At 36.9% G+C, this 1,153,433-nt stretch overlaps 2 protein-coding genes and 1 pseudogene across 4 annotated transcripts; 2 read left to right on the top strand and 1 right to left on the bottom strand.

The window, feature by feature from the left end:
* Window positions 1-14,244: 14,244 nt before the first annotated feature.
* LOC125106984 (uncharacterized) lies at window positions 14,245-16,038 on the bottom strand. The gene is made up of 3 exons (XM_047741537.1): window positions 15,886-16,038; window positions 14,958-15,698; window positions 14,245-14,677 (listed from the first exon to the last, which is right to left on the bottom strand). The coding sequence occupies exons 1-3, from the start codon at window positions 16,036-16,038 to the stop codon at window positions 14,519-14,521; spliced, it is 1,053 nt and encodes a 350-aa protein (XP_047597493.1). The 3' UTR covers window positions 14,245-14,518.
* Window positions 16,039-273,273: 257,235 nt separating this feature from the next.
* NAV3 (neuron navigator 3) lies at window positions 273,274-890,972 on the top strand. 3 transcript variants are annotated; one of them, XM_047741951.1, is made up of 39 exons: window positions 273,274-273,674; window positions 617,224-617,341; window positions 617,993-618,045; window positions 635,292-635,364; window positions 637,823-638,006; window positions 660,409-660,477; window positions 663,654-663,793; window positions 681,927-682,953; window positions 697,295-697,410; window positions 718,283-718,391; window positions 719,086-719,469; window positions 734,216-734,335; window positions 794,524-794,656; window positions 795,322-795,592; window positions 796,538-797,246; window positions 799,250-799,738; window positions 804,239-804,280; window positions 805,693-805,853; window positions 811,913-812,101; window positions 815,513-815,565; window positions 822,807-822,830; window positions 825,304-825,381; window positions 834,137-834,220; window positions 843,691-843,802; window positions 850,808-850,929; window positions 851,911-851,931; window positions 852,625-852,797; window positions 854,416-854,569; window positions 855,963-856,137; window positions 860,710-860,807; window positions 863,562-863,657; window positions 863,932-864,100; window positions 865,345-865,580; window positions 876,019-876,173; window positions 877,206-877,277; window positions 877,900-878,096; window positions 879,248-879,366; window positions 883,554-883,757; window positions 888,298-890,972. In XM_047741951.1, exons 1-39 carry the CDS (start codon window positions 273,603-273,605, stop codon window positions 888,415-888,417), a joined length of 6,921 nt encoding a protein of 2,306 aa, XP_047597907.1. In that variant the 5' UTR covers window positions 273,274-273,602; the 3' UTR covers window positions 888,418-890,972. The 3 variants fall into 3 exon arrangements, with proteins under 3 accessions (XP_047597907.1, XP_047597905.1, XP_047597906.1); XM_047741949.1 differs by lacking the exon at window positions 273,274-273,674 and adding an exon at window positions 507,544-508,049; XM_047741950.1 differs by lacking the exons at window positions 273,274-273,674; window positions 851,911-851,931 and adding an exon at window positions 507,545-508,049.
* A 31,135-nt stretch (window positions 890,973-922,107) lies between these two features.
* Window positions 922,108-968,814, top strand: LOC125106985 (peroxiredoxin-2-like; annotated as a pseudogene).
* The last annotated feature ends 184,619 nt before the right edge of the window (window positions 968,815-1,153,433 follow it).

A 1,153,433-nucleotide genomic window follows, 5' to 3' on the forward strand; every position in this document is an offset into this window, starting at 1 on the left:
AATACCCATGTGTGATTCATCCGAGTCTCTGCTTCTGGTTTCTGGGGAAGTAACTGCACTTAGGTATCAGCACCCGGGGGCGCCTGGGTGGATCAGTGGGTTAAGCCTCTGCCTTCAGCTCAAGTCATGGTCTCAGGGTCCTGGGATCAAGCCCCGCATTGGGCTCCTTGCTCAAAGGTGAGTCCGCTTCCCCCTCTCACTCCGCCTGCCTCTCTGCCTACTTGCAATCTATCTGTCAAATGAATAAATAAAATCTTAAAAAAAAAAAAGGAATCAGCACCCAGAAGTGGCTAGCTGTTTGGCAGAGATGAAGTTGCTGTTGTATCTGCATGTCTAGGATAGGATTTAATTGTAAGAGAAAATGATATCCTATCACACTGTAATTTTATCTTGCCCAAGGGACACTTAGGCATGGGAGGTTAGCCAAGGGATGTCAGGGAGCCGCTGATGCAGCTGAGACTGGTTCTCAGTCCTAGGGGATGGGGCTGCTAGTGGTTAGAGGAATGACAAGGATGAGAAGGTACTCATTTTGGTCTAGATAAGACAATATTTTACTCTGAATACAGGAAATAAACTGCCATTTTAGACATTGTATTATAATACTTGGTATTTGGAAGAGCTTAGTAATGCAAGAAATGAGGAAATTACTTTTTGGTAGTTATTCTACTTCACAGATACATTTATATACTTTTTAGAATACATCAGTGTGTTAGAAAGGAAAACGATTTGGGGGGAGTAGGGGTATCACTGCTATGAGACAAAGCCTTTGAAAATTTTTTATTATAATAAATGATGTGAACAACATCTGGTTGTTTTTTAGAGAAGATTCAAAATTCCCTAGTGTATTTTTTTTTAAATAATTTATAAACGTAGAAATGGGTCAACAATTAGGCTGATTACTCAGAATTTATATTTCTTTGTAAAGCTAGTTAACTGTTCACCAGGGTATAATGGAATGAAAAAGACTTTGTTTTTATGAATGCAAAGCCATAAAAGCAAAGGGCAGGGAGACAAGGAGAGCTGACAGAGAACCATGGACTCATTCCATGCATAATTAAATGAAATTAACTCTTTGATAGAGAATATAAAATTGCTAATTATTTTTAATTAATGTTAAAACTTCCATTTTTTAACATTTACCATTGGAATCGCTTAGCTTGTATTATAACCCCTCCGATCACTCTCCCTCTAGGTTTCTTCCTGCTTTCAAGCAAGTAGTTTGCCCCACCTTGATACAAAAGAGTAAAACAAAACAAAAATCCCATCTAGCTTGACCCTGCTGTTTCCCTGAGGCACTACTTTGTGTTGCTTCCTTCTTTTGCCAAATTTCTCTGTCTGGTCTCCACATCCAAGATTACTACTGGAAATTTTTCTTAAAGCATTTCATTTAAGGGGCGCCTGGGTGGCTCAATGGGTTGAGCCTCTGCTTTCAGCACGGGTTGTGATCTCGGGGTCCTGGGATGGAGCCTGCGTTGGGGTCCTGGGATGGAGCCTGCGTTGGGTTCTCTGCTCAGTGGGGAGCCTGCTTCTCCCTCTCTCTCTGCCTGCCTCTCTGTCAAATAAATAAATAAAATTTAAAAAAACAAATAAAACATTTCATGTAAGTAAACCTATACCTAGCGCATAGTTGGCATTCAAACATTTGTACCTTCTCCTCTGTATAAAATCCAAGGCTTTATTTTCAGACTCTGTCTCTTCTCATCTCCCCATGACATTCAATACTGTTGACTTCCATGTGGTTGAGTTTCTTAGGTTTTGCATGTTATCTTTCTTTTCAGATTTCTGTGTTTCACTAATACTCATTTCCATTTCCAAGTAAACACTGCACTTTCTGCCCATACTTTCTTTGACCTCTTTGATGACTCATCTTTTTCATCCCCCTCTTTACCATCAATCAGCTCATCGGTGAGGCTATAATCCTCTAAAAGTGAAAGACTCCCAATTCTATATAGTCACTTCTAATCCTTAACCATGCTCTATTTAAAATTTCAAACTGCCCAATAGATATTTCCACTTGCAAATTCTACTGTTAGCTCAATAGTAATATTTCTCCAGCTAAATTAATAATCTCTTATCCTAAATCATCTAAATTTACTTAACTCTCACTTGTTCACAGCATTAGTATTATTCTCATCACTCAGACTGAAAACTTTGTTTCATACTTGACCTTCTTTTTGTCTTTCCCCATTTTCTTTTTTGGTGTATTAAGAAGCCCAATCATTCCAAGATCTCTCTTGGAAAATGGCTCTGGTTGATAATTCCATCATTCCCATCTCCAACACCAAAGTTAATACTTTATCTAGGTATTTGTTAAATCACAAGATACTCTCTTGGCAAATAGCAGGCACGTTTCCCAGTTGTGTTAATCTGTGCATAGTAGAATATCAGAGTTTACTTTTTTTTTTTTTAATCTCTCTCAAGAGAGGTGCCAGAATTTTGCCTTGGAATCATAAAAGGTGTCAGCAACCATCTTCCTACAAGGATGTAAGTGTTTGTCAGTAGTAGGGTAAAACTATCTTTGATTCACTATGTTACCTTCCTCAGAGGAGTAGCAACTTTGGGTTTGGAGGATATAAGATGAAAAGTTTCCTGACACACTGAGGAGGGAAACTGAAGTGGTCTGTGGGTGGCTGACACTAAACCAATCCAGACCCCAAAGTGTTAAAAACTACAAATGTCGGAAGATCAAGGAAGGGCACTCTTGTTCTTGGTCAGCACTGGGAGAGTGGGCTCTGGCTTCCTTGCATAACTATAGTGGTCTGTGCTTGGATCTGAATCGTCAAGTCATTACTTTAGTGGTGGATTGGCACTCACTCTGGAATTTTCAAGAAACTAGCTTCAACAGGGCCCACCACAAGCAGCAGTGTTCTTCCTGCTTTTTGTGTGCAAGTTGGGTTGTGTGAACATTGGTGGCTGTGCAGGATGGAGGGTGGGTTCTGAAGAAGACACATGACTACCAATAAATAAAGAAATCAGGGGCTCAAGATATTATTTAGAAAAGCAGAAGAGATTTCATTGTATTTACATTCTAAGTTTTTAGAGCATTTTATACTAGTTTCTTGTGCAAGCACACTTTTTAAAAAATTTTTTTTTTTAAGATTTTATTTTATTTATTTATTTGACAGAGAGAGAGATCACAAGTAGACAGAGAGGCAGGCAGAGAGAGGGGACGGGAAGCAGGCTCCCCGCCGAGCAGAGAGCCCGATGCGGGACTCAATCCCAGGACCCTGAGATCATGACCTGAGCCGAAGGCAGCGGCCTAACCCACTGAGCCACCCAGGCGCCCTAAAATTTTTGTTTTTATTACGTTTAGTTATCATACAGTACATCATTAGTTTTCGATGTAGTGTTCCATGATTCATTGTTTGTGTATAACACCCAGTGCTCCATGCTTTTGAAGAACAGAATTCAGGCCTACTGGCAAGACAGAGCTCAGTGACTCTCAGGCTCTGATCAATCAGATTCACTTCTCTCCTTTTTGGGTGCATGTAAGATTGTTGTCTTTAGCTCTTAATCCTCACAGAAGAAAGGAAATTTCATGGGCAATCCTTAAGATACATGGTGTATCTTCTTCAGGTATGGTTTCCTGCTGGTGTCCTTGTTCTTCATGTATCTCTTTTCTTATACAGCCTATCCTTGATCACCGCAAACACACACAAAAAAATGTGCGTTGGACTTTCAGGGCCCTTTACTATGCAGACTCTGCTTAGGACTGTAATCTTACCTATTTTGTTATTTTAGGTCCAGATCAAGGATTACTTTCTCCTAATGAGATAGTCTCAAATTTCATGGACATATAATTGATTGGGGTATCTAGTGAAAATGAAGATTCTGATTCATGGGTCTGGGTTGAGCCCTGAGATTCTGCATTTGTTTCCAGTTTCCAGGTGATGAATTTGCCACAGGTCCTTTGTACTACAGTTTGAGTATCAAGGCTCTTGAAGCCCCATTAAAGGCCCATTTTAACCCCATTTCCTCAGAACATTCAAGTTAAGTGTTGCAGAATTGTTTTTGGTTGTTCTTAATGGCAGACTACTCATTTGTATTTCATCTTCTCAAGCATTACAATTTAAGTGCTTTATTTTCATATGCCGTCATCCTAGGTAGACAAAAACCTTCTTTAGAGCAGGAATGGCTCTCTAACCTTGGCAATTTCTTATAGTGGGGTCACACTGCCACTTATAAATTTGCCAGTTGATTAATCATTCTTAAGAAATGCCTTTAAAAAAAAAAAAAGAAATGCCTTTTTACTATTCCACCCCAGGAGAACGCCTGAGATACATTTTAATTTGCACTTTGGCAACAAATGAATATTTTAAACAAAATTTTAAACTATATTTAAATGAAGAAATCTGAACAAACAGAAGAAAATACTGTATTTGAATTATTAAAATTGCAAGAAGTAAAGGTCTTTGCTATGTTAAAAATAATGTAAATCCAAGGAAGATTAATGAACAAGGTTAGGGGAAAATATGTATTATTGTATTATTGTTTTGGTTACTTGATAGGTACTTTGGAAAACTCACAAATCATGAAATTATAGGTTATAATCCTGATGATTATTTCCAAAATTATTTTCTTAATTGATATCTTAGACACAAATATTATCAACTTGTGTGGGTAGAGCACATCCTCACAGAGTTCCTGTTAAATAATTTTGAAGGATTTCAATAGTTAGATGGTCTACAGAAATAACATGCTGTAAACTCTCTTCGTTTTAGAACTTAGAAACAGAGTTGGAAACCTCCCACAGACATCAGGATGTAACAGCCTGTGGAAGGGCTGGTAAAAAGTTTAGGGGAGAAAAAAAGTAATAAAATGGTCATAAATCCTGACTACAGACTTTGGGTCTCAGTTTTCAAATGAATATATTGACTGAGTCATCTCCTCTAACTCTCAAAGATGTCCGATGCTCCTGAGTAAATTTTATGGATATATATGTTTCAAAGTATGTGGCTTGCCAGGGGTTTTACACTTGCCTTCCATGGAACAAATATATGCCTGTGTGGTAACTTTAAGCTTTTCCTCATGAAAATCTCATAACTTCTTAAGAATCTCAAGAGTTCAGGAAATAAATTGGAAGGAGCATCTATTTTCTTATCACTTATCCATTCTCTTAGATTTTTGTTCAATTTTGCTTCATTTTTAAATTGATGAAATATTCTTTGGGCATGTGTGCTTATGACCAGCGTTCAATTTATATTCCTCCACTGAAACCCTATTTGGTAGCATTTGGTAGGAAAGAAATGGTTCTTATCTAGATGCTTCTAGAGATATTAGTACAATTTTCTTGTAAAGGAGATAGTCATTTATCTTCACCAGCCCCAGAAGCCATCGTTCTAACTGGATACTGTGTCCTTCTGAGAGTGGGAGACTTAAATAAGCTTTGATTCTCCTGTGGATTGATGATAACTGGTATTAACACAGAACAAACATAGTTGACAGAAGTAGTAAGCGTCACCCTTTTAGGTGAGATTCCTGATTAAGCCAGGAATGAAACTGGCTTCGTAAGTGCTTATGACTTCAAGTTTATAAATTACTAGGAAAACCTCACTAGTCTGCAAAACATCAAGGAGACAGACATTAGCATTTCGCATCTGCTCTCCTATGACAGTTATTATAGGAGCTGAGATATGACTCCACACTCCCGGTCATGTGAGTCAGTCCCTATCCATCCTCTCAGGATCTCCGATTGCAGATTGTGACTTGAATAAGTGTTCCTGCGGAAGAGTTGTACAGTGAGTAAAATGTCTGGGGTTTCAAAATGGAGTACCCTGGTTTGTTATAAACAGAGCAGGGGTGCTTATTAAGTTGAGTAATATGTTCCTTTGAAGAAACTGAAAATGTCTGAGGATTTTCTGAGACTAGGAAGTCAAAGCCCATGTGTACATACATTCTCTCATACCCATGCTTATGATACTATTTAGGTGTCAGTAAGGAAGCATTTAAATAGTGAATTTTAATGAACTGTCAGAAATGTGAGAGCCCATTCTTATCACACAGGTGGACTGGGCTCTAACATGTAATATATTAGGAATTCAGGTTCAAAAGTTTTTCATGCAGGAAATCACATTTACAATATAGATTCAAATATGTATCTAATCTATATTACATAAACTGTAATGTGTAGCTGACTATTTTGGGATTGCATGCAGTACTAAGTAGCTGTGGATTAGATGCACTTATGGAAAAACAGCAGTCTTCATCCTATTTTTAACTAACTATTTTGCCCAAGGGCTATATCTTCTATTTGTCTGTTATTCGTGTGTGTGTGTGTGTGTGTGTGTGTGTGTGTGTGTGTGTGTATGTATGCATATATATATAAAATTAACTTTTCTATGTCTGAATTCCCAACAGCTATGGTGATGGGGACACCCTGTGAGGAGAATAAGCAAATCAATATGCCGGTCTGTGCTGGTATTTTAGTTCCTAAAGGTGTCTTGCTGAAAATATCAGAAGATACCATAAATCTAAGCTAAAGAAATTCCTCCCCAGATGGACCTTAGTCAATCCCTTGGGATTAGAAAAAGGTGCAGTTCTGTCACCATGCTTGGTGGAATAAAAATGAGTAAAATTTTACTCCTCTCTACCCATCCCCAGTTACTACAGAAGTTCAGGACTGTGCTCTCACCCTCTTGTTCCGTGAAACCTCCCCTAGGACTTGGAACTTTAAACGCATAGAAGTAGACAGGATTCCTTGTAGAGGAAACACATTTTCCAAAGACCTGTTGACTTGGAAAGCAAAACTCTTATGTTTCTGAACTTTTCACAGATGCAACTAGGTTCTCAACAGGGCTGAATAATTAAGGGGTGACACTACCTTTCCATGTATGGCTTATTTTATACTTCTTGAGTTTTTCTTGAGAGTGTGGCTCTGTGTTTACTGATAAGGTCAATTGAATGTATAATTCCTCTACCTATATATTGAACTACTCAAATAGAAGTTCCCCTACCTGATTATTTCTGAGAGGAAAAGAGAACGTTCTCTTTTCTGTGTGTCTACCTTGCAAACACATCTTAAATTTCGATTCACACTATCAGTGTGAGGCGAGAAGTGATGAACTTTTTTAACTTTATCTTTTCTCTATATTCTGTGGCATGCGGGGAAAAAATCACTCTCTGTTCCATTTTATTTTCATGCTAGCTAGTTCTTCAATTTTTGCTTGTTTCCCCAAAAGATAAGAAATCTGTGCACGTAAGGGTTGATCAAGTACTGGAACTCAAGATCTTTTTTTTCTCCCCACCGCCTAGAAAACCTAACAGAAACAGAGCTGCTGTCTTGAAGAAATGGAATACCCTGGCTTATTTTGATTCCATTTTTATTTGTTCTTTATGGGGATGTTCTTTATAGGGAATTCTAAGTAATAAAGCTTAAGGCAGGTGCCAACTTCCTCTAATTTCATGATTTAGGTGTAACTTGGGGGGTAGGGATTGATTGTTGCAGGGATTTTTAGAGGAGACCTCAGCATGGGTGCAAATTTAGCATAAGTACATTTTTATGGATCTCAAAATTCATGAGAACAAGCAAAGGTGATTTAATGATGGAAAAAGACATTAATAATGTGATTACATCATGGTTTCAAGAGTTGTATACACTCTACATTTTCTAGAGGTTTTTAATTTTACTGTCATAGTTTGTAGTACAGAAAAGTATTCAACTGTTACTGGTGTTCAACTGAGCACCTCTGAGGGACTCACATAACTTCGTATAGCTCTTCAACATGTCCTTATAGAAGGTTCTTGGTACTGCTGATCTCCAGACCAATACTAAAGGGCTGTTATGAGGCCTCTGGGAGAGAGCAATGTGATTCTGAGCACTGATGAGCACAGAAATGCCGGCCGCCCAGCTGGCCAGGCCTGCTCATTTTCTTCTGGGTAACCAAGGCTATAAACAAGGGGTAGTGGGAATGGCCTGGAAATCAATTTGTAGAATATTGAAAAGGTCACCATGGTGCAGAGAAGTCTGGTGCAATACTTGAAGATATGATGTGCTAAACGTGTGTGCCACGTTTCTAATGACAATAATTGTTACACATGAGGGGAACAGGTTGCCAATCTCCCGTTCCTGGTTTTTAGAACAGACTGAAACCTATTTTCAGGACCCTTGTTGCAAGCTCATTTCCCGTTGTGCCTTTGCAGCCATTTTATGAATCAATTCTTTAAATTAAAAATTCAACTTAAAAAAATTTTAAACCTGCGGAAACGTTCCACGTCGATTACAAGTCGCTTCTGTTCACCTCTATGACCTTTCATTAACGTTGGTCACGATTGTATCCTCTCTCCACATACATGTAGATGAAGATACTTTCTTATTTTCCGGTTCAAGTAAGAAACAAACCTTCTGATTCTTAAATAAGCTTTTTGTGTGTGTGTTAGGGTACGGCCATTTCAGTGTAAGTTCAACTGACATCTCCAAAAAAACAGGAACATTTTCTTATGTAACCTCACTGCTATTTTCAAATTCAAGTAGTAATCTATTTTTTTAAGCGTCCTCTTATTTGAAAATTGAGCTTTTTATTATCTTTTCTAAGGAGGTCAACTCTGAGACGAAACAACCCCGGGTATCTGTGTATAACCGACATTGTCCAAATGAAGGCCACTCTGCCACTCACAGCAGTTCCCTTCCCGAATGTTCCTTCATGCTCTTCTTGTCATCATCCTTATCTGCTTTTTGTTCCCTTTACATTTCCCCTTCACAATTGATATTTTTAAAGGCCACTTACTGCTGTTTCCCATTCACCTAAGCAACTTCATTACATTTCTTAGCACTGCATTGCTTATATAAGTGTATATGCCTATAAAAAGGAATCTATGTGACATTTTGCAGTTGGCTGATGACTATTATTTCCTCCAGCCTTGGTAGAAGGAGACTTCATTCAAACTTGTAGAGCTTTCCAGAGGAAGTAGTTCAGTAGCCCATATAGTGATTAACATTGTGGCTATTTGAAAAAGCACAGGCAAGCACAGGCTGGTAGATTACTCTTAGAAAGCCTTTTCTCCTGTCAGCAACTCGGCACCTGATGTGGTGGCTGGCAGCTCTTTTAGGACCCTCTTCCTGGAGCTCTCATCTGTTAAACACAGAAATGCCATTGATCCTAAAGAAGTCTCAGAAAGAAAATGCAGTTTTTGCAGTCTATTTTGGAACTTTTCAAAAGCAATTGCCAAGTAGAGAGGCAGGGTCTCATCCTCAGAAAAGGAGCTTATCCCCAAAAGATTCTCCCCTAAAGGATCTAGGTTCGTAGCCTGAAATCAGTCCAGGCAGCTAAAAGGATAAAAGGAGATTTCATGGTCTGGGGTGTCTTCTTTTGAGTCTCTGCTTGGGGGTTTTCTTTGGCTGCCTGACTAGAGGCAAAGATTAGTGACACAGAGCTCGCTTTCAGTGATCTGTGCTTCTGTGCTTTTCCCTGGAAGGAAGCCCGGGCTGTGGGAACCAGGGGTTCTTTTAACGTTTGTAGGTTAGGATGGACAGGATTTACAGAGCTACTTTCACACCAAGGCACCAAGAAGAACAGTATTTACTTTTTGAGAATGACCAGGTTTTTCTTTCTTCTTAAAGCTATTACAGAAAGAGTCGCCTTGTTGGAGAAGGCAAATCGGCTCATCTGTGTAGCCAGTGAGGGCAAGCTTTTCATCAGCTTTTATGCTCTGGAGCTGGTGGTTTGTTTCAAGGTGAGAAGGGATCATTGTTTTTTTTTTTTTCCTAAAGTTTTTGTGTAATCTAGTACAGTTGCTGAACTCTTCACAGCCATATCTACAACTGTGGTGCCTTGCAGCTTTAGTGCTGAAAACTCTTTTTTTTTTGGAGCTAGTATCTAAGATTAGGTTAAAAAAAAAATATATATATATATATATATATATCACACACAATCCTCCCATAGCTTTTTACTTCAGGGAATTAGGGACAAGAAATTTCTTTTCATCAGCTTGATGTAGCCACAACACATTGGTTTCATTTTGGCATAAGTTCTGAGGGACAGCAGAGTATATAACCCCAAAATATGGCACTTTGGTATGTGGATTATTTGAGCTGAAGGTGATTAAGACCCATCAGACTCAAGGAAACCTTTTTTTCCTTTTTTTTTTTTTTTTGCTTTTTTTTTTAATTAAAAAGAAATTAGATGGAAGGCCTGGACCAGGAATGGATACCAAAGATAACTTTTGTATTAGAAGTGTTTATCTGTGTGGCATGGCAAACATTTGTTTACTAAACATTTGCTTTTCTCATTTTCTTGTGAATTGTCTTCTTCCCCCTTGAAGCCCCAGACCCCTAACACCTTCTCCTTAGTTCAGGTTAGTGTATGAGCCTTAATTGCCTGCCTTTGGGATCTTATGACTTTGGGGCTCCCATACATACAGAATTTTTTCTCTTGTTCACCTGCCTTGTGTCACTCTAACCATTAGACCCGCCAAAGAAGCTAGAAGAGAAGAAAGGAAGTTTTTCACCCCTATAGTCCCTTTTGAAAATGAAAAATAAAACAAATCTCAGGATTCCTTTTTTTAAAAAAATTAACATATAATGTATTATTTGTTTCAAGGGTACAGGTCTGTGATCCATTAGTCTTACACAATTCACAACACTCACCATAGCACATATCCTCTCCAATGTCCATCATCCAGCTACCCCATCCCTCCCACCCTCGTCCACTCCAGCAACCCTCAAAATCTCAGGATTCTTAATACTCGGTTATAGGGACTGACACATAGTGGGATGGTGGTTCTCAAAATGTGACTCCTGGTCCTGCAGCATGCTCATCACTAGAAACTCTTTAGAAATGATTGTCAGAACCACCATAGTAAGATCTCAATAGATGTTTGCTGAAGGTAATGCAGAACTCTGGATTCTAAAGGAGAATGGCACCACTAATACCATGTTATAAGGCAGTGGTTCCCAGACTTGAGTGTGTGTTAGAATCATCAGGAGCACTTGTAGAAATAGTGCTGGAGCCCACCACAGGAGTCCATCCAGGAGTCCCTGGATCTGAGGTGGAGTCTGAATCTGCATTTCTCGGGGTGCCTGGGTGGCTCAGTGGGTTAAAGCCCCTGCCTTCGGCTCAGGTCATGATCCCAGGGTCCTGGGATCGAGCCCTGCATCGGGCTCTCTGCTCCACGGAGAGCCTGCTTCCTCCTCTCTCTGCCTGCCTCCCTACCTACTTATGATCTCTCTCTGTCAAATAAATCAATAAAATCTTAAAAAAAAAAAAAGAATCTGCATTTCTCACACATTCCCAGGCGATGCCCTTGCTACTGTCCTGGGACTCTGCTTGGAGAAACATCGCTCTGACATGGTGATTCTCAACCCTGGCTGAACATCAGAATCACCTGGGGTTGCTTTTAAATATAGGAAGGACGGGGCCCCACCCAGACCAAATCAGAACCTCGGTAGGTGAGCGTGTGCATGGGAGCCTTTTACATTTTCTCAGGTGATTCCAACGAACAGCCAGGTTTGCGTTCCATTGCAGATCATCTCAAAAGATGTGATTCTCAGTCTTGCTTGCCCATTAAAATAATCTGGGAGGTTTTAAAGATCCTGATGCCAAGATGCCAAGCCTAGAGGTTCTGATAGAGTTGGTTTGAGGTGCAACCTGGACATTGAGAGTTGTGAGAACTCTGCAGGCGATTCTAGTATGCAGCTAAAGTTATGAACCACTTCCCTTAAAGATCCCCTCCGGCTGTCAGAATTTCATGACTTTAGCATAATCTTATGTAAAGCACACAACCTTCAGGGAAAACAAACATCACTATAGGGAAGTACTGACTATTTCTATAGTCCTGTGGTTCCCAAGTTTATAGAGGACTGATTTTTATTAATTTACATTTATTTATTAATTTTACATTTATAGAAAATTAGTTTAATTTTTAATTGCAGACTTATTCCAAATGTCCATAATATCCACTTACTTTCAAACAAGTTCACTTTCTCTCTCTCTCTCTCTCTGTGGTTTGGATAAATATCCAAAGGGAGCACAGACTTTATTTATCATACTTTTAATATATTTACATATTTTCTTGCCAGTTAATGTTTACCTCTACAATAGTAAAATGTAGTATAATGGAAATACAGACAAGTGAGGGACTCTGCTTTGGTCGTGCCACTCTAACAGATGTTTACCTGATTTGGTTGGTCTGTTAAAAGTCTGTATAGCATTGAGGATACAATACAAAGGTAGAGCAAGACCACTTGGCAGCAGCCAGAGAACCCCACATCTCAGCAGATTGTTTAATCAGAGGACCTTCCAAAAAGCCATAGAGGTCTCTACCCTAGCCTGTGAACCAGACCCCTTTATGGAGGGGAGGGGGAAGTGGGAGGTCATGTGTTCCTAATCAAAGTAACAAAAACTTGTGAATGTTAACAGGATACCCATTAAACTTACTTTCACCTGTGGAAAATTGCCTTTGTGGTGGTTATAGTAAAGTATATCCCCCCACCCAATCCCTTGCTAGGTAGCAGACACCAACCGGCTATGGGAGATGAGCAAGCTCCTGAACTTTTCCATGTCTGGAATTTCTCCTATGTTATGTAGTATTTATCTTGCAGGGCTGCTTTGAGGAATAAATGAGGTAACATTGTCTTAGTCATCTCAGGATGCTCTAACAGAATACCAGACCCTGGGTGACTTACACAACAGACATTTAATTCTCTCAGCTCTGGAGCCTGGGAAGTCCGAGATCCAGGCACTGGCAGTTTCTGGTGTGGACAAACCCCTTGGTTCATCTTCTCACTGTGTCCTCAAATGGAGGAAAGGGTGACAGAGCTCTCTGGGGGTCTCTGTTACAGGGGCACTAAATCCCATTCATCAGGGCTCTATCCTCATGACCTAATCACCTCCCAAAGTTCCCACCTCCAAATACAGTCAGATTGGAGGTTGGGTTTTGACATACGAATTTTGGGGGGACACATTCAGGCTATAGCAAGTATGCAGAGCATTTAACTCAGTATCTGATATATGCTAAAAGTTAAGAAATATTAATTCCATTTTTCTGTCCTAATATTATTACTACTTCGCTTGTAACACCCTTTTGTCTTTGAATATCATTACAATCATCAGCGATGAAAAAAATATCACCTCTCTTACTCTCATTTGCTCCTCTCTCCTCTGTTCCCATTTATTGGGCTGCAACTCCTTGACCAATGTGCGAGGCACTTGGGGATGCAGGGATAAATAAGCTATAGTCCCCGCCCTTAGCATACCCAGGCTAGTGAGGAAGCAGACGAATAAATATACAGCTATTACACTTAGAGTGTGAAAAGTGGGTAAAGGGACAGCACAGAGTGGGACCTAAACTCAGATGTGGGGCCCGGGAGTGTTTGGCAAGTTATCCAGAAGTTTTTAGGTATTGAACACGTTACCCAGATGAGGCAGTGGGACATGGGGAACAGTGCGGGGGAGAGGACTCCTGGCAGAGAACAGCATTTATAAAGTGGGGCTGAGTGGGTACTACTTGGAAAGTATAGCATAAATTAGTAAGTGTGTCTTGCTTGGGAACTGTGAGGCAGGTGGGAGCAATGAAGCAGGAGAAGTAGGCAGACGCCAGATCATAAATGATCAATGCCAGTGGTTCTCAAACTGTGCCTCCCAGACTGACAGCATCAACATCACCTAGGATCGTTAGTATATATGTTCCTATGCCTCACTCTAGACCTATCGAAAGGGAAAAGTTGAGCATGAGTATGGGCCCTAGAAATCTTTTAATAAGGCCTCCAGGTGATTCTGATGCAGGTTAAAATTTGAGAAACGCTGTTCTAGTCCATGATAAAAAAAAATGGCTATTTTCCTGAAGGAAATGGAGAACTATAGAAGAATTTTCGATAAGACTACTATATTTTGAAGGCTTTGCTCTGGAAGCCAGGTGAAAGACAAGCAAGATGGATGTATGGAGCAGGCATGAGTACTGGCGGTAAGACTGTAGAGAGAGGTAAAGAAGAAATTTAAGACACGGCGTTAGAATGTAGCCTCCGTGCTTTGTGCAGGGCTCATAAATGTATATAAGGTCTAAGACATAGGAATAATATAGGACTCCTGCCCACAAGGTGTTGCTAATCTAGACATAGTTGCATTCCTTCTGAGAATACTTTCTATCAACCCAAAAAAGTATCATTCACATTTATTGAGGTTAATGAGCATCTGCTACTCTATACAGAAGCTGCTCTGTGGAATCAATTTGGTTGATTTGGACAAGTCCAAAGGGAGAGTCTCTTTATTACCCAACCCTCCCCTCCCCGGGAAAACTTGGGTTGAACTGGTACCATGAAAAAGCTGTTGAGAATATAAAGCAGTGAAAGGTGATTGTTAGAACTGCAAAATAAATTGATTGGATAATTTCTCCGACACTCCAAATAAATACGTAGTGACATTAAACCATGTGCATTTATAAACACATTCTCCTTGGACTGTATGTTGGGAACGGCACAAATGTGAGCCTTATTTGTAACAGCAGTGAGAGAAGTGCCCAGTGAAAGCTGGCTTAGCTAGGGATAGAAAAGGGCCGGATTAGATGCTTCTTTCTGTTGGATTCTTGCTTATTTTCTCAGAAGCAACAGGAGCAAGCTTGCATTCATGGCTGTAGAGAAAAGGTGCCGGCTGGAAGGTGGTCTGTCGGAGGATGCTGAACTACAGGTTGGAATATACCTTGAAGCCTGTTCTCCAGGGCTGAGAGAGAAAAGGAGATGCTTCGCTGGCTGAGACAGGAAGAGAGAGAGAGAGAGAGAGAAGATTTTTCAAGATATTTGACAGCTCTATCTTCCCGCCACCACCTTCCCTCCAAACCCATGTGTCTCTCTGCTTGGAGTCTGACATAAAACAAGGAATGAACCCCCATTCGTCTCTGTGCTTTCAATGAAAAAAGTCGGTGCACAAGGACGAAAACGAGCGCAGCTGAAAATAGGTGCCTGACTTGTTGAGCATACAAATCATTTCCCCCTTAGTCTCCAAGGGAGGGAAAAAAAAAATCCCTCTTACTCTCTCCTTGCAGCCTGCATTCCGGAGAGGAGGCCGAGGCAGGTCTTCACGCGCTCCCGCCGCCGTCCCCGCAGGAAACTTTTCTCTCCGGGCCCGCTCTGTCCATCCCGCCCGGGCGGAGACGGTGGGCGCCCTGCGTGCGCTTCTCGAGGGCACCCGGCCCCAGACCCCGCGAGGCGTCTGTGTCTTTAAATTCCAGCTGCGCGGCTGGGGAAACAGCGCCACTCGGCGCCCAGGCCGGCTGGCGGCTGCGAGCGAGCTCGCGCTCTCGCTCCCGGCAGCGCGCCGCGGAGGGCTCGCTCGGCCCGCGGGCTGCTCGGCGGCGGCGGCGGCGCGGGGCGGGGAGGCGCGGCCCGGCCAAGGAGGGAAGAAAGAGCGAGCCGGGCCGGGAGAGGCGCCGCGCCCGGTCCCGCGCCCGCGCTCGGCGGCCCCAGCAGTTTCTTTCGGGGTGACGAGGATGTGCCTGGGCTGCTGGGTTTTTTTTTTCCTTCTCAAGACGATTTCCATAGTAACCTGATCAAGTGGCTCAGTATCGCAAACCTGAGGATTTCCGCGGCCCGCCGGCTTGACCTCAGTCAGGTAACGCTGGGCTCCCCTTCCCTTCCATTGCAAACCGCTGCGCTCCTTCCAAACTTCCTTTTGTGGAAAATCGCCCAGCCCAACGCAGCCCGGGGTATTTGCAACAGCGTGTTCCTTCCCAGGTGCCTGCCACGGGTCTCTTCCCTGTTGCTCCCCCAGGACCTATTATCACATTATTAAAAAAAAAAAAAATTTTTTTTTTTTGGTCGCCCTCCTCCCCTTTTTGATTTCTCCCCTTTCTCGCTTTCCCCTAGACTATTGATGGGGACCCGGGGAGCAGTCGGGGACGGGGGTGGCGAGCGCGGTCCAGGGAGTGGCGGGCTCGGGTGGGCGGGCTGCGGGGGGCTACTTGGGGGCAGCTCCGCGTGGCCTGCGCGGGGTTGGGGTCGCGGGGAGGGCTGTTCGCACCATGCGACGCTACCAGGGAACCCCATGGCTCCAGACGAGCGAGGGAGGCAGGCTTGGGGGCGATGGAGCGCTCGGCTGGGTGGCTGGCGAGCATCCAAACATCATTGCTTTCCTCTCCCCCGCCCCTCTTTGGGTTTCTCTCTTTCTCTTTCCCCGTTCTCATGTCTTTCTTCCTTTTCTCATCACCGGCTCCATTCTGTTCCCTCCCTTCTTATTCCTCCCCTCGTTTCCTTTTTTCGTCTTCCTCTTAAAAGAAAGGGGAATCGTTGGTAACCCTTCCGTTCTGCCAACATGGGAAGAGCTGTGAGACCTGCAGCGTGGCCACCTCAACCAGGTCGTTTTCAGACTTGTCCTCATCCATCAACATATTTGTTTCCTGAGTCTATTGATCTCGCTCTATTCTGCAGAAATGCATTCTGAGCTGGGCGTCTGTATGTCAGAATCAGAGTTCTGCAGCTCGCTTCTGTGCTCCAAGTATGGCATGTATTGTAAGGGCTGAATATGTTTTTAAATCCACATATACCATGGATATAAAGAAATCTATGTTTAAAAAAAATCCAGTCTTATTCTATAGAAACTCCCCTCTTTAATTATTGATAGACACTTTTCATTCTTTGATATTTAATTTTAGGGGACTTGAGAGACAGCCTCCCCCACCCCAGTTTATGAGGAACATGTGACTTCTGTTGCCTTAATTATCTTCTCTTTAACCCTCATTCAGTTTTACACTTCCCAATTCCTGGAATGAGTATTTCATAATGAAGGTCCAGAACCTTGCTTCCCAAAGTCCCAGCTGGCTGAAGTGGCAGCCTCTAGTGGAAGGTGCTAAGAGAATCAGGGGGATGGGGGGTGTAGACAGACCTTGCCAGAGATTAGATAAGGCACAACAACTCCTGTGTGTGGGGGAAAAACCCACAAAACCATAACTAGATTCAGACTTTAGTACTGAGGACATGATAGTACAATAAAACCAGACTTTTGTTTTTGGTTCTTAGCATGTGTCCAACTAAGCTAGGTAGGTATAAGTTAGAACTTACTTAAAAGTGGAGTTATGTAGTATAGAACCCATTCTGCCTTGTTTATGTTGAGGCACTTCCTCACGATGGTTTTGTTTTTGTTTTTTTTTTCCTTTGTAAGAGGTCTGTATCATGTTGAAACAAAGGGATAAGACAGGACAGCTTCTTTTTAACCAGAAATAGGATTTATATGGAATTTTTTTGTTGTTTCCCAAAAGATCAAATTGTTATGCTCTCAAGTTTTCCTGAAGTCAAAATATTTTGGGGGTGAAAAATATGAATCAATGATTATCAGCCACTCTGTTTCAGTGGTATATACATAGTTCATATAGAAAAAGATCTCCGTTTTAGTGAGCTCCCCTTGCCTCCTTTCCTTTGTCTGCACATTTGTTTTTGAATTCAACTATCAATATAGAAGAAAGGGTCTTGGAGCAGAGAATGGATCAGGAAGAAGAGAAACTGCTGATAGATTGGAAAAGAGAATCAATTCTAATCTAGAAAAGATAATTACTGCCATGCCCTTCCACACTGTTGGCTTTGTTTTTGGCCAATTAAGAAGCTGTAGGTTTTAGATATATCTTCATCTTCTTAATTCTACACCTAATACTTTTCATACCATAGGTCATATTTATCCAGTTCAGATGAATATTTACAAAAGACTTAAAATTCCCTTGCCAGAGAAATCTGAAAAACATTTTTTCTTTCAACATTTTCTTCCTTGTAGTGAGCATTGATAGTAGTAATGTTCCTACATTATTGTTTTTTACCTGACTCCTGATTTTGGTGTTTCCTGGTTGGGTGGATTCTCCTGACATGTACAAGGTGCCCCTGGGAGATTCTGTGGAACTTGAATGCAGTTAATTGTAGGTGCAATAATTTTTTTTTTTTTTTTTTTGCTTTTGGTTTAAGAATTATCCTGCTCTCCTGTACATTTAATATTGGTGTGACTGTCCCTCTTTTTGTGTGTGTACATGAAGGGTTTAACATGAAGTCTGTTCTGATTAAGCCTTGCATGATTTGAAGTTGAAAGGTATATGAGTGACAAGCCATATATTACTCTCTCATCTTAGTACGTTGATCCTAAAACTCTTTTTCCCCTGTGATTGCATCTATATACGAATCATTTAATGAAAGTTAGTAATAATGAGTTATCTGTTTCATAAGAAGGGAAAAAAAAATCTCTCAAGTTTACTTACCTCAAGTCCCCATTTTCATGCAGAGGGATTAACAAATGTTTTTGATCTGATATTTTAATAGACTGTATTTCTGAGCACTGCTAATTACCAAGAATATATTTTGTTAATTCTGAACATGGTACAAGATAAGACATCTTTCAAGTTGTCTAGAGGGCTCCAATTGACTCATCCTTGTAGCCCATGGCAACAGGAAATGGTTGTCCTGGGTGCAAGCTGAAATGTGGACGCGAATCCACACTTTGTGATCACTCGGGTACTTAATGGAAAAAGCGTGCTGGCTCCTATGGATTGTCTGATGTTAACTTTTTGATTTCAGTCAGAATAGTGATTCCCAGACCTGGGTTTGCAGTTCTCCTTAGCTCCTTATCCTTGAGGAGTGTTCTAAAATTCTCAGAAGACACATACACTGAGTGTCTCTTTTGTAATAGAAAAGAATTTATGGAGATGTTTACACATGTGTCTGACTTAGTGTGTAACTGGGATAATTAGGGTGAGAATATTCCCAATTCAAATGAGAGTCTACCACACTTAGAAATACGGGGAGTCAGGGAACTGTGCGTGAAGCAGGAGCCAAGAGATCAAGGTTATATTCTTATTTTTCACTGTATTGTAGAGTTACTCTTGGGGTGGTCTCCTTATTCACAGATGTCACTTAGCTTAGTTATATCCATGTGATTACTCTCTGTATTCTAAAGATATAGGTAGTAGATTGTTAATGGCTAATCACATAACCTAATGTGCAGAACTGAATAATCCCAGCCTTTTACTTGAATGCAAGTGAGTAATAAATTTCTCCCACTTTTTTAAAAAACAATTTAAGATCTCCCTCTCCCCCTCCCCCATTTTGCAAGGAAAAGTAATTTTCTGTAAGGTTGAGTGGACTTGAGGGTAGGAAAAACTCCCCAGAGCTTTCTTTCTGCTCAGACTTCATTTTTCCTCCCAAGCCTGACTGTCAACAATAATACCCGATATGAGCCTCTGGTGGTGATGTTTCCATAGGTCACCATCCTTCTCTGTCCCAGATGAAGTCTCAGGACAAACAATGTAGTAGCATAGATTCTGAATTTAATGCATCATTCAAGTAGGTTATGTAACTCCACAGTCTTGTTTAAGAAAACAACAACAACAACAACAAACTCCCATCTTTAAAATTATGTGTGTTTACTATTATCTTAAAATGATTTTACAGTGTTCAGAGAAAATAAGCCTGGTCCCTGTAGGGATTTAAAAGCTGGCTGTTCATGTCATTAAACAGTGTTTATACAATGATACTTGCTAATCTGTGCAGTGTTTTCTTAAGAGCATAACATTTGGGACAATTGTTAGTTGTGCTCGTTTGAATAAATACTTGATATAATGGGGACCTCGAGATTTCACGATTTGGAAATGCTGCCAATGAACTACGACCAAAGTTTTCTTGAGCAAAGAAGGGAAAAGATCAGTATTTTGACAAGAAGTAATTTATAACCGTTCAGGTGTAGTTAGGATTTGAAGCAAACTTTTACATTTTTTTTTTGGTCTTGTTTTGTACATATTTATATGTGGTCCATTTATATATGGAACCGTGGGCCTCATATTCAGCTTTCCGTTTTCCCTACTGGGAAACGTCACCTAAGTCTCCAACTGTACTTGGTGGGTTTGTGGGGATAGCGTTGAGAAAGAAATGGTATCTTTTATATGCTCATGTTGCAAACACAAATGAGACCACAGAATCATGCCCTTAGGAGTCTTTTTCAATCAAAAGAAACATTGTGGGGCACCTGGGTGGCTCAGTTGGTTAAGTGACTACCTTCGGCTCAGGTCTTGATCCTGGAGTCCCAGGATCGAGTCCCACATTGGGCTTCCTGCTCGGCAGGGAGTCTGCTTTTCCTGCTGACCTTTCTCCTCTCATGCTCTCTCTCGCTCATTCTCTCTCTCTCTCAAATAAATAAATAAAATCTTAAAAAAAAAAGAAACATTGTTCTTGAACACCTTCTTCTGTTACTTTATTAGATGGGATCAGAAACATGGCTGCTTGATTTTATGGTTCCATTTTAAGGCAATATTGCACAACACTTGATGATGTAGGTTCCAGAGTAAACTGCTTGAGAATGAATCTCAACTCTGCCACCTACTATGTAGGTTATCATTGATAATTATCTTTTTTTTTTTTTTTTTAAGATTTTATTTATTTATTTGACAGAGAGAAATCACAAGTAGGCAGAGAGGCAGGCAGAGAGAGAGGAGGAAGCAGGCTCCCTGCCGAGCAGAAAGCCCGATGCGGGGCTTGAACCCAGGACCTGGGATCATGACCTGAGCCGAAGGCAGTGGCTTAACCCACTGAGCCACCCAGGCGCCCCCCATTGATAATTATCTTGATTGGAATCTGTTTCCCCATCCGTAAAATAGTTGTTGAGAAGGACTTTTGTGACAATTATATGAGAGAATATACTGATTTCATACTTAGGAGTGCTCCTGGCATGCAGTAAATTTTCACTGCATATTCACTACTATTCTTGCTGCTGTTTTCTGAAATGTATCAGAAGGCTATAGTTATTTTTATGTTTAGATTTACTTTTCCTTCCAAATCTGATGTGACCCTTATAGAACACTTGTCCACATAGGAGCTCTGACACTCCATTCCTTCCCTCTTCTCTGCCACCCCACTTTAGCTTTCTTGTATAGTCTCAAGCTGAAAATAATGACCAGGTCCCTGGGAGCAAAGAGTACTTCTGTTGTTGGAGGAGGAGCCTTTCTTCTAGTTTCCAGAAAGGTTTAATTTTTTTTTATATGTAGTATCAAGATTATCCATAGATTTTTTTTTTTTTGAAGGTTTTATTCATTTATTTGACAGAGAGAGAGAGAGACCGTGTGAGAGGGGACAAAGCCAGGGAGAAGGAGAGGGAGAAGCAGGGAGCCCGATGTGGGCCTGGATCCCAGGATCCTGGGACCATGACCCAAGCCGAAGGCAGACACTTAATGACTGAGCGACCCAGCAGCAAACCCCCCAACCATAGTTTTTTTTTTTTTTTTTTTTTTTAAATTCAGTAATTGAAACTGGAAATCAGGATTAGCTATGGTAATGTTATATCCACTGAAAACAACCTGACCAACAGAAAACTCCCAGCATTAGTGTTATAGTGCTTTTTATTCACAAACTACAACTGACTACTGTTACCCTAATGGAACCCTAAAGCAACAAGCTCTTGCTAAAGAAGGTTGCTGGATGATTTTTTTTTCTGAAGTTACTTGAGGTCTTATTGATAAGAAGATGTCATTTGTTTAAAAGATGTCATGTTTCATATTTTTATCTTTCTTTTGTGAAGTTCTAATATATATTTTTTAAAGATCTTATTTATTTATTTGATAGACAGAGATCACAAGTAGGCAGAGAGGAAGGCAGAGAGAGAGAGGGAAGCAGGCTCCCTGCTGAGCAGAGAGCCTGATGTGGGGCTCGATCCCAGGACCCTGGGATCATGACCCAAGCCAAAGGCAGAGGCTTTAACCCACTGAGCCACCCCGGTGCCCCTGTGAGTTCTAATATTAAGAGCTGCATTGAATAGGTAAATTTCTTTACATATTGAGGAATATCTTTATCTGTAAAATGAACATATTGTACTTCTTTAAAAGTTTTTTTTTATTATGAAAGTTTTGAATAAACACAAAAGTAGAAAGGATGATAGAATGGATTCCTAAGGACTCATCATTCCGCTTCGACAGATTAGGTGACCTCTTAAGATCCTTCCTGATTCTGTGATTCTGTGACCATGGAAACTCTACTCAGGTTTTGAGGATCTAGAATATTTGCTTTTAAATCAATATTCTAAAAGAATATAGTTGTTAAATTACAGTGCTGAGCATTTAATGGCAAGTCAAAATAACATACTGCTCAAGACATTGGACTATAAAAAAAGAGTTCTGAAACTATATCACGTGTTCTCTTTCTTTCATTTGGAAGCTTATTTCAAGATTGTACTAACAGCCAGCCTCCAGATGGTCCCCAGTGATTACTGCCTGTTGCTATTCATGCCCTTGTGAAGTCCCCTCCCACATCATATCAGGGTCATTATGTGCAATCCATAGGATATGGCAGATGTGATGATGTATGACTTCTGAGGCTCAGTCCTAAGAGACATTGACACTATGCCTTGTTCTCTTGGATGACCCACTTTGGGAGACGCCAACCGCCATGTTGTGACGACATTTCAGCAGTCCATAGAGATTTATGTAGAAGTGACGCCTTCTGCTAACAATGGGCAGTTTACCAGTTGATGAGCCATCGGAAAGCGCCACCTTGGAAAGAGGGTCCTTTAGCCCTGGTAAGGTCTGCAGATGATGGCAGTCTTGGGTTACACTGACTGTATACTCTTGAGAGACCACAAGCTGGAACCGTCTGGCTAAGGCACTTGTGAATTTGTAACTCACAGGGACTGCATGAGCTATTAAATGTTTACTCTCTGAAACTGCTTAATTTTGGAGTAATTTGCTATGCAGCTGCAGTATAACAACCTTAAACTGCCTCAGGGTTATTCTTATAAATACTAGTTATTGTTTTATAGATAGGTAGAAGTGCCAGTTAATAGTGTTCTGGTTGACAGAATGCTGTTTAAAGTGTGCACTTAACCCTAGTGAATTACTGGCATCCTGGTCTTTTACACTTAAACTCCTCAGAATGAATCTTTTGTCGACATTATCTGTAATTAAATGAGGACAGAAGACATGATGTTTCTTTGTTCATTAGTTGCTAACCTGGAACATAATCCCAGTCCTTCCTTTTGGCAATGGTTATATGTTAAAATTTTAACTGTCTTGGACTTTTGAAAGTAATCATCATCTGGGGGTTGAGGACTGGGACATGTTTTAGCTGATACTTAGGTAAACTTTGACATAGTATCCTACTTTACCTGCAGGTTACTCCTAGCACACGCAAAGTCCTTAATGATTTAGGCTTTCATTGTCCTACAGGCTTTTCTTCTGTTGCCTACTGAATAGGGTCAGGTTTAAGTGCCCAAAATATAATATGGCCCAAATGTTGCCCTGACGAGGTTGCCTCATGTCACCATTCTTTATGAATTTGTACTTCAGGCTTTTGTGTGTATTGCTTGGTTTCCCTTCTAAACGTGGTTCTGGATTGTATGTATCCATCTGTTTTTCTCATTGTTCTATCACAAGTTTAATGAACTCTAAAACTTGGATATTGTCATAAGTAGAGGAGATTCTGTGCAAGTGCAGAGTTTTGGCATACCTGATATGGTGTGGATCAGAGAACCAAGAAAAGGCAGTACCCTCACTTTTTACTTAATGAATCTATTTTATCTATATAAATTACCATCCATAAAAATTTAAAAGGAGACTGAATCGTTACTGTGTATAAGTTGGTGCTAAGAACGTTGCAGAATAAATACTAAGAAGTGTCTTTTGAGTTTTTAAGTTGGTGTAAATATTAGGTCCTTCTCCTAAATGAGAACTCCACCAGTCTCATGGTTTGGAGTGTGAGGTTTTAGTACTTTTTCTGTGTACATTGTTAGGTAGGGTAATTAATAGGATTCTTGCCCCTGGGAATTTTTTCAGATCCGTGGTTATCTTGGTATGAAAGAATGATGCTGTTCACTGGCCTACACCAATATCGTGCTTTCTGGGAATTGAAATTGATCCCCCCCCATTCCTTAGCTATTTGAGCAAGCCTCACCTGGGAGGACTTGGAACACCACAAAGCAGTCATTCAGAAATTAGTTTTTAGGACATCACGAATGAATTGTATCACAAGCCTCAGGAAAAAGTTAACGAAGTTACTAGTTCTTGATATTTTTCTGTTTGAGCACAGAGTGCAAAAAGAACTACCTTTAGAATTGAGGCTAAACAACACAGATCTGATTTTTTTGTTCTTTTTGAAATGTGTGGAAATGCAACCATTCCAAGTTGTCAGTGAAAAGCACCTATGACAGACATGTGTAAAGTCTGAGAGTGTTGTCCGAGATGTCTTTTGATAGCGTGCTTTTGTTTATTTGTTGGCTAATAGGTCCCATCCTATGCACTTGTTTTATGTGCTTTGCACATTTGGCATTGCATTAATTTACCCCACAAAGTAAACACGGTGTTTAAACACAACTAAAGTTTATAGATACACATTAATTGCCTTTCTGTGGTGTGATGAGGATGTCAGAGTTATAGGAATGAAGAAGACACTTGGTCCCTGCCCTGGAGGAAGTTGAATGTGCTTAATTTAAGTTTTTAAAATTTTTTATTTTTCAGAGTGTTTGGCTGCTTATTTATAGCTAGACTTTACAATTTATTACGGTTAAGCTGCACTCAACACAAGATTGGGTTGAATTATGTTACCATAATTGAGAGTTACCCTGGGTTCTACACTGTTAATGAATGCTAATGCTCTTTTGAAGGTCTCCTATGTATGGCCTCAATAACCACAAAGGCTTTTCTGCCTACAGCAGATAACTCTCAATAAGGTCACAGGAAGTTGAATTAGAAATTATGCCATTACCTATAGCTTTTTCCTTTTTTGCTAACTAATAATGTCTCTTCAGAGTATTCCCTATAGGGCAAATGTCTGTATCATACTTTGGAAATATATATATCTATTTTCCCGCCAGAGTGGAAATGCATCTCATGAACTTTTAAACTTCCTGATGTTAGTGCTTGCTAATTGTAGTTTGAGAGTCGAGGTGGGGTTTCTTTAGTAGTATGTTAGGGTCTTAGAAATGCCTGAATATTCCTTGCCAGCTTCCGCCATCCCTATGCAAGGACCCTAGGGAAGATCTATGCAGGCAGAAGCAGCCAAATGGTAATCAGAATACCACTTTATTAATAGCTTGAGATGGTGCAGTTTACCCTTGGTGCAGGGCTCTTTGGAAGGTGATGGTTTAGAACGCATACTTTAGTCTTGAGTCCAAATATGTAAATACATTTAGTCTTGATATGCTCTGTTCTAGCCACAGTTTAGGAAGGGGAAGTCAAAAAGAGAAAGAGGGACCCTAATTTCAACTCAGTAGCCATATAAAACTGGGAAGTCAAGAGAGCGAGAGGGAGTAGACCTTGGTTTTGTGCTTTACTTACTTATTTGGGGAGGGGGGTACAGAGGAAGAAGCAGAATCCTAAGCCAATGCCCAGCACAGAGCCAGACACGTGGCTCAATGTCACAACCCTGAGATCATGACCTGAGCCAAAATCAAGAGTCAGATGCTTAACCAGCTGAGCCACCCAGGCACACTATGTTTTTAAAGAACACTATGTTCTTTAAAGCATAATCACTCTGCTTGCTAATAATGAAAGTCCAGGCACTGCTTTTGGCTCTGACTTAATAAAAGGGCAAGTCCTTCTTTGAAGGGCGTGGCCAGAGGTGACTCTGGTGAGGTAAAAGGGAGAAACGGTATGAATAAATTACAGTACAGGTCACAATCTCATACTGAAACCTAGGGGTAAGAAATATTTCAGAAATGGACATTTTCATATTTTAGAAACTCAATAGAGTGTGTGTGTATATAGTGTGTATGCGTGCGTGCATGTGCGCGCGTGCGCGCGCACACACACACACACACACACACACACACACACAGCTATTATGTAACAATCTGACTAGGGCCTGGGGCCGCAACTCTTTGTCAAACAAATGACTATTTCTGTTAGAAAATCCATAGAATAAGTTGGAGTAGTGAATAGAATAAAAGCCCTCTCCCAAAATAACCTCATCCCAACCCCCAGAACCTGGCTATGTACCTTTTCATGGCAAAGGGGACTTTGCACTTAAAGTTAAGGTTTAAGGGCTTTGAGATGGGGATGTGATCCTGGATTATTTGGGTGGGCCCAATCTAATCCCACTGGTCCTTGAAAGCAGAGAACTTTTTCCACCTGTGGTCAAAGGAGGAGATATGATGAGAACAGGGTCAGAGAGGTGTGACTTGTCTTTGAAAATGGGGGAAGGAGACCATGGGTGAAGAAATGCACCACTGTAGAAGCTGGAAAGGGCTAGGAAACAGGTTATTCCCTAGCACTTATAGAAAGGAGTGCAGTCCTCTTCACACTGAGTTTAGCTCAGTGAGACCCCGGTTTGATTTCCGGACTTCAAAACTGTAAGACAGTACTTTCATATTGTTTTAAGCTATTAAAACTGTGGTAATTTATTACAGCAGTGATAGAAAACTAATACAGTGAGATAAAGACTATGTAACCTTATTTTACTTTAGGTTGGCTTATAAAAAACTTACTGACTTTTCAGAACACAAGCAGGGAGGAGGGCAGAGGGAGAGGGAGAAGCAGCTTCCCCATTGAGCAGGGAGGCCTACGAGGGGCTCCATCCCAGGACCCTGGGATCATTACCTGAACCTAAGGCAGATGTTGAACTGACTGAGGCACCCAGGCACCCGATTTTCTGAGCTTTTAGATTATGGTTTGCATTTAGGGATTGCGGACCCGTAGAGGGAATCAGGAATCTTGGTGTTTTCACTGGAGAACTTCATGATGTTTGAATTTGTAGTCAGGGGAAGAGGAGCTTCTTAGAAGAAAGCCTTTTAATGGTTACCATCCTAATACTTGAGCCTTTGCTGATTTCTTGTATTCATTTCCATTGCCTTTATGGATCTTACAATGGTCAGTGATGGCTCTGGCCAATTTGACTAACAGTGGACCTCCATCGAGGTGAGGTGAGGGCACTACGCAAATACACATTGCTCCTTGTTGATTGTATTTATTATTGAGTAGCAGCCTCCTGTCCTTTTAGCAAGGTTGGGGGTTAGCGGGAGAAGAAATACTGCAGTATGATGTTATGAATGTGGCCGCAGTATTGTCTCCTCCTTCTGGCAGCCAGAATCCTTCTCTTCTACCTCAAGTCTCAGGTGGCATCAGGAATGAATGTCTCAGCACAAAAAGACTGCATACCCTTGGGCTCACCCATGTACCTCATTGTACCATGTACCTCATTGTCAGTCATTTACATTTAATTACATTAAAATGTGAAGTGAGGAAGAAATCGCTGTGTTCTGCTTCTTCTCATGGTAGAATCTGGGGCATAGTCTACATTTGGAAATTTTCTAGAAAATGTTCCACAAAGTATGAAGTGCACTTTTTAGAATACAGGGTAACAGTTTACACTAAAAATGCCGTGTTTCGTTTTCTTCTGATGCTGTGTTTTTGTAGTAGATCCCATTATTATGAAATGACTGTAGTTGTCTGACTCATGTTTGAAGGTTATGCTTTCAATGAAATATTTCAGAATGATGGTACTAGCCCTGATTCAAATTAAAATGCTAACTTTGAGTATGCCCCTCGCAGTGTCCTTGATTTGTAGCTGAGTCTTTGGGAACATCAGTTGCTCTATTGATTCTTTTGAAGTCCAGGTGCTGGGAGACTGAGACTTACTCTGTCTGGTGTGTGTGTGCTTATGTGTGTGTGGTTGTGTTACTGTTTTTCCTTCATTTTCTCACTTGACATCTTTCCTGTAATTGCTATGATCTATAATCATAAATTTATTTCAACACTTATTAACTACTGAATTTTAATTCAAGTGTCATTTAAAATAGTTTCAGAATATACAGAATACAGATTGCCTGATTCTTCACGCCACAGTATATTGGGTTCTAAGCTCTGTGCTAGACTCTGTGTGTAGACTTTGGCCGTAACAGGTGTATGTCTAGGAACGGGAAATGTGGCAAGTTCTGTAGACAAGTACAAGTATCCATGGAGGGGAAGAGATAAAGGAGAGGAAGACCTCTTCTGGCTGGGGAAAATGCAGAATGCATGTGGACAAAGTGGCTTTTGAACCATGGAGGGTAGCCTTGAGACATGCAGAGATACAAGAATGGGTATTCTAACTGGGAAATGGGATAGTAAAGTATTCAAGCAAAATGGAATCTGTTCCATGGCATATGGAGCCCTGGGATTTGGCCCTGTGTCCTCTTGCTTCTGGCCTTCTTTACCTTACATTCCAGCTGTGGAGCTATTTGTAGTGTCCTCTATGTGTCCTCTTTCCACTTTGGGCCTGTGCTAACAGGTACAGTTGCTGTACGGTGAGCTTTTTATATTGAGGGTTTTTTTTTTTTCTTTTAAGAACTTGTTCTATGATGTAGACATTACCTTTTGTAAATCACATGTTTGTACTTGTTCAGTGCTGCCAACTCTAAAGTCCAAGAATTCCAGAGCTTGTAGTAGGGGATGTTTGTTATTCAGCTCCACTAATGCTGGTTATACATTTGTTCCTTTGCTTATTTATTTATTTTTTTAAAGATTTATTTGAGAGCAAGAAAGAGCACATGTGCTTATAAATAAGCAGGGGTGAGGGGCAGAGAGAGAGAATCTCAGGCTGACCCCTTCTTGAGCACAGAAACCAGCCTGGGGTTCCATCTCGTGACCCTAAGATCATGATCTGAGTTGAAACCAAGAGTCAGAAGCTCATCTGACTGTGCCTCCCCGGTGCCCCCCACTTCCTTTACTTACTCTTGAAGCACGTCTATTGCCAAAAAGGCAAAGATGACAAAGTATTTGCTCCTAAGGAGCTCATTGCTGGTGAGACACTAGAAGATAGTTTTCTTTCTTTTTAAGATTTTATTTATTTATTTGACAGAGAGTCAGAGATACAGAGAGAGCACAAGTAGACAGAGCAGCAGGTAGAGGGAGAGGGAGAATTAGGCTCTCTGCTGAGCTGGGAACCCAATGTAGGGCTCAATCCCAGGACTCTTGGGATCATGACCTGAACCAAAGGCAGCTGCTTAACTGACTGAGCCACCCAGGAGCCCCTGGAAGATAGTTTTAATATGAAGCTTTCATAGTCGATCTAGGCGTATGAAGAAGATGCACAGAAAAGCAGAAGTGGGAGTGACCATTCTGCCTGGTGGCTGGGCATCAGGGAAGGATGCCCAGAGAGAAGATGCTTGAACTGAGTCATGAAAGATGAGTGGGAACTTACCAGATGGACAAAATGGAGTAGGATGTTTCAGGATGTGACTCTGCAAGTGTAGAAAGACATAAGGGAACATGAAAGTTTGGGAACAGTGAGTCCCCAGGAGCAAAAATGTGCATAGGTCAGGTGCAAGCCGATGAGGCTGGGTGGGTAGGGGGGCGGTGTTGTGGGGGATGGGGGCAGCTCAGAAAACATATAATTCTAGATTAGGGAGTTTGTACTTTATTCTGGAGGTAGTGGTGATCATTGAAGAATATTGGACACGGATGCCATGTATAGAATTCTGTGTGAGAGGAGATGTTAGAATTATAAGTTCTTAATATACGATTGCTTAATAGAGGCAATACCATGTAAAGAGCTGAGTCTTTACAATATGATAACACTCCTTATAGACTGTATGTATGTGGACAAATGATTCAATTTCTCCAAATCTTAGTTTCTTCATCTGCAGGTGGGAATGATAATAATACCTGTCTCAGAATTGACGTGACACTTAGGCGGGCTGTTGTTGCTAAAGAACCCAACAATGTAGTAAGTGCATAGTAATTAAATTGCATTTATTATGCATTTTGATTTTATTAAGAATAGTGAATAGATGTCCAGCATGAGGTTGGCAATGTAGGAACTGGATGCTTCCTTAAAAGTCCATTGCAATGTGTATTATTTTAACGTTATAACAAGGGCCCAAACCCAAGAGCTGAATTTTAAATGTTTTCAGAAATCTGAGATTGTCTTGTTTACCTGCCTGAGGAAAGATCATTAGAAAAGGAGATGTGGTAGAAATGAAAAATGAAGCGCTAATGTGGCAAACAGTGTTTGGGACCCTGAGTGGGATTAGCCAAATTTGGGTGTGGGTGAGGGTATTGAAATCCCACCCCCCAGTTAGCATTACTGTGTCTCAGTATCAGCAAAGGTAGAATCATTACATGAGGTGATCTACAAAAAAAAAAAAAAAACAAAACAAAAAACAAAAACAAAAACAAAAACCAAACAAACAAACAAAAAAACCAGAATGTTTAAGGTTGAAAGAGTTTTCTCTTCCATGACTCAGTTGGTCCAGAGCCATGTGAGCCGAGGCGTACGTAGGGCACAAAATGGTCACGGCTTCTGCTGGCCCATTAAGGCTGAATAATTGTCAGTGACTTGTGGATAACCACAAAACTATGTTTGAATATTCATTCGAAGATCCCTCACAGACCATTCTTGGGTATATGGGTCAGCAGATAGTAACCATTTAAATGTAATAAAAATTTTTCAGGAAAGACTAAGACACAGATTTAGTGGTTGTTTTGGTAAAAATGTGTGTATTCTCTCTCTCTCTCTCTTTTTTAAAGGACTTTATTTATTTATTTGACAGAGAGAGAGAGAGATCACAATAGGCAGAGCAGCAGGCAGAGAGAGAGGGGCAAGCAGGCTCCTCACTGAGCAGAGAGCTTGATGCTGGGCTCTATCCCAGGACCTTGAGATCATGACCTGAGCCAAAGGCAGAGTGTTAACCCTCTGAGCCACCCAGGTGCCCCAAAATGTGTGTATTTGTGAGAACAAAGTATTTCACAAACAAAAACCTTCTCATAATTTCAATACTTTTGTATACCAAGATGTATTATATATATCATTAGCTTTTCCGTTAGTAAAATACTAAATAATATTTTGTTAGACTGATAACCTCATAGCATACTTATAGTTTTATTAATTGATAATTCTGTTTTCTTTGCTATTTTAAAAAGTGTTTTGAGTTAGCTCTCTATTACTGGAGCAAGGTTTTTAAGGTAATTACCATGATAATTTCTTTGGCTGAGAGTGGTTTTATCTCACTGACTTTCCAATTCATGTTGAAACATTGTGTTTCTAAAGAGCAGGACTTCTAAGTGTTTGTAACTTCTTATATAATCTGTCTAATATAAAAGTGAAGTCAGACCTTGGTCTTTTCTTTTGAGCAGTTACTAAAGATTGAATGATGAATAATTGTTACTCTCTCAGTAATGTGAATCACTAGTAGCAAAGGAAGGCACAATCTAGGGAAGTTTTTAATGATAAGTTGGTGCCACTAATGAAAAAGAAGTGGGTGGTAAATTATAGATCCAAGCCCTTGAAAATTAACCTCTACCTCACGTTATTAGTTTCATTTTTTTGCTTAGAGCTACAGTTTAATTTTTTTGATAAAGCAGTTTATTGCTATCTAAAAGATATTTAAATTAGAAAAATGCTTCTTTTGTGTTGCTTACCCAAAAGGAGCAATTTACCAGTGGCCATGTTATGGTTGTTTTTCTCATTTGCATTCCGAACCCCCTCTTAGGACCCTTGTTAGGAGCCTGTATGTATTTATTTGTAGAGGAGGACACACTGAATTAGACCTCAGGATTAAATGAATTCCATGAACTAGAAAGATGACCTTGTAGACAGAAGAAGATTTCATTATAAGTCTTCCTTGCTTCCACTGTAATAGAATTTGTGTTGTGTGCCTCATGTTCAAACCTTTTGTGTCTGTGTGCATGTGTTTGTATATGCATATATATGTGAATGCTACATCGAAAGAGTAGATTAAATTCAGCACTCGGGCACTGGACAATAAATTGGCTGAGTTCTAATTGTGAGGATCGTAGTACTGCATTTTTATTTTCCCTCCTGTCATGCTTAGCAAATAAATCCCTTTACATTTCAGCCCCCAAATGTCCTTTTTTGGGCATGATGGGAATACCGTGTGCGCAAATGGTTTTATGGTTAGAATCCGAGTTATACGGATTTTTATTTCTTGCGTGTGTAGCCAAGTAGTGTAAAGCCTGGTATTTCGTGCAGGTATTAAAGCTTTGCGGGACCGAGAGAGGATAAAATGGAGAGGGATAGAGGGGTGGAACCGCCAACATCTTTTTCTACTAGAAACAGTTCACAGTTGTATGCTGGAAGGGGAGGCTTTGGGAACTTCCAAAGGATCAAACCAAAGGGCAGGTTCTAACAATGCAGTGCTAATTGATTAGCTTTGGGTATAAGGGGGTGCAATTACATGCTATTGCAGCCAACTGTTTGTTGATGTTGTTCTTGTTAAGTTTTTCTGACTCTTAAACCAGATTCATCTGCCGCCTGTTCATACTGGTTTTATTCTTCTTGCGGGCCTGATTGATTTCACCAAGGACTGAGTCTTCATGATTGCTAGCTGTGACAATGGGGGGTAAATTAAAATAGCCTATGGCCAGGGTCAGACCATCTCTGAGAGGAAATAGAAGAGTCCCTAAGGCCTGGTGACTCAAAAGTGTTCAAATTCTATTTTCTCTTCCAATTAAAAACAATTTTTAAAAATGGCAGCCTTTAAAGTATGTGAGATACAATAAATCATTTCCTCTTTTTACAAATTGGTTCAGAAAAAAATCTCTAGGAAGACTGCAAAAAATATTTCACTGTTCCATGGCAGTTTAATGTTCATAGGAAATAACTAGTTGGTATTTGTTGCGTTGTTATAGTTTGCTTTTTTCTGAAATAGTTTGGCATATAATAGTTTCAAGTTTGGAAGGTAGGTAGTATTTTTGTCCCTAATTTATAGGCAACTAAACTGAGGCTTGGAATGAAGTTCAGCGGTTTATTTGAATTCACAAAAGTGATTAGTGATAGAGTAACATTAGCACCCAGTTTCCCTAGTGTTTAGACTTGTGAATTCACATCTGTGATTAAGAAAGGGGGCAGGGATTCTATTACTCATTATTTCTGGGCCATCCTCAACCATGATCAGTCTTTTTTTTTTCTTTTTTAATGTTTTATTTCTTTATTTGCTCAGAGAGAGAGCGAATGAGCAGGGGGAGTAGCAGGTTCCCTGCTGAGCAAGGAGTGCATTGTGGGACTCCATCCCAGGACCCTGGAACCATGATCTGAGCCGAAGGCAGACACTTGAGGGACTGAGCCACCCAGGTGTCCCCATGATTGGTCTTTAGTTATGCCTCTGCAATGTTGAGGGAAGCCATACATATTTTAAAATCAGTAATGACAGTTGAAAGAGGGGGAAAAAGTCTGCTCTTCTTGTTTTACATGGCACGAATGGCAAGAACTATTCCTTAAGACACTTCTGCTTGTGTTCTGGGGTCAACGAGTCTCATGTATGACATATGCTTCTTCAAAGCTGGTAGTTTTGCGAGTGAATGGTGAATTATAGTTACATAGTGCAGTCTCTTTCTTCATAAATCGATCAAGTTTGATACTTTTTGTCGCTATTCGCACTGAAAATGATCATTGTGTATACTTCGATCATTTTCCCCCCCAGGAGTGTATGATTTAAAGTATTATCATGTTCTTTCCATTTTCACAAGGGACTAATAAAACCTGCCTCTGGGATGAATAAATACATTATTATAAGTGTTAAAATTGTTTAAATAGGAAATGTTTATCCTCTCCTTAAGTAAAGATATATTATCCCAAACATAAACATTGTCAACGAAAGGGTTTGAATGTGTCCTTCAGTCAACTCAAGATCACTTTGTATAGCTAGGGCTCAATCAAATACTACTTTTAATCATCTAATTACATAAAAGAGATCAGGTTTTCCTGCCAAACAAATGACTAGAGAGGAATAATTCTGTTTAAGTGTATAGTCCTCAGTGCCTCCCCCACAACCAAAGTAGTTTTTTGAGGAAATCATGCTCACAAGGTTAAAGTTGTATATGCCCCCAGGTTTTGGAATAGTGACTCATTACTTTGGAAGGAATATGGGAACTTTTTTATTGTATCTCGGAAGGAAAATTAGTTATTCTGCTCCCTTCCCCCACCAACCCTACCATTAAATTCTTGAATCTCCATGTTTCCCCTCTCTGTAGTAACCTTTCTCTCCTCCAAGTCGTCCAGGTGTCCTGAGGCTCAGAAGGCCACGAAAAAAAACCTTTTCTTTGGTGACAACATCAGTTTATCATAGAGACCATTTCCTGGATCTTACAGAAAACAGTTTTCAATGTTCTGTGTTTCTTCTTAAAAGCCATTTGCTTGTATATGGCTTTAGACATCTCAAATAAACCTCATACAGTTTTACAAAGTAAGTCCTACATATGTTCACCTCATTGAGGCCTAGGGAGGCTAAGAGATTTGCACAAGCAGGTTTGTGTTGGAGTGGAGATAGGAATGCTGGTCTGTTTCTTTCTGGATCTTTGCATTTAAACTAGGAAATTGAAAGGTAGTACAACTGCCAAGGTGAAATAATGTATTCATCTTCCTTGTTACAGTACAGTCTCGGTTACATTAAGAAGTCTTATCTAAGCTAGGCATCTATTACCCTGAGCACATGCAGTAAATATTTTCGAAAGCTGGAAGAGTAGAGAAAATAACCTATTGTTCCAATGCAGGGACTATTGGAAAATATGCTGTAGCTTTTCTCATCACTGTTCCATTGCTTGTTGCCTACTTCTACTATTTAGTTTTTCTTCTGTCGCCGGTAAGATTTCATGTGAGCATTAGGAAAAGAGTAGAGATTGACAAGATTTTTTCACTGCAATGTGTTCGAATATTGCTAGGAACCTGGGAGGGTGTGATATTGGGAATATATTAATAAGGGACTTGTCTCAATCCTTGTCTTCTCTCTGCATTTGCATGTTCTCAGCAGGGCTCTGGATATGAAGGCAGCATAGCTATGTTGAGGTGATGCGGCAGGGTCCACATTTGCAGAGCAGTGCACAATTTCATCCTGAGCGGGTTTCAGCAGTCTGTCCTCTTAGCCAGGAAGAAGTCCTGTTGGGATGTTAATGGCTCAAGATCCTTGGTCCTAAGGATTGGGTGTGTAGACCGCCTTTTCAGGGAAGCACAACATAAGGGATGCTGTATACCCAGATGAGGTCACGTTTTGAAACGCGAGAACCGTGACTCGTGACATGTTGGGGGTACCCACCATAAGGAGGGTTCATAAACCACCTGCAGAAACACTTATCAACTTGCAGCGCTCCCAGAGATGGAGTCTGCAAATACGTGTCCTAAGGTACATGGCAGCAAATAGGAAACTGCTCTGAAATCTCACAATTCACCCTAAAAGTGAATACAGATATTACATTCTGCTTCATAATTTTTGTGTTGTTAGTTACATTACTCAAAAATAGATAAAATTGAAAATCTAGAAATAAGGACCATTTATACTGGAATTCTCCTGTCCTTTGGTGGATGTCTCTGGGTCATGTTCATATGGTTTTTATCCCTCAACTGAAGTCCTACTTGTTCTGAAAAATCAACAGTCTGATGTAAGTTTTAAAAGGACCATAAAAGTAGGCTTTGCACTCTTTGACTAATATTCAAGGCAAAGAATCCGTGTGGTGTAAAATAAGGAAAAATGTCCAGTGACTGTTTAAATTCTTTCTATGACTGTTACTAGGTTATAATGGAAATATTTCCCCTGTTGGTGGAACAAATAAAAACAAAAAGCAAATAAAGCATTATTTATTTGATAAGAGAATAGTTCTGTGTATGAGGAAGGATCTTATGAGAGATGCTCTGATACGGGCTGAACCACATGAAAATGTGGGGTCTTAGGCAGATCTATAACCTTTCTCATGTCGGTGACTACGTAACATATTGTCCCTTTGTGGGGGTGTTTTTCAAAAATTACAGTGGGTCATCAGGCATAAAGCCCATTCTGGGCAAACCGGTTACCCTCTCTTCAGTTTTTTTGTTGGTCGGTAAAATGAGATGATTGGATTGGATGATTAGATGTTCTTAAGGATTTTTTCCTTCAAGAAGCCTAAATAGAAAACAAACAGAAGGCAAGCTCAGATTGAAGCACTCTTGTTCCCCACCCTCCCACCCATGCATACCCCGCCCTATGATCCTGAGGGATCCCTGGAGCAGTTCCAAAACTCTGGCATTCCGTCTGTGTCTTACACCCATCCTTCGCCCTTTGCTGGATTCCTGTGCCACATCATAAATGTGAAGTCTAAGTATTGGGCCAGCGCAAATCCTAGCAGAAGAAAAAGGCCATGTGGTATTCCTTTCCGGCTTCATCATCGTCTTTGTGCTTTCCCTTAACTCCTACTGGGCTCTCTCAGTGGTAGGAGCTTGGGCAGATTTTTTTCTAACCTACCTTTGTTTGTTCGGAAGACCTGAACCTTCAAAATGTACTTTTAGGAATGGAGACCTAGGTAAAGCCTTTAAAAACAAAAAGTAAGTGAGAAAATTCTTCTCTGTGCCTATGAAAGTGATTGGGCTGTTCCCTGACCCTCCATAGTCATGAAGAAGAACATCCTCTTGCGGAGACCCTAGGTCATATACAGTGTAAACAGAAGGCTCTTTTCAGGGAAGTATACGAAGGTCCACGAGAAAGTAATAACCTTGACTTGCCTACTAATTTCCCCAGTGCAACTAATCAGTTAATTCTATCATTTGTTCTGTCTCCTTGTTTCTCTGCTGTATTCTCGTCCCTTCCCAGTCTCTGTATTGCAGACATCCCATCCATCTTCCTGCACATGATCTGGAGTGTTGTTCCTAAGATCACCCTAATCGCTGTGTCTCGACAGTTCTCTCAATTAAAGCTGCCTCTCCTCTAGGGCTGTAACGTCCAGGCAGCAGGAATCCAAGGTCCTTGCAGAGGGAGGGGGATGAAGTCCACCCCCACCCCTCCTTCCATGTCGCTGATGTACTAGCAGATGTGCTGCCAACAGCGAATGTAATACTCCATTCACACTGGACACGAGCTGTGACAAAGGGAGGAGAATCAAGCTTCTGATCCTGTATTTGTTTTCTCTCATTATTGACTGGGACAGGCTCTTGCATATTTGTGTCTCATTCCTTGTCTGTGATCTTTGGGAGGCTTCTCATGGATGCCCTCAGATTCTTGGGCTCAGTGGTCTTAGACCTGACCTGAGGCAAGTAGACATTTTTTTTTTTGTTGTTGTTATTTCTTTTTAATGCACTATGGTTTTTTTCTGCTTTAAGTTACAAGACTGCTTTGGGCTAATGATACTCCTGTCTAGGTTTGCTCATCTTTAGAATTCAGCTGCTTTTTGGTTGATGGTACCTCCCTTTCTGGTTCATTTAGTTGTCTGGATTATTTCAGGTGCAATGATCTGAGAATGAATGGCTAGAGGATGATATCCTATCTATAGCTGTTTGATATGTGGTAGGAGGTATCCGGGTTGCTACAGGTAACAGACATTAGTTGCAGTGGAAAACTACATGACTGGTTTCTCAGAGAGGCGTGAGGTCTCTCTAGTCACTGGCGTCTCTCAAAAATAATTGAACAGTTTGAATAATACATCATTTATTCAGTGCCTACTATGTGCCATGCTTTTTTCACATGCTTTCCCATTTAATATATTGATAAAGTGGTTATTAGTATCCTATTGCTGCTGTAACAATTTGCCACCAATATGTAGCTTAAAACAACTAAAATAAGTTTAATATAATTATGAATCAAAAGGGCCATGCATTTCTTATAGTTTGGGGGTCGTAAGTCCTAAAATCAAGATATCAGCAGGTATGTGCTCCTCCTGGAGGCTCTAGGGGAGAGTCTGTTTTCTTGACTTTCCTAGCTTCTGGAGGCTGTTGATGTTCCTTGGCTGGTGGCCCCTCCTCCGACTTCCAAGCCAGCAATGGCTCATCTTCAAATCTCTCCTCTGATCTCTGCATTTGTCCTCACATCTTTTCCCCTCTTGTGATTGCACTGTGTTTGCCTGGATAATCTTCTAGTCTCAGGATCCTTTATGTAATCCCATCTAAATCCCTTTGACTTGTAAATGAACATATCAGGCAGGTTCAGGGATTAGGATGTGGCCATTGTTGGGGGGCTGCTGTAGTGTCTCTGGTAGGTAGTGATGGCTCCTGCTACCAGAACCATAGCAGTAGTTGACATGTATGAAGTCCTTGCTCCGTTCCAGTCAGGAGGAGGGTCTTACTGAATCTTCACCACAACTGGGGGACGTTGGTATTTTACAGGAAGGCGCTGAGGCTCAGAGAGGTTGAGTAACTTGCCTAGAGTCTGGCAGCCACTAGGCTGCAGACAAAGGATTGCAGTCCAGGATGTTTGATGGCAGTGCTCATACTCTTACCCATTACCCTGTTCCACATTTATTACATTTTCAGTACAGACAGGCTGAGTGAAAAGAGAGTGTCTCCTCTGGCTCATACAGGTAGTCAGTAAACAAGGTCAGTATTCAAACATCACCTCTTGGATTCCAAAGCCTCCGTCCGCAATGCTGTTCTGCCTGTGCCGATGTCAGACCCTGGCCCTCCCGAGATTTTTGCTTTCAGCTGTGGTTTCCATAACCTTTGTTTTGTTGGTTTTGTTGGTTTTTCCTTTCCAGATCGTGCTTGCTTCTTGGTGAGGTCAGGTGGAGAAGGTTGTCACTGAGGTCCTGATGTCACAGTGTTGACATTTAATGGGCGATGGTGTTTGGCCCAGTGCCCCAGCCCTACCCTGGTTTGTGGCTGCTACCCTGCTCTCTCCAAGTGGAGTTCTCAGGTTGCCTTCGTGTGGGTTGAGGTGACCACTTCTGCCTCGTTTGGAGCAGAGACCCTGACTTACATTGAATTTTAAACACGGTCTCTACAATGGAAAGCTAATGTTTTATGGAACCAGCCACAATTTAGTTACCATAACAACTTGGTAATACTCATTCTGTCTTGGCTTCCTGCCTCCCAGTGTGATGTACAGCAGTCATTCTGGCCGGCTGAAATGGGCTCTCACCTTACTCTTGTCAGGCATATTGATAAACAGCTCTGTTTCATGACACATTTCAAAGTCATCCCCCCGCCCCCCACTTTTTTTTATGTTGCTGACCTTCTCTGAAGCTGCAGGTTGTATAAAGAGAAGCTGCTGGAGTAACACCATGATTGTGCTGCTTTTCTGTTCCTGAGCTGTTTTATCAGGAAATCCTAGGTCTGTGTGGTGGGGGAGGGGATAGGAGAGATATAAGTAGATGGTTGAGTCCATATTCTTGAAGCAGACTATCATAGTATCATAGCGGTGTATTTATGTCACTGCCAGAAAGAAAAAGAAAAGCTTGAAATGATGTTAAATTTAATCTCACTCTTTATGCAGTAAATTTGACATACTCTGGGAAAGGTGTGGGTAATGCAGTCAAAGGGAGGATTCATTTTTTTCATTCAAGCATTTTATATGCACTAAACCATTAATGTCTAGTATTGCCTTGATGATCTGTAACCTGTAGCAGAATTTCAATTTTGCATAGGGGAAAATTTGCATAGATGGGCTGGTGGGAATTTGAGGGGAAGGAGACTTAAAGATTTTGTTCTGTAGTCTAGTAGATAAGAGAGTGCTCTCTGTTTCAAGAAGGATTAATAGGTATTCCTTAGGGAGGTGGGGAGGAAAAGACAGGGTAATGAGGCATTCTTTTATTCCTCTCTGGGAGATACAGAATCTATATTCACATCCCAAGGCTCTGAAAAGTCCAGCAGCAGAGAAACCTATTTAATTAACTGTTATATTCAGCCACGGGGGCTGTGGGGACCCCCTTTCCAACAGAGCATCTGTGAATATCTTCTAGAACACTGGGAAATGGTACTTTAGAGCAATAATGATAAAGAAGAAACTGAAGCCAGAATTTCACCTTCTGTTCCTAACCATTTCTGTAGCGGTTCAGCTATGTGACAGACTCAATATTGAAATTCTTCATTATGAGCTGATGTGTTTTCTGCTTCCATCTCCAAATGTTTAAAATGGACGTTCTTGTGGTTTGTGCCTTCCAGGATTCCGTGTATGCATTGATTTTGAGCAATTTGTATAACATTCTGTCCTATTTTCTTTCTCTAAATACGTGAGTTCATTGTTAAGGAAGGTTATGAAGTCTCCTTTGGAGAATTCTAAGGAAAAGTACTGACCATTTTTATGGGATGACTATGGTTCAGTCTTCTAAGAAACAGGTAATACATAGGATAAAAATACAGACTTCACCATAATTACTTCAATTAAAAACTTGGAAGTCTAGTGCTTAATAAATTTTAAGCTGTCTGTACATTGGAGAGAATCTTTGAATAAGTTAATAATTCTCTTCTTCTAATGATGCAAAAAACTCATGTCTAGAAATAGGAGTTATTCAATATTGCCAAGTAAGAAGACTGGCTATAGAAATTGGAACTTTGACTTCCTAAGAATGCATTTCCATGTTTAGTTGTTGGTAATTTTAAGCAATTGAACTAAGCAAAAATACTTAGCAAAGAGATAGTCGACCCCTCTTGATGGCATCCCTTCCTAAACAGGCAAGGAGGAAAGATCAGTGTCCTTCTCCTTGTTGACTAACACGTTCACTGTTTAAGATAGCTTTTAGTAAGGAATTTTTAGGATGATTTTCAGTATACATGCCTACCCAAGGTATTATCTGGTATTAATTTTGTTTTCTTCCAATTCAAAGGAGTTGTGAAGAAAACATATTCGAGTTACTGGATATGGAGGAACAAAGTTGTTGACTACTGTTTACTCCGTAGATATTCTGAGATCTGTTCCTGGCCCAGCTGGCTTGCGGGATATTTGACCACAATCCCATGAGTGCTAGTGGTCAGTGTATTGTATGTGATTTAGCAGAGTCAGTAGCTTTTCTAATTCAGAACAGCTTTTGTGTACTGTGTTGTCTGCTCATGGTTCACATTATCCAAATAACAATGCCATACCATGATTGTCGGGCAATTGTTAATCTCTGTCTGATGAAGCTTCCCCATGTCCCATTTGTTAGAATTTAATGTGCCTCTTTCTTCCTTTGTTCCTTAAAAAAAAAAAAAAAATTTCCGAAAACAACATTGTCTGGCATTTTTAGGTAATTTTTTTTGCATTTACATTTTGGTTAGAAAAGTGGCTGTGGTTCTAAGCAAGGGGGTTGGATTTATCCAGCTCTGTCTAGATTGTTAGCCAAGAGAATTGTATGTTAGAGTAACTTGATGATAGAGCATCCAAATGTATACTTTCATTTAAAATTTTCAAGTAATTTCTCCTTTGGTGATACAAAATTAGAGCTGGGACAATCAACAGATAATAACCCAAAGTGTTAACCCAAGATGTTCTGAAATATTTGGGTATTATACATAGCTCAGGGGAAAGAAATAGCCGCTCATGTGTGTGACTGCTGAAATGCTGACTTTGTTTATTTTCAATAAACATAATAACTAGTTTCATGTGAGTACATAATTTCTTGGAAGAAATTTGGAAGAGCTGGAGTAAAGTGGAACATACGTAAGACATATATATTTACCCGTCAAAGACATAATTCCTGATACAGTCACTCAATTTTTATTTTTAAGAGGGAAATCAGATAAAGACAACGTGATAAAAATCTTCGTTGGATTCAGGAATGTTAGTAGTTTGCGTATTTTTTTAGGTGCTGTTAGCAGGGTTACTCATTTCCTGGCGTGATATGGTGAAAGTATGTCTTTATGACAATTAAAGTGAGAAGGAAAAGAGATCTAAGGATTGGGCTTTTTGAAAATTATCTCCCAAGGCAGGGTAGACAAAGAAAGAAATCATCTACGTTGCTTCAATGAAGCTATAAAAACCAGACCTGCTGTGGGCATGAATAGGATCAGAACCCAGTGAAAGTCAGTTAGATACAATAAAGACAAGAAGAAATTTGTTACACTGTCATTTCATATGCTTTATTTTTATTTTTTTTTCAATCCTCATTAGATGCTGGGATAAAACATCTAATGTATGTCATTAAATCTTTGTATATATGTCATTGAATCTCTGTGTCATTTAATCTTTGGTTACTATGATAAGCTTTAGCTTTTCCAGTCTGATCATTTTTTTTCTTCTTTTTTTGTCACTGATAGAATTGACTTAGCAAGAACCATACCCTGGATTCTGGTGACAGAGAGTTTAAAGGGTGCCTTTTGGGTGGGCATCCAGCTTCTCCTTTTCAGCACCACATACTCTCCAAATGACTTCCATAGAATGGGCGTGCCATCTGGGGGCATAAAGAAGAAGTGCCTACTTTTTGATTGTCATTTCTTGATTGGTGGTGACTTCTGGGGGGTGGGTGAGGGTCATAGAAGTTTTCAGAGGAGATGTTGGAGTTGAGTCTTAGGGATGTGTAAGAGTTTTCAGGAGGTATGGAGAAGTGAGGCAGGACGGCCCATGTAGGATACTAAAATTGTGCTGGGAGTGCTAAATTGTTTGAGCCTAGAGCACATGGTTGGAAGGGGTAATTTTTGTTTGTTTGTTTTTGTTTTTTTCTTAAATCTCCAGGGGCAGACAGTATAAAGCAGGGTCTTACATGCTGTGCTTAAGGATTTAGAATCTCTGGCATTGGAGAAAGAGTGATAGGCTTGCCTTTTATAAAGATAAGTTTGGGGGAAGAGTCTGAAGAGGGCTAAGGCTTGAAAGTAGGAGTTTAGTAATGATATAACCATTCAAAACTTTATTTAAAAAAAAATTTTTTTTTTTAAGATTTATTAGAGAGAGAGCAGGAGAGCAAAGGAAATAGAGTGTACGATCATGAGCAGGAGGGGTAGGAGAGAAAGAGAAAATCTCAGACTTCATGCTGAGCATGGAGCCCAACATGTGGCTCTATCTCAGGAATCTGAAATCATGACATGAGCCAAAACCAAGAATCAGATGCTCAACTCACTGAGCTACCCAGGTGCCCCAGGACTTAAAGGAGATGCTGGCCTAAGTTAAGGTCCTGGTGGTGGAAATGGAAAGGGAGGGGATGGCTAATGAGAAATTGAGGTGCTAGAATTCTTCTTTCTTCTTTATTTATTTTTTTATTTGACAGATCACAAGCAGGCAGAGAGGCAGGCAGAGAGAGAGGAGGAAGCAGGCTCCCTGCTGAGCAGAGAGCCCGATGCGGGGCTCGATCCCAGGACTCTGAGATCATGACCTGAGTCGAAGGCAGTGGCTTAACCCACTGAGCCACCCAGGCGCCCCTCTTCTCTATTTTTTTAAAAGACTTTATTTATTTGACAGAGAGTGAGAGAGAGTGAGCACAAGCATGGGGAACAGTGGCAGAGGGAGAGGAAGAAGCAGACTCCCCACTGAGCAGAGGGCGCAATGCGGGGCTTGATCCCACAGCCCTGGGACCATGACCTGAGTCGAAAGCAGATGCTCAGCCGACTGAGGCACCCAGGCCCCCCGAGGTGCTAGGATTCTAAAGACTCGGTAACATATTAGAAATGGGGAGTAAAAGACTGTGGTGGGAATTGAATGAGATAATAGATTTTTTTCAAGTGTTGAGCACAGTACACTGTACCTGGCACGTGGTAGGCATGCAAGAAATGAGAACTTGTAATTCTGTTGTTGTTACCACGGTCAGTAAGAAACCTCTTGGAGATTCCTGTGTGTGTATCAGTAACTCAGGGCCTCTCCTCTACATAGCCCCATCTTCAAACGTACACCCCAACAGATTTCATACTCCGATTTTTTGCTTGTTAGAGACACCGCAGTCACTTTGTGTTCACTTTACTTGGCCTGACAGTATTACTGAGGTATTTCGCAGTTGTTAACATGATCTTAATTTTTATATGTCCCCACCCAATGACCTGATGCATGTTTGAATCCAACTCAAATGTGAAACATGTCTGTTGACCTTTATGCTGTCATTAAGGGAGAAAGGCCCAACCCCCAACTCAGATTTGATTATTTGTCTAGGATTTTATCCTGCAAGTATTTCCTTTCCCTTCATATCTTTAGAGTTATATTTTCACCCTTGTTTCAGATACGTTACTCCCACTCGAGTCGGTTAGGAGATCAGGTTTATTTATAACTCTCTTAGTAATACCGGCGAACAGTTCTTTGACAGAATATGGTTAGGGTAAAACTAGTGTGTTCGTCTACCCAGGCTGCCCTAACAAAGTACCACAGACTGGTTAGCTTACGCAACAAAAACTTATTTCTCACAGTTCTGGAGGTGGGTAGTCCAGGTGAAGTCCAAGATCAGGGAATCCAGGGATTCTCTTCCTGGTGAAGACCCTTTTCTCTGCTTGCCTTTTCCCTGTGTCCTCACATGGAGGAGGGTGCTCTCTCTTGGCTTCTTATAAAGCCACTAATCCTGTCCTGAGGGTCCCACCCTCATGACTTTATCTAACCTGAAACTACCTTCATAGGTCCCATTTCCAAATGTTGGGGGTTAGGGCTTCCACATAAGGGTTTTTGGGGGGCACACAGTTCACTTCATGGCAACTGGGGTTGAGAAAAGTAAATTTTAGGGTATTTGCAACTCTTATGTCCTGCTTACTTTCTACCTTTTACAGATATGTCTTGCTGTGGTTAAGCTGGTTGTATTGGATGTTTCAGATGTCTCAGGGAGTCCTTCATTAACCATTCATCAAACAGTTACAGAACTAGGATTCAAAAGTCAACAAGATAATTTTGCCCTTAAAAGCCTTTAAAGCACAGCTGTAGTTTCTTAACTGCAGGGAAAAACAAACACATCTGCAGATTGTTATGGGAGTAATTGTCTCTTAGGGGTTGGGAATCAGAGAGGTACAAAATCAGAATATTGGCAAGAAGGTTATTCTCCCGAGATCCCTTTCAAGGCCAATATGGTACTTGATGTGATGCTGAAATTGACATTGCATCCTGCTGTCATTGTGTCCCGTGATTAAGGTCATGATGGAGTTAATCTTCACCGCTAGCATACTAGCATGGATAATTTCCCTTCAGGTGTGGTCCTGAATTTAAGGAAGCTGTTAATTTAATTACTTTAAGTTAGTATAATTTTACTTTAATGCTAAAACACATCTTTCCACATCTTAAGATCTTTGAAATCAGGATCTCTGATTTAAGATCTCTGATTACAATCAATGATGCATCTTAATGGCACTTTTTTCTTTTCTTCCCTATTATGGTATTTATTTTATATTGTTTCTCATTTTCTTATTATAACATTATAGTACATTTTATGGTTGGTACAGAATATTCACTGAAATACATTTTTTTTTTTAAAGATTTTATTTATTTATTTGACAGAGAGAAATCACAAGTAAGCATAGAGGCAGGCAGAGAGAGAGGAGGAAGCAGGCTCCCTGCTGAGCAGAAAGCCCTATGTGGGGCTCGAACCCAGGACCTGGGATCATGACCTGAGCCGAAGGCAGCGGCTTAACCCACTGAGCCACCCAGGCGCCCCACTGAAATACATTTGTAAAAGCTAGGCTAATATGTACCTGAATGAGCTCTTTACTTACCATCTCATTTAATGCTCATAGTGACATGTTATCATGTTTAATTTATAGAAGTTTTGGTAATATTAATTGCTCAAGGTCATTTTTTTTCTTATTAGTTTAAATTATTTTCTCCACGAAATAAATACATATTTTTTCTTAATAAGCAAGACTACAAATCTTTTAGTAATCTCTGAGACTGCATACCTTAAATGAAAATTTTGATGAGTTTTGCTCTGAATTTCATATGAATTTAAATTACATAGTTCTTGGGGAGAAGTTGTATCTTCTTGTATTTGCTGACGTTCAATATGCTTGTAGTAGTTTTGTCCTTCAGCTTATTAGAAGATGAAGAGTTCTTTCAGGAGAGCTGAAATGATACCCTTGGACCCTTTCTTCCTCCAGTTCCAATCGCAATTCCATAACTGGGATTCCTCAGCTCTTGTTTGCAGAATTATTTTCTTTCTAGTCACTGAGGGGAATCTCTCTCTTAGAGGAAATTTCAGAAACCCAGCCAATTATCTTGATTGGCTTAGCATAAAATTAATCATGATACTGGTCCTGCTGTTTACAGTGGCTATGTTCTGTTCACTGGGCTCTCTTGAGGACAGACTTTGAAGGCAGTAGCTGAGTGTATTTTCTTATCATCCTGCGGCCTGTGTAATGGTTCTTTGCCTATCTTAGGGGAATCAGGCCTGGCCTGCATTGATCCTCCCTGCCTACGGCCTGTGTCTGCTGTCTGATGCTACATAGTGGGATCCACATGCTGCCTTTCTTTGGGAAATTCCCTATAGAGCCCTGCTGGCATTACCTGTCCCTGTTTGTGGTGGATGGGGTCTGGGGCTCTGTTCCCTCATTCTCTGCTTTGGGTTCTGATTTGGACCTCTGGGACCATACCTTGAATACCGCCTAGCTCTCTCTTAGCTTGTTATTCAGGGCTCTCCAAAATTGGCCTCTGACTTTTCTTTCTAACAGTTTACACTATTCAGTACTATCAAACTTCCCTATGGTAATTTGTTTTTAATATATTACGATTTTTGTATGTGTATATTTGTTTAAACTTGACTGGTGTACTCTGATCTCCTTGAACATGGGTCCATGTCTTTTATTATTTATTTATTTATTTATTTATTTATATTTTTAAAAAAGAATTTATTTATTTGACAGATCATAAGTAGGCAGAGAGAGAGAGAGAGAGAGAGAGAGGGGAGGACGCAGGCTCCCTGCTGAGCAGAGAGCCTGACGCAGGACTCAATCCCAGGACCCTGAGATCATGACCTGAGCCGAAGCCAGAGGCTTAACCCACTGAGCCACCCAGGCACCCTGTCCATGTCTTTTATATATAAAAGATGAAAACGATCCCCCCCCCCATAGTATCTTGCACATAGTAAGCAGAATGAGTGAATGGTAGAGTTAATGTCTGCTAGGCACCCAGTGCTGACCTGATGACTAAAAGCTTATAGTAAACAGAAAACTATTCATAGGAAGTGGTCCCTGATCACACGATCTGTGCCTTGTGGGACCATACATCTGGACTTTGGAATGATGCTCTTTAGCTTTTAAGTATTTGCTTAGATATATGTTAGATCCATCTAGTGTATAATCTCTTAACTTTCTTCAGAATTCTGTTTTTTTCCCCAACTTCTGGGATCATATTTTACATATGACTTATACATAAAGTATGTACATTATATATCCTTTATAAATGAGTGTTAAAATTCATTTAAGTTTTTCATGGTTCAAGTACTTTAGAACTGTTTAACTGTGTCACTAGCATATAAGCTTATGAAGGCGGTGGATTTCTTGAGTTTATTTCTACATGCTCAGTTTCTGGAATAATGTCCAGGTACTCAATAAATATTGAATAGTAGGTGGTCCATAAATTGTGAATGGATGAATAATTATAACAATGTCTGCTTTCCTGGGGAGACAGGGGAAAAAAAATCAGTATTTCAAAATTCTTCTTTAGATTTTGTATATTGCTTACAGTTTGATTCAGCTTTAGTTTCCAAGTTGTATGAGCTTATAGACTCTAAGGTTTGGAAGGGAACTTTAAGTTATTATAGTCCAGCTTCTCCACCACAGAATAGCTACAAAGTGAGTATCATGCATGTCAGTTAGTAGAATATTTAGTTCAGAGATTGTCACAGGAAGTGTAGGACTGTGACACCAGTGAGGAAGGACGGACCATTTCCTCAGGCACTTTCCCCTTTTGCCCCCAACTTAAAGCATTGTTTATTTGGGAACTACCGAAAATTACATTATATTAAAGCGATTTGTGAGGTCAGCTGAAGGGGCACAAAAGTGGCTTGTTGCTGATTTGAGAGATCAGAGGCAGTTCTTCTATTGTGTTTATTCTCTTTCTGTTCCATCTTTTCTGCCAGTGGAAAATAGCCTCAGGAATAGGAGAAAGAAAGGGTTATGAAACATTTGAGCTGTGTTTGGTGCCATATTGAATGTTTGTGCATTTGCTTTGTTCATTTGCTTAGCCCTATTTTGATTAAAACCATATTTCTGTAAAAGAAAATAAATATTAATAACTTTTGTAGTTGACCAGTTGGCATTAGCAGCAAGTAATAACTGGGTAGTTAATTAGTCCTTAGAATGTTTCAGAGAAGAGTATATAGTTTTTTTCTATTCTTGGTTAATGGTAGTTCCAGTGATGAAATAGTCTCTCTGGTCCAGAAAGACCTGAAGTGTGATGGAGTCATTTTTCTCAAGTTTGGATTTTCTCCATAACCTTCTTCTCAGGTGTTCTTTCTAGATGATCCTTCTGTACTTTACTTGTTTTAAAAAAAAGTCTTAATTTTTCAAAATAAAAATTTCCCTTATTTTCATTATCCTCTGTTGGCCTAAGCCTCTTACCTATTGTTACTGGTTTGATATCTGGTGCTATCAAGAGGTTGTCTAATTCCCCTCACATATATCTCCCTTCTTGAGTTGTCGGCTTCTCCAGGCTAAATAACTATAGACCTTCAGCTGCTTCTCACGTTCTGTTGCTGGACCCCCTACTCTCTTAGTATCTTTAGATTAGATACATCTCTTCTGTTACATGTTGTTTAAAAAAAGTCATAGGCAACATGAGCATAGAGTAATTATATTCTTGGATATGATTATAGGAGCTTCCTGTTGAAATAAGTGAAGTTTTGTGTATTGAGAAGTAACAATTTTATCTTAACAAATGAAGCAAACATCCCTTTTCTTCAGTTTGTAGTGTGTTTGAAAATGGTCCTCTGTATCTACTATTGTGATCTTTACAACAATTCAGCGATCATGGGTTTCTCCCCAAATATAAACATTTACAAACAGAAGGGACATAAACCTGAAAATGCATAGCTGAGATTTAATGCTAGAAAGATTGTGTAATAATGTCTTTAGCATACCTAAATGAGATTAAAAATGAGAAGCTATATCCCATGCATTTGCTCCAGCCCAATTCTGTTTGTTAAAATGAAAAACGACTCATTCTGTTTTGGAGCATTGCCATTATAAAAATAAATGTCAATATGTTTCGTACTTGCAGACTTTTAACACTTGTCTGCAAAATGCCAGAGGATGACTACACTAGTACTTCTGGGTGTGGGCAGTGTATTCACAGGAGAATGACATCGATTACAAAAATGTAAGATTGTCTTAGAGGAGTTTCCCCGTTGTGATGTTTATTTAATTACACCAAATGCCTTCTTCATTGGTGAGCTCTTAGAAGGATAGGAACAGCCTAGGTGTGGACGTATTTGGTGGTTTTCGCTCTACCACTTGCTGTCATCTAGTTTCTATTGTTTCATTTTCCCTCTGGCTTTTCTAACTCCCTCTTCAATCATTTTCCCCTTGCCTTGCACTGAGCAATGTGGGCACTGCTCTGTCCCAATGGTGGCATAGGGATTTAATAAGATTGCTGACCTCTGGGCCAGAATGACTCTTGCCTGGCTGACAGTTGTTAACTCCTAGTGGGCTATGTAGGTAAGAAAAGTGAAGTGATAGAATTCACAGGAGCTGCTGAAACAGAAGGTGTGGAAGACCAGGGACCTCTGTCAACAAATTTTTTTTTTTTTTTTTTTTTTTTTTTGCCTTTTTTCTTTTCTAGCACTGGGTCTGGATTGGTGGTGATCTAACTGGTTCAGAATTAAGTAATAGGAGGGACTGTTTTCCATGTTGCTTTTAATCACATGTTTTCCCTGTATTCAAGGCCTTTCACATGGTAAAAGGGATGAGAACAGGGTAGAGAGAGATGTTAGAAAAAGCCGTTTGTATTTTCCTTGTTCTTAGAGAAAGGTTTCTGGTTGTTGGCGTGGAGGTAGAGGTGCTGTATTAGCAATGAGGATTTGGACACAGAAAATGCATTTGGACCACCAGGTTCTGGGAATGTGGGGCTGATGCTGTAAATATAAGGACATTAGCAGAGTGGAGACCTAGAAGAAAATACTAGTTCACTGTTCGCAAAAGTTAAGCCATCTTTGCAAATTATGTATTTGCCTAACTTATTCCTGTTCACAGTAGAACAGGTATGAGGCATACCAAAATTTCTAACTTTGAGACTACTTATTATCAAAGTTATGGAGATAGTTTTTTATTTTATTTTAATTTTTTTTAATTTTTTTATTTTTTCAGCATAACAGTATTCATTATTTTTGCACCACACCCAGTGCTCCATGCAATCCGTGCCCTCTACAATACCCACCACCTGGTGCCCCCAACCTCCCACCCCCCACCCCTTCAAAATTCTCAGATCGTTTTTCAGAGTCCTTTTTTTTTTAAATTTTATTTTTTTAAAATTTTTTTATTTTGGAGATAGTTTTTTAATTTAATATTCCATTCTGGATGCTGATATCTTGTGACTTAGAATACGAATTCTCTCTTGTGTATCTGATTTGAAGTAGAATGTTACTAATGATAAACCCGCATCCTGTGAGGTGCCTGGAATTCCTAGTTGTGACAACAGATGGATTAGAGTCAATTAAATAGCTTACTCCACTTGCTCATATGTAACCATTTTCTCTACAGAGCTAGGGGCATAGAGGGTAGGTAGGTAGTTTTTCTAATCTATTGAGTTTTTTTTTACGCAGTACAAAATCAAATAACTAAGGTAATCAGTTTCTTCCCCTTCCCCCTCCAAATGGTTGACTGGGATATAGGATTTGAAATTTGAAAATATTTCCTTAAACAATGCTGCAAATATTTCTATTCCAATTATTAAAAATGGAAAGTTTTTTTGTTTTATTTGATCTTTTGCTCCATCCCATTCACCAGTAAAACAAAATAAAAGTTAGTATCAAGTAAGCCTTTGATTAAGTTAGCAATGATTTATGGGGAGCCCGTTAACGTATTGCTCAGACAGGAATTGTAGAGATTTGATAAATCAACAAAGCAGAAAAAGGAAAGTACATTCCCATTCCTGAGTTTTGTGTGCCAAGAAACTCCTTGCTGGCTGTGTTTATGCCTTATTATCAGTCCTGCAAAAGAGAAACTGATTTTCATTTGTGCTATCTATTATGCTTTGAAAATACTGTGTGCATTTTCATCCTTAGAAAAGATTTCTGCAAACAGAGATCTAAGAACTGAACATAAGTGATTGTGGGGATTGTCTTATTTATCCCTAAAAGCAATATGCTTCCTGTTAGAGCAAGGGATTTAAATGCAGAATCAATAACTTAGTTGCCATGTAGGACTTGCTAATACACAAATTAATGTATGATGCTTATGAGCTTCATAAGCTCGAAAGGCCGTATTCTCCCAGTACTTCCTTGCCATGAAGTCAAATGAAAGAATAGAGAGAAACAATGTAAAGGAATGAAACGATCTATATCCTAATCTTTCAATGATGTTAATTCACATGTGTAGCGACAACAGCATTTATCTATGTGTTAGCTAGTTGCTTGACAAACACTTGTGACATATCACTGGTGTTGCATGTGATGTGTTTTCTTAAAGCAAAAATCAGATAAAACCTGGTAGTGTTTTTCTGTTTGTTTTGTTTTGTTTTGTTTTAGTAAGAACTCATGCTTTGGCATGTATAACTAGAAAGCATTGGCAAATGGACACCCGACCATGAGATTCATTCCCTGAAATGCTCTTTTCAGGGTTCCGTGTGAAAGCGTTAGCTGTGTCAATTAGTTGAGATGAAATGACATAATTTATTGACCTGTGGTGATAACTTCCTAAATACATTGAACATTTGGCACCACATAACTGAATGCCTCGCTAATTGCTCAGACGCATGCCTGCTTTCGTAATCTTTGTGCTCCTTGGGCTAGGCTCAGCAGGATTTATTGCCTCATTTTCTATTTCAGACTGCTTAACCATTCACTGGGTGGTGTCCCTGAAAACGACATTCCCTACTGATCAGAAACCGTGTGTCAGAGGGCAGAGGTCTGTCTTTTTCATGGCTTTGGAATCACTTTTTCATATTCTAAGAAGAAGGCAAAGCTGGCCATTTGCATTTAAAGCACTGCTCTCCAAGGTTACATTCTGTTGAGTATATATTTCAGATAGTGGACATTTATCATAGTGTAGCTCTCAAATCTGAAATTGCTGCTGAAGGTATAGCCCAAGAGCCATCCCAGTCTTGGGGAACAAGGTAATAAATCAGAAGCTGTCACAGGATCGCTATGGTAACCGTGAGGCCCTGTCACACTGCGAGCATTATTGAAGGGTAGGTACAATGTTCAGCTTATCAAGGGTTTGTGATCATAAACCTATTGACACTATAGATTTGATATGACCACATTATTGTCTTTGTGAATGGAAAGGGACTGCTGTCATATTGAAGGTAACGTTTTATGACTCTAGACTTGAACTTGTTGCCAATGCCAATTGGCTTGATATGGTAGTAGTATGTAGTTTTTCTTTTTAAAGGTAAAACCTAGTTTTTCAACATTGTGAAACTAAACATTTTTTTCTAATGAGACCATTCATGCTGAGCTGAACATGTAGACTTATGTAATTATGTATCCACATTGATCCAAATCACCTAATTCTAACATTTGAACAATATTTAACACTGTTATTTGACAGTTTCTTTATTGTGATTTTCTGGACTATAAATGGGAGATCTTGAGATGCTGTTTTCTGCCTTCATTTTTAAATATACATGCATAATTGTGTCTCGAAATTTTATAACATGACGTTTAGATTTAGGTTTTAGGTAACATCTTGATAACATTGTTGGTGAATTTGCTGTGAAGCAATTAGAATATAAGGCCAAGATTCTAAAAGAAAATTACTTTTGTTTATAAGAAGGGTGTGTTCTTGAAATTATAATGACAACTTTAAGTAAAAGCATATGTTCTCTAAGAGCAAAGTTCATATATCCAGTATATTTTATATGGATGTAGGGAGTAGTAGTATTTTCAGTTACATTTACTCATAACAGAAGGTCATTCCCCAAAACAGATTTAACATATAATTGTCTTGCGTTTTATTAAAGAACATATGTTTAGAACTAATCAGCAGGGGAGAAAACCCCCAATGTATTATTATAATAAAATTGTTAGTATTTTCCTAATTATTGCATTTGAACGTCTTTCTTCCAACTGAACCAAAAGGGCATTCCTAAATGTTAAAGGCAGTAACTATGGTAATTCCCTTGTGAGAGAGACAAAAACTCATTAAGATCATAATAAGGCAGTCACTTCTACACATTCCTTAGAAGGATTTGGATTTTCCTCTCCCTTGTTTTAAAAGAGTGATCCAACATTACATTAGTAAGCACCTATCCATCATTACATCTTGGAAACATCCTATCCAGCCTCCTTGCCCAGGGTTAGTGCATTGTAAGGTTTGTACTGAGCTTGAGCATGGTGCTTGCTGTCTGTATTGGAAGGTGGGAGGGAATGAGGGACAGAAGGGAAGAAGGAGGGAAGCCCTTGAGCATTTCCTATCCCCTTTCCTGCACAGAGCATGAGTTTTGGATCTTGGTATTCAGTGACTAGCTGAGGAGGAGGCACTGTAGATATTTAGCAGTTTTCAAAGAAAAAGATTTCTCCCTGCCACCCTTCTTTTCATAGGAACAGCAGCCTACAGCGGGGGCCTGTTCCTGCCGAACTGTGGTAGAACACAGTGATAGGGCCGGTGCGGTAGGGTCTGCCCTGGATCGTGAGTGCTGCCGTTTCATGTGGGATGCTGAGTAGCTGCCAGATACGGAACCACTTTGCACTACTTACGGGCCAGAGTGAAAGTCAGAGGCTTGGGGCCAGTCAACCCGCTTCTGAGGCTCTGTCTGAAAGAGTGTTTATAAAGGCTGTGGTTGGATCTACTTGTTATCTTCACTCAGTTCACTTTTCTTGGTCTCCGTGTCCATTATCCTTATTACATTAGTTTCTTATTTAGAGGCACTAGCTCTAGCATTCTGATACATTTTTGAACATGTTCAGGAAAATTGCACATGGTAAAGGAAGACTGCGAATTCTTACCGCTCCCTGGCTGTGTGCTAGGTAACCTGGCAGGTCTTTGCATACCTACTTTAATCCTGAGGGCAACCCTAAGAAGTGTTATAATTCCCATTAATTCCCATTCCCACACCTCAGAGGGCTGAGCCTAAGAAAGATTTAAATGTCTGGAAAGTGGCTGAACTGGATTTTCAACACCGTTTTCTCTCATGCCAGAGTCTGTCCTGTTTGTACGACTGTTCAAGAAGGCATAACTTCTCCCAGTTCCTTTTTTATATTCTTATTGTTGCTGTGGCAAGAGCACTGAATATGAAATCTACCATCTTAACAAATTTTTAAGTATACAATACAGTATTGTTTCCTATAGGCACAATATTGTATGCCTGATCTCTAGAAATTCTTCATCTTGTACATTCGAAATTTGATAACCATTGAACAGCAACTAGCTTCCAGTTCCAATCACCCCCTAGTCCCTGGCAACCATCATTCTACTCTTAGCTTCTATTGAGTTTGACGACTTTGGATAACTCAAATAAGTAGAATTGCCCTTCTGTGATTGGCTTATTTCACTCAGTGTAATGTCTGCAGGTTCATCCTTGTTGTCTACTATCCTACTATGTAGTTCATTAGTTCTTGAATTGTATTCAGACATTGTGCCTGGTGCTAGAAAAATCTATGTAAATTCAGTTGTCTGTATCCTTAGTTTTAATGGAGTCAGATTGGGGTAAGAAAATCATGCCCTAGCAGTCATATTTGGTATTTGATTTCAGGCCTTATTTTGTACTAACTCTTTAATTTTGGGCAAGCAACTTGACCTTTTTGGATCAGATCCTTCTTTTGTAGGGAAGAGATGATAATGCCTAGCTCCCCACATTATAGTGAGGATTGAATGAATTAATGGATGCCAGAGACCTAGCATGGAGTAGGTACTGCTCATCCTCATTTTTATTTGCCAACACTTGCAATTATTAAATAGCTAAAGTGTTAGGTTAGGGTAAGCCAAAAAATTTGAGATGAAGGTCAGTATTGATTTTTTTCATGCAACTGCACTGTATATAATAGATTCAATTGATAGTGTAGGCAATATTCATACTAATGGTATTATATCTTCCTATTAGAGGTTGATTAATTTCTGTCTTCATTTATACATTGAAAACTGAGCTGCTATTTTGACCATTGGAGGCAAATATAGAAAAGAAAATGAGGGGCGCTTTTCCGCCCAAATCTAAATCTGCAATGGAGCCCCCGAGGGTCTTTCACTGTCAACCCTGGAGTCTGTGCAGAAGGGAATCCTGCCGATTAGAATCAGGAAGGCAGAGCCTAATGCACTAATCCCAAGCGTTTCTCCAGGAACCGGTCCTACCTCCGTGTCTGCTTCCGTTGATTTGCCTGCCTTTGTTTTCCTGTCACTCTTACTCTTCAGAGAAACATCGGAAGGTTTGTACTTTGCACCTTCTGTTACAATAACAGAGTATAAACCTTGCTACAAGCAGGGCCTGTTGTTCCATTTCATCTGGTTTGTTACAGTTACGTTGGCCTTTTAAATGGTAGGCACTTGGTGTTGCCAGTCTGGCACCTCACAAAATCCAGGTAGCATGTAAATAAAGGCTCCGCTCTCCCCTAACTGCTGAGAGCCGCACATGGAGGTGTTGGGGCTACAATGATGTCATTGCCAGACTGATTGGCTTTCTTTTACAATAATGGCAGTTACTTGATTAACTGAAAGATCCTTCTCTTAATAAAGAGTTTTTTTTCTTTTTACAAAAAATATATAAAAAATATTTCAAACTTCTAATAACTTTTGTTCAATGCTGTCAGTAGTTTTTTTTTGCAAAAAATACTAAGAAGTTTCAATTTTGTAAAAATCTTACTTGTTCATTGCTGTTGGTTGACTCTGTTTTGGTGTGTGCTTTTTACTCAAAGGCTTATGATGTGTGTAGAAAGCAGATGAAATTCTCTAGGTTTTGTTATCTCAGGTAACACTTAAAGCAGAATTGCCATGGTAAGGCGTCTTTAGGTAGAAATTCTGATGACATGGACTTTCCATCTGTCGTCCATATTCAGTTCTCAACAACAGGCAGAAGCCTGAAATTCTTGTTTCTGTTAGATGAAAACTCACCCTTTTTTGGAAATGTTTTATTTACCTTGGCTTGGCCTTTCCAGTGGTAAACAAATAAGCATTACCGTTTGCAGAGCCAGACTAAGATGAAAACCGGCCTTTTATATTTGGGCATCTTGATTTTAGTTACACTAATAACGTATATTTTGCTTCACTGCTTTCTAAGAAGTGGAAACAGAAATATACATAATTGATGAACCAGGGAATTGTGATTAAGTGCTTGATGTGTGTGTGCTTGCTTATTGGTTTTCTTGTTCCAAATGTGACTGCTACATTTTCTTGTAAGATTTGGGAGACCTGTAGCTAAATTAAAGGCAACAGGAGACTTAGGGTATAAAGACGACTTACTTTTGAAATTTGTATATGTGGTTTTGAAAAAAATTTTTAAAGACTTTATTTATGGTGGGTGAGGGGCAGAAGGAGAGAGAGGGAAAAACTAAAATTGACTCCCTGTTAAGCATGGAGCTCGTCGTGGGGCTCGATTTTATGACCCTGATATCATGACTTGAGCCAAAATCAGGAGTTAGATGCTTAACTAGCTAAACCACCAGAAACTCCTGAAACTTACACATGTTAAAAGTCACATTTTTGAGGTGTTGTTCTATGAGTTATGACAAATTGCATCAGCACAGTCAAGGTTCAGAATAATTTTTTCCCTTCCCCTAATTCCTTTATGCTGTCCCTTTGAAGTTAAACCCTTCTTCTGCTTCTAACCCCTGGCAACTGCATATTTGTTCTTCCCTATAATTTTACCTTTTCCAGAATGTTGGCCTATATGGACTCATATGTAGTCTTTTACATTTGAGCCTTTTTCCCTTTAGCATGATGCATTTGAGAGTCATATAAGCTTTGTATCAGTAGTTCCTTTTTATTGTTGAGTAAAATTCCATTGTATGGATGTACCGTGGTTTGCTCACTCACTTACCACTTGAGACATCTAGGATGTTTCCTTTTTTTTTGCACTTATGAATAGGCAACTATAAATATTTGGATATAAATTTGTATGTAAACATAAGTATTTATCTCTCTTGGATAAATATCTAAGAGTATGATCTTTGGATCATTTAGTAAGTGCATATTTAACTTCATAAGAAGTTGACAAACTTTTTTTTTTTCGAAGTAACATTTTGAACTGCTTCAACCAGCAAAAGTATGAACTTCTTAGTTTCTCTTCCTCCTTGTTAGCACTTGCTATTTTCTTTCTTTTTTTTTTTTTTTTAAGATTTTATTTATTTATTTGACAGAGATCACAAGTAGGCCGAGAGGCAGACAGATAGAGAGGTGGAAGCAGGCTCCCTGCTGAGCAGAGAGCCCAATGTGGGGCTTGATCCCAGGACCTTGGGATCATGACTTGAGCCATAGGCAGAGGCTTTAACCCACTGAGCCACCCAGGTGCCCCTATTTTTTTTCTTTCTTCCTCCCTCTGTCCCCTCCTGTTTAGCTATTCCAATAGTTATGTAATGGTATCTCATTATAGTATTAATCTGCATTTTGCTAATGACTAATGTTGAACATCTTTTCATGTACTTGTTATCTGTATATCCTCAGTGAATTTTTGTTCAAATCTTTTACACATTTAAAAAAAAAATTGTTTTCTTACTAAGTCCTACTCATGTCCCCTGGATATAAGTCCTCTGTCAGTTATGTGACTTGAAAACACTTTTTCCCCAGTCTTTGGCTTGTCTTTTAATTCTCAGAGGCTTTTGCAGAGCTAAGACTTTTAAATTTGACGTCCAGTTTAACCATATTTTCTCTTTTTTAGATTGTAGTTTTGATGTTGTTTCTTAGGAGTGTTTGCCTAACTTAAGGTAAAATACCTCCTCCCATGTTTTCTTTTTTTTTTTTTTTTTTAAGATTTTATTTATTTATTTGACAGAGAGAGAGAGATCACAAGGAGGCAGAGAGGCAGGCAGAGAGAGGAGGAAGCAGGCTCCCTGCTGAGCAGAGAGCCCGATGTGGGGCTCGATCCCAGGACCCTGAGATCATGACCCGAGCTGAAGGCAGAGGCTTTAACCCACTGAGCCACCCAGGCGCCCCCCTCCCATGTTTTCTTATAAAAGTTTTATAAATTACATTTGTATCTGATCATCTATTCTCAATTTTTGTATAAGGTGTAAAGTATATGGCAAAATTTTTTTGTTTTTGTGTTGTGTATGGATGTTCAGTTGTCCAACACTAATTATTGAAAAGCTGTTCCTTTGAATTTCTTTTGCATCCTGATCAAAATTGATCATATTTGTGTGGTTTTATTTTTTGTACTTTTATGTTGCTCCACTTACGTGTATCTGTTTTTTGTAATACTATACTCTCTTTATCACTATATCTTTATAGAAAGACTTAGAATCAGGTACTGTGATTCTTCCAAATTTGTTTTCCAAAATTGTTTTTGGTATTTTGGTTCCTTTGTCTTCCCATAGCAATTTTAGAATCAACTTGTTGATAGCTACAGAAAATACCTCCTGGCATATTTATAAGAATTACATTGACTATAATTCAATTTCCATACATAAATTTGGGATAATCTATATCTTAACATTGAATCTTTCAATTCCATGAATATGATGTATGTCTTAAAAAATTACATCTTCTTGGGGCTCCTGGGTGGCTCAGTGGGTTAAGCCTCTGCCTTCGGCTCAGGTCTTTGATGGAGCCCCGCATCAGGCTCTCTGCTCAGCAGGGAGCCTGCTTCCCCCTTTCTCTCTGCCTGCCCCTCTGCCTACTTGTGATCTCCATCGGTCAAATAAATAAATAAAATCTTAAAAAAAATTACATCTTCTTTACTTTCATCAGTGCTTTGTAATTTTCAGCATACAGATACTGCATATTTTATTAAATTTTCATTCCTCTAAATATTTTTGGGGGGCTATTGTGGTACTTAAGTTTTTTTTTTTAATTCCAGTTGTTCATTGTTACTTATAGCAATATCACTATTTTTTGCATTTCTACCTTGTTTCTGGTGACCTTATTAAAACTCATTAATTTTAGAAGCTTCTTTTGAGGATTTTTTGAGATTTTCAGTCATGTTGTCTCCAGATAGGAATAGTTTTATTTCTTCCTTTCCAATCTATATGCCTTTTCTTTTTTTAATCTTATTGCAGTGGTTAGCACTCTGAATGAGATGCTAAACACAAATGGTGAGGGCAGTTATCTTTACATTTTTCTCAATTTTAGTTGAAAGCATCCAGTCTCTTGGGAAGACTGATGTTAGCTATAGATGTGTGTGTGTGTGTGTGTGTGTGTGTGTTTGTGTGTGTGTGTGTGTGTGTCTGTGTGTATGCTCTTTGTTAGGTTTAGAGAATTCCCTTTTGTTCATATTATGCTACTAATATTTTTTTCTTAATTGTGAATGGGTGTTAAATTCAATTTCTTTTCTGTATCTACTGATGTAATCCTATGATTTTTCTTTACTAGTCTGCGAATATGGTAAACTACATTTATTTTTAGAATGTTGAAGTAGATTTGTGTTGTTGGAAGAAACCCGAGTTAATTATGAAATAATGTATATGTATATGGTGTGTGTGTGTATTCATACACACATATAATCTTATATTTTCTTGAGGATTTTTACATCTGTATTCATGAAGAATATCTGTACTTCTCTTGCATGTCTCTGGTTTTAGTCTCTGTGTTGTGTCAGACTCCTATAAGGAGATGGAAGGTGTTCTTTCCTCTTCCAGTTTCTAAAAGAGATTTTGTGGAGTTGTTATGATTTCTTCCTGGACTATTTGAACTTCCCAGTGAAACCATCTGGGCCTTGAGTTTTCTTTGTTGGAAGGATTCTGATTCTGATTTGAATTTTAAAAGTAGTTGTAGGCCTCTTCAGGTTATCTTTGTCAGTTTGGTTGTTCCTGTCTTTCAAGGAGTTGTCTGTTTCATTTGTGGTTTTGTTTGAATTTATCTTCTTTGTGGTTCACCAGGCTTAGTGAATCTGTAAATAAATGTGTTTAACCCAATTTGGCCATTATTTCTTCTACTATTTTTTTCTGCACCATTGTCATTCTTTTTATCCTGCAGGAGTCCCATAACACAAATGTTTGTCCTTTTGATATTGTCCCACATATTTCTGTGACTCTGTTCATTAAAAAAAAAAAATCCAATCTGAAGAACAGAGAGGACAGCTTCTATTACTCTGTCTTCAAGTTCACTGACCATTTCCTTTTCCGTTTTGATTCTGCTATTGAGACCATGTCCTGAATTTTTGAATTTCAGAATTTTAAATTTTAGGGTATTTGTGTGTGTGTGTGTGTGTGTGTGTGTGTGTGTATGTTAATTTTTTATTTTTTATTTATTTTTTTTTATTGTTAGGCTCTTGGGTCAACATAAGGAGCTAAAGACAGAAAAACCAAACTAGTATGTGTGCTTGTTCTTTTCTATGGTTTCTTTATCTCTGGGGAGACCTTGCTCTTTTGGTTCATTTCAAGAGTGTGTTCAAATTTACCACAGTTATAACTGCCTCTTTAAAGATCTATATTAATTTAAAGATCAAGGTCATCTTGGGCTGGCCCCCTATTGTTTGTTTTTTTCCTTATGAATTGGTTAGAATTTCCTGGTATTTCATATGTTGAGTAAGTTTGAATTATATTCTGGACTTTGGGAATATTACTTTATGAGACTGAGTCTTGTTAAAGTCCTCCTGAGATTGTTGACTTCTTTTGTTTCTTTGTTTTAGCTGGCAGTGAACCCATTTAGGTTTGTACCACTTCAGTGGGTGTTTGCTTAATGTTTGTTCTGTTTTCCAAGGCTTTGCTGTACTCTTTTGGGTCCATTTTGTACATTCCCACTCTGGGGTTCATTTGGGACTTGGGTGGTGGTTTTGATCATAGCTTAGTTCTCAAAACCTTTATTAGGTTTCTTTGTGTCTGTGTCATGAAAGTGCAGGTTGGGGTGGACCTGGGATTTGGATTGTTGACATAGCCTGTTAGAGGATCTCTTCTCCAGTCTTTTCTTGTTGGATTTTCTCCAGTACTTTCTGACTCCTAGTACTCTGTTTTCCTGTTTCTCTCATTAAAAAGTCTAGTGTTTCTCTCAGTTTATCACTCTGTGTGTTTTATAGTTCTGCCTATTTGGGCTGCCTTTGGGATTGAGCAATGGAGGGGTGGGGTGGGAAGTTTGGGGGAAGACAGAGACAGAAGAAAAATGCTGATATCCTCACATTCTTTAGATCACTTGTGTTCATTAGCTCCATTCCTTTGAATCAAGAGATAGGTTTTCTTTACAGATTTTAAATGCCTGTGTCACAGCTGTGGTAGTAGTGTAAGACTGCAAGAGGTCTCTGAGCAGGACTGGGAAAGGGAAAAAGCAAGGATTCCTTCCACACTCTTCTGTTCACAGGGTTCCCTTTTGCAGTCATCTGGAGAGAAAGAGAGAGACCTTCTCTTGGAGTTCTCTGCATCTCTATCCACTATGGATTTCAGGGACCCAGACCCAGCCTTGGGTCAAAGCAGGGAAACCATTGTACTGATTGTTCCTTAACTTTTGACTTCTCTCCCTAAATCCTCTGCTCTTCTTTATTTCTCAGAGTTTTCAAGTAGTTGCATTTTCTGTTTTGTCCAGAGTTTTTAGTTATAGTCATTGATGGGGAGAGAGAAGGTATAGTAGAGTTATTCTATCTTGGCTGGTATCAGGAGCACAAAATAATGTTTTTAAAATTAAACATTATTTTATTTGCTAATAATCAAATAGCAAAATATAATAACAATATGGGAAGTCTGGAAAATACAAAATTACAGTTAAACTACCTATAATCCCACAGCTTAAAATTAAGTACTCCAACATTTTTTTGTATACCTGGTCTGCTCAGTTTCTAATGCGTAATCTTTTAGAGTTGACCATATTAAACACAGTTTTGTGTCTTGCTCTTTTTCACTTATTACAAAGGAATCTTTTTAAATGTTATTAAAATTATACTTGCAATGAGTTTATAATGAGTTCATTGAATAAATCCATTATAGTTTATTATTTTCCCCTATCGTTAGACATTTGTTTTTGAAGTATTTGCTACCATAAAATTGCTGTGATTAACATCTTTGTGTATAAATATTTCTCTAAATTGAGATTATTCTTTAAACTATCTTTCTGGATGCATGATTACTAACTCAGAAGGTATGAATGCTTTAAGGGACTTGTTATGTAATTATGAATTGTATAATACCATCATCTTACCAACAAACTGTTCCACTGGTATTAATGTTAGAGTGTCTAATTCCTGGCAATTGAGATTGCTCCACACATCTTCTAGAAGTCCTGATCTAAGCAGGGCTCTGTCTACTCCCTTGAACCTTATGTACTTAATCAAGACTCTGCTCACCACCTAGGACACTCTTATTCTGAACCCTGTCTTGTCCCTTACAAGCTTGATCATATGTTGACCTGGTGCTATAATGACTTTGTAAGACTTGTGCTGTTGGAGACTGTCCCTTGAGAAGCTCAACTATGACCACCTCAATTTCCTGTTTAAGACCTATTAGCTGGATATTGCTTATGGGGAAAAGTGCAAGTTTCTTAATGTGGCATAAAAGGCATTTTACCATCAGCCTTGCTTATTTGTGATGCCCTATTTCTTACCATTCTCATCTCCTTAGTTTGAGGCCTACTCAAACATTCGTTTATAATATGTGCTTTCTTGCCTTCAGATCTTTATTTATGTTCTTCCTTTCTATGTTCTGCTTCCTTCTTTCTTCACCTACCTCTGCTACATATTTCCTGTTCCTCAAAAACAGAAGCAGACACATACTTGTAAGTTCCTATGTCTTATATAATTTAGTTGATGCGTCACTTCTTCCTTCAGGATGTTTGTTCCTGAAGAAATCTCTGGACCACTCCACTCACTACAGTAGTGTATATATTTGATTAAGCTGCATTCAGATTATTTGCCTATAGGTTTCCCCCCTTCAGTAGATTATGAACTCTGCAAATGAGATATCCATGCATAATCTCCAGAACCCAACACAATGCCTGATGCATAGTAGGACTTTAAGAAACACTGGTGAGTTGAATGAATGTGTATATATGAATGAACGAATGAATGAATGAACGACTACCTGTGAAATACCCTTCTGTTCACATTATGATAACAGTCACTGATGAACAAGGTTAAAATGTTCACAAATTCTTGAGCAGTTATTTCTGGCTATGGCTGAATATCACTGCAGTACACAAATCTTTGTATATTTTGTGTTAGCTGATGGTGTGGGTCATGGAGTAAATGCTTTTTGTTATTGTTGTTTTTCTCTTTTTTTCCTTACACTTCCCCCCTGTTCTTTCAAGTTCTTCATTTCAGGATGTATGGTTGAAATTATTTTACAACTGGTCCGTTAAAGTACTATGAGAACCGGGTGCCTGGGTGGCTCAGTGGGTTAAGCCGCTGACTTCGGCTCAGGTCATGATCTCAGGGTCCTGAGATCGAGTCCCTCATCAGACTCTCTGCTCAGCAGGGAGCCTGCTTCCCTCTCTCTCTCTACCTGCCTACTTGTGATCTCTGTCTGTCAAATAAATAAATAAAATCTTAAAAAAAAAAAGTACTATGAGAACCATTTGATTTCACTCTTGTTAAGTAAAAACAGATTAAAAATGATGAAATGTGTAAGTGGTTTTTTGGGGAATTGCATTTGAGGCCATAAAATTGTTTATCTGTAAAAGTATTGCTTAGGCTCTTTGCTTTTTTCATTCCCCCAAATTCACTAGGACACACCCAGACTCTATTAAATACAGATTTTAATATTTTCCAAGTAGGTATTTGGTTTCAGGTAAAAAGTCCATAGAATCAAATGTAGGCAAGTAAGTAAAACAGAATATAAGGCAGAAATAGAGACCATATCTCACTGGAGTATCCAGCTACATGCATTTCCTTTGCATCTTAACCTATTAATATGGACTATAAGTTAAAAGTCAGAATTGTGATCCCTTACTATTCACCTTTTCCCCCCGATATTGTTTTCCATTTTTTCTTATTAATAATTATCCTTCTACATTCTTCCAGAAGCACCAACATGGGGCAAATGTCTGCCTTTTTATACTCCCACTTTTAAAAATATTTTGTGCTACCTTGGAATGGCGTTGAGGTGGTCCTGAATTCTTCAGGAGTTGACTCCAGTTCATGTTCTTGTTGGATCTAAGGATCGGGGTTTAGCATCTGCCAGCTGGTTTGGTCTGCATTCATTCATTCATTCATTCATTCAAAAAATTTCTTGAGTGTCTATTAATACGTCAGGGATACAGGATACATGAGGACAAGGCCCTGTGTCTGTTGCTAGGGACCTCACAAGGGAAAGCAGCCCAGGGATGAAGTGACCAAGTCAACAGGCAATTGTAGGTGACACCGTAAATGTACAATGTACCAGGGTAAGAGTGAATGGAAGGTTCTTTGAGTGTATCTAGAGTAACTTTGGTGAACCAGGAATAATTTTTTGGAGGCAGTGAGAACTAAATGTTGATGTTCCTGAATTATAATTTGGAATATAAAAAAATCCTTCTGTGCTTTTGGATAAGAGTGTTTAGCTCTTAGCACTTGGTTTCCACGTATGTCCTTATTACTCTGCACCTTACTACTCTGTCAGTCTGTCCTCTCTCTTTCTGTCATTTTATCTTTAACACCATAGAGCATCCAAAGAGCTCTTCTTGGAATCTACAACCAAATCCATAAGGCATATTTATGCAGGGCACCTAGCTTTATTCCTCCTTCTGTATTTTTAGGCCAAGTGGGAACAGTATTGCCATCAATGTTTGCCAAGAGCAATTGCCAGCAGGAATAGTGCAGGAGGCAGATTGTTAAGGTGAGGTTATGTGAGGCCCAGCTTACTCACTAGGTGAGCTTCCATCTCTCTGGCTATTGACAAGTTGTAGTTGACATTACTCAGGGGCAAAAGAGGTCTTTTGTCAGCAGTTTTGAATAGAGGAGAAAGTACTGTCTCTAGGGAAATGGTAATTTAAAGCATGCTGTTTTTCAGTTTGGAGCTGGTCCTAGTATCCGTGTGCATTTTCTCTTCGTAGCTGGGTGAATGACAGTCTGCTGCACTCCAGCAAATTGGGGTGAGTCTCTTGGATCCATTCCCATGGTTATAGCTGAGTAACTGCTGGTGCCATGTTGGTTCCACATGTATCAGGAATTCACATCACGAAACAAACAAGGGTTTGTTGGTCTTGGGCATCACTTCTAGAATAGATTTTTAGATATAATCTGGGGAGGGTCCATTTAAGTGGTTACAATCTGTTTATTATTTCGTATAGTCAGCAGTAGTGTAGACTTTAGATCTAGATTGTTGGGGTTTGAATTCTGGCTCTGTGGATCCTTGCTAAGTCAGCTAATCACTCTGTGCCTTATTTTCCTCATTGGAACAGTCATAATCACTTATTGTAAGAAGTAATTTAATATACATAAAGCGCTTAAAATTCACGGAAAAGAGGTCAAGTGCCGCTTAAAAATGAACAAACACTGACTTCTATGGGGTCAGAGGATGAGAGAAGAAGGAGCGAGGAGGGTTTTGTGATAAAGATCTGCATAGCCCTTGAGGGTTGCTTTGTGGGAGGCATTTTATACATAGGCTGAAAAAAAAACCGGAGTCTGATGGCAATTTCTTTATCTAGGGCTATCATTCAAGTTTTTCATTTACACCTTCTCCATATCCAAGGAAGCACTTCTGTTCCCTTTGAAACCTCTCATTCCTTTATCACAGCTCGTCATCATATAAATTAATTTAAATCACCCTTGAGGTTTTGTAGTCTGGTTGTAATGTGTGGCAGCCTTTTTGAAAGAGTCTCTTTTTGAACAGGCTTAATAAAATAAAGCTTGTTTCAGAGTTTGGGTTTGTTGGCATCCTCCTTCATGTTATTTATGTACTTCTTCTGTTATTTCTTTGGAACGCCTTTTTCTTTTTGTGTGAACTTACTATGTTTTGTGAATTGAGGTTCTCCCTTTGTTTATAATGTGGCTTTGTGATGTGTTTTTTCCTCCTTTCTTCCTGTTTCATTTCCTTACCAACTGAAGGAACATTTTTCCCTCAGTCACAGAGTCTTGAAATGAATGTAATTCAGTTTTTATACTGTCTTATTCTCGTGTTCACATGTGAGCAGTGAGTGACTCTCTGGTTCCAGGACAATTACTGCATTGCATGTAGGGGGCAACCTTAAAAGCAGTATAAAGCCTAATTTCCATTTGGTGAAACAGGGCTATAGTCCTCATCTCTACAAAAATTCTGTAACATCTTTAGGTTAGGTTCTTTACTAAGTGTTTTGTGATACGTGTGGGTTCTGAATCTATGATAAAACTTTTTATGTCCATGTGTCTCATTTACATAAGTCACCCAAACTAGAAGGAACTTTTTATTATGCTTCATTTTAGTCTCCATTCAGGGGAGACCAAGAAATGTCCCTTTGGTTGGCTTAAATCTGCCTCCTATTAAAGTTTCTAAGCTTTCCCTGTATTGCCCTTCCCCTGGCATATATGAAAAATCTGACTTAAAAGCCAAAAGGTTGTTTAGTAAGGGCAAACATTATGTAGCAGCTGTTAGGAAAATTTCAGTAAGGGGTCATTGTGCACATACAGTACAGTCTCATTTTTTCCTTATATATGGAACTCACTATTTATAAACCCATTTCTTTTTCTTTTTCTTTCTTTCCTTTTTTTTTTTTTTTTAAGATTTTATTTATTTGACACAGAGAGAGAACACAACAGGGGGAGCAGCAGGCAGAAGAGAGGGAGAAGCAGGCTCACTGAGCAGGGAGCCTGATGCGGGGCTTGATCCTAAGACCCTGGGATGATGACCTGAGTTGAAGGCAGATGGTTAATGATTGAGCCACCCAGGCACCCCTAAACCCATTTTTATAATGTTGTCAGATACTTTCCCCTACACGTAAATGCATTCTTCTGTGTTTCCCTTGGTATGGCCTTTTTCTATCGAGTCCTCTTAATTTTATACCTTTTTTATTGATCCGATGGCTTTGAACATACTCAGCTTGTTTTGAATGATCCTTGGTTTTTCAACTTTTTTTTTCTTCTTGAGATTCTGTAAAGATATTGTTGCTGAGTCGTGAGATATCAAATGAGTTGTTAAACTTATAAGTGCTTTGTTTTGCTGTTTCATTTACCTCAGCAAACATTTAGTAAGTGTCTATGTTGAGCCAAGATACTTAAATACAAAAGAACAAGTCTCCCCATTTGAGGTTCAAAGCAATGGTGGAGATAGCTGTCAAGGGCGAATTTCTGTAGATAGTGGTAATTGTAATGAGGGACACATGCATGGCAACTGCTTTAAGAGCTCAGAGGAAGGTCACCGAGATAGCTAGACTGGTCAGCCAGCAGAGGCTTTTTCCTGGATAGGTTAAGTCTTAAGGGGAAGCAGGATTTGACTAGGAAAGGAGCAATGAGCCTGAGCCTAAGATGTAGGATAGAACACTAGTCAGTGGGCACAATTTTATGTGGTTGTGTAAAACGGGAGAGTGTATGTTTCACTACAGGTACGGTTAGCTCTGCTCTAATGTGACCTGTGCATTCTTAAAAGTCACTGTCACAAAACTGCACAATGGGGAAAAAAAAACTTGCTTATGAGAAAAAAAGGGGTCGGGGCACCACGCTCAAACTTCGTGTGTCAGGGAAGAAGAAAAGTAGGAATCTAATAAACATGACAGCACCGTTTTACACATATCAGAAGGTTCAGAATTATATGAATACTACAACAAATACGGCACACGGGCTTGAACAAGATCTGAAGTTTGCTTTTGGAAGTTGGCATCAGAAGGGTTGGAATTTGTGAATGATTGTGAAGTGGTGGCAAGAGGGTTATCTGAAATGGGAGCAAAAATTGTAATACCAGATGTGTGGCTCATAATATAGGAGCAAAAGGAACTTGGTGGATGTTGAAATGTTCGTGTGCGTGATTTTTTATTTGGTTTTGTCTTCCTGTGTGGCTTGGTCTTAACTGGGTGCCCTTCTCTTTGTTCACCTAGTCTTTCCCAAAGATGAAATTGCACATAACCAAATGCAGAATTTGGTTATGCTAAACTGTTTGCTAATATGATCAATCATGTTGGGACACAGCAAGTGCTGTAACAGGATCGACTGGCTTGTATTGTACTCTTGGGGGATAAAAAGACATGCCCGGAGTGGCCAGAGATGTAGGGTGTGGTTCCAGCATAGGACTTCTATTTCTGTCTCCAGCATCTTTCTAATATTTGCAGTGGAGTAAGATTGTTATTGAACCTGTAGCAAGTTCATATGATCTTTCATGACCTTACTGGTTTTCCTGTCAATTCTGTTCTCTTCAGCATCCTCCTTGCACCACACCGGGAATTTTCAGTGTGGTCATATTGTCTATTTCTGACCCTTGTCACTCCTGGGAGTGGCCCACTGTGTTGTCAGTAGCCTGCCTTTTCCTCTGCCTTCCATCCTCTCCTGTCACGCCTCTTCTACCTGAGTGCAAGGGCTACTGGGAGTTCATTCCTATCCTACAATTGCTAGCCGGATTCTGCTTTCCCTTGAGTAACGGCCTTGCTGTGGTTTGGTTTCTGTACATACTGGTTGCTTGCACCTCATACGTTGCTGCTGTTATGTTGTCATGCTTTTTGAAAATTTACCCTCAGGTGTTCACTGCTTGAATCTATGCTTAGCAATTTAAGTGCACCTGAGGGGAATCAGGAGTTCTTTTAGATCATTTATCTGTGTAGGAAAAGTAAAACCTTGCATATCTCTAGTTGATGATCATTTAATTCTAATAAGTAGCTGCTAACCTTTCCTGAGTATATTGTGTAAGGACAGGCACAGTGTCACATTAGTTTTACCTGGATATTTTCATTTCATCCTTTCAATGGCCCTAAGAAGTACTGTTAATCTCCATTTTACACATACACTACTGAGACTCAGAAAGTTAAGTAACTTATCCAAGGTCACACAGATACTTGTTCAAGGTCATGTGGTAGAGTGTTGATAAGAACCTAGGTAGTTTAATCCAGACCCTTTATGTTTAACCATCATTGCATAATTGACATCATTTCTTTCAAACACTATTGTAGGCACCTTAAGCTTGTACTGGGAAGAAGGCATACTCAGTGTGAAGGACCATAATGCTTGGATTATGATAGATCTACAAGCAGATAAGATAAGATCTACAAGCAACTAAGTCTTGGTCCTCAGTTACATAGATATATCATTCATCACTTTGTTTGTTGGACATTCATCAGAATATTTTAATAGTACTTGAATAGATGCAGGCTAAATTTTCCAACCACATTTTTGATAGTCTTTTTTTTTTTTTTTTTTTGAACTAGACTTGGCTTTTACTGGTAGCATAGTTGGTGAGGGGAGAAACAAGACCTCTTGCTTTGCTATAATGGGTTATAGAGTGCTTCCATCTATCAAAGTGTAAAGTCCCACCCTAAATGTTGCGGTGGAGGTGGGAGAAAAGTGTACAAAATAATCATGAAAAATATGCTCAATCATGAAATATGAGAGTTCATGACTATAAATAAATAAGTCAACTATTTGGTTCTGTGTTTATGAGCAAGATAATGAAGATGGAAACTGGAAACAAGGAAGCTCTATCGCCACCTCGTGGAGAGATGGCCACGGTCAAGTTCTGCCCTGTCCTTGCCTGTGCAGCATGCTGCTGGTGGCCTGTGGTGATGGGGTGTGACAGCATGGATGGGGATGTTGTGGCATGCTTCTGCTAAGCACCTATATTTCTAACCAAATGTTTGGCTTCCACGAATTAGAGATGATGAAATTGGATATCAAGCATAATGGGTAACCTTGACAGTTTACAGTAGCCTTCTATATGTATTATTTTATTTATTGCATTTCTGTAATGTAGACAGGGAAGCTATTATTCTTATTTAATAGGTGTGAAAATGGGTATTCTGAGAGGGTTAATTGACATACCCAGGGTCACAACCAGTAAGTGATAAAGCTGTGACTTGAAATACAGTCTTTTGTGTCTTAATCGAGGGGATTTTCCTCTTGTACTGTGTTCTTTATAATGCATGAGGCTGTTTCATGTGCAGACAGCAGCTGTCCCATCCGACAACTGCTTCCGCAGCTTCTTTTCCTTATAATTTTGTAGTATTTTCATGTCTTTATCATTTTCTGTATGACTGGAGATCTGGGATCTGAGGACTTCAAATTCTTGTCAAGAAGGTCCTAAATCTATTTTCTCTAGAGTTAGACAGATAGCAAGTGGCAAGTATAGACTCTGTTTGGAATTTGCCATCAAATGATCTTTGGTGGGGAGAGAGAGCTTCCTTTCTGAAAGGGGGGAGAGGTTTCATTTTTGTTTTTAACAGTGCAGAGGACTCAGTATGTGAGTACACTGTGCTTTGCACTAGGCTTTTGTTTCTGTTTCAACCTGTGGACTTTATGGGTTGGTTGGAGTCTGGTGATAGGATCTCATTCTGCCCATTGTGTATAACTACTCATTTCTTAATTGTCTGAGATCAAGGCGCTCATGTGTCCTCTTCATTGCTGCGTTCTCAACATTTAGGAGGTGCTCAAATAATTGAGGGATCCATGAAGGAACATTGGCTGTTTTCTTTCTGTTGGATCAGTGCTCCGATTCCTTAGGAAGTTACCGTGGCACAATAGTTGAAGGTTGACTCTGGAGTCAGAGATACTCAGATTTGTCTCTTGAATGTCGTCTTTCTGATTGTTACCTTTTCCTTCTGAGTCTCAGAGTGTTTTTTTTTTTTTTTTTAATTATGGTTGACGTGCAATGTGACATCAGTTTCAGGTGTCCAGCGTGGTGATTTGACAACTCTAGACATAATGCTATGCTCACCACAGTGTAGCCACCATCTGTCACCGTGCAGTGCCATTACAGTACCATTCACTGTAGTCTCTATGCTGACCTTTCATCCCCACAACTTCTTTATTCCATACCTGGAAGCCTGTATCTCCTACTCCTCTTTACCCATCTTGTAACCATCAGTTTGTTCTCTATATTTATGTGTTTCTTTCTTTTTGTTTGTTTGTTCATTTATTATGTTTTTCAGATTCCACATACACGTGAAATCATATGGTATCTTTCTCTGACTTACTTCACTCAGCATAATACCCTCTAGGTTCATCTTGACCTTAGTTTCCTTAACTGTAGAGTGGATAGTTTACAAGATACTATGCATGTAAAGAATTCAGCACCTGTTTGGCACACAGTAAGTCTTGAATCTGTGTTGTTGATATGGTCATAACCATTTGAATTCATTTGGACTTCTGTACTTTTCATAGGATGGGCTAAAAATTCTGAGGTTATAATGTTTGCTTTTGCTACATCTCTAAATATGGTGCAGTTCTTTTTTTTTTTTTTCTTTAAAGATTTTATTTATTTGACAGACAGAGATCACAAGTAGGCAGAGAGGCAGGCAGAGAGAGAGGGGGAAGCAGGTTCCCTGCTGAGCAGAGAGCCCAATGTGGGACTCGATCCCAGAACCCTGAGATTATGACCTGAGCCGAAGGCAGAGGCTTCAACCCACTGAGCCACCCAGGTGCCCCAATATGGTGCAGTTCTTAAGACTGTGGTATCAGTCCAACCCATAATTCTTCATCATGTAAAATCACTTTGCATATTTGAATGCCAGGGCACTGACTCAGGCTCATTTCTTTGGTCAGTTGGAGATGAAGCCTTAGATAAGAACTAGATCCTTTCACACGAATATCGACATTTGGGGAAAACCTAGGCCTGATTCTGGGCTGTGCAGGTGAACATAAGCAAAGTGAAATCTCTGGAAAACTTTTGTGTGCCTAGCAAGAGATCCTTAATTGTTCCTGCAATCATTTTTCATATTTTACAGATGTCTAGACCAGAGTTTTACCCCCTCAGCACTATTGGCATTCTGAGCTGGATAATTCTCTATTTTGGGTGGTTGTTCTGTATACAGTAGGATGTTGGGCAGCACCCCTAGCCCTATCTGTTAGGTGCCAGGAGTATTCCTTCTCTCCCAGTTGTGACAATCCAGAATGTCTCCAGATGCTGCAGATGTCTCCCAAGGAACAAAAACCACCGTGGTTTGAGAACCCCTGATACAAACCCTTCTAGGTCTGTTTCCTGCTAGATAGTGTCTCCTTCTAACTAATGACGGAGTTTTCTCATTTATTTCTTCCTTTCCTCCTGTCGTTCGTTTCCACTCACTTCTTTTCTCTCTGAGAATACCGATTTGCTAGGTTGAGGGAATTACTAAAGTGCTCTGTGTGAGGGCAAAGGATTAGCATCAACACTATTTTAAATGGTTCAGTGATTATAAGTCCCAAGGGACATGTTCCCAGAAAGTAAAAGTAGTATTTTTGCTCCTCTTTAGCAAAGGAAATCTGTCCTTTCAAAGGAAGGATAGAATTTTGTCAACATGGAGACAAGTGTCATTAGTCTTGCTTCCTGCTCTTTCTTTTCTCTTCTCTCCTAATGCTCCCTTTCCAAACTTCAAACTTATTCCTGCTGCCCTTCTGTAATGCACAACATTTTATTGTCAATCTTCATTTTATAAGGAGTTCTGTATGCATTGGATCTCAGCTAATGAATAGGAGAGCCAGATGTTCAATCAAATTTGCTTGAAATTGGAAATAATTCAGAAGAGTCACTGTATTGGGTCTCTTAGCATGTGTGTTTTATTAAAAGGACAGCTTTCTGACTTCGAGAAGTCTCACGGGTTTTGCTATAGTGAAATGAAGAATTGTCAGCAAACGGGTGAGATAGTTTCAAATGTAAGAGTCTTTCCTGCACCTTGTAAGTCATGTCTTCTCAACCACCAGTTTTTCTATATAGAGACAGCCAACACCCATTTTGAGAGTTTTTTCTTTATCTTTTTTTAAAATATTTTATTTCTTTATTTGACAGACAAAGATCACAAGTAGGCAGAGAGGCAGGCAGAGAGAGAAGGGGGGAAGCAGGCTCCCTGCTGAGCAGAGAGCCCGATGTGGGGCTCCATCCCAGGACCCTGAGATCATGACCTGAGACGAGGGCAGAGGCTTTACCACACTGACCCACCCAGGCGTCCCTCTTTTTTTTTTTTTTTTTTAAAGTAGGAGCCCAACATGAGGCTTCAACTTGTAATCTGGAGATCAATACCTGTGTTGAGATCAAGAGTTGGATGCGTAACTGACTGAGCAAACCAGGTACCCTTCAAGAGTTTTTAAGTTGAAGTTGTCCCACCTTTTTGCTATCCTTGTAACTTCTTGGAGTCTTCCTCTACTTGGTATGGTCCTTTCTTCCGATTATACTAATTTTTCTTGCTACTAGGGGTGGTGTGCTATTCGTGGTCTGTGAGTAGAGAACGATGTCGAGTGGACGGACAGGTTGTGCATTGAGGCAGGCCACTGGAAGAGAGAAACTAAGTTTTAAAATAGTATGTAAATTACGCGGGAGGCTTTGTAGAGGGTGGTGGTACAGTTCTGGTTGTGGGAAAGAGTTAATTTATACTGAAGATTTAAATAACTCTGGAGGAGGAAAGACAGCTGGAAAAAAATTTGTACGTGGCAGAGTTGAGGATGTTATAAAGAAGAAGACTAGGGGTAGACAGACTAGAAAAACATTTGCTGCCTTGCATATAAAAAGAGGGCTGGGAGGATTTATATATGATCTGTAAAATGAGAGTATTGGCTTGCTCCCCCTCTGAGTCTAATACTCTGTTATTACTAGATGACATTCTTGAGAAGCTGGGAAAGCGGCAGTGTTTGCCATTAATACCAGAAATGAAGTAGGAGCCGTCTTTTCTCTGGACCTCATTACAGCAAAAATCATGTAACAGAAACAACTGCAGAATGAGAGTTGTTTTAGACCAAAACTTGGGCCTACTTCCTCCTCTCCTTGGATATGTTCTGTGCTTGAGTATATTCCGTGTTCATAGACTCAACACTCACGTGAATCTGAGTCACATTCAACAGTGACTTTATCACTTAAAATATTTTCATAAGGTTAATTAGGCTTCTTAGGTCTTGCTTTCTTTCTGGATGTTTTAAAATATCCTATAATAATATAGTCACATTGAGGGGATCAGTATTGCCTTTCATTATTCCTGATAGGACAGTTTTTTGTATAGGACAGTCTTTAGGAACTGTATAGGACAGTCTTTAGGAACACGGCAGCATGGATGCAGTCAAAATGGCCTACAGTCACAGATAGCACAGACCATTAAAAAAAAGAGAATTCTCGGGGCGCCTGGGTGGCTCAGTGGGTTAAGCCGCTGCCTTCGGCTCGGGTCATGATCTCAGGGTCCTGGGATCGAGCCCCGCATCGGGCTCTCTGCTCAGCAGGGAGCCTGCTTCCCTTCCTCTCTTTCTACCTGCCTCTCTCCTGCTTGTGATCTCTCTCTGTCAAATAAATAAATAAAATCTTAAAAAAAAAAAAAGAGAATTCTTCAACAACTCTTTGTTAAGTGCATACAATATCTGATGTATTTTGCTATGTGCTGGGGCTGTGAAAGAGGAAACAAATAAACAAACACAACAGCAACCATTTCCAAATTATAGTTTGCTTTCTCAGTTTGCAAAAGCATGATGATTAGAATAGAACCCATGCACAATGCTAGAGACCCTCATGCTTGGAATACAAATGCAAGTGAAGCCCCTTTGCTCTAGACCACGCTCTGCATAGGGTCAGCTGCAGAGGAAATTACTGAAGGCAAGAGAAACAGAAAATGGTACATCTATGCAGGGCAGTGGCCCAGAATGCCTCTGGATTCATTTCGTGTTGTTCTTGATAGATTCTTAGAACCCTGCCCCTTTTACACTTTTCTGAAAGATTGATTCAGAGTTCAGATCTCATCAGCAAGTGGTGCAGTTTTGGGATCTCTTCTCATCATTTGGGAATTGACAAAAGCAGAATAAAATCCTGGGGCCGACTCTCCTATCATAGAGGGTCCTCCTACCTACAATCGGTTACCCCACATGCTTTTGCTTTTGTGGGTTCTTGAGGCTGAACTCCTCCCTTGGTTTTCTTCAGGGAAATTCTGGCAATCCCAAATGGGCCAAGGTTGAGAAAGAGGCTCAGGACAGGAAGATCAGAGGTAGATTGTTAATGATGGTTTAATACAGTCAGTCTTATCCCGTAGTAAAATGTCCGACTTGCAAAGAGATCGAGTCCTCTGTCTTACAGCCCCTCTGTGACTTTGGGCAAGTCACGCTTCCTCTCCAGGACTCTGGTTTCATGTCAATAAAATGAAGGAACTGGAGTAAGTAATTTCTAAAGTCGATCAAAGGAGAAGTTATCTCTAATCATATGGCTTCTTGGTAATTCTCTTTGAAGAGAACAGGATTGGCTCGAAAGCTGTCTCATCGGGCCCTTCACCGAGTTTTGCTTGTACAGTTTTTACTTGTTTGCACTAAAGAGGGTAGCCTTTTAAGTTGAGAATGAGCACCCATACTCCATCTTGCGAATAAGGTACCCCTCAGTTTCTACTGTACAGAACAAGATGGATTCTTCAGTTACCTGTAGCATCCAGAATAGTGGCAATGCAATGGTAAAAGAATGAAGAGTAATTATTATTGCTGCATGAAGAGCCACAGGACTAGGGCTTCAGAGTTCCTGGCTACCATTTATTACTGTCTTGTCATTCTTGCCACCACTGTAAAGAAAATGCAGTCAGGATAAGAGTTGTACTCCAAGCCTACAGATAAATTTTTTTCTCAGGGACTACTTTATTTTTTTCATTTGTTTGCTTTTTAAATCAGTAAAAGAAAATGGGTCCTAGAGGCTGCACTGATCTAAGCAGCAATAAGTTTGTATATTCATCTTTTTTGTTTTGTTTTGTTTTTTGTTTAAATGTGGTTAAATTACCACACTCTGGCACTTCTCATTTGCCTGTAGTTCTGCACCATACATAATAATAATTGTAGTAACATTACCCCCTATCCCAGGAAAAAACAAAATGAAAAAAATTACTCTGGAAGAATAATTTTCACTGAACTCTAACCTGACTTTGATAAGTGGACTGTGATAAGGTTAGAAATGGTATGATAAGGGATATCAACAGATATAATTTCTGTGTGGAAATAAAAAGGTAAAAATCGAGGATTGTATCCAACTTCAGAAAATGCAAGACTGGTTTGAGATGAAAAGCCCATGATGTCCAGAAAAGTGATGATGTACAAAAGGCATGTTCAGACGGAAAATGTCCTCACTCCTAGTGTTTGACGTATACCTATTTCTTTTTACTGGAAAAATAAAAGATAAGTACATATTGGTATTGGCATCAAAGAAGCAGTCCAAATCTAAAGAAAGAGCAAGGATCTTTTTTTTTTTTTTTTTTCTGGCATTATCTCCAAAAGCTGTCAGTGATGTAAATTATGATTGCAGAACTTCTATTATTGGGGCAGTATTAGAAGCAGGAAGAATGTAGCAGGATGTTCAGATCCTAGGTGGAATCTGTCTGACTGGCACTTACGTCCCAGATTTTGATTTATAAAGCAAGAGCAAAATCGTGAAGGGAGTGTGAGTTGCCCTACCTCCTCTGTCATTTTTTGAGTTACATCCAATTTTATAACATTGGGAAAGTTTTTTCTGCTTCCCTTTTATTTAGAAAAATAAATGCAATGCTATCATTGTGAGAAAGAAAATTCCAGAGTTGTATTGTATTTAGAGAGGATCACAGATGATCTATTTACATTAAAAAGGAGAGTTTCCAGAAGAGTGATTAAAAAGGTTTTCAAACTCCAGATTAGAAATGGGGGAACTTCCCTTTGCGCGAAACACATTTTTAAAAGTTACAGTCAGGTTGCCTGCTCTCTGGTCCGTCTCTGTACTAAATGTATTGGGGACCACTAAATGTGTAGTATCTGGGATCTAGTCATAGCTTCATAATGGTTGAATAAATGTGTAAGAGTTAAAAAAAAAAAGCTACAATTATATGACTCCTAGGAACCAATTAAAATTAGGTCTTTGAATTTTATTCTCTTCACGGCAGTGTAAACCTTACATTTAGTCTTCTTTTTTGCTTGGAATCAGAATGCCGACCATTTATTGGTATTTAAAAGTAGTAGGGTTCCCTGACGTAATGTAGTTGAAATGATTCCTAAGAGACACATCTCTTAGCCCCTGATTAAACTCATTTTACTTTTACCTTTTTCAGATGGCTAAACCAGAAGAAGGGATGTTTAAACAGGACAGAATATCCAGGAATCACTAGTCATCCCTCTCCAATAGTCTTTCCTGGAAACCTCTGGAAGATGACTAATGGTTTGGGGAATAGGACCTATGAGTAAAAGTTAACAGGAATTGAAAATTATTTCACATGCAGATAAATAAATGGTGATTTAAATACAAATTGTAAGGTCATGAGGAGCAGTTGGAAGGAGGACAGTAAATGTCATCCATTCTTACTGTCATTCATTCTTCTAAAGAAAAAAGAAGAGCATATATAATATCAGGAGAAATTTGTGTTAGAAATAAAGATGAAGGGTTGTAGGAGTCTGAGGTAGATGTTAACTTTTTTTTTTTAATTTTTATTTTTTATAAACATATAATATATTTTTATCCCCAGGGGTACAGGTCTGTGAATCGCCAGGTTTACACACTTCACAGCACTCACCATAGCACATACCCTCCCCAATGTCCATAACCCCACCACCCTCTCCCAACCCCCCTCCCCCCAGCAACCCTCAGTTTGTTTTGTGAGATTACGAGTCACTTATGGTTTGTCTCCCTCCCAATCCCATCTTGTTTCACTTATTCTTCTCCTACCCCCTTAACCCCCCATGTTGCATCTCTACTTCCTCATATCAGGGAGATCATATGATAGTTGTCTTTCTCCGATTGACTTATTTCGCTAAGTATGATACCCTCTAGTTCCATCCACGTCATTGCAAATGGCAAGATTTCATTTCTTTTGATGGCTGCATAGTATTCCATTGTGTATATATACCACATCTTCTTTATCCATTCATCTGTTGATGGACATCTAGGTTCTTTCCATAGTTTGGCTATTGTAGACATTGCTGCTATAAACATTCGGGTGCACGTGCCCCTTCGGATCACTACGTTTGTATCTTTAGGGTAAACACCCAGCAGTGTAATTGCTGGGTCATAGGGTAGTTCTATTTTCAACATTTTGAGGAACCTCCATGCTGTTTTCCAGAGTGTTTGCACCAGCTTGCATTCCCACCAACAGTGTAGGAGGGTTCCCCTTTCTCCACATCCTCGCCAGCATCTGTCATTTCCTGACTTGTTAATTTTAGCCATTCTGACTGGTGTGAGGTGATATCTCATTGTGGTTTTGATTTGTATTTCCCTGATGCCGAGTGATGTGGAGCACTTTTTCATGTGTCTGTTGGCCATCTGGATGTCTTCTTTGCAGAAATGTCTGTTCGTGTTCTCTGCCCATTTCTTAATTGGATTATTTGTTCTTTGGGTGTTGAGTTTGCTAAGTTCTTTATAGATTTTGGACACTAGCCCTTTATCTGATATGTCGTTTGCAAATATCTTCTCCCATTCTGTCAGTTGTCTTTTGGTTTTGTTAACTGTTTCCTTTGCTGTGCAAAAGCTTTTGATCTTGATGAAATCCCAATAGTTCATTTTTGGTAGATGTTAACTTCTATAGTATGTTAGAAAAAGGTAGAAAAAAGTTAGAAAAAGGGCAAATAGTTAACTCTAGATAAAGTCTCAGGATTCAGGGTCTTTGCACAAAATTTTTTCCAAGGTCTGTTGAAATTTTTTTTTCACTTATAAGCAAAGTGGTAAACATGTACCCATATCCTTAACATTCATATCACTTGTATCCCTTATTCTGTGAAGCCGTGATGAGGACCAGGTATTCTTGGAAGCAAATCTGAGGTACCTACGAATTGGTTGTTGTAGAATACAAATTCGAGGAGTCCAAGGCTCTCCTGGGGTCTCTACTGAGTATGTTGGAGGTATTCTGGCAAGAAGAAAACCACAGTAATCTGTTTATAACTAGAAGGAGTCACTGATGTCATGATCCGTGAAAATCTGTGACTAGGGAGTCATAATTTGAGGTAGAGGAGTTGTGGGCAAAGAGAAGTCATTGGTCTAAAAAGAATCATTGGAAGATGGTTGTGGTTTTTTCTTTTTCTTTTCTTTTCTTTTTTTTTTTTTTCTTTTTTTGGTTCTCAGACTTCCACTGCTGAAAATAGGTCCCAGTTTAAGGAACTCAAAATAAAATGTAGCAAGAACAATGTATTAGACATAATTTTCATGTATTTTTGAGAAACTGTTAAACACATTGTAGGTATTTCTTGGCTTAATGGCATTCTTTTTATTTCTTAGGATGCTATTTCATATGCATTCTTTTATTCTGCAAGCACCTCTTTTCTTCTTCTATGCTTTTGTGTGGGATTGAAATAAAATAAAAAATTTAGAGCTATACAACGCTGTCAGGCCCATAATGAAATCTAGCTTTATTGATGTGTGCTTCGAGGATTTGGAGCAGTCTGAGCGGCTAACTGTGGTGTTAAACATTGTTTGATACTCCCCTCCCTTATATCCTTTGAAAAGAGCAGATTTTTTATGTTCATGCAAAAGATCCCTTAGAGGATAGTGAAGGAGGCATGTGGTTTACTCATACATGGGATTATTTTATTATTATGTAACCTGTTCAATTGTTAAAGGAAGAAGCAGCTGTGTAGTAAAGTAGTACTGAGCGGTTTCCTATGAAGTTCAAGAGCTCTACAGTTTAGGAAATTCACAGAAAATCTTAATCATGCCTATAAATTTCATTTATATAATGTGTGACCCATGTATTATGGTATAAGAGAGATAAGAGTATGAGAATGGGACCCAGATTAGATTTCTTTTCTTTTCTTTTTTTTTTTTTTAAGATTTTATTTATTTATTTGACAGAGAGATCACAAGTAGGCAGAGAGGCAGGCACCTGGGTGGCCCAGTGGGTTAAGCCTCTGCCTTTGGCTCAGGTCATGATCTCAGGGTCCTGGGATCGAGCCCCTCATCGGGCTCTCTGCTCAGCGGGGAGCCTGCTTCCCCCTCTCTCTCTACCTGCCTCTGCCTACTTGTTATCTTTCTCTCTGTCAAATAAATAAATAAAATCTTAAAAAAAAAAAAAAGAGAGAGGTGGGGGGAATTAGGCTCCCTGCTGAGCAGAGAGTCTGATGCAGAACTTGATTCCAGGACCCTGAGATCATGACCTGAGCTGAAGGCAGATGCTTAACCCACTGAGCCACCCAAGTGCCCCCAGCTTAGATTTCTTAAGTTTATATATCTAATATGAATTATTTTAATTTGAATGACTGGGCAATTTAAAATTTTCTCATGGCCCAACTACAGATAAGTAGGATGTTGATTTTTTAATGGGGCTTCATGACCTAAAATATCTGAACTTTTTCCATTGAGCATAGCTACCTTGATCTTAAATAATCACAGCCTTATGTTTGTATCAGGATGTCACTGATAACATGTAGGAAGGGACAAGAGTACTTCATATTTAATCAGAGGAGTAGCCACACTGGACGAGTGGGCGAGGCCTAATTTAGAAGTGTTAAGGTCCAAGAAACTAAGGGATGTACAGAATAGGCTATTCAAAGTAGGAAGAACTGCAGCCTAGGCATCACCTGGGAGCTTGTTAGAAATGCAGAATCTGGGGCAGACAAATAAATAAAATCTTTAAGAAAAAAAAGAAAAAGAAAAAGAAATGCAGAATCCCAGGCACAACCCAGAGGTAGTAATCTGCCTAGTTAGCTCCTGAGGTTGTTGGTGTTTGCTGATAGACTGAATGATGGGTCTGTCCCCCCCAACCCAATTCCTACTTTGAAACCTAACCCCCATTGTAATGGTATTTGGAGGTGGAGCCTCTCGGAGGTAATCCGGTCCAGAGGGTGAAGGCCTCCTGATTGGGATTAACGCTTTTATAAAAGAGGCACCAGATTGCTCCCTCCCTGCTGCCTCGCTCATGTGAAGTTACAGAGAGAAGACTGTGGTCTACGCGGCGTCAGCAAGCAGGTCCTCACCAGACACTGAATCTGCTGCTGCCTTGATCCTGCACTTCCCAGCCTCCAGAACTGGGAGAAGTAAATGTCTGTTGTTTATAAGCCATCGGGTCTATGTTACAGCAGCCTGAGCTAAGCTTGGAGTTTAGGAATACTCATCTACTTCCCTCTGATGGAAGGGGCCTTAAATCCAAATTGAAATGAGGGTACGCAGAGTGAGGCATCTTGAGCCTGAGAAGCTGGAGTACAGGATCAGGATCAAAGAAGGGCATGTGAGTTTGGGTTGGTTTGTTTTAGTGATGGGAGAGGGAGGGCTAAGGGAAGAGATAGTATCTTGAGTGGTTGCCTGGGTTAAAACCTCCGTTATTGCTTGGCGTTTGGTTTTATGGCATGTGCATGAGGGACCTTGTTTACAATTAGGGGTGAAACACTCACTGGCTGACTATGGAGTCTGGCAGCTCTTAAAGGTTGGAATGGATCAGAGACTTGGAAGTCTTGTGAGAGTGGAGCACCCCAGCTAAGTTTGGGGAAATGAATGTTGTTGGCTAAAGGTGAGCCAGCTTCTTGGGGGATGGAAAACCAATCAAATCTTACTCCTAAGAGGAAAGGCATTTTACTGGTGGGCTGTTTGTAGAGTCTGGCTTAGCTGTGTCCATTTCTTAGGTCAGATGATGCGCTATTGCCCGCACATATTCCCCCCAGATGTGCATGAACCCGGGACTTTGGGGCCACGTCCAAAGATAGAACCAGGACTAAAGCATTAGGTTTTGCTAAGGTGAGATATGAGAAACAGTAAAACATACATTTCTGCTGGAAACAATAGGAAGCCACCCATCTTATAGTTGGAGAAATATCAATAGTTATTTTTTGTTAACTTTTGAAATTTAAAATTTAATTTTAATTAAAAAATTTTCTGTTGACTTTTGTTAATTTTACTCCAATGGTAATACAACCCCTGGTGGCTCAGTCGTGAAGCGTCTCCCTTCAGCTCAAGTCATGATCCCGGTGTTCTGGGATCAAGCCCTGCATTGGGGTCCCTGCTCGGTGGGAAGCCTGCTTCTCCCTCTCCCACTCCCCCTGCTTGTGTTTCCTCTCTCGCTCTCTCTCTCTCTCTCTGTCAAATAAATAAATAAATAAATAAATAAAATACTGAGTAAAAATCTAAATCATTTTGTACTATAGTATGTATGTAGCTTTCCATACTTCAGGAGGAAAAAGAATTTATTCATGATAGCATTTGAAATTTTTAGAGGAGAACACAAACATATTTTAGTAACAACAGTTCTTTTGAATAAAAAGTGTATAGGGCTTACTAAGTCTATAATAAGGACCAAAAGTCGAGTTCTTTCTATGAATTACTAGCACTCTGTAGGCAGGAAATGATGAGATGGGTTGCAGTATATCTTGGTCTGTGCCAATTATGTCAATGAGATCAGAGGTATATATAAAATATATTTTTAGTGGTTGCACAGCACTTAAGCTGTGGCAGTTCTTATCCTACACTTTTGTGGTTTAGCTTGGCAGATCCGAGATGGGACATAAGCCACAAAGTGCCATGGGTCTTAAGACAAAATGAAGTCATGCGTTACCGTAAGGGGTAGGGAGGAGGAAAATCAACATTTTCCAATAGCCGAGCTCTACACGTAGATACTGAAGATACATTTCACTCTTTCTGTATTTGTATCCTATTAAAACTCTGTAAAGGTTGCCTTGATTTCTCTGCCTCTAAATTTAAGGGACTAGGTGTCTGGCCTTTGTTCATGTTCCTGGCTATTACTTGGTGCTATATGGAGTTCTCCAAAGCAGTGCTCTCTGGCTCTTCTCTGTATGCTGTGGGTGTTAACATGATCAGTTCTTTTGTTCATTGGTATTTTGTTGGGTGCCTGTGGTGCAACATGTTGACATTGTAGCTAGTGTGGAAATATTGAGGTCATTCAATTGGTAGGAGAGGTGAGAGTCTAGATTGAAAGGTGAATGTGGAGAAGTGAGGAGACGGTGTGGACTCCAGACAGACAGGAAGGATGGCGGTGACTAGGTGACTAGGAGGCTGACACCTTGAGCTCCCTGGTACTCACGACTTGGGATGCCCACAGTAGAACATGCCTGGATGAGCTCCTGGCCTGTGACAGAGTTGGCTGACTGAGAGGCTGCCTTTGGTCTGCATTAATGTTTCAAATTAGAAAATGGGAAAATTATCACCAGAGTGTAACCATCCCTGGTAAAAGGATGCTTTGTTGAGATAAGGTAATCTTGCTTGTGCTCTAATTACCTGAAAGTGTTAGAATGAGAATACATGTGGTAATATAAAAAGAAATGGAGATGTTGATCTTATGGTTGATTTTATTGTGTTTTTCACTCAGAATCATGACTGTGTCTTGTTTCTGGCACCCGATTATATTACAAGAGGTCATAATATGAATCCTTTTTAGGAAATGGCTATTTTTAACCATTTTTTTTTTTAAAGTGAGGACATTGGTTTTTTTCAAGGGATAATTTGGTTGGTATAAAAATGCTCATTCTTTTGAGACATTTTCTTCTTGCATATTTCCTGTTATTTTAGCTTCATTTGAGCCAGTAATCTGTGCCCTGTGCATTTGTGTATTATTCCTTCTGATTTTGGGGGGCTATATTCCTAGGATTAAATCAGTCTCAACCATAACACATGTATTATGAGTTCAGGAAGGGGAGCTGGGAACTATCCTCTGAAAAAGGTTTTTTTTTTTCATTTTTTAGGGATTTTATTTATTTGAAAGACAGCAAGGGAGCGTGCACAAGCTGGGGGGGATGGGAGGGAGGCTCAGAGGGGGAGGGAGGCACAGGTTGCCCAACACAGGGCTTGATCCCAGGACCCCAAGATCATGACCTGAGTTGAAGGCAGACACTTAACCCACAGAGACACCCAGGCATCCTGTTTTTTTTTTTCTTCTTAAAAGACACTATAGGATATCCTGAATTATCCCCATTAAGATTAATTCTTGTTTCTGAATGGTCATAGATAACTGAAAAGTAATTCAATGATTATTTAAAGATAGGTTGCTAAGATTCATCTGGAGAAAAAAATATCAGCACTACAATTTGCTATTTATTTATCATAAGAATATACTATATATTAGACACTAAATACGCATGTTTGTATGTTAAAATTTCCTAGACTAAATTTGTGTAAGTGTATGGTAGATATCTAATTGTTTTATATTAATGCCTCTGATTATTTTTGGTGTTCATGCTTTGAGCCGCTGTTTTTGAATCAGTTATATGTTTATTTGTTTTGTAGAGACAGACGATTTTTCATGGGAAAGAGAGACAGCCTTTTGTCTTTTGTAAGTGAATTCATGGAATGCATTTTAGAAATGGATTTTCTGTGGCAAGACTTGATCTCACACATTGTTGAAACTTTTATTAGTCAGGCCTTACCAAATTTCCATTTAGCACTTTTCTCCCTCTATTTAAACATTAGGACATGAAGAGAATTTCAATAGCCTAGAAAATTTACATGTATCTATTCAGGGGATCAAAATATTTCCTTTAAAATTTTTTATTTGACTTTGTAATGAAAATTGTGTAGTAAAGGGTGATAATTGTTAGTAAGACAATGTGGAGTAATGGAACCCTAGGGCACCAGTGACCAGCAAAATGAGTTACAATTTTAATGTGGGTTTATTTTTTGGAGGGATAGTATTTAAGGTCCCATTTTTTAAAAAATTTCCTTGATACCAGCTCTTAATTATATTTCTGCCTAAAAGCCCTCCTGTAATCATCAGTTAGCAAGCCAAGCTGGAGGAAACTTCACTGTGTGTAAATACAAAGAGCTTGTGCCTCTGTGTGTGTGTGTGTGTGTGTGTGTGTGTGTGTGTGTATGTATGTAAATGGCACTGAGGAGCGTGTGTATGTGTACGTATTTGTATGTACTTGGCTGTGTGTGTGTGGTGTGTGTATGTACTGGGGGGAAGGTTGGGTCTTTCCTCCTAAAGATGCTTTGTAAACGTCTTTTGTTTTCATGTATTTCTCTTTCTCTTTGTCTGCAGTCACTTGGATTCTCCTCTGCACCGGTGCCCTAAGTGACAGCCACTGGCAGTAATGAGGCTGCACGCTCCGCTATAATGGAACCCTGTCAGCGCTGCCCATTAAGGCTGTGGTGTGCATGCCAGCTCTTTAATCCAAAACCCATTTCTTCTCCTCCATCATTTTTCCTTTTACTCATGGCACTGTTTCAAGTCCTGATCCCCTCATTGTGCATGTGGAGGTTCAGGAACGGAGAGTAGTTTAAAAATGTAGTTGAGTCCTTAGAAATTAACCGCTCTAAATGAATCAGATTTATCATCATTATCACTTGCTTCTAGACAACTTTGAATTTTTGTTTAAAGAAATGGGAACACTTTTTTAAATGAGTGGAAATTCTTGATATTTGGTACTTAAGTCGTTATCTATTAAGCTGTTTTGTTAGGCAGGCTAACTTGAGTCTAAGTATTCTAGGACTCACTTTTTTACTTTTTTTAGATTTTATTTATTTATTTGACAGAGACAGCAAGAGAGCAAATACAAGCAGGGGGAGTGGGACCGCCATGCAGGACTTGATCCCAGGACCCTGGGGATCATCACCTGAGCCGAAGGCAGATGCTTAATGACTGAGCCACTCAGGTGCCCCTAGGACTCACTTTCTAGAAAACTAAAAAAAACAGAAATAGTTATCAGGAAAAAAATAAGTAAATTGTAACTTGAGGGTGAGATTTATTTGATTATTATATAGTGTTCTATACTTGCTGCAGTTCAGTGTTTGAACACAGTAAGAGTTTGAATTAAAATGTAGTCCAAATGATGAAAATTCTGTGTGGGTGGACATTTTTGCCCTTTTTGTACCTCTAGTTCTCAGAATGGCAGAAGTATTCAATAAATTTTATTGACTTCATTAATTAATTCATTTTGTAACACAGGCAAACATTACTGTTACAACAAAGGATTTCAATCTAGCTTCTAGGTTGTAAGCAGAATAACCAAAGAAAATATCCTTTTATTTTTATTTATTTTTTAAAAGATTTTATTTATTTATTTGTCAGAGGCAGGGAGAGAGAGAGAGCGAGCACAAGCAGGGGGAGCAGCAGAAGGAGAGGGAGAAGCAGGCTCCTTGCTCAGCTGAAGGCAGATGCTTAACTGACTGAGTCAGCCAGGCGTCTTTTTATTATTAATATAAATATATATCCAGGACGAAACCCAGTCTCCAAAGTAAGCTTTTTACTTTCCACAACCATTCGACTTTGTAATAGTTTCTCTCCTTATAATCAGATGTCAAAATTACTTGTTTTAAACTCCTTACATTTTCCTGATAAGTTTCGTTTCACTAAATGTAGTCAGGTAAGATAGTTTTTAAAACCCACAGTAAAAAAATCAAAATTTAGTCATTTAATCTCTATTAGAGGCAGCATAACATATATGTTGATTTTTTTTTTTTTTAAAGAACACAGTTCAGAAAAGTCTCCTTCTTAAGATTATGTAGTTAGTTTGAGCTACATGAAATTGGTACATTTTTAGATGAAACCTACCAGTTTATATCTTATTTCCAGATCTTGAGGTCAGAAGACATTTGAATTTTTCTCCTGCTCCTTTCTCTCTTCCCCTACCCTCTGTGTGTGTGTGTGTGTGTGTGTAGGGTTTGTGTGGTGAAAAATTTGAATATGATATAGGGAGTAGCAGCACATGCCACAGAGTTCTAAATAAACCACCCAAGAAACAAGAGTGCTTAAAGTCTCTTTTTTCCTAAAAAAGGAGTTAAGGTGGGTGTGGGAGACAAGTGGACTCCACCCAATAATTTCAGGGCTCTCGTTGATTGTGATGTCATTAGCAATTTGACCCTTGATTATAACCATATGACCGGGAATTTTCACTAAGATTGAGATGTGATCCAACAACCTTTTCTTTTTTTCTACATAAAAGCCCAATTATTGTGGAGGGAAAATAAACATAAGTTATGTGTCTTGAAAAATGCTTGAAGAATTTGTCATTGTGGGAGTTTCCTATACTGTTTCAATGAAAACTCAGTATTTAAATTTGTTGCATTTTGAATACTTATGTGAAAGAAGGCATCAGCAGATGATTTTCCTAACATTCCTTCTCCTCCACATTTACCCCCAAATTTTTGAAGTCAGTCACTGTTCCAGTTCTTGTAGATTTCCCAGTTATGCAAGGGTCCTTACACAAATGAGTGTTTCAGAGAATGAGCCTCTTGGAGATGTAGATAGTGTTGTCATAGGAGTGGATGTATTTTCTGCCACAGTCAGTGGCCATGGCTTTTGCAGAAAACATAATTAGACTTAAAGACCAATATACCTGTCCCCCTACATACCCCGTTTCTTGACTTTGATTTAGGCTCAAGCAGACTGATACCACCTCTGTCTCATTGAAAACCAGTTTCTCTTTCTTTCTTTCTTTCTTTTTTTAAAAGATTTTATTTATTTATTTGACAGAGATCACAAGCAAGCAGAGAGAGAGGAAGGGAAGCAGGTTCCCTGCCAAGCAGAGAGCCGATGCGGTGCTGGATCCCAGAACCCTGGGATCATGACCTGAGATGAAGGCAGAGGCTTTAACCCACTGAGCCACCCAGGTGCCCCTGAAAACCAGTTTCTAAAGTACTTATTGTATTCCTATTAGACTTTCCTCTGAGACCTTGGGGGGCCTTCAAATCAGCTAATGGTTGTATTTTTAATGAGAGTGTGATGTAGACGAGGGTCTGTTGAAAGATCTTATAAATCAGAATGTAACTGCTTGAAAGTAACTTAGTTGAGTGGGTAAGTTGTTTGGGGGAATCTAATGTTAGACTCTAATCTGTTGGAAGGTGACTGACATTAGGTACAGTGGACACCAATAAACAGATCTGTGAACAGGAAATTTGTGTATCATGCCCTGAAGAGTTATCATGTCCATTGACATGAGTCAGCTCACCATACATTGGATAAATTTATGTGTTAAACATTGATGATCTTACTGAACCTTCAAGAGGCTTGCATCCTTTTTGTTTATTGTGCTAGGATTGATGTTGCCTGTTAAATTAATATGATATGATTGTTTCTGATTTGCCTGGGTTCTTTTTTTTTTAAATTTTATTTTATGGTTCTTTTTTTTAAATATACTTTTCAAGATTTTTATTTGAGAGAGAGAGCACAAGTTTGTGTGCATGTGTGAGCTTGCACATGAGTTGGGGGAAGGGCAGGGACAAGTAGACTCTGCACTGATGGAGCCTGATGCAGGGCTCCATCCCAGGTCCATCCCAGGACCCTTAGATCATGATCTGAGCCGAAGTCAGACACTTAAGTGACGGAACCACCCAGACTCCCCTGATTTGCCTTATTTATAATAATTTTTCTTGGGAATATCATCTAGTAATCTTTGCTAAGAACATTACCCGTGTATGGTCCTTCCACCGCAGAAAAGAAGGAACATATGCCTTTTCCCCTAAGCGTCTCACCTTTACTCCCTCAAATATTACTGAGAACCTGACTTCTTCTGAGTGAGATAAATGACTAATTTTCAGTATATTATCTTAATAGTCTTATTGGCACAGAATTAAAGACTAAAATTTTACTTGATGAAGCTCATTCTTGTATTCTTACATTTTTCACATGGAGTTATTTCTTCCATATTGAGCTCTGAGATTTTTTAAAAATTACTCTGTACTTCAGGACAAATCCTTGTTTTATTTTATTTTAAAAATATGGTTGGTTTCCTGGAAAAAAAAAGGCTAGATTTTAAAAAATTCTTGAAGTAGCCATTACAGCCAGGTTGTGGTTTGATGGATGCTGTTCGTTGATGGTATGGTAGAAAGTGAAAATGCGGGATTCTGGAGTTAGAACTTCTGACTTTTAGTCAAAACTCTGTAGATTAGTCTAATATGTTGTAGCTTTTCTAAAGGATAGTTTGGAAATGTATTACAAAGGTTCTAAAATGTCCATTTATTTTTCAAGAATATTTCCTAAACTGTTAGGGATATGCAAAGACATGACCAGAAGAATCTTTCCAGATGGAGGGAAAGATGAGAGGGGAGGAAGAATAACTTAAGTCTTCAATAATACAGCTGTTTCTTTAATTTTCTATATTTATAGAAGACTGCCTACATTGCCATTCATAATGAAGCTCTGTGTTCTTATTTAGTACCAATAACATTTGGGAAAATGTAGCATAGAGGGTATGATTCTGTGTTTATTGGAAAAATATATATCTTGGAATATATGCACTAAGGGACAAATGGACATTAAAGGTAAACCATGAGGAGTATGAATATTTCTTTTTGTCTTTAGATGCTGTCTTTTTTCCTCATCTTTCTACAACAGGTGTGTTATACTCAGTTTGTATTATATTGTTTTTCATATAAGAGCCCTTCACATTTATTAAAATATAATTGTTGAATGCTTACTGTCAAACCCTGTTTTAGGTGCCGAAGGCATTGTTGGAAGATAAAAGCAGATTTTTCCTGTAGAGATTATATAACTAGAATGAACTTGCTGTACCTATTAGCAGCCCTTCCCTAATGAACAAACAAAAAGGTTATTACTTTTATCATCTTCACAAAATGAACATGGATATTTTCTATGGACTTGTGATTTTTATGGCCAAAGGTGTTCCTGTTGCTAATGGTGGTTAAAAGGAAAGATGTTGAGGACCATCTTTCATTTTCAACCTTTTACTTGTAGAGCTCAGCCTCATTCCATTTGTTCTGAAATTTTAGGCCTGGAGGTTAAGTTTGTCAAGACACTGTGTGTACCTATCATGCCTTGTAACTGAGGCATGGTTTATACTTAAAAGTCTCTACTTGTAAAGTTAGGAAGTATTATTTTATAAAAAGAGAACTAGGCCTAATTAGTAATTTCAGATACCAAGTGGACAAGTGATATATTTTATTTTGAATTTCATTAGTGGTGAGAGGGAGAGACTCGACATTCGCAAACTGTTACCTAAATTAAATTCTAAATTAGCTCTATAATAACTTTGTAAATGGTATTGTATTGCTGTAAGACCCTAAAATACTGTGGTGTCCTGTCAATGTGTTTTTCTTAAAGTTGAAATTATGTTTTATATTGATGTGTTTATATGCCAAAGCAACCGTTCTGCTGTTATTAGAATGAATCTAATCTTAGAGAAACATAAATAACTTCTTGCAAATTAAAATTGCTTAAACTATTCAGGTTCATAGTAATAAATGTACTCCAGGTTAATTTTACTTAGTACTTAACAGTATTTTTCAAACGGCTAGAAAAGCAAGGTACCTCGATTAAATCATTTTAGGAGGATGATTTCATACACTGGTATTCCACAAAGTGCTATTTCTTGAGATATGGTAATGCAGGTGGTGTAGAGTGATGGTTTTTTTTCATCCCAAAATGTTATTTTGATGCCAGAAATAGTTGGGAAATACTGTATGTGAAGTGCTCTTGGAAATACAAAAGCATGTAAGCATATTGAAGGCTCTGAGAAGTCCTGCAGTAAAGAGTCCAATTTCAGTTTGTTTAAATTAGTGTTTCTTAAGTTTATTTAACCAGGCAGTTTTCACATATCTTAATATGCCACACTCTGGTGTTCCGTGAACGGTCTTTGGCCAGGATGGTCTAAGTTCTAGAGCCGTGCTTCAGAAACTGCTATGGTAAAGTACTAACTTTTAACATTCTCCTCTCTCACAGTAGACTACTCATGTTGACTAGTATCCACAGCTTGTACCATGTGAGTCTGACTGTGTTGAACTGGCCATTATGCTGTTTGATTTGTGAAGTTCAGTGATCCTGCAGTTGGATGCTGCAGCAGTGTCAGGTTTCAGTAATACTGTCTAAATGCTCCTCCTCACTTTCCTCATATTTTGTACCTCCCTCATTTTAGACTGATGACAGACACTTGCAGACCAGGGGCCAGGGTGGCACACTTTGATAGCACATGTCTAGAGCCTCACTTACTCAAAGTGAGGTCTCCAAACCAGCCACTTTGGGATTACCTAGGAATTTGTTAGAATGTAGCACCTCAGGCTTCACCCCAGACGTGCTGAGTCATGAATCTACATTTTATTCAGAATCCAGGTGTGTTCTGTGCACATTAAAATTTGGGGAACGTGAATCTAGAACTGTGTTCTAATAGAAGTAGAATGAATGTGAGCCACATAGGTAATTTTAAATTCAGCATATCTATATAAAGTGGTAAGATAGTCTATATTTTTACAAAATATGCCTTGGAAATTGGGTGTGTATTTGCACTTACAGCACATGTCAGCTCCTGCTGGCCACATTTCCAGTGTTCAGTGGCTGCATGTGGCCAGGGGCTATCATATAGGACAACTCAGGATCTGTTGTGATATCTGCTCAGAAAATATTCATAGAATGAAAGGAGTTGGGGGAAAATGTTTATTGGAGACCAGCTCTGTACCAGCTACATTGCTGCCTCATAATTTGTAGGGTGGGTAGTTTTGGCAGAATAGCATTTAAAACTAGGTCTCTGATTCCTTGATTCACCATGTTCTTTTAAGCTCTTGACAGCTTTTTTTTTTTTTTTTTTTTTTTAGATTTTATTTAGGGGCGTGTAGGTGGCTCAGTGGGTTAAGCGTCTGCCTTCGGCTCAGGTCATGATCTCAGCGTCCTGGGATCGAGCCCCGCATCGGGCTCTCTGCTCAGCGGGGAGCCTGCTTTCCTCCTCTTTCTCTGCCTGCCTCTCTGCCCACTTGTGATCTCTGTCTGTCAAATAAATAAATGAAAAATCTTAAAGAAAAAAAAAAGATTTTATTTATTTATTTGACAGACAGAGATCACAAGTAGGTAGAGAGGCAGGCAGAGAGAGAGGAAGGGAAGCAGGCTCCCTGCTGAGCAGAGAGAGAGCCCAATGTGGGGCTTGATTCTAGGACCCTGGGATCATGACCTGAGCCGAAGGCAGAGAATTTAACCCACTGAGCCACCCAGGCGCCCGGCTCTTGATTGCTTTTTATATTTTTATTTTTTGTGAATCTCTTTAGTCCTCTTCAGTTATAATTTTTCTTATTCTTTAAGAACTCACTTTCCCAGATATTTATAGGTCTATTTTAAATCCTTTCTGGAAAAAGTGTAAATAGATAAACAAGACCAAGATTATGTTATTTCTTTGCTTCTCTGATAATTTCTTGAGGTGGTGTTGTTGTTGTTGTTGTTGTTGTTGTTGTTGTAGTTTGTAGCTTAAATCTACTTTGGGAAAAATGATCAGATATGTCTTCCATTCTAGAAATTCTTTTTCCAAGTTCGATAGGAGAAGCATTAGGAAATTAAAAGCAATTGGTCAAATGAAATATAAATTGGAGCTCTTTCCTATGTAATATGGGCCCATTTGATTAAAAATACTGTGGATTCCTGGTGTCCAGGAGGTGCAGAACCTCAGTGTCCTTGGACAACAAAACAAAACAACCAGAGGATGCTGAGATAATGCTGTGCCTACAGATTTCCTTATCCTTGGTTGTAACAAGGTGGTAATTGGGAAGGTCTCCTAGCATAAGAGGGAGAAGAGTAAGTACTTCATTATTTTCACCTAAGTGTGCTGGTGAGGTTTTTCAAAGAATCAAAAACAGAAAATAAAAGTATTTCTTGTGCTATCTCTAGTTTCTCTCCTACTTATGAGGCTAATAAAATCAGAATAGTGACTCTGTGCAACTTCTAAATGCAAATTCTGCAGCTACTATTACATCCCAGTCATGTACTGCTTGCCTTATTCAAGGAATCCTCCGAAGACAGATGGTAGTACAAGTTCCAGAATTTTAATTAAGAACCCATAGTATGTTTGTTGACTCATATAGGAACTTAGCAGACTGGAAAAAGCTTGAATCTAGGAATGAGGTATTTCAGGTTTTAATCTTGGTTTTGCATCAACCCAACTTTAATAAATCTCTGTGTCCTCATCTGTTAAAAGAAGGATAATTCAAAACTTACAGGATGGTATTGAGAGGAGTAAAGGAAACAATATGATGTAAGATGCTGATGTAAAATTGGGCCAACAGAAATTAGTGATCCATACTTTTTCCTGAGTGAGGGTGTGGGGAAATGGGAGTTTTCACATACCAATGATTGGTAGAGTGTTAATCGGGACACACTTTAAGGAAGGCAGTTTGAAGAATTTTGACATCCCACCTTTGCCATCCATGTATTTCTACAGCTAAAGAATAAAGTCTTAGGATCTATGAACAGTTGTGCTCGTGATAGCATTTTTAGATAGCAGATTTAAAACTGCCGAGAAATTGCGCCTACATGACAAACATGAAATCATAGCAAATCCATACAGTGAGAAGTATAGACATCACAATAAATGGCAGAGACCCTTGGGAAGATGTCCAAGACCTATTAAGTGAAAGAAATTGCAGGATGCTCTTCCTTGTACAGAAAATATATAAAGGAAAATGTAACTATTAAGTTGGTTACCCCTGAGAAATAGGAATAGGGTTTAGAAGAGAAGAGGACTTTGATTTTTCTCCCTTCTCTGTTGCCAGAGATTTTTGTTAGGAGTAGACAGTACTTTTCCAAAGTGTATCAATATTTATAATAGGGAATGTATTGCCTTCTAGCTAACTACTCTGATTTTTGGATGAAAAGACAATTTGGGGGAGGGAGCTCAATGTCTTATAATATAGTAATTTTGAAGTTTTGCCAGCCAAGAACTACAAAATCAATTCAAAAGCCTTCATACTCTGTTGAATTTGATTCATTGTGTCAAGTTTGGTCTCGGAGTGATTGTTCTGGCGTTTTTATACTAAGCAATCTAGTGTTCTACATTGTGATTCCAGCATTTTCATAACAACTTAATTTGATATTTTGCAAGGATTCAAATGATTAAACTGGATGCGAAAAATGCAGCCTTAAAAAAGTCCTATTGATTCAGTTTTTCCTCAGCCATCAATGTAATATAAACTAACGAGGTCTGACTTAATTTTTCTGGAGGTCAGTTTCAAACGCATTTTATTTGTGCTGCATAAAGAAAAACGAAAGACGAAATAAATTCAAATAGATTTATTATAGGAGGGACACACTCTGAATGAGTTGAGCTAAGTAGATCCTAAAACAAATGTGGCTTATAGAAAAAATACGATAATGTAAGGATTTTTCCTAATCCTGATTAGATTTTAAATTGTCCTTTCAGTAGTTTGCATAATTATAAGGCACTGCCATACAGTGAGTAACAATAGAAAATAACTCATTAATGCCTGTTTCTCTTTGGCATCGTTCCAGGGCATGCAGCTTGATGTTTACAGATCAGACAGTCTGTAGCCTTTCCCTGTCTGATACTGAACATCAAAGATTGCTTGGATTTCTCTGTACTCAGACATTCCTGATTTTGTCTGAAGTGGTAATATCCCGAAAAGCCAATAGCAGCATGAAATTTAACGTATTTTGGCACTTCCTGGTCCTTGTATTATTTTCAAACGTCGTGATATTAGAGAAATAGATTGAGATTTCTTGGCTTTTAAACAAAGTGAACTGTTACAAATCTAGATTGGAGCATAAGGTTATAAGGTCATTACAATGCTAGTGACTGAACTCCTAATCTCTTTCCGGAGCTAGGGTTTAAAATATCTACCACTTATAAGCCATCATGTTTATTTCCTGAGCATTAGTGTATTTTCACTGGTGCTGAGACATTAGATATGCTTCCCTAATAAATAAATAATGAGGTGTTGGATCTAGAGTACTAGAATTTTGTTCTTCACTATGCAGTGTTTTTTAATACAGGTTGTGCCCAGCCATAGCGCATTAGGAAAGAGTTGTATATATGGCTGATGCCTTGCAAATACTTAGAAAATAAGGAGTTCCTATCTTAACAGGGTTAAACTGATGGCAGGAGCTGTGGGCTTAGACTGATCAGATCCTGGGGTGCCTGGCTGGCTCAGTCAGAGGAGCATGTGACTTTTGATCTCGGGGTTGTGAGTTTGAGTCCCATGTTGGGTATGAAGTTTCCTTAAATGAATAAGTAAAAACTTAAAAAAGGAAAAGAATGGAATCCACTGATATATGGACATGAATCCAACTGTGGATCCTAAAATATATATTCTTCATGGGATAGATGCTATGGAACCAATAAAGACCCTCTTCTAAAATAGTTCAGTACTAACATATGGAGTACATATTAAGATAATCTTAACCAGTCAGCCATTTACTATATAAATCTTTCTGTTGTTTCTTACTGGTCAATTCTTCATTTATCAGTTTGAATCAATCAGAAATAATTATTCGTTGCATCTCTGCATTTTTAAATGTTCTTTGTTTGGGTAGGTCTACTTAAAAATATGTATATGTAAATATATGTATGTAAGTATGAATGTGTGTGTGTGCGCGTGTGCATGCATGTTTTTACTATCACCCAAAGACAGTTGGACATTCAACAAGGATTACGTAGTTGTTAGATTTTTATAAGATAGTAATACATATATGTGTGTGTATATACTCATAGATGTACAGTGCCTCTGTACAGCACATGTTATCCATATTAAATTGTATTAGTAATAATTAAAATGTGGTGGGTATAGATATTAGTTGAAAATTTGTTTTATTAATTGGAAGACAAAATTTTATCCTTTAACTTTTGACAGGGAATACCAAACTTGTATAACATATTATTGAGAAAATTACCTATCTTTCTCAACCAGAAATATGCCTTACTGGTAGCATCTGCCTCCTTTCTGGCTATCATGGTTATGGGCCCTGGACAGCCACGGCTATCAGGGCCCCTAGTTAGGGGTGTCTTCCTAAGATTGGAGGTCACCACTTCTGAGGTAGGACTAGCAAGATGAATGTTCTTGTTGACTCTAACGGAATACATGGAAAGGTAACCAAATTCAGAAAATGTCTTTTCTTTTGGACCTCTTTATTTCTGAGCTGTAGAATGAAATTTTCTGCAACAGACACAGATCTATAGATCTATAGATCTATCAGCTACTATGTACCTTTCTGACTCCTGAATAACTCTGTCCCTCAGTTCTTCCTGTGAGGAATTTCATTTTGTGCATTAAGAAAGTGAAAAGAACCTCAATCAGCATAACATCTCTTTAAAAAACATATGGATGGTTTTGGTTCAAATACATGATTGTATTACTCTCATGACCCTATTTGTTTAGTTTAAAAGAAGATGATCATGACCTAACATTTCAGGGAAGGATAATTCTATCTGCATTCTGCAGTAGCCACTGCAATATATGGAAAGACCTAATTCCAGAGAGGTTTTCCTGATGTGAGGAGTATCAAATATAGTATATCTAATGAAAATGTTGTGAGATCCTCTCTATAGAGTTCTTGCATTCCAGAGTGTGCTCATCACATCAATTTATATTTTGATTATTATTTTCCTTGATTTTTAGGTTTTCTCCGAAGGGTATGGATTTGCTAAATGAAATCTAAAATTTAACTTGTAAAAACAATATATAAATGAACCTATTATGAAAAATGCTGTTAAAGAAAATAATTTATTGCTGACATAATTTGTTATATCAAGCCAACACAGAAGAAAAAATAGAAACCACCTGTAGATATGCCATCTGTATTGGTTTCCTAGGACTGCTGTAACGAACTATCAAAAACTTAGTGGTATAAGACAACAGAAATGTTTTGTCTAACAACTGTGGAGATAGAAGTCTAAAATGAGGGTTTGGGCAAGGCCATGTTCTTAGAGCTCCAAGGGACTTGACTCTTATAGCCTGCAGTGTTTGCTATCATCCTTGGTGTTTGACTTCTAGACATATCATTCTGGTCATGTGGCCATCTTTTTTTCTTTGTGTTTTTACATCATTGACTTTCTGTGCATTTTTTTTTGTTTGTTTGTCCAAACTCTTTTGTTATTAGCAGGCCAGCATACTGAATTATGGTATCCTAGTGACCTCATTTTTATCCTATTTCCAAATAAGGTTACATTCTTAGGTAGTAGGGGTTAAGATTTCAGTGTATTTTTGGCAGGGGGGTGTGATTCAACCCATAAAATCATCTGATGATGGAAATGTGGAGGATGCTTACTCATTTAGAAACTGTTTACTGAAAATAAATTATGGGATATGGACAATAAACCAGGTAGTTGTAAACAAACCTCTCAATGATCTGTATCACTATTCATTATTCAGTTATTTAAATAAGGTTGAGAAATTGCATAGATTAAAGCACAAGCAGAGTTAGCAGAAATTTGTGTGTTAGGAATACCAGTGCCATGGACTATAGTTAGGAAAAAAAGGTATCATATGAGAAAAAGTTTCTGTGGCTAGTAAATACACAAAATGCTGGGTTAAATAGTTTAAAAGGGTTCTTCACTGAAGGAATGCTCAGAACTTTGAATATGCTATTGTACTTTGAGAATATCCAGCAGGAGAGTACAGTGTTTCTCAAACTTACTTGACCACATAACTCTTCTTTATCAATCATCTCAGGAATTTATGTTCCTGGGAAAACACTGGAAACTTATTTAGTGTCAAAAAAATTTGGCTTCAGGAGCAGGTCACTTGATTCTAACTAGATTTTGGAGTAAATCAAATTTGCTAGATCAAACATAGAATTCTGTTCACTAGTAGGTATTTTTTTGTGTCTGTCATGGAGGAAATTGGCACTCTCTTGATGAAGATGGACTAGATTTACATGAGAGTTTTGTAGATTTCTGAAAACCTTTGGTTTAGTCCCCAGGGCCCTGAATTATCTTTGTAACTGTTAGATTTCTTTAAGTTTTTAGTGACATTGCATGTACTTTTGAGACAGTACCATGTTACTGATTTTGTATCGACTTGAGGAAAAATGAGACTGTGTAACAAATTGTATTAGGAAAATCTTAACAGTGAATACACTTATAGTAACAGTTTAAAGCAGGAACAATTCTTGTCTTCACTCTGAGAATTCTGGAAAATGAGTCGGCCAAGTAGTAGTCTTAATAGCATTAAAAACCACAGAGAGTGTAAGAGATGTCTAAGTGTCTAGCCTGACCCTGCCCAATTTGGTTGGGTCTAGGATATGGATGGGATGGGATTGGGATGTTTCTGTCTCTTAATAGCTTTATTGTTGTTGTCTCTACCTTTTGGAAACCCATTTGGAGTCATGAAGTTATGGCCAATCTGAGGTGTGGTGGGGACTCTTAGACTTAATTATACTCCCAGAATATGGAAATGAAAGTAAAATTTTCCTATAGTTTTCCAGGGACAGAATCCCCCAAGGATCACTAACTTGCCTTGCCTGTGGTTTCTTAATAATGGCCCACCTCCTAATTCATCACCTTTAGTATTCCATAGCTGTGTATCGAGCTTGGCAAGGCCTTTCCACCTGACTGGTTCCACAGAAGAGGAGGTGGTACACTTTTTAAGCACAGGTCAAATAACGGTGCAGGATTAAACATGAACTCTTCGGACGTCTAAGTCCCAGAGTAAAGATTTTCCAAATTTTCAAACTCCAATATCTCATTAAATGTGTCTGTTTGAGTTTTGTGAATGTCATTGCTATTCAATTAAAAAAAAAAAATCAGCTCTCATTGTCATTTGTTTTGTATTTAACAGTATAATGGCCAAAACATTCTACATGCTGGCACAGTGATGGTTAAATGGAATGAAAAAGTTCCTGATACATATATTCATAGGAAAGCTAAGTAAATGCTCTTTGGAGCCAAACAACACTTTGAAAGGTTACAGTGTTCCAGAAATCGAAAATCAGGGTAGTAGACAATGGGTCTTGGTTGCCTTTTTGGGGCCTGTGTTGAGTCATCCAGACTGTGGTATTTTTTTGGTTAGCTGAGTAATTCTGGAGGGCTTGATGAGTTCCTCTCTTCTGCCTTAATGATGGCTCAGTTTCAAAAATGGATGTAGAGACTCCTATATTTTAAAAAATGTTTGTCTGTTCACATTAACAACATGGAAATGTAAAACATTTGTTATTATTGATTATCTTCTTATTCAAAGCTACTCCCTATAAAGAGAGGAAGCCAAGAACTTTCTGTTCATTAAAGATTCTAGGGAAAAGCAGAAGACAGCAGGGGAACCTCAGGGATAGATGGAGACTTGCCTCTGCAGTGGCAAACGAGGGTCCGGAGATGTTCTTATCATCTGGCTGATAAATGGAAGGTCAGCTCATCGTTTCAAAAATGCGCAACATTGATCAGTGTTCAAGCAATAGTGTCTGGGTGGAACACTTAGATGATTTAGAGGCATGTCCTGACGTTTTGGAAGTGGCAGAGGAGGTAGTTTTGGGGGTATATTGAAGATTGTTATTGTGGTGTGCATTTCAACTTCTTGAGGAACAACCAGGCAATTGATTCATCCCAAGCATGAATCCACAAGATACTGTTGTTTTTATTGAGATCATATGCAAAAGTTTTTGTGGACTTAACAATCAGGGAGACTCAAATCAAAACCACATTGAGATACCACCTTACACCAGTTAGAATGGCCAAAATCACCAAGTCAGGAAACAACAAGTGTTGGAGAGGATGTGGAGAAAGGGGAACCCTCTTACACTGTTGGTGGGAATGCAAGTTGGTGCAGCCACTTTGGAAAACAGTGTGGAGATGCCCTATGACCCTACAATTGCACTACTGGGTATTTACCTCGAAGATACAGATGTAGTGAAAAGAAGGGCCACCTGTACCCCAATGTTCATAGCAGCAATGGCCACAGTCACCAGACTGTGGAAAGAACCAAGATGCCCTTCAACAGACGAATGGATAAAGAAGATATGGTCCATATATACAGTGGAGTATTATGCCTCCATCAGAAAGGATGAATACCCAACTTTTGTATCAGCATGCATGGGATTGGAGGAGATTATGCTGAGTGAAATAAGTCAAGCAGAGAGAGTCAGTTATCGTATGGTTTCACTTACTTGTGGAGCATAAGGAATTACACAGAGGACATTGGGAGATGGATAGGAGAAGTGAGTTGGGGGAAATCGGAGGGGGAGACAAACCATGAGAGACTGTGGACTCTGAGAAACAAACTGAGGGTTTTGGAGAGGAGCGGGTGGGGGATAGGTGAGCCTGGTGGGGGTATTAAGAAGGGCACGTATTACATGAGCGCTGGGTGTGGTGCATAAACAATGAATTTTGGAACACTGGATAGAAATAAAATGGAAAAAAAAGTTTTTGTGGACTTAAGTTATCCTTATTTAATTGGAGAAGCTGTGGAAATGTATTTGGTTCAGTCATCTAAACTTAGAACAAACTTTTCATTAGAAATCCCATTGAGAACTGGAATTTCTTCCTTTCCCTTAAATCAGGACTTCCAGTTTAATTTAATTTAATTTTTTTAAACTAGGCTCCACACCAGCATAGAGCTCATTGGAGGGCTTGAACTGAGGACCCCAAGATCAAGACCTGGGCTTTAACCTGCTGAGCCACCCAGGCACCCCAGGTTTTTCAATTTTAAATGCATGAAAACTTGGAAAACTAGAGGGCGCCTGGGTGGCTCAGTTGGTTAAGCGTCTGCCTTCACCTCAGGTCATGTTCCTGGATTCCTGGGATTGAGCCCCACATCAGGCTCCCTGCTCAGCGGGGAGTCTGATTCACCCTCTGTCCCTCCCCCTGCCCGTGCTCAGGCTCTCTCTCTCTCAAATAAATGAAGGAAATCTTTTTTAAGAACTTGGAATAGTAGAAATACAACAAATTAGAATTTTATTAAAAATGTTTCAATTTTGTTAGATTTATTTAATTCTGTCGACATTGCTACCTGCTTATACTTAGGAAGTACTTAGGTGACAGCAATTCTGCCTCCCTTATGGAACTGAAGTAGATGATATATAATGTACGTGAAAACAGCTGGAAAAAACATAAAGCGTGTCAACATGGCTTATCTCTAGGTGACTGACACATTGATGTCTCTTAGAGTAGCTTTTTGGGCTTCTCGGGATATAAAAACTATAGCCACGTAAGGCATTATTATTTTAAAAATTTATTTAGGTAAACTGTACCTACCCTAAAATTCATTCATTGCAGTGTACAATTCAGTGCTTTTTAATAAATTTCTAAATTGTGCCACTATCACCACTATTCAGTTTTAGAAAATTGCCATCAATCTCCAAGTTCCTGTGGGTATTCTTGTAATTATTGTCATTCTGGGCAATTACTGATATCTTTTCTGTCTTTATAAATTTGCATTTTTCCATTTCATATAAATGTATCTTGGAATGTGTAAGTCTTTTGTGCCTGGCTTCTTTCACTTAGTGTTACCTCAGAAACATTAGGCTATCAGTAATTCATTCCTATTTTATTATTAAATATTGCTCCATTTTATGAATATGTCATATTCACTTATGTGTAGACATTTGGATTGGTTTTTGGCTGTTATGAATAATAATGTTATGGGCATTTGTGTACAAGTCTGTGTGTGAACATGTGTTTTCATTCTTCTTAGATTCTTGGGAGTAGAATTGTTGGATCATATGTCTGTTTCACTTTGACAAAACTGCCAATCTATTTTCCAAAGTATCTAGATTAGTTTCCACCAGAAACAGACAAGTGATTCCAGATTTTCCACATCCTCACCAACATTTGGTATTGTCTGTCTTTGATTTTAGCCATTCCAATTGATAGGTAGTGGTGTGTTTCATTGTGGATTTAATTTGCATTCCCTAATGAATAATGATATTGATTACTTTTTCAGATCCTTATTAGCCATTATTCATCTTTGGTAAAATATCCATTGAATTGTTTTGCCAATTTTTAAATTGTTTTGTTTGTCTACTTATTATTGAGTTGTAAGAGTTCTTTATATATTCCAGATAGAAGCCCTTTATATGACTTACAAATAATTCCTCACTCTCTGGGTTGTCTTACCATTTTTTTTTTTCGTGTTTTTGAAGTGGAAAAGTTTTTAGCTTTGAAGTCCACTTTTAAATTTTTTAATTTTAGGCTTTGTGATTTTTGGAGTCAAGGTATTATTAATTGATATCATTATGGATTTCGAGTTCAGCATCCCTACTAACCTGTTTAGATAATTAAAAAATGAAAAATGAAACAGTAAAATAGGGCATGAAGGATGTCCTGTGAGAAATTTTCTTTGTAAGAAATATTAAGGGAAAGAAACCTTAGCTGATGGTTACAGTGCATGATTGTGAACTCTGCGTTGGCACCTGGGATTACTGGGTCCCTGTGAACAGTGGTGGTGCCCGAGGACTGGCCTGGGTTCTTGTGATGACTGAGTCCTTGTATTGACACTCGTTTGCATGAGAAAAATGGTAAAACCTCTGTGGGAGAAATATCCACTCTATGGAGTCCCTCATCACATTAACACTCTTATGTTCTAGCTCTATCGCATGCAAGCTTACTTTTATAAAGAGCAAAACAAGGAGTTTTAACCCCTTGCATAGATTTTTCTGGTAAGGATGTGTTTCCAAGAAATTTATGTTTTAAAAGTCTTTAGGCATTGTGTTGTTTGCTCAGTTATTAAAAAAAAAAAGGTAAAAGATATTAATGATCTTTGAAGCCCCTTTTTGGAAGCAGTCTCATCTAACTTATCTTCACTTTTTGGATTTCTTTCTTTCTTTTTTGTTTTTTTTAAAGATTTTATTTATTTATTTGTCAGAGAGAGAGAGCGCGTGCACGAGCGTACAAGCAGGCAGAGTGGCAGGCAGAGGCAGAGAGAGAAGCAGGCTCCCTGCAGAGCAAGGAGCCTGATGCGGGACTCAATCCCAGGACCCTGGGATCATGACTTGAGCTGAAGGCAGTGACCTAACTGACTGAGCCACCCAGGCGTCCCACTTTTTGGATTTGTTACACAGAGTGACACTATTCTGTGGATTTTATTTTTCTCTTGCTCTTAACCAGCATGCTAGTATTAATACCAGGAATGATGGATGCTGCAGCAGTCATGTTCCAGAAGCATGCTGCTACATACAGACTGCTGTAGAGGACGCTGCTACTGAGATAGTAGCATCAGGACAGAGGTAGTGCAGGGAAGACATCTCTGTCTTCTGATTGCATTTTCTACCTTATTCTACTAGGACCCCATCACAACTTGTCTAACCCCTTGGTCTTGGGGTGAGGGCTTTAAGCTAATTTCAGTTTGATTTCTAGCTCTTCTAGTTACTGGCTGAATGACCTTGGACAGGCTGTTTGACCTCATCAGCCTGCGATTTCATTGATTGTAAAATGGTATCACACATTTTACACAATATCTACTTGTACTAGATTATTTTAAGAAGGAGGGAAAATGCACATAGGTCACCAAACATCATGATTAGCATATGATAGATGCTTCATTGGAGATAGGAGATTGTTACTATTATTGTTAATGTTTTATTTTCTAGATTTTTGATGATCCAGAGAACCCTTAAATACAGAAATCTGAAGAAGGAAAAACAGTCATATTGGAGGTAGAACAGATAGACTGAACACGATACGATAATGAAACAATTTTTTTTTTAAATGGGGGGCGGGGGAGTGTTGTTGATTTTTCCCCTAATATTCCAGGTAGGAATTCATGCATTTCTCTTCTCAAGATATTTTTCTTCTTTTTATATCCTCAAAAATAGAATCTTTAAGACATTTAATGGGGGGGGGGGAACCCTAGCATGAAGGGAGCCTCTATCTTTAAGAGGTTTGAGCCTTCTGTAAAAGCTGCAGAGTGTTCTGAGGTCTATGGAATTCCCATATTTAAGTCCTTTATTTGTACTCCTGGACCCTCAAAACTTGCAAGGTCAGAAGAGCCAAACCAGTTTTTGCTTTCTCTAAAATAACACTTCCTTTCTGATATGAGTTATGCAACATTTTTAAGCCTGAACACAAAATTCTCTCTACATTTCATTATTAAAAGGTGCTAAGATGTTGCAGCTTTAACATAAAATCAAGTTAAAATTCTATTATATTGCAGTAGGCAAAGTTCAAACATCATTAGATAACCTAGACATGAAGTGAATAGTTTCTCTCTTGATATTATGTATCATTCATTATTAAAGTGAGTAATTTATTTAATTAACAGCTGCTCAAAAGATTGGTTTTTCTGTCTTTTAAATTAATTTTACTAAAAGTGTAGAAAAACTGCAAGATAAATTGACTCTGTGTTTTTTCATGCTTAAAATTCCTAATTTCTCTCTAACATATATTTCCTCTCATAATTTACATCTAAATTTCTGAACTCAAGTACAGATTTATCCATACTAATAGAAATAAAATCTCTCCTATTGAGTTATTGCCTCTTATTGAATATTATAAGACATTTAATTAGTTCTCATATCTACCATTAGAAATACTGTTGCGCTATCTTGACAACTAAGCCACATTATGTATTAAAAATACTCCCAATATGTATGAATTTAATGTATGTGCAAGTCTTAAGTGTCAAAATTAGTTATTACAACATGTAATCCACATAAACAGGAGCAGACCTGTACAGGTACCACTCTGTAAATGGGGTATATAGCTTGCTGTGGCTTCTTCTGCAGACACATCTCCCCCTTTGGCCAGGAGGATCAAGTCTTCAGTTATTCTCAGCAACCCAAGTCAGACTGTCCTTCCATTGAAAGACTTCTTGTTTTTTGAAGGACACTTGTGATATTTGATTTCTTTGTTTATGTTTTCAGTATTCACTATTCCAGACAAAACTAGGGAGCTATGTCATATATTTCTCTTGTAATTGAGATGAGACAAAGACAGGAGAGATGTTGGCTATTATAAGTGGAGTGATGGGCAATGTTCTTTCTTAATGCCTCATCAGCAGCAATTATAACAAATTACTTAATGCACTCATTAATATACTCAAAACATGAATAGTATTGCATGTCTGTTTAAACACCACCTGGTGGATATCAATAGACCACCAACGATCCGTTGACCATGTTTTGATAATCACTGCTTTAGAACTTCAAATGCTTTGGAAATGACACAAATAATTTAATTTTGATTTAAAGATATTCTAATGAGCTCCATAACTGCCTGCTGTATTTGCAAGTGTATTTCCTGCGACTTTTACAGAAAGAGGAAGCCAGTCATATTGCATGGTTGCTGTAGAATTTTACCTTTATGGTATATTTATTTTTGGAACCTGAGCTCAAGATCTTTCTAGTTTCTTCTGAAACTGTGTACTTAGTTTGCTAAATTTGATCAGTCCTGTGTTGGTTAAATTCTCTTAAGTTGACTCCAGAAAAAATTCCAATGAGCTAAGCATTTTAATGTGAAAAGGAAACTGAGAAGTCTATGCAGTAAATAACATTTAGAATATAACAAAATGGCTCCAAGAGTGGCTGTAAAGGCTTTCTGTTTATTTGTCCCTATGTAGCTGAGATTGAAGTAGATCAAGCTCAAGCTGGAATCACGGCTACTTTAGTCATTAAACTTCAACATTTGGATGCCACTTTATTAAGTGTCCTTCCAAACAATTTTGCACTATCAAGCAATTTTCAGACACATAAAAGAAAGAGATAACTTGAAAATATCTTTAAGATTAAGATATCTTATTAAAAATGAACTTGATGGAGCAAATCATACACTACAAATTTGGATCCACAAAAAGATGATAGAGGTGAAAAAAGTAACGTCCGATGTTGAAAACTGTCTCTGGCAAAGCAAGTCAAAACATTATAGGCTGGGGGCACCTGGGTGGCTCAGTGGGTTAAGCCTCTGCCTTCAGCTCAGGTCATGATCTCAGGGTCCTGGGATCAAGCCCCATATCAGGCTCTCTGCTCAGTGGGGAGCCTGCTTCTCCCTCTCTCTCTCTGCCTGTCTCTCTGCCTACTTGTGATCCCTCTCTCTCTCTGTCAAATAATAAAATCTTTTAAAAAACAAAACAAAACAAAAAAACATGATAGGCTGGTAAGTACAACCTTTGGAGTCCTGAAAAAAAAGAGAATCTGGAAACTACCAGGATTGTATCTAAAATGAGGTGTTTAGTTTGGTTTCGTGAGCAGTTAATATTCATCTTGCTTTTAGAAGCAGAGCCACGTGTTAGAATTTATGTACTATAGTAAGATGAATTTTCTGGAAATGATCCCTGAGTTTCTTCAGTCAGTTTGGAGGAAAATGTCAATGTTTTTCTGCAAAGAAAACACCCTTTGTGTAAGGATGGTTCTTATTAAGCATCACATCTGCAAGGTTAAGTAGGTAATCAGAATGCCAGCTCATCCAGTCAACATTGTTCCCCAGGCTGTACATTGGAAGAGAAAATAAAAATCCTCCAGGCGCTTAAAAGACCAGTTTAAACCCAATGTACTCCTTTCTCTTTCTCCAAAGGTTGGTTCCTGTCATTTCTAAACATTTGCTACATAATCACTTTCAGGAAACTTAAAGCACAGTATACTTTTGCAAAGAAAAAACGCTTTCAAAGGGTGTTGAGTTTCTAAACAAGTGCTAGATAGTTGTAACAGAGTTAGTAACATTGGATTTCAACTAAAATTCACTATTGTCTAAAATATTAAAATTAGGCTTTTAAGCATGTTTATTGAATTTAAAAATACTTTATTTCTATCGTATAGGGAGTTTTCATACAAGTTACATACTCACATGAAATTTGATATACTTACACATGGCAGGTACAGTTGTTAAATAGTGGATTACCAGTAATTTTCTTGCCTGAGCGTTTAGAAGAATGATCAGTGATTTGAATTGCCTCTTTGAAATTTCTTTAAAATTCATCATTCCCATTTGGTTGCACATATTCACATTACTTGAATCTCACAACCACGTGAGGATGTTTTAATCCATTCCACAACTCAGGAGACCCAAACTCAGAGTAATTCACTTTAAAGCATACATGTTGTTTTTTTTTTTAAAGATTTTATTTATTTATTTGTCAGAGAGAGAGAGGGAGAGAGAGCGAGCACAGGCAGACAGAATGGCAGGCAGAGGCAGAGGGAGAAGCAGGTTCCCCGATGAGCAAGGAGCCCGATGTGGGACTCGATCCCAGGACGCTAGGATCACGACCTGAGCCGAAGGCAGCTGCTTAACCAACTGAGCCAGGCGTCCCTCAAGCATACATGTTTTAATCAAGATTTTTTTTAAGTCCAAATTTAAAAAGCCCCCTCAATTTATCATAAGAGATATTTGTTATGGTGCATTCTCATGTACATGGAAACCTTGGAAATGAAGTCCATTTGGACCATATGGTGCCTGGTCTGGCAGACTGGGAGCTGATTGTCTGACGTCATTTGTTATAAAGGTAAGCCATTCACCTGTCACAAACATGGCAGCACTTTCACAGGGGCAGTAAGATGAGTCCCTTCCAAGTAGGGAAGTGTGGATAGGATTGGCATGTCAAAATAGAGCTGCTACAGAGCAGGACTAAAATGCACACCTGGGTCTTCTCATTTCAAATGAAAGCTCTCCACCCCGTGTACTTGCGGTTAAAGTTAAGTGATTAATTATTCATTTAAAATACTTTGAATAATTTCATGGATCCTAGAGTTTTAAGTTTTGATCATCCTTTTAAATAAAATATAGGACCTAAATATTTGAACGCTTTCAAGATTTTCAGAGTGAAATTTGAATATGATTTATTTTTTTCTTTGACTTTCCCTCTCCTCATAAGTAACACTAATAAAATCTAGGAACATTAACTAAAAATTTAAGACAGAGAAATGGAGTCAGACTTCTACACTGTTCTGGCTGTGGAGCATGTGTGTAAGTTGGGAAGTGGTTGACAGAACCAAGGGATGCTTGTATATAGATTAACCTCCCAAATTTAAGCTCTCAAGGCAGCACCCCAATTTCAGCAGAGCCTACAATTAACAACCCTCAAACCTTTGCACCTTATAAAAATAAAAGCTTCTTTCTCACAGAAAATTTTTGTTGTGATTCAGCTGTAACAACATTCTGCATTTTCTTCAATGGATTCCCTGCCCCGAAGGTAGGAGGATATTGCTGATCCTGTGTCAAAGAGAAAGAGTTAATTCACAGTGCACCAGTTCTTAAAGCCAGAGATGGGGTATACCACTTGTGCCTACATTTCATTGGCCAAGTCAGGTCATGTAGCTATGGCTGACTTAAACTGGTAAATCTTTGTGCAACGAAGGGACATCATGGGGCAGGGGACAGTGGGGAGAGCAGAACAAACATATAGGTGAACAGAAATCCAGTCTGCCACAGCCCCATTTTAACATTTTTACTTATTTCCCAGAATTCCCAGAGGCAGGGGGGACTGTCACTGATCTTTTTTGTTATGTTAGTCAAAACGAATATGTAAGACTAAATGGATTTTGATAGCATGTATATGTGTATGTATTCATATATATATATATATATATATATATATATATATATGCACACTATGCCTATGTTTAACAGTTACCTTTTTAGTCTTGAGATCTACATTTTTTAACCCTTATCAGTTCTTACTGCCTCTTAGCAATTTTAAGTGTTTGTAGTGTACTATGCACAATAGAACATTTAGACTATATTATCCCTGGTCTTGAATTTACATTCTAAAAGAAAAAAAAATATATATCTCTTCATTTTATTAAAGATTTATTTTAGGGAGAGTGTGTATGTGCGAAGCCGGGGGAGGGGCACAGGCAGCGGAAGTGGAAGCCTGATGTAGGGCTCAGTTCCAGGACCTCGAGATCATGACCTGAGTCAAAACCAAGAGCGGTCACTCAACTGACTGAACCACCAAGGCACCCCTGGGGTTTATTTTTTAGAGAAGTTTTAAGTTCACAGCCAAATTAGGGGAAGGTACAGAGATTGTCCATATATCTCCTACACCCACAAACACATACCCCCATCATCAACATCCTTCATCAGAGTGATACATTTATTATCACTGAGGAACCTACATTGACACAAAATCCATAGTTTACATAAGGATTCCCTGTTGGTGTAGTACACTCTATGGGTTTGAATAAATTTATGGTGATACATGTCCACTGTTACAACCTTATAAAGAGTAGTTTCATTGCCCTGAAAATCTCTCTGCTCTACTTACTTGTCCCTTCCCCTGACCAGCGCCTTACAACCACTGAACTTCTTATAGTCTTCAAAGTTTTGCCTTTTCCAAAATATATAGTTGGGATCATATAACTGGTAGCCTTTTTATATTGGGTGTTTCTACTTAATAATAGGATTTTTGTTTCCTCCATGTCTTATTCATGGTTTGATAGTTCATTTCTTTTCAGCGCCGTCTTGAAAGCATTGTTTGGATGTACGCAGTTATTTATCCATTTACTTGCTAAAGGACGTCTTAGTTGCTTCCAATTTCTACTAATTATGACTAAAGCTGCTATAAATATCTGCGTGCAGGTTTTTGGGTGGACATAAATTTTCAGCTGCTTTTGATGAGTGCTAAGGAGTGTGATCGCTGGATCCAATGGTTAGGACATGCCATGTTTCCTTAGAACTGTCTTCCAAATTGACTGCACCATTTTGCATTCCCACCAGCAGTAGACGAGAGCTCCTATTGGATCACATCCTCACTCACACTCGGTGTTGTCAGTGTTCTGTCTAACATGTGTGTGCCGATATTTCACTGTTGTTTCGGTTTGCATTTACCTGATGACATATCATAGGCAGTGTTTTTACAGATGCTTATTCGCTTTTTTATTTCTCTTTTAGTGAGGTGTCTATGAAGATCTTTGGCCCATTTTTTAACTGGGTCATTTGTTTTATTATTTTTGAGTTTTAATAGTTTACAGTCCTTTAGCAGATACATCTTTTCTCCCTGTGGCTTCTCTTTTTGTTTTCTGGACAGTGACTTTTGCAAGACAAAAATTTTCAACTTCAGTGAAATCCAGCTTATCAATCCTTTTGCCTTCCCCCTGCCCCATGGATCATACCTGTAGTGTTGTATTGTAAAAAGGCCCTTGCTAAACCCTAGATCATCTGGATTTCCTCTTATTTGATTTTCTCTTATATTCTAGGAGTTTTATAGTTTTGTATTTTACATTTATGTCTGTGATCCATAATGAGTATACTGTAATATCTCGATGATTATTATTATTTTTTGCATGTGGATATCCAATTATTCCAGCACTATTTTTTTAAGGAAAAAAAAAGACAAACTTTATTTATTTGTTTGCTTATTTTTATAGATTTTATTTTTTATTTGATAGACACAGTGAGAGAACACAAGCAGGGGGAGTGGTAGAGGGAGAAGCAGGCTTCCTGCTGAGCAGAGAGCCCGATGCAGGGCTCGATCCCAGGACTCTGGGATCATGACCTGAGCTGAAGGCAGCTGCTTAACGACAGCCACCCAGGCGTCCGATAAATGACAAACTTTTAAAATGGCACTTTTGTTTGATATTTTCAGCAAAGTGCTGAGAAGTAATCTGGAGGGTGAGATTCTTAGCCCCACAGTTAGAGAGTAAAGGAAGAGGAATGATTATTGAATGGCAACTCTGTCTTAAGCATTGTACTATACAGTCCATGTATATTATTTAGACTTTGTAACAACTTGAGTTAGGTATTGATCTACCCATACATGATAAGGAAGTTCAAATGTAGAGCTTAAATGCTGCTTCCAACTAGATTCACTTAGTGTACACACGCACACACACACACACACATGAGCGAGCAAAGGCTCTGGGAATAAGCCTGTGTTTGAAGCTGAACTTTGACACTTTCTAGCTATGTGGCCTCTCAGATTATGTAACTCTTTGTTTTCAGTTTCTTCATATCATGTGGGTAACAATCACTTCTATTTTATAGGACTTTTGTAAGAATTAATGCCTGTGAATTGTTTACTGCCAGGCCTGGTGCATTGTAATTGCTCAATAAAGTAGATGTTAACTATCACTCAAACCCAAACATGTCATTTCTTTCCATCTGATAATACTAATCTTGAGAAGGGAAATAGTAGCCATGATTTAGGCCTAGTTTCATGGACAGAATACTGAAATTTAAGAGAAGGTGCCCATGTTACATCACAATGATACTAGAATTCTTCCACATGGAGACGTAAAGTGTTTATAGTGGTATAAAATGTAGCATGACACTTTTAAAACATATGTTGCCATAATGAAATAATAAAGAGGAAACCATGAAAGCAGCAAATGAAGAATTAAAGCTCAATGTTAACATAAGACAACGTCTGTCAAGATTTCCCCAAACTCTGATTAGCCTATTTTTCATAAGTGAAAATAAACCCATATCTGCAAAGGATTGCTAACTGTTAATACACCATTCCACTGAGGTACTTTGTTTCATAGTAAACTCGTGGAAAGATGTTTGGGTGTTTGGGGACTCTTTTTTTTTTTTTTTTTTTTTTTTTGAATGAAGACATCAATGTAGTGGTTTTATCTGTAGTCAGTTTATGGACATTTAGAAATTTGTATTCATATGGTAGATATGCTACCATAAGTTATGGTAGCTTATCTTTGCAGACAATTCACCACATGCTAGGTTTTTTCAAGTATTTACTCATTTAATCTCTTCCAACAGTCCTATGAGGTAGGTGGTGCTGTCATACCCATTTTACAGATTATGAAACTGAGGTACAGAGAGATCAAGAAACAAGGCTAAGATCATGTGCCTAATTGATATGTGATTGTGGCTGAACTGAGAGTCACATCAAGGTGGTTCTGCCCCCAGAGCCTACATTTAAGCATTCTCTAAGGGAGCATGTAAATTGTTTTCATTCTTAAAAACTCTAAGAGAAACAATGTATTTATCATTGTTACTGCTGCATAAACTATTTAAACATCCTGTAGTTTGGGCTGAAATTACAGCCATTTCTTTGAAATAAAGGATCTAAGAGGGAAAGTAACAAGAGGGAAGGTTTTGGTGAGGAGCGAGATGGGATTAGGGTTTGCAGGGGGAGTTAGGGACCGAGGTGCACATGGACTGCATTCCATTTGTACAGGTGTTTGTTTCCTCTAAACATGGTTTTTAAAAATACCTCAAGTTTGGTTATACAAAATCAGGATAGGCGCTTTGCCTCCCATCTCAGTTCTTACCCTTCCTTGCTTCTTCTTTGTTGAGTGTGTGGTCCCCCTAGTCTGAAGAGAAGCTCCAAGTTAGTTTCCCAAAATCTTTGTTGCTGTTAGTATTTCATTGAAAATAGTACAGCATTTCTTTTGTCCTGTTTTTCATTTACTGAACTTTTTGAGACAATATAACTTTAAATACTCTATGTAATATATGGTTCTTGAGGTTAGGAAGTTGTGTTGACTGTACCTCTTTTGCATATAATGTGACGACCAATTATTATCCTGACCAGTTAATCCATTCACTAATAGTTGCTTGTGGGTTTTATAAAGAAAGATGCCCGGTAAAAGGGTGTTTGAATTTTAAGGGTTGCAGTTGGACAATTAATTCTTACATTCTTTTGAGGTAATGTTCCTGCTAGACCTTGTTCATCACCAAAGCAGTTTAGTGGAATGTAAAGACAGCACTAAAATTCATAAACACAAAAAAGATGTTTACCATTGCATCTTTCTTTTTCTTTCTTTCTTTTTCTTTCTTTCTTTCTTTCTTTCTTTCTTTCTTTCTTTCTTTCTTTCTTTCTTCATGTGCTTTGACTTCTATGTGAAAGTCAAGAGACTTGGACAGGACTTATTGCTTTTATTACCAACCATTTTGAACATTGTTGTCCATTGATGTTATTACATCCTGTGGGGAGGTAAGACTCTAGATGTTTAGACAAAATGTATATTTCATTCCCACAAGTTCGGTACATAAAGGAGTTGCTGAAAAGCTCATAACTTTGAGTGCGATATAAGATAATAATTGTTTCTTTTGCACCCTATTTAAGCTTCAACTTTATTTAGAAATGTTGCTCAATAGCCTCAGGGAAGATGTATTTTCAGGAAAGAGGTTGAGAAGTAAATACTGAATACTTTTTGTTACAAAGAAATTTTAAAAGTCCATCTGATAGTATGTTTTCACATGAGTCTTCAGCTGAATAACATTAGGAGGTATCAGGATGGCATTTGGAGTGTAGCTGAGAGGCGGCATGGGATGAAGGACACAGAGTCTGGACTCACAGTGCCTGAGAGTGAATTCTGGCTTGGCTACTTCCTTGTTGTTAGTTCCTGTACCTTAGTTTCTTCACCTGCCCAACGAAGATAATACAGCACCTCTCCTCATGCAGTTGTGATCAAGTTAACCTGAGTTAATATACAAAATTTGCTATGAATCATGCCAGGCACTCACTTATTAAGAAGGTATGAGTGTTAGCCTTTATCATAAACGTTATTCTCATTGAGAACATCCTTGGTTCTTTAATACCAGAATAAAATAAATAACACTACAAGTATTCATACAATAGAAAATAATTTATTCTCAAACTCCTCAGATGGAAGAGTCATTAGGGAAAAAGTCTCTGCAGTCCGTGAGAAGGTGTTTGTATTTGTAAGCCCTAGTTATTCATGAAGTTCAAGCATCTCCATGTTGAGGTCAAGGTTTTTGACAATGAAAGCCTTCCTATCCATCATATTCAAGGAGTATTCACCTGTACAAGTACTCTGAATGGTACAGAACTGGTCTGAGTTATCTTTTTATTTTTTTTTTACCCTAATTAGCTTTTCAGAAGTCAAATTTGATGGCAAAGTAAGTCTGTGATTGTTTTGGTAAATGAAGGAGGAATGAATGTAAAGGTTTTCATACCACACGTGTTCTGAAGCATGCTACATGGGTTGTCCCACCCTGGCACAAAGGGCTGGAGTCCTCACCAAGAGCTGAGAGTAGGTCCAAAAAGATTCAAACCATTACAGATTTTTCAGGTGCTTACTTTTTAATGGTAATCATTGCATAAAGTTGACAGCAGGCCTAGTGACTGAACTTTCAGACAAAACTTCAGATTTGGGAAGTTAGGATGCTGAGAAGGATATGCGATTAGCTGAGGATTGATAATAGTCCCTGAGGATTGACCACAGTCATGGCACATTTACGCAAACTCCTTAGCCTCCTGTATCACCATAATTGCTTCTGGGCCACAACAATGCACTGTAGCTTGCTCTGGTGAACACCTCTAAATTAGCCATTTACTTTGGATGGGAGGAATCCATGAGTCTGTTTTTCTCTAGGCCCAGGAGACAATGGCCGGGATGCTGTTAAATAAGAGAGAAATAGAGAGTAAGAGGTAGTTTTCTGGTTTGTGTACTCAATGAGGGAAGGAGAACAGTTCAGGAAGAAGTTAATTTTTCTCTGGTTCTTCCATAGCAAAAATCTAAGCAGTCTGCCTAGTAGGGGGGAAAACTTAGGAGCTCTATTTTCACCACCTCTTCAGCAGCTTGTAGACTCCTTATAGTAACAAGGTGCTCATTAAAATTATATTTACTCCCCTCAGCACTCATTCCCCACTTGTCCCATTTGGGTGGAAGAGGTGAGAAGAGCCAGGAAAGTCATGAAAATAACCACTATTAAGTTGGCTTAACTCTTACATCAATACACATTTAAAATAAACCTAGAATGTTCTTTTCCTGTTGATCCCTATTGTTATAATTCTCCATGATAGTGTATTAACATTTATTCCACATAGATTTTTTGATATCTTTTTTTTTTAAAGATTTTATTTATTTATTTGACAGAGAGAAATCACAAGTAGGCAGAGAGGCAAGCAGAGAGAGAGGAGGAAGCAGGCTCCCCGCTGAGCGGAAAGCCCGATGTGGGGCTTAAACCCAGGACCTGGGATCATGACCTGAGCCGAAGGCAGCGGCTTAACCTACTGAGCCACCCAGGCGCCCCTTTTGATATCTTTTTTAAAAGATCTTATTTATTTGAGAGAAAGAGGGGGAGAGAGAGCGAGCACGAGCAGGGGGGAGGAACAGAAGGAGAGGTGAAGCAGACTCCCTCCTAGGATCATGACCTGAGCCAAAGCAGATGCCCAACCAACTGAGGCACTCAGATGCCCCAGATTTTTTTCGTATCTTAATATACTTGTGTGGGATCTTGTGAATTGCAGATAGGTCAGTGTAAATTGTGACAACTTTGCCTTGCTCTTCCAAAGTAGAAACTGGATTTTTTTTTTAAAGAGTAGTTGCCGTCTGGGGTGCAGTTATTCGTACTTTGTTACCTATAAGCTTATTCCTTAGTTATTTCTGGCCTTGTTTGTTCTGGCATTTAACAGGGTATTTGGAATAATCTTTGTTAATGTCCTTTGGGATCCATAACATGCCTTTGACTTCTCTTTTATTCCCCACAATGCCTGGTAGTATTGGGCACTTAGTAGGTATTCAGTAAGTACATCAGTTATACTTTCTGGCTTTTCTAAAGAGGAGTTCGTGATAGCTATTACTGTTAATCCCCAGAGAACTATTTCTTAAGTTCCCTCTGGCAAATGGGGTTGTTATCTGCATTCGTTGTTTGGGAATAAACCTTTTGCTTGTGATTACTAGCCTTTCTCATTTAGAGAGAGTTGGGCTCTATTCTTTCCTTATGGTTATACAGTTACTTGTTTTTGCAGAGGCAGTATACAGTAGTAGCTGTATAAATGGCAGAAGCAGCTGCTTCTGCCATTTATTAGCCAGGGGACTTTGGAGGCCTTAATAGCAAGCGCTTAACCTGTTTGGAGAGTTAAAGAGATGTAAATAACTCAGAAAAGAGCCTGGTTAATGGATTTATTCATGTTAGCTTTTTTTTTTTTTTTTTTAAGATTTTTATTTATTTATTTGACAGAGAGAGACACAGTAAGAGAGGGAACACAAGCATGGGGAGTGGAGAGGGAGAAGACAAGCAGGGAGTCCAATGCAGGACTTGATCCCAGGACCCTGGGATCATGACCTGAGCCGAAGGCAGAAGCTTAACGACTGAGCCACCCAGGCGTACTAGTAGCTTTTAAAAAGTGAGTTTGTGATAGTCCTTTGCTTTCCTAAACTATGTAAATATTCAGAATTGGACAAGCTTCTGGAAATGCAAGTACTTATTTTATTTATACTAGTTTGAGCCTTTTGCATTCAGTTTATTTCCCTTGACTTTGGCTTACTTTCTTCATCAGAACCCTTTTCCTTTAAAGATTTTGCTTTCAGAAAAACCATAATCTTTATGTCTAGAGGAGACAGGATAAATTATAGACAGGATACTCCTTATGTTCACCAGTTTTTTTCAGAGTTTTATTGAATATAGTTTCTAACGGATTGATATGACCCTTGACAATACTAGTATGTGGCCAGTTTAGACTTGAAAATTATAATTTTTTTTGATGAAAAGGGAGTTTGGGATTTTTCTTTTTAGCTAAAACAATTTATTTTATATAAGAAGAGCCTACAACTTGCTCTTTTCTTTCTTAAGCACTTTTGGACTATCAAGTCTTTATTAATTCTTGATATTGAGGCATCATAAAGCATTCTTATGGCTTTAGAGAATGGGATAACATTGAGCCAAGCACTACAGAAAGCCATTGAACATTACCTTTCAAGAGTCTATATAGACCATTAGATTAGTATTTTAAAATTGATCTTAAAGGGTTAAAAAAGGCCTTTTCTCCCTCATTGGATCTACACAGATTTCAATGACTTAGTTTTCAAATCCTGATATTTTTGAAATGAATTTATTCAGATCCATTATGGGTTTGTATGACCTCTCTCTTTAACTCTAGGGAAATCGGCCTAACTTTACAACTCATCTACAATGCCAAGTTATCAATTAGCTGTCAAGTTTACTGCTTTAGAAATCAAACAGCCTCTAAAATCCAGCTCTAAGTCTTAGTAGATTTCTTTCTAACCACATCTGAATCATGGTCCACTGTTCTAAAGTGCTGAATTAAATCAACCACTGACTCTACTCTTCATTGTCAACCTGAAACTTCTAGTGGATCAATTAGGAAACATATTGATTTTTTTAAAAGGCTCTTATCGTAGATAGAACTTATAGACCACAAGAGTATCTCTATATATTTACATACAGACTCGATCTGTAACTCAGACAGTTTCCCAATCTTTGCCAGTATGATGCTGGAGTACAGTTTGAGGGTTCACTGAACTATGGTCTGTTTTTTAAATGAGCACCCATGAGTATTTCATGCTTAATGCAAGCAGGAAATAGAGGCACCGTATTTAGAGTGCACATTTATTTCTGAAAGATACATTTCAGGACTAGAGATAGTAAAGTTTTTAAAATAAATCCACTTTGCTTATTTACAATCTGTATTAGTTATTGTCTATTTTGAGTAAATTAATTCAATAGGAATTTTAGGTTACTTATGGTCCAAATTAGAAAAAAAATCTATGTTCTGTGATAGTATTTACTAAAGGTCCTTCAAAAGCATTAATGATCCAATTGTATTTGTGTTTTACTTAAAATATACCTTATTGTGAAATAAACTTATACATAAAATGCAGAACACAGTGGGATTGATTCCATATCATCTTAATTATATTTCAAAGGCAATGCTTATAACTAGTAGTTCCTTTTTCCCATGTGAGCACTAGCTTTTATGTACTATAATTATTTTTATAATGGAGTATCAAAAATCATTCAAATGAATATGGCTGTAAAATTATCACATGGAAGGTCATGTAGTTTTTCAACAAATGTTGCCACTCTCTCAGACATTCGTGTGTGTGTGGGTGTATGTATGTGTTAGAGAGAGTGTGCATGCACATGCGTGCTTGGGTGTGGGGGAAGGGCAGAGGAAGAGAATCTCAAGTAGACTGTGCTGAGCTAGGAGCCTGATGCTGGGCTTCATCTTATGACCCTGAGATCCTGACCTGAGCCAAAACCAAGAATTGGATGCTTAACCCATTGCACCACCCAGTTGCCCCTCAAACATTTTTTTGTTATTATTTTGAAATGTTACATACAGAGTTTTAGTCATGCCAGTTAACTTTATAGAGCTAATTAACTTTTACTAAGCACAGTGGTACCACCCTCATTCATGAACTTTTGTCTGAATGGCTTGGCTATAACCAAATATTAAATCCATTTTCAAATAATAAAGATACTCATGTGACAGTGATAGGGATTCTCAGATAGTTCAGCTTTGGAGCCATAATTATTGATGACTTTGAGGCTTTTAAAAATAGAAACAGCTTTGCCACTGTCAAAAGAGGCCAGAAGTTGGAAAGGGTGCAAGTTTGCTATTTGCCGGATGAGATAGAACTATCTCATCCCCATCCTGATTATTTTCACTTTCCTTTCTTCTTTCAAATATATCTTAATGATGTTTCCAAATTCTCAGAATTGGTTGCAGATCTCCTAATGAAATACCAGATTGGTTCTATTTTGGGGGGTGGGGGAGGAATGATGGAATAGTCCAAACAGTCTTTTGTACCAAATGGGACTTTTTCAGGTATAACTGATGACCCTAGAAAGATATGGAATCTAAAGGTAGATTACCTCCTCTTGCAATGGGTGTGCTTAAGGAAGTAAACTAATGAAATAAAAAATATTTACTGTGTGCCACATTGTCCTGGTTATTGTTGAAAACTCAAAATCTGGGAATCCTCTTTGTCTTCACATAATGAAGGTGTGATAGGGTTGTGAACACATAAATCGCAGTCCAAGAGCTAAATAACAAGAGCTATGAAAAGTGAAAGAGTAGAAAGAAAGCATTTTATGATGTATTGATAATACCTTACATTTCTTTCGTGTTTTATCATTGTCAGAGTACTTCTGTGTATACCATCTCGTTTGCTTCTCAAAATCACCAGGTACACAAGCTAGATATCATCCTCATTAAATTGTGAGAAACAGGTTAGAGATTAAGGAAGCTTACATGAAGTCATAATTAACTAAATGTACTACAGGTGTCAAATGAAGATCTTTAAAAAATAAACTCCAACATTCGTCTGACATATTCAGAAAAAGCTTTTAGAAATGGGAAGATCACAGTGGATCTTGAAGAAGATATGGGTAGGATATCTGGCAAAGTACCAAAATGAGAAAGTCCAAGCAATATTCTAGAATACAACTGAGAACTGAGATAGATCAGGGGCTTTTTGTGGGGCCCTGTTGGGAGGAGGTTTCCTGGAAAGGTGATGTGTGGCTAGGTCAGTGATTTTCCATGCGGGTGAAATTTAGCAATGTCTGGAGATGTTTTTTTGTTGTTGTAATTGGAGGGGTGAAGTGGGGCTGCTGGCATGTAGTTGGTGGGTCAAAAAAGATGCTCCTAAATATTGTATAATCCATAAGACAGTCCCATATAATAAATAACCTTCAAAGCTCCAGACATCAATAGTGAGGTTGAGAGACCCTGAGCTAGATCGTGGAGGGCCAAGATGTCCACTCAAGGAGTTAGAACTTCAGGGGCCACTGAATTTTTCATTTGGGTTTAAGGAGGGGTGGCTACCCAATGGAAATAGGTCAGAGATGGTGATCTATAGAATAGGTTCACTTTTTCCAAGTTCTTTGACAAAAATGAAACTCCAGACGTCTACCTTATGCATATAGGACTGGAAAAGAGACTACAGAATAATTATGTGATGCGTTTTTCGGGAGCTTCTTGCAGAGAAGAGATGGGTCTTGAAAGGTACTGAAACCTTACAGGCAAATCCCTTCTATGTGTGTGAGATAATGAGAATTCAGCTCACAGAAGGATGGGATTTAACAGCCAATTGTAAGTTTCTTTCACCGAAATGACTTGGGAGGCTCCTGTCATGCCCAGCAGAGCTGAAAGGGCACCATCAGGCTGCCGATGCCTATAAATCACAGAGATAGTTTATAGCCAGGGCAGACTGTGCCGACGCGATCGATGCTCTCCACACCATCAGCGGGACATTCCTCGCCTTGATGAGATGTGAATGCTGCCAGGGGTCATGAGAATCTTGGATTTATCTGGCCATCCTGGATTCTGAATAGCTTCATCAAGTGAGCGTTGTCATGGTCCCAGCCCCCATTTTGAACCTTCAGCTGCATGAGATTTCAAGTCTATGAGCTACAACATGAAGAAATTTAGAGGCGAGTGTCTGCGACTTCTGTAATCATCTTCCAATTGCTTTTCTGGCGTTTTACTTTTCACTTACATAATGCTAGTTTTCATTCTGTCATTGAGCGTCATGCCATAAGAAGCTGGTTCCTCTCTCCTTTGCTGTTACATGCATTTCTTTGTAGGACATTCTCATGTGAAAAAAATTATATACTCACAATGGAAGGTATCTGTTGCTTTAATGGGGTAGAGAGAAATGAAAGATATGTGCCAGGTTATCTTTTGGTGCTGTGCTCGATACCAGGATTAATGAATGTGTTGCTATACCCAAGCAACTCCTATTTGGGCCTGCTCTCTGGGAAGACAGTGATTAATGTGATGCAAACTTCTCCCAATCTAAAATGGGTAGGTTTTTACTTATCTGAGATAGGCTACCATTTGCTTTAAGAAAAAGTGCACATTTGGTATGGCTGTAAACTACCTTGAGGGCCCAGAAGAATAGCAAACCTTATAGATTGCTTTAAACTAATTCAATCCTAGAAAAAGGTCAGTCTGCAAAAATTTAATTTTTATTTTTCCAAATCAGAAGGTAGAGAACGTCTGTGTCCTGAGGCATATGCATTAGCTCCAGGGATGGTGTGTGTGTGTGGGGGGGGGAGGGCGATGGGCATCATCTTTTATTAATATTCTCGGTTTTCTGTGGCTCTCTTGTAAGTCTGGTCAGTTTCATCCTCTGGACCAATGCTCATTTGCTGGGGAATGTAAATCTATTTTTAGGTAGTTGCCTTTACCCAGTCTTTAAGTGAAAAGAACATGACCATTACTCAGGAAGATATTTTAAGCCTGTTAGGTTGGTGTTTTTCTCAGGAAAAATCACAAATGCTGGTGGAAAATGACTTAGAAGGGCGTGGAATGAGGTAGGTGACTCATTTAGTCAGTTAGGTCCATCAATGCTGAAGAAATATATTATAAATGCTAAACATTAACCATGTGATAATGCAGGGTTAACACAAATTTACCTATTAGAATGAAGCTGCTTTCTGGATTTTATCAACTAATCTCCTTTATTGGATCCAGAGCTATAGTTACTAAATATCCTTTGAATGTAAATATATGTTGATAGTTGGACATTCTAATATTAGGGGCCTGAGGGGCACCTGGGTGGCACAGTGGGTTAAAGCCTCTGCCTTCAGCCCAGGTCATGATCCCAGAGCCCTGGGATCGAACCCCGCATTGTGCTCTCTGCTTAGCAGGGAGCCTGCTTCCTCCTCTCCCTCTCATTGCCTGCCTCTCTTCCTGTTTGTGATCTCTGTCAAATAAATAAATAAAGTCTTTAAAAAAAATATTAGGGGCATGACCTATCCCTCATATTCTGAATATATATTAATACATTTAAACATATACACCCAGCATTTTATGCTTAGGTTTAAATTTTCTATTTTGATTTTCTAATTTTTTATTTCAATAAGTTTAAGTTAATGGCTTAGATTAAAAAGAAAAAATGCAACTAATTAAAAATTTACAGGCACATACTCCTTGGCAAACTTAAGAAAGGAGGGCTATATATTGCATAGCCAGTTTTGGGAAGACAGTTCCCATTTTGAATATGCTTGAAAAAGACCAATTTGATTTGGAAAGTGTAGGCTTGCTATAAGGGAATTTATAACTTTACAAGAAAGTAAAACATGCTTAGGAAAAGTCTTAAAAATTCTGAAGAGGCCTGACATGATTTTGATGATACTGTAAAAAATATTGCTATGGAGTCCTTTATGAATTTTATGACACTACACTTGAGAAATAATAGAAACTCCAGTTATACGGCACTCAGATCATATTAAGTAATATATAATATGATTGGTTACTGAATATTTTACTCCTGTGAACTTTGAAAATTTCTATACCTATAGTACTGAAAATGGATAAATAGTCATTTCTATAAAAAGGTGCTTGAACCTTGAACATGAGTTCAGTCTCCAATTATAAAGTAATACTCATTTTGCTTAAATGAGCTTACAGAGTCTTTAGAAAAATAATTAGTCAAAAGAGTATAAACCATATTTTTCCTTTTTTGGTTTTGGGGTCTAAGATCTAGCATCCAAGGAGAGATCAATACTCCTAAACTGTGTTGGCTTGTTTGATTTAAATTGTAGGAAGAAGAGCCAGGGCTATTAGATGAGAAAATTATCAACACAATCCTCTATGTGTCTTAAAATTCACTAAATGAAAATAAAACTTTAGGCAATTTGTACTTGTTGAGGCATAATTTAGTTACGCATTGAACTCTAAATTATTGTCAACATTAGCATTCATCTTCCAAAAATAATATACTTAAATATCTAATCACTTGCTAAATGATATTTGAATGTTTGCTGAAGTGTGAGTTAGTTTGAAGGACAACCTTTGCCTTTATATTACACTGTTTTATCTTTGATACATACATATACCCCTGCTTTTCTGTGAGATTTTTCACCCCATTTATTTAATTTTACAAATCTGTGTGAAAGAATCATCACGTTATAATTCCTACCTATACATATTAGAAAAGTGGAGCTTTGACTTTGAATAATAAAAATAATCATTTATATAAATTTTAGTGTACTGTCTGCCAGCATGTAATAGATAGTTGATAAAAAATATTTTGATATATTTAAATTGTGCTTTACTCTGGCCAGATTGAATCATCCGGTTGCTTTCTTCTGTTTAACTTCACTGTGAGCCCATATGTGTGATGACTCTCTCTCTCTATGGCCAGCCACCAGTTGGAGTTGGCCAACATTGTTTTTCACAGGGATGGCTGTATTACTTTTCTTTTGCGGCTACACCAAATCACCACAAACTTAGTGGCTTAAAACAACACACATTTATTATCTCACGGTTCTGTGGGATGGAAGACTGGTTACCATATGGCTCAGCTGGGTTCTTTGCTTTCAGTCTCACAAGACTGGTGAATCAGGGTGTTAGGTGGGCTCTGTTCCTTTTTGGGGATGGGTCCACTTACAAACTCATTCTTGCTCTTAGCTGAATTCAGTTCCTCACAATGGTAGGACAGAGGTCCCTGCTTCCTTGCTGGCCATCAGCCTAGAGCCAGTCTTTGCTGCTGGAGTCCGGCAGCATTCTTTCAAATGCTTTCTGTGTTCTGTGTTCTCCTCTCCACCCTCAGCAGCAGTGGGTCAGATCTCTCTGATTCTAGCCAGAGAAAGTTCCCTGTTTTAAGGAGCTTGTATTATTAGATTTGGCTCATCTGGATAACACAGGCTGATGTCTTTATTTAAAAGTTTGTAACCTTAACCCCATCTGCACAATCCCCTTTGCCATGTAACATATTCCCAGGCTCCAGGGATTAGGGTTTTTGGACATCCATTGGATGTCATTCTGCCTATTAGGATGGCAATAAAAACAAACTAAAGAACAGCTCAAGTTCTCTTTAGTGTCTCCCTCACTAGCCAGGGGTATGATCTTGATCTTTCAATTTGCTTATGTATGTTGGGCCATGAACTCTTAAAAGTCTCTTCTAGCTGTTTATACCATGAAAGCATGGTATAAAAGAAAGCATGCCTTCTTTCTTTATTCTTTTCTCCCTCATATCATTTAATTTTTGCCCAGACCTTTTTATTTCTCTGTTATATTTGTTTTCACTTTTCTTTGTGCCTTTTTTTTTTCTTCAGTGTTTGCTTGCAATTCAAGGGACTATTGACTGGTGTAAAAGATTTTATCTCATTTAATTGTAATATTTAATCTGCATTTATTCCAGTTAATGTGTGTTGTTTTTGTTCTTTGTTTTCTTTAATTGGGTTTTTTTGTTTGTTTATTTGTTTTTTAAGATAGAGAGAGCTTGGGAGGTATGGGCAGAGGGAAAGGGAGAGAGAAACTCAAGCAGACTCCATGCTGAGTGCAGAGCCCAACATAGGGCTCCATCTCATGACCCTGAGATGACTACCTGAGCTGAGACCAAGAGTCGACTCTTAACCGACTATACCATCCAGGTGCCCCTTTTCTGTGTTTTACTACAGGATATTAATGTGTTTGATTTTTATCTTGCTGCTCTAACCGCCCCCCCCCCCCGAGTTGAGTAATAGAATATTACTGTATTACCTTCCTAATATCTGAAACATTTTGAGTTCTGCAACAATCTGATATCAGTCATTTCAGATAGTGACAGCTTATTGGGTGTTGTAGTAGTCCTACGTTCCTACAGTTTGCCGTTTGGTTTTATGACTTTCTTTCCGTCTTCAGGATGCCAGGTGTCAAATATTTGTTTAAAGTTAAACTGAATCATATTTTACTGTTTTGTTTAAGGTATTTTTGAAAATTGCCCACCCATTGTGCTAATAACACCTATCTCTTTTGAGAACTGGTGTCACAGAGCCAGGCCAAAGAAATACTCCCAAGAATCTGTTGCCAAAACTATTGAGATGCAAAATGTGCATTAACCACAGAGGGAGGAGACCTCTATCTATCAGGGACATGCTTGGTTTTCAGTTAACAAAAAATTCTGGGCATTATTCCAGAATTTAAATTTATAGTGTTGCTATCAACACATGAATCTGAAAGTTGGAAGATTGTGCTAATCATGGTGGATTCCCATAAGATGCGCTGGACCTGTCCGAAGCTAGATACAAATTGTGCTGGGAAACTTTACTGTGTGTACCTAGCAGCCCTGCTAATTTATTAATTTGTTTAATTTATGATGCTAAAAAGATACTTTTCTTTAGCTTATTCTTTTGTATTCAGCTACCGCTAACATTTCATCAACTTAATTTCTTCACTTGATTTTTTTTTTTAAAGATTTTTTATTTATTATTTATTTTGACAGAGAGAGATCACAAGTAGACAGAGAGGCAGGCAGGCGGAGAGAGAGAGAGAGAGAGAGAGACAGAGAGAGAGAGGGAAGCAGGCTCCCTGTTGAGCAGAGAGCCCGATGCGGGACTTGATCCCAGGACCCTGAGATCATGACCTGAGCCGAAGGCAGTGGCTTAACCCACTGAGCCACCCAGGCGCCCCTCTTCACTTGATTTTTAAAAGGATAAAAAAAGCTTATTCAAAAATCTGTGGTTGACTTTTAGATTATTAATTTGCAGAAAAGTAATCATATTTATTTTCTGGCAGTGTTACACAATTAATATTTAAACCAAGAATCTTGTATGTTGGAGCTGTTGACGTAGAGTTAAATTTCTCCCAGAGGAAGGGACCACCGTTCTGTGAAAATTCGCCACCCCCACCCTTTCCCTTCAGGAATTTTATCAGATATGCTCCAGGTTAGTTATGTAAGACTTTGGCTCTTGTATTTCTATCAGGAGTTACTAGGATCTGGCCCTGGGAATGTTTTCTGGTACTGTGAGTTGTAAGCTAAAAGGATGAAAATGGGCTATGGACTTGTAGCTGTTCCTTATTTATGATTCTCCATGATTGCTGTGTTTTACTTACAGTTCTCCCTGCACTCCTCCGGGAGTACCAAGGAAGAGAATAGTAGTGTGGTTGCTATTGTTTCTATTTTTCATATAATCTCATTGACTGATTTCTGGACTGAAATAACCTTACTTATATATCTGAGTACTCCTTTAAATGATATTTTCTGTGGCAAATGAGTATTGTCTAAAACATGACTAGTCATAAAGTTCTATAGCAGCATTGCAAATAATTTGGTATTTTGATTTCTTTTTTCTTGGATGATTTTTCTCTTCCATAGAAAGTAAGTAGTAGGTAAAATGAAGAAATACTTTTTTTACTTGTCTGGAACATCTTCATTTCTTTTGGATATAGAACATTTATGAGGATTGAAATATTACTCTATTCTCTTAGCCATCATAAATCACCTATTAGTAATTTTTTTATCACCTGTTAGTATTTCAAAGTCCTTTGAATCAAAATTATCTGATTCCTTAAAAAATGTTAATTTTTTTACATTCTGTTTTTTTCAAGCTTGAATTTGTCATCTAATGATAAAAGTAGCCATTCCTTTTTTTTGTCCAAAAAATTTTATGTTTTAACCTTCAAGATGAGTGAATGGCACAGGTAGAAATTATAGTTTTGGTGTTCTATAATTTGAGTAGTCAGGTTACCAGATAATTTTAGCCTGTTTTTACTGTAACATCATCATACTTTTGATCAAATACTGCTTCAGCTTTTGAGTGTAAAGAAACCCTCCCTTGACCAGTGGTTCTTATACTTAGGTCCGAGGACCCCTGTAGGGCCCCCAAGTCTTTCTGAGGTCCACAAAACTTCCCTTTTGCAGCATTTCTGTGAGGTTAGATTATCTTTATATACTTCAACCAAAACAATATATCTTAACAGCATCTACTGGTTTTTATCAAGCCAAACACTAAAAAGATTTACAAAAATGGAGAACAAAGCTACTCTTTTCACTAATTATTTTTGTTTTAGAAAATGTACCTATTTTTTTTTCCACAAAAGATATGTATTTACATTTAAGCATGCTATGGGCATAATATTGTTATTTAAAATGCATTCACAAATATTTAATGCTTCTCACTTTTAATTCTTATAGGTAAATGTTGATAGTTACAACCCATGGAAATAAAAGATGACTGTAGTTCTCAATAAATTTTAAGGGTTTACAAGCCTTCTGAGCCCCCAAACTTGAGAAGAACCTGCCTTGCACACATTTTATAAGGCCTCCTAAACCTGTATTTTCTTGAACTCTTTTCTTTGAGTTCCAGCACCTGGATATAGTGGGATTTATAAGTATTTTCAGTATTTTCTCTTTAGTGTCTGACACTTTTATGTAGTTTTCTGATCTAAAAAAAAGTCAGAAAAGCAATGCTCTGTTTTCTGATAGATCTCCAGGAACAGTTGACTGGTTTAGGGAGGGAGGGGAATTTGCAACAGAATATTGGGTCTGAAACTCTCAAAGTCAGTAATGAGTAAAGGAAAGGGAATATTAAAATTTTGCATAGTCACTGCTCAACTTCACAACTTCACAAATCTCAGTATTTTCTGTGTTTGCTCTCTGACTATTCTACTTCCTTCTTCTTGTTCGGATCCCTGTAATTTCATTGAGTCCATCTGTATAATCTCCCCATCTCAAATCCTTAATCAAATCTGGAAAATCTCTTTTGCCATTTAATGTAATATATTCACAGGTTTCAGGGATTGGGAGGTGGATATCATTGGGGGAGCCATTATTCTGCCTATCATGGGAGTACATATCTGTTCCTTACTAGGTGTTAGCACACTGGTCTCCAAAATTGTTTTGCCAAATTTTTCTTCCACTAGTAGTGTAAGAATCGGTCAGCTTCCTTGTGGACACCTGATATTATCAGACTGTAATAATTTTATTACTTTTTGCTATAAAAGACTTTCTATTTTCCTTATTGTTGGTGATACTGACCATCTTTTCATTTGTGTATTTTCCTTTTGTATAATGATTCTGTTCTTGTAAGTCACTCTCATACAAGCATAGTTTGGTTTATTTTGGTTAAGAATGTTTGCTCACATTTCTTTGCACTCACAGAGCCTTGTGCAGTCTTTTTGCAGGTTATTTCTGAGATTGACACTTTACTAGCCAGAAATACTTAGCGTAATCTGCAAATTGAGAGACATTTATCAAGGTGAAAAAAAAACCTCAGATTTAATTATAATTGAAATTAATCCAGAGATTTACCAGAAAACTGTTTGTATATAATGCTGTTCCTTGTAAGTGTATCCTTGATGATTTAAAATGTATATATATTCATAGACCCATTATGATTACACACATGATTATGGCAAGGACATTGTAGCCTACTGGTTTTATTCAGCAGGAATTCTACCTAGCTGCCTCACTTAGCATGTTGTCTTGTATCCTTTGTAGCCTGGGCATTTTCCATAGTCTCTTACCTGCTTTCCTTTTCTTTAGTGTTATGCGCTGTCTGCCCAATCTGTATACAGTTCCGCAACCAAACTCCTCTCTCCAAAGCATACCTGCCGGTAAATTTCCTTACAGATACTCCCAACAGTTTTCATAACATTCTTTAATTTATGGACCCCTTTTAGAATGTAAAGACACTGTAGATCCTTTCCCAGTGTGTGTGTACACACACACACACCTGCACACACATTGTAATAATAGTCTCAGAGTGTTCAGAGACCACATCTATTGTCTGTGTGTTCCCAATTAAATCACCTGACTTGAAGGATAAAGACTGAACTGATTAGCCCACAATCGTATCAGGATGCCATTTATGATCTGTTCCCTAGGTACCTGCCTTTCCAGATTAATTTCCTACCACTCTATCCTGCATGAACATTTTACTACTTGAAATTCCTCAAACATTTCATGTTCTTATCCATTGAATCTAACTCTGAGATTTACTTATAGGATCTTGATAGCTATTTCTGGATGTCTGATGACCTTGGTATTAATAGCTAGAAGACTGTTTATGCCTTCCAAAGACTTTAGATAGCTTTCAGAGGTTTGTGTTTTGTCCTTCTTTGTTCTTAGTTGTTATTTATCAGTGTATCAGATTTGAATCATTTTCATGCCAGTGGCCTTGGACAATGGAAGACTATTTCTTTCATAACTTGTAAAAAAAAAAAAAAAAAACCTTTGAGATAATTATTTATTGCTTATTGTCTGTCTTTCTCTTTCTCTCTTTCCTTCCCTCCCTCCTACCCTTCCCATTTCTTGATTTCTTGTAGTGTTGCACAAGTCAAAGCTTTCTGGGTGCTGGGCTGTGGTAAAAGTGAGAGCCGGTATAGTTTGGTGTTTATGAAGGTGTGTCCTAAAGCCAGATGGACCGTATGAATCAGTATCCTAACAGTTGCAAGTTTCAGAAAATGCATTGCAGATTGTTTTAATTAAGGACTTTTTTTTTTCCTCCTATAATCAGAAGTCTGGTAATACGTTCTCCTCAGTTAGATTTGATTTCAACTCCAGAATTATTTATCTGTAATTATCTTATCTGTGTCTTTATTTTTGAGTTGTCTTTTCTTTGGAATACTTTCTCTTACAGGAAGATGGCTGGCCTAGCTCTAGGCCTCATACCCTGTATCACTCCATCTGAAAATGTAGAAAATGTTCTTTCTCTACCCTAGAATGGGAGACTTAGGATTTATTTCATTTAAAACCACGTAGGCCACATGCCAACTCCTGTGGTTAAGGAAATCTCATGTACTAGTTGGCTCATAAGGGGATTAGTGCTCATCAATAAAACAGTTGTCTTTGAATAAATAAGTGAATTTGGCATATTTAACAATGAGTGTCTGGAGAAGAAGATTTGAAATCATGCCCAGGGGCACAGATTACCCATGCATCGCACCTGGATGCATATCTGAAATAGTTTGATCAATCAAAAAATTAAATGAATAGTTGAAGACACTGCACTTGACTTGGTAGAACCGCATCAGAAAAATGCCTGCCTCAGATGGTTATGACTGTCAAGAAATGGGAACAGTTTGAGGTTTTACCGTACTTGGCAAACCAATAAGTTAGCCTGCCACAGTCCATGTTTGCTGGCAAAAGGGACAAGGCTCCTGATTCAGATACAAAGGGCTTTCTTACAACGAGAGCGGTAGAGGAGTTTTCACACTTGTTCCTACAGGGCAATGTGGAGAGGGCCAGATGAGGTCTGCACGTGCAGTGGGTTGCATTGTATAAAAGGAGCACCCAACCAAGATTAGGGAAACCGAATTTTTTCTAGTGTCCTCTAAGCAAATCTGCCTGACCTTTGCCTTGGAGAAAGTTATCATCTTTATTATCCTGGACATGTTTGTAAACAAACATGCCTTTTCCTCCAGAGAGAGAGAATTCGTCTTCTTTTTTTTTTTTTTTTTTAATATTTTATTTATTTATTTGACAGAGAGAGCTCACAAGTAGGCAGAGAGGCAGTCAGAGAGAGCGGGGAACCTCGGGGTCATGACCCCGAGATCATGACCTGAACCGAAGGCAGAGGCTTAACCCACGGAGCCACCCAGGCGCCCCAAGATAATTTGTCTTTAAGGCTATTTCCTACACAAGCATCCTTGATGGTCTAGAACAAAAGCTCTTAATGCCCCTGCTTGCAAGATGTATATAAACACAAGGGACTTATGGAAAATTGTTTCCCAATATCTATCCCACATTTCTGCTCCCTTTTGGCTTCTGGAGACTTGTCCCATAAGTATCCCACACCATGGGCTGCTCTACTGTGGCCAACAGAAGCTGCCTCGAATCTATTTAATTAATTCATCGCATAGAGTATTTAATTAACACTACTATCAACAGCATTCCAAGCATTCTGAGCAGTGTGGTGAGGCCAGCCTCCTCTTCCAGGGGCCCAACCCTACTCTCCAGGGTCCCAAACCTAGCTAACTGAACAAATCCCATAAAATATCAGGGTCAATGAAACCTGGTGGCTTTCTCTTTAAGTTTTTTTTTTTTTAAGATTTTATTTATTTATTTGACAGACAGAGATTACAAGTAGGCAGAGAGGCAGGCACAGAGAGAGAAGGAAGCAGGCTCCCTGCTGAGCAGAGAGCCCGATGTAGGGCTCGATCCCAGGACCCTGGGATCATGACCTGAGCTGAAGGCAGAGGCTTTAACCCACTGAGCCACTCAGGCACCCCCTCTTTAAGTTTTTCTGTTGACCTTTCCACTTGGTTTAACATTAATCCAGGTGTAGCAGGATAGTGTTGGTGATTGTGTCTACAGAGCCTCAGCCCAACAGGAGTAAGTCTAGGGCACCTCTGTCATCCATAACAGCCTTGGCCAGTTAGCTGAAGCTGACCTGAATGCTTTCCAGGGCCTACTTGGTATCATTGATCACTTCAGCTCAAGTCAGAGATCCATTTCATAGCACTTTTTCTAATCAGATGGCTCCTGTTGTAGGAAAAACTGCCCACAGGGTGTCCATAAATAACAATCTAGTTATGCCTCTGGGTAGCTCCCCCAGGTAATAAGGGTAACCTCATTTAATATGGATTTCAGCAGTTTTCTGGTAGCTATGTGATCTCATGATATACTTCTAGAAGCAGCTATAGGGCAACTTAAAATCTTCTCTATCTCCCAATATTTAACAGAATCTTTGAATCTCTGTGTGAATTGGCCTTTGCCCACCTTACCAACTGTATCTTGTCCTAACTTCCCCCTCACTCTCTGCATTTTCTCATTCCCTTAGGTTTGGCCATGCTCGCTCTTAATACACAGCCCTGCACAAGCTGGGCCCTCAGTATAAAATGCTTTTCCTACCAGTCTCGGCCTAATCAGTTTCTACTTAAGCTTCGTTGACTCTATCCTCTCCTCTCTTCCTTATCCTGTTGTACTAGATCTTGTGCCTTTGAGGTGTTTGGGTACGTCCTGCTTCGTGGTACTTGTCACCATTTCAGTTTGCATCTATCAGAATGGTTTCATTAGCGTCTATTCATTGTTAAACTGTTATGTTCTATGATGGCTGGGAATGTGTGTGTTGTTTATCTTTATGTTCCACAACTTCCTAGCACAGTCTTTGGGGAGTAGTTGGTACTCAGTAAATACCTATTAAGTTAATTAATATTTTTATGTATTTAAAATTAAACATTTGGAAAGGATGTTGGTGTTTCAGCCCTTGGCCAGCAATCGTTCATGCATGAGGCATGGCTCTTCATAGTTGGCTGTAGCTTGACTGACCAGGAAAGGTGATCCAGTTGTAAGACACCAAGTTAAACACAGAATGGTGTGATTAGCAAAGAAAGCAACAATTAAGGTGAGCCAAAGAGACTTTTTACTTTTGTAGCACTTAGGGAAACACAGTTTGAGCCTGAAGGGTGTAGCATTTCTTCCTTTGAACTTATCAGCAGTTGGGCAGGCTGCAGTTAATCAGGAGGTGACTCAATGGGGTGCCTGGTTGGTGCCGTCAGTTAAGTGTCCAACTCTTGGTTTCAGCTCAGGTAGTGATCTTAGGGTCGTGATATTGAGCCCTGTGTTGGGCCCCACATTCAGTGGTGAGTCTGCTTGAGTTTTTCTCTCCTTCTCCCTTTATCCTTCCCATTTGTGCCCTTTCTCTAAAATAAATAAATCTTTTTTTTAAAAAAGAGGTAACTTAATAGGTAACTAAATCCCAGGTTACTTGAAGTCCTTCAAAGACCTGTCCTGCCAAGATGCAGGAGATGGATGTCACATGATCCTGCTGCTCCCCTCGTTCCTTAAGGGGTTCAGGAAGGGAAAGCCTCAAGGTAGTGCTTAGGTGTTAGATCTGTTTGTTCAAATGAAGAATAGTGATTGTGTTCACACAAAGCTGCCATTCCAAATTTATTTGGAAGTTCTTTTTATTTTACTTGGACTTTCAGTTTTTTTATGAGGTAGTTACGTATTAGGGAATTGATTTGGAGACTGAAAATAGTCAAAATGTTTACTTTCGGTTCCTCCTCCGCTTTGCTATAAGTTGATTAAAGTCAGGCACCCTACTTAATCTCTGTCTCGGTTACTTGGGATAGTGCCCAGGATGTACTGGGTAGTGACTCCATGGAGTTTTTTTTTTTTTTTTTAAAGATTTTATCTATTTGACAGAGAGAGATCGCCAAGTAGGCAGAGACGGGGAGAGAGAGAGAGAGGGAGGAGGAAGCAGGCTCCCTGCCTAGCAGAAAGCCCAATGCGGGACTCGATCCCAGGACCCTGAGATTATGACCTGAGCTGAAGGCAGAGGCTTAACCCAGTGAGCCACCCAGGCAGCCCAACTCCATGGAGTTTTGTTATGTAGGGTCCAGAGAGAGACTGCTAAGTTTTGTTTTGTTTCGTTTCATTTCTTCCTTCCTTCTTTACTTCCTTTCTTTCTTTTTTAAGATTTTATTTATTTATTTGGCACACAGAGAGAGAGAGATCACAAGTAGGCAGAGAGAGGGATATACAGGCTCTCCGCTGAGCAGAGAGCCCAATGTGGGGCTCGATCCCAGGACCCTGAGATCATGACCTGAGCCAAAGGCAGATGCTTAACCTACTGAGCCACCCAGGCGCCCCGAGACTGCCTAGTTTTGGCCAAGCTCTACTTCTTGCTGTGTAACCATGGAGGTTTGCGGAATCTTGCTAGCTGCAGTTTCCTTGTGGAGATCGGAAAGCATGGAGGATTCTTGGGAGAACTGAATGACATAATATATAGGAAACACTTAGGAATTGCCTGGCAAATATTTAATGCTCGATGAACATTAGTTTTCATTTTTAGGAACATAAGCTTATACTCTCCCTACATTTTGGTCAGAGTCTGGGAATCTTAAAATCAGCTGGAATATGAATAGCTATGTTAGTATAGGCAACTAGTAGTGATTGCCAGTTGAGAGGCTTACCTGGGCTGTTCTTCAAGAGGTGACTCAGGGATTCAGAATCCTTCTCTCATGTTTCTTTCTATGCTCTCGAGCCTCCTTGGAAATCCAGCTGCACCCCCCCCATCCAGCTGACTGAGGAGTGGAGATCAAGAGTATGTCAGATAAAGCAGGCAGATTTAGGGGCCAAGTGTAACAGTGATACAATTCTCTTCTACCCATGTTCTTATTGGCTAGAATTCAGTTACATAACCCCATAGAAATGCAAGAAGACTGGAGAGTGTAGTCTTGTGTGCCTAGGCAATGCTCTGAGGGAACTCACTGTACATCTGTAAGATTTTATTAATGATCATCAAATATCCATAATCAGTTTGAAATAATATCATTTTCACTGAATTGAATCTAGTCTTGTTGATGTTGCTCTTGTTGTTTTCATTCCATTTGTTTTCACAGATTGCCTGGTATGGCCATGTCCTGCCTATGGGTAGATTCAGTCTGACAGCTGGAAGAACAGTAGAAAAGATAGAAAAAACAGAGGACCTGCCTCCAAACAGACACCATGAAATTGTCGAAGCTGTTTTATGCCTTGGAAATCATAAGAACTGCAGAGATAGGTCTTAATGATACCTATTGATTTCTCTTTAAATTCTCCTTTGATTTAATTGTAGTTTTACATAGATCCCATTTGAGATGTTAATATGCTCTAGCAATTGCATATTTGACTTTGAGATTCTAGTTAATCTAAAGCTTTATCTAGTAGCAGTATATATATGGTATGTCTTATTTATTAGCTATATGATACGTTTTTAGCAGTTACTTTTCAAGAGACATCTGCTCCATAGGTCAGATATTAATCTCCATTCAACCAAGCAGAGAGACTTGGTTCTTACACTAAGGCAATTGACCATGTCGTTTCGACATCCCCTGGTTCTTTGGCATTATTTTTAGTCATTCTTTATTCTCTATATTCTTAATTCATTTGATGAAGAGGGTTTTGGATTCCCCAAGCTAAGAAACAAAAGTGGCTTGAGTGTCCTCCTTATTGCTTTTAAACCTGAGGGATTATCAGATGCATTACAACTCCATAAAGCTCAAGGCAATTTAATAACTTGCACACTCCAAATCAGAAGAACATATAAAACAAGTAGGACAGTAACAGCTTAAGTAGGACATTTCCTTTCTAAACAGTGAGAAGTAGCAGCATTAGACTGAGTCATAATGGAACTAAAACTCTACAACCTAAACCTTGAACCTTTGCAGCCACTGAAACTATTTGTAGCAATTGCCTGGTTTACCTTTGAGTCTTACCAAGTGCTTTTCTTCTATACCATCAAAAGTATATGTGATATATTGATGGTTAGAGTTATATCTGGGTAACTTAGATGTGGGTCATAAGGTTATGTTAATACTTTCCCCACTTGGGGACACATGCTTTTATCAATATAATCCCTTGTCGCGGCCCCCAGCTCTGGGAACATGGGGTACACAAGAGTTGGGTGCAAGACTGAAGGTTTCTCCTTGATTTTAGAGAGCTCTAAATTGAGATCATAGAGCTGCGGCATGCCTGGTGAGCATTCTTGTGTTAGGAATTCATAATGTTAGGATTAAAGGCTCACATGATTGAATACATTTCCCTCTAAGCCATATTCTTTCATATTTCCTGTCCCAAGAACTCCAAAAAAAGTGGGGGGAGGCTAAAGTTGAAGTTCAAATATAGTAGTCTTTTATCCGTGGTATCCAAGTAGCTCTTTATTCAGCTGTACTTAGTGACCAAATCTAGGGTCTGTTTCAACCAACTATGTGTAACTAAGATCGTCTTAAAGGGGTTTGTTTATCAGCATGAAACTTTAACTCTTTGGGAAGATGTCAAGGGCATATTTTTATTGGTGGGACCTTTTCTGGACCTTGGCTGGATCCAGAGGATTCAGAAAGAATAGCAACGTTGTTTTTCTTTTTTCTCGACAGTTGCATTTTTGTGTTTTATGTGTTTAGCAGCTCTGCGCACAGTTTTATTGACTTCTAAACTAAGCAAATAGAACAAACTCTGGTGGTATAAAGTGCTAAGTGAGCGAGCCACAGGGAGCACATTATACCGAGGCTCTTCACTCACTGGGCTCGGCTGCCAATTTGCTTTCAAGTGCAATTCAGGAAGCCAGTTATGGTCTATCAAGCCCTAAATAATCTAGGCCTTGTTCACCTCAGAAATTAGCTGCTGCTTTTGATACCATCACCACAATTAATCATGGCCCATCTTGCTCCTGTCATATGAGGGAAGGATCTGCAAATATTCTATTCGATGAACTCTTCCTACAACCTGTCCCCTTTGCTATAATGAGTGGTAGTGTAGAGGAGTATTGGAGTTGGACTTTTTGAGACTGGGCTCCAGTTCAAAATTCAGTTCTGCTACATGATAGCTGCAGGATGTTGATCAACATACTGTAACCAGTGCTACTGTTAATTATAAGAGCAAACATACAACACTGTGTGTTGATACCATTGTGAGTTTTACAAATATTTATTCTTTTAATTATCACTCCCAACCCTATTCTATAGATTTTATTGTTTTCCCCAATATGCGGGTGAGGAAACAGAAAAAAATACTGAAACTTTGATTCCCAGATTCCCCAACTAGAAGATGAGAATAATAGTACTAATGTAATAATAATGTGGTAAGGATTAAGTGAGATTTTGTACATAATAGTGTCTTTCACTAAATATGTGCTCAGGAACTATTAGCTATTAATATTATGATCACAGTTTTGTTAGGGTTCCCCAGAGAAAGAGAACCAATAGGATATATTAAGATACATTCACACAGTATAATTAGGATTTATTATAACTGATTAATATAATTAAAAATATATGAATATATTATATATGAATATATATATATAACATATATAACATATAAATAAATATATGTTAGTATATGTAAATTTATTATAAGGAATTGGCTCATGTTGTTATGGAGGCTGGGAAGTCCAAAATCTTCAGGGATGGGCTGGTCGTTTGGGAGATTTGGGGAGAGCCAGCATTCCAGTTCGAAGGCTATCATGCAGAAATAATCAATGGTGCAGATGAAGTTTGAAGGCAGTTAGCGAGAGAATTCCGTCTTACCTGGAGGAGGGTCAGTCCACAGTCTATTCAGACCTTCAACTGATTGATGAGGCCCACCCATGTTATAGAAGGCAATCTACTTTACTTAATGAACTGTTAATCTAATGTTGAGGTCTTCCCATTTAATGTTAATCTCACAAAAGAACACCCTTGTAGAACCACCTAGAAGAGCATTTGACCAAATATCTGGGAAACTCATGGCCCAATCAAGTTGACACTTAAAATTAACCACCATCACAGTAGTCTCTTTGATATAATAATTAATGTGATGAAAGCATTTTCCCTACTATGCATAATTTTCTCAAGAGAATGACCATGTCTAATGTATTTTTGATATATTAGACTTTATTTTCACCCTAGATATTGTTGTAAAAGACTATGGGTGGTTATGTGTGTGTGTGTGTTGTGTGTGTATTTTGTTTTGAATCTTAAATTGTCCATTTCATCTATGCAGACAAGGATATTATTTTTTGCTGGCCTTTTTGTTAGTTTTTGTTTTTGTTCTTTTTCCTGCTTACTTGAGGGAAGAAGTATCTTACTTAACTCCTGGATTTCAGGGAATATGTAGTATCCTTAAGGAATTGTGAGCAATGACTCTATTTTGCTCCAGATGTGACTATTTTCAGACAAGGGTGTGCCTGTCTTTAGCATAATGGTTCTATGGCTGAGACCCAATAGAGCACTCTCATATCAAAAATATGCTTGACCAGGAGGTAGGGTTTTTTAAATTAATTATTTTTATTAACATATAATGTATTATTTGCCCCAGGGGTACAGGTCTGTGAATCGTCAAGCTTACACACTTCACAGCACTCACCATAATACATACCCTCTCCAAAGTCCATAACCCAGCCACTCTACACATACCCCCCTCCCCCCAGCAACCCTCAGTTTGTTTTGTAAGATTAAGAGTCTCTTATGGTTTGTCTCCCTCCTGATCCCATTTTGTTTCATTTTTTTCCTTCCATTCCCCCCAAACCACCTGCCCTGCCTCTCAAATTCCTTATATTTGGGAGACCATATGATAATTGTCTTTCTCAGATTGACTTATTTCGCTCAACACAATACCCTCTAGTTCCATCCACGTTGTTGCAAGTGGCAAGATTTCATTTCTTTTGATGGCTGCATAGTATTCCATTGTGTGTGTGTGTGTGTGTGTGTGTGTGTGTATAAAAAACATATCTTCTTTATCCATTCATCTGTTGATTGATATCTAGGTTCTTTCTATAATTTGGATATTGTGGACATTGCTGCTATAAACATTCGGGTGCATGTGCCCCTTCAGATCACTACATTTGTATCTTTAGGGTAAATACCCAGTAGTGTGATTGCTGGGTCATAGGGTAGCTCTTTTTTCAATACTTTGAGGAACATCCATACTGTTTTCCAGAGTGGCTTCACCAGCTTGCATTCCCACCAACAGTGTAGGAGGGGTTCCTTTTTTCTGCATCCTCTACAGCACCTGTCATTTCCTGACTTGTTAATTTTAGCCATTCTGACTGGTGTCAGGTGATATCTGTTTGTGGTTTTGCTTTGTATTTCCCTGATGTTGAGCACTTTTTCATGTGTCTGTTGGCCATCTGGTTGTCTGCTTTGCAGAAATGTCTGTTCATGACCCCTGCCCATTTCTTGATTGGACTATTTGTTCTTTGGGTGTTGAGATTGATAAGTTCTTTATAGATTTTGGATACTAGCCCTTTATCTGACATGTCATTTGCAAATATCTTCTCCCATTCTGTTGTTTGTCTTTTGGTTTTGTTGACTGTTTCCTTTGCTGTGCAAAAGGCTTTGATCTTGACGAAGTCCCGATAGTTCATTTTTGCCTTTGCTTCCCTTGTCTTTGGCTATGTTTCTAGGAAGAAGTTGCTGTGGATGAGGTCGAAGAGGTTGCTGCCTGTTTTCTGCTCAAGGACTTCGATGGATTCCTGTCTCTCATTGAGGTCTTTCATCCATTTTGAGTCTATTTTTGTGTGTGGTATAAGGAAATGGTCCAGTTTCATTTTTCTGCATGTGGCTGTTCAATTTTCTCAACACGATTTGTTGAAGAGACTGTCTTTTTTCCATTGGATATTCTTTCCTGCTTTGTTGAAGTTTAGTTGACCATAGAGTTGAGAGTCTATTTCTGGGCTCTCTATTCTGTTCCATTGATCTATGTGTCTGTTTTTGTGCCAGTACCATATTGTCTTGATGATGACAGCTTTGTAATAGAGCTTGAAGTCCAGAATCGTGATGCCACCTACTTTGGCTTTCTTTTTCAGTATTCCTTTGGCTATTCGAGGTCTTTTCTGGTTCCATATAAATTTTAGGATTATTTGTTCCATTTCTTTGAAAAAAGTTGATGGTATTTTGATAGGGATTGTATTAAATGTGTAGACCGCTTTAGGTAGCATAGACATTTTCACAATATTAGTTCTTCCAATCCATGAGGATGGAACATTTTTTCATTTCTTTGTATCTTCCTCCATTTTTTTTCATGATTACTTTATGGTTTTCTGAGTACAGATCCTTTGCCTCTCCGGTTAGGTTTATTCCTAGGTATCTTATGGTTTTGGGTGCAATTGTAAATGGGATTGACTCCTTAAGTTCTCTTTTTTCTGTCTTGCTGTTGGTATATAGAAATGCAACTGATTTCTGTGCATTGACTTTATATCCTGACACTTTACTGAATTCCTATATGAGTTCTAGCAGATTTGGAGTGGAGTCTTTTGGGTTTTCCACATAAAGTATCATATCATCTGCAAAGAGTGCTAGTTTAACTTCTTCTTTGCCAATTTGGATGCCTTTAATTTCTTTTTGTTGTCTGATTGCTGAAGCTAGGACTTCTAGTACTATGTTAGAATAGCCCTGGTGATAGTGGACATCCCTCCGTGTTCCTGAAAACCTTGGAAAACATTTTAGTTTTTCTCCATTGAGAATTATATTCGCGGTGGGTTTTTCATAGATGGTTTTGATGATATTGAGGAATGTACCCTCTATCCCTAAATTCTGAAAAGTTTAGATCAAGAAAGGATTCTGTACTTCGTCTTTTATTAATGTATTGTATCACATCGATTAATTTGCGGATGTTGAACCAAACTTGCAGCCCTGGAATAAATTCCACTTGGTCGTGATGCACAATCCATTTAATGTACTGTTGGATCCTATTGGCTAGTATTTTGGTGAGAATTTTCACATCTGTGTTCACAAGGATATTGGTCTGTAATTCTCCTTTTTGCTGGGGTCTTTGTCTGGTTTTGGGATCAAGGTAATGCTGGCCTCATAAAATGAGTTTGGCATTTTTCCTTCCATTTCTATTTTTTGGAACCGTTTCAGGAGAATAGGTATTAATTCTTCTTTAAATGTTTGGTAGAATTTCTGGGAAGCTGTCTGGCTCTGGGTTCTTGTTCGTTGGGAGATTTTTTATGACTGCTTTAATCTCCTTACTTGTTATGGGTCTGTTCAGGTTTTCTATTCTTCCTGATTCAGTTTTGGTAGTTTGTAGGCCTCTAGGAATGCATCCATTTCTTCCAGATTGTCAAATTTGCTGGTGTATAATTTCTCATAATATGTTCTTATAATTGTATTTTTTTGGTGTTGGTTGTGCTCTCTTCTCTTTCATTCATGATTTTATTTATTTGGGTCCTTTCTCTTTTCTTTTGGATAAGTCTGGCCAGGGGTTTATCATTCTTAATTCTTTCAAAAAACCAACTCCTAGTTTTGTTGATTTGTTCTAGTATTCTTTCAGTTTCTATTTCATTGATTTCTGCTCTGATCTTTATGATTTCTCTTCTCCTGCTGGTTTTAGGTTTTCTTTGCTGTTCCTTCTCCAGCTCCTTTAGGTATAGGATTAGGTGGTGTACTTGAGACCTTTCTTGTTTCTTTTGAAAGGCTTGTATGGCTATAACACTTTCTTCTCAGGACCACCTTTGCTGTGTTCCAAAGACTTTGAACAGTTGTGTTTTCATTACCTTTTGTTTCCATGAAATTTTTCAATTCTTCTTTAATTTCCTGGTTGACCCATTCATTCTTTAGTAGGATGCTTTTTAGCTTCCATGTATTTGAGTTCTTTCCAACTTCTGTCTTGTTATTGAGTTCTAGCTTCAGAGCATTGTGTTCTGAAAATATGCAGGGAATGATCCCAATCTTTTGCTACTGCTTGAGATCTGATTTGTGACCCAGGAAGTGATCTATTCTGGAGAATGGTCCATGTGCAGTAGAGAAGAATGTATATTCTGTTGCTTTGGCATGTAATGTTCTGAATATATCTGTGATGTCTATTTGGTCCTGTGTGTTATTGAAGGCCTTTATTTCCTTGTTGATCGTTTGCTTGGATGATCTGTCCATTTCAGTGAGAGGGGTGTTAAAGTCCCCTACTATTACTGTATTATTGCCGATGTATTTCTTTGATTTTGTTTATATAGTTGGCTGCTCCCATGTTAGGGGCATAGATAGTTAAAACTGTTAGATTTGTTGGACAGACCCTTTGAGATATAGTGTTCTTTCTCATCTCTTATTATAGTCTTTGGCTTAAAAATCTAATTTATGTGATATAAGAATTGCCACCCCAGCTTTTTATATGTGTGTGTGTGTGTGTGTGTGTGTGTGTGTGTGTGTGTAAGAAAAAGCTGGGGTGGCAATTATATATATATTTGGGGTGGCAAAATTATATATGTGTGTGTGTCTGTGTATATATATACACAGACACACACACATATATTAGACTGGTGAATAGAACAGAGCCACCCACTTGATTTTGGGTGTATTTTGGTGTCTTAGAAGAAACTACTTCCGAAAATTTTAAAGAAAGAAACACACACACACACACACACATATATATATACACAAAAATTAGGGTAAATACGATGAGGGACTGTTATATGATTGTAATGATGAAAATTAAAAGAAAATTCTAAAAAAGGAATTGATAAGGTAAGTTTGTTGGAAAAAGAAAAAAAAAGAGGAGAGAATGTGCTCAGGCTGGAGACTAGAGCAAAGCCATGTGCTAGATTAGGGTATATTTTGATCTATTAGAAGAAATACTACCCTAAATTTTTTGGAAAAAAAACCCTATATGTATAAAAAAAATAAGATTAAATACAATGAAGGAATAAAATATGTCTATAACAGTGAAGGTTTAAAAAGATTTTTTTTTTACAAAGTATTGTTAAGATAAACTAGTTATAAAATGTTAAAAGAGGAAAGAGGAAAAGTTAAAAAAAATAGAATAAGAAAAAAATAAAATTAAAAATATTTAACTCTGCAGGACTAAAGGATCATGGGGAAAAAGCCATGAATTCTATATGTTGCTTTCCCCTAAATCTGGATTTCCAGTATTCTCCTTGATTGGTGAGCTTGGTCTTGGCTGGATGTTCTTGTTGATCTTCAACAGGAGGGGCCTGTTGTAGTGATTCTCAAATGTCTTTGCCCAAAACGGAATTGTGCCTCCCTTGCCAGGGGCTGGGCTAAGTAACCTGCCCAGGTTCGCTCTCAGGAGCTTTTGTTCCCTGATGGGTTTTCGTAGAGTTCTAGAGGAGGAAGATGAAGATGGCGGCCTCCCAGTCTCCCCATCTGGAGGAGCCGATAACTCAGGGCCTCACTCCTCAGTGTGCCCTCATAGAGAAGCAGTCAGTTACAACTCTCTCCCTGGTCTCTGGTCGTGCTCTGTGCTCACCCGGCCTGTGACCCAGCATTTCTATCTCTGACACACGGTCCCATTTTTAGTCTCCCAACCCAGCTGATTCCTGCTGCGTTGCTCCTCCCGGAGGAGAAAGGTCAGTCCCCCCGGATCTGCCACTTGTGGGGTCCCTGCTTGAAGAGCAGTGGCCGGACTATGCCTTGGATCATGGTTTAAGGTAACTCTGAGCTGAGAGCCCCCACCTCGGCACTGTCTCTGCAGTTGGTTCCTGGCTCTGATACATTGTAGCTCTGCCACACTCTGATACCCCTGATCTTTCTGTGACCTTGTGGGACCTGAGACCACTCTGTCCCCACGAGGGCTCCACCCCTGTTTAGCCTCTGGTGTGATGTCCCTCAGTGGAGCCGACTTCTAAAAGTTCAGAGTTTGTGCTCCACAGCTCCGCTGCTTGCTGGGAGCCAGCCCCTCCCCCCCAGTCTATCTTCCCATTGCTTTGGATTCACTTCTCTGGAAGTCCTACCTTTCAGGAAGTGGTTGATTTTCTGTTCCTAGAATTGCTGCTCTTCTTCTCTGCTATCTCCTGTTGAGTTTGTAGGTGTTTAGAATGGTTTGATAACTATGTAACTGAACTCCTGGGACCTGATGTCATTTCAATCTGCCAGTTCTCTGCCATCTTGCTTCTCTCCCAGGAGGTGGTTGTATAAGTTCACCTTGATATTTGGAAGAACTCAGTTGAATCCACACTTCTAATACTCTACTGCAGCTGAGTTCCCCTATTTTAGTTATTTTCTTAAAAAGGAGAGGAAATGATCCTTTCTGTTTGTCAAGCTCTTAAAGCTTGATCATGCTTTCATCACTGGAATAGCATCTAGTTTCTCAAGGCCTTGAAATGGACCCCTGAAAATGTAATTTAACTGGCTTTATGTACAAACATGCAGCAACCATAATGAAATCGATATTTTGTCTGGTTCTCTCTAATCACATGGTTAACGTGTATCTTTATATGCAATTGGAGTACATTCAAGCAAACCATCATTTAATTGGAAGACCTTTGGTAATTAATCACTTCCTATATTTCCATTTCCCCTTCTAGGCTTGTTTGCAGAAGTCAGTCTTCCAAACATTGACTTTATCTCCATTTGGTTCGTGGTTGTATAGTACCTTTTCAATACTGAAATGACTCTTTGACTTAATCTTTCATGTAATTTTTCCCCAAGCTGTTTTTGGATCTTCAGAACCATACTAATAATGAGATTGTGGATTATAAGAGAAAAATCAGAAGGAGGGATGAAATATTGAAAAATTGATTCCATTTAGCAGGTGGAACCTCTGTATTAAAAATAACAATAGGAGGGGTGCCTGGGTGGCTCAGTGGATTTAAGCATCTGACTCTTGATCTCAGCTCAGGTCTTGACCTCACAGTCATGGTTTAAGCCCTGGGTTGGGCTCCATGTGGGCTTGGAGCCTACTTTAAAATAAGTAAGTAAGTAAGTAAATAAATAAATAAATAAGTAAGAATAGGTTATTATGAGTGTCACTATCTTACATGGAGGAAGCCAGGGTGGTAGAAAAACTATAAAAAATAAAACACCACAAAATCTTAAACAAATGGTTAGTAACCCTATAGTTCTATGAGTCTGTATTTTATGCAAAGTAAGTCTATCTAATCTTGCTTAAAAATCCTTTCAGTAAAGAGCTGTAGGAAGGGAAAATGACAAAAAGAAGACAGTGATACTGGAAGTTTCCCTCTAGCATATATAATGCCTGGTCTGTCTCTCTTAGAAGCGAATATGGTGCCTATTGTGACATCACTGTGCTATACGAGTCAGGTGTAAGGATTCCTGGTTGATTCAACTTTGTCAGTGGTCAATAAGATTTCCAGTTCATTCTGCTTTGTTGTTGGTAAAAGAGAACATTGCTTTCCTCCTCTGAGACTCGCGAGATGCGCATTTAGACATAGTGCCTGCTGACTCTTGAGATGGTGCATATGATAGTTTATGTCCTTGCAGTCATTCTGGAAAGAAAGTTTTTAGAGTTTATCAGTGGCTCATCATGACTCCTTGATGATGGGGACCATCTGGTGTTCAGGTCCATCGTCTTGAGTAAGGACTAATCTACTTTGTTAAACATGAGCAGGGGAAAAAAAAAAGATTAGGGAAGTAGGTAGAAGAAGAGCCAAAGGGTAGATAGAATAGTAGTTTGTTGATTTGGGATTTGTTTTGTTTTACAACAATGTCCAAATAGAGTGACCCTGCAAATAATTTATCAAGGTTGACTTCTGTTTTTGACCTCAGAAATCTTCCTGGCAACTATCTCTAACAATCGACTTTGGGAAAAATTTAATAGTTTCTGCCCTGTTATCTGCTGGATAAAGTCCCAGTACAATAATTTCCTAAACTGAAGTATGATGGGTACATATCATGATGAGAAGAAAAACAACGTAGTAACTATCGGCAAGGTGAGATTGTTGTGGACGTTTGGGATAAAATAAACAAACACGGTGGCCCCTTTTGCACACTCCACCACAATAAAGCATATCCGTGTGAAGTGATGGAGGTTCTCAGCTGAGACTCTTGCCTCAACGTAAAGCAACGAGAGGCAGAAACCTCTCCCTGAAGATTCATGCTGCATATGAACAAAACAGTTTCTATTGGTATCTACTCCTCTGTTTGGATAATTCTGGGAGAGAAGCTCTTCTGAAGGTCCCTGGGGTTCCTTTCTGCCTTAGGGCCTCTGAACTTAATATTCTCTTCCCCGGAAGCTGCTGACCCAGATCTTCTCTAGAAAGGTAGCTCTCTGCTGTGTGGAAATCAAATATTTACTTCTCAGACTTCTTTCCTCACCCCTGGCTAAAGCAGCTTTCCCTGTCACTCATTCACCTCGGCTTTATTTTTTACATCAATTTATGTGAAAACATAACAAACATGTTTTAGCAGAATCCTCTTGCTATTTGCCTGTGTATCTGTTGTCTGTCATTCTCCATTCCACCACTAGAATGGAAGATCCAGGAGAAGGAGCAAGCTTGCCTTTCTAGTTGCTGTAGGATTTCCTATATATTTGTATCATCAGTGCTCTAAGAATGTTTGTTGGTTGTATCATTGACACACAGAAAATAGAGCTACCTTAGAGTTTTCATTTGCAGCTTTTTTATTTTTAAGATTTAAAAAAAATTTTTATTTTTAATTTTTTTGTTTCTTTTATTTTTTCAGTGTTTCAAGATTCATTGTTTATCCACTGCACCCAGTGCTCCATGCAATATGTGCCCTCCTTAAGACACACCACCAGGCTCACCTACCCCCACCCCCTCCTCTCCAAAACCCTCAGTTTGTTTCTCAGAGTCCACAGTCTCTCATGGTTTGTCTCCCCCTCCGATTTCCCCCAAGTCACTTCTCCTCTCCATCTCCAGTGTCCTCCCTGTTATTCCTTATGCTCCACAAGTGAAACCATATGATACTTGACTCTCTCTGCTTGACTTATTTCACTCAGCATCATCTCTTCCAGATCCTTCCATGTTGCTACAAAAGGTGGGTATTCATCCTTTCTGATGGAGGCATAATACTCCATAGTGTATATGGACCACATCTTCTTTATCCATTCGTCCGTTGAAGGGCATCCTGGCTCTTTCCACAGTTTGGCGACCGTGGCCATTGCTGCTATAAACATTGGGGTACAGATGGCCCTTCTTTTCACTACATCTGTGTCTTTGGGGTAAATACCCAGTAGTGCAATTGCAGGGTCATAGGGTAGCTCTATATTTAATTGAAGATTTTATTTATTTTTAAGTAACCTCTACGCCCAGCATGGGGCTCAAACCCACAACCCTGAGATCAAGTCACATGCTTCACTGAGCACAGGCAGGCAGAGTGGTAGGCAGAGGCAGAGGGAGAAGCAAGCTCCCTGCCAATCAAGGAGCCTGATGTGGGACTCGATCCCAGGATGCTGGGATCACAACCTGAGCCGAAGGCAGCCGCTTAACCAATTGAGCCACCCAGGCATCCCTCATTTGCAGCTTTTTATGAGTAACATGAATAGCAATAGTAACAACACTCTCTAACATATTTTGGGGGCAGTGGGCCAGCACAGTGCCTGACATACTTTCTTATGTCAACCTCAAAATAACCTTAAAATTTAGACACCATCATTTTCGCTATTTTGTAGAAGCAGAAACTGAGGTGCAGAAAGGTTCCTACCACTTGGCAAAAGGTCCTGTAGCTGGTAAGTGGAAAAGCTAGGATCTGGTTAAATCTTTGCAGCTAACTACATATTTCAGGTCCTGAGGCATTTTTCTCTGGAACATGACCCAGTTGATGAGCGTTGCTTTTATATGAATAATTAAGAATATTCGATGCTTGGCAGTGTGATGTGCTATGATAGTTTCAGAATTTCATTCTGAGTTATACTGAATGACAGAGTATCTGAAGGTAGCTCTTTTTTCTCATACAGACTCTACAGTCCCATCTTTTTAACCTTTTGTAGACTATGCAAATGGTAATTTCTGTTGTTTGAGGCATATTATGAAGTACATATTTCCTATCTTCTTGTCTATTGGTTAAATTTTTCTGTTCACATATATCAGTTGTTTGTACGAGAAGATGCTCCTTTGCTTTTTTGAGGCTTGTAGTGGTATCATTGGTTAGAAGCTGCTTTTTAGTTGTTATCACAGTCAAATTTGGTTCAGTCAGGAGCTTTAGGAAGGGTTTTCCTGTGATCTTTATATATAACCAAACCTAAGGTAATATATTGTGTTGAAAATCCCTCAAATCTCAATGCTGAGACATTTGCCAGGTTTGTGTCAAATGTGAGTCGTAGCACCCTAGTGTCCATAAGAATGATACTGTGAAATGAAAAACGTACTTTCAGTAGACCCATAAAATCACTGCCCTAATCTTCTGTGAAGCTAGGATAGTAAGAGGGCTTAACCTGGCAAGTATTTGATGAACTCGGGAAAATATCAAAGTCGATGGCTATTTGGAATCCCCCTCCATAAACCTAAGAGAAGTGAAGATACTGCATTTCTTCACATTCCGTAATTAACAGAATTCTGATTTTTGGAATGCAACAGCAGGGTAGGAAATTCAAGCTCATTTAGAAATTTCATGTGCTTTCCTTCTTCCACAGTTTTGCAGAGCTCCAAGGTTATGCACTCCAGCATGACAATGATGTGGGCCCTCTTGTCACTGGTGATTAGTCCAGGGGTAGTGATTCAAGGGTTACCCACGTTTTTAGACCAGATGTTTCCTTGCGATCATCTCTCCATTAATTTCATAACTGCAGTTTGGGCCCAGGGATCTTAAGCAAAGTTGAAAATTCAGGAGCCATGGTAACTAGTTCTCCTCTCCTTTTGTGTCCCACACAACAGTTCCCCTACTTGGCCCAGACACCTCCTTAGTGGAGAACAGGTGTCAGTCCCCAGACCTCTGTCCCCATCCCAGTCTCAGGAAATCCTCCTTCCCCACCCCAGGTCTTCTCAAAATTACTTTCAGTGGCCAGTCCACATCTCCCAAATAAGGAATTACAAGGGAAGACAGAAAATTTAGTATTTCAATAAATTATTTTTGTCATAGTAAATGGAGCACCTTTTAGAAAATGAATCCCAGGAAGCAACCTGACTTAGTCTGTTTACATTATATAACAAAAGAGCTATTTTGAAAAGAAAGTCCAGGTCTAGGTGATATCCGGAATGGAGATTGTAGTACATGTTTATCCCAAATTATTAAGAGCAGGGAGCAGGATGCTGTCTTGAAAAAATGCTGTTGACATAAGAGCCCTGTTCTCATCATGAGGAAAGTTATCATATTGGGTAGCATTAAAATGCAATAAACCAAAAAAGCATGTTTCTTTTACCAAGAAGGCCTCTGTGGCTCCCATATACCTTTGGTTGATTCTCCTTTCCGTGAATGAGACAACTAAAGAATTCAAAATGGTTAACATTCTGCAGTCGTACTGAATCACAGAGCTCAATGGCATGTATCTCAGAGCAGCTAGGGTGAGATGGAGGGAAGAGCCCCACAGCACCCCTTCTGGTCTCCTCAGGAATAACAGTCCTTGGAGGAGCAGTTTCTTCCATTTAGAGGATTAAAAAGGCAAGTGTAAGGTATTTGACAATTATAATAGAATAAACACCAGCTGGCTATAGACTAATATGAGACAGATCAAGAAAGAGGACTTTTTATTGGCATTTATGTACAATTGATTAGAAATGTCTCCTTCCCCCCCTTTTTTATTACCATCATTCCAAATATTCTCCGATGTGTTTGGCATTTGGTTAAGAATTAGTATCATTCACATTGTTTACTTGTGACTGTTCTCTTGTCTTGCTTCCACTGTTATTTAAGCCTTATTTCCAATTTCATTTTGAAAAGCACATGATAATGGAATTAATTTTGCTTTGATCTGGGGCCTTCTCTGATGAGTGAATACTGTAATTTACCCAATGCATTAACTTTGATGTTTTTCTTGGTTACGCTTACATAGGTATTACATGTCACAACTGGTGGGGCTATAATAATTTTACTGTTCACTGAACGTCAAATTAAAAATGTATATGAGATAGCTAAGGATCCTATTCCATTAATTATTCTCTTAGGATTTCTGAAATTCTGCGTTAATGAGCTGTAACATTCTGAAGACCAAATGCCTGAATGTATTAAAAGGGAGAGTGAGAAAACCTCCAACCTAAAAAATATACATGAAGGAGAATAAGATAAAAATAAATGTGCTATCATTTGACCATTTTTTGAGATGAAGAAGTTGGTCACTTTGGAGATGAAGATCACTCTTGTTATTAATAAGTATCATTCCAAGTGTCAGTGGCTGTAAAGTCATGTGCATTGTTACAGCCTTCCTATAAAATCAAACCTATCCTCTTCATTGGAATTCAGTGCGTGGCACCGGCAAATGAATGAATGAATGAGTAAGTGAGCCAGTAGGTTTTTTATTCTTTTTTTCCTCCGTGTTCTGAAACTGGGACAAGTTATTTGCTTCTCTGAACTGCTTTTTCCTCATTTATTAAAAAAAAAAAAAAAAAGATTCCTGTTTCTGAATAGGTTGATCCACATGTAATTGTTACATATATTCTGAACTGTTTTTGTAATACTCTTTTGTTTTTTTTTAACCTCATTAGCATTTGAATATTAAAATTTCTAGCAGTCCATGGCCCTTCTGATTCAAGCGAAGGAGCTGGTGCTCTGAAGTATATGTTTGTGCTCTGTGTTGGTTATTCCTCTAGTTCATGGAAGGACATTCTGATAATTGCTTTTTCTATTTTTGTAAAGGAATAGTTTATTGGGAAGTGTAGCTTTAACAGTTTATTTTGGGTGATGTCATAAGAATCCCAGAGACATTATGGAAAGTTTGAGCTCAGTAGTCATGGTGATAAGATTTTGCTGTAAGCAGCCAGGTGGTCCCATATGGCAAAGGACCTAGTCTAAATGAAAGCTTTATTTTTGAAACTAAAGAATCTTCATTTTCAATCTTTCATTCATTTCTCATGTAGCTCCCCAAAAGCTTTACTCAGAAATTTGTAGATGGTTACACTTGGCTGGATTTTTAAAATTATACAGAATTATGATCTATGGCTTTATTCTGAGAATAAATATTGCCAAAGTGTTACATGATGTAAGCCTGTATTTACTGTTGGAAGAGTAATGAAGATTTTCTTTTATCTCCTTTTGTTTTAATGAACTCCGAAAACTAAGTAAATGCAAAAGGATTGTGGAAAAGTTACGTGGGCTAGATGTGATGAGGAGCATAGGGTAAAGGCTGACGGAATCTTAGATACCTGTGCTTTGTTTAATGAGTCTTTAAATGAGACATTAAAGAAGTAGACATTCAAGACCTTTAAATTTGAAGACACGTTTTGCATAATCTAAATTACTTGGAAAGAGAAGCTAGCACTTAGAGTTCTTTTATGTTTTGAATATCCAGTAGGGAGTACATTCTGCAGGTATATGAGCATGGACTGCCTTTCAATGACATGAAGCTACATTTTTAGCTTCATTCTTGGCTCTTTGGAGTCCCTACCCCCCTCACCTCATTTCAATCAGGTTACGCTGTATGGACTTGGTCCTTTATCTGAACCTTCATCTTAACCAGAATATACCTGTGGTTGCCATGCAGTTTCTTTTCTTCCATTTCTTAAAATATGTTTGAAAAAGTTTCCATGTTCTTAGCTTCCACTAAAACTGCACATCCATTGGAAGGCAGATTTTCTGTGAAACTACCGAAGCCTCAAGATGAAGGTCCCTCATTTGTAAGCGGCTTTTCCTAGGCTTCTGTAAGGGTCCTGTGCAATTTTGTATTCATAATATTTTCTTTGAAAGAGGAATTTAAAATTGGTTAATTTCTGTGTCCCACGAGATCTGAATATGCCCTAAGTTCTGTTGCCAAATACTGTGTGAAATGTTGTTGCTAGAATGATCAGTAACTACAGCATTTAAGGTTTTGCCTGGACTTCATTGTACATTATGCTCTTAATCTCTTTTCCATGAAAAGCTTTTCGTTTTGGTTCGTATTTCTCGCAGTTACTGTGGTTTCTGAAAGTTCCTCCTCATCTGAGTTGTAGGCTGTTTTCTTATCTCTATTGACATTATCCAGGGTTCCAGTTCTAGTCCTCCCTTCTTTTTCAGTTTACACTCTCCATGTAACACACACATTTTCAAGTCTTCAACCACCCCCGCTCTGCAGTACACAATACAGTAGCCACTAGTCCCATATGGCTACTTAGCAGTTGAAATATAACTAGTGCCATATGCTGAAAAAATATTTTGGATACGTTGGTAAAATAAAATATAACTTTATTTGTTATCAATATGTTATAACTTTTAAAAAATGTAGCTAGTAGAAAATTTTGAATTTCATATGTGAAAGGCGTCATGTTTCTATTTGAGAGGACAAGAAGATGCTGATGGCTGCCTTAATCTGTCTCCAGTCCAGACCCTTCACTGGAATCTTAAGCATGAAAATCCTGATGGAAATCCTTCTGGGCATCTTATGAGGCCTCAGACTGAACCCATCATCATCTTTGACAAATGCTCCTGTTTTCTTTATGTCAGTTGGAGGAATGCATTGCCTAGTAAGTCACCTAAACTAGAGACCTCATATCATACTTGATTCTACCTTCTTGCTCATGCCCACAATGAATCAATCACAAATCTTAGTCAATAAGATCTCATAATTACATTTCAAATGTATCTTTTTAATCTTCACTGTATCTAACCTTCTTTGAGCACTCATATTTTTTAGGCAAAGTGTTGTAATAATCTTCCAAGTATTTTTCCCATTGGATACCTCTCAAATATATTCTCTGGTGTCTGATGGTTTGTATAGGAGAGGAAATATAGGCAGATGATTATAAAAAACCAAAAACATGAGGCTTATCAGGAGGATTACCATAACTTTATGAGTGGAGAAGTGCACTATTCTAATATAAAGCAGGAGCTTTATATATGTACAGTGAATTCCTATATCAAACCTTACTCTCTAGCCTCACCTTACCAATGCGATCAGAAGATATGCACATATCTCAAATTTCAATAAAGTGCCTCTGATTGCATTTTTCGTCCTTACAACATATATTAAAAACATTTTTTCCCAAGACTTTGCTCTTCAATCTGGCATGCTCACTGTACATGGGCAATTGCTTATGTATATCTACTACAACAATTGTTTTAATACCTTTCTGTTGCTTTTCTTCTATGATGTCTGTTTTGGTGGCTGTTTTAGATTATAAGTGCCTAGCATAAAGAAAGTGAATTGCTGAAACAAGGGTGGTGCATATTGGAAATTAATAAATTCATTTTAATATGATAATGTCCTATTAATATTTATGAAGGCAAATTTTAAGGAAAGTGAACAATAATCTTCAAATAGTAGAAGGTTCTTGGTGAGGAGGATTGAATAAAAAACTAACCAAGTATCTTCTAACTGTTAATAGTTACATTAATATTCTCCTCTTTTTTGGCCGGGGTGGGGGGACAATGGGTGAGTTCATCAATACCTTTGCTGATTTTTTTTTTTTTTCTGTTGAGGATCTTTACATTTTACCAAGTAAAATTGGTACCTGGCTTCTCTTGATTCAGACTTCTCTGAGGTAGAAATACAATAATTCTACACTGTCTTTATCTGACTTGAAGAAGAAGGATTTCTTTATTCATAGAAAATGCTTAGTATAGTAAAAACATAAAAGAAGGAGCAGTTATCTTTAGATGTGGAAATAAATGATCTGTGTTATATATCATGAATGCAATGGTACATGATTGTAATCATACTTTGTCTTTTGAAGGTATAAAGGATCTCTGTTCTCCGATGATAACCCTCTACTTTGGTGTGATCCATTTCAATTTAAAATTTGTATCAAATATGCATTCAATTATTTAGATTTCAATACAACTTAATAAGTATTCTTATTAACGTTCTCTATCGTGAACCCTTCAATTTTACTTCTGTGCTAAACCAGGCTTGCTGGGATGATTACATTAATAATACATCTGTATCCAAAATTGAAGTGCCGAGTAGAGAACATGCTAATGGGTTTCATTGATTTCAACTTGGAAATGGGTGCAGGCAATCAGAAAGCAGGTGCAAACCTGACTAGCAGTGAACTACTGGGAGAATATTGAGCCAGGATCAGTGGCAAGATTCATAGCTGTGATTTGAGTTAGAAAAATGTTAAACATAATGAAGTTAAAGCGATTAAAGCCTTCTGAGAGAAATGTGAATGCTTCATTATGCTTTTCAGATGGTGGCTTTGAGTGATAAGAGTTCTAAATTCTGTCTTTGTAATTTTATTAGTTTTCTTCTATATTTCCCCCCCTGGAGTTAGCTGCATCTAGGTTCATTCTTATTTTAGTGTTCTAAAAACTTCAAAGATGAGGTTAAGGACACAGCTCGAAACATTCAAACATCATACTTACTACCCCCATGCTCTTTTCTTTAAAATTAATTTGAATTTGATTCCAACATTTGTAAAAGTGCTGTCTCATTAAGGCTAATGCTGTACTTGAGTATGGACTCATTTGTATTTATTCCTTTAGATTGGGCCCTCAAAATTTGAAAAGAATAGATGATACTGTCCATAAAAAGTGATTTTAGAGTTGGAGCAAAGAGTTTCTTAAAATGCAGGACGGGGTGGGGGGCACCTGGGTGGCTCAGTGGTTAGGCCTCTGCCTTCGGCTCAGGTCATGATCCCGGGGTCCTGGGATCGAGCCCCGCATCGGGCTTTCTGCTCAGCAGGGAGCCTGCTTCCTCCTCTCTCTCTGCCTGCCTCTCTGCCCACTTGTGATCTCTGTCTGTCAAATAAATAAAATCTTTAAAAAAAAAATGCAGGACGGAAACAGTAGTTATTTTCCTAAGTTCTCTTTTGTTTTCCTCCCTCTTAGGTTATGTTCTTTTGAAGCATGCCCCTTCTGCTTGATCGGCACACTTTCAGACACTACTTTTATGTGGTTTTGCACAGGTAGTAATTGATACGATTCTCATTAGAAACCTTCAGTAAAATAGAAATTGACTCATTCCCTGGAAATTTAAGAGGTTCATTTGGTTTCTTCAAACAGCTTATGATAGGTGGTGGAAGGAATAGATAACAAGCATTAGGCCTGTGTGTTCTATCCTGGAAATACCACCTATGACTAAGGGGCTGCTCTATGGGGCGTGGTCTTTGTAATCTGGAGCACAGGCTGAGAATTCAGACTGTCTGAGAATTAATCCCTGCTTCCGCTACCTGCTGGCTCTGTGACTTCCTGTCTCACTTAAGAAATGGAGCTAATACTGATACCTACCTATAGAGCTGTTGTGAGAACTAAATGAGTCAATTCACTTAAATCTGTTGGAGCAATGCTTGGCACATGGTAAGTACCTTATAAATGTGAACATGTGTAGTAGTAGTTGTTGCTGCTGGTACTGCTGTTATTATACTAATAGTAAGAATAATTATTATTACAAATCCCTGTATCTCCTTTCCCAAAAGTGGCCTCATAGCAAGTGCTGTTCTGTCCTGACAGTTTCCACTGTCATTCATTCCAGCTAACTCTCTTTGTTTTGCATTCTTGCTGAAATACTGTACTACATCTAGATTTCTTTTCATTCCTGAGAAATCTGAATTTGATGCAGTCTACCAGATCCTTATGAGTGGATGTCGATAATTCTAGGTAGTGCATTTTATTTGCTTTATTGAATGAGAAGACTGCTCTTGTTTTGAGCAAGGACCAAATCTACTCCAGTGACTGCTTGTTAAGCTGGGAATGTTGGAAGAATGTAAGAAAGAATAATTAGGTTGCATAGAGGATTCTCACTCCTGAGGCTGCCTTCCTAAATCTTCTCAGCTATTACTTTACTGGTATAATTTAACTTCTGATTTTTTTTTATGTATCTAAAGAATAGGAGAGATCTTTCTGGTTGCTCATGCCACTTAAAGTGTATGTGGTTTTAATCAGGTAACTAAACCTCTCTAAGGCTGTTTTCTAATCTAAAATAAGGATAAAAATAGTATCTACTTTGTAGGATTGTAGCTAGGATTTACTGTTTCAGTGAATATGATGTCCCTAATACATTATGTGATACTAATAAGTTTTGTTCATCTTTTTTTTTAAGATTTTTTATTAATTTATTTGACAGAGAGAGAAATCACAAGTAGGCGGAAGTAGGCAGAGAGGTAGGCGGATAGAGAGGGAGAAGCAGGCTCCCCTCTGAGCAGAAAGCCCGATGCGGGGCTAGATCCCAGGTGCCTGGGATCATGACCTGAACGAAGACAGAGGCTTTAGCCCACTGAGCCACTCAGGCGCCTCTCATAGTTAGATTCTTGGCAAGGTTCTGACAAATCCTTCAGGCTACAGCTCTGCTTCTGATTGAAGCGGTTGGTGAAGGGGCATTAGAACGGCACATGGGAAATTCACTGAGACCGGTGCAGGCTGACGTGGGTGCACAGCCTATATTTTGTGGACTATACTGTCTTCTATTCTGCCATCCATCCATGGCTGAAAATGGCCCAGATCCCTTCTGGTTTTTTTCACCCTTGGTGATGAGTATTAATTTGTTAATCTATCTGACTGTAAGCATTGGTCTTGGGGAGCCAGTGCTCATCTTGGCTTTCTTTGGAAAAGGGTAGTAATATTTTAATATGTAATAACTAGAGCAAGAAAAATATGAAGAATATAAGGAAGGAAGAATTTTAAAATGTAAGCATGAGACATGGTTGCCAGTATTTTTCTCTGTCCCACAACAAAAGAGTAGAGAGCAGATTTTCACAGATCCTCGTTCTTGATTAATGTCCAGTGAAAGCCTAAAGCCATCCTGGTAAAACTTCGATGTGGTTCTCCTCCCACTGAAAACTAAATAAAAATGAAGAAATTTAGGCTCATTTCCCTGTGTAAAAACTTTCATTATAGCAAGGGCAAACCCAGAAATTCAGCCATTAGTTCATCATACTCAAATTATTCCCTGGGGAATTCTCTTTTGTACTAGAAAGTTCTTAGCATTATTATTAAACATCTGAAGAAAACCTGTATCATTGTTACTTAACTCACCTGATCGTCATGTTCACTGGAGAGTTTGTGAGGTGTACATGACTGGTGAAATTATCAGTGGTTAAACTGCCAATACGCATTCTGTGACTTTCAATTATATAATAATTTCTCAAATTATTCATTTTAATTTCTAAAGGCAAGGGTCACAAGAACACATTTTCCTTGAATGAATAAGCACTGGGGAAATCATTTGAGGCCACTGCATTAAACTGTAATTGTCCATTTTTTCTACTAGTGCAGAGAACCCAAGAAGCTCTGGGAAATAATGGTTTCATTTGGTTACGGATATCTGAAGAAAAAAAAAAAACCTTGCAAAGAGTTGCCACATATTTCTTTGGCTACATTTAGGAAAGAGATTCAACTGGTCAGCTATGGATACATATACTCTTCAAAATTATTGTTCCTCTTGTATCAATTAGATATTTGTAGACATATTCTTAATTTTGTAATACCACAGCAGATTAAATGAAATTGGCAAGAATACCTTAGTAAATCTATTAGGAAAAAGATTTATTACATGACCATATATACATATTTATAATTTTACTCTTCTTGCTGTGAGTGTGTGTATGTGTGTGTGCACGCATGTGTGTGTATATTTGTGCTATCTCAGTCACTTTGTCTTGGATTCCCCTCAACCACAAATTCACTTGAGGGAGAGGAGAATCTTTTTCTTATTGATACTAGACTATGTTTTTCTATTTCTGTGACCTCACTGGTGTGTGTAGTATATCTAAAAGGTGTCATGTGCTAGACGTATTTTCCTTCCAAATCACCAAATTGAAAATATGAAACAACAGGCCCGAAGCTGATTTGCCAGTGAGCCAATCATTGTTACAGGAAACAGATATTATCAAATTGACTTGAATATTCTACTCTCCCAGCTTCTACCCCACCCCCCCTTTTTTTGTCACCCACTGATCTTCAATTAAGAGTACATTTTGGGAAATTTTTCCATCTTGTTGTCTAGGGGGAAAGGAACCAGTAAGAATCTATAGCACAATTAATTCATAGTTTTCAGTAAACACTGTTTGAGGAAACATTCAGGATTCTGTACTTGGGCATTTATCATTCATTCATTCCTTCACTGACTCAAAAAAAAAAAAAAATACTGACTACCTGTGTGTCATGTAGTATAACATAGATAAAGTCGTGTTTATGGAGTGTGGCTACTTGAAACGCTATATGTCCATTCTAGATTTAATTTGTGTACAACGCAGTAAACATGCATTCAGGCACATTCTGATATATAAAAAAAAATACAGGAGTTAAAACATAGAAACAAACATAGAATATAGAAAAACATGGAATTCATGTGTATAGTGGCAAGTAATATGGTACTCTCCCATTTGCTTGTCCAACACATTTTTAATATGTACAAATTTCACATTTATGAGCTTCAAAAATAAGGTGATTTATTATGTACTTTTATTTTTCTCTGTCATGTTTTTACTTATCTTGCAGTTTCAAGAGTTTTTTGTTGCTGTTGCTTTTATTTCAATTCCTTTGGTATGAGTATGTGTCTCCCGACAACTGCTGTTTCAGTCCTGAGTACAAGATAGAGACCCTATGTGGACTCTTACAGGTACTTCAGAATGAATAGAGTGAAACTAGGAGATGATGTGTGAAATGCTGCAGCAATATTGATTGCCTTGCTACACGAACAGGAATAAACTGGATTACTGCTATTATGCAGGCCTTTTATAATTATGGGCAAAGGCCAAGGTTAAGCTGGAAAGTGAATTGCATTCAGAATGCTGTATGACATATGGATTTTTCAGAGAGGATAGAGATTGAAGACTTGGAGAGATTGTGAACTTTGCCCCGTAACATGGAACATGTTTGCTTGACTGAGATTAAGAATCAGTTATAGGGGCACCTGGGTGGCTCAGTGGGCTAAAGCCTCTGCCTTTGGCTCCGGTCATGATCCCAGGGTCCTGGGATCGAGCCCCACGTCAGGCTCTCTGCTCAGCAGGGACCCTGCTTCCTCCTCTCTCTCTCTCTGCCTGCCTCTCTGCCTACTTATGATCTCTATCTGTCAAATAAATAAAAACAACTTAAAAAAAAAAAAGAATCAGTTATAACAGGCAGACATGCCTACTTGTTAAATGCTATCCTTCGAATTGTAAAAAAGGTGGTTGAAAATTATTACCTTAAAAAAAAAAGGAAAAATCACATAGTAGGTGATCAATACACATTACTGACAGAAATTTGTGAACTGACATGAGCTGACCAACTTGAAGATACACCGAACAAAATACTGGAAAATAATATTTCATCTACTTAGGTCTATAGCAGTTGGAACTCTGGGTTGCTTCCTTCTAAATAACAAATAAAAAAATTCCAGTTTTTGCTCTGAAGTTTCCTCAGAATTCTTTTAAGTTCTCAGGGACCTTAATTCTTCATATATAAACACTGCATGCATTTGCTTGCAAGCAAATAAAACCCTGAGTTTGTATGTGATTATATGATACCTAAGATGATATTCAAGTCCTTGCTTCATTAAAATGTTAAAGTCAAATATTTTTCTTTTATTTTTCTGTAAATCAATACCCCCCCAACCTTTTTTTTTTTTTTTTTTTTTTTTACATTTTAGTCAAATGCTTTGGAACGATACAGAGATAACCTTGTTGTCTCTGGTTCTAGCAGTTGACATTTAAGATGGAAATTTGGTAGGCAATAATTTATACTTTTTTTTTTTTAAGGAAATCATTATGATCTGTAGTTATGGTCCAGCCCGCAAATGTCACCTGTTGATTGCTTTCTTCTTTGAAATTTTATCTTAGTGTTTTATATTTGAATGTCTTACCTCATATATGGTGGCAAGCCTCTTCAGGGCAGGGATCATAGAAAATCCCAAGAATTATCAGCTTTTTTGAGGCCAGTGCTGAATAGTACAAACTGTGTCATGCTGAGAGGAAATAAGAGAATGAATACTAAGTCCAACAATGTTTTAAAAAGCCACATGCCCCAGGATTGAAGGGACCATGGGGGTAGGAATATTCCAGTCTTCTAGTCCTGGACAGTAGTGGCAGGGGCAGTGATGGAAGGAAAGACGACCCAGATCAGAAAAGCAGAAGGGGTAGTGTTAGTGGTAGTGATGGAGGAGGAAGGAGACAAAGCAGTGAGTAATAGTGGTTTTTCATTCCATATATTGGAAATGCACAATAAGTCAGGTATGTATTGCCTGTAGCTGAAAGATTGTGACAATCCAGTCCTGCAGGATTAGGTGTGTAATGAATAACTATCGATTTACATGATCTAGACCAGCACGTCCAGGAGAAATAGAGTATAAGCTTCAGATTTAATTTAAAATTTTCTAGTAGTGGGGCGCCTGGCTGGCTCAGTCATTTAAGCATCTGCCTTTAGCTCTGGTCTTGATCCCAGGGTCCTGGGATTGAGCCCCATATGGGGCTCCCTGCTCTGGGGAGTCTGCTTCTCCCAACCCCCCACCCCCACCCTGCTCATGCTCGATCACACTCTCTCATGCGCTCTGTCAAATCTTAAGAAAAAAAAAAAAAGTTTCTAATAGCTACATCTTAAAAGCAAAAAGAAACCGAGAGGAAACAGTTTTAGTCATATTATTTACTTTACCCAATATTTCCAAATTATCATTTCTTCAGGTAATCAAATGAAAATGAGTGAACTACTTTATTTTTTTTTTTAAAGATTTTATTTATTTATTTGACAGAGAGAGATCACAAGTAGGCAGAGAAGCGGGCAGAGAGAGAGGAGGAAGCAGGTTCCCTGCTGAGCAGAGAGCCTGATGCTGGGCTCGATCCCAGGACCCTGAGATCATGACCTGAGCCGAAGTCAGAGGCCTTAACCCACTGAGCCACCCAGGCACCCCTGAACTACTTTATATATTTTTTGGTACTAAGTTTTAAAAATCTGGTCAATTAACAATGTACATATCTCCACTTAGACTAGTCGGATTTCTAGTGGTCAGTATCCCCACATGGTTGGTAGTGATTGTATTGGACAGTAAAGGTATGTGTTGTTGTTGTTGTTTTTTAACATAAAGTTTTTTTTAAATACTAAAAATGGAAGTGTGTATGGTTTCTGTGTATTTCTCACATTTGTATGTTGCTATTTAAAATCTTAGAAGGATTTCTTCATGTATCGTGTAGAAGGCTGTTTAGAAATTTTAGCAGAATAGTCCCAGTGTTATTGAGGTCACACTGTGTCCTTGGGGTCTTTCCCTGGCCATGAATAATTAGGACCTCTGAGGAATCCCTGAAATTTTAGCTAAAATTCTTTGTGTGGGTGTATAATGATGTATTCATGCACAGGCTCCCATATGCCTCTCTGGGAGGAGAGTCTATGCCTCCTATCCAGTTCTCAAAGGGATCATGGCACTCCCACCACCCCACCAAAAAGAGGCTAAGAACTTTGGTCAGAGTTAATTTTCTTTAGTAAAGAGACCAAATATTATATTAAAATGAAGTTGGTAAAATGAAAATCAGGGCTGTAGTTAATATTGGCTAGAAAGCTTACCATGATAACTCATATACACATTAGAGTAAATACCTAATTAGAAATCTGTGGGTCTGGTGCACAGAATGAATTAAGTGAAATTCTACAATATTGTATTCATTATTAAAATCTGACCAGTAATTGTTTAATCCTTTACGGTTTTTAATGAGGTATTTACATAACTAGCAAATGACACGTTAATTAACATAACTTGTCTGAGGTCTCCACATTTTGTTCTTTAATGGCATATTTCTGGCAAGGCTACCTATTCAGAGTGTGATGAAAATAACTTGAGCTCATCCAGGATGCTTCGTTCCTGGTTTAGCGTATGCTATACGCTTTCAGTCTAACTTTCCTGTAGAAGACAAATTTTAATTCTCTAGTTCTGTGATCTATGTTCTAAATCTATTATTTTGTTTTCAAAGGGATATTTTGTTGATTCAAAGAGATCAGAATTACAGTAGACTCCCACCTTGATGGAATGTGGGGTGATGAGAAGTTTTCTGTATTTCATTATTTGTGTGCAAGAGTGTCAGGTGATAAAGCCTTTTTTGTCTTACTTCCCTTTTCCTTTTCTAAATAATTCCCCCTTTATAAGTGCATTTGAATTGCAGAGACTAGAAAACATTTTTAGCAATCTGTAATTATTAATTGATTACCTTTATATTACACAAGATCCCTAGTGACTTGGCTAGAGACAGCTATAATAAACCGCGGCATTAACATAAATTAATCATGAAAGAAAATAAGAGATATGTGAAGAGCTGAAAATGAAATTATAAGTAACTTTTTTTTCTAGAGAATACAAAACAAGAGCAAAGGTTTTAGGGAGAATAGAAATAGATAATCTGACATGCAAAGAAAAATGAGAAGCAAAGCCCAAAGGCTGGGTAACACGAATGCGCAGGTTTGGTAAAGGCCTGGGTTGTATGGACAGGCGGCCAAGGGGTTTGAGGACAGTGAAAAGCCATTTAGCAGATCTAAAGGTGAGAAGTGACATCTAATACAAAGCCATTTTGGAAGGATTAGAATGTAGTAAAGATAATTGTAGTACAGAAGAAAGGAGAAAATTACATGGGTTAAAAAATAAAAAAGGAAAATTCAAGAAATAGGAACTAAAACACCACAAGCTGGCAGAGCTGACAAGGAGCTCTGTCAGGTAGCGCTGATGGGCTCTCTGCAAGTGGCCAGTGTCTCTAAACTTCCAAGGGACAGAGGCTGCAGTCACAGTTGCAATGACACGAAATGGATTTGGAATAGTAATTGTATCTTAGTCCATTTGGGCTGCTATAATAAAATACCATAGATTGGATGCCTTCTTAAAAAAAGTTTATTACTTACAGTCCTGAAGGCTGGGAAGTCCAGGGTCAAGGTGCCAGCAGATTCCATGTCTGTTGAGGGTCCATGTCTTGGTTCATACCTCTCATTGTGTCTTCGCATGATGGAAGGGATGAGAGTGTTTTCTGGAGTCTCTTTTATTTTTGTTTATTTTCTTTTATTATTATTAATTTTTAGTATTTTATTTATTTATTTGACAGAGAGAGAAAGAGAGATCACAAGTAGGCTTAGTGGCAAACAGAGGGAGAGGGAGAAGCAGGCTCCCCGCTCAGCGGGGAGCCTGATGTGGGGCTCAATCCCAAGACCCTGGGATCATGACCTGAGCCAAAGGCAGACATTCAACCGACTGAGCCACCCAGGCCCCCCTATTTATTTTTATTTTTAAAATTTTTAAATGGTGCTGGGAAAATTGGACAGCTATATGTAGAAGAATGAAACTCGACCATTCTCTTAAATAATTTTTTTTTAAGAGAAGGAGGGGTAGGGGATGGGAGGAAAGGGAGAGGGAGAGAATCTTAAACAGATGCCACAACCAGCACAGAACCCGACATAGAGCTTGATCTCACAACCCTGAGATTATGACCTGAGCCAAAATCAAGAGTTGGATGCTTAAGTGAGCCACCCAGGCACCCCTGGACTCTCTTTTACAAGGGCACTGATCCCATTCATGAGGATTCTGCCTTCATGACCTGATCACCTCCGAAAGTCCCACCTCCTAACATGACACTGGAGATTAGGTTTCAACACAGGAATTGGGAGGAGGCACAAGCATTCTTTCTATAGGAATTTGCTTTTTTTTCTTCTCTTGAAGGCGTTAAGTTTGGAAGTCATGATGAACACGTGGATGCACCCTCACACCCGCAAGCACTGAAATCTTCTGGGGCTGAATGGATTTAAAGTGCACATCACCTTGGCAGTGCTGTCATGCCAAAATCTGACAGATTTCAAAGGAGGGAAAGCCAATGTGGCAAGGCCTGTCCTGGAACTCAAGCAGATTGGTTTATGGAATGTGGGCTACGGATGGAAATTTAGCTTTAAGGTGGTCAGATCATTAACATGGAGATGGGTTGGTTGATAGTTTAAACATTGTTAACATCATCATTATCTTACTCCTGCTGACCCTTCCTCTTATGTGCGCGTGCGTGCGTGTGTGTGTAGAATAAATCATGGCCTGGAAAGGGGAATGAGTAGCTACAGTTGAACTAAACCAACATTTAGACATATGGACAGTCTGCCTGAGTGTTGATGTATTAGGAGGAGTTTAACAGGTCAGATGCTCATATTTTTATAGCAAATATTGTTGTATTAGAATTACAGCCAGAGAAGTCTGAATCCAGAAAGTTCCTGAAAGAGCAGGCAGAAATTGGTGCTTTCTGCTCCGGAGGAAGCAGAAGGGCAGGCTGCTGTCAAAAGCTTCATAGCACTGTGCTTGCCTTTTCCTTACCCCACAAACACTGGTGTGCTTCATGTGGATAGAAGAATCTATCTAGGATCTCAGTAAATTGTTCTGAAGCTCTGTACTGAAAATTCTCAACAAACCTGGGCTCACTTCTTGCCCTTTGCTACAAGCATGAGATTCTTCTCTAGCAAGGAACGCCTTTAAGATCACTGCAGGAATGTTCTGTGAGGCAGACAGGTAGATAACCCGTTACAGCTCCTTTTTACCATGAGTTGACCAGACTTCTTATGCCCAGAACTAAGCTGCTAAGTTTTAGAGTACTATATCACTGATTTTTTCCCCTTTTCAGCTTTATAGAGGTACAGTTGATACTTAACATTGTATAAGTTTAAGGGGCACAACAATATGACTTGATTCTGGGTTATTTCTTTGGTCATTTGTTTACATATCTTTTCAAACTGCAAATTTTTTTTTTGGCATGTAGACTCAGCATATTCTGGAAGATGGAGGAATGTTGAATTGCCTAATAAAACATGGATATATCAGTCATTCCACCCACCATTATATATTTTACTGAACATCCCAGGGGGATGGTAAAGCTATGTTTTATTTTTAACTACTATCTGGGCTTTCAAGAAGGAAAATGTATGCTGATGAAGTCTACACTTTCGAAGAACAGTTCATACTCTGGCCCATAGGAATAACTGACCTCCAGCATAGCAGGGACTCTGTTTTCTCCCCTGGTCCCAAAGCTTGATGTCAGCAGGTAATGTGCATAAACTTAAGTGGTGATCTGAGCCATAAAATGCAAAACTTCTCCAGGAACACTTTGCTGTCAAAGATACTAAGTCAATGCAATGGGGATTTATTTGCTTTCTTTTTTATTTAGAAAATGGAATCTTAGTAGAATATAAAGCAGTCTTAATATATAAGATTAGTGGAAGTTGGTAATCAATGTATCCTATTCTGGATGATGAAGTTTACAAATAGAAAAAATTTCTCTCCAGTAACCTTGTCAACATAATATTTATTACTCTTCCTCATGCACATGGTTGTATTCCATGAGAAAGGATTTTCTGCTCAATATTTCAATAGATTACATATTTTCTCCTCAGCATGTGGTATATTTTAAGAGAATGTTGGTTTTGCTGTTTTAAAATACTGTGTCTAGAAACAATATAACTTGAGCCAAAATATTTGCATTTGAGAAATAACCCATTGGTTTTATTTATTGTCCTCTATTTCTTCCTATTTCTGGTTACTCACAAGCTCAGTAAAAAGAACATTAATGGTGCTAAGGTCTTAGATGTGGTATACTCAAGCCAGTTGGAATTGTGTGCATTTTGCCATGCTTTAGATGTAATGTTTTGCATCTCCAAATGTAGATAAAGGCCTGAAAAGAATTTGAAGGATAGCATCATTTTCCCTCTAATTGAGACAAAAAACTGTGTGATCTCTTGTCTAATCTTCTTTTCACTGAGTAAGGGAAAAACATATTGATTTTACTCAAGGTCTGAATAGTCGTTCATCAGAAGAAAGTAAAATCACATTTTCCTCTGTGTTTCCAGATTTTTTATGCCCTGTAGTATATAAACAATTGCACTCGCTGATTTAAATTTAGAGACACTTACCTGAAATGTTTTCTAGGAGTTGAAATAAAATGCATTGAGTGTATTATATTTTAAAAAGTAACTAGCACTATTTTAAAAAGAATTTTCCAGTGTTTCCCAACTCTTCAGACAGCTTGTACCTGTATACAACTATGTTTCTTGACACTGCATAGTTGAAAGATACAACCAAATGCTACTGATTTAGGTAGTATGTGAATGGTAATTACAGATTTAAAAACAGATCCAACGAGGTTGTGGATTGGCAGACAGAATGTGTTCTAGAGAATTTAGCCTGAACCTAAGTTATGTAAAGTTGGGATTGAATCTAAAGGAGAGTTTCTTAGGCATCTAACCACTAATACACTTGCATCCATGTTTCCGTGTGTTCTCCTGAAACCATGGACCTCCCTGCAATGGGGCGTTTCCACATTCCCCCAGCTCTGCTTTGAAACTCCACTGGTCTAAATATTTAAGTACATAGAACACTTGACAGAAGACATCCAGCCAAGTAGCTTTTATGGAGCCAGAGAGAATTCAGAAAAAGAGTATAATCAGAAATTAAAAAAGAACAGCCTGCTCATTGGGCTTGGCTATAAATTCTAGGTCGGGGGGAAGGTCACTTTTTTGTGATATACCCAAAGGAAATGAAATGAGTACCTTGAGGAGGTACCTGCCCTCCCCTATTTATTGTGCCGTTATTCACAGTAGCCCATATATGAAAACAACCTAAGTGTGTTCTGATGGATGAGTGGATAAAGAAATTGTCACACATCTATTGTGTCTGTCAATGTATCTGACATATTTATGTATGTCTACATAGAATATACATATCTGAATACATATGTAAATATAGAATAATATTACAGATATGTTGATAAATATCTACATAGATATGTATGTGAATAAAAATGTTAGGGAACATTATTTAACCTTAAAAAAGAGATCCTACCATAAGGTAAACTTAGAGGACATAATGCTAAGTGAGATAAGCCAGACACAGAAAGGAAAATACTGCATGTTCTCACTTACGTGGAATCTAAAAAAGTTGACATTACAAAATCAGAGAGTTGAAAGATAGTTGCCAGTGGGGAGATATTGGTCAAAGGGTACAAAATTGCAGTTATGTAGGGTGAAAAAAATCTAGAGATGTACAGTGTGATAAGTGCAGTTAATAATACTATATCGAATACTGGAAATTAGCTGAGAGTAGACTCAGGTGCTCTCACACACATAAAAAAGGTAACTATTGAGTTGGAGCAGATGGCAGTGAGCTTGACTGTAGTAATATTTCACTCTGTCCATGTATATTAAAACATTGTATATATACATTTTAACTTTTTTTTAGAGTACAGTGTTTCATTCTTACCAAATTGAAAGAGGAAACAAACAAACAAACAAACAAACTTGGAGTTCACCAGGAGTCTATGAGGGTAGATTGTAAACAATGGCAAACTACCACTACAAATTGCAACTTCAGCCACAAGGCAAGGATCCACTCATCTGTGCCTGTCTTGTAGATGTATCTGGATCATAGAAGAGATTCTTGAACTTTACCTTGCTCTTTTAACAAATGGCATCATTTTTAATAGAATATAACTTAGGGTTTGAAAAGAAGATTTTTTTCCCCCAGTATTTTTGATCTACTCTCATTTTTAGATAATAAAGATAATTCCTCAAGTAGGATAAAGAATATTTTCATGTCTTGCCAATTATCCTACTGGGAGCCCACTCAGTAAAGACTGATGTTAAAATCAGCAGCCTGGACGTCAACTGGAGCTTTGTAGAGAAATATGAATACAGTTTGCCCAACAAAGAAATGTGGAAGAGGGACTGTAAGACTTGAGCTGAGAGCCCTCCTATTAGGTCAGTGCATTAGCTCTCCCAGCCAGGGAAAAACCAAATGCTGCTGCTAAGTTAAAAGGTATGTCTTGTAGGATAGTTCCAGGACTTCTTTGCTACCTTCAGAAGAAAATTCAAGACGAAATCTTTCTTACTGATGTTCAGTTGAAGATGTGTAGGATGGTACCCTTTGGCATCACACTTGATTGAAATCAGAATTTGCAAACTTGAAGCCAAGAGTCCCAGTTTGTCTTATGGACATGTTGGAAAACACGGAGATGTTTAGAGGAAAAAGTAAGCTGACAGTTACAAATTAGAGGTTTTAATTTAAATATGTAGGTAGAAATTGAGGGAGCATAAGAATTTCTAAGTAGCTGTATTGGACCCAGCTCTGAGCCTCACTGGGCCTTAGTAACTTGCCTAATGGAAGGCCTCACCACATGGTCACTGCTTTATCTCACAATACATTCTCTGCTGGGGTGAGGCCTGGCCACAGCAGCTCTGACACCCAGGTCCAACCTCTAGGTCCAGACTAACAAGACTCACAGAGGGGCCTCTTAAAACTTCCGGGCTTAGAAGAGGTGACGTCCGAATAGTTCATAGAGTCTGGCTTCTGTTCCAGCAGTTGCGCAGAGGGCAGGATGAAAGAAATGGGAAATATTAGAGGATTATTATGATTTGGGGCTGCTCTGACCAATGAGAGAAAAGTGGCTCGAAGAACTGTATAGATAGTTCAGTTCCCTTGGAACTGTACCTGATTCCGAAATATTTGCCTCAGACATGGGTTTTTAAAGAATTAAATATTTATTTTTTAATTCCAGTGGAGTTAACATACAGTGTTATATTAGCTTCAAGTGTATAATTTAGTGATTCCACAATTCTGTACATTACTGAGTGCTCATTGTGACAAGTGTACTCTTAACCCCCTTCACCTATTTCACCTGCCCCCACCACCCCCACCGCTGACTCACCTTCCGTCTGGTAACCATTGGCTTTTCTCTGTAGTTAAGAGTCTGTTTTTCTGGTTTCTCTCTTTTTTTTTTCTTTTTTCATTTGTTTTCTTTCTTAAATTCCATACATGAGCAAAATCACATAATATTTATTTTTCTCTGCCTGACTTATTTCACTTAACATAATCTACTCTAGCTCTATCCATGTTGTTGCAAATGGCAAGATGTTTTCTTTTTTATGGCTGAGTAATATTCCTTTGCATGTATTTGCCATCTTCTTTATCCAATCATCTTTTGATGGACAGTTGGTTGCTTCCATACTTTGGCTATTGTAAATAATGCTGCAGACAACGTAGAGATGCATATATCTTTTCTAGTGTTTTTTATTCTTTGGGTAAATACCGATTAGTGGAATTACTAAATCATGTTATAGTTCTATTTTATTTTTTTCTGAGGAAATTCCATACTCTTTTCCACAGTGGCCGCGTGAGTTCGCATTCCCACCAACAGGGCACAAGGGTTCCTTTGTCTCCACATTCTCGCCAGCATTTGTTATTTCTTGTGTTTTTTACATTAGCCATTCTGACAGGTGTGAGGTGATAACTCATTGTGGTTTTGATTTGTATTTCCCTTATGATGAGTGATGTTGAACATCTTTTCATGTGTCTGTTGGCCATCTGCATATCTTCTTGGAGAAATGTCTGTGTTTTCTGCCCATTTTTATTTTATTTTATTTTATTTTTTATTTACTTATTTTTTATTTTTACCAATTAAAAATTTTTTATTTCTTTTTAACAAATTTCCATTTAAATTCTAGTTAGTTGGAAAAAAAAAAAAAAAAAAAAAAAAAAATGGGGCGCCTGGGTGGCTCAGTGGGTTAAGCCGCTGCCTTCGGCTCAGGTCATGATCCCAGGTCCTGGGTTCGAGCCCCACATCGGGCTTTCTGCTCAGCAGGGAGCCTGCTTCCTCCTCTCTCTCTGCCTGCCTCTCTGCTTACTTGTGATTTCTCTCTGTCAAATAAATAAATAAAATCTTTAAAAAAAAAAAAAAAAAAAAAAAAAAAAATTCTAGTTAGTTGGGGAGCTAGGGTGGCTCAGTCATTAAGCGTCTGCCTTCGGCTCAGGTCATGATCCCAGGGTGCTGGGATCCAGCCCCACATGGGGCTCCCTTCTCAGTGGGAAGCCTGCTTCTTCCTCTCCCACTCCCACTGCTTGTGTTCCCTCTCTCACTGTCTCTCTGTCAAATAAATAAAAATCTTTAAAATAAATAAATAAATAAATAAATAAATAAATAAATAGATTCTAGTTAGTTAACATACAGTGCAATATTGGTTTTAGGAGTAGAATTCAGTGATTCATCACTTACTTGTAACACCCAGTGTTCATCACAGCAGGTGCCCTCCTTAATACCCATCACCCATCTAGCCCATCCCCCGTCCATCCCCCTCCATTAACCCTCAGTTTGTTCTCTATCATTAGATTACTTGTGTTTTCTTGGTTTTGAGTTGTATAAGCTCTTTATACATTTTGGGTACTAGCCCTTTATAGCTTATGTCATTTGCAAATACAAAAAATCGCATCAAAAAGAGACTAGTATCTTTGAGGATTAAGATACTAATCTATTATTCAAACAGGAATTCTAACAGAGGGCCTGGTGACTTCTGTTTGAGTAAATATTTACTGTATTCTAAAAACCAGTTTAATTGTTAAGTCAGGATTTCAAGAAGTATACAGAATAAATGTAATTCCTTTTTCACGTGTATTTAGAGATAAATGACATATTGCAAAAATGGTTAATTGTAGGGACTATTGGAATCAGGGGGCCCTGAGATCAAATGTTCTTTCTAGTACTTGCTAGACGTCTGATTGTGGGCAAAGGTACACATTCTTTCCCAGCTTCAGTGTTCTTAAAATATAGGTCTATGACAGTTTGATCTGCATCCCTGGGTCTTGAGGGACTTGGCCATTGAGTGAAAAGGAGGGAAGGTACTGGAGGTTGGTGAATGTGTGGTCCCTCTTGCTACTTTGCACTGTGTCAGTCAAATGGTGTTCAAGTCGGGAGATTATTGGACAATAGAATTGCTAGTGAAGACTGGAGTTAAAAAGAGTACAATCAAAACGAGAAACCACAGTTGTGCTCCTCAGCTTGTCAGCTGAAAACCAAACAAGAGGTTAGTAAAGGGCATCCAGGAATGTAAGATAAGATTAAATGTGACAGCTTTGCCAGGAGGTTTCTTGGTGCTGTGGGAGAAGCAGAAGTGGAAAAACACATTTTGGTTTCTCTCCTCTCTCTTTTAGGCATAGCCCAGGGAAAGCCTGTAAGTTGGAGACATCACCTTGAATATTGTTTTCTGTTTCTTCCAGGCAATTTAGTAATCACTGTTTTTCATTTTGAATTACTGGATATTTCATTTAAAAATATCCAAAATTTTAAGAGGAGGAAAGAAGAGTGGAGAGAGAAAAAGGGGCAGAAAAAAGAGAAACCATCTTAAGCATAAAGTCTTTTTCTGGTTAGCTGAAGTCTGTTAAAAGGAATTTTTTGTTTGTGAAAAACTACCCATTACTACATTTTATAGTATTTCATAAAGTTTTATAAGATAATTAAGAGTTATGAAATTGGAGTTTTGCGACAAAATACATTTGAGGTTAAAAATGTGTTTCAGAAAAATCTTTATCTGTGTAGTACTTACATATGATAATCCAAAATCCATGCTATATAAATTTTTTTAACTACTCTGCATTTTGCATTTTCATTTTACAGAGAAGCAAATTTGTATTAGCATCCTGGTTCATAGCTCTTTTGATATTCTTATTAATGTATGTATGATATTTTTAATTTATCAGGACTTTATATAAAGTCATAATAAATTACTGTTGGTGAAATATACCTAATGGGCAGGTTTTTTAAGCTGAGCTTTTACATGAAGATGATAGAGTGCCATAGACTTAACTCTCTACATTGCAGTATATTGCAAACCCAAAGTTTCCTCTCTTGAGGGAAAATTAAGGTCAGTCTTAATTTTGCATAAACCCTGAGAATTCTATGTTGGTTACTCTCAGGCATTCTTATAAAACAAAGGACACTTGCCTCCATGGAAGGGAATGTGAATAAGACTGTATATGTGTTCTTTGGTCTTCATGAGTTTAGAAATACTGGTGTGGTCTAAGTTCTTAATTACATCTACAGTGATTGGGAAGGGAGATGATAGAGTAGATTGAAAAGTCCTTAATCATTCATACATTCATTCATCCATCAACGATTTATTAAGCCACTAGTATTTGGAGCAATTGTTCTAGTGATGACCTTTAGGCTTGAATTGAAAAACAAAACAAAACAATGCTGCAGAATTGAAATACTCACATACATACAGTACATACCTTGATGTTCAAAGACAAGAGTCAAGTAAAATACTTAACATGAAAATAAGTGACTAAATGCTTTTTGCCCAGCCTTACTTGGTGGAAAGGAAAAAGAAAATACAATTTGAGGGGCACTAATAGTTATTGAGAGTCTACTTGGGGTTGAGTTCTTTACTAGTTATTTTTTTAGACATTGTTTCATTTAATCTATAGACCATGAGAGGTAGATGTGCTGTATGATGAGCACTGGTGGCACAAAGCTGGTGAACAGGCCACTCCCCTTGTCCTAAGGGATTTATACTTTAGTGGGGGCAGGCATGGATCATTTTAATGGAACATCTAAATCCTCCAAGGATATTAATCAATAACTATTAATCTATATGAAGTGAAGGAGACCACATCGTAGACACCTGATTCAGGCCAGGCCAAGTCAGGGACTCCCCTGTTTCATCAGAATAGATGTGTGTGGGGCTCAGTAGTTTGTCCGAAGTCAGTGTCCTAGGGATATTCTGCTCTTTGGGTGTTGCAGAATGAGAAAACTGGGGGGCAGCAGATACATCAGCAGATACTGGTGTGTTATTCAGTATCTCAAGAAGAGCTAACAGTGAAGGATCTGTGCCAGCCAGGATGTGCCCTCTGGCCTTGGAACAATGACCATATTAGGACATATTCCCAGTGTAGTGGGAGTTAGTAAGAGTTATAATGGGGTATCTACCTGCCATATCTTTTGGACATAAAACTAATGAGTAAGAGTAATTTGTTCTGGCAGGCCTTTCAAGAGGTGGTCTTGTGTGCTAGAGGAGCGATAATAAAGGACGTTAACATTTTCCTGGCCTAGCTCAATGTTTGTTTGTGTTCCCTGGGACAGGACTGTGTAGGCTCAGCTTAGTACTGGGCCCATCCCTCGAGTGACTCACACTTTTATTCCTTTAGAAAAACTTGGGCCTTCTCTCTCTCTATTTTTTTTTTTTAAGATTTTATTTGACAGAGAGAGATCACAAGTAGGCAGAGAGGGAGAGAGAAAGAGAGAAGGAGGAGGAAGCAGGCTCCCTGCCCAGCAGAGAGCCCAATGCAGGACTCGATCCCAGGACCCTGAGATCATGGCCTGAGCTGAAGGCAGAGGCTCAACCCACTGAGCCACCCAGGCATCCCTTGGGAGATGTCTCTCTTAAGGCATCTTGACAGCCTCTTGAGAACTGAAGTGACATCTGGGTGGAATCAGCTGGCAGAGTTTTCACGTGAAATGCCTGCCTGTTTCTGAAGGCTTTCCCTCTCTTTCCAGTGGGCAGTTTTATGTTTGTACTTTGGGTACTCACGAGAAACTGAATTCTATACTTACTGGTAGGTGACTTTGACACATACACAATTCCCACGGTCTTTTAGGCAATATTGCTGAGGGCAGACCCCTATGATACTGCACAGGCCACTTAGCTGTGAAGCTGACCATGATTTTAGACAACGGTATGGAGATTCCTCAAGACGTTAAAAATAGAGCTACCCTATGGCCCAGAAATGGCACTACTAGGTATTTACCCCACTACATTACAAATGTAGTGATGAGAAGGAGCACCTGTACCCCAGTGGTTATAGCACCAATGTCCACAATTGCCAAACTATGGAAGGAGCCGAGATGCCCTTCAACAGATGAATGGATAAAGAAGATGTGGTCCATATATACAATGGAATATTACTCAACCATCAGAAAGGATGAATACCTACCATTTGCATCAACATGGATGGAACTGTAGGGGATTCTGCTAAGTGAAGTAAGTCAAGCAGAGAAAGACAATTACATGATTTCACTCATATGTGGAACATAAGCAATAGCATGGAGGACCGGAGTGGAAGGGAGGGAAATCTGAAGGGGGAGAAATTTGAAGGTGGAGAAATCAGAGAGTGGGAGATGATGTGAGAGACTATGGACCCCAGGAAACAAGCTGAAGGTTTCAAAGGGAGGGAGATGGGGGGAGGGGGTAACCGGGTGATGGGTATTAAGGAGGGCACGTGTTGTGATGAGCACTGGGTGTCCTTGAACACTACATCAAAAACTAATGATGTACTATACAGTGGCTAGCTGAACATAAAAAAAGGAAAATTAGAAAAAGGAAAATTATCTGAGGCACTGATCCCCAATGCCTGTGTTCTGGTGCTATTCTATAGCAAACCTTTTACTGGTTGTGACAAATAAGAAAAATACATGTTCAAACTATGTAGAGATCTACCAAACAGTTCATAAAATTTACTAGAGGACTAACCCTTTAACTTAATATTCCAACTTTTTTCTTTTGTTATTCAAATAGCCTTTCTTTTTTAAATGATCATGATAGACATAAAAAATATTTCTCTGTCAAAAGTAGCACTCGGTAAACCCTTCCACTTGTGTTCTTTTCTCCTTCCAGCTCCGGTTTTATTCAGTAGACATTCTTACTGTTTTAGAATCATAGGTCAAAAGTACCTAAAGAGAATATTTCATTGCTTTCTCTAAATTCTTCATCAGGTTCTATCTTCCAGAAAGCAACATATTATTTAAGCTTCATTGGTTAAACTTACTGTTTGGTCTTTAGTCTTTATCAAATGTTGTTAGAAGAAATGGCCAAAAAAGATAGTTTTGCAATCCTGTATTCAAAAGTTATTTTTCATCTCATTTTCAACAACTCCCTTACATAGAAGGATCCACAAAATGTGTTCTTCCTAGACCTCAGTGCCAACAAAATCTGCCTCTCAAATGAACTCGTTTGCAAAGGGTAATGTGAAATCCATCACAGAATTTTAGCAGAGTGCTACATTTGATCTCCAACTGCAGCAGTGTCATACCATTTTCCTAGTATCTTTCTTCCTTTGCCTTAAATGGTTTCTGATCTCTCAGAAATCTATCTTAACTGCCCTTATTCCACTTTAAATGTTCTTATTGTAAAAATTTTCAAATCTATTCTTAAGCTTGAAGTTGACTTAGGTAAATAAATAGTCAAAAGTAATAGATACTGAGTGACAAGAGCTATGAGTGCAGGGAAACATTTTGATGAGACTGTAGAGCTTGGATAATACTCAAGTCAAAGTTACACGCTTTTTCTTCCTGACACCTTCTGTATCTGCCTCATTAGCATTTTTCTCATATGATTGTGCCAAGTGGTAGTAATAGAAGGAAGATGAGGATGACTTAGTTTCTTGGAGAATGTGTCAATTCCAGGTTCTGAGACAGTGACAATGAGGCTGTCATTCTTTTCCCTCAGGTTTGTAGTCAGTGTGAAGTATGAAGCATTCTTTTTTCTCTGGAATTTAAGCTGCTTCTCCAAATTGCAGTTTCAAACACGAAGAGTAATCCTGGGTTCAGCTTCAAAATGCATAGGCAAAAATTGATGTGTCTTGAGAACAGTGCAGAAGGGAGCCCCCAGCTAGCCTGCTGTTACCTCACCTGTCTGCATCTTAAACATCTAGCTGTACAAATGTTTCCTCTTTTAATAGATGACTTACAGTTAAATAGATAAAAATCAAGTAAGCGGTACTCTTTCATCTTAAGAGAAGCTGATGTACGTTTTTACTTTAATTTTCATAGTGGTTTGCTGTGTGATAGCCATTATTAAACACTGTAGAATGGTGGGTATACTTTCCAAAAAAGAGGGGAAGGACTTCATTGAGCATCCTACCGGTACTGCATGTCAAGAGTTACCCATATATTACTTTATTTAATCTTTATAACTTCATGAAAATATATTATCTCCACTTTTTTTGTGTGTTGAAAAATGAGGCTAGGAGAAATAATTTGCCTGATGTGATATAGCCAGTAATTTGTAGAAGTAGAAGGTGTCTGTAGATCCGTCTGATTTCATCTGATTCTAGATACTGCACACTTATACCTTAGAGTAAAGTTGTAACCCAGTGGAATATCTGAGGTCTTCAGGCAGCATGCAGGGAGGAAGCTGATGATGATGGCTATTGTATTACAGATCTGTTGTCACCAAGCCGCACTTCACAGTGCAAAGACATACCTGAGCCAGCCCGTCCTCTTCTTAGAGCTTTCAGAGCTCTTTGGAAACTATACTTGTCATCTTTGGGAAAAACAAAGTAAGGAAGCCTTGGATATGAGAGAAGGTGTCTTTCTCCTGATGGTCTGTAGCTGTGACAACTTGTACATTCATTTGGGAAAAGAAATAAAGAAAAAATCTTACTATGTGCAGAGTACTGTGCTACATTATATTATCTTTTAGATACTGTAATAAATAAATTCCTGGCCTCATTTCTCATGGAATTCATCTTTTGTTGGGATAAACAGTAAGCAGATAATCACACAAATAAATCATTAACTAGAAATGTAATAAATACTACAGTGAAGAAGGACAGGACGTTATGAGTGTGTAAGTAAAAGAAGAGAATGAGTAAGTCTGAGACTGAGTAGCGGTCAGTTGAATGAAGAGACTGGGATGGGCTGAGCTTTCCAGGCAGAGGGTTCAGATAAGTGATAGAAGAATCACCTGGAAATAAGCAACCCTGATGCTAATTTCCAAGAGGCCAGAATAAGCAGATCATGACAACCTGGGCCATTAGATACCTTCAGTTAATACTTGTGGAAGCTCTGAATTCCATCCTTGCCCAAAATAGTTTTGTAGCACATAGCATAACCTGGCAAGTGCCTGCGTATAGTAAGGGGTCCTATGTGTTTTTCCTGAATTTTCATTATCTGTTGCTGTGTAATGAGTCATTACCAACCTTAGTAATAAATAAGTAACCATTTATTATTTGTCATGGTTCTGTGAGTTCACTGGGCTCAGCTGCATGGTTCCAGAAAGTTCACGTAGAAGTTCCAGGACTTTTTATTTTTTTTAATTCTCAAATCATTTATTTGTGATTTCCATTTTTCCTTTAAAAGAGTTTATTATTTATTTATTTACTTATTTATTTTATGTAAAATGTATTTTTGGCTCCAGGGGTACAGGTCTGTGAATCATCAGGCTTACACATTTCAGAGCACTCACCATAGCACGTACCCTTCCCAGTATCCATAACCCAGCCATCCTATCCCTCCCCTTGCATCCCCCAGCAACTCTCAGTTTGTTTCATGAGATTAAGAGTCTCTTTTGGTTTGTGCCTTTCCTGAAACCATCTTGTTTCATTTTTTCCTTTCCTACCCCCCAAAATCCCCTGCCCTGCCTCTCAAATTCCTCATATCAGAGAGATCATATGATAATTATTTTTCTCTGATTGACTTATTTCGCTTAGCATAATACCCTCCAGTTCCCTCCACATCCTTACAAATGGCAAGATTTCAGTTTTTTTGATGCATGCACAGTAATCCATTATATACACATACATACACACACACACACACACACACACCACATCTTCTTTGTCCATTCATCTGTTGATGTATATATATATATACACACACACACACATACCACATCTTCTTTGTCCATTCATCTGTTGATGGACATCTAGGTTCTTTCCATAGTTTGGCTATTGGGGACATTGCTGCTATAAACATTCGGGTGCATGTGCCCCTTCAGATCACTGCATTTGTATCTTTGGAGTAAATACCCAGTTGTGCGATGGCTGGGTCATAGGGTAGCTCTATTTTCAACTTTCTGAGGAACCTCCATGCTGTTTTCCAGAGTGGCTGCACCAGCTTGCATTCCCACCAACAGTGTAGGAGGATTCCCTTTTCTCTGCATCCTCACCAACATCTGTTGTTTCCTGACTTGTTAATTTTAGCCATTCTGACTGGTGTGAGGTGGTATCTCATTGTGGTTTTGCTTTGTATTTCCCTGTATTTCCCGAGTGATTTGGAGCACTTTTTCATGTGTCTCTTGGCCATCTGGATGTCTTCTTTGCAGAAATGTGTGTTCATGTCCTCTGCCCATTTCTTGATTGGATTATTTGTTCTTTGGGTGTTGAGATTGATAAGTTCTTTATAGATTTTGGTTACTAGCCCCTTATCTGACATGTCATTTGCAAATATCTTCTCCTATTCTGTTGGTTGTCCTTTGGATTTGTTGACTGTTTCCTTTGCTGTGCAAAAGCCTTTGATCTTGAGGAAGTCCCAATAGTTCATTTTTGTCCTTGCTTCCTTTGCCTTTGACGATGTTTCTAGGAAGAAGTTGCTGTGGCTGAGGTCGAAGAGTTTGCTGCCTGTGTTCTCCTCAAGGACTTCGATGGATTCCTGTCTCATATTGAGGTCTTTCATCCATTTGGAGTCTGTTTTTGTGTGTGCTGTAAGGAAATGGTCCAGTTTCACTGTTCTGCATGTGGCTTCCCGTTTTCCCAACACCATTTGTTGAAGAGACTGTCTTTTTTCATTGGACATTCTTTCCTACTTTGTCAAAGATTAGTTGACCATAGAGTTGAGGGTCAATTTCTGGGCTCTATTCTGTTCCATTGATCTATCTATGTGTCTGTTTTTGTGCCAGTACTATACAGTCTTGATGATGACAGTTTTGTAATAGAGCTTGAAGTCTGGAATTGTGATGCCACCACCTTTGGCTTTCTTTTTCAACATTATCTGTCTACTTGAGATCTTCTCTGGTTCCATATAAATTTTAGGATTATTTGTTCCATTTCTTTGAAAAAAGTTGATGGTATTTTGATAGGGATTGCATTAAATGTGTAGATTGCTCTAGGTAGCATAGACATTTTAACAGTATTTGTTCTTCCAATCCATGATGGAACATTTTTTCATTTCTTTGTGTCTTGCTCTATATCTTTCATGAGTACTTAATAGTACAGAATCTTTGCCTTTTTGGTTATGTTTATTCCTAGGTATCTTATGGTTTTGGGTGCAATTGTAAATGGGACCGACTCCTTAATTTCTCTTTCTTCTGTCTTGCTGTTGGTGTATGGAAATGCAACTGATTTCTGTGCATTGATTTTATATCCTGACACTTTACTGATTCCTATATGAATTCTAGCAGTTTTGGAGAGGAGTCTTTTGGGTTTTCCACATAAAGTATCCTATCATCCGCAAAGAGTGCTAGTTTAACTTCTTCCTTGCCGATTTGGATGCCTTTAATTTCTTTTTGTTTGTCTGATTGCTGAAGCTAGGACTTCTAGTACTATGTTGAATAACAGTGGTGATAGTGGACATCCCTGCCGTGTTCCTGACTGTAGTGGAAAAGCTCTCAGTTTTTCCCATTGAGGATGATACTGGCTGTGGGTTTTTCATAGATGTCTTTGATGATATTGAGGTATGTACCATCTATCCCTACACTGTGAAGAGTTTTGATCAAGAAAGGATGCTTTACTTTGTCGAGTGCTTTTTCAGCATCTATTGAGAGTATCGTATGGTTCTTGTTCTTTCTTTTATTAATGTAATGTATCATATTGATTGATTTGCAGATGTTGAACCAACCTTGCAGCCCTGGATTAAATCCCACTTGGTCGTGGTGAATAATCCTTTTAATGTACTATTGGATTCTATTGGTTAATATTTTGGTTAGAATTTTTGCATCTGTGTTCATCAAGCGTATTTGTCTGTAATTCTTTTTGCTGGGGTCTTTGCCTGGTTTTGGGATCAAGGTAACGCTGACCTCATAAAATGAGTTTGGCGGTTTTCCTTCCATGTCTATTTTTTAGAACAATTTCCGGAGAATAGGTATTAATTCTTCTTAAAGTGTTTGGTAGAATTCCTCTGGGAAGCCGTCTGGCCTTGGGCTCTTGTTTGTTGGAAGATTTTTGATGACTGCTTCAATCTCCTTACTGGTATGGGTCTGTTCAGGTTTTCTATTTCTTCCTGGTTCAGTTTTGGTAGTTTATATGTCTCTAGGAATGCATCCATCACTTCCAGATTGTCAAATTTGCTGGTGTATAGTTGCTCATGGTATGTCCTTGTAATTGTTTGTATTTCTTTGGTGTTGGTTGTGATCTCTTCTCTTTCATTCATGATTTTATTAATTTGGGCCCTTTCTCTTTTCTTTTTGATAAGTCTGGCCAGGGGTTTATCAGTCTTATTAATTCTTTCAAAGAACCAGCTCCTCATTTTATTGATTTGTTCTAGTATTCTTTTGGTTTCTATTTCATGGATTTCTGCTCTGATCTTTATTACTTCTCTTCTCCTGCTGAGTTTAGGCTTTCTTTGCTGTTCCTTCTCCAGCTCTTTAGGTGTAGGGTTAGGTTGTGTATTTGAGCCCTTTCTTGTTTCTTGAGAAAAGCTTGTTTTGCTATGTACTTTCCTTTCAGGACTGCCTTTGCTGTGTCCCAAAGATTTTGAACAGTTGTGTTTTTATTTTCATTTGTTTCCATGAATTTTTTCAATTCTACTTTAATTTCCTGGTTGACCCATTCACTCTTTAGTAGGACGCTCTTTCGCCTCCATGTATTTGGGTTCTTTCCAACTTTCCTCTTGTGATGAGTTCTAGTTTCAAAGCATTGTCATCTGAAAATATGCAGGGAATGATCCCAATCTTTGGTACTGGTTAGGACCTGATTTGTGACTCAGGATGTGATCCATTCTGGAGAATGTTGTATGTGCATTAGAGAAGAATGTGTATTCTGTTGTTTTGGGATGGAATCTTCTAAATATATCTGTGATGTCTGTCTGGTCTAGTGTGTCTTTTAAAGCCTTTGTTTCACTGTTGATCAATAGTTGGATGATCTGTCCATTTCAGTAAGGGAGGTTTTAATGTCCCCTACTATTGTTGTATTATTGTCAATGTATTTCTTTGATTTTGTTATTAATTGGTTTATATAGTTCACTGCTCCTATATTAGGGGCATAGATATTTAAAATTGTTGGATCTTCATGTTGACAGACCCTTTAAGCATGATATAGTGTCCTTTCTCATCTCTTATTATAGTCTTTGGCTTAATATCTAATGTATCTCATATAAGGATTGCCACCTCAGCTTTCTTTTGTTGTCTGTTAGCATGGTAAATTGTTTTCCATCCCCTCACTTTCAATCTGGAGGTGTCTTTGGGTCTAAAATGAGTTTCTTCTAGACAGCATATTGGTGGGTCTCTTTTTTTTTTCCCCCTTTCCTTTCTGATACCCTGTGTCTTTTGATAGGGGGCATTTAGCCATTTACAATCAGGGTAACTATTGAAAGATATGAATTTAGTGCCATTATAATGCCTGTAAGGTGACTGTTACTATATATTGTCTCTGTTCCTTTCTGGATCTGTTACTTTTAGAATCTCTTTTTGCTTAGAGGACCCCTTTCAATATTTCCTGTAGGGCTGGTTTGGTGGTTGCAAATTCTTTTTTTTTTAATAACTTCGTTTGTCCTGGAAGCTTTCTATTTCTTCTTGTATTTTTGATGACAGCCTAACTGGATATAGCATTCTTGGCTGCATATTTTTCTCATTTAGTGCTCTCAATATATCATGTCCGTCCTTTCTGGCCTCCTAGGTCTCTGTGGCATAAGTCTGCTGCCAATCTAGTTTTATACCATTGTATGTTATAGACCTCTTTTTCCAAGTTTCTTTCAGGATTTTCTCTTTGTCCCTGAGACTGTAAGTTTTAGTATTAGATGATGGGGTGTGGACTTATTTTTATTGATTTTGAGGCAGGTTCTCTGTGCCTTCTGGATTTTGATGCTTATTCCCTTCACCAAATTAAGGAAATTCCCTGCTATAATTTGCTGCAATATACCTTCTGGCCCTCTCTCTCTTCTTCTTCTGGGATCTCAATTATTCTAATATTGTTTCATCTTATGGTATCACTTTTCTCTTGATTTCTCCCCTTGTGGTCTAATAGTTGTTTGTCTCTTCTTTATTCTCTGTCATTTGGTCTTCTGTATCACTAATTCTCTCTTCTTCCTCATTTATCCTACCAGTAAGAGCCTCCATTTTTAATTGCACCTCATTAATAGCCTTTTTGATTTCAACTTGGTTAAATTTTTGTTCTTTTATTTCTCCAGAAAGGGATTTTATTTCTCCACCAAGAGATTCTCTAGTATCTTCCATGCTTTTTTCGAGCCCATCTAGCCCCTTGATAATCATCATTTCGAACTTTAGTTCTGACATATTACTCATGTCTGTATTGATTAAGTCCCTAGCTGTTGGTACCTCCTCCTCCTCTTCTTCTTCTTCTTCTTTTTTTTTTTTTTTTGGCAAGTTTTTCTGCTTTTTTATTTTATCCAGGTAAGAACTGATGAATGAGAACAAAATTCTAAAGGGGTAGCAATGACCCCAGAGAAATATACAGTAACCAAATTAGAAGAGACCCTAAACTGTTGAGAGAAGAAACAGGGAAAAAAGAAAAAGAAAGAAATTATATATATATATATATATATATATATATATATATTAGACTGGTGCATAGAGCAGAGCCACCCATGATTTTGGGTATATTTTGGTCTGTTAGAAGAATCTACCTCTCAAAATTTTAAAGAAAGAAAAACTTGGATATATACAAAAATGAGGGTAAACACGAAAGACAGAATATGATCATAAAGACGAAAATTAGCAAAGATTCTAAAAAAGGAATCGATAAGAAATGTTTGGGAAAAAAAAGAGGAAAGAATATGATCGGCTGGAGACTAGAACAAAGCCTTATGCTAGATTTAGGGTATATTTTGATCTATAGAAAGAACTGTATTTCAAAATTTTAATGAAAAAAAGGCTATATGTATACAAAAAATAAGGTTAAATACAATGAAGAGATAAAATATGAGTATAACAATTAAAAAACGTTTTAAAAAATGTATTGATAATATAAAATGTTTAAAAAACGTTAAATAGGAAATAGGAAACATTTAAAAAATAGAATAAGAAAAAAATAAAATTAAAAAAATTTAACTTAAAAGACTAAATGTTCATGGGAAGAAAGCCATGAATTCTACGTGTTACTTTCCCCTAGCTCTGGAGTTCCACAGTTCTCATTGAACTGTGAATTTTGTCTTGGCTGGATGTTTGTGCTGAGCTTCTGCAGGAAGGACCTGTTGCAGTGATTCTCAAATGTCTTTTCCTGAGGCGGAATTACACTGCCCTTTCCAGGGGCCAGGTTAAGTAATATGCTTGGCTTCACCTTTGAAGAGCTTTTCTTCCCTGAATGCTTTCTGTAGAGCTCTGGAGGATGGAAATAAAAATGGCAGCTTCCCAATCTCCCACCCCATAGGAGCCGAGAGTTCAGGGCCCCACTCCTCAATGTGCCCTCAGAGAAAAATAGTCAATCCCTCCCATCTCCCTGGTGTCCAGTAGCAGTCCAAGCTCACCTGGCCTGTGACCAAGCATTTCTATCTCTGGTGTATGGCCCCATTTGGAGTCTCCAAATCCAACCATTTCCTGTTGCATGCTCCTGTATCACTCCTTCCGGAGGAGTCTCTCTGGATCTGCCACTTGTGGGGTCTGTGCTCGAAGAGCAGTGGTCCAACTGTGCCTTGGATCATGGTTTAAGGTAACCCTGAGCTGAGGGTCCCCTCAATTCTATCTCTGCAGCTGTCTTCCCTGTTCTGATAAATGGGAGCTCTGGCACACTCAGACACCCCTGGTCGTTTTATGACCCCTCGGGTCCTGAGACCATACTGTCCCCATGAGGGGTTCTTCCCTACTTAGTCTCTGTAGTGACATCCCTCAGTGGAGCAGACTTCTTAACATTCGAATTTTGTGCTCCGATGCTCTCTCACTTTTCAGGAGCTGGCCCCTCCCCCTGTGGTCTCTCTTCCTGTATGTTGCCTTGGATTCACTTCTCCACATGTTCTACCTTCCAGAAACTAGTGGACTTTCTGTTCCTAAAATTGCTGCTCTTTTTGTCTTCTATCTCCTATTGAGTTTGTGGGTGTTCAGAATGGTTTGATAACTATCTGAACTCTTGGGACGTGAGGATATTTAGGTCTCATACTTCTTGGCCATCTTGGTCCTCCCTCTGCTTCAGGACTTTTTTCTGGTCTTGTAAGTCCCAGGACTTCACTTCTGCCATATTCTTTTAGTCAGAGAAATGATTAATACTTGCTCAAATTGAAGGGAGGGATAATGGATTTAACTTGCTGGTTTAAGAGTGAGTAGGTCACACTACAGAAGAACATGCCGGAAGGAAGATATTGTTGCTACTCTCTTTGAAAAACAGAGTCTGCCATGCTGAATAAAGGAATTGGATGCTAGTCAGGACTGAGATAAGCTCAGGAGGCTGGTTTGTCTGCTCCTTATGGTCTCAAGTTTCTGATTTGATTCATATTTTCGGAACTGCCAAGATTAGATATGTCTCTCTTCTTTTAATCAGATCCTACTCTGATTCATTTAATCCCTATGAGATGGCATTAAAGAATATATCCCTGCCAAGTATTTTTGGTCAACTTATAATATTTCTTTAGCTTTTAAAAAAAGATCTTGTAGAATCTAGACTGTAAAAGCTTCCTTATGTGCTACATTAGATTGTAGTAAGGTTGCCAGTGATTTACTCGTTTGTTCAACAAACACCAACAGCAAAGGCTTAGGGTGCTTACTATAGGTCTGAAGATATTCCACTATTCTAAGAGCTATGTATTCAGTAGTCTTTAATAATAGGACTGAGGTCCAACTGTGTGCCAGGTAGCATGTTTTGTTCTGGGGATGTAAATATTAACAGAAAAATGTGCAGCCCTGCTCTTGTGAGTTTCTAGAGTAAGAGAGGGTTTAGACTAGTTAAATGTTCACACAAGTGTGAACTTAAATGTCAGACACAAACACATGTAATGAGAATAACAGCTTAATAAAATACACAAGTACCTACTTTGTGCTAGGTCTAGCATAATTTAATTTAGTAGGTGATAGTTTCTATTGTGGATGATGTGTAAAGGTCATTATTTATGTGTTTTGGGGAATTTGGGTGTGACCTGAATAATTGTAAGATTCTAGCTCAGTGAACATAGGAAAGAAGCTAAAATATGGATTTAATGATGACATTTTTTTGAGTGCTTTGGAAGAATTTTCTCCATATATATATATATATATATATATATATATATATATATATATATTCTTATATATAAGAATTATCTCCTTATATTTCTCCTTATATTTTCTCCTTATATTTGTATGGACAATTATGACTGAAACATGATGGAAATTGCTTTAAAGTGGTGGTTCTTAGTAAGTTCTGTCATTTTTATGACAAATCTGCCCATTTTCCCCTCTTAGGAAAAAAAAAAAAGAAAATAAAGTTGTCTTTCTGGTCCCATAATTTAGAGAGACATGTTTCCTTCCCATAGAATAAGGAAAGATATTTCTCTGGCCTTTTTGTTAGAAAAATAGGAATATTCTTTAATAAGTATAGTGACACTATTTAGAAAACTAAAACCTTTATGTTTGGAGCCAAGAGAATCTGGCTTTGAATTTCTTCTCTACTTTTTTCTAACCATTCTTAGGAAAGTTACTTAGTGCTTCTGAGCCTCGATGTCCAGTATCTGTAAAGTCAGGTCATAGTATCTTATTTTTATATAATCTGTGCAACACTATGTAAAGTATTACAGTATCATATAATTATCATTTAATACTATTTGACAGCAATTGGGACTGTAGAATATTATGTTGCTAGCTGAGACAAAAGCCCTTGTACCTCATATATGTTCTCTTTTATTTTAAGATCAATAGTTGATTTCAAAACAGTTGTATTGGACCTTGAAACAAATTGCTGTTAGAGCTAGTGGCTATGTTGTATGAGAGATCACCTTTAATATAGTCTTCTTAGTAATATATTAATTTGGTCATCTATGGTTTTATTTATTTATTTATTTTTGTTTGTTTCTTTTTTTAAAATTTTTTATTTTTTCAGTGTAACAGTATTCATTATTTTTGCACCACACCCAGTGCTCCATGCAAACCGTGCCCTCTCCAATACCCACAACCTGGATCCCCCAACCTCCCACCCCCCGCCCCTTCAAAACCCTCAGATTGCTTTTCAGAGTCCATAGTCTCTCATGGTTCACCTCCCCTTCCAATTTTTCTCAACTCCCTTCTCCTCTCTATCTCCCCTTGTCCTCCATGCTATTTGTTATGCTCCACAAATAAGTGAAACCATATGATAATTGACTTTCTCTGCTTGACTTATTTCACTCAGCATAATCTCTTCCAGTCCTGTCCATGATGCTACAAAAGTTGGGTATTCATCCTTTCTGAAGGAGGCATAATACTCCATAGCGTATATGGACCCCATCTTCCTTATCCATTCGTCCGTTGAAGAGCATCTTGGTTCTTTCCACAGTTTGGCGACCATGGCCATTGCTGCTATAAACATTGGGGTACAGATGGCCCTTCTTTTCACTACATCTGTATCTCTGGGATAAATACCCAATAGTGCAATGGCAGGGTCATAGGGAAGCTCTATTTTTAATTTCTTGAGGAATCTCCACAGTGTTCTCCAAAGTGGCTGCACCAACTTGCATTCCCACCAACAGTATAAGAGGGTTCCCCTTTCTCCACATCCTCTCCAACACAAGTTGTTTCCTGTCTTGCTAATTTTGGCCATTCTAACTAGGAGGTCCATCTGGTCCAGTATGTCATTCAATGCTTTTGTTTCTTTATTGATTTTCTGTTTCGATGATCTGTCTATTTCTGAGAGAGGGTGTTAAGATCTCCTACTATTAATGTATTCGTATCAATATGACTCTTTATCTTGATTGTTTTCTTATGTAATTGGCTGCTCCCATATTGGGGGCATAGATATTTACAATTATTAGATCATCTTGGTGGATAGTCCCTTTAAGAATTATGTAGTGTCCTTCTGTATCTCTGACTACAGTCTTTAGTTTAAAATCTAATTTGTCTGATATGAGAATCGCTACCATGGCCTTCTTTTGAGGCCCATTGGCATGAAAGATGCTTCTCCATCCCTTCACTTTCAGTCTGGGTGTATCTTTAGGTTCAAAATGGGTCTCTTGTAGACAACATATGGATGGGTCCTGTCGTTTTATCCAATCTGCAACCCTGTGTCGTTTTATGGGCGCATTTAGGCCATTCACATTGAGAGTGATTATTGATAGATATGTTTTTATTGACAACGTGTTACCTTTGAAGTCTTTCTTTCTGTAGATTGTCTCTATATTTCTGTTCAATGCTATTCTTAAGATTTTTCCTCTTTTATAGTACCCCCCCTTAATATTTCCTGCAGTGTCGGCTTGATGGTCGCATAGTCTTTTAAGGCTTGCCGGTCTTGGAAACTCTTTATCTCTCCATCCATTTTGAATGTCAGTCTTGCTGGATAAAGTATTCTTGGCTGCATGTTCTTCTCATTTAGTGTCTTGAATATATCTTGCCAGCCCTTTCTGGCTTGCCAGGTCTCTGTGGACAGGTCTGATGTTATTCTGATGGGCTTTCCTCTGTAAGTAAGGAATCTCTTTGTCCTAGTGGCTTTCAAGAGATTATATCTACAATTATGATTCCTCAATTTGACTATCAGGTGCCTTGATGTTTTTCTTGAATCTATAATCTTGGGTGGAGACCGTTCAGCCTCTAGTACATGAATGCTGGTTCCATTCGCGAGATTGGGAAAATTTTCATGAAGAACTTGTTCTACTATGTCTTCTAGACTTCTTTCTTTCTCCACCCCTTCAGGGATTCCAATAATTCTGACGTTGGAATGTTTCATGGCATCATTTATTTCCTTGATTCTGTTTTCGTGGCTTCTAAGCGGTTTGTTCCAGGCTTCCTCCTGATCCTTTCTCTCTATTTGTTTGTCGTCCAGATCACTAATTCTGTCTTCTGTCTCAGTTACCCTAGCTTTGAGAGAATTTAGATTAGATTGGAACTCATTGAGAGCTTTGTGAACTTCTTCCCTGGTAGCTTGCAGCTCAGCCCTAACATTGTGAACATCTTCCCTGGTCGCTTTCAGTTCGGCCCTAATCAATTCCGTTGGTCATCCATGGCTTTCTCCAACCTAGCTATTGCCTGGATAATTGTTAGCCTGAATTCTCTTTCCGACATATTGTCTATGTTGATAGCCATTAGCTCTGTTGCAAAAGGCCCATCCTCTGTATTTTTCTTCTGTTGGGCATTCCTCCTCCTAGTCATTTTGGTGAGAGATGACTGAACAGATGTAGCTGGATGTATCAACCGTGGTGCAGTCAAGGTGCACCCTGGAACGCTTCTGAGCAATCAGGATTCCCCACCCGAACGAGAGAAAAAAGAAAAGAAAAAGAAAAAAAGAGAGAGAGAGAGAAAGATAGGAAAAAAAGGGAAGATAAAAGAGAAAGTTCAGCCCAAATGGGCCCCAAGGTAAGATTTAGGAAGTATACAAACAAACACAGACAAAAAGACTGATAAAAGTATATGACAAAAGAGAAAAAAAATATACATATATATATTTATAAGCAAATAAAGGAAGAACCTCGTCAAAAAGAACCCCAAGTGTAAGATTTATATACTATCAGGACAAACACAAAAACACAGAAACACTGGCGGAAGAAAAAGATGGGAGAGTGGTAATAAATTCTCAGTGTGGGTGAGGAAGGTTGTTTTGATTCTTCCTGGATGTATCTTGATATCTTTGTTAAAGGACTCAACTTTCCTAAGATAAAGGGGGGTTAAAAATTGGTTTACCTATAGGGGTAGCATTGATTGGGGAAAGGGGATTAACTTGAAGTTTAACTCTATATGAATATTACAAAATAAAAATAAAAAAAGGAATAAACTAGACTAAACTAAAATAAAAAAAATAAAAAATAGAAATGCAAAAGAAAAACACAAGTGTATGAATCAAAAAGTTCAGGTTAGAAGGTTATTACGGGGGAGCGCCTGGGTGGCTCAGTGGTTTAAGCCGCTGCCTTCCGCTCAGGTCATGATCCCAGGTCCTGGGTTCAAGCCCCACATCGGGCTTTCTGCTCAGCAGGGAGCCTGCTTCCTCCTCCCTCTCTGCCTGCTTCTCTGCCTACTTGTGATTTCTCTCTGTCAAATAAATAAATAAAATATTTTAAAAAAAAGGTTATTACGGAGTTTGATGTGCTGGACATCTCATTGTGATGGTAAATAGGTTAAAAAATTATGTATATAAAAAAAATGAACCAGAATAGTGGGAATGAGTTAAAAATAAAAGTTGTCCTATGAAGTAGTGGTGGTTGTTCTCTTGGCTTTTTTTTTTTTTTTTCTTTCCTGGTTGGTTTTCTGGGGGAGGGGCCTGCCACGTGGGTTTTCAGTCAATGATGTTCCCTGAGTTAAGTCCTCCCGCCCCCCTCAAGGGGGTGAGCTCTGAGGAAACCGTTTTTTTCAGGCTTTTGTTCTCTGGAGGTTTTTATGTTTGTTCACTTTTTTTTTTTTTTTTCCTTGCCTTGACTGCTTTTGATGGTTTTTGTAGGTTTAGAGGAAAGCAAACTGCACCCTGACCTCCCTCTCAGAGAGAAGCCTCAGTCTGGCTGCAGAGCCCAAATAAATTCCCCCTTGGCTGCTGGCAGAGCAGGTTCCGAGTCGTGGTCCCTGGGGACGCAGGATCTTCTGTTTGTACCCAAAACCACGGCAGCGGCGGCTGTCTGGGCAGCTCCAGATGGCTAGAAAGGTTCCAAGCTGCGATTGCACACTGAGATTTTCCCGCTGGCCCGGGCTGGGAGTGCCTGGTCTTTCTGGGTCTAAGAGCGCTGGGCTTGCACGCACCTCTCTCAGGGGAGTGTATGGGGCGCGCACGCGCCTCAGACTCTGGTGGAATTGCACGGGTCTTAGAGTGCGGGCGGGGGGGGGGGGGGCGGCGGCGGTGGCGTCTCAGGCTCAGTAGCACCTGCCCTCTGGCTCTGGAGCCTCTGCCTTCTGGCGAGGCTCCCAGCCCCTCACAGGAGCCGGACCCCACGCGACCTTGGGTGCGCTGGCTGCTCAGGACCAAGACCTGGTTTCTCCGCCGCACTCTCTCTGGCTCAGCGTCAGGGGAGGCTGTCCTGGGACTGGGGACTTAAGCCCCTGTCCTTAGCCGCCCTGATTCCTGCAATTTCCCCCACGATCCTTTGCTCTCTTTGAGTGCTTTCAACCAGTCTCCGAGTTAATGCTGGTCCCCAGACGCAGGGCACTGTCGTATTGGGGTATTACTTTCCAACCGGTCACCTCTGGTGGCTCCCTCCCCCCTTTTGTTTATCTTCTGATATCAGTCCGATGTTCCCACTCCGCTTTACCTGCCCACTGGCGTCTTCTGCCCCTGTAGAGATCCAGATGTGTATAATTCTGGTCTCAGGCTGTTTTCATGGGTGATTGGAGGTCTTTGGTAGGTAATCAGCTTACTTTAGGGTACAGATTGAAAAGGCGCCTCCTCCTACTTCCCCGCCATTTGTCGGTCATCTATGGTTTTAGTGACTAATCAGCTTATTTTTCTCTACAATCATGATTTCAAAGCAATACACAGAGTGCTTGTTATTCATATGTAAGGTTGGGTACAGAGTAAAAATGGCTATAACATTAAGTTTTTTTACTGATGTTTATCTCAAAAAGTAGTCTCCATTCAGACATCTCTTATGCTTAATGATGCCATCTTTTTTTTTTTTAAGATTTTATTTATTTATTTGACAGAGAGAGATCACAAGCAGGCAGAGAGGCAGGTAGAGAGAGAGGAGGAAGCAGGCTCCCTGCTGAGCAGAGAGCCCGATTCGGGGCTCGATCCCAGGACCCTGAGATCATGACCTGAGCCGAAGGCAGCGGCTTAACCCACTGAGCCACCCAGGCGCCCCTAATGATGCCATCTTTACCTACACCTGGTATCAGATTCCACAGTGGGTAGTTACTTGCTGAAATATAATGCAAATTCAGTATGAATCCTTGGGAATTGAAATGACTGCTTTTTGAGTGAATCAAAAATGAACAATGTCTTGTAAATGTTTTCCTGCAATTGTCTGAAAAATTATGCCTCTGAAATTTATATCTGATTTATTTTTGGTCAGTTTAAAAATATATATAACTTATTTTCCTTATTTTTGTTTTTTTTAGTTCAGTTTTTATCAATCATTATTATAATATATTGACTTATGTATTTTAATTGACTGCTTTTGGTAACATTATTCTATAATACAGGGCACTTATTGTATATTAAATTAGACCCTGATACCCAGTTTATGAGAGAGTGTGGCAGGGTGATGATAGAGATGAAGAAAAGAAATTATTTTTTGAGGGATAAGGTTATTTTCAAGAAGTTTAAAAAATGGATTTCCATTTCTTATTTTTTTTTTTAAGATTTTATTTACTTATCTGACAGACAGAGGTCACAAGTTGGCAGAGAGGCAGGCAGAGAGAGAGGAGGGGAACCGACTCACCGCTGAGTAGAGAGTCCGATGTGGGGCTTGATCCCAGGACCCTGGGATCATGACCTGAGCCGAAGACAGAGGTTTTAACCCACTGAGCCACCCAGGCGCCAATCCATTTCTTATTTGTTTATTTATACTTATTATATTTTATTTATAGTTAATTTAAAATGCATGCCAAAAAAAATAAGTCAGCTTGTTAAAAATAGTTATTAGTTTACTATGAATTTTTGTTAATGAATTCGGATTGTTAGTTTAGTCATCAGTACTCTAAGGTCAAGACCCAAATTTGAAGAAGACCCAGAGAGGATTGGATAAAATATAGCTTCTAATTTTTCTTCTAATTAACTTGACTTTCTTATATCTTGCCCTTGTTCACAAACATTTCAGTTTAAATTATACTCAATATTTACTCTGACCAGCAGTTCACGAAAAAGTTTACAAACTTCAGAATCACCTAGGGAACTTGATAAAAGTGCTAATTCCCAGACTGGACCTAGTCCAATTAAATCAGAATATCTGGGGGGTGTAAGGCCCAGGCCTGGCTATTTTTAAGACTTGTCCAAGTCACTCTGATGTATGACCAAGGTTGAGAACTACTGACTCAGCAGATCCTGACACAGCAGTCCCTCACATGGGGCCCTGGGATGACAGTTAGCAACCCTCCATCTCCTGGAACTCATTGGTTCAAAAATGTCTGCACCATTATTCTGCTCTGTACTCTCAGCTGTTCTTCCCCTTGCTCCCATGCAGGAGATGTAAGTGTCATTATTTAGAGCACAACTGGCCCCAGGTTGCAGTTTTAGCAAGATTCCAGCTTGGCTGCCATGATTGACTGGAATTGCTTTCCATAGAGCCAAGCCATTTCTCATTCGAACAACTTAAAACTTAGTATCATTGTAGACTGGGGAGGGTGAAACAGCTCTCTAGTTTTCTCTGTACCCCCAGACCCTGGTGTAGCTTTTTAGCTATTATATGTCACCCTTGAAATGGACCCCTCTGAGGTCATGCTGGGAATTTAGCTAATTTTACATCAAGGAGCCATCCAGACAGGCTGTGAAGTGAAAAGACCCAGCTGCTGAGAAGGATGAAGCTGCCAGGAACAGCTTTGGTTCCGAAGCCTGGAACCTTGTCTGTCTTGTTCACTGTGGGGTTCCTGGCTCCTAGAACAGTATTAACCACAGAGTGGGCACATGATGAAAACTTGTTGAATGAAGGCACGAAGCATGCAATGCCTAAGTGCCTAATGGCTTTGGGAAGGCTTTTAAACACTATCATCCTCCCCTCAACCCCATACTACTGAATGATTATAATAATAATTGTTATTACTGAGTGCTTTATGAACACCAGACAGTTCACTACCTCACGTGTACACCTACATACCTGGGCACATTCACATGGACACAGAAATACAAATATGTTATTTCCTGTTAATGACTCCTAATGATCCTGTTAAGTAATTGTTATTATCTATTATTATTCTCCTGTCATAATTGGGGAAACTGAGATTTAGGTCAAATGACACAACCAATTAAAAGCAAAATTGGTATCAAATTTCGCATCTTCCAATTCCAAGGCTACATGATAAAATCACTGTTTGATGTTCATAATCTCTCTGTCTTTAGCTTCAGTTTCTTTAAACATTTTCACAAGCATTATCCCATCCCTTCATAGCAGTTACCACTCTCAGAGTTGTGTTATTCCTGCATCCGTTCACTTACCTGCCTCTATTAACATCGAAGTTCCACCCAAGAAGGGTGTTGGTTTTCTTGTTCACCACATTAGCTAAAGCCTAGAGAGTGGTTAAGTGCTTGCTGGATCCATGAATAAATGAACCCACTCTCATCTATGGTCCCTGTTTGATTGATAAGCCCCACCATCCAGTTGCTCAGTCAAGACAACTGGGCATTATTGCCACTTGGTCAGGTTGTGTTTACTTCTCAAATGTTATTCAAATCTGTGTTTTTCCCTCCATTGCCCATGCTACTGCATTAATTCTGGCACCTATTACTTCCTATTTTGTGGTAGCATCCTCATCTTTGTCCCTAACTAGAGTTACCCTCTGCATCAAATTTCTTGTGTAGCGGTTCTCAACTGGGAGAAATTTTGTCCTCCAGGTGAAATTTGGCAATGTCGGTAGACATGTTTGGTTTTCACCGTTGGGGGTTGCTACTGGCATCTAGTTGGGAGAGGCTAGAGATGTTGCCAAATATCCCAGAATGCACAAGACTACCCCCCTCCCCCAAAATGAGGAATTACCTGGCCAAAGGGTCAACAGTGTAGATATTGAAAAACACTGTTCTAGAGAAAGCTTGCTAAAACTTCATTCTTTTTTTTTTTTTAAAGATTTTACTTATTTATTCGAGAGCGAGAGAATGAGAGAGAGCATGAGAAGGGGAGAGTCAGGGGGAGAAGCAGATTCCCTGCAGAGTTGGAAGCCTGAAGCAGGACTCCATCCTTGGATTCCAGGATCATGACCTGAGCCGAAGGGAGTTGCTTAACCAAAACCACCCAGGGACCCTAAAACTTCGTTCTAATTTATGTGTTCAGATCCTTTCACTGACCAACTCTGCCAATAGGGTAAAGTAGGAAGTTCATAGCATGTAGAGTATAAGTATGATTTGCTTCCTCCTTACTATTTCAGCTACGTCTCATTCTTCTACCAAATGTGCATGAAATTCCAGTTACTTGAAGGAATTTGCATGTTCTTGAAAGCTTTCTGGTATTTCCTATTGCTGACTTGTTAAGACTCTCAGGCAAGCTTCTGAGATGCCCTTTTAGTCTGTCCTAGATACGGTCATTCAGTAGATCCTAAGTGTTCAGTGTGTGGACACTGTTAGGCACTCAGGATACAGATGTGAATAAAATAAATGAGGCCCCTCTCCTTTGGAGCTTCCCATCTTTACTGTAGTTAGCTGAGGGTAGAGCACTTATAGCCATCCCTTCGTCATCATTAGACCACTAAATACAATTCAGTTGTCCCTTCAGATAAAATGAGCAATACTTAAGTCATTCGCAGTTCACAGCAAATTCACATATATTTATCTAAAAACATGTGTATTTTAAGCAGTTGGTTTCTTCAAATCAGGTTCTAAACGAGAGCCATTCATTGTATTTGGTTATGTCCTTTGTCTGTATTGTCTTTTGGGTTCTTTTAATCTAAAAAGCAACTTCTTCCCTCCCTCTTTTTTCTCCCATCTGTCTGTCTTTCCTTCATTCCTTCTTCATCCCTCTTTTCTTCTCCTCACCTATTCTTTTCTTTCTCCCATTTTGTTTTGTGAAAGCAGTCAGCCAGTTGTCTAGATTTCTTTCTCTTTCTTTTTTTTTTTTTTTCAGGTTTTATTAATTTATTTGACAAAGATCACAAGTAGGCAGAGAGGCAGCTGGGGGGATGGGGAGAAGCAGGCTCCCCGCTGAGCACAAAGCCCTATGCTGGGCTTGATCCCAGGACCCTGAGATCATGACCTGAGCAGAAGGCAGAGGCTTAAGCCACTGAACCACCCAGGCGCCCCTGGAGTCTAGATTTCTGACTTCTTCTTTGTCCAGGCATTTAACTTATTATTCCTCTATTCTTCATGTTCCCTTATAGAATGGAAATTAGGTAGGAAGGTTTAATTAGACTTATGTACATTTTTGCAATAATAATTCATAAGTAAGTAGTGCTGTGTATTTCACATTTCATCATATAGTTGGTAAACGATGTGTGGTTGATTGACTTTTAATGATGTTTAGATTGGGTTCAGATGGTGACAGGTGACAACCCAATATCTTTCTTATAAACTTTTCTATCAACTCGCACCTAATGGTTTTAGCATTCATTGAGGACTATTGTATGAATCGGTTAATTAGATATTTAAAAATGGTGGCTGTCTAATTCTTCTATTCTGTTTCCATTTAGGAGGTAAAATTCCTCCATATAGAACTTCCATTATGGTTACCATGAAATACAAATTAAATAGAACAGCAGCATAAATTTTAATTTTCCTCTCTAATCATTAATTTTCAGAGAAATAATTTGGTACCTTAACATTCTCTGGTGGCATCCAATTAATTTTAATTTGTTTTTCTCTTTATCCTTTTTCTTTATTTTCTTCTTTAAGTATTATTATGAACTAATAGCCCCTTTATGCCTCTTTTTAAATGCATGAGGCTCTAAATTCAGTACAAACCTTTGTACAGGCAGTACATAAGCAGTGGATATTTGTGGGTTTTCTTTTTCTGAAAATTAAAGAAATAATCTTTGTTTTAGAATTTGGGAACATTTTTATTAGCGAATGAAATGAAATAGATAGTAGATACTCTGCCTGATTTCTTACCTCAGTAGACATAGTCTGTCACCTACTAGACAACAGGCTAGATGGTGTTTTTGTTGCAAATTTGTTTTTGGTCATAGTATCTATCAATTATTTATAATCAAACACCATTGGAATATACAACTTGCTAGATAAGTTAGAGACGTCTCAGGAATTATACCATTGGTGGGAACCCTGGGAATGATTATGGGTCACTGTGGAATCTCTCTAACATTATATAATTCCCTTGTGTGAACAAGCATTTAGAGGACCTTGGTCAGTGACATTTTCAAAATGAGCTGATTAGAATGGACTTAGCCAAGTTAGAACAAGACAGTGAACTCAGAATAGTTTGAATTTGTTTTGCCCTTGATTTCCTAGACATTCTTGATCAAATCTTCTGATCTCTTTTTTCCCCAATTGCTTCACCTTTAACAAATAATGTTTATGTCAGTCTACTTATCTTCAGAGATGTGGCATATTTCAGTTAGTATTATAAAAATACATGAGTAATAATTAAGTTTTCAGTATCCTATTCCTGTATATGTTTTACTGTTAAATAATTTTACCTGGCTGGTGCACACTTGGAGTATTACTGCGCTGTTAGTGGACTGTTATACAGTTGATTACAGCTTAAATTACCTTTCATTATTGGCAACTGGAACACAAAGAATGATATAACTTTTTTTAATATGTCACATCTCAATTTAAAAAATTTATAATGAATATACTTATGTGAACTGGCAGTAATGATGGAATCACTGAATGGTGCTTGTCTTTGCTTACACCAGTGATGTTTTCATTTGTACCAATTATTTTCTCTTGTTTAAAATTGACTCTATCATTAGAGTATCTGCTTTAAAATATTTTAAGACTTTTACAATTATTTAAATAAAAATAACCTCGGTTTAATTGATTACTTACTATGTTGTTGGTCCTAGGATATAGTACCTAATTTTAAAAATAAACTTTATAACTATTTAACTTTTTAAAATAGCCCAGTGGGTTTCCAGAAGAAAGTTGAGTCTTACAGAGGTTGAGTAATTTTCCTACTGCACCATATATAATTAGAACTAAAGTTGAAATTATCTAAAGTCAGGTTGACTCTAAAGTTTATGCTCTTAACTATAAGCTACTGTCATCTTTGAAAAAGACAATTTTTTTTTCCATAGAGAGCTATTAAGTCATCTCTTCCCATCATAATAAATGGTTGCTTACATAGAGGGAGCATATATTTGTTAGTATGCATATATTATATGACCCTAATAACCTAGAAACTCATAACTTAGTATCAGAGCAGCATGGCATGAAACAAAGTGAGTAGCCCAAAATAATTAAAAATATATTCTACTCTTTACTTGCTCTGATCTTCAACAGACATTAAAGATTCTGAAGACCTAGCTCACAATCAGCATTTGTCCAACTTCCCTTTTCTTCTACAGCTCTTTTCTCCAGATTCTCCAAGTTCCTTTTCACAACACACCTTTTGAAAATATCCCTTTGTGGTTTCAAATCTTTCAGTTTGGGAAAGAATTCCTTCTTTTTAGGGAAGAGGTAAGGGAGAAACAAACTTGTGACTTCAGCAGTGGCTTTCAAACTTTCTTGATCACATATAATAAGTGGAAAGTGTCAGAAAATAATGCAGTGACCTTTAACACTTCTATGTTATTCCATTCCGTTCTGCTCCACTCTACCCCTTTCCTTTGTGCCCCTTTCCTCCTCTACTTAAGAATTTCAGTTATGATCCATCCAGTTGATTTATGATTCATCAGTGGGTCATGAGCAGCAGTAAGAAACTGAGTTACACAATTATCTTCTATTGGAGAGAGAGGGGTCTATGAACATGGCTACATGACTGATTATGCTTCTATCACCCATATAAATGCATATCACATTAATTGCTTTGCTAAGAATTATTTCAGTGGGAATTTATATTTTGAAAAGTCCTATTAAAGTAATTATTAATGAAAGAAAAAAGGGTAATGATTAGGTCAGAGGGGAATGAAATGAAACACTTAGACAATAATAGGATTAAGTGGATTATGGATTTAGTGTATTTTGTTTCGTTTAAATTTGTTTTGTAACATTGTTTGACAATACAGGAGGCTCTGTGGAAAGGAGGGTAAAACACAGAAACAATTTTAATCGGGAGTAAGATGACTAAGAGAAATTATAAGGATTAATATGCATGTCTAGTGACAGATAATGAGAAGTGTTGGTGAGAACAAATTGGAAACCTCATATATTGCTGAGGAGAATGTAAAATAGTGCAGCCACTTTGGGAAATGGCTTAGTTCTTCAAAATGTTTAATAGTTAACTTTGGTGCAGGAAATTCACTCCCAGATATATAGGTGAGAGCAGTGAAAATATATGTCCATATAAAAACTTGTTCACAAATGCATGTGCGTGGCTGTATTGTTCATGATAGCTGAAAATTGGAACTAACCCAAACGTCTGTCAAATGATAAATAAAATGTGGTATATTCACTCAATGGAGTATTATTTGGCTGTAAAAAGAAAGGAAGTGCTGATATGTGCTATGAGGTGGGTGAATCTTGAAAGGATTATGTCAGCTGAAAGAAGTCAGTCACAAAGAACCACATGTCCTGTGATTTCCTTCTCATAGAATGCCCAGAATAGGCAGATTTATAGAGATAGAAAGTGGATCAGTGGTTGACAGGCTGAGGGTAGGGTGGGGTAGGAGAAGTGGCTGCTGAGGGTTATGAGGTTTCTGTTCTGGATGACAAAAATGTTCTAAAATTAGATCATGGTGATGGTTGCGCCGCTTTACTAATATACCCAAACCCACTGAATTGTACATTTTAAATGGGTGAGTTTTATAATATATGAATTAAATCTCAGTAAGGTTGTTGAAAAGGAAATATGTATTTTAGAATTGAGTGGAAATATTAAGTAAATGTTATTGTTTGATGAATCATGTGATAGTCTTTATGTTTTTTGGATATTTTTAAAAAGATTTATTTATTTATTTGATAGAGATCACAAGTAGGCAGAGAGGCAGGCAGAGAGAGAGAGGGAAGAAGATTTCTGCTGAGCAGAAAGCCCGATGTGGGGCTCCGCCCTGAGATCATGACCTGAGCCGAAGGCAGACGCTTAACCCACTGAGCCACCCAAGCGCCCCTGTTTTGGATATTGTTTACATGTTTATTTTTCATATTAGAGTTCTTGCTCAAGGTGACGTCACCTTGTAAAGAGCACAACTAGCATAGCAATTTGGCTCAAGTTGTATAAAATCTGCATCTATAAGAAGAGAGTCAATAAAGAATGATATTTTCAGAAACATTTAAAATTAAGGCTAATAAAATGGCAAAAATAGCTTAAGAACAGGGGAAAGAAACTACAAACTAGATTTTTAATGTAGACTGTAGATTTCATGTTGTTAATTTTGCTTCAAGATTTTTATAACTGTACTTCAAAATTAACCTTTTATTTTGTTCTTATAATTTAACTGGGGACTGCTTCCTTCTGTATTGGCCATAGTTTAATTGTAATCTGAGGTAATTCTGAAAAAAAAAATCAGGGTTTTCAGATAACTAAAAAATAAATTTAATTTTAAGTAAACTTTGTTTTTTTTGGAGTAATTTTGTATTTGTAGGAAAGTTGTGAAGAGAGTAGACCATTTCCTTAAACCTTTACAGATGTCCCTAAAGGTTTGCCATGGTATAAGTACTGGTGAAAACTAGGAAATTAGTATTAGCACATTGATATTAATTGATTTGGAATTCAGTTTTTTCCACTGATGTCATTTTTTCTGTCCATTGATCCAATCTAGGCTACCACCTTACATGTAATCATCATGTCTTCTTAGTCTCCTCTAATGTGTGACAAATATTTGGTATTTCCTTGTCTGTTGCATGACTTTGACATATTTCAGGGGTCCTGGTGTTTTGGAATATTCCTTATTTAATAAAAGCAGTGAGAGAGGCAAGCCATAAGATACTCCTAACTAGGGAACTGAGGGTTCCTGGATGGGAGGTGGTGGGGGATGGGTACCTGGGTGATGCAGTAAGGAGGATGCTTGATGTCATGAGCTCTGGGTGTTGTATACAACTATGAGTCACTAAATTCTACCCCTGACATTAGTAACACACTATATGTTAACTAACTTGATTTTAAAAAAAAAAAAAAGGAATATTCCTTAATTTAGTTTTGATACATTTTTTTTATCATTGTTAGATCTGAGTGGCGAGGGTTGGGGACGGATATTATAGAGATGAAGGTCCCTCATGCTTATCTCATGTCTGGAGATGCATGGCATCAACATGATTTATTCCTGCTGATACTAATCTTGATCACTTGTATAAGGTAGTGTTTGCTGGGGTTTCTCCTCTGAAAAGTTTCTGTTTTCCCTATCTCTTTCCTATTCTTTGGAAGTGAGGAATCTAGTTTTATATAGGAAAAGGAGTGCTTCATTTTTATTTCTGTTTTTTATTTAGGCCCAAATACATCTTTTGAATCTGTGCAGTAGGGGGGTTCATTTTTTTATCTTTAATTATAACATCTTATCCTTCCTATGGCAAGTTATAATGCTTCTTAAGCAAATTTTGATTTTCATAACAGACAGGAGATTGCACTATGTTAAGTAGTTTTTAAAAATTTTTCTTATTAGTAACAGTGAAGTTGTTAACAGAAGATGAAAATTCTCTTACCAAAGGGAATATATTTTTAGGGAAATCTAATAAAAAAGCTTTTTTCATGAGTGTTGTTTCATATGAACAATAAGGGAAAATACTATACCATAAATGGCATTTTGCATTGTGTCTGGAAAGATATGTAGCCCTAATTTTCATGTGCATTTTTCAGTCCATGTACAGAATGTTCTTCACAATATAAGTATTATAGTTTTACTTATTCCATGTACTTTATAGCATTATAAAGTCCTACTTCAAAAATTGTGTTTTTTCTCCCCCCATAGACATTATGCTTTAATAACCTCCCAGGCCTCTCATATAGAAAGCTAATTCCTCTTGGTCCACTTTCTTCCTGTTTTCTCCAAGAATGGATTCCTTCAATTAATTCCTCATTTTATTAATTTTCAACCCCTCCTGCAGTTTGGGCTTCTTCACTAAGGCTAGAAATAAGCCATCTGGCTCAGCTTTAAAATGAGCATGTGTGCAGGGGCACCCATATGTGTGTGCACGTGCACACACACATGCACGCGTGCACACACACACATGTTCTTGCAGTCTCAGGCAAACACACCTGCTTTCTTGGCCTCTGATTGTACGTGTAGGTTTTTCAGTTCTTCTCCTGAATCTCTTAAAGGTTACATTTGTATTTAATATCACTTAATTGTACATTTAAAAATGGATTAAAGTGGCAAATTTGGATATGTTGTATCACATTAAAAATGAAAACAGGGGTGCCTGGGTGGCTTAGTGGGTTAAAGCCTCTGCCTTTGGCTCAGGTCATGATCCCAGGGTCCTGGGGTCGAGCCCCGCGTCGGGCTCTCTGCTCAGCAGGGAGCCTGCTTCCCTTCCTCTCTCTCTCTGCCTGCCTCTCTTTCTACTTGTGATCTCTGTCAAATAAATAAAGAAAATCTTTAAAAATAAAAAAGAAAACAAACAATAGGTTACATTTATCTCTTTTATGTCCCCATTTGCTGTCTTTAACCCAATTTCATTCTGAATTTTCCTGTTCTCTCTCTCTCTCTCTGCTGAAACAGTTTTGTCTGTGCCACCAGTCATCTCTAATTTTCTAAAATCTCTAATTTTTCAAATCAAATGGACTCTCTCCTGGAGTTGGACAGTTACGAACATACATAATATGTATTTAATAAATACCAGTTGATTGAATGTTGAAGGAACTTTTAATTCTCTGTAAAAATGTTGGTATATATATGAATACCTCTCACAAGTATCCCTTTCTAATTTGCTTGATGTGTAATGAGAAGTGATTCCTCCCCTCCCACTTCTGTGTGGTACCCACTCATGTGTGTAAATGAAGCAAGAGTATCTGGGGTAGCCCGACAGTGTTCTTAGAACTCCTGCAATGTAGATTTGATTACTGGGTATTTTTAGTTCATGCTCCACTGATAGTTTTAGTAACTGATTTGGGGCCTGTTTGGTCAGTCCCCAACAACAATATCAGTTTCTGCTTTCCCCTTTGGATCCTAAAAGGCAAACCTGTGCTTTTTTGGTGGGCAATAGAAAATTGAACCAGAAGGTGCATACCTCTCCCAGAATAGGGTCCTTGTTCTCTTTTCTGAGAAAGATCAGCTGGTCACCTGAACTAAGACATAAATACATAAAAATGGGGCAATAGTTGTGTCCCAGGTCATAGAGTGGAGGTAAAGTCAGGTAGATCATAGAGGCAAAATGAGTGACAAGCCCCAGAGAAGTAGGGTTTTTAGGGAATGCTAAGAGTCTTTTTTTTTTTCTTGGGATGCCTGGGTGGCTCAGTCAGTTAAGCAGCTGCCCTCAGCTCAGGTCATGATCCCGGAATCCTGGGATCGAGCCCCGCATCAGCTCCTTGCTCAGCAGGAAGCCTGCTTCTCTCTCTGCCTCTGCCTGCCACTCTGCCTGCTTCTGAGTTCTCTTTCTCTCTGACAAATAAATAAAATCTTAAAAAAAAAGTCTTTTTCTCTAGTCAACCCTTAACTTGAGAAAATTTTGCTCAGCCCCAAATAAGGACCCTCAATGGGAAACTTCTGGATCTTTAATATAAAACCAAGCTACTTTTCACATTAGAGTTGTATCTATGTTTGTAGAGTCCTAGTGGGTTTGCTCAGTGGTTACCAGCTTTTGTTTTCTCATCGTTATATCCCCCTTTAAACTTGTTTTATTTCAAGAGACATTATAGAGAGATATGGAATTATATTTTCCTTTTGGAGGGAGGTGCCTAGCTTTAAGCTTAGTATTGTGAATGTTTGGCTGGGCCAAGAAAATACGAATATATATCAATAATAATGGCAGCATTAACACTCATTTACTGAGCACAGACTTTGTTCTTAAGAAGTCATCCAGGCATTTTGCAAATACTCTGAAGGCAGGGACCATGTCTGTTTTATCCCCACCTTTGGTAAAGTCACTGGGACACAGAAGGCACGTAGAAGGCAAGAATTTTTCTCATCTTCAGAACAATCCCGAACAGATCTATTCTGATTTCTCTTCTACAGATGGAGAAACTGAAGCTTACACATAAATAACTCGTACAAGGCCATTCACTTAGCGATTACAGTGGCAAATTTGAGCTAAAGTATCTAAAGCTTTGAGGGCAGACATATTTGCACTGTACCGTGGCGGCAAGTAGGTAGATGGGTAAAGTAATAAAAGAGTGAGTGAATGAATGAATTGCTGTAGTCCTATTTATTTGTGTTTATTACTCAGCTATCCCTAGGCTACCTTTGGTTAGAATAATAGAATTGTGCTGGACACGGTAGAAGATGGCTCCGATTTCTGCTTGCCTGTTCTTAAGATCCAAAGCATCTGCAGAGGTCCAAAAACAAACAAACCAAAATAAAACAAAACAGAAGAAATCAAACAATGGCACCACTGGACTCCAGGGATACACTCACATTATGGAGGCCAGTCTGCTTAGATAGCTGCGGGTCTGCAAGGCTTCCCTGTGACGTAGAAGAGCATGTCTCAGAGGCTCTTAGCAATATTCTGTCACCAAGGAACTGGGCAGGCGTGGTTGTGGAGGGGTGTGAAGGAACAGTCATTCCGTCAGGTGCCCATATCCCTCTTTGTGTCTGGTGAGTTCAAGTTCCAAATACGTTGTACTTCAGTAATTCTGCTCTTTGCTTTGTCTGGCCCAGAATTCAGTTAACTGTCCAAACGCAGGGAGCTCACAAATCAAAACAGTCAATTTCCAAGAAGAACGGCCTATTTAAATTCAATTCCAGGAAGGTACTGGAATCAGGGTTATATAATAGGGCAGCTCAGAACAAAAGACTGAGATTGGCAAGGACAGGAGAAGGGCATTTCAGGCAGGGAATAATGTGTCTATTATTACACTTGAGTAACTTTAAATTTTGGTCCTTTTATTTCCCCTTTCTACCTTTTTCCAGAAATTGCTGAGGAAATTGGACAGAAAGAAGAAGAGAAAAGGCCATAAACCTTCTACCAGCTTGATAATTCTTATTTAAGTCTGATATTTATTTAATTGAGATAATTCGATGTTTAGTTGAAATCAAATATAGGAGCGAAACTAAGGTAGCCAACACGATGAGAGTGTGTTTGAATGACTTGTTGAACAGCAGAGAGGCTTTTGTGTCTTTCAGAATCTTTTGCAAATTTGCAGCCAAAGAGAATTCTGGTGCGAACAAGATTTTTCTAGTATTACTTCCCATTTGTTAGAGAGTTGTAGTTGGTTAGCTGGAAATACAGTATTTCAGTTGCTAGGCAAAATACCTCTTTTGTAAGCATTAATGCTTTTACATAAATTTATCTGAGATTTTGAAGGAAATTGAATTCAGCCTGTCCTCATTTACAACTTTAATGCATGTATTTTGACTGTGTTGATTCTAAAGCATTGGTTATGACTCTATGTTATATTGTTAATTTATATGGTCGTTCACTGTGTATAGACCACTGGCTTCTGGGATTCGAGGCAATTTGAAGAAGAGCATGCTGCTACTCTTTCTTTAAACCTCTTGTTTTTTGTTGTTGTTGTTTTTGATGCATAAATTAGTTTATTTAATTTTTTTTTTTACAAATAAAAGTTTTTATTTTCCCATTGAAATTTCCTTACAATGATGGTGAATATCAACAGTAACAGAGAATAAGTAGTGTCTGTATTTTCAATCTCCCACAAATGTTCTGCCCAGTATTACAGAGATACTCTATAACGTCTTGTTTAAAACAGTAAATATTTGAGATTGCTGAAGTAGGATTTTTTTAAGATCATTGAATGTCCTTTATTTTATATTAAATAATGGGCACTTTGTGCCTTTCTTTATATGTAATAACAAACACTTCAGGAAAAATGTGTTCTCCAAAATTTTCTTTGGTATCAGTTTTGTGTCTATGCAACTTAATAACTATAAAAACAAAATAAAGCTATTAAAAACTATTGGGGACACCTGGGTGGCTCAGTTGCTAAGCGTCTGCCTTAGGTTCGGGTCATGATCTCAGGGTCCTGGGATCGAGCCCCACATAGGGCTGAGTTGGAAGCCTGCTTCTCCCTCTCCCACTTCCCCTGCTTGTGTTCCCTCTCTCACTATGTCTCTATCAAATAAATAAATAAAATCTTAAAAAAATATATTTATTTTAGAGAGAGGGAGAGAGTGCAATTTGGAGGAAGGGGTAGAGGGAGAGGGAGACAAACAGACTTCCTGCAGAGTGGGGAGCCCTACACAACAGTGGGGCTCAGTCCTAAGACCCTGAAATCATGACCTGAGCTAAAATCAAGAGTGGGATGCTACTGACTGAGCCACCCAGGTGCTCCTAAAGCTATTTCTTTTATGGGCATAAAGTCCTCATTAATAGTGTTTTGGAAGTGGTTAAAAGTACATTCTGAAGATGGACTTCCAGGATTCTCCTACTATCATCATTTACTAGCTGTATGCCTTTTAAACAACTTAAACACCTCTCTGTGCCTTAGGTTTTTCAACCTTAACTGGAGATTATAATATAATAGTACGTGCTTACTTAGAACAATATCTGGCAAATAGTAAACACTATTTCTATAATAGCTTTTATAATTTCTGTTTAGTTTTGATTGGTAATTATATTTCTAGGAATCAGAGTATTTGAATTAGACTTTCTGATTCTTGATCAAGCTGGTTTTCATTTACCGTAGTTACTTTAGATCTTATTTCAATAATTTTTAAAAAATATATTTTGAGAGAACCCAAAGATATTGTGCATGAGAATCAAATATAAATATACATACATACACATTTTGAAATAATTTAGTCATGTTGCATTAATGTGAAATGTGAGACTATTTCAGCCTATTTCATTTGTTTGCAAGGTTTTCAGGTTAAAGTGCTTATTTTGGAAATTCTTATGAAAATTGTGTGCTGTATGCTATTTCTTTATTTTCCTTGTTAATCTTAGCCCTGTCCTTAATAGATGGACACTTTACAATTATAAAATCACTGAATGAGAATCATTCATTTTGGTAATTTATGTTTTCATATTTGTGCCCCTTCTTTAAAGGAATAATGGGAAAGCAAGTTATATACTTGAAATTTATAGAGTCTAGTTTTATTTTGTTTTAATAAGTCATAGGATGCAAAGCTCTGAGATATGGTAATACCTTGATTTTCTGACATGTTGTGAGGAAATGATATATTCTAGATAAATGTGTTTTTTTAAGGTGATTTCCCATGTAATGAATTATTTTTTTCCTTGTCTCCTGGAGCAGTGCATAGTAAACATAAATTTTTCTTGATAATACAGGGTCATCAATAGGAATTTTAATTATACTGCCCAATGACATGGCATTGTCCTCAGGATATATTAAGATGGGTAGCCCTCCTTGACTGTGTGCTAAATGAGTCCAGACAGCTGTCTTTCTGTGAATTCTCATGTCTGCTCTTATTCCTTACCATTGGCGATGTGTCAGCTTCTAGAAAGCCAATCCTCTTTGTTGATTCGGACTAAAAGCCATGCTCCCTGGAATTGTGTCTAAAATAACACTAAAATAGTGCTTGAGTAAGGACTTGATGTTTTCTCCTCAAGTGAAATTCATGGGATAAGGTGTTAGTATATATAAATGAGATATTAGCTCCCTTAGAGAGCTCTGCTGGAGGAACTAGTTTTGATGACTAGTTTTGATGTCTGTACACTATTCCAGTATATCATGAAAGGGTCTACTAATACTTTAAATAGATAGCTAAGTGAAGAATTTGAGTGTAAATGTGAATGCTACACAGATATAATTGAGATTTGCTACATCTGTAAACAGGAGAAATAGAATTTTGAATTTGTAAATTAGACAACTTAAATATAATGCTAGTAAAAATAGGGACAGGATATAATACGGGTCATGAGGAGTCCCCATCCCTGGACATATTTCACAGTAAAACTCAAGAATGACTGTCAACTGTTTTTAGTTAATGCTTTGGTAGTGCGGGTTTTATTGGCCTGTGGACCATTTGAAAACTCTTCGGCTCTACCTTTGTTCTCTACTTCAGATATTGATGGATTGATTCATTGAAGGATTATTTATGAGTTAATTTACTCCATTAAAGATACTGTGGGAAGTACTGCAGAGGTTACTAAAAGATAAATGGCCTTTGCCCTCCTGAACAGAGGAGTAAATAATCATGCAAAAGAATCCATATTTATCAATTGTAATAAATCTTATAAAAGTATAGGGTATTGTGAGTTTACATATTAACAAGAAGAGGTAATTTAGATTGGGAATTTAAAGATGAGTTGATGAGCAAGTTGAGATCTCACAGGTGAAGAAAAACTAGATAAAATAATGCTCCTAACAAAGGAAGCAGTGTGGGGAGATTCTTAGGGATGGGAAAGAAATTGATGCATTATGAGAATTGAAAGAAGGCCCAGGAAACTGGAATGCGGTGAGTAAGGAAGAGTATGCTTTATGAGCTAGAGATGGACCTGTGTGTAGGTGACAGGTCATAAAGGACCTTGGAGGCCATTGTAAGGGTTTTCAACATTTTTCCAAGTGTAAAGACATTGAAGAGTTGTAAGTAGGGGGATGTATGTATGTATGTATACATATATATATATTTTCTTCTCAGCTATTCACTGATTAATGGAAATTGGAGAAGGTATGAACAAGTGTAGAGACTGGCAGAGAGGCTATTGAAGCAACAGAGAGTGGTGAAAGCGATGAAGGGCAGAGGTGGACAGAGCCAAGATACACAGACCAAGTCCTCAATTCCATTATCTGTAAAATGGGGACAGTTTGGTACAGGGTTCCATGTCAGTAAGTATTAGCTATTATCATTTGTGTTATCCAGTGGAATTTGTACTAGTTAATTAGTTAATTGCAAGAACTGGTTAAAGGAGGGAAATAGTAAATAATATATAAGCATGTTCTATGTTTTAACCTAAAGCATATAAACACTCACTGCCAATCTTCTATTGCAGTGTTGAGATCATCTGTTGAATATGAGTCTGTGAATTGTATTTCTCAATTGATTTTGTTGGGTTTAGTTTTGTATGACCCATACCCATAGATGTATCCTCTGATTTATAGTTGTGGTTCTTTTGAAGTCCAACAGGAAATTAAAGATATCTTTAGATGTCTTTGTAAGACAAGGGTAAAGATGGAAACAGAGAACGATTTTTTTTTTCCAGTTTTTCCCAGTGTGCGATTTAAAAACAATTTATGAAACAATTTTTCTTGGCGGGGGCACCTGGGTGGCACAGTCAGTTAAGTGTCTGACTATTGCTTTCAGCTCAGGTCGTGAGCTCATGGTCATGAGATAGAGCCCTGAATTGGGCTTTGTGCTCAGTGCAGAGTCTGCTTGAGATTCTCTCCCTCTCCCTCTGCCCCTCCCTCTCATGCTCTCTCTCTCTCTCTCATTCTCTAAAATAAATACATAAATCTTAATTTTTTTTCGTGGAATTTTTAAAAATAGTTCATATAGTTTTATAGAACTAAACTTTTTAAAATTCAAGTGTTAACAGTTTATATAATATTTAATTAAAATACATAATTTCACTAATAAGTACATACTGATAGAAACAGTATTTTTTGGGGAAAAAATTACAACTGAGTTCTGGCATGGATATCATTTGACTGGAGGGAGTTATCATATAGGGTCATACTAGAAATTAACTTTGTATTAACATTCAGTGTGTGGTAGCCATAAATTGGTGTCTTTATATAGAAGTAATGGAGGCTATCAGTAAACCTCACAGTAACTATAGAATAGATAAGAGAAATTTTAATGGGTTTTGGAAGTAGAATTGACAGGACAGGCCTTGATGAGGGTGGGGGAAAGGAGAGTTTCAAGCATGTCTCCCATATTTCTGGTGTAAGCAACCATTTGGAAGAAAGAATTATTTATCAAGATGGGTGGGAAGTTGGGAATAGGCTCCAAATGTAGTTTTCAGCTTAAGATGTCTGGAAGACATTCAAGGAGCATATTAAATAGGCCTTTGGCAATTCAGCTCTAGAGTTTAGAGAGATTTTGGCTGGCTTTGCGTCAGGAGCTGATGGGGAAGTGTGATGAAGGCTTGAACCAAGACAGAGTGGCCCATGCGCCAGGCTGGATTATATGGAATGTGGAATCATGGTGGCTGGAAGCCAAGTGGTGAGAGGGAGGGTGTGAATCGTCCTTGCATGAGGAGGCAGAGTGACGTAACTGCAGGAATGGGGCTGATTGCCAGGTACCAGGGTCAAAGTGGACCTCCAAATGCAGAAACTAATCAGAAAATCACAAGTCTATAGAATTAGAAGATAAGAACTAGGGCAAGAAACAAATTAAGGTAAATGCTTCAGCAGAAAGGCTGAAGACTGCTAGTATTAGAATGCCATTTTTGTGTTGTGGTTATTGAATAGTGTATGGGCCAACATGATAGCTTTTCACACGCTGTCACCTGCCGTAAACATTAATTTGATTTCCTAGAAGTGTCAATGGACTTTTCATAGTGCATCCTTGATGCCAGGGTGCTCTTGTAATCGGTGGTATGCATTTATGAACATATTAACCTCTGAGAGGGGGTTAGACTACAGAAAGCAATTTTGAATTCCCTAAAAATGGACTAAGCTCTTAACCTTGGCCTCGTTAACATTATTCTGTAACAAAATAAACAAATGGATCCTACAAATTTATTATCTGCGTGCACAGCAATACAGACATTTGTTATCACCAGTGCCCTAGATTCATACTGACGTGCAATCATTCCATTGTGTTGGAATTCATATGGAAAATGCAACATATTTAGAAACGGGTGGAAATTATAATTAGATCTGAAAGTATTCTGTCAATCAAAATGAATATTATGTTGTTTTACCCAGCTGAGTTAAGTAGCAAATTGTGGTAAGGAAGGAAGTATTTATTTTTAGTCAATGAGTATAGCTAATCTGGCCTCTCAGTATAGGGGTGTTGTGCTGTGATAGGAGAGATAATTTGGCTGACTGGCCGTATGATGGCTTATTAAATAACTTCAAACATGCCGGATTGAAGATTCTCATTGATTTCCCATTTCCTGAGAGACTAGAGAGCTGAGTCTGGGTATTTTTTCTTTTTGAAGAGGCAGTCTCTTAAAAGATTTTTTCCTTCTAATGTGGATATTTACAGATTGAATATTAAAACTAGAAATAGGCATCTTTGATTTTTTTTGCAGGACTTGACACCTTACCTATATAATGAATTTCTTAAAGGTTTTAATCTTCACAAATATTTGATGTTTATTAATTTTTTAAGCATTATTTTTTAAAATCCCTGAAGAACTGTTTTTACGTATGAGAATTTGTCAATATCTCATGTTTTTTTTTTTTTAATTTTATTTATTTATTTGACAGAGAGAGAGAGAGCGAGAGGGAACACAAGCAGGGGGAGTGGGAGAGAGAGAAGCAGACTTCCTGCTGAGCAGGGAGCCTGATCGGGGCTCGATCCCAGGACCCTGGGACTGTGACCTGAGCTGATGGCAGACACTTAACTGACTGAACCACCCAGGCACCCCAATATGTCATGTTTATAATATAGTTTTTTTTGTTTTATATTTAGAAGGAGCCACACATCTCGTACAACTACTATATTCTCTTGCTGGTTGTTCTTGATTCCCTTTCTCAGGTTCTGATGTTGTCATTCAGTCCCTTGCCCAAGGTGGAAAACTGGACTTCAGGCTTGACTCTTACTTTTCTCTTTCTTCTATGTTTAATTCATTCTAGAGTCTGCTCAGAGCTCTGTCTTCTTAGGCCCTACTTAATTCAGTCCTTTGTCTCTGCCCTACATTGTTGCTGTGGCTTTCTGCATTCTCTCTGCCTTTCAACCCATTCTTTCTCCTGCAGTCAGCACAATGTATAATCATGCCATTTCCCTGCTTTATTAAACACCAGTGGTACTGCCCTTAGGATAAAACACAAACTACTTAGCATGTTGTATAAATGTTTTGAGGCCCAACATCCTCCTATTTCTTCAGGTTCAGACTCCCTTCTTCCCTCACATTCTAAGCTCCAGGCATACAGAAGCTTAATTTCTGTTCTCAAATGTCACATGGGTATCTGGCAACTCCCCTCTTCACACATGATCTTCCTTTCACTTACTGTCTTCCTACCTTCCAGTCTTCAGTTGAGATGTCACTGCACAGAAGAGATTTCCTGTGAGCAGCACCGACGAGGTTAGGTGTTCATGTTGCACATACGCAGTGCAGTCATTTCATCCGTATGGTGGCACTTTTCATTCACCATTGCTGCGGTTTACTTACTTGTTTTTACCTCCCAGCAGACTGAGAGATGAGGCCATATGTAATGTTCTGGTTATCTATTGCCTCATGTTTTAGTTTTGTTATGGTGGTACCCACCCCACTTCCAGGAACCCAAATTTGTTCCAGTTACTATTAAGCAAACCCTCAAAACTTAATGGTATAAGACAGCCATCATTTTGATTTTTTTTAAATTAACATATAATGTATTATTTGTTTCAGGGGTACAGGTCTGTGACTCATCAGTCTTACACAATTCACAGGACTCACCGTAGCACATACCCTCCCCAGTGTCCGTCACCCAACCACACTATCCTTACCATCCCCCTCCTCTCCAGCAACCCTCAGTTTGTTTCCTGGGATTAAGAGTCTCTTATGGTTTATCTCCCTCTCTGGTTTCATCTTGTTTCATTTTTCCCTCCCTTCCCCCATGATCCTCTGTCTTGTTTTTCAAATTCCTCATAGCAGTGAGATCATATGATAATCGTCTTTTTCTGATTGACTTATTTTGCTTAGCATGATACCCTCTAGTTCTATCCACATCATTGCAAATGGCAAGATTTCAGGTTTTTTTTTTTAATTTAATTTTATTTTTTTATGTGATAGAGAAAGAGAGATCACAAGTAGGCAGAGAGGCAGGCAGAGAGAGAGGGGAAAGCAGGCTCCCGGCTGAGCAGAGAGCCCGATGTGGGGCTCGATCCCAGGACCCTGAGATCATGACCTGAGCCGAAGGCAGTGGCTTAACCCACTGAGCCACCCAGGCGCCCCAAGATTTCAGGTTTTTTGATGGCTGCATAATACTCCATTGTGTATATGTATGTATATATACATACACATATATACAAAAAAAATATATATATACATACACATATATACAAAATATATATATATATATATATATATATATATATATATATATATATATATCTCACATCTTCTTTATCCATTCATCTGTTGATGGACATCTAGGCTCTTTTCATTGTTTGGCTATTGTGGACATTGCTGCTATAAACATTCGGCGGCATGTGCCCCTTCAGATAACTACATTTGTATCTTTAGGATAAATACCCAGTAGTGCAATTCCTGGGTCATAAGGTAGTTCTATTTTCAACTTTCTGAGGAACCTCTATACCGTTTTCCAAAGTGGCTGCACCAGCTTGCATTCCCACCAACAGTGTAGGAGGGTTCCCCTTTCTCTACATCCTTGCCACCACCTGTCATTGCCTTATTTGTTCATTTTAGACATTCTGACTGGTGTCAGATGGTATCTCACTGTGGTTTTGATTTTTACTTCCGTGATGCTGAGTGATGTTGAACACATTTTCACATGTCTGTTGGCCATCTGGATGCCTTCTCTGTACAAATGTCTGTTCATGTCCTCTGCCTATTTCTTCATTGGATTATTTGTTCTTTGGCTGTTGAGTCTGATAAGTTCTTTATTGATTTTGGTAACTAGGCCTTTAACTGATATGTCATTTGCAGATATCTTCTCCCATTCTGTCAGTTGTCTTTTGGTTTTGTTGATTGTTTCCTTTGCTGTGCAAAAGACTTTGATCTTGATGAAGTCCCAATAGTTCCATTTTTGCCCTTGCTTGCCTTGCCTTTGCTGATGTTCCTAGGAAGAAGTTGCTGTGGCTGAGGTCGAAGAGGTTGCTACCTGTGTTCTCCTTAAGGATTTTGATGGATTCCTGTCTCACATTTATATCTCTCATCCATTTTGAGTCTGTTGTGTGTGATATAAGGAAATTATCCAGTTTCATTCTTCTGTATGTAGAATAGCCATCATTTTCTATGTTCATGGCTTACATGGGTCAGAAATTTGGACAAGGCACAGCCCAAATATGGGCTGACTTGTCTCTGCTCCATGGTGTGTGAGGCATTAACTAGAAAGACTAGAAGGGCAGTAGATATAGGATGGAATCATTTGAAGACTTTATTACCCATGTGTCTGGTTCCTAGACTGATAAGGCTTGAAGACCTGATGCACTGGGGTTATTCACAGAGTGGCTACCTATGGCCTGTGCTCTTTGGTGTCTTCAGAGTTTGGTAGATTCAGAATGCCAGATTTCTTCTATGGCATCTCAGGGCTCCAGGAGCAAGTCAGAAGAAACCAGAAGCTGCACACTAATCTCAGGGTCAGCTGATGGTCATCTTTAATTCCAACAACTTCAGTTCCCTCTTGCCATTAAACATAACATATTTACAGGTTTTGACAATTAAAATGTTCACATCTTTGGGGACTATTGCAGTCAGTCCCACTCAGATTCTAGGTCACTCTTGGCAATAGGGACAAGGTTGTAAGACTTGGTATTGACAGAAAGTCCTTGCATACATTGCCCCAAAGTCCTTGCTTACACAGAGATTGAATCATCACCACAAAGAGACCAGCGCCCCAGCTGTATTCTCACCACCACTGGATAAGGCAAGAGGATATAGACTCACTTCTTGATAATTTGTAGCTGTAGTTTTACACCACCATATATGTCTTGCTCATCAACAGTCTGCTTCATTGTTTGACAAATAATAAGCACTTAATGAATGAATTGAAGGTACTTAAGGTTTGTATCATGATTGAATTGAATAATGTCAACTCCTAGGGAGGAACATCAGAAAAAAATGAGCTATCAAGACTGGTAAGAAGTTTGTGCATCTAAGGAAATACAGATTTTCAGTCATTAGCTCTTTACATAAACAGATATGCTCAGTGATTACTAATGAGCAGCAATGATATGTCAGGGTTATTATTGTGAACACCCCAGGAAGGCATGCTCATTTATGTGTTGTGATGTCTCTGGGAAGATGTAGAGGGAATGTATGATAAATATATAACAAGTATAAGCTTATAGAAAAGACAAAAAGAGAGAGGAACCAGAATGAACATAAACCCTATGGAAGTTTTAAAATGGTGTTATGTTGGGGCACCTGGGAAGCTCAGTCAGTTAAGAGGCCGAACCTTGATTTCATCTCAGGTTATGATCTTGGGGTCCTGGGATAAAGCCCTGAGCTCAGCAGGGAGTCTTCTTGAGGATTCTCTATCTCTGTCTTCCCCTTCCCCCCACACATGCCTGCTTGTTTTGTGTCTCAAATATATAAGCCTTCTAAAAAAAATAAAAATAAAATTGTATTATGGAGTGAATTGTCTTCCCCATTCCCTATTCATGTGTTGAAGCACTGGCCCCCAGTGTGACTGTGTTTGGAGATATACCTTTGAGGGAGTAATTACTGGTAAGTAAGGTGTTAGGGAATGACCCTAATCTGATAGAACTGGTGTGATTGTTTCTTTTTCTTTGGCAGAAATGTGACCTTAGGAAGTAAGGAATTTGCATCATGAATGCCATTGAGATTCTTAATCTTATGGCAGTAGGTCACTTCATCAGGTTAATGTGGTGGTTCCCACATAGTGAGCCTCCATTCATCATATTTGGACAGAAAAAAAAAATCATCAATTTTTCTTATCTTCAAATTGAAGAAACATACCAATATTCATTTCCCCCCCTGGTTTTGATATCCTCCACTAATTAATATTCCCTTGAAAAGTGCTGGGAAAGCAGCTTGGCTGATTTCAGTCAAAACTATGTGAGAAATGTGTACATGTACAGAGTTCTCTGCCTCTGATGGGATGGTATTTCCCAGATAAAGAGATAAATTATGATATTAATGATTTTAGAAACCACCTGCTTAAACATGCTCATTAAATTAAGAGCCGTTGTGTAATTTGTGTTGACCTAGCTATTAGACTCTCTAAGAGAGATTATCAGTTTTCATTCATGGAGAAATCATATTAGAAAACAAGATTGAAATCTCTGGTGACACCTTTGGAATTGACTATATAAATTAGGGTTTTTTTGTTTGTTTGTTTTGTTTTGTTTTTCCCCAAGCAGTGTATTACCATGGTTAGCTTAAGTAAATAAATGCATTTATTTGAATCTTTGGATATAGTTCACAGTATTCAAAGTGATACTATAAACCAGGCTTGGGATGGAATCAGACCTACTCATATGGCTATTGGGAATAGGAAAGTTTTAACCATCTTTCTCTGGCAGCTTCATAGGATTGATGAACTTAAAATACTCACTCTGCTCTTGCATTCCCTTACTTGGATTTCTAAGAGCTAGAATTTTAGGTTGCCCCATACCTTACCTGTATATGGATGGTTAGAGGAAAGAATCAGTGATGAGACCTTCAGGGACTCCTTGGGGATCTGTAGTAGAAGAGCAAATTACGTTGATTTAGAGTTCCACCAAGTTATGGCATAGGGAGAGAAAGTTATTTCCTAAAATGAAACTGGATACTACTAACAGATGCCCATTAGGCAACTTAAGGCAGGAGCTATCCACCATAGTAGGATTTTTTTTTTCCCAAATTTTATTTTATTTAAGGGCTGGAAAGTAGTCTGGCCTTGCATAAATAGTCTTGCTTTTACTCATATACACTCTTTAAAAGAGTGAACAACCATAGTCCAGGTTATAACTAAATGAATATATGTATTTTGGACCTTCCTAGTGTTGTAAAGAGTCAATATATTATGCTTTAGGACATTACCTAGCAAATAAAGATTAGATTTTAAAACAAGCATTGCTTTTGAAGGGAAAATTGCTTGAGGGTTACTACCAGTTTAAACAGAGGGTTTGGTGATAGAACAACAAGAAAATCTTATAAAAGTGAACTATAATTGTAAAAATATTTAATAAAGTAATAAAAATTCAATTACATTGTCAACAGCTCTACTTTTGCCTCTGAGAAGACACAGAGTGTTTAATAAGGGTGTCAAGATAATTCAGTGAGGAAAGAAGAGACTTTCAACAAATGATGTTGGGACAACTGGATATCTCTGTGCAAAATAACTAATTTGGACCTTCTATTCCATATACAAATATCAGCTCAAAATGTATCATTAGGTGTACATGTCAAAGTGGAAACTATAAAACTATTAAAAGAAAGTGGAGTCATAAATTTCCATGATCTTGGGTTAGGCAATGGTTTCTTAGTTATGACACCAAAAGTATAAGTAACAAAAGGAAAAATAGATAAAGTTGATTTTACCAAAATTAAAAATTGTTATATTTTAAAGTATGACATCACCAAGAAAGTGAATCAACAACCTACAGTGGATATTGTCTGTGTTTTCTCCAACAGAGTGGTAGAACATACCTGCAATTCATGTATTTGATAAACGGCTTGTATCTGTGCTGTGTAAAGATTTATTCTAATTCAACAATAAAATAACCCAACTGAAAATAGGCAAAATATTTGAGCAGGTATCTTTCTAAAGACATACACATGTCCTGTAAACACTCATACATGTTATTTGTTATCAGAGAAATGCAAATCAAAACAACAGTCAGATACTACTTCATACTCCTTAGGATAGCTAAAATCAGAAAGAGAGACAATAACAGGTGTTTTGAGGAGGTGGAGATATAAGAACTTTCATACGTTGCTGCTGGGATTGTAAAATGGTGCAGTCATTTGGAAAAACAGGTTAGCTGTTCCTCCAAATGTTAAGCATAGAGTTACCATGTGACCTAGCAATTCCAATTTATGTATATACCCAAGAGGACTATTTTTCATACAAAGACCTATACCTGAATGTCCATAGCAGCATTATTCATAGTAGCCAAGAAATGGAAACAACCCAAATATCCACCAATTGATGAATGGGTAAACAAAATGATGTAAACCATACAATGGAAGTTTATTTGGCGTTAAGAAGGAATGAACTAGTGATATGCACTACAATACAAATTAACCTTGAAAACATGCTAAATGAAAGAAGACAGTTATAAAAGGCAACATATTGTTTGATTATTTATACAGAATGTTCACTTTAGGCAAATGCCCAGAAACAAAAAGTAGATTAGTAGTTGCCAGAGACTGGAGGGATGAGGAAATGGGGAATGACTGCCTATGGGTACAAAGGTTTTTTGTTTGTTTGTTTTTTGTTTGTTTAAGTGCTAAAAATGTTCTGAATTATGGAGTGGTGGTCGTTGTACAATTCCATGAATCTTCTAAAAACCACTGACTTGTAATGCTTTAAAAGAGTGAATTTTGGGGTGCCTGGGTGGCTCAGTGGGTTAAGCCTCTGCATTCAGCTCAGGTCATGATCTTAGGGTCCTGGGATCGAGCCCCACATCGGGCTCTCTGCTCCACAGGGAGCCTGCCTCTCTGCCTAGTTGTGATTTCTCTCTGTCAAATAAATATAAAAAAAAAAAAAGAGTGAATTTTGGGGTGCCTAGGTGGCTCACTTGGTTGAGCTGCTGGTTCTTGGTTTCAACTCAGGTCATGATCTCAGGGTTCTGGGATCCAGCCTTGTAAAGCCCCTGCTCAGCGGGGAGGCAGCTTGAGGATTCTTTCTCTTTCCTCCTCTCCTTCCACCTCTTTCCACCACTCATGCATGGTCTCTCTCATGCTATCTCTCTCAAATAAATTTTTAAAAAAGTGAATTTTGTGGCATGAAAAATACATGCTAATAAAAGTTGTTGTTGGAGGGAAAAAAAAAGACAGGATGGTCATCAGGATCTGGATTTGTTTAGCTACCTCATTATGACAGGAGGGCACCTGTGGCCTTCATTTTCAAGAGTGAGTCTGGTTTTCTGGTATGTTGTATGATTTTGGCTTTGTGCTGGCTCTAGGTGTAGTGCATGAATATGTGGGCCTTCCTTACCCTTCAAGAGCTGTGACCCAAAGAAGGAAGTATAGAATATCATTTGGTAAACATTTGCATGCAGTTCAAGTCAACAAGCATTCACCGAGCGCCTTGTGTATGACAGCCTGTGTGTTAGACAAAAGATGCAAAGGTAACTGTGATTTATTTTCATTATTTTAGAAAGTCACTTGCTTAGAGGCTCAGTTCACACTTCCGCTGACAAAATTGCTAGAGGTCAGCGAAGGGGAGGGAGCATCTCTATTCTGAACTGAAATTTGATGTAATTTCAACAGAGATACTAAAATGCATAAAAAACAGCCATTAATTTTCATATTAAGGATAACTTTATTCACTTCATTTGAATATTTAATGCTGTAATTGGCTTTCTTGCTGTTAAGCAAATAACTTGCAAGTAATGCAAGAATAGCAAAGAGTATTTTTTTGCCTACTATATTTTGTACATTATACTTTTTAATCTTTCTAGATATTTGAATAATACTGAGAGTTACATGCTTTAATCTATATTTTTAGCATACTTCAAAGATAATTCTATATTTTGAATAAAATTTTAACATTCTGTTATATTTTACTAGGGAGTAATTAACATCATCATATGTTATAACAATTTAGTGAGAAGCAGAAAATCTATGTTCTTCATGTAAATGTTTCCTTCCTATTCTCATTTCCCATTTTTGGGAAAAACATGTACATTGTGGTCAATATACAAAGATGTAAAGAATGAGATATGAGTAGATTATTTTGACACATGTATTCAGTAAAAGAAATAGGGTTCTCAGGAAAAGGACTTAAAGCAAGCAGTGTAAATGAGTTCAGTGACAAAATAGGAAGAATGAGTTTAGTTAAGTGTCAAAGAAAAGGTTTGAGGCATTTTTTGAGGCATATTTTCATATTCTCAGTTGCTTCCAGTCACTCTTTCTGCTAACAGAATTTGATAGTTTTCAATTTTATGATCTGTGCTATTCAGTGATTTTTTGGTAAAGGCAAAACATTATGTATATTCTTTAATGTGTAGTCATGAAAGCCACTATATGTATGTATATAGTTATTAAATACAACGGCTTATATAACATGTATTTTATTAGAAAATATATGAGACCCCAGAGTAATTTCATCCCTTGGTGTAGTCACTTGTCTCATTCTTCAGGAAAAAAAAAAAGTTGATGAATTTTTGCAAATCTATTCTTCAAGGTAACTAGAATTTATTTTATTTATCCTACTAATTTGGTTTACCAAAAATATAAACATACCCAAAGATGCAAAATTGGCTACTTTTTGGTAAATATATTAATTACTTGGTTTATACTAGTATAAGAAAATCGTCATATTTTCATTTTTCTAATAATGCATAGGATTCCTTAGAGATTATCTGGTGAGAATGTTAGAAAAAAAGACCTCAGTATTATTTTCCCATTCATGCTAAGTATCCACAGCTCCATGATTTACAGCAAGTGTTATGAAATGCATACATAATAGGTTCTCTGTTCTAGATAATTTGACAGTTACCATGTGTTTATTAGATATGCAAAAACTTTCTTAAGGATTTTTAAAAAATATCTGATTTTGGAGCACCTGGGTGTCTCAGTTGGTTAGGTGTCCGACTCTTGATTTTAGCTTGGGTCATGATCTCAAGGCTGTGAGATGGAGCCCCACGTTGTGCTCCATACTCAGCAAGGAGTCTGCTTGAGATTCTCTCTCCCCTCTCCTTCTGCTCCTCCACTGCCTGTGTGCCCCCCCAACTTGTATGTTTGTTCTCTCTCTCTTTCTCTATCTCAAATAGATAAAAAAAAAAAAAATCTTAAAAAAAAAATTCTCTTTTTAACACTGTGGCATTTTCCTGGTGCCTTTGTTAAGGGTATTATGTAAAAAGTGAGTTTAGCCAATAAAAAGGCTTCATGCATGATATTCCTTCCAAAGAGAGTTTGAATGCAGACATATTTGAATATTTTGAGAAAGATGTAAATGTCATTCTAGTATTTTTAATTCCTCTGTTGTATAATTTTTTGGATTCAGAGCATAGTAATGAGGTATCACAGAATGTTATAGTGTAACATTGTGTGTCAATGGTATGTGTCAACAGTACTTGAATTTAAAAATGTTATAGTGAGTAGTTAGGATCAAAAGTATCCTTAATATTTTCAACATCAGGGTATATGCATATGAGTGAAAGAATGGGGAAACAGAAACAGAAGGAGAAGAAGGAGAAGGACTGATTTTGCTAATATATCTGCATTTGAGTTTAATAAATGTCTACATAAGGCTATAAGAAACTTGTTATAATTTTTGACATAATGTTTAAGCCAAAAAATTTAGTCCAACCAACAATGTTCAGCAATATTATGCTCAATGACACTCAATATAAAAATGAAAGAGGAGGTAGATGTAGTCCCATTTTTGTATTTGCTTTATCTAGAAATTGGAAGAGTATTGGTAGGAAAAAGAAGGCACTGCAACCCTATTTAAGTACATGATACAAAGAAAAATCTTATGATTACCGCTTGTCTGTGCCACAATTTGCACGCTATTTTCAGTTAAAAACATGGATACTGTAAAATCTAATTATTGAACAGTTATTGCCATTTACATACTCAAGATTTACTATATGTACAAAAGAACTGAAAACAGGATTTTGAAGTGATATTAGTGCATCCGTGTTCATTGCAGCATTATTTACAGTGTCCAAGAGGTGTCCATCAGTGGGTGAATTGACAAAGAAAAGTGGTATATACATACAGTGGAATTTTGGAAGGAGGCTTTTTTATATGTTGAGATATGAATGAACCTGGAGGACTAAGTGGAATAAGTTAGTCATGGAAGGACAAATACTGCATGATTCCACTTATATGAGATATCTAAGGTAGTCAGACTCAAAGAAGTAGAAAGTAGAATGTAGTTACCAAGGACTGAGGGAGAAGCAGAAATTGGGTGTTGTTCAATGGGCATAATTTGTTTTGCAAGATGAAAAAGCTCTAGAAATCTGTTGCACAACAGTATGCATATAGTTAACATTAGTGTATTGTACACTCAAAAAAATGGTTAGGGTGGTAAATTTTATGTTTCTTTACCACAAAAAAATTCCTAAGATATATACACATGGAACACACTGAAAAGGTATGGCATTGTATCTAGACTCTTTTTCCCAGCAGTGGATGGTTTCTCCAGAAACTTGAATAAAATGAGATATTTTACAGGGAATCAATAAAAATGACACATGAATCAAACCTTCATTATGAAAATTTAGAACTGCAGAAGCATCTGGGTGCCTCAGTCAGTTGGTTGGCTGCCTTCAGCTCAGGTCATGATCTTAGGGTCCTGGGATCTTGCCCTGCTCAGTGGGGAGTCTGCTTCTCCCTTTCTCTTTGCCCTCCCGCCACCTCCATGCTCGTTCACATTCTGTCTCTCAAATGGATGGATAAGGGCCTTAAAAAAAATTAGAACTGCAAATTTTTGAACTGAAAAAATTTCACTTTATAGAAAAATGAACAAAAAATAGAAGTTGTTATGCTTATTCATTCAGGAAAATTTTCTATTAGGAGAATCCGATTAAGAAATACTATCTCTATTTTAAAAAACATTGGATATGGATGGACAGGCAGAATTCGAGACTGACCATGTCTTGGGTAACACACTGTCTGGTGTGGGAAACAGATGCCTAAATAAATAATAATGATGACAGTCAGTGCACCGAGAGCTCAGACAGAGCAGTGCCTGAGCAAGAGGCTTCAGGGCCTGGCTCTGCCCAGGGCACCAGTGAAGGAGCCTTTATGGTAGAGCAGGGATTGGAAGGCTGAGCAGTTGCTTCCATGGGAGAGAATAAATGACGTTATGTACGAAAGAGCACAAGTAAAGCTCGGAGCTGTGGAAATAGAAGATGTCTCCAGGGTGATGAGAGGTGCAGTGTGCTTACAGTTTGAGAGGCACAGTGAGAACATTGGGAGCCACGTGATAGTGCCTCCCAATGGCACACTGTGCACTTTATAATTCATTACAAATTTGTTTTAATTTTATAAATTTTTAATTCTTTAAAAAGTTTTTATTTACTTATTTGACACAGAGAGCGAGCGAGCAAGAAAGCATAAGCAGGGGGAGCAGCAGAGAGAGTGAGAGAAGTAGGCTCTCTGCTGAGCGGGGATCCCAATGTGGTGCTCGATCCTAGGATCCTGGGATCATGACCATAGCCGAAGGCAGATGCTTAACCGACTGAGCCACCCAGGCGCCCCAAATTTATAATTCATTCTTCAGGTGTTGTGAAACTGTGCTCTCTAGTGGTTATAATAGCTGCCATTTACTGAGGCCTAACCATGGGTGACAAATGAAGTTATTTACAAATATTATCTTAGTCCCATTTGGTAGATGGGGAAACTAAGGCTTGAAGAGGCTAACTGACTTAACTAAGGTCGTATAACAGATAATTGGCAGAGCCATGTTTGGAGCCACCTAGAGTCAAATTCCAAAGATTCTGCTCCTAAATAATAGAAGACTTTGCAGCCTGCTAAGCCAGTATTTAAGGAGGGGAATAGAGGCCAATGTGAGATGTGTCTTAGGGAAGATATTGCAGTAATAATGTAGAGGAAGCTCCTGATGGAAACATAGGTTACAGCAGTAGCGCAGGTGGAAAACCATGAGTCAGAATAAAAAGCATTGGTGGAAAGTTGTTGAATCTAAAACTGTACGGATCTGAGATGTCACTCTCCTTAGCTCCTTAGCAGCTAAGAGGCTTACCTATGAGGTCATGTGTGCATATATGTGCTAACAGAAATGCCAGACTCTGGATTCGAGAACAGACCATTTGTTCACAGAGCATTTTCACAGCACGAATTTCTCATGCTGCAGTTCTCCATGGGGCCGTGCGATGCCGACTAGGTGTATCTGTTCATGCAGGAACTGCACCCAAGGAGAGGGACGCCCAAGTGATGAAGCTTGGAGCCTATATAGGGCAGCACACACAGCCCTTACTCCCGCACGGAGAGAGAAGTCCTGTCTGGGCAGGGGAAAGAAAGGTCCTTAGATTTTTGTTACCCGTAAAATGTATACAAGTAGTGCTGAGGGAGATAAGCCCTTAAATCTCTCTAGAAAAATTGATCTCTAACTTCCAATGTGTGATTACCATCCAATCATCCTTTAACCCAGGTTGCCAGTAATTTTTACTCAGAAAGTCCTGAATGTGCAGAAACATGAAAATCTTCGTGGAACATAGTTTCTCAACAGTGTTGTGAGCAACCTATTGAAAGTAGATAGAATTTTTATACCTTTTATAAGATGCTTCCAGTAGCTTTAAACACATCATCTTGATTATTCAAATGATAGTCCTTGTATGTCTATTCTTACTTGGAGTGCCAATAAATTATGTTTGAAAAGAATCCTATTTCTTCTGTACTTGGAAAGTTGCTAAAGCAGTAGTGATTAGTGGTCAAAAGAAGGACCAAGGAACCCTGTTTTTTGTTGTTGTTGTTTTAAGATTTTATTTATTTTTTTGATGGACAGAGATCACAAGTAGGCAGAGAGGCAGGCAGAGAAAGAGGAAGGGAAGCAGGCTCCTTGCTGAGCAGAGAGCCCAAGGCGGGTCTTGATCCCAGGATCCTGGGATCATGACCTGGCCGAAGGCAGAGACTTTAACTCACTGAGCCACTCAGGTGCCCCAGGAACCCTGCTTTTATTTAGAAACCCAGGCAGTTATCACAATTTTGGGAACACAGCAACATATCTCAGGAATAAATTATATATAATAAAAATTACATTGGATGTGAAATTTTCAAAAGAGTTTCCATATTTCAGCTATTAATGTGTATCTTAAGCTCTTTTCTAGAACATAGTGGCACTCAGTTTTGTTTTTCTTAAAAAAAAAAAAAGATGTAAAGATGAGTTCTTGTTTCATAAAATTGGGCAGGTATCAGGTAATTCAATAACTGCATTAAATCAAGATCACATTGAACCAAGCTGAGTCTGACATTTTGAGAGTTAAGAAAAAATTGTTATCAGTTTTTAGTATAATACAATGGCCTTTCATTTCCGACTTTTTTCTTTTGTGTGTGTGGGTCATGGAGGTTGGTCAAGGAATAGATAGAAGGGAGGAAATAAGGATGGAAATGGGGAATAAGCAGGAAATAAAGATGAGACTTCCAGGGATTTTCCAGTGCTGGTTGACAGGAAGTAACTTTTCCAATGTATTGCATATAAAATGAAACTGTTAGGTTGTTTTGTTTGTTTTCATGTTTCTCCCACCTTCTGTCATTACCAGAGATAATATTAGCCTTGATCCTGTTACTTATATGCTAGGGAAGAGATGACCTCCGTACCCCAAACCAAGAAGTGCACCTTGGTTGAAGCCCAGACTTCAATGTGTAGATCTTTTTACTTTCTATACTTTTTAAGTGGAATGATGATAAAATAGCAGTATGTTTTTAAAAATAAAAAGTTGCACTGTTATGCCACCATCAATTTGCTTTTCTATAATACCTCGTATTTTAGAGACATACCCAGCCCTGCCCTCCACATGCACAGCAAAGTTTTGGTAGATAGTAAGTACTTAATACATCTTTCCTATGGGCATTGTATTTGTTTATTCAGAGAGGCACACAAAGCTCGAAATTGAATGCTAAAAATACAATTCAGGTGTAGTGAATCTTTTTAAGTTTGCCAGAGTAACACTAGGCTAATGTTACTCTTCCTAGTGACAGGGTAAAGTAGCAAGAGGCAAAAAATGATCTCTTGTCACCACTGTTAGGCAAAATGAAAGTGCCAATTTCACCTTTTTATATTGCCGACCTCATAATTCTAATTTCATATGACCCATTTGTAAGCTTGACTGTTGCTTCATCAGAATAATTTATAATTCCTTTAAATTATCAATTACTTTTGCATAGATGTTCATACATTCATAACTATTGGAAGAGAAATGATTTTGACAGATAAGTCAAAGACAATTAGATCTGTTAAAAGCATGTGTATCTCTCTTGTACCAAGGCAAGTCTCTAGTTTTGTTGTAAAGCTAGGAATGCTGCTTTAAAATGGAGGTTCTTACCTATCTCTGAAGAATCTGGTTCAGTAGATCTAATGTGGGACCTACTAAATTTGTCTTTTTTAAGTGTGCTTCCTTGATTTTGATGCATGTGGTTGTTGGACCACATTGAGAAAATATCAGCTTTAGGGTTTGTTTTTTTTGAGCACTTACTTAATAGATGAGTACACTGTGGACCAGGGAGAGTGAGAGGCAGGCAGCAGGGAGCAAAAACACTCTTCCCCTGGGTTAAACAGTAAAAAATTTTACTGTCTCGTGAGAGGGAAATTCAAAGTGAGCTTCTGGTGCAGGTCAACGAGGGCCCCAGACCTGAATCTCTTGGGTCACTGAGATTTTTCTTTCTTGGTATCACATCACCATGCTTGCTTCTCATGCAGTGGGATGGTGCAGTGGCCACTGGAACTGCTCGATTCCTCATTCATATTCTGCACTCACTTCCTTTGATACCTCTGACCCTCTCTGATGTCTCCCATCTTGTTGGCCAGAACTGGGCCACAGGTCTATCGCTCAGTTACTGATGGAGGAAGATAGGATTACCAGGGTTGATACTCACATAGTCTTTCTTAGACTTGGAATTAAAGTCTGCTCCATGATCTGCCTTGCCTCCTACTGAATGGGGAAAGGTGGAATAACTGTGGTGAAATTTTAAGGCTACGATGCCTTGTTTAAGAAAAGGAAGAATTCTCTTGAATTTTTCTGACTGAAATTGTGCAAATAGTTATCTCCATTCTCTAAATCTTTTCTGTTAACCATTTTTTCTTTTTCCAAACATTATGCTTCGTAACTTTGTTCTAGGATAACCCTGTGAACTTTAAAGTGTTTTCAATATGTAAGAATGCACCAGAGGGTTTTAATTGAATTTAGTGAAGTTTCTATCAGGAAATTCAGTTAATATGGCACATCGGCTTGCTATTTGCAGTGAGTTTCATTATTGACTGTGCTGCTATGTCAGTGCTAGGACTGGGGTTGAACCCAGATGGACAAGTCCTTGTGCCTATGGCATGTTCTTTCCAGCTGTGGATTCATACATGTGCAGGTGATTACAATGTCATCTCAGTTCAAGGTTACTATAACAACACAGACTTGGTGGCTTAAATAACACATATTTCCATTCTAGAGTCTTGAAATCTGTGATTAGGTTGCCATGGTCAGGTTCTTGGTGAAAGTCCTTATCTTGTAATTTAGGAAGTAATTTAGTTATTTAGGAAGAGAGGGACTTGCAGGATTAATGCACCTGGTTATATCCTCACAAGGTCTTTCCTTGGTGCATGCGCTGAAAGAGAAATCTTGTCTAATATTTTTATAAGGGCATGAATCCCACCGTGGATGTTCTGCCTTCATGTCTTCATCTAAACCTAATTACTTCCCAAAGGCCCCACCTCCAAAAACCATTACACTGGAGGTTGGGACTTCATATGAATTTGAAGGATGGAGACAGAAACAATCAGTCCATATAAAATACAGGGTAGTAAGTTCTATGATAGGAGGAAGCATCAGGTGCTGTGGAGGTTGGTTTATGAGGAGCACCTAATCAAGAGTGAGAGGACAGTGTCAAAAACCCAGAGAGGACAAGGTCAGAACTTTGAGTAGAATTTAGGTAAAAATGGATGTAAAGGGAGTTTCCAGGAAAAAAAAAAAAAAGGCAAAGATGAACATGGTTTGTTTAAGGGAATCTGGCATTCAACATTTCAGTGTGTTTGGAGCAGAGATGGAATGGAGGGGGGTGTGGGTGCAGAGTAACCAGAGAGATCCTCAGTGCCAGATTCTTAAGGACTTTTGTAAGTTACACTACAGAGTTGGGGCTTCTTTGGGGCAAATAGGAAGCCAATGAATGCCATTTCAGGAGGCAACTGCTATAATGGGATCTGTATTTTCAAAGGGTGACTCTTTGAGCCCAGATGTCCATCAACAGATGGATAAAAAAATGGAACATTACGCAGCTGTCAAAAAATGAAATCTTGCTGTTTGTAATGATGTGGATGGAACTAGAGGGCATTGTGCTAAGTGAAATAAATCAATCTGAGAAAAATAATTATCATATGATCTCACCGATATGTAGAATTTAAGAATCAAAGGAGAGGATCATAGGGCAAGAGAGGGAAAAATAAGATGAAACCAGAGAGGGAGACAAATCATGAGACTCTTTTTTTTTTTTTTAAATTTTATTTATTTATTTGACAGAGATCACAAGTAGGCAGAGAGGCAGGCAGAGAGAGAGGAAGGGAAGCAGGCTCCCTGCTGAGCAGAGAGCCTGATGTGGGGCTTGATCCCAGGACCCTGGGACCATGACCTGAGCTGAAGGCAGAGGCTTTAACCCACTGAGCCACCCAGGCACCCCCCATAAAAGACTCTTAATCATAGGAGGAAACTGAGGATTGTAGGAAGGGAGAGGCGTAGGGGGATAGGGTAACTGGGTGATAGACATTAAGGAGGGCATGTGAGGTGGTGGACACTGGGAATTATATAAGACTGAGGAATCACAGACCTGAACCTCTGAAACTGATAATACATTTTATGGTAATTAATTGAATTTAAGTTAAAAAAAAAGTGCTTTGGCATTAAAAAAAAAAAAAGGATGACTCTGTGTGTGAATAGTGGATTTCAGAAGGGTAAGGTAAACCTTTCAGAAGGAAAGTTCTTAGTGATTCCTGTGAGGAATGAAGGAGGTTTAAGGTCAGTTTGAGGCAGCAGAACTATAAAGAAGTTAGGTTGAAGAAGAATTAAGAGATTAAATCAGCAAGCCTTTGTGAGTAAGTGAATATAGTAATTTAAGATGAGAAGAACTTGCAGGATTAATGCACCAGTGCCTGGGAAAACTGTCTAGTTGGTGGTACCAGCCACTGTGATAGCCATAAATTGAGCAATGCTTATGGACCTTTTTCAGCCCAATAGTATCTTTTTTTTCTAAATATTTTATTTATTTGAGAGAGAGAGAGCATGAGAGGGGCGAGGGGCAGAGGGAGAAGCTGGCTCCCTGCTGAGCAGAGGGCCCGATGTAGGACTTGATCCTGGGACTCCGGGATCATGACCTGAGCCGAAGGCAGTTGCTTAACCAACTGAGCCACCCAGGTGCCCCCAGCCCAATAGTATCTTAAAAAAAAAAAAAAAAAAAGATTTTATGAGAGAGAAAGAGAGAGAACGGGCTGGGGGAGGGACAGAGGAAGAGGCAGATTGTGAGGCTCGATCCCAGGACCCTGAGCTAAGCCAGACACCCAAATGACTGAGCCACCCAGATGCCCCAACCTAATAGTATCTTTGGGACTTGATGATAAACATGGTTGAGAGGGAAAAGTGATACATTTTGCACTTTCAACTCTTTGGTTCTGAAGTTTCCAGTTTTATGTCACTATTGCTAAAATGCATTATAAACATTTAAAAAATTGTACATAATTTTTCAATTTTTCCTTGGAGCTCATCTGATTTCTGTCACCAAAATAACAATTACAAGCTTTCTCTTTGGTACTTATACATGTATTACCCTCAGCTACATCAGTTTTAAAGTGTATTAGGGTTTTGCTTTTATTTTCTTATGTCTTTATTTTTTATTTGTCCTCATTAGCTTTATTATTAAGCCCTTGGGAGTACCTTACCTTCTGTTCCTCTGTATCTTATTAAGGTATTCAGTTGTGTTGATTTGATAAAGGTTTTGACTGATTGAGATGTCCGTAACATAGAACGTAAATGTGGATTCTGGCAAGGATAAACCTTATGTAAAATTCAAACAAACTAACCTCCAGGCCTGGGAGGTTTGATATGTTGGAAATTATTTCTATTCTCATTAATGTGTAATGAAGCTATCAGAAAACTATTGCATATGTATTTTTTGTTATATATTGACTCTATGCAGAGGACCAGTAAATGGATGAAGTATTTATTGATAAAATCTTCTGCACAGTAATTATCTCCTTATTATTGCAACAAATAGAACTTTCTGAAATAAAATATAATCATGTCTCTATCAGTAAATCCAAACCAATCAGACTCCTCTCACTTGTTTCTTATCGCTGACAGCAATGTTGAAATTCCTTGCCAGCTGCAAAAAATTCTACTGTGGCTTCAAAAAAAACTATATGAAGAAAATGAAATGTATGATAATTTTTTTTCAATTTTCTAAGTTGAGCGTAAATGTTGACAGAGCTGACAGTCCTACATACACATGCACTTATATGCGAAGCATGTCTAATTTAGTATTCAAACACCCAGACTCTTTTTATGGTCTCGAGTTTTGCAATCATTTTTTCTTAAAGGACCTCTTTTTTGTTCATGTTTTTATAGGGTAACTGGGATGTCACTGTCATTTATGGTGTTTAAGATTTTTGACAAAAAATAAATAAAAAGCAACTAAACTCTTTTTTTCCTATAAATCCCATGAATACTTTCATTTTTTAGAAAAACGTGAATTATGAATGTTGTTTGGCTGAGTGCTTAAAATTCTGAGCCACAAGGCCATATTTGGTATCCTTCTTATTTCTTATCTTTTGAATGTTTTATTTCCAAGCAAATGTCTATGGCCCGATTTCTTTTTCTTTGCATGTATCTATTGGAATGATTCTTTAATCCAATTCAACCCCATTATTCTATCTTTTATTATTGTCTTGTATGTGCAGAGTCATTTCAATTGATTCTACAGGTCTTTATTTAGCTCTATTTTAAAATATGTTGGGTTACTATATTTGTTCTATTTGTTTTAGTTTCTTCGTCAAGAAAATAATGGATCTGTAATCCATATGTTAAAGATCCATATCTTTAATCTTATCATTAACTTTATTGTAGTCAACTTTTTTATTTTTTTCTTTACACTTTTGGAAAGTCTGTAAAATTTGACTGATAATTCTTGATTTGAATTTTACATTGTTTATTGCTTACCATCTCTAATGTTCTTTTGAATTCCAATGTGTCTTTATAAATAACCTATCATTCTCTTATACAGCGGCATTAGTACATTATTTTGCCATGTTAGGATTTATACTAATTAGGATAGACTAGTCTATGCAACAGGAATAAATAACCAAACCTGAAATCTATGTAGCTTAATGAAAAAAAGTGTATTTTTTTTTTCATGCTGCATATTCATCTGAAGGTGATGGTGTGCTCTGCTTCTCACAGCTGCTCAGTGACCCAAGCTGATGGAACCCCACCGTTACTTACCAGCACCATCTGGGATATGTTACATTTTCAGTCACAGCGCTGTGATTGAGTTTTTCTGTCTCATTGGCTGCAAGCAGTCACTTAGCCCAGCAAACTGTATGGACCTGGAGGAAGAGGAGAGTCGGATATGAGGAGCACTAGACATCTCTATCAGAGCATTTATGCAATCAGTGGTTATTTTTAAAAATTGTTTTGAGTGGGGGCGCATGGGTGGCTCAGTGGGTTAAGCCTCTGTCTTCAGCTCAGGTCATGATCTCAGGGTTTTGGGATCAAGCCCCACATCCGACTCTCTGCTCAGCGGGGAGCCTGCACCCCCCCCACCTCCCCACCCCCCTGTCTCTGCCTGCTGCTCTGCTTACTTGTGAATTCTCTCTGTCAAATAAATAGATAAAATCTTAAAAAAATTGTTTTGAGTGTATAAAGCAGACATTGTTTAAACTTCATCTGTGTTTTTTTTTTTTTTAAAGATTTTATTTATTTATTTGACAGAGAGATCACAAGTAGGCAGAGAGGCAGGCAGAGAGAGAGGAGGAAGCAGGCTCCCTGCTGAGCAGAAAGCCCGATGTGGGGCTCGAACCCAGGACCTGGGATCATGACCTGAGCCGAAGGCAGAGACTTAACCCACTGAGCCACCCAGGTGCCCCTTCATCTGTGTTTTTGATGCTAAAACTTTAAGAGGTATGAATGTCCTCTCCTTTGCTTTGGCAGAATCTAGAATACAGAGTATGAGACTACCGTGTTTTAATGTATTTTAATATACTAAAAGAATATTTATATTATACAGGACCATTATAGGTATCTTATATTGCTTTCCCAAATTAAATACTGGGAAAGTGGTTTGCCTCTGTACCATTTACAAGATTTTTTCTTCTCATTGCTGATTTGAATTGAATGATCATCTTTGTATACGAAATGCTCATGTTTTTTAAGCACCTGGTAGGGAAAAGCATTACCTTTCCCCCCCCTGAACTTTTCTTACTGATTGTGTATATTTAACCTTCAAGTGAATTTTAGAATCATATTCTCAGCTTAAGATTTCTGAAAAGATGTAGGAAGTGGTTGTACCTCATCAGTATTACACACAATTAGTAGGAAGTCTTAGAACTCTTTTTTGTGGAGTCAGATTCCTGGGTTCTAATCTCAGCATTGCCACATAATTGCCATTTGACCTCGGGAAAATGCGAGACTCTGTATCTCAGTTTCATCATCTGTGAAATGTGGGTGATCATATAATCTATCTTATTAGGGATATTATAAAGATGAAGGGTTTGTACTTGTAAGGCTCTTAAGAGAATGATATTTTCTGTTAGTGGTTTTTTAAATGTAAATAAAGTGAATTAAAAACATAATGCTGGACTACACTAGAAATACATGAGGTTTTTGAGAATACTGTCTAAGAAGAAATGTATTTGTATCACATAGGAGGAAAAAGACATCATGTGTGAACATGGGCATCATTGTTCTTCCTGATATTGGTTTTCAGGGCAGATGAACGGTCGTTGTACTTGATGTGATGAGTGAGGTCATCTGAGATTAGAACATTTGATATTCTAATATCAAATTAGAAATTTGTTATTTATAATTAAATTTCCTATCAGGAGTCTTATACATTCTGGGGGAAAGGCTACCCAACTCCCACCCTCAAAGCATTGTTCTTCATAGTAAAGCTTGCTTCTAGAGGCCTGTTAGTACCCATCTTCAGCAGAAATAAAGTTGTAGGTTGTGAATTTTTAAATCAAAGATAGCAGTTCATTAAAAAAAAATTGTGTGCAAGCAATCATATATATTATTCTGATTGTGTTACTTTTATGTCTGTTTGTTAGGGTATGCTAGAAGTTTTATGTGATTGTAATATTGTTTAAATATAGGGTTTTCAAAAATCAGACTTATATTTGAAGAATAATGAGGCCTGCAAAGGCATAGCAAGAGCTAACTAATGTCCATCATAAATTAATACTCAAATATGGAGCTGTAGGAACTGAAATATGAATCTGCTGTTTACATTGCAAACTGAAACATCACATGAATCCTCTCATTTTAAAATGTTAGGAATCCTGTGCCTCCCATTGCAAAAGCAAGAAGTATAGGAAATGAACCATTTACAGCTGTGCTAGCACAGAGCAATATACCTTTTTTATTACAGAATCAGGGAACAATCCTCTGAGATTCTTATTGAAGTAGAATGGAGTGAATTTTTATTGATTTGTTATTTCATTTAAGGCATCATTTTGCCCTCTTGCTCTCTTGTAGTATGAGTGTTCAATAAGTAATACATTCTCTCTTGTACATGTTGCCATCGAAGAATTTGTTTGCCTCAAAATAAGCCAGTTGTTTCTACAGCCCACTGTTCTGGCTTCTCTGTTGTTTTGCATACCTGGACTGGTTTTCTTAATGGTTTTGTGTGAGAGGAATTCAGGTTGTGAGATGGAAGGTGGTCTGGGGTCAGCCGCTGAAGTACCCTGTGCTCGATGGCCAGGTTATGGACACGTCTCTGGTTGATATGTGGTCATGGTAGCTGACCCCTGAGTGTTATGCCTGCCTGGTAACCGATCGATGGAACCCACCTCAGAATGATGATCGGTAGACAGGACTGACAGCAAGCAGATGTAAAAGTGGCTTTGCTGGTGAGAAACTCATTTTGTGGTCTGATTCGGCAGGGAGCATGGCTGTGACACAAGCTACAGTTTCATAATCCAGAAAACAAGTGACAAGACAGGTCTTTTCAGAGAGGGTTATTTGTATATTTCCGTGATGACTCCTACTGGACTTAGTTAGAAATACTAGCAACGTCACTTTTAGATTGTTCTAGTAGGCTTGAAAAAGAAGGCAAGAAGAGACGGTTTTAAAATAGTATGTAGTAGGATTTCAGTCAATATTTCATTGAAGTCAGAATTAAATCAGAAAGCATCTTTGGTTATTTCCTGAAGTCCATTCTTCTGTGAAACTGCTGTACTCTACACCAGGACTGCATGATGGAAATGCGTTCAAATGGCAGGAACCACCCCTTTCCCCTGATAGGTCTAACTTTGCCCCATTTCGAGCCTGCCTTCAGGTGAGGAGTGCGGATTACGCAGAGGGGTATGTGATATATGCTACACAGACTGCATTAAGCCAGGGGTCAGATATTTGTTGTTAGTCACAAATTTTTGGACAGAATATGTTCATTCTTATTAATAGTATCCCATTTGGACCTTCCCTCTCTCATTAGAACCTTGGTTTCCTATATTCTGTACTTGACCTGGAAGAAAATGATTGAGTACAGAGAGTGCATTTCTCTTCAAAGATGATTTGTAATGATGGGCCACTCTGGGACCTTTTAGGCAGCCAATGTTGCATTTAGGTAGTAATTTTAAATGAAAGGTCATTTTACTTTCTACTTTAGATTTCAAATATAGGATGATTCTTTTTTAAAAATTTTTTAAAATTAAATATAATGTACTATTTGTCCTCGGGGTACAGGTCTGTGAATCATCAGGCTTAAACACTTCACAGCACTCACAATAGCACATACCCTCCCCAATGTCCATAACCCAACCACCCTCTCCCAACCCTCCTTCCCCAGCAACCCTCAGTTTGTTTGTGAGATTAAGAGTCTCTTAGGTTTGTCTCCCTCCCGATCCCATCTTGTTTCATTTTTTTCCTTCCTACCCCCCTAAACCCCCCACTTTGCCTCTCAAATTCCTCATATTGGGGAGATCATATGATAATTGCCTTTCTCTGATTGACTTATCTTGCTCATCATAATACCCTGTAGTTCCATCCATGTTGTCACAAAAGGCAAGATTTCATTTCTTTTGAGGCTGCGTAGTATTCCATTGTGTGTGTGTGTATGTATATATATATATATATACCACATCTTTATCTATTCATCTGTTGATGGACATTTAGGTTCTTTCCATAGTTTGGCTATTGTGGACATTGCTGCTATAAACATTTAGGTGCACGTGCCCTGTCATATCACTACATTTGTATTTTTGGGGTAAATACCCTATAGTGCGATTGCTGGGTCCTAGGGTAGCTCTATTTTCAATTTTTTGAGGAACCTCCATGCTGTTTGTCCAAAGTGGCTGCACCAGCTTGCATTCCCACCAACAGTGTAGGAGGGTTCCCCTTTCTCCACATCCACTGCATCACCTGTCGTTTCCTGACTTGTTAATTTTAGCCATTCTGACTGGTGTGAGGTGGTATCTCATTGTGGTTTTGCTTTGTATTTTCCTGATGCCAAGTGATGTGGAGCACTTTTTCATGTGTCTCTTGGCCATCTGGTTGTCTGCTTTACAGAAATGTCTGTTCATGACCCCTGCCCATTTCTTGATTGGATTATTTGTTCTTTGGGTGTTGAGATTGATAAGTTCTTTATAGATTGTGGATACTAGCCCTTTATCTGACATATCATTTGCAAATATCTTCTCCCATTCTGTTGGTTGTCTTTTGGTTTTGTTGACTGTTTCCTTTGCTGTGCAAAAGCTTTTGATCTTGAGGAAGTCCCAATAGTTCATTTTTGCCCTTGCTTCCCTTGCCTTTGACAATGTTTCTAGGAAGAAGTTGCTGTGGATGAGGTCAAAGAGGTTGCTGCTTGTGTTCTTCTCAAGGATTTTGATGGATTCCTGCCTCACATTGAGGTCTTTCATCAATTTGGAGTCTATTTTTGTGTGTGCTGTAAGGAAATGGTCCACTTTCATTTTTCCGCTTGTGGCTTCCAGTTTTCCCAACACCATTTATTGAAGAGGCTGTCTTTTTTCCATTGGACATTCATTCCTGCTTTGTCGAAGATTAGTTGACCATAGAGTTGAGGGTCAATTTCTGGGCTCTCTATTCTGTTCCATTGATCTATGTGTCTGTTTTTGTGCCAGTACCATACTGTCTTGATGATGACAGCTTTGTAATAGAGTTTGAAGTCTGGAATTGTGATGCCACCAACTTTGGCTTTCTTTTTCAATATTCCTTTGGCTATTTGAGGTCTTTTCTGATTCCATATAAATTTTAGGATTATTTGTTCTGTTTCTTTGAAAAAAACTGATGGGATTTTGATAAGGATTGCATTAAACATGTAGACTGCTTTAGGTAGCATAGACATTTTCACAATATTTCTTCTTCCAATCCATAAGCATGGAACATTTTTCCATTTCTTTGTATCTTCCTCTGTTTCTTTCATGAGTACTTTATAGTTTTCTGAGTACAGATCCTTTGCCTCTTTGGTTAGGTTTATTCCTATGTATCATCTTACGGATTTGGGTGCAATTGTAAATGGAACTGACTCCTTAATTTCTCTTTCTTCTGTCTTGTGGTTGGTGAATAGAAATGCAACTGATTTTTGTGCATTGATTTTATATCCTGACACTTCACTGAATTCCTGTACAAGTTCTAGCAGATTTGGAGTAGAGTCTTTTGGGTTTTCCACATAAAGTATCATATCATCAGCAAAGAGTGAGAGTTTGACTTCTTCTTTTCTGATTCAGATGCCTGTAATTTCTTTTTCTTGTCTGATTGCTGAGGCTAGGACTTCTAGTACTATGTTGAATAGCCCTGGTGATAGTGGGCATCCCTCCGTGTTCCTGAAAACCTTGGAAAACCTTTTAGTTTTTCTCTATTGAGAATGATATTCGTGGTGGGTTTTTCATAGATGTTTTTGATGATACTGAGGAATGTACCCTCTATCCCAAATTCTGAAGAGTTTGATCAAGAAAGGATGCTGTACTTTGTCAAATGCTCTCTCAGCATCTATTGAGAGTATCATATGGTTCTTGTTCTTTCTTTTATTAATTTATTGTATCACATTGATTGATTTGCAGATGTTGAACCAAACTTGCAACCCAGGAATAAATCCCACTTGGTTGTGGTGAATGATCCTTTTAATGTATTGTTGGATCCTATTGGCTAGTATTTTGGTGAGAATTTTCACATCTGTGTTCATCAAGGATATTGGTCTATAATTCTCTTTGTCTGGTTTTGGGATCAAGGTAATGCTGGCCTCATAAAATGAGTTTGACAGTTTTCCTTCCATTTCTATATTTTGGAACGGTTTCAAATTCTTCTTTAAATGTTTGGTAGAATTCCCCTGGGAAGCCGTCTGGCCCTGGGTTCTTGTTCGTTGGGAGATTTTTTATGACTGCTTCAATCTCTTTACTTCTTATGGGTCTGTTCAGGTTTTCTATTCTTCCTGATTGAGTTTTCATAGTTTGTAGGCCTCTAGGAATGCATCCATTTCTTCCAGATTGTCAAATTTGCTGGTGTATAATTGCTAATAATATGTTCTTATAATTGTATTTTTTTGGTGTTGGTTGTGATCTCTTCTCTTTCATTCATGATTTTATTTATTTGGGTTCTTTCTCTCTTCTTTTGGATAAGTCTGGCCAAGGGTTTATCAATCTTATTAATTGTTTCAAAGAACCAGCTCCTAGTTTTGTTGATTTGTTCTAGTATTCTTTCAGTTTCTATTTCATTGATTTCTGCTCTGATCTTTACGATTTCCTTCTCCTGCTGGGATAGGCTTTCTTTGTGTTTTTTATCCAGATTCTTTAGTTGTAGGGTTAGGTTGTGTATTTGAGACTGTCCTTGTTTCTTTAAAAAGGCTATATTGCTATATATTTTCCTGTCAATACTGCCATAGTTTTTGAAGAGTTGTGTTTTCATTACCATTTGTCTCCATGAATTTTTTCAATTCTTCTTTAATTTCCTGGTTGACCTATTCATTCTTTAGAAGGATGCTGTTTAGGCTCCATGTATTTGGGTTCTTTCCAAATTTCCTCTTGTGATTGAGTTCTAGCTTCAGAGCATTGTGGTCTGACATTATTCAGGGAGTGATCCCAGTCTTTTGGTACCAGTTGAGACCTGATTTGTGACCCAGGATGGGATCTATTCTAGAGAATGTTCCATGTGCACTAGAGAAGAATGTGTATTCTCTTGCTTTGGGATGGAATGTTTTGAATATATCTGTGATGTCCATTTGGTCCAGTGTGTTATTTAAGGCCTTTATTTCCTTGTTGATCTTTTGCTTGGATGATCTGTCCATTTCAGTGAGGGGGGTGTTAAAGTACCCTATTATAACTGTATTATTGTCGATATGTTTCTTTGATTTTGTTATTAATTGGTTTATATAATTCGGTGCTCCCATGTTAGGAGCATAGACATTTAAAATTGTTTGATCTTCTTGTTGGACAGGCCCTTTGAGTATGATATAGTGTCCTTTCTCATCTCTGAGTATAGTCTTTGGCTTAAAATCTAATTGATCTGATATAAGGATTTCCAGCCCAGATTTCTTTTGATGTCCATTAGCATGGTAAATTGTTTTCTACCCCCTCACTTTCAATCTGGAGATGTCTTTGGGTCTAAAATGAGTTTCCTGTAGACAGCATATTGATGGGTTTTGTTTTTTTATCCATTCTGGTACCCTGTATGTTTTGGTTGGGGCATTTAGCCCATTTACATTCAGGGTAAGTATTGAAAGATATGAATTAATGCCATTGTATTACCTGTAAGGTGATTGTTACTGTATATTGTCTCTGTTTCTCTCTGTGTACTACTTTTAGGCTCTTTCTTTGCTCAGAGGACTCCTTTCAATATTTCCTGTAGGGCTGATTTGGTGTTTACAAATTCTTTTAGTTTTTGTTTGTCCTGGAAGATTTTTATCTCTCTTTCTATTTTCAATGATAGCCTAGTTGGATATAGAATTCTTGGCTGCATGTTTTTCTCATTTAGTGCTCTGAATATATCATGCCTGTTCTTTCTGGCCTTCTAGGTCTCTGTGGATAGGTCTGCTGCCAATCTCATATTTCTACCATTGTATGTTACAGACTTCTTGTCCCGGGCTGCTTTCAGGATTTTCTCTTTGTCAGTAAGGCTTGTAAGTTTTACTATTAGATGACAGGGTGTGGACCTATTTTTATTGATTTTGAGTGGGTTTCTGTGTGCCCCCTGGATTTTGATGCTTGCTCCCTTTGCTATATTAGGGAAATTCTCTACTATAATTCACTCCAATGTACCTTTTGCCCCCCTCTCTCTTACTTCTTCTTCTGGAATCCCAATTATTCTAATACTGTTTCATCTTATACTATCACGTATCTCTCAAATTCTCCCTTTATGGTCCAGTAGTTGTCTCTGTTTTGCTCAGCTTTCTTTATTCTCCATCATTTGGTGTTCTATATCACTAATTCTCTCTTCTGCCTCATTTATCCATCAGTAAGAGCCTCCATTTTTTATTGCATCTCATTAATAGCTTTTTTGATTTCAGCTTGGTTAGATTTTTTTTCTTTTATTTCTCCAGAAACGACTTTTATTTCTCCCGACAGCATTTCTCTAATATCTTCCATGCCTTTATCGAGCCCAGCCAGCACCTTGAAAATCATCATTCTGAATTCTAGATCTGACATATTACCAATGTCCGTATTGATTAAGTCCCTAGCCTTTGGTACTGTCTCTTGTTCTTTTTTTTTTTTTTTTGTGGTGAGTTTTTCTGCCTTGTCATTTTATCCAGATAAAAATACATGAATGAGAGAATAAAAATACTAAAAGGGTGGCAAAGTTCCCAGAAAAATGTATGCTAACCAAATCAGAAGAGACCCCCAAATCAGGGGAAGAATAAATGGGGTAATAAGAAGTTTGAAAAAATTTTTAAAAATTAAAAAAATATATATATGAGACTGGTGAATAGAACAGAACCTCCCACCGATTTTGTGTGTATTTTGTCTCTTAGAAGAAACTGTCTCCCAAAATTTTAAAGAAAGAAAAACTGATATATATATATACAAAAATAAGGGTAAACAGGTGAAGGGATGGAATATCACTGTAAAGATGAAAATTTAAAAGAAATTCTAAAAAAGGAATTGATAAGATAAGTTTGTTGGAAAAGAAAGAAAAAGAAAGTGAAGAGAATTTGCTCAGCCTGGAGACTAGAACAAAGCCTTGTGCTGGATTTAGGGTGTATTTTGATCTATTAGAAGAAATTGTATTCGAAAAACATTTTAGAAAAAGAAAACCTTATATGTATACAAAAAATAAAGTTAGATACAATAAAAGATAAATATGCCTATAATAACGAAGGTTTAAAAAAATTCTTTTAGAAAGGTATTGTTAAGATAAACTAGTTAAAAAATGTTAAAAGAGGAAAAAGGAAAAGTAAAAAAAATTAGAATAAGAAAAAAATAAAATTAAAGAAATTTAATTAACTTTTATAAGACCAAGGAATCATGGGGAGAAAGCCATGAATTCCATGCTTTCCTTTCCCCTCCTCTGGAGTTCCACTGTTCTCCTTTATCAGTGAGCTTAGTCTTGGATGGATGTTTTTGCTGATCTTCTGGGAGAAGGGCCCGTTGCAGTGATTCTCAAATGTCTTTGCCCGAGGCAGAATTGTGCCACCCTTCCTAGGGGCCCATCTGAGTAATCTGCTTGGGTTCACTCTCGGGAGCTTTTATTCCCTGAATGGTTTCTGTAGAGCTCCGGGGAATGAAAATGCCAGCTTTCAATCTCCGGCCTGTAGTACTCGAGAGTTCGGGGCCCCATTCCTCAGTGTGCCCTCAGAGGAAAGTGATCAATCACTCCTGTCTCCCTGGTCTCTGGCTGTGCTCCGAGCTCACCCAGGCTGTGACCAAGCATTTCTCTCTCTGGGACACAGCCCCGTTTGGAGTCTCCAAACCCAGCAGATTCTGCCGCTCTGTTCTTTCAGCAGAGGAAGGTTGGTCTCCCTGGATCTGCCACTTGTGGGGTCCCTCCTCAAAGAGCAGTGGTCTGTCTGTGCAGCAGATCACTGTTTAAAGTAACCCTGAGCTGAGAGCTCACTCCTTGGCTCCATCTCTGTAGCCGGCTTCCCTGCTCTGATACCTGAGATATCTGCCACACTCAGACCACCCCCCCAAACTTTCAGTGACCCCGTGGGACATGAGACCACACTGTCCCTGCAAGGGCTCCACCCCTGCTTAGCCCCTGGAGTGATGTCCCTCAGTGGAGCAGACTTCTAAAAGTTCGGATTTTGTGTTCCACTGCTCCACTGCTTCCCGGGAGCTAGCCCCTTCCCCCACGGTCTATCTTCCTGTCCCTTCGGATTCACTTCTCCGCACGTCTTACCTTTCAGAAAATGGTTCGATTTTCTGTTTCTTGAATTGCTGCTCCTCTTCTCTTTGATCTCCTATTGGGTTTATAGGTGTTCAGAATGGTTTGATAACTATCTAGCTGAACTCCTGCAACCTGATGTCATCTCAGTTTGCTACTCCTTGGCCATCTTGATTCCTGAGAGAGCTTAAATTTAGGATGATTCTTAAAAGGGTCATGTCATTATACCCTTTATCAAATAATGCATATTTCAATTACCGAAGAGCACTTCTGAACAAAATGTATAGTTTGAAGCTACACTGTGAATTGTGTGTGATTTTCGTTAGGCTTTAAATACATAAATACCTTAGGTCATGATTTCCTTGGCATTTGAATTCTTTTTGGATTGGATAAAGGACATGTAAATGATGCTAACACGTGTGGGGACACAAGATGGAGAAAACAGAGAAGGCAGAGGAAAATCTACAGCCAGGTATTGAGGGAGAAATTAGTATTTTGACCCTTATTTCATGTGTTTGTGTTGTTTATTGTCAGTTTAGAGGCCTGTACATTCTCCCAAACTGAAAGCAATGAGAGGTAAAAAGATAATTGAAATAAGAAATGTTAGTAAGAGTTCTCTAATGCCAAGTCCATAAGCATTATAATCATGAGCCCTGTTCCTTGTGAATGTTGGTTTACAATTTCCATTTACTTGTTAATGGTCTCTTGGTACTGCCTTGGATTCCATATTTTTAATTAGATAGCATTCACTGTTTTTTTTTCTAATATAAAAGTAATCAGGGGCACCTGGGTGGCTCAGTGGGTTAAGCCGCTGCCTTCAGCTCAGGTCATGATCCCAGGTCCTGGGTTCGAGCCCCACATCGGGCTTTCTGCTCAGCAGGGAGCCTGCTTCCTCCTCTCTCTCTGCCTGCCTCTCTGCCTACTTGTGATTTCTCTCTGTCAAATAAATAAATAAAATCTTTAAAAAAAAAAAAGTAATCATTATGTTAAAAACTTTGGAAAATATGTTCAATAAAAATTTAATGAAAAGCATTTGTAGGAAGATGATACATGATGAGATTTGCTTCACAATAATTTTAAATGAAAAAAGAAGTAGGATCTAGCTGAAGCTGTATTTGCTGTGATAAGTTTTGGGTACACAGATTCATTATGCTGTTTACTTCTCTATCATTTGAATATTTCTCTAAGTAAAAATAAAACACCTATAGTCCCACTTCTCAGAGATAACTGTTTCTTCTTCTGCACATACATATATTCATAAAAACACACACATACTCACACTTTTGAATTTAAACAAAATTGGCTCCCCCAAGATGGTAGATCCAATAGGCTCCAGTAGAGACTCTGTGGCTTGTAGAGACCAGGTTGCTCTTCTTTAATATCCTTGGCAGGGTCATGTGCAAAGCACCCACTTCAAGTTTGTTGGCTTGTCATTGGGTGGTCAGATATGGTGAGGAACTGATTTGTGTACTCAATTATGGGAGTTCAGCTCCAAAACACAATGAAGTTTTACGTTCATTGGCCCTAAACTGTGGATAAATCTTAGAATTTTCTTGTGTTTGGTCCTGTGTTTAGATAGCTTGCATATCTTTCATAGGATATGTGGGGAAAAGTGAAAAAATAGCGAGGCTACCTCATTATCATCCTCTCTTCCTTTGTACTGTATACTTCCTCTTCCTCTGAAAGAAATGGAGAGAAAACTGAGTAAGAACCTCAGAATGTTTAGCTCTGAGAGCGAATCTGAGAACTGGACTGCCACTTGCTCTCCCTTCCTCCCACCCCTCTAGTGCCCTGCACCCCAAGCCCTTGCATGTGTCAATTTCATATGTACAAGTTCTTTTCCAATATCTAGGCGATAATAAAGTATTTTTTTTTAAAATTTTTAAAAGATTTTATTTATTTATTTGAAACTCAGAGATCACAAGTAGGCAGAGAGGCAGGCAGAGAGAGAGGAGGAAGCAGGCTCCCTGCCAAGCAGAGAGTGCAATGTGGGGCTCGATCCCAGGACCCTGGGATCATGACCCAAGCCGAAGGCAGAGGCCTTAACCCACTGAGCCACTCAGACGCCCCTAAAGTATTTTCTGAAACAAAATTGCTAGGACAGATCTTTGGGTAACATGACTCAAAGGATTTTCTAGGTGCTAAGTGTTCCAGAATGATAATCCCTATTAAGATATTTAATTATAAATCTCTTACTTGCTTTAAAGATATTCAAAGTAACTTTTAACCTTGGTCCTTAGAAGAAATTCATATGCTTTCAATTTTGCATGAATGGCTTTATATTCTGGAGGCATGTGAGAAGCATTCTTATCACTACACTAATTTTCAAACATTGGAAGTAGATGTATGTCCAGGTGTGGAAAAGAATCACATTGATTATGGGAAATTCATTTCCATTCATGAAGAAAATGGCTGCATACTTTTTAAAACACTTTTCTCAGTATAGCTCATTTTCTTAGGACAAGCCTTACTTTGCATGGGTAGTTGTTCTTGAATATTTTTTTCAGTACATTAGGCAAATACAGAGTTCTTACCATGCTGAGTTTACCATTCCAGATACCATGAATTCTGTTCATACCTATTTCTTTTAAACATTTATCTTTATTAACATTTGTGTGTTACTGTATTCTTTCTACACTGTGATAATGAAATTTGATGCAGTACTTGTGAAGCAGTTCTGGGCACTGAGCTCTGGTGGCAAGACACGAGAGGAAAGGGAAATATGATGGTAAGGAAACAGCCTACATTGCAAAAGCATCAGTGAGTTGCATTGTAGAATTTTGGAGCAAACAAGATTTGTGTGTATCTTTGGGAGAGTCAATGACCTGTGTTTGTTCCTGGTATAGGGCAGGAACTTAGAATATTTTAAAGCCTAACCTGGGCTTTTAAAGCCCTATATTTTTAGATTGGGATTTATTATGAATTTTGCTCTCAGGTTAGTTGCCAGCTTGGTTTGTGGCTTGGACATGACATCAATGCACAAACAAAATTAATGATTAGTGATTTTTTTCATTAAAGCCTATTTTAAAATTCTGTGCTTGGTTGACCACAATTAAAAATTGAGTGATAATTTAGTTTTAGTATTGTTATATGCTATCATCTTTTATATTAACTTCCGCTATAATTCCATAGATGTTCTTCCAATATCAGAAGATATGTCAACATTTAGTAAAAATCTTAATATTTGCTTCAAATATAATGTCATTCTATAATTCTTTTGTCTGCTTGTGTTTTAATTTCCCAACTTAGGCCCTGTAAGAAATTAGTAAAATTATCATGTACTTTAAATTTTCAGTTGTTATGTAACTACATTTCTGTTGAAAATTTTCACTCATTCCCAGACCCACGTAAAAAGTAGAAAAATATTTTTGAAACATATTGCCAAACCAAAGTGAGACACTCTTTTGGCCAGCTCCTGTAAGGTCAACAGAACTAGTCTACTCCCCACATTAATTTGGTAGCTTGCTAAACATAAATGTTTGAATTAATCCTTGGAAATAAGGAAGTTCCTTTATTTCAAAAGGTTTGATTTCTTTTCCTTCACATCTTTATTTAAATTCCAGGTAATTAACATGCAGTGTAATATTAGTTTCAGGTATAGAATTTAGTGATTCATCACTCAGACACAACACCTAGTGCTCATCAAACCAAGTGTCCTCCTTAATGCCCATCACCCATTTAACCCATCCCCTGCCCACCTCCCTCCACCAACCCTCAGTTTGTTTTTGATAGTTAAGAGTCTGTTTCATGATTTGCCAGTTCCCCCCTTCCCTGCTGCCATGTTCCTCTGTTCTATTTGTTAAATCCCACATCTGAGTGAAATCATACAGTATTTGTCTCTCTCTGACTTATTTTGCTTAGCACAATTCTCTCCATCCATGATGTCGTAAATAGCAAGATTTCATTCTTTTTTATGGTTGAGTAATATTCCTGTGTGTGTGTGTGTGTGTGTGTGTGTGTGTGTGTGTATACACCTCATCTTATCCATTAATCAGGCTGATGGACATTTGGTCTCTTTCTATAGTTTGGCTGTTGTTGATAATGCTGCTATAAACATCAGTATGTGTCCTTTCAAATCAGTACTTTTGTATCCTTTGGGTAAATACCTAGGAGGGCAGTTGCTGGAATGTAGGGTAGCTCTATTTTTAACTTTTTGAGGAACCTCCATACTGTTTATACTGTTTCCAGAGTGACTGCAGCAGCTTGCATTCCTACCAACAGTGTAGAAGGGTTCTCCTTTCTACACATCCTCGCCAACATCTGTTGTTTCCTGTGTTGTTAATTTTAGCCATTCTTTATTTTTTTTAAAGATTTTATTTATTTATTTGACAGAGATCATAAGTAGGCAGGGAAGCAGAGAGAAAGAGGGGTAGTCAGGCTGCCTGCTGAGCAGAGAGCCCGATGTGGGGCTCAATTCCAGGACACTGAGATCATGACCTGAGCCGAATGCAGAGGCTTAACCCACTGAGCCACCCAGGCACCCAATTTTAGCCATTCTGATAGGTGCAAAGTGACATATCATTGTGGTTTTGATTTGTATTTCCCTGGTGATGAGTGATGTTGTGTATCTTTTCATGTGTCTGTTGGACATCTGTATGTCTTCTTTGAAAAAATGACTGTTCATGTCTTCTGCCTATTTTTTAACTGGATTATTTGTTTTTTAGGTGTTCCCTTCTATAAGTTCTTTATATATATTGGATACTCACCCTTTATCAGCTATGCCATTTGCAAATATCTTCTCTTATTCACTTGGTTGCCTTTTAGTTTTGTTGATTGTTTCCTTTGCTGTGCAGAAGCTTTTTATTTTGATTAAGTCCCAATAGTTTATTTTTGCTTTTGTTTCCCTTGCCTCAGGCAACATATCTAGAAAAAAATTGCTGTGGCCAGTGTCAGAGAGATTACTACCTGTGTTCTCCTTTAGGATTTTGATTGTTTTCTGTCTCACATTTAGTACTTTCATCCATTTTCAATTTATTTTTGTGTATGATGTAAGAAAGTGGTCTAGTTTCCTTTTTCTGCCTATTGCTGTTCAGTTTTCCTAACACAGTTTGTTGAAGAGAGTGTCTTTCCATTGGGTATTCTTTCCTGCTCTGTCAAAGATTAGTTGACCATAGAGTTGTGGGTCCACATTTGGGTTTTCTATTATGTTCCATTGATCAATGTATCTATTTCTGTGCCAGAACTATACTGTCTAGATCAATGCAGCTTTGTAATATAACTTGAAGTCTGGAATTGTGATGCGTTTGGCTTTTCTATTTCAAGATTGTTTTAGCTATTGTGGGTCTTTTATGGTTTCATACAAGTTTTAGGATTGTTTGTTCTAGCTCTGTAAAAAGTACTGTTGGGTGGCTCAGTGGATTAAACCACTGCCTTCGGCTCAGGTCATGGTCTCAGTGTCCTGGGATTGAGCCCCGCATCGGGTTCTCTGCTCAGCGGGGAGCCTGCTTCCCACTCTCTCTCTGCCTGCCTCTCTGCCTACTTGTGATCTCGCTCTCTGTCAAATAAATAAATAAAATCTTTAAAAAAAAAAAAGTACTGTTGGTAATTTGACGGGGATTGCATTAAATGTGTAGATTGCTTTGGGGAGTACAGATGATTTAACAATATTTGTTATTCCATTCCATGAGCATGGACTGTTTTTCCTCTTCTTTGTGTCATCTTCAGTTTCTTTTATCAGTCTTACAATTTTCAGAATATAGACCTTGTACCTCTTTCATTAGGTTTATTTCTAGGTATCTTACTATTTTTGGTGGAATTGTAAATAAGATTTCTTAATTTCTCTTTGTGCTGCTTCATTATAGGCATATGGAAATGCAACAGATTTCTGCACATTAATTTTGTTTCCTATAACTTTACTGAATTTGAGTATTGGTCCTAGCAATTTTTTAGTGAAATCTTTTGGGTTTTCTATATAGAGTATCATGTCATCTACAAACAGTGAAAATTTGACTTCCTCCTTGCTGACGTATATGTGGACATTCCTGTCTTGTTCCTGACCGTAGAGGAAAAGCTCTGTTTTTCCCCATTGAAAATGATACCAGCTTTCGGTTTTTTGTATATGGCCTTTATGATGTTGAAATATGTTCCCTCTATCCCTACTTTGTTGAGGGTTTTTATCATGAATGGGTGTTGTACTTCGTCAGATGCTTTTTCTGATCTATTGAGAGGATCATATGGTTTTTATCCTTTCTTTTATTAATGTGGTGTATCATGGTGATTGATTTGCAAATATTGAACCAACCTTGCAGCCCAGGGACAAATCCCAAATGGATCGTGGTGAATGATTTTTTCAGTATATTGTTCAGTATATGTTTTCAGTATATTGTTGGATTTGATTTGCTAGTACTTTGTTGAGAATTTTTGCACCCATGTTCATCAGGGTATTGATTGGCCTGTAGTTGTCTCTTTTTAGTGGAGTCTGTCTGGTTTTGGAATCAGAGTGAGACTGGATTCATAAAATGTTTGGAAGTTTTCCCTTTTTGTTTTTTAGAATAGTTTGAGAAGAATAGGTACGGACTCTTCTTTAAATGTTTGGTAGAATTTCCTTGGGAAGCCATCTGGTCCTGGACTTTTGTTTCCTGGGAGAGTTTTTGATTACTGATTCAAGTTCTTTGCTGATTGTCAGTCTTTTACAGTTTTCTATTTCTTCCTGTTTCAGTTTTGGTAGTTTATGTTTCTAGGAATTTGTCCATTTCTTCCCGATTGTCCAATTTGTTAACATAATTTTTCAAAATATTCTCTTATTTGTATTTCTATCGTGTCGGTTGTTACTTCTTTCTCATTTGTGATTTTATTTATTTGGGTTCTTTCTTTTTTCTTTTTGATAAGTCTGGCTAGGAGTTAATAGATTTTATTAGTTTCTCTTTCAAAGAACCAGCTTCTGGTTTCATTGATCTGTTCTACTACCCTTTTTTTTTTTTTTTTTAAGTTTCTGTATCATTTATTTCTTTTATAATCTTTTTTATTTCCCTTCTTCTGGCTTTAGGCTTTGTTTTCCTCATTTATTTAGGTGTACAATTAGGTTGTTTATTTGAGATTTTTTTTTCTTATAGCAGGCCTGTATTGCTATATACTTACCTCTTATGACTGCTTTTCCTATATCCCCAGGGTTTTGGACCATCAAGTTTTCATTTTCATTTGTTTTCATGTATTTTTAAAATTTATTCTTTAATTTCCTGGTTGACCTATTCATTCTTTAGTAACATGTTGTTTGACCTCCATGTATTTGTGGTCTTCCCAGATTTTTTTCTTGTGGTTGAGTTCAAATTTCAGAATATGGTCAGAAAATATGCATGGTATGATCTAACTCTTTTTTTACTTGTGGAGTCCTGATTTGTGCCCTCGTATGTGATCTATTCTGGATAATGTCCCATGTGCACCTGAAAAAAATGTGTATTCTGCTGCTTTGGGATGAAACAATGCAGTGGGCAGTGTTTGGACTATGGTCAGAGGGTGGCAACTTTTAACTAGGTGTGCTCTGGTCTGCTTGTAAAATGAGACCTGATGCCACTTCCACTAGATTCGAAGACTTGCAGAACTCTATGGTCCATAGACATGGTTCTTGTAAGGGGTTTGTGTTGGTCTTTAGGGGAAGGGGCCCACTGCACTGATACTTAGGCACACTTGCTTAAGGAAAGCAGTACCAGCAGAGTGCACAGGGGTAGGATTACAGACATTGTTGGCGCTGTGTTGTTTACTGAAGTTGGTTTATGCTGAGTGGCAGGGGAGGGAAATGGCACCATTTGTCCCTGGAAAGGAGACTCAGTGCTTGCTCCTCTCAGAGAAGCACTCCCAGAAGAGTGACTAGTTTCCTCTTGTATATCCCAGGCATTTTGGCATTTCTCAGATCACTGTTTTCACACTGTCCATCTCCAGGTTGCTTGTCTGCCTAGAACAGTGAGGTGCACATTAGGCTCTATCCCAGCCAGGTATGCTGACTTTTAAAACTCCATACTTTAGGGATCTGGTGTGGTGGCGACCTGTGCTGCTCTTCTGGGGGAGGGTCTTACTGTGCTGGGATGGATTCAGGTTTGATGAGAAGGACAATCGCGCCAGAGCACAGGGCCATGGAATTTGGAGCAATGCAGACTAACTAGCCAGTGTTCGGGTTAGCTGTCCTCAGGAGGTATCTCTGCTCCTATGTTGAGGGGTGAGGGAGGGTAATGACAACCAAGGGCTCCTTTATCTCCCAAGAGGCCTCTTTGTGAATGCCACCTCTCACAGATCAGGGAGAACATTCTGTTTCTGTGTACCTCAGGTGATCCTCAGGTGGTACTGTCTGCCGAGAGGTTGTTTGTCTGCCTTCTCTCCAGGAGTAGGACAGTGTCCTTAGGGCTTTACCCCAGACAAGCCTACTGACCTCTAAAACTCCAGTCTTTGAGCTCTGCTGGTTGCAAAAACTCAGGAAAATCAGCACCTCTCATTTTCTCAACCAACAGCTTTGGGGTAATTGTTCTCCTTTTACATATTCCTATGTGCTCCACTTGCTCTCATCTTTCTCCAAGACCAGGGCTCCCTCTCCTCTGCTGCATCTGCAATCTGTTTCTCCTCCAAGCCCGGTTCCCCAATTCCTACCTTCCTCCATGTGGCATCTTCTCTCCTTCTAGTTATGTGGTTTGTTCTGTTAATCCTCAGGTTACCTTTACATATATTCCACGTAATGGGAAGAGGAAAGTTCAGGTGAGCATATAGCCATTTCTTCTAAGAGCAGTAGCACATTAACAGTTTTTCTAGGTTCCATTAGCCAGAAATGTGTCATAAGGTCACACCTAGATGCAAGGGAGGCCAGGAAGTGTCTCTAGTTATATAGTTGTTTACCTGTTTAATTTGCAACTTTTAATTTGGGATTTTTAAGGAAGAAGGGGATGATGAATATTCATGAAGAACCAGTGGTCTCTTCCAGAGATGTGCGTGCTAATCAGTCCATGCTTTGGGTGAATCCACACTACTGGTTCTGATACTCACTGGGCCTGAGGAATATCATTTTATTATCTGTTATAACTGCCAGATGCAGAGAGATTGCATTCAAGAAAGTGACTGGGTATTATCTTAAAATGTTGACATGGGATATGTGGGGGATAACAGCAAGGACAGTTAAACCACTAAGTTGTGAGTTTCTTGAGAGTAGATGCTGTTGCTAGTTACTCATTTTACTATTCCAAAATTTAATGTGGTTCCTAGCTTGTATTGTATGACTAATAAATACTAAGTGAATACGTGAAAATATATCCATTAAGAGGGTAAGAAAGAAGGATATCATATAAGGAAAAGATGACAAGTGCTTAAATTATTTAATTCATTGTGTTTTTTAAAATTGTTTTATGTTTTTGTTTTCTTAGTTTTGCACTTGACTTTCTCTTAATATTTGAAATTAGTGGTCCAAGACACATACTTTCTGAACCTTGTGTGAGACTAAAATATATAATGAGTCATAGAAAGTATACCATTTTTCTATTCAAACATAAATATAACTTAAACTATACATCTGAATGTAACCTAAATATTTTCGACTCTGACATTGATAAATTCAAAGCAATTCCTCAAATAATAGAGATGCTCTGTATTTTTATTTTAATACCATATGTGATGATAATGTTGACTATTGTACATTGAAAATAAATTTTGGGATTTGTCAAGCTTTCACAGTGTAAGTATATAATTCTTAGATTATATTGTATGAATTCATTTTGGTTTTCAATCACATCTTCTAGTAGTACTTCAGTAAACAGTATTATGTTAAAATTGATTAGTTTACATAATTAATTGCCCTTTATGATATCCAGGCAAACATACATTAAAACATATGTAGATACACACACATTCTGTGTATGTGTTTATAAATGTTTCCTATCAGAGAAGTATAAGCCAAGTTGCCTTATTGAGAAATAGATCTTTTAAACCTTAAAATATAAAGAACTTATTTCATTTATTTTGTTTTGGCATTCAAATGAACTAGATAGCTCCACTGAACAAGACATAAATGGGTAAGGTAATTTGTAGAAAAGTTTAAGCATACTCAGTTTACCTTAATTATAGTCAGAGCAGGAAAATATTCCATACTATATTTCCTACAAATATGGTACAGTTTTGCAGATATGTAATTAATGATATATCTTTTATAGTCTCTCCCTTCTCTGATATGAATAGAAATTGTTATCTGTAGTTAATTCACTTAAATATTTTGAACTCCTTGCATACCCCTGACAATATGTGAGGGCATGTATTTACATTACACATCATATTGTTTATCACACTTGATATGAAGGGTGATGTTATTTTTTCTCATTTTATAGATGAAGACACTATGTTCTTAGATGGGATACAAACCTAGTTCTAATCACGAGACTCCCATTTATTGCAGTTAGCTCTGTTTACCCCCCTCCTTTTTTGGTTACTTACCTATTTTTACCTTGTACTTGTCTGTATTTTTATGTATTTACTAAACTGTGAGCTCCTTTAGACAAAAATTGAATTATAAGAAAAAAAATGTTTCTCACATACCAGCTATTAAAAAAGCAAGTAGCATTTTTATACCAGCATACCAGAGATGATCATTTTGACTTGGAAAATTTACTGAGACTGTTTTATTTTCCTTTTGGTTCTGGGGCCTAGGTTTCCCAGTATGTGAAGGATCTGGGGAATCTTGCCTGAAATTTCTGCTGTACTTTCATTGCAAGTTTCACTGCAAGCTCTGAATTTTTTAATGATGACTTCCAAACAAACTAGAAAATACAGGATAAAACTACTAAGTATTAAGCATTAAGTAAAGTGGATATTTTTAATTTTCCTTTTAACAAACAAACTCTATTTAGAGGAACTAAGAATTTCCTCTAATGTTTGTAAGTTAATACCACTTACTAGTTTGATCCGTAGAAATGTTTTATATAAAAAAAATTACTATACACATACTAATGAAAACATGGAAGTTTCCTCTTTGATGTAAAGAAAAGCTTATTTAATTATGACAAAATTAAAAGCGATGTAAAAAAATAATAATTCGACCACACACACGTGCATACGTGCACACACGCAGTGCAGGGGATAAAATACCATTTGCAAAGTTAAAGAAAATTGATGAATTGGCAGTAAATATTTGCCACATGTGCCACAGAGGGCTTAGTATATCCTTAATAAATAAATAATTATGAAAGATAGGGAAACCCCTCCCCCCGAGAACTCCAAAAGAAAAAAGGGAAAAGATATCGCCAATTCGAATTTGTGAGAGAAGATACAAAGATGTCCCTTAGGCATAGGAAAAAAGGTCCAAATTCACTGATTATTAAATGTCAGTAAAATAATAGTGAGATATTATTTCTCAACCATCAGCTGACCGAAAATGAGGAAGTATGATAACATATGCCATTCACGAGACTGTAAGGAAATAGGTGCTCTCCAGCATTGCTTGTGGGAATGCAAAATGGTACAGTCCTTCTGAATGAGAATTTGAAAATACCTTGCAAAATTATATAAGCTATTACATTTGACCAGCAACTGCACTTTTAGAACTCTCCCCTGTAAATACATCTATAGCAGTATGGAAATACCTATACAAGTTTAGGTATCACTGTAAGATAAATTAGTATTGCAGAATACTGGAAATGACCCAGATGTTCACATATGTAAGAATGATTGAGTAAGCAGTGTTATATCCACACAGTGGAATACTATACAACAGCAAAAAGCAAAACAAAAAGAAAAGCAAGGAAAAAAAATAAAGCAGAAAACCACAACGTGAAGAAGATTGTATTATGCTATTTTTTTTATCAGAAATAGGGAGTGTAAGAAAATATAAGATGTCTGTTTATTTGACCAAAATAAATATGGAAAGGATAAACCAGAAACTGAGATTGTTACCAACAGAAAGAGAGTGAAAAGAGGGTTGAAATGAGAGTTATACTTAATATAGATTATGTATAGCTGTGAGAGTTATAAACATAATAATCTTTCACGTATCTTTCCCCAAATAAACAATTAAAATCAATCAGGATGTAGGGAGAACCCAAAATGGAACTTAAGGAGTAACAAATGAACATAACTATATTATAGATGAATGCTAACATCAAAGTGAAGATGAGGAAAGAAAAGATTTAGGTAAATTTGAAAAATGTATTTGGCTGTGTACTGTAAGGTTGGAGACGAAGATGAACATAATTCAAATATTATACTTTATTAGTTAAGACATTTCTCAGGTGTCTGCTTTAACTACTTCATGCATATTAGAGCTGAAGAAATAAATGAGTATATTGTGGATAAAGAGCCGGATTTCTCAGAGAAAGAAGACACAAATAGAAAAGGGAGAAAAGAAACCTCATATGAACCCATGGTTTTGGAGAATCGGAGCTGTCAGTGCAATTTCATGTTTTTGATATATAATAAGAAAATGCAAACATAGATGTAGATGTGTGTGTGTGTGTGTGTGTGCATGCACATGCGTTGGTGTACATACCTGTACTTCCCAACCTTGTCTAACAGTGATATCCTAGTAGCAGTGAATACCCCTGAGATGTTGGTTTCTTAAAAAATTCTCCAATAAAAGGTACTGTGGCACCTGGGGGAAATGGTTGGCTTCAGGATTGGAAAAAGGAAAACAGAACTTGGGTCATTGTATGTTGCCAGAAATTAAGTGCTTAAAAAGCGATGATAATGGGTGCCTGGGTGGCTCAGTGGGTTAAGGCCTCTGCCTTCAGCTCGGGTCGTGATCCTGGGGTAAAATCATCAGAAGGATATATCAATTATAATTTACACCCTATATCACAGCACTCAAATATATGAAGTAAAAATTGTATAGAGCTGAAGGAGGAAACGACAGCAACACAGTCATAGTAGATTTCTATACTCCACTCACAATACACATTTGTCTCAAGTACAAATATGACATTTTCCAAGGTAGACTCTGTGTTGGTGATAACTTAAATCTCAATTGATTTCAAAAGAATTTAGATCATAAAAGGATGAAGTTAGAAATCAATAACAAAGATAACTGGAAAATTTTCAAACTTGTGAAAATGAACACACTTTAAAAAAACCAGTTTCAAAGAAGAAATTAAAAAGTAAATTTGAAAATATTTAGAGACAAATGGAAATGAAACACAACATACCAAACTTTATGGAATGCAGCAAAAATTCTAAGGGGAAAATTTATAACTATAAATGTATACATTAAAAATAAGAAATATCTCAAACTAAATCTAATTTTACAAAATAAGGATGTATGAAAAGAACAAGCTAAACTCAAAACTAGCAGAAGGAATGAAACAATAATGATTGGAACAGAGATAGAGAATAGAAAAACAAAAGAGAAATCAATAGAACAAAAAGTTGATTCTTTGAAAAGATCAACAAAATTGGCATTTAGCTAGGTAGGACTTAAGGGGAACAAAAAGAAAACTCAAGTTACTGAAGTCAGAAATGTAAGTGGGGGGGAACCAGAGTGGCTCAGTGAGTTGAGCCTCTGCCTTTGGCTCAGGTCATGATCTCAGGGTCCTGGGATTGAGCCCCGCGTCGGGCTGTCTGCTTGGCAGGGGGCCTGCTTCTCTCTCTCTCTCTGCCTGCATCTCTGCCTACTTGTGATCTCTCTCTCTCTCTCTGTCAAATAAATAAATAAATAAAATCTTAAAGAAAAAAAGAAATATAAGTGGGGCCATTAGTACCAGTTCTCAGCCATATAAAGAAAAGATTATAAGAAAGTGCTATGAGCAGTTGTACAGAAAGAAATTGGATAATCTTGATGAAATGAGCAAATACCTAGAAACATAAAAATGTACCAAGATTAAATCACAAAGAAATGGAAAATCTAAATAGACCTATGACTAGTAAGGAAATTGAGTAAGTAACCAGATGTTTCCCAACAAAGAAAAGCTTGATGGCTTCACTGGAGAATTCTTCTAAGCATTTAAAGAAGAAATAATACTAATCATTCTCAGACTTCAAATAATTGGAGAGGAGGAAACATTTCACTTATTCTGTGAGGGCAGCATTGTCCTTATATCAAAACCAGACAAAGATACTACAAAACTGCAGACTAGTATCCCATATGAACATTCATGCAAAAATCTTAAAAAAAAAAAAACCACCCAAAATAACCCCCAAATTCCCCGAACACTTAGCAAACTGGATTTAGTGTAAAAAGGACTATATACCATGACTATGTGGGATTTATTCCCTGAATGGAAGAGTGCTTCAACATGAAAATTGGTCAGTGTAATATGCCACCTCAGCAGAAGGAAGGATAAAATCTACGTGATGATCTCAACTGATGCAGAAAAAAGCATTGGTAAAAACTCAACAAACTAGGAATAGGAGGAAACTACCTCAAATAATAAAAGCTATCTATGAAAAACCCATAGCTGACATCATACTCGATGATAAAAGACTGAAAATTTGCTCTAAGATCAGGAACAAAGTAATGATGCCATTTTTATCACTTTAAATATACTACTGGAAAATCTAGTCAGAGCAAATAAGCAAGAAAAATAAATAAAGAGCATGAAAATTGGAAAGTAAGAAGTAAAATTATCTGTTTACAGATGATATGATCTTATACACAGAAAACTCTAAAGATTACACATACACACCTGTTAGAACTAAATGAATTCAGCAAAGTAGTAGGATATGAAACACAAAAGTCAGTTGTACTTATATTCATGAACAATCTGAAAGGAAATCACAATGTCCCATTTATAATAGTATCAAAAAGAATAAAGTACTTACAAATTAACTTAATCAAATTGGTGAAAGACACAAAGAAAACTACAAATCATTGCTGAAAGAAATTAAAGAGGATATAAATGAAACATCTCATGTTCATGGTTCGGATAACTTAATTTTTTAAAGAGGATTTATTTATTTGAGGGAAAGAAGTGGGGAGGGGCAAAGAGAGAGAAGATCTACAGCAGATTCTGCACTGAGCACCGAGCCTGACGTGGTGTTCAATCTCAAACCCTTACTAGGGTCATGGTCACGACCAGAGCCAAAACCAAGAATCAGATGCTCAACCAACTGCACCACCCAGGCTCCCCTGGACAACTTAATATAATTAAAGTGTTAATACTAACAAAACCAATATACAGATCTAGTGCAATCTGTATCAAAGTCCCAATGACTTTATTTTTCCCTAGAAAATCCACCCTAAAATTCATGCAGAATCTCAAGGGACTCTAAATAGCCAAAATAATCTTCAAAAAGAACAAAAATGAAGAATTTCTTTTTTTTTTTTAAGATTTTCTTTATTTATTTGACAGACAGAGATCACAAGTAGGCAGAGAGGCAGGCAGAGAGAGAGGAGGAAGCAGGCTCCCTGCTGAGCAGAGAGCCCGATGTGGGGCTCGATCCCAGGACTCTGGGATCATGACCTGAGCTGAAGGCAGGCTTTAACCCACTGAGCCACCCAGGCGCCCCAAGAATTTCTACTTCTTGATTTCAGTATTTTTCAAAGGTACAGTAACCAAAACTGAGGTACTGACAGAGACAGATACATAGACCAGTGGAATAGAATAGAGCCCACAAATAAATTCTCACATGTATGTTCAAATGATTTATGAAAATGTGCCAGGAGCATTCAACAGGGAAAGGACACTCTTTAACAGATGGTGCTGGGAAGTGGATATCCACATGCAAAATTATGAAATTGGACTTTTATTTAACACAATATACAAAAATTAATTCAAAACGGATCAAGAGTCTAAATGTAAGAGCTAAAATGAGAAGATCTTAGAAGAAAACACAGGACAAAAGCTTTATAACATTGGATTTGATAATGATTTTTGGATATGACACCAATGGCACCAGTTACTAAAGGAAAAATAGACAAATTGGACTTCATGAAAAATGTCAAACATTTCAAAAGACACTCTAAACAGTAAAAAGGCAACTCACAGAATACGTTAAAATATTTGTAAATCAGGTATCTGTTAAGAGATTAATATCTAGAATATATAGATAATTTCTAAACCTCAGCAACAAAATAAGCAGATTAAAAGATGACCAAAGGACTTGATTAGATGTATCTCCAAAGAAGATACAGAAGTGGCCAACAAGCACATGAAAAGATGCTCAACATCACTAGTCATTTAGGGAAATGCAAATCAAAAACACAATGAGATACCACTTTTATATCCAGTAACATGACTGCTATTAAAAACAAATAGAAGGGGCACTCAGTGGATTGGGCCTCTGCCTTCGGTTTGGGTCATGATCTCAGGGTCCTGAGATCAAGTTCCGCGTTGGGCTCTCTGCTCGGTGGACAGCCTGCTTCCCCCTCTCTCTCTGCCTGCCTCTCTGCTTACTTGTGATTTCTCTGTGTGTGTGTCAGATAAATAAATAAAATCTTAAAAAAAAAACAAATAGAAGAAAGATTTTGGTGAGGATGTGGAAAAATTGTAACTTTTGCGTTCTCTTGATGGGAATGTAAAATGGCATAACTGCTGTGGAAAACAGCATGGAGGTTCCTCAAAAAATGAAAATATCATAGGATCTTGCAATTCCACTTTTGGTACACCCCAAATAATTGAAACCAGGATCTCAAAGAGGTATCTGTATAGTCATGTTCATAGCATCATTTACTATAGCTAAAACAGAAACAACCCAAGTGTTTATTAACAGTCTAATGGATAAAATGTACCATACATATAATGGAGTATTATTTAGCCTTTAAAAGGAAATAGATTCTGCACACTCTTACCTGGATAAACCTTAAGGATATTATCCTAAGTGAATAAATCAGTCACAAAAAGGCAATTACTATATGATTCTAAACTTATATGAAGTACTTAGAGTAATTAAAAACATAAAGAGAGAAAACATAAAGGGTGTTACCAGGGCCTGGGAGCAAATGGAAAATAATGAATTATTTAATAGATACAGAGTTTCAGTTTTACAGATGAAACAGCCATGGGGATGGATGATTCTTATGGTTGCACAACAAAACAACTTGATTAAAAAATGGATGAAAGATTTGAATAGAGAATTTTTTTTATCACAATGCAAACAGAACTAATGGAGGAATTTAAAGGAAATAGGTGCCAACTTGAAGGAGTTTCTAGGTCAAAACAAGACCAATTTGAACAAGACAATAAATAATGAGAATGTTGGAGTATAACTCATAGAATACAGCAAATATCCATACTGATATAAATAAATTACTGAATACACAGCTCGTGGAGTAGAGACAGCTTTTTCAGTAAGCCTTTTCTTAATCCCTTTACGACCATTTTTAGGGACGTCTGTGTATTTTTAGTGACATAGATAAAATATTTGTCTAAAAGTAGGGCAACTTGTTCAACAGGAGTCCTATATTCCAACTTTATCTGATTAAACTGCCATTACGAAATGAAATATCAAAGAAGTATTGGCATGAGAAATTGAATGTTTAAAAGTAACAGGTAAATCCCTCATAAATAAGATGGGGAAAAAAGGATAAAGAACAAAAGTTCATTAGCTGGGGTGGAACAGCTCAAAACTTTTATAGGAAGCAAGTCTTGAGGGAAAATGTGTAACTAAGAGATTTACATGGGAAAAATTTGGGTTTATAATTAATATGCCCTAAGTAGCTATGAGCAAATTATTTTGAGTTAGAGAATCATAGAAATTTAGTTGTCCTTTGGGGTTCTTATTTTACAGAGGAAGAACCTGAAAATATGATGGAAACAATGGGCTTAAATTAAAACTGTTATGCTATTATATTGTTAATCGTGCAGTAATTTGTTGTTTGAAGAAGGTATTTTAGTGAGATAAGGGGTGGGAAAATGCCTTTGAAATTAGAATATGATATATGAAAGTGGTTAATAAGTTTAAAAAAATCACTTGTTCTGTGCATGAGGGTTCCTTTCCCTCCCTATCCTCACCAACACTTGTTATTTCCTGTGGTTTTGATTTTAGCTATTCTGGCAGGTGTAAGGTGATATCTTATTGTGGTTTTGGTTTGCATTTCCCTGGTGATGTTGAGCATGTTTTTATGTGTCTATTGTCTATCTGTGTGCCTTCTTTGGAAAAATGTCTGTTTGGGTCCTTTGCCTATTTTTAATTCAGATTATTTGTTTTTGTGTGCATGTGTGTTAAAATGTGAAATTTCTTTGTATATTTTGAATATTAACTCCTTATTAGATATATCAGTTGAAAATATCCTCTTCCATTTAGTAGATTGCCTTTTTGTTATTACTGATGGTTTCTTTCATTATGTAAAAGCTTTTTATCTTGGTGTAGTCCCGATAGTTTAATTTCGCCCTATTGGTGGGAATGCAAATCAGTATATCCACTGTAGAAAATAATATGGAGGTTCCTCAAAAAAAAAAAGAAAAAAAAAAAAGAAAAAAAAAAAAAGACAACCTCTGGACATTAGCTCAGTTCATGATTTCAGGGTTGTGAGATCAAGCCCTGCATCAGGTTCTACGCTGGGCTCCATGCTGGGCATGGAGCCTGTTTAAGATTCTTTTTTGCCCTCTCTCTCTGCCCCTCATCCCTTTCTGTCCCCCTGCCTAAAAAAACTACAGACACCATATGATCCACTAATTCCACTAGTGGGTATTTACCCAAAGATAAAAACACAAATTTAAAAAGATAAATGTGCCCCTTTGTTTATTGTAACACTGTTTACAGTAGTGAAGATGTGGAGCCAACCCAAGTGTTTATCCATAAATGAATGGATAAAGAAGATGTGGTATATATATACAATGGAATATTATTCAACCATAAAAGGATGAGATCTTGGTATTTACAACAACATGGATGGACCTAAAGGATTTAATGCTAAGTGAAATCAGTCAGCTGGAGACAAACAAATACCATATAATTTCACTCATGTGGAATTTAAGAAACTATCTTAAAACAAACAAAAATAGGAAGACGAAAGACACTCTTAACTACAGAGAACAAAGTGATGGTTGCCAGCAGAGGGTGTGAAATAGATAATGCAGATCAAGGGTACATTAAGCTTGATGAGTACTGAGTAATGTATAGAATTATTGAATCATTATATTGTACTGAAACTAATATAACGGTATATGTTTAATTAGCTGTCCCCTGCCTCCCCCCAAAACAATAAAAAACAAAAATCAATTGGTATTTTATATCTGCAGGATAGTTATTATTAGTACCTTCCTTTCACTCATCTAACAAATATTCCCCAGAGACCCACTGTTCTGGAGGAAAGTAAAGTGTTTATTTTTTTATTTTTATTTTTTTAAAGATTTTATTTATTTATTTGTCATAGAGAGAGAAGCTAGAGCGAGCACAGGCAGACAGAGTGGCAGGCAGAGGCAGAGAGAGAAGCAGGCTCCCCGCCAAGCAAGGAGCCCGATGCGGGACTCGATCCCAGGACGCTGGGATCGTGACCTGAGCTGAAGGCAGCCGCCCAACCAACTGAGCCACCCAGGCGTCCCAAGTAAAGTGTTTAAAGGCATACTTTTCTTTTCCCTTTCTTTCTTTCTTTCTTTTTTTTTTTAAATTGAAATCTAGTTGATATACAATATTACAGTGTTAGTCTCAGGTGTACAATATAGTGATCCAAAAACTCTATACAATGTTCACAAGTATAGCTACCATCTGTCACCATACAATAAAAGCACACTATTTTTAAAGTTTTTATTAAAATTTCATTTAGTTAAAATACAGTGTAATACTAGTTTCAGGTATAGAGTATAGTGATTCAACACTTCCATACATCACCCAGTGCTCATCACAACTGCCCTCCTTAATCCGCATCACCTATTTCACCCGCCCTCCAGACCTTCCTTATGGTAACCATCAGTTTGTTTTCTGTAGTTAAGAGTCTATTTCTTGGTTTTTCTCTCTCTCTCTCCCTCCTTCTCTCTCCTCTCTGTCTCCTTTTTCCCTCATTTGCTTTTCCCCTTAAGTTCCACATGTCAGTGAAATCATATGGTATCTGTCTTTCTCTGATTTATGTTACTTAGCATAATACTCTCTTGCTCCATCCATGTCATTACAAATGGGAAGATAGCATTCTTTTTTATGGCTGAGTAATATTTCATTGTGCGTGTGTGTGTGTGTGTGTGTGTGTGTGTATTGTGTAGTATATATCTATGTCTATGTATGTATCTTTATATAATCATAATTCAGTGGACATTGGCTTGTTTCATTAATATGGTTATTGTAGATAATGTTGCTATAAACAGGGTGCATGTATCCCTTTGAATTATTATGTTTATATTCTTTGGGTAAATACCTAATAGTGTGATTGCTAGATTGTAGGATAGTCCTATTTTTAACTTTTTGAAGAACCTCCATAATGTTTTCCAGAGTAGCTGCACCAGGTTGCATTTCTACTAATAGTGCAAGAGAGTTTCCCTTTCTCCACATCCTTGTCAATACCTGTTCTTTCTGGTGTTGTTGATTTAGCCATTCTGACATGTATAAAGTGATCTCTCATTGTAGGTGAATCTCATTTCTTCTATTTTTTATTGGATTACTCATTTTTTGGGGTGTTGAGTTTTATAAGTTCTTTATATATTGTGGATACTAACCCTTTATGGATATTTTATTTGCACGTATTTTCTCCCATTCTGTAGGTTGAATAAAAGCACCGTTTTAATTCAGAATCAAGCTGTCTCCTTCCACCACTTACTATCCAGATGAACTTTGGTAGCTTATTTGACCTTCGTATACCTTACTGTAAAATGGAGAGAATGAAAGTCTCAAATTCACAGGTTTTCAATGAGATGGTAATGAACATAGTACTGAGCATGGCTTATAGAAAATGCTGTGTATTTAAGCTATTATAAGCTGTAGTTCATTTGAAAGAAGAGCGTAAGGCTGAAGAGTAACTCTAATACTGATAGCAACAGTACATATAGGATCATCGTTGAAGCTGAGTTTCAATCCAATAGAATTCACGTTTCTTCCTTTAAGCTCAATATGTGTTTTTAGGTCCTGGAAGAACTAACTAGTCCTTACAAGCAAAGCAAGGAATTATTTTTATTGACAGGCTGAAGAGATTTTCTGTACTATTGCTAAATAAATTGAGTGAGAAATTGCCTTTATGAAAGCCCATCAAAAGAAAATGTATATAGCACCTTAATATAGCCATTTTTTAAATTAATCAAAAATGGTACTCTACCATGTGAACTAACATTGCTGAATCATTTATGTAAATAAAATATATATTTGTATGTGTGTTTTTATGTGTGTGTGCACATATTTTTTTAGAGTAAGCTCTAGGGGCACCTGGGTGGCTCAGTGGGTTAAGCCTCTGCTTTCATCTCAGGTCATGATCCCAGGGTCCTGGGATCGAGCCCCGCATTGGGCTCTCTGCTCAGCGGGGAGCCTGCTTCCTCCTCTCTCTCTCTCTCTCTGCCTACTTGTGGTCTCTATCTGTTAAATAAATAAATAAAATCTTTAAAAATAAATAAATAAATAAATAAATAAAGTAAGCTCTGTGCCGAAAGAGGGACTTGAACTCACGACCCCAAGATCAAGAGTCACATGCTCTACTGACTGAGCCAGCCAGGCACCCATCATATTTGTATTTTAATGCAGAGCTAGGCAGACATTTCTGCAGGATTTCCTGTTTGCAATTTAATTGAATAAGATATGCTATCCATTGGAACCAATATTTTCCTCCAGAGAATAGCATCAAGGTCACCTCTTTTTGGTTGTTTTTTTTAAATTTTGTTTTGTTTTAAAATTATATTTTAATTTAATTTAATAAAATTATATTTTTATTTATTATTTATAGTTTATATATAAATTTTATATATTATATATATTTATATATATAAATACATATTTTATATATAATAATATATTTATATATTATTTATATTTTATAAATTAAATTACATTTGATAAAATTATATCATGCTAGCCTTCTATAATTTGACTGTGAGGTTAAAGCTCTGCCATTTAATAAGGAAAGTGATGGCTTCATTCCTTGTGAGTGGTAGATCTAAGTTTTTTTTTTTTTAAGATTAATTATATTTGTTTAGAGTGAGGGTGAGAGCATGCATGCAAGCAAGGGGAGGGGCAAAAGGAGAGGGAGATAATCCCAAGCAGTACCTAACCTGAGTTAATTATACATAGTGGGGGAGTGAGCATGGATAGAAAAGGTGAGGAATGCTCCCTTCCCTTTGGGGGAACCATGTAGATAACTACCTTCCACAGCAAGAAAACTAGAAAATATTTTAAAGCTGTTTTTTAGCTCACCAAGTCTCAGTATATTTACTTTTATGATTATCTAGAAAAAAATGCATATTTGCTGTTATAACAAGAAACAGCCATATGTTTCACATCTCCCTTATAGGAGCCTGTATTCTGTAAATAAGCAAGTCCATGTACAGACTAAATGTAAGAACCTGATCAAATAAAAAGTGTGATTAAAATGACATAATAAGGCACTAAATTTTTGTAAGCATGCATCATAAGTTTATGCACATAATGTGTGCCTTATCATCGGGGTTGTGACCTGAATTATTGGAATTATTGTGTACGTATGTATGTTTTCCCCCTTCTCTTCAAGGCTTAGAAACTCCATGTCAGAACTATTACTGAAGATCGAATTGATGTCAGCCAGGAACCTGTAATTTCCTGTCACTTGGCCTTGAATTAATACATTGAGTTTTCAGACAATAAACGAATTTAACTAAAAGACACAAGTTTTTTTTTTCTACTTATCATTTGTACCTAAGAATATGAATGTTTTATACTGTTTCATCTCTATTACACATACATTTATTGGCTCAGAATGATATTCAACCCTCTTTGTGTACTTTTATCTTGAACTAATCAAGTCCAAACTTCCTCCTGAAAACCCATGTATGTTCTTTTAAATGTGGGCTGCAGAGCCAATTTATCTAATAAAGCAAGTAACCTACCATTTCCAGTACAGCAATGAAGCGAGCAGCAATGTTGCAAGGAACATAATGTTTTCCCCTGCTGTTTTTATTAATTCTGCATATCTCAAGTGAGAAAGATGGAATTTTATAAGAACTTAGTTGGTGAAGTACGATGCATGGCAGTTAATTTTTCTTAAAGTACTTTCCCCAAATATTTGGTATACAACAGAGAAGCTTGTTTTGTCATACATAATTGGGTTGCAGTTTTCTGCAAACGAACACACAAAATTTGTGTTCTATTAGCCTTGACTTTCTGGTTGCCAGTTTCACTATGATGTTGCAAAAGGGGACTGATTTATTTGTGGGGCATTTATGGGGCAACTGGTAGCACGAGGTGTCTGTTTAATTGTGTGTAGCTGAATCAAGTAAGGCAGAAAGATTTCCTGAGGTTAACTTGATAGAGTCCTCCGCTGAAGGGATGAACTGGGAACTCAGCTTAGGCGTTGGGGCCGGGGTAGAACCTTAGGCGTCTTTTCTCTTTCTGGTCCAGAAACGATCTCTGACACATAGGAAGCTCTGGGAAAGGAAAAAGAAAATGTTGTTAAGGGAAGGAAACCAAAGAAGAGTCCATTTTTTCATGATAAAGGATTTGAGCTAACATGGTGGTCAAGTCAGGCGTGTTCCAAGGCTGCGTGATGTGGTGACTGTAACTGTCAGCAGGAAATCTAGGAACAATTTTTCCTTGACCTGAACTGTAGCAATGCATTGAAATTAGTGATCATTTGTTCATTCTCCCCCTTCATCCCATAAATGTCAGCAGCCATTCTTGTAACAACCGAAGAGAGTCCCATGTCCCCTGGCACACTATCCACTGCCACTTATGAAGGGTTTAGCCCTGTAGAAACCCGCTGGCTAGAGTCCCATAGTTAGTTTTTGGGTGATTGACTTGTCTATTTCAAGTATTTTTACATTCTAGAACTCCTTCTTTTTAAACATTTATTTTTATTGTGTTGGGAAAAGCAGAATGATATAATAATGATTAACTTCTGGGTACTCAACATCCAACTTTACCATATTTTAATATTTTGCTTTAGACATTTTCTGAAGACGTGGAATACTGTATCATGATTAAGGCTTCCTCTGCAATCCTCTCCAATCTTATTTCCATGTCCTCACCTCAGAAAAAACCCTGCTAACCTGATCTTGGATTCATTATTTCTTACATCTTTTTATGCTTTTACCATACTTGCATGTATTTCTGAATGGTATTTAGTACTTCTTTATACGTTTAAACTACTTACAAATGATATCACACTCCATTCTTGCATAACTTCCTTATTTGATAAGTAATTATGCTATCAAGATTTGTTTAGGTGGATGTGTAGGACTTTAGTTCATTCATTTTAAATGCTACAAACCATGTCCTTATACAGATATAAGCCACAATTTATCTAATTTCTGATGCTGGATATTTGGATTACTTGTAACTTTTTGACCAATCCTAAGGATGCAATAATGAGCATTCCTATACACATCTTTTAATGTATGGATTTCTGCTTAGGAATTCAATTGATGTGTAAATAGTCTGCCAACATTTAATTTTACTAAATTTTGCAAAGTTCCAGCAGAGCAGGTACACACCCACCAGCAATTCATGGAAGTTTTAGGATGATTGCATCTCTTCCATCAGTTGCTATCAGTAGTATTTAACACTGTATTAGGTAGGATATAGTATCTTTTTTTAAAAAATGTATTTTCTCAATTCCTACTTTTCATATGCTTATTGGCCATTCATATTTCCTCTTGAAGGAATTGCCTATTCATTTACTTGGGCTCCTTTTTCTGCTGGGTCATTTGTCATCTTTGTTTTTATTTATTTTTTATTAAGAATTTTGGTTTTGATTTATACACACACTTATAGGTATATATATGTATGCTGTAAATATACTGATGTTTATCAAAATATTTAACATTTTTTTGAGTCAAAGTATTACAGTACTTTTCCAATATTTTTACAGTGGTAAAGTCCTTTATTGTAGGCAACACTGGAGTCTTTGGTCTGGGATACAGCAGTGGAAAGGCAAGTGAAACTTCTGACCTCAAGAGCCTTTTTACTGGAACAACTCCTTAACCTTTTCCATTGTGCCTGGATCCTGTTCTTTGCACTTTAGAAATACTGATTTAGCCATATAAAGAATATTTAACAATTCAATATCAGAATTTAAAAAGTTAGACAATGACCATTCACCTCTAACACTTAAAATTCCAAAAGCAATTTCCAGTAATTTTAATGGTTTCTGGTTTACTTTGTCAGTGCTTACCACAGCAACTGTTGATTATTTTGCATTCTCATGGGCTTGAATAGAGGTTACAGAGCCTGGGAAAACTATGTGAAATAAAGCGAACCTTCTTATTTTTTTATTTGTAAAAATGAAGAGTCCAGAAAGCTTGAATTAGGATATTGAGTTCAAGATAATGAAAAATTCCATTGTTGAATTGGACTTTATTTTGGTCAGTTACATGAATTGGGACCTGTAAGCACTACCATCCCCTTCATAGAGCGAAAGAATGAGCTATTGCTATTTGCAATTACACAGATGAATCCTCCAGATTTAATGCTAAAAAAAGAAGAAACAAATGGGCACATGATTTATGATTCCACTTAAGATATTTTAAGGACAGATAAATCTTCAGTGATAAAACAGAGTAGTGGTTACCTATTAAGGAAGGGAGGAATGAAGGGATCTTCTGGAGTTCTGGAAATGTTCTGTATCTTCGTGTAGGTGGTGATTAACTTACTGTATCATATGCTGTACACTTAAGATTTTTGTACTTTATTGTATGCATCTGATATCTCAGTTAAAAAGAGTATGGCTAAAAATAAATTCAGAAAGGGGTGCCTGGGTGGCCCAGTTGGTTAAGCATCTGCCTTCAGCTCAGGTCATGATCCCAGAGTCCTGGGATTGATCCCTGCATTGGGCTCCTTGCTCAATGGGAAGCCCGCTTCTCCCGCTGCCCCTCTACCCGCTCATGCTTGCACACACACTCTCTCTCTCCCTGAAATAAATAAAATCTTAAAAAAATAAAATAAATTCAGAAAAGGTTTATTCTTTCTAAACGATATATATGTTTTTTGGTAGAATGAAAGAATTTTCGTATAAGCTTTTTAGGTTTACAGATTATTGGTTAGAGTTGTGTGTGTGTGTGTGTGTGTGTGTGTGTTCAGCTCATATATTTTTTTCAGAATCACATGAATCCTTTAATGAATGATTAACACCCTCTAGGTGTTGTGTTATAATTTGGGGATTCTAAGAAAGTATATTGGGGCTGACGGACAAGTAAATATGTGTGAAAGCAAGTGGGGGGGGATATTTAATCCCTCCCAGAAGCCATGCCTGGCTTGTCTACAGTGGAGTTAGGGACATAAAATGAAACCTTCTGAAGACATAGCTTTGAGGAAAGTTTTTAAGGATAAGTAAGACTTTGACAAGTGAGTTGGGTAGCCCTTATAGATACATTAGTCCTAAAGGTGTGAAATGATATTTTGTCCTCAGGGACTCTGAGGTTTTTGGTATAACTACAACAAAGTGTTGTGAGAAGCACTAATATATGAAATTAGAAAGTTAAAAAGAGTCGTGATCTGAAGTGTTGAATGACCTGCTAAGGAATTTTGATTTTGATTTTCTCTTTAGTTTTAGGTGTTAGGGACCCGTTGGTTTTACTTAAGTGTTGTGATCAGGTTTGCATTTGGGAAATAATTCTGGCAGTATTATCAAGACAGTTTGGATCTTCCCCCTGGAGTTCTTCCCTTCATGCTTTTCTTACTCTTTATAATGTCTATGTATGGTCTTCTTTGCAGAATGGTGATTCCTAAGTCTAAATCTGTTCCAAATGTCTCTCCTGTTTCTTCAAACTTGTTAGTAGAATTAATTGTTTCTCTGTCCCTGGATGCAAATTTGGGTTGTTTCTTGTCACTTTAGGTGACAAAAAAATTCCATTCACAATTTACAATATTTATTCCAATATATTTATAAATTCATTTTTATTCGAAAGCTTCTTCCTCTTCACCCAAACCAAAACTGGCTGCTAGTGCCCTTTACTACTACATTCCCATTATTTGGAAAGAACATTTTTTCACCTCCTCCCCCCACTCACTGGGGTCTCTGTAGGGAAGATGGGGAACAGGGGAGAGGTCAGAGGTAGAAGTTTTCTTATTGGCTGTTACTATGGTAAGAAGGCTTCATTCTCTAGGCCTGTGGACTATTTAAACTGACTCTCTCTTTGTTATTTTTCCTGATATTTGAAGATTTCACTATGGAGTCCCTTTGATCTTATGTCCCCTGACCTGAGTAATGATATCTTCTTGAACTGGACATTTCAGATCTCTCCTCAGCTCCCTTCCCAGTGGTACATACAGCTTCCTCCTGCAGGAATTCCCTTACCTTGGCAAATTACTCTTTCAAGCAGAGTCCCTTTTATAAATGAATTCAGGCAAACATTCCTACCACAAATTCCATATCTCGTTCCTAAGATCACATCAAAGATGTGATCTGCATTCAGAGAAGACTATAATTTACTGTTCAGATGATCACTTTAGCCTGACACCACAGGTCCCTTTACCTTGCTCAGGTACTGGGCTTCATGAGTACATTTTCTGACATTTGACAGACCATGTAATGGTTAAAGGTTGACATTGTTCATGGGCAAAATTCTACGCCATAATCAAACAGCTGGTCCATGACCTTAAAAAAGAATGATGCCCTTGAGTAACAGATCCCATCAGTCTAACTTAGATACTTACTTGTTGCTTATTGGAGAGACCATTAATGGGAATACTAAAGAAAAGATATATGTGAATTTTTTCTCAGCTTATTTTTTTTAATCACAAGACTTATTAGACATCAAGAAAACTGCACAGAATGTAAATTTACAGCTCATTGAATCATTACAAAGCTAGCATCCAAGTTGTGCCCACCGAAGTCACAAAATGGAATATTAACAACATTCCAGTTAAATTCCATCCAAAACACTTTCTGTCCCAGAGGGCCTGGGTGGCACAGTCATTTGAGAGTCTGACTCTTGGTTTCAGCTCAGGTTGTGATCTCTGGGTGTTGGGATCGAGCCCCAAGCCCTATGTTGACTCCTCACTAAGCTTAGAATCTGCTTGTGTTTCTTCTCCCTCTTCTGCTTCTCCCCCCCATGCTTATACTTCTCTCTCTCTCTCTCTCTCTCTCAAATAAATAAATAAATCCTAAAAAAATAAAAGCCCTTTCTGTCCCCCTCCCACCAAAGGTAACCACTATCCTGACTTACAATACCATAGTTATACATATTTTTTGAACTTACATAAGTGGAATCATACAGTATAAATTCTTTTAGTTTGGACTTCAGATTCTTAATATTTTTGATAATTATATTGATATGTGTCTATAGTTTACTCATTTTATTTAATGTATATCTCTTGTATAAATATACCACTATTTATTTACCCATTGTAATGGTGGACTTTTGTGTTGTTTCCATATTTTTGGTAATTCTAAAGGAAACATCTTAAACATTTTTCTTGATGCACATATACATATATTTTTGAAGAGTGCAAACCTCAGAGTATTATTGCTGGGTCATAAAGTATGTATAGCTTCAAACAATATGTTTAACAGTTACCGATTTTTGGTAAAATAAAAAAAAAGAAAAAAGGTAACTTGTTTTGCAAAATTGTTGTACCAGTCTGTACTTTGGCCATCATGTTCTTGTTTTTCCATGACTTTGCCAACAGTTGGTATTGTCATTTAAAAAAAAAATTTTTACTCGGTTTTTTATTTTAATTATAGTCTAATTAATATACAGTGTTATATTAGTTTCAGGTATACAATATAGCATTTCAGCAGTTCTATACATTTCTCAGTGCTCATCATGATAAGTGTGCTCTTAATCCCCATCATTTATTTCCACATCTCTCCCACTACCCCTCTGGTAACCATTGGTTCTCTATAGTTAAGAGTCTGTTTATTGGTTTATTCCTCTCTCCCTTTTTTCCCCTTTGTTCATTTGTTTTGTTTCTTAAATTCCACATATGAATGAAATCATATGGTCTTTCTCTGCTTGCTTTATTTTACATAGTATTCTACTCTCTAGCTCCATCAATGTTGCAAATGGCAAGATTTCATTCTTTTTTATGGCTGAATAATATTCCATTCTGTGTGTGTGTGTGTGTGTGTGTGTGTGTGTGTACCACACACAATAGATGTATCCACTCATCTATTGATAGACACTTGGGATGCTTCCAGATTTTAGCTATTGTAAGTAATGCTGTAATAAAAATAAAGGTACATACATCTTTTTGAATTAGTATTTTTGAATTCCTTGGGTAAATACCCAGTAGTGAGATAACATCATATGGTAATTCTATTTTAATTTCTGGAGGAACCTCATTACTATTTTCTGGAGTGTCTGCACCAATTTGTATTCCCACCAACAGTGTACAAGGGTTCTTTTTTCTCTACACCCTTGCTAATGTTTTTTTTTTTTGTTTGTTTGTTTGTTTTCTTTTAGCTATTCTGACAGGTGTGAGGTGATATCTTAGTGTAATTTTTATTTTTATTTCCCTGATGATAAGTGATGTTGAACATATTTTCAGGTGTCTGTTGGCCATCTGCATGTCTTCTTTGGAGAAATGTCTGTTCACATCTTCAGCCCATTTTTAATCAGATTATTTGTTGGGTTGTGTGTGTGTGTGTGTGTGTGTGTGTGTGTGTGTTGAGTTGTATACATTTTGGATACTAGCCCTTCATTGGATAGGTCATTGGCAAATATCTTTTCCCATTCAGTTGGTTGCCTTTTAGTTTTGTTGATTGTTTCCTTCACTGTGCAGAAGCTTTATATTTTGATGTGGTCCCAATAATTTATTTTTACTTTTATTTCCCTTGCCTCAGGAGACAGATCTAGAAAGATGTTGCTGTGGCTGATGTAAGAGAAAGTACTGCCTGTGCTCTCTTGTAAGATTTTTATGGTTTCAGGTCTCACATTTAGGTCTTTAATCCATTTTGAGTTTATTTTTGTGTATGGTGAAGGAAAGTGGTCCAGTTTTATTCTTTTGCATATTGCTGTCTGGTATTCCCAGCACTCTTTGTTGAAGAGATTTTTTTCCCTATATATATATATAGGGAAAAAATATATATATATTCTTGTATCCTATATATATATATTCTTGCCTCTTTTTGGTTTTGCCTTTTTTTTTTTTTTTAAGATTTTACTTATTTATTTAAAGATAGATCACAAGCTAAAGGAGAGGCAGAGGGAGAGAGAGAATGTCAAGCAGACTCCATGCTGGATGGGGAGCCCCACACAGGGGCTTGATCTCATGACACTGAAAACATGACCTGGGCTAAAACTGAGAGTGGGACACTTAACTGAGCCACCTAGGTGCCTCTTCATTTGTTGGAGATTAAAATAGACAGTATAATCATGGGTTTGTTTCTGGGTTCTCTGTTCTGTTTCCTTTATCTATGTGTCTTGTTTTTGTGCCAGTACCATACTGTTTTGATTTACATCTTTGTAGTATATCTGGAATCTGGAATTGTGATACTTCCAGCTTTGTTTTTCTTTTTCAAGATTATTTTGGCTATTCAGGATCTTTTTTGGTTCCAAACAAATTTTAGTATTACTTTTTCTAGTTATGTGAAAAATGCTATTGATATTTTGATAGGGATTGTATTAAATGTGTAGATTGCTTTGGGTAGTATGGACATTTTACCAATATTATTAGTGTATAGAAATGCAATGAATTTCTGGGTTTTGGTTTTGTATTCTCTGACCTTATCAGATTCATTTATCAATTCTGGTAGTTTCTTAGTTGAGTCTTTAGGGTTTTCTATATATAGTATCATGTCAACTGCAAATACTGAAAATTTCATTTCTTTGTTCTTGATTCAGATGCCTTTTATTGTTGTCTGATTGCTGTGGTTAGGACTTTCAGTACAATGTTGAATAAAACTGGTGAGAGTAGACATCTTCCTGATCATAGAAGGGAAGTTTTAAGTTTTTCACCATGAAGTATGATATGGGTTTTTCATATATGGTGTTTATTATGTTGTGGTATGTTCCCTTAAGCCTACTTTGTTAGGGTGTTGTCACTTTTTAAAATCCCCTTGGGTAGATGAGAAGTTATAAACCTTGGCTTACATTATCATTTTCTTAATACTAATGAGTATTTCCTTTTTAATGTAAAGTGTCACAATTCCAGATTCCAGATATACTACAAAGATGTAAATCAAAACAGTATGGTACTGGCACAAAAACAAGACACATAGATAATGTGTTTAATGTGTTTACTTTTTAATGTTTTTTGGTCCTTTATACATCATCTTTTTTTCTCACTTTTTATTTTTAGATAATGTTACATACACAAAGAATGTTGGGAAATAAAGTATAGGGAGGGTTAATGTACCTAGTTTCTCCCCATGGTAACACTGTGTATTACTATAGTATAGTATAGTATCAAAGCCAGGAAACTGGCATTGGTATAATTACGAGAGTTTACTTATATTTTGCCAGCTTTATATATACACATTTATGTGTATCTCCAATAATCTTATTGCATATAGGTTGATATAAACACCTCCAGAATCAAGATAGAATTATTCTTTTACTACAAGTCTTCCTTACACTAACTCTTTTAGTACACCTTTCTCCCCGTCTTTAACCCACAGCAACCATTATTTTCTATGTCTGTCATTTTTTCTTTTTTGGAGCACCTATTGAAATATTTTTGTATGTTTTCTGTCTTGTTTTTTTTGGATGTAGTTATATGCATAACATGTATCTTTTCCTACTCTATGGGTTGCATTTATATTTTCTTATTGGTATAATCTGTTGAATAAAATTTCCTGATTTTGATACTATCTTAGTTATCATCTTTTTCTTTATGTTTAGTGCTTTTGACCTCTTGTTTCCCTTCCTTCAGATTATAAAAGTATTCTCCCCATCTTGTCACAAGTAGACTCATAGTCCACCTGGAATTGATTATTGATGTGAAGTAGAGGTCAAATTTCTTTATTTTTTCTTTTTCTTTTCTTTTTTTTTTTTTCCTTTTTTTTAAACCAACAGGGATATCTAATTGAGCCAGAACTCTATTGAAAAAATTCCCGTGGCGGGGCGCCTGGGTGGCTCAGTGGGTTAAGCCTCTGCCTTCGGCTCAGGTCATGATCTCAGGGTCCTGGAATGGAGCCCTGCATTGGGCTCTCTGCTCAGCAGGGAGCTTGCTTCCCCCCCTCTCTCTCTGCTCTGCCTCTCTGCCTACTTGTGATCTCTCTCTCTGTCAAATAAATAAATAAAATCTTAAAAAAAAAATTCCTGTGGCTTTGTAAATGCAACGTTGTAATGAATCAAGTGACCCGTATGTGTTAAGAGTTTGTTTCTGGGCTTTCTGTGTCCATAGTTAACTTGTCTCTCCTTGTACCAGTTATATACCATTGTATTATTGGTTTATGTTTCTTAACATCTGGCAGAGCAAATAGTTGCAACTTGCTCTTCAAAAATGTCCTGGATTTTAATGGTATTTTGTTTTTCCATATATATTTTAGAAGCATCTTCTGAAGTTATAAGAAGAAAACTGGGCATTTTGATTGATAATGCACTGAGTCTATAAATTTTTTAGGAATAAATTGGCATTTCTGCAGTATTAAATCTTACAGTTTGTGAATGTAGCATAATCCTTTATTTAGATTTTTGTTTTTTGATGTTTTATTGCTTCATCATAAAGTTCTTACCATCTTTTATGAGATCTATTCCTAGATATTTAATATATTTAATACCACTGTAAACAGTATCTTTTTAAAGTTTCATTTTTTTAATGTTTGCTGCTGTTATAAAGGAATATAAAAGGATGTTATATGTTAATTTTGTGTCCAGGAAACTTGCTAACTCAAATATTAATTCTAGTAATTTATCTCTTTATTCTTTAATATTCTGTATACATCATCATAATATTTATAAATAAAAGTCATACTTCTTCCTTTCTAGTGCTTATACTGCTTGCCTGCATACTGCTCCCTCCATTCATCTCTCTCTCATATTTTCTTATATCACTGCGTGGTAGGACTTTAAGTACAATATTGAATAGAATTTATATTAGCAGGTGAGTGTTGTGAAGTGTGTAAACCTGGCGATTCGCAGACCTGTACCCCTGGGGATAAAAATATATGTTTATAAAGCTGTAAAAAAAAAAAAAAAAAAAAAGAAAAAAGAAAGAAAGAAAGGATGAATACCCAAGTTTTGTAGCAACATGGACGGGACTGGAAGAGATTATGCTGAGTGAAATAAGTCAAGCAGAGAGAGTCAATTATCATATGGTTTCACTTATTTGTGGAGCATAACAAATAGCATGGAGGACAAGGGGAGATGGAGAGGAGAAGGGAGTTGAGGGAAATTGGAAGGGGAGGTGAACCATGAGAGACTATGGACTCTGAAAAACGATCTGAGAATTTTGAAGGGGTGGGGGGTGGGAGGTTGGGGGCACCAGGTGGTGGGTATTGTAGAGGGCACAGATTGCATGGAGCACTGGGTGTGGTGCAAAAATAATGAATACTGTTATGCTGAAAAAATAAAAAAAAAATTAAAAAAAAATAAAAATTTCTCATGAAAACTAAAAAAAAAAAAAAAAAAAAGGAACAATACATGCAACACAAGTATAAAGTATTAATGCCCATAATGTAAAAAGTGCTCTAATAAAAAAAAAATATATGCAACTGAAAAAAAAAAAAAAGAATTTATATTAGCAGGTATTTATGTGCTGCTCCTCAGCAAAAGGGAAGTCTTTAATTTTTGACCAATAAGTCTGATGTTTACTGTAGACATTTTTGTGGATACGCTTTATCAGATAAAGGAATATTATGGAAGTCCTTTTCTAGTCTTCTAAGAGTTTGTGCGTGCATGCGTGTGTTTGTGTGTGTGTGTGTGTGTGATGAATTGATGTTTAATTTGTTAAATTATATTAATGCTCCAGTGGAGATGAGCATATCATTATTCTTCCTTATTTTGTTAATGTGGTGAATTATACTGATTGATTTTCAAATCTTAAACCAATCTTTATTCCTGGCATAGCACCAATTCGGAATTTGTATATGATTCATTTTAGACACTGCTGGATTCAGTTTGTTAATGTTCCTTTAGGATTTTTGCTTCTATGTCCAACAGTGAGATTGACTTCTAATTTTCTGGATTTTAGCAAGCATCTGTAGTTTGCTTTACAAATTCTTTTATCCTCTCCTGTCCAAAATGCTTCTTTTGTGGTATTTGCTGTTTTAGATGATATAATCCTCCCTGTGCTCATGCACCCTTTGCATCACACACCCACAGTCATGTCCAGTCAATTAACAATTCCATCAACTACACCTTTTAAATACCACATTACTTAGTTTTGTCATTTTTTCCATCCCATCAGTTCCTACGCTAGTTCAGTTCAGAATACTGTTGTCTCTCTCTTTGATTATTTAAGCAATCCCCATAAGATTTTTCTGTCACAAGTTTTGTTCCCTTCCATTTATCTTCCATATTGAAATTAAGATGAACTTTTAAAACCGCAAATTCTATTATGCTTTGTTTCTTCTTACACATTTTCCATGACTCCTTATTGAATTTCTGTGAACTCCTCATATTAGCTCTGTGTTCCCTCATGTCCAAGCCTTGGCCCATGCTATTTTCTTTGCTGATAACATTCCAATTAATATACAAACTAAATATACCTCTGCAGTGTATCAGAGGACTTCAAGAAAGACCATGGCTTGGCAAAATAATGGCTAGAAGGAGACAGTGTATGGAAAGGCAAAAAGGTAGTTCAAGAGCTGATTTTTCAAACACTATCTACTTTATCATGTATTTTATTCTTGGCTTGCTTGTTTTGTGGAACCTGGCAGTGATTTCTTAAAGGGAACACATCATGCTGAACCTTTGTGCTCAGCTCTTGATCGCACAGTTTATGAGTCCTGTAAAAATTGGAACCTCTCAAGTAAATAACCAGGGTGATGAGGAATTGTTGCGGGTGCTAGAAATGGTTAATCTGGCTAAGATGATACTTGAAGAATTGTCAGATAAAAGAGGAAATTAAAAGTATTTTAGGTATATTGATGATTCCAAGAATGATCATCACAAGAATATAAATAATGTACAGAAGTATTTAGGAAAGCAGAATTTATATCCAAATTAGGAAGAATTGTCTAAAGACCAGAACTGCTTTGCTATGGAAGGAACTGCCTCCCAAGATACTGTTTCTTTTTGTTTAATGTATTCAAGCAGTGGTCCATCAATTATGTTAAGGGATTTTATGTATTAGGGCAGTGGTTCCAAGACTCAGGTCATATCTAGACTAGTTAAATCAGAGTCTCTGGGTATGGGATATAAGAATGAATAGTTTTTGCAGCTCTCCTATGATTGCAAAATGCAGACAAGTTTGGGAAGCCCTATAGTAGAGGGAGATTCCAACTCCTCAGTGGTTTTACTGTATCAGGAGTGTCTTGAAGAGATGGAAAAAAAAAAATGCACATTTCCAAGCACTACCCTGTAGCTTCTACATTAGCTGTGTTGGGTGGACACAAGGAGTCTCTATGATTAGGAGTATTCCCAGATTATTCCATTTTCTAGCAGGGTTTGGAAACCACTAGATTATATGCATTTTTTTAAAAAAAGAGAATGACTTATGCATTCATAATTCAGCAAGGCACCTGGCAAACTCATTTATGGGATCCTTGTGGACAAAATATATAATGTAAATTGAGGCAACTATGTGGAGGACAAAGAATGGGTTTTGGATTCAAAAGAATCTGAATTCTAATTCTAGTCTTATTACTACTTACTTATTAAACTTAGAAAAATTTACTTACCCTCTCAAACTCATCTTAAAATAGACTAACAAATTAATTTTAATTTTAAATTTAAATTTTAAATTAAATTTTAAATTTAAATAAAATTTAAATAAAGTTGTTTATGAAAACTATCAGTCAAACATCATGTCAACATGTATTGGGCTCTTTTCTAAATTCTGTAGTTATGCGAATACTGAAATTAATGAGTGGATCCACAGAGCAAATGCACATGTTTGATGACTGTGTATGTTTATTCTCTGTTGATTTTTAACTCTGATAACCTGTGAATCCCTGGTTTTAATATTGTGCTTTAATTCAGTTATTGTATTTGGTTTTTTTAAAGACTAGAAGAGTAAAGAATAATGCCTTTCACTTGCTGTTGATTTTATGTGAAATATAATCAATGCCTAAACTTTTTTTCTAAATTGCACATTTTAGATAAGAATTTTTCATTAATTGTACTATAAACGATGGGGGAGAATTAACAGTGCGTTTGTTTTTTTTTTTAATCACAGGTTTACAGGAACTGTGTAATTATTTATTAAAATGGAAAACTGTGAAGAAAGAAAAAGATAGCAGTTGGAGTTAAAGTTCTGGATGAATATTTTGTTTTTGAGACATCAGCATTTAAAAACGATATGCTGATTTGGAAAGTCCTGGGAGTAAATTGCAGAATTCATCTTTTCCATTCAATCAATGGACTTTTTAATCATTCCCTGGAGTTGATGAAGTTCGGAGACAGTGTTTGATGGGAAATGTGGCATGCCAGTGTTTTCCTAGTGATTGCATCTTGGATTAGTTTGCTGCTTTTTTGAAGAGATTCCATTTTGAAAAGCAAGAACCTAATGTGATGGATTTATCTTCAGAGATGAACAGACATGGGAAGAATCCAGTGAGTCACAAGCTAGAAGATCAGAAGAAGGTAAGACAAATAATTTCCTTTTGCTTGGTCTTTTTGTTTATGCTTAGAGAGAAGTTTGTAAATTGAAAATGAACGTGCTTTAGGAAATAAAGTAACATACTATTTCGTGGAAGTAAATTCTACCGTATAGCCAAGCATATCTGTGGGTCTGGATTTCATTACCGGTTGGTAGTTTTGTTTCTAAAGTCTTCTGAATTCATCCATCCAGTGGTTTGGCAAAGGACTCTATGGTGTTCTCTCACTCTTGACTTTTAGAAATCCTAGTGACCTGCTGGCCTACCTCATGGAACAGTTTTCTGAGATCCAGGGTGAGGTATGATTCATGGGGCATTACTAGAGTAATGGAGCAAGTTGGAGCTCTCCTAAAGGAGAACACCTGCCTCGCTACCAGTAGAAGGTGCAGTTGGCATTTGCAGTTCTCCAATTTCATGTCCTTAGGGTACATCAACATAAACTCTCTCGTTTTTACAGCTGGCCTGGAAAGAGAGTCATGAGGAAACTGTGAGCTTTGGTTTGACTCTTCATGTGTGATGTCGAAAGAACTAATGGAAAATATCAAAATAGGGCTGCGCTAATATATTTTTTTTTATTGGATTTAGAGAAGTTCTGAGTGAGAAGCTGGGAATTGAGTATCGAGTTTTGCACTTAAACCTCATTTTTTCTACCTTCTTAGACATTCTTACCTGCTAAACTGCTGTACAGTGGTGAGAACCATCCAGAGAGTACTTATCAGAAGGGTCAAAGATGGTGCCCAGGGGAGGAATCCCACTCATAATGAAATATATTATCTTTCGTAGTGCTTTCATTGACTCCATTAGTACAGGAGAGGTGTGTGGGGACCCAGTCAGTCGCTGAGGCACAAAAGCAAGGAATAGAGAGATAATAGAAAGGATATTTTGAGTCAGACCTGGATCTAGGGGGCATGATTAAAGTTTGTTTTTACATCTGGCATAGAAATTTGCTTACTAGTCATCTGGTACTCCCAGGAGACAACTAGCTCTTTTGCAGTTTTGGAGGTAAGACGTTTAGAAGAGATCATATAGACAATAGCTTGTTAATTTGCTCTGACATTTAGACCAGGGCTACTAGGAAAGGTGCTACAGTGATCCTTTGCACGACTCTAAGCAAGAATGGGTGTGCTATTAATGTCCCGTTTGGTTCCGTCACTGGGTTTACCTGCATTATAAGTAAATCTTGGAAATACTAAGTAATGTAAAATCCAAGATACCTGGAATCAATTTTGACTTCAATGTGGATATAGATTTCTGCAAAAGTAAGTGTGTTACCAAGAATGCTGTTGGTGTTTCAAATGGGTCAGCACTTTTTTTTCTTCTGCTGCTACTAAGGGTGTTGATCCAAAGGAGATGGTAAGATCAGTTTTCCGTCCAAAGCACACTATGCAATTTCTTAACTATGGGGAGCAATTTAATCATTTTTCTCTAGCTATGATTTTAAAATGTCCTTAACCCTGATGGATTACTCTCTCAGATTGGAGACAAGGGAAGTGGGTAATAGGTAAGCAATTAATACCACAGAATTCTCATTTTTGAAGGCAGTCTTTCTTTTCTGGAAGGAAAGTCCCTTTGCAGGTGTTATCATTTTCTTTCCTGAATAAAAAATATTTTCTGCAAACACAGAAGGGATTGCAAGCTACAGAATGGAATGAACTCTCAAAATTATTTTGAAAATTCTTTGTATGGAACTTTAAACCGTGATCTGTCATGATGCTTAGTTTCCCAGGCCAGTTCACAAAGGGCCGTTCAGCTCATAGAGAAAAGTAATAGCGTTTAGACAAACTATGGAGAGCCATGATTCTGTTTGTGTTGGATGGGAAGATCCCCATTTCACTGAAACCTCACCTTTTAGTTGAAAGGGAGGTGGGGGAGGCAGGAACATTTTCAATGAGCATTATCAAGGGGAAAATGGGATTCTAATGATCTCCTAGCTACCCAGTTGGTTTGAGCATTCACACTGAGTAAGCTGGAATCTCAGATATTGATCGATCAATTGATCAGTACTTCAGATTCAAATTTGCTAAGTGTAAGCAGGGATATCTAGACTCAATGACAGTTTTGTGAGTTTGTAGTAAGGAGAAAAAGGAAACATTAATATCATAAATCTTTGCAGACTAAGCTCTGGGCACAGCCCTGCCACCACACAATTACCCGCAGAGATTATAAGAGCATTCATGTAATTACTTCAAGTGTTTGTAGTCCTTCATGATGAATTAATTTAACAGGCACAGTGTTCCACATCAGTGAAATAAAATGCATTTATTCCAACTCACGACTTAATCCAGAGGTGAAGTGTCTTTTTGGTGTAACTGAAAAATGTGTTCTTCTCACAGTATTTGGCATGTGGTAGCTATTTAAAGCAAGGTGAATTGAACTGGCTTCAGTACATGCTCCTGTTTTGAACAATGTGCCACTGATTTTTTTTTGTTCAGTCTACGAATAGCTCACTAGTTTTTGTTCTCGCCTTAAAATATATGAGTTTGTATTTTGTATGCTCTGCTTCTGAGTAGGAACTGTTAGGACACTGAGCGTATGAGTTTGTAAGTATGGTTCTGCTGCATGCATTGAGTCCGTGAATGTCAGGGAAGAGAGAATTTATGGAGTGCTTACTATACCAGGCGCATGCTTGGTCCTTTCCAGTTTGTGAAGAACATGTATTTCTACAAGGTAAAAGGTGCTTTTTTAACCTTTTTTATATCTCCTTAAGAGATTTGGTCCTGTAAAAATAATGATCAGTTCCTTAAAAATATATCTATAATAAGAAGAATATATATATACCATTATTCAAAACTATAGAGTTCAGAAGGGTGTGTGACTTCTTGGGCTTCTTCAAAATAATATCCCATCACCTGACTAAATCTGGAAAACACATTTGAATGTTAAAAGATATCATATCCACAAGTCCTATCTGAAGTACTCTTCATTATGGATAAACCCGAGATGTGGATCTTACAGGGATTGAGAATACTTCTAAGAATCCAAATTGACTTGGATTAGTGTAAGGCTGGGTGAAATTCAACTCACTTTTTGATTCCTGTGATTTTTATCAGTAGAATTTTCAGTCAAGATTGGCCCATAATTCCTGCTTTTGGCATTCCATTTCTGGAATGTCCCAGATGGGAAAATTTTCGTGGCATCTGAGTTCCTGCATGCCCATAATGTGGTGTTTTATTTTTGAAAACTTGACCTTTTGACCCATGTTTTCTCACTGATGCCAGTGTGTTTGGTGTGTTGTTTTCGACTAATTTCATCATTTTGTGGGATTCTTTCTGCAAAAGCCCCTGGAACAGTGAAAGCCCAATAGGTACAAATGTCACTTCAGTTTAATAAACTGTGACCTTGAACAGAAAAGCAGAGCTCAGTAGATTTTACTGTCAGTCTAATTGCAGCAGTTTACAGCTGAGACAGCCCTGGGACACTGCGTTATTGCTCCGTGAATATTTTGTGTTTTAAACCAAAGCATTTGTCATAGTCCACAGTTCACTAGGTATTGCTGAAAAGGATAGCAGGACACGTATTTTGAAATTGTAACAATGAAATGCAATACGTACTTAGTGACCAACTGGAATGCTTTTGTTTCTCTGTTCCCTAAAGCAGAAAGGGATGACAGTATTATTGCATGTTTGCAGAGATTGACATTCATGTAAATGTCTAAGACTGATGTCATCACAGGTTTTCATTGCCTAAAATCAGGTCTTTTACATGCTAGTTAGCATTATTTTCACACTGCCTTGCTAGAACCTCCAGATAAATTCTAACACATCTTGTCTTTCTATATGATGACAGTTGTTTCAGAAGTAACACAGTCTATGGACTCTGAAAAACAATCTGAAGGGTTTGAAGAGGTGGGGGGTGGGAGGTTGGGGGAACCAGGTGGTGGGTATTAGAGAGGGCACAGATTGCATGGAGCACTGGGTGTGGTACAAAAACAATGAATATTGTTATGCTGAAAATAAATTTTAAAAATATGAAAAAAAAAAAGTAACACAGTCTGGGTGTAGTGAGTGAGAGAGTCTGAGATGTGGAAAGCCATGTTAATTGAGAGAAACAACTGAGTTAATTAATAGAAAAGGAGGTGCTGATTTGGAGAAAACCTGCTGTTTTAAGGGCAGCCCCACTGGTATTGTGGCCTTAACATCAAGGTTAGGTTGGAGATTAGAAAAAGCTTCATCTGCCAGTGCAATGAGGGCTTCCACAGTGTCTCTCCACATAGACTAGTTTTCGTTTGTTTTTCAGTTGACTTCAGACAGAAGTGTGGTCCAGCCGCATCTCTGTATACAATGTTAGGCTACTCCAGTAATTTTACTGAAAACCTTACTCGTGATTACCAGTGCTTGAGAGAGTAAAGATAATTTATTGGTTTAAATCTAGCCTAATTCTTCTCTTAGTATCTTTCTTTTTAGTGTGCTGATTCTTTTAGACAACATCTGTTGCATTTTCTTGCAGTATTGGTAAAATAGCATCATTTTAGAGTCAAAAAGTATATTGAGATTGTCATCACAGGTGTTGAAAACTACGTGAAATTGTTTCTGTTGGAAATTGATTAAAAATCTGTTTTCTTAAGAGAAAATATGAAGATAAATCACTCAAGAAGAGAAGGCTTAGGAGAGTTCCAGGCTTTCATTCTTTGTTCTTCTTGAAGGATGGACTCATTAAATGGTGCTTTATTTTTATAAATCTGCCTGACTTCTTTTTTCTTAGTGTATATGAGGTATGTTAAAAGGACCTTTAGGATAAATGACATTTCTGAAGCAAAGTTACATCATTTATTAATCATCTGATTTTGAAGCATGACTGCTAATATGAGTGGATTATCTAGTGGTCTCAACAAAATTGATTAGTCATCTGGTTACTGATTATCCATACTTTTAATTTTTGAAATACATTGAGCAGCCATTATGCAATTCTGTTGTATAAATCTGGAATCCATGTACAAATACAAATATGAATGTTATGTTCACAAAGAAACGAGTACTGGAATTGTGGCATACTATGATACCATTAAAGATTGTCCCTATTTCTTCCTCTGCCTCATCATCTCTTAAAAAAGGGTACTGCAAACAACTGTCGCCAACCACTTTACCAGGAGTTCTCTAAGGATGAATTATATAAGGTGGGCTTTTCTGTGAAGCAGTGATTCTAGAAACTTCTCTCTCAGATCTGAACTTGGATAGAATTTCTTTTAAATCTTTTTCTATCATATCATAGGTGGTTTATATGGCTACTTGCCTTTTTGGTCCTGACAGCATACATTTTCAATGTCAGCAGACTTGGGCAAATGGGAAGAACTGGAAATAGATAAAAGTGAATACTGTATACCATGCTTAATGGTTCTAATCCTTTGTTCTAAACTAGACCATGTTCCATTTCCTGATTGGTGGATTTTAGATATCAACAGATGTAATGACTGCATAATCTTCATAGAAATAGATAGATACAACAGGTAGGTCCAAACTAGATGATACTTGAGTTTTGTGATACATGTTTTATGCATTTTGAAGACAGAATTATATGTAAATTCTTGTTATGATTACTAGTTGTCATTAATTGTGATCTCAACAATGACTACTAAGCTATAAGATTCAGTAAGTTTTAATTTCTGTTTCTTCTTAAATCCTTTTTCCTATCTTGATATTAACATGTGAGTTCTGATTTTTATCATTCCATAAAGGAATGATGGAGACTAATTTTTTCTTCTAAAATATGTTGGAAAAATGTGACCATATGCAATGCAAAAAACTTGAAATACACTAATATACAAGTTTCCTCTCACCTTTCTATACATACATACATACATCCATCATTAGATTTCTGTGTTAATGTTTATAATATTTATATTTATACACACACACAACTTTTTAAAGCAAATATTATAATACCGTGTGGCCTGTTTTGAATGGCCGATCATGTCATTGTCAGTTTCTCCTTAAGACTGTCTTCCTAAAAGGCCTGTGGCTTTTCTCCATTTGATCACATAAATACATACTTTTCAATATAACACAATGATTTTGAAACAGTAGTTTAACCATATCTGTTTCCTCCTTTGAGATTCCAGGTAAGTATAAAAGGGTGGACTGAGATTTCACAAATCTTGCCCTGAGGTAGCAAAGTGGGCAAAACCTTAGGATGCATGTAAAAATACCATTAAAGAGTGTTGAATGTTAAAATTGGGTGGGAGAGGAAAAGACTTTTGCTCATTTCCAAAGGCCAAAGATGAGATTAATCACAAAATCAGGGTATACTTTGGTACCTAAATGGAATGGGAAGCAAGAACCGGAGATATAAACAGAGAAGAGGAGTCTGAGATGATCCCTGAGTGGGTTGACATGCCCAATGTGTTTCTGTGTACAGCAGGCTACCTGCTGGTGAGCAGAGCCATCTAATCTCATAGCCCTGGGACAGGGTAGACAGAATTTTTTGTGTTTTCCTTACACGGGGACTGACCAGATTTCTCCCAGGCATAGTAGTCAGTGAATATGCCATGTCTGGGATAAGAATTACATGAAAAAAAGCAAATTTAATGATATGTTATAAAAGCAGTGGACATAAGAAATTTTTTCAATTTTATTTGCAAATTTGGAAAATTTTTATGATAAACAGAAAACCATCAGATCTTCAAAGTGTGTTTTTGAGGAACAGCAGTAGTATTCTCATCAGGGAATGTATAAGAAATGCAGGGTCTCAGGCCCTACACCAAACCTGCTGAATCAGAATGTGCTTTTTCACAAGATTCCCAGGTGATTCTCATACACAGTAGTACTGGAGAAGCACTGGCCTAGAGCTCATGCCTGAGAGCTCCTCAGTGGGACGAAGCCTTGGTTACCCATTATTGCAATAAGATACCCTTTATTTTCTATCTTCTGGTTCTCATTTCCTTTCCTGACTTCTCTCCCAGTATTTCCGGAACCATCAGCAAAATAAACTACTTTCACAGGAATCATCGTTTCAAGGTCTACTCTGGCAGAAACCTAAACTAAGACATTCTGTACTAGAGTTCTAGTATCCATAGTGTTAATTTGTTTCAGTCAGCTAGTGTTGGACTCTATGTTAGCATAGTTATTTGGAATTCAAGTTTTTCAAGAATTCTGCCTCTTTTATTCATTCCTATTTTATTCTTGGATATCCCCAGTGCACACCCAGATAATAATATCAACACTGTACAGTCCCAGTCAATTAACAGGTGATCTGCACCCAGGACAGCTGCTGCCACCTCCCACCGCCACACCATTGTCAGTGGCCTCTGCAGCACAAATTGCAATTTGACCCAAGAAGTCACTGGAGGAGCTGTGAGCACCTTTTCCCATCTTCTGCTTTCACCTTATTAACTAAAAAAACAAACAAGACACAATTATTGAACCTGGTGTTTGGAGTGGGTTTTTATGTGAAATCTTTCCATTCATTCCTCTTTTCCTCTGCAATTCCTTGTTGGAGAAGCTCTATATACACAAAACAATGTCTACATGGAAACGAAGGACTAGCATTATAAAAAGAGTTTTCATATAAAGGCTCCTAAACTCTCCTAAAAGTAGATCTTCTCTGAGAAACTGTAATGCCTCAGGTCCAGAAGCCAAATCTGGGTTCCTACTATTGTCGAAGCTGAAATCACTGCTCCAGTGAACAGATCTGAAAATACTAACATACCATGTTAGTTGTGTGGATGAAGATGAATCGTGAACCTGCCCCAAGAGGAGGACACTGTTAGGGGAGTTGATCACGAATGAGCAGTAAGATGGAGAAAAAAAAAATGTTGATACCCATGATCTTATGTTAAGTAGGAAGAAACATGGCCCAATAATAAAACTTGGCTCAGTATTTCACACATGACCTCATCAGTCAGGCTAGCAGTGTCTTTGGGAGGATCCAGTAAAAAAGTAGCCTAGTAAATAGTTAAGAGCAAAGGATCTAGAATACGACTATCTGAGTTTGATTCTTGGGTCTGGTGCTTCCTCAGATTACTGAACCCCTGTCTTCTTTTAGTTTCTCTGTTGTGTTATTTTATAAAATGGGAGTATTGAAAAAAAAAACCACATATATAAAGCATTTGGAGCAATGTCTTGCACCTGGAAACACTCAATAATTGGTAGTTTTGAAGGGTGAACTACAGTTAGGCATGGTTTCTCCTCTGTGAGCTAAAGGGCAGAAGTGCCTCCCTTCTCATCCCTTGACTTGACTTCTGGACCTGTGAGGTCCAGAAATGCTGGTGCCATGATTTCCAGGTTAGCTCCCATCACAGCAGCTCATTTTAGACTTCTCTCTACCATCTGTGTTTAACAATTTAAACATTCCTAACATGAGGCTCTGCACAGTGTAAAGGGCTGCTTTATTTGGGTGTAGGAACAACCTCCACTCCCCGCCTCTACCTTGAAAAATCAGAAGTATAACTAATCAGTCCCGGATTATTCACTCTAGCCCGAGGATAGAACTTCCCTGTGGGTCTGAGCATTCTTTCTTGACTTATATTAAACTTGGTGTAGGTGGTTCATCTGAGTCCAGGGCCTAGCTTGCCTGTTATCTGGAGAGAGAGAGAGAGGGTAGTTGGTGCTTAGGATATTTCATCTTGAAATAGGGATATAGGTTTAACTACATGGGACTAGAGTTCAACCCTAGAGCTGGTCAGAAGAAAAGTTTGTGAGTTCAAATATTTTCTTTTTCTTTTTTCTTTTCTTTTCTTTTCTTTTTTTTTTTTAAGATTTTATTTATTTACTGGAGAGAGTGAGCAAACAAGAGAGACAGAGAGTGAGTGAGCGGGCATGAGTCGGGGAGGTGTGGAGGGGGAGGGAGAAGCAGACTCCCCGCTGAGCAGAGGGCCTAATGCAGAGCTCAGTCCAGGACTCCAGGACCACGACCTGAGCCAAAGGCAGACGATTAACCGACTGAGCCACCCAGGCATCCCAATGACTTTATTTTTCTTAGGATGACAAGGTTGATAAACCACAGTATTTCCTGGGTGTAGCGTATTGATAAATACAAAGTTATCCTTAACTCATGGTACATTTTAAATAAAAATTTACTTTCTAAATCCTAAATATTTAGGATGAATTTTGTTTCTGTTTTTAAGAGGATTAAAAGAACATTGAACTTGGGAAAAATTCTCAGTTGACACAGGCTTTATTCCTTTCATTTCTAACCTGAGATTGAGAGCATAAAAATGTGTATAACAGATATTTCATGAAACAAACATGGTAAAATGTTAACTGTAGAATCTAGTAGCATATAAGTATTTACTGTAAAATTCTTTAAACTTTTCTGTATGTTTGAAAATATGTATAAAAACTATGGGGGAATATATTAATAAGAAGTGATGCTTCTTGGTACTTACATTCTAGTAGCATATCTATAATTTCTGTGCCTTACTCTCCTGAGCTTGACTCTCTTCCTCTATATAACTTAGGGATCAAGAGAGCTTATGAGATTTTAGAGAGACACTGACTCAGGACTGCTATTACTAGTCTTTTAGCTGCACTGGGTATTGTTCCAATTGGCCTAGGACCCTAAGCAGTGTTTCTTACATGATATATATAGGAAATATATTCACAATTTCCAACCACTGACTTAAAAATCAATTATAGGATCCATCCCCTATATGTATTGATTTTCCTTAACTTAAAAATAAATTTGGTTTATTCAATCATGTGTATATTTCATAAAAGAGCACAATTACCATCAGTTTAAATCTGAAGATGTCAGTTCCAAGCATTAACACAATAAAATACCTTTTTATCATTTTTGAAATCATTTATCATGATTGGTTTTCATATTTCATGGATCTAGCTATTCTTTATAAATGTTTCCTGACACATATCACGGTAGACAGTGTAGCTGGGTAAAAATTAATAAAAATGGGCAATGTTACATTGCCTGTTTAGAAGTAGTTCTTGTGAGTGTTTTTGCATAATGGTGAAGTTGTTCCTTAGTGCCCAGTGGATGCAGTCCTTAGCAAAGAATGTTCTATACATTCTTCTACAGAGGGTTCTCTGTAGTGCTTGCTCTCTTCCAGTTAACTAAACCATTGTTTCAGAGACAGAGATGGAGGTTAGTGCATTCAGGTTAGTATTGTTGCCCTTAGTTGTATTATAAATTGCATCGTAGCATAATATTTTGTTTGAGGATGGAAATTATCAATCTAAGAATCAAGCACAGATTTAAAAGATATGATGTTTTGACTGACTTCAGTGTGTATTTATGTATTTATGGAGTGCCTACTAACGCTCTTTGGTAGATAACAGTAATAGATTTTACTGTGTTAACTGCATTACTAATGACTGCATCCATTTATATCCATCACTTTCACCTTGCATAACGAAGCGGGTTGGGCCTTTAACAAATATTTGAATAGCAAGCAATCTGTAGTTTACAAAGCATTTTTCCTTGCATTTCTGTCCACCTTCACAACTCAACTTGTGGGTCCAATACTTTTTATGTCCATTTTAGCGATGAACTTGTCCCAGACGAGAGAACTTACCAGGTTGTACCTTCTTCTTTTGCTCAATGGCCTATGATTTTATTTTAAAGTTTATCTACCTATGTTTAGCATGTTTTCTATGTGCATGGAAATAATTTCTTAATCTAACATATTAATGTATTGTTAAAAATATTTTTGAAAGATGTAAATCTATGGAAGACTTTCTAGTGTTTCTGTTAAACTTTTATGCTATGTGAGTTTGAGTATAATACTTTTTTAAGCAAGTGGTTTTCTTTTTTCTTTTTTCTTTTTTTTTTTTTTTAGCAAATGTTTTTCAAGAGCCCCCTCCCAAATGATTTTGAAAAGATGTGAAAAATGAGAGCCCAGATTTGGGAAACTGCATTTCTTTATTGGCATTCAACCTGGTTTGGTCACATTCGACTTGTCACATTTGGGAACTTACACTCAAGGTTCTCCATCTATCTTATTAAAGGTGACGGATTTCATTAAATCACATTAGAAGCTTCATTTAATTGTTAGGAAAATATGTTGTAAGAAACACAGGTCACATTTAAATTTGATAGGCTACATGGAGAAAAATCATTGCCAGTCCACACGGGCAGGGCCACACTCCATCTCAGCTTCTCTGTTTTGCCAGCTCATCAGCCAGCAGATAACCCACAAAACTTGGCTCCCTGGTCTCCTGGCTGTGCCAGTGACACATGTGAGTACACACAGGTATGTAAGCCACTATGCTCTCCTGGAGGGAGGCAGGATGTTCTCTTGGACCACATTCACATTCAGAATTTGCTCATCATGGTGGAAATGAATGGAAAGTGGGATCTGTCCTCTCCAGGACTCCTCTCCAAAGACTGCTAGCCATTTTAACCCATGTCCACATCATTTTTGAGGGAATATTAAAAGATAAAATGGATACGTGTCCATCATTGTACCTAATTTATAGGATGTTTTATTGATCTAATGCAAAATGAAGATGATAATAGTGTTCTATATAAATAGCCCTTTTGACTTTATACTTAAGTGTCTTTCAATAGTGCTCCAGTTACAAGAATCACATTTTCCTTTAAGTGTGTTTTCACACATACTAATAACTCCAAGGGATTAATTTAAATGGGCACATTTAGTTCTGAGGCAAGGCGGCCCCTCCTTAAGAATGTGACTAAAAGCACATGAATTCTCCTGCTTATTTTTCACATTTTGCTGCTGGTAGTTAATTTTACACCTTGTTGTTTTTTGTTTTTTAGGGTTTTTTTTTGTTAACATTAGTTGTTCTCCCTTGAAACTCTTACTAGCTGCTGGATGAAAGAGCATTGTTAGGTGCGATGTAGTACTTTACTTCATGCTGTCTCAGTAAGGAGGGCTTCTATCTTTTAACAGTTGCTGGTATTGGCAAATCGTCATGCTTGCAAATAACAGATAAACAACACCTTGCAGGGACTTGTTACTCTCTAATTAACACTGGGAAAGGATGAGGGTTAAACTCGAAAAACAACATAATGTCTTAGTCTGCTTTGCTTTGTAAAATATTTTTATATAATCATGAACTGATGCAATGATTTCCACATTGCTTTGGGGGAAGAGTATAATAAAAGTTAAGTAAAAATGTGCCTTCACATTTCAGTCCCACTTGTCATTTTAGAAATGTCTTTCATATCCATTATCAGGTACCAAATTAGTGTTCTGGCTAAGTATATGATACCAAGAGGATTCATGGATGTAACAATGATTTTCTTTTTAATGCATCTGGATTTATCACTTGCCTTCTGAAATGACTTTCTAGTGCATTTTGATTACAATCTGAACTCTTTGACATGGTCCATCGGGGTCCGGCGTAATCTAATTCCCATTCTCCCTCCAACTCCATTTCCTGCCACCTTTCTCTCCCTCATTCTGTACAAGGCCTGTTGGTGATCCGTCAGTACGTTCTTTGAACAACCAAGGGCTTTCTCACTTTCAGGTCTTTGCACTGTTCTTTCTGCCTGAAGTATCTGTTGCTCTGTTTTTTGCGTGAATGGCCTCTCATCATTCAGGGATAGGGTATTAATGTAATTTCCTCCAGAAAGTGCTTCCTCATCCGCTCCATCATTGTGTTCTGTTGATTTTCTTTCTAGTAATCCTTTCAATGTGTCCTATTACCCATGGAACGGCTTGCTTGTTTGTAGTCTGCCTCTATTAGGTTAAGGCACTGTCTGTCTAGGTCAACATTGTGTTGGAAACATTGCATGTGGTATAAACTCAAGAACTGTTGCTGTGGAACAAAGGAGAAAAATCCATGTAAATCCACAGACAACGATTTTTTCAGCAAAGGTTTAGCGAGTACTTGCCAAATTTGGGTTATTTTTTGATAAAATGCTAAAGAAGGAAGATTAAAAAAAAAACAACAAAAAACCATCTTACTCCCAAGCAGTCCTCTAATAAATCATTAAATAAGAAAATGGGCAGACTTTCACCCAAGACAAGGGCATTTTGGTTGGAGTAAATGCTTATGAAGATTCTCTGCCCAAACATACCCTTGGAACTTTATTCCTCTCTATGAGGGAAGAGTGGAATTTTCTTTTTGAAAGATTTATTTATTTGAGAAAGAGAGAAGAAGACAGTACACAGCAGGGGAGGAGCTGAGGGAGAGGGAGAATCTCAAGCAGACTCTGGGCTGAGGGCAGAGCTGGATTTGGGGATCCATCCCATGACCCTGAGATCTTGACCCACACTGAAATCAAGAGTCAGAGGCTTAACTGACTGTGCCACCCAGGTGCCTCAAGAGTGGAATTTTCAAAACACAACTATCTGTGCAGCCTCCTTTATTTTCACTGACTCTCTGAAGCCTTTCAGCTCTAGAAGGTGAGAGAAATAACAGGTTTAAAAGTTTAAGTACTTTCATTACAAACCATTCATCTATTTATGAATTAATCCATGGTATTTTGTAAATAGAAGAGATGATACCTCTTAGGATTTAAGATGGTTGGTTACTGACTGATCTAGGTATTTCTGTGATATTTGGACCATGTCTATTTAAGCAGTATCAACAGTGAAAGGCTAACATTATTGAACATGTAAGGTTTGATTGTTTTTACTCACAAATATAGGGTAAAAGGATAGTCCAATTTTATTTAAGTTTTGAAATCATTATAAGTGCCTCACCTATTATCTTAACGCAGACACTAATATCAACTTTGTGAGTAGTAGTTCAGAATTCTGATTGTTTAGTGGAGAGTGGAAAAGGGCAGAGTCCGTCCTACTTACCCATGCAGGTAGAGCTAAAACCATCTCATCAGTCCATGCTATTGTTTTTTGCTGCCAGATGGTGCTGACAGGTGTTTCTTTATAGCCGAACTGGTAATGGCCACCACTAAAGTGGTGCTTTAGGATGTTCTCTGACAGAATATGATCCTGCTTCCTAGGGCTAAGCTGGACTATATTTTTGCCACTGTACCTGCAGTATTCAATGTTCCTTCTTTTCAGGTAAGATAATACCAGCACCACTGGCCAGCACCAGGGATGCTGTTTCCAGGGTATTTATCCTCCAGGCATTTAGATATCATTTTTGTCTCCCAGACCTCATTTTTGACTGCCATTTTTCTTTTCTACCAACAAACACAACGTGCTGGATTTTACACCCTTTACCTGGGTAGTTGGCTTCTTCTAAAACTTCCTTGGGCCCTAGAGTCTGAATCAATGACTCCAGGGTAATTTCCAGCAGCTCACATGCTAGGAAAGAGAAAATACCAATATGAAAACTATACCAATATATTCCATAATGAGCTGTGCTGCTGTGTAAAGTACATTAGTCAATAGATGTGTTGCTTTCCTTACCTCTGTAGTATTAAGCATATCCATCCTCAGAAACATTCTGTAGTAGTATAATTTATACTGACCACCAGCTAGCTTCTTGCTCCTGAAGTCTTATTCTGTTAAGTCTGATAATATCATTTGGCCAAAAGTATTAGGATTCTTTCCTTGAAGAAAAAAACTTTATTTTTGGTAGTTAGGAGAGCACTTTCCTGGGTTAGAAAATATAATTAGCCCTTTATATGCTTGTTTTATACAGCTAGATTCTTTCCAATATTCAGAAAGACTGGGAGTCCATTAGCACACACTGTTGTTTTATTTTTTTCTCAAAGATAATGGGCTTTTCATACTCTTGTTTACAAACATAATTAAAAATAGGCTTTTATGGAGAGGAACTTAATTCTAATAGAATGTTGATTAACCAAAGTGTTATTTAGTTTTTTTCTAAAAATCTTTGAGAGCACCTGATATAAATTGAGGATTATTCTAAGAGAAAGTAAAGCTAGAGCAGCTACTTCAAAGTAGAAAACAGAGCTTAAAAAGTATTCAAATGCTCTATCTGTGCTTACTGATACAGTATCCACTAGGCACTGTAGCTATTACAATTTAAATTAATAAAAATTAAAGAATTCAGTTCTGCAGTTTCAACAAGCATTTTTCAAGTGCTCAATCTTTACATGTGACTGATGGCTACCATATTGGAAAACACATTTACATATTTATAGCAAGTTCTATTGGACATTACCACTGAAATACAGTCCTGGTTAGAATGCAATATAGAATGGGAAAGTAGGGGAATCAAAATCAGAGTTAGAACAATGAAAGTCAGAGGAACAAGAGCAGTCATGGAAGGTGTTTGGTCTTCCTTTTAGCACACAAAGTTGGAGTGGGAAGCCATCATTGTTCCATGAAAAAGGGGATAATAAGCTTTTTGCTTGCCACTAATTTAGTAAAATAAAGTGTTTGAAAAGATGTTAAAAGACCAATTACCAAGTTAATATTTAAAATGTTTATATTGCTTATTTTTGCTTACATGGACTAATCCAAAGCACCCTACTTTAAGAAGTAGTGTACCCTGAGCAATGAGTGGGATGATCAGTTTTGCATTATATATAAAGAAAAAAATTTGAATTGTCATAAGCTCTTATCCGTAATAAATTAGTTGATAGTAAACTTTCACTACTGAACGAACATGAAGACTTTCCAAAAATGCTTTCCATGATCTCATGGGGAACTAAATGCTGTTTCAAATCTTAGAACATGACAAGATTGTCAGCCAACAAATGAGTCTCAGGGCAAAAGTACTGAGGTCAAAAAGAATCTCCGAATACTTGCAAAAATACATGTAATATTCCTTATCATTTTAGCAAATGATTTAATATCATTTTTATATCCATTTATGTTGTAGTTCAACTTGTCATATATATTTTATTGTTTTTTTGCCAAATGATAAGATCCACAAAGCCATATGTTTCCTAAGCTCCTCTTGGACAGAAATTTTACTAAAGCTAGAACAAGAAAAATATTACCCACTCAGCAAGGATTTTGTTAGTTAAATTTGTGTTCTAGTGGTGTTGTTCCAAAATGGGTATTATGGAAGCCCATTTTCCATGAGGTCATATCAGATCACTTTTGGTACAAATTTTAAAACCAAAGGTGCCCCCAGAAAAGCTTGATGAAACTGTTATATTTATTAAAAATGAAAGAATATCATGGAGTTTAAATAATGAAACAAATAAGATACATGAATACTTAATTTACCAGAAATGTGAAATCTCAGCAGACTGAATTGTGTGTTCCATGTAGTAATTACAGAATGATAAAGCCAAAAAAAAAAAAACAAAAAAAAAAAACCAAACCTTAGAGATGGCATAGTTCACTCTGAAGGTAAGAAATCTGAGGCCCAGGGTGGCCATGTGACTTTTTCAAGTTCACACTATTGAATGCTGTGATCAAAGATACATGCAAAAATAGTTTTGATTCCACTAGTTGATTTTAATTTTTTAAATTGAATTGAATTTTTTAAGGACGTATTTATTGATTTTAGAGAGAGAGAGTTGAGCAGGAAAGGGAGAGGGAGAGAGATTCTCAAGCAGTCTCTGCACTGAGTGTTGAGCCCAGTGTGAGGCCTTGATCTCATGACCATGAGATCACGACCTGAGCAGAAACCCAGAGCAGACACTTAACTGACTGTACCACCCGGGAGCCCTGATTTAATTTTTTTTAATCAGGCAGTCCGTTATAATATTTAAGAGCTTATAATTCCCACATTTTATTTTATTTTTTAATATTTTATTTATTTATTTGTTAGAGCACAAGCAGGGGGAGCAGCAGGCAGAGCAGGCAGAAGGAGGCTTCCCGCTGAGGAAGGAGCCCAACACGGCACTCAATCTCAGGACTCTGAGATCATGACGCGAGCCGTAGGCAGCCTTTTAACCAACTGAGCCACCCAGGTGTCCTGTAATTCCTACATTTTAAAAACATAAATATATATATATATATAAAACAATGATTCCCAAATTTAACACTCAGAAACGCTTGTCTTAATTTTATGAGCCAATACATGTGTACTGTTAGAGGTGACCAGTGATAGGATAGGAACAACCCAGTAGTGCACTTGAATTGAGCTTCATTTGCCATCTTCTTGCCAATTTCAGACACTGATGTTCACACCCCACCTGGTGTTGTAGTTCCTCATGGATACCTTCGTTTGTTGACTGCAAGTATTCAGGTACTTTAAGTCCCAGGTCTTAAGCGTCTCTGTATCCTGGTGCTTAGTATTAGGCCTAGTGCAGTCTCTGTTTTTGTTGACTGAATGAGTGAACGATCAGAATCTTCTATCCTGTAAAAATCTTATTTTGGTTAAGTACCTATAAAAATAATTCACATGAAAAATATAGTCTGAAACTTAAAAATACCCCTTTTGCCTCTTCTTCTAAAAGAATAATTTTAATGTTAATACAGCATTGCTTTTTGTTTGGTGAGAAAAACAAAATTATGTAACTTTGATTCATTTAAAAAAAAAACAAACAACTTTTTTCCCCCAAATTTCAAATCCTGTTTAGAAAAGAATTATAGTTGGCTCTCTGGATACTGAGTAGCGGGAGATGAAGGCAGTAGGCTGTAAGTTAGCACTAGGTATAGGAAAGTAAAACCTAGGGATGACTGGTAGGAGCAAGCTAAAAAAAACTGTCCATTTGGGGAATATTCCAGAGCTTTAAGTAAAGACAGGCCAGCATCCAGGAATCTGAGTTTCTCAAAGCGGTGTAGGAGCATCAAGCCGCATCAAAGTCAAGCAGCCCAGATTAGCTGAGGCTGGAGATAAAATATCTAAATACTGAAAGAAAGATTGCATTAGGAAAAAACTTTATAATTTTTCCCCTGTAAGAAGATCTTGGTAGCATGAAATAGTAGGAAAAACATGGGCCTTGAAAAGGCCTTGAAGAGGTAGTAGTTCAAATTCTGGCTCCCTCACTTAATAGATCTGTGAATTTAGTTCAGTAACTTAACCATAGTGAGACTCAGCTTTCCTCATCTGTCACATGGGTTCATAATGTTAGTTTCCCTTTCCAGAACATCGCCTGCTCAGAGACTACTAGTCAGCAAGCATTCTCTTACATAGGGCAAATGTGGATGCTCTTTTAAAATCACTTCTATTATCTTTATTTTGTAGATGACAAAGTAACACTATGTTCAAACAAATATATTGGACATCATCTTAGCAAAACTGAAAAGTACACTTTCTTAAAAGAAAATTTGCAAATAATATTTGTCCATACTTGGATCAACAGAGTATATAAGTGTATATGATGTGTGTGTGCTTATTATATTGTCCATCAAGTATGATTTATAGATATGATACATACTACACAGACATGTACACACATACACTCTATAGATAACCAGTTGGGAATATCTGAAAATGACAGGTTAATTTATAATCAGGGAAATGTCATATGTAACAAAACTCAACTGATTTAAGACCTGAAAGTATTATTTTATATTGGGGTCATAGTTCAAAGGAAAATTGAAATTTTACTCTTCTTAGAAATAATTTCCCAGTGTTCTTACAGAGAGAACTTACTTTTGTTCCTCTTTTTGGACTCTTGTGACACTTAGTTGAGTGGTATGGAGGATGGTGAGTGATTGTTGCTGCTCAAGTCCTATAATTATGGAAGAGGATAATTGTCCATGGACTACTGAGAAGGGTCACAAAAACCCTTGTCCCTGACAAGGAGGTCAGTGGACTTTGGAGAATGGAGTTTTAAGATAGTTGATCAGTTTGACTTTACCATCAAATCATATGAAGTCCCTTGCTGAAGTCTTAGCTTAAAACAATTTGTTTTTTACATAGAAACAATTATGAAGAACCACAATAGAGGACATCTTAAACTGACCTTGAATTTAGTCATCCACCACGTATGTTTTACAAAAAATAGAGGTTAAAGGCATGGGTTCTGGAGTGGGACAGGTTGGGTCCAAGCATCAGTTCTGCCATTTCCTAGCTGCATCGGCCTGGTCAGGTGGCTTAGTCTCGTTGTGCTTTCGTTTCCTCATTTGCGAAATAGGGACAGTAATAATCTGTCTTCATAAGGTCTTTGAGAACATTAAGGGAGATACCTTACATAAGCTTGGAAAAGAGTAAGCATTTACTAAAGATTAGATTTATTGACTACTATAAGCCCTAAATAATACAAGACTTAAACAGTTTTAAAGCCCTACAAGTGAAGAAAAAGCTGGCTAGGTATAGGGCACTTCCTGGAAGTAATGAAAGAGGTTGTGTACCCAAATCTGCATTTGGCCCATTAGCTCAGGTGAAGGCAGAGCGTGCACAGCTGGAGGAAGGATCGTGGATGGTTCGTCAGTCATGGGGTAAGCTGCTGGTCTTCCTTTTGCTTGGGACGTCTGTGATTAAGATGAGAAGATGCAACAACAGATTCCCAGCAGGAGGAATGATGTTAAGATCCCACACTTGTGTTTTTAATAATTCGTATCGGTGTGCTCATTCGTGGAGATTGATCATCAGGGGATTATACATAGAAGCTTATATAGAATTTGTGAATAGGCACAAAATTTTGCAGTGATTAGCAGCATGTTGTTGTCCTGTAGATCTGTGTATGATTGTTAAGATTACTCCGTCTTGGGGCGCCTGGGTGGCTCAGTGGATTGGGCCGCTGCCTTTGGCTCAGGTCATGATCTCAGGGTCCTGGGATCGAGTCCCGCATCGGGCTCTCTGCTCAGCGGGGAGCCTGCTTCCCTCTCTCTCTCTGCCTGCCTCTCTGCCTGCTTGTGATCTCTGTCTGTCAAATAAATAAATAAAATCTTTAAAAAAAAAAAAAAAAGATTACTCTGTCTTTTCCTTGTGGTCATAGCTCTTTTAGCCTCAGTTTATTCATTTGAAAGATGGGGACATATCATTAGACGGTTATGATAATAAGGGTGATAAGCCATGTTAAGTCTCACTGTACAAAGCTCACTGTTCATTAAAATCACTGTCTTCTTAACAAAATCCCTCAATGAATTATTTCCAATTTGAAACCTTATTTCTTAAAAGGAAAGTGATGATTAATTTAAAAATCTGTTACTTCTATCCATCTCAAACACTTTGAGAGATATTTGTCTATTTTATTAACTCTTGTGGACAATGGGATAAATCTTATCTGCTGGATTTCCTTCTAGGTTTTTAGGATTATTTCCTGTGGGAAACTTTACAGCAGGAGTGTGATGTTCCTTATTTAATTATTTTGTGCAAACTCCAAAGTTGGAGATATTTCTGGGAGATATATAAAATATACTTACAGTCAATCCTGTTAAACTCTACACAGATAGAAGAAGCTAGTGCTTGGAGAATAACCAGATTATTGAACTAGCCAATGTCAATAACTTGAGTGATTGGGAAGCCTTCTATTTGATCCGTCACATTCAGGCATGTCAGCTGATTTCAAAAACATTTGAACGTATAGCAAATTATTCTAGATTTGCATATCTAAAACTGAGTGGCCCAGGAGGCAATCCTATATGAATATAAATTTATATGCATATATATATGTATATATATGATCTTAGATTTATGTATGAGTATTATATGTGTGTTTATCTACGTGTGTGTTTATATATACTCAGATTACATTCATATGTGTGTAAATACACTATCATATTTGATATTAATGCTAATTAATAAGAAAGTCTACCCAATTTTTAGTAACATGATGTTATGAATTTCTGAGATGGTTTAGGAATTGTGAAATATATTTTTCGTTCTGTTGAGGCAGATCATCTGAAATAAGATTCAGGGGTGGGTCACTGCTAACATTGTTGTTAGAGACTAGAAATTCTGGGCCTCTTGTTGGGCAAGCTCTGCAGGTGCTTTGCACAGTGTCTGGCTCTGAGACCAGCTTTGGATCCTGCCTAGCTCATTGGGCTTTCCTCCCAGGTTTTCTGATCAGAAAACTGAAGGCCAGCTGCTGCCTGTCATTAGGAAGCTTAGTGAAAGTCAACATGGGACTGAAAGCTGGCTGGGGGTTGGTGGGGCATTGTCCACTCGCTGCCTAAAGGTCACCTAGAAAAGGGCTTTCTAATGCTGCTGAGGACTTGCTGCATAACGTTCCTGCTCTAAAGCAGCCTCAGAGAGGTAGTAAATCAGTTTCAGGATGTTGTGTCATTACAGATATATCTGGGAAATTTTGAACAAGGCTTGGATGAGAGAATAGTCATTCCTTGATTGCACATATATACTATTAGAGTTGAATCAAGGGATTCCTTTTGTGTTTCTCTGAAGCTTTCACTGAAGTAGCTCCCTGTCCTTTCCTTGTCTCACAGCGGTCTTGCCCACTCAGTGGCTTCTGTAATATAGCCTCGAGGGATGATTTATTTGCTCACCTTCCCTCAGTGAAAATAATCAGATTTTGCCCTGTAGCCTAACAGTTGTTCCCAGTCTCTGGTCTAGTATTTTGGTTGGTGCTACTACATATGTCGCGCTTGTTTACATATGCTAAATCGCTAAACTTTTCTAAATTTCTCTAAATATTTTGGCTGAATGATTTCCTCTGGCAGTTGATTAACCAGGTTGCCCATATACTGGGTATTGGGAATTTGTCCTGCTTTTATCTGACTATTTTGTACAGTGTTATATTTTTGTTGAGCAAAGCCTATTGAATGAAAAGAAAATGCTGACATTTGAATGGAAAGCCCAGAGGGTTCAGGAAATGCCAGAGGAATTCTACAAATATCCTTTCTCAGTGGCCTAGACAATTGGGGTCTAATTCTTCTTGGGTAGCAGATGGAGGCGGTAAAAACTGAGCTTCTAAATGGCATGAGTCTCCGAGTTAAAGGGCTTGGTGCTGTGCCATGCAAACAGCCCTGATTTTTTCCAGCCTGCAGCAAGGATAGAAGCCAGCTTTCAGGGAAGACAGGGCCTGGGAGAGAAAAGAGAAACCCACATCGCCCTGGGGTGGCTAGAGATGATTCTAGTTTCAAAAATAATGGATCTGTTGAAAAGGAATGCCACTGTCATACCAACACTATTAACACTCATTAACTCTATGGAGTGTGTGTGTGTGCACGCGAGCACTCATGTGTGTGTATTTTTATCCCCTTAGATTTTTTTTTTTTTAAGATTTTATTTATTTATTTGACAGAGAGAGATCACAAGTAGATGGAGAGGCAGGCAGAGAGAGAGAGAGAGGGAAGCAGGCTTCTTGCTGAGCAGAGAGCCCGATGTGGGACTTGAGCCGAAGGCAGCGGCTTAACCCACTGAGCCACCCAGGCGCCCCTATCCCTTAGATTTTAAGCAATATAGAGCTGATTAGATCTTACTCTACCACATTAACTTCTCTCTCTCAATCTCTTTCCCCCACTTTCTCCTCCCCTTGCTCTCTACTCATCCCTCCCTCATATCTCCTTTTCCTCTCTCCCAAACAGCCAAAGGGTTGTATTTGTGTGTGTGTGTGTGTGTGTGTGTGTGTGTGTGAGATTTTTTGGGGGGGTGGGGTGGGAGGGAGTATTTTGGGCAGAAGTGAGCAAAAACAAGGTGTTTATAGCTTGTTAAATTGTCTAATGTAATGCTCTCTTCTTGATATTTAACCTTCTACGTCGTGTCCCACGGTTGCAATCTGAAGCATGTGAAACTTACACGTTTACTGGCACAGCCTCCGTCATATGTTTAGTTACTAATTTTCGAACAAATTATACATAATTTTTACCTCTTCTCATTTTCAGCAGATCTACTTAATGCCAGTGACTAACAAAATCATAAAAGGAAAATCTTACTAAGTCCCCATGCTCTTGGAACAATAATAAAAAAGAGGCTAGGAAATTTTGTCTTTTAGCAGAGGAATTTTGGGTATTATCTCACACATTTACAACTGCAGACACTTTATTTAATCATTTCTGTTGCCCACAGGGGAGGCGGGGGTGGGAGCTAGGTAGTAGCTGGTGTACACCTATTGAAAATATTGTCATGTCAAAGAGAATAGCCACACAGAATTCTATAATCATCTTCTAGAATCATCTATCCCTGTTAAGGAAAAAAAACAAAAAAACAAAAAAAAAATCAGCTTAGCCCTTCTTCTAGTGTTTAAATGAACGTGCCCAATTATTTTAACCGGTTTCCACTGACTTGTCAAAAATCCTTGTGTATAATAATGGTCTGCCGGCGGCAAGACTGGACAGAAATACTGTACAGTAATTGATTTTGTTAGCTGAACATCTGGCAGAACAGCCTGGATATTTACTCGGAAGGAATGTTCCCCAACCAGAATAAGTTCACGGTTAGGTTTTAGGGCACTAAAGTGCCAGATCAGGCTGCTCTGGGCATAAAACACGTAGACGACGATAGGCAAGTAAGTCAGTAAAAGAAATGAGGAGAAGATGAGAAATAAGGAGAAGGAAATGAGGAAGAGAAGAAACACTTAGAACACATGGACTGAAGGTTAGAGGACATTTTTTCCAGACTTCCGTACTGGTTTCAAAATGGAAACACATAGTGATTGTAGGATAATTATTTTACTTCATATGATTTGTAATTAGCTATTCATTTTCTTCTTCTTTTTTTTTTAATCTTATTTATTTGTCAGAGAGAGAGAGAGAGCACAAGCAGGGAGAGGAGCGGGCAGAGGGAGAAGCGGATTCCCCTCTGAGCAGGCAGTCTGATGTGGGGTGCCCCGCTGAGCAGGGAGTCAAATGCAGGACTCAATTCCAGGACCCTGGGATCACGACCTGAGTTAATGGCAGATACTTAACTGACTGAGCTGCCCAGGTGTCCCTGCTATTCATTTTCTTAAATGGGAGTTTTGCTTTTATAAATGCCACTAAGGAAAACCCCACTATGAGGAAAAAAAAAAAGAATTCATTATTAAAATATAGTATCTGCCAAATTGCATCTGTGAACTGAATGAAGTTCAGTACTAATGGTTATGGTAAACACTGTTGTTTGGTTTGTTTCTTAGCTAACTTGTCTGGTGCGTGTTTCTGTTTGTTGTGTGGTTTGGCTGACTTTCCCATGGGTGTATTATTTGAGATGGGTGTATGTCTTGACAACAATAGAAAGTTCACAGTGTGTTTTCTCTCACTCTAACTGATTTCTCTAAGTGGGCTATAAGTTACAGATTGCACTTTGGACCATACAACATAGCTGGGGATATTTTTGTTGTCTTTTTAAATCTGTGGATCTTGTGTTAGCATGTATTTCTTGTGGGACATTAAGAAAAATGTGTTCTAAGAAAATGGTGACTCATCCTAAATACAAACGGTAGGATATGTTGGCACGACCTCCTCATTGGTATTCCTCAAAGTGCAGCAGTTAATTAATTGTACCTACTAAGATGGACTCCCCAGTAGATTGAGATTGCCTTGTGGGAATGTATCCTACCAGTTTTTATACTCTAGCCCAGTTGCTGACATACGGTAGTTATTAAACGAAACGTATTGAACAAATCCCTCTATAATTTATATTTATTTTCAGCGCATCTTTTATCACACCAAACAAAATTTTGCGGAAGAAATAAGCCATCATATTACAAATGTGAATTGTATTTGCTTTGCTGTGTATATGTATAATTTGAATATTTGTCATATTCATATAGTTCTAACTGGCTTTGTGACACCTACACTGTCTGGCAGATAAGTAATAAGGAACAGGAAGGTAATGCACTTGAAATTGTTTAAAATAGGGGGAAACTTACCTTAAGAGCACTGGAGATTCACTGAATTTGTAGTTTTTATTAAATTGTTTGGTGCATTCTGGGAATCTTTGAGCAATATCCTTTTAATCATATAACTAGTTACTAAAAGGTTGGGCTCTGGGGCCAGGCAAATCTGGGTTCAAATCTCACCTCTACCACATTGCTGGTTGACATTGGATTAGAGGCTTGATCTCTTTGAATCTCTTATAATCAATGCAAATAATAATACAATCAATGGGAATAACCAACCACAGATGGTTACTAGTTAGATAAATGAAGTAATGTATTTAAGCCTTTAGGAGGTTCGTAATGCATGGCAAGAACTTTAAGAAAAAACCATTAATTTTGATTATTTGAGCAGATAAAAAAAGAACCCTGATTTTACTTTGTAAAGACCCTGGATTTGATAAAAATTTAGCCTTTTATCAAATCATTCTTACTATTTATTGATTGGTATATTAGATCATAAATATTTTATGCTATAAATAACAGTAAAATAAAAATTTAAATGTAATGCTACCAAGAAATCTTCACAGCTCAGATTTCTTAGATATCAAATAAAATTGCATAAACTTTTATTCAGATTTATTTCTGATCATTGCATGTTATTCCAGTTTCATGGGTTATAGAGTTAAGTCAGAATATTTTAGCATATCTTTGTATTTGCAAATTAAAGATTAAATAATCTATTCATGAAACAGGCATCTCCAGATGCAGCATTAGCCATTGAGAATAGGGGATATAAATGACGCCTTCTTATCTTTCAGGGCACACAGAGACTAAGAAAAATGTTTTAATGGAGTAATCTTAATGAAACAAGACAAGCTTATATAATAATGCACAGAGGTAACATCAAGGAAATAGTGATAAACTATGGAAGGAGTGGAGTTACATGGCTATTTTGTGGGGGGGATACAAGATACAAGTCATGGTTGTGTTTGAAGGTCCTGAGACTTGAACCAGGTTGGTGGGTTTGGGCGTCCATACGCAGTTTGACTTTGCCAGAAAGTAAAGTTGAAAGATGAGATGGAGAGAGGTGAAATAAAGTTATTGGTGAAGTGAAATAATGAAGGGTCTAGTGTGGCTAGTTCTCTGTGCATCGACTGATTCCATTCTCTGCATTGCAACAACATGATCACCTTTTTCCATTCAGATAGCAAAAAAGTGTTGACAGAGATCTGTGTCCATCAGTATTCTAAAATTAGGCAGCATTTTCTGGACTCAAGATAGATGGTGACAGCTAACATGCAAGGTGAAAACCCTGAACAGTTCTTTCAAAGTGACAATTAGTAAGAGCTAATGATGTTTAGGGTCTAAAGTAACAACTTTCTTTAGCCTGTTCTTTGTTGGGATGTGTTTGACACTACCGTGGTATGGTGTTGCTGACTTCTTTGTTTTCCCAAATCAAGTTGCAGTGGCTTCCATTCGATATTGGCCATATGATATGAAATTATTTGTTTCTGTTCCTGTCTCCTCCACTAAGCCAGGAAGTCTGGATTATCTCCTGGGCATGGAGCAGGTACTCAATAAATATTCAAATTCTTTATCTTTAAGGATTAGGAATTTTCAGTGATATTATGAAAAACATCACTCTTTTAATCAATTGAAAAAGATCTTGGCTAGCATGGTGATTACATAAGTGATTAAATTTAGGGAATCTTTAGTTACTTGATTTTATTTTGAAGTAGGTTTTATAATATACTTTAATTCAAAAGTCACTGAACAAATATTGGGTCTTGGGCACTGTCCTGAATGGCAAGATTTAAACATGAAAATAAATGTTTTCTTGTCTCAGTTTCCAATTTCTGCCTTGTGATACATGCAGACAGTTGAAATACAATAAGAAAACAGGTGTGTTCTAAATGCGATAAGATCAAGTTGCATCCAGGTCAACTTGAGATGAGCAGAAAACTTTGAGAGAGGATGTAATGTTTAACCTGGTAGTAAGACACTAGTTTTCAGGTGGTTATGTGGGGAATGGATCTGGATGGAATTAGTCTCAAAAAGGAAGAAGAATGCCTCCTTACATCTCTGACTTGATAGAAGAAGGAAAAAGGGAAAAGGTGGGAACAAGACAGGTACAGATGTGATAAATTTTTGAGGAAGGGTTTCAACCCTGCAGAAATTCATACCTGGTAACCGCTGTCTTTCAGTTTTATAAAAATTCATTCCATCTTCCTATAAATACCTTAAAATTGTTTTATAAGTTATATAGCTACATACATACATTATGGAAAGTTAAGTCATTGTTTCCAGAATGTTGTTTTATCTCCTTTTTTGTTAGTGAAAATTTTTGTTTCATGATAAAGTGGCCATTTAAAAAATATCTAAGTGTTAGTCTACAATATCATCTTAAATGGTAAATAGTATTCTTTTTGTGGATGTATCCCAATCTAATAACCATTTCATTGTTGTTGGGAATTTGATTGTTTCAGTATTTGTGACAATTATGTATGATGTCATTGACACTTGAAATGACTGAATATTTGCTAAATATTTCAACATATCCTTAATGTTTTAGGATAAATTTATAGAAATCAAATTGTTAGATGATAGTGCTTACATATATTTGAAGGACTTTGTAGTAGTGCCTAATTATCCTCCAGAAATTGCATAACAATGTTAAGCATACCATTTTATTTATTTGTTTCTTTATTTATGTGTAATTAGATTTATTTCAATGTCATTTATATGTGTACAATTTGATTATATTGTTTCCATGTGTACATCTATAAGGGCCTACTTAGCCAGAGCTATTCCATCTCTCAGATTAAACAGCCATTGTGTTGTTTATGTAGTAAAATATGGCCGACCAGCCCCTGATAACAGAGCCCAAATACAAGGGTGGGTCAGGTCAGGTAGAGATAACAGAACCCAAATACAAGGGTGGGTCAGGTTAGGTAGAGTTAACAGAACCGGGATGCAGTGCAGGGACTAGTCCGGCCAGGTGGAGACATCCAATCAGTGGGGCGCTCATGCTGTCTCCCTAGCTACCAAGGAGCGTGGGCCCCGCCTTTTGGGTGCCAATTTTGACCAAGGTTATAGGCTAGTTCAAATAGCTACTATGGGGTGGACTGTAATTCAATTGGCCACCCATGTGTGACCTAGCATGACTATGCAGCCTTCTCTGTGTGTTGCAATCTCATTGGCCACCTGTGTGTGGCCAGGCTCAATCACATGGCCTTTGCTCTATAAAAGTTAGTCTGTGAGGCTGGGAGGGGTTGCCTTCTCTGCAAGAGGTGCCCCGAACGGTTGGTTTGATTCTCGATGCTTGGTGCGAAATAAAGCTTTGCTTGACTCTCGCTTTGTATCAGTCTCGCTGCTTGGATCATCGACCTATTATTGGGGGACCTTTCACATCCATGAGCCTATTGCCACAATCAAGTTAATAAACATACCTCCCGATATTTTCTCATGCCCCTTTTTTGTTTTTGTGTTAAGAACACTTAATTTGAGATCTGCCCATTTTAGCAAATGTTTTAATTGCATAATACATTCTTATTATCTATGGGCATAATGTACATCTGGTCTCTAGAACTTACACTCATTTTGCATTAACTGAAATTTTATACCCACTGAACAGCTTCCTCCCCAGCCACCCCTGGCAATCATCATTCTTGTCTCTGCTTCCATGAGTTGAATTATTTTAGTTTCCTCATATAGGTGGAATTATGCAGTATTTGCTTATTTCACTTAGGATAACATCCTTGAGTTTCATCCACATTGTTACATATGGCAGGATTTTCTTTCTTGTTAATGCTGAACAGTATTCCATTGTATGTATATACCACCATTTCTTTATCCATTCATCCGTCACTGGACATTGAGTTGTTTCCTTATCTTGGCTGTTGTGAATAATGTTGCAGTGAAGATGGAATGCAGGTAACTCTTCAAGATTCTGATTTCAGGGGCGCCTGGGTGGCTCAGTGGGTTGAGCCGCTGCCTTCGGCTCAGGTCATGATCTCAGGGTCCTGGGATCGAGTCCCGCATCGGGCTCTCTGCTCAGCAGGGAGCCTGCTCCCTCCTCTCTCTCTGCCTGCCTCTCTCTCTACTTGTGATCTCTCTCTGTCAAATAAATAAATAAAATCTTAAAAAAAAAAAAAAAAAAAGATTCTGATTTCAGTTCTTTTGGAATATATCCGGAAGTGCGACTTAAGCATGATTTGTGAATATTCTACTCTGGGACTATTTATCTGGTATATTTACCAGCAATGTGAATTATAACGTCATGCGGATTCCATTTACTGAAGTACAGTTTGCGTACCCCCAATTTTTTCATTAGTCAAAAAATAAAACAAAATTCTGTAGGCTGAGAACCATTCCAACATAGAATATTTAAAGTTTGGGTAGTTGTGATGCATATTTGTTCAGGCATTTTAAAACTCTTGTTTTTATCAGTTATATCATCACTTACTATAGTCCTCTCAACAGTTACAATTTATAGTCTCAATACCTTTCTCAGATTTTCTTATTTCTTTAAACATACTATTATTTTTAAAAAGACTCAGATCAGGTTTTCTTCTCTCATAAAGTGTTGTGATTTACATTTGAGAGATCATAAATTTTTAACTTGGTTAGTGTCCAGTTTATAAGAAACCAAATACAAACAAACCTTAAGGAATATAGAGCGGGAAGGAATGCTAATGATTATCCGGTATTTAGTCCAATCCTTTTGCTCTCCGAATAGAAAGTCAATTTGCAGAAATATTTTGCCATTAGGCCAGTAGCGCAGCTTTTTAATTATTAAAGAAGCTTGTCAGATCTTTGAAAAACTACATAACATCACAAATTTTCTTCTCTTTTGTAGCCATACTTGCTGTTGGAATATATTTAGAAACATTGATGCTTAAACAAATGTGTAATATATGTGGTCAAAGTAATGCAGCATAAATGTAAGTTTACCCCAGGGAATGCAAAACTAGAGTTTTGATGTTTGTGCTGAAATATTTAGTACCTAGGCCAGCTCTAGGCAGAGTTGGCAAAGCTTGTCTTTGGCATTTTCATCTTCTTTCAGCCAGTTTCTACATAAGATTACTGATGTACTTGGCCTGGGTCTCTGATCTAGTACTGATCATTGCCCCAGTACATCAGTTCTTTCTTCGACCGAGCTTTCCAACACAGGTCCTGGGACCATGACCCCAGCCGAAGGCAGCGGCTTGACCGACTGAGTGGTCAAGTCTGGGTGGGTGGCTCAGTCGGTCAAGCCGCTGCCTTCGGCTGGGGTCATGGTCCCAGGGTCCTGGGATCAAGTCTTACATCAGGCTCCTTGCTCATCAAGGAGCCAGCTTCTCCCTCTGCCTCTGCCTTCCTGACTGTCTCTTCTCTCCACCTCATTCTTCAACCTTCACGTCTTCCCCAGGTTTCCAATCCAACCTGTAAAGCAGGAATTTTGTAGCACAATGGGGATATGGGCTGTTTGGGTATGCAGAAAAGGCACAATAGTGGATATGGTCTTCAGATTAGACCAGCGATAAGAGAAGTTAGCAGAAACACAACTAGTAAGTGTGTTAGCTCAGAAGGGGAGAAACCATCATAAATCAGGGAGTGAATATATGAATTGGAAGCTAGAGGAAAAACATCCATTGGATGGCACGGCTGGAGAGAAGAGTATAAATTTTGATCAGAGAGAGAAGTCTGCTTCATCTCAGGACACATGGTGATGGATGACCTTTACACAGGGATGAAGGTCTAGTTCAGGATCTATCTAGCAGATACTGATCTCTGGCTTCCAGTATCTTTACATATACTGGGCCTTAAAGTGGCAGACTTCTGCCAGGTATTTTATAACCCTTGAAACTCAAGAGATTATTTATGTAACAATTTCAAAACTGTACCCAGTTTTAGAAAAGTATTCTCATTATCCTACCCAATAATAATAAGAAGAAAAAGATACAAATAATTAGCCATCCTTTCTGTTTACTCAAATATGCTAAGACCCTCTTTAGCTTTCCTTTACTATTTTCTTTTTGAAATTGTAGTAACAACCAGCTTTTTTACAGTGCTTGGTGTGCAGTTTCTGTTTTAAGTGCTACTTTATATGCAAACTTGTTACATACTTACAACTTACTGCAAATCCAAACTAACTTTATCCTGACAAATACTAAATGATTAGGAAAAACTATTGTTCTTATATCAGATGAAAAAACTAAAGCACAAAGAGGGTGAGTGGCATACAGTTGGTGAGTAGTAGGGTTAGGGTTTAAAACCAGGCAGTGTGGTTTCAAAGTTCATGCATGTACTTTATGACATCTAGGCTACTGCCTCAACTAATGCTTTTATCTTTTTTAACCAGAAAGGAGGATTATGAGAGGAAGAGTCCATCTGAATATAAGGAAGGGCTATCACCATTGTACTTTTTAAAAAAGATTTATTTATTAGAGAGAGTGAGAGCAAGCATGCAAGCAGAGAGAAGGATAGAGGGGAAGGGAGGGAGAGAATCTCAAGCAGACTCCCCACCCAAGCTCATGACCTGAGCCAAAATCAAGAACCAGATGGTTAACTGACTGAGCCACCTAAGCACCTCACCATTGTGCATTTTTATTCTGGTAGGATGCTTTCTTTCATTCATTAAATCAGTCTTTGCAGATGTACTGAAGTTTTGAAGGATTCATTTAGTTATTCAACAAATATTTATGACTATCCATGCCAGGGTGACAAAGATAAAAAGATGAATAAGAAATGCTTTCTATTCTTCAGAAATTTAAAGTGAGTCAGGCAAATGGGTAAGTTAAAATATGATTTACTGGGGCGCCTGGGTGGCTCAGTGGGTTAAGCCTCTGCCTTCCGCCCAGGTCATGATCTCAGGGTCCTGGGATCAAGCCCCGCATCAGGCTCTCTGCTCAGTGGGGAGCCTGCTTCCTCCTCTCTCTCTCTGCCTGCCTCTCTGCCTACTTGTGATCTCTCTCTGTCAAATAAAAAAATAAAATCTTTAAAAAAAATATGATTTACTGCTGCTGTTACAAAAATATGAGCAAACTCATATAATAGAACATAGGTAATAAAGCAATAATCACTACTGGGAGATTTCTAAGAAGCTTCATTGAAGATATGACATTTGTAATGGACTTAAGGGTTAAATAGGTGTTTTCATGATGAAGAAGAGGGAGAGGGATATTTCAGTGAAAGAAACTCCATGAGCAAGGGCGTAGCATTTTAAGAAGGCTGAAATAATTATGGAAATAACAGGGACTCCTGTATGGCAGGAGCATGTGGTGTGTAGTGAGGAGTGGTAACAAGTGAGAAGGATTTAAAAAATCTGTATATGCCAAGCTAAGTGATTAGTATGGTATTTGGTAGATATTGGTTGGGAAGCCTTCAGAAGTAATAGTGCAGAAGAGTGATATTAGGAGATGTATGTGATAGGAAGATTATGCTATAGGCTGTTGGAGAATAGGCCTCAATGTAAACGTTATCAGGTACAAGACTTAGAAAATTCTAAGCCAGCGACTTTTACAGCTAGGGCTCAAGCAGTGTCCGTGTACTTGGAAAAGAGGAAATGATTTTGAGATATTTTTCTCTGAGAGAATCAAGATTTGGTAAGTGATTGGTGGTAGAGGATGAGGTATATTGATTAGGACCTTTGAAATTTCTAGCCTTAAGAAAGAAGGAAAGCCATTTGCTTTCTTAAGAAAGAAGGTTGCCATTTGCAACCATGTGGATAAACGTTGAAGACATTATGCTGAATGAAATAAGCCAGTTGCAGAAAGACAAATACCATATGAATTCAGCTATATAAGGAATCTAAAATATTCAAGCTCCTAGAAGCAGAGAATAGAATGGTGATTTCCGGGTTGGAGGGAAGAAAAAAATGGGGCAGTGCTGGTAAAGGGGTATAGAATTTCAATTATGCAAGATGAACTTACATACAACTACTTAACAATGCCATATTGTATTTTATACCCGAAGTTTGCTAAGAGAGTAAATCTTAAGTGTTCTTACCACACCCCCCCAAAAAAGAGAGAGAGAGAGAGACAGAGGAAGAAGGAAGGAAGATGTAATTATATGAGGTTATAGATATTTAGTTTGATTGTGATTATTTCACAATGTATACATATATCAAATTACCAAGTTGTATAGCTTAAATATATATAATTTTAATTGTCAATTATTAGAATAAACAATGCCTAAGTTTATTTCTCTTTCAGCCAAACAATCCAGGTTTAGCAGTCTAGAGATAATATGGCTTCTGTGGTATTACAGATCTGGATATATTCTTGTTGGTTTCTCTCTCTCTCTCAAGGTGATAACCTCATCCATGTGGCTGAAGAGGTATCATCACCAAGACCTCCATAGTCCGTCAAATAAGAGGGAACAAATGGGAGAAGCAACATGACTAGGAAGTCTGCTCACATTCTGTTGGCCACAACTTAGTCATATAACCTTTTCTGGAAGTAAAGGAAGTTGGGGATTGTAGTCTTTATTAGATGGCCATATGCCCAGCCAAAAATAGAGATTCTATTGTTGAAGAGAGGGAGAATGGATGTTGAGGTACAATTGTAGTTTAGCTGCATAGTGCCTGATAACCACACTAATAGGAATCTGAGGTGGACAAGATAGAACAGATTTAGGGAGATAATGAGTTCCATTTGGATATATTAAACTCTAGGGATCTGTGAAACCATCTAATAGCTATGTCCAACAGGTGGTTTGAAATAAGGATTTTGATCATGACAGAAAAATTTGACAATCATCAGCAATTTGAGGCTGTGTCGAATGAACTGAGAAGGACACTGATAGCAAAGATTGCAGACTAAGAGCAAATCTAAAGGACAGCATGTTGGAAGGGACGTATTACAGACAGAGCAGAAGCCAATCTTCTGAGATGTTAAGAGAGTAGGGGAGGGGGCCAAGATGGGCAGAAAAATAGGAAAGAATGATATTAGGATTCTCCTTCAAAATTTTGGTCCCCATTTCACTATTCCTGTAGCAGCAGACCACAATCCTTACACAGATTACTGAGCCCATAAAAGTGATTCTACTCTGTAGCCTCCTACCTATCAGAAAACAGCTTTCAGATTCTGAGGGTCCAGTCAGTGCTCTTCAATCTAGGCCCCCATCTATTGCTTATTTTATTCACGAAAGCAAAGACCAGTGCAACAGAGGATACTAAGAAATTCTGAAGCACTTAGTGCTCATTTTAGAGAATGGAATAATATAATATCTTTCAGTTCCTTGCAATAATTTACCACTTAGCATCTTCAGAGTCAACCCCAGCATGGAATGTGTACGTATTATCTTGATATTACCGTCTCTTTTCTTTCTATTTATTGCCATTGAGGAAATGATAGAAATGATGCTGTGGGATCCCAGTCCTTCTGATATAGTACATACTGGTTTCCAAGCCTGGTAGACTTTAGAATTGGCTTACTGGCTCTCAGTAAGTGGTGCTGGCCCCCAGGTTCACCTGTAAGTACAACAATTTGTGTTCATTGGTATGAACCAAGTATGGAGTGAAGGTTGAGAAGAAGGTTGAAAAGGTTGAGAAGGCACCTCAAACTGCGTATTAATGAAAATTGAGCAATGAAGATAGAAAATTTAGGTTATGCTTTCAAAAATTTTGCAGATGAGCAGAAGCTGGAGGGATGGTCATGATGAAGGGAGCAAGAGGAATGAAAGACCCTTAAATTGAGAGCAAATCTACAACGAATTATAGGTTTCCTTTTGCTTTCCTTCTTCCCTTCTTTCTTTCCATTTGGGAATTTTAAATGTGTTTATAGGCTGATAGGGAGAAGCCAGTGCAAAAGGAGATGCTTGAAGTACAGAAAAGAGATGTTTAATGTGTAGAGGAAGTCTTTCATAAGAAAGGTAGGAACAAAGGGTGTAAGAAAATAGTCTGTACTGGGTAACTTTACAGATGGTATTTGAGAAGATAAGCTGGGAGAGCTCCTGTTTGATATTTTTTTCTCTATGAATTAGAGAGCCTGCTTATCCAGGGAGTATATGGGATGGTTGGAGCAGAAGACACAGAAGAGTGATGGCTGTGGGGGGATGATAAAGAACTCCATGCAGACAAAAATGATGAGACAGAGCAATGCCCATGGCTCAGATGGAGTCACAAACCATCACACAACCAAACTGCATAGATGATGCTCTTCAGCAACATTTTCAATTGCAAACATTGCAATTGAACAGTTAACTTCTCTTTCCAGGGCACCTAGATGCCACCTAGGTGGGTGTATATAGCAGAGAAAACGTGAATCAAGAATGCTGGAAAACTTGAGGTTCTAGACCGGTGAGGAAAGTAAGTGCGGTTGGGAATGAAAATGTAAAAGTCGTGGGACAGGATTAGCATTCAGAAAAAGATAAATGCTTAAAACCATACCTGCTGATATCTTAATAAAACTCTCAACAGAACCTAGAACAGTGCCTGTACAGAGAAGTCACAAATAAATATTCTTTAAATAAGTGACTGTTTTTTTTCCCCCCTCTAGGAATCACCAGTGTATTCTTATGTAGTTTTGGGGGGAGCATTTTGAGAAAAATAACTCTTTAGAATGCATTTGAGACCTAAATTGGGTGTTGGATTATGTGTTGCTTTTTCTTTGATGACGTTTCCTTTCTTTTGAGTGTTTAGTTTGTGCTGCTATGGTCCTCAGTTCGTTTCTGTTTCTGTTGCCCTTATTTAGATAAACAGGTTTAAACTTTGTGTATAAATGGTGCTTATTGGTAAAATTACAACCAGCTTGGGGGATATTTAAGTAGCGTATTAAGAGGATTTACTCATTATCTCTCACAGAACTGGACTCTTGTATTAACACTGTGAAATAAACTTTGTTCCATTAAACTCTAAATTTAAATAAAGACTTAAATATTTCAAGATGTTGCACTTAAAAAGTGGTTATTTGTTTTAGGAATTGACCTTATGTTGCTATTCTTTATTCAACATTTACTGAGAGCCTAATATTAAATCAAACAATAACTTAAATTATAAAAGATGAGCTGAGGACTCAGGGGCAAGAGAGAAAAGGCTGATTCATCAGTAATGATGATTCATTTAAAAAACAGTCCATTTTTCTTTGTTGTAGAAGTGCCCCTTAGCTATAGCAATTCTAATACTAATACAGCAATTCTAAACAATTCTAATAATTTATAAGATAAATTAGAATCCTCTCTAACAAAATGCCTGATAGTCATTCATTCAGTCAGGTATTTGAGCTTTCATAGTCTCAGTCTCCTCATCTGTAAAATGGGAATGATCATCCCAAAAAGATAATTAATAACACCCTATGATAATTACCTCTAAATACTAGTTTTCCTGTCCACTTTCCTGTTAAACTAGAAGATTCAGTTAGCCAGTTAATTGATCTGCATTATATTCCTTTCTCAATGATAAAAAATCAAGGAAACAAAGCTCTAAACCATTTGGTTGTATTTGTACAAACCCAAGTAAGACGAGTAGTAGAGTAGTATTATAGTTCTTTATCATAGCACTTTAATTTGTATCAGGACTTCTTTAACATGTTCAGTTTGTGCTCTAAGATTAAAGATACAATCTTTTTTTAGATATAACAGCATGAGATAATTGTACTTCCTGCATCTCTGATTATAATAACAGTGTGGACTCTAGAAGAATGACAATAACCGGCATTTGTCTGAGTGCTTTATAATCTTTAACTTGCTTTTGTATCTTGTATTGTTTGTGACTCCACGAGGATCATTCCAGTCATATGGAAAGACATTTTAACACCCAACTACCATTTTTCCACCTTGGCTTTTTAAAATAGCAGTTAATTTTTGCCTCACCATATTTGTTGACTTTCAGGTCCACAGAAATTCTTTCTGAAACACCACACAGGTAAAATAAATTACCTGGTAGTGGCCTAAGAGTCATTACGTTGCATTTTGTCCACTGGAAATGTCCTTTCATGCCATGTGATAAGTGACATTTTGTTTCAGGAATGAGTGGGTGATTTCAAGGGGCTAATGTTGGGCGAGAGTATTAATATATAGCATTCAAGCCACAGGCATTTCACATTGACTATGAAAGAACTAGCCACACTGTTAACAGAGGGGTGGTTGGAGCGCCTGGGTGGCTCAGTGGGTTGAGCCTCTGCCTTTGGCTTATGTCATGATCTCAGGTTCCTGGGATCAGGCCCCGCATTGGGCTCTCTGCTTAGTAGGGGAGCCTGCTTCCCTCCCTCTCTCTGCCTGCCTCTCTGCCTACTTGTGATCTCTCTCTGTGTGTCAAATAAATAAATAAGAGAAAATTTAAAAAAACAACAACACAGACAGATGGTTGTCTATAAACCAGTGACGGGGTTTAGTCTGACATTTTGAGGTTAACTTTTTTTTTTTTTTTTTTTTTAATTTTTTTAAAGAGGGAGGAGTGGGGACGAGCAGAGAGAGAATCCTAAGGAGACTTTGCGCTCAGCACAGAGCCCAGTGGTGGGCTCCAGCTGAAGATCCTGAGATCAGACCTGAGCTAAAATCAAGAGTCGAACACTGAACCAATCAAACTACCCAGATGCCCCTTTATGTTAACTTTTTTAACTTGTTTTTATTGTACCAGTCAGTACTGGTTTGGGTGTCCTTCATTTTTAACGTTTCATTATCCTATTATAGAGTTTAACCTTCTTAATTCATTATAACACTATTGATTTAGTCCTTTTTTTTAAATCTTTTCTGCTAAAATGTTAGCACCTTCAGGGCAGGGATTAAGTGTCATTCTTTGCTGCAGTGCTAGAACCTAGAGCATAATGTGTGCTCAACAAACATTTCCTGAATTCATTAGTCATACGTTTTTAGTTGCAGGGAAAGGGAGAATGCCTTGAACAGTAAAATAATTTGGCTTAGTACTTGAGGCCTAATTTGCTCAAGACTCCCTCCACCTCTCTTTGCAGTTTGGCCCTTTACATTTCCATGTCAAAACTTCACTCTTCTGCAGGCTTTCCTTAGGGAGCAAAATGGCTGTAGCATGCGACTTTGCATATTTAGGGCAAGACATACTCTGTGCCCTGAACTGCTAGGAACAGTCCTGACACTCATTCCTACCAGACTCTCTAAGGTCACATGCTGTCCTTGAACAGTTTAACTATCATCGGATATAGTATATACTGATAATTGGCATTGCCAAGATTATGTGTTCTATCCCTGAGAACTAATTACAGTCAGGAGATGATTGCAAACAAATTATAAAAACAAATAAACAAACAAAAAACATTCACTACAATTAATCGATGGAGTTCCAAGGATCTAGTGCATTTTAATGAAGTATAGGGAAATGAAACCTTTTTTTAAAAGTTGTTTTAAATCTGAAAAAATATCACTCTTCAGTAGTTTAAAAATAGTTGCATACATGTTTACACAAGTATATTTAAGTGTGTTAGAAATAGCTCTGGCAGCATACAATTGACTGAAATCCAAGACTTACCTTAACAAAGGTTACAGTGGGCAATTATCATCATGCTGCAATCTAGGAAAAATCTTCCATCGCTTCCAATTCCTCTATCATTTTAATCCCTTGAATCCACTAGGAAACTTCAATAAGGTGTGCATTTCCTTTTGATAATAGGAAGATCCCAAATAACTGCATAAGGGAAGGCAATCATCAGGGAAAATGGAAGAAATCAAACTTTGCAGACTCACAATTTTTCCTAGACCTATGCCAGGTATTTCTGATTTCTTAAAAACTTGATTTTGTATGAGCATTTACATTTTAAAAGGAAATAGATGAATGAATGAAATGTCTAAGAGAGGGGATTGTAACAAGGAAGCCAAAACCAACATGGTGTGGTAATGCTAATTTTGTATAAAACTTAAGTCATCTTCTTGTAGACTGTTGCTTATTGAGTATTCACCTCCATGGCCATCCACCGCCCTTCTATTTCAACCCCATACAAATCCTATTGTCTGATCCATTTTTATCTTATTCCCACTTGCCTTGCAATATCATTTAACTGTTTGCCTTTGCATGTCTTGTCTCCCTAAAGAGAATGTAAGCATTCTGAGAGCAAGAAATTTGTCTAGTCTTTCTCTGGAATTAACCGGGGCATTCTGTAGTGTTGCTCCGTAAATCATTGGTGCTGAAGAAATGCTTGTGAGATTTGGATCAAATCATTCATTTCACAGTGATTTGGGCAATGATGATCAGACTACAGTGATGTGAAGATGTTTGCCTAACATTTTTTCATTTTTCCTCTATGAAACTCTGATTAAAACTTCAATTTTGACATGCAAAGAAAAAGATCCAATAAGAAAGGAGACTATTGAAAGGCTTTCAAAGGGAATAGAACCATTTGAAATTATTTTCATTGCTTTTCTGATGCCAAGTTTATAATGACTTTCAAACAAACTGATAATAAAGGAAGACATTTTAGGGGTGTGTCACTGCTTTTATATTGCTTCCATAAATCCGTAAAAATGTTAAGATATGGACAGATGATAATGTTATTCAAACATTCTTTTTAAGTAGATGCAGGGCAGGGAGGAGAGATGGTATGATATCATTATCATTCCCATATTTGTTGTAAACAGTGACGTCGTTGTTTTTTGTGAACTGTCAACTTAGAACATTCTGCCAAAAACTTTCTACAGCAAGTATTTATTAGAATTAAATCACAAGTGTCAGTTGACACAGTATTATCATTTCTGGGTAGTTTAAATAGACTATTATGACCTATATACCTAAAATATTGGCTTTGTTTTAGAAGCAGAGTTTAGGCCATAGCAGGATGCTAGTAAAAGAAAGAGAATCTTCGGTGTTATTGGGTCTCAACATGCCAAGTGGCTGAGGTCACACCATCTTGTATGTTGTAAAGATATTTGCTAAGTCTCCAACCTAATCTTTCCAGGCTGGTGGCACCATTAATGCACTCACACAAACCTATGGATTCCAGGGTAAACTAAGAATTCTCTATTTTATTCTCTTCATGTAATCACTGACCATGTCTCGTTAGTCCTTTCTTTGAAAATCCTAGTGGAATGCCAGGGTGGCTTAGTCCTTTGGGTGTCTGGCTTTTGCTTTTTGGCTCAAGTCATGATTTCAGGGTCATGGGATCAAGCCCCACGTGGGGCTCCACACTCAGTGGGGTGTCTGCTTGAGGTTCTCTCTCTCCCCCTCTGCTTCTTCCCTAACTTGTGCTCTCTTTCTCTCAAATAAATAAACAACTAAATCTTTAAAGAAAAGAAAAGAAAATCCTTTTCTGGCATGCAATGTGATATAAGGGAAATACCCCTTTCTGGGAGATGTGTGACCTAGGTCAAGTCATAAAGAACTTCTTGGTCTCACTTTCCCCTACTTTAAGGTCCTCCAGCTCACATTTTATGAAACCTCTGCAAACATCCTACCTGTCCTTCTGCTATATTACACTCCAGGGTGTAATAACATTTTATTTGGTGGCTTTTCTGGAATCACTGCCTCCTAAGCCAGGGCTCCTGACCATTGCCTTGTAAATCTTTCTGAAGCATTGCTTTACCTGCTCATGATACCTTCTGTACTAGCTATTTTGCAATAATTCATTGAGATTTGCAGGTATGACTTGTGCACAGTTCTATACTTGGGTGTTATATTTCAACCAAAAGGTTAAAAGACCCTAACACTTAGATGGCTTTCTGTGAAATCATTGTATTTGCCTCACTCTGCCTTTACTTATGATTCTCAAACCTCAGTCCACATTAGAATCACCAGGAATGATTATTAAAATTTAGATTGTGAGGCTCAACGTTAGGATTTCTGACTCAATAACTTAGGGGTGGGGCTTGAAAATTTGCATTTCCCATGTGATGCTGATGGTGTTGGTCCAGGGGTCACACTGTGGGAACCACTGGTTTATGTTAATGTCTTGCCTTAGAATGCTACTTTCTTACTCCAACATCTTTACCTACTGGTATGTTTACCACCATTCTGATACTGCCTTCAAAGATCAGTCTTTGAAGACCCAGATGAAATGATCTCTTTCCCCGATATTCTGCCCAGCACTTTATTTTTGCCTTGGTTATCACTATTATAATACTTGGATTAAAATTAGATCGTAAACTCCATGAAACTTCATGTCATTTCTGTACAACATCCTATCCCCTTGTCTGTGGCTCAGTGATTTGTGTAAGAGTGGGAAATTCAATATACATTTTTGAATGAATGTCAATCACTTGAAAATTTCTTCTTCCATAATTTTTTTCTACTTTTGCTCATGGCTTTACATTCCCTCTTCCAGTGTATTTTTTTTTAATCTAACAAGGCATTCTTTGAGTAATATTTCTATTTAAAATTTAAAAGGGCTCTGCTGAGTACTATTTTCAGGAAGATAAACTATGCCATTGAATTATTGATCTCTAAGATACACTAATTATTGCCTACCTTTTAAAAAGAGTGTTTCTCTTAGTCACTCTTTTTTTTTTTTAAAGATTTTATTTATTGATTTGACAGAGAGAGATCACAAGTAGACAGAGAGGCAGGCAGAGAGAGAGAGAGAGGGAAGCAGGCTCCCTGCTGAGCAGAGAGCCCGATGCGGGACTCGATCCCAGGACCCTGAGATCATGACCTGAGCCAAAGGCAGCGGCTTAACCCACTAAGCCACCCAGGCGCCCCTCTCTTAGTCATTCTTAACCTCAAGTGCCATCACTTAGAATACATTTTGTTTGAAATTATCTTGACCATGGTCCTGATACTGCCTCGCTTTTTTTTTTTTTTTTTAAACTATACCTTTTATTTGCTTTCTATTTTTTCCTTGTCAGCTATCTGGGTAGATAAATAGCTTTGGCATCATAGAGTATTTTTTTCACTTTGTTTGCTGTTGGCTTTATAACTTTTTATTTGTTCACAAATTAAAAGTGGCCATCACTGACACAGTTCACTCAGGGCCACAAGGTTAATGTTGGAAGAGATGTGTCCGTTTGCCTAATCCATTCCATTTTGCATCTGTAGATACATAGTCCGAGCGCAGGTACGATGAAAGAGTTGGTCTCGTCACAGATGGAATGGATGACAGAGCTGTAACTCTGTACTTGAGATCTCATCCTAGAGCTTTCTCTGCAATCACTTGGGCTCTGTTTTTGAGACTCAGAAGAAAATTTCAAAGAACGTCTCATAAGTGCTTAGAACGAAGGCTTCCTTTCTCCTGGCAGCACAGAAAGAATCAAGCTCTGTAGATAGTACTGGGAATACATAGGATCCCGGTCTCCATGGACTCAAGAGAGGAGCAAAGCACCTCTTTTTGTTTTTTTATTCAGGAAGTGGTATATTTTAAGAGGCAGATATATTTGAGCAAAGAGGTGTATATTCTGTACACTTTTCGAAATTGGCAAGTAGAATAAGAGAAAAGTAAAAACCAAACTCTTGAGGACAGAGGATGCCCAAATTTCAGATAATTTTTTAAAATCTTACTTAAAAAATTCTTTAGCTCTACTTCATAGTAATGTTCATGCTTCCTAATTTTGAACACTTTAATAATATTTTTTCATTTTATTTATTTATTTTTTAATATTTTATTTATTTATTTGACAGAGATCACAAGTAGGCAGAGCAGCAGGCAGAGCAGCAGGCAGAGCAGAGAGGGGGGAGCAGGCTCCCTGCTGAGCAGAGAGCCCAATGTGGGGCTCCATCCCAGGACCCTGGGATCGTGACCTGAGCCAAAGGCAGAGGCTTAACCCACTGAGCCACCCAGGCGCCCCTATTTTTTTCATTTTAAACACCAGTGTGAGAAAGATTTGTCCTATACCTAATAACCCCCCTCGGAGGGTGAAAATAAACCTATTTTAACCAGAGCACCCTGCAGGCTCATTGTTGGCTGGTGAAATCTCGGTCCTGACTGGCAGTTTTGCTTTCTAATTTCCATTTATTTTATGTCCCATTTTGTTTATCTTTTCCTTTTGTCAGAAAGCTTTCTTCTCGAGTTGGAGAAAATTTAGTTCCAATGCCTAGATCTTTATAATTTACTTTCTGGGAAAAAGAAATTGTAGCTTCTATTGAGTTTGATGAGACCAGTCAAAAAAAATGAAATGTTGGGGCACCTGGGTGGCTCAGTGAGTTAAAGCCTCTGCCTTCGGCTCAGGTCATGATCCCAGGTTTCTGGGATGGAGCCCCGCATCGGGCTCTCTACTCAGCAGGGAGCCTGCTTCCTCCTCTCTCTCTGCCTGCCTCTCTGCCTACTTGTGATCTCTGTCTGTCAAATAAATAAATAAAATCTTTAAAAAAAAATGAAATGTTAAAAATAAATGGTCACCATTTATTCTCTTATAAAATATTTACTTACTTGAAACAAGTTTAACTTTTATTTTAAAAGAAATGTGTACACATAGTAGGAAATTCAAATGCATACAAGCTTTATTTATTTATTTATTTTTTAAGATTTTATTTATTTATTTGACAGACAGAGATCACAAGTAGGCAGAGAAGCAGGCAGAGAGTGAGAGGGGGAAACAGGCTCACCTCTGAGCAGGGAGCCTGATGTAGGGCTGGATCCCTGGACCCTGGGATCATGACCTGAGCCAAAGGCAGAGGCCTCAACCCACTGAGCCACCCAGGCACCCCACATACAAGCTTTTAAAAATCCTCTGTTAATTGCCAATTTTGCCTCCAGAAGCAACCACTGTTAACAGGCTTTTGTGTATCTTTTTAATATATGTAGCACACATACACAGCAGAAATTGAATCATACTTTACAAAGCCTTGATTTTTCCTGAAATATTTTTTAAGGTCTATACTTAAAAATTAACAAAATCTGCTATAATCAAAAGAGAGGAGAAGTAAATAATTGAATATAGCTTATTAAGTAAACTTTTTTTTTTTTTTTTAACACAAAACAGTCTAAAAGTTTTTTATCCATTGGGAAAAAGGGACTGAAACTTCTCTGAATGGTTTAATATGTTGATTCAGGAAGCTGGTGTTTATTTATTCAAAGAAATTTTCTGTCACTCATGGGTTTTCAAAATTATGTAAATGCTGTGAAGAAGCGAAGGAGATAATGATCACAGAAACTTCATATTAGATATTTTGGATTGCATTTACTGATATGATTTCATCGTACATTTCTCTTTTGATTCTTAATTAACTATTAGAAAAAATAATTTTTAGGTGATTTGCCAGAAAAGATTACACATTGTCATTTCATAATCCCATAGTAAAAAGTGTAGACAGACTTTTAGAAGTGTGATAGAGAAATTATTTTATATTACAATATTATTTTAAATATACTATCCTTTGTAAATTGGGTGGTAATACAGCCAGTATTTGACCCTCATTTTGCAAGGATCACTTACCAATCGTTCATGGGAAAAGTGTCTCCAATCATGGTCTGCACTTGCAGAGAATATGCAATTTTGAGTTTTTATAGAGTGAAGCTTAAGTATCTCATCCACTGTGGGTAGATTGGTAATGTCTGTAATTATGCCTTTCTTCCGGGTAGAGCTGGTTATGTGAAGGCACTTGGTGTATTCTCACAGGTCAAGGACCTTGTCAACTTCCCCCTTGCATTTGCAATCTCTTGTTCTCTGAATTAGTCTTTCCTTACCCACTCTGGAGGTGGGAGGCAGCAGGAGAGACTGGATATCCCCTTGGTCACATTATATTAATTTTATGTTTTACTGTGACTTAGTGAGGGCATGCATTTATCTGAATTTCTCAGTACCTATAGATTCTGAAGGTACCCCAACAGATTTTACAAGCCAGGAGTTATTTTTCTCTGACATTGCTTTATTATTTTATACAATTACCGTTTTCCAGAAAAATTTTCTTGACCTATTTTCTTTCTTCTCATTTTTAATATACTACCCCTGTAATTTGAAGTTGTCTTTATTTATTTTTTATTTTATTTTTTAATTTTTTAAAAAAGATTTTATTTATTTATTTGACAGACAGAGATCACAAGAAGGCAGAGAGGCAGGCAGAGAGAGAGAGGAAGGGAGATAGGCTCCCTGCTGAGCAGAGAGCCCCATGCAGGGTTCCATTCCAGAACCCTGGGATCATGACCTGAGCCAAAGGCAGAGGCTTTAACTCACTGAGCCACCCAGGTGCCCCTGAAGGAGTCTTTTTTAGCAGCAATGATCTCTCATTGACCACTGGACTTGTCTTGCCTTGTGAGCTGAATAAACTATATTTTATTAATCTACTTATCAACTAGTTATTTGCATATTTTGCTCAGAATAGAATTCTAAATGGTGCAATGAGTAAATTTTATGTACATATGAGTTCTCTACTATTCTAATTTGTTCTTCCTTTAAAAGGAACTCAGCAACTTTCATTTCCCTTTTTTTAAAATCATTTTTTAAATTTATTTTCAGCATAACAGTATTCATTGTTTTTGTACCACACCCAGTGTTCCATGCAATCTGTGCCCTCTCTAATACCCACCACCTGGTTCCCCCAACCTCCCACCCCCCCACCTCTTTCATTTCCCTTTACTGGTGTTTTTGGTGTGGAGAGACGTGTATTATATTGGTGCATAGTTAGGGAGTGTTGGGAACACTGCAGTGAGGAGGGAAATCTGGAAAATGAAGTTAGCAGCCGTTAGCCTCAGGGAGGGGTAAACAGTCTTTTTACATGAAAATTGTGCTTGTGGTAGGTGTCCTCTCTTCTTGAAGCTGGCCATCTCATTTCCCATTATTCTCTTTTGCCATTATTTGGTGTTTGCTTTACAGAAAATTGTAGAGGGAAATTCTTGGTATGCAAGGCATCTACTATCCTTCCAGTATTTTTGCCTTCGAGCTAGAAAAGGGTATTGTTCTCAGTATTTGTGGGTGAGGCTGGAAGAGTAGTATATGGAAATTAAATGGCCTTTTCACAATATAAACCCACACATGCAGTCATTTGTTTTTATATTTCATATGGTAAATTACTGACTTTTTATGCTTCTTTGTGAGGTTGCCTTTTTGTCTGTTAGGAACCTCAGAATTTTTCTTCAAAGAAACCATTTATTTAACTACAAATCGAACTGATCTGATAGCTGGCTGCCTTCTGTAACATTAAGTGTGTGATCATGTAAAGGGGAGCTTTGGTTTTGGACTAAGCTCCCATAGGTCTGGGCCTTGCTACTTTATTGAACATGTGACCTCAGAAAGCCACTTTGCCTTTCTAAGACAATGTTCCTTTTTATTTATTTATTTATTTATTTTTGTGATTTTTTTTTTTTTTACAGTGTTCCAAGATTCATTGTTTATGCACCACAGCCAGTGCTCCATGCAATACGTGCCCTTCTTAATACCCACAACCAGGCTCACCCAACCCCACCCTTCTCCCCTCCAAAACCCTCAGTATGTTTCTCAGAGTCCACAGCCTCTTGTGGTTTGTCTCCCCCTGTGGATTTCCCCCAACTCACTTCAGTCCATCTCCCAATGTCCTCTGTGTTATTCCTCATGCTCCACAAGTAAATGAAACTGTATGATAATTGACTCTCTTTGCTTGACTTATTTCAGTCAGCATAATCTCCTCCATTCTATAATTGCACTACTGGTTATTTACCCCAAAGATACAGATGTAGTAAAAAGAAGGGCCATCTGTACCCCAGTGTTCATAGCAGCAATGGCCACAGTCGCCAAACTGTGGAAAGAACCAAGATGCCATTCGACAGACGAATGGATAAAGAAGATGTGGTCCATATATACTATGGAGTATTATGCCCCCATCAGAAAGGATGAATGCCCAACTTTTGTATAGGCATGGACGGGACTGGAGGAGATTATGCTGAGTGAAATAAGACAGGGTTCCTTTTTGAGTGAAACATTGTAGAACACTGGGATTGGGATGTTTCTGAATGTCTTCGCCATGGCCTGAACCAAATCATTGTATTCAGTATATACATCAACCTTTCCTTATGAATCAACCTTTGTTTATGATGTTCTAGTGTTTTCTGAGGTCGTTGTTCATCTTCTTAGAGGCTATAATTTTCCAAAATATTGGTATCTCTCTTTGCCCTTTGGAAATGTGCTTTTTAACTCCTACTTAGCATATAAAACATTATGGAATTCGGAGTTAGTGGAGTTTCCTTAAATATTAGTAAGTATATTAAAGTTTAGGAAGAAATAGGTATTCAGGACTATCTTGGTCTATAGCTGATCTATTAGGCTGGTTGATTCACCACATTATGGAATGCTCAGCAGTACCTATGGCTTCTACCCACTAGATGTTAGTAGCATCACCTTTCCACTTGTGACAGCCACATTGTCTTGAGCCTTGACCAAATGTCTCTTGGGAAGCAAAATCACCCCTAGTTGAGAGCCTTCAGTCTACAGGGACAGAAAGTCTGGACACAGATAGTTCTTGTACATACAGCCTTTCATGATGCAAGAGTCTTCCTTTATTGGGATGTTGGGAACCCTTCTAGAAACATTTCATCTTTGGTTTGAGTATATCAATATGAAGAAACTTTCTGGTAGTATTTAAAATTATTTATCACTATACTGTATTTTAAACCACTTATTTATTTTTTTGAAAAATGGAGTTGAGGGTCTGTGTCAGTCAGACACTGTCCTGTGTAATGTCCTGAGTATTCGAATGACGATACAGGCAGTGTTCACTTAGAAGTGAAGAGCTTAAGTTCTAGAGTCAAGCTGCCCAGAATCAAAGACTGATTGTAGCATTTCTGGCTGTATGATCTTCAACAATGAATATTTCTATTTGATCATAAAATGGTAGTAAGGGTACCAATTACTTTTCACACACTTGTTGATCAAATTTAACAAAATCATAATATAAGGACTTAACACAGTGTCTGATGTGTAGTATGTAGTTAAATCATATTGGTTGTGGTCGATCTTTTCATTATCTGTACCAATGGCGCTATTATCAAGGGTGTTGTGCTCATGAAAGAGAACAGCGCCTAATCCTGGATAGAGGGGGATGATAGTAATATCTGAAGGCTTTCTGGAAAAGATAAGCCCTGAGCTGTGCCCTGTAGGATGAGGTCAGCCAAAAGATAGTGAAGTGAAGAACAGGGAGAAGGGCATTCTAGCAAAAGTATTACATTTTCTTTTATGTGTAATTTGTGATATAGAAACTAAGTATTTTTTTGTTTGAAATATTTAAAGACGCAGTAATATTTTTAGCTTGTATTACTCAGTCCACAATTCTTTATAATTTATAAGTTTATTTTGCTATTAGAAAAGTTTTATGAAGGTTCTTTCTACCATCTTAATGAAGTATTGATTTTAAATGAACCTTTTATTTTTCCTTGAGAACTACATGATGGTCTTGTCTAATTTTAGGATTCCTTCTGGTCACAGATGGAGGAGATCCTGGTTATTTCCTACTTCTGTTTTCTTCTTTACATACAAATAATGTTGAAGCATAGGTTTTATCTAATAGAGATTTTGTTCTGTCTTTCATATTCATTTTAGCTACCTTATCTGTATGTGAATAGAGATCTAATCATCCTTGGACAGTTCCTGATGAATGCTCAGCTGTCCTGGTGATTTGAGGATAATATTCAAAAACAAGCCATACCCCTTCCTAACATATATATATGACATGGTGCCATCTCCACCATATGCATTCACTTCTGTGACCCATAAATAAACCAATGGAGTAGGTAGGACAAGTTTTTAAGTGAGCAAATTGGGCTTATAAATGTTACTTGTCTAGGTTGACTCAACATCAGAACTGAGCAGGGAAACCAGGTCTACTTGATTCCAAAACCTCCTCTTCCTACTATCACAATTATGATCAAGTGTACTCTCTTTGGTCATGTACCTCCTTTTCAAAGACCTCTTATTACCTGTGAAGGTAGAATGATGTTCTGCAGAAGAGTTCAATATCTCTTCTATTTCTTTTGCATTTTATAATCCTTTAGCTATTGTTGATAGACTTAAATTGCTGATTATTTGAACTCATAACTAGTTTCATTTTTTTTTAATAATTCAATAAGAACATGTAGAATCCATCATAACATTACATGATTCTGGATAATCAATTATCTTGGTCATCCTAGTGAGTTTCCTGAGGACATCTAGTGACTTTTTTTTAAAAGATGAATTTATTTATTTTAAAGAGAGAGAAAGAGGGAGAGAGAGCTCAGTGGGGAGGGTTAGAGGGAGAGAGAATTTCAAACAAACTCCCTGAGATCATGACGTAAGCCAAAATCAAGAGTTGGATGCTTAACTGACTGAGCCACCCAGGTCCCTCTGTGACTTTTTTTTTTTTTTTTTTTTTTTTTGACACATTTCGTAGTTTCTGTCACTGAAGAGCTACTACCTACTAGTAGCTCTTTGGAGAAATGACTATTGAATTTGCCAGAATGGATCAAATTGTTTTAAAATTTGACCATCTTATAAGATAGGTGATTGTGGTATCCAGTCTCCAGATGTTCCCCAATAATGCCTACTCTCTGTTATTTATGCCCTTGAGCAGTTCCCTCCCACATGGAATAGGGATGACTTGTATAACCAATAGAATGATGCTGCAAAGACATAGCATGGCTTACCAGGCTATGTCATAAAACCTATTACAAACTTCTGTCTTTCCCTTTTGGATCACTTGTTCTGGGAGAAGCCATCTGCCATCTTATAAGTCATCTCTGTGGAGAGGAGCGCATGGTAAAGAACTGAGGCCTCCTGTCTAGACCTTGTAAGTGAGCCATTAGGGAAGTGAATCCCTCAGCCCCTGTCAAACTTTCAGGTGACTGAAAACCTTGACCAACATCTTGGCTACAGTGTCATGAGAGATGCTGAGCTAGAACTGCCCAGCTAGACTGCTACCAAATTCATGACCCTCAGAAACCACAAAATAATAAATGTTTACTGTTTTAAGACACTAGGTTTGGGGATAACTTGTCATACTGAGCAATAATACTCCTTAGGAATGATTTTAAACTTCTACGTAGATAATATAGAAACACATGTGAGATATTAAGTGTTCTGCATATTATTTTGTCTTTTTGAAGTGGAATATGCTTCTAATTTATCCTCAATCTTATAACAATGATTCTATAAATTGTTTTATCATTAGTCATTCATGTTTTAAATTTAAAATAAATGAGATATATGGAAAGCATTTATAAAATAGAAGTGTCATCCAATTGGTAAACTATTGATTTAAATTCATTTCTAAACTCTTGCAATGCATTTTACATATTTGTATGATTTCTCTTAATATTAACAAAATAACTTGAAGAGATTCCCCCTTAACAAAAAAATGGTCGTAATCCTTGAATAATACTTCTGTGTTAGTATTTTATAAAATGTGTTCATTAATGCCAAAGAGAAATACGGGAAGAAGAAGGAAGAAAGAAAGATACAGCAGTAAATATTATTAGCCCTTGTCTACAAATCAAGAATTGAAAGCTCATCAAGTCTAAATAAACTGGTTGTCCATAGCCTAGTAGAGGTAGCTTCTGATGTTAAAGGGGCTTCTGTTTAAGTTGCATTGTTGGGATAAGCTTTGTGTTATATAACCAAGAACTATGGCTTTGAAATCCGAGCAACATTAACATTGAGTGAGGAGATGGTCTCACAAAATAAGAATCTTTTTTTTTTTTTTTTTAAGATTTTACTTATTTAGGGGCGCCTGGGTGGCTCAGTTGGTTGAGCAACTGCCTTCGGCTCAGGTCATGATCCTGGAGTCCCGGGATCGAGTCCCACATCCGGCTCCCTGCTCGGCAGAGAGTCTGCTTCTCCTGCTGACCTCTCTACTCTCATGCTCTCTCTCTCTCAAATAAATAAATAAAATCTTAAAAAAAAAAAAAAAAAGATTTTACTTATTTATTTGACAGACGGAGATCACAAGTAGGCAGAGAGGCAGGCAGAGAGAGGAAGGAAAGCAGGCTCCCTGCTGAGCAGAAAGCCCAATGTGGGGCTTGATCCCAGGACCCTGGGATCATGACCTGAGCTGAAGGCATCGGCTTAACCCACTGAGCCACCCAGGTGCCCCACAAAATAAGAATCTTATCATAATCATCGGAAATATATTTTTATAAATCAGTTTAGTATTGTATGGAATATTCTTAACACGATTCTTCCTTTATAAAGGATTTTATTATCCTTTGCCATCTTTGAAAAAGTGGTTTATGATATTGACACAACATAATGATTACTGTCAACCATGACCCTTCATGCATCCTCAGAATATAAAGCTGTCTCCCGGCTTAAGTTTATGAATGCTATTAAAAGCCACATCGCTTCCTGAACTATTTAAAAATGGTGCATATCCATCAGTCATATTTTTTAGATTCTGTGCACTTCTGCTGATGAAGGTCATAAACCACATCAGGCAGATCCAGAACTCAGACTCTCTTTTCTATTGGTCCTTTATTCTGACCAGAGCAATTGTATGTCATTATTTCCATCAGACTTGACAATTTCCTCTTGGTAAAGTAAATAAAGCATATGTGTTAAAAACCTCACTGTGAATCTTAGCATCCATTCTTGTCTTGAGCTTTGACTGCAGGTGTGCTCGGCCTTTTAGCAGGCCTTCCGCAGCTGCTGCAGCTGGTGTGTCCTGTCTGTTGCACTCACGCGTGATGTATGACATTAATTGTTTTTGGACAATGAAGGGATAAATGCTTTTGCTATCACAGGGAACACGTGGGAAAGAAAAATGAATAAGTAGAGTTGTCATGGTATGAATTACTTTCTGTAAATCACCATTTTTATTCATGTGTATCTCTTGTTTTAAAAGAAACATGAGGCATTCCATTCTCAAAATGACTTTGGAGTAGAAGAATTTTTTAAGGGAAGAGGGGAATTGCAATTCTGGCTAACAAAAACATTCTAAGTCTGTCTGTCTTGCATGCGCTTTCTCTCTTTCTCTCTCTACACGCACACGCACACGCACACACTAACTTACTCATTCATCTGGTTTGGACGTTTACAAATGTTTAAACATCCCATTTCGGTCTAGAATTTTTATTTTTTATTTTTTAATTTTTTTTAAAGATTTTATTTATTTATTTGACAGAGAGAGATCACAAGTAGGCAGAGAGGCAGGCAGAGAGAGGAAGGGAAGCAGGCTCCCCGCTGAGCAGAGTCCGACGCGTGGCTCGATCCCAGGACCCTGGGATCATGACCTGAGCTGAAGGCAGAGGCTTTAACCCACTGAGCCACCCAGGCACCCCTAGAATTTTTTAAAAGAATGTGAAAGGTAGAAAATTCTGAATTCAATTTTATTGCTAAAATATAACAAAAATTTTTCATTATAAGATTAAGGATGCTTTTCATTCAGAGAGCAACATTTAGGACAAATTATAAAAATAAGTACACACTTTGGAAATACTTCAGATGTTACAGTCACCTACCTGAAATTCAGCGGTTCTGTCTTCCAGTCCTCAGCTTCGCCACTCACTACCTATGAAACGCTGGGCAACTTACTTATTATCTCCCTGAGCCTCACCTTTCTGGTCCTTGTAAAGGGGTTTTATGAAGATTATGCTTGATAAAGACTGGTTATCACATGTTATACCATATATAGTAGTTGCTAAATAAATGTAGTTGTTTTTGCTCATCACGATGATGTTGGCAGGTGTCACTCAGTCACAAATGTACAAATGTAGATATACAGGGGCGCCTGGGTGGCTCGGTCGTTTAAGCGTCTGCCTTCGGCTGAGGTCATGATCCCAGAGTCCTGGGATTGGGCCCACGTGTGGCTCCCTGCTTCTCCCTGTCCCACTTCCCTGACTTGTGTTCTCTCTCTCGCTTTGTCTTTCTGTCAAATAGATACATAATCTTTTAAAAAATGCAGATACACCAGTGGGATCTATTTGCACAGAGGTTTACTTGTGCTTGTGCCATCTCTAAAATTCTGTTTCTGATTTTGAACATCCATTTTGTGAGAAAAGGACCAAAATAGCTGGCTATTGAAAGACTTAAAAAAGAAAATATTTTGGTATTTATATCAAAGAATTGAATGAACAGTTGAAAATTTAGCAAATTATGAAAACTGAAAGTCATAAAATATGGGAATCAATTAAAAGAGTTAAGCAACATAGGTAACTTCATGATAAAAGCTTGAAACAATCATGGATGTGGCAGAATGATTGGGTAAAATTGGAGGAAAGGAGGAGTGAAATAAGTGACTCACATGTTTAGTCCTTGAGGTAAGCTGTTCTTGAAGAAGGATTGGATTTTTTATGTGTTTGAGTTCATTCTGAAACTCAGTCCTTGTGTGAGATATAGTAGAAGTGATAAGCAGACAATCATGTTTATCATTTACAATTTTATCATTTATAAAATTATTTCCCCTGTATTTTCTTGGAATCAATTACTACAAAATCCCAGGGGATGGTTAGTTAAGAAGTCTTCCTACAGCTGTTGGCCCCTATTTGTTGCTGTGATTACAGACAGACATATACAAGCAATGTCCTCCTACTCAACAAAGCATCCAACAACTCATCAAAACTGAGCAATGAATCTCTATAGCCTCTGGGTATAATCATCACTTTTAAACCCTAAGGAAGAAACCAGAAGTGAATGCAACATCATTGAACCTCAAACTCTCACCATAAGCTCCATTGCATATACCGCCTTTGAGCTCAAGAAGTCTTATGAAAAGAAGCAAATAACAATCACAGAATTCACATTTCACCACCCATGATTATTTTATATCATTTTATATCTTGGAAACAGAGAAATCAGATTTGGATGAATACAGTATAAAGGCTTTTATGAAAGGGGTGGGAAATGGTAGACACTTTCAAATTTAAAGTTCATCATCTTCTAACAGTATTGTTTTGGCTCCTTTGTCTTTCTAGCATAGAGCTTGCCCTAGTCATTATTATTATTTCATTATACAGAGCAGGAAATTGAATAGAGGAAGCAGGAGACCCTTGCACCCAATTCTAAGCCTTCAGTGTTTTTCCACCAAATCACATTGATCAAGGTCCATTGTGCTTTGTATGTTGCTCAACCATATGAATTTTTCATTGGAAGTTGGAGGAGAAATGATTATGCAAGTCCCAAGAAAACATGATGCATCAGCTAGTTGTAGTTGCTCCAGAATATTTAGAAAAGCAATAACGCTCTTGTATTATAGTTCCTGGCTTGGCACATTGTGTTATATTAATCACATTAAATTAGATGTGGGGAATTTATGAAACAAAGATGATGCATATATGTGTGTGTCTTTGTATATATACGTGTATCTATAATTTATGCAGTTTAAAAAATTTATTTTTCCACCACATTATCTGGTGTTATAAACAACACAGGGATTTAGACGCAGACGTAGTAATTCTGTTATCATCTAGATAGGTACAAGAGTGCATATTTGTATGTGCCAGAGAATGTGATTTACACACAGTGATTTTTAGTCAATAATGTTTATAATGCAATTTCATGTTAGGCAATGTCATAATAGAAGGTGATGGATACAAAACTATATTGATAAAAGTGTGACTTGGCAAACATTGGAGCAGGGGGAGGAATGATTCATCAATGTGTCTGGTATAGATATTTTTGTATAGGATGGGCTTTGAGGCCCGAACATGTTAGCATGAATGTTCTTTTCAAATTATTGTAGTTTTCTGTTACCGAAAACAGATTAGTTTTTTAATTCTAAATTCTATATAAGACCAAAAATAATAAATACAAATAAATGTAAAGATAACAAAGGTTTGTTTTTACGCAGTGTCTCTTTGGCCCCAGAGAGCCAGGGGACATCTTGATTAGAGATTATCTTCAGGAGGTTAATATGATGACAATATATTCGATAGATTGTGAGCACACAGAATCAAGTCTGACTGACTGAAGGGAGAATATTACAGAGGGACAAGAGTGAACCTCAAGGCCTTAGAGTTTATCACAGGTTCTTAGTTGGGGGTGTGGAAGTGTTGGGAGATGTTTTTAGTTATTACCATGCCTGCAGAATGCCTCTGTTGTTGAGTCTGTGGAAATCTGGAAAGGAAAACATCCTACATTATGAGAGATCTTCTGCAGAACAGAGAGTTTTCTACCCAAGTCCAGGCATAACCCTTAAGTGAATGTGTAAAGAGTCAGTAGGATTTTGGGGTGGTATTATCTTCCAAGCAATATAATTAGGAATGAGAAATTTCAGGAGAGCCTGCTTTTTCTCTGTGTACCATTATTAAGGTCTAGCATGTTTATAGACAGAGGCATCTTGTATACTTGTTCTCACCTTACAGAATACTCAAACACCAAGGTTTTCCTTGAGTTTTCTGTTGAAAGAGAATCAAGATAATTTCTATTAGTAACAAATAAATATTTCAACCTTTAAATAATTGACTGTTTTCCAGGGGAGAATTATAGATTTAAAAAAAAATCTGTAAAAAACTCAGTGTATGAGTTTAAGGATCAATTTCCTTAAAAGAAAATATGAAGACAAAGAACTAGATTCATTCCCTACTACACTAGTAAAATGAGAAATTTCATATTTGACTTCATCCATTCTTTCAGCATACATGTTTTCAGTATCCATCGTTTCAGGCACTATTCTAGGATTTAAGCACCTAGCAAATTTGCATAAGTGGCAAGCATATATTTGTGGTTTGATTACTTACCTAAGAATAAGGGAGACAATAATGAATAATGTCAGGTAGTGCAGTGATGGAAAGTGTTAAATGAACTGGCCAAGAAGGTACTGAACGGTGACATTTTGAGTGGGAGCTAAGTAAGGGCAGGTACCAGCGTATATGAATACGTGTGGGGGAGAAGCAGTCCAGTAGAGAGATTAGTAAAAGTTACGAGCATCACTGGTCATGATGAGGACCAATAAAGAGACCACAGAACAAGGGGAAAGTTGTAGACATAAAGTTGGATAAGCAACCAAGTTCTAAACACGTGGGAACTCTATGATAGCCCACAGAGCAACTTTTTTTCAGAGTACCTTAAAAGCCACCGGAAGATCCTGAGTATAAAAGAGATACAATCTGACAAATGTTTCCAAAGGATCCCTCTGCATTCTTTGTGTTTTCATGGTCTTGCAAGAGTGGACTCAAACATTATGGATACCATAGTCATGAATGATGAGGGTTGATTTGGACCAGGTGGAAGTACAGAAGTTGTAAAATGACTGTTGAAGATAAAGTCAACAATATGCTGATGGACATAATGTAGGCTGGGAGAGAGAGAAGAATCAAGACTCTAAGGTTTATGAATCACCCTCAATTTATGGGATGCTCGTTTGAGAAACATTGTATTACAAAATTAAAATTGGTATTTATTAGATTTAACTTCTTCAAGCCCTTTCAAATATTGCACTATTATTCAAGGCAGTCATCCCTAATCCTCTTGGGTATTTTAGTGACTTCTTCTAGATTGGAGATCTTTCTAACCTTTGACTTTGGTTTTCCATAGTTTTTTAGTAAAATAGTACACAGGATGAAGTTTAAAATGCATTTAAGAAATACGTTATTGAGGAATGAAGTATAAATAATAGTGAAGTTGCTGAGTGTGCGTTCTAGAAGCAGACTGTCTGGATTTAAATGCCGATATCACCATTAATGAGCTTTGCAACTTTAAGGAAATTAGTTACTCTCTTTTTCTTCATCTGTAAATTAGAAATAATAACATTCCCTACCTTAGAGGATTGTTGTGAGGATTTAATGGTTTACTACATATGTAATGCTTTGAGAAATGCTTGGCACATAGTAAGTTATTAGTAAGTGTTAATGATTTTTATTATCTATTAATACCATTGCTAACAAGAACAGATATGTGATTCAAATTAAAAAAAGAGGCAGCTTCAGAAAAACAAAAGGAATAAATAACGCTTAAATTGAGCAAGCCAAATGAATAATTGAAAGTGAGCTCTACATAAAATTAATGAAAAACCCCAAAAACTCAATAAATTCATAAGTAAAAAGTTTGAAATTATATTGGATTATTCTTGCCTAACAACATGTTTTAGATTTGTAACCTGAGGAAGAAACACCTTAGCAGCAAAAGGAACAATTTTTCAATTATAACCTGTATCATTAAACTATTATTATGTTATACATTACTAGTTTTTTTTTCTCCTGTTTGGCAAATTGCTTTTTGGGAATCCAAATTTAAATATATTTTTTTGCATTTTCCAGGATTTTCAATTTCCTAATGACACACTCAATTCATTGGTGGTACTAAATTGAATAAACAAAGTGAAACTTAATTGCTCACATATTTGAAAATAATTTTATCATTTTGAAGAAAGTTCTTAAGAATGCCTAAAACACAGTTTATAAGATATTGACTAATATGTATAGTATTTAATAACAATTTTATCCTAGCATAGAAATAATAAAGTTGTAGAAAATGAGGGCTTGCTTATTTTCAATTCTATAAATACTTTTTTTCTTTAGAGTCTAGTTATAGGATTCCAATTGACTGGAACATAAGAATACAATAAATATTTGTGATATGATTAATGTTTGATTATGAATTTCATGTGCTGAATGAAGTAAAACAAATTTTGAAAATACTGTCTGAATCACACAAATGACAGAAAATAATGTGACTTTTAAATTGTAATTGTGATAAATGGCCTTTAGTTTGACATTTTGAAACTGTCAACATCAGGGTCATCTACAAATGTTTATTCAGTATACATTATTTAATGTGCATTGTGATTAGACTTTGGGAATTTCACTTGTAAAGTTGTGGGTAAATATGGTTCATCTCTGGTTCTCTTTTTCTTTTGCTTAGACTGTTACAATACCTTTTACTCTCATTTTTTTTTCCTAGAATAAAATTTCAAACATGAAATATTCTCTGGGATGTACCAACCTCCCTTTGCAGGCATGATGCTACTTATGCAATAGTACTCCATTTTACCAAAATTATATACTATATATCTTAAATATATGCCAAATTAACTTTTCTCCCTCAGTTTGAAACTCTCCTTTCTGCTCAAAGTGATATTCTAGTTGTTAATCGGCTTTTTGGATATGCTAGGAGTACTCATATGCTGAAAATAGGAACAAAGTTGGCTTGGGAGAAGAATTAACCTGTAGTAAGAATGACTTCTTGACAGGCTATTGCCAAAAACACTACTACTAAGTCCAGTATTCTTAAAATTTCCATTATGGTATAACCCAGGTCTTTTTAAGAGACTCTATGTTGGGACCAATTCATGGCAACAGTGGTTGTACAAGTGGTGGTTGGAGGAGGAGCCCCTGGGTTCAGCATAGGAGGTTATGGAAGCCAGGTGACAGGAAAGCAGCCATCATGAATTGGACACAACTCTAGGACTCAACTGACCAGGGTCACAGTTAGCTAGGGAAGCTGACACTAGCTTCTCTTTTAAATACTCTTTGAAGTTGGCATCTGAACAGCAGGCCAGTCCAGTTTCCCATTCTTGTCCCTCATGGTGAAGGAACCTGTTAATTCAGTATCTGTACCATCTTATTGGGGAGTTCAGAGCCTGATGATGAGCGAGTCATTACTTCTGGCAGCTGTGAGCACCTTAGTCAGCTGGGGGTTTCACCATCCTTCAAAGATGCCAGCTGAAAACAGCTTCCTTCAGTCTCCGAGTCTAGATCTAATGTTTATCTTCTATGTTCCCAGTAGCACATTTTTTTCTCTCTTTTATGGAACTTAACAGAATTGGTTTTGCAGCAGTAAAAACATGTACCTTCAGACCAGGCCTCCATTCCTCCCCAGTACCTGGCTCATAGTAAGCACCTAATACTTGTCTTTTGAGTGTGAAATATCTTAATAAAGTGAGGGAAAAACTAAATTTTTTTTTCCTGTAGCAGCATTTTTCTATTGTCTTAACTGCTTGTATTTAAGGTTTTAGGCTTCAATAAGCCTACCATTCATGCTAAGATAAATGAGAGGAAGATAAGTCTTTTACTCCTTTATTTCAATAAATTTTGCAGATTCACACCTGATGATTTAATCATCTATTTTTAGGCTTCATTCACTTTCGCATGCTGGGTGAACAACTTGCTGCTCATTAAACAGATTGTACATTAAAAACTATAGAGTACAAAAGCAGAAATATCATACATTTGGTGATAATTAGTAGTGTTCATTTCCTCACTAAGTACTAGGGCATACCACACTGTTTCCATAGCAACTTCTATTCTGTTCAATTAACTGCCTAATGTGAATATATGAATAAGTTTCTGTGTTTAAGGAAAAGGCCCCCAAACAATGGGGTGATTTAAAAGTTTACAGTTACGGACGTAAGCATATTGCTTTTATGTTATTTTCTGCTTTACTTTTGGAAACACATTTTTTAATATTTTCAGGTTCTGGTCATAACCAGAAAAAGCATAAGGAATGAATGAATTTTAATGAATTTTCAAATGGCCTACTGAACCAGATTCTCCTAGTCCCCAGCTACTCCCTGGTTGTAAATTATGCAAATATACAAGCTGCCTTAACTCTTTCAGGACACCAGGGTACCATTTGGCAAATAGCTACTCCAGGGAACTAATCCATCATGGGGCGGGTGGGGTAAAGAAAGAAACAAAGGCCATTTCATAGCAATTAAATATGTGTTGCTTTAATTTATTAAATGTCCCTGGAAAGCAGGATTTGCATTATGTTAATTTTCCTAAAGAGAAAGCACTTCGATATTTTCAGCAGTCTCAGACTCTGTGGCTGACAGTATGGTGTAGAAGAAACAGCAAAGACTTCGGAGTCCAAAATCTAAGTTCGAATTCTGAAACCATTATGCTAAGTCTGAGACTGGAAACACCAACTCCCCTCATTATGAGGATGGTAATAACATTAACACTGAATAGTTTCTTAGCCTTTATTACCCTGTATGTGATTATATCAAAGTGCAACAATTATGTGTTAAGAGCCATCAATTTCCCTCTTCTATTTGGTGGAAACTCAGCATTGATAATTTTTGGCCTTAAAGTAATTTCATACAGTTCAGCTTACTAGATGGGAGAGAGAGACACGGAGGCACAGAAAGATCAAGTAAGGTATCTGATGTCACAGGGCCAGTGATTGTATATCAGGGCCTATTCCTTTCTCCTAAACCACTAAAACTTCATGTTTGCCTAGATAACCTGGCATATTGCTGGGACCCCAAAAATCATTATACCTTTCACATCTCTAGTCATTGGCTGGGTACTGAATGGAATGTAGAAGAGAACACAATTATGATCTGTCTGTCCTTGCAGGCATGATCTGGAGCTTGGTGGAAGGATTGAGATTAGGTTGGGAATTAAAAAAAATTATTCCACCGAGAGACACACCTTGGAGTTTTGCCATAATATTCGTCCATTTATCTAACTAAAATAAGAATGGTAACATTTATGTTTTTTTTTTTTTTTTCAAAAGGGTTGTGATCTTTTGATGTTCTTTGTTTAAAAAAAAAGTAAATTTACATTTTCCATGCCTTTATATATATCATTGTTAAATGTTTATTCTTATCTCTATTATCTTTACTGGCTATTTCAAAGAAAATACTCTAAAGTCCATCCTTTTTTTTTTTTTTCTTTTAAAGATTTTATTTATTTATTTGACAGACAGATCACAAGTAGGCAGAGAGGCAGGCAGAGAGAGGAGGAAGTAGGCTCCCCACTGAGCAGAGAGCCGCATGCAGGGCTCAATCCCAGGACCCTGAGATCATGACCTGAGCCGAAGGCAGAGGCTTTAACCCACTGAGCCACCCAGGCGCCCCTAAAGTCCATCCTTTATACTACCAGTAGTGAAGAGACTTTTAAGAGCAATATATCAGGTTTCCCCCCTATTCTATAAAGCTTTGTATGTAAGCTATACATGGGGTTTTTTGTAAGCTATATATGTTCATATGTGCCTTACTTTATACTTTATTTTAATAAAGCACATATAAATTAAAATAAGTCACATATAAAAGTTTTTGGATAATAGTATATTGAATATATCTTGAAAAATGCAAAGCATACATATTCCATAACTTAAAATTTTTACTAACATTTAGCATTCCACCTACTCAGCACCCAGGAATGTTAGCTGTCATTGCAACTCGTCTTATCTTTCATGTAATGATACTAATTTGAACAAAATTACTTTTCTAGATAATTCTCATTTTGATTTAGAGATTTGTATTCAGAGAGAAGTGAAAAAAAAAGTTTCTATGAGAATCAACATAGTTATTAGGTGAATTGTATTGATTTCTTATAATATGCTATATGATTATAATATGCTAAATATATGATTTCTTATAATAGCATGTTGAATTTGTACCTATATGACCTCACTGTATTCCTAAAAGTTGTGTTTCACTGTTATCTATTTAGTATCTTAAGTCTAGACAGCAGCTGTAGTACTTTTATGAACCTCAAACTATTTTACTGTTTTTATTTTTTGATTTATTATTATCACTGTTATTTTTTAGAGAGAGGGGTGGGAAGAGAGAGAGAGAATCCCAAGGAAGCTTTATGCCCAGCCCAGAGCCCGATGCAAGGCTTAAGCTCACAACCCTGAGATCATGACCTGAGCCAAAAATCAAGAGTCAGATGCTTAACCAACTGAGCCACTTAAGCACCCCTCACTATTTTTTTATTTAGGCAGAAAAAAAGGGTTCTAAAGAATCTGTTTCCATTATAAGAATTAAACAAATACTTTTTCTTACTAGTTATTGTTCAAGCCATAGTATACCTAACATATCAAGAGTTGTTCTTAATGAATAAATCAAAGTAAGTAATTTTTTCTTTAAAAATTGATATTTCTCTTGAAGTTCATAAAAATATTCACCAAAGGAAACTGTATTATTCTTGACACTATGATAGAACTTAAACCTAAAAGATTCAAAGCACTTTCCAAATATTAAATAATTTGCTTTAAAAAATCTAAAGGAGAAAGTAGATAAACCAGTTTGCATCCCAGAATCACATCTTATGTTATTATTGGGGTTGGAAATTATGAATTATTGTTAGCATTGAGCAGTTATTTTTTAAAATGCTAGATAGTTCTTCTTGTATGAAGTTGGGTCAAAAAATACTTCAAATGTACACCATTATTTTGTTCATGAAAGAATTTACAAGAAAACTATTTAAGTTTGCTGCCTATTTCTTTTGGGTAAGGATATGCTTAGGTAAGGTAAAATGTGCTCAATTTATTTCATTTGAAAAACAGTATTATTGGAGTGCTAGTTGGAATCATGTCAAATTTATTTATTTTGAAGATGGTAACATTTTCATGATAAATCCCATCCTAGAACATGAAATGAGTTTCTAGTTATTCAAACCTTCTTTAAATCCTTCTAAATTATTTTGATGTTTTCTTCATATAATCCCTGTCTCATTAAATTTATTTCTAGGTGTTTAATAGATTTGTTGTTTATGTGAATGGAGTATTTTTTTTCTTACTTTCATTTATTCCTTTCTTCGTGTGTATTTTAATCTTGTTTCCAGCCACCTTGGCAAGTCTTTTAATTCAGCTTGTTTTACAAGAATCACTTGAGTTTTTGAGAGTTTTCAAATGATATATGCTGTTGAAGAGCTTAACTGGTGATTGGTTCAGAGCAAGTCCTCAGTAAGCAGTGGCTGTTTTCATAACCTGCAGTTCCACTTTCAGACTTCATGGTCCTTATCTATATAACATCCTCTCCAGCATTAATTGCAAGCATTTCTATTTTGGTGATTTGATTGATTAATTAATTAGTTAAATTATAAATAGCATTTATTGAATATCTGTGATTAAATGCTACTTGCTTTTATGTAATGGCTTTCATACCATGAAGATTGCCACAAGGGGACCAATCTGTAAAGTAATCTTGACTTGGGACCACAACTAGTGTAATGAAGATGTTTACAAAAAATGTTGAAAGAAGAAATGCTCTTTTCTTTGCAGCTTGTTCACTTTTAACCAGTGACAATTTTTGCATATTTAAGAACACAAAAAGACATTTTAATATGTAAAACATGAAACTCATGGTGTGAAATATTGGCATAGGTGTCACTTTTTTATTCCATTTTGGAATTGTCTTTTAAGTTTTCTGCATTTATCTCATTGATGAACATTCCATATTATATTCTTATGCATCCTATGGTTTTACCAGTAATTAACAAAACATATTATCTATATGACTGAAAAAATTTACTGAGACAATATAAGTCTAAGAAAAGAAATGAGAAAATCATTTGCATGTAAAGATTTGTAAGTGGTGATCTTCATAATATAACCCTAGCAAATGTCATTTTAAGGACAAAATTGCCTTCTAAATGAGAGAAGTGGTTATGTAAGATGAGAAATATAATTTAAGTTGGAAAAATATATGTAAATAAAATTTTCTCCTTAGATGTTTATATGACAGCTTTGTATTAATAGCAATGTTTCTTAAGAACAACAAAAAAATAAGGAGATCTTTTCTGATTTCTAAAGCTTTCTTAACACTAACTTTACTTGGGACCTCCTGATAAGTTAGGACTGATTAACTTCTCTAACCTACTGAAGAGGCACCTTAAAACTGATTTGAGAGGAGTTGACTATAAAAACTAATACTGTCAGCTAACATTTGTTGAGTATATACATTGTTTTAGGCTCTGAGATTGAACACTATACTTGAATAAACCTCATTTCATCTTAAGAAAAATACTGTGAAGTTGGAACAATCATTATTCCTATTTTGAAGATGAGGAAATTAAAACTCTGAGAACAAAATAAATTTTCCAAAGTTACAGAATTAATATAAGGCTGGTACAATACTCAAATCTTAGTTTAATTCCAAAGTCGTCTTCTTGTCTTCTAATCTACTACTTCATTACAAAAGAAATACTGACGTGATTTTTCTTTACAAATATTCAACTAGTTTGGGTGCCTGGTTGGCCCAGTCAGTAAAGTGTCTGTCTCTTGGTTTTAGCTCAGGTCATGATCTCATGGGTTGTGAGACTGAGCCATAGGTCAGTCTCTGTGGTCGGGGGGATGTCTGCTTGAAGATTCTCTCCCTCCGCTTCTCTTCCCACTTATGCGCATGCACATACGTGTGGTCTTTCTTAAATCTTAAATTTTAAATTTTAAAATTAAATCTTAAAAAAAATTCAACTGGTTTATAAATATCTAGGGACCCATAAATCAGCTCTATAAATGTTTGACATTGAGCTATTATTAATGTTTCTGACAAAAATATTTAAACCATCACCAAGATATAAAAGTTATTTATGCCGCTTTTAGTTGTAAAGATTATTTATTAGAATTTTTCAGAGAAAAATATCCCTGTGATCTGTGATCAGGAAAATTGCAGCATTTTTCCCAGTTTTTGATATTCAAACCTAGAATCAAAGCAGTTTTGAATGTGGATAAAAAATAAATAAATTTTATGTGTATATATATATGTGTGTATATATATGTGTGTATATATATATGTGTGTATATATATATATACACATAAAATTTTTTTTATTTTTTATCCATATATATATATACACACACATACACAAATATACACAAACACGTATATATATTAAGTCATTTTTATCATACAGATATGTAGCAGTTGCTATATTCTAGAGATTATCATTAGGGCTTTAAAATATTAACTTATTTAATCCTCATATTGAGCCCCACGAGGTAGGTTTTATTATCCCCATTATAAAGAAAAGAAAATAAGACAAAAAACTTGCTCATGTTTGTATAACTGGTAATTATAGCTATTGGATTTAAACCACAGCTAATTCCAGAATCTTTGTTCAATGCTGCCTCTCACACATGTCTTCCAAATACCTAATTCAATGTTCAGTCAGTGTTTTATTTTAAATATATTACATATATTTCACAGCATCCTGTGTTCTATTAAGAAATGGATTTATGGGGGCACCTGGGTGGCTCAGTGGGTTAAAGCCTCTGTCTTCGGCTCAGGACATGATCCTAGGGTCCTGGGATCGAGCCCCACATCAGGCTCTCTGCTCAGCAGGGAGCCTGCTTCCTCCTTTCTCTCTCTCTGACTGTTTCTCTGCCTACTTGTGATCTCTGTCTGCCAAATAAATAAAATCTTAAAAAAAAAAGAGAAATGGATTTATGCTAACTGTATTTTAAAGAATGTAATTATTTCTTAATTGTGCTGTGATATGGCAGAACTGTGCTTTTTAAATAGTATTTCCTTATTTATTTGACTTCTGTCATAGAAAATTTTTGAATTAATTGACATTTTAATTAACAAGTCAAAGGCTCTCAACAGACATTGTTTGATGCATCATAAAGCAACCTTTGTGGTATACTTTGACGCCGTTTGTCATCTTATTTGTGCACTAGAGCATAGAACATAATGTTTCTTGTCCATAGGGATTTCTTTAGCAATTGATCATTAATAGAAAAACATAACATAGCTAAGCCTTTTGAGAGAAATTAATGTCTTTTCCTAATTAAATGCATTAATTAAAATTACAGGATCTTTGAATGATTTTTATGAATTGTCAAACTTCATTAATGCAGTCTCTTGCCAAGAATAATGGGGAATTGTTTCTTCTGTTTTGTTTGAAAGCAAAGGATGATTTCTTAGAATTTTGCTTAATGCAGCTTACCAGCCCCGAGAAAGGATAGGTCTTTGGTCTACTACATCATTACTCTCTTTCAAGTCCAGGGATCTGTGTAGTATATTTCTTGTTAGCTCCCCACCACCTCACACCTGTTCTATTCTTCATATCTTCTCTTTGCTGTTGCATAGATTAAAACTTTCCAAACAGCGATAAAACCAGTGATATTGTTAGTGCATCACCGTAGAGATGTCTGCAATGGCCAGATCACAGATATCCTGTGAACTTGTGTATTCTAAATCTTGTGTCTGTATTTGAATAGAATCACTTTTTTAAAAATCTTAAACTGACTCTTTAATGTACTTATAATATTTTCATACTCTAGAAAGGACACAATATTTATTTGGACCCAAGCTATCTTTTTGTTTGTTTGTTTTACCTCTGCTGTGTTGCACATGGCATGTCCAAAGTTCTATTTAAAGAATTGAGGTAATGATATGTGTATTGAGAACAAAATTTTCACATGGAAAATAATTGGGGATAGGTGGCACAGTGGTTTAGAACCCCTGAGGTAGATTCAGAGAAAACACCTGTTGAGATAAAGTTTGGCATAACTAGACTGCCCCCACCTGGATTGGGATTGCCAACAGATCTAGGATCTGTAAACAAACTTTTGTTTACCCTCATATGTGTAAAGGACTATTTGAGATTTCTTCATTTATTAATTTTTTCAGCAGTTTAGATAGTGGGCACTTGTCTAAGTGCAGGTGACTCAGAAATGAACAAGATGGCCCCACTCTGCTCTTGGCAACTTATAAATTGCTCTTAGGCAATTTATAATCTGTAGAGAAACACTGAAGCAGAAACTAAATGGTTCGTTCATCCATTTACTTAATACACCAGAAACTAAATGGTTCATTCATCCATTTACTTAATATACTTTCTGTTTCTCTGTAACACTCTTTATGATCTGACACCTTGTAGTTTATCAGTTTGTTTGTTGTTTGTTCCTCCATCCAGACTGGAAATTCAGTGAGGGTAAGGATTTGTCTACTTTGGTCATTGCTAAAACTCCAACAGCTAGAATTGTGGTTACCGCATGATATGAAGACAATGTTGAAGGAGAAAAATGAAGAGACACACACTTCATACTTATCTCTGGAGTACGAGGGTGCCCAGTGCCAGGTGTAAAGATGAATAGGAACCAGAGGGACTAAGAAAGCCATTGTGAGAACAGGCATTTTACTGAGAAAAGTTTACATGCAACAGCAGACAAGAACTCAGGTGCCTGGAGAAGCAAAAGCAGAATAACAAGCTCACACGTCTGAGGGGAGTAGCTTCCTGAAGAAAATGATGTCTGACTGATGAAAGCAATCAGTACCCTTAAGGACTCTAGGCTTAATGTTAATTCCCTTCTTAGCTGTACATCCCATATCTAGCCACAGTTGCACACACAGAAATGTAGCACAGGTACAGTTGCTAGGATGGCAGAGAGGAAGCAGAGATTAAGTCTGGCTGGAGGCATAAAAAGGACAAGGAGAACTGTTTGATCTAAGCTTTCAGAAGTGGGACTCTGGTTATTTAAATGAGTTGAGGGTATTCTCTATGGCTGAAGGAATGGCGCAGGCAAAGGTACTTGGATAGAGTCTTCCCGACCATCTTTTTTTTTTTTTTTTAAAGATTTTATTTATTTATTTGACAGAGAGAGATCACAAGTAGACAGAGAGGCAGGCAGAGAGAGAGAGAGAGAGGGAAGCAGGCTCCCTGCTGAGCAGAAAGCCCGACGCGGGACTCGATTCCAGGACCCCGAGATCATGACCTGAGCCGAAGGCAGCGACTTAACTCACTGAGCCACCCAGGCGCCCCATCCGACCATCTTTTTCTGAATTCTTAGGTCTGGGTCTTAGAGTTTGTGACTGATCTGGTTTGTTGATGATTCTCACAGCAGGCACCTCCTACATTGTGCAGATATGCTTCCTTTGTTTCCTTTAAATAAGTTTTATGATATTAAAATTTTCCCGAGAAGCAAAAGACTATAATTGCCAAGTATACTGTACAAAGGAAATGATGGATTTAGAAGGCTAATCACAGAGACACAGAACAGAGTGAAGAAAGAGGCTTGTTTTGCAACACACAGGAAGAAACAATTCCTTGGTGGGAGATGAGTAATCATTTTGTAGAGGAGACTGTAGAACAAAACTTTCCTTAAAGTGTTCCTGATGAAGAAAATGTAAATTGCAAAAACATTTTTGGAGAGCAGTTTGGTAAAACCCAGGGATCCTGAAGTGACCTACTGGTCTCACTTGTATTTAGGTTGAAGCATCTGAAATTGCTGACGTTTAGCTGTTCTTAAACCACAACAATGACAGTTTTATATGGTTTAATATATAGATATATAATGGTTATATAGTCCTATATATAATATTCCTATATACAGGCCTGTGTGTCTACATATATCTTAGAGAAATTTATCCATGAATTGTGGCAACAAACACAATTGTAGTAGCAAAATGTGGGAAATAATCTAAGTGTCATCAAGAAAAGAATAAATTATGGCATAGTCATACAATAAATATAAGAGTAAAAAACTAAGTATTTAATGACTACAGTAAAAAAAAATTAATAACAATTAGGGGAGTGACTGTTTTTGGTAAAGGGGAGAGCCTCCCCAAGCATTAGAGAGGCTTTAAATGCCTTAGCTGTTACACCAAATTATACTTTATTCTGTGCATCAGCTAAAATCACAGTAAGCTAAACTCATTAGTCTACAACAGCTCTGTGCCATGACCAGCTGCGGACTTAGAGCACGTTTTTCTTTCCTGAAACTGGATAGACAGAAATTTGAGAAAGTTTGAGACTTGAGATTTTATCTCCATTTTATGTCCTTCCTTCCATCCTTTTAGAAACACTTGAAAAGGCACGTGACCAGAATCAAGCCGCTGCTTGTTTAGTGCTGCTTCTGATCCTATTCTATTTGATATAAAATGAAGTGAGTTATTAATATTTTATAGCTTATACTGTCGTTATACTATACCACCTCTGAGGGATGGAACGAAGTAATACAGACCCACCACTGTTCCTACTAATATTACTACTGTGCTATGTTTTACTACTACAGAAAAATAAAGCCTGCAGTCAGAAAATTGCTTGATTTAAAGGCACAGCTCTACCTTTCCTATGCCATATAAAAGAAGAATGTGGTTTTCTGTACTTTAATTTACAGTGTACATCCCAGCTTCTCCTAAAACAGATGGGGAAATGCAATAATATTACATTCGAGGCCCCCAAGACCAAGGGGAAACCTGGCAGCTGTTCAAAAATAATGACATAACAAAAAGAAGAAAACAGATCCTGATTTTTCCCTGATGTTGGACTCTCTATCACTGGCCAAAGAGTGATTTTGGCCTATTTGAAAAATTATGCCTATTTGAAAAGGCATACAAAATAAAATCCAGTATTTCACTTTTGTCCAGTAAAAGTAAGTCCTGATTCCAAAGGAATTTCTTTGGAGCAGTTTAAAAGCCAAGAAGCTGCTGGAATTTATTATCAAACAGAGTCTGATTCTGAATTATGCTATAATTCAGCTGTAGTTAGATACCTGATCTTTATTACTTTTTCAGAAACGTACACAGGCACGTACACATACATAAACACCCCTAATTTTAATTCACTCGGCTCTTGGTTGTAGCTCTGGTTAATTCACTGGGTTGGTGTTTTAAATCAGAAACATCAAAGGTGGTGAACATTGCAGACAAGCACTTAATAGTAGTATTTATATTTCACAAATTACAGAATCTTAGAGTATGTTACTGACTGGTTATTAAATGGCAATAGATGGATCAGGACCAATTGATTATTCAAGTATTTCTGCTTTTTTACTATGAGCGTGGTGCTCAGTGGAAGAGGGGGTCTTCTGAACTCAAGATTGTTTATCCAGTTAGAAGAAACTATGAAGAATCTACCAACAGGAGGTCCCCTAATAGATGTCATAAAAATTTTGGTGACACTTTATTTGTTTTCAGTAATATCTCAGTTTTGCCTCATGCATAAAGGGTAGACCTGATGAGACCATCTAAAGTTTCTTTCAACTCTATTTTCTATGATGCTAGCATCCTAAACTTCCTACTTTTGCTAGCAAGGATCATTGGCTATGGTGTCTACTGAGGAAATAAGTTTTATCTTTTGAATTGATTATAAATCCTGTGATTTCACCAGAACTTGTTTCTGACATCATTAATTCTTGCAGCAAGTCATAGAGTAAGCCATTTGGGAACTAGGAAATTACCAGGGAGGTGATCCAGATAGAACCAGACTCAGGTGACACACTCTAATCATAGATTATCCCTGGTATCTGGGCTTCCTCAATGCTATTTCAGCCTCAACAGCCTTAAACAGCCTTGTTTAAGTCAGTACCTCTGCAGAGAGACCACTGCCACATAGATGGACCCAGAATGGAAATGAGAAGGTCATTCAAGTCAGTCAACAAATATTTATTGAGCACCTACTATATGGGAGGTATTCCAAGTACTGAGGATAATTTAGTGATAAAACATAGGTTGTTATTGATCTTAGATTGTTCAAACTCTGATGATATTTGTGTATGTCAATTTCTATGTTGAGTATTAGTAATAAGGTGTAAAGATAATTGGTTAAATATTACACCATGTGTTATATTACTTTTTGTTCCATTGTTATTTCAAGTTTTAATTTATCTTGTTTAATTAAAAGGCATAAATTAGCACATCATGTTGTTTGCATCAAATTATGCAGCTGAGTTCTTGGATTTTCTTTGATTCACAAAGTACAATTCAACATGCAGGAGGAATAAATCAGAAATATCTTTCAATTTGAATTTTAAAATAAAAGCATGAAATTCATGTGCACTGTGACTATACATTTTTGTGACCTTATTGTAATTTTATTTAAAATGATTTTGTTATAACAGACTGAATGTGAGCATTCTTCTGTAGTGTGACAAGATCATTTTGCCCATATTATTCTCTCTCTGCTATATTTTGTATGACTTAATTTTCACATATGCCTTTGAAAATGAATGACTTAATCATTTAAAAATGATAAGTCTACACGTTTGTTTCCCCTTGCAATAGTTTTAAGATGACCTTGAAGTCCTCTTTTATTTCACTTTGGGCTCCTTCATGAATCATTTAGCCAGAATATGCCAAAACAAAGGCCTTTTTGTTCAGTTACAATGAGAGATGGTGTTTAATTTCTTGTGGTATGGCCCTAGTATCCTTCCACCCTGTCTTTTTGTCTTGTAAGATGGTCTCCTTCAGATTTGGCTCATGTTAAACCTTCTGTTTCTCCCTCTCTTTAGGTATTTCCTAAGTACCAGGCTTTGTGTTGGCTCCTAGGGGTAAGAAAGGGAATCAATTAATCACATCTCCTTTGGATCCGATGGTAGAAAAATGTTCCTTACACACGTAATCACACGTAGTAATTTAATTTCTTGTTTTAGTATCTTGAAAGAAGAAGTATGAAGTGTAATAAGAGGTGTATTGGGGAATTTACCCCGGGCTGAGGGGGAGGGGTGAATGAAGAAAGTCTTTCTTGAAGATAAAAACCATTTAAGCTAAGCCTTGAGTATTTCTCAGTTGGAGAGAACAAAGAACTTAATGAGAAGACTCTCTAATTGCCACTCCTCTGCTGTCAGGAGATATTTCACTTGATGCTCGGTTTCAAGGAGGTACAGCTGGAAGCCTTGTTATTGGGTATGTTGAATTAATCTAATGCATGATTTGAAGAGAAAAGATTTAAGTGCAAAATTCTGATGGAGAGAGGAGCATTTTGTCATATATTATGAACCATTACAGTATTTCTATATGTCCTCGACGTGAGTTGTTTAGTGAGGTTGTTTAGTGAAGTTGTTTAGTGAGGCTTATTACTTCAATTTAAAAATTACCTAAATTGTGATTCACTTTTGTAAAAGGATATTTAGTTTCATGGGTGTAGTAAGCCTGAAGATGTTCTTGGAACCTGGTAAACATTGGTTAAAGTTAATGACTTAAATTGCTCATGCATGGTAATGTTTAATTGTTTTATTGTTTAGGATAACTCATTATCCTAACCATTAGAGATGGTTCTCAAAGTACCTGTGTTTAGGTCACTGAAAGGATTAAGAATCAAAATAAAGATACTGATAATGATAGGCACTGCTTCCAAACTTTCTACCACTATTTAAGTGATGTGATCCAATTGAGTGAGAGACTGAGGATGGAAAACACATATTCTTAAAATTTTAACAGTCATTATAAATCTAGACGAAATTCAGCCAGATGACTCCGATAGTTATTTAAACTATCAGGTCACATTTTAGACTCATCAAAGTGCAACTATATTGTACATTGTTGATACATTTTAATGAAGAATGCCTGGGACGACACAATGCCTTTTTTTTTAAAGATTTTATTTGTTTATTTGACAGACAGAGATCACAAGCAGGCAGAGAAGCAGGCAAAGAGAGAGGAAGGGAAGCAGGCCCCCGCAGAGCAGAGAGCCGGATGCCTGGCTCTGTCCCAGGACCCCAGGACCATGACCCGAGCCGAAGGCAGAGGCCCAACCCACTGAGCCATCCAGGCGCCCCTGACACAATCCCTTTGATTCAAATTAATTGTAAGACTTTTCTACATTTCGGCTCTGCTGTTTACATTAATGACCTACTAGCAAACATAACTCTATCAATTAGAAAATTTGAGCCATTAAACCCCAAGGGAATTCCCCATCATGTTTATATTGACGTTAAAAGTTACTGAGGTAAAATTTCAACTGCTTTTTCTCCGTGAGCCCTTAATCCTTTCATACTTACTACTGATCGATTCTTGTGTTTCCTCTACTTTGGTGGTGATTAATTTGTGACTCCCAACATATTTTCCCATGTTTTTTTTTCTTTTCTTTCATTATTCATACAGCCTATGAATGTGATTGCAGTAGATTATAATATAGCCACAGGGTTTTGAATACCTTTAAATACACATAAATACACATACTCCCCAAAGGAAAACCTCTGAAACCTAGTCCATAGTTGGGGCAGCCTTTGCCCTTAACTTCTTGAACCCATATCTGTACACGGTATAGATGAGTTTATGAGTAAGTTAACGAATGCATCAGATAGCTAGTGTTCTTTCCATATCGTATGGCTCCAGGGGCTAGAATTGGACTATTAGCTGAGCTGGTGTTTATTTTTTAGGCTATTTCACTTACATACAGGAGACTACAAGGTGGCCATTTAAACAAAAATTGAATTTATGGAAAGAATGTCTGGTAATTTATGTAGTAAAAGGAACAGCTGAAGATCTAGGCTTTGAAAAAGAGAGGGTTAGAGAGGCTCTTGGCTTTGTGTAGCAGGAGTTCACATCCCGTGCTTGGGAATATAACTTCAAGGAGAATCTACTGGTATAGTATTTGGTCTGTTCTCCAATTGCAGCTAGGGAAAGACAGGTATTAGTATGGAAAGAGTGGCTTTCAAAGCATAGGGTGGGTGGAATGAGCAGAAGAAAGTAGAATGATCCCAGGAAAGCAAAAACAGTAGCTTTCTGCTCTGCTTTCTGGGATGAAGCTCTCTGGAATCTCCTTGTCTCTAATACGAGAATAATACTACTGCTTATTTCTTAAGTTGCTAACAGTAGTGAAACTAGAAGCACTTAGAACAGGCCCTAACAAATAGTAAGCACTCAAATGTCATTAGTATCTCCATTTTATGGTTCAGAGAGGTTTAAGTAACCTAGCCTAGAGTCACAATAAAGAGTGGTTGATCTGTTTTTCAATCTCTGTCATTACAGAGCATTCACTCTTCACCACCTTGCCATTTTGCTCCAAAGTTCCATAGAGCCTAGTCCTGTAAAGTCAACTTTCTATTTATTATAGTATTTCTTCTAACAGCTATCATTTTATTTTTTTATTTTTTTTTAAAGATTTTATTTATTTATTTGACAGAGAGAGATCACAAGTAGATGGAGAGGCAGGCAGAGAGAGAGAGAGAGAGGGAAGCAGGCTTCTTGCTGAGCAGAGAGCCCGATGCAGGACTCGATCCCAGGACCCTGAGATCGTGACCTGAGCCGAAGGCAGCGGCTTAACCCACTGAGCCACCCAGGCGCCCACAGCTATCATTTTAAAGAAAAGTTTGAATTCTACTCCTTTATTCCCTATCATCTCAAACTGTAACATTTTTTCTGGAATAGCATATGTTGCTCGATTTAATCTTTGCAGGCTTCCTTAGAGGCCAAAAAGATGATCCCCATCTTTCAGGTAGTAAAAATACAGTGGAGGGACGTTAAATGTTGTGGTCCAGTCCACAGAGTGAGTAAGGGTGGCAGCTAAGCTTTGAACTGAGCTCTGCCTGATTCTGGAGCCATGTGGCTCTGACCCAACTTTACTGTATCTTGGGAAACAGGAAAGTGCAATGAGGGTCCTTTGTTCCCTACCAACAGAGAACAAGCTAAATAAAAATGACATCTGTCCAAAGAAGAATATATAACCAGCATACAGGAAGGATGGAAGCTTCTTTTTTTTTTTTTTCCAATGATTTTATTTATTTATTTGACAGACAGAGATCACAAGCAGGCAGAGAGGCAGGCAGAGAGAGAGGAGGAAGCAGGCACCCTGCTGAGTACGGAGCGCCCCGATGCGGGGCTTGATCCCATGACCCTGAGATCATGACCTGAGCCGAAGGCAGCGGGTTAACCCACTGAGCCACCCAGGCACCCCTGGATGGAAGCTTCTAAAACAAATAGTATTTGTCTATGTTTTTAAAATTCCAGACTGTGTTCTAGATCCTTGCAACAACCTCATTAGGCACACATATCTTTATTTTATAGCTAGGCGTATTTAGCACATTAATTTTGTTACTTCCCCAGGACTATTGTGTCTGTAGGTGAGGGAACCAAACCTATAGGCTCTGTGAAGATAAATTCAATTACCTACTTGTGAGGACACTCAATAAGTAAGTGTTGAATGCATGAATGTCTTTCGGCCACAATTCCCGAAGTTCTGCACTTTTTCCCTATCTTTTCAGAAGCAATAAAATGTGAACAAAACAGCAATAATTGAAAACCAAACTAGAACACCAAAAGGATGTGGGTCTGGAATTGAAGTAAAAAACACATACCCCACGAATGCACCCAAATCCATAGGCTTGATGCCTTGTATTAGAAGACTTAGTCAAACACTTGATTCAAAAATATAATCTTTGATTTTAGAAAAGGATAAGGAATAAATCTAAGGGCTAGGAAAAGGTAGATATTATGTCCATCTTTGGTAAAAGAATGCTTTGTGAATTACAGACTGTTCAGTGTAACTTCTACACTAGCTGGCAAAATGGTAGAACCTATTATCAAGCAATCAGTGTTTGTCCATCCACAAATATTATAATCAGCATGAGTCTGAGAAATGAAAGCAATGCTGGATGTGTCTGCTTCTCTTTTATAAAAGAGTTACAGATTTTATACAAGGAATTATAAAGTATTAGTGTTTTTCAAAGGGTGTTCAATGGATGTTACTAGGATTAATAGCTGAAAAAAATCTGTAGTCAAGTAAATTTAAGAAACTCTAGAACTTAAAAGGTGAAACAGGTTTCTTTACTATAGGACTGCTCAGAGTCTTTGATTTTATTAATTTTCAAGAAGGACTATAGGATGCAGCATTGCTTAAACTAACCCTACCCTGTCTTTTGAGGCTCTTATGTACCAAATTTGCAAAATACTTCAGTTGACTTCTACAAGTCCTCCTTTTTGAACTCTTAGACCACTTGAGGGCAGAGGCTGTCCCTGTTTCTCTTTCTATCACTGGTACCTAACATAGTGCGTGATACAAACACAGTACTCACTGGGTATTTATTGACTGAATGAATAAATGATTAAGTATTGAAAGAATCCTAAAGAAAATGATGGAGTATTTAATATCTTGATGATATGAAAAGAGACTGACTAAAAACTGGATTTAAATTACTCTCGCTCTAACTTTTCTTTTAGATTTGAGAATGGAAAGTCTCTACTTTCTAATTAGATTGATAATAAAATTTAAATTAACTGAAAATAAATTTCTTGATAATTTAACATATTAGAAATATCTTCAGAACAAACATTTTTATAGCCATGCACCTTTATTGACATGTGCAAAACAAAAGTTAAAGCATCATTTGTTTTGTGTTTCTTCTTGACATGGAATATTGTTGGGAGGAGTTTCCAGAATAACTTTTGCCAGAGAATAGTACTTTTGTGTGAATACAAAATAAAGCTATATACCTATAGTATATTTATAAAAGATTATATATTTTTATAATATTTCATACCTAAAATACTTATATTTTATATTTATACAAATATAATTTTATTGTGTAAAATGGATATGTGTATACATGCATACACATAAATGCATTACAGCTTTTTATATGTGCATATATTTTTGTTTGAAAACACATATATGCATCTATTGGGAAGTGTATTGAAATATTCTGGTTTTCTGAATCAAGAAAAAACACAAATGTCCCCTGAAGTAAGAAATGTCAGTTAGCCATCTTATTTTATGGTTATTACATTAAAAAAATCAATTCCTCAGAAATTACTTATAATGGGTGGAACAAAGTCTAATTAAAGTTGTATTTTTTAAAAGATTTATTTTATTTTTTTTTTAAAGATAGAGAGAGCACAAGTGGGAAGTGGGAAGGAGAGGAAGAAGCTTCGAGCCGGGAGCCCGAAGCAGGACTCGATCCCAGGACCCTGGGATTGTTACCTGAGCTGAAGGCAGATGCTTAACCAACTGAACCACCCAGGCACCCCTTATTTTTTTATTTTAGAAAGAAAGAGAGAGAGAGAGAGAGAGAGCAATGGGGAGGTGTAGAGGGAGAGGGAGAGTCTTAAGCTGACTCTGCACTGAACTCAGGGGCTTGATCTCTCGATCCTGAGATCATGACTTGAGCCAAAATCAAGAATCAGACGCTTAACTGACTGAGCCGCCCAGGTGCCCCTAATTGAAGTTTTAAAATCAGCTACCACCAGCAGTTTAAAGTTATGGTTTGTTGCATAGAACAGAAAAATTTTAACAAGATGATTTCCTTTTTTTTTTTTATTTTGAATGGAATTTATCTCAGAATTTTAATCAAATATTGTGATATCATAAAATGAAATACTGGAGCCAGAACTTTAGAAAAAAAACTGTAGAGTCACATCTGTGAACCAATTCTGTTTCTACAGATGGATTAGATATTTCCTCATTTTTATACATGAGGTTTGTACCTGATTTGTCTAAAGGTATTCCTTTGATTTTTAACAACTTTTTAAAATTATAACTTACTATACAGTTTACCATTGTATTTGCAGCATGACACTTTTGAGGAAGTATATCCAATTGTGTGCGTTGACTACCTCAGTCCACTTTTAGAGCACATCTATCTTCACCAGAAGTTCTTCTGTGCCCATTTGCAGTCAGTCCTCCTTCCCATCACTGACACATTGTTTTCCAAAGTGGGTGCACCATTGTACATCCAGCTGGCAATGTGTGAGATGTCCAGCTTTTCCATATCCTCAATAAAATTAGAAGTTTAAGTCTTTAATTTTAGCCATTCTCCTGTTAGTAGAGGTATCTTATTGAAATTTTTATTTGTATTACATAACGACTAATGATGTTGAGAGTGCTTTTATGTACTTACTTTCCATTTATATGTTGTCTTCAATGAAATATCTAATCAGACCTTTTACCACTTTTAATTGATTTATTTCTTGAATTATTAGAGTTATTGATATATATTATAGATCAAAGATTTTTATTAGATATATGAGTTACAGTATTTTTACTTAGACTGTGGATTGTCTTTTTACTTAGTGGTGTTTTTTGAAGAGAAAGGTTTTTTAACTTTTCTGAAATTCAATTTAACAATTTGTTTCTTGGATGAATCATACCATTTGTATAAGAAATCTTTGCCTAATCCCAAAGCTAGGGATTTTCTCCTATTTTTTCTATTGTCTTCTATTTCTTCCAGATGTTTTATGATTATAGTTTGTACATTCAGATATATGATCCATTTTTAGCTTATTTTTATATATGGTGTGAAACTAGAATCTAACCTTATTTTTTTTTCATGTAAATAATTAATCATCCCAGTATCATTTACTGAAAAGGCTTTTTCCCTTACTTGAGTTGCCTTGGTACTTTTATCAAGAATCAATTGACAGGGGCGCCTGGGTGGCTCAGTGGGTTAAAGCCTCTGCCTTCAGCTCAGGACATGGTCTCAGGGTCCTGGGATCGATCCCCATGTCAGGCTCTCTGCTCAGCAGGGAGCCTGATCCCCCCCCCACTCTGCCTGCCTCTCTGCGTGCTTGTGATCTCTCTCTCTGTGTCAAATAAATAAAAGCTTAAGAAAAAAAAAAAGAATCCGTTGACATAATTAGAGGGTATATTTCTGGACTTTCTCTTCGGTTCCATTAATATATATATTTATCTTTACAAAAATAATATCCTGTCTCAATTACTGTGGCTTTATATTGACTTGAAATCCAATAATATAAATCCTTTGAATTCAGCCTTCTTTTTCAAAATTACTTTAACTGTTCCTTTGCCTTTCCATGTAAAATTTATGATGATGTTGTCAATTTCTATAATAATGATTGCTGGGATTTTCATAGAGAGTTTGTTAAATTTTATAGAGATCAGTTTGGAGAATTGCTGTAAATGATACTGATTCTTCTAATTTATGAACATGGCATTATCTCACTTTTGGGGGGGGTCTTTTAAAATTTTCTCAGTGATGTTTTATAGTTTTCAGTTTACAGTCTTACACTTCTGTTAAATTTATTCCTAAATACTCTATTCTTTTAATATTTTTGCATGTCATTTGTTTTCCTAACTACATTTCAAGATTCTTTTTCCTATTGTAAATAATTTTTTTATATTGATCCTGTATCTTATAATATTGCTACATTATAGAACAAATATCCTAGTAGAATTTTTGTGAAACTCTTAGGACTTTAAAAAGATATGAGTGTCTTCCAGAAACAGTCTGTATATGTTCCTTGAGAACAGATCCCTGTGCCTCGCATATAGAACAGATCCCCGTGCCTAGCATTAATATGTGCTTGTTGAATGATGGGATGGATTTTTGCATGTATTTCTTAAAGGTATTATGGTTTTTCTAACTATAATTAGTAAGTATTTTAACTTTATAAAAATGAGATTTACATTTTATTACAATTGCACCGCAAATGGCTTTGTGTTAGACTTTTTTCCTAGGGTATATAGACAATGTGAGAAAAAAAGGAAGAAAACCCACAAGTCGGCAATAAAATAGATTTATTTTATTCGAGAGCATTTTGGTGATAAGATCCACCTTTTGCTTTTTTTTTTTTTCCTCTCAAAAAGATGAGCATTTTAAGTGAGTATGTGATCAATACTAAATGCATTAAGAATGAATTCCTTACTGTCAGGCTTTGATTTCATGAAAGAAAAATGCTTATGCCTTATCACGTTTATTGCATAATTTGCAATTTATAGCACCAATGTATCTATTTAAGTTTCACTTAAGTACTATAAATTACACTGTTTAGGAAAACATTGAGTACAAATCTTTTTTATTCACTTAGGTATTTTTTTTTAAACTAACAATTTGAGTCATTTTAAACACCTTACATTTTAATAAGAGGATCTTTCTTTTCTTAATTTCTGAGCAAAGATTTTGATTATATAAAACACAAACATCTGTTTCCCCCACAGTATTAGTTGATATAATGCTAAACATATATCATAATTTGACTACTATGTAAGAAATGTCAAAATGTACCTCTTCAAGCCAAAGGTGGGTTGATGAAGTTTTCAGTTTGTCATTTCTGAAACTGCATCAATTTAGAAATGAAGGACAAAAAGGAAAAATTCAACAAACACAAAGCAAAACATACAAAGCTAACTTTTTCAACAAGTAAGGATTATGCTACCTGTGAAGTAATATCTCTTTTAAGTATATGGAGTGAGCATGGGTGTTTATCTGGAACTGTGCTCAATCAGATGTCTGTTCTAATATTACATCCAGAGTATAATCCACATTAACTCAAGGGCTTTTACCAGATAGTATCCCTTCAGTGTCACCACCACTTCCCAAACAACCCATCCCTCCTTACCACCTGCCCTGTGTCTTTATTACCATTATTCCCAGAGACACCTATAAGCAATGGGTAAAAACCAGGGGTTTGCAGAGCATTACCTGGGTTCACATTTTGGCTTGCTTATTGGCTGTGTAATCATAGGCAATTTATTTACACTATCTAATGCCATGTTTCTGGTGGGCAAAACGGAGACAATAGTAGTACCCACTCCCTTGAGTTGTATGAAGATGGATGTATATTTATCACTTTGGCCCTGTGAATATGTATGTGTGTGGGGGGGCTATAACACACCTACATAGACACACATACATATGTACAAATACATGTGCTTTCGTATCTGTGTGTGAGTGTGTATATAGACAGATGGATAGAGCGATAGCTATTGCTTTGAGTAGCAGTGTCTTGTACATAATAAATGATTACTCTATTTTAGCTATTATTATTAAATCTGGCTGCCCTGATGTAACATTTCTCAGAGTTCCTCCATGCAAACCATTTTTTTTGTGTGTGTGTTAACACTTTAGCTTGGTACATAATTTGATGACAATAGACATAATGGAAAACAAAATCAAAATGACAAGCTATGACAGCATTCAGAATTTGTCATGTGCCAATGGCAACTATATACATAAAATAGCTAGTAATATGTTTAATATTTAATGGAGATTTTTGATCCATCAATGTAAGAACTGTAAACTGTTTTAAATGCCCATGAAAATCAACCTGCTTGACATATAATTTTCCAGTCCTACACCAAATAATTGTGATAGTCAATGAAGAATAAAGTTCTATTTAACCTATTACTGCTTTTATTTCCTGGAAAAGTTGGCTCAATGGTCAATGGACTGATATCCAGTGTTTCTTCACAATTCTTGAGGAGATTTTAAAGTACTTCTTCTTTTTGACACTTTTAATGAGCACTTGTAATTATATTACAGAAATAGATAATTTGACAATATCATTAATGATGACAAATACGATCTAGTACTCTGCTAAAGTCACAGATGTTCACAGTGCTGTTGTAATTGCTAATTCATTAGTTTTGTTGAATTTCAAAAGTAAAATACTATATTACTATACAGATCTTTGTTCAAACTTATTTATCAGTTAAGTTTTGATATCTTAACTATTTATATATGTTTGTTCAGGTTAAAAAACAAAAATCAAAATGCGTGCTAAAATCTTGTTAATCAGGCGCCTGGGTGGCTCAGTGGGTTAAGGCCTCTGCCTTTGGCTCAGGTCATGATCCCAGGACCCTGGGATCAAGCCCCACATCAGGCTGTCTACTCAGCAGGGAGCCTGCTTCCTCCTTTCTCTCTGCCTAGCTCTCTGCCCACTTGTGATCTCTGTCAAATAAATAAACAAAATCTTTAAAAAAAATAAAATCTTGGGGTGCCGGAGTGGCTCAGTGGTTTAAGCCTCTGCCTTCAGCTCAGGTCATGATCTCAGGGTCCTGGGATCGAGCCCCGCATCGGGCTCTCTGCTCAGCGGGGAGCCTGCTTCCTCCTCTCTCTCTGCCTGCCTCTCTGCCTGCTTCTGATCTCTGTCTGTCAGATGAATAGACAAAATCTTTAAAAAATAAATAAATAAATAAAATCTTGTTAATCTGTGTAGATTCTTCTCTGATAACACATTATCTTTGTACACTAAAAATATTGAGTGACATTTCCTAAAATCCAGTTTTCAACACTGTGTTGTACCCTACATAAGAGTTGTAATTTACATCCATACTTCTGGAGTGGGGATACTTGAGCTTTTGTGCTTGGTTTATTTGCCCTTTTGAAAAGCTGTGGAAGAATCTGTGAAAACCCTGTACCTTTTCCTCTCCAAAAAGTATGTGGGAACATATGTAAATAAAATTTTGTATCTAGGTCCTTTAGGTCACTGGATCCTCTAAAGCTCAACCAAGGACATACTCCACAGAATAATTCTTACTACTTTAAGAAACCCAATTCTAATATTTCTGTAAAGTTAGAGACAATTATCAGTGATTCACAGTTTCTTGTATGTAGTCAGTATCACAGAAATCTTACTGCCTTTTGTGTTTTACATTTTTAGTATGATGGGACAAATCACTGTGGGCCTGTGTCATTTCATATTATAGGTTTTTTTTGTGTGTGTGTGTGAGGATTAAAATTTTTAAAAATTATGTATTACTCTGGAAAAAAAGAGCATTATTTCTGAATTTTCTTTTCCTTATCTACAAATGTGTCTTTTCTATCAGGAAGTTGTGGGGAAGTCTTTGTTATTGGTCAAATGTTCCAGTATCTTAGGAAAATGAAGACTGTTTAGAGTTCACAGATCTTTAAAGTCGTTTATATTCTGAAATTAAGTTGTCAAAGTAAGCATTCATTATTGAATGCTTTTATACCTGGCACATTTTTGGCATATTCAATACGTGATTATTCCTATTTTGCAGTTCGGGTACCTGAGGCTGAGTTTCTTTGAGTAACTTTCCCAGGATTACTCAATCAGTAATTACTCAGTTACTCAAAAGACAGATGGGGATCCCAGCTAACTGGTCTGACTTTTCAGCCTTGGACTGTAAACATTCCACTGCAAGCTAAAATGATTTACCTAGAATTATCAAAGGGCTATTACTTTGATAATTTCTTAAATTAGAAGAGAAATATACATCATATGACATCTTGAAATCTTTATACATTTCATTTTAATTCATTCAATAAATATTTAGCTAGTGCCTAGGATTATCTTACTTGACAAATGAGAAAACAGGAACCTATGAGATTAGGATTATAATTGTTTATTAATCATATGTCTAATTTTTGTTTCTAATTATCTCTGTTTTTACAAATTTCCACATTAAATTCTTTTACATATATTCATGCAGACATACCTAGTCCCAAGTGGTTCCAGTCAACTGTGTGGTGAGTTTATTTAGTTAGAGACTGCTTTACTGGGTCTTTCAAATCACATTCAAATTACTGGCAGAACACTGGTCCTTGATTTGTGATTTTAGTAACTTTTCTGTTGAACCAAATGCCTTATACACAGTAGGCAAGGAACAAATAATTGCACAATGAGTGAATGAATTTATAATGCCTAGCTTGCAAATTCAGATCACTTACATTAAATGAAGGGACACGGTGTTTTAATCTGTAGTGTGTGAAAGAGGCCAAATGTCATGAATATTGTCTATTAGAAAAAAAATACTGCACAGGAAAATGATAGTTTCAATTTAATGTATGCTGAGAATGAATTCAAAGACTGTAGAGCAGTTGACTTAAATAAGTCTAAATATTCTGCTAAAGTATTGAATTATGAATTAAATCCTCTTATTTAAAGATAACTATTGTACTTCCTTGAAGTCTATTCTATCTGGATAAGTATTTTTATTTGATTTAGAATTCTGCTTTGATATTCACATCAGATGGGGGATAGAATTTATTTGAAAGAAATTATTATCAGGTTGACTTGATTCATTATACTTCTGTTCTTTGTATTACTTGTCATGGTAGGTAACAGTGGGTTTCTTTTGGAAGTAGATTTGTTTTCTGGGTGTTTCCTATTTAATTTCTTAAAGAAGCCAAAACATGTAATGGTCACTATAAAATAAGGGTGTCTTATAAATAAAGAATTTATTAAGCACAAATTATATAACTAAAATGGAGTTTGTGAGGATTGAGTACTGACTTACTTGGAAACAATAACCTCAAGTTTAATTTTCAGAATGCAAACAGGGTTTTTGGGTCTCCATTCTCATGGATCATGTGAAGTGGGAATGCCAGGAATTTTGTGGGAAGGGAGCTATTTTAGTTAGTGTGAAAATGGATTTAAAAATTTCATGACTATTTTAGGATTATCTTGAAGGGTAACAAAAAAAAAAAAAAAAAAGCTTCCAAAAAATATGCATGCCTTTTGTTCTTCCTGGATAGGCATTTGCACATTGAGTCTTAGCTTTGCACAAATTTGTAGTTAGTACCTGAAAGTGTTTTCTTATATTTAGTAGTAATCAAGTATATTTTGCTATATAAATTCTATTTTTAAAAATTTATTTATTTGAGAGAGAGGGGGAAGAGAGAGAGAGCATGAGTACAGGGAGTGGCAGAGGGAGAGGAAGAAGCAGACTTCCCACTGAGGAGGGAGCCTGACCCAGGGATATATCCCAGGACAGGAATCATGACCTGAGCCAAAGGCAGATGCTTAACCGACTGAGCCACCCAGGTGCAACTATAAATTCTAATTTTAAAAAATATTTTTCACACTTAATCATTAAATCAAATATTAATTTATGGGAATATCATTTTTTCCTCAACTTTTTGCTGAATGGTTTCTCTCTGTGATTAAAAAACTCCATTGATGATGAGTTTTGGTTTTACTGTTCTTACGTATATTGAATCTAAAATTCACTCTTTTATAATCAGATTGCATTGCAAGAGCCTTGTATTAGTATGCTGTATGAATGATTCAACTGGGCTTAATAGCTAGAATAGCCATTTCCTATGATCCATTGAGAGAAGAAGCATTAGTAAACACCACTGATAACCATCAAGAAGATTTTCTTTTTTATTAATACCTAAAGTGTAACCTATATTTTCAGGTTCCTATGTCAGCTTTTAAACATGAAATTATTCTTGAGCCAATGAAGGTATTTATCTTAGAGAATATTAAAGATGAAATAATTTGTTGAACACCATCCCAAGTAAATCTGATTCACAAATGGCATCAAATTGATTGGAAAGGAATATTTATTCCTGTATTTTTGTGTGGTGTGTTTGTTTTCACCTTCTCCTAAGATTAAGCTACTTATAAAAGAATAAGCGAAGAGGTAGTTGGAGATCCTTTTCTCTTGGGAAGAATTTTCAACAGGGAAGATTCATTTCTCAAACTGTGATACATAGGAGAAGAATTATAAGCAAGTTCTTTTTTATATCTATATTTTTTTCTAATCTATTATGTCAATGCCCAATGTAATTGTGCTTTTTAAAGTGGTGTTTGATATTCATATTTCAACCTTACTGTGCCAAAAGAACAAGAATTTGGTTAGCCTTAGATTGTGCAGATAGGTTTTTATTAAACATATTTACAGCTCCCTATATTCTCGTTACCTAATTTTTAACATCCAAATTAATATCTCAAGTCATGAGATGAATCATTATTTCCAAAGGGATCTTAAAATACTATTAAGAATGTCATAAAATGTTGTGCCATTTAGCTATCTCAGAGAACTGTAAAATCTAAGTTTCTGCATAAATGTAAAATGGGCAGACAGATTCATGAGGTCTTCCTGCAGCATTGGCTTTGGGCAATCCTTAGTTCATGTGATTTGGGTCATATTAACTAAAAAGGAGTTCATGATTATTATGGTCTGAATATATCCCCCCAAATTCCAAGGTTGACCATAACCTTGGAGGTTATGGTCATGGGGGTGGGACCTTTGGGAGGTGATTAGGTTATGAGAGGGTAGTTATCATGAATGGGATTTGTAATGTTATGAAAAAGGCCTAGAAAGATCTCTTGCCCCTTTGACAATGTGAGGATACACGAAGTCTGTAATCCAGAAGAAGGTCCTCACTTGATCATGCTGGCACACTGACCTCAGACTTCCAGCCTCTAGAACTGTGAGAAATAAATTTCTGTTGTTTATAAATTACTCCCTCTTTGTTATTGTGTTATAACAGCCCAAACTGACAGTGATACTCTGTGGGCTGCCTACACAGACAAAGATAATGATACCTCTATTTCTTACCTCTAAATTTTATAGTTTGACTCCCTGGACAATACAGTTTAGGGTCAGCAACCAAACGCAGATATTTTCAAATCATATTCAAATTTGGAATATGCAGTTTTTAAAAATTCTATATCCATTTAAGCCCATTCATTCATTCAGTTAATATGTTTTGACCACACACTGTATGTCCTAGGTGGTATGTTTGGTAATGAGGCTACATTGGTGACCAAGTTAGCCCTGTCTACATAGAGCTTAAACTCTAAAGGGCAAAACAAATAAATGTTGAATAATTAAACATTCATATCAACTGTAATAAGAGATGCAAGAGGAGAACAGGTGTGATGAGCATATTTAACAGCAGAACCTGACCTTGATGGGTGGTCAGTGAAACGTTCCTGGGGAAGTAAATCTTTAGATTAGGACTTGGAGGGAAAAGGAGTAGGGTAAGAGCATTTCAAGCAAAGAGGGAGTATGCATGAAATCTTCAAGGTATGTAGGGCGTATTTACATATGCTAAAATATTCATGCTGCGCACCAGATGTGAAGAAAAATGTATTTTATATATTTCATCATTATTCGGTTCTCTTTGTGAATATCTGATTGTGTCAGTCTGAGTTTGACCAGAGAAAAAGAAATAGTAGGAGATACATATTAAAAGACTTAAGGCATATAATTGGCTTACACAACTGTGGGGGCAGGCTAGGCTAGGTAAGTAAGGGAAATCCACAGGGCAGGCTTTCAAAAAGAGTGGGATGGAATTCCAGCAGGAGCTAGAGCTTCTGTCCAAAGGCAAAATTTTCCTCAGCTCTGCTTTTAAGACCTATCAACTGAAAGGCTCACCCAGGATACCTTGGATAATTCTTCTTATTTAAAGTCTACTGATTATGGAATTCAATCATATCTGCACAGTACCGTCATAGCAAAACCTAGGTTAGTGTTTAATTGAATAACTGGGAACCCGAGCCTAGGCAGGTTGACACATGAAATTGACCATCACACCAATACAATTTAAATTAGTCCAACTTTACATTTGATATTAAACAGCCCTTTGAGATAAACCTCAGCCTCTCATTTAGACAAAAAAATGTGTTCTAGTCTACCTCCCTCTCAACCTACTACTGTCTCCATGATGACATCCAGGGGTTGAGGGCTGAGTGTTCTGGGAAGGTTGTGTCTTATGAGATGCGGCGTCAGGGGAGGGGTTTAAAAGTTCCCTCTCATGCTCGTCCTTGTGTGTATGTATACACTAGCTGGAGTTTGTTGCCTCTAGGTCCCTGTCCCTGATCGACCTGATTGATGTATGCTTTTCTGTCCTATACATCTGTCCTGACCAGTGTTTCTAGACTCTTCTCAGAGGTTAGTAACGTAGACCTCTAACCCTGTCTTTTACCTTCTATTTGTCCCTCAACCTGGGAATTTCCATAGTCCATCAGTCATCAAGAGGGGTTGGTGGTAAACCCAACTAGTTCTCAAGACATCCACTTCACGTGGGAAGTAGATTCCAAATGCTATCTCTGAGACTGTCCTCTGCCTGCAAGCACTGCACCAGCTTGATGTGGTTGCTCCCTTCCTCAACAGAGGGGGGCCAGCAAGGTGACACGCTCTCATGGCCTCTTTCAAGGAGATGATAGGATATCCTCAGTGCTCCCCACTGCAGAGCCAATGCATATCTAATGTTGGTTTTATTTATTTATTTTTTTCCTTCCTACAATCTCCCAGGGTTAGAAAGGTGTGGGCTTCCTCTCTTTCTTTTTTTCCAGAAATGTTCTTTTGTAGCTTGCAAGCCTAACCCTTTAATGTCTTTTGAAAGGTATAATTTAAATATTGATTATATTGTCCTTCACCTGGGTGTGGATTGAGGAGAAAGGACTTGCTTTTCTTCTGCTGGTAAACTGTTTATTAGTGAAAGTTAAGGAATTAGGGGTGGGATGAGGGTTGTGAAATATTAGAGACGGGAGTGAGAGAAGTGAAAAGTGTTTGCTTAAAACTTTGCTTTAGAGCCCCAGCATTTAAATGTCAACTAGATAGAAATGGTAATTAGATTGTAAAAATGGTTTCTTATAGTCATAAAAATTCCTAAACCAGCACAAATGAACATGAAGTGTTTCCACCAGTGGTATGGATGGATTCCTAATGATTCATTTATTTTTTCTTAACCCATCCCCACATTAACTACAGGCATTTTTGGCATGAGTTATTGAAGAAAGGGCTTTAGTTGGAGGCCCAAAAGTAAGTTATTTATTGAGCAAATATTTATTGAGTGTATCTAGGCTCAGCCTGTAATATGAAATTTGAGTCTGAATTTTTAATTGGCTAATATAATTACAAAGATTTATTCTTTGAAGGATATCATTTTAGATGGATTAAAAAAATAGACTTCATATATTTTGTGATTTGGTGAAGCAGAGGCAGGGCTGAGTCCATGGGTGGCCTTAGAAGGGCCCACACTTAAAAGAAAAAAAAAAAAAGCCCCACTGTCTGTTTAATGCTCTGCTACTGCCATCATCCTAAAATTCTCCATTTTTAAACAAGGATCCCCCACATTTTCATTTTGTGCCAGGCCCAGCATACCATGTAGCCAGTTGTGAACAGAGGGGTTTGCCTTCTAATCCTGACTTCATTTGCTAGCATTTAGGCAAGTTACTTGACTAAGCTAAACCTCATTGCCTCATCTGTAAAATGGGGACGTACCAGTGCCTACAGAGGATTGCTGAGATGAGTGCCTTGCTCAGCAGCTATGGAGCAAGCAGTAGACTTTGGCAGATGTTACTACTGTCACTAATACATAAATGAATGTGTTTTGGAGCCAAACTATGTTCTAGGTCTGAACAACCTAGTAAAGTAGGAAATAAGTTTCATTGCCCTCAGTAAAATAAATATAAAGTCTTAAAAAAAAAAAATCCAGGGTATCACCCTAATACTGTCAACCTCTTTATTTACTAGTGACTGGTTGGTTTTTGCACAGCAAATAGAAAGGACCTTTTCCCCCACAGATTTAAATTAAATTTGGAATTTTTTTTCTTACATCTTTAAGATTGCTAAATAACAATGATTTTCTAAAGGAGAGGTAGCAGGCTCTGATATTAGGCCTCATTAGCATGGGTTTGCTACTTGGGATTCAACAATATTGCTTGTATTCTAAGGAATTAACATTTGATAGAGATTTATAAATAAGTACACATAAACTCCAATGAGTAAAAAAAGATGGAACTGAAGGATAAATTGGAGTGGTAGATTAGAAGGAAGGAACAAACATAATAAAATAATGTTATATTTTTAAAAAGTACCCTATTGGAGAAATGATTAGAAGCACAACACCTCACCCTTTCAGGGTACTAGAGGAATGGATAAATGAACTTTTCTCATAACTGAAGCTTGAGCATTTAAACTTGCAGTGCTTGCTTTGACATATTTTAATGGAAAGTGTTTGTTTCTATGGAAATCTTAAGTATTGCAGACATCTGATTCAGAAAATAGAATGTACTAAGCAATGTGTACCTTTTATTAGTAACTCATGGTTATCCCTAGGAATATCATGCCTTAAAAGTGCTTTCTTTTGGGTGCCTGGGTGGTTCAGTGGGTTAAGCGCCTCCCTTCCACTCAGGTCATGATCCCAGGGTCCTGGGATCCAGTCCTATGTTGGGCTCCCAGGAGTCTGCTTCTCTCTTTGCCCCTTCTCCCACTCGTTCTCTCAATCTCTTTCTTAAATAAAATCTTAAAAAAAAAATTTGCTTTCTCTTTGGGAACTCTAAAGGAACATAGGAATTCTCTACCTCTTTCAAGGAATCTTCCCAAACTCACAGAATGATTGTTGGGAAAACGTTTGTTTTCTTTTTCCTTTTATTAGTTTGTTTTATTTATTTTTTATTCAAGTGTAATTAACATACAGTGTTATATTAGTTGCAGGTGTACATAAAATGATTCAACAATTCTATACTTTACTCAAGTGTTCATTGTGAGAAGTGGACCCTGAATCCCTTTCACCTATTTCACTCATCCTTCCCACCTCTCCTCTGACAACCACCAAATCTCTATACTTGATTCTTTTTTTTTCTTTGTTCTGTTTCTTAAATTCCACATAGTTTCCTAATGGCCTTTTAATTGCTGTCGGTGGATCTGTTTCTTCAGCTTCCCCCTTTTTCAGGATTTTTAAATACATTTGATTCTAATCAGTCTCCTTATTGTGGTTAAAATTCAGAGAGCTGTAAAAATACAGGAGCAGTACCTCAGCCATCTTCTACCATATGGTACCCTAAGAAGTAGTGAAATCTCATCCCAGAGAGATCAGAAGTAAACAGAAGGACAGAGAGGAAAGAGAAGAGATGACGAGAGTGTGCCCAGATTCCTGAACGCTTTCTGGCTTCTGTTTCTAGAGCCTTATGAGGTCCTGCTTCCTTTGAGATTCTTTAAGTATCTAATTATCTTTTAAGTAATTCCAAATCTTTAAAAAATATATAGTTTGAATTTGCATTATTTTGTGAACTGTGCGAAATGCGAAATATGATTGTATCTATATTAGATGCATGAGCAGTTACTATTCAACATTAACTCATTTGAATTTGCCTTTGACTAGCTCTGGAGCTTTTTCTCTTTTAAACCAAATTCAGCATTTTATATTTAGTTCTGTTAAATTTCAGTGTTACTGAAGTGATGAATTTGAATATTATGGTAGTCTAAGAGATGATGGAGGCCTCCGTTAGTGATAGGACCCTAATAGAGAGTCTGAGAAAATTATGAAGGATAGAATGAGATGAAGAAGATAGAGCACCGTGCAGGGTGGCCTTCCTTCCTTGGCATGTTCTGCAGGTTCCCCCCCCCCACCACCAGCCTCTCTCCATCTGAATCTGAATGGGATGGAGCTGTTAGGGGCGACCCAAGAGACCCTTAGCCCAACGCAAGTTTCAGCAGGACCTGGAGGGAAAACTCCAACTTCAGGGCCACAGTAAAGTTTGCTTTGCCAGGAAAAAAAAGGTGGGGGGGGGGGTTAGGGGTTTCCTTTTTTTGTTTCTCTGTTGTTTTTTTTCCTTTTTTTCCCCCTCTTTTTTCTTTTTGCTTTGCATTACGATGCTCTGATCTGACAATTGACATGAACACAAAGTGCTAGATGCTCTTATCGACTTCCAGCAAATAGGATGGGGAAATATAGCAGTTTTTGGTAAAGTCCTTTTTTTTTTTTTAATTTTTTCAGCATAACAGTATTCATTATTTTTGCACCACACCCAGTGCTCCATGCAATCCGTGCCCTCTACAATACCCACCACCTGGTGCCCCCAACCTCCCACCCCCCACCCCTTCAAAATTCTCAGATCGTTTTTCAGAGTCCATAGTCTCTCATGGTTCACCTCCCCTTCCAATTTCCCTCAACTCCCTTCTCCTGGTTTGATTTTTTTATTTCGAAAGAATCTTTTTTGCAATGTATGCTTTTTTTTTTCCTTTTTGCCCCGTTTCCTTTTCACTTGCTGTAGATGGCTTATTTTGCATTCATGCAGACTATGTTGCAAGTCTGTTTCATCTAGTAAACTGAAAATTATTGCTTAATCAAAAAAAAAAATGGTGTTCACTGGAAATGATGAGATGAATGAGAGGTTGAATCCTCATGAGAACTTAGGAGTAAATGAGTAGAGTTTGATGTCATTCAGTGAAGATAAAACACCTACAAGGTGGTGAATAATTTGATGAGTTCCTTTCTGGTCATGTTGAGTTGCCCGACTTGTAAGAGGTAAGTTTATGAGTCTGGAGCTCAGGAGAGAGACCAAAAGATAGTTGAAACATTCCACAAGTTACCCATTTATTTTATTTTTTATTTTATTTTATTTTTTATATAATTTTTAATTTTTTAATTAACATATAATATATTATTAGCCCCAGGGGTACAGGTCTGTGAATTATCAGGCTTACACACTTCACAGCACTCACCATAGCACATACCTTCGCCAATGTTCATAACCCAACCATTTTTTTATTATTAACATACAATGGATTATTTGTTTCAGGGGTACAGGCCTGTGAATCATCAGTGTTATACGATTCACAGCACTCACCATAGCACATATCCTCCCCAATGTCCATCACCCATTTTTAAGTGATCGTTCACCCCCAGGGTGGAGAATGAGCCCACTCAACAGAGGTGTATAGTGTGAGAAGGAAAGGGTAGAGATGCGACAGTGAGAAACACCACAGAAGCAGCAGCCTGAGAGATCTGAGGGGAAGCAGGAAAAGAGAGCATCAGAAAAGATAATGAACATGTGTGAGAGAGAAAGAATGATCAAGGTGCCAAATGGCGTTGAAGTCAAGTGAGATAAGAAGTGATGTATGCCCATAACTTAGAGTACTCAGAGGCAGTTGCTGATTTGAGGTCCGGTACTGTCAGTGGGAGGAAGACCAGATTTCAGTGGATGGAGAAGAAGCAGTATGAAGTGAACATCATGTTATGTGCCCTTCGGAAGCTCAACTAAGGCTGGAAGGAGAGGATTGATATATACAAGAGGATGTGTGGGCGAAGGAAAGGCTTTTTAACAGACATCGCATACTATACTGAAGGAGGAAGGAAGCTAGGAGGTATGGGGGAAGGGGGGAATAACTGGTAGACAGAGAAAATAACAAGTTCAAGAGATCCGTGTCTGGATTAACTTCTGACAAAAGCTCAAAACACATACTTTCATGTCACCGTGGAGTTATGCAGCTGGGATGGGGGTGGGAAACAGAGATATTCTCTTTTTCCAGCCTGATGGTGGTATTTCTTTCCCTAAGGAAAGAATATCAGAGTAACAAAGCTTCATTCCTTCCTCTTACCCACACTTCTTCAGGGAAAGTGGGAGGCATAATTTACTTAATTTGTGAATTTGTAAAAAGTAGGTGTTCATACTTCATTTTCCTCTCTCATTCCGTTGGTGAATTCTCTGTTTCTCTGTTCCTGGGTTGGTAAGACTGCGTGGTTTGGTTTTCAATGAGACCTTTCAATTAAGAACTTTATTCTAGTCTTAAAACTTTGGTCATGGTCTCTAGTGTTAGTTTCAACTGTAAGAAAGATGATATTTTTGGACTTCATTGACTTATGATTTATTTCTCAAATGGCTCAGTACTCAGGAAAGAAGAATTCCTTATTCTTGGGGCCCCTTATTGATTTTTTAAAGAATATAGTCAACACACAATAATTATATTAGTTTCAGGTGTATAACTTAGTGATTCAACAAGTTTATACATTATGCTATGCTCACCAAAAGTGTAGCTACTGTCTGTCCCCGTACATTTCCATTGCAGTATCATTGACTATATTCTTTATGTTGTGTCTGTCTTTTATTCCTGTATTTATTCATTATAACTGGAAACCTGTATCTCCCAATCCCCTTCACCCATTGTGCCCACCCCGCACCCTCCTGGCAACCCTCAGCAAACTTTTCTTTTAAGATATGTGGAAAGTGGTTAATAATTGAAAATAAGCTATTTCCACATATATATTCGTATATATATGTTTATATTTATGTGTGTGTGTGTGTGTGTGTGTGTGTGTAAAGGTAACAAGATCTTGACCTTTTGGGTTCAAGTCTTGACCTTGACCCTTTCTAGGAGGAGGGGTCAGGGATGGAGTAGAATCTGAAGAGACAGTCAAATGTGGACATTTAGAGTACTGGTTGGTATTTTACATCCATCAGAGGAATTTATTAAAATAGTTTTCTCTTTTATTGTTTTCAGAGTGACTAAGGTTATGAGATGAGATTTTTTTTTTTTTAAATCACATTCTTTGTTAGATTTCTGGCCCTGGGATCTTATCTATCTTTAACTTTTTCTGAAGTTAGTTACATATCTAAATATTCCTCGAACTTGTCTTTGTTGTAATTAGCTCTAGGATAGCCTGATCCCTTCTCTGATAAGCTCTTTCCTGTAAACACCTTTAATTTGAAAATATTTAATAATTAATTTTGAAAATGTTTCCTAACCCCATCTCTCCTTAGAGCAATGAAATTTAAAGTCTAAATAAGAAAGCTTCAATTTAGTAAACATACTTCAGATGCCTGTTTGGTGACAGGCAGGCAGGTAACATTTAAGCTGGTGATATCAAATATAGTAACCCTTTCTTGAATAGCAATTCTGACCCAGGAAGTCCTTGACATTCCTTGTGTGTCCTGTGAGTGCAATGGAAAAAGAGCATCAATGCATAAGGACAGTAGCCAGTGTGTATTTTCAGTAAGACGAAGGCTTCTTTTATTACAGAAATGTTCTGTTTTAAGAATTTCATTCAAAAGAGAATCTTACCTGGATTGAACCCCCTGCATTTGAGTAGCATTTGCAGTTAAGAAGAGGTAAGAACAAGCAGTGTAACATGTTAAATAATCCATTTTTCCCCCCTATATAGATTTCTGACACAAGGGGTCCTATGCCTCTGGATGCATTTTCCTTTTTTAGTGTTAAAATTTAAGAAAGTCAGGTTTATGGATGCTAAGTGTAGTTTGATGAATTTTGATAAATGTATATACCGATGTAACCAACACCTCAGTCAGTATACAGAGCATTGCCATCTTTCCAATTTTTTCCACTCTCCTGGAGGAAAGGACACCTCCCATTTCTCTCTTCATAGAAAGGTTTTATTTTTTCTTCAACCTTGCAACAATGGATTATACATTCTCCCAAGTATAATGTTTTTGAGATTTAATCTATTTACTGTGGATCAGGAGTTTATTCCTTTTTATTACTGAATAGTCAGTCTCCTATTTTATGAATGTATTAGAGTTGCCCTTTCTCCTGTTGATAGATGTCTGGGTTGTTTCCAATTTTAGGTCATTATGAGTAAGATCACTGTGAATATTTGTGCATAGTATTTTGGGAGACATATGTTTTTATTATTTTGGATAAATACATAAGAGTGAAAATAATGGATTGGAAGGTAGATATATGTGATTTTTAAAGACACTGCTTAATGATTTTCCACAGATGATCAGTTTTGTTTTAAACTTCTACCAATAATCTGAGTGGCCCTATTTTTCTGTAATACCTCCCACATTAAATGCTATTACTCTCTTTAATCTTAATCATTCTAATGAGCATGAAGTGATATCCTGTTGTGGTTTTAATTTACATTTCCCTGATAACTATAATGAGCATGTTTTCATGTGTTTATTGGCATTCTGATACACTTCTTTTTCTGAAACATCTTTCAAGTCTTCTGCCCATTTTTAACTGGTTTGTTTGATCATCACCATCATCGTCATTATTTATTTGCAGGTATAATTCAAATAACATGAATATAAGCATATGATTTATGTATTGGAAATTTTTTTTTTTTCATTTCGTGGTTTGCCCTGTTTTCTTAATAGTGACTTTTGATGTGCAGAATTTTGATGAAGTCATATTTATTATACTTCTTTAATGATTAGTTGTTTTCTGTTCTATCTAAAAAATCATTTCCTAACTGGTCACAGGGATATTTTCATATAGTTTCTTCAATGAGTTTTATAGTTTGGCTTTTACATTTAGGTTTGTAGTCTAGACTTAATTAACGAAGTTAATTTTACATATGGCCTGAGGTATGAATTAAGTTTCAGGTTTTTTTCTCATACAGACATACATTTAGTTTAGCAAAATATGTTGGAAAGACTTTCCTTTCCCCATTGAATTATACTGACACCTTTGTCAAAAATCCTTTGGGTCGTTGATGGACTCTCAACTCTGTTCCACTGACCTACTTGTTCTCGTGTATATACCAGACTATTATAATTATTTTAGCTTTATACTAAGTCTTAAAATCAGGCAGTGTTATTCCTTTAGTTTCATTATTTCTTTTCAAGATTCTGAAGCTGTAATTTTAAATAAGCATTACTTTGTACTTACATAGAACCTGTTAGTCTTCTAATTTTACAAATGGGTTACTGAAGGTATCAAATATGTAAACATATATGCATCTTTTCACCATGCTTCTGAGAGACAGTGTGGCAGGCTATGAAATTTGTAAAGTATCTTAGAGCCATTCTTTTGTGCAGTGAAACAGGTTTCCTGACGCTCGTGCCATCTGCTGATCGATGTTTCCAACTGCATTATATGATGATGAACTCTTAACTGTCTTTCCTCTCATTGTTCAATCAGCATCTTCAAAGACAGATCCTCCAGCCCAATCTTTAACATACTCCTAAACACAGACACACAGACACATAGACACACACACACACACACTGTTGTTTCTATATCTCATTTATATCTTTGCTTCCTATTCCCTTTCATCCTCTCTACCCAATTATCAACTTCAACACTTTTTTTTTTCCTTTCCCAAGACCCTTTGGAATGATCCTGAAGATTCAGATCTCCTCTGAGTAAGCCTCAGAGAATTCTAAAAATGCTTTTTTTGTCAGGTCATTGCCAATGTTTCAAGCCTCATTAAAGATAATTAATTTTAGTGTTTTTATTAAACTACTCAATGCAGTCTCTAAGCCTAATGGGGAGTAGCCTCTATTAAATTTGCAAATTATTTTTATAAGGAATCATTTATAAATAGAAAAATTTAACAGCATTGGATATATTTTGTTTCCCTATACTCTGGCCATTTAGAATGCTCAAGAAACTTGAGAAAACTTTGAAAATGTTTACTACAGGTCTAGAGCTATTACGGGTCAAGAGAGTAGTGTTATTTTTTGTTTGTTTATTTGTTTTAGCATCGCTAACTAAGTACAAATGTCTGGTGTTTGAAAGTCAGTATTTACTTGGAAAGAAATTGATTGAGTTATTATCTAGATGTGGAGTCCCTCTTCCTCCATCATGCCTGATTCTAAGTGTCCTGATATATGAATATCCAAAGCTTACCGTAGTGACTAAGCTTAGCCGTTGTGATTATTAAGTATTTTTTGCATTAAAATCAGAGACTTTATTCTAAAGTTGGTTTTGTATCTTGTTTCTTCTTAATACAGTTGTTTTAAACCACATCTAAGTGTGTGTGGATGTATATATTCCATTAGATACTTATATCTAGTATTTGAATTATCAGACTTTGATTTGTAAGGCTGTGTTAAGACTTTGAGTCCATGACCACACATAACATCCCTGAGTGCTAAGCATTTTGTATGTATTATTTCATTTTATTATCCTCACTTACAGAGATTATGGAGCACTTACACGGCTGATGTAACTTATCCCAGATCACAAGTACATGGCAGAGGGAAGCCAGTATTTTAATCAGGTCCATCTGACTTCATATCAAGCTCTTACTACACCTTACCACCTATTTCTCTTTTTCAGATATTTATTTCTATAAAACAACTTTCCATATAAAAGCTCTGATGAAGTTTTAAAATCTCAGTTCTTTTCTAATTAAGATTTATATACAAACATAGAGTTGTAAGAGAACAATAATTTTACAAAAGCCTAATTGTGTCTTCATGTCCAAAATGCAATGCTGCCTCTTAGTGGGGTCTTTTTTCCATAGCACTCTTCCCATCTTCATGGCCCATTAACCACTATGCATCTTACATTAACTAAACTTAAAATTTTCTGCAAATATTAGCCCATGCACAATTAATTTTCTTTTTATCTGTTTGAATTTTATTGAGATATAGACATGTAACTGTGTAAGTTTAAAATATACAGTATAATGATTTGATTTAAGTACAAAATTTGATTTTTCTTTTTTTTTTTTAACCCCACCATCACAGTGAGGGTTTTCTTTTTTTTTTTTTTTTTCAAAGATTTTATTTATTTATTTGACAGAGAGAGATCACAAGTAGGCAGAGAGTCAGGCAGAGAGAGAGAGGGAGGAGGAGGAGGCAGGCTCCCCGCTGAGCGGAGAGCCCGATGCGGGGCTCGATCCCAGGACCCTGAGATCATGGCCTGAGCCGAAGGCAGTGGCCCAATCCACCGAGCCACCCAGGCGCCCCCAAAATTTGATTTTTCTAACTAACATTTTCTGATGCCTTATCTCTGGTCAACCCAGTTTTCTACTTCTGTACCTTCAGGCTGGAAGAACACGAGCAACTGAGTTGCAGTATTCTCTCTCTCTCTCTCTCTCTTTTTAAATAATGACATATAATCAGTTATAAAAACAAAGACATAACCTAGTGCATCTTCTTATCCTAAGTCTGATATTTGATTTTTATTAGGGATATGTTTTGTTGTTTGAATACACTATGTATTCATATGTGAGAACGCATGCACATGTGTGTGTGTGTGTGTGTGAGAAAGCTGTGTCAGAGCCCATATTCATCAATGAGTTCTTCAATGTACACTTTATCCTTCCACCTGTGAATCTATACCAAACTCATTACTGAGAATCCAAAATATAAACACTCCTCAAATATCTGAATCTATAGACAATCCAGAGTTTGGAAATAGACCCAGGAAATGCTAGGAGGTAATGAAAGAGACTTAATTAAGCTTATATCTGCCAGAATTTTAAATGGTCTGCTTAGGTGCTCAAAAACAGGGCAAGTATGAGTAAAAACAGCATATGGGAGCATTCTAGCATAGTAAAAAGAAAAAATTATGAGAAATACTGGATTCTTAGGCTCTACCACTGAACAGTAATATAAACTTAGATAGGCTCCATTAACTCTCTACCAAAGGCATGGTAATATGCTTGATTTCTTGATTATAAGCTACGCAAAGGTCAGGAACAAGTCTTGTGTATCATCTTACTGCATAATAACAACTTCTAAAAACTTCAATATGTCATACTCATTTTTGACCATTTCTTCAAAATTATTTCTATACAAAATGTACGATAATCCATATCTTGATTTTTCATTTTATCTCCAGAAGGATAAAATTTTCAGTGTATTATGAATATTGACTTTACATAAAACATTTATACACTTCTAATTGTATCCATTGGAATATAAATATCATAGCAAATTGAAACCGCTGATACCCATTTAAATAGAATATGTACACACTCAATTTAACAGATGGTTTTAAGTTACATTTTCTTGAAATTTCCCTTCTGGTCCGCTTCTCCCACACAATTATTATCAGTCCACAAAAGTTCAAAACAGCATTAATATATTTATAGATACATGATATCTAGTGACTATTTGTCCAGTTGATTTTTGCTGAGGAACCAGTGAGCAGGGACAGGGCAGAAAGAAGTGTGACTAGGCGAGTAGGGTATTATAAAAACTAGAGGTCAAATAAAACACAGTTATTACAAGAAATCATTTACCTCAATGGTATGATTTTGGAGAACAAAGTTTCAGTAGAATGGAATTTAATGGAAGTTAGATTGTGGAGAATTTTAAAAACCAATGGTTAATGAGAAAGAGAGGCAATAGAAGAAAAGAGAAATTCAATGACATTGGATATGTGGGCATGGAGGGGGAAGGAAAGTATAGCTAACTGCTTTGAGCATTGTGCTATATGATCAATAAGAGGTGGATGAAAAGATTTCTGAGAAGTGATAAGAAAACAGCTGAAATTAGACAATCCGAATTATTGGTGGGCCAGATTTAAATAGTTCCATAGCTTTCTGCTAAAGGGCTCTGCTGAAACCAGGATACTGGGAAGTGGATAACAGGGATAATTCAGGATTTAAGACTCGAATAGCAGAAGGGTTAAGAAGTTGATGAGGTTGAGAGCATTATTAAAGACCTCATCGATAGGACTGAATATGGAAGATTTCAACACACACAGCAGACTATTTCCGAGTATTAACAAGTCTAAAAAAGATAACATTTCCTGCTGAAACTGCTGCTTCTTTTCCAAGCAAAATATGTTATTCTCATGTCTTGAACATCTGCTGCTAGGAGAAAAAAAATCTAAAAGCTCAACATTATATACCAGTGTTCCAGTCAAAGCAGCACTTTATAAAATCTCTGAATGAATCAAGATGAGCTCATCCAAGAGTCCGTTTTAGAACATATCTAGTCTTCCACCAGTGGTTGAAGGGCAATGAAAATTGTAAACTAAAAATAACAACCGTATGCAACGCCATACATGATGTCGTCTGAGATGTATAACCAAGGCAAGAGAGCCCAGATTTCTCCAGGCAGTGGCTTTTACGTTGGAGGTTTCAGGAAGGTGGGTTAAGATGTCTGTGAACTTGAAACTTTTAATGGACTCACAGATAGTGGTTGCCTTAGCAACTGTAGCAGTGCACTGTATTTAGATGTTTTTCTCTGAGAGCTGATTGCAGATGTTCAGATGTAGTAAAATGTAAAAACAAATAGGAAGCTAAACTGAGGTAGGGTTAATCATAAAGGTAATTTTTCCAAATGACTGTTGTTAGAGTAGAGTTTCATTTTTTTGCAGTTTTTATTTGGTGTAATAATAAAAAGGTGAGTCAGCATTTTAAGTAATGTATTTATTCTGTACTACTCGAATTTTATTATAAAATTGAATACTTTAATATTTTCAGAAATTACAGTAGGACTAATTATCACCAAGTCAGTAATTAGACTTTGGAGTGTTATACATTAGTGTTATACATTTGGAGTGTTATACAGTCTCCATCTCCAAGAATGATGATCATACTGAAAATAAATACCATAAGTAGGTCTTTTTTCCATTTGCCATTCTGAAATAAAACTGAATAATCACCAGCATTGAGCTGTTTTTTTGAATTTTTTTTTTCCTGTCATAGAAAAGTGGTCCTCATTTAGGGAATATTCAATATTCAGTTTTGTCAGTTTCTTCAGGGGCCATCAATATCAGAGTAATCTCTGGTGTTTGATAAAATGCAGATTTTCTGGTCTTTTCTCAAGCATTCTGATTCAGTGATGCTGAATATGAATACTTTCCAATTTCACACGTTTTCTAATACAGATGGTTTCTAGATAACACTTAAGAAGCAAACTGTCTCAACTTGATGCCCCAGGGAAGTCTTGGGTCACTTTGACAAATGAGAGACTCCAGAGGAGATAGATAAATTTAGTGTTGATTGTGTGCAGCTTGGGATATAAAAGCACTACTAAAATTTCTAGAAAAGTCATTGCTTAGAAAGGATAATATTTAGTTGCCATTACCAACAAAGTAATTAAGATGCAGTACATCTTTTTAAGTGTTTTAATACTTTATAAACATCATTCTGATATAAATATATGTTAAATTCCTGAAACTTACATTTTTTAAATTTCTTTTTGTTTCAAAGGCATTCTTATCTCATCTCTGCTATGTGGGGCAATGTGGTGCCACCATTCCATGGTGGAATGATGGAATGGAGAGAACTTGGGTTATTCAGCCAGACAATTATGCATTTCATTCTCAATTCCATCATGTAGTAAAAGGATATTAGGCAAGTTGTTTAACTTTCTAGACCTTCAGTTGTCTCTTTCATTAAAGTGATGATTATCTTAACTACAACCCTGGGTGGTTGGGAATAATAAATAATAAAGTATATGCATATTTAAAATAATATTCACTTAAAAGTTGCCTCTTTTTCCTCCTTTCCTTATGTAAAAAGGAGCATTTATTCAGTGTTAGTTTGAGTTTATAATTCAGTAGGTTCTGATTGCTAAAATTTAAATAATGAACTATTAGCAATATTAGCAATAAATTGTGTTCTAAATTTGTTTCCTGTCCTATTTCTTAGTTATATCCAAGCTAAATATCATTATTTTTATATTGATAATAGAATCATTAAAGAAATAAAGAGTCTGGATGAAGTAATATCAGAAAAAATATTATTGAATCACAGTTGTCTTACAGACAGATAAGAAATAGAAAAAATTTTGGACAGCTAAGGTGGGATCAATCTATTACTCTGTTTTCCTAGCACCTGCCAAATTGCTTCGTACGTGGCTTGAGTGAATAGTCAATCAAGTCATGGCAAATGAAATGAAATCAGATTAAATGGAACCTCAATTTAATCAAGTAGAAAGTTGGCTACTATTATGCATGTACTAAAAGGAAGCAAGTAAAAGTATCCTGGTAAGGATTACATGAGTGAACGTTTGTCCTGTCACATACTTTTCTTAAATTCAAGAACATTTGAAATAGCACAAATACAAAATTATAACTTTGAAGTAAAATAAAACAGTAGCAGGAGACACCAAATAGCTGGAAATCATAAGATGGGGCAGCAGGTGGGAAAGCTTGTTAGAAGGGATTTGACCATTCTACAGCAAGTTCTTTTAGAGCCATTAACAACTGTATTATCGTCATGAGTTATGGCTTTAGAATTCAATTAGTGTATGACATTCCCTTGTAAGTGGAATCCCCTGTTTCTGTGCGGTGTATTTGAACTTGCATCTTTAATAATTTAGGTATCACAGTGGAAACTCATATGGCAGGATCTGGTATAACCTCTATAGAAGTTTGAAGAGTGCTGTTTCCTAGGAGGAAATATCAAAAAACTTTTAAGATTATATACTTAGGGCATCAACGGGAAAATAAAAGTGAATTTCAAAAAAAATAAATAATTTATCTCATAAGTTTAATTGAAAATCTTGTGATAGTTATGTTTTGTTTGTGTTAGTTTGTTAATAAAATTTTATATGAATGACCAGATATTAATGACAGTGACCCTTTATGACAAGTGTAATTTTTCTATCCTTGAATTTTCATGTAATCTTGTACCTTTATATTTATTGTATCTTAATACTATTGTTTTCATTTTTGAGTTATTTCTTTATACTAGATTGCTCTGAGATTGTTATCATTTGTATATCATCATTTGTATATGGGATTGTTGAAGCTCAGAAAGTAACTTGCTTCAGATTGTACAACTAATAAATGGAGGAACTAGGATTTGCCATCATACGTGTCAGAATTCAAACCACTTAGGCTCTTACATCACTTCCTTATGTCAAGTTTAAAATGAAGCTGAGTCCATTTAAAGATAGGGACTAATACCTTTCTTGCCATGGTGTTACTTTTAGCAATGTTGCCAAATACATGGATGCCAAATGTTATTTTGTATTTGTATACAGCTCTCTCCAGTGTTACTAGTACATAATTTACTTGGGAAGTTCCTATGCCTAAAATTGTATCTCAATAAACATTAAAATATATACAGGAAAGAGAAGAATGAGAGTACCCAGGGTACTAAGTATAAAGTATATCCATTCATACAATATCTTTTTTTGCGGGGATATAATGATCATATTTTAATTTTACATGACAAATAATGAAATATTTTACATTTTTGGTCTTACTATAGGTATAAGGATTTATTTTATTAATATAGCTATTTTGAATGGATTAAGACTCAAGCAACTTGAGTTAGAGGCACTGCTCTATCATTTAATAGCTTTATGGCGTTAAGTAAATCATTTTTTTCTCTAAGCCTTAGTATTCCAAATTTGTAATAAGGAAATGATATTATCAGTCCTTACAGGATTATGTTAAGGATCAAGTGAATTTGTTGAAGCACTTTACTGATCATATGCTTTGAAGCTAGCGTTGTGTACTATTCATAGTGTGTCGAAAAGCTCCTTCCCATCACCATCGAAAACACCATTAATTTAGCAATTGTTGTGAGCTACAATGATTGCTTAGAACAAAGAAGCATATTTAGCTATTTATATAAAAATGCAGTGATTATATTTCATTAGCTCATTCCTTTGTTCATTTTTGGTTGTTTTTGAGTGATATTATGGTATAATATAATGTGCAAAAACACAATTTTAAAAAAAACAAGAATTTTTTCTTGTCATTATAAAGCTTAAAAGTCTATTGAGAGACATAGATGTTAATTAAGGAATCACAGAAATTATATTATAATTATGGTATGGCAAAAAAGAGAGTAGCACCTAATTTTAAGAACATAGCAACATTGAGGCCTGACCTAAGCCAGAAGGTCAGTGGAAGTTTCTCTGAGCAAGTTATATCTGGGTTAAAATCTGAAAAATAAAAGTTAACCAAGTAGATATGGTGGAAGAAAAATGGTGACATTTTTGTTAGAGGAACAGCATATACAAAGCCCCTCCAGATGACGTAAAGAAAGCCAGAGTGTCCAGAGCATGGAGAAGGAGAGGGTAAGGAGAGGTTGTCAGGGTCCAAGCCTTGGAGAATCCTGAGGTGTGACTTCTAGATTCCTATATCCCACGAGCAAGTACACTATACCAATGTCTCAGCCCAGGAGCCCAAATATGGAGTCATGAGAGAAATTTTGTCATCCTTTCCATCTAAAACCCTCTGACCCTTATAATCCAGTCTGTAATCTAGAAATCTATCAACATCATTATCTGGCTTCAGTTGAATGACTATGTTGTGAAACTGCCATTCCATTACTTATTATGGTTATACTTATTACTTATTATTACATTCCGTTACTTATTATGGTTTCTAGTTACCTGCTGTGGACTATGGGAAGTCCTACTAGACTATAGGAAATCCTACTAGTCCTTCATACTGTGTTAGTGTAATCTTGGGTCCGGACAAATTATTCCATCCATTCTTCCACACCTAGATTCTGCCATCTACCATACACCTGATTACCCTTGGGGGCACCAGGTTCATAAACTTCTTGTCCTTGTAGTTATCCAAACACAGTTACCCACTTTACCTCCTGCCCTGTACTTTCACTCTTCTCTCAAATAGTCCTCATGCTTGATGACTTTTGAACCTTTGGAGTTCATTCATTTTCTTTTTCTCTTTGCCCTTTTTAATGTCCATCAAAAAAAATAAGAGTATCTGCCTTTTCTTAAAATCTTTAATCCCAACTGACACAATTGTCCTACTAGGATAATTGGGACACCTTGTTTATTATGCAGGTCCCTGGGGTTTTTCTATAGCAGCACAATCCCCTAGTCCATCTTTAATATCAAGCTTTATGGTACCTATGATCTCTATTCCTATATATCCGTTTTATTTTCTATAATCCTAGGACCTGAAATAGAATTTTATTATGAATATGTCATGGCCAATATTTTCTACCCCATGGATGGTTCTAAATGGAGTCCCTTTGTCTGCTGAAGCTATAATCTGCCTGCATGCAGACCTTCACAACTAATTGCAGTGTCTAGCCCATGTGTTGACAGATGAAAGCCAACTACTATATCACCTTTAATATGGATGGTCTCTCCTTGAGCTGTCTTCAGTTTGTCTAGCCCTCCTAGATACTTCATATTTTTTAAAGAAGAAATCATCCAGACACTTGTTAAGATAGTACAGAAGAATTCCATGTGTACTGTTGCAAAAAGGAGAGACATAGGGTTCAATGTTTAATATAGCAACAATGACTGGGGATTTATAGCCAAGGAGCAGGGTGAGGGATCAGTGCATGAAGAAGACTAAGAGGAGACATCAGGGGTAGGAGGATTCTTTCTATAACTGGACCAGGCAGACTGAAGGCAGGGATCAAGGATGAGTCCTAGTTGAACAGGAGGCTCAGGGAAGCAACCTTTTTAAGGTTTGATCAGAAAGAGACTTTGTCAATGGCTATTTTTTTCTATTTGTAGTTTGATCTTTTCCCAGCTGATAGCTTTCTGAGCTAAGTGTGGTTTATAGTTAAAAGTAGAGACTTTGGAATCAAAAAGACCAGGGATCTGAACATATACCCACCACTTATTCTACCACTGACAGGTTATTCCAGACTGGTTATAAAATAGTATCTACTATACAAGGTTATTATATAATGTATACAATAGAAGAGGTATTTAAAGATAAAATACATGCAAAGCATTTAACTCATTGACTGCATGCAGTAATCACACAGTAAATGTAACCTCTTATCAAACCTCTAAATCATCACAGAAGCTCCCTAGTGAGGTTTTAGACAGGGCTCTGTCCATTTGGATGCCAGTATATTTCCTAAACTTACAACAGTGTCCTTAAAACAATATTTGTTAAATGAATGAATGTCAAACTCACAAACTGTCATTTCATTAATATAGAAATTAAAAAGAAGAACTATGGCCACTGTGTCCTGAAAAGATTTGCTACCACTCCACATAATCTGGGACTGTAGCCAAAAAGGCATCCTTTGCCCATATACCACTGTTCCCGGTACTGCATGAATTAAGATGATCAGATGCTAACCCTTGCTATGTTTGAGGAAACAAGCTGCTATGTTAGACTCATGTGGTAGAGAACTAAGGGTTGGGGGGCCTCTGGCCAACAGCCAGCAAAAAATGAGGCCCTCGGTCTAACAGCCTAGAAGGAATTGAATTTTGCCAACAACCATGTGAGTTCAGAGACCGATTTCTCCCTCAGTTGAGATGTGACCCTAGTCTTGGTCAACACCTTCCGTGCAGCCTTGTGAGAGACCCTGAAGCAGAGGTCCCAGTTCATTAATTCTGCCTGGTCTCCTGCCCCATAGGAATCGCGAAACAATAAACATGTTATTTTAAGTCTCTAAGGCTCTGTGGTAATTTGTAACTTACAAGAGATGATTAATACATCAGGTTAGCTTTTGGCAAAATTGGGAGGTTAAAAATTAGGAGCACAAAGTTGTCTAATCCTAACATGCTCGCTCACATTTTCCCTTTGTACTGCCTCTACCTCAGGCCCCATTCTCCATGGCTAGTATATTCTCAGTAACACATGCTGGGACAACACCCCCCCCATCGCCGCAGTGTATTCTTTTCTAGTCAGCTAGCTTCTTTTATAACCATGTCCTGGGATTGGTACTTTAGGTGTATAGCAGAAAGTGGAGGCTACACATGGAGCTTTTGTATCTTTCACAGAATGAGAACTCTAATAAGGGGAATTTTTAGATGAGTCCATGTCTACCCTTGAGTAGGAGATATGACACTTTCCATCAAAGAGCTTAGTATCTAATAGAGTAAATAAGGGCTTGAGGGGCATTCATTGCTCTCTGAATTTTCTGTAGGAGCTGTGACCAACACAGAAAGTCTATCTCTTAGCTAGGTGCTTCCTGAGTTCCTTCCCTCACCTTTCCTGAGCTTAGCTCTGGCTTCCTAATCAACAGCACTAGCTCCATCCTAAAGATTTTTGGCAAGTCGTAGTCCTTGTCCTCAAGATATTTTTAAAAATTCTTAGACATACCTAAAGTACCCCTTCTCTGTTACCGCTGAGTAAGAATCTTTTTCCTGTAGGAAGCACATGACATAATACTCTTATTCTCCTTTCTGACAATTGGCAAGATTCTGAGCTGCTTTAGTGCAAGGACCATTCTTCTTTCTTCCCATTATCTCTGGCGACTATCCTTGCACCTGAGACATGATAGATACAAATGAATTTGCTGGATGAGTAAATAATGACATGGAGTCCTGTGTAGGCATTAGGCTTCCTATATTTGATCCGTTCACCAGTTTATAATCTAATGCTGTTTGAAAATAACCATGTTAGAAATGAGCATGCTTTATCACTAACTCTTGCTTGGTTATAGATTTTGGCTCATGCACATTCTCTGTTTCCAACCACGACCAGTTCAAAATCAGCGTATGTTTGGCTCGTTAGCTTCATCTCTGGTGATGTAATTGAAAACCTCTTGCTGGTATCCTACCTCTAGCAGCTGGGCTTTTCACCTTGCAGAGCTACATTTCTCTGCATCTGACCCAGTTTCTTTCTCCCAGGGGAGCAGCTCATGTTGGTGTCTTGTGTAACTCTCCTGGCCTGGGGGAGCCTGGGATGTATGATTAACTCGCACAGCCTTCCTACCTACCAGTCACCTCTGTCTTAAGGCTTCCTTGAGCCCATTGTTCTCCCAGCCCTCTCTGTGACTCTAGAGGCTTCATCAATGTGTCATCATCTACCCTTTCTTCCCCCTCCCTGCAGCTGCCCTCAGTCTTGTCTTGGGGCATCTTCCGACAGTGACGGATAGGTCGAAATGGCTGCAACTAACTGACTAAGCACAGTAGCTAAAATTAGGGACATTGGAGTCAGACCGTCCTAGATACAAATCCTGATGCCTTGTAAGTTTATAACTAGGACCAAGTTGCTTATCTTTCTTTTTCAATTTTTTCATCTGTAAAATAAAGATGATAATGTTTTATTTTATTTTTTTTTATTTTGAACTTAAGTTCCCGTTTCTCACATTTTAACCTGGCAGAAATGTCCTATTAATTTCATGTTTTCATTGTTTCAGAATCATGTGCACTCATGGATTTGCATTTCACTCTCATTCCCTGAATCACTCATGTATTCAATAAATATTTCATAAGTGCCTATAGATGGCAGATCCTATGAGAAACAACATGGATAATAAGAGTAGTAAGATGTTATGCCTTCCCTGAAATAAGTTACAGACTGTAATGCAGGTACACACAGGGCAAAAAGTTAAGAAATAAAACATGTGCTAAGAGCTTAAGCAGGGTTGGGAACAATTAGCTAGGAATTAAGGGCTTTCTGCAAGAAGTTATCATTGAACGGGACTGTACAAAATGAGCAGGAATTTACAAGTAAAAAAGTGGTGCAGATGATAGTCTAGTCAGTAAACAGAATATGCTTTAAGTTTCTGATTTTTCTATCTTCTTAAGTTAGAAACCATTCATCTTTTCTAATGTGAGCATTTTAAATGTATAAATTTCCCTCTACCACTTTTGGAGCTGCATTGCACAGATTTTTCTGTGTAGTATTTACATTATCCTTGAGTTCAAAATATTTCCTAGTTTCTGTTGTGATTTCATCCTTTTCTTTTTTTTTAGGAGAGACTTGTTTAATTTCCAAATTTGAGTGGTTTTCCTATATAGCTTGCTGTTGATTCCTAAAATTCAGTTAGTTTAGTGGTCAGAGAACATATTTTGTAAGATTTATTTTTTTAAATTTATTAACACATTTTTGGCCCAACATAACCATATGCCCAGCATATGCTTTATCTTGGTGAATGTCCCATGTGTATGTGGAACAAAATTTGTATTCTTTAGTTATTGGGCATAATGTTCTGTGTATATCAGTTAACTCAAGTTAGTTGATAAAGTTCACTCTTTTTATATCCTTTTTTTTATGAAGAGAGGGGTATTAATATCTTCAACTGTGATTATGAATTTACTAATTTCTCCCCTTATTTTTCAGTTATGGGTTTATGCATGTTGAAGTTCTTTAATTAGATGCATGCACATTTAGGATTTTTGTCTTTTTAATTAATTGACCCATTCATCAGTACAAAATGTCCTTCTTTAACTCCAGTGATAACTTTCTTTCTTGAAGATTACTTTGTCTGACATCAATATAGTCATACTTGCTTTCAGTTTGCATATTATATTCTTACTGTTTGCATAGCATAACCGTTACATTTATTTTTCTTTATTTCCTACCTCTGTATTTTTTCTTTCTTTTTTTTTTTAAAGATTTTATTCATTTATTTGACAGAGAAATCACAAGTGGGCAGAGAGGCAGGCAGAGAGAGAGAGGAGGAAGCAGGATCCCCACTGAGCAGACAGCCTGATGCAGGGCTTGATCCCAGGACCCTGGGATCATGACCTGAGCCGAAGGCAGAGGCTTTAACCCACTGAGCCACCCAGGTGCCCCATACCTCTGTATTTTTTCTATTTAAAGTCTATCTCTTATGGAAAGGAAAGTATACTTTATTTATTTTTAAAGATTTTATTTATTTATTTGAGGGAGAGAGAGAGCACAAGCAGGGAGAGCAGCAGACAGAGGGAGAAGCAGGCTCCCCACTGAGCAGGGATTTCCCCACGTCAGGCTCAGTTCCAGGACCCTGGGATCATGACCTGAGCCGAAGGCAGACACTTAACTGACTGATCCACCCAAATGCCCCACAGAGAATATAATTTAGTTTTGCCTTTTAATCTTGTCTGTCACTTTCTGCCTTTTATTGGAATAGTAAGTGCATTTATATTGTTTTTATTCTTATATCTGGGATAAGTTTATTTTTATCTCTCATCTATTTGCCGCATGCATTTTCTCAGATCTTTTCTTGGTTTCATTCAGATTAATGAAATTTTAACTTTTTTTTTTTTTTTTTTTTTTTTTTTACTGTTATAGTTCATTTACTGGCTTTTTTGTTTTTCGGTAGTTTTCCAGTTTTTCTAGTGGGTGCTCTTGGGATTGTAATATTCATTCTTATCTGTCATAGTCTGCTTATGGTTAATATTGTATCACTTCACATAAAATGTAACAACCATATAAAAGTAAATTTCTGCTTATTCCTAATCTTGGTGCTATTGTCATGTATTTTAATCCTATAAACATTAAAAATTCCACCATGCGATATTATTATTTTTGCTTCAAATAAACAAGTGCCTTTCAAAGAAATTAATAGGGAAATTAGTATTTTATGTTTACCTGCATATCAGAAATTTCCCTTTCTCTTTATTTCTTTCTGTAAATTTGAATTTTCTATCTGGTATCGTTTTCCTTCAGCCTGAAGATTTTCTTTCAGAATTCTTGTAATGTGACGGTCTGCTGGTGACCAATTGCCTTCAATTTTGTTTATCTGAAGAATGTCTTTTTTTTTCCTTAAAAATTTTTTTAACAACAGGTTTATTGGTACATATGTAAAAGTCATTCCTTAAACTGTATAGTTTGATAAGTTTTGATTAATATATACAGTTTTATACCTACTACAGCAACCCAGATACAGAACATTTCTTAATCTCAAAGACTTTTTTTCATGCATCTTTGAATTCAATCCCTTCTCCCTTTCTGGCCCCTGACAACAGCTTATCTTTTTTTCTGTCCCTGAAGTTTTTGTTTCTGTTTTTGTTTTATTCAACAATGTTATATAAATGGAATCATATACTATATAAGATTGTGTGTCTGCTCTTTCCCTCAGCATATTTTTGAGATTCACAAATGTATTGAATATATTAGTAGTTTACTTTTATTGTGGAATAGTATTCAATTTTATGAATGTACTACAATTTATTCATTTATCCATTGTGGATATTTGGGTTTTTCTGGTTTGGGGCTATTTTGTATAAAGCTTACATGAGTATTTCCAGATTGTTCTGTAGACATATATTTATTTATCTTGATAAAGATTTAAGCATAAGCTTAATAGGTCATATAGAAAGGCATGTTTAGCTTTATAAGAAATTGCCTAAAGTTTTCAAAATATCTTTAACATTTTCCATTTCCACAAGCAAACATTGATGCTTCAGATTTTTGAGAGTTGGACTGCTTTCAGCCATATGTGAACACCTTAGTCAGGAAAGAGTAGAGTTCCTTTTCTGATAATTCCACGAGGTTAAAGTCAATGAGAAGGCAGTAATTCTCCTAGGAAACTAAGACCTGTTGTAAATAGAAGAATGACTATTGAGCTGATGAAAATAGTGATATTCTTTGCAATGTAAACCACTGAAAAAATACCACAGAGGTAGAAAGACTACTGGTTTACTGGATTTGATTCTAATACTACTCCTAGCCTTGCCGGTCATCATTTGCATGACCTTCTACCCCACATTTGACTTCTCTTTATAAAATTTCTCTTACTTCTAACACTGGAGGAGTGAGGTGGATGATCTTGGTGAGATCATGACCATTTTGAGTTTCATCTGGAGCCATGGAAGATGAATGAAACATGTATTGAATGAACAGATTTAAAAGGATAGGCAGTTGAAGGTCTTCTTTATTCTATTTTCATATCTTTTGTTCATTCTTTTAAATTGGATAAAGAACTTTCTTCCTCTGTTAGTATGAATATTTAAAGCTATTAAAAGGTTTAAGGTTAGAAATATGTGTGTGCGTGTGCAGTACTTAAAAATAATTGGCAAGTGATTCATGTAGTTTGGATTAGTAGCAGTAGAGCCAATCTGGAGTTTATAATATATTGTTAACAGAGCTTACATTTTGAAGCACAAAGGAAATCTGCCTTATCCCAAATGCTATTCAGTCAAGCAGTCCTGATTCCTATTTGCTTGATTTCCAAACTAGTATTGGGTACACATGCTTTGGAAATCCCAGGATAATCCGGTAATTGTTGCTCTTAAATCCCTTAAAAATGTTATGCCATTCCACAAAAATTGCCTTGTAGAAAGCAAAACTTATCATCTTTTTTTTTTTATTTTCCAGAGAAAATGTTCCTGTTAATAATGTGGATGTTCCCTCCATTGTTAATTGTTAAGGGAAATAATAAAAAGCCAACTCTGGATATTTGCTCTAATAGAGTGAACCGGATTCAACTTTAACACACTGGGCATTAGTAAACTAGACTGGATAAAGCTGTATTACAAAACAAAAACAAAGACAGAAAAACTAAATGCACTAAAGAAGAAGTATAGGAAATCTTTTATTTCCCACATTTCTAAGATTTATTCATCTGTTCTCTCCATCCTGCCTTACCAGACCAAAGACCCTTAGTCCATCTAGTAATATTCAACTCACATGTGAGTTTCTGGAATAGTGTTACTTCTTTCTAGGATATTTGAATTTTAAATCTAGTTTATATCTGTGAGATGAAAGATTTTATAGTACTGTTTTAAAAGCTTAATAGCAAATAGTAAGTCATTTTAAGAATGGAGAAATCTTACTGCTACCCTGATGTTAACCTAACCCTATTTCTTGGTTAGTCTAAAGGTGAAGGTTTCTTTTTTTTTTTTTTTAAAGATTTTATTTATTTATTTGACAGACAGAGATCACAAGCAGGCAGAGAGGCAGGCAGAGAGAGAGGAGAAGCAGGCTCCCTGCTGAGCAGAGAGCCCAGTTCGGGGCTCGATCCCAGGACCGATCCCAGGACCCCGGGATCATGACCTGAGCGGAAGGCAGAGGCTTGACCCACTGAGCCACCCAGGCGACCCTAAAGGTGAAGGTTTCTTTGTCCTATTTGAGTGTGTATTACTCAGAACTCTTTCATGATAATGAAAGCAATGACAGAAATTAGTTCTCGCTAGCTTGAAATTGAAAGGGAATGTATTGGCTAACAAAACTTGGAAATTTAAAATTATGAAATGGCTTTAGACCCATTCCCCAAAATTATATTATTAGGATGTTCTCTTTCCAATTCTTAGCATTATTTTTCTCTGTGTTTTTCCATTGTTGGGCACAGGTTTTTTGGGGGGTAGGGGGGAGAAGAAGATACATGCAGTTATCAGCAGCTCCAGCCAGATGGACTGCATCATTTGGTTTCAGTTGGGTCATTTGTTGCCCCTGGATTCAGGAATGGATTTAGCCCCTCTGAAATCACAGGTACTGTCCTAAATGCTGATAACAAAGAGTCTGCCATCACAGAGCTTCTGACTAGCCACAGATTGAGGAGGTAGAGCTCTCTGTTATTAATAATGGAAATTTCTTACAGTTGGATTACAGTTGCTGTTTTTTCCCTTAGCCTTATGAATTTTCAGTTATAACTATCTTATTTCTGATTTTAAGTTACATGCTTTTTCATATGTATTCATTTCTTCATTTGGAATGAGTTTTTGATGTGTTTATCCGCTGTGATTGGTTTTTTCCTCCAAAGCTATTATAACAGACAGTGGCTTACAGTCCATGAGATCTGTAATTGGGAGGATATAACTACTTTATAAAAACAAGACAGTTATTATTAAACAAACTCTAGCTTTCATGATTCATACCTCAATTCAAAGAAGGTTACCCTGCTGTGTAGCAAAGAGATATGAATTAATAAAAAGTTAATGAAATTTCAGGTAAACCTATCAGTGGCAAACTACCCCAGAAAGCATAGTTAATCATTTTGGGGAACTAAATTAACACAACAGATCTCCATTATGAATGCTGAAGAAAATAATGTAATTTTAATAAGTGAGTTAAACTGCTAGAAGTATATACTGTATTTCCCAAAAGTTGTTCAATGACTTTGAGGAACTTTTCTCATTGCACATAAAAAAGCTTTCTTCAAATTAGGGGCCAACTGGACATGTTGACCTGTCCCTTCTATCCATTTCTGAGACTGGCTTTGAAACTCTAGTTTTACTGTGCAGAATCTAAGACCTGCTAGTAGTAAGTTACCATGATTATCTTGTTTAGTCCTGATGGATTTTTCCACTCTAGAAATCAAAAGATAAGACAGACCCAGATGAGAAGCCCTGGGAGAGAAAAGTATGCTCTTTTTGCATCCTGATGGTCAGCAAGTCTGTGTATGGGTGTTTCACCTGTTTGGGGTGCTTTATTTTCCTTTGTTTACCTATTAAACTCCTACTCCCTCTCTCAGGGACCAGCTTGAATTCTGCTTTTTTTTTTCCCTTTTACTGCCAAGTAGTTTTAATTTCTTTCCCTTGATGCTTCAAAACCCATTCATTTACAGTGACCGGGGCCTAATATGTATCTTCTCCATAAGGCATTGAGTTTATAAACATCCGGCACCTTTAAGATACATGCAAAATAGAGGAAAGGGAACAGTATTTACACGTTTACCCCAGAGATATTATGAGCTTAGTTCCAGACCACCCAATAAAGTGAACATTGCAGTAAAGTGAGTCAAATGAAGTTTTTGGTTTCCCACTGCATATAAAAGTTACGTTTAGGATGAACGGATAAGGAAGATGTGGTCCATATACACTATGGAGTATTATGCCTCCATCAGAAAGGATGAATACCCAACTTTTGTAGCAACATGTCCGGGACTGGAAGAGATTATTCTGAGTGAAATAAGTCAAGCAGAGAGAGTCAGTTATCATATGGTTTCACTTATTTGTGGAGCATAACAAAGAGCATGGAGGACAAGGGGAGTTAGAGAGGAGAAGGGAGTTGGGGGAAATTGGAAGGGGAGGTGAACCATGAGAGACTATGGACTCTGAAAAACAATCTGAGGGGTATGAAGGGGCGGGGGGTGGGAGGTTGGGGGAACCAGGTGGTGGGTATTAGAGAAGGCACGGATTGAATGGAGCACTGGGTGTGGTACAAAAACAATGAATACTATTATGCTGAAAATAAATAAAAAAATATTAATTAAAAAAAAAAGTTACATTTAGGGGTGCCTGGGTGGCTCAGTGGTTTAAAGCCTCTGCCTTCCCCTCGGGTCATGATCCCAGGGTCCTGGGATCTAGCCCCACATTGGGCTCTCTGCTCAGTGGGGATCCTGCTTCCCCCTTTCTCTCTTCCTGGTTCTCTGCCTACTTGTGATCTCTGTCTGCCAAATAAATAAAATCTTTTAAAAAAAAAGTTACGGGGGGAGGAGTCAAGATGGCGGAGAAGTAGCAGGCTGAGACTACTTCAGGTAGCGGGAGATCAGCTAGATAGCTTATCTAAAGATTGCAAACACTTACAAATCCAATGGGAGATTGAAGAGAAGAAGAACAGCAATTCTAGAAACAGAAAATCAACCACTTTCTGAAAGGTAGGACTGGCGGAGAAGTGAATCCAAAGCGACGGGAAGATAGACCGCAGGGGGAGGGGCCGGCTCCCGGCAAGCGGCGGAGCAACGGAGCACAAAATCAGGACTTTTAAAAGTCTGTTTTGCTGAGGGACATCGCTCCAGAGGCTTAACTGGGGTGAAGCCCACGCGGGGTCAGCGTGGCCTCAGGTCCCGCAGGGTCACAGAAGGATCGGGGGTGTCTGAGTGTCGCAGAGCTTACAGGTATTAGAACGGGGAAGCCGGCTACAGAGACAGAGCCGAGGAGTGACTCTCAGCTCGGGGTTACCTTGAACCGGTCGCAGGCTCGGTCAGCTCGGAGCGCGGCCGGAGGCCAGGGTGATGGGAGTAATTGGGCACTGTTCTCTGAGGGTGCACCGAGGAGTGGGGCCCCGGGCTCTCGGCTCCTTTGGGCCGGAGACCAGGAGGCTGCCACCTTCATTCCCGTCCTCCGGAACTCTACGGAAAGCGCTCAGGGAACAAAAGCTCCCGAAAGCAAACCCGAACGGATTACTCAGCCCGGCCCCTGGTAAGGGCGGTGCAACTCCGCCTGGGGCAAAGACACTTGAGAATCACTACAACAGGCCCCTCCCCCAGAAGATCAACAAGAAACCCAGCCAGGACCAAGTTCACCTACCAAGGAGTGTAGTTTCAATACCAAGGAGAGCAGCGGAATTCCAGAGAAGGAGAAAGCAAAGCATGGAACTCATGGCTTTCTCCCCATGATTCTTTAGCCTTGCAGTTAATTTATTTTTTTTTCTTTTTCAATTTTTTTTTCTCTTCTTCTGCTAAATTTTTTTAACTTTTATCCTTTTCTTTTTTAACGTTTTTAACTAGTTTATCTAATATATATATATTTTCCTTTTTATATGTTTTCTTTATTAGTTTTCTTTTTTTAATTGTTTCTTTTTTTTTTTTTTTCCTCTCTGAACCTCTTTTTATCCCCTTTCTCCCCCCTCATGATTTGGGATCTCTTCTGATTTGGCTAAAGCATATTTTCCTGGGATCATTGCCACCCTTTTAGTATTTTACTTGCTCCTTCATATACTCTTATCTGGACAAAATGACAAGGCAGAAAAATTCACCACCAAAAAAAGAACAAGAGGCAGTACCAAAGGCTAGGGACCTAATCAATACAGACATTGGTAATATGTCAGATCTAGAGTTCAGAATGACAATTCTCAAGGTTCTAGCCAGGCTCGAAAAAGGCCTGGAAGATATTAGAGAAACCCTCTCTGGAGATATAAAAGCCCTTTCTGGAGAAATAAAAGAACTAAAATCTAACCAAGTTGAAATAAAAAAAGCTATTAATGAGGTGCAATCAAAAATGGAGGCTCTCACTGCTAGAATAAATGAGGCAGAAGAAAGAATTAGCGATATAGAAGACCAAATGACAGAGAATAAAGAAGCTGAGCAAAAGAGGGACAAACAGCTACTGGACCACGAGGGGAGAATTCAAGAGATAAGTGACACCATAAGACGAAACAACATTAGAATAATTGGGATTCCAGGAGAAGAAGAAAGAGAGAGGGGAGCAGAAGGTATATTGGAGAGAATTATTGGAGAGAATTTCCCCAATATGGCAAAGGGAACAAGCATCAAAATCCAGGAGGTTCAGAGAACCCCTCTCAAAATCAATAAGAATAGGTCCACACCCCATCACCTAATAGTGAAATTTACAAGTCTTAGTGACAAAGAGAAAATCCTGAAAGCAGCCCGGGAAAAGAAGTCTGTAACATACAATAGTAAAAATATTAGATTGGCAGCAGACTTATCTGGCCAGAAAGAGCTGGCATGATATATTCAGAGCACTAAAGGAGAAAAACATGCAGCCAAGAATACTATATCCAGCAAGGCTATCATTGAAAATAGAAGGAGAGATTAAAAGCTTCCAGGACAAACAAAAACTGAAAGAATTTGCAAACACCAAACCAGCTCTACAGGAAATATTGAAAGGGGTCCTCTAAGCAAAGAGAGAGCCTAAAAGTAGTAGATTAGAAAGGAACAGAGACAATATACAATAACAGTCACCTTACAGGCAATACAATGGCACTAAATTCATATCTCTCAATAGTTACCCTGAATGTTAATGGGCTAATTGCTCCAATCAAAAGACACAGGGTATCAGAATGGATAAAAAAAAAAAAACCCATCTATATGTTGCCTACAAGAAACTCATTTTAGACCCAAAGACACCTCCAGATTTAAAGTGAGGGGGTGGAAAAAAATTTACCATGCTAATGGACATCAGAAGAAATCAGGGGTGGCAATCCTTATATCAGATCAATTAGATTTTAAGCCAAAGACTATAATAAGAGATGAGGAGGGACACTATATCATACTCAAAGGATCTGTCCAACAAGAAGATCTAACAATTTTAAATATCTATGCCCCTAACGTGGGAGCAGCCAACTATATAAACCAATTAATAACAAAATCAAAGAAACACATCAACAATAATACAATAATCGTAGGGGACTTTAACACTCCCCTCACTGAAATGGACAGATCATCCAAGCAAAAGATCAACAAGGAAATCAAGGCCTTAAATGACACACTGGACCAGATGGACATCACAGATATATTCAGAACATTCCATCCCAAAGCAACAGAATACACATTCTTCTCTAGTGCACATGGAACATTCTTCAGAATATATCACATCCTCGGTCCTAAATCAGGTCTCAACCGGTATCAAAAGATTGGGATCATTCCCTGCATATTTTTAGACCGCAATGCTCTGAAGCTAGAACTCAATCACAAGAGGAAATTTGGAAAGAACCCAAATACATGGAGACTAAACAGCATCCTTCTAAAGAATGAATGGGTCAACCAGGAAATCAAAGAAGAATTGAAAAAATTCATGGAAACAAATGATAATGAAAACACAACAGTTCAAAATCTGTGGGACACAGCAAAGGCAGTCCTGAGAGGAAAATATATAGCAGTACAAGCCTTTCTCAAGAAACAAGAAAGGTCTCAGGTACACAACCTAACCCTACACCTAAAGGAGCTAGAGAAAGAACCAGAAAGAAAGCCTAAAACCAGCAGGAGAAGAGAAATCATAAAGATCAGAGCAGAAATCAATGAAATAGAAACCAAAAAAACAATAGAACAAATCAACGAAACTAGGAGCTGGTTCTTTGAAAGAATTAATAAGATCAATAAACCCCTGGCCAGACTTATCAAAAAGAAAAGAGAAAGGACCCAAATAAATAAAATCATGAATGAAAGAGGAGAGATCACAACGAACACCAAAGAAATACAGACAATTATAAGAAGATACTATGAGCAACTCTATGCCAACAAATTTGACAATCTGGAATAAATGGATGCATTCCTAGAGACATATAAACTACCACAACTGAACCAGGAAGAAATAGAAAGCCTGAACAGACCCATATCCAGTAAGGAGATTGAAAGAGTCATCAAAAATCTCCAAACAAACAAAAGCCCAGGGCCAGACGGCTTCCCGGGGGAATTCTACCAAACATTTAAAGAAGAACTAATTCCTATTCTCCTGAAACTGTTCCAAAAAAATAGCAATAGAAGGAAAACTTCCAAACTCATTTTATGAGGCCAGCATCACCTTGATCCCAAAACCAGACAAGGATCCCATCAAAAAAGAGAACTACAGACCAATATCCTTGATGAACACAGATGCAAAAATTCTCGCCAAAATACTAGCCAATAGGATTCAACAGTACATTAAAAGGATTATTCACCACGACCAAGTGGGATTTATTCCAGGGTTGCAAGGTTGGTTCAACATCCGCAAATCAATCAGTGTGATACAACACATTAATAAAAGAAAGAACAAGAACCATATGATACTCTCCATAGATGCTGAAAAAGCATTTGACAAAGTACAGCATCCCTTGCTGATCAAAACTCTTCAAAGTGTAGGGATAGAGGGCACATACCTCAATATTATCAAAGCCATCTATGAAAAACCCACCGCAAATATCATTCTCAATGGAGAAAAACTGAAAGCTTTTCCGCTAAGGTCAGGAACATGGCAGGGATGTCCGTTATCACCACTGCTGTTCAACATAGTACTAGAAGTCCTAGCCTCAGCAATCAGACAACAAAAGGAAATTAAAGGCATCCAAATCGTCAAAGAAGAAGTCAAACTATCACTCTTTGCAGATGATATGAAACTATATGTGGAAAACCCAAAAGACTGCACTCCAAAACTGCTAGAACTTGTACAGGAATTCAGTAAATTGTCAGGATATAAAATCAATGCACAGAAATCAGTTGCATTTCTTTACATCAACAATAAGACAGAAGAAAGAGAAATTAAGGAGTCCATCCCATTTACAATTGCACCCAAAGCTATAAGATACCTAGGAATAAACCTAACCAAAGAGACTAAGAATCTATACACAGAAAACTATAAAGTACTCATGAAAGAAATTGAGGAAGACACAAAGAATTGGAAAAATGTTCCATGCTCCTGGATTGGAAGAATAAATATTGTGAAAATGTCTATGCTACCTAAAGCAATCTACACATTTAATGCAATTCCTATCAAAGTACCATCCATTTTTTTCAAAGAAATGGAACAAATAATCCTAAAATTTATATGGAACCAGAAAAGACCTCGAATAGCCAAAGGAATATTGAAAAAGAAAGCCAAAGTTGGTGGCATCACAATTCCAGACTTTAAGCTCTATTACAAAGCTGTCATCATCAAGACAGCATGGTACTGGCACAAAAACAGACACATAGATCAATGGAACAGAATAGAGAGCCCAGAAATAGACCCTCAACTCCATGGTCAACTAATCTTCGACAAAGCAGGAAAAAATGTCCAGTAGAAAAAAGACAGCCTCTTCAATAAATGGTGTTGGGAAAATTGGACAGCCACATGCAGAAAAATGAAATTGGATCATTTTCTTACACCACACACGAAAATAGACTCAAAATGGATGAAGGACCTCAATGTGAGAAAGGAATCCATCAAAGGAGAACACAGGCAGCAACCTCTTTGACCTCAGCCACAGCAACATCTTCTTAGGAACATCGCCAAAGACAAGGGAAGCAAGGGCAAAAATGAACTATTGGGATTTCATCAAGATCAAAAGCTTTTGCACAGCAAAGGAAACAGTTAACAAAACCAAAAGACAACTGACAGAATGGGAGAAGATATTTGCAAATGACATATCAGATAAAGGGCTAGTGTCCAAAATCTATAAAGAACTTAGCAAACTCAACACCCAAAGAACAAATAATCCAATCAAGAAATGGGCAGAAGACATGAACAGACACTTCTGCAAAGAATACATCCAGATGGCCAACAGACACATGAAAAAGTGCTCCACATCACTCGGTATCAGGGAAATACAAATCAAAACCACAATGAGATATCGCCTCACGCCAGTCAGAATGGCTAAAATTAGCAAGTCAGGAAAGGCCAGATGCTGGCGAGGATGTGGAGAAAGGGGAACGCTCCTACACTGTTGGTGGGAATGCAAGCTGGTGCAACCACTCTGGAAAACAGCATGGAGGTTCCTCAAAATGTTGAAAATATAGCTACCTTATGACCCAGCAATCGCACTACTGGGTATTTACCGTAAGGATACAAACGTAGTGATCCGAAGGGGCATGTGCACCCGAATGTTTATAGCAGCAATGTCTACAAAAGCCAAACTATGGAAAGAACCTAGATGTCCATCAACAGACAAATGGATATAGAAGATGTGGTAGTTATACACAATGGAATACTATGCAACCAACAAAAGAAATGAAATCTTACCATTTGCGACGACGTGGATGGAACTAGATGGTTTCATGCTTAGCGAAATAAGTCAATCAGAGAAAGACAACTATCATATGATCTTCCTGATATGAGGGAGAGGAGATGCAACAGGGGGGGTTAAGGGGGTAGGAGAAGAGTAAATGAAACAAGATGGGATTGGGAGGGAGACAAACCATAAGTGACTCTTTATCTCACAAAACAAACTGAGGGTTGATGGGGGGAGGGTGGTTGGGAGGGGGGGGTGCGGTTATGGACATTGGGGAGGGTATGTGCTATGGTGAGTGCTGTGAAGTGTGCAAACCTGTTGATTCACCGACCTGTACCCCTGGGGATAAAAATATATGTTTATAAAATTAAAATTAAAAAAAAATAAAAAATAAAAAAAATTTACGTTTACACTGTACTGTAATCTTATAAGGTGAGCAATAGTGTTATAACTAAAGAAAAGTACATACCATAATTTAAAAAATGCTTTAATTACTAAAAAATGCTAACCATCATCTGAGCTTTCAGTGAGTTTTGACCTTTTTTGCTGGTAGGGGATCTAGCCTTGCCGTTGATAGCTGCTGACTGGTTAGGGTAGTATCTGCTGAAGGCTGGGTGACTGTGACACTTTCTTAAAATAAGACAACAATGAAGTTTGCCACATATACTGAGTCTTCCTTTGATGTTAACAATTTCTCTGTAACAGGTGATGCTATTTGATAACATTTTGTTCACAGTTAAGTTTCTTTCAAAACTGAAATCAATTCTCACACCATTGCTGTTTTATTGATCACATTTATATAATATTCTAAATCCTTTGTTGTTAATTCTATAGTCTTTACAACATCTGCACCAGGAGAAAATTCCATTAAAAAAAACCCGAAACACTTTCTTTGCTCATCCAGAAGAAGCAACTCCCCATCTGTTAAGTTTTTATCATGAGATTTCAGTAACTTAGCCACATCTTCAGGCTTCATCTCTAATTCTGTATTTCTTGATTTTTCACCGTGTCTGCAGTCACTTTCACCAGTGAAATCTTGAACCCGTCAGAGTCCTCCATGTAGGCTGGCATCACTCTTCCAAACGCCTCTTAATGTTGATATTTTGACATCTTCCCAAGAATCATAATTGTTCTTAATGGCATTTAGAATGGTGAATCTTTTGCAGAGGATTTTTTTTTTTTTTAAAGACAGAGGGAGAAAATATGTGGTAGAGGAAGAAATAGTCTTTTTTTTTAAAGATTTTATTTATTTATTTGACAGACAGAGATCACAAGTAGGCAGAGAGGCAGGCAGAGAGAAAGGAGGAAGCAGGCTCCCCGCTGAGCACAGAGCCCGATGCGGGGCTCAATCCCAGAACCCTGAGATCATGACCTGAGCTGAAGCCCGAGGCTTTAACCCACTGAGCCACCCAGGCGCCCCAGGAAGAAGGAGTCTTAAGCAGACTCCACACCCAGTGCACAGCCCCAGTCAGGGCTCCATCTCACAACCCTGAGATCATGACCTGAGCCGAAATCAAGAGTGGGAAGCTTAACTGACTGAGCCACCCAGGGGCCCCCAGAAGATTTTCAATTTATTTTGCCCAGATCCATTAGAGGAAGCACCGTCTATAGCACCTATGGCTGTACAAAATGGATTTCTTATAAGAATAATAATAAGACTTGAAATTTGAATCTACTCCTTGACCCATGGGTTACAGAAAGGATGTTGTGTGAGCAGACATAAAAATGTTAATCTTATCCTATGTCCGCATCAGAGTTCTTGGGTGACTAAGAGCATTGTCAGTGAGCAGACATATTTTGGAAGGAATTTCATTTTCTGAGCAGTAGGTTTCAACAGTGGGCCTAAAGTATTCAGTATACCATGCTGTAAACATATGTGCTGTCATCCAGATTTTGTTTTTCCATTTATAGAGCACAGACAGTAGATTGAGGATAATTCTTAAGGGCCCTAGGTAAATGAGCATTGTCTTCAACTTGAAGTCACCAGCTACATTAGCCCCTAACATGGGAGTCCCCCCCACTTTGAAGCTTTGAAGTCAGGCATTGACTCATTTCTTGTTATGAAAGTCCTAGATGGCATCTTCTTCCAATAGAAGGCTATTCCGTCTACATTGAAAATCTGTTGGTTAATGTAGCCACATTCACTAATTGTCTTAGCAGATCCTGGAGAACTTGCTAGAGCTTTGCCATCAGCACTTGCTGCTCCCCCTTGCACTTTGCTGTTTTGGAAATGGTTTCTTTGCTCAGGAACCAAGCTCTGCTAGCTTCAGACTTTTCTTCTGCATCTTCCTCCCCTCCTTCAGCCTTCACAGAATTGAATACAGCCTTAGGCTTTGGCCTAAGGCAATATTGTGTCTGGTTTGATCTCCTGTTTAGCCCACTCCATCTTTCTCCAGATCAGCAATAAGGCTGCTGCTTTGCTTTCTTATCATTCCTGTGTTCACAGGAGTAGCACTTCTAATTTCTTTCAAGAACTTTTCCTTTGCTTTTGCAACTTGGCTGACCGTTGGACACAAGAAGCCTAGATTTCAGCTTAGCTTGGCTTTCGACATGCCTTCTTTACCAAGCTCCATCGTTTCTAGCTTTGATTGAAAGCGAGAGATGTGTAACTCTTCCTTGCACTTGAATACTTGGAGCCTATTGTAGGATTATTAACTGAATTAATTCAACAAATTGTTTTGTCTCAAGGAATGAGAATCTAATTGAATTAATTCAATATATCGTTTTGTTTCCCCCAAGGAGAGGGAGAGAGATAGGGAATGATCCTGGAGGTGGAGCATTCGGAACACACACAACATTCAAGTTCACTGTCTTAACTGGGTGTGGTTTGTGGTGCCCTCAAACAATTATCACTGATCACGGATCACCATAACAAATGCTGTAACAATGAAAAACTACAAAATCTTGCGAGAATTACCCAAATGTGGCAGAAATAAGAAGTGAGCGAATGCTGTTGAGAAAAAGTGCTGAGAGACTTGATCAAAGCAGAGTTGCCACAAACCTTCAATTTATATAGATATTAAAAAAATTATCTATGAAATGCAATAGAGCCAAGTGCAATAAAATGAGGGTTGCTTCTATAGAAATTCAATGGATTATTTTGGGTGCCATAAAGGTATTTGTTTGCTAAGTATAGCAAGGGATCACATTACTATAAAAACTCCCTTATGTATGAAACTTCTGCTTACTGAAAAATGACAAGTTAGGTATATATGCTTTCGACAGTTTAAAAACTGAGGTATTGAGAAATTAGGTAACATGCCCCTTGTCAAAGTCTGACAAAGGGCTTGTGAATGTGAGGATTCTGTATTTCATTTGTTCAACCCTCTTGCTAAATTGCAGCCTTCTCAAAATTGATTTTTTTTTTTTTTCCTAGCAGTTAGCGTTGTGCCTGACATGGAGCAAACACTCAGTAAATTTGTTTTAATTAAGCGGTTTCTGTTTTGCTTTCATATATATTTTCAAACTATCTATGAATCTCTGTTCAGTTTGCCAGTATCGAGGACTGAGCCAAAATCTTTAGATCCAATTATATGATATGAATCCAGTTGAGCTATATAGAATCTTGAACTTTCTAGACCTCCTCTGGGCATCAGTAGAGACAGATATCAGCTTACACTTGTTAAAGTAACTTGTTTTTATAGTAGTTCGTGTCTTAGAAAGCTGCATTTTGAAAGCCAATAGTTATTTAATAGTTCCTCACAGCAACAACAACAGCCAACCAACCAATGATTATTCTTATTAGGGTGTGCATTTTTCCTTTTAAATATCCTAATGTATTCCAAACATAACATACTTCAAGTCATTAAAAAGATTCATCTCTCTCCAAAACACTTGAAATCACTCCAGAAATGAAATGCTTTTGTGTGGACTCTCTCAATTATGATGCAAAATTAGAAATCCAAACAGAGAGTTAGCTTTTGAATCTAAACCTTTTGAGTTTTCCTGGACGTGATTCTGGGCAACTGTTACCTGTTTGGAGCTCTTGTCAAGTAATTAATATTTTGGATGCCCTACACTTTACCAATCCAGTGGATTAAAAGCAAGAGTGGAAAACTGAATTTAAGTTGGAATCTGCCAGTGTGCTTTGTAATGTTGAAACTCATGTGTCCTCTGTACCAATTTTTACATCTGGAAAATAGATGTTAATGTGATTTATGCACCCCATAGGTGCCAGTAGAAATTACTTAAAAGTAATTAAAAATATATTACATAATTGTAATTTAATGAACAAATTAGTAGACATGTTGTTCTGTACTTTTTAGAGAACAAAGACCTGATAGAGTATTTCTGGTATGTACATAGATAAAGGTTTGAGTTCTTTGTTTCTGCTTTCTTAAATCTTCGTAGAATTCCACTGACACATTAGAAAAAAACACTTCACGTTACTTATATTTCTAGAAACAATCTAAGTGTTTTCCTTGTTCTAGCTTTTGGCAGTGGATTAAATGAACTAATCTAATGTGTTTGGCAAAATTTCTTTGAGTGGGGTTTTCCTTTTTTGGCAGCTAGCTTTAAACATAGCTTTAAAAAATTATTTCTAAGAATTTTTATTCAATTTTTATTGGTTAGAACTTTTGTACCATGATATTTCTTGATTCCATCCCAAACCAGTGACCTTATAAAACAACAAACTGAATTCAAACACTCTTGAAATATCACTTTGCTCTGAGAGAAATGAAGTAACTGAAAATTGTGTGTTTTGGAAATAATTGCTGATGGAACCAGCTCAGTACACAACAAAATTACTTCAGTGTTTTGCATTTTGTGAAACATCAAGCCCACTTAGACTCTCTCAGTCATCTGTGTACTCTTTGTGATTTTGCATTAAAATCACTAGTGTGGGGGCGCCTGGGTGGCTCAGTGGGTTGGGCCGCTGCCTTTGGCTCAGGTCGTGATCTCAGGGTCCTGGGATTGAGCCCCGCCTCGGGCTCTCTGCTCAGCGGGGAGCCTGCTTCCTCCTCTCTCTCTGCCTGCCTCTCTGCCTGCTTGTGATCTCTCTGTCAAATAAATAAATAAAATCTTAAAAAAAAAAAATCACTAGTGTGAGCCACAGAGATTCATAGCATCTTCATTTTTGTTAATGTGGTCTAACCCCACGCGAATGGATGGTGGACGGAAGTAGAGAGGTTGGTTGGTTGGTTGGTTGGTTGGTTTGTTTGTTTAAAGCTTTGGCCTCTGCCCTGCCTTTCATTGTCTGTGCATCATGAGTCTCAAGGGAAATTCCTAGTTTCTCTTTGTTGTCTTGTTATGGTTTTCCCTCCCTGACTTCAGGGGAATTTGTCAAAACCTAAAACAATATTGTGTGAATTTTCTTTTCTCATCTCTTCTGAAATCTGGGAGAAGGGGCAAGAACTTTGAACTGATTTTGAAATTACAGCTTAGCAACTGGAGGGAGTTACAACTAGGATCTGATCTTTTTATGGCCTTGGCATTGAGTGTGGTGTAAGGGACAACTGAGGGGCAGGTGCTCCTAAAGGCCTGATGGTCTTGTTTCCTTAGTTGCCTGAAGGAGGTTAGCCAGAAGTCAGGGGCACAGAGGCTTTCTGAAGGAGGAAGGTGTTTGCAGGCTAGAAGCTTTTGTCTGGCATCCTTATTGGTGTGAATCTAGTGATAATTTATTATCACTATCAGCTGGGAACTGAAAGGAGGTATCTGTCCCTCTGAGCTCTTGGTGCCTGTGTGTGGTTTTTTCCATCTTTGCCTCCTAGAGGTCCAGGTCCATGCTTTAAGACCCTTGACCTTCTCACAGAGGGAGGAAATCACAGCATGCAAACTATATTTGCTTGTAGTAAATCAGGCGTAGTTACTTGGTTATACGTAGATGCAGTCTTAACAGTATGCTTGGGGACACTGCTCTACTAACCTTTTTCTCAGTTCTAGGCCCTCATCTTCAAAGATTTTATTTTATTTTAATTAATTAACTTAATAAAATTAATTTGAGAGAGAGCACACACGCATGCATGCACACGCACAAGTGAGGGGAGAAGCAGAGGGGGAGGGGAAAAGATTTTGAAGCAGACTCCACCCTGAGCATGGAGACTACTGGGGCTGCATCCCACAACCCACCATAAGTTCATGACCTGAGCTGAAGCCAAGTATTGCTTGCTTAACCGACCAAGCCACACAGGCACCCCTAGACCCTTGTCTTAACCACAGCTCCTGGATTTGGCTCTTTTCCAGTTCCAGGCTTTGGGAAGAGAGGTCTTCATTCCCAGTTTAGGTATCCTCTTCTGGCTGGTGGGAAGCTTCAATCCCAATAGCTACTACAGAGCCACTAAATGAGCTCTCAGGAACCTCTAGTCGTCTGGACCAAGCCTCTATGCCAGCCTGTAGAGCTGAGGTTCTTTCTCCTTCAGTTTGATCTTCCTGTTTCCTATTCATTGCCTCCTGTATTTAGTTTTACCATTTCTCCGGTGGGCTATTTCTAAAGCCCGCTAGGTCTAGTGACTTCATTCTGTCTTCTCTCTCTCTCTTTTTCTCCCCTCAAAACCCACAACTCTGTTAAAAAGCTTTTGATTTTTTTTTTTAAAGATTTTATTTATTTATTTGACAGAGAGATCACAAGCAGGCAGAGAGGCAGGCAGAGAGAGGAGGAAGCAGGCTCCCTGCTGAGCAGAGAGCCCGATGCAGGGCTCGATCCCAGGACTCTGAGATCATGACCTGAGCCGAAGGCAGCGGCTTAACCCACTGAGCCGCCCAGGCGCCCCAGCTTTTGATTCTTTTGAGTTAAGTCTGTCTACATCTGTCCTTCAAATGCCAGGTTATTTAAACCACCTGTAACTTGTTAAAAGCAAACACTGTTTTTAGCTGTCTTGTGTTTTTTTCTGTTACTGCATTTTATCATGTCTAATTTTGGTTTATTTATTTATTTATTTATTTATTTACTTGACACAGAGAGAGAGAGAGAGAGAGAGATAACAAGTAAGCAGAGAGGCAGGCAGAGGGGGAGGAGGCTCCACTGAGCCACCCAGGCACCCCACTTTGGTCCACTTCTTAAGCCACAGTCTCCTTTTCAGAGAGAAGATGTATATTCTTATAAAATTAAGCAGCAGAGACTAAAGGAAACCCCAAAGAGAGAGAGAGAGAGAGAAAACGCTGGACCAATGAAAGCTATTGCAAGTTAATAAGCGGGAAGATATCATTCTATGTTTATCATACACTATTTGCCCCTCATGAATTTGTTCCACTTGTAAGAACACTCATCGTTTCCAGGAAACACCAGTTTAAATATGCACAGGCTCCCATCAAAGTGAAATATATTGAAAAACCCCTTCTTCTTTTTTTTTTTAAACATTCTATTTATTTATTTGAGAGAGTGACAGTGAAAGAGAGCATGAATGAGGAGAAGGTCAGAGGGAGAAGCAGACTCCCCATGGAGCTGGGAGTCCGATATGGGACTCGATCCCGGGACTGAAGGATCATGACCTGACCTGAAGGCAGTCGCTTAACAAACTGAGCCATCCAGGCATCTGACAAACCCCTTCTTTCATTAAAACTTAGTAAACAGAAAGATCCCAATCACTAATGAGTTAGAGACCAACATATTTTGGCATCCAAAAAGTGTTCCCCATGAAAGGCCACTTCTAGTTAGAATTAAAACTCTAGTAAATATTAACCTAATGTCCTAGCTAGAATATATTTAGAGTGACCCAAAGGTGCCTACAACCTTAGTCTTGCTTGTTGGATTCTTACTAAGTGGTGGTTGTAGTACCTCCTTGACTATGGATAATTTCTTTTCCAATGGAGCTCATTTTAACTCACATAAAATGCTAAACAATTCAGAACTCTCTGAGCTCAGAACCATTGCCTTAGGGTTCTGTGGACTAGAGTTTGCATGGAAACAAAACTCATACATACAAATTACTCATGCAGATAAACAGACGAGCAAGTTGAAGGAAGTGACTTAACACAATTACACACAGTTATACTTCATAAATCTTGCTCTATGGTTAATAGCTGACTTTCTCAACAAAGTGAGTAAGTGACTCAGTCCTGTGTGATTGTCTGTTTCCGTGATGGTTTCAGAGCCCACATCTACTTGTGTCTGTGGCCCCAGCTGCCTGTAGTTCAGACACTGACTGCCCGCCCTACTGGAGTCAGGGTCCTAGCCCCAGCCCCGCATCTGCAGCTAGACCGGCTTGGTTTCTTCCACCGAAGGCTATGCTAGGACCAAGAAGTGTCCTTTTCATTTGACCTAAGTGGTATATGCATACATACGCATGAATATTTGCACATTCATTTAAGTGTAAAAAATAAAACCACAAGTAACTGATCATCCTAAAGAGGGAGGTTGATAGATGTATGCACTGGTTTCTTTAAGTACTTGTTTTTTTATTCAATTATAAAAACTATATATCTTCACTGTCAAAAGTGAAGTGTGTTCAGAAATTAACTATCCTCCGTATTTGTGCCTATCTATTCCTTTAGTGATAAAGTTTGAAATTTGGCTTATAATGTATATTTAGTGTTTTTAGAGAGTGAACAATTTGCCATCATAAAATATTATCTGAAACCTGATAATGTGCCTGTTCTTAATTCCACATTTATGTGAAAGTCTGTGACCCCAGAAGTAGACATGGTGTTTAGTGAAATATATAGAGCATATGAAGCTCATGAAATGTTGAGAAGCATTCCTGCTTATTTTGTTTTACTCTTTATCGTGTTTTAAAGTTTCAATCTATGATCTCCCTTAGATCTTTTCTGTATGACCTTTTGATGTCTTCATTTCCTCTGTTGCACCCTTTTTATCTCTTTCCAATCTAAGATTAATTATGGATACATGCAAGCCAGAAATGGAAATAAAATAAATGTGTGTAATCTTGTCGTGGCTAAAGACATGGACTTTATAGTCAGACACTCCATCTGAATCCTGATTCTAACATATACCAGTTCAGTGGATGTTGTGGGCTAGATAATTAATCATTTATATTTATTCTTCTTATTTCTAAAATGGGGAGGATAATATTTCCTAGCAAAATTAAATGCTCAATAGATGTTAGTTGCTAATATTATTACTATATTATAACATTTTTATATTGAGGAAATACTTTATCTTTTTCTGCATGGCAGAAAGTATCATTCAATTTTCTGGGGATAAAAAGATATATTTTCTCTGTTTTCTTCTGGGAATATAGTTTGTTATGTGTGTGTAATGTATGGCTTGTGATTGGCTTTTGGAGAAATTCCAAAGAAATTGATGTTACAGGCTCTGCTTCTCAGAATCTTGCTCAGAAATTGAGAATATAAGGCATAGAGATGTCAAATCTCCATAACTTAGAAATCTGAGAATCAAAGCTATGAAGGACTATCCAAAATAATACCACATGAATGGGCAGAGAAGATTCAATGCAACTCTACCCTATACTCAAATTTACCCTAAGAATTTAATCAGTCAGCTCTGTATTTTATTGTTTTAGGTTGCTAGATGCACGCTTAACTGTGCTACTAAGTCCTATGTGCAAAAACTGATTGATAGATCTAGTTCTTGATCTGTTGGACCTTGTTCAACTTCATGTCCTACAGCCTGTCAGATCTCTTTAGGATTGAAGGCACAGCCCCATGTGTGGGTTAGATTACATTCTTACCTATTCCTCCCATATAGATTTGAATAAGGATACCTTAGAACATTAGTTTCTTTAGAGACTTCTGTAATAGGACCTAGTAGAATGCATCTGTCCATTAGATAAAGAAATCATTAAAATATATTAATTTCAATATCATTTATCTATGGTTTTGTTTATAATAAAACTTCTGTATATTTTTAAATTCCTTTTTTTTTTAAATTTTGGGGTTAAAAGATTTCATTCTCAGTTATATTATGTGCTGTCTGGAAGGAAATCACCCCTTCCTTTTGTTATAAAGTATCCCTTACAATTTGGGAATCTTTACCATCTTAGACTGCAGAAACTAAGTTTTTTTGTTTTGTTTTGTTTTTAGATAGAAACTAAGTTTTTATAAAGACTATTAAAAGTTCTACTTGGCATAAAGAATTAAATATATATATTTATATTTAGAACATACAGCTTTTTTTTAGATCACCAGGTATCAGTACTTAACAATATATTTACTTTTCATAATTTGTTTAACCCACAAGAATTTAGATTATTGCTAGGGTATTAAGTGCCATATAAATGTAGATAAATGGCAGGTCACACTTGGTAGTGATTTGGCTTTCCTGTTGAAATTGTAACCACAAGAACAATAATCCTATCAATAGAACTATTTTGGTAATTGCAATATTATATCCATAAGTCAAAGGGAGCATCATAGGAAGTACGATTTGACAATGAAATTTGAGGAAAATGTATTCTTTCTTTTTTTTTATTGAATATAATTGAAATCAAACATTATATTAGCTTTAGGTGTAGAACATAATGATTCAATATTTGAATATATTGGGGAATGATCACCAGAATAAATCTAGTTAACATTCATTACTATCATGATAACAAATTTTTTTCTTTTTGGTGGGAACTTTTAAATATACAACTTTCAAATATACAACACAGTATTATTAACTAAAGTCACCATCCTGAAAATATACCTTATCTTTATCATATCATTGAAAAATGACATCTTTAGTCCATGTTCATTAATATATAGTTGATCTGGAACCAAATCTTAAGTAAAAATGCACACATTTAAACTTTTAAAATTAACTTTAAAACTTTGATTTCTATGTTTTGTATTATGTCTACTTCCTATTTTTATTGCTTTTTTAATACAGATGCTAAATATTTTTAAAAATGTTCAAAAAATATTTATGTCTATATGTGTAGTTGTTATTAAATTATTAAAATACATATTTTAAATTTTTTATTTTAATTATTTAATGTAGTATTAAAATATTTTTAAAATTTTTAGCTGTTGGGGCGCCTGGGTGGCTCAGTGGGTTAAGCCACTGCCTTCGGCTCAGGTCATGGTCTCGGGGTCCTGGGATCGAGCCCAGCATTGGGCTCTCTGCTCCGCAGGGAGCCTGCTTCCCCCCCTCTCTCTGCCTGCTGCTCTGCCTACTTGTGATCTCTCTCTCTCTCTGTGTCAAATAAATAAATAAAATATTAAAAAAAAAATTTGTAGCTGTTAAAGTATAATCTTTACCCCAGAAGAAATAAGATTATTAAATTATTATGATATAGATGTTATCAGTGCAATGAAATTGACCATTACTGAGGACACTATTTTTAAGTACTTTAAACCATTGATGATTTTCCAGTAAAGTCCTTTTTCCAGTGTCTTTGTTACTATACCACAGGGTGCCTCATAAACATGAGTAGACACATGTGTGCTGAATATCAGAGCTTTGTTGACCCAGCCATTTTTTTTTTACTTCTGGTTGTGTGTTCTCTCTGCACATTGTGCAGTTTTACTGAGTGAAGAAAAATTATGGTAGCCCTCAATCATTGTTGTGGGATTCCATTTATTTATATCTTGAGAGCATGAGGTTTTTATAAAATTATTTTTTAGGTGCATTTATAGGCACTACTTTATACCTGTGCTGTAGATTTTCAGAGCTGTGTAGAGCTGAGGCCATTATCAAGATTTAGAAGCAAAAGAAAAATCATTGTACTTTACAAGTACAATATATTTATAAGTCATATTTACAGTGTACAAACCTATAGCTATAACTTTGAACTTCTTAGAGTTTGTCAGACTCTTACAATGAAATTCAATCTCATTTTTCAAGTTTCCTTCCAAAGTATACAAATCTTGATGTCATCAGTAATTTTTTTTTCTAAATGAGAGTTTAAATATTGTAATATCTATGGTATTTTTAAGTAAGTTTTGGACTTTGAGAAATCTAATTGCATTTCCCAGAAAGGAATAATGAGATTTTCTTTTCTTTACACATCTGAGCAATTGCATTTGTCCAGTCTAGAATACACTCACTGATTTAGAGGAATAGAAGAAATAATCATGAACTTTAGTTTTCCTGCACATTTTTTAGTTATGACATAGAAATTTATAAGCGCCTTATCTAAGCAACTGAAATCATTTCTCATTTATAAGTTCCCAGAGATAAAGAATGACAGATTTATAAATACTGGATGTCATTGGGAAAATGATACATCACTTTTCCAATGATAGAGAATTTTAATTTAAGTAGTAAATTGTGTTTGTAGAAACATGTAAATTATATAAAATGTTTACTTAAAAGTCTATTAAAACCAAAATTTTAACACTGTACTTGTACCACGGAAAAAAAGAATGGGTGAGAAGTGTTCTTGTTCTCAAGCAATTTGTGTAATGAGGGAGAAATTATTAATAATAAGTAATACACATAGTATAGGATTGTACAAAGTATATACTGCAAAAATAAGAATCACTAATTCTTGTGTTTCTATAATTTTTTCAAAAGATTAACCTGTTAACCAATTAACATGTGATTTACATATCACATGATGTGATGAGTACTGGGTGTTAAATACAACTAATGAATCATTGAACACTACACCAAAAACTATAACGATGTACTATATGTTGGCTAATTGAATTTAATTTTTAAAAAAGGAAAAAAATAACACTTTTTTATATTCTTACCATCTTGTAAATAACTAAGTTTATGTATTACATTTTATGAGCTGCAAATATATAAGTGAAAATGAGATTAATTTTTTCCCAAGGTCACGTAGTAACAAATCAAGCTCCCAAATTACCCAGTTCTTCTCATAGACTAAAATCATGGATAGAACCATTGACTTTTCAACAGATCTAATTTAAATCTAAGCCATACCACTTATTATCTCTTTTCTTAACAAAACTTTGCTGTAATTTCCATACCTGTAGAAAGGGATATACAACTAACACCTCACCAGGCTTTGACGAATATTAAATGAGATATGCATGAAGTAGACTCCATCTGTGAAACAGTTTAGACACCTATGTTGATAGCAGAAATCTGATAGAACAAGGTTTTAGGAAACTGCCTGTTACATTTACTATAAGAAAGCACTGTACAAATGACTAACGCAACTGTGCTATGCCCCTTGCTGAAAATTAAACACATGTCTATGCATGAATATATGCATATGTGTGGATGTCAGCAATTATTGAACATCTCTAATTTTTTATGCTTTTTAAAAACTTGTAGTAAAAACATGTAACATGAAATCCACCCTCTTAAATTTAAAAATTTTTAACTGTAGTGTGGTATTAAAACTATGCACATTATGGTACAACAGATCTCTTGAACTCTCTCATCTTGAAAGACTGAAACTCTATATCCATTGCAGAGCAACTCCCAATTACCCACTTCTCTAGCCCTTGTCAACCACCAGTCTACTTCCTGCTTATGTGAGTTTGACTACCTTAGACACCTCATGTAAGTGGAACTGTACAGTATATGTTGTTCTGTGATTGGTTTATTTCATTCAGCGTGATGTCCTCAAGTTCAATCCATATTGCAGCATATGTCAGGATTTCCTTCTTTCTTAAGGCTGAATATTCCATTGTATGTATAGATCATATTCTTTTTATCCATTCATCAACTGATGGACATTTTGGTTGTTTCTGTTTCATGTATGTTGTGAAATGCTGCAATGAATATGGTAGTTCAAGTATCTTTTCGAGAGCCTGTTTTCAGTGGTTTTTGGATAAATACCCAGAAGTGAGATTGCTGGGTCAGATGACAGTTCTATTTTTTAAAAATTTTTAAAGGAAACTCCATGTTGTTTTCTATAGTTGTTGCACTATTTTGCATTACCAGAGACAGTGCACAGGATTCCAATTTCTTCATATGTTCATCAACATCCTTTTTTCTTTTTCTATATGTATTTTTTTTATACTGGCCATCCTAACAGGTATGCAGTGATAGCTTGTTGTGATTCTGATTTGCATTTCCCTGATTATTAGTGATGTTGAGCATATCTTATATAAAGATTGGTCATTTGTATGTCTTCTTTGGAGAAATATCTATTCAAGTCATTTGTCCGTTTTAGTAGGATTATTTATTTACTGTTGATTTGTAGGTATTCCTTATATATTTCAGATATTAAAGCCCATGACAGATAGATTGTTTGCAAATATTTTCTCCCATTCCATAGATTGCTTTATACTCTCTTGCTTGTTTTCTTTGCTGTGCAGAAGCTTAGTTTAATGTAATCCCATTTGTCTTTTTTTGCTTTAATTGCTTTGCTTTTGCTGTCATATCCAGGAAATCATTTCATTGTTATGATCAGACCAGTCTCAAAAAGCTTTTATTCCTATGTTTTCTTTAGGATTTTTATGGTGTTAGGTCTTAAGTTTAAGCCATTAATCCATTTTGCTTTAATTTTCATCTATGGTGTAAGAGTCCAGTTTTATTTTCTTATATATGAGTATCTAGTTTTCCCAAAGCCAATTTTTTAAAAGATTTTTATTTATTTATTTGACAGACAGAGATCACAAGTAGGCAGAGAGGCAGGCAGAGAGGTGGTGGTGGGGGGAGCAGGCTCCCTGCTGAGCAGAGAGCCCGATGTGGGGCTCCATCCCAGGACCCTGGGATCAGGACCTGAGCCGAAGGCAGAGGCTTTAACCCACTGAGCCACCCAGGCGCCCCCCCCGCCAAAGCCATTTTTTGAAGAGATGTCCTTTCCTCAATGTAGTCTTGGCACCCTTATCAAAGATCATTTGACCATTAAAAATAATCATTTGACCAAATATGTGTGGGTATATTTTTGGGTCTCTACTCTGTTGCATTGGTCTATATGTTTGTCTTTATGCCAGTACAATACTCTTTTGATTACTGAAGCTTTGTAATAGCTTTTGAAGTCAGAATGTGTGAGGCTTCCAGTTTTTTCTTCTGTCTCAAAATTGTTTTGGCAATTTAGGGTGTTTTAAGGTTCCATATTAATTTTAGGATTTTTTTTTTTTTTATTCTATCTTGGCAAAAAATACCATTAAGATTTGCACTGACTCTTTGATTACTTTGGGTATTGTGAACATTTTAACAAGTCTTCCAGCGATGTCTGGGTAGCTCAGTCAGTTAAAACATCTGCCTTCAGCTCAGGTTCTGATCCTAGGGTCCTGGGATCAAACCCCGAGTCAGGTTCCCTTCTCAGTATGGAACCTGCTTTTCCCTCTACCCTTCAACCCCCACTCATGTGTGCTCTCTCTCTCAAATAAATAACTAAAATCTTAAGCAAGTCTTCCAGTACATGAACACAGATTGTCTTTCCATTTATTTGTGTTTTCTTTAATTTCTTTCATCAGTGTTTTGTAGTTTTCAGTATGTAAATCTTTTGCCTCTTTGATAAATTTATTCCTGGTATTTTATTCTTTTGATGCTACTGTAAATGGGATTATGTCCATAATTTGCAGATTGTTTGTTGTCAGGATATAAATGTGCAACTGATTTTTGTATGTTGATTATGTATCCTGCAACTTCATTGCATTTGCTGAGCTTGTGTATGTGGAATCTTTATGGTTTTCTACATCTAAGATAATGTCATTTGCAAACAGAGAATAAATGAACTCATTTCCAATTTAGATGCCATTTATGTCCTTTTCTTGCCTAGTTCCTTTGGCCAGGACTTTAGTACTATTTTAAATAGAAGTGATGAGAGTGGGCATCCATGCCTTGTTTCTGATCTTAGAGAAAAAACTCTCAGTTTTTCATTATTTAGTATATTAGTTGTAGACTTTTTACATACGGCCTTTACTATGTTGAGTTAATTTCTTTCCTGGCCTAGTTTGTTGAGTGCTTTTGTCATGAAAGCGTGTTGCATTTTGTCAAACGCTTTTTCTGCACATATTGAGATGATCGTGTAGTTTTTGTCTTTTGTTCTGTTAATGTTATTGATTTCCATATGTCGAACCATCTTTGCCTCCCAGTGATAAATTCCACTTGGTCATGGCGTATGATTCTTTTAATATGTTGCCAAAGTTTTAATACACGCAAGTATTTTTTTGAGGATCTTTCACGTATATTCCTCAGGAATATTTGCCCATTTTTGGTCTTTGTTTTTTTTTTTTTGTTTTTCTTGTGTCTTTGTTTAGCTTCATACCAGGGTAATTCTGTCTTCATAATATATCTTTGCAAGTGTTGTCTTCTATTTTCTGGAAGAGATTGAGAAGAATTGGCATTAACTCATCTTAAAATGTTTGGTAGAATTCACCAGTGAAGCCATCGGTTATGGTTTTTTCTTTGATGAAAGGTTTTTGATTTCTGATTCAATCTCCTTACTATTTGCAATCTTCTTACTATTTATATAGTTATCAATCTGTCAGGTTTTCCATTTCTTCATGATTCAGTTCTTCATACACTGTATTTAAAAAAAAAACTTATTCATTTCTTCTGCCCAGTTTTTAGTTATCCAATTTTTGGGGCATATAACTATTCATAGTAGTCTCTTATAACTCTTTTTATTTCTGTGGCATCAGTTATAATATCTCCTCATTCATTTATGATTTTATTTATTTGAGTCTTCTCTCTTCTTGTCTGGTTAATTTAGGTAAAGATTTGTCAATTTTGTCTATCTTTTCACAAAACCTATTCCTAGTTTTATTGTCTCTTTTTAGTCTCTATTTTTTTATTTCTGCTCTAATATTATTATTCCCTCTCTTCTGCTAACTTTGAGTTTAATGTAATTTTCTTCTTCTAGTTTCTTGAGGTATAAAATTAGGTTCTTTATTTGAGATCTCTCTTCTTTTTTAATGTATTTGCCACTCTAAACTATCTTCTTTATGATTTTGTTACTGTTTTATCCTATAAGTTTTGGTAATTTGTGCCTTCGTTTTATCTTCATTTATCTCAAGATTTCCTCTTTGAATCATTTGTTGTCAAGAGTGTGTTTAGTTTTCACAAATCTGTAAATTTTCCAGTTGTCTTTCTAGAATTGATTTTTAGTTTCATTCCATTATCATCAGAAAAGATACTTGCTATAATTTTAAAATTCTTAAATCTGTTAACACTTATTTTGTAACCCAACATGTGTCTATCCTAGAGAATGTTTCATATACATTTTAGAAGAATGTGTATTCTACTGCTATTGTGTAGATATTCCATATATGTTTATGAGGTACGTTTCATTTATAGTGTTGTTCATTTTCTATTTCTTTATTGATCTTCTGTTTGGATATCCTATTTATTATTGAAAGTGAGGTATTGCAATCTCCTGTTATTGTGTTGCTGTGTCTTTCTCTCCTCAGTTCTGTCAGTGTTTGCTTTATTTATATGGTCGCTCTGATATTCGGCCCGTATGTACTTATAACTGATGTATCTACCTTTTGAATTGACTCTTTTCTTGTTTTATAATGTCCTTCCTTATCTCAGGACATTTTTTTTTTAAGATTTTATTTATTTATTTGACAGAAATCACAAGCAGACAGAGGCAGGCAGAGAGAGAGAGAAGGAAGCAGGCTCCCCGCCGAGCAGAGAGCCTGATGCAGGGCTAGATCCCAGGACCCTGGGATCATGACCTGAGCCGAAGGCAGAGGCCTTAACCCACTGAGCCACCCAGGCGCCCCTCTCAGGACATTTTTTATTTAAAGTTAATTTGACTGATAAAAGTTGGCTATTCCTGATTTCTTTTGGTTAGCATTTGGATAGGTCTTTTTCCATCCTTTCACTTTTAGCTTACGTGTGCCCTTAAGTCTAAAGTGGGTCTCTTATAGAAGGCAAAAAAATGGATCTTTTTGTGTGTGTGTAATGACTGCAGGATATATCCTGAATATGTGGATTTTTTTCCCCCAACTTAATTCATATAATTAGTTCATTTTGACCGCAGCTACTTTTTCCTCAGTGTTAGCATTGCAAAGACATTCAAATTTACTGCAAATTCTGAGTAATTAAAATTTCATTGTACCTCCTCTTTATATTTAGCTTAATTCTGTCACATATATGAATGCATCTGTATTTTTAGTTATTTTTCTTTGCATCAGTAATTTTTCTTTGAATCAGTAATTCTTATTATTTATCGTTTACAGTAAAATAATTAAACATCACATTCAAGATCTGAAATGCTTTTAACCATATTAGCTGTTATATACCCATTTTGGGAAAGTACTCTATAGGTATGTAGCAATTACGTAGTACCTTTCCTCAAGGAATGCAAAGCAGTTTATGATTATTATCTGATTTATGTGAAGTAAAATACTTTTTCCTTTACTTAAGATTCCACAGTCTATTAATTAAAGGAAAAGTCTCTTCCTAGGCTTTTCTGATTCAGGACAGCCAATCCAAACCAGACCTGGAAACTACTACATTGTTCTGGGGTTCTTTGGGCAAGAAATGGAAGAGTAGCACACCTGAAACAATTGTGATTTTGTACTGTGCCAACAGTTGCCTAAACCATGTGTTCTGTGTGTTTAAAGGGAACTGAAACTCAGCTAAATTTTCTGCTGGGCAAATGTGTGCACTGAAGAAAGCAGCGATGTAGCCCATGAACAACCCTTTCAACACATTGTCTATTTTTGTCTATCCTCTTGTTTTATTTTATGAGTAAGATTTCTGTAGAAAATGAAAGACATCAAAATTATTTCAGTCCTCTTTGATAGTAGTTTTCTACCCTGTGTACTAGCCTATGACTCATTTGATAGGAATTATAAACACACTTTGTTCAGAAAAAAGGGGAGTCAAGACTTCCTGTAATTAATATACTTGTACCATTTTAAGAAAAGTATGTGCTGTGTATTTATACGTTAAAACACCAGGTAGTATAAAAATATTGTTGAAGTGATATGTGATAGCTTTCAGAATTTTGGCATTTAAGACATTTCTTCTACAAAGCATTATGCTGGTAATGTTGTTTAGCAATAATTCTTGATTACTAAAGGCCTATGAGGGTTTTCTTTCTTTCTTTTCTTTTTTTCCAAATGGGCAGTATTCATATTACACATAAATTTCAGTAATGGAAAAAAATGAAAACTATTTTGCTATAGTCTGGGAGAAATTTTGTTAAATAATGTTATTATATGGGTCGTTGATTTCTTTAGAGTCTTTTGAAGAGCATCCAGGCTATTTCCATGCTTTGTTTATATGGGGAAATGGTTTAAATAAAAGAATGATCTGAACTATTTTTGAATTAGGCCAAATATTTATCTTATGGCATTATTGATAGAAATTTTGTCATGTTCCTTGAAAATCATGACATGTTTATGGGGATAGCAATTTTCTAGCCAAAACCTTACTCATGACGTTCAGTTCTCTGACTTACGAGATGATTGCCCTTTTTCTCCTGCTTTGCCATGCATACTTGGCATAAGCCTCAATAAGGCTGGGTCCAGATGAACGTATGCAGTCTTTCTGCTGTGATTGAATATACAGACATGGCATATATTGTTTTCTATCCTTCAACAGATATCTGACTGTCTGTCTACCATGGGCCAAATACTGAGCAGGGTACTAGCATGCAGCAGTGACAATAGCATGGTCTCAGCCCTCTTGGGAGATGAAGTGATAGATCAAACCCTCTTCCCTCAGTCCCCTTCCTTTACTTAGCCCTGCCTCTTATTGCAGTGCCTATCAGTAAAGTAAACTGAGGAGTATATCACTGTGTGCCTTAGCCCTTCACTTTTGCAGAATCATGCCACTTAATTGTCTTACATAGTGGTATCAGCAAGTACTGAAAATGTTGGGATATATACAGGATAGTGTTGTGCTGAGGGATTGGGATGAGGAGATGTCCTTATGGAGGCTGGCAGGATGCTTAGGCCATGTGGTGTCACGGAGCAGAGATTTAGCAAATCACACTATGTGCCCAAGCCTCTGTTGGCTGTTGGGAAATCAGTAATAGACAAGATAGAGATTGTCTCTGTTCACTTTATGTAAATAAATGTCACAATTTGAATTATGATAGATACAGGGAATGCTTCGAATCTTCTGGCTCCTGCTTCTTATCCCTGCAGGATGGCCAAGTACAAAACCAAATTATGGTTCCTTGGTTGCTGTATGAGCATGGAAATAGAGGGTTACTGGGCAGATTCTGATCGATAACCAGCTGATGCTCCTTCTGTGTCCTCATATACATTAAGGGTTATCTTCTTGGGAGTCCAAACATTTTATACATATATCTCGGTCACAAAAGTTCCCATGATATTTTAATTGTTTCCTTTCTGCCTTTTGCAATTTATACAGTGAATGGTTTCAGTACAGTGATGAGTCTTTTTCATGTTAGATTCCCAGTGTTTGGGATTTTAAGTAATGAATCCATTCATTTGAATATGAAAGTGCATATTTGTCTTTCTTTGTCTTTTAAGTTTTTGTTATCTAAAAATACACCAAATAAATCATTACTTTTTGGTATACATTAAATGAAGATAATAACACTTAGCTCATTATCTTACTGAGTAATCAGATGAGATCCTGTATCGGACATATTTTAACATTATTCCAGGTACTCATGTAAGATCTCAAGAAATATTAGATATTGCCAACATTAAATAACCCTACATTCTCAATCTAATGAGGAAAAGTTGGGCACATTTTTAAAATTATTTCTTTCATATATAATCCAGGCTAAGACCCTATATGTAGGGACCTGTATATTTGTCTATAGTCTTGTCATACTTGATCCTCCCTTTTTCCTTTTTTTTTTTTCTTTAAAGAGCAGAGATTGAAAACACTCACGGTGCCTTGCATGGAAATTAGCTCAAAGATGTTCAATTCTGGAAGGAAACTTTAAAGTTGTCTTTTGGAATATGTTCAGATTATGAATGCATACCTGGAACTAGAGAAAAAGTTAAAAATGTATGTAGACTGCTTTGGGAGGAATGAAGATATCGAGTAATATTTTAAGATTTAAATATTATTTGCAGTGAATTCTTCCTGTCAGTGCTGTAGGAATCAGCAATACACTATGTTTGCCACTAGAAGGTGCTAGAGGGAAATGAAACTAGCTGCTATGAATGCTTTGTGGTATGTTTTTCCTTTTACTCTTGCTGTTCTGTCTCTCTTAGGTAATTTCCTATGCTCAGTGACAGGGTTCCATATGGTTTCACTACGACATCTATGAAGTTTCAGGGATTTGGGCATGTGCAGAAACAAAAACAGATTCTTAATCTGTTTATTCACAAGGAAATAACTGGAAAAGTCTTTAGGAAAATAATTGTATGAATTATTAGAGAATGTAACGTTCATGTAATTGATAATATTTTATATGTCTCTTTTAAAATTCTTCTCTCACATCAATTTTATGAGGAAAGTTTGTTTTATGCTAATTTAAACTTCACATCTTTCAAAGGTCAATTTATCCTGCACTCAAAATATGATAGAACTGAGAGTGGTATGTGCTGTTGAATGTATGATTCCAGAGTGCATTTTCTAATCTTGTAAGTAAATTCATTATCCTTAAAGACTCTGCTGTCTTCCAACTTTCCTCAATATAAAATATTACCAGGTGTCCTGTGTATTTTATTCTCATAGTACATTTCAAGACAATTTAAGCATCTAGATGCTGGTATTTAAAAAAAAAAAAAAATCATTGAGGATTTCCCTTTTCTTTCCCATTCAGCAACTATGACATGCCTCCCAGACTCCAAAATCCAGTGGCTTTGGGGGAAAAATGCTTGCATTTCTGAGCCAGATAATTTCCCCCAATTTTTTTTTTTTTTAATTTCATGTGTTGAGTAGAAATAAGATAGTCTGAAGGGCAGTACTACAACTATACTGGTAAGATAAGACTAAAGGCAGGGAAAGTAGAAGTTGCAGAGAGCTTGCCTCCAAAACCATACAATATTTGAAAAGGAAAAAAAAAGTGAAGTCTCCTGTACACAAATATTCTATTGTATTAGCTTCCTATTGCTGCTGTAACAAATGACCTACTGCAAACTAAAGGCTTAAAATCCAAAAATATTTTATCTTAAGGTTCTGGAATTTAGAAGTCCAAAATGGATCTGCTTGGGATAATATTAAGAATGCATTTTTTCTTGGTGTCTCTGGGAGAATTTATTTACTTGACTTTTTCAACTTCTAGTGGCTGTCCACAGTCCTTGGCTTGTGCTTCCCTTCTGTCTTCAAAACCAGGAGTGGCTGAAAAGCAGTGGTCTTTCCTATCCCGCTTCACTCTGACTCTTCTGCTTCACATCCCATATTAAAAGACCCCTGTGACTACATCAAATAAATTTTGTCAATGGAGTAGCAACTTTAATTTCCCCTTTCCCATGTAATAAAACATATTCACTGGTTCCAGGGATTAGAATGTGGACATCTATAGAGAGGGGGTCATTTTTGTGCCTACCACATATGTTCTGTGCAGTTTTACAGAATTAGAGAACCATGTATATAATTTATATTTTGCATTTTTCACCTATAGTTCTGGTTTGCATTTGCACACATTCACACTTTTTCTGTGTTTTTTTTCACAGTTATAGAATACTACATTGCAAGAATTTACTATAAATTATTTACCTCCTTACCTAATGCCCATTTCACCTATTCACAAGATATTTATTGTGTACTAATTATGTGAGAGATATTCTGCAAAGAAATGTGGATTTAGTCATAAATAAGACAAAACCTCTGCCTTTGAGGAGTTTATGAGAAAATGGGAAAGAAAGGAAAGTAAGGAATTAATTAAAAGATTATTAATTAAAATTATGACCTACCATGAAAATGAAGAAAGGGGTGCTACAAAAATGGGAGGGACTTCTCTCCCTCTCTCTCTGCCTTCCTCTCTGCCTACTTGTGATCTCTGTCTGTCAAATAAATAAATAAAATCTAAAAAAAAAAAAAAGGAAGTGGGACAAAAAGAAGAGCATGAGTAAAGTTCACAAATCAGGAAGCTGCTTGGCCCATTGGAAGAATCTCAAGAAGTCAGACAAGTCTCCTTGATGAGAGCAAGAATGGCTTAAGATAAAGATGGAAAGGTAGGCAGGGTCTAGATCATAAAGACTTAACATGCCAGAGTTAGAATATTGACCTTTCTTTTAAAGTCAAAGGAAAGCTATTGACTGCTTTTAAGCAAAGGAGAAACACAGTAAGGTTGCATTCAAAATGATCACTCGGGCTGCATCACTAATCATGAAGTAAGGGAATAGAAGTAGAAAGGGTAATGGGGGACTGTGTTGAGAAACATCTATAAGTTTGTGAATGAAGTGGATGGTCAGAGTGGCAGGAATGACTGGAAGGTTGATTCCGTTTACTAGAATAGGTATAGGCAGAGAAGAAGCAGTTGCAGTAGGAAGATTGAGTTCACCCTTCAGTACTGAGTTTGAGAGGCTTTTGAGTCATAAACATGGAGGTTCAATGGAGAGTGTAATAATTCATTTGATGTCTGAGAGTTTATTCTGGGCTAGAGCTCCATCTGTGGGTGTCTGTAGTCTATGGAAAGCAAAAATAAGCATAGCACTGAAGTAAAGAGAGGGGAGAAATGGGGTTGCTTCCTATTTTAGGTCTTAAAAGGAATAAATAGCATTTTTCCCCAATAACATTTTTGCATAAATATTTGACTATTTTTATATCACTTAGAAGTAATATTTGATTTAAGTAATATTGAAGGTATAAATATTTTAATATTGAACTGTAGCCTGCATGGCAAATAGGCAGACAACATTAGGGGAAGGCATTCCAGGGAGGATGGCATGAGCAAGGGCCAAGAGGCATGGAGAATGTATATTGTTCAGCAGAGTTTGGAAGTGTCAGTATGAGGAATGGATACGAAGTTATGCTGAAGATTTTAGCCAGGGGACTGGTTGCAATGGGTTTTGTTTTTCACGTAAGAAGAATTCAATTTGCTTATACATGACTGATATTTATTTAATACTTACCATGGAGCTGTTTGTTCTAAGACTTTAAAACTTAATACACCAACAAGCCTGTGAGGTAATTACATTTTATATCTTAGATCACTAAGGCACTGAGAAAGTAACTTGCCCTAGTTACGTAGCTGAAGTGAGGCACCTGGGTAGCTCAGTCAGTTATGCATCTGACTCTTGATTTCAGCTCAAGTTATATGATCTCAGTGTCCTGGGATCAATCCCCTTGTAACATTTAGCTGGGGGTTGCTCAGGGGTTCTCTCTCTATCCCTCTCCCTCCATCCCTCCTCCCCCAAAATGAATAAATAAATATTTATATAATTGGGGAGTTGTTGCACTGGGACTCAAGTCCAGGGAGTCTGTATTACATAGTAGACAACCACTTTTGCCCAGTATTCTTATAATTACTCTTTTTTTTTTTTTTTTTTTTTTTTTTTTTTACAGCTTTATAAACATATATTTTTATCCCCAGGGGTACAGGTATGCGAATCGCCAGGTTTACACACTTCACAACCATAGCACATACCCTCCCCAATATCCATAACCCCACGCCCTCTCCCAACCCCCTCCCCCCATCAACCCTCAGTTTGTTTTGTGAGATTAAGAGTCACTTATGGTTTGTCTCCCTCCCAATCCCATCTTGTTTCATTTACTCTTCTCCTACCCCCTCAACCCCCCATGTTTCATCTCCTCTCCCTCATATCAGGGAGATCATATGATAGTTGTCTTTCTCCGATTGACTTATTTCGCTAAGCATGATACCCTCTAGTTCCATCCACGTCGTCGCAAATGGCAACTGACAGAATGGGAGAAGATATTTGCAAATGACATATCAGATAAAGGGCTAGTGTCCAAAATCTATAAAGAACTTAGCAAACTCAACACCCAAAGAACAAATAATCCAATCAAGAAATGGGCCGAGGACATGAACAGACATTTCTGCAAAGAAGACATCCAGATGGCTAACAGACACATGAAAAAGTGCTCCATATCACTCGGCATCAGGGAAATACAAATCAAAACCACCATGAGATATCACCTCACACCAGTCAGAATGGCTAAAATTAACAAGTCAGGAAATGACAGATGCTGGCGAGGATGCGGAGAAAGGGGAACCCTCCTACACTGTTGGTGGGAATGCAAGCTGGTGCAACCACTCTGGAAAACAGCATGGAGGTTCCTCAAAATGTTGAAAATAGAACTACCCTATGACCCTGCAATTGCACTGCTGGGTATTTACCCTAAAGATACAAACATAGTGATCCGAAGGGGTACATGCACCCGAATGTTTATAGCAGCAATGTCTACAATAGCCAAACTATGGAAAGAACCTAGATGTCCATCTACAGACGAATGGATAAAGAAGATGTGGTATATATACACAATGGAATACTATGCAGCCATCAAAAGTAATTACTCTTTTTTGAGGAAACTACTCCCTTATTCATTCTAATGAGGGTTGGCAATCATCTCCATTCTCATTGGTTATCAGAATTGGCAGTGAGCTCTAGTTGGCCTCATCAGCATCTTTCTTTAGGATTTCAAAAATTGGAAATAAAGGAGTAGAAATCCTTGGTCCTCTGGTAGCAGAGCTGGTAGAATGTATACTCCAAATTGCAAGTGACTGTCATTCCAGTTTTGTGGACATGGTTTAGCTCAAAAAACCTGATACACTGAGAAAAAAAGGGAAGAGACCTAGTGAGTCTTTTGTGGTTTTGTTTGTTTGTTTGTTTGGTTCGTTTAGTGAGTCTTTTGAAGTTTTGTTTGAATCAACCTGTGATTCATTCCATTATGATGGGGGCAAGCATCCCCTTTCAGCAGTTCAGTCATATGAATAAAAAAAAAATGCCTAAAGTTGTTTGATTTGGTTACCATAGCTTGTGAGAAAAAATGTTGCATTACTTTTCAACAGGCAATAACATGAAGATTTGTGTTTAGGAAAGCTCACTTTGCAATAACATGGGAAGTATGAGACTCGGGATAGAAATAATGTATTTAGACCATTTCTGTGACCTAGGTAAGTTGATGAAAAAATGAACTAAAGCATTAGTGGCATTGAAAATAGAGGGGAAACAATTATATAGAGCTTTTAACTCAATTATATCTATTTAATTTTTTTTATTAGATTGGGAAGGATGATACCTAGGTCTTTAGCCTGAGTAGTGAGTTGAAGGCAGTGATGGCTTGAGGGTAGAGGAAACAGTGAGTCCAGTTTTGTAAATGATGTCCAGAACCCACTTGTACATACTGATGCCTAGGCTTGATACACATAGGTTTAGACAGTTATCAGTGTATTGGTTTCAGAATGCAGAATGTCATTGTTGATCCTTCCTGAAGCATCTTTAGTGGCAAGAAAAGGATAGAAGCTTGATTTCTTAATTGGAAAGGAAGAGGAAGTCTTCTACTTAAACACGGAAGATTGAGTTCACATGTTTGTTTTTATTTTCTCTGAAATCCAACTAAAATGTTAGCAAAGAATAAAAACCTTCAAGTAAAAGAGATGGGGGAGGATATGAGTGAGATTTGTGGAGAAAAAGGAGCCCTAGTGCTCTGATGAAAGGATTGCAAACTGGTGCAGCCACTGTGGAGAACAGTATGGAGGTTCCTCAAAGAGTTAAAAATAGAGTTACCAGATAACTCAGTGATTTTACTGCTGGGCACTTACCTGAAGAATATGAAAACACTAATTTAAAAAGATGTATGTACCTTTATGTTTATTGCAGCATTGTTTGCAAGGGCCAAATTATGGAATCAATCTTAAGTGTCCATCGATGGCAAATGGATAAGGAAGATGTGGTATAGATAGACAATAGAACATTATATGCCATAAAGAAGAGTAGTATCATGCCATTTGTGACAACATGGATGGATCTAGAGCATATTGTGCTCAGTGACATAACTGAGATGGAAAAGTACAAATATCATATGATTTCACTCTTATGTGGAACCTTAAAAAAAAAGAATAAATGAATAAACAAAAAGAAGAATCAGACATATAAATACAGATAACAAACATGGCTGCCAGAGAGGAGGTTAGTGGAGGGATTGGCAAAATAGATGGGAGGGGAGTAGTAGATACAAGCTTCCAGCTGTGGAATGAATGTCATGGGAAGAAAAGGCACAGCATATGGGATATAGTCAATGATATTTTAATAGCATTGTATGGTGACAGATGGTAGCAACACCGGTGAGGGTAGCATAACATACAGAGTTGTCGAATCTCTATGTTGTATACCTGAAACTCATGTAACACTGTCAACTACGCTCCATTAAAAAATTTTAAAAAAAAGGTATTTCAAAAAATATATATTAAAATTTTACCACTCACACCACTTACAGTCCATCAGATCAAGGGACTAGATCAAGAATGAAGATAGCATGGCATTCATGAATGAAGAGATCTAGTATGTAATAGTGGTGAAGAAGTCCCAGAAAAATGAAGTTGAAGACAAGGGTGATGCCTGTCTACCAGGCTAGTGCATCAGCCAGTCTGAGTAGGAGTAGGAGGGGAGGGCTCGAGAGGAAGGTCTTTCAAAGGAAAGAAAAAGTTGAAATGATGGATTATCTATCCTATGTGCTGTACCTCAGAGACTTATAGAAGAATTAGGAATATAGAAAACTATGCAGATTTTTCAAAGAGGCAATTAATTCCAAGAGAAACAAAACCTTGTATAACAGAATAAATGAATTTATGATGTGATACATGACCCAGCAGTAAACACAATTACTTAGTTACTATAATACAAACACTGAATATTGATTTCTATCCAAACTATGATTGGAGAAAGCTCACAAGGGAGTAAAATTTGGACTAGGAGAGAAGCATCCTCATCTATATAGGAATTCAAGAGATTGCTGAACCTTGAAATAGTAAGTAGTGTGGATATCGTTTGTACATTTGAGATAAATTCTAGAAGAATGACTAAATGAGCTAAAATAATTGCCTTTAAGGAACTGAACTCATTGATGACACAGAGGACTGTTGTTCTTATTAAAATATTTCCAGTGGTATTTAACTTTTTAGAAAGTTTGCATGTAATATTTTGAATATAAAATTATATTTATATAATAGTAATTAAAAATTAGAGCTCGGGGTGCCTGGGTGGCTTAATCAGTTAAGAATCTCACTCTTGATCTCAGCTCAAGTCTCAATCTCAGGGTGGTGAGCTCAAGCCCCCCATTGGGGTCCATGCTTGACATGGACCATGGTTAAAAAAAAAAAATTAGCAAATGTATGCTTAAGGAAGTGGGGACTACCAATGTAGGATGACAGTAGCTAGAATTAAGCTGTGAGGGTCAGATGAAAGAGAAGTGAGGAACCATTGCTGCATTTAGCATTGAAAGGAAGGATGATTTTAGTATGGAGAGGTATGAATTGATGTGGTGTATAGAATATAGAGACTGGAGGGGTACCTGGGTGGCTCATGCTTTAAGTGGCTGCCTTCAGCTCGGGTCATGATCCCAGGGTCCTGGGATCGAGCCCTGCATCAGGCTCCTTGCTCAGCAGTAAGCCTGCTTCTCCCTCTCCCATTCCCTCTGCTTGTGTTTCCTTTCTCGCTTTGTTTCTCTCTTTGTCAAATAAATAAATAAAATCTTTAAAAAAAAAAATAGAAACTGAAACATTAGAAGAGAGTTTGTAAACAAGGCAAAAAATGAAAGAACCCACAAATTAAATTTCCTGAGTAGTAAAGTTTGCATTGACACCACCATAGACAATTGGAGCCATTGCAAATTTATATTCTTCTTCTTTACCGGCGGTCCTCGTGCCTTCTCCCCACTCCCCCACAAATACAGTAGCCTACTCTGCAGCTATGTGCAGGAGTGATGAAGTTGGGCTGTATCAGCTAATGAAAATTTCCAGAAAAAGGTTATGGCCTTGAAATAGAATGAAGAACAGATGGGGAGGGATTTAGGAAGGGAGCTGGACCTTAACTGAACTTGAGAAGAATTGGACTCAGAGAGTACATTCCTAGACAGAGGGAGATTTGAGGAGAGGCTCTCCTCACTGCCGCTGAAGGTGCCTCCATGAGTTGGTGACACCTAGCTGCAGGACCTCAACATTGCATCTAAGTTGCTTGATTGTTTTTGTGAAATACTCCCCAAACTTACACAGAATTCAGCACTTCCTGTCAGTATTAATATATGGAACATAGGATGTATGGTGCATATATAAAAGATGTATATGACAGACTGATAGAGAAAATCTGTAGACATCAGAGAAACTAGTCCATGAAGAGCCTTATATTGTCACATTGAAGACCTTTAGTCTTTAACCTGATTAGCTAGAAGGATCCATTGAAAGATTTTAAGTGAGAAAATAATGTGATTGGATTTGTTTCAGAAAGGTTCTCTGACATTGCAGAAGATTGTTGGAAAGATCTGAAGATGGGATGCAGTGATGAGAACACTGAGACTGACACTCCAGTAGGAACAGGAGGAAGCAATAAATATGAGTGAGATAAGGAAGTGACATAATTAGATTTAATAGAAGATTGGAAGAGGGGAGGATGGGTATGATTCCTTCAATTTTTGGCTTGGGTAACTATGTGAGCAAAACACCATTCACCTATATAAGAATACCAGGAAGAAGAGCATTTGGGAGACAGGGAAAACATTAGTTTAGTTTGAAATATATCAATTCTGTGTGACCTGGGAAACTTCTAGATAGAAATGCACACAAATGTTGTGAGGATGAAAGTTAAGAACCTGGTGCAGAAAATCTAGCAACATGTGTCAAGTTGATAGATTCTCTGTTTTTTACATCTTGTCTTCCATGAACAAGTCATTTTTCTTTTCTCTGAATTCTTGTTTTTTTCGTTTCTTTGTTCTTTTCCACTTGAGTACTTAAATTGGTTCTGAGACCCAAACTGCAATATGTGTGTATGGAGGATTCTCCTACAACTCCAATAAACAGTTCTTTGATACCAAGAGGACACCAGCAGGGTATCTAAGAATTCAACTCAATTTTAATACTACTAACCCAGAAATAGCATCAAATTCCACAGGTTAAGGGTTTGGTCCTAGAAAACTACCCCCTGGCCCAATCACCCCCCAAACCATGTCTCCCCAACACACATACACACTTCAGATGCAAGAGCCCAGGCTTTTACCTGTACTTCTGACTGACCGGCTATAGAACTGGAGGTTCCCACAACCCCCTCCTTAGACCTCAAACACCAATTGCAATCTAGGTTGTTACTTCTGACTGACCAGCTGCAAATTAGAGGTTCCCATGACCTCCTTTTGGGTTTGGTTAATTTGTTAGAGCAGCTTACAGAATTCCGAGAAACACTTCACTTACTAGATAACTGGTTTATTATGACAAGATATAACTCAGGGACAGCCAGATAACAAAAATGGATAGGGCAAGGTCTGAGGAAAGGGCCATGGAACTTTGCATGACCTTTCCATGCATGCCATGCTCTCTTGTTTCCTTGTGTTTACTAAACCAAAACTGCTTCCTTTAGGTTTTCATGGAGGCTTAATTGCATAGACATGATTGATTAAATGATTGGTCATTGATGATTGTCTCAACCTCTCTCTTTTTTCTGCAGAAGTTTGGGGGTGGGACTGTAAGTTCCAACCCTGCTATCACACCGTTGGCTTCTTCGACAGTCACCCTTTCTTCCTTAGGTGTTTTCCAAAAGTCTCTCATTAACATATCACTTTCCATACTTAGGAAATTTCAAGGATTTGGGGGAGCTTTGAGCCGGGCCCTGTGGATGAAGACTAAATACACATGAGAAATGTATTCATTCATAGGACCGAATATGTATTTCTCAGAAATCACAATATTGCAATATTTTATCTTCATGATGAACTTGAAATCATAGGCCATGTCCATTTGTCCTTCTAATCCCCTCGATTCCATGTACATGCTACCCACATGGTAGTTTTTAAGGAAAATCATGCCGATTGCTCAATCTATACATGAGAAACACTTGGCATAGAATGAAACTGAATTTTAAAGGATTGTCTGGTGACCCTTATAGAAGTCAGAGTTACAGCAATTAAGTTTGAGGTTTTCAGTTTGCGTATTTGGATATAATTTTGCAGTCTGAGCAGATGATCTACAACCTGGCCTCAAAGATCTGCATGCAGTAAATTGTAAGATGTGCCTTATTTATTTATTTTTTTTTAACCTCCAAATGTGGAAGGGATGAGTCAGCCTATCTTGAATTTTAAACTGCTAGTTTCAGGGACACTACACAACCCAAAGCCATGCCTCCAGGAAATTACTATTAAAAATATTCTCTCCTAGGCAGGGCCGCCTAATATGTCAAGCATGGCCAGTTCCTTTAAGTAAGAACAAACATTAGGAAGAAAAAAAAATCAACAACAGAATTAGTACTGAGGACAGTGATAAGGTTACTTCCTTCATTTGCCTTTGAAAATCCTGTGTTTTGCTTTTTTTTTCCTGCTGGCCTTGATGTTTTATAAGAGTCATATATAACTTGTTTTACCAAGGACAAGAGGAAGTTGAATCAATTTTCTCTCTGAAAAAGCAAATAGTATGCAAATTGATGCATCAGTGTTAGTGAGTACACTGTGTCTGTGCACTTGAATGGTATCATAAGCCTTCCTTTGCACAGATACCAAGAACATGGTATTATTCACATAACTTCATGTATTTAGACATAACAGGATAAAGAAGACATTTTAGACAAAATAAATGGAAAATTATGCAAAATTTAACAGGGTCTTTTTAAGTCTTGAATAAGACTTTATTGAAAACGATATTGAAAATGAGTGCACTGGACATTTGTTTATAATATCATTTTAATAATAATAAAAGTGCTAGAAAATGATATTTACCTTTGAATATAAACACTTAGTTTAATTATTCTTAAATAGGATTTGAATTTCAATACACGTGAGTATGTGTAAAGAATATGATTAATAAATGAATTAACCTAAAGGAGAGTGCAGGCCATTATTCACAGTAGGAGCTCAACAATGGTTAGTGAATTTGAATGATATAAAGATAAGAAGGAACACGTTAAACCCTCCTGTAAACAGAAGATGCCCCCTAGCAGGAGTCCATTTTAGTCTTAGGTTGATTAAAGACTTCCTTAGTATTTAGGGTGGTTAGTTTTCTTTTTATAATTTTAAATATTCAGTTTCCTGAATTATTAGAAATATTTTATTATTGTTATCAGAAGAAAATAAAATTTGATTTTGGAAAGACAGATCATAAAAACCTACTTCCTTACATGGGATTTTACCTTGAAGTTTGATTTTTCATACCTGTCATTTGAACCTGCTTGTCTAATTCCAAATACAACCACTAATAAAATGAGGTACTGTGTGTAATAAATGAGTGAATACCACTACTTCAGCTTAAAAGTGAAACAAAATCTTTAAAAAGAATTATCAAAATCACAATAGAACATTTTGGAACACCACCATTCATAGGTTTGACTAGTATGCTTGTATCCTTCTGATGTCTACACTTCCCATCTGCTGTCTGAAGACAGATTCTAAAATGTATGTACCAAGTTTGTTAACAATTCAGCTAACTTATGTCTTCTTGCATTGTATCTTCATTATATTTTGCAAAGACACTTAGGAAAATCTGTCATCGTTGTAGTTGACCGATGTTATACTCTATGATATATCCAAGTAAACATTATTCAGATCATATGGATTAGAAGCTATTTTTTATTTGTTCAGTCTTACCAAATACTCATATATTACTAAATCAGTTTTCTCCCTGTGTAGATCAACATATACCACACGTCTACAGGGGCAACAGATACGAAAACCCTTCCTTGAGGCAGGGGCTGTTTTAGTTTTTTATTGCTACATAATAAATACCTCAAAACTTAATATCCTTGAAAAACAATCATTTGCTCATAATTCTGGAATCTGGGTTGGGTTCAGCTGAATGGTTCTTCCTCTGGTCTTGCTGGTAGGAACCAATGTGTATGCATCCAATTAGACTGGGGGCTGGGATTCATTGGACCCCTGGGACTGCTTTTCTTTCTTCTATGAAATCCTAAGACCCCTTCATGAGGTCCCCCTGGAGGAGGTAGCTATATCTTCTGTGTTTCAGTTCAGAGTTCTCATGAGTATAACAGTTTAGGCTTAGATTATAGTTAGAGTGAAACAGAGATTCACAGGGAGAGAACTCCAACAAGAACACGAACACTGGAATCTGAGGTTCACTAGGACCACCAATGCCATACTGTTTTAAAGAAATTAAATTCAGTATGTAGTGTATATTCTCACAGCTCTTGGGAGGCATTGGAGGTTACCATAAGAATCTTGGCTCTTTCCCAAGAGAGTGGGGTGGACCCATTGCCATGATTTAGGTGAATGAGTTTCATGATCAGGTAGGTCTCTTGGGCAGTGATGGGGAGGATGGATTTCAGAAGAACAAGGCTGTCAAGGAGGCCAATTCAAAAGTAGTGTAGTAATATTCAGATAAGACATGGTTTGAGCCTAAAAATAGGCTGCTCTTTTTTTTTTTTTTTTTTTTTTTTTTTTTTGCCCCTTCCTCCTAAAATTTCCTTCAGTCTTCTTTTAACTCGGGAGAAGATGAAGAAATAAAGATATGGGGTAAAAGAGAAATTTAGTATGGTTCTTTGTGTGTTAACACTATCCACTCAGAGGGGGGAGACAGAGGGAACTTTTTGTTTTTAAAAAGATCTGTTGACCTTGATGTTTCTTTAGATGTACAGGCAGAAATATGTACTAGTCACATGGCTATGTGGGTTTGGAACAAGAGAGATCTAGAATGGTGATCTCTTAGGAGTTGTTAATTTTGGAGTTGTTAGGATTGAAATGGTTTTTTGAAGCCTTAGGGGAGATTGAACTCACCTGAGGAGCCTTTACAACAGTGCTTTTTAAGGAGGAAGGAAATATATCAGGATTCACTAGGGGTCAGTCGCAAACACTACATTCTAAAACTCAGCCTTGCCTCCCAGTATCAGGGGTGGAGACGGAAGCATGTGTACTTAGAAAGAACTCCCAGGTGCTTCTTTTATATGCCTTCTCTTCCAGGGGATGTGGGCATTGATACTGTTTGAAAAGCTCTCTGGGATATTCTGATGTATGCTCAGGTTTAAGAACTAAAGGCAAGTGAAAAGGGAAGAAGGGTGTTTCCAAATCTGAGGAAACAAAAGTCAAGGGACCAAGGCCAGACCTGGTAAGGTTATCATTACACTGGGACAGGGACAGCTAATGAATATTGGCAGGGACAGCTAAAGAATGTTAGCAACTTTCTCAAAATAAGGATAAGATTTATATATGTGATTTCAGGGAAGGGCTCATAGCCATTAATTGGGGTTTTCAACTATTAGTAAACCCTTTGACATGAGAAATTCATCAGCCACTATTTTTCTGATACAGGTGTTTCCAGTATTTCCCATTGATTTGATGATTAAATTTGTCCATTTTTGGAAAGGTTCAAACGTTTCCTATAGTTTCCTTTTGGGTGAAAGTCAGTTTCACTACCTCTCCTCAATACTGCAGATTTTGCCTTGCTAGCTCTTCTCTCTCCTCTTCCCTTGATATCCTGCCCCATCCTTCTTAATGTGGGCATCCTTTAGGAGTATTTCCTGTCTTCCATTTATTCTTCTTCCTTAGGTACCTGAATGTATGCTTTAACTTCAGCTTCCTTCTGTTTGTTCTGTAGTTGGTCTCTCATGATAGGCAGTCTAGTCCACTTCTGGATGGGTTCTGGATTCTATCAAAGATTTAAAAATGTTTGGTAGAATAGGTATTAATACCTATTCTCAAGTTGTTCCAAAAAAATAGAAATGGAAGGAAAACTACCAAACTCATTCTACCAGGCCAGCATTACCTTGATTCCAAAACCAGATGAAGACTCCACTAAAAAGGAGAATTATAGGCCAATATCCCTGATGAACACAGATGCGGAAATTCTCACCAAAATACTAGCCAATAGGATCCAACAGTACATTAAAAGAATCACTCACCACAATCAAGTGGGATTTATTCTTGGGCTGCAAGGGTGGTTCAATATTCACAAATCAATCAGTGTGAGACACCACATTAATGAAAGAATGGATGGCAAATCAGATTTAAACTGGTGATTATGGAATTCTCTTTCTCTCTCTCTCTTTTTTTTTTTTTTTTGGCTTTATTTGAAAATTTCTTATAACATTCATCAATCTCGTCGTCTCTTTTTACCTCTTTACCTTTTTAATTGTTCAGTTAGTAGAATGAGAAATGCCAAGGGTTCTCCATCTTCTTTAGCTTATCTGTACTTCAGTTCCTGATCTGCGAATTGGAGAGTTGCAGCCTCTTCCTTTTGAGGTCATTGGGAGGGTTATAGAAGGTATTACATGTAGGGTACCCTGTACACTGGTAGCCACTTAGTGAATGCTCTATAAATACTAGTTGTTATCACTGGTTCCTAATGACACTTCCCCTTTTCTCCAGGTTTATTAGCATTTTTTTTTAAGATTTTATTTATTTATTTGACAGACAGAGATCACAAGCAGGCAGAGAGGCAGGCAGAGAGGGAGGAGGAAGCAGGCTCCCTGCTGAGCAGAGAGCCCGATGCAGGGCTCGATCCCAGGACCCTGAGATCATGACCTGAGCTGAAGGCAGCGGCTTAACCCACTGAGCCACCCAGGCGCCCCTTTATTAGCATTTCTAAATAAATTCGCCAAAGTATAATTAATGGAAGCTAGACCTAAAAGTGTGCAAGTGGGGGCACACACAGGCACACACAGATACATTTTGATTTGGGTGATGGTTACACAAGCATTTATATATGCCAAAGTTTATTGAGCTTTGTACTTAAGATGTATGCATTTTCTAGATGTAATCATACCTTAATAAATTACTTGGAGAAAAGAAGTGTAATTGGAAGTAGAATAGCAAAGTGGTTAAGATTATGGGTTCTGGAACTGGGTTTAGGTTCAAGTCTTGACTTAAGCACCAATTAGCTGTGTGATTTGAGATGAATAATTGGCCTCTGTATTTCAGTTTCTTCTTCAGTTAGATGTTGATAAAAATACCTGAGAGGTTTGTCGTAAACATTACAGGCAGGTAAGTTAAAATAGTGCTTGGTACATCTTACATAGCATATAAATGTTAACTTTTAAGTATTTTTTGATATGTTTTCTTAAAATAAGGACATTACACATTTATAAATATGTATCCTTTCCCATGTAATCCCATATCTTTACTTAGTTAGCATCTTTTTTCATGCAGAGAAAAAAGGTTTTATACTTTTTTGTAACCTCTGTGTATGTCTAGCATTTAGTATGATGCTGTATATACTAAGAGGAAAATCACCATTCATTGACTAAGTGGACATTGACTGGTAAGATCATATGAGATTAAAAAAAAAAAGACAGTTTTTATTGGAAAAACTGATTAAATTGAGTGTTACTAACTAGTAGTGAAAATTGTATCTTACTGACTTAAACCAAATCCACCCAAATTGTAACTATTCCTTTAACAGCAAATTTAAAAATGATACAAAAATAAGTTTGTGAGAAGTAAACAGATTTTATTTTAACCTCAACTATTCTGCTCAACCTTTCAGATCCCAGAAAATTACAGTAATAATAAATTGGAATAATGTCAGATGATGGAAAATTCAAATCCACATGGATAATTGTCTCTTATAAGTAGAGAGTGGCTATGGTTCTGGAGCTTTAAACATTAAATCTAAAAGACAAATGTCCTCGTGTTTTATAATGATTCACACAGTGACTTTTTTTACTATAATTTTAAATTATTGAGGTCAAATTTTAAAACAAAGTGTAATATCTAATTGAAGTCATCTGTATTAGAATAATGTCATCAATGCCTTAAAAGAAAATTGATATCAATTATAAGTTGATAGTACCCATTGTTATTAATAACATTGTCTATTCTTTCAGTTATACAGTTAAAAAGATGCCACTTTATTTCTAGTTTCTGGTTGGGAATTGATAATTACCATTTATTGCCTACCAATTATTTTTCAGTTCCTATTCTTGGTAGATTTTACATGTCTTCTCTTATTAGAACTTTTGCAATATAGTTATTATCTCTATGTAGACTTGAGAAAACTAATAGCACTAAATTTAAAAGCTTAAAATATGTGGGGCACCTGATAGTGCAGTCAGTTAAGTGTCCAACTCTTGATTTTGGCTCAGGTCAAGATCTCAGGGTCATGCAGAGTCTGTTTGTCCCCCTTATCTGCCCCTCCCCCATCCACATGTGCTCTCAAATAAATTAATAAATCTTAAAAAATAAAGCTTAAATATGCTTCACTGAATCTGTGGATTTTTTCTCTTTCACGTGACATTTCTAATATGCAAAAACCTGATGCCGAGTATCAGAATGCTTTAAATATTAAGAAAATAGCTATTTAGAAAATGATTAGATGAATTGTACTAGAATAAAGGCCATTATAGAAGTCAAAACATATATTGTTGTTTGGAAGAAACCTGATTTTGCACACACAAAAAAAAAAATCCATAAGAAAAAACATGTGCTATATATTGGACTTAGGGTTATTCTTTTACACATTAATTTTGAAATGATATGTTAAATAGTTCAGTTAAAAAAAAAAACAGAATCACAATGGAATTAGAACACATTATACATTCCTAGGGCAGATTTTCAGTTAAAGGAAATATTTCAACCTTTGTACTACACTGCCAAATCCCATTCTCCAGTTAAGGTGACATCCAGAGTACAGGATCCATCCATAGAGGACATTTTTTAAAAGATGAAATGGAAGGGTAAGAGGACTTGAATGTTTTCCAGTGAGGAGAAGCTGCTGTGATTGCCTTGGAAAAGAGAAAGCTTGTCAGTAGGCTGCAAGAAGGCAGAAGTAGAACCAATGGGTGAATAATGCTGGAAAGTGAATTATGGCTCCTGGAAGAGAACCATCAGCTCTTCCTAGCACTATGCAACCATGATGCAAGCTGGTCTGCAAAGGAGTGAACTCCCAAATACTGTGAATACTTCAGCATAGTGATAGCATATCAGGGATGCGAGGACTAAGGATTCCTACTTGGGAGAAAAGGACTGGAAGAATCCTGAGTAACTTTCTGGCCCTTAGTTTTTCAGATAAAAAGAAGTGGTCAGAAGTTTGGCAGATGGATTGTGTGTTATCAGGGTAAGAGAGTCCAAAAAAAAAAAAAAAAAGAAGAAGAAGAAGAAGAAAATCGTTAACGTGAGAAGTATTCCTTAAAATATTGTTCCTCACTGGCTGTAAAGATTGGGACTATCATTGTTGATTTTTGAAATAACATTAACAAGATCCATTTGGCAGAGATGGCAAAAGAAAAGAAAGTGAGAAAGAAATGGAGAAATGGAACAAAACAGAACCTGTATAAAGTATGACACACTTAGCAGTTTCAATTTTTTTTTTCTCACCTACGTTAATTTCTCCATTACTTTCTATTGTTATATGTATAATAATCTGAGGTTTGGGGGCATAGGTTGCTGCTAAAGCTATTAATTTCTATATATGTATATTCTATACCTATGTACTTTTAGCTTTTTCTGCTGTTTTCAATTTTGTTTTTACCATTCTTACTACAGTTAGATAACCTTTATTTCACTGGTTTTTATTCTCACTGCTAGCATTTCTTCCTAGTTCAAGATCTGCTACATTTGACTCATTACTTAGTCACCTAAAGTACATGTTCTTGTAGTTTGATAAATATCTTTCTCTTACCTTTGTATATGAATAAAAATGTGGCTAAATAGAAAATTATTGGTTGGCTATTAAAATTATAGGCATTGCTCGGGTTTTTATTTTTTTAAGGAATTCAGTTTTGCAGATGAGCATGATGACAAATTAGTGTCTTTCTTTTTTCATTGGTAACTAATTTTTTATGACTTCATGCTTCTTGATGTTAATTGACCTTTATGCAGAAGAAAATCTAAAAATTTTGGTTTTAAGCTCTTAATTAATTTGAGTTTCTTTGTTAAAAACACAGTGTTCCCTTTTGATCTTCAAATACAGCTTCATGAAGTTTCCTTTCATAATTATCATTTATTCTTCAATAAATATTGAGGATCTCATTGCTTATTTTTCTGGTTTCCTCACTCATTACACATAAAAATCTTTGATTAGTGATCTGTTGTGCATCCTCTATATAAATTCTCCTCCAGCATAGTGTTTAGCTTTTTGTTTTTTTTCTCTCTACTTTGAGTTTTTCAAGTTTAACCTCTATGCTACGGTTTTAACTATAGCATGAATTGTGTTCTTAATTCAGCTGGTACAATTTTAGTATCCTTGCAGCCCTTCCTCATTGAACTAGATTATCTCCTTTTATTGCCTTTGCTAGAGCAACATAAAAAGTACAACACTGTTACAAAATTAAGTGTATACCTCCCATGTGTACATAGCAATTCACTCCTAGGTATTTACCCAAAGACAAATGAAAGCATATATCTACAGAAACACTTAGACTCAAATATTCATAGATACTTTAGTCAGAATTCCAGACTGTGAAAGCAGCCTAAATGTGCATCAGCAAGTGAATGGATGAACAGAATGTGGTGTATTCATTAATGGATTACTACTCAGCAATTAAAAGAAACAAATGGGGGTGCCTGGATGGCTCAGTCAATTAAGCGTCCGACTTTTGATTTCTGCTCAGGTCATGATCTCAAGGCTATGAGATCAAGTCCCACATAGGGCTCGGGACTCAGTAGGGAGTCTGCTTGAGATTCTCTCTGTCCTTTTCCCTCTGCCTCTCCCCCTCACCCTCCTAGTGCACGCTTTCTCTCTTTGTCTCTCTAAAATAAATAAACAAATCTTAAAAAAAAAAAAATAGGTAACACAACAAGATAAATAGGTTAGAGAATACGTTGATTAAAAGAAGCAAGATATAAAAGAGCACATGCTATAGTTCCATTTATAAAATCTATTAAGGAAATTTCAAATCTTATAATTAAAAAATAAACCGGGGGTGCAATAAAAATTGCAGAACACGGGAAAAGAAACACCATTCTGAAAATTAACATAATGACCATATCTTTATGTCATTTTTAAAATGTCCATTTCTATAGAAACTAGGAGCGTATTTTTAAAACACTAATCATCACTGTAATAGGAGATTGAGGTGGAAACTTTAAGGAGAAATTAGCTGAGATAAAAGGATAGCATTATTTAATGGTGCATATTGATGGATTGGCAGACTTAATATTATTAAGGGGCTTGTTGATTTTACTTAAACTGATCTGTTGATCCATTGATCCAAATATAATCCCGGTAAAGACTCTAGCTGCTTTTGCTGGTGTGTTTTTTTTTTAGAAATAGACAATAATTATTTAGGAATGCAAACCACTTGAATAGGCAAAGGATTTTTAAATGGGTAAATAAAGCTATCTGCTTACACTATTTGATTTTAAAACCTGTTCTAAAGCTAGTTATTAAAACAGTGTGGTACGATGAAAGCATAAATTTATAGACCAGTTGAAGGGAATAGAGAATACAGAAATAGACCCACAGATGGTGAATTGATTTTTGACAAATATGCTAAGGGCATTTGATGGGTTAAGGAAAGATTTTTCAACAAATGGACTTCTAACATTTATAGGTTTTTTTCTGTGTTTTAAAGAGAACCTACTGCTCCCAGGCTGCAAACCCTTTTCTTTCCTTCCTTCTCTTACCTTTTCCTGCTTGGGCTTTAGGCCGAAATAGAATATGAAAGATTGGAGTAAAGAACAGGTGGTAAAAGAACATGGGCTCGTATTTACATAATACAAACATATCTATCTAGATCTAGTTTTTGAGTTCTTTAGTTTCTGAACATGGTGCTATAAGAGTGAGTGAGAAGCCTCATGTATAGCAAAAGGGCTTCTCTATTTAATAAGTGGAAGTGTATACAGGACACTAACTCTTTCTCCGCAATCTAATTTCTGGGAGCTTGTAGAGAATGGAACTTCCTAAGAGTTTATGTATGTCTTGGTCATGCTTAGGTCTTCTTGTTTATTTGTTTGTTTTGTTCTAAGATTTTATTTGTTTATTTGACAGACAGAGAGAGAGAGCACAAGCAGGGGGAAGAGGAGAGGGAGAAGGAGGCTCCTCCCCAAGCAGAGAGCCCGATGTGGCATGATCCCAGGACCCAGGGATCAAGACCTAAGCCACCCAGGTGCCCAGTAATGCTTAGTTTTTGACTATGATGTTGAGCTGTTATTTTTTTTCCCAGTGTTTTTAATGGTAAATTGATTTTTAAGAAGCAGGAGGAAGGTATGTCCAGAAACACATAATAATATTTGAAATATTTAAAGATTTTTTTTTTTTTTTTTTTTTTTTTTTGACAGAGAGAGATCACAAGTAGACGGAGAGGCAGGCAGAGAGAGAGAGAGAGGGAAGCAGGCTCCCTGCCGAGCAGAGAGCCCGATGCGGGCCTCGATCCCAGGACCCTGAGATCATGACCTGAGCCGAAGGCAGCGGCTTAACCCACTGAGCCACCCAGGCGCCCAATATTTGAAATATTTAAATATTTTCTTTAATATCAGAAATCATTATGGATTTTTGGAGATATGAACTTAAAAGAGTACAGTGGTTCTAAAGTAAGTCATAAGAATAACCTTCAGTGCTATATAATTCCATCTTTTTCTGTAAGATTTGCATTTCAGGGGATAAACAATAACTATATCTCTACTTCTTGTTTTGGACAGTGAGGTGTTAAATAAGTATGATGAGGAACTCTTTAATATAACCATAAATAAAATATTAAATAATTTATGGTTAAATAAATTATGGTTAAATAAAATATAACCATATTTTATTTGAAGATTAACAGTCTAGGATTAAGGTGTTGTCCTTTGGTTAAAAACGAGTGTTGCCATAATTTTTCTGATTTTAAGCTCACTGGGCCTCGTCAAACAAGTTAGTAATTAAAACCAGTACTTTTTTAGTGGTTAGTACTGTATCTTTCATTCTTTGTGAAACTGAGGCTATCTCTTGCCCTCTTACTAACCCAGTAGGAGTTTGGATGACTTAGCCAGATAGAAATTATTGGCTCTCATGAAAGCTGGAAATATCTGTGCCAGCTGGATGGGTAAGAGAAAGACATGATGATAAAGGAGCAAAGAGCAATTGATGGACCCAAGTGCCTAGGGGAAGACTGGGGATAATCCAGGAGCAAAGATAAAATACATTGACTTGGAAAATGGAGCTGAGTGGAAGGATGTGTACAGATAAAGCCAGCCACATTTTTGAGTACGAGGAAGAAGATTGCAAGATATTATCTCCAGGGATCATGGTCTTCTCTAAATTAAGGAGTGTTGAATGTCTAGTAAGTACTCCTTGAATGAGTTGAGGGCACTGAGGGAGGGAAGGAAGACAGACAATTTGAGGGTACTCAGAAAGTTTGAGGTCAGCTGTGGAGGAGAATGCAGTCAGGAGTCCAATAGGACCAAATCAAAGACTTGCTGAGTAATAGTGAGGTCTCAGTGGAGTTACATGCCTATTCTAAATCAAACAGGATGGCACTGTAACCTTTCTGGTAGTCTTTGACAGAGAAGTGGGACAACGATGAACTCTCAAGTGTGTAAGAGAAAAGGGATCTGTATGGGGAAATGGAATAGGGATCAGGATAGCGCTACTATGAAAACTTAGACTAGAAATCCATGTAGACTCCACAAGATTAGCTAAAGACCTAAGGTCAAAATATAGAAAGTTAGCGGGATGGCTGGGTGTCTCAGGTGGTTAAGTGTCTACCTTTGGCTCAGGTCATGATCCCAGGATGCTGGAATCAGGTTCTGCATGGGGCTCTCTGCTCAACAGGGAGCCTGCTTCTCCCTCTCTCTGCTCCCCGCTTTGCTCACACTCTCTCTTGCTATCTCTTTCTTTCTCAAATAAATAAGATCTTTAAATATATATATATATATATGAAGTTAGCCTAGGATCCACTACTCAATAGCCTGATTTCCAGTTGGCAAGATGATACTAACAACAGTAAAATCACAATTAGAAGAAAATCTGTGATTGTAGTGCAGCTTCTACCATTACTCTTAGTTGAGATCTAATCTGTATATTTACCTATATCATACATTGACAAACATTTTCTTATAGAACTAGATAGCATATATTTTTGGCTTTGCAGACCATATTTTGTATCACAACTGCTCAGATCTACCATCATAGCGTGAGGACAGCCTTAGTCAATATGTAAATGCATTTACATGAAAACTGCTGGAGGTTCCCCAGAAACACTAGGAGATCGCCATTAGAAGTCAAAACAAAGAAGTGTAAGCAGTGATGTAAGTCCTTCTAAAAATAAACTTCCTAGCTTATGGGTTGTTAAATAGCCTTTTTCAGCCTATCTACAGGTTCGTATATCTCTGTGCCTGTTCATGGGTGTGTTTATGTGTATGTTTTATTACATACCTAATACTGTTTCAGGCCTTAGGAGAAATACATAGAAATAAAAGAAATAATTTGTCTTCCAAGAAATGTACGTCTGTTTGGAGAAGGAGATAGGGAGAAGAAGATAGAAGATTGGGGAAAGAGAAATGATTTAAAAATATCATGTAGTTGGGCAACAAATTACTGCTAAAAAAAAGTGACTAATGACTTTGAGTACAAAATGCCTGTATACCAAGCAGGAGGAGGATTTCTCTGTCTTTGGACTCAAAATTTGAGATAGTAGCCAACTGGGAACTCTTTTTCTCACATACAGCATTTCAGTTACTCTCATGCTTTGGAAAGACAAAATAATGACTCATTTTTCCAGGATTATTATTTCAACTGCTTAGTTCTGCTAAATGTCATGTAGCCTGAATTGTTATTAGAGGTTGGAAAAATCTAAAAATTAAAAAGACACTTTCAGACTCAGTTGCACTTTAACAGGTATGGTAATGGTCTCCTGAAACTATTTGATGCCTTGAAAATAGTGTCTTGGCATATTTGATATAGACTCTTTTCTCCTCCTCCTCCTCTTCCTCTTCTTCTTTTTTAAAGATTTTATTTATTTATTTGACAAGAGATAGAGGGAGAGCACAAGTAGACAGAGCTGCAGGCAGAGGGAGAGGGAGAAGCAGGCTCTCCACTGAGCAGGAAGCCCAATTCGGGGCTTGATCCCAGGACCCTGGGATCATGACCTGAGCCGAAGGCAGATGCCCAACTGACTGAGCCACCCAGGCACCCCGACTCTTTCCTTTTCTTAAGTAAAAATCTTGCTGAATTGTAAAATGCATTTATGTGAAGTTAGAGTAAGTCTGCTGAATATACATTGCGAACTTTTATCTAAGAAAAATCAAGACTAGTGGATAAGTCTGTATAGCATTTGCCAGATTAAAATCATCAGTTTAAATTGTTAAACCTAATATTTTGAGAGTATTCAGAAGGTAGCATGTAAAAAAATAAATGACAGTATTATAAATTTGTTTCATTTTGATATCATATAACAATATGTTAGAAGGACCCAGGACTGGCACATGCAGCACAATGTTTATAGCAGCAATGTCCACAATAGCTAAACTATGGAAAGAACCTAGATGTCCATCAACAGATGAATGGATAAAGAAGATGTGGTCTATATATACAATGGAATATTATGCAGCCATCAAAAAGACCCCATGGAATCTTGCTATTTGCAATGACATGGATGGAACTAGAGGATATTATGCTAAGCAAAATAAGTCAATCAGAGAAAGACAATTATCATATGACCTCTCTGATATGAGGAAATTGATAAATAAGACAGATAGCGGAAGGGAGGGAAAAATGAAAGAAGATGAAACCAGAGTGAGACAAACTATAAGAGGCTCTTAGTGAACAAACTGAGGGTTGATGGAGGGGAAGGGGTGGAAAGGATGGGGTGTCTGGGTGATGGCCATTGGGGAGGATATGTGCTGTGGTGAGCTCTGTGAATTGTGTAAGACTGATGAATCACAGACCTGTACCCCTGAAACAAGTAATACATTGTATGTTAATTTAAAAAAAAAAAAAGAAGGGGGCGCTTGGGTGGCTCAGTGGGTTAAGCCTCTGCCTTCGGCTCAGGTCATGGTCTCAGGGTCCTGGGATCGAGCCCCATATCAGGTTCTCTGCTCAGCGGGAACCTGCTTTCCCCTCTCTCTGTCTGTCTCTCTGCCTACTTGTGATCTCTCTTTCTGTGTCAAATAAATAAATAAAATCTTTAAAAAAAAAAAAAAAAGAAGGACCGAGCACTAGCAGTTCTTACTAGTGATTCTTCAAACACAATCTGTGATTCTTCTTCTTTTTTTTTTTTTTAAGATTTTATTTATTTATTTGACAGACAGAGATCACAAGTAGGCAGAGAGGCAGAGAGGGAGGGAGAAGCAGGGTTCCCCTGAGCAGGGAGCCCGATGCGGGGCTTGATCCCAGGACCCTGGAATCATGACCTGAGCTGAAGGCAGAGGCTTTAACCCACTGAGACACCCAGGTGCCCCACAATTTGTAATTCTTGATGGAAAATCAGAGCATCAACTATTCAGTGTCATGGTGGTGTCTCTATAAATCTGCCTGAGCAATTTGGTTGACACAATCAATATACACATTCCATTTCCTTTACTGTTCCTTTAATCATTGTCGGATCTCAGATTTCCATAGTTCTAGCTGACGAAAGATTGTATATCAAGCTTTCAAGATTATGGATAAGATTCCAATTGGCCTTCTAAGTTAATTGTGATATTAGACAAGTGCTAGAAACCATCCTGCATTGTTGGCAATGAACTCTCAATGCCACCGAATGAAGTGGGAAAGAGTCTCCCACTGTAGTCTCACCCAGAACTATTGAAAGGAGATGTTATTCTTTAATGCTGACAGTCATGATGAGGGAAAACCTGATATGAATTACATTTCTAAAGAGACTGATTTGGAGCCAGTTGTGCTGATGGACATCAGATGAACAGAGAGGAGAGACCATTGTAAACGGAAAAGGGAACTTCCGTTTCTAACAGTTTCATTATTTTGGGGGATGTATAAGGATTAGACCATGAAGGGATCACCCTGAGACTGGGTTTCACATTACTCTTATTTTTAAATTATTAGGACGTATCATAACTTATCATAACTTACCTTATAAAAGATAATATAATCAGCTTTTGCAAAAGATAGAAATATAGGAGGGAGCATTGATAAGATGGTTGAGAAAATCAGTGCACTATTAATGGGTTGAGTTGACAGATTGCATCAAATTATGGGATTCAATTTAAACATAAATATTTATTTTAAAAATCAATTTGGCCAATTTCAAGAGAGGGGAGACAAAGCTTGCTAGCAAACGATGCTTCTTAAAAAGGTCAAGCTGGGGGACGCCTGGGTGGCTCAGTTGGTTAAGCAGCTGCCTTCGGCTCAGGTCATGATCCCAGCGTCCTGGGATCGAGTCCACATCGGGCTCCTTGCTCAGTGGGGAGCCTGCTTCTCCCTCTGCCTCTGCCTACCACTCTGTCTGCCTGTGCTCATGCTCTCTCTCTCTCTCTCTAACAAATAAATAAATAAAATCTTTAAAAAAAAAAAAAAAGGTCAAGCTGGGGCTTTTTGTGTGACTATAAGGTTAATAGGAGCCAGTGGTGTGAAGCAATTGCTTAAAATAGAAACCTTAGACACAATAGAAACACAGTAAAGATCAAAAGTCTTCACATCATACTCCATAATACTTAGGCTGAATCCACAGGCTTGTATTGTCTTCTGTGGGCCATGTTTTAAGAGAATACTCGGTAAACCAGAGTTGATCAAAAGAAGCTGACCGTTTCTTTTCAAATATTTGAATTGCCAATGGAACAGAAGCTAGAATTATTTTCTTTCAAATAAAACCTTCAAGGAGCCAACTTGATTCTCCTGGGAAGTCATGGACCCCTGCAATCAAAGAATGTAGTAAAGTGGATTCTTTGGTTTGGTAAACATTAATGGAATAGCTTCTGCTTTCCTCTTAAAAGTCAGCGATGCCATGGTTATTTTAATATAGATAAAATTTTGAGAATGCAAAAAGAAAGACAGCCCTGGGCAAATACCGAGATGAGTATTCTTAGTGAGCTTTCTGTGCTTCCTAAAGTATGTTTTGTGGACCTTAGGTCTCCAGTTAAAGACTGGAGTGGACTTCAAGAATTGTGACGTACAGCGGCATGTGGTAGAACAGCACATCACAGGGGATACCATTAGCATTCAAAAGAGGTCAGAAATAGTGGCACAGGGACTTTCCCCCACATCAGGCAAACAAAAAAGTCAAAACACGAAACTCACGAGAGATGGTAGTATATCCACTTCAAAGTTTTTCACAAACTAACAGGATTACAGTTTTTTACATTATAGTTCACTAAGAATCGAAAAGGAAGGTGCTTCTGGTTACGTGATCGCCCTTCTGATTTGCTTAGTGATTCCTACAATCTCAAGACCGGTTGCAAGAGCTGTCTAGAATTCTCTTTTTTGTTTATTTTAGAGTTGATGGGCTAAAGAGTTCTATTGTTTGGAGTTTCACAAAGATATAGTAGGTCTTAGTTTGAACAAATTGATCCTATTTTTTCTTCAGAATCTACTAAGCCTATGAAAGTTTAGTTTGGTGTGGGGTTGGGGCAAAGTAAACAGGACACTTGATAACAAAAGAGACAAAAAAGATGACGAGCGTGTTACACCCTTAGAAGCCCTTCTGCTTCAAAAATACCAGTCTGGTCCAGAGCTGTCTTTGAAAGGGTTCTTTTTCTCCCCCTGTCAAATCCAAATCCACCCCTGCCCAGACACACGTACAGATACATACATTCTTTTCTTTCATAATCCAGAAATGTTATATGAATCTGAGAATTCATGTTGTATTACTAAATCACTCAGTACAAATAACACATTGTTCAAGTTTTTTTTTCCTCTCACAACTGAGTTTATAGTCAGTTGTTCTGTGACATTAACACATCGCAGTTATTCTTAGTTTGTTATTAAAGAAAATATTGGAAATATTAGATCTCTTCAGGGAAAATTAAAAAAAAAAAAACATATTACCAGATGGGTGAACATTTATCCTTTCCAAGAATATAAAATTTGTGACTCATTTTTATCTTTGGTTTTCCACTGTAAAGAATGGGTGTCAGCTTCCTATGTAATTTTGATTTGTTTATCCAGCAGTTTTGTTTGTCCGTGCAGTTTTCTGTGTGCCAATTGCGGTCGATATTTGGTTTCCATAAAAGGTATGAGTTTTCTTTGAGGCTATCTTTTCTTGAAATTGCCAAACCCACAACTGATGCACCATTACTTTGACTTTTGTTCTTAATTTAAACTTGGCGTGGATCCTCTTTTTGGTGTAAAACATGAAACAAACTCCATTTTGACATGGAATCTGGAGAGGAAACTATTTGCCTGACATTCTCTAAAGGAATATATAGACAGGATGTGTGTGTGTGTTGCTCTTACAGGGACAGAACAGCTACCTGAATGTGCCGTGATTCCCACGTTCAGGGTTGGCACTGCTTTAAAAAAAAAAAAAAAAAAGAAGAAGAAATCTAAGCAACGTCCATTTTTCTTAGTTTTTAGGTAAAAGCAGATAAATGTTCATCAAAATATCTCCGTTTAATGGAATGGAGAGCAATCCAGGAGAATCACTACCCTTAAGCCCAGTGGCTTTTCACTGCTGCATTTCTAGATAGGATTTAGATAGGATTTAGACTGCCTGAGTTTGAATCCTGATTCAACCACTTAGATACCTAGACAAGTTACTTAACCTCCCTGAGTCTTTTGTTTTCTGTAAAATGAGGTATCAAAAGTTTTGGTTATCACAGAACTTTCGTAGAGATTAAATAAAGTGACTCAGTACAGTGATTGATACAGACTATCATTCTCCTCCTCCCTGTTTCTCAAAATTTGAATATATGAGTTCTATTCCTTTTTTGGCAAGACTTGGGATTAGCATCTTTAAAGAGGTAGTTTTGGTTATTCTGGCTTCATTACCCCCTGCTCCAACTTGCCAACTCATTGACATAGTCTTACACTCTTTACACAGCAAACAGAATAGTAACCCTGTGACTTGAAGGTGTTAGTACACCTCTACGATGTGAAACTTTCAATTATATTTATGAATAATTTATTTTGTAAGCTCAGTTCATCTATGTTTTGTACAATTTTCAAGCTGTTTTCTGTAAGAGCTATGGTGAGGCTAGAAATTGAAAACACATAGAAATAGTAAAAAAGACTTCCTATCAACCTTTACCTGTCACATCAATCCATTTTTCGTATTTATTGAGTGTCTAGAACCTGCAGAGTGGAAAAAACTACTTATCATTTTCATGAGCAACCTGCCTTGTACATTGTAGACACCTAATAAAAATTTTTTTCAACTGAAGTTTATGACCAAGCTTTTCACAGGAAAGGTTCCTTTTAAAATATTCTCGAAATCTCTTCTTTCTGAAGTAGATAACCAGTCAGAAGTGGAGAAGTAGCAATTGCTGAGCTTAGCAGTAGCCAAAAGCAAACTTCATCCCTAAGTCTAATGACAGCTTCTTGGAAGCAGCTCATGTGCGTTTCTTCTGTCTCTCTTCTTAAAGACAATCCCTAGGTCTGGATCTGCTGCTGATTTTGCAGTTTTTACTGGTTAGGTCATATTGAGAATGATGATAGCATTAAAATGAAGTGTTGCGTTCTTTTTTATCCTTTGCCACAGTTTAGTAAAGGCAAGAGAGATGGGGAGATCCATCGGCATTATTCTACAATACCAAACTCATTGCTTTTTAAGAAATGGCACCAAAGTTGTATGCATTACATAAAAAATTCTCGTCTAAAGCAAAATTGGTTTATAGATGGGGTGCCTGGCTGGCTCAGTCAATTAAGCATGCAACTCTTGATCTCAGGGTTGTGAGCTGGAGCCCCACATCGGATATGGAGCCCACTTAGAACAATTGTTTTACCGAGAAGATAATTAGTGCTTAATAAGCTAATCATGCACTGAATTATATTTAAAGAAGAATTGAATAAGATGTTTTGCCATTCTACTCATAGTTCACTAAAAACGATCTGAATTTCTTTGAATTGATCAGACAGCCATATTTAGTGTCATTAAATTTCACATAATTAACTGTGATTTTGAGATTTGGTAAATGGAAAAAATAGGGGGAAAAAGGCTGAGTTTGTTTCAGAAACAAAAATTTTAGGTTTATCACTGAAATTATTTAATACATACTTCTGAATGAGCTCTCTAAAGGCATCCCATAGACATCTCACCATTCGGTATCACCAAAACTTTCTGTCAGCTTTATCCATTTCAAGTTCCTTTTTTAGCCACTTATGAAGGTTCTTCACCTCCTCAAGGTGATATTCACAGAGCATTAGGAATACCAAAGTCCCCAGTCACATGAAACCAGTGTCAAATAAATTAACTGAATTATCCATTGGCCTAATTACACATTTGTGCTCACACAGGAAAGGGATAACAACATATATGAAAATGCTTTTAAAGCTGTACCCCAATACAAGGTATGGCTATTTTCATTTCCCCACAGTGCATTATTATGATGACCTTCAGTGCTCCTAAAGGGCTATCTTACCTAGTCTGGTCTTTTTCTTCCGCGGTCTCAATTCATAATACACAGTTGCAGCTCTTAATTTCTTTATAGCGCAGACACTGAGGTTAATTTATTACCTAATTCTTCTCCACTAAAACTCAGACAGCTGTAGAAAGCAGGTTTCTAAATAACAATTTCTTGTTTCTTGCTGCTTCTAAAACAGGCAGGAAGGCAACCCTGGTGACTAGGAATAGTGAGACTTCGTGAAATCCTAGGAAAATGTTAATCTTCATTTTGGCTATGCTTCCAATGAATTAACTGCTAATGTGAAACTTTGCCTGAATTGCTTGTGAGACCAATGATTCTATGAGGTTTTCCCCCCTTGCTTTGGAGAGAAGTACTGCCGGAGTCATCCTTATGATTCTGTTATTTTGCTCCTAGTTTTGCACTAAACCCAAAGACATGGTCAGATAATGATTATTGAAAAAATAAACAAAACTCATAGTTGTTGGCATGAATAGAGAGTCTTTTATCAGGAGATTGAAATATGATATCCTGAATGATTTTTTTTTTATCAATGTCAGGGTAAGTTTCTTTTCTGAGTTAAAAAACAAAAATCTTATAATGTAATTTTCTCTCATTTCTCAGTTAGTTGTGAAGAGAGTAGGTAGACCTTCTCAAATAAATGTAAACCTCACCATCTTGATTTATTTAAGTCTCTTCCTTTTTTCCTGAAATCTATCCTATTCACTAAATCCCTTTTTTTTCCCTAATAGACTGTTCCTGACATTGATAATGATCTCCTGTATCACAATTCATGGTCTCTAGTTTACATTTTCCTAACAAGCCTTCTCTAAGATATAAATGAAATGTATGACTTTAATTTATTATAGACTACAGATATTTTGACCCCCTTGCTCATTCCTACTATGTACCAACTATGTGTTGGGCATGTGAAGGGCACAAAGCCCTCTGCTTCTATCTGCTGACGGTTACAGTCTTGAGAAACTATTGGATAATAAGCTTTACTGGGTTGAAATAGTAAGTCAAATTTGAAAGTATTTTAAATATTTAAAATAAAAAAAAACATTTAAAAAATCTTCATATGTGTATAGGAAAGCATAGAAAAAAGTCTAATATATTTAGAATGGGCTTTGGGACAGAAATATCAACCTTTGAACCTTAATGCAGTTACTTAACAGGTACAGAGCATACATTTTGCATTCTCATTTTATTCTCTCTGAAATATAGAGATAACAAAAGTATCATTCTCATGATGGTGTGTGAAGACTGTGTGAAATAATATGCACAAAGTCTACCAGCAAGTATGTTCTTAATGCATTGTGCCTTTTATTGTTATTAATGTTATTAAAAACAAAAGCTTATGGGAAATTAAATAAAGTTATAAAAATTTGGAAACCATAGGATAGAATCATCTTTCACAATGTTGGCTCAGATGGTTTTTGAAGTTTATTACTACCACGCTTATTTAACTGTCAAATTTATTTTTAAAATTTCAGTTCTCTCTCCTATCTCCAGGAAGCATGTATTTTTATTTTTTCACTCAGTATGTTGTCCTACTTGTTATTCTAGACATGAGAATAAAGGAGTGGTTGGAAATGTCTAGATTATCTTGGCCATTCTCTTGTTACACTCAGTGATGTCAGTAAAACAAGCTTCTTCAGGAGCTGTGTAGTTTATGAGTCTGGAATGTCATGTAAAAAAGAAATATCCATAATTCTACATTTTATGGCTGAAGATTATATAAAGATTCTTGGTTGGCTTTCTTTTGGGATTGAATATTTCAGTAATGGTTTAAAATTGATATTCTGAATTATTCTTATTATATTATATTATTCTTATTTTCTTGTTTGAAAGTAAGGCTTTCCTAATAATGAAAATGTAGAGGTACTTTGGACGTCTATGAGATACATGATATCCACAGATTCTCCCCATCTATATTTAGTTGGTACATTTTAGCTATGCTATTTTTTTTTTATTTTTTTACTGTTCCCTGACATTTGAAAAAAATACATATATTTGGGAGAATTGTCTCATTCCTGAAAAGACATTTCTTAATCATTCAACTTGCTCGAGACTCCTAACTTCACTTGTAGCATAAGATTTTAATCACTACTACCATGAAGAAGGCCTTGCAGTTTTCAAATTATCCAGCATTCATCTTTTACCTCTATTAGGTGACTTTTGAAAGTTTATACAGCAGGAATGAATTCACGAAGTCACAGCTTTATTTCTCATCCATGTTAAATATTGTCTGAGGCTCCCCTTTGTCTTGGGACTCATGCTGAGGAGCTACTATTATCAAGGCCATGCCAAAATCAGAGCAGATACATAAAGGGAGATTGTGAGACTCCGGGCTGGCTCTTACAGCTTCTGCTCTCCGGAGGCATGAGTCTCATTTCTCTTCCCCTTACATTTCATTAGCCCAGATCTGTCACATGGCCAAGCCTGAAAACCGTGAGATGGAAAGCATTATCTTCCTCTAGCAATTGGCCTGGCGGGATGGTAGTTGGGGGATAGTGCTGGGCGGCGGTGTCTAGAATGGTTAATTCTACGGTCTACCACACTAATTAATTACAGTCTACCACGCTACCTTGATATTGCTATCTTTACACATCTTCAAATGTGCCTTTCTCTCTCCAGTTCGAAATCATCATGTATTCATTTCTTAAACATATATTGAATACCAGCTGCTATCTGGTCTCTATAGTAATTGTATAAACTTTAATATGAAGGATCAGAAACTGAAAGAAAAACCTGTTGACATTCTTAGCTCTTATTCTCTGTTATGTCTATACATACTGAATAATTTTCATGTTTTCCTTGAAACCTTCTTCTCATTCACCTTTTATGATGCCAAATTTCAAATGACTCAAAGTTTTTATGTAAGAGAGATAGGATTGGAATTCTACCTTTTGATTTATTAGCTATGTGATCTTGGTCAAATTATTTATTCTCTCTGACCTTTAGTTTCCTCAACATTAAAGTGGAGATAGAACATTTGGGATTAAATTACATAAAAAATAGAAAGCCGTTGGTGCAATGTGTGATGCTTTACAAATCCCTGTGCAAGTTATATCTTGTGTCACTGCCATCAGAACTCTCTAAGACTTCTGATTTCACTCAGAATTAAAATTGAAGTCCTCTTTTGTTCTGCAGACTCCAAAACAATCTGGCTCCATGACTCTCTCCCTTATTATTTTGCTCCAGATATCTTGGCTTCTTGATAACCCAAAAACACACAAAGCACACTCCAGGCTTGGTGCCTTAGACACTGCTATTCCCACTGGAATGTTCTTTTTTTCAGCATCTATGAAGCTTATCTCGTTTTATTCTGCTTAAATGCCATCTCCTTAGAGAGGCCTCTGACCGCTCAATGTAAGGTATCAATCCTTCTATTACTCTATCCTCTGACCTTGACATATTTGGCTGTTTTGATTTCTCATCACTTTGGCATTCATATGTGTTTGTTTACTGGCTTATGATTTTTCCTCCTTCTGAAATTTAAACTTTGTAGAAACAGAGACTTTTTTTTTCTCTTACTGTTCACTTTAGTACCTACAATGGTACCTGGCCCATACTTGGTGCTTCATTAATGATGAGTAAATAAATATATCTTATAATCATCAATTAAGAGAAAATATACTAAGACTGACCAGAAGGAAAAGAGATAGGGGCTCCATATCTTCTGTTTGTCACTGTATACAGAAAAACTGGCCTAGAAAAGATGATTGAGACATAATAATTGAATGTGTGTGTGTGTGTGTGTGTGTGTGTGTGTGTGTGTATTCCTAGTCATTACCCAAGTAAATGCAGTCTAAATAGTTAGAAATTACTGGTAATTTCTTTATAAAGAACTACAAAACATAAATGATGATAGTACTTCCTAAAAGGATTTATTTGCATGTTCTTTCCTATAGAAAGAAACTGACTTATTTGAAATGTAAACTACACTTAAACAGATAAGCTAACAAGAGAAGTAAAATTGCTCTTTTCCTTGGAAAACAGATGAGAAAAAAAAAAATCAAACAGTGTTTTGAATCCAGAGCAAAAAACTCAATAATAATGAAGTTAATTTTATGATATTTGAAAAGTTTAATAACCTAAGGTTTTCTACTTAATAAGCTAAGATTTTTCATTTAAGCCAAAGCATCATTTCAACATATAGTCAATATATAAATTGTTATGAAGTCATTTATATTTTTAATTCTAATTCTTTGAAATCCCATGTGTATTTATGATTACCACACATCTCAGTTTGGATTGACCACATCCAACATGTGATCAGTTGCCACTTGTGGCTGGTAACAACCATATTGAATATCACAGTTCCAGTCTAAACTGCCATACTAATAAGTGAGATGATTTCTAGGATGCCACCTTTAATCCACTTGTTTTGTGGATAAAACTCTCTTGGTTTTGTTGTTGTTGTTGTTGTTGTTTGTTTGTTTTTTGTTTTTAGTTTTTTGGAAGTTTAGTAGAAAACAGTGTTTCATCATTTTTAATTTCCATTTTTGATTAGTAGGAAGATTTATCATAAGTATAGTTTTTAGAGCCATCTATGTACTAGGATTATTGGGATTGCTTTATAAATGTTCTCAAGCTCTTCACAAAAAAGTGAAATGTGATAAAAGGAATATGGGGGTTACAAAATTTGTCTAAATTCACTAAATGGAGTTCATTTTCAATACAACAAAACTTGTCTAAATTCACACAGCTTAAAATGGTGGAGCTGGGATTCAATTTCAGAACTATCTTACTTTTTTATTTTTTAAAGATTGATGGATTTAGAAAGAGAAAGAGTGCATGGGTGCATGCACACAAACGAGTGGAGGAGGGACAAAGGGAGAGAATCTTCAAGCCAACTGCCTGCTAAGTGTGGGGCAAGCCCCATGGGGCTTGATCTCAAAACGCATGAAATTGTGACCTGAGCTGAAACCAAGAGTTGAAGGCTTAACTCACTGAGCCACCCAGACACCCCAAGAGCTATCTTACTTTTTTACTGACTTAGATATGCATGTAGGACTGGTGTTCTTGAGACTCTAGAGATATATAAAGTGAACTTAATTTAATAGGTAATGAAAATACATTAACTGAAATAAATGTGAAGCTCTAAATATGGCCCTTTGACTTTTACAGGACATCTTTATTCATAATAAAGTAGTTGGTCTGCCCAGTACTGCTGGTTTTCTGGATTCTGAAGCTCTGTCGCATAACCGCTGCTTAAAGTTATGCTTCAGTAGGCAGTGGGTTTCTGCACGTAGCAGATACCTAAAGAGCAAATTGAAAGTGATCAAATATATATATATATATATATATATATATATATATATATATACACACACACACACACATACATATACATATGTGTATATATATATATAAATTTATATATAAATATTTTTTTATTTCCTTCCCAGGATCAGTTATAAGTCCAAGGGAACGGGAACCTTTTTAATGGTAATTTGAACAGCCTGGACTTTTAAACATTATGAACATCAAAAGGCCTGTGGTGTAGAGTATGTTCAATGTTTTGAAGCTCGATTAGAACCAATATTAAATCCAGATATGGAAGGAAATATCCTTGTGTATGAGGAAAGCAGTGTGCTTTAAGTCCTGAGTAGCAATGTAAAACAACAACAACAAAAACTTTTGAATCTTACTCCAAAATAATTTTCCTTTTGTCAGGATTTTAGTTACACATTCAGGTGGGGATGATTTTTATTCTGAGGAAATATCTTGGCCTTGGTCCACTGTCCTGAATGGGGTAGGAGTGGGCAGATGGATTTCTGGGGAGCCACAGAGCAGCATGCAAGTTTGCTTTGGAGACAGGGTTTCTTGCCTTAAGTGTGAATTTCAAAGTAAAATGTTAACCTGCATTAGCATCTCTAAGCCTTTACTGTTGCTTTTGGCTATTGTTTAGTGTCACTTGTATTAGCAGCAGCTGAAGAGTTTGAAAAGGCATCAGTAGTCTTGTTTTTAATATTGCTTGAGCTGTCAGTAAGTGGAACTTCAAAGCCATCATTATGAAGAAGTTGTATTGAAAATGAACTCCATTTCAGATGAAATTCTTGGTAAAAGCAAAAGAAACATTATCAATCATATAAGGTCTATTTTGTGACTCTTTTTTAGTGTTGACTTATAGGTTGGACTTAGTATGGTATGATTCTAGGACTCCATGGAGCCTCCAAAGGCAGGGAGAAAGGGAGATGATCACAGCCCTGGGCCAGTAGAGTGCCAAAATAAGATCAAGCACAAGTGTGATTCAAGAAACTGGGAGTACTAGGAAATAGGACCATAATTAGTTCAGAGTGATAGGGTTTTCCCACATAGCTGGACTTGTAGGAAATGAATTATGATACGTCAAGCCCTGATCACTTTAAAACAGAAGAAAACACACCCACCTACTGCTGATTCTCTGACAGAGGTCTTAAGCTTACCCCAGGCGACTAAAGTTGATAGTCCCATCTCTGCAAGGGGTCCAACTGGTTGAGCACATCAGCAGAAAGTATAGGTATGCAGAAAGTGGCAGGTACTTGCCTGTGTAGCGTGAATATGGGATATGTATTAGAAGCAAAGTGCTATTCCATATACAGTGCATTGCATAAGGTAGAGGGGTTTCTGGGTGCCCATCACTAGATGAATTTCCAAGTATAGTCCTTGTCCCAGAATGGTTTAAAATCTTAGGCATAGTAATGAATCAGGGAAACATAATGGGAAATAGGGCAGTAACCCATTTCTGTTTACAGACTGCAATAGACAAGAGTAGGAAACTTTTCTCCCAATGCATAGATTTTTGGTAATGAAGGAAAATATGGGCAATTTAGGACCCATATGATAGGAAGAGCACCATATCTGGGAAGTGGACCCATGGAACCATAAGAAAGTATCACTAAGGTGCTAAAGATCTGAGATTGACTCAGGCATGGAACCTGTAAATCAGAGGTAACAGTGAATCCTGCTGTGATTGGTTACTATGGACATTAGTTCTACATTAGATCCAGTAGAGAGACAGAAGGTGTATCTATAGATCACCCCCTAAGGTTGCTCCTTAATACAATGTGAAGAAGAAAAATAATTTTACCATTTAAAAAAGAAAAAGCCAATTGGAGATTATATTAGTACTGTGCCTGACTTGTAGACATACTCAACCTTCCTTTCTTTTACTATTCTGGTCTCTGCTAGGTTGTTGTATGTTAGGACAATATATAGTGGCACTCTTAATAATCTCATTTGAATTCAGATTCACTTAGAAGTCAAATGTAAGTTCAAAAAAGTATTTGAGAATATCTTCGGTTTATTAGTAATAGTAGTTTATTAGTAATAGTAGCAGTAGTGAGAATACCAGCAGTAGTAGTAATATTGTAGTGGTAATGGTAATAGCAGTAGTTTTAGTAGTAGTTTTAAGCAGTAGTAGTTTTAAGTCATAGTTTCAAGTTATAAGAATACTTATAACTATACCTGTGAAGTGGTGGAATCACACGAAGATGGTAATTAACTGGATGGTTCAGAGGAGAGAAGAGCGAAGAAAATAGAAACCAAGTAACCTACAACCAACACTGTATGGTTTCCCATGTTAAGTGGGAACACTCATAGTCATTGCACAAAACAATGTAGTTTAGTCTGTGTAACAGAGTAATGGAAGAACAGTGATCCTTTGCTGCTGAGGGGGATGCAGCAAAAGTGGTTCTAAGAGGGAAGGTCATAGTGATAAATATCTACCTCAAGAAATGAGTAAAGTCCAAAGTCTCAAATAAACAATTCAAGTTCACAGCTAAGGGAACTAGAAAAAGAAAAGCAAATCCCAAAATTAGTAGAGGGAAGGCAATAACAAAAAGCGACTTCGTTTTAACTAATACCACAGAAATAGAAAGGATCGTAAGAAAGTACAATGGACAATTATATGCCAACAAATTGGACAACCTAGAAAATAATAAATTCCTATAAACAGTCTACCAAGACTCAATATGAGAATAGAAAATCTGGAAAAAACAATTAATAACAAGGAGCTTGACTAAATAATCAAAAACCTCCCAACAAAAGAAGCCCAGGGCCTGATGACTTCATTGGTGAATTTTACCAAATATTCAAGGATGAATTAATACCAATTCTTCCCAAACTCATCCAACAAATGGAAGAGGAGTGAACTCTTATAAACTCATTTTACAAAGCTAACATTACACTGATAACCAAAACCAGACAAGAATACCACAAAGAAGGGAAATTACAGGCCAGTAACCCTGCTGAACATAGATCCAGAAATTCTTAACAAAATATTAGCAAAGTAATCAACAGTACCGTAAAAGGATCATACACTATGATCAAATGGGATTTATGGGATGCAAGGAGGGTTCAATGTCCGCAAATCAGTGAATATCATACAACACATTCACAAAATGAAGGATTAAAAATCATCATCATCTCAAAGGATGCAGAAGAAGCAATTTGACATAAGTCCACATCCATTTATGATTAAAAAAAAGTCAACAAAGTATTGAGGGAACATACCTCAATATAATAAAGGCCATATTATGACAAACCTGCAGCTAACATTTTCTTTTCTTTTTTTAGAGAGAGTGCAAGCAGTTGGGGTGGGGGTGGGCAGAGGGAGATAGAGATTTTTTTTTTCCCCCTAAGATTTTAGTCATTTATTTGGCAGAAAGAGAGAGAGAACAAGAAGGGGGAGCAACAGAAAGAGGGAGAGGGAGAAGCAGGGAGCCTAATGCAGGGTTCAATCTCAGGACCCTGGGATTGTGACCTGAGCTGAAGGCAGATGCTTAACTGACTGAGCCACCCAGGTGCCCTGAGAGAGATTCTTAAGCAGGCTCCATACCCAGTACGGAGCCAGACACAGAGCGCAATCTTTCGACCCTGAGATTGTGACCTAAGCCAAAATCAAGTGTCAGATACTTACCATATTGAGCCCCTGAGGCATCCAGCTAACATCATATTCAACAGTGAAAAGCTGTAAGCTTTTCCTCTAAGATCAGGAACAAGACAAGGATGCCCACCCTAGCCTTATTTAATGTGGTATGGGAAGTTCTAGCTAGACCATTGGGCAAGAAAAAGAAAAAAAGCAATCAAATTGGAAAGGAAAAAGAAAACTATCAAAATTTGCAGATGGATGATAGTGTACAAAGAAAACCCTAAATGCTCTTTCAAAAAGACTTTTGGAACTAATAAATGAAGTCAGTAAAGTAGTAGCATAGAAGCCAATGTGTGAAGATCTTCTGCATTTCTGTGGTCTACTAATGCACTATCAGATAAATTAAGGAAACAATCCCATTTACAATTCCTTATATAATCATATTAAAGAAACACTGCACTAAGTGGTGGGAGGATCACTTACCAGGCTGCTGTCTTATAACTAGGACAAGTCCATTAAGCCCTGAGATAGGTGTGAGTCCCTAAGCTCCTCAGAGCATCCCACTGACCCCATTCTTGGGATAAATAATTAGAGAAGATCTTTAACAGAAAAAGTAGGAGTGGATACCATGTGGTCTGGTCTGGGTTTGGAGTGTCATACCTAGATAGCACTGCAGACCTTGGCAGTTTCCAGACACCAGAGAGGAACTTAGAAATTTTTAATGAAGTGATAGAGGTTTTAGTTTTGCAAGATGAGTAATTTCTAAAAGTCTGCTGTACAATATAGCACCTAGAGTTAATAAAACATTGTGCATTTAAGAGTTTGTCAAGAGGATAGAGCTCATGTTAAATGCTCTGACCACACACACACACACACATGCGCGCACGCGAAGGAAATTTTTGGAAGTGATGGATAAGTCTATTACTTGGTGGGGATGGTTTCATGGGTTTGCGCCTATGTCCAAACTCATCAAGTTGTATACATTAATTATGTGTATTTTTTATATACCGATTTTATCCCAATAAAGCTATTTTGAAAAGAAAAGAAAGGAAAAGAAAAAAGAAAATTTCCAGGAAGCAATTTCAAATGTGGAAGCCCCTGAGGGCTGGGCCTATCTTGCCTAGTTTTAAAAGGTGGTTTTACCTACTATAGCTATTTAATTATAGGAAAATAATTTTTTCTCTGCCCTAAGTCATCTTTTCTTTTCTAAACTTGTCCTCCTGATTTTGTTAACTATTCTCACAGGTGGATGAATGCCTTCTGAAATGTCACAGCATTTTAGATGCTGCTCTTTTCTATGTGTGACCATTTGTGCACAGGCATCGTCTTTTCTAATTCAGTTGTACATAATATTATCTGCATTGTTTATGTGTTTGTATGACATTCATATACTGGATAATGGGATCTATTCAAAATCAATAAAATTACCCCATTTGTCACTTACCAAGTGCAAATATTACCACATAGGCTATCATAGAAATTTGGTGTAAGATTTAAGACCCACACATAAGACCCTAACCATTTTGTAGCTGGGACCAGTCATTGATGATTTTGAAAGGAAGGTAAAAAGAAACTGTTTATATCTATTTAGGGATCTAAAGACAGATTTAACCCTGAAACATTTCAGGATCACTTTAATAAAGTTCCAAAATAGGTTTTAACTGCCTTTGAGATTTCAATGATTTAAGCATGACATTAATTTTTTTATTATTTAATGGGATTATAGAAAGAGAGAATATTAATTATTGGTTTTACACTGATTTTAAACCCAATAAAATATTGCATTGTTAATAGAATTATCACATTTTCTTCTTTATTTTCTTACAGGAGGTCTGTGCCTCTGAATTATCTACAGGACCTCTCATTTATAAATGGTATAACTGGGTGCATAAATTGCTATATATCCATGTCCGTGTATAGGTGACATTTGTAAAAGCAAGCCTGTGTCATTGTTTTGGACGCTATCCCAGTTCATGTAATATATACCTCATCCAGGAAGTATCTGGGTGTGCACCAGCAAGCCAGTCCTCCCTGTGCCCTCTTGTAAAATCTCTTAGTGATGTGTTGTCAGTTATGCTAGGTTAAGAAACCTGTTTAAAACTTTTCATGAGCATAAAACATTATGAAGGCTATTAAATTTAAAAATGGTATTTGGAAAGTGGAAATCCCTAGAAATCCTAATCCTTTAAACTTTCTTCTTTACTAAAATCCTTTTGGAATAGCATAGTATTTTTATACCCTGGGTTAAAGGAAGATTTCTGACAGCAGTTTTGCTGTCAGACCTGAATTCTTCAGACCCCAAAGTTCTCTGCCCTTTCTGAGACCCTCAGCCACAAATCCCTTTCTCAGCCACTTTGGCCTCAGCTCTATGCTCTGTTGTCTTTCTAAATATCAGTGTTGGCTACTTGCCCCATAACTCTAAATTTGCTCACTGATCAAACTATCAAAAACTAATTGTGAGAGGGCCTCTGAATCCTAGGTACCATGACAGTCACTAAGGTGATGAACATATATGATGTATTTTGAGATGCCTTTGAAGAACTCATTCTCCTGGAGGAGTCCAAATTCCAAAGAATGTGATAGTTGCTGCAGACTCATAAGAGCTCAGAAGCCGCAGCAACTTAAACTGTGTTTCAAGCATTCAGTTAAGATGATTTTTAAGCTAAACTGCCAGGAAACCAAAGAAGAAAAGGGCCATCCACATAAAAGAAATGTCATGAAGAACAATATGCAGTTCTGAAGGAACATGGGGTAATGGAGGAGCAGTATGGCTCAAGCCTAGAATTTGCGTGGCAGGTGGTAAGAGCTGAGTCAGGAAAGGCAGAGATGGTACATTTGGAGAAAAGGAGACTCAAGTTCGGCTGACAGACTCAAAGTAGAAAGAAGACCGTGAAGCCTTGAGGAAACTCACTGGATAGGAAGAGGATATCAACATCAGAGAATGAGAGAAGAAGGAGAACCAAGAGAAAATTATAACATAGAAATGGGAAGAGGGGCGCCTGGGTGGCTCGGTCAGTTAAGTAACTCCCTTTGGCTCAGGTCATGATCCTGGTGTCCTGGGATCGAGTCCCGCATCAGGCTCCCCGTGCAGGGAGTCTGCTTCTCCCTCTGATCCTCTCCCCTCTCATTCTCTCTCTCATTCTCTCCCTCAAATAAATAAACAAAATCTTAAAACAACAACAACAACAAAACAGGAAGAGAAAAATGCAACAAAGAAGGAAGGAATCCGTGGTGAACTTTGAAGGAGGCATGTGAAACCAAATGTGAAATGACTGTTGAATTTCAGAGTTAGACCTATCCTGGCCGACTGGTTGGGAGAGAGCAGTTGTTCTGGTTGAGGAATTTAAGGGATGTGAGAAAGAAGAGATGTTGAGTGGTCTCACATCTTGAAGGAGGAGATAAAGGAAGTGGCAACTGAGCACTTACCCAGGCAGGCTTGTTTTGTTGTTGTTTCTCCCAGATAGATCGCATTTATCGTACATTTATCATATCAGATCCCATTTATCATGCAATAGAAACGATGGAGCTAGAGATATGGAAGATAGTGAAGACACAAGACGTGGAAGAAATTATAATTGGTTTTAAGGGGGATGTAGAAAATCTGTCAGTTCCTTTCCCATATCAACACTACCCATTTCTTTCTCTTCATTTTCTTTCCCAGTGAAACTTAACTCCCCTTTTGGCACAACTGTAATCCACTGACAAAACTCTTCTTTTTATGTCAGTTTCAGAACCTGGCTTCCACTTTCCTTAGTGGTTGGCCCATTTCATTCTCTGCTTATTATGGCCTAATGCATATTCATCAAATCACTGTCTAATGTAGATAATGGCCAGTGTACTGTTTTGTTTGTTTTTTTTACATTCCAAGAGGATGATTGTAGCAGTAAAATATATTGATAAGCGAAGAAGGGAAAAAAGGGGATAGCGACATGGTCGGTCTCAGGACAAGACACTTCAACACTCTGGGCTTTAGTCATCTCCTGTTTTTTAAGACTTTATTATAATTTTTTAGGGCAGTTCCAGGTTTATAGGAAAATTAAGGAAGGTACAGGGATGGCCCATATACTCCTTGCCCCCACACATTCATAGTCTCTCTCATTATCAACATCATTCACCAGAATGTACATTTTTTTTATATCAGAGATAAACCCACAATGACTCATCATAATCACCCATAATCAATCCATAGTTTGCCTAAAATTTCACTCTTGGTATTGTACGTTCAGTGGGTTTGGAAAAATGTATGTTATATATCCATCATGAAAACGTACAATATACTATCACTGCCCTTAAGTGAAGTGCCCTCTGTGCCTTGCTCTATTCATTTCCCTACCCCCTGATAATCCCTTAACTTTTCATTGTCTCCATAGGTTTTGCATTCCTGGAATGTTATATAATTGGAATTATATAATATGTAGACTTTTTGAATTGTCTTCTTTTACTTTGTAATATGTATTTAAATTTTCTTTTTTTGGTTAAGATTTTATTTATTGATTTGTCAGAGAGCAAGCAAGCACAAGAAGGTGGAGCTGCAGGCAGAGGGAGAAGCAGGCTCCCCGCTGAGCAAGGAGCCCAGTGTAGGACTCTATCCCATGACTTTGTGATCATGACCTGAGCCGAAGACAGATGCTTAACTGACTGAGCCACCCAGGCATCCTGTATTTAAGTTTTCTTTATGTCTTTCCTTTATGTCTTGATAGCTCATTTCTTTTTACCACTGTATAATATTTCATTTTGGGGGGTATACAAGTTTCTTTTTCATTCACACATTGAAAGATATTTTGGTTGCTTCCAAGTTTTGGCAGTTATGAATTAGGCTAGTAAACATCCACATGCAGGCGTTTGTGTGAACATGAATTTCCAACTCCTTTGCGTAAATACCAAGAAGAGTGATTACTGATTGCATGGCAATAGTATGTTTAGTTTTATAATAAGCTTCCAAACTGTCTTCCAAAGTGGTGTATCATTGTGCAGCCCCAGCAAGTGGGAGAGTTCCTGTTGCTTCACATCCTCACCAGCACTTCTTGTTGTCAGTGTTCTGGATTTTGGCCATTATTATTTTTTTTTAAGATTTTAATTATGTATTTGAGAGAGAAAGTGAACGAGAAAATGAGCATGAGTGGGGTGGAGGGGCAGGGGGAGAGAAATATTAGTAGACCCCCCGCTGAGCAGGGAGACAGACATGGGGCTGGATCCCAGGATCCTGGGATCATGATCCGAGCTGAAGGCAGATGCTCAACTGACTGAGCCACCCAGGTGCCCCTACATTGGCCATTCTAATACATAGATGGTGGTATCTCCTTATTGTTTTAATTTGCATTTCCTTGAGAGCATATAATGTGGAGAATATTTTTATGTTTATTTGCCATCTGTATATCTTCGTCAGTGAGGTGTTTGTTAAGGTCTTTGACCCATTTTTTTAATCTGGGCTTTTTGTTTTCTTTTTTCTTTTCTTTTCTTTTCTTTTTTTAAGATTTTATTTATTTATTTGACGGTCAGAGATCACAAGTAGGCAGAGAAGCAGGCAGAGAGAGAGAAGGAAGTAGGCTCCTTGCTGAACAGAGAGCCTGATGTGGAGCTCCATCCCAGGACTCTGGGATTATGACCTGAGCCAAAGGCAGAGGTTATAACCCACTGAGCCATCCAGGTGCCCCTGGCTTTTTGTTTTCTTATTGTTGAGTTTTAGGGCACCTGTAGATATTTTATATAGCTGGCCTTTATCATTTTTTTTTTTTTTTTGAAGATTCTCTTAAGTCTGTAGCTTGCCTTTTTTGCTTTCTTGATATGGTCTTTTGCAGAGCAGAAGTTTTTCATTTAATGAAGTTCAGCTTGACAATGATTTCTTTCATGGGACATATCTTTGGTGTTGTACCAAAAATGGCATCACCATGTCAAGGTCATCTAGGTCATCTTTTGAGAATTTTGTAGTTTTGTGTTTATATCTGTGATGCATTTTGATTTCATTTTTGTGAAGGATGTAAATTCTCTGTCTCCTACTTATAAAAGTGACTATATTGATTAGGTTCTACTTAAGATAAAATCCAGCTTAAAAATATGAGGGTTCTAAAATTACTAAATTAAGAATTTTACTAAAAGGGAAGAAAAGACTATTAGGAGGTGTGGTAGAAAGTTAGAGAGGCAGGTTCAGATCTTGGCTTCTGGTGTGGTGGTTTTATACTCTTACCTAAGTTCCTTAAACTCCCTAAGTCTCAGTTTGACTTCTCCATAATGAATAGGTGTCGAATTTCCTACAGGACTATTGTGGGAACCGCAGGAGAAAATCTCTGTAAAGTAGTTAGCGCAAACATGGCTCATGTGGGTGCCTGAAAGTATTTGAGACTCACTTCTTCCTTAAATTCATTTTGCTCATTGATACTGCTTTGCTTGGGAAAATACTATTAGCAGATACTGAACGGAAATTTACTGTGAATTAATATATGTTCTACATGACTTAATATATCTAATCCTCATTAAAAACCAGTTATTTTCATTGCCATCATACAGTTAAGGAAGCAGCATAGAGAGCTTAAATGGTCTGCTCAAGGTAACTCCTATAGGAAAGAATCAAGCTCTGATTTAAATTCAGGCAGGTCAGTTCCAGAGCCTTTGTTTTTAACTACCACTTGTAGTTGCTGTATATTTATGAAAAAGTTCTCAGTCAATTCTGTGTTTGATACAAATTACATTTGATACAAAGCCCAGCTATATATGGCTTCCAAGCTTTCAAATATAATTTCTAGGATAACTTTAGACGTATGTAAAATGCACAGTTTGTTAGTAATAACTAACAGAAGAGCCCAGCTCCCAGAGTGGTCATGCCATTTGTCAGAAGCATTTTCTGATAGTGCAGTAGTTACTGTATTTGAACAGGGGAATATTGATCTGTTTTGTACAGTTAGCCAGATAACTACTTGGACATCTGAAACTTCTTCTGTACATTTCCTTGTCCTGAAAGAGTAAATAGTACATCCACATCAAAGAGAAGTCAAAGGAAAGTTTGAGGAGAAATTCTGATCATGGGTTAATAAAAAAAGATATTGCCTTCTTGTAAATTAGTAAGATAAAAATTGAATCATTATAGTGATTTAATAATGTTCTCAACTAGAATGGCTTACTTTGTAATTAAATTAATGTCTCTGACATTAGTGTTTGAAATATACTGCCATTTTAGAAAGTCAGCTAACTCAACAAGGAAGTGATTTTCAAAACAATTACCATCATTTCTATTAAACATTAATTGACCATACCCTATATTGATTTTGATCCCACTTAACTTGATAGTAAATATTGTTAATTAAAAAAACAAACCTGTCAGTTCCTATTTTGAGGTAGTAAATTACCATCAGTACGTATGTCTAGTGAAATGCATGTTGGACCAATAACTAGGATATTTGAGTTACTTTCTTTTAAAACAAAGCTAAAGAAATAAATAAGAAGGAGAAGTTGCCTTTTTAGAGAAAGCGGCGGACTTGAATTTGGGTATGTTGTATTTGAGATACCAGTAGGCATAGGAAAATGTAAGATGCATGACAGCTGTGAGGACTAGAGTTCTTGATTTTGTTTTGTTTTTCTTTTGGGGGGCACGGGGGGAGCATTGGAGGGTATTAAGAGCCTAAGGATAGAGGTGGTGTTCTTTGTTTTACGAGAAAAATTGTGGCACTGAGGAGAACAATCACAGAAGTGAGGAAATCGGAAATGAGGAAGCTAAAATGCCTGTGGGAAGAGAGTAGATTGTCAGTTTTCAATCTTAGAGATGGGCCACTTCTAAATGAAGAGAAGTCTGAGTTAGAGACCTCCGGAGGTTTGCTGCTGAAAGTAGCCTTGGAGATGGATATTTCTGGGGTTGAGCATGTCATGGAATCAGGCCAATCAATAATTTGTCCTCCCAGGTAACCAGGGGAGTATTATTTAGTAGGGACTTTTGTCTGAACTTCTCTAGATCTCTTGAAAAATTGACCCAGAAAGTTGACTTTGATTTAGATATACCTTGTCCCAATAGTTACCAAGAGCTTCAGATCTGAATAGTGGTGTAGCCAAGCAGTCACACTTACCCCCAACTTTGAGGAGCCTGTCCACTCATTCCTTAACTTTTATCTGAAGTCTTAAGGCTTCACCATTTGGATTTAGATTAATCCAGAATGTGACCAGGTATGAAAAATTTATACCATATATTCAACATTGATATCTATTAATAATAGCTAATACTTATCATCTTTTTAAGATGCATCAGGTATTGTGTTAGGGGTTTTGCATGATGATCTCATTTAGAACTTACATCAGCCCTGAATTTGGTAACACTATTAGTTCCACTTGCAGATGGGGCTTGGAGAGGTGTGTAAGTTGCTTCAGGTAACAGTGCTAATTCAGGACAACCCAGTATTCAAATTTAGGTTTGTCTGATCTCTAAGTTATACTGATTCTGTGAAGTGTTTTCAAGAACTTTGCCCCGTACTTTCTGAGCAACACGTTATAAAGCATAAAAATGATTTAAAAAGAAAAGTAAGGGGAGATTGCTTTAATTTTGAAATCTTTTAATTAGGAAAAAACAAAAACTTGCCACCAAACTAAATATTTTTATTCATAAACCTTTGATTTTAACTCTACTTGCCACTCATTTTATGGGTGTATGTTTTCTATTAGGAAATTTCAGAAGCAAAGCTTTGTTAAGTGTAATGATAGTGTTAACATTGATGGTGACTTCACTGAACAAAATTAGTAAGGAGATGCTAGCAGGTAGGGAATTTTATATTACTTGAAAACTAAGTTGAGTTTTTCGGTTTGGTTATCCTTTTATCTTAAATTTCTTCTTGGTTTGAGAGGTTCTATTTCAATAGATAAACCTCACAGTCACATGAGAAGCTGTTTTAAAAGGAAAATCCTTGATGGTTCAAGCAGTTGGAATCCGTGTTGAATTCTTACTGAGGTTTAAGATGACTGTTAAGGGCCAAAATGTGCTTGTGGGACGCACATGTTACATGATAGCACCCAGACCTGACTTAATGCACTAAACAGATTGCTAGTCTTTCCTACCAGCTGTTCCTGTCTCCTTTAGTTGTTTGCATTATGACCGTTTATGAACAACAGATCAATTTAAATGTTTCACAAGCATATATATTAGATGAAGACATGTAATAGTGAAAAAATGGGCTAGTTTCTGACCTTCTATCATCCCAATTTTTTAATCATCTTTAATGACAGAAACAGGTGAATGTTCCTATTAGCTACAAAGACATCCAATAAAATAGATATGATATCATTATGTGATATATATCTGGTTGAATTTGAGTAACAAAACAATCAGAGATTTCTTTTTTCCTAAACTGTTGATTATTTAGTCTCATCTTATCAGAAGCCCCTTTGCCAAAGTCATCAGTTTCATACTGTTTTCTCTAGTGATAATGTTCAAAGATAAGAATGTATTGAAATTACTGTAGACAAAAGCAGAAAGGCTTTGATTGTTACTGCCTAGATTTCAAAAGAAAAGCGACACAGATGACATCTTATATTGGAAAAATTGTATAATGTCTCTGTTATTTGGCATTGGTTTTTACAAGATCCTCTACACATTTTAAAGAAAAGTCACTGCAAATCATTCTGTTCATTCCTTCCCAGATATTTATCAAGTACCTACTAAGTGCTAGGAACATTTCTATACACTGAAGATATACAATCTCTGGCTTGGTGAAGTGGAAAAATAATTCTTGTCCTAGTGGAGTTTTAAATTTAGTAGGGGAGTCAGATAATAAGTAAGATAAATAAAGTAAAATATGTAATATGTTAGACACTGGTAAGAGCTTTGGGGGAACAAGGGCAGGAAAGGCAAGTAGAGATTGGTGTTGAGGGACATGAAGAGGTGTAATTTTAATAGAAAAATTCTCATAGATTAGTTTTCAAATATGTATTTTGACAACTTCACATGCAACTTTGCCTCATATACATAGTATATAACTTGATATTTTACCGACTTGATTTTGTAATTACACTGTATCTTATTTTTAAATATGTCAACCAATCCCTGCTGTCACATTAATGAAAAAAAAGCAGTAGCTTTCACAATGATAAGAAATTGGTCATAGGTTAAAAATGCTTGAGTTCATATAGTGTGTTTTTATTAATATTACAGAATCATTGTGGATGAATTTGGTTTCCTGGAGGATCACATAGCAATTTCTAGTTGTGATTTTTATGTTCAGGTAAACAGTACGCACTGTTGCCAAGCTATAGAGGCTACAAAGGTCAACATGTCATCTACTTAGATACTCAGATGGTACAATTATTAAAAACTGCACTAGGTCTATTAGCAAGTGCCTTCTGTTATCCAATCTTTGCTCTCCTTTCCTCCACTTCCATTAAGAGATAGAAGGGACATTTGGATGTCTTCTTTGCAAAGATTAACCAGTCGGGAAATGACAGATGTTCGAGGATGCGGAGGAAGGGGAACCCTCCTACACTGTTGGTGGGAAGGCAAGCTGGTGCAGCCACTCTGGAAAACAGTATGGAGGTTCCTCAAAAAGTTGAAAATAGAGCTACCCTATGACCCAGCAATCACACTACTGGGTATTTACCTTAAAGTTACAAATGTAGTGATCTGAAGGGGCACATGAACCTGAATGTTTATAGCAGCAATGTCCACAATAGCCGAACTATGGAAAGAACCTAGATGTCCATCAACAGATGAATGGATAAAGAAGAAGTGGTGTATATAAATACAATGGAATACTATGCAGCCATCAAAAGAAATGAAATGTTGCCATTTGCAATGACGTGGATGGAACTAGAGGGTATTATGCTGAGCGAAGTAAGTCAATCAGAGGAAGACAATTATCATATGATCTCTCTGACAGGAGGAATTTGAGAGGCAGGTGGAGGGTTATGGGGGATAGGGAGGGGAAAAAATGAAACAAGATGCAATCAGGAGGGAGATAAACCAGAAGAGACTCTTAATCTCATGAAACAAACTGAGGGTTGCTAGGGGATGGGGGGGATGGGGAGGGTATGTGTTATGGTGAGTGCTGTGAAATGTGTAGTAAGCCTGATGATTCACAGACCTGTACCCCTGGGGCAAATAATACATTATGTGTTAAAAAAACAAAACAAAACAAACAACCTAACAACAAAGACAACAAAAGAGATAGAATGGACTTTGTTAGCCTTCATAAGTTAATGCTGGTCATATCCTTGCTTACTTGTTTGTATAATCACTGCACAGGCAGCAACATAGACTAGCTACATTTGGGATAATATCCTCTTAGAGGATATTATTTTGGTATTACTGCTCCAAAATGCTTATCAAAAGCTGGAATGAGAAAGAGTATTTATGGAAGATTCTTTGAAGAAGGTACACATCATCCATTCCTGTAGACTGGGTATTACAAACTGAAAGGACTAGAAAGACCAAGCACCATGGGACCTGTGGGCTGCTGGAGGTCACATGCCCATTAAGGGACAGTTACTCTTCAGCATCACAGAATACTCCTGCAGGTTGATTCCTGCAAGCGGATGATTGCTTTGAAACTCTGCATTTAAATAGACTATAACCTCCCTCTGATTAAGATAGGCTGGCAAAGAATATATATCCAAACCACATTCTAATCTCTGTTAAAATCTAATATCTGGGGGCACCTGGGTGGCTCAGTGGGTTAAGCCGCTGCCTTCGGCTCAGGTCATGATCTCAGGGTCCTGGGATCGAGTCCCGCATCAGGCTCTTTGCTCGGCAGGGAGCCTGCTTCCCTCTCTCCCTCTCTGCCTGCCTCTTTGTCTACTTGTGATCTCTCTCTGTCAAATAAATAAATAAAATCTTTTAAAAAAAATCTAATATCTGAATTGTAATGTATTGTGAATCTGACAGTCTCCATTGGGAAAGTTAAAAGATAAAAATTTATGAAACATATGATTCTGTTTACTGTATTTATATATCACAGTGTCCTCCTATGAGGACCTCTGGGAGAAATTTCTCTCTGGTCTTCGTACCAAGATTAGTTGTGCTTCTACTGTGAATAAAAATATGTAGATTTGCAAACTACCATTCTATATCAGGAACTGATGGCTCTGGACATGGATATTCTATTTAAACGGTCTATTTGTCTCTTGCAAAAGTTAATCTGAGTTCATGACCAGTCTCTAGCAGATGGATTTCATCTTACAATACATATTTGTCTTTAACTTCACTTTTGACTTATCTTATTCTCATGTTCCTTCAAATTAATTTCTTTATTCATTTATTTTGAAATGTATATCTTGTCTTATTTCATGCAGCTATATAGACTACCTTAAAATTTTTGGCAACAGATGAAATTAAAAATAAATCAAGAAACAGCTTCCAAGATATATGTTGGTTGAAATATTTCTTTCTCACAATAGCATTGCACTCCAGGTATTGCGAGGTAGATCACAAATGCCAATATTTTTGTGGCCAAACCTAACTAAATAATAATAGCAAAGTGTTACATTTTAACACTAGTTGTTGATAACTAGATGGTCCTTATTATGTGATCTTAAATAAGGGCCTTGTTCACTTCCTCAGATGTGCTAAAAGAGGTAAATTTACATCTAATGCTGGGAGTGGCATGTAAACAGAAGTTTTTCTTTTTATATGTGTTGGCCACTAGTTCTTGTGGTAGCTTCTTATGAATTAAAAAGAAGATATTTTGTCCTCCCAGAGAATACATCTGAAGGTCAAGACTTGTGCTTTTGTCATCCAAGCATGACAAGGATTTTAGTCCCCATCTCTCTTGGGCCAGGAACTACTAGGGCAAGTACAACTTGCTGGACCATTCACAGAAGCCCTACTGGTATGTTACATGTGAATTTCACCTGCCCTATGTGTCTTGACCACTGAAAACCAAACTAAAGGCTGTTGAGGTAGATTCCAGGTTGGCAACATTTTATAACCCTATAAATAAAAATAACCAGCTCTTTCACAGAAAAGGAAGATAAGCAATAGGATACATATATGTCATATTACAAATTAATCTTTTGATATGTATTGAACTTTTCCTGTACTTTATTTTATTTTTTATTTTTTTTTATTTTTTTTTTAAGATTTTATTTATTTATTTGACAGAGAGAGAGAGATCACAAGTAGGCAGAGAGGCAGGCAGAAAGAGAGAGAGGAGGAAGCAGGCTCCCCACTGAGCAGAGAGCCCGATGCGGGGCTCGATCCCAGGACCCTGCGATCATGACCTGAGCCGAAGGCAGAGGCTTTAACCCACTGAGCCACCCAGGCGCCCCTATTTTATTTTTTAAAGAGTTTATTTATTTATTTGGCAGAGAGAGATCATAAGTAGGCAGAGAGGCAGGCAGAGAGAGAAGAGGAAGCAGGCTCCCTGCTGAGCAGAGAGCCCAATGCGGGGCTCGATCCCAGGACCCTGAGATCATGACCTGAGCCAAAGGCAGAGGCTTAACCCACTGAGCCACCCAGGTGCCCCCTTTTCCTGTATTTTAATAGCTAAATCCTTTTTGTGAGCCACAGACCTTTTGAACATCTGGTGAAAGCCATGATCCCTCTCTAGGAAGACACATGAGGGTAAAAGCATATAGACTTTCTACTGAATTTCTGCAGGTTACCAAATGTAGGGGACCAATTCCAGCTGTTGCTACCGAGAGCTTCATTCATTCAACCATTTGTTCAGTAGAAGAGTGACGATGGCCTTATGAAGGTACGGTACCTTTCTAACCTTATGCCTCAAAGTCACCAATCCCTAAGCTCACTAGAGTCCTGCTCTGTGATTGCACCACAGATAAACATGGCTTCTGAACTAGTCTAAACAAGAGCAGAGAGTTTTACACTCTTCAAACAGAGGCTAATAGAAATAAATGTGAGGATTCTTTTCCTTATCCATTTGGCCCAGTTCAGATTCTGTTTAGCATATTCCGATGTTTAAGCATATGTTTAATAGGAAAGCAAGGATTGGGGGCCCTGGGTGGTGCAGTCTGTTAAGCGGCTAACTCTTGGTTTTGGGTCAGGTCCTGATCTCAGGGTTGAGAGATGGAACCCTGCATGGGGCTCTGTGCTCAGCAGGGCGTCTGTTTCAGATTCTCTGTCTCTCTCTCTCTCTCTGTCGTTCCCACTCAGTCTCTCTCTCTCTCTGTGTCTAAAGTAAGTAAACAAGTCTTTTTAAAAAGTAGGAAGGCAAATATTAAGTGATCCATGATACGTTTATTCCATGAAATATTGTGTAGCCACTTAAAAGGATGTTTGGAAAGAATTATTAATCACCTAGGAAAAAAAAATCCTTTATCAACCTGTTAAGATATAAGGCTGAGGATGGCTGAGGATGTAAGAGTTTAATCAGTATGATTGCAACGTGTGTTTTTTTTTTTAAATAAAAATATCAAAAATATTAGCCATTATTTTTGGTAAAATTATAGATCATTTTCGTTGTTGTTTTTACACTTTTATTTTCCAAATTGTTGCAATAAATGTGTATTATTAAGTTCATTTTAAAATGACAGAAAGTAGTTTGCTAGAACAAGGAAAATATATATATTAGTAAAGTAGAAAATTGTTGTCTTTAAGCAAAAGAGTTCTCAGTCCTAGCTAATAAATGTGTATATAATTACATAGTGTCAACTGTTCTCTTTGGGACAAAGAGATAGAATCAGTTTGTCTAGTGATTTTTGAGATTGAATGTCTCAAAGACTAAATTAAACTATAATATATAGTGCATGTGTTGGAATTGGTATTTTCTTCAAATTATTAATAAAACACATAACATTAATAGACTTTGAAAATGTAAATAAAAAAAGAAGTCTCTTAGGTACAAGCCTGTGTCACTCTGTAACAAAGTGAGAATGTATTATTGAAGTTCATACTTAAATTTTGTTTTTGTATGGACCCTTTTAGGGCAGTTGGTCACATCGTTTCTCCTGCAAGTGTCAGTTTTGCATAAATATTGTGAAATCACTGACATTTGTGGTTTGGGGTTGAAACTTTGTCACAACCCTAAAAAATCACCCCCAGAGGGTATAAATTAAATTTTTGGTTTCTACCCTTGAGCTGGGTGAAACCAACACTAAAATAACATCTCAAGGGGTATAAAACTAACCATTCCAATAAAATGGACATATTCTCAAGTTGAATTCTATATGGCCTGTATGTAAACTCAGACCATCCAGGAGTGCTGAAGGAGAGAACTTTATAAACTGTTTTAAACTGCCCATCGGTAAGAACTGTGTACCGTTCGACTACCATGTATCGAAATTCCATGAAGTTCGATGTGAATAAATATGAATGGTACCTCATGGAATTGGGTACATCCTGGATGGCGTTAAACAGACGAGGAAGACTTTATTCATAACTACTCCAATAGGAGACATGACTATTGCGAGAAGGCTCAAGACTATACAATAGAAGAGAGAAACATTTAGTGCTACTGAAGCAGTTTGCTTTGAGCTAGTGGGAAAGTTCTGGAGGACATTAGTGGAGAGACTGGTCAATGTGTTTGCTAACTGGTGGTGTCTCTAAATTAGACTCCTACTCCTGCAGAGACTGGGAGATTGGGACTCAATCCTTCTTTGTTACATTTCAAAAGGAAGGCTCCCAGGTTCTTGGAAAAGATATTCCCAAGTAGTAGAATAGCCTAGAGGCTAAGGAAAGAGTTACATCTTAAATGGACAGAGAAAGAATTGACAGTAGCAAGTATTCTTAAGTAAATTCTCTAGAAAAGAGAAGACAGAAAAAGAAATCTATGAAGTTTAATCAAATTAAGGAGATCCTTAAGGCTCTCTTGGTCACATTTATTTTTCTTGTGGGTAATGTGGAGATAGAAAGTTCTCATCATGAAAACTGGCTTGTAACCTTGACTCTTGCTTAGGTATATTTTTTGAGTGTTGGTTCTTCTTATTAGTTGTTTATACTGCATAAAAATTATCACACACTAAGCGGCTTAAAACAACATATATTTATTTTTCTCACAGTTTCTGTTGGTCAGAGGTCTGCTTAGGATCTGTGGAAATCAATGTGTTGAACAGGACTGTGTTTTGTTCTAGAAGCCTCACTAGGGAAGCATCTGCTTCCTCTACTTGCCTGGCTCTTGGCAAGATTCTTGGCACTTCTCTGGGGTGTAGGATCCATGCCATCTTGCTTCTTCAAAGTGAGAAAGGGGAGAGATACTAGAGCAAATTGGTTAGCAAGAAGTTTTGCATATTATAGTGTAATCCTGGGAAAGGTGATGACGCCTCATCACCTTTGCTCTAGTATAGTCTGTTGGTTAGAAGCAACTCACATGTCCCACGCACACTCAGGGGAGGTTTTTACACAAAGATATGAACCCCAAGAGGCCACCCTAACAGTCTATGTGCCACTTCCCTCATTTGTAAAACTAAAGCAATTTCACTAAAAATAAACTTTTAGATTCCTAGGAGTACTCCAAGTTGCATTTGGAACAGTTTAGGGAGATGGATAGAGGTGTTAGCATTGTTATAGAGCTCTGGTCCCTATGCCTACTTTAACCTAAGCAGCATGTTGAGATTCCTTATGAAATTTGTCTTGTCTTGCCTTTTCTTTTCTTTTTTAATTGCTTCCCCTTCTCTTCTCCTTCTCTCTCTTCTCTTCTCATTTTCTTTTATTTTTTTTCTCTTCCCATTTCTCCTTCCTTCCTTTCTTTCATGAAGTTCTTCTGTTTCCTTAAAATATAATTTTAAAATACATTAGACCAGATAATAATTATGATCACCTTAGTTGGAAAAGCTATGACTCAAATGAAATTTAAAATGAAAACTTGCTTCATAAATTAAAGCTTAGCCTCATGAATTTGACCATAATTATGATGTGACTTGTCCTAGAAAGAACTTAAGACTCCCTGTCTTGAGCAAACAGCCTTTAAGCCGGTAGCTCACCCTGCATAGAGACACATAGAGACAACTTAGTCAAACTTTTCTGCGCAGTTTTTATCCTCTGTACATCCTTGAAATTTTTTTTTTAAAGATTCTATTTATTTATTTGAGATAGAGCAGGGTGAAGGGTGATGGGGAGGGACAGAAGGAAGGGGAGAAGCAGACTCCACACTGAGCAGGGTGCCCAATTCGGGGCCTCGATCCCAGGACCCTGAGATCAGGACCCAACCCTAAGGCAAAGCTTAACTGACTGAGCCGCCCAGGTGCCCTGCCTTGAGGTTTTCATAGCTGCATCTTCTCCAAAGGGATCATCTCACTTGCAACAGGAAAGCCTAAGAAAATCCTAACGGAGCTTAAAATAGTATCCAGATGAAAACAGACCAAGTCACATGTTGCTATTATTCTAGAATATTTATTACTTAGTTGAGCTTTCCCCATCTGAGAACAAACTTGAAATTTTCCTCCTTTTATTTGCAGTTATCTTTTCCATCTTAGTGTGAAGATGGAATATATGCTGATGCAATGTTCCAGGCTGTGTTTACAGACTCTCAGGAGGTGAAGTGGAGGTGGGAGGGAGCAAGAGAGGAAGCAGTTCTTAGCGATTGTTTTTCTATTATGTTGTTAGGCGGCCCGTCCAAATTACCCATGGAAAATATTTTTTACATTCATTTATATCATCAAGTCTTTCTATATGTGACTGTCTCTCTGTTTTTCATCTTGTAATATTAAGGATACCCTTTTACAAGGTGCTGTATTAACTTCAGTGTTGGCTATAGATTCCAGCTGCTGTTTAATGTTTTACTTATTAGGACTATTGGAGCCAATCCTCTCCTTTGTACTTGTAAAGTATAAACACATGACCTTCTTAGGTCTGGTAGGAGAACCTCCCCAGATGGAGTGCACGAAGCTTGCAGTTATGAAGGAAGAAGAGCAAGTGCAGATCTGGTGGCTTCTGATGGCCAGCATCTGACAGCCACATTCCCTTCCCTCAGGATGTGCTGGGAACATGATCAGGCAGTAATGCACTTAAGTGAATCCAGCAGCTGAACCTACCACAGAAGAGTTTGGTATAAAGCGGGCATATGGAGAAGAGAAGACCACAATGTGATCTTCCAAGGAACTCAACATCTAGTTGAGTTGGAGAGGTGTGAAATGTGCAGCAAGAAAATAAAGTGGTATAGGACTGAAAATAATAGGCAAATTATTTCAAAGTCAGGGAATGGGGCAGGCTTCATGGAAAAAAAGGCATTTGATCTAGGTCGTGTGGAATATATAGGACTGAAAATGGAGTATATAAGGGTGAGACTGTTTTACATCCGAGGAAATCACATTACTAAAGGAATATCAATTAAGGGTATAGCTTATTTGTAGACACATGCACTTTAATTTGCCTGGAGTTCAGATTCCATGTGGCTGAGAGTGGTAGGGACAGAGGGAGAGATGAATCTGGAAAGGTAAATAGAGGCAAATCATGGAGGGCTCAGTTACCAGGTTAGTATTTGTTGACTTTTTCATGGGTGTGTGTATGTAGGGGAAGATTGAAGTCAAAGTGTAGTGGTTAAAATAACAGATTTGGGGATCAGAATAATTTGGTTTTCTGTTCTGATTCTGCCATCCACTGATTATGTGAACCTATATATAATGCCTCTGACCTTCAGGATATTTTTTTTCATCAATAGATGAGGACAGTAATGCCAATTTAAGAGGGAAATTCTGAGGATCGAATAAGATTATACACGTTAAATTCTTAGGCTAGTACCTGCCATCCAATAACAATACTCTGTGAGCTATGATTATGCTAAATACAGTATGATTATGCTAAATAGAAGGATGTCAATCCCACAAAGTCAGCACAGCTACTCTCTTCAATTGTGGATGTGAATGTAACATTCCCTGTTTCCCTGTTCACACTAGCCTATTGCTAAATGGATTAGAACCCTGGACTTGGCAGGGAGTCAAACGATCTCATGGAGAAGAACTCAAACATTTAGTCATTTAGGATGTGCAACTGAATTATCAGTGAAGAAAGGGATAATCTAGAAGGAACAAAAAGCATAGAGAAACTAAAGATAAGAGGACTGTGGAATTCAGCCTAGAATGAATTCCTTGAGGTGGCAAGGCAAGGTGGCAAAACCTTGAGAGGTTTTTTTAAGGAGCCTGCCATTCTGAATTAATAACAGCAGGAACAGAAGATGGAGGAACTGATCAACATATAAAGATACACACCTTGAATGGAGGCTCAAACTATATAGTGGTTAAAATCAGTATCTGAAAGTGTTGGTAGCTGGGTAGATAGAGCTATCAGAAGTTAGAGTATGCATGGAACACAATACGAGGACAACGTAACTAAAAGAAGAACAGTAAAACTACTATCATCTAAGGCAGAAAGTTAGCTGCTAAGGGCATGTGAAGGTAGAGGTACAGGTGAGAGTCAGCACTAGAACTCAGCTTATGCCAAAAATCAGTCAATTTGGTCATGAAGCAGTTCTTTGAATTAGTATCTTATGTTACCTAAGGTATTGTGTGGCTAGAGGAGCAGTAGGTTGGATCAATTTGGGTGGAGTTGATACCAGGAGATTGATCAGTCAAAGAATCTTAGTATCAGGTCATAGAGACTAACTCACAAAAGCAAAATGGAAATTAATGAGGATAATGCAAGTTCAGTGAATCAGTGGCGAACTGGAGGTCCAGACTTGGAAATGGACAGGAACCATAGGCACAGCAGAGCACTGATCAGCCAGAGCCACAGTGAAGGTCATGTGGTTTTCATGTCTCCACTCTGACCTCTAGCTGCCCCCACATTAATTATGGTATCACTTGCTATTTTAAAAACCTTGGAGAGCCTCAGATTGGCCCGTGGCCTGAACAAGGTAATGAAGATATTACTGTTTTGTCTTCCTTAGTGGGAAGTAAGCACCATTTCTCAAGATAATATACAACGAGGGGAGATCCCCTAAACAGAGATTAGGATGCTGATTGGAAAAGAGTTGGGGTTTGGGGATGCCTGGGTGGCTCAGTTGGTGAAGCTGCTGCCTTTGGCTCAGGTCATGATCCCAGGGTCCCGGGATTGAGTCCCACATCGGGCTCCCAGCTCAGCGGGGAGCCTGCTTCTCCCTCTGCCTGCTGCTTTCCCTGCTTATGCTCACTTGCTCCTTCTCTCTCTGACTAATAAATAAATAAAATCTTCAAAAAAAAAAAAGTGTGGGGTTTTAGATGTCTTCGTAGAGGTATTGAGGTAAAGAAGTAGGAAGAGGAGAGAGGGAACAAAAGAAGATAAGGGACAAAGAAAGAAGATAAGCTTCTTGGAGACGAATTTCAGTACTGATGTCTTACAGATGAGCTCCAGGAGAAGGCAGAAACTGAGCTGATCCTTGAAGGGTCATTGAAGAAATGAGAACAAGGACATTCCATATAGCAGGGCAAGTATGAGTAGAAGCTCAGTCTCGTGATAGTTCCTACCTTGTTTGTAAGCTTATTAATATGCATAGAGTGCTGGATATGTGTGAGCTATTTACTCTGTGGCCTTTCTGATGAAAGGAATAATGGTGGTACTAATGCCATAGTACCTTCAAGACGCTTTTTATCAGGGGCAGTTTGCAAAGGATAGACGTTGGAAACACAAGAAACCAGTGGTCATCCCTCCTCCCATTTTACTTCTGGTACAGATCCCTTACTAGAAAACCCTGTGTATATTGAGATGAGGCGATGTTTGTCATATTAAACCTTAAACAAGTTAAGGCTTAGCAGAATCTGAGTGATCTTTTTTTGATGAGTGTAGATTTATAAGAATTTTGGCTTGGAGTTTGAGATCAAATTCTCTCACCTAACCTGTGGGAGCCCATGAAATCTTTCCAGTAAAAATCATTGCAGTAGAGATTTTTGCCAAATAGTTTCTCAAAAAAAAAAAAAACAAAAAAAAAAACCAACAAAAATCCTCTAAGTGATTCCTCAAAAATAACTGAAATTATCTATTTTGTTATGCTTCTAACTGCTGTGTGGTACTACTTATTTCTATTTGAAAAGTATATGATAGAGAATAAGATAATTCTGATTACATTGAAATAAGAGAACACTGGTATTTTATTTGCTTCCCCCCGCCCCGAGTTAAAGCTCTATGTTTTTGGATTGTTCATCATATACTCCTTTGCCTGCTATCATTTCCAAATGTTGACTATTATACATGTATTTTAATATTTTTCATATGTCATTTTAATGTTGTTCATATGTTAAAACTGCAGTGACTTTTTTGTCCTTGTAACACTAGGATAATTTAAAGAGAATGTTTTTTGAAACATCATTTTATTTCATTGTAAAATGTGCCAAATAAAACATTTTTGTTCATTTGGGCAGTATGTCAACAGCCATGTATTTCAAACAAAAAAAGTGTGATTTCTTTTAACATTTTGAAGCAGTTCAGATGGAGGCAGCATATGAGGTGGACCCTTGAGAAAGTTCCTGTTCGAGCTCATGTTACAAGTTAGGGGCACAGATGGAAGGATTATATGAAAGAAATCTCTGAATCTTTAAGTCTCTCCTCTTTCCTAGCTCCACACTGCTGGCTTCTGTCATTTCTAATGGCTCAAGGTCTGTCTTTTCCAATCCTACTCATGGTGGAAGTTAGGTCTTAAGAGTATCACGTGTTCTTCTAAGGGATGTCTTGTCCTTCAGGCTCTCAGCATACATCACCCCCAGTTCTGTTACCACTGATTGTTTCATTACTTAAAAATATCCAGGAAGAAGAGCTTTGAAGTTTTAGAACTATGCGTTACTTTAGGTTGGTTAACAAGTACTCCCTCTATCCTCCCATCTGCTTGGACAGTGACATTCTCAGGTTGAAGAGCTGATGGACACCAGTGGCAACTAAAGAGAAGCACAGAAGTTCTTATTTGTGTGCAAGTGCAGTGCACATCTGTCACACATGTCCTTTAGGACCAAGAGCAGCTTTGTAGATGTTCTAAGGGAACCTTAATGCATAGACAACTGATGTGATCAACATATTTTACTGGCATTGCTGCTTTTATGACATGTTCATTGTCTAATGGGTCTGAAATCATAAGCCTTTACCTGGTAGTGATTCCTGGAGCTAAGTTAAGTAGTTTTTATAAAGAATCTCTCTTTTTTGTTGTTGTTATTTATCGATCTTTGGGAGACTATTTATCTATATGTGATTTACCAAGTGGTATTACTATGGAGTGTATATACACACACACACACACTTTAAAATTATTCATGGGCTTATCTTGATAATACTTAGGTCTAGATTTAAATAGCATGTTGTTGAAAATAATTTCAATATCATTATAATGTTTATTAGTCCCGTTAATTTGAGGCAAAAAAAAAAAGTAGTTGAGATACATTGTATGAGAGTTAAAGAATACAGACTCTGCTCACAGTGTTCAAGTCCTGATTCTATAAGTTATTAGCTCTGTGACCCTGGAGAGGACATTTAACTTACCTTGGTGGCCTCAGCTATAAAATATGGGTAATTCTCCTAGAATTATAGACCCAAATAATGTCCTGACTGTGGATTTCTTGGAAGTATATTGTGTGTATTTATACATCTCTCTTCTTTTTTTTTGTTAGTAGAGAGTGTTCAGAATTATGTTGAGATGTTTCTAGTAAAATTAGAAATCCTGAATGTCTGTAAGCAATATCAATAGGTAAAATTATGTCACATTCTGTGACATTGTCAGTCTGTGATAGACTTGAGCTTAAGTAAATACTGAGTGTGGTCAGCAGATAGCATGCTAGGAAGACCAGTCCTGTGCTGATCTCCCTTGTGTGGTCTTGGCCAAATTTCTTATTCCCTCTCTACCCCTGTTGCCTCATCTATAAAAATGCCCACTTGGATTACATGATCTCTAAGGTGTCTTTCAATTCTAAAAGTCTATGAATCTTCCAATATACTTTGACATAATGAGTTTTACACATAGACTACCTTGAAAGCATTTAGGTTTTTTTTTTTTTTAAGACTTTTGCAGGTGTTTCCTCTTCCTCTTCCTTCTCACCTCCCTTTTCCTTCTCCTTCCTTCTATTATGTTTAATCTGTAGAGATTCCAAATATGACTACTGCCTTCAGGATGGTGAAATCATAGGACTTCTACTTCCAAGACACAGTCATTGAGATTCCATGAGATGAAATCCTTATAGTAGATCAAAACAAACACAAAATTTAATATTCCTCCTCAATTATCTTCTCCATTCCCTTGCTCCCTGACCTCAGCCCTTCCTTTTCTTTCCCTTACCTCATATGTTGGTGTCCTCTTCTGCATCTTTGCCAGCTAGAGCTCTGGCAACCATTAGAGTAGTGTCCCTCTTACCTCGTGCCCCATCCACAGTAATGTAGTAACAAAAGTCACGACCATACTACCCAACTTATCTGATAGTTTATCCCCTCCTTTCCCCTTCTGTTGTCACAGTGTTAGTTCAGGCTCTAATCATTTCTTGGTATGCTTTATTCCAATGAACCATATTTCCCTTATTCTGATCTTAACCCCCCACCTCCCCACCAATATATTCTCCATTTCTCTGCCGGAGTAGGATTTCCTGAAACATATATCTGATTATCATATCCATCCCCTAAGAAATTTTTTTCTAGTTTCTTACTGGCTCTTCATCAAATGCCTCTTGCTTAAGTTGTCACTTGGTTTATTAGTCATTGGCCTCTCCTTTTCCTCCAGCTATGACTGAGCTACTTTCTTTTTTTTGGTCCTTTTTTTCTGGTACCTACTGCCTAGCTTTATCCTTCTGTTCCCACTGTTTGGAGAACACTTCTTCATGTGCGAGGTGATTACCCATTAGCCTTTCAAGATTCAGCAAGTCTCTGTTTTGCATATTATAACTCTGTGAAACTTCTTTTACTACTACATCAGCTTCCACCAGCAGGAATAAGCTTGTTTTTGGTACCCCTACTGTCATTCGTAATAGAAATAACCATAGAGGAAATGATAGCAAATTTACTCACAAAACTGAGATGCACAGTGGACACATTCTTTTCCTTTAAGCGGAGTTGGTTTCCTTCTTAAAGGCCCACATTGGAAAAAAAAAATAGATAAGCTATATAACGATGGCTATTTAGGTGATTCTCAGCATCTCTAGGAGAATGTATGTAATCTTGGATCGCTCAGTCATCTGCTCCCATTCTAGGGACAGTGTTTCCTAGATTAGTCTGAGTATAAGGTGATGAGGAGTGAGTGACTTGGATAATCTCATGGGTAAAAAGGTTGGGGTTCTTGGGTACTGAAGCTTCTGGTTCCTCTGATCCTAAAGGAGTACCCTTGTCCACCTGGCTCTTAGTCTTGCAGGTGAGGACAGCTACTAGTGCAGTGGGTAGACTAACTTTGTGATTTGGATAGAACCTACTTTGCACCCTGGTTGACTAGACCTTGCTTATCTTAGAGGCTTGCTGGCCTTTGAGACTTTACAATGTCTTCTGTCTGGGTCTGGGATCCTGGACATTTCCCCAACCTATGGGATTTACCACCAAGAGGGCCCTTAGTAGGCCCAGTAACTTAATTCAAAGTCCAGGCAATGCAGGTACCTTCAGGGGTGCAAATTAGAGGCTCTCCCTGACTACATCACTCTGGGCAGCCTGTACTGACTGAGGCCCACTTTATCTTTATGCTTTCCTCCACTTACTTCATGTTTGTTTGTTTGTTTGTTTTGTTTTGTTTTCAAAGATTTTATTTATTTATTTGACAGAGAGCATCCACAAGTAGGGGGAGCAGCAGACAAAAGGAGGCACAGAAGCAGGCTCCCCACTGAGCAGGGAGCCTGACTCAGGGCTCGATCCCAAGACCCTGGAATCATGACCTGAGCCAAAAGACACTTAACAGACTGAGCCACCCAGGTGCCCCTTACTTCATGTTTTTAAAGGCATTCTTATCCACCACCCCCGTCTCCACATACACCCTTTTAGTGTCCTTCCTCAAAGGAAGAGAAAAAAGCCAGCAATTTTGATATCAACTTACTTTTTCTTGGTTCCTCTAGGACAACCAAAAGTCCTCTTTTCTAAGGATCGGTAAAATCTTGGACAAATAAACTGTTAGGAACTCCATTTTCTTATTGTTACTTGAACTAAGTAGTTTTTAAGATCTCTTCACCTCTAACTGTCTCCAAGTCAGGATCAGTCAGCTCCCCAGCTATTGATTTAGGTTGATTTTGCCAACTATCTATCTAAAACCATGGTATTTAACACCAGCCTTTATATTTTTCAGACCATAATGCAGCAAGGTCAGAGATATTTAGATTTGAGTAGTGGCTTGCTTTCATTTTTAAAGTGTGAACTTGGTATAAATTTTTAACTTCCTTTTACCATGAAATGAAAATAATAACCCTTTTTCATACTGTCTGTGAGGGTGGAGATTATGTATGTACAACAGCTAACACAAATGAACTAGATGCAAAATAAACAGTATTTGCCACTTTAACTGTTTTCAAGTTTAGTTTTCAGAGGCATTTAGTGCATTGGCATTGTTGTACAGTTATCACCACTATACATTTCTGCAGTCAATTTTTAAAATAATTTCTGCAAGGGGTGCCTGGGTGGTGCAGTCAGTTAAGCACCTGACTTTTGGTTTCGGCTCAAGTCATGATGTCAGGGTCATGAGACCAACCCCACATCAGGCTCCGTGCTCAGCAGAGAGTCTGCTTATGTCTTCTCCTCCCTGTGCTCTTCCCCCTACCCTGCTCTCTCTCTCTCTCTCTTTCTCTCCCTCTCAAATAAATAAATAATCCTTTTAAAAAATAATTTCTGCAATTCCTTTTTTTTTTTTAAAGAGGGCATGCTGTTGGAGGGGGTATAGAGGGGCAGAGGGAGAGGGAGAGGGAGAGGATATTAAGCAGGTTCCACACCCAATGCCAAACCCTCTCTGGGCTCTATCTCACTACTCTGATATCAAGACCTGAGCCCAAAATCAAGAGTTGGATGCTTAACTGACTGAGCCACCCAGGTGCCCCATGATTTCTGCAATTCTGACGATCTTCTACCCTCTATTATGTATTCAGTCTGCAGTTCTGACATATTCTATTATCAATTATGTATTCAGGAAAATTATATTTTTCTCACTTTTTTAAAAGTGTTCACCAGGATACATTTGACTTATTCAGTTTGAGGGGGCAAAATCGGTATTTAGCTTATATAAGTTTCATGTACACAGCACTATAATTTGTCTTGTGTGCATTGCAGATTGATGATCACCGTAAGTCTATACCATCCATCACTGTAAAGTTGAGCCCATTTACCTGTATCACTAACTCCCACCCCCTTCCCCTCTGGTAATCACCAATCTGTTTTTTTATTTTTAAAGATTTTATTTATTTATTTGACAGAGAGAGATCACAAGTAGGCAGAGAGGCAGGCAGAGAGAGAGGGGGAAGCAGGCTCCCTGCTGAGCAGAGATCCCGATGTGGGGATCGATCCCAGGACCCCAAGATCATGACCTGAGCCGAAAGCAGAGGCTTTAACCTACTGAGCCACCCAGGTGCCCCACCAATCTGTTTTTTTTAATCTGTGTGTTTTTGTGTTTGATTTAGATTTCATATGTAAGTGAAGTAGTTCAATACTGACTCTATTGACCTTTCTCTTATTTCATTTAGCATAATACCTTCAAGTTCTATCCATGTTGTTGCAGATGGCAAGCTTTCCTTCCTTCTTATGGTTGAGTAATATTTCACTGTGTGTTTGTCCATTTATCTCACATCTTCTTTTCCCATTTGCGCATCATTGGATACATTTTGTTTCTATATCTTGGCTGTCATAATGCAAGGAACATTAGGTGCCACATGCCTTTTCAACTTACTATTTCGTATTCTTCATATAAATACCTAGAAGTGGAAGAGCTGGATCATATGTTCTATTTTAACTTTTTGAGAAACCTCTGTACTATTTTCCATTACAGTTGTACTAATTTATGTTCCTACCAACAGTGTGTGAGGTTTTTCTTCTCCTTCTTCTTGTTCTTCTCCTCCTCCTCCTCCTCCTTCTTCTCTTAAGGAGAGATTTATTTATTTATTTGAGAGAGAGGGAGCGAGCACTAGGGAGCATGGAGGTGGGTGGAGAGCGAAAGAATCTCAAGCAGACTCCTCACTAAATGTAGAGCCTGAGGCAGGACTTGATCTCACCACTCCGAGATCTTGACCTGAGCCAAAAATCAAGAGTTGGATGCTTAACTTACCAAGCCACCCAGGCACCCTGAGGGTTTCCTTGTTTCCACATCCTTGTCAATACTTGTTCTTTCTTGTCTTTTTGATAACACCAATTATAACAGGTGTAATGTGTTATCTCATTGTGGCTTTGATTTTTCACTTCCTGATAATTAGTAATATTGAACATTTCTTCATGTACCTGTTGGCCAGCTGTATGTCTTCTTCAGAAAAAAAAAAATTTTTTTGAGGATTTTTATTTCCAAGTCCATTAGGGATATCGACTTATAATTTCCTTTTTTGTAGTGTCCATGTCTGGTTTTTGTATCAGGGTAAGTCTGGCTTTATAAAATGAATTTGGAAACATTCCCTTCTTTCAAATTTTTTGAAAGAGTTTCAGAAGTTTAAGTATTAAATTTTTTAATGTTTGGTAGTTTTCACCAGTGAAGCCATCTGTCCTTGGACTTCTGTTTGTTGGGGGGTTTTGATTACTGATTCAATCTCTTTGCTAATAATTGGTCTGTTAAGATTTTCTGTATCTTCATGAGTTAGTCTTGGTAGGTCATATGTTTCTAGGAATTTATCCATTCCATATAGGTTGCCAGGATGTAATTATCTTAGTATTCTCTTATTCTGCTTTGTATTTCTGTGGTATCAGTTGTAACTTCTCTTTTACTTCCCATTTCATTTATTTGAGCCCTCTCTTTTTTTCTCTTGGTTATCTTGGCTAAAGTTTTGTCAATTTTGTTTCTTTTCAATGAGCCAGCTCTTAATTTCATCAATCTTGTCCATTGTCTTTTTATTTCATTTATTTTCATTCTGATTTTTACTATTTCTATCCTTCCACTAACCATGGCCTTCTAATGTTCTCTTTTTCTATATCTTTTAAGTATAGAGTTAGATTGTGTATTTCATATTGTGTTTTGAGATAGGCCTGTATTGCTATAAACTTCTCTTTTAAAATGGCTTTTGCTGCATCCCATCCTATAGCTTTTGAACTGTTGTATTTCTATTTTCATTTGTATCCAGATATATATTTCTTTTTTTTTTTTTTAATTTCTTTTTTGGTCCACTGGTTGTTTAGTAGCATGTTCTTTAACCTCCACATATTTGGAATTTTTCCAGTTTTACTCCTATAATTGATTTCTTGTTTTATACCATTTTTGTTATAGAAGATACTTAATATGATTTCAGTCCTTTAAGACTTGTTTTTTGACCTAGCATGTGGTCTATCTGGGAGAATGATTAGTGTGCACAAGAGAAGAATGTGTATTCTGCTCTCTACCCTTGTTTGATGATTTTCTTTAGTGCTATGTTTAGATTTGTTTCTCATTCTCTTTTGTGTATCTGCTATAGATTTTTGGTTTGTGGTTACCATGAGGTTCACATATAACATCCCGTATATGTAACAGTCTGTTGTCAGTTCATGGTCTTTTCAGTTTGAGTGCATTCTAAACTACATTTTTTCCCCCTGCAAGTTTTCTTTTTTTGATGTCATTATTTTACATCTTTTATTTTGTGTATTCCTGAAGTGATTGTTGTAATTATTTTTTACTATTCTTGTCTTTTAACCCTCATGTTAGCTTTGTAAGTGGTTAATCCACTATCTTTACTATATATTTGCATTTAATAGTGAGATTTTTATTTTTATGTTTGTTTTTTTTTTTTGTTATTTGTTAGCTCCTTTCTTTTTAATCAAGTCCCTTTAACATTTCTTATAAGCCCAGTTTAGTAGTGGTGAATAACTTCAGTTTTTGCTTGTCTGGAAAACTCTTTATCTTTTCTTCCACTATGAATGATAATTTTGCTGAGCAGACTATTCTTAATTAAAAGGTTTTTCCTTTTAGTACTTTGAATATATTTTGCTACTCTCTTCTGGCCTTCAAATTTTCTGCTGGGAAATCAGCTGATAGTCTTTTGGGGGTTCCTTTGTATGTAAAAAGTTATTCTTTCTCTTGCTGCTTTTAATATCTTATCTTTAAGTTTTGACATTTTAATGACAAACTGTCTTGGTGTGGCTATCTTTCAGTTTATCTTATTTAAAATTCTCTTTGTTTCCTGGAGCTGGGTATCTGTTTCTTTTCTAAGTTAAGGTAGTTTTCAGCCATAATTTCTTCAAATAAGTTTTCTAGACCTTTCTTTCATTCTTCTCCTTTGGGGACTTCTGTAATGTGGTTGTTTTTCTGCTTGATGTTGTCCCATAGTTCCCTTAAGAGACTTTCACTTTTTTAAAATTCTTTTTTCCTTTTGGTGCTCTGATTTGGTGATTTCCACTACACTATCTTCCAGGTTGCTGATCCATTCTTCTACTTTATCTATTCCCCTACTTTATCTAATATGCTGTTGAACCCCTCACATATGTATGTATGTATGTGTGTGGTGTGTGTGTACACACACACACACACCACACACACCTCACACACATTTATTTATTTATTTATTTATAGTTCGATTGTGATACTCTTCAGCTCTCTGACTTCTGTTTATTACCTTCTTATGTATTACATTTCTTTGTTTAAGTTCTCACTTTGTTTATCCATTCTTCTGAGTGTGGTGAGCATCTTTATGATTATTACTTTGAACTCTTTATCAGGTTGGTTGCTTTTCTCTGTTCCATTAAGGTATTTTCCTAAACTTGTTCTTTTTGTTTGGAACATTTTCCTCTGTGTCCTCATTTTGCTTGACTCTTTGTATTTGTTTCTATTATTAGGTGAAACAGCTATCTCTCCTAGTCAAAAAGGAGAGGACATGTATAGATGAACCTTTTTGTGCAAATTTGTCCCAGCTTTTGGTTGATCCTTGGACTTTTATGATTATCTAAATCTTGATGGGTCCCCATTGTTGAGGTTATTCCAAGACCTGTCAGTGTTCCAAAGGAAGGGGTCTCAGATAGTGCCCAGTTTCAGGCTGATTGTAGACCAGATTCTTGGACAGCAGCTTTTAAGATATGTAAATACAAACTGTCCAGTGGGCTATAATTGTAAACCATGCTGACTTCTAGAGTAGGAGATCTGGAAGTATGCCCTGAGTGGAAGTTGCAAAAATTGTGGCTTTAGATGTATATATAAGCTCTCTTCTTGGAGGTATCAGTGAGCTTTGGTGATGCCATAATAGGACACTAATATGGGGTTTTCTTGCCCACGTCTTCTGAGGGCACCTCTGTAGCCATGGGTTGTGTGGCAAACCGGAACATTGCCCCTTGGTCTCCATGACAAGAAAATTGGCTCTTTTCATAGGAAGCTGGAGTTGTGTTTCAATCTGCCATTTATACAGTGCACTGGAGATGGTATTTCTCTGATTATTTCAGAACTGTGGGTCCCGTAAATTCACTCCCCTCTGGCCACCAGAGTCAGGCAGTCAAGAGGCATACCATGTGGGGGCTGCTTTTGCTTACTGGCCGTGGCACTCTGAGGCTGGGTGCTCCCCAGCCTGACTAGGATGGGGCCTGCTGCCACTGTGTCACATGGCGGCTAGACACTTGGCTACCCAACTGCAGAATACAGACTTTTGATACTGTCCCATGCAATGTCCTAACTGTGTGTATATCTTAGATATACATATAATTTTTAATTTATTTATACTTATTTAATTACAATGCTATTCCATTTGTTTGTTCCAGAATCTCAACAAATTAATCTCGGTGAATGCTGGGAATCGATGTCAGAAAAATTTGATGACACAATTAATGTGCTAACAGGTTTTGTTCTCACCATCGTATCCACTTGCTTTCTGAAAGGTATAACTTAGTTGAAACATGTCAGACTATGGGTGAATAGTAGTTTTATAATAATGGACTTGTGCTCTTATGGAACATCAACAGTAGTGTCATGAAATGGCTTTTGAGGACTTGAACTTGGCAGCCATTCTGAAAATTCAATTTGGCTCGCTGAGTATAGGAATAGGCCAAAAGGGAAAAGGGTAATGCAGGAAGGGACTGGCTATATTTATGGGTGGGCTTTAGAAATGAAACTGTTCCCAAAGCAGAAATGGAATATAGAACTCAACTCCCAAAGCTAATAAACCGAAGCATTCACATCTACAAATCACACCAACTTCAGTTTGGCTATTGTTGTAGGAAAGTGTTTTCTACTATGGTATAAAGTAGATGTACAGTGGTCTGATATTCTTGGGGCTCATATTTTTATCGAAGGAATCTGAAAAATATGATGGTTACTAAATACTTAATGAAGTAATGAGAGCTTTTTCACCCCTCCTGCCTAAGTTACTGGCTTGATAGTAGCCTTAGTTTTATAATATTTACTAAGAAAGAAAATAGACATTTTTTTCACTTGGTTTTTAAGTACAATAGGAGCAACTATGTTCTATCAACAATTTATTATTTTACTTAGAAATAATTATGTAACTGTACTTTTAAAATATGAAGAACACACTCTGACATCTGTTAAATTGCCTATATATCTGAGTTTATACCAAAATAAGTTGTGAAGAATTAATTAGGAGAATATTTTTCAGATCTGCTTTTTAGTAAATACAGATAAGTGAGATGAAACACATGAATAGAAAACCCCTTATTTATTTCTGTGCTTTTTATGAGAGGTTATTAGATTTTTTTCTTTAAAGTTCCTTTATTCATCTAGGATGGTCCTCATCACTTTTTAGAACATTATGATTATTCAGTTTATTCTATAATTTTGTTAAAGAGGAATTAGGAAAAACAGGACAGCCATCTTTTCTCACCAACCTAATACCTCTTTCTTTGCTTTGAGTATTAGAGCATTAGAGTACCTGAGCTTTAGAGTCTGAAAAAAAAATTATTCTTTAATCTAGATTCTAATCCAGACTAACCTTGAGTACAGCACTTAATCTTACAGGATCTTAGTTCCAACAACAACAAATTGATATACCCTCCCTCAGAGTTTGGTGGTTGAGGATTCAGTGAACTATTCACTGCATTCAGGAACAGTGAACATGAAAGCAACTTGGCAGAGTGGTTGTCACATAGACATTAGTCAGTGGCAATTCCTTTCTCCCAATTATATGATCATGTAACATACTGTATATGTCATTTCTATCATCATGTAGAATACATGAAACAAACTGTAAACAAAACTAAACCTTGACTGAAAGTGGTTTTGGATATGTATTGATCTTAAATTATTACGTGAATTTTAATTTCCTCTCCTATTTTCCAAATCCACAGTCTTACCATTTCATTTTATCTCTCTTGTACATACATACATCCAGAAGGTGAGAAGGCTGGCTGTTCCAGAACCTCTGAAAATTTCTCTCTCTCTCTTTTTTTTATTTTTAAGATTTTATTTTTTTATTTGACAGACAGAGATTACAAGTAGGCAGAGAGGCAGGCAGAGAGAGGAGGAAGCAGGCTCCGTGCTGAACAGAGAGCCCGATCCCAGGACCCTGGGATCATGACCTGAGCCGAAGGCAGAGGCTTTAACCCACTGAGCCACTCAGGTGCCCCTGGATATTTCTCTCTTGATAGTATGTGCTTACAGCACTAATTTTCAGAGACTTAGAAAACATTAGTGTTTTTTAAAATTCTTTCTTTAGAAAATAAAAATTAAACTTGGAATATGTTTTATACTAAAGCTCTAAAAAAGTAATGTGCTCCATACAAAATTGGAAAACTGAGTATATAAGGTTAAATTTTACTTTCTTGGATTTTGTTCTTACTAATACAACTTGGTGTGCTTTTTCTAAGTTGCTCGCTAAGACTTCGGGATATTACCTGGAAGAACTGAGTCCTGCCCCTCATGTCCTAGAGTTACTCCATTCTCCAGCCTTTTGTGTGTAGCACCTTTTCATCTTCCCTCTTCAGTGATTTCTAAATGAAAAGGTCCTTGTTCAAGCTTTCTTTTCAGTAAGTTACTGAGTGAGAGATGCCATGTCTTCTGTCTCTCACTCTTGATAGCACTTTTGCTTATAGTTGTTGCTAACTGGATATTTAATAAATGAGTGACTGGATGGATGGTCATTTAGTCTCTCAGGGTCCCCAATTTGAACATCCTTGAATTGTATGAATAGAGATAAAAGTGGCCAAAACCACTATTTAAAATAATCCATCTTTTAAAAGAAGCTTCCATCATTAAAGTATTGCATAAATATAAGAATATGGGAAAGGATTCTTGCCCACAGGGCTTGGGATAGATTTTAATGCTACCTACGTCACCTTTTTCTTCTCTTTTCTCTTAGCCCAAACATAGTCTAGATGTTCACCAGTTGCTGGACAGGAATAAAGCTAAAAAGATTTGTATAACTTTTTATAGTAAATGTAATCAATCTTCCCACAATAATTGATTCTAGAAAATGAAAGATAAGAGATTTGAGAAGTTAAGTTTATCAAGAATTTTAAAGATTTTTCTATTCATTTATTTAAGAGACAGAATGAGAGAGGGGGACAGAGAACTCAGTCAAGGGGAGCAGCAGGCAGAGGGAGAAGCAGACTCCCCACTGAACAGGGAGCCCGATGCAGGACTCAGTCCTGGCACTCTAGGATCATGACCTGAGCTGAAGACAGAGCCACTCTGCTGCCCCAAGTGTGTCATGAATTTTATATTACATTAACTGTGTGGTTTACATTTATAGCTCAATCAGTGTTATCTGTAAATTTTTAGGAAGGAAATAAGGAAAAAGAAGAAATGTGTTTGTTAGTATTCTTAGGTATTCAGAAGTAAAACAGAACCCTTCTCTGAGATATTCAAATAATTAGTTTCTAGAAATGGATCCTAGGGTAGTGTAAATGTCCTGGAAGTAAATTATGTTAATGAAGCCTAAAAGAACTTTAAAAACTACATTCTTCTTATGCACTTAATACTTAAAAACTTCTTAAGATCATTTAGAAGGGTACATTTATTATATAACATCCTATGTTCAATGACATTTTAATAGCAAATATCACACTGCCTAGCTTTCTTGCTTGCTTTATTATTTTATGTTTTAGCCAGTGAACCTGAGGAATTAGTTACTATCTTTCTTGATTTTTTTTTTAGTTATGAAAAAATTCAGAATAAAAAAATGCTTTATTGATGTGAGCTGTTTATTCTTTATATTTGAACTCTGTCATTTAAATTGGGTTAAATAGCTAATTTCCATTTCATAGCAAAACCACTGTTGTGTGGCTTTTTCCACGGTGAATTACAAATCATTTTGGCTTTAATGTTTGGCAGATATGTACTTGGTTTTTGTATCAGATCTGCCTTTGGTTGGGTTCCTGGTTGCTCTAAAGCAGCAAAAGTTGAATTGCCAAATATTTTTATTGGCTTGTCACCTTTGCTGTTGTAAAAATATTAAATCAAGGATCTATTAAAACCAGATTCTCAAATGCCTGACTATTCAAACTGTTCTGCTCAAGATTGATCCAGGTTTTGCCTTCTTTTTCAGTTTAATTTCTATTTCTGTTGGTCTGTTTTCTGGATTTCTTAGTTATTTTACACATTTCCATGTATAAGGAAGATGTTTTTGTGCCAATTAATAATCTGATCTGTTCTCAATGAATAATTGATTGGTTTAAAATATTATATGATTTCATTAATAGACTGATCACTTTTAGAATGAGAAAATATTTTAAAACTTAAGGCAGTCTTACAGATCAACAAGGGCTTGAACAGATTTTCTTTTCCATGTTTAAACATATTTTTTTAGAAATAATTAAAGTAGAACTAAGAAATTTCAGGGACAATGTCAGCAAATGCTATTCTTAAAAATGTTTTATTCTTGGGGCACTTGGGTGGCTCAGTTGGTTGAGCATCCAACTCTTGATTTTGGCTCAGGCCATGATCTCAGGGTCATAGGATTGAGCCCTGCATTGGGCTTCGTGCTTATCAAGGAGGCTAGTAAGGCTCTCTCCCCTTCTCTCTCTGCCCCTCCTCACTGTGTACTCTGTCTCTCTCTCTAAAATAAATAAACAAATATTTTAAAAAATGTTTTAATTTTTTTTACTTAACAAATATTTCTGCCTAGACACTATGAATAAAAGTAGGCCAATATTCAAATTAAGGTTTCTTTCTAATTGTCACAAATTTTCTTTAATCATAAATCCGTTTTCTTATTTTAATTCAAAATACTTGCTCCTTTTAAAACGTGCGAGCAATGATAAAACATAAAACAAATACCTTTATAATCAGATTCCCCTGATATGACTACTGATAATAAATATTCCAAGCAATTACAATTCTTAAATGCAAAAATTTAACCTTTTCAATTTAAGAGATTTGTCTCAAAAATGACATGTAAACATGCATAGTGGATGAATTTTTAAAACTGTAAGAATAAAGCGTTAACTAGTATTATGGTTTTTAGCTACTATTATAAATTTCTCTAAGTACAGTTCTTCACCCTCTGTTTTTATTGTCCATGAATGTCTACTCATCATTTACCATTCTTCCATTTTTTTCAGTATCACTTTTTTTTTTTTAAAGATTTTATCTGTTTCTTTGAGAGAGGGAGAAAGCAAGAGGAGGGGTACAGGCAGAGAGAGCCGCAGACTCCATGCTGAGCAAGGAGCCCTTCTCAGTGCTTAATCCCAGGACCCTGGGATCATGACCTGAGCTGAAGGCAGACTCTTAACTGACTGAGCCACTCAGGCGCTCCTTAGTATCACTTATGAGTGATAATTTGCATAGTTCCTGGCCACATTTTCTAGTATATAAAAGTTCCTGACCTCTAGGATATTATAATTTAATTACAAAAATTAATTATAGTTATTCATATTTAAGAGAGCACACGATAAAACATGTATTAAGAGAAGTCTTTCCTGATCACCACCTCCACCAAATCTCAGGCAGGTTATTTAGTTTTATGTCTTAAGGAATGTTTCTTTTTATTAAAGCACTTTTGTTGGTTTGATGCTAGGCTTTCTTTAGTTTGATTAAATAATTCTTTCCAGTTGTCAGAACAGGTTCACCAAAAAGTCTTTACAGTGCCCAAAACATAGTAGGTTCTTAATAAATATCCGCTGAAGGAATGACTGACTGTGAAATGCAACATAAACACTTGGGAAAGTGAAGGTTAACGGGTTTGGAATTGTCAAGGAAGCTCCTAGTTAGTAAATGGCATTTGAACTGGCTCTAGATGACAAGGACATGGATAAGTGGAAAAAAGGAAGGGAGACATTTAGTGGGGTGATGTAAAATAAGATAACACAAAGTTAACCATTTTGAAGTGAACAATTCAGTGGCATTTAGCACATTGCCAGTGTTGTGCGGCGACCAGCTCAATCTAAGGTTTTCAGTCACCTCAAAAGGAAACCTGTAATCATTAAGCAGTTGGTCCCCATTTCCTTTTTCTTCCCAGCCGCTGGCAACCACCAGTCTGCATTCTGTCTCTATGTGTTTACCTCTAATGGATATTTCATAGAAGTTGGAATCCTATGCTGTATAAGCTTTGTGTCTGGCTTTTTTCACTCACCATAATGTTTTCAAGGTTCATTCACATTGTAGCATATATCAGTGCTTCATTCCTTTTTATGGCTGCATATTTTATTGTATGTATATGCCACAATTTGTTTTTCCACTCATCTGTTGATGGACCTTTGGTCTGTTTCCACCTTTTGGCTATTATGAATAGTGCTGCTATGACCATGCATGTTCATGTGATTTTTTTAGTATCTGTTTTTAATTCTTTAGGGTATCTGTCCAGGAGTGAAATTGCTGGATCATATTTTGATGACATGATAGTGATTTGGGGACAAATTATAACCTACTATTTATTTGATATACTATGAAAAGATCATTTTGTGAATATTAAAACTGTATTCAGTTTAAATTTTTGCATTGATGGAAACTTGTTTTTAAGTTTATGATTTTTTCTTTCATAAACCTATTCCATTATAATTATTTTCTACTGTATATGAATTTAAAATTGAAGTTTACTTCTTGTTTTATTTGAACCCTTACCTTTTCATCTTCATAATACTCTAAATTGGTCATCAATTAAGGTTATTCTTAGGAGATGCTGTTTAATTCACTGATGAGTCCTGATTCCATTGTCAACATGTTTTTATAAACCCTCAACCTTGACTTGATGTTTCTTCATAATTTTCAGCAAATTGGTAAACATAAGCGTAGAAAAAAAATTTTCCATTCTCCTTGGATTCCTTCATTCCGTGAGATGTGTATTTTCCATTGTTTTCTTTTACTGCCCCTAGCCTGAAATAACAACACATATCCTGTTGCTAAACTCCACGCAATTGAAATTCTTTAATTGGAACAAACGTCAACTTCCAGTTCTAGTCCTTCGACTTGCTTTATGCCCTCCTTGGACTGGAAATATCTGGAAATCCTATTCTGATGGAAACCCAACCATTTAGTCTGTCAAACATGACGATAAATAACTTAAATAATGAAATACAATTTAATAAATATCTTCTTCCTACCCTGATTTCCATGATCACTTCAGAGATCCGAGATTTAGTCCCAATCAAATACTGAGGAACTTTATTTCTAATATAATAAAACCCACATTTAATCACTGAGTAAAACTCAAGAATTGATATAGACAATCTATGTAAATAAAAAGTCACTGAACTCTTATAGGTAATGGGATTCTCTCAACTATTGGCACCAAGGCAGTTTATATACAAGCAAGGGACCTGTGTACATTGGACATCTTTTGTTTTCACCTGCCCGACATTTATTGCTAATTCTTTTGCTGATAGCACACTCATTTACTTTTGGAAACTAGCCATTGCAATTAGGTACTGTCTTGGTGGGATGATATATCAAGGTACTTTACTTTTCCTGGCTGAAGGATAGGAATGTGACCCAAGTTTCATGAATCAAATTTCTTTCATAAGAACGTGATCTTTAAGCAGAGTAAAAGACAAATCTGGAATTGATCTTAGGAGGCCCTGAAAGTGCCCATTAGTTCCTGCCACTCATATCGCCAGGCTTCACTGATTAAGCTTTTCTGTCAGTTTGGTTAGCAACTAACTTTGCATCCTCCTTCCAGTAGTTACAGTCACACATGAAGGATCTATTCCTAATTCTAAAGCCATCCCACAGAAAGTAGCCTGGGAGAAAGAAGAACACATCCAAACAAAAGGGCTTAGAGAAGACAGAACAGATGTGTATCCTAAGCGATGGTTCAAAAAGAAGCATAAGGATGTGACTGGTCAGGAACCACATGGCCAGTACTAGATTGGTTCATGTGACTAATATAATAGCAAGTACTTGAAAGATTAAAGTCTGGTGCTAATCAAAAATATTTCAGTAAAGAGTCACAAATTTTAAAACTCCAATGTCCTCATATCATTCAGTATTTTTTTTTTTTTGGCAGCTAATGTAAATGCATCTAAGTTATTTTTAGAAGTAGATCCTGTTTCTTGCTCTGCTCTTTATGGTACACTACAAAACAGTGGTTCACAGGGTAAGGTCCTGAGATCAACGGCATTTAGGAACTTGCTAGAGAAGCAAATCCTCAGGACCCAGATCAACGTTTCAGAGGCCCTGGGGGTGGGGCCTAGCCATCTGTGCTATAGCAAACTCTCCAGGTGATTCTGAAGCCAGACAATGTTAAAGACACTGACCTAATGTCATGCAAGAGGTTTATGAACAGTCACAAGCCTGATCTTTCAGAGGTGGTGATGTGTCAATGCCCAAGAAGACGCATGGCCTTTCATAAGTTGAAGGAAAACTCTGATTTTGGGAGAACAGCTCTTAGCATTTCCCTTCCTATGATGGATTTCTCAATCTTTTGGGAAGCTGTGGTCTCCAAGTCACATGTCCTGCTTTCTCTGCCATGGTCTGGCATTGAACTCTACTTCCACCAAACTCTACACCATGCAGATTAAAAGAGAAATAAATAAAGTGACACCAAAGCAATGGAAATCTTTATTTGAAATGTTACACCAAGAAAACAACTGGGAGAGGAGGCTGAATTCAAAAGGATGGGCTGGGTTAGAGCCAATAAAAACAACTGATGTGTGGTAAGCAGAGGCAGTTACAGAAGGAGGGGGGAAGAAAACTGGGTTCTGTGAAATGGACTAAGAAACTGTGGGGAAGCAGTGTGTAACCTGAGAATGGGAGTCTTCACTAGCACAGGCCTACTTTCCTCCTTTATTAGATGGGAATTGCCCATTAGTGGGACTCACCTGTGTTTAAAAACCAACAAGAACCAAACAGTAAAACACTGGAGGTACAAGCTTTCAACCAAGACCATCTCTATGCTGGCTTGTGATTGGAATACTGCTGCTGGTTCTGTGAATCAGGAAGGTCGGAAACTTCAAGAGCGCCTTGAGTGCGATCCCCACTTTGGGGAGAGGAAGAGAAATTTTTATTTTCCCGGAGAGCAGAGATGCACACAGCAAGATGTACTGATTTTGCTATCATTTAAGCTGGCACTGATAACGGAAGGGTGCTTGAAAGCTGTCAGGGACGGGAACTGTTAGGCATGTCCGAGTAGAGCAGTGTTATGGACAAGGTGCTGAGCCCCGCTGTTGGAAGGATTACACATTGCTTGAATTTTAGTTCTGGCTCTATTCACCACAAATCAGATGTTCTTCATTATTTCAAAGTAAAATTCTAGTCTGAATAAATAAATAACGCAAAAAGCAAATAAATTGCAGAGAGTAATTTTAGTCATAGCTTACTATTTAGCTCAGTGCAATCTTGTTATTTATGGCATCACAGTTTATTCTATTGTCCATATAGAAGCCAATGAACATCTGCCTTGAGCAGGACGATACTTGAGTGGGCAGTGATGCAATCACTTTAAAAATCCAAGTGGTGAAACTTGAGTATCTTGTTCTAGGAAGACACTGCTATGTGATGATGCTCCTATTTTCTCAATGCTAGGATGACAGCGTATGTATTTTCAGGAGTATACAATAAATATTCTCCTTTCCTTTTAAATTTTTGGAGATGCTGTTGGTCTCTACTATGATTAGCTAGATTAAATATAATGCATCAGAAAAATCCTGATATATGCCTTGATGAACAGCTTTCTAAATTGTTGTGTGTATGATCTCTAGTAAGTTGCAGCTTTTAAAATTATGTCATAGTCTCATATAATTATCACTTGATTTTAGAACAGTTTAGTTTTAATATAGAGTGTGGTCATGGCTTCCTGAGTTGTCATAATTCATCAGATCTTTTTTTCTCATACCTCTCATCTCCACATCCTTTCTGAACAGTACACTGTAATTTTTAGATTGCCAAGTATGATCTATCACAACTAGAACTTGGGTGTGGTACTTAACAACTTTTAGATATTCCAATAAAATAATAATCTGATGTCTAAGGAAAACTGGATAACTTTTTATTGATAATTTATGGTATTTTGGAACCTCTTAATATTTAAGTCTACACCAGGGGAGGTGAGAAACTGAAATGCATTAAATTATACATTTAGCTAGACTCATATATCAAGTGATTTTAGAAGGCAGGGAATAAAAGCAGGAGTATTGAGGAAATAGAAGATAGAATTTCAAAGGCCGGAAGAAACTTGAGGGAAGAATAATTAAGAATGGATAGGTGGAGATTCATGGATAATTACCAAGATGTGTTAGGGGGAGATGAATGTGATATTCGTGGGAAAGGGATTAAGAGTAAAAGCTGTTAAATATACCAGAAGCAGAAAGTCTGGAAGCATAGATAGACTTATTATATCATCTAATGTATTCATCTAGATTTTCAGAGTTGTTGACCATCCCCCAATGTGGTCGATATGTAAATAAATGGGTTAGCTCCATCAGAGAAGGTGTATGTTTGTGAAGAGAAGGACTTTGTCAGCCTTTCTAAAAGTGAATATACCGGAAAATCACTGTTCTCATTTTCAGAAAAGAGTTGGTAATGAGTCAATATTTTCAGATAGGCTCTGATAATGGAATTTATTTCCTTTTGCTTATTTTCCTATAAATGTATCATTCAGGGCACTCCACAAATCCTGCATCTTTATCCGGGGCAAGTACCAATGACTGGAGGAAGGAAGGTGGAACCACCACGTAGCCTCTGACAAGCACAGTTCTCTGCATCACCCTCAGACCCCATCTGTGGGCCCCACACTGGCTTAGCTCTCTTCTTTCTGCACCCTCAGTGCACATGGCAGGCTTGCACTACCCCTGACAGGAACATTGCCTTGTTCTACTTTGCTTTATGTTTACTTTGTTTTATTATTATTTGCCACCCTTCCGCCCCCTTCCCTAAGCCAGGATTGGAGAAAAAAATAGATTTTTAGGGGCACTTGCGTGGCCCAGTGGGTTAAAGCCTTTGCCTTCAGCTCCGGTCCTGATCTCAGGGTCCTGGGATCGAGCCCCGCATCGGGCTCTCTGCTCAACGGGGAGCCTGCTTCCTCTTCTCTCTCTCTGCCTGCCTCTCTGCCTGCTTGTGATCTCTGTCTGTCAAATAAATAAATAAAATCTTTAAAAAAATAGATTTTTATATTAAAAGGCAAATATGTAAAAAGTTACTTGAAATAAGTAATGGAGGTGTAGGGTTTTATGTTTCTCTGCTCACTTCTTAGCATCTTTAGGATCCCTAAACGATGGACAAAGTGCTTGTTTTTCAGTGAACTTTTAAAGCTTAAAGTTGAGAGAGAGAGTGGTCAAGTTCCAAATATGCGTTTCTTGCTGTGAATTCTTGCTAATTAACAAGCTGGATCTGGTGAAGGTGTACTTGCAGAGCTGGTGTTTTACCTCCTACCATCAGACTGTGCTCGCTCCTTCTATTTTCATTTTTTTATCCTTTCCTTTCTAATCTGTTATCATGCTCTTTGCATCTTCTGATTGGCTCTTTATTGACTCTTGTTTACCGTTGACATTTTGGGGGTACATTTTTTGGAATTTATGTAGGGTCTCAAACGCATAGGAAGAAATGGCCCCAGTAAAATGTAAATGGGACAGAGAGAGAAGAGGCAGATTTTAAAGCTCCTGGAAATGGAGCTCCCTGTTTAGCATTGCCTGAAATTGCTCTACCCTCTTTAAGATTTACTGGTGATTTCGCACTTACACTGAATAGTCTGTGAAGGAATAATACGCCTTATTCTTTGCCAGAGATGCTTTGTTTAAATCAAATCCTCTGGAGAAAAACTCAAGAGGAAAAGCTGTTGAGTTTACTTAATATTAAAAAAAAAGTCTCTTTCTTTCTTTATTTCATTTTTTTTCCCTATAAAGTGTCCTTGACAGCATTACTTGTTGATTAAAATGCTCTGCAAAGTTCTAGTGCTCCTGTCAAGACCACACTCTGCTTTTTTACTGCAGAGGCAAATGTTAACCTCTCCTGAGGTTTCTCCAGCAAAGCATTTTCTCTTTTTCACTGCTTCACGTTGCCAGATGTGCAATTAAATGGTCATTTCACCTTTATTATAGTTTTCATGGTGTGTTATTTTCATTATTTTTCTTGTTTATGTACACTGTAGCAGTTATGATCTCCACATGCTTGCTATGTAAGATAGTTCTTAAAACCCAGCTGAGGGATGCAAGCTGGTGGGGGAAACCTCGGCGCTGGTCTCCCATTTATCTTCGTTTAACCCTCAGCAGTAAATTCAACTGGGGAAATGTGTTTCTTTTTTTTTTTTTTTTTAATTTAATTTTATTTTTTATTTTATTTATTTTTTTTAAGATTTTATTTATTTATTTGACAGAGAGATCACAAGCAGGCAGAGAGGCAGGCAGAGAGAGAGAGGAGGAAGCAGGCTCCCTGCTGAGCAGAGAGCCCCATGCGGGGCTTGATCCCAGGACCCTGAGATCATGACCTGAGCCGAAGGCAGCGGCTTAACCCACTGAGCCACCCAGGCGCCCCGGGAAATGGGTTTCTAAGAATCTTCCAGAGATCAGGCAATATTTTTGCATATTTCCTCAGCGGTATGAAGAAGCCTACATCCGTAGAATCTGATTTTATCATATAGTAGCTCAGGCTCTTCAGAAAGTACTTTTTAAGTTAGAGGCATTAGGCAAGTGAATTAGTAGCTGAGGTGCGGTGAAATAAATATGTGTGGAGACTAGGCTGTGTGTGTGTGTGTGTGTGTGTGAGCGAGAGAGAGAGAGAGAGAGAGAGAGAGAGCAAGACAACAAGAAAGCACACGGGCAGGAGAAAGTTAAGGATTCCTTTTTGATGAATATAAACAAAAAGCAATTTCAAAGAAAATGGGAGTTTAATAATTTAAATAACTCTTAGTAATACATACAATTGAATTTATTTTTCCTAATGTTCTTCTCAGAGAAATCCCAAATATCTTGTTTCATGAGAATCTGGAATATGTACGGTAGAAAATGCAAATATGCCATTATTCCAGAAAGAATTACAGAAATAAAACTTGAAGCACACATGTACTTTCGGGCATGGTTTTTAAAACTGTCCTATGAAAATGATATATTTCTAATTAACAATTTTAATGTTTAATAGGAAACAGGGAAATTGGCTTTATGGGAGACGAATCTATCCTATCCAATTAGAATTATGAAACTTTCCATTTATGTTTCTTCAAAGAGTTTTGTTTTGCTTTTTTTGCCCGTTTTTTGTTGCAAAGTGTGGGAAGTTGGCTGTGTTGTACCCAGGATTGAGAGTATGTGAATGCTAACACCATTTGTTTTCAATGACCTCATGTAAAAACTAACACTTCTGTTAGGAAAGGCAGGGGTAAGTCATTGCATTTGCAAGAATCCGGGTTAATATCTGATGGAGTCCATCAGCAAATGTTTCCGGAAGAGGAGACTAATAATAGACTATTTTTCATCTTTGACATTTTACCTTTTATCCTACCTGAATTTGAGAGAAGAAGCTTTTGTTCTATACATTTCAGAAATATATGTGAGGGATTTTAGTTTATTTGTGATAAAGAATATGAAAATAAATGTACCCATTAATAGCCAGATTCAATTAATGAAAAGTCATATTATTTTAAAAGTTAGCAAATTGCTTATTTTCCTAATTCTATATTCCAAGTTCACATGCTATATGTTTTGTACCCATTGTTGATAGATTTCAGCCCATCTCATTTCTTCAAATCTAATGGTACTTTATTTCATTTTATTTTGGCTGTGCAGATTTCCTCTATATTCTTAAAATCCATTGCAGGCCTTTCCAGTGACTGAGATGGTATCTGTCAGTGATAGTGGAATTGACTGATTTCAAAAGCTTCTTGTTGCTATTATAGAACTTGGCAAAGAGAAGGCTCATGGCAGCAATAGATGTATCTGGGAACTTTTTATGAGACCAGTGGGAATCTTCTAAATATTTTTAGTGGTTCCCCCTCACTTCACTCCCTTTTGCCTTTATGCCTGAACTGAATACTAACATAACTATGGTATACGTATGCTACTCATCCTGAATGTACAAGAGTTGACTAATAATGAGAATTTTAATTTGAGGTTACTAAGAGTTGAACTTCCTCTTCTATTAGATAAAAATCTTATTTTCACCAGCTACTAAATAGCAGATTATCAGCAAAATTTTCTTCATTCTCACTTCTTTTAAGTTTGTAGACTCTCTCCGATTCATAAAAAAAATTGTAGCTATTGAATAAGAAATGTAGACTAAAATTTTGGGTATTAAGCTTAGTTATCTTTTTCTTTTTTCCTATTTTCATCCTTGCCCACCCTTTAAAGCTTAGAAATATTTTGTGGAAGCATTGTAGGGATATAAGAAACAGAATGTTGTAAAAATGTTTAGCAAGCATATATGAGTGCAAGGTAAAAGATTAAGAACACAAATAGAAATCATAGTCTTAGTCTAAAATTTCAACTTTGCTAAAAATAAGAAGCTCATTCTATGTATCTTATCTTGATGATGATGAAAAAGTTCTTGAATTAAAAATCATCTTTACAGAAATCTGTCATACTTTTTCAACATTACACTTTTCTATTTAGTCATTTTCACTGTTTAAGCATTTAGAACAGGAAGGAGATATTTTAGGTTAACATATATGTTGTTCATAACACCAATAACCAAAGAATATGTAAGAAAGAGTTAAACAACAGTCTCTATTGCTATCAGAAATCATCCTTTCATTCTGAAATTTCAAGAAAAGGAACCCTTGAGACTCAGCTAATACGGAAGTGAATAAAATGTATATCTGGACATCAACATTTGATTGAGAAAACTAATTGGCACAGAAAACAGATGGTGAAGTCTGGATAAAAATAATGTCAGTAAAAGAAAATACATAAAGAAGATTATTCTGGTGAAGGCAGATAAGAAGGAAGAGGAAATCAAATTCATTCACTCAGATTTTCTCTTCTAGGGATGTATTCAAAGCTTGCTCCTCTTGATGGTCTATTTTCTAGATATTTCTGAATCTAATGGTTGAGATATTCCTGACAGACGAACATGGCTCTCAGTTATTGGTCTCATCTTATTTCTGGGCAGTTGAAAATAGGGTCATTGTATGTAGCTGAGAACATTGGGCCCTGCCACACTCCAGATGTAAAAGGCACTACAACCTCAAGTGGTGGCCCAGGATCACTAATTTTGCTCAGTGGATTAAACAGATGCTTAGAACACATACAGAATTTTGTGTTGCTGACCAAACAGCTGAGTAATATACTCAGAATAGTAGAAGGTTAATCAGTAGACCCCATGTTTTTCTTTTCACACATCTAATCCCCCATTCTCTTTTCCATGTCTTCAGGTAGGTTGCATAACAAGTAGATCTTGCTGAATCTCTCAGTATCTTCCTCCTGATCCACTCCTTGGCCCCATGCACACAGCTATTTTGAAATATCCCCAGAGTTCTCAGTAAAATGTTGCATGGTTCGATAAAGACCACCTTTGTGAAATGGTTGATTTGAGTGGGTTTTCTGGGTGGTCTTGTAGATTGGATATGAATGTTAGCATATCTAAAATTCCCTTTGCTGGAACTAAGGGAAATATCTTCTGATCACAGGCAGCAACTTATTTAAGTCACTTTTTGAGTTGAAATCACAGGTGATTGTATTGCTACCCTGTGTTAAAAAATAAAAATAAGTAGCTTAAAAAGAGAACTTTAGAAAATATTTCTTGTCAGTTCTTAAAAGAAATCTGAGGCACCCTCAGTTTTTTTTAAATAAAGCAGAGGACAGTTAACATTTTTACTCCGAAAGAGTAAGGGCAGTGGTTATATTACATGCCCTGGGGTGTTTGGGATGTAAGAATATGCGGTATTCCAAGTGATATTGCTACAGATTCTTCACAACTACAGTGTACAACCTTTGCAAGCAACATTTTTACTTTTACCTTTTAAGCAGTAATATTTTGATGGGTCATCCCTTTTTATTTTAAGCAAGTGTTATTTATATATAATATTCAAAACTAGCTGAAAGTAATAAAAGTGGCAAGGGAACAGTAGTGAAAAACATACTTTTATAAAATAATGTTTTATATATTGTTATGCCCAAAATTATGTGGCTGCACTTCCCAGGAGCAAACTCTCATGATTTGGGTTAAGATGCCCTTATTTACCTCTATAACACAATGTGTTATATGCATGCCAACAAGTTATAACACAGTGTGTTATATGCATGCCAACAAGTTATAACACAATGTGTTATATGCATGCCAACAAGTTATAACACAATGTGTTATATGCATGCCAACAAGAACAGTTCTTTCAAATATAACTATCTTAAAGGTTGTCAATGTCCTTTTTGAATGTTTTTTTAGATATGTAGGGTCTACTGCCTTGTTGGGGCACTGAAATTTATCTGGCAAGACTATCGAAGAGATTTTGTTTTAATAAAATAGCTGTCCCTTCTCCAGATGTATGTATTTTTGATTCCGGGGGATGATATTCTAAAAGGGAGAGTCTAACATGCAATGCCATTTCAAAGCTCACTACATTTGCTTTTCATTATACTTCATGGTTAAGCAGCCTTCTGAATTTGATGAATTTTATTTGCTCAATTAACTATATCGGTAGCATATTGTAAGGAAGCCTGTAAAATGGTAAATGTATGCCATAGAGCAGATATAAGCAGCTTCCACCTTTCCTGAGTTGTTCCTCATTTGAATGGGCATCATGTGCATTTCCAAATGTCCATTAACTGTTTTATTATTGGCTTCTTTATACTCATCACCTGCCTTTATGTTTTTGACAGCTGGTTTACCTTCTTTTCCCATTCTCGGTACCACAATAAAGGCATATCTTGGCTTATTGCCCCCTTAAATATACTATACATCTAATACTTCTCTATGTATCAGATTTTTCCCAGATCCCTGAAAAAAAATGATGCTAATAGGGATTCTGGCAAGAGATATTCTAAAATAGACCTCAGTGTTTTAAGTGTTTCAAGACAAGTCTGGAGAATAGTTTTAACTCCATGATCACTATATCTTATATTTTTTATTATTTATATTTCCTCATTAGATTTGGAAGACAATCTAATTCAGTCAATCAAACACTTTGCAAGCCATCAGTACAAAATATTTCTTCCCTAAGGTTTCGTTCTTAGCTAGATGAAGAAAACTAAAAAACCAGTGGAAGTTTTTGAGGTCTAATGTGAAAAACTAACCCAGTATGTTTTCAGGATGGATTGAAGAAAAAAAAAAAGAAGTAAGAATATAACACTTTACTTATGCTTCTAGACATTGTAGACTAAGAGGGATCTGATACATTGTCGTACCTGAAACAACTAGAAACTGGACAAGAGTGTAAAAAACAATATTATTCAGCCTCTGGACAAAAGGTGGCATAACTCTATGATTTCTGAGAGAAGGATAATAAAAGGAGAATCCTATTGTTGTGTCAGCTGAATTTCTGGAGATAATCTCCAGATCACTGAGTAGAGATGGAAAGCTCAAATAAAATTCAGGAGTCATGCTGAGTTATAGAGACTGAAATCAAAGTTCAGGATAGTATAGAGGTCTGAAATTTTTCAGACAATGTACTAGAAAAGAAAAACCATGGAGAGAAAGAGAAAGAAAATGAATGGGAGAGAGAAAGAATGAGAGAATGAGAATGGACACTGAAAACTTAGATGTTTCCCTTAGTGTTTCACAGAGGAAAAAACTGTGCATGTCTGAGAGGACACAAGCAAAGGCCAAGGAAAGAAGCATCAGAAGCCATATGATAAACAATTCCTACAACTCACACAAGTCTAAGAATACTTGGGATTTCCCCCAGTGAAAGTAGAGAAACCACATAAGGTGTGAGGCATTTGTTAGAGTTCAAAAAAGTTTATTTCTTTACGAGTGGTATTAAATTAGTTCTAGACAATAAGCTTCTCTGTGCTTTCTTTAACATAGCTTATAATAAAGTCTCAAAGGTGACTTAATTGTGTACTGTTACAAAGTCAAACACACCTTAAAATCCAGCACACAACAATGTATAATTCAAAATGTCTAACATGCAGTAAAAAATTACCGGGCATGCAAAAAGTAGTGTAACAATGACTCATATCCTGAAGCAAAAAAGATCTATTAATAGAAACACCTGAAGATGACAGAGATGATGAAATCAGTGGACAAGAATGTTAAACAGCAACTATAAATATGCCCCTAAATTCATGAAGGTAGAAGAAAACATAAATATGATGAGAAGAGAAAGAGTGATCATCAGAGATACTCAATGGAACTTCTAGAGACTTAAAATGTATTATCTGAAATAGAATTCACTGGATGAGCTTAACAGCGGATTAAATATTGTAGAAGTAGATTGGTGTACTTGAAAATATAGAGGCAGAAGCTAATTGAATGCAAAATGAATAACAGAGTTAAAAATATTTAAAGAATAAACAGACAGGCACATGGGTGGCTCCGTTGATCAAGTGACTGTCTTGGGTTCAGGTCATGATCCTGGAGTCCCAGGATGGAGTCCCGCATCTGGCTCCCCACTCAGGGGGTAATCTTCTCCCTCTGGCCCTCTCTCCTTTCATACTCTCACACTCTTTCAAATAAATAATATCTTAAAAAAAAAAAAGAATAAACAGTATTAGTAACCTATGGAAGAAAACCAAATGGTCCAACACATGTGTAATGAGAGCCCCAGAAAGAAAGAGGGAAGTAGTCAAATACTTATTTATTTATTTATTTATTTATTTTAAAGATTTTATTTATTTGACAGACAGAGAAATCACAAGTAGGCAGAGAGGCAGGCAGAGAGAGAGAGAGGAGGAAGCAGGCTCCCCCCGCAGCAGAGAGCCCGACGTGGGGCTTGATCCCAGGACCCTGGGATCACGACCTGAGCCGAAGGCAGAGGCTTTAACCCACTGAGCCACCCAGGTGCCCCAGTAGTCAAATACTTTTTAAAATAATTGTCAAAAATTTCTCCAATTTGACAAAGCTATAAAGAAGTTCAGTGAACACAAAATAGAAGAAACATAGTAAAAATGAGTGAAAGGGAAAAATTTAACAGAAGCTGAATAAAATAGTCCCCGTACATAGAGAGGAACAGAGATGAGAATTACAACGGACTTCTTAGAAACCATGCACGTTGAAAACAGAGACATCTTTAAAATACTGAAAGAAAATACTGAAGGAAAATTTCTAACTTAGTTTAAAAAAATTGAATTGATCCAAAGAAGGCAGTATAGGGTAAAAACAATAAAGAACAAATAGAAAAATAATGGCATGTGGTAGACTTAAACCAATCATCTTCATAGTTACATGCATTTGAAATGGCTTAAATACTCCAGTTGAGAGGCGTAGATTATCAGACACCATCAAAGAACAGGGCGAAATAGGCGTCATCTGCTGGAAATCCACTTTACATGTAAAGATACATATTCAAAGTAAAAAAGATGGAAAAGTTCTACCAAACTTTTCAAAAGAAAAGTTTCAAACTTTCAAAAAGATGATCAAAAGAATCATCATATATTGTGAAAATAGACTTCATTATAAGAAATATTAACAAAAATAAAGGCTTTTCATTAAGTATGTTAAAGGAGTCAATTCATCAAGGGGAAATAATAATCTTGAATGTGCACAAGGCTAATGATAAAGCTTTAAAACACATAAAGCAAAAACTGACAATATTGTTAAAAGACAATATTAAGATAACAGATGGATGTCAAGAAGCTATGAAGGGTCTGGGATTTTACTCTGATTATAAGCCAGTAAGCTAACATGATGCATCTTCATAAAAGATATTGAAACACACTACCTGGCAGAGGACATGGCACTCCTCCCTGAGAGACCAGGCTCAATTTATTAGTTATAGCAATAGCAATCGGAGAATATCACATCTTCTCGTGTAAGTTCCTCAAGCCCCATTTCCTACAGGACAGTGTGATAAGGACCAGAGGATGTCTGCACATGCCTTGAATTGGGTTATAGAAGAGAAACTTTGGACCTAAGAAGCACAAATCTTTTATAATTAGTTGTGAGCAAAGCTGCCTGACATTTTTAGCTTGTGGGAGGCATTATCTTTTTTTATAACAGGCAGTAAATAAGACTACTCTTTACTTCAGAGGGAAATGCCCACCATTTTTATCTTTCAAACCTATTTTTTTCCATCTTCCATGCCGGTTGCTTGAAAACAAGAAAAATTCTTGAAAACATATTTCAGCATAAAAGTGAAGTCAGTTATGGTGTCTGGTGCCAAGACTGCAAAAAACGTGAGAAATATATGGAGAATTTTCTCTTAAGAACCTTGTACAAACTGGGAGAAAATGTTTTTAAAGTTTCTATCTAAGAAAACATGTGTTTCCAAAACATATAAAGAGCTATTGAAACTGAATAGTAAGATTAAAAAAAAAAAGAGCAAACATTTTAAACAGACATTTTAATCAAAGATGATATATGGATTGCATGACAAACATAATAATACACTCAATGGAAATAAATTATTAGAAAAAATTTAAATTAAAACTGCACTGATATACCATTGCACCTCACTAGAATGGCTAAAATTAAAGATCTGCATTACAAAGTATTGATGAGCACGTGGAGCAATTAAAACTTGTGTATATCACTAGTGGTAGGTCAAAATGGTACGTTTGAAAGATGGTTAACAGTTTCTCAATACAATTTAATACTTTACTTATCAAATAAGCCATCAATTTCCTCCTAGCTATTTATCCATGCAAACATATGATAAATACCACCACAAAACTATTCAAATATTAGTAGACCTTTATTCACAATATCCTCCAACTGGTGAATGCATAAACAAGTTGTGCTATATCCACACAGTGGAACACATCTCAGTCATACAAAAAGAAGAATCCTTGATCCACATAACATGGATAAATCTCAAAAGCATTATGTGAAGTGAAACAGACCAGACACTAAAATACTGCATAATTTCAATTAAATGGAATCCTAGAAAAAAACTAATGTCAGAAAATACTTCTCTGGTTGCCTGGGTTGGCAGGGAGAAAACTTTTTAGGATGAAGGAAATTTTCCATCTTGCTGTAGTTCTGGTTACATTGAATTATTTCTTTAGAATTGCTGAATTTTACATGTAATTTTTATTTCATGGAAATGTGACTCTATTTTAGCAAACCGCCGAATTGAGTAGCCAATCATATTTTATATTTTGTCCTTTTGTAAGCATGTTCTTAGTGTTGCTTAGTAGTTGGTTATTTTTTCTTTCTCTCTTTCTTATAAATAAATAATAGCAAATTGTCCATTTCATGAAGTGTTATTATTTATTTTTAAATTCACTGATGTTATAATTTCAGCTAGGTTGTAATTCTCTTATTGCCTGAAACTTAGCTTGGCTTTAAAGATTTATTTATTTTTTTGACAGACAGAGATCATAAGTAGGCAGAGAGGCAGGCAGAGAGAGAGAGGGAGAAGCAGGCTCCTCAATGATCAGAGAGCCCGATGCGGGGCTCAATTTCAGGACCCTGGGATCGTGACCTGAGCCGAAGGCAGAGGCTTTAACCCACTGAGCCACCTAGGCGCCCCTCAGCTTGGCTTTAGAAGGTAGTGTATTTCAGGGAAAGGATAAGTCATTTATCTTTTTTAAAAATTTTCAGTCTTTTCCCCTGAGCTCAGTTCTGTTAACCTTTATGATCGGGGCCAAATTTTTCACTTAATGCTTCTTGACCTTACCTCGATAATTTTTAAGGTTATCACATGTCTTATAACGTTAATAGCCAACATTTACTGAGCACTTACTATGTGGCAGATCGTGTACTAATGACTTCATACATTTAATTCTTTTAATTCTCAGCAACATTGTAAAAGGAATGAAATTATTTTTTGCCATTTTATAGCTAGTAAAACTGATGTATCCCAACTTCCAAATTCATACAGCTAATAAGTGGGGAAATAGAGATTTGACTCTAGACAGTACAATTTTAATCTGTTCCTTAAACTGTCAATTTACAAATCATCGAAAATATAGACCTTAAATTTTAGTGTATAGGAGAATCAGTTTACTTAAATTTTATTCTCAGATTTTTCCCTTGCCCTCATGATTCTTACTTGGTGGGTATAGGATGAATCCAGTAATCTGTATGTTTAGCAAGCACTGTAGGAGATGGTTTGTTGAACCTGGTTTGATAAACCCCATTTTCTGGGGCATCTGGGTAGCTCAGTAGGTTAAGCATTGGACACTTGGGTTGGGCTCAGGTCATTATCTCAGGGTTGTGAGATCAAGCCCTACTGTGCTCAATGTGGAGTCTGCTTCTTCCTTCTTTCCTCTTCTCCTCCCCTGCACCTCCCCTTTATCACATGCTCATGTCCTCTCTTTCTCTCTCTCTCAAATACATAAATCAACTAATTAATAAAAACCATTTTCTGTGACTTTAAGCTGTTTAACTCTTCCAGGCCTTTGTCATCACCTACTCAAAGGTGATTTTTTTTAGGATGGGATGGGATGACAGTTCTTGGCACACCAAAAATTCTCTAGAATAAATTAGTTTTTATTGCTCTTGGTGGTAGATGTTATTTCATAGAATTAGTCAACAGTGGCAATTGTTTCCAACCCTGTATTTCAGTGAAATGATATCATCCAATAAGCAAAAGGTGTTTCAAAGTGAAAAGACATCTTACTGACTGTAAGCACTGTTTTTATTGTTTTTGCTTTTTTCAATTTGATTATATTGGGAAAAACAGTGTGTTCTGCTCTGGCATATGTTTCTAAAATACCAATTAGCTCACCTGCAATTGGTAAATAGAATTATGTTAGTGTAATGTAGAAGTTGCAAAGCTTTATATGTGATTTATGCCCCCAAGGGGGCAGAATAGTCAGAGTTGAATTATAACCTTGGGTGGAAAAAGAAGGCCTTCAGCTTTGATCTAAATAGTCAGTGGGGGCCCTTTTGGTTTTACGAAAATTTTTTAAAAAAGCCAAGTACCAATATCAGGGGCTCCATGGCCAAAGGAACATACCCCTTGTCTTATGTGGCTCTTAAATATTTGCAGTTGCATTGTCCCCCACCCTGTGCCCATTTCAGTGGCACGCCTATGGGCTCAGAGTGTGCCTTCCAGCTGGATTTTTCCTACCAATTCTTTTTTTTTTTTTAAGATTTTATTTATTTATTTGATAGAAATCACAAATAGGTAGAAAGGCAAGCAGAGAGATAGCGGGGGAAGCAGACTCCCCACTGAGCAGAGAGCCCGATGAGGGGCTCCATCCCATGACCTGAGCTGAAGGCAGAGGCTTTAACCCAAGCCACCCAGGTGCCCCTTTTCCTACCAATTCTAATTAACATATTGCCAGTCATTCCCCTCAATTGTGAAGTATTGTTGTTTGCTTTGTTTTTTGTTTGTTTGCTTGTTTGTTTTTAGGTTCTGGGCTGACCTTCTTGCTTGGGTGGTCCAGATCATCTTCCAAGGTACAAATACTGTTTGCTAGTGATCTGTTCCCAAAGTTGCATGTTTTCGGTGGTCTGCCCAGAAGCTATTTTCCCCACAAGTCCTATTATTTTGGGTATGCCGTTTTGTTTGCTATGTGGGGATTGCAGGATGCATGTGACTTCTCAGATACTTTAAACCCCATTTTAGGAACATGAGTATATCCTGCTTTGCAATATCTTACAGTCTCTGGAAGGGTTGGTGTGTTAATGGCTTGTTAATTATAAACTAACTTACTTCCTCAGAGTGATCATGTCTTTCTTGCCTCTGGTGTTGTATTTGTTTCTTACTATACAATTGAGTAAATCCCACTTGAGTTACTTTCTTTTTTACAGTTGGCAAGATTTCTAATTTGTATTTGAATTTCTTCCGTGTTTATATCAAAAGAAGATACAAATTCAACTTTAATTATTAGCTTTTATCTGTAAATTACTGCTTCTTACCTAAAACTACAAAATAATTTATAGAGTTGGAATAGAAAAATAATTTCTTACTATAGAGAGATTATTTTCTACAATAATAGTTATGATTCTTTTTTTTTTTTTTTTTTAAAGATTTTATTTATTTGACAGAGAGAGATCACAAGTAGACGGAGAGGCAGGCAGAGAGAGAGAGAGAGGGAAGCAGGCTTCCTGCTGAGCAGAGAGCCCGATGTGGGACTCGATCCCAGGACCCCGAGATCATGACCTGAGCCGAAGGCAGCGGCTTAACCCACTGAGCCACCCAGGCGCCCAATAGTTATGATTCTTATAATTGCTATTATTTATTGAATGTCCATTAAATGTCCACTCATTTTTCTAGGAACGTCACTTGTAATATTACTAATTCTTAAAATATTTCATGACTATAACATAGATTTTCTAAATAAAGAAAAAAAAGGAGTACATCTGTGTTTTAGAATCTTCAACAAAAACTCAAGCGATATGAAATAAATTCCTGTTATTAGGTAATACTATTGAAATTTCAACACCATCACATAAATATGATATTTACTAAATGATGGAGGAATTTACTGGTATACCCATTGTCTAAGTGCAGCTACTTTAAAGACATTATTGCACGCATTTCAGATATTTCTTAAAAACTTACCCCTTGCTTTTGTTATGGATTTAGACATGCTTTTACCAGAAATAGAACATAATCAAAGTATAATAAAATGATTTTATGGATAGAAGCAGCATTGTTCATAGTCACTGAGTATATATTTGGATAGTTAGTACATTAAGATTTTAGTTTGGACCTAAAGAGCTTGAATAACAGTGTTATTTTAAATTGTTTCTAAGGTGGTTTCTTAAGTTACTCTAAAGAATACAGGCCCTTGCACTTTTTAACCACATGACTTTGGTCAAATTACTTATACGAATCTGAGTCTTATCCTTTCTCTGTAGTGGAGAGAGTAAGTGTGCCTATTCTTGAGTGATCCCACTGGTTAAATGTGAAGTAACTGCTATATAAAACATTCCACATACATGTTAGCTGTGAATATTAATATCATTATTGTTATTAAATTTAGAACAATAATTGCTATGTATCTAGTGTCTTGCCATCCGCATTTACTGTATTTTCCTAACCTAGGCAGGTATAGTCTGCTGAGTGATTTAACACATTTAGCTAGTTGCACTGTGGCATGAATTTAACCTGATTTCATGGGATAAAACAGAATGAGCACAGTGGTTCATGGCTGTCAGTAGTGAAAAATAGCTGGAAATCAGACAAACAGCTTCATTGCTGAGATTGTTTCCGGGCTAAAAGTTCTTCCAACAGCTGTTTGTTTTGGCCATTAATCCTGTCCATTCTCTTTTTTAAAACTGGGGGAAATACAGTTTTCTTTAAAAAGAGAATGTAGGCTGGTTATTTCTGAAGTCAGGAAGAACTCCTGTCCTTCCACTATTGTGGTCTTTTGGCTGCCTTGACAGTTGGACTGAGGACTTTTCCTTTTGTTTCTCTCCTCTTTTTTATTCTCAGCACTCAGATTCAGACTGCTGTAGTGGGAGGAAAAAGTATAACTAGGAGCTCTTTAATCCTAGAGAAGGAGCTTTGTAACAGTTACCTTCAAGAAAAGTTTGCTCCCCAAAGGAGTATTTAATATTACATAGGCACTGACTCACTGAACAGAGAGAGAGTGAGGCTAAGAGGGAGAGAGAGAGAGAGAATGATGAGAATATAAGCCATTTGAGCCAGCCAGAACGAAAGATACGTAACTAAAGATGAAGGGAAGTTTTGCCTCTTCCTGGAAGTTATATTATTAGGGTTTTTTGTTTTTTTTTTTTTTTCTTTTTGAATCATGATGACCGCTAGTTTTGTTTAAAGTATTTGTTCTGGAAATACTAAAGTTGGAGTCTACCAGACTGAGGTTAGAAGCATTTTCTTTGGCAGCAAGAAGATACTTTTATGGAAGCCATGCCTGTACTTGGGGTTGCCTCAAAACTGAGACAGCCAGCTGTTGGGTCAAAGCCTGTTCATACTGCTCTTCTGATACCAAATCTTGGTACTACTGGGTCACAGCCCTATTCTTCAGGACCTTTGGAACTTACTGAAACAGAGAGCTCAATGCTTTCTTGTAAGCTCACATTAAAATCAACCTGTGAATTTGGAGAGAAGAAACCCCTCCAAGAAAAAGCTAAAGAGACAGAAGACAGTAAGGTTAGTAGCTGAAGGTTACTTGCAGACGTACAGAGCTAAAATGCAGATTTCCTTGTAGGTGGAATGTAAAGCATGTTGTGAAATGGGGAGTGGTAGAGGAACACCGGTATAAGAAAGTAAGTAGTTTGTGCAGCTGAAAAGCTAAATATTTAGCTAATGTAAAAGTGTATTGATAATTTATGCTTGTAGCAAAAGTCATTGACAAATTTCTCTGAAAATGCATGTTTGCTATAAGTACTATTTATTGATGAATTGCCTCGTTAGTCTTAGACAGCACTTTGTTACTAATAGCAATAACAGTCACAAATATGAGAAAAAGGGACCTATTTTTCATGCATATTACACTGTAAAAAAAGGAGATTTATCTGTTAAAATCCATACAGATGTTGTCACATTTTCTAAATGCCATTTGTATTTTAAACATTTTCTGTTTGAATATATGTCTCTTAGACTTCTTAATTCATTGCACTATGAACAAAAGTAAAATATTATTTTCCTTGATATTGCACATTTGTCTGGATTTTCACTTGTAAATTGAAACCCTACTGTTTTACTTATTACTGACATCTTTTTCAGTCATTTAATTTATGATATTTTCTGAGCAGTGGCTCGTAGCTCTTGGTTTCTAAGCCATACTGCAGTTGTTTTCTCCAGATGCACGCTTGCATGGCCTTTCAGTTGCTCAACTTCAGGGAGATCCATTTGTACCCTGATAAACATCACCTTTTAATGCAGCACTAACTATGACATCAGGCTTTCCAAAGTTCCTGCTCTTACCTCTGGTTAAGGGGCTGCTTTGATTTTACTTTCCCACCCAAATGCAATTTTAAAATAATTTAAGAAAAAACTGTGTATTGAAATCCAATCTACAAGTTAAAAAGAGAGCCACTCCTTTGATCTGAAATCTCCATCCGTGCAGCTCCACCTGTTCAAGTCCTCTAAGGAACAGCCAAATGCAAATTTTTCCCTAAAGTCTTTGCTAGCTACCCCTTACTCTCCTTTCCTCTCTTGTGATTCTCTGGCTGTAATAATAGTTAAAGCACATTTATTTACATTTATTTTAATTATCTTGATGATTTATTTCTATTCCCACTGAATTGAAAGTATGCAGATAGCAGGGCCTTATCTATACTGTGTACAGCTCCCGCTGCCCAGTGCCTTATGCCTCAAAATTAAACAGTAGTTAAATGGATTAATACATGAATGAATGAATGAATGAATGAATCAATCAATCATCAATCAATGAAGAATTATTCTGACAAAGATTTAGTTAAGTTCATTAGTCTTTTTGGATCATTTACTCTTAAAACAGAAGGTGTGGAGTGAATGATTTTTTAAAGTACTTGTAGCTCTAAAGTTATATTATTCCTTTTGTATTTTAAGAAAACTTTAGACAATCACATAAGAAAAATCAGTTAAAAGATAATTACTTGGGGGCATCTGGGTGGCTCCGTGGGTTAGGTCACTGCCTTTGGATCAAGTCATGATCTCAGGGTCCTGGGATGGAGCCCCACATTGCACTGGGCTCTTTGCTCAGCAGGAAGCTGCTTCCCCCCTCTCTCTTTTCCTGCCATTCTGCCTACTTGTGATCTCTTTCTTTGTCAAATATCTAAATAGAATATTTTAAAAAGTTAATTGTAGGCTTATAGTTCTCAGTCTAGTGTAAGCAATTCAGGGTAAACGAAAGGAAAGATAAATTATTAACAAAAGACTAAAAGTATTTAACTTTATGCAAAAAATTAAAAGCAAATGCCACAAAGTTCTGTTTTAATGTTCCATGTACCCACTACAACTTGTTGGGATTAGATTGAAAGAATAGGTAGACCCTTTTTCTCTGCTGACCATGCCTCTGATCTGCAGGTTTAGTCAAACTTCCATTTTGCTAAACGGCCTTGGCCTAAGACTTTTGTATCATAAATACTGTTTGCAATAGAATTTTGGTTCATCTCTTTGGTTAACAAACGTATCAATCACACATCTGATATTCCAATAAGACTCTGTGGTAAGCAATGTTGTAGTTAGGGGATGTTTTTAGCATGCCACTTGGCGATTAAAAAACTTTTTCAAACAAATTTAAAGAATGCCTTGTCAGCATTTCAGAATATTTTTAAATGTCAAAAAAGTATATTTAAAGATTTTTATAAACTTTGAAAAAATAGAACTGAAGAAAATAACAGACATGACCAAGAAAGTTGCATTAGAGATAATCAGATTTTACTGCAAATAGTAGGAAACTCAACTTAACAATAGGATAAACAGCACAAGCGTTTCTTTCTTTTTCTTTTTTAAAAATTTAAATTCAGTTAATTGGCATATACTGTATTATTAGTTTCAGGTAAAGTTTAGTGATTCCATTCATTGCGTATAACACCCAGTGTTCACTACATCAAGTGCCCTCCTTAGTGCCCATCACCCAGTTACCCATCTACCACTCACCTCCCCTCCAGCAAACCTCAGTTTGTTTCCTAGAGTTAAGAGTCTCTTATGGTTTGTCTCCCTCTCTGATTTTGTCTTAATTTCTTTTTCCCCTCCCTTCCCCTATGATGCCCTCTCTTGTTTTTTAAATTCCACATATGAGAAAAATCGTATGATAATTGTCTTTCTCTGATTGACTTATTTCGCTTAGCCTATATCCTCATGTAAAGGATATCTGAAAGTAAGCAGTCCATAGCGGGTAGTGTGGCTTCTTGAAATTGTCAGCGAACCTGTCTCTCTCTTTTGCCCATCACTTTGTGGCATCTGTCTCTCAGTCTTGAGTGGATAATTGAGTTTTGCTCCTTTAGAAAGACACACTCTGCTTCATTAAACGTTCTTCCACATCCAATTGGCCTGTTTACAATTCCGGTCTATGTAACCATTCCAGTCTTTAATTGTTGACACCTTTTCTTCTATTGTAGTTCCATCTAGCTACTGTTTTCCAGATGTCTCCTTCCTGGGTGTCCCAAGTTGTTTAAAGTACTTAGTCTCACTGTTGTTTAACAAATAAATAACATTAGTTCTGGACTCTATGCCACATACATTAGGACTCTCCATCACCATACCTCAAGGACTTATGTATTTCTCTAGCTGTTTCTTATTCTGAATTCTTACTTTCTTTGACTTTTCTAATGTGTCTCTTCATATGGTTGGTTTTTCCATTCTTCCTGGGTATTCATCCAAATAAGAAAGAGAGTCACTTTGCTTTGGAAACTGAGAATCAAGAGATTAAAGTTAAGAAAGGGGCTTCTATTTTGTCACAGCTCAGCAAATCACATGCAATTAAGCATTCAACATCCTTGTTCATGAAAGTCCCCTGGCCATACCCATCACATTAGCTTTCTTTTTTGATTCCCAATCTCGTTCCAGCTCGGTCCGCCACCTCGCTTTTCCTCCTCCTTTTTACTGTCATTTCTCTCTCTTTACTGTCAGTTTCTCTCCAGTTTTGGGCCCACTCATCTTTTCCCTCTTTGATTACCCATGCAAACTGAAGATTCTTTACATTATTATAGAAAATAATTTTGAGTACCTACTTTGTTCTTTATAGGATATTTCTTATTTTTTTTTCTCATGACATTTCAAAGAGGGCTTTATTATCCACATTTACAGAGAAATAAACTCAGATAGAGTGGGAGACATTCATAAGATCAGATGGTTAACCAGTACCAAAATCCAGAATTTGAATCTAGGTTTGCTCCTACAAAGCTTTTGTTTGTTTGTTTTTGTTTATTACATTATACTTTCTCTTCATGATGTAATTGCAGTATTTTTTTGTAGCTATACCTTATCCTGCAAATCTCACCAACTCCTGAGTCAGTTCAGACGTTAAAGAAAAGAATAAACAAATTGTTGTGGAGGTTAAAAGGAAGAAAAGTTTGCACCCAGTTAGGGAGGTCTGAAGGAAATTCTTGAAAGGGTAAAGGCCTCCTTGACCATGTTGGTATGGACATTTGTTTCATTTTCTTACTCTACCAGTTGCAAGGAAAATTAAGGTAGAGATTTGTTCTTAATATTTCATTCACAGTATTTAGCACTAATGTTTTAAAAACAGAAGATACTTAAACCTTAAGTCCAGTATTTTTTTTAAATATGAATAGCAATATAGACAAGCAAATATATTGTATGAATAGTATTGTTATTGAGGGAAATATTTTTGTCGATTTTAGGGACAAGAGAAATCCTTTTTGAATGGAGCATTCAGGAAAGACTTCACCAAGTAGTTGGTATTCAATGGGCAGATCGGACCCAAGTATAGAAAGGAAAAAAGCGTTCGTTGAATGAAAGATTGGGAGAGAATGCCCAGTGAGTAAACCATTATAATTTGAGGATAATGTTTATGGAAAGGAGCAGGTTTAGGTCAGGTTATACATGGAAGCAAACTTCATTAGATAGACATTGGAGAAAGCGCTTAATGTAAGAATGAGACAAAATTACACAGTAATGTTATGTAGGAGAAATCAGAGCAGAAAAGGATTAGTACTAATGTTTATAGAGGCTTGTTATATGCCTGATAGTGGGCCGGACAATTTATGGAGTGTCCCATCAGTCCCCCCAATAGCCCTATGTTATAGGTACTGTTATTACCCTCATTTCATAGATTAAGAACTGAGGCAGAGAGTGGTTATATTACTTACCAATATTTCAGTGCTAAAGTGTAGTAGAATAGAGATTCAGTCCAAAGCTGTGTGCCTCCAGAAGACATTACTCTTATCTAATAACACTGCAGTGAAGACTTTGCTGTGTCAGTGGGAGAGAACTATTCATTAACTTGATTTCTATATAGACTAGTAAGGTTTGTTTTAAATATTTGATTAGCACTGCTAGTGAATTGCAAATAAATCATGCTGTGCCCAAGTGCCTAGAATTTTCAGAAGACAATTAAGTTGACACATGGTCTCTACTGAATTTTTCAAATAATAGAAATAAATAAAAGAAACCCCATGATAGAATAATAGCAGCAGATGTCAATAAAGTAGATGACTGACTCTGGCCTCCAGCTGTTTCCTTCTTGGAGAAGATGCCTGATTGCTGAGGACTGTCGACACTCCTGTTGGCTCGCTCACATGGTAGCACTTCCAAAACTTGCCAGACCTACAGCTGCACAGGTCAACCCTTGGGTCTCTCTAGAAGTTCCGCCTTCCTTGCCTGTTTGTGCTGTGTTTGCACATTTACTTATTTGTACTTAAAGAACCATGAGTATTTCTTTTTCTGGTTATGGCTCATATTCTATGTTTCACGGTTAAACTGCTAATGGTTGTTTTAATTGTCTTTGCCTTTGTGGTAGCAGTGGTATAAAGAATGTTGTAATGATCCTTGAGTTTTAACATTTTCTCTACTGGCAGAATGCTAAGCTTTTCAATATCATACATTTATTTCTCTTGAGTAACTCTAGAGCTGTAGCAATTTAATACTATGTTTGTTATTTTAGTTTGTGCTTTACAGAGTCCTTAAAGAATTATATCTCATGCATTCAACTATGAAATTACCAAATATTCTTGGGTAAATTAAAAGTGATTAAATATTATTGAAAATCTCATACAACTTTTTTATTGTTCTTCAACTGTCAATATTGTATATATTTGATGCCCATTAGCCCAATATGTTCTTCTGAGTTTCTTAAACCTTTCTACTAGACATGTTTCTTTTCTTTGATATAAAGAAAGGCAATAAATATATGTAGATATATAAAACCAATAGATATGTCACTAATTTTTAAACACAATTGCTTCATGGTTGTATGCTGTGACAATTCCAAAAATTATCTTCAATCTTGAACTTAATGCATTAGATGGCATAGTTAAAAGAACATCACATTAGAGCTCAGAGATTTGACTTAAACTTTTGCTAGATCCTGAAAAGATAAGTCACTTAAATTCTCCAAACTTCAATGTCTTTATCCTCGGAAATGAAGTTAATAGCTCTTGATAAGGGTTTGCTGAAGGTAATATTTTTTATCCACTTCCTTTCTCCTTCTTCCCAATTTTGTCCTAGGAGTTATCTCTTTTATCTCATTTTTTCAATCTCCTCCTCTCCTCCAGTGGATCCTTTGGACCAGGATTTTTTTAAACTTGGCACATTTTGGACCTGATAATTCTTTGTTGTCTGGGTCAGTCTTACTATTATAGAATATTTAGTGGCATCTCTGCTATTAGTGATTACATGCCAGTAGCATTCTTCAGATGTGACAAACAAAAATGTCTCTAGACACTGTAAAACGTATCCAGAGAGAGGGCAAAATCAAACCCAGCTGAGAAGCAGTGCTTTAGATTCAGCTTCCAAAATTGCTCAAGTTGTTGCCTTTTTTTTTTTTGCCATTTTTTTTATTGAAGTATAATTGACCCATGTTACCTTAGTTTCAAGTGTGTAACATAGTGGTTCAACAACCCTGCTTTTTATACTGTGCTCACCACAAGTTTGCTATCATCCATCACCACACAATGCTATTACAATATCATTAAATATATCTCCTATGTTGTATGTTTCATCCCCATGACTTGTTCATTCCATAACTGGAAGACTGTACCTCTTACTCCCTTTCACCCATTTTCCTCATCTTTCCACTCCCCTTTTCTCTAGCAACCATCAGTTTGTTCTCTGTATTTATGAATCTGTTTCTGCTTTTTATTTTCTCGTTTGTTTTCTTGCCTAGATAAGTGAAAGCATATGATATTTGTCTTTCTCCAGCTGACTTACTTCACTTAGCATAATACCTTCTGGGTCCACCCATGTTGTTGCAAATGGCAAGAGTCCATTCTTCCCTATGGCTGAGTAATATTCCATTGTATATATATACTACATCTTCTTTATCCATTTATCTGTCAATGGGCACTTGGGTTGTTCCCATTTCTACACTATTGGAAATTATGCTGCAATAAACATAGGGGTCCATCTATCTTTTCAAATTGGTGTTTTCATATTCTTTGGGTAATACCCAGTAGTAGAATTACTGGATCACATGGTCTATTTTAATTTTTTTTGAGGAAATTTTGTACTGTTTTCCATACTGGTTGTAGCAGTTTACATTCCAATCAACATCCTTATCAACATCCTTTCCTCCACATCCTTATCAACACTTGTTATTTCTTGTCTTTTTGATAATAGCCGTTCTGACTAGTTTGAGGCAATATCTCATTGCTTTTGAATTGCATTTTCCTTATAATTAGGGACATCGAGCATCTGTTCATGTGTCTGTTGGTCATCTGTGTGTCTATTCAGGTCTTCTGCCCGTTTCTTTGTTTTTTTGATGTTGAGCTATATAAGTTCTTTATATATTTTGGATATTAAACCCTTATCAGATATAACGTTTGCATATATCGTTTGCCATTCTGTAGGTTGCCTTTTGTTTCAAAAGTTTCCTTTCTTGTAGGTTTCCTTTACTGTGAAAAAATTTTTAATTTTGGTGTAGTCCCAGTAGTTTTATTTTGCTTTTGTTCCACTTGCCTGTGGAGACGTACTTAGATACATGTTGGTATGGTTGGTGTTAAAGAGGTTACTGGCTGTGTTTTCTTCTAGGAGTTTTATGTTTTCATCCCTAATATTTTTTAATATTATCATTATTTCCTTCAGTCTGTTTCAGATGATCATCCGTCAATAATTTGCATATATATTTCTTGAAAAGTTATTATGTATTCAGTGCCACTATTCCAGGCTTTGTTTGCTTTACTTTTTTGATTTCTGACTCCTATTCTGTTTTCCTAGAGGTTACAAATAGCTTTTGAAAAGACATCTCTTTTTGATTAACATTTTAATTAATTACTTAATTTTTAGTCACATTTTAGCTCCTGTTTTCATCCTGTTTGCAGCACTTCATGTCTGCCGACCACAATTCTCTTTCTGGAATGCTCCAATATTTACTGGCCCAGTAATCTTGGTGAGTCAATTAGTACTTAAGCCTTAGTTTCTTCATTTACAGAATGTAGACAATATAAACTACCTCATAAAATTAGTGTGAAGAATAAATGAGATATTGCATATAAACTATATTCCAACAGAGCATCCAGTATGTACTTGGTAGTCAACTTACCTATTCTATAATATTATAAAAATAACTGAGAATTTACCACAAAAGCTAGTGATAGTAAGAACTGATAGTACAACAAAGAAGGCAGTGATTAATTCTCCGTGCACAGGGAAAAGAACAATCCTGCCATGTGTTGACTGGTGGCTTTGTTTAGCCAGATAGATTTGGGGGGAAAAAACACATTTTAAGTAGACAGGTATTTACCAAGATGTGTACTATTGTGCTGTATTTGGAACAGTATACATTAATTACTCAGCAATCCTAGAATGTAGGATGCAAGTTAAAGAGATGAAGTTGAGTCGAAGCATTGGGAAGATGGTTGTTAGATGTCCAGTAAGTTGTTTGAACTTATTTTGGTGGGGAGGGGGAGATGCCAACATGACACGAATAAGTCTATGTTTTAGAAAGGTGATGATGAAATGAAACATGGATAGAATAAGTGAAGGGAGAGAAGCTAAAAAATACAGAAGTGAAGAAGAGTGTGATAAAGCAAAATTTTTACTATAAGACCAAGCTATAGAGCAATGGAAGAATGACAAGTGTAATAAAAGAAGCAATGGATGTTTGGGTACATTTATTAATTACTAGTAATCCACAGAATTTTAAGTCTTGATGGTTACATTTTTCTTCACACAAAACTTACAGTTTGGGGGGCACCTGGGTGGCTGAGTGGCTTAAAGCCTCTGCCTTCAGCTCAGGTCATGATCCCAGAGTCCTGGGATCAAGCTCCCACCCCCCCATCGGGCTCTCTGCTCAGCAGGGAGCCTGCTTCCTCCTCTATCTGCCTGCCTCTCTGCCTACTTGTGATTTCTGTCTCTCAAATAAATAAAATCTTTAAAAAAAAAAAAACTTATAGTTTGGTTGGAAATGATAATTTGTGAACTTGGTAGCAAGTAGCTATTAAAACTAATGATAATTACTAATACTTTTTGAACACTAGTCACATTCTATATCCTATATCCAGTTTATTTTTATAATTAAACATATTTAGGAGTTGAACTCAAATTGGTGCTAAAGTAGAAAAGGAATTTCAACCTCAGTGTGTTTGACTCCTATGTCAGTCTCCCTCTCCATCTCTCTCTCACAACAATTTAAAAACCATAGTCAAAATCAATGTTACTCACTTATCTGTGTGGACACTTAGTCACATAATGGCTGTGGGGGGGGGGACTATGGATTCTTGCAGGAATCATGAATTAATCTTTGACAAGATTCACTTTTAATTTTTCCTCTCTCCCAGCCCCCACTACTGCTCCATTTTGGCTTTAAAAAAGTACTTTTCTTTGAATTTCTAGTCACTAGGACCAATAGAGAAATTCAATATCTGTGGGAGAGTTCATTAATTGGATACATGGCAGGATTTCCCCACTCTTCCCAGTAAATGGAATGATTTGTTAAAAAGTGTTGCAATTCTGTCTGCAGATAAAGTCACCAGATGAGAGAGCATTGGTAAAAATTTACCATTTTCCCAATAAAATAACTGACGCAGTCTCCATGAAAGAAAAGAAAAGAAGAGAAAAGAAAACAAAACGACAGACCGTTACTTTAAAAATTTTTTTTTTAAATTTTATTTCTTTATTTGACAGAGAGATCGCAAGTAGGCAGAGAGGCAGGCAGAGAAAGGGGGAGAAGCAGGCTCCCTGCTGAGCAGAGAGCCTGATGCAGGGCTCCATCCCAGGATCCTGGGATCATGACCTGAGCCAAAGGCAGAAGCTTTAACCCACTCAGCCACCCAGGTGCCCCCAGACCATCACTTTTTGTTTTATTTCAGTGTAATAAAGGACTGTCATAAAACTGAAAACCTGAGGTGGACAGGTTACAGTTTTCCATCATGAAATATGTAAAATTTTATGAGCCATCAACATGGCATTGTGTTAAAGTAATGCTAACTTCTGTAACAGATGAACTCAAGGTCTCAGTGGCTTAACACTGTAGGAATCTACTTTTCATTTATATTTACCTGTTTCATATAGTGAGGCTTGATGAACTATGGTCTATAGACCAAATCTGGGCTGGCACCTGGTTTTATTAAGTGAAGTTTTATTGGAACACTGTCATGCCATTGGTGTGTATGTGGCCTGTGGTTGGTTTTGTGCTGTAATAGCAGAGTTGAGTAATTACAATAGAGTCTCGCCTGTAAAGACTAAAATATTTACTATCTGACCCTTTATAGAAAAAGTTTGCTGACACATGCATATGGTAACTCAGGAAACCAGATTCCTTCCAGTTTGAGGTTCCATCATCCCACCTCCAACCAGCCATCAGCGAAAGAGAAAAAAATGGAAGATTACATAAGAGACTGAGAAATTTCACATGTCACTTCCATTCACTTCCATTCTGACCAACTCTGAGTTGGTCAGAACTTAGACGATAAAACCTCTTGAGAGACAGGCTAGGAATTAGTCTACTCGTGTGTCTTGAAATTAAGGGAAATGGTTTATTAATCAGAGACTGCCTAATTTGTCAGATTTTCAAAATTAAGCAAGAATTTGCCATATTAAAAATATTCTCGGGTAATCCAAAGTATCTTTCAGATTGTCAAGTTGTCCTGAAATATAGGGATGTCTCTTTAAACACAACACATCAAATAAGCAAAGGACCATTATTGCACTCAAGTCACTAAGTGTACAGAGAGAAAATCTTATAGTTAACTTAGCTTTTTAAAAAAATAGACTGGGTACATTTATACACAAGTAGAATTTAAAAATTCTCTGTGGTCTCATGACTCCCCTGGCTTCTCCCCACCTTGCAATTTTGATAACCACCTTCAGTTTCTCCTGTTCCAATCTGCTGATCCAAACTTCCATCCTGAAAGCAACTCTATCTTGGTTCTGTGCCTTCCTTTCCATTTGCTTCATTACTCAGTTTTTAGCATTCTTCTTTTGCTGGATATGGAAGCTCTCCATTAGAGCTGGGAACCAGAAATAAGGCAGTATAAGATGTGAATTCTAGAAGAGTCATTTAGAGAATCAGGATGGACTTGGACATAACCCCAGGAGGGAGGCATTTGCTGGCTTCTAGCTGTGGTCCAGCGGGTGGCTGCATAGTTGTGTGAGGGAGTATCTGCTCTCTTGGCCTGAAGACATGATCCAGCTTCTGTCAACACATTACAATTTTTTCCAAAAGGGACCTAGTGGAAATGTGTAAATGGTTCATTGAAAAACCCATCGCCATCATTGAAAGAAGCAACTCAAGGTAATCCTTTCAGACCATGGTATGCAACTGTAAGAAACAATACATAAAACAACCTCTTTTCAAATTCAAGATAAATTTCTATATGACTTAATTGGTCTTTAAATTGAGTTGTGCATATAGGACTATTTCTATTCAGGTTTCTACTTCTCTTTGCCAAGGTTTACTGTTTAGCTTTAGATCAATTTAAATTGCTCACTTTTTAGACTCTAAAAAATACACAAACGTTATATATTTCTTTTCATTGTCCCTGAATGCTCATATTTTTAAATATAATTTTGTTGTGCTTTTTTTTTTTGAAAGTTTATTGAATTTCTACAGTGATACTTTTGCCAGAACCTTTTGTTATTATTTTGACCCATATATTTTGGGGGGTTGTGTTTCACATTTCCTTTCTCTTTAAACCATCTGCTTTTTATAGCTGTTTCTTCCTTCCTGTGGCTGACTTTTTGATATCCACACTGTGTGTTGCTTTCTTACATTGAACACAGGGTTTATCATCTCCAACAATATGTTTTCTCTGTTGTTTTCCTCTAATTCAGGCTAGACCTATTCTATTCTAAAACCAGGCTGCTATTTCAGAAATGTAAATCCCTCCAATGGCCACTTCTAGGTATACATCGCGGATCCTAGGTGACTTTTCTTGTCTTTGTTACTCATTCATCCAATCATTTAGCCCATCATCAACTATTTATTGCATACTTGCCATGCACAAGGCAAAATGTGTGTGTGTGTGCACGTATATATTCGTATATGTGTGTATGTAACATGACAGGCTTTATGGGAAATGTGCTTGCAACAATTGGGACTCTTTTAGAAATTTATATTCATTCTTTTTATGGCAATATTATATTTCTAATTAATATTACCTCAAAAAAACAAATAATTACAATTCTGATTTTTAATAATCATTACTTTTATTATATGTTTGGGGTAAAACATACCCCAAATTTAGAATAGATTTATAGTTTAATTTAGAATAGATTTATCCCCTCCAGTTGTGACAATCAAAAATGTCCCCAGACATGGTCTGTCCCATGGGGGAAAAATTGCCCTCAGTTTAGAATCATGGATTTAGATCCTGCTTTGTTTGAAAAAAGGATTTAGTAGAATTAAAAAGCAGAGACAGGGCACCTGGGTGGCTCAGTGGGTTAAGCCGCTGCCTTCGGCTCAGGTCATGATCTCAGGGTCCTGGGATCGAGTCCCACGTCGGGCTCTCTGCTCAGCAGGAAGCCTGCTTCCCTCTCTCTCTCTCTCTGCCTTCCTCTCCGTCTACTTGTGATCTCTCTCTGTCAGATAAATAAATAAAATCTTTAAAAAAAAAAAAAAAGCAGAGACAACATAGAAGATTTTAAAACATTTGCAAATAAAATGGGATTATAAGAAGAAAAAAACAGAAAAGGATAATGGTAGAGGAAGGGCTGCAATATAAAAATATATCAAATTTGTGCTGTGCTATTTTGTATCATAGCTGGAGGTCACCTACACATTTGAATCTGAGCTTTCAAGTTGCTCATACATAAAGGTTAAGCAAGTGCTGTTTTAATCAGTGCCTAAAGCATGAGCTAATATTTGCTCAGGAGAGTCACATCTTTGTTTCTACGTGTACAAAGAAATATTTCCTATGGACGTTTATAGAGACATTCCTATGTAATTTGAATAACAACTTTCTCAATATTTTCTTTACAGATTTCAGTTATTGTTTTCTGTCCTCATCAGTACCTTCTATACAAAACCATTAAAATAAAAATTTTGATCAAGTTTACTTAGGATGACCAGTTGTACTGGTTTTCTTGAGACTGTCCTGATTTTATCAGCACAGGTCTCTTAATTTGGGAATCTTGCTGTCCAGAACACACTGGGATGGTTAGTCACCCTAATTCTGAATCAGATGTTCTTGTTTTTCCTCTTTAGTTTTAGTCTGGCTTTTTATAATTCTCTAATTATTCATTCCAATTCTGTAGTTGAAAATATATTTTCGATTAATCATTTTAAAAAATCACCTTATTTAATTAGCAATTTGGTGTCAGACATTGTTAGTTCTCTGTGTCAGTTGTCAGTTCGGATATAACAACATATCTTTTCTTTAATGGCAAATAATTTCTATGGATGTTGTGTTTTTCAAACAAGTGATGTTTTTAATGAGGTTCAGATATTTACATCTGCTCTTTCCTTATCCATACAATTTTAACCAGTGTTGACAATAACGAATGTATTCTTCCTTCTGTGTGGAAGATGTAGAGTTGTCAATAAAACAAAGGTAGCCTATTGCTCTGAGTTCATTGGGTGATTTCCAGCGTGACTCCTATGGGCCCTGAGTTGAATGGAGTAATACCTTGAGGTATGTGCAGTTAGTTCTTTCTAAGTCCGCAAAGAACAGGACTTTCAGCTTCCTTCAGTGGCATGCTTCTCCTGTGTAAGACAGACAGGATGTGGTCTGGGAGAAAGTCCGCACTTTAACAATAGACCATTGACAGAATGTTTGGGAAGCACAAAAAGGAAGAGAGCATCTGTCTACACCCAGAATTATCAGAGGCATTTGTGTGTGTGAGAATCTTGGGTTTCAGATATATGTTTTTTTAAGGTCATCCATTTTCCTTCTCTGTTTTTATTGGATGAGGAGAGTTGCCTTCAAGATAACTAAACATTTTAAAATCAAGGGAGGAATTGCATCACATTTTGTCTCATTATCCCAGGCAGAAAATTAATCCCCTCAGGCAAAAAAAACATTTTGTTTAGCCCTCATGTATGGCCTGTGTGAATCAAGCTGAGAGAATTGGAAGGGAGAAGATAAAATCCAAGTGGAAGAGAATGCTGCAGAGAATTCAGAAGGAAAGAAGTCCTTCTAGGCGAAGAGTGATTCAGGTGCTGACTTTATCTGCAATTCATTCTGCTTGCAGTATGAAAAAAGATGTTACGTGGAGCGTAGGTATCACAACACTGATATATCCCTTTTTCTTCTCAAGTTTTGAAAAAGAACAATCCAATTTTAATCAAATTTACCATTTTAAGAAGTTGCAAGAAAGTCTTTGCCCTTTTATCCCTGTGCTCATCCTGTTCCTCTTGTAGCTTATTTGTTCCAGAGGAAAGTTCCCATAGACACCACCCTGTCACAACATTGAGTTGCATGAACACATATCCATTTTGGTGCAGCTGCCATTAAGTTGAACAGAGCGTTAGAGTGAGTGCCAATGTCTGCCTTGTCTTCTGCTTTCTTCTTTTCAAAGGCAGTTGTGTAAAGCTTTTGTTCGAATGTCTTACCACCTGGATCCTCTTGTGGATTCACTGCTCCTCTCCAAAGGACTTGGCAACGGGTACTTCCTGTTGTGCAGCAGGCTTTCATTTGCAGGACATCTGTAAAACCACAACACGAATAGTCAGAATAGCAGAAGCGGCCTTCTCATGAACGTAGTGAACTTCAGAGCAAATTCTTCAGCCAGGAGAAAGTGCCCCAAAGAGCAGATGTGATTTAGGATGAGTAAGATGTAAGTCAAGGTGCAGATCTTTTATTCTCTACCAGAAAGCAATGCTTTGATTTCCTGGCAGTGCAATTATGTAATGACTGTGTGTGTGTGTGTGTGTGTGTGTGTGTGTGTGTGTGTGTGTGTGTGTGTTTTGTAAACTGTGTCTCAGACAGGGAGGAAGAAGGAACCGACTTGATTGTGTAACTTTATAAATAGAAACAGACATATTGAAATAACAAGACTGCTCTGAGTTAAGCTGATGAATTTTGCTCCTTACTGAAAACTGAGGCTACTGAACGAATATAAGATCCATCCTGTGGAGTAATTTCTCAGGTTTACCCAAGAATGTTTAATGGGAAAAATCAGTAAGAAGTTCTTACCCTCCTTCCATTATACTCCCAAGTATTTTAGTCCAAATAAATCAAAACCATTTCTCTGTTGCAAGTAGTCAAGTTGGAGACACACGGGAACTTTGTCCTCTATTACAAATAATGAATAATGAGCTCGTACTATTTTTTAATACAGCACATAATTTACTAAACACTGGGAACGGTTTACCCTGGCAGGGGCATAAAGAATAAAGAGGTACTTACCTTATCATGTGTTGAACAAAATGTGTCCTACATTTGCCAAATGTTCTCCAATAGTAGGTGATTCAACTCTACTATTGCTCTTTATTTTAGAGGGCAGAATCCAGGTAAATAGAGAAAAATCTCCTTAAGAAAGACCACGAAACTTAGTCTTCCCAGCATGATTCCATTCAATCTGATATATACTCCAAAAGACTAAAAGACCGACTGTGCTATGTTTGCCAGTTTGTTGAGGTTTATAGATCATAGGTTTTGAATTTCTCAGAGTGATTGTTTAACAGAAGTGTTTTCTTTAATTTTTGTGGCTATAAAAGTGATACTAGTCCTTCCTAGACACTGTTAACAAATTAATCTTCCCTAGCAAAGCTACAATCTTGGTAATTTCAAGGTTCTCTGTAATCTTACTGAACAGAATTTTTTCACTTAAGCCCTTACTTTAAGAGGAGGCCTATTTGACTCATGGTTACATCCATTGAGATCTCTAAAACAGTGTCTTTAATTTTTTTTAATTAAAGTATAGTTAACACACATGTTACATGAGTTGCGGATGTACAACATAGTGATTCAACAGTCTATACAATGCTATGCTCATGTGTAGTCACCACCTGCCACAATGACAGTACCATTGACTATATTCCCTATGCAGTATCTTTCATCCCCGTGACTTCTTCATCCCATCAGTGAAAGTCTGTACCTCCCGCTCCCCTTCACCCATTTGCCCATCTCCCCATGCCCTCCCCTCTAGCAACTAGCCAGTTTGTTCTCTGTATTTTTGAATCTGTTTCTGCTTTTCTTGTTTGTTTCTTTGTTTTGTTTTCTAGATTCCACATATGGTATTTGTCTTTCTCTGTATGACTCATTTCACTTTATATAATACATTTAGGTCTATACATATCATCACAAATAGCAGGATTCCCATTCTTTCTTATGGCTAAACCACGACTTCTTGATTCATTCATTTTTCAGCAGACGCTTTGATTGCTCCAGGGTCTGGACTTTTGCACGTAATGCTGAAATTAACCTGTGGGAAGAGGAGATATCTTTTTTAATTAGGGTGTTTGTTTTCTTTAAGTAAATACCCACTCGTGGAATTACTAGATCGTATTGTCTATTTTTAATTTTTTGAGTAACCTCTGTACTGTTTCCCATACTGCTTGCGCCAATTTACATTTGCCACATCCTCACCAACACTGGTTACTTCTTATCTTTGGACACTAGCCATTCTGACTAGTTTGAGGGGATATCTCATTGCTTTTGGTTTGTGTTTTCCTGATAATTAGCTATGTTGAGCCTCTGTTTGTGTGTCTGTTGGTCATCTGTGTGTCTTCTTTGGAAGGGTCTTCTGCCCATTTTTTATGAAATTGTTTGGTTTTCTGGTGTTGAGTTGTGTAAGTTCTTTATATATTTTGGATATTAAACCCTTTTCAGATACATCATTTGAATGTATCTTCTGTTACTCCATAGGTTTCCCTTTTTTTCCATTGATGGTTTCCTTCACTGTGCAAGTCTTTTTTTTTTATTTTGGTGTAGTCCCAATAGTTTAATTTTGGTTTTGTTCCACTTTCCTAAGGAGACATACCTAGAGGAATGTTGCTCAGGTTGATGTTAAAGGGACTACTGCATGTTTTCTCCCAGGATTTTTATGGTTTCAGGTCTCTAAAACTATTTTGGTCTTTAAAAACTGTTTTGAGTTTGTTTTCATGTATGGTATAAGAACCTAGTTCAGTTTCATTGTTTTGCCTGTAGCTGCCTAGTGTTCCAGAATCATTTGTTGAATATAACATAGTGCCTTGCACATAGTAGGTATTTAAACCTAACAGTTGAACTAAAAAAAAAAAAAAAAAAAAAAAGGACACTGAATTTTTTATAATTTTATTCCTTTGTCTCATGATGTACCTCATGTCTGTATTTCATGAAGAACTATCCTAGGATCCTACTCATGACTGGATATAAATTTTGGCTCTTCTATTTTAGTATATTTCTGCTATTTTAGTGATTCAAGGTCAAAATCTTCATAATTTTTTTGTCTTTTTTAAAGATTTTTCTTTTTTTATTTACTTATTTGAGAGAGAGAGTGACACAGAGAGAGAGAGCAAATGAGTGGGGGAAGGGTCAGAGGGAAAAAGCACACTCCCCACCAAGTGAGAAGTCCAATGCGGGGCTCCATCCCAGGACTCTGGGATCATGACCTGAGCCGAAGGCAGATGCTTAACTGACTGAGCCACCTAAAATCTTCATAAATCTTCATAATTTTGCTTCAGTATAGTATATTAGTCCCTCTTAAGCAAATCTACCCTAATTCAATGATGATTTCCTGAAATATTAAATATTACTTGTGGAAGAGATAGTGGAGGATCTTCTAATATAAGTATCTCTTTTTTGTACATTGGTAAAATTAGGACCAGCAAATTGAATAGACTGTCTTAAAGCAGTTTCATCTTTAAAAGTGAATATAAAAGCCATGACCTGAATGTTCTATTTGTTCATAACTATTACTTAGTTATCTTACAACCCTGCTTAGGAAAATGAATGTAACTTTAACATTAAATCCAAGACTCATAGTCTGTCTTATAGCAAGCCAGCCATAGCCGTGTGCTGGAGAATCAGTAAGGAGGTGGAATGTGTTCAAGTCATGGTCCAGCACCTAAAAGCATCTTGGCATTCCTCAGTTTTCTTGTCAGTTAGAACATAGCTGGTGAGATCACTTTATTCAGTAACAATGTCCATGTGCTATTGCCAGGGTAGGTTTATGGATGTTGATAGAGTTTTCCCTTGTCTAGGGTGATGTATGGTCTGAATCTTCCTTTAACTAATCTCAAATCCATTGTAGTGTAGTAAATTCAGCCAAGTGCATTGTAATTTATATGTTTTACTTAAAGGGCTTTAAGACACACTACTTCTTAGATGTACAAGAAAATATAGCTCAGTATTTTCTACAGCATATCTCTTCTTGCTCTGAAATGCCATTCCTGATGGTGGTTGTGGAAAAGGAGATTGGTGAGGATGGAGAAAACTAAATTGGACTTTTTTTGTTTGTTTGTTTGTTTAATAAAGCCTCGTTAAAGAACTGCATAGTAATTTGAAGGTCAAACTTTTATATGTGCTGTTTCCTTTCTTAATGAAGTTTCTCATCTTTTTCTCATTTATAAAATGGTGTCTGTGGATGAATCGAAGCAATGTGTTTAGGGAAGTTAGTGTGTACTCAGGGTAATAAGGTATGGAGAAAGAGCCACTTGGGTTTGTGTGCTAACCATGTGGGTCCTTGCTGTTCAGTGCTGAGATAGCGCCATATGCCTGGTTACTGGGTATGCTGTGCTGCTCTCTGCTGAGACTTGGGTTTTGGGTATTGTGTGGATGCCCACTGGTGGCTAGCATTGCCCAAATTCTGCATCTACCTTGTCCTAGTGCCAGCTCTCTTTGGGTACAGTAGTCCTCTCCACATTTTTACATAACACCATAGAGATACATAGAAACTTCTGGATTCATATATATAAGAAGTGCTTTTTCAAGGCCCCCCTGTCTAACCATGTCCTGTTGCCATTTTCCCTTTACTGTGGCTGTTCAAAATGGACAAGGGACACTGTGCATTGTAGGTGGGAAGTGAGACACAAATCCTCTTAGCTTTCACCTTGATCTTCAATCTACGTGGAAATTTTTCTTGTTCAACAGCCCTGTGGCTGTTCCTGGGGATATGGGGACAGCAGATTCTTTCTCAGATTCTAATGGCATTTTATCTTAGACACACCCCTTCTGAATCTCCTGTCTTCCTGCTATGAACTTTTATTTATCTCACCATCACAGTTAGCCTCTCTGAATATACCTCCGGTATTCTCTGTGCTGTGTTTCAACATATAAGTCTGTGGTCTAGATTTTCATTTGAAAGGTAAAGGAAAGCTTTTGCAACATGGAAAACACTTTATTTGGTTGAAAATCCTGACTTTCGAGACTATTTTGTCACTATGAACTTAAAAAAAAAAATATTTGATATAAAGTTGAGCCATGAGTTTTTGTTGTTCTTATGGCCTGAATTCTGTATTCTTGAAATAATAATTGTCATCGTTTCAATTGTATGGAGGAACCAAAGATCAACTAAGAAATAGAGATAAATAAGGAAAAGAATATGCTGTTTTAATATCTCAAAATATGTTCCCTCCTATATAAATATTGGAATATATACATCATGATTTGATGAAATTCACAGCTTATTGTATTTTTTCTCAACTTTCATTGTAAACTGTTGAAAATATTTTTTAATACCGGTCTCAATGTCTATTATGTAACTCATGAAAGACTATTACTAATAATGGCTATCACTCATTAAGTAATACTCTCCAGACACTGGTGGAGATACTTAAATGCATTTCCATTTAGTATTTGTGTATATTATTAGTTGTGCTTTACAGACAAGGAAACCAAAGCATAAAGGAGCCAGGTGACAAAAGTAAAATGACCCAGCTAATTCTGCCTTTTATGTAATTCCTCTGAAGTATGTGGAAGAATGAGAACTATTATGGTAGAAGCAGGAATTGAGTCAAAAGGGCAAGACTATAAAAGAAATGATGACTTTTAGGAAATAAAAGCTGATACTTGAATAGTATCAAGTATCAAGTATAGATGTGGCCTGCTCATCACATAATTTACGTTAGCAGTGGACTAACTGATCTTCAAAATGGAACAACTGTCCTAAAAGTTTCTATATGATATCACTCACTGTAAGTTTGTGAAAAGCACTTAGTAAGTTATTTAGCTTGTTAGAAAACATTGTAACTTTTATTTTAAAATTTGTACTGAAGCATAATAAATATAAACAATAAAATATGCATGTTATAAATATATAGCCCATGAATTTTCAGAAAAGGGACATATCTGTATAAGTTGCTCAGAGCAGGAAACAGGCATTGTTTCCTAGAAATCCCTCCCCCTTGAGTTCTAGTGGTAGAAATCACTATCCTAATTTCTAAGAGTATATATTAGTGTTTGCCTGTTTTGTCCTTTATATACAAATGAAATTATGAAATATGGATTCTGTTCTACTACATTTGTCCATCATTATCTTATCATTGCATATGTTTGCATATCGCTGTATGTGGATTTGACTGGTTTATTCTAAAGGATTCATGTTATTCCAGAGCATGCGTTTCTGCAAAATTTATTTTTTTAATCCTACCATGAATGTAGCCATTTAGAAGGTTTAAGGTTGGGGGCTTTATGAATAATGTTGTGAAAATTCTTGTGCATGGCTTTTTGTGAACATATGAAACAGTGCCTGTTAGGTAAATACCTGGGAGTGAAACTGCAAGGTCACAGACAGTGCATATGCTCAACTTTAGTGGATACTGTTGTGGTTTTCCTAAGTGCGCATACCACATTGCTTACCACTTTGCATGTATCTCTGGCTTTTCCAGGTCTCTAGTCACAATAGGTATCCTTATTGATTGGTATGAGGCCACAGATTTATAGTATCTTATGTGTAGTGGGATTGTAGTTTTAATGTACATTTTCCTGATGACTAATGACATTGATCATCTTTTCATATATTTAATAGATCATTTAGATGTCCTATTTTGTGAAGTGTCTGTTTAGGTTTTTTGCTCACTTTTCTACTGATTCATGAGTTTCTTCACTTAATGGTCTAGAGAATGGTCTGACAGTAGGTCCTTTGTTGGATACACATTTTGTCAATATCTTTTTCCACCCTGTGGATGCCTTTTCACTCTCTAGGAATGGTTTCTTTTGAAGAACATAAATCCTTAATTTAATATAATCCCATATGTCAATTTTTCTGTATCTTATATAAGACTGCCTATTCAAAGGACACTAAGCTACTCTACATATAAGAAAACATGATTTGAGATATAAAATTGAAAATGCATAATATATTTGTTAGCTGCTTTTATATATTTAAGATATTAAATATACTAAAACATGCAGAATTATTCATGGTATACAATTGAAATAATCAGGTCCATATTTTTTTTTTAAAGATTTTATTTATTTATTTGACTGACAGAGATCACAAGTAGGTAGAGAGGCAGGCAGAGAGAGGGGAGGAAGCAGGCTCCCCGCCAAGCAGAGAGCCCGATGAGGGGCTCGATCCCAGGATCCTGGGATCATGACCTGAGCCGAAGGCAAAGGCTTTAACCCACTGAGCCACCCAGGCGCCCCATAGGTCCACATTTTTAATAATTAAAGTCCATTTTATTTTATGTCATATTTTCTTTGAATCCATGAAGTAATCTGATGAAACTTCTCATCTTAATGTAGGAACCCAGTCAGAATCCTTCTCATGACCAGGGATTAGTGTCTCACAAATTATATTTTTTCTTATATTCAGGTAAAAAGTGCCTCTCTGTAACATCCACTTACTGGTTCTACTTCACTAATGTATTTTTTCATTTACTTATTTATTCAACAGACATTATATGAGTCCTATCACATCCTAAACTTTATAGGTTTCAGGGACACAAAGGTGAATGAAAGTCTAGAGGAGATCAGACATGGGGAAGCAGGCATGTGAAAGGATACTTTCAGCTTTACAAGGAGGTGGGAATGTGAAAATTTTTATCCTTCTTTTAGAGCATAAGGCTTTATTCTGTACATGATATGGAATCTAGGTTCTTTACTGTCCGGTTATTCTGCTTTTGGTCTAGCCTAATTAGTTACTGACATCTAAAATTAAAAGTTAATAGAAAGCAGCAGTTCTATGAGGTTTTACCAAGAGAAGGACCATGATTCTATTGGTTCTTACACTGTATCCAGCCTGTTTCGTTGATTCAACCTAAAGCAGTTTTATCTTCTTTTTAGCAGTGCTTCATACTATTTGTACATACTAAGTTTGAATTTGAATAAATCCTCTAGATTTATTATACAATTATTGTCAACCCAAGTGTCCTCCTACATTTTCAGTTAGTTTGTGGTTATACAAAAATTACTTGTTATTAGAAACCTTGCTTTCTAAGAATATTTAACAATATAGGACTATATTTTTGATATAAAGATAAATGAACAAAATAGGATATAAAGCTGTATGATCACTATAACCCTATTTTGTGTGTGTGTGTGTGTGTGTGTGTATGCATGTGTTGTCTATATTGAAATTAAAGATAAATGCACCAGGGTTACCTGGGTGACTCAGTTAGTTAAGCATCAGACCCTTGATTTAGGCTCTCGTCATAATCTCAGGGTCCTAGGTTTGAGTCCTGTGTCAGGCTCCCTGCTCTGGGGAGTCTGCTTGCAAATTAAAAAAAAAAAAAAAAAAAAAAAAAAAAAAATATATATATATATATATATATATATATATATTAAGTTTATTTTTAAATTTATTTTTTAAATTTACTGTAATATATATATATATATATATATATATATATATATGGCACAATGTTCATAGCATTTTTCTTCAAATGATAGCATGTGATTTTAAGTCCAACTATGCTAATTTCCACTTTGCTTATCAGTCATGCTAGCTCTTTCTAGTATCTTTTATTTATTTATTTATTTATTTAAGATTTTATTTATTTCACAAAGAGAGAGAGATCACAAGTAGGCAGGCAGAGAGAGAGGGGGAAACAGGCTCCCTGCTGAGCAGAAAGCCAGATGTGGGGCTCCATCCCAGGACCCTGAGATCATGACCCAAGCCAAAGACAGAGGCTTAATCCACTGAGCCACCCAGGTGCCCCTCTAGTATCTTTTCTAATCTCTAAACTGAATGGGTTACCATCCAAATCTTTTAAGTGTAAGCATCTACTGCTTAGGAATGCTAATTAGTATATCTTTTGGATGTTCCCTAAAATATCCAAAGTAGACAATGTTATGTTAATCATCACTCTTTAGTTATAATTCTGTAAATGCCTTTGAAATTATCCAACTCTTCCCTATTGTATAGGCTGAATTTTAGTATGTTTTTGTGAACAATCAGTGAAATCATCCCCAGAAATTTTTTCAAAATCAAAATATCTATGTCTTTGTGACTCCCTTGGCTGCCAATTTATTAACACTGTCACAAAATGAAAAAGTTTAATTTGTTAGAATCTGTTTTAGTCGATGATATTTCTAAAGGACATTACATTATTCTTCTAATTTCTCACAAAGTGTTGATTTAGTGACATTGTGATATAAAAATTCTATAATACTTTGCAGCGCCTCCCATCAAAGCAGAGTACTAGAGTCTTTTTACCTCCATTTTGAATCTGGGCTGCCTTGTAATTTGCTTTGAGCAATAGAATGTAGTTGAAGAGACAATGGAAATTCTGAGCCTAGGTTTCAAGAGGCCTGTAGCTTTTCTACTTGCTGATCTTGGGAACTGTTATGTGAGTAAGCCTGGGCTAACGTACTGGGTAATGAATGGCACGTGACACAAGGCCCCAACCAACAGCTAGCTAATGCCAGACATAGGACAAATTCAACTACCAGCATGCCAGCATTCTGCAGATACCTGTGTGAGATTGGCCAAACTCAAGTGAATGACAGCTCAACTGATTATAGCCTGAACTGCCAACTCTTAGTATCGTGAGCCAAAAAAAAGGTTGTTTTAATTCACTAAATTTTTAGTAGTATATTTTATAGCAAATGCCAACTTATGCAGATGTGTACTGGATTTTCATAATAATACTATGAACTTTATTTGCTTTATTTGCATATAAGTTTTATTATCAAAATTTACTTTTCCATACGTTTTAAAATATTAATTTCATATCACTATAATTTCTCAAAATCTACTTTATTCTGGCACCTATGCTATGGAGTGAAAAGGGGCACTATATAATTATTTTTACCTCTGGATATATGTTAAGAATTTTACAGACCATGTTCTTTGTTCTCTGTCATAAAACAGTAGGGCTTGCAGGTCCTATTATTTGTTCTTGTAACGCATAGCTATTTAAATCAGCATAAATACCACTTTATGAGGTGATAATGGCAGGGTGAAAATTTGGAGGAAATACTGATAAGTTGCTCATAAATTCTTAATGCTGGCTCTTGGCGTCTTGTGAGCCTTGAGATCTATTTTCTCATACTAGAGTTGTTGCCTTTGTTTTAAAGTGTAAAAATAGACATTGGAAATTTAGATTATTTGAATTAAGACTATATTTGGCTTATTTGGGGCTCAGTATAATCTTTCACTTAAAGTTTTTAACTCCGGAAATAATTTCAAAATATTTGCTTCGATTATTTTCTAGTGGGGCGCTTGGGTGGCTCAGTTGGTTAAGTGACTGCCTTCAGCTCAGGTCATGATCCCAGAGTTCTGGGATCGAGTCCCATGTCGGGCTCCCAGCTCCATGGGGAGTCTACTTCTCCCTCAGACCTTTCCCCTCTCATGCTCTCTCTCACTCTCTCTTTCTCTCAAATAAATAAAGAAAATCTTAAAAAAAAAAAAAAGGAATATTTTCTAATGGAAAAAGTTCACAGAGTTTTTAACTGGTGCAACAAAAATTAAATTAATAAAAATAATATTCTCACTATTAAATTATTATTTTTTAAAAGATTTTATGTATTTATTTGATAGAGATTACAAGTAGGCAGAGAGGCAAGCAGAGAGAGAGGAGGAAGCAGGCTCCCTGCTGAGCAGAGAGCCCCGTTGTGGGGCTCGATTCCAGGACCCTGGGATCATGACCTGAGCTAAAGGCAGAGGCTTTAACCCACTGAGCCACCCAGGCACCACTCACTATTAAATTATTTTACAGTGTTTGGGAATACATAACATTAAAACTTTAGGTTGAAAACAGGGAAAATATAGTTAATTATCCACATCTGTTTTCTAAATAGCATTAAATATTTGAATATTAGGGAATGGCTTTTTTACAAATTTCCCCCAAATAGTGTGGAATTTTGTGTTCTACACTTTGAATGGTTTAATTTGGCAATAAGAAGTGATATTTTCTGAAAATAAGCTTTATGGATCTTGACTGGTTCTAAATTTTTACTTACTTGGGACAATGAGAGGATAAGAAAGATTAAATTCTGAGTGTTTAGACTTCATTTAGCATTGTTGAATATTTAAAAACTATTTTTCTGGCTTTGTATGGAATAAATCTTTAACTGTTTTAAAACAAACACGTTTATTATGATAATCTGAAAAATGAGATACCAGTTGGGAAATCCAAACCTACATGTTTCTGATACACTTGGGGAGGAATTCAAGCATGAATGTTGGAACCAGACAGTATTACATACAAATCCCAGCCTTACCCACTTTTTGAGGGAATAGCCTTGAATATTTAACTTTTCTGAGTGCCTGTCTTTTATCTCTCAAATGGAGGTTATAATGTGGCCTTTATGGAGTTTCTATAAGAATTAGATGTCTCTTTTACAGTACCTGAATAAAGTGGGCCTTTAATGAGTGATAACTATTGTCAGGTACTCCCAAGATTTTGATTTCAATTTTCTTTGAAATCATATGATAATTGTGGAAAGTCTTTGTTTTCTTTTCTTTTCTTTTTTTCTTTTCTTTTCTTTCTTTCTTTTTTTTAGTGGTGATGGTTACATGAAATAGGAAGGTCGAAACTAAAAAGTTTCAAAAATTAAAGTCTCATTAATTCAGCCACTCAAATGAAAATGCAATCAATTCTATTTCTTTCATATATCCAGCAATACTTCTAAGGCTGAGTGTTAAAGTGTCATCATTTTGGTTCCTAACAGTTCCCTTTGTCTGAATTTTTAAACTATTATCTTTAGTTATACATGACATTCCTTGGATTTTTTTCAAGGACAAGAAGAAACAAGGTTTGGGGGAAATGTCTGCCTTGGGTAATATTTTCTCCAAAAAAATTAATCATATTTGAATGTTCTTGCAAAAAATTTCATTCAATATTCAGATATAAAAGCATACCTTGAAACTGGGGATAATAAAAATCTATATTGCATAGATGAAATCTATAGATGACAATGACCTCCCCCCCACACATATTCGTACTTGCGTTTATGATGCCACGGAGTTGCTTATATTTTTATGACACGAAGTTGATGAGCTTCCTTATTGTTGTTTTGTTTGCATATTTGGTTTTGGTATCTTTGTAAGGATACAAATTACATGATTGAAAAGAAAATTCACATTAGATACCAAATGTTGCCCCTGCAATTTTCCAAGAATAAAAACACAGTTTGCATTTGAGACAAAATACTATCCATATTTATTTCTTGGACTTAGGAATTTCAAGGGGTCACGTCTATAGGAGAGTTCCAAGGGAGTTAGGAATCTGGCCTGTGATTTTTACTTTTGGCAGTGGCTTCTAAAATAAAACACAATAGCTTATAATATTTCAGAAAGTTATCCATCATCCACATTGTAAAGTACATTGCAGTATTTTAAGCTCTGGAGTATGGCTTGAAAAATTCACTATTCATGGGAGGTGGAAAACATGAAAAGAAAATGAAAATGGGAGACAAGAGGTTTAGGGGAGATTGGATTCCATGTGGATGAAGAATTTGACTCAAAGTACATATGTTCCAAGAAATGTTTTGTGAGGACTGTGTTATTAATTAAGATTTCCAAAGGTTCAGCAATACCTAAGGTTCTCAGGAAGTATAATGTGTATAGCTGCCATGTTAAAGTTAATATCTAAGACTCTAGCTGTTTATGTACACAATTTTAATAGAGATTTACCAGAAGAGTCAGTGAGAAAGCAGCTCTGTTGAAGAGAGATCGGGAACTCACAGCCATATTTTATTACCACTATCTCATTGTGGTTTTTCCCACTGTGGGAATTCGACTTCCAGAACTAGGGAGCCTCTTTTCTTTCACTGTAGTATGACCACTTTTCTTCAGGGAAAGCAAAAGCGCACAAATCAAAAGTTTGCTCATGTTAAACCCCAGGAAAAAATTTAAAGGAAAATCCTGCAGCATAAGCATGCCTATCTGAATAACAATAGTTGCTCTATCAAAGCCCAAAACAGTCCAAACACTATCTTATAAAATCTCATTAACTATACAATTGCATATGGAGTGATTAGCAGAGGAGACATTGCCTTGGATAATTCTATTATAGTTTTCTACTGAGAGAGATACAAGTTTCTTTACCCCATATGATGATAAGATAAGGTTTAAGATTATAAAATTTTTACGTTTATTGACTGGCATGTGTTGACAAAGATTTTTTCTAGTTTATTTTCGTTACAATTTTAGAAAATGTGTATGTGTCATTCACTATAACGTACTTTTAGCCACCCTAACAATGAATGAGAAACCCAAGTCCGTTTCATGACTGCTTGCAATCTCTCTTCAGTCTTTTCAAGAGAGGAGAAAAAATTTTCAGTTAGTTGTCATTTTCTTTAATCCATCAAACTCTTTGCATATTTTAATCGTGCTTATAAACTTTCCTTGAGAATCTCTTATGCTCCCAAGTTACCACTTTAGCAATTATATCGTAAGTCCCTGGAAATTTTTACTCCAGGTGTGTCTCAGAAATAACCCAACCTATTACTTCAGTCTTAAAATTATTCAGTTTTGTCTAAGAAAAATGCATAGTCCCATGAAATATGACTTTTGGCCCCCAGGGCAAAGGTTGTGTAAGAGAGTGAAAATTTTTTAGGCTTAAAGAAAATCAGATGTGACTCTATTGGAAAAACAGTTTTTTGAGTGATAGCAAAGGCTATATTGATAACCTTTTTGCTGTCTATTTCTGCTTTTCAAGAAAATATTTAAAATGATACTTTTGCCTTGAATTTGAACTTTGACATGCCTCATATTTCTTGTATTTCTTTTTCTTCTTTTGCTCACACTGTCACCATTTTCACTTATCTTATGCTTAATTCTCTTTCAGCATAAGTTAGATCAAGTTCGATTAATAAGTAAAGCATATTTAAAATATTTCTGTATTTATTAAAAAGAATGTGATTTATATACATGTACTAATAATGAAAGAGACAAGAAAGTGGAAACAGTAGAGTACAGAGCATGGTGGGTAGTATACTTCCATTTTTACAATCAAATACACACAAAATATATTTATATGTATGTGTACATATGCATTTATTTATGTGCAGACTAGCCTTGGAAAGATACATATGAAAGTAGTAACAGTGACTGCCTCCACGGAGGAAAGGGAAACTGAGAAACTTAGGGATCAAGGATAGAGGGATGCTTGCTTTATTGGTATATATCTATAGATATATGAATATCAAGTATACACATAGACATACACACACATATATGTACACATACAGCGCACACATTTTTATAAAGTATATAAATACATATTACATATATAAAACTATATACATTCATATATAAAACTATACATATAAACAGACATATATATGTACTGTGTATTGTTAAACTTTTTATTATGTATACTATTTAAAAATTAGAGAATTAAAATATAGCTGAAGTTTAAATAGTAACTTTTATATCCTTTTCTATACTTGAATTACAGATAACCATTTCCAGGGGTGCCTGGATGGCAGAGTTGGTTAAACATTCAACTCTTGATTTTGGCCCAGGTAATAATCTTGGGATCCTGAGATGGAGCTCTGAGTTATGTTCCATGCAAGTCTGCTTGGGATTCTCCCTCCCGCTCTGTTCTCCCCTCCCCCACCACCCTGCTATCTCTCTGTCTCAAATAAATAAATAAATCTTAAAAAAAAAAACAAAAAACGAACCATTTCCAAAATAGTGCTATACCAGAATTGACAATCATAAGTATTCAAACAAACAAAAAAACCCCTTATATTTATTTTTCTAATTGCTAAATAATATTTCTCTTCTTAAAAAATTTTTTCTTGAGATACAGAAATTGTAGTTGTTTAATAAAGCATTATTACTTTGGGATTGGAATAAATTGGCATTATTTTATTTGAATAAAATACAACACTCCCAAGTCTGTATTTGACATTTAAATACAATGAAGTTAGTTTTTACAGTCAAAATATTAGATGCAGATGTGAGATGCCTAAAGTCAGGTTTAAATTTTTAAGTAGAGCTCCATATGGGTTTACAACGAAGTGGGAAGGGTAGCTGGCAGTGTCTCATACAATTTTGAATGTCAGTGAATTTAGCATTTCAGTAATCCTTAGTCAAGCTATTTTAATTGGCCCATTAAAGGGAAGGGAATAAAGGGCTTGAAGATCAAAACTATCCTTCACAGAGTGGGTAAACTTGATCATTTTTGTCTGAATTATTTGGCTATAGTGTACAATATTCATTTGATATATGTTTGTGAAAAATGATGGTCATTTAAAAGCAGAATATTAGAAAATCCCATTAATCCCTTTTTTTAAAGATTTTTTTTTATTTGAGAGAGAGTGTGCACACGTTTGCACGGAAGTGGGTGGCTCAGTAGGTTAAGCATCTGCCTTTAGCTCAGGTTATGATCCCAGTGTCCTGGGATTGAGCCCCATGTTGGGCTCTCTGCTCAGTGGGGAGCCTGCTTTTCCCTCTCCCTCTGCCTGCCACTCCCTCTGCTTGTTCTCTCTCTTCCTCTCTCTGTCAAATCAATAAATTAAAATCTTTAAAAAAAGAAAAACTCCTTACTTAATCAACCCTATCTAGAGGGTTTGTGACTTGTCGTCTTCCTGTTATATGGTGTTGGTCATGATTAGAGAGGATGATCTTTAATGGGCTAAATTAATGCCATTTATGCTCTGGTCAAATACTAAGATATCTGAAATGATGTTTCCATGAATCTGTCCTGTATATCTGTCTTAAGAACACATTCAGAAATGCTTCAGCAAGTAAAGTTTCATGTTGTATCATGAAAAAATAAAGCAGGTGGTTAAATAACAAATGAAATATGGTGGAACGTCTCTCCTGGACACTTGCAACCTGCTGCGTAGATAATCGGATGAATAGCTTAAGGTTACTATTACCTTCTGGCCAAATATCATAGAAGCCAATTGAGTTTTAAATTGTTGGGGTTGAGGAGGGAGTAGATTATGGAAACAAAACAAAAATAAACAGAACAACCCAGAATCTTAGAGGAGGTTTCCTGAGATTTTAAATAAGTTTTCTAAGCTCTTTTACTATTATGTATTTTATCGTACCCTATATTTAAACTCTGTAATTATAGAATGAAGTTCATTCTTTTAAGCCATTGGAAAACTAGTCCTTCCCTTACCAAGCTACTACCAATGTGCATAAATATTAGGTAGGATTTCAATCATTTTTGTCAACTGACATATAAATTGTATTTGTCTGAAGTGCCTTTAAAATATACAAATCAATGGTCAAGAAGGAGTTCCACACACAAGAAAGATAACGTTCTGCTGTCTCATTTCTGACATGTTTTCTGATTTTTGCAATGGATAATATTGTGATGATTGTTATTTTAAATAATGGGCAAATATAGCTCTTCTGAGATTTCTCCAGATGTGGGACACACATTAAAATGAATTATGTTTCTGTTCATGGGTCTTTGGAGGAGTACCAAAAAAGTAACAATTAATTTTCTTTTGCATATCATCAAAATAATGTTTTTTTTAGTGCTTTAAGTTAAGTGTATAGCAAAGAGCAGTTTATCAGCTGTCCTTGACAAAGCTTTTGTCCAAAGGAAAATTTGGTGTGACATTTTAATTTTCTAAAGTTTCATGACAAAGGTAATGAGGTATCTGGCCTATCTTGAATCAGTTCTGCTTGTCAACAAGATGAATTTGTTTAGTGTTTTGTAATGCCAAAGGAGTTTGTGGGGAGGTGAACAGAAAGTTGGAGCATCTTCTGAAATCAATGCTGAATCCGTTGTGGCCAACTTATGGAATATGTAGAATAATTTGAGAGTGTTTACTTTGGCTTGATGTTCTGTTTCTGAGATGGAACCAAGAGAGAAAACATTTATTAAATTAATAATCTGTCCTGTAATCCTTCCTAGCTGGGCCCAAGGAGTGTACCAAACAAATGATAAAATGGTATGAAAAGAGATTATTATTCTCTTTCTCTTTGAATTTATTAAATAAATGAAAGCCCAAAGGGAAAGCATTGCTTCATTGGTGGTGATATGAGACCTTTTTATTTTTTTTCCCAAAACATTATTTTGATTAAACAATAGCTTATCTCGTGTTTCCATATAAATCAGGCAGAAGTTTCTTGGATGAAGCAACTATTTATTTTAAAACTTGAATGGGGACAGGATGAAGGAGGATACTGTCACATTCAATTGTAGAAGGTCATGAAACCTTTGCCTTCTTTTTTCTCTCATCTTGATGAAAAAACATGGCTAAAGTATTCCATTTCTTTATTTTTATCCATATTAAACACTGCATGTTACCATTCTGAATTCCCTTTCTTCATTAATGAAAACTTTTTTGCCAGTGACTTGATGAACTGCACGCATATACTTAAGGAATTGACATCTTGAAAATCTTTGTTAAATTATTTGCAGCTGCTCATACCAAATACAACAGGTTTATATTTAAAATGGAAGGGCTGGGAGTGCCAACTGTCCAAACACTAGAGAAACAAAATGTAAAGTGTAAACAAATAATACTTCTGCTAAAGATAGGTATATCAGAATACATACTTGTTTGACAAGGCTAACTTTTAACTTATTTTTGTAAGGAATGTTACATCGAATCACCTATATTTAATGTCATAGAAGCTCAGGGCTCTTCAACAGATGTCAGGATATCCATGGGAAAGACCCCTGACTACTGGTTAAATTTTTTTATTTTTGATCCCTTCATAGTTCCTTCTTCTTCTTCTTCTTCTTCTTCTTTTTTTAAGATTTATTTATTAGAGATCACAAGTAGGCAGAGAGGCAGGCAGAGAGAGAGGAGGAAGCAGGCTCCCTGCTGAGCAGAGAGCTCGATGCGGAGCTTGATCCCAAGACCCTGAGATCGTGACCTGAGCCGAAGGCAGAGGCTTAACCCACTGAGCCACCCAGGTGCCCCTCATAGTTTCTTCTTGATAGTCACTATTCAGTGGACAGTTTTTTTTTAAGTCTTCATAATTCTTTTAAGCATAAAAAATAGCATAAGTGATTCTATTGAACATTTTAGATATTTCTAAAATCTATTGGTTTGGGTCATGACATATCTACTCAGAAGTAGGGCTCAGTAGTTTCCCAATGCATCACAGTATAATAATGAAATTTGTATAAACATACTTTGTTATCATATGGCTTTGAGTCCTTTTCATGTCAATTAATTCTTATTTTAAATACCTATTTTAAAGTATCACATGTAGACTAGCTAATTTCCACTCTAAGAATTTCCCTGGTACAACGGAGAGGAGGACCTTGCTGTCCAAATGCCACTCTTTATGGTAAGTATTTATAAAGCTTTGTTGTAGAGAGTTATAATTTCTGAGATGTCTGAGAGAGCAAAGGTTATATAAATTCTTGTGGCTAATCTGAATAGAAGTAGACTTCTCTCAGAAATACATTCCAGTGGCAACGCTGCTCACCTCTTAAGCAACCCTTTCCTATCTGAAGTCCCCACTACCAACCCACTATATATCATATTACCCTTTTAAAAATTTCCTTCATAGTATGTATTTCAATCTGTAATTCTCTTATTCATTTGTTTTTTCGAGAATGTCTATACCATGAGGGGAAAGGTCTTACCTGTCTTATTCTTGTTCAACCCTGACCCCTTTATGTCTTGAGTAGTAGTGTCTTGAACAAAGTTAGTGCCCAGTAAATATTAATTCAAATAAAAAATGAGGGAATGTATGAATGAGCTAACTTAGGAGTAACCCAGTGAAGATTCAGAGCATTTACTATTCTCAATGATTGGCATTGCTGGCATCAGGCACCCTTTATTATTTATTTTAATTTGATATGGACATTAAATGTGTCATTATAAGATCTAGAAGAAAGGCATTTGTATTGTCGACAAATGATGGATTTAGCTGGAATGTGACTAGTTGGTGAGGAAATTTAGAATGTTTATTTACATTAGGCTCTTCTGTAAAAATACATGATGAGACTAATTTATTCATTCTGTAATTCAAAATTCTTTTGTAGTTAATGCAGATGAGTCTGTATTCTTTTCTTTTTTTCTTAAAGGTTTATTTACTTGAGAGAGAAAATGAGCAGGGGGAGGGGCAGAGAGCAGGGAGAGAGACTCTCAAGCAGACTGCCCCTGAAGTGGGGAGCCTGGCACAAGGCTCCATCTCATGATGCTGAGATTATGACCTGAGCTGAAATCAAGAGCCAACGAACGCTTAACCAAAAGAATCACCCAGGTGCCCCAGATCTGTATGTTTTTATCCTATTTTTATTTTATTTTTCTTTTAAGTGAGAGGAAAAACTGATAGGCGAAACATTTCCAAATGGGCAAGAAAGAACAGTTGTTTCCCTCCACCCTCATAATGTCTATGTGACCACTGAGTATTTCAAGTCCTTTTCAAACAAACACAGTGGAATTTGTTTTTCTTTTCTAATCTTCTGTTATTACAAATATATTTTCCAAGGGAGAATTTGCAGTTCTTTGGAACTATAACTCTTTGTAAGTGAGATGTGGTAATTAGTTAATGTTTGATCCTGAAAATGTTCTCTTGGTAGTAGTAATAAAAATTTTGTTTTGCTTAAATTTTTTATGTATTATAATTTAAGAGAATAATATTAAAGAATAGTATTTAGGGATGTTTGTAAGTTATAAGATAAATTATTTAACAAGGAACTAATGAATGAACAAAACTTCTACTATATAACTCTACAATGTAAGACAATTGATTGCTTCTCCTCTTCTGTATGCACTTTTTGTCACTCTAATCTGTTCGTTTGGGGCACACTGGGTGACTCAGTCATTGGGCGTCTGCCTGTGGCTCAGATCGTGATCCCAACGCCCTGGCATTGAGCCCTGAATAGGCTCCCTACTCCGCGGGGAGCTTGCTTCTCCCTCTCCCACTTGTCCTTCTTGTGTTCCCTCTCTTGCTGTGTGTCTCTTTGTCAAATAAATAAATAAAATCTTAAAAAAAAAAGAAAAGAAATCCATTTGTTTAATAGCCACTATCCATTTCTCCCATTTCCCTAAGTTTTGAGATCTCTTACTTTGTGTCTAGTTGGTAATCAACATGTATCTTTTTAAAAGCATGGAAAGAGAACTAGCTGCTTTGGGATTATGGCTCATTGACCTTCATTATGGGATTTTGTCAGTCTGCCACTAAAAAAATATTTGATAACATTTTTTCTATTATTTATCAAATATATTTTATATAATGTTACTAACAACGTTCTGAGCATATGGTTTGAAGGCACAAAATATTTTAACTCTACAAAAAAGCAAAAATCCAAATCCTAAAGAAAAATAGTAATTTTTGAACACAGTGAATTGAAATTGATCACATAAGGCTTAAGTTTCAATTAGTATGGTTTTGAGGATTCATACAATGATACCAGATGCAAGAAAAGACTTTTTTAAAAAGACCTTCGTACAGTAGGAATGAGTTAGCTTAAGTGACTACTGGCTCATGCACATTCCACAGGCCTCCTGGTCTCTGCAGCCACAGAGGCACTTTGATTTGAATCAGAGAAGCAAGATGATCCAGCAACCACAGGATGCTGAACAAAACATTTTTTTTCCTATCCCACATCAAGACCAATAATTAAGATTTTACACAATTTTAATTACTACCACAGAAAAATGTTAAGAAGTGACTCGAGAAAATTTTGCTGTGTTGGTTAGTTGCAAGAAGTTTGCCTTTTGATTAGGATTTAAAATGTCGTAAGTTTGAGGCATAAATGATATATCAGTACTGTATATTTTTGAATAACTGAATAACTCTTGAATAGCTCATTTAATAGTTTTAAATGGAAAGAAATTCTTTTTATATTCCATCAAAGCTTTAGTGTATAGCTAAATTATTTCAAGTAAGAGAAAACATCTATCCTCAACGAAGATAATGTCTTAAAAACCTCTCACTTACACTTAGCTTCCTTTTCAGTAGAACTATGAAAAGATAAATTTGTTCTTTAGAACATGCAGATAACTTGGTGTGAATTAAACTTAGTAACGGGACAGTCAAAACAAGCAATAAATATAACGGTTTAAAAAATAACCGGCATTTAGAATGATAAATGCAAATATTGAAGGTGGAAGTAGATGAAGTCTAAGATCCCATAATTATTCTTTGTTCTGGTTGACCACTGTATTTATTACATGTTGGTTCCCATTAATCGTTTCTCTGTAAGTGTGTCTGCATATCAAAGCTGAAATACATATACTGGCCTTAAGTACATTTTAAAAATATGTAGAAGTTGCTATTAAAATATAGGTTAGTATATAAAGTCCTAAGGTATTATTTAAACTAAGTGAAATTACATAGAGCTGAAGCTACAAGGCCCTTGAATGTAATGAACAGATGGATGTAAGGAAAGGAGTAGAAGATGTGTTTTTTTTTGTTTTTTTTTAAAAGCAGGATCAAACATGTAGAATGTTCTAGAGCATAAGAATAAAATGTGACCATTTCTGAATGTGGTTTGCAGTCCATTCCTAGATCTATGACACTAAACCCTTGAATAGACCCACCAGTGTAATAAAAATGAAAACACTAAGCTAATTAGTTTGAGTAACTGTAGTACAGTGAAAAATATTTCTTGAATGACCACAGAGTATAGGAAGGTACTATTGTGAGCTCACCTCTTAGGTCAAAAACAATGTAAAAGGTAGCCTTCAGTTCTGGACTGCACTGATTTAGTAGACTACAGGGTGCCGAGTCCACTCAAGTAAGGACACGTGTAGGTGAGGCACTAGGGAACACCAGGGAGTGGAGTCTGCTCACACCACATACCATCCTTCACCTCAGTCACCAACCCTGCAGTGTGGATTCTTTGGTTCTATGGTAAACCAAAGTCATTTTCTTTGAGTCATTTTCTTTTAGTCTTCAAACTTTACAGAGAACTATTAAAATTAGGTAGAATTTGAGAAGAATAAACAACATGCTGCGATCTCTGGACTGTAATGAGGAAAGAAACAGAGCCAGGGGATACATTCCTATGGACTAAATATAAATATAGGCCCTCCTAAGAAACTCAACTCTTGGATGAAGCCTGGTTAATTTAAATGATTGTATGAGTGCCATAAACATCACTCTGAAAACTACCCTTGCACATTAGTACAAACCATTTAAAATAATCATTTAAGAAGAGTGAGAATGTTCTGCTTACTAGCTGAGAATGTGGAGTCCTAATTAATATGGTGGAAATAAGCCCAAGTGGAAAGAAGGTGGGCTTTGGACTGGGATGATTGAGTTCTTAAGTTTGCCCCTTATCAGCCCTGTGACTTTGGGCAAATTGCCTAACCTCTGTAATATCAATTCTCCAGCTGTTATAGGATTCCATTAAATAATGATATAAAATTCTTGACATATAGTTAGTAAATACCCCATTTGGGGCCATAAATGTCAAGCAACAACAATATTGTATTGAAAACTGTTATATGTTCAATATTGTATTGAAACATGTTATTGTAGTGATGGTTTTTATGAAACTAATCATCCAATGCAATGACAGTTTATGTCCATGATCATTAAATAAATGAAAATTTATCTTAATAGAAATGATCCTGATCATATCAGCCATTTTGAACATAGCATGTCCCCCCTTATTCCTGAGGATTTGTGGAAATGCCATTTCTATTGTAGCTTTCTTCCCTTACCCTCGACCTGGTTAACTCTTACTCATTTTCTGATTTTAGTTCAGACTTTACTGCCTCAAGTCCCATGACCACCTGTCAACACTCTTGAAGTCAAATCAGTTTCCTTTGCTTTGTACTCTCTTTTGATAACATGTTATTTTCATCCAGAGATCTTATCTCATTTTTAAAAGTTTTATTTAAATTCTAGTTAATTAGTAATTAATTTATTTATTAGTAATATTAGTAATTAGTAAAATTGGTAAGTAATTAATCATATTAGTTTCAGGTGTAGTTTAGTGACTCGGCACTTACTTACAACACCTGGTGCTCATCAGAAGTGTACTCCTTAATCTCCATACTTATTTAGCCCAACCCCCCAACCGTCTCCCCTCTGGTAATCCTCAGTTTATTCTGTGTAGTTAAGAGTCTTATTTCTTGGTTTGTCTCTCTTTTTTCCCTTATGATCATTTGTTTTGATTCTTAAATTCCACATATGAGTGAAATCATGTGGTATTTGTCTTTGTCTGACTGACTTATTTTGCTTAGCATAATTCTCCCTCACTCCGTCCACATCATTCCAACATTTTTAAGAATATATTGATTATAGGGGTGCCTGGGTGGCTCAGTGAGGTAAAGCCTCTGCCTTCGACTCAGGTCATCATCCCAGGGTTCTGGGATAGAACCCCGTGTCGGGCTCACTGCTTAGCAGGGAGCCTGCTTCTTCCTCTCTCTCTCTGCCTACTTGTGATCTCTGTCTGTCAAATAAATAAATAAAATCTTAAAAAAAAAGAATGTATTGATTATAATTATTTGTTGAATATTTTTTCCCATTAGGCCATTAGTTTTATGGGTACAAAACCTGTGATATTTTTGCCAATGTATTTCTATATGTTTAATATATACTAGACATACTATGTAACATATTAATTAATGTATGATGCATGTCTTCAATTCTTTTTTTTTAAATCATACATGAAAAAATAAGTTTAAATAATATGGCACATAATTACAAGCAGAACATTTATTGAATTTCACTTGATTCTTTTTTTTATTAATCATTTTTATTAACATATAATGTTTCATTTGCCCCAGGGGTACAGGTCTGTGAATCCTCATGCTTACACACTTCACAGAACTCACCATATCACATACTCTCACAATGTCCATAACCCAAATAATCTCTCTACCCGCCCCTCTCCTGCAGCAACCCATAGTCTGTTTTGTAAGATAAAGAGTCTCTTATGGTTTGTCTCCCTCCTGATCCCATCTTGTTTCATTTTTTCCTTTCCTACCCCCTAAACCCCCCACTCTGCCTCTCAAATTCCTCATAACGGGGAGATCATATGATAATTGTCTTTCTCTGATTGACTTATTTCACTCAGCATAATACCCTCTAGTTCCATCCACATCACTGCAAATGGCAAGATTTCATTTCTTTTGAGGGCTGCATAGTATTCCATTGTGTGTATATACCACATCTTCTTTATCCATACATCTGTTGATGGACATCTAGGTTCTTTCCATGGTTTGGCTATTGTGCACATTGCTGCTATAAATATTTGGGTGCATGTGCCCCTTTGGAAAACTGCATTTTTAACTTTAGGGAAAATACTCAGTAGTGCCATTGCTGGGTCAAAGGGTAGCTCTATTTTCAACTTTTTGAGGAACCTCCATACTGTTTTCCAGAGTGGCTGCACCAGCTTGCATTCCCATCAACAGCGTAGGAGGGTTCCCCTTTCTCTATATCCTCTCCAACATCTGTCGTTTCCTGACTTGTTTATTTTAGCCATTCTGACTGGTGTGAGGTGGTACCTCATTGTGGTTTTGATTTGCATTTCCCTGATGCTGAGTCATGGTGAGCACTTTTTCATGAGTCTGTTGGCAATCTGGATGTCCTCTTTGCAGAAATGTATGTTCATGTCTTCTGTCCATTTCTTGATTGGATTATTTGTTCTTTGAGTGTTGAGATTGATATGGTGTTTATAGATTGTGGATACTAGCCCTTTATCTGACATGTCATTTGCAAATATCTTCTCCCATTCTGTCAGTTGTCTTTTGGTTTTGTTGACTGTTTCCTTTGCTGTGCAAAAGTCTTTGATCTTGATAAAGTCCCAATAGTTCATTTTGCCCTTGCTTCCCTTGCCTTTGGGGAAGTTTCTAGGAAGAAGTTGCTACAGCTGAGGTCGAAGAGGTTGCTGCCTGTGTTCTCCTCAAGGACTTCAATGGATTCCTGTCTCAAATTAGGTCTTTCATTGATTTGGAGTCTATTTTTGTGTGTGGTGTAAGGAAATGGTCCATTTTCATTTTTCTGCATGTGGCTGTCCAATTTTCCCAACTCCATTTGTTGAAAAGACTGTCTTTTTTCCATTGGACATTCTTTCCTGCTTTGTCGAAGATTAGTTGACCATAAAGTTGAGGGTCTATTTCTGGGCTCTCTATTCTGTTCCATTGATCTATGTGTCTGTTTTTGTGCCAGTGCCGTACTGTCTTGATGATGACAGCTTTGTAATAGAGCTTGAAGTCTGAAATTGTGATGCCACCAACTTTGGCTTTCTTTTTCAACATTCCTCTGGCTATTCTGGGTGTTTTCTGTTTCCATACAAATGCTAATATTATTTGTTCCATTTCATTGAAAAAAATTGATGGTATTTTGATAGGGATTGCATTAAATATGTAGATTGCTTTAGGTAGCATAGACATTTTCACAATATTTGTTCTTCCGATCCATGAGCATGGAACGTTTTTCCATTTCTTTGTGTCTTCCTCCATTTCTTTCATGAGTTCCTGATAGTTTTCTGAGGACAGATTCTTTGCCTCTTTGGTTAGGCTTACTTCTAGGTATCTTATGGTTTTGGGTGCAATTGTAAATGACATTGACTCCTTAATATCTTTCTTCTGTCTCACTTTTGGTGTACAGAAATACAACTGATTTCTGTGCTTTGGTTTTATATCCTGACACTTTACTGAATTCCTGTATGAGTTCTAGCAGTTCTGGACTGGTCTTTTGGGTTTTTCACATAGAGTATCAGAGAGTAAGAGTTTGACTTCTTTGCCAATTCGGATGCCTTTTATTTGTTTTTGTTGTTTTATTGCTGAGACTAGGACTTCTAGTACTATGTTGAATAGCAGTGGTGATGATGGACATTCCTGGCTTGTTCCTGACCTTAGGAGAATAGTTTCAGTTTTTCCCTATTAAGAATGATATTCACTGTGGGTTTTTCATAGATGGCTTTGATGATATTGAGTTATGTATCCATTATCCCTACACTTCAAAGAGTTTTGATCAAGAAAGGATGCTGTATTTGTCAAATGCTTTTTCAGCATCTATTGAGAGTATCATATGTGTCATATCATTCTTGTTCTTGCTTTTATTAATGTATTGTATCACATTGATGGATTTGCAGATGTTGAACCAACCTTGTAGCTCAGGAATAAATCCTACTTGGTCGTGGTGAATAATCCTTTAAATGAACTGTTGGAGCCTATTGGCTAGTATTTTGGTGAGAATTTTCACATCTGTGTTTATCAAGATTATTGGTCTGTAATTCTCTTTTTGGGTAGGGTCTTTGTCTGGTTTTGGGATCAAGGCAATGCTAGCCTCATAAAATGTGTTTGGAAGTTCTCCTTCCATTTCTAATTTTTGGAACAGTTTCAAGAGAATAGGTATCAACTCTTCTTAAAATGTTTGGTAGAATTCCCCTGGGAAGCTGTCTGGCCCCAGGCTCTTGTTTGTTGGGAGATTTTTGATGATTGCTTCAATCTCCTTACTGGTTATAGGTCTATTCATGTTTTCTATTTCTTTTTCATTTCTTTTTTTATATACTTTCCTCTCAGGACTGCCTTTGCTGTGTCCCAAAGATTTTGAACAGTTGTTTTCACTATCATTTGTTTCCATGAATTTTTTTCAGTTCTTCTTTATTTTCATGGTTGACCCATTCATTCTTTAATAGGATGCTCTTTAGCCTTCATGTACCTGGGTTCTTTCCAACTTTCCTCTTGTGATTGAGTTCTAGCTTCAGAGCATTATGGTCTGAAAATATGCAGGGAATGATCCCAATCTTTTGGTACCAGTTGAGACCTGATTTGTGACCCAGATGTGATCTATTCTGGAGAATGTCCCATGTTTACTAGAGTAGAATGCATATTCTAGTGCTTTGGGATGGAATGTTCTGAATATACCTGTGATGTCCATCTGGTCCTGTGTGTCTTTTAAGGCCTTTATTTCCTTGCTGATCTTTTGCTTGGATGATCTGTCCATTTCAATGAGTGGGATGTTAACATTCCCTACTATTATTGTATTATTGTTGATGTGTTTCTTTGATTTTATTATTAATTGGTTTATATAATTGGGTGCTCCCATGTTAGCGTCATAGATATTTAAAATTGTCAGATCTTCTTGTTGGACAGACCCTTTGAGTATGATATCTTGTCCTTCCTCATCTCTTATTATAGTCTTTGGCTTAAAATCTAATTTATCTGATATAAGGATTGCCACCCCAACTTTCTTTTGATGTCCATTAGCATGGTAAATTGTTTTCCACCCCTTCACTTTCAATCTGGAGGTGTCTTTGGATAAAGTGAGTTTCTTATAGATAGCATATCGATGGATCTTGTTTTTTTATCCATTCTGATACCCTAGGTCTTTTGATTGGGGCATTTAGCTCATTTACATTCAGGGTAAGTATTGAAAGATATGAATTTAGTGGCACTGTATTGCCTGTAAGGTGACTGCTACTGTAGATTATCTCTGTTCCTTTCTGGTCTACTACTTTTAGGCTTTCTCTTTGCTTAAAGGACCCCTTTCAATATTTCCTGTAGGGCTGGTTTGGTGCTTACAAATTCTTTTAGTTTTTGTTTGTCCTCGAAGTGTTTAATCTCTCCTTCTATTTTCAGTGATAGCCTCTATGGATATAGTATTCTTGGCTGCACATTTTTCTCATTTAGTGCTCTGAATAAATCATGGCCATTCTTTCTGGCCTGCCAGGTCTCTGTGGATATGTCTGCTCTCAGTCTAATATTTCTACCACTTTATTTTACAGACAACTTGTCCCGATCTGCTTTCAGGATTTTCTCTTTTTCAGTATGACTTGTAAGTTTTATTATTAAATGATGGGGTATGGACCTATTTTTATTGATTTTGAGGGGGTTTCTGTGTGCCCCCTGGATTTTGATGCTTGTTCCCTTTGACATATTAGGGGAATTCTTTACTATAATTTGCTCCAATGTACCTTTTGCCCACCCCCCCTTTTCCTTCTTCTTCTTTTGGAATCCCAATTATTCTAATACTGTTTCGTCTTATACTATCACATATCTCTCGAATTCTCCCTTTATGGTCCAGTAGTTGTCTCTGTTTTGCTCAGCTTTCTTTATTCTCCATCATTTGGTGATATTGGTCATATCACTAATTCTCTCTTCTGCCTCATTTATCCTAGCAGTAAGAGCCTCCATTTTTTATGGCACCTTCTTCTGGGGGTGGGGCCTGTTGCTGTGATTCTCAAGTGTTTTTGCCCAAGGTGGAATTGTGCCACCTTTTCCAGGGTCTGAGCTAAGAAATCTTCTCAGGTTCACTCTTGGGGCTTTTGTTACCTGAAAACTTGTCATAGAGCTTTGGAGGATGGGAATGAAAATGGCAGCTTCCCAATATCCGGCCCAGAGTAACCAAGAGCTCGGGGCCCCACTCCTCATTTCGCCTTCTGAGATTGTCTATCACTCCCATCTCCCTTGTCTCTGGCCACACTCCAAACTCACCTGGCCTGTGTCCAACCTTTTCTGTCTCTGGTGCACGGCCCTGTTTGGAGTCTCCAAATCCAGCAGATTCCAGGGGTACTGCTCCTTCTGGAGCTGGAAGGTGAGTCTCCCCAGATCTGCCACTTATGGGGTCCCTGCTCAAAGAGCAGTGGCCCCGACTGTGCCTTGGATCATGGTTTAATGTAACCCTGATCTGATAGCTCACTCTTCAACTCTGTCTCTGTAATCAGCTTCCCCACTCATACCTGGCAACTCTTGCCACACTCAGACACCCCCCATCTTTCTGTGACCCTATGGGACCTGAGACCACACTGTCCCCACGAAGGCTCCACCTCTGCTCTGGAGCGATGTCCCTCAGTGGAGCAGACTTCTAAAAGTTCGATTTTGTGCTCCTCTGTTCTGCCGTTTGCAGGGAGCTGGCCCCTCTCCGCACAGTCTATCTTCTCGTTGGTTTGAATTCACTTCTCCGCACATCCTCTCTTTCAAAAAGTGGTCGTTTTTTTGTTCCTAGAATTGCTGCTCTTCTTCTCTTCTATCTCCTGTTGAGTTTGTAGGTGTTCAGAATGGTTTGATATCTATCTAGCTGAACTCCTAGGTTCTGATGTCGTTTCATTCTGCTATTCTTCCCTCCCCGCATGTCCTCAATTCTATTTGCCTTTGATATTTGCAAGGCATAGAAAATGAGTAAATACATATATAGTCTTTTCTTGTTATCCAACTCAAACTTTATGTCTATGACAATTTAGCAAAAAAAAATATAATAAGTATGTTACTGTAAAATAATATACAGTACTAGTATGTATAAAAATTTCTAATAGTCATCACATCTCTATACTTTTCAGTCAAGAATATATAGAGCTCAAATATATATAATTTGGGTGAACAAATAAGTCAGAATAAAGCCTAGAAAAATTTTTTTAGGAAATTTCTTGCAAATATTCCTTTTTTTTTTTAAGATTTTATTTATTTATTTGTCAGAGAGAGAGAGGGAGAGAGAGCAAGCACAGGCAGACAGAATGGCAGGCAGAGGCAGAGGGAGAAGCAGGCTCCCTGATGAGCAAGGAGCCCGATGTGGGACTCGATCCCAGGACACTGGGATCATGACCTGAGCCGAAGGCAGCTGCTTAACCAACTGAGCCACCAGGCGTCCCTCTTGCAAATATTCTTAAGGAAAAATTAGATCTTTATTAGTGAGAGATTTAGGAATCAGAATTAGGGAGAAATATTGGGACTGAAAGTGAGATATTTAACAAGTCAATAAGTTCATCATGGTGCTACTGTTGTGATGCTGGAGATGTGTGGATGGTGAGTCTACCACACACTGGGGAAAGGAGAGTGGGTAAAATGAAAAAAATATATAACCAGTGTTTAAGGAGAATTAGGAAGAGGAAGACTGACAGTGGGACGCCTGGCAAGAAGAAGCTAATCCATGAGGATCTAATAAACCGAGAGAGGAAGAGGGTTTAAATTAAATTCTGAAAAACACCTGTCATTTTTCATGAAATTCTCAGATATTCATTATCCTTAACTTAAAAGCAAAGTAAGAACCTATGTAAAAGCTGCTTCCTTTCACTATTTTCATGTTGCTTTAGGAAGGATTCTGTTCTTTGAAGACAAAAGGGATAAAAATGTACTCCTCTGTGTATGCATCCTCACACGTGTGTGCATGCTCACACTGATATGAGAAAGATGGAATAACCTAGCCATGAAAGTAACTAGCCCATGGTAGGTTCATTTATGTTCATTTATGTTAGCTTTAAATGTTGAATCCAAGCACTTACAAGGGTGGTTAGAATGAATATAGCTAACTTTACTGAGGCTTTTTTTTTTTTTAAATCTTAAAAATACTTTATTGCTAAAGCTGTTCAATAGTATTTTACTCACAGTAGAATTTCTTTCAGAATTGGAAATTCTTATACTTAACATAATAGAAAAAGGAAAGAAAGAGAAAAAAAAATTACTCCTTGATCCATGGGCTCAAACCCCGCTGTGGCTTTACCAGCTAAGTTTGACCTGCTCCGTTTCCGACCTGGGCCGGTTCACCCCTCCTTAGGCAACCTGGTGGTCCCCCGCTCCCGGGAGGTCACCATATTGATGCCGAACTTAGTGCAGACACCCAATCGGCATAGCGCACTACAGCCCAGAACTCCTGGGCTCAAGCGATCCTCCTGCCTCAGCCTCCCGAGTAGCTGGGACTACAGGCGCGAGCCACCGCGCCCGGCTTTACCAGCTAAGTTTATGTAGTCATTCCAACATCCTTTATAGCGTCTCCACGAGGACTAGATTCCATCTCAAGAAATCACTTTCTTTGCTCATCCATAAGAAATAACTCCTCGTCCATTGAAATTTTATCATGAGATTATGGCCATTCGGCTCTATCTTCAAGCTCCACTTCTAATTCTCATTCTCTTTCTATTTCCACCACATCTGCAGCTACTTCATCCAATGAAGTCTTGAACCTCTCAGAGTCATCCATGGCTGTTGGAATCAACTTGTTCCAAACTTCTGTTAATGCTGATATTTTTACCTCCTCCCATGAATCATGAATGTTTTTAATGGCATCTAGAATGGTGAATCCTTTCCAGAAGGTTTTCAGTTTACTGTGCCCAGATCTATTCAAGGAGTTATTATCTGTGGCAACTATAGCCTTATAAAACGTTTGCCTGGCCACCTGCCTTCCTTCCTTCTTTCCTTCCATCCTTCCCTCCCTTTTCTTCCTTTCTTATTTTTCATTTTTTATTTTAAGAATTTTAATTCTAGTATAATTAACATAGAGTGTTATATTAGTTTTAGGGGTACAATATAGTGATTCAACCATTCCATATATTATTCAGTGCTCATCAAGAGATGTATACTCTTAATCCTCTTCACCTGTTTCACTCATAACCCCACCCTTGAAATGTATTTCTTAAATAAGACTTGAAAGTTGAAATTACTCTTTGATCCATGGGCTGAAGAATGAATCAACTTTGCTAAACCTTAATAGCTCGTAGTCAATTTAAATACATGAAATACATTTCAGTAAGGGATAAGTGGATAGAATTTTATATAAGAAATAACTTCTATAAATCAGTATGTAAGCAGAGAAGAAACTCTAGTAACAATTGCATTTGAGATTTTCCTAAATCAGAACATACCACTCATGATGGTTTTGTGTATATCAGCTTACAATTTATTGGTCAATTTTTTCCTCTAGTATAGGAAGAGATTGCTATTTCTTTAACTGAATATTAAATAATGTAAGCCTATGTTTGAGGCATAGTATGTTTGAGATATCATATGGGGGGGAAATGCCCTGCGTATTGCTGCCAAAGTACGGTGGAGTTTGTGTTAACTTTACGTATATTGTAACTTTTAGTGCTAGACTTCTGAAAAACAAAAACACTCAGAGAATGAAGAGACCAATGAAGGTAGCAAGATTTTAGCTGTCACCAAAAAAGGTAAAAGGAAGGTTTTATTGTCATCTTTGTTTGTTTTCATATAGAACTAATAATTTTTAAAGTATGTTTTCCCCAAAAAACATTTTTTGGAAATCCCCTTAAATTTAAAATTTAAACTAGGAACAGATTATAAACATTTAAATTGCTGTTCACGAGCATGCCACCCATGGCTGCTTCAGGACCTTTGTACATGTTGCCCTTCTACCTAAAATATCTAGCCCTTAAGTGTTTATAAGCCTCATTCCTTTATTTCATACAGTTTTTTTGCTCAAATACCACCTTTTCAAAAAGATCTTCTCAGATTGCCTGAGTGGCTCAGATGGTTAAGCATCTGCCTTCAGCTCAGGTCATGATCCCAGCGTTCTTGGATGGAGCCCTGCATTGGGTTCCCTTCTCAGTGGGGAGTGTGCTTATCTCTCTCCTGACCTTCCCTCCCTATTAATGCTTTCTCTCTTCCTCTCTCAAATAAATAAATTAATTTTTAAGAAGATTTTTATTTATTTGAGAGAGAGTACAACAGGGGGAATGGCAGGCAGAGGAAGAAGCAGGCTCCCTGTTGAACAAGGAGTCCAGTGTGGAACTTGATCCCAGGACCCTGGGATCATGACCTGACCCAAAGGCAGATGCTTAACCAACTGGGTGACCCAGGTGTCTCTAAATAAATAAAATTTTGGGAAAAATAATAATCTCTGACTACATTTCTGAAAAGAACATCTTGCTACTCATCTAATTATCCTACTCTATTTTTCTTCATAACATTTATCAATGCATTGTAATTATCAATTAATTTTCTGATTCAAATGTTAGTCCTATGAGAACAAGGAGATTGTTTCATTCGATATCATGTCCTTCATTACTAAGACATCAACTAGCATATCGAATTGCACAATAAATACTTACTAAATGAGTGAATTTTTGATAAAAAGTTGAATATAGTAAAAATGAATCAAGTAGTTATTATTTGATAAATAGTATTTTTATTATATTCCTGCTCACATGAATTATATATTTTATTGACTGGAAATATTTAGGCTGTGTACAAATTACATGCTATATAATACATTTCAAACATTATTAGTGAGTAGTCCGCAATGTGCTTTTATGTCTCCATTCGCATTCTTGTGCAAATTCATTATTAATGAGTTTTCTCTAATGTTCTTTGCCTCAATTTCTATGCTCCTCTATTAATAAGCAATAGCTATAGATATCCATCATGATTTCCTCTTCACCCTGGTAGTCATTTTAGAAAAATATGGCATATTGGAGAAGCAACTTAGTATTTCAAGTTCTAGTCTTTTTCCAGTGCATAGGGTAGAGTGAGAGTGGCACTGTGATCTGCTATTGTCTTTATTTCCATCAAACTGTTAAAAGAAATAATGTAGATATGAAAATAAATGTAGAAATGTAATTGATTTATGTTTCTACTAGTATTTTATAGTCATTGTTTTGTATATATATTATTTTATTATATCATAAATGGTTTTATAGTCAATTGTTTTGGACATGAAAGTTATATCACCAAAGTTGAAATTAACATTCCTACCATATTTTATGATTAAACAAATTGGTCATTGCCCTTTCACTTCTTCAACACTGATTGGATGAATGAAAGATGATGTAAAAGAAATAATCTACTTAGCTCTGATTTTACGAACACTCAGAACACTCATGGCATTCAGGGCAGGACGATGGGGAAGTGGGATTAACATAATAATGGTTTGAGATTATGCATGGAAGAGATGAAGTAAATATCCTGTTTCTTGAGGAATCGGTTTTTATTTTTTATTAATGAAACTAACTGAGTTGAAGAGTTTTTCATAGTTTTTGATAATGCATACATACATGCATTTAATTTAGTGGAAAGTGTCACTAAGTATGATGAATGTATTTGTAACATCATTTCAACATAAAGGGGGAAGTTTTTCCCATTAAAAGAAACTATAAAAAACAAAAGAAAAAAAATCGTAGTTAAAAACAAATGTGTTTTTAATTGTATTTCCCATGATAAATGTAAGATATATTGATGATTTATAATCTATTTTTGGACTCTTATTTTAATATAAAAGTTAATCTGGTGAATCAGTTTGTCAAGTCTTTAGGATTTGATTGTCTAGATATTTTTTTCTGCTTTTTGTGTTTCTTTTTTTTTTTGAGATTTTATTTATTTAATTGACATAGCGAGAGAGGGAACACATTGAGGGGGAGTGGGACAGGGAGAAGCAGGCTTCCCACTGAGCAGGGATGTGGGGCTCGATCTCAGGACCCCAGGATTATGACCTGAGCTGAAGGCAGATGCTTAATGACTGAGCCACACAGGTGCCCCAGCTTTAGTTGTTACTGATGAAAAGTCATTTTTCTTCCCTCAGTTCTACATGAAAATGATCATAATCTTCAGTACGCATTTTGAAAGATAACAGAATGGACACTTTTGTTCTTAATAACAGTACTTAAAAATTGTCTTAATTTGGAAGTTAGCAGAAGATGGTGGAGTAGGAGGATCCTAAGTTTACCCTGTCCCTTGAATATAACTAGATAACACTCCCATCAGTATAAATAACCCATAAAATGACCAGAGGAATGGCAGAACAGATTCTTTACAGCTAAATGTAGAGAAGAGGCCACATTGAAGAGGGTAGGAAGAGCAAAGACATGGTTGGAAGCTAAGTGGACCCATGGGGCTGTCAGTGGGTTGGAGGGATGCCATGGATGCTGAGAGGAGGGAAAAACAGACCCTCACACCAGGCATGGGAAATTCACATGAGGAAACAAATCCCAAAAACATTTAGCTTTGGAAACCAGAGGAGCCAAATTTTGTGATTTCTTAAAATCAGCAAGAGTTAACACCAACAGCAGAGCTTTAAAAATTGGCAGAGGGCTCAGGAGAGTGGGGAAGGCAGGAGAAAACTGAGTCTCCACCCTTAAAGAGACAGCACTACAAACAGCCTTACAAAGATCCAGCATAGAAGTAGCAGTTTGAAAATGTCTGAGGTATATGGGAAGGAGATTTATTTACTAATCTCAGAGTGTGTATTGGAGGGGCAGAGATCCTTGGGAGACTTCTTCAGGAATAAGGAAGCTGGCTGGTGCATTTCTCTTCCCCTCCTCCCAGCCTAGCCACACAGACACCTACACTGTACCATGCTACCATGCCACATTCCCTACATGAGTTGCTAACAGCACACCCAACAGCTGTGTTCTCCTGAAGACACACCTCCACCAGCCTTGCCTCAACTCCAGTCCCCTCGCACAGCAGAACTGAACAAATGTTGCTAACACTGTACACCCCACTCCTGCATGCTTTTATGCGTCTGCCTCATACAACTCAGGCTGCCTTGTGGAAGCAGGTCCCCTCCTGCAGTGGACCCTCATGGACCTGCTGACACCATGACCTGTCCCCCATGTTCTCCTACAGACCTGTCCCCTTCAATATGCCCTTAACCAGAGGCCATCCAAAGCTGTTCCACAAGCCTGGCAGTATGCAAGCAGTCCCAACAGGGACCAGCACTATTTCAGAATGACTCATGCCATATGGATAAGGGAAAATAACCACACACACCAGTCCAACTGTGTTCCAGCAGTGGGCTGGGGGCAGATATCTAGTCTGATTGCAGACTTCACCCACCAGCTAAAGTTTCTCATGGAACAACACAGGGAAAGTGCCTTGCAATTTGGTGCTACTATATCTCTGGAAAACACCTTATTTGATGCAACTTAAACCCAGGGTGGTCTCAGACTGGCACACTAACAACTCAGGGACCAAACCCTGCCCACAACAGACAAAGACAGCCATTGCAGACAAATGGACTGAAGGCAAAAGCAGCTCAGCTGCAACAGGAGGCTGTTTGCAACATACAGAGGAAAAATGCCTGAAGAGCCAGGTTCTGGTGAACAAGGGACACTGCAGGACATCATAGGACCTCTTCTTCATCAGACCACTACTTTCAAGAGCAGGAGACATAGCTGACATTCCTACCACACAGACAGAGAGTTAGACAAAATGAGGAGGTAGGGAAATATGTCCCAAATGAAAGAACAGAACAAAATCACAGCAAGAAAAGTAAATGAAATAGAAATAAGTAAAATGCCTATAGAGAATTTAAAGGAATGGTCATAGAGATACTCACTGAACTCAGAGTGGAGGACCTCAGTGAAACCCTTAACAAAGAGATAGAAAACATAGAAAAGAAACAATTGAGAGATGATGAATTCATTACTGAAATTAAAAATTCACCAGATGGAATAAATAGTAGACCGGAGGAAGCAGAAGAATGGACCAGTGACCTGGAGGACAGATTAATGCAAAGGAACCAAGCTGAATGGGGTGAGAGAGGAAAAAAAAATGACTAATTAATAAATGACTAATAATAATAAATGACTAAAAAATAACAATAAGTAGACTCAGGAAACTCAGTGACACCATCCAGTGTAATAACATTTGCATTATAGGGATCCCAGAAAGAGAAGAGAGAGAAAAGGAGGCAGAAAATTTATCTGAAGAAATAATAACTGAAACCTTTTCAATCTAGAGAGGGGAAAAGTCATCCATATTCAGGAGATACTGAGAGCCACCAACAAAACCAACCCAAGGAGGTCCACAGCAAGACAAATAGTAATTAAAGCAGCAAAAAGTAGTGATAGAACAAGAATTTTAAAAGCCAAAAGAGAAAAGAAAACAGTTATATACAAGGAAAACCCCATAAGGATATCAGCTGAAATAACAGCAGAAACTTTGCAGGCCATAAGAGAATGTCACGAAATAGTCAAAATGCCAAAAGAAAAACAAAAACAAAAACAAAAAACCTGAAGCTAAGAATTCTCCATCCAGCAAGGCTATCATTAGAATAGAAGGAGAGATAAAGAGCTTCTCAGACAAACAAAATTTAAAGGAATTATTTACCACTAACCCAACAGTATAAGAAATGTTAAAGTAGACTCATTGAGTGGAAAGGAAAGATCAAAGTAAGAAAAGTAGGAAGCACAAAAGCAGTAAAATTAAGAACATCTATAAATATCAGTATAGGGATTCGCAAAATAAAAAATGTAAACTAAGACACATATACCTCAAATGTCAGGTGGAGAGGAGTAAAGGATATGTTCAAACTTAAGTGATCATCAACTTTAAACAGATTGCTATATGCATAAGATGTTATGTACATACCTAATGGTAACCACAAGTCAAAATCAATAGATATTAAAAAAAAAACAAAATAAAGAGAAAGGAATTCAAGTATATCACCAAAGAAACCAGCAAACCGTAATACAAAAAAACAAGAGAAGAAAGGAACAGAGAAGAACTACAAAAGCAATCAGAAAACAAGTAACAAATGGCAATAAGTACATACCTATCAATAATTACTTTAAATGTAAATGAACTGAACATTCCAATCAAAAGACACAGAGTGACAGAGTAGATAAAAAGAAAAACAAGACCTATCTATCTGCTGCCAGTGAAAGACTCACTTCAGACCTAAAGGCACATGCCGATTGAAAGTGAAGGGATGGAGAATCATTTATCATGCAAATGGAAGCAAAAAGAAAGCCAGGATAGCAATACTTATATCAAACAAAATAGACTTTAAAAGAGGGTATAACAAGAGACGAAGAAGAACACTCCATAATTATAAAGGGAAAGATCCAACAAGAAGTTATAATAATTTGAAATATTTATGTACCCAACAGGGGAGCACTCAAGTACATAAAGCAGTCAATAACAAACATAAAGGAACTAATTAATAGTAATACAATATTAGTAGGAGATTTTAACACCACACTTATATCAATGAATAGATCATCTAAACAGAAAATCAGTAAGGAAACAGGGGCTTTAAAGCATACATTGGATCAGATGGATTTAACAGATATATTCAGAATATTCCATCCTGAATCAGCAGAATACATCTTCCTTTCAAGTGCATATGGAACATTTTCCAGAATAGATCACATATTACAGCATAAGACAAGCTTCAATAAATTCAAGAAGATTGAAGTCATTTGATGTGTCTTTTCTGACCACACCACCAAGAAACTAGAAATCAACCATGAGAAAAAATCTGGAAAGAACACAAATACGTGGAGGTTTAAAAAAACAAAACAAAACATAAAACATTCTACTAAACAATGGTTGGGTCAACCAAGAAATCAAAGAGGAAATAAGAAATATACAGAGAAAAATGAAAATGAAAACACAGCAATCCAAAAAGTTTGGGATGCAGATAAAACTGTTCTGAGAGATATTTATAGCAATACTGGCCTACCACAAGAAGGAAGAAAAATCTCAAATAACTTAATCTTACACCTTAAAAAGCTAGAAAAATAACAACAAACAAAACAAATATAAGGAAGGAAATAATAGAGATCAAAGCAGAAATAAATGGCGTAGAAACTAAAAACAAAGACAAAACAAAGCAAAACAAAACAATAGAACAGATCAGTAAAACTAAGAGCTGGTTCTTTGAAAAGATCAAAATCAATAAGCTTTTAGCCAGATTTAAAAACAGAGAGAGAGAGAGAGAGAGGACTCAAATAAACAATATCACAAATGTAAGAGGAGAAATAACAACCAACACCACAGTAATACAAAGGATTATAAGAGATTATTGTGAAAAATTATATGTCAGCACACTGAGCAATCTAGAAGGAATGGATAAATTCCTAGAACTATATAACCTACCAAAACTGAATCAGGAAGAAATAGAAAATTTGAACAGATCAACTACCAGCAATGAAATTGAATTAGTAATCCAAAAAAACAGAAGTCCAGGACCAGAGGGCTTCATAGATGAATTCTACCAAATATTTAAAGAGTTAATACCTATTTTTCTCAAACTATTCCAAAATATAGGAGAGGAAGTTTTTCAACTTCCTTCAGGGGGTCAGCATTACCTCGATATCAAAACCAAGTAAAGACACTACAAAAAAAGAAAACTACAGGCCAACATCTGTGATGAACATTAGTGCAAATATCCTCAACAAAATATTAGCATATTGGATCCAAAAATATGCTAAAAAAATCATTCATCACAATCAATTGGGATTTACTCCTGGGATTCAAGGTTGATTCATTATTTACAAATCCATCAACACAATACATCACATCAATAAAAGAAAGGACAAAAATGAAATAATCATTTCAATAAATGCAGAAAAAGCATTTGACAAAGTACATCTATTCATGATTAAAACCCTCAAAAAAGTAGGCTTAGAGGGAACATACCTCAACATAATAAAGGTCATATATGAAAAAGTCACAGCTAACATCTTACCCAATGTGAAAAACTAATAGCTTTTCCTTTGAAATGAGGAACAAGACAAGGATGTCCACTGTTTACCACTTTTATTCAACATATGCTGGAAGTTTTAGACACAGCAATCAGAAAGGAAGAAAAATAAAAGTCAGAGTCAAATTGGTAAGGAAGATGTAAAATTTTGCTATTTACAGATGACACGATACTATGTATATACAGAAAATCCAGAAACTCCACAAAAAAACAACAAAAAAAAACCAACAAAAAATACCAACTAGAACTGGGGCACCTGGGTGGCTCTGTGGGTTGAGCCTCTGCCTTCGGCTCAGGTCATGATCTCAGGGTCCTGGGATTGAGCCCTGCATCAGGCTCTCTGCTCGACAGGGAGCCTGCTTCCCCCTCTCTCTCTACCTGCCTCTCTGCCTACTTGTCAAATAAATAAATAAAATCTTAAAAAAAAAATCTTTTTTTTTTTAAATCTATTAGAACTGATCAATGAATTCAGTAAAGTCTCAGGATACAAAATCAATGTACAAAATCCACTGTGTTTCTATACACTAATAATAGTAACACACAGAGAAATTAAGAAAACAATCCCATTTACAATGGCTCCAAAATAATAAAATACCTAGGAATAAACTTAACCAAGAGTCTGAAAGACCTTTACTATGGAAACTATAAAACACTGATGAAAGAAATTGAAGACAGCACCAAGAAATGGAAAGATATTCCATGTTCATGGATTAGAAGAACAAATATTGTTAAAATGTCCAAACTACCCAAAGCAATCTGCACATTTATTGAAATCCCTATCAAAATACCAACACCCTTTTTCACAAAACCGAAACAAATGTTCCTGAATTTTGTAAGGAACCACAAAAGACTGAATAAAAAGCAACCTTGAAAAAGAAGAATCATACCAGAGGTATCACAATCTAAGATTTCAATGTATCCTTCAAAGCTGTAGTAATCAAAACAGTATGGTACTGGCACAAAATAGACACATAGATCAATAGAAAAGAATAGAGAGCCCAGAAATGAACCCACCATTTTTTTGTCAATTAATCTTCAATAAAGGAATCAGGAATATGTAATGGGAAGAAGACAATTTCGTGAACAAATAGTGTTTGGAAAACTGGACAGCTACCTGAAAAAACTGAAACTGGACCACTTTTTTATACCATACACAAAAAATTAACTCAAAATGGATTAAAGACCTAAGGTGAAACCTGAAACCATAAAAATCCTAGAGGAGAGCACAGGCAGTAATTTTTCTGACATCTAACATACCAACATTTTTCTAGACATGGTCTCCTGAGGCTGGGAAAAGAAAAGCAAAAATAAACTATTGAGGTTGTATAAAAATAAAGCTTCTGCACAAAAAAATAACTAACAAAACTAAAAAGCAACCTATTGATTGGGAGAAGATAATTAAAAATGATATGTTTGATAAAGAGATCATGCTAATGATTATTTTACATATTTATAAAGTTATACAACTTAACACCTAAAAAAACCCCACACACCAATTAAAAAATGGGCAGAAGACAAGAGCAGATATTTCTCCAAAAAAGACGTACAGATGGCCAACAGACACGTGAAAAGATCTCAACATCGCTCATATCAGGGAAATACACCTCAAAAGCATAATGTGATATCACCTTACACCTGTCAGAATGGCTAAAATAAAAAACTCAAAGAACAAGTGTTGGCAAGGATGTGGAGAAAAAGGAAACGTCACACAGTGTTGGTGGGAATGCAAAGTGGTGCAGTCATTGTGGAAAAGTATTGATGTTCCTCAAAAAATTAAAAAATAGAATATCCATATGAGCCAATAATTCTACTACTGGGTGTGTACCCAAAGAATATGAAGACACCAATTTGAGAAGTTAAGTGCACCCCTATGTTTATTACAGCATTGTTTACATTTACAAGAGCCAAAATACGGAAACATCCCAAGTGTCCATTGAAAGATGAATGGACTAAGAAGTGGTATATATACACAATGGAATATTGCTCAGCCATAAAAAAAAAAAAATGGAATCTTTCCATTTGCAACAACATGGATGGATTTAGAGGATATAATGCTAAGTGAAATAAGTCAGAGAAAGACAAATACCATGCGATTTCATTCATATATTTATTTATTTATTTAAAGATTTTATTTATTTATTTATTTGACAGGCAGAGATCACAAGGAGGCAGAGAGGCAGGCAGAGAGAGAGAGGGAAGCAGGCTCCCTGCTGAGCAGAGAACCTGATGCGGGACTCGATCCCAGGACCCCGAGATCATGACCCGAGCTGAAGGCAGTGGCTTAACCCACTGAGCCACCCAGGTTCCCCTTATATGATATTTAGAAAATAAAACAAGTGAAATAAGAAAAAAAGACAAACCAAAAAACAATCTCTTAACTATAGGGAACAAACTGGTTATTCCAGAGGGGAGATAAGTGGGGGATGGATGAAATAGATGAAGGGGATTAAGAGTACCCTTATCATGATAAGCACTGAATAATTTATAGAATTGTTGAATCACCATATTGTTAACCTGAAATTAATATAACACTATATGTTAACTGAACTCTAATTAAAATTTAAAAATAAATTAAAAAATAAGATAATTGCTAAAAAAATTGTCTTAATTTGAAATGTCTGATTTGAAATATCTCACAAAATGTTTAGTATGCTCCATGAACATCTACATCCCTTCCTCAATTAAAATTGGAGACGTTCACTTGGATTCATGTTTAGCTTAATATAAATTCAGATAGTGAAATATGGAAATATTTATAGATACATGCAGGAAATTAACTGAGAATTTTTAGTTACTACTTTACATTTATTATAAAATCTTGATTTGTTGTATCTTAAGTTTCATAGGAAAAGCTAAAATACATTAAGCTGTGAAAAGTTTACAGTATATACATATATATATATATGTAATGAACATGTCCCTTTTATTTTGTCCCCCCCAAGCTGATTCCATCTCCATGTCATGATCATTGGGATTTTAATTCCATTGTTAATTATTTTTAAATTAGTAAATGTATTGAGCTTAATAATTCCAGTGGGTTTTGTTCACTTGTATTTCTTTTAACTCTTTTAATATATGAGAATAAATTTTCTACTAATTCATTTTAATGCTTAGTATATTCATGAGGCTTTGCATGTTTGGAAACAATTTTATGTTGCCTTCATATGCAATGAATAGGTTTTCCGGATATGAAAGTATAGATTTATAGAGTTTTTTCTCAGAACTTTGATGAGATTGCTTGAATGTCTTCTTATAGGCAATTTGCTGATAAGAAACCTGTTAACAACCAATTTCAAGCTTCTATTTAGATAATCCATTTTTCTCTACAGAGGTGTATATTCTATATAAAATTAATGTTTCTTTTCATTGTTTCCATGCAGTGTTTAAAAATGCTATTTTATTTTAGTTTGGGTTATAGTAGTGGTATGCTTACAGATTTATGTGGTGTTTACTGTAGTACATTTTGTAAACACAAGCCATGTCCCATCATTGTTGCCTTTTGTTTTTGCTACTTTAAATAAACCCCCTTCTAGTTCTGCTACATATGCTGTTGCCACCTGCTGAACATACATGAGGTCTATCTAATATTCCATTTATTAAAAAATAGATCCCAGAGCTCTTTCTAGGATACCTGACACTGTTTGGATGACTCGAAATCCTATAAAGCCAGCCTAAAAACCTGCCAAAACTTGTCTATTGTGAGACTTGTGACATGTTAAGGGAATGGTTTTTCTGTCTACAAAAGTGCCCTACTAGTAAATGGAACCTAGGAAAGAAAAGAAATAACAGGTCTGATTCCATTCATATTGTGGCTTTACCTGACAGATATATCCATTTGGTAATTTTCTTATTTTGGGGATTTTCAGAGATACCGTGAATATATTTTAAAAGGGACCATGATGTTAGGTGGTAGTTGTGCTGAGAGTGTCACTAAAATTTGGGAATTAAAAGTAAATATGATCTTGGAGTGCCAGGGTGATTCACCCAGTTAAACATCCATGATCCCAGAATCCTAAGATCAAGCCCTGCATTGGGTTCCCCACTCAGCGAGGAGTCTGCTTCTCCCTCTGCCCCTCCCCCTGTTTGTACTCTCTCTCTCTCACTCTCAAGTAAATAAATGTTTTTCTAAAAAATGTTACTGTAATCTTAGAAAAAAGTTAATGTGATCTTGTTGGGTGGGAATTTATAGATTAACAAGCAGAAGTGGCTAGAATAATCCATATGGTAATAGATTGAAATTGGAGACATTCATCTGGATTCATGTATAGCTTAATATAAATACAGATAGTTAAATTAAGAAATATTTATAGATACATATAGAAACATGAGATAGTATACACCCACACATATTTCTTTGCTCTGTCAGTTGAGAGGGTCTGAATGCAAGGACATATCAGTAGCAAAGAGCATACTCACCACCCAGATCTTGGTTTCTCATGCCATTCTCTAATCAAAGACTTGGAGAAATCGCTGGTTGTAGAATAAGAAATGCATATGATGATACTGGAGCTCTTGTAGTGCCATAAAATAAGGAAATTACCAGAAAGCATAATGTGTGTATCATTTGTGGGAGTATATCCAGGTGGCATACAGAAATCAACTAAATGTACCTCCAATAGCCAAAACTGAAATAGTTTGAAGAAGAAAATAAAGTAATACTATAGGATAGCCCACAGAATAAAATAAATATCCATGAGCCTTTACTGATACAAAAAATTGAGCAAATAAATAAATGGGGAGAAGAGACAACCTCCTGTGTGTAAGACTTCCAAATAAATTATGTAGATACACCACCCAAAATTGGACAACATAACTCCCACCTTCTTAATCATAGGCTAAGTAGTCACTACTTTCTGGAGAATATAGTATGGAAAGTAGGTGGGGAAGAGAGTTAGGAAAACTTAACAGTGTAGAAACCTGTCAGACACTACTACTTCAGCCATGTGACTAAGGTCAATATTAAAAGTGCTAAATCATGTTGGTGTGATGTGATGTGATGTGAGTAACATAATGCTTTTACTTCTGTGGTCTTCCTCCCCCAAACCTGTTATATCAATATAATCATGAGAAAAACATTGGACAAATTTCAGTAGATGGACAGCCTATAAAATACCTTACTTGTGCTCCTCAGAACTGTCAAGGTCATCAAATTCAAAGGGAGTCTGAGAAATTGGCACAGGCAAGAGGAGCCTAAGCCAACACGCCAACTAAATGTAGTATGGTATACTGAAAGAGATCCTGGAACAGAAAAAGGGCATTCGTTCAAAGCTAATGAAATCTGAATGAAATATGGATTTTAGTTAATAATAATGTAGCAAGGATGCCTGAGTGGCTCAGTTGGTTGAACATCTGACTCTTGATTTTAGCTTAGGTTGTGATCTCAGGGTTATGAGATCAAGCCCGTCCTATGGTTCTGCATTCAGTAGGAATCTGCTAGAGATTCTTTCCCTCTGCCTCTCTTCCCACTGGTACTCCTCTCTTCCTCTTTCTAAAATAAAAATCTTAAAAAATAATAATAATGTAGCAACACTGATTCATTAAATGTAACAAATATCCATAGTATTATAAGATGTTAATAATAGAGGAAATGGGATGCTATGTATATGGGAACTCTGTGTACTGTCTTCTCAATTTTCTGGAAAACTTGTAAAAAAAAAATAAGGTCTGTTAAAAAAAAAAAAAAGCTTGATTTGATCTGACCTTGATGTCTCTGTCAGATGGAGCTTAGACATGCTGATTATATTTGATTTATTTTAATTGTATAATGGTTTTTAGAGTTCCGATAGTTTCTCTTCTCTTTGCTCTAGAAACAGCCACTGGCCATCAAATTCTGACCTGACTGCTTTCTGAGAATGGCTGAGAAAATTTAATGTTTTTATAAGACTCATACAGTTCAATAAGGAGTTTATAGAGAGAGAGAGACCTCCATTGATAGATTTGTTTCTAGTTGAACATATTTATGTGTATGCCTACACCAACTTTGTCCCAGACAAAATTTTTTTTCATTTTACTGACTCTTTCAAGAGGAAGCAACTCTCAAAATGAAGAATGTAACAGTGCCTTGGAGGTCAGTTGCTCTATGCCATCACATACAGTTGATGCCAGAGGAACTATTTCTAAGGTAGTAAGGGAGAATTATAAGAGTCCAGATTAACTGAGGAAACTTGGAAAGTCCCCAGGTTCAAAATTTCTCCTCAACACTTTTGGGGAGCCATAGGGATTTAGTAGGCATCTAAATCAGCTCTCTGCATGATGCAAGATTCATGATCATGGATTTCATATTGAACGGGAATTAAAATAATATTTGACCCACAGGGCTCTATAAGCTGAATGAGATCATGATTGAAAAATATTTTACTACTATAAAGTGCTATGCATATGGATGTATATAATTATCATGTGTACTTATCAGAGTTCACTACTTCAAACCAGTTTGGTTCACTGTTGGTGAGCTATAACTTTTTAAAAAGCATTTTCTCATGTTAAGCCAATGTCTTCTTTTACATAATTTGTAATACAAAGCAGGTGATAATGGAGTCCCTTGGGTGTGGGTTCCAAAGCTGGCCCTCCTACCTGCTAGCCAGGACCTTGGATAAATGACTTGAGTTCTGTACTCTCTGTTTCCTTACTGATACATAATGGCGATAATGTCTCCCTTACAGGAATACCATAAATGTGACCACATTTGTAAAAATGTGCCTAGCTCAAGTGCCTTATAAATGATAGCAGTTATTATTAATATGAGTTTTCCTTTTATGATTCTGCAATGGGTAAGAGTGAATAGGAGTCCAAGCCTTCCCAACTTCCCGATGGCCCTTCATAAAAACCCGTCTGAATCTCCATTTCAGAGTAATAAAGATGTAACAAGTGGCATAATTCTGTGCCTCTCATTGTATTTCTCATTCTGGGAAAACATCAGCAAGGAGCCTGAGGGAGGAAACCTTTCTTTAGCAAATAGCAGATGTTTCCTAGTGGAGTCACATCCAGTAAAATGTGATTCCCCCTCACTGTGAGGACATCGGGCAGTTCTGTTAGCATGCAATTATTTTATAGAGACTCCTCGTTAAGTAGAAGGAGGATAACCCTGAAGAAAAGTAGGAATCCTTTAATGTTCTCTACCTAGAGCCTCTGTGTAGCACTACTCAGCCTAATCCCTGGACAGCTTTGGTAGATACTATCTACATAGCACGAGAACTGCACCCTCAGAATCTGACCAGTTCTTTGATGCTGTCTTCACCCATCTGCCAGTTAATGATACTGTCTAATTATCTTTAAGGCAGAATATCTAGATATCCGTGCTTTCATCTTCCCTTCAGGTTTAACTTAGTAAATCTCAGGATAAATATGAGTATATTGTGGACATGATGTTTTTCAAAGGAGTTTGTTTTTTTTTTTTTTAAGATTTTATTTATTTACTTGAGAGAGAGAAAACGAAAGTGGGAGAGAGACCATGAAAGGGGAAGAGGGTCAGAGGGAGAAGCAGACTCCCTGCTGAGCAGGGAGCCTGATGCAGGACTTGATCCCGGGATTTCAGGATCATTTCCTGAGCCAAAGGCAGTCGCTTAACCAACTGAGCGACCCAGGCGCCCCTAAAGGTGTTTTATTCTAGTGATTTTGACCTTAGGAGCTAGCTTTAAGATTGGTCTTTCTCCCTACCCCACTCCAGTGTTGACAGCCCTGTGTTCCCAGGTGAAATCTCAAGTCACTACCATGTTTCCAAATGCTTAGCAGCTCAGCTGGAGTCTTCCATGACGTATATGTGAGGATCAGATTTAATCATCCATTAGCATTCATTGAATATGGCGGTCAGTCATTAAGAGCGTTCCCACTGGTCAGCCAGCAGTTTGGAATTGTATTTGGCTAAAAAGCGGTTTTCTTCGAAGATGTTTACCAAGAGAGTGTATTTCACATTAAATAGAATTACTTTTCTTTTTCTCAATGATGGTCTTGGCTGAATTAGGTTTTTGCTGTGATCTTTAGTTAGTTACTTGTTTTTTCTGTTTTTCCTGACTTTCAGTTTACCACCAGGAAATCAGAAATCACAGTTCCAATTGAAAATCTTTCAATGGATATTTTGAAAAAAAAATTCTATTTCTTACCTTTCCTTTTTAATTTAGACAATATCCATTTTGCTTTGGTATTTATAAGTTCTTCTTATGATAAACAGCCTGCTCTATTTTGACTTAGAAAATATCCTTAAACTTCACTATATAAATCAGAAGATTAGTATTTTAACTATATGGATGACTTTTTGCACAAAGTGTTCATTGGATAAATCCAAAGTGTCTTAAAGAGCTATTTGTAAACTGTAGGAAAGCTATAAGTTCTTCTAAAAGTAGCTTTAGGTCACACCAAATCTGAAATGCCTGTAACATTTCAGAAACTAGCTCAAAGGGAAGGAATTGTGCCCAGCATTCTAATATAGCAAATTACATAACAATTTAGACACAAGATGGTTCTCCAAAGCAGCTGTGGTTAGTCGCATAATTTCTATCCTTTCTTCTCTTAAGCAAGATTATCCCATTTTATAAGTAGGACTCCCCATTAAACTAGTGTTTCTAATGAAATATTAGAACTTTTTCTCAGTATTACTGCCTTAAAAATAGGTAAGTGAAACCAAACAAATTAACAAAATAAATCAAATATATTTTCCTGGTAATTTTTTTTTTTAAGATTTTATTTATTTATTTGACAGGCAGAGATCACAAGCAGGCAGAGAGGCAGGCAGAGAGAGAGGGGGAAGCAGGCTCCCCGCTGAGCAGAGAGCCCAATGCGGGGCTCGATCCTAGGACCCTGGGATCATGATCTGAGCCAAAGGCAGAGCTTAACCCACTGAGCCACCCAGGCGCCCCTTTTCCTGGTAATTTATACAAGGTCTTCTCTATCTGTTGTGACTCAGTATGAATTTACTGTCAAAGGTTATTTTGATATTAACTCAGTAACTATTTCTGTAGTGAGCATTGTTTTCATATTATGTTGAACTCAAACTATGCCATAAAATGCCTTGTCTCATCTCCTTGTTTATACTCTTGGCAGATAAATTTAAGTCTATTTGGGGTAGTGGCAATTTCACTTTTCTTACTCTCAAATGTAGGTTTTTTGTTTTTGTTTTGCACAGTCCAGCAAATTTCCAGTGCTATTATTTTGTGGCTTGTTACATTTTTTGAAACAGTAATGACCCAAGTTAAATGATTTAATATGATGTATTATATCGTATAATATGTATAAGTCACAATCAAATATAGCAATTTAATAAACACTCCTTCCATGAAACAAATCAACAGCTATAGGGATGGCATTGAAGCCTAATGCAGTCTTTCCAGTCTAATGTACTTCTGTTAACATTTTGCTGCCTTCCAGGGATGAACAATTTATCAATAAGTCCATTTGTTTTTCTCCACCTTAACGTGTCATTGATCCCATCATTCTCTCCCCTTTGCTGCTCTGTGACCAGTAACTTTGCAGATATTATTTCCCCTCTTACTAGTCTAGCAGAAGCCTTTGAGAAGGCAATCAGCCACTCTGTTGGTCTCATGGGTTTAGAGAAATTGACCTACACACAAGTTTTTTCAGACTTATCTGACCATAGAACACTTTAATGATGATAATTTCTGGTCAGAACTATATTAACAATATTCCCACAGATGATAGGGAGAAATGATCTAAGCCAACATTAAAATAAAAAGCATAAGTGGTTTTATTAATTAATTGCTTGATAAATTATCAAAGTATGATAAGGAAGTAGTAAGCCCATGACATATCCTATAGCTACCAAATAGAAGCATTCTTACAAAGGTGAGTTGATGAATGCTGTTTAAATCTTCTTGCTAATGAAAATTATTTCTTTGTGCATCGATGATCATGAAAGCTCTACAGTAAAAAAAAAAAAAGCTCTACAGTAAGACTCTGAGTTTAATTTCGGCTTTACAATTCATTATCTGTATGATTTTGAGAAAACTATTTAAATCCATTAGGCCTCACTTTCTTTACCTCAAAATGGGAATAATATTGAGCAAATAGATGTGAGGTGCTTAGTACAGTACCCGGTAATAAGTGAAAATATATATTATCTATTATAAAACAAAAGGAGAGAGAGGTGATAATTAATGGTTAGATAACTAACTTTGACATTAGTGAAGTAATTAAAGTACCAGTGCTCATAAGTGATGAATTTCATGGCAATCATTCACGGACATTCAGTGACAACTATTAATATCTCACTGGATGTTAGTTTACTAAAGAACAGTGCTTGGAAATACTGACACAGTTATAAGATCTTTCACTACATTTAAGTATAGTGGTTTTTTTCCTTACATGGTGTGAAAATATAAAATAGGATTCAAAGGAACATGAAGGTACTAAGAAATGAAAGTTGGTATCCAAATACCAACTGAATGAACTAAATAACCAATTATGATTAACATCATGCCACAAACTTTCTTTTTTTTTTTTCATAAATTTCCTAATTTCAAATTTTATGGAGGTCCCCATCTATCAGGTGAAGTATTTTCTTAGGAGTTTACTCTTAAGTCACACTTTCTTTGCTATCCAAGAGGAAGTTTTTCCTGAAGCATGAAACTCAGGAGAGTGACTAAGATTGTTAAAGAAGAAAAAAGAAGAGACCCTTTTGAAGTCCATACTACTAATGTATTTCTATTAGAACTGAATTGCAGGGGGGCCTGGGTGGCTCAGTGGGTTAAGCCGCTGCCTTCGGCTCGGGTCATGATCTAAGGGTCCTGGGATCGAGTCCCACATCGGGCTCTCTGCTCAGCAAGAAGCCTGCTTCCCCCCCTCTCTCTCTCTCTCTGCCTTCCTCTCCGTCTACTTGTGATCTCTCTCTGTCAAATAAATAAATAAAATCTTTAAAAAAAAAAAAAGAACTGAATTGCATAGAATACTTATAATGACACTGTCTAATGCAGAAATTAAGAAAGAAAGCATCTTACCAAAATGAATTGATAAAAATAAAATCTATTAATACTAAAAAAAAAATCAGAGAACCATTCTAATTAAAAGGGTAGAATCGAAATTGTGTCAGCAAGCTTAATCAAACTTGCAAAGGATGAGGTTTGCTCAAAGATAAAATCCAGAGTTCAAGATCATGGAGTTAGAGGGCACAAAAATGAAACCCTCCTCCAATAAGGTTTTAGAATAGTGACTTCAGCAACTTCAATCCAATTTTTTCCCAGTGATGTTAAAAGCAGTGAGTTTGTCAGAGCTGGAGAAGCATCTTTAAGGTGTTTTAAGAACATCCTTTTAAGTGTTGTATAAAAATGAAAACTTCAACTATAATCATAAAACCCTTTTCGAGTCACATTAATGCAGTCTTAAAAAAACAAGCCATTGACCAAGAACTGCTTATTTCCTGCAGAAAATGTCAAGGAGGACATAGGAAAACTTACTTTTGTTCATCAGGCTGTTGTCTTTCTCTAAGTTCTTTACCTGGTTTCCTCTTTCAAGCACATGATTTGACCCGAATTCCAGAACTTCAGCTTCCTCTTTACCTCCTGACTTCCAGAAAGGACAGGAGCTTTACTTTAGTCTATTGACTTTGGCACTTTGCCCCAGTATTTTTCCAATTAACTAACAAGAGAGTGTTGTCACTGTGCTCGGGCATGTCATTTATGAACACAACCTGGAAAGGTTCCTGTCCCTAAAATAAGATTCAAAATAAAGTTCATAAGCCAAGATAAAAGTTAGGGAAAATAAAATCTGTTATGTATTTTTAAATCTTGCTCTAAGTGATAGTTCACGTGAATATAAAAATTATAATAATTTGGGCTCAGAAAACAATCATCTGCTGCGGGTAAAACAGGCTTGAGTATTAAGGAAAAAGAAAAACAGATTCTCAGGACTTCATTATTTTCATCAACCCTACCAATTACAGCAGTAGAACTAGAAAGAATGAGGCAATATGTAGCATAGGAATTATAAACTCAAATGTCTACAATGATCAGATAAGAAGAGCAAGTGTATACAAAAGGCTGAGTATAAGAAGACAAGGGATGGTGAAGAGAATTGGCTGACTTGTGTAGGCTCCCAGCTCATTAGTGACATTCAAGAATGTGGGCCCAGTGTTGCTAGAACTTCCTAGAAAGTTCTCAAAAGAAGCTAAAAGCCTGGAATTTTATGTGAAATATTCTGAGTTTTAAAGACTAGCTAAAATATTTTTAAAATATTGTGCTTGCCAAACAAAGCATCTTGGGAGGGCTTAATCCAGTTTTCTACCTCTGCTCTGGCAGATACTTCTCACATATTCTACCTTCTTGTCATCAAAAGTCCCATGTATAGAGGAATAACTCATTAAAATATTAGCAAATTGGGACATGTTTGAAAGAGAAATAAGATCATGAGTTCTGAAGAAAACAGATAAGGACAGCTATATATATATATATATAGAGAGAGAGAGAGAGAGATTGGTTTTATTTATTTATTTGAGAGAGATGGAGGGGGAGAAGCAGAGTCACCTCTGAGCAGGAGCTGGACTCAATCCCAAAACCCCAGGATCATGACCTGAGCTGAAAGCAGGTGCTTAACCAGCTGAGCCACAGGAGCCCCAGCACAGCCATATTTCTTGAAAAGTATATATTTTCAACAGATTTATCCAGTTGGGGTCCCACATAGCTAGGACCCTAGTGACAAAGTACAATGAAGAGAATGGAGATATCAAGAATGAACAATACCAGTAGTAGGAATAAAATAGGTGAAAAGTCAGCAGAGACTTGCTGGTTTATCTGGGGCTGACCAATTTTAAAATAGGTTTTAAAAAGAAAGGAATTGTGGTGTGTGTATATTTTGTGGGAAGGAAGGAGAAAGGGAAAAGTAGATTATAGATGATATAATTTTCAAAACTTGCCAGTCAATCATTTTATGGTAAACACTAAAGGGAAGATTTTTCTTTTTTTATTCTTGGACATGCTATAGCATAGAAAACATAGAATATACTCTCCAAATACAAGATAAGTGTTTTGATTAAAATTTGCCTTTATATTATTTTGGCTTTGATTGTACCTTGTTAATGTTCTAAGCTCTATTCTCAATGCAAAAGTTTACTTCCAAGCTTTATATAAAATATATTAACAGTGTATATTTTCTTAAGTATTTAAAACTGTTTCCTTTAAGCAGGCATCATGATTTGTTTCATGTCTGCCTTCCTTCCATGCTACTTTGTCCTATACCATACATATATAGTGTGTGTATGTGTGTGTACATGTAAGTATTTTAAAAATTCTGTCTGGAAATATTTACCCAAATGTTTCTTTTTAAACAAAATACACAGATCTGATAAAAGGAGTCATGTATCTCTCTCCTTTGCAAAGAACTCATATAAAAGTATAAATTATGATTTATAACCACTGAAAGTGGGATTTAATTTTATTCTGACCTTTTGAGGCAATGTAATTTGCCTTTTGATCTCAATTTCCAGTAAAAAAGGAAAAAGGAACAACCTTTTATGACAATTTTTGGGACAATGGAAACATGTCAAAAACTGAGAAAGTGCTAGTGTTAGAAAACTAATGAATTAAGCAATATATGGTAAAGTTGGATTTTTAATTTTGTCATTATTGCTGATACCAGTAACCATGATCTTTTTCAAGAGGCAGATCACTGTAGCCCCATCCTCTAATTCTTCAATTCACAAAATTCATCTAAAAGATGAATTATGAATGTATGGGTTCACTGTAGGTAGTTGTATAATACTTGGATCTGCCTGCACGTGGAAACCAGGTTCACAGTGGAAATATTGGTGTATTTCCACTGTGAAAGCACCATTAAAGGATTCCAAAAGAATGCCCTTGATTCTGAGTCTCTGTTTTCTATTAGACATTCAGTTCACGTTGCTGTTTGCCAGGCTCTCTCTTAGGTACTGGAAATAGGTAGTTGAATAAGACTACGTGTTACAAAGTCAAAATATAAAGGGGATTGGCAGATAATATAAGTGATTAATGTGGAAAAAGTCCATGACATGATTCCACTTGGTTTAAGTTTGTTTTCTCAGTTTTGACAGATACATGAATATGGAAAACTGTTTCTCTACTAAACAAAGTCAACCTAACAATTGCATGATGGATAGCAAATGGCCTCTGCATCTATGGGGGATGTACTTGGTAATGAAGGGGGGAGGATATGGAGGTTGGAGAGAACATGCCTTCTCTAAAGGGGTGACTTTCACTCAGTATAAAACTTCAGATCCAGTGATGCCAGCCATGCTAGTATTTTAAGGGAACCAGGAAACCTAGTGTTTGGGGAAATCTGCTTTTTAAATGTTATCTTTAAATTGTGTGGGTCAAATAGAGTAAAGCTGTAGGTTATGGTTATGGCCTACAGGAGGCCAATGAACAGCCACAGAAAACCCATTTAGTCTCTCAAGTTGCTTACACACCAGAAACTCACTGATGAAATTGTGGTCAGTGGACCAGTGACCAGAGCATCACCTGTGAACTTGTTAAAAATACAGAATCTCAGGGGCACCTGGATGGCTCAGTTGGAAGAACCTGTGACTCTTGATTTTGGGACCATGAGTTTGAGCCCCATGTTGGGTGTGAGATTACTTAAAACAATTAATAAATAAAATTTAAAAAATGCAGAATCTCAGGCTCTGTCCCAGGTCTGCAGAGACAGAATCTGCATTTCAGCAAGCCCAGGGGATTTCTAGGCTCATGAATATTTGACAAGCTCTGTTCTAGAAAGGCATAAAAAAAAATGATTTTTCTCTAAAGGCTGTGACTTTGAATTGTAGGTCTATCCTTTTTTTTTTTCTTCTCATGCCCATTAGTGATTATCATTGATACTTCATCTAAACCCTCATGAAAGTAAATCTGAAACCATTACAGGGTGTTTCATTAAATGACTAATGCATACTGTCACATCACATCCTTCCTTTAATTTGATAGAAGGTTTGAGGTTTTTTGTTTTTTAAGATTTTATTTATTTGAGAGCATGAGGTATAGAGAGAACATGAGCAGAAAAAGGGACAGAGGGAGAGGGAGAGGCAGATACCCCAATGGGCAGGGAACCCAACACAGGACTCAATCTGGGACTAGGATCATGACCTGAGCCGAAGGCAAATGCTTAAGCAACTGAGCCACCAACGTGCCCTGAAGGTTTAAGTACTTCCTGGCATTCTCCATGTAGTCTTAGAATTCTGACCTCATTTTCGATTGCCCTTTCTTGCCATTTTGCCTCGTCTCTACTTTCTCATATCTCTTACACCCAGGAACAAAGCAGCCTTTTGCTAGCTGGGTCTTGGTTACCACTTTGTTGACTTTGTCACAGCAATTCAAATTTTAAGTATTATATATTATATATATTATATATTAATACTTAGCAGGGCTGCTGCTAAGTATTAATCTGGATATTGTGGCTCTTTATTTTGTTTTATTTCTCCATGAACTATAGTTTTTATGAGCTTTGGTTTTTATCTCCATGAGCTATAGTTTTTATCAGCTAATCCTGGGTTCCTATTTCCTCTTTTTAATCCTGGGTTCCTATTTCCTCTTTTTTTCTTTAATATTGGCATATTATGGACATGTTGGGGGGCATTGGCAGGTGTGTGGGGGGTATGCATGTATAAATGTCTGTGTTCATTGGTATTCATGTTATTCAAAGCACTGCCGGAATTGTATGGAAGCATCCAGAAAGGAAATCTGTGTATTTGTTATGGATTCTATTCTTGTGGAGCTCAACTTGTTATTTTACACACATTTGCTTCTTCATAGCTCTGTCTCCAAGGAATCCACATCTAACCTAATACTAGAGTGCTTCAGATCACCAATCATTTTTATTATAAGTACCTATTTTCATATGGCATTTCATTTTTTTTGAGATTTATATTTCATTTATTTCTTAAAACAGCCATTACAGATTGGATAACTCTATTACCATTTCAAAGAAGAGGATATGATGATTTTGGGAGTTAGTAGACTTAGTAGACTAAGACCACACACTCTTGGCCTGACACTGGATTTCCGGCCCTTGGTGTTTTTTTTTTTTAATCATATCATATCAATCTTTCACAACATGATAAAGAAAGCTTCTCATAATTGAGAAGCTTTTTTTTTGCATTTTTTTTTTGCATTTTGACTCTTATCAGGCTAGTCAAACCACATGAATATCATTTTTTTATTCAGTTAAAAACATGTGAAATATAAATTAAAGCATAAAGTTATCAGAATTTCCTGACAGATCATACATAGAATAAGAGTAAGAGGGTAGTCAAGGATCACACCAAGGTTTTAGACTGACCAGTTGGAAGGGTGTAATTGCTGTGAAATGAGATGGGAAAGAATGTAAGAGGGGAGCCAGTGTGGGTGAAGTAGGGATCAGCAGATCAGTTGTGGAAATGTTAAGTTTGATATGTGTCTTAGGGTTCTTGAGAGAAACAGAACCAAAGGGGTATGTATATGAAATTTAGTATATGGCACTGGCTCATGATTTTAGGAGTCCGGGAAGTCCCACACTGCCTTCCGCAAGATGGTGACCCAAGTAAGCTGATTGCTTAGTTTGAAAGTCTGAGAGCCAGATGGCCAATGATGGATTCCAGTCTGAGTCTGAAGGCCTGAACCAGGACTGCTAAGGCAGAACATCTGTGTCCCAGCTTAATCAGTAAGGCATAGAGTGAATTCAACCTTCCTCTCCCTTTTTGTTCTATTCAGGCCCTCAACGGATTAAGTGATGCCCATCCACGTTCGGGAGGGCCATCAACTCAAAATATCACTCTTACACTCAAACTCTCAAAAAACAAAACAAAACAAAAAAACAAAAAACAAACTCTCATGTTGTCTTTGGGAAAACCCTCACAGACACACCCAGAAATAATGTTTTAACAGATATCCGGGCATCTCGTGACTCCATCCATCTGACATGTAAGATTAACTATCACAAGATACTTTTTGGATACCCAAATAGTGATATTGGGCTAGGAGTTGGAAATAGACATCTGGACTTCAGGGGGAGGGTGATAACTATAGTTAATCATTTTGGAGTAATAATGTACGGGTAGTATTTAAAGCCATGAAATCTGATGAAATCTCCGAAAGAGTGTAAATTGAAAAGAGAGTAGGTTTAGGTACTGAAACTGGAGGAATATCAACATGTAGGGGTCAGAGACAAGAGGAAAAAACATTAGTGAAGACCAAGAAACAGCAGCCAGGGATACAGAAGGAAAACCTAAGAATGTGTTATCCTGAAAGCCAAGTGAAGAAGGGGCTCAGGGAGCAGAACACAATGAGCTATATCCAAAGTTGCTGACAAGTCAAGTAGACGAGAACTGAAAATTGGCCAGTGCATCTAACACTTGGAAGTCATTACTAACCTGGACAAAGGCAGTGTTTTGGGAGGGCTGGAAGATGGGGTCATAAAATGCACTGGCCAGGGCTTTGTGAAGATTAAATTTTGGGGATTCAGGTTGATTTGTCCAAAACTTCTTGAGGAAACAGATTTGAACTGATTCTTCCTGATGGTTTAATGTGAGTTTTGGAGCAGGGAAGGGTATTAAAGTCTAAAATTTTAATAACCTTTGAATTACCAAGTGAGGCATATTTTATGTGTTCAAAATTTTAAAATCTGTATACTTTTTTTAAAACAAATTGTTCATTCACTAGTTACCAGAGACCCCTAATTTAGTCCACTTACTTTCTATTCCTCATATCTCTTTTTCTTCTGTGTGTTTGAATAATTCCTCGGCTATATACTAATTCTCTTTCTTTCCTTCGGCTACTCTTGAAATTTTGACCATCGTTTTGCTCCTTTCACCTCCAAATCTGCTAAATAGACTTCTCTGTAAAAGAATCCATTTTGTTCTCATCAGATTTCATCTAGTTTAGAATCTCATTAAGATTTCCATAAGGGATGGGCCTGGTGTCTGCCTCTTTGCTTTTGTATGGAAAGAGAACCTGGCAGTCCTATTGCTTGATTCATTTGATCTTTTTCACTATGCCATCCTTATCTCTGCTCTCACAGCCTAGTCATCTTGAGAGCAAGAAAAGTAAAAAATTTTGGTCATAAAGGAAATTAAACAACATAATGTCAGCCGCTGAAAAACCTACCTGAGTCCAGCATGGAAAATGAAGCTCATGGGAAGATTGCTCCCTCTGTATAATTCCCCAAATCTAGACTATCTTTGTTATAGATTCTTTCTTCTCTTGTTCTCTGAGTCAACCATAATTGCTTGTTTGTTTGTTTGTTTGTTTGTTTTGCTATATTCCTTTTCTCTGCTTCAGATTCTGATTTAGCTGAAGCTTCCCTTTTCTACCATTTTCAGCTGAGTTACCCTACCTAGTTCCTTAAGGGGGAAAGCTTCTCTTCTTTTGTTTCTCTTTGGAGTCCCTGGGTTTGCATGAATATGCAGCTCTGAGGTTCTCCAGTAATGTCTTTCTGAGTGCCACATAGAGGAGCCCTCTGGATTTAGCAATACTCATCCACCATATGAATATACGTATGGTGTCAGGAGAAGAAGGGTTGGGGCTGGATAGTAAGTGATTTCATCATAACTGTCCTTACCTTTATTCCTATCTCTGAAACAAGTGATTTATATTTGTAATGTTATTTCTGGCATTATATTTTGGTTGTTTTAAGTTGCTTTAAAAAGTTACCTCTGACATTTTGACTTGATATTTTATTGATGGCAAGATTTCTTTGAATTATCTTTCTTACTTAATCTACTTTAATTAGGGGGTTGCTACATCCAAATTGGCTTTTGGACGATGGTGCTTACTCTGTGAATTGATTCGACTAAATTAGTTCCACAACACCGTTAATTTGACTAGCTGATCAGCCATTAGAATGAATGAACCATTTTGTTGTTTTTCCATTGTGTAGACCATGAAATGGGACTATGAAGAATGCAGTAAAGATTATCCCAAAAGATAGGTGGTCATGAAAACCAAGTGAAGAGGGAATAGAAAGACACAGGAGTACTTGTTAAATTTACTTTAGAACTACTGCCATATTTCCTTAATTTTTTTCCTATCTTATTTTGTGCTTAGAGCCAAAAGTTGTTGTCATGACTATTTCATTATACTTCTCTCTACTCTAATTTTCCTTCTACACTTTATCTGCACAAGAGTCAATGTATGTTTTCCTTCTGTGCTGGTTTTGCCATATGGCTGCATTAGTTTAAGCAAGCACCTCATTTTTAAAATACTAAGAAAAAGATCTAAAAAAAAAAAGTATAAATTCAATGCGCAAATCAAAGAATGAAAAGTTCTTTCCATATTTACTGCTCAGTGAGAGTAAAGTTTATATGCTCTTCCCCTGATCTCTAAATACCTTTGGATGTTTCTGAAATTATTTCATTAAAAACTCACCTTTTGGCATAACAAAATGTTACCTATGTTATCTTTAAATGCCAACTAGAATCTGAAAATTCAGATTTAAGATGAATAAATGTAGTATGAGCTGTAAAAACTACTTTGGGGGAAAACTCACAAAATATATAATGTCTATTTATTTATTTTACTGGCAGTATACAGGTGGGAAGAATGGTTTTCTTTTCCATATATGTCTTTATATAGCCAATGAATCATTTTGTTCGAAGGAAATTCTCTTTATATTTAAGATTATTTCCTCAAATACTATTCTTGTAGGAGGGAAAAAAGTACTGTATAATTTTAAAAGTAGAGAGGCTTTTAAAATGTACAAGTCAAATGATAAGATGGCAAAAACCTGGGAAACTTGAGTGATTTGTCCAAATTTGGTGCCATAACAGTTTGCATTTTTTTCCTTTTTCACATCGACTTCCAAATACATTCAGCTTATATTTTCAGTTTACATATTCAGTTATATATTTATATCCACTGGAATTCTATTTCCTCATTTAATGCATTTTCTCACTCTTGGAGGTTTTTTGAATTAATTGTAATGCAACTCAGACTCTAGAAATAATGTTTATCATTTACAGCAATACTAATTATTTCATTGTTTAATAAAAACTATATTAACTGTGGCTGGCCAAACCCATAAAAATGTAAACACAAATATTACCACAGTGATTTGCTTTTTCAAAATTATTTTTTTAAGTTTTTGTTTACTCATTTCAGTAATCTCTACACCCAGTGTAGGGTTTGAACTCATGACCCCAAGAAGAAGAGTTGTATGCCCTTCTTACTGAGCCAGCCAGGCGTGCCTATAGTAATTTACTTTTGTGTTTTGATCACAAAGGAAACTTTCTGAGCTAACTGGAACATTTGGATTGCTATTAAATACTAGAGTACAACTGTCATGAGTGCATGTTGGCTGCCTTCACTTCTGTGAGTTCTTATCCCACAGTTTACTGAGTAGGTAGCATGCCATGAACCTTGCCCACTCTGGTCCCTTCTGGTTAGATAAAGGGTGGACTTTTGGTCCAAGCTATGCCGATTTTATTTCTTCTGCCTAGAAATTGCAGACCATGAGTGTAAGTAGTTAGCTATATGTATTGGATATTAGCTCAGAAATATCAGATGTGGATTTTCTATGACACGCAGAACAGAGGAAGCCAATTTAGCCCCACTAGCAAAGAATGAAGTGGGGAAAACAGTCATGAAAGACATTAGAGACAGAGAGAGATGGAGAAGAGGGGAGGGGAGGGGAGAATGTGGGGAAGAGAAGAAAGGAAAAGAGTAAGCTTTTTTCCCCAAGGGCTTTCCGATTAATTTCAATTACCTGTTTATGGGTTTTCCAGGCCCAGCACACTGTCTTTAGAACAGACAAACCTCTGAATCTTCAAAGTAAACTCCCTTTTCAGCTAAATCTTTGCATGAGTTTACATTTATTGCAATCCACATAAATCAGGGTGACCATCAGTACTGCCTGGAAGGAACGCTTACTGGAGTATTGGGCTAGGTTTAAAGGATTCATAAATAATCTTGAAGCAGTGTAGCAGAGTATTAAAACTCTGAGCCAGACAACCTGGATTCAGATCCGATCTCTAACACATACTAGGTGTCTGATTTTGACAATTTTTTTTGTTTGTTTCTTACCTCTTTTTCTGTGTAAAATAGAGTAAAAATAGTGCCTACTTCACAGGGTTGTTGTGGGGACTTAATGATTTAATTCATATAAGGGCTCACATGAATGTTTGGGTCACAGGAAATCTATCTAGATGTTACCTATTAAACTATTATTTTGTAACATTTTATTAGCTGGGAGTAAAGTAGCTAGCATTATATAACTTTAAGGAGAGTAGTTCTTTTCACAGTGCTGAATAGCTAAATAAAGTTTGTGGCCTGTGTATTGAACACAGTGATTGCCACATAATTTTTTTCCATAATATTCTAGAAAGCCAAAAATAAACCACCCCCATGTAGAAACTATAGAATTTTGGTTAACAGTGGTTTTTGGCATATTTTCTTATATTTTATCCTCATTTTAAAATAAAGTGAGGTTTTGTATGTAAGTAGCAATCACAGATTATATGTTTATTTGTCAGCAGGATGTTTCACGATAACTTATTTTCAGAATTATTTGTTTTCACATAGACTACTAATTACATATTGGAAAATATACATAAATAATAAAGTTGCCATATTGTAAATATAATATAAAACCAACAGCATAGCATATGCATCTAGAAAGTATTGAAGCTGACATATTGTTTACAACTTCTTATGGGCTAAATATATTGTGTTTCACTGAAAACTGGCAAGTTTTTATTTATTTAGTTAGTTAGTTATTTAAAAAATACAAAATGTTTTCCAAATACAAAATAGATGCTATATATCAATATATACATAAATGTGTTTGTTAAAGGAAGAAGAAACAATGAAACGAATATTTTTAAGAGAGAGTGACCGCAACTTAAAATATATTACATACACACACACAGTGTGTGTGTGTGTGTGTGTGTGTGTGTGTGTAATTACAATAGATTCTTGTTATTCTATGGCCTCTGGTGCCTAAGTAGTTTTTGAAAAAATTGAATCAATTTCATTTTATAATCATATTTGGATTTATACTCTTTTTCTGAAAATAATATTCATCATAAAAATGTATACTTTCCATAGTTTGGCTATTGTAGACATTGCTGCTATAAACATTCGGGTGCATGTGCCCCTTCGGATCACTCTGTTTGTATCTTTAGGGTAAATACCCAGCAGTGCAATTGCAGGGTCATAGGGTAGTTCTATTTTCAACATTTTGAGGAACCTCCATGCTGTTTTCCAGAGTGGTTGCACCAGCTTGCATTCCCACCAACAGTGTAGGAGGGTTCCCCTTTCTCTGCATCCTCGCCAGCATCTGTCATTTCCTGACTTGTTAATTTTAGCCATTCTGACTGGTGTGAGGTGATATCTCATGGTGGTTTTGATTTGTATTTCCCTGATGCCGAGTGATATGGAGCACTTTTTCATGTGTCTGTTGGCCATCTGGATGTCTTCTTTGCAGAAATGTCTGTTCATGTCCTCTGCCCATTTCTTGATTGGATTATTTGTTCTTTGGGTGTTGAGTTTGCTAAGTTCTTTATAGATTTTGGACACTAGCCCTTTATCCGATATGTCATTTGCAAATATCTTCTCCCATTCTGTCAGTTGTCTTTTGGTTTTGTTCACTGTTTCCTTTGCTGTGCAAAAGCTTTTGATCTTGATAAAATCCCAAAAGTTCATTTTTGCCCTTGCTTCCCTTGCCTTTGGTGATGTTCCTGGGAAGATGTTGCTGCGGCTGAGGTCGAAGAGGTTGCTGCCTGTGTTCTCCTCGAGGATTTTGATGGATTCCTTTCTCACATTGAGATCCTTCATCCATTTTGAGTCTATTTTCGTGTGTGGTGTAAGGAAATGATCCAATTTCATTTTTCTGCATGTGGCTGTCCAATTTTCCCAACACCATTTATTGAAGAGGCTGTCTTTGTTCCATTGGACATTCTTTCCTGCTTTGTCGAAGATGAGTTGACCATAGAGTTGAGGGTCTATTTCTGGGCTCTCTATTCTGTTCCATTGATCTATGTGTCTGTTTTTGTGCCAGTACCATGCTGTCTTGATGATGACAGCTTTGTAATAGAGCTTGAAGTCCGGAATTGTGATGCCACCAACTTTGGCTTTCTTTTTCAATATTCCGCTGGCTATTTGAGGTCTTTTCTGGTTCCATATAAATTTGAGGATTATTTGTTCCATTTCTATGGAAAGAACCTAGATGTCCATCAACAGACGAATGGATAAAGAAGATGTGGTATATAAACACAATGGAATACTATGCAGCCATCAAAAGAAATGAAATCTTGCCATTTGCGACGACGTGGATGGAACTAGAGGGTATCATGCTTAGCGAAATAAGTCAATCGGAGAAAGACAACTATCATATGATCTCCCTGATATGAGGGAGAGGAGATGCAACATGGGGGGTTGAGGGGGTAGGAGAAGAGTAAATGAAACAAGATGGGATTGGGAGGGAGACAAACCATAAGTGACTCTTAATCTCACAAAACAAACTGAGGGTTGATGGGGGGAGGGGGTTGGGAGAGGGGGTGGGGTTATGGATATTGGGGAGGGTATGTGCTATGGTGAGTGTTGTGAAGTGTGTAAACCTGGCGATTCGCAGACCTGTACCCCTGGGGATAAAAATATATGTTTATAAAGCTGTAAAAAAAAAAAAAAAAAAAAAAAAAGAAAGAAAGGATGAATACCCAAGTTTTGTAGCAACATGGACGGGACTGGAAGAGATTATGCTGAGTGAAATAAGTCAAGCAGAAAGAGTCAATTATCATATGGTTTCACTTATTTGAGGGAAATTGGAAGGGGAGGTGAACCATGAGAGACTATGGACTCTGAAAAACGATCTGAGAATTTTGTTAAGGGGTGGGGGGTGGGAGGTTGGGGGCACCAGGTGGTGGGTATTGTAGAGGGCACGGATTGCATGGAGCACTGGGTGTGGTGCAAAAATAATGAATACTGTTATGCTGAAAAAATAAAAAATAAAAAAAAAATGTATACTTTCCTTTGATAACTGGCTTAGGTATAGCTAAATGACCTTGATTAATAGATGGATTTTTCCACTGCCTTACTATTCACAATATTTCAGAGAAACACTCAGCTTACGATTCTAAGAGATTTTTCTCCTTTGCATACTTTATATATCAGATTGCTCCTTCTGTTTAATAACAACATTTTACTCTTGCCTATGAAAATAGGTTGAACAGTTTGTATTTAAAGAACTTGAAAGTAAAAACAAACCATAAATTCCATAGTTCAGTGGAAAGAACATAGATGTGAAAATACGCAGACTGGATTCAAATAATGACTGTTTGTTGTTTGACACTGCTCAAGCTACTGAAGTTTTCTTAGTTGCTGTTTCCTTATCTGTAAAACTGGGGTAATAATATTTGCCTTGTAGTTTCACTGTGAGCATTACATTAGATACTGAATATAAAGCCCCTAATATAAGTCCTAGCATGTAACAAGTGCTCAAAATGTGGCTACTGTTGTTACAAGATTTACATGTTTAGGTATAGGATTTTATTACAGTTTGATAATTAAAGATGACATAAATTTTAAAATAGGAAATGAAAATCAGTAAATGTGTATCAGAACATATGTGGCTGAAAATTTTTCAAGGACATTATTCTTTCTTGATTTTTGTAGAACGTCAGTTCAATATAGAGAGGACTGTTTCCGTCTATATAATGACTGTTTCAAACTGGTCAAGGTTGATCAACGTAAATAGTGATAGAAGGAAGGAACCTAAGAGATGCCAACTCAGTGTGTAAAAAGAGAAATCATATGATAAGGATATTTTGGTACTACCTGCTGGAGTTTGTAGTCACAGAAGGAAAAGCAGACCAGCTTGTCAGTTCTCTTTTAAGTAGAAGTAGTTCTTTTCTGGAACATTTTATTGGAACACATAACATACTTATGGTCTTTTAAAAATCAGCTACTGGCATAAAGTTCAGTCACCTTTTGAAAGCATCACCCATTCTCTGATTTGATTCAATGGAAATGGAGAATTTACTTTCCTTTTTTCTCATACAAATAATTTTTCATGAATACCTCAGATATTGTAGAATAATTGCCTCAGTTTAAGATTTTTTCATTAATTTATTTCAGAGAGTGCATGTGTGCAAGCAGGGGAGGGGAAGTGGGAGAGGAAGAAGCGGACTCCCTGCTGAGCAGGGAGCCTGAGTCCCAGAACCCTGAGATCTTGACCCCAGACCAAGGTAGATGCTTAACTGACTGAGCCACTTAAGCGCCCCTAATTGCCTTAGTTTTTATGATTTATCACAGATTCTATGGAAATGATTGAACTAGGCTCAGTCTATAGTTACAATGCACATTTTTAAAGGTATCACAATTTACTTTAACCATACAAAAATGAATGCCTAAAAATGGGCATAGTATACCTTTCCCCTGGTAGGATAGATGCCTTTCGGGACTAAGATAGATAATCATATTTAAGCAATCATTTAAATGTCTTGCTGGTTGTTATTCTTGATACCTCTTTACAATGTCCTTATGATTTTATTTTAAGGTTCTTTTTTAAAATTGTACTATTTTGTTATTTAATATTTTATTTATTTTTTTTTCTTTTTAAAGATTTTATTTATTTATTTGACAGACAGAGATCAGAAGTAGGCAGAGAGGCAGGCAGAGAGAGAGAGAGGAGGACGCAGGCTCTCTGCCGGGCAGAGAGCCTGATGTGGGCTTCGATCCCAGAACCCTGGGATCATGACCCGAGCCGAAGGTAGAGGCTTTAACCCGCTGAGCCACCTAGGTACCCCTAGAATTGTACTATTTTGTTATTAAGGCCTTCTTAACCTATGCTCTATAGGGATTTCAATGATAGGAACTATGGAGTATTATGTTTAACAGATTGCTAAAAATTTATTATAATCTAAAACTCTCTCTTGCTTATGCATAAGTTTATGTTTGGCCTGAACTTCAGCAACCTGCTCTCATCTGGTCACAAGAAGCATTAAATCCTCCTATCTGGGAAACTACAGTTCCAACAACTTGCCCTACATGTGAAATGAGTGACACAGAAAGCCCAGGACACCCAAAAAAGTGACCTCTGTGGAAATATAGAGCTAAAAGCTCATAGGCTGTACCCTATAATATGTGTCCAGTATGTTTCCTGAGAGCTCAGGAAGAAAATGTGCAATTCATCCAAGGCCATATTGCTTGAAAGCTGGTGAATGGAAAAAAAAAAACCCAAACCAAAAAACAAACCAAAACGAAACAAACATAAAAAGTGAAATGATAAGTAAACCTTGGAGAGAAAGCCAGAGAGCTAGATAGTAAGGATACAGATAGATGCTAACAAGTAGAGACAAATGATAAAAGAGGTAGAAGGAAAAACCCCCAAGTTTCTGTATTTGGGATAAAAGTGAATTGCCATCTTTTTATACTTTTATCAGCCAGTTATATAGTACCTAGCAAATAATATATGCATAATAAACAGATTCTGAATGAAGAATAAATGAATATCCTTAGGGAAGTGGGGTATCGTTTTAACCAAACATTAGCTGAAGAATAATTATATAGCAATGTGGCAGGGAAGAGAGCCGTAAGCCATCTTGATGAGAAAAGTGTTCTAGTGCCTTAAAACTTGATGATAAAAGAAAATCGGATGGGTAATCAGTCCTAGCTTTTGGAAGATCTAGAATTCCCTTGAGGAAATAGGATAGAATCTGGCATTTTTCATAAAGTGTGTCTAACCTATTGACTAGTGAGAGCATGAAATTTTGCTACCAAGTCAAGTTATAAAACTATTGATCTATCATGCCAAAATTAAGATTTTCTATCTCAATCTTGTGTCTGTTTCTGTTAAAAGATCAACTAATGTCAACAGATTATAGAGAACTTTGGCTTATTATCAGTTTAGATTCAAATAATTGCATCTTCTTCCAGGGGAGTTTGGCAAGTGCTGATCCATCCTATAGACAAAGACACCTATCATTCCAGCAACACTTTTCTAATTTCTTGTTAACTTAAAAAGTATCTATAGACTGATAGAGTCAATATTTACTTAAGTACTTGCCAAAAATCAGTCCTCTGGGCGTGAATAATATATTTGAAGTTAAAATTATTTATAATATCCTCTGTAAATTTTGTATTCCATTATGAAATGTTTTAATTTTAACATAAAACTTATGTTTTAAGTCACTTGTTGGTAGATAAAGTTGATTTCCATGAGAGGGACCATGTTAACCAAAAAGATTCTTGTACGACTGATGATCACAATTTTTTGTAACTCCAGGGTATTCATACCCCAGTTTCAGAGACGTAGGCTTTGTAATCAGGCAGTTTCATGTTTATATCAAGAGTGCCTTTTACTCACTATGTCGCTCTAAAAAAAGTACCTTAATCTTAGCAAGGCTTGTTTGTCATCAGTTAGACAGGAATGAGATCTACACCATTGAGTTTATGGAAACCATTGAAGCAACATGATATAAAATGCCTTGAATATAGTACTATTAGGGATTAAGTTGTGTCCCCTGAAAAGGTATGTTGGAAGCCTAACCTATGGTACCCATGAATGTGACCTTGTTTTGAAATAGGATCTTTGTCAGTGTGGTCAAGTTAGGATGATATCATACTGGATTATGGAGGCCTAATCCATATGGGATTATTAGTGAGCCCTAATTTAATGACCTGTGTCCTTTTGAGAAGAGGGAAATTTGGATACAAGCACACAAGGAAAAGGAGTGATGGGTCTATAAGCCAATAAATAATAATCCAATTGCAATGATATAATACTAATTTGAATTGACTTGTTCCTAGTAAACAAAATCTGATTGCTAGGTATATCTTTTAATTTCTAAGTGCTCACAAATCAGTTGCTCAGTATGTCTCACTAGAATTTTTCCCTAAGTCCACATCAAGCTAGTGATCTGTAAATACACATTTTTCCCAGTTTTGAAAATTGGATCAGTCTCTATTTATTAAAGGTGTGTTGTTGTTGTTGTTATCTCTATACTGCTTTAAAATGTATTTTTTTTAAGAACTCTGGAAAATCAGTAATGTGTACTTGAGGATTTAAGCATGTTTAAAGTATCTAGAAAACTTTTTCTGGAGTTTCTCTGATCTTCAGTTGTTTCAGTGACCCTTAATGATGCTATTTCCAGATTCCCCTAATATTTGAGTCCCTCTTGTTTGGTAGAATTTCTTACTTCCATTGTGACATGAAAAAATGTGCATAGTGAAGGGAAAAACACTTAACATTGCATAATTGGCCCCAAAACATGTTGTATATGGTTATGTGTCACATATACATACATTTTTAGTTCATATATCATAAACATAGACGTTCTTATATTCAGAGGAGAGCCATTTAGCTAAACTAAAGGAAGGAAGAAACAAAAGGAGAGTTCAAATGTGTATTCCAATAGTAGCCAACTTACAGTGGTGTGTGTGTTATGGGTAGAAAATTCTAAATAGTTACTGTATCATTTACTCCACTCAGTAAACCACTCTAAGTTTAATACATCTTATAATAATAAAGAAGATTGTGATGATGGTCATAGGTAACACACTTGACTAGTATATAACCATGTCCAAGGCGTTATTCTAAGAGTTTTATATGCACTGTATTTACTCTGTTTCGTTGATTTTTTTTTTTTTTTTTAAGTTTTCAGGGTAGTTTGACCTAGGGAGGTCAAATTGGACTCTCTCTCTCTCTCTCTCTCTCTCTATCTATCTATCTATCTATCTATATATATATATATACCATTCTTGGTAGAGAGGCTGGAAGGAAAACAGGAGTTGAGTGTTTTTATCTACTCTCACTTAAGTTCTGTCTTTAGAATGTAACTAATTACAGTGTTTAAACAATACTTATACTGGGCTTCATCTTTTTATGGAGGATTTTGAAAGTTTTTGTTTCCTTAGTGACGTGCCTCTTCTTCTTTTCTGTTGATTTTACGTACACTTTTTCAGTCTGATGGGGATCTTGGATTTCTCACATACCTTTTTTTAAGCACTGTGCCCAGTGTACAATATAGAGTCATTGAATTTTGCCTTTTTTTTTCTTAATTCTTTGTGATTCTTAATCATATCCAGAGCAGAAGTCCCCCTTCACCTCCGAGCCATGACATGTTAAGGAAGCCAAGTTGAGGTTTTATGATGCTCTGCTTTTAATTGAATGAAAATTTCAGCAGATGTTTAGCTGGTTAATGCTTCCCATAATTTTTATATTTTGTATCTATGCCAACTTTTTAAACTGCTTCAAGAGAGAATCATCCAACAATCTGTTCCATAGGCTAATACTTCTTGGTCTTCTTGACATATAAAAAGATCATGCCTTTGATTCCTATGGAGGGCTTTAATCATTTATTCACTCATCAAGCAGTTAATCAGTCAATCAGTTAAGAAGGTGTAAGATGTTTTTAGAGGTACACAGATGACTTATACTGCTTGTACTTCAGCTGGGCCTTGGAGTTTAGCAGTTACTTTGATACCTTAGTGAGGAGTGCTCTCTAGTGTTTTACTGCAGATGTTCTTCTGTCATGAAATTGCAAGATAAATGATTTTGCTTTGATCTAAAAATTATACTGGAAAGACAACTTCTTGTTCAGGGATTCCATTAAAATAAATTATGGTCACAGGCATGGATTAAATTTCCTCAAAGGATTAGTTAGTGCCTGGTGGGATAACCTGTATGTCTTGCTTCCCCCCCCTCGCCGCCCCCCTCTTTGCATGAACATAGAGTGACAGTCCATAGGGTTTTGCCTCATCCATTGTGGACTAAAATGAATTGCTTGTAAAGAGCTATTTTCAGATATCTGTTCACATTCATAAAACAGACATTTTTAACTCGAAACTATTAATGAAAACCCGTTACCATGCAAACAAATGCATAAATGTTTTGTCTTTATTTTATGGTCTCAGTGTTTTCCATTTTATCCGTAATGCATGTGTTACAGCATACATATTATTTACAGAAGAGATCATTTAATGGCTTTTAAAAATCCACGCCAAATGCAGCTCATTAATTTCTGAGATCATTGAGTTTAGTTATGTAATGTAAGTTTAGGGAGATAGGTTGCATCTTCTTCATTCAAGTTGAAACAATCTTGAAAACATCATAACAAAATCTTAATGTCTTCCTTCATGCCTTACAATCCTCCTGTCTTCCTGAGCTCTGCAAAAATCTCTCCACCCTGGATTTACTTCCTGACCAGCTGCAAGTTTTCATTGACTTTTACCTCCTCCCTGAGCTGAGTGGCTTAATTTCAATGTGTAATTAATTTTTATTTTTAAATGCAATAGTGGACACATCACAGCATTTCACATTACATACTTTAAGAAGAAGAATGTAGCACTAAACTGCTGTTTGTGTGAATGATTGAATTAAACCTAACACATCTATAACAGTTACAAATTCTTCCTAGCATTGTATAGAGCTACAGAATTTGTTTAGGGCTTCTCTGAAATTTCCACTTGTATGGCCCTCTGGAGAGCTGTCAAATAAATAACAGATGTAGAGATTATCAGTTAATGTTGAACGTTTGACAAAAACAGACATGCAAGCCAGGCATTTCCCACTGGGTCTCTTCATATTTAAAGAAAGAAAAGGTCTTCCAGCCAGAATCAAGTAATTCAACTAAATAGTGTATTCTTTGTGTCTTTTAATGTAACTATTGCCATTTTTTATCTGCAAAAATTTGCAGGATCAGGAGGGTAAATTTTCTATGATCTTTGGAGGTAATTACTTTATCTCCAAGCAATAATTAAATTGACTGCAATATTATCTTCTCTAGTAGAGCTGTAGCAACAAAAAAGTTGTGAGATTGGTAAGATACTTACTGTATGTACTCTGTGGTGTCATGCATTCCTCATTCATTCATTTTACCCCATTGACATTTATTTATCCCATCAGTATTTATTCCTATGAGCTAAACCTTGTCCATGCCACTGGAGATACAGCAGTGAACAAGACAGAGTGATGAATGACAGGAAGCTTCTCTAATTGAGGGAATGGGGGGAATTGGGAGATAAGTTAAAAAGCAACATGTGGACTTAGTGATAGAATTGCAGTAGGGGAAGTATTCTATCACGGAATTTAACGACGGCGTCTCTGAAGTTGTCCTATTTGAGCACAGAGATGAATGAAATGGTTATGTGGACAGTTTACCCATGGAAGACCGTTATGAGCAGACGGACTAAGTGAAGGCAATGTCCCAAAGCTAGACTAGATTTATAGATGTCGTTGATGGCACAAGTTTTCTTAATGTAGGAAATAAAGAAATATTTATTATTTGAAAATCATGAGGAAAATATAACTGATCCAGTATTTCATTTAGAGAAAAGGACAGAGCAAATCCAGAGGACTGTTATGAAGAGAAAGACTAAAGCCCCTTTCTGATTGCACCTTGTGGGAGTCTAAGCCCTTTCAACTGAAAGGCCCAGAAGCAAGGAAGAAGAAATGATTAAAATCCCACCCGGAGAGGAGCTCATGGTGTAGAGATTATATTAGAAACAGAGTAAAGAAGATCAGGCATTGGTTGAAAGAGAAGGAAGGCAGGTTTTCCATGCATTTTAGTGTATATTTCCGCAAAAGCACAAAAAGTACAAAATCTACCTTCCACCTTTTTTTCTGTTGTATCAGGAAGTATTTTAATCAGTGATTGTTCTTGGGTGGTAGGTTGGCATTTTATGCAGTGGCTGTGTCCCCCCTTCTGTGGTCTCCTATCCAGCCAGCTCTAGTTTTCATCACTTAAATCTTCCTTCAAGGATTCAGAATACCACACTTATTTTCCCTCCTGCTGCAGAAGTCATTGTGGCCTTCTGCTCTTGCTAACACCTGGGGGAAACATTCCCTGCTTCACCTCGAATTCCTGATTGTTCCATTGTTTTTGTCATCAGTGGCCACAAATTTAGTTCCTTCTATGTAAAACATCAGGAGTGGGTTCCGTTTTCCTGACTGGATCCTGACTCAGTACAGTGACTTTTTGCATCTAAGGGCTGGCTCAGTCGGTAGAGCATGTGCCTCTTGATCTCAGGGCTATGAGTTCAAGCCCCATGTTGGGTGTGGAGCCTACTTTAAAAAAAAGGAAGTTGAATAAATAAAATAAAATAAAGGCAGTGGTCAAATGGATCCTTTTAATTGATAGTTTCTATTCTTTAAGGTAGAAAGCATGGAATGGCGTTTTGTAGAACTTCCATTCATCTATAGATGGTCAACAGCATTATTTTCAGGCAGGAGGATCAATAAACTATATAAAGCACAGATTGAACTAATCAAAATCAAGCATTAGCACTTTATTCCTGAAGAGCAATATTCTGGCATCTGTCCTTCCATATGGAATGGTCAGTTGTGATATTTCTCTCTTTTCCCTGGACCCTAGGGATTCCTTCTACTTTCATTATTAGAGTTCTTCCTAAATGAAACGTATTAACACCACTTTGTGACCCTTCTTTTGGACAAGCTTTCATGGTCGAGGCTATTTTCTTTGAGGAACCATATTAGCTTGCTTATAGCCACGGATCTATAAACAGAAACCATTTGGCTGAGTGTGGTTATAATCTGTATTATAGAAAGCTTTTATGCTGGCTAGTCCACAGCTATTAGCTACTCATTCTGTTAGCACATCCACATCTAAATTGAGTTACTAGAAAATATATTAGGTAGGTTTTGCTATAAAACCAACAGACTCCAAACTCCCTATCTTAAGATAACAACTGCTTACGGAGTCACAACTTTGTGGATTGATGATTGGGCTAGCCTTATCAGGGCAGTTATCTCTGCTCCTGGTGCTTTCATGTTTGGGGTCAGCTGCCAGACAGCCAGGTGACTGTTTCTAAGGGTTGTATGGCTCTTGACAAGCTGGTGTATGATGGCTTCATTGGATACAGCTGGGGCAACTGGGGTTTCTTGCCACATGGTCTTTCCTCGAATTCTCCAGGATTATTCACATGGCAGCTCAGAGTTTAAGGGTTGCAAATAGGCAAGACCCATTGTACAGTGTGCCTTTCTATATCATTTATATCTTTCTGTACAGTGTGCCTATATCATGTTGCCAAAGTCACATTGAACAAAGCAAGTCAAATGGCCAGTCTCAATTCAAGGAGAGACAAGTAGATTCCATACCATCATGAGAAAAGTGACAACTGTGACCATTATTATGAGCTACCAAAGAAAACATAAACAATTGGCCAGGTGATTTATTCAAGCAAGGCGAAAGAATGAGTCAGAGAACTGGCTTAAGGGGACTGTAAGAAAAAAGGGTATTTTCAAAGACAATAACATAGGGGAAGAAGGGGAATCTTTAGTGATTGAACTAGGGATAGAAACTTTGGTTTGGAATGAAGTATGACTATCAGAGAAAGAGAACAATCAGAACAAATATTTGGTGTCAATGGCAAAAAGAAATGGGTGCATGGAGAAAAGGTTCTTAATCATGGATTAGTCTGGGATGAGAGTCAAAGTGTAGTAAAAGATTTCTTGCCCTGCTAAGTCTTAACCAGGAAGCCACATGAATTGAGACATTGTTCAATGAAGGAAACATAGATGAATTAGTCTATTTATTTCATTTTATTTTATTTTATAGAGAGGGAGTGCACATGCAAGGTAGAGGGGCAGAGGCAGAGGGGGAGAGAGAATCTCAACCATATACCCCATATGGAGCCCAACACAGGGCTCGATCTCATGACCCTGAGATCATGACCTGAGCTGAAATCAAGTCGGATGCTTAGCTGACGGAGCCACCCAGGCACCCCAAGTTAGTCTATTTAGAACTTTCATACCAGAAGGCTTACATAAATATTATTAAATTAGACTTCAACTTTTGGGGTATAGGTAGAAAAGGAGACTTCATCTATCAAGGTCAAGCTTATCTTATGAGAATGCTCACACAGCATTATTGCAATTCTGCTTAAGTGGAAGTGGGGATAGCAAGGACTGTATCATGTCAAATTAAGTCATGACTTTCTGCCTTACTTTTTAAAATCTCCTGCTTTATGAAAATATATAATTAAAAATGCTCTAAAGTCTGGGGGCGCCTGGGTGGCTCAGTGGGTTAAGCCTCTGCCTTTGGCTCAGGTCATGATCCCGGGGTCCTGGGATTGAGCCCTGCATTGGGCTCTCTGCTCAGCAGGGAGCCGGCTTCCCTTCCTCTCTCTCTGCCTGCCTCTTGGCCTACTTGTGATCTCTCTCTGTCAAATAAATAAATAAAAATCTTTAAAAAAAATGTTCTAAAGTCTGTAATTTAGCTTATTTTTTAAACTAAAATAAGTTACCTAGCAACCACTGAAGAACATTGTTATGTATTTCAGGGCAAAATAATCATGTTAATTTAACAAACATCTGTTTTCTTATAAGAATAGACATGTTTTCATCAAGACAATTTGCATATATACTGTGCTTAGTGTCAATTATACTCCTTTTGCTTAAATTTTTCAGATCAACAGAATTCTGGCTTTCAGAGGGCCACTGTTTATTCAATATAAAAACCTAATTGAGCTTTGATTGTCTGGTGGCCTTTTGTCACAATAGTTGATGAACCCATATTTTCCATATTATAAGAATGATATACTGTATTTTAACAACAAAGTAAGCCAGAGAAAAATGTTATTAAGAAAATAACAACAATAATAATAATGTTATTATCCATTATTATAATAATAACTAAGCCTGGGTGGCTCAGTTGGTTAGGCATCCAATTCTTGGTTTCAGCTCAGGTCATGATCTCGGGACTTGAGATGGAGCCTGTGTTGGGCTCTGCACTTAGTGTGGAGTCAGCTTGAGATTCTCTCTCCACCTCTCCTACCCCTCTCCCCTGCTTGTGTGTGCTCTCTCTCTCTAATATAGATAAATAAAATCTTAATTCTAAAAAAAAAATCATAAAGAAGAGCAAATACATTTATAGTACTATACTGTATTTACTGCAAAAAATCTGTGTGTAAGTGGATCCGCACAGTTCAAACCCATGTTGTTCAAGGGGCAGCTGTATTGTGAAAATTAGAACTTGCTGAAAGACAAATACAAATGTTTGAACTACCTTTTATGCCCCAGTACTCAAACACTCAGCTCGTATCGCCAAATAGTTGTCATCATTTTGGACTTGATTTGCGACCGTAAATCCAAATGTTAGCCATCAATGTTGTTCACAAAATGTTATATTTAAAAAAAAAATTATGCTTGGGGGTCACCTGGGTGGCTCAGTGGGTTAAGCCTCTGTCTTCAGCTCAGGTCGTGGTCTCAGGGTCCTGGGATCAAGCCCCACATCAGGCTTTCTGCTCAGCAGGGAGCCTGCTTCTCCCCCGCTCTGTATCTCTGCCTCCCTCTTTGCCTACTTGTGATCTCTCTCTCTCTCTCTCTGTCAAATAAATAAAAATAAATCTTTAAAAAAAATTATGCTACTTGTCTTGGGAGAGAAAAGATGATCAGAAAATGAAATGACATTAGTGACCATTTTTTCTTATAAATAGGAAAAATATAAGACCTTCAAAAGTCACCATTCTGGTTCTTGGGGTTATCTGCTCATACCCTTGTCAATAAAGGGAATGGAGCGCTCTAGGTAGTTCTGAGTAGAGAATTTTAGTTAGAAAAAAAATGGCTTTCTAGAGATCTCATTATAAAAACATGAAAACGACACCCAGTCTCAAGAGTCAACTGCCAGTGAAGAAGCTGAAATTTAAGGGTTGGGTTATGTGAAATATTCAATAGACATTTTGACAAAGACTTAACCTTCAATTTAGACTGCTTTGAGAAAAGATGTGAGGGTTTTGTTTTTCGGTGTGTGTGTGTGCGTGTGTGTCTTGTTTTGTTTTTTTTGTTTTGTTTTTGGTCATTATACATCTAGTAACTGAGGACATGTATCTTTAAGAAATGGAGTCCTATCAATGTTAACTTTTATTCAAATTATGATTCAGAATTTTAGTTTAGTAAATGTTTAGTTTAGTTAATGTTCTTCTGCTAAATTAATACCAACTGCAAATAGTTGCTGGAGTCATAGCGATGAAGACCCACATTTCATCTTTCTTATCCACAGAACAGTTGGAGAACTGTAGCCATGGGGCAGTGGTGCCCTTTATAAATCGACAGCTCAGAATTAGGTATCCTTCCACAGTCAGAGAGACTGGCAGCCTGGGGTAACCAACAAATTGTGCCTGTCATTAACCCAAATATATTATAACCAAAAAACAATGCTGTTTTTAACAGCTGCAGCTTGGGACTGACTTGAGAAGGCTTGTCTAACAATTTGTGTTTTTTTCTCATAGCTAAATCCCTTTACCTTGAAGTTATCATTTGAGCCTTCTAATGTGAAAAGATGAAAAATCTAGAAAACATAGGGTTCAAGTGACATATTCTTGGGGAAAGCAGTTATTTTATGAGCATATAAAGGGCATCCCAAGGACAAACACCTTGAAAAATGCAAAGTCGCCTTTTTTTAATGTTTATACCAACAGGAAGATAGTGTGGTAATGTTGAAAAGGTATGGGTATTAGAGAGAATCAATTTTCAGCCTGGCTCTTTGACTAACTATTTTTTTTTTTTTTAAAGATTTTATTTATTTATTTGACAGAGAGAGATCACAAGCAGATGGAGAGGCAGGCAGAGAAAGAGAGAGAGGGAAGCAGGCTCCCTGCTGAGCAGAGAGCCCGATGCGGGCCTCGATCCCAGGACCCTGAGATCATGACCTGAGCCGAAGGCAGCGGCTTAACCCACTGAGCCACCCAGGCGCCCATGACTAACTCTTTATTGACTTTGGGCAAGCTGGTAAACTGCTTTGATCTTCAGTTGTCTCCTGTGGAACATGAATATAGCAATGCCCATGTCATAGGGTCCTTTGGAGGATAAATGATATAATTCCTGTAAAGTGCCGGCACATAGCGGTAAGTCCCATATTGGGGTGAGGTGCCCATCGTGACTTCATGGGAACTGTGCAATTAGATCAAAGCTGTATCTCTGAATCTTCATGTCAGTGAATTTGAAGTGCAGGAGTTTCTGGTCATTTGCTTAAAGGAAGCTGCTGCCTCTGCCAACCCTGAAGAGATTCCTTAATTCAGCCATCAGTTCCAATTACCTGCTCTCCCCGAAGATGCCAGAGTAGCAACTCTGGGATAGTTGACTGCCTCTGTGTTTGAAAATCTCTGAGCTGTGACCACTGCTTTGCATTTGATCTTCTAATTGTTTTTCTGTTTCACTGGGCTCCTGTGAACATCCTACTTCTCCTCTGATCCCTTGATCTTTTAGTTATTCACCTACTTCTGCTCTGCTCCTTCTGGGAAAATCTCTCATCATGTTTATTCTGACTTTCACAGTTCCCACGTGCCTGCTCTCTGTTGTTACCCTACGAAAGTATTGGTCTGACTTTCTGGACCTCAAGGGCCACTCCCAAGTACTTTGCCCTTGCAGGCCGTGTGCAAGCTTTGGCCCCTACCTTTGTCCAGAGTTGGCTTTACTCTTGACAGCTTGACATACGTTCCTCAGCCTATGTGTGGTCCAAAACCCTCTTGTTAACTTGTGGCTCTCTCTGTGGGAATGATAATAAATAATGAGAGTTCATACTGCTGATGTAAATTCAAAGTCACACTGCATCTTTTGTTTCCCCTAAGAAAACCAACTTTCTCTCATAGTATTCTCACGGATTTTCTTGAAATACCTGTGAGGTAATGCTTTGAAATCAATTTTAATTATATGTAAAATATAATTAAACAGAATTTTAAAATATAAAATTAAATATAAATCACATAAATATAATTTAAATAATGTATACTTATATATAAAATTAAAATATTAAAAAAATCTGTAAAATTAATCACTCTCATTCCAAATACTAGTATAACCTGTTTTCTTTTTTTTTAAGATTTTATTTATTTGACAGAGAGAAATCACAAGTAAGCAGAGAGGCAGGCAGAGAGAGAGGAGGAAGCAGGCTCCCCGCTGAGCAGTAAGCCCAATGTGGGGCTCGAACCCAGGACCTGAGCCGAAGGCAGCGGCTTAACCCACTGAGCCACCCAGGCGCCCCTATAACCTGTTTTTAATTCTAATATTTTTATATGCACGTCTCAAGATTGTTTTATTTTCTACTTTGTTGCATCCTACTTTTTCATTTTACTATACAAGGATCATAATCTCCATTTTTTATGCCTACTCAATATTTTATAGTGTGAATAAATCGTATTTAATAATAATCTCCCTATTATTGGATATTTAATTTTCATTTTAAATACCATAATTAATATTATAAATGATATTTTCTTTGCATATAGATCCACCTAAAAAAAAGAGAGTAAAGGAATGTCTCAGGAGTATATGGCAAAACCTAAATCCAATTTGAGAAATTAAAAAAATACATTCTCTATCATTGCAGAATTCTATCAACTTGATTATGAGAGTGAAGATTCTGAATTTTTAAAAAACATATTTTTACAGAATTTTAAGCCATCAAATTTAATTTAATACCCAAATGTCAGATGTTTAATACTTAGTCATGTTTTCATCATTGTTGAAAAAAAACACCCAAAATATTATACCAAGTTTCAAAGATCCCAGATATGGAAATTTGACAACCTGTGCCCACACCCCACACCCCAGGACCGGTAGTAACAAACTGCATAGAGCTGCTGGGGGTCCAAGCTCAGAGCTTCTGAGAGAGGAGAGAGGAGTTCCTAGTGATGACGAGCTCATGCTCAAAGAATGCACATTCAGTCAATTAATGAAAGATAATCATGAATGAAGAGAAAGTCCTTGGTAAGGTTTGTGGATCCAGGGCAATGGTATCTGGAAGGAAATAGAAATATTGGGAGTGGAAGTTAGCCCTCTATTGGACACACAGTTGAATTCTTGGACATAAGGAAGGTGTTCTTTTTTTTTTTATTTTTTAAAGATTTTATTTATTTATTTGACAGACAGAGATCACAAGTAAGCAGAGATGCAGGCAGAGAGAGAGAGAGGGGGGGAAGCAGGCTCCCTGCTGAGCAGAGAGCCCGATATGGGACTCGATCCCAGGACCCTGAGATCATGACCTGAGCCGAAGGCAGAGGCTTAACTCACTGAGCCACCCAGGCGCCCCAGGAAGGTGTTCTTCAAAGAGTCTTTGGCTACAAGGAGAAGGTAATTAAATTAACACTAGTCTGTAATAAACTCCTAGATTTCAGTGGTTCTACACAATAGCTGTTAATTTGTCATGCACATACAGACCAAGGGTTTCCTGGTTTTGGTGTGTAGAGCTGGGATTTCTTTTAAAGATTTTATTTATTTATTTGACAGAGAGAGATCACAAGTAGGCAGAGAGGCAGGCAGAGAGAGAGGGGGAAGCAGGCTCCCTGCTGAGCAGAGAGCCCGATGTGGGGCTTGATCCCAGGACCCCAAGACCATGATCTGAGCTGAAGGCAGAGGCTTAAACCACTGAGCCACCCAGGCGCCCCAGAGTTGGGATGTTCTGTTTTGTGGACTTACACAGAAACTCAGACTGATGGAAGCTCTGCCATTTTCATTAGGCAGCTTCTACATCCTGCTTAGTTCGGGTTTTTAGCCAACCTGAGGAGAAAAGAGATGGAAAATAGGGTAAGGAGTATTGTATGGGTGAAGCTTGGAGAAGAAGCCTATCACTCCAGCTCACATTCCGTTGTTGAGAACTAGTCTGCATGTCCCCACTTAACATGTAAGGAAAGAAGTCCCTGTGTGCTTGCTAGAGAATATTCTATGCTATGGAAGGTAGAGCACAAATTTTGCCAAACGGCAGCTTGAATGCAGTAAGTTCCCTGACAAGAGTTGGCTGAGGGGAAACTAGCAGTCATGAAGAAGTTGGAAGTGCATTCCTGGCTGGGTCAACTCTTCATAAAACTTGAGGAGTAGTTGCACAATCGTCAAATAGAGGGCTGAAGTATTATAACTTTTCTTGGAACAGACTAGATAATACCTCATTAATGAACAGGGAAGAAATTCAACATAAATTTATTTTATGGAAACAAATTAGTTTCTGCATGTCATTAATGCAATTAAAAAACAAAGAGTAGTCCCTCTTACTATGCATGGGCAAAATTCTTTGAAATAATGGTATGTTTGTTTTGGGGGAATATGGTTTCGAATATAATTCATGGATAACATGTTATTGATTATAATAACGATGCCTTATAATGTGTAACACATTGTGCTTTTGCAAATGCTTTCTCATACCATTAATCCTCACAATAATCCTAGTAGAGAGGCCGGGTAGGTCAGGATATGATCTTTGCATCAAAGAGGAGGAAACTCCGGATCATCTAGTAAGTGTTGGGACTGGGAATGGAGTCTAGAATTTCTGACTCCAGGCTCTATCCTCTCCGCTCTGAAATCCTTCACAATTTAACTTTATCTTTCTTTATCTGTCTTTTATCTTTTTATTTTTTATCTTTTCTATCTTTAACTTTCTTCTTGGAAGGTTTAGGAGCTAAAGAACATCAACTCAGATCAGCCTCCGTGCTTAGTAAGAAGTTTAACTTCGGAGTCATCCGTTTTGGGTGAATGTTTCACACAACATTTCACATACCTCTTGAGGAGCAACTTCAATCATAGGAATAGGTTTTATAAGGAAACAGACTGTAAAATTTGGTTTATGGGCTTGAACTTAAAATAACAGCCTGGTTAGAATTTTTGGTTTTTCTCTGCTTGTACTTGCATACGGATACAATATAAAATCATATAGTGAGCAATCTGTATTTTTGCTTTCTTTTTTCCACCCTTTTCTCCATTTTATTTAATGCAATACAATAATTTGTAAGGGATGCAAATGGTATCCTTAGTGATCTCTCAATTGGGGCTCATTTAAAAATGAAAAAAATTTCAGGATGAAATAGGGCGGTTTTTAAGGTGACTGTTAATGTGGTGGCTTCTAAAGTCTTGATACCCTCTTGGTGGTCGGGAGGCTGACTAATGTGGTGGTTTCAGTCTGTCAGCAGTTTTCCTTTGCTTTGTGACAAAGTGGCATAGTAGCGACCACAGAAGACTGATGGCCTTGTATTATGTGGCTCGAGCCCCTACCCGTGGTGATGTGGAGCTATAGCACGTCCCTGCAGGAAGAGAAACCACCTGCTGGAAGCTGATGAATAATTGGGTCTGATTGGAATATAACGTGGCTCCATTGAGTCATTTTGTTTTTATTTACTTACTTTTTATTTTTTTCATCGAAGTGTCTTTAGAGAAAAGCACGCTAGATGACAGATCTCACCATGTGGCATTTGTGTGCGTATTTTATCATCATTTGTCATCATTGGGAAGCATTTCCAGTATTTATGATAATAGAATATATTCTAGTAAGGCTCAACAAAATCTTCCAAATAGTGTTGCATTGGCCTAGAGCTATCTTACAAAAAGGAAAGAAAGATGTCAAGAGAACAAATATTTTGAGAAGTATCCTTTTTTCCCCCCCGCAGAAATCTTACTCCTGCTGCTTCCTGAGGTCTGGCTGGATGTATTATAACCCCCAGGGTGATGCATTTGTATTTCCATTACTTTCCACTGTGGCTTTTTAGCACAGCAGGAAGTGTGTTCTCTCTCAGCTTCCAAGTTCTATGTTTTCAGTCTAAGTAAATGCAAACCACTTCTTCTTCATTTCTTTCTAAATAAAGAAATGTTCTTTTTTTTTTAATTTGGAAAAAAACCTTTGAAATAGATGCCTACCTTTATCACTCATCATTTAAAGGATTTAAAACATGGGAATGAATGGTTTGCAAAGGGCATTTTGAAATCAGTATTTTATGGGCCTGGTGTGTTTTTCTTGGTAGCAAGAAACATTTAGGAGATAAGGGGAAATGCTGTATAAACCATAAGCCTTTTCTGCCTTTCCCTTATGAAGAAATAGCATCCTCTTTACAAGAAAATACAGTTTAAAGTGTTAGAAATAAAAGCAGTTCTATCTGTGAACAGGGTTCATCTGTACCAAGGGTTCTTGAATACTAGCACACATCAGAATCACCTGGAGCGCTGGTTAAAACTCAAATCACTGATCCCACTTCCGGGCTTTCTGAGTCAGTAGATCTGGGTTGAGGACTGAGAATTTGCATTTCTAACAAGTTCCTAGATGATTCTGATGATGTTGATCCTGGACTATACTTTGTGAAACTTTGGTTTACACTAAGAGTTTCACAAAGTGTGGTCCAGCCTATATTGCTCACTGCTTATTACTGGCATGTGATTGGAGATACCCAATTCAGAAGCCCAGAAGCTCTGAAATGCTAAGACATAGACATGTTTATTCTCTCTTCATTTCATGTTTCATGGGCACTATTTTCTTAAGCATTTCCTGCCACTTGATTTGGTCTTCGAAAGGGTGGTTGCTAGCATTTACCTTGAATTCATTTGCATTATCAATTTACATCAATTACCCACTGAGATAAAAGAAAAGAATCTCAAGGAGCATGACTTATTTCTCCCTAGAAAAGTGTGAGTACTAAAAGTTCTCCTAACTGATTTCCTAAAATACTCTTTGGTACAGTTTAATATGCAGATTTTAGCTCATGTTGTCACCTGCATTATTAGAATTTTGCAAGCTGTTAGGATGCATTCCCCATAGAGCATTCTATAAATGCCAGATGTTGTAGCAGTCAGATAAAGGACGTTTTTCACCATATTTTGAGATGGATGTCAGATACAATGGAAATAACTGTAGAGGCTGGAATTAAGCAAGGCTTGTAAATGAAATATTACCTTTGTTTGGGCTGAGAGTGTGGATTTGAGCCAGAAAATCTGGGTTCTGTGCAACATTTACTGTTGTGACATGGGGAAAATACTTCACTTCTCTGGTTTCAAGATCCTCATCTCTCAAATGGAATGATAGTATCCTCTTAGGGAGTTTTGAGGATTGAGTGAGTTAAGTCATTTTACATGTTTAAAACAGTGCTTTACTCTCAACACTATTACTAATAGACATCATCTTGGAGAAAGAATTCTGCATAGCCCACCCCTCCCCTTTTTGTCATACTGCTGCTAGTAGTGGAAATGCAATTGAAGTTAAGTGATATAAAATTTAAATTAAAACCAAAATTGGGTGCCTGGTTGTCTTAGTTTGTAGAGCATGCAACTTTTATTCTCAGGGTCATGAGTTCAAGCCCTACGTTGGGTTGGAACACACACACACACACACACATACACACACACACACGTTAATACCAGAATCATGCTACATAATCTTAATATTCAAGTCCTTTTTCAAAAATTTACAAAATGTCATATAATCTGTAGAAGCAAAGATCATTAAAAATAGGCACTGTGCATTTAAGACAGGGTAGATGGTTCTTCATTATATATTTACTTTCTGGCCTAGTGTTTGATAGATTGTCCACACCAATAATGAAATTGCTCAGGATGATTAATACCTAAGGTTAGGGGGAAAAAATGGACTCGAGAGACAAAGTATTCTTTACATTTGGAGTAGGAAAGATTAGAGAGCGATACATATGGCCTCAAGTGAATGGTGAGGAGTCTTTGCAAGAGTGTGGGAAGTGATGATTTGGAAAAAGTGTCCAGAAGCTGGAATGCCACTCCATGGGTGAGGTGAGGGGAAAACTAGGCAGGCATCATTATGGAGAAGACCTAGTATTTTCTCAAAATTGGCTAACCTGTACCCTTCCCCTGCCTTCCTTCCCTCCTCAAGGACAAACTCTGTGCCTTTTGCTTTTTTTTTTTTAAGATTTTATTTATTTATTTGACAGACAGAGATCACAAGTAGGCAGAGAGGCAGGCAGAGAGAGAGAGAGGGAAGCAGGCTCCCTGCTGAGCAGAGAGCCCAATGTGGGACTCCATCCCAGGACCCTGAGATCATGACCTGAGCCAAAGGCAGCAGCTTAACCCACTGAGCCACCCAGGCACTCTGCCTTTTGCTTTTTAGTGTTGCTTACAATACCCAACGGAGCACTGCTCAGTCAGTGTTGGCTGGTTTGATTTGATCATGGGTGCCATGGTTTATGGCCTTGGTTATTTTTCGATATAAAGAAACCACAGGGGAAAGAAATCAGAAAATACTGGAGTTCACACAATAAGCCCTATCCATTTTTTTCCTATCAGCTTACCTCAAGTTCTTTATCTGTTCATCTAAAAATTTCCTATCCACAGTGTGAAAATAAAGAGATTTCATTATAGTCCACGGTAATAATTTGTGGCTATAAATTTAAACAAATATGCAGTTGTAAGTGAAAATATCAATATAATTTTCATTCCAGTAAAATCTGAAACTTGAATTAAGGGGTACATTTTACAGCTGCATATCGAGGAAGTGTATCACTGGGATGGGTAGGATTCCATGTGCTAGATTAGAAAATATTGATGGTAATTACTTGTTCCATCTGGCTTACGGCCACAATAAATACCGTGGACAGCTTAGGTGTATTCTTTTCTCAGTCAGGAAGTTCTCTCTCAAAGAACTGGGAAAGTTAAATGCAGTATTAATATAAAGTGACATTTATGCATGTATTTGAAGCTTATTCATGTTTACTTAAAACTGGTAATCCCTTCACAGGGAATATATTATTGTTAATATATGTGACATGGACTAGAATTTTAATATATTGGCCAGCACTAAGAAGTTTTCTCCTTTGCACTTAAAAATCAAAACTTTTTTTAAAATTAAATAAATATTTGTATTTTCTTAAAAACAAAAAAATGAAGGCATTTTTAGAGTTCTTTTATATTTGCCTATCAAGGCCATCACACACAACTGTACGACTCTGAGTGTGTCATTTATATGGATGACGTAAGGGCGGCTATAAAGGCTATAAGCCAGGCTATTTTTGGAGTCCAAGTAGGAGACACTAATACTATAATTTTCTTGAGGTTTCCTTCTGCTCCTGATTTTCACTGTATTTTAGTCTGACTTCTTTTTTGTGTTTATCTAGCATCTATATTTTATTTTAAATGATCTTATCAAATGTTTGGTAACCTCTAACTCTGTTTTTATCAAGTATAAGACAGTATAAAGCTGTGCTCTTACAAACACACAATTCTTATTGTCCTCTAGAATTCATTATAGGTTATCCACAGGCCAGCTGGTTGATTGATGGGTCACTTTGAACTTGAATGTCTGTTGGTCTCAGGGATGATCACTTGTGTCAGAGAAAGATTTCCATTTCTGTCTGGATTGAGGGTAGGGGGTATATAAGCCTGCATTTCTGAAAAGGGGAAGACAGTTGCTGAAGTCGCAACATCAGCATGCATAATTTCATTTAACCTTCTGTTTTCATTCCTATGCCCCCACACTCCTGTCTGCCTAGAAGCTCAAATCTGGCTTTTCCCTGGCCTACATTTACTGGCTCTTCAGAGCATGATGGGGAGGCAAGTAGTCCAGTACCTCTTGACTCTGATTCACCCCACCTTCTGTTTGGTCTGATGACAGCACTTCCTGCACTCCACTGGAGTTCTCCGGGCAAATCTGTTGACATGGCTCTGCTATCTCCCTCGGCGGCTCCTGTGGGTTTACTCTGTCTTTATTCCTCTTTGCTAAATCATTTATCATTCTTTCATCTGTTTTCCATATTCACGTTTTGTGGTCATGGGAAATAGAGTTTGAGTTTTGTTTTCTTCTTCTTGCTGTATTGAAAGAGATTTTCTAGAAAACACAGGGCAGAAAAGTATTTTCTATCCATCTAGAAAGTTGAAGTCTTCCTCTAGCCTCTTAAGTAAGCTCCTTTTGTGTGGGTTTTCTCTGCTCTCTACCAGCCTTTCTAGCTGCACCAGAACTACAGTTTAGAAATATGAGGCACCTAGGTGTCTCAGAGGGTTAAAGCCTCTGCCTTTGGCTCAGGTCATGATCCCAGGGTCCTGGGATTGAACCCCACATCGGGCTCTCTGCTCAGCAGGGAGCCTGCTTCCCTCACCCTCTCTCTGCCTGCCTCTCTGCCTACTTGTGATCTCTGTCAAACAAATAAATAAAATCTTAAAAAAAAAAAAAAAAGAAATACAGCCATAGCTGTCATGTTTATAGTCCCTACATATAAATAAGCTAAAGTTCACCTAAAAGCATTGATACAGCCATCTTAACTTTATATATAACCCCTCCCCTCACACACTGAGTCCTAGTCTCTTACCCCTAGTCTTTCCATGTGCCTCTTCCCCATGCTCCAACCAAATGGAATTATTCTATATTCAGTGAATTCAGCATGCTGTTTCATACCTCTGGCCTTTTTATGTTCTGTTATCCCTGTATCTGCTGATGGAATATGCTTTCCCCTTCTTTCTGCTTATCAAAGCCCATCTTTTTATGTGGCTTTCCTCAGTCTTCATTCTTCTGGAGCCTTCACAGCTGCACCTTTCTTTTTCCTTTTTTTTCTTTCTCCCCCCCACCCCCCACTCCTTTTGGCTACTTTTCTTTAAACCAATTCGCTTTTAAAAAGAATAAATTGGCTTTGTTAGTCATCATACAGTACATCATTAATTATTGACTAACATAGTATAAAAAAAAGAGAAAGAAAAGAAACAAACAGTTAAAAAAAATAAGTTGGCTTCATAAGGAAATTTCCTTTTTGAAAAAAGAAAGTAAGTGGGAGCTCTTAGGTGAGTTTTAGGTATGAAGGTAAATTACTTGATCAGATTTGCATTTTAAAGCAATCACTAGTTATACTGTATAGAATAGTTTAAGGTTTAGCCTGCCTACACTCAGACTGTTTTTAGGACTGGTAAAGAAATTTGGGTGAGAGATGATGAAAAGCTGAACCAGGGTGATTAGAGCAGTAATGGAGCAGAAGGGTCAAGAAGTAATAAGGAGATAAAATTAACAGAACTCTGTCAGAGATTAGATGTGAGAAATAAAGAAAAAGTTAAGGGAAATTATCAAAATCAATTTTATGTTTACTTTAGAATTTGCCTACCTTCATAAACCATTCACTAATTTTCTGGAGTTGTTGACTCATTAATAGTCAATTTTAAACAAACCTTTCAACTTGAAAATTCTTTTTCTAATATAAAGTTTTATTTCTTACAGAGTCCCCAAAAGATTTAGATGGAAAAATAAATGCTTTTCTAATATTTATTTGTTGCCATAATTAAAATTTATAAATTTAATGAACCTCTACGAAGTTGTTTTATGCATTTTATTTGATTTATTTAAACTAAAAAAAAAAAAAACCTTGATTTTTTTTAAAACAACTTTTATCATTGAGGTATAGTTGACATGCAATGTTATATGAGTTCCAGGTATATAGCATAGTGATTAGACACATCTATACATTACTCAGTGTTCACCACCGTAAGTATAGTTACCACACAATATTATTACAATATTACTGATTGTATTACCTATGCTACACTTTGCATCTCTGTGACTAATTTATTTTATAACTTGAAGTTTGTACTTCTTAATCCCCTTCACCTATTTCACCCACCACCCAACCTTCTCTCCTCTTGCAACCTCCAGTTTATTCTTTGTGAGTTTCTGTTGGTTTGTTCATTTGTTCTGTTCTTTTAGATTTCACATATAAGTGAAATCATATGATATTTGTCTTTCTCTGTCTGACTCATTTCACTTAGCATAATACCCCCTATATCCACCCATGTTGTCTCAAATGGCAAAATCTCATACTCTTTTTATGGCTGAATAATATTCCACATCTTCTTTATCCATGCATCCACCCATCCATCGAAACATAGATTGCTTCCATATTTTGGCTATTGTAAATAATGCTGCAATAAACTTAGGGAAACATATATCTTTTCAAATTAGTGTTTTCATTTTCTTTGAGTAATAAACCAGTAGTGGAATTACTGGATCATATGGTATTGGCTCTAATTTTTTGAGACACCTCTATTCTATTTTCCACAGTGATTGTAACAACTTACATTCTCTCCAGTTGTGAATGAAAGGTCCCTTTTCTCCACATCTTTGCCAACATGTTATTTCTTGTGGATTTGATATTGGCCATTCTGATGGGTGTGAGGTGATGTTTCATTGTGCTTTTGATTTGCATTTCTCTGATGTTGACCTATTTTCATGTGTCTGTTGGCCATCTATATGTTTTCTTTGGAGAAATGTCTAGTCAGGTCTTCCACCAAATTTTTAATCAGTTTTTCTTTTATGTTGAGTTGTGCAAGTTCTTTATATGTTTTGAATATTAACCCTTCATCAGACACTAATTTGCAAATATCTTTTCCTATTGATTAGGTTGACTTTTTATTTTATTGATTTCTTTCACTGAGCAGAAGCTTTTTATCTTTGTTGTAATCCTAATACTTTATTTTTGTTTTTGTTCCCTGTGCCTGAAAAGACATATCCATAAATATGTTGTTAAGGACAGTGGTGCAGAGATTATTGTCAATGCTTTCTTCCAGGAGTTTTATGGTTTCAGGTCTCACTGTTAGGTCTCTAAACCATTTTGAGTTTATTTTTGTATATGATGTCAGAAGGTGGTTCACTTTCCTTGTTCTGCATGTAGCTGTTTTCCCAGCACCATTTATTGAAGAGACTGCCTTTTCCCCATTATATATTCCTACCTCCTTTGTCATAAGTTAATTGACCATATAAACATGGGTGTATTTCTGGGCATTGTGTCCTGTTCTCTTGATCTATGTGTATTATTTTGTCCTAGTACTATATTGTTTTTTTTTTTTAAAGATTTTATTTATTTATTTGACAGAGAGAGATCACACGTAGACAGAGAGGCAAGCAGAGAGAGAGAGGAGGAAGCAGGCTCCCCGCTGAGCAGAGAGCCCGATGCGGGACTCGATCCCAGGACCCTGAGATCATGACCTGAGCCGAAGGCAGCGGCTTAACCCACTGAGCCACCCAGGCGCCCCATGTCCTAGTACTATATTGTTTTGATGACTGTAGTTTTGTAGCATATCTTGAAATCTGGAATTGGGATACCTCCAGCTTTGTTCTTCTTTCTCAAGATTGCTTTGGCTTTTTAGGGTATTTTGTGGTCCTATACAAATTTAGGATTATCGAATTTAGTTGTATGAAAAATACTGTTGATATTTTGATACGGATTACCCTGAATCCATAGATTGCTTTGGGTAGCAAAGGCATTTTAACAATACTAATTCTTCCAGTTGATGAGCATAGTATATCGTTCCATTTGTTTGTGTCTTCTTCAATTTATTTGCAGTTTTCAGAGTATAAGTCTTTCATCTCCTTGGTTAAATTTATTCTTAGATATTTTATTCCTTTCATTGCAATTATATGTAAGACTGAGAAACTCCATTAAAGAAACAGCATTTTCCTTGATGTAAAAATGAAATAAACCAGCTGAATTCAACCATTTACTTGATGAATCTATTACATATATTGTGACCATGTCAGTGTGACCAAAAACATTGAATGAGTTCCCTTCTTAGTAATAGCACATAGTCTTTAGTATTGAGATGTCTATAAGGGTCATGAGATTAGACTCCATGGATCTCTTGTTCATACCAGTTCTGTAACAGCATCTAAAGTTTCAGTCTGTGATTGACTTTTTAAAACTAACTAAAAATAGAATGTTTCATGTCTAAATTCCATGTTGTAATTTCTCAACCTCCTTTATCCAGTATTGCATACATTCATGAATTTTTGAGTCCTAAAACTGAGATGTACAAAATTATAGCTTTTAAAAGTAATAAATGTATAAATTCACCTCCCAAACATCTCTTTATGTGCAGTAGCAGAAAATTTATTGCTCCCAGTGCAAAATAATTCAGTCGCTTCTGATTTGAAGTTCAGTCTTAGAGGAAAACATTCACTCAGTTCCAGATTCTTCACCTTCCTTTGTTCATCTTTTCTCCCTGGAATGATTGGTTCTGGGAGGGTTGGTAAGCAGGGTTACTAATTATCATGGCGCCAGGATGGGACATCTTGCCATGGATACTAGTACCCACCAACACCCGTCTGGTGAGTGCTGAAACTTACAATACCTGTCAGACTCGCATTGTAACTGTCCTCACATCTCCCCCCACCTCTTCTAACTACTTTCTTGTATTAGAACTATGCATCCTTCCTGTCTTATTTCAAGTGCTCTCTAGGATAACTAGATTCCTCTTTGATAATTCCCTATGGTTCTCAGGAGATTAGAAATAAAATGGATGCTTTTCTATATTGTTTTGGTAGACTTTGTCTACCAAAGTCCCTTCTCAGGTCCAAATGATACTATGAAACTCAGCCGAGACAGTTGGCCTGTTAGGTAAACTCTCAGGACCTTGCCTTCCTTCAATTCTCTTACCACTATAAGTTTTCATCTTGTGGGAAAAATACTTATGTCATGGTTACACTTCCCTAATCTACCATTTATTTGTCAATTTTATGTACTTAGTCTTATACAGCTTTTGAAGATATAGAAGCCTGGTTATTGCTGTTGAATTCATTGGTTTTCAACACAATTTCTGTTGTGGGTTAAAATATCTTATATGACTTCTCAAAGCCAATAGTTTGAACATATCCGAGAGCAGTGCTTTGTAGGAATATATAGCTACTGCTTGAATGTTGGGGAAAAAACTAGTTGTGTAAGTAGGTGCAGGAATAAATCTAGCTCAGCTAACATTTAAAAATCAATTGATGACATTTATAATATTTTCAATCAGGTTATAATTTTGTGTCTTTCTATTAAAGTAGACTCTTAGATGAGGTCCTCTTTTCCTCTAGTACTACCTTATACTTTCTGATCATTTAACACTCATTAAAGATACTGTATTTCTTTGAAACATTTTTATACCTAAGAGTAGTGCATGTAATAACAAAAAGTCATAATTACTTTTCTATAACTGTTAGGTTACTTATAATATACTCATCAAATACCAAATTAAATATTGGTGTAAAACTTCAGGGGCAGTGTGCTGTGATATACAAAGGCTATGTGTCACATTATAGTAAACAAAATAATACTTTAAACAAATGCTTAGGACTCTGTGGAGAATCAAAGTAGATGTTCTTCTGATGTTTTTTTGCTGTGACAAGTTCACTGGACAGAAGCAATATGGGTACATTTATTTCCTTCTATTTGAACCAATTACCTTATAATGAGAAATAAGCACTGTAGGAGAAATATTATAAGAGCAAATAACTAAACTAAGAGATCATTACGTCTTGCAGCAGTTTTCCTTAGTTAGATTAACTATATTTGGGCAGGTAACTAAGATTTAAGGATTTGAAAATTGTAATAGCTCATAATAATCTCGTTAAAATATAATATAGTATATATTAAAATAGAGAATAATAATATTCAGCATTTGACAAATACTTGTTAAGTGAAAGGCTGTGTTCCAAAAGTATAAATTCATTCAATCCACACAATAATCCCATTAGTGGGTAATACTATGATTGCCATTTTACAGATGACAAAAGCTCTGACACTGAGAGAAAATAATGTTCAGTCAGTGCCCACATGGACATTAAGTGACAGAGCAGAAATTCCAACAATATAGAATGTTCCTCAAAGGATACATATATTGCATAATAGGTCCTAAAATTCATGCTGATTCATATGAAATATAAATTATGCCTCCATACCTTTGATTTTTATCATATTTAATTATGGCAAATGAATTAATATATATATGATTTTACCTGAACTTCTAAGTATTGTTTGGTAAGTCTAATCTCATTAATTTTTCAGAATTTCCTAAAATATATTTACCAGATGAGATGACATTTATAGTTACAATATTGGAGTTAAAAAGGTGAGGAAAACTGGCTTCAGATGTTTAGAGATAAATTTTGTTTAAAGCTTCAGCCAGGCCTTGATGACTAAATATTAATTTATGATTAATTTGATATTGTGCCCAATTATATCAATTTGTTCACTAAAAACCTATAGTTGTTACTTTATAGGATAATCCTACAGAAATCATTACTACTCATTTTGTAGCTCATTTCAAGTGAGGCTAAGGGATTAAATATTGTGATTTGTGTGTGTGTTGGGGTGGGGGGCAATGAACCAAAGGCAACTTTGGAGTTCAGATCAAAAATCTGGACATGATTTTACCATTCTGTTGTATTTATTTTAAGAGTTAATTCTAATATAACAGTTGACAAGGTTGTTTGTATCCTCTCTTATCAGAGTTGTACAATAATTTTACTGATAAGTTTTGCATATATTTATATACTTTGTGCCCTTTGCTTGAAGACTATCTTCATTAAAGATATACCTCATGTTTCCACTTTTTTCTCCAATTTATATATATAAGGTTTTCAACAACAAAAACAAGTTTAAATATGATATTAAAATATATTTATAAGTTACTTTGTAATTGTTTCATATTTCATCTAGGTTATAACATCTTTTTGAAAGGTACTAATTTGCTTGAAGGGGCTTAAGTATCTTTTACACATACTAAGAAAGAATAAGTTCAAGGTCTTTTTTAAATGGAGATTTATTTTCAGTTTATTTATATAGTCTGAATTGATTTTGCTGGTTGCAACTGAAGTCAGTGATTATGGTCTGAGCAATGCTTCACATATTAAAGATGCGAGAAAAGTCAAAGCACTTAGGCTTGGGAATCCTCTGGAAGAAATCCTGGGCCAAGTAAAAAACATTTCATGAGCTAAATCAGAGGCTTTTCCAGTCAGTCCTGAAGCCAATCAGCTAGATTCCCATCTGTTTTCTCACCTAAGTTCCAGAAGTAATTTAGATAGAGGCTAAGATACTGGTGGAATGCATTAGGAGAATGAAAATATTCTTATTTTCATTTCTAATACATTCCATTCTGTGTGTATTTGAGTAAGTGTTTTGTGCACGATTTAGTGCCTTCGTAAAACAGAGTACTTGCAACATAGAACCTGGTGGCCGTGGATCACAATGGGGGCGTTGCAGACCTAAATGAGACCACTGCTACCTTGGGATTAGATTCATGCCTCTGAGTTTGGATGGCAGACAGATTGGTGGCCACAGTGAATCAGAAAGAAGGAGGAGTCAGAGACATGGTGTCAGAAGCAAGGAGTCTGGGTTGGCAGGATGGTGGCTCAGGGGTTGAGTGTCTGCCTTTAGCTTGGATCATAACCCGAGGGTCCTGGGATCAAGCCCCATGTGGGGCTTCCTGCACACTGGGGAGTCTGCTTCTCTCTCTCTCTCTGATAAATAAGTACAATCTTAAAAAAAAAAAAAAAAAGAAAAAAAGAAAGAAAGAAACAAGGAGTCCATTTTCTTTCAATCTTTTGCCAAACCTCTCAAAATTTTTTTCTAAGATTTTTTAATGTATTTATTTGACAGAGAAAGAGATCACAAGTAGGCAGAGAGGCAGACAGAGAGAGGAGGAAGCAGGGTCCCCACTGAGCAGAGAGCCCAATATGGGGCTCGATCCCAGACCCTGAGATCATGACCTGAGCCGAAGGCAAAGGCCTAAGCCACTGAGCCACACAGGCATCCCTCCTCTCAAATTTTTTAAAGTATACAAAACAATACCCTTAATAAATACTTGCTGGAAAGCCACCGTGGCTAATACAACTAGATGCCATAATGACGATAATAAGAGCAGACATTTCTTCAGGTCTAACTCTGTGAAGGGGACTTTACAAGTGCTATCTTATTTAGTCCTGACACAGCCCCGCAATGTAAGAATTATTATCAAGCTTATTTTGCAGACAGGGAAGTTAAGGTTTAGAAAGGATATGAAACTTGTCCAACATCTTGGGTTGGTGGGTGGGCAGAGGGCGGTAAGAGGTCTGCTAGGCCTAAAGCCAGGTGTACTGTCTCCAGAACTCATGTTCTTCATCTTTGTGGGATGCTTTAAAGTCAGCTGGTCCTTATAACTTACTGCCTATGGGGATAAGGGCACAAATCGAGTCTGACTCAATCTGAAATTTGTAGTAGAAGGCCAACAGTTTATGCTATCATTTGAATGATCTATCGATAAGGGGAAAGTCCTCAACGTTTTGGATTCTGAGCAGTATATCCTTGTAAAAATATATTTTTCTAGTGCAAAATAGAAAATACAAGTAGAATAAAATTTTGGGGAAAATGATCCTCAAGTAAGAGTATCCAAGAACCATGTTTTTGTTTTCTAATTTGGCAGACGTGTACGCAAGTAACTTTTCTCCACTAATATCTTTGATATAAAGAGGATCATGAACGTAGGGAAAGGAGGTATAATATTGCTGCGCATATTTTTTTCTTATCCGGTTGGATGCTTCCAATTATTTATAGTCTTTTAGGAAATTTAATCACCACTACATCGCATTAAGATGCCACTTTATATTTTCTAAACTAAGGAAGTACTTTCTCTGACTTCTAAGTTTTATTTTGGAATGTTGTACCTAGGGTCCATTAAAAAAAAAAACTTAATAGTCCCACTATTAGGTTTTGGTCCTATAAAATTACTAGGGTGTTAAGTGTGCAAAGATACATTTTAAGGATGTCGCTTACAACTTTAGATTCGATAGGAACATATTTAAACAAATTAAATATCTTTCAACAAGAGGATTGATATTATGTCCAATATAACATCAAAAATATTGAAGTACATATAGGTAAAATGGCTGTAGCAGTGTTATTAAAATATCATTATGTAAAAAGTTGAGAAGCACAGAATGATATGTGAAATTTGAGCCATCTTTGGTTAAAAATCCTGTCGTGTGTCTCTGTATGTGAAGGTGTGTAACGTGGTGTCATGTGGTGAATTGTGTAGTCATGGAACAAAATTCTAGAATTTTTCATATCAAAGTATTCAAAAGTGAGTAGGGGTTGCAAGTTATGGGGAAACTTTTACTTCTTAGTTTCTACACTTCTGATTTATTTTGTTTCATGTTTACAAAAGCATGTATTGGTCTTGTTAAAAACAAAAAGTAATAATTTTTTAAATAATTTGCTTGGCATTCAGTGCTTATGAATAAAAAATTCAATTTATCTTTCCAGTCTAATTTGTCCTAATTTAAGACTTGCTACCTTAACTATAAATTTTTCAACTGTGTCTTTGATTCCCTTGCCACTCTGCCTTTCTTTATCTGGTCACTTCTCTGGGGAAGGCCCTTCGCTTCACTCCTTTTTTTTTCCCCCCTTAAAGATTTATTTATTTATTTGAGAGAGAGAAAAAACTGGCAGGCATGCAGGAACCTTGGTGCGGTGGAGAGGCAGAGGGAGAGAATCTTCAGGTAGACTCCCTGCTGAGCTCAGAGCCTGAGTAGGGGTTCCATCTCAGGACCCTGAGTTCAGGACATGGCTGAACCCAAGAGTTGGAAACTTAACCGATTGAGCCAACCAGCTGCCCCTTCCCTTCACTTCTTGTGTCCAGGTTCCACTATGTTCCCACTTCATGTTTCTGTAGCACATTTTTATACGTATATTTCTCAATCAGGTCTTCTCCTCTATTGTCATTTCAGATACTGTGTTCTTCTTAGTCTGCCTTTTTATAAACTTACTAATATATTTATAGGAGCCACTCATAAAGCTGAAACATCTTAATGCTTATTTATTCCCTTATAATTAGATGACCTTATATGTCTCATAACATTTGACAAATCAGAAGTGTTTTAGTTTGTGAAAATTGTTAACAATTCCAGCTTTTCTCTATGTCCTAATTTTCCATGGAAGAGTCACCTCTACTTTGCCATACTGCCAACCTTGTGATTTATAACCCACTCCTCAATTCTATTTTGTAATTTTTATGTAATAACTGTATTTGCTTCCTCTATTTTCTTATATAAACACATTTCAAGAGACTTAAATGGGAGATGACAGTCCAAGTAAAATATCTTTGGCATTTGCGATTATTTCATAGCGTGATGCCAAAATATTGTCACATACAGTATCTCACATGACAGATCCAATAAAGTCTTGGAGAAACAGAAATGTTCATAATAGGTTCCTGTATAAATCAGTCCAGGTGGTTTCCTTTTACAAGGACAGGCAGGATTATTTTCAGTATGACAGCACCAAGGAAAAGAGTGAAAACCCAACTGATTTGCAAACAGGAGTTTCCTCAGTAGTCATCCGGGAAGGGAGTTTTGCTGTGTCACAAGTGACGAGTCCCTGGTTTTGAAAGAGAGTGAATCATCCTCCTTTGAAACAAGAGATAAGTGGGAGAGAGAGCTGTATAAAATTATTTTACAACTATTTCCTTTTGAGCTATGACTTCTTAAACTGGAATGTGATCCAGAATAGCTTCCCTTTGAATCCAACATTTGTCTTAAGCATTTTTATTGTCTCTATTTTCTCTCACACCATCGCACTTCTTCTCTCCCTCTGTTCAACAGATTTATACTGACTGGGCCAACCACTACCTAGCAAAATCGGGCCACAAGCGGCTGATCAAGGATTTGCAACAAGACATTGCAGATGGAGTCCTGCTAGCTGAAATCATCCAGATCATCGGTAAGACCTGCCCTCTGGGGAGAACCGTGGAAGTCTCTGCCCCCACCCGCCTTGGTGAAACACAATTTCAGTTGAATGCATAGGAACTCTGTCCGTGAGTCTCTGAGATCCACGTAGCTCTCCCAGGGTTTAATTAAAAATGTTTATGTGAGAGTGTTGGAAAAAAGCAGTTTGGCTATACTTTTAAATGGCTAGAACTATATCTTTACATACACTGAACTGTCAGAAACGAGCGCTTCATTAAACCATATGTCTCCCATGTGCGCATTTTGTTAGTTAGAGCAACTCATATACTCGGAAATTCCTTGAAACTGTATCCTGATCCAGCAGGGACAATTGTGAAAGGTTTCATGTCAGCAGTCATTTGGCACGGGCTAAAGAATTAGCAGCAACTTCCTTCTCACTCACTTTTTTTTTTTTTTTTTTTTTTTTTTTTTTTTGCCTGATTTGTGCATATGGAATTGGCAGCAGCTCACAAGCGTGTCCTCTCGTACATGGCTTGGGAGACAGAGTGAATGTAGCAGCAGCATTGTGCTTGTTTTGTTGTTTTGTTTTGTTTTGTTTCTCTTAGTCTCCTTTTTTTGTGTTTCACTTCATTGCTTAAGCATGTCATTCTTTTTTTCTCTCTTTTATTTTATTTCTTGGCTTTAGCAAATGAAAAAGTTGAAGATATCAATGGATGTCCTAGGAGTCAATCTCAGATGGTAAGAATCATATTTATTCTAAAATATAATGCTCATCTTCACTTCCGGTTAAACTACCTTTATAAATTGACTAGAAATTTCTTTGGCATGCCTTCCTGCTTAAGAAATCATTTGATCACATTATATCATATGTATTTCTTTGGATGCAATTTATGAACAAGTGATAGCATCAGCACAGTTGAATATGTGTAACTCCTGAATAACTTATCTCCAGGTGTTTTCTCAGATCTTGACTTTTTGTTGTTGTTCTGGTATCTGAATAATTTAACACTGGTTTTGCTGGCAGTGAATCCCATTTCCAATTTTAAGTGGAGCCTTTTTGTCTGAACAACTGGTTTGAAGAACAGAACTTGCCATGTGCATCTTAAAATATATATAAATGGTATTTTCTTTGTTCATAACAGAGTCCTGTGTTAACACATGGACTCTTAAGCACTTTTGGAAATAGCTCCAAAGGCATGCTGCTGGAAGTTTTCTGAGGAGTGACTGATCATGAGATATGATTCATAGCATTTTCCAGAAAGCTGTTGATCTAGAGGTGTGTGTCTTCCCCAGCCCTCTTTTTATCTTTACCAAATGGTAAAGCTTAAAATTTTGTAATTAAAAAAAAAAATAGATGGATAAAATGCTAAGAGAAAAACTCACTGCTCTCTAAATTAAATAGCCACAACTTAATTTTATAGGAAAACCTGAAGTACGAATGCCTTCATTAAAATTATATCAGTGGATATAATCAGGAGTGATATCCAAAATCCATAAGATGAGGCTTCCTTCAAGACTCTTTTTAGCACCAAATAGGCATTTTAAGCGAATTGATGAGTGTTCTTAATTGTCAGAGATTGGAAGAGTAAAAAAAAAAAGAAAAAAAAAAGTGAACTCTTTTGGTGTGCTGACTTACTTTTCTTAAGGTCAGAATACTGAAATCCAAAATAATAAAAGGAATGTATTCTTGAACAGTGACTAACTAGCACATCTGGTGTGTGTGTGTGATTAATAAATGCTCTAAGAAACTACTACAATGTCATAAATTCTGTGTAACTTATGAAAAAAATCGCCATAAAAAATAATTTTCTGTAAAATACTTCAGCTTTAAGGAAATTCCTGATCTAATTATTCTGGGTGCATTTGTGACTCTCTGAAAATTAATTATAGTTTTACTGAAAGTAATTGTAACACCTTCAGACCCTCCTAAAATAATCACTGTGTGATAGTGTAAAAGAGATGTAACCTCTCTGAGTCTCAGCTTTCTCATTTGTATAATGAACCTTAATTAGGATATGATAATGACATATAACCACGGACATTCTTTACTACCTAAACTGATATGGAAATACATAATAGTGCTGTTACAAACTCTATTAGGATGTATTCATGAATTAACACCTGCTTAAAGATTTTTAGGACTTTAGCTTAAAGAGCTCTGTAGTCCCTGAGTATCATATATTATGTTTCTTAAACTCAACACTGGGTTTTTCTTTCATTATTTCAATTATAAAGAAGTTCTAGATACTAAAACACATCTTCTGTTCTGTCATTCCAATTTGATTCTGATTACAGAGAGTCCAGTAAACAACCATGACAGAAGGGGGGTGGGGTGGGGAAAGAGCATCTCCAAAACTCATAACTATGGATAGGAATTTAGTTCCTAGATATTTATCTGAAACATCTGTCCCAAAGATCTGTAAATCTGTGAAAATATTCTCATAAGTATTAGGCTATGTTAATTTTTTATTGCATCCTACTCCTTATTAGCTCCCAAATGTCAAATAACATCTAGTGTATGCGTTATGTTAATATTTCTGCTTTTGATTTGAAAAATAAAACACAGAAAAACCAAAGCCTAAGAAATGTAAATGCTGTGAAAAAGGTAGTTTTTCTAGCCACATAGTATTAGTCATAAACTCATTGAATTTTGAGTAGAGACTTGTATCCTCTCATTTTTTACATTAAAAAACAAACAAACTCATTTTTTTCTGATGTGGTTGAATTTTGAATCTGAAATTGGCATGCCCTCCATGTGTTTATTCAGAATAATACATATGACAAAAATGTAGCTTTTTTGGTTGAATTATTTTTGCCTCTGTTCTTAAGAACTGGCATTGGTACTATATTATTAATGAATAAAAACAAATAGCATGGAGGACAAGGGGAGTTAGAGAGAAGGGAGTTGGGGGAGATTGGAAGGGGAGGTGAACCATGAGAGACTATGGACTCTGAAAAACAATCTGAGGGGTTTGAAGCAACGGGGGGTGGGAGGTTGGGGGAACCAGGTGGTGGGTATTGGAGAGGGCACGGATTGCATGGAGCACTGGGTGTGATGCAAAAACAAGGAATACTGTTATGCTGAAAAAAAAAATAAAATTAAAAAAAAAATTCCAGGTTTTGACTGAGATGAGGAAGTAGAGGAAAGAGCATGAGAGAGCATGGTTAGGCTTATGAATTTGATATATCTATTCCAAACAGGATGTTACCTGCTTCTATATTGCTTAACAACCAAAACGGTGAGTTCTGTCCTTACTCACAGAACTCCTTTCACTACGCCCTTTTCTATTTCTCATCTTCTGTGATCTTTGCTTGCTGTTTGTGTTTAATAACAAAAGGTAAGGTAAAACTAGATGTGCTACTGTTTCTAGTCACAAATTGTCTTTGTTTTTAAATTTCAAATTTGATAATCTTTATTGGACTGTTCTAAGCCTTTAAGAATATAAGTTCTCTCGTGGCATGGATCCATATTACATTGATAAATATTCTGATGAATAACAACCAGGTAATCCATACTGAGCCAATATTTGCTGAGCACCTGAGGGACAAGATGTAGGGATATTTGAGATCAGAGGGACAAATATTGAAATAAATAATACCAACAATGTTGCAGAAGCAAAAACAAAAAGTACTAGGAAGGGAGTGAGCTTGGTGCATACCTGCAACAGATAGAAGACTGTTGTGGTTTGAGGACAGTCAGGTGTTTGGATGGGATGATGGAAGCCTGATCATCCAGGGCCAAAGTAAGGAGTTTGTATGTTATTCTAAGTTGGTTGGGGAGCATTTGGAAGACTTTTAGAGCTGGGCCGAGGCATGATCTGATGTTAATATTTAAAAACAGATCACCCTAGGTGCTTTCTGGGAATTGTAGAGTATGTGTTTTAGTCTCCATTTGGATGTGGGAGGTGAAGAATATAGGAAGTATAAAATGATCCCACATATATGGCCTGATAAGTTTTGTTAGACATGATTACTATAGAGGGAGAACACAGCTAAAGGTAGAAAGTGGGGGATGACAAATTCAAATTTTGAAAGTAGACTTTGATCTATCCACTGGGACATCAAGCAGAAAGGTGACTTCAGGCAATTAGGTGTGTGTTCCTAGGGGTGACAAGCAAGGTATTAGAATATACCTGGTACACAGGTAATGACTGAAGCCATGAAAAAGGATGAGATCTCAACAGAAGGCCTGTATAAAATCAGGAGGGAAGAAATTTGAGGTTCTCACATTGGGGAATACCAATGTATATGTGATGAGCAAAGGTGTAGAGTCAAGAAAAGGAAAGATTGCTGAGAGAATGAGCCCATCTTTAAGAGGGTGGATCCACAGATGTGGTTTGTGGATCCTTAGGGTAGCTATGGTAACTTAAACTGGAGTATTTGGACTAACCCAGGGAGATGGGGCAAAGTAAGATGAGGAGAAAGTGGCAGATATTGTCAAATGCTACTTAGCCAACTAGTTTGTGTGTTGGAACGAAGAAGTTGGTTCTAGCAATCAGAGAGACATTAATGACCTTTATGCAAATGTCTTCTATAGGGTAAACATGTATTAAAGAGTAATAGAGGTAGACCTATCCACTGAGCCTTGAATAATCTTTCTAGGAGTTTTCCTATTGAAGAGAAAAATTACATATGTATACACACGCACACACATATGTGTATATATATATATATATATATATATATATATATATATATATATGTACAAATATATATATTTGTTTGTTTGAGAGGAAGGAAGAGTGAAGGGAGTTTTTGGAAGGAGGGAAGTTGGTAGAGAAAGAGGAAGCAGCAAGGAGAGAGGAGGACCCAGGGATTGGGGAGACAAGAGATGATGCTAAATCCTAAAGGAAATGGCAAAGGAAGAGATTTGAAGTCTGTGTAGAAGATTGGAAAAGAAGGGATACATTTTCCTTTGTTGATACAATGGGATATGATTGTGTGAAATGTGGATATCTGAAAATGGATTAAATAGAAATTGAAGGAATTCATCAATAAGATAACTTCAAAGTCCTAGAGAATAATAATATGCTTTTTTATGGGATTCTCTATATTACCTTATAATTTAAAGAAAAATTCAATTATATCTCGAAATAGGTGAAAAAAATTTAACAATAAACCTTTTGAGTTACATAGGCTAACGAACACATATTTAAGAGAAATATGAACTTGCCTTGTACCAATTTATTAGCATAATTATTGAGAGATTTGATTCACGTTTATTCTAAGTCTCAAAGTCATGGTTATGTTTCTTAATAAACTTGAGACTAAACTCATCCTAAAAAACGGAACTCAGTTTAAAGGAGCTTATTCAACACTATATTTAACCTTATCCAGAGTTGAAGTTACTGATATGGGTCACACCTGTTGAGTAATTTCTAGGTGGGTGGTATCAGAATTCAAAATATATGCAGCATGCCACACTTTGGTGAGATTACACAAGGAAATAAATTAGTAAACTATAAATACTAGGAATGTCCAGAATGCCCAGTAGATTAAAAATAGCAGAAAAATGCCCAACATGTATTTGAAATGCAGAGGCACAAGTGCTAGGTTCTTAGACAAAAATGTAAGACATGTAGGGGAAAAGTTGTTGGGAAGACAAATTTTCCTTTATTTTAAAATAGACCATTACATTGAAGGAGCTTCACAAATGCATAGAGGGATTAGGAAATTTGATGATGTGAAGTAAACCAAGATTTTGATCATACCGTAGAGCTGAGGATCTAACAAATGGGGTTCACAACTCGTCCTTCCTTCTTACTGGCTCCTTCCATGACCTCACTGTAATAGCTCAGTTATGTTTCAGCCACAACTTTCAGTCTTACTTTCCAACATATCACGTTGTTTAAAATTTGCTGATAAGAGGATTTGGGGAAATCTTATGCCTCTTACCCTTTTTTATTCCTTGAAGGTAGAAAATTTGGTTTAATTCTCCATTTCCAAGTCCCACGGGACTGTGACTTCCAGAATAATACAATTATGGAGTTTATAGACATCTTCATTCCATTTCAATAATTTTATACTTATCTGTACAGTGAAACTGTTCTTCCTAATAAAAGTATTTTATGCTTTTATTAGTATTCTGTCCTTTAAAGTTTTGATTCTTTTAGCTACTGCTTGTAATTGCTTCTCTTTTAAAGGATCTATTTAGGTAAGATAGGAAGATGAGGTTTCTGACCAAATAGGGAAGAGATAAAATATTGGAATGCTCTTAAAGGTTTAATAAAATCTTATAAATGGCACACTGCAGGATTCTAGCATTATGACTCAGAGGAGTGGAATATTGCTAAGTTAGTCCATTCACATGATCCCCTGCCATTTTTGAAACTGTTCGTCTTCTGGAATGGCTAGAAAAAGATAGCTTAATGAAGACAAATGCTTTACTACAAATATAGCTCTGATCTCTAATGCAATGGCTAAATAGAAATTTCTACTTTGTAGTTTTCATCATAATTTCATTATTTTCATATGGGTTCAAACTTTGGAATAATAAACATAAACTACTATAATAAACATAATAAAAGCTTATTATTTGGAATAATAAGCATAAAACGATATTCTAATAACTTAAGTATAAATGGCAAATTTATACTTAAGTTATTAGAATATCACCTTAATGATTTTTAAAACTGAATTTGTCTCTAGAAGTTGCTCTGTATTACTAAAAAAGTTCAAATAAAATAATTGAAATGATATGGAAACATTAAAATAAGTATGTTAAGTTGGAAGGACAATGGTCACTGGAATTCTTTTTTTTTTTTTTAAAGATTTTATTTATTTATTTGACAGAGATCACAAGCAGGCAGAGAGGCAGGCAGAGAGAGAGAGTGAGAGAAAGCAGGCTCCCTGCTAAGCAGAGAGCCCGATGTGGGGCTCGATCCCAGGACCCTGGGATCATGATCTGAGCTGAAGGCAGAGGCTTTAACCCTCTGAGCCACCCAGGCGCCCTGGTCACTGGAATTCTAATTCCAATTCTAATTCAGACTAGGTGACCCATTCAGTGAATGCTCGGTCTCTGCTTATTTCTGCATTGAGGAAATTAGACCAATGGAACTCTGACTTGCTAGATTGATTTAACAAAACACCAATGACCATGGTTTCTGTTCATTATTTTATCTTAAGATATGTTTGGGTTTTCACTCTCTATAGCTTTATATAAGTATCTTTATAGTCAGTAGAATAAGATATTTCTTAAAATGTATTAAGTCCAATTTACAAAGAAAAATAAAAGTATTATGGGAATCATATTTTTATTGGAGTTGTCTGGTTTACCATTAAGATATTAAATAAGTGTTGAAAATACAAGAATGTTTTTCTACATTACTTTATATTACAGAATAAATAGTTTAAATGTGTTCATGAGTATCAATATTTATATTGGTTCATGCCATTATTAGGACAGATAGACATTGAAAGGAAATAACTAGTTTTGAATTAGATTCAGAATCTGTGTAATTTTTTTCTTTTTTCTTTTTGGAGAGAATATGTATATTTTTTCTTTTATTTGAGGAAAAATAGTAAGTTTTATATATGCATGTCTAGTAACCATTGTGAGCCATAGTTAATATTCCAGCTATATATTGGATTTCTTAAACATTTAGCATGTTCTTTATCCATTTTTTAAAAATTTATTTATTTATTTTAGAGAGAAAGAGGAAGGGGGAGCAGGAGCAGAGGGGAAGAGAAGAGGGAGGGAGAGAATCTCTAGCAGACTCCCCACTGAGCACTGAGGCCCAGGTCAAGGCTCCTCAAAGGGCTGATCTCAGGACCCTGGGATCACAAGCTGAGCCAAAATTAAGAGTTGGATGCTTAGCTGACTGAGCCATCCAGGCGCCGCATCCTGATATTTTTAACTTAATTGCTGTAAATTGTTTCCCACCACTAGGTCATATCCCAGTAAACACAAAGTGCAATCAGACCTATTATTACAAAGTATATTTTGTAACAGTCCTTTCATAAATGTAGTTTTTATTACCTTCAATAACTTAATCTCTTTTAAAAGGACTTACTGTTCCATATTTTTCAGTCTCTTTTTTGAAATATCATAGAAAATGACCACATACAACACTCAGTGATAAAATATATAACAGAACAATTTCGAAAAACCATAATTTGGCAGATAATATACTAAGATATGAGGCCATTTTAAATAGGAACTAAGACATTCTTAGCTTAAAAACTTATGACAAATAATGCACAAATTACTTTAATAAAAAGAGAAAAAGGAAATGAAATAGGAGAGTCTTGTTCATTTGATCTCAGTATAATCACTTGAAAAGTTCATCTTGGATGAGATAAATTATTTGAAAAATCAGTAGAAATGTCCAAGCTAGTTACTTTATGACATTATATTTAAATGATTTTAATATAAATTTAGTCAAACTGACTCATCCAAGTAGATTCAGATAAAAATTCATGAAATACCCTTGAAAAATCATATTGCCCACTTGATTTATATTAGCCGTGTTTCAAATGTAACAAAAAATATTTTGAAATCATATCATAGAAACCAAATTGTAGAGCACTCAACAATATCAGCTTCACTTATTTAACCACTTTAATGATTGAATGTCAGCCTTGTATGTTTGGTGTTTTGCTGAATGATTTGCTTGCAGTTTTCATTTAGCATCACAGCAAACCTACAAAGGAACAGGGTCTCACTGAACAGGTTCAGGAAGAACCAGTATTGGTTCTCATGTCTCTTTGAGTCTAGACCAAGTTGCTTTTAAACTTATTAATAAATAAGCTTGACAAAAAAGTCAAGTCTCTGGATTTTTACCCTCTCTTCTACCTCCCTCTCCTCTCCCCCCCTCCTCTTCTTACTACTCTCTCCCACTTCCTTCTTCTTTATCTTCCTTCTTTTTTTTTTTTAAGATTTTATTTATTTGAGGGGTGCCTGGGTGGCTTAGTGGGTTAAGCCTCTGCCTTCGGTTCAGGTCATGATCTCGGGGTCCTGGGATCAAGCCCCGCATGAGGCTCTCTGCTCAGCGGGGAGCCTGCTTCCCCCTCTCTCTCTGCCTGCTTCTCTGCCTACTTGTGATCTCTCTCTCTGCGTGTCCAATAAATAAATAAAATCTTTAAAGAAAAAAAAAAAAAGAAAAAAAAATTTTATTTATTTGAGAGAGAGACAGAAAGAGAAACAAAACAAGAGCGAGGGGGAGGGGCAGAAGGAGAGGGAGAAGAAGATTCCCCACTGAGCAGGGATTTCCCCAATTTGGGATTCCATCCCAGGACTCTGAGATCATGACCTGAGCTGAAGGCAGATGCTTAACCAACTGAACCACCCCGATGCCCCCCCTACTTCCTTCTTCTTTGATATTTTGGTTCCTCTCCTTTCCTTCTCCCACCCATGCAATATATATTATTTTTTAAAAATACTATATACTGTTTTTTTCCTATCTATGGATATAAACTTTGGTTAGATTGGGCAGGGTGTGGGTGTGTGAGATAAATAATAGTGTATAGATTTTGTGATGAAATTTGCATTTGCCAAAATAATTTCACCACAAAATAGCAAATTGGCAAATATGTAACTTTAGTCCTCTATATAAATAAACGTTATTTAAGTTCAGGCCAAATTTATAACTTCATAGTAAAAGAGTAAGATTCTTTGTCTTATTCTCTGAAACAAACTGAAAAGCAGGAATTCATTAAAACCCAAAGAGTATATCTTCAAGTCAATGAATACTGATGTAATTTTTTATAATTTAATATTGATAATATATTATATTAGTAATTATAGCTTATTAATGTTAAATATCTATAATTCACAAAAAATATTAAACAATGTTCATTATTCTCTAATTACCAAGTCAGTTAGAATAGTAGAATTTAAACAAAAATAACTTTTATCTGATAAAATACTAATGACTTTCCATATCTATATCTATATCCATACTTATATATGTATATATATACACACAAACATCTGTCTCTATTGTATATATCCATCTATTTAAACATACACACATAGATTCTGTTACAGCATAGATGTGTTTATATAAAGCATTTCTAGTATAATATATTAGATATATCTACATATGCATAAGTATAAACACATACATATACACACATGCCTAGTATAAACACCTTTAATCCTCATATATTATGTGGAAAATATTATTAATCCTATTTCATAGATAAGGAAGCTGAGGCTTCAGGAGAATAAAAACTTTCTCAATGTCTTACATTGTATAAATTACATAAGTAGGAGGTAAACCCCATTTTACTTGTCTGCAAAACTTTTAATTATTATACTCTACTGCTTAATTAATAAAGTAACTCCTTGCAACTAACCACAGACCAATTCAGCACAAAAACAAACGGCAAAGTGAAACAAAATTACTGTCTCCCTCCTCTCCCTATCCCACAACACAAAGTAACTTGAGACAGAAAAAGGAAATACGTGGCTTAGTATAACAGTGACATTAAATTGCATGTCTTATCCCCTCCCCAAAGGCTTAACAAATCAAAATCCAGAGCACAAGGTCTGGAAATCTGCATGCTCACGGATCCCAGCTAACTCTGTCTTGCTAAAGTTGTGTTATCTACCGCTTTTGATTAGATAATTATATTCATTTCCTGTGGTTGGCGTTGCAAATTATCAAACAATTGGGGGCTTAAAACAAAAGAAATTTAAATTTGCACAGTTCCAGAGGCCAGAAGTCTGAAATCAGTGCCACAGGACCAAAATCAAAAGTATTCTCAGTTCTGTGCTCCCTTCAGAGACCCTGGGAGAAATTCATTCCTTGCCTGTTGTAGCTTCTGGCGACTGCCAATATTCTTTGGCTTGTGGCCACATCAGTCATTCTATATGTTAATATGCCAGGGTTAAAAGTGCATTGGATATTTGAGATTTAATTTGGAAGAATTTAATCTTGAACTTAGAGAGTGTGTATAGAACAAGTAGATCTTGTATACTATTTCTGTCTTTACCTTCCCACTATACAGTTTTGCCTTTACACTCAGCCAAATATTTATTGAGCCCCTATTTTGGCTAAGTACTGTATCAGAGCTGCTTTTCAATCATGCAGAAAGCTTGATTCAGAGGCTCAAAATGTCTGTCAGAATGTCTAAATTACAATGGTAGGAAGCTTAGTGTGGTGGAGAGAGCAAGCTCACTGGAGACTGACAAGGTTGAATTTGAAGTCTGGCTCTGCTACTTAATTGTGTAAGTTTATAAAAAATATGTTATGAAGAAAAATTATATAAAAATTTACCAGAGATGATGGTGAAGATGAAAAAGATTTTGCATTTGGGCTTAAAACTCTGCATGAACTCCCTGTGCTAGGTTGTTGAGAAGTAGAGGGAAAAGTAGCTTCCCAACCATTCTCCCTGCTTCCATTCTTGACACGTAGTATAGGGTTTTTCCAAATGCAGCTTATTCACCTACTATCTTGTGAAGGTAACGTGTTAGGATTGGCTTTGTTAAACAAAATACATTAAAGTATAATTTTGAAAAGTCAGAGAGCACTGCAGATAGTATGAGTAGAAATCAATGTGTGAAACTTTAAGACTATCGATAAATCTGTGTATGAACTCTGTGATTATATAAAAGAGATGTCTTCCAAGCATCACTGACCATTTCTTCTTTTGCATAAAATACACCATTAGCTACCTGGGCTTTGAGATCAAGCCCAGACTCCTACCAGGGCCTGAAGGATGTTCCCCAGCCAGCCTCTATGGGATAGATTCTGTCTTCTTGTCTCCTGCCACTAGATTCTCCAGATTTCAAGATTCTTGTTCCTGGCATCCCTTCTGGTGATCTCACTTCCCACTTTGGATCTTGAAACTGATTGAAGGTTTCACCTTTTGGAGTAGCCTTTTTTCACATTGGTAAACAATGAAGGCGTGAAGAAAGATTTAGGTGAAGTTCACCCTCAGCATTCTGAATTCTTGGCTGGTCCCTTAACTTGGGGATGTTTCTCAACCATCACCAGTTCACATAGTGCTCCTTCCCTGGATTCACCTCATGCCACATCCTCCTTTTTTGTAACCTTTCAGGGACTAGCTCAAGCTTCCTTTTAAAGAGAAAAATGTGGGGGTTAATAACATGCGCTCTGGTTTTGATATATTTTCTCTGTGTGACTTTGAGCATGTCAATTTAATTCTCTGATCAACATCTTCTTCATTATAAAAAGGTATAGTAATGGCAACCTCAGATGAAAATATCTTTGTAACTATGTTAGATAAGTCTTAGTTACTAACAACTTTATTATTTCCTAGTTACTTGACCTCTAGTCCGGTGTAGACCCTCCTTCATGCTTCTCCAGGAGTCCGTGCTTCTCTGACTATAAAATTGCTTGCACTACGTTGGAAATATCTCCCTGTCCTATAGAACTATGTATTTTTAGAGAATTGGACATGTCCAATGAGCAACTAATTGTTGAATGAGTGAAAGAAAACCAAAATCAAAAATTTTAATCATGTAAAAATACTCTGCATTTTTTAAGGTCTCCAGACAAATGTATATCTGATTAAAATCTTAGGCTAAAAGTTATATTACTATTTGAATTCTATGACAGAATGGGGGTTCACTCAAACTGAGCAGTTTTACCTATTTTTTTGGTTGAAATCACATTTATTTAAATTATGTGGTGATATTACCAGCGCACATTTATAATGAAAAAAGTAGGACATGTGCTTAATCAAAAATAGCATAAGTCACAAGAGAATCTACCATCCAGAGATTAAAAAAAAAAAAAAAGTTAAATTTGGTTTATATTCTTTTAGACATTCTCTATGTATGATTCATAACCACATAATCTAGTATGTCAGGCATGTTCTAACCAGGATGCATTGTATCTGTAGAGAGAACTCAGACTTTGAGGTATTATAGCTGCTACCTGGTTTACAATTATTTCGCTTTTTATATTACAGTGGTTTTCAGAATTTAAGGGCAACAAAGGCTTTTCAATTCCAGGCCAAATTCAGCTCTCTAAACATAACTGGCACGATCTATTCTCAAACATCTTTATGAGCAATTTTGCTGTTGGTTGCTCTGGTAGGCATGCCCACCCCTCCTTCTGACACTTGTCTAACTTATCAAAGTCAGACTAACCTTCAAGTTTTAATGATTCTTCTCTGATGCTTTTCCCAGATGTGTAGTGAAAATTGATAAGTCCATTCTCTCTGTGGCGGTATTGTTTATAATTCTTTTTTAGAATTTCTCATATTATGCCTTATGTGATAGTGATTTATCAGTCTTTTTTGTCTCCAGCTATTTTACAAGCTCACAAAAGCAAAGACTTTATAATTCATTTTTATATCCCTTCACCATCTAGCAGAGCTCTTTGCATATAATAAACAGTCAGTAGTTGCTGAATGAATTTATCATTCATTGTTAAAGTGGTGGTGCCATGGTTTAAATTTAATCACAAACTATAAGGTTCATATTAATCATACAAGATATTTAGGACCTAAATATAGTTTTCATTAAGTATACATAAGTTAAAGTGAAAAAAACATGTGAATGAACAAGGTATAACTTCATTAACACTGTGAAAGATGCCTCTAGTCACATTTGCCAAAACAGGTTGTACTAGTTTTATAGTAAAAATACTAAAAGTCTAGCTGTCCTAAAACATGCAGCTTAAAGTGTATGAGTTCAATAAAGAACTGTGCTCATTAAAAATTCTCCAATTTTTGGAATAGTCTATTCAAAAATAAGATAAATAAATACAAATATTTCCAGTATAATCTTCTATGATTAGTATGTTGAGAATGTATAAAAAACTTTGAAAGCACAAATTCAATGATGACTGTCTTGAGTTTTCATAAATGAAGATAATGAAAACACTTATTTTCCTTGTTTGAAACCCAACTTGTGATTTAGTAGAACATATACTTGTATTTAGCAAGTTCATAAGGGTCAGGATAAAAGTACAATTCTGAGATTAGACATTAAATCTGTTTTGAAAAATTGCTTTCATTTTTCATGAGAGTGTGGAAAATATTAGAAATGAGTCAATGCTCTTTAGAAAATATGAGGATAATGGCTGTGTCTTGAAATTTTTATCTGTGTGCTGAGCATAATTCCACACATAAAATAAATTTAATAAATACTTGATGAATGAATAATTGAAGGATTTGATTTTATAAGACATAAACAAAATTAAATTGTAGTGCTCCAAAATACTATTACACAAATAGAAACTACTGAATTCCAAAACTTTGAGCCAACTTCTATTGAATTTGTGTCTTTGATAAGGAAAACACACACAGCAGTCCATTTTCATATGAATTTCAGCAAAAATGTCTTTTTGTTTATACATTGTGATAATTATAGATATTTTCATAGAATACAAAAGCCTCAAGTCTCAGTGTACCCAGAGATTTTCAAAGTTCTGACTAGATGTTATTGACTGGGTTTAGAACTTAGAACTTGGATTTCAAACTTAGAAACTTTGTGGGGTTTTTTGTTACAAAGTCAATATTTTTATATATTTCGTGTAGCCATGCTTAAATTTAACAGGAAAAGAGAGGCAAAGTGGGTGCACTGAGCCAATAAAATGTAAGCCACATATAGACCCAAAAATTGTGCATGACATCAGAGTAGGCACGTAAAAGTCCTGGGAGTGACTATCCATGAGCTATGGATGTGACTATGACTTGAGCCATGTCAGAAGCATGGGGCCCACAAAATAGAAAATGAATTTCTCTGGATCACTGCTATGTGGAGATGTATATATAAAATACCACAGGCATAAAATGTAAAGTGCATGAATTACATAGTATCATGGTCATCCTTGACTCCTCACCTTTTATTAATGCCATATCTTCCATCTAAATTTCTTCAACTTCTATCCAGAATCTGGATCACTTCAATGTCACCATGATGGTCTAAAACACCATCATCATTCACTTAACTACTTGTAACAGTTTCCCATTATGTTTCTGTACTTCTATTCTTATAGCCTTTATTTTCGATAAAACAGGGGGCTGATCTTTTTATTTTTATTTTTAATTGAAGTAAAACACACATATAAGAGTGTAAAGTATTCTAATAGGAATTAAGGTAAAACAAACATAGAAAATATATAAAGTACTCCAATCTTAAGTATATAGCTGATTGATTTTTTAATATGTATATACCTGTATAGTCACACTCAGATCAAAACAAAGGACACTTCCAGCATGCCCCTACCCCCTATACAACTTTCCAGACTATACCCTTCCAAAGTTCATCACTATTCTAGTATTTTCAGTGTTTAATTTTGTACATCTTGAATTTCATGGACATTGGGGATAAAAAATATAATACTTTTGTTGGCTTCTTTAGCTCATCTTTATATGAGATCTTCTCTGGAGATCAGTTGCTTAGTCTGTAAAGAGGAAGGTAGACTGACACTGGGAGCTAAAATTTGAAAACAAACTGAATTTCAGCCCCAAACCACAGAGTTTCTGAATTTTTTTTTTTTTTTTTTTTTTTTTTTTTTTGGTCTGGAGTCTGTCAGGGACTCCAGAGTGGTCTATTACTAAAAATCCCGAAGAGAATTGAGCTTACAGGCTCTGAATCAAATGATCTCTCTCTCCCTCTTTCTTCTTTCTCCCTCTCCCTCCCTCTTTCTCCTTCTCTCTCTCTCTCTCTCTCTATTTTATACTCCCTCCTCTCCCTCTCTCCCTTTCCCTCTCTTCCTCCCTCTCCCTTTTTCTCCCTCCTCCTCTCTCTCTTTCTGTGTCTATCCCTGAGCCCTCTACTCCTTTCCATAGGGATGGATTGGCCACCACTCCTTTTTATCTCTATCCTTCCTTAAGTGTGCACAGAGCTCCTGTCAGATACCGAGCACCCCCTTAGGTTGCTGAAGGTACATGAGTGAACAAAATATAGTCCCTGTCATGCAGGGGCTCGGTCTCAAAAAACCCATACCTGAATATATAAACAAATATCCTTGAATATACTGTCAGTATATTTTCTCTACTCCATTAAGGCCCTTTTATTTTCCCTAGTTTATAGTGCATGCTAAGAGTTCTTTGTCTTTAATACCCACTCCAGACACTAGTTTATTTTTTAAATGGTTTAAATGGTAGCCACAAAAAACAATCTGACAATATTATTATAGATGCTATTTATTAACCTTTTGTAGGTCTTATAGTGAATTAATATGTTTGTATGTAATAAAAATAACTAAAATTTAGGCAGTAATAGCCTGTGAACATTTTTTAGTAAATTGCACATGTTTAGAATCTTCTTAATTTCTGAAAAAGCATATAATTGGTAGGAAATCAGCAGCATTGGGACTATTATGGTAAGCATTAAAAAATATTCAATTCAATTCTCTTGGTATTAGACCACAATAATTATTTGGTGTGTTTCTCTTATTGTATTTAATGGTCCTAAAAAAATTTTAAAAGAACATTTTCTTTTTTTAAGACTTATTAATTTGAGAGAGAGTGAGTGAAGGAGCACAGGCAAGGGCAGAGGAAATAGGAGAGGGAGAAGTATACTCCACTGCTGAGCAGAGAGCCCAACGTGGGGCTCAATCCCAGGACCCTGGGATTATGACCTGAGCCGAAGGTAGACATTTAACCAACTCAGCCACCCAGGTGCCCTAAAAGGACATTTTAGATGAATGCAGTAGAACATCCTGTTTTTCCAATTTCTTTTCTTTCCTCCTTATTTCCTTCCTTATACAGTCTTATTTTCTAGTAGCAAATTGAAAGGTAAAGAAAAGATTTAAGCACCATAACCTTATTGGATATTTAGATGCTGATGGGCAAAACAAGATTTGTTTGGTCATATTATATTCTGTGACTTCCAATTTTCTGGTTTTGGGGTTTTTGTTTTGTTTTGTTTTAGTAGAATGATTTCAATAAAACAAGTTTTCTTCTTAGTAACACTTATTTTGAAATAAATAAAAATCATTTTCCTCAAAGTAAATGTTCATATATTAGCTGCAATCATTTTTTAAACAAAGAACATCTCATTGAATATTAGTTTTGCATAAAATTATATTTAAAAAGGAATATAAATAATTTTCCATTGTATAAGGACAGATTTTGAGTCTCTTTTTTTTTTCTTTTTCTTTGCTTTAAGAGACATTTTGTCCTTTCTGTGAAGCTAGGCTAGAGAGGACATTGGCAGAATTTTGTATGTTCTTATGCATAGCTTTGGATGAGAATTTAATGGGATAGAAAACAATATCTTGCCAAGTATTAACTTTAAATCTTCTATTTACTTTAGAATTTCAAGATTTATGGAATACCAGAACCCAGGGAGATGACTCATAAAGAACTAGAACTTTCTAGTTTCCTACATTCTTTTAAAGAAGTCTTAACTGTTTAACTTCACTGTATAACACCATATATCAATATTGAGATCAACCTGTGAACATCAATCATTTAGAGTTTTGGGGTTTTTGTGTCTACCTATCACTCTAAATGGTTACAAACTGGTAATCATATCAAAACCAACTGTTTAAAAGCCATGGCATCACAATCTTAAATTATAAAGATAATACCTAAATTTAATTAGAGGAATATACAACTGTCAAAGTACAAATACATTTTTTAAAGTAAAGACTTAGTTATAGTTTAAGGTGAAAATATGCTTTATTTGTTTCACATCAACCCTCTGGCATAATGACCAACTCTTACTGGTTGAATCCCAATTACCCACATCCTAACATTCTCCAACATGCATAAGCAAGTCTCCTCCTGTATGGATGCTTTCATTGAGACCTAGTTGTGAAGCACAAAATCCAGTTTTATGTTAAGTAGGTGAGTTGCTAATCTGTGAGAATGCCATTCTTCATCAGGCCTTTATGAATTGTTTGTGACTACCAACCCAGACAATGGAAGCTTTATATTCGTTCTACAATTATCCGAAATAATTCTAGTTAAACTCTGGTAAAGATCTCTAGTATGAAATGAATGTAAAGTATTCATTCTTTCCTTATCTTACTCTCTGGTTTCATTTTAGCTCATTTGTTTATTTAAAAATAACCCTCTAAGTTGCCTTTTCACTGCTTTTCATGTTACAGATTGAAAATGTTGATGTCTGCCTTAGTTTTCTAGCAGCCAGAGGAGTAAATGTTCAAGGTCTATCTGCTGAAGGTAAGAAAAGGCATAATTGTCGCAAATAACACCCAAGTTTATAAAAAAAAAAAATGATTTTGTATTACAAGAAATGTAAAGTGGGAGTACATAGCTTTTTAATGCATGAAGTCAAGTTTCCAAAGTAATAGAAACATAAATGCAATGATTATTAATGTATGCTTTAATTACTTATATATGTTCCATATTTTGCCAAAACTGTTATTTTCATGACTGTGTGGGAGAGGGGTAGATTAACAAAACATTTTTATGTTATTATCAGTGTATAGTATTTTTAGAGTCTTAAGTAGAGGGATGGATGGATACATAGGTAATGCTACATTATAGATAGACTAAATTCAGGAAAAATAGTATAATTAATCTGCAAATATCATTTTGTCAGTAACATATCAAATTGGTAGTCCTAGTTGAAATATTTGGTAAGTTTAAATAAGTCATCATGAGTTCTGAAATAATTAGCAATTAAAATATTTAATAGCTGTCATATGTAAAAGCTTTAAAGTCATTAAAGATTTAAAATTATTAAAATTAAAATACAGAAAACTGGAAAAAGAGGGAAATATTTTTTTTTAAATCTTTGTCTTTCACATATAGTTTGAGGAAAACATTTCAAGTACTATAACAAAATCTAGTTGCTAAGGCTATGAAATAGCAAGTCTTGAGATCCACAATAACTGCTATTTTATTAGAATATTAACTTATATGCTAAAATTCTGCTAGATACTAGTATATGCTGCAACAATTTAGATTGGTTAATGCTTCTACTTTAGTCCCTTATTCTGAATAGTCTTTCCCCCCGACACATACTAGAAATATTAGACAGGTCTAAGTTTTAAAAATTTTCTGTCATTGGAAAAAGAGGAATTATGTGGCTTCTGAAATACAATGAACATTTAGTAGAATTATTAGGTTTTCTCAATTTTTCTTCTATATTCATTTTTTTGTTTTAAATTTCCTTTGTCTTTTACACTTATATGATATGTTATATAATATTAAATTACACACTTGGGGGCCAAAACCCTTAGGTTCAAACCTAACTGATGGTTCTGTAACTTAGAATAAAAGTTGATAAAATTCCCCAGGAAAATATTTTACTTTTTCAGTGGTTAAAAGTAAGTTAAAAATGTTACCATTTGTTCGTATTATATCTCTGTCTTCTCATATGACATTATTTAGTAAAAGAAACCCATTGATTTTCATTTATCTTCTAAAAATATGTAAATGCTCAAAATAATTTTCTAAGTTAGTAAAATATGCATAGTAAGAAAATAAGAAATTTTAAAAACCTTTAAGATCATCTAGATTTACATGAGAACATTAATACTTCCTTACTATAGCTTCATATTGATCAGACTAACTCTTCTATATTATGGCAACTGCGAGAAGGTTTGGGGGGGCATCTCATTTTCACTTTAAATGAATAATCCTACTGCATATATTGTGTGACATTTATAAACCATCAGAAAGCAAGAAATCAGAATAATTTGTTAATACCCTAAACTACAAAAAGGAAACATAAAACCTTGGCTTCACAAGAGGATGTGTTTTATTCCCAATGTCATGTTTTATTTAGTATATAATTACAGTTTTCATAGCCTTAGTTCAAGCTTTACTTCCATTTCTCCAAAATTTTAAATTATGACTACAAGTAAAAGAAAATGAAGTTCAGATTGTAGCTTACTTTGGGTGTTTAACTTTTTATTCAGTGTAAAAAGAATTTAAGAGCTCCATGTACTAGAACTAGGATTTACATTCACGTTTATTCAGTTGTTATCTAAAGACATGAATAAGCTGATCTTTATTATTTATTAATATGTAATATGAGTCAAGAGAAAAATTGGACCATTAAAATACTTATTACATGTACTTTTGGGATATTACATGTATAGTCATACATATAAATGCATAAACATTTTAATAAATTGATTGTTAGGTGATTTAGGAGGACAACTATAAATCTAGTTGCCATCATAATGTGCACCCATACCATCATTACTTAAAATGTAGGACAACCAACATTTAAGTGGCCATCTTTCTCCACTTCTTAGCCATCACTGTGTTGGTAGCAGCTGAGACTTTGTGAGGGAGGCAGAATGCTGAATCACATGATTAGCACAAGACAGAAAGCCCATCCATTTCTGGGAAGAAGCAAACTCTAGAAAAATTGCAGTTGACGATCAGCAAAGAACCTTGCTCCTACACGTTTTGTTCTCTCTACCTTCCATCCCATCACTCTGTCCCTGAAGCTCCAGGCTCTTTGGAAATGTATCATGCTTCAGAAAATTCAGATTTGCTGGAATCTGTGACTTCGAGACTCGAGGTGCCTTTCTATCTCCTCAGATTTAGTCTTAAGAGAATGGCAACTGGAATTGCATTTGTGACAAATAAATAAATAAATAAAAAGGAAAACTGCTTTCATTTCATATGCTACTGTTTTTATATTTTCCCTTTGATGCAGAAATAAGAAATGGAAACTTAAAAGCCATTCTAGGGCTGTTTTTCAGTTTGTCTCGCTACAAGCAGCAACAACACCATCAGCAACAGTATTACCAGTCCCTGGTAGAGCTTCAGCAGCGGGTCAGCCACGCCTCCCCTCAGGCAGAAGCCAGTCAGGCCAAAACCCAGCAAGATATGCAGTCCAGGTAAGGAAGGGAAGCAGGGCGTGTGTGTAAAACTAACTTGTCTGGACGTAAACTGTTTTTTTTTTTGTTTGTTTGTTCATTTGTTTTTTTTAATGACTTACTATTTGTGAGATTGGAAAACATATTATGTAGCTGCATCCGTGTTATGATGTAATTTGACCAATGTCATAGACGTTAAGACCACTTTTTTCTTATGGTTGGATGAGCAACCTTTATTAATTTGAGGTGAGATATTTGTGTTTGTTTTCTAAAGATGATGGTGGTTTGTATCAAAGTGTGTGAAATGTCTTTCTTGTGAGTGACGTGGCACCGTTGTTTCCTTCTTCAGATTATCATTTAGAATGGGCTATTGAGTCCTACTCTCTTGTTGTGTTGTTATCTCTTAATTGAGGCTTGTGTTCAGTTCATTAAATCTGTTAAAAATTTTGGGTCTGTTAAACATACGGATTTGAGTGTTTGCGGGACATACTGTTTTTAATGTGTGATTGTGTGCACGTGTGTGTGTGTGTGTGTATTTTTAAACACACATGCATGTGTTCATCTGACTTGAGTCTGTTGGTGCATTGTAGACACAGCCTGGGGTGGGGTGCTGACAAGTCCTGGCAACTTCCTTCCCTCTTCGCTTAGCACTGTTTTCCAATTTGGGATTATATCAGTCAGGGATCAACCAGAGAAGCAGAACCAGGAAGGGATTAAGAGATTTACTGTGAAGAATTAGTTTACATGGTCTTTGGGACTAGCTGGGCAAGTCTGAAACCCTAAGGGCATCCCAGCAGGAAGGGCAGGCTGAAACTCTCTCAGCGGGAACCAGAACTTTCATATACAGGTAGAATTTCTTCAAGGAAGCCTCCATCCTGCCTTTAAGACCTTTCAAGCAGGGAATCAGACCTACCCAGATTATCTAGGATAAACTCCCTTACTTAAAGTCAGCTCCTATGGGCTTTAACTGCCTCCACAAAATACTTTCTCAGCGGCACCTAGATTACTGTTTGATTGAACAAGTGGACTAAGTAAGCCTAGCTAAATTGACACATCAAAAAAATGATCACAGAATGAAATGAAATTAACAAGTTTCCTGCATACTGCTCATTTGTTCCTCACCAATGACCGGGGTATTGGGTCATTAGCTCTATTGTGTAAATAGCTGATTGTTTTTCCTTCAGAGGGAGAGTGTCTAATATGCAAATATTCATCATCTTTAAGAGTATATATACATATCAAACAGATGTAAATATTTAACTTTTTCCATCTTAGAAGGCAAGCGTGAAACCTAGTAACTGCTCAGTGTACCCTGAGTTTATTTTTGGTATTTAGTATTGACTCACAAAGTTAGAGTAAAATTCGAAATTACATTCACATACCACCTCCCCTGCCCCCACTTACTGTCAAATATTCAACAGTTGAGATTTCCTCTTCTCTTTCATCTGCCAGCCAGCCCTTTCTTCATATTAAGCAATACTTCTTTTCTCTGTATGACCAAGTAAACTCTATTCATTTGGGCAGATTTGACTCACTAATGAATTATGAAGTCAATAAAGAAAAATTGTAACTTTATCAAAAAACAGAGAATATACTGCATGGTTCAGGGAGTGATAAAAGATGTTTCTCATTAGTCAGTAATGCAGATATGCTTTTCTTCTTAAAGCTTGTCCTGGCTTTTTGTGATGTAAGTGAAATTGTACAAAAGTCAAAGTGAAAACAAAATTCTCTACAGGGGAAGTTCTTTGGATTTCTTTAAGAATGGGGGGGAAGGAAATATCTTTTTTTATTATTTATTATTATTTGGGGGAGATGGTTGGTAGAAAGAGATCCAGATTTTGAAAACTGCCAGAAATAATATTTTCTAGAGTTTGGTTTAAGTTATTTGAATGGACAAGAAGCAAAAATAGTAGCTGATAAAACAGGGAGTTAAGTGGTATTATACTAAACATGTTAACTCTGGAAGTGATACGCAGTATCATTTGTCTTTGCTTTACCTCAATCTATTTCTGTATCTGCCATGTGGAATTTCTTGCCTAGAATTTCTCAGTGGTTATGACCCTTCTGGGGAGATTGTTTTTCTCATTCTTGCTGGATATGCAGGGCTGTTATGGAACAATATTTTATTTAAAAATATAAAGCCCTATATATAGTAAGCATGTAATTTTATACCATTTTGGAGAGAGCAATTTTATTCTTTCCATTGGAAGATTTTGAGAAGTATTCTTTTCATCAGTGTCCTTTAAAACTGAGGTAGACTCTTAAAGAATTTGCCTTGTGATAAATTTAATTACTTTTAATTACTTGGTAGACTGATAATGAGTTGATAATGTGGAGTACGTGCTATACTAAATATAATAGTTATGACCCTGATGTACAGGAGTTACATGTCTTCATCTTAATAGAATTTATTATCTGTTTTGCAGAATATTATATTTCAAACATTAATACTTATTTCCATTTACATAGATTTGGTACAGAGAAACAGCCTATGAATTAGAATTTATGTGGACTTACCTACAACAATATATGTTAAGTATTTTTCAAAAGCCATAGTATATACATAAGAAAGGATGTTTACTTTATGTCTACATAGTAAAACAAAGATAATTAATGCAGAGAAAAAAAAACCCAGTGACACATTTATCTTCATTTGCTTCAGATGTGAGTCGTAAGTCATGATTTATGAAGACTTTCTGTTAATTCTAAAGCTCTTCCGAAGTAAATAGCTTAAATGACTGGTTGCTTTATTATTCTAGATATTTTGCCAGAAAATATTCTTATATTTCTTCTCTGTCAACTCATAAAAAATTTTAAGGGCACATGATTTCAGCTCAATGAGAGTTTTGTTTTGTTCTTTTTATTTAAAATAAGTTGATGTAACTACATATATTCCCACAATATTTATTTTATACATTAAGAATTTCTATTTTGCAAATAATTCCAAATGTTTTCAGTCATTTGAAACTTCTTTCATTCAAACAAACACTTAGACCTAAACATTAACAAGTACACAAGAGAGAAAATAAAACATGGACCAGGAGGACCAGAGTATGCCTAACAAACTTTCCTTTACTGGTTTCTCAGCTCTTTCTCCACTCTTGTGCATATATATTTGTGGATATGTAGGTACATATACATGAGGACATACCCACGCGAGTGTGTGTGTACACATGTGCAAGTGTGTGTGTGTCCTGTTCCAGTGGCAACTAGAGCTCTAGTTACTCAAAGTTTCCCTCTAGAATCAAACTGCCGGCACCTGGATCTGAATTTCAACACTTCCTCATTGTGGGGCCTCAGGTAACTTGCCTGACCTCTCAGTGCATCAGTGTTCTCATTTGTTAAAAGAATTAAAAATGGCATCCATCTTATGAGGTTGTTTTTGGGTTCCCTGAGTCACTACAATATAAAACATTTTGAACATACTAGGCACACATCACTCCCTGCTCAAAGCCTTGCAATGGTCTCAAATAGCCCAGGCTTGCTCCCACCTTCAGAGACATGCTTTTGCTGATTCCTTTGCCTGGAATACTCTGTCTGCTAGCTGCTTGGTTAAATCTCTCACCTGCTTCAAGGCAATGGCCCACATGTTATCTTGTCACTGATGCTTACCTTGACTAAGACCCTTTTACTACTACAAGCTGCCCATGTTCACTCCCCATTGTACTTTGCCATACTTTTTATTTTTTCTTACCTTTAATCAACCATTAATCTCAATGTACTTATTTATTATATTCATCATTTATTATTGCCGTTTCCCTGTAAAAGGTAGGCACTATTAATACAGGCACTAATAATACATATATTTTTTTATATTTTAGTCACTGGTATAGCCCAAGGGATAAACACAGAGCCTTACACACAATTTTCAACAATTATTTCTGCAACAAGATAATGTAAGAATTAACAAATTTTTGTTATGGCTGCTTCCAATTTTAAGTAAGAACATCAGTATTTAAAATTATAAGTGATTCATAGTGAAAATTGTGTGTATTTATAAAATTTATAGAATAAAAATAATTAAATTTGTTCTTGATTTTGGGGGTGGTCATGATATTGAACTACAATTAGTTTCAAAATGGTATACAGTGGAGATTGTTATTATTGTTGTTGCTGGAATTATCCACTTATATTATCCATATTAAAATAAAGCTGGGACTCAGGGAGGGAAGGAGTGAAGGAGGCAAGGAGGAAGAAAAGAAAGAGAAACAGAGAAAGAAAAAGAAGAAAAGGACGGAAGGAAAGAAAAAGGAAGGGAAGAAGGAAAGAAGGGAGGGAGGAAGAAAGAAAGAAACTTTAAAAAAATAATAGATTAAAGGTCCTTTCTTCAATCAACGGGGAAGATGTGAAAATGTTTTAATATAAAGTGATAAAAATTAAGAGTTGAAATCATAGTTATTTTCTCCAAGTATTAACTAAGAGATGGGGAAGTATTTTTTTTTTATTTTTTTTTTATTCATTTATTTGACAGAGAGAGAGATCACAAACAGGCAGAGAGGCAGGCAGAGAGAGAGGGAGAAGCAGACTCTCCACTGAGCAGAGAGCCCATGCGGGGCTTGATCCCAGGACCCTGAGACCACGACCTGAGCTAAAGGCAGAGGCTCTAACCCACTGAGCCACCCAGGCGCCCCAATTTCTTATTCTAGAAAGCAAAGTAGAAATAAACACTATATTTTCCAACTCAAAATTCATTTGATCAGTAAATATGGTTTGAGCATCAGGATATTTCTGCTAATCATACTTTTCCCTGTGTTGAGTTTTGACAATGAAAGTTCTATTTGACATGAAAGGTAACAGGAAGTTTAATTTCACCAAAATCATTCACAATGCCTGGCACATGAGACCAGCCAACAATGAGCAGAATGCATGTCCTGAATGGATAATTTTCTTGAGACTATCTGGTAAATAATTATAGTGAAAGAAAATTATATACTGAAAATTCATTTTTCTTATGTACTGTTCAGTTATATATGAGTTATTAGCATGATGGCATTTGTAAAAGATGATGATTTTTATTTGCTAAAAGCTTTACAAAAAAGTAGTTTTTCCTTTAAAATGTGAACCTTTCCCCAAAAAAATTAAAAAATAAAATAAAATAAAATGTGAACCTTTTAGCTTAATTGTTGTTCAGACTATTAAATAGTTTTCCTTCCTGTTATTAAATAGTGAATTTTACGAACTCACAAATAGTGATTATTGAATTGTGTGAACAAACATGTTTATGTTTTATAAAAAGAAAGCATGTAAAAAGAAAAGAAATTGATTATAAAGGTAGAGACAGGTATGAAATTGTGTAGATCATAGAAACATGAAAGGCAGTAATGTTGAAAAGTCTATTATAACTGCTATTTTCAGAATTTGGGAGATTATGATTTCCACATTTGCCCTTCTGCTTTTTATTTGTAGGAGAAAATCAAATATGCGCCCACTTGCAGTTTAGATGAACTTTCTCAATAAGGACTCGCAAGTCAAAGAGCAAAATCTATGGACACATGTTCTTTGAGTGACTTGTCTATTTCCTCTGCAGTCCCTTTCCAAGGTTCCCATGACCCCTGCCACACACATTGCTCTTAGAACCCTCCTCCCATTAAGGACATTTGCCTTTCTCTTTTCCAGGAAACATCATTTCCTTCTGGGGGATTCACTCAGAAACTGGGACGGTTTACAGCTTTTCAGCCTGGGGTTATAAATCTTGCAAAGTATATGAGGAAGTTTAATTTAAGATGACAGGAAGGCTCTGGTAATTTAAGCCCTCATGAACCTGGCTTCAATTAGTTTCTTAACTCAGCTCTGTGTTGTGGCCTATAGTGTGCTCTTCAAAAAAGTCAGTGAATCAATTAAACTTTAAACAAAACAAAACACAAAGGACATTTATGAATTTTTTTTAAGGCAAGATTTTTTTTCTTTCCTAGAGAAAAAGAACTGAGGGGAAGGAAATTACTCTTCAATTGCTTGATTTAGGAAACCAAGAGGGCATAATCTTAAAAGAGCATATATACACAACATACATGCTTTTCTTATGTTCTGTGCTTTTATTTCACCATTTTAAAAGCTTGACAACTACTTATACTTCTGTTGTGATAGACGAAGCAAGATCTATATAATTTTAGTTATTTTAGAGTCAGACAAACATGGGTTTAAATTCCGCCTGCCAATCCCCAATGGTGTGGCATTGGGCAAATGATTTTAACCTGTTCAAATACCAGTGTTCTTACCTCTGCAGTCAGAATGGAGATAACTTCCTCAAGAGGGCATTGAGAAGGCCTCACAGAGTAATTCATGTATAAAGTGCCCCCATAGCATAACACTTAGCACGTAATAGACACTCAACCCAGCTACTTTTACCTTACCTTCTACCCCCTTTAAGATCACGTCACATATATAATGAAATATTCTGACTCATGTTGGAAACCTCAAGTCAGCCTCATCCTTGGTCCCTACTTTCTCACTTTCTCTGATCAGTTCTGTCCATTCCACTTCTAACTTTTATTAAATATATAAAAGTAATGCAAAGTAATAATATCCTCAATATTAAAAATAACAGCCTAATACTCAGACGTTTTCATGCCAGTCTAGGTACACAGAGGTAAGCCCTTCAATTATTTTAGGTATTTACTTTAGTAGTCTTTCCCATGTTGCCAAATAAAATACTTCTGCCTCTAAGTTTTATTCATTAATTTGATCATTATCTTTTGATTCACATACTCCCCATCTCTCCCATCTCCCATTAATGTGTTCAACAAATAAATATTTATTAAGCACTTAGTATGTTCCAGGCACTCTTCCAGGCACTAAAGATAGAGCAGAGGACAAAAGAGATTAAGGAATTCTTGCCCTTGTGAAGCTTACATCCTATTGATGGGAGACAATAAAATATTAAAATATGTACCACTAACTGCACCACTGATGCTGGAGAAAAATAAACCAGGAAAAAAGGAAACATGATGTGTAGAAGCTACATTCATGCAAATTTAATTTGGGTTCTGGGAAAATCTTCACTCTGATGATCTTGAGGAGAGGAGGTGAGAGAACTAGTTAGTGGTTGTGGTTATGTTGTGGGAGAGATTTTCAGGCTGATAGAAGACAAGAGCTGAGACCTTGAGTTTGGAGTCTGTCTGGTTTATTTTAAGAAAAGGAAATACCACAGTTGGGATGGATCAGAAGGAAGGAGGCAGGAGAAGAGTAGGATTAATTCTGAGCAAGAGCAGGGAGAACTAATATACCCTGTTGCCATTAGAAGGACATTGGATTTTACTCCAGGAGGGATGGAAAGTTACCATATACCGTGAGGAGGAACATAAACAGGTATAAAAAAATCAAAGGGTCAGTCTGGCTGCTCTGCTGGGAATAGATTATAGTGAGGAAGAGGTGAAAACAAGGGGTTGTGGAGAAAAGCTTGGAGTACCATATTGGAAGCCGAGAGAGGAAGGTCAGTTCGAAATATATTTTGAAGACATTATCTGTAGAATTAGACCAGACTTGCAGTGGGATTGGTAAACAGAGAGGAGACTCTTCATTGGAAAGATGATGTTTCCATTTACTGAAAAGGGAAAGAATGTGGGAAGAGGAGGCTTGGTATGGAGAAGGTCAAATATTTACTTATAAACATGCCAATTTTATGGCGTCTGCTAGGTATATCCAAGTGGAAAGACTAAGAAGGCAATTGGAATTGCAAGACTAGAGTTTAAGGGACAGATGAAGGCTATAGACAAAAATTCTGGAGATACAAGGATATAGAAATAATAGAAACTATGAGACTAGAGGTGATGAAGTCACCAAAAATATGTGTATAGATGGGGAGAAGAAGACGAGGATTAGGGTCAGAAGCTCACTTGTGTTGAGACAATGGGTGATAGCAAGGACCTAGTCCTAGAGGAAACTTAAAAAGTGAGGTGGTCAGTAGTGTATGGATGGGTCTTTCTAGGAGTGCTACCACATAGTTAAATTTCACTCTTTTTAGTTCTTTTATTGGTTAACTTTATAACTTTATGTAATGAAATAACATCTTTGTTCTTTCTCAGTCAACTGTAGAATATCTCTTGCCATTCTGTGTTATAAAATACAGCTATTGGCATTTCTTATTCTCCCCTCATCCACTAACAATTTCCAATCTCGTCATCTGCACTTTCTTAAAATTAAGGTTCTTGTGATTTACACTCTACTTTACAGATTGATTCTAAAAGCTTTCAAACCAATGGAGTGTTTACCTAATGACTATTAGCAATATGTTCTGTAGAATCAGGATGTATATTTCCTGTTCAAAGACTTTCTTGAATGTCTATTGAACGTTGGTATTTGTTTGAATGCAATCATAAACTGATCAATAACTTAAAGAATTGACCAGAGTTCATTTGACGATGCTTTAGAGGGATCAGTCAAGGTATATTGAGGGACCCATTTTTGCCAGCATCATTTTTCTGGGATTATTCAGTTATTGTAGTTAACATTGCTTCCTGTTTATTTGGATGATTAACTAATTTGTTTCCTTATATCTGGCCATGGGGCGGTCATTGATAGTGTTTGACATAGATATTTGATTAATCTCCTTTTTATAATCCCTTCATTTTCTCTTCAATATCCTAGTCTAGCTTCCCTCCTATTTTTCTAGACTAAAACCTTCCTCCATGTGTACACCAGGATGAAACTACTCTCCTATGTATTCTCCATTAATTCTATTCCATTTATTTTCAGTTCTTCAAAGTCTGTTGAAGTCTCTTGTCTATTGATGTCACTTGTTCTCAATCCTGTCATTCTTGATGTTGGAAACTTAAACTTTAATTATTCCCCTTTTAGCATATTAATAGCATCATATTAGGAAAAAGAGAATAATGTAAATTTGAGTCTCAGAAGACATGGACAAAATCAATTTTGGTTCTGTTAATTTCCTTTTCTTCTTTAAAAAAATAAAAGTCAATTAACTGAACCTAATTTCTTCGGGTAGAAAATAAAAATATCACAATTATACTCTAACTTTTTAATGGAATTGGGAGAATATAATATACATTTTAAAGTATTAGACTGCTATTGATTTACAAGTTAAGACTTGTGTTTTTTGACATAAATGTCTACGTAAAACGATGGTTATTGATGGTTATTGATGAAATCAGTATTTCATCATTTGCTCTTAAAACAACCAAAATGTGATTCGTGTATCATCACAATGACTCAGGATAACTAATACATTTTATGAACATTGTCTCCCAAGCACTCGACATTGGGCTCTATTTGGTTTTTAGTATTTCTGGTACACTTTCTTCTCAAATAGAGCACTGACAACGTAGACTTGGTTATTATAACTTCAATCTTGTACCATATGAAATTACTTTATATTAATCTGTTTTCCAATAGAGACTGTATTCTGCTTACTGACTTAACAATAGAAAATGCAAGTCTCACAATAACCATAATAATCATGTCAGTATGACCATTGAACTATTTTCTTGCAGTCAGAGCTACGTAGGAAACCAAATAATAATTGGAATGACAGGACGAGCACATAATTGGATTTCGGGGACTTGTAACATTTCTGTAGCTGAGACAGTCTTGCCCATGAGACTTTAACTATTGGTCTAAGATCCCCCTCCTTCATAAAGCGCACTGTCAACATTTGCCTCTTAGCATCCATTTCCTGCGCTGCCACTTCTGACTATGCCCCCAGTCTCTCCCTTTCTGATTGACCTCTCAGTCTGAAAAGATGTGTAAACAGAATTAACCTTCCCTCCCTGGCAGACTCTAGACCAAAGCTCAGCATCAGAAATGTTTTGAAACCCCGGCCATTCCTTATTAACATGAAACTGAATGCAGTGATGATTGCATTTGCTTTGCCATAAATTGAGAATATTCCAGTTATAAAGACTCTATAAAGTAGACTCTTTCATAGATCTTCAAACACTGCATAGACATGCATTTATATAATTATTTTGTAAGTATAATAATTAAAGGCCATTTTCAGGAACATGTGTACCAAGAAATAGTCACTAACATATTTTGTGTTTAGTACACTTTTTGTCTTTTGAAAGTACTAAATAATTCAGCGTTTTCACCAACCAGGATAGTCTTTACCAAAGCTTGTTCAAATTTTTAGCTTAACAAAAAAATTTTGTCTACTAGTATTCAGGGTCCAGATGTGGTATTGATTGATTGATTGATTGATTGCATTAAAATAATCTTTTGTAATGGAGCACTCAATTCATTGTGATGCAATTTTACTCTACACTGAAAATTTTAAATTGCAAAGATCCATGGAGCAGGGTAATGCTTTGAGCTATTTGTAAGTAAAAGCATTGTTGGAAAATTTCATTTATGGTAAGACTGTGAAAGAAATATGAGCCTGGTTTCCTGAGTTGCCCTTTATCTGGAAATTCTGCATTCCTAAAAGAGCATGAGACTTTGATGCGGTAATATCTTACATAGGCATCTCCCTCTTTAGTTACTGGTTTGAGATCCCACGAAAACAGACCATGCAGGTGGCCTTATTAACTGTCAGTTGAAATTTAAGATAACACAGAGGTTATAATGTATTTACATACCATATTTCACTAATGGGATAAGTTATCACAGTAACCTGTCTCACATATAATCAGGATGATATTTCAACCACCCAGCTACTAAAAGAAACACATGTGGATAAAAGCTAAATTTCTGACTCATTTATGGATTAGGCAATAACTGTTTTCAGTGAAGTCTCAGCAAAATTTAAGTATAGGGACCGTATTTTTATCACGTACTCTAATATGCATGTAGCTGTTGCAAAACATCTTAAATATTTTTGAAGGAGCATATTTAGTGTTGAGGTGTAAAAGATATTTTTGCACCAGTGGTTGAACGCCTCCCTCTTTCTTAGAGCTATTAGCACATCAGTTTCCATTTTATAACACTGCACAAGGATCCCGCAAAAGGGAAAGTCTTTACAATAAAGGAAGAATTTGATTCAGAGAATTCTTTGGATCTTAATTCTGAATGTATGGTTTCCTATCTACCCTTAGCAATTATAAGATGTATAAGGGAATATATTTTAATCTATCTCAGTCTTAAAATGTTAGTGGGTGTGCTTTCCTATTTTCAAAACTTGTTACTTTGTTGTATTTGTTATTTTGTCTAAACATCTTTCAAGACTTTCTTCCCATATACTTAATTATAGTATGTGTTGGGTAACCTCGTCCTAATTTTCTCTCAAGCTATTTTCAGTATATTTGGGAGGAGAGAATTTCTACCTTTTTAACATGGTACCAATAGAACCATAATTGAAAGGTATAAATTGTCTACTAAAACCATAGCCAAGAAATTTTTTTACCTCCTATTTTATGATTTCTTTGTATTCTTCCTTGTCCTTAAGAATAGTGCTATTAAAAGGACAAATGTGATGTTATGATTAAGCGTGTTTTTCTCTTTCTTTGGATATCAAAAGCACTAAATGTCTGACTGTAGAGGGACTCTGTGTAGGGACTTCTACTCATAGTATGTTTGTGTGGCTCTAAGACTTAACGGCAAATAGATAAGAGTGGAGTAAAGGGTGTCCTAAATAATTTTTTATACAATTTCTTAATATAGATGAGGAGTTAAAAGAACCTACATAGACAAAAAATTGCCTTTAGATTCTACCTTGTTCTGATAAACATAGTTTATTCAATTATGCTTGTATTAAGTACATACACTTTAAGAATAACTGTTTTGTGTCTGATTTTTATGTTTTGATGAGTTAGTCACTATACAGTCAGCGAATACCATTTGGAAGTGAAATGAAATATTTTAATGAAAGATGATATTGTTCCTAATGATTCTGCATATATTGCCTTAGAGGCCAGTGTTCTTTTTCATCAGTGATTTGAAAGTTCAGCTATGACCTTTCAAAAAATAAAGATCCAGGGGCGCCTGGGTGGCTCAGTGGGTTAAGCCGCTGCCTTCGGCTCAGGTCATGATCTCAGAGTCCTGGGATCGAGCCCCGCATCGGGCTCTCTGCTCCGCGGGGAGCCTGCTTCCTCCTCTCTCTCTGCCTGCCTCTCTGCCTGCTTGTGATCTCTCTGTCAAGTAAATAAATAAAATCTTTAGGAAAAAAAAAATAAATAAATAAAGATCCAGCCCTCACTGCGTGCCAAAAGTTATGCTAGATGTTTGGTCCAGATATGGTGATGTTTTTACCACTCAAATTGCTGACAGTGTAGTAGAAGACCTAGATGTTTAAACAGGTAGTTCAATCAGGTATGCTACCTAATCCAACAGAGTTGCTTAGTGACAGCAGTTAGAGGAAAGAGCCTAGATGAGGGCACTCATGAATTAAATGCCATTTACATTCAGGAAACTCCCAAATATTTGGACAAGGAAAAAGTGTAAATAGAAGTGTGTTCTGGGTATCCATTGTTGTTTGAAAAGAAATACCCCAAATATAGTTGTGCAAAACAATAACCATTTGATTATAGTCATGGATTTTGGGAGCCTTGGAATCAGACAGGGCCCAGTGGAGATGGCTTGTCTCTGCTCACAGTGTTTGGGACTTCCACAGGGAAGGGTGGAGTGGCTGAGGTGTCACAGATTCCTGGGAGGCGGAATAGGTGTGGCTAGAGAATCCACTGCCAGGGTGACTTTTCACTCCATGTGTCTGGCAGCTTAGCCGGAATGGCAACCACACAAAGCTTCTCCAACGTGGCAGTCACAAGAACGTGGTGCTTCTTACATGGTGACCTATTGGTTGATGGAGTGACAAGCCCACCCAGATTCAAGCAGAGGGTCAGTGGAATGAAGATTTTACCTCTTAATGAAAGGAATGCCAAAGAGTTTATGATAGCTCTGTGTTTAAATTGCCACAGGGTATGATGACAGGTAAGACTAGAGATGTGGGCGAAGGTCAGTAAATAGAGGCTTTGGTTGTTATGTCTAAGAGATGGGACTTATTTCCTGAACGTACAGGACGATTGTTTTGGAGATTTTTTTAGCAGAGGAAAGATGATGCCGTTTATAATTTAGGAGTATAACCTTGGTGACAGGATGGAGGAAAGATGTGCTTTGGGGAGAGGAGTGGGAAGGGTACTGCAACTAAAATGGTAGGAAAGTGAACAGAGTAATGTTAATAGGCACGAGTTTCTGACTAGGAAAATGGACTTGGAGACTGTTTGGAAGTAAGGGTGAAACATTTATTTTGTTTTTATTTTTTATTTATTTATTTTTTTACTCGTTGGATAGTGATACTTTTCAGTAAGGAGAAAAATGATGCAATAGTGGAAACAGATGAAAAGAAGGAGGTGGAGAGAAAAAAAGAATTCACCTTTGGGTTTCATGAATTTGATAATTTAATGGGAATTCTAGATAGTAGTGTCTAGTGTCTCTGGAGCCCAGAAGAGAGGTGAGGCCAGAGATATAGACATGGGAAAGTTGTTTAACCCTGTTTTTTTTTGTTGTTTGTTTTGTTTTATTTTGTTTTTGTTTTAATTGAAACAATAGAAGTGGAAGAGATTACTTAGGGGAAAAAGTGTAAAGCTGGGCAAAAAAGGGAGGTCTCAGAGCAAAATTGTAGCAACCGAACTTACTGGTAAAGTGAACAAACAAGAGAATGTTCTTTTCATTTGTTTTACAATATATTCGGACTTATGGTAGCTAGTTCAATATCTTCTTCAAGGCAAATTGTTTTTGTTGTTTTGAGTATGTCTCATTTTTTGAGACATTTTATCCTTGTCTTTCAAATTAGATGTAAAATCTAGAGTACGAATCTAAAACAAAACACTGGTTGAAATAGTAAAATAAATATACTACATTTTATAAGCATATCAAACTGTATTTTCATCTAAGCGGTATATTATACAACAGAAACATTCAATAAAATCTGTATTTGAGGCACTTTTTGAATTATGTACATTGCTGAGAATTACAGGTTCTGAAATTCTCATCCCACGCAAGCTGCTTTGGGAATAGTGTTTCATGGATGTCTTACTGGGACCTGTAGAGATTCATACTGTTGAGTTCAGGAAATGAGAAGAGCGTGTAGTATCCAGGGACATTGGAGGGTGAAGGAGACTTCATTAACTTTGCTTTCAATAAATCATGGTCCCAAGGTAATTATAAATCTAGAGACTGAGAACCAGAGTTAAAGCTCAACTACTGTACTGAGAGGTCCATGCTTGTGGGATTTGGAGTAACCTAAAACAGAGTAACCTCAGAAGTGATAGGTGAGAACCAAAGATGTGTTGGGAAGACCAAGCACAAGAGAGCAGAGGAATTATAGGGATTGAGAAACGTAGGAAGTTATGTTGTATGAATTCATCAGAATATTTATAGAGCTTCCTGTGGGGGCTAGTTCATTCAGGGACTCTCAAATGTACATCTGAATCCCTCTGAATTTTCCTTTTAACTGTTATAACACTTATGTAAGCCAGACACTTTTCTAAGTGATTTACAGCTTAAACCCCATAAAAACCTTGAGGTAAACTGAGGGTTGCAGGGGGTAGGGGGGAGAGGGGTAGGGAGAGGGTGGTTGTGTTAGGGACATTGGGGCAGGTATGTGCTACGGTGGGTGCCGTGAAGTGTAAAAGCCTGATGATTCACAGACCTGTACCCCTGGGGCAAATAATACATTATATGTTAATAAAAAAAAGATGAAAAACAACAACAACAAAACCTTGAGGTAGGTAAAGTTACCATCCTTATTTAACAGATGAGGAAACAGGGACAGAGAACAACAAAAGCGAAGCTGGTATTCAGGTAGAGCAAGCAGCCCAACTCTAAAGTCTGTGCTACAAACCAATGTATTAGATTTTTACTACTGACATTTTAGTTTAATAATTCATGGAAGAGAAAGATTTTATTGTACCATTTGTACACACCTGCCTAATATTTTTATATTGCTCCTTTCAAGGTTGCAGTAAATTCAATTTCCATTAAATACCAAATTACACTTTTTTTTTTTTAAAGATTTTATTTATTTATTTGACAGACAGAGATCACAAGTAGACAGAGAGGCAGGCAGAGAGAGAGAGAGGAGGAAGCAGGCTCCCTGCTGAGCAGAGAGCCCGATGCGGGACTCCATCCCAGGACCCTGAGATCATGACCTGAGCCGAAGGCAGCGGCTTAACCCACTGAGCCACCCAGGCGCCCCCAAATTACACTTTTAAGAAAGGAGTTTGAATCAGTATACATGGTTTTAAGGGTTATACTTTCCACAGCGAAACAAGCCTGGCATGTATAAATCTAATTTTCCAAATGGAGTTTTTCTAGCATAATGCCAGTACATATAGGCAGTCAATAAAAGTCTTTCATGATGAATTAATTTCCTGACTACATCAATAAATATGTGCTTATTAGAATAAATAGAACACAAAACTGAATCAAATTTCACAGTATCTTACCAGTCTGCCACTTTGAAAACCTTAAGGATGTGAAGTCAATTTCTCATTTATTTATTCATTCAGCATCCAAAAGTGTTTATGTACTTTATAAGAGAACCATTGCAACAAGATCATAAAATGATCTTTACCTTAGCTGCGCTGTAAAGGTGGGTTTACTCACCACAGAATATCCAGCTTCCAAGTATATCCTGTTACTTTATTCACTCTGTGACTGTAACATAATCTAGAAGTTGAGTCTTGATTTTTTTTCTCATCAGAAACTATACCAAGGATGTTCAGTCTGCTTTTCCTACTCTGCCTCTAGGTAACCATCCTGTGCCACTCAAGCCAGAGGCCCAGGAACCATCCTAACTTCTTCCCTCTGCTTCAGTTCCTACAGCTACCATTATAACTCCTCTCATTAATCATTTACTTCTATATTCTCTACTTCCATCTTCTTTCAGACCCTCACCAAATGGTGCCTGAATTATAGCAGCAATTTCCCATTTGGTCTCCTAAATGGGAAATTTGGTCTTACTAAATGTCCCTACCTCCTTCCTTCCCCAGTTCCTCCTTCAGTCTCTCTCTCTTCAGTCTGAGAATTTATCATTTATTCTGCAGTCAAAAACTTTTGGTATTCCCTACTGCATCAGGACAAAAGTCCAATTGCCTAGCAAGTTGTTGTGGCTCTCCAGGTTCTTACCTGGGCAAACAATAGGTGTTAAAAGGATATTTGTTGAATGAATAAATAAGAAAAAATGTTTTTAATTATCATAATAATTAAACACAAATTGAGACAATTCAAATACCCACTGTTTCAACTGAGAATTTTTCAGAAGAAACTTGGTAGTACCTAATGAAAATAAGGAATGATAGATTGTGTGAAGCTGAGATATTATGTTTTGTTGATTTTTAATGATTCATGTGTGCGTTATGTCTGGGTCCAGTTTGATTTTTGAGGATAAAAACTAAGGAATAAGATTATATAATTTTACTTCTACATGGAAGTTCACTGCTAGAATAACTATAATATAAGTAGAATCTTTTAAAAAAAATCCTGTACTGAGCCACTCAAATCTTAATATTTTGATGAGACAATAAAGAAGAAATTCAAGTAAGTTTTTATTCTCATTCTAATTCTTTTGATTAATGAGGATTGCTTGAATCCTGGCCATGGATTTTGAAGCTACCACAGGGCTTATGAGGAAAGAATTCTGTGATTGATTGATTAATCATCTGTGCAATGGACATGGGAGCCGTGGGCTATAATTATTGTGTCAGTTTCCTTGCCCCGATTAAATGTTGCTTAAAAATTCAAAAGAGAGTGTTTACTTGGAAGATTTTTGAGGAGAATTGCTTAAATACTGTGAAAGTATCTTACTCTTTCAAATTGTCTTATTGTGTATTCTTGATTTCTTTATAAAATGACCTATTGAATGAAATTATTAACATTGTCTGAATGCTAAAGAGTATCTTTTGAAGTAGATTTATTTGATATTAGAAGAGTTGCTATTTTATAACAGTATTGAAATAATAATAATAATAATAATGACTTATTATATCTTGGAGATATACATAAATCCACAGGGCAATGAATTAATAGAAAAAGAAGCATTAAAATACTGCAATTTGTTATCAATTTGCAATAAAAAAGATAGTATGACAGAACATAGCAAAGATTGTATAGAATCTAACGGACCAAAGTTCAAATTCTAGTACTGTTATTTTTAAGATGTATAATGTATACAGATAAGTTAATATATAACATCTTTAGCTTCATATTTCCAGTCAGGAACAGATGTCACCTTTGCAGCACTATTATAAGGAATAAATGAGAAAATAAATAAACTGCAGATCACTTAATAAAGACACAATGAAGATGAATTTTTTTTTCCTTCCTTTAATATACTTCTGATAAACTCTTTCTTAAAACAATCCCCCTTGCTTAAAAGTTGGAGATATAAAAAAAAAAGTTGGAGATATAATAAATCATTGTTTGATAATACTAGTTAGTAAATACAAATCAATTATTTAGTTACTGAACACATTATAAACCCATGAAAGGAGCTGAGAATGCAAAGTGGACATAACATAATTCCTGTCCTTGTAAATAAAACAATCTTCTCAGGACGCAGATATTTACCATGATAAATTCCCACATTAACCTAATAATTAGAGGAGAATTAAGATTTGTGGACCAGGAGAGGACAAAATTAACTCTGGGAAACTTGAGAAATGCTTCAACAAGAAGGTGAGATTTGAGCAGGATTTTGAACTAGCAGTAGGATTTTATAATGCAGGGAAGGGAAGGACTGGCATTTCAGATGAAGGAAACCTCATGAGAAAAGCCATGGACCCACAGGAACAGAGGCCATAGGCAAGGAGCAGAGGTGTGGTGACAGTGGAGAACATGGTGTGGAAATACACTGAGTGGATGAGGCTGTAAGAGTCTGAGGGGACGTACTGAAATATTGTAAACCAAATCACAGGGCTTGGATTTTATCTTGTGGACAACGGCGGTCAACAGCAATTTCAAAGAAAGCAGTTGGCATTCATTCTTCCTTGGGAAAGTTCATTCTGTTGACTGAGAGGAATGATTTGATTTGTCTGGGAATAAAAATGGACTGAAAACAGTGAGACCAGTGAAGATGTATTATTAGAGTCTATAAGAGAGATGACACAGAGGAAGAAAAACAGTAGGTAATGATCAAGACAACTCCATATTGTTCAGTGGAGAAAATGGTGACAGTCAAGTTACATAGCAAAGTTGGAGAGAGGATGATTTGAAAGAATGAAAATGAGTTGTTTTGAACATTTTTGGAATATCTGGGAGAAATCTAGGTGATCTGGGTATAATATTTAGGGATCTCAAGGTGATATTTAAGAAAGAGATTGAGTTTAGGATTGAGATTTGAGTATAGAATGTAGATCTGAGATAGAAAGAATAGAGGGGTAGATCAGCTGTTCCCTAGGGTTACAATTTTGAAAATACTCATGGTAACAGTACAACAATTAAGGAGGGGTGGGAGTGAGTCAACAGTTATTTGGGAAGTAGGAGTAGCTGCAGAGGTAGCTGTTGCATTAGAAAAGCTAAGTGAGATAAGGATTTCTTTTTTTTTTTCTTTTTTTTTTTTTGAGATAAGGATTTCTAAAAGGATGATATCAATAGTATCCAAAGCCCCTAGAGCATAGATGATGAAGCATGACTCCCGAGATGTTTAGATTATGCTGTTTCACTTTAGAAACTACAAAGTTTTTTCCTCCAAAGTTTTATCTCCAAGGTTGGATATTTGTGGGTATTCTGTAGAGCACAGCTTTTTCAATTCTATTATGCATCAGAATCCTGTTAAAATGCAGAGACTCTGGGATGAGACCTGAGATCCAGTACTTCTTTTTTTTATTTATTTTTTATTTTTTAAAGATTTTATTTATTTATTTCACAGAGAGAGAGATCACAAGTAGACAGAGAGGCAGGCAGAGAGAGAGAGAGAGAGAGAGAGAGAGAGAGAGAGAGAGGAGGAAGCAGGCTCTCCACTGAGCAGAGAGCCTGATGCAGGACTCGATCCCAGGACCCTGAGATCATGACCTGAGCCGAAGGCAGAGGCTTAACCCACTGACCCACCCAGGCGCCCCGAGATCTAGTACTTCTAAAAAGTTCCAGGTGATACCAGTTTCGTTGGTCTTTGGATAACACTTTGAATAGCAAGGTTCTGGCAATTGGTAAAAATGTGTAAGTTAAAATTCAGGATATGTTTACATTGAGAAGTTTTTCTTTCCTTATAATAAGTGGATATTATAGTTCCACATGGGAGTTTGTGATAAAGGTAGATTAGAAAGTTCTGGTAGTTTGGATCTTTCTTTGTATTGAGCACCAGATGAGTTTCATTTTTAAAAATTCATTTGGGACGCCTGGGTGGCTCAGTTGGTTGGATGACTGCCTTCGGCTCAGGTCATGGTCCCGGAGTCTCGGAATCGAGTCCCGCATCCGGCTCCCAGCTCCATGGGGAGTCTGCTTCTCCCTCTGACCTTCTCCTCGCTCATGTTCTCTCTCACTGCCTCTCTCTCAAATAAATAAATAAAATCTTAAAAAAAAATAAATAAAAATAAAAATAAAAATTCATTTGACTGTCTCTAGTCTCCTTTCTTGTCTTCCATTTTAGGGAAGTAAAAAAGTACTCTCTTAATATTTTATTTTATCAGATGAGCAGATACTTTTTTAAAAAAATATTGTATTTATTTATTTGACAGAGAGAGAGAAAGATCAGAAGTAGGCAGAGGGGCAGTCAGAGAGAGAGGAGGAAGCAGGCTCTCTGCTGAGCAGAGAGCCCGATTTGCGGCTCGATCCCACGACCCTGAGATCATGACCTGAGCTGAAGGCAGAGGCTTAACCCACTGAGCCACCCAGGCGCCCCGAGCAGATACTTTTTGATAGAACCCACAAGAAGTCTCAAAATATGCATTTCTTTTGTGCTTCTGTTTCTGATATTTTTACCACCCGTTAGCTAGAAGGAGTCTCATTTGGCAATCTTTCCAGGGAAAAAATACACTATCCTCAATCCAGATATTTTGAAAATTCCTAGTTTATTAGCGTTCTGATTCTATTTATCTTCCCTGTCTTGCCTCAGAGCTGTGTCTACATGTTTCTTGTGTCTGGTTTACCAATAAATTGCATGAGCTGTACCACCTCACCTACTCTGTGACTAGACTGTAAGTCTGAAATGTGGGATATAGTATTGCAAGCAACTATGGGGGAAAAATAGTGGTTTTCTACTCAGTGTGGAGACAGAGCCAGGTAGAAGATTAAGAAAAACAAAAGGACCCAGAGGCATTGTGGGAAGTGTTGTGGGCTTGATTTAGTGCAATAAACAAGGAAATTGGAAGAGGACATAAATGTAAATGGATTTGTAGAGTTGAATCAGAGTGACAGCCTACTGACAATAATTAAAAGGAAAAAGAGAAGAGTCAACTACTGAGGTTTCAAGCCCATTGGACTAAAGAAAATGATGATCCTGTGAATAGAAATCAAGAAATTAGAGGAAGGATCCAATTAAGACTAGGGGGTTAAAAGAAGGAAAATGGTGTTTAAAGTGGTGACTCTGAAAATCATAGAAATGGACATCTTTTCCCCAGTTGATATTGGCAGTTGGGAGTGTGACTCACATATTAACACTTGTTTATAGCAGATTTTACTTAAAGTTTGAGGTAAAAAATGAATTGCTAAGCGAAAGAATGCATGCAAGTGTTTGAGGAAAGAGGACCTATGAAAAATCATGCCTTAAAGAGCTCAATAAAGGAAAAGGACTCAGTGAAGGAAAGAGAAAATGAATGAGAATGATGGTGGGCAAATCAAGTGAGCTCACTGGTATTACCATCTATGAAAGAGAGAGATTCACAAAGGCAGAGGGAACAATATGGGTCAGATAAAAGATGTTGGAGTATGGTGGAATTAACTAAAGTCCTGTGTTCTTCATACAACAGTTTCACTAGTGCAAGGGAAGCAGAACAGAAGCCAAGTTTCAAAGGATTAAGTTATGAGAATTTGGTACAAAAATCTAGGCAATGTGTAGAATATTGTTCTCTCATAATAAATTAGAAAACACATGTGGGCCATAAAACCAAACTGATTTTAGCAAGTCATTTGACCTTTCTAGATTTTCTTCCCCTACCCCACTTCTATCCTGGAAATTATTGAACTTCCTTAAAATCATGCAAGAAAATGCTATGAGATGGCTTCCATTCCCTGAAGGAAAGTACATTGTTTCATTGTCATTTCTCCAGCCAATATTTGTGTTCAATTTGTAGAACACAGGGTAAGACATAGTAGTGAACCTTGAGGTAGCTCTTTCTCTGGATTGACAAAATAGACTGAGAAGTTCACACACAATAAATATTTCTTCACTTTGGGTGCTTGTATTTGAAATTTAGATTTTAAATTAATAATCTCATTTCATTCAGACACTTTGGTTTTTATTTTTACATTATTCTCTGGTATCATTGTTAACTGAAGCAGTTGGGAGAATTTTCTCAGTGCCCAATGTAGTTAGGATACAGAATTTATTATATGCAAATAAATAATATATATCGAATGTGGAAAAGTAAGTGTTCTGAAAAGCTTCCTAGCTATGAGGATATATTCTTTTCTGTTCGGGCTGTTTTTAAGGGCCTTCGTGCTCCCTCACAATTCACCTGAAAAGTGATTCTCCACTCAGGCATCAATGGCAGGATATGTGAACATGTTTCAGATCTAATTGGGTCTCACTGTATCCTTCAAAACACTAATTTCAGAACACTCAGGTAATTCAGGAATTAGTTTAAGTGCAAAATTTCAGTTTTGTTTGTAAAATATTCTCTGTTCTTCAGAACTCGGTTTAAATAATGCTTTCTTTTGTGTCTTTGATCAACGATTTTGATTTAAAAATTATTAAGAACTACAACTCAAGAATGCCCAGAAACTGTCATTAATAGTTGTTCAGTTGTTCAGTTGGAGAATTTGACTCCAATTTATTCCATTTAACTTTTACATAGTTCTTTCTTTAGAAAACCATCTTGTTTTGTTCGCTTCCTTAAAACTTTCTATCCAGGACTTGAGATCAAACAATACATTTGTCAGAAACTACATATTTTAGTCACTTGGTTTTGGAAATAATATTCAAGTGAAAGCAGCAAATTTGAAGAGTTTACTAAAGAAAATAATGACTCTCATACTCTTTCTGTTCATTTTAACCTCTTTGAGAAAGAGCTCGTTGTATTATGTAAGGTCAAACTTCAGCTTTCCTGAAATTTTTCCAGTCATTTACAAAGGTTGAATTTCTTTATGAAATGAAATACTACTCAAAATAATATGAACACTATCACATGGCCATAATTTTAAAGTCACTGATGACACACTTAATTCCAATGGGTGGCCTGCATTGTTTCATAGTGTGTTCATTAATCAAAGGTCACAGTATATATGTTGCATTATCACAATTTTCTAATTAATTTATCCTTTATACATGCTTATACATGTTCCGATCGCATTTCATTAACTCATAGTTTTCTTGTAATGTTGTGCTTTCTTTCCATGTTCAAAGAATCTCTTTAATTCAATTTCTCTGTTTCTCCTCATACAGTCTGGCAGCCAGATATGCAACTCAGTCTAATCACAGTGGAATTGCAACCAGTCAAAAAAAGCCTACTAGGTCAGTTAATATCTCTAATTTATTGCTTGTTAGTGATGATAAAGTAACTGCCCAGTGATATTTTGTCCTATCATACTAAATTTTTTTCATAAATTACATACTTCTGGATGAAAAGTTTAGAAGACTGAATTCTTCCAAGTGGATTTCCGTATGCATTTCTCCGGGATGAGCATGTCTGTGTTAGATCATTAAATGGGTTCTGACTTCTTCTGTTTTAGTTTTGTTATATATACTATTATGACTGGGCTGAAGTCTAGCTTCTAGGCTTAGAGAAAGTCAAGGAAAAGATGACTTTGAAGGCCCCATTCCTTCCAGGTTACAGAGTCTGGAAGTTACACAACAAAAATGTAATTGTTTTTGGAGATGGACATACATTAATTTCTGCACATTTTGAGGCAGAATTGAGAAATACTGACAGTTTTTTGTGGGAAGGTTAGCACCAGGTCACCAAGTTAACCTGGATTGTTCCTTTACGTATAATAATATAAAGTTTTGCTTCTTTATGACATACATATTTTAAAGACAGTCTGTTATAGGAAATGACTGTATGATGTACTGTTTGGAAAATGCTGATAGATAAATGTATATTGAAAGTGTATGATTTATTAAAAAAAATGTTAAGTTGCCGAAGGCATGATCGTACAGCTGAGTGAAGCCACAGCAAATGTGTTTTGCACCCTTGATTATTATGTGATTATATGTGACATCTCCCTCACTGGTGGCTTCCTAATCACTGCTCTGATAATGTATCGTATTATGCAATGTTTGACCACAAGGACTGCTTATGATGCCTTGGTGTGAGGTATGTGCTTTTTCTCTTGCCTTGGTTTTCGAAGTTATGTTCATTTCCATAGTAATTAAAATGATTCTGGAGAGAAAAATTTAAAGGGCACTTAATTTAAAGTAGGAAAAATGATGTAAATTCAAATGTGCAAAAAAACAGTGACCTGCCTTGTACAGTTTTTATTACCACTTATAAGACTCATGCATATAAAATATATTTTAAGTACATTAATTTAATAGAACATTTCTCTCTCTCTCTCTCTCTCTCTGTCTTTTGTTGGCTTCATTTTCATTTCTCTTTTTATTACTTTGATGAATGATCTGGATCTCTGGCTGCCTGTCAAATTAGGGTAATGAGAAGAGCAAATGGATTTTTAAATTTGTTTTAATTTGTTCTTCGGAAAACTAAAGATCACTTGCCTTCATGGGTCACAATAAAGATTAAAATGCATTTTAATTGCTTTCTAGAAACAGGTCAAGTTTCATTGCAAGCAGGGCAAGTTCTGTGACAAAATTTGTTTATACATGTGAGTTTGGAATGAACTTTCTAAGTCTGTAGCTGTGTCTGCAGGGATAGTTCTTGGATTTATTATGATTGGGGCATTTGGCCAAATTAATTAACTGAGTCCTTTTTCAGAGTGCAGTCATTGGTACTCAAAATTCCTGGTGTCTGTGGTTTTGTGCTATACTTACATACCCTGTAGATCCATCTGAGCAAAAGTTAAATGCTGGAATCATTTGGAAAAGTTTCCAATCTTGTACATGGCACAGCTTCTAATTGGCAAAACAGCTGAAGGAACTATTTATTAGCCATATGTATTTAAACTCCAGAATACAGTCAACATTTTGAAACTATTAACTATTCCAAGAAAGCAACACTTCTGTTTTTAAGTTGGTATTTTTATTTTCCTGATGTTCATTCCCTGTTGCAATACCTGTTACTATTTTAAAAAACAACTATGAGTTTTAAAAGTTTGATTTCCTAATAATTTATGGAAATAATATATTAATTATGAAGGTGAATTAAAATATAAAAATAGTAACAACTGATCTTGAAATTGTGATATATCGGGCACAAATATAGCAGGTATAAACACTCTGTCATTTTAAAAACTTAGTATAGAGAACAGTAAAAATTTCTGTGCTTCATTTATAAGGCCTGGAGTTTCATTTCTTTTAAAATAGAAATTATCTGAGCAGTACACAGTGACATTCACATGGTGGCAGCAAATGCTAGCAAAGAGGCTGACATCCTTTAGTACCATGTTGTTAAATATGACTTAGAATGCCAATATTTGTTTTTAATTACTAGTTCTTAATTTATCCAGATTGTTTACTGTACATATATAATATGTTAGCAGGGTAGAGTAAAATACAGTGATTGTATATTGTGGGCACAATACATGAATAATTGATACTTGAAATTTCAAGATGGAAACTGCTTAAACAGTGACGGAAATGATCCACACTGATACTTAATTTTGGTCTGCATAGAATAACTGCAGATCACAACCTAACGTCAAACTTCCCCTAATTTTAACACAGTCTGCCTATTATTTCCTCTTGTCCTGTCTTTCATCCCCAAAGACTAGCTGAAGTCACTGTCCCTGTAGGTGTATTTTACATTGCCATTGTTAACAGAGATTTTCTGCTTCTGAGACCTGCATCCTTTCTTGTCGTATCACCTTTGTGATCAGCTGGCCACACTTGTAAGATAATTAGCTAATGTCTAGGTGCTTATTTCTGGCAAAATGATTAAAGAAAAAAAATTTTTTTGAGGCAGACCTGTAAAATACAGATTAACTCGTGACTTTGGTCTCTTCATCATGCTTGAATCGGAATAGCTTACTACCTTAGATGTGCAATAAGCATTTGCTATTAGCAATTTGTTCAGTAACTTTAAAACTTCTTGTTATTATCAAGTTGACTTATTAGGAAACCGCTATCTAAGAGAAAAACAAATGTCCCATACATCGAAAAGAACAACTTAACCACAACTGCAAATAGGTGATTAATACCTCGAGAACACGATACACTTGTGTGATTTCCCTTGCTTTTCATGTAATTGTTACAGTATTTTTAAGTCAGGGTGCCATTCATCAGAGGTGTTGTAAGTATGACTTTTTTAGTTAAAGGTTATTTTATTTCTAATCGCTCTACATTCTTAGTATCATTTGAGGGCATGTTTATTGAAAAGTGAAATAAGATTTTTCTGAAGATTCTTAATTCTTGTGTTTAGCTTATTTATCGCTTAAACCACCATTTTCTGCTAAACAGATTTTAGAACATCGTATGTTGTGCTTTTTCCACTAAGCCTTCCCCGATCAGAACCTCTTACCCCTTATCTTTTTGTGATATACAAAAATGATGTAATTTTTCTTATACTATTTCAGGCTTCCAGGTCCCTCTAGGGTGCCAACTGCAGGCAGCAGCAGCAAAGTCCAGGGAGCCTCTAATTTAAATAGGAGAAGTCAGAGCTTTAACAGCATTGACAAAAACAAGCCTCCAAATTATGCAAATGGCAATGAAAAAGGTAAGTGTTGGTCTGTTACATCATTATGGCACAAGTCTAACGTATTGGTCTTGTAAATTACATGCTAAATCCAATATTTGAGCAGTGTTAATGCCTTTTGGAATGGAGTTGTTATCAGTGTGGTTTCATGTTTTCTAACTGCCCCCTCCTGAATTCCAGTTTTCTTCAGGGCTTTTTTTAATCTGAAGAATATTTTAAGAGAGTAAAACTCATTTATTTTAAAGTGGCTAATTATAAACCCGAGTGTAAAATCTGTTTCCCCAAAACATTTCCTCTTGGTTGCATATAAATAGCACTTTCTTTTGTCTTTTTATGTTTTAGGAAAAATTATTATAAAATCATAAATCTATAGTAGGTTTGTTTGAGTCTTTAGCTTCAGTTGACATAAATGCCATAAGTGTTCTGGGCATCAAAACTTGAGTTGTAATTAGGAAGGGTATTTAATCTTTGATAGGAGCAGGACACAGAAATAATATGATCTTCGTTTTCTTTAAAGAGACAAATTATCCATGTTTGTTTTATTTTCTCGATTAGAGACAGGCTAGAAATACCAGATCACAAAATCTTTGGGAAAAAAAGACACTTTGTAGAAATCTGTGTTAAAGGCAAATTATATTTTAACCAGATGATACACAATTCTCTGTGTTGTGCACAGTGTACATTTAATGAGTGGCTTGCTTGATACATTACACTGTGGAGCATGGGTTCATGTAAAAGACTGTGCATTTCACATCTAAACCACAAGAAAATCAAGAACCTATACTCTCGTAGGCAGAGTGACTGTGTGAGGGACTAAAGCCTGTGGCTGGCTTTTGAGGTAGTCTCTTCAACTCCAAAGAACTTTAACTTCTCTTTATAGTATTTAACTTTTCATGCAACAAAACAAGAAGTTCAGAAGTAACAAACATGCTTAGTTAGTAGAATAGCTGGCAAATTCAACCAGGTAGGAACTTTTTTTTGCTCAAATTAGATCATTTCAAATTGTTTCATACAGATGATGTGATCCAACAACCTTCTCTAATTTAGACATGAACTGACAGATAATCTATGAATCAGACACTTTAGTGAAAGTTTCTCATGCTTTAAAACAAAATTGGACAGAACATAAATCCCTGAAAGCAGGGCAGTATGTCTTGATCCCTAGAATATTCTCTGTTCTTGAGTGGAGTGGGAAGAAAAGAAAATAATGTATAATTGGAAGTCAGGAGTTTGTCTTTAAAATTTAAAATAAAACCTCTGATTTTGGAACCTAAGAAATTTTACTGGACACTTATACTTTTCCTAAGGGAAAGGGAGACAACAATTACAAAAACTTTCTTCTTTGGTTTGTGACTTTCCTAGGAAGTGTCATACAAAGTCTGTATGTGCTATGAAAGTCTAAAGGAAAGTTCATTTAGATATACAGTGTGTTGGATGAACTGTTCATATACCCAGCTTAAATACAGGATTCTACAATTATGTAATATTTTTGCAAGAACTACTAATAATATTGGCAAAGAGATTTAGAAATGCTTTAGATGATCTAACACTTTGGTATCATAATGTATCTGAAATTTTCAGTCATGTGAAAAGTTTTTCTGTATTTCTGGTGTCTAAAAGTAAAAACCTAAAGGTAGACAAGGATTTCTATTTTTTCATAGCCATTCAACCTCTCTTATGAACAAAATTAAGTAGTAATCTTTACAATACCCACAAGGTGGAGACAGACAACATACATTATAAAATTTTTAATTCAAAAAAGCAGATTTCCTTAGGTCCACATCTACAGCAAAATACCAGGGTTTTCATTACTTTTAATTCCCAAATAACTAATCATTCAATAGAATTGAAAGATTTATAATATGTCCAATATAGGCATTAAATGTCTGAAAACAGCCGATAAGAACTGAAGCATAAATTGCATCCTGTGACTATTACATGGCATTTTCTATTAACGTGGAGTTACAACTTTAGCAATACATCCAATATCAGTGTTTCTAAATTACCATTCTGTCATGCTATTTTGTATTTCTAAAATATTATCTTGGCACCTGGGTGGCTTAGGTGGTTAAGCATCTGGCTCCTGATTTCAGCTCAGGTCATGATCTCAGGGTCATGAGATGGAGTGTCACATCAGGCTCCACACTCAAGGTGGAGTCTGCTTGAGATTCTCTCTCTCTCCCTCTCCCTCTGTCCCTTCTGCCACTTGTGCACACACACTCTCTCCCTCTCTCTTAAATAAATAAATAAATAAATAATTAATTAAAAAAAAAATTACAAGAGCAAACAAAACAATAATAAACATCACACACAAAACAATTTATAATTTACTCTTTAGCCTATTAGAGTGATCTATCATTTTGGATAGGAATATTTTATTTAATCTTTTTGACATGGATATTTATAGTGGTAGCACAATCTATATAAAAATAGAAGATTCCTCTACTGACAAAGTGATCTCTGTCACGGACTGGCCTGCGTACATATCCTAGATATGATCAAGTAAGGTGAAAACTAAGTCAAAGTTTTCGAATATCACACTATTATAATGACAGAATTCAGAAAGTACTAACTTGAGTATTCTAATCAATTGCTATTCCTTTTTTAGTTATTAGAAAGCATAACATATAAATTTAACAAATTAAGATGTTTTACTTGAGGGATTAACCAAATTGTCTGCAGTGTGTTCCCCAAATGCTTCTACGTGGAAATATACTTTCTACTTTCTTTAACAAGTCTTGGGTGATGAGTTATATGAACCACTTGAAGAATCTCTAGAATTTGTGATAGAAAATAAAGACTTATTCACAATTAAAACAGTTTCATTTCCCTATCAAAAAACATACTGTTGAAAGCACAGTAGCTTTATACCTGTATAGCATTGTAAAACTAACTTATTTTCAAGCTGTGTGACTGATGAAAGGAAATAGAGAAATCACAAACTACCACTTCGAAAAATCCATCTAATATCATCGTGCTACTAATACAATTCAAGAACTAGGGTGTTCATTTCACCCTTTTACCAAATGAGTTCTAATGTCAGTGAATGGAGCCATAGCTGCTCCTTTGCAGAAAAGGCCGCAAAGAAACGTTGTAATAGTCGGAGGCCATGGGGTGGCACCCTTCTGCTGAAATGGAGTGTGGGAACAGATTTTTTTTTTTCAGAACAAATGGTGACGTGAATATATCGCTGTTTGTGGAGAATTTCTTCTGAGAGTCTCCAGTTTCTTCTCTTGGTGACCTGCCATTCAGATACTGACAACGAGTAATACGTTCTGATGCCTGCATTTATCAGTTTGCCTGTATATTATGGGCAAGATGTATGCTTTAAAGAAAAATTAAATATGTGTTCCCTGGAAATCAGGGATCACGTGAAAAGAGTGCCCTGGTTCATTTATATCTACACTTTCCATGTTTGAAGCAGCTTTTTTTTTTTTTTTTTTTTTGTCAGAGAGAGATCACAAGTAGACGGAGAGGCAGGCAGAGAGAGAGAGAGAGAGGGAAGCAGGCTCCCTGCTGAGCAGAGAGCCCGATGCGGGACTGGATCCCAGGACCCTGAGATCATGACCTGAGCCGAAGGCAGCGGCTTAACCCACTGAGCCACCCAGGCGCCCCTGAAGCAGCTTTTCTTAAGAAATCATTCTTGTTGTACAAAATTTGGGTATTAAATATAAAAAAAAGCTACACAGTTTCATATTATTAGGAATGTAGATATTGCTAGATTTACTTGGAATTCAGTATCTGAATTATGCTCGGTAAACACTTGTCGCTTGACAGAGTTTGTTAGCAGAGAGTTGTTTTTTATGTTGCTAAGAAACGTGCCATGGTCCTGGAGGGCATTTTGCCATCTTTTGATTGTTTCTCCCAAGTGATCCTTACATTGTACCTGCACATCTACTAGAGATATGTCCTTTCTGTTCTCCTGGGTCCTAAGAAAGTGCCTTCTGCTATGGAAGGTTCACTTTCCTTTACACTCAACATAGATTGAAAAGGATTGATACTAAGAATTTGGCAACATTGCTGTTAAAATTTTAAAACTATAAGGTTAATGTGAATGTTGCATTAGTCATGGAACTTTGACTGCTAAAATGTAGCTATCTGATTCTTAATTACTTTTTTGTTGCTGTTTTTGTTAATTGCTCTGAAATTACTGTAGTGTCAAAGAACTAAACTGTTTATTTTCTTTTTGAGGCAATGCAAATGTATTTTACTTATTATATTGCTTTATTAGTGACTGAATTATGTGTTTCACCATAACTTTTTGCTTTATTTCCTTGACACTTAAAAAGCCTAAAATAAATGTCAAATAAAAATTATAGGCTAAGATTAGGGATTTTCATGAGATAATGTAAGTAGGTACATGTATTAGTTGATACAATTAAAGAGACCTGAAAATAAACTGAGGGTTGCTGGGGGTGGGGGAGTAGGGATAGGGTGGCTGGGTTATAGACATTGGGAAAGGTATGTGTTATGGTGAGTGCTGTGAATTGTGTAAGCCTGATAATTCACAGACCGTACCCCTTGGGCAAATAATACATTATATGTTAATAATTTTAAAAAAGAGAGAGATGAGAATATATGTTGTTTGCTTATGTATAAATGCTTACATGTTTAGGTGTGCACGTATTATACATGCCTGTACATAAATTACATACTTTTTCCAAAAACTGGATGGCGAGTGAAAGCTTCCCTAAATTTCACGATACTCCACAAAGTGGCACTGTAACATTGCATGAGCAGAATGGACAGCTCCTCTAGGCTCCCTGTAATCCCATTCCGTGTTTCTGTTAGGTCATCCTAAAGTTGACGATTGAGACATTGCACGAGTAATCATTCATGGAAGGCCGTGTGCTCAGGTGAACAAGGGCCCAGTTGGTAACAAGACATATTCGGATTTGAATGCTACATCTTTTTAAATTAAAAAAAAAATTAATCCTTTAAATTGTTCAAATGTATTTTGGTGCATTCTTGTGAAATGGGAATCTAAGGTGACTAATTGCCATGGTCACATCAATAAATCATTTCCTTCCTTTCACAATGACCTGTGATACTGAAGTTTCCCTGTATTTAGCAGGGATCAGAGATAACAGGGAGTACAGTGTCCCCTACACAGTGAATGCTTGAAAACAAATGGTGCTATTGTCATCATTTTTGTTACTTGGTATATTGTTATTCTGTTGTTACTTTTTAAGTTGAAAGCTGGTTTGCTTGCCTCTAAGCACCATACTATTCAGCAAGGAAGAAGAGGTAAATAGGTTGAAGCCCATCCCTGCGTCCTTTCTCAAGACTAATGGCACTGTTGACAACATGGCACTAAACTCTAAAGCTAGCTAACATTCCACAGAGAAATGTCCTTATCTATACTTTCCATATACCTGTTGTGACTATTAAATTTGTCCATGTGTATTAATTTTACTAGAACGAGATTGGCATTTTTTTCCAGGTCATCAACTTTGTGTGTGTGTGTGTCTGTGTGTGTGATAATATAACTAAAAATTAACTCTGTCAATTTATATATTTTCTAAGCATGAATTAAAATCTATTCCTACATCAGCTCAGAAGGATGATGCAGGTAGGTTACCCAAGGAGATAGTATATGAGGGACTAAGTAGAAAGGGTCTCCTATCATATTCTCCCCACTTGTATTTGGCTCATCGAAGAAGAGGGACACCGTGCTTCAAGGAGTTACCCAAATATCTTCACTACTGTGACAAACATGTGGCTTTCTGGAGAGCCACACCAGCAGAATTTCTGGGTAGGCAGTGAACACATAGAAACAATAGAGCGTGAAAAGCCTCCAAAATTTAGAGTCAGAAAAACCTGAGCTCCCATTTTGATTTTCTCTTTTCTAAGTTTTATTATATGTGTGAATTGGAACAAGTTGCTTTTGCTTTTTAAGCTTCAGTTTTCCCATTTATAATAAGAGAAATCATAAGTATATTGCAGATTATTAAGGGTTTAAGTGAGATCCCCTGTATGAAGAGCTTTCAGTGTGATACTCTGGATCAAAGTGCTTGGGGAACAAGTAAGCAGTTGATAAATAATATTATTTGGTTGTAGCAGAGCTGATAATGGGGTATGTGGAGGTGGAGGAAGAGGAGGAAGGAAAGGAGAACGAGTGGAAGAAAATTTCTCTTTAGGGTCTAGAGACCAGAAGGCAGGGCTGAAGGCAGAGACAGGCTCTGCAAATTCAAGGCAGATCCATTGCAAGAGTGCCTTTAAAAATATGTGCATTAGGGGGCGCCTGGGTGGCTCAGTGGGTTAAAGCCTCTGCTTTCAGCTCAGGTCATGGTCCCGGGGTCCTGGGATCAAGCCCCACATCGGGCTCTCTGCTTGGCGGGGAGCCTACTTCCTCCTCTCTCTACGCCTGCCTCTCTACCTACTTGTGATCTCTGTCTGTCAAATAAATAAATAAATTTTTGAAAAAAAAATATGTGCATTAGATATCTGGGCATTTCCTCATACCTAGATAACAACTCATTCATAGTCAGAATCTGAGTTTTCAACATTCAGAAAAATACCTGTGAAACCGGGCTACTTAATATTGAACGTGGAAATCAGAGAGACTAGAATCTGTGGCAGTACCCACTTCCGAGGAGCTGCACGTGCTAGCTTTTCCTCCGCTGCTGTCATGCACGCTTGACTGTGAGGAGTGCAAGGAGACTCTTATTTTTCCAGTGACTTTGTGATGTACAACAACTATGATTTGCCCTCTTAATGAGACCTGCAGCACCTCACTGTTGCTCAGTAGAGATAGGCTGTGGACAGATTGAGGGTGGAGCTTCCAGAAGTGGTTTCTATGTGGTTACTCACCTGAGAATGATTTTACACTGTTACCGTGACCATGACTGTGGTTTGGATGTGGATGTTGTAATTTTGAGTCTCTCCTGACTCATTTCTGAGAGTAGTGGTGTTGAAATTCCTCTTCTGCACTTGAACTGTTGTGGCAGTCTATCTAGCTGATGGCTATACACTTCAGAAGCCTCCTGCCACATTCTCTTCCACCTTTTCCTCATTCCCACGGAAGTTCTCAGGCACACAGGGATAAGAGTATCCTGACTTCTTAACCAAGTTGCGGAGACACAGAAGCTCCACACTAAATAGGTGGCCATCAGGAAAACCTGACGGGCTTCTTTTGTTTGCAGAACCCCCTGCCACAAACTGTCAAGCATCCAGTGAATTCAGAACTGGATGAGGTTCTGAAAGTTCACAGGCAAAGAATATTCATGCTGCACAGCTAGGGAACATTGAGAAATTCAGTCCAATTGGGTACTGTCATAAGAAACATTCTTGAGAGCCGATACTGTCAGCAATTGCCAGGATTTCTGAGTCCATTCAACCTTTGTTATTCAAAACCTGGTTTGTGACCTCCTCTTCCTCTGGAGCTTGTTAGAAATGCAGAATCTCAGGGCCCACAGCAGATCTGCTGAATCACAATATGGTGTGTAGTCCATGGGCCCTCATGTCACTTACATGCACAGTAAAGTTTGAGAACCTCTATTAAGTTGAACACGTAGGATGTCAGACAGTCTATGCACAATCATAATAGGCATGGTCTTTGCTTTAATGGAACCTACAGTATAGTACGAAACAGGCAATTTCACCAGAGTTATAATGGTTATAGGAGAGGAAATGATAAGCTATGGAAAAATGCAAAGGAGCCACTGAATCTGGACTTGATGCTGGGATGATCAGAAATGGGGGTGGGGATAATGCTTTTGGTTTCTTTTTTGGTTTTTGGTGGTGGTTGTTGTTGCTGTTTTTTCCGAAGGAAGTGAGGTCAAAGTTCAGACCGTACCAATAAATGGGAAATATTCTGAAGACATATTTGGTAGGCATTTCTTTCTTTTCTTTTTTTTTTTTTAAAGATTTTGTTTATTTATTTGACAGACAGAGATCACAAATAGGCAGAGAGGCAGGCAGAAAGAGAGAGAGGAGGAAGCAGACTCCCTGCTGAGCAGAGAGCCCGATGTGGGGCTCGATCCTAGGACCCTGGGATCATGACCCGAGCCGAAGGCAGAGGCTTCAACCCACTGAGCCACCCAGGGGCCCCTGGTAGGCATTTCTAACTGCAGGTAGTCAGTGTGTTCATTCTGCTACTGAGAATTATTCAAATTATGATGAAATGTTACCGGTTTCTGGAAGGGATCTTAATGTGTAAGTGAAAAAAATTTAGAATTACCTGTATTTAAAAGATTGAAGTACCTGTATTTAAAAGAGATTGAAGTAAAAGATTAAAATCCATTAACAGAGAGTGACTGTATTTGAGACATTGGGTACTTTGAAGCTTGTTGGATTTGTTTTGAATTAGTCAAAACCATTTTTCAGAACACCTTACTGTTTATGTACAAAACTAATGGATTTCTACAAATATTCTAGAAATGGACACAATTACAGAATTAACACGAATACTGAAAAAAATCAATTTATCATCATAGGCTGTACAATTTACATATACCATGTAAGCATTTTGACTTTTCAGTAAACTATTACATTTTAATGTAGAGTATGTGTGTACAGTCTTACGTTAACGTTTGCCAGTTGAAATATGGAATTGTAAAAAAGCAAGGAGTATTAGAATTAAAGTTGGTATACTATTTTTTTAATTATTTTTATCAACATATAATATATAATTTGCCACAGGGGTACAGGTCTGTGAATCGTCAGGCTTACACACTTCTTGGCACTCACCATAGCACATACCCTCCCCAATGTCCATAACCCAACCACTCTCTCCCTACCCTTCCACCCCAAGCAACCCTCAGTTTATTTGTAAGATTAAGAGTCTCTTATGGTTTGTCTCCCTCCTGATCCCACCCTCTTTCATTTTTTTCCTTCCCTCCCCCTCAACCCCCCTGCCCTGCCTCTCAAATTCCTCATATCAGAGAGATCATATGATAATTGTCTTTCTCTGATTCACTTATTTCGTTCAGCACAATACCCTCTACTTCCATCCACGTCATTGCAACTGGCAAGATTTCATTTCTTTTGATGGCTGCATAGTATTCCATTGTATACATATACCACATCTTCTTTATCCATTCATCTGTTGATGGACATCTAGTTCTTCCCATAGTTTGGCTATTGTGGACCTTGCTGCTATAAGCATTTGGGTGCAGATGCCCCTTCGGATCACTACATTTGTATCTTTAGGGTAAATACCCAGTAGTGCGATTGCTGAGTCATACGGTAGCTCTATTTTCAACTTTTTGAGGAACCTCCATGCTGTTTTCCAGAATGGCTGCACCAGCTTTCATTCCCACCAACAGTATAGGAGGGTTCCTCTTTCTCTGCATCCTTGCCAACAGCTGTTGTTTCCTGACTTGTTAATTTTAGCCATTCTGACTGGTGTAAGGTGGTATCTCATTGTGGTTTTGATTTGTATTTCCTTAATGTGGAGTGATGTGGAGCACTTTTTCATGTGTCTCTTGGCCATCTGGATGTTGTCTTTGCAGAAATATGTATTCATATCCTCACCCATTTCTTTCTTTCTTTTTCAATTTTTTTTAAAGATTTTATTTATTTATTTGACAGAGAGAGAGAGATCACAAGTAGGCAGAGAGGCAGGCAGGGAGAGAGGAAGAAGCAGGCTCTCTGCTGAGCAAAGAGCCCAATGTGGAGCTTGATCCCAGGACCCTGAGATCATGACCTGAGCAGAAGGCAGAGGCTTAACCCACTGAACCACCCAGGCGCCCCCCTCTGTGCACTTCTTGATTGGATTATTTGTTCTTTGGGTGTTGAATTTGATAAGTTCTTTATAGATTTTGGTAACTAGCCCTTTTTCTGTGATGTCATTTGCAAATATCTTCTCCAAATTCTGACAGTTGTCTTTTGGTTTTTGTTGACTGTTTCCTTTGCTGTGCAAGAGCTTCTGATCTTGATGAAGTCCCAATAGTTCATTTTGCCCTTGCTTCCCTTGCCTTTGGGGATGTTTATAGGGAGAAGTTGCTGCAGCTGAGGTCGAAGAGGTTGCTGCCTGCGTTCCCCTCAAGGATTTTGATGGATTCCTGTCTCACATTGAGGTCTTTCATCCATTTAGAGTATATTTTTGTATGTGGTGTAAGGAAATGGTCCAGTTTCATTCTTCTGCATGTGGCTGTCCAATTTTCCCAGCACCATTTGTTGAAGGGACTGTTTTGTTTTTTGTTTTTTTTTTCCCATTGGACATTCTTTCCTGCTTTGTTGAAGATTAGTTGACCATAGAGCTGAGTGTCTATTTCTGGGCTTTCTATTCTGTTCCATTGATCTATGTGTCTGTTTTTTTGCCAGTACCATACTGTCTTGATGATGACAGCTTTGTAATAGAGCTTGAAGTCCAGAATTGTGATGCCACCAACTTTGGCTTTCTTTTTCACCATTCCTCTATTTGGGGTCTTCTCTGGTTCCATACAAATTTTAGGATTATTTGTTCCACTTCATTGGAAAAAAAATGATGGTATTTTGATATGGATTGCGTTAAATGTGTAGATTGTTTTAGGTAGCATAGAAATTTTCACAATATTTGTTTTTCCAATCCATGAGCATGGAACGTTTTTCCATTTCTTTATGTCTTTCTCCATTTCCTTGATGAGTACTTTATAGTTTTCTGAGTACAGATTCTTTGCCTCTTTGATTAGGTTTATTCCTAGGTATCTTATGGTTTTGGGTGCAATTGTAAGTGGGATTGACTCCTTAATTTCTCTTTCTTCTGTCTTGTTGTTGGTATATAGAAATGCAAGTGATTTCTGTGCATTGGTTTTATATCCTGATACTTTACTGAATTCCTGTATGAGTTCTAGCAGTTTTGGAGTGGAGTCTTTTGGGTTTTCCCACATAAAGTATCCTATCATCTGCAAAGAGTGATAGTTTAACTCCTTCTTTGCTGATTCGGATGCCTTTAATTTCTTTTGTTGTCTGACTGCTGAGGCTAGGACTTCTAGTACTATGTTGAATAGCAGTGGTGATAATGGACATCCCTGCCATGTTCCTGACCTTAGCTTAAAAGCTCTCAGTTTTTCCCCATTGAGAATGATATTCTTTGCGTGTTTTTCATAGATGGCTTTGATGATATTGAGGTATGTGCCCTCTATCCCTACACTGTGAAGGGTTTTGATCATGAAAGGATGCTGTACTTTGTCAAATGCTTTTTTAGCATCTATTGAGAGTATCATATGGTTCTTGTTCTTGCTTTTATTAATATATTGTATCACAATGATTGATTTGTGGATGTTGAACCAACCTTGCAGCTCAGGAATAAATTCCACTTGGTCGTGGTGAATAATCCTTTTGGTATACTGTTGGATACTATTGGCTAGTATTTTGGTGAGAATTTTCGCATCTGTGTTTATCAAGGATATTGGTCTGTAATTGTCCTGTTTGATGGGGTCCGGTTTTGGGATCAAGGTAATGCTGGCCTCATAAAATGAGTTTGGCAGTTTTCCTTCCATTTCTATTTTTTGGAACAATTTCAGGAGAATAGGAATTAATTCTTCTTTAAATGTTTGGTAAAATTCCCCTGGGAAGCCCTCTGGCCCTGGGCTCTTGTTTGTTTGGAGATTTTTGATGACTGCTTCAATCTCCTTACTGGTTATGGGTCTGTTCAGGTGTTCTATTTCTTCCCAGTTCAGTTTTGGTAATTTATATATCTCGAGGAATGTACCCATTTCTTCCAGATTGTCAAATATGCTGGTGTATAGTTGCTTATAATATGTTCTTATAATTGTTTGTATTTCTTTAGTTTTGGTCATGTTCTCTCCTCTTTCATTCATAATTTCATTTATTTGGGCCCTTTCTCTTTTCTTTTTGATAAGTTTGGCTAGGGGCTTATCAATCTTATTAATTCTTTCAAAGAACCAGCTCCTAGTTTTGTTGACTTTTTTTTCTACTGTTCTTTTAGTTTCTGTTTCATTGATTTCTGCTCTGATCTTTATGATTTCTCTTCTCCTGCTGGGTTTAGGCTTTCTTTGCTGTTCTTTCTTCAGCTCCTTTAGGTGTAGGGTTAGGTTGTGTACTTGAGACCTTTCTTGTTTCTTGAGAAAGGCTTGTATTGCTATATACTTTCCTCTCAGGGCTGCCTTTGCTGTGTCCCAAAGATTTTGAACTGTTTTTTTTTTTTTTTCATTTTCATGAATTTTTTCAATTCTTTAATTTCTTGGTTGATGCATTCATTCTTTAGTAGGATGCTGTTTAGCTTCCATGCATTTAAGTTCTTACCAAATTTCCTCTTGTGATTAAATTCTAGCTTCAGAGCATTGTGGTCTGAAAATATGCAGGGAGTGATCCCAATCTTTTGGTACAAGTTGAGACCTGATTTGTGAACCAGGATGGGATCTATTCTGGAGAATGTTCCATATGCACTAAAGAAGAATGTGTATTCTCTTGCTTTGAGATGGAATGTTCTAAATGTATCTGTGATGTCCATCTGGTCCAGTGTGTCATTTAAGGCCTTTATTTCCTTGTTGATCTTTTGCTTGGATGATCTTTCCATTTCAGTGAGGGGGATGTTAACGTTCTGTACTATTGTTGTATTATTGTCAATGTGTTTCTTTGATTTTGTTGTTAATTGTTTATATAGTTGTCTGCTCCCATGTTAGGGGTATAGATATTTAAAATTGTTAGATCTTCTTGTTGGACAGACACACTTTGAGTATGACATAGTGTCCTTCCTCCTTTCTTACTATAGTCTTTGACTTAAAATCTAATGTATCTGATATAAGGATTGCCACCTCAGCTTTCTTTTGATGTTCATTAGCACGGTAAATTGTTTTATACCTCCTCACTTTCAATCTGGAGGTGCCTTTGGATCTAAAATGAGTTTCTTATAGACAGCATATTGATGTATCTTGTTTTATTTTTTTTTTTAATCCATTCTGATACTCTATGTCTTCTGAATGGGGCATTTAGCCCATTTACATTCAGGGTAACTATTGAAAGATATGAATTTAGTGCCATCATATTGCCTGTAAAGTGACTGTTACTGTAGATTGCCTTTGTTCCTTTCTGGTCTACTACTTTGAGGCTCTCTCTTTGCTTTGAGGAGCCCGTTCAGTATTTCCTGTAGAGCTGTTTTGGTGTTTGCAAATTCTTTTAATTTTTGTTTATCCTGGAAGCTTTTTATCTCTCCTTCTATTTTTAATGACAGCCTAGCTGGATATAGTATTCTTGGCTCCATATTTGTCTCATTTAATCCTTTGAATATATCATGCCAGTTCTTTCTGGCCTGCCAGGTCTCTGTGGCTAAGTCTGCTGCCAATCTAATATTTCGACCATTGTATGTTACAGACTTCTTGTCCCAGGCTGCTTTCAGGATTTTCTCTTTGTCACTAAGACTTGTAAGTTTTACTATTAGAGGATAGATGGGGCTGGACCTATTTTTACTGATTTTGAGGACAGTTCTCTATGCCTCCTGAATTTTGATGCTTGTTCCCTTGGCCATATGAGGGAAATTCTGTACTATAATTTGCTCTAGTATACCTCTGCCCCCTCTGTCTTTCTTCTTCTTCTGGAATCTCAATTATTCTAATATTGTTTCACCTTATGACATCACTTATCTTGTGAATTCTCCCCTCATGGTCCAGTAGTTGTTTTTTTCTCTTTTGTTAGCTTCTTTATTCTCCGTCATTTGGTCTTCTATATCACTAATTCTCTTTTCTGCCTCATTTATCCTAGCAGTAAGACCCTCCATTTTTTATTGCACCTCATCAATGGCTTTTTTAATTTCAGCTTGGTTAGATTTTAGTTCTTTTATTTCTCCAGAAAGGGATTTTATTTCTCCAGACAGTTTTTCTCTAATATCTTCATGCCTTTTTTGAGCCCACCTAGCTCCTTGAGAATCATCAATCTGAACTCTAGATCTGACATATTACTAATGTCCATATTGATTAGGTCCCTAGCTGTCAGTTTTGCCACTTGTTCTTGTGTGTGTGTGTGTGGTGAATTTTTCTGCCTTGTCATTTTATCCAGATACGAATTTATGAATGAGAGAATAAAATACTAAAAGGGTGGCAAAAAATCCCAAAAAATGTACGCAAACCAAATCGGAAGAGATCCTAAACCAGGGAATGAAGGGATGGAATAGGACTGTAAAGATGATAATTAAACAATGATTCTAAAAAAGGAATCAGTAAGATAAGTTGGTTGGAAAAAGAAGAAAAAAAAGAGGAAAGAATGTGATTAGGCTGAAGACTAGAACAAAGCCATGGGCTAGATTTAGGGTACATTTTGATCTTTTAGGGGAAATTGTATCCCAAAATTTTAAAGAAAAAAAAACCTATATGTATACAAAAAATAAAGTTAAATACAATGAAGGGATAAAATAGGACTATAACGGGCGCCTGGGTGGCTCAGTGGGTTAAGGGTCCTGGGATCAAGTCCCTCATCGGGCTCTCTGCTCAGTGGGAAGCCTGCTTCCCTCTCTCTCTCCTCTGCCTGCTTCTCTGCCTACTTGTGATCTGTCTGTCAAATAAATAAATAAAATCTTTAAAAAAAAGGACTATAACAATGAATATTTTAAAAAGATCATATTTTTTAAAAAAAGAGTTATTATTAAAATAGTTTAAAAAATTAAAAGAGGAAAGAAGAAAAGTTTTAAAAAATAGAATAAGAAAAAAAATAATTTAGCTTTGCAAGACTGAAGGATCATGGGGAAAAAAGCCATGAATTCTATGCATTGCTTTCCCCTAGTTCTAGAGTTCCACAGTTCTTGTCTATCAGTCAACTTGGTCTTGGCTGCATGTTCTTGCTGATCTTCTGGGGGAGGGGCCTGTTGCAGTGATTCTCAAGTGTCTTTTCCTATGGTGGAATTGCACCACCCTTGCCAGGGGCCGGGCCAAGTTATCTGCTCAGGTTTCCTCTAGGAGCTTTTCTCCCCTGAACATTTTCCTTAGAGATCTGGAGGACAGGAATGAAGATGGTGGCCTCCTAATCTCTGGCCCAGAGGAGCCGAGAATCTCGGGGATCCGAGAAGCTCGGGGATCCACTCCTCTTTGCACCCTCAGAGAAAAGCAGTCAGTTCCTCCCATCTCCCTGGTCTCTGGCTGTGCTCCATGCTCACCCGGCCTGTGACCGAGCGTTTCTGTCTCTGGCGCACAGCTACATTTGGATTCTCCAAATCCAGCAGATTCCTTTCATGTGCTCCTGCGCTGGTCCTCCCGGATGAGGAAGAAGGGGATCTCTCTGGATTTGCCACTTATGGGATCCCTGCTTGAAGAGCAGTGGTCAGACTGTGCCTTGGATCATGGTTTAAGTTAACACTGAGTTGAGATCTCACTTCTTGGCTCCATCTCTGTAGCTGGCTTCCCTGCTCTGATACCTGGTAACTCTGCCACTCAGACACCCCGGTCTTTCTGTGACTCCGCGGGTCCTGAGACAAGAATGCCCCCACTAGGCCCCCACCCTTGCTTAGCCTCTGGAGCAACATCCCTCGGTGGAACAGAGTTCTGATTTTGTGCTCCGTTGCTCCACTGCTTGCCACGAGCCGGCCCCTCCCCCCCGCGAAGTATCTTCCCATTGCTTCGGATTCACTTCTCTGCCTGTCCTACCTTTCAGACCCCCAGAAAGTGGTCGATTTTCTGTTCCTAGGATTGCTGCTCTTCTTCTCTTCTATCTCCTGTTGAGTTTGTAGGTGTTCATATTGGACTGATTACTATCTAGCTGATCTCCTGGAACCTAATGATATTTCATTGGCTACTCCTCCACCATCTTCTATAATATCCAGTATACCAGTTTTTTTTTTTAAAGATTTTATTTATTTATTTGACAGACAAAGATCACAAGTAGGCAGAGAGGCAGGCAGAGAGAGAGCGGAAGGGAAGCAGGCACCCTGCGGAGCAGAGAGCCCGATGCGGGGCTTGTTCCCAGGACCCTGGGATCATGACCTGAGCCGAAGGCAGCAGCTTTAACCCACTGAGCCACCCAGGCGCCCCTCCAGTATACCAGTTTTTAAAACAAATATTAAGGAGGGCTCTTGGGATGAGCACTGGGTGTTGTATGTAAGTGATAAATCACTAAATCCTACACCTGAAACTAATGTTATACTGTACATTAACTAACTGGAATTTAAATAAAAATTTGGCAGAATAAGTTATTGAATATAAAATTCATTTGTCCATTCTTGTTAACATAAAGTTCACAAATCTTATATCATTTTAGGCACACTTAGTTTAAAAAAGTTTAACTCACACAAATATTCAACTGATAATTTAACCTCTTTTTGTGTCTCTAATTACTTTCTCTTTTTGTGTATTAATTTCCTTTCCTTATTTTTTTTTAAGATTTTATTTATTTATTTGACAGACAGAGATCACAAATAGGCAGAGAGGCAGGCAGAGAGAGAGGAAGGGAAGCAGGCTCCCTGTTGAGCAGAGAGCCCGATGCTGGGCTCGATCCCAGGACCCTGGGATCATGACCTGAGCCGAAGGCAGAGGCTTTAACCCACTGAGCCACCCAGGAGCCCCTTAATTTCCTTTTCTGAAAAATTGTTAAGAGTAGTACTTGGTACTGATTGGCTTGATTACTTATCATTTTTCATGCATTTTGAAGGAAACATTTAAAAATAAAAACATTGTAGTTTATTGTTGTGAATATTTAATGGAATTAAATTCGCTCTAATTCCTGAATATTATGGAGAGGATATTATTTATAAAATATTTCCATTGAACATTTCATCAAAAATGCTCTGCATCTATTTACCAATATCTATTCTGTAAACAGTGCTAAATGACGCCTCTGTTACTTAGATATCTAATTTAATCATTGATCATTTCATGTTTCCAAAAAAAAAAAGTGAAAGAAGGAGGCAGTTTACAACAGATGAAGTTTAAGGTAAATGACCAGAATTCTATTGCTCCCCAATGTGAGTTAACATTTATACTGAGGTCTTTAAACTCCAAGCTCAGGGGCGCCTGGGTGGCTCAGTGGGTTAAGCCGCTGCCTTCGGCTCAGGTCATGATCCCAAGTCCTGGGTTCAAGCCCCACATTGGGCTTTCTGCTCAGCAGGGAGCCTGCTTCCTCCTCTCTCTCTGCCTGCCTCTCTGCCTACTTGTGATTTCTCTCTGTCAAATAAATAAATAAAATCTTTAAAATAAAATAAAATAAAATAAACTCCAAGCTCAGTTCTTTTTCTTCTATCGCATGTTATAAAATCCCTCTATGATTTAGTTTTTTATACTTAAAAATGAGAGTTGTAATCAGGCATCAATCAGTGTTAGAACCAAAGAGTCATAGAACAGTTCATACCATAATGAGATTTCTGAGCAAAAAGTAAGTAAACATGTGCATTATAAAGTTTTTATAGAAAAAGGCCTTATTTCCATAGCCCCACAAAAGTAGTTTGAGTTTTCACTAGTATTTAAAGTTTGTTCAGATCACTTCAGGAGGCTGGTTAAGAGCACCAGCTCTAACTTGTGTTCAAATCCAGACTGGGTGACCTTGAGCAAGTTCTGCAGTTTTTCTTTCCTTCGTTTTTTATTTATAAAATAGGGACAAAATATCAATACCTACCTTGTAGGGTTGTTATATGGATTTGTATAATATATATTATATGATGCATATATAATATAAATATATCTAGATATAAATGTATATTTTATATAAATATACAACATATATAATATATTCAACAGCATATATGTATTATATCTGACCCATATAAACCTAAATTTCAATTTTTTTCTAAAAATCAAAGTTAACAATATTAACTAAGAGCTAAGTCCTGATTCATAAGCACATTCAATCAGATAACAAGAAGGTAGTCTCCATATAAGGTCAAATAATTTCTCAACATTTATTATACAACATATTTTATATGGCTATGCAGAATCAATTTATTGCTCTGAGGTACAGCAGTAATTGGAAAAAATATAAAGAATTGCTTAAGGGAAGGATAATATTTTGTCTTTAGATATCTATGACTAACCAAGTTCATCTAGGTAAGAGTAATTTTAGGAAGGAAAAAGCAAAAGTTGTTTTCCAAAATCAATGGCTCTCAGATCCTGAATTTTTGATGTACAATATGAAAACAGCCATATCACCAACGTGACTGATGCCATGGAGCAGGGCTGCGTTCAGCTCACAGGAGAGATCCTTAACTGTGTCTGTGGTTAGAACTACTAAGGGGTATGATATACATGATCAGATATCATTAACCTGTTCTTTATTATTTTGTCTTCACGTCCAGATTCCTCCAAAGGACCTCAGCCATCTTCAGGTGTAAATGGTAACACGCAGCCCCCTGGCACAGCGGGGCAGCCCCCCGCATCTGCCATCCCTTCTCCGAGCTCCAGCAAGCCCTGGCGCAGCAAGTCCATGAATGTCAAGCACAGTGCCACCTCCACCATGCTGACCGTGAAGCAGTCCAGCCCAGCCACCTCCCCCACACCATCAGCAGACAGACTGAAGCCCCCTGTATCAGAAGGGGTCAAAACGGCTTCCTCGGGCCAGAAATCCATGCTTGAAAAATTCAAGCTGGTCAATGCCCGGACTGCTTTACGTCCCCCACAGCCTCCCAGTTCAGGGCCCAGCGATGGGGGGAAGGATGACGATGCCTTTTCTGAATCTGGTGAGACGGAAGGTTTTAACAGTGGTCTGAATAGCGGTGGCTCAACCAATAGCAGCCCCAAAGTGTCCCCTAAATTAGCCCCTCCAAAAGCTGGAAGCAAACATCTTAGCAATAAAAAGTCTTTGCTACAGCCAAAGGAAAAAGAGGAAAAGAACAGGGACAAAAATAAAGTTTGCACTGAAAAACCGGTCAAGGATGAGAAGGATCAGGTGACAGAGACAGCTCCGAAAAAGACCTCTAAAATTGCAAGCTTGATTCCAAAGGGTAGCAAGACGGCAGCAGCCAAGAAAGAAAGCTTAATCCCTTCTTCCAGTGGCATTCCAAAACCTGGCTCGAAGGTGCCCACAGCAAAGCAGACCGTGTCACCTGGCAGTGCAGTGAGCAAAGAGTCGGAAAAATTCAGGACTACCAAGGGAAACCCTTCCCAGTCCTTACCCAAGCCCATGACCACTGAGAAAGCAAGCACATCCAATTGCCCTGCTCCTTTGGAAGGAAGGGAAGCCAGCCAAGCCCCTCCCACTGGTTCCTGCGCTGCACTGGTGGCACATGGCGGTGGGCAGACCACGGGGAACGGTGCTGTCCAACTCCCTCAGCAGCAGCAACACAGCCACCCCAACACTGCCACGGTGGCTCCGTTCATTTACAGGTAAGATGGCCGCTGTGCGTCCACAGTTGTGAACTCCTACAGCTCTTCCTACTCCGCACATCATAACGAAGGTTACTAGAGCTGTGTTTTACTTTATCATTTTGGAACACTTGGGTCTGAAGATAAAGGGCTAGGATTTCATGTTTTAAGAAAAAAAAAATTTAGTATGCTCTAGTCTTATTCTCCCTCCTCTTCCCATCTTCTGTCCTCTCCTTCCTTCTTTGTAGGCCTTCTTCTTGAGGCCTTCAGAAGTTAGCTTACTTGTTCCTAGAGAAGAAGGAAAATCCAGATGCCATGATTCTCTCCTGTGTCTATTACCATTATGACTTCTACTGCTACTTTTATTATTAGTATTTTAAAGTAATTCTCAGTTTTATAGAGCTCACAGATATTTTTGTTTTCACCCTTGAGAGAAAATATGTCATGATGGTTAAAGGGGCAGGCTCTGGAATCAGACACCTGTGGATTAAATGCCCTGCCCTGGTACTTACCAGCTGTGTGACTTCGAACAAGTTACTTAACATCTCTTAATCTCATTTTCTACAGTTGTCAAATAGGAGTAACAGTACCTACCTAAAAAGCTGAGGAAAATAACAGGGTCATGCTTATGTTTATTATATATTCTGGTACACTGTGTTTGTTAAATGTTGTTTATAAGGCATTGCTCTCCCAACATAAAATTTATGTTACTTTCCTATAGCTAATCATAAGTTCCTATCCCAAAATAATCATCCACATGATTCTTATAATTGTGCTTAATTTATTAGTTTTTGCATTATAATTCTTTATTTTAGAAGGTTTAAGATATGTCAACATATGCTACATTTTAAAATATTCATTCTACTATACAAATAGCACATTTTGTCTATTGTGTGGTTTGTTTTCATTGATTAGAAACATGTCAGTTGCTGCTTTGTCTCCATTTTTTATTTTTATTTATTTTTTATTTTATTTTTTTTATTTATTTATTTGACACAGAGAGAGAACAAGCAGGCAGAGAGGCAGGTAGAGAGGGAGGAGGAAGCAGGCTCCCTGCTGAGCAGAGAGCCCGATGCGGGGCTCGATCCCAGGACCCTGAGATCATGACCTGAGCCGAAGGCAGTGGCTGAACCCACTGAGCCACCTTTGTCTCCATTTTTATTCACTATCTTTTTTGTGAGGAAATGCGTAGGGAGGAATAATATCTGACCTTTTGGCAGGTTGGACGTTCGATAATAGGAAAGAAATTTTCTGAATAGGAAGTAGGACCTGTTATAATTAAATAAGCATCAATATTATATAGCTTAAAAGCATATTAAATTTGTTAAATGTATGGGTTTTTTAAGTAAAGAAAGTAATTATAAGGATTTGTTTTCCTTCGATGAAAAATGTAGGTGCTTGTCTGGTGCTTTATGTACTCAGCAAAGCAAGTTTCTAATTATTGCATTTCAGCTCTTTTTTAGGTCTGCTTTTCTGCCTTTAGTAGCAGCAATTCATTTAAAACCTTTGTCTTTGGATCAGATGGGAGTCAGCTCTTTGTAACTCCGGAGTCCCTATCTGACAAATGAGAATTTAAGATGTCAAATCATAATTCACATTCCAAATATGTAAGAAAAAAATCACAAAGTTTTAAATACGCCATACTCAGCCCACTCATGCATCTCTAATATATTCTGTAGAAGCATCAGTCATTTCAAATCACCACAAATGAGTTTCACAGGAAAGTGCAAATCTAAGCAGAAAGACTGTACCTGCCAGGTTGGCAAGCATCTTCCTGGAAGTAGCAATAGGATTGTTTGTTTCTTTGTCATAAAGTATCCAGCGGAGGGGCACCTGGGGGGCTCAGTGATCAAGCATTTTTCTTTGCCTCCAGTCATGACCCAGGGTCCTGGGATTGAGCCCAGCATCCAGCTCCCTGCTCAGTGGGAAGCCTGCTTCTCCCCCTCCCACTCCCCCTGCTTGTGTTTCCTCTCTCACTGTCTCTCTCTTTCTCTGTCTCTGTCAAATAAATAAATAAAATCTTTAGAAAAAAATATTAAAAAACAAAAAATAAAAAGAGGAAGGAGTACAGCTTACAGTTTCAACCATGGATCAGCTGTGTGTCCTTGCCAGATTGTCCAACCTCTGAATTTGTCCTTTTTTAAAATGAAGATTATAAAACCGAGGTAATACAGCCAAGTAGCTAAGAATATAGGCTGTGAAGTCTGTTGGTTCTGTCATTGTTCAGAAACAATATCTTGCATTGTTGAGAAGATGACCCCAAGAGCCAGTTTGCCTGTGTTGGAATCTTGATAAGGTCATTTTTTAGCCATGTGACTTTGGGCAAAATATTTAAAGATTCTGAGCCTCGATTCCTATCTGTAAAATGGGGATGATAATAGACATTGTCTCATAAAGCTATTTTGAAGATTGAATTAATATTTATACAGGGCTTGGAACAGTACCTGCCACATGGTGAACAGTCTTCCCCAAATTTCAGTTTATAACCCTATAAAGGGTGGTGGTTAAGAATATCCACTGTATTTAGGTGTTTTGAAGATTAAGTAAGGCAACCCCATGTAAAGACTTTAGCACAGAGCCAGGTTCAGAGTGAATGACTTATAAATATCAGCAATTAGTTGTGTCATTATGAATAATATAAGGTAGTTGGAAATAAAACCATCTAATAAGAAAATTTCATATCATAGTCTATATAGGAGGCAATAATTGCTGGGAGTCTTCTATAAATTAAAAATAATTTTATAAATGATAATATAAATCTCCTCAAGGTAGAGTAGTTAACAGTTAAGCTTTTTAACTGTCAGCGAAAGCTATTTACATCACAGAGCCACGTAGTTTGGATTATATGATCTCCCTCATGTACTTTGGACTCTGCCTGCTCCAAGCCCATTTAAGAATTCTTCCTTCAAAATGTCTGACAGACTTTCTAGGAGTTGCTAATTATTTGATAAGATAATAGTAATAATTAACTACTTTATAATGTTGTTGAGTAGGTAGTGCAAGTCTGTATGTTATAAGATTTATGTTCATTCTCTCATTTAAACTTTATCATAACCTCATGAGAAAAGAATGTTATCTCCATTCTACAGAGGTGAAGAATCAGAGATTTCAAATCAGAACAGGACTCATCTCTTAAAGTCACAGGACTAGTAGGGGTTTGCCTTTGAACCCAACTATACCTAGACTTCTAGTATGCCCTTCTTTGCTCATCAATTCTTTCTCTATGTATATAAATATGAAGTATTGTTACTAGAAAAATTCTGGCTGCCAAGATGTGAATAATAGATTGTAAAATTTCTAATAAGAATTCATTTATGATGGGAAATGCTTAATTGGTTGGAAGTAATATAAATTTAGAATATATATTTGTATGTATGTGCTTAAATATACGTATTTTTGACATTTAAAGATAATTAAATAACTTCTATAAAATGGGAATATAGATGGCTGATGGTAGTATTTTTCCTTTTTTCTCAGCCCAGTGAGGTCAGGCTAGGTTATTAATTATTTCTTCTGGGACTCTAATATATGCTTCATAATACTCTTTCTTATAAATTGAATGTCAAGAGTTCTATAAATATAATGTTGAGTTCTGGAAGTTGATGGATTTCATATTAGTCCTACTTCCTATATAATGCAAGGATGTTCTATATTAAGGTTTTGTAACTCATTTGTCACTACAATGTGAAAAAAGTAATTTTGAACTTAGTATATCTTTATCCATATAATGAGTGGGGATAACTGAAGTCAAAGGTGAAAATTTTAAGAAAGAATATTTTAATTTAATGTCAAAAGTTCCCAATGTTTAAACCTATTGGAATGGAATAAGCTACCTTTGTAAGTATTAAGGTGACTACCAGAGATAATTTAAGAAATGATAGAATGACAAGTTGCCATAGTTTAGGTAAAGGCAAAGCACCAAATACTTTTTCATTTTTGTGCTCATCACTCATTCTGCCAATACTATGGAATAAGAGTTATGAAGGGTTTTTTTTGTTTGTTTGTTTTTTAGCCTCTGCCTTCAGGAAGCTCAGTCTATGGGAGATAATGATAGAATATAATAAAAATAAAACTCATTGCTCTTATGGAAGTATATGCAAAAAATTGCGTAGAATGGTTTTCCTACGTCTTGCATGAGAATGGAGTCAGTGAATGTATCCAGAGGAGATAAGACAAGAGACAAGATTTACAGCATGAGTTAGAATTTGTCAATGTTGTGGCATCATCCAAATTTGACATTCTATAATTTTACAATCCAAGCCTTATGGAACAAGTAGTAGGCAAATTAAAAAGTACTGGGCAAACGCTAGTAACTGAGCTACTACAGAGACTAGAGGTTGGGATGCATGGTTTTTGTGTGGGAGACTAAGGAAGAAAATTTAGAAAGAATCCATATTTTGTTCTGCAGTTCAGTCACTCTGTCCCTGTACATCTCTTTTTCAGCTACTCCTATTGGCTCTTTCCCCCAAACTTACCCTCAACTATGTATTTCTCTCCATTTCCCCCTCCCTGTCCTGGTCCAGGCTGTCATCACCAGTTCTTACCTAGGTTCCGGCGAGTCTTCCAGCTTTCACTTTTGCTCTATTCAGTAACATCCTTCACACAGCAGGGACTCTCACCTTCTGAAAGTATAAATCATATATATCATTCCAATTCATGAGACAATCTATTGAATATCCCTTATACTTAAAAAAAAAAAAAATGAAACCCAAACACTTTGCCCACCTAACCTGGCCCCTGTCTAGCCCACAAGCCACACTCATACCATTCTCCCTGTAGTGCACTGAGCCCCTCCCTTCATCCTGTGTCTCAAGAAACTAACCTATCCTGTTTAGGGGCCATAGTCATGGACAATCTCTCTACCTATAATGACTCTCTTCCAGAGCAAAGAAGGGTACTTCTTCTTATCAGCTCTCTGCTTACAGGCTACCTCTTCCCAGAAGCTCTCTCCAGTCATCTGGTTCAAAGAAACATTCAGTATGCCTCTCACCAAATCATATGACATCATCCTCTCATAATTTTTTTAATTTTTTTTAAAGATTTTATTTATTTATTTATTTGACAGAGATCACAAGTAGGCAGAGAGGCAGGCAGAGAGAGTGCAGGGAAGCAGGCTCCCTGCTGAGCAGAGAGCCAGATGTAGGGCTCAATCCCAGGACCCTGGGACCATGACCCGAGCTGAAGGCAGAGGCTTTAACCCACTGAGCCACCCAGGTGCCCTTCCTCTCATACTTTATTCATGGAGTTTCTCATTATCTGTAATTATTTTGATAACTTATTATTAAGTGTGATTTCAGCCATTTCCAGCTATAATGTAAGCTCACTGAGAGCAAGTGTTGTCTTTTTTATTTAGTAGCATAAGGCCCAGGATAGACCCAACCCACAGGAGACACTAAATAAAATTGTTGAATGTGGCGCCATCAACACAGGTTGAATAGAATAGAACAGCTAACAAAAATGTGCAGTGGAACAGGGAAAATTCTGAAACCTCTTCCTATAAATGAGATGCTTAATTGAAATATAAACAGCTTTGAAATATTTAAAGAATAAAATATCTTCTCTTCAGAACATTCATTCACTTATTTTTCTTCCCTTCCTTTAATGACTACTTACTAAGTATCTACTACACATAAGGAATCAAGGATAGAGTGAAACACACATGTCCATATGTCATTTTCCTTTCATCGTCCATAATACAGTAGGCAAAAGACTGTCTTAAAGATCACTACAGAATGAAGCAGGAAGTGTAAAGTTCTCTAGCAGTGAACCAGATTGGATACATTGAGACTTCAAAACATGGAAAATTACTGCTAGCTGTTGGAATCAGAGATAGTGGCACTTGAGCTGGGTTCTGAAAGATAGATTTAGGCATGCAAAAATGAGGAGTACAGGGAAGGAATTGCAAAACTGAAGTAACCATAAAAACAGGATAAACACCAGATGCATAGGGTAGTCAGTGAGTTGAATGGATTTCCTGGAAAAGGAAGGTTGATTGGAGCCTAATTGTAATAGAAATCCTTGAGTATCAGGTACTTAGACTCCTCTGTGTGTGTGTGTGTGTGTGTGTGTGTTTGTGTGTGTGTGAAGCATGGTCAGAAAAATTGATGTGTCTTCAGTTTGTAAAATAGATTGTTAATGAAAGAGGACAGCTTAGTTTATACCATGTTTAATGGCTAGAGGAGGGAGAAACTTCCAAACTTTCAGAGATAGCTTTGTTAAGACTTGAATTAAAGGTTCCAATTACAGGAAGAAATGGAGAGGAGAATGGAGAGCATATTAAGAAAGGAAGCTTCATTTGTTCCTGGTTTTTCTCCATTCTTTCTTGGTGTTCTTTCTTGGTCTACCCTTTATGCTGCCTTCAAACTTATTTTCCTCTCCTGGAATTCAAAAATTGTTACCTAAGCTCCCTTCTTTCCCTGTGTTATTTTTCTTACATTGCTTTTGTATTCATTATTTTAGAGCTATAGTCCTCATGATTGCAAAGATAGATGGAGTCAAATAGTAAAGTAGATAGTCAAAGAAGGGGAAAAGGGAGACCTGTACATTTTTCCTAAACCTCAAGCTTTTTAGCAACCCCCAATAAATTTAAAAACAGCTATTAACCAGATTAATAAGTTGTTATTTTGAGGTGCTTATTCTTTTCCTTATTTTCTGACCACTCATGGTAAATGCCAGGAAAACAGTGTGCATTGAACATCTAAAGGCAAAGGGAAGCAGAATCAGGAGTGTGGGTAATACACACACGCTTGCACACACACACACCACACACACACACACACACAAACACAGAGCCCAACCCTTAGCTAAGCCAAGACATTTTTGTACAGAGAAGAAAATCATCATGCATCTCAAAGCTATGAATTAAATATAAGAAGAGACCGTCTATACACACTTGATTTGTAAAATTAGGTCACTAAAGTCTGAGTTTAGAGGTTTTCTTCTTTCAGATATCTTATACCATAGCATCATGATATTTTTTGTTGTAACCAGTTTTTGCAAGATTTCAGATTTGCCTAGAAAGTGACATGGAAAATTGACACTTGAATATACTAAGTTCTGGAAGGTAAAGAATGTAAAACATCAATTTTGAAAATGCTTACTCACGGGGTTTTAAGTTTGGCTAATTTGTTGAACCAGTAAATTGAGTAGGAGGAGCTGTGAATTTACCCAGATTGAAATGTAGAGCAGATAACCATCATGCAGTAAAAGCTTTTGTGAGCCCTGCAGCTACTATTACAGATTATACTGCAATTGTGGTTTTATGTGAACTGGACATAATTGGTCGTCAGGACGAACTGCAGCTTATCGAATGCTTACCTTGGCGAGCTGGTCTTTTGCTAGATTCGATATAGAACTGTGCGTCGGGTAGCAGTTGAAACTCCCTCACACAGCATTATTTTGAAGATGGAATACAGAGACACCACTAGAAGAAGGCCTGTTGTGTGGGATAGTGCTAAGAGCTGGCATTCTCTCAGCAGAAAAGCTTTATCAAATACCTTCTGTAGTTAGCTTCCAGGGTTTACTGCCAGATTGCCCAATTGAACCACTGCTGTCTCTTCTTTCTATATTTTATGTGCTCTTGGAAAAATTTTAAGCTTACAGAAAATTTGCAAGAACAGTACAAAGAACTCCCACATACACTTCACTCAGAGCACCCAGAGACTTTATTCAATTACACTGATTGTGCCAGAGAGATCCCTTTGATGGATTCAGGATGACCATTGAATCCGGGTGTCACATTTTCCTAATATCCCTCAGTCTGGAACAGTTCTTTGGTCTTTCCTTGGCTTTCGTGAAGCTGATATGCTGAAGACAGGCTTTTGTAGAATGTTTCTTAATTTAGGCTTAGGCTTGTCTGAGATTTCCTCATGTTTAGCTGCATATTCTGGTTTTTTGTTTTGTTTTGTTTTGTTTTTCCTAGAATTTGTCACAGAAATGCTGCTGTGTTCTTTCCATTGCACCCTATCAGGTAGCAACAATATCTCTGCTTCCCATTTTGGTGGTGTTAAATTTTCTCCCTTGATTAAGATAATGTCTGTCAGGGTTTTTCACTCTAGAGTTACTTTGCCCCATTTGTATTTAATAAGTATTTTTGTGGGAAGATATTTTGAGACTCTTTATAAAAAGTCTATTCCTTGATCTACTTTTACCTGTAAGGCTTAGCATCCATTGAGATTTCTTGTGGAAATTAATATTTTACTTTAATAGAGGTCAAATGATTTCTAATCCTGCACATTCCTTGTGCATTTATGCCTTGGCTTTCTTTGTTAAGAAAGAGATTCCCTTTCCCCTTCTCCCTTCTTCTCTCTTCAAATTCTGTGGACTAATGGATTCTCATTGTATTCAGTGGATTATAATCCATTGACATGACTATTTTAATGCTTAAGTCTTCTCAGATTTCACTACTGGGATTCTCTTCAAGCTGGCTTCTGCTCTCATTATTCTTTGAGAGCTTCATTTCTTTTTGGCTCAAAGAGTTCCAGGCTCATCTTGTCCTCTCCCTGTGCTGGCAGCAGCTTTTACTAAGGAGTCCTGATTTCTTTTTGTAGAGAGTGATATTTAGAAACCAAGATCTCACCGCTCCCAATATACGTGTGCTCCCACATACACACTTATATCATTATTTTTCTCAGCATCTGTGAGCTATCTATGATATATATACACAAAGGCAGAAAGCCCTCAACTTACAATGGTGTCAAAGCAAATATGCACTCAGTAGAAACCATATGTTGGGATTTGATTTTTGCTCAGGAGACTGATATGCAGTATGGTCCTGTCTCTGGTGATGCCGGGTAGCAGGAGGAGCCCACACCCTGTCAGCCAGCAATCATGAGAGTAAAAAAACTGATGCCCGTACAATCCTTCTGTCCCCATACAGCCATCCCGTGTGTCACTTTCAGAAGAGTATTCAATAAATTACATGAGATATTCAACACTTTGTTGTAAAATGGGCTTTGTGTGAGATGGTTTTGCCCAGTGGAAGTTAATGTAACTGTTCGAGAACATCTAAAGTGGACTAGGCTAAGCTATGGTGTTCGGTCTCTTAGTAAATTCATTTTCAACTTACAATATTTTCATATTTTCAACTTGCAATGGGTTTATTGGAATGTAACTCTGTCATAAATTGAGGACAATATGTATTTTCCCTTCCTCTACTTGTATTTCCTTTAGTAAACTGAGAAACCTGGCTTCCATGATCCTCACTATGTTTTCTTTTCTTTTTTTTTTTTTTAAAGATTTTGTTTATTCATTTATTTGACAGAGATCAGAAGTAGGCAGAGAGTCAGGCAGAGGGAGAGGGGGAAGCAGGCTCCCTGCTGAGCGGGAAAGCACCTTGCATGGGAGGATCAATCCCAGAACCCTAAGATAATGACCTGAGCCAAAGGCAGAGGCTTAACCCACTGAGCCACACAGGCACCCCCTCACTATGTTTTCTTATTTGCTCAACCCACCTGAATCTCACATATCTCCCTTCCACCCTGAACTGCTTTTCACCTTGATAGATTTCTGTCCTTGGCCCTGGCTGTCACCTGTCCGCCTTCCCACTGGGAAGGAAAGAAGAAAGCAAAACCACTGGTGGTTTTGGAAAGATACTTTTCTTTGCCTTTGTTGGATTTATAAATCAAGAACTGTAAGAACATTAATTAATATTGCTACCTCAGATCAGTTCTATTTGTGTTCATATTTGTGACTAGATCCATGTTAAGATGAATGCACAGGAAGATATATCTTGATTGATATAAATCAATAAGCAAACACCCATATTTATGAAATTTGAAATTTGCCAGTTGATGGTATCTAGGACTTATTGTTGAATTCCTTTAAGCGGTGTGTATAATATCTTCTTTTTCTCAAGAAAAAATTTAAGGTAGTAAAGAACAGAGAATAATATTTCAGGTAGACCAATAGATATTGTCACATTCAAATATTGTGTGTTATTAACTTAGTGAGGTATGTGTCAGCAAAGGAGAACTTAAATGTACTAAAATAGTGTCCAGGGGCATTTGGATGGTATTAAACTGGAGGGTAGCAGTTAAAAAACAGTATTTCGAGGCAGCCAGTTTCAAATACAGAATGATTGTCAACCAGCTTGTTCCACAGACAGATTATCAATCTCTAGAAGTCTAAATTTATCTATAGCACCTAATTATAAGTGTCTTGATCTGTTCAAACTGCTATCACAAAAATATCATAGACAGAGTGGCTTAAACAGCAAATATTTATTTATCATGATTCTGCAGGCCCCTCCCACCCCGGCACAAACGTGCCCCCTCTGTGCCATGGAATGTGCTGGCACATTCCATGTCTGGTGAGAGCTTGCTTCCTGGTTCATAGATGACCATCTTCTCACTCTGCGCTCATGTGGCAGAAGGGACAGTGGAGTTCCCTGAGGTCTCTTCTACAACAGCACTAATCCCAGACATCAGTGCTCTACCCTCAAGACCTAATTAGCCCCCAAAGTCTCCATCCCCTAATACTATCATATTGGAGATTAGTTTTCAACATAAGAATTTGGGGGAAGAAACAGACATTCATTCCATAACAACAGGAATACCAGGCCTAGTATTTGACACATAGTAAGTACACATAGACAGGAAAGAGCTTTTATGTCAATCATCAGTGAAGTCTAGATTTTTTTACCACTATCCCCTTAGTAACAGATACTAACACTGAGAGCCTGGCTTATTAGCACTCTAAATGAATTAAATGGTGTTTTTTTGCAGTGCTGTATTTTACAGTTTCAATGGGTATTTGTAACATATTGACCATGTTGTAAATGCATAGTTATTAGTCTGCACAGGACATATCTTCTAAATATTTTAAAGGAACATCATGACACTTACTTTTTCTTTTTCCAATCAATATGAGGAAAGTGCAGTATCAGTTTATGTGGGAACAGTGGATGATGCCGATTTAGTATCTATTATATCTGTCAAGATGTACCCTTTGATTGAAGAGCACTATTGATCCTGAACTCTTCAGAAATTGTTTCATGAAGCAACCCCAAATCCCTTTGTTTTATTAGAATGAAACATGCACAGAAAGAGAGGACATGGTGGGAGTCTTCAGAGATTTAACTGAACTTCTTTGATCATTTGTTTAAAAGTTAAATCTTTACCAGTTAGCAGTGATTGCCCCTCTGGAGACTGGAGTTAAAATCTGATTTCACCCTAACAAATACTGAGTGGAAATCCCGGAGAAATGAATGGCTCATAACATATGTAAAACAGAGATCTGGACCCATTTACATGTCCATGCAAACCAGAGATGACTTCCAAGTCCTTTTTATAATTATTTAAAATTTAACCTTTCTATGTTCCTTTCCTTGATCAACCTTTTTCCAATGATGGTATTGCTGATGTAGGGAATACCATAGAAAATACACCAAAGAACTTGAAAATAAGGTAAATAAAATTGCCTCTTGTGACTTAAAGTAAAAAGGGATAATAAAGAGGGAATCAGCCAGAAACACACACTGACAGATTCATATAATAAAATAAAACAAAGGTTCCTGAGACAAGACTGAGCTGTCAGAAGCATGCATACTTTTCATAAAAGAGACTCAGGGGTGCCTGGGTGGCTCAGTGGGTTAAGGCTCTGCCTTCGGCTCAGGTCATGATCTCAGGGTCCTGGGATGGAGTCCCGCATCGGGCTCTCTGCACAGCGGGAAGACTGCTTCCCTCTCTCTGCCTGACTCTCTGCCTACTTGTGATCTCTGTCTGTCAAATAAATAAAGAAAAATCTTAAAAAACAAAAAAGAAAGAAAGAAAGAAAAGAGAGAGAGAGACTCAGACGGGGGTGTGGAGACGGCTGATGGTAGAGAGTACCGGGTCTCTCATACTGAGGAAGATAGCCACAGTCAGCTCCTGAGCAGCACTTTTTAAGATCTGTTTGTTCAGAGCAAAGCAAAATTTGTACTCTCAAAACACGTTCTGAATATGCTTTTGCTCCATGCAGATTTTTCCAGAGGGAGATACTGTGAATCTTTGTAACTAACATGACCATAGGCATTCAGGCTCCTATAACAGCTGCTGATCTTGTTCTAATAAGAACCAAGGCACTGGACTTTAGACAGCCATCACAGTGAACTACTTAATGTGACTCAGCTTCTGAGATCAGTCTGTGAATACTGAGTCTGCAGGACTAGAGGCCAATCCTGGCTCACAGCCAGTTTACCAAGGCACCCTGCCTTCCTGGCAAGCAGCCAGTCAGCTTTCCCTGGGGTCTCCCATCTCACTATATACTCTCCGTTTAAACTTCTTCAGTGAGTAACAAAAGTCCTTAGAAAACTTCAGAGGATTTTATCCCTTCATTCATAGCCAGCTGGCTAAGGATCAGGTCAGGGAAGGACAGTGGCTAGTGAGAAATGAGCCTAAGTAGAGGAGCCAACTATAGTGGGCTTCAGCAGTAAATACCAAGGGGTGTCAATAGACAGGGCTATAGGAGAACCTGGGAGCCAGAGAAGAAAAGAAATGGGCTATACAGAGAGCCAGATATATTCCCCACATTTTAATGTTGACAAGAATCCTACATGCCTCAAGAGAATGCCTTTCCAAACCTTAAGTAATAATAACGCTTGAGTTCACAATTACTTTGCAAGGAGCACATTTTTCTTTGCTTTCATACATGAGCAAATTGAGATTCAAGACCTTAACAAGGTCACATGAGTTATTAAGTAGGTAGTTAGAGAGCCAAATTTTACACTGAAACCCAGTGCATGCACCCTTATACCATGCTTCCTTCCACGTTGCTATACTCCAGTAATGCCAACTATTTCCTGAGTGCAGCATATTGTGAGACTAGGGCAAGGCATTGGGATACAACGGTGAGCATAAAAACATTTAAAAATCGGGTAAAAGAGAACAAAAGAGGAGAAAAGTAGCATCCATTGAGAATGGGGTACAAACGGGAAGATTTTTGTAATAGAAGCCAGGGTAGGGCGATTTCATGAAAAGACTAATGGTCTTCTGTTCTAAATGCTGCCAAAACATCAAGGAAGGTGAAGACTAAGATGTGTTGATTTTAGCAACATTGAGGTCTTTACTGGCCTTTATGGTACATCCTGTCGCTTGGATACTATATTCTCTTTCTTAATTTTGCCACGCTTTTTATATTCAGTTTTAAGTTAGAATAAAATAAGGATAGTCTGCCAGAAATCAACAGAAACCATTTGTATGAATTCTTACATAGCTCTTTCTTTTCTATATCAATCTCTGTATATACACATACACCCATACATACAACATAAAGTTTTCCATGATTTCTTAAAATCCTAATGAGCTCAGAGTTTTTATATCTGTCAGATCAAGTCAAAGTATTTTTGGTGATTATGTTTTATTTCCTTTCAAACAACACCAGGATTTAGAATAAAAATAACATATTAATTAAAAATTGATTCAGAAAAAAACATACTGCATTTTCCTTTCACATATAAATATTCTCTATAGATGTTTTTAGAAAGTGAGAACTATTTAGTGTCCTCTTGCCATGGTCTAAAACCGGTCGTACAAATGAGATGCCCAGCAAATGAGAAGTCTCCAAAGGACACAGTCTAGCATACAATACTATATGGCCTTGCCTCCATCTGTGTCTTAGTAGTTCACGAGGTAGATTTTTTAAAATGTGGTGATTTGGATCAAATATATGTAGATTTTGAAGCTGCATCAGGAAAGATCATGCTTCTTAAAACATTCGCCTGTGCATAAAAGGAAGAAGCAATGTAAGAAGTAAGATTGGAATGTCAGAATATTTACAGTCTGTCTGTTGCGTGCTTTTCATTTGGTTAGACCTACTCTCTACATGTTACTCACACACACAAATACATACCAATGCATACACACACACACAAACATAAAATATACAGTAGATGAAATTTTAATGAGAATTTGGCTTTCATTGACTTTAACTTTTCTGAAATTTGTTTTTACTTATGCTTCCAATTTTAGGATATATTTTCTAGAATTTTCATGGAAAAAATAATTTTAGGGGTGCTTTCAGTACTTTTATTGGTTATTCTGACAAGAACACACCTTAGCCAGACTTTTTTTCTAAAACAGCAGAAAAAAAGTTGGATCTTTTCATCTTTTACTTCTCCAAAATACAACTATTGGTAATTACAAGCTTTCAAGTTTAGGAGAGTCTAAGAAATATGATTTAATATTTCACTCCTACGTGAGTTGTATATGAAAAACATAATAAAGACTATCTCTAATAGATAGTTTTGGAATGTCTCCGTCATTAGGAAATGCTTACTTACCTTGATAGAAAACTTTTAACATGTTGATTTCTGCTTGTACTAGGGAACTTTGAGTCATTGGTGACAACAATTGCTATATGTTTCTGTCTTTTTGGTTAATTTCAGATCGCATTCAGAAAATGAAGGTACCTCTTTACCATCTGCTGACTCCTGTACCAGTCCTACTAAGATGGATTTATCATATAATAAAACTGCTAAGCAGTGCCTCGAGGAGATATCTGGTAAGTGACCTGACTGATGGGTAGGTCAAACCTCAGAATTTTTGCAATCTCTCTGTAAGTCTTTTTATTAAGCATTACTGTGCTATACTGTTTTTTCTTAAGCATAAATGGACTGTGTACATCTCATACTTCAGAGATTCTTAAATATTTGGCTACTTTGCTCAGGGTGATCTCTTTGTTGTTCTGTGAAGAATTTTATAAAGAATGGCAGTGCTTTTAGAGGTTGAGATCTTTAAGTCATTCTTGCCCTTAGTCAAGTTCAATGTAAGAGAAGTTCTGGAAAACTTTCCATTGTTAATAAGACAGCCCTTGAATATATTTGGAGATTTAAAAAATGTTAAAGATCAGATGTCAATGCAAATATTCCATGGCCAATCTAACCCTTTTTTCAATTCTATATTATTTAGAAAACTCTTACATGATGGCTCCAAAAGTATATTTAGGGAAAAAATCTAATTATGGAAATATTTCATTATATATAAATATTTAAGAAAAAAAACCCATATTCATACCCAGACACAATTTGTCAGACTTTTAAGTATATAAAACACACTTTTCTGTGTTAGTCCAAGGTATTTTTTTCCTAGGGCCCAGGTAAATATAGGCATATATGGAAAACCTTTGGTGTAATTGTGTTATATAGATCCATATTTATGAGCAACTAAGAAAGCTCTTAGCAAAATACATGCTTCTAGGGGAAAAAGAGTTTAAGAATATTTTATCTAAATGTAAGAATTCATAGAAGTAGTGGTATATCTGTTATTCCAATAAGTTTCTGGTCAGCCCTGGTAAATTCTGAAGGAAAAAAAAAAAGAAATATTTAATATTAAAAAAGTTGCTATTGTACTCCAAAGATTCAAAGAATTGTCCTGAAGCTCATAAAAATAACCATATCACAAATTTGGGTGCTAAAGAGCTTCTCCACTTTGGTGAACTTGAACACTTTGGCAGGCTGCAGCCATTAACACAATATCCTCCAGTAGATAATGACCACATTGATAACACATTTCAAGGGGTCCTTGTAGAATTATCAGTGGCATCATCAGGCATCAGAAGTTCGTGTGAAGATTACAGTGGGCCAGTACTGAGTAAAGGTAGAAAAGGTGATGGCAAGATATAGCAATCAGGATGGTATTTGCAGATTTTTCAGTAGTTGCAGGAAGCTTTGGCTTTCCCATAGCTCCAGATAGTCTCATAATCAGAATGATGATGGATATATGTATTGTGACTAGATATTTTTAAAACTTAGTATGGCATGAAGATTCATATACTTCAGACATTTCTGTATTCACAAATGTCTTCAATTATGTATCAAGATACCTATGAAATACTAGAGGTCAAGTACGTAAGACAAAATGCATTTAGTACAGTTTGAATTATAATTTTTATGGGAATTTCACAAGGAACATTGTTTCTTTGAAATTCATTTATCACTGAGTATCTCTATTTAAATAATCCATTTTTGATTTTGTTTCTCCAGTTTCTTATTCTGTCCACCGCTTGATCATTTTTTCACATTTTCAGTTAATATTTCCATTTAATATTCTGCTGTTTTAAATATAACATTTAGAAGTGAAATATAAACTAGACTTGAACACAATATAATAACTTAATGGATTTATTGGAGGTATGATATTACTTTGCATTTTTGTTAATTATTTATATGGAATTATAGATTTGAGTCTGTGATTTAGATAGGACTATAATAAAAGAAAGAAAACAGCAAATAAATGTTGAAATGAGTCTTATCTGTGTCATTTCTGTTATTTGTTTAAAATGATAAAATAGTAGGGTGCCTGGGTGGCTCAGTGGATTAAAGCCTCTGCCTTCGGCTCAGGTCATGATTCCAGGGTCCTGGGATCAAGTTCCACATCGGGCTTTCTGCTCCATGGAGAGCCTGCTTCCCTCTCTCTCTCCTCTGCCTGCCTTTCTGCCTACTTATGATCTCTGTCTGTCAAATAAATAAATAAAATCTTAAAATAATAGTAAAATAAAATGACAAAATAGTAAAAAATTCTCTGAGGCAAACTTGAGATTTTCTAGAAGAGGATATTCATTTATGATTAGTAAGCTATAAGTTCAGTGCTGTAATTGGAAGAATCTAGGTGAGAGTATACAGGTAGACCAGTGATGAGAGGATGATTAGCATACCCTGGTCTTTCCTCCAATGATCTTGTCTTCTAATCCCTCCTGAGCTACTTAAGCTCATGGTCCTACCCTCCATGCAGGCATCATCAGTCTCTGCAAATTCCCCACAGACTCACTTCTAGGCATCCCAATCTTGCTGATTCCATCCTGGCTTTTCAGTGCTCTTTCTTTTGGTCCAACTCTACCAGTGCTTCTACTAGGATTTCTAAATGCTGATTTAAATATGGATCCCATTTAAAAATTCTATTCCTATTGGGTCTATATGGTGATCCCACAGCATTTTACTGACCCTCATCAAACTCTGCATATTCTTTCTCCATCCTGCCCCCCCCAACTCACTGAACTCCTGTGTAACTGAATGCAGTTTGACTTTTGCATATACCCTTTACTCTTGCTCCCCTCTCACTTCCTTTGATAAAGTCACAGTCCTGGTTACGTTCAACCCTCCACCAGTTCTGTACCAGCAGTGAATGAACCTGGAGGAAAACTCGTCCCATGGTGATGTGATTCACTTTATATTTATGGCCTCCAACATTTAAAGAATATTTAGTGCTGCCTAGCAATCATTTTGTATTTCTTCAGTACATTCATTCTTTTTTTTTTTTTGTCATCTGAGAACCCTCTCAAGCTCTTAGATGACAATTTTACACCTTTTCTTCTCAAACTTACCATTCCACCTCTTCTACTCTCTCCCTTAACTGATGACCTTGATGTTGATTTCACTGCAAAAAATTAAAGCAGAGAGAAAAGAATTTCATACACCCCTGCTGCCACATCTACCTACATACAACATTTATACACATTCCTTCCACTTTTCCTCAGATTACTTTCTCTTCTACCTCCTTAATATCTCCCTCTGCTCCAGATCATTCTCTGTAGTCCTCAGGGTGCTAGTTATCTCCTGTTTTAATTTTTTAAAAAATCAAAAACAGAACTTCTCTTGACCCCTTCCTTTCTTTCTTTCTTCTCCTGATTTCTGTTGTCCCTACTATATTCTGACTGCTAGAGAAACCACAGACCACAAAAGTACTTGAAATCATTGCTGAGACCACAGAATATTTCTTCAAAGACAAGATGAAATAAGGGAAGTGAAATGTTCTAGGAAGTAGAAAAAATATACTTCCGGCCTCTGCGCTGCCACAATTTAGCTGAATTGTTCCTTGGTTTCCTTTTTTTTTTTTTTTTTTTTTTGTGAGATGACTGTGATGCTTAATAAACTCACAGGACTGTTGTGAGATAGAGTTTTATTCATCCACCCATATTTTCAGTAATCTTCGCCTGGTACTTATCCATGCTGGGCGTTGCAAGGATTGTGAAAACAAACATGACTAACACATGAGCCCTGTTATGGAAGGGTAAGACACAAAAGTTAACACCACAAATAATTAAATTACTAGATGCCTGGGAGCAACTAAATTAGCTGTGAAGAGTTACATAGGGCTTAAAATAATATTCCAGGAAGAAACAACTTCAATGAAAACAATTTGGAAAAAAAGATTCTACTTATTAGTTTCATTTGTTTTTTATTATACAAGTGGGAACTTTTCTTAAGTTCACTGGAATCTTGGTAGTTCACTGGTTTTTTATAACCAGAAATTTCAGTGCTATTGTTATTGTTGAACTCTTGCTGGTAACGGTTGGTGCGGGGGCCTCACTGGGGACTAATTCTGTCCTGCTCTCCAAGAGAAGTAGCCCTAATGATACAGAACTCTGATGGATTTAGTCTTGGCAGGATAAAATCCGGTTTTGAGAATTTTTGAAGCCTATGCTATTTGAGGGAGCGTGAAAATAATATAAAAATAGAAATATAAAATTACATGTAGTGTTTTAGGAGGAAGCATAAGCTGGTTAGAAGATCTGTATCTTAAGAACCATTGGCTTCATAGTAAATATGCCTTGATAACCTGGTATAGTTTTGGCTGACCAGCATCCCCTACCCTATCTGCTAATAATAATGGCACCTTAATCTTATTTTTTCTTCTTCTTCTTCTTCTTTTTTTCTGGTGGGGGAAACCATTGCCCTATCAATCACTGCTTATGTCGTTCAAGTAAAATTGACACAAGCAGATCAAATCAGAACAACCTTTTCCCTTAACCACAGTGACCCTTTCAAGAATGGACATGTGGCCCAATTCAGTTTAGTCAGAACCAATGAGAATAAATCTCAGAACTTTTCCTAAGACTATTAGAAGAGAGACGTGGTTTTTCCAGTAGACCCAACACTAATCAAAAGAAGCGAGGACCTTCCAGCAGTTACCTTCACCCTCAAGTGAAATAAGCATAAAAAAACAGAACCAAGAGCAGGAGAGAATGAGCTCAAGGTCATTGTAGGTAATGTCTGGACCCTGTGCACAAGCCATGCCTAAAATTATCCATCCCCCTTCCCTGCATTCTTCTGTTTTGTTCCCCAGGAAAAATCCCTTTTTATGCTTAAACAATGTGAAAAGCATCCCTATTGCATGACCTGTAATAGGCATGACATGTAAAGATTCGTGATACCATTAAGGAGCAGACTTGAATGGTTCACACTGAAAAGCAGGTTTGCTAGATTCATGAAGTTAGCCAGGAAGCTTAGCTCTTTACACTTTCATCTACACGGTAATTCACATGAAGTTACAAAAAACAGTGTCTTTGTGATTAAATGGTAGTGGAAGTTAAATGTAGTTTAAAAATGGTGTGAAGAGGGGTGCCTGGGTGGCTCAGTGGGTTAAAGCCGCTGCCTTCGGCTCAGGTCATGATCCCAGGGTCCTGGGATCGAGCCCCGCATCGGGCTCTCTGCTCAGCAGAGAGCCTGCTTCCCTTCCTCTCTCTCTGCCTGCCTCTCTGCCTACTTGTGATCTCTGTCTGTCAAATAAATAAATAAAATATTAAAAAAAAAAAAAAAAAAAAAAAAAAATGGTGTGAAGAAACATATCAGAAATGAATGACAATAAAATGGCATACAGGAGAAAATGCAAGACTTTTTCAATTTGGTGACCTTCTATCCCTCTGAATTCTTTGTGTATATCATTTAAGTTTCCTATTACTTGTCATTTTCTTAGGGGGGAAACCTAGGGATTTTTACCCAATCTAATAATGGGGGGGTTCCATTAATTATTACAGTCTGGTGGAAAATATTAAATAATTTGTGGCAATGGGTGAATGAGCTTCTTGCCTATCCTTCAAGATTCATGCCACAACTACAATACTATAAGTCCAGCCAAAGTGGTGACTCAAATTTTACTGCTATGGCTTGGGTTTCATTCTTACATTCATTGACAGAAAGAATGTGACCTCAGAGACCATCCCTTTCATCAAGTGCCAAGAGATTTTGCCAAATGTAAAGTAAGCTGTATTTTTTAGTCCACTGGAATCATTCAGGAAAGTTTTTAGGTGTACTTTTTTTTTTTTTTTTTTTGCTTTTTGTTTGTTTGTTTTTACATAGGTTCACCCTTGTCCTTTTTTTGTGCAGAAGGCTTTTTACCAACATGTATAACATCTGTTTAATGCATTTTTTTAACCTTTATCTAGAATTTATACTCAACTGAAAAACATTGAAAGTGCCAGACTGCCTTGGTATTAGCAAAGCTGGCATGCCATTTGTGAAAAGGTAATAACATAATTGAATGAATTTGGGAAATCATTTTAGAAGTGAGAATTTAGATGAAGCAGGATAAGCTAATGGTTACATGTGTTTTCTTTTCTGACTTACCAGACTTTGTCTTGAATAATGGTCAATATCTGGTATTTAAGACTTTTGTGAATGATCACTTAAGTTGCCATTTTCTGGAATATTTAGAAAGATTAAGAAATCAAGCTCAGGTAATTTAAGTCAGTTTCGATCTCTTACTTAAATGGCCACTTTATAATTATGTTTATTAAAAGCTGAAAAGCTTTCCTTTTTAGAACATTATAGAAGCTATGCTTAATTTAAATCTTTGTAAAATTAGAGTGATTCTCATTTTTAGTATTGATAATGTATATTCATTTATGCACCAAAGCTTTTTCCTCCACTTTGTATAACATACATTTATGTGGGTGAATGCAAATAAGTGTAATTATACACGTAAATGAATGCACATCCAAAGGAAGCAGGTATCGCTACCTCTGCAGAAGCAAGAAGTGGGTTCCCCACTGTTATTCAGTGTAAATTGATGAACTGATGTGGTTCCAGGGGAAAAACGATTATAGCTGCAAGTTGACAACAATATTTTTAGCTAAAGATATACCCTTTTGATGTTTTCTATTAGGGTTATTCAAAATAACCGGTTCCTGCTTATCAGCCCCTTCCTGGGTCTACCCGTACTCGAAGATTATATTTCCTGATCCATGAATCAGGACAGACCATGTGATTTAATTTGACCAATGAAATGTGAGTGGAAAAATGACGTGGGCCATTCCTGAGCAGAAACTTTAAGAGTCAGTTTGCTTGGATCTCTCACTGCTTGTTCCTCTGTCATAGTAAGAACATGTCTGAAGACTGTTCCTGCTCTTTTAGCATGGGTCTTAGTATTAGGGGTAATTGGATCAGAGCTGCAGCCAACAGAGTGGACGTTCATGTGAGCAAAAGTGCATCTTTGTTTTTGTAAGCCACTAGAATTTCTAAAACATTTGTAGATTCAACATAACTAGTCTAAGCCATACTGACATTGGCAATACTTGGCAATACTGACATTGTAGTCTGCATAATTCTTTGTTGTGGGGGGCTGTCCTGTCATTGTTGGGGTATCAACATCACTGGCTTCGACCTACTAGGTGTCAGAAGCACCACACTGCCCAGTTGTCACAACTGAAAATGTTTCCTAATGTTGCTGAATGTCCCCTAACCCAGTTGAATATCCTCAACCCAGTTGAAAAACACTAGTCTCAGGCTAGTAGTTATCAAAGTGGGGTCCCAGAACCAGCAGTATCTGCATCACCAAAATATGTTAGAAATGCAGTCTCGAGCCCCTTTCAGACCTACTAAATGAATAGGGATGGGGCTGGGGCCCAGCAAGCTATAACTTAATGAGTCCTCCGAGAGTTCTGAACACTAAAGTTTAACCACTGGTTTGAGCTGATTGGTAACAAGCTCCTTTGTATAAGAAGAGGACATAATTATTGTTTTCACTAATTTTGATGTCTAAAGCATAAGAATTCCCTTTTTTTATGAATCTGTGAGACTCAAGAGTATACTACGTGTGTACTTTAGTGTAATACATGTCAGAGAAAATAAAGTTATATAGCATCATTAAATCTACTGTAGTCTTATAACCTGGTGATTTACTGGGTCACAGTAATTCCAAATGAAAAAGAAATGTATTGCTTAGGAATCCAGAGGGAAGTGGCATTTTGATCTTTTAAATTTCTATCATCAGTTTCTATGATTTGACATTTGTACCCTCATTTAAGCACACTGCATATAAGAAATTAAGAAATTTATTTTTAAAGACCGAAGAATTGAAAATCAGTATTCACATTCACAGATTTGTTTGCTTAATTGCAATTTCTTTTCTGCAAATAATTGTAAAAAATTGTCTTTCATTTAATTCCCTTTTATATATGTGTGTGAAACAGATCTAGCTATGATCTTCCTTGGGGCTGATCTTAAGAATTAATTAGCTTTGCAAAGAAGGTTATTATCATATGTAAAGGTATAGGCAGTGTATATTATAATGCTAATTTATATAGTTAAGAAATTGAGCATTTCCCTTAGTTGAGGTACTTAATATGAAGTGAAAGCTCAGAGGTAATTTGATCTTATTAGTTCAGAAAATGATAGGGACTTATCAGTTGGAAAGGCACAATATTTCTATGTATTTCTCCACTTTCCTCTTTTTTCATATGGAATGTTTGTGGGCAGAAAACCTCAAAAAAATTTTTTTAATACTCTTCTCCTTTGCTTTAAATAGTACACATGGTCCCTACTAACTTAATAAGTGTTTTAAAAGTTTTCCTAAATTTAGAATTTTGGGGTGCTGGTGAATATACACAATCAGTACTGGATAAATATAATAAATTGTCTGTTTTTATTAAAATATTAAACAACAAAGAGCTACTACTGCTGTAATAGTAGACCAGAAAAAATGCTCAGTACACAAAAAACATAATTAGTATTTTATATTTTTTTGTCACATACTTATTTTCTGCATTCTTGGACATCAACTTTTAATTGTGCTTTGAGTGAAAATATTGGGGAAAATCCTCTTGAGTTATTTTCTTTGCTAATTTTTACAGGAAGAAGTCTTGATTTTTTAATTGTCCTGTTAGGATTTTACTAAATAGCTTCAGCATAACAAGCCCTTGACAGATGAGGTGAAGTCTTTCCCTTTAAAGCATTATCTGCCAGCCAGTGGAGAGTGTCATGCTACGTTTTTTAGGTCCTTTACACTCTTGAATTTGATTTGTGCTTTTACAGCACAAATCCCAACGTTCAGAAGGCAGATCCGTCTGCTTCAGCTGCCTGCAGCCGTAGAAAATTAGTCCGTCATTCTCCGAATCAGAGAATGTGTGAGTGTGTGAGAGTGTGTGTGTACGTGTGTGTCCGCATCTGGGGCTGGGTGGCCAGGAGTGATTTAAATGTGCAGAGGGTTAATAGTGTAGCCTCCCGTTTGGGCTTGGCTTTGAAACCTGTGGCATTCTAGGCTGGATAGCCGCTTCTGTGCTTCTGTTCTAATTTAGCAGGATGTTTGCTGCCATGGCAGCCAGCAGCATCCACTGCAGCAGCAAGGAAGGGCCATAGATCTGAGAATGCAGGTGGAATACTAAAGCCCCAGACGCTCGTGCAGCACTGGGCTTCGGTGCTAAATTTCTGCTCTTAGGGGGCTCCGATGCGGAGGCTGTATGCGTTGCAATGTGCCAGCTCATCTAGAGTCAAGAGCTGCAGACCTAGATCAGTGAAGGGCTGGTGAGAAGTAGGGGAAAAAAAAAAAGGAAGAAAGGAAGAAAGAGAAGAAAAGAAAAGAATAAAACAAAAAACCGTGAGTGAAATCACTGGTGCCTTGCGTTTGGGAACACAGAAGTGATAGAGGGAAATGTGGACCCATCGTCCTGCTGAGACACGTGATTGGATGAAGACTGGAAAACGTAGTTGGCTTCCTGTGCTACTTTCAGCTGGAGCAGTGTCTTTGGTGAACTCTTTTCTGCTTCAGATACACTCAAGCAAAATGCTTGTAAGTACTGCTGATTAGAAAGAGAATGTGGCAAGCTTGATTGTGGGCAACTGATTAATTGTACTGTCGCTCTAGAGTCTTATGTGAATGTTGGCACCTGTTGGGATTTTTACTGAAGTGCATGTGTTAATTAAAACCAAAAATGCCAGTTGCTCTCTCTGTGTAAAAGACAATATGAGGTCCAGTTGAAAAGAAGAAGCCCCTAGAAGAGCCATGCAGCGGCCGGCTGAACTCTCTGTGTTTCGGAGCAAAGAAGTAAGGAGAAGGGGAGCTTGCCTTCAGAAGCAGAAGTCTCTGACCAATCTTGCCCTCACCAGCGAGGGGGAGAGGAGACCCACTGTGCGCATTTCCAACTGGTTTGGAAATGCCGCAAAGGCCAGCCAGAGAGAATCGGACTATGCGGAGAGGCGTTCGCTGTCCAGATTTGTCTCGCGCTCTGTGCAGTCCCTGTACCACCCCGGCGGCCCGGGGGCCTGGAGCTTTTTGCCCGCTAGCCAGTCTGGCAGTGAGGGCTTGGAGGTCTGGTCTTCCAGAAAGGGCTTGGAAGGCGAGAGTGATGAAGATAGCAGGTCCGAAGATGAAAACGTGTCCTCCAGGCAAAGTAGCATCAGCAGGAGCTGGGCTGAGGAGGAGGGAGAAAGCTGCCTGCGGGAAGGCACAGCTCATCTGGACGAGGACGTGATCCTCACAATGCTGGGCGACCTGGAACAGGCGCTTTACACTGACTTGTTAGGTAAGTCGGATTTGTTCCCCCAGAAGGAGGATGGGATTTTAAGAAGTTGCCCATTTGCATTAGCTAAATAGCTTCCATTCTTCCGACTGGATTTTTAAAGCTGGTGACTCAAAAAAAAAAAAAAAAAAAAAGAATTAATTACTTGTTGCCATTATTTTCTTTGTAAAGCTGAACTTTGAGAACCAGTCGTAAAGCCTATTTGGAGAAAATAAATAGCAGCAATCTGCCCTGGGCACTATTGGCCTGGTATCCAGGACATTCTAGACATCCATAAAGAAGTGGTTAATGTTTTACAATTGCAAACATGCTTGTTACTTAGTAATTAACGGGACTTATTTATTGAATTTTCCTCAAGGTGACCTCACCACAAACATGCAATGAACAATGAAGGGGAAATGTCTTGGGGAAATGTTTTGTATAGTCAGTTTCTTCTGCGGCCTCAGTGGTATCCAAATAGATGGTCCTTGTTTGTACCTCAGTGACAAGCACCAGGCATAGGCATGCTAGTTACACTTTCAGAAATGCAGAGGCCTCTTTTGACAGCTTTACTCATACATTGTTTTGTTTTGTTTTTTGTTTTTTGTTTTTTTTTTGGTGTTTGGCAAAAAAATTCTCCCAAGTGTGTACATTGTAACTATTTCAACTACTGTGTCAATGACTGTGAACTATTTTTATACTTTACAAAGTAGGCCTTTTTGATGGCCTAAGTCTAGTAACAACTTCTCACATAATCTGTAATTAATAAGCTGTGAAGATATCTGGAGTAATTCTTCTATTTTGTTTCAGTTTCGACTTTGCTGCCTGCCTAGATAGCCAGCCTGGATCCATTTTAGTTGTTATGTCTCACTGAGTGTTCTACCAAAGTGCATTTCCATCACAGTCTTCTGCAAAAATCCATAAGTTTCAAACTCTTGACCACATTGCATTTTGTTAATATGTATGTTTACAAGAAAACTTCATGTAAGACTCTCCCTATTTGAAAGAATTAAACCTGACCAGTGATCTCTTTGTTTCTGGTTCATACAGCTGATGCTAAATGTGGATGTGTTTTTATTCTCTGTGTAATCTCTCCTGTTACCAGATGTTTGATGAAGCTTTCTGGAATCTTAGTGAACCAGCTTTAGAAGAAGAAAGCTTAGAGAGACAGCGACAAATAGTGCTTGATTTTTCATGTCTGTTTGTCTTTAGAAGAGTAATGTTTCCACGGGTATGGGAATAGTGATTTCTGAATCTGAATCTGAATGCACCAGGTGCTCAGACGTAGAAGATTGACTTCTTCACCATTGTGTGATATCTGTGATGAACTGCTTCTCATGAAAGTCCTCTATGCAGTACAAAGGCATGGGAGGGAATCTTACTCCTTAAGGATCTTTTTATTCTTTTGATCCTCTGAACTGCAGGATCAAATAATATTCATCTTTTGCCTTTAAAGTAGTAACATTTATCTCGTTCTAAGTACCTTGTATATAAGTACTCTCGAAGATATGAACAGAGAGCAGTCCCCTGCCAGTATTTGTTGGTTGCTCTGCTAAATTATACCATGCTGTATGTGGGTGTGTATGTGACATATGCCTTTTTGTGCATAAATAACTTGGAGCACTACCGTCAGAGGATAATCTCTCAATAGAAGTCTGTATATTCCGTGGTTTTTAAACTGAGCATCTGCTTATTATATTTATGGGATTATTCTTTTTAAGGCTTCCTCCACCCCAACTTGTGCCAGTATTCAAAATGCGAGCAAGAAAGTAAGGAAGAATTTATTCAGATAGTTGTGACATGAATAATCATATCAGGATAATGAAGCCCTCCAATGCAATTTCCTCAATAATGATGCATGTTAAATTGGTAAATATATCCAAGCCCAGAACACACAAGAATTTCAGGATTTCTGCCACATGCTTGAATAGATTCTGCTTCGGACTCAAAATGGCCTCTTCCAGGTTAATTTTTAGGCCGGGTTCCTTGAGTTCATCTCTCTTTAGTCTTGAGCATCCTAATAGATTAGACTGGAGTCTGTGCTGCAACTGTATAGGAGAATATTTAAAAGGTAGTTGGCCGTGTTTTGGCTATTTTCTGCTCAAAGTATCTATCTTAAGAGAATTTGAAAATTTCCATCCAAATCACTGTTGGGGACATCTGTAAAATTAGGGTTCTCAAAATAAATCAGGCAGCTGTACTCTAAATAATAACATTTGCAAAGTAGGTGATGTAGAGGACATAATTCTCTGTGAATCAGGTTCATTCATATATAATTTGACTTCCTATTAAAAGATGACAGTGCTGGCAGTGTTAATTACAATGTATATAATTAAAGCCTAAAAAGTACGAGCAGGACCTCAGAGATTAAATGGCCCATCTACCCCTAAGCAAAAACGTAAAAGCCACTGTTTTTCCCGAAAGAGGCCTCCTGAGTATCAGACAGGCTAGTAAGGGCTTACACACATTTTCCAAAATGGCATATTCTGGAATTCACTTTAAGTTTTTAACATGGTTGTAAACTGCTTTCTCATTGCTTATAAAGTGTCTTCTGTAAATGGGGCAAGAGTAGGTCTCAACTAAGCCTTAGTGGCTTTGAGAGTATGGAAGTGAGAGGAGATATAACACTGAACGAATTTATCATATGTATTTTTCTCTACTAACTTTTATTTGTCACTAAATGTGTCATTTTACTTGTGCTTTTACATTCGGCTTTTTCAATTGAGGCTCCCCTCCCTGCCCCAATCTTCTAGACATCATGTGGATACAAATTTATAGGATGTTTCAGATTTGTGTAATCCTAAAGGGGTTTGTAAAGTGTATTTAATTGTATTTTGACTTTTGTGGGTCATTGAAAACATTCACTGCTATAAGTTTTGGCTTGGTTGTTATCTTCCATAACCTGAATGAGGCAGCAATTATGTTTTGTTCGATTAAGTACCAGGAGGAAATTATCTGTCTGGTTGTCATGAACAGTGCAGTGCCATGTGAGTGAATATCGTGATGAATAAAACCAAAGGAGGAAAGGAGCTTGTGGTTCTGAAATCGGAGAGAAGCTGTATAAACAAAAATGTATGCAGTTGGAAAAACCAAGGATCTAAGATGGCTGTTGGATTGGAAGAAGGATATTTATTTATTTATCTATCTATTTATTTATATTTAGGTATTTGAGAGAGAGTGCACATGGGGGTGGGGAGGGGCAGAGGGAGAGAATATTCGAGCAGACTCCGAGCTGAGCAGGGAGCCTGGCTTTGTGTGGGGCTTGATCCTACAACCCATGAGATCACAACCTGAGCCGAAACCAAGAGTCCAATGCTAACCACCTGAGTCACCCAGGAACCCCAGAAGAAGGATGTTTAAAAGATGACTTTGTAGTCATTGGATGACTACATTCCTATCTTTAGGTTAAATACCCAGTACTGCAATTGCTGGGTCATAGGGTAGCTCTATTTTCAACTTTTTGAGGAATCTCCATGCTGTTTTCCAGAGTGGCTGCACCAGCTTGCCTTCCCACCAACAGTGTAGGAGGGTTCCCCTTTATTCGCATCCTCTCCAACGTTTGTCATTTCCTGACTTGTTAATTTTAGCCATTCTGACTGGTGTGACGAGGTATCTCATAGTGATTTTGATTTGTATTTCCCTGATACCAAGGGATCTGGAGCACTTTTTCATGTGTCTGTTGGCCATCTGGATATCTTCCTTGCAGAAATGTCTGTTCATGTCCTCTGCCCATTTCTTGATTGGATTGTTTATTCTTTGGGTATTGAGTTTGATAAGTTCTTTATAGATATTGGATACTACCCTTTATCTGATATGTTGTCTGCAAATATCTTCTCCCATTCTGTCAGTTGTTTTTTGGTTTTGATGACTGTTTCCTTTGCTGTGCAAAGCTTTTGACCTTGATGACATCCCAATAGTTCATTTTTACCCTTGCTTCCCTTGCCTTTGGCTGTGTTTCTATGAAGAAGTTGCTGTGGCTGAGATCAAAGAGGTTGCTGCCTGTGTTCACCTCCAGAATGTTGATGGATTCCTTTCTCACATTGAGGTCTTTCATCCATTTGGAGTCTATTTTTGTGTGTGGTGTAAGGAAATGGTCCAGGTTCATCTTTCTGCATGTGGCTGTCCAGTTTCCCCAACACCATTTGTGGAAGAGACTTGTCTTTTTACCATTGGACATTCTTTCCTGCTTTGTCAAAGATTAGTTGAACATAAAGTTGAGTGTCTATTTCTGGGCTCTCTGTTCTGTTCCATTGATCTATGTGTCTGTTTTTGTGCCAGTACCAAATGTCTTAATGATTACAGCTTTGTAATAGAGCTTGAAGTCTGGAATTTGATGCCACCAACTTTGGCTTTCCTTATCAACATTCCTCTGGCTATTTGGGGTCTTTTAGGTTCCATATAAATTTTAGGATTATTTTTTCCATTTCTTTGAAAAAATTTGATGGTATTTGGTAGGGATTACAATAAATGTGTAGATTGCTTTAGGTAGCATAGACATTTTCACAATATTTGTTTTTCCGATCCATGAGCATGGAACATTATCCATTTCTTTGTGTCTTCCTCCATTTCTTTCATGAGTACTTCATAGTTTTCTGAGTACAGATTTTTTGCCTCTTTAGTTAGGTTTATACCTAGGTATCTTATGGTTTTGGGTACAATTGTAAATGGGATCGACTCCTTAATTTCTCTTTCTTCTGTCTTATTGTTGGTATATAGAAATGCAACTGATTTCTGTGCACTGCTTTTATATCCTGACACTTTACTGAATTCCAGTTTTGGAGTGGAGTCTTTTAGGTTTTCCACGTAAAGTATCATATCATCTGCAAAGAGTGATAGTTTGACTCCTTATTTGCTGATTTGGCTGCCTTTAATTTTGTTGTTGTTTTTGTTGTCTGATTGCGGAGGCTGGAACTTCTGGTACTATGTTGAATAGCAGTGGTGATAATGGACATCCCTGCCTTGTTCCTGACCTTAGCGGAAAAACTCTTAGTTTTTCTCCATTGAGAATGATATTCTCTGTGGGTTTTTCGTAGATGGCTTTCATGATATTGAGGTATGTACCCTCTGTCTCTACACTTTGAAGAGTTTTGATCATGAAAGGATGCTGTACTTTGTCAAATGCTTTTTCAGCATCTATCGAGAGTATCATATGGTTCTTGTTCTTTCTTTTATTAATGTATTGTATCACATTGATTGATTTGTGGATGTTGAACCAACCTTGCAACCCAGGAATAAATCCCACTTGGTCATGGTGAATAATCCTTTTAATGTACTTTTGGATCCTATTGGCTAGTATTTTGGTGAGAATTTTCACATCTGTGTTCAAGGATATTGGTCTGTAATTTTCCTGTTTGATGAGGTCTTTGTTGGTTTTGGGATCAAGGTAATGCTGGCTTCATAAATGAGTTTGGCAATTTTCCTTCCATTTGTATTTTTTGGAACAGTTTCAGGAGAATAGGTATTAATTCTTCTTTAAATGTTTGGTAGAATTCCCCTGGGAAGCTGTCTGGCCCTGGGCTCTTGTTTGTTTAGAGATTTTTGATGACTGCTTTAATCTCCTTACCTGTTATGGGTCTGTTTAGGTTTTCTGTTTCTTCCTGGTTCAGTTTTGGTAGTTTATAGGTTTCTTCCAGATTGCCAAATTTACTGGCATATAGTTGCTCCTAATATGTTCTTATAATTGTATGTATTTCTTTGGTGTTGGTTGTAATCTCTCCTCTTTTATTCATGATTTTATTTATTTGGGTCCTTTCTCTTTTCTTGTGATTAGTCTGGCCAGGGGCTTATCAATCTTATTAATTCTTTCAAAGAACCAGCTCCTAGTTTCATTGATCTGTTCTGTTTTTTTTTGGTTCCTATTCCTTTGATTTCTGCTCTGATCTTTATGATTTCTCTTCTCCTGCTGGGTTTAGGCTTTCTTTGCTGTTCTTTCTGCAGCTCCTTTAGGTGTAGGGTCAGGTTGTGTACTTGAGATCTTGTTTCTTGAGAAAGGCTTGTGTCACTATATATTTCTGTCTCAGGATTGCCCTTACTGTGTCCCACAGATTTTGATCAGTTGTGTTTTCATTATCATTTGTTGCCATGAATTGTTTCAATTCTTCCTTAATTTCCTGGTTGACTCATTCATTCTTAAGTAGGATGCTCTTTAGCCTCCATGTATTTGAGTTCTTTCCAACTTTCCTCTTGTGATTGAGTTCTAGCTTCAGAGCATTATGGTCTTAATACATGCAGGGGATGAACCCAATCTTTTGGTACCAGTTGAGACCTGATTTGTGATCCAGGATGGGATCTATTCTGGAGAATGTTCCATGTGCAGTAGAGAAGAGTGTATATTCTGTTGCTTTGGGATAGAATGTTCTGAATATATCTGTGATGTCCATCTGGTCCAGTGTGTCATTTAAGGCCTTTATTTCCTTGTTGATCTTTTGCTTGGATGATCTGCCCATTTCAGTGAGGGGGATGTTAACGTTCTGTACTATTATTGTATTATTGTCGATGTGTTTCTTTGATTTTGTTATTATTTGGTTTATATAGTTCACTGCTCTTATGTTAGGGGCATAGATATTTAAAATTGTTAGATCTCCTTGTTGGACAGACCCTTTGGGTTCGATATAGTGTCCTTCCTCATCTCTTAGTATAGTCTTTGGCTTAAAATCTAATTTGTCTGATATAAGGATTGCCAGCCCAACTTTCTTTTGATGTCCATTAGCATGGTAAATGGTTTTCCACCCCCTCACTTTCAATCTGGAGGTGTCTTTGGGTCTAAAATGAGTTTCTTGTAGACAGCATATTGATGGATTTTTTTTTAATCCATTTTGATAGCCTATGTCTTTTGAATGGGGCATTTAGTCCATTTACATTCAGGGTAACTAGTGAGAGATATGAATTTAGTGCCATTGTATTGACTGTAAGGTGACTATTATTGTATATTGTCTCTGTTCCTTTCTATTCTACTACTTTCAGGCTCTCTGCTTAGAGGATGCCTTTCAATATTTCCTGTAGGGCTGGTTTGGTGTATACAAATCTTTAAGTTTTTGTTTGTCCTGGAATCTTTTTATCTCTCTTTCTATTTTCAATGATAGCCTAGCTGGATATAGTATTCTTGACTGCATGTTTTTCTCATTTAGTGCTCTGAATATATCATGCCAGTTATTTCTGGCCTGCTAGGTCTCTGTGGATAAGTGTGCTGCCAATGTCATATTTTAACTATTTTATGTTACAGACTATTGTCCCGGGCTGCTTTCAGAATTTTCTCTTTGTCACTAATACTTGTTAGTTTCACTATTAGATGACGGGGTATGGACCTATTTTTATTGATTTTGAGGGGGGTTGTGTGTGCCTCCTGGGTTTTGATGTTTGTTACCTTGGCCATGTTAGGGACATTCTCTACTATAATTCGCTCCAATATACCTTCTGCCCCCCTCTCTCTTTCTTCTTCTTCTGGAATCCCAATAATTCTAATATTGTTTCATCTTATGATATCACTTATCTCGCAAATTCTCCCCTCATGGTCCAGTAGTTGTTTGTCTCTTTTGCTTAGCTTCTTTAGTCTCTGTCACTTGGTCTTCTATATCACTAATTCTCTCTTCTGCCTCATTTATCGTAGCAGTAAGAGCCTCCATTTTTTATTGCACCTCATTAATAGCTTTTCGATTTCAACCTGGTTAGATTTTAGTTCTTCTATTTCTCCAGAAAGGGCTTTTATTTCTCCAGACAGGTTTCCTTTGATATCTTCCATGCCTTTTTCGAGCCTAGCTAACACCTTGAGAATTGTCATTCTGGACTCTGGATCTGACATTTTGCCAATGTCTCTATTGATTAGGTCCATAGCCTTCAATACTGCCTCTTGTTCTTTTTTGTGTGTGGTGATTTTTCCACCCTGTCATTTTATCCAGATAAGAATATATGAATGAGAGAATAAAGTAGTAAAAGGGTGTTAAAGCCACCAGGAAAATGTACACCAACCAAATCAGAAGAGAACCAAAATTGGGGGGAAAAGTGAGGGGGTAAAAAGAAGTTTAAAAAAAATTAAAGAAAAATCAATTTTTACATATATATATATATATTAATATATATATATATATATATATATATATATATATATATATATATATTAGACTGGTGAATAGAACAGAGCCATCCACTTGATTTTGGGTGTATTTTTGTCCCTTAGAAGAAAGTACCTCCCAAAATTTTAAAGAAAGAAAAACTTTTATATATACAAAAATAAGGGTACATTGATGAAGAGATTGAATATCACTGTAATGATGACAATTAAAAAAAATTTCTAGGGGCACCTGGGTGGCTCAGTGGGTTAAGCCGCTGCCTTCGGCTCGGGTCATGATCTCAGGGTCCTGGGATCGAGTCCCACGTCGGACTCTCTGCTCAGCGGGGAGCCTGCTTCCCTTCCTCTCTCTCTGCCTGCCTCTCTGCCTACTTGTGATCTCTCTCTGTCAAATAAATAAATAAATAAATCTTAAAAAAAAAATTTCTAAAACAGGAATTGATAATTTGGTTGGGAAAAGAAAGTGGAGAGAATGTGCTCAGGCTGGAGACTAGAACAATGCCCTGTGCTATATTTAGGGTATATTTTGACGTATTAGAAGAAATATTATGCCAAAAATTTTAGAAGATAAAACCCTATATGTATACAAAAAATAAAGTTAGATCCAATGAAAGATAAAATATGACTATAATAATGAAGATTTTAAAAGTTTGGTTTTTTTAAGAAAGGTATTGTTAAGATAAACTCGTTAATAAAAGTTAAAATAGAAAATAGGAAAAGTTAAAAAAATGAGAATAAGAAAAAAATAAGAGAATTAATTAACTTTGCAAGACTAAAGAATAATGGGGAGAAAGCCATGAATTCCATTCTTTGCTTTCTCTTCCTCTGGAATTCTGCTATTCTCCTTGATCAGTGAGCTTGGTCTTGGCTGGATGTTCTTGCTGATCTTCTGGGGGAGGGGCCTGTTTTAGTGATTCTCAGATGTCTTTGTCCAAGGTCCAACTCTGCCCCCCTTGCCAGGGGCCGGCCTAAGTAATCTGCTCGGGTTTGTTCTCAGGAGCTCTTGTTCCCTGAATATTTTCCGTAGAGGTCTGGAGGATGGGAATGAAAATGGCGGCCTCCCAATCTCTGGCCCAAAGTAGCTGAGAGCTTGGTTCCCCACTCCTCAGCACACCCTCCTAGGAAAGTGGTCAGTCATTCCTGTCTCCCTGGCCTCCAGCCACGCTCCAATCTCACCTGGCCAATGACCGAACATTTCAGTCTCCGGCACACAGCCCCGTTTGGAGTCTCCAAGCACAGCAGATTCCTGAATCCAGAGTAGGAAGTTGGGTCTCCCCAGATCTGCCATTTGTGGGGTCCCTGCTCAAAAAGCAGGGGCCTGACTATGCCATGGATCACAGTTTAAGGTAACTCTGAGCTGAGAGTCTACTCCTCGGCTCCATCTCTGTAGCCAGCTTCCCCACTCTGATACCTGTGAGCTCTGCTACACTCAGACACCCCCTGATCCTTCTGTGACCTCGCAGGACCTGAGACCACACTGTCCCTTCGAAGGCTCCACCCCTGGTTGGTCTCTGGAGTGATGTCCCTCAGTGGAGCAGACTTTATTTTTTTTTTTTAAGATTTTATTTATTTATTTGACAGAGAGAGATCACAAGTAGGCAGAGCAGCAGGCAGGGCATGGGGGTGGAAGCAGACTCCCTGCCAAGCAGAGAGCCTGATGTGGGGCTCAATCCCAGGAATTTTGTGAAAAATTAATATGGTAGAATTTTGTGCTTCCTTGCTCTGTCGCTTGTCGGGAGCTGGCCCCTCCTTCCACGGCCTCTCTTCCCATCCCTTCAGATTCACTTCTCCACACATCCTACCTTTCAGAAAGTGGTCCATTTTCTGTTTCTAGAATTGCTGCTCTTCTTCTTTTCGATCTCCTGTTGGGTTGTCGGTGTTAGGAATGCTTTGATAACTACCTAGCTGAACTCCTGTGACCTAACATCATGCCAGTCTGCTACTCCTCTGCCATCTTGACTCCTACCCCTCATCTTTCTTTCTTTTTAAAATTTCTCTACTTACTCTATTGTATCCCCATGTTCTTTTCAGTCTCCAAATAGACCAGTTTCAGAGGGCCACTGGCTTGGAAGTATTACATGTCCATAATCAAACTCATTTAATGGCACCTCTGCATCTAAAAGAGAGGTGGTGGTTGAGCAAGGCCAGTATTTGTCACATTGGAAACCTGTGGATTTCATGCCTATTAAACACATGCTGGGTTTACATGCTAGGGACTTTACTGGCACTCTGGTGTCACAGGGGTATGTTGTGAGTCCCTGTAGAAAGTGTAGAAAAATCAACATATTTTTATTTAAAAATATAGCCACCCAATGTTAATAGAAGACTTATAATGGTATTGCCTCTGTAAGAAAAGACCTCTATCTTATTCCCCAGAGCCCAAATGTGTAATTGCTACAAGGTAAGTTTATCTTACTCTTCTGACTAGACCTGGAAATAGGTAATTATGAGATTAATTAGGTTCTAAATAATTTCAGATTTTTAAATTAAGCTCAGTAATATGGAGTACTAAATAGTATATTACTGAATTAATCACTGTCACTTTGCAATGATTAAGGTCATGGATCTACAAAGTATTATTGTATTATCATCACTCCTAATCAGTTATTACTTGTAATGATACATTTGTTTCTATTCACATTTTATTGAATGTGAATGTAGAAAGAAGAATTACAATTTTCAGATAGTAGCCATTTGGAATTTCCTACCTATTGTTATATTTTTAAGGAGAAGAATTTATATTACTTATCTATGTATGCAGTTATTCTGAGATCAGTAAATGACTTGACTGACAAATATATTATTATGTTACTTTTCCAGGTGAAGACCCTGAAACAAGAAGAATGAGAACAGTTAAAAACATAGCAGATTTGAGGCAAAATTTAGAGGAGACTATGTCCAGTCTTCGTGGGACCCAGATAAGCCACAGGTTTTTTTTTCTCAATTCTATGTTTGTTGGGCCAATAAAGAAAAAAAAAATGACTCTCAAGAACTTAACGTCTTATAAGAATAAAGAAAAAATTTAATTTCCCCTTACTATTTTCTCACTTAAATTTTACATGACATTCAGCTGGCTACTTCTTAGCACATACCCTAGGACTTTTTTCTCCCATCCATCTTCTTCCATAGAGTATCCCTTTCAAACTAAAATAGCTACTGAAATTACCACCATCACAACCAAGTAGATTTCCATGCCTGTGACAAAGAACAGTGGGCAGAAGTTGCACTCGAAATGCATCGGGGGCAGGAGTGGAGATGGGGGGTACAGAGAGACTCTGAAACATAATTGGTCTCAACTTCCAGAATCGTTCTGGGAAGCCATTGGGGTTAGGTGAAGGGTTTGTTGAAATTGTGAAACACAATTTTGCTTTATCTAAAATGTGACAATGACCTTTCTTTCAAAAGCAAAAAAGCAAAACAACAATCTTCTAATGAATGACCCATCCCGCATGCTGACATCGGCAGAGGTGTTTTGCATCTCATCATGAAAGTATAATTTGACTTTCATGAAAATGACATACTTCTAAGAAATGACTCAGCTCTAGCCTTTCCTGTCTTCATGTATTCTTGGTCTATGATCCCAAGTGAATCCGAGTATAGTTCTTTCTTCATTTGTTTGCCAGCACCCTGGAGACCACATTTGACAGCACTGTGACAACAGAAGTGAATGGAAGGACCATACCCAACCTGACAAGCCGACCCACTCCCATGACCTGGAGGTTGGGTCAGGCATGTCCTCGACTTCAGGCTGGAGACGCTCCCTCCTTGGGGGCTGGCTACCCTCGCAGTGGTACCAGCCGATTCATCCACACAGACCCCTCGAGGTTCATGTACACAACACCTCTCCGTCGAGCAGCTGTCTCTCGACTGGGAAACATATCCCAAATTGACATGAGTGAGAAAGCAAGCAGTGACCTAGACATGTCTTCTGAAGTCGACGTTGGTGGATATATGAGTGATGGTGATATCCTTGGGAAAAGTCTCAGGGCTGATGACATCAATAGTGGGTAAGTGGCCTTGGTCTCTATCAACATTACACAGACAGGGAAAGTGTTCTACTAAGATGCATGAGCTGGAGAAAAAGTAATTCGGTCAGCTCACAAAGTCATTAGAACTCATAAAAATCGAAGGTTGTTTGGGGATGTATCAGACCCTCTCTTCTGCTCATTCATGAAGAGTAAAGTATCTAAAACTTCTATAAAATCTTTTCATTATAAGCCCTTAAATCTTTCTGTTGTTAGTTGAGAGAACCAAATGTGCCCTGTGCTTTTGGGAGTGATTTTCACACAATTCTTAAGTCACAGATTTTGTAGTAAAAGACGTGGGAAGGGGACAGGAGGAGTTTTGCTGGTCTGCTGGATTTTATTTTTTCAATTTGATTTGTCAAAACTGCCTCTAACTTCTTTGAAGACAGATATTTTCTAGCTTTCTTCAGTTATGCACCTCCAATCTAACTTGAGGAAAAATCATTTTAGAATTGAGACTTTCAATCTCTTTTGATGGTATCAGATTTATTTTTTAAATCATAGCCTTTGTTTTTCTTCTGTTTTCTATTGTAATCTCCAAAAATGTTGTGATTATAAAACTCTTAAAGATTTTGGCAATGTGGAATATTTAGCCCAATCTGAAGATAAGCCCTAATGGAGGCAATAGGATACTCTATTAAAGCTACTTCTATAAATAATTATAATTCCTTACAGATACAAAACCTTATCCTAACTAGCCACAATTGTATAATGCTAAGGAAAGGGGAGACTTGCATTAGAAGTCACGTACATCTGGCTTTAAAACCTTTGCTCTGTAATGCAAGGAAAAGCTTCCCAAATCAATTTTATAATTTTCATCATTTCCCCAAATGCTAAATTTAGTGATTTGACCTACTTTTTGTCCTTATACATCTGAGAGAACCAGTATCAGAAAGCATTCTTCTATATGAGTAAACTTCCCGCCTTCCTTCATGAAAGAAAAGAAAAGAAGAAAAAAGAAAATCTTATTTGAAAGGTGACAAACCTAAAAAAAAAAAAAAAATTACAGAAGAGCTTTCGATGTATAGCTCTGCTGTGATGTCCCCATATCCAGTGGTTTCATACGTGCTCCTTCCCAGATGCCTAAATTCCAGCACTTTAGAATTAGGGAGACAGATTGCAGTCAGTTAGGGTAGGAAGTAGTTGAGATGCTGCTGGAGTCAGAGTCTAATTTAAATTCCTTTCTACGATTTGCTGTCTGTGGAATCCATGGGGGCTTAATTTGCCCAAACTCTTTGTTTTCTGTAATAAGGATAAAATTGAAGAATCTCCACAAAATTATTAGGAATTAAGGAAATAATCCACAAAATTGTACTTACTCAAAGCCTGTTGCAGTATGAGAGTTGAGTAAATTTGTCATCAGCATCATAATTCCATTTATTATCATTAATAATCACAGTAACTTGCAGATGTTATTGTTATCATTTTTGTCCATATTAAATAACATCTGGGTGTGAGGATACCCAGTTTGGGCAGCACAGGAACATTGAAAGCATGAACTTTTTCTCCTGTCTCTCCCTTTTCTCACCCACTGTTCCCACTCTCACTCCTATCTCCTCCTCTTTTCTTTCTTCATCTCTTTAAGTGAGAGCATATGTGTTTTTATATTCACTACTGGATGAAAATTTATTTTTTATTTAAATTCAATTAATTATCATATAGTGTATTATTAGTTTCAGAAGTATATGTCAGTGATCTATCAGTCTTCTTTTTTTTTTTTTTAAATTTTATTTATTTATTTGACAGAGAGACACAGCAAGTGAGAGAACACAAGCAGGGGAGTGGGAGAGGGAGAAGCAGGCTTCCCACTGAGCAGAGAGCCCGATGCAGGGCTCGATCCCAGGACGCTGGGATCATGACCTGATCCGAAAGCAGCCGCTTAATGACTGAGCCACCAAGGCACCCCTCATCAGTCTTACATAATACCCAGTGCTCATCACATCACCTGTCCTCCTTAATGCCCTTCACCCAGTTACCCCATCCCCTTACACCCGTTCCCTCCAGCAATCTTCACTTTATTTTTATGGTTAAGAGTCTCTTATGACTTGTCTCCCTCTCTGATTTCATTTTGACTTATTTTTTCTTCCCTTCCCCTATGATCTTCTGCTTTTGTTTCTTAAATTCCACATATCAGTGAGATCATATGACAATTGTCTTTCTCTGATTGACTTATTTCGCTCAGCATAATGCCCTCTAGTTCCATCCACGTAGTTACAAATGGCAAGATTTCATTTGTTTTGATGGCTGCATAGTATTCCATTGTATATATACACCACATCTTCTTTATCCATTCATCTGTTGATGGACTTCTGGGCTCTTTCCATGGTTTAGATAGTGTAGACATTGCTGCTATAAACATTGTGGTATAGATTCCTCTTTGGATCACTACATTTGCATCTTTGGGGTAAATACCTAGTAGTGTAATTGCTGCGTCTTAGGGTAGCTCAATTTTCAACTTTTTGAGGAACCTGCATACTGTTTTCCAGAGTGGCTGTCCCAGCTTGCATTCCCACCAACAGTATATGAGGGTTCCCCTTTCTCTGAATCTTCACCAACACCTGTTGTTTCCTGACTTGTTAATTTTAGCCATTCTGGTGTAAGGGGATATCTCATTGTGGTTTTGATTTGAATTTGCTGAGTAATTGTTCATGAGTCAGGTGGCAAAGTTGGGTGGAATGCTAGGTGGGACACTGTGGTTTCAGGATTCTTGGGGCCACAGGAAGATAGGGGTGCCTGACTGCATCAGAGTTCCCAGGCACTGGAGCAAGGGAGCTAGCTGCAATCAGTTAGCCTAGGAGTGGGCTCTCACCTTGGTGTTGCCATAAACCATGAATTGCAGCACGGTTTGATGACAGCTCTCTGAGCTCGGGAACAGCAAGCAGGTGAACTGCAGGGAGACCCCCTCTTCCATCCCCCTGATTATATACATAAATATAGCATATTTATACACACACATATATGCACATATTAATGTATACACACATATGTACATATACATAGAATATACACACAGACAGACAGACACACACTCACACACACACACAGGCAGTCAACCTCCTTATTTGCAGTAGTCACCACATACACTGAATTAGTGAATATTGAACCATTGCTCCTAGGGGAAATACAGACATAGTTCCTGTGAGCTTTGGGTCACAACATTTTTATCAACTCATCAGAATATAATCTTGTTTTATGTGTATTTCAATTTAAAGCCACCTTATTTGTGAATTAATACATATTGTAGACTCATTAACATTGAGCTCATGCCTTCACAGCACTGTAATTCATGCCTAAATGAAGTTTATCTAACTCATAGTTTTCTACAAGACACACCACAGCCTTCTAACACTTAGGAACACAAGAATACCTTAAGACTACACTTGAGGGGGCATTTTAAGCAGCAGAATCTCCAACAGGGAGCACAAAAATGCAGAAGATGTGGCTCTAAAGAGCCTGTAAAAAGGAGACATTGACAGTAAGGGAGCTGAATCAAGAGGGGAGAATGTCACCTTATTTATTTGACCTCAGCTGAGAATGTCCTCATGGGCAACTCAAATTGCTGCTCTGTGCCTGTCCGTGAATGATCATAGAAGTGTTGCAGTAAATGATTTGCAAATTTTAGCAAGTAAGCAAATTTGTAAATATGGAGTTTGTGAATAATGAAGATTGACTATTTATTTATATACACAGAAAATGCTTATCTGGGGAGACAAAACATGCATATCTTGGGAGCAATTTAAATCAGACATCAATGGACATTGACAATGCAATGTGTGAGTAATTTCAAAAGTTTTGTACAGATAAAAACTTAGCTAAAAGTTCAGAAGAAAAAGTGTTAAATCCAGGCATGAGATAGAAAGGAGGGGATAAGAAAAGGAAATAGTTTAATTTAAATAGCTATAGAGGAGGGAAATGTATTAAGAGAATATCTGTAAGAAAAGGAGAAATATTGTAGAAAGAATGTCATTCAGTGAACTTGACTAAAATATAATTTTTAGAATCAGAGGGACAGTTGGATTAGAGGACATTCACTGACCTTTCCTTTAATCGAGATTCATGGAATCTGAATATTTAATTTTGAGAGATAGGGTCTATTGTGACAGGCCTCAGTAACATTATGCTTAGAAATTTAAACTGTGTACTCTAAGCAGTGGAAATCACTGTTTCTTAAGATTATTTAGTAGCCATACAGAATAGGTCATGAAGATGATTTCTGAAAGTCCCCCTCAGGGGAATTCTGAAAAATGTATTGAGAGGAGAAGCTCTGATGGTAGATTTCAGACACTACTGCAGAACTTGAGGTCCAAGGTCTATAGGCCAGAAATATGGGAGTAGCCTTGATGGGGATGAAAGGAGCAGAAAAACTGATATGGGAGATACCACAGAGGAGAAATTTACAGAAAAAGAGATAGGCTACTCATAAGGGCTTAAGAGAGTCAGTGAATTCAGATAAGATGCCCATTTTGTAAGCACCATAAATGGGAAATTATAGCTTTAGAGAAAATAGGCAGAAAAAGAGGCTTTTTTTTTTCTTTTTTGAGAAAGCAGAAGGGAGATGAGGAGTGTAGAGTTAGAAACATAGAGTTGACGACATTGTGGTATAAGTTGGAAAAGCAGTAGTTTTCAGAGTAGAGATATGATGGCAAGTGTGGTCTCCTATAGAAGAAGATAGTGGAAATTGTGGGAGATGTGTGGACTTCTGGGAAAAGAATTGAGAGAAGGATCCTGAGCTGAAGTGCGTATCCAAAATATATCTCTGAGTTCACCCTGTATGCCAGGAAGCATTTGGGAGCTGTGTGTGCAGAAGTGAGCAATATAGGCAAAATACCACATGACCCCCATGCTAGTGTGTTTTATATTTTCGTAGGTGCTCATTTGTTCAGTGAATGCGTAACTAATATATACACGTTTGTAAGTAAGTATGTGTGTATACATTCTTAGATTAGTAGTTTTTTCTTAAGGCAGTTTTTTAAAACAGCTATAACGTATATAATAACATATATTACAGGCGTACCTATACTCAGAAACATTTTGTATTTTCCAGGATTCCCGCTGTATTAGTTAACAGTTACTTCTGTAAGCAAGAAATCTCAAAATCTTGTAACTTAACCCAGGGTTGATTTCTCCTTCAAATAAAGCCCTCGCTGTTATTTCTGTCCTTCAGTTGGGAATGTCCACCATATAGTCTCTCAGAGAACAAGACTGAAGTGAATAATTCTGTTACAATCCCAGGATCACCCTGATCATTGTATTCAATAAGCAGATGGCAAAAGAGAAGAAGAATCTTGGTGTGAGAGTATTTCATATGTACCAGGCTTACAAGCGGTGCAGATAACTTCTACACACATTCCCTTATTCAAAACAGCTGAATGGCCACATCTAATTAGAAGAAAGGCCAGCAAATATGGTGCAGATTTATGCCCAGAAGGAAGAGGAAGTTGTTTGATGAGATCTGGGTAGTTTCTGCTGAATTCACTCATGAGAAACAAGAAGAAGAAAAAAATAATAATAAAGTCATGTCCATTGTCCTTCCTACTTGTTTCCTGCTTCAGTGGAAACCCAGTTCACACTTCTGTTCACTTTTGTTCCCTATCAGTCTTTCAAATAAAGTCTTGGGTAGAATGAGCCTATTTAAATATGCATCAGTAGTCCATGTGTTTTATGGTGTCATCCATATTCAGTATATTTAAAGAAAAACTAAAAAACCCACAAGTCCTATATGAAAGCTTCCCCTGGCGATGGTGACCTGTTGAGCATTTGGCATTTTCTCTTTCCTGTGGTGGAGTCCAGGAACACTGGAATTTAAAGAATGACCTGGAGTTCTGTCCCCTGTGTGGGAGGTGAGTAGGCATGGTCAGCAGATAATACGGCTGGTCGTAACTCACCGTGCTTAGGAGTGTTGTGCTTCATTGCTCATCAGTTTACACAGAAAATTATTGACATCTATAGGATGTAGCCTGATGCCTCAGCCCAGAATTAAAAGGAGGGAAGATGAGAGGGCTAGAGATATCCCAGGGGGAATTTTAATTTGATGTTTAAAGTGAGAAAAAAGGGCATTGAGATGTCTGTGCTATGGTTCATGAAAAAATTGAGTCACAAAGTTAATTTTCTGTTCCCAATTTTTATAAGTATGTTTCAGTGATTAAAGGGACAAAGAGCTCAAAAGACACAGTAATGAATGAAGGTGTTTAATTTAAGATTTTTTTCCTCATGTAACCACAAAGAATGTCATGAAGTGAATGGGAATGGAGTTTCACTTTCTCATGTACCTTAGACAGAACTCAGAAAACTAGTTAATCGGCATTCTGAGAATTCAGAATTTCCTGAAGCATATAAAGATTTACCTTTTTCTTCTCTTTCTGAAATTACTTTAAACACTTGGGAATGTGAATCTGCCAGTAATTAGGATTTAGTCAGAAGAAGGCCTCTTACTTATAACGAGTCTCTGAAAACACCTCCATTTATGAAATAAAAAAGGAACATGCTGGAAAATTGGGGAGAAAGTTACGTTTTTTAATTGGGTGGCAATTGAAGTGATCTGCAGGTGTCACAATATAAATAGTTGAGTCAGAACATAACCTAAAATTCTACTTTAAGTCATATGGCCCAAACACAAAGTAATTTAATTCTGAGAAGTGACCTTTTTACAAAGGAAGGTGAATACTTTTATCCTTCTCCCTTGATACTCCCTCCACTCACCCTTAGTAAACTTGATGGTGTGAAGCATGTATACCATTGGGAAGGGCAGGTTAAAGTGTTGGGGTGAAAGAATATATGTGATAAACCATAGACTCCTAACTGTAATGCTTCTACTCCTTTCATATTCAAGATGGGAGAGTTATGTTTGGTGGAGGTGGTGGTCCTATTGGAAAGAGAGCTGATAGTGCAAGCCAACACGGACATGGCACTTACTCTGTGCTAGATAGCATTCTATGCCTTTGGCATTTGTTGACTCATTTATGTCTCACCATAACTGTAAGAGGTAAATATATCATTATTATCTCCATTTTACCAATGAAGCAGTGGAAGCATGAATAGTTTAAGTGACTTTAGCTAGAACTCAGAAAATGAACCAGTTTCTGGGAATTTAAAATTTCTTAAAACAGGCAGTGCTGGACTTGAACCCAGCATTCTGACTCCGGTCTGTACTCTCAGCCATCGTGACATGCTGACCCCGTGAGACTGTCAACATGTCTACATGTACACATTTCTCTCCTAGGAGTTAATTTTTTACAAAAGAACAGAGCTTCACAGCCATCAGTCATTACTAGTATAGTTTTTTTTTTTTTTTTTAAGCTAGCATGTATGATCTAGGGGACAGTAGTTAATATTATCTGTGTTCATCAAAAAGAAGATGCTGAATGGTTGTGCCTTTGAGGGTTAAAAAAAAAAAAAGCCTGTGTGTTCATGTCATTAAAAAATAGCTAATTGTGGGGTGCCTGGGTGGCTCAGTCATTAAGCATCTGCCTTTGGCTTAAGGTCATGGTCCCAGGATCCTGGGATCAAGCTCCAAAGCCTGCTTCTCCCTCTCCCACTCCCCTTGCTTGTGTTCCTTCTCTGGCTGTCTCTCTCTCTCTGTCAAATAAGTAAAATCTTTTTTTTTAAAAAAGAAAGTGAATTGTAACATATAGTGGCTGACATGAAATTTGAATGTAAAAACACAGAATTCTAAAAAGTTATGGTGCAAGCCTAGGTTTTGAATCTTCCCAAATCCCCACAAAAACAGAAAAAGCAACCAGCCAGCAAAACAAAAAAAAAATCACAATCATTGTTCACACATAAAAGCTGATGACAAAGCATCATCTCAGCCCCCAAGTATAAACAGCTGAGGACAGACATCCAAGAGCCAAAGGATGGTATCACTGTCTGTTTCAGAGGAAATAGAGGTAGGCACTGGGGCATCTGGTAACAAGGAGAACAGAAGAACCCAAAATAGTCAGAAAACTGACTAGAAAACACACAGAGCATTTGAAGTTGGCAGCTGAAGCTGGGAGGGCTTTTGACCCCTTGACCAGCCAGGGAGAATAAAGGCAGAAGGTCATGTCTGAACAGAATAGAAGAGTCTAGTTCCTATGAGCTAGTTCATTCAGGTTCCCAACGACAACCCCCTTTCAGGACAGGACCCCACACTAAGAGACATCTTCTGGGAGCAGAAGCAAATTGAAAAAAAACAAAAAACAAAAAAACTGGCAATGAAGGTGAAGGTGACAGTCTGGAAGAAAGTGAGAGATGGAAACAGAATCCAAAAATCTCAAAAAGCTAATGACTGCTTTTTAAAACACTATACAAAAACAACAGAGGCAGTTACTGTGTGAAGTTGGAAAGGTATCTGCATTGTTTCCTTTTATTCAGAAAAATGAATTTCACATAAAAATAAGCAGGAGAAAAGTGTCAAGATAAAACCCAATGAAGCCACAAATACATGCAACACATGTAACTAATAAAGGATTAGTATCAATGAGGGAAGAAAAAAGGAAAACAGAACATAGCATTGAATCCAATAGAAAAATGAGCAAGAGAAAGTAAGTAAAACAGAGAAAGGCAAATACCATATGATTTACACTCATATGTGGAATTTAAGAAACAAAACAAATGAACAAAGGAAAGATGAGAGAGAGAAAGGAACAGATCAAGAAACAGACTATTAATTATAGAAAATTGATGGTTGCCAGAGGGGTGGTAGGCAGGGGGATGGGTCAAATGGATAAAAGAAAAAAGAGTACATTTATCGTGATGAGCACGGAGTAATGGATAGAAGTATTGAATCACTGTATTGTACACCTGAAACTAGTGTAACACACTACATGTTAACTAGATTGGAATTAAAATTTTAAAAACTTAATACTATTTTAAAAATGAGCAAAAGATATAAACAGATCTTTTTTTTTGATGGGTTATTGTATTTACTTGGTTATATATATTTGTATCACTTAGAAAGCATTACAACTGGTTACACATGATTACAGATTGCACATGCAATCTGCTTGAAAATTTTGAAATGGAGTCTTTCTAATAAAATCAGCATTTTTTTAAAATTTAAATTCCATTAGCCAACACAGATAAAACATAAATGGCTTATAACAAAGTGAAAATATGATGAACTTGCTTGGTAATCTGGAATTGGTAAACCAAACCAAAGTGAGACTTCTCACCTATAGACAAGTAGGTGTTTATTCTGAAACTCTTTTAAAAACTGTTTGTCAGTGACTAGTAAGGCTAAATATAGGTATATGTCTCTTATGACCCAGTGATTTCCTTTCTAGATCTAGATCTTAGTTAAGTTCTTGCTTCTGAGCACAAGAAATTGTCGGTACGCAACTGTTCGTGGCAGCAAAGACAAAAAACAACTCACATGTCTGTAATAGTCAAATGGATTAGTCAACCAGTACATTTGTAAAACAGAATAATAAAACTATAAAATGAATAATGCAATGATACACATGAAGATAGATAATTGCAAAAATTAATTTTGGGTGAAGGAAAGAAGTTAAAAAAGATTACGCATAGTGTGACTCGATTTCTATAAAGTTCAAATCCAGGAGATGCTAAACAGTATATTTTTAGGAATACATGACCATGTGGCAAAACCATGAAGGAAAGGTAGAATTGTATGTATTTCTGTTCATTGAGAAAGTAGGATTGAACAATATGAAAAATAAGTTTTATAAATCATAGTTCAGTGAATTCCAGACATAATTAGAGCATAATTATGCAGATTCACAGATTTGAACAGACTCCATCTTATAGTAGCAGTGGGTAGTGAGTGACAAGAAGGAGTGACATATCTAGATTATCGACTGGGTAGATGGTGTCTTTCCCTTTAGCCATCATAGCATGCACAAAAGGAACATGAGTTTTAGTGGTGAAGTTAATATATGGTCAGTTTTTTTCTATATTTGAGGTGCTTATGAGAAAGCCACCTATCTATGCATTGGAAACAGTTTAATACCTTATTTTAGAGCAAGGTGGAATGATATGGTCTAGAAATATTAATTTGGATAATAGACACCTAAAGTAAATGCCACGAGTATGCAAATTTGCCAACACAAAAAGAAGCAGGTTGTCAGTAGAAGTGACAAAGAATTAGGAAATGCTTTGTGAGACTGGTTTTTTTTTAATGTGAATTCTTTTACAACTTATTGAATTTGAACATGGCTAAAATTATTCTGACTTTCATAGTTAGAGGTAATTCATTTTTTGTCAGTAACCCTCACAAGTTTTGTTCCAGCTTTTTGTACCGATCTTCCCTGTGTCTATTATCTCTTCTTAAACCATCTTGGCTGACAGTTTTGAAGTTTAGATATAACATTGTTAGGAAATCATTTTTAAAATTTTACATTATTCTTTCAAAATGACCCCCTAACATTGATAGCTCCCAGACCGTAGTATAGTATTTCTAAAGGAGCTATAAGTTCATGTTCTTACAGACTTTTAAATCCTTCAGAAAGAATGGAAGAAGGAAGGATTACCAAGAAAAAATTCAAATCAGGGATATGTCTTACTTGTGTGATGCCTGGATGTGTTTTTGTTTTTAATTTAAATTCAATTAGCCAGCATAAAGTAGTACATCATTAGTTTCAGATGTACAGTTCAGTTACTCATCTGTTGCATATAACCCCCAGTGCCTGTCACATCACATGCCCTCCTTAATGTCCATCACCCCGTTATCCCATCCCTCATCCATCTCCTATCCAGCAACCTTCAGGTTTTTTTTTTTCCTATAGTTAAGAGTCTCTCATGATTTGTTTCCCTCTCTGATTTCCTCCCATTCAGTTTTCCTTCCCTTGCCCTATGGTACTCTGCTCTGTCTCTTATATTACACATATATTGTGGATAATTGTCTTTCTCTGACTGACTTATTTCACTCAGCATAATACCCTCCAGTTCCATCCAAGTCAGTGTGTAAGAGTTCATCCTTTTGGATAGCTGAGTAATATTCCATTGTACAAATACCACATCTTTTTTTTTTTTTAAAGATTTTATTTATTTGACAGAGAGAGATCACAAGTAGGCAGAGAGGCAAGCAGAGAGAGAGAGGGAGGAGGAAGCAGGCTCCCTGTCTAGCAGAGAGCCTGATGCGGGACTCGATCCCAGGACCCTGAGATCATGACCCGAGCTGAAGGCAGAAGTTTAACCCACTGGGCCACCCAGGCAGCCCCAATACCACATCTTCTTTATCCATTCATCCATCAATGGACATCTGGGCTCTTTCCATAGTTTGGCTATTGTGAACATTGCTGCTATAAACATTGGGGTGCAGGTGCCTCTTTGGATCATAGTATTTGTATCTTTGTCGTAAATCTCTCTTAGTGCAATTGCTGGATTATATGGTAGCCCTATTTTTAACTTCTTGTGGAACCCCCCATACTGTATATTGTTTTTTAAGTAACAAAGTCATGGTTCTGTTATGAAAATGCCCTATCAACATTCAAACAAGAGTATGTCTGTGTAAACGGAGGAATTATAACGGAGTACTTTTTTAAAGATTTTATTTATTTAACAGAGATCACAAGTAGGCAGAGAGAGAGAGAAGGAAGCAGGCTCCCCTCTGAGCAGAGAGTCCGATGCGGGGCTCGATCCCAGGACACTGAGATCATGACCCAAGCAGACAGCAGAGGCTTAACCCACTGAGCCACCCAGGCACCTCATATAACTGAGTATTTTTTGATTGAATTAATACCTCTTGTAAACCTACTTGATATGAACTGGAAAATTGAAGGGCCCAAGAAAAATGACTATCCTTTGAAATGTTTCTCAAAAAAATAGGTTTTCTCTCAATTTATTGAGGTTTTAAACATATGTGTTTTTTTTTTCCTTTGGAAAATTAGTTTTCAAAAACAGTTAATCTTTGTCTATAGAACTTACTCTTCTGTAAATATGGAAAATTGAAAGGTTATATTTCTAATAGAAGTGATCTGTCATCTTATTTCTTATTTTCATGCATCACCATTATTGGTAAAGTTACTGAAATCAGTTATGATGCTTTCTTTTTATAATATGGAAACCTTTTGAATCACATAATATATTTGTTGATCCCCAGTTATATGCAAAACCTTTGTTAAACAGTTTTGGAGATGCACAGATGAAGAAGACAGACCAATGAGACATACATGAAACATAGCGTGTTCATATTGTTACAGCTTCCTCCAAGGTTAAGATTAAGCATGTTGGTAGTTTTGTTTTGTTTTGTTTTGTTTTGTTTTAATTTTATTTATTTATTTGAGAGGGAGAGAGTGAGAGAGAGCATGAGAGCTGAGAAAATCAGAGGGAGAAGCAGACTCTCTATGGAGTTGGGAGCCCAGCGCGGGACTCGATCCTGGGACTCTGAGATCAAGACCTGAGCCAAAGGCAGTTGCTTAACCAACTTAGCCACCCAGGCGCCCAAGTATGATGGTAGTTTTTTTAAAAAGGGCAAAGGGAGTAGCTCACTTATCTGGAGAAATATCAACTACCCTCAACCTTTTGAAACACAATTTCAAAAGGAAAATGATTGAGAAAAACATTTGCCACTAAACACTTTTACTTAACCAGGAATTCCACAAACTCTACCTTACAAGGCTATAAAAACATTTAGATATTTATCAAGTACTGTGTGGGAAATATGGTAAGAAATTGAAAGTAAGAATAAGCCCTGAAATACAACACCAAGATGGGACAAGCTGACAAATGAAAATGCATGAAGGACAAATATCCCTTCACTCTTTTAATTTAACTGATGCTCCTAATCATGAATTAGTTATTAAAAAAAAGAAGTGAAACTGTATCTAGTATTTCTTATTTAAAAGAGTGTATCAGTGTTTAATACATTTTGGAGCAAAAGTCCTCCTTTATTTTTTCCGGTTTGGTGGGATTGAATTCTTTAGTGATCAAGAAAACTCACCATGTAGAGTCCCTTATAAGGATAATGCAGTATGACCTAAGTTTTATATATAAAATTCATTTATTTCCTTTTCAAAATATGTGGAAGAGACTTTGTGAATAACAAATAGCTACTTTTTATAAGGTTCTCATATTAAGACATTTTTGTATTTTTCCTTTATCATAAAATCTATCTGCAGATTTTATTCTTCCCATTTTCAGAGGAAGAAATTAAGGCACAATTTAAGAAACTTGTTCAAGTTCCTTCAACTAGTAAGGACAGATTTATTGATCATGTAAGTAATTAGCCAGTTTCATAATCCTAGCTTTAACTATTTGGTCAGTCTTCAATATGATCATGATTAAACATTTTTTATCACAAAAATTGAAATCAACTTAAATTTGCTTAAGCAAATTACGGTCATGATTATAAAGAAGCAAGAGTACCTCTTAGAACCCAAGGACGATTTGTGAAGTTGAAACCACGTGGCCAAGTGTCTCTGCTTCCTTTTGTGCACCTGGGTCATTGTTTTTACTTTGCTGACCAGCTTTCTCTGTAGCTCCTTATGTCTGCTGGAGATAAATACATCTCCTGCTTATTCATTATCATCAACTGTATTCACACAGAAAGCCTGAGGAGCTGTCTTTTAATCCTAGTTCTCAAGAAAGAAAAATCTCATAGCCCAGCATGGGGCAGGAGATTAAACAATGTGCCCTAGTCCACAGCCGTGGAAGCAAGATTGCCAATAGTATTTGGTCTACCATCCCTGTGCAATGATGGCGTTCCTGTGATGTCCTGGAAGTATTTCTCAAAGACAGGAAGTGGGTCAGACAGTGTGACCCTTCACTTCAGATAGTAATGCATGGTGGTTAAAATCATTCTGGAGCCAACTTTCTAGATTTATTTCTTAGTTCTGCCATGACTGGTTGAGTAAAATGTCACTTAACCCTTTTGTACTTACTTATTTTCTCTAATGTGGTGATAATAATATTATTATTAAACTATTTAATATTAATAATTTTTTTCCTTTAATTGAAATTTTTTTTTATTTTATTTTTTCAGCATAACAGTATTCATTATTTTTGCACCACACCCAGTGCTCCATGCAATCCGTGCCCTCTACAATACCCACCACCTGGTGCCCCCAACCTCCCACCCCCCACCCCTTCAAAATTCTCAGATCGTTTTTCAGAGTCCATAGTCTCTCATGGTTCACCTCCCCTTCCAATTTCCCTCAACTCCCTTCTCCTCTCCATCTCCCCTTGTCCTCCATGCTATTTGTTATGCTCCACAAATAAGTGAAACCATATGATAATTGACTCTCTCTGCTTGACTTATTTCACTCAGCATCATCTCTTCCAGTCCTGTCCATGAATATTAATAATATTAAACATATTATTAAACTATTTAGAACAGTTTCTGACAAACATTTAATGCATCTTGACTATTATTTTATCCTTATGGTCAATTGGTAAGATACATTTTACTTATCAAATAACTTAATCTAGTTTTAGGTTTAGTAATATTCCATTACTCCTGTGACCTTCATTGCTTCAAAAATGATACTTATAAAATGAAATGATCTTGTTCTTATTTTTCTAAGAGTTAAATTATCTCCAAGCCTGTCCAAAATGTTAACAAAAGGGGAAAAAAATGAATAGGCTAGTAGGCTAGTTAGTTGTAGTAAGAAAGATTGATTTCCTAATAAACTTGAAAAATACTCGAATTCTTCCTGTTGAGTAAAATGTTTCTATAGAAAAAAACTGTAATAAAGCACATTTGCATAATTATTGAAAATTGTGAACACTGTTAAATGACACAGATGAGATGATTTAATTTTATGTTGATTAATTATACATTTATTTTCAGGTACATGACAGATGGAGGGCTCAACCTGTATACTAGAAGTCTGAATAGAATACCAGACACAACTACTTCCAGAGAGGTCATCCAGAGAGGAGTCCATGACGTGACAGTGGATGCGGACAGGTAATGCTATCAGCATTTACGATGGTGAGAACAGCATAAAGCAATTTCATAATGAGATCCTAGGGTTTGACAGTATAAGTTAAAAAGACTTTTTATTTCAATATAATAATTATTTTGAAATATTTTTGAAACTAAGCTGGTTTTTCTTACAAGACTTGTTTAGTTCTATATACTGCATTGGTGAGAATATTTAGCAACTTTCAGTTACGTGGCAGCAAATTTTAATAGCTGTAAAAGCAAAACAATACACATAGACTTATGTTCCTTCATTGAAAAGAACCCTGGATGATAAGTTTGCTTAGGTTTGGATATTCTCAGATTTACCTGGAGGCTAATGATATAAAGATGAAAACAATTCAAATTATCAGGTACAATAAACTTGATGCTTTTCTTGAGGAGTTTGTTGAAAGCATAGAACTCTTGCCTTAGACTAATTTCTGTTTTGTAATTGTTTCAGAATGTTTAAAGCTCTGTGTGTGTGTTTGTGTGTGTGTGTGCACGCACGCATGCGTGTGCTAGTTATTTTGCTCAAAGGTGTTTTGTCAATTTGATCGGAATCACTGCTGTTAGAAATTATTGTTCTTGTAAAACAGTATTGTAAGACATACTTCTGACCTGATTTTGCCCTCTCTTCACTCAGAATTTTGACTTTATTCATCAGGAAGGTATTGCCATTTCTAAAACTATGACATATCAGTACCTAGAGTGGTTCTTTACTAAAGTCAGCACTGAGGAAGAGGACAAAAGCTTGTGATTTAATGTATCCACATTCTGAAGTAGAAACTGTGCACAATTCATTGCACATTTTAACATAGCCAACTCAGAAGGCTTGAATTCTATCAGTTATCAGTTTCTCCTCACTCAAATTATGTTGATATATTTTGGTGGGGATTTGGGACTTAACTCTTTTTTTTTTTTTTAAGGTTTTATTTATTTATTTGTCAGAGAGACATAGAGCACAAGCAGGCAGAGTGGCAGGCAGAGGCAGAGAGAGAAGCAGTCTCCCCATTGAGCAAGGAGCCAGATTCAGGACTCGATCCCAGGACCCTGGGATCATGATGAACCGAAGCCAGCAGCTTAATCAACTGAGCCACCCAGATGTCCCGGGGCTTAACTCTTTAAATAGATATTCAATTAGTGCCTCTGTTTTTATCTCTATCTTCACACCCATTTTCAGAAATACCACCACTTTTTAAATATTTGGGGTCTTCTCCAGGATAAGTAGGCTGTTTTGTAGCTTTTCTTATCCTGTGTTCAGGTATGTGTGAGAGAAGCAGGTGGTTACACAAGGATTATGAAAAATTTTGCTTCCCCACCAACAACCTGATCTCTTCAGCCATTTTCTCTTCCTGATGCCTTCAACCAGCCTGGTCTTCTTTCTGCTCTTGAATTGATGCTTCCTCCATTTGGAATGCCCTTTTCTACATTAGCTGCATTATTTCCTCTATCACAACATTGTTGAATGTTGTCTTCTCAGAGAAATGATTCCAGAGAGGCTAAGATACATTTGATTTGCATACAATTTCTTACTCATTACTTTGTATTGTTTTCTTCAACGTGCCCCATCACTCCTGGAATATTTCATACTTACTTATTTTTTACATGTTTATCTTATATCTCCCCAGTTACGATGTAAGCCCATGAATGCAGAAGTTTTGTCATATTCATTATATTAAGAGCCTTTAGCAAATGCTTATGGAGTTAAAGAACAAAGGAATGACTAAAAGCTATACATTCATATATGGCTAGCAATAGAGTTCAACTGGGTAGAGAGGCAAATGAGGCCAGAGCCAACTTTCTGTGAGGATATTACCGAGAGAGGGAAGGGGTTATGTGGAAAAACAGGAAGCAGTAATTCAAGGGGAAGAAATCTACAATTTGGACTACATTTTGAAACTAAGGACCTGTACATTCTTAGTTGACAATGGAAGATATTAAAGAAGAGGGACAGTCTATCGGTCTTTAGGAAATAAGATCATGGTGGCAGAACTTAGGAATTGATACAAAGGATCATTATTTTATAAGGAGGTAGTTGGGATAACCAGCTCTCCTTGCTCTTATGAGGTTCCAGCTTGGGGCCTGGTGGAGGAACCTCAGACCAGCTGGAAAGCCCAGATGTGTGTAGAACAAATTGAGACCTGTGAAAGCAGTGGTTCTTAAAGTGTGGTAACTAAGTCAGCAGCATCAGCATTGCTTGGGAACTTGATAGAAATACAGATTAGCTCTATCCAAGATTTACTGAAGGGGAAACACTGGGGTGGGCCCAGTGATCTTCAACAGACCCTCCAGGTGATTCATTCTTACGGATACTGAAATTACCAAACCACCATCTTAAAATAAACAACTAGATGCCAATTTGATGAAACCATGAACACTTAGCATAAACATTTTAAAATTTTAAAAAAGGGACATTTTGAAGTTTTTATTCACGTTTTTTTTAGCTGTGCTCCATCAGGGGAAAGAGAATATCAAAATAACACTGACACTAATCTTTAAATTAGATCAATTAATGACACATTGCCCCTGAAATAAATTGTCTCCATTTTAGAGTCAGCTTCTAAGAATTGCATTTTTGAAAGAATTGTAGAATTTAAGGAATCCAAAAACCGCTTTAGTCACTTGTATGTATTAAACACCAATAAGACCATAGGGAAAATCCTGCTATCAGCAGAGATAGGAGTTCATCTTTTATTATAGATAAATCTGAAGATCTTTTAAAATCCTATATTCAGGAAGTGATTCAGGTTGTAGATGGTTTAAAAATGTATAGTATTAAATATTATAGTTGTGTAAGTCCTTCTGTTAATTTCAAAACCTCCTTGTACAGGATGTTGTTTCATAAAGCTTTCTTAATTCTGATATCCATTCCAAAGAGGATAGGCAAAAATAGCTCTAAGGTACTACCTCTTTGCTTAGTTTTACTCAGAAAAGATACCGAGAAGTCCTGTACTTCAAAATAAAAACTATTAAATTGATTTAATTCAGTGCTCCCTAAGACATTTTTTATCACTGATTTCCCCACTTTCTTCTCTATAATAATTTGTTCCTATGATATTTTAAGAAATGCTGATTTTGCCTAATACCTTCATTTAATAGTTATAATAATGCAAAGACTTGGGTCTTTTACCTCCTGTACTTAATAGTTTCCCAGCTACCTTAGTCAGGGGTCTTTTAAATAAAATGAAAAATGTTAGTGCTTGGTTCATTTTAGTAAATTAGTAAATGTAGGTCTTGTAATAGTTCACTGGTTAAAAAAAAAAAAACACCTTAAGAGCAAAGAAAAAAGTGTTTTATTAATTTTCCATATTTCATAGACATTTTTTCTATAAGCGTGATGACTGAAAATGTATTACGTAAGAGCAAAGTAGTCAGCTGGCTAGGATAGCAATGGATTTGAATTGCTTGTATTAATTTAGTGAAGGTTATAATGTTTCCCCTTTAATCAAAGTTTGGTTAAAATGGGATGGGCAAGAGAGAACAGCTGAAATCTTCTTCCCAGCAAGTTGAAACAGCCCCAAGGAAAAGAGGATACTTCAATGGACAACTGTGGTATATCTTAAGTATTTTATTGCTCAAAGATATTACAGTTCTTTCATTTCCCATATCAATCCAATACCATCCCCATTTCCTTATTATGCTGACCAAAAGAAGATTACAGAATGGGACTAATCCTTGTAGATATGTTGGAGACGCTTTGGGAAACTCATAAATAAATTCATAACAGACAGTTAAAATGTGTGGGCTTTATCCATTTGGCCCTGGTTATAATGAAGTCAATTCTAATTCATATACACTTAAACAATTGGGTTACACTATATCAAAATAGTAATTTGGGGCGAAAGTTTGGAAATAGTTGTTGTTTTGGTTTTTATTAGCTCCTATTACTGTCCTGACACTAGCTTCCCTGCTAGCATTAACAAATATTAACAAATATTTGATAAATATTTGATAAATTTGATAAATAAACATATAATTACCTCCTAAGTGCATTGGCAGCATAATAATAGCACCTTGGGTAAAAACAAAACAGAAAAATAAATATGAAAGACCTTGAGTTTAATGGTCATACAGAATAATGTAAGCAAAAAATAAAGTGATAAATAAAATTGATTAAGTCGTAATAGATGTATACACACAGTATCTTAGAAGCACCCCAAAGGGAAGTGATTATTCCTACCTGGCAGGATAAGGAAAGACTTCAAAAAGCCGTATGTTTTAAATGGGGTCATAAAGAAAGCATAACTTTTTGACATATGGCCTGGTAGAAATTCGAAGAAATGTGGAATTGGAGAGCATGGAAACATTGAAGAATTTAGTTCAAGGGGATGTTATAGAAAACCAGAAGCGGCAGTTATTAAGGCAATGAAAACAGATCTCATAAGGAATTGTTGCGGTTGGGGGAAGGAGATCTTAGTATATGATTGGGCTCAATTCTGAATACAACAAGAACACATGGAGATTCATACCCAAAAAGCAGAATGAGGGGGTCAGTGAATGGAAAATTACTAAGAGAAGACATCAAGCGTAGGGGGATTCTTGCTAAGCCCACTTAAGATTCTTGCTGAAAAGAGGCCAGGGTGATCAGGTAATTCTAGTGGGGGTTGAGTACTATAACCAGATATCACAGGTGCTCGCATATCAAGGTGGAGGAATCTCTCTAAAATGCCCTAGGAGGCAGTATTCTTGCTAAAACTGGGCTAGGCAGGCCCAACAATGGGTCAAAGTCAAGACCTAGTCAAGAAGAGACCTCAGAGGAGCCTGAGTAAAGTTTGGTCAAAAAGAGAGTCCTTGTCAGACCCATTAATAATGGGATTTTGCTAGTGCACTGGGAATGTGGGCAAGGATGACAACAAAGGACCTGGAGGGCTGTTCCAGAGTATTTGGACTTATAAGTGATAAGGGGCTATTTTACTAATTTTAATTAGTTTTCTTTTTAAATTTCAAAGCAAGAGCATGTGTTGAACTGATTGTATTTTAATAATAACTCACCCACAGCAAATAGCAAAGAGAGATGGGGCAAAGATAGGTAGACTGCTCGGAAAGTGACTACAAAAGTCCAGGTGAAAGGAGATGAGCTTCTAGCTGGAGAGTGGGAATGGGGACTCTTTTCAGGCTGCCTTGACAAAATACACAGCCTGGGTGGCTTAAACAACAGATATGTACCAAAGGCTACACATCCATGAGTGCAGTGCTGGAAAAGTCATTATCCGGTTAGAGCTTTCTTCTTGATTTGTAGAAAGTGACCTTCTCGCCTTGTCCTCACACAGCCTTTCCTCTGTGCTCCCTCAGGGAGAAAGAGGAAGATGTCTCACATTTCTTCCTGTTTGTGTAAGGACATCAATTCTATTAGAGTAGGGCCCCACCACTATGAGCTCATTTAGCCTTAATTACTTCTGTAAAGGCCCTTCTTCAAATATCATCACATTGAGGGTTAGGGCTTCAGCTTTGACGAAAGAGGGGCACAGTTCAATCCATCCCACTGTGTAACTCCCAGGTGGTTTTATCCTTAGAGATACAGGTTAATCTCCATATAAATGCTGGATTAAAGTACTAACTGTGTATATGTATATAGTGTGTGCATTAATTAAGCTCAAATCCTTCAGGGTCAGGAAGATCAGGTGAAATGAATGAAACAGAAGAGCTATGTTAAACATGACCAGTCGAAAGGGGGTGGTCACCATTAACTCTAGAGGTTGCTGCCTGTGGAAATGCAGAAATTTGGAAAGTAGGGGCTAATTATTGCCAGACCATTTGATTTTTCAAGTGAAGTCAGACTCTGGACTTTGTTGAGGTATCTCCCAATTTTTACATACTGGTAACTGTGTTAAGAGATCTATAAGATCGGGGCACCTGGGTGGCTCAGTGGGTTAAAGCCTCTGCCTTCGGCTCAGGTCATGATCCCAGGGTCCTGGGATCGAGCCCCACATCAGACTCTCTGTTCAGCAGGGAGCCTGCTTCCTCCTCTCTCTCTCTGCCTGCCTCTCTGCCTACTTGTAATCTCTGTCTGTCAAGTAAAATAAATAAAATCTTTAAAAAAAAAAGAGAGATCTATAAGATCAATAGATAGTTAAAGATACACATTTTCTTCAATGGCAGAAAATAAAGGAAATTACAGAGAAGCCTGTATAAAGCAAGGGACAGTGTACATTTTCATGTATGGTTGTGTAAACTTCCTAATACCTTAAAGTTACCCACAGTTATACGCTGGTGAGGATATCAGCTATACAGAAAGAAAATGCCACAAGTCATGAGAAGCCAGCAAAACTCTTTGAGCCCAGTTCCAAGTTTATAATGTAAGACAGGACAATCTCAGGTCAGTTTCCCAGCCATGGCCTCCCTCAGTGGCGCTAATTAATCTTGTTTAAACCACTATGTGAATCAGCACTGTGCAGGCTAAGGGCACATTTGTGTCTATGATGTAGAGTGGGGGAAACAAGCCCTGAGAATGAACCCTTGATGTTTAAAGAGAGAATTTTTAAAGAGAGAATAAAAGGAGAGTAGCCACTGATGAGGCAGAGAAAAGAGCTCTCACACAAAATTTAAGAACAAATAGGGTTAACTGATATTTTTGAGATGGAGAGTAGAGGAACGAGGCAACAATGTCAAATTCCATGGACAAATGAAGTTAATTGGAAAAGGTTCATACCAAAGAATAGTTGAAAATAGTACGAAGTTTAACATTGGAGCAGTAGTGCTCTCTTGGGTGATTGAACCAGGTACAAGCAGTAGCCTGAGTTACTCAAGTAGAATGGTCAGAGAAGTCAAAATCTGCTTAGTAAGATGATTTACCCACATGACCAACCACTCAATATAATGACAGAATGAGTCTCAAAGGAGGGGAAGATAAGTTTCCAGGTGATAAACTCTTTTTGGAAAATGAGCAAAATTCCACAAATCCAGGCCCATTCCCGATTATCTGTTACATTGCTATCCAAGGCATATTCTTAAATCTATGATTGTTAATTTCAGTTGTAAACTCATCAGTTTAACTATTCATATTTTTTACTGATTTTTGTGTGTTGAATCATGACCTTTCGAAAATATAAAGGCATAATACATCATAGAAATTGTTATTTTTGTATTTTGCTAACAGATTGGCTTGATTTGTGATACTGCAGTTCAGATGCTGAAATCACAGTTGATGGAAGAGTTTACAAAAGGCATTAAAGGATTGTCATGATTTTACATGGCCCTCAGGTTATTAGTCATTGTAACTCAATATATCAAGGGAAGCCTACAACAAAACACTAGTCATACTAAATCCTTTGTTGGGGATAGCCAGGGAGTTTTCCTCTGTTCTCTTAGGTTTAGTGTTTGGGGCCTTCAAATTATGCTGCAAAAGAAATTATCAAGAAACAAGACATATTTTTATTCAAGTATGTATGTGGAAAGTGACAGAAAAGGTGACTCAAGGAGGCAATTACAATTTGGACTTAAATGACATCGTTTTCCCCCAGGTTTATTGAAAAATAATTGACATACATCACTGTACAAGTTAAAGGCAGACAGCATGGTGGTTTGGTTTCCATGTATAGTGAAATGATTACCACAATAGGTTGAGCTAACATTCATCTTTTCATATGGATAGAATAGAAAGAGAAGAGGAAAAAAATTTTCTCCTTGTGATGAGAATTTAGCATTTACTCTCTTAGTAGGGGAAGCAGGTGGAGAAGGGAAAACAGAGGACTTCTGGGAAAAATAAAAGGACACTTAGAAGAAGAGATGAAAGATGTGATGGTTTTGTGACAATGTCTGTTTAAGTGATTTCTTGTCCTTCTCATTTCTGGTGATAGGAGTCAATCTTCTCTGGTTACAGAACTCCCAGGGAGGGGATTGATAATTTATGAATTATTTGGGGAAGCCCCACTGTTAGGAAAATAAGGGGATTTTCAAAAAAACTCTTCACAGTCGTATATTTTGGATCCCTTTGCCCTACTTTTACAGTATAAGTGTGCCGAATCCTTGATAAGTGTGCCTTATCAAGGGCATTCATGGCAAATTCTCACAAAATCACATGAGGAGTTATTTCTAAGGATGCGAGGCCTTTGATATTTCCACAAGTTCTCTAAATAGGAGAAGTAAAGGCAACAGATTTCTCCTAAGCCATCAAGCAAATATCTCTAGGGGTCGTCTTCATGATGCTTGTCACTAGTGTCTGTACACTCTAATAATTCATCCTATTCTGTGTTGCTTTGTTCTAATATAATCACAGAATCAGTATAGTCCCATATCTTAAGTATTTCATTCGTTAGCTTACTGGCTTTCCACTGTAATTAAAAGTAAACACAAAAAAGATTAATAAGCTGAGATGGAAATAGATAAAGTAAATATAATTATTTCATTTCATAATAAAGTGGCCTGCCATTTTTTTGCTCTTGTTTCTTTAAGTAGAAAGAGACCAGTGCAAAATATTAGAGATGTAGAAAAAGTTTTATTTGCCCTTCCAACTTTCCTTTGACACCCTTGTAGGATGTCACCATTGTAGGCTTATGAAAGGCTGCTGAACTTCTATCCTGTGATCCAGGTCTCAGAATTAACTGACCTCATTTTTAATAATCTGTTAAACCTCCAATATTATTATGTAGTACCCATCATAGAATTAATTCACATGAGAAAAATTATTGAGAACCTACCCTCTACCAAGCACTGTGCTCAATCCTGGGGGGCCCTGTATGCAGGGGAATTAGAGTAGAGATTATAAAAATTTAAAAGTCATTGAGATTAAAAGGATACTTGAACAATCCAACTAGCCCAAGAAGTAGATACTTTTGTTTGGGATACCTTTTAATATTTTTCTGAACATGGATCCAGGTGACTCTAAGTTCTACCACCTCTTTGAAGGACTGCTCCTGACATTAAATATGGCCAAAGCTAAACTTTGCCATTATAGATTATTCTTCTAACACAAGAGATGGTCGTCAGTACTCTTATTTATGCAGTAGTTTTACCATATCTCCTTCCAAAACAATTTACTAATAATCTTACAAAGATGGTAAGGAGGAGGAAGAAGGGGAAGAATCAAGGTTGTTATAATAAAAATTAGCTATAGTAGCTATCAGCATTGAGGAATAGTTATGTGTAGCCAACATGCCATATTATTTAAATACATTGTTGTATTTTATCTTTACAATAGCCCTATGAAGTGGATTTTATTACTGCCATTTTATGAGGTAAAAATGTCTTAGATTAAGAAACTTGCCTGTAAACACTTTGTTAATTAACTGTAATGGGAAGATTTAAATCCAGTTCCTATGCACTTACTATTATTCGTAACATTATTAATTTAGATAAATGTTTTTATCATGCCTGGATGCATAATGTCAGATTTTGTAAATTCTTTCATTTTTCTATTTTTTATTATTTTTATTAACATATAATGTATAATTTGCCCCAGGACTACAGGTCTGTGAATCATCAGGCTTACACACTTCACAGTACTCACTGTATCACATACCCTCCCCAATGTCCATAAGCCAACCACCCTCTCCCCACTACCCCCTTCTAGCAAACCTCAGTTTGTTTCATGAGATTAAGAGTCTCTTATGGTTTGTCTCCCTCCTGATCCCATCTTGTTTCATTTTTTCCTTCCCTACCCCCAAACCCCCCACTCTCTCAACTTCCTCATATCAGGGAGATCATGTGATAATTGTCTTTCTCTGATTGACTTATTTCACTCAGCATAATACCCTCTGGTTCCATCCACATTGTTGCAAATGAAAGAGTTCATTTCTTTTGATGGCTGCATAGTATTCCATTGTATATATATACCACTTCTTTATCCATTCGTCTGTTGATGGACATCTATGTTCTTTGCATAGTTTTGCTATTGTGGACATTGCTGCTATAAACATTCAGGAGCCATGCCCCTTCGGATAACTACATTTGTATCTTCAGGGTAAATACCCAGTAGTGCCATTGCTGGGTTGTAGGGTAGCTCTATTTTCAACTTTTGAGGAACCTCCATGCTGTTTTCCAGAGTGGTTGCACCAGCTTGCATTCCCATCAACAGTGTAGGAGGGTTCCCCTTTCTGTGCATCCTCCCCAGCATCTGTCATTTCCTGACTTGTTAATTTTAGTCATTCTGACTGGTGTGAGGTGGTATCTCATTGTGGTTTTGACTTGTATTTTCCTGATGCTGAGTGACGTGGAGCACTTCTTCATGTGTCTGGATGTCTTTTTTCAGAAATGTCTGTTCATGTCTTCTGCCCATTTCTTTCTTTTTTTTTTTTTTTAAAGATTTTATTTATTTATTTGACAGAGAGATCACAAGCAGGCAGAGAGGCAGGCAGAGAGAGAGGAGGAAGCAGGCTCCCTGCTGAGCAGAGAGCCTGATGCAGGGCTCGATCCCAGGACTCCGAGATCATGACCTGAGCTGAAGGCAGCGGCTTAACCCACTGAGCCACCCAGGCGCCCCACTTCTGCCCATTTCTTGATTGGATTATTTATTCTTTGGGTGTTGAGTTTGATAAGTTCTTCATACATTTTGGATACTAGCCCTTTATCTGACATGTCATTTGCAAATACCTTCTCCCATTCTGTCGCTTGCCTCTTGGTTTTGTTGACTTTTCTTTTGCTCTCAAAAGCTTTTGATCTTGATGAAATCCCAATAGTTCATATTTGCCCTTACTTTCCTTGCATTTGGCAATGTTTCTAGGGAGAAGTTGCTATAGCTGAGGTCGAAGAGATTCCCTCCTGTGTTCTCCTCAAGGATTTTGATGGATTCCTGTCTCACATTAAGGTCTATCATCCATTTGGAGTCTATTTTTGTGTGTGGTGTAAGGAAATGGTCCACGATCATTTTTCTGCATGTGGCTGTCCAATTTTCCCAACACCATTTGTTGAAGAGACTGTCTTTTCTCCATTAGACATTCTTCCCTGCTTTGTCAAAGATTAGTTGACCATAGAATTGAGTGTCTATTTCTGGGCTCTCTATTCTGTTCCATTGATTGATTTGTCTCTTTTTGTGCTAGTACCATACTGTCTTGATGATGACAGCTTTGTAATAGAGCTTGAAGTATGGAATTGTGATGCCACCAGTTTTGGTTTTCTTTTTCAAAATTCCTCCTATTCGGGGTCTTTTCTGGTTCCATACAAATGTTAGAATTATTTTTTCCATTTCTTTGAAAAAAAATGTGTGGTATTTTGATAGAGATTGCAATAAATGTGTAGATTGCTTTAGGTAGCATAGACATTTTCACAATATTTGTTCTTCTAATCCATGAGCATGGAACATTTTTCCATTTCTTTGTATCTTCCTCCATTTCTTTCATGAGTACTTTATACTTTTCTGACTACAGATTCTTTGCCTTCATGGTTAGGTTTATTCCTAGGTATCTTATGGTTTTGGGTGCAATTGTAAATGGGATTGACTCCTTAATTTCTCTTTCTTCTGTTTTCTTGTTGGTATATAGAAATGCAACTCATTTCTGTGCATTGGTTTTATATCCTGACACTTTACTGGAATTCCTGTATGAATGAGTTCTAGCAGTTTTAGAGTGGAGTCTTTGGGTTTTCCATATAAAGTATCGTATCATCTGCAAAGAGTGAGAGTTTGACTTCTTTGCTGATTTGGATGCTTTTAATTCCTTTTTGTTGTCCGATTGCTGAGGCTAGGACTTCTAGTACTATGTTGAATAGCAGAGGTGATAGTGAACATCCCTGCCATATTCCTGACCTTAAGGGAAAAGCTCTCAGTTTTTCCCCATTAAGAATGATATTCTCTGTGGGTTTTTCATAGATGGCTTTGATGATATTGAGGTATGTGCCCTCTATCCCTACACTATGAAGAGTTTTGATGAAGAAAGGATGCTGTACTTTGTCAAATGCTTTTTCAGCATCTATTGAGCGTATCATATGGTTCTTGTTCTTTCTTTTATTAATGTATTGTATCACATTGATTGATTTGTGGATGTTGAACCAACCTTGCAACCCAGGAATAAATCCCACTTGGTCATGGTGAATAATCCTTTTAATGTACTTTTGGATCCTATTGGCTAGTATTTTGGTGAGAATTTTCACATCTGTGTTCAAGGATATTGGTCTGTAATTTTCCTATTTGATGGGGTCTTTGTCTTGTTTGGGGATCAAGGTAATCCTGGCCTCATAAAATGTGTTTGGAAGTTTTCCTTCCATTTCTATTTTTTGGAACAGTTTCAGGAGAATAGGTATTAATTTTCTTTAAATATTTGGTAGAATTCCCCTAGGAAGCCATCTGGCCCTGGACTCTTGTTTGTTGGGAGATTTTTGATGACTGCTTTAATCTCCTTACTGGTTATGGGTCTGTTCAGGATTCTGTTTCTTCCTGGTTCGGTTTTGGTAGTTTATACATCTCTAGGAATATATCCATCTCTTCCAGATTGTCAGATTTGCTGGCATATAGTCGGTCATAATATGTTCTTATAATGATTTGTATTTCTTTGGTGTTGGTTGTGATCTCTCCTCTTTCATTCATGATTTTATTTATTTGGGTCCTTCCTCTTTTCTTTTTGATTAGTCTGGCCAGGGGTTTATCAATCTTATTAATTCTTTCATAGAACCGGCTCCTAGTTTTGTTGATTTGTTCTACTGTTCTTTTGGTTTCTATTTCATTGATTTCTGCTCTGGTCTTTATTATTTCTTTTCTCCTGCTGGGATTAGGTTTTCTTTACTGTTCTTTCTCCAGCTCCTTTAGGTGTAGAGTTAGGTTGTGTACCTGAGACCTTTCTTGTTTCTTGAGAAAGGCTTGTGTTGCTATATACTTTCCTCTCAGGACCGCCTTTGCTATGTTCCACAGATTTTGAACAGTTGTGGTTTCATTATCATTTGTTTACATGAATTATTTCAATTCTTCTTTAATTTCCTGGTTGACCCATTCATTCTTGAGTAGGATGCTCTTTAGTTTCCATGTATTTGAGTTCTTTCCATCTTTTTCTTGTCATTGAGTTCTACCTTCAGTGCATTGTGGTCTGAATATATGCAGGGAGTGATCCCAATCTTTTGGTACTGGTTGAGACCTGATTTGTGACCCAGGATGGGATCTATTCTGGAGAATGTTCCATGTGCAGTAGAGAAGAGTGTGTATTCTGTTGCTTTGGGATAGAATGTTCTGAATATATCTGTGATGTCCATCTGGTCCAGTGTGTCATTTAAGGCCTTTATTTCCTTGTTGATCTTTTACTTGGATGATCTGTCCATTTTAGAAAGGGGGATGTTAACATTCCCTACTATTATTGTATTATTGTCGATGTGTTTCTTTGATTTTGTTATTAATTGGTTTTCATAGTTGGCTGCTTCCATGTTAGGGGCATAGATATTTAAATTGTTAGATCTTCCTGTTGGACAGACCCTTTGGGTTCAATATAGTGTCTTTCCTCATCTCTTAGTATAGTCTTTGACTTAAAATCTAATGTATCTAATATAAGGATTGCCAGCCCAATTTTCTTTTGATGTCCATTAGCATGGTAAATGGTTTTCCACCCTCTGACTTTAAATCTGGAGGTGTCTTTGGGTCAAAAAAATGAGTTTTTTGTAGACAACATATTGATGGGTTTTGTTTTTTATCCATTCTGATCACCTGTATCTTTTGATTTGGGCATTTAGCCCATTTACATTCAGGGTAACTATTGAAAGATATGAATTTAGTACCATTGTATTGCCTGTAAGGTGACTGTTATTTTATATTGTCTCTTTTCCTTTCTGGTCTACTACTTTCAGGCTCTCTCTTTGCTTAGAGGAACCCTTTCAATATTTTCTGTAGGGCTGGTTTGGTGTTTGCAAGTTCTTTTAATATTTGTGCTGAAAGCTTTTTATCTCTCCTTCCATTTTCAGTGACAGCCTAACTGGATATAGTATTCTTGGCTGCATATTTTCTCATTTAGTGCTCTGAATATATCATGCCAGTTCTTTCTGGCCTGCCAGGTCTCTGTGGCTAAGTCTGCTGCCAATCTAATATTTCTACCATTATATGTTACAGATTTCTTGTCTCAAGCTGTTTTCAGGATTTTCTCTTTGTCACTAAGACTTGTAAGTTTTACTATTAGATGACAGGGTGTGGACCTCTTTTTATTGATTTTGAGGGGGTTCTCTCTGCCTCCTGGATTTTGATATTTGTTCCCTTGGCCATATTAGGGAAATGCTCTACTATAATTCACTCCAGTATACCTCCTGTCCCTCTCTCTCTTTATTCTTCTTCTGGAATCCCAATTATTCTAATATTTTTTCATCTTATGGTATACTTACATCGCAAATTCTCCCTTCATGGTTCAGTAGTTGTTTGTCTCTCTTTTGCTCTGGTTCTTTATATCTGTCATTTGGTCTTCTATATCACTAATTCTCTCTTCTGCCTCATTTATCCTAGCAGTAAGAGCCTCCATTTTATATTGCACCTCATTAATATCTTTTTTTATTTCTGCTTGGTTAGATTTTAGTTGTTTTATTTCTCCAGAAAGGGATTTCATTTCTCCAGAAATGGTTTTTCTAATATCCTCCATGCCTTTTTTGAGCCCAGCTAGCACCTTGAGAATCATCATTCTGAACTCTAGTTCTGATATATTACCAATATCTGTATTGATTAGGTCCCTAGCCATCAGTACCAGCTCTTGTTCTTTTTTTGTGGTTAGCTTTTCTGCCTTGTTGTTTTATCCAGATAAGAATATATGAATGAAGAAATAAAATACTGAAAGGGTGGAAAAGACGCCTGAAAAATATATGCTAACCAAATCAGAAGAGATCCAAAAGTAGAGGGAGAAGCAAGGGAAAAAAAGAAATAAAAATATAAAAATGAAAATATATATATATACTTATATGTATAAAGATAAATAAATAAATAAATAAAATACACACACATGCGTGCGTGCACACACACACACACACACATTAGACTGGTGAATAGAACAGAGCCATCCACATAATTTTGCATGTATTTTGGTCTCTTAGAAGAAACTACCTTCCAAAATTTTAAAGAAAGAAAAACTTATATCTATATAGAACAATAAGGGCAAGTATGATGAAGGGATGGAATATGACTGTAAAGATGAAAATTTTTAAAAAATTCTAAAAAAGGAATTGATAAGATTAGTTGGTTGGAAAAAGAAAGAAAAAAAGAGGAGGAAATGTGCTTAGGCTGGAGAATAGAAAAAATCCATGTGCTAGATTTGGGTATATTTTGATCTATTAGAAGAAATTGAGTCCCTAAATTTAAAAACAAAAAACAAAAAATCTATATGTATACAAAAAATAAGTTTAAATAAAATGATGGGATAAAATATGACCACAACACTGAAGGTTTAAAAAGATCTTTTTTTAAAGAAGCATATTGTTAAGATAAACTAGTTAAAAAACATTAAAAGAGGAATGAGGAAAAGTTAAAAAAATAGAAGAATAGAAAATAGAAAAGAAAAATTTAACTTTGAAGGATTTAAGGATCATGGGGGAAAAGCCATGAATTTTATGCGTTACTTTCCCCTAGCTCTGGAGTTCTGCATTTCTTCTTGATCGGTGAGCTTGGTCTTGTCTGGATGTTCTTGCTGATCTTCTCTGGGAAAGGCCTGTTGCAGTGGCTCTCAAATCTCTTTGCCCGAGGCAGAATTGCACCACTTTTGCAAGGGACTGGGCTAAGTAATCTGCTTGGGTTTGTTCTTGGAGCCTTTGTTCCCTGAACGCTTTCCTTAGAGCTCTGGAGGACAGGTATGAAAATGGGGCCTCCCAGTCTCTGGCCTGGGGGAGCTGAGAGCTGGGGGCCCTAGTCCTCTGTGTTCCCTCAGAGATAACCAGATAATCACTCCTGTCTCCCTGGTCTCTGGCCATACTCCAAGCTCACCCAGCCTGTGACTGACTGTTTCTATCTCTGGTGCTCCTCATCCCTGTTTGTAGTCCCCAAGCCCAGCATGCTCCTGCGCCAGTCCTCCCGGAGGAGGAAGGTGAGTCTCCTAGGATCTGCCACCTCTGGGGTCCCTGCTTGAAGAGCAGTAGCCCCACTGTGCCTTGGATCACGGTTTATGGTAACCATGATCTGAAAGCTCACTCTTCAGCTCTGTCTCTGTAGTCAGCTTTCCTGCTCTGATACCTGACAACTCTGCCACACTCAGATACCCCTGATCTTTTTGTGACCCATGGGACCTGAGACCACACTGTCTCCCTGAGGGCTCTACCCCTGCTTAGCCTCTGGAGCGATGTCCCTCAGTGGAGCAGACTTCTAAAAGTTCTGATTTTGAGTTTCCCTGCTCTGCCACTTGCTGGGATCTGGCCCCTCCCCCCGTGGTCTCTCATCCCATTGCTTCGGATTCACGTCTCTGCATGTCCTACCTTCCCAAAAGTGGTTGATTTACTGTTCCTAGAATTTCTGCTCTTCTTCTCTTGGATCTCCTGTTGAGTTTGTGGGTGTACAGAATGGTTTGATACCTATCTAGCTGAACTTCTGGGATCTGATGTCATTTCAGTCTTGTAGTCTTCCGCCATCTTGCCTCTCACTCTTGTTTTTCTATTTTATTTTAAACATGTCTGTAAAATATGAACACATATATTTTATTCAACTTCATAAATGTTGTTATGTTCCCTTAGTATATAAAATCATATTCTATTCTAGTACAGACTGCTGATAAACCTAAAAGCAAAATTGACTTTCACATGTGTTAGAGATTCTCAAATGCTGGCTAGTTTGTTAATATGAGTAAAACAATTTCACAGAGTTTTGAGATATATATATATATATGTATATATAGTGTGTGTGTATACACACACACACACACACAACTTATTTATTTACTTTTTTATCTTGAAACCTAGGTTATGCATGTTGAAATATTTATTTCTTACAACCTCTAGGAAACATTAGAAAAATGGAAAGGGGAGAAATATATTCAGGTTATATACAGAAAAATATTAAGAGAGTATTTATTTGAAGGGAAAAGTGATGTGGGCCTTTTATAGTACACCCCCCCCCAAGAGCAATAAAATAGGAGAAACTGTATCAACTAATGTAGTTGCTTAATTTGATTTAAGAAGTTGCATTTATAACATTAAACACTTGTGTATGTTTTTGTGTTTTTTTTTCCTGCAAGAACTAGGGGTGAATTCTTTTTTTAACAGGCCAACTGATGGGGTGAGACATTCAACTTGGGATCATTAAATTGAGGGCTTCTGGCTGGCAGTTGATATATTCTGTGTCTTCCTCAGTCCAGCTGTATAGAGTGGGTGGCAAGGACTTGTTTAATAGAGTCACATGTACTCCGTTTATATTCCTTTTCCTTGCTTGACTTAATTTGGGTTTGAAATGGTTGAAATGATTCTCAGTGAGCTGGATTTTTAAACGTTAGTAGAGCTTCCATATGTTTTTGCAGATAAGTTGCACATGTAAGTGTTTTCATTACAAATGAGTACTTATTTTCTGAATTAAATTGTTATTTTGTTATTCTATAAAGTTTTCTGTGATTACTGAGGAAAATTCACAGAATACATAAGGCCACAAAGAGGAATCTAAAAATAATCTATTTCCCACCCATCCCCAAACAACCAAGAGTATTGCTTTGATGTATTTCCTCCAAAGTGTCCTCACCAATTCCTTTACACAGTTTGGGTCACACTGTCTAGATGATATAGTATCCTGCTTTCTTAATTTACATAATAAACAATACACATATTATTAAATATTACTTTAAATTATGACTTGTAATGATTACATGCTATTTTGGCATTTGGAATGAATATATCTAAGTAGTTTGTGTAATCAGCCATTAAATTGAAGACATTCATCAAATTTCTGATTGAATTGGCAAAGGCATTAATTAGCAGAATCTTACATATTTGGTTTCATGTCTATACCCATGTATTGTTTTCTAAAAAGATAAAATGTTGAGATTATAGAAGAGGATGCCTCACACGTCTACAGTTGCATGTTTGTGTCTGTGTGTGTGTGTATGTGTGTGTGTATATTTGGAATTTAATTTTATTTTTCCATGTAAATGTCATTCCTTAAGATTAAATTTTATAAATTATTTTTGCTTTTCTTTTTTTTTTTAATTTCAGGCATATATTTAGGGTTTTGTATATTCTTAGAATTTGTGAATTCGTTGTACTTTTACAATATTTTATCAGCCAGATTTTCTGCTGAGGTAAACACTGTTGACTGAAACCGTGCTTCCTCTTCAAATTTAATTAAATATCCAGAGGTACCTCATTTCTTACAGAATAAAACCCTATTACTTGTTTCTCTAATAGTATATTGTACTCTGATCCCAGATGGTTTGGATAATCCATGTCTGTTTGACAACCCAAATATTTATTATATAAAAGTAAAAATAGGGCACCTGGGTGGCTTGGTTGGGTTAGCATCTGACTCTTGATCTCAGCTCAGTCTTTGATCTCAGGGTGTGAGTTCAAGCCCTGAATTGGGCTCCACCACAAAAATAAATAAATAAATAAATAATTTAAAAAAATAAAGAAAGAAAGAAAATAAAAATAATTTTGGACAGGTGGAAGTAAAACAGATAAGCAGATTTAAAACTCATATTGATTTTTTTGAAATCTTTTCCAGCTTCAATTCGACTTGGTAATTCGGTTGTCTCCTGATGTCTTTTCTAAGCCAGTTTGATTGGCTAGTGGCTAGAACAGGCTATTCTTTTTAGAATACTTTGGTGTGGTTGATTTTATAGCAGAAATATTTTCACACTCAAATATCATAGCAGCTCTGATGCTACTAAAAACTCTCCCAATATGTTAGTGAAAAGATTTTCTTAAATATGTAAAGCCACAGGAGCCAGAATACAGAGGACAACAATAACAAAAAAAAAGCTGTGAATGCGACAGAACAGAGGGAGAATGGCTATTGATTCAGCAACTGCAGGAAAGCACTGAGCACACTGTGAAACACTGTAGTGAGGTCAGGAAGCAACGCTGTTCACACCATTGGCACCCCAATAGGCTTGGGAATTTTAGGATTGGTTATCTTGGGATGTAAGGATAAATGTGAAGTAAAAATGGAAGGAATTGGATCAAAGCGTATTTAAGAAATAATCTGATCCCCAAATGTCCAGCCTAACCCACAAATAACTGGGCAACTGTTCCTTTTCTAGCATAGTACAAGATTCCCTCTGGAGAGGGAAAAATATGGCATCTCAATGGGATGTAGGGTACAGTTGAGGGCTGACTACAAAGTAATTAAATAGGGCTTATACGATAACACAACGACTCTCAGTTTTCCCCTTTACTTGGTCCCATGACCCTGACAACAAGGTGTGAGGCCATCTGACCAGCACCATCATTTACCCTCTGCTTTTCCCATATATCTGTCATATGCTTACTGACCACATGTCATTAAATCACTATAAGCAGTATACATTTAGAGAAAACATAGTATTGTGAGATAGAAGTTGGAAAAATTGGTTATTGAAAAGGGGTTTTGAGTTTGAATTCTTGGTTTTGATCCCAGTTAAGCCATTGGCTGCTCTTGGCCTCATTTTTATGCTTACAAGTTGTATGAAATATTAATAATAGCTAGTTACATTCTTAGGCCTTTATGATTCTGACGGAAAATCTTACCAAAAATGGCTTAAGAAAAAAAGGCATGCATTTTTCCCATAACTGAAAAGTCCATAGGTAGTTCTGAGTTTGGATGTCGTTGGATATAGTATCCAGTTTTCTTTAACTCTTAGCTCCACTGTAGTATTTTGTATAGGTAGGCTTCATGCTCCTTGGGTTAAGTCAGACTATTCTCAGTACTACATAATTCAAAGTTCAAGTCCAGTGGGAAAGAAGGAAGCTTCTGCCAGGTTCCTAAGAATTACTAGGGTTGGACATAAAAAAACCTTATCATATGTACATTCTTGAACCAATCACTGTAGCCAAAAGCCCATTAACTGTCTAAGTCTTTTACTTACATCTTAACATGCTTTATCTATAAAATTACCAGTGCATGCGTGTCCTCCTTCCCTTCTTCTGTTCCAAACCTAGACATCCTAGCTTCTGCTCACAGCTTTACTTTGTCTCATGCCTTGCCAGGACTCACAGTTTACACTTTGAAAATACTGAACTATTTATTGTCCCCCGACCCCCCACAAAGTCTGCTGTTTCCTGCCTTTGCTTAGACTGGAATCCCATACTCAACCGGATACCCATTCTGTCTTGTATTATATAGTGACCTACACACAATATCAGGATGATTTTTGCCATGTCTTATCTGATTTTATATTTTCAGCATCTAACACTGAGCCTAATACATTTCTATTATGCAACAAATATTTATATAAATGAGTGAGTGTGTGAATGAATGAATTTATGCTTTATTTTGTGGAGAGTTGTTTTTAAAGCATAGGTCTAAAAAGAAGCATGTATTTAAGGATGTTAACAATTGAAGACTTTGTGGAGAAGAATTATCATGTATGAATGTCTTTTGAAACCATATGATCCAGAATATTGCTATTTGCCTCTTTAAAAAAAATTGAGATGTAATTGACATGTAACATTTTATAAGTACAGTCTATTGATTTTACTCTAGCAGGTGGTCTTTTAAAAAATATTTTGACCAGGACACTCAAACCAGAAACTTAAAGATTTATCTATTTATTTGATAAAGAGAGAGCCACACAGGGAAGGGGCAGAGGGAGAAGAGAGAATCTCAAGCAGACTCTGTGCTGAACATGGAACCTGATGGTAAGGCTCAATCTTAGAACCCTGAGATCACAACATGAGCTGAAACGAAGAATCAGATGCTTAACAGACTGTACCACCCAAGTATCCCTCAAACCAAAACTTAAATAGCAAGATATAACACTAGGATATCCAAAGGCAGTTTTCTTCAGTTCTGAAGTATGGGGTGTCTGGGTGGCGCAGTTGGTTAAGTGTCTGCCTTCAGCTCATATCATGATCACAGGATTAACTCCTACATGGTGCTCCCCACTCAGCAGGGTGTCTGCTTCTCCTTCTCCCTCTGCCTCCAAGTTGTGTTCTCTCTCTCTCTCCTCAGTATTCTGAGGATCTTTAAAAACAAAACAAAAAAAGGTCTGAAGTATGTTTGATTTTGTCTAAAATAGCACAGAACTTATCTCTGAGTTTAGAAAATTTATAGAGTGAAAGTATGCACTTTCAAAATTTGGTGTATATATAGTTTATATTAATATATCTGGGAAAATATAATTATATGTAAATAGACATTTTTACATTTCTTAAGTTATTCCACAATGTCATTTTTTGTTTACTCCTTGACCCTAATTCTGTGAAATCAGGAGAGTTGTTAAAAAGACTTATTCTATATTAAGAAAGCTCAGTAAAGTTAACTGAACTTCTTATAATTAAATGACAAGGTTAAAAGTGAACTCAACTTGATTCTTATCTAAGCCAAGTGTCAGCAACTTCTTTCTGGAAAAGGTCAGGCTGAAAATATTTTTAAGCTTTGTAGAGTAAGAGACAAAATCAAGAAATTGATTGGATGATGAGAGAAAAAAAATGCCACAAGCTTTTTAACTATGTAAAAATATAAAGGACATTCCTAGCTCATGGGTCTATAATTTGAATTTGGTCCATAGCCATGGTTCGCTGACTCTTGTTCCAAGGCATTCTTAAGCCTGATATTTATCCTCTGTATGCTTGCAAGGGCTGCTGAAACAACTGTAAATTGGGTCGTTTAAACAATAGAACTGTATTGTCTCACAGTCCAGGAGGCTAGAATTGAAGTAGAAAACCTAGGTGTTGGCAGGTTTAACTCTTGAGGGTCTTGAGGGAGGGACCTGTCCTAGGCCTCCCTCTTGGTCTTGAATTTGCTGTCATCTCTCTTCCACATTGTCTTCCTTTGTGTGTGTCTGTGTCCAGACTTCCCCTTCTTATAAGAATACAAGTCATATTGCATGAGTGCATACCCTAATGACCTCACTTTAACTAAGTAACTTTGTAACTAAGTAACTCAATAACACTTTAACTAAGTAACCCACCTCCCAATCCGGTCACATTCTGAAGTGATGGGGGTTAGGACTGGGACATTGGCTGGGGAAGGGGAATGGCAAACCGTTCAACCATAACACCTTCATTCTCTTCATGCTACATCAAACCCAATGGCTACTAGGAGGCAAAGTAACAAGTATCAGACTTGTGTCTCCCTCTTTCTGTCCTTCTAAAGTGAAAGCCATAGCTTCTCTCTCAGCACCTCTGCTGCGCAGTAACAGATATATAGAACTTAACAGAGAAAATGGAAAGACGACCCTGTATGGGTGGCTGCCTCCACCTTACAAAACACCCAGAAGAAAATGGGGCAGAGTATCAGTCATCTGAATGCTTCATCATTTTAGCAAAAGGAGAGCAATATTTATAAAAATCAATTATAAGGAAAAGATATTCATTTGGGTTATATTTCTGATAAATAGGCTGCTGGTTAAGAGCCTTAGCTCTCTGGTTCTCTAAGTATATGAAGAATAAGACTCATACAAATCATATCCTCCTGTGTCCAAGCAGCAGACAGAATCGACTCTAAAATCAATCTGTCATTTGAAGTCCCCAGCTGGGACTGTGCCTTGTTGGGAGATGTCACGCGTTTTATAGCCAGAGCTCTCTCAGCATGCACAGCCTACATATGATTGAGCCCTACAGTCAGGCCAAGGATGGGTTAGCGCAGGAATTCTACAAGTTTTTTTTAGTGAAAATACTGTGTGAGGTTCTTTGATATAATGACCTAGATTTATAGCTTACCTACGTGAGACTGTCTTTAGAAAAATTACCCCATAGTCATCAATTTTTAAAGAAATATGCCTCAAAACAATGCATGGTATCTTCCCTCTTTGATGTCTTAATTCACCTGCCATTGATCAATGCATTATTTTCATGACTGATGACTTCTTTTTTTAAAATTTTATTCATTCATTTGACAGAGATCACAAGTAGGCAGAGAGGCAGGCAGAGAGAGAGGAAGGGAAGCTTCCCTGAGCTCCCTGCTGAGCAGAGAAGTGCAATGTGGGGCTCAATCCCAGGACCATGAGATCATGACCTGAACTGAAGGCAGAGGCTTAACCCACTGAGGCACCCAGGTATCCCAGATGACTTTTTTTTTTTTTTATCAGCAAAGAAGTTAGTGTTTTTTGGTATTTGTTGTTTGATATTTAGTATTTTTTATTTGCTTCATCATTTCAAACCTATTTCAATAGGACTATTGTAGGAAATACATAAGATATTATACAAAAGTATCTTATGCAGTGCCAAGAACAATTCCCCCTTTGTCTTCCCAGAAGAAAATGTTGAGTTGATTTTTATTTGAGAGAGAGAGAGAGAGAGAAAGAGAGTGAGTGGGGAGGGGCGTCAGGAGAGGGAGAGAATCCCAAGCCAGTTCCATGCTCACCCAAGTTGGGGTTCAATCCTACGACGCTGAGATCATGACCTGAGCCAAAATTAAGAATCGGATACTTAACCAACTGAGACACTAGGGTGCCCCAAGTTGATTTTTTAAAACACTCACTTCTCTACAAAGAAGATAACAAACATGAGGCTTCTTTAATTAGAGAAGAGTTAGATACCCTGGTGCACTGATCATACCACTAGAATGGAACCCTCTTCAAAGAGAACACAGAAGTGACTAGGCCTGTCCACCAGATGGAGTTTCCATCACTTCCATGGAGGATAAGTGAGGGTTACTCACTTCCCTGCAAATGGCAGAAAGGGAAGGAGACTTAACATTCACCTAACCACATAAGACATGCTGTGCTAAGTGCTTTGTATTAGTGGTCGATGAGACTGTATCCTGCATTTTTCAAATAAGGTAACTGAAGCATGGAGAGGAAACACATTATATTATTAAATGTGTTTAGTTTATATTTTAATACCTTATGAACATGTTCCTTCCTCCACACACATACATGTCCTGTTGACAATAGAATCCCAAAGTATACCCGCATGGGCTTTCTTTTCTGACATTTCTGACTAGAGCAGTTTAGGGATAGGTTATAGTTCAGATTCTTCTCACTTAAAATTATCTTTTCCAGAGTAGATACTGATGGTGTGGGTTGAAGTCTAAAAGTACGAAGGGCTAGTGGAAGGTGGAAAAGGAGAATGTCACATTCCCTTGACAAGCAGGAAGCAGGAGTAGAACAGGCCTCTTTCTCTCATTTTCTAAAGATCCCCAGGAACCCTTTTATAAAATTTAGTTGTCTGTGTGATACATAGAGTGAGCCTTAAGTTAACTTTTAAATGTTTTCTCTCTTCAAACATGTTTTTACAATAAATTTTCACCTGCGTAAATGTTCTCTCTTGGATTAAATGCTTCCTCACCACACTTTCCTTAACCTTTTGACTCCATTGTTATTGTAATAACAGCAGCTCATTAACACAGTGGGCATCAGTATTGATTATGATTTTAGATTTTATCTTTTCCTGTTATAGTTTAGGTTTTTTTTCTAAAATAGATCATAACCATTGATTGGCTGTTGCCCTGGAGTTTTTCCAAGATATCAGGGTCCCGGTAAGATAATAGTGTTGAAATTGTCACTTAGGGACCCTGGACTTTTTTCTCCTATTGCAGTGCTCTGTTTCACAGAGGACAATCTGTGTAGTCTTTAATACGGAATTAATCACAAAAGCCAAGTGCATACTGCAGGTACAATCAGCAACATCTAATTATCTCAAACTTGTTTGTCTTATGACTTTATTTAGCAGAGCACATGCACAGGATAATAACAAATAGGCTAATTCAAAATCCTGTCACCCACCCCCAATTTAGCAATCATAAATGGAGTCTGGTGTGTTTTAGAGATTATATATGTATGTGACAAGCTAGCGTATGAAGAGGAAAAGCAACAAGGCAGAAAATAAAGCAGTCTGAGTTTGATTTTTTCTTCCTCCCTCAGGGGAAAAAACCTATCAAGTTATAGGAGTCTTTGTTTAATGTGTATATGAAACATTCAGTTATTTACATTGTTATAATATCTCTAATATATGATGAACTGTATCACACTGTACTATGTTAAGAGAGAGTGAGGTTGACTTTTCAGATTCAAAGGAATGTTCTTCTGTTGAAGGAATATTTATGGGTCAGAGTCAACAAACACTATGAAACCTTTCATTATTGCCAATAGATAGGTCCTGCTAATGAGCCTATTCGTTCAGCTCTGCAAGGTTCAGGGAGGGTCTAGTGCAGACACAGTTGTCGGTGCTCAGCACAGCTGGAGGGCCCCAAGCTGCTGATTGCAACCTTTATGGGATGTGAATGGCAGGAGATGAATAAGGGAAATGTAGTCTGTCATCAGTGTCCCTCTTAGCTGTCTATCCTCCTGACAGTCTCTTGCAATGTCAACAATCATTCACTCTCTTGGTCTCTTGCTGCTTTCTCTTTGAACCTCCTGGCCTAGACCTATTTACACACAGAGGAAACTTGATGGGGGCAGATCTTGAAGTGGGGGAAAGTCTTTTCTGAGGTGCTCCATTTCCTATGTGGAAATGATTCTCTCTCGCTCTGTTCCAGGAGAAGGGCATAGAGCTACTGGCTATCCTCCTCAGAGTCAGGCATCTCAGTGCTGCGTCCTCCATGTTTACTGGTCCCTTTCCCTTTGTAACCCATACTGTGTATTTCTGCTTCTGACCACACCACAAAGATACTTTTTCCTTCCTTTCCTTCCCTTTCCTTCCCTTCCCTTCCCTTCCCTTTCCTCTCCTCTCCTCTCCTCTCCTCTCCTCTCCTCTCCTCTCCTTTCCTTTCCTTTCCTCTCCTCTCCTCTCTCTTCTCTTCTTTTTCTTTTCTCTTCTCTTCTTTTCTTTCTCTTCTCTTCTTTTCTTCTTTTGTCTTCTCTTTTCTTTTTTATTTTAGAGGCAGGCGGTATAGAGGAGCAGACAGAGAGGGAGAGGAAGAGAATCTTATGCAGGCTCTCTGCTGAGCATGGAGCCCAACTCAGGGTTCGATCTCATGACCCTGAGATCTTAACCTGAGCCCAGATCAAGAGTTGGATGCTTAACTGACTGAGCCACCCAGGTATCCCCACAAAGATAAATTTTCATTTAAAAATGCCAAATTTCCTACAGACAAGAAGGTTAGTTAACTATTTCCCTGGTCACTATTTGATTTAGCTCATTCCCTGGCATATCCACATTTTCAAATATAAATGCATGGGCTAATGAATTATTTTAACTTAGTTGTTTACCAGTTTAATGACCTGTTTTGAAAATATCTGTACACAAGTTCTAGGAAAAACATGTTCTTTTATTTTTTTTATTTTTATTTATTTATTTATTTATTTATTTATTTATTTTTGACAGACAGAGATCACAAATAGGCAGAGAGGCAGGCAGAGACAGAGAGAGGGGAAAGCAGGCTCTCTGCTAAGCCCCGATGCGGGGCTCCATCCCAGGATCTTGGGATCATGACCTGAGCTGAAGGCAAGGGATTTAACCCACTGAGCCACCCAGGTGCCCCAAACATGTTCTTTTAGGTTGAGTTAACTCTTCCCCCCCCCCCCAGTAGTAATTACCTTGAGGGCAAACTTATGTGTTGAATACTTTGATACTTTGTCTCACACATACTATGCGTGATTTCTGTTCATCTATTATTATGTGAAAGCCAAGTGTGATATAGTTCCCCTATTGTTAACATTTTAACAGAAGGTATTTATTTTACACACTTTGTGTTTACATGTATCAAAATTTTAAGACATACATTTAACATGGTAATTAAAATGTTCTCCCTTATAACTATATCCCTATAATTGTATAGTTCTGTAAATCCTCCCTTTTAAAACTCCATTTTCCATACCTCCCTAATACCTGGTGTAGTTTTACTGTGCTTAGAATTCAAATCCACTGTCAGCTGCATTGCCTCTATCAGTAATCTGTTCTTGAGTCACATTCTTCCCCTTATTGTTATTGAATTCCCTTTCCCACTATGCCTGATTTCCATACAGTCCTTCGCACACAACCTTCCTATTACTAGACCTGCATGAAGGGTAAATGTCCTCCTTCCTTGAATACGTTTTCATTCCTTCTCCTCCCTAAAAACATCCAGTTTTTTTTTTTAAAGATTTTATTTATTTGACAGAGAGAGAGATAACAAGTAGGCAGAGAGGCAGGCAGAGAGAGAGAGAGGGAGAAGCAGGTTCCCCACTGAGCAGAGAGCCCGATGTGGGGCTCGATCCCAGAACCTGGGATCATGACCCGAGCCGAAGGCAGAGGCTTTAACCCACTGAGCCACCCAGGCGCCCCAAAACATCCAGTTTTAAAGTCCTCACCATTTGTCTACTCCACCTGTTACCTCCCCATGGTATTGTCATTCCCAGAATCTTAAGCCACTATCCCTGAGTTATTCAAGATTTTTACTCTTGTCACAATATGATATCAGCATCTATATAAACTTTGTAACAGCCTCATTTCCCAGAAACTTGACACCTCTTATCCTCCAATGATCTTGTTTTCCACTTGAGCTTAGCCACACTCCCATTGTCACAACCTAGAACTGGTTGTTAGTAAAAGCTTCACACTCTCCATTGAAGCAATTTTGAATATCATATTTTCAATAACCACTACTACTTTTCTAGTTCACTGCTTTTATCATTCCAGCATCATGAATAATATTCTACCAGGACCTGTATTCTATTGATTCCAAATTTGTCAGAATCCCATACTTTCATTGCATCCCCATATTCTTCTTTGTATAGGTTAGAGTCCATGGTTCTTTAAAAAAACAAACAAAAACAAAAAACAAAAAAAACCCCACATCTTTTTGGGTATAGATACCCTTCTACTCTACTGTTCCTTTCTTTTTTTGCTTAATTTACTAGTAAAACTTCAATCTTTAGCTGAGCCCAGCATTTCTTCTACTCTGCACCTTCCCAGCTGAATGTAATGAGAAAGTTTGAAAAATCATGCGATTCGCAGACCTGTACCCCTGGGGATAAAAATATATGTTTATAAAGCTGTAAAAAAAAAAAAAAAAAAAAAGAAAAAAAAAGAAAGGATGAATACCCAAGTTTTGTAGCAACATGGACGGGACTGGAAGAGATTATGCTGAGTGAAATAAGTCAAGCAGAGAGAGTCAATTATCATATGGTTTCACTTATTTGTGGAGCATAACAAATAGCATGGAGGACAAGGGGAGATGGAGAGGAGAAGGGAGTTGAGGGAAATTGGAAGGGGAGGTGAACCATGAGAGACTATGGACTCTGAAAAACGATCTGAGAATTTTGAAGGGGTGGGGGGTGGGAGGTTGGGGGCACCAGGTGGTGGGTATTGTAGAGGGCACGGATTGCATGGAGCACTGGGTGTGGTGCAAAAATAATGAATACTGTTATGCTGAAAAAATTAAAAAATTAAAATAGTCAAAAAAAATGAGAAAAGAAAAGAAAAAAAAAAACATGCAGACTGATTTCCTAGTAAGTTCAGGACTAGTCATCTCAAGTGGATTCCTGGTGTTCCCAGAAATCCTACATTTCCTGGGCCACTTATGCTTCCATTCTCTGGCAAATAATTAACACTTGTTCCTTTTTCCCTCAAACCTCTGATCTCTTCTTTCCATTCTTATCCTCAGTTAGTGTGTTTAAGGCTTCTCTGAGAAAACAGAAGCAATGCAAATGTAACTCTCATCACCCTGGCTACCTCCTTCCTGAGGGCTTACTTCTATTACCTCCTGTGGCGCTGTAGCAGTTGTCAGCTACTATCTAAGGCCAAATCCTCCAGTTAGGACTGGGTCCTATCCCCTCTCTTCTGTTTGGCATTATAGCTCCATTGTTTCTAAGCTATCCCGTATGGCCAATTTTTCTTTCTACTAGGTTATTATCATCAGTGAACCAACATGTGAGATTTCTCAAACAGACAAAACAAAACAAAAGACCCCTCACCAAATTCCATATTCCCCTTGAGCATATCCTCTTTATCTGTCCTTTTTTAAAACCAAAACTCTTGAAACTCTTTCCAGTTTTTTTTTAAATTGTCTTGCTATCTCTAATTTCTCTCTTCCTGTTGTCCCTTAAATATATTCTACTTTTCCAAAACTGTTCTTACTAAAGTATTAAATGAACTTTCTTGTTAAGGTTAGGATGATTTTTGTTGATGTCAAACATGTTGCTAAATCCAGTGTTCATTTCTTATTGCTCTTCTGATGGGACCTATAGCACTATTTGATAAATTGGTTACTTAGTCTTCTATGAGACCTCGCCCTCCAAACTTGGAGAATCATTTATGATATTTGAATAGGGAAGTAAAATGATCAAATTGCATTTCAGAAACAGTTACCTTGATAGATCAGAAACTAGAGAAAAAGGCATAAGGAATTACAATCATCAAAGAGATGGGTAACTATCAGCATAATGAGGGTAGTGGTGGTATATAAATAAATAGAAGATACATTATAAATGTAGAAATAATACAAATTGCAATGGATTTAATGTCAAGATGAAAGTAAAACAAAAGTCTATATTTGCAGTAACAAGAGATAATCCCCTAATATCAATGGCTTGCAATAACTGTAACATCTACTCCTTGTTTTCAATGTATGCCAAACTGTGGGTTGGATTCTATCTATGGCTTGACTTGTTTTCTCATTCCTAGATCTAGACTGAAGGAGTAGCCCCTGTTTGGTATATCTTAAGACAGAGAAGAAGAACAAGAGACTTGATAGAAACAGTGCACTACTCCCTAAAGGATATAGGATATGCCATGTCTGCTTACATCCCATTGGCTGAACACATCAGATGACCAATGTCAAAGTCAAACTGTGGCATGTATAAGCCACAAACAGGGAAGAGGGGATAGAATATTTGTGAATAATAATACCATTTGCTATAGTGATGATTCATACTGGTTTCTGTCCTAAGTGATTGTCAGAATGTTGGGCAGAAATAGAATATCTAGTAGAAAGGATGGATTTGGGAGGGAAGAAGATGAATTCAATAAGAAATATATATTGTATCAGTTGAACATCCAGGAACTTCAAGCAGGCAGTTTGAAATGCAAATCTGGCACTTAGGGAAAGGTCAGTGTTGGGGATTTCAAATAGAGCCAGGAACAGATAATTTGGGAACACCTACATTTGGCAAAGAAAGATGAAATGTGTAACAATAGGACACAGAGTAGCCTGGTTCACAAATTTTAAAAATCCAAGCTCAAATGTGAAGTAAAAATGCATCCTGATAGAAATGTGGATCGGTGATCCACTGTTAAGTCGCCTAGACTCACTAAGTGGTAGATTCAGGATTACATGAATTTATATGTCATAGAAATTAAAAACTCAAGCTCACAGGTCAAAGGTATGAGTTTACCTTTCCCGCTTTGTAACTTGTTCAGATTGGGCAAATTACTTCCTTTCTCTTAACCTGTTTCCTTCTCTGCAAAATAGTAACAATATTTACCTTACAGGATTGTTGAGAAGCTTAAATGAGATTATGCCTGTAAAATGTGAAGGTAGCCCCTGGCTTGTTTTGAATATTGAATCAGTATTAGTAGTATTGTTAACAGAATTACAGAAAGAAAACATTAACTCTGGCTTTGTTTACCTTTGCTTTTCTTGAAGTCTTTCTGTAAAGCACATGTTCTTTATTTACTAGCGTTAAAAATTCGTTTGACAATTTAACAAGAATGCCTGGGATTTGCGTTATTAGCCAGTTATGTGAAAAATGCAAATAAAAATTAAATGAAATTAGAAAGTGTATGCAGCACTTTGAATAATAACATATTTATTTCTAGATCCATTACACCCAAATGCTTATTTCTTGTTCCTTGCAGAAGTATGGCTGTACAGCATGTGTATTTATTGCTACTGGAATTTTTATCATGGTGAAATTATGAAAGGCTCTTTGGACAATGTTGGTACTATTTACCATCAACTTCTTAAGCTTTATGCTTTATGAAAAAGCATGTGGTGATGAAAAAATTTTAAAGGAATTAAGCACCACCAAGGGACAATTCCATTTGACTTGAAGAAATAATGAAGGCCAAAATAAAACACTTGAAAAGAGATACCTATTTCACTTAGTATTTTTTGCAGCCCACTTTGTCCCAGATTCATTTTTGCATTTCGTTCTCTACCATCACTTCTTTAATTGAAATGTGGTTGCCATTGAGAGATAGCTCTGTGTTAAGGATACAGTGGTTTTTCCAGTCATCTTTCGTACTAGCAAAAAAGAATCTTTGGTGAAGAACATTCCTTTTGTGACACCAACATTTTTTCCTGTTTTTGAGTTAAATGTCTATAAGTCTTCAAAGTTGTCAATGAAACAATATGTGTTCTAGGGCCTGTAGCCCATATTGTTCTTTTATGCTATCTTGTGATTTTCCTGTGAAATGGTTTTTGGTGTTTATTTTCTTTAAGCATCACTAGCCATTTGTTAGAATGCAGGGCTGATTAAAACCCAGACTCCCATATGAGGCTTACAGATGTCGTAGAATTAGAGGAAATTAGCTTCAGGTCTGGCAGTGATTTTCTAAAAATGGTTCTCTTGATCTCACTGAAATTGGGGATTTCTTTGCTAAGCTGCCAAGATACATAAATCTTCTATGAGCGCTGATTTTGTAGCAGACCTTGACATGTATGATCTAATTCTAGAAATCTGGCTTTTAGCTGAAAATCAACAGCCTCAGGGAGGATTAAAGATTTCGTTGGTATCCACATGTGTATTCTGTCCTGTATGGCACAGATGAGTTTGGAAGACATTTGATATATTCAGAAGGAATGCGTAAGCCTCTATACTCTATTAATGTAACATCCCTCCAAATTGCAACGCACAGCCAAGAAATGGGTATTTAGGAGGTGGGGTAGTGACCTGGGTGGTAATTAACATATGGTTTTACGTTGTTTGATTTTTTTTTTTTTCAACCTGATGACAGCAGTATTAGTGAATGGTAGCAGTGCTCAAGATTCTTCATAAAATGGAAGGTCTCACCTTCTTTTCTCTTTCTAGAAATAATAGTTTATAAAGTACAAACACTAAAATGAATTATCCTCTTGATTTTTTTCCTTGTAAATTGTGCAAAGTATTTTAGAATTACAGCAGCCAGTTGATTATTTTTTAGAGTCCTATAGATCCTTTCTATTTAATTAGGATATATTTATTTTCCCTAATTTTATAGATGAGCTCCTAATAAAAGAATGATTTGAATATTCATTTGTAGACCAACATGACTAATAGAAACTGTTTTTTATTGCAAAATCAATAACATCATACAAAGCTTTTGCTCAGTAGAGAAAAACCCCACAGCTTTTTTCATATACATATTTGTTTCCACCTAGATAGTTCATTCAATTTTATATGTTGGTTATTCATTTAACATATAAATCTTTTTTATGATGAGAGCAATAACATTTATTGTTATGTAATTCATGCAATATATAAAATACATTAAAATCAATTAGTGGTTCTGAAATGTATGTGAAGAAAAATATAGAGCATCTTACAGACAAAATATAACAGGTTAAAAATGTAAAATTCATTCAATCATCCTCTCCTTTCCAAATATCTTTCCAAGAAAAAAATAAAACACTGTTATTATAGAGCATGTGAATGGATAGCACTACAAACAATATTATCTCAACTAAATAGACAAAGAGGGAAGAGAAGACCCAATGATCACACTAGTTTTGCATCTGGTCCTTTTACTGTTTTGGGAGTTTGTTGAAACGCACTAGAGTGTAAACTTACAGGTGATGCTAATAATGTCCCCTCCAGAAGAGAAAATCAAAAAGACCTTTATCCCACTTTCTCTTTTTGTCCTTCTTTCAAGAGGAGCTCAGGGAGCAACTAAAGCCCTCTTAATCAGAACTTCATGTAAATGCAACTGCCTTTGTGACTGCTAAGCTCTCTAGGTCTTCCTTCTCTTAGACGGCAACAACTTGCTTTTACAGGGGTCCCCAGAGAATTTGAAAGTCACCCAGAATCTGACAACATGAGCTGGACCAAATCACTACATAGTGGGACTGAAGACAAACTGTACCAGCAAAGATGGGATCCAAGAAAACATATATTTATATTACAATCTCAAACATCTCTTACTGACATTTGGATTAGTACTTCCAGCTTTTAATCTTTCATAAGAAGCTACACAGTTCATTGTTAGTAACTGCTTGTTGATCTCTTAGAATTTGGGATTATGAATAGACTCTATCCTCTTTACATTTTGACGTCAGCATAGTAGACACATTTGTGCACTGTACTGTGCAGAAATGGCAGAAAAAGTAATTTATATTTGTGATTTAGTGAACCAGCTTATCATTGTTCCCTACCCCCACAAATTTACAACTTTATAGACCTCAACCCATTTATAAGCTCAGATCTTCCCTCTAAGGTTGCAGTAGAGATAAAGGTAATACTGTTGAAACAAACAAGAAAGAGATAAATGTTAAGTGATACAGTGAGGTCATAATTATAATAAAACATTCAGATGAACATACAAACATATTAAACTTCATCTTAACATATGAAAAGAACCAAGACATACTGGTGTTTCTGATTTGTCAAAAAATAGTTCATAATGGGCACCTGGGTGGCTCAGTGGGTTATAGCCTCTGCCTTCAGCTCAGGTCATCGTCTCAAGGTCCTGGGATGGAGCCCCACATTGGGCTCTCTGCTCAGCGGGGAGCCTGCTTCCCCTTCTCTCTCTCTGCTTGCCTCTCTGCCTACTTGTGGTCTCTGTCCGTCAAATAAATAAATAAAATCTTAGAAATAGTCCGTAAGTCCCCTGAATACTTAGGTTTTTTTCAAAGATATGTTGTATTTGTCTTTCCAAAGGTTTCTTTTATCTAGTTTCATTCCCTTATTTCTGAGATGAAATAAATTTCATTGTAGTTATTTTATCAGCTTGGATGATGGTTTTTAGGTTTAGCATTATGAATGATTTTTTTAATCTAATTCAGTATCCAAGTTGAATGCCCCAGTTAGTAATAGATGTAAGAGTGGAAACTGTGACTCTGAAGTTATGATGAGATACGAGGTGTTATAGGAAGTTGGTTCCGCTCTTCCTCCTTACCATATGTATGTTGATACCTGGGATCCCAAATATATATCTATCCTACTTTACTGTTCTTCCTTAGCCACTACATCTGTGTCATCTATTAAGAAATAATTTCAGATCCCAAGTGCTCCAGTGTATCTACTCAACCTCATATTTTATTCTTTTTCAGCTTATGTCTTGATTTCCAGCTGGGCTGGTATCTTCAATCCTTCTATGATTTTGCTTTCCCTTCTATATCTATTTAAAATTACCTATCTCTGGGGCACCTGGCTGGCTAGTGAGTAGAGGATGCAACCCTTGATCTCAAATTCAAATTCAAAACCCACCTTGGGTATAGAGATTACTTAAAGAGAAAAATCTTTTTTTTTTTTTTTTTTTTTTTTTTGAGATGGTCAGGGGAAAGAGTGGAGGGAGAGAATCTTAAGCAGGCTCCCCATCCAGAGTAGAGCCTGACATGGGGCTCAGTCTCATGACCCTGAGATCATGACCCGAGGTGAAATCAAGAGTTGGACCCAACCAACTGAGCCACCCTGGTGCTCCAAAAATAAAATCTTAAAAAAAAAAAATTTTTTTTTTTGAAAAATTATCTATCTCTCAAACTCTGGTATAAGCTCTCTTTTTCTAATCTGAACTGCCTAACTTTTATATGATTTTTGTTTACTTGTTTTATTAACCTCTATCACCTTTTTGCAAAATTAGAATTATTACATAGGTTTCTCCTTCTCTTGTATCTTCATTATGCACTACATCAAGTGATGGCTACTTTACTTTGTATATAGGACTATCCAAAAAATAATCTGAAAGTTAAATTATTTTGCTAGTGTTCTTACAACCATAGTTCTTTGGTCTTGTACTTCAGATGAATGTAAATGGTATTATATTAAGCAATGGAAAATTCACAGGTGTTAAGAAATTTATCCGAGTTTCTAATTTAAGCTTGTCTGAAATTAAAGCCTCTGCTACTAATATTAACCACGTTTTCTAAAGATGCTTGTTAAATCTGATGATGGGAATTGTGTCTTAAATTATTCCAAACTCTTAGATTAATATGCAGTATATGATGAATCAGCTTTGGGGGATATTTTTCCAATGATCATGATACCATTGACATTGAATAGAGCTTTGTAGTCAGTGAACTTTTTTAGAGAGCTACCCTGGGTACTTCCTTTGTCTGTTCTTGTTAAAATTAGGTAAGAACCATGTATGTTTTTAAAATTTTCTCTAAAACAAAAACTGCTATGGTGGACATCATAGGACTGTCTTCATGACCTATGTTTAAAGTGATGAAGAAGATCCATAATAGTTGCTTTCATGTTTCTAAGTCATTGATTTTAGAGATAAAAGCCAAAAAGATGTGAAAATACCTGTCTTTTCAGGGGATCCATCTTTTCACTTCCAAACTCTAACAATAAAATTGAAAGATGAATAGTATCTTGCAAAGTGCCTGAGCTATTTCTGCCCTGTGTGTGTGTGTGTGTGTGTGTGTGAGAGAGAGAGAGAGAGAGAGAGAGAGAATATATCTGAAGAGATTTGGGCTTTTACTCAAGTGACTATTATATTGGAAAATGACATAATATAATTGAAAAGTGAGGTTTACATTTAAAAATGCCTTTTTGAAAAAGAACTGATTTACTAACCTAGTTAATTAAGAAGAATCTGCTGAGGATATGTACTTGAAGTGATAAAGATCATAGAAATAATACCTACTGATTCTTACTGATGTTTTGACATTTATTTAAAAGCTCTTTGAGGAAAAAACTTTAGTTTTGTGTGGCGCCTGGGTGGCTCAGTGGGTTAAAGCCTCTGCCTTCGGCTCAGGTCATGATCCCAGGGTTCTGGGATCAAGCCCCACATGGGGCTTTCCGCTCGGTGGGGAGCCTGCTTCGCCTGCCTCCCGCCTGCCTCTCCGCCTACTTGTGATCTCTGCCTATCAAGTAAATGGATAAAATCTTAAAAAAAAAAAACCAAAAAAACACGAAACCTTAGTTTTATAAACCTAAAGTTGGCTTCGGAAGATGTTTCTGATGGGTTCTTTAGAGTGCATTTTTGGCCCTTTCTTGCTAAAATAAATTGTTCTTTGATAAATGCTGACAATTTTTAAACTGTTGGAAATTAGTAGTTCAGCAACTGATCCTATGATAAATCCCCACTCAGCAGGTTCAATTGACCAAAAACTTAACTCAAAATAAGTGTTAAGTTAAAACAATGTATGAATCACAGTATAGCCAGCAATTCATCTGTTAATGGGCTGCATTTCTAGTTTGGTTTCTCCTTTTCTTCCTTTTGACTTTTCGTTTTGAACCTAGGCATCATATAACAAAGCACTATCATGCTTGGTCCCTTATCAAAATAGCTCTCACGCAAAGTTAAAGAGCAGTCATGATGGTGAGAAAGAAGATGGTACTACTTTGATTTTCCAAATATTTTTCAGCCTTCGGCATTCATTCGTTATTCTTCCAGCAAGTATTCAAACTACTGTATACAAAGCATTGGGAATACAGTAATGCACAAGATAAACTAGGGCACAAATTCCACATAGCCTAGATTTTTTGTAGGCTCCCCTGAATTTATGGAAAGTTCACGTTCAAGTTCAAGGCTATTTTAAGTAACATTGCAAATTGGAACCTGTTTAAATTGGGAATTGAGAAGGGAGGGAGAGGTCAGCCCCATATGGAATAGTTGGCTTATGTTGAAGGAACATTGCAATATATAATATAAATATATCTTTGAACATGTGCTCATGTTGGTATGGCAGCATATTTCTAACACAAAAACGAAACCCACCCTTTGAAAGTATTCATTATTTTCCAAACTACTTGATCCACATTCACTTGGGCCTTAAACTAAATTCTAAGGCTGTTTCTTTCTAAGGAGATGAAGACATTTTGTTTCTCCCTGCTACCTAGCACACACAAGGTGTGTATTTTATTTTTGAATGTTGATTAAATATTAACTAGTTAGTTTTTCAAATCCCCCAAGGAAACTTGTTAACTCATGTCTACTTCCTGCAATAATTTTCATTTGGTCACTTTCTAGGTGGCTGGATTTTGTTCTGTTCATCTTTTTTTTTTTTTAAAGATTTTATTTATTTATTTGACAGAGAGAGAGCACAAGTAGGTAGACAGGCAGGCAGAGAGAGAGAGGAGAAAGCAGGCTCCCTGCCAAGCAGAGAGGCTGATGCGGGACTTGATCCCGACCCTGAGATCACGACCTGAGCCGAAGGCAGAGGCTTAACCCACTTAGCCACCCAGGCGCCCTGTTCTGTTCATCTTTATAGGCTGAGTAAGCTCCTAGCAAATCCTTCAGTTGCTGAATAAATGAAAGAAGAAATTATAAAACAGTAAACAATGAATACGATTCATTGAATGACATTTTCAAGTTTTTGTGGCTAGATCTGTTACTTTGTTGTTGTTGTTTGTTCGGGTTTTTTGAGAACAAGCAAATTCAGATATAGGTTTTACAAGATGCATTCTTATTTTTCTGTTACTTGACTGAAAATAAGTTAAAATTCAGGTTCTCAGTTACAGAGGTTTATCCATCTATCTTTTTCTCCATCTTACATGCTTTTTGAGGACAAAATCCAATTTTTATTTACCCTTTTATAATCGCCAATTAGTACTGAGCCTGGAATACAGAAGGTGCTCAATAAATCAAGAATGGAATAAACGAATAGGCGGGACATTTTAAGTTTTGGTTAGGATATCTAAAGTACTCAAAATCTGGGCACCTGGGTGGCTCGGTTGGGTAAACATCTGCTGTTGGCTCAGGTCACATCCCGGGGTCCTGGGACCCAGTCCCACATCAGGCTCTCTGCTCTCTGTAGAGCCTTCTTCTCCCTGTGCCTCTCTCTCTCTCTGCTTCAGTCTCTCATGAATAAATAAACTCTTTAATAACTAACTAAATAAATCAAGTACTCAAAGTCTAATAATATATGAAATTGTGATGGAAGTGATACAACAAATCCAGATATATATTTGGAAATAAAACACACATCAGTCTGGAATAAAGATTTGCAAAGCAGTGGAAAAGCTGTAGGGATTAGAGGCCTGAAACTGTGCTTCAGTTTGGCAAAACAAAAGGACTCTAGGGATTAACAAAAACAAAACAAAAGGACAGCGGAGCATTAAGTGGAAATATAGACAAGCTTTTTCTTTCCCAGTAAACCTTATTCTCTACCCAAAATCATCTTTACTTTTACATTAGGAGATATATTAATTCCAGAGCATATTCAAAGAAATGTCATTTACGGACATGGGTCTTAAAAATAATAATCATTTTATTCCTGTTTTATTTTTTAAGAAGTTCTAAAGTACCAGTTTGAATACAGAGGATTAGGTGTTCATTTTGTCTCCCTTCATTGAAGAATTTATTAAAAACCTGTAGAGATAATTGTGAAGTCTTGAGCCAGCTGAGAATTTCTTCCTAACATGAAACAATGAAGTTGGCTTGTCCTTGATCCCAATAGTAAGTCTAGAAAATATTAATTTGGAATACTTATGTTTACATTATGTCCGGGTTGTTAAGTAATGCAATGTTTGTTTTTAGTTGAAATGATTCAATGGATATAATGTTATAAAATTTTAATGAGAAGAAAATAATTCCCAAATCAGAAATTTGTACCTGATAAACTACAGTAATTACTGAAATGGTTACAAATTACATATTTAAACTTTGAGGACTACCTTAGCCTTGCTATACCATTCTGAGCATCCTAAAGCATTTAATTCTTTGAAGTCATAATTATAACACTTTGTAAATACATAATTATAAGTTGTCCTATTCTTTAGAAAACTCAAGAACATGATGAAGATTGAAGAAAAAGTTAAGTTGTTTTTAATTGCCAGATTATAAAGCAGAAGGACATAATGCTTGTAGTGCCTTGCCCATCAAAGATATTAGAAAATATTTCTTGATATGCTAGCAGACTTGGTATGATGGCAAAGTGTTTCCTACTATACATTTACTTTGTCAATACCTTGCACACTTAATGAGACCTCAGTTCCCAAGAGTCTTGCAAGTGATAATGGCTTCATAAGAAGATAATCCAGTTGCTGGAAGTGGCTTCTGTAAACTTCCTCAATCAATCCAAGCTCAAATCTTGATGGAAGAGTAAGGGTAAGAGAGAGAAAGAACATGAATGAATGTGATTTATAAACATGAAGTATTCCTGGTGTTCATTTCAGCACTCCCCTCAAAGAGCCCATCCTCTTGTGTGAGCACAGATGGAGAGTTATATTTGTAGTTCACTTAGTCGTAGTTTCTGCTTGTCCATAGAGTGAGTTAAGCAGTGATTCTAGTATTGGACATACTGTCTTTCATGTATTTTAGCCACTCGGTAAAACTTAGCTACTTTGTATAGGTCTGAACTGAAGATTTTGTTATAATGAGATTGAATGAGACCACTTAGGGAGGAGGTATGATAAAGGAATGACCACTTAGGGAGGAGGTATGATAAAGGAATGAAAATCATTGGAAAAACTTGGCTTAGGAATGCCAAAATCTATACCTTTTGCCTCACTGAAATCCTCACTGGACTCAAACCAGTCTTTCACATGTTAACATTTGAAGAAAAAATGAAGGAGGTATTTTATTTTTAGAAACTTTGTTTAAAAGATAAGCAGAAATTAGAGGGCTTGTAATTGTTTAGCTTTCTGAGAATTAAATCCCCCAATCTTGTATAAACCTATTATTAATGTAACTTGGACTTTTGTAAACGTATCAATAAATATATATACATACACATACACACACATATATTTTATAAAATGTTTCATGTAATCAAAAATCTGTCCATAACTACCTTCAAGCAGATCACCTCCCAATGAAAAATATAGATAAATAAAATAAGCAATATCAATTTGTGGAGAAAGTGCTATAATGAAAATTATAAATATGTGAACTGGAGACTCTCAAAATATAAAGGAAGTTCATTTGGAGAAGGTTTTTGAGAAGGAGGACAATTTAACTGGGGACACATAACAGTGTGAGAAGAATGTATGTGTAGAGAAATGCATTAATGAAAGCATGAACTCATCAAATTGAGAAAACACTCTTAGGGCGAAATAGCTCAGTGTGACTGTATGCAAGGAAGCAATGGGGAACTAGGCTAAACCATAGATATATTTTTTTAAAGATTTTATTTATTTGAGAGAGAGAGAATGAGAAAGAGAACATAAGAAGGGGGAGGGTTGGAGGGAGAAGAAGACCCCCTGCTGAGCAGGGAGCCTGAAGCGGGGCTCAATCCCGGGACTCCAGGATCATGACTGAGCTGAAGGCAGTTGCTTAACCAACTGAGCCACCCAGATGCCCCTAAACCATAGACTTTAAAGAGTCTTTGTACCATGCTAAGTTTTAACAGCCAAGCTAAATAATTTGTTCTGGCTCTTTGGAGGATACATTGGAAACCCAGACCCGAGACAGACATAGCAATTATGAGATGGCAGTAGGCTACTGGAAGTAGAGAGATCATTAGTTAAGACAGTGGCAGTGGGGATAAGAAATGCAAATGGAGACAATACAAATCAGATTGAGCTTGGTGACCAATCAGATATAGAGACTAAAGTTATGCAAGATGGAGAACTCTAGGTTTTTGTCCTGGGCAGGTGCTCCCATGGTGATACCCAGGATGGTCATGCAGGATTTCATAGGTTGTACACTACTCAAATATGCATGGCTGAATGACTTTGTAGCTGAAATCTAGACCACACTAATTTCAAAGCCATGCTCCCCTAGAACCATGTAAAGATACTTGCTGTCAAGCTATGGGCAACCCTAGAAGGAACCCATATGGAAAATCGGAGATGGGGTAGATTGGAATAAACCCTACTCATAAAATTGAGTGTTGATCCTAACATTTTAACTCATTTTGGCCTGAGATGAGTTTTTCAGATATCTTATTACTGAAGCTAACACAAGGTAGTATTAAATTCACTATTTGGAAGAGACATAAAATTCTCAAGATCAGTCCTATGAATCAGCATCACATAGGATGTGCTGCAACCAGTGATGAATTCTTCAGTGATTATAGAATAAAGCCTGGTTCTCCTCCTTTGAGAAGAACAAGGAATAACATCACAACCTGCATCACAAATGACCAGGAAAGGAGGAGTTGCTTTTTTTTATTAATTATTTTTATTAACACATAATGTATTATTTGCCCCAGGGTTACAGGTCTGTGAAATGTCAGGCTTACACACTTCACAGCACTCACCATAGCACATATTTTCCCCAATGTCCATAACCCAACCACCCTCTCCGTATCCCCTTACCCCCAGCAACCCTCAATGTGTTTTGTGAGATTAAGATTCTCTTATGGTTTGTCTCCCTCCCGATCCCATCTTGTTTCATTTCTTCCTTCCCTACCCCCAAAACTGCCCACTCTGCCTCTCAACTTCCTCTTTTCAGGGAGATCATATAATTGTCTTTCTCTGATAGACTTATTTCACTCAGCATAATACCCTCTAGTTCCATCCACATCATTGCAAATGTCAAGATTTCATTTCTTTTGTTGGCTGCATAGTATTCCATTGTATATATATATACCACATCTTCTTTATCCATTCATCTGTTGATGGATATCTAGGTTCTTTCCATAGGTTGGCTATTGTGGACATTGCTGCTATAAATATTCTGGTGTACGTGCCCCTTTGGATCACTATATTTGTTCTTTAGGGTAAATACCCAGTAGTGCAATTGCTGGGTTGTAGGGTAGCTCAATTTTCAACATTTTGAGGAACTTCCATGCTGTTTTGCAGAGTGGTTGCACCAGCTTACATGCCCACCTACAGTGTAGGAGGGATCCCCTTTCTCCTTCCTAACATCTCTCATTTCCTGACCTGTTAATTTAACCATTCTGACTGGTGTGAGGGGGTATCTCATTGTAGTTTTGATTTGTATTTCCCTGATGCAGAGTGATGTGGAGCACTTTTTCATGTATCTGTGGGCCATGTGGATGTTTTTTGCAGAAATGTCTGTTCATGTCCTCTGCCCATTTCTTGATTGGATAATTTGTTCTTTGGGTGTTGAGTTTGATAAATTTTTTATACATTTTGGATACTAGCCCTTTATCTAAGATGTCATTTGCAAATATCTTCTCCTATTCTGTCAGTTCTGTTTCCTTTGGTGTGCAAAAGCTTTTAAAGATTTTTTTTTTAATTTATTTATTTGAGAGAGAGACAGTGAGAGAGAGCATGAGCGAGGAGAAGGTCAGAGAGAGAAGCAGACTCCCCATGGAGCTGGGAGCCCGATGCGGGACTCGATCCCGGGACTCCCAGGATCATGACCTGAGCCGAAGGCAGTCGTTCAACAAACTGAGCCACCCAGGCGTCCCGGTGTGCAAAAGCTTTTGATCTTGATGATGTCCCAGTAGTTCATGTTTGCCCTTGCTTCCCTTGCATTTGGCGATGTTTCTAGGGAAAAATTGCTGTGTCTGAGTTCGAAGAGATTGCTTCCTGTGTTCTCTTCAAGGATTTTGGTGGTTTCCTGCCTCACATTGAAGTCTTTCATCCATTTGGAGTCTATTTTTGTGTGTGGTGTAAGGAAATTGTCCAGTTTCATTTTTCTGCACGTGGCTGTCCCAACACCATTTGTTGAAGAGACTGTCTTTTTTCCATTGGACATTCTTTCCTGCTTTGTTGAAGATTAATTGACCATAGAGTTGAAGGTCTATTTCTGGGCTCTCTGTTCTGTTCCATTGATCTATGTGTCTGTTTTTGTGCCAGTACCATATGTCTTAATGATTACAACTTTGTAATAGAGCTTAAAGTCTGGAATTGTGATGCCACCAACTTTGGCTTTCCTTTTCAACATTCCTCTGGCTACTCAAGGTCTTTTCTGGTTCCATATAAATTTTAGGATTATTTGTTCCATTTCTTTGAAAAAAATGGATGGTACTTTGATGGGATTGCAATAAATGTGTAGATTGCTTTAAGTAGCATAGACATTTTCACAATATTTGTTCTTCTAATCCATGAGCATGGAACGTTTTTCCATTTCTTTGTGTCTTCCTCCATTTCATTCAAGCATACGTCATAGTTTTCTGAGTACAGATTCTTTGCCTCTTTGGTTAGATTTTTTCCTAGGTATCTTATGGTTTTGGGTGCAATTGTATATGGGATTGACTTCTTAATTTCTCTTTCATCTGTCTTGTTATTGGTGTATAGAAATGCAACTGATTTCTGTGCATTGATTTTATATGCTGACACTTTACTGAATTCCTGTATGAGTTCTAGCAGTTTTGGAGTGCAATCTTTTGGGTTTTCCACATAAAGTGTCATATCATCTGCAAAGAGTGAGAGTTTGACTTCTTCTTTGCTGATTCGGATGCCTTTTATTTCTTTCTGTTGTCTGATTGCTGAGGCTAGGACTTCTAGTACTATGTTGAATAGCAGTGGTGATAGTAGACATCCCTGCCATGTTCCTGACCTTAACAGAAAAGCTTTCAATTTTTCCCCATTAAGAAAGATATTCACTCTGTTTCTAATAGATGACTTTGATGATATTGAGGTATGTACCTTTTATCCCTACCCTTTGAAGAGTTTTGATCAAGAAAGGATGCTGTACTTTGACAAATGCTTTTTCAGCATCTATTGAGAGTATCATATGGTTCTTGTTCTTGCTTTTATTAATGTGTTGTATCACATTGATTGATTTGTGGATCTTGAACCAACCTTGCAACCAGGAATAAATCCCACTTGGTTGTGGTGAATAATCTTTTTAATATACTGTTGGATCCTATTGGCTAGTATTTTGGTGAGAATTTTCAGATCTGTGTTCATCAAGGATATTGGTCTGTAATTCTCTTTTTTGATGGGGTCTTTGGTTTTGGGATCAAGGTAATGCTGACCTCATAAAATGAGTTTGTCAGTTTTCCTTCCATTTCTGTTTTTTTGGAACAGTTTCAGAAGAATAGGAATTAATTCTTCTTTAAATGTTTGGTAAAATTTCCCTGGGAAGCTGTCTGGCCCTGGGCTCTTGTTTGTTTGGAGATTTTTGATGACTGCTTCAATCTCCTTACTGGTTATGGGTCTGTTCACATTTTGTATTTCTTCCTGGTTCAGATTTGGTAGTTTATATGTCTCTAGGAATGCATCCATTTCTTCGAGATTGTCAAATTTGCTGGTGTGTAGTTGCTCATAATATGTTCTTATAATGGTTTGTATTTCTTTGGTATTTGTTGTGATTTCTCCTCTTTCATTTGTGATTTTATTTATATGGGCCCTTTCTCTTTTCTTTTTGATAAGTCTGGCCAGGGGTTTATCAATCTTATTAATTCTTGCGAAGAACCAGCTCCTAGTTTTGTTGATTTTTTTCTATCATTCTTTTGGTTTCTATTTCATTGATTTCTGCTCTGATCTTTATGATTTCTCTTCTCCTGCTGGGTTTAGGCTTTCTTTGCTGTTCCTTCTCCAGCTCCTTTAGGTGTAGGGTTAGGTTGTGGATTTGAGACCTTTCTTGTTTCTTGAGAAAGGCTTGTACTGCTATATAGTTTCCTCTCAGGGCCGCCTTTGCTGTGTCCCAGAGATTTTGAATAGTTGTGTTTTCATTCTCATTTATTTCCATGAATTTTTTCAATTCTTTGATTTCCTGGTTGATGCATTCATTCTTTAGTAGGATGCTCTTTAGCTTCCCATGCATTTAAGTTCTTTCCAACTTTCCTCTTGTGATTGAGTTCTAGCTTCAAAGCATTGTGGTCTAAAAATATGTAGGGAATGATCCCAATCTTTTGTACCAGTTGAGACCCAATTTGTGATCCAGGATGTTATGTATTCTGGAGAATGTTCCATGCGCACTAAGGAAGAATGTGTATTCTGTTGCTTTGGGATGGAATGTTCTGAATATATCTGTGATGTGCATCTGGTCCAGTGTGTCATTTATGGCCTTCATTTCCTTGGACAATCTGTCAATTTAAGTGAGGGCAGTGTTAAAGTCCCCTACTATTACTGTATTATTGTCGATGTGTTTCTTTGTTTTTGTAGTTAATTGGTTTATATAGTTGGCTGCTCCCACATTAGGGGCATAGATATTTAAAATTGTTAGATCTTCTTGTTGGACAGACCCTTTGGGTTCAATATAGTGCCCTTCCTCACCTCTTATTATAGTCTTTGGCTTAAAATCTAATGTATCTGATATAAGGATTGCCACCCCAGCTTTCTTTTGATGTCCATTAGCATGGTAAATGGCTTTTCATCCCCTCACCTTCAATCTGAAAGTGTTTTTGGATCTAAAATGAGTTTCTTGTAGACAGCATATTAATGGGTATGGGGTTTTTTTTTTGTTTTGTTTTGTTTTGTTTTTATCCATTCTGATACACTGTGTCTTTTGAATGGGGCATTTAGCCCATTTACATTCAGGGTAACTATTGAAAGATATGATTTTAGTGCCATTGTAATGCCTATAAGGTGACTATTACTGTAGATTGTCTCTGTTCCTTTCTGTTCTACTACTTTTAGGCTCTCTCTTTGCTTAGAGGAACCTTTTCATATTTCCTATAGGGTTGGTTTGGTGTTTGCAAATTCTTTTATTTTTGTTTGCCCTGGAAGCTTTTTCTCTCTCCTTCTATTTTCAGTGATAGTGTAGCTGGGTATAGTATTCTTGGCTGCATATTTTTCTCATTTAGTCCTCTGAATATATCATGCCAGTTCTTTCTGGCCTGCCAGGTCTCTGTGGTTAAATCTGCTGCCAATCTAATATTTCTACCATTGTATGTTACAGACTTCTTGTCCCAAGCTGCTTTCAGGATTTTCTCTTTGTCACTAAGACTTGTAAGCTTTACTATTAGATGATGGATGGGGCTAGACCTATTTTTATTGATTTTGAGGACAGTTCTCTATGCCTCTTGGATTTTGATGCTTGTTCCCTTGGCCATATGAGGGAAATTCTCTACTATAATTGGCTCTAGTATACCTCTGCCCCCTCTGTCTTTCTTCTTCTTCTGGAATCTCAATTATTCTAATATTGTTTCATCTTATGACATCACTTATCTTGTGAATTCTCCCCTCATGGTACAGTAGTTGTTTTTTTCTCTTTCGTTAGCTTCTTTATTCTCTGTCATTTGGTCTTTTATATCACTAATTCTCTTTTCTGCCTCATTTATCCTAGCAGCAAGAGCCTCCATTTTTGATTGCACCTCATCAATGGCTTTTTATTATTATTATTATTTCAGCTTGGTTAGATTTTAGTTCTTTTATTTCTCCAGAAAGGGATTTTATTTCTCCAGACAGTGTTTCTCTAATACCTTCATGCCTTTTTTGAGCCCACCTAGCTCCTTGAGAATCATCAGTCTGAACTCTAGATCCGACATATTACTAATGTCCATATTGATTAGGTCCCTAGCTGTCAGTTCTGCCTCTTGTTCTTTTCTGTGTGTGTGTGGTGAATTTTTCTGCCTTGCCATTTTATCCAGATATGAACTTATGAATGAGAGAATAAAATACTAAAAGAATGGCAAAAAATCCAAAAATAAAAAAATAAATAAATAAAAATTTAAAAATTAAAAAATAAATTAAAAAAAAAAAAACTAAAAGAGTGGCAAAAAAATGCACGCAAACCAAATCAGAAGAGATCCTAAACCAGGAGGAGAAGAAAGGGGGAAAAAAAAAAAATATATATATATATATATATGACTGATGAATAGAACAGAGCTACCCATTAGATTTTGGGTGTGTTTTGGTCTCTTAGAAGAAACTATATCCCAAAATTTTAAAGAAAGAAAAACTTATAAATACACAAAAATAAGAGTAAACACGATGAAGAGATGGAATATGAATATAAAGATGAAAATTTAAAAAGAAATTCTAAAAAAGAATTGATAAATTGGTTGGATAAAGAGAGAAAGAAAGAAAAAAGAGGAACGAATTTGCTCAGGCTGAAGACTAGGACAAAGCCCTGTGCTAGATTTAGGTTATATTTTGATCTATTGGAAGAAATTGTATCCCAAAATTTTTTATATTAAAAAAAACACCCTATATGTATACAAAAAATAAGGTTGAATACAATGAAGGATAAGATATGAATATAATAATGAAGGTTAAAAAAAATTTTTAGATGTTAAGATTACCTAGTTAAACAACGTTAAAAGAGAAGTTAAAAAAATTGAAATATGAAAAAAATAAAGTTAAAAAATTTAATTTAACTTTGAAAGACTAAAGGATCATGGGGAGAAAGCCATGAATTCCATGCATTGCTCTCCCCTAGCTCTGGAGTTCTGCTTTTCTCCTTGAGCAGAGAGCTTGGTCTTGGCTGGATGTTCTTGCTGACCTTCTGGAGGAGAGGCTTGTTGCAGTGATTCTCAAATGTCTTTGTCTGAGGCAGAACTGCACCACCCTCGCCAGGGCCTGGGCTAAGTAATCTGCTCAGGTTCACTCTCGGAGCTTTTGTTCCCTGAATGCTTTCCATACTGCTTTGGAGGACAGGAATGAAAATGGCAGTCTCCTAGTCTCCAGCCCATGGCAGCTGAGAGCTCAGGGCCCCTCCCCTCAGTGCACCCTCAGAGAAAAGCAGTTAATCACTCCCATATCCCTGGTCTATGGCTGCCCTGGGGCTTACCCAGCCTGTGACCAAGTGTTTCTGTCTCTGATGCATGGCCCCAAACACAACAGATTCCTGCCACACTGCTCTTCCAGAGGAGGAAGGTCAGTCTCCCCAGATCTGCCACTTGTGGGGTCCCTGCTTGAAGAACAGTGGTCCAGCTGTGCCTTGGATCACCGTTTCAGGTAACCCTGATCTGAAAGCTCACTCCTTGGCTCTGTCTCTGCAGCTGACATCCCTGCTCCAATATCTGGCAGCTCTGCCACACTTAGACACCCTTGATCTTTCTGTGACTCCGTGGGACCTGAGACCACACTGTCCCCGGAGGGCGCTACCCCTGCTTAGCCTCTGGAGCAATATCCCTCAGTGGAGCAGACTTCTGCTCTGCTGCTCCACTGCTTGCTGGGAGCTGGCCCCTCCCCCCACAGTCTATCTTCCTGTCACTTCGTATTCACTTCTCTGCACATCCTATCTTTCAGAACGTGGTTGATTTTCTGTTCCTAGAATTACTGCTCTTCTTTTCTTCTATCTCCTGTTGAGTTTTTAGGTGTTCAGAATGGTTTGATACATATCTAGCTGAATTCCTGCAGGCTGATAGTATCTCAGTCTGCTACTGCTCCACCATCTTGCCTCTCCCCTCAGGAGTTGCTTTTCATCCGATCCTTATATCATTCTCTCTCTCAGACCCTTCTGTTTGCCTTCACCAAACCCTGGGAAGTTGATTTCTGCTCTAGTGATAGAAATCCCCCCCACCTTTTTTTAAGATTTTATTTATTTATTTGACAGAGACATAGTGAGAGAGGGAACACAAGCAGACGGGTGGGAGAGGGAGAGGCAGGCTTCCTGCCCAGAAGAGAGCCCAATGCAGGGCTAGATCCCAGGACCCTGGGATCATGACCTGAGCCCAAGGCAGATGCTTAATGACTGAGCCACCCAGGGATCCCAGAAATGCTCCCTTTCTGGATGACAAAGTCTTTTTTGTTTGTTTGTTTTTAATCACCTCTGGATATCACATCTCTCCTGTTTATGTTTTGAGCCTTTTCAACTCCTGTAAATCCCCTAATTCTGTGCTGTGCTAGGACTCTGCGACCTCTCTCTTGCTTGCTTCTGTTCTACCTGATTGTCTTCTTGCGTGTGCCCTAACTCCACTTTGCTTGCCTGGGGTGACAGATGATCTCTTGACACACCACTGCTTCATCTTTTAAGCATCACCTTTTTTGAATCCTCACCTCCTGCTGGAAGGAAGACAAATAAATCTGATCAGATGTTATGGTTCAGGATCAGCAACAAAAACCACCGGACTGAAATCTTCTGGAAGGAAGCAGAATCAAATGACAGTTACTAAGCAGGGCTCAGAAACACAGAGAAAAGGTGTGGGAAATATAACAGTATCCTGGGAGACACTGGCAACCTTTCAACCCTGGAAGGAGTTTAGGCAAAGCATCAGCAATGGGTTTATGCTGGGGAAATCTCAGGATCTCACACCTAGCCAGAGGCTTGCTGTCACCTCAGCCTTGCTTTCAAGTTTATTTCTTTCCCTGTTAAGGCAGTTCAAGTGTCATTATTGCATTTTTTTCCCTTCTATATCCATGCATACAGTATAAGGAGACAGCAGTTAGATGTTTGTGATAGGAAATATAAATGACCATTTTGAAAGTGTGCCAGAGAGGATCTGCGGCAAGTTTTCATTGTTATTGCTGCCATCTGTTGTTTTTCAGAGCTGGGCGTGGATTTCCTGGCAAATATCTAATTATGAACTGTCTTTCACCCGCTTCTAGAGATCTTCACTCACTAAAGTGACTGTTTTAAGGAATGTTCTTTACCAAGACAGTGTTCTCAATGTTTTAAGATGGAGGAATCTGAAATGTTTTTATATTATCTATTTTAGATATTTCAGAGCAAAAATATTTCTTTATTGTTAAAAATATTTTTCTCTTAAAAATATTTTGGTGAATTCTTGTAACCTTAATGTAGGCTCTTTCAAGTAAGGTATCACAGAACAGGTTTGCATTTTCAACCTTGTTCACGGTTAGGTATGTAGCTAAGTTGTTGAGCTTTATCTAAGCTCTTTTATTTCTACATAATGTTTCTCTTTTCACGCAACCTTGAAATTATAGTAATTTGGGTGCTTCTGTTCTTCTGAAAGAAATAGCTAATGCCAAAAATATTTCAAGTGATAAAGAAGGTTTTTGAGAGGGGAGACAATTTAGCTGAGGATTAATAGCTATGATTGCTATTTATTAAGTAAAATGCCTGTGGCTAAATGTTCAGATATCGAAAAAGCCTGCGAATTCTCAAAAGGAAGAATTATACATTTTCCTCAATAAAGCAAAAGTCATATCTCTATACTATCGTACTGCTTTCTATATTCTCAATATCTGCCATAATGAAACCATTCAATAAATGTTTCATGTACTACTGAGTAAAACTGTGCATGGTAATAATTTTTCAGAGTAACAGCTAATTTTAGTAATTTTGAGAAGGTTTTTGAAAGGCTTGAATTCTTAGTTAAATATATATCTTAAAGTTGTAGTCTGCCTTAAAGAAAAACCTCTGAACATCAGTATAAAAGCTAAAGCAGCATTGTATTTCTAAAGAAATCACTGAATAGGTCAGTGGAACATACTTGATGATCGTTAAAAATACCCTAATATGTGTCATATATTAAGGCTTGATAAGTGAACCATAATAATAAATAGAAAGAAATAATTACCAGAGTTTCTCACCTTACCACAAAAATGGAATATCAAAGAAGGGAAAGGAGGAGAAATCAAATTATATATCTAAAATTTCTTGGGAGAAGATATTATAGAATCGAGATTGATGGAATTGGCTAAACTATTTTTGAAACTTATATATTAAAATATCAAAAAAATAAATAATCACTAATTAAAGTAAAAACCCAGAAATAGAGGGGAAAAATATTTGAAAGAATTTGTACATATAAAAATGTAATACAAATAACTTAAACTGTTAAAATATATGAAAGACATAGATGATTTATGGATATAACAATAGCCAATAAACCTACAGAACATTTAATCTCACAATTTAATCAATGTAGATTAAAACTAAACTGAGCAATTTTCAGATTAGTGACAAAAACCATGTTACTTGAAACTACTAGGATTTTGTAGGGTTAACATAGGTATATGGCTGGCAAGAATAGAAAATGATGTGTTCTTCAGCAGTTACATTGCATCTGTAGTGTTTCAAATGCTTATATCCTGTGAATCACTAATTCCCTTTCTAGGAATTTATGCTAAGAAAATAATCTTTAACATTTTTTTTAAAGATTTTTTTTATTTATTTATTTGACAGAGAGATCACAAGTAGGCAGAGAGGCAGGCAGAGAGAGAGGAGGAAGCAGGCTCCCTGCCGAGCAGAGAGCCCGATGTGGGGCTCGATCCCAGGACTCTGAGATCATGACCTGAGCCGAAGGCAGCGGCTTAACCCACTGAGCCACCCAGGCGCCCCAAGAAAATAATCTTGAATGTAACCTTTTATGTAAACATAAATGTACAAAGGTATTCATTGAAATATTACTTAGAAGAGTAAGAAAATTAAAAAGTATATCGTATTTCCTAAAACAGAAATGGTTAAATATATAATAATTTATATGATATCATTATGTCAGAAAGATTTTAAGGACATTCAAAAATCATGACAATGTCATATAAAATAAGTGATTAATGAATAACAGATACATATTATAATCAGCAAGGTCTCAGCCAGATTAATTGGTATCTGTTCATACAATGCATCTAGAAAACGAATGGATAGAAATCAGCAAAATGTTAGTGGTTGTTTCTTCTGGGCGGGATTGCAGATGATTCACGCTGTCTCTTTTATATATGTTGGGACTGCCTAGTTTTACACAATAAGCACGTACTGGCTTTGAAATTAATATAAGATATAAAATGATGCCAGTGGATCTTAATGAGTCCGTGGGTTAACTTTCATGTCATATGTTATAGTCTCAGCTTATCACTAACAGAAACTTTTAAATAAACTTGTACCTATTCCAACCATATAACAGCATCATGAAAATGAACACTGGAAGAAGCTAGCAAAATTACAGTAAGCGTTATGCTAGTAATGTGTTTCTGCAAAGTAATTTTAAGTAAGATCATTTTATCTCTTGCGATTTCAGCTCATATTATAATAAAAACAAAAATAGATGTTTCTTATCTGCTTCAGATATCATTAAAACATAAAAATCTGCCTGACTGCATAAATTCATTTCACGCTAACATCCTTCATCCCATTTAACCAAATCTACTTAGGGCTTTCTTTTGTAAAGAACAAGGGCTTTTCATTTTTCATTTATCTTACTTTATCTGATGCTACAATAAAATAAATCTTCATTATTTGTTTTCTAGAGAAAAGAAAAGGGAACTAAAAGTTCAGTGCCTTGAGTTTATTGATTGCTCTCCTTACCCAAAACCCACATGGTAGAAATGTAGTCTCTATGAATGTTTCATAGGTAAATACATAGCATTTTGTACTTACTAAAAATAATGAAAATAGAAAGGTTTTTACTTTATGTTTACATGAATTGCCAGTTTATCAAGAGTTATAAACTATGATACAGTAGACTATCAGTTTCCCTTGGTATGTGAAACTAATGTTTCCAAGTGCAAACTGAATTTGGGATTAAAATTATATTTTGAATCCTACTGATGGATTCTTTACTTTTCTGAAAATACATTTATGCCTCTGGTGCTGGTAGAAAGTATACAAGAGATCTAAAATCTTTTTTTTTTTCCTCTTTTACACATTCCAACTAAAAGAAAACTAAAAAAAATTCTCTACTCACGGAATGCTTCTGACACCAAATGTTTGGGGCTTTTCCCACAGCAATCAATTCTCTCACCCCACCTGCTGGTCCTACAGTTGACTTCAACTCAAGTCTGGCACTATCTGGATGTGAACATCACATCCCATAAGTTAAGGCTTCAGTCTCAAAAGACTTCCCCCACTTCAGAAACCAATTGCAAGTCCAAGCTTCCTATATGTTTGACTTACTGGCTACAATGGGGGTTCCTGCGATTCCTCCATGTTTGGTAATTTGCTAGGATGCCTCACAAAACTCAGGGTAGCAGCTATATTTATATTTACTGGTTTGTTATAAAGAATATGACAAAAGATACTGAACATCATCTGAACAGCCAATAGCAGAGGTACATAGGGCAAAATTTAGAGAAGGAGCATAGAACTTCCATGCCCTCTCCCAGTGCACTAGGCTCCCAACACCTCCATGTATTCACCATTTTGGAAACTCTCCCAAACTTGTAATTTATGAATTTTTATGGAAGCTTCATCACACAGACATGATACATTAATTGAATATTCTACCTCTCTCCCATCCCAGAGGATAGAGGTGTGAGATAAGTCGATAAATGACCTCATCTTACATAGTCACAAAGTAAGCCCTAAACTATAATTCATCAGGAACCCTATGTTAGGTACTGGGGTTGAAGATCAGATATTAGAACAAGAGATGATCCTGGTACCCTTATCACTCAAGAAATTACCAAAGTTTAGGAGCTCTATATCAGGAATCCAAGAAAGAGACGAAATATATATTTATTATGATGTCACACCAACCAAGAACAAATTCTACCATTTTTACCTCCAAATATATCTTGAGAGTGCCTTCTTTTAAGCATTTCCCGGATGAGAAACAAGAAGGTCACAATAGCTTCCTCGTTGAGCTTCTTGCTTCCACTCTTCCTTACCTCCAGTATATTCACAATACTAAAATACTTGTTAAAATATATATCCTCATGTCATTTAACTGCTTAAATCTATTTGATGTTTTTATTTTGCCTCTAAGGAGGTTGAATTTCTCCACATTGTCTGTAGAATCCCTCAGGGGCTAGCCCTACCTACTTTTGCAATCTCAGAACTTCCCCATTTCCCCTTGCCTGCTGTACCTTGACTTTTGCTGTTTCTGGGTCTTTACACTTGTCTCCTCTTTCTTCAATGCTCTCTCCTCCACCACTTTCACAGATGGCCTTTCTTCATCCTTCGCTTGTTTACATAACGCTTATTTAAAATTACCTCTTCAAAGAGGTGGTTCTTTCTTCACTCAAACTTAGCAGGTCCCTCTCACTGGTTCCTCCCTCACTTTTTCCCTTTGATTTTTTTTTTTTTTTTAAACCACGATTCAAAATTATTTGCCCACTGAAGGGTTAGGATGAGTGAATGAATCAGATGAAGGCTATAGATTGTTACTATGTGAGACTAGATCATTTATTGATTTATTTTGCAAATGTGGAGAACCTGTCATGGGCCAGATGCCAACCTGGGTACAGAGATTCCAAGAAACAAGCCACTCTCCTTGACCTCAAACATGATCCTGTGGCTAAAATAGCTTTGTGAGCAGATAAACTGCAGTACAGTGGAAGCATGCTACAATAAAACACAGATGTGGAAGAATTAGTTTCCTTGGATTTCATGAGAGGATTCATAGAGAAAAGGACATTTCAACTAGATTCTAAACCTGCTCCTAAACTCTACTATTTTTGCATAATTAATGAGCATTGGCAGGATGAAACACCTTTGAAGGTAAGACACCTGGGTGGCTCAGGGTATGGTCCCAGAGTGTTAGGGTCAAGTCCCACATTGGGCTCCTTGCTTGATGGGGAGCCTGCTTCTCCCTCTGCCTGCTCTTCCCCTGCTTGTGCTATCTCTGACAAGTAAATGAATGAAATCTTAAAAAAAAAAGAAAGGGAAAAAAAAACACTTTTGGAAAGTATAAGCTAAAACTGAAACTAAAAAAAAAAAAAATCCTGCAATTAAAGACCATTTCCATTTTATAATTTGAGGAGAATATATATATTCCTCATGACCTGAACCAAAATCAAGGGTTGGACTGCTAACTGAGCCACGCAGGCTCTCCAAAAGAATATTTTTAACATAAAATTATAAAATTATTTTTATCATGTTCATGTTGTTATATACTTAGGTTTTTCCAATTCAGAAGTCTTTTTTTCTTGATAATGAAATATTTTTCCAAGGAAATGCTGAATAAATCTTTGTTGAAATACACTACATTGTTTTCTGTCAATGACCCTGAAGTAATACAGAATTTACACTTCAGTGGTTGCAATGCTCAAACTTGACAGGTAGTGCATTGTGTTTGCTGATAAAAAAAGAAAGAAAGAAAGAAAGAAGATATGGCATAAGTCTAAGTGGTTTTGTGTTTATTTAGTTTTGAGAAGAAATTAATTGGTTTAACATAATGGTGCCAAAGCACAAAGCCTAGATAGGCCCCTGATTCTTCGTATTTTTTAAATTATTATTGCAGATGTCATGGTGTCTAAGTATATATATATTTTAAAAGTGTCTGTCTCTTCTTTTGTGTATTATTTAAAGTGCCATAAATAATGGAAATACAAAACAAAGCTATCCTGGAATAGGGTGTTTTTTGAAGTGATGCTTTCATTTTGTTATGCAAATGTTATCTTCTTTTCCCTTAGAAAGAATGAGTGTATCCAGAACTTTCTACACAACATTCTCATAATTGGAATTGCATTAGGGTTAGAACACAGTACTTCTAGAGGAATCAGTAGTAATATGCATGTTCATTTATATCATTAATGGGGTATTTAATGAGCTATCAAATTGAGATTGAGGTTACTATTAGATGCCTGAAGTATCAGAATTATTTATTGAAAGAAAATCTGTTTTACTTGTTCATGTAGAAGTAGGACAGTTGACCGGGCAATATGAACTATTGTAGAGCCTGGCTGAGTACCTGCTGTATGAATTGCTACTACATGAAAAATATGACTGTGTTGAAAAATAGCCTTTTCCTCCAGAATTGGTTTTAAATCTGCAAACTTATTTTACCTGTTCTTTAGTTAGGGGCACCTGGGTGTCTCAGTTGGTTGGGCATCTGACTCTTGATTTTGGCTCAGGTCATGGTCTCAGGGTTGTGAGACTGAGACCTGTGTTGGGCTCTGTGCTGGGCATGGAGTTTGCTTAAGATTCTCTTTCCCTTTCTCCTGCTCTCTCTCTCTCTCTCTCTAAGAATAAAAATAACAATAGTAATAATAATAATTTAATTAATATTTCAAAGTTCTTCATTATTAAAAGGAAGAAAAAGAAGACCTTGAACATATAATACATCTGTTTTCAAGCAGGTCTACTTCTGCTTGAATCCAGAGGTACATATGGGGGTCAGAGCTACAAGTGCACGACCAGATAAATAAAATAGATCCCTAGCCCCACTGAGTTATTTAAATTTAAATACGCACTCTTAAAAGACATGCAAAAAAAAAGGACATTTAAATACGCACTCTTAAAAGACATGCAAAAAAAAAAAATCATCCTATTCTTGGAATACTTAGTAATCTAGTGTATATCTAAGTTGTAATTTGCCAACAGGCTAACTGGCTACATTTTTGGCTTTTAACTGAGTAATAATTTTTTCCCTGTAGTTCTGAGTTTTGACATATGCCTCAAGCCATGTATGGACACCATGAATCTTCACCTACTTCTGACCACTGGCCGTCACTGGTCATCCCATATCTGTCGTTTTGCCTGTTCTAAAATGTCACACAAGTAGAATATAGGAGAATGTTCTTAACAGTTTTATTCATAGTATTTAAAAACTGGGAACAATCCAATGTGTAAATGCAATCTATGTGGATAAGATCCACAGATTTGTCATGTATAGAGCTGTCTTAGATTGTTGAGAAAAATTTAGGAGAGTAACAGATCTGTAACTTGGAAGAGAAGGAGAGTTGCCCTTTTATAAATAATATCATCAAGAATTCTTAGCACATCTTAATGAAATTAAAAATGAAAGGATGGAGAAAATATATTGATGAGGCTTGAGACCTCAGAGCTAATTATGTGAGTAAATTATCATTTTTTTTCAGTAAAAAAACCCCTATCTTTATGAAGCTTTTTCAACTTAATTAAGTGTGCCATAATAAACAAGATTAATTGCATACTAGCCAGGGAGAATCCTGGTATCCACAAAAATCAAAGATGAAAGTCAAAATCACAGGATAGATTAGGAAGATAATGTTGTCATCAATCAAAATTTGTCCCTTTAAGTTTGTTTAGCAAAGAAATATGTTGAACAAAATTTTCTCAAAATCTACATTTATTATGGGTTTGTTCTAACTTAACATTACTGGATAGAAGCAGCATTTTCAAAAGTAAAATCATTTCATTCATTTAACAAACATCTACTAGTCATCTCTTCACAAGTAGACAACATGGAATGTACTAGGATTATAAAGATAAATCAAATACAATCCTGACTTTGGGTAAATCAGATTATGATCAAAAATATAGAAAGGCACAAAAAATGGATATAACAGGTGATAGATGCTACATTATAGTGATTAACATAGATTATTTTATCACTCCACAAAATTCATATTGAATATTGTGAAATAATTCTTCAACTCTTCAAATAGATGATAGAAGATTTGCCATGCCATACATTTTACACTCACCTCTAATTAAAACAGCTTACCATGTCACATTGTTATCTTTTGTTTAAATGTTTGTCTTCAATAATAAACACTGAGTTCTTCAAGGAGAGGGGTTATAATTTATTCATTGCTTAATGAAGCAGAGTGGATACTTACTAATAACTTTTATGGAAGGAAGGACAAGCAGAGGCAGTGCATATATGGAAAAGGGTGGCCGTGTTACCTGTAGCTGAGAAGGATTTTTCAAGGATTAGTGATAACTAAGAATAGAGCCAGGAAGAGAGGAAAAAACACTTAGATTTATGACAGAAAGATTAATAGGTAATGTCAGTAACTGAAAGGGAGAATAATTTTTAAGGAGAAATGATGTAATCTAGCAGAGTGATTTTGAGATGTTGACAAGACATCCTAGACACACTGTCCAGTAGAAGGCTGGAAATGCTTATTTGGTAGTCAGGAACAAGTCTGGTTAAAGATGTGAACCTAACTGTCAAAATCACAGAGGTGATACGGAAGTTATGGAAGACTAGGGAATTTCCAAGAAAGAATGCAAAAGGTGAGTTAAGATAAATTTCTAAATATTGAATCCCAAAGAAGAGGAAAAAGTAAAGGATTTGGAGGACTCTGTGAACTTGCAAAGACTTTGAAGACTCATCATTAATATATTTCAAGAGAGAAGGGGTGAAAAGCTGGGAGGCAGGGGAGCATAATGCTAATCAAGCCATGGAACATAATTCCTGGGTTTAAATCCCAGGTCCATCATGTGCTCTTAGGCATGTCATTTAACCTACCTGAAACCACCCCCCTTCCTCCCTTCCTTCCTTCCTCCCTCCCTCCCTCCCTCCCTCCCCCCTCCTCTTTCTTTCTTTCTCTTTTAAGATTTTATTTATTTATTTGTCAGAGAGAGAGAGAGAGAGAGAGCACACAAGCAGGGGGAATGGCAGGCAGAGGGAGAAGCAGCGTCCCACCTGATGTGCAACTCGGTCCCAGGATCCTAGGATCGTGACCTGAGCCAAAGACAGATGCTTAACTGACTAAGCCACTCAGGCATCCCCTACCTTAATCTTTACAATGCCTGTCTCATAGGTTTATTTGAGGATTATATAATATAAAGTAATTAGAAGAGTAGGACACATAGTAAGCACTCAATTCATGGATTTATTGACCTTTGTAAAGGCAATTCCAGTATTAGGAGGAAGATTCTGGAATCCAGAGAAGAGAGAAATAACACTATACGTTTAAAATTTGAGGAAAATTAAGTTTTTTGAAGTTTTTATTTTAATTCCAATTAATATACAGTGTTACATTAGTTTCAGGTGTAGAATACATGATTCAACACTTCCATACATCACTTGGTGCTTATCAAAAGTGCCCTCATTACTCCCCATCACCTGTTTCATGCATCCCGCTATCCGCCTTTCCTCCAATAACCATCAGTTTGCTCCCTATAGTTAAAAGTCTGTTTCTTGGTTTGTCTCTCTCTACTCTCCCTCTCTTTTCCCCCTTTCCTCACTTGTTTTGTCTCTTAAAGTCCACATATGAGTAAAATCATGCAGTACTTGTGTTTCTGTGACTTATTTTGCTTGGTGTAGGCTAGTTCTATGTTTAAGTCTTTAAGGAACCTCCATACTGTTTCCCATAGTGGCTGCACCAGTTTTCATTCCTACCAACAGAGCATGAGGGTTCCTTTTTCTCCATATCTTTGCGAACACTTGTTGTTTCTTGTGTTGTTGATTTTAGCCATTCTAACAGGTATGAGGTAATATGTCATTATAGTTTTGATTTGCATTTCCTTGATGATAAGTGATGATGAGCATCTTTTTATGTGTCTGTTGGCCATCTGCACGTCTTCTTTGGAGAAATGTCTTTTCATGTCTTCTGCCCATTTTTCGTTGGATTATGCTATCAGGAGCTAATATCACAAACAAAATATACAGCTAGGGAAGGATCATCATTAACACTGTTCGCTATAAATTCAAATTTTATTTTCTTCTTGATAGTTGCATTTCTTATTGGTTTCATGTGTGATCTCAACATATCACTGTTATTTTGAATTTATGACACACCTCATAAAACACACATACCAGAGGAGGAAAACTATCAGTTCACCACTGTTCCTCTGTGGTTTACTTATGCTTTCATTACGGATATTCTCCTAATGTATAGATTGTTTTTAAAGGCATTTATCCATTTTATGAAACTTAACTTTTGTCTGTATCTAATATATGTATCCCAAGTGAGTGAATTTGTTTAACAGAGCACAGGTAAGCAGCAGGACAGCACAGTAGACTGAGAACCAGCCAGTAAATGAGGGAACTGGGTCCCACCCCTTTGAACTGTGGAGCTGCCATTCTCATTCAAGTTACCCTGCTTATCCTACGTTACTTCCACATCATCTGACACATTGACTCAATGAGAGTGCACACATTAGCCTGCACATGAATATTAATATAGCCTATTTTGTTTTTTCTTCTTTAGATTAAAAACAAATATATTCAGAATTTCAAATGTTTTTTCTTATGTCCCAATGGATTGCCTTGTTCATCCTGTGAGGCGGGTGCATTCTATTTCGGAATCTATGGCTTTGGTAAAGAAAAGTCTCTGAAGAAGGGAAGTGACGGGGCCAGATGTGAATTTTTGTGATCATTTTGATCATCGACCCAAATTTAGCAATGAAGTTGTATTGAGAAAGACCACAGGCAGAAAAGCCAAATAAGAGGTTATTGTTTATTGATTCCAGGCCAGAAACTGTGAGGTATGGCAGGAGTGATGATATGATAGAAATGAAACTCAAAGTTCAAGTGTTGGTGAATCCTTAGTAGTTGCTATGGTAGGAGAAAGAATGTGGAAGGACTTACTGATTCCTAACTGAAGCACAGTTGTTGGGTATGTGTGTGTGTGTGTGTGTGTGTGTGTGTGTGTGTGTGTGTTTGTTTGTTTGTTTTGTTTTTTAAACTTTTAGAACAAAAACTGAATTCTTATATGCTATGTTACTTTTTCCAGGGGGGAAAATCATTGGTGGTTTTATTCTTTCCTGATACCATGCCGTATTTGTTTTAGTGTTTTCATTCATTCTGTAGATACTCCCCTGGAACCTGGATCTGTACTAAACAGTGATTCTTTGCAAATATCAGATAAGGTTATCCTCAGGCCTGCTTTCAATTTCTTTTGTAATATGATTCTCCTAAAATGGAAAGTCAATAATTTTTCATCATGAGATTAAAAAAGTAAGGATTATCTTCCTGATACATGATAAATGTTATATGGAAATATAGGTGACTTCCCTCATGCCTCCTGTGTGTAGTTCATTGCTGCTGTGTGTCTTGCCTTTAGCTGGGATGACAGCAGCTCTGTGAGCAGTGGTCTCAGTGACACCCTTGATAACATCAGCACGGACGACTTGAACACCACATCCTCGGTCAGCTCTTACTCAAACATCACAGTCCCCTCCAGGAAGAACACACAGGTGAGAATTGTCTGCCTTCTTTCTCCAGTGCTTCTCCCAGGTTTACTCCCCAAACCATTTCATCTGAGATTAAAATATAGCATGACCTTTGAATCTGATATAATCGTATAAACAGAAGCAGCTTGTGTTTATGTATTAAACACATACATGGTCTATTGATTACAGGCCAACCCAAAGACTTACTGTTCCATATCTCTTTTTATAATATTGATATTTTAACCCTAAAAATTATTTTAATAGCCTCATTTTTAGATAGTTCTTGATTAATTTTATATTGATCTCTGAAATAAATCACTACATCTCTTGAGAATGGTAAATCAAAAGAGGATATTAGATAATTAAGTTTTCTCTTGTCCTCCTTTCCCTTGTTAAATTTGACATAGAAAATTCCTTCCTCTCTAGAGTAATTAATTTGGGGTTTTCTGCACGTATTTATTTGGACATTCTCTAATATGTGCAAGTGAGAATTATGTGGCCAAAATTAATGAAACTTAAATGAAGACATCAATTAAAAATAGGAGTCTTTGGAATTCTTTTGAAATATAAATCAGTGCTGCTTTTTTTTTTTTTTTTTTTAAACCAGTTATCTGAAGGTACATTCCAGGGCCTATTCACACTTTATAGAATTTTCTGCCCAAAGTTTCTTTGTAATATTTTCCTCATAGCTGAAGACAGATTCAGAGAAACGTTCTACGGCAGATGAGACATGGGATACTACCGAGGAGCTGAAAAAAACAGAGGAGGACTTAGACGGCCATGGGGATGGCGCTGGCAAATGGAAAGGTGTCTCCTCAGGACTTCCTGAAGACCCGGAGAAGACGGGACAGAAAGCCTCCCTGTCCATCTCCCAGACAGGTTCCTGGAGAAGGGGCATGTCTGCCCAAGGAGGAGCGTCATCTAGGCAGAAAGCTGGAACGAGTGCACTCAAGACCCCGGGTAGGCTTGCCACTTCACAGCTGTTATGCAAAAATGTTTTAATTTACGGTTTCCATTCCATCTTTGTTCACGTTAATACGAGCTTTATTTTTAATTAAATCATATTCTTCTCTGTATAGTTATTCTTTTCCATGTAAATTTCACATTCTTTACCATATAAGTCCACAATAATATAACCATCTAGGCGTTCTTGAGGGAGCAGCGTTATAATTTGGGGCTATTGAGTGTCTTTATTCTGCCGTAGTCATTTCTGTTCATGCGGAAATAAAAGAAATCGGCTTAATAAAAAATAAGATTGCTTTCCTTCTGCCTTCCTTATGAAAGTTTGGACTATTTATGTTAAATATGCCACTAAATTTCACTACCACCACTGAGAGGCAAGAGCAATCATACTAATGTGATGAGATGGAAGGCTGGAGATTTGCAACAGCATTTGTGAATTATACTTTATGAAAGAAGAGAGTGAAAGACTTCTGCCAAATTGTACTATCTTTTCTTTTTTTTAAGATTGTTTCCCTATTTTTAAAATGGTGCCTAATTTTAAACAGTGCCACGGGAGGTATTGTTGTACCAGAGGCCTCTAAGTAGAAGCATCTTCCAGATATTCAAATGAATTCTTTTTCTAGCACTTAGCTTGATAAGATTAAGTGCTATCCTGATAAAGGAAGAGAGTTGTGAGATATAGACAATAACAAACTGTAAAAATATGTGTTTTCATTTTATCTCCTTCATCACTTGTCACATTTCCTCGAAGAGCCATATTTTTATAGCTTTGTAGGCAATCCTCTCGATATGTTAAAGCTCATACCTATTGAGATCTAAATAAATAGATAGAAACTGAAGTAATTTAAGATGTATTCACATTTTTACACGTCGTTTACAGAAAGATTACTGTGTTCATCAAAATGCACAGGCATGTATATTTGTGTATTTCTCGTTAATTAGGGAAAACGGATGATGCCAAAGCTTCAGAGAAAGGCAAAACTCCCCTAAAAGGGTCCTCTCTACAGAGGTCTCCTTCAGATGCAGGAAAAAGCAGTGGAGATGAGGGGAAAAAGCCCCCATCGGGCATTGGAAGATCAGCTGCTCCCAGCTCTTTTGGATTTAAGAAACCAAGCGGAGTAGGGTCATCTACTATGATCACAAGCAGTGGGGCAACGATAACAAGCGGGTCGGCCACCCTGGGTAAAATTCCCAAATCTGCTGCCATTGGTGGGAAGTCAAATGCAGGGAGAAAAACCAGTCTGGATGGTTCCCAGAATCAGGATGATGGTGTGCTGCACGTGGGCTCCAAGACCTCCCTCCAGTACCGCAGTTTGCCTCGCCCTTCAAAATCCAGCACCAGCGGTATCCCCGGCCGAGGCGGCCACAGGTCCAGCACCAGCAGCATCGATTCCAACGTCAGCAGCAAGTCGGCTGGTGCCTCCACCTCGAAACTCAGAGAACCCACTAAGATTGGGTCAGGGCGCTCGAGCCCCGTCACTGTCAACCAGACAGACAAGGAGAAGGAAAAAGTAGCAGTCTCAGATTCAGAGAGTGTTTCTTTGTCAGGTTCCCCCAAATCCAGCCCCACCTCTGCCAGTGCCTGTGGGACACAAGGGCTCAGGCAACCAGGATCCAAGTATCCTGACATTGCCTCACCTACGTTTCGAAGGTAAGAATGTGTAAAATGATGCTGGAAAAATAGAAAATGCTATACTGTAGGATTCATGGGAACTGTTTAATAAATATAAATAATCCACGTGTGTCCTAAATCCTATATCCTAAATGTATGTTCTAAAGTTCATATATCTTAGATTCTTTTAGTTTCTGAGTGCGGTGAGTTTTAAAGAGCTGATCTTATAAATAGCTAGGGGAAAAAATGGTGTCCATTTTGAGAAATGCTCAAACTTCTCAGTCCCACTATCCATCGAATATTAGCAACACAAACAGCATTTATAAGAAACTTAAAAATAGATGGCAATACCGAGGGGTAATAATAAAATAATCACTTGTAAAGTTTCTGCAGATTTCCATCTCTCCTTTTCACAATTAAAAATAAAATAAAATAAAATAAAATAGGTTTTCATGACTATTGGTATTCGTTTCCAGTGTTTATGATCTTGCTGGCTCTTAATGAGTCAATGATCATGAATGTAGATGAAACTGTTTTCCTTGTAAGAGATTAGATTGGAAAGATTGATGTAGCACCATATCTTAACATATTAATGAAAATCAAGGTATGATGTTATGGACAGAATTTGAAAACAGCTGAATGTTTCATATAGGGTAACAACTCTGGGGTGGGTGAGGATTCGTAGCTTCATCAGCTTTCTGGGTAGGACTCTGATAAGCAGTATAACTTGGTTTCTGTATAGGGATTATCTTTAATACTGAATGTGTGGACTATGATTGTTTTAAATACTAATATATTTTAAGTGGCAAGAAAATACATAGCCCAAAATACTTGGCACAAATGGTTAAACCTCTGTGGTTCTGTTTTCTTGTTTATGAAATGATAGAGTATGATTTAGAGTCCGCTATATGTTAAGTATTTTAAATGTTTGTTTTTATTACAATGAATAGACCAAGAACCTTGATAACTGGGAAATAAAGGGTCTTGGAATATTTACATTTCAAGCGATCTCAGATACATGATTGTTTGAAAGCCTAGATGTTATATTCCTCAGTCGAAATATTAATTCTGCAAAACTGGCTTTTTGAAATGTTTATTCTCATTGGAAAGAATAATGACTCGTAGTGGGAGTAATTATTTCTGTTGTTTAAATAAAAGCCAATAGTGCCCTCCAGTGGCCCATTACCTATGAAACAATTTCTCATATTCGTCATAAAGTATTTCACTATAGGAAATACAGATTTCATTGCAACTTAATTAGTTAGTAATCATTACGCCATTACTTCATATCACTTTATTTCCATATTTACATAAATTCGATTATATCATCTGCTCCATTTACAAAACTAAAATGTTTTCTGAACTGAACTCCAACATCTAAGTTAGCACCAACTATGTTTCAAATCACTATTATAAATATGTACTTGAATAGCCCTGGCAACGGACATAAAACCTCTGGTCTCTCTTGAGGAAAATACACACAAACCAACATGTTGCCAACAGTGTCCAATCACATTTCTAACCGACTGCCGTCACTCAGGCCACCAGATAAGTAACATAATCTCCAAACCTTGCCTTAAGCACTCCTTTTAGTTTCTGAATAAACTGTTACAATGAAAAAAAGGAAGAAAAAAAAATTTAAGTGTTATGTACCGAATGCGTAGAAGTTGTTTCATTATAATGGTTCTGTAGGTAGGTAACAGCAAGTGTGCTCAAACTCTTTAATTTTCTCGAAAGATTCTGATGATCACTTAAGCTGTGAAAGCCAAGGATTTTCATGTTTGATCTACTTTTATTTTGCCCCTTTCCTCCCCACCCCCTGGGTGGCAGCCCAGTACCAACTTACACTTATGGTGATATGAGAGATTTTTTGGCACGAGATTAAGAAGTTCGAGCTTATAAAATTCATTAACATAGAGACAGGAAGTGCTTGGCAGCTCAGACGCCAAAGCACACTTGGCTCTGTGTACTGTAACCCTAGATATTTAATGTGGATATTAGTGTCTTGGAACAACTGAAGTTGTTATTTGTTTTTCTTTTAGGTTGTTTGGTGCCAAGGCAGGTGGCAAATCTGCCTCTGCACCTAATACTGAGGGTGTGAAATCCTCCTCAGTAATGCCCAGTCCTAGTACCACATTAGCGCGGCAAGGCAGTCTGGAGTCACCGTCGTCTGGTACGGGCAGCATGGGCAGTGCTGGTGGGCTAAGTGGCAGCAGCAGCCCTCTCTTCAATAAACCCTCAGACTTAACTACAGATGTTATAAGCTTAAGTCACTCGTTGGCTTCCAGCCCAGCATCGGTCCACTCTTTCACCTCAGGTGGTCTCGTGTGGGCTGCCAATCTGAGCAGTTCCTCTGCTGGCAGCAAGGACACTCCAAGTTACCAGTCCATGACTAGCCTCCATACGAGCTCTGAGTCTATTGACCTCCCCCTCAGCCATCATGGCTCCCTGTCTGGACTGACCACAGGCACTCACGAGGTGCAGAGCCTGCTCATGAGAACGGGTAGTGTGAGATCTACTCTCTCAGAAAGGTGAGCTTTCCTAGAGGCATTGATGAAGTCTTCCCCCTCCTTCCTCTCCACGCTGTGCCTACCCTCCTCCCCCACCAAATTTCCTTGATGTCAGTGGGAATGCCACTCTGCAAAGAAATATAAAATTAAAGGGATAGAAGATAAAGGAGGCTGGGCCTTTTGTTTGCTCTTACTACCAAGTTCGTAGAACGAAAAAAAAAAAAAAAGCCATGAAGAATAGGGTAATTGTATAATTAAGTTTCTTAATATGAATGCATACATATGTACCAAACAGGCAATTTGAATGAAATTTGAAGCATATGTTTATGTATTAAATGATGTCTTCTCAAGACATGTTAATGATTTGGCCTAAGCTCCAAGACAACGAAGCTCCTTATGATAATTTGAGCATTTTTAAAGACCGTATTTAAATGGATTTTACAATTTTGCTCTGAGCAATATGTTAAGTTTGCTTTATTAGTGCTTGTTTAGGAAAAGAGCAAAAAGATCACTGGGGAATCATAGTTGAGTTGGAAAAAAGGCCAATTGTCAGCTATGAATTCTTAGAGAAAATTAATAACACCAGTAATATTTTTAATAGGCCTCTTGAAAATAAATCATTTTATAAAGTGTTTCCCATTGGTTTAAGCAGTTTTTTTTTTTTTTAATTTACAATGAGAAACATAAAGAGGTATTCTTTACTGAATATGCTTACCAGAAAGTGTCACGGTTAACCAAAATGTCTTTAGATTCTCTCACCCCAAAAATCCTTTCTCAGGTATTTTGGTGCTGACTCCTTCCTCCTGGAAAATGTCCTGAATTGCCTCTTTTCCCAGATAAACTTAATGTTATTTGTTTCTTGACACACCTAAAGCTTTTAAAAATGCTGTTGGCCACACATCTTAGTTGTGTTGTTTGTAAAAGCACTACCAGCCACTGGAAATGCCCAATATGGTTCCCTAAGCTTTTGCTCAGTCTGTTACTGAGGATGACCTATCACCTCTTTTCCAGACTTCCAGCCTGAATTCCAGATTCATTTTTTAAAAAACATCGACTAAAGCTCTTACCTAGACTCTTACCACATGGCACTAGTTGTCCCTCAATCTAAAATTTCCCACTCTTCTTCCATTTCTCTTGTCTTTGTGAAATGTAAAACATGGCTTCCCTCCCACTCTACCTCTTGGTGTCCTCATGGACACGGACAGCCATGCCCATGAGACATCCCCCGATAAGAGAATTATTTATATTCTCTAAATTCTTTCTAAATATTTATGCTTGATAGTTCCAATGGTAGGCAGGTGATTATAAAATAATGTTTTTCTTCATCAACAAAAAACTGGGCCAAGAGACACAAGACAAACATGGGGGATAGAGAATAAACTGTAGCCATTTGCATCTGTGTCCTTTCTAGTTTTGTCATTATAGATAGCATATGTAAAGATCAACTATATACATGAAAACAAGTACTGTTTCATTTAAGTTTCTAGCTCAGAAATTAGGCTTCCTCCAGCATCTTGGATTTAAGTTTCCACGCTTTAAGGTAAATGGGCACTTTCGTATGTCATTTTTTAAGACTTGTAACAAGTAAATCAAATTGTATTGAAAATCTGTTAACAACCTATAGTTTTAACGAACGCATCTTTGATTGTATACTGATATGCGAGGAAGCCAAGTAACAATTTCATAAGCACATGCAAATAGGTCATTATTTATTAACTCAAGTCACCTTCCAAATTACTAATTTTTTAAATCACCAATATGGCTGCATTAAGCTGACCATTTAGCCATCAACCTATTTCTCTGGCCTTCAGATATTAAAAAATCAGGTATTGGTGGTTCAGTGGTAGAATTCTTGCCTGTCAGGTATCAAAAAACCAGAAAAGTAGACAACTGTTTGTAACCAAGTAAACTTCAAATCAAACCAGAGAATAAATTGAGTTTTATAGATACAAATGTAATGTTAGTATTTTACTTTTATCTGTATTTTAGCAGAAGCCAACATACATTTTCATTTACAAATACCCTGGCAAATATGTAGTCACAAATTTTCTTTAAGTAAATCTTCTTGTTGTTGATCAGCTTTTGAAATAGACCAGCTTTACAAATGGGAGTGTTCCAGTATTAAAAATAACCAGATAAACGATTTTTCTAAAATAAACCTTAGGCTAATTTAAAATAAATTCATATTTTGCCCTTGATTCTTAGTGCAATGTATTGATGAATAGTAAAGTGTGAAAAATAAAATAACTTTCCGAGGTATAATATATGATATAAATATTAATTAATTCCTCCCAGGATATTATTGATTTGAAATAATTTTTGATATGAGAGGTTGTACTTTTTCTTGGGAAGAAATTTGCAGGTAATAGCAATTTATTCTAATCTTTAAAAGTATATTCGAGAAAGTTTATGATCTATTGAAGAGAAAATAAGATCATATGAGAGATCCAGTCTTAATTAGAATTAAGCAGCCCAGCAGAACATTGGGAATGCTAAGGAAAGGAAAGAGCCACACCTGACAGAAAATGTGCTAATGTGTAAATATTGCAAACAAAGTAATTAGAGTGATATGATAGAGATGTGCAAAAGTTCAGGACTTACCTATCTACAATTTCAAAATATTTTACTGATATATTCATATCTTAATACTATTGAATCAATAGTTTTTCATGAAGCTTTTCACTTGGTTCAAATTCCTTTTTCATTAAAATGTCATAAAATAATAAATAAGCACAAAAAATTCTTCAATAATTTTCCCTCCAGCTGCTCCAAATCATGGGTGGCCCCTGAGCCATAACCAGTTCCCAGTTATTTTGTTTAGTTTGTTTTGCTTTTTGTAACCTAACCAAACTTTTTTTTTCCTTACCTAATCAAACTAAAAATAATCTAAAGTAGTAATAAACTTTACACATTGCTGGCTTGTTTGGAAATACCAGCTCAAGTAGCGCTGCAGAGCTTCTGTTGGCTTGGAACAGACTGGGCCTGACCTCCTCAGACTGTTGGCTAAAATCCCCCCTCTCCCTCATTGTTGCCACTGCCTGCTGGGTCCTTGCAGGCATAGGAGCTTGTGACCTTTCAGGGTGTGTGGGAAGTGTCTACATTATAAAACGATTAGTATCCGGATTCAAACAGATATTTCTAAAGTTTTAAAGAACTTATATTGGCAAATTTAAATTTTTTTTTATTTTTCTTTCATTAAATTCTCTGTGTGATATAAATACATGCACTTTAGACAATTGATAATTATGGCAAACAGTGCCTATTTTCAATCTCCTTTGCAATGTCAAGCTTTAATAAATCTGCACGTGTGAAAAAGATAACCTTTAAAATGGCTCATGACCATATTAATGCTTTAGCTTGACTGTAGTTCCTATTTATAGGTTTTTCACATTTGTTCAATCTGATTCTTTTTTGTTTGCTTATGCACACCATGAAAAAACCTTATGTAGTCAAAATGTATACTAGAACTGGTGTCTACGTAACAGGATATTTACCTTATGTGGACATTCCCAATAAATAAAGTCATTTGATGTCTTTGGTTGCTTTCTACTGCAGTGCTAAATAATGGAGTACACATAGAAGAAAACATTTTAGCTTTGATTTTGAGTGATTAATTTTCAAATCGATGTGTTTGCATTTGTGTTATATCATCCCCATTTTACATATCCTGTGTATTTATTTTGATCATAGGAGGTTCTACTGGAAGAGAGCTATCATTCCTCAAATTCAAATTAATTTTGTTCTTTGGTTATTCACATGCCAGAAATTGTAACAGAAATCCCTAGACTCGTCCCACTTAGCTGTTGACACCCTCTTCTATTTTTAGAGAGGCCATTTCTCATTTTCTCCAGACACATCCTTTCATCCCTTTCTATGGTCAGTTGAGATTTCTTTAAAATAGAGCCTGATAAAACTTAGAGCCTTTTAAATACCTAACTTCGAATTTCCAAAAGATGGCATAGATTAATTCTATTAAATATTTAAATAAATGGTGCCAGAAACATTACATTTCAAGCAGATATTTATTATATTTTTCTTTTCTTCTATACAAATGGAATGATCTGCCTTTATTTTTATTAAAAATAATATGAATACAAAAATTAAGTATTAAGGTATTTTATATCTCCTCTACCCATTAGAAGTTGTCACTTTAACTTAGGGAGAGCAGATCTATCTGATTTCCACCTATGATTCTCTTGCATTTGAAATCACAGTGAAAGTCTAGTCAGTTGCACACGGAAGCAAAAACCACCATAGCGGTAGGTAAACAGAACCTACAGGGGAATTATGTCAACAAATGACTTAGTCTACGTGCTCATAATCCTGTCACTAAATTATCACTGAACATGTTAAAACAGTTGACCTCTGGTCACCTTTGGTTGGCCTTTTCCAATAAGTTAAGCATCAAATATGTGTGACAAAAATTTTATTTTGTGAAGTTCAGAGAACCGTTTTTGTTGGATGTGTAATTTGGAGGTTTTGTTTGCATTATGTCCTTAGGGGTTTTCTTTGTTTTAACAGCATGCAGCTTGACAGAAATACACTACCCAAAAAGGGACTAAGGTAGATATTTCTCTCAGCACCATTGCTGCCTTTGTCTGTTGTTACGTAAACTTTGTGTGCTGTCTCTCTCCCTCTTTCTTTCTTTGTTTGCAATGAGGTATCTGCCATTGAGGATGGCATCAATTTTAATCCTAATGTTTTCTCTGGCCTGAGGAGTTGGTGAGATAAGCCTCTGGTTAGAGATACCGGTAGAGGTCAAGACTACGTAAATTAAATCCAGTCTAATGTCATTATTTGGGGAGCAGCAATTTTTGGTAGATTTCAGAACTCACTTCTATAAATTAAAATAAAATTAACTTCCCTAACATTTGCATCTTGGAGGCATATGCTTGCAAAACCTCAACCCATATAGTCTACAGATGTGGCCAGTTAATGTTGAAAGGTTGAAGGATGCTCTAATTTGAATCAAAGAAAACAGATTTTCATCATCAGAGGACAAATACTATAATTAAGGTATGAATTTTTAAAGAATCCTTTTGGTAAAAACTCCAGAGTTTTCATTTTGGTTTTTCAGGAGTGCTAGTCCATTTAGATAATGAATTAGTCTAGGATAATGTAATAATCTCAAAGTCATCATTCAGTTCATCATAAAAACTAAAATGAAAATTTAATCCATGGCCTTCCTTTACTATACGATTTAATCTGAGGAGAGGATATAAAATGAATGACTAATAGAGGTATAACACATATGAACTTAATGAGTCAACTGTTCTTTGATGTTAAGAATTTACTTACTCTGGTGAAAATGAGCACTGGCCAAATAGGTCTTTCCCTGTTATCCTTTTTCTCACCAGTCCCTTAATAATAGGAAACAGCTTGCAATTATTCCATTTCAAGATTTTGTTTCAGAAATTTATTTTCTACTAAAGTGAGCCCATTTTTTTCCTTTTTTTAAAAAAAAATCTAGACATGATGTCAAGTGCCATTTTAACCAAATAAATCTGGTATTTTTTAATATTTTCCTTTTTTTTTTTTTTCCAAAAAAGATCTGTCAATTTGTGTTCCATTTCCTATGCCTTTCTGTGGCCATCACTCCAGTTCCCTTGGCTCCTGGCCTAGCACTGTCTGCCATATTCAGTCTGTGCTTTCACCCTCTTCACATCCTTCCAAGCACTGTGCTTTTGAGTCCCTCTCAATTAACTTGGCTGTCTGCTCATTGCTTATGATTTTCAACTACATATCTCACAGAAGCATAATTTCCCTTTCAAAATCCTTTATTTTTTTTTTTCCCTGTGAGATTCACACAGATGGTGTCAGATCATCTGGAAGAACTAAGCAATTATAATTAGATTCAATCTGTTTGAGAATGTTGTTCAGTCTGAATAGTAAGCTCCTTTCGATTGTTTCCTTGTCCTGGTATTGCCTTGCCCCCCGTAGATGTGCTTCAGTGTCTTAGCTGTGCTGTTTTGCAGATACACCCCATCATCTCGGCAGGCCAACCAAGAAGAGGGCAAAGAGTGGCTGCGCTCGCATTCCACCGGAGGGCTGCAAGATGCTGGCAACCAGTCCCCTCTGCTCTCCCCTTCCGCCATGTCATCTTCCGCCACAGGAAAATACCACTTTTCCAACTTGGGTAAAATATTCTGAACACCATTTCATCTTGTTCCTTTGACCATCTGCCCTCACAGGAGCACTGCGATCTCTCCGTAAAACACGTTATAAAACATGTTCACTTAAGGCAAATATAAAGACACCTTAAGAGTACCTTTTATTTGTTTGATGGCTGGCTAGTCACTAAACACTTTCCAAAGGTTATGCAGTTTATTGCTCATGACAATGAGCAACAACTTGACATTGGTACGACTGCTGTGATTTTACAATCTAGGATCCAGAGGCACAGAGAGGTCATTTCACTCACAAAAAGGTCTCACCTTTCATAAGGGGCAGAGGCAGTAATTGATCCCAGAATACCTGACTTCAAGCTTAGGCGTTTTCCTCAGAGTCCTCTTAAAAAACAGTAAAACATCTCCTTGTTTTTTGCTTAAAAACAAGCAAGTTTGCTTGTTTTTAAAAACATTTAAGAAAAGACATTTGCTTAATTTTTTTTAAATCCTTGACAAAATTTATCATACTTTTGTAGAAAAACAAAATATAAATAATTAAGAAGAAGGAGAAAGTAACTCCATGACTCTAAGATCACTTTTTTACGGGTAATCAAAATGAATAGCATTTCAAAACTCTCATTAAAATGAACATGAATAATCCCTGTGAACGTTTTTTGATAAGTACAAGGAAAAAAGTGACAAATTTAGCCATTGCATTACTTTGTGCTTAGCATCATTTGTATGAAGTGTAAAATCATTTGTATAAATGTCACAGAAAACATAGGGAAGAGTGGCAAAGTAATGAAAGAAGTCTAAACATGCCAGTTCTAATTTAATAGATCCAATGCTTTTAAAATTAGATTTCTATTCTATAAAATCACATATAAAGTATTATTATTGTTATTATTATTATTATTATTATTATTTTGCTTCAATCATTTTTCTAGTAATGGACTCACCAGTTGTCCAAATTCTTGAATAGTTTGGGCTTTTCAACTTTTTCAATCCTATAGGACACTCACAGCTCTTTCTTTTCTCTTGTAATTCTTCCTGCTTTACAGAATAAAGCTTTGGCAATAGAAAACAATTATTTCGGTCACAGGTCCATATGAGCTAATGAATTCCTACTAAATACCAAGTTTTTGCTGCTACACCTTCACAGGGAGACACTTATTTGCCTCATAATGAAAACAGATGGTATAGCTTTTACTTATAATTGTAATTATAAAACATAGCAAGAAGCTTAAAATTTTAACTTCAAAAACTAAATTGAAAACGTTTTTTATAAACTCATAAGAATATGAAATTAACTCTAATTTTATGCAACATCTGAAACAAAACCAAACCACTTGGAATGATGAGTTTGCTAGATACCCTCTGTCTCCTGTCAATCTTTTCAATACCTGACATTAATTTGACTAACTGAATTCTTACCCCCACTATTTTCGCATTTATATTGTTTTGATTAAATCCATCTGTTCCATTATTATTTGGGGAAAAAATGCTCACCACTTACTATGTCTGACCTTGGCAAAGTCAATTTCCTCATCTGTGAAATGGATCCAAAATATCTAGGTTTTATTATGGGGGACTGATTTATGTGTACCAAGACTGATTTATGTGTACCATGAGAGTATAAAACTTAAAAGACCTTGTTACCTCATCATTTTTATCAGAAACTATCCTTTATGTTATCAGAAAATAGCAGTGTAATTCAAATTGGTGTTACTGCCTCTACCATCATTATCAACATTTTCACCCATTGGGACTTAGAAAGGAAGACCTTCCCATACATGTCAACACATTCTCATGTGCCCATCCAAATTTTATAAGCATACATGGCTTAAAATCAGGTGTTCTGAGGTCTCTATGCTGTCTTATTTTAAAGAAAAAATGACACATTTAAAAACATGAAATTTATTTTTTATTGCAGGGTACCTGGGTGGCTCATTTGGGCATCAGACTCTTGGTTTCAGCTCAGGTCATGACCTCAGGGTCATGAAATCAAGACCTGTATGGGGCTCCACACTCAGCACAGAATCTGCTTAGGATTCTCTCTCCCTCTCCCTGTGCCCCTCCCGTTGCTCATGTGCTAGCGCTCTCTCTCTCAAATACATCTTAAAAAAAAAAAAAAAAACAAAAAAACACCTTTTATTGATTTCCAGACAACCTGAATTTATATTTACTAGGTAAGACAGTGGGTACTATTAAAATGTAATCATAACCAAAGATTATTTTATTATTAAATTTTAAAAATGTATCATGGAATTTTTTAATGAGTATGGATAGCATTTTCTTGCAGTTCACTTTGGTCATCATTTGTCTTCAATTTGATCATTATCTCTTCTGAATGATCAGCAAGTGATTACTTAGTAGTAATTACAATACCTGTGTTTTCTTTATCCTTTTTCCTTATTAAAATATGTTAATACATAAAATTTTTAGAAATATTACTGTAAAAAGTCCTATATAATGAACAGAAATTTAAGATCACTTCAGTTACCTCATTATTGGTAGAGTAGCATGAGTAAGCTGTGGTTTGTGTGTAGTTCTTGGTGTAGGTATGATCCCTGTAATAGAAACCATTCTACTCAAGAAAGCAAATCAGAACATAACTTATGTAAACAAAATAATCTTTGTTTGAAATTTTGTTTACTGTTGGTCATAGTCTTTGTAAGGCATCTTATAACTGGCTGAGACTTATTGTCATCTTCCCATGAGTGACAGTTCCTCAGCCTCATTTTCTCCTTGCTGTAGGGGTTAGTATGTAGAAGTATTACTGTCAGCCTCTCACCTAGGAGTTCTATACATTTGTTGGATCCTCTTGCATACAGAGTATTGTTTAAACAACTTTATGGAGAAATTTCTACGCTTTTGCATCCAAGGGTTCCTCCACCTTGAGTGCCCTCCTACTCCTCTCTCCATATTCACCTTTCAAGCTATTGAAAATTAACCCTCTTCTTCTATATTCATGAAAGTATAGAATCTCAGAGACAGGAGACACCTACCTCTGGTTCAATTATTCAACTACTAGTTAAATACTTATGATATCTCTAGCTTCTTCTCTAAACCCACCCATGACAGAAACTTCTGAATCTAGATATATCACACTTTTGAACTTCCTCTTTTAAAAAAATCAAATAAAATTTTCTTGAGTTACTACCTAGTTTCTAATGATAGTCCCAGATTCCACAAAATAAGTTAAAATAAGGTTCCATATGAATATTCTTATTTTAAAACAATGTCATAAACTCACTAGCTAACATGTTTAGATATAGTAGCAAAGTCAAAGAGAGACCTTGAGGTATTTAAAAACCCACTCCATATTTCCATCAGGTCCATTCTCCCCAAATCCCCAAAATCAACATTTAATTTAATAAAAACAGGGTCTTTGTTCTGAAATATAATTTAAGACAAAGTCAGCAGACCCCTTTCCCCTAATACATGGTCGTATCTATATCTCTCATTTTTAGAAATTTTGCTGTGTCTCTAAGCTTTGAATGAGTCCGGAGGTCATTTATTCTGCTGTTTCAAAAAATTGTAATTCATGATGAAACTGAAGGGTAGAGATTGAGACATTTGCCTGAAGCAAATGGAAAACAAAGCCAGTATAGAATCCCTGTGCTAATTTGTGTACCATTGCAGAAATTCTTTGTCCATCATATTTTTGTCCTCTGTTGTATAATTTTTCTTGGTTTATTTACATATTAATTTTTCTTCCTTTCAGTCACCTCTGCTAGTAGCCATTGTTGAAGTTAGGGCCATGCCATATATATCTTTCTATTCAACCACTGACCCCAAAAAGCAGAACTATCATAGACATTAACATAACTGAACATTCTTAAATAGCATGGGTGTAGTTTCAGTGGAGAAGCTATCAAAACTGTAAATGCAAACTCTTCACTTTAAAATTCACCCTAATGGGGCCCCTGGGTGGCTAAGTAGGATAAGCCTCTGCCTTTGGCTCAGGTCATGATCTCAGGGTCATGGGATTGAGCCCTGCATCAGGCTCTCTGCTTGGCGGGGAGCCTGCTCCCCAACCCCCAACCTGCTGCTCTGCCTACTTGTGATCTCTCTCTCTCTGTCAAAAAAAAAAAAAAAAAAAAAAAAAAAAAATCACCCTAATCCTCATTATTTCTTGGATGATTTAAGTCACATGTTTTGAAATTATAAAAGGACAATTTACTTGGATAGCTCTGCAACCATTATGCAAAGCCAAATAGTGAGTGAAATGACCTTCTAACTTCTAGATACATATTAACATAATATATTTACAAATGTGTTGAATACTCCATTCATTTAGCAAAGAGACAGTCCATACTGTGGACATAGAATAGGATGATTTACTCTAATCCAGGTGCTCTAAACATAAACATTCAAGTCTAGAATGTCCTTTGGTGTATCTTCTGGCAGTTGGTTAGCAATCATATTGAACTAGTCAATGCTGGCTGACAGAATGTACCTGAAAGATGTCTCCCTCCCTCTCACTCTCTCCCCTCGCTCTCTCTCTCTCTCTCTCTCCTCACTCTCCCCTTCTCTCTCCTCACTCTTCCTCTTTTCTGACTCTCTCTCTGTCTCTCTCTCCACCCTCTCCCCCTCTCTCTCCCTTCCTCTCCTCACTCTCCCTCTCTTCTCATTCTCCCTCTCTCTCTCTCCTCACTTTCCCTCTCTCTTCCTCACCCTCCCTTCTTTTCTTCTTTCTTTCCTTCCCTCAGGGTTTTCTTCCTTCCAACAGATTGCACACTTTACACATTCACAATTTCTTTCATCTTTTATTGTATTTCATATATGCACACACAGATATAATTCTAAATCTTGTATTTCTTTCCTTTTTCTTATTCTTTTTTTATTCCAATCCACAACTGCTCTATCAGAATGTTGTTGTGTGTATGAATTCATCAAAACCTTTAAAACAGCCAGCATAGTGTCTGGAAAATAGAAAATATTCCCTTTCATTTGCTTCACAGTATATATGCCTCTTATTTTACATTGTTTTGAAAGCCAGTCATTATATTAAAAAGAAATGTAATTCCCATGTCAAAGAAAAAATAGCAAATTTTGAAATGATAATCACTCATTCTAAACCAGTGACGTGCATTCCCTAAGTTTTTGAAAGTACCCACATGTTTTGTGATTGCATAAGTGGTTCCTGCCTGCCTACTCACATTTCTGTAACAACTTATTTTTCTTAAATATGAACATTTGTGATACATATCTTTCCCAATTTTGTGCTTTGCTTTTGTTCCACATTTTAAGATGGTATTGCTTCTGAAGCAGCTGTACTGTGAGTCAACCACATCTTTCTTTAAATTCATAATTATCAGTGGGCATAAAAAGCTAAGTGTTATTAGAACTCTTTGGCAATGAACCCTAAGTAAATAAATTCTTGTTTCAAATTATGAACATGAGGTACTTCTTGGGAAACACAACAGGTTTGTGACATTAGACAGTCTTCCCTCTGGACTCTGGTCTTAGATGCAGTAGAAGAGTTCAGTGTGATTAACCTGACGATAAGCTATAAACCACATAGATTACATTTCATTTAAAGAAAAATTTCATATTCTTCTTTTACAAGTAACTCTGATAATAATGATGGTGCTGATCATGGACTTACATAAATTCAGAACTCAGAACGATGAAAGTCTTTGGAAGCTTCAAAAGGGTCTTCGTGGGACATTTGGGTTTCTTGTGTTTTCTTTTCGATTTTGTTTTTTCCATTAAAGAGGTGTATTCTTCTTGAAAAGAAACCTACAGAGCCTACGCAGGCAATCTTTTCTTCATAATCTCCAGCAGGATATACCATGCTGTTGTATTTCTAGCATGAACAAAAGAGGTTGCTTGGCAGCTTTGTTTAATATTGCTTTAGAAATTGACATACTGCTGGCCTTGAAAGTGTTAGAGAAAAGAGGGACTCTCCTGAAACTGTTATTGAACATTTCAGGGGCAGACTGTCAGCCTACCTTCAATAGAAACACCCATTAAATGCATGTTTCCGTAGAATTGGGATCACATTCTCACTTTCCAGCAGCCAACTGTTTTCATCATCCAAGCCCCAGAATAATGAGTCTATGTGTGCTTTGTTTTTCAGTGAGCCCAACCAATCTGTCTCAATTTAACCTTCCTGGGCCCAGCATGATGCGTTCAAATAGCATCCCAGCCCAAGACTCTTCCTTCGATCTCTACGATGACTCCCAGCTTTGTGGGAGTGCCACGTCTCTGGAAGAAAGGCCACGTGCCATCAGTCATTCAGGCTCATTCCGAGACAGCATGGAAGAAGGTAGGCGTAGGGGGAAATAAAGATGGAGTTCCTTTATTTAACTCAGAGATGAAAACTGTCACATCAGTCGCCATCACAAGGATTCCTGAAGAGTAAATAAATGAGTTAAGTGTAACTCTCATTTAGGGAGCCCTGAAGCTTGAAGAGGGTTTAGTCTGCATTACCTTCTGTTTCTTTATGCATTTGGAAATATGCCAGAAATTGTGTAGATTAATACTTGGTTATAGAACAGTTCAGAACAAATCCGGTATTCTCATACAGAAATCCTCATTATTTTAGAGACTGTTTGCTCTGGTGTGTCCAATATCAGAGCCAGTTTTGTTTGACATCTTGGTTAAAGAATCATAAAGATACATGAACCAGAAAAATTACTTAACGAAACTACCACACATTGCCAGCTTGTATCCTCAGAAACTCCCTCTGGTGTTGGTTCTTGTCATCATATCATAATAGAATTCATATCATGTCTACTTTTTGTCTTCTAAGTTTCATTTTCTTATCCAATGTAATAAGGTTCTGTGTGAATACTTTATAATAGTTCTATTCAAAAAACTCAGGAGACTTAATGGACGTTCAAATGTATGTTATTTTTTTAAACTATATAACTGCAGGTGTGAAATTTGATAATTAATATTTGAGAGATTTTCCTCTTCGATTTAATGAATGATTTTTAAAAGTATCCATAAAGAAAAATTGTGGCACACATACTATAAAGCATATCAGCTGAGAATAAAATAAAGGTAAACATAAAAGTTTAAATTGACCAGAATAAAATCAGACATTTTTATCTTTGGGGTAAATACCTAGGAGTGCAATTGCTTGCCATCTGCATGGATGTCGATGAAACTAGAGGGTATTAAGCTAAGCAAAATAAGCCAATCGAAGGAAGATAATTATCATATGATCTCACTCGTATGTAGAATTTTAGAAACAAACCAGAGGAGCATAGGAGAAGGGCGGGAAAAATAAAACAAGACATAATCAGAGAAGGAGAAAAACCATAAGAGACTTTTAACCATAGGAAACAAACAGAGCTGCTGAAGGGAATGGGGTAACTGGGTGAGGGGCATTAAGGAGGGCACGTCATGTAATGAGCACTGAGTGTTATATACAACTGAAGAATCACTGACCTCTACCTCTGAAACTAATAATCCATTATATATTAATTGAATATAAATAAAATTAAATTAAATTTTAAAAAAGAACAAAATCAAATATGAAATCAGCTAACTATCCTAGTCTTTAATGATTATATATAAAAGAAAGAACTCCAGATCCTGAAATATATCAAGTTTTAAGCCTCTGGCCATCCATTTATTTGTGGTCTGAACTTCAGCCAATTTCTTAACTTCATCAATCAGTAGTGCTAATTCCTGCATCTGTAATCTCACAGATTTGTCATGAAAATGAAATGAGGGAGTAGTTCTGTTCCTTTCTCTTTCTCCTTCCTACTTTCTTAAAGGCTCTTCTGATTCAAAGTTTAGATAGCTATGAGCATTGATTTCATGTTTTCAGGCCACTACTGTCCATTTAATCTGCTGACACTAAATCAGTTGACCATCATTGCCACTACCTTTTGGGATATTAACTGAACAACTGAGTTCATGGTGACAGTAGATTACATCCTGAGAGTCTACTGATTGTGGCAGACTAGATGGACAAAATTGGACTAATTGGAAATGTAAAGTCATTGCTTTTTTGAGATGGTTCTATCACTGTCTTCACAGACTGGCATCTTATAATACCATAAAAATAATTTGCTACGCATACTGATGGCTCTTCTAGAGTGCCTTGTTTACAGATGGAATGCTCTTCATATGCTTGGGAAAGTCTGGCCTTCTGTGTACGAGGTTTAAATAATCTCAGTTACTGAACACCAGCCCGAGTGGGCAAGATGGCTTTCTGATGCCCATACACTGAACACTGAACTATTTTAATTCTTACATTGTGGTCTACAACCAAGGGATTATTGAACTAGTGAGGTGGAAGGGGCTTTACTGATGCCCTCTCTGCTCAATGATCACCGTGAAGATAAACAGCCACACGCTAGGAGGTTATAGACCCATAAATAGCAAGTAGCAGCAACAGACCAGAAATGGGATCGCCCGATTCATTGTCCACCTGCCTTCTGCACACCATGCCAAAAATCTTAGTGCATTCTGGTGCATACTTAGTGCATACTGTTATTGGAGGTTGAAAGAATGTGGAATTGTATTTGTATTGTGTTCTTTAGTTGACTAACATTTTGCCCACCTCACAGACTGGTGATAGTTGCTTGAGCAAGATATCTGGGAGTTGTCCTTCATTGCTCTTTTGACCATATGTTTACATGAAGTCAGTTTTAAAGAGGTTCTTCCTGGTGTCCCTCAAATTCATCCCTATCTTTTGAGACACACTGCCACAATTCTACACAGTTTTCCCAATCGCCTCCAGACCAGCTTGCAAGCATCTCCCACATACCCTTGTAGTACTAAGGAGTATTTTTTACTCTATTGTAATTATCTTCTTAGTTGTATACCTTTCTGCTTTTTTTTTTTTTTTAAGCTCCTAGGATTGTGTCATCATTTTTATAGTCCCAGAAACTAGGAAGGGCCTGTCACGTTGGGTGGGCCCAACTAATGTTTGTTGAATGGATGAATATTCAGAAATAAATTTACCCCACAGTGAAAAGAGGAAGGACTTTTCTACAAATATAATTAAGCACACTTTTACCACCCTTTGGGCTTAACACATCGGATGTGCAGAAATATAAAACAGTCTATCAATTGTTTAAAATGGTATTTTGGTATACCTCAGTAAAAGACAGTATGCAATTTCCATTCTTAATTTCAGTGAGACACCACCTTGAAATAAGCATTTTTTCTATGATTAGAAGTACAAAAGAAGCAATAATTTTCCATTTAAAAGAGCGTAATCAACTCATCACAGATAATGTTGAAATAGCAAGTTCAATAAAATGCTTCTTCCCCTGAAAGCATACAGTGAAAACAGTGAAAATGGATCTCTGTTGTATAAAAATGAGATAAATAAATGAAACACATAAAGCTTTTTTTTTTTTTTAAGTTTAAAAGTTTTTGGCAACTTTATTTTAGATTTCCACTATTTTCTGGTTATTTATTCTGTGAAAGTTTACTATAACTTTAAATAAACCCACAGTCTTCTCAAAGGGCTTGTGTTTGTCCAATCCTCTCTAACGTGATGAAGGAGGTATTTTAGGGGGGCAGGTGTGGGACCTTCCCATGTCTCAACAATTTGACCTCAAAAAATGACCGCAGAATTGCCTTCCGATTCTTAGATCCAGCTGTTATTATTTAACTTCCCCGCCTCCCTATTCTCCACTCTCCAGCAAAGACCTGCTGGTTCTGAGCTGACTTCATTATATCACCTCTTGTTCTTTTTTGCTTTTTCCAGTTCACGGTTCTTCATTATCACTGGTCTCCAGCACTTCTTCTCTTTACTCAACAGTAAGTATCCACTGTGAAAAGAAAGCTTCTACTGTTTCCAAGCACACAGATGATTCAGTAGATTGATATTGACACAGAAGTTACACGGTGAGATAAGTGTCTGTGCTGAACGACTTCATACCCCATCCACTGACAGGTGCCTCTGGGCCAGGCCCTCTTTGGCCCACTTAGATATGCCTTCACTTGACTTTTGTGTACTTAGGAAAATCAGTGAGTGTATGAAAAACTGAATCTCGTAAAACCTATTGGGGTATGACTGGGAATCCCTGAACCCATGTACTGGGCTGTACCATAAATTTATGATATTGACTAGTTTTCCTTGTTCAGATCTCTGAGCCATGACTGGTGATGGTCCTATGGTATTTTCTCTATAAGAGTGATGTCTACTTATTTATTTTGAAGATTTTATTTATTTGTCAGAGAGAGAGCACAAGCAGGGGGAGCAGCGGGCAGAGGGAGAGGCAGGTTCCACACTGAGCAAGGAGCCTGAAGCAGGACTCGATCCCAGGACCCTGGGATCATGGTCTAAGCCGAAGGCAGATGCTTAACTGACTAAGCCACCCAAGGCATCCCAAGAGTGAGATCTATTTAGTTTACTGAATTTCACTGGGACTTGAGCACAGTGAATAATCCTTAGTCCAGTACTGAAAGGTTCATAAAAAGTTCAGTCTTTGCTGTCACTGACCAATTAAGCGTGATGGGCAATACTAATTGTTTTACTCATTTCATTAGGTTTCAATATTAGGGCCCTCCTTTTAGAAGCTCATCTTGCATAGTTACTGCTTTGGATAGTTACTCAAGATCAGACTACTGTTGGGAAAGACAATATTTTTCTCATCATTTCTCCTTTTAATTTGCCAATTACACTCTATAAATGGAAAAATCACTATTGTTATTTAAATTTACTGCTTTGGCAAATGGATAAGAAGTGAGAAAGGTGAAATGTTTTGGAAAAAAACAGATAAAAGAAATGTGTTAACACTGAGTGTCCCTCCTAATTGGCCCAGTGCCACTGCTTGTTGGGGGATGTGCTCTGACTTAAACCATTGTGGTTGAAGTCTCTGCTTAACATCAAAAGATGCAGTATGAGGGATGAGGGGCGCCTGGGTGGCTCAGAGGGTGAAGCTTCAGCCTTCGGCTCAGGTCATGATCTCAGGGTCCTGGGATCAAGCTCCATGTCAGGGTCCCCACGCAGTGAGGAGTCTACTTTCCCCTCTGCCTCTCCCCTCCACTCGTGCTCTTTCTCCCTCTCAAATGAGTAAATAATTTTTTTTAAAAAAAGATGCAGATTGATTAAATATTTTAAATACGTGTAAAAATAGTATTTGGATAAAATTACCTTCATTCAGCCTGAGAAACACTCAAGAAGGAAAGGAGCATGGTTTAAGGGAAGACAAATGGCCAATTAGTATGTAACCAGAGTCCACTAGAAAATTTTGTGATAATAAAAATGCTCTGTCATTGCACTAATACAGTAACCTCTGGCCACATGTGGCTGTTGAGTATTTGCAGTGAGTGTCTCTGGTATGATGGAGGAACTGAATTTTTAAGTTTCATTAATTTAACTTTCAATAGGCACATGCACCTAGTAGCTACTATATTGGATATTGCAGGTTTATAGGGAACAGAGGAGGGACATTTAAAAAACTGTAGAAACTGTAAAAACTGTCTGACTCTTGGTTTTGGCTCCAGTCATAATCTCAGGATTGTGAGATCGAGCCCCACATTGGGTTCCATGCTGGGAATGGAGCCTTCTTGAGATTGTCTCTCTCCCTTGGGGACCTGGGTGGCTCAGTTATTAAGCATCTGCCTTCTTCACAACCCCAGCGTCCTGGGATGGAGCCCAAATCGGGCTCTCTGCTCACTGGGAAGCCTGCTCCTCCCTTTCCCACTCTGTTTGTGTTCCCTCTCTCGCTGTGTCTCTCTCTGGCAAATAAATAAAAGTCTTAAGGGGCGCCTGGGTGGCTCAGTGTGTTAAGGCCTCTGCCTTTGGCTCAGGTCATTATCCCAGGACCTGGGATCGAGACCCACATCAGGCTCTCTGCTCAGCAGGGAGCCTGCTTCCTCCTCTCTTTCTGCCTTCCTCTCTGACTACTTGTGATCTCTAGCAAATAAATAAATAAATAAATCTTAAAAAAAAAAAAAATCTAAAAAAAAAAAAGATTTTCTCCCCCACCTAAATAAATAAATAAGAGCAGATGTCAATCAGAAAGCATAAATGAGAAATATTGTAGTATCAGTATGATACAAAATGGGAACAGAGATTAAAATAAAGTGACTATATATGTATACGTTTATGCCAAAATTTAGAAATGAAAATACCCTTGTGTTATGTGTGAAAAGAATGAATTAGGTGATCAAGCCACATGAGAAGGTGATTTTTAGGATATTAGGGAATTCAAATAGCTGTACAGAAAATGATAGAAATTATATTCTTGAATTCATAAATCTAGAGTTGAACAGTTCATATAAATGCGTATTTGGAGGACTGATAAAGAGAAAAATCAGAGATAATGAGGAGTCATTTTGACTTCCGTCCCCCATTATCATGCACTGAGATTCCACTGTCAATGACAAAATATCTGTGAAAGTGCTTTTTAAACCATGAAGGCAAAAGGCAATTTTATCACTATTTTTCACACCTTTAAGGACTGTGAATCAAGATTCATTTGATTTTCATTCTTGCCTAACTCTATCAGCGGCTGTTGTGTGACATCAGGCAGACTGCTAAGTTTCTCTGGACTATACCTGTAAAATAAAATTGGAAAACAACCTCCAGGCCTATCCCATCTATCCCGTGGGTCTCACATAATTATTAGAGAAGACCAGGAATATTGTATACCATAATTATAAAAATTATTATTATAAATTAAAATTAATTATAAAAATGATAAGAAATATTGTATACCATAAATTATAAAAATTATGGTGTTCTACATGGTTCTAAGAGCACTGTTTATATCATAGTCTATGTGAATTGCATCTTTTGAAGTTCTGCAGTATATAGCTAAGACAACTTGATGGCGTTCCTTCATAAAATAATTTAAGTGTCTATGGGGAGAAAAAGTCTTTTTTTGTTTGTTTGTTTGTTAAAAGAAGAATATTAGGCTCAGGATGCCTGGCTGGCTCAGTCGGCTAGCGTCTACCTTTTTTTTTTTTTTTTAAAGATTTTATTTATTTATTTGACAGAGAGAGATCACAAGTAGATGGAGAGGCAGGCAGAGAGAGAGAGAGAGGGAAGCAGGCTTCCTGCTGAGCAGAGAGCCCGATGTGGGACTCGATCCCAGGACCCTGAGATCATGACCTGAGCCGAAGGCAGCGGCTTAACCCACTGAGCCACCCAGGCGCCCTAGCGTTTACCTTTGATTTAGGTCATGATCCCAGAGTCTTAGAATTAAGCCCACCAGGCTCCTTGCTCAGTGGGAAACCTGCTTCTCCCTCTGCCTGCCCCTCCCACTGCTTGTGCGCCCTCTCTCTCATACTGACAAATAAATAAATAAAATCTTTAAAAAAAAAATTCTGGGGCGCCTGGGTGGCTCAGTGGGTTAAGCCGCTGCCTTCGGCTCAGGTCATGATCTCAGGGTCCTGGGATCGAGGTCCACATCGGGCTCTCTGCTCAGCAGGGAGCCCGCTTCCCTCTCTCTCTCTCTCTGCCTGCCTCTCTGTCTACTTGTGATCTCTCTCTGTCAAATAAATAAATAAAATCTTTAAAAAAAAAAATTCTGAACTTAACAACATTCTAAATTAAAAAAAAAAAAGAATATTAAGCTCTATCTGCTCTTATTAGGCAAAATACTGTTTTTATGAACCATGAGTATGAACCTTGTTTACTCTAACATCATGTATATAGCTTATAGAATTATATATTTGCTGTATGTATTTCACTTAGAGATAATAAATCTAATAACGATGGCTTGTTGCAAAGAACATTTACCTATAAAGTCATCAATCTAACAAATCTCATTGGAAGGACTCTCCCCCTGTAGATCTTTTAAAGCTTCTGTCATTAACGGTTCGGTAAATTTTACAGAGTATCTTGTTATAAAGTTGAGTACATCACCTTACAGAATTCTGAGCAGAAAGATTGCAGGAATTTGCATATTGGTTGGAAATCACAGGCCTAATTTCATCTGCCAAGTTGTTACCTTTGGCAAACTTAAGAGTTTGTGTGCTTGTGTTTATATCCAAGCCAACACTGTGAAATCTGGAGCTTTTATCTAAAAATGCAAATTGCTAGATTCTTTTAATGTAATCAGAATATGGAGCAACACTGAGGTTAAATTCCTCCAGGTTTACTGTCACTTGGCATCTCCCCCTTTAGATGTTGGCCTGTCTTCTCAGGCTGGTTCCTGCCTCTGCCGCCTCTTCTTTTCTTACTCAATTTGGGTTCTTAGTTATGACTGTGCTGTTGCTTTTCTCATAGGAAAGACCTACTCCTTATTATCCATATCTCTATGGAAAGTGGGGAAAATAGGCTGAGGAAGGCTGTGTGATTTTTCTTTTTAATTCTAGAGCTCTTTTTTTTTATTCTTTATATTCCTGACCCTTTGATCCTTGCAGTAAATAGGTTCTTTCTGACTGATTATATACTAAAAACTTTATTGAATCTGTTTTGTACTTGGAATCTAATTTATAGTAATAAGAGCAGGGGCTATATTTGGTTCATTAACATATTTCTTTTTTTTTTTTTAAGCTTTTTTTTTTTTTTAAAGACTTTATTTATTTATTTGACAGAGAGAGATCACAAGTAGATGGAGAGGCAGGCAGAGAGAGAGAGAGAGGGAAGCAGGCTTCTTGCTGAGCAGAGAGCCCGATGTGGGACTCGATCCCAGGACCCTGAGATCATGACCTGAGCCGAAGGCAGCGGCTTAACCCACTGAGCCACCCAGGCGCCCTATTAACATATTTCTTAATACACAGCTAATGCTGAAGAAAAAATTTTTTTTTAGTAACTTTGAATGGGTTAATGAATGGCCAATTAATGGTTTATGGAATAAAGAATCATCTGATGTATTTTTATTTAGGCAAAATGTTTTATACTGTCTACCATCCTTCAGGACATTGGGCTTGGTTCAAAACCATCATTTAAAAATGGCAAGTAATCACATTCCATCATCATTAATCCCAAGCCTATATCGCTGAAAGAAACATAATGTTAATATCCCGCCACACCGCTTCAGCTTGATGATAACACCTTACCTAGTATTAATAGCCACGGGGTATGAACAGAGGTAAAGATTAAGGAAAAAGATAGTTCTGAAAACACAGGGACAAGAAAAGTCATTATTATATATAATACCTATAGAATTAATATATAATGGTTATGCTTATGGGTAGTATATATAACTTACTTGGGGCTATTTTAATGAGAAAATATGATATCTTCTTAACTTTTTTGTTAAGTAGAATACATTGCTTTTTTTTAAACATACAAATTATTTATTATCAGTTTTATATAATCCTGGTGGGACTTGGAGCAGGATTTGGGCAGAATATAGTGGCAATAAACATGTGAAGTTCTAGGGAAAACAAATAGTCACAGTTAATTGTACCATATGTCTTAAGGCAAACAACGTCCAGCTTTCTTTGGCTTTAAGATGAAATTTCTTTCTTAACGTGAATTCTCTACTTCTGATTTAGAAACAAACTGTATCTAAAACCTTAAAATTATTAGAATTAAAAAAATAAAATCTTCCCTTAAAAATTAAAGTTGGGATGTAAAATATTCAAGTCTTACGTTAGCATTGATTTTTCTTGATTTTTATTTTATTTTATTTTATCTTATTTTAAAGATTGTATTTATTTACTTGACAGAGAGATCACAAGTAGGCAGAGAGGCAGGCAGAGAGAGAGAGAGGAGGAAGCAGGCTCCCTGCTGAGCAGAAAGCCCCGATGTAGGGGCTCGATCCCAGGACCCTGAGATCATGACCTTAGCCGAAGTCACCCTGGTGCCCCTAGCATTGATTTTTAAAACAGTTTCCTTATAAAGACTATTAGGATTCTACTGTTGAACTACTCTATTATTTAAATACTATATTATTAACTATACATTATTTTTAAGAGTAGAGAAAATATAGGAAAGAGAACACTCAAGAAATACTTATGCATAAAAATATCTTTTTATTTATTTTCCTTTGTTTTATTTTATGTTTTCTGTAGAAAAAAAGGGGGGGGGGATAAAAAGTAGTTCAGGTACTTCTGCATCAGTTAACCAGGAAATATCCCCAAAGGAGAGATAGGAGATAAGAGGGTTTTTGTTTTTGTTTTTGTTTTTTTGCTTTGAAATGGCTCAAGGGAGCAGGCAGTTTTGTAGCGTTCAGCGATATTTTCATTCTCCAGCTTTTTCCAGAGTAAGGGAGCTTTCCAGATGTAATGGTGCGCGTAACTCATTTCCTGGCATTTTGCAGCCCAGCACAAAGAAGAAAAACAGAGCTAGGAATTTTCTGCAACTGAGTCCAAAACAGTCTGCGAGTTCCTCCAGCAGTCCTCATTGCCATAATGTGTATGACCCAAGATGTTTGCCAGCCACTTTTATCACCATCTTGACCCTGGGCATTTTACTGTTTTGCTGACTTGCAGCTCAGTAAACTTAATGAATCATCATTAGGGACAGTGAAAGAAGACAGAAACTAATGAACTGATTTTCCGTGGCTATCAGTAGAGGTCAATATGTTCTCTCCAGCTTTATTTGGCTTTTTTTTTTTTTTTTTATGATATGTAAATCACAGAGTGAAATTCTGACTCCCAAGTCTTGGCCGAAGATCTCCCTAATATCATGGAGTGCATTTTCTATTATATGTATGAAAAAAATCTGATGTTTCCTTTTTTAGAGTATAGTTCTATAACTACTTTTGTTTTTTGTTTCTTATAGTCTGAATCTTAGAGTAACATCATCTTTAATTCCAACTTTGCTTTTAAGGCATGTTATATATCCATGAATCAAATGACCTACATTTTCAATATATCATTTATATATAAGGAAGCGTTAATTTGCAATCCTAAATGTTCCTATCATAATGATAATATAATAATACCATCATAATTATAATGTATAAATACAATATAAATATCAGTCATTGATAATAATATAAAATAACATGTATTTTACTATTGTATGTATTTTACTAGTCTTATGTTGGATCATAGTATCTTAATTATACAATGGAATGATTCATTTATACTTGTGGGACAAAATGACATTAGTTGTTTATAAATAATTTTTTACCTTTTGTCTTTTACAGGCTGAAGAAAAAGCTCATTCAGAGGTAAAGTTTGTAGCATGCTTGTATTTGATGCTTTGTTTACATTTGTGATGAAATGAATGTTTCTACCACTGGAGGGCTCCATGATACAGTAGCATAGCTCTCCCGTGCTGCTGATGGAAGCAATGCTCTAGCTGTCAAATGGTCTTTGGTATTTCCTCATAAAGAAAATAAAAGGAAGTTTTAAAAGCAAGCCCTCCTCTCATATTCTAGAACGGAGTTTGAGATCAACAACTAACAAATTGCCTGTAGTACTAAGCACTCATTGAGTCTGCTGAATGAATGAATGTGTGGTCTTGCACATTTATTGTAGTCTCCTTTCCCCAGCGCCTATGAGATGAACTGCATAGGATTAATGAAACTGTTGAATCTTGGGCACCAGACCTCCACAATAGAAGCTACCAGCATCCCAGCCTATCTGTTTCATGCCAGAACTTTGCTTCTCTAATAGCCACTTTATATCTCGTGTGCTATATGGAACTAATCACACACATTGCACAAATACTTTGTCGCAATCATGTACGAATCAGATTGCAACCCGGAGAGAATATTCTTTTTATTTCCCTTTGCGAAATAATTGTCCTACCCAAGGAGAGCAGGACTTTAATTAGGCCTTTATTCAAGGTGTGGTAATGACTATTTGATTGGCTTACGCTGAGGCAATCAGACCACAGAGAAAATCAGTGTCTTGGCAGTAGCCTTTGCAAAGGAACTCCTTGCCTTACTTTGCTTTATGTAAAATTTGTGCTGTGTTAAAAATATCAAAATAGTATTGATTATAGCAATTTGATCTTTATAATTGCTATACAAAAAAGTGAATATGTTTAGGGAAAAAAACCCTAGATTATTTTATTTACATGGACAGGACACTTCTAATTTGATTATAATATGGTTACTGAGGTATTCAAATGTTGCCTATTTGCCTGATTAGTACTTCTCTGACCTCGCCTTGTATCATTCCTCCCCTTAATGGGTCATGGTTTTTTAAAAATAATTAACATTATTAAAAGGTTGCCTAGATTACATTGTAAAGGATCTTATAATAGATACTATTAATTTGAGAAAGGCTCTTTGGCTTTGTATTGGTTTAAGATAAAATAGATGGTCTGTTTTCTGGGACTATCTGTGGTCATCATTCAAATGCAAGTCAAGTCCTATTTGGGGCTAGTGTACCTCCTTTTAAAAAAAACCAGGAACAAAATGAATTCACATTTGGTGAAATGATGCAAGTGTCCACAGTCTCTGCTTCCAGCTTAAAGTCCACAACTTTCTTTGAGTTCCTCAATGTTGACTACCATTTCTTTTCCACAAAAGAGGGGGGAAGAAAAAAAAGACAGTTAATGAACTATGTCAGGAATGCTCTTTCAAACTGAGACAGTATCCCAAAAGTCCACCCATGGCAACAGAGACTTCTTTTTGCAGAAATGAGAAGAATTAGAGTGCAATGTTTGGCATCTAAGTAACTAAGAACCTTTGAGACCAGAAGTCTACTTATAGATTTAGCCTCAGACGGTAGTTGATGTTTTACCCTTACTAATCTGTGTTTATATGTCTCAGCAACAGGAGCCATGCAGATTTATTTGCAGAAAGTGCTTATATTAACCATTTAAATGCGATATGAAATATTACCTTTATTTGGTTCAATTTTATTCTACTGTGAACTTAGCTAAAAAGGAAGGCAACTAGCATATTTATTTTGTTGGCTTATCTAATTATTTGAACAGTATTACTAAATTCCCCCTCAGTTTTAAACTATAGGTAATCTATAAAGCATTTCTTCTCCGAATGAATAGTAACTCAATGAATAACAGGAATTATAATAAAGATTTGGGAAGGCTTCTCTGAGTGTTAGTCATTGAAACTCTACCTAATAAAATTATTTTCAAATACGGACTCAATATATCTGGAAATAAGCCAACATTCAGGGACTCCAGGATAGTCTACAGCTTCTGAGAAGTTGCCAAACTACAGAAAATTAAAATAAGCATGCATCAAAAAAACTGAATTTTTTTTTTGCTAAAACTCCATGCTAAACACCATGCTAGAATATTCAGGACTTTTTGCTAAAAGAAGACCTAGAAGAAATGTGTACGTGTATATTTAATTTTTAAAAAGAAAATATTTTACTGCCTGAGTTTTATTATCACTAATTCCCAGCGCTAGAAGAATCAACAGAGAAAGTCAAGTGATTCTAGAGACAGGCAAGTGGAACCATGGAGCAAGCAAGCATCCTTTAATTCGCACATTTGAGTCCTAACCTTGAACATAGTCACTTACATCTCCTGACACGTGGCATTTGACTGTTACTATATATATATAGCTAGTGTTCACATTTCTTTGGCTTTTCAGGAATTAGTACTGATACACTAATTAAGAGGTTGCATGACCGAAATATAGTATTTGCTTTCTTGGATTGAATTCTTAGTTTTAAGGAAAAATCTAGCTTATTGAACTGATCTTTTTAAATTACACTCAGCAAATCCACAAACTGCGGCGAGAACTGGTTGCATCACAAGAAAAAGTTGCTACCCTCACATCTCAACTTTCAGCAAATGTAAGTCACTTTTTATTTTTTGATATATTAAAACAGATTTGTATGTAGTAAATGGGATAATTTTGCAAACTTTAAATGTCCCAAAACAGTCTTCAGTCACTCATATAAAGGTAAACTTTCCTGCACACTGAGTAATGAAATGTAAACCCTAATTGACATAGTTAATTTTTATTTCTTCTAAATTTGGAAATATTAGTAACAGTTTCAAGGGTTATCTCTTTTCTTATGTTTTATTTTTATTACTCTCCTTAGATTTTTTTTTTTTTTTTCTTCAAGCCACCATATGGTTGGGGGTTGATAGCTATTAACTTCGGAAGATAAAAAATTCTATGTGCCCTGACTTCTTCAGTGCAATTTACTGGGCAATTAGTTAAGCATCCAATTAAATCCCACCCCCCCCGCCCAAAATTAGGTCCAAATTTGGGTATCCAAGCAATACTGTAAATGAGAGATAGCTCTCTTAAAAATTTTGGCAGCCTTCTCACAACAGTTTTACCCATTGAGAATGGCAAAAAGGATGCCAACAAAGACCATCAATAATATTAACATTTATTGGATATCTTTCAGTGTGCCAGGGAGTCCTGAGAACAGATGCAGAATAGTACAGGGGAACGTGTGGCATTGTGCCTGGTCCTAAGCAGCATAGTGTCAGAAGCAGCAGTGTGGAGTAAGGAAGCTCCTGCTGTTTTGCCATATGTCCTGCCACATCCATTCAGCATTAATCTGCTCAGTTGGATGGTGTAGCTTTGGGACCCTCATCTGCCTCACCAATCCCTACTCTCCATTGAGGTTTTTCTACGTCCTGGACAAAGCAGGACATAGCAAGAGAGAGCAGGTGTAGTCCCACAGGGTAGGACTTGATTAAGAGGGATTTTAAGGATAAAAAGTATTGTGTAATATAACTTCCACAGCATGTAAGTAAGTCATTTCACTCACCGTAGATTCATTTTAGCAGTGTGTTTGAAGGGGTTTTATCTTCTCAACCTTGGGAGAATCAGATTCATTTGGGATTGTGTGTATTTATTTTTATAGATGTTGTCGGGGGATTGTTAAAACTCATAGTTTTAGAGAATTTTGGGGCAATACTGGAAGAGAACGGAATTATTTAAGCTATAGTTCACATCTAAGAATAAGTTTTAAATATTTCAGAAGCAGCTACAAATTTTATACTATAGGCTGGATGAATAATAGCATAAAATACTCTGTCTGGGCTCCTGAATCTTTACCAAGAGGACATGACAGTGTAAATGCCAAAAACACACTGGGTTGGGTTTATCTGCAATGAAGAAGGCTCAGTGACAGGCCCTATGCCTTGGATAACCAAGATATTTGCAGATGTCTTTAATGATTCATCAGGATTTTACTTTATTGTGTAAATGTCTCTCCCATGAATTTATATATGCAGTTATTAGCATAATAAACATCCTCTCTACATTATGGAATTGGGGCTTTTACAGTATTTTTTAAACTGTTGCCATTTAAAAAGCATTACATGCATGTGGTATAAAAAGGAAAACTGAAACTATAAAAAGTATATAATAAAAAGTATATATTTGTTTTTCCCTCAGATACCCTTCCTAAATATAGTTGTTGGGTTGGGGTGGGGGTAATTGTTGACACATGATGTGACATTGTTTTCAGGTGTGCAGCTTAGTGATTTGACAAATTTGTACATTATGCTACGTTCACTGCAAGAATTGGTGACCATCTTTTCCATTACATCACTATTACAATATCATTAACTGATTTCCTTATGCTCTGTTTTCTGTTCCCATGATTTGCTCATTCCATGAACTGAGGCCTTTGTCTCCCTCTCCCCTTCACCTATTTGTCTACCTGCTTCCCCTCTGGCCCCCATCAGTTCATTCTCTGTATTTATAGTTCTGGTTCTGTTTTTTGCTTGTTCTTTTTTTTTTTTTTTTTCAGATTTCATTTATAAGTGGAACCATACGCCATTTGGTTTTCTCTTTTCTCTCATTTGTGTTTCACTTAGCATAATAACTCAAGGTCCATTTATGTTGTCTCAAAAGGCTCAATCTCATCCTTTTTTATGGCCATGTAATGTTCGGTTGTTAGTTTCTTGTATTTCCTTTCAACATTGATCTGTTTTTATAGCCATGAATACAGATACGTAGTACACACTTGCAAAGGCTTGCATGTACGTGCATTTGTGTACACACACACACACACACACATGCACACACACACAGGAGCAACCAAATTTTAACATAAGGGAGCAGTCCTGAAATTTGACTCTGTGCCATTGTTTGGAAAGGGAACAAAAATATTTTAAAGGTTTCAGTCTTTGGCTACTGACCACTTCTGCTCCAGTCATACAGACCACACTGATTTTCACTGATGTGTTTGCATGACCTTACCTCAGATATTCTCAGCAGAGCATTGGTATGACCACCAGAGGGTGAAAATTGGTTTTTTTTTTTTTTTTTGGTGAAAAATCTTATACCTTTTATCCATAAAGCAATTACACATAGAGTACATAAAACAGGTATCCCACATATCTATGGTGTTATAACATCATGGAGAAAGGGGGCTATTAGGAAAAAAGCATCTACAATGTCTCCTCAAGGAAGAATAATGGAAAAAGGAATGAATACAGAATTAGAGGAAGTAGTGTCAAATAGACAATTTTGTTTAAAAAGTGCTGGTCTTAGAGAAAATGCCCAAATGTCTCCAGCTTCCCCTCGCCACATCTGTGTTACCCTTAGTAGTGCTTTTTGCACACAGATGGGAGCCTAAATTATATCCCATTTTGCATGCCTTTTTTTTTTCACTTCATAATACATTTTATAAATATTCTGAAATCACCTAAGAGCCACAGAAAAAAACTATATATATAGCAACTTTATTTTTTTAAAAATCACTAACAACCAAAATATCACTTCATATGTCATTGGATAAAACAAATCATGATAAATTTCTATCATGGTTTACTACTCAGCGGTCTTGTATGTCGATGTCAATTTGTATTTTTACACATATAATCTTCATACATTTAGAAATTCGAATTACTCGTAAATTACCTATTCACTGTAAATCATTATGAACTTACTTTCTTTACCATTTGGTTTACAATGTCGCTTCAGATCTCAGAGCATATGAATCATCAAGGAATTTTTTTGTTAATATTTTATTTTTTCTAAAAAGCAGTTCTAAAAAATACTGCATTTAAATTTCATTCAGAGAATATGTTCAGATGTTCAAAGTAACAAATTCAGATATTTGCTAATATCTGTTGATGTGTGTAATATATGCATATATTATACATGTACAGAAATTAAATTAATCGTAAGACCGAATGAAATTATCTGTACAGAACTCTTTAATATAAGCCAAAAATTATTTGTAACCTTGTAATCGTATTTGGAAGTAGAGATAAACCTTGTATTTTTTTAGTTTATTTAGACTAAAAGAGTAAAACCTTTATTTAGACAAAAGCTTTATTTAGACTAAAAGAGTAAAAGAGTAAACCTTTTAGTTTCTGGTTAAATAAGATCACTACAATGAGCATGATTGTAGAGAAGTGAAGTAGCAAAAGCCATGATTTTTAAAAGATTTTATTTATTATTTGAGAGAGCGAGCGAGCAAGCACAAGCAAGGGAAGTGGCAGGCAGAGGGAGAAGCAGATTACCCGCTGAGCAGGGAGCCCTATGCCAGGCTTCATCCCGGAACCTTGGGATCATGACCTGAGTCAAAGGCAGACGCCCAACTGACTGAGCCACCCAGGCGCCCTGAGACAAGATTTTTATTAATTGTTACTTTTTGAAATTTAATGATTATTTAAGTATCTAGATATTCATTTTTTACTCAATATTTAATCACTCTATCAGGACTAAAATGATTTTCCTTAATTTGGGTTTTTTTTTTTTTAATTGATCTCTTAGTTGATCTGTGTTTGGTCCAGGCAATAATCTTTTTATAAAGAGTCCACACAATAATCCATGTTTCAATTTTTACATTTGCTTCTCTACTAAAATGCTTCTTCCCCACTTTGTTAAAAGGAGCAACAGCAGGTGCACCTGGGTAGGGCAGTCGGTTAAGCATCTGACTCTTGGTTTTGGCTCAGGTCATGATCTCAGGGTTGTGAGATCAAGCCCCATGTTGGGCTCTGTGCTCAGAGTGGATTCTGCTTGAGACTCTCTTTCCCTCTCCCCCTGCTTTTTCTCTCTCTCTAATAAATAAATAGATTGATCTTAAAAAAAAAAAAAAAAGGAGCAGTGGTAAATTAGAAAGGGATCCAACCAACTCACTCCTCATTTGACTGGTAAAGTAAACCTTCATTCAGTAGAATGTGCACTGAATCTTCCCATCCACTTTTGAAGTTCTCTGATTAGAGCTTCAGAAAGCCCCTGGAGGACTCTCTGTAAAGCCCTTTCTCCTAGGATGTTTTTAGAAAGGTGAGAGGATATGTTGGCAGACACTGCTGTCCAACCTTCCCTGAATCAGTACCCCACCTATGAACACGAAGAAAAGAGGAGCGCCCCAGCAAGCATCTGTGAACATATGGTCATATCAAGCAGTCAGCCAGGGGCCCTCTGGCCTCTCACCTGCACCTCCCTTCAGCCAAGTCCGATGGGGACCATTAGTTTATGTTCTAATATGTTTTGTTTATCAACCTCAGCTCTTACATATTTAGAAATGGGTACTAAGATGTTATTATTTCCATTTTTCAAAGATATCACTGAATGAATATGTCACAAAACAAAGGGTACTTTTTTTTTTTCCCTTTCAGCACATAATGTCTTTTAGCCAAAAATCTCTCGGGTATTATTTTGTTTAGGATTGTGTCCTATTTTTTTGCTTTATTTAATATTTTTATGTATTCTGGCAGTTACTCTTGCTTTTCTGCATCTCCTTTTACAGAAAACAATTTTGCACATATTAACAATGACAAACACTGAAGGAACGATTTTATGATGTGTAAAAGAAATGCGAAACGTTATTTATGATAATTTCAGAATCATTTTCAGTTCATCTATTGATTTTCAAATGTAAAGTCACATTTATATACATCTCCATATAAATCTATGTATATCTTTTTTGGTTGATGGACTGTCACTAAATTCTGGGTGAGTGAGTACAATGCAGGCACTTTTTGTAATTTTCCATCTTACTGTTTAGCAGCACAATAATTCCCTTTATGTATAGATTCAGATTATATTATGGGATTCTAAAACAAAAGACAGTATATACTAGAAATACCTTCCCTTAACTAATATGCATCCGTGTCTATTTTATTCCCTTGACAAACTTCACCTAACACAAGTCAGGGATTGTATCATAGTGATACGATTTTACTCTGGCTTGAAAATTATGCAGCTGGTAATGAAAAAGTCAGAAGCAAGTAAACCATGATCAATAGCCCCCCTAAGAATCCACAGTTTTGGGGCGCCTGGGTGGCTCGGTGGGTTAAGGCCTCTGCCTTCGGCTCAGGTCATGGTCCCAGGGTCCTGGGATGGAGCCCCATATTGGGCTCTCTGCTCAGCGGGGAGCCTGCTTCCTCCTCTCTCTCTGCCTGCCACTCTGCCTACTTGTGATCTCTCTCTGTCAAATAAATAAAATCTTTAAAAAAAAAAAAAGAATCCACAATTTTAAAAAAGTCATCATTTTATTAAGTTTTTCAGGTAAGATCTATTGTCCTATACTCAATTGGTTTTACTTTCCATTTTCCTTCCACTGAGGTGACAAAGATCATCACTGGTAGGAATGGTATCTGTTATTGGTCTCTTGGACTCCCTTTCCATTAATCCAACTGGTGAGAAATTTAACCTGTATTACCTTCAAAGTAACAAAGTTAATCTGATAACCTAAGCCAAGGCCACATAAATTTAAAGCAGTATTTCACTAACATACTCACAACATATTTTTCATGGAGAATAATGTGACTTAAATGTTCTTTGGTAACCACTTACACGTTTTTTGTACGAGTAATTAATGAACAGCAATGTTCCAAAAATTAAAAACTGACATTGTCATAGTGAACGTTTTGTATTAACTAATAGCTATGAAATACAGGCAGTATATTTATTCAGCATATTCACATTCTTATTTTCTTTGTCGTATTTTAACTCCTGTTTAACTGAGAAAATATGCATAGAAGGTAAAAGTATAATTTCCTTCCGAGTTTATACATTCAAGTTTATATATCTGATAATTAAGCTGTACAGTTGTTTGGGAGAATTAAAATTGCAATATTGAGTAGAATCTTGCATTTCTTTTAGTACATATTAACAGTGGTTTCCAGCCAGAATTTTCTCTATTCTAAAAGAAAGTGAGAGATTTTATTTTAGGATTTAGTATCCCATTGTATAGTCACAGCAGGATTATTGTTAATAACCTCAATGGGAATCAGCACAAATGGTCAATCAGGGACAAATATATTATAAATCACATAAAGCAATGTATTCCAGCAAAAATCTAACTCCTGTGACATACCACATGTTTGAATCTCAGAAACACAATGTTAAGAAAAGGAAAACAGTCATAAAAATATTGTGGCACATGATTCCACTCTGATAGTTTTAAAAATAGAAAAGCTAAAAGATAGTGTTTAGAGATACAAGCTTTGTTGTGTAACTATAAAGAGAAGTAAGAAAATAATTATCATAAGTGTTACAAGAATAGTGGTTATCTTTGGGGCAGGGAGAGGGGAACATAGAGGAAAGGTAAGGGAACACTTCTACAATCTTCTTGACGTGGCTGGTGACAGTATGAATGTTCACTGCTTGAGAGACCAGTGAGCTGTGCATTTTCATTTGGTTCACTTTCAATATGGTTAATATGGTCTAATATGGTTTTGTTCACTTAAAAGTTTTTTACAATAAAAAAGTTTATGTATGAGAGAAAATGGTACGTAACCTTATGTTAATCTCTGATATAGTCCTAAGTCTGATGTAAGGATATTCCTTGTTGTTGGAAACATTTTCAACTACGAGATACTGTTCTTTTTTTTTTTTAAAGAGTGTTATTTATCCTAATAAGTCTGTGAACTAGCCTTGGAATATAATTCTCAAGGTTATGTTCATGTGTGTGTATGTATGAGATTGAGAGAGAGAGAGACAGTTGGTGGGGCGGGGGGTGGGGAGATAGAGGCAAGAGAGAGTGGAAAAAGAATAAAGATTTGTACTGGTGGACTGAAGATTAATTGAAGTATTCTTCACAAATGATCTTTATATTGTTGTGTCAGGAAAAGAAAGGGAGCACAAGATAAGCTCAGAGCTAGGAACAAAGACGCCTTTATATGTAATACTAATGAAAGAGACTTGTACATTCTAGCTGTTACCAATAATGGAATAAACTTCTTGCTGTTATCAGTAGTGGAATAAACTTCTAGCTGTTACAACTAATGGAATAAATTTCTAGTGCCCTAATTCTTGGGACTCCTAGCATCTGTCTGATAATAGCTACCTCAGCTTTTCAGCTCTACTAGAGTAACAAGGTGATGTATTTTAATAAGCCCTTTTGCTCCCTTCTCTTAAAAAATTAATCTTTTGCCAAGGATTGCCAAATTTCTCCACCCTTGACACGTATAGTTTTTTACAGATGTAAGGTGTAAAATATTCTATCATTGTATCTTTGTAAGGGAATAATAAAATTCGATCAGTCTAAGATAAGACAGGATGGGACTGGGGAGGGAGACAAACCATAAGAGACTTTCAATCTCAGGAAACAAACTGAGGGTTGCTGGGGGCTGGGAGGGGTAGGGAGAGGGTGGTTGGGTGATGGACATTGGGGAGGGTATGTGCTATGGTGAATGCTGTGAATTGTGTAAGACTAATGATTCACAGGCATGTACCCCGAAGCAAATAATACATTATATGTTAATTAAAATATATAACTAAAATATTTTTTAAAAGGCACCTGTAGCTCTCCTCCAGCAACAGTGAGAGATTGAAGCATCTCTCCATGCTTAATATTCTGTGGGTGAAGCTGTTGGATCACGGCGTGCCAACAGAAACTGGCCTATTCAAGAGCTGTAAGATTGTCAAATACTTCTTAATCATAAGAGTTAGTGTCTTATGCCTCAATATGTATAATTCCCTGAGATTTAAAATAAAACCCAAAAGCCATGAAAACTTAAATAAAATATGACTGAATATCATCTCTAGCTGGCCTCCCCGCACTTCCTTAGTTGAAGGGAATAAAGTAGAAATAAAAGCCCTATTATTGAAAGGAGTTTGGAAAGTGAAGACAACTCTTTCTGATTCCATTCTTTGTACACACAAAAAGAGGAAAGATCGTGTGTTAGCTGTCAGCAGATGTCTGACACTTGAAGGAGAGGATCATTACAACGAAGGAGCTAACAATATCTCCAAAGGTCATCATGCACGTATAAAAATGAGAAACATTTGTCCATTGACTGTGGCAGTGGCTTCCTCTTGAGCTTTAAGTCTAAAAACTTGGCAACTCCGAACTTTATTCAGTATTTTGGGTGTCAAATCCTCTGTGATATGCAAGTCAGAAGGTGTTGTTATTTGCAAAATACCATCCCTTTTCAGAAGTTGAACTCACATTAAATGTCAAGAGACAGAAGCGCTGAATTTAAACTGAAGTTTAGAAATGACATAAACAAAGATTTACATTGAAGGAGAGTCGTCATTGAAAGCTAACCATGATGGTCATAGTATTTAAAGAGTTAGAATACCTGAAATTAACCATTTTTATAAAATCAAGAGTTGTCATCCATCCACATAAGGTTCTGACATTCAAAACGTGTTCCTTCCATTTTTGTTCCCAGGCTCATCTCGTAGCAGCTTTTGAGAAGAGTTTAGGGAATATGACGGGCCGACTGCAGAGTCTAACCATGACAGCAGAACAGAAGGTATGTCCAAGAAATGCCACAGGGGGCTTGAAATAAGACAGCAAGTTGCAGAGAATGTTTAAACAATACATGAGGGGCCGCTCCTTAAACATAATGTGGCAGAGGATACATTACACACTAAACTGGAAAATGACAAGATAATACTTTTTTCTTTTCAGATTTTAATTTCTAAAGACATATGATTCAGTTTAACCCATAGCAGAGCACACACATCACATACACACACACACACGGGCACACACACACAAAGTTCTTCCCAGGCAGTCTATTATTTTACTCCCGGTTGGACCTATTAAAAGAATACCAATGATTAGGAAGAGAAACAGTTGTATAGGAGAAGAGTCAGAATATTCTAGGAACAACTTGTTATACAGTTGGCAAGAATGGACTCCGATAAGAATTTTCGCAAACACGTGGTCTGCAAGCCCAGATACAGATGATGGCTACAAGCAGAGATAGCTGTGGAGAAAGTCTGGAGGAGAGGTGAGGACTCTGTAAAGGAAGGGGCTCACATTAGAGCAGCTGTAGGACAAGAGGCTGAAACACTGATCCTGAGCTGAAGTTTAGAAATACAGAATGCTAGATGAAAATTTGTGTCCTTTTGGAGTAATGGGGATTAGTTTGCATCTGGGATTGCTGTCTTTGAAAAGTAAAGTTAACTCGTATCAAAAATCTTTAAATAAACCCAAAGAGTTTTATGGAAGGGGGAAGGAATTCTAAAAAGAAAGAAACAGAGAATTTAGTTCATGAGGCAAACATATCAAAAAGGCTCGTGTTGCCAGGAAAGAATATGGACACTTCCCATGGGAGGACCAGTGACTTACCTGTCAGCCATTATTTTGGTAACCCTGACCTGAGACCTTGGATCAGTGTAAGAGATGGATGAAGTGTCTAAAACTATATGGAAACATTTCTAAAAACTGCATATGGGCATAATGTGAGCAGACGTCCATAGTTTTTGTCTAATTTCCAAAGAGATCCAAAATCAAGAAAGCTTAGGATATTTTCAGAATCAGTACCTATTTCTGTCCTGAGAAATGGCTTCAGTTTTGTCTTCAGTTCTGTAAAGTATGTCATTAGCTTTAGAGAACTAGTATATGTTACCATTTCATCAGTGTATCATTTTTTAAGTTAAAAAAAGACAAAAAACACCTGAATGAACAGACCAATTAAACTCAGGAGAAAACCAAATATTCCTGTACTAGCCTGGTGTAATTAGCAAACTCTGTTTTATTTGCCCTTATCTTCATTCTCCTATTTCAGAGATTTTCCCCTGCCCATGGAAGAGAATACTGTGCATCCCTGTCAAACCTGTTCTGTAAGGGAAGGTGACAAATGCCTCTTGAGCACAGAAATTTTATCTTCATCTTTTTTTGAAGGGGAGAGAAGCCGTCCAGTTTACCACTTCACTATGTAACCTAAGAGCTCAGCAAACAGGATGATGAGGTCATTTAGGGCAGCCAAGTGGGGAAGATTATGAATGTTGGAGCCCAAGAAAGCTTGAGTATGAATCTTGGGGACCCTCTTAAGAGCTGTAGAATCTTCTTTTGCTGACCCTCACGGTCATCATTTTAGAAGTCAGGTTTATAATCACTACCTTGCAGAATCACTCTGAGGAATAAGCAAGATACTATCTAAGGCCACACGCGGTGGATAGTCCAAAAAAAAAAGTTACCTTTCTTTACATTTCCCTCCTTTTTTCCCTTAAAAAAATGTAGGTTAAACCAAATTCATCATTGGCCATATGCCAGTGTCTTGCTAAAAATCATGGTTAGTATTCAAGTCTCAATGTCTTCAAGAAATCAAAATTAACATTTTTTACCATCCCATATTTCCTTTGATTCTTTTGTATTTATAAGTTAAACTTCTCATAGATATTGAAAAACTATGATGCATTTGTTCATTTGTAATGCCTCTGAATAATGCCTGAGTGTTTTTAAAATGTATCTGCATAATACGTGGAATTTTATAACTATGTGCACATTAACCATTAAGGAACATTGCCAAAGCTATAAAATTTTCTCAGAAGATATCATGGTGTCTGAAATTGCCTTGCCATTTTTTAACTGAAAATAAAGTGATTGCATGTCTCATTGCAAGCCGTACACACACAACAACATTAGTAAGTAGTTTATTTTACTAATCTGAGATTTATAACTTGCATACTTCCAAGGTGGTTTTGGGAATCATAAAATTAATTGCAATATGAAATGGCACAATTCCATAACAGAATCTAGTGCAAACAAGCAGAGGAATGTATATAACAAGATGCCTGAGCCTATGTAATCGGTACCACAAAGCACTGAAAGGAGTTGAATGTCAAGGAGGCTAAGGCATAAAGGGAGATTGCTTGGCCTGTCTGTTCTCATTTTCTGACCAGAAGAGCATAATTTAGATCAAAGAGACAAACTTTTTGGCACTGAATTCAAGGACAAATTTATTGTAAAGTTTCTTAAATTGGGGTCATGGAATAACAAAAGGCAAAACTGCTGTTCAAATAGACATTTCTCTAAAAGCTGAGGGCATAACATTTAATCATATTTCAGTAAAGTCATTTCTTCAGGGAGCTGAGATAAAAGGGTATATTGCTCTCTGGTGATCCAACAATCCTGGGAAAAAGATTAGTGCATATAGAGCAGAGGTTTTGAAATTCTGTTCTTCGAGTTCCAAGGCTCATTTGTCCATTTAATCATTCACCAAAGCTATGTTGAATTTCTACTGTGTATGAGAGATGGCTCTAGCTAGTGAGAATTCAGCAGTGAAATATATATATGTAGGTAACATATACTACATATAATATATGTATGCATTTTATTTATATACACATACACACACATGCTGTTTACATCCTAGTTTATAACTGGTTAAAATATAAAATAGAGTTTATTTTCTAATAGGTGACAGATTAGGATTAAAAATACAGGATTTCAGTTGAGGATAAGCACCGCTGAGAATGTTGAGAGTGAGGATGTTGGGAGGCAAGGTGGGATGCTAACACATGAAGCAACAAAAGCCAAGATGGTTACATGGTCTTGGCTACATACTTAAATGTAAATGAAGCTGGGACTCAAATCCAAGTGTCTGGACTTCTTCTGGCTTCAAAGTATGATTTTCAACAATCACATGGCATTAATAGCCTGAAAGCTGTATGAAAATTTTAGCTTGATTTTATAAACCAAGTCCACTTCCTTGAATAGTGTCTTAAAATCTTTCCTTGTTCCCAGGTGCCGTATCTGGAATCCTGGTTCTCTTACCAGAGCACTGCTTTTATACATTTATAGCCTGGTGAGAAAGAAAAGACATGAATCGCTCAGGAGGCAGAAAATTTGGGGTGCCATTGGAAATATAATAATAGTGTCCTGAGAGGGCTCACAGGGGACCACCGCATCTTGACTTTGGTTCCAGAAGTGAAGATGGCATGGATGGAAGTAGGGGTAGGGGTAGAAGATGGCGCGGGTGGAAGATGGGAGTAAATGCGGCACAGAGGGGGCCCTTTGGGCTCTAGGAGGATGAAAAAGAATAATTCCAGGAAAACGGAGGACTACGTGTCGTAGAAGAAGGGGCACAGTGAGCATGAGCTTGAGCAAGGAGGGATATTAAGGGAGACATTAAGGGACGTGGAGAGGGAAAACGTGAAACTAAGGCTAGAAAGATGTCTAGGGAATCTGGTCCTTGAAAACAAGGAGCCATTCCAAGGCTTTTGACTCTAAACTAACATGATAAAAGTTAGTTAATGAAGATCAGTTCATCAGCATTTCCCGACAGTTTAACAGCATCCTCAGTAGCCACTGGGAGGCTACGTGCTACATAATAGTAAGTTTATAAGTAGGGAAAATTGAGATACTTGTCATGAATGCTTGTTGGCTGGAGAGAGAAATTGTCTCTAAGTATTGCCCTATACCTAACCTAAGGTTCAACAGATGGCAACACTGACATAGTTTGATCAAGAATTTTGCCTGGAGGGGCGCCTGGGTGGCTCAGTGGGTTAAGCCTCTACCTTTGGCTCAGGTCATGAGCTCAGGGTCCTGGGATTGAGCCCCACATCGGGCTCTCTGCTCAGCAGGGAGCTGCTTCCCCCCTCTCTCTCTGCCTGCCTCTCTGCCTACTTGTGATCTCTGTCAAATAAATAAATAAAATCTTGAAAAAAAAAAAGAATTTTGCCTGGATTTATGGTCCTTGTCCCTTTATTAGCACTTCTCCATCAAGACTCTTTGAGAGAATGAAGATTTAATGGCCTGAGATATCTATTATAAGTGATAAAAATAACTTTTTTCTCTGCGTCTGGAGTGGTATGACCTTTGTACCATCCTTGTCAGAACTGAAAAAAAAATGCCATTCAAATTTTTGTTCAGCACTTTATTTTCTTATAGAGTACCAGATGACGAAGGCTGTAATGCAAGTCATCAAAATGGCAAGAATTTTACAAATCTGTATTTTTATGAATGAATTTTTTTCAGAACTACTGCTAAATTCCAGCGAACTTACTAAGGCTATACTCACTGATAATTTGAAGACTTTCAAATTATTTCCCTGTAGCAGTTGTGCCAGAGGCCATTAGAACATATATTGAGGTGTACTTGGTTAGTCTTTTTAGAATGTCAGAACACAGGGGCACGTGGGCGGCTTAGTTGATTAAATGTCTGACAGGGTTGTGATACTGAGACCCACATCCAGCTCCCTGCTGGGCGTGAAGCCTGCTTAAGATGCTCTCTCTGCCTCTCTCTCTCTCTCTCTCTCTCTCTCTCAAAATAATTAATTAACAGGAATGTCAGAGACAGCAGAGGGATATCTTTTTGTAGAAGTTTAGAGCTCAGATATTGATCCTCATGCCAACTGTAAAGTCTGGGGTTTGCTCATTCTTACCTCTGTGAAGCTACTTTTTTGGTGACTAGATAAATAGACACTTAAGCATTAAAAATGAGAAAATGCAAAGCCAATTATCTGAAAATAGATAATGTGGAACTAGCTAAAAATTTCATTGAATTAACTCTTCCCATTTCAGGTTAAAATATTTGTCATATAGAAGTGTTTTTAAAAATGTATCACTAGAGGGGCCCTTGGGTAGCTCAGTGGGTTAAAGCCTCTGCCTTTAGCTCAGGTCATGATCTCAGGGTCCTGGGATCGAGCCCTGCAATGGACTCTCTGCTCAGCATGGAGCCTGCTTCCCCCTCACTCTCTGCGTACTGTGATCTCTCTCTGTCAGATAAATAATAAAATCTTTAAAAAATATGTATCACTAGAGTCAGAAAATATGTTCATTAGCCTTTTAGAGCATAGGATAACTTGAATCCATGTTATTCATGGAAACAAGTTACTTGCACTACTAGAATTCGGGGAACTTAGAGCATTTTGTTAGAGTCAGGGCTGGTTGGGTTCTTTCAGTAGAAAAATTTACAAGCTTTCAAGGCACACACATAGGCATGGAGAGTAGGACATGTTCAAAGAAGATACAGCTAGATAGTGTAAGATTAACGGAGTGTCAGTGTAAGGAAGCAAAAGCAGGTTTAGTGCAAATTTTTAAGTCTTGCCTAGAAGGTCAAATTGGTTGAGCCAAGCTTGTAGGATTTTCAGCAAGGCCTGTGTCCAGAAGAAATTTGGAAGGAGGTCAGATGCAGTTAGGAAATTAGGATGGAAGAGACACTAGGTTAGGGCTAGCATTATAACAAAGTATTTGATCACCTCATTTTGAAGCATTCTAAGTCTGACCTTGATAACTCAGTTAGCCTCAGAGACATGTACAAAGCAGTTAGAAAAGATACTGGCTCCATCCAGCTTGTTTTACATGAGAAACTGTCTTGGAAAAAGCAGATGTCTGGGGCATTGTTATCTTGAAGAGCTTATTATAGGTGAATGAAGTTTCAGTTTAATTCCCACTTTTGAAAAGTGGAAAAATATCTACGAAGTATAATCTGATCATCTATTCCCAAGATCCTGTACAGAATCATCCTAAGTCCTGTCTTCTCTTTAGTATATAATGAAGAGAGCAGAAACTGGAAACTACTGAATTAGAAGAGGCATTAAACCCATATCTTGATGGCATATACATTTTCCAGGTTTTTCTTCTGAAAGTTGAATAGAGAGTCTCAAAACTGAAGTATCTTTTATTTGGTCCCCTTCAAAATAAAGAGACTAAATGAAAATATTTCAGAGTGTCAAATGATTTTATATTTGGCTATTTCTAGAACTTGCTTCTTACTATATTTCTGATCTACTCCACACCAGGGCTCCCCCTCAAAAAAAGAGGATTTCGTAATTGTACTTGGAAGCAACATTGTAATTTCTAAGCATTATAGTCATCTTAGAAAAATATAACTTAAGGGATACCCTGGGTGGCACAATCAGTTGAGGACCTGACTCTTGGTCTTAGCTCAGGTCGTGATCTCAAGATAGTGATCTTAGGGTTGTGATATCTAGCCCCACCTGGGGCCCTGTGCTCAGCTCACAGCCTGCTTGGGATTCTTTCTTCCTCTCCCTCTACCCATCCTGCTTGGGTTCTCTCTCTAAAATAAATAAATATTTTTTTAAAAAGATATATAGCTTAAAAATAAATGTGAACCACCAACTGTAATTATGAAGAAGAAAGAAAAGACTAGAAACAAACTATTATAAAACAATTTCTATGTCTCAGCCAAGTTTTCATTTTAAAGTGCTTTTATTAATCTTTATATACTTACTACTGGAAGAGAGAAAGGGAAACCTGACTTTGTTGCTATCCTTAATTTTAGGGGCACCTGGGTGGCTCAGTTAATTGAGGTTCTGCCTTTGACCCGGGTCATGAACCCCAGGGTCTGGGGATCGAGCCCCACATCGGACTCCCTGTTCAGCGGGGAGTCTGCTTCTCCCTCTTCCTCTGCCCATCCCCCTGCTACTTGTGTCCGCTCTCTCTCAAATAAATAGATAATCTTTTTAAAGAAGATACTTAATTTTAGGGGGTGCCTGTGTGGCTCAGTGGGTTAAGCCGCTGCCTTCGGCTCAGGTCATGATCTCAGGGTCCTGGGATCAAGCCCCTGCATCAGGCTCTCTGCTCAACAGGGAGCCTGCTTCCTCCTCTCTCTCTCTGCCTGCCCCTCTGCCTACTTGTGATCTCTGTCAAATAAATAAATAAAATCTTTTAAAAAAAAGATACTTAATTTTAAAAGTGATCATTCTTCTATCTCATATTAAATGCAGTTTTCTGAAAAAGCAATATTCCCTGAGCATTCCACTTCTAATCTTTTTAAAAACAGTTTTAGGGCAGCCTGGGTGGCTCAGTGGGTTAAAGCCTCTGCCTTCGGCTCAGGTCATGCTCCCGGGGTCTTGGGATCAAGCCCCGCATCGGGCTCTCTGCTCAGCAGGGAGCCTGCTTCCTCCTCTCTCTCTGCCTGCCTCTCTGCCTACTTGTGATCTCTGTCTGTCAAATAAATAAATAAAATCTTAAAAAAAAAAACAGTTTTGAGGAGAGATTTCTCTAGAAAAGATTAAAGTTTAGACATTGAAATAAGTCAGCTTACTCACAAAATTAAGCTGTATTTTTAGACCTTTGCATGAGATCTCATTCCATTTTTCTTCTTTCAACATAAGGCCACATTTTTCAGCAGGTTTTTTTAATCCATAGTACAAGCATTCTTGTTTTAAATTCAAGGATGAAAATCTGATTTTCATTAAAATTTAATGTGCATTCTAATCTATATGTTGTAAAATTAGTATTTAAATTATTTGATTCATTAAGTATGCACTATAGAATTCCTTTTGTGAAGTTTTCTGGTAAAGGTAGAATGAATTTCCATAAATATTTTACTATTGGGAGATTTATTTTAAATGGAAAATACATTAAATTTTGGAAAATTTATCTATTACTGATTGAGCAAGGGACAAAATTATAGAGAGAACTTGGAGAGAGTAAGAAATTATGATGAATTGGGTCTGAATTTTGTATTATGGCAGTGGAAATTTTCCACAAACATGTTATTTTTTCCTTTTTGATGAATATATGCAAATTAAATTACAGTCAAATATTTGAAGATCCAGCTGTGAATCCGGGAGGTTGCTATCGATCACTCATTATGAGATTCTTTGACTTATAAACTATTAGAAGTCTGTAAGAGGGTTTATTATTATTTTAATTATCTGTCCTCTATTAGAAATATGTCAGATATCCAGTGAAAATAGTTATAGGACATACTAGGTATCTATTCCAAACTTGGCTATCATTTCACTTAGCATTGCCTATTTTATGTTTTTTGGGTTTTTTAGGTTTTTAGTTTTTTTTTTTTCAAGTGTCTAGGGTTAGACTAGTCTCTGGATGTTCTTACATCTGAAGATGTTTCCTCCAAAAGCAGTTGTCGTGATCTTACCTTTTTAATATATTCTGGGAGATGGAGAGTAGGAATAAGCTATTTACTATGGAGTGAAGAAACTGAGCCTGATTCTTTGAATTTCTGCCAAAGATGCTACAGAAAATGATGAGTGACAATTTACATTCCTTAGGGATTCTCCTTCTAAGAGGCTGACAACAATTCTAATTTTTAGAATTGCCACCACTGCCCCTTGTTTTTGAGCTCCTCAGGGAAATACTGCCCAAGCTGAAACAATATTCTACTTCCTTTTTTGGAGAGGCACATATCCTATCTTCTTCATTCTTTCTTGTAGTCATTTCTGATAATTCACTTAGATAACTGAAAAATCATGTCTATGTTCATTGGGACACATCTTAAAGTTACCCTGGGTTCAATAAGGAAAGAGATGTTTCATAACAATTTGATGTGTAGGCTACCTTTTTTTTTTTCTTTTATAAATTAGTATCATTTAAGGGCTATAGATTGCATGTATTTCTATTCACTTTAAAAAAAAAATTCCTGTGTTGCTTTGGCTTGGTAAAATTTGGTCTCCATACTGGGAATATTACTGGATGAAAAGGATCAGAATCTAAGATGACCTTGATTTGCCCAGCAGAATTTAATAAGATGACGTGTAGTTAAGGCAAGGTAGGGATGAGTTCCTGCTTTTATACTTGAATATAAAGAATCAGTTCCCCAAGGGCAATATAAAGGAGACAAAATCTGAAGTCATTCATTCAACAAGAATTCAGGGTTTCCGGCTGACAGTAAATGCCATGTGAGGCACCTGTGCAATTCTGCTTGCTACTCTGTGATCTAATCATGGTGGTATTAATAAGTGTGGCATCAAGTGTGCAGTGTGATGTCTTGCTTTATATTGCACTGGTCAGCTTTAGATGCTACCCTTTGAAAGGAATAAAGACTATTCAGATCACATTTATACGAGAATAACCGAGACATTTTTCTAAAATTCTCCTTTACATTTAGATAAATAAGAAGTTGTTAGTTATGACTTGACAAGGTCAGTCAGGCATCCAAATCTCCCCAGACATTAGTACTACATAAAATGAAATCCGTGTGATGGTGAATTATGAACAAGGACATTTTACTTTTCTCTCTAGTCATTAAAACTTCTAAATTCTGTTTGTTTCACAGGAGTCTGAACTTATAGAACTAAGAGAAACCATTGAAATGCTGAAGGCCCAGAATTCCGCTGCCCAGGCTGCTATCCAGGGAGCACTGAATGGTCCAGACCACCCTCCCAAAGGTATATTTAGAAATACTGCCATTTTTCCTTCAATATAATAAATACCCATTTCATTTTATTTATTGGAATGAAGCTGCTTTTACTCAGTGGCACTGCCTTTTATAATGAATAAGTAGGCCTTAATGCAGTCAGAATTCCAGAAATTAAGAATAATAGGTTTCCTTATCAATAATTTTTTAGTTAACCTTAAGGAATTTGCCTCTATACACACAATTTTCTCCATTTGATTTGGTGAAAGTGGGGTTGGGGAGGTTGCTTAATGCATTTATATCTGACTTCAAGCAAAACACACCCTGTAAGGAGTCTGAAAATCTAGATCTGTAAACAAAAATAAAATAATCGATACGGTGAAATATCAAGTAATAGATATAAGGAAAATATCATTCTGGATGGAGGCAATAGACATGTACATATCTTACAGAAATGTTAAAAACAGTAAGAAAAATGACCGAAAGTCTGCTTTTCATTATTACTATGCTTCATCAGTTCTCAACAATAATAGGGGCGCCTGAGTGGCTCAGATGGTTAAGTGTCTGCTGCTGGCTCAGGTCACGATCTCCAGATCCTGGGATAGAGCTCTGCATCAGGCTCTTGGCTGGCTCAGCGGGGAGTCTGCTTCACCCTCTCCCTCTGCCTCTCCCCCCTGCTTGTGTGCTTTCTCTGTCTCTCTCTTTCAAATGAATAAATAAAATCTTAAAAAATAGTAATAAAATAATCTTATTTACCACCATACCCTCCTTAGTTTCCCACTGAAGAAATGCTTTGTATTCATGTCGTGTCATTTTTTTCTTTGCATAGGTTCAACTTATTCATGTCCTAACTCGTCAACAGCATTCAGTACGCTCAACTCTTCACCAGCATACAAAAAAAAAAAGCTTTTCTAAACCCTGAATGCCCTATCATGTACTTTCCCATTTCCAGGTGAATCCTGGGACCATTTTATGGAATCTTTTTTTTTTTTTAAAGATTTTATTTATCTATCCATCAGACAGAGATCACAAGCAGGCAGAGAGGCAGGCAGAGAAAACAGGCTCCCCGGCTGAGCAGGAAGCCCGATGCGGGGCTCGATCCCAGGACCCTGAGATCATGACCTGAGCTGAAGGCAGAGGCTTTAACCCACTGAGCCACCCAGGCGCCCCATTTATGGAATCTTTTAATGTCTCCAACAGTCAGTCATACTTCAGACCTCTGGAATATGGCTTCTCCTACCATCAAACCAAAACTGTTCTCTCCAGGATCCATAATGACTTACAGGACACAAAATCCAGTACAACATTTTAAAATTCTTATCGTATTTGATGTGTAAATAGCATTTGATATTGATGTCCTTCTATCCTACCCGACACATTCATTTCTTCACACTCTTAGTTTTTCTCCAGATTCTTTGAAATCTCTTTCAAAGTTTCTTTTGCAGGTTCACTCCTTTGTGTCCATTTGTTAAATGTTGGTATTTCTTAAAAACCCAGTCCTCAACTGACTTCAAGATTTGGTATACTGTGAGTCTCTTCATCCCCTCTAAAAGTCTGTACAAACTCATCTAATCCTCTAGCTATAATTATCATTTATGTGTTGATAACTGTCAAATATATCTCTCCAGGCCTGGCTCATCTTTTGAGTTACAGATCTATAAATCTAGCTGCCCCAGAGAGAGCTGTCTTTGGTTATCTTTGGATGTCTGTTTGTCACACTAAACTCAACATCTTCTAGTTTGAACTTGTCATCTTCCCTCTTAGCCTGCTTTGCCTTCAGTGTTCCTTGCCTCAGTAAACAGTACCTCCATCCTTCTATATAGCCATAAATCTAGATGTCATTCATAAATCCTCTTCTCTTCATTCATTAAATCACTAAGTTCTATTGATTCCACCTGTTAAATATCTCTCGGATCTGTTCCCTTTTCTCTCATCCTCCTATCACCATCTCTCATCTCTCCCCTGAACTATGACCACAAACTTCTAAATCCTTCCTGCCTTTCATCCTGCACCACTTTATATCATTCTGAAACCAAAGCAGTTGTCAACAACATATATATATATATATATATATATACAGATGTCCCATTGCCCTTAGAATGAAATGCAAACTTCTTAACATAACATAATCTTTCTTCACCAGCTTTGTTCATTCAGCAAATATTTATTGGCTGCCACTTACTAGCTAGACACTGCTTTAGACCTTATTCTCTGCTTTTTGTCATGTTGTATATTTCAGCTACCCTGAACTACTTCTAATTCTCTAAAAGTTCTTTTTGTGTTCTGGTTATATCTCCTTAAAATTTTCAACATAAAAACTTTTTGAAACCTTATAAGAGTTGGCCTAAATATGCTTCCTTGACCCTTAAGCTGGATAAGGTCCCCTTGTGATATCTTTCTGGAAATGCTGTGCTTCTATCCAAATTTGTCATATACTTTGGTGCCTTAATTTATTTAAGTTAATTGTGCCTTAATTGGTGCCTTAATTTATTTAAGTTAATTTCTGATCAACAGTTGGATGGTTTGTTTTTTCAGTCCAAGTGGCTATGATGATGCCTTATCACACAAAAGGGGCTTATATGAATTTTGATTTAAAAAATATAATTTTTTAAATACTTGAATTTAAATTTTAGGCAAAAATTATATAAAGTGAGATATACTTTAATTGAAGGTAAAACTAGTTCTCTAGGGGCTACTTCTGTTAAGAATTTAGCAACTTTCCATGTGGGGGAGTTGATTTATATGCCACATGGAAAATTACTGCATATTTAAAGCTTATCTTAGAGCTATAATAAAGCAGCTTATGTTCTAAATCTTCATGTCGTAAATAGGTCCAGAAGGGATTTTAAAAGGCTTAATCCTTTCTTTAACGCAGTACAAGTCACTGAAGTAAAACTTTCTGGAAGGATTCTTTTTATTGTAGCCAACAGGTACCCTTGTATACCTACTGGAACTGAAAAAAAGGAACTCCTCTGCTCTATGTGGGAGAGACACATACAATAAGCAAGATGGTAACAGTTAATATTCAAATTGGTCACGAAAGATTTAAAAACATTTTTATAAGATTTAAAATGCACAAAAACAGGAATTATAAATGTATATAGGATATTTAGATTAGGTTTATGTGATATTAAAACTTCATATTAAATTCAGTGAACATAAACCGATTTTTACTATATTGACCATTGACATAACATGGAGAAAATAAAGTCTCTTGGACTAATTTTGTTGTTTTCCATTGGTTATTAAGGTGATTGTACAAGCTATAAACTTACAGTCTGAAATCATATTGAGATTTGGTTTTTGAGGATTTTATATATTTATCTCAGACAAATTTGTAACATACAACCTTACAGTATATATTTGGAGTGGGACAACACAGACAGGCCAGACTATGACAAATTCACATAATGAATGTAACTTTCTATTTTCTATTTGTGCATCGTGTTTATTAACCAGGCATGATAAATAATAGTAGTCTATAATATAATAAATTTATTTATTCATGCACAAATGTTCCTTGAACACCTAGTATATACTATCCACTCTATTAGATCTCAAAATATAAAGATTTCAAAAAAAGTCTTCAGGACTCAAGGGCTCACAGTCAACTGCCACAGAGATGTGAATATATCTCTTTATAACTTTAACTATATAGAAATACATCTATATAACTATATATGAAAAGTAAAGTAATGGAAAATTTTACTTTTATTTTTCAAAATATACTATTGCTTTTTAAGTCACTACCTCTGTGTACAAACATAGAATAAAATTTTTCCTTGTGATATGCCAAATACAGTTCAACAAAACATGTAGTAAATTGCTACCAACAATGAATACATTTTTAGGAATGTTAGGCAAACATAGTTACATTCAATGAATAATAATAATATTACTTACAAATGATTGTTGATTGCCTACCATTTGCCGTAGTTTGTTCAGCATCCCGGGTATACAATGGTAAACAAAACAGATATAATCTTTGTATCCATTAAGCTTTTAGTCTTGTGGGAGAGCAGGAAATAAACAATTGTGATCGTTGGCATAGCTGAATATGTATGCCAAAATAGTTATGTTATAAAAGCAACAGGCCTAGATGCCCATGGAAAACAAGGGTACCAGGGACCCTCCTAGAGGTTCATAGTCAGGAAGGGCCTTCCCCAGATAGCAACATTTAAGGGGAGCTCCAAGGAATAATGATCAACTTATTTGCTAAGTATTGAGAGAGGACTATTCCAGAAGAGCCTTGAGATAGAAAATGGACTAGAGCCTTTATGGGACTGGTACAGTGGGCAAAATTACAACACAAAGAACCAGGTTAGAGAGAGAATTACTGACCAGACTACTGAGGGACTTTTAAGCCCTGTTTAAGTGTTGAAATGCTTTCTTTCTTATTAAAATGGGAATCTGTTGAAGAGTCTTAAAGTATGGGAGTGATGATGTTTTCCTTTTAAAGAGAATTCTCTAGTTACCATCTATTGAAGGGTTTGAAGGTGAGAAATTTGGACAGCCATTCTTGCTGTCAAGCAGGTAAGTAAGTGATAGTGATAACTTGAACTGGGGCAGTGCTGGTATGGAGGGTAAGAAGAGGAAATGAATGGATGATGTAACTGAAATACAGACTTGTAAAATAAGCTTCTCCATTCACTCATATTGTCGATATCCATTGGGCCAACCATTCTCTACAAAGCTCTATGATGCCACATGTACTGAATCAAATACTTACAAGCACTAGAAAGGAATTGTTAGAGATGAGTAAAATGCATCCCTTTCATTCCATGATATCATGGAAATCATTCCTTTGCTAATCTTTATTGGTAAATGCCATCATAACTGAAAGTAAATAATACCCTTAAGGACTACTTTTGACTTACAATAATAAGAATTAACTCATCTTCTTAAATTTTGAGGGTTAATCAAAGTCAAATACAATTTATTAATTTTTGGATATAATAAAAACTCTGGAGTATGTTAACACCTAGTATAATTGCTTTATTTGTGAAAGTCGGATACAAATAATGTATCTTGATCACAAAAGCTTATAGACAATCACAGCAGAAATTCAAAACACAAATAAATACCAGCATATTTTTCTTTTATTCATATAACTTCCATATTTGTTGATTAAGGGATACTGTGCTCCTTTATTGTTCAACCAAAATAGTACACATAAATAAATGCCTTCATTTAAATGTTGACACTGATAGTATTTTGGGCAATATTTTGGGCATGTAACCACAGTAAAGTCTCATCATTATTTTTTAAAGGACTTTTAAGAGGCCAAACTCTATGGATTCTGAAAAATTGTTTTATTTTTTCCCTCCTATAAAATTGTCACCGTGCTTATTATCTTAATGGAAAAATTAAGGTACTTACTGATATGTATGTATATGACTCTAAGGTTAGAGATATGTATACATGTATTATGTACCCACACATATACTCCCTTATTATATTTGAAAGTAACAGTTATAGTTTCATTGTCATGGGGTCTTGTAATGTTAAATAAAGCAGTCAACTGGAAAGGCTTTGCTTTTATACTATTGTTTCTATGGAAGCTTTTTGAAAGCTATATTATAATTTCTGACATCTTGGAAGTTCCACTGAGATTTTTTGCTTGACAAATCTTAATTGATGCTGATTAAATATAGTAATAGGTTTGGCTTTAAAGCAGACTTGACCTTAAAAAAATGTTATAATTTCTTAGTGTCTCCACTAACACTTATTATCAGTTCACAGTAAGTAGGTGAAATTTCAGTTTCAACAATTATAAATCAATTTTATAAGCTGATTGTATGGAATAAGTGGGTATCTTCAAAACGTGATTAAATATCAAATGTTTTTTTTTTTTCACGTTATCTTGTGTGACTAAAGAAGCACTACATGCTTTTGAGAAGTATGGCAAGCCCGTATCACATGGCATTTAGCACAACAGACGTTAGAATCTGCCTAGGTGTTGGATTAGTTCTTTTGTGTTTCATCTGTGTGACTCTGATGAAATTACTTTTCATAATTAAACTTACTTCAACATTTTGCTTTAAGAATAAAATTAGATAAGGGATGCCTGGGTGGCTCAGTTGGTCAAGCATCTGCCTTCAGCTCAGGTCACGCATGATCTCAGGGTCCTGGAATTGAGCCCTGTGTTGGGCTCCCTGCTCAATGGGGAATCTGCGTTTTCCTCTCCCTCTGCTACTTCCCCTGGTTGTGCTCTCTTTCTCTCTCAAATAAGTAAAGAAAATCTTTAAAAGAAAAAAAAAAACCAGAATGAAATTAGATAATCCCAGGGCAGAGTAAACACAGAGTAAAAGCTAGCTTTAATATTACGTGTTGTTATTTTTATTACTGTCATTACTATTCCAGGTCACGGGTGGGACTATGGTAGAAGAATTGCATTGTCTTAAATATGTTTCCTGTTTAGTTTACACATGCAGTCTATGCAGTTTCTCTCTTGAGCACCTTTCCCAAACGGGTTCTTTGACCTTGGTTAAGTTACTTCTTTGCACTTCAATTTTGTCACCTGAATTGAATTGCTTAAATGACTTCGAAAGTTTGTTTTGACTCTATTATGGTATGATTCTGTGAAATGGAAAATTAATATATTTGGCTTCGGTAGCTTTATTCAAAGCACTGATATTAAAAAGACACAATTAATTCTCATGCTATTATGAGTTTCCATTTACTCCATGGAAGTAATCATTTGGAATAAATCACTTCGGAAGATCTGCTTGATCCAGGTATTCAAGAGAAATCACTAGCATAGCATTTCATTTTTGGATAAAACTCAGAATTCATTAAACCAGCAGAGCTCCAGACTTATGAGATACCCAGTGAATCTTAATGCCGATAACCCAGTTAATTAAAGCAAATAAGGTGGTACTTTATTAAACTTACAAATCCAAAACTGCACTGAGATGATCTGTACAAAGCTGTGTTGACTTTTATTAGCAGACTTCCTCTCAGAAACCATAAAAGTCTTATTTGTTCACAGTGAAAGTCTTTGGGAGCTAATGTGATGTTCTCTGTCTGTTGCTAGATCTCCGCATCAGAAGACAGCATTCTTCTGAAAGTGTTTCTAGTATCAACAGTGCCACAAGCCATTCCAGCATTGGTAGTGGTAATGATGCTGACTCCAAGAAAAAGAAGAAGAAAAACTGGGTAAGCCCTGGTCATCCATCTCATTCGAAAGCTTATTAGTGCACGATGAGTCAGGTTTGTTTTCTTTGGAGATTTAGAAGTCTGTAGCAGTTTACAAAGAGTCTCCCTCAAGTGACCAGCCCCCCGGAAGGCAGTACTCATCACCGGAATTAGGGTGGCCTGGTGCTGAGGAGCAGAGGTTTTGGTCAGGACTACTCTTGGGTTTGAATCCCAACTCTGCCACTTAATACTTGGACCATAGGCAGGCGACTTCACTTTTTGAGGGGGCCTATGTTTTCTCATCTACAAAAACAGGATAATTAATACTGATTTTATGAAGTTGTAAGAAAACTGAGATGACATCTATTAATAAATGACAGGGCAGGGATTTACCATGGAGATGAGGAAGAAGAAAAGATGGTGGTGTGGTGGTGATACTGTGGCAGGGATGGAGGAAGAGGAGAGGAAATGAATTATAAAGAAAGGGAAAGAAGAAACCTTGAAAGCCTCCCCACCTCTCACTTCAACGGGGTATAGTGTGAATAAAGCTTCACCTCCTCAGAAATCAACTACCTTAATGTCTGCTTTCTGGGTTTGTTTGTTTGTTTTTGTTTTTGTTTTTTTGGAAGAGAATATAGCAGAAATACAGAAATGTACTATCCCAGAACAATGCTTTACATGTGCTAGAGATAGAATTTATGATGATACTAAGCAATTGCTAAAAAACTGAGAGGAAGATGCTATCACAGCAAAATGTTTAAAAACCATGCAGTAAAGGATTTTTTTTAATATCATAAAATGAAGGTAGTTTCTTAAATAAGTACAACTATTGATGAAATCCAAAACATAACTACCAGAGGATTTTGCTGAGTGCCTGCTATAAATAATGAAAGAAATATCTTTTTTGTTTTAAAAAAATGTTTATACAGGTAATATTTTAAAATACTGATCAGCCTTCATTCCCTTGATTTGTAATTCCACACTCTTTCATGTTTCTGCAAGGTGAACTCTAGAGGAAGTGAGGTGAATATAAACCGTGGACAATTTGGCATGCATCTATAAAAAAAACCCTACCTTGGCATGAATGCTATTCATTTTGGCAGTAGGCTTTTTATACCTTTCAAAAACAGATTACCTTGTATGTCTTTTCTTTGTGTCTTTTCATTTTAATCTCAAATTTTAAAAAGAAGAGGTAAAAAAAAAAAAAAACTTTCTGAATAGAACTGTAGGGGATACCAATTCCGGTTTTGAATAGCATGGGAATTTAAAATTTGAATAGAAAAATCACAATTAATGAGGTGTTAGGCGAATTTGATTTCATTTTGCTTTTTAAGTTTATACTGTCAGCAGGACATGACTTGATTGTAGCGCTAAAGTGGCCCATTTAAAACAAATTGCCTTGAAGAGAGAAGCATTGGGAGTGGAGATCCCTTCAAGGTACTTAGTTTTAAATGAGTGCTCTGACAGCCATGCCCTTGACCTTGCACTATTTCAAAGCCTTCCGTGTTTGCGCTGCGCTGGATTAATATAAGAATAAAACAAAACACAAAACGCGGTATCGTTATTTTCTAGAGATACCGTGCTGCACCTGTTAATCCTCTGCTTGTACGTACTGACCCCAGGCAGTGGCTAGGATAGCACCTGCAAACTAACGCCCCAAAGCCAAATTCTCCACATGCACACAGACAAGAAAGGTCATTCCTGTCCTCTTTTCAGCTGAGAAGCTCATTCAAACAAGCCTTTGGGAAGAAAAAGTCCACCAAGCCTCCTTCCTCCCATTCGGACATCGAAGAGCTCACTGACTCCTCCCTCCCAGCGTCGCCGAAAGTGCCCCACCACGCGGGGGACTGCGGGTCCGCATCCATGAAGCCCTCACAGTCGGCCTCCGCGTAAGTCACTCCCCTCCGCAGGATGCTGAAGTCTCTTTTAAAAACAGCAGCAGGCCAAGCCCCTGTGTGTGTTGTAAATGCAGTCAGGCAACGCCATCTGTGCCGGTGGTTTTCTGATCTACCTTAGAACCGTGGGCAGCCCTGGTTTCTCCTTCCTTTTTCACACATGAGAGTCTGCGTGCTTTGCGAACTCACGCTCCACTCTTCTGTGTCATCAGCCTCACTTCTTTTCAAAATGGCCTTTGTCCATGTCTCTGCCTCACTGTGCATTCCATGCAGGTCGCCCCTTGTCTGGCCACCAAAGAAACGGCAAAATGGCCCTGTGATCTACAAGCATAGATCCCGGTAAAATGGCGTGTGATGCATGCAACTTGCCAAGATGCCGGTTCTAACCTCAGCAGCGTTTGCCTTTGCTCTTTCTAAAATCCCTCGCATGCATTTCAACGATAAAAACCTCCTCCTCTGTCTTCCTGGTTTTGAAGTCCAGCTTGTTTTCTTAAAAAACCAGGCTGTAATCCATTTGCCTTTAATTCCATTAGATAACCTAGCATAGCATTTTTATAGTAGCTCACTGTTTGATGTTACAAGAATGGATGAAACCTTGAGAACGTACAACATGTACTTTGATGAGGTGATTCTCTGTTTTATATACTGTTTAAATCAGATTTCTTCGGATGCCCGTGACAATGACTAGCCTAGCACTGTCATGTAGAACAGAGCCACTAATAGGACCATTTAAGACGCTTGTGTATCCCAGATAATTTCATCACTTATATAGGAAAGAGGAACCTACCACTATCATTCTGTAATCAACAAGGTAGTCCTCATATTTTTAAATGGGAAAGATACTAGTTCATCAAAATCAAGTTCTCACACCTTCTTTACTGCAAAACTACCCACAAAACAACAATAACAACAAAATAATGAGGAAGTAATGTCGATGACCTTCAAGGAGCCCTCAACTAGTCCACTTGCATGGGTTGAAACCTGTGATTTAGCTTCATTAGCTTTGATCTCCTAAATCAGCTGAGCTGACCAGGGAGATTATATAACACTCATCCATTATTTAAATGTCCAAAACTAATCTCCCTGATTTAATTTCTACAATATTTATATTGGATTTTCATGGTAACTTGAAGACAGTGTGGTAGCAAATAATGTTACACTTTCCACAGTTTTGCAAAAAAAAAAATAATAATAATAATAATCAGTTTTAAAAACATGAGTACTTTAAAAAAATATTTCCTAAATTGCAAATAGACCTTTAAGTCCCTTGAAGAATAGCAGAATGAGATGGTGTAATGCTATGCAGCCTCATATATATCAGCCACAAGGATATTTTGAAGATTACTTGGTCTTGAATAATAATGGATTGTTTTTAAACTTCGGAAAAATAGGAAGAAAGGATTAAAGGAAAAAGGTCCTGTTTCCAGTTTTGAACCTGGAAATGTATTACTGTTTGTAAAACTCTTTCTCTTTCTCTTTAGGTTTTGCTGGCAGCACAGAACCTCTGTAGCTGCTGGATAATATCGCAGTTCAGCCTTAAAGGAAGCATTGCTTTTCCTGACCTCCTGGTTTCCCTCCTGGCAACTGATTTTGTGTTTGTTTCCTTCTTCAGGATCTGTGAGTGCACAGAGGCTGAGGCAGAGATAATTCTGCAGCTGAAGAGCGAGCTCAGAGAAAAGGAGTTAAAATTAACAGATATTCGACTAGAGGCCCTCAGCTCTGCTCATCACCTTGACCAGATCCGGGAAGCCATGAACCGGATGCAGGTCAGTGCTGACCACATTGCAGGAGCGAAGAGGAGAGACAAAAAATATATGTCGTTGCCCCTCTTGGTTATTATAAAAACAAATCTCCCTTTGAAACCCACCACGGAAACAGTCTGTTTATTCAAACTTTGCCCCTCATCTCCTAATGGAGATGGAGCATTTTGTCAAAGCCAGGGTGGGAAGTGAGAGTACCCACTGGCCAGTTGCACTCAAGGGCCATTCAAGACACTTGTACCAGTGATTGGGTTCACTTGAGAGCTGAGTTTGCTGAGAAACTACGACAAACGTCGCGTCTTCACTTTCCCGTGATTTACCTTTGTGTTGGCTTTTCCCCCTTCTTTTGAAATCTGACTTTCAGTTGCCTTTACCTATTTTGTATTGAGGGGGGAAAAAAAGTAATTAGGAAACTACAGAAATTGAACACAAAGGTTTCTAAATATGAAAATAAAAGTGATGTAGAATGCCATCTGTAGAAGTAAAGCTTTTGTATTTGAGGAAGCACCTGAAGGTTAATTTTAGAACCAGTCTGTGCTCAGGCTAAGTTTTCGTTTTATTATTATAAACCGGTAATCGCTGGGTATCGTAGAGGACTGAAATAAGAAAAGCTCATTGCTGAGCAGATTTATCTGCCACTGTGTATATTCACCAAAAGGTCTCTGTGGTTTTTAGGAGCCTAGCGCCCCCATTTTGAAGGAACAGAAACTCTTTCGGATGTTAGCTGGGGTTTTGAAATAATTTTAAACCACCTTTTTTATAACGTTTCTGTTTGACTCTGGTTTTCAACTCTCCATGAGTTCAGGATATTATTACAGATGGAATTATTTACCTGTAAGATTTTAACAGTATGTTTAAAATGAGAAATTTGGGGGCGCATGTATCTCAGTCAGTTAAGTGTCTGTCTTTGACTTGGCTTTGACTCAGGTCATGATCCCAGGGTCCGGCTCAGCAGGGAGCCGGTTTCTCCCTCTCCCTCTGCCTGCTGCTCCCCTGCTTGTGTGCACTCTCTGTCTCTCTCTGTCAAATAAATAAAATGAAATCTTCAAATGAGAAATTTTATGAATGCTTTAAAAATTGTTGTTCTTGATTCAAATGGGATCAAGTCCTGGAAGACTCCTCAAATATAAGGTATATTAAAAAAATACTTAAACAAATTCTAATGGTTAGTGCATCTATGTTTGTGAATACACAAATATATGTATGTAAGAAAGAGAGTAGGTTGACTTTCCTTCTGTGGAGGAAATCCTGTTTTCATAGTTTATAATTGTTTACTTAACATATCACCACGTGCTTTATTTAATAAACCAAATAATCAACTCTGATAAAAGCATGGGTACCATTTTTCTTACTCAAAACTAGCTGGATTTTTTTTTCATACTTCCCACCCTCACAACAGAATGAAATTGAAATACTGAAGGCAGAAAATGACCGATTGAAGGCAGAAACTGGTAACACCACCAAACCCGCTCGCCCACCATCAGAGTCCTCAAGCACCACATCGTCCTCATCTTCACGGCAGTCGTTGGGCCTTTCCCTGAACAATCTGAACATTACAGAGTCTGTTACCTCAGGTAATTTTGTGTACACACCTGCCTGAATCAAATCATTCCTATGACTTCGTGAGTGGGGAGAGGGCTGGAATTTGGGGAATCTCACCCACCACTCTTCTCACTTTACCCTCATAAAAATGTGAGCCCTCTTAATTCTTGGAAATAGCCCCATTTCTTCTACTTTACTATAACTTCAAAAGAACATTCTCTGTGAAAGAGTGAAAGACCTAAGAGATCATGGTTTTCATATCATTTAAAAAATTACTTGTATTTGAGGAGTACCTCCTTAGCAATTATGAACACCATAAAGAAAAATAATGTTCTCAGTGCTGAGCATTAGTACTCATGACTATAATACTAGTAATCCCATGCAATTTTATGGTGTTTTAAGGGTACGAAGCCCATTGATGAGTATATCAGCACCTCTCTGTAAATTTGACCAGATCTTGCATGATGTTACCCGGAGAGAACATAAGGCTACTACATCACCCAGGGCACAGTTCTATTAAATTTTCAACAAACAAATGAAAAGAACTCACTGGATTCTGTTATTGTGTTCAAGGGTACTAATGATGGGACAAGGGTACAGTTTGATTTCATTGCAAATAGAATCATCTGACATAATGTTATCTTAGTATCTGACAACTCTTCATTTATAAAGTGTAACGGCTCCTATGGCCCTGAATCATTTTATGTATAGAAGATTGAGTTTAGGAGAGGTTTACGTGAAGATCTATGGTAATTGCAAAACATAGCCACCAGATGACGCTTGGAAACCAATGCTATACATGTTCCTGGGCAGCTGTAGATTCCATTATACAACTATATAGTTCTTCCAGGCTTGCCTTAAATGACACTGAAATATAGAAGATGAGGAAGAGAAACAGAGACACAGCGTGCTGATGTTGATGAAATTGTTACTAAGTCACATCTCTTCTACAAAGTCAGAATTTTAGTAATTCTACCGTTATATCTGTCCTTCATAATGTCAAATGAATGGTTCAAATGTATAACTTGCTTTCTTCTTAGAAAAGACAGGTGAGGACTAAAAAGGCAAGTAGGAACTCCTTGAAATTCAGGAAACCATTTGGCAGGTTTGGGGGAAGAGAAATGAATTCGGAGAAAAAACATCAAGTAAAATATATATCAATAGCCAAGAAAATAAAGAGATGTCATAATTAAATGAACTCATAAACCATACAGTAAATTAGAACTAGGGGACTGTGATAGTAACTTGGATGTGTAAATTGTCCCTAAGGTGTTATTACCCACGTTTTTCAAAAGACGCTAAAAAAGGAAAAAACAGAAAATTTAAATGTATAGATTCTGGGAGCCCTGAGCAATATCCTGTATGTTGGCTTGTCCGTGATGAACCTAATGGAGAAGAGAAGCAGGTTCGATAGCCAAAAGCAGTCAGTGACTCTCTTGTCCTGGCTTGACTCCTAAGGAAAGACAGGGGCCTGGACAACATCATGGCAGGATTTCCCTGCTTGCTACATGATTTTGTTTTATCTCATTGAAATATAATAAGGTTTAAAGGGGGCATAGTTAGTACGAAAGATAACTTAGAAACTGAAGCCAAATAAAAATGAAACTAGAATTCATGTCCAGGAAAGACTAAAATTCATAAAGATAAATATGAATTAAATAAATCAAATACAGTTTCTGTATTCATCAGACTGAAAATACTGATGTAAGTGATTCAGAATTTGAGGCAAATTTTTGGGGGGGAGGGGTTTCAAAATTGTACTTTTTATTTCTCATTTTATTACTTCTTTGTAGTTTATTATTATTTTATTTCCCTAATTATTTTTTACTAGTGACAATTTTATCTGAAGTAACAAAAGATTAAATCACATGACTAGGATACGGTTTTCACCATCCTCACTCTTGTTTACTGGGTTCAAAATTAGAAATCAGAAGCCCCTTTACATTGGGGTTTTTTAGTAAAAAAACTTTCTAGGGTTCGTGATCAATTTGTTAAGAAAGGTGAGGGGTAGGCAGGGCAGTGGATAATTGACAAATGTTTGGTTCCTGATTTAAAACTGCATATTCTATATATCCAGTAAAGACAGAATTTGAAAAGCCTGCATTTTTTTGGTCAGAATTTCACTTGATTGTAACCAGAATGCCAGGTCTTTTTATTCTTCCTTCAAAATATTGACAGAGGATCATAACTTGTTTTCTGTAAAACAAACAAAAAAATAAAACCAACCCCCACAGAAAAGTTTTACGTCAAAAATTTGCTGTTTTCATTTTTTTCTTGGAGTTGTTTCTTCAGGTGATCATCTTATCAATATATTGGGAACAGGGGCAGACACAGAGTGAGTCATGATGTGCTCCTCCCCCCACTATGAAGAGAAGGAGTTACAATAAACACACAGAAAAAGGAAATAATGGTTAGAACAGCTGACCTTATTAAACACTGAGGATAAAGTGCTATAAAAGTATTATCTCTGATGGTCTCAGTAGCCCTTGTAGTAGGTGCTGTGTGAGCCCCATTTTACAGATGAGGAAACCAAGACTGAGGAAAGAGATGATAATAATTTCTTCAAGATCATGTGACTAGTAGGGGGCAGAGCTAATATTTGAACCCAGGTCTGTATGAAGCCAGTACCTGACCTTTACACTACTATATTCATTTTGCTTTAATGTACCACATATGAGATGTTGAGGAGAATCATACATTCATTTATTGTAAATACTTACTTCTGCTCTCAGGAGAAATTCCATATTTTCAGCACAGTTTTTTTAAAAGTAAGCATAACATGAAAGGAGTAACAGGTTCCAAAACAAACCTGAACAGAGAAGTAGATCAGAAATCAGACTAAATGTCTTGCTGTGGAGAACTAGGCTGCTCACGACCTGGCCCTTGTCCATCTCATCATCATTTCATACTACTCTTCCCCGCCCCCAACTTGATCTCCACAGTCTGGCCACGCAGAGCATTTGTCTGAGCCTTGAACACACCCAGCTCTTTCATCAAGGCTTTTGCATCTGTTCTTGTTTTCTGGACCTCTTTTCCTAGGTCTTGCTGGTCTTATGTCCAAACAGCGCCTCCTCAAGGAAGGCTTCCAGGATGACCTATCCATGCAGAGCCAACTTCCTTTGGTTATTGTTTCACTGCTTCATGCCCATTATTTCTTGCACTTAACACATTCTAAAATTACCTAGGAGAATGTATACTCCAAAAGAGCAAAAAATTCATTTTGCTTCTTAGCATTCATTCCTAATGCCCAACACAGTTCCTGGTATCATTTATGTTTAATAAATATTTTTGAATATTTATAAACATTTATGACTAATGGAGCAAAGCACTAAAGAGATAATTTGGTCACAGCCTACCAGAAATTTAGATGTAGGCAGTTAATGGTAATCTATTCTAAACTTCTAAGAAAAAGAGCAAGAGGATTAAGTGACACTTACCAAAGAGTTTTATTTTTGACTGAGATAAGCAATAAGGTGAGAGGTTGTGCACATATTGATCTGGTAAAATAAATTTCTAGTAAGGAGATTATCTTTGATGATTTAAAAATTTCTAGCAAAAATATCCATGTTCCTCAAATTCTCTTGATTTTTGATTATTATGGTCTTAGGGCATTATTTTTACTTCTTCCTTTGTGAAAGTACATGCTCTTAATTATTAAGATAATAGGACTATTTCATTTTCAGAAGGTATTTGATTAAATTATCATTTCTCTGATAGTACGTTCACAGCCCTTATCTCTATAAATTTAGTCAGAGTAATTGAGGCCCCATGTCACCAGACACATGTGCTTTTTAGCACGTAACTGAGTTCTATAATAACGTTATTGTCAAAGGAAAACTTATATGTGAGATAGTTGATGTTAATAATTATCCAAATGGACATTAATCTCATATAATATATTTTGAAAATTAATCTTTAATTCCATTTAAAGGCTGCTGCTTTGAAGGTTAGCTAGCTTTGTCATGCTTCTGTAACTCTTAGCTGATTACTAGAAATACTATTTTGGTTTTTAAAAACTATAAGCATGAAGGGTACAGGAAAGTGATAATTAATGTACTTCCATAGGGAAGTATAATGCTATGGTTGAAATTCAGTAACAGTACTTAATAATTATAGATATAAGGTAAGCAGTAGTAAAGCTAGATATGTGCCAAATGCTTGAAAATAATTTCAGTTGACAGCCAATCTCAGCACCTTAACATTCGTAAATTGCATGGGTATTGAGCTTGGATATTTTAGGTTGGTTAGAAAAGTCAAATTGCTTTTCAGTTTGTCACAGTTACAATGGTAACTGAGTATTACTCAGGTATTCCTCAGACCTGGGTATAATAGAAAAAGAAATCCTTTATTTCCTCATCTAAAGGCAATGGCCCAGCATGTGGGTGAAGGTCTTTGAAGGCAGAAATAAATTCTTAGACTGAACCTTCAGTCCAACCACACTAATTCATCTTCTTGAAAGCTGAGATTTTTCAAACTAGTTAGGCTAGAATGGGAAACAAAAGACCAAATATTCCCACTAAAAGTTATAAAACTATGAGGGAGAAAACAATGAAAATAAACAGTTCCAAGCTAATGTAACTTATTGTGGTGTGAAACTTTGGTAGATATTTTGCTAGATGATGCTGGCGATGCAACTGGACACAAAGATGGCCGCAGTGTGAAAATTATCGTCTCCATAAGCAAGGGCTATGGCCGAGCAAAGGTATGTTCTTAATCTTAAATTCTTTAACTGAATTATGAGCATGACCATGAATCAAATCTATTTTATATTTGAGTATTTGTCCTAGTAAATATACTATCAGCATGTGTATCTTGGCGTTGGCTTAATATGTTGTAGAAGCATGGAAGTTAGGGACTTAAAAGAAATGATACTGTCATGTAGGTAGAAATGTGTTTCAGTACATCACGTTCATTCACTGGCGACAACCATTCTCATTGGTTGTCGACCATTCTCATTTCTAGAACTCCAAAAAAGTAACATTGCTTTCTTTGACAACAACATCTTGTCTAACATTCTTTTGGTGTCACCTTTAAAATACAGGTGTATTTATAATATGTAGTAACATGTTACCAGAGTTATCAATATAGTCATTGTATGAAGAGGAGACTATAAGCTATATGAATATTATAGACCCTGGAAAGAAATATTCACTGAACTTAGTATGATAATTCCATTGATGCTACGTGTATGTATCATTTTTAAGCAAAGTCTAAGTTGATGAGGAAAATATTTTAACTCTTCTGGAATCAAATTTTGTTATCATGACTCAAGTCCTTTTTTAAAACTAAAAGTATTTTTTTAAGCTGAATTTGTAGTTGAGTGGCCAAGAACACAAATTTGTAAGTCTCCGAATTTTTTCCTATCAAAAAGAAAAACAAAAACTCCTTTGGAATTTTAAAATAATTGAAGTTTTGAAGCTTGAAAAGTAAGATAGCACTTGTGAATTTTTACACTGAGCAAATATCCAAAGAATTCCAGTGCCATAAACTTTCTGCTTGAGCTGCAGATTTATGCCGGATTTTCCCAAGTGGGTCTTCATGCAAAAGGCTGTAATAGTCTCAGTGAAGCTTAAACTTGCTCTAATTTAAAAGCAGCTACTTACAAAACATAGTATAAGCATTCATTTTGCCTGGGTTACAATAATACGGGGAAACAAGTTTTCTTTTTAAAAATAATTCTAAAAAGTGATGTTTTTGAACATTGAAGGTAGTTGTCTTAGTCTTCTTGAGCTTCTATAACAAAATACTATAGATTGGGTGGCTCAAACATTAAAAATGTATTTTATCATCACTGTGAAGCCCAAGATCAAGATGCTGGCTGATTTGGTTCCTAGTGAGGAATCTCTCATTGCATTGCAGATAGCTAACTTCTTGATATGTCTTCTTATGTCCTTTCCAAAGTGTATGTACTTGGAGAGAGAGAGAGAGATGGAGGTCACTCTCTCCTCCCATATTTATAAATTACTAATCTCATCATGAGAGCCCCGTTCTACTGACCTACTCTGACTTCTTCCTAAAGTCTCCATTTCCAAAAATCATCACATTGAGGGTTATGGCTCTAACATCTGGATTTTGGGGAGACATAAACATTCAGTCCATAAGAGTACTAAAAAAAATCACAATGGTTTGCTGTGAATTTCTTAACTCCTTCTGGAAAAGGTATTGGCTTCTAACTTGAATTATATCTAAATGATGACAATAATCATTTACCCTTATAGTGGTAAAAGTTACAGATAAAAAAATCGAGGCTCTAAGGTGGCTACGTGACTTACCTAAAGTCCATTTCTTTAATTAGGTGGTAGAATTAGGTAGGTAATTCTATGTTGTAGAATCCGTATCTCCTAATATCTGACTTAGGTATTATTCTAACACCTTTTAAGGATGAATGCAGTAGGCGACCAGAATCAGGATTGTGATGTATCAACTAGCTAATTATATCTACTGGCCTCATGCTTACTATTTTACATGACCATTTCCAGTCATCGTAAAAAAGGCTCCACTTAGACTATAAATCTTGAATTATTTGTCCAATATATGTAGAAAGTCCTCAAAATCCCATGCGTCAAAAAATAATAATAAATTTGGGACCATTCTTTGTATTGAAAGGGATTCTTTGCTTGATAAAGTGAGTCCTGTAGGATTCCCTGACATGTACTTTTAGTGGATTTTCTGATAAATTCAAAATGGGAGCTATTTTGTAAATATGTGAATGCCATGCTACTGTGGATAACACATTTCTCAAAGATGGATTAGACTTTAGAGGTGTCTGGGTGGCCCAGTCGGTTAAATGTCCCTCTTGGTTTTGGCTCAGTTTATGATCTCAGGGTTGTGAGATTGAGCCCCACATCAGGCTCTGTGCTCAGTGGGGAAGCTGCTTGAGATTCCCCCTCTCCCTCTGCCCCTCCCCCTGGAGTGCTCTCTCTCTCTGTCTCTAAAATAGACAAAATAAATCTTAAAAAAAAAAAAAGATTAGTTTTTAGGTATAATCTAAATTAACAAATGAAAAAACTGATTTTGAGACTTAGCAAAGATAGGATCAAAAGTGAGTAAGATGAAGTTCTAGGGCTCATATGAAATAGTTCTCGTCCATCTCTGTCAACCTCTCCCTTCTACCAAGCTGCTTCTCTTCCAGAATGCATCCACTGCATTAAAGCAAAAGACTATTTTTCCTACTACCAAACAGGTCATGAATCAGTTTTCCATACCATTCCACTTCATCTCATCTCATTCTTTCTTGTTGTTGTTATTGATGTTATTTCATTTGTTTAGTTTCTTGGGATATGTTTTATTTTATATAATAAACTGTACATGTCTGTTACAATAACACCCATAGCATAGGCTTAATAAACATTTTAGTCCCTAATTATTAGCACATTAATATGTTTTATTAGAAAATAGAGTAATAAAACAAGACCTATAACTGGGTTTTATCATGTTTTATTTTATTCTTTTTTAGGATCAGAAGTCTCAGACATATTTGATAGGATCCATTGGCGTTAGTGGAAAAACCAAGTGGGATGTCTTAGATGGTGTAATTAGACGTCTCTTTAAGGTAAGTTGTGCAAGATATCTTGATATTAATTTTTGTATATGCTTTATTTTAGATGCTTTCCTTAGCTTTAGTAATGTAGACACATCTGCTTTTTCTTGCCTCCATTTCAAGTAGTAAGGAAAGCTTTCTCTCTTTATGCTGCGTGATATTAATAATTCTTTTATTACCAATTCCAAAATTCTTGACAGCTAGCTTCATATCCCCATGAGTTTTTTATTTGTTGTAGATGAATTGAATCTCTGTTTTGACTTCCTTTTTGTATGTATCATTTTAGGAATATGTGTTCCGAATTGATACATCCACTAGCCTTGGTCTGGGCTCTGACTGCATTGCTAGCTACTGTATAGGAGATTTAATTAGATCTCACAGCCTAGAAGTGCCTGAACTGTTGCCTTGTGGATACCTTGTTGGAGATAATAACATCATTACTGTGAACCTGAAAGGTAAAGCAAAAACGAAAAGAAAACAAACTGTATTTTTTTAAACTGACATCCATTTTTTTTCTTCCTCCCTTCCTTACTTCCTTCCTTCTTCCCTCCCTTCCCACTTCCCTCCCCTCCTCCCTCCATTTCTCTCTCATTTTTTTTTTTTAGTTTCACTTCAGATTTTCATATTTGAAAACTATGTTAACTACATTGATAGTTTTAGTATGAAATGGGACATATTTATTTTTAAAACACTAAAATCTTACTAAAAACACTAAAATTCAAGTAAATGAAATTCTTTGACTTCTGGGATGTGAAACTTGGAATGTAATTTTGAAGATTCTCCAAGACTCAAGAATAGGAATGTGATTTAGGGAATTTCAAATTTCTAGGTTTTCCCCCATTATCATCTTTCATTTTGGGAGGACACAAAGAATTCCTTGCCTATCCCAGAGTAATAAATTCATCACTGTACTTTGATTTAAAAATATGTGTACCCAATAAATACCCACTGGGGATAGAGAATAGATGTTAAGAATTGGGGCTAAGAAATTCTGTTTGCTTTGGATGATGTGATTAATTATAGGCAAATGGAATATCTGAAGTATACTTGTCTCTCTAATTCTTTGTTCATATATGTTAAAGAGCCGGAGCAGATCTATATAAACTGGATTAATAGAGGAATTTGCCAACATTTGATTTTGTGATTAAGGTACTTGGGTTAGTAGTAAAAGGGGATACTATTGCTTTGCTTCTTAATTCCTTGCCAAATATCACAATTCATATTCTTCAAAAGCTTAAGTGGTTGAACAGCTGGGGTTTGTAACGAGAGATAGAAGAGAATGAAGAGGAAGAGAAAATAGGAAGAAAAAGGGAAGAAAATACACATATATTTTAATTTGTACATTTGTTCTTAACAAAACTACCACCTTCAAAGGGAAGGAAGATATTAGAATAGAATTTATAGTAATTCTTCCACTTCTCTCTGGAAACATAAGTGGGAAACCTGAAGTAGACAATGAGGAAAGCCTGAACAAAAGGAAAGCACTTGGGTTCATTTAGATGTTCACTCTGCCTTATTAGTAATGCCTTTTTGTCTTAAAATGGCAACACATGGTTGTGAGATAGAAATATCAAGGAAAGCATTTTACAAAGCCCGCATTCCCATGACCAATAAAACTCCATTGTCGGTTAACACTGTATTTTAAATTCCAGCTTCTGTAGAACAATAAGGCATGCTGTTCCTTTTGTTTTTCCTTCAGGGGTAGAAGAAAACAGTTTGGACAGTTTTGTTTTTGATACACTGATTCCTAAACCAATTACCCAGAGGTACTTTAACTTGTTGATGGAGCATCACAGAATTATACTCTCAGGACCCAGTGGTACTGGAAAGACCTATTTAGCAAACAAACTTGCTGAATATGTAATAACCAAATCTGGGAGGAAAAAAACAGAGGATGCAATTGCCACTTTTAATGTGGACCACAAGTCAAGTAAGGTAAGTCACAAATTCCTAAGAGAATTGTTGCTATTTATCTGTAAGTGTTTTAAGCAATTAAGCTATAAGATTATGTGAAACCCATTTTGAACATGGAAACCTACCACCTCTCTGACTAAAACTAAAATCTGGTGGATGACTCAACCCTGTTTTATGAATTTAAACAAGACTGCTCTTCGGTAACATTCAGTTATCAGGTACTTCTCAAGCATTGAGAATATACAGAAGAAAATGACATGTCTCTATTGTCTGATTTCTCTTAGACATCCATCTGGGAAGTGTTAGAGTAGAAAGAGATCCATGCAGAGTTCTGTAGAAGCAAGAGGGAAAAATATAATTCTTCCTAGAAGAATTAGAGCTTTATAAAAAGTCAATACTTGACCTGGGTCTTAATAAATAGGTGGGAATTAACTGGGGTGTTACAGCCAGGAGGATGTGGGTATGATTAGAATAGTCTAGGCAGAAATTCTGGGAGTAGCAATTTGCTTACATTTCATTTTTATAGGATTTCTGCTTAAAAATCTTAGGAAATTGAACCATATTTCATTTTGCCATCAACAAAGGTCTAATGTACCATAATAATCAGCTTAAGCACTCTCAGCTATTAAATAGGCATGAGGGGGCTATAAAACCTAGCCAGTACTTTCATATATTATGAGTAAAACAAAGAATCCAAAAAAGAAAATACTTAATGCCTAACATATTCCTAATGCTAGAATATTTTTGCCTGTAAGTACACATTACATTCTCAATCAATTCAGCCTAAGCTTCTCTTAAGAAACTTCGTCTGTTATGGGCAATACCTTGATGGAATCCACATGACAATGGGTGATGTCATTTTTCCAAAGATAACCTGGTTAGATGATCTAAACTAACCCAGTGACTCAGAAAATTCAGGCTTACAAATTTTCAGAAATAAATTCAAGTCACAAAATTTGGATTGGATTCTTGAAATAAACCAGACGTACAGTTTAGTGAACAAAACATTTCTTAATGTTATGAACAATAAACCAAAAAACTGGACAACCTAAGAGCAACAGAAAAGCTACAGAAAAAGCAATGGAAAAAAATTTAGAACTTACCAGACTGAATCTGGAAGAAATAGAAAATCTGAATAGACCAATTACTTGTAAGGAGATTGAATCAGTAACCAAAAATCTCCCAAAGAAGGAAAACTCAGGAGCAGATAGCTTCGCTGGTGAATTTTGTCAAACATTTAAAGAAGAACTAACACTAGTCCTTCTCAAACTCTTCCAAAACTTTGAAGATGATGGGACAATCCAAAACTCACAAGGCCAGCATCATCCTGATACCAAAACTAGAAAATGATACTGCTAGGAAAGAAAACTATAGACAATATTCTTGATGAGTATAGATGTAAAAGCTTTCAATAAAAATACAGCAAATCAAATTCAGTAGCACATTAAAAAGATCTTTCACAATGATCAAGTGGGATGTATCCCTAGGGTACAAAGATAGTTCAATATAGAGAAATTAATCAATGTGATATGGCACAGAGAATGAAAACAAATCATATGATTATCTCAATAGATGCAGAGACAACATTTGACAAAGTACATCATTCATGATAAAAACTCTTAACAAATTACGTTTAGAAGGAGCACTTCTTAACAAAGGCCATATATGACAAGCCCACAGCTAACATCACAATCAGTGGTAAAATGTTGTTAGATTTTCCTTTAAGATCAGGAATAAAACAAAGACGCTGACTCTCATTATTTCTATTCAGCATAGTCCCAGAAGTCCCAGCTAGAGCAATCAGGCAAAGAAGAAGAAGAAGGAGGAGGGGAAGTGGGAGGGGATGAAGAAAAGGTATCAGAATCAGAAAGAAAGAAGTAAAATTGGCTCTATATGCAGATGACATGATTTTATATATAGAAAATCCTAAAGACTCCACCCTCAGAAAACCCTGTTAGATTTAATTAATGAATTTAATAAAATTGCAGAATATAAAATTAACAAACAAATCAGTTGTGTTTCTATACACTAACAATGGATTTACTGAAAAAGAAATGAAGAAGTTTATCTCATTTATAGTAGCATCAAAAACAATAAAATACTTATAAATTAAACTAATTTTACATAATATTTACATAACTAAATTTACATTACATTGATGAAAGAAATTGAAGAAGACACAGATAGGCATTGCATGTTCATGGGTTGCAAGAATTAATATTATTAAAATGTCAATACTAACAAAAGCTGTCTATAGATTCAATGCAATCACTATCAAGTTTCCAATGGCATTTCTTATAGAAGTCCAAAAAAAAAAAAAAAAACCCTCATAAAATATATATGGAACCATGAAAGACTCTGAATAGACAAAGAAATCCTGAGAAAGAAGAACAAAGCAGGAGATCACACTTCCTAATTTCAACTACTATAAAAGTATAGTCATTAAAATAGTAAGGTATTGGCATGACAATAAATACATAGAATTGGCAGGCACAATGAAACAGAATCAAAACCTGGAAATGAACCCAAGTCTATACCATCAACTAATATTGGACAGAGGAGCCAAGAAGACCCAATGGAGACTCACTGGAGTCTCTTTAATAAGTGATACTGGTATAATTGGATATTCACATGCAAAAGAATAAAACTGTACACATATTTACATTACTCACAAAAATTAGCTTGCAGTGGATTAAAGATTTAAATGTAAGACCTGAAACCATGAAACTCCTAGAAGAAAACATAACAATAAAACTCCTTGACATGGGTCTTGGTAATGATTTTTTGGATAGGACCCCTGAAGTACAAGCAACAAAATAAAAAATAAACAAGTGGGAATACATCAAACTAAAAACTTCTGCACAGCAAAAGGAACCATCAGCAAAGTGAAAAGACAACCTACAGAATTGGAAAAAATATTTACAAACCATATATATCTGTGGAGGGGTTCATATCCAAAATATAGAAAAAACTCATTCCACTCAATAGCAAGAAAACTTATGAACCAATTAAAAAAATGAACAAGGGACCTGAACAGACATTCTCCAAAGAAGATATACAAAAGGTCAACAGACACAAGAAAAGATGCTCAACATCACTAGTCATTAGGGAAATGCAAATTAAAACCACAATGAGATATCACCTCATGCCTGTTAGAATGACCATCATCCAAACGATGGGAGATAACAAAGGCTGGTAGGGATATAGAGAAAAGGGGACCCTTGACTGTTGGAGGAATTGCTAATTGAAATAGTCAGTATGGAAAACAGTGGAAGGATCCTCAAAAATTAAAAATAGTACTGCCATATGATCCAGCAGTTCCACTTCTAGGAATGTATCCAAAGGAAATAAAAATACTAACTCAAAAAAATTTGCATCCCCCCCATGTTTATAGAAGCATTACTTACAATAACTAAGATATGGAAACAACTTAAGTGTCCCTGAAAAAAGAAATTGGTATATAGATACATAGATATGTGTGTGTGTGTGTGTGTGTGTGTGTGTGTACGCACACTGAAATATTATCCAGCCATAGAAAAATGAGGAAATTCTACCATTTGCTAAAAATGGATAGACATTGAAGGCATTATGTTAAGCAAAATGTCAGAGGAAGACAAATACTGTATGATCTCACTTATATATGGAATCTCAAAAAAATAAATTACCTGAGGCAGAGGATGGGGGACAGGAATTGTAAGAAAATGGTTAAAAGTTACAGGATAAATAAGTACTTGGGATATAATATTAAAATGATGACCATAGCTAACACTGCTGTATGACATATAGAAAAGTTGTTAAGGGAGTAAATTCTAAGAGTTCCCTTCACAAGAAAAGTTTTGTTCTTTTTTCTTCTTTCTTTTCTTTTTTATTGGATCTATATGAGAAGATGATAGCTGAACCTATGGTGATAATTATCTCACAATATGTGCAAATCAAATCATCATGCTGTTCACCTTAAGTTTATGCAGGGATGTATCTCAATTATTTCTAAATAAAAATGTTCTTAATGGAGTAGTTTATTAAGTCCCTGTCACTGACCAACTGAAATCTGAGGCAGATAGCGGAATTTCCTTTGGCTTGGTTTTCCCAACTGTAATATGGAAAATAAAGGGGCATGGTAAGAGCTAAGAGCGTGGGGGTAGGAGGTGGGGAAGGGGGGGAGATATATATGTGATTAATGTATAATAGATTTCAATGAAGATTTCTTTCACAAATACAGAGCCATGCAGACATGACCCCCCGAACTTTGTTCAAAACTGTCTTATATGTTGTTTTCAAGGAGAGCAATGATGTATATAAAATATGCTGGGATCTCTTCAAGTTAAATAAATATAGCTCATGAATTCCAGATATTTCCTTGGAACTCATCACCTTTCAAATTGTTGAACCACCCATTCTCATTTCAATGAAATAGAGACATGTAACCTGAGGTCGAATATTTGACTCTTCTCTAAGCAGAAGTATAAAGAGTAGAGTCATTTGTTTGCTTCAGCCTACATGTTTAATGCCTCCCGCAAATTCTAGGTCTCCTCAGAACGTTACTTAAAAAAAGCATTTTTACCACCATTCTTTTTTCTTCTCAGCCAGAATGAGGAAAGGATTATGTCCCTTAACCATCCTCAGTGTGTTCTTTGGATTTCCCCCAATGTTGGTATGACTTTAGAAGTGACTTCCTTATGAAAAAAACAAGTGGTTGGTAAAAAGACAATAGATTTGTTACAGGAAACCATGTCATTTTGACAAAGTTGGGGATCACTTAAAATCAAGTTTTTAATCAAGTAGAGTGATTTGGGCTTCATTAGGATATAGTTTAACGTGGTATAATAAAACATTTGGTAATTTACACTAATAAAATTTATACTTAGAAAATTATTTACACTTAGAAAATTATTTATACTTATAAAATTTGCCTCACTCCTCAAATCTACTGTTATATTTAGGTTCTTTTTATTTCAGTCAAAAAACTGTTTAGAAAAAAAAAACTGTTTAGTGTTTGGAGATGTTCTTAATCAATAATATTATACTAATCTTTAAAAAAAATTGTCACCAAATATAACCAGCACTCTTATTTTTCTTCTTTTCCTGAATAAAATCACTTGTGTCATTAATAGGTGAGCTTAATGTTTGTTATTACAAAAAATAATGAAAAATAAAGCCTAGCCAAGAGCATTGGAACAGAATTAATGAGGCTCAGAAGTAGTAATAGGAAAAATCCCTGGACAAATCATGTGGCATTTAGTATCAAGAAAGCACAAAATACAACTAACAAACGTATATTGTTTCTTTCTGTTGTAAGATATGAATGAGCTGTCGGCAATGCGGGATACCGTTGTTGCTAGAGAATTTAGCCAATTCTTGCCAAATTCTCAGAGAATCTGCAATGGTTTTTGTTTGCATTGGTTTGCTTTTATGTGAGGAGCGGGTAAGTGAGAATGGTATAAAGGAATGGGGATGAGTAGTTGAGACTGTCTGAGGGACAGCTGCTCGCAGTGTAGATTTACTAAAGTAAAGTGGGAATGAGGCATGAAGTAATAAATCCTGTCCCTGAAAAATGAAGCCATGTCATGGCTGATGGGCGATATGCTAGGCTATAGGAAGCAATGAAGGAACAAAGCCAAAAAAACACTTATGGATTCAAAAAAACGTCAAACAATAAAACTATCAAAAGAAAAAAAAAATCTTTTCACGTGTTTGGTACCCCCTGCATTTTACATTCTGTCCCTCTTCCCGCTCTCGAAGCCCTCCCTGGAGCTGCCAGCTGGGATATTTTGATCGAGAGCAGTACACATAAACAATTACACTTTGTGACATTTGATATAATGAGCCCAGAAGGCTAGAGATGGCTTTAGTAAATAATATGTGGCCAGATGAAAACACTTGGAATGTTAGGTAGGAAAAGATCAGAAAACTGGTCTTGGCAGATTCATTTTTTTGGGTCTAGGGTCAAAACCAGAGAAGGCAATGATCAACAGCTTTTACAGAACTGCCGATTTCTCCGTATATTTTTAGAGTATGGGATTCATCTAATTATCAATGTCCATCTGATAGATATACCTGTTTTCTTTTGCCTAATTAGATCTTGGGCATGAAAATTTTAATGCTAATGCATCAGTACTTCGATCTAAGATTGAACCCCAATTAAGTAGTAGTGGGGGTTATAAAGTGATTTCAAAAGGGTCTGAGAAAAACTCAAGTTATATGACAAAATTATTTGTGTATGACTTTGTCCACTTGCAACTGGTCCATAGCTTTCATTAGATTCCCGAAGGGGACTACTGCCCTTCTCAAGATGAGAGAGAATCATGAGAATCGAACAGCCCTACTTTCCCACAATCCCTCAGTGATGTCTTAATTACCAAGTTCAATGCCCTTTGCTTCTTTTCTCTGTATCTCTCCCTCTCTCTCTTTCTCTCTTTATTGCTTATGGATAGCAAATTGCTATAGACAATCCTCCCTTTCTAGAAATTCCTCTAATTTTTGAGATTATCATTCTGTTTCCTTCTTACCCTCCAGCAAGCTCCTTCTCAGTCTCCTTCACCTACTGGTAAATGAAAAGATGACCCAACATTCTGTTCTCTCCCACTTCTGTTCTCACCTGGATGACTCCCCTCATTTCAATTTGCATTGATTCACATTGGACACTGCTAGCCATGTCCACCCTCCTGAATAGTAGGCCTTTCCCTTAGCATACAGATATGTTTCTACCAAGTACACAAGTTTAGAAAACCCAGGTTCAGCTCTGAAAAAATACCAAATCCATCTTCTTGCGTCCATCTCCGCTACCATCACCCTCCCACCAAAATTAACACTATCACTTGGATGACAGCAACTGTTTTCTAACTGCTTGATTCACAACTTCTGTTAAATCTTCCTTCTCTCTCTTTCTCATTTTTCCCTTCATCTCATGAAAAATATGGTATCTTTTCATTTTAAAGTCCGACTGCATTAAATCCTGCAACATTTTTCTATTCTTTTCTGTACAAAGTCAAAATCTTCCCACACCTGCACCATCCCTGTTGAGTCCCATATTTTCTCTTGGCTTCAGCAGTTTTGTTATTCTCTTGACTGGTTCCTCTTCTCCTCTACAATATACTTACCACATTTTGAAATCATGATTCTGACTACATTACTCAGGGCCCATTGAGTACATTCATTGTTTCTTTGCTGCCAGTAGGAAAAATCCAGTAACCTTTCAAATCATACCAGGTTGCAAACACTTCTTTCCAACTTACTTAACATTATTTATATTCACAAAACATATACTACTAGTTTCTTTCTTACCACTTTTTTTATGTTTCTGCCTTTAATTACTTTTTTCCCTCTATTTGGAAAGCTCTTCTTCCATTTTTAAGCATCAAAACATTACCTAATCCTAAAAATAAAAGGTTAGTAGAAAATAATACTACCACCAGAAAGTCTTTTTCGGCAGTACAAGTAAGGTTTACATGCTTTGAACAAAATCTTTCATGTATACTTTCTTAATACATTATTTTTTTAAAGATTTTATTTATTTATTTGACAGAGATCACAAGCAGGCAGAGAGAGAGGAGAAAGCAGGCTCCCCACAGAGCAGAGAGCCCAATGTGGGGCTCGATCCCAGGACCCCGGGATCATAACATGAGCTGAAGGCAGAGGCTTTAACCCACTGAGCCACCCAGGCACCCCAATACATTATTTTTTAAAAGATTTTATTTATTTATTTGTCAGAGAGAGAGGCAGAGGGAGAAGGAGAAGCAAGCTCCACACTGAGCAAGGAGCCCGATGAGGGACTGAATCCCAGGACCCTGGGATAAGCTGAAGGCAGGTGCTTAACCCTCTGTGCCACCCAGCCATCACAGATACATTGTTTTTTGTGGTTTTTAAAAGATTATTTATTTATTTATTTATTTGACAGAGAGAGAGAGAGAGATCACAAGTAGGCAGAGAGGCAGGCAGAGAGAGAGGGGGAAGCAGGCTCCCCGCTGAGCAGAGAGCCCAACAGGGGGGCTGATCCCAGGACCCCTGAGACCACAACCCGAGCCGAAGGCAGAGGCTTAACCCACTGATCCACCTAGGCACCCTACATTGTTTTTTCTACTGTGAATTACAGTTTGGTTTTTTACACACACACACACACACACACACACACACACACACACACACGTAACCCAGTATTCTGGGTAATAAGCTTCTTGAATGCTTTTCCATTTCTAATTAATCATTATCTCTTTGGTATTTCTGTTACCTTTGATAAATAAATTGCTCTTTCCCTACTGAAAAAAAAAAAAGTTCTTGGTTCACATTTGTTTATGTAGAAAGATCCAAATTTTTTTGCATGGATTCAAAGTCTATTTTCTTTTTCATTGCAACACCACTGCCATGCACAATTTCTCTTATAAAAACAGAGCACTTATTTTTCCCCAAACACATCACACACTCATACCTTCCAGCTTTCACTCTTTATTATTTGTACTTCAATAGTTTGTCCCCAAGGACCCTGTTCTCTGAACAAGTCTGGATGAGGTGCCTCTCTTAAGTTTCCCTATAGTGTTTTGTGCATTTCAACTTACCACACTGTTTTTGTGGTTTACTTTTTGAACTGCCTTTCTGCTTATCAATTCTAAATTCCTGGAATGGAGAAATATTCTCTGAATCCTTAATACCAAGAGTACCTGGAGCATAATAAGTGCTTGCTAAGGTGTTTGGAAAGGATAAATAACTGCGCAATTATCATTTAGAATTCTACTCACTGTTCAGAATTCATCTCAAATTTCACCTCGCTATGTAAGTCCATCAGGATCCCCCAGTTGGAATTAATCTTTCTTCTTCCTACAGACCACAACTCTCCTTTTAACCTCTCTAATGGGATGTTTTGTATTGCATTTTGTACATTTATTAGTTATGTATGTACCTACCATTAGTTATGTATGTACCTACCATAACCATGAGTTATGTATCACCCTCCCAAGCTCCAGCATTTCCTTCTCTAGAAAGCTTTCCTTGAAACCGGCCACCTAGGCAAAATCTCTCCTGACCTCTCATAGCTCATAATATATTATGATATCATATTCAAATGATTTATCATATTTAAATTTTAGTACCTAATGTGACCATCTTAAAGCCTACAAGGGAAGTCTTTTTAACACCTATGCCAAGAAAAGTACTTGATTCAGTCATAATTAATGTTCAACTTAATAACTTGAATGATGATCCATTATTTTTGTACACCTCAGGGGATTGTCTAGAGCAATGAATGTAGAAGATAGGCAGTCAGTGTTTTATAAATGAATGAATGACTTAACATGGGTAAATTATTGATATAAATTCCATTTTTGTCTTTTAAGATGAATGAAATTCTCCAGACTATTCATTAGTTTAAGCATATTTTTCTGTATTCTTTGATTTAGGCTATATTTGTTCAATGTGATTGGCTCAATGTAAGATATCCAGTCCATTAGTTTTCTAATAAATTTTATATTTGAACTTAATATATTACTAAATGCCTCAAAACCCTGGCCACTGTTTTTTTAACCTTTTCTTCTTTTAGTTCTAAAAGTAGTATTACAGACAGAGGGAGGCGGCCTCTAGGATAAGTGGTATCCATATTCACCTACCTGGCTGCCAGAAATTGGAATCGTGGAATTGTTTTTTAACCCTGACCAGGATTTACAAATTGAAAATGTCATTGTAAATATGCAAATATTATGGAAATGTTCTTACTGATTAGGATAATTTTAAGAAACCTAATTATGTGTCTGGCCTACCCATCTGTGAGAGCAGTCAATCAATGAACTGGTTACCATATTTAGATTAAAAGCTATTAGAAAGGAATAATACCTTTAAAAAAAAAACCAATAAGCTCAAGAAATGCTAAATGCTAATGTCAAGTGACCCAGAGAACTATAGCAAATTTTTTCTTTGTTTAAAATCACAGAAGTTGCATACAGATTATAAATAATAGCCATCCATCTCTCTAAGTCCTGGGGCTGTGAGTTCATGTACCCTATTGAAATGAACTAGAATTAAGACATTTTAAGTATTAGTGGAAATTTAGGTGTGCCTCCTTGGATTTATTATAAGGTTTGATGAAATCCACTTTTATCATTGTAATACCAAAAGCAAGAATGAAGTCTCAATATTTATGGTTTATTATAAGTGCTCATATGCAGAACTCACTGCCCCCTCTTTTTTTTTTTTCTTTTTTAAGGGGACACAACAACTGAGAAACATGCTTTTGTTTTCAAAATTTTCTATTTGCAGCAGCTGTTCTGTATTGGCTTTTCTCTTTGCTCTTTTCTTTAAAAAATATATCCTCTCAGCATTATATTTCTTTGCTTTGTTTTATATCAGCGCCATGACCTATGGGTTTTAATCAAAGTTACTGGATGGCAGACAAAGTGTGCTATTCCTAAAGTATGAATTGTTTGCCATTGGTATAAATCAATCACTGATGTATTTGTTTCCTTTATTTTTTCCCAAGGAGTTGCAACAGTATCTTGCTAACCTGGCTGAACAGTGCAGTGCAGATAATAATGGTGTAGAACTCCCTGTTGTAATAATTCTTGATAATCTTCATCATGTGGGCTCTTTGAGTGATATCTTCAATGGTTTTCTCAACTGTAAATACAACAAATGGTATGCTTATGAAATATTTTGAGTGATGAAATATGAAAAAAATGACCAGATTTGTTTCTAATGTCTTTATACCTTTTTAAACCTATGGTGGATGCCATGAATGTAAGAAGCCTTCATTAATATTAGAACATATTTCCCCCCCAAAAAAAATCCCTGTGCATTTCTTGAAACATCTATTTATTCATTCAGCAATTATGTTCCAAGCAACTTTTATGGAAACATGATTTACTTGATGGCGTTAGCTTCTATGGATATGTGGAAGGTCTGGGAGACCAATGTCAATGACAGAACATTTGGATCAAGGAAATTAAGAATTAAAATGAAGCTCTGAGCTCTGGTTTCACTTTTCCTCCATATCGAAGTTTAAATTCAACCTTCTGTAAAGATAAATTTAAAGCATTCAGATATATCATCATTAATGAGTCTAACTTTTAACTATTTACAATGAAAGTAAAGGTTGAAGTAGGGTATAAAAAAATCTGAAAACCCACTAAAGATGGCCTCTAAAGGAAAGACATATAAGAGCAACCTAAATATTAGTTTTAATGGTGCATATCCCTATTAATCTCTGCTAGAGATTTTTTATATGTTAAAAGTAGATCATCATAAGATAAGCTTTGAAACAAGAATACAAATGTTCTCGTCATTAAGAAACTTTAAAATATCTATGAAATAATGAAAGAGGGAAAATTAATGAATTTGATTATAATCATAAGAGTCCCAAGATGTTAGAGTAAAATGAGATTACTGTGATTATTCCATCTAACCTTTTTATTTTTTAGATGAGTAAACTCAGATTCAGAAAGGTAAAATGATTCTCCTAGGATGCTAGAGCTGAAAGTAGAAGCCCAAATCCAAATTTCCAGCTCAATGATCTTTGTTATTTTTCCACCTAACATTACAAAATCACCCTCTTAAAGCCTAATGTTAACTGGAATAATCCATATATACCTACATTGTTTTTTAAGGCGATTTTAATAGACTAATCTCTTCTACCTTCAGCACATCAACGTATTTAATTTTATTTTCCAGTCCATATATTATTGGAACAATGAATCAGGGAGTTTCTTCATCACCAAATCTAGAGCTGCATCACAATTTCAGGTAAAGATAAATTGAATGCTTTGTTTTGTTTTGTTGTATTGTCTCTTTCTGTTTGCTTTTGGTTAGTGTTTTTCCATTTGTACATTGACAGATCCTTCCAGTGGTGACCTGTGTTGTGAAAATAATTCTCACTTCTTCTGACACTTTCTCAAGCAGACATTTTGTGATCTTCAACCTGTAATCGGAATTGTTTCTTTAAAAAAAAAAAAAAAGAAAGAAAGAAAGAGAAAAGAAAAAAGAAAGGAAGGGAAAGAAATGTTTGTCCTGCTCACTATGTCACCAACTAAAGTAGAGCACTTTTCTTCAAAGTGTGAGGAATGTGAAAAGAGTTCCTATTTCAGGATTTGTGATTCTCCTACAGAAGAGTACTCAGCGTGTAGACTCCCACTCACTTCTGACGCACATGAGCTTTGCTTTAGCTTAAAAAGAAAAGTTATTTTGTATACCTCTAATGCTAAGAGATCTCCTAACCCCTTTGATCATTAAAATGAGCCACCAATTGACATAGGAACATTCTTTATTTATATTGGAAAGAGAATACTGTGGACTTAAAACTTAATTTATTTAAAGATTTCTGAATATATATATGTATATATATAATTTTTTTTTTGTCTTTTTGTAGGTGGGTGCTATGTGCAAACCACACAGAACCAGTGAAAGGCTTTTTAGGTAGATACCTTCGACGGAAACTGATAGAGATAGAGATTGAAAGGAATATACGCAATAATGACTTAGTCAAAATTATAGATTGGATTCCTAAGACATGGCATCATCTCAACAGTTTTTTGGAAACACACAGTTCTTCTGATGTTACCATTGGTGAGTTCCAAAACTGCAATATGCCATTTTCCAGGAACTAAGAGTACGTGGTAAGATGGCCAGATTGGATGGTAGAAAATAACAAGCAAAGCTAATTTTTTTCATGCTCCCAAAGATTTAAGTTTTCTTTTTTCCTTCTGAAAGTTTGCCTTCTTCTAAGCTTTATATGTCTGATTAGATTCATTATGCCTGACAATTATGGTTTTCTAAGATTTGACTGAAATCACATGGTTTAATATAGCCAAATATTTAAAAATCAGATAACCACTTGAAATAAGTTATATCTGTTTAAATTCCCTTTTTATGATAAAAAAACAAATTTTAACCAATGGTTCACATCAAATATAGTTATGAGAGAAGATTTTAGTTAGAGATAATTTAGGTGTTTTATGGATAACTGAGGTGTTTCATATTTTTCATCAAGGCAAAACTGAATTAATTCTCTTTGGTTGGCATAAAAATGTTTATTTTTCTAATCCTTCTTAAATTGCATGTATAAAAGTCTCTTTCCTATTTTGCTGGATTATAAAGATATGTTCACCAAAGATACAAGGTAAATGAAAAAGAAGAATTTGATAATTGAGATCAAAAGACCAAAGCTGAGGGGCGCCTGGGTGGCTCAGTGGGTTAGAGCCTCTGCCTTCGGCTCAGGTCATGGTCCCAGGGTCCTGGGATTGAGCCCCGCATCGGGCTTTCTGCTCCGTGAAGAGCCTGCTTCCTCTTCTCTCTCTGCCTGCCTCTCTGCCTACTTGTGATCTCTGTCAAATAAATAAATGTTTAAAAAAAAAAAAAAAAGACCAAAGCTGAGTCCCACTCTGCAAATAATAACATATTTTATACTTGGGAATTTAGTTCAGCACAGTTTCATCATCTGTAAAGTGGGGCAGGTTGACTGGATTATGACCTTTAGGGTTTCTCTTAATTCTAATAAGTTATGTTCTTATGTTAAGATCTTAGGGTAAAAGGAAGAGGAGTTCAGGAGTTTGAGTCTTCAGAAAAACATACTTTGATAATAATCAAGATGGCTAAGATTGTAATTGTTTAAGAATCCTGCAAGATATATTATTAATTCCCCCCAAATTATGTTGCAAATATTTATGTGTTTAGGTTGTTACATGTAATGGTTCTCAAAATGGTTTGCTTCTTCTTAGGCCCCCGACTTTTCCTTCCTTGCCCTATGGATGTAGAAGGTTCTAGAGTGTGGTTCATGGATCTCTGGAACTATTCTTTGGTACCTTACATTCTGGAGGCAGTGAGAGAAGGTCTTCAGGTATAGTATTCAATATTCTTTACTGTTTAAAAACAAGCAAAATCGTCCTTTGAAGCAAAAAACATTCTTTTCTTTGGGCATTTATACAGAAACTAAAGGCATGAACTATATAAACATATTGGTCAAGTTTTAAAGATCAACTAGTATGTAACTATTTATTGTGTATTCTGTTCTGAAAATAAATATGTGGGAGAAGGAGAAAACCTTTATTCTAACAACTACCCATTTAAGGCCAAACAAACTTATTGCCATGGGAATTAGCAACCAGTTGAAAGCCAGCTAATTGGACAGTTCTGTATCTTATAAAACAGACATGTTAAATGGGCCTTGATCATTTCTTCTCTTAACATATAGTTTGCAACAAGTAGTTTCTGCTTACTGGTTCCCTGTTTTTAGTATGTTCATTGTTTGAAACCCTTTAACCTCACTCGTAGGATCCTTTACTATTTTGAGGGAATGCTCTACATTCTAAGGCAATTGACTTTTTAAAATCTATGGCAGGTTGATTTAGCAGCATTCCTGCTGTTCCTCTCATCTACCTCATGTCATGAGGCCCTACGCTGTCTCTTCTATGTACTCTTAATGGAAAATTCAAAATACATCACTAATAAGAAAATTCTGTTTCTCAACGAAATTTACTATCTCCTCAAATTGGATTTGAGCTTTCATGAAATTGTAGAATTGTAAACCTCAAGGTTGAATCTTTAAGATTTTTAATTCATAATCATCCAGCTTATTGTAAAGAATTTAATCTTTTCTACAACTCGGCCAAAGTTTAGGAAGTTTTTGCTTAGGCATCTCTATCTCTGATTATTGCAACTGCTACTAGAATTAAGATACAGTTCTTGCTTTTCACATTTGTCATCTGCAATAGTGCATTAGGTATTTACCCTTTAAAAAGTCACTGGTGATCTATACTCCTTCCTATCCTTTCCTTTGAGCGGCCCACTGTCCTCACCTAGGAGAGCAGAATGGCAGTATTTAGAACCATCACGATGGTTCTGGTGAACATGATGAATAAATATTTGGAAGATGTGCTCAGAATCTTCAGAGATAATGATCCTAGAGCATGCTATCTACTGGTTTTATTCCAGATTTAAGTAATACAGTTTCCTATTTGAAGGCTATGAGCCAGTTGTTGTTTGGTTCCAATAAAATAAAAGACTATACCAAAGGTTTATATTTTTTAAATATAACATCTCACTTTTCTGGGTTCCTCTGAAACTGTTATGCTAAGGTGTGAGTTGAATTTCTCAATGTCAATCATTTTATACAAAAAAGAAATTTATGTGAAAGTTTATAATATGCTAGAAGTCATATTTTTAAAACCAATATTTATTTATTTATTATTATTTTTTAAAATTTCTTTTCAGCGTAACAGTATTCATTGTTTTTGCATCACACCCAGTGCTCCATGCAATACATGCCCTCCCCAATACCCACCACCTGGTTCCCCCAACCTCCCACCTCCCGCCCCTTCAAAACCCTCAGGTTGTTTTTCAGAGTCCATAGTCTCTCATGGTTCACCTCCCCTTCCAATCTCCCTCAACTCCCTTCTCCTCTCCATCTCCTCATGTCCTCCATGTTATTTGTTATGCTCCACAAATAAGTGAAATCATATGATAATTGACTCTCTCTGCTTGACTTATTTCACTCAGCATAATCTCTTCCAGTCCCGTCCATGTTGCTACAAAAGTTGGGTATTCATCCTTTCTGATGGAGGCATAATACTCCATAAATGAAAGTTCTCTTCATATAGTTTCAGTATTAATAAGCTGTCATCCAAGTTTTTACGTATAAAATCTCTTTATTTCCTATGTGTTTGCTAATACAGATAAAGGAAAAGAAGACTGCGTAAACTCAAAAATAGCAATACCTAACACTGCTTAGCTTCCTTAAGTCTAATTTTTAAAAAACTGTTTCAGTTCTTTTTTTAAAAATGTTTAAGTCAATATTATTTTTAAAACACTATCTGGAGAATTAGAATTTTATACAGCTTCCATTTAGGCAAAAGTATAACCCTTAGAGTAATACCGGTTTCCCAGACAAAAACTAAGAGATACTTTAAAATTATTTTTGAAGAGGAGAAAAAAATATCTCGTTTCTCTTTGTGGTTCTAGATGTTTAGTAGTCGGTTAGTGTAAATGCTGAATCAACTGTAATGTGTAGGGAATGTAGGGGGGAAGCCCAGTACCCAGGAGAGATAAGAAAAATAGGTAGACATTTCTCATTGCTACTGAAGGATGTGCTCAGCCACAAGCCCATTGGCAGATGATATTTCTGGGGTGTTCCATGTATGTTTTCTGTAAGAAAAGGAAGAAAAGGAATCATGTGTGTTACGAACAATTCCCTTGGATCTACTGGTAACAAAGAACCTTGAATTGGAGCAAGGGGTGAAAAACAAAGTCTTCTTGCAAAGATGAAACTCTGAGTTGAGTGGAATAGAAAAATCTCTTTTCAAATGCATGCTCTGATGAGGAACCATAGGGAATGCTCTCTGCCAGATGTTCTAGTTGGAAGAAAACACCGGTGATAAAATGGATTCTGATTTTCATTCTGATGATTCTACCTTTATCGAAATGGCAACAGCAAATTCATATTATTCTAATTATTTAAATATTTAATATTTTATAATTTTATAATATTTTAATATTTAAATCTTCTTTCAATTATTTTTCTATAATATCTGTTCTACACTGAAATTTAGTATTGGACCAATGAGCATTTTATTGGTCACCTCCAATTTTGCTGTCTTGTATGATTCTTTAAAGGGCTGGCATCAGTTGATTCTAGACCTTCATATTTTTTGTATAAAATTTACTTTCCAAGAATGACACATTTTCCTTCAGTTAGCTTAAGTTGTATGGCAAGCTGTGTCTTTTGCTTTATAAAGTAGGTTTTTAACTGAGAAAAACTTTTGCTTCAAAACTCTCGCTAGCCATAAAAACTATATATCTGTTATATAGTGATAGTGATTGCTACTCCTGCCTTCATCTCCCAAGGGATATGCAGATATCAGGACCTGGCCTGCTTGCTTGCTTGCTTGCTTGCTTTCTCTTTGTCTCTTTCTTTCTTTCTCTTTATCTCAAGGCAAGGCTGACACAACCTCATACAGTTCCTCTGGAAGAAACCCGAAAGGTAACTCCAAGGCAATTCATGTGCCTTCTGTGGTGTCAGTATCCACCATTTTGCTTTTGATCACTGACCCACAGTAGGCCATGTAGAACACCTCCCAGTGTGCTGAGACCATATATGCACCTGGTAACCAGGCTTGTAGGAGGGGGGGAGGAGGAGGTCAAGACAGGGGGGGGAAGTACATCAAAGACCTAGTTTGCCCATGTTACTGCCCTCTTCTCTTCATTTTAGCTTTTCTTTCTGTCCCCCTGCAGCCTGGTACTTGTTAATAAAGTCCATTCCACCTCTGTTTCTGCAGTGTGCCCTTCCTAATTAAAAATTTGTAACATGTCTTACATTCATCTTCTCCCTTTCCTCCACTACCAGTACTTGAACCATTATCATCTCTTTCTTACTGACTCTTTGCTTCCTTTTGGGTCCTGACCACATGAATGCTTTCATTTCCCATTTTCCTCTTCTTTTACTGTTGGCCTTATAAATAAACATCTAAAAAGAGTTTTTACAGGAACCAATGAGATTATTAGAGGAAATTAATCCAGAGAAAATGATTATCAGAGAAATTATTTTTATTTTCAAAGAAACTTTGAGTAGAGTGAGGTTGAAAAAGAGAAATTCTCTTACTGTATTTATCATCTTTGCAAAGTGCACCTTAGTAGAGAACTCTGTTTAGTGCCTAGCACAGCTTTCTTCAATTCTCCATCACTGGAACTTTCCTTCCTCAACTGTGAGTTTTCTTTTGGTTTATAAAATCACTAATAAAGATAAATATGGGCAGTGAATTCAATATGCATTTAAAATAAATCCCCTTTGTATTCTCTCCCAAATGCTGACTATCTATCCCAGATGTTCATCTGTATTTTATCTCTCCTTCAAGTTTAAAGAGAGTTAGGTGGACAGACATATATTTACAAACTGGAAAATTGTATATGGACACAATTCTCTTGAAAGTTCCATAAGAACTCAATGTGCAAAGGAATCACTCAATTAGTGGTCACCTTTTTTACTGAGTAGGAATGTATTAGATATGTATTAAATATGTAATCATTTTGTAGATGTATGGGAAACGGGCACCTTGGGAAGACCCCTCAAAGTGGGTGCTTGACACATACCCATGGAGCTCAGCATCTCTGCCTCAGGATGGTCCAGCATTACTTCAGTTGAGACCAGAAGATGTTGGGTATGAGGGCTGCATATCCACTAAGGAAGCCACAACCTCAAAGCACATTCCACAAAGTGACACAGAAGGGGATCCTCTGGTAAGAAGCTGATGTGTGATTTTTCTAATATAATCTTAACTACAGTGTGTTGTCATCAATATTTAGTCATTTGTATCAAAGATACTAGTTATCTTAGGTGGTATTTGGGACTGCTCGGATACAGGTATTCTGGTTTTAACTCTTTTTCCTTTGGCTTACTTTCCTTAGGTTAAATTCTTAAAAATGAAAGACCAAACTTATATGCTTAACAATCAAGAAACACTAAAATCAGGCTGAACTCTGAGACCATAATTTTTATTTTATTATGCAGAAAATTACGTAAATTCATAAGTCTTCAACATTACATGACTCGATTCACTAGGTATTTAAGAGAAAACCAGATTTTGTTCTTAATATAATATTTTACATATATCAACTAGTCTGACTAGATTTACAATTAGTCTTTTGTTGCCTACAGTTGAGAAGACTAAACTGACTTGGAAATCAAAGGGAAATTATTCTCCCTGATTCTCCCTGTCTTTCTTAATTTGTAGTTCTGTATGGTTTAATAAAGGTCAGTAAAACTCCAAACTATGAGTACTCTGAGAATATTAAGTAAGTAGTATTATTAGGAAAAATATTTTATTTTTCATCTATTTTTTTCATGTTTATAGATGAATTTATATAGATTGGTGTCAGGTGTAATGCATTTATTAGCTTACCATTCTATGGTTACAGAAATCACTGGACCTGTACAATCAATACAGAAAAAAATACTGAAATAAAGGCCATTATGTTATTTAAAACAAAAAAGGAAATTATTAAAAATCATAACCTGTGACATACCCAAGAATATAAAGTGATTTGATATTTTTTGGAATACTAGTATACTCACAACCCAACATATATACATTATCATCTCAGCTGACCAGTCTTAATATTTTGGTGGTTACATGTGAACAAGATGATAGATTTTTAAGATCTTTTCCAGGGCAAAAGACATGCGTGCACGCGCGCGCACACACGCGCGCGCACACACACACGCAGGCAGAAAATTGTGCATACTATTTCAAAGGGTTCCATAGAGTAATGGAAATATTTACAAAGGTCTGCTTAGAGTCCAGAGAACTCATATAGGACTTCCAAATTGGACTTTTGCTCTAGACCATAAAATCCTTAAGGGCCTGGATCTTTCTTTTTCTAACAGGTAGTTGGCCCTTTAGCTCATACATAACTTGAAATCAATAGTAATGGAAGAATTGGTTTAGATGCAGCATAATTGTGAGCAAATACTAACTAATTGCCTATAGAATGGTTCAAATTTAAGAGAAAATATTAACTTTAGGATACAAGTATGGGTTATTACATCTGAATTTTATAAACTCTAGTCTTGCCTTTGTGTGTTGATATACTGTGTCTGTTCCAGGTAAGGAGAAGCTTTATAGAGTTTGTTTTGAAAAATTAAACTGTCGAGTAAGGGACCCTTACGGGATGCCCTCAACTTCCCGGTTCCGATCAGCTAAACCCATTTAGCACTCTTCCCTGGCTCTGAATGCTCTGTCTTCTAGTACAGAGTCTCCCATACTGAATAAAAACTGGGGTTAAAAAATCTGATTCTTAAATGGCTGCTCAACTAAACATCTTAAGAAACAGGAGATTATGGTGTGCTAAATAACAAAAGACTTATCATCTAAAAGTAAATCTTTGGATCAGGCACCTTCTGATAAGAAAATAAATATTCTATCTGCTTTTATTTTGTTATAGTTCTATAATTACTGGTATCGAGTAAAAATATATTTGCAGTCCAATCTAAATCAAAAATATTTGGAAAAAATCCACTATTTAATGTCAGAAATATGTTGGATATGAACAAGGATACAAGTTTTTGGTGCATCTCACAGTATTTTATTCCTCATCAACAAATGCATTCATTCTTTCAACAAGTATTAATAAGTATATCCTCATGGCTAAGACTTGGTAGATAAATAAAAAAGATAAATAAAATACCATATTTGGTCTCAAGAAGCTCACAGTTCATTACTGGAAAGAGAGGTCTACCTATTTAAATTACAGTAAAGTAATGGTAGAGTCACATGCTAGATAAAGTTGTGAGTCCACTGAGGAAGTGATTAGGAAAAAGCTTTATAAAGGAGGAGACTCTTGAGCTGCATCTAGAAGGAAGAACAGATGTTCCATCATGTGATTGGATGGAGAACATCCAAAATTAAGGAAGCAGCAGGTGAATTTAGAACACTGTAAGAAAAATGAATATGAATAAAAATGCTATCTGCAGATTGATGGGATTAGAACAAAAAGGGCAAGAAAAGTTAGAACTACAAAAGTCTGCAAGAAGAAATAGAGCTACAAAAGTCTGCCAAGGCTTGTTTATCTTCGTAGGAAGTTAAAACTTTATCACACAGATAATGAAGAGCTATCAAAGGTGTTTGGTCAGGGGACTTATGTTATCTGGATTTGCAGGTTATAAAGATCTCTTTGGTAACAGAGCAGAAGACAGATTAAAGAAGAGAGGATGGAGGCTAGGAGCCCAGCAGATTGGTAATAGCAGAGGTGATAAGGAACTGAGCAATGTGTTACAAATGATAGACATTATATTTATGATTATGAATGTGGGGAAACCAGAGGAGAGGAGAGGAAGGACATTCTTTTGCAGAGAATAATGATCTATCCCAGTGACTATTGGATCATATTTGTAACCTTGCCCCCTCTTGTAATCCCCTTTGACTTGAATGCACAAAGCAACACTATGAGAAGGCAAATTAAATCCCATGTGTACATTTATTATGAATCTAAGACTTGGAACTTAGTCTAATAAAGTGTATTTACTATATGGCACCATTTTAAAAAATCAAGACTTTAGATGCTTCTATTACACCATAAAACTTCTACAGCATTCAGCATTCAAGTGATTTCAAATATTTGACTGAGGTTAGAATCATAACCCTTAAAATAGACCTCATTTACAATTTCTACTCTTATTAAATCAGGAGGACACTCAACACACAATGGTCTTTTACAAATTATCTTCACCCAAATGCTTGAACATACAGCCAGTGACTAATGATGGAGGAACTGATATCAGAAAGGAGGGAGGCAATATGAATGTGCATGGGGTGGGGGGTGTGGGTGAGAGACAGAGAGAGAGGGATAAGAAGAGAGAGAAAGTACATGTTTATGGAGACATTTGGCTTTTGCTTTATTGGGTTTGATAGGCTGTCACTAACTACTTTCATTTCATGTCTGTATATAGTTGATTTAATCAATTCAGAGAGTTAGCCTAACAATTATATTTAAAAATGTTGTCTTGAAGAATATTAAAATGACTTTAAAATACGCTATCACTGTAGCCTCTCTGTCAGAAAGGCCTGCTTGCTAAAATTGTTGATTATCATCTATCATCTATTTCACAGGCATTTATTCAACATGCATTTTACACAGAACACACAAGCATCCATAGCCTAACATATGTCTAAGGAATCCTTTTTTTAGATTTCTCTTTTTTATTGGATCAGATTCTCCAGTCCTCTAATTTGGGAAAGAAAAAAAGGAACAACTTGGATTACTTTATAAAATAATAAAATGACTATGCATTAAACAACATAAAGATTAGGACCACTTCTAGAAACCCTCGACAAGAAAACAAGTCTTACTTCATTCATGAAGACCCATGCCAGTTTTCCTGCACTTTCTAATAAAATCATTGAACAGGTTATCCACAATTTGCTTTTAAGCAGTCTTTCCTTTTTCCTCTAACAGTGGATCTGAAGATCTATCAAAAGCCAGCAAGCTGGCTGCCTTTTATTTTGTAGTACATGGAAACGCTAGCTGTCTTTCTCCCCAGGTGCTCTCAGGCGTATGTCCCTTTTTCTGGAACAAACATTACCATTGTCCTATCAACGGGGAAACCCGAGACAGCTGCTATTGTTCCAGAAGGTGGCTTTTGTTTTCAGTGATAGATCAATCATATTTTAGCCAGAAATTCAACAACAACAGAAACTTGACAGTGATCCTCTCCCTCTCCCTCCTCAAACACTCATGGTCGGCTTCATTCAGTGACCCCTTTCGAGGTCAGCCCCTAAACAGCAGATGGTGCGTTTGTGTGCAGCAGCTGGCGTCATTCCAGTCCATCCCCTCCTTATCTCGCGGGATCGTGTGCACGCGCTCGCGTGCGCGTCTGTGTGTGTATGAACATCCACGACTTTCACTTGCCATTCAATGCTTTCTGCTGCTCCGCACCAAAAAGCCGAGAAGCTTGGCGTGCTCTCCAGCACCGAGCCCAGATGTCCAGCTGTGATACAGTTTCTTTCCCAGTCTCCCTGCTGGAGCCGTATTCATTCACAACCCCAAATAAAAGAGCTCTCTAGAGGCCCTGTTTGGTCCTTATGGTTTGATGTCGTAGCGGTGTTCGGGCAGAACCGGGATAGGAGCCGGAGGCGATTCATGCAGACGTGACATTGTTTCCCCGTCTCCCTCGGATGGGATGAGGCGCGCTGCCTCCGTGTGGCTCCGGGCCGTGTGTTTTATGGGGCTGGCTGGCTCACTGCATCACTGCCTACATCGATGTCTCTTTTTCTTTCTTCAGATGAATATGCTAATGAAACTCCAAGAAGCAGCCAATTACTCGGGCACACAAAGCTGTGACAGCGATAGCACCAGCCACCATGACGACATTTTAGATTCATCTCTTGAATCTACTCTCTAGGGGGTAAAAGAAGTTAGGGGAAGAGAGGATGCTTTTGCTAAAGGTTTAACAAGGAAGGAAGGTATTTTCACGAAACCACTGCCAGTAGGAAAGCACCCTGTCAAGGGCCCTGACCCAGAGTCGTGGTCTCCGAGGAGCAGAGCGAAGTCTGAACCGCCAAGATGCTCGACTGAAATGCAAGCTTAACTTTATTTTATTTCTAGGCATTTTTTTTTTTTTTTTATATCCGTGGAGTGGTGTCCGGCTCCATTACTCAACTGGAAAGGACCCTAAGGACAGGGCAACTGAATAGATTGCACATGGGGTAGCCAAACTGGACTTTCTGTTTTTTCCTCTTTAAAAGTTTACAATGCAGCCCTTTCTTTGTCCCTTCCTTTCGTTTCCTCTGAGGGGGCCCGTCCTCCCCGAGCGGGGCCCCTTCTTCTCCGTCCAGCCTCCCTCGTGCCACATGGTGCTGGTTACAGGGCTCCAGCAGTGTTTGTGCTGTGCGCTCACCCCAGTCCGAAAGGAAGCCAAGAGGCCAGTCCTCCGGCAGCACAAGCGGAATCGCGCCACCGCCCGGCAGACGCGAGCACGGCAAGCTGGAGACGTGCCAATGTCATTCTTAACTGCCACGTTCACACGATGTGCTCCGCCAACTTTCTCGTGTATGAGTCACAGGTTTTATAAGGTTGTTTTTACCACAGGTTTTATAAGGTTGTTTTAAACCACCTGCCCACTCCCTTAACAAGAGTTTTATACCAATTATTAGTCAACACTGACAAAAGGCTTTCTTAGGGCTTTATTCGTTGGAGCCTTTTCAGTGAAAGAAGGAACATTTCCTATGGTGCTGTCTCACTGCCTTAAAACAGATTTCTATGACAGTTTAAGAGTTGGTTTAAATCCTAAACCATTGGTAATCTCCACTGTCTTTTCATTTCTAACCAAGCAACACAAGTTAACACAGTAGCCTCACCTCTAGATATCTGTTTCAGTTTTTGGGGTTTGGGGGTTCTTTTTTTTTTTTTTTTTTAAGAATTGGAGAAGAGAAAAAAAAAATCAGTGTTTTTGCTTTGGGAATAGATCATCTGTCCTCCAAAGTTCAAGTTAACCCAGAAACCCTCTTTGACCGTCACTTCAAAGCAAAGACATGTGGCTCACCTCCATCCAGTTCTAGGCAAAAAAGTTGTAGAAGGAGGGAGAATGGGAATTCTTACCCAGCAGAGCTGGAAGCACTAGTTGCAACATGAGCACAACTATTTGGCTTTTCCTCCCCTACTCTTTTTATTCTTCTTCTTACTATTCCTCTTGGTTTTGAGCATGTTGTTTTGATTACTATCGTTGTACATGAGAAATTCAGCATTAAAGAACACTGAAGCAGTGACGTCACTGTGGAAGCGGAAGCGTTTATACTGTAAAAGAAGGTTAGATTTGCACAGTCTACTGGGTAGGTATTGTAAATAATCATTTAAAAAATCTTGCACAAATTGAAACAAACACACACACACACAAATGTACTTTAATCCTGTTGGTGTTAAGAGGTGTTTCACTTGCTGAGATTTCCTATACATTGCAAACAAATACAGAATGCAAACCCTCAAAGCTGTTATTATCTGGTGTGTTTGTCCTGTATTTACAGTGGTTATGACGATGCAGGAGCTATCAGTGCTAGAGTGAGCATGCTTCAAAACTGTACATGAAGCCAATACATTTTTGGAAAAGTAAAAATGTCCGAAAGTGCATCTGTTGTGGCAGGCTTTAAAGAGCGTGCATGAAAACCAGTTGGGATCATGGGAGAAGTTACCACCACACACAAGAGGACGGGGTTTTGAGTTTTCCGAACCGAAGGGCTAGGCCATGCTGTAGACTTGTTCTAGGCGCGCGAAGATGGGTTGCTTTCGTGATGTGCCATTGGTGCTACTCTCTGTGACCACCCGTGGGTCAGTTGCTAGAGAACAACAACAACACAAGACCTCTGAGCCCTTTTCAGAGTGTCGCTAAGTCTATAGGTCCTACACGGTGCTATTGCCCCAAGGGAAAACTGAACTGAATTTATGCACATAGAATTGTCACCCTGACTTTGAAGCCTCAAACATGGATCAGAGCTGTCCTAAAACATCAGTATATGTAGCTGGATGAGTGACTAGTTGCCCTTGTATGATACGTGATCTAAAAGAAATTGCTAATCTTTCCCTGTCATTTTGAGAAACACAGTCCAAACATGATCATAAACACAAATTCCTGCAATACATCCCAGTAGGTTCACCTAGTTTACAACTTAAACTAGTTTGTGAAACATTTGTCTGTATACATTTTATATTTTGTACATTTTTGATGTAACATATCATGTAAATAGGCAGAAACAGTGAAATAAATCATCTGAAAAGTTTTGTAGTCTTTGTAAAGCCCCAATAATAAGTACTTGGTGTCAATGGACTTAACTGGATGATGTATTTTCTATTGGTTTATTGTTCCTCTAGCTTGTAAACCAGCTTGCATATATTTTTTTGCAAATGTGCACCCTGTATCTGTCTAAATTATTACTTTGCCATTAAAGTGGAATTATTTATTGACAACAAGGTGTGGTATCTATATATGGAGAAAAACTGAATAATCGTGCACCAAAAGTGTCCAGCCTTAAAATGTTGCTTGTACTATTTTTTTTTTTTTAAGATTTCATTAATTTGACAGATCACAAGTAGGCAGAGAGGCAGGAAGAGAGAGAGGGAAGCAGGCTCCCCGCTGAGCAGAAAGCCCGACGAGGGGCACAATCCTAGGACCCTGAGACTATGACCTGAGCCAAAGGCAGAGGATTTAACCCACTGAGCCACCCAGGCGCCCCTTCTTTGTACTATTAATGTGCCATCAGTAGGGATGTATGTAAATGTTTCTTTTATATACCTTAGAGAGAGGACCACATAGCTTTGAGTAAATAAATTAACTAAAGGCCCAAGATACACTTTTTAATGAAGTTTATTCAGTGAATATTTTTAGGAAACTCTCACTAGTCTATCTAAATGCTTGATTATAAAATAAAAGTTACTATAAAATAGAAAGTTGATAGTAGTTAAATCAACTTATTAAGTGTTTCTTTGCTTATATTTCACTAAATCCTCTACTAAACTTTTAGTTCTAAAAGATTATGTTAAAGCCAAATAATTTTTTTGGTGCTGCTTAACTTTTTAATAGAGATTAGAAAAAGAAAACTCCCTTTAAAATTAGACTTTTAAAAGAAATATCTTGAGCTACAACCCCAGTAATAAGAATGTACATTTGGATGATACACGTAGGGTTTTGGTTTTTAAAACAGGAAAACTTTTGAATTAGGACAGTGTGGAGGGGGAAGGCATTAGTTAAAATGGGTCAATCATCCAAAATTGATGCATTCGTTTCTTCATTCACAGTTTGGAAAATGAAGGAAATTTCCACCTTTCATCCTAACCAGGTAAGTACTGAATTAATACAAAACTTGAATACAATTTTGACACATGCACTATAGGAATCCCGCTGTCATTCTTATGTGTGTGTGATGTTGGCCCGTTTACCCACATTCTGGATGCCTCCGTTTCTCACCTATAAAATACTGATAGTAATAGTATCCCCCCTCTCACAGATTACCATGATGATCAAGTAAGTTATTACATCCAAATGCCTGGAACAGTGCCCAACATTTACAAAGCCCTCCATAGATGTAGCTGCTTTTACAACTATTATTATAAACTAATAATTATAAAATATGTATTAGACTATTTTGAAACATTCTTGAGAACAATGTGTGAAGCATTTCAACTTACTAAAAATTTTTTTTAAAGAATTTATCTTTTAATTCCCTCATTTAAAAAATGGTGTTTATAGTAAGCGTATCTACCTATAGGGATGCTGGGGGATTAGGTTTGGATCTGTAAAGCTTTTAAAACAATGCCTACTCAGGAAAATTTGAACAAATATTAGTTGCTGCAATGACAGTGTCATTATAATAAGTTAATTATATCAGTAGTACAACACATATTTTCAGGATTCAATTTGTAAATACATCCAAGGTAATACCTTAGTCTTGCTAAAAGTACATCTTTCATCCAGTTTTCTCATCTGTAAAATGGGATAATTATAGTATCTCTTCATAAGATTGTATTCAGGCACTGATAGAATTAATGGCCAAGTGAATTATATTTGAATTTGGAGAAATTCAGATGCTTTCATTTCAGCCTTTTGGATTTTCACATTTAAAAAACCCGTACATTTTTGTAAGAAATAAACTACCTTTAAAACTGTTAATGTTATGCCTTTGATAAGCCAAGATGTTTTAAAAGAAGCTTCCATTGTGTTTTGGTTTTTTGGATGACGGGAGGCATTAACAGATAAAATATTGCATTTCTGAATGCAATGTTATTTTTAATTTGTTAGAAATGATCTGGATAATGATGTGGAGGATCTCCTCATGTAGCATCCATTATCTCTTATTTATGCGAACACTCATCAATAAGAGAGCATATTCATAATTAAACAGTACATTTTGAACTATAATCTTATTAGAGGAAAAATGAAAGTTCTCAAGTTGTTTTCCATAAAATTGTAAAAAATAACAATAAACCCTTGTTACTGGAACTTTCAACAATCCACCTTCTATTCTAGAAGAGCACAGTATTGAGTTGAAGTTGATGAACAACTGAGTAAATAATTTTTTACATTCATTACATGTTAAAATGAAAACCCTGTCAATATCTTGGGTTATATTAATTGTGGTATATAATTAATTTACCTGATCCTCTTTACTTTTTCTACCGCGACTGCTAGAAAATTTACATTAAATCTGTTGCTGTATTGGTGACCCACGTATTTATATTCCTATTGGATAGCATATCCTAGAAAAACTGGTTACTATAAAATGTAAATATGATCACCCCCCTATCTTTTTTATATCTTGTGTTTATGAGTAAGATCCAAATATCAAAGAACAATTGCTTGCTTGATCTCGATTTTACTTACCCCTTGGTTTTCTTTTTCACTACATCCAGTGCCCCCATTTTGGTTGTGTTCTATATGATGTTAACCTAATTATAGACCTAGAAGGAATTCTTGAGGCAATAACAACAACTTTCTAGACAATTTAGCTCTGAGCACATGTCAGAGGTTTATTATAACCTTCCTGCGTGGGAAAAACCTCTAGTGGGCCAATTTAAAAGTTTCTCTCCTAGTAGAGGCATGTATAGACTATAGATTAGACAAAAAATACTCAGTTTCAAGGTCTGCAGACTCGTGGCTGTCAGATGGATGTATGAGTGATTGGTCTCCTAAGACCAATATTGATCCCATAAATAATTAAACAATTATCAGAGTTCTAATTTATTCAAATAAGGAGATTACTAATTATATCAAAGCAATAATGTTTTATCCCAGACCGGGTTTGAAATAATATTTCTTTTACAGTAATTTACTTCCTTTTACCTTAAGGCCCTTACACATTCTCAAATGCTATTACTTTAGGCAAGCCTTTCTGGTTCTTCAGACTAGGTCAAGAATCTGATTTATTGGCTTTTCTAGAAATCATATATAATTATATTCTATAATAAGATAGCTATTTTATATGCTTATCTTATGCCACTTAATTGTTCAATTTCAAGGCTTAGAATATAGTGCATTCTCAATACATATAAATTGAATAAAAATGTTTCTGTATGTGGAGATAGCAACAGAACGTTAGCTTCTGTAAAGCAAATATATTAAATTCAAGAAGAACCACTTTTTCAGGTGAGGAGCTTCCTGGGAAGCCAGATTAATTAGAAGCTATTTGGTGACCAAGGAAGGAAGTAGATAACCCAAGGGTTTGTGTAATCCGGTAAAGACAAAATACTGCCTCACACTTAGAATTTGTTTTCCCTTTAGATGTAATGTACTACATACTTTCTACCAAGTTTTCTTTTTCTTTCTGCTTTTCAAGTCCTTTGAAGATTACTTGGTTATATATAGTGCAATTTAAATGTGTGGGGTTTTTGAGGAACAGATGAAACAGTTGGAAATGTAGCACTAGAGTCTTGAAGACAAGTGGAGGCTGAAAAGATCAAAATAGGAATCCTTAGTATAGAAATGAGAAGTGAAGTTGTGAATTTCATTTTGGGATGTTTTCCCACTGGAAAGATCTTGACCAAGTGAAGAAGATGGAGACTAAAATTTGAGAGATGTGGGGGACATCTTTATAATTCATCTGGGCTTTATTTTTCAATTTGTAAAATACATAACATATCTATGCCCATTAATGTGACATTTATAAAGGAGGGGTATAATGGAAGAAAAAAAAACATTTAATTCAGAGTCAGAAATCTTGACTCTCATCATGTTTTGTGATTTTTCTACGAATAATCAACTAACCCATCATTTGCATTCATCTAGATTTTTAGACACTAAAGATGGTGATAACTAAAGGCACCCAATGTAGCCAGAGTCATTCTAGACATTGCGATGCAAAAGATGTGTGTTTCTCAGTTCCCAGAAACCATATTCTCAGGGGATAGTAGAATATTTAGAAGTCCTGTCAGAACCCATCTGTGGAAACGTCAATGCTTGTATTTTCAATAGTTGTATCTGGTTTGGTTTGGTCTTAATCCAGCGTGCCGATGTGAGGCAGCGAGTATAAGCTTGTTTGAGAGGGTAGTGTCCAAGGTGGAGAAGTGGGACCAAACTCTCTGTACATTGCTAGAGTGGAGTGGAGAGATCATTTGCAGAACATCAGCACCTCTTAGAAGGTGGGCTGCCTAGTTCCAAGGAAATGGCTGTCCTGGTAAATAGCTTCCATCCCCTAGTCTAGCCCTCCCATGGGTTACAACTGTTATGGGCACTGGGCAGTCTTCTCATCAGGGTGCTAGTGGGGCTAGAAGCTCTGAAGTTCTGATAATGATGGAGAAATGCTGCCCAGAAACCTGGTATTGGTTGAAATTTCGAGGCCAAAAGCAAGCACAATGAATAGCCAGACTCGGGCTCATCGTGATTGAAGGTAAATCCTCCAGTCTGGTCACTACATAGAAATTAGAGGAGGGTCTTTTCCAGTACCAGTGATTTCTCAATGGACTATGTTCATGCTTCATAATCTGGGCTATTGCAGAACATATGGTGGAAATAAGAGAGCCACATACACAATCTAAAAATGTTTAGTAGCCATATTAACAAAAGGAGGAACTGGTGAAATTGATTATAATAATGTACTTTATTATCCCAACATATCAGAAATGTTATCATTCCAACATATAATCAGGTTGAAATGCTTTTTAATAAGATTTTTAATAAAATTTTGTATTTTATTTTTTGAACTAAATCTTTAAAATCCAGCATGTATTTTACTCTTTTAGCATATGTCAATTTGGACATAGCCTTTATTGGAAGAACTTGATCTGTCCTCAGAATTCAAAAAATGGTTAGGGGGTACCTAGGTGGCTCAGTCAGTTGAGCGTCCCGATCTTGATTTCAGGTCAGGGCATGGTCTCATTGGGGAGTCTGCTTGTCTCCCTCTCCCCTTCCCTGACACCAAGGCACCTGTGCACACATGTGTGCATGCGCACTCTCAAATAAATAAATATCTTTTTTAAAAAATCAAATAGTTAAAAAAAGTAGATTCACACAGTAAGTTGTTCCAAACATAGTTAGCATAAATTGAATATGAGTTTTAAGTTTAAATTTTGGATAATTACCCTTAAGTTAAAAATTTGAGTTCCAATTTGCTCTATCTTCCCAGGACAAAGGATACCTCCTCATCCTCCATTTGGATAAATAAGGAACTTAGCTCAAATTGTCCTTTTGCCTGACAGGAAATGATTCTCTTCTCTAGATTTAAAAAAAAAAAAAAAATGAAGAGGAACAAGAAAAAGAAGAAAAGTGTAACCACTCAAAAGACATTTGAAATAGCAGTATTACTCCCAACACAAGATCAGAATTTCACTGCAAAACTATTGATAATATTAACATACATAAATACAAAGAGAAAATGGTTTAAGATATTGGAGACAGTGTAATAGAGCAATATCTACCAATACACTAAAAATGGATTTGCATACTCAGTGAGAGAGAAGAAGCAGATTAAAGTTGTGTTTTTCATGATCTGCATAAAACGTCCCGGCGGCGATTCACTTTTCTTGCCCACATTTGCTGTTCACCAAATGACATTGTAATTGTTAATCTGGTTTCCTAGAAACCCTGAAACCTGTATGGGTATTTCTCAAATATAATTTTTTTTCTTTCTTTTACTCACAAATTAAAGTTTAATGATTATTTATTTCCAAGACCTGAAAAACCATTATTTCCTTAACTACCTTTTTTTTAAAGTGCTGCTATTAGAAATTTAGTTCATCTGCAGAAGCCCCAGTGCTGACTATAAAGAACGTAGTAGTCTTCTTGCCAGAGTAGCACAGTAATTAGCTTTTATATATATATATATATATATACATATATATATATATATATATATATATATACTGTGCTCTTTAGCCATTTGCTTTTTTCAGTTTGAACCAAGCATTTTACTAACTAGCTTGAGAAAAAGATGTCTGTCATACTGGTGGCACACTCAGAAATTTGAAATTATTAATAGCCCCAACACACATTAGGGTTTAAGTGAAAAGAATTAATTACCCTATCAAAGAAATTATAATTGATACTAATGTTAAACGAATCACTGGCCTGAAAATAAAATGTCATTAGCATAAAACAACAGTGGAGAGCAAAGTTTCTGGGTGACCAGCTGATGTGATGGCGACATGAGGGTGACTCCCTCCTTGCTCCTGTAGGACACCATGGATTTGCAGTCTGCTCTGGAAATTTCCTCCTTGCAGAATGAATTGCAAAGGATATGCAGGACCTTCAGAGAACTAGAAAATAAATTATGTGCAAACAGATGAAAACATTTTTTCTGCCCAAGCAAATATTGATACTGCTAGAACCCAAACTACAGTTACTGTGTGACCATTAATTTCAAAGAAAGGTCAAGTTGCAGATTTTAACACCAATAAGGTAAAAGTGGAAAAGGAGTTTGAACATACCATAGAAAAATGCTGCAATCAAGTTTACACTGTTACCTCTCATTGACAAATCAACCCCAGAGTTAATTTGGAGAGAAAAAAAACCCAACAGATTTCTGTGGCCGAAGAATTATAGCTTCTGGCATATTGTGATGTGTTAATAATATCATAGAGATATCTCTACAAAGTAGTCTAACCAATTTTTAGAAAGTAGCAAAAAAATCTCTTATATAACTTTATATAGAAAACATAGGACCTAAACTGAAGAAAAAGAAGAATCCCAGCGTAAACACTACTGTTCAATCAAAGGATAACAAGCTAGCTAAATGCATGTCTTCTTTAAGATGCCTGGGACACTAACTGGAAAATTCCAAAAGAAACAACAATGATACCGTGATAGTTATATTTTATGTAAGTTTCAGCATTCCCAAACTGATAACTAAGAATCACCTGTGGTCTCTAACATTTGTTTTATTTCATGAATATCCATTACCTTATGACTCCACCGAGTAAACAAATGGCTGCTTTTAAAGACATAATAAGTGCTAATGAAACGGAAATTTTTCTCCTCTCCTGCATTTTGGCCTTGGGCCTAGGGAATAGAAATGTCACCTGGGAGGAATTGTGGAAGGAAAGGACACTCTCTCTCACCATCTCCACCCCCAGGGTGAGGGCCAGGGTGCAGGGGAGGAGGGAGCTGAGCCAGAGCCCAAACAAGTTGCATTTGTAAAAATCTCCTGCAAAGATTATTAGCCAGGTTACCCTCGAAAGTTCTCCAGAGCCCCAGCCTGCTCTCAAAAGCCCTACAGTTTAGTGGAATTTGCCCAGACCAAGAGGAACTTAAGTGAATGGGAAGATATTCACCCGGTCACACTCATCTGTCAAAGAGGACAGAATGGTCTCTTAAATCCACTTGTGTGCAAACCCAGCTTACCAGCTTGTATGCAGTAAGCATCCCTGGGCAGGGTCTCTACAAGCAGTGGAGACAATACTGGGGGGAAGCGGAAGTTCCCCAGCTTTTTCCCCCGCAACTGAGCAAGTCCAACTGTCTTCAAATTGATATTTGTGTGCATGGTCGTGGGGGGCAGTGGCGGGACACATACCAAGAAATCTTGGTAACATGTTTAACAGAACCCCACACATGCTCACTTCTATCTATAACAGGAAGATTAAAGAAAGAAGAAAAAGGAGATACTTGCAGCTAGCTAGCTGTAGGCATGTCTTTTCAGTCATCTTTGTTCTCAGAGTTCTATCCAGAGCACAGTGTCTTGAACACACCAGTTGTTCAGTTAACTATGCTAAATAGATAAGGAGAGTCTTCAAAGGGCTGCCAGAGAAAGTACTTGCTGATTAATCATTTTTATATTTAAGAAACACGTCAGCCAAAGAATGTTGTTATCTATGCAATGAGAACTAGTTTATTCCCAGAGCCACTTGGAATACTCTTCTAAAATGTATTTACCCAAATAAAAACTACCTCTCATGGAATTTCTGAACGTGCCCATATTCACTACATGGTATTCAAGCTGGAGAACTTTTAGGGATGCCAACAGTCACCATCTCTTTTACATCCTCGATCAAGAAATGAATGAAGCAGATTTGTGTAGGCCAACAATAGTTTTAAAGAAACAATTATCCCCAATGCATTTTTAGGAAAAAATGTTAAGGAAATTCCCCGTCTTCTTGATTTACCTCAATGACCCAAACTTGCGAACAGAGCAAATATCCACAAAGCCAAAAACCTGTCTCTAGTAATGCATTCACACATGATCATCTTATGCTTTTACCCAGTATCCAAAATGTGGCCATTTTTTATTTGCATTTCAAATCACAGTTTATCTTTTAAGATGCCCGTAAGTAAGGACCATAAGAAGCACAGTGTATAGTTTGTTACATCAGAAGATGGAGGAATGCTAGACCCCCTTCTGTCTAAACCAACTCACCTCACCTTAGCTATACCAGAGCTTGTGAACCAATGCTTCTTTGATGAATACTGATTGACTACTAACAGTTTCTTAAATAGTTTTAATTGCTTACAATATTACTTTTCTGTCGCTGGCTAATAAATAACCACATAGATAGCAACCTAAAACAACACCCGTTTATCATCTCAGAGTCTGTTTGTTGGTCATAAATCAGTTGGGCTCGGTTAGGCTCTCTGCTCAGGGTCTCAGAAGACCAAAATGGAAGTGTTGGCTAGAATGAGCTCCCACTTGGAAACTCTGGGGAAGAATTTGTCTCCAAGCTTATCTAGGTCATTGGCAGAATTCAGTTCCTTGGGGTTGTGGGACCAAAGTCCCCATTTTCTTGCTGGCTGTCAGCCTGGGACTACTCTCAGCCTCTACAGGCTTCTCAGTCCTTGAGTGTGGCCTTTCATAGCTCCAAAGCCAGCAAAAGCTTGTGGTATCCTTGCACTTTCTCCTTTTGATAGTCTGTGATTATATTAGGCTTACCTAGACAATCAACCTTCTGCCACGTAATGTAACAGGAGATTAATAGTATCTCATTCATATAACAGAGCCCATTCACATTCTAAGGGAAAAGGATTCCACATGGTAGTGAATCCTTAGGAGTCACTGTTAGAATTATGCCTACCACACTTATCAACATTTAAACATCAGGGTATTCCATATAGATATTCAGAAATCTGGTTCCTCTTAAAATCAGACGTTCTAGCAACACTGGGCCACGTTCCACCACTACAACAATTGGTGAGACTTGATAAATGACAATCTCTTTCAGAAGGTCACTCTTCAATGGACTGCACCAGACCCTACTGGTGTATATCTACCCAGGTTCACTCTGTATGTATTTCAGTTTTCCACAGTTGCACTGCCCAATATATAATACTCAACATAACATTTCTGATGGAGTACATATTCACACCTTTCAAACCTAAATTTATCCAGGAAACTAATCATCTCAATGATATCTGCACTTTAAAGATAATGAGACAATCTCAGGCTACACATGAACATTCCTTTTGCCTCTCAAGACTGATGCTTGTAATAACATTTCAATAACTTAGTAATTCTGAGCATGTACTGTCTTTTGGGCTGATAAGTGAATAATATGGCAACAAATTAAATGCTACCACTGAGTTAGCCCATGCAAAAGACACAAATGTACTCTCAATGGACAAATGTATTCCTGTGTAATCATGCCAGCAGCAGAAAATGGAATCTGTCATAAAACATAAATTATCCAGGAGTCAGACCATGTTCACACAGCTCGGCACTAAATTTCATTTTCCCTGTTCTTCAGCTGAGAGTCTAAATAAATACTTATAAAACAGTCTGAAAGATTACAATCAAAGATTCCTTAGCCTCGGAATCCAGATGTATGACACTGTGGCAGTTGGGAGTCCTGCCTCTTCTCATGTGCTGGTTTCTCTGTGATCACACCCCATTCAACAGGATTTTCCAGGTTCAGAAGACATAAAGGTGCAGACAGAGGTGGTGGAAAGCCGGCTGGCCACCTACTTGGGGACTGTGGGAGGGAAGGCGGGAGCTGATGAAGGTTAAAGTAATGGGATTAGCTAAGGGCTGTTGTGGGCCAGCTTGTAGAGGCTCTACTTAATAGGGTAAGAGGTCTAGAAATTTTTCTGTTGTGAACAGGGATGTCATTTAGAGTAGCAGAAAAGTACAGCAGTTAGAAGGATAGCTCTTAGGGATGCCTGGGTGGCTAGTCAGTTAGGCATCTGCCTTTAGCTCAGGTCAGGGTCCCAGGGTCCTGGGATCAGAGTCCCATATTGGGCTCCTTGCTCATTGGACTCCTTGCTCATTGGGGAGCCTGCTTCTCCCTCTGTCTGCCGCTTCCCTGCTTGTGCATTCTCTCTATCTCTGACAAATAAATAAATAAAGTCTTAAAAAAAGAAAAAAGAAGAAGAAGCATAGCCTTTTGGAGCCAGACTATGTGGATTCGAATCCCATTTCTGTCACTGAACTGCTATAGGATTTATGACTTGGGACAGACTATTTTTATATTTATATGAAACATTAAAGTATTAATATTATGTAAACATAATTAATGCTATTATTATTAATTAATAATAATATTTCATATAGATGTTCAGCTAAGCTATTCCCAAATTCCTGATTCATGGAAACTCTGGAAGCAAATAAATGCTTGTTGTCTTAAGTTACTAAATTGCATGGGTACTTTGTTATACAAAGAGTCGTTTTAGTAATATTTTGTAAAGCCAACATTTGACAGGTATTCAGAAAAAAAGTACAGCTGCTGGCCATTAAGGCAGCTGGCAGCCACATATGGCCATTTAAATTTAAATTGGTTAAAATTAAATAAAATTTAATATTCAATTTGCCAATCCCATTAGTTACATTTTAAGTAACTCTACAGCCACATGTGGTCAGTGGCTGTTGTACAGATAGTGCAGACGGAAAATTCTTACTATCTCAGAAGTTTCTATTGGATAGACAGTGTTGCTTTGGAGTAATGAGACTCAAATTGGGACCTTCAAAGGCTTAGGAAAACATGGATATATTTTGTTATTTTTATTTGGATTTAAATATTTGAGATGTTTGGGATAATGATTATTTTTTAAAGAAATTAATACATTCTAAATCATTTGAGCAACCATCTTAAAACCAAATACTGCTAGTCAATTTCTGTGCTTCATTTAAGTCTTGAATTTGGGTATTTATAATGGAGCTCCAAGCATGCTGTTCCAAATGGTAAGAATTATTGATGAAAGAACGAAGTCAAAGTTATTTTATAACAAGGGGTTATAAATTCTCTTCACATGATTTTTATTATTTTGACTGTTATTGATTGTATAATTTTGTTTATTTGTAACTGTCTTTGATCTTATAAATGGATAGTGGTTATAAATACAAATATAGGGTTATTCTTATTTATGATTATGTCATTTTTTAAAAAAAAATTTATGATCATACTGGAATTCCATGATATTTTCCTCACTTAAAAGTGGTGCCTAGGTAATTCAGATTTGAGGGACAAAAATCCTAGAACTGTTTCATTCATCTCAGTTTGCAATTCCTCATTTTTGCGTATCTGAGTTTAAATTCTTAAGCAAAAGATCCTGATGGGCTTAGGTAGAATCATGTAGCCTCCCTTGCCCAGTGGGCTCTGATCAAGATGGCAGGTTCACAGTAGTAAAATGTTTCTCTCCAGCCAACTCATATTAATTGGGGTTCTTTACAAAGAAGAAAAGCTGGGGAGGTAGCCACATGTTGCCATCTACAGCTTTATTAGCCATTAGAGATGAGGATCCTGCCTAACAAAGAAGTCTAGCTTTTCTTTCAGTTAGCTAGTTGAGGACTTCAAAGAGAAGAATGCCTAACCCCGATGACTCTCAGAGAGGGATTTCCAACCCCCCCCCCCCCAGTTCCCCCACAGTAGCAAGCCCTGGAGGGGAGGGATGTTTAAATGGAGAACCTCTCTTTGCACTTCACAGCATATCCAGTAGGTGTTCCTGTCTGTGCTTTCCCTAATGCATGTGAGCACAAGGGTTTCCTTGATGATGCATTCATTTTCTGTAAGACATCTAACAACTTGTGGAGAACAGGCTTTTAAAGAGAGAAAGGCTTTTGATGAATGCAGTAGAATTGTATTAAGTAATCGGCACACCTTTTGTTATGTTGATTGTGTCCTGGTTTTTATTGAACTAATGAAAAATAGAACGGTCTGAATTTCTCCCTCAGCTATGCACACACAATTCTCTCCGACAGCTCACAGAGCTAGGTCAACCCGTGCCCGGTACAACAGATTGGCCTTGGGGCATGCTGTTTTCTCCAGGGTCCTCTTTTTCTACTTCATGGAATGGCCTTGAGAAATGCCTTCCCTTGTTATTGATGGGGATTTCACTGTTCCTGCTTCCTCTTTCCTCTTCACCTCCCTCAAATCTGTTTGCAGAAGTTTTCCTTCATCTCCTTCCACTCTGCCTTGTTACCTCCCCACATTCCCACATTTTTGCATTCTGTTTAGTTTATTTCTCTTTCTTTAATGACACTTAAACCCAAAGCTATTTTTCACTTAGCTTCTGAGAAGTCTCTCCAGGTTTTTCCTCTTAAATGTGTTGCAATTAGCTTTTTTATTAAGTGCCACTGATTTTCCATTGATGGCATCCATTTACATGGTAATGATATCTTTGTGATGCATTTACTCAGAGAAACCAGACCTGCCTTCATAAGTCTGAGTAGAGGAAGTTCCCATGTTTTCACTAAATTATTTGCTGATGCTCACGGAATAAATTAGATCTCCTTGAAATGTATCATATAACCCATAGGGTCTGTTTGATGACTGGGTAAATCACATATGTGACAGTGGACATTTAGTTATATAAAATGCATTTGCATCACAGCCACTGTCAAGTTCCTACCTATTCTATAACTTAAACCAAATATACCTGATTCTTTGGGGACTCCAGTAAGTAATGAAATCTCTTTATAGAGTAGCTCTCGTATTTCAGGGTTTTGTTGTTGCTGTTGTTGTATTTTGTATGTGTGTGTCAATACAACTAGAACAGAAATACTCAGTTTAAGGTACTCAGCGTAATGCCTTCTACCTGTATAATAATTTAAAATAGTAAAGTTAGATGGCAGTTCTCTAATTGTGTCATGCTTATTTCTAGTACAAAGGTGTCTCATATCCTTAAAACACTGTCAAAAACCAAACTTAGCACACTGAGTAAAACAAAGGCAAAAGATGAATTTATTGCAAGGGTTTCAACCTACAATCCCGGAAACCCAAGGCTACGGGAACAGTGAGTTCTGAGTTGCTTATAGATGAAGGAATTTTTACAAGGCAAACGTGGAAGTTGTTTGGCTTTTCCAGCTGACTGGTTGCCTCGTGGTCTTCTTCCTAGCTTGGATCAGGATAGGCGAGTCAGGGAAACAAGGAAAGTCCAGAGCTGGCATCAACAGACCCGGCCTGTGGGGTTCAGCAGGTACCCTCTGCTGATTTCTAAAAAGAGCTGTGAATTCCGGCATCTTATGTTAAGTAAGGCTAATTTTTTTTTTTTAATTTTCTTTCACGTGCCTGCACTTGCCCCCTCCATTTTATTCCCAGTGTAAATGACTCCATGTTAGGTGGGTTTGACCACATTAAAAAGTAAAATTTCACTCATGTGTAGAATTGGGTCATTGGGTAAAGGAGGACTTATTGAAATTTATATTGTTAAAAAACAAAAATTCAACGGAGCAAATTTTAAAGATTTTGTTGGCTTCATTCAGTGATTCATGAATCGGGTACCATCCCGTCTAGCAGATAGGAAGAAGCTCCAAGGAACTGTGCAAAATGAAAGACTTTTAGGCAGAAGGGAGTAGGCGTAAGGAAGCTAAACTAGACAAAGAATCAGGTTGCCTATTGTAAGGTCACTTTCCAGCAGGGGATCACAGGGGCCTCTGAGGCAGATTACCTAACAAGTGCTGATCAGGTGATTTGGATTTGACTGGTTTAAGCTTCCATTTCTGGGAGAGCTGAAAGTGATTAAGTCTTGATTTGGAGATATGAGGCATAAAGGACTCCATTTTTGGCCTGGTGTCTTCTTTTTAACAATATGCTTGCTAAAATAAATATAATTAAAAATAGCAAATAATATTTTTCTTGACATTTTAGAATACAGGAGATTTATCTTAAAAGGCAATTAACTTTTGATTGCTGGTTTAAAAAAAAAAAAAACAAAACTATTCAAAGTCTATACAGATGAGGTGCTGGGTGGCCCTGTCAGAGCATTTGTCTCTTGGTGTCTGCTCAGGTTATGATCTCAGGTCCTGGATTTGAGCCCTGTATCATGAGTCCACGCTCAGTGCCTAGTTAGCTTAAGACTCTTTCCCCCTCCCTCTCCTTCTCTCTCTCCTCCTCCTCTCTCTCTCTCCCTGAAATAAATAAAATCTTTTAAAGAAGTCTATACTGATAATTTCCCCAGAGTCAATATTCAGAATCCATTTATTGAGCTTTTAGTGGCATTCACATCTGCCATCATGCTTTTCAAAACAGCCCCTGAAAGACTGGAATTATTAGTATTTTATTAGTTAATGTGAGTTTCTAGAATGCCTTTTGGCAATTAATATAATTTTACAGTTTGCAGTTAAATTGACAATTTCTTAAAGTTACAAAACCAAAAGCCACATTTTCCTTAAGTTTTTAAGTTATTTTTCCCAAATTTTATCATGTCATTTATAAATCTAAATATTGTATTTGGGAAAGACCAGTCACCTTAACTCTTTTACTTATTCTTTAATTAATATTGATTAGCTCAAGTCTAATGATTTTAAACTCTTTTAAACACTCAATTCCTTGAGCAACTTAATTAAATCTCCTTAAGTATTTTAACAGAATTTATAAGTTTAGTATCTTCAATTTGTTGTAAGCACTGACCTGAAAAATAGCATTTGAGAAAGTCAGAAATGATCTACCTGCTGTGTGCCTGAGTCTGAAACTTATTTGTTTATATTTCAGTTGATTAATTTAACAAACACATAATGCTTACTTTACTCTCTCAGGCTGCCCTGCCAAGTTGGCCTTATTGTCAGCAGATCTCTATTCTCAAGGTTACCGCATCAACAATTCACTCCTCACCCCCTGGAGGGGAAGGATGAGATAGGGCTCCTACAGATGAGAAAGTGAAACCAAGGGACAGATGTTCCCTAACTCACCCATACAACACACGGACACATGTGCACGTGCGCGCACACACACTCACACCCAGGCACACACACACTCAAAACCTCCAGTTATGTATTCTTGTTCCTTTGGGTGCTCAACCATTAAAACTATGCCTAAACAAGGCTGTAACTGTGGGCAACACCAGCCTGTGATCTGTCAAATTGCTTCTGTGGAGTTCTAGAGGCAAGGAAGACTTTATTCAAGACTATTAGTATAAGAGTCGAGGTTATTGCAATAGAAGAGAGAGAGAATGAACTGAATTTCACTGCAACAAAAGGTGGGAGAGTTTTAAGCACTGAAGTGAGGTAGAATGAAAGTAGTGGAAGGCCATGGATGTCTGTGTGATTAACCTGTCTGAGTTTGCTAATTAGTGCTTATCATTAAGTTAGGCTCCAGTCCTCCCACAGGGTTGGGGAGACTGAGACTAAATTCATTCATTCATTCATTCATTCATTCATTCCTTTCTCTCTTCTTTCTTTCTTTCTCTCTGACTACATTTCAAAAAAAGTGGCTTATAGGTCTGAGAAGGGCATTCTTGGGTTGTAGAAAATTTGTGTTCCAAATGGTCAGAGAAAGAATAAAGTAAATGCTCTAAGAAAAGGGAGGTTGGGAGGTGGGGGAAGGAAAGGAAAGGGATGTCAGGCGCCTATACTTAGGAAGAAGGTGGTCTAAAATTTAGTTAAGCTGAGGGGTCAGACTTCAGGTGGGTAGTATTGGATTTGCATCCAGAAGGCTCAGAAATGGATTAAAAAACAGGAGCCGAATAAATCAAATCTGAGTCACTCTGTATCCAAGGAGAAGGAATGAAGAACAGGCAGCTGTTCTCTTGTCCAGGCTAATATTTGAAAGTACCTAAGAGCTCTTTGTACAACAGATTACCTTAGATCTGTTCTGTTCTTTCATGTGCTTAAAGTTTAACTACATCCTTCTATTTCTTCCTCCCATTTCTGAAATGTTAATTCATCCTCTTTTAGGAGGTACTTAGAGAAGTAAAAACAACAAAAATGTATATGGATACTTATTATTCTGATATATATAGTGAATATTATAAAAGGCAGAATGTTGTTTCTTGATTGTAATGTAAATACAAACTAAGTTACTAAGTTCTATGTTCTGAGGAAGAAAAAAACAATTCACATTAAGGAAAATTCATGCCCGGAGAGTTTAATTATTAAAAAAAAAAAAAAAGTAGTCAGTCTTCTTCGTGATATACCAAGCTTTTGTGCCAACTTACAATTTAATTTTTCAGTTCTTTTACAGCAGCTAAACCTACCAAGGGCAGAGTTACTGGTTTTGATTTAATGAAAGCAGTGGGTATCATGCAGAAGGTGAGAAGAGGTGGACTCTATTCATAAGGGAGGAAATTAAATTTTTAAATTCTGATTGATTCTGGAATCCACTTTTTGGTGATAAGTTGATAAGATACTTTAACTGAAGAAAAACTGAATTAAATAAAGTGCAAATATAAGTATGCTAATTGAAAAAAGTTAGTAAGTGTTAGAAAAACCAATTCATTTTGTAAGTGTGCTGATAAAGAAGGCGCTGCAAGGGGATTTATGGAAATGCAATGAATTAAAGCATTTATCTTGCAAACTTGATAAACAGCAGTAGACATTTTAGAGGGGAAAGTAATTAGTTCCTCAGTTCCCGTGTGTACCTAAATCATTGGTACAATTATATTTGTTTATTATCTCAAAATGACTTTTTATTTCAATGTAACATAGAAACCTATAATCATATCACTTTTTTCCTAATAATTTTTGTTTATATTTAATGGAGGTGGATTCCCACCTTTAATAATGTTGCTGGCCCTTTTGTGTCTCTCTCCTTGAGAAGACACAGTAACACTGAGAGTCAGCTTATTATAGGCAATATCATTTCAGGAGCAACCGCTCAACTTCTTGGCCTCTCTACTACATTGTCTAAATTGCGATTTTAAGTTTATGGTTTTATTTTTTGGAATAGAAATAGGCCTTGTCGCTTCCTTTCTTAAAATTTCCAGTGTCTCCCCATTATCTGGCATAAAGTTCCCATAAGGCATTTTATAGTCAGCTTCTGTAAACTAATCCAAATTCATCCCACACTAATCACCTGCACCTTGAACTTTGCATTTCAGTCAAATAAAGTTATGTCCTCTGATGTGGAAGATGTTGGGGTTCAAGAGAAAATGGTCCAGAAAGAATTCTTGAGACATCTTCGGTGCGAAAAGCTGGTTTTATTGAAGCATGGGGACAGGACTGGTGGGCAGAAAGAGCTGCCCTGGGGTGGTGACTGGTGACTGATTCTATACTTTCAAGTTGGGAGGGGTTTAGGAATAGCGAAAGTCACTAAGGAATTTTGGAAGCAAGGTTTCCAGGACCTTGAGGGGACTAGCTATTGTTAGAAAAAGGTCATTTATTACTCTTCAATAAAACTGTAGTCATGAGACCCTTCAAATGTGTATCAATGGGCCGTATGCTTGGAGGATAATTGCTAACCTTTATCTTGGGGGGTTGTGATAAAGGAAGTTTCCAAAGGAATTTCTATATGTTTAAACTAGACTCACAGGATCCTAGGGGGTCGGGATATTATTAAGCTAATATTGCCTTTTGCTCTTAGCAAAGTGTCAACATCAAGACAACTGATTAGATCACTTTATCTGTTTCAAGGACTTGTCAGTGGACTGTAGGCAGAAAAACTTATCTTTTTCTTTGGCCTTTGCTTCCCACATCATCCCCTTATATTTTTTTCCTATCTTATTGGTGCACTGCTTCTCCAGAGAATTCTGACTATGACAACTCCAAAGATTTTGGCATGTGAGGGTGAAATGATGGTGTTACTGTTAATTGCAGTGGCAACAGGTGCAGGAGGTGTTGGTGGGTAGAAGCAGAAGCTCGAGTTTGACAGGTTGACTTTGAGATGTGTATTTGACATCCTTGCAGAGATGCCCAGCGAGAGGTTGCAGATATAAATCTGGAGTTCTGTGGAGTATTCCCATCTGGATATTGTGAAATCAGGTCCTCTATAGTCACCAAGACTCCATGGAACCAATTTGAAACATTTAAACTAAAATAACATAAAGATATTCTGTTTTACTTATGTGGGCATCTTAAACTTCTAAATAATGCTCAATTCCATATTTCTTCTTGATCTTCTAATAAAAGTGATTTTCTTCCATATCTTCAAATGTATATCTGAATGCTTTTCAACTGTCTGCTGACTGCTCTGTTTCAAACAGCCTTTTAAAGTTTGTTTATTCGTGAGTTCAAGGTCCTCCCTCTTCTCTGGATCACAAAGGAGGCCCCCCTGTGTTTCAGTGTGGGAGGCAGACAGTTAACAGGAGATCTTGTGCATGAAAGAAAACCTATAAAATTCTTGTCAAGTAGGTGCCAGCTTCTAGATAACACAACATTCGAGACTTAGATCCCAACTGGTGAGCTGTCATAGTGTAGGTGGTATGGGAAGCCATGGCACTAGGTGAGATCACGTAGGGAGCAAACAAGATAGAAAAGAGAGGAGTCCAAGCACAGTGCTGGGGCACTCCCACATTTAGAGTTCAGGAGAGGCAAATATATTTATTTATTTATTTATTTATTTATTTATTTTAAAGATTTTATTTATTCATTTGACAGAGAGATCACAAGCAGGCAGGGAGGCAGGCAGAGAGAGAGGAGGAAGCAGGCCCTCCGTGGAGCAGAGAGCCCAATGCAGGGCTCGATTCCAAGACCCTGGGATCATGACCCGAGCCGAAGGCAAAGGATTTAACCCACTGAGCCACCCAGGCACCCCGGCAAATATATTTAATAAGAGAATACAGAAAGGTAAGAAGAATACCAGGTAGATACCAAGAGAAGAAAGTATTTTAAATAAAACATAATCCATGGTATTCAATACTGCTGACATTTCTTCTTGCACATCTCAGTGGGAACTCATACTCATCCTCAGCTATCCCTAATTTGGCATGAAAGGTGCCAGAATATGCTCCCTAAAAAATGCCCTTTTCACATGTGGATTATTCTGAGTTAAGGCAACTGAGAACAGAGACAGAAAAAGCTCTTCACCTTCCCCTGTCTAAAAATAGAGTCTATGTTTCCCCTTTGTAAAGAAATTTTCCATTTGTAAAGAAATCTCAGGAAGGGAGAAATCTCAGGAAATATCAGGAAGGGAGCTATTTCTGGAGAGAACTTTTATTACCTGAGAGACCAGTATACTGTAGTTTGCAACTCTTTCAACACATTTCCCCCTTTCCCTTTCCCATAAGTTGCCTTCCTTTCCTTTTGTTTAGCCTAGATGGTAAATAAACATCCGTCATCTGGCTGCCTCCTTGAGGCACATGTTTCTTTGTGAAGTTTTGTGCATATTTACGTAATTAAGGCTATATTTTCTCTTGTTAATCTGTCTTTTAGCAGTGGGACTCATGGGCCCCAGCCATTGAGCACAGGAGGATTGAGGGAAAGATTTTCCTCCCCTTTGTCATTATCGCCATATGTCTGTGAGGGGAAGTATAAGCAGAGCCTTACTCAAGACAATAACCTAGGAATTGTTCCTACTTCTATCTTTGATTCCTATTCATTACTGAGCCTTGCTGATTTTTATCCTTTAGATTTCTGTGAATCCACCATTTCTATTTCCATTTAGGCTACTGTAATAACCTCTGCTCTACCAGTAGCCGCTCAGATCGGTTCTCCACATGATTCTTTTGAAATACAAATCTAATCTCCATGACCCACGCAATAACTCTTCAGGAGCTTCTGTGGCACTTTTAAAGTTAAGACACAACTTTTGAACACGGACTACCTCCAGCTTCATCTCATCACACTTCATTCTTTGTTCACTCAGCTCCCATCACCCCCGCCTTGTTCGAGTTCTTCCCGCTCACGCTTTTCTTACTGTGTCTTCGCACATGCCGATCCCTGTGCTCAGAAGACTTCTTCCGTCTCCTTACCTTATTAATTCGTTTTCATTATTCATATCTCAACACATATCTAACTACTTCAGTTAGTCTTTCTGGAGTTCCCAAGCCAGTTCAAAGTTCCCCATTTTGTGACTCTCTTTGCACCATAACCGTGACCTACATTAGCAGTGTCATAACACTTTATGTAAGCTCAATAAAGACGGGCTGCAACCTCCTATTTGCTCTCCATTTTTCTGACTGGTGCATAGTAGGCACTCATTGAGTGAGTAAAGACTTAATGCTTTGATCCAGGATGGAATCGTTTGTTACTCTTCTTTTCTGCCACCAGACCTTTAGCTTCTGGAGGGGAAATCACTGTGTTCACCATACTTAATCCTGTATGTTCAGCAGGAAACCAGTAAAAATAGGCTAGGGTTTGCCACAGTGATAAATATCCCCAAATGATAGAAGCTTAATGCAACAAAAGTTTCTCTTTTCTTTAGTGAATGGCACTAATAACTACAACATATTTAGTGAATAGCACAATGAATAAAACCCATGTTCTAGCATATACATGGACTAGAGACAAGGAGAGGAGTTGACTAGTAATTCATAGAAAAATCAGAAGGGAATTAATTATTTAGATTATAATCTAAGAATGACTGTCATGAATTTGTTTCTCCAAAATGTAATCACTTACAACCATGTCCAAGAGACAACACATCGATGTGGGCAAGTGCCCAGGAGTGTAAAACCAGCACTTGGAAAGTTTTAGCTTTCAAGGAATAGCTACAACCCAAGGAAAGAACTTTAGGAGTTACTCTAGACTTCCAGACAGCTCTAGATTACACGTTGACAGCAATGTGAGTTATGTCAAGTAAAAATAAATAACGGTTCTTGTTCTTCTTGCTCCTCTGCCCCTCACCACAGAATAAGGGGTTATTAGAGAAAACAGGAAATTAAACACAGGAACCAACCCAATATTTTCCCTTGACTAGATTCATCAAACCAGAATGATTTTACCAAATAAGATTTGTGTTTGTTTTGTTTTGTTCTGAAATATTTGCAGGCAATCAAAAGTTCTCAGTGTAGATGGCATATCCCTAAGTGTTAAGAGACAGGAGGAAATGGGCAGCATAGCCTTCATTTTAAAATACCACAAGAGTACTAGGGAAGATGGTTCTTTGAAGATAAATTGTAGACAAAGCAGAATGCTATGATGAACACAAGAAAGGTAAAGAATCAGTGCCATGGGAAGAAAACAATTAAATTACAAGAGATTAAATTAATGGTTGTTTTGTCTATACCATCATTTCTTTTCTTTTTATTGGTCTAAGCTAAAAAACTCTACTTTTTGTATAAAAGCACATCCTTTATTCAGATCGTTGTTGTTTAAATCAAAGAAGATTCATACAAATATTATAGCCCTTACAGGATACCATATTGCTTGTTTATCTGTTTTCCTACCAAAGTATGAGACTCTAATGGATGTTTTCTCATTTCACTCTCTCTATATAATTTTCAAATAAATAAATAGATAGATAAATAAGTAAATAAATGTATGTATGTATGTTTGAGTGAAAAAATGAGGAGGGTAAGAAAAGTAGATAAATTTCAGTTTCTTCACAATTTTGCCTAGTTTTAAACTAGCCCTATCATTAAATATATTTGCATTCTGATACAGACCCTCATCAGAATCAGGGAGTTTTTACTGCAAACTCATAGTTAGATGGTATTTTAACTCTTATTTTTTAAAATTAGTGCTGTTGTATCCTGGTGGAGTTAGAGAGATTTGGAAGCCTCAGTAGATGGCAAGAGATGCCCAGACAGGAGTGAATAGAGAAATAAGCCAGAAAATTAGTGCTGAAGATTCACAATGAGGAAATAGATATTTCCTGGTGAGTAAACACCTTCCACTCTGTTTGACATCACTCCTCGGTTTATATAACTTAGTACAGAAGAGGCTTCCAGATGTAGTCAGACAAGAAGTTGAGTTGTGGCATGTTAAAACTGAAAGCAGTAAAAATTATCATCAAAAGTCGACTTTGTCTTCTATTACCACTTCTTTTATCTGTATCCTTGTACTCGTAATGAAAAAGTTCTCTAGATTTCAAAACTTGTTTTAACTCTTAAGACAACAGGATGTGAATGTTTTATATTAAATGAAAGAAGGAAAGCTCACGTAGAACCCACTTTAAATTTAAAATTTTTTCTTTCAATAATTTTTTTACTTGTATATAGAAAAACTAAACCTTGAATATAGATTCGAAAGGTAATTCTTATAAACTAGCCAGGGTCAGTTATGTCTCTTGGATTATGAGCAAGCAGAGCTGGATTTTGGATGTGCTGAACAACTTTGAATGTCTTATTGGGTAGGCATGTGGCAGCAAGGCATATACTCAAAGGAGAAGCCAAACAACCAGGACTCTTAAAGGATATATCATAGGAGAGTTCCAAGACTTTTGGGATTATTTGGACATTGCTGTTGTGATAAATCAGAGCCCAATAATTGTTAATATATATATATATATATATATATATATTTTTTTTTTTTTTTTTTTAAACTTTAGACTTACAAGGGCACTTGGGTGGCTCAGTGGGTTAAGCTGATGGGGTCCATTATCAAAGGAGCAAGACTGATACAAAGTGAAGGTCAAGCAAAGCTTTATTTCGCGCCAGTATCGAGAATCAAACCGACTGGTGGGGGCTGTCTCCTACAGAGAGCGACGATCCCCAGCCTTACAAACTAGTTTTTATAGCTCAAAGGCCGAGTGGTTGAACCTGGCCCCATACAGGTGGCCAATGAGATTGTAATACACAGAGAAAGTTGCATAGTCATGTTAGGTCACACGTGGGTGGCCAATTGAATTACAATTTACCCTATAGTAGCTGTTTGAAGTAGCCTATCACTCTGGTCAGAATTGGCGCTCAAGTTTGGCACCCAAAAGGCGGGGTTTACATTCTTTGGTGGTTAGGGAGATAGTATTTGTGCTTTACTGATTGGATGTCTCCACCTGGCCTGACTCATCCTTGCATTCTGGGCTCTGTTATCTCTACCTGACATGACCCATCCTTGTATTTGGGCTCTGTTATCAGGGACTGGTTGACCATATTTTACTGGTTTCCCAGACTTGTTTTTAAGTAAGTTCCTTGGTGAGGGGGGAGGGGGGGAGGGTCAGTTTAAGTTTTACTTCACAAACAACAAAATGACTGTTTAACTGAGATGGAGTCGTTCTGGCTAAGTAGGCCCTTACAAAGCCTCTGCCTTTGGCTCAGGTAATGATCTCAGGGTCCTGGGATAGAGCCCCGCATCTGGCTCTCTGCTCAGGGGGGAGAATGCTTCCCCCTCTCTCTCTCTACCTGCCTCTCTGCCCACTTGTGATCTCTCTCTGTGTGTCAAATAAATAAATAAAATCTTTAAAAAAATAATAAAATAAATTTTAGCCTTACAGAAAACTAGCAAAAATAGCACAGAATTTTCATCTATCTCTTCTTTATAGCCCTGAGCCATCCTTTACCTGCTAAAACCAGGAAGTAAACATTGGTATAATCTTATTAACTGAACTAAAGCCTTATTTGAATTTGACCAGTTTTTTCACTGATGTTGGCTATTCCAGAATTCCATTCAGAGTCCCCTTTAACTTTAAAATTTTATTCCTTTTTTAGTCTCCTGCAGTTGGTAACAGCCCCTTTGTCTTTTCTTAAGTCACTGCTTTTATAAGTCACTGCTTGTCTTTCATGATCTTGATGCTTTCAAAGGTTATCAATCAGTGATTTGTGGAATGCTCTTCAATTGTGGATGTTTAAAGTCTTCTCATAATTGAATTGAGGTTATACTTTTTTGGCAAGTAGACCACAGAAATGATTTATGTCCTCTTCAATACATCCTATCATGGGGTTCATGACGTTGATAAGTTTGATACCAGGAATGTTGACCTTGATCACACGTTTAGGGTGGTTTCTGCTGAATTCCTTCACTGTAAAGTTACTATCTTTTCCTTTGCAATTAACAAATTTCTTTGGAAGTTACTTTCAGAATGTACAAATCTACATTTTCTTCAAATGTTTGATCAATAATTTTATCATCTATCTGCTGATCTTGTCTGCAAAAAGTTATTACTGTGGTATTTGCCAATAGTGAATTCATATTTCTCTCTATATTATTAAATAGAATTTTAAAGGGCTATCTTTTCTTCCTAATGTGTTTATTTGATTATTTATTTGTATCAGTATGGACTTGTGGATTTTTCATTATTCCACCATTATGTATTTGTTTGTTTTATTGAAGTTTAATTGATGTACAATATCTTAATAGTTTCAGGTGTACAGCATAGTGATTCAAGGTTTTTATACATTACAAAAGGATCCCCATGATAACTCTGGTCACCATCTGTCACTATACAAAAGTATTACAATATTATTGATGATATTCCCTATGCTATATATTATATCCCCATGACTTATGGATTTTATAACTAAAAATCTGTACTTCTTAGTCCTCTTCACCTACTTTGTCCACCTTCCCAGCCTCTCCTACTTTGGGAACTAATACTTTGTTTCCTATATCTGTGCATCTGTTTCTGTTTTGTTTTGTTTATCTATTTGTTTTGCTTTATAGATTCAATATATAAATGAAATCATATAGCATTTGTCTTTGTCTGATATATTTAACTTAGAATAATATCTTCTACATTCATCTATGTTGTCAAAATTGCATTCTTTTTTACAGCTAATACTCCAGTTTTTATATATACCACATTTTCCTTAGCCATTCATCCATCCATGGACACTCAGGTTGCTTCCATATCTTGACTATTGTAAATAATACTGCCATGAACATAGGGGTGCATGTATCTCTTCAAACTGGTGTTTTCATTTTCTTGGGATAAATATTCGTAAGTGGAATCGTATGTTGGTTATCTTTTTAATTTTTTTAGGATTTTTTATGGGTTATAATCTAATACAATTTTTAAATTTATTTATTTGTTTGTTTGTTTATTTATTTATTTATTTATTTATTTTAGTGAGGAGGGCCTCAAATTGTTCTGGCTTTGTCCATTAGAAACTTCTTTAGGTTGGTGCCTGTTTTTGACAAGTCTCCATCTATTTTTTTCAACACTTTCATACTATCTGATACCACATAATTTTCAGGTTCATCTTATATTTTCACTCCCTCAGTCCTGCAACCAACTGTTTCTCCAGGGATCCCTGGTTCCTTTTACTGAAGGATAGCGTTTAGAAACCGGATCTGGGCACCATGTGTGCTCATTGTTACTGGGATGTCATTGCTTTTCACCTATTTTCAGACAGAGGTAAGGAATACAGATATATATGCTAATTCAGTCATACTCAAATACCTGTATTTATGTATCTATCTACTTGCATATAAATTAAAACCCACAAGTTTTCACTGAGATAATTGAATTTTCAATCCAACAACTAGGGTTCATTTTTAGCTTTCTTCCTTAGGTTTTTAGCTTCAAACTCCAACCTGGCTCTTCTTATCTACCGTATGTTTACTTATTTATTTAAATCTAGTATACATATGAATTGTTGCTGAATTTCTCACCTGTACCACTGGGAGAAATTTTTTTTTTTTTAAAGATTTTATTTATTTATTTGACAGACAGAGATCACAAGTAGGCAGAGAGGCAGACAGATAGAGAGGTGGAAGTAGGCTCCCTGCAGAGCACAGAGCCCGACGTGGGGCTCGATCCCAGGACACTGGGACCATGACCTGAGCCGAAGGCAGAGGCTTTAACCCACTGAGCCACCCAGGTGCCCCTGGGAGAAGTATTTTTATCCCCGGATCCCAGCACTTATGCACAGTTCTTTTGGCCTTGCAATGTCCAAAGTTATATAGGTTGGTTCTTTTTCCCCCACCTCTTCCCTCTTGCAAATGGATGTGGTTGCTGTTCATGGAATTCATGGAATACAGTTCCCTTGTCAGGGTTTATATTCTATTTTGGGTTCCTCCCCATCCTGGTTGGTTTCCTTTTTTTCTTTTTTGGGTATGTGATACATTACTGTGGGTCTATATGTCAGAGCTATACCAAAAAATAGACTCAGAGAAGTGAGATTTTGTCCTGTTCCTGCTACCCCCTTCCTGGCCACTGCTTCTTGCCACCCCTTTCCATCACTCTTTATAGGGAATCAGTTCTTTTTAGTTTTTGGTTCGTCCTTCCAGCACTTATTCTATACAAAGGAGCACATAAGTGTGTATTTTCTTATATCCCCTGGTAGCATAATATTATGCTTTGTGTCTTTCGCTTAACAGTATATTCTTGAAATCATTCCATATCCATCTGTAGGCATCTTCCTAATGCTTCTATAACAGCAGCACAGGACTTGCATCATGGGGATGTCCTAGAGTTTACTCAACCACTTTCCTATGTATGGATATTTGGGTTGTTTTAATATGTTGTTACTACAAACAGTGCCGCGATGAATGACCTTAGGCATATGTGTTCATTCTTGGTGGCCTATTTTCAGAGTAGATTTCTAAAAGTGTGACTGTCGGGTTGAAAGATGTGTGAGTGTGTAGTTTTGTTAGTTATTGCTATATGTCCCTCCAGAAGGGCTGTACCTATATGAATTCCTACTGACAATTTCCCCCTCCCGAGTCTCACTCACAGAACGTTCTACTGTGTTTGAAATTTTTTTTGCAATATGATATACAGACAATGATATTTTCACATTGTCTTAATTTGCAATTCTTTCATTAGGAGTGAGCTTGAACTTTTTCCCCTTGTGTTTGAGGACAATTTTTAATCATTTTTTTTTTTTTTTAGAATTGTCTGTTCATATCTTTTTGACATTTTTATTGGGTTGTTATAATTTTCCTCTTAATTTTTTAATTATTTTTATTAAGATATAATGTATTATTTGTATTTTCCTCTAAATTTTAAGAGTTATTTATATGTTAGGGGTATTAGCCCTTTGTGATATATATTGTGACTAGTTTCTCCCAGTTGGTTAGTTTTCTTTATACTTTGTTAAGGGTTTTATTTTCATGCAAATTGGTCAGGGGGGATCCCAACTGCTGTCAAGTTTACCTATCCTTTCTTAGAGCCTCTAGATTTGGAGTCACAGTTAGAAAGCCTTTCCCTATAATGAGGTTAAAGAGGAATTCATCTTTGTGTTCTCATATGATTTGTTTGGTTTCGTTTTTCAATTAGATTCCTGATTCATTTGGAGTTTATTCTTGTTTCTGGTGCTAGATATGGATCTAATTTTATCTTGTTTTCCAAACAACTCTTTAGTTGACCGAGCACCATTTATTTAAAAAAGTCCAGCTTTAGGCAGGGATTTTCAATGCTGTCTGTGTTGTATATTAAGTTTCCATTTTTTTTTTTTTTGTTCGGTTATGGACTTTCTATTCTAATCCACTGATCTATTTGTCTACAAATGCACAGTAACATACTCTTAATTATAGGGACTCTATAAAAGTCTGTTTTAGTAGCTACTGGGCTAGTCGTCTTCTCATAAGTTTCCTTTAGTCATTTTTTCCATGTCATTCCTACATGTTTGTTTTTCCATATGAATTTAAATAGCAAATTATCTAACTGCAAAAATAGCTTGTTTGCATTTTTATTGGGATTGCATTAGTTTTGTAAATCAATTGACATCTCTATATTGAGGCATTTTATTCAAGAACAAGAAATGTCTTTCTCTTTTTCAGATTGACTTCTGTGACCTTTGGGTGTGTTGTACAGTTTTTCCTCATGGAGATTTTTTTTTTTTTTAAGATTTTATTTATTTATTTGACAGAGAGAGATCACAAGTAGACAGAGAGGCAGGCAGAGAGAGAGAGGGAAGCAGGCTTCCTGCTGAGCAGAGAGCCCGATGTGGGACTCGATCCCAGGACCCTGAGATCATGACCTGAGCCGAAGGCAGCGGCTTAACCCACTGAGCCACCCAGGTGCCCCTCCTCATAGAGATTTTATACATTTATTCCTAAGTAGTCTATTTTATTTGATGCTATTTTAAATGGATCTTTCCTTTACCTTTATGTTCTTTAACTATTGTTATATGTGTATATGAGGACTATTTATTTTTTATGTTAATTTAATATTTTCTTTCTTCACTGAATTATTTTATTGTTTGAGATAATTTTATCATTGATTCCCTGGGGATTTTCAGGTGTACTATCATATTATCTGCAAGTAGAAATGGTATTACTTTTTTTTAAGTTTATATTAAATTCTAATAATTAACCTATAGAATAGTTTCAGAGGTAGAGTTCAGTTATTCATCAGTCATATAGAACGCCTAATGCTCATTACATCACGTGCCCTCCTTAATGCCCATCATGCGGTTTCTCCATCTCCCCATCCTCTTCTCCTCCAGAGATGGTATTACTTCTTTATTCCTAGTCTCTTGTTAACTTCTTTTGTGTAAGTATTTTGACTAACATTTCTAGCATGATATCAACTAGCAGAAGAGATAGTAGAAATGCATGTAGTAGTTCCCCTTTAAATAAGATAATACCTTAAGAAGTAACCTATTACTTCTTACACATACACAACATTTTAAGAAAGCATCTATGTCTCAATTCTTACCTTGAGGGTTTTTTTTTTTAATAATGGGTGTTGAATTCTGTCAAAGGTATTTGCAACACCACAATTATGAAGATAATCATAATTTTCCCCTAGATAAAATAATATGATATATAAAGTTAATAGATTTTCTAATATTAAAGCAATCTTATATTTCTAGAATAAATCCCACTCAGTGATGGTGTATTATTTTCATAGCCCTAACCTCTGGTCTTTAGAATGTGATTCTATTTGGAGATAGGGCCTTTAAGGAGAAGATGAAGTTAAAAAAGCTCACAAGGGTGATTGGCCTCTCTTCTGCCACTAGACCCTCTTCTTCTTTCTCTGACCTCACCTGCTGCTCTGTGCTTGCTTAGTTCACTCCAGCTATACTGGCTTCCCTCGCAGTCATTGACCACACAGGAATCTGCATTGCTCAACACTTCTGTAATTGCCATTCTGTATTCCTGGAGAGATCTTCTCCCAACATTTGCATGGCTTACTCCTTTTCTATCTGCTGTAGTTTCACTGATGGCCCCCAAAGACAACCAGTTTCTAATCCTTGGGACCTGCAAATGTTATTTGATAAGGCCATAGAGTTTTGCAGATGTGATTAAAATCAGGATCTGGAGATGGAAAGATTATCCTAAATTATCCAAGTGGGCCCTAAATACAACTGTAAATGTACTTACATAAGAGGATACAGAGGAACAGTAGATGCAGAAAGGGCGGTGTGACCACCAGAGCCAGATACTGTACTTCTGGCTTGGAAGATGGAGGCCGGAGCTCTGAGCCAAGGAATGCATTCTAGAAACTGGAAACGGTTAGGAAACAAATTCTTCCTTAGGGACTACAGAGTGAGCATGGCCCTGCTAACACCCTGGTTTCTTCCAAATGAAACTGATTTTGGACTTGTGACCATCAGAAATATAACAGAATAAATGTAGGTTGTTTTAAGCCACTTGGTTTGTGATAGTTTGTTACAGCAACAATAGGAAACTAATGTACCGATATTTGCTTAAACGTCACCTTGTCATTGAACCATTCTCTGACAATTCGATTTAAAATTGCTACTGCCATCCCTACTCTCTATTCATTTCCCCTGTTTTTCATTTTTTGTGTAGCACTTTCCATTGTATTAAATAACTGACCTGTTGTTTTTCTCATTTCTGTCTTTCCCCAGTGAATGTATGTTATATGAGGGAAGACTTTGGTCTGTTTGGTTACTGCTTTGTATATGGTACCCAAACAGTGCCTAGGAAATAGCAGTTTCTCATTCAGAAAATTACACTGAACAAATCTGTATCTCTTAGCATAGGGCTTAAGTTCCATCTGAGCCAAAGTCCTGAGAACCAGGAGAGCCAATGTCTCATCTCAGCAGTCAGGCCAAAGCAGTACTTTTCCTACAGCCTTTTTGTTCTATTCAAGGTCTTCAACTGATTGGATGAAGGCCACCCACCTTAGGGAAGGCAATCTATTTTACTCCACCTACTGACTCAAATGTTAATCTCATTAAAAGCACACAGACATACTCAGAATAATGTTTGCCCAAATGTCGGCATCCACTTTTTTTGTCTTTTGTTTCTTAAAAATTAAAAATTACACATCATTTACAGTGCTGGATATTATGACCACAATCTTCCCAGTCCTGAGAAATTGTAAAGACCTTACTGCTGCCTTATGTGGAATGTAAGCTATGGTTGGTTTAAAATGTGTGTTTCAGAAAACCTTTTATTTATTAGAAATACATTGCTTTAAAAACAGATGCAAAATATAATCAGTATTTTTGTTTGGGTTGATAAAATTTGCTTACATTAAAATGGATAAAATAAAATGTCAGTGAAAACCTTTTAAAAAATGTTGACATATAAGATTAACCATCACAAATCCATCCTTTTTCAAGTTGGTACCCATACTTAAACCATGCTTAATCTTCAAACACAGACAATGACAAGGTCATAAATCTGACTAACATGATAACAACTCTTCTATGAACTACATCTGCTTTACTCAGTCTACTGATTCAAATGTTAATCTCATTCCAGAACACTCTCACAGACACACCAGAATTATGTTTGACTTACTGTCTGGGCATCCAGTGACCTTGGCAAGTTGAAACATAAAATTAATCATCACAGGAGTGTATGATAAACCCCTTTGGACGAGTTGAGCCAGGATGGAGGCTGGTGACTACAGGGAACATGCTCAAAACTAAAGGTTTCCACTTTTCCTTCTTTAAGCATTTTCTTGAGACTGTAAAGAAAGATTAGCTCAAGATGGGGGGGAGGGGGTTAGGGTAAATTCTTTAGGGGCAAAAGCAAAAGATGCAAAATAAATCTTTGTGTCTCCATTTCTTTTCTTTCTTTTCTTTTTTTTTTTTTTTTTAATGAGAATGTGTTGAGAGAAGTACAAAATTTCCATAGCAAGGGACAGCCCCAGCATGCAAGCTCTATTTTGAAATAGCAGAGAGAGGAAAAATTGCATTATTTTAAGGACTGGTACAGAACTCCTTCTAGGGAGAGAATAGTCATATTTGGTCATAAATAGAAGGATGAGGCCCTTTGGACATGAGCAGATGTTTTGCAATAAAACAGAGGGTTAGCTAAATGGTTCTACAGCAAAAATTATCTAAAACCTCTTATTGGGAACCATGGGTGAGTGAGTTTGGTTTGGGGAGAAAAGGAGCAGCAACATGACACAAAGCAAAAATCCTGGTAGAAAAAATGGTTGCCACAAATTCCCTGGGTAAGTTCAAGGATTTTTAAGGCCAGAGGCGCCTAATAGTCAATGTTAAGTTGTTTGTCCTGCTGCACAGCTAAGTAAATCTACCTCTCCCACTCTTGTCTCCAAATTCTCAAATAAAATCTAAAATATTTGTCATCTTGGGTTGGAGGAAATTGGCAAGATAAAAGTATCCATGTGTGACTCGGTAGGGCTGTGGAATATAGAACAAAGGATTGTACACATAGTAGACACAATTTGGAATTAAGATTGACAAGCAAGCTGAACTGATACGGAGAAATGTAGCTTGCCTTCCACATCTCTATCCAGATAATCATAGGAAATTGAGGAATTCAAGCCAGTGTCATGCAAATATTAAGGATGGGACCACCACAGCCAGCTGGCCCCATTAAGCATTGCCAGATGTTTAGATTACAAGTCTAACAAGAAACACTCTTATTGCACTTATTTATTTGGCTTTCAAAAAAATCGTTGGCCTATATAGGAAGCCACACCTGGGGTGAAAGTCAAAAGGAATATGAAATCTTGCATTGGATATTTTGGTCCACGTTTGTCCTTTGGTTCTTTCCTCTTAAAAACTAAGCTCTGGCACGTTTGTTCTGTCCCTTTCTGTAGCTCTGTGTACAGGCTGTTGCTTTTGTGTTCATGCTCAGTGGTATGTTCTCTTAAACTTCTATCAGTCAGAGCCTTCCTTTCAAAACAGAGCTGGAAGTCCACGCTGGAGTCTCACTTTAAGAAGTGCTTGCGAATCACACAATCAGGGCAAACCCTGCTACTCATCAAAATAGGCTCAAGGGATATTTGCCAGGCAGCATGACAGAGAGCAGCAATAAAATTAAATAAGTGCCTGTGGGAAGTTACAGATGAAAAAATATTTCTTTACTTGTACAACGATAGATCAGTGGTAAAGCACACTAGGGTCTGAAAGGCCCTTTTGGAGATGAGCTGTCAGAGAGGTCATTTACATACGTCTGCAGGCTGTCAGGGTTCCTAGTGTCCTAATAGCTCCTCTACTATGGCTGCCAGGGGCTGTCAGTCACGTCTCACAAAATAAGCTAAGGGTTGGGTATCTCTTCATTGTTTCAAATTGGAGGCTAAATGTTTCAGGCAGTGGACACCTGAAAATGGGACTAAGTGTTATGCCTGGGATTTGGAACACAGTCGGGTCTTGGCTCTTAGAGTCTCATTGGTTCATTCATTGAGCCAACAGATTCTTCCTGAGTTCATCATAGGTGCACACTTCTGCGTGATACATACAGAACTTAGGTACATATTCTTCCATAAATGAACTTCCCATTTAATGCCCCCCCCTTTTTAAAGCTTTTATTTACTTATTTGACAGAGATCACAAGTGAGCAAAGAGGAAGGCAGAGAGAGAGAGAGAGAGAGAGAGAGAAGAGGAAGCAGGCTCCCCACTTGGCAGAGTGCCAATGCGGGGCTCAATCCCAGGACCCCGGGATCATGACCTGAGCCGAAGGCAGAGGCTTTAACCCACTGAGCCACCCAGGCTCCCCGGAACTTCCCATTTAAAATGGAAGAAACAGCATATACACATACAGCCAAAAGGATCACAGGTCAGGTGTGTTAAATGTTGGGGGAGTGTCTTTAGGTCTATTACTTTAACTATAGTTCTTATATTGTCCTTCAGGGACTGCCATGGATAAAGCACTATAGAAAAGAAGTCTATGCTTCCGGCCCTCAATTCTTCACCTCTTACTCATTCCTCAACTCTCTGGATCCTGACCTTCACCCTCAGCAACCCATAAGAAGTGTTCTTTGCAAACATCACCAATGACCTAATGCTAAGAACTGCGACAGGTCTTTAGTCTTCAAGCAACTCAATGTTCATATCTTCACTTCCTCCTTTATTTTCTGTAGGGTACTTACAAGATGGACCAACACTTCCACTAAGAAACTGATTTCACCTCAACTTCCAAGATGGGGCTGTCCTGCATTTTCCTCTGGCTTGCCAACTCTTCTTTTCTAAATCTCAGCACTGGCTCCTCTTCCTCAACCACTGCCAGTGGTAGAAGCTCCTTCCCAGTTCTCATCCTGGCAGATTTTCCTCCTTCATACTTTCCTACTCCCTTTTCTTTGAAAAACCTCACACATGAACACAGCTTCTTCTATCAGCTTTATGCTGTGGACTTCCAGATTTCTATCTTTAGTTGTAACATTTTGGTGTGCTCTCTATTTCTAAATTCCCAGTGAGAAAATCCTCCTGGATATATCTCAGGCACCCCAAACTCCTAGTTTTCAAATGAAACTCGTTAAATTCTTCCTATCTGTACTCCCCACCTGCCCCCATCTGCCCCCATCCTGTCTTCTTTATCTCCAAATGGTTCTACCATAATGATCACAATGATCAAGCCAGAAACCTAGTGGTCACCCTTTCTTCCAACTGCTTGACACCAGATTCTTTTTTAATTAATTAATTAAATTATTATATTCCGTTAGCCAACATCATTACTTTTTGATGTAGTGTTCAACAATTCATTACTTATATATAGCACCCAGTGCTCATCACAGCACATGCCCTCCTTAATGCCCATCAACCAGTTACCCCTTCCCCCCGCCCCCTCCCCTCTGCAACCCTTACTTTGTTTCCCAGAGTCACTTACCAGATTCTTAATATCATCTGAACCTGCCATAACTTCATTTCCAGAGTTCATCATGGCCCTCAGTAGGTTTTACTTACACTATTGAAATAACACCAAGTGAGTCTTTTCATTATTTTATTTTATTTTATTTTATTTATTTATTTGACAGAGAGAGATCACAAGTAGACAGAGAGGCAGGCAGAGAGAGAAGGGGAAGCAGACTCCCCGCCAAGCAGAGAGACCAATGTGGGGCTCGATCCCAGGACCCTGAGATCATGACCCGAGCCAAAGGCAGAGGCTCAACCCACTGAGCCACCCAGGCACCCCGAGTCTTTTCATTTTTTAACCTCTCTTCTAACCTGCCCTTCACACTGGTAACAGAATTATCTGAGAGGAATTTCAGAGTTGAAGATAAGGGTGGCTGTCTCCGTCCCTATGGCCTAGTGTTTCTTCCTAAAACAATAGAGATCAACAAAGAGGGAAGAATAAAACTATACCAAAACAACACCTTCAAAATAATTTACAGAGAATATTAAACTTCGTATAAATTCAAAGACAGAAAGCCAAAACAGGAAAATCCAGCTTGGGGTCTCTAACACTGTCGTACAGCCTCCTCCTACCCCCAGGCCTTGTGGTAAGCAAAGGAGGCCACGAGCCATTATGGAAGGAGAAGATAAGATGGGAGCTAGGGAGCTAGCATGAGGCCACAGTTGATTCAAACCACTGTCAGAAATATCAAGCCTCCCTAGGAGGTGTGAAAATACTAAATACATACTCAGTAGATCAGAGCATGGGTCACAGGAGGGAGTTTGAGTGTTCATGAGATTTAAAGGGCCACTTTTTGAAAGTGTTAACTTCTGGGGAGAAAACAAATGCAAAAGGAAAGATAGAAATGCCACTTGGTGATTAAGCAATGTCTTAGTTTGTTCAGGCTGCTGTGACAAAAATCCCATAAACTGAATGGCTTATAAACAACAAACATTTAATTTTCACAGTTCTGGAGGCTGGAAGTCTGAGATCAGGGTGCCACCATGGTTGGGTGAGGATCCTTTTCTAGGATACAGATTTCTTGTTTTATACTCATAGGAGGGAAGGGGTAACTCCTCTCTCTGGTGTCTCTTTTATAAGGGCACTAATCCCATTCATGAGAGCTCCACCCTTATGACCTAATCACCTCCCAGAGGCCCCACCTCTTAATTCCATCACTTTGAGGTTTAAGATTTTAACATATATTTTGTGGGGGGACACATTCAGTCTGTAGCAACATCTGTGAATTGACCTCACCCTAAATAGCAACCTTTTTCATCAGATTTTCAGAAACAACCATCAGCCAAAACAGTTTAAGAACCCTTGCTTTTGACAGAGGTAGGGAAAGCCTGTTAAGATATGTCAGTGCCTTGGGGAAAAGAATTATCAGAACAATACCATATGTGCTTTGGAAGAAAGTGAATGAGAGGGAGCATTTATTTCAGATGGTCAGGCAGAGGATAAACATATCCCACTAATTAGACTAAAGGTTTATCATGCAGACTGATACTGTATAGATTACCAGATAAAGTCTGGACTTTTCTGTTGAGAAAATGATGAGCAATGAGGAAATGATTTCAAGCTACAAGGAAAAAGTTAAACTGAAAGCTGATCTATTTCTGGGTCAGATGAAATGATGGAAGGCAGAGAGTAGGTATTGTATTTCATCATACGGAAAATGCATAACCGTCTCAGCTCTGGGACTGTAGCCACAAAGACAGACTTTGGACAATTTGTGGTTTTCAACCAGGGAATGAAATTCACCCAAAAGATGAATCAAACAATCCATATTTGTTTTGTAGCTTTGTTTATTTGTTTGGCTTCATGTGGAAAGTTCTCATTGACCTAATAGTATAATAAAATTATTATTATTATAAAATAATTATTTGATAACAATATTTTGTAGATACCAGAGGATTAGCTGTAGAATTTTGATATCATCTTTCATTATTATCACCATTATTATCAGAGCTAACATTTATCTGTTCCATGTTTCTTATTGTACCATACTAATATTGTACCATATTCAATCTATATCCTAAGTCCTTCTGTGACATACGCTGTTATTACATCAGGTTGAGAGAAAGGGAAACTGAGGCTGAGAACAAGTAATTTGCTTCTCATATGGTAGCACACACTGAGGTCTGTGTGATGCTGAAACCCATTCTGCTGTGTTTCTAGCAGTTTATTTCCATTTTACTTTTGAGAGAGCGTTGAACAAGAGAATTAGCATTAAGAGAACTTGGCACCAGCTCCTGCCTGGAAACAGTGATTCATGATGATGTATCCTCTAAAAAAGGATAAAAAACATTGATTATGATTTGCATCAAAGCTCAAAAACATTGCAAAGTAGCACAACAGAACAGTCCCAGAGGAGAATGCAAAGGGAGGGGGAAAAGGACTTGGAGACTTGGAGAAAAGGGGAAAAAAGGGAAGGGTGGAGAAAATAGACAGAGGAGACTCAGTGAGCGGAGTCTAAAGACGTCTGAGGAAGAACAGGAACATGCCGTTTCCCTTCCGTTCTCCACCCACACAAGCACTTGTGCTGAACTGTGTGAAAATCTGTGAAGTATTGAGGAAAAGCCCACATTCTATTATCATCTCTTCTGAGTTATTATTGAGAAATATTCTAGAAATCAAGGAAATCATTTCCTTTCCTATATATGTAGTTTTCTGCAGTTTCCTAGCTTTCAGATCTTTTATTTAATAAATTTTTGTTGATTTATGAACTCTCTGAAGCATAATTTTTTTTCAACATAATTTTTAACTCTTGGCTTAAACTATTTTTCCTCCGTATTCTATGACTTTTTAAAATCATTTCCTTTAAAATACAATAAATACAAATAGACTAAGGGCATTTACATATTTCAGAATAATAATTTCCTTTTTAAGGAGTTTTAAATAGTAGGATTTAATATACCTGGCAATTGGCTGGCAGTAATAATGGTAGCTTCGGAGTGTGACAATGTATCAGGCACTGTGCTCAGGGTTTAATGTGTATTAACTCATTTAATCTGCACGCAGTCCTTTGGGGGAACATGGTGGTAGAGAGGACTGCTTGCCTACCAGTCTAATTCCCCTGTTTTCCTTTGTACCCAAATTTTATCTACATGACAAACACTAGCTAAAGGACTCGTTTTCCAAGCCCACCTTGCACCTTCATGCACCTACATGATTGAGTACCAACCTATAGCATGTGCACAGATTTGTCTTGTGGAAGGAACTTCAGGGAGGTCTTTCTTTTTGAGCTCACCCTCTTCCCCCACTTTCTCTTTTTAACTCTCTGGAATGCAGACGTGATTCCTAATGACTCAGCGGCCATCGTGTTCCAGGGTAGCTTGAGGACGGAAGCCTGTGCTGAGCAAGATAGAGGATCCTAGGTTCTGGATAACTTTCTGGAGCCTTATACCAGTTGTAAATTGCTTATATCTGTAATTCGTTTATGAGAGTGGTGTAACCATCTGTGTTTAAGTCACCGTTCTTTTGATTTTTCTATTACATGCTATCCCACAGAATTCTTAACTGATATGCAGGCATTGTTACCTTCATTTTAGGGATGAAGAATCTTACAACATGACCATGTTAGGTAACTATTATAGTATTGGATCCAAGTTGGGGTCTGTCTGACTCTAGAACCCAATGATTTACTACTAATTATTACCGATAGAGTAATTTTATTGTAAATATCCATATACTGTAGCGATCAACAGAATACTTTTCAAACCATAACAGTACTTTATACATGGGTAGAGACCAGAACTAGTCAAGCCAAGGTCATGAATACCTCACCAAGGACGTTGGTTTTATGTTAATAGCCACAGAGTTGTTCCTGCCTTTGGCTATTTCTCAGCTCCTGCCACACGCTGCCTAGAAATCCTAGAGTGAGCTGGATTAGGGTATGCACAGCGGCTCACCACCAGTGAGAAACCATAGAGTACTGCCCGTGACACCCTGCATCTGTGTGCGTGCACGTGAAAAGATGTGTATTCTAGACACGTCAATCAGCTCATCTGCTGTAATCTACTTTTCCTTCTTGGATACCCTTGACTATAAACACAGCCATTGAATTCAGGACCTTCCCTGCCCTCATCCCCTTCTAGACGTTAATTGGACTAGTGGCATCGCCTAATATTAGCCAAATCCTTCATTGATCAGGCTAAGTTAATTAGATTGTCCATCAAACAAGAGAGACCGTAGTCTGCCTGTAACAGTCTAATGCATGCATGATTTCCAGATTTGCAATCATCTATATTTTGGGTCTGTGCAAAACTTATAAATTGCCAAAAGAAACTGCATAGGCAGAAGAATAAAGTGGACATATCAATTTGAGACAACACACAATTGTACTAAAAAGTTCACAGCATAACCTGCCTGATTACCTTCTGTTTATTCTTATGATGTCAATCTCAACTTCATTTTATTTATTTATTTTTTTTAAAGATTTTATTTATTTATTTGACAGACAGATCACAAGTAGGCAGAGAGGCAGGCAGAGAGGGAGGAGGAAACAGGCTCCCCGCTGAGCAGAGAGCCCGATTCCAGACTTCATCCCAGGACCCGGGGTCATGACCTGAGCCAAAGGCAGAGGCTTAACCCACTGAGCCACCCAGGTGCCCCCATAATTAGTTTTTGATGTAGTGTTCAATGATTCATTAGTTGTATGTAATATCTAGTGCTCAGCTTCATTTCTAAGAAGACTTTACTATACTCTCAATCTTATCTGAGCTCTGCATATCTACTATTTCTACTCCGTACAGTTTTTCTATTTTTGTAAAGTATTTTAAATAATTGGCTAATGTCCAATTTCTCATTTCTGTTGCTTAGACTGTGCCTGGCACATAGAGGTTATTCAATATATATGTGTTGTAGACACTATGACCCAAGAGAAAGAGACAGTCCTCTTAACCCGTGACTTTCTTGTCATGATCTCAGTTAGATATAATGGTACTTTGGTTTCTATTTCTGAGCCATCCAATAAATCACAATGTTTATGGTTATAATTAATAACCTCATTTTTTCTTTGTTTTGGCTTAAGGTATATCTGTTTCTTGAAAACAAAGCGAACATAACTAGAGAAAATGTGTATAAAGTAAATAGATGGTTAGGTAAACAAAGAAGGAAAAGGCCAAAGATTTAGGAAATTAGAAGTTGTATTATGTGAAATAATAGAGATGTTTAGTTCATTCACTGCTACCTGGTTAAAATGAGTGTAATTATGATTTCTATGATGGCATCATATCAAACTTCTATTTTGACCAGCAGTTAAAGAATATCCTTTCATACTACAGTATTTTTAATAAATGGTGATATTCAAACTGAAGAATGGTATAGATTTCCTTCATTGATTTTTTTTTTTTACCCCAAAGAGGGAGAAATATAAGAATTAGCAATGCCAGAAATAAGTGGGGAAATCTTATGGGAAATGATGTTTATTAGGATGCTCATGTGGGAGACTGACATGCCCATGAGAACCTTCTGACTGAAGAAAATAATGGTTTAAAAGCCTTCTGTGCAACCTATCCACTCAAATGCAAATTTCCATTATATTTTATAAATTCATTTAGATACAAATTATAAATAATAAGAAGTCATAAACAAATCAGGGTGGCAGACAGGGAATAAACGGGTTTATGTCTAGTCCTTTGGAAGTAGAGGTTGACTAGAACAATTTAAGCTAAGAGATGCCACACCATTGCTTTTCTTGAAATCGTGCTTCTTAGGTAACAGATGGCACCAAATCAATAGCTGATTAGAGAACAGCACTTGGCATTCTATCTGGTGGGTGGGAGGAAAAGGGTGTTTAAATTTTAAGGAAAAAACATAACTCCTAAGCAAGATTGGCATACAATGCCTGAGAAGAATGCTAAGGGAAAGAATCACTTTCTTTCCACTTAATGTCCAGAAAGGCAGTGATCAGAAATCTTTTTGTCACAGCTCAAGTCAAAATGATAATTTCATATGGGCTTATTTCCTTAGAACTTCTTGTTTAATTTCAAACTATTGGTACTACTAGGGACACATTTCCTCCTTCCCTAGGTAAACCTATATGACCATTTCTAAAGAAACATAATCACATAAATGTGATTTTGTGTATGGGGAAAAAAATCAAGGGCTAGGGAGATAATTGGTGCTTAAGCCCATCAAGGGACCTTATTGTCATTTTACTGCCATCTTGTTATACTGAGTTATAGATCATCAGGGAAAAAGTTTCCAAGGATCTCTCCTCTGTCTTCCTCTTCTCATCTCAAGTTATTCATCCTGACTTTGTGTAGAACTTGTCTCTCAGGTGTGTTGTGCTAATGGCACTTCTATATTTTGTCATTGCCAAATATTAAGTATAGAAGAAAACATTCAGAAATAGTGGTCGATGGCCTGTGGATTTGTGTATGTGTGTATATGAGAGAGAGACAGTGACAGAGAGACAGAGAAAGATTCAATTACCGACAAGGATTGAAGTTAGTTGATACTAAGACTAAAATTCAGCAAAACCCAGGAGTTTATTATATAAGACCTTGAGTTGATGAAGGTGTACCTGGTGAATTAGCACCGACTTTATAAAGAAAACATTCATTACCTCTGAAAAAAGGCAAAATCAGGTTTCCAGTCTAAGGAATGTGGCAGCCAGCCAGCCATCTGTCTATAATGTAGAAATGCGATATTCATCTTGAACCAAGATCAGGGAGAACAAATGGACAAGAAACATGAGTGTGTATTTGTCATTACTGCTATTCCTTTTCCCTCAGAAAAGCTTTTGCAGCAAATTTTAAAGCTGTTAATCCTACTGGCAGAAGACCAGAATGGGTAAAGTTCAGCACGAGTTACTGGAGCCAGTAGTCCAAATGGGCACCCAGGGCCAGCCCCTCTGAAGATCTGCAGCTTTCATTGGGGGGACCAAAAATAAAGTTTGTCATTTTGGGGTTGAAATTGCCCTGCTCGTAGGTCTTCTATTAATGACCTCAGTTATGACCTCAGTTATGAGATCTGAGCCCTATAGTTAGGAGGGGTGAGTAGAAACTCCCTAAAATTACCTGGAGTTGCATCTTAATGTGGGATAGCTTCTAAAGGTGAATTTAAAGTGAAATTCTCATACATTCAAATTCAGGCTAAAGTCATTTTGGATTTTTGTGTCAATTTAGACTATGTTATCCTGCAGTAATAAAATGGCCCCCAGTTTTAGAAGTTTAAACACAAAGATCCATTTCTTTTTCATGTTAGATGTTGGCTAGATTTACTTGCCGGTTGATTCCAAAAGTTTTCTTCTTTCTGAGATCCAGACTGTAGGAACAGTCAGTCCTTTTCTGGTACATACTATATTTGTGCTAGGGGAGAAAAGAGCCAAGGGGAAACCATTTGATGGCTCTTCAAGTTCAGGTATAAAAAGTTTCACCTCTGCTTATGTCCCACTGTCCAAGGCGAGTGACAAGGCTGAGGCTGAAAATGATGACAGTGGGAAGTGTATTGCTTTCACCGGGAAAGACATTTCAAGTCACGTGCACTGAGTAGGGGTGTATGATGCTATTACTGGGAGTTGCAGAGAACAGAGAATAAAAATAAAATCTTCAGCACAAATGGGATCAACAACACAATCTAGCACAACGTCCCTTTAGAAGGTGTCACATTGGCAATATGTGATATCTTAGTATGGAACGATACAAGCTGCCTTAGTTCTTCCATATGCATACCTGATGAAGTACTTCTGTTTGGGGGGGCGGGTGGAGCGTGAGCCTTAACACAAGAGTCACATTCACTACTGGGAGAAGTGCATGTTTTGGGGAGGCAATCAGGAACTAACTAAATTTACAGGAGATCACCTTTCCCACTTTATGCTGACCCCAGGGATAACCTCCATTGACTGGAATGGCAGCAGACAATTTCCACACTGTTGAATTTGTGATTGCTTTCTTCTCTCCCTCTTGGTGTCAATCACATATATTTGACTTTGCAAAAGTTACATGTTTGCATGATGAAACCCCTGCAGTTGGGAGACTAGGCAATTGTGTCTCCATATGTGTGTCAACTGTAACATTTATTAACCCTTCCTGTTTGACCTAGACCTGGAGAGCACAGGAAGGCGTTTGCTGCACCTAGTGGCTCAGTCCACACTTGTGCAATGATAGCTTCTGTTCTGTAGTACAGCACAGTGTTTAAAATCACCCACTCCATGGGCATCTGCGGGGCTCAGCTGCTCTGTGACTCTTGGTTTCTGCTCAGGTCACGAACTCAGGTTTCTGGAGTGGAGTCCCACTCTTAGCGGGGAGTCTGCTCCTTTCCCTCTGTCCCCACTCCTCACTCTCATGCTCTTTCTATCTCTCCGTCTCTCTCAAATAAATAAGTAAATCTTAAAAATAAATAAATAAATAAAAATAAAATCATCAACCCTAGAGCCAGTTTGCCTAGTTTCGGTTCTGAATTTACTACTTACTGTGTGTTTCTTAAACATTTTATGCCTCACTTTTCTCACCTGTGAAATGGAGAAAATAGTTATTAGATCACACTAAGGATGAGGTGAATACATATGTATTAGTGCTTAGGACATATTAAAAAGTCAATGAATATCCAACGTTATTACAATGCCGATACAGTGGCTCTATGTTCAAGCATCTAGAATGGTACTTGGCATGTAGCAAGTATTCAATAAATATTTTCCAAATAAATGCATAAACCCCATTCTTGGTTCAGGTTACTGCTTCTCTTACCTTAACATTTCTTAAGCCAGAAATACGGGACTCATCTTTGAGAGCTTCTTTTTCCTTATTCTTTAATTTCATCTGTTTTCCTCTATAAATAAGCATTTTATCTATCTCCCCTCTCACCCAGTTGATGCAGACTGCCTTCATTTTCCAGGACTAAGGAAATCTCCTTCATGGCCCCTCTGCCTCCCCTCTTACTCAACAATCAATTCTCCACACAGCACAGAGAGAGGTCTTCTGAAAGAGGTGAATACTGTCATGACATCTTCTTGCTTGGAACCCTCAGGAATCCCCCATCACTCTTAGAGTAGGTGGGAGCTCCGTCATGTCAGTAACCACACCTTCTTGGTCTGGACCCTCCCAGCCTCGTGTCAGGCTTTCCTTTGCCCTTACTTTCTCCACCTTCATCACAGCAACTGTTACTCTGTTTCTCAAGCTCTCTCTACTTCTTTCATCATGGTTTTCACACCCAGCGTTCTCTATGGCTGGATCATGGTTTTTCTTATCCTTTCCGTTTGCCCCTCCCTTAGCTGATTTGTATTAACCTGGAAGAACACAGGTTAAAAGCGCCTCAGAAAAACCTTCCCTCCTTGCCAGGGAAGATGCCCCTGTTTAACTCCACCGGATACTTCTTACAATTCTCTTCTCTAGTGCTTATGCAAGAAAAATGCATATAAATAATTTTTGAAACTGACTGAATATAGGAGTGTAGCTATTTTTTAATTTTTTTTTTTTTTTTTTGGCCATGATTTAAAATAGCTACATGGGCTCAAGGAGGCCCTCAGAATCTACCTCCAAATCTTTCTCCTCTTGGATAAAAATTCTTCTATGGACTCTTCCTGGATATTACAGTCTCCCCAAAACAAATATTTACTGGACTCCCAGATGTAAACTTGTATCATTATATTTATTTCAAAATGAATCTTTTAGCAGAGCAGTTTAAAGACAATTAAGACATGGTAGTCAGCACAAATAATTCCTAAATAGGCATTTTCTCCTCTCCTGATAGTGCTTACATACTTAGTAACAAGGGACAAATTAAAACTGATTTAACATAGTAGAATTATAGCCTCTCATGGGCTTGTCACTAGGTTATGAAAGGAATCATTTGGGTACATCCTGAATTGTCTAAGGAATTGAGTGGAGAGACGCTCTTGACTCGGGGTCTTTAGAGATCTGCATTGTGCTCCTTTTACCATTAGCATTAATTTCTTGTAAGGTATGCATTCATATTGATCAATATTAACATAATTTATGAGCATTTTGTATATGCCTACATTTTGTCCCCCAAAGCAAGAGCCTCAGGTTTAAGAGCTAACAAAAACATTTTAATAACACACACTGACTGGAAATACAGCATGAACTGGAATGAATTAATGCTTATCCATTTTACTCCACACCCCCTTTATGTTTGTTTTTAATGAGCAGAAACCACAAAAAATATTGTTTTTCATTGTTCCTGAAAATATGGGAAACGGGGGTTCGAAAGTTCTTTCTCAACACAGAAGTGGCAGTATTTATAAACAAACTTTTTAACTCCTCAAGAAATCGCTATGTGCCAAGACATGGCAGTAAAGTAAAGATAAAACATACCAGCAAATTACATCTAGAGTACTTTACTGTAGGAGGGCTGACAAATTAGTCATTTTTGGACTTACCCAGCAGACAATTGAGGAGGTTTCATAGCCAAACTATATTGCTACTATATTTGAAAATTATTCCCCCCATGGGCACCTGGGTGGCTCAGTTGGTTAAGCGTCTGCCTTTGGCTCAGGTCATGATCTCAGGGTCCTGGGATGGAGTCCCTCATTGGGCTCCTTGTGCAGTAGAGAGTCTGCTTCTCCTCTCACTGTGCCCCTCCTCCCTGCATTTGTGTGGGTGCACTCTCTCTCTCTCTCTCTCAAATAAATAAATAAATAAATAAATAAATAAATAAAATCTTTAAAAAAGAGAGACAGAGAATTATTTCCCCCAATATTTAATTCTTATGGTAAAAAGCTCACAGTATATGCTTTTTTCCCTCTTAAACAGAATATTCCATTGATTTACTTTCTAAGTACACAAGTTGAATGTTCTTGTAAAAGAAAGTGATTTAAGCCTGTGAAATCTTTAATTGGTGTATAAATTCAAGCAGCTGTCTTTCTGCAGATAGGCTGGGCCCCGGAGAACCCAACTAATGTAATGCTTAGGCTTTGTTCAAGGCAACCTCCCCACTCTATCTCTGGAGCAAAGATTTGCATGTTTCCCTCAAATTAGCTTCCTCTTTTAGAAACCAAATTGTGTGTGAGAAGCTTTAATGTAAAATGCCCATTTTGTTTCCTGAGCTGAAGTCAGTCTTGGCTGAAATACTAGCTCTTGAGTTTATACCTGTAAGCAGATAGTGGACAGAGTTTAGCCCTTAAGCCCAACAGATTCCAGGAGCTTGGATGCTTACTGTCTTGTCACCCTCATTTTCCCTGTAGAAGGATCATAAGAAAATGCTTCCTAGTTTGTACGCCTTTTCTCTGCATTTTGACAGGCAAAACATGCTTTTTAAATTATTATGTAAACCATGCTTTGGTTGTCTTTGAGCTATAAACCACATTGTTGTGGGAAAGGGCTTCCTGTAATCATAAGATTGAAAGGGGTTTATTCCGTCTTGCTGTTGTGAAATGAGGCTATAATTTACTGTGCTAGGGTGATAAAGTTTCTCTTGCTTTAAAGACAGCAAGCCAATAAACAATAGACTAAGGGTCAGTAGTTTCTGAACCACCTGGAAGCTTTTTAGAAATGTAAATTATCTGACCTCTAGAATCTCCAGAGGTGGGCTGCATTGCATTTTAACAAGTCTTCCAAGTGATTCTCCTACCTGCTTAAGTTTGGGATGGGCGGAGCTGTACAACAGATCAGCTGTACACTGTGGATGTAGAGTGTAGACTATGGAGTTTAGACGGCCTGCATTCAAATCCTGTTTGGGTGTCTGAAGTGTTCCCGGGTGTGCTAATGTTTTACGCATTGCCAAAATGTACTGCTCTGAGGTAATTTTTCTTTTCATGGAATCTTGGTGACTAAAAGGGTCAATTCTCTCCTTTGCAAAATTTTTCTTAATAAGTTCTATGATCAAAAGCCAAGCAAAATGAAAAGTGGTGATGATATATAATGTATCCTAAAGTAACAGTGATTAATATATTCTTTGCTGAGATACATGTGGTATCTACTCTCTATGCTCTTTTAAAAAGAAAACCATTGAAAACTTGGTCTATCATTAGCTGTAAGCATATAACTTTCAACGTTGCTCATGACTAGTTGGGATAAACCCATCAAACCACTGCAATTGATAACCATGAATTTTAGAGAGTGATTTTATAAATATTTATGCCATGAGAGTATTTGTAAGTTTATGACAAGCTGTGTGGTTTGGGGAGGAAAAAAATAAAGAATTTTGACATGATTTTGGCTTATTTGGTATACTGGTATTTTCTTATTAGCATTTTTTATTTCTTCAAATTTTATGTGGAAAAATGAAATTAACATATCATCTATAATGTTGCCCAAGCCATTAAAAAACAAGCAAAACAACAATATGTTAATAGATCAAAGTAGAGACCTGAGTTGTACAGTATTAAAAAAAAAAATGGGATCCTTTAAAAGAAATAGATGAAGTTAGCCTTAAATAAATAAAGTTAGCCTGGTGTGACTTGTTCTGTTTTATTATAAGCCACCAGAACTTTAACCATGAGTTAGAAAATTTTTGAGTCAGAACCACAGAAATCCTGTCTGTAGGTTATGTAATACTCTGATTATAGAGACCATGTAAACATTGAAGGCATCTTTCTTTTCACTGCTGTTTTTTCTAGAGCCTAGCACTGTGCCTGGCACACAGTGGAATTACAACAAATGTTTGTTGAAAGATGAATGGAAAATCTGTCCCTGTTTTCTTTTTTAAAATAGGAGATCATCATTTGCCAAATTTCAAATTTCCTGCATCATTCCCAGTCTCTATAATTCTGTTTTTTAAAATATTTTTTTAAATTTATTCATTTGAGAGAGAGACAGAACGAGCACAAGCAGGGGGAGAGGCAGAGGGAGAGGAAGAAGCAAATTCCTGGTGGGGCAGGGAGCCAGCCCCACAGGGGGCTCTGGGGCTTGATCCCAGGACCTGGAGATCATGACCTGAGTCAAAGGCAGATGCTTAACCATCTGAGCCACCCAGGTGCTCCTATAATTCTATTCTTTTAACTTTTATAATATTTCAAGGGCATGTACACAAAAGCATGGATAATATGAACATCCATAGGCTTACCACCAAGATGATGAAATAAAACATTACAGATATTTTTTAAATTGAATTAACTACTGTGTTGAATTTTTTAATCAAAATCATATAAAGATAGTTTTACTAGACATTTAAACATACATCAACATTATTTTGGTTGATTTGAATACTTTATAATTTTATATAATTGGTATAAAATTATACAGCCCTCAAGCAATTTACTTTTGTTTTTTTCCCTCTCAACATCGTATTTGTGAGATTTATCTGTGTTTATAAGATAGCTCTATTTTATCAATTTTTACAGCTATCTGCTCTCCCATTATAAGGGTATTCCAAATGTATTCATGCTGCTTTGATAAGTTGGACTCCATTTTTCTGCTATTATAAACAATGCTGAAGAACCATTCTTGTCTATATGGTCCAAGGGTAAATGTGTGAAGGTTTCATTAGGTACTTTCAAGTTTATATTGTTAAATTATTCTCCAAAGAAATTGCACAAATTCATGCTTCTATGAGCATGATATGAATGTGCCTACTCTCTTAACAATTGGTGTAATCTTTAGATAGCTTAAAATTTGCCAAATCATTTTAAATTTTCATTTGTCATTTTCAAAAAAACTAAATAACCCTTATTTATTTGTTGGACATTTTGGATTTCCCATTTTTATTGTCTGTCCATATTATATGTTCATTTCTCTATCTTATCTTCATTTTCTTATTAATTTGAAGGTCTTAAAATATTTTCTGATAATAATATATTATCAGGTGATTCATTGCATTTGCTTTCAATTGTGCTATTGTTTATAATTTCTATTTCTTACAATGTCTTTGGCTATGCAGGAGCTTATAATTGTTAATGTAATCCAATTTATCTCTCTTTTACTTTATTCCTTGTGCTTTTTGCTTCCTGTTTACTCAGAGTCTTAAAAATATTTTTCCTGGGGCGCCTGGGTGGCTCAGTGGGTTAAAGCCTCTGCCTTTGGCTCAGGTCATGGTCCCAGGGTCCTGGGATCGAACCCTGCATCGGGCTCTCTGCTCAGTGGGGAGCCTGATTTCTCCTCTCACTCTCTTCCTGCCTCTCTGCCTACTTGTGATCTCTGTCTATCAAATAAATAAATAAAATCTTTAAAAAAATATTTTTTCCTGATTTTATCAGAAACATTTCAGTGTTTTAGTTTATACAATGATATATTTAATCTGTTTTAAAGCAAAATTATTATGTACTATGTGTTAGGAATAAAATTCTGTATTTTTTCCTATGGATGAATAATTGTATCAAGATCATAACGCATTCTTTCCCCACTACTTACTAATCACGCATCTACCATTTGTAAATTTTGAAGATATGAATGCATGTTTCTAGACTTTTCTGTTTGTTTTAATTTGTCCCTATGACATATCCCTACAACAATAGCACATTGGCTTAATTAATATCTCTAATTAGGTTTTGATATGCAGTAGGGCAAGACCCCAACTCTTGTACCTCTTCCTTCTCACATTTGTCTTGACTGTTCTTGGCTTTTCACACTTAACATTAATTGTAACATTAATTTATTAGGTTTCATGGAAAATCTTATAATTTTCATTACAATTTCATTAAATTTACAGATTGATATTGGAAACATTATCTGCTTTATGATACTGGGAATCCTCCATTTGCAATCTCTCACCACTTACTTGGCATTCTTAAATGTCAGTCATTTTTCTCAAATAGGTCTTGAACATCTTTGCTGCGTATTCTTATGTACTTTATGTTGACTTTTTGCTGATGTATATATCTTTTAAAATAATTAAAAATAAAACAATTTAAAAGTTTTGTGTTTATGGCTTGTAAAAATTATTTTCACATACTAATTTTATATTCAGATCATTGGCAGTAATGGTTTTGTTCTTACTTTTTTTTTCATTCTCTTAGATTTTCTGTATGTACAATTATATAATCCTTAAGTAAGTTTCCTCCCAATCCTTAATATCTTCATCATTATCATCTTTATCGTGTTTTTCCTCCTTCTCATTTTAGTACGATGGATAAAATCTCTAATGAAACTTGAAATGAACTGGCTGTGACAGATTAATACAAAATGATGTCCAGTGAGCAAATTCTTCTCTATGCTCATACCTTCATGTAATCTCCTCCCACAGTGAATCTGGCCTAGTATTTAGCTTCTGCTAAGCTATAGAACATTGCGAAGATTGTGCTGTCTGAGTTCAAAAGCCAGTACTTTAGGAAACCTTGCAGTTTCTGCGTTTTCCCTCTTGAGGTTCCTGAGATGCAATGTAAAGGAGCCTGAGCATTCCCACTGAAGAGGCCACACACACAGAGTCTAGGGAATGAAAGCCTATCCAGGAGAAGAGGCCCTAGAGGAGAAAAGCATACAAGTAGAGTGAGAGAGGACACAACTATCCCAGGTTAGGAATGGGGCGTGTGACTGAGACCATCTTGAATTCTTTAGCCCAAACTAATATGAGCAGGCCCACAGAGACTTACATGGGATACACAAGTCATCCCATCTGAGCCCAGTCAAGTCACAGAATCACGAGAATCAGTAAATCATTGTTTTCATACAGCACAAAGTTCTGGGGGCAGTTGTTTCACAGCAGTAGGTAACTGTTACAGTGGTAATGGTGAGATTCTTCTCCTCTAGTGACCTTAAAGGAAATGCTTCTCCTGTTTTACTTTTAAGCATGTTTTCTGTAGTTTTTTGGTCAGGTGCTTTCTAACAGGTTAAGAAGGTTTCTATTTGTCCAGTTTTCAAAAGATCCCTCCCCCCCCACAAATCCTTTCCCTATATCAATTGCAATTCCCTTTTTTTCTCTTATCTGTTAGCATAGTTAGTTGGATTCTCAAATATAGTATAATCTTTGCATGTGTAAGATAAATAAAATTTTATGATATTTTCACATACCTTGCTTCATTTTCTCTGACAATATTTTATGTAGGATTATTATATCTATGCTCCTAAATAAAATTCCTGCATTATTTTTTCCTTAGTTGTTTATATCTAGACTTGTATTAAGGTTTCATTGTCCTCATTCAATGATTGTTAATATGGGCATCCCTTGTTATCAACACTTAATATGTACCTGGAAATATGCTGGACTGAATATTTTTGCCTATTCTATTCTGATTTTTAAATAGTACTCAAAACCCATTCTCAGGCCATCCAAAGCCCTCAGTCAAGTTTCTCCACATGTCACTAAAACTTTAATGCAAGGCTTTTTTTATAATAGAAAACATCTAAAACCATTTTTGCTTTTATTTTCACTATTAAATAAAGATGCAGTATCAGATGCAAATGACATTTGTAATGTATACATAGTGCATGTTCCATAATATAAATAAATAATCAATGAAATAGTAAGTTAAAGATATTAATTTCAACTGGACCCAGGTTGGTATTATGCCAAGTTTCCCGATATTAGCAAACCATAGTGCCCAGGGAATATGTGGAGATAATCCAGCATAGACTGAAGCCACATTGCCTTCTATGGTCCTGGGTAGGGTATAAATTCAACATTTTTCCTGGTATACAGAATTTTGGTATTTGGTATTTGCATGAAATTTGGTATTTGCATGAAACTCATTTTATTTTTGGTGCATGATAAATCTTTTGTAAAAATATCATGTGAGCTTGAAAAAAATCATGTAGTTTTAAATCTCGGTATGGGTGGTTCTATATATGCATCATCAGACCAAATATATTAATAGATAATATTCAACTCTTTTATATTCTTATTGACTATTTATCCACTGACTATTCCAATTACCAAAGGAGGTATGCAGATATTTTTTAATTTCCCACTATGGTAGCAGAATTTCTAATTTCTCTAGATAGTCATCTCAACCATATTCTGAGATTTGTTCTTAGGTATATGCTGATATTTTAAATTGTCTTATTTTCCTGTTAAGTATTATTTTTATTATTATGTAGAGACCATTTTTTATCTCCTAATCGTGCTTTCTATCTTAAAGCATATTGTGCTTGCCATTAATACAGTCATGCCAGCTCTCTTCAGGCCAACATGTTCATGGTATTTTAACATCTTTTTGCAAGTTTTGCATCTTACTCATTTTGCCATGCAGTCCTCTTTATTGATCATAATTAGAGTCTCAATAATTTCCCTTGGATAATTCCTCCTCTCTTTGGGAGTTTTAATTTTCAGCAAAGTTAATATAGAACTTGTAAGACACTGTTTTGAGTGAAATGATTCTTTCTACATACTGCTAAGTCTTATTTCTGAAGGAGTTTCTTATTCTCCATCTGGTGGCCCTAATCTGAATTTTACCCAAACTCCAACACTAACCCTGTGATCCAACCTCTAACCCCATAGCAAAATCTCACTGGGGCAATCATTGCTCTTTAATTTGTTTTAAAGATTTTATTTATTTGTCAGAGAGAGAGAACAAGCAAGGGGGGCAGCAGGCAGAGGGGGAAGCAGGCTCCCTGCTGAGCAAGGAGCCAAACTTGATCCCAGAATGCTGGGATCATTACCTGAGCCAAAGGCAGACTGAGCCACCCTGGAGTCCCAATCACATTTTATATATATATATATATCTTCTTCTAGGTGTTCTTCAGTAATCTTTACCTGTTAAGATGTTGGTTTTCTAGGAGAACATAAAACTATGCCACTCTTTGTTGGTCTGCATGTCCTTCTAACACTGGATTCCCCTCTTCGTAGAACTCTACAAAGTCTACACATTGGTTTTAATTTTTTTCCTTACAATTTAAAACTCACATGAATTGGGACCTTCACAATAATATATATTTACATTTGAGGTTATAAGTGTAATTAATGGTTGCTCATTCAATTGTTTTCTCCTATGACTTGCTGGAACCTCCCACAATGTTTTCCTTCTTTGAATATATTAGCTACTTGTTTGCCATAGGAAATTGATTTACATATTTATCTGAATGTTTTTCTCCACCCTCATCACACTTAGTTTCAATTCCTCTTGATTAGTTTATCTCGCCTCTGGGCAGACACATTCTCCAAGGAAAAAACAGAGCTTGACAAAGCTTAGAAAATAAAATGAAAATAGGGAAGGCATCCTAGGTAAAATGGATGGTGCAGAGCTAGAAATAAAAATATGTGACAGGGGGACATTGTGTGGATCATTGTGGGATTTCTTGAAGAAAACAGTGAGAGCTTAGGTAGAAATGACAGGAATAAGCCACAAAAATAGCCTTGAATTTCAACTTGAGAAGTTTAGACTTAGTGTACAGATTTTAAAATTTCATCTGAAGTTGAACGGTGTTGCTCAAAATGACATCTAAATAGATGACTGTGGGGAGTGGCACACAGAAGACAGAGGAGATGGAAATAAAAAAAAAAGAATCTGCACTGCTATTTCAGAAAAAATGAATAGGAAGTAAGAAATTGAAGGGATAATGAAGAAATGCATAGGAAGTTACATAGGAACTGTAGTGGGGGATAAAGGATGAATTTGTTTGTGTTACCCTTGGTGAATTAGAGGCACATTCAAGTGGCCTTGAATGAGAAGTCTGTTAAACAAAGATGGTTTCTATCAGATAGAATTTGAAAGACACAGTCGGGGTTTTCTGTATTAGGGAGCACAGATGTGTGACCATCTAAGAAGGATGCTATATCATAGCATTTTCAGGTGCAAGTGAAAGAAACCTAACGCAAATAAGTTTAAGCAATAAAAAGGATTTATTGGAAAGGCACTGGAGTAACTCACAATATAAAGAAACAACTTCAGGGCTCAGGCACTTCTGAGGGGGTTAAGGATTAAGAACTGGGGCTTGGCCTCAATCAGAAATTTTCCTCTCTCTCTTTCCCATCTCTTTTTGCTTGTCTCTCTTTGCTTGTCTCTCCTTGATTCTGTTTCCTTCTATGGTAGACAAATTTTTTTCCCTGTGGTAAAAACAGTGGTTAGTGGACAACAGTGGAAGCATATTATTAGAGAATTTTTCTGAAGAGGAACTGTTAGCCTACTGGCAAAGGGCTCTGATTGATTTTGTTTTGGTCATGAATCTATTCCTGGGCCACTTACTGCGGTCAGGGGCAGGTGATAGGATGGTTAACGTCTGTCTCTATGGACAGGAAGGTGAAATGTATCACTACCCAAGGTGATGGTGAGGAATATGTCTACTGAGAAAAAAGACCCAAAGATGGCTCAACTTGTAATTCAATTTTATATTGCAATAATAACTAAAACATATATTTACAACTGTATCGCTGTGCAAGATGTTAATACCAATTCATGCTACCGTAGTCACCTGGCAACATCATCAATAAGGCTTAAAAGAAAGCACAATGAAAAACTGGTGGACTGACACAAAAAGTAGAAAAAATTTAAATGAAATGGCGACATAGTTAGAGCAAATCTATATGCCTCTTAAGCAAGTAAGGATAACATCAAAGGCATTGTCTTTCTTTGAAATAATTAGGATCAAACATGATGAGACATCAAAGAAGAGGTTTCAGGATAAGCAAAAGAAAGTCTGCTTCAGGAAGAAAATTGCTTGTTATGTAGCATTAGAGGAGGATGAAGTCAAAAGCATGAAAACAATAATCCATCAACCTGTGATAGCTCGACTCTGAACAAGTCAGAAAGCCAAAGATCTAAGTTGGGCTCATCTGTAACGAAAGCCATGAAGCAATTGATGTCTACAGAAAGCAGAAGTCATGGAGAAGATTAAAGGCGCTTAGGAGCAGAATAGGAATTAACAAAAAAAAAAAAAAAAAGAGGAAGAAGAAGCAGCACATGGAGAGAGAAAAAGAAATGAATAGAGCTGTTGAGTCATAGTTATGTCAGGGCATAAATATTTCAGTACATTGAGGAGCTGCTGAATTTGTTTTTATAAGATGCTGAACAGCATCTCAGTTCTGCATGGGGTTTGACTACATGGCAACTGGGACTGCTTCCTTTAGTTCTTTCCCATGTGTCCTGAGGATGGATCTCCAGTTACTGAAATGTATCTCTCTTCCTTGAAACCTGAAGAATCTTCATTTTACCCATTATCTTTCAGGCAAATCTTTTGTTTAAAGACAATAGGTTTCTAATGAAATCTATGAGTTTTGCAGTGCTGTGTTCTTGATTAATATGTGGGCTTTTTTGCACATTGTTGAGATTTGAACAGCAAGTATTTTAGAGCACACAGACCTTGAGAGCAAACGGACGTGGCTTTCAATTCTCAAAGAGCTCTATGTCCTCCAACAGGTTTTCCATGCTTAAATTTTAACATGGTAATAGTGCTCCTAATAGAGCTGTTTTCAAGTTTAAATAAGATATAATGTCTTCAGCAGGATTAGTTTCACAGAGCATTCAAAAGTGTTAGCTATTAATTATCATTTGACTATAACTTCATATGAACTTATTGCTCTGTAGTTAATAAAATTAACTTTTGCAAATATTAATGTCTTATTATATATTTGAGCAGGTGGTTCAGGTAATTGCCATATTATGCTAAAATGCTTTTATGATACGCTGGTAGGTCAGGAAAAAAAAATAAAACAACATGAGAAAAGAATGGTTTTTGACTATTCCAAACATATAGTAATGATCTTTGGATTATCCCTTCTAGTGGGTGATATCTTTACTTAATTTGTTGTGGTTCTTCAAACAATCTAGGGTTTGGGGAGCCTAGGAAACAAAAATAAATTTGCTACCTGAGTTCTGAAGAAATGAGGTATAAGACAAAAGAGGAAAGCAGCAATATTGATAACACTGACGTTGCAGATGGTGGCTTATAGCTAAAGGAAAGCGGAATATTTAATATAGAGCCAGAGACTTAGATAGACTTAGCCACAGGTAACCCTGGCTTTGGGGCCAGGCCTCCATGCTTAGGATATGAGCATAGAGAAACAAAACAAATATGTATATCCTGCAAACACCCTGGGTCCAAAGAGAAAGAGAAGGAGAGGTGACTGAACTTCCTAGTTTTTCATTGCAAGATAACCAATAGTTTTAAGTCATTATTTACACTTTGGGAGAAATAAGTGATGGGACAGAGAAAAATCTAGAAATGTTACCCTATTAGAGTCCCCTCCATGAGAAAGGGAACACCAGAAGAATGGAAAAGTATCTCCCCCAGTTTCTCCCAAATAAAACATATTTATTTACTCTATTTTAATTAGTGTTACATATTTTTTTTTATAAATCCTACATCTGTCTTATATTACTGACATGAGTAACTGCCTGAATATTTCATATTATTATTTTTTAGACAAGTCTGAAAGACTAAGTCTGAGGATTTGTTTCTTTTTCATATTTTCACGATATGCATAATTCACTATGTGGGTCATGAGTGGAAAAGTAGATCATTGTTTGGAAAGAAAAAAAGGATAGTGGTGTTACTAGCAGAATAGAAGAACTGCTTTTGCCATGTTGACTTTGGAAAGGGAAAGAAAAGAGCATCAAAGCACAATGATCTAGGGACTCTCCATTGTGAAGGAGAGGGCAAGCCCATGGGTGAGCAGATCAGACTGCATATCAGAGTTCGGCTGTGCTCTGGTGTGGAGGTATCAGAGGGTGTGCTGGACCTAGATCATATGTCATAAAGTATAGATGAGAGATTTGGAGATAGTCCCAGTTCTGGATTGTGCTCTTTTGGAAAATTCATTTAAATGTGAGAGATTTGGGACCAACTTTTTCTTACCAAAAGCTTCCCAAATATCCCTTTCCTCTAAGGCCAAGACTCAACCAGGTGTTTAGGTACTCACAGATTTCTGAATGGGTAAGAATTTGTATACAAACATGTAGTGATGTGGAAATTTATGAGAGACCCATAGAGAGGTAATGTTTTAGTCCAGTCTGGTGTTCATGCAATGCCAAGGGGCTGACAGCTATAAATTGCCTCTTTGATTGTGATAGTTTTAGTTTCAGTGAAGTTTAGTGCTTCTTCCTGCTAGCCAACACTGTCTTTATGATAACTTGTGAAAAATGTGATTAGATAGCGAGATCATCATAGAGGAAGCCTGGCTTCAGTGGAATAATTTCATTGATTGGTGTTTCCATTTGAGACGTTGTTGGAGATTGTTAACAGGTGAGCCTGTGCCTGGGTGGCTAATACTGTAATCGCACTGACCATAATGGCTTAAGCTTTGATTCCCTTCTGGTGTATTCAAGTCAAAATGTTGAATTCATGAAGAGGAAATTGAAAAAGTTTTAAGGCGTGGTTAAAATCTAAATTAGTGTCCTGCCGGATATAAGAGGATGTTTAGTTGTATGCAGCAAAGATGTTATTTAAAAATTTTTTTTCAGTGACAGTAAAATTGTTAGGTAATTGCCATATTCTAACAGAATAGTACTGGTACAATCTGCTTCCCAGAAATCATCTGGTGTTTATTGTAGAAGAAGAAGTGGCCACTTTAGAATGGTCTAGAAAAAGATCATTCTAGAAAAGAAATAATACAAAAACCATTAAATCTTTAAGAGAATTAGAAGAAAATCTTTGAATGTCACTTTTTAAAACAAAAAGTAATTCTCACCTGTATTTTGCTTTGCTGATGAATTTAGGAACTAAGATTTGGACTTTAGATCTTTTAGAACTAGGATTCGAGGGTGTGACTCATGGTCTTTATTTTAGAAATGTACTATTTAGACATAGATGGGATGGTGGGAATTTTCTTGGAGGAGTTATCCCTAACAAGTGCATTGATATTGTGAATTATCGTATGTAATCAATTAAATTAAAATATTACTTAATATTTCTTTAAAAGATCTAATAAGCTTTTCTCAATGAGTTAAAGTGTGGTACAGAAGCAGGTTTCTCAAGAATCTCAAGGTGTGTGGTTCAGTTGTTAAGCATTTGCCTTTGGCTCGGTTCATGACCCCAGGGTCCCGGGATCAACTCCAGCATCTGGCTCCCTGTTCTGTGGAAAGTCTGCTTCTCCCGCTCCCTAATACCCATCTCCCCTTCTTGTGCTGTCTCTCTCAAACTCTCTCAAATAAATAAATAAATAAAATCTTCTAAAAAATAAAAATAAAATTAAAATTAAAAAATAGAACCTCAAGAGGGTCTGGGGAGTACCTGCTTTACATCAGTTCTAGTTTAAGTGAAAGAATATTAGATATTAGTCCCCTATGTAACAATTATTTAATCATGGAATATTTAGGGTGATTTCACTGTTTTGAGAATTTAAAATTCCTAGCTTCTAAAATATCAGTCTTCAGGCATACAAAGCTGGATTGAAATAAATGAGGATATTTGGCCGATTAGCAATGCATGAAACTTGCCTCTTTCTGTATGTGAAGCATTCTCCCTGATATAAGTTCTCATTAATCTTGATTGCAAAGATATTTAGCACTCAGACCTCTATTCTTTGAAGTTGAGAGTTCTTTAGTTTGGAAAAAGAAAGTCACAACATATCTTTCCCACATTGTTGTGGCTCTCTTGGCCAGGTGTGGCAATTTACAAAGAGGATACTGATTTAGATTCTTGTTTTATTTCCTGAATCTTCCAAGAGTAGTGACTTTCAATAAGGCCAAATATAAGGCTGAGATAGGAGGGTGGATTATCAACCTCTACTTGGTATACACTCCTTCATTCATTCATCAAGCAGTCTTGAGTTCTGTTTTGTTTTGTCTTGTTTTGTTTTTTGCAAGATAGAGTAAGAGACAGAGATCAAAAAACCACAGCCATATTATTAATTAGCTGAAATAGAAAATGTATGTGTTTCATATATGTGTCTACCATCAAGCCTCCTCATTTTTTTTTCCTTTAGAATAAAATCTGTACAGTCAGAAATGTGGACATCTCCCCTTGGCAGAGGCAGCACCTGCTTTCAGAAAGCAGAGAAAGTGTGTATCTTGAGGCAACACTGCTAGAAAGAAATATCAGGGCAGGGACTGACAGGTTCAGGTTCTTCTCCCTAATGAACCTATTAGTTATGTCACTCTCCTCCTTGGGAAGAAGAGGACTCCACGTGCTTCCAAGTTTTTCTCTCCTGGTTGTACATATTCTCCTTCATTTGTCTGAAAAGTATGGGATAGAGAACTGACTTCACCTCCTCATTTTTGTCCTCTTCACAAGTAATTGTTCCAAGCAGACAATTTGCTAGGTGTTGTGAGATATGCACAGGTAGGAAACGCAGATTCCCTGTGCCTAAAGCTATCGGGTATAGAAGGGAACTTGATACCCAAAGTGAACAACTCAAATGATACTTTCTTGGAAAATCCTTCCTTGAATACTCTAAAGTTGTTTCCTTCCTATCTTAGACACTGTGTTACAGCATCAGGTTCTATTGTCAATCAGGACATTTATGAAATTATGTCCTGTCATACAACTCTGTCAAGTTGTATCTTTTCTGTCTCCTTCCTCTACAAGAAAGTCTTTGGGATTGGGTGATTGATGTTTCTTTCCCTGTATACTATTTTATGCTCAGCACACAGAAGAATTCCTGTGAACTAACATATTATCAATAAATATTGTTGGATGAATGAATATTTGAATGGGCCATCTATTTGCAGAACAAACAGGTATAAATCTTACACCTTGATGATTTGGTAGTAATAAGTTAATCTTTGATACATCCTTAATGGATAATATGAATCCTTTGAGTAAATATTTTTTTTTTTAAAGATTTTATTTATTTATTCGACAGACAGAGATCACATGTAGGCAGAGAGGCAGGCAGAGAGAGAGAGAGAGGAGGAAGCAGGCTCTCCACTGAGCAGAGAGCCCGATGCGGGGCTCGATCCCAGGACCCTGAGATCATGACCTGAGCCGAAGGCAGAGGCTTTAACCCACTGAGCCACCCAGGTGCCCCATCCTTTGAGTAAATATTATACATGGTTCATTTTGTTTTCAAATAAGGATGTTGAAGTTAATAACAAGGTGAAAAAATAATGTATTTCTTTTGTAGTTTTTCTGTTTTCGTCTGTCAGAACCTTGCTTTTCGAAGAGGTAGTTCCTAGGGTATATATAGAACCCAAGTGTTGATGGCTGTATCAAGAAGTACATGGGTAGAGAAAAAGCCAACCAATGGGATGCTTTCTCAATGGTGCCATGCAACCACTGAGGAGAACAGTTGCTCCTGTGGCCACATTTCCTTGATTCGTCAGAGTACTCCTGCTATTCGGTGCCCTTCCTGTGGAGCATCATTCTCTAACAAAGATACCAGAGAATGGATAAAAATCAAGAAAAACAGGAATAACAACAACAACAACAAGTTGGGCAGAACTTTTGACCTCATGTTTCATCTCTCGAAACAGTTGTGAAAAACTTGATACCTTTTAAGACATTTTAGGCCTGTGTTCTGTATTTCTGAGCACCTGAACTCCTATGAGAGTAAGGCCATAATCTATGTGAAGAAAATATAGATTTGAGAAAACAGAGTAATCTAGCATTTTCTGTTATTTTGTTAGTAATTTTGAATCTTACAATGAACATTCATTTAAGAGTCTAGACACCTGCACTGATCCTCAATAGGTCAATTCACGGTCATATTCATTTCCTGTCACTGTTTCCACTGCACTGAGAAATTGAAGACAATTGTAATTCTGAAGGTACAAGCAAAGAGCATTTGAACCTAAACTTTCATCAGGAAAGGCCTTTTCATACGCACAAAATAGAACGATTCTGTTTGAACAAAGCATATTTTTATATGATTTAGAATCATACAAATGATTTAATTCTAAATCATTAAAATGATTTAGCAATCATTTTAAAACATCTTCTGATGCCTTAAGTTTTTAGAATTTCTTTTGGCCACTCTATCTCAAGATTACTGACTAAAGGTTACTGGGTAACTGATGTTTGTTCTAAATTCTCAAAAATAATGTTTGTGCTTTATCAAAGTGTTGAGGTATCCTAATATGTCATGATGTGAATTCACATATCTCAGAAAAAAAATATTACATATATAATTATATGTATAATCTATAATATAGATATTGGTAAGGAAGAATGAGTGTTGGAAGGAAAAGAAATAAATTTTAATGTAAAATGCTTGAGGAGTTTTGAATTTGATTTCCAGGGCAAAGAACACTAAAATATTTATTCTTGAAATATAAGAAACAAGAACTCTCCATGGAAATTTAAATGTTGCAAAAGCGATAAAGGGTAATACAAAAGAAAAAAATAAGAAATATGTTTTTAGCCAGTGCAATTTTATGTACCAGCTCTGGAATTAGAAGAGTTTATACTTGGGCATTATGTATTACTTCACCTTTTACTATTTTTCTATGATAGAACGGAGGATGACAAAGCATGGCTGCAAAAGAGAATGAATTTATTTCATTCACAGAACTTAATTACAAAATGTTTGCTAAATCCAAGTATAGGGAGAGCTAAAGTCAGCTTTTAAGTTGTTCATACTCAGTATCTATGATAATCTTTGAAATCAATTGGAATTTTGATTCTTAAGCAAGAAGGGTTTGCTGGGAAATGCAGTTAGATGAGAAGTCTAGAAATCAATGTGCTGGCATTAAATCAGGGCTCATCCTTTTTCCCTTAAATTTTCTCTTTTCCTGAACTTGTGGTTTTCCCCTTAGCTATGATCTCACTGTCGTTGCATTTTCTCTTCTTAGAGAAACGATATTATTATTAGAAGAAGCATTGCTCTGCACGTGGAGAATTTCTGATTCAGTTATGCAAGCTTTAGGACATCAGCCTCCTCTTGGCTCTAAAATTACATTTGCTTCATTGCTTTCTTTCTCTTTCACAAAGGCCCTCATGCCAACGTCCAGCCCCAAGATGGGAGTTTTGAAAGAGCTAATCAGCAATCATCATGGTTGGAGGAGTTTAGAATAAATGGATGAAAACCTAGAGCGGCACCTTAGCGTTTCTACAGAACTTGAGAAGTCTTGGAGTATCTGGTTTGACATACGATTCCTAGGTTGACTGGTAACAAAACAGTCATTAGAGCCAGAGAATAGAAAAAGAAAAAAAGTTTTGCCCATAAAATCTTGACAACTTCAGGGAAGAAGCTGCATTTCCTTTAGTATTCATGGGAAGGAATTCTGACTTGCTCTAAGACTGGTTGTTATTTTACAGTTCATTAATCAGTGAGTGTAAAGGGCTCTGGGGGAACAGAGGGAAGCTGAGGTCAGCCATGCAGCAGAGGGCCCATGATAATGACAGTGTGGCAGAGGTCTTCGGCTGCCGGCAGCCAGCCCAGGCCCCAGGACTGTTAGGATTAGTCACCATAACCAGTCTGGCTTGACGTGCCCTCTACTTTCAAAGAAAGCAATGCTTAAATGTTTAAGTCCCTTGATATAATTATTCAATGCAAATAGCATATTTTTCTAGATCTCTCAAAGTCATAAAAGCTGAGAGGGATTGAAAGATAATGAGTAAATCAGAATGTACAATAATATTCCCTTTCCTTAAATAATTGCCATTTGATCTGCAAAAACACGGCAGATTGGGCAGAATAATTATCACTCATTCCATATTAAATATACAGTTATTGTAGGTATGTTTTTTCAGTTGTTCTCCAATTCTTCCTTCTTTCTCTTATTCCTCCCTGAATTCAGTCTGCAGACCTCGGTGATAAACATTATAAAAACTTGATTTACAGAGCTCTTATGTTCAAAAACCCTGGGCAAAATGCAGGGCTCTGAAATGCACTGTAACTTGATCAGTATAATAGTTGAGTATTGTTTAAAAACAATAAAAAAATATCTAGCACTTTCTTTGTAAAAGCCTTGTAAGAAATGCATTTCTTCTTTCAGATAAAAATTATTTATAAATACCAGGAAAGTGCTCAGAATTGAATGCCTTTCAAATAATATCAGACATTTTCTGTTATAGGACAGTTTTATTTAAAGGCTTTAGTGATAGTTGTTATGTTTTAAAATTTTGCCCTTAATATTTCTATTGTTTTGTGCCCTTACATAAAGAGCCGCATAATACACTGATAGAAAACTCAGTATTACACATATTTGAGATTTTAATTGAGAATGTATTATCTTTCATTTAGCACCTAATATGAAGCTTAATTTTGCATTTCATGATTAGCAGTTTTGCTAAAGAAAGTGAATTATTCAAAGGGAATTGCCAAGAAAATTTTTAAAATGCTTAAGTGTTTTATATCTAAAATATAAGGTATATTGTGTTTGGACACACAAAATATAGAAGAATGCATTTACTTATGAATAATTGAATTCCTAGGGGCACCTGCCTCAGCTGGTTAAGTGCCTGCTTTTGGTTTTGGTTCAGGTCATGATCTCGTGGTCATGAGATGGAGTCCCCAGTAAGGCCCCACCCTCAGGGTGAGTCTAAAATTGACTTCCTCTCCCTCTCCCTCTGCTCCTCCCGCCCACATGAATGCTCTCTCTCTCACTCTCAAATAAATAAATGAGTGAATAATTGAATTCCTAATTATAAACCTTTTAAAATGTATTTTAAATACTTATAATGGGTAATGCTAAACTTTCGCAGTCGTTCACTATGCTTGAAAGATATAATTTTTTGATATATGATAACATAGCATCCCTCTTTGTATTAATTTTTTTCCTCATTGAGCATGCAGTAAGTCTATTGAGAGTCACATTTAAAGCTCATTTTGATGTTTATCTTCCTTAAGGGAATTAGTTTAAATATGACAGTGATAGGATGGATTATCTGGTCTTTTCTTCCTTTTTTTTTTTTTAAGACATTCTAATTTTTATTCCTTCCATTTTAGAATAATGCTCTATATTAGCTTAGTCTAGATTGATAACAAAGAACCCCCAAATCTCAGAGGTTTACAACAATAAATATATATTTTTTAAATCATATTACATGTTACCTTCAGTTTGACTGTGACTCTACTTCACATCTTCAATCCAGGACGAGGTTGGAAAAACAGACCTTAACATCTTGATACATGATGTTAGAAAAATATGTGACAGACAAAAATAGAAATGAGAAATGGCAGAGCCTCATGAGGGGTCCTAATATTTTGATCAAAAAAAGCCATGTGTCAGTTTCAATTACATTGGCCAAAATACATCAAAAGGCCTAATGTAGGGCAAAGAGCATCTTTTTTTTTTCTTTCTTTTTTAACTGAACTACAGTTGGCATATAATATTAGTTTCAGGTGTACAGTATAGTGATTTGACAATTATGTATATTACAAAATGCTTACCACAGTAAGTATAGTTACCATCCCATCACCACACAAAGTGATTACAATATTATTGACTGTATTCCCTGCACTGTACATTTCATCCAAGTGACTTATTTATTTTATTGATCTTTGCTTTCTAATTGTCCTTATATAATACTATCCAGATCCTAGAGGACTCCATCTCAGACAGCATCAAGGCTTCAATCAGATCTTATATCTGCCAAAACTCTGATCACCCCCAAATGCATATAGATCTGATAGAAGGGAATTTGTGAACTTCAAAATTTGAAACTTTATAGATACAATGAGGATCTTAGTAAACCAGGAGAGATACAGAGTTACTTAGCAGACGAACATTTCATAGACCAAAGCTAGTTGGTAGAATCAAGCTGCTTCCAGATAAGATCACCTCATTTAGTAGAATTCTTGATTGGAAGAGTGTTGGCCTTTTTCCTGAACTACCCTTTGCTTCTCCTCTATCTCCCTGACAACTATTTAAACCATTTGCTGACATCCTGGTTAACGCTTATATAATGGACTATAGCAAATGTTAGTGTCTTCCAATTTCTGCTTAGAGCAATGTAAAAACCCAGCAGATAAATTATGGGCAAGGGAGACATTACATTTGTGAAAAGGTTTCACAGCAGGATTTCTTTAAATATTGTACTTCTCTAATGCAATTGAAATAATTCGATTAACTTTTAAAAAGACTTTCAGAAAGATAATCATATTTAGTTTTAGTTAATTCTTGTCATGTAGCTATTAGCACAGTGGTGATGTTTTGAAATGCAACTAAAACTCAAAGAGCTTTCCAAGTCCTCTTAATGTTTATAATTTGTCAGAATTAGAAATTTCATGGAATTATTCAAAAATATTTATGGAGTATTTACTGCATAGGCACTGGCAGGATGAAAACACACACACACACATACACACACACACACTAATATTAACATTAACATTTGGCTTCTTATAAAGATATATATCTATTTACTTTCATTTCATTTTTGGAAATATGTATGAAAAATCATTGAAAACCACAGGACTGAGGACTTGTAAATGTGAAAATTTTTTCAAGAAAAGTGCAATGGAGATTTTAGGTATCTTAGAGAAGAATAATGTTGATTTTTTGGCAAAAAGTTCAGAGTAGATTATTAAATATGTATCTCCTATCAGTTAAGATTGTGTTTGGCTGCAAGTAACAAAAATTGGACTACTGTTAACAGCGTCTTATTTATTTATTTGAGTAAGAGGGAAAGGGAGAGCACAAGCAGCTGGAGTGGAAGAAGCAGGCTCCCCACTGAGCAGAGAGTCTGAGACTCTGGGGCTCAATCCCAGGACCTGGGATCAGGACCTGAGCCAAAGGCAGACGTTTAACTGACTGAGCCACTCAGGCACCCCAGGCTCTTTCTGGTTCTCATCATTTGTAGCTTTCTTCCTCAGATTCCTTGGGTTACTGTTCTACTTGTAGGGCATCAAATCTGCAAAAGATGTTGTCAGCCACGTGGGTCCCTTTTGATCCAGAAAACAAAAACAGAAACAATCTTCTGTTTGCATCTCAAAGGCCAGGACAACATCACAAAAACACCTTCTAGATACAAGTTATTGTTTCTCACCTAGTAATCAGAATTGACCATTTCTAAATTTTTGCTTTGTTTCAGCCAAACTGTAGTCAGGCTTCTCTCTTCTCCAGAGAATGTCAGCTTGTCCCCTAAGCAAGTACTAACAGGCAGAACTCTCCCCTCATCAGCTTAGGTTGAGAAGTAGCTGACCAAGGAAAGACATTCTCTGTCAAACCACAAAAAATATGCAGTCTGCTTACTCTGCATTCTTTCACTAACTTTCCTTACTTACTGCTTACCCCTCCCTCTGCAAGAAAAGCCTTTCTGTTCAATATTGAGATGCTTCTAGATTTCTGAGATCAATGAGTTCTTCCTAATGCTCTAATCTTCCTTCCAAATAAAGTCTTTATCTAAATCTGGATTTGTTTTTTATGACCCTTTGCTTTCTGGTTTGGGTGAGTAAGGAGAAAGGGAGGTAGTGACATTGGGTATTAGATTGGCCATGTGAAGTATCTGTCGAAGTTAGTAAGCACTTAGCAGTGTTGAAGCCGAAGGTAGCTCATTTGCTGGCATTGTTACGTAAGGAAATCATTTATTCATTGGAAGAGGCTTGACCCAGATGATCTGAATGTTCTTCTCCAAATCCAGCAGAGTACTCTGCTAAGCATGGTTCACACAAACCCCCAAATCAGCTTTTGGGCAGAGATCATATCTAATTTTAATCAATTGGGAAAACATTAAGAAACAATAAAAATTTTTTTTAAAGATTTTATTTATTTATTTGACAGAGAGATCACAAGCAGGCAGAGAGGCAGGCAGAGAGAGAGGAGGAAGCAGGCTCCCTGCTGAGCAGAGAGCCTGATGCGGGGCTCGATCCCAGGACTCTGAGATCATGACCTGAGCCGAAGGCAGCAGCTTAACCCACTGAGCCACACAGCTGCCCCAAGAAACAATAAAATTTAAATTGGATTTTAATCATGTGGAGAATTTTAACAGTTGGGACAATACCTGTACATATTTGGGCAGGAAAACATTCAGGATTTATAGTTCATTGCCATGAAGCTCTCTGGATCCTTTACTGAACCATCAATGATTTCCCAAGCTCCCAGCTCTTACGAGGAGAATGACTAAAGTCAAGGTTCCAATACATGCCAATATGTGATCCCCAAATACATATTTTTTGTTAAAATTTTGCTTTTATTCCCATTTTAGATTAGTCTAATCTTGGTGAGAAGATAAAACTAATATGTAATTTTCTCTCCTCTTGGTTCAAGGAAGCAATGTGATAAAACTGTATCTTGAGCTCATCTAAAGTAATTTAAATCATCCAAAAGTGTCAAATATCTAATAATATTTGGAACTAGGATGAGAAAAATATCCTTCAGTAATTCTCCAGGAAAAAATAATCCTGTTTTATGGATATGCTGAAAGGTGTTAATACAACTTTCAGACAGAAGATATGTATGATTTAGTGTTTTCGCAGGAATGAATGTAGTACTTATGAATAAAATTGAGACTTAAAAAAATACATTGGGAGAGTCAAGATGGCGGAGAAGTAGCAGGCTGAGACTACTTCGGGTAGCGGGAGATCAGCTAAATAGCTTATCTAAAGATTGCAAACACCTACAAATCCAACAGGAGATCGAAGAGGAGAAGAACAGCAATTCTAGAAACAGAAAATCAACCACTATCTGAAAGGTAGGACTGGCGGAGAAGTGAATCCAAAGCGACTGGAAGATAGACCACGGGGGGAGGGGCCGGCTCCCGGCGAGCGGCCGAGCAACGGAGCACAAAATCAGGACTTTTAAAAGTCTGTTCCGCTGAGGGACATCGATCCAGAGGCTTAACTGGGGTGAAGCCCAGGCGGGGTCAGCGCGGCCTCAGGTCCCGCAGGGTCGCAGAAGGATCGGGGGTGTCTGAGTGTCACAGAACTTACCGGTATTAGAACGGGGAAGCCGGCTACAGAGACAGAGCCGAGGAGTGACTCTCAGCTCGGGGTTGCCTTGAACCGGTCGCAGGCTCGGTCAGCTCGGAGCGCGGCCAGAGGCCAGGGTGACAGGAGTCATTGGGCGCTGTTCTCTGAGGGCACACTGAGGAGTGGGGCCCTGGGCTCTCGGCTCCTCCAGGCCAGAGACCGGGAGGCCGCCATCTTCATTCCCGTCTTCCAGAACTCTACGGAAAACGCTCAGGGAACAAAAGCTCCCGAAAGCAAACCAGCAAACCCGAGCGGATTACTCAGCCCGGCCCCCGGTAAGGGCGGTGCACCTCCGCCTGGGGCAAAGACGCTTGAGAATCACTACAACAGGCCCCTCCCCCAGAAGATCAACGGGAAACCCAGCCAGGACCAAGTTCACCTACCAAGGAGTGCAGTTTCAATACCAAGGAGAGCGGCAGAATTCCAGAGGAGGAGAAAGCAAAGCACGGAACTCATGGCTTTCTCCCCATGATTTTTTAGCCTTGCAGTTATTTTAATTTTTTTTTCTTTTTCAATTTTCTTTTCTTTTTCTCTTCTTCTGCTAAATTTTTTTAACTTTTACCGTTTTCTTTTTTAACGTTTTTTAAATAGTTTAATATATATATATATTTTTCCTCTTTTTATATTTTTTCTTTATCGGCTTTCTTTTTTTAATTAGTTTCTTTTTTTTTTTTCTTTTTTCTTTCTGAACCCCTTTTTATCCCCTTTCTCCCCCCTCAGGATTTGGGATTTCTTCTGATTTGGCTAAAGCATATTTTCCTGGGGTTGTTGCCACCCTTTTAGTATTTTACTTGCTCCTTCATATACTCTTATCTGGACAAAATGACAAGGCAGAAAAATTCACAACAAAAAAAAGAACAAGAAGCAGTACCAAAGGCTAGGGACCTAATCAATACAGACATTGGTAATATGTCAGATATAGAGTTCAGAATGACGATTCTCAAGGTTCTAGCCAGGCTTGAAAAAGGCATGGAAGATATTAAAGCAACCCTCTCGGGAGATATAAAAGCCCTTTCTGGAGAAATAAAAGAACTAAAATCTAACCAAGTTGAAATCAAAAAAGCTATTAATGAGGTGCAATAAAAAATGGAGGTTCTCACTGCTAGGATAAATGAGGCAGAAGAAAGAATTAGCGATATAGAAGACCAAATGACAGAGAATAAAGAAGCTGAGCAAAAGAGGGACAAACAGCTACTGGACCATGAGGGGAGAATTCGAGAGATAAGTGACACCATAAGACGAAACAACATTAGAATAATTGGGATTCCAGAAGAAGAGGAAACAGAGAGGGGAGCAGAAGGTATATTGGAGAGAATTATTGGAGAGAATTTCCCCAATATGGCAAAGGGAACAAGCATCAAAATTCAGGAGGTTCAGAGAACCCCCCTCAAAATCAATAAGAATAGGTCCACACCCCGTCACCTAATAGTAAAATTTACAAGTCTTAGTGACAAAGAAAAGATCCTGAAAGCAGCCCGGGAAAAGAAGTCTGTAATGTACAATGGTAAAAATATTAGATTGGCCGCAGACTTATCCACAGAGACCTGGCGGGCCAGAAAGAGCTGGCATGATATATTCAGAGTACTAAATGAGAAAAACATGCAGCCAAGAATACTATATCCAGCTAGGCTATCATTGAAAATAGAAGGAGAGATTAAAAGCTTCCAGGACAAACAAAAACTGAAAGAATTTGCAAATACCAAACCAGCTCTAAAGGAAATATTGAAAGGGGTCCTCTAAGCAAAGAGAGACCCTCAAAGTAGTAGATCAGAAAGAAACAGAGACAATATACAATAACAGTCACCTTACAGGCAATACAATGGCACTATCTCTCAATACTTCATATCTCTCAATACTTACCCTGAATGTTAATGGGCTAAATGCCCCAATCAAAAGACAAAGGGTATCAGAATGGATAAAAAAACAAAACCCATCTATATGTTGCCTACAAGAAACTCATCTTAAACCCGAAGACACCTCCAGGTTTAAAGTGAGGGGGTGGAAAAGAATTTACCATGCTAATGGACATCAGAAGAAAGCAGGAGTGGCAATCCTTATATCAGATCAATTAGATTTTAAGCCAAAGACTATAATAAGAGATGAGGAAGGACACTATATCATACTCAAAGGAACTGTCCAACAAGAAGATCTAACAATTTTAAATATCTATGCCCCTAATGTGGGAGCAGCCAATTATATAAACCAATTAATAACAAAATCAAAGAAACACATCGACAAGAATACAATAATAGTAGGGGATTTTAACACTCCCCTCACTGAAATGGACAGATCATCCAAGCAAAAGATCAACAAGGAAATCAAGGCCTTAAATGACACACTGGAGCAGATGGACATCACAGATATATTCAGAACATTTCATCCCAAAGCAACAGAATACACATTCTTCTCTAGTGCACATGGAACATTCTCCAGAATAGATCACATTCTTGGTCCTAAATCAAGTCTCAACCGGTATCAAAAGATTGGGATCATTCCCTGCATATTTTCAGACCACAATGCTCTGAAGCTAGAACTCAATAACAAGAGGAAATTTGGAAGGAACCCAAATACATGGAGACTAAACAGCATCCTTCTAAAGAATGAATGGGTCAACCAGGAAATTAAAGAAGAATTGAAAAAATTCATGGAAACAAATGAAAACACAACTGTTCAGAATCTGTGGGACACAACAAAGGCAGTCCTGAGAGGAAAATATATAGCGGTACAAGCCTTTCTCAAGAAACAAGAAAGGTCTCAGGTACACAACCTAACCCTACACCTAAAGGAGCTGGAGAAAGAACAAGAAAGAAACCCTAAACCCAGCAGGAGAAAAGAAATCATAAAGATCAGAGCAGAAATCAATGAAATAGAAACCAAAAAAACAATAGAACAAATCAACGAAACTAGGAGCTGGTTCTTTGAAAGAATTAATAAGATTGATAAACCCCTGGCCAGACTTATCAAAAAGAAAAGAGAAAGGACCCAAATAAATAAAATCATGAATGAAAGAGGAGAGATCACAACGAACACCAAAGAAATACAGACAATTATAAGAACATACTATGAGCAACTCTACGCCAACAAATTTGACAATCTGGAAGAAATGGATGCATTCCTAGAGACATATAAACTACCACAACTGAACCAGGAAGAAATAGAAAGCCTCAACAGACCCATAACCAGTAAGGAGATTGAAACAGTCATCAAAAATCTCCAAACAAACAAAAGCCCAGGGCCAGACGGCTTCCCGGGGGAATTCTACAAACATTTAAAGAAGAACTAATTCCTATTCTCCTGAAACTGTTCCAAAAAATAGAAATAGAAGGAAAACTTCCAAACTCATTTTATGAGGCCAGCATCACCTGGATCCCAAAACCAGACAAGGATCCCATCAAAAAAGAGAACTACAGACCAATATCCTTGATGAACACAGATGCAAAAATTCTCGCCAAAATACTAGCCAATAGGATTCAACAGTACATTAAAAGGATTATTCACCACGACCAAGTGGGATTTATTCCAGGGCTGCAAGGTTGGTTCAACATCCGCAAATCAATCAATGTGATACAACACATTAATAAAAGAAAAAACAAGAACCATATGATACTCTCCATAGATGCTGAAAAAGCATTTGACAAAGTACAGCATCCCTTCCTGATCAAAACTCTTCAAAGTGTAGGGATAGAGGGCACATACCTCAATATTATCAAAGCCATCTATGAAAAACCCATGGCAAATATCATTCTCAATGGAGAAAAACTGAAAGCTTTTCCGCTAAGGTCAGGAACACAACAGGGATGTCCATTATCAACACTGCTATTCAACATAGTACTAGAAGTCCTAGCCTCAGCAATCAGACAACAAAAGGAAATTAAAGGCATCTAAATCGGCAAAGAAGAAGTCAAACTATCACTCTTTGCAGATGATATGATACTCTATGTGGAAAACCCAAAAGACTCCACTCCAAAACTGCTAGAACTTGTACAGGAATTCAGTAAAGTGTCAGGATATAAAATCAATGCACAGAAATCAGTTGCATTTCTCTACACCAACAACAAGACAGAAGAAAGAGAAATTAAGGAGTCCATCCCATTTACAATTGCACCCAAAACTATAAGATACCTAGGAATAAACCTAACCAAAGAGACTAAGAATCTATACACAGAAAACTATAAAGTACTCATGAAAGAAATTGAGGAAGACACAAAGAAATGGAAAAATGTTCCATGTTCCTGGATTGGAAGAATAAATATTGTGAAAATGTCTATGCTACCTAAAGCAATCTACACATTTAATGCAATTCCTATCAAAGTACCATCCATTTTTTTCAAAGAAATGGAACAAATAATCCTAAAATTTATATGGAACCAGAAAAGACCTCGAATAGCCAAAGGAATATTGAAAAAGAAAGCCAAAGTTGGTGGCATCACAATTCCGGACTTCAAGCCTATTACAAAGCTGTCATCATCAAGACAGCATGGTACTGGCACAAAAACAGACACATAGATCAATGGAACAGAATAGAGAGCCCAGAAATGGACCCTCAACTCTATGGTCAACTCATCTTCGACACAGCAGGAAAGAATGTCCAATGGAAAAAAGACAGCCTCTTCAATAAATGGTGTTGGGAAAATTGGACAGCCACATGCAGAAAAATGAAATTGGACCATTTCCTTACACCACACACGAAAATAGACTCAAAATGGATGAAGGATCTCAATGTGAGAAAGGAATCCATCAAAATCCTTGAGGAGAACACAGGCAGCAACCTCTTCGACCTCAGCCGCAGCAACATCTTCCTAGGAACATCACCAAAGGCAAGGGAAGCAAGGGCAAAAATGAACTATTGGGATTTTATCAAGATCAAAAGCTTTTGCACAGCAAAGGAAACAGTGAACAAAACCAAAAGACAACTGACAGAATGGGAGAAGATATTTGCAAATGACATATCAGATAAAGGGCTAGTGTCCAAAATCTATAAAGAACTTAGCAAACTCAACACCCAAAGAACAAATAATCCAATCAAGAAATGGGCAGAGGACATGAACAGACATTTCTGCAAAGAAGACATCCAGATGGCCAGCAGACACATGAAAAAGTGCTCCATATCACTCGGCATCAGGGAAATACAAATCAAAACCACAATGAGATATCACCTCACACCAGTCAGAATGGCTAAAATAAACAAGTCAGGAAATGACAGATGCTGGCGAGGATGCAGAGAAAGGGGAACCCTCCTACACTGTTGGTGGGAATGCAAGCTGGTGCAACCACTCTGGAAAACAGCATGGAGGTTCCTCAAAATGTTGAAAATAGAACTACCCTATGACCCAGCAATTGCGCTGCTGGGTATTTACCCTAAAGATACAAACCTAGTGATCCGAAGGGGCACGTGCACCTGAATGTTTATAGCAGCAATGTCTACAATAGCCAAACTATGGAAAGAACCTAGATGTCCATCAACAGACGAATGGATAAAGAAGATGTGGTATATATACACAATGGAATACTATGCAGCCATCAAAAGAAATGAAATCTTGCCATTTGCGACGACGTGGATGGAACTAGAGGGTATCATGCTTAGCGAAATAAGTCAATCAGAGAAAGACAACTATCATATGATCTCCCTGATATGAGGGAGAGGAGATGCAACATGGGGGGTTGAGGGGGTAGGAGAAGAATAAATGAAACAAGATGGGATTGGGAGGGAGAGAAACCATAAGTGACTCTTAATCTCACAAAACAAACTGAGGGTTGATGGGGGGAGGGGGGCTGAGAGGGGGGGGTGGGGTTCTGGATATTGGGGAGGGTATGTGCTATGGTGAGTGCTGTGAAGTGTGTAAACCTGGCGATTCACAGACCTGTACCCCTGGGGATAAAAATATATGTTTATAAAATTAAAAAAAAAATACATTGGAAAAATCTTGAAAAGTATTATTTTCCTCAAAACTTACCTCACTTTGCTTCATAAACACTTTTCTGGTCACATTCACTTATTTGATTTCTTTCTGAACGAGTGAAGAGTACCACAGTTTTATAATATACTTATCTTGAGACTCTATATTGACATAATCATTTTAATGAAAACGGGCAGGAAATTACTTTGGGAGTTTTTTACTTAAGATTTTAATCCTATCATACTACTTTTTATGTACTTTTAAATAGACTTTCTTATTTCCTGGTTTCAAGCAGCAGATATTTTTAGGCAGACACTCTATGAAACATTTCTGCCTTTGTCCTAGGAATAAAACACTAGGTTCAAACTTTTACTTACAAAAAGCATTGGTAGGAAATTTATGTTATTAATTTATGTAGTAGAATATATTTTTCTCTTCAGAAACATGAAACGCCTTTTATTGATTTGTTTTTGTTTTGAAAAGTTAAAAAAAATACAGCAAGTTACAATAAGTAATATAAAAAATATCAGTGTGCATGCCACCCAAAATTGGCCAAGATGGACATGTTCTGCTTTCTGTATAAACATGAATATGATCTATCTATCCACTTACCCACATTTGTGTACTTTAATAATTTATATTTTTTTCTTTGACTGTTTCACACAATTTTAATTTAACTTAGTCCTAACAGGTACTAAAGGTGGTTATAATTTGCATTGCTACTGTGAATATTTATATCCTGCATAGGATTTTCTAATTTATCATTGCTTACTTATAAGAATTCTAATGATTTTAGTATGTTGATTTTGTATTCAACAAACTTACTAAACCTTCTATTTGATAGAATGCAGTCTAAGATTGTCTTGGATGTTCTATGTAAATAGCAACTATTTTGTGACTTCTTCTTAAATTTGTATACTTTGTATTTACTTTTCTTGAGTTATAATATTGGCCAGGACAACCCATGTGATGTTCAATAACTGAATGATAACAGAATACTTGTTTTATTTCTCACATTAGGAGGAAAGATTCTTACATTTGACTTTTAGGAATAATATTCCTACAGATTTTTGGTAGCACTTTATCAGATAAAGATGTTCCCATTGACTCCTAAATTGCTTTTTAAATAAATAGGTGCTGTATTTTTCAAATGCACCTATTTTTTTCTCCATCATATGATCTTTGAGGTACTAGATCCATGTTTTATATTGAATTGGTAATTTTTAAAAAAATGCATTATATGGGGTGCCTGGGTGGCTCAGTGGGTTAAAACCTCTGCCTTCGGCTCAGGTCATGATCTCAGGGTCCTGGGATCAAGCCCCGAGACCAGCTCTCTGCTCAGCGGGGAGCCTGCTTCCCCCACCCCCCACCCTGTGTCTACCTCTCTGCCTACTTGTAATCTCTGTCAAATAAATAAGTAAATAAATAAATAAAAATGCATTATAGAAACCTCGCATTCTTGAAATAAACATTTTTGGTATTTTTTACTACTTTTTACTATATTGGGTTGAATTTGATTTCCGCTTTCTTTTTATTTCTTCATGTTTTTTAAAAGGTGAGATTTAGCTATAATTTAATTTTTATACCTTACCTAATTCCCGTTTATTCTATATTAGATTCATAAAATGAGTAAGGTCATTTTCCATTATTTTTTTGTTTCGAAAATAATTTGCTAGTATAAGGATTACTAACAACTTTGTCATTGTTTCTTTAGATTTTTATTTGAGAGAGTGAGAGAGAGAGAGCATGAGGTGGGGGAGAGACAGAGGGAGAAGCAGACTCCCCGCTGAGCAGGGAGCCCAATGTGGGACTGAACTGAGCTAAAGGCAGGCACTTAACTGACTTAGCCACCCAGACACCCATGGGTTATTAATAACTTTAACATCCGTTAAAACTTATGGGTGCAATGATCTGGATCTACTGCTTATTTTAGAGAGAGCCTCTTGTTTGTTTGTTTTTTTCCTCCCCTATCCCCAACCAATACAGTTTTTTAATGGCTGCTGGTCTATTCAATTTTTCTACTTATTAAATCAATTTTAGTAACTTATTTTTTAATAAAATTGCCCATTTTATCTATCTTTTCAAACATTGGCACAGAGTTACTTGTACTATTCTCTTGTGATTAAAAAAAAAACTCTGTGTTCTATTACCATCTTATCCCCTGAGATTGCTAATACTGTTTATTTTTACCCTCTTTCTATTTATTACTATTATTTTTTTCCTAAATTTTGTTAGAGGAACCCATGCTTAAGCCTGTAACACATGTAATTTTCTAGCAATAATAATTATTTCATAAATGAACACATGTCCTAATATACCACAGTGATGAAGGAGGAGAAGCTTTCTGGAACTGTTGGAAAATATGGACTTTCCCTTAAGAGATAGATACAAGAAGAGGTGTCCCTGTTTCTTCTGAGCATTTTGGGGCCCAGACTTGTGGCTCCAAACTGCTCTAATCCTAGTCATACCTCCCAATAAGAAAAGGCACAAAAACAATATCAGAAAGATTTTGTTTAGCTACTAGATTAAAATCAATAATCTTATCTCTGAACTCTCATATAAATGATTTTTAAAAATCCTGTTTAAGTCACTCTGAGAAAGGTTTTTGCTTATTTAAACTCTACCTGTTGCACCTGTATTATTTCTTCCATATAGTTGCCTATATACCATAACATGTACTCAGAAGTTGGTTAGTAAATGTTTTGCATGGGAATGAAGCAAGCCACCATCTTTCCTCCTCCTTAACTCCTTCATATTTGTAAGTTCTCCATCAATGTCCCTTAGGACCACTGCCTATTCTCCTTGCCCAGTGACACCACTATAGGTGGCCATTGGCATCTCTAATTTGGCTGATGGCAGACTCCCAGAACTAGACTCCTTGAGTAGCCACCCTCCTTCATGTTATAAACTCCACAGTTAGACAAATTGTACTAAACTGCAAACCTCTGTTTGCCACTTTTCTGCTTATAATCCTTTAAAGACTGAATTATCAGGGAATTGGGTTGCAAATAAGAGCAACCAACTGTGGCCAAGAATATGTTACAAAGTCTTCTCTGATTGAGCGAGTTGGACCCCTGATAGGACCCAAACTTTCCAGGGTTTGGGGGAAGGAATATCTCCATACCTTCTCTTTGGGAATTCTACCAAAGGGAAGGATGTTCATATAAAACATTATCAGGGGCATGTGGGTGTCCATTAAGTGTCCATCTCCTGATTTGGGCTCAGGTCATGGTCTCAGAGTAATGTAATTGGGCCCTTCATTAGACTCTACACTCTGCAGGGAGTCTGTTTGAGATTCTTTCCCTCTCCCTCTTGCTTGCCCATGCTTGCTCTCTTTCTCTAAAATCAGTCAATTTAATCTTTAAGAGACTGTCAAAATGACAAGTGAAAATTGACCGTGGTTCTCAAATTCTCCAGTCCAAACTGAACAACATGGCTTATAAAAGAAATACATTGAGTTGCCCATGTTTTTCTTTCTCTGGAAATCTCCCTTGGCTAACTCTCCTTCACCCTCCAGTTCTCAGCTTAATATCTACTTCCTCCACTGGAAGCTTTCCCATTGCCCTCATGTCCAAGTTGGAAGTCTTATGTTCTTGTAGAACAAATTGTACCTGAAATGTCTTATTATTTTATATATAATTCTAAATCTCCTTCACTGGACTTCATACTGTCCTCTATTTCTGCCTTGCACATAAAATGATGCATAACACAGCTAGACATTCACTAAACATGTATTGAATAAATAAATAATGTATGTGCAAGCATTCAAGGCAATGCCTAGAAAATACTATTCAGTAATGCCATCTTTCTCCCTTTTCTTTTTCTCTTTCCTAAGGTACAGTTGAAACTGAGATCTGTTGCCAACCTGAACTTAAACTCTGATGTACTAAAGGTGAACCTGGGGCAGGAACTTTGATATGCTTTTAAACTGACTACTCTCTTTCTACAATAATTACTTCACCCCAGTAATGCCTCTTGGGATTGCATTTTTCCATCTAACCAGAAACCGTGGATGTGAGCTCTGGAGTATATCTAGGATGCTTGATATTTTACATAGCATGGTAGCCTTTATTCTTTGGAATTAGAGCTGTTTCTTATGTGCCAGTGGAGGCTCATGCCAATCACATAGAGTTCCTTGACTATACCATCTTGATCCCAACATGTCTTGCATAATAAATTTATGATAAAAAAATAGAACTTCATTCTGTAACATTGAAATGCGTCATCTGTTTATTCAGCCAATCTTCCTTTAATTGGCGTATATTGGGTACCTACTAGGTTTCAGGCACTGGAATAGGTGTAAATAGTACTAAGGTAAATCACATTCAGCTTCTTCCTTGAGGGAGACAGACACCTAAACCATTCATTCTAAAATAAGCAAACAAAACAATAAATAAAATGGAAGCCCTGAGGAGAGGTATCCCTGGGTAAAGGCAATAGCAGCAACACTGTCCCTGATAGCTGAAGAGTGGTAAGGAATAAGAGTCTAATTGAAACACTAAGTCTTCTGATGATTCTTAAGTTTGCCAGTGCAATAGAGGGCAGCTGTGGAGAATTAATTAAAACAAGTATCAGTTGTATTCTACACATGGGAATCAGATTACAGTTGTGAAAGCTTTTACTTAGAGATACCTAGAAAACAATATACATTTAAAATCATATTAACTGTGGACATAATATCTAAAATAATTCAGTTGCTGTAGATACTACTTATGAGCCAATAGGCAATAAGTTGAGGAGTTATGCAAGAGTTTCCGAGAATGACTCAAGATCCATGCTTTCTTTATTAAAAAAAAAAAAATGGTATAAAAATAGAAAAGGATGGCTTGTGTTAATACATATACAGTGTTAATAAGATAATAACTTGTAGGGTAGGAAGCATTTTTTTCCCTTTTTAAAATTTTTTTTTTAATTGAAGTATAATGAAATACCGAAATGTGTGTTCCCCGGTATGCTAGTCTGAACGTCCCACCCTTGCTCATGCAGCTTTGTCATGGCCTCAGACAACATGCACAGCGAAAGCCCACTCTACACCTTGAGACACCTCTGTGGTGGATGGCACCTTCAAGGAGGTGAAGCTTTCTGACTACAGAGGTAAATACTTTGGTCCTCTTTTTCTATCCACTGAACATCACCTCTTGTCTGTCCCATGGAGATCATTTTCAGAGAACATGCTGAGGATTTTGGCAAGCTAGGCTGGTAGCTGCTGGGCTCTCTGACTACTCTCAGTTCACCCACCTGGCTTGGATCAACAAGCCTGATCCTCTTGAGAAGGAAGGAGGCTTGGACCCCGTGAACATGCCCCTGCCTGCCAATGTAACCAGAAGCTTGTCCCAAGGTCTGGTGTGCTGAAGGAAGATGAAGGCATTGCCTACAGGGGCCTGTTTATCATCCATAGCAAGGGTACACTTCACCAATCATTGTCAATGATTTGCTTCTGGGTGCTCCATGGACACAGCTCTACAGCTGGTCCAAGACTTCCAACCCACAAATGAGCATGAGGAAATCTGTTCTACTGGATGCAAGCCAGGCAATGACACAAAGCCCACTATGGATGACAGCAAGGAATACTCCAAATACAACTAGGCTGACAGGTGGAAATCCTGGGCTCTAGACCCCCACCTGTGCTCTTACATGGAAACCCCATGCTGGCTCAGGAAAGGCTATACCTGCCCCTTCAATCCCTAACACTGGGAGGCTAAGAGCAAGGCCTTCTCATTCTCCCAGCTGGGAGCTGGTGAGCGGTGGCCCCTTCCTTACAGTCCACCTAGCTGGGCACAGGCCTAGAGCTGACCAATAAAAAATTAGGACAAGCATGATAGATAGATAGATAGACAGATGGATGATAGACAGATAATGAACATGTAGAGTGATATTAGTTTTGGGTGTACAGTGTAACCATTCAGCAATTCTATATATGTCTCAGTGCTCAAGAAAAGTGTACTCTTAATCCCTTTATCTATTTCACCCAGCCCCCTACTCACTTTTCCCTCTGGCAAACACCAGTTTGTTCTAATTTTAAGAGACTATTTTCTTTTGCCTTTCTCTCTTTTTCTGATTGCTTGTTCATTTGTTTTGTTTCAATTTCCACATGAGTGAAATCATATGGTATTTGCTTTCTATGACTGACTGATTACACTTAACATTAGTAATAAATATGTAATACACACAACACCCCACATCTTTATCCATTCATATATAGATGGACACTTGGGTGGCTTCTATATCTTGGTTATTGTAAATAATGCTGCAATAAACATAGGGGCACACGTATGTTTTCAAATTCATATTTACATTTTCTTTGTGTAAATACCCAGTAGTGGAATTACTGGATCACATGACAATTCTATTCTTAATTTTTAGTGGAAACTCCATACTATTTTCCTTAGTGGCTGTACCAATTTCCATTCCCACCAATAGTGCACAGGAGTTCCTTTTCTTCTGTGTCCTTGCAAACACTTGTAATTTCTTGTCTTTTTGATTCTAGTCATTCTGACAAGTATAAGGTGATCTCATTGTGGTTTTGATTTGCATTTCCCTGGTGATGAATGACGTTGACCATATTTTCATGAGTCTGTTGGCCATCTAGATGTCTTCTTTGGAAAAATTTCTGTTCAGATCCTCTGCCCATTTTTTAATTGAATTATTATTTTTGGTGTTGAGTTGTGTAAGTTCTTTAGTTTGAATATCAATCCCTTATCAGATAAATCATTTGCATATATCCTCTTTCATTCAGTAGGTTGTCTTTTTATTTTATTGACAGTCCCCTTTGCATAGAAATTAATTTTTATTTATTATTGATGTTTTTAGAAAGCAATTTTTAAGTTGTGCTAAAAGTATAGAATTTTAGGATATATAGAATTTAAACATTAAATATCCAACTATGTAGTGAATATTTTATACATTTCCATGAATTCTGTGGTAAACTGTATTATTTATCTGTAATTCTTCCTTTCTTCTCCTCCCTAGCATGATTCATTGTGAGCCTAGTATATTTTCCTATGCCATTGACTTTGGGCTTGGCCATGTGACTTCATTTGGCAATGGAAAGAAGGTGCATTTAGAATGTACCAGCTTTGAGTTGAAGTCCCACGAAACATTAAAAACTTTCGCTCAGTTTTCTTGAAGATTCTTTGATCTGAAATGAAAAGCACTTGACCTGGGTATTTGGGGGACTAGAATGAGAAACAAGGTCTTGAATCTAATTTAAGTGTAAAAGAGAACTTTCCCAAACAACCTATAGACCTGTAAGCATGAAATAAATGCTTGTTGCTTTAAACTTCGGAAATTTGGAGATAGTTATACAATATATGTCAACAGAAACATGGCAAATACAGTTATCTCACTGCCTATCAAATCTATATTTGCATGAGGATGATGAAAAGAAAGAAATTAAGCTAGTGCTTTCTCAGTGCTAAATACTGTATTAGATACATAACATAATTATCTTATTAATAGTATAGCTTAGTGTTTAAAATTTCAGTTCATTACCCAGCTTCATCACTTACTATCTGTGTGTCCTTGGGAAAGCTAACAATATTTCAGTGCCTAGTTTCCCTGTTGATAAGTAGAAAAATAATAACAGAATCTATGTCATTGCCTCTTTTATGTTTTATATGAGATTTAAGAGAAAGAAAAATAATTGCTTACTGCATAATAATAATTATTCACCAAATGTTAGCTAGTATTATCTTAATACTCTTTGTCATAGGCCAATGAAGCAAGTTTCATTGAAGTTTTAAAGATTAAAAGTTGAAGATTGGTAATAATAACTATTTTTGCATGGTTTTAAACTCAGGTTTACTTTATTATAAAGTCCATACTTTTTGCATGAACTTGTGAGTTAGAAATCTTTTTATCCTACAGATTCTACATTTAATAAAATCTCTTAAGGCTTTCTTCTTTATGTCAGGTTGCTTTTGGATAAATGTATCTAATTATATCAATATGCTCTAAAATATGTGGAAAAAAACTAATTAAAAAATGAACAATTCCTATAAGAAAATGTAAGAGGAAGAATATTTAATCTGAAGAGAAAAAGAGAAGTGGAAATGTAGATTCTCTTTCTGATTATATAAAGCATTTTAAGAAGTTTTGTGTTTTTTTTAAACATACAAAGGTAAAGAATATCATAAACCCCAATAGATTCATAACGCAATTTTAATAACTGTTAATATTTTCAAAACATTTTTAAATTCAGAAGCTAATCACAAGATATGATAAGTTAATTCTATTTTTCTAGGGACATAAAAAAGTAACTGAATTTTCTATTGCTGTATAGCAAACTGCCCCAAACCTTAGTGGCTCAAAACAACACAATTATTATCTTAAAATTTCTCTGTTTCTAGAAGCTAACACAGCTTAGCTGGGTGCCTCTCCTGAAGATTTCTCTTGATGTTTTAATCATGCTATATGTTGTGTTCTCATCCAAAAGCTCAAGTGGAGAAAATTTACTTCCAAACTCAGTAATGTAGTTGGTAAGATTCAGTTCCTCACAGGATTTAATTTTTGATGGCTTGTTGGCAGGAGTATTCCTTGACTGCTGTTGGCAGGATTTAGATCCTTAATATTTGCTGGCCAGAGAAATTCTTTTCCTTTCCACGTGTTCTCTGCATAGGGCAGCTCACAATGTGGCAAATGGCTTCCCTTAGAACAAATGAGTGTGAAAGCAAGAGAGAACAAGCAGCTGAATGTAGGCCATAGTCTTTTCTACAGCACAATCTCAGAAATAACATCCTAGTCAGTTTTGCTACATTCTGTTCTAAGTCAGTTAAGCCTAGCCGACACTCAAGGGACTCAAGTGAATACCAGGAAGTGGGATGTTGGCAGCCATCTTGGAGGCTGCCTTCCGCAGGTTTGGTATAACTTTAAAGGGGAAGATGCCCAAAATACCAACTTTATAAATATAGGAAGTGGAAATTAATGAAAATACTTCTCTGACTTATACAACAACTGTGTGTTTGGCAGGTGGCAACAGAACTTTAGGCCTGGTTGGGGAATCCACATTCACAAAACTCTTTATGAGGATATCATTATTTATCTGAAATAAACTAGACCAGTGTTTTTCTATTAGGGATCCATGAAATCCATGGATATTGAGAAATATTTTCAGAATTCTCTGCTTTTAGAAACATGAGGCTACTATTATGGTTTATAAAGTCTGTCCTTCCTTTTAAGCAGTTGAATCTTAAAAAAAATGTTAAATAAGTCAATGAATGAGTGAGTAAGTGAATTTAAAAAACTAATTTGTCTATTAGGCATGCTAAATGATGGGTATCACTTAGGATTAATTACCTTAAGTAGGAGGTTCTTGAATGAAAATAAATTCTAGTTACTATGTACTTTCTTGCAAATTTTCTATGGACTACAATACCTAATAATTGATATTTTACTTAAAATTTTTTGTAAAATAAGCATTAATATTATATTTGCATTCATATAAGTTCTCTTTAAAATTATATTGAAATTTAAGTTGCATTTGAATGACATAAAGATTTTCTAAGAATTGTGAATGGATAAGTTTTGCATCCAGGCCTCTGTTATGTTTTCCCAATGATTGATGACTCTGTGAAGTTAGATTTTTACTTTCCTGTGCAAAATCAATTTTTCAACTAGAGTAACCTGCAACTGTAATGAGTTTGGAAAAATCTTTCTGCTTTCACGCTGAGATTCCATTAGTTGCATTTAGAGATTGCTATATACACAGATGCACAATACCAGCGGAATGCTGTTTTTCTGTAGTTGCCCCAAACCATTCAGTGGCATAAAGTTTGAATGAGAGTCCTAAAATTACAGCCTTTAAAGAACCTTAAAAGTCTGGAACAAATGTTGTAGTGTCAATTAATGTAGTTGTCTTCGAATCTATAAGCTTATTACTCCAGAGTAAATGTTTTACTTGGGGAACTTCCAGAAAAAACAGGCTTTTGGTACCCAGTGAATTCTCCAACTAAAAATGTCTCTAAAATGTCTATGTTGGGAAGAAGGTAATTCTTCATTGTTTTTTGGAAATTCAACAATGCCAAAGCAAAATACATATATCATATTTCATAAACTGGATGGAAATTAGTATTAAATTTTATTTGAAAGTTGCAACATTTTAACAGTAATAAATCATTATAATGCTATATACTCTGGTATGAATTTGTTCATTTAAAAAAATGTGAAGCTTAGTCAATCAAGGATTTTACTAGTAGCATTAATAGTAACACAATTCCCATGAAAGAAAATTTACTAAGTAAAACTCAAATTTCTGTAGTTATGATAAATCATTTGAAATAATATTTTTCACCTCTTTTCAAGAATGTCTCTCTTTAGTTTCCCCCTTCCATTTCACTAATATGTGTTAAGCAAAATAATTTATTTGATCAATTGATCCCCTTCCTTACATAATGACAATGAGTTCACTAATTTTTTCTGCAAAAGTTCTTGATATCACCAGTGTTCTCCATCTCATATATTTGCAGGCCTAGAATGTATAAAAAATTGTTCTGAAGATGGCAAAAGGGAAGCCAATTTAGTATATCTTGGGGAGGGGTGGTAAGTCTAGTATGATGCATGCAACATAAAGGAAAATTTGTGAGGAAATAATGTTAATATATCCAGAGGTGAGAGCGGAGAGAGACTAGTGTATGAACTTGCATTATCCATCCAATTGTAGCAGGGCTGCACAAATGCCTTTGAGATTTCCCACTAGATACAATTCCATCATATTACCTATTAGGGTGGTGACAGGCTTTCTACTTATGTTGCCCTTCTGAGAAAACCCCTATAGTATTAAATTCAGTCCTGAACAACACAATACTAGAAAAATGGAAAGACTAAAGGGGGTTTTAAGAAAACAACACATTGTAGGAAATATCAAGGATCATAGGGCCAAGAGGGACCCAGAAAGGTCATCTCATCTCTCAGCCTCGCTCTGGACATGATTGCATTTAAAGGATTGACTCTCCTTTAAGAAAGGAAATTGTACATTTCTACTGTTTCAATATTTCAGATGTGTATTTGGGACATTTAATCTAGGTTCATTAGACTAACTTTTTTTGTTAAACATTTTAAAAATTTGATAGGTTTAAAGCTCCATAAAGGGGCTCCTGGGTGGCTCAGTGGGTTAAGCCGCTGCCTTCGGCTCAGGTCATGATCTCAGGGTCCTGGGATCGAGCCCCGCATCGGGCTCTCTGCTCAGCAGGGAGCCTGCTTCCTCCTCTCTCTCTGCCTGCCTCTCTGCCTGCTTGTGATCTCTGTCTGTCAAATAAATAAATAAAATCTTTTAAAAAAAAAAAAGCTCCATAAATTTTTATAATAAAAACACTGATGGAATTACAAACCAAATCAAAACCCGCAACATTCTCAGCATTCCAGAAACCTCCTTCAATCTACTTCAAGTCTGTATTTCCCTTTACACACTGGAAGTAACTACTGTTTTATTTCTATTCCCATTAATTGATTTTCTTATTTTTGAACTTCATATAAATATTATTATGTTTGTTGGTCTTTGTTTTGGGGCTATTTGGTTCAATGTTATATAAATCTGCCATGAATAAAGGAATCTTTTTGTTGTTGTTGATGTTCTATGACATTCTGTTATATGAATATAGCACAATTTATGTATCTATCCTAGTGTTCATGAATATTTTCCTCCATTTTGTCTATTATAAATAAAGTTGTTTTGAGCATTCCTGTATATGTCATTTGGTGCAACTGTGTATGCATTTCTATTGGGGGAAATAAGTAGGAGTGGGATTGCTAAATTACAGATTATGTGTATGATTAACTTTAGCAGTATCACCAAACTCTTTCTCAATTTATACTTTTATTATCAGTACATAAGAATTTCTGTTCTTTCATAGTCTTACCACTACTTGGCTATGTAAGTTATTCTCACATCATGACCATTTTGATAGTAGGTATTAATATCTCATTGAGTTTCTAACTTGTGCTTTCTTTTTTTTTTTTAATTTATTTATTTGAGAGAGAGACAGTGAGAGAGAGCATGAGCGAGGAGAAGGTCAGAGAGAGAAGCAGACTCCCCATGGAGCTGGGAGCCCGATGCGGGACTCGATCCCCGGACTCCCAGGATCATGACCTGAGCCGAAGGCAGTCGTCCAACCAACTGAGCCACCCAGGCGTCCCTAACTTGTGCTTTCTTGATAACTAATGAAGTTGAATATCTTTTCATATCTTTATTGGATATTTTGATATTCTCTTTTTAAATACCTATTCGTGACTTCGGCTATTTCTAATTGTACATTTAAAAATCATATATGTGGGGTGCCTGGGTGGCTCAGTAGTTGGGCATCTGCTTTTGGCTCGGGTCATGATCTTGGGGTTCTGGGATTGATCTCTGCATCCAGCTCCCTGCTCAGCGGGGAGCATGCTTCTCCCTCTCCTGCTCCCTCTGCTTGTGTTCCCTAATTCTCACTGTGTCTCTCTCTGTCAAATAAATAAAATCTTTAAAAACATAAAAAAATAAAGATCGTATATGTATATGTATCTTTTTAGATCTGAGTCTGTTTTTGATTCAAGGCATCCAAATTTGCCTTGGAGGTTACTCTATCATAGGTGATCCAAAAAAAGAAAGAAAAGGAGAATGTAAGATTGTATGAGGACAAATTTATAAGAAAGGCCTGAAATTGATATATATATCACTTCTATACACATTTTATTGGTCAAAATTTAATTTATCTACAGGAGTTCCATTAGTTATAGGAAAATGTAACCTTACCGATTAACCTTAATATAGAGACTATAAGTTGTTTGAGCCCCTGCCAGACTCCGACACATAATAAAAAAATATTCTATAGAAAAATTTGTAGCAAGCAGTGTATCTTAGAATCATGCTTGAAACAACCTAACTTGCTAATGTATGTTTAGATTGTCTCTCTGTTGGAATCTAAAATCATGTCTGTGGCTACCATTCATTGCTGATTTTAATCATATGTAATATATATATTTTTGATGAATTTGTTTCATCTAGCATTTTGTTACATTGAACTCATCCCATATAAATTCCTGTTATATTGATTTCTCAGTCTTTTATAGAATCCCAGAGTTGAAAAAGACCACAGAGGTCATCTGGTCCAATCCTTATCCAATGCATAAATCCCCTCCAGCTGGTTAAACTCATTTTTAATTCCAAAGCTATTCTCCAAGCTTCTAGTCATTTCATCAGCAAACTTAATTAACAGGGACTCTATTCAATCTATTGACTCATGAGGCCAGCTTAACAAAATTAATAAATATATAATTTGGCTGACTGCACAGTGAGGTGAAAGATGTGGGAGTAATGTGCATTACTTCAATGCCTATAATTCCTTTCATAACATTATGAAACAATATTAGATAATCTAAAATTCACTTTGCTGTAAAAAAAAAATCGGTCTCGTTACAACAGCATGCTACTGGAAGATCAAAAAATATTGTCTTGTAAGTTAAAACATACTAGATGGCAAATTAAAACTTCAGATGAACCATAGGAAGCAAACAACACTGAATTCAATAACTTTTCAACTTTGGAAAAATGTACCATTTTTGGAAAAATTACTCTGACTATGGATGATCAGTGGCCACGCCGCTAATCTGAGGTGCACTGTTTATATAAACTGGAATATGAAAAGTATCTTGTGGAGTTGTACCGTTCACAGACATTTGTTCTTCACTAGTTTATTCATATTCAAATCTCAACAGAGTAAAATAAATACTTGAATGCACATTATGCAACATTCTAAATTTAAATATGATAGCAAAGATATCATTGAAAATATCTGAACTCCAGTTATAAGGTAGATTGACTAACTTTATTTCATATTAATGAGCAAGTCTTATTATATTTTTAAGATTTCTTTATGAGAGAGAGAGAGAATGAGAAAGTGAGGTGAGGAGGGGCAGAAGGAGAGGGAGAGAGAGAATCTCTAATCCCTGTTGAGTGCAGATCCTGACATTTTGCTCAATCTGAAGCCCCTGAGATCATGACCTGAGCTGAAATCAAGAGTCAGACACAATCGAATGAGCCACCCAGGTGCCCCAAATATGTCTTATTATTAATATCATGAAAGTTTTCACAAGTCATACCATATCAAGTGAAGATTACTGACTGATCAATTGGATGTAAAACTTGTTTTCCTACAGATGCACAGTAAGACCCATGTTATGTTTGATAATATCTGTTACAATTTACCCATAGTGCAAATTATGATTATGAAAGAGATAATTTCATCAACTTTTAAATTTCATATTGTTAAAGTGAATTTTGATGACATCAAAGTGGCTTTTGCAGACTCAAAAGATTAATCAGAGTTGAACTTTGGTTTTATTTATTTATTTATTTATTATTTTTTAAAGCTTTATTTATTCATTTATTTGACAGAGCTCACAAGTAGGCAGACAGGCAGGCAGAGAGAGAGGAGGAAGCAGGCTCCCTGCTGAGCAGGGACCCTGGGATCATGACCTGAGCCAAAGGCAGAGCCTTTAACCCACTGAGCCTCCCAGGAACCCCTCAACTTTGGTTTTAAAATTTATATTTTATTTATAAAGAAGCTAGATGTTCCTTTAGATTTTAGGCTTGGTTTATAAATATTGTTCTTTTGTTTGTGAGTCTAGGAATTATAAACAATTACTTTAAAGAAAATTTTGATTAATATGTCATTGCCTTTATAAACTTGGAAAGTTAAATGCCTTTATATATTTCATATATACTTACATATTGTAACTATAAACTTTAAAATACTAAGTTTCTCCTTTATGTACCTAAAGAATTACCTAAGAGATAAATCTTCTAATTTGTTCCAATTAATTTAGGAATGTGTCCATAAGGTAAAATTTTTAAGGTTACTTTCTTTGTTGATATTGCTCATCAACCAGAGATGTAATCCAGGGATATATTCTGAAGATGCTCAGAACCAGGGTGATTTTGTTTGTTTGTTTTGCAGTCTTCTGACTACTTCAATGAAACCCTTTCTTATAGCCATTTACCACTGAGCACATCGGTCAGGTAGCACAAAATGGAGAATTTAAGACTTAACATTGCCTAATTTACAAGTCAGATTAGAATCTGCAATCCCCAGTGAGGTGAGACTATGCCACTGGTTGGATACAACTAATATATTTTCTCAGCCCTTCAATTTTGAGTTCTATTTATGTTTTCTTTCTTATCTGTTGGAACTATAATTTCTATAGATAATGAATATGTTAACTAAGATTGGATATTTTTCATTGATATATTTGTGCCTTACATTCACTACTTTTAAAGTCTTCCTACTGACATAAAATAAAATGTTATGGGGATTAAAAGGTACAAACTTCCAGTTATAAAACAAATAAAGCAGAAGGATGTAATATACAGCACAGAGAATATAAATAAAAATATTACAACAACTTGTATGATGATGGCAAGATTTATTGTGGTGATCACTTCATCGTGTATATAAATATTGAAGGACTATATTATTATGTTGTGTAATTGAAACTAATGTAATATTATATGTCAACTATAATTCAATAAAAAAGTAAATTAAAAACCCATTATGTATTAATGTTGTACGCAATCATCTCATTTATTCATATTATATGCACCAAGCTTGGGGTAGGGTAAGGTAGGGAGTAGAGGTACAGAAATGAAGTTACTCTTGATCACCAAACACCTCCCACTCACTATTTTTAGATTTGCCTTTTATTTCATCTCTTTTATTTTCAAGGTGTATCTTGCAATGAACTTTCTTAAAGTAATGAGTTTTCTATTAAGTAACAGTAGTAACTAAAACATATCCAGAAAAGATACCTCTTTGTTTATTTAGTGAAAGCATCATACTAAAGCACAGTTTGAATAAAGAAAACCAAGGAAATCTATTTAATGCAGCCAGTTCTCTGGTGACCTGGCTTAAACCAGTGGTGTATTTCAGAGCACCTGAAGTCATGCTTCTCAAAGTAGAGTACCCTCCAGATGACATTCATAGAAGCATGACAGTGAGCTTCCCCAGGATACTATAGATTTCTGTAGGATAACCTAAACACATTTCAGTTCAATGGCAATTTTCTCTAAATATTTGAACAAAAAATGTTTTTTTAATGCATATAGTCTGTAAAAGTATTTTAATACATGCTCATATGGAAAGTCAGTAGAATACTACTTTACTGTGTCAGCCAATCTCACAGATACTTTTTAACAGTGAGTACTTTTGTGGTACCATGGAATTCCATGGTACAGTTGCATCAATGTGAACAGGGCCTATTAGCATAAACAAAAATATGCTAATATAAAGCAGAGATGCACTGTGACAATATCTTATTGAAGTTAGAAATATAAGAGGATCACCTTGAAAATCTCTTTTGAAGATTTTATTACCTTATGAACTAGCTTAATTTTTGGTTTTAACTACTTAAGAAAAAATTTGACTCTCAAATATATATTCATCTAGCTGCAACTACTGTAGATCAGATCTTTTGGTTACCTGTTGTATTCCTTGTTCTATTTTCTCAGTAGACGTGTCAAATAGCCCCAGGTTTGTGATTCACTTGCATCCATAATTTTCCATTTATAACACTTTATTTAAAACACATATTAACTTAAAACAATAATTCAGAAATTAAAAAAATTAAAGAATGATTGAAGTATGAGAATGAACCTGCTAAATATATCACAATATAGTAAATTTAAAGGAACATTAAATTATTAAGAGAACAGCAAAGCAGATACTATCATTATTCCAATCATAATAGGTGATTTGATGATAAGTGGCAATAAACAATCAAGAAAGAGGAGGATGTATTTACATGCTTATTCAAAATATAAATACCAAAGATTAAAGTAAGTCAGCCTCCTGAGCAAAAATTACATAACTGTATGTCTTTTTGTAGTATGTAAATGATAATCATGGAAAATTTAAATAAAAAATATCAGAAGATTTTACAGATAAAAGGAGAAAAGTTCTGTTTGTAAAACATAATAAAATAATAATTTAAAATAGTAAATTAAAGAATTGCTTAAAGTTTATTTCAAGGTCAGCTTTAGCACTTCCTAAGAAGGTCAAGTTCTAGACTGCTATGTGAGCTTACCTTCTTAGGTACTTATTATTGTAGTCACTAATAACATATTGTAAAAGCAGTAAAAAATGTTTGGGTCAAAAAGAGGCAGCAAAATTGAAAAAAAAAGTCCTTATTAAACAATGCTATTTAATTACAATCTGAATGTAGTGAAAGATGTGTATAGAAATGGTTAAGAGGCAATGATGGTATTTGATTCTTTATTTCACAGGTGAATTATATCATTAATATGAATTGTCCTATTTTGCCTTCAGTATATGTGTATCTTTATGATGATGGCTGTGAAAACATGACCATTTAAATAATGATAGATGATAAATTACTTGGTGGAAAAATAGTATATATAAGATGATTCACTGATTTTTTTTAAAAAGGTTATTTATTGGTGTGCCTGGGTGGCTCAGCTGGTTATGTGTCTGCCTTTGGCTCAGGTCATAACCCCAGGGTCCTGGGATCTAGCGCCACATTAGGCTCCTCACTCAGAGGAAAGCTTACTTGTCTCTCTCTTCCTCTGCTGCCACTATCCCCTGCTTGGGCTCTCTCTTTCTCTCTCTGCCAAATAAATACATAAAATCTTTCAAAATAAAAAATAAATAAAAACTTATATATTGAGAAAAAATATTACCAAATTTATATGAGAGAAGATTGAGAATGGTCACTTACATATAGGTCATCATATAACCTCTATTTTCTTCACAGTGATCTTGCTATCCTTGTCTCTTGGCATCTTCATATCATTTTAAAATCAGTTTGTCAAATTCCATGAACAAATCTGGATTTTTAGTTGACATTTCATTGATATTATATATAAATTTGGAAAAAATTGATTCTTTACATTACTGAGTCTACTAATCTATGAAAATCCCTCCAAATATTTATGCATTGTTTAATGTCACTCAGTAAGATTTTGTTAGTTTAGTGTATAGACTTGTGTTCTGTATTTTCCTTTCTTTTTTACTGTCTATGCTTTAGTCTAGATATGTTCTACTAACTTTTCCATCTTCCAACTGGTCCTCTCTTTAGCTGTGTCTAATCTGCTGTTGAACCCATCTATTGAGTTATTTGTTTTTGATATTTATTGTCTTCTCTAGTTCTAGATTTTCCACAGTTTCCACAGTAATTCTTCATAAATCCTGGTTTTATGCTGATGTTAACCATATACCCCCTGATTTTCTTTAATGTATTAACCATAGATATTTCAAAGTCCATGCCTGATAGCTCTAATATCAGAATCTCCTATAAGTCTTTTTCTTTTTTACCCTTTATTATGGCAATGGGATATGTCAGGAATGGTGTGGTTTATTGCTGTGTCAGGTAATTTTTGACTGCATGTTGAATATTATATATGAAAAATTAAAGACATACTTTGAGTCTTTCGAATATGTTATTTTTCTTTGTTGAGGATTTTCTCTTGCCTCTAACAGTAGTTAGACTTAGGAGAAGGTTGTTTAAGCCAACCATAGATGAAATTAGGTTTCTGACACTATGAAGACTTTCTGATTCTCCATTAAATCTTTAGTATAGACTTCCAAACATCTTAATTGAAAATTTGGGAATTTTACTAGAATCCCTCTCACTGACAGGCTCTTATTACATTTATTTTTTCTTCTTTCTAGCCCTGTTTTGAAACTGCTAAAAGCTACTCAGTTGCTCATGCATTACTAATGAACTGTCAAATGCTTCCCGAACAAAGGATGTACTAAATGTAAGACTGTGCCTCTGTACTTCTCTTCAGAATCTTGGCTATCAGTTTAGGTATCTTAGTAGTTTCCCCATGTCTTGAAACAGATGTTTTAACATTTGTTTTCCATCTTCCCATATTGTTATTGGTGAGAGGATTTGTCTGATACAAACTAGTTCTTTATAGCCAGAGTTAAAAGTGGTACTCCTACCTCTTTATTTGAAAAAAAAAAAAAAACAAAAAAAACCTTCAAGGGGTATTTATATGAGACATTCAGTACAACGAATCAATGAATTCTAGACACTTGTAGCAATTTCATGTAAAAAGAAAATACATATCAAAATTTTCAGTACCAGTTACCTATGTTATACAATGTTTTAGAGAATACTCCAGACATTTATCCTTTGTGATCACTGCAAATTGCTCACCAAGTGGTAAAAACCTCTTGCCATTTTCTTCCATATACCAAATTTTATTGTGTTCAAGACAATATTGATTTTAACGAGTAACACTTTATACACACACACACATATCACAATTTAAAGAAAACATTTTAACAATTATAATCACAAAGGTCAAAGACTTTAAAATGCTTCTCAATGTCAAAAATACCAATATGGTAACAATATAAACTATATGTAGTTTCATATAGTAAGAAAAATAGTTTTTAAAATTAAACATGGGATCTCAAAATATTCAAAAAGAAAGACAAAATTTCCTACTATAAAAATCTGATACATACTGTGGATTTTTCTCAATTCAGTTCGTATTTCTGGTGTTGATATCTTAAAAGCATCATTAATTAGGGGTACCTGGGTGTCTCAGTCAGTTGAATAGTTGAGTGACCTGTTGATTTTGGCTCAAGTCATGATCTCGGGTCCTAAGATCAAGCCCTGCATTGGGCCCAGACTGAGGTTCTCTTTTTCCCTCCCCCACCAACTCCCAGCCTACCCACCACCACCCCATTGCCACGCACGTGCATTCTCTCTCTCTCAAAAAAAGGGCATCATTAATTAATGAAATAGATCAGAAATAGATTAGAAAATAAAAAACATTTTATGAAAATTAATGTAAAATCTTTATGTTTAAAAATAAACACACAAAAATACATTGTGTAATAGGGTACACAAGATTTCAAACATGATACACACAGTTCTTTTGTAAAGAGTTTTAATATTACTGACTGTGAATAATGGGTCAATTTTACATCATTTTAGAAATTATTTACAATAGTGATCCTTTAATATGTATTGAGTGGTAGCTAGCTAAACATTGTTATATTCCCTGATGAGTGAAAATGTTCCTGAATGAGTGAAAGGAATGGCTTTATAAGCATGAATATATCATTTTAGCTTCTGATTATCATTAATTCAACAAGTATTTAGCACCACTGTGCCAAATAGTACAATGAAACTAACATTAAGTTCTCACTATTCTACAGACTGCTGAAGGTACACTGATGCAGGACTGTTGCTTCGAGGTATGTAGCATATAATAGTGGGAGAATCAAGGGAGTAACTGTATCATTTAAAAAAAGCCATATGATAAACTATATAACGCAAGAAGAGTAAGATAATAAAGGTCTGTTGCGTGGAAGATACTTTGTATTTGCCTGGAAGGTGAAATACACTTGACTTCTAGTGCTCTTAGTCTCTTAAAGGCATAGAGATAAAAGAAAACATGGCCTATTTAGTCTGATACTTTAGTGTAGCTAAAGATGGTGAGCTAGAAAGTAGTACTAGAGGGATAATTACAAGCCTGGTTAAGTTTCTTTCTTCTCTTTTCTTTTCATTTCTTTTTAAAAGATATTTTATTTATTTGTCAGAGAGAAAGAGAGAGCACAAGCAGGGAGACCAGCAGGCAGAGGAAAAGCAGGCTCCCTAATAAGCAAGGAGCCCGATGTGGGACTTGATCCTAGGACCCTGAGATCATGACCAGCTAAAGGCAGACTCTTAACCAACTGAACCACCAGGCAACCCAAGCCACGTTAAGTTTCATAACCATGTCAATGAATTATGACTCCATCCTGTAGCCTTAGCAGGGCTATTAAAGAAATATAATAAGAGATGATCATGAATATAATCAGATATTGCAGGTATTTTCAAGATCTATTAATAGAATTTGGACCATTTACTAAGCATCTTTGTTTGAAGAACAGATGAAGTATTCTTTTATGAAGTAGGTTTCCCCCTCTTTCTTATGATCACATTTAACAGATGAGGACTCAATCTTCAAGAAATTAAATAATTTTTTCATATTCCATATTCATGAAAAGCTGATGCTGGAATTTGATGTATTATAACTCCAGAACCTGAATCCAGAACCTGTGCATTGCTACTTGATTGCATACCCTAACCAGCATCACTGACATCACCTGAAATTTTGTTGGAAATACAAAACTTTAGACCTCACCCAGACCTGCATTTTCACATCTGCAAATAAATTACATGCACACAAAAGTTTGAGAAACACTGTATAGTGCTTCTTTATCTAAAACTTTTTTGGAGGGAGGTCATTCTGGGTTAACAGAATGCCTTCTGTTCTTATGGCCTTTGTTATGATATTTTAGTCAATGTCAGAGATGATACCCAAACAATATCAGTAAATCTAGATGAAAATTGGAAAATTCAATTTGGATATTTTACTTGCACACTAAAATGGTTGTCATACTTCTGCTTTATCCTTTTAAGTAGGAGACTAGAATTGGAGGTTAAATAGCTCAAAAAACACATCATGAAAAAATATAGCATTACTGTGTTTCCAAAGGATAGGTATCACTGGATATAGAGAAATCTTTTAGGTGGTACATGGACACGGTTTTACATAACAATGACTAAGACCATAACTCCATTTCCAATTCTCTGTCAATTCTCTGATCAACTAAGAGCAAACATTTTGGGACTATTTCTCTTAACACTTTTCTACCACTTTCTCTTTCAAAAAGAGGGAAATAGCTTTGTCAATAAGTTTTTACCATTTTGTTTTTGTTGCACTGTTATTGGTAATCATTTTATATGTATAGTTTTAAAGTATGTAGATTTGAAACTCCCTTTAAAATAGATTTTAAGTAAAAATTTGTCAAATTTAAATAAAGTAAGGTCATAATAGTACAGTTAATACAAGGATAGGACAAAAACTATTATGGATGTGTGTTAATACTGAACATTAAGATCACCAATGCACAGGATAATCAGTGTTTAAAACAAAAAAACAAACTAAATACACAAGTCAATGACAAAATTTAGTCTCAGAGGGTTTTAAGCAAGTTTAAGAATTCTTTGCAATGTCTTTATTTCCCTCTGTTTACGGTGGGGTGTAAGCTGAATGCCCTTTTAAGAAGGCAAAGGGTCTGGGTCATCAGATGACTCACCACTCTTCTTTCTAACCAAGATGACACCTGGCTGGAAGAGGGACACAATGCAGTTGGTTGAGATCAGGACACATATTTCCTTTTGACAGGAGCACAGATTTTTCCCTCTCTGGGAGGATCCCTAAAGACAGCAGCTAGTGACTGCTCAGTCTCATCTCTACCACATCCTTGACCTTGTCTCTTTTGGAGGAGGACTAAGAAATTCAGGGAGAAGTCAAAGTTAAGGATACATTACATGAAAAATCCTTATAATAGAAAAAGTACTTTACAAATATTGATAAGATATATTGTTATTATTATTAAGAGGAAAAAATCATCTTCCCCTATTTAGACACTAAATAGAATGAGGGAAAAAATTTGGACTCTAACTTACAATTTTTTTTAATCCAAGCTTACTTAAATAACAACTAACTCCTATCTTAGAACTGTGGAGATCTATAAATCACTACATTTTTTAGTGAGGAAAAGAAAAGATTACCTCTAAGTGCTTCAAATCCCAGCAGTGTTTTTAATGAACCAAGCTTGATTTTAATCAATACTTAAGCTATGAGGGTTTTATTTTTTATTTTTTTATGGTGTTGCTTTTAGATTTGTGTGCTTGCAAAGAGATAATAGCAAATGTCACGCTTGGAAGAAGGAAGTGACTTTGTTGCTGAAAATCAATAAGAAACATTGTTCGTCTAAGTAGAACAGATAAAAGTGAAAACAAATGCCATTTCCCCGATCTTATAAGAAATCGCCATGATGATGCATCAACTGTACGTGGGCACTGGAAGCCATAGCCTCTGAGCCTGGAGCTTGAGAATGTTTGCAGAAATCTTTTAGGTTAATATGAGTTGAGTAGAGTGCATTCCAGAACATTAAACCTGTCTTTAATTGTTAATCTCTTTTATTTGTAGACCATTTTATTGTGTATGGAGTGCTTTTGCCTCATATTACATTGTTTAAGTCTCACAACAATCCTGACAAGCTGGTAAAGTGGGGTTTATTATACTTATCCCACTAATGGAAAATTGGAGACTCAAAGATATTAAGTAATCAGCCACAGGTCATAAGAACTGGTGAGTAGCAGAGCACAGTAGGTACGTAACTCATGTGGAATGTGAGGAGAGAGAATTTATCCTTAAATTTCCTTGGCAAAATGTTCTCAACAGTTATGTCAAAGAAGAGGGGCTAAGAACAGTTGGAGTCAGTTTCAAATATAAAACTAATTACATGCAAATTAAATATTTAAAAGTCAATCAAATCATTATTAACTTATTCAACTAATATTTATTGTGTGCTAACTACATCCTAGCCATAGTTCTGACATTGAGAATAGAGCAAAGCCCAAGATAATAGCAACCCTGAGCTTGAGAAATTTAGTCTAACAACTATAACTAAGGATTTTCCTTGAAAATTTATACCCAGTTTCACTATTGGAATAATCCATTCAAATTTAAAATGAATAAATTTAATATAGTAACTTTACCTTTAAGAGTTTCTCATAAAGAATATCAGATATACACATAAAGATGCATACATTAGGTGTGCTCAGAGCTTTATAGTAACAAAAAGTGGAAATATGTGCATCATGTAGGATTAGTTAAATATGATACAATCACACAGGAAACATACTACTATAAGTTGGTCTGTTGATTGATAGTTAATGGATATTAAAAGTTGCCCATAGAAATCGGAGGTGGAGACAAACCATGAGAGACTATGGACTCTGAGAAACAAACTGAGGGTTTTGGAGGGGATGGGGGTGGGGGGTTGGGTGAGCCTGCTGGTGGGTATTATGGAGGGCACGTATTGTATGGAGCACTGGGTGTGGTGCATAAACAATGAATTTTGGAACACTGAAAAAAAAATAACATTAAGTTAAATTAAAAAAAAAAAAAAAGAAAGAGATTAAAAATAGAGCTACCTTATGACCCTGCAATTGCAGGGTAAATACCCAGTATTTACCCAAATACTGGGTATTTACCCCAAAGATACAGATGTAGTGAAAGGAAGGGCCATCTGTACCCAAATGTTCATAGCAGCAATGACCACAGTCACCAAACTGTGGAAAGAGCCAAGGTGCCCTTCAATGGACAAATGGATAAAGAAGATATAGTCCATATATACAATGGAATATTATGCCTCCATCAGAAAGGATGAATTGTATCTACATGGAAGGGACTGGAGGAGATTATGCTGAGTGAAATAAGTCAAGCAGAGAGAGTCAAGTATCATATGGTTTCACTTACTTGTGGAGCATAAGGAATAACACAGAGGACATTAGCAGAAGGAAAGGAAGAGTGAGTTGGGGGAAATCAGAAGGGGAGACAAACCACGAGAGACTATGGACACTGAGAAACAAACTGAACGTTTTGGGGGAGGTGGGGGTGAGGTGAGGCTGGTGGTGGGTATTAAGGAGGGCACATATTGCATGGAGCACTGGATGTAGTACATAAACAATGAATATTGGAACAGTGAAAAAATAAAATTTAAAAAAATTAAAAATAAAATTGCCCATAAACAATGATTATTTTTTAATAAATAATCTAGAGAATGTAACTTTTGTTTTATCAAATTTATGTAATGTTCTTAGAGTATAAGCATGATGGATTTTCTGAAAAGATAACCAAATGTTTGCTATTATCTCTGAATGGTTATATTTCTCATTTTTTCTTTTGTTTTTAAGCTTTTGGTAATATTTCATTTTTTTTTAAAGATTTTATTTATTTATTTGACAGAGAGAGATCACAAGTAGACGGAGAGGCAGGCAGAGAGAGAGAGAGGGAAGCAGGCACCCTCCTGAGCAGAGAGCCCGATGAGGGACTCAATCCCAGGACCCTGAGATCATGACCTGAGTCGAAGGCAGCGGCTCAATCCACTGAGCCACCCAGGTGCCCCATATTTCATTTTTTTAATAATAAGTATGTTGCATTTTAAGATTGAAAAATAATACCATTTTATTTAAATATAATTCATTAAAGATCAATCATTTAAAGAATATGCAGTCTTGCAATGAAATATGTTTTCAGGGGAATATTAGAACATATTTTTATGATATAAATAATGTAGGACTTTTTGTTTGTATTGCCTTGTGCAATTTTTAAGATTATTTTGTTACTTGAATTGCTCCATTTGGAGCCTGTTAGATTATACCATATGTTTTATATGTTAGAAGCTTATATTGGTATCATTTTTTTTAAAATTTGAATTTGGTTATTCTATGGATTGTGATGTGGGGGACAAAGACAAAATCATATGTAGAAAAAATTAAATTTCCTTATGACTTGCAGACACCATTGACAAATACTTGAGGCAGGCAGAGTATGACATTCCTCCAGGAACTCCCAATCTCAGTGTCAATGCCTTGCTAGAGGGAAACACAACCTTAGCTTGCAAGGGAAACAGAGGCAAAAATGAACTATTGGGACTTTATTAAGATAAAAAGTTTTCACACAACAAAGGAAAATCAACAAAACCAAAAGACAACCAACAGAATGGGAGAAGATATTTGCAAAATTTTATCAGACAGAAGGCTAGCATCCAAAATCTACAAAGAATTTATCAAACTCAGCACCCGAAGAACAAATAATCCAATCAAGAAATGGGCAGGAGACATGAACAGACATTTTGGCAAGGAAGACATACAAACGGCTAACACACACATGGAAAAATGCTCAACATCACTCAGCATCAGGGAAATACAAATCAAAACCACAATTAGGTATCACCTCACACTAGTCAAAATGGCTAAAGTAACAAGTCAGGAAATGACAGATGTTGACAAGGATGCAGAGAAAGGGGAACCATCTTATACTGTTGGTGGGAATGCAAGCTGGTGCAGCCACTCCAGAAGACAGTATGGAGGTTCCTCAAAAAGCTGAAAATAGAGCTACCCTGTGACCCAGCAATTGCACTACTAAGTATTTACTCCAAAGATACAAATGTAGTGATCTGAGGGGGCACGTGTGCCCCAATGTTTATAGCAGCAATATCCACAATAGCCAAACTATGAAAAGAGACCAGATGTCCATCAACAAATGAATGGATAATATATATATATATATATATATATATATATATATATATATAAAATTTACAAACTATACACACACACACACACACACACACTAGTATCTATATATACACACACACACAGTGGAATGTGATATATATATATGTCTGTGTTTGTGTGTGTGTAATGAAATGCTACTCAGCCATCAAAAAAAGTGAAATTTTGCATTTGCAATGACAGGGAAGGAACTAAAGGATGTTATGGTAAGCAAAAATAAGTCAATCAGAGAAAGACAATTATCATATGATCTCATTCGTAAGTGGAATATAAGAAACAAAATAGAGGATCATAGGGGAAGAGAGGAAAAAGAGAGAAAAAAATAAAACAAGATGAAATTAGGGAAATAAACCACAAGAAACTCTTAATCATAGGAGACAAACTGAGGTTTGCTGGAAGGGAGGGGGGTGAGAGGATGGGGTAACTGGGTGATGGACATTAAGGAGGGCATGTGATGTCATGAGCACTGGGTATTATATAAGACTGATGAATCACTGAACTCTACCTCTGAAAATAATAATACAGTTTATGTTAATTAATTGAATTTAAAGGAAACAACAACAACAACAACAACAAGAACACCCACCTTAACTTGAGTTTTCTTAAGCACAGGAAAGTCCTTTTGGAAACTTCCCTAGTTTTTAACCTCTCTCCAGTTTACAACTCCATTGTGTATAATCAGTTGCTCCTCACAATCCCGGGGCAGCTCTCCCTGCCCATGGGTCCTGTTCTGGTGGTTTAACAAAACCACATTTTTGCACCAAAAACATCTTGAGAATTCTTTCTTAGTCATGGGCTCTGCACCCCAACATTTCCATTTCAGATTCCATTATAGTCTCTTCTTATATTTGGTTTCTGACTATCAAAATTCTCTAAAAGGAATAAAAAGGACAGCTCTTTTTTCAACTACCATCAGAACCATGCTAAAATCCCTATCAAGACTTTTGACTCAGCATTTAGTTTATATTTCCTTGCAGGTAGGAATTTCCCACAAACAAGCAATTATTCTTCCTAAATTCCATCTAAGAGGATACAATTTCTTTCACCTTTCTGAGGCCTGATCTCAATAATGCAACAAAAATGCCAGTTTTGTTTTGTCTGAGATGAATGCAGAAAAGAAGGTAATCTGTTTATTTAATGCCTTGACTCAGACAATGCAGATTTCCTGAAGCTTTTATTCATTCTCCCTTTGGGAATCATTGAGTTTGGTAAAGTTGTTGTAAACTTCTACTCAGTAGAATCTTCTGTGAATTCTCATGTTCAGTGTTTAGATTGCCAAAGGTGAAGGCTGTGCCATTCCTGATATAAATGAACAGATTCTCTTGCTGACATGGTACAATATATCACCAAAGATTGTCTACTCTATCAATGCCAGGGACTGGAAAAGAGGAATGTAGATAAAACTGGAGAAGTCATAACTTCAAGCTCCCAACCTCAGGACTCTGGTCTGTAAAGCTCTTTAATCTCGTGTTGAGAAGAGTCAGGAAAACATGGAGGGGAAAATAAATGTGTGGTCTTAATTGCCAGCTCTTAATATAGGGAGTGGTTGCTCATTTAATGGTCCAAAGAATCTCTGTTTTGAGGCCAGCTTTTCCACTCATTATACGTGCTTTAAATGGGACTGAGCAATCATTATGTGTCTTGGTCAGATCCATTTAACTTCATATATTCATGTAATTACCTTTTTAGAATGATATTGCCAATCTCTACACAGGGATGATGACATTGACTTGTTAATGGTGGCGGCTGGAGCTTGCTGGGGAAGACTTTGAGGGCCAGCAGGAGCTCATTGGCAGAGCGCTAAAATCTATCAGTGATATCTGCCATCTGCAGAAACACCCCACATTTGCCCTCTGTTGAAGTTGCCAATTGGCAGTCTATGTTCTGGAAAGTTACATAAGCCAGGCTTCGTTGGCTGGTTTAGAAGAGAAGTCCTTAAGAATTAAAGTATTAGTAAAAATTCTTATTTTAGGGGGAAAAAAAAAAAAGAGACAGTTTGCTGTGGGGATGAAGAGAAGAGGACTCCAAACTAGGCCTGTCTGATCTGTGTTACCTGAACAAGTTATTAGAATTGTCTGTGTTGTTTCTTCATTGGTAAATGGGGATGTTAATTATCTTTCCTCAGAAGGTCATTATGAGGATATTTTCAACCTTTCACTCTGAGCCAAGCACTTTGTGCCACACATTATATTTATCTTCAGTGAATAGACTAAGTTCTAGTGGATACAATAGTTCTAATGGATTTAAAATTTGGTGGTTGAACTCAGGTTTAGAGGAGCAGCAAGGGTGGTAGATGATGAGGGGAACAAAGGCTAAAAGGAAAAGTAGATCTATTTCCCTGTAACTTTCCGCCTGTAGAGGAATACGTGAGGCAGCCTTTGATGAATACTTCTTCCAGGAACTCCCCAATCTTAAGGTTAACACCTTGGTAGAGGGAAAAACAACCTTAGCTCGGCAATAGCCAGGCCTCCAGGACCCTCTGATTCTCCTGTAGCATATGAAAACCCCTCTGGAGACTTCCTTTGTCTTCACCTCCCCCAACTCCATAGCATATAATCAGTCACTCCTCACATCCTGGGGGAGCCCTTTCTGCCCACAGGTCCTATAGCTGTGCTTTAAATAAAACCACCTTTTTGCACCAAAGTCATCTCGAGAATTCTTTCTTGGTCCTTGGCTCTGAACTCCAACATTTCCCCATCAGTAAATGGTCTTTCAGCATGATAAGGCTAGGTTTGTTAGCCTTTGACAATTTTGGTCAAAATTACATTAATATCGGGGCACCTGGGTGGCTCAGTGGGTTAAGCCTCTGCCTTCAGCTCAGGTCATGATCTCAGGTCCTGGGATTGAGCCCCACCAGCCATCGGGCTCTCTGCTCAGCGGGGAGCCTGCTTCCCCCTCTCTGCCTGCCCTTCTGCCTACTTGTGATCTCTCTCTCTTCTGAATAAGTAAAATCTTTTTAAAAATTACATTAATATCATCTCAGTAGCAATGAGCACAACTAGTGCATAGATTTTGAATATAAGGGCTCCTTGGAGAAATGGCTAATTCTTACCCTGAGTCAATAAATACATAAGATGAGCTGAAGCATCTTGTGATTCCAGAAAGTAAGGCAGTATTCCCATACACACGATGTGATGGGGGTATGTCAAAGTGACACAGGAGCCAACTGTGCTATGATTTTGGTGACTTGTTTTGTTCTGTGTCTTCTTCTAAGGTTCTGGGATCTATAATTACTTTTTCATTATTATTCACCCTGGCTTCTAATTTTTCATAGCTTTGGCTTTCTAAAGGCTTTCTCAAATATCATCAAAATCTCTGCCTGCCTCATCCTTAAAAGATAATCTGGTTGATTTGGAACTTCACCATCTGGTTCAAGAAATGCTTTTTGGGCAGGGCTTTTTGCTGCATAGACCAGCAGCCACCCTTTAGTTTGGTAGCCAATGGCAGAGTCAACACCCGTTGGGACACCTGGGTGGTTCAGTCGGTTAAGTGTCTGCCTATGGTTGGGGTCAGGATCCTGGGTTCCTGGGATTGAGCCTGAAGGTGGGGCTCCCTGCTCAGGGGGAATCTACTTTTTACTCTCCCTCTGCCCCTCCTCCCCGATCGTGCTCTCTTACTTGCTCGTTCTCACTCTCAAGTAAATAAACAGAATCAGAAAGAAAGAAAGGAAGGAAGGAAGGAAGAAAGAAAGAAAGAAAGAAAGAAAGAAAGAACTGTACAGTGAGGGCTGTTGGTGCCAAATAATTCTGAAGAAATTTCAGGTTGATTCCTGGCCCCTCAGAAACTATTTAGAGATATCCTGTGGATCAGAAAATGAAGGAGCCTTTTAGATGCAGTTACCTTTAGTTAAGGGTGAGCTCATAGCAGGCTGTACTCCTGAATGCCATTTGCCTATGCCACCAGCTTTCACAGAAGGCAGCAGTGGCCATGAACATTTTCATCTGAATTCCCTGTGGGTACGGCAAGCACACAAGTTATTATTATTTTTTTCTCTCTCCAATCCTTAGCCATTCCTCCCAAGACTAGAAAGAAGTTAATAACAAAGTAATGAAATGTTTGTGACGTTTGTTAGGATGAGGAACCATTCTATGCATAAAAGACAGTTTTGTGATAGGTGTGCAAGGAAGCACGGAAACCACATGTCCCTTAGCAAAGCTGGTGGTGGGATAGCCAGTAGGGTCTGAGCATGCATGACTCATATGGCAGGGGTGAGGCATGCTGTTAGAGGTAGGTGGCTTTCTTCTTCCACCTGGATTTTTTTTTTTTAATTTTACTTATTTATTTGACAGAGAGAGAGATAGAGAGGGAACAAGCAGGGGAAGTGGGAGAAGCAGGCTTCCCATCAAGCGGGGAGCCCAAAGTAGGACTCCATCCCAAGACCCAGGGATTATGTATGACCTGAGCCGAACAGATGCTTAATAACTGAGCCATTCAGATTTTTTTCATCGTGGGCAGTTCATCACTGGACTCCCTTAACTCTGAAGTAGTCCCCCAGCAAGTCCTTAAGGCTTCCAAATATAGCACTGTGGTTTATCCTTATGATTTAATTTCAATAATTAATAAACTGCCATTTTTGTAATTGCAGTTTTTTTTTTTAATTAAAGCCTTTCAGTTTGATTGCCTCTGTTTGCACGTGTAACTAGTACTTTTTGGTGTGCACTTGGGTAATTTTTATGATTTAATTAAAAACATAAAAATAATAAAATCATTTGACTCCATTATTGCATATTATAACTATTGGGATTGTATTAAACTGTTGTACAAATATGACCCCTAAAGAATTCTGTATAATAGAGATTGGGTTCCCTCTGAATTTTTTTCATAGAATATTAAAATCAATTCTATTTGAGAGCAACTCACAAAAGAAGGGCCAGAATTGTAATTTTCTACCAATTCCATCTAAATTATAGTCTGTTAAATAAAGCATAAAATTTACAGACAAATGGATTGCTATAAGATTCTATATATACTCAAAGTATTTTTTGACTAGTTTTTCTTATTTTTTATAGTGAAAATTTGAATGCTAAAAATGTATTTGAAATTTTTTAATTTAATAGGTATACTGGCTAAATTTTATATCCTGTAGTGATAAAGTGTTACCCTTCACCTTGATCTGACCATGGATACCTGAATATCTTTTTTATTTCTTCTTTAGGATACATTCCATTTCATCATAGTTCAAAGATAATAAAGATTCCAGGTATAGTAAAAACTATTTCTTTAAGTGTGGAGTTGGCAACAGTTCTAATTCCAGTTAGAAATATATATAGAAAGAAATATACCATATGCCATATATATATGGTCTAGCAAGTTGTATCATATGTGCATTTACTCATGTGATTGTTTATTGAAAACAGGTAATAATTGCTTTTACTATTATTGTTGAAGTTGAGTACTTGGAACCATATTTATGATCTTTATTACACAGAGCATTTTCAAAGTCTTAATGGGTATCTTTTGCATTTTTAAATAAATAAAATATTTAAATTCACAAAATGCTGCTGGAATACTATTCTTTCTAAAACTGAATTCTTTCTCAAGTTGTTTCTGTTAGTCCCTCATTATTGCTGACAGCTAATATTTACTTTGTATCCTCAAACACTTGGCCAAGAGATAGAAACTGTATTAGGCTCAACCCAACAGAAGATCTAGGTCTAAAACAGGAAACTGGCCAAGTTTTATCAGTTCCTACTTGGCCATCTGATTTGTGTCCTCCTTTTGTTTCCAATGTCACCCACCTAATTCAGATCCTTATACCCTTCTCTCCTGGTTTCAGTAGTCTCCTACCTGAACTATTCAGGCTATCTTACTTGGAGCTTCTAAATTAATGTATTCAAGGCACATTGTCCGATCATGTCACTTTCTTACAGATGAAAAGTACTACTAAATAGTAGTCATTTAATTTAACTCAATGACTACTTAATAGTCTAAGAGATACTGTAGATACTTACCAAGTTCAGAAATTGCATTACCCTGCTAATACAAAGATGAATAAAAGAGCATTCTTCCTTTGAGATGTTTATAGATTCCTAAGGAAAAAATTGTGTGGTATTTACTATGTATAATTTATTAGGCATTAAATCCATAATTGTATAGCAATATTGATATGTCTGTATGTGTATTTAAATATATATTATGAAGTGACACAGAGCTAGGATGTGTAGAGTAGGTATAAACCTGAGTCCATTAATTCAGCTGTGCAAAAAATAACATTGTATTTCATATAAATATTCATTTTCCAATCTAAGTTTCATTGTACTCACATGACAGAAATGTAATAACAGTTCGAACCCTCTCCTTTTTAGGATTGTGGCTAAATTCTAGAAGTTTATGTATGTACTATCTCTGCTACAAACTCAATGTGTTTCCCCAAAATTCCTATGTAGGAACCTACTTTCCACTCTGATGGTATTCAGAGATGGAGCCTTTGAAATATGATTCGGTCATGAGGGTGTTACTCCCATGCACAGGATTAGTGGTTTTATAAAGACACCCCAGAGGAGACAACTGGAAATCATAATTGCCAGATAGGGCCCAAGGACCATAAGATGGAAGGGCCAGAAGGTGTCTGATGGCAGCCATCAATCAGCTTCATCAGTGGCACAGTTCTGGAAAGCTCTGGCTCCAGGAATATGACCTGGTTAGCTAGGGCAGGCCCTATGCAACAGGCCAGGAGAGCTTGAGTGAGGGCAGGTGTGTGTAAACTGCACAGGTGCGGGCTGCTGACTCAGCGTTCAGGCTCTGTGGACTCCGTCCTGGGTCTGGGCTGGGTAGAAATAGGTCATGTGACACACAGGGGCTTTTGGGGGCCACACCTGGCTGCCAGGGCCCGTTAAGAAAAATTAATAAAAAATAGAGACCTCAGAGAACTACCGTGCTCTTTCTGTGGAAGGACACAGTGAGAAAACAGCCCTGTTTTGAGCCAGAAACAGGCTCTGCCTGGACGCTGAATCTGACTGCGCTTTGATCTTGGACTTCCCAGCCTCCAGAAAGGTGAGAAAGAAATTTCTATTGTTTATAGGTCCCCCAGTCCATGGTATTTTTGTGATAGCAGTCTGAAGAGACGAAGACAATTCCTGTAGAGGGAGAGCATATGGTTTTTCATATTGTCTGAGTTTGTAGGTATCCACTCAACTGGTCTGGTCCACACAAACCTCTTTTAAAACCTGTTTATTCCCGTTTACCTGACCACATTGGGCTCGATCTGACAGTCTTCCTTCTTTTTTGTTTGTTACTCAGAATTCTGGGCCGTACCTATTTTCTTCAACCTGCCTTTCTCAAAGAATTTGTTTATGCTTACAATTCTCTCCTTTTCCCTAAAATGACTACTAAGCTTTTACACATTATTCTACTCCTCGCAACCTACATGATAGACATTAGCAAGGTAATCATATACTGGTCCCTGTGTACTATCACAGGAGCTGTAACACTATGGTGTCCCTTACAACACTTTTCAGAACCCATGGGCACGAGCGGCATGGGCCAGAATGTGAGGTCCTCAGCTGTTTGCAGTAATGCCAGATATTAGCAGTATTTGTGTATTTCCACCTAATTACATTAAATTCAAGTGTTGTTTGTTGAGGGCTTATATTCTAGACACTGTTACAGAAGCTTTTTCAGAAATCCATTATTGATATGAAACTTGAGCCTTTTATTTTTAAGCCAATATCCACCCTGATGTATTATAAAATATAATATAAAATATTGATCAGTTAACCACGGGTGCAAATGCTACGATCTTGATGCTTAATATTGGTTTCTAATCAGCTAATACGGATGATGATGATGGTAAGGATAATAACTCTTTTAATTTATTTATTGAATGTTTATTTTGTTCCAGCTATAAATGAAATAATTTTATATGAATTATCTTCTTCAACAACGATACTGATATGCTCACTTTTATTTATTTTAAATATGAAGAATTGATACTTCGAGAGGGAAAATAACCTTTTGCAAGGTTACATTAATTATCTGAATGCTACTTTTAGACTCCAGTATTTATGTCAAGTTTTTGGGAGGCCATGGAGGGGCAAATGGAAAGGAACATGATGAATTAAGCCCTGTGTTTTACAATTTCTTCAACCAGAAAGCTGCATCATGGTGTGTGATAATTGTGTATGTGTGTGTTTGTGTGTATACACACACCTCATGGAGAGTTGATTATTAAGGACGGATAATGTTTCTTAAGCATTTAACATGTTGACCTACAAACAACTCAGTGAACGTTATTATTATTAAATTTGTCATGAAATGGATTAGGAGTAACTATATTTGGAATAATAGTTATGCAGAGATTTTATTGCAAGTATAGATAACATAGTGTCAGCAGAGTTGAGGCATTGCATCTCACAAATTACTAGTGACCTGTGATGTGATGAACTAATGTGTTGGTACCACCGTCAAGCATATTGCTTGAGTATCTTTTTACCTCCTAATAACATCAATTATCTGTTTTTCTCACACCTCCTCTCTTTTCCTATCTTAATCTTCATCTTTTCTCTCTCTAGCTCTGAGTTTCCTTATCCTTCTTGCTTCAAATTATCTAGCAATTTTCCTATATGTTTCTCTTTCCCTGTATGACTCATCTCCTAGGTTCTTAGAATTGTTAGTAATGTTGCATTTAGGAGCATACCCAGGATTTTTTTTTTTTCTTTCCCCAAAAAGGACCTTAGGGACTGACCTCTCCCACCAAAATTTTAATTGAGCAGTATAAATCTTAACAGGGTAGGGCGAAAATAGATGGAAACACTCTTCTGGTTCCAAAATTCTAAAGATCAGGAGGAAATACCTCAGTTTATGTGTAGGAAAATCATTTTTCAAATGTGGAATCATTTTTCTAAAAATTACATTCATATGGAGATATGTTTCATAATGACAAGGACTTGTTATTATGATAATGATGATGATGAAGATGATGTTACTTCCTTGAGAACAAGCTATGATCCTCTTCCTTGTATTTCCAGCCCCCAGCAGGGTGATTAGCACATAGTAGGTGCTTAAGAAAGTGTTGAAGGAAAGAATAAATTATAGTTAACTATAACTGTGATAATTATATAAGTATTATTAAAATACAATAATAATTATGGTGTATGAATCTGTATTTCGGGGCAATATACTTGTTGACAGTGTTCAAACTCAATTCTGGGAGACTTATGGGTAGAAACATACAAGTATGTCACAGATGGATCCCAAACTTAATCAGTGATTTAAATACTTGCCTCACCCTGGAAGCCTAACATTGATGGCATGAGGCACAATTTCTTAAGACTCTCCAAAGAAGCCCAGTACACTTTGTAGAACTACTTCATTCTCTGAGAAAGTCCCAGGATTAAAGCTCTGGGGACTTTCCTTTTCTGTTTGCAGACATGTTTTAGCTGGCCTACTTGAAATACTGTTAAGAGGCTTAGGAAATCCATAATTATTGTCTGAGAATTCTGTTTATATTTTTGGTTATAGCAGAGACTTTAAGATTTGACTTATAAAGGACTCTGAATACCAGATGATTAATATTTTACAAAAACAAAGATCAAATCGGGAAGCAAAGGAATTCATTACCCTTACTAAAATAAAATTACTAATGTACAAATACAAGAAAGGTCATTGTATTTGATACTTGCATTATGCATAAAGAAATAAGGCTTTTTTTGAAGTGTTTATTATAATGATTTGCCATGGGACTGAGTTATGAAATCACTGTGTATAATTAAAATGCAGTCTCTACGTCTTGCAGTAACACACTAGGGGTTTAATAGAACCTAGGACGCACTCCTGGCTATTTGTAAACATGCTTTATGTTTAGAGAAGAAAAAGGAATTAGCTGCCTATGCACCAGATGAGTAATCTCATAATAAAACATAATTGCCGTGAGACAGTTGACATCTCAATATGATTTGATTTCTTCCAATCTGGTAAAAGATTATTTCATGGGTTTTACCGTGGGAGTGTTAGAGTAGAAGGTTATAGAAAAAAGCATAGAGTGTTATTGTGACCGGATATACAAACTTAGGAGTCAGAACTCATGAATTTATATTCTTGCTTTCTTCTTTCTCCTTCTGATAAAACTGGGCAAATATCAATAACTTCCCCAAGGCAACAATTCCTCATTCTTAAATGGTAGAAACAGTATCTGCTTACCTAACCCAAAAAAGAAGTTTAGACTGAAATAAAAAAAAAATTGTTAAGTGACACAAAGTGCTGTTTAAGCTTTACGAGTACTAATTTTCATTTTTACAGAGATCAATAAGAGGGTGCTATTCCCTGTGACCGCACTAAGATAAAGATGGCTCCTAGGATCTTTTCTGACTTCTTAATGACCTTTGTAGAATCTGCTAGAGTTCTGAGAGGTGTTTGTGCAAGTGAGGCTTTAGTTTTAGCTCTTAATCAGATGTTTTCATTGTTTTTGGTGCCACTTTTTCAGGATGAGGCAGATTTTTCAAGCATTTTACCACTTACCCTTTAACATCTATGCAAGAGACCTAGTTGTGCTATTTTTGAAATGTTTCTAAGGGAATCCTTGGAATAATTTTATCCTTTCTATTGATTATTTTCTTTGGCTCAGTTAATAGGTTGCCACATTACTTAGTGAGTCTAAAACTGAGTATTCTGTTTGTGTATCTGAAAGAGGTAATGGATAATAATTATCACCGTGAGGTGGGCAGTATTCACTTGAGGGTAAAAATTACATTGATTCTCTGACCTGAGTAAAAATATCTTCTTCAGAAAATGTTATGACAATTCCTTCCACTTTTCCTTCCTTCTCTTTATAACTGTTATATCTCAGTTCCACAAATTCCAGGTAAAAATAAGCTTAGAGTCCTACTGAGAACAGTTGTCTCCAAATACTATTTGTTTTGTTATTTAAATCATTTCTATACTGGAGAAGATGTGGAATGGTCTTAATTAATGAAATGATTTTCTATGTACTTTCATGAAATAAACCTTTATAGGCAATTCAGGCAGAACTCGATTATTTAATGATGTATCTGGAGAATATGGATTTTGCAGTCCTGGACTGGCAGCTGTGTAACCTGGGGGGGGGTTAGCTAACCTCCCTGACCTTCAGTTTTCTCTTCCATAAAATAAGAGGAATAATATTACCTAATCCAGTCACAGATTTGTGACAGAGATCAAAGGATACTTGTACATTGTACAAGAATGTACTATAAAGTGTTAAATAGGATATACATGTATCTTTTTCATATTAATGGATATCTTTGTCACACTGGAAGCATTTAAATACATTTCAGTGTAGCAGACTCTCTTCTTGAAATGCCTTTGTTGAAGAAAAGCTGTCCATTTCTGGCTTTTTGTTTGTCTACCTCTGTATAAGCATCATTTGGTATTTGATATTCTCTCTTCACTTCTTATAGTCTTACTGGTTGAGATTTTCTATAATTCACTAATCCATCTGCCCATGTCCGTGTCCTGAATCATATTTCTCATTGTAGAAAACTGTAACAACATTCACCCAATCACTCATGCCAGAAATAGTTCCTCCTCTTTAACCTCTATATTCGCTAGATTACCCAGATTTGTTGAAGTTACATTCAAAGATTTCCCAAATCTTATAGACACTGTATTTGTTCAAGTCTGTCTCACTTGGACTGTGAAAGTAGCCTCCTGTTTTCAATCTCACCTCAGCCCAAATGCATCCTCTATCATTCTCTTAGAGTAATCTTTCTAAAACCCTTTGAGTGTGTTCTCATGTCTTGTAATTTTTTGGTGGGTCCCTGTACTTTATAGGACAAAGTATGGATTCTATATTGTGCTAAACATTTTTAATACCGTTTGCCCACCTGCACCTCCCTCTAGGAATACAGACCTGATGGGATTCCCAAAATAGGGTCTGAATCCCCAAGTTTTGTGTCCTTTCCTTGAAATCGTCCCTTTCCTTTTCATCCTTCATTGCCTGGAAAATTGCATGCCTGAAACATAACCTCTCCTCTAGAGCTTTATCTGTGCCAAGAGACTCTTTGAGCCCTACACTTTGTGATTTTATGGAATCTTCTACATTTCAGGATTACAGCCTTTAAGGAAATTGTAATATAATTACAATTTTTCTCACATTTGCCTTCCTCTCTAGGCTGAGATGTTTTTCTCTCATCTTTTTTTGTACTAAAAAATAAAAATGCTTGTTCTATGTTTACTGGAAGAATGAAAAATGGTAATGCAGCATAGCTTTCCATTTGTTATCACTTCCAAAACAGTAAGATAAGGACAAGGCAAGGAAAATCTGGGGAAGAGGTTCAGGGACTAGTGGTAGGTTGCCATCTGCCTGGACAGATAGAAAATCCTCTTACCCTGTCTGTCTCATGCTTCAAAAGAGATTCTTTTTGACTCAGGTTGTTTGTGACAAGTTAGGGCCTGTCCCCTGTTCCTCTTTTTTAAAAAGCGTATTGGTAGACATTATTATGAAATGAATAAGATATCACCATAAATATCTGTGAGGTTTCCGATTAGTAAATGGCTCGTCATGGAAGCATTAAAAACCAGTGACTCTGACAAGTGACACTTACCATTTTTGAACAATGGACTTTATTTGTCTAATTTAAAGATTTTGTGGTTAAGTTCACAGTTAGCACAAACATCAGGTCAATCATTTTGGAAGAAATAATATGTAATATTTGTTTGTGCTGGATTATTTGCCTGTGACATTCTATTTTTTTAAGGCTAAAAACAAACATCTGAGTGATAAATTAATAAGATTTAAAAGCAGCACATTGTTATCAGAGAATGCTGAAGTACAGGGTGTGATCATATTCCAGAAGCCCATGATCCATGATGACAGGGAGCTAGTGTATCATGTCGTCATGGCAACAGGATGTCTTCTTGGGTTTAAATTTGTTTGTGTTGCAGATCCATAACTTTAAAAGCTTATCCAAAGCTTTTAAAGAACAACTTGTATCGCTTCCATGGTTCAGGCTATATGCTAAAAATTCATGCTATTTTGCAAATGGTAATTTGAGTGTTCCTTACTTTTGTTCTTTTTGTCTACAAAATGCACAGCTATCAGACTAAAATGGTCACGCTTGAGCATTTTGTTTTTTTTTTTTTTTGTCACTCACATTGCTTCAATATAGAACTGTGGAGGTAAAGAGTCTCTTCCCCATATTTGCTTTACAGAGACTCTGGATTTATGTTTTTAGATGTAAGTACATATATTTCTTCACTGAGGCAAAAATGATGAAAAGCAAACATCTATTTTAACATGCAGAATATTCTGAACTTAATAAGCTTAATGCATTGTTCCAAAATACCAAAGCCATGCAGCACTCTCAGTTCTTTCTGCCTGGCAAAGACTCTTCTCTTGCCCAGAGATTCTCTGTAAGCAGTGAAGATAAACAATGATCAATGGTCCTGTTCATTGCCTAGCAAAATGTCCTTCACACCACTCCCACTGCAGCACAATGCTGACAGCTGGGACCTTATTTGGAACCTAGGGACAGAGAGCCAGGGAAGTGAGAACCACAAAGGGTGAGAAGGAGAGAGCAAGGGAGGATGGAGGGAGGAGAGAGAGAGCTATTTGTTGTTGTCTTTGCGATTGTTAACCTCTTAGAGTTAGGGGTGGAAATTCCCCACATCACTATGCATTGTATTATTCCCTCCAGTGAAGCAAATTGTGTTTGTAAGTTAGCTTTGTCTTTAAAGAGGCAAACAGATGAAGGTTATGGAGTGAATGCAAAGTAGAGAAGGTGCTTTGTGATGTTATTAATACCGAATTAAGAGGAAGGGCATCTGCAGAATTAAAAAAAAAAAAATAACTAAATTGGGAACTAAACTCTGCAAAGTACTGGCTTCATTTTTCTACTGCCAATTATTCGCCACAGTGTATCCATACATGGGTGATGGGAAAGACAATGCAGGACATGCAGTGGGTTTTTGAAATGGATCTTGGGTGTTTTCATCACATCATGATTTTTGTTGTTTGATTTTTATTTTCTGCTTCTTCCTGGGTATGACATAGATTATAATAGTTAAAATCTTGGAGTGCTTATGTCCATTTATCTACTATTAGTTTGCCAAAAAACACAATAACTTTCATAAGGTCCATTCTGTTATTAATCATTTGATTTTTAAAACTCAATTAGTGGGTCTAATTGTAATTAATATTCATAACTCCTTCTGAAGTCCTTAGCCATATGCTTTGGGAGAGAAAAAGTATTGTATTCCGAAGTCCACGAGCTTATTCTTATGTAATCTATTAGATAAGAGTAGAGAAGCAACCCTTAGTTTGGTCACCTATAATCAGTCCTTCACTTCCAGCATTAGCAAATTGCTTAAGCTTCTAACACTCATGGTGACGATGCCTGTTTTGGAAACATAGACAATAACACTTCAGTATCACATCAAGCCAGATGTTCAAGGACAAGATTTACTCTGGGTCTTGGATGCAGATTAGACATTTCTCTTTTAGGTTGTTCAGTCCATCTTTAGAACATTTTTCAAAGAACCAGGATTTTATATGGGCTGGAGAAGAAGTCCAATCTTTGTAAAGAATAGCTATACCCCATTCTCTTTGTTCTCTGTCCCCCACACACTTGCACTAAGGGAAGACTGAGCTCAAACTTATCTGAATGAGGGAAGAATTATCCCTAGGAAAAGAGACTGTTGCACTTTGTCAGAGACTGAATTTATGAGAAATATTTAATCAGGGTATAGTTGGTTGAATGGCACTCCCCGTCCCTTGTCCAAAAGGTACACATTTGTCAAACCCTTGGAACCTATTAATATTACCTTATTTGGAAAAGAGGATTTGGCAGATGTGATTCAGGTGATGATCTTGAGATGAGATCATCCCAGATTATCCTGGTGGGCCCTAAATCCAATAGATGTCCATGTAAGAGAAAGAAGGAGATTTGAGAGAACCTAATGCAAAGAAAAAAAAAAAGTGATGTGACACATAGGCAGAGATTGGAGTGATGCCACCACAGTCTAGAAATGCCAAGCGTCACCAGGAACTGAAAGAGGCTAGCAACTGAAGAATCTTTGCTAGATGGAGTCTTCGGAGGGAGGCCAGCCTTGCTGATGCCTTGATTTCAGACTTCCAGGCCCCCATCACTGTGAGAGAATACGTTTCTGTCTTGTTCAATGACACGAAGTCTGTGGTAATTTGTTACAGCAGCCACAGGAAACTGATACACAGAGGATCACAGGGATGGACTATGTGGTATTTACTGACTCAGGTGAATGTGGGATATTTGAATATGTGATGGATGTTTCTTCACTGGCATCCCTCCTTCCACCCTTGCCCCCATCTCAGCCTGTGCAGATACCTGGCAGAGAACCAGCTGCTTGAAAACTGAAAAAGCCATCTCAAGGGCTTTGAATTATTTCTGTTTCCTTCTGTAAACACTCTCCCTTGGCTCTCTGTGTCATCCTGTTGCAAATATACCAACTTCAGCTCAGTGGCTTTTGCTTCTCCTGTATATCCTCCCTTCTGCCTTCCCCTCTTCGTCCTCACTATCAATCCCAGATATCATGTTGGTAAAATATCTTTTCTTCCCAGTAAAATATTGTGTCTCTTAACACCTTGAAGTTTGTTGTTTGTTTTTATTTGTTTGTTGTCTGTTTTTTATTTTTATTTTTTTAAGATTTAATTATTTGGGGGAGGGTTGCAGTGGGAGAGGGAGAGAGAGTCTTACGCAGATTCTGTACAGAGCATGGACCCCGATATGGGGCTTGATCTCATGACCTGAGCCGAAACCAAGAGTCGTTCCCTTAACTGACTGTGCCACCCAGGTGCTCCTGTTGTTCTTGTTGTTGTTTCATCAAAGCTCTTGCTACTTCTGGCCTTTGCTCCAGAAAATTCTAGTTTAAGAACTGGTCCTAACATAGAGGAATATCAGTCAAATGGAATATATAGAAAAAGGATGACTGACAAATGTAATCTATTCTGTTTTTAGTGATCTGTGTATTTTTTTCCCCTTGTGATGATCAGTATGCATTATAGCTAGCACCTGCCATCCTAAAATCATAGCCGTCTGACTGAATGGTAACTGGTGAGTCTGTTTCTTTCTAGAATTTTTAGGCCAAAAGATGTTGAGAGATTCTAGTCATAAAAAATAGGAGTTTGGGAGCTTGTCTTAATAGCAACAAATATAATTTCCCAGACATCATATGAAATGATTGACTTTGAAGACACAGATTGTTTGTGTATGTTTGCTTTCACATCCAGGGGGCCAAGATAGCACTGTTATTGCAGGGTTTAAAAGGCTAGACAGAGTTGTAAGCTTTCCTGGCTTCATCCTTTATCACCATCTGATATATAAAAATGTAGTGACAAAGACTAGACTTTAATATGTGGTAGCTGATAAAATTAACTTTTTCTAACTACATATTTCTGATTATGTGTATAGAGCATGGAGACTGACGGCTAAGGATGGAGAAAAATATGAAGAAAGAATGAATATTTTTAAAATGTCAGAATATAATGAAAATATGTCAATTTTATACTTTTTTTTGGTAGCACCAAGTAAAAAAATCACATTTTTATCCATGATGTGATTCTTGTGGAATTGTTCTGTTACATAATAGTTGGACATTGTGTTGATAAGACAAAACTATTCCAAGTTTAACACAGGAGTTAGTGTAATAATTAAGCTTAAGATCTTTGGAATCAGATAGGATTAAAATTCTGACTCTGAAACCTATTTTGAGATTTGTCTGTCCTCCGATTTTTTTGTGCCTCATTTTACACATTTTCATTGGGATGGTTATAATACCTCAAAGAACTGTGAAAATTAAAGGAGGCAGGAGCAAACAGGACAATGGTTGTCATGTAATAAGTGCTCAGAAATGCGTATTATTGCTATATCTCTATCAAACCCTGGAAATTCTCAATTATACTTTCTAATATAAATGCAGAGATGAAAAAGAACATAGAAATTAATATGTTAAGCATTTTCTGCCCTGCTCAAGGTCTTAACAATAATTCAAGGAAGCATTAAACTCTGGAAAAGGGATTGAACAGGATGCAAAGGAAGGGAGGATTTTTCTAACGGGGTGACATCTAACTTAAACACTAATAAATACAAATAGGAAATGAATTAAAGTCAATTTAGAAAGCTAACAGCAAGAAACAAAGCTTAATCAACAGAGATCTTAACTTCAGAACAATTATACTCTACACCAAGACCAAACATAGAAGCATGGTAAACTATAGTGTTTCCCCATAATATCTGCTTTTAATCTTTACTTTTAATGAAATATTAGAATAATCAGAGGTAGGAGGAAGAGAGAAAAGAGAAAAAGCAATCAGCAGAATTTCATGGCTCAGCGATGGGGAATGTTAGAGATTTCGTCCCTATAAAAATATGAGGAGGCAAATTGCATTACTATTGCTTTATAAATGAAGGCATTGAGGCTTCGAGAGATTAAATAACCTGTCTTATATCCTCATTTTGTAAGTGGCTTTTTTAAAAAAAGTGTTGTATCAGAGTCTAAGGTTGAGTTGAAAATAACGAATAGGGAATCTGGGGGACAGTTTCACTTTGGAAGAACTGGCTTTTCTCTCTCTTTTTTAAGTTTTTTTTTACTTTGTTAAGATTTTATTTTTATACTTATTTATTTGAGAGAAAGAGCGGCTGGCGGGGCGGGGCAGGGAGAGGGAGAAGGAGAAGCAGGTTCCCCGAAAAGCAGGGTTCCCTGCTATGAGGCTCAATTCCAGGACCCCAGGATCATGATCTGAGCCAAAGGCAGAAGCTTAATGACTGAGTCACCCAAGTGCCCCTGGACTTTCTCTTTCTTTTAGGCCCTGAATTTACTTATCATAGTGTACTTATTTATAAGTGTTTGAGATGGTATTATGAGGGAGAAAACAAACAGAAGATATGGTTCTACAGCAAGGGAAAGAAGATGAGAAAGAACTATATCCTCTCCCTTGGATTAATGCTCCTACACCAATAACTCTGTGGATGGGGCATGACGTCATCAAGGCTCCTCTCAGATGTCTGTTCACATTCCTGTTATTCTTTGTAATTCAGGCCAACAGGTCTACTTTTCACATGAAGCTAGGAATTTCAGGCTTTCAAAATGTACACTGTTAGCAAAAATGATACTTGGGAGCAGTAAAATAGCTTGCCATTAAAAATATACTTAAGAGTGTGGAAAATAATATGGAACTTGATTCTTGGTGGGTACCCCAACCCGGTGGGGCTCTGGAATGGTGTTCCCCAGGGCAGCAGCGGTAGCATCCCTTGGTGCTTGTTAGAACTGCAAATTCTGGGGTGGGTCTCCAGAATCAGAAACTGCCAGCAGGGCCCAGCAGTCTGTGCTTTTAACAAACCTTCCAGGTGATTCTGATTCAAGTTAAAATTTGAGAACCACTGCCCTAGAACTGCCAATGAAGATTTACATGAAGGGGCCGAGATGGGGTGAGAGGTACAATTCCTCCCACTGAGGTCCTTCTTTTGAAGGAAGAAAGTGAAACGGTGCTAGAAAAGCAAAGAGAAAGGCCATTTTTTACAAAGTCTTTTGGAAATGATTTAGACACACATTCAGGGCGCCAAATGTGGGCTTTTGTCTTCTCAGCACCTCCTTGCAGAGGAACTCAGAGACCTGTCACAAAAGGATGGAAAGCAAAACACAAAGAGAATTTCAAAGAGGCTTTGCACACACACTCTGCTCCCTAATACAACCGAGGACAGAAATCTTGTGAACTCCAGAGCCTTGCAAAGATGGTGGACACGCCTGTAAATTGCTCCCACCTCCCGACCCTGTCAGGGGGCCTCTGAGTCAGCACTGCAGAGGTCCGTGCTGTGATGTGGCTGGACTGTGTTCCTGAGACCTGCCCGCTCTCCTTAGACTGAACCTGCAGGCCAAGTAGGAAGTGAGGCAAACCTCCCAAATCCTTGTTGGGGTTCATTTGTCTTCAACTGTTCCTCTGCTCTTCTGTGGGATGTGGCTGTGCCACAGAGTCTCCTTTGTCACTGCTTTGTGAGTAGTTCAGAGCCACCTTGTTTCCATCAGTCAACACCCATGGTGGGGGCACTTCGGAATAAATGCTGACCCTTGGAGCATCTGAGAAGATTGAGTCTTGGCTCTGGAGGTCACAGATGTCATTGTGGGTGCAATAGAACAGAATCCTAGAACCAGAATTCTTGAAGTCTTTTCATCTGAACTCCTCACGTTTCAGATGAGGAAGTGAACGCATGGAGGAGTTATCGTTTACCCCATTAGTTTCTTTTGTCACTTTTTTTTTTTTAAACAAAATGGAGTTCTCTTCTTCTCCTTCAAAATATTAGTAGATATTTAAGAGCTATTAGAACATAAGTGCCATGAATACAGAAATTTAGTCTGATTTAACTACAGCTGTGTCCACTGCAGCTAGCATCTTTTGTTGCGTGAAAAAGTATACGCTCAAAGCATATTTGTTGCGTGCATGTATGTGTCCCGTAACTAATTTTCCTTATTATGACTAATAAAGTAGGTTTTTTATAATTCCTCCGAAAATGCAGCCCTGATTAGAAAGGAGTGTCTCTCCTGTAGTGTAGTGTGTGCATGCAGGACCAAATTATATTATTTCCTCACTCCCCTCTGCAGCGTGCATCAATAGTTACCCCAGAAATACACATCTCTTGTTCCTTCAGTGAAGCTCTGTTAGTATGTTGGGATTTTGACTCGCAAAGGAGACAGATTTTTCTATACTATGGCTAGCACTGATGTTGTTAGGAACTGAATCCTGTGTGTCTCGCCTGACTCCACCCCCCACCTCAAGTCATTTGTTGAAGCCCTAACTCTCATTATGACTGTTTTTGGAGATAAGGCCTTTGAAGAAAGAATTAAGGCTAAACGAGATCATAAGGGTGGGTCCCTAATCCAACAGGACTGTGTCTTTATAAGACCGAAGAAAAAGCCAAGTGAGGACCATGTCCCTGAGCCATAATGGCTTCTCCACATAGCTAGAAACATTCATCCTGCAGCCTCATCCTTTAGCCTGCAGACAGAGTTTGACTAGCCCTTGCTTCTCATGGGGAAGGTCATAGATATTCCTCTCTGCAGCTCCATTATTGCACATGAGTTAAAAGGGAAATATTGGAAGCTAAATATTTAAAACATGCTTTTCACTAATAAGTAGCTGTTTAACTGTGCATCCAAGGATAAGTTTAAAACTGCATATAATCCACTATATGGAGGAACAGTTTTGTTTTGAAAATGGCATTAAAATTCTTATAGTAAAATGTAAATTAAAAACTTTGAAAAATAGCCACAAGATAATGTGAATAAAGCACATCATCTTTACAGTGGAAGGTTTATAGAATTGTGAAATAATCTCTCTTATGGTAAAACTTAGTAAACACCCCAAAGGCACAAGTTTATATAATAAACGTGCAGGCAGTGCGAATGTGAAAAACAGTAAACAAAGAGGCAGAGTGGAAGACAAGCACATAGCTGAGGCAAGGAGATTCAAATGGAATTACAATGAGTTAAGTGCTGGGCTTGTATCTTTTTAGCTGTCAGTGTTTCAACATTTAGTGCATTATTTTAGCAAAATAATAAATATTTCAAAAATGACAGAAGCTACTGTTTACCTACAGATCTATAATTCTGGAGACTAGAAGGATAGAAAATAATAGGCTTTGTGTACCATTCCAAAGGTTGTCAACTTTCAGAGGTGCAGAGCATACTAAAATGTCTTTTACTAAGTTCCTTTCAGTGAGGTTTTTGGAAATAATTGCTGTAAAATCCTAATTCTGGTAAGACATTCTAGGAAGGAATAATGAGGACTGGCCGTAATGGAGTGGGACCATTGTAATTCCTATCTTGCAGGGAGATAGCATAAATTCGATTCCCAGGTAAGGATATAGGGTCTGAAAGCTCCAATGACTTGAGGGTCCCCCCATAATACATAGAGGCACATCTAATCTCAAAGTCAAGACATTTTCCAATGATACTTGCCATATGGCTAGAACGTTCAGCGACTTCTGAGGGTTGATTATACTGTCAGAGGGCTCCTGAATGAAAAATATGTAGTAAGTATTGAGCTCTCCCTTAATCCACTAGATTTGGGAACAGATTAAATAGCCACACACTAAAACACAGAAAATATGCACCATAAAAGCTTATTGTTCTCTCCAGAATGAGGAATGTAAACTACCTGCAAGAAAAAAATATATAAGGGGCGCCTGGGTGGCTCGGTGGGTTAAAGCCTCTGCCTTCTGCTCAGGTCATGATCCCAGGGTCCTGGGATCCAGCCCCGTTTCGGGCTCTCTGCTCAGCGGGGAGCTGTTTCCCCCTCTCTCTCTGCCTGCCTCTCTGCTTACTTGTGATCTCTGTCAAATAAAGAAATTTTAAAAATCTTAAAAAATATATATTAAGAGTGTGTCTGAATTCTTGTATTCAGAAAGTATTCCACATTAAATAGGGCTGTTCTAAGCTATTTTTACTTAGACATAACTGATCAGAGACTTAGTAAGTCCACTCATTAAGTTCTATTCTTCTTTCAAGACTTAATTTGGGAAAGGAAGAATTTTTTTTTTTTAAGGTGAAGGCCCAAATAGTTTAAAAATTGTTTTATTTATTTATTGATGTTCCTTAGCAGCATGGGCCTCATATTCCCAGAGGGCTGGTTAAGGAGAAATATTGAAATGTTTTTCATGAGGAATAAAATAAGGAATTTCAGAAATTATAGATTTACATAAATACCAAAATTGATGATCAAACATTGTGCTATAACTTAATTTAGTGTTATGTAGTAGCATGGCTAGTAAAGACAGAGTTATGCAGATTAATAGGAAAGAAGAGATAATTACTGATTTTAGTTCTTATTCTGCTTAATGATAAATTCTCCATAATCTAGGAATTCTAATCTGGACTCTCCCCATGTAATGCATGACAGATATAGTAATTATTCCTTATTCCATTCCTGGGCTTATTATTAGGTGAGAGAAATACAATCCATTTGATTAAAGCAAGTTTTATTATATGGAGTTGATTCACATGTTGGTAACAAGATCACAGCATAGGTAGTTATCTGTGGCTCTGGATCAACTTGAGTTATATTTCAGATGATAATTCACAGAGATCTTCTCTTCTTATTTGATAATTTTATGATAACCTGTCAAATGTATCAAAATCTGATTACTGGGGCACCTGGGTGGCTCAGTGGGTTAAAGCCTCTGCCTTCGGCTCGGGTCATAGTCCCAGTGTCCTGGGATCGAGCCCCACATCGGGCTCTGTGCTCTGCAGGGAGCCTGCTTCCACCTCTCTCTCTATCTGTCTGCCTCTCTGCCTACTTGTGATCTCCGTCTGTCAAATAAATAAATAAAATCTTTAAAAAAAAATCTGATTACTACATTTATAGATATAACAATGATGTAGTCCCACAAAACACAATGGAATTCAAAAGAAGAAGAAATATCAGTAAGTAGGTACTAATGGTAAAGATAATAATTTACAGTGGCAAAGAAATAGCTTAGACAAATAGTCAAGCATTTTTTAGGTCCTGAGGTAAATACAGTTATTATTGTGGTTCTCTGGTGAACAACTAAGCATTCTTGCCAATCTGCTACAATATGCTTGAATATCACATGTAGTACTTGGAAAATAATCCTTCCATTTTAATTTCCATTAGACAAAATCTTCCTGTTGCAGAGGAAGCAAATTTTTACCTGGATCCTCTCAGGGTTTTTCAGTTGTGCCTAAGAATTAAGCTGACAAACAGCAGATTAACAGGAGAAAAGCACACATATTTATATTAAGTTTTATATGACATGGGAGTGTTCATAAAGAATGAAGACTCAAATGACGAAACCTATTTGCTTTTATATTAGGTCAAATAAAGATTAATTGTGGGGAAGCTAAAGGCAAATAAGAATTATTTTAACTAGGTCCATATAATTTTTTTCTCAGTCTCAAGTTTTTGTCCCTAATAATTCCTTTTGCTTCTTGTTTTCATATTGGAATTTTTCTGCTTTTAAGAAAAAGGAAGTCAGAGTGATTTTCTTGTATCTGGTGTTTTTCAAGAGCCTGTAACTCACAAAAGTAAAATGTAAAGCAGCATATTTGGGGGTGACATGTTCTAAATGCCTTCACTGTACAGTTTATGTGCATATTTGATTATCACATTTTAAATAAATGTTTAGAAACTGTACAGAATTTGTAGAAGAGTGACAGTGACATGATTAAAGGGTTGAAAAGTCAGTCTTACATGGAAAGGTTAATAGAATTGGCATTTAGCCTGGAGAGGAATAATATGATTACTAACTTCAAATATATGAAGTGTGTGTGTGTGTGTGTGTGTAACACTGTGGTAGACTACCAAAATTGGTTACTGTGTGGAGAGAATTTATTATCTATTCAGTACATATTTCTTAGTACATAATTTCTTGAAGCCTACTGGGGGCCAGGCTTTGCATTAGGTAAATAAGTCGTTTATTTTCCTTTAAGAATTTCACAGTATAGGGTGCTATACTGAATAGGATGAGAAGAGTTGTATTCCTTAGGGTAAAGGTTAAATTGCTTTATCAATGAGATCCTCAAATATAATTATTCAAACATGCTGTAATTCAATTTTTTTTTAATTTAGTAATCCAGCTAGTCATAGGTAGATGAGGCAGATCAGCTTGATAAGGCACTAGGGAAATTTTCCTTCCATTCTCTCCCTCCTCCCTCACAGATAATATGTGTGTTTGAAGTGTGTCATCACCTATCTGGAAGGTGATAAAAACAGCAACTGGATTCACAGATGGCATGATACTATATATAGAAAACCTGAAAGACTCTACCAAAAAATTACTAGAACTGATACAGGAATTCAGTAAAGTCACAGGATATAAAATCAATGCAAGGAAGTCTGTTGCATTTCTATACACCAAAAAACAAAACAGCAGAAAGGGAAATCAAGGAATTGATCCCATTTACAATTACACCAAAAGCCATAAGATACCTAGTAATAAACCTAACCAAAGAGGTAAAAAGATCTGTACTCTGAAAACTACAGAATACTTACGAAAGAAATTGAGGAAGACACAAGAAATGTAAAAACATCCCATGCTCATGGATTGGAAGAAAAAGTGTTGTTAAAATATCTAAACTACCTAAAGCAATCTACACATTCAATACAATTCCTATCAAAATAACACCAGCATTTTTCACAAGGTTGGAACAAATAATCCTAAAATTTGTATGGAACCAGAAAAGACCCCCAAATAGTCAAAGTAATGTTGAAAAAGAAAACCAAACTAGAGGCATCACAATTCCAGGCTTCAAGCCATATTACAGAGCTGTAATCATCAAGGCACTATTGTACTGGCACAAAAACAGACACATAGATCCATGGAATAGAAAAAAGAACCCAGAACTAGGCCCTCAACTCTATGGTCAGCTAATCTATGATAAAGCAGAAAAGAATATCCAATGGAAAAAAGACAGTCTTTTCTCTTCTTTATTTTTATTTTTTTTAACATCTTAATTTTAGTTTATTTTTTCACGTTTCCAAGGTTCATTGTTTATTCATTGTTTATGCACCACACCCAGTGCTTCATGCAATATGTGCCCTCCTTAATACCCACCACCAGGCTCGCCTCCCCACCCCCTACTCTCCCACCCCTCCCCTCCAAAACCCTCAGTTTCTCTATCATCTTACATTTTGTGACCTTACCCAACGCACTATATACTACCTCAATAAAATCATTTCAATTTTGAGAATTTCCTATCTCATAAGAAGATAAAGAACATTTTTAGAAGTTAGGTTTATGAAACTGCATTATTACTATTATAATCTCTTTGTGGCCATTAGATTCTGTCTGATACAGTTGCACATGACAGGTGAAAGATCATCACTTTAAATGAAAATGATAGAATGGCTCTGAAATGATTCTGCTACTTTTATCTCCAACTCAAAGAGGCAAAAAATTACATTGTTTAATGGAGTTAGTTACTTAGCTCTGGGTATTTTCTAGTATAAATTAGGGAAGTTGAAATGTTGTATATTGCATTTTGTAGTTCTTCGGTTTATTTTCACTTTTTACTGTAATTATTTTTTTCTTTTTATTTAATTTATTTTCAGTAACAGAATTCATTGTTTATGCACCACAACCAGTGCTCCATGCAATATGTGCCCTCCATAATACCCACCACCAGGCTCCCCCACCACCCTGCCCCTTCAAAACCCTCAGATTGTTTTTCAGAGTCCATAGTCTCTCATGGTTCATCTCCCCCTCCAATTTCCCTCAACTCCCTTCTCCTCTCCATCTCACCATGTCCTCCATGTTATTTCTTATGCTCCACAAATAAGTGAAACCATATGATAATTGACTCTCTCTGCTTGATTTATTTCACTCAGCATAATCTCTTCCAATCCCGTCCATGTTGATACAAAAGTTGGGTATTCATCCTTTCTGATGGAGGCATAATACTCCATAGTGTATATGGACCACATCTTCCTTATCCATTCGTCCATTGAAGGGCATCTTGGTTCTTTCCATAGTTTGGTGACTGTGGCCATTGCTGCTATGAACATTGGGATACAGATGGCCCTTCTTTTCACTACATCTGTATCTTTGGGGTAAATACCCAGTAGTACAATTGCAGGGCCATAGGGAAGCTATGTCACAGGGAAGCTCTATTTTTAATTTCTTGAGGAATCTCTAGACTGTTCTCCAAATTGGCTGCACCAACTTGCATTCCCACCAACAGTGTAAGAGGGTTCCCCTTTCTCCACATCCTCTCCCACACACATTGTTTCCTGTCTTGCTAATTTTGGCCATTCTAACTGGTGTAAGGTGGTATCTCAATGTGGTTTTAATTTGAATCTCCCTGATGGCTAGTGATGATGAACATTTTTTCATGTGTCTGATAGCCATTTGTATGTCTTCATTGGAGAAGTGTCTGTTCATGTCTTCTGCCCATTTTTTGACATGATTATCTGTTTTGTGTGTGTTAAGCTTGAAAAGTTCTTTATAGATCCTGGATATCAGCCTTTTGTCTGTACTGTCATTTGCAAATATCTTCTCCCATTCTGTGGGTTGCCTCTTTGTTTTGTTGACTGTTTCCTTTGCTGTGCAGAAGCTTTTGATCTTGATGAAGTCCCAAAAGTTCATTTTTGCTTTTGTTTCCTTTGCCTTTGGAGACATATCTTGAAAGAAGTTGCTGTGGCTGATATCGAAGAGGTTACTGCCTATGTTCTTCTCTAGGATTCTGATGGATTCCTGTCTCACATTGAGATCTTTTATCCATTTTGAGTTTATCTTTGTGTATGGAGTAAGAGAATGGTCGAGTTTCATTCTTCTACATATAGCTGTCCAATTTTCCCAGCACCATTTATTGAAGAGACTGTCTTTTCCACCGTATATTTTTTCCTGCTTTGTTAAAGATTATTTGACCCATAGAGTTGAGGGTCCATATCTGGGCTCTCTACTCTGTTCCACTGGTCTATGTGTCTATTTTTATGCCAGTACCATGCTGAAAAGACAGTCATTTCAATAAATGGTATTGGAAAAATTGGACAGCCACATGCAGAAGAATGAAACTGGACCACTTTCTTACAGCATACACAAAAATAAACTAAAAATGGATGGAAGACCTAAATGTGAGATAGGAGTCCATCAAAATTCTAGAGTAGTAAAGAAAGAAATTGAGGAAGACAAGCAGCAACTTCTTTGACCTTGGCCACAGTAATTTTTGTTTTTTTAAGATTTTATTTATTTGACAGAGAGAGAGAGACAGTGAGAGGGAATAAAAACAGAGGGGCGTAGGAGAGGGAGAAGCAGGCTTCCTGCTGAGCCAGAAGCCTGATGCAGGGCTTGATCCCAGGACCCCGGGATCATGACCTGAGCTAAAGGCAGATGCTTAACGACTAAGCCACCCAGGTGACCCAGCCATATCAAATTTTTACTAGACATGTCTCCAGAAGCCAGGAAAGCAAAAGCAAACATGAACGATTGGGACTTCATCAAGATAAAAAGTTTCAGCAAAGGAAACAGCCAACAAAACTGAAAGACCACCAACAAAATGGGGAAGATGTTTGCAAGTGTCTTATCAGATAAAGGGCTGATATCAAAAATCTATAAAGAACTTACCAAACTCAACACCCCAAAACAAAAAAATCCAGTCAAGAAATGGGCAGAAGACATGAACAGACATTTCTCCAAAGAAGACATACAACTAGTAACAGACACATGCAAAAATTCTCAACATCACTCATCATCAGAGAAATACAAATCAAAACTACAATGCGCTACCTCACACCAGTCAGAATAGCTAAAATTAACAACTCAGGAAACAATAGATGTTGGTGAGGATGTGGAGAGAGGGGAACACTGCTACCTTGTCAGAGGGAATGCAAACTGGTATGGCCACTCTGGAAATTATGGATATTTCTCAAAAAGTTAAAAATAAAAGCTACTGTATGACCCAGCAATTGCACTACTGGGTATTTATCCAAATACAAAGATAGCGATTCAAAGGGGTACATGCACTCCAATGTTTATAGCAATGTCCCCATTAGCCAAAGTATGGAGAGAGCCCAGATGTCCATTGACTAATGAAAGCATGAAGAAGATGTGGTATTACCCAGCCATCAAAAAAGAATGAAATCTTGCCATTTGCAATGGCATGGATGGAAATAGAGTGTATTATGCTAAGCAAAATAAGTCTGTCAGAGGAAGACAAATATATGATTTCACTCATATGTGCGATTTAAGAAACAAAACAGATGAACATAGGGGAAGGGAAAGAAAAATAAAATAAGATAAAAACAGAGATGGAGGCTAACCATAAGATACTCCTTTAACTAGGAACAAACCGAGGGTTGCTGGAGGGAAGGCAGGTTGGGGGGATAGGGTAATTGGGTGATGGACATTAAGGAGGGCACTTAATGTAATGTAACACTGGATGCAGCTGATGAATCAACCCCTGAAACTAAACAATAGCAACAACAGAAATAAACAGCAACAACAAAAACCCCACAAAAAACCAGCAAGTGGAGGGCATCAATTTCATTTAGAGTAAGTGAAGAGGTAGGTTGCTCTTTAGTGTACATTCTATTGTTGTGACTTTAGTCATATGACCATCCCCTGCAAGGGGCCTGAGAAATTTTGTCTCTAGCTAGGTAGCCACATGCTCAGCTATAATCCTATTATTTTGGAAGATGGAGAAAAGGATGTCAGGAAACAACTAGCAGTTTTCCATAGATAAAAAAAATTAATATATTTTTTTAGCATATCAGTATTTCTATTCTTAAAAGCTATGTGGAGAGCAGCTAACAATGCTGCTGGGTAATTGAGATATACTTTGCCCGAAGTCCAAAGGGTGAGTTGATCATATCCATACTATGTGTAATAGTGTTGGGGTTATTATTATTTTTTTTTTACCACTTCTCAAAACTGGTTTTTCAAATCTTTTTGACCTCTAAGGATTTCTATCTATAGATATGTCAAGAATACCTGAAATTTCTTAAATTCTATGAGTGAAAGATATGATCAGAGTGAATTTGGTCTGGGGTCTCTATCTTTATCTGTTTTCTTTGAGGCTTCTTGTCCTAGAGAAACCTCTTTTCCTAACCAATGAAGGGTACTATAACCAACTTGTGTTCTGTTCTTCTACTTTTATAGACAAAGCCCTTGGGTCGCCATATTCTCTTAACATCTACCAAAACTCAAGCACAGAATTTTATTGAAATCTCCCAACAATGGATACTCTTCATCTACATTTTTTGGTATTTAGTTTAAATGGGCATTTTCTTCAAAATCCTATCTGATCCTGACATCATAGGCAGTACATTGACAAAGTCTCATATGATTTAATAACATTTCCAGGATCAGATTTAATTTAGTTCAATTCTTACAGCTCAAATTCCATAAGCACTGTAACAAACAATTTTATAATACATGGCAAGACTATTAAAATAATCAGTCCAAAAAACCAGACTCTCAAAAACCCTTCTAATGAAATTGTTTGTAATTTATTTATAAGAAGATATTATTCCAAACAGAATAACTCATATCCTACATCATCCTGTAAGTGCTGCACTTTTTGCAAAATGATGTATATATCCTATCAGTGGTTCCATCTTATAGCAGTAATTGGAGATAGGAATTCTTAGGAAAAAAAAATGTTATTAGATAAATGGACAAATACATATTAGATTGAATTGTTAACTCTCATTTGTCCATCTCTAAAACATAGTAATTAAAAATATTAATTATCCACTTAATAGACTCTTTTGTATGAAATTCCAGTTAATTTAAGTAATCACTTTTCTTTAAAAAAAAAAAAAAAAAGTCCGGTAAACTCAAAATTAGCCTGACTACTTTTTGAACTAATCAACTTGTCATTTAAGTCAAAATGTTCCTATCGATTGTGTGTATAATTAAAAGTCAATGTATCTTAAAGCCTCAGTTCCACTAACTTCCATCTAATAAAATTGTGATTTATATATGCTTAAGGTATTGAAACTTAAACTATATATTACAAAATGATTTAATCAGTTAGATTTCTGTGGCTAAAATATGGCCTCCTGAAACTTTACATATTCAGAAATTATAGCCTTAGCACTTGCAAGACTATTTTAAATAATCACAGAGGACAAGAAAACTTAATGTTCTAGATACAGCTGGACCTGTGCACATAGAAAAATTCCTTCTGCTTTTTTTTTTTTTTAGATTTCTTTTCTTTCTTTTTTTTTTTTTTGACACAGAGAGAGAGATCACAAGTAGGCAGAGAGGCAGGCAGAGAGAGAGAGAGGAGGAAGCAGGCTCCCCACTGAGTAGAGAGCCCGATGCGGGGCTCGATCCCAGGACCCTGGGATCATGACCTGAGCTGAAGGCAGAGGCTTTAACCGACTGAGCCACCCAGGCGCCCCCCTTCTGCTTTTTAATGCACAACAGAAGTGATTCTTTTCAAATTTGTTTGGCTATTGTTTAATGCAGCTCTAACAAATTTTTAAATAACTGATTCAGACCTATTGCTACATCTAGAATATCTGACTGCTGCTCAGTTTTTCTGCATCTTTTTGATTTCCTGACAATTGCCTAGATTGCCAGTATGATTAGAATAAGATTCAGCATTTTAAAGATGGGCTTCATTGCTATGAGTATTATAAGTAATTATTTCCTTATACTTAGGATAGCACAGATAATGGAAGTGTGAAAAGCTAGCACATCTGGATTACAGCAAGACATTTAAGAGGATTTATTATGAAAACCTCATGTTTAAGCTTTGGGTATCAGCAAAAAGATGAGGTAACTTACTAAGTGAGAAAACAAATTATAACCACGCTAATCAGAAAGGAAGTATCTACTCATAGGCTAGAGGTTTCTATATGATCCAGGATTGTATCCACAGATAGGGGATTCGTGTAGGTATATTGATAAAATCTGTGGTGATACAAGGTGTAGCCTTACAAATGCAATGTATTTTTATATCAAGATGTGAAATGCCATGACAGTTTTTTTGGGCTGAATCCAATAAATCAAGTCCAGGACTTCAAGTTTTACCCTAACACCATTTTCACCAGTGAAAAAAAGGACAATGAGATATTGTGATATGGCTCAGAACCAAAAACTGACCAAAAAGCCTTTGAAATCTAAGTGAAAATTTACAAATTTATGGAAGTATAATATTTCAAATCAGCATGGGCAAGATGGCTCTCTATTATCATCAATCAGTTTATGATTGGAATTTTGATTTTCCAATGTTTAAGGTTATGGTAAATCACATGGTGAAGAGACACAAAAAGAAGGATTGATGGGACGAGGGATGATCGTGCTATAGGAGAGTAGATTTAGGGGAGACAATAACATTTTTCTTCATTGTCACAGGAATAAGAGACTAAGCCTGCTGTAGATGGTTCCAACAGTATAAACAGGAAACTGAAAGTTAAAGAGATTTAGCCTTGACTTAAAGGGGATTTTTGGAAAAGAGTTATCCTATGCCAAGTTAGAATGAGTCACTCAAGAATAATCATTTCCTAATTTGGGGTTATTCCAGAATAGGCTAGACTGTTGTTATACAAATATATCATTTCAGGAGTTCAACTGTTAAATAGATAAGATAAAATGATCATATCCTTTCCAAGACTCTGACCTCTATCCTACATATTTTACTAGATTTTTCTGAAGATTATATATATTTTTTCTTCTGAAGAGTAATTGAAGTAATATACACAGAAGTCCTTTGAAAAATATATGTTTATTTTAAGTCTTTAATAATTCAACATCTAGGTTATATAGAAACATTTTAATATAAACTCAAATTTTCTAAAAAAGTAGCTGAAATTAAAATTAATAACTACCAATCCTGTGAGGTAATTTTTATATTATTGAGGTAGTAGAAAAAAAATAGTGAAAGTGTTAATAGAGCCTTCCACAATTCAAAAACAAAAAATTTCTAAGTTCTTTTTATAAGGTATAATAAAATGAAAATAAGACAAAATGGAAAGCCATTTTACTACATACAAACAATTAATATCTATATTTTATAAAGAAACATTCAAAATACACTTTAAAATTCTGAGAGAAACATGCAAATAAACAATTTTCTCAGAAGAATATACCAATATTAAATATAATTGCATGGGGATCATTATTTTATAGTAATACAGATGTCAATTCAACCTTGAGAATAATTCTACATCTTAGTTATTAAGTTAATAGTATTAAAGAGACGATTATACCCAGGTACAGATGAATTTATTGGGAAAATTATACACATAAACTCTTCAGAAGGAATTTCAAATTATTATAAATTCTTTGTGAAACAATATTACAATATGATCCTTCATTTGGTATTGGGAGACAGTTCTTCACAGGTCTCTCTCATTTCTGGACATTTTGTGAACAGAACCACAGATGGCTTTTTTTTGTGGCTAATCTTTTCAAGGATGTTTCATAGCAAATCACCTTACATGATAGGGATAGTACCTTTTTACTATTCAGTATAATAGGAATGATGTCTCCTAGGGCTAAAGGCAGTTGTACTTATATTATATGGATTATTAAAAAACCTGAGGGTTCTCCTCTGGTAACACAGCCCACTGCATGTGCGGGTGTCACCTGCACTTCTTTATGTCACCCTGGGGGAAGTGGGGCTTGAGGAACTGATACATAAAAAATTATGATATTCTGGCTTTTTCTATTTCTGTGACTAATAAAGTATCCTCTGTCTCTGATCCAGGAGTCTCGTGTATTCTGCAAACATCATGAAAACTATAGCAGACTAACCTGTTTGCAAATCTCTGTTCTTGGCTTTTGGTATAGAGACAATATGGTGTAGTTTAGGAGGAGTGTAAACTTTAGAATCAGGCCATTCATATTCATGTTTGATCTCTGCCACTAGAGTAGTCTTAAAACCCATCAAAATCCCAATTTTCTCATCTCCGAAATGAAGGATAATAATGCCTAATTTTTAATCTTTATGTGACCCTTAAGTGAGAAAATGAAAGGAACGTGTTGACATTTTGCCTGCCACAAACAAGATATAATTAATGCCTATCTCTTGTCTTTCCCTTCCCTCCCAATCCATCATAATTGGTATTCAACATTTCAATACCACTATTGAAATAAAAGCTCTATCAATAGCAAATAATTGGTCACTGTCTTTGTAATTACAATTATTAAGGATATTAATCAGCAGAAGATAAACTTATAATTTATTAATAAAATGTATTTATTGTGTGTTAGTCTCTCTCTGTCTCTTTTTTTTTTTAACCTGACATGATGGTAAAACCACGATCTGGAGCTCTACTGCTTCACAAGTAAGAGTATATCTTAGTCATGTAATATGTTAAAAGCTTTCTTACCATTAATGAATAAAGTTCTGAAATGTTCCTATACTGTGTTAAGACCAACTGCAAAAGTTTCTGGGAAGCAACATGAAGCTTGGCAATCCTATAGTCCTGTCAGGCAACATCTTAGTAAATCTATCCTGACCTGGTTGGGGATAGGAAAGAAGGTGGTATTTGCTTATTTGATTTTTTTTTTTTTTTTTTTTTTTGGTCCTGAGGTATTTCTTATCTCCTCAGGGCTCTGACATTACTCCCAAATTATGAGCCAAATTTCTCAGGAAAATTATCTGAAATATTTTTTTTTCTTTCTTTCTCACCATTTCTGAAAGACCTGTGTATCTTTCAAGTGAGTCTTCTTTCTGTTTCCTCTTCTAATGCCATGACCTCAGTCTTCTTCCTTAGAGTTATACTTCCCTTTGAAATTAATTACTGTCTGGGATCTAGCTCAAATTTGCCTCCCTCCTTCTGACTTGGTGATCATACCCTGCCAGTTTCTCTCCAAAGCAGGGAGGTCAGGTGAGTTCTGTTACCATGTTTCCTCAGCAACTTTAATTTGGCTCCATCTGGGTCTCACTCACTCCCAGAATTCCATGTTGTCACAGCCCAATTTATGTTGTTTCCCTTCTTGGCTGGGGCATATAATATTGGGGGAGAAAGGTGAAAAAGGGAAAACAATTCAACCAAAGGATAGTGGTTAAGTCAATTATGACATATGTATCTAATGATAGGCCTATTGTTGCTTTTATTCTCAGTCTTTGGCTATTACAGAAAAATATTACAATGAATAACCCTGTAGACATGCCCTATTATACATATGTATGTAAATTGGAAGACTAGATTCTTAGACGTAGGGATGGATGGATTGAATAGTAAATGCATTTTTGTTTTGAGTCATCGTCAAGTTGTCTCCACTAGGGTTGCACCTTTTTATTCCCACAAGCAGTATATTAGAGGAATTATTTCCTCACAACTGGCTAAGAGTGTTTGCTGTATATTTTGGATTTTTGCTATATTTATATGAGTTAAAATTATATCTTGGTATAGTTTTTGGTATGCTGTTTTTTTTTATTCTGAGAGATGTTGAGTATGCTTTCATATGTTTGAGACTTTGTTTTTCTTTTAACCTATAAACATTAGGTCTGGGCGCCTGGGTGTCTCAGTGGGTTAAAGCCTCTGCCTTCAGCTCAGGTCATGATCCCAGGGTCCTGGGATCAAGCCCTGGCATCACATCGGGCTCTATGCTCAGCAGGGAGTCTGCTTTCTCCTCTCTCTCTGCTTGCCTCTCTTCCTGCTTGTGATCTCTATCTGTCAAATAAATAAATAAAATCTTAAAAAAAATTAGGTTCACTTTCTTTGCCTATTTTTCTACATATATATATATATACACATATATATATTTATATTTATATTTTACTTTTTAATCCACTAGGAGCTTCTTATCTATTCTTTCTGTGAGATATATAATTTGAAGGTTTTACTTGTAATTTGCTTTTGCTTGTAGTGTTTTCATGCAAAAGTTGAATTTATACAGCTTTTAATGACTTTGGAATTGAGGTCATAATTTGGAAGATTTTCTCTACTCTAAGGCAATAAAGAAATGTGCCTGTATTTTCTTCTTCTATTTACATGGTCTTGTTTTACCTTCTAGACTTAGGCTACCACCTGTTCTGTTGCTCTGTAACAATGTGATAATTTACTTTTGACTCAATTTGAGTTCTCAATAGTCAATTCACAGTGTAGAATAAAAACATAATACAGTAGATTAAAGTTCATAAAGTTATGATTTTAAATTCATTTAATATCGGAAAAATAAAGAATACTCCGCACTGTTATAAAAGTGAAAGAAATGATTTCTGTTGACCGTTCTGGACAACTTGTGGGAAAGTAAGGATTGCTTTGGAGTATATTAAATGGCTACATTTCCTGTTTTTTTCAAAGTAGGTTTCTTCCGTGAAGGAAATGTGTCTATTTTCACACATGAAGGACTAGAACACTTAATTATCTCCAGGTACATTCCTAGCTAGGCGTAGAGGAGAATGGTCAAGAGCATGGCACACTAGGTTTACCTTCCAACTAGCTGTGTTACTTTGGGAAAGTCATTTACCTCTTACTTTCAGTTTCCTTATGGGAAAACTATGGAAAAATGGTGTCTTCTTCATAGCCCTGAAAGGATTAAATGAGATGAAACAAGCACATACATATCGTATATATTATTCAATAAATAGCTGATTTATAGTTGGACTTTTAGAGGACTCCATATTTTTTAAAGATTGAAAATATTAATAAGAACATATACTTTTATGTTAACTCAAAGTAAAGGCAGCAATGAAGATATATGATAGCATAAGTCTTCAAATGTATTGTCTCATCTAACTGATTGAACATGGCACTTTTAGTCTATTAGATGAGGCCTTGGAGGTATTCATCTTCAAGGTATTTGGAGAATAACCTTGCAAGAACTCAGTGGCTGGTGACAGTAATTCAGTTAGTTCTACATCTTCCTAGTGGAATCTAGAGTAAAATATACAAAACCAGGTGATAAATTTTGAAAAAGTCCCCGATATGGCAGTGGTGTGCATTGTAAGTGTACGTCAAGTTTTCAGGAGACAGCTTGAGATGGATGTTCAGTGTGTTGGTGTCACATTTTTAGACATGTTCACAAGGTCTCTCTTTTTTTTTTTTTTTGTCTCTTCATTCTTGCATTTCAGCAGCGAGAAATGGCTTTGCTGTTTCAAAATCCTGTGATATCTCTTTACTATAAATTTAGATTTTAAATGCCATTGTCACTTGCTAAATGCATTTGTGAGAAACGCACAAATCAGCAAATCTTTTTGAAGTGTATTTTGCCTAAATTATCTTTACTTAATGAATAGTTCCAAAACAAAAGGCATGGGTGATAATCATTATCCTTCTTTTGTTCTTGTTACCTTGGCAAAACTACAGGAGCCAATTGTAAGCAAACAATTGTTCTAATTTATGAATAGTAATGAATTTGTGTTACTGTGGCTTCTAGAATTTGGCTTTGTTCAAAGTACTGTTGGAGAGCTGGAGCTGTAGAAATATAAGTGGTATAGTTACAAAATGAAAATGCCTTCACAAATACACACAAGTAACACCTTGCTCAGATGGTCAGACCATAAGCAATTATTTTCTGCTGATAGAGCATTTACTTCAGTAGTGGTATTGAAATGTTGAATAGCAATAAAATTAACATTATTAAATATCCTTATGTAATTATAAATGTTTGTCAATTGTTACTGTAATAAAGACAAAATGTAGCATTCAACTGTAACATTCATGAACTGGGTGAATTTTTAAAAATTATGAACTGGTGTGATTCTTCCCTTTTTCATGTGTTTAATATGGATGATAGATAGTACCTACCTCAGTAGATGATTATGAGAATAAAATGAGAATATGTATCTAAAATTATAAGCACAGTATCTAGCTTATAGTAAGTACATACTTCTAGTTATTCAAGTAAAGATGAAAAAAAGAATATATGCTTATATTATTGGCACAGATACTTAGTTTATATCCATATGTGTGCCTTCATATGAATTTATTTTAGACATGACGCTCATTGCTGTACTTTTATATTTATAGATTAAGTGGTAGATTTAATAAAAATCATCAAAATAAAGACCATGCATAAATTCATACTTACAACTGGATTTTTGTTCTGAAAGTCTGTATAGCAGCTCAAGATTTACAAAGGATCATTTAAGTTTCTAGTTTTTTCTGGAGTTATAAGAATATGAATATATTTTTGGAACTTTAAAAAAAATTGGTGGTATTTTTCCTTGCAAATGTATGCTCTGTACAACAAATTTATTTAAAATAGGCCACCCATTTTATCAATATTGAAAATCTATGGAATCAGATTATGTTCCAACTTGATGTTCTTTGAGTTTGTCTTAGAGCTGTGCTATCCAGTAAGACAGCCACTTGCCCCTTGTGGTTATTTAAATTTACATATAGATTAATGAAAATTTAATTATAACATTAATTTTAAAATATTTATTAGCAAAATGGTATTCAAACTTTAGAACTATATCAAAATTAGTAATTTCTTCAGTCCTATTTGTCCCTTTCCAGTCCTCAGTAATCACATGTGGCAAGTGGTATTGTATTAGAAAGTGAAAATAGAGAACACTTCCATCATTGCAGAAAGTTCTATTGGCCAGTGTTCCCTTATAGAATCTAAGGGTCTACTTCATTATAAATGGAGTAAGAGGCTTTTTGACCTGTGGCTTGAGATAGTTTTATAATCAGACCCTCCTGCAATCTTAAATTTAAGATTTTGAATGTATTCCCAAACTTCTCTTGTCTTAATATTAGTTGGCATCTGGCATTAACGCTATTACCTTAATTCAGTGATACTCAATATTGGCTGTACATTAGCGCTATTTGGAGAGATTTAAGAGATCTAGATATCCAGGCCACATACTATATCACAGACTAATTAAATTAGAATCTCTGGGCAGGGGCAAGCAGAAGTCAGTCAATATTTTTAATGCCCTTGCAATGAGTTCAACATCTAGCAAAGTTTGTGAACTAGAGATCCAGCCACACAGATCTGGTTTTCCCATTTGTAACTCATTTTTCTTATCACTTGATGGCTACATATTGGAAAGGCCCATAACTCTTTCCACACATTGCATGATTTACTCTTCGTCTTTAAGATAATGTTTTGTACTATTATTTCTTTAGGTACATGCAACATTATTTTCTCATACATTGCTTATTTTTGTCAATACTATTTTCCTTCCAAATCAGAAACCTTCTTTTCTAAGAACTTTTCACATCCTCACATCCTTTTGCATTTTTCAGTATTGGTAAGCACAAGTTCATAAAATATGTAAAGCCAACCTGAAACAGACCAAAAAAAAAAAAAAAGCCAAAAAAATAAAAAAGGTGAAGGAAAATAAAATAACCTTATATTACCCCCTCTTCCATATTTCTATAAAGTTATGGTACTTTTGCCTTATAATGCAGTTTTTTAACAAGCACGAAACTTGTTACTTTAAAAGTTCATGAATATAGGAGCTTCTGTATTGACATTCTTCCAACCAACATGATTTTCTAGGAATAAATTTTAAACTACCTGACTATTTTGGGGAAGGCTCACGGTGCAAGAAAGAGTTTATATTGAGAACTTTAGGGAAATGTTAACAATTTCTTAAAATAACAGGTGAGGAAAATCTGTGGATGGTGAAAATTGAGAAATACATTTGTTAAATAATATTTTAAGCCCATGCGCCACTAAAAATTATATTTTATTCATTTATTAAAATAATCTGGCATGACAGAAACTACTAGATGTCCAATATCTGTTCATTTTTTGCATTATAATAGCACATTTTGTTGAGCATGTTAAATTTTTTTTAAAGAGAAAATGAAAAAAATTAATGAAAATATTATGTATATAAAGCACCAAATATAAGATGTATATAGAGAGGATGAATGCCAAATCATTATGGAGATGAGTGAATATAATAGTTTAAATATTGGTTCAGCTCAGCAATAGAGAGCAAAGATCATAGAGGCTTGATCAAAAGGGAATTTTTTCTCTTTCATGTGCAAGCCTAGGAATTTGGTCCTGGCTAGCATGGTAATTCCTTAAATATCAAAAATCCAGGCTCTTTCTATTCTGTTGCTTTCATCTTTAACAAACAACTTCCATCTCATGGTATAATATTTTTGCTAGTTAGAGGAAAGAAAAATAAAAATGGAAAACAGAAGTCATATTTCCTTCCTTTATGGCCATAATTTGGAAAGTGGACACAACAACCCCATTCACATTTCATTGGCCAGAACTTAGCCATGAGTCCACACATAGCTGTAAGGGAAGTGGGGAAATGTTGTCTTACAGTAAGCAGCTTTGTGCCCAACCAAAAATCCTATTCTTATGTAAGAAGGAAAGAGTGGATTTGAGAGCAAAATTTTAGTTTCCACAATAAGACATTGAAATATCCAGACACATACTCCTTCCTCTACCTTAAGCATACTCCCCCAAACCCCTCCTCAAATGAAACAACCTTTTACTGAACTTAGCTTAAAATCCAGGATTTCTCCAGGATGTACAGTCTTTCTCTTCAGATCTCACACCAAAATAAAAATTTGATCTGTGGCCAGTTTCAGAATCTGGCTTTTTGATAGGAAGAACCCATACAGAGTTAATTAGAGGGAAGAAAGCATCAAATATCGCTGTTCAGATGTCTTCTGAAATATTATTGTCCTGCTTGAGTTGCTATTTTATATTTCTCATAAAAAGTAAAAGTTATAGAAACTGACAGTGAGATACCATTAGGGGCTCAATTGTCGAATCACATTCACAAAGTCCAGAGATACTACCCTGTATCAAACTTTTCTAATAACTCAAAGGAAATTGGGGTGAAATATGGTAAAGTCCAGGACTAATGACACAGTTTTCTATGCTTTTCCTTAAAACAGTAGTATCCACCCTGCTCCAGATTTAATATAATTCTAATTTTCTAAGTGGTGCATGCAGGGCATTGCTGACACAAAGAGAGATGTGATGGTCACAAAACTCTTCATTTTATATTTTGTTAATTATGTAGCTGCCATGACATTTTGTAGCTGGTCATGCCTCATAAGTTCATAAATTCCAGGTTTGTTTACCATTAACAATCTGAATGATCAAGATAGATTCTGTTAAAATCATCTAGAGATAAGAACTCTCCATTACCTTTCTATTTCTAACTATGAGTAAGATGTTTAACATGTTTTTTAGAGACTTAATTAGGTCATTTTTCCTAAACAAAGATGGTTTACACAAGGGGGAAAAGTAATAACTCATAAATACATACAAGGGTAGAATGTCTCCAAGTTGCTTCAGAGACTTTACTGACATTTGGGACTCAAGTGCTTTCCCCCTTTCTGCTCTCCAATTTCCGTGTACTGGCTTGTATTCATAGGTTTGTTTCCTCATGGTCACTAGAAGGCTACCACAGCTTCAGGCAGCATATCCTCTTTTTTTTTTTTTTTTTAAGATTTTATTTATTTATTTGACAGATAGAGATCACAGGTAGGCAGAGAGGCAGGCAGAGAGAGAGAGGAGGAAGCAGGCTCCCCGCCGAGCAGAGAGCCTGATGCAGGGCTCGATCCCAGGACCCTGAGATCATGACCTGAGCTGAAGGCAGAGGCTTTAACCCACTGAGCCACCCAGGCGCCCCAGCATATCCTCTTTTTTATGAAAAACAAAAATATTTCTCAGGAACCTATCAGCAAGCTTACCCTTGGGTTTCATTAAGAGTTGAGTCATATGCCCATGCTCTACTTTAGAGACTATGTGGCATTTTTCACCTCTATGATTTGGAAAGTAGGATCTACCAATAAAGGGCAGGACAGAGAAGGGAATGCCTATTGTTTAAGTGACTGAAAGTGTCCTCCTCCACACCTTATAAATGTAATTTTTTTAAAAGTTTCATTTATTTGTTTGACAGACAGAGATCACAAGTAGGCAGAGAGGCAGGCAGAGAGAGAGAGGAAAGCAGGTTCCCCACTGAGCAGAGAGCCCGATATGGGGCTTGATCCCAGGACCCTGGGATCATGACCTGAGCCGAAGGCAGAGGCTTTAACCCACTGAGCCACCCAGGCGCCCCTAAATGTAACTTTTAATGTAAAAATATAAAGAGCAAGACTGTTTCATATATATATATATATATATAGATAGATGTAGATGGATGTGTGTGTGTGGGGGGATATATATATACACATATATATGTATAATATATATCTTCCTAGCCCAAAGCTTATCTTTTATACTGAACTTTGGTGAAATTTCATTTCAAATTGCCATTGACTAGAAAAATTGAAGGTTACCCATGAGAACTCACTTGTGGAATTAACTCAGGAGATGCTTCAATCAAATTAATCTCTAAGAAGAGATAGAAATCAAGTCTCAAAGATGTTTCAGAGGGATTTTTTGAATTAGTGCTATTATATTGTCCCTATTAGTAATTCAGTATCACTATGAAAAGGTTTATAATTTAAAAATCATGCTGATGTGTGTAAGCCTACACATACTGTGTGAAAAATATGCAGTCTAGGTGGTGGTATTGTCATTATTGAACAAATTAATCTAAAAACACTTTAAAGCTCATAAAACCAATTATGTTTTAGGATAATGATATGTACATTTTAAGTTGGCCATATAAAAACATTTATTCACTTATTTAAAAAATATTTTAACCTTTTGTTTCCTTCTTCATTAGTGGTTATGATGCCCCTTAACAACCTGCTTAATGCTCATCATAATCAGTGACTTTTCCATATTAAAAGAAAAACTGTATCAAACTCTCTCCTCTATAATTGCATCTCTTAACTGTATGAGGATATTTTAGATCAATATAATGGTGAAATATAGCTGAAACCCAATATCCAGTATCATAGCAATTCTTCAGCACACTTGTTATTTTGATGAAATTCCCAAATTGATCAAATTATTGACCTAATTAATTCTACCTGGTTGCTTTAAAATAAATTTTTGCTTAGTCTTGGGCAATACTTTCATTTCATCATTGAATCTTGCCATAAGATTGAAGGTTTCTTATAGACTGCTAGAGGAAAAGACAGCTGTAGTTCACAGGCTGTGAATGATTTATGGGAAGTGAGAAAGTACAACTACCTTAATGTAGCTATAGTGGTGGGAATTCAGAAGCAAGAAATAGTACAGTGGAGGGAAAGGTGCTGTAAGAAAGTACAAGTTCTGAGCATATGGAGTCTTTGGGAAAGCTGGAGAGAAGATCTTTGTTAAGATTCAGTGAGAAAGAAGAAGAGATCAGCACTGGATCCAGGAAAAATTCAGTAAATCTTCAAGGGAAGATTCAGGAAAGGAACTTACTGGTGAGACATACTGAGATGGTTAAAGTCTATGGGAGATAGAACTGCAAGATAGAAGAATTAAATGATGGAATAGATCTCTTACCTTCCCAGCTTTGTTTCTTATGTTCATTCTTTTGTCCTTTAAATACCTAGAGCATTTGCTCATACATTCTGATTCTCTGTGTCTCCTTTAAACCACTATACCTACACTTGGGGCTGACTGCAGGAAAAGGAAAACCAATCTCTCATCTTTGGCTGGCTTAGATCTGAACTGCTTTTGCAAAGGCAACTCTGATCATGCCATATCTTTGCATAACTGACTTCACTGGCTTTCCACCTTTAATAAAGATCAGAATTTAGGGGCGCCTGGGTGGCTTATTGGTTGAGCTGCTGCCTTCGGCTAGGGTCATGATCTCAGGGTCCTGGGATCGAGCCTGCATCGGGCTCTCTGCTCAGCGGGGAGCCTCCTTCCTCCACCCCCCTCCCTGACTCTGCCTACTTGTGATCTCTCTCTCTGTCAAATAAATAAATAAAATCTTAAAAAAAAAAAAAGATCAGAATTTAGAAAATGACCTAGTGATTCGGAATGGCATAATTCTGCCTGTCTCCCAACCTTGTCACTCCCTGTTTTCATCATTCTTCTGCTTTCTATGATCCTCCCTCACTGGCCTCTTATCAGTTTCTCCAAGGCCCATTTCAGGGTCTTTGTGCATACTCTTTCTTCTCCTCCTTTTTGCCTCTTCTCCTCCTCTTTCAGACTTCAGCTCAATATTTACCCTCTCCTTTCACAACACTTGACAGAATTGGTAAGTGCATAGTTATGTAACATTAATATCCATCTCATTGGAACCAGGATTGAGTATATTTCTAGGAATCACAAAAGCCTGGACATATCTAGCAAATAGTACAATAGGTTTAGTGGAAATATATTTGCAAGGGGCACAGAGTATCCTTAGAGAAAACTTGTTTTAAATAATAAATTCCCAGTGGAGGTGGCATAAAGCAACACTTCTCCAAAGAGGCACATCTGAATTACATGGAAGGGGGTATTCTATCTGTGGTGTATACTGACACAGTCTCCTCTAGCAATGTGGCCCTAACTACGCACCTTAAAGTAGGCTAGCTCTTGTTTGTCCATCATGGAAAGATGGTATATATTTCAGAGATGTGAACTGGAAAAGATCCAATACCTCCTCTCCATTCTGCAATCTGAGTTTCTTATTATACTGAAGAAAATAAGAAGCGATCAGGAAATAACATCCAGCCCTCTGCCATTACATATCTACTAATGCCATGGATTAAATGCACTTGCACTTAAGACTCTCTTATTTGCATATCTGATTTTCTCCCCTCTTACTTAAAAACATTTCCCATTAATTTCTCCTTCTCTATTTAGTATCTTTATTTTTTCCCACTTTCTGACTCATTCCCACAGACATATAAAACACGCTATGATAGCAACTGTGTTAAAAGCAAAACAACTTCCTTGACCTAGCATTTATCTGTATCCGCCTAGCCTCTACCCTGCCAGTCTCCAAAATCCTATGCAACAAAACTCTATGAAAAGGTCTATACTCTCTCAAATTTCTCTCCTCACATTTTTTTCTTGAATCTTCTCTAACCAGTATCTCATCCATGCTACTCCATCAAAACACATCAATGTTACCAAAGACCTCAAATTGCTAAATCCGGTCAATCTCATCTTACAAATATTTGAGGAGAATTTGACACTTGCCGATCCCTTCCTTCTCAAAACAGGTTTTCCACATAGCTTTCAAAACACTATACTTCTTTTTTCTTGCTGACTGTTCCTCTGAGTCTTTTTTATTTTCTTCTTCTTTTATTAGTTTCTTCTCGTTACTCTGACCCCACAATGTTGCGGTGCCGCAGAGCTCAACTGTACTTCTGTAATCATGCCTGCTCTCTGGAAGGACCTTATCTGGTTTCATGACCTTAAAAAAAATCTGAAATACACCCAAAATTTCAAATATATAATTAGGGACATATTCATATAACTTACTTGCCTTTCAACATCTACGTTATCTAATAGACACCTCAAACTTAATAAGTAAAAAACCAAACTACCAATGTTCTTCTATCTTCCCTCAACCTGTTTCTACCAGAGCAACACAGCAATGGCAGAGTTCCCTTTAAAATGTAGATCAGGTCATGTCACCCTTTACTCAAGACTTTTCAACTGCTTTCTTACCTAGAGTAAAATCTAAAATACTTGCAGTGGCATACAGACACCTGTATCAATCATCTGCAGCCTTTGACTTTTCTGGCATTGTGTTCTACCACTGTGTTCTGTTTTTTTCCAAATTCTGTGTTTGTCTGTTTGGCATCCACTAATCATGGGACCAAATTAATGGCCAAATGTGTTTATATCCCTCGGTGATCCAGTTTTTACAGGCACGTGAAGATCACCTTGCAAACCCTCCAACCAAACCTGAGTCCACATTTCCAACCACTTCCTATACCTAACTCCCACACCAAGCCAGTGTTTTTCCTACCCTTAACCAAGTAAAGGCCAGATATTAGAAAACTACAGATAGCTCCAATGTTCCTAAATCTACTGGACTTATTGAAACTAGCCAATCCTCAGCTATTTACCTTGCCCTGCCTTGCTTTTCCTACAGAAACTCCAATAAAATCTGTGTTCTGTGCTTTCCCCTCACTCATGCTTCTTCCTCCTGACAAAACCTACCGTATCCCTATGTAGCTCTGTGTGGTATGGCATGTCACTTTCTCTCTGGAACTGTCAGCAATACATTCCTTCAGTGATACTTTCCAATCTGTGTTGTCATTCAGTCACTTTTACAAATTAAGACCTGGGCACAAGTCACCCTGCTACCTCACACTCCTTCAGACTTACTAGTCAATCTTCTTACACTTCCTCAAGTAAACCAAGCACTCTTCCTTCTCAGGGCCTTTGTCTTGCTCTTTCATTTACCTGGAATTCTCTTCTACCATTTATCCACATGGTTTAATACTTCTTTTCCTTTGGGATTTGTTCAAATGTCATCTTATCAGCAAGGTCTTCACTGAGTCCCCTTTAAAGATAGCACTTAACGGGGCGCCTGGGTGGCTCAGTGGGTTAAACCTCTGCCTTCAGCTCGGGTCATGATTCCAGGGTGCTGGAATCGAGCCCCGCATCGGGCTCTCTGCTCAGCAGGGAGCCTGCTTTCTCCCCCTCTCTCCCTGCCTGCCTCTCTGCCTACTTGTGATCTCTCTCTGTGTGTTAAAAAAATAAATAAAATCTTTATTTTTATTTTTTTTTTAAGATTTTATTTATTTTTTTAACACACAGAGAGAGATCACAAGTAGACAGAGAGGCAGGCAGAGAGAGAGAGAGGGAAGCAGGCTCCCTGCCGAGCAGAGAGCCCGATGCGGGACTCGATCCCAGGACCCTGAGATCATGACCTGAGCCGAAGGCAGCGGCTTAACCCACTGAGCCACCCAGGCACCCCTAAATAAAATCTTTAAAAAAAAAAAAAAGATAAGCACTTTCCCTTCACCCCACCCCAACCCTAAGTTGACGTTACTCTCCTTAATATTCTTTGTTTTCCCATAGAATGTATCACCACCTAAAGTATTACCCATTTGTTTTTTTGGAAACATAACTAGTACATAAGCTCCTTGAAGAAAAGAGTTTTGTTCACAATGTACCTCCAGTGTCTAGGACAGGATTTGGAATAAAGTAGGTATTCAGGAAATATTTACTATTTGGATAAAGAAATGAATGAATGAAGAGTACAGCCACTTCCAGGTTAGTTTAAGAGTCTGTGAACAAGTAAGTGATCAGATCATTACACTTCCTGTTGTAATGATCCCAGCTTGCCCAGATTCCTCATCAGCCATAGATAATGCGCACTTTAGTCTGATCTGGGAGGAGACTGAATACATTTAAATATGAAAGAGAAAAGCTAATCTACATAGAAAAAAAATCCCTATTATAAGGGAATAACTAAAAGCAACAAAATATAACAAAAATAGGGAGACAGTCCCCTGGGGCTACCCTAGGCTGGCAGATGGAGTGGCAGTAGAATTCAGTGAGACCCCATGGAACCCAGGAGACAGGAAGACACTAGAAATTAACTGGCTTTCTATTTGTTCCAGTATCTTGCAACAGGATGTTGATTTAAATTGCATTCAGAAATTTATATAAGATGGAAACAAAAATCTGATGCAAGTCCTGACATTACTTAGGTTGTTGAGGGCTTTCCTCTCACCAGTCATGCTGGCCTCTCTGCCGTGTAGAGAGATATAAACTCTCAGATATTTTCTTTCCAATAATCATAAACACTGATTTGTATATAGTGTTGTACTTTCTACTTTTTCTAGACGGTAGCAAACTGATCATCATCATAGGATTTTTAAAAATTTTCACCCAGATATAAAATTTAACTTCTGGATTAATTCTCCCTCCTTTTCTCATGCAAATCTTTTCTGAGTTTAAGAACTTATCCTGGCCTCAAAGATAGACATTTTCACATATTATTTTCAACCATATATTTTATATAGAAACATTAAGTGAGTAGCAGGCAGGCTTTTGAGTGGTTGTGGTCTTTAGTTGTGTTTACAGAGGACAATTTTTTCATACTTGACCTTTAAAAAATTCACTCAGTGAAAATTTATTAAATGTTGTGTTTGGCATTGTTAGATACCATTTTGTGGCAGAAAGAATGAAATCATGTACATCTACACTGTTATCCAGTTGATGTGGTTATTGTTATTATAAAACTACATTATTTAGAAACCCAAATAGAAGTGTACACACGAAAGCCTGATTGAAAAATGGAAACATCAAATTGATGTGACAGGTAGTTTTAGGAATCATGTGGTCATAGCCAAGCTATTTCTTTCTTCAACTTGCTTGTTTTTCATTCCCTACCTTCATTTCTTAACTTAGAGATTGGTTGGCTCTCTCCTCGACCATCTCTACACTTCTTCTTCTTTTTATTTGTACTTTATTGATTTATTTTAATTTAAATTCAATTAGCCAACATATACTACATCATTGGTTTCAGATGCAGAGTTCAGTTATTCCTCAGTTGTGTATAACACCTAGTGCTCATCACATTACATGCCTTCCTTAATGCCAATCACCCAATTACCCTATCCCCTCCACCACCTCCCCTCCAGGAACCCTTAGTTTTTTTCTTATAGTTAAGAATCTCTCATGGTTTTTATCTGTCTCTGATGACTTCCCATTCACTTTTCCCTCCTTTCCCCTATGTTCCTCTGCACTGTTTCTTATATTCCACATTTGAGTGAAACCATATAATTGCCTTTCTTTGATTGACTTATTTTGTTCAGCATAATACCCTCTAGTTCCATCCATGTTGATGTAAATGGTAAGGATTCATCCTTTCTGATGGCCGAGTAATATTCCATTGTATACATATACAACATCTTCTTTATCCATTCATCTGTTGATGTTCCATTTATTTATTTATTTATTTATTTAAGATTTTATTTCTTTGAGAAGGAGAGAGTGCACAAATGGAGGGAGGGGCATAGGGAGAAGGATAATCAGGCTCCCCACTGAGCAAGGAGCCTACGCAGGTCCGATCCCATGATTTTGGGATCATGACCTAGGCCAAAGGCAGAGGCCTAACCAGCTGAACCGTCCTGGTGCCCCTACACTTTTTCCTTTTAAATAACTCTTTAATATAAGTGACAGAAGAATGTTTCTACATCAGTGTCTTAAACATGTCTGTACCTCCTAAAAATATTGGAAGCTGTCTCATTGTCAGTAAAATAAAGCCTATTCCCTAGCATGGGATCCAAGCCCTCCCAATTTCACCCCCCTGAGCTTTTATCTCTTGCCTTTATCCTTCCTCCGGATTACTCTTTCCTCAAGCCATGATGTGTATTGTTCCTTCTACATGACCCAAACTTTTTTTTAAAACCTCTGTATTTTGCTCAAGCTTTCTTCTCTGCCTAGAAGGCCTGAATGTTATTCTTCCTTTAAAATTGCCACCTCTTTGGTGTAGTCTTTTTAACTACCCCTAGTTGGAATTAGCTTTCTATAGTCTTTACTTGTAATATTTTAATAGCCCTTGCAACATTCATCTTTCATTTTAATTATTTATTTTAACTGCTTATCATATTTCCCATTAACCTACATGCTTGAAATCAGACTCTTTCCAATCCATAGCTATGCTTTCATAACACCAGTTTTAGATCCTTGAATATACAAGATCCTTAAATATTTATCAAACCAGAAAGGATATAGTTATATTTAATATAATGAAGTTAAATAATCTTTCCTGTCTTCATGAGCATCCATATGTTTGATTTATTTTTTCTCTTTTCCTGTCTTTGAAACAGCCTGGCTAGGAACTAGTACATACATCTCGCTGACAGGCCTTCTGTCAACATTTTCTCAGGGAGATCTAATTTTGAATTTTTAATGTCTCAGTCTAGTGTAGTATTGGGTAATGCTACATTTCTATGCACAGATAATAGGAATCAGTAATTAATAATAATTACTTAGTAAATTGCTAGGTAAATTAATAAATGTAAACACAATACCCACAGATGATTACCTCATTTTTATGTTTTTTACTTTTGGCTTCAGTTTCCTCTTCCAAAGTAGGATGTAGGTGATCCCTCCTAACCTGTGTGTCCTGACTTAACAGTATTTTTTGTCAAGACCCAGTTCAATTTTGCTACTTTTGTCTTCTTATTCTGAAGTTGATTATTAAATTGAGTAAGCAATCACTGGTAGAAACACTGTATTCATTACAAAAGTGACAATATTGTCAACCCTCAAGCGTCTTCTGCTGGAGGACAACAGATGGACTCTCAGGTAGGCATGCAGTTCCGTATTCATCCTGAATGCATAAGCCAGCTTCCCAGCATTGCCTCTCATCTGTCTTGAGAACCGATTAAAATTATGGAGGTGAAACTGCTTAGTAAGGTCTAAAGCGCTAGTCCCATCTAGGGGATCATGATTATTAGTGTTGTCACCAGCTTTATAGTGTGGTTTATAAGGCCATGACATTTTGGTTTTAAACAAATTTACTAGCAATTATACATTTGAATGCATTTTAGCCTCTTCAAATGATATTTGGGAAGTTATCCTGTTATTGCAATGATGGTATTATTGCTCAAGCATGATTTAGAATCCATTTAAAAATAGAGAGTCATTGATAATGGTCTCACTGTGACTTTAAACAAAACTAGTTGTCAATGTTGGCATCATTGCACACATTAAAGCTACATAATTCTGGATACATGGTTTTGGACAAACAGACATTTAATAAAGAACGAAGCAGAGATGGGGAACTTCACAAAAAAGAGACTATTTGACATATTTTTGTCATCTGATATAATGCTGTAACAACTATTGTAGTACAACCTATGAAATATTCTTTCCAAAAATTTGAACCTGAGTCTGATCAACATCTAGCTCTAAATACCAAATTAGAGGATAGACACAGGAGAAGGGATATTAAATGGTAAAGAAATAGAGTTAGCAAAATCCATAATTTAGAAAGTTCTATAAGACAAATAATTCTGTTTCTTTGACCAATCAAAAGGACTAGGGAAAAAAAAAAGAGGACCTAGGAAGTGTTATAGATTGAAACACATTTAAGTGACAAATCAAACAAGTACTAAATATTGAACTTGTTTGGACACTAGTTTGAACAAATCGACAATTAAAAGACATTTGTGAGACAATCAAGGACCTTTAATACTGATGGGATATTTGATATATCAACAAATTAATTTTCATTTGAATTTAAATGTAATAATGGTCTATGGTTATAGTACAAAATAGTGCACATCTTTCAGCAGTATGTACAGAAATATTTACTAATGAAATGTTACAATGTTTAGAATGTGCTTTTGTATGCTTCAATAGTGTAGAATGGAAAAGGGAAGTAAAATATGAGACGAGAATACAGAATATTGTAATTGAAGAACTTGAGTTATAGGTGAATTGGTGTTAATTATACTCTTCCCTAGAATTTTGTGTATAATTGAAAATTTTCATGGTAAAATGTTTAAAATAAAAATATAAAGTAGGCATATAATGAGAACAGGAGTGATAATATTTCTGGGCTTCACAATATCCTAGATAGCCTCCTGGCCTTGGATTGGACAAGATACCCTCAAACTCTCCTTTCTTTAAATGATATTTGCACTGAGGTCCTATCTGCAACTGAGATCCTTAACTAATACATTAAGCCAGCCACAAAAAATGCTCATGAGCTTTCTTAATAATCATATTAGAGAACTAAAAATGTTTAAACCTACTTAAAAATACCTAGTAAAAGCTGTGCTTTATATAAATATCACTACTTCCATTCAAGTGTCAATCTTCATCTTAGTTAAATATTGGGCATATTTCTAATCTAAAATGAAATTAGATAAAATTGAGACCATGGAAGCATCACTAAGAAAAAAAGAAAAAGCTAGAAATACTCAAATTAGTGATTCTCAACCAGGGATGACTTTGCTCCACAGAAGACATTTTGCAATGTCTGTAGACATTTTTCTTTTAAAGATTTTACTTATTTATTTGGAAGAGAGACAGCAATAAAGCACGAACATGAGTGGGGTAAAGGGTGGAGGGAGAGACTGGATTCCAGTACTCTGGGATCCAGACCTGAGCCAAAGGCAGAAACTTAACCAACTGAGCCACCCAGGTGGCCTCTGTGGACATTTTTGACCATCACAATTTCAGGGAAGGAGTGGGAAGAACCAGGGCGGTGCTGCCTGTGTATAATGGGTAAAGACCAGGGATGCTGTTTAACATCCTGCAATGCACAGGACAGCCTCCTTTCCCCTCCCCGCAGACAATCAAGAATTACCCCATTCAAACTTTCATTAGTGCTAAGACCATTGCTTTAAATGTGAAACAGTCAGATACTCCTAGAATTTCTTCATTTTAATACTTCTTAATGTGTTTAGCACTACATACATTATGTACATCATACATGAAAATATAGAAAAAAATCTATTTTTGTTTGGGAAACAGATATACTGTAACCAGAAAAAAAAAAAGTTTAATGACTGTTTTTCTAGCAAATTAAAAAAAGTTCTATCTCTAAAATGATCTCTTTTCACATATTTGGAGTCACAAATTCTTTGCTTGCTTGATGAGTTGTAAGTAGTAATTTTTTTATCTAATTATAGGTAATTACTATATTAATTTCCAGCTGACCTAGCATATGATTTATCAAAAAAGTGAAGACATATACTTTAGATGTTTCTAGCTGAAACTTTATTTCATTTTGCAATCTCTAGACAGGTACTATACTAATCATTTAATGACTATCAAATTTGCTTCAAAAGTTATCTCTTATAACGTATGATATTCATTTATACTTAGTGCAGAAAAGGTACTTTAAGAAAGCAGTTTCTTGTCTTTGTGGAGCCTTAATGTTTTAATTTAGGAAAGTAAATTTTTTATTAAAAACAATATATTTTTTAGATATTAAAAAGGAAAGAAGAACTAATATTTTCTACCTAATTATCTGTTGTTATATAAATAATATATGCCGCCTTTTAGTGGGGATGAGAAATACTGTTACTTAAGATACTTGAAAAATAATTTATAAGGCTATGCCATGAATTTTAATTTATTTTCTTAAGTTTTTTTTTTTTTTATTTGAGAGAGAGAGAGTGAGAGAGAGAGAGCATGAAAGGGGGAGGGGTCAGAGGGAGAAGCAGACTCCCTGCCGAGTGGGGACCCTGATGTGGGACTCCATCCTGGGACTCCAGGATCATGACCTGAGCAGAAGGCAGTTGCTTAGCGAACTGAGCCACCCAGGCGCCCTATTTTAATTTATTTTTACACACACACACATACACACACACACGCACAGAGAGGGAGAGAGAGAGAGAAAGTACACTTGCATGTGTGTGCAGGTGGGAGCTGAGGGTGGGGTGGGGGAGCCACAGAGGGAGAATTTTAGGCAGACTCCGCTCCCCTGGGAAGAGCCTGTTGTGAGGTGGGACTCAGTCTCAGGACCCTGAAATCTCTATCTCAGTCTGAGCTAAAATCAAGAGTTGGTGGCTTAACCGACTGAGCCATCCAGGCACCTGTCTGCCATGCATTTTAAAGACATACCAAAGGATATTTTACTCTTATAACCACCCCTATGATATTTTTTTAAATTCTTTTCCCAAACTGCTTCTCAGAATTTCTTTAGACACCTGGTTATATGTGAACATGTTCTTAAGTTTTTTTGTAAATGATGTTGCTAGATTTTACTTCTTAATCTTATTTTTTTCTTTAGACTGTTGAATTTAGTTAATTTTAAAATAAATGCCATATTAATATGTGCAGTCACCTCTACCATCTCTCTATGTACTTTCTATTTTCCCTGTATTTATGTATTTCCTTCTTATTTGTTGCCTTCTTTCTTTTTAAATTAAGCTTTTGTTTTCAATTCTCTTCTGCCCCCTCCAATTGATTTTGGAAGTACGCGTCCTATTTCTGTTATTCATTCCATAATTTTCCCACGCATGCTTAAAATCTGCTACTAATACCTCCATCACATTCTTGGGCTTTAGAGTTTTTTTTTTTTTTTTTTTTTTTTAAAGACCCTCTGGCCTCTTTTTTTTTTTTTTTTTTTAATTTATTTGACAGAGAGAGATCACAAGCAGACGGAGAGGCAGGCAGAGAGAGAGAGGGAAGCAGGCTTCTTGCTGAGCAGAGAGCCCGATGTGGGACTCGATCCCAGGACCCTGAGATCATGACCTGAGCCGAAGGCAGCGGCTTAACCCACTGAGCCACCCAGGCGCCCGGGCTTTAGAGTTTTAAAGCCACCCGGTCTTACGTGTCATTAATGACAAAGTTATAATTCTAACTTTGGTTTTTAGCCACAGTCTATGTGGCTTAACACACAGAACTTTGTTGTCTCGAAGTTTTAGAGTCTAGATATCCAGAATCAAGGTGTTGGTTCTTTCAGATGGCTGGAGAGAAGGATCTGTTTCAGCTGCTCTTCTTGGCTTGTGGAAGGTCATTTTTCCCTTTGTTTCTTTGTATCAGCTTCCTTCTATGCATGTCACTGGGTCCAAATTTCCTCTTTTTATAAAGACTCCAGACAGATTAGGGTCCACCCCCAAGAGGTCATTATGACCTTGATTATCTCTGCAAAGACCCTTTCTCCAAGTATTGTCACATTCTGAACTACTAGGGGTTAAGGACTTTAATACATGAATGCAGGTAGACACAGTTCAACCCATAACACTGCCCAAATTTGACATTATCACAATGGTAATGATCAACTTTTACTGTTAATGTTTCTTTCAATTTATTTATGTTTATTATTTTCTTTGCTCTAAAATGATATATTCGATTCTTTGGTGTTTCTGGATTTGTTTCCTTACTTTCCCCAAGCAAGTTTTTTAAATGAGGTTTTATTTGTAATAAAGTATTCACCTTTATCTGAAAATGACTTTATTGTACCTAGCTCTTTAATGGTAGTTTATTAGTGGACTCGATTCCATGTGAACAGTTATTTTGTTCTTGAAGTTTGAAGGTATTATTCCTCTGGCTTTTCGCTTCCTTTGTCCCTTTATCTCTATGTGCATATTACATCTTTCCCCTATCATTGCTTTGAAATTCTCCCTTTTTTAAAATGAAATTTTTACTATTATAAGTTTAGGTTTTGAATCATTTTTATGTATTCAGCTTGGGATGGATTGAGCTCCCTGTACCTGAAGAGTCATATCTCTTTAAATCCTAAAAGTTTTTAGAAATTACTTCTTTGGGAACTTTGTTTCCCCTCTTTTCCTTTTATTCTCCTCTTTGATCTGAAAGACATTTCTCATCATTTCTCTCATGTTATTTTTTCTCCTCTGTTTTCTATCGATCTCTGTTTTTCTGTGATTTTGGAAGTATTTCTCAATTTCTTGTGAAAACATTTCTGTATCTGTAAGTATTTTTTGAATTTTATCTAAGATTTTTGTTCACTAAGGTTTTTCAAGAAAATTCAGTTTTACATAAACTTTCATCCCTGATCTTTGCAGGGCTCAGGACAAGTGTGTAAATAGAGGCCTATATAGCATATCTCTACATATTTAAACAAATTAATTCATCAAATAAATTCTGTCTTCCAGTCTTAACAAATAAACCTTCAGAATGATATGAAAAACCAAGTTTTGAATTTAGAATGCTTGGACTCTTCATATATCTGTGCTACAAAGAGTGCCATCTTCTAGCCCTAGGGGCCCTGGCCTATGGCCTTCTGCCTGCTCCCCTTCTCTATCCAACATTGTGTCCAACCCATAATGTAGGAGACTCCCTGACTCACATGTAGACATGGCATGCCTGCATCCAGGCTTCATCCCTGACTCCACCCACAGCTGTCCCTTAGTCTTCCCATTCCAGCCTAGTGATGTGAATACCAGTGGCTAAGTTTGCTCTTAGGATGAGCAACATAAGGAAGAGATGCTAGCAAAATGTGGGGCAGGCTAAGGTCACATAGACATGGAAATTGGGTTTCTTTGTACTAGGAGTATGATACAGAAGAGCAGGACTAGAGACTCTAATTGGGCAGGTCTCCTTGAATCTATCTTCCTTACCCTCTGAAGATGGGTGTGGCCAGAAAAGAAACATTTCAGGCTCTCCACAGTACTCTACTCAAGCATAGACCTCTCATGCTTAGATCTAGGACCATTATTGTTGTTGCATTGTTGAGAATAGAAGGATCCTTATCAATACCTTAAACAACCAGGAGATTTTTCTGAGCCCACTACTTTACTAAAAGTAATCTGCTTGTGGGTAATAAATACAACACATATAGTCAATACATATTTAGTAATTTCTATTTGCCCCGCAGCAAGCTAGTGCTTATATATATTTTCTCATTAACATTTCTTGGTTTAACCACTTCTTATCTATTTTTACCATCACTGAATCATCCAAGCCTTTATTATTTTCCTCTTGGACCACTGGAATAGTTCCCTGAGGGGTGCCCTTGTTGCAATTTATTTTCAGGCTCTTTGTTGACTTCAAGATGATATTCAAAGACCTAGTGTGATTTGCAGAGGCATTGGTGATATCAACCTTTACCATTTTTCCTACCTTAACTCCTTTGCCGCCTTTCCTTACCTCTTCCAACTATATCAACAAATTTGTAGTTTCTCAGATGTCCTTTTCTATTTTCTGACCCATCTCTTTCGTTTCTCTGCCTTTTTTTTAACATTTCTCTATGTGTTATTTGCCCTATGAGGACTTTCCTTGATAAGCAGATAGAATTCTTTGTGTCCTGACTGTATGCCCAGAGACTGCTATTTGTGTTCAAAAATGGATTGCATACATTGTCTCCCGTGTTTGTCTCCCCCTACTGGACTCTAAGCAACTCATCTTGATGGACTGTGGCCTCAGGTGCTAGTGCTCAGTGAGTACACACCAAATAGTAATATTTTCTGAACAAGTAAGTAAATAAGCAATCCAGTTCTATCTTGCTCCCTGATTAATCCTAAGGTAGGATATTACAGCCTGTTCTTTTTCTTTCTGTTTGAGTCTACCTTGCAAGATAGTGTAGGGACATGCAAGCTTCAGGAAAAAGCAACTATTTATTTATGAGGAGGGTTGAGTTTCTTAGTGGCTTCTCATATCATGCGGAATCGGCCGTGGTTTTGTAGCTGGGTCAATTCCTGCAGGTACCCTTTGTGAAACCGCTTTCTCAAGTGACTGTGGTTTGTTTGTTTATTTGTTTGTCCCAAATTTTCTCTACTATTAAGAAAAAAAATCAGACATATTATAGCAGAAGAGAGGAATGCTACCTCTTATCAGTCTGGCTCACAGAAGGCCTTAGGCAAATCTTCCCAAGAACAAAAGTTTTAATTGCCTTCCACTGTTATTCCTTATTACTATTATTATTATTGGTATATAATTTATAACAGTGTGAGTCACTTTTGCTGTGTGCTATGGACCATGTGATATCAATGTAAATGCTAGAAGTCTTAGGTCTTAATGATTAAATGCTATCTAAGAGGAAACAGTGTATAAATGCTAGCTGTAACTAAAGAAGCTATAGAAATAAATTTAAAAATTTATTGAAAATTACGGGTGCCCGGGTGGCTCAGTCAGTTAAGCTTCTGCCATTGGCTCAGGTCATGATCCCGGCGTCCTGGGATCAAGAGCGGGATTGGGCTCCTTACTCAGCGGGGAGGCTGCTTTTCCCTCTGCCTTCTGCATTCCCTGCTTATGCTCGTTCTCTCTTTCAAATAAATAAATAAAATATTTTTAAAAATTATTGAAAATTTAAAAAAAAAACTTTATCTATTGCTTTCTTCCATTATGTATTTTATTTGTAAACTCAATACTCAACCAAATATTATCTTGTTGTATTCTTGTCAAGACACAAAGGAGCATTCTGATAGTTTCTCCACATTGCTTTATAAAGGCCAATTCTGGCCTCCTCTGGAAGATTGTTGATGGCTTGGTAGATGTTAGTCACCAGATGACTTCCATTTTGAGCTATCACAGTTGCTCTAGCTGCTAGCCCAGAAAACTCAGGTTTAACATGAGAATCTGAGACTTAAGGATGATTGTTACTTGGGTTGGACAAAATTTCAGCCTTTGCAAATTAAGAGAATAAAAATGTTTACCCAATTCAATACTTATGTATTTTATAAATGTTGTAATTGCATCCAAATCAACTTTAAATTTGGAAAATGCCCATGAGTCGGAAATATGAGATGTGAATGTTTAATGGTGACTTTCCTGTAGCAGTTTATTAAACATTCTCTCCCTTCATCCTCCCCACCCTCCTGCTCCCTCCACTCCCACTCCATGGCACTGTGTGTTCTTGCTGTTACGAGCCCTTTCATAGTCTCATGTTTATGAATTCATTAGAGAAGGTGTTATTATGTAGGGTGCTGTTCTAGATGCTGGCGTAAACAAGATGAACTGGGTACAGGCAACATTCTTATTCATGGTCTGAGTAAAAGGGCAGTTATGAACACAGGCAATTGCAGTCTTAAATACAAACTCGAGGTAAGCATGAGATTTTAAGGGTGCATACAGGAGAGGGGGTGGCATTAGGATTACTGAAAGCAGGAAAGTAATCGCAAATAAAGCAGATGCCATGAACAACACCACTTGGAGCCAGAGTTATATAATGTTTAGGGTGATGGCACAGTGCTCAAGGTTCAGGTATGAGATAAAGAGGGATGGGATTTAAAGCTAACATTTGGGTGCATAGATACAACTAATGTGGGTCACTAGGCAGTTTGTATAAGCCAAATAACAGGTCAGCTAGACTCCTTTCTATGATGGTCAAAGGGAAGCTTGGTTAGGGGTACAGGAGAGAGGGAACATAAAAGAGTAGTGATTCTGAAATATAATTACTTAAATGCCATCTGTTTGGAATTACCATTTGTTTTCTTGTATATGTTAGAAAAACTGGCACTTACGAAATAGCATCTTCTAATGGTCAATGGAAAAATAGTTTCTAGATATTATACCTTATTATGTCAAAACACTGGGAACATCAGAGCAGTGGTAATCAATTCAGACTGTGGTTGAACTGAAGAAGAATGAAAAGTGATAAATGTGTTAGATATGGTCCTCATTACAGTGGGGGTGGCTGAAAAAGAGCCGGGATTTTTTATTAGCTTGTCCTCATAGATAAAATAATACCTAAATGCTCAGGCATGGATTTACATTTTACATCTGCCTTGGAAATACTTATGAGATGTTGAATTCATTATTTCTGTGACTAAAAACCTTAATGGCATATGCTATTTTAAAAGCAATTTTATTTAAATAACAATAATAATAAAAAAACCCAGAAGCATCAGAGTTCAGCAGTACCACCTTCTCTGAAGAGTCAATATATTGCTTCAAACCACATTTTTAAAATAAAGCGTTGTCTAAAATTCATTTATGTTTGAACACTTGCAAAACCTTGTTCACTATTGAAATTTTTATCGAGTGAGAATTAGTGTTTATTTTCCTCTGGATTTCATGTAATTCCAAAACTGAAATTTTTAAAAAGCTAAAAAGGAAAAACAATTACTTTTTAAAAATGTACATTTATATATTTTTTTTCTATTGTGAAGCCATATGGAGTACACCCTCAGACCTGTTCTGAGAAAAAGACAGCTGCTTTTTCCTGTCCTAGTCATGTGCTGGGGATAAATGCAATCTGAAAAGGATGTGATAGTGAGCTCAGAGGGATCCTAAGACTTTGAGGAATGGTAGCCGGGGTATTATTATTTATTTTGAATAGCAAATATAGTAGACTATAGTTACCCTGCAGGGTGTGAAATCCACAGAAACTCATTCACAGTCATGTGTTTATATCTCCAGGTACTTGCATTTCCAAGCTTTTTATATCTAAGTGTGGAGGACTTATTTTTTTTTTTTTTTTCCAGTTAAGGCTGATAGGAGAGATTTATTTTCCCTTTCTTCTCTTTTGTGCTTGTTATTTTGTATTGTGTCTGGGAAGAGGCTTTTTTGTTTGTTTGTTGTTGTTCTGAAATCATCCCACACCTGAGATTATCATTAAGGTTCTTTTAATAATCAAAGATGCAGAATTCTTAAATTTGCCTTCTAGACCCACAGACTGCAAAGTGCAAAGTTAAATTTGTGGGATTGACTAGCATTATTACTAGAATAGACTGTTGTAGAAAATATCGGAGGGTAATATAAATGCTAGAGTAGGCAGTTAGGTTCTAAAAGGATGTCCAGAGGCCAGCAAAGAGGAAATCCTGGCCAATGAGGAGCAAGTCAGAGGCTTGTCCTGGCAGCACTCTCAAACAAAACCACAAGAAACTGGATCAAACCAGACAGCCCCAAGATGGCTGACAAAGTAGGCCACAGTTTAGATTATTCCTTCATTACACTACATTCACATACTAAAATCGCCTCAGGGGCCATGACAGTAAACCCCTGACCAAATAAGGAAGAAAAAGCCTAACCCCTGCTTCCAAGAAATCCCTGCCTCAAGTAATCAATATTCCATCCTCTTGTTACCAACTGTCAATAAAAGATAGAAACTTAAACCCCAGGGGGCACAGCTCTTTCTGGAGCTCACCCACTCCCATCTTGAGAGTATACTTCTTCTTTAATGAACTTTCCTCCTTGTACTGTTTATCCTCTTATGTTATGCCTGCCCTTGAATCCTTCTTGTGATGAGGCCAAGAGCCTCCTGCCGTGTGTTTGGATGGGCTGGGTTGAGGTCTCAGATCCTAAGGTCTTCCCCAGTCCACACGGCTACACAAATGGGGGGGATTTCATGTTGTTGGATTTCTGTTTCACTTATATAGACAAAGGAATGGAAAAGACTGTTAGTTTTTCACAGATACCTATTCTTCTCTTCTTTAAATAATAAATAACTACATTTCAACTACATTTCCCTAGCACCCTGTAGCTGTATGGGCTTAACATTTTGAAGGGTACTGTACCACCCCAAAATTGCCTCTTTGGCATATGGACTTATTTTGAGCTAACACCCATTCAAAATCAGCATAGGCAGGAAAAGCTCTAAAAATAGGGCACACATCTTCCCTAAGATTTTCCTAAGGGAAATTTACATTTGTACAAGGTGTCTCCCTCTCCCATACCAGGGAGTGGAGGGCTCTTAACAATTTACCAGGGGACCCTCCCCCTAAGTTAAATATATATAACAAATCTTAGTAAATAATTTGTTTATCATGCTTATCTGGTCACCTTCCTGATGAGGGAGCAGGAGGCTGGCTGAGGACAAAGCAAAAGCTGGCACCTTGCACCCCCTCTCCTCCCGTTCCCCTCGGTAATATGTGTAACATTCCTCAGGCAACCCTGGCTGCCCTAAAGGAAAAGCAAATAGTTAACTCGCAGAGGATCACCATCCTGCAGGATAGGAGTCTCCCTTGGTTTACAAATGTCCTAGAGATCTACAAACAAAGAAGTTACCTTATCAATAGCACAATTTCCAGACGGAAATAACTCAGTTCCTCAAGCCCTAATGTCCTCCTCCCCTCCATAAACAAAACTGAAGGAGGCTGAGGTAGAAGGAAATGTAAATAAAGTTAAATCTCTTCTAAACCTAAATCTCACTAACAAAGACGCTTGATAGCAGGAATGTGACATCCCACCAGCAATCTCCCAACTATCTTGATGTTAATGGCTTGCCAAAAGGCAACATTGATCAAGCCACAACCTCGGGTGCCCCGGCACCTTGTAGGCCCTCTTTAGCATATGAAAGCTCCGTTGAAACCCCCCTTTTCCCTCACCTTCCCCCAACCGCAGGGTGCATAACCTGCCATCCCTCACAACCCGGGGCAGCAGCTCTTCCTGCCCTTGGGTCCTGTCCCCGTGCTTTAATAAACCACCATTTTGCACCAAAGATGTCTCAAGAATTCTTTCTTGGTCATTGGCTCCGGACTTCACCCCACCGAATCTCACCTATGTTCTAGAACTTCATCATTCCCATAACAAAGTCCCCTGCCCAGAACCTCTGAACTTCTTTTCCTTTGTTTTGCCTAAGGTGGTATATAAGCCCAAGTTCTAATCAGCCCTTTGGGGAGCGCCTTGATGGGAGTTCCCATGTGCATGTGCACAATGTACACATTAATAAACTGCTGCTTGTCTTTCTCTTGTTAGTCTGTCTTTGGCCAGTCTAATTTATCGGTTTTCCATCGGAAAATCCAAGATGGATGGGCAAAAAAGATTATTTTCCTCTCCTACATCCTAATTCCGGCTAAAGGTATATGAACAGAAGTGAAGTATGCTATTTTCATGTTGTGCCTTTGAGGGAGTGAAATGCAACACCTTCCTTTCTGTGACCTCCCCTTGAGCTAGAATGCACACATACTGATGACAGCTAGAGTAGCCAAACCACTAAACAGAAATCACATACTGAAAATGACCAGATAAGAAGATCTAGTGAGCTTGGATTTCTGATTATTATGGAACCTTTACATCAGCCCAGGACTTTCTAGCTCACTTCTAATTAAGACATCAACAACTCTCTTATTTATTTATTTATTTATTTATTTATTTATTCTTTTGGATTCTCTCTAACTGTGGTTGAATTGATATTCCAATTAATACAGACCATGGTATCTGGGACTGGAGCTGTAGAAACAACACTTAAAAATATTATAGTGGCTTAGTGATTAGGTGGCATGGAGTGAAGACATAAATGTTGGACTAGAAAGCTGTTGACAATTAGTATGTTGTAACAAAATACTTGCCAAATGACTTGGAGAGCTCTTGAATGTAAGACCATGTGCCAACAAACTGTTAATACTTGTGTTATCTATAGGCTGTGTAGGGGCCAAGGCAGGCTGCTCCAAGATGGAGCACAAACATTATTTATTATTTATTATTATTATTTATTGTTTATTTATTATTTATTATTTATTATTTTTTTACTTCTGGCACAAACATTATTTTGAGCTAAAAGTGATCAAAACCCAGTAGGTACAGGCAGAGATCTTGGTCCTCAGCTGCCTAGATTTACTTTGAAAAGGACAAGGTGTACCAGGCAATTAACAGACACTCCCCTTAATGCAAGTAACTTATCAGCATAATAAGACAAACTTTGTTTTTCGAGACATCTCCTTCACCTTCCCCTTAATGGCCTTTCTCCCCTTTGTATCCTCAGACCCTGCCTCCCTCTTTAGGTCACAGAAGCTTCCCGTTGCCTCATTGTCTTTGGAATTTCATGTTTTTGTGTATTCCCTGTATGTACAGCTATTAAATTTGATTTTCCCCTTTTAATTGGTCTCATGTCAATTTGATTCTAAGTCCAGCTATAAGGGACCTTATAGGGCAGAAGTTCTTCCTCCCTGACAGCTGTTTATTTTTTAAAATTAAAAACTTTTTTTTTTTTTTTTTTTTTTTTTTTTGCCAACTGACATGTACCACAAGGGTGAACTCAAGTTAGAACTGGCCACTTGCAAGGAGGAAAAGAAGACAATGAAAAAAGTTCTGGCAAGGTAGACTTTCTGTATCTTTGGCCTGCAGTCTAAATTGAGAGTCTTATAATGCAGGGCCTTGTAAATCAGTTCTGACAAGAAACAATGCCATTTGTGCCCAAATGGAGGCAGTGATAAAATGAGTCTCTAAATCAAGAAACAGTCTTTGCAGGAGATAAGACTGGACAAACCATTAAGACTATCAGACAGTAGGAGCCAGCCCAGTGGGAAACATTAGATTAAAGCTGTTGCCTTCTACTGAAGACAATTGTTTTATTTGGCCTGAAGGTAGTCACTATTAAATTGAGCAAGAGAGTGATTGACAGGGCACAGAAGCAAGTAAACAAAAGACCAGAATTTTCAGGCTAAAAAGCAATGTACCAATGAGAACATTGTCTTTATTTACTTGCAACCAGAACTGTTGGAAATAAAGAGTCCATTGACCTTCTATAGTTTTTTGTTGCCTGGTGTTAACCAGAGAACTTGTGGGCCAGACTTGCAAAATTATGTTATAGTTCACCCCTTAAAACCAACTTTGTCTCCCTAAACCCGTCCAACCAGCAGGAAGCAGACTGCCAAAATTCTGAAGCTTCCAAGTTGGGAATATGTTCTGATATGTATCTCTTATGTGGGCGGGGGGGGGGGGGGGGGGGGATAATGGACATACAAGAACATTGCTCAAGGCAAAGTCACACATTGGCAAGATAAAGACCAAGGTGGAATGCCCCAGAAAAGGGAACCAAAGACTGCCAGATAGCTTAATTTAGGAAATTACTGCCATGATAGTGAGTTCTTTACTGTAGTGCTGTTCTTTTCCCGTTTCAGAACTGAGTTCATGATGTTGATCCCATTACATAGTAACTACCATATATTAGTCTGGCCGGATAACTCAATTTTGAGTTATAGATTGTCAGTTCATGCAAAGCCACTTCCAGCTTGGTGGAAATGCATATCACCCAGAGATGCCAGGCTTAGAACAGGAGGCAGGACTTAGATGAACCTTTGGGGTAGTCTGTCTCAGCTGGTGGGTTGGAAGGAGCATGTTCTACGGACAGCTAAGAAGGGAGATGTGGTCTGGATGGGTAAGGAGCGCAAACCCACAGGTAGACCTCCATATCTGTTCTCCTTTTCTCATGCAGAGAAAACCCTTTCCACCAGAATTACATTCTCTTTCATAGGACAGAGTCAATCTCAGGATTCAGGGACTACATTTTCTAGCCCTTCTAATTCCCAGATGGGATCACATAACTACTTGCCAAAGAATGCAAGTCCATGTGACATGTGGAGTCTGTCATTTCTTGACCAAGTTGTTTAAGAAACAAGAATACCTTCTTTATCCTCTTTCCTCCCTTTCTCATGGCTGGAAAGGACAGGACAACCCCTCCCTCACCCCAGTGATGGAATCCATATATTGAATATGACAGAGCCAGCATCAGCCTGGGTTTCTGAACAAATGCCAAACGTGAGTGAGGAAGAAACTTTTATTGTGTTTGACCTATTTTGCATTTGGAGGGGACTCTCCCTCTTTTTTTTTTTTTTTTTTTTTTTTTTTTTTTAGAGAAAGAGAGTGAGAGTGGGAGGATGCATGCAGCAGGGAGGCACAGAGAGAGAGGGAAAGAGAAAGAGAATCTTAAGCAGCCTGCATGCCCAATGGGGAGCCTGAAATGGGACTGGATCTCAGGACCTTGAAATCAGGGACTGAGCTGAAACCATGAGTCAGATGCTTAACTAACAAAGCCACCCAGGCAACCCTCTTTTTCTGTTTTTAAATAGCAGCTAGTGTTACCGTATCTAATACACCTTTTTGCATGTAATAGGATATTAATTTGGGACATGGTCACTCAGCACAAGCCTGTATCTTCCAGTCTTTTTTGCATCTGGATGTGGCTATATGATTAAGTCCTGCCACTGGGATATGAATACAGTGATTTTTATAACTTCTGTGATATGTCCTTTAAGAAAAGAGGTATGTCACCTTTTTCTCTTCTCCTTCCCACTAATTGAATGTGGGCATGGTGATTGGAAGTGAAGAACCCATATTACACAAAAAGGGGTCTGATCAGGAAAGTAGGACAACAAGATAGGAGGAACCTGGGTCAACATTGCAGGCCTGGGTCACCCTTTTGGAATTTTCCATGAGCGCAATGAACTTTTCTTGTTTAAATCATTGTTATATAAGAAGTCTCTCTGGGGATGCCTGGGTGGCTCAGTCGGGTAAGTGGCTGCCTTCAGCTCAGGTCATGATCCCAGGAATCCCAGGGTCCTGGGATCGAGTCTCACGTCAGGCTCCCTGCTCAGTGGGGTGCCCGCTTGCCCTCTCCCTCTGCCTGTCGCTCTGCCTACTTGTACTCGCTTTCTCTTTGTCAAATAAATAAAAGAACCTTAAAAAAAGAAGTCTCTCTGTTACAGCATATGAATGGATGCTTACCTTATGCATATATGTGTGTGTGTGTGTGATTGACAATAAAATTTATTTTTGCTGCAGGTTGCAGTTTTAGAAAGTTTAGACTGTTCCACTGTATTAATTCCATTAATATTCTTTTAATCTGATGTCTCTTAAGCTTCTCTTCTTGACACCTCAGTAGATAAAGGGCTCATAAACTCGATGCCTTTCTATGGTATTTATGCTGTCAGCTTTCCCTAGACAGGACATCTGTAGCTGTGTAGGGAAGGTCAAATAACTTCCTCTTAAAACCTCTAGGTTCTTGGCTGAGACACTCTGTAATAAAAAACAGATTGGGATGCCTGGGTGGCTTAGTCAGTTAAGCGTCTGACTTCTGCTCAGGTCATGATCTTGGGGTCCTGGGATGAAGGAGTCTGTTCTTCCTCTGCCACCCCCCACCCCCCAGTTTGTGTGCTCTCTCTCTCTCAAAAACAAACAAACAAAAAAAGTTAGAAAGAAAGAAAAGCTTTTCTAGAGATTTGGTCCTCTTCCTTTTCCTGGGATAGAGAGGGAGATACCCTTACAAATGGAGTTTTCTCTTGAAAACATAAACATCTCTTGCTGAAAGGTGACTTAGTTTTCAGAGCTTCCCCTGTATCTGCAGTTTCTCAAAAATAACCAGCTCAACCTCGTGCCTAAGTGGCATATTTTGGCACAGTAAATTTTGCTCCCCTTTACCAGTTATTCCAAATGCAAAATGCTTTGAGCTGTCTGGTATGCAGGCTTCCAGAAGTTTGGCTAAGGGAGTAAGGTATCCTATCTATTATGCCTAAAGGATTGGACAGATAGAGGAAGCCCTGCAGGGATTCACAGGATGACTCCGCTGGTTCCTATGCAGAAGTGTCAGACCCTTGGGATCCTGTCCATTGAAGAAAAAGATTTAGGACTTTTGAATTTTAATGCAAGTAAGGATGAGTTAGTTTTACCTCATATCAATACGTTGCCCAGTCCTTTTTGAACAGGAATGTTATAAAAACTGATGAACAAATGAAACAAGCAGTGTTACTGATGCATATATAGAGCAAATAAGTTAAAAATTAACAGAAAAAAAATAGGTGACCAAATGAAACCATGTTTCTTGGTAATTCATGATTTATTTCTACTTCTCATATAACCCAATGATTAGCTGTCTTACTAAACAGAGGTCAAATTAATGTGGTTTTGGTTTTCTATTTTTGTTTGTTTTGTTTTGTTTTTAATTTATAATGTGGGGTGCCTGGGTGGCTCAGTCTGTTAAGCATCTGCATTTGGCCCAGGTCATGATCCCAGGATTCTGGGATCAAGTCCCACACTGGGCTCTCTGTTCAGCAGGGAATCTTCTCCTACATCTGCCCCTCACTGGGCTCATGCTTTCTCTCACTCTCAAATAAATAAAAAAATCTTTAAAAAAGTAAATTTATAATGTTAACTACATTAGTATCTTATTTATTTGCCTTCGAACAACAATGAAAATGTATGTGGAACCTTAGAGTCAAAACTTGTACTTGTGTTTTACTACTGGAAGACTGACTAAGTGACTGTTTACAAGGTTGGGAACTATCTATGTTCTGATATTATTGGGAACTGGATCTTGCCAAAATGAGGGCATTCCACTGGGAGATAGGGACTGGGGTCTCTTGGATTCACCAGTAATAAGTTATAATGACATGGTAAATTGTAGCAATATTTGGACTTCGATTTCATTATCTCTGCAATAAGGAATTTATGACAGACAACCCCTACAATTCATTCGAGTTCAAATTATGACTTACAGGAAATGAAATGTAATTTAAAAAAGAAAGTGACATCATAATAACAAAACCCTATTTTTTGAAAGAAGGGAATGGATTTAGATGTATATATTTTACTTTTGGTAAACAATCCAAAGTAGAGTACAGGTCTTCACATTATATCTGAGAAACATTCTCATTGTTCCAGATTTCTTCAGATTGTTGGGGAATCTCGCCCCTCCCTCCCAGCTCAACAGCAAATGACTGTTACACTTTCATCCCCCAGATGGCAGTGTAGCATTCCAAGTTTAGAAGGGTCTGGTCCAGGGCTGTGGCAAAAAGTGATACAGGCTTGTCTCTGGCATATTTATGCGCCATGTTTCTTTCTTTTGGGGGAAATACTCTACAATTTTGAGGTCACAAGAGTTGAGTAATCAGCGCCAAATCGCTCATTTCGAAGTGAACACAGCAGCTATCCACTTTCATGTTTGTGTAGTTCCACGTCCAACAAACAACATGGAAAACCATTGCACAAAATAATCTCATGAAATAATGGGAGTTTAAAAGATTATTAGGTTGAAGAAATCACCTGATTTTTAAATTTTTATTTTACAACTTAGTTAACTGCTCAGAGATTACTTTTCAAACACACTATCATTGACATGTATAGTATCTGCCATACCTTCCTTTAAATGACTGCAAGCTGCTTACGCTGTTCTGGTTGCTGAAACTTGCTTATGAGACAGATGGACACAAACAAATGATGTAGCTTCAGGGATTGAGCAAGAAAGAAGTCGGGGAAGGAGCCACATCTCCGTTGTATGATTAAAAAGTCTGTGGAATTAATCGGATCAAAACAATATATGGTCATTTGTGATGTGGAGAACAAAGGCAAAAGAAATTTAGGGAAAAAAAATTAAATTTCTTTACTACCTACAGTCCATTGACAAGTCCTTGAAATAGGCAGAGTGACCTTCCTCTAGGAATTCAACTGCCTCAATGTTAATACTGTGCTAAGGGGAAAAAGCAACCTTAGCTTATCATTAGTCTGACCTCCAGGATCCTATTAGTCTCCTTTAACAAATAAAAATTCCTTTGGAAGCTTCCTTTAATCTCTACCTCCCTAAGATATATATTAGCAATCATCCTTCAAGCATATGGCTCACTGATATACATCTGAAGGGTCTCATGACTAAGATTTTACCAGACAGAAAAAATGACCTTTCCTAACAACAGCTAGCCTCCTCAAGGTCCTGAAAACCTTGCTCCCAAATTCCTTAGAGACTTAAGCCATCTCTAACCCCTTCCCAACTTCAAGGTATATAATGGGGCACTCCTCATGACCCCAGTGCAGCTTTTTCTACCCATGGGTCCTGTCCCCGTGCTTTAAACTAACGTCTTCTTTGCACCAAAGATACCTCAAGAATTTCTTTCTTGATCATTGGCTCCTAAATCCCAACATTTTCACATCAACTTGTATAATGGCCAAAGAGATTAGAATTAATCCTTTAAGTTTCCACTATATGTTGGGGGATATTATTATATTAAATATTATTATAGAAATATTATACATTCACAATACTAAAGCAATATTAATTGGTAATGCCCCAAAATAGCACAAATAAAGATAGGAAAACAGAATGTAAAAAGGCTAGGTGAGACTATCTTGAAAATAAGAAACATTTCATTTTGATGGGTTGTGCAATGTGGTCCTATTTCTATGTTCTGGAGATTCCTCTACCATCAGGTTCAATGACGTCTTCTTTCCAAATAGGTGGGAAGTTAGGAAAAAGAAAAATGTAAGCCCAAACATATATGTTAAGGACATTTTGCTTTGCACTAGTTAGGAAATACTGCTTAATTTGAAAATATGACATGACATGAGGAGTTTTTACACAAGACATGGATAGTCAGATTTATGGTATTAACATATAAAAAGAAAAGTTGAGTGTAGAAGGTACTAGAGACAGGACGCTCAGAGATGAACAAAGCAACACAATCCAGAACAATAGGAGCATGCATCATCATTGCTTGAAAATAATGATTGGTTGGCTTGACAACCAATTTAAAAATTGCATCATCTATACAAAGACCTTTTAGTAGTCTGCAAATTTTTACTTGCTTTTCCCATCAGGATGTTGATTCCCACTCCTCCCATCTACATAGCCTTCAGATGCATAGATAAACAGTTCTACAGAGAAACTGCTACACTTTCCAACAGCTCTCCACCCCCTTTCCCCCACTACCCCGCCAATACTTTAGACCCAAACACAGGAAGATCCTTATCTTTTCCTCATAACAGCAGTTTGTTTCCAGGAAGATTGAGCTGGTTGAGGCTTGTAAGAGTAAAAAAAAATTTTTTCCTTTTAGTTGTTTTTGATGATCCCATTAGTGATAAACTTGACCAGCCAGCAGGAGGCATATCAGAGAGCGTACAATGTCTGCTTTCCCTACTTTTCTCAGTTTTTTTCAGCCTTATTTTTCCTTTCCACCTGCAGCTAATATGTTTCTTATCCACCATCAACTTCTTTTGTCTTCCCTTCCTTCTTCCTAAATTGCAACAAAATATTTGAACACATTCCTTCTTTCCTTCTTCTCACCAGAGGCCAGAGGGGTCTTCATTTAGCTAATGGGCCTCACTGTTCTGAACAATGTGACTTGAAATAAAGCAACAGGCAGTCCAGATGGGATAGTGGTTCTTGCTCCCCATTGCAATTGTGGAAGAATAACCCGAATTACTGAATAGAAACAGTATAATTTGAATTCTTGAATCTTCACTGGAATGAATTCAATTATAAGTCTCAGGAAGAAAAGCAATAAATGGCCTTGATAGGAAGCTTTCTGTAGGAATTTTTCCAACTCCCAACTTCCATCAGAAGACTACAGTTAAAAGAGAAGATTGGTTTAATGCACAGAGAGAACCAGGAAATAGCAGATTTTCAAGACACCAAGCTGTTGCATCACATCTCACATTATCTCTCTGCGGCCTCACGGTCACTCTCCTCTGCAGTCTGCCTGCTTACCCACTTCCACAGACTGGTTTTATTTGCTTCCACCTGCATGCAACCAAAGGAGGCTGCTCCAAGCTCCTAAACTGCTATGTCCTGAGTTCCAGAGGTCAGCAGCCAGAGATGGGAAGCTGGCCCAACAAGAGTGAGCTACTCACTCTTGGGCCAATTACCTTGGATCCTGGAGTTGTAAGACATGGTTCATCAAGACTATATTCCTTATGGTATGATACTGCCATGATAAAAGAATAGATAAAAATGAATCAGGGGATTTTGTGACTTCAGCTTCTTTTATGGTATCGGAGCTCTCTGCTGGATCTTCTGTAATGGGGATGCCAACAGGTGGAGAGAGAGAAGAGGTGGAGCAGCTCCTGGAAGGGTTTTCAGGCCCCAGGCTTGGGAGCGACATTCAGCACTTCCACCCACTTGCTATGGGTGGAGTTCAGTCACAGGACTCATCTGCCTGCAAGGGAGCCTGGGAAATTCTCTCTACCCTTGAGCCAAGGAGTAAAATTAGAATTATCTTTGCCACAGGGACCCATCCTCGTTGGTCAGCAGGGGAGTCATCAGAAAAACTGCTGGGCAGCTATCCCAAAGATGTCTTCTTCTTTTTTTTTTTTTTTTAAGATTTTTATTTATTTATTTGACAGAGAGAGATCACAAGTAGACAGAGAGGCAGGCAGAGAGAGAGAGAGAGAGGGAAGCAGGCTCCCTGCTGAGCAGAGAGCCCGATGTGGGACTCGATCCCAGGACCCTGAGATCATGGCCTGAGCCGAAGGCAGCAGATTAACCCACTGAGCCACCCAGGCGCCCCCCAAAGATGTCTTCTAATCTTTGAGGACTGCCTGGCTTTTCCTGGGAAGGACTTCAGCAATGTCTTGGTCTCTGCAGCCTAGTTCGAATTACTTGTTTCAACCAAATTATGTTATTTTCTGACAGCATTCAAGAGAATTAAAGAAATGACTTTCATGGCTTCCTTTCATGGCTACTCATCTAGGTTCTCAGATGGTTTATTGGTCATCTCTATTTCTTTTTAATGTCTTTTCTAGGGGAGACAATCCTATTTCAGCCAAGAGATTTCATTCTGTAATTACATCACAAAGGATCACCTTATAAGGAAGGTATTGACTTTGAATTTCTGTCAACTTCAATTTAAGTAGATGGAAAACTATGGAATATATACCATATACAACAATCATTTTTAAACATTGTAACCAGAAATATTTTGGCTCTCCAAGTCAGCTGACAAGCCTAGGACCTACTCATCAATCCTATGCCAGAATAACTCAAACACTTTGTTCATAGAACACAAAATGGATATGAGCTGTCTCTCAGAACTTGCATTGTTTCAATATATCAGATTCCTTCCCCAACCCCCATCTATTCTAGCAAGGCTGGCTGCAATTGCTATGTGTGCTAAACTTCAAGAAATCTATAATAATCAAACCTTTAAATTACCTCTTCTGTTTAACACAAATCTGCCAGGGAATGCTCTGTGGGAGTGTAGAAGGAATCCTAGCTGTTAAGAACCATGTTGCAGAAATGTGATTTTCACTACTACTACCACACCAGTAGTAAAAATTTAGGAAATGAGCTTTTTCATCTCTTGCTACCCATTTCTGCTGCTAAAGCCAAAAAGGGACCCCTTTGGTATGCAGTCCCTTGAAGTCCAGAGTGCCCTGTAGACATGTATAGATCTGCACACTTGCAAGACTAAAGATACTGAATGTGCATGTTGCTATGTAGACAGAGAGCTAATCCCTAGACTGTTTGTCTTTAAAAAACCCAAATACTGTATCAAGGCAATATGCCTAAGCTTATGCATTTTCTAAGCCACTTAACACATTTTAGAATAAATACATCAGATTTTATAGACCAGAGACAACAGACTGGAGAAAACTTGTTATATTTATGAGAGGCTGAAAATTATTAAGAGTTTTGTTTTGAATTATAAAAAAAATATGTTTAAAGACACCACAAACCCTACATCTCTATTTGCTAAGCCCCAGGAGGCATCCTTTTTTCATCTCCCACAGCAATCAGTTATGAAGACTAACTAAAGTACATTTTCTAAAACTCACCTGAACCCATCTACTTCTCTCCCAACTGCCCTGCTATCACCTCATCCAGTCTCTGTCATTTCTCACCCAGTAGCCTTCTATTCTTCTATCTGTCCTCAAAGTGAGGACCTTAGCTCATTAGCATCCATCACCCAGGAACTTATTAGAAATATGGAATCCCAGCCCTCACCTGAACCTACTTATTATCTCCATTGTGATCCCAAGGTAATTTACATGCATGGTATATTTTGAGAAACATTGACATATCCCCTTTCCTCTAGCTTTATTTATCTTCATCCCATTCTGAACACCAAAGCTAGAGCAACCATTACACAATTCAAATCTGATCATGTCAGTATCTTATTAAAACCCTTGTCCTTTGGCTAAAATACAAAACCTTCAAATTAAATTACAAAGTCCTTCACGACCTGATCACCCTCCCACCCCAGCTTTGTCTTACTAACACTTTCCCTTCACATACTATGCTTTAGCCATCTTTGTCTCAGATGTGGTCTTCTCTTTCTTAAATGGGATGTTTGCACATGCTGTTCCCTAGTCTGGGATATTCTTCCCCCCACACCAATAAACCTCAGTCCTTTAGATTTCAGTTTAAATATCAGTTTGTGGGGCGCCTGGGTGGCTCAGTGGGTTAAGCCGCTGCCTTCGGCTCAGGTCATGATCCCAGGTCCTGGGTTCGAGCTCCGCATCGGGCTTTCTGCTCAGCAGGGAGCCTGCTTCCTCCTCTCTCTCTGCCTGCCTCTCTGCTTACTTGTGATTTCTCTCTGTCAAATAAATAAATAAAATCTTTAAAAAAAAAAATCAGTTTGTTAGGAACCCTACCCTCTGACCACCTGGATCTCAGAGCATCGTTTCTTGTCTTGTCATCATACTCAGTATTGTATCAACTTGTTTAATGCATGTACTTTCAGATGAACTTTAATTTCCATGGGGACAATGATCAAGTCTGTCTTGTGCAGAGCAATATCCCTGGTGCTTAGGCCAGCAGCTGGCACATGGCAGTTGTGAAATAACGACCAAATAAAATACCTTCTCATAAAGATGAATGGGTAGCTTTTCATGTCTTTAAGAATAACTGTCTTCCAAAATTATGAGATGCTGTCATAGAGAAGATAGATCAGATGTATTCTGATGGGCTCCAGAGGGCAGAATGATATAAGCGGGGCCCATGCATGACTATACTGCTATATCTTAGCTATTTGTTGGATCTTAGCATCTGTTGGCTAGATGAACCAGAACCAGTAGATGAAAGTTTTAGGAAGAGAGAAATCATTCAAGTAGTAACTTAGTATCATTTGCCAGGTACTAGTCATAGAATGGATTGTTTTGTAAGGAAGCTCAGGATGACCTGAGCAAAGGCAGGCTACAGAATAAAAAGTTCCAACCTTAAAGTATTTGAACTAGATAATCTCTCAGATCCTTTGCAACATTTACATACTATTATTTTGTCAGTTCTTCTGTAAGTGGAAATGTTAATCATAAATAGTGCTGGCCTTAATTTTTGAAGAAAATGTGATTCATATTTGTTAATGATTGTATCACTAGTTTTGTGCAGAGACTGTTAGTAAATTGTATTATTTGGTATAATCAAAAGGACACTGAGAAAAGGACAAACACTTCTCTATTCAGTTGTCATTAGTCATCAAACTCCACCATGAGAGAGTCATTCTTTAGAAAATATTCCTTCTCCCAGCACCAACATTCAGAATGCAAATGTCATAGGCAACATATTTGACTCTTATCCATAATTTTTATCTTTATTTGAATTATTTCATGATGACCCATTCTTATAGTTGAGAATAAGCAATGGAGGGAATAGGGATACTGTGATGACATTCGGAAAGGAAGAAGGCTCCAGATATTTTTATTCAGCCTCAGCTAAAATATTTCTCCATCAGAGACCTTTTTAGATACCTCAATCTAAATAATCTGTCTCTCCATGTTTCTCTTATATCAATTTTCATTCATGTAAAACGTATTTATCGAGTATTTACTCAGTGCCTAAGCACTGTTATGTACTAAGCACTGTTCAAGGTACTTTGGATACATCAGTTAATCACAGAGATAACAGTAGACACAAATGACCACCCTTGTGAACTCTGCATTTGAGTGAACTGTTCCAAGGACCAAGAATACGAGCCTCACCTAGAAGCTTGTATGACATGCAGAATGTAGGTATCACCCAGACCTGCTAGATCATGTTCTACCTTCTAACAAGATCCTCAGATTATATAGACATATGGATGTTTAAGTTCGACCAACACTCTTCTAGTATACTCATCCCTTATTTTGTAGCATTTTCACATTCTTAAGTAATATATCTGTTTATTTGCTTTGAAGCACACTTGGTCTGCTAGACTATAAACTATATGAAGTCAAGGACTAATGGGCAAAGATGGAAGAGATGGGTAAAAAACTTCATCTGTTTTTCAGCTTTACCAAGACACAGACTTCACTCTGCACAGATTTCTCTTTTTAATCTCGCTGGCTAATTCACCTACTGCCCAGCAGGCAGGGCAAACTGAAACTTATGCAGGAGAATTAGCTAACATCTGTGAGTTCTTTTCTACCTTCTGTCTCAGCTTCATCGTCTCTTGCATTTTTAAGACTTGTATGAGAAAAATCTCCTGACAGGGTTCCTGGCTGGTTAAGTCAGAAGAGCATTGCAACTCTTGATCTTGGGGTTTTGAGTTTGAGCCCCATGTTGGGTGTGGAGATGAATAAAAAAGAAAAATTTAAAAATTTACTATTTACTAGAATATTTGTGATAAAAATTAATAGTATTAATTGCTGTGGATTAAAAAAAAAAGGATTTCTGTGGTTTGTGACACATGCAAAATCAATCTGGTAATCTTGCCTCTTTTTTCAACCCTGCAAATCTCATTTAAGATTTTCTTTTCTATCCTAATCTTCTAACATAACTTGGTCATGTTTAGCATGGACAATAAACTTTGGTGGATGATCGAATTGTTCCTACATTGCACTTTCTGTAACCCATACTTCATAGGAGTTGGCAAACTTTGTCGCATGGGCAAATTCTTTTTTTTTTTTTTTTTAAGATTTTATTTATTTATTTGACAGAGAGATCACAAGTAGATGGAGAGGCAGGCAGAGAGAGAGAGAGAGAGAGAGAGGGAAGCAGGCTCCCCGCTGAGCAGAGAGCCCAATTCGGGACTTGATCCCAGGACCCCGAGATCATGACCTGAGCCGAAGGCAGCGGCTTAACCCACTGAGCCACCCAGGCGCCCCGCATGGGCAAATTCTAACAGACTGTCCCCCCCATCCATTCTTATGTGACCTGTGAAGACTGTTTTTCATATTTTTAAATTGCTGGGACAAAATCAAAAGAAGAATAATATTTTATGACACATGAAAATTACATGAAATTCAAATTTCAGTGTTCATGAATAAAGTTTTATTGGAACACAGCCATGTTCATTCATCTGTGTATTGTCTATGGCTGCTTTCATGCTATCCTGGTGGAGATGAGTAATTGAAACAGAGACCATATGGCTGCAAAACCTAAAATATTTACTATCTGAGCCTTCACAAGAAAAAAATTGCCAACTTCTGCTCTATAGTAGTCTTGTCCAGTGGAAATAGAATAAGTCACACATATAGTTTTAATTTTTCTGATAAGTACACTAAACATGTTTTAGAAAAGGTAAAATTAATTTTAAAAATTTTAGCCAAATGTATCCCAATTATTATTTCAATATATAATCAATATTAAACATTATTGAGATATTTTGATTCCTTTTTTGTACTAAGTCTTCAATGTCCAGTGTGTATTTTGCACTGAACAGTGTAGCTCAATTTGAACTCATCACATTTCAAGGGCTAATAGGACCAGATAGCTGGAGGCTACCATATTGCTGCCACTTCAGAGTAGGTAGCTAAAAGTTGAGTAATTTAGTTTATCTTAAACATCATTGACATGCGTGTGGTAGAAAAAATGTATACTTCATAGCTTAAAGCAACACTACCCTTACGTATCAAGGAGGCAAAACATCATCAGGGGCACATGGAAAATAATCTCATAATAGCAAAGTATCCAGATTTCCTGGTCCTCAAGTTTGCATTACAGAAGGCATTTTTCCCCCCTAAAGTTTCTGTAGCGAGAAGCTAAATCTTGCTAAGGTGGAATCTATTTGTCAGGGGAAAAAGGGATAGACTTAATCTGTGGATTAGAGTTGTCTGAATGCTCTGCGGAAATGAATGGCAGAGAGAGACGGAGACAGGGAGAGAGAAATCACTAAGCCATGGTAGCTGATTGCTTAGGGTAATCCATTTTAAACAGACCACTGAGAAGACCACCTGCTATTAAAAAAACAAAACAAAAACAAAAACACCTGTTTGAACTGAACCCCCTGAAAATAGGACACAGGATATTTTAAATATAGGCCACCCTTTACAAAGAAAACTATTTTTACAGCCTCCTATAAGGAAATGTGGCTTGCTTTCAATATCTGGAATTTCTTTCCTATTTAGCATGCAGAATAGCACCCGACAGCCTTCCCAGTTACTAAAGGAAGGACTCTGTCTTCGTCCTTCCTTCACTTACCATCTGTTCTTTTTCAAAACCACAGTGCCTCCGCTGTGCTGTGGAAATTGACAAAAGTTAATGACTTCTAGCGCTGGCTTCTGCTTCCTAGCACTAGGTAGCTCCAATTACCTTTCACGATCTCAATTTCCTCACCTGCTAAATGGGGATAATGATGATCAAATGATGGGCACCATGTAAGCAGGGGTTAGAAGTGTTCTGTTTGCTTCGATGAAAAGAACATGGTGTTAGTGCTGTAGAAAAACACAGAAAATGCCCTTTGCTATTTAGCAACTCATATGCTCTCCTGCTCTAAAAGATCCAACTTCCCTTAATTAAGTTTGGCAACAAATGGGCATCTCCTTCAGGTAAAACCTGCTTCATAACAAAAATAAAAGGATTTGACAAGGCGCTGGGACAGTTCCCAGTTCAGTGCAGGGCATTAGAAGATAATTCAATGAAAGAGATATAAGGTCTGAGAAGGCAAAAGATGACTCCGAATTTTACAGAGCAACAGAGCATGTTTGCAGCAGGCAAAGGTGGCATCAAACAAGAGAATTTTTGTAAGGAAAATGTACTTACACCTGAAGAGGATTTGAAGTTTTTGTTTGATGTGGCCCTATTCTGTGCTGACAAAACACATTCTTTTGTATATTATTCTTTGTGGTTGTTTGCTCTTATGGCCCTGAGCCCTGTAATGATGTATTATTTTTACTGAGGCAGGGTGTGCCTTATGATGGATGAGAGGTCCCACAGTGAAGGAGATCCATCATCTAGTACAGTTGAGTTAATTGAAGTGACTCTGCCTGTGGCCACTTGTCTAAAAACACACTGTAAAAAAGAACCTGGATATGGCATGACATGTATTTTATTTCTGGAATGTGGCTGACTCTCAGTAAAGAACCCAAGTCAACCTAAGTAAAAACCTGTAACCATGTGGCAAACTAAAATGAGAAGCAAAATCATGAGAAGGTGACCTGTGATTTTTGGGTAGTTGACTGACTTCAGGAAAAGAGTAAAATGTGAGCCCTAAAAGTGCCCATTTCTCCTCACCACTCTGTACAGCCCCTGTGTATGTCACAAAGAGCTCCATTTGGAAACTTCAGAATTTTATAGCGTAATCAATGAATTCATTTTCATATAGCTGAGCTATTAAATAATAAAAACTAGAGCTAGTCCTCAAAATTTTCTACTTTAGGGTGTGAAATGTCAACTTAGCACTTTTCAATTCAACAAAACTTTACATAGAAGAAATATCATAAGCCCACACATGCACACACAAAAGGTTCTAGTTGAGGGTACATGACTCTTTAGCTATGTAGTCTTAAGAAGTTCATTTTTTTCTACATGAGCTTCTGTTTCCTCAACTTTTCCATGAGTGTGCATTGAACCTGATGTGTTCCCAGGTTGTGTATTATAGTATTGGAGCTGCTGACCACGTGTGGCTATTGGGCTCTTGAAATGTAGTCATTACAACTGAGAGACTACCTTTTAATTTTATTTAATTTTAATTCAAATTTCAAAACAAATACAGTGTATGTTTGATTTAATATTAATTATTTATTAAAATAAAATTAGTTTAAATATATTAAAATTCATTTCTCTTTTTTTTTTTACTTTTTCTTCAAGATGGCTACTAGAGAATTTAAAATTGCATATGGTGTCTCTGTTTATATTTCTTTTGGACAGTATTGTTCTAGATGAATAATTTCTATTCACTATCTGACTTTTGTGGACATTTATAAAATGCCTATAAATGTTCAATGAAAAATATTAATGAGTAAGCCTGGTGGTAGATATTATGGAGGGCATGTATTGCATAAAACACTGGGTGTGGTACATAAACAATGAATTCTGGTACACTGAAAAGAAATTAAAAAAATAAAAATAAATAAATAAACCACAATAAATAAATAAATAAAAATATTAATGAGCTGTATTTGTCCTTTCTCTAAATATATATGTTTTTTCTTATTCCCACTTTAAACTTTGAAACAGTTTTCATGAGAGAGAATCCATATGCTAGGCGATCAAGGGTAAAAATATCACTTTCCTTAGGAGTATAAGCTTTTCATATTTACCGTTAATCAATGTCTGCTCTGCAACTCTAGGAGGCCCACTTTTCTCAGATTTAACTTCCCTCCCTTTGAGAAGATGCTTCAGATACATCTTTTGGATATTAAGGATTACCTTTAGGAGAGTTGCTGAGTATAATAGTTTTCTCTTAGTTGAAGGACAAAAGAGACAAATGTTGCCCCGTGCTTGCAATTTGGGGAGCATAAATTTTCTAGATTTAAAAAAAAAATGAGATACCTGCTTCATATTCATCAGCAGGGAGGGTCGTGGTGCTGCTAGATCTTTAAGAGGAGGGTTTCGACCTTTTCTGCACAGCCTCTGACATTTAAAGGCCAGGGCCATCAAGCCTATCTCAGAGGTGAAAACTTCAGTTCAAGATTTCATTGGCCAACTTCTACTAGATGCCATATTCATGGCTAGGGATTAAGATCAGCATGTCATAATGCCCTAAAGATAGCACAGAATCAAACACACTTAGGCAGATGGTTCCACATGGGCTGTAGCTTTCCTGAACAGCTAAGATTGATACTGAGGCTGAGATCAGGCATGTTTATCAAATAGTTATACTTATCAATTCACATATTATTAGAAATAATATTGCCATATGAAAATACTTTCTTGGCCGCATAGTAGTTTGCCTTAGGAAAACATCTTTTATTCCTAACATCTTATAATTGATCACCCAAATCAGAAGCTTTGCTCCTTTAGTTCAGAATAGCATACTCTATTTTTGAATATTGAGACTATTTTCTTATTTTTTTTTTTGTATCATTTTCCCGCTTAAAAAAAAATAAACAAACTGGGACATTTAGGTTTCTCTGGCTGCCCCGTCTAGTATCTAATCAACATCATTCAAAGTTCTCTCTTTTGTCTTTTCTCTGGTTTTTGAGGGAGAGAAGCCTAGCTTCTTTCCTGCAGGTATTTCTTATTTCTAATCATTGTCATTTCAACAAATTTCATCAAAGACCAAGAGATTCCCTTCACCCTAACTGCTTTCGAAGAGCTTCTGCTAATCACTGAACAGTGAAACAAAAACAGTGAAACATTGCTATATCTGTTTGCTTTTATACCTTTCATTTGTGTATATTTTATTTTTCTAGGAGGAGAAAACATAGGAAACGGTTCATCGAACCGAGAGCGTTTTTTAACTTTTATCCCCCACCCCTTTCTCAGAATGATAATTATTAAAAATCTCTTTCTAGGACAAGACGTTTGTATATTCTGGATGTTAGAACTCTCCTCCATTTGCTGCTGACTCCTGTCTGAGGGAGATGAGCCCAGACTCTTGAGAGGAAATCATTTTTCACAGGCAAGTCAGAATGACAGACCTTGCAAATCAAGATGTTATTGATACAGATATGAAAACAAAACCATATCCGTAGTCAGACATTAGGTGCCTGGTATAGCAGGGTATCTGCCGGACTTCTTGAAGACTGACCATCTTTCTTCTAAAGGTAGAATATGAAAATTATTGGTGAGACAGACCATCTTTTTAAGAATAGCATACAATTAAGGCCTCCACAGTGTAGCTTAAATTGAGAAAACATCTTGATATTTTAATTTTCTTAATCTGGTAAAATTGTTGTTTTATTGGCTCACATTTTATAATGAGCTGGAAAATCTATCCATGTTTTATTATAAAAGAAGACTTTCCTAACTCCAAATCCTTCTCAGAAAGCATATTCTGAAGTTCTTCTATTTTTAACAGAAAAGGTGATATAATAAAACAGGTCCATTCCGTTTCTGAGGCCACTGTGTGGCTTATTGCTCTGACTCTCCTCTCTCCTCTCCTCTGTCCCTCTCTTTTCTTCCTTTATCCCTCTCCTTTTCCCCTCCCTACCTCTCTTTCAGGATTACTGATGTTAATCAGCAATCTGCATAATTATGCATATGCACCTAGTCACCTCCTTTTAGTTTAGATATGATCTATTGTTATATAGCAATAAATAAATAATTCTCAAAAGTTGCAATAAAAGCCCATTAGCAACTACTAGAAATGAAAGGAATACTGAGATGTTTACACTGTAAAATCACTCCTCAGTCACAGCACTTCAAGTACAAAATGAGAAGTGCAGTGGGAAAATTTGGGCTTTGAACCAAAGAACATTTTCCCCTGCATTTAATGTTTCTCATTGGACCAGGGAGCAGTGCTTTTTTTGTTGTTCTTAGAAAAAAAAATTAAATGTACGTGCTTCTTTCAGAAAGTGGAATAATTATATGTGGTTTCACCAATTATGTTTTTCACTCTTGGTTCTCTATATGAAAATATTCTAAAAGGAGAAAGCGCACATTATTACAGTCATGGCTTAAACTTGGGTGTGATAATTTTATTTAATAGGCTTGGATAAAATCTGGTTAACAAAGAGAATTTTTTTTTTTTAAAGATTTTATTTATTTATTTGACAGACAGAAATCACAAGTGGGCAGAGAGGCAGGCAGAGAGAGAGAGGGAGAAGCAGGCTTCCCGCTGAGGAGAGAGCCCTATGCGGGGCTCGATCCCAGGACCCTGGGATCACGACCCGAGCCGAAGGCAGAGGCTTTAACCCACTGAGCCACCCAGGCGCCCCAACAAAGAGAATTTTTAAAGCAAAACGATTTCTATGTCCTGTTACATGACCACAGCAATAATAATTTGTTCACTGTTTACAGTTAATTCCTTATAATAAGTGAGCTTATTGAATAAATTCTTCTAGAGTTTCTGATGTGTGAATAATGGCTAGTTACTCCCTCGAAACAAATTATCAACTATTTTCAAGGCAATTTGATGGAAAGTATATTAGAGACGATAGGTTAGGTAATTCTGTGGCAACAACTACAAAATATTAGTGACTTACCTAAAAAAAAATAATTATTTTTCATACTACATGTCCATTGTAGGACACCTGTGGCTTTATTCTATGTTATCTTTATGACAGGATCCATGATCAAGTAGTCATTCCTTGGAACACTGCCCCGTGGCTGAGTTGACAAAGACATTAGAGAGCACGGAAATCAGGCACTCACTCTTTAAGTTTGGTTCAGAAGTGATACCCATCACCCCCCTCACATTTTATTGGCCCAAACAAGTCACATGGCCAATTGATTAAAAAGGGTGGAGATGTAACATCCGTCTGCAAGAAGGAGCTCTGAAAGGAGTCACCAAATATGTATGAACCGAAATAAAATCTGCCTCCGAGATTATATCTCTCCCTCAGAGAAGGAGATGCGAATTTAAAAAATAGCTGATTCTTTATAGTTTTACAAACTAATTTCTCTTACAGTTTTTCACCCTAAATACTTAATTGCCTTTGTTGCAATATATGCCTCATTTGCATATACCAAAAAGGAATCAGCATGTTTATATTTCTAAAACCTAAATTAGAACAAAAGTATATATAATATCCAAATGCTTAGAACAGGAGAAAGTCAAGTTGACAAGTGAAGGGGGGATGGAATCTGACTGTCCCTCCGTTAGGATTAATATTAAAATAAATTTGTTATTAGCCAATTTATCCAATAAAAATTTGGTGCATTTCTGCACCAGGGAAACTAAAAGGTAAGCACAATTATTCATTATACCAGAACTTTACTGTAGTAGTTCAATATACTTTTGGGATAAAATATTAATTATTTATTTAATAACACTTCTTTGAAGAGATATAAATTGGGAAACAGTTTCATAGGAGTGTCTAATCCTTTGCCCCAAATATTTGTTTTAATAATTATAAAAGGAGCTATGAAAAATTCTCTTGTATAGACTTTTCTTAATAAATCACAGCTCTGTTTTTATATAGCAGTGACCAACATTGGAAAATTTTAGAGAAACTTACATTTGGAGGAACATACTCATATGCTCTCTGTTTCTGCATCTGGAGATCATTTTATGTAATTTGGCATTAATATTTTTATCCTAAGCAATCTGTCTGAGAGTTCTTCTGTTAAATTCCCTCCTTAGGGACGCCTGGGTGGCTCAGTTGGTTAAGCAGCTGCCTTCGGCTCAGGTCATGATCCCAGCGTCCTGGGATCGAGTCCCGCATCGGGCTCCTTGCTCCTCAGGGAGCCTGCTTCTCCCTCTGCCTCTGCCTGCCATTCTGTCTGCCTGTGCTCGCTCTCTCTCTGACAAATAAATAAAAATAAAAAATCTTTAAAAAAAAAAATTCCCTCAGTTCTGGATTCATTAAGTCTTCATGCATTTCCTTATCCTCTAGGAATTGGAGTATAATGTTTAAGTTGATCAATTTAACTATAGTTATTTTTCTACTATTTGATAAAGTAGGGACCTTTGTTGTACTTCATAAATTCAGCACTATTAAAAAGCTAATTTCAGGGGCACCTGGGTGGCTCAGTGGGTTAAGCCTCTGCCTTCAGCTCAGATCATGATCTCAGGGTCCTAGGATTGAGCCCCACATTGGGCTCTCTGCTCAGCAGGGAACCTGCTTCTCCCGCTCTCTCTCTGCCTGCCTCTCTGCCTACTTGTGTTCTCTCTCTCTGTGAAATAAATAAATAAAATCTTTAAAAAAAAAAAAAGCTAATTTCAAAATTACTTCGTAAGAATTAGCCAATGTTAGTAACTGCTGGATTTGAAGGTTAAGGTAAGTCTTTAGGTATATGGAAAGAGTAACTCATTGGGAAGAAGCTCAGAGGTCTTGAGAATTTGAATCAGAGCCAAAAGAATTGAAGGGCACGCATAAATTGAGAAGTTGGGTCACCGTGGACTTCATTCTCTTGCTGTAATGTTTGTGTTCCTGTGTATCTTATTATATATTTATGGAGCATGGCTAGGTTGCTTGGTGATTTATACAGCATAGATGAAACACAAATCTTTATTCTCAAGAGCTTAGAAACCAAAAAACTAAAAATAACAAAATCTCCCAGCCAAACACCAGCCCCTCCCAAAAGAAACCAGCAAATATACTATGTTACTAGTATGAAGGAAAGGGTATCCCTTTTTATTCACTTTTCATTTTAAAATCTCTGTTAAATCATCTCTGTGCAAAATACACACTGTCATGCTTTCTTTCTGGCTTATCTTCACTGCAGAGCTGTGGAAAGGGCAGATAACTGTTTCCTTTCTCCAAAATGTTCAAGGTTATCAAAGCAGGACCTCGCCTCGTTAGCCTCAATTTTAGATTTAGAAGTTGACTTTTATTAGAATGGTTACTGCTTATCTTATTTTGCATGAAATAAAACTCTGAGTCTTTAAACTATCAAACCCATTCACAAACCAATCTACAGTAGCTAATTTTTCTTTAATATGATGGGTGAATATTTTATCTTGAATGTTCTAGTTTGAATTATGTTATTTTATTTATGAATGTAGGATCAAATGAGATGCCACATTTGAGGTTTATATTTCAATATTCAAAACAGGCTATCTAAAGAGGGAGACCTCGTTGATGAGGATGAAGTATGGATTTCAGATTGTGAAGTCCAGCAAGTGTTGTGGATACTGACCGAATTCTTTAAACCGGAAGGACCTGGGAATTTGTATCTTATGCATATTAGCATTTTTTTTTTTAAATCTGTTCGAAGCTAAATATTTACTATTATATTCAGGAAATTAAAATAAATCTCACTGACTATATGAAGCATCATGTAGTATGGACATTGGAGTTTGATTTTTGAGGTTCAAATCCTTCCCGAGTTCTTTGAGAAGTTAGAAAATATAAAGCACTCAACACATAGTAAGTAGTCATTTTCTAGTTCTCTGACCTTGGGCAACTGTTTTAACATTTCGAAGCTTCCTTTTTATATCTGTGAAATTGGAATAATAACAGTCACCTCTCAAGACTGTTATGAGGATTCAATGAGTATTGACAATACCTAGTGATGTTTCTCACAGTTTGTGGATGATACGTTAAATTCTTTGTCATTGGTTATAAATTTTTGAATCATTCAAGTCACTGATGTCACTTTGAAAACTAGATTTAAGGTCAGAAGTTCTGGTCTTGAATTTCAACTAAGTCACTTGCCAGTTTCATCTTCTTGGGAAAAAAGATGTAACCACCTCACTTAAAATATAGAATAATAATAGCATATCTAAAACCTTTGTTATGAAGTCTAAGCAGGGTCATGATGTATCAATAGTGACCAAAGAATTTGTCCACAAATGTTTGTTGAATATACACTATGTGACGTCACTCTTTTCAGTTTAGGAGACAAAAGAATAAATAAGAGGTGATCATTGACCTTAAGATATGCTATAATAGGTGGATCGTCAGTGTGTCAAATCTGGCTTTACTAATTTATCCACTCTTTCATTAAACAAGTAGTATTCTAGTACTTCTAATTTGTAACTCTAATCCTAGGTTTAAGCTCAAGGAAACTTTTAGTAGTTCATGGCCAGGTCTGCCTTGCAAAAAGGCTCTAGGCTAAAAAGATTTGATGCAATGTGGAATAACCTTTATGTTGTTTGGAAAACTCAGGGATGCAAAATCCTACTTCCTGTGACATTGAAAGAAATTGCACATTGAGAAGAACCATTCTCTGGGCTTCAGGCCTCTGGTTGTTAGGACACATGTCAATTGGTTATCATAGTGATTATGTTACTTCTCAAGTGAGTAAAGAGTAAAAACTTAAGGTGGAAGCTGTCTGATGCTCCTCTGAACCGGCTAGATTCTTGACCCTGCACTAACTGTTCAAGCATACCTGGGGATAAGAGAACTTAAAAATCTAATCTTTTTAGTTTTATTAGTTGTTTCCTTCACTGTGCAGAAGCTTTTCATCTTGATGAGGTCCCAATAGTTCATTTTTCCTTTTGTTTCCCTTGCAACTGATGGAATGGGAGAAGATATTTGCAAATGACCTATCTGATAAAGAATTGGTATCCAGAATCTATAAAGAACACATCAAAATCAACATCCAAAAATTAAATAATCCAGTTAAGAAATGGGCGGAAGACACGAACAGTCATTTCTCCCAAGAAGACATACAAACGGCTAACAGACACTTGAAAAAATGCTTAACATCACTCCTGATCAGGGAAACACAAATCAAAATCACATTGAGATACGACCACACACCTGTCAGAATGGCTAAAATTAACAAGTCCAAAAACAACAGATGTTGGTGAGAACGCAGATCTTACATTGTTGGTGGGGATGCAAACAGGTGCAGCCACTCTGGAAAACTGTGGAGTTTCCTCATAAGCTAAAAAGAGAACTACCCTATGATCCAGCAATGGGACTACTGGGTATTTATCCAAAGGGTATGAAAGTGATGATTCAAAGGAGCATAGCAGCACTACTCATCAATAGCCAGATTATAGAAAGAACCCAAATATCCATTAACTGATGAATGGATTCAAAAAGAATGAAATCTTGTAATTTGCAACAACATGGATGGAACTAGAGTGTATTATGCTAACTGAAATAAGTAAGAGAAAGGCAAATATGATTTCACTAACATGGAATTTAAGAAACAAAACAGATGGACATAGGGGAAGGGAAGGAAAAATAGAATAAGATAAAAACAGAGAGGCACAACATAAGAGACCTTACAGTTAAGAGAACAAACTGAGGGTTGCTGGAGGGGTGGTGGGTGGGGGAATGGGCTAAATGGGTGATGGGCAACTTGTTGTGATGACCATTGGGTGTTATATGTAAGTGATGAATCACTAAATTCTACTCCTGAAACCAATACCACATTGTATGTTAACTAACTTGAATTTAAATAAAGCAAAAAATAAAATCTAATCCTTAGTTCTAATTAGCAAAGGTACATTTTCTTTTCTGGCGGATAAACAGTTGTTTACCAGCTTTGAGGGTGTTATTTCTGCTGATTTATTTATTAATCTAGAACAGTTTAGGCTTTCATAGAAATGTGTAGAACTTGGATTGGATCCTTTGTATATGCCTCACTCTTTCGCTAATAGTCATTCAAGGACTCATTAGCTGGGTAAAAATTGGAAATGTAGTATATCCTTCATTCAAATTCTAGTTCTCTTCTTAAACCAGGTGTATGACTTTGGACAAATCTCTTAATTTCTGTTCACCTTGGATTTTTTTCTTCTCTGAAATAGAAAATAGAAGTAAAAGTTTACAGAATGCTTAACATAGTGACTAGTACAGATTAAAAATTAATTAAATTGAGGCACCTGGATGGCTCAGTCAGTTAAGTGGCTGCCTTCGGCTTGGGTCATGATCCCCGGGGTCCTGAGATTGAGGCCCGCATCAGGCGCTCTGCTCAGTGGGGAGCCTGCTTCTCCCTCTCCCTCTGCCTGCCGCTGTCTGCTTGTGCGTGTGCTCTCTCTCTCTCTATCACTCTGTCAAATAAATAAATAAAAATCTTTAAAAAATTTCAATAAATCTTAGTGATAGAGTCCTGTTTCCAGGCAAAGTAGGAAAAGTCATTTGAGGGGGAGATACACATTCTTGGTCAGAATATACATTTAGAAATAGTGGCATTTGTATGGTTTAGTGTTAATCAATAGGTCATAAGAATTTTCAAACTATTGATACATAATGTATTTGGCCTCCCAAATTGTCCCTGTGCCAGAACATTAGCTCTGTAATTTCAGGAGATATTATTCATGTTCTAGTCTGAGCACATGATGCCCTCCCAGAGCTGTTAGGGCTCATTTTGGGTTGGTTGTGGATTGCAACCCTTCCTGCCCGTCAGAGCATTGAGTACAGAATTTCACAGTGGTCAGCCCCACACCAATCTGCAGAAACTGACAGAAATGTTTTGATTGATTCAAGAAAATATTGCTAGCAAATATATTAGTTTATGCAGACTCAAATACTTTTTGTCCCACAGAAATATCCACATGTGAGAATATGTTGCATATACATTTATATTTCCAATAGAAAGTATACAAATTGTCTTTGAATGTACTAAAAAAATGCAATTACTTCTTGATTAACAAGAGAAAAAACATTTCCCCAAAGATAATGGAAAACAAAATTACTTAAAAACTGTATTTTTAATAAAGAAAAGGAAATTAATTAATATGAGTTGATGATCTCCCTGAGATGAGGAAGTGGAGATGCAATGTGGGGGTGTTGGGGGGTAGGAAAAGAAAAAATGAAAGAAGGTGGGATTGGGAGGGAGACAAACCATAAAAGACTCAATCTCAAAAAACTGACTGAGGGTTGCTGGGGGGACGGGGGGGACGGGAGAGGGTGGTGGGGATATGGACATTGGGGAGGGTATGTGCTATGATGAGTGCTGTGAAATGTGTAAACCTGGCGATTCACAGACCTGTACCCCTGGGGATAAAAATACATTATATGTTTATTTAAAAAAATAAATAAATTTAATTAAAAAAATGAGTTAATGAGTTGCCAGGAACATTGACTTTTCCCTTATATTATGAATAAGGGAATTTCAAATTCTTGGAAAAAAATTGAGTTCACCTTTGTTTTGTTGTTTTATGAAAATCATTTATATGATCTGTCTTTTTCTTCTACCTGAATTTCATATAAGTAATGTATTTTCCAATGTAACTGAAAAGGTGTTGTGCTTTTACAATCATAATATAAGGATGAGTAAGTAGCGTTTAACTGAGATATAGCATTTCTCTCTTGCTTACGTATTTTTATCCTGAAGCATAAACCCTATTCCATGGACTAATGTGTTATGTGAGAATGGAAGCTGCCATTTTACATTGAGAACTATTTCCAGTGGCTGGGTGGCTCAGTCCGTTAATCCTCTGCTTCTGCTCAGGTCATGATCCCAGGGTTCTGGGATGGAACCCCACATCAGGCTCCCTGCTCAGAGGGAGTCAGCTTTTCCCTCTCCCTCTGCCCCTCCCCCCTGGCTTATGTGCTCTTGCATGTGCTGTCTCTCTCTTTAGCTTGCTCTTTCTCAAATAAATAAATAAAATCTTAAAAAGAGAGAGAGAGAATTGTTTCAACAACAAGCTAGGTCAACCTAGAAAACCCCTCCTGGAAGGCTCCACTCAAACATCCCCTCTTCATCACACCACTTCAGCCATCATTTATTATTTCTTCACTTGTGTTCTTCTGACATTTCATGGATACCTTTTTTATATACTCTATATACTGTTTATTACTTATGTGTCTTTCTCTTTTAGTGTGCTGTGAGCTTGTTCTTATTTTTAACTTTTTCCTTTTTAAAATACTTTATTTCCAAATTTAGTGCTGTTGCACCAACTAAGTTCTTAAAACATGGTTGTAGAGTTGAATTAGTAAAACATCTCTCTATTTTTTCTATCATTTAGAAATTTTCTAGATATAATAATCTTTCAAGGAAAAAGGAGTACTGTGTCTAGGTTCATATGGCTAGGAAGTACAGATTTGGGACTCAGATTTAGACATTCTGTTCTTACAGACTTGTCCTCTGAGCAACTAAAATATGAGAATTCTCAATTGATAAAAATGTCAATATTTGTATTGGAAGATATGGGTAAAGTTGAAATGATATTTAGGTTCTTTAAAATGAGAGAGCATTAAATAAAATATTAAGACAAATAGAACAGTAGCTAGTAAAACATTAAAGAGATTTAAGTGGTGGTATGGTTCAATCTGTTGTTTGTTTAGATCCATCTGTTGTTCTTACATTATAAGAGGAACATTTCTAAATTTGGGGTGAAATTATTACGTTGTTCTAATTAATCATTTAATTTATATATTCTGTTTCCATAGATAAGAAAAAAATAATGACTTACTTAATAACTTACTTCCTTAACATTTTCTGATATGTCCTCATATTGAAATATTACTGGATCATGGAATTAGAGACAATGTATTGCTTCACGAGGTGATATCTTTGGATAGTTCGAGAGTTTCTACAGATAATGAAAATGAGCATTAGTGAATACCCTGAAAGTGCATAAAGATTTTGCTTGCATATGTGCATATAAATTTTTCTGGGGAGAAGTTTGTAGCTTTGTTGAGATTCTTAGAGATGTTCATGACTGTGAAGAGGTCATGTAGGGGTAAGTGCTGTGGCATAAGAATCGCTTAAATCCCATTTATAGATTCCTGCATGTAAGTTGTTTATCTAATGGGGCTGATGAGGAAATTAAATGATATAGCATAAGTACAGAACTGGTTTTAGAAGGTGTAAAATGCATGCTGTCTAGAATAGTTCTCATTGTCATTCATTGCTTGAGGAGTAAAGTCCAAATTCCTCAGCTTGGTATTCAAGAACATGGAGGATATTTACCAAATTGCCTTTTCTGGATTCCTTTTCCCACTCTGTTCTCTAGTCAGACTGGATTATTCCGTCTCAGGAACCATATCCACCTTCTCATGCCTCTTTGTTCTTGTTAATGTATCCACTGTGTCCAACATTCATCCTTATGTATAATTTGCCCAAGTGTTAAGGCCCAATTCAAGGGCTCCTACTTCAATAAAACCTTTGCTACTTTCTCTGTGAAGAACTATTTCTTTTTCTTTTTTTTTTTTTATTCCTCTCAATTTCATAGCACTTTGTAACCTTTCATAATTTTGAATATGTTTTATTTAACAAAAAGGATAATGTAATCTTTGACCTAAGGATCATATAACCTAAGAGAAGCTATATGATCCTTAGGTCAAAGATTACATTTTCCTTGACTTTGTGTTTGCTTAAAACCCAGAAAAAGCTGAATATAAATTTGTGGGATTACTGAATGATTCCAGTCAACTCCCTTCCTGCAGACAGAAATAAATTTCTAATTTTCTAAGCATGTGTACATCTATATTATCCTATACTGAGCACTTACAATAAGCTCTCTGGCATGAAGGACATAAAATTCAAATTCAAAAAAATAAAATATCTCCTTTTCCTTCAGAAGAAAACATGATGGAATTCGTGTAACACCTAAGGCACCATCAGAGCCTACTCATGCATAGAATCCTAAAATGATTGAGATTTAGACGCTTACAAGAAAAAAAAAAGAAAGAAAGAAAAGAAAAAAGAGATCAGTTTGTTTTATAAAGTTAGTTAATCTTGCTTTCAAAGTAATAAGACTCTCCATAAATATTAACTACAGAACTAATAGTTGTTTCCCCTTTTTACTTTTAGTCCATTTCAGTGAGTCTTTTGTGAAATAACTTTTGTTTCAGAACTGGCTGTCCTGACTTCCTAATCAAATTACCACCCACTCCCTTCCTTTCAAGCTACATCTCCCTGATCTACTTCGATTCCCAACTCTCTTTGTTTGCATTAGCTGAATATTTCAAGAGAAAATGTTCCAGGCAACACTATTGTAGAATATTAAGAAGAAATATCTTGCCAGTGGGAAGCCATTGCTATTTTAACCTCTTATATTTCCACATGGAAAGGACAAAAGTTCAAGAGTTTTCTTTCAGTAAAATAAAGGCCTATACAAGCATGACCTGTTTATAATCAGTTTTAATGGTGTCTATTGATTATTTGACACTCAGTAGATGTGATAATTTTGGTGTTGACCTTTCACTTTTATAAAAGGTTTTCACTTTTGTGTAGCCAGAAACTCAGTGTTAACTAATCCCTACTTTCCAGAGGTCAACGTTTGGCAAAGAAATATCTGTCACAGTTCCTAATCACCCTTAGTTAGATTTTTCCCCTTTCCACCAAAATGTTTTATGAAAAAGTGAGAGATAGAGTGGGTCATGGGGAAGACAGCAAAAATTGTGTTGGGGATGGTACTCAGTGAACTTAGGTGGAATAAATTTCTTGCTTGCGATGAAACCAATCAATCTCAGGAACATTGAGAAACTTATTTATTGATCATAAGGCATATTGCAAGGAAAATATATAAGGAGAGATTAAAGTTATCACAAAATGGTTCTAGAAATTGGCTTCCCTCTCTCAGTGAATTGCTGCACATTGTCTTTATCTGTTTATCAAAACACCATTGCTTGTTGCTTCCAACGACAGCTGAGAATGTAGGAAACATAAAACACACACACACACACACACACACACACACACACTCGCATATCCCCAGCAACCTTTTAATAGGAAATAAAACATTTTGATAAGAATTTCTCTGAATCTTTATATTAAAACAATGGTTTGCTTAAAAGAAGATGAGATTTTGATAAACCTTGATAAACCTTGATTTCACCTGCATTAATCAAGTAGCCTCTCTCTGAAAGTGTGAGGGCTGTGCTAGGATATTTTTAGAACCATTTTATCATACATTTCATGCCTTTACAGCACGTAGTTGCTAATTTTCCTAATAAGGTCACCTTTCAGTAAATGGCATGTGTTCTCAAATTCATGTGGGGTACTTGCCTAAAAATAAGGCCAATTTGTGTGAGCTAAGGATCCTTATTTTATCTCACCTGTCTTTCTCATTATAGTATGCTCAAATCTGTGTCTTTCTCTGTATAGTCCGATAAAAGAAATGTATGTAGGATTTAACTTGCCCAGGTATCTCATGTTTGGAAATCTTCAAAGGCAAAGATAATTTCCTCTCACACCCCAGTTCTTCTCTGCTGATAAACAGTATGGCAGCACAGCCTCTCCCTGGAAAAGGAGCTCAGTAACCTTGTTGGCTGGTGGTTGGAGCCACATAGTCAAATGGGGAAAGATGAAAGAAATGTTTTTACCTTCTCAGGTCAAGGGCAGGCAGAATGAGAAAGCAGGTTTGTAATCTAGCTGATGAGGAAGACAGTTTAGGAATCAAAGTCTCTCTCATTCGGAGAGCTGGAAAAATGTGTTCCTAGCATTTTAACCTCAGCTGTGCCCTAATATAGGGACTTGGTTATTTTGCTAAGCAGCAGGAGGGACTGACGATCACTTTCTCTGAATGTTTGGGCTAAATTCTTCCACCGCTTATAATTTTCATCCCTATGTGAGTCCCTTAATAAAAACCCTACACCTTTTACCTCTGAACAGTCAAAAAACATATTTCATGCTGACGGGTGTTACGGTTTCAAAGATAGTTTCTACTAAAGATAATGAGTGTTCTAGAGTGCTAATTGAAACAGCAGGAGAGAATGGTTACTTTCCAAATATCCCAGGGGAGTCCTGTGTGCCAAGGTGATGACATAAATAAAGCTAGACTAATGGACTTTGGTTTCTTACGGTATAGACCAAATACAGAAGATTTAAGGAAGAATACTTTTTCATGCCATAAAAATTTAATAAACACCACTCATAAATTAATATGAAAGATCTGTTTAACACAGATGAAAGGACTCTACCATATGTTAGTGTTTCATTTGTTTAGAATCTAAGGTGTAAATACTCTTATTTTGATGCACAAGTTTTCTTTGATATGAAATAATTACTCAGGGGATTATTCTGATTGAGCCCATATTTTAAATATCTGAGTGAAACACAAAACTATTTTGGTTTGAAGTGACTCATTTGTGAGTCAGTACTTATTGAACACATACTATAAAGAAATCAGTGAGGTTGCAAAGATGAATTAAACATGAATCTTGTTCTCAAGAATTTATAAATCAGTAGAGGTTAAAACATGTATATACAAATTATAGTGAGTATAAAGTGATAAATGCCATATAAAAACAGACCATGCTATATATTCCAATGTTTTTGGTCAAAACTTTAATGAAAACATACTATCTAGTTTTTCCTGATTTTTAAATAAACTTGCTAGATATAATTGGCTATTTGATGTTAGAAAATTTACAATTCCCTCTTCCTAAACATCTCTTTTCATTATACAACAATATAGAAAATAACAAAAAAGAAAGGAATCATTTGTAACCCCATAACAATAAATGTAGCAGTAATCATGCTGATAGTAACTGAGTTCTGCTTAGATAATTGAGGTATTTCTGCATTATATCTTAGGTACTCTAAATAGTGATTAATACATTTTGCCATTCAATTTTAAGGCACAGATTATAAACCTACAAGTTTGATTGGGTCTTAGTGTTTTGAGGAGCTGAATTAGTTGTTATTATAATTATTAATATAATTAATAATTTGAAATTTTTGGCAATTATAAAGAACGTACTTAATACATATACTGATTGCTAGTATTGCCATTGCCTACCAAGGTACAAAAAGTTTTTTTGAACTTCCTTTACTAAGGACAATTATCATAGAAGAAATTAAGCCCAGGGACACCTGGGTGGCTCAGCTGATTAAGTGTCTGCCCTCGGCTCAGTTCGTGATCCCAGGGTCCTGGGATGGAGTCATGCATTGTACTTCCTGTTCAATGGGGAGTCTCCTTCTCCTTCTGCCTGCAGCTTCTCCTGCTTGAGTGCTCTCTCTCTCTCTTTCCCCCTCTCTCTCTCTCCCGTATACAAATAAATATATAAAATCTTAAAAAAAATAAGCCCAATAAAATTAGGACACAGAAGTGACATCATGATAGAATAGGAATTAAAGTGAGAGTACTCGGGTTCAAGTCCCAGCTGTGCATACTGGACAAGCAAACCTGCAGACTGAAGTCTACAAATCTACTTCCGAGGTTGATAGCATTAAACAAAAGAGGGCTGGGAGAAGTACACAGCAAACATTAGTTGTTTTGCATTTATCATTATTATTTCTCTGAAATTATTGTACATTTACTATTATGTTTACCTTCATCCCTAAGTGGTCTTTTTTTCCAAATGGGTAATGGCCTCTGATTGTTGTCTTCTTTATAGGAGCAGAAATCACCTGTCCTCCATCAATTTGCTAGTTATTGTCAATTAATGCCAAAAAAGACTGGGTTTAGATTCTTGTCTATTGTGTTAGTTTGTTAAGGCTTTCATGAGAGAGTACTAGACTAGGTAATAAAAACACCTGGAATTTTATTTTCTCATGATCAAAATGTCTGCAGGCGTTGGTTTCTTCTGAGGGCTGGAAAGAAAGAATGTGTTTGAGGAGTCTCTCTGTGGCTTGTAGACAGCCAGCTTCCCTCCTTGTCTTCATATGGTTTTCCCTCTGTACATGCCTGGTCCATATTTTCTCTTCTTACAAGGACACTAGATTGAATTAGAGCTCTCACAATGACCTCATCCTATTAATTAGTTAATTAATTTTTAAAGATTTTATTTATTTTATATAGAGAGAGTGTGTGCACAAATAGGGGAGGTACAGAGGGAGAGGGAGAGAGAGAATCTCAAGCAGACTCCACACTGAGCATGGAGACCAACATGGGGCTCTATCTAACAATCCTGAGATCATGACCTGAGCTGAAACCAAGAATTGGACACTTAAACGACTGAGCCACCCAAGCACTCCTCCATTCTTTAAATAAATAAATAAAGAAAGAAAGAATAAATGAAGAAAAATAAAAATAAAAAAAGAATAAATAAAGAACAAATAAAATAAGAAAGTGGGGAAAAAGTAGTAGACTGCATCATTCGGCATTGGTTTAATGGATCCTCAGAATAAAATATTTATTTAAATACTAAAAAATATATATATAAAATTCAACCCCACAGATTTGGAAAGAGCTTGTGTCTCATTGTAAAGTTCTAAACTTCAATATAAGAAATGGCAAATTTCTGTTTAGAAAATGATTCTTTGTGACATTTCAGTGAGTTGTCAAATCTATAACCTCCAATTTCTGAACTGTTGCTGGAAGACAGATGCTTTTCCTGTGGGGGTTACACCTCTGTGAGTGGTTAAAAAAGGAAGGCAGAGCTTTCTGCACACGGTACCACTATTCACTGAAGAAGGTTATTTTCGTGCTAAATCATCTGCACAAAACCATATGGCTAGAAGAAAATAGACTGCAAGCCAATATACAGCATCTCCAGAGGGCACTAGACTGGCATTAGATGCCTGCTGATATGTTTGCTATTTGAATAGACACCTTCTTTTCCTTGGCTCATTGAAGGAAACTGTTTTGGAACATTAATTCCACTTTAGAAGATAGAATAGAACAGACTGTTTTCAAGTAAGAAAAATATATATGTCTATATATTTGTGTATATATATGTATATATATATATGTATACTTTTCTGATTTCTAGATATTATCTAATGTCTTTTGCTGATCTTTGCCACAGAAATTATATAAATCTCTCTCATCCTATATCCTATATCCTATATATCCTATATCCCATCCTAATTCCTCTTATGCCCTGAATTTTGTTTCTTCCTTCAAAATTTATATGTTAAAGACCTAATCCCAATGCTTCAGAATGTAACTGTATTTGGAGACAGTATCTTTAAAATAGTGATTAAATTTAAATGAAGTCTAGGGTACGTGGATGGTTTAGTTGGTTGAGCGTCCAGCTCTTGGTTTCAGCTCAGGTCATGATCTCAGGGTTGTGAGATCAAGCCCCATGTTGGGCTCTGTGCTCAGTGCAGAGTCTGCTTGAACTCTTTCCTCCTCCCTCTCCCTTCTCCCTCAGCTCTTCCCCACCCCACCCTCACTTGCACATAGGGGCATGCTCTCTCTTTCAAAATAAAGTCTTAAAAAAAAATTAAAGAATGGAGACTAGCAGGTGATTAAATACTTTCAGTATTTAACACTATGCTGCCACAAGAAATTATACATAATTGTGCTATATGGTCATAAGTTGTTTCTGATTTTATTGCATAAATGCTTTGAGACTAGAAGAAAATGTAGTATTTTTCAAACCATACAGTTTATGTTTGAAAAATGAAGGCAGGATGAGTAATTTATAGTAAATAGCTAATACAGAAACAACATGTTATAGCCAACACTGAAAACTATGCTCCCAGTGGGTTCATTTCTATCTGGTAGAAAAAAAAGATCCTGGTTAATACATACATATCATAGTACTTTTCATTCAGCTGTTCACCAAATATGATGTGTAGACATTATTCAACACTCTTGGGATACACAAATGATTAAAACAAAGACCTTTGCCCTTGTAGATTTTATATTTTCATAGGAAAAGATCTGCAATAAAAAAGAAACACAGAAGATATGTAAATTACATGGTTATTTTAGAATTCACGAGAAAGAAAAAGTAGAACAAGTTAAGGTTAATCAGGATGCCCTGTTGGAGATGAGGGGTTGGATTTTAAGTGAGTGGTCAGGATAGGGCCTCAGAGGCTGCTGTAGGTCAAACCATTTTATAATAGAAAACATAGTGCCTGAAATGAATCATTTTCTCATTAAATCTTCTTCCTTAAAATAAACTTTCAGTGTAAGTTATGAAAAATTTTGCAAAGTACATCTACTTTTAAGGTATTTTATTAAATAGCATGTTGCTTTGTCCGTCTGTTGAATAAGTGGTGATACCTTACTTCCGTAGTTTTCCATTGTCCCTAAGAAACCTGCTTTGAACTAGCTAGCTAGTTTCCCATTTCCTTCTGACTCTAAACCTGTGCCTCACATTTCACTTCTATATCTTTAGACACGAGAATGTCACCGATACTGCAACATCATCACAAGGCATTTGTTTCTTTTAGGCAACTCCCTGTAATCTTTATTCATTTTCGTATCTAAATGCCATGTGACATAAAATGGAAAGAAGCCCAAACTTCAAAATAAAAATTACCAATGGTAATGTGTTATCGAATAACCTCAAGGTGCATATTCTCCCAGGTTAATTTGCTGTTTGCAGTGCTGATCCCACCAATTCATGGTTTTGTTGTTAGGTCTTAAAAGAAAGTCCCTAAGCCCATGAAAAGTTAGCAAAAGGGCAAAATAGTATTTTTAACAAGAGAGGAAATGAAGATAAAGGAGCACAAAGGCAGAGAGGGTAACTTTAAAATATACAATGCTCTGTGAAGCTGGCAAAACATTATGAGACATCTAATTTCAGCTGTCAAAGGGGCTCCCATTGATTTTTAGGCTCGTTATAGGCACTCTTAGGGTCCTCTAAAGGGAGTCTTATTTATTTGGCTCTTATTTAACCTATCTTTCTCAGGGGAGAGTTAATAGTACCCTCTAGTAGGAAAATAGCAGCTTACTTTGGATTAGAATAGTTGACAGTCTGTTTTACTTCTGTTTAGATTCAAGAAAATGAAAGGCTTTGACTTTTTCAAGGTATAGAAGTCAAGAGAAATCCAGGAACCCAAAATCGCTACTCTAAATGCTAGCCATCTTTGTCCTCCTCTACATGCTTTTGTTAGTCAGTATCTGATCCATTTATTTTTAGCCTCCCAACACTGATCCCATAAAACTATTTCTGAGAATGAAAAGAATATCATGACTCAGCTAAAAATATTTCTTTTGTATAAAAGCATTTAAAAGTTGGCCAAAAATTAAACCCAGACCCTGATCAAAAGAATCTGTTTAGAAAATATAATGTGTATTTACGGATGACTCATTTCTGTTGTTGTAAAATATTCTTTTCCAAAAATACCTTGGCAGTAGCTTATTCAAAGAAGCCATTTTACTATCTCACTTTCACAATATGACATAGTTATTCTAATGGTACTCATAAATGGAAAATGTAATTGTTTTCCTTTGGGCATTATAGATTTTTTTGTCATTTTATATTAAGTCTATTTATTACAGAATGAGGGGTTTTGTCTTTAGAGCTCTTGTAATGAGTTCAGTAGGTTATTTCAACTTCTGATGTGGTGTGTCGTGTAATCCCAAATGTTAGACTCTAGAATCTAATCATGCTTTCACTGGCCTAATTGTTTAAAGGTAAAATAACAGGTCAAGTAATATTTTACAGCTTAATTAACTACACCAGAGAGGGAATAATTTGGTAAAGTTCCGAAAATGATTGATTTTCTGCAATCAACCAAACCCTCAGATTGGTAGGGGTTTGAGTAAACCTTGTGTTTCCTAAGTCAAAATGTGGAATCTGTGAATCCCGATAGATTGCTGGAACATGGCAGTTCTGGGTTTGCATGACATGTCTCAGGTCCCCAGAAGTCTGTCTCGTGTGTTCTACAATATCACCTACTTGTGTGGATTCTGAGCACATTTCATGAGGTTAGAAAAAAGGACAGTGCAGAGTAATATCTTAGAATTCCTTTTTGCATATCCTGGAAATCTTTCAAGGCAGCTAACTTTTGAGGAGACAGTCTCAAATTCACAAACACAACAGGACCTTATTTATTTATTTATTTTAAGGATTTTATTTATTTGTTTGAGAGAGAGAGAGAAAGATCATTATCTGGGGAGTGGGGTGGAAGGAGGCTGAGGGAGAGGGAAAAGCAAACTCCCCACTGAGCAGGGAGCCCAACACAGGGCTTGATCATGGGACCCTGAGATCATGACCTCAGCTGAAGGCAGATGCTTAACTGACTGAGCCAACCAGGCTCCCCAACAGGACCTCTTAAATGCACAGCAATTTTAGAATATCAATGGAGACATCTGGGGATGGCATTTTGGCATTTTGAACACACTAACTCCTGGGACAAGAGTGATATGCAGAAATCTTGGTAAAGGGACAAAAAATAGTGTGGAAGAAGTAATGACAAAAGGCCAAAAATTGATAACTGAAAAATAAGCCTACTCTTTTCTTTTGGAGGCAAACGTATATTACCTCTTACCCTGAAAACCTTACTATACCAGTTGCCAGGCCTAAAAGAAGTCAAAGAACTATCAGTGGCATCCAGATGACTGGACCAATCTAAGGTGTCTTTTTCCTTGCTAGCATTTAAAACTCTGTATGAAAATTTATATCATGATACGAGTGATTTTATTTGTGTGTGTATGTACGTTTTTTTGTTTTTGTTTGTTTTGTTTTTAGATTTTACCTATTTATATGACAGAGAGAGGCAGTGCAAGCATGGGGAACAGCAGGCAGAGGGAGAAGCAGGCTCCCTATCATAGAGAGAGCCCGAGGTAGGGCTCGATCCCAGACCCTGAGTTTATGACCTGAGCTGAAAGGTCAACTGACTGAACAACACAGATGCCCTTTTATTTGTGTTTTATAGAGACATTTAAGAAAGAAGGCATGGGAACTAATGCACCTACAATTTGTTCAGTGCTTTTATATATATATATTTTAATCTCATTTCACCTTACATAAACTCCATGAGTTAAGTACAGTTTCCTCCAGCTTAGAAATGAGGAAACTGAGGCTCACAGGTTGTGTAATTTGATCAGTGACAGACCCAAGAAGTGGTGCAAGTATTTATGAACCTGATTAATAAAGCTTGTACTTTGGCAACTTCAAAATACTGGTACTGGGCTTGGAACTTGAGTTAGGTTATTTATGTCTTACAGCAAGTAGTGACTCCAGTATCATTGTCTTGTTATTATCCCATTATAATCATCATTTTACAGAGGCAGAGACAATTTTAGAGAGGTTTAGAGGACTGTTTCCTAAAACTCACTGACTCATCAGAATTACATGGCAATTTTTTAAAATTCTGGACTCAAGGACCCATGCTTAGATATTCTTATTTAATCACTCTTTCGTGAGGTATTTATAATTTTTTAAACTTTCCCAGGTATTTGTAACATGCCACTAGGGTTTGGAAGCACTGATGAGTGGACATTTTTACAAATTGGAAGAACAGGTAATTGAATGCTTATCTATCTATGCTCTACCATGATGTGAAGCTGGGATATAGGGGATATTTGTATACTATTATCATCTTATTGACATTTTGTAATTTAATGCATACAGTGATGCTCTGTGATAAATACTTACCTCCTGGTGCTTAATGGACACAAATACCATTACACGTTGTATTATTTATTGTTGCATAACAATCTTACTACAAATTTATCAGCTTTACATAACACACACTGGGGAATTCTACCTCCAGGAAGATAGAATGGATATAACTTTGCCTATTCCTTTTGATAAGTAAAAGTAAAATCCCTGGACATTATATACAAAGCAAACAGAAGGAAACTGAAAAGTGGAGAGAAGTAGGTAGACTGGCTAGGGATCTTGGGAACTAAAAACTGACATGATTGTGAGTTTTCTTTCTTTGTTTTTTGAGATGACATTATTTGTTTTTCAACATGATAATTTATAATTTAATCATAATCCTATTTCTATTATTTATTTATTTTTAAGATTTTATTCATTTATTTGATGGAGAGAGCAGCAGAGGGAGAGGGAGAAGCAGACTCCCTGCTGAGTAGGGGGCCTTATGCAGGGCTTGATCTCAGGACCCTGGGATCATGATCTGAGCTGAAGACAGATACTTAACCGACTAAGCTACCCAGGCATCCCACATTCATATTTTTAAAAAACAGCTTTATTGAGATGTAACTTACTTACTGTACGATTCAGCCATTTCAAATGTAAAATTCAATGGCTTTTACTATACTCCCAGTTATGTGCAACCATCATCACAATTTCAGAACCCTTTCATTGCCATAAAAAGAACCAACCCTATATAATTTAGCTGTCATCCCTACTTCCCTAAGTTCTAAGAAACCTCTGTTATACTTTCTTTCTCTACAAACTTAACCTACCCTGGATATTTCATATAAATGAAATTGTATAATATGTGGCCTTTTGTCTCTGGCTTCTTTCACTTAGTATTGTATTATCAAAGTTCATTTATGTTGTGGCACATATCAGTATTTTATTTTTTATGACTGAATTATATTCCATCATATGGATATATTTATCTATGCATTTGTTGACTAATATTTGGATTGTTTCCACTTTTGGCTAATATAAACAGTACTGCTAGGAACATTCAGGTATTAGTTTTTGCTTGAACACATGTTTTCAATTCTTTTGGGTCTTTCCACTCTAGGAGTGGAACTGTTGGATCATCGGGGCAATTGGTATTTGCTTTTTTGAGGAGCTGTCAAATGTTTTTCACAGTTGCACTCTTTACAGTATTCAACTTATGATGGTTCTTTTCCACACCATCACCAACACTTGTTTTTGTCTATTATTATTAGCATTATTATTACTACAAGTGCTACAACTATCCTAGTTGATTTGAAGTGCTATCTCATTGTGGTTTTGATTTGCATTTCCCTAATGATTAATGATGAGCATTTTTTATGTGCCTGTTGGCTATTACTATATATGTGGGAGATGTTTTTTTCAAGTCCTTTGTCTATTTTTAAATTTGTTTGTCTGTGTTTGTTGTTGAGTTGTAAGAGTTCTTTATGTATTCTCAGTACTGGACTTGTCAGATGCATTATTTGGAATTAAACTGGAAATTGGTAACAGAAAAATAACAGAAATATTTCCAACACCTGGAAAACTAAACAGCACATTTCTAAATAATTCATTGATCAAAGAGAATATCTTAAGGAAAATTTAGAAGTACACATTGAGCTGAATAAAATGAAAATGCAACGTATTAAAATTTGTGGAGTACAGTTAAATCAGCGCCAACAAGGAAATTTATAGTATTAAAAGAATATATTGGAAAAGAGTAGAAGTCTCAAACCAATAATGTAATGTTTCCTCCTAAGAAATCTAAAAAAAGAAAAGAAAAATAAATCCAAAAGTAAGCATGAGGGAGGAAATAAAGATGAGAGTAGAGATCAATAAAATTCATTCACTACATCAAAAACTTATGATGTGCTATATGCTGGCTAACTGAACATAATAAAAAAATACATTGTACTAATAAAAAAAAGAAATCAATAAAATTGAAAACAGAATAGTAAAAACCAACAACATAAAGGGCTGGTTCTTTAAAAAGATCAATAAGATTGGCAAATCTTCAGCAAAACTAACAAAAAACCCCAGACAAAACAGAAATTACTGATATCAGGGATGAAACAGGGTACATCATTACAGATCCTGAAAACATTAAAAACATAATGAGGAATCGATGAACAAATCTACACATATAAATTTGACAACAGACACATATTTCAAAAAACACAAACTGCCCTAATTCACTCAATATGAAATATAGAACTAGAACAGCCCCATAAATATTAAGGAAATTGAATTAATAATTTAAAACAAAAAAAATCTAGTTCCAGATGGTTTCACTGGAGAATTATATACTAAACTTTTAAAAAAGAATTAACACCAGTTCAAAATAGCTTCTTCCAGAAAACAGAAAAAGAGTGATCATTCCCAATTCATTTTATGAGCTAGTATTATTGGGATACAAAAACTAGACAAAGACAGTACAAGAAAAGGGAACTACAGACTGATATCCCTCATGAATTAGATGCATCATTCCTTAAGAAAATATTAGCAGGTCATAAATAATTATATATCACGATCAAGTAGGCTTTATTACAGGATGCAGGGCTGTTTCAATATTTAAAAATACATGAATATAATCCACCATACTAACAAGCTGAAGGAAAATCTACATGATCACATAAGTCAGTTCAAAAAGAATTTGACAAAATTTGCCACTCTTTTATGATAAAATCTTTCAGAAAACTAGTAATAAAGGAAAACTTCCTCAGCTTGATAAAAAATCATCTATAAAAATCCTACAGTCAAAATTATACTTCATGAAGAAAGACTGAGTGCTTCCTTCTTAATTTCAAGAACAAAGCAAAGCTATCTGTTCTCATGACTCTTATTTAGCGCAGTACTGGAAATTTTAGCCAGTACAGTAAGAAAAGGAAATTTTAAAAATGCAGATTTAAAAAAAAGAGCTAAAATTGTCTTTCCTTATAAATGACATGATAGTCTACATAGATTATTCCAAGAATTCTTAAACAAACAAAAACTGTTTAAGCAACATCTCAGGTTACAGAATAAATGTACAAAACTCAATTTTATTTCTAAATGCTCGCAAACACGTGGACAGAATTACTAAAACAAATGAAAGGACTGATGGGTAAAAATCTTACAAAAAAAAAACCATGTACAGGACTCATAATGAAAATGACACAATGCTGATTACAAAAAAATCATAGAATCTATGCCTAAGAATCTAAATAAATGGAGAAATATGTTGTTTTCACAGATTGGGAGATTCAGATAGTAAAGATGTCAATTCTCTTCAAATTGATACACAGATTTAAGATGATCATAATAAAAATCCCATCATGATATTTTGTAGAAATAGACAAGATTATTCTAAATTTATATAAAAGGCAAAGGAACTGAGAAAGGTGATCAATTTTATAAAAGATGAATAATGAAGAGGAATCAGCCTACCAGATTTTAAGACTGATTATGTTACTCCAACATAAAAGGGCAACATGAGGGTCCTTATACTGATGGGAAATTTTATACCTTGAGGGTGTCAATATCAATATCCTGGTTGAGATACTATGCTGTAATTTTGCAAAAATGTTCCCATTAGGGAAACTGAGGAAAGGGTACATAGTATATCTCTGTAGTGTTTCATATAACTGCATGGAAATCCACAACTATTTCAAAATTAAAAATTTAATAAAAATATTTGCATTCATTATCTCACATTTTCTGTGCACTGGAGCTCCAGGAATAGCTTCACTGGGTCCTCTACAAAGCTAGAGTCAAATGGTCAGGCACAACTGCGTTCTTATCTAAAAGCTTGATAAATGTGCTTTCAAACTTGGTTAGTTACTGCCAGCATTCACTTTTTGTGGATGGTTAGACCTAAGTCTTCAGTTTCGTGCTGGCTATTAGAGGCACTTTCAGTTCATTCATATGTGGCTTTCCAAATATTGCTTTATCAAAACCAGTAAAAGGGGTGGACTCTTAGCTGGACAGATGTCATAACTTTATGTAAGAATATCATGGAAGTGCATTCCATCACCTTTGCTGTATTCTATTGGTTAGAAACAGTATCATCACCCTCAAGGAGAGGGGATTGTACAACGTCATGAGTACCAGAAGATAAGGATGATTGGAACTCTCTTAGAATCTTCCTGCAGCTATGTTTATAACACAATCCATTAAAAAATCACTGGTTTTGATATAATTGGGGATGTCTACCTTATTTTACAGTACGATTTAAAGTATTACTATGGGGACTCTTGAATTCAGCTCAGGGTCATGGAATCGAGCCCTGCACTGGGCTGTGGGCTCTGCACTCTGTGGGGATTCTGCTTGGTATTCTCTCTCTCCCTCTGCCCCTCCTGCATCTAAAGTAAATAAATAAATCTTTAAAAAGTAAAGTATTACCACCTATGTTCTACATTTGGAACATCTACAGTAGGTTGTAGAATTGAAGGAAGTTAAAATATTTTTATCATAGGAAATAAGATATATAGAAGCAGATTGGGAAATACTGCATCTTATTTACATTACATATTTTTAGATTATGATATATCTTTTAGACTTACAGAGAACTGTTATGTTTATAACTTAATAATCAGGAGAGGTTGACATAATATCCTAAGAAACAACATTATTTTTTGGAAAAAATTTATTCTTTGGAAGAAAGTTTTCTATTGCATCCTACCTTTGGGCAAAAATTATCTTTTTAGAGGCTCCTGACTGGCTCTTTCAGTGGAGCATGTGGCTCTTGATCTTGAAGTTGTAGTTTCAAGGCCCTCGTTGGGTATAGAGATTATTTAAAAATAAAATCTTAAAAAAAATTGTCTTTTTAGAAAACTCAGTTGACTCATAAAGCTTAGAAATCTCTTTAAAATAGAAAAAATATTCCATGTGACATTTTTTGTGGAGAGAATCTATTCAAATTCTTAGTGACCTAGTAAATATATTCAAAGTATAATTCTTTAGTTAAGTAATAAATTTTAGGTTTTTGTGAAGACTTACATTGTTAACCTATTTTTATATACTAGAACATAAAATATTTCCTTTTTAGAGGATTGTGATATGACACTTTTCATTCTTTTTATGCTTCTTGGGTACTCCCAAGATCTCTTAAATATTCCTTATGATGCCTCTGAAAAAAATTTCAAATATCTCCTTTTTTTAAAGACTTTTTAAAATTTATTTACCAGAGAGAGAGAACAAGCAGGGGGAGCAGCAGGCAGAGGGAGAAGCAGGCTCCTCACTGAGCAAGGAGGTCAATGCGGGACTCCATCCCAGGACACTGGTTCATGACCTGAGCTGAAGGCAGATGCTTACCCGACTGAGCTACCCAGGGGTCCCTCAGATATTTCTTAATGTTGAAATAAGGCAGATCACCTGGAAATAATAACAAAAACTCTACTCACCATCGTAACATGAATAATTCACAAAAATAAAAACTGGTATCTGGAGAGCACTAATTTCTGTAACAGAAAATGGGTGAGATCAGAAATGAACAACTCCCTCTGCTTTCCTTTTTCTCAAAAAAGAAAAAAAAAAACAGTTTTCCTTCCTCTAGTACATTTGGAAAAAAAGAGATTTGTCTCATATCCCTGATGAGTCACTCTCCATATGGCCCTCGCTTCTCTGTGTGCCTGATCTAACCATGCCCACTGCATGCTCAGGCTGCTTTGTACCCAGCTGATCACTGGCCCTTTTTGCCTCAATCCCCATGGCGCCACTAAAACCAGAGTGCTGATCAATAGATTAATAGAGGGTTTGTGGCACTGTACTGAACAAAGAACAACATATCCATTGTTATAATCAGGGTTTTTACAAGGTTTTCAGCTTTATCTGTGTTAGAGAATATTTCTCTGACCAATAGTCTCATCTGGCCTCTGCTTTTGTCTTAATGCTGGACCTTTACTCCATGGCCTTGTCCATCTCCACAAAATTCCCTCCTGTATTCAAATGTGTGTGTTTTTTTTTTATTACTTCACTATCCTCCTACACCATATCCACAAGGCCTTAGCTTTCATAATCCTATAAAGCACCTATTTAGATGTCTAGATAAGAGTAGTTTTTTGCCTAAAATAATTCTGATATTTTCCAAAGGCATCTAACTCAAATTCTTGGTAGGTTTGAAAGGAACACTTTTTTCCAGCTTCGTAATGATAACCACTACCATTCCCTGAGACATAAAATGCTGATAAGTATTATTTATTGAGCTCTTTCATCATGTTATGGACCATTTTATGTATTTCACACTTTATATATTTTGAGTCATTTAAGTCTCAAAATAACTCATTGTTCCATTTTACAATGCAGTGATTGTGAGAAGAGACTTTATGCTTTAGAAGCATGTATATCCCACAACACTACCAGAGAAAAATTAATTTTCCCCAGACTTCAAGACTAGGGACCTCCTATATAGGGAGTGTTGATAATTTTTCTGGTAAGGATAGCCAGGTATTTCTGACTACAGAATCTCCCAAATTAATCACGAGACCTCACTATAAACCTAGATTTCTTAAAAAAAAAAAAAAAAAAAAAAAAAAAAAAAAAAAAAAAAACAGGGGCACCTGGGTGGCTCAGTGGGTTAACTGGATCAGATCATGATCCCAGGGTCCTGGGATAGAGCTCTGCATTGGGCTCTCTGCTCAGCAGGGAGCCTGCTTCCTCCTCTCTCTCTGCCTGCCTCTCTGCCTACTTGTGATCTCCGTTAAATAAACAAGTAAAATCTTAAAAAAAAAGGATGTCTACTTTTATGATATCATTATCTGTTGTGGTACCTAGAATAATGTATCCTTACCCCACCTCCAAGATGTCTACATCTTAGTTCCAGGAAACTATGAGTATGATTACATGACAAAGGGAAATTAAGATCACAGAAGAAATTAAGTTTGTTAATCAACTCACCTTAAAATAGATTATCCTTGATTATTGAATAGGCTCAATGCAATTGTAAGGCTTTAGGAAGAGGGAGAGAAAAGAATCAATATCAGAGTGATTCTACGTAAGCAAGACTTGACTGGCCAATACTGGTTTTGAAAATGAAAGGAGGATATGAACCAAGGAATGAAGGCAACCTCAAATTGGAAAAAATGAGAAAATAAAATCTTCTCTAGAGTCTCCAGAAAGGATTACAGTCCTGCTGACACCTTGATTCAGTTCAGTGAGACAGACCTGTTTTTGCACATCTGACCTCCAGAACTATAAGATAACACATTTGTATTACTTTAAGCCACAAAACTTGTGGTGATTTTTTATAGTAGCAATGGGAAATTATTAATTTGTTTTTGAGTTTTTATTATTTCTTATTCCCTGTTTCCAGTTTGAAAATTATTATGCTTATTTGATGTGTCAATTGACACATGATATTGGCATTATTTCTGTTTCACTATTTTCCCTCTCCTTGACACTTCCAAGTGGCAGAACTTGCAATTTCTCTTCTTCTTAATCCTAACAAATTCCAAAGATCATTTTATCTTTCATGAAAAAGAAAAGCTAAAATAAAATGAAAAGCAAACAACAACAACAACAACAAATTCAGTCTTCCTTGGAATTTAGGCTTCCAAAACTTTATTTTAGTCAAAGGCAATAGAAGATAAGGCAATAAAGTGTTCTTTAGATGGCATGAAGTTTAGAGGAGGTGAAACATAAGAATTGTGTGGAAGGGGGGCAGCTGGGTGGCTCAGTCATTAAACGTCTGCCTTCAGCTCAGGTCATCATCCCAGGGTCCTGGGACTGAGCCCCGCATTGAGCTCCCTGCTCAACAGGATGCTTGCTCCTCCCTCTTCTACTCCCCTTGCTTATATTCCCTTTCTCACTGTGTGTCTCTCTATCAAATAAATTTTAAAAAAAAGAGAGAGAGAATTGTGTGGAAGATTTAAGGTATAAGTTGTTTAGGTATAAAGGAGATGGAGTAGGAGTATGGTCAAGGCAGCCAGTTACAACAACATAAATCCAATATGAAAATTGCTTGAAGTGTAAGATCACTGGTTGGGTGTAGGAGATGAAGAAAGGTCATAGATTGACCTTCTAGGAAATTTGGATTTTATCTTGGAAGCTACAGGGAGTCTGGGAAATATTTAACCTAAGAGGAACTTGATCATAGTTGATTTGGAAAACAAATGATGGAAGCAATGCAGTGAATGGAATTATGCAGCAAACCTAGAGGCAGACAAATGAGTCAAGAAACTTTTGAAGTACACCAAGGGAAGGATAATAGTAGTTACAACATACACTGGTTGCCTTGGGTGTGGGTGGAAAGAAGTAAGGAGATTTGAAAAATATCAAGAAGATAGAATCAATAGTATTTATTGACTAAATGTGGAGTGTAAGAAGGCAAAAGAAGTCATGTTGCTGGTGTGGACGAAAGAATGTATGGTGTATTCACCAATCTGCGAAATATAACAGATTTGAGAGAGAAGATGTGCTGTTGGGTTTTAGTTGAGTTTGAGTTATTCTGGATAATTCCGTTGGAAATGTGAATCTCTGTCACTTTCTTCTAGAATTTTACTTTGTGTTCCTACTGGGTATCTCTAAGTTTCAGGACCTACTTCTTGCAAACTGATAAATAATCAAAGTCTTTCCTTGGGATGTGTTGTGCCAGCACCTGCCAATTGATCTGTGATCATATGCAGATCTCTTCCATTAACTCAGGTTCACTTTTTTGTTTGTTTGTTTGTTTTTAGCAAATTAACAAAATAATTAAACATTGGAACATCATGAAGACATAGTGGGAAACTACATGGAGGCCTGATATTTAATAAAGAAGTAGTGGTACAAATTAAAGCTTAGATATATAACAAAATGATACAGTTGAAGCAAATGTAAGAGATAATGACATCACAAAGCCTGAAGGGGTCAATATGATATTTGGGACAATTGGTGAAAAGGTTTTATTGACTACTTTAGCATTGTAGTTTGGCCACATGAAAAACCATGAATGATTTAATAATGCCAGATCAATGACAATAGAACCTGTTAATCAAAATCTACTTACTGTTTTGCTTATTGAACTGACTGGGGCTACTATTTGTACCTCATGAAGTAAAAATGAATTTTTATAACTTTTGGTATTAAAGGTTCATTGTTAGTACTTTTGAGGATTACCTATTAGCGTTTGGTACTGTGCTAAATATGGTAATGAAATTAAGAAAAATGTAAGATGGAATCCCTGTCTCCAGGGAGCTTACATACCTTTTAGGAAAAGAAAGGTTAACAAGCACAGGAAGCCTCTAAAATTATTTAAAAAAAACAAACAACTAAATAAAAATCAATTATCTGTGTATCTTATACGTGGGGAATTCAATAAATGCTAGAAAAATTTATCTGTAATATTTTATTTTATTATTATGACAGTTCTATAGAGCAAACTATTATTTGCTTTATGGAATTAGTAGAACTACTTGAAAAAAAATCTCTTATATGTATTATATGAAAGATTCCAAAAAGTAAAGACAATGTGCTGTTTAGCTAAACAACCAAAGTATCAAAAAGGCACATCTACTAATTGCTGATTGCTATATTTTTAGCGTGTAACTTTTGTATAATTCAAGAATATCCTGTAATAAATGAGCATGTACTTAAACTAATGTGATTTTAATTGAGGCTTGGGGGCCTTTGAAAATATGCCTCTACAAACAGCCCCAGGAACAATGACTTCCTGCAAGGGGAAGAGACAGATATTTTGAAAGTCTAGGAGAGCCTGTCTAGCATTTTAGTCTCTGCTCTGCAGAGCAAATCCCTTGCATGCTTTAAAAAAGATTGATTTTTGATATAAAGGCACATTTAATCATAGCTTTGAAAGTCTAAAAAGTGTCTGTGAGTGTTTCTTAGTGGACTGGAAATCTATTAGTATATAGTCAAGAGGCCACTGAATAACAGAAATCAAACTTTTCAAGAGTTCTGATGTAAAATTTGATGGCACATACCAAAGTACTACATTTCTAAAAGCATAGCATTGAAGGTCCACCAAACAGAAATAAGACTAACAAAATAATTTCTTATGAGGTATTATTGTGGTCATGGATCCTCCATCTTGTAGTAGAAGTTAACCAACCCTGTAAGCATTTCAAAATAAACCTGAGCTTATAAAAAATACTACCATCTAGAAAAGATTCAGTGGCATTGGCTATCATATTCAAAGATTCTGGGTTCTTCTGGGTTCTTTGTATATGCTTTATTCCCTATCATTTAGGTTATTTTCTGTGCCTTTAGAGTATATTGATAAGCTGTGGTCATAATCATGTCCTACTGGCCTACAAGACGGAGTAATTCCTTTTGTATCTTCTCTCACTTGGTTTTATAGTGCTAATTTCCAAAGTGTTCTCCCTATTTTTTAGTTTGATTCCATTTTCATTAATTTTCCTCTCTGCCACCACAGTAAACTCTTTAAAATGCAATCCAAGGCATGTCACCTACTACTTAAAATCTTTCTATTGTCACTATTACCAGGAAAATAAATCCAACACTAGAAGCTGTGACTTGACTCAGGAAAATTACTTGGACAAGCAGGCAGAGAATATATGCCAGCTGTCCCCCTGGCCTTCTCACTGGTCCCCCAACATAGGAGGTGTGGTGCAACGAACCAAGTGAGATAGCACTTGGGGGATGGCAGTTTCTAAGGTACATTTGTTATTCCAGTAGTACAGATTAATCTGGTTAGTTTGTCAAATTCACACTGTAATTGAAATTTTGCCCAATTTGTTATTTTTATATCTCATGTACTTTATTTATAAATTCTACTCAAATTCAGGAAGAGTTAAGTTTGGTCATAATAATTTCCAAAGAACTGTTAAAATGAAGACAACATGAAAGATAAGAAAGCTATGTAAAAAAAGAGGATATCATTTCAGTTGCCTTTTAGTCAATGTATACTGACTCCTCCCTGTTTCTCCTAACCTGGGTATTGACACGATTTCTCCAAAAACATTTTTTTTCTTCTCATTTTACCTAATTTTTCTTTCTAGAATTGACATCCCTTTGTACTTAGTTATTCCTGTTTACTTCTAATGGCTTCTGTGCTCATATCTTCCTTTTAAAATTTGGGGTCCACATTCTTCCACGAATATGTAAATACGTGCCATACTCTCGGCACATACTGTTTCTCTTTAGTTTTCCTCTTCTCAAAGGCACTAAAACTCACAATCTCAGAAGAAGACTTCAACATTCTCAAGGAAGAATCTAGGATGTTTTCTTTAAGAAAATTCATGTGCTCTACCTATTGCACTTCCTTTGTTGTCTTGAAGGCACCTGCCTACCGCCCAGAGAAGATAATTCTTTTCTCAAGATTTCAACATTTGTTTCACTGTCCTTTGTTCTACCCTGTATTTTAACTTTGTTTCTGAAACTACTAATTACCTTCCGTTTATGCAGACTTCCAATATGTAGTCTTCATTTCTTCTTTTAATGAAGAACCTCATTATATTTATTAGAACACTGTCAACCAGCCAGAGACTATCGATCTAAACCTTCTTTGCAACTGTCCCTTTCTTCCATGTTCCTTAAATGTGCCATGTGACTAAGCTCTGGCCTGTGGGCTAGGAGCGTAAGAGCTGTATGACTTCCAGGTCAGCCGCTTGCCTTAAGCTTCCCCTCTTCTGCTTCTCGCAGACTATTTAGAAAAGGAAAGCAGCCGAGGGGAAGGTGAAGGAACAAAACAGAGAGAACCTGAGATTCTGGATTACTTTGAGGAGCTAACCGCCTACCCACACCTACATTTGAACTGGAATTTTAGGCAACAGTATACTTCATGCAAGTATAATTTAGAATGTGTTGTAAAACCAGTTCAGCCTGTATACAATTCAACAAAGCATCTTGATGATACTATTGAAATTTCTGAGGGCAAAGTCCCTCTATGCAAAAACTACGATTTCTTTTTCTGTCTCAGCCACCTACATATTTTAGTAATCTCTGTAATCCAAGAAGTAAAATATCAAAATCTTCTCTCTGGTTACAATCTTTTATACACCTTAATTTTTGTATACTTTAACTCTCTTCTAAGCACCATCTGCTCAGACTTGCTAAGTCTAGACTTGCTTCTATATCTACATGGATGCCAATTCAGAAGGAATATCAGGAGAATAGTCAAGGAGGAAAAAGTAAGCATCTGTTTGGAGGTTTTTACCAATGTCACATGCTACTACTGAAATCAAATAAGGTGAAATGTGCCTTTTACAGAAAGTTTAGATGGATGTAGAAAGTTCAGGGATATGGTGAGTATATGCTGAGTATTTACTTGTAGGAATAAGTAGACCCATATGATGTCATTAATTCTAGTGAGCTGGAAATGTAGAGGAAAAGAAAGCAAAAGATAATTAATCTTACTTAATCTATCATATTTCAGGCATGGAATTCCCTCACTCTCATTACTCTCTAACCCCATTTTTGTTTCCTCTGCTTTCCCCTGACACTTTCTTTTGTCTCACTGTTCCATAGTGCCAAGTGATCTGGCATCTTTTCCAACATTCTCTCTGAAAAGTTGCAAATGATCTAATCATCAAGCAATCTGGTCTGTATAGTCCTCGTCTACCTCAGCCATTCCACATTTTTCTTTCTTTTTTCTTTTTGTCTAGATTTTTAAAAGGTAGGCTTAATTTTCCTATTGATAGAAATAATATCTACTAACTATAAAAACTTTGGAATGTATATAAAGTCATTAAAGTAACTCACAACCTTAAAAATAACCACTGATAAGATGATTATGAATTATTTGAGTTTTCTTTGTAATCTCTTATATGATCTGTTTTTAGAAATATTTCCATGATTATAAAAATTTTTATTTTTTAAGGTAAAAATATATAAACTCAGTCCTACCAAGTACATCACTAAAATATTTTATTATATTTTATTTAATGTAAGAAATAATAACATGTTAAATCTGTCAGTCATATGGTCAGTTAAATTTGGGTTACTACAGATATTATTTTATGCATTCTGTTGCCATTTAAACAGAACATAATAGAGGTGCCTGGGTGGCTTAGTCAGTTAAGTATATGACTCTTGGTTTCAGCTCAGGTCATGATCTCATGGGTGTGGGATCAAGCCCCACATCAGGTTCTTTGCTCAAGTGGGGAGTCTGCTTGGTATTCTTTCCCTCTGTCCTCCTACTCAACAACCCTCTACCCTACATACATGCTCTTTCTCTGTCTCACTCTAAAATAAATAAATAAATCTTTAAAAAAAATAAAGAGCACATAATATTATTTTTTTTAAAAAGATTCATTTATTTGAGAGAGAGCGAGTGAGCAGGGGGAGGGGCAGAGAGCAAGGGAAAGAGAGAGAATCTCGAGCAGACTCCCCGCTGAGTGTGGAGCCTGAGTTAGGCCTCCATGAGGAACTTGATCCCATGACCCTGAGATCACGACCTTAGCTGGAATCAAGAGTGAACACTAGATAGACTGAGATAATGCTTTCAATTGTATGGAAAAGCTTGGACTTTATCCTAAGGACAAAGAAACAAACCATGAATCAAAGGATTCATTCAAAGAAGTGAAAAGATGAAAACAGCATTTTAGAAAATATCATTCTGGTGGCAATGTGGAGAATGACTTCGATTCTGTTAGTAGTTAAATATGTGAGTCTGGAGCTCAGGAAACAGATTTAAGTAGAAGATCAAGATTTGATGGTCATAACCATGTGGGATAGATATTAACTGGATGGATAAATAAGTGTTTTATTTTTATTTTTTATTTAAATTCTATTAGCTAACATATAGTACATCATTTGTTTCAGATATAGGGTTCAATAATTTATCAGTTGTGTAAAACACCCTATGCTCATCATATCTTAATGGTCTATTTTATGAGACTTTGTCCAGCTACTGCCTTCACATTTGAACAGCAGCTAGGCAGAATGTGGAAATCATGGGTCACAGTCTTTCCTTTCAAACTCTAGGGGTGTTGTTCCCTTGTGCTCTGGCATTTGGTGTTTGAAAGGAATGTTGGCTCAGTCTTACACTTTGCTTTTTCTTTGTGTGAAGCATTCTTTATGCTTAGAATTCACTAATGTCACCAAGCTATTTTTTATTGTGTAAATTTTGTTATTAGTTTGCTTGGAAGATGGCTAGTCTCTCAACCTCAAAATATAGTTTATTTTTAAAAACTGAGTAATTTTCTAGAATTCCTCTTTGATTATTGTTATAATGTACTTATTCTTCTTTCTTTTGTAAATCTTATATTATCTGCATTTCCATGAGACTTGCCATTTTTCTCATTTTCTTTGACTGTACATTCTCTTTGCTCTTTTCTTCTGGATTCCTCAGTTCCTTCTCAGTCTTGTCCTGTAAATCACTAATTAAATTTTCTGTGATGTCAGGTCTGCTAATTATTGATTCAGACTAAAGTGTTCTTTAATTCAATAAGTATACTGTTTATCACCAGTTTTTCCTCATCTTTGTCATCAGTTTCTATTTTATAAGGGCAGTGTTTCACTGATTTGGGTTTTTTTTTTTCTTCTTCTTCTTTTCCTTAAGGAGAATGAGAATCTACTGGATTAGGCACTGTTCTCCTTTTCTTAAACATTGAAACCCTTTCTTATATGCTTTTTATTGTTTTTCTTCTCCTTATTTTGTTAATTATCTCTTACAAATAAATGCACATTTCATATAGTTTTTTAATTAAACAATGCTCTGTGTTTCATTACAAATTTTCACGATTCTCTAACAAAATCTTTCATAAAGGACCCCACTACTAGTCAGTGCTTCAGTCTGCCTCTTGAAAATCTTTGTAGAGTGTCTCACTTTTCACACAAAATTAACATGTCCAAACTAGACTAAGAATCACCTTCTTCCCCTTCTGAACTCCCACAACAATTATGTTATCATTCTGCCAATCATTCAGGATTAATTGGAGTATCTTTTACTTTTCTTTTTGACCCTTTCTTAAAGATAGTTTCTTGTATCACAATGATTCATGTAGTGTCTCCTTCTTTTTCATGTTACAAATTAATAACTATTTTAATAACTATTTGGTCTTGTCCTACTTCAAAGCAACTCGGGTAATATTGTCAAATTATTCAACTCTCATAATGCCTCTCTTTGAAGCTTTTTATAACTTTTTTGCTTGCTGAATTAAGTACACATTTATTCCTCACCATGGCATTCAAGACCTGTCAGAATATCACCTAATATTGATCCAATCTACATTTAAAGCCTTGTCTTCCACCAGTTAATGCATACTACATTCTAGATTGATCTACTGATCTGCAAGTATGTCTGTGGCTACCCACCTACATCCCAGTAAAAGACATTCCTTTCCCAGTTCATTTTTATTCTATTATGAGACAACAATGCCTAGTTAAGTTATTAGAAATTAAATCTACAAATATAATGTTTCTTCTTAACTAATAGAAGATTCTGACATATACAGCTCAAAATATAATATGATGATGTGTTGGCATGGATCAATAAAGCACAGCAGGAGCACTGAATAAGAGGAAGAATGTTACTAGGGAATTCAGGGTCAGTTCCACAGAGAAGATGATTTTAGAGCAGTGAAAGATGAATTTGAAGTTATTATTCAGAGAAGAATGAAATGGTATTCCATAAAGTGGAGGTGACATGAGAAGAATAAAAAAAAACCAAACTGTATAGTTTATGATATATTGGGGAAAAGATAACTAGTTTGACATATTCACCCTTGATATGCATACAAGATCTAGAACCTGATCTGGAATGTTGTGCTTAAATAGGTATTTGTTGAATAAATGAATTAAAGACTATAACACTTGGAAGTATTACAGGTACATAATGGAAGACAAGATTGGGAAGCAAACATGAAGCTATATTGTGAACATGTGAATGCTAGTTCAGAAGTTTAGACTTTATCTTATGAGTAATTGTGAAGTAGAGAAGATTTTTGCCTATGTAATTGGATTGGATGTCAGAATGGAAGTTTCAGCCAAATTTTAAGAATACAGGTACCATACCAGGGACTAAAATAAGCAGTGAGGCAGACAATCCTATAGAATTTTCACAAACAAGAACTGGCCACAAGTCAAGTTTGCCACAGTCATTGGTCAAAAGGTTATCAAATACATATAAGTTTCATTGAGTGGAGACTGAGAGACAATAGAGAAGGCTGTGATGTGTCTCAGTTCCATTCATAATGGGGAGAGTTGGGTGTGCTTTTCCTTCACCTGTAGTCAAAAGATGTGTTTTAAGACCACTCCAATATCTTAATACGTACTTTCTACAATTTTTGCAGGGTACTGGGGGGCAGAGATAGAGTAAGCAGATAGTTGACTCCTACTTTCAAATTCTAAAAGCAGAAAAACAACTGGATAACCAACCTAATAGCTAGGGTAAAAAAGAAGCTCTTTTTGTTGTAGCAAAAATGATTGAATTTTTGAGTGTTTTCTTTGGGCCCCAGGTAGGTCAGGAACTAATGGAAGTCTCTTTCTGAGGTCTTATGTAAAAGGCTGCCTGCAGGAGCAAACACACAGGACTTTCTGGAATTTGGATTATGTGGGATATAGAAGTAGTAACTGGGCACTCAGACTAAAGATGCTTTTATTTGGATTTAAGGAACTGCCAGTGAGAGATCATCAGTGATTGAGCAATCTCCAGAAAGCCCATGAAAGCTCTAATGAGGGAGAGTCTGCGCTGAACAGCTGCTAGACCCACAGACTGCAGCTCCGACAGTAAGTTCTGTTATGTCCTCCATTCTGCTCTGTCCTTCCTGGATTTAACCCAGTAGTGTTCAGAAACTTGTATTTTCAAGCTGGGAAGAGGGAGAGAGAAGCTCAACCATGCCCCTTTCTTTATTGTGAGCTCCCTTCTCCTCTTTGCAAACTTCCCCCACCACCGTGGAAAGGATACATGTCTGTGTTTAAAAAAAAGTTGTACTAAATAATTTACTTATAAAAGTGAGATAGTAATTTTGATTAAAAGTGACCATTTCCTTAGAATGATGAAAAGAATCATAAGAATTTCATCCAGTGGAAAGAAAACACCTAAATATACGACAAGGACAAAGTAAACTTGTTTTATGATCATATCTTATGAGTCATACTTATTATCTACTATGTAGTTACATAGAGAAATTTTATGAACTTATCTGTGTTTGAGAAATATCCTCTACATGATGAAAGAGTAATACTCTGAAGAGGGATAGATGATTCAGGAAGACCATCTCTTCCTGTCAAAAAGTTCTTCTTTATCATCAAGGTACTGCCTCATATATTAAGTCATGAGTGATTTTCTTCCACTGACTTTTCCCTCCAATCAAAGCTGATCATTCATTAATTTATTCAGTAGTTGTTTATTGAGCACCTACTATGTTTCAGATATTGATCTGATGCTTAGAATGAATCAAGGAATGAAACAGGAAACAGATAGAATCCCTATCTACATGGGGTTTATATTCTATTTGGCAGAGATGAACAAGAAACACACATGATAGCTGAGTAATTTTTACAGTACACTAGAAGATAATAATCATAATAGAATGAAGAAAACAAGAGTAGGATAAAAGAATTTGAAAAAGGTGGTGGAGTCGGTATCTTAATTTTAAGGGGCCATTAATGCTCCTTTAGAAGGCAATATTTGAGACCGGTCTTGAGAGAGGTGAGAGAGTTAGCCAGGTGATTATATGGAGGAAAGAACCAGATCCAAAGGCTTCATGTGGGATAGTGTCTGGTGATTTGTGTACAACACAGATCTTCTGTGGTCGAACAGATTAAGCTAGGTGATAGGAGTTGATGAGGTCAAAGATACAATAGTAGACAGATTGTGTAGGGCCTTGAACCTCATTGCAAGGACATTGACATTTATATTCAGTTAGGCAGGAAGCCATTTGAAAATCTCAGAGGAGGAGTGATGTAACCTGACTCATGTTGTAAAAGAATTGCTCCTTTGATTTTTGGTAGCCTTTTTTTTTTTATTGTTTATATGGCATTTACCATACCTTTTGTTTTGTTTTGTTTTGTTTTTGTTTTTGGTAATGTGGTTACTTGTGTGTGTAAGTCTCTTCCAAATTGTAAACTCACAAGTGAAAAAGTCTAGGTCTTACTCAGCTCTTTATCACTTATACTGGATAGTCAGTACCTTGCATATAAATGATACTCAATCCACATGTGTCAGAACATATTTTACATTCCTTTCAGCAAGTGATATTGATATTGTCTGACATTCAAAGAATTACTTCATCAACTACAGTATTTGATTATTCTGGACTCATTATTCTCTTATGCCAAATAGCATAAAATTGACTATAAAATTGCATTTTCTCTATGTTTGACTATAGTATACAAATCAGGTTATTCTGCACTATCTTGTTATTGTTTGTAATAATGAACTATTTCTTCTTACTCTATCATAGCAAACTGTTTAACCATAACTGGATCTGATTTTTTAATTTGTTGTTTTCCTTCTTTAGAACCTGAGCTCCCTGAATATTTTGTTCATTGTTGAATCCCTAGTGTCTAATTCACTGACACATAGTGGGTAGTCATAGACATTATTGAATGTATAAAAGAATGAAAGGTATCCTATTATCATAACAGTCTCACAACTATAAAGATTCATCCAACTGAATGTGAATCATCCAAGTTTATTTCCATATGTCTCATGGCTAGTCAGAAGTATGGAGTAAATCATGGCATTTCCAAACTTTGAAAGAAAGAGAAAAGAATGACTGAAAGAAAGAAGAAAGAAAAAAGAAAGGAAGGAAGGATGGAAGGAAGGATGGAAAGAGAGAAAGAAAGAAAAAAGTGAAAGAAAGAAGCAAAGAAGGGAGAAAGGAAGGGAAGGAGGAATTTGGGGAAGGAAAAAATGAGGGAGAAAGGGAGAGAGGTGCAAGAAAGCAGAATTTCCAAATGTATCTCTGTGATTATATGGATTATTTTTAACTAAGACATGGGAGAAGCTCTGGAAACCAGGTAGAAGTTACCCTTTCATAGGAGAACTTTATAAGATAAATCTTCTTTTGTAAGGGTGTCCCTATATGTAGCTAGAGGAAAAGAACACTAAATTTCTAGAAACTCTGTTAATGGAGAAGGCACTCAGTTAAATGTGCATAACAATCATACTCTTGTTTACTGTGCTTTGTTTGATAACCGCCCAGGATTAGGCTCCCTGCTTTCCCCAACATCTTCTTTTGTCATTAGCTGAGGTTAGTATTTAAATTGCTGGATAGGGCCATTTTGGGGAGTTACTTAGTTTTCCTGAGTATCTCTCATGTATGTAGGAGGTGTACATGTTATTAAACTGCTGTTTGTTTTTCTCCTGTTAATCTCTCTCTCTCTCTTTTTTTTTTTTTTTTTACAGCAGGCAAGATAGGATGGGTCTTAGCCAAGAAACTAAAAGGGTAGAGAAAAAATTATTTCTCTTCCTTCATCAAGGAAAAGAGGGAGAAAGGAAAGAAAGCCAATTTCTCAGTGCTGTAGAGGCTAATTTTCTCCCCAAATCCTTTTAAGTTCCCACCTTAGCCTCTGCATACAATTTGTTCCATATTGCTTTGCACCTCACCATTTTTAACGTTTAAACACTGAAAAGTACATTATGAACTAATACTTTCTGACTTGCTTGACATTGAGTGATCAAAAAAAATTCATTTTTTAGTAGGATTCTTATTCTGTAATAAAGAATAAAAAACTATATGGCTGCTTGTCAAAGAACTGGTAAGATTTACCCAGCCTCTTTTACATATTAGGCAGCAAACATGCCAAACCTAACAGCTGAGAACCTAGTGATTAATGTAGCTGACGGTGGAAATCAACTCCAGTGAACTCATTTCATTGTAGAATGCTTCTAGACCAGAACTCAATAGGCACTTTCTGTGTTTTCATCCAGTCAGCCTGCTGTGTGCAAGATGAATGCAGGTTTAGATAGATTCATTATATCATTTGGAATGTTCTAATCTAGAGAGGTCCAAATTTAAGATTTGAACAGTTCAGGCTCATATGGCTTTATATGTAGTCAGAGACTGTAAGGCACTATTTCTAGGGAGATAAAAGGCATACTTCACGAAATCAGGTATTCTAGGTCCCTGACCATTAAAACTCCTTACATAAAGGAAGGCACCATGGTCATTATTTCGACTGCAAAGGAGAATGCAGGATTTCTAAAAACATCAGAGAACTGAAATCTTATCCTGCCAACATCTTACACAATCTTGTAAGATGTCAAATACATGTTATCTGTGATTCTTTTCAGAATCTCACACGATAAATATAGCATCAGCTTTGTCTAGGAGGTAAGGGAGGAATCCTGCAGCAAGGCATAACAGAGAGGCAGAAATATAGAGGTCAACAGACATGCTTTTCCCTGAGAAAGTAGAATTCTATCTTCATGAACAAAATTATCCAGACATTGATCATTTGCTCTATTATATATACACTAAAAAAGAAAAAAGAAGGAAAATAATAAAATAAACCTTTTACTGAGGCTTCATCAACAGTTTTGTTGTCATGTATCAGCAGTTCCTTTTCATAATATCGTCTAGGTTTTGGTCTGGATGATTTTTGTCTGTGTTGCTCAAACGCTATTACTGGCAACACTTACCTGACTGTATTTGATTTATCCAGACACTAGCTTCTTTTTAAGTCTTGTCTTTATCAATGCTAAGGAGAAAAGTTCTCATGGGTTAGAGTGATCAGTTTAACCTGGAATCAGGCAACCTGGGTTTCTTGTTTAGTTTTAAAATAGATCATTGCAGTGATGGGTTGACTAAGGCCTCCCAAAAGATAGATATCCAAGTCCTAATCTTTAAAATTTGTGAATGCGACCTTATTTGGAAAAGGCTCTTCTTAAATGCAGTTAAGGATCTTGAGATGAAACCATCCTGGATTTGGACTGGGTCCTACATCCAGTGTCAGGTGTCCCTATAATAGAAAGTTAGAGGAAGATTGAAGATACAGATATAAACAAGGAGAAAGTAAAATGTGGAAGCAGAGCTGGAAGTTACATAGTGCTAAACCAAGACCCAGGAAAGATTGCTGCCAGGTACCAGAAGCTAAAACCAGAGCATGGGACAGATTTTTCCTCAGAGCCTCAGAAGGAGCTCTTCACTTGCCTTATTTTTGAACTTCTGGGATCCAGAACTGTGACAGAATAAATTTCTGTTGTTTTAAACAAATTACCTGGTTTGTGGTAATTTGTTATGGCAGCCTTAGCTAACTAATACAAATGCCTTAGGGCATTGCTAGAGTAATCAGCCTGGACTCTTTCTGAGCTTACTAAATGTACTCTCTGCATTCAACATTAATGATAATTAAGAGGGGAAAGAAGTTCCAAGATACTTTTCAAAGTACGTTCCACACTTGCACTAATGGATATGAATCTGTTTGATTAGAATGACTGTATGTATTGTGGAGATATTAAGATTTGTTCCCTTTCTTTTAAAAATCAAATAGGCTCAGCTTCAATTCTAAAAGTGACATTTCATATATGAGGTGCAAAGTTATGTCCCATTGTTGCAATTTAAGCAAAAATTATTTGAAGAAATTTAAGTACATTTTCAACCTCTTCTAAATAGTCAATATGTTCATGTTTCATTTTTTTTGTATTTTAACTTTTTTAAAATTTAATTTAATTTTATTTTTTTTTCAAAGTTATTGTAGTTCTTTCAGTTTTTTTTTTTTTTAAAGATTTTATTTATTTATTTGACAGAGAGAAATCACAAGTAGGCAGAGAGGCAGGCGGAGAGAGAGGAGGAAGCAGGCTCCCTGCTGAGCAGAAAGCCTGATGTGGGGCTCGAACCCAGGACCTGGGATCATGACCTGAGCCGAAGGCAGCGGCTTAACCCACTAAGCCACCCAGGCGCCCTAAAATTTAATTTTATTTTTTATAAACATATAATATATTTTTATCCCCAGGGGTACAGGTCTGTGAATCACCAGGTTTACACACTTCACAGCACTCACCATAGCACATACCCTCCCCAATGTCCATAACCCCACCGCCCCTCACCCAACCCCCCTCCCCCCATCAACCCTCAGTTTGTTTTGTGAGATTAAGAGTCACTTATGGTTTGTCTCCCTCCCAATTCCATCTTGTTTCATTTACTCTTCTCCCACCCCCTTAACCCCCCATGTTGCATCTCCTCTCCCTCATATCAGGGAGATCATATGATAGTTGTCTTTCTCCAATTGACTTATTTCACTAAGCATGATACCCTCTAGTTCCATCCACGTCGTCGCAAATGGCAAGATTTCATTTCTTTTGATGGCTGCGTAGTATTCCATTGTGTATATATACCACATCTTCTTTATCCATTTGTCTGTTGATGGACATCTAGGTTCTTTCCATAGTTTGGCTATTGTAGACATTGCTGCTATAAACATTCGGGTGCACGTGCCCCTTCGGATCACTACGTTTGTATCTTTAGGCTAAATACCCAGCAATGCAATTGCTGGGTCATAGGGTAGTTCTATTTTCAACATTTTGAGGAACCTCCATGCTGTTTTCCAGAAGTGGTTGCACCAGCTTGCATTCCCACCAACAGTGTAGGAGGGTTCCCCTTTCTCCACATCCTCACCAGCATCTGTCATTTCCTGACTTGTTAATTTTAGCCATTCTGACTGGTGTGAGGTGATATCTCATTGTGGTTTTGATTTGTATTTCCCTGATGCCGAGTGATATGGAGCACTTTTTCATGTGTCTGTTGGCCATCTGGATGTCTTCTTTGCAGAAATGTCTATTCATGTCCTCTGCCCATTTCTTGATGGATTATTTGTTCTTTGGGTGTTGAGTTTGCTAAATTCTTTATAGATTTTGGACACTAGCCCTTTATCTGATATGTCGTTTGCAAATATCTTCTCCCATTCTGTCAGTTGTCTTTTGGTTTTGTTCACTGTTTCCTTTGCTGTGAAAAAGCTTTTGATCTTGATGAAATCCCAATAGTTCATTTTTGCCCTTGCTTCCCTTGCCTTTGGCGGTGTTCCTAGGAAGATGTTGCAGCGGCTGAGGTCGAAGAGGTTGCTGCCTGTGTTCTCCTCAAGGATTTTGATGGATTCCTTTCTCACATTGAGGTCCTTCATCCATTTTGAGTCTATTTTCGTGTGTGGTGTAAGGAGATGATCCAATTTCATTTTTCTGCATGTGGCGGTCCAATTTTCCCAACACCATTTATTGAAGAGGCTGTCTTTTTTCCATTGGACATACTTTCCTGCTTTGTCAAAGATTAGTTGACCATAGAGTTGAGGGTCTATTTCTGGGCTCTCTATTCTGTTCCATTGATCTATGTGTCTGTTTTTGTGCCAGTACCATGCTGTCTTGATGATGACAGCTTTGTAATAGAGCTTAAAGTCCGGAATTGTGATGCCACCTCATGTTTCATTTTTGATATGCATAGATATCTACTCCAAACATTACATTTGTTTTATTTATTTGGAACTATATTATTGATGAAAATAATTTTGAAAAATACATTCCTTGGGCCAATTATCTTAGTAATAGACTTAATTATGAAATGTATTTGTTAGGGGCACCTGGGTGGCTCAGTGAGTTAAAGCCTCTGCCTTTGGCTCAGGTCATGATCTCAGGGTCCTGGGATTAAGCCCCACATCAGGCTTTCTGCTCAGCAGGGATCCTGCTTCTCCCCCCTTGCCAAAAAAAGGAAGTCTGTAGAGGTCCAAGTTCGGAAATACTCAGCAAAAATACTGCAAAACTTCTCTTGCTTCTGGATCACATGGGGCTTTGGGAGTGAACCATTGAAGAGTTGAAGAAAAAAAAGATTCTCAAAGATTCCCAAAAAGGGCTCTCCTTGAATTTTCTCAACTTGAAGGAGCCCTACAGAGGATGCCTAGGCTTCTCCTTGGGTCTGTCCTCTTCTTGTGGTTGCCAAAGATTAGGCCAGGGGTTCTTGAATTTTTTGTGCCATGTGCTCCTTTTGCAGCCTGAGGAGGTCTACAGACCCCTTTTCCAAATTATGCTTTCTTTGTTTTTGTATTTTGTCTGTTTTTAACTGTTCATTTTGAAGTAATTATAGACTCAGGAAGTTGAAAAAATAATATATAGAATCTGTATATCTTCATCCAGCTTTCCACAATGGTGACAACTTATGTAACTGTAAGCACAATATATAAACCAGGAAACTGACTTTGGTACAATAATATTTAACTAGATTATGGAACTTATTCAGTTGTCATAATCTTTTTTGCCTACAGTCATTTTTATGTGTGTATGTGTGTCTCTCTGTAGATGTATCACATTTTTGTCAGGATTGCTGTCTTTGAATTTATTGTCTCCTACTACATTTTGCATATCAGATCAAAACTTATGATACATCTATGTCTTATGCCATATATTGTCACAGTGTCTTTCTAACATCATCTCTATAATTATCTCAGATCAGCAAATACTCATAAAAAATTTATTGATTGATAAAATGATAAGGGAAAGTTAAAAAAAAAGGTAAAACTTAGATCAAACATTTAGCTCACTGTATATATGGAACACTTGGAGGTACATAGAGTTTTTTTTAATAGGAATTGGGAGATTCTCTTTCAAAGAAGGAAAACTCAGCTCCCATGGCAAAAATCATTAGGAATAATCCACCAAAAAGGAGACAAGAGTATCATAAGTTTATTGTAAGAATCTTTCATTTTTAAGATGATATTTAGAGGTTTAGAAGTCAAAGAGTATTACTTTGATGGAAGACTTGAATTTAAGACCAAATCTCAGCTCTATGGCCTGAGGTAAATCACTTGATCTCTTGGAGTCTCAGCTTATATAGCTCTAAAAGAGGAAACCAGTTGCTCTAAAAATAATTTTTTTTCCATATACTATGACAGGTGTATATTCAGCAAAAGTATAAAGTAAGAAACTTTCTCTTTGAGATTTCATGTCCCTTTGCATTGTGACTCTCACTGGATTTCTAGCTAGAAATTCCTATATTCCTCCTTCAGAGTGTCCTACCATTTTAACCTATTTGTTTGCCCTTTTTAGATGCATGATATGATTGTGGCAAGTATTTCCCAAATTGATTTGACTGTAGACCCCAACTACCCTTTCAGCAAAATCTGTTAGCAAATCACTTTGGGAAATGCTTTCCTCAGGTTTTATCCACTAGCACCTGGACCTTTCTATTTCATGTGTCTATCCTACTAGATCTTTTGGGAAAAGATATTTGATAAACCTATTCACTTTATTCTCATGGAGGAGCTAATGTTTCTACATACAGTTAGTGTATTAGATTTTTTAAATCATAAATCAAAAAACCATTTAAAAAAATCTCTGAATCATAGAGTAAATATCTTAATGGAGCAAAATTGTTTTCCATAATCTGTATTCTGTGTAAGATGACCTGCAGGATTTTATCTGCTCTTACATTATACAAGAAAGTCTAGTGTTATTCTACCATTTTTATTTATGCCTATTGATATATTTTTCCTATGTAAGTTATGTCTCAGGAAACATTTCACTCATATTTTTGACATTAAAAAGTATCTAATTTCATTTCATTTTTTGGCTCAGAAAAATCTACCATCCTGCCTGACTAGGGATGGAAAGAGACAAGTCAGACATTTTCATAATGGCAAATATCATTTTTGTTCTTAGTTTTCCCACTAGCAAGCACTGTCACTTAATATTGGTGACATGCTTGACTTGGGATTGAGCTTTTCCTCCCATATTTTACATTCACTTCTGAGTTTTCCATCTGATGGATTGATCTGCCATCTAGCATTGTGGCCTCCTGTCAGCACCTCTACAACATTATCCCTGTAAAGCTCTTATACATACTTTATATCCTATCATTCTCACAACTATAAAGATCTTCTAAAAATTTGACTTTCTAGCCTCAGCATAGACATTCTCACTCCTGATAGAAAGGACTATAATCGCTGTGACAACCAAAATGTACACAATATTGTCATCAACTCGAGCTGTAAGACACCCCATATTGATCTGACATTTAATCTTTCTTCCATTATCTCCCCAGTTCCTCAAACCATTGTGAGAGAGACACATAGCAGGTAATATTATTCTTTACAACTTTTTGGAGACATAGAGAAATTAAATGACTCACTTATCACACAGGAAACCTGGCACTACTCAGTTCTCTTGTGTTCTAAGCAGGTGTTTTAATGTGTTATCCTTGTAGTGCCCATCTCATATGAGACAAGTCATGCTTCATGTATGAGAATAAACTTCAGTTTCTAAAATGTTCATGCCATCTCAAGGCAATATATTTTACAACATCAACATCACAATATGCCTCTGCCTGAAACCTGCCAGTGAGTCCTCATTTTTTTTCAGATTGTTACTCTAAACACTTACTTGACCTGCTCCCTTTTCCCTTAATTTGTACTTTGCCTACTATGTTTACCCTCACTCATTCTATGCCTAACCCCCAGTGGCTTCCTTCATATTTTTCAAACTCACTGGGCATGTCCTGACCTCAAGCCTATTGTACAGGCTGTGTCCTCTCCCTGAATCATTCTTCTCCAAGATAAGAACCACTCAGATATTCAAATGTTTCCTTTTCAATGAGGCCTGCATTTTTTACTATTTCTTTTAAAATTGTAACTCCCCCAACTTTAGTCCTTCTTACCTTGCTCTATTTTTTTTCCATTGTATTGAGCATCTTTAATATACTATGTGATTCACTTATTTGCTACATTTATTGTTATCTGTATCCCTCAACTGGAAGGTAAACTCCACTTTGGTGGGAATTTTTGTCTGCTTTTTTTTTTTTTTTTTCTGCTGATGTATCCTTTGGAGAGGAAAGATATTCTTTCCTCTTCCTCTTCAAGATTCCTCTAGCTGGAAGATTTCCTCTTCCTTCTTCAAGATTCTTCTAGCTGGTCTAACAGTAAAATTCATCTAATACAGATTAACAGGACAAAAAAAAAAAAAAACAACAACAAAGTTTAATTATGTACATATGGAGGCCAACATTGAGATTGAGACCCAGAGAAATGACCAAGACAAGCTTTTTTTTTACTTTTTAAACAAAGAAACATAAATCTGTGAGAATTGACAAGACAGAGAAAATGTATGTTTGGAAGCTTCAATTAAGAAGGAATTTTAATCAGAATTTGGGCTGAGATAGTAAGTTAGTAAAAAAAAAAAAAGAAAAAGAAGGAAAGAAAGAACAAACAACTTTTGTTTTTATGCAGTTTCTAACTAAATTTCCTATGTCTAACAATAAGGATATCTATCTAACCCCTGGTACAAGGAAGTCACCTTTCACATGGGAGATTTATATTCTGCTTTCTGGAGACAAAAGGAGGTCAGAGCATTCTTTTTTGCACTGGCTTCTTCTTAAGTGATTTTAATCTAAAACAATTCATATGCCAAAGTGGCACATTTGGGGGAAGCCTACCCTTGGCCCCCACATATCCACAGCATCTACCGGTCTCAATAAATAGCAGTTGAATTAGTGAACACACACTCTGCCAGGCTCTCTATACATTCTCAGATGCCAACTTCTCTCAGAACGAGGCTTTGGAATATTGTCTGCATTTCTTAAGTTAGAGGGTTAATAACCCTGGAGCTCCCTCAAAGGAGACTGTAGCAGAACAAGAAGCTCACTTTTGCAGCTTGAGGGAAATCCAATTTAAAAAGCTGCCATGTTCTATAATAGAATATAGCTTGATAAAAGATTTTGAAAATAATTTAAAAGCTTCCTGGTCAGCATTACTTTTATCAGCTGATATATCTCTATCCTGTCACTCTTCTTTTCAGCTTTGAAATTGTAAAATGCTTTTTTCTCTGGCTACATGTCTGAGGAAAACAGTATCTAAATGCTATTTCTCTTAAGACAGAGTGAGCAAGCTATGGAGAAGCCCACATGCAGCATTCCAATTTTTACATTTTCCAGCAACTAAAATGATTGTCTTAATTCATGGGATTAGTTCGCAAGTATCTAGCTTTGTCCAGTTACATATTTATGTGTAAATGCTTTTGAGGTGTGTGTGTGTGTGTTTGGTGAATTTGTCGTTTAAGACCTTAGTGATTGTTTCAGTGCCTGGATGAACATTTTGATCTTTTTCATTCTGAAAGCATACAATGATGTGCTTCACTTCTTAAATGGGATTCAGTGTTCAAGGTCTGCTAGCCATCACAGAGCAGTGTTTCAATCAGTCTGGACGATGATGACTTCAAAATAAATGGGAAATATTTTAAGGACTCTGCTTCTTCTTTTACGAGTTGACTAAAAGAGAGAGAGAGAGAAAAAAAAAGATATCCACTTAGATGTTATCTTAACAAGCCGAATCCAAAATATTCTTCTCTCTTTCATCAATTTACACCTGTTTCCTTAAGATGTCAACTGGAGACAAAGGGAACTTTATTTCAGTGTGGTTTGCCCAGAGGAAATGTTAATTGAGGGCAATGGTATTGTGTAGCAATTCTCTGGCTCCATTATCTGTTCAAATTTGTTGATTTCCTTGGAAAATGAGAAATGAAAAGTTGAGTTTGTGGCTCAGCGCTTTCACTGATTCGGATTTGTCTTGGGCACCAAAAATGGAGGTAAGGAAGTCAAAGGATTTAAAAAAAAAAAAAAGAGCACAGTCATGTCTCAGGAGGACTATCTGGTACAATCAGTGATATGCTAATTTTCTCTCTATTACATTTTTATTTTCCTTGAAGTTTATCATCGAGTAAATGAAATGGTGAAGCCCAAGAACAAATACATCTCTCTATCTCTTAGCAAAGCAAAAAAGAAAATTGACTTTATTTCGAGGTGTACATCAAGCAGAGTACTGGTGCATAGCCTGGGCCAAACATTAGGTGTGGTCTTTCAAGCTCTTTCACAACATAGCCCACTTCTTGAAAAGTCAGGTTAGATTAGTTAAATAAAATAAAGGGGAATGTCCTCAGTTTTAAAGTCAGTTACAGTGAATCTGAAGCAGTTTTTACAAGTATAGTAAATTAGGAAAGTATTGGATTTGGCCCCTAAAACATGACATTACTTTGGAGAGCAAGACTGATGTGCTGAGCTAACAAATTCATGTTCCTGTAGGAGTGCCTATGTGAGCAGACAAACTGAAGACACACGCAGGGGGTTGGCGGCATAGGGTGGAGCAGGTGAAGAAGTTTTGGAGAGAGCAATCCTTTCTCTTAGTGTATGGAAATAAAGACAATCCTTGGCTTTTCAGTAAGTGTTGTAAAACTAACTTTCTTTCTTTCTTTCTTTCTTTCTTTCTTTCTTTCTTTCTTTCTTTATTGTAGAGGGTCAATAAATATTTTAAGTTTTGTTGGCCATGGATTCTCTCACAATTACTGAATTCTATCAACACTATTTTTTTTTAAAGATTTTATTCATTTATTTGACAGAGATCACAGGTAGGCAGAGAGGCAGACAGAGAGAGAGGAGGAAGCAGGCTCCCTGCTGAGCAGAGAGCCCAATGAGATGCGGGGCTCAATCCCAGGACCCTGAGATCATGACCTGAGCCGAAGGCAGAGGCTTAACCCACTGAGCCAACCAGGCGCCCCATCAACACAATTCTGTGAAGACTGTGTTTCAACAGAACATTATTCATGGATATTGAAACTTGTATTTCATATCTAATTCTCAGGTTGTCTTGAAAAAGCCTCTCTTTTAATTTTTTTCAGCTGTTTAAAATTGTACTACCCATTCTTAACTCATAGGTTGTGTAAAACCCAAGATTTAGATCACAAGTGGAACCATGGATTGTTGGCTCCTGTTTCAGGAAAACAACTGATATGGCTCTGAAATACATTTTTAAACCCAAGTGAACATTTGTTGAGTTTTATAAAAGTCAAATTCAATATGGATAGTCTGTGTTATTGCCAGTTAATCTGACAAAAATAAAAACTTTCTGTGGCCCAATAAAAACAATAATAAAAAATTGGCCTTTTGTGGTTTAATTTAATCCCTGATGACCATGAAATCAGCTGTGAATGTACAGAACATTCCTCCTCAATACATATCACAACTTTTAGTCCCACATGTTTTTTTAACAAGAAGTAAAGAGAATTACGTGCAGTTTCTTGTATTTATGCCGGTCATTTTAACCATAAGCTCCTTCTCCACCTCTAACAGTTGTCTTCTCTATTTAGTACTTGCTATGTCCTAGGCACTATGGTAAACTTTTCAGAAATGTCATCTTATCTAATCTTCATGAAAACTCTTTAGAAATGTTTTACAATTCTCAGTCTTGAGGTGATGGAACTGTCTTCCATGGGTTGCATAATGTGCTAAAAGTCACACTGTTAGCAAGGGGTGGGTTTGGATTATGAAACAGGGCTTTCTAAATTTCCAAATTTATGCTATATTTTTTCCTATAGACATTAATACAGTATTAGCAAATCTGTAGGTCTCTAAGCACTCTGAAGATTATCAGACAGATTGACTATGCATTCACTAAAATGTTTGATTCCTTCTCTGTAATAGGCACTGGGGCTAGAAAGGTAAACAAACATGATTTCTGCATCAAAGGATTTTTAGTTTAGCAGAAGAGACAGATACCTAAATAGTTAAATATAAATTTGGCACTCTCGCAAAGGTAGGTATAAAAAAGTAGATATAGGAATTTAGATTCAGTAGTGATTAATTTAACTGAGAAGAGTGGAGGGCTCTAGGGATGCTTCACACAATTTTATGAGATTGAGTAGGACCTTGTAAGATTGGAGCATGAATGAATGATTTCTGCCCCCTAGATTGATTTGTTTATAGCTGTAGTTCCTAATATTCCCTCGTTAAGACAGTGTTTGAAGCTGTAATATTTGTTTCAATTCTTCTGTAAGAATTTGATTGTTTCCTGAGTGTGCATTTTAGAGAATAAGCTAATGTGTTCTGCCCAAATAAGATAAACAACAAAGGCTTTCCAAACCAAAATAAAGTATTAACTCTCTTTAGCAGAAATCAATTAGAACACCAAATGAATAATTGCTTATACTTCTGAAAAACATCATAAACTATAATGGAAAGAATAAGAGGGTGAAAAATAAAATCAAAGAGGCAGGTTTTGCATCCATTTGTTCATTTATTCAGCCAGATATTTATGGTAAGTTTCTATTAGGTGCCAGAGACAGTTTTGAATGATGGAGATATAGCAGCAAATAATTAAAAAAAAAAAAAAAATCCCTGATTACTAGAGCTTGTATCTAGGATAAGACAATAACATGTAACACAAAATAAGAATTTAAAGAATAAAAGTGCTCTGAGGATTTTAAAAAAAAACTATTATAATGGAATAGCAAGTGAACTAGGAGAGGAACACTTTTAAAAGCACAGCCAGAGAAGGTTATTGTGAGAAAATGATATTTCAACTGAGATTTCAATGGATGTTAGAAGTTAGCTATGGAAAAACCTGGAACCAGAGAATTCTGGGCAGAGTTCATGTCAAATACAAGGGAAGGCGCTTGGTGATATATTCTAGAATCTGGAAGTCCAGAATTATGAAGATGGAAGGTAATATCAATCTTTAACATTATATTAAATAGTTTTAGTTTTATTCTAATTGCACTGGAAAGTTATTAAAGGGTTTCATGTAATGAAGTGATATTTGTTTTATAATTTGTAAACTCAGCTGTTGTCTGGACATGAAATATAGTTGAGCAAAGGTAAAAGTCTATTACAAGTGCTTATTCATTTCCGATATGGATAGAGTCTTTGTACTAACTAAGAATGGTAATGATTTTTCTGCTTCTAGATGAGTCTAAATGTTTATTTGAATTTTGTGGTAGAGAGAATAGGTCAATTTGCAAATAAATTTGTCTATTGGCAAATGGGCCAATTTGCACATATGGGCCATTAACATTTATAAGAAGGTGGACCTACATGTGTCATAAATGAAACCTCACTGAAATGCTTATTAAAGTCTATCACGAAGATTCTAGTCAAAATCTGATTTAAAAATATTTAAAGGTAGTCTTAAATATTTAAAAATATTTAAGGTGGTCTCATTTTGGAGAAATGTCCATGTCATCTGAGATTTACATGATTTAATGGAGATGTTTACTTAAACACTTGACGGTCTCTTAAAGAATCAAATTTTCACAACACTTGTTTAACCCATATGAGTGTGCTGCTTTCATTCATGTTGCTGACAAATCCCCCAGTTTATTTCTTGATAAATGAAACATTGGGCTGGCCAGTTGTAGTTAGTGTCTGTTTCTAATACTGTCTTCTGCTGTGATGAGCATTACTTCAGTGTGCTTTCTTACGATCCTTCTCTTGCCATGATTAAAGTTGCTTTGACAGTCCTTTATTCCCAGCATCCAGGTTTCTATGTAAGTGTTGTTCTTACAGTGTTGTTTACCTGAGTCCCTGGTGAATAACGTGATCAGTAAGTGTTTGAACAGCTGGTCCTAGAGTTTATGTAATAATACCCAATACGTATTGTGTGTTTGCTAAAGGTCCACCATTGTACTAATGCTTTTGCAATTCTTATGCTTCTTATAAATGAGGACTCTGAGACACAGAGAATATAAGTAATTTTTCCAAGGTCTCACTTGGAGCAGATACTGAACCCTGGCAGCCTGACTCAGAACATGCACTGAGATGGGGCCTCTGTCCTTTGTCCTCACAGACCTGAATTGGGAAAATTTCCTAAGCAAAATGCAAAGGGAAACTTCATTCACCCTATTTCTCTGGCCACAACTTCACTTATACTCCCTTCACACTCCATGAAGACCTCACAGCAGGACTATGCCAGGTTCCCTGGACACACCTCTGGCTCATGCTTCTGTGCCTTTGAAAAAGGGCATGCTTCATGAACATGCAGTCTGTGTGGTTGGACAGAGTTCCATACATGCAAGGGCCCCATGCTTCACTGAATATTGTGCTATAGTGGTCTGAAAAGTCTAAGTAATTTTAACTTTGAACTTGTGTTTTTTTTAGTGATGTTCCAAGGAACAAGGGAGCATGAACACGAACAGAGAGAATTAATAACTACATGTATCTGACTTTGCTTTTGTTTATTTACCCATAAAATGCCCCATGGATGCAGCATATAGTGGAAGTTGTTGAAGGTCAGCGTAACTCTAAACTAGGTACATGTATTAAATCTATAGTTGAGGCAGCAGGGTCACAGGCAGCCTGAGAGGCCTCACTTTCCTATTGAGTCTGAACAGGCTTCAGATGCAAAAGGAAGACAATGGTGTTGTAAGAAACTCAAAATACCAGGGAATCCTATAAAATTCTTTATCACTTGTCTTACTTCTCTATATTAGCCAACTACTTATATGGAAATGATGACATGGAATAAAAACATTTCTCTAATATCTTCCATGCCTTTTTCGAGCCCGGCTAGAACCTTGAGAATCGTCATTCTGAACTCTGGATCTGACATATTACCAATGTCTGTATTGATTAGGTCCCTAGCCTTTGGTACTGCCTCTTGTTCTTTTTTTTGTGGTGAATTTTTCCGCCTTGTCATTTTGTCCAGATAAGAGTATATGAAGGAGCAAGTAAAATACTAAAAGGGTTGCAACAACCCCAGGAAAATATGCTTTAGCCAAATCAGAAGAGATCCCAAATCCTGAGGGGGGAGAAAGGGGATAAAAAGAGGTTCAGAAAGAAAGAAAAAAAATTAAAAAAAGAAAACCAATAAAGAAAAAGTATAAAAAGGAAAAAAAATATATATATTAGATAAACTAGTTAAAAAATGTTAAAAAAGAAAAGGGTAAAAGTTAAAAAAATTTAGCAGAAGAAGAAAAAAAATTGAAAAAAAAATTAAATTAACTGCAAGGCTAAAGAATCATGGGGAGAAAGCCATGAGTTCCATGCTTTGCTTTCTCCTCCTCTGGAATTCTGCTGCTCTCCTTGGTATTGAAACTACACTCCTTGGTAGGTGAACTTGGTCCTAGCTGGGTTTCTTGCTGATCTTCTGGGGGAGGGGCCTGTTGTAGTGATTCTCAAGCATCTTTGCCCCAGGCAGAGTTGCACCGCCCTTACCCGGGGCCTGGCTGAGTAATCCGCTTGGGTTTGCTTTCGGGAGCTTTTGTTCCCTGAGCGCTTTCCGTAGAGTTCTGGAGGGCGGGAATGAAGATGGCGGCCTCCCGGTGTCCAGCCCGGAGGAGCCAAGAGCTCGGGGCCCCACTCCTCAGTGCGCCCCCAGAGAACAGCACCCAATGACTCCCGCCACCCTGGCCTCCAGCTGCGCTCCGAGCTGACCGAGCCTGCGACCGGTTCAAGGTAACCCCGAGCTGAGAGTCACTCCTCGGCTCTGTCTCTGTAGCCGGCTTCCCCGTTCTAATACCTGTGAGCTCTGCGACACTCAGACACCCCGATCCTTCTGTGACCCTGCGGGACCTGAGGCCACGCTGACCCCATGTGGGCTTCAACCCGGTTAAGCCTCTGGAGCGATGTCCCTCAGCGGAACAGACTTTTAAAAGTCCCGATTTTGTGCTCCGTTGCTCTGCCGCTTGCCGGGAGCCGGCCCCTCCCCCCGCGGTCTATCTTCCCGTCACTTTGGATTCACTTCTCCGCCAGTCCTACCTTTCAGATAGTGGTTGATTTTCTGTTTCTAGAGTTGCTGTTCTTCTTCTCTTCGATCTCCCATTGGATTTGTAGGTGTTTGTAATCTTTAGATAAGCTATCTAGCTGATCTCCCATTACCTGAAGTAGTCTCAGCCTGCTACTTCTCCGCCATCTTGACTCCTCCCCACTTCACCCCTACTTTTTGCACATGGGATCTGATCTCGTGTTTTCATTTTGCACAGGGCCCCATAAATTATGTAGCTCAGCTTAGCACATACTGTTCCTATATTCAACAAATCATCCTTTCCTGATGCACCTAGCAAATAGCTAAGCAAACTTCAGATCTATCTCAGATAACATCTGTGCAGTGATTCCTTCTGCGTAGAGATAGAGATTAGGTGTTTAATTTTCTGTCAACTCAGAATAATTAGTGCCTCCTTACTCATTCGTTCATCCCACAAATATCTGTGGTCTACTATATAACAGGCACTGTTCTAGGTGGATTTTATAGCTGCCTCAATGGCAGTGCTCTTCTATTGTGCTTGCCTTCCTATCTCTTCTGCTAAATAGAATGTCTTTGGAGATAGATATTGTTTGTCAGTCATCAATTTTTTTATTATTTAAAAGTACTATTTAGTGCCTATACATATCAGTCACTGTACTTCCTTCTTTTTTTGTTGTTGTTCTTCATCCTCAGGCAGAAGCAATGTGTGAACAGAAATGGGTAATAAATATTTTATAGGCAACCAAATGGACAAAATAAATAGGAGCCATAAATGTAGCTGAGTAATACCCAAGCATCAGCATGAACTTGAGTAGAAAGAATAAACTTACCGTAAAGAAATATAGTCATCCATGATGATTTTATCAGTTATCTTTCATCTACATTTTCTAGTTCATGCCCAGAGAATGTAAATAGTCTTCTGGATGAGTTCCATTAGAGTTATCTCTGGTTCATCATATGGCAAACCTGAAGCAGCAATGGTAGTCTCCTGAATGGCAGTGTCTGCCAGCAGGGAAACCAACCTGCTGCCCTTGAACTCCACTGAACTAGGTAGGGGGAACGGAGAGATAACAGGAAAAAGTTACTAGGACATAAGAAGGGGGAAGCAACAGTCCATAGACATCTGAGGGCATAACTTCAGGCAGTATAGCTGTGAAATATTGTGGGGAGAACAACAGTAAGTTGCTCTCAGTAAGCCAATATATGTGATCAGAGTGAGCACATTTTTTCTTTATTTTTTGTATCAAAGTGTCCAACCATGGATGAAAAGAGGCAGAACCACAGGCATCAAGTTGCCTTGTGTTCAAACATTGTAATTACAACCCAGAAAAATTTCTTGCAGTCATCATGGGAAAACTATCATAGGAAGGAAAAAAAAAAAACAATGTAGAGGGAGATGGATGGTAGAAGGTGAGTCTACAGAGTTATGTCATTGTTAGACCATGGAGTCTCTTGCATGGTGTTCCTAAAAGATTTACCTGTATTCTGAAGTCAAGGAAGGACTTAGCAGAGGGTTTTAAATAGCAGAATTCAGTGATGATGCTGGGAAAAGGACAAAGTAATGGAATGCAGTTTGAGCTGTAAGAGTTGGAATAAGTCAAATGGATATTTTGTGAATAGCATTCCAGGCAGAGGAAATAGCAGTACAGTTAAGAAGCTGCAGGGTGGGGGAAGTGGCTGAAATTGAAGGACTAAAGAGAAAATTTGTGGGAGATAAAAATTATGGAGGTGATCCTGAGTGGCCAGATCACAGAAGAGCTCGTAAGTTATGGTTGGGACTTTGATTTTTATTCTAATTGCAATGGGAAACCACTGGAATGCTTTGAATAGGTGAGTGGCATAGCTTCTCTATTTGAGAAGGATCACTTTGCCTACTCTCCATAGACTCAAAAGTAGAAGCACTGATATTGGTGAGATGATGAGATACAGGAAGAGCTTATATCAAGATTTTCATCATGGAAAGTGGTGGTAGGTAGTAATATTATAATATATTTTGAAAGTAAACCTGACAGCATTTATTGATAATTAAATATGGCATCTAAGAGAAAGAGAGAAGATGAGTATAATTTCAATGTTAGGTGAATTTTGGGGCCAGGATGGGAAATGGCAGGGCTATGGGATAGGGGTGACCTGACAGTAGTGAGATAATTTTCAAGTTCAGTTTTTCTACATGTTAAATTTGAAATGCATATTAGATAAACCTGCAGAGATATGAGATATATAGTTGTATATGATTTGGAGGTGAAGTCATAGACAAAGGAGGTCAATTAGTTTTATAAGAGAAAAGAGTCCCTCCCCCCCGCCAGAAGATAATCTGTTTTAAGTCTATCAGGTACCAGAATGGACTCATACTTAAATTACAGTATTTAATCCCCATCATAACCCCTTCAAGGAAAGTGGTATCCTCATGTTACAGACAGGGAAACTGAGATGCAGCAATTAAAAATTAAATTAAATTAAATTAAAAATTAAAAACTGTTCAGTGGTGAATTCGTTATTCTAAGACCAGTGTTTCTATCATGACACCTAATAATCTTCTCAAAGTGAAGGAAGGTAGCAATTATGGTGTATAGCTGGGGATAAAATGAAACGTGACAACCAGAAAGAACACAAGTTTGGGCTACTCTTACCCTTTCTCATGGGAATGTATTCGGAATGGGAGTCCATGCAGAGGTATATGGAATAAAGATGGGTCATTCCTGGGTTTTCCATATGAATGTATCCCTGGACTGAAGTCAGTGCTTTCCAACTTCTCAATGGCTCTTTGCTTTCAAAAATAAAGCAATAATCACTGTAGACAAAAACTGAAGGACATAGCATGGGTTAAATTAGGTCCCTCATCTCCTCATATAACTCTTCCCATGTTATAAATGGGTATTTGCAGTGTTATTTCATTATTTCCTGCCTCTTCCGTCAGAACTTAAGATGTCTGAGGACAGGCTCTTTTTCTGCTTTAACTACAATTATAACCTCAGCCTGCAACACTGATATATTTTAAGTACTGATATATTTTAAGTACTTTCGCAATATTTATTGACTGAATTAGTGAGTAAACAAAAGACTATGGCAAAATTCACTTAGGTTTCATGAGGCAGTCTGACTTTCAGTGGTACTGTTCTTCTTTATGAAGGAAGAACATGTATGATTCCCTTTGAAATGTTCTGTTATTTTCAAGGAAATGGCCAGAAGAAAATTGAGAGTAAATTTTAATTTGGGGACTATGACTGATAGTCTCTCTATAAAGAAATTTAATAGGCTCTTTATGCATATTCTTTATTCTTTAAATAAATATTTAATTAGCACCATGAGCTTGACTCCTTCATTTCATGTCCCCCTTTCTAAAAAAAAAAAAAGGCTTGGTTTGAGCCTCACAGACTAGTCTTGGTAAACATTTATTAAATCGTGATAGGATTATGTATTGATTTAAAACTCTGAAAAAGCAAAAAGTTGTAAAGTGATATAACAGGTTAAAAAATGCAGCTGCTATCATGGGGTATATGTTGGTTTTTATATTGTTCTTTGCCTTGTAGGGACAATCTTAGCATTTACTCAGGTACCTCTTTTGACCTGCCTGAAACTTCTTTGATGTGTGAAATTCTCTTAGCCATAAAATAAAGCAAAAGTTTGAATATAAAGTTATTTAAAGAAAGACCATAACTGTGATAGGACAGCATGGGCCCAGCAGGATTTTTTTTTTTTTTTTAGTAAAGTGAAAAAAGGCTTTTCAAAGCCCAGCAGTTGCTACTATGTATTTGACCCCCTGTTTCAGTCTGCAATTTCAGATGTTGTGCAAACTTGGATGGAATATAACACCACCAAAAGAGCAGCATTCTCCTCCTGAACCTTGCCTCTTGCTGATAGAATATAAAGTGTAATAGCAAAGAAAATTTTAGACTGAGACTTGAGCTTCAAAAGACAAAACATGTGGGTTGCTTCTTAGCAGAAATGAAACATACACATTTCAATGGGAAAGTCGGGAAGTCAGAGGTTACGATTGCTGTGGAACATATCTCAAGATGGAATCAATATCAAAATGATCATTTAAGGTACTATGGAGGGCACCAAAGGCCAGAGCAATAATGCTTCAGGACTCTGAAAAAAAAAAAGGTGAGGGAGAAAAAGCTTTCTGTCTGTCAAGTAAATGTGCTTTTATTTTATTTTATTTAAAACAAATAATCAAATGTAAAGCATCACACTCTAACAGTTGCAAAAGTGTTTTTTTAAATAAAAAATTGTTAAAATGGGTACAGAATGCAAATATTCTTTTTCTCTCAATATGTTCCTAACAAAGTCATCAGCAAACAGTCTGCTATTTTAATTTATTTTAATTTTATTGTGCAACCAATTTTATTAACAACCTTAATTTCAGTATAGTTAACAGTGTGATATTAGTTTGAGGTGTACAATATAGTGATTCACCAATTCTACACATGACTCAGTGCTCATCATGACAAGTGTACTCTTAATCCCCTTCACTTTCTTCACTCATCTCCCAACTCACCTCCTTCTGGTAAACATTGGTTTGTTCTCTGTATTTAAGAATCTAGCTTTTTGTTTCTTTCTTTGTCTGTTTTTTATTTTTTTTGAGGGGTTTGTCTCTTTTTTCTTTCTTTGTTTTGTTTTTTAAATTTGACACATGAGTGAAATCATATGGTATTTGTCTTTTTCTGACTGACTTATTTCATTTAACTTTATACCCTCTAGATCCATCTATATTTCTTGCAAATGGCAAGATTTTATCCTTTTTTATGACTAATATTCCACTATGCATACACATACATATTTGTACGTATATATTCCACACCTTCTTTATCCATTCATCTATCAGTGGACACTTGAGCTATTTCTATAATTTGGCTATTGTAATTAATGCTGCAATAAACAGAGGGGTGCCTATATTTTTCTATGATGATGTTTTATATTCTTTGTGTAAATACCCAGCAGTGAAATTACTGGATCATATAATAATTTTATTTTTAATTTTTTGAGGAACCTCTGTACTGCTTTCCACGGTGGCTGTGCCAGTTTACATTCCCACCAACAGTGCATGAGGGTTCCTTTTTCTCCACATCCTTGCCAACACCTTGTTTCTTGTGTTGTTTATTTTAGCCATTCTGACATGTATAAAGTGGTGTCTCGTTGTGGTTTTGATTTCCATTTACCTAATGATGATGATGAAGGATGTTAAACATCTTTTCATATGTCTGTTGGTCATCTGTATATCTTCTTTGGAGAAATATCTGCCCATTTTTAATTGGATTATTTGTGGGTTTTTTTTTTTTAATGTTTAGGTGTATTAGCTCTTTATATATTTTGGATACTAATCCGTTAACAGATATGTCATTTCCAAATATCTTTTCCCATTCAGTAGGTTGCCTTTTAGTTTTGTTGAAGGTTTCCTTTACTGTGCAGAAACTTTTTATTTTGTTGTAGTCCTAATAGTATATTTTTGCTTTTGTTTCCTTTGTCTCAGGAGACATATCTAGAAAAATTGCTGTGGCCAATGTCAGAGAAATTATTGCCCATGATCTCTTCTATGATTTTTATGGTTTTGGGTTTCACATTTATGACTTTAGTCCATTTTGAATTTATTTTTGTTTATGGTGTAAGAAAATAGTACGGTTTCATTCTTTTGCATCTAGCTGTCCAGTTCTCCAAACACTATTTGTTGGAGAGACTGTCATTTTCCCATTGCATATTCTTGCCTTCTTTTTTTAAATATGTTTTTAAAGATTTTATTTATTTATTTGACAGAGATCACAAGTAGGCAGAGAGGCAGGCAGAGAGAGAGGAAGGGAAGCAGGCTCCCCGCTGAGCAGAAAGCCCGACACAGGGCTTGATCCCAGGACCCTGGGACCACGACCTGAGCCAAAGGCAGAGGCTTTAACCCACTGAGCCACCCAGGTGCCCCATATTCTTGCCTTCTTTTAAAAAAATTAATTGACTATATAAATGTGAGTTTATTTCTGGGCTTTCTTTTTTTTTTTTTTTATATATATATTTTTATTTTTTCAGCATAACAATATTCATTATTTTTGCACCACACCCAGTGCTCCATGCAATCCGTGCCCTCTACAATACCCACCACCTGGTGCCCCCAACCTCCCACCCCCCACCCCTTCAAAATTCTCAGATCGTTTTTCAGAGTCCATAGTCTCTCATGGTTCACCTCCCCTTCCAATTTCCCTCAACTCCATTCTCCTCTCCATCTCCCCTTGTCCTCCATGCTATTTGTTATGCTCCACAAATAAGTGAAACCATATGATAATTGACTCTCTCTGCTTGACTTATTTCACTCAGCATAATCTCTTCCAGTCCCGTCCATGTTGCTACAAAACTTGGGTATTCATCCTTTCTTTTTTTCTTTTTTTTTTTTTACAGCTTTATAAACATATATTTTTATCCCCAGGGGTACAGGTCTGCGAATCGCCAGGTTTACACACTTCACAACACTCACCATAGCACATACCCTCCCCAATATCCATAACCCCACCCCCTCTCCCAACCCCCTCCCCCGATCAACCCTCAGTTTGTTTTGTGAGATTAAGAGTCACTTATGGTTTGTCTCCCTCCCAATCCCATCTTGTTTCATTGACTCTTCTCCTACCCCCTCAACCCCCCATGTTGCATCTCCTCTCCCTCATATCAGGGAGATCATATGATAGTTGTCTTTCTCCGATTGACTTATTTCGCTAAGCATGATACCCTCTAGTTCCATCCACGTCGTCGCAAATGGCAAGATTTCATTTCTTTTGATGGCTGCATAGTATTCCATTGTGTATATATACCACATCTTCTTTATCCATTCGTCTGTTGATGGACATCTAGGTTCTTTCCATAGTTTGGCTATTGTAGACATTGCTGCTATAAACATTCGGGTGCACGTGCCCCTTCGGATCACTACGTTTGTATCTTTAGGCTAAATACCCAGCAATGCAATTGCTGGGTCATAGGGTAGTTCTATTTTCAACATTTTGAGGAACCTCCATGCTGTTTTCCAGAGTGGTTGCACCAGCTTGCATTCCCACCAACAGTGTAGGAGGGTTCCCCTTTCTCCACATCCTCACCAGCATCTGTCATTTCCTGACTTGTTAATTTTAGCCATTCTGACTGGTGTGAGGTGATATCTCATTGTGGTTTTGATTTGTATTTCCCTGATGCCGAGTGATATGGAGCACTTTTTCATGTGTCTGTTGGCCATCTGGATGTCTTCTTTGCAGAAATGTCTGTTCATGTCCTCTGCCCATTTCTTGATTGGATTCTTTGTTCTTTGGGTGTTGAGTTTGCTAAGTTCTTTATAGATTTTGGACACTCGCCCTTTATCTGACAGCATGGTACTGGCACAAAAACAGACACATAGATCAATGGAACAGAATAGAGAGCCCAGAAATGGACCCTCAACTCTATGGTAAACTCATCTTCGACAAAGCAGGAAAGAATGTCCAATGGAAAAAAGACAGCCTCTTCAATAAATGGTGTTGGGAAAATTGGACAGCCACATGCAGAAAAATGAAATTGGATCATTTCCTTACACCACACACGAAAATAGACTCAAAATGGATGAAGGATCTCAATGTGAGAAAGGAATCCATCAAAATCCTCGAGGAGAACACAGGCAGCAACCTCTTCGACGTCAGCTGCAGCAACATCTTCCTAGGAACATCACCAAAGGCAAGGGAAGCAAGGGCAAAAATGAACTTTTGGGATTTTATCAAGATCAAAAGCTTTTGCACAGCAAAGGAAACAGTGAACAAAACCAAAAGACAACTGACAGAATGGGAGAAGATATTTGCAAATGACATATCGGATATTTCTGGGCTTTCTATTCTGTTCCATTGATTTATGTGTCTACTTTTTTTTTTACCAGGATCATACTGTTTTGATTGCTAAAGTTTTATAGTATATGGAAACAGTATGTTTTAGAGAATCAACTTTCATGATTGATGAGGTTGACTTTGTGTGGGGTATGGAGAGTAAGGAGGAAGAATTAAGTATGTCAGGCAAGACTCTGACTTCACCAATTGGTTAATTGGTGATGCCACTCACTGAATTAGGAAAGATGGAAAAATGAATTGATTCTAGTGAAAGATTTGGCTTTTTGGGGGGACATATTCTGGTTGGGATACCTATTTTGTTCACTACTAAATAATCAATGCTTAGCAGCGACTTGGCATCTAGCAGTTGCTAAATAAATATTTGTTGAATGAATGAGTAAATGAATGAATAAAATATAACTGTTGAGGATATAGTTGGGGAGATTTGGGTTGGAGACATAGAATTGGGAATCATCAGTACTGAGGTGGTACATTAAGGGAATTTAAAAAGAATGAGCATAGAAAGAAGTTACAAAAGTAAAGGACATTTAAGCTAACTTTTTTTTTTTTTTTTTTTACAGATAACAAATTATCTGTAGTTCCTGGAGTTGGGCAAAGCCTTTTTTAGGCCCTCATCTAAGTGTAGAACTTTCTGTAAATGGTGTCCTTGTGAACAAAAATGGTACATGGAGTCAATCTTGTGCACTGAGTCAAGGGCAAGTTATAAAAAGAAGCAGAAAAACTAGATAAATAATTTGACCTCCTATTTAGCTATTGTGCTGTTACAGCTTTTATTGCCCTATCGTTGAATCACCATATCAACTTCGTGGGAAGAAGGAGGGCAGATATCAAGCTGTAATTCACTATCTGTATCTGTTTTCACTGGTCACACTTCTGTGCTGATTGACTGGAACTTGTACCTTACTAATTTTTAACTACTTTGAATATCACCTTTGAAGTCAGGTATTATGGACCACATTTAATAAGCAAGGAAAATGAGGCTTAGGAACTGAAGGTCCAAGGTCACAGCACTTATCATTATTTTAACCAAATGTGAGCTGGCTGGACATTTATGCAATTAAAGCTTTCCTTAAATTCTCTCCTGGCTTCCTCCTCTCTGTTTCTCCCATCCCAAATGGCAGAGAAGACACTGAGGGTCAAGAACTCTTTGTCTCTGTAGATTGTGACTTCCATCATATTTGCCTCCTGCATGAGTGTCCATTTAATAGACAGGTGTTTTTTCTGGTTGGAATTCCCCATGAAAATATCATGAGTATTGCCAATTTCTGTGCAGTTTTGTAGAGTCTTCTTGCGTCCTGTCTTGTTCATGTTCTTACTCTAATTTTTAAGTCACTGAATCTGAAGAATGTGACTACAACTTGCCTTCTTTGTTCTACCTTCTTCTAACTCCTTACAGTTGCCCTCAAGCCAGCATAAAACACATTTTAAATACATGGTCTCATAAGAATATATTTTATGTAACAAATAAGTACAAAGCAGACATGTGTTGTCTATGCTTTTTGAGTGAAGTCTAGATGTAATACGTTTTAAGTGTGTAGACAATCATGAAAGTGGTGTGTCAGTAAAATACTGAATAACATAGTTAAATGGGATCTGGAATTACTCTGTCAAGGAATGTTCAGATACAGATGACAGCTACTTAAAGGGATTCATTTAGGTAATTTAAATTGCTTGCATATTGTGTATAAAACATTCTATCTTTTTAAATAATGAGCAGTAAGTTGAAAGACTAATGGAGTAGACAAGACTGAAAAAATGTTATTTCCAATGGATCCTTTGATGAGCTCAATCTAAAATTTACCTTTTATATTTAGCATCCTTTAAAGTAAACAAAGAGTTTTTGAATTAGTTCTATTATAACAATTCCAATTTGTTTAAAATACCTTTTGCTGAAGCTGTTTTCAAGCAGTAATTAAGGATATTTTTGAACAGTTAAAATCAAATAATAGAAACATTTCAGAGTCATGTTTCTTTTCAAGGACTCATAAGGATACCTTTTTAAAAGTTTCTTCTGAAAAGTCAGCTGTAAAGGCAATAACAGTATCACAAACTCACAATTTTAATTAACATTGCATTAATTAGCAGCACATAGATTAAAATCCAAGAAAATGTATGCTTCTGTGTTTATGTGAGGGTGTATTAGTGCAAGACTCTCAGTGTGTTCATAGTCTTAATTATTGCAGAGAGATTTAACATCTACTCATTTGGATCTTACGAGCACAGAGACTACCCAGAGAAAGTGTGAAGATACCTCTAACATGGGGCTCAGTTGTGCATATAAACGGTAATGTTAGTGGCAGTGAAATGTAGAAACTTGAGTTGGCATCAACTCCTCTGCCTCCACCCCCTCCCCCAATCATCTGAGGCTTAATAGATCCTACTATTTTGTTTCTCCTCCTGAACTCCATCTAATTGAATTTAGGCTATTATCTTTTGTTTTGACTGATGTCAGTTTCTTTTCACTCAATTCTTCAGCCTGCTACCAGAATTACTTGTTATAATATATATTGTTTGTTTCTAATACTCAGCACTAAACCCCCCCCCCCTTTTGGGGGGCCTTTTCAATTAGGGTACCAAATTCCCTTAATCACAGGGTTGCTTTAGATGGCTATTTGGCCAGTCCTCACCAATCAACTTCCCCTGCCATCCCCTCTCATCTCCCAGTGCAGTGATTTGTTCAGGGGTCAGACTGTAAGCCGAATTAGTACAATTGGATTGGTTCTTAGAACGTGTTTTAGAGCTATGGAAGAAACACTCTCATTCTGCCTGGAGTAGAACCTGCGAGGACCAGGCCCTGGCAAACAGTTATCAACTGTTTGGACACTTGAAAGAACCCCTGGAGATTCAGAAGAGAACTATGGAAAATTGACATTGTTTTCTTTTGGATTAGTACGTGGGAAGAATGTAGCTCTAACTCTCTGGCAGGTTGTTTTTTTTTTGTTGTTGTTGTTTTGTTTTGTTTTATTTTTTAAGATTTTATTTATTGATTTTTGTGAGAAAGAGAGAGCACACAAGGGTGGGGAGGCACAGAGGGAGTAGCAGGCTCCCCACTGAGCAGGGAGCCCAATGTGGGACAGTGGGATCATGACCTCAGCAGAAGGCAGACACTTAACCACCAGAGCTACCCAGGTGTCCATCTCTGGCAATATTGTTGTCACCAGGTAAATCCTGAGATAAAAAACAGCATGGAAGAAAACCAAGATGTCAGAGAGGGAGTCCTGGGGTGGGGTTTGGATTCCTAGTTCAAGGAGAAACTGATGCTACTCCTGAGACAGTTTTATCTGAGATATCTGTCCCTTGCAACCAAATGGATCCTCACTGATCTATCTTTGGACTAATGTATAAACAACATAGCAGGGTATTCAAATTCCTTCACAGTGGGGCTTCTTCAGTCATGCTTTCAGTATCATCCCTCTGTCCACCTGCTCTATAATCCAGAGCCCAGGAAGACTGTACCGTTTACCATTTTCCCATCTTGTAGTGTTTGCCTTTGTGTACTTGGTAAACTACTCATCTTTTGACCTGTTTAAATATCACTTCTTCCAATAACATTTTCCCGAACTCCCCAAGGAAGAGTTACCTACTTTCTAGACCTTTCCCATAGGTCTTTGCTCCTATTTCTATTGTGTTTAAAATTCATCTGTTTCTTTTATTTTCCCCTTCTTACAGTTGCATTATTGCAAAAGCAACACCTCAGTCATTTTTCTTTCTCTATGGCCTGGTATAGTAACTGGGAAAGCCCAGTATGGTTCTCTGTAAGTATTTGATGAATATGTAAGGAAATGCCCCAAATATCTAAAATTACCACTTTACTTTAGGAGTTTTGCCATTGAATGTCCTGTTAAAATGCAAACAAGATCCTGAAGAATGTAAATTTAACAATCTGTTGTTTCTTGGATTTATTTTTTTAAAACTTGTCAGCTATCTCAGCTGGTTGATCAGTCTTCCCATACTTGATTATCAGAATCATCAGGGAAGCAAATTTAAACACTGGACCTTAATTTCAGTATTCTGGATTTGTTTATCTCAGGTGGAGCCCAGATCTGTGTATATTTTTAAAGATACCTAGATGATTCTGATTCTCAGACAGGTGGGGGAAATACTAATCTAACACATAGAGAAAATGGCTCTTTTAATTGAGAACCTTAGATGATGGAGTAGAGAGGATGAAGAAAATCTTGAGATATAAATTGATTTGGAGTCAGGGAGGATTGAAAATCAGCATTTGGCACATGGAGGGAAAGAAGGAGCAATGAGGAGCGAAGACAGAGAACAAAGTGACGTTGATGTCAAAGATAGACTGTTACTTACTTCTCATTTTTCCTCCTTAATTTCTTTTTTATTTTGCCAAGAATGTTTTTTTTTTCACATGTCTTTAAAAATATAACATTATTATTCTGTGGTTGGCTTTAGAAAAGTAGCTTATTTATAATTTTATTTAACTTGCTTATTGGTGTTTTCTATACATTATAAACTAAGCTGATCACATATTTCATCAACTGACAGAACATTTGAAGTTGTTTTGTTTTGTTTTGTTTTCACTTTATTTGTAAAATGGGATCTCTGTGTTATGAAAGACACTGGAGGTTACAGGAATGCTATCAGAGTGGCAAGAAGAAAATTTACTGAGTCTCTAATAATCCATTGATAAGCTTCAGACCTGAGAACATTTCATGAATTAGGTTAAATGTGCTAACATTTGGAAAAAACTGGAGGATTAACTTTTAAGCTCATTAGTTCTTCAAATGGCTAAAAAATAATGCCCAGCTGCAAAACGTAGATCAATTTCTTTTTCCCAAAGGCTTTCAATAGCATGTTTATTACTTTTGCACTTAGTACTTTTATTCCTTCCGTTCTCATTTCTGTGTATCTGGAGTTTTGTTGTCTCTTGTTTTTTGATAAATGATGTTATTTTTGGGGTGCCTGGGTGGCTCAGTGGGTTAAAGCCTCTGCCTTCGGCTCGGGTCATGATCCCGGAGTCTTGGGATCAAGCCCCACATCGCATCGGTCGCTCTGCTCAGTGGGGAACCTGCTTCCTCCTCTCTGTCTGCCACTCTGTCTACTTGTGATCTCTCTCTGTCAAATGAATAAATAAAATCTTTAAAAAATTAATAATGTTATTTTTATTATTTTTATTTTTTTATCGTGTTATGTTAGTCACCATACAGTACATCATTAGTTTTTGATGTAGTGTTCCATGATTCATTGTTTGTGTATAACACCCAGTGCTTCATGCAATCTGTGTTCTCCTTAATACCCATCACCAGGCTTACCCATCCCCACACCCACCTTCCTTCTAAAACTCTCAGTTTGTTTCCTGGAGTCCATAGTCTCTCATGGTTTGTCTCCCACTCTGATTTCTCCCCCTTCATTTTTCCCTTCTCCTAATGTCCTCCATGCTATTACTTACATTCCACAAATAAGTGAAGCCATATGATCATTGACTTCCTCTGTTTAACGTATTTCACTTAGCATAATCTCCTCCAGTCCCATCCAAGTTGTTGCAAAAGTTAGGTATTCATTCTTTCTGAGGGCTAATATTCCATTGTGTATATGGACCACATCTTCTTTATCCATTCATCTGTTGAAAGGCATCTTGTCTCTTTCCACATTTTGGCTATTATGGACATTGCTGCTATGAATATTGGGGTGCATATGGTCCTTTCCCTACATCTGTATCTTTGGGGTAACACCTAGTAATGCAATTGCTGGGTCATAGGGTAGCTCTATTTTTAATGTTTTGAGGAACCTCCACACTGTTTTCCAAAGTGGCTACACTAACTTGCATTCCCACCAACAGTGTAAAAGGGTTCCCCTTTCTCCACATCCTCTCCAACATTTGTTGTTTCTTCCCTTGTCATTGCCATTCTAAGGTGTAAGGTGGTATCTTGATGTGGTTTTGATTTTAATTTCCCTGATAGCCAATGATGATGAACACTTTTTCATGTCTCTGTTAGCCATTTTTATGTCTTCTTTGAGAAGTATCTGCTCATGTTCTCTGCCCATTTTTTGACTTGATTATCTGTTTTTTGGGTGTTGAGTTTGAGAAGTTCATTATGCATCTTGGATATCAGCCCTTTGTCTATAGTGTCATTTGCAAATATCTTCTCCCATTCTGCAGGTTGCCTCTTTGTTTTGTTGACTGTTTCCTTTGCTGTGCAGAAACTTTTTATCCTGATAAAGTCCCAAAAGTTCATTTTTGCTTTGGTTTCCTTTGCCTTTGGAGACATGTCTTGAAAGAAGTTGCTGTGGCTCATGTCATAGATGTTACTGGCTATGTTCTCCTCTAGGATTTTGATGGATTCCTGTCTCACATTGAGGTCTTTCATTCATTTAGAGTTTACGTCTGTGTATGGTGTAAGAGAATGGCTGAGTTTCATTCTTCTGTATATAGGAGTCCAATTTTCCCAGCACCGTTTATTGAAGAGACCAGCTTTTTCCCATTGGATATTTTTTCCTGCTTTGTTGAGGATTAGTTGACCGTGGACTTGAGAGTCCATGTCTGGGCTATTTATTCTGTCCCATTGATCTATATGTCTGCTTTTGTGCCAGTACCATGCTGTCTTGGTGATCACAGCTTTGTAATATAGCTTGAAATCAGGCAACGTGATGCCCCCAGCTTTGTTTTTCTTTTTCAACATTTCCTTGGCAATTTGGGGTCTTTTCTGGTTCCATACATATTTTAGGATCATTTGTTCCAGCATTTTGAAAAATGTCATTGGTATTTTGATCGGATGGCATTGAAAATATCAATTGTTCTTGGCAGCATAGTCACTTTAATGATGTTTATTCTTCCAATCCATGAGCATGGAATGTTTTTCCATCTTTTTGTGTGTCTTCAATTTCTTTCAATTTCTTAGAGTATAGATCATTTACCTCTTTGCTTAGGTTTATTCTAAGGTATTTTATGGTTTTTGATGCTATTGTAAATGGGATTGATTTTCTAATTTCTCTTTTTACAGTTTCATTGTTAGTGTATAAGAAAGCCACTGATTTCTGTGCATTGATTCTGTATCCTGCCACGTTACTGAATTGCTGTATGAGTTCTACTAATTTGGAGGTGGAGAATTTTGGGTTTTCCACATAGAATATCATGTCATCTGTGAAGAGAGAGAGTTCGACTTCTTCTTTGCCAATTTGGATACCTTTTATTTCTTTTCGTTGTCTGATTGTTGTTGCTAGGACTTCTAGTACTATGTTGAACAATAGTGGCAAGAGTGGGCACCCTTCTCGTGTTCCAGATCTCAGTGGGAAGGCTCTCAGCTTTTCTCCATTGAGAATGATAGGCCCTGTGGGTTTTTTGTATATGGATTTTTTTTTTAAAGATTTTATTTATTTATTTGACAGAGAGATCACAAGCAGGCAGAGAGGCAGGAGAGAGGCAGAGAGAGAGGAGGAAGCAGGCTCCCTGCTGAGCAGAGAGCCCGATGCGGGGCTCGATTCCAGGACTCCGAGATCATGACCTGAGCTGAAGGCAGCGGCTTAACCCACTGAGCCACCCAGGCGCCCCCGTATATGGATTTTATGAAGTTGAGGAATGTTCCCTCTATCCCTATACTTTGAAGAGTTTTAATCAGGAAAGGATGCTGTATTTTACTAAATGCTTTTTCTGCATCAATTGAGAGAACCTTGTGGTTCTTCTCTCTTTTCTTATTGATTTGTTCTATCACATTGATTGATTTGTGAATGTTGAACCACCCTTGCATCTTAGGGATAAATTTCACCTGGTCGTGATGGATAATTCTTTTAATGTACTGTTGGATTCTATTAGCTAAGATCTTGTTGAGAATTTTGGCATCCACATTCATCAGGGATATTGATCTGAAATTATCCTTTTTGATGGGGTCTTTGCCTGGTTTTGGGATCAAGATAATGCTGGCCTAATAGAAAGAGTCTGGAAGTTCTCCTTCTATTTCTATTTTTTGAAATAGCTTCAGAAGAATAGGAATTATTTTTTTCTTTGAATGTTTGGTAAAATTCCCCAGGGAAGCCATCAGGCCTCTGTTTTTTGGGAGGTTTTTGATCACTGCTGCAATCTCATTACTAGTTATTGGTCTATTCAGGTTGTCAGTTTCTTCCTGCATAAGTCTTGGAAGTTTATAGGTTTCTTGGAATGCATCCATTCTTTCATCCATTTGCTTAACTTATTGGATTATAGCTCTTGTTAATAATTTCTGATGATTATTTCTATTTTCTTGGTGTTAATCATGATCTCCCCCTTTCATTCATAATTTTATTAATTTGAGTCCTTTCTCTTTTCTTTTGGATAAGTCTGGCCAGTGGTTTATTGAGCTTTTTAATTCTTTAAAGAACCAGCTTCTAGTTTCATTAATGTGTTCTACTGTATTTCTGGTTTCTAATTCATTGATCTCTGCTCTAATCTTAATTATTTCCCTTCGCATGCATGGGTTAAATTTAATTTGTTCTTGGTTCTCCAGATCTTTAAGGTGTAAAGATAATTTGTGTATTCAGGATTTTTCTATTTTTCTAAGTGAGGCTTGATGGCTATGGATTTCCCCCTTAGGACTGTCTTTGGTGTATCCCATAGGTTTTGGATCGATGTGTCTTCATTCTCTTTGGTTTCCATAAATTGATTAAGTTCTTTTTTCATTTCCTGATTGACCCAAACATTCTTGATTAGGATGGTCTTTATCTTCCAAGTGTTTGAATTTCTTCCAAACTTTTTCTTGTGATTGAGTTCCAGTTTCACAGCATTGTTGTCTGAGAATATGCAAGGAATTATCTCAATCTTTTGGTATCAGTTGAGATGTGATTTGTGACCTAGTATGTGGTCTATTGGGGAGAAAGCTCCATGTGCATTCAAGAAGAATGAGTATTCTGTTGTTTTAGGGTGGAATGTTCTGTAATATCTGTGAGGTCTACCTGGTCCAGTATGTTATTCAAAGCTCTTGTTTATTTATTGATTTTCTGCTTAGTTGATCTGTCTATTGCTGAGAGTGGAGTGTTAAGGTCCCCTACAATTAATGTGTTATTATCAATATGTCCATTTTGGTTAACATTAGGCTTATGTATTTGGCTGCTTCCATATTGGGGGTATGGATATTTACAATTGTTTTATCTTCTTGTTGGATAGACCCTTTAAGAATGATATAGTGTCCTTCTGTATCTCTAACTACAGTCTTTAGCTTAAAATCTTGTTTGTCCAATATGAAAATTGATACCCCAGCTTTCTTTTGAGGTCCATTGGCATGAAAGATGGTTCTCCATCCCTTCACTTTCAGTCTGGATGTATCTTTAGGTTCAAAATGAGTCTGTTGTAGACAGCACATGGATGGGTCCTGTCTTTTTATCCAATCTGCAACCTTTTTTTTTTTTTTTTTTTTTTTAACCCTGTGCTCTTTTATGGGAACATTTAGGCCATTCATGTTGAGAGTGATTATTGACAGATAAGATTTTCTTGTCATTATGTTGCCTGTGAAGTCCTTCTTTCTATGGATTGCCTCTGTATATCTCTGTTCTGTACCAGGTTTGGGGTCTTTCTCCTTTTATAGAAACCCCCTTAATATTTCTTGCAAGGCTGACTTAGTGGTCACATATTCTTTTGGTCTCTGCTGGTCCTGGAAGCCTCTTATCTCTCCATCCATTTTGAATGACAGCCTTGCTGGATAAAAATTCCTGGGTGCATATTCTTCTCATTTAGTACCCTGAGTACATCTTACCAGATCTTTCTGGCTTGCTAGGTATCTCCGGACAGGTCTGATGTTATTCTGATGTTCCTCCCTCTGTATGTAAGGAATCTCTTCCCCCTAACTGCCCTTAAAATGGTTTCCTTGGTTCTGAGATTTGTAGTTTTACTATTACATGCCTAGGGGTTGATCTACCCTCATTGATCTTGGGCATGTCCTGTCTGCCTTTATGACATGATTACTTGTTTCACTCCCCAGATTAGAGAAGTTCTCAGGTACAATTTCTTCAAATATATCTTCTAGTCTTCTCTCTCTCTCTCCACCCCTTCAGGGATCCCAATAATTCTGATATTGGAACATTTCATGGTGTCTTTTATTTCTCTAATTCTGTTTTCATGGATTTTAAACTGTTTGTTCCAGGCCTCCTCCTGCTCCTTTTCTATCAGTTTGTCTTCAAGATCACTAATTCGTTCTTCTGCCTCATTTACCCTGGCTGCTGGAGTATCTAGATTAGATTGTATCTCATTGATAACATTTTTAAGTTCTGCCAGATCTGGTTTCACTTCTGCCTTTAACAAATCTATATTGTCAATAATAGTTTTCTCCTGCCTATTGTCTTCATAACTGCTACCCTGAAGTCTATTTCTGATATCTTGCTTAGATCCAATCCATTAGATCTGCTGGAAAGGCCATTATCTCTGGGTCTTTTCTTTGTTGGGAATTCCTCCTCCTTGTCATTCTGTCAAGTTGTGGTTGAGGGGATGTATAGCTGAATATATCAACCACTATCCAGGCAATGTGCACCTAGGAAATTCTGGAGCAATCAGAAATTAGCACCAAAAAGAAAGAAAAAAAGAAAAACAGCCTGAGTGAGTCCCAAGAGTAAGGTTTATAAAGTACAAAAGCAAAAGCAAACAAACAAAATTACTGACAAAAGAAAAAAATAATAAAAATAAAAAGAGGGTGGTGACAGGAAGGTGGTCATAATCCCTTGATGTGGGTGAGGAAGGGTATTTCAGTTCTTCCTGGGTGTATCTTGTTATCTTTGTTAGAGAATTCAACTTTCCAGAGATACAGGGAAATTAAAACTTTATATATATATATATATATATATACACATATGTATACATATGTGTATATATATATATATATATATATATGTGTGTGTGTGTATATACATATACACACACACACACACACATACATACACACGCCAGTTTTGTGTGTGTATGTGTGTATATATATACACACATACATACATACTGGTATATATTTACAGTTTTATGGGGACCCTGTGGTTGTTGTCCTCTTATTATTTCAGCTTGTCTTCTGGGGGAGGGGCCTGACATGTTGTTTTTCAGTTAATCCTGTTAGGGGGGAGTTGCCCTGCCTGCTATCAAGGGGCTGGGCTCTGTGGAAACCAGTTTTTCTGGCTTTTGTTCTCTGGAGGCTTTTGTTTTCTAGAGGATTTGTTCCCTGGTGGCTTTTTGTGCCTTTTTGGAGGGTCAGAACAAAGTAAACTGTCTGCACCCAGACCTCTGCCTCAGAGAGAAGCCACAATCTGTTCCTCTCTGAATGGTCCAGAACACACAGACTCCCCCTCTGCAAACGCTGTTGAATACTGCAGCCTTCCACAGGTGGTTCATGCCCCCAGCAGTCCTCCCAGTGGTTGACCCTGGATCATCCTTGTCTCTGTGCCCCTGTGCCACCAAAACCATGAGAGATACTGGTCTGGGTGACAGCTGCGGCTGATCCTGGGACCAGCCACCTTCCCAACAATTATCCCTTAAGTCCCATTGTTCTATTTGAGTGCTGTTTTCAGTCCCTTCTTATCTCACAGTCACTGGTCTCCAAGCTATCACTATTCCCCAAGCACAGGGCAATTTTCACTGGGGTGTTACTTTCCAATGGCTGGCTTCTGGTGGTTCCCTTCCCCTTCTGTCTGTCCTCTGATATCTGTCCTCACAGTCCCAACTCCTTCCTTTGTACCTCTCCACTGATGATCATCTGGCCCCATAGAGATCCAGAAGTGTATAATCTTACATCTCGGGATGTTTCAGGGTGTTCAGAGTGCTCTGGTAGATATCCAGCTCAATTCAGGGGACGGGTTGTTATAGGGTCCCCTACTTCTCCACCATCTTGCCCCTTCCCACACTGTCTCTTTAAAATATTTCTGAAATTGCCTGAATACAACTCTGATATAGAATTACTGGCAAAAGCAAATGTGAACTCTCCCATTTGTAGTTCTCTATCTGAAAGCAATATCATGGTTGACTTAGTTACCTTTCAAGGGGAAAATAAGAATTCTTTCCAAATTCATAAAATTTTTCTCATGACCATGAGTTTGAGGAACTAAAAAATAAAATTCTAATCAATTAGTTTGTATTGCTAATTATGAATGGTAGTAGACTGTGCACTATGACTTATGAAGATAACAACTGAGAACAAAAGAGCATATTAAATAAACATATTACTGAAAAATACAGGCTATTCAAGGACAAAGATACCATATACAAGCTTCTTTTCATTTATAATCACAGTTATACCTATTTATTTGATTTTAAATTAATATTTTATTATAAAATATTTTAAATTAATATTTTATTATATTTTATTATAAAATTTTATTAAATTAATATTTTATTATAAAAATTAATATTTTATTATAAACTGATCTTATTCAATTAAGAGTAATTGAAAACTGTGCCTATATAATAAGGTTGCAGACATAATACTTTCTGAAGCCAGAAGTATTGATTTATGATATATATTTAAGTAGTAAGAAAACCTCTAAATTGCAGATAAAGCAGTTCTAACACAGTATTCCTTTACCCCAAATTATAGTTGTTTAGTATAACCTTCTTTTCCCCCCAAACTTTACTGAGATGTAACTGACATATAGCATTGTATAAGTTTAAAGTATAAAACATGATGATTTGAGACACAAATATACAATGAAGTGATTAGTAAAATAAGGTCAGTTATATCCATCACCTCACATAAATACTTTGTGTGTGTGCAGTAAGAATATTTGAGATTTAGTCTCCTCGCAAACTCTATTATAATACAGCATTGTTAACTATAGTTGACATGCTGTACATTAGATCTCCAGAAATTATTCATCTGATAGCTAAAGGTTTATATTCTTAGACCAACATCTCCCCATTTTCCTCAGCCCTTAGTTCCTGGAAACTACCATTCTACTCTTTGTTTCTGTGAGTTTAGCTTTTTGAGATTCCACATATATATAAGATCATATAGTTTTATCTTTCTATCTCACTTATTACACTTAGCATAATGTGTTCAATGTCCACCTATTTTGTTGCAAACAGCAGGAGGTCCTTCCTTTTGATAGCCAAGTGATATTCAATTGTATATATATCCCCATATTCTTTATCCATTCATTCATTCAATATTTAGATTGTTTCCATGTCTTGGCTATTATAAATAATGATGCAGTGAACCTGGGGGTGCCAGTATCTCTTTGATATAGGGATTTCATTTCTTTTGGAAATAATCCCATAGTGAAATTGCTGGATCATATGGTAGATCTAGTTTTCATGTTTTAAGGAATCTCCATACTTTTCCCATATGGCTGTACACAATTTACATTCCCTTCTATAGTACATTCCCTTCTATACATTCCCTTGCTATAGTATAGCAAGTATTTCACTTTTTCTTTATCCTTGCCAACACTTACCTCTTGTATCTTTGATGATAGAGGTGTGAGATGATATCTCCTTATGGTTTTGATTTGTATTTCCCTGATAATTGGTGATGTCAAGCACCTTTTCATCTACCTGTTGGCTATTTGTGTCTTATTTGGAAAAATGTTTATTGGGCTCCTTTGCTCTTTTTTTTCCCCTCCTTTTTGCTATTGAATTGTATGAGTTCTTTATATATTTTGGATATTAACCATTTGTCATATGTATATGATTTGCAAATAATTTGTGGCATCGATTATAATGTCTTTTCTTTATAATTTCTTTGAGTCCTCTCTTTTTTGTTGGAGTCCAGTTTACCTCAAGTTTTTTCAATTTTATTTATCTTTTCAAGAAAGAAACAACTTTTAGTTTTGCTGAGTTTTTAAAAATTGTCTTTCTTGTCTCAATTTCATTTATTTTACTTTGATTTCTCCCATTTTTTTCCTCTGCTATTTTTAGCTGAGTTTGCTCTTTTTCTAGTTCTTTGAGTTATGAAGTTAAGTGTTTTGAATTTTTCCTTTCTTTTTTTTAATGTAGACATTCATTGCTATAAACTTCCTTTTTAAAATTACTTTTGCTATTCTCATAAATTTTGATGTGTTTCCAATTTTGTATGTCTCAATATACCTTCTGATTTATTTTGTGATTTCTTTTTTGACCCATTGATTATTCAGGAGCATGTTGTTTAATTTCCACATATTTATGAAATTTCTAATTTTCTTCCTGTTCTTGAGCTCTGGTTTCATGCCATTGTGCTCAGAGAAGATACTTTATATGAAGTCAATTTTCTTAAATCTGTTAAGACTTTCTTTTTGACCCAACATCTGATTTATCCTGGAAAATATTCCATGTGCACTTTTGAAGAATGTGTATTCTGATACATTTGAATGAAATGTTCTGTATATGTCTATTAGGTCCATTTGGTGTGTAGTGTTGGTCAGGTCTGCTATTTCTGTATTGATTTTCTGTCTGGATGATCTATTCAATTTTAAAAGTGGGGTAATAAATCCCCTTATTATTACTATGTTGCTATTTATTTCTCTCTTCAGTTTTATTAATTTTTGCCTTAAATAAAGCTGTTATTGGGTCTGCAGTGAGGTCAGTGGTTGGCAGGTTTATTACTAGGGTCTTGGGCATACATGGATCCTGTTTGGCCCCTAAGTGGAAGGAACTGCCTCTAGGACCTAGTTCAGTAGGTGGTGTTGGGATAAGGATCCACTTTTGGGTCCGCAGCTGGGTTCTTAAATAGCAGATCTGTTACCAGGTACAGAGATCTATGGCTCCTGTCAGGTATCTGGGAGGGCTCCTGCCAGGACATTGGATGTGTCCTTGGGTGGAGAGGATTAAATCCAGACATTGACTGGGAAGGGCTACAACTGAGTTCTAGGGCTACTTCTGTCCACAGCCAAGGTTGAGGCTTATAGAACTTGCTCTGGAGGCACACAGAGACTAGTTTTCTACCACTTCCTGGTCCTAACCATGGAGTGGTTAGGACCACTCTATGACCATGGCTGAGAGAGGCTGATGTTGAGTTACAAGACCATTTCAGACTCTGTAGTCAGACTGAGGTTGACAGGCTTACCTCCAGGAGCACACATGGGTATGTCTCCTAGTGGGTCTCTGAGTGGACTGAACTTGTGGACCGCAACTGGGAGAAACTGAAACTCAGGTCCGTTCTAGGGCCTTCTTTTCAATTGCGGTTTGGCCTGCCTGTGGGGCTAGCAGGAAGGTTTCTAACCTGCGGCTGGGAGGGGCTGGAGCACAGTATAGGGCCATTTCAGGATCATTAGGGGCCTAGGAGAGAGAGTCTCCCATCTCCCATCTCCCAGTTTTGTGCCAGCAGGACTGCTCATAGACTGTAGTGGTTTCGTATAACTCAACCATATTTTTTATTTCCACAAAATAACACTTCACTGGCTTAAATATAGCATTAATGAAATGGTATTTAGCTCTGATTGCTGCAAGTTTTACTTGAGAGCCAATGCCAAAATGAGACGGAATTCTCTCTCTCTCCCTCCCTTTGTTTTCTCTACACATTCACCAACTATATTCTGGTCTATATAGTCCAGTTCAGTTTAAGGAAGGAGCATACATCTTTATTTTTAAGTTAAGTAGAGGGCATACCTAGTTAAGTGGATGAATAAATGAGGTTATAAGTACATGAATGAAATGAAGGTTACACAGCAATAATGGAAATATTGCTGGATATTCTCTTCTGACAGTCAATAAAAGGACTGATCAATGGAGCTCTTGAATTACTCTTTTGGTAAGAGAAAAATTTAACCCGGGTGCTGAGAGCCTGACTGAAGATGTCTTCCTTGAACTCTGCCTTTGATGTTGAGCCTGCGTGATGAACTTGCATTGATTAAATGTAAGATGCTGTGTGTCAATCGTGAAGATGCTGGCTTTCAGAGAAGATAATATATTATTTTTAGAATAGGAATCAGGTTATTTGAGAGAAAATGAGGGGGGAGTAGAAAGAGGTTGTTTCAGTTGAACATACCTAAAAGACCAAAACAGTGGTTATATCTGTATTTCAAATAGGTTTATTTTCTTCTTTTTTGTTTTCATATTTATTTTGCTTTCTGTTTTGCTTTTGCAATCAGTGAAAAAATCAAATTGAATAAAAATATTTGAATAAAAACTACCTGTAGTTAAGAATAAAGGCCTGACAAGTTCTTTCTTGTAATTAAAACACTCTCTCTTTTAATTTTAACTACAGAAATGACAAGAGACAGGCTTAGGAAGGAAAAAACGTATTTGGGGTTTCACCTCAAAAATGATTGAGTACCCCTTCCTCTTTATAGAAATTAGATATAAATGGCTAAAGTATTTCCCATTTAGTTATGACTCGAGGAAATAAATGTTTAGGGCAATATTTCTTAAACTTGTTCAATGGAACATTAACATCCTGAAGATTTGCTGATAGGCATTTCTCAGAACAAGAGTTTTATAATCAAATCAGTTTGGGAAATGAAGCTAAAGAAAATCAAGCAGCCTTCTTTTACAGCTAGTTTCTGAGAGCCATTTCATGTAATAATGTGCCTTGTGATTTTTCGATGAGGAGATATAATTTGTAATGTTTCCTAAACTTTCACCAAGGATTCCCATTAACAATGTCATAATACAGTGTGGGGAAAAACATGATAGTAGATTTTGGCTACTGCTTTCGAATAAGACATAATGCTTTGCAATGGTTAATTTACTCTAATTTTACTTTGACCTTGTTTTGTTCACCTTATGAAATGTATTTCTATCCTCAAGCATAAAATTATCTTCTATTGCTTTCTTTTTATTTTGAGAGATTGAACCATTTATCTTTTTTCAAGAAAGTTGTTATGAATTGAATTCTATTATAAGAGATATATAGGGCATATTTATTTCTTTGTCAGTTTATTTTTGATGACAAAATTTCCAGGCATACAAAAAGTCATAAACAGTGATACAATGAATACTTGTGTAGCAGCCCCCCAAAATAAAACATTATGAAAAATGTTTCCCTAGTCTAGAACCACATACTCTTTATCTACTACGTCTAAGAGGTGGGCATCTTGAACTTGAAAACTTAAAATACAGGTTTATATTTTTACTGTTAATGGTATGATGCTCCATATGTTTACCTGTCCTACAATTTTCCCTCTCAGTAATGTGCTTGTGAGTTTTATATTAATTTTTTTCATGGCTACCATGGTAAACAAGCAAACAAAAATACGGGGTGAGTGGCAAACTCTGCTTCCTGGTGTGGAAGTCTTGATTGATTAAGGCTTGATTATTTAATGTACTGTGTTGTTAATTAGCATAAATGTCCCATTTGTTCCTGATACCATTTATTCTTCAATTTTTGAATACTGTTTTATACAAGCATATGATACATGGGCATTTTTTTTTTTTTAATTTGACAGATCACAAATAGGCAGAGAGGCAGGCAGAGAGAGACAGGAGGAGGTAGGCTCCCTGCTGAGCAGAGAGCCCGATGCGGGACTTGATCCCAGGACCCTAAGATCATGACCTGAGCCGAAGGCAGAGGCTTTAACCACTGAGCCACCCAGGTGCCCCGACATGGGCATATCTTTATCCTATTGTTCAAACTTCTATAAATCACACATTTATTTTGTTTGATGATCTATCAACTAAGAATGATGTTTTCAAATTTTCTGCATCCAAGTACATATAATTTCCTCACTTTAACTTAGCCTCACTAATTTCTTCTTCTAATTCTTTCATGTTTTTGCCTTATGTCCTTCTAAGTTTGTGTTATTATGTTTAACTTAATTTTAGGATTATTATATTATGTCTTCCTGGTGAATTTAACTACTTAATTGTTATATTGTGTTCCCCTTTATCTTTAGTATGTTTTTCTTTTTTTTTTTAACCTTTGAGTTTATTGAATTTGATAGTTATATAGCTGTCATAATTTTCATTTTTAATGTATTTCTGGGTCTTTATGTTTTAGATTTGTCTCTTTAAACAACAGAGCTAGAATAATTTAACATAATCTAAAAAATATCTATTTTAACAGATAAATTGAGTTACTTTATATTTATTGTATTTATGAAGATACTTGCTCTTATTTCTAATAGCTACTTCTAGCTTTCAATTTGTCATGCTTTTTCTTCTTTTTTTTTTTAATACACAGTGCTTTCTTTCAGAATGTTTGAAATAGTTTTACATTATATGCTTTCCTCTGCTGATTCAGAAGTTATACCTCAATTCTTTTCTTTAGTTGCCACCCTTAAACATTGAATTTAACAAAATCCAAAGTTAATGCATATCTCTAGGCTGATTCTAAACAATTAAGTATGCTTTGACATCCATTACTTCCTTCTAATTTACATACTATTGTTTTCCAATATTGTACTTCCATCAGAACAATCTTGGTTTTTACCTCCCAGATAATTATTAATTCTGTTACTTTATGTAATTATTATTTGCTTAGATTTGATCACACTTTTATGATTTCCTTTGATCACCATTAACTTCTTTCATTGAGCTTTTTCCTTTTTGGTTCACTCTCCTTCCAGAAGTTCCTTTATTGAATCTCTGTTTGTAGTAAATGCTCAGTTTTCGTTTTTCTGAAATGTCATTATTTTACTTCCTTTCCAGGTGAACGTTTATGCTAGTCCATGATTCTAGATTAACAGTTCAGAGCAGTTCAGAACTGTGTATCACTATCCCATGGTCTCTGGCTTCTTCTTGTATTGTTGAAAAGTCTGCTTTAGTGTGTTTGTCCTTCCTACAACATGTATAGATTGTTAAAGACAGTTAATCATCGGGTTCTTGAGTCATATCATATCAGAAAGCTGCATCTTAATGCCCAATCCTCTATCCATTTACAGACAAATCACTGCTACCTAATCCCTCTGAAATCCTGTAGGTTTATAAGTGATTTAACCCCAAGATCTCTAGAAAGTTTTGTTAATAACCCTTTCTACCTTCAGCTTTACCCGTTGCCACCCACAGAACCCCCTTTCATTGACAGTGAGTGAATTGTAAGATCTTTAGATTGAAAAGCTCAGAGCATGTCATGTGAACATTAGGCTGGGCGTGAGCATCCCTCTGAAAATGTGACATTCAAGTCACCAAGATACCTTGACCCTTTGGCCATCAGAGAAGCCTGGAAAATAACTCGTTTTTTTTTTATTAGGGCATGATTCACCAGCTGCATCTAGAGAGGACCAAGTTAGACTAAAATGCCCCTTGAACCCTTTAATTATTATTTTATTTTATTATATTTATTTTATTTATTTTATTTTAGTAGGCTCCACACCCAGTGCAGAGCCCATCGTGGGGCTTGAACTCACAACACTGAGATCCAGACCTTGAGATCATGACCTGAGCTGAAATCAAGAGTCAGACACTTAGCTGACTGAGCCACTCAGATGCCCCACCCTTGAACACTTTAAAAGAACAGGGTGTGCACCAGGAGATTTGGGAACCAGAGAAAGGAACTGACAGGCTTCTCTGTGTGTCATGCATAGAGAACTTAGGCATTTACTTTGAGTCATGTTAGATTCTGTGTAGGTGGAGAAGCGAGTAATGCTGCAATTTGTCATGAGTGCTAAACTGGAAGGAAGAATACATACCTAAATTGATAACACAAGATTATTTTGAACCTGGACTCTTCAAAACTCCTTCTGTTGTTTCCAGAACAGTGTGTTTAAACTGTGCATGTGTGGGGGGTGGGGTGGGTGTAGGTGTGTAGGGATAACTTGGGGTATCTTACAACTTCCATCTCCTTTCAGTTTGTCCTTTATGATCTCTAGCTCTCAAGTGACTAAACTGGCTTTCCCTGGCTTTCTTCAACAACTCATGCACCATTCAAGGAATCCATAAAGTTTCCAAGAAACCTATATATTGCCTGAGCTATGGAGGTGCTGTTTTTTACCACAGCAACTATACTTAGGCCCAGGATAACACCACCTCATAGAGATAGAATCCTCCTCTCCTTGGAAGGGGATCTAGGCTCCAGAAGCAATCTCAAACAAAGTGACAAACTTTATGTCAGTTGGGAGCAGAATACTTCCTCCTGCTGCCATGACCCTCATATAGCTCCCCTCAGAGAGGCGGTAGTTCTGATCCAGCTACTGCCTGTCAGTCATGGCATCCAACAAGACTTTTCCTTAGCATCACCCACCTCTGGCTAACCACAGTCTGTTGCACATCTTGTCCACTCTCTTCACTGGCACAAATGATGCCAGCTTTACATTTCTGGGTGGGGTCTTCACCTGTTTCTTAGGGTACCTCTGCACTGCTTCTTTTTAGCTTGAGCCTTTGTCTTAACTGAGCAATCATTTTCTTCCCATTATCTGGATCAGATTTTGTCATTTGTTCACAGGTCTCCTCCTCACCCCCTGGAACATCTGTCATCTGCACCTATCCACTCTGACCCTTCAAATTTCCATCGGCTCATTTGTTTAAATTGTTTGCTTTTGTTTATTTGCATATCATATTATTAGGGGAGATGGAATAAGTAATGATTCATTAGTTGCCATAAAAATGTTTTTTGTTTGTTTCTCCATGATGTTTACTATGTGTGTTATTGTTATCTGAAATACATAAGTCTTTAAGGTCTTTTTCCAGTAGTTTAAATGAACAACATCATTCTCAGAGTGAAAGACTTCTTTAACACTTAAGTGCATGAAATAATATTGAAAAGTGATCTGTCAGCTCTCTGAGTAGGGCAAATTCATGAGAGTTTATCGTGGACATCAAGAAAGAGAAGTGGAAGTTAGGCCTAAAGACAAATTACTCTCAAAGTCAACCAAAGCAGCTGACTGAATGGAGGCATTTTATAGGACCTGTATCAATAAATAAAGTAGATAATGTTGTAGACTTAAGAGATCTGAAATGGAACTCTTTGAAAATTAAAAATATGTCTTGAGGTATTTTTTTTCTTTTGTTTTATTTTCCTCTCCCAGGCTAATGAGTACCCAACTGGAATTTTGTGGCACACTTACAAAGTAAAAGTGGAATTCCCTGAGTTATGCACAATGTTCTTAACTGCACATGGTCACTACAACCATTGTCACCTACCCTCACATCTTGTCTCTCTCTCCAAAAAAGTGAATGCCCATGCTGCTAGACATGTTGTATCGAATTACAGGGAAGAAGTATGAAGAATATCCAACTCTCCACATCCAAAACTGAAGCACTAAATTTGCACATTGAATGTATTTTTCAGATGAAAAACACTAAATTTCTTTTGATTTTTACAATAGTGTATGCTGCTTGGAAATTATGGGCTGGCATTTCAAAGTAACATTTTAGAAGAGGAGAAAGGATATTTTAGAAGAATATTTCTTTTGGCATATGCTGTGTCAGAATGGATTTTTTTTTTCCCCCAAATGGTGAAAATCCCTATAAGGCTGGATTCTATCTTTGAAGGCAGAGGAGAGAGGATGAAAAATATTTTGTGACTTAAATACATCTTTCTATATCTTAACTCCCAATTGTTTCTTTTAGAATGGCCTCAGAAAGACTGATTTTACTCCACAGAAAACTGTCTGAAGGTGAGAAACAGTTTCAGTAAGAGAAGCAGAGAGTAAACAAAGCTAAGATACCAAAGTGAATGTCATTAATCCTGCATAGAACACAGTATGGATAAACTGATTGGTTCCACTTCATTAAGTTACATTGAAATAGAAGTTTGCGGGACTCTACTGTACATAGAGGTTAAAGTGGTATGTGTTTTTATCAAAGTGAATTCTAATTGTTCAGAGGTATGAAGATGAATAATGGTGATACGGCACCGTGGGTAGAAGAGCATGAACTTTGTGGTCAAACTGAAACTGGCTTCAAATCCCAAGTGAGGGCAAGTTACTTAATCTCAGTTTTATGTCTCGCTTTTGTCTGTGTCACAGGATAATTGTTTATTATACGAAGGGTAAGAAGTATATAAATTGTCATCAAAAGTAAGTAAAACGAAAGAACTCAGCATAATGCCTGACATGCATATATTAAGCTCTTAGTAGATGCTACTTATTATTTCCCATTTATTATTATGGTAAGAGAAAAGGTTGTCATATAAGAAGCAGCCAAATACTGATTTTAAACTTTTTCAAAAAATTTTTAAATATTTATTTGAGAGAGAGAGAAAGAGAAGAAGAATCAGACTGCCTGCTGAGCAGGGATGCTGATGTGGAGATCGATCCCAGGACTCTGAACCCAGATCATGACCTGAGCCAAAGTCAGGCTCTTAACCCTCTAAGCCACCCAGGCACTCCTAAACCTTCCCAAATTTTTATAGTAAATTACAGCAGCCCCTCTTATCTGCAGGGGCTATTTTCCAAGACCCCTAACGAATGCTTGAAACCACAGATAGTACCAAACCCTATATATACACTATAGTTTTTCCTATATATACATACCTACGATCAGTTTAATTTATAAATTAGACACAGTCAGCAATTAACAGCAGTAATAAAATAGAACAATGATAATAATAGAGTGTAATAAAAGTTATGTGAATGTGGTCTCTTTTGTTTTGTACTTAACTCTTCTTCCTGTGGTGCTATGAGAGAATAAAATGCCTATGTGATGAGATGAAGTGAGATGAATGACATAAGCATTGTGACATTATATTGGGCCACTATTGCCCTTCTGATGATATGTAACAAGGAGGATTATGTTACTTCTGGATCTTGGTTGACAGTGAGTAACGGAAACCACAGAAAGCAAAACTGTGGATAAGGGAATACTATTAATAACTTCATAGATGAAAGTTACCATAAACCTTGAGGAACTATGGCAAAAAAATTTTAAGCACATTTTTATATCATTTCAACTCTACTTTATCCACTTCCCTGATTATTCATAAGCTTAGAACTCTTCTTCCAAAAGCAAGTACTTGTCAGTCCTCTTAATGGCCTCCAAGGAGAGAGATGTCAAGAAATTCATTTGAAGCCTATCTTGGTGTTTAAGCCTGCTAAGGCTGTGTCTCTACAATCTGACATTCAGTGGAAGCAATAAATGGTGATCATATCATCAAGAAATCAGATTCACCCTTCAAAACATTTGAGTTACCCATTCTTTTCATATTTCTACGTGAAGAGATTTATACTCAGAATGGTTGTGTGTGTGTGTGTGTGCATGCATGTACATTCAGAACGCCAAATTCTGGGTCTTTCTCATGGTGTAGCCATGTGTTTGGAGAACTGTACTAGTTTTACCATTTAGTCATACAACATAATACATTTTATCTATGTCCTGCCACATTAAACAAATCCAGTACTTTTCTTTACTTGATTGCATATACATATAGAAAGACTTAACCTGAAAGACATATCTTCATTTGGATAAAAATTTCTTCTATTCTAGATTTTCAATTCTCCCTACATTGGCCAGGACTATTGATTACAAGTATGAGAAATGAACTTCAACAAGATTAAGAGTGGAGGACATTTATTA

The sequence above is a fragment of the Lutra lutra genome, chromosome 8, assembly GCF_902655055.1.
Source record: "Lutra lutra chromosome 8, mLutLut1.2, whole genome shotgun sequence".
Classification (NCBI taxonomy): Eukaryota; Metazoa; Chordata; class Mammalia; order Carnivora; family Mustelidae; genus Lutra; species Lutra lutra.

Coding starts and splice junctions, on each gene's coding strand:
- LOC125106984 (XM_047741537.1), bottom strand. CDS start 16,038: ATGCTCGCCAGCCACCCAGCCGAGCGCTCCATCGCCCCCAAGCCTGCC. Junction 15,699..15,885: donor CCACGCGGAGCTGCCCCCAA/GTAGCCCCCCGC, acceptor ATGTGATAATAG/GTCCTGGGGGAGCAACAGGG. Junction 14,678..14,957: donor ATGCAGGCTGCAAGGAGAGA/GTAAGAGGGATT, acceptor TTCCTGTCTCAG/CCAGCGAAGCATCTCCTTTT.
- NAV3 (XM_047741949.1), top strand. CDS start 507,798: ATGGAAGCCATGCCTGTACTTGGGGTTGCCTCAAAACTGAGACAGCCA. Junction 825,382..834,136: donor CATCTCAACTTTCAGCAAAT/GTAAGTCACTTT, acceptor TTTTGTTCCCAG/GCTCATCTCGTAGCAGCTTT. Junction 865,581..876,018: donor TGGACCACAAGTCAAGTAAG/GTAAGTCACAAA, acceptor TTTTTTCCCAAG/GAGTTGCAACAGTATCTTGC.